A 929,018-nucleotide genomic window follows, 5' to 3' on the forward strand; every position below is an offset into this window, starting at 1 on the left:
AATAAAAATAATAAAAATAATAAAAATAATAAAAATAATAAAAATAATAAAAATAATAAAAATAATAAAAATAATAAAAATAATAAAAATAATAACAATAACCGAAAAAAAGATATTATAAATACTATTAATATTAGGATAAAATATATGAAATACTAAGTAAAGATTAATATATAATAGTAACATCATACTAACCTAATTAGGCCTAGCTTAGGTAATTAGGTAAAAAAACATAGGTTTAGATTTAGGTTTAGGTTTTACCCTAACCTAAAGGGATTAGGTTAGGTATAGAATTTTATTACTTAACCCAGGCCTTAGGTAAGTAAATTACTTACCCAACCCAATAATTTTACCCAACCTTGGTTCATTGGTTCCCTAATTAGTAATTAAGCGGAACCAAGTCGGCCCCGGTCTCGGTTGCGGACTCCTCGGCCATGCACCACCAATCATGGTATGCGAATTTCAAGTCGCCCCAAAGTCAGATTGCAGTTCTCAGATAATGACTTGACAACATCTTCATATAGTCCCCAGTGCACTTTTTCTAAACCAATTGTTATTCCTGGTCACACTTGCTAGGGAACAGGGCGTTCTATTATCTCGATACTCTAGGCCTTTGCATCATCGAGCTAACTGCTTTGTGACCACTACCATTATGTCTTTCTCAAACCTTGTATCCGACCTTGCATTGAGGGACAGCTATGAAGATCGCAATTCCCAGATTTCGAACGCACGATCTCAAATCACTGCTCGATCTTACACGAGTACAGCTGCTACGAGTGTTAGTATAGCCGGTGATATCTCGAGCCAGCTTCATTCCGGCTACAGCCACCCGCTCAGCAGGTCATGGCAAGCAGAGAGGCAATTGACCAAGGTCAGTAGCGTGCGCATTTATATCTCAAATAACCCCTCTGACTCTTCGCTTCAGGAAATGTTAATCTACCCCCTTTTCATCACCGACAACCCAGACGAAGAGACGCCGATCCCGTCACTCCCTAATCAGCATCGGCGAGGACTGAACCGACTGGTACCATTCTTGAGACCGCTTGTTCAAAAGGGACTCAAGTCCGTCATATTGTTCGGTGTTCCTTTGCATCCTTCTGCCAAAGATGCGTTGGGGACTTCCGCGGATGACCCGGCAGGCCCTGTTGTCCAGGCCATTCGCCTCCTGCGATCGCGCTTCCCTGAACTGTATATCGTGACCGACGTTTGCCTGTGTGAATATACATCCCATGGTCACTGCGGTGTTCTGCGGGAAGATGGCACGCTCGACAACACACAGTCCGTTGATCGGATCTCAGATGTTGCTTTAGCCTATGCCGCCGCCGGGGCGCATTGTGTCGCCCCATCCGACATGAATGATGGGAGAGTTCGTGCTATAAAATTGAAACTGATTGAAGCCGGCCTTGCCCATCGTGTGCTGTTGATGTCCTACAGTGCGAAGTTCAGCGGCTGTCTTTACGGCCCCTTCCGTGATGCGGCTGGTTCCTGCCCGTCATTCGGGGATCGTAGGTGCTACCAACTTCCCCCTGGCGGCCGTGGATTAGCCCGAAGGGCCATTCAAAGAGACATTGGCGAGGGCGCAGACATTATCATGGTAAAGCCGGCTAGCAGTTATCTTGATATCATCAGAGACGCAAGAGAACTTGCGAAAGATATTCCAATCGCTGCCTACCAGGTTAGCGGCGAATTTGCAATGATACATGCTGGAGCAAAAGCTGGGGTGTTCGACTTGAAATTGATGGCCTTTGAGAGTACGGAAGGGATCTTGCGCGCTGGTGCCGGAATCATCGTGAGCTATTTCGTACCTGAGTTTCTAGAGTGGCTTTAGTTCAAAATTGTCCACATTTGATCCATGTTTCGTTAGCCAGGTCACTGCCAGGTACTATCATACCCCAATGCTTCCTTCTCATTATCAAATCATGACGATAATGCCGCCCTCCGCTCACGCCTTCCAAAGTCAACTACCTCTTGAGTCTCAAACTGGTATCTTTCCTGGCAAAGATGTTTATTTAGGGTTTTACCAGCAGATACATCGAATATATAGTAGTAATAAGTAGTCGTGCGTAATATCGTGACCTCATGGCAACATTATTTGGAAGGACAGGCATCAGAACTCGGCTCAAGAAACATGATCAATGGGATGCTTGAAATGAGGACTGCTGATCGACTGTTGCATTCACGCACAACCCTCAATTACCTAGTTAGTAGAGAAGATATAAGCTTCATGAAATAGTGGTGTTACAAAGAACAGAAACTATAAACCATCCAATTAGGAATATGAAAACAGGATATCCGAACCAGAATGCTTTGCCAAAAGGACTGTCACCAAAAACAACCAGTTGTCACATATAGCTTGGTTTCAGTCCCTGGAACCCATATGCGACAATGTCTGTTTTCACTACTTCACCAGGAGCGACATATGCTCCCCGCCGCAGACGGACACCAGGGTAGATAGTACAGCCGGCTCCGACGTAACAGTCTTCTTCAATTGTTACGGGCCTGCCTTGATATCGGCTTTGCGACCCTTTTCTTTCTTGCATATTTGCATGCGCCATCGACGTCAAAATGGTTACCCTCGGACCAATCCATGTGTGCGCCCCAATTGTAATAGAGCAGTCGTCAACAAAAAGACAGCTTTCAGATATCATGACGTCCTCGCCAATATGGACATTATAACCATAATGGCACTGGAACGGCGCTTCTACCACAGCACCCTGCGCAATAGACCCCGCGGGCCTCGGTGATGCAGTGCCCAATGATGAATTTGTGGACGTTGCGGGGGCCAGTATCTCCTTCAATAAACGGGTCTGCTCTCTGGCGCTAAGTCCCGAAACAGGGTTGCAGGCATTATTAAACCGCCAAAGAGCAGCTCTACAACGCTCTCTTTCTTCCAGGAGGATGACATCGAAAGGCCTGTATAGATCACCACGTAACATCTTGTCCTTTTCTGTTTCTTCATTGGAAACAGCCCGACCAGATAATTGGTGCTCGATACTCAACGCCATGCGGGCTTGTGCCTGTGGTGTGCTGGTGTCAATACTACTGGTATGTGATGGTCGCTGGTCAATTCCAGTTTGGAATAAAGGTATGTTTGGTTTCGTTTGTCCACTGTGGGAAAGTTCCCTTATTGGTGGTACTAGTGGGTAATCGCCTTTGGTATGTCCTTCCCGAGATAATTCGTGGATTGATGGGACTTCCCGGTAGTCTGCTTTCGGTAGAGAATCTGCGATGTAACTAGGATGATTTGCGCCTGACCAGGTTCGTTTCGACCAGGAGCCCCGACTTGATCCAGCGCCCGTGGGACTGCTGTTAAACTGCGTCGCTGGGCGGTTGTCATCGTCAACAACCAATGTCCTCACTTTCCCTGCGTCAAGCGGTTCTCCTAGGTTTTGCTGGCGATCATGCTGATTGGAGTCGTGGATGTACTGTCCACTGGCATCCGGGTAACCTTCCTTCGACTGCAGCGGAACTGGGGTTTTTGAGGTGGAAGGTTTCTGCCATGTGCTGCGAGATGAGTATCCTTCGCAAATGAAACCCCCTCTAAGACAGTTGTTGCCTGGAGTGGGAATCAGAACTGTTTATACTAGGACACTATATTTACTGAGTTTGAAAAACTTACAAGCTGGATGTTGTTCATCGCATTTTTTCTTCCGCCTCCGGCAAGTCATGCAACCAGTCTTCGTCCTATTGCTGAAAACGCGCTTCCTCTTGGGTGCGACCTGCACGGCGTTTTGCGACCGATCTTGAGGGAAAGAAGACGTTGCGGGTTGCTCACTGGGTATAGACCCCTCGACGCTTGGTTGACCGATCCCATCCCAAGTCTTGTGAGCTGCATCAGGTCCATGAGCCTCACGCTGCAGCGCTTCGGCCAACTGGGCATCTGATGCATCTATTTGCTGGGCCCGCTGGGCTTGATTCAGGAGTTGAGCATCGTATTCATGCCAACTGGTGTTAGTGGACGATCTTCGAGTAATTTCACCCTCCTCTGGCCTGGCGTGCGTTTGGGGAGATGTACGCTTCGACTCGGTATCGCTTTGTGAACTCATGATTTCATTTGTGTTTCCTTCCCGAAGAGAATCTTCTGCGATTCCCTCCGTGGGGAAAGCCGGACTTTTTGGGCCATGGTACGGCGTTCGAAATCCTTCTTGCTCGTCGGATTCCGACCTTCTTCTTTTGGCTCGGCCGGATGAAATGAGAGAGCCATGGGGGGTTGATCGTCTTGACTGCTGTTCATCCATGTCATTACCGCTACTCCCGTTCTGCTTCACAATATCTTCATGTCGCATGGCCCGATCGTTTGCGGGACGTGGCCAGGTTTCAATGGCCTCTCGGGTATCGCGGGTCTCTCCATTTCTTGGACTGCCGTCTTCACCAGTGGGCTCCCCTGTGCGAGAATCCTTTCCATTCACTGCCGTGAACCGCGAAGGACTTTGCTCTACCCTAGAATTCTTCTCGGACTCTTGATCATTCATCCCTGGCACAGTGGCGATAGTGGTCATGGAGGTATGGAGGGCGATTGCAACTCTATTCTTCAGCCGTTGGCAGGCAGGCCGCTAGGAATACGGACCTTAGCAATTAGCATGTGCTAGAATCTCCGTAGACGATTCCGCAGCTTGCAACTGCCAATAGAAGTCGATTGTTGAGACGGTGAGAGCACGAGTGACAATGCAGACCGAGCGGGCTGCCACCATGTATATCGGTATTTGAATCGAGGAGTGGTTGTGACAGCGGCAGGACATAAGCTATGGGGCTATGAAATGAAATAGCTGATAGCCATCAGAAAATGTATTGAGATTGAGATACTGAATGCAGGTCTAACGAAAGGAATGCGAAGAGTATGCCGGGAAAACGATGCGCCAATGAATTGGTAGCGAAGGGAGTGGTGCGCCTAAATAAGCTGTACAAAGCGTCTAGCTATGCGGCTTTTGAGTATAGAACTTATAGTGGTTGTTGCTAATACCGGCTGCATAGGTGTTGAAACGAGGGTAAAGCGTCCGTGATGGCGCGTCTCACTGGAGAAAGGTAGCACACGTACAAGGAAATCAAGCCAGAGACAAAAGATGGTAAAGGGGCCTAGGAGAGGGGCAATAATAAGAAGAAAGGTTGACCTTAGAAGTGGAGGAAAGAAGGATAAGCGATAGCAGTGATTCAGCGAGTAACATGGCAGCACAAGAAGAATTAATTATAACCTTTGCCGCCTGCAGACGGCATTCAGCAGGACACTACTACCTAGGTACGGGCTAGATGCTTTGCAGAGCGATCCAATAGTGACCAGTAACTAGCAGAAGGCTCCGCCCCCGTCCCAATATGGCGTAAGGGTCGAGGAAAAGAAAAAGCGAAAGAGAATAATAGAATTAGAGAACACGCTCGAGTTTGGGCCAAGGGGGCCCGTCAGACGGACCAAGCAAGATGGAGGGAGATATGCGGCTGCCAGCTGGCTGGTGAGAACTTGGCTTGGCCTACCCCGTAGTTGGCGCGCGATCGGCCCTGGCCGTGCGAAGCAGTGTGGTTGGCGACTTGCCAGTGGCTTCATCACCTCTTGAAGGAACACTTTCGGTAGGCCGGCCGACTTGGGATTGGACCATGTCGCGCTCAGGCGACACACCACCTTGAGAGGGAGGGTCAGACGCCTTTTTCCAGCGCCGTTGCCCGTGCTATCCGCCAGGGAAGCGCGGCACAGTGCACTAGAATAGTGGGACCGTCACTCTTTCCTAGCCAGCTTAGTTGCCATTGGCGCCAGCCAGCGGTTCTCATGCATCTCGCAGTCCCAAGTCACAGGGCAGGCCAAAGGAAACAGCGTCAATTAGATATGTCAATCCTGTAGTTGATACTGCATGCTGTACAGAGTATAGAAGATTTTATGATAAATGTTAATAAATCAAGTGGCCACTAATATCTCTGATAGGATCTAATCGTGTTTTCATCTGTAGCGCACGCAAATGCTTGACCTTTAGCGACTTATGATGCACGTTGCAGCAACTAGTTGGCGGTTCGTTACATGAGATTGGCGCTAGGCTGTAGTGGTAGCCGCGAGAACTCAGGCACGCGGCCACCAAATGAGTGACTTCAATTTGCGCTGTGCCTTATATGTAGTGATGCTAGACTCAGGCGAATTGCAGTGGTCTATTTTCTCCTTTCTTTAGTAGCTTGAGTTTACCAGGAAGACATAATACTGCCAATGATTTAATTAGTTAAGCGCGGCGCTGACTAATATTTTGATTATAGAGACAATAGGTACAGCTCACTCACCGCCAGAGGTTCAAGTTCCCTCTGTATGTAACTAGCCCTTTTATGATTCTTTTTTGGCAACGCCAGACTCGACGGCCTATTCGTTCTTCCAAAGCTCAAATCTCGATATAGCCGACCCGCTTCATCCCTAGAAACCTTGTTTCAACTTCAATATCTTTACAATCTACCTCAGGAGCCTCGCCGCTGCGCTTAGTGACCGCTGCTAGCAAACCCCTCCAAAGAAGCTTTTACCCCGCCGGAACACTCCATCCTCTTGATATCTCATACTTCCTACAGCGCATGCCATAAAAAGCTCACAGCGAAGCGACTTTGTCATCCCCCACCGCGCATTGCTGGAGACAAATTTATCGCGGAGACGGTCGAGGTCGAAGTGAAACGCGCCGCTACCTGAACTGCCACGACGGAATGTCTGTCTCTATACAGGAGCTGGACACAACTGTCCAAGCTTTCTACGAAGGCAAAGGCGAACTGGTAGGATACCTTGGGGAACGGTAAAACTGAATGTGTTGAGTTTGCTGACCCAGTTCGCAATTTCACAGCAAAAACAAGCCCAACAGACCTTGACAGAAGTAAGCTCTTGCTACAAACATATGCACAAGAACACGACTAATATTGTCAAATTTATTAGTTCAAACAGAATCCAGATGCCTGGTTGATCGTTGGAAACATTCTCCAGGAATCACAATACCCTCAGACAAAATGTGAGATTGTTCCCCGCATCTACTATGAACCAAGTGCTAATGGTTTTAGTCCTGGCCCTTCAAGTTCTTGACGATGTAATTATGACACGATGGAAGGTTTTACCAAGGGACCAGTGCCTAGGTAAGTCTATGCTGAGGCGAGTAATGTCGTTTGGCGCGGTATAATCTGACTATTTAAGGAATTCGCAACTTTATCGTTAACTTCATCATCGAGAACTCCAAATCTGAGGAGAAGCTAAGAAGTGAACGGGCATTTTTGAATAAGCTTAACTTGGTTCTTGTCTCCATATTGAAACAAGAATGGCCGCATAACTGGCCAACTTTCATCAACGAAATTGTCTCATCGTGCCACACAAGTCTTTCAATCTGTGAAAACAACATGGCGATCCTCCGACTACTGTCCGAAGAGGTGTTTGATTTCTCTCAGGATCAGATGACATCGGTGAAAGCAAGGAATCTGAAGACGACCATGACACAGGAGTTCTCATCGATTTTCCAGCTATGCTCCGAGGTGCTCACGACCGCGAACCAGCCGAGCCTAGTCAAAACCACATTAGAGACGCTCCTTCGGTTCTTGAACTGGATTCCGCTAGGGTATATCTTCGAGACGCCCGTTATAAATACCCTCTTAACGCGATTCCTGGATGTTCCCGAGTTTCGTAATGTGACCCTTAAATGTCTCACGGAGATTGGCGGACTGCAGATCGGAAACCCGTACAACTATGACGAGAGGCTCATTCACATGTTCACTGAGACTTTGACTACAGTATCAAAAACTATCCCGTTGTCCATGGACTTGAAGAACACTTTTGCCAAGAGTAATTCGAGAGACCAAGAATTTGTGCTCAATCTGGCACTATTCCTGTGCAGCTTTTTCAGCGCGCATCTCAGCGTGAGTTTTCTACTCAGAACAATACATTAGAGTCTGATGCTAATTGAAAATAGCTCGTCGAAAAGTTACCTAACCGGGATTACCTCACGCATGCCCACTTTTACCTGATTCGCATCAGCCAGATTGACGACAGGGAGGTGTTCAAGATCTGCTTGGAATATTGGACAAGATTGGTGCAAGAGCTCTACGAAGAGATGCAGCAGCTTCCAATCACTGACATTAACCCCCTGGTGAGCATGGGAGTGAGTGGTCTATCCAATGGGGGTGCCCCGCATCCGAACACCCTTGCCGGCTATCCCCTCCGCAAGCACAAATATGATGAGGTTCTGTCGAGCTTGCGCACCGTCATGATTGAAAAAATGGTGCGCCCAGAGGAGGTTCTTATCGTCGAAAACGAAGAAGGTGAAATTATCCGCGAATTCGTAAAGGAAAGCGACACAATCCAGTTATACAAAACAATCCGCGAGTGTCTGGTGTACCTGACCCACCTGGATGTTATCGACACGGAGAACATCATGATTGAGAAGCTGGCAAAGCAGGTTGATGGCACCGAATGGTCCTGGGCAAACTGCAACACACTTTGCTGGGCAATTGGGTCAATATCTGGTGCTATGAATGAAGAGACCGAGAAACGTTTTCTCGTTACTGTCATCAAGGACCTCTTAGGTCTCACGGAAATGAAGAGAGGCAAAGACAACAAAGCTGTTGTTGCGAGTAATATCATGTATATCGTGGGACAGTATCCACGTTTCTTGAAGGCTCATTGGAAATTCCTGAAAACAGTTGTTAACAAGCTGTTTGAATTCATGCATGAGACGCACGAAGGTAAGCTGTCTAGTCACATCATAGAGCGCTCACAGCTTACTCTCTACAAGGTGTCCAGGACATGGCGTGTGACACGTTCATCAAGATTGCCAACAAGTGTAGGAGGCACTTTGTTGCGCTTCAGCCAGGAGAGAACGAAGCCTTCATTGAGGAAATTGTTCGCAACATGCGAAAAATTACCTGTGATCTTTCCCCACAGCAGGTACACACTTTTTACGAGGCTTGCGGCTACATGATCTCGGCTCAGGGTCAAAAGGGCCTCCAGGATCGGCTGATCGAGAACTTAATGTCACTGCCCAACTCTGCGTGGGATGCCATCATCGCTCAAGCTAACCAGGACCCCTCTGTGCTTCAGGATGGGGAGACGATCAAGATTGTTGGGAACATCATGAAGACCAACGTCGCAGCCTGCTCGTCCGTTGGAACTTACTTCTACTCTCAGTTAGGCCGCATCTACCATGATATGTTAAACATGTTCCGGGCGTCTAGTCAACTGATCAACGATGCTGTTGCGCGCGATGGTAAGTTATATCTTCCATTACCCTGCACCGTACACCCTTACATGTTACCTTCACATGACATGGTATGCGCCCTTTCCGTCTCAACAATTAACAATCTTTTCAGGTGATATTGCGACCAAGACTCCTAAAGTTAGGGGGCTTCGAACAATCAAGCGGGAAATTCTGAAACTTATCGACACGTACGTACAAAAAGCCGACGACTTGGAGATGGTCAACGCAAATATGGTTCCACCGCTTCTTGAAGCTGTTTTGGTAGATTACAATCGCAATGTACCCAATGCTCGTGAAGCTGAGGTCTTGAGCGTCATGACAACGGTGATTCAGAAGTTGCACGTATGCTACCCCACCTTTGCTCTGCCATTCGGTTTTTTTTGTCAATTTCCCAAACATCACAAAGGTATACTGACCAATACTCTAGAACCTAATGGATGATAAGGTGCCACTCATCATGGAAAGTGTGTTTGAATGCACTTTGGAGATGATTAACAAGGACTTCCATGAGTTCCCTGACCACAGAATCCAATTCTTCAAGCTACTTCAAGCAATAAACCTTTATTGTTTCCCGGCTTTGCTGAAACTTGACGCAACGCAATTCAAATTTGTCATTGATTCTTGCATGTGGGCAAGTAAGCACGATAACCGAGAAGTTGAGAACACTGGTCTCACAATGTGCCTTGAACTCATGAACAACATGGCCGAAGTTGATGTACAAACGTCAAACATCTTTTTCCGTCAATTCTATATCCCTATCCTGCAGGATGTATTTTTCGTTCTCACGGACAGCGATCATAAAGCTGGTATGCTCATCACTGCCACTGCCATAGAAAAAAGACTTCTGACGTTACTGACTCTATTCAAGGTTTCAAGTCTCAAGCTTCCTTGCTGTCGCGGATGTTTTATTTCATCGAAGCCGGCAAGATTCAAGACCCCATCTACTCCCCTGAACAAGCACCTATTGGCACTCCCAATAAAGATTTCCTTCAGAAATACGTCGCAGATCTTCTACAAGCTGCGTTCAAGAATCTGCAAGAGTAAGTCTTGGGCCTCCCTTAGCTTAAAGATCACGGGTCGTTTCTCACGATGGTTCTAACTACTCGTCAAGAATCCAAATCAAACAATTCGTGGTTGGCTTGTTCACATACAACGATGACTTCAACAAGTTCAAGACCCACCTGCGTGATTTCTTAATCTCGCTCAAAGAGTTTGCAGGAGATAATGCCGAGCTTTATGCCGAGGAGAGGGAACAGGCTTTAAAGGATGCCAAGGCTGCCGAGCGCAATCGGGCAATGAGAGTTGGAGGACTCTTGAAGCCGTCAGAAATGGACCATGACGACGAGCTATGACTTGACGAAGACCTGAATTCCAGAAGCGACTTGTTGTCTTCGAATGTGATGAGAGGCTCAGAGGGCATATGCGAAGACCTGTTAGACGGGTGGTCCTTCTACGGACTGTAGGTATGAGAATCTCATCTGCCTATTTCTGGATGTTTTTGGTTTGTCCGCCGCTACAACCCCGGCTCACTGTTTCCTTCTGGAATCAGGGTCGTACAAACGGTTAGTATCTGATCTATCGTTGCGATCTTATCCTCGGGCATATATGGCACACTGCTCTATAGTTATCTTGTTGCCACAATCAAGAGCCACAACCCTCATTCTTCGTCCGAGGCTAGCCAGTTGTATTTAGTTCCAAATAGGCTACAAGATATGGAGCAAGGGCTAACTAATAAGGTACGTAATTAAACAGCGCTGCCAAGACAGCCTCGAACACGTGGAACCAGTACTCCGGGAGTAGAGGTCCCTCGCCTAAAAGTAGCCCAGGCAAAATCATTGCGCTCGCCATACTCTGTACTCCGTACCACGATATTTGTTTATGCGCGCCATCATTCTCTTACTGTCGTCGGAGTTCGCAACCTCCCAAACGCACTGATGTCCCATAATCGCAATGTCACCTCACAGAGCTCGGCGTCTAGCTCTCGTGTTTCCTCTGCCACTCGGGTGCAAAATGATACGATGAATACCCCGATCACTGGAACCTTAAGACTTCGAGCAGAAGAAAACTCTTCAACTAGGCATGAAGAAACGCCGGCACGGCATATACGCTGGAGTGAGGATGTGGTAGACAACGAAGGAATGGGAAAGAAGAGCTCAAAAGGTACAAAATAACCCCTTTGGTGGCGCTGAGAGGGTTTCCGCCATCATGGCAAATAGCTGACTGTTGGGACTTGATCACTCGTGCGCGAGCCATAGTTTGCTGCATATACCATAAGACGAGGCCCATTGGGGAAAGCAGTTCGGAATCAGAATCCTCCGAGTCGGAGTCATCTGATTCAGACAGCGGGTCTGAGACTGGGAACTCAGATGGAAGAAGAAGCTGTGGACACTCCAACCATAACCGGCGCGATACCCAGCAGACATTAAACAGAGGTGGAACTTTGGACGGTCATCAACATCGCAGTGTTAAAGGCCAACGAAGAAAGCCTAGCCCGAATGCATACGAAAAGATGCCGAAATACACTAAAAGTTGAAAAGCTGAAAAAGCTGATGTCGTTCTTCAAATGTACGACCGGGATGGCTTGTCCGGCAAGACATCGCTCAATCGATGTCACCAGCACTTATACATGATAGCTTCCTTGTGTCGCTCGAATGATAGCTCCATATCCTACAGTTATGACTATTGCCATGAGAGCAAGGAATCGGGTACTAGGCCCGTTGGCTTGAAGCAAGAGAGCCGCCTCAAGATCGATACGGTTGCCAAACCGGGACCATGCGGTACTCTGGGCGCAGTGCAACCGCATATTTGTTCCTTGAACTTCGATTTGATGATGATGTGGTTTGTGTTTGATCCTACAGGCCACAACCGTTTGTTGTACTTCGTCTATACAAATTACGATATGCCGCAAAAAGCTGCCTGAATGATTGACATAAACGCCTTTTGTTCTCTTATAACATCATGCTTTTTCGCCGGGCAGCAACTCGTAGCCCCCTTGTCATTTGCGTGGATCCAATTGTCTCCCCGAACCCTGGGGAATCCCTGACGTGGAGCTCATCGTCTATAGAAACCTCATTCATCGAGCTACCTGCATAAGCAGTAACCCACCCGCTACTTACGCTTTCCACACTCAGGGTACTCGGCATAATGTTCGTTTGAGGGTCGTTTCCGGGAGCCTTAGGGTTCGAAGAATGCCGTCTGGATTTTCTGTCTACAAGCACGACTGCCTGAGTTTCACTCGTTGGGATACCTTGCCCATTGGAAGACGATGATTGGTCATGGCCGCGAGTATTTTCTGCTTGATGTGGGTGCCCGGCAACAGTTTCGTTACCGATCAGGTTATGCTCCCAGTTTGCGGTACTTGACTTTCGAGCCCTTTTGGCAGAGGTGTGCTTGTTCTTTCGATCTTGTGGCTCTGGGTCTGAATCCGAGTGTGAAGTAGATTTTCTTGGTTTATCACCACTGACGGCCGGGCCTAACTCGTTTGTCGATCGTCTCATCTTGTCTCTCAGGTTTGGTTCGGCATAACTGACCACCGCACCCCGTCGCCTCGATGGCCGCGTATTAGACATATCTGACGTTACCGCGGCTTCGGAGTACTCAATAGCATGAAGTGATGGAGCGTCTGATTTCAACTTCGCATCCTTGTCATGTCTGTGATCACCTTTGACCCCAGCGTTACCGTTGTTGGGGGCGGGAATGCTGAGCTTCCTTGTTGCAATTTTATTGCAATCCACACCAACTTTGCTCTGCCTGGGTAGAGAGTTTTCACTGCTCTCCATTGGCCTCTGGCTATTCTGACTCCAGACCTTTGTGGTAGTTGACTTGGTGGGGGAATGTACGTTGGCATTGGTACTCTCTGTTATTGTTTGCTCAGTTAGCATAGACGCGTCAAATGAAAGTGGGTGGATATACTTGGTTCGAGAACTTTCCGCTTCAACTGTACTTGACTTGTGGTTCTATTGCTAGTTTGGACATTCTTTTTGCCTGGGGAGTGGGCAGTTGGCGATAGGTTGGATGACTGAAGCTCATGATTGAGATCATCGCTGTTGAATTCGGCTAGAGCATGCTCATGATGAGAAGGCAGTTTCGGCGACTGAGCTGGACGACTGAAGTGGAAGCCGTCATCGTCAGTAGTTTTCAAAAGAATCTCTTCCTCTGCGTCTTCCGCTGAGAATTTGCGCTTTGCGCCACATTTTCGCGTGAGTTTCGAATCGAGCAAAGACGTAGATCTCGAATCGGCCTGGTCTTTAGTGATTGATGACGTGCATATCTTCTTCTTTCTTCTGGTTTCAAGGTTGGGAGGCAGGGAACGCTCGTCTGTGCATCCCACGATTGAATTTGTGCTCATAAGCCCGGCGTCTTCGCCTATAGGCGCGTCGTCACACTCGGCCAACTTCTCTGGGAGACCGGAAGGATACTCTAAATCGCGAGAGATTGGGGTATTTGTGTCGTTGCCGAGCGACTCTTCTAGTTCTTGCGCACTATTTCGCCTGCCAGTTAGCAATGCATTGATTCTGACTCAAAAAAACATGTACTTACCTTAGTATATGCCTAGGGAAGAATTTATCTTCTGGTATGACAGGCAGTCGCCCGTCCACGTCGCGACCCATATTGGGCTCCAGGTCCTCCTTGTTGGATTCTCCAGTAGATCCTTTTTCCTTTGGCTGTCTCTCTCCAGCAGAATCGGCCTTTTCGTAAGTTGATCTAGAGTATCGACGTGGCAAGCCACCCAATTCGGCTATCAGGCTGCTCAATTCCACTAGCTTGGTGTCGAGCCTTGCTTTAAGGTCATACACGCCATCGTGGAGTGTTCGTGCAGCCTCATAACGCTCCAAGTCCTGTGTCAGGGTTATGATTTGTTCCCTAAGTGACACATTTTCAGAAAGAAGGTGAGAAACTTCAGACTCAAGGCTTCGAATCCGGAGCGACTGGATTGAATTGACTCGAGCTATCTCGCGATTTTGCCGCACAAATCGTCTTTTTACTAAGTAGAAATTAGCTGTCGCCGCGACACCATCACCTCGGAGGCTTTCTGATTGTTGGGACGGACGAACGAATTTCAATAGGTTCGGACGAAGCGGTTGACTCATTCAAACGAGCCATATTCGTAGGGAGGGCAGTTGATGAAGTGAATTTCTTTCGTTTTGCCTAGACGCTTATATTAGTTCTCGTCGGACTAGCTCTGTCCCAAGAAGGAGCTAGAGTGGCGAGTTCAGCCAATATTGTCGATAGAGATGGCAAGAATATTTGAAATAATATAAGAAATGTGATAATGGCCCTGAAGTCCGCGGTTGTTGATGATTAGCCCAACTAGGATTAGCGTAAAGCCATTTGTTTTGGAAAGTGCGGGCTGAGGTGGTGACTACTACTTACTAGTACTACCAAATCTACCATACCTCGTCTTTCCGGCCCTCCATCATCTCAGAAGTGCCCAGCTTTGATCTCTGCTCGCAGCCATTGCTACCGTGCACCTGGACTGGACTTATATTGCTACAAATTTGCACTTCTCCGCCTGAACAGATCATCTTCCGCTATCATCCCACCTAATTTAGATTCATAGCCGAATGGCGTATGCGTCCCGCCCTACCTCCATGCTTCCCCCAGGATCATCAACTGCGTCCCTTCGACAAACAAATAACGCCATAGCACAGCAACAGTCCTCTGCTCTGGCAGCTCGCGTTGCATCTAAGAAAGCTGAGCTTGACAATCTGATTCAGCTGCGCGAAATGAGTCATGGCCTCGCAGGGCAGATGGAGGCTCTCCAAGCCAAGCTTGGAACGCTCAGAGACGGTACAGAAGGTGAACTAGTCATATCTTGGCCTTCTTATGTGTTGTTTATTTTGCTGACTTTATTCTGATTAGCTGTGGCATACGTGCTTGCCAATTGGGACAATGTTCTGCGGGCAATTACTATGGCGTCAAGTATGTTCCATTTCTTTGTTGGACTAGAACTATGCCTTCTGACATGGTCTGATCTAGCCAAGCTGGCGACGCTGGATCGAGTGCCAGGTCAACAACCGACTATTGACGAACAGGGCGATGTGTCTATCGAGTTACCCTTGCCGGCGACACTGGTTCGGATACCTACTAGTCAACCTGACACACTGAGAGAACGGTGATCCTTACATTATTATCTTTGCATTCCTGTAATAGGCCCTGCAAGTAATCAGGGGCGATTACTTGCGGGTCATCAATACCATTTTCACCTGCGCGTTGGTAAGCAAACTGTCACGGTTGTGTTTGACTACCCGATCTTGCTGAACTATCAAGATGTTTATGTATACTGTATGATATGGAGGTTCAGTTGAAAACGAAGCATTTATGCTGGTTAGACCTTCAGAACATCATTGATCCATTGCTACCGTGCCAACAGCACGTCAAGTACGGCAAGCATGGGAATTGGAAACAGCTTAAAGGCGGAAGGAGTTACCCTGTGGGATTTTTTGATGAAATTAACAAACTCACAGAACCTCATTATTTACTGTGAAATAACCCTGTGGGTCAGGAGACTCACGTATGTTTAGCTATCAGTGCATGGTGCTCTGGACTTATTAAGTTTCGAGAGCATGTCCTGCTTTTCCTGAGACCTTGATCGAAGCTAAATGGGTTGGCCTCGGCTGCTTATCATGGAGGTCTGAAAATATATTCAAGATGCATCCATCTCCAGCGTCTGGATTGTGTATATTGAATTCCACTTATAACTAGGCTGAGATATAGCATGTGCAAGCAGAGGTTATATATTTTTATTTAAACAATTGTAATAGCCTGGTTTCCACAATTGGGCTAACATCTAGCAAGTGGTGACCCTTAAAGCATGGACAGAACATCAAAAATGTACGTACAGAGGAAATTTACAGATAACAATTGCAGTTAGTACCCAGCCAGATCATTGCCTTGTTGTACGTGCTAGTTCCTAGTTTTGGCGACATGGCTCTTATACGTTTGATTTTGATTCTCATAACTTGAGAAAAGTCGACGATATACGTAGGCATGTTCATGGAAGCCTTCTAAGTTTTTCGGCGCTGACACAGTCGGCCACGGGAGCGTCAAAATATGCAAATACTACTCCACAGCAGTGCTTAGGCAGGCTCTTACTCCGTGCATTGCGCAAGTTTCTAGGTTACGACTGCAAGACTGTATGGGCTACATAGGGCGCCCGAAGCTCGATACGCCGTACTACTACCATTGCCCTGATGGTGTCCTGGATAGGGTTGAATCTGCCATATAGTTCTAAGATTTTCGAGCGTTTTCTCCAATCAGCTGTGCGAGCCGCTTATCTGCTTGCTTTTTTGGTCCACCCCCCTGCTATGTACATATGTACGTACTCCATATTCAAGCAAAGCGTCCGCGCGTCGTAACCATCCTCTAGCTTTCCTCACAGTCAAATGTGATCACGGCCATGAGTTCCCAAGCAGGAGCCAAAGACAGACACGCTTCCTTTCTCACTCCATTCATGAATGGAAAGTCAAGGGCTGAGCCGGGCTAGTTCTACGGAGTACTCCGAGTAATGCTGTACAGGATAATACAGGAGCCCCTGTACTTCTAATTCTACGCCACAGTGATTAGACTTTGTATGTAGGCGCAGAGAGTCAGAAACAGGCACCTGCTGCTCACCCTGCCACATAGTAGAAATAATCACCCATTGAAGTGGCATCACTGCGGGACCTGGTCCTGCTCCCGAGTCCTAGGCCGCCTAGTAATAATAATATTAATGTGGTTTGGTTAGGGTAGGTAAGGGCCCACCCGCTGAGCGCGCATCACCCGTCGGCTAATCCCCACAATCCAATGTCGAACTTGGGTCACGGGTGGCGGCTGGGGCGGCTTAAGGCAATATTAAGCTGGTCTTTGTGCTGATAGCCTGATACACAGTCACTTATCTGCAGAGGTCTGTGCGAATCTGTGGCTGCCAGGCTGGTCAGGCTGGCCAGCACTGCTTGCTGTCTGTATGTAGACATGTAGGCCCAGTATGCCTTATCCAGCAGTATTAACCGTTTGCTCCGCAGCAATAATAATGCCTTGGGAATAGTCCAAGGTCACTTTGCCCGATCCTGCCACCTGGGTCATTTGCCATTGCCAAACCTCCAAAGTTCTCAAAGTTTGCAGTGCCAGCAACTCCGGGGATATGGCGCAGGGCGTAACGGGCTTTGAGTGGCTGCTGGGACCCCGGTTCCACTCAAGTAGCTGCACAGGTCCACAGGAACTTCAGCAAGGTTTGAAGTACTAACTGTACTAGTCCCACAGAGGCTTAGCATAGAGCCCACTTCAAGGCTACCCCTCTCGCATTCTCCACTATAGCCACGGCAAAAGGACAGCCGCAGATGGAACGATAGGCGCCAAATAATCAGCATTGACTCTCTGGGCAATGAGGATTGAGTACCTACCTTAGGCGATAATGCCAATCAAGAAATCTATAGTACTAGAACGCATGCGTCGTAGTACAGGTGTCCATGCATCATGCATTGGGACTAATCGGTATCCACTTCCATCCATCATAGCGCCTTTTCTCTCAGCTTCCCCCAAGGTCGAAAATCTCTCTGTGATATTTGAATATCGCATACCCCTTCGGTCTGCCAAATCTTCCACTCTTAACCGTAAGCACCCATTTTTTTTTGTCCTCGACTGCTTGTTTCTCGCGTCCCGCGTCTCTGTTCATCCTGCTTCATACAGGGCAATCGTCTCGGGTGGTATCTCTGTCAGGATGATACTCGACTTGCTTACTATGAGGTGACTACATTTTCTGGACACATAATCTTCCAACCTCTGAGCAATATCTTCCCTGGATTGTGTGATATCTCCTCATCATATTGGAACCGAAAGTTCGCCCTGGACTTGGTTTTACTTACCTCCCACATTCCGCCTCAGTTCAACAACTGTTATCCCCTAAATCGCTGTTGCCGATACATGGGATATCTATCAGGTCTCTGGCCTTCTCTCTAGCCATTCGCTCAGCTACCGTCCGAGAGATATCTCCATCGCTCTTATTGCGCCCAACGCCCTGGGCAGGTAGTTAACCGCATTGTTCCATCCAGCAGAAATTCAATCATGACTACCGAATGGTCCCTTGACTTTTGCCTGGTCTGTGATCGTCAGACCCTGGGGGAGCCATACTGCTCTCAGTCGTGCAGACTGGCGGAACTCGATGTCTCGCGTGAAATGACGTCTACCCATACACGAGATTCTAAAGAGGCACCCAAACCAAGCCCTAGTCCAGCAGGGCGCGGGGCCATGGCCAAGCCGGCTCCCAACACGACTCGAACATCGTCCTGGAATTCATATCGACCGCATTATCAGAAGACACTGTCACCATCCTCATCACAGACCTCATTATCGTCCCTCCGAAGTTATTCATCACAAGGATTCCCAATATCATCGCAGTCCCAGACCGAATTGCGTGATTACGCGAGTTCTTTTGATCATGTCCGTGATCTCAAAAGACGGTTAACATCATAAGACTTGGACTTGTCGACTATACTCCACATTATAATACTTCAACGAAACTTTCAACTTTACATCTTCGACTCAATCCTAGACCGTCCGCCGTGACCCAGTGGTTCCCTATGTCTATATCGCGATATACCCTATTTCCGAACCCATAATTCTTGCTTCGCCTGAGACATGCATCCGCTGCTTCGCTTCCACAAGTCTCGATATGATCTACTGGCATGGCGCCAACTAGAACAAGGTGTGTTCAAGAAGGAAGGGGGAGTAAAGGAAGACTGCTTTCACTTATGGGAGAGCTGTATAATCTCCCGACAAGGCGAGGAGTAGCGCAAAATCTACTGCATCTTCAGCGACATGTTTACATTGGCAACGTACTATCTCTTTTCTGCAAGCATTCTGATTTCTACTTCACTTCATTGCATTGACTTGAGACTCGATGAGTCTGATTCTTTTGGTGTCAGGCTCGGATGGCACGGTGTTCAGGAACCCCATTGTATATTATAATGACACTGGCACAAGCATGACATTCTCAATCAACCTTTCGAGTCTACTGGCAGGGATAATGCACGGTATTGGTTGAGACGATGATGCCATAGGCATAGAGTCTAGCTATAGAATGGCACTCTATATATCGTCTGCATTCTCTCCGACAAGTAAGACAAAACACGTAGCTCCTTATCGTATATTTTAATGATTGTTCCTCTAGGAACGAACCACGAGCCAAGCTTAAGCCGAAACCAGGATGAGCACTCTACCCGGGTTATCTCAAGCCAAAGCTTTGATCAGCGAATCTTTATTCTTTGGAACGAACTTCACCTTGTACTTCTTCGGTATCGCCACCAAGCTTGTCGGGTCAGAGTTCCCCTTCACAGGATGACAGTCTATCCTCTCATTAGTCGGTTCGATGCGGAAGCTGTTCAAAGTGCGTATAAACACGAGGTACAGCTCCCTATTGGCGAGAAGTGAGCCAGCACACATGCGGTAACCCGTACCATAAGTGAACATGGGAGCATCTGGCTGCTCGAACCATCGCTCTGGCCTGAACTCATCTGGATCACTCCATACTTCCGGATCTGAATCAAAGCGCGAATTAGGTATGACACGTGATACCGCATGATAAACAAGTAACAGAAGGACAAAGGTGACGTACCCATGTTACAGGCCCATGAATTGAGGAAAAACACGGTTCCCTTGGGAATTAGTTTGCCGTCATAAGTTATATCTCTGATAGAGGTGCGTGGCAGTGCTAGGCGCAGCACGGTATAGTATCTGTAGAGATGTATTAGTTATGATCCTTACGCAAACGCGACGACTGTGGGAAAAGGCAATATTGACCTGAGACATTCCCTGACCAGGGCCACAATATAAGCGCATTTTTGGTCGTCACTAGAGTCACACAGCGGTTCATCTTCGCCATACATTGCCTGGATAGCCTTTGCTGCCTTGTCTTGAACGTCAGGGCGCTGAGAAAGTAAAGAAATACTCCACGCAACTAGCGTTGTAACGGTATCCAAGCCGCCCGATAGCATGGTCAGACTGATAGAGGTGAGCTCCTCTGAGTTCAATCTAGCATCCTTGTCAAGGATAACGTTGGCTTGAATGCAAGGTTTATGAGTACCCTTCTCCATCCGATCATCAAGGTCCCGGTTAAGCGAATTGAGATACTTGTCACGCCGGTCTCTCATTTCCTTTGCCTTGTGAGAGTTGGTGTTGAAAGGATTCAGGCGTAGAAGCGGAATATAATCCTGCAGATTACCCGTCGTGCTTCTGAACCTGCTAATCTCCTCCTCGACTTCGGTAATCTCCTCGAAAAGCTCTTCCTCTTGAGATGCTACACGCACCCCCCAATTCAAAGTAAGGGCAAGGCTCAAGCTAAGCCGTTGAATCATAGCCATGGGGTCCACGGGTGTTTTCCCACCGTTTCCGTACTTGTAGAGCTCCGCCACGAACGATTTAGACTCAACATCCAGATGGTACACATATGATTCGACGGACGGGCGGTTGAGAGCTGACGCTGCACCCTTTCTGCGCCGCTTCAGCGACTCGCTATAAGGCGAAGTACCAATTGTTGTACCAGCTGTATTAGAGACAATCTATATCACCTTGTGAGCACAGTGCATACAAAAATCAAGAAAAGTACCATGGTTGGAGTCCACTAACCTTATGAAAAGTATAAAACTCAGGCCTGGAACTTAAAGCTTGCGCGTTATGGCCGAAAAGAACCTTCGCAGCTGCAGCAGAGTTGACCACCATAATGGGGATATTTCCTAGCTGGATCTGATAAACTGGTCCATATGACTTGGACCAGATGCGATATTGTTCGGCCGCATTTTTCCGAATTTGCGCGAGATTACCTATCAGAGGCAACCCTTTAGGGCCCTTAAAGCCAGGGATACGAGCCGAAGCCCGAATAAATTCATTGATAAAGACATAGAGAATAGGGACAACGAAAGAAAGGAAGGCTAATGTTTGCAGGGGATGTTCGCTTGCTTTGCTGTTGATAAGCAATAACGCTTCCGTGATAGCCATGTTGTTGTAGGTCTTCCAAAGATGCCTCAGAGCTTGTTGTATACGAAAGGGGTAACATAGCTAGCGAGATTCCTTGTTCATATAGGATACTCCTGTCTCACTTCGGGCTATGAGGTTTTACCAGCTCCGCCGCTGTGGTAGGAACATTTCCGTCACACGAAGAGCTGCGAGAAGACTTCAAGGCGTCTAGCTCCACCCCGCAATTTCATGAGGGGACCTGGGGTAACAGGTTCGGAGTAGTAGCATTGTAGATACGGGCTGCATGATTCGCCATGGCCACGGTTCGCTTGCTAAGAGCAACCGAGGTCGTTCCGCACACGGAACGATTCCGCATATTGAATGGCTAGAACGGTACAATTCCATGTTTGATCGATATCATGCGTTTCCGAATGCCAGGCTTCTCTACGGAGTATAAGACCAAGCCTTTGAAAGAGCATTGTAGCCAGCGCTCAAGTTGTCGAATCTTTCTTTGCAATGGTTCTGCGCAACGAGGGCTGACTGAGGGAGAAGCTTGCCAGGGAAACCGGGAGAACCGTTGAGACAAGTGCCTCCTAGAATCGTGCAGTCCGCTTAATTAACCCTACAGATTGAGTCAATAACATAATATGGCAGTGGTTTCAAAGATACCCAATTAGATAGGGACATGCGGATAGGATTGCTACAGTGGAATCACAACGCACATATGTCTAGTCTAGGAGCAATGTCCACATTCATATCACAAGTTCGGTGAGAAGCCATTTCGCCGGGCATGTCCATGATGTAGGTAGAGTAGTCCACGAGCCCGAACCAGTCATTGGAGAGACGAGTGTCTGCTTGTGCCTCGGGAGCAATACAGCATACGCGCGTTGCTGAAATGGGGCAACAGACGAGGTTCCTGGAGATCGTCCTTAGAAAGTCTGGATGGCTTTGCTGAAGTGCGTCACAGCATGCCCCATTGAGTTGCTAAAGGACAGTCACCTCGAACATAAGGTCACCATCGTGATGATTGTGCGATTCGCATAGGTCCCTCAGGAGATGCTCCATGTAACAAAGGGGAGATATCAAAGCAGAACCCGTGAACAGACATTATTGTTACTCGGTGGATGATAACATCATACGGAGTAGCTTCCAAGAATATAGTCGGTGGGTCTAAGTCTCAATAAATCAGGACCAGGCTGCGCGCTTGGCAGATCATCTGCGTTCTCCCAAGCCCCAGTTGGGCCAGTTCAGGATTTCGGGTGAAAAGTCGAGTCTCGACTCCGACGGCAGGGAGATGCCTCGACACACCTGCCGTTTTGAACGGGCCGGACTGGTCACGGGATGGCTTGTCCTCCGAAATCTTTAACTGCGATCGCCCAGATGTTCCTGGATACCGGCCTCTGGAATCCGGCCTTTAGCGCCAAAAATCCTTTGCTGGTCACATGGAGGTCCGATTGTCTTGTCTGCTGGCTGCCGAGCGGTTGATTGGTGGGACAATCTGGCTTTACGCTGCGAAGCCGTCATCGCTCCACTTGCAATTGTGCTCCAATAAAGTTGCAGGTTGCTCGAACTGCTGGAACTTGGCAGACTGAAAAGGCCAACCGGATAGTGTTTACGCGGTACATTGCTCGGAAAACGTCATGACGCAGTATAAGAGAATGGAAGGTTACCCGGTCATTTCCACCGTGACAGCCAGCCTTCCCCTACCTCCCTCTTCATATTCTCCTACAACGCCTTCTCAGGTTATTATTTCTTCTTAGTTATCTCACTTCCTCAATATTAGTCGCTTACTATCCCTTCTCCGTTCTCCCTGTCCGGCGCCCGGATAACCTCGTCCGTCCAGGTATGGATAACCCAACTCCGCCAATTTCTCCCTCTCCAATCGCTGGTCATCCCTTGGCTCTCGTGCAAGCGATATTCTGACATGCTTAGTTTGAATCTCTTGAGATATAATCCGCGCGCGCGAACCTTTGTCAGAGAAGCCTAACAGCTTTCGTATTTTCCAATCGCGCAGCCGTCACCGCATCGGTTATATTGCAACGTTAACTGCGGATAAATACGTCTGAGTTGTCGACTTTCGATCCTACATATACTTTTGCAACATGGCATCCCGGAATACTCGCAGGATACTGCGACCTCTCCTCTATGGTACGGCTGCAGTCACAACCGTGGGCGCAGGCGCTCTCTATTTCTCTATTCGTCCCCGCAACATTCCCGGTCTCGAAGCTCCTGCGGTTCCGCCGCCGGGTTATCATGAAGGAAAACTTGTGCCTCCTAGCTTTCCTAAAATCAAGTCACGCTTGGAGCAAATTCAGGAACTCAAGCGCAGTTCTTCCGGCGACGATGCAGATGTGTATGATCTCCTCGTTATCGGCGGAGGCGCAACAGGATCAGGAATTGCACTTGATGCGGCGACTCGTGGACTGAAGGTTGCAGTGGTGGAACGAGATGACTTCAGTGCTGGAACAAGCAGTAAGAGCACCAAGCTTGTTCATGGCGGCGTACGCTACCTGGAAAAGGCCGTGTGGGAATTAGACTATAATCAGTCAGTTTGTCTGCACTTTTGTCCTTCAAGAGCGCGATCGGAACTAACATGTCGGATTTTGTCATCAGGTACAAATTGGTGAAAGAAGCCCTGAGGGAGCGGAAGTACTTCTTGAATACCGCTCCTCATCTTTCGAGTTGGCTCCCGATCATGGTACCAGTGCAGAAGTGGTGGCAGGTTCCATACTTCTGGGCTGGTACGAAATGCTATGATTGGTTGGCCGGCTCGGAGGGAATCGAGAGCTCCTACTTTTTGCCCAAGAGTAAGGCCATCGAAGCATTTCCCATGCTTCGAAAGGATAACGTCCTCGGCGCCATGGTATACTACGGTATGTGCTCCCCAGATCATCGGGAAGTGTGTTAGATGCGCTAATATTGTAGATGGTGCTCACAATGACTCGCGAATGAACGTTTCACTTGCAATGACGGCAGCACTGTATGGTAGCACTGTTGTAAACCATATGGAGGTCACGGGCCTCACAAAGGATGCCTCGGGGAAATTGAACGGTGCTAGGCTTAGGGATTGCATTCCCGACAAGAATGGTCAGCAAGCAGAGGAGATTCCTATCAGGGCGAGAGGTATCATCAACGCCACTGGTCCTTTCACCGATTCTATACGAAAAATGGACGAGCCCGACGTTAAGGAGATTGTGGCGCCCAGTTCGGGTGTTCACGTTATTTTGCCCGGTTACTACAGCCCTTCGAACATGGGTCTTATCGACCCGTCCACCTCTGACGGCCGTGTCATTTTCTTCCTTCCCTGGCAAGGAAACACCATTGCTGGAACTACAGATGCTCCAACGGAAATTACGCGCCAACCTCAACCGTCTGAGCAGGATATCAACTGGATTCTCAAGGAAATCAGAGGTTACCTGGCCCCTGACATCAACGTTGACCGGTCTGATGTACTCGCTGCCTGGTCTGGAATTAGACCATTGGTGCGGGACCCTAAGGTGAAGAGCTCGCAAGCTCTAGTCCGCAACCACCTCATCAGCGTTTCTCCTTCGGGGTTGTTGACCTGCGCCGGAGGCAAGTGGACAACGTACCGCCAGATGGCTGAAGAGGCTGTGGATGAGGCGATCAAGGAATTTAAGCTCAAGCCCCGTGAGATGCATGATGCTCCGGATATCAGTGGAGTGGGTGGACGCGGCTTGGTCGCTGACCACGCTTCGCTCGATGGCTCATGCCAAACTCATCAGGTTCGCCTGATTGGAGCTCACGGCTGGTCCAAAACTCTTTTCATCAACCTCATTCAACATTACGGTCTTGAGACCGATGTCGCCAGGCACCTAACCACGTCATACGGAGATCGCGCCTGGCAGGTAGCAGCACTGTCATCCCCGACCGAGACACGCTTCCCTGTCCGCGGACAACGCATCTCAGCCCTCTATCCTTTCGTTGACGGTGAAGTCCGGTTTGCCGTTCGCCACGAGTACGCACAAACTGCAGTTGATGTAATTGCCCGGAGAACCCGTTTGGCCTTCCTCAACGCCCAGGCTGCCCTCGAAGCGCTTCCCACAGTAATAGACTTGATGGGCGAGGAGCTGCAGTGGGATAAGAACAGGAAAGAGGTCGAGTGGAAAGATAGTGTGCAATTTCTGGCATCGATGGGTCTGGCCCCAGACCTCCTTAGTGTGACCAGAGATCAGGTTGAGGGTGGCAAGATTCAACAGTTGCTTGCTAGTGAGAGGGGAGCGTTTACAAGAACTGGTGAGTACAGATATGTGCCCTGAACCATCGTTGCCGGTAGCTAGATGTAATTACTAACCTCCTTCGCAGAAGCTCCAGCAGACGTGATCGCAGAGACGCATAACCCAGTGATGGGTAGCGAGGCCGGAGCCAATAAATAGACGGAGACCAGCGACATTCAAAATATTTTATTATTATATTATAGACAATAATAGAGATTGTACACTATAGTTTATACTAATAATTCCGATCCGGCCCCTGTAGTGCGCATTATTACGGGGCTTGTTATGGACAGTAATCGCGGGTAATAAACCTTGGCTCCAGAGCTTCGCAGCCTTCTTTTATATAGGCTATAATGCGTAATTATTGTATCAGACATGGCTCGCCCACTATCTATGAGCTCGAAGCGCTAGAAATGACGACTCCAAGAACACCCAACCAAGCTGTAGATACACACGAACATCTAATCCTCCGATCGACTATTATGATTATAGTAGTCTACGTCTGTCGGTCGAGCTCCGCTCAAAGCGTCCGAAATTGGTTTGAACTGTTGGGCCTAGCCAATTCAACCTCGGCCGCAGGAGCTGGGTAGTATGACGTCTTAAGCTCCCCAAGATCGCATCAATATAGTGCGTAGTAGCGCGTCCTCTGTGCACACAGCTGCCAGGAAAAATATTACATCTTCGTTCTTCAGGGCCAAAGCGGCAAAGGATAGTTTAGTACTCCGTAGCATCCATTTTGCCATATTATTTCTGTGCCGAAGGGTATCTAATTCATCTCTTCCGGCACACAAACGCAGCTTCGACTCCCCTAAGGCTAGCGCTCTACTTGAATTATTTTCCTCATAGAACACATATCATCAGAAGTGGAAAAAAAAGGCCTTGAAGAGACCTGCGATGAAGCTCTGACGGAGCCCGTCCACGACAGCTATCGCCTAGGTATACAAAAAGCTGAACCAAGCATAGTGCCGAATTCTTACCCTGCTCGGACTGCGAGTAGCCAAGATGATTGGAATGGCAATAATGGTATAGGATACATTAGTGGAGTCCGAAAATGAAACAAAAGAAGGAGATAAAAGAACCAGGACTCCTTCCAGTTTACAGCATAGACCCGCTGTTTTGCCAAAGACGCCCAAAGAGTTCAACCAAACTGAGAAGAGGACCAAACACCTCGAGTGCGTAGTAGAAGTGTGATTAACCCGTGATGAGTGCATAGTAAATCAATTGAGACTGCCAGAGTCTGTCGGATGGCGATGCTATAAGCACATGCCTTTTAGCGACTCTTAATCCTTTCGGGTGCAGGCGCTGCTCTTTTGAAGCCGGGCATCTTCGAGGAATCCGCGCTTTCAGGCGCGATCTTCAGTTAGAGGACCAACTGGCCACCCGCTAGACCATAATGGCGCAGGCGACGAAGAGTTGCCGTGCATTTGCAACGGTGGAGATCGTGCTATGACTTGCCCGTTCCAGATCTTGACGGGCCTTCCGAATAATTGTCCCAAAACCGAGCAACCGCTTTGCGGACGATCTCTTTGTTTTTCGCATTCTTTTCGTAGTATTGTCGGTAGTAGTTGAACAATGCGAATTCATGCCGGGTGAGCAGGTAGTTCGGATTTCCTTCGATTTTCCTCCATAATGTGTCGCGAGCTGTTGCTAGGATCTCTCCATCTCGACCTTCCAGGGCACCTTTGTCGCCGTTCCTGGCGGCATTCAAAGCCCTCATGTAAATGGGTTCATCATCGGATGACGTTGGGTTGGCCATTTAGAAAGGGATATATAGTGGAGCTGCAATAATCTGGTAGGGCTGCGATGGCCTCAAGAATAACGGTAATAATACAGCTGAACAAGAAAAGAACAACTCAGATTTCCTGTAGGAAGGTAGAAGATCATGAGGACGAGAGAGAAGAAGAAGAAGAAGAAGAAGAAGAAGAAGAAGAAAGGAAAAGTAAAAGTAATTGAAGAGAAAACCTGGTGGGCATGGTTCTTTGCAGGCCCCGGACCTTGCCAAATTAATGCACTGGAAGGTGGAGCAGGGGTGGTGTGGGCAAATCGTGGATCGAGTCCTTTCGTTACAGGAGCACAGCGGTATGAGAGAAAGAAAAAAAAGACATTGACCCTTTGCTGGGGTTGGAGAAGGCTTTTGAAATTTTTCTTGCTGCTTGCTGCTCGAAGATGGGTCCACAAATTATCGTTTAAGTCATGCAAAGTGCAGGAGCAGCTGCCACATGAAAGAACTGAGTGAGAAACAGGTATACCACCATCTGACCCATATCTCTTATGATTTCAGACCAAAATGGAGATGTCGGGAAATGACAGGAGCGACCTCCAGAACCTGAGCCTCTGCCAGACTGTGAATGGCCATGTGGCGGGTGGGGTTGCGTACGGGCTCACCCGCTGTAGCAGCGCCTCGTAACGTCCTTAATAAGGCCAAGTATCCTCCTTGGCGTAACGGTTTTGCATGTGTTTTGGGAGATCCAACCCGGTGTTTGAGCTTCGCTGGGTCTAGTAGTAGGGACTGGTGGGTTCCTAGGTTGAAACCGGTTGAGACGAGCTACCGCCCATGACGCTGATGCTGCTGTCTGGCCTGCTAAATAATATGTTCGGATTGTTGTTAATATGATTGTGCATGCCCAGAGAATACCTATATCGTAGCACGGCACACCTCCAGGTGCGGCGCTAACGCTTGCAGTCCAGGCCGTTTGTTGAGCTCGTGGATAGGTCGGATTCGCTCTTTGGGGGGGATCAGGAATCAGCTAGGGAAGTATAAAAGAATCAGACAATGTGTTATTTTTCTCAGCTAATGGGAGGACGCGGACAAACTCCCTTACTCATCTCGAAGTGGAGCAGCAGGGGAGCTTCAGTCGCTCTCTGGGAGTCATAGGCCATGGCCAAAAATGACTCGCATATATGAACTTATGTAAAGGAGCGTTTTGGCCAATCATGCGCGCATTGAACTGTGTCTAGAATAGTAAAACTCCAATTGGATGTCGTGCTAATGTGGTGTATCAAACCGCCCTCTCACCGATTTATGCATAATGAGTAGTGGTGCATCACGGCGTCTTAAATAGAATCCGCCTTCAAGGATCAAACCTGCTCGGCAAGGTCGAGGCTTTGGCGTCTCGGTTGTCGTACTTTGGGTGGCAGCCAAAGTACGCCGTTGAGGTTGGGCGCAGTGCGTCCTTCTCCGTAGCGCGCTACTATTCACTAGTCTCACTGTCATATGTATTGTTCGATTACATTTGATTTTGGTATCTCTCTGCCTGCAAGTGCAAGCTACCTAGGTAGACTACAGTACATGACGGACTTGTCTATCCACCGAACAACATCTTATTGTTGCACTGTTCGTTACCAGTGGTACCATACAAATACAGAATATATTTATTTCCATAGGTTGATGGACATGCCGAGTCCGTTCGTTCCCAGCACTCGGGGGCCAAGGCCTTGACGTCAAGCCGAAGTCTAAACGCTCTGCTCCAGTTACCCACCAAACTTTTATAGTTCGATAAGCGGTCAACAAACGAACAAACCGTGGAACTCTTGACGCGATAACGGCTGAGGCTATGTAACCCTATCCTCCTCTCGAGGCTGCCGTTAGATAGGTAGTAGCTGCAGGAAATCTGCGCATGCTTTAGATACCCTGAGGTCATGGTTTCGCTCCGACGCTCTACTGGGGATGCTGTCCCCAACCTCGCGCATTTGCTATGAGACTAACAGACTTCCGCTGTGTACCCACTATTGGTGCGCTTGGTCTTAGCATGTCGTTTCATGTTGGCAAGCTTTCGTGCCGACCTCGACACATGCCATGAAGCAAGCCCATGTTGGAGCGGCGATAATCATGGTAAGCAATCAAGCTTGTTCCTAGCCATCAATGCTTTACGGCTCATTAATCCGTTCTGGTTTATGATTGAAGGTCCAGACGAAATATGTACTTGTAAGAAAGGCTATCCATGGTTTGACCATGGTTTGACCTGCGACGGACGGAGAGCTGGTACAGTCAGCGGAAATTCTGGGCACCGCGAGCTCCCAACCACGCTAGTGATGTTGACAGCTATGGCCACCAGCCCCGTTACTTCCAGTAGATAAAACTACTCAGCCGCCAGAGAATCCACTCGTTGCTGCGGAAAAAAAGTGTTTGAAAATGCCGGAAGGTATGATACTCCCCAGAAACTTGTCGCTGGCTCGATTTATCTCAAAGCAATGCTCTCTAACTAGTATTGGGATTAGGGGGAAAATCAAAAAACAAGAAGAAGAACAAGGCCCAGGCCCACCCCGATGCGATCAATGTGAACATCCCAAATGATGATTCAAACGATCTGGTGGGAACCGATGTATTCATGCCAACGGAATTATATTTTCTTGTTCAAAACTAAGTCTCAGAGCTAGGACGTACTACCGAACACCCCTGAAGAACACAAGCCGGAAGCTTCCGCAAATGGAAAAGAAAATGACGCTACTTCAACCGAAGATGGACATGCTGATAATGATACCGATAATTCAAGAGCCAAATCACCAATTTTGGAAGCTCTCCGATATAAAGACCGCTTTGATGCCCTCGTAAGGGACCGAGACTCGCTGCGTGCTGAGGTGACCGATATGCGGAAATCTCTGGAACAGATACAGTCGAAGCACCACATAGATATGCAGGCTTTACAAAGCAAGCTGGATGATGCAGAAAGCAAAAAAGAACACGCGGAGTCTCAGTACCGTGGTTTACTCGAGCGGGTCAATACAATCAAATCGCAGCTTGGCGAACGTCTCAAGGAGGATGCCGTATGTACAATGCGTGATTTTCATCCTTTGATCATACGCTAATACGACATAGGAGGAGATTTCTCAAGCGCGGTCAAGGATAGAAGAGTTGGAGGAACTGACTGCGAGCACAAAAGAACAATATGAGTTCAAGGTCTCGGAGCTGACGGAGGAGAATCAACGGATGTCGCAGGAGCTTTCTGAATTACGAGAACGTACGAATTTGTCTCAACAGAATTGGCTAAGGGAAAAAGATGACCTTTTGGAGCAAGAGTCGTATCTACAGTCTGAATTCGAGCAAGCAAAGGAGGCCATGCACAATTGGGAGGTACTCGCCATGGAGGAGCGCTCAATCAGAGAGAATCTTGGGGAGAAAGTCATAGATTTAGAGGAACAACTGACTACCGTGAAGGACGCATACGAGAGAACATCGGCCGAGCGTGATTCGCAAGCAGCCACCGTTGATGGATTACAACGGGCTCTACATGAAATACAGGCCGGTGAGTTCTTGTTCCCCAGACTACACAGCTTTGACAACTGCTAACTTATTGCAGCGCGCAAACAAGAGCTTCGTGAACTCGTAGAAAGTTCCGATACCCAGCTTGAGGAACTCAAGCAAGCACTAAGCGAGGCCAAGTCAAAAGAATCAGAGGCGAGGGGCTGTCTACGGGATATCCAACAAGAACTCGAAAGAGTGCGACCCTTTGAGAAAGAAGTCAAGGAGAAGAATCTTCTTATTGGCAAGCTTAGACATGAAGCTGTTACGTTGAATGACCACTTGACAAAAGCTTTGCGATTTCTCAAAAAGGGGAAGCCTGAAGATAACGTTGATAGGTGAGCATAACCATTGAGTGACATGGGCCCTTCTGCTCCTCGCTGTACTGATAATAATGTACAAATAGACATATAGTGACGAATCACCTCCTACACTTCCTTGCGCTGGATCGATCAGACCCAAAAAAGTTCCAGATCCTACAACTCATTGCGGCTCTACTAGGATGGTCGGACGGTAGGCGTTATCTGAGTTTACATTGGAAGTTATCACTGACGTTATCAAGAACAACGCGAGCAGGCCGGTCTGGCCCGTCCAGGCGCGTCTGGGACATCTTCTAGACTTCGGGTCCCTGGTTCACCTATGCATCGTACGCCTAGTACGCCGACTTTGGCGACCGAGTTTATGGACAATGGGACAACGAGTAAGGAATCGCTAGCGGAACTGTGGTCAAACTTCCTTGAGCAAGAGTCAAAGGCTTCATCCCATGACACTAATTCAGTGACGAAATGAAGCTGAAGATGTACACTAACTTGCACCACCTCTGATTACGGCTTATACAGCAGCATAATATATTTCTAGTCTACTTAAGCCTTGTCTCCACTGTCTGCGACTCTGCGATACTCCTCCCTCCGCTAAAAGCGGTCAACTTCACTTACCGCCCCAATGGCCTCAGATTGCGTAAGAAAAACATAAGAGTTGCACACCCTGCTCCTCAATTATTAGTATATGCATTCCTTCTCTAAGGTTCGTGGAATATTGTCATCTTTTGCTGCACATCGTGCAGCGTTACCACACATCATACTTTCTACAATGGCTACTAGTGCAGGTACAAGCTCCTGAAACGTGAAATTCGAACTACCTCTCCACCTTTGAACATTGAACATTATATTAATGTGAGCAAAACAATTCTAGTACAAAGGTATCGTCCAGTTGTAGTGTCTGGGCCCTCTGGAACTGGCAAATCAACACTACTCAAGAGACTTTTCGCGGAGTATCCAAATACCTTCGGCTTCTCAGTTTCTCGTCCGTAACCCTGAACTCTGGGGCGGGGTTCAGCAATCAAGCGCCCGCAAGCTGCTAACACCTGCCAGACACAACGAGAGTCCCTCGACCTGGCGAGCAACACGCCCGTGAATACTACTTCGTAACAAAGGAGGACTTTCTCGACCTGGTCAGCAAAAACGGCTTCATCGAACATGCTCAATTTGGTGGCAATCATTATGGAACAAGCGTGCAAGCTGTGAAGGATATTGCAGCGAAGGAACGGATATGCATTTTGGACATTGAAATGGAGGTCAGTCGCTCTCAATCTCTGCAAGCAAAATTGCGGCGGATTCCACCAGTCAGCAACTGACGAATCTACCCCTAATTCAAATAGGGCGTGAAGCAGGTGAAGAAGACTGATTTGAACGCGCGGTTCCTATTTCTTGCGCCGCCATCTGTTGAAGAGCTAGAGAGAAGGTTACGTGGTCGCGGTACGGAGACGGAGGAGAGCCTGCAGAAACGATTAATGCAGGCCACGAACGAACTTGAGTACGCGAAACAACCTGGCGCACACGACAGGATCGTTGTCAATGATGATTTGGAGACTGCGTACCAGGAATTGAAGGATTACATAGTTGATGGCGGCAAGTTCGGATTGGAGGCATAACTAACACGGCGTTGACTTTTTTTTTAAAAGCGGGCTTATATCCCTGGCATGTATGCCCCTATCCCTTCACTGAAAGGTTAAGGGTCCTAGTTGAGCTAGCACTCAGTTACCGCGTATAGAAAGCGCTCGGATTATAGAAACATATTTCCCTTGAACCTGAACATTAAGGAAATTAAGTACATGGATTGACGAGATGAATGCTAGCGCTCTCATGCTAGCTCTCTTTTCGGGACACGCAAAATGAAATCGTAGGAGATTGGAGTAAACCAACCATTCTCCATGCAATGGGAGAAGGATAACAATAAATATACTGAAAGCCTAGAGTTAAAAGGGGATATCTGTAATAGCATGCTGGTAAGGAAGAGGTGAAGTGATATGGAGCCCGAGGCTAAAGAATGGAGCGAAGCGAATCTCTGCAAAGGCTGTCTTTCCGGTCATTCTCCTGTCAAAATCGGTCGGTACCAGGAGACAGTGATTGATGGATAATGGTGTGTTCGTCAATGTTCCTCGCTTAATCAGTAGCCATTCATCGTGACTCGCTGTGAGTTGCGGCTCAATTCCCTGTCAGCGGACGGGCTAATCGGCCGGCTGCCGCCAGTATGGCCACCTGCGGCGCTGCTCTCCTTCAGTGCCAGAAGCTGCTTGGCACGGAAGGTCTCGTAGTGAATTTGGCTTGTTGTTTCGATGAGATCTTGGAGATGGGTACGAGTAAGGAAATTCCGCAGGGAAACAAACTCGCAGTGGCTCTCGTCCTCCACATTGATAACACCCCAGCGGTTCTGGCGCCCACGAACGGGTTGACCGTTCACGACAATAGTCCTCTCACTTCCGACAACTGCAAAGGGAATGATATCCTGGTAGGTCATTAGGTAAGGCATCATGGGAGCAACGCGGATATCCATACCTTGATGCGAGCGTTCACAGCACGCTCCTCGTCGTCAAGCTCATCATTATCATATGGATACATTTTGAGGTTGTGGAACGCAAACTCCTCCTTGATCCGCTCTTTGAATGCCTGGCGTTCTTCGAGGGTCAGCGAATCGGCCTTGGCGATCACAGGCACGACATTGACGACGTCAGACAGCTTCTTCAGAACAACAATATCAATGGGTTTCAGACTGTCCACGGGTGATCATATCATTAGCTCTATTGCTTTCCTAGGGGATGCTAATAGGTCTCTTCAAAACTCACGCATGGCCAGAAGGCTGAATGAAAAACAAACAGCAGTGGATACGAGTATCTTGGATATAGCGGTCACGCTGCGCAGTAAGCTCTTTGCGGAGGTACGCGGAGTGCTGGTCCTTGATGTACTTCACGATTGGGTCCCAGCTAGCAATAGATTAGCGCTTGTATTGCAGAGAAGTAACAAGTATAGTCTGATACCATCTGTCATTGTTAACCTGGTCACCGTATCCTGGCGTGTCGACAATATTGAGTCGAAGACGGACGCCATTCTCCTCAATGACTATCTGGTGGTTAGAGAATCAAGCCGTCGACGGCACGGAACAACCACCTACTGTGGGAAACAGTTTGAATCTCCGTAGTCGAGCGTACGGGTTCATTGGGGGTCAGGCGACCCTTAGAATCGATCAAATGCGAGGCAAATATGGTGTTGATTAATGTGGATTTTCCAAGACCAGTCTGGCCTATTCATCGACTTAGCACCAAGTACATCTGACCAAACAGGAGAGGACGATGGCTTCTCACCAACACACATAACATTGAACTGGAAGCCACGCTTAAGCAGCTTCCGTTCAATTTGAGAAGTAATGCTGTCAAAACCGACATGGCTTCGGGGAAAGACCGCAGATTGGGGGGAGCTCGCAGTGGCCATGGTGGTGTAAGGGAATTAGAAGATCCGGAACAATGGGTGGTCAATGGGAGGTATTTGATGGAAAGAGATGGGAGACGAAAGGGTAGCAGTAAAGCTCACAGCGAGAACCTAACCCCCGAGAGATATGAGACTTTACCCCAAGAATAGAGCCGGTCTGGTATCGATTAAGAGGGAGAGAGCGGCCATGATAGACCCCTTTAATTGTTGTCGCGACTCAGGGGGGTCCTAGTCCTAGTTGGGCTTAGTGCCTGTCTCTCCAGATCCAAACCCAGCAAACTACTACTCACAGGTGCGTCAGGAAAAGCTTCAATTTGCCAATTTCCGGTAATCGCAGCACGCCCCCCTCGCACCCTCTTGATCAACCATCTTGGTCAACCAATTTCTCTTGACCGGCATTAACTTTGCGGATACCTGAACGAACATCAGTCACGTCATTATGGCTCTGCGATCGCTTTATTCCAGCACGATACCTCAGTTTTCCGTACCATCGAGATCTCTTACGATCGGTCTCTCGTCGCAGCCTTCGATATTCCTTTCCGCAATTCTCCGACCGGCTGCTTTTGCTTTGAATGTGCCTGGCATTCTATCAGACATATGGGAATCTGTTCTCCGAGCTGTTCCTAAAAAGAAGACGTCCCACATGAAGAAGCGACACAGGCAAATGGCTGGCAAGGCTTTGAAGGACGTCAAGAACCTCAACACCTGCCCCGCATGTGGTCAAATCAAACGTTCTCACGTGCTATGTCAGCACTGCGTCGAAAGTATGTAAAAGTATGCTGTTCATATCTAACGCTCTAACGTTTCTCGTAGGTATCAAGAAACAATGGGGCAAAGCTCAATTAGCGTGAATATGTGTCTAGTGGCAGGACAAGCTGGGTGACGATGATTCATGGAATGTCAAGGTTAAGTCCTGGATAAGGATGTTATTGTTTAGGTATTATGTGTTGCGCTGCATGGATTTTCGGCGTTTGGTTTAGCAATTTTCTAGGATTTGTACTGTATTGGGATACAAGAACTACACAAGAACTCTGAAAGAGAAAGGACACCCGGCCAATGCGTTGGAGTTGCCGTCGAGGTTAATGCTGTTCAGGTCTTGCAACTGTTCAACCGTCTAACCCTGATCGGGTATCAGAAAGTAGGAGCCCTGGACGACATAAATCCTAAGTTGTGATGGTCGCCGTCAATAACCATTGAATTCATCTTTATGTGTATATGTCGTGACTCGGAACAGTTTAATCGTGGTTCGTGATTAGGGTTGACAGTCGCTATTTCAACACCTCGACGAATAATCTGCGCATCCTCTTCAGGAAGGCGCCGAAGTCGCGATCCTCATTCAAAATGTCTAGCTGCCGGTCCAAAGAATCCCTATCTAGCTTGGGCCGTGTATGAAAGACTTCATAATCGCGGCTGGACGTACCTAATTCAAACCATGCCTCAGCTTCCCAATCCTTCTCCAGCAGGTGACTGTAAACGAATTTTAATCGATCTTCCCTGCCCGCACCCTCTATTCGTAAACACAGATAGTCTTGCCAAAATTCAAGTTCCGGTACGTTTAGACGTGCCTGTGCGTCAAGGTAGCGGGAGTGACTCTTCTGCGCTTTCAGTCTATGATTTATGGCACGTTGTGTTTCTTCAATCTGCTGCCGCAGCCGGTCGCGCTTCGTAAGACGGGAGTCGTGCTCTAATGTAACGGATGAAACAGCGGCATGCATTTCAGCGGCTTCGGCGGCTTCTTTCTGGAGTGTTTGTTCGTGGGTTTGCGATTTGAGATTGAGGATCTCAATGTCGCGTTGTCTCATTCGTTCATCTTCTGTTCAGCACTTCCCATTAATGCTGTCTTCCTTCGAGCCCTTTCCTAGTGATCAGTGGTCACCAACCTTGTAGTTCAGCTAGGCCAATCTTAAACTGATTCCTTTCTTCCAGAACCTGTTTCCTACCGCGTTCTATGAACGCGTCGAACTGAGCCGTAAATTGCGCCATACGACTGCGCAAATCTTCGAACCCGAAATTGATGCTTGGAAGCGAGTCGGCCATTGAGGGTGCTGTTGCGGATGTCAGAGGTGGCCGTATACCGCTTGTCGAGAGAGACGGATCAAACGAGGACGACATGTTGAGAATCGCAGATATGCTGCGCGGCTACCTGAACTGACTGGCCTGTTGAATTTGTGCCCAAAAACGTTGCGTTAGCGGTGATTCAGAAGAGGGAAAGTTGACTTGGCGTTGTTGCGGCGCAACCAGAAAGCTTGGCATTGCAGCTGACACATTTTATGCAGGAAAAGTCCGAGAGCGTCCTGATCAGAGCGTCCTGATCAACACTCCGACCATATGACTTCATTCCAACATCTGCGCCGAAGCAGATGCAACTGGCGGCTAACCTTGAAAGCACCAGATTGTGTCCTGAGCTTTTCCTCTGCAATCACCCAACTTTGATTAGAGACTGTTCTCGATATGCTGGTTGAGTCAGATCCTCTGTGTATGGCCACCAATAAAGATAGACCAAATGGATGAGAATACAACGACGCAGCTTCACTATGGACACTTGGGAAAGCCCGTGTACCGTCTAAAGACACGGTCTTGGGAATTCTCGCGCACACTAGCTCCTTGTAAGCCACCTGAGAACTTCTCATCATCTACAATATGCTAACAATCAGGGAAGCACCGCGCATATCATACACTGGGGTCGCTAAGGTTACTATACAGTCGCCCTCTACATCTGTTGAAAAGTCATCTACGCCGACGCGATCAATAATATCTCGGGGTTATCCTGAGCTTATTGCAAGTTATCGCCTTGCTCACAGTGAGATATTCTCCCAGCCTATAACAGCAACGAGCAAAGCATGCGACCCCTTGGTATCTACGCTTCTCGATCTAGGACGAGCAGTGGACTTCGATATCGATACTTCTGGACGGCGGGCGGTTCCCATAGTTGCATTTGCATCTGGAGAATGCGGTAACGTCGTTTCTTTGCGGACTATAACGGAGGAGACGATTGAGATGGAACAATTCACGATCTCTCCATTGCGTGTTCCAACGATTGGAGATGAGGATCACGTTGAATGGCTAGCAGACGGGGCTCCAATCCGGCAAATTTGTTTCTCTCGTGGCCAGGATGGCAGAGCTACGTTCATGGCTGTTCGCTTTTCATCTACGGTCGTTTTCAAACCACTTTATCGTCGGACTCCCATGTTAGTCCCTGTACATCGAAACACAAGCGGCATGGTCTACGATCATCAAGTCTCACGCCTTGACCCGAACTTCTTGATGGAGATAACTATCTCGCATACCGGGGGCGCTGCCCACGCAGACGTGAGGTTTAACCCCTGGGACCAGAGTCAGCTTGCTATCGTTGATGAGGAAGGAAAATGGAGCATTTGGCAATTACGCAATCAGCACAGGCGCAACAAGGACAATTGGGTTGCCACATGTGTGTTGACGGGTACGATTCCATGGGTTAGTCCATTGGCGAGTGCCGAGGAGCATGAGTTGTCAGGTAAACAAACTCGACATGACGGATGGCTAGCCGTTGAATGGGCCGGTAATGGTGATTATATTGTTGTCTGCGATCGAAGATGCTCCATGCTTTACTGTGTGAAGAGGAAAAAAGCTATTCCTATTACCATGGAAATAGGCTACACCAGACGGTCCGATTGGATTCTAGGCGTTCAGAGCAGCACCTGCAAACCTTCGCATATTTTTATTCTCACAACTTCCCGAATTGTATGGTTCGAGGTACCCGCCACTAAAGATGCAGGGCCCTCGCTAATCCCGCGCCTTTCCTGGCGTCATTTTCGCGACTCGGATGATACAACGCTGCAGTTAGCTCCGCTAACTGTGAACAAGGGTGAGAAAATCCTCAGTGCCTCGTAATCTTCTCTTGTACAGATCTGATAAATGTTATCGCAGAGTTCTACCTTGTTGCTTATTCCCGTCTTAACAACCTTGTACTGGCATTTTATTGCTCGGATCCTCCTGAAGCTGTGCCTCCTGAAGTCGTGTCTCCTGAAGTTGTGTGTGGTTCAGCACCTGCCTTTGATCCCTTTGTTTTGCAGATACCATCCCCATCCCATCATAATGGAGATCCTGAGGCCCATCTAAAGGAAATGCCCCTTTCCACTCTTGTCTTTAGAGAAACGGTGCCCGAGACTATTGACGGCAAGGGCTTGAACTGTGGCTTTATCAAAGTCTTTGCTGTAGATTCGGGCCTTCGTGTTCTCGAATCGTTGTACTCAACAACTTCGACTCGTGGTCGCGGTGGTGAGTTCTTGTGCGGGGATAACGTTCTGCATGTCAAGACTTTACGGCACACTGGGCCGCAGAAAAAAAGAGCCAATTCCAAGAGTGGTTTTATCGTTGATGATTGGGACGAATCCGTGCATGTTGTTGGCTCAATCTCAGACCGCGGAATTGGCAGTATAGTCCCGTGGACAGAGCCGCAATTTGCACTTGATTATACACATATATATGCTATAGCGACCGGAATATTCAAAGATGCTTGTGAAGGAACAACGGAGTGCAGTTTCCAGGAATCAATTCAGAAAGTGGTGGACAGAATCGCCGGTGGTGTGCCTTCGGAAGGGCCTAGGCGCACAGTGTAGGTTACCCCTTGCCAGTTAGCAGTGACTTGCAGTATGCTGACAACGATCCAGGCTTGAAGTTTTACAGAAGTCACCTATGTTGGACGACATCGACCAGAACGCGCAATATCTAGCCGCCTTTGTCTCACAATTTGCCTCGCACCAGCCAGCGCTCGGCAAATGGGATCATCTTCGGGTACAGCCCTACGGTATGTTCAGTGCGCATTTAACCCAGCAAGCAGAACTACTCGAGGTGTCGAAGTTGGACTTAGTTTCTATATATGATCGACTGGTTAACGACTGGCTCATGAACTTACCTTCTGACGTGCCCGGGCGTGTTAGGATTTTTAAAGAAAAAGCAATTCGACACTTTGTGGTCGACATTGTGCTGTCGCAAATCATTAACATACAAAAACCAAAAACTGCTAATATCAGGCATAAAGGTGTGACTTCGCCTACCTATTCCAACAGCGACCTAGTCAGCTCACCAGCACTTGCCTATGAGCCGTCGTCTCATCAATATTTGCCAAGTTTCTTCATGAACCAAGGTATCATATCTCAGGCAAATACAGCAGCTACGCAAAGCAGCTCTGCAGTGGGAGACTCGACATTACCGATGTGCAATGGTGATCAATCACCTCCCGCTGCGGTATTATCATCTTACTCGGCGCTATACAAGACAGGGCCGATTTCTCAGGATGCAGAACGTATTCTCGGCCACTGGAAAGCTGGACTCGATCCAACGTCTTATTCTCCAGTCCTGGATAAGTTCAGGTCAGCAATCAGTAATCAGACTCCGCAACAAAGATTGCGAAAGAAGGATACGTCACAGCGCTCCAAAAATTCAAGTCTTCATTCACCTATGCCACCGTCCGTGCCATCCACACTGCCTCATGTCTCTACGTCTACCCTTGCTCATGGGGGAACTTGGGGCAGTCAGCCGGAAAATGGCCAGGCCCATATGGAATACTATCAGAGCAGCCAAGTCATAAGTGATGTCCCAATGAGTCAGATCGAGCGGGGTGCGTTTGGAGGTCGTGAGGCAGGCCGGAAAGGTGGTGCTAAGGCAAAGAAGAAGAAAAGAGAGGCTGGGTTCTAGCCTTCTAAGTCGTCCATTCAAATCCCTGGGCGCAAAGCCTATTTTGCAGGCCGGGTTTCTGTATCCCATGGATTACCTACATGCACTTTACAAAGCTGATGGAGTATTGTTCATGAGTGGACTCGGTGGTCAGTTAGATACCAGATCTATTGATAACTTAACCTTCCGTGATTTGATGAGGTGATAGCGAAGCACCAAGAGTTATATATGCGTTGTTCTGTTTTCAAAGTCTGTAAATTTAAGCACTAAACAATGTAAGAACCGACTGGTGCTTTGCTAGACCATAAACTGACTTTTCTGGAGACAACATAGTTAGCAATCATTAGCATTATTATTACGATCTATATTAATCCGTCACATCCGCCCCCGCAACTACCCACCTGATTGAAAGGCCAAAACATCCACAAATTCACCACACCTTTTTCTCACAGTCCAAGCTTTGAAACATAAGAAAAATGGCCGACAACGAACACCAGTACAAATTTAACGTGAGCATGAGCTGCGGTGGTTGCTCCGGTGCCGTTGAGCGCGTCCTCAAGAAGCTGGATGGTAAGTATTCATTGCCCCTCCTAAACCCCTTTCCGGTCATTTTGTCCCCTTCCGAGCCTCCACGAAACCGGCTTACGCACAACACCCTGGGTCGAGATTCTAACAGCACGACTGCTATAGGTGTTATATCATTTGACGTGAGTCTTGACTCTCAGACCGCGAGCGTTGTCACCGATGCCTCCGTACCTTACGAGACGGTTCTCGCGACGATCAAGAAGACCGGGAAGACGGTGAACGCTGGGGAAGCCGATGGAAAGGCCAGAGATATTTGAGTTCGAGGTACAACTTGATTCTGATAGTGGCCGTGGCAGTTGTAATAATGAGCAGCTTGGCTTACTGAGTGGTCGCCATTTACATTTCGTGAGGTTAGGACAGATATTAGTGGTATTCCTTGCCCCTGTACGATAGGAAGTCATACCCCGCAAATGATTTCAAGACTGTTCGTGCATACCTACGAGACCTGTAACTGATTGAAGAAACCTCTTCTTGTATTTCTACCGCTCTGAAATTGCCTGGCCCTGAGTACCGACAGCAACAAAACAATGCACACCACGAGTGTTGGGTATCATAACACGTTTAGAATAACAATAGTAGACAATGTCCAAGAACGAGATTTAAAGAGCGCCAAGGACCTGCGAAATAGGATTCCAGTCCACAATAACAACAGTACGGCCCTCAGGTAGTGACAATCGTGCATTCTCCGCTCTCCCAGCTTGGACCGGCAAGCGTTGCTCCTCCACAAATGAGGCACGTCGATGACCGCCGTATGTTGTCCTAAGAATGCATAAGCTCACATTCACGTCACGCTTGAATGGCAGGTGAAATACGAGGATGAAATGGAAATGGATTATGTCAGGTGTCTATGAGGATGGAACTCTCTTTGTGACCATACCGGGGGGACACCACGGCGGTCTTGATATGTCTTCGATCCTGGTAGACGCGGAGCGGCGTCCTGATTGACGTGGCATCCTGACGTCCCATAGCTTGGTCGCCGACTGGATACTGTTGAAAAGATGCTTCAGCCTGAGAGTCTGCATGAGCTCGACCGCGAGGCGGCAATGGTGTTAGACTGTCCGACGGAACACGCCGATGTTCATTATCGTGAGATTTGACATTGATCGGTTGGAACAGGTCTTCCGCCATATACTCAGGAGGTAGCCGACGGGCCGGTCTATACTTCGATATTTCAGGACCCCCGATCTCAACAGTGCGGACAAAACCATCGGCATAAAGTCCCTGGGCTTCCGCGGGCTTAATAAACGCATTGTTATTGCCCAAGCACGCTGGCTCTAACCGAGGGCCTGTTGTTTCTGACGCCTTCAATCCAGGGGTATAGTGGCCATGGATCGTTTGAGATACGTGTGATTCTGGCCAGATTGGCAAGTGAGACTGCAATGTCCTATCGCGGCCGCTAGCACCGGCGACAGTATATCCCATACCAGGCGCGGGGCCAGCCAGAGCAGGAGGTTTATCAGCATCGGCCTGGGAGTAAACAAAACGACTGTAAGAAGAGTGCTGGCCATCATAAACTATGATGGATCCACGATTGACGAGAGTCCGCGACTCGCGGTCAGGACGGGAGGTAAAGACGAAAGAATCCTGTCCAGTGCTTGGTTTGTGTTCTGGGATTTCTGTGGTACTATACGGCTCAACTGTGCCGAGATATCTCCTACTGACATCGGGGCCGCTTTGGACGGATGGTTGCACGGCCACGGCATGCCGGTTCCCTGGGTAAGTGCTCAGGGTAGTGGAACCAATGGATAACGGCCTTTCCATAGGAATTGGTTCCTGGTATACAAGACGCCGTCTTTTGGGATTCTCGCCCTCAGCAGAGGGCTCCTGGAGAAGAGTATGGTTTGCATGGTCCTGATGGGCTTGACGCCGATGCGGCGTTACTGAGCGGAAGGTGAACGCCCCAGACATCCTTCTGGTAAGATGTTCTATATTTCCACTATTTGGGCGTTTGATATCCGCTGTAAGAGGACTCTCGATGGAAGGTAGCACGCGATTGTCTTGGTTCACATTCCTGTTCTGTAAGTGTCTATGTGACTGAGCAAACGGCCTGAGACCATCGCCAGTTCGTTCAATGCTCTCTTTCGGCCCGCTGACAAAAACTGGTCCATGGGGAAAGTCAGCCCGTTGGAACGAGTGACTCACCGGCTCAAACACGTGTGCCCTCTCCTGCGCAGTAGGAATAGGTAAACTGTGGGAGGCATCGACACCTCTTCCCCTGTTTGGCATCTTGTCCAGAGGATATAGTTCATAGGGCTCATGCACAGTCAGTACAGCCGCTTTGCTTGGATAAAAGCCTCGGCGGGGTTTTCAGAACCAAACTAAAGATGCAGGACTTACATGGCGATCTGCCACAGGATTCAACGGGGGCCGACTCAAGTCACTCGTGATTGCTTTGTGGTTAGGTAGAGTAGATGATCCAACAGAACATTGGTGCGGACCAATATGTCCGCGTGTATATGTCTCTCTACCGAGTCCAAAGTTCCTTTGCAAGGTATCTCTAGCAGGATATGCAGCTGGTTGACCAGTGGAACCACTAGCCAGGTTTCTGTATCTGTTGATGGCACGATCCCAAGCTTGATACCTGCTAAATCCGCGACGGTCAATTTTCGTTTTCTTCGGGGTTTCTGGAATAAACCGAAATCCTGGCGCTGCTTCATCTTCCGAGGTCTCTACTGGTGCGTCTCGGAGAGCACGTTTTCTAGGGCCGTCAGGTCTCATATGAAGTTCCTCAACCACGGGATTGCTGGAAATGATTTCCACGCTGGTATCACGACCCTGGATTTGCTGCGATTCTGCCTCAATGTCACTATCCTCATCATCGGATATAACAATCACTTCACGAAACACATCTTCAAGAACCGTCTTTCCATTCTCGTCATCCCCTCGCCATTCCACTAGCTTGGCGAGCGTTGGTTGCTCAACGGTCGCCCTTGCTTCATGGAAAGAAGTGGATTTGAGGAGACGGTCGTAGTTTGTATATATGTGTCGAATATGGGCGACAACTGCTAGTTGTGCTCGACGCGCGAGAGGTAGTTCAACCGCTGTACCTACTTTGCGCTGACCCTAGACCTGGTCAGCGACTGACACAATTATGATATCCCCGCACCTGGCGTCATGTTCAACCTTTTGGAAAGCAGTTTTAATGATCTGGTTTAGGTCATTGTCGGGAATATTTGGAAAGAGGTCCCTAAGAACATCCCTTGCTTCTGTGTTTATGGTGATCTGAGATTCCGTGTCAGCGTGCTTGCGACTAGTCTCGTGGCCCAAGCTCTGAAGGGGCACAGCTTTCCCCGTTCCTGTGAGATATAAACCACTACTCGTACACACTTCCGCAACAACGACGCTTGGGAAATGATAGCCAATACGATGCACATGCTGCGAGAGGCCATGGGCATGCAAGTGAGGAGTTGTCTAGAGGTAGCGAAGATAAAAGTTAGTAGACGGACGATAGTACGACAAATAGGACACCAGAAAGAGTTCGCCGTACAGAAACCGCGTATACCTTCAGACCGTCCCTTCTACAGCGCTCTTTGCAGGTGGCCGTGAAATGCGGATCACCTGCCGATATGAATGTATAGCCCGGAGGCGCTTTTGTTTCGAAAGATATCTGATATCTTAATCAATGGAGATGATTAGAAAGTCATGGCGACAACATACCACGCTCCGCAGTTTCTTCTTCTTTTGAGTAACAGATTCCAATATCACCTTGTGCTTCCGCACTGTCCGTTTGACCATAAAACCCGGGCTTCGCGGGGCAAGTACTGAGGTAGACCTTCGAGGTATCCGAGTCATGTCGTCGACATTTAAAGATCACATGCGACTATACAGTACATATTCTTGACCTCATGATGGCCCTTCCAAGTAGAAACGGCGATTTAGAAACGGGAAACAAAGCAGGAGGTTGTCCAGCAGGCACGTTATAGATTCAGCGGAGTAAAGTACAGTAGAGCCGTCGAGTCAATAGGCGTACGCTGTCGTAGTGGAGGCGTAGAGTAATCCCTACTTACTCCTCAAGCCCTTATATCTCTGCCTGGTTTCTGTGTGGCGATACAATGGCATCCAAGGCGTATATGAAGTAATGGTCGGTTCAAAAAGCGGCAGCAGAAAACGCATGACCTGGGAACGGATACCTCGATGATGTGGAAGGGCACCAAAACGATACGTTTCGGCCTAACGTGGGCCCGTGGTTCATGCTGGCTCTTCTTGAAAAGGTTAGCGCAAACAAGCCAGTGCCGTGCAAGGTCCGGCTCCTTCCTAGTAGTAGTAGTGTAATTGAGAGTTAAAAGCATCAGTCTGCGCGAAATCGTTATACTCACCGTCGGTCTCATATTAATAATGGCTGACCGAAAGGCAATTGTTCGCGCCTACCGCCAACTCTATCGCCAGGGTCTCAAGGCCATCAACTACTCGACGCCCGCTCGCCATGTCCTGCTCAAGACCTTGCGCTCATCGTTCCGCACCTCACCGGCTCAAGACTTTGACTCCCTTCGGATAGCTAATACGTTGGGGTTTCTTCGTAAAGCGGCCGATGTTAGTGGCATTGAGCATAAGATCGTGAGAAATACCCTGATCGCCAAGTATTGGGAACAACCAAGTGGTGTGAAAATGACTTTGCGCCCGTGAGTTTCCTTGCTATGAGATCACGCGGCGTGAACTGGATAGTTATCTAATCGACCTGAAGAATCAAGGGCTTGGACATCGACCAGAGAGATCCACAAACTCGGAAAGATGCCCATAAACAATTTCAAAGAACGTTGATGCTTCTGAATGAGAGTCTGGGAACATGTTTGAGGTAACGGAAGAAGCAAGTACAGCTTTTTAACCAAAGGTACGCTTGTATGGATATGAAAGCTTTCAGATGCCCTTCCTGGGTCATTGGGGCATTGACCTCGCAGCGGCGCGAGAACTGGATCTAGGTATACCGGCAAGTTGAGTGAAGAAAGCTCTCGGACATCTCGCCGACTGGTACTAGGAACAGAGCCGTAAGTCTCTTGGGGCTTCAAACTCACCTGGCTTTTTTTTTTACCATATTGGGTTTCTGTGGTCGTCCAATTGCACGACAGCAGTAATGGAACAGGAAAATGGAGAGCTAGCAGCAGGCGCTACCCCTACAAACGAGGCTGTCGGGAAAAGAGAAACGATATGATGGGCATCTTCCTGCATTGCGGTTCCTCTTCTGGCATCGAGGCTCTGGTGGACGTGCTCTTCAGCCAGCTGAGAGACGGCAAATTTTATCCCAAGATGCAATTACGAAGCATAATTAGAGCGTGGTCTTGATTACAAAAGAACATCCTGACCCTAAATCCTGAACAAAACATCCGTAACATGTTCTGATTTTAAATCCAAATACCATTCATAAATATAATATGTATCATCTAAACATGGCTCTCAAGGCACTGGTGTAAGGAGAACTATAGCATGAACAAGGCTGCAGTACACCAGAGTGTGAGACTGTTTATCTTTGATTCACAATGTGCTATATCATCAGACTCCGAGTTAGTGTACCTCCAAATTTCTAGGGGTAAGGCTCTGTCCAACAAACTCCAAACACCTCAATTCACATTACTCGTATCAAGGCATAGTTAGCTGGACCGGCAGCTAATGCCAATGCATCCTAATTGTTATCGTCCATGATCCGGCCATTATCGCCATTTCTAAGTTTCGATTGTACATGTGTCATCGGTGCCCGAATATATCGATGCCCTCATCGTCTTCTTCTTCGTCATTCTCTTCTTCGTCATTCTCTTCTTCGTCATTCTCTTCTTCGTCATTATTGCCATTTGAACCGCTGGATTCTGATGGCTCCCCGGCCTCTTCATCGTCGTCTGCTGGATCCGTTCCCCTACTGAGAAATCCATACCTATATTTGAACCTGGTTCCCCAAATACTGAGCTCGCCCTCCCCATCATGATCGTCACCTTCGTTCATATGATTGGCGAAAAATGATGTCGGAGTAGACCTCTGTGACTGGCGGTCCGGAGGTATACCGAAATAATTGCTAATCACGGGTGAGACTGCACGGCCGCGAGTAAGGTTATATGAAGAGAATCGCCCTGGTGGGTTAGTGGACCTGGATATGTTGAATTGTGGATGTGAGCCCGCGCCTGGAGCTGAACTGGGGTCGATTTGTAATTGAGGTAAGGTTGGCAGCAGCGGATCATCCATGCCGTGAGAGGATGATCTCAACCTAGAGGCCGGGAAACATCCATCTTCGGGGTTATGCTCGGAAGAGCTTAGGGCGTCTTCTTGAAGAACGCTGAGCTGAGTGGTGTTGTATGATTCACACCTATATCAATCCTCATTAGGGCCTGTCCTCGATGAAACGTGCATGATACTTACATATCACATCTTAAGCCCAGCCAATGATACTTGACTACCGATTTGGTACCACAATCATTGCAGGTTATAATAGCTTTGGTGTCCTTAAAATCAGCCGGCATCGGCTGGCTTTGAATGGTCCTATCCAGATTCCGAAATGTTGCTTCCATGTTGGTAATCGTCTTGCTACATATAGGGCAGCGGTACGATGATTTCGAGTACTCTGAGAGACACCGTTGGTGGATGCTGTGACCACACCGCATGAAAACAACCGTCTCGGGGGAAGTGAACATGTAATCCCCGCATATTGGACAATCACACTGTGTTGATCGCTCGATGCACCGATGTGTGGTTTCGATCGATATAGGAAGACAGACACTGCAGGTCTGCGGTATGGTCAATAGGCAGGCCCGACAAGTTGCCCCTTCTGCCGCGAACTTACCTTGCAGTGGAAGAAATCTTTGCCTATCCCTTTGCCAATACGACAAATACCACAATCGTTGCAGTGGTAGATGCTTTTACTCCCATCATTGTCCCAAAGCTTACATGCGACACAGTAATATTGCGCCGCTAACCCACCACACCACTTACAATATTGAGCAGCTGGCTGAGGATGACTGCACAGCATACATAACATATTCTCTGTTTTTGGACGATTGAGGTGGTGGTCTTCAACCTCGTCATGGCAAAATCGACAAGTGTACCATTTCCTGCAATCAAAGCACTGAAGTTTGACGTTCCTCTGATAATGTACGCAGCCGAGGCACGACTCCTCAAGCTCCTCGGCGTCAGCATCTTCGGCGTCATCAACATGGGGCTCTGTCTCCGCCTTTGGATGAAAAGTTGGCTTTAGGTCATCGGCTGTCAGGTTCGGATGTACATCTTGCGGAACCGGAGTAGTTGTAGATGCTGAGGAAAGGGATGGTTGATCGAAGGACTGGCCGCTCCACCGATTCGGAGTGTGTGTTCGTTCGAGAGTCTGGACAGAGGGAGTTGGGGACGTGAAAGGCGAGAGATGACCGCTAGGCACAGCTTGAGACAGATTGTACGTTTCTGTCATTAGGTCGTGGATCATGCGAGCTTGCTCAGTGCTAGTGTAACCCAAATCTCGAATGGCATGAATCCGTTTCCGCAACGCCCCCATTCCGTCGTCTTCAGGGAGCAGGGGCTGCCCAGCCATATCATCCGCCAGTATTCGAGCTGGAGACCTCCGGTATTCCTGGGTATCATCTGAGATTAGATGAGTGTTATGTGAAGTGCCAGCAGCAACAGAGTGTGCTTGCGAGAACCCGAATGCAGCGGGGGACCTTGCAACGTCCGTGTCCGGGATCCAGTTTTCAATCCGCCGTAAATCATCGTCAACATTATTACGCCTGGTATGCCCAAGGCTGGGGCCGGCAGTAAGCTCAGAAGATAGGTCAGCCTGTGAAAATGGCGACGCAGTCGAAGACTCATATTCTGCTCCGGCGGACTCATTGCCGCCCGAATGCCCCTGGACACGCTTGTCTTGATTTAGGTCCGACATATCAGTACTTGTCCGATCATCGCTGCAAGTAATGCCCGCTGAGTACCCTAGTTCTTGAGTCTTGAGTTGCGGATACAAAGGCTCATCATGGGAAGTGGACTGAGCGTTCGACAGCTGGGGTAGGCGGAGAGCCTCTTGAATGGTGGGTTTCGAAAGAACAGACCGGATTTTCCGCCTATAAAAGTTGGGTCAAATTAGATGTAAGAGATTGAGAAATCTTGAGAAAGTCTAGAGGATTGAAGCTAGGGCCCCGACTAAGGCTGCTGCCAGGAACGATCGGATGAGGTAAGGTGATAAATGATATCGCCTCCCGCTACCTTCTTGTTTCACTGCCAAGGGCTCCGCCTTCCGTCACCCAGAAATTGTTGATTTTGCTATACGATGCTGTCATACAGATGAAACTTGAACTTAGGCACAGGATTGAGTACGAACAAAAAAGATATATGCGTTTTACGTTCGTAGCTGATTAGGTGTCGCTGTTTGGAGGCCGGCATTGGTACTACTCCGTACGGATGGATAGTGGGAACCTCTCGGATGGGATGATCTCATTCCGCTGCAACTTGTCCCACTGCATATTCAACTCACAGCAGCCAGCAACAGCTCAGGGTTGTAATGCACGGCTCGATCAAACTCTTATCTGAGAATGGTAGGGACATGAAAACATGTGGCACAACGTATGGTGTTAACTTCCATGTTGTTCTAGTCGAAGCAATACTTATCCTATGGCTCTGCAGACAATAGTAGGTTCAAAAGTCGTATACCACCGCCGATGTTCCTTCACTGAATAGGTACAGCTCATCCCACCGATATCTTTGCGCTAGCCGCTACCGACAAGCAGATTCTGTCGGCATCGGGGTCCAATGCTCTTCAGGTTCACTCAACAGCCGATCCTGACTTCCCCCTAGTCCAGACTCTTGAAGCCCACAGGGTCGGATGCCATCATGTGGTGACCGATGCCAAAGGATCAAGAGCAGTCAGTGTTGGCTTCGCTGGGGAGGTGGTAATCTGGGAATCTCATGATGGAAGATGGTCCAAGGCAAAAGATGTCGCGCTTGCAAATCTCTGGGCTGTTGCCCTGTCTGCCGATGGCCAGTATCTAGCCGGTACCACCCAGAATGGCCATCTCAAGGTCTGGGACTTGAATGCAAATGAAGAAGAGATACGAGATCATGAAACAAAGGGCAGTTTTGGAACCTGCATAGACCTGGTAAGCAACCCTGTCTATCCTCTGTATCATTGAATTCACATGTGGATCCTACAGTCACAAGACGGGCGTTTCATCGCCAGCGGTCATGAAAATGGCAGTGTCTACTTATTCAGTACAGATACAGGACGTATGCCATTTAGTCTATCAGGAAAGTGTTACACACTTATTTCATGAATCTTGAAAATACAGCTCAAACTAATAGACTCCATAGGTTTAGTAAAGCCAGTACGCTGTGTTGCCTTTTCTCCCGGTGGGAAGTTTCTCGCCGCGGCTGGAGATTCCAGAGTGATTGTATTGTATGATACATCCTCTGGCGAACAGGTGGCCAGCCTTACGGGTCATGCTGCATGGATCTTATCCCTCTCGTGGAGCAACACAGGAGAGTATCTCTTGAGTGGGTGAGTTTTTCCCCCTTTATACCTAATGACCACGAGCTAATCAAAACCTGTCAGATCTTTTGATGGAAAGGTCAAAGTTTGGTCCATTGATACAAGAAGCTGCGTTGCAACGCATTCCGAGACTGAAAGAACTATCTGGAGTGTAACATGGTTGCCGAAAATCGGAAAGTGGGAAGGATTTGCTACAGCTGGCGCCAACAGGAGCATATCCTTTTATCGGGAGGCTACCGGGGGGTGAGTCGCTTTGGACTGGGCAGGAATGACCGAGTTCTTATTCAAAGTGGCCGCATTGCAATGGACACAATACTCTAATCCGCTTAGTTCCGTCCTTGATCGATTATATGTACTTGCAATATTGCATCGATCTGAGCTCCTTGCTGTGCCTACTGAGAGCTCTTTTGCTGCTGGGCCATACATATATTCTTGATACTCGGCCTAAATGAGTACGTACAGATAGACTATAGTTGCTCGGCAAACCGGTTCATCCAGAACAATTTCTGCTGCTACCTTGTAGTTAACTACGAAGTTAACTATCCCTGGCATATGCGCTTAAGTAAGCACGCCGCGGGCTTCGATTGCCTTCCTCAGGAGGCTTCATGCTGACTCGGGTTTAGTAGCTTAACATATCATCATTAAATGGTCCCGACCAGTGACGATGTTAGCCCGGCAAGGAATGTCCTGGACGATGCTATATGACTTAGATTCTACCTAGGCTTGCTGATTCATTCCTCTTTCGGAAAGATTGTGAATCACTTTGTTCCATGCTCCTTTGCCTCCACCTACACCCGGGTTCTTCCTCTGTCCTTGCTCTATCATTTTCGTACGTTCCCTTGCTGTATTGAAACAGTGCATGGTTATCTTCACAGTTTGAGTTTTGCCTATCACATCATCCATAAGCAAGACCTCATACAGAGTATCTTGCAGCTACGATAGCCTGTGACGCAAGTAGTCATTGGTCCTTTCTGTCCAAAAATTGCGATCACTACGGACACCAGTGACTCTATTTTTCGTGAATGATAACATTCACCCCTCCGATCCTCGACTATCCAAATGCCTTGAGATACAGCAGTAACATCTTCCCTGCCTCGTCCCAGCTGATCATGATCCGTCGCAATTCAGATATCGAAATTCAGCTGCCTGATGCCGAACCTACTGTTGCACCTGACTCTGTCAGTGAGCCGGACATAGAGATGCTGTCCGAGGAGTCGCCCTCTTTCCTTAGTCTTCCAGCCCATCTTGCATCGCGTTTTGCTCGAAAATCAAGCGTCATCCGACGCTCTTCCGCGGCTTCTTCCCGAAGAAGCTCTATTTCTTCCCTGCATTCGCAGCACTCAAATACGACCTCTCATGGAGCAACCGCCACCGACCACATCGCGCAACATCTCCGACGGGCCTCGATTCTCGAAAGCCGGAAGGCAAGACTAGCGGACCGTGCAATACATGCAGAAAAGGTGAGGTTACGAGCGGCTTTAACAAAAGCGACTACTCGGAACCTTCAGAGAGAAGGGAGAGCCTTGGCTGCTCAGCAGGCTCGTGAACGGTTGCTGGCGGAAATCACAGCCAAGTGTGAGGAGGAAGTTCGGCGCGCGAAGAAGAAGGCGGAAGACAATCGTGAGAAAAAGGCCGCTGAGCACGCTCGTCTCCGCATAGAAATGGCAGAGAAATTTGCGGAGGCAGATAAGAGACGACTACTATATCAGCAAACCCCCAGGCGACATCGCATAAGCAGTTCCACCGAAGAAAAGAAATCCATGGATATGAATCGTTTGAGCGAAGATGTCGCTGCGCGCAAAATTCAGCGAGTATGGAGGACATATCATGCGAGAGTAACGATTGGAGAATTTCTCTCTCTTAATGTCACGAAAGAGCGCGTCCGCGATATGACGTTCGAAGATGTTGGTTCCTTGTTATCGGAGGAGAGAATATTATCTACGACAGCTCGAGTTCTCCGATTGTGTGGTTTGCAGGACATGGAGAGCAGATCCCTGGGTGGCAGAGGCGCTGTGCGCACGTTCCTTAGCAGCTATCTGATTGTCACCCATCCCACTGAGGTTCTGAGCGGCGATGGTGAACAGGAGCAGGACCTAATTTCCAAAGCACGTGAGCTTCTTTCTGCTTTTGAACAAGTGACAGCCCTACTCTCGTCTGGCTGCTGCTCGCCAGCAATCATTTCCACGGAGATTCAAACCTTATGTGAGGAATATAATGTATTCTTCTCTGCATTCCACGCGTGGAAGATACATGATTCCAGCGTGCTGATTGAAATTATGCTAGCTCAGTTTATTGAACTGGAATTGATCTGGCAAACAGTCAAGGATGACCAGGCAGGAGGTGTGGCCGATGACTACCGTCAAGGCATCAGGCAGAACCAGATTCTACTCCTTGCCCGACTTAAGCGCTTGGCAGGCCCTGATAGAGCGATGCAAATGGTTCGAGATGCATTAAAGAAGGCCAAACGGCAAAAAAAAAGGTCGGCATCCAAGCGAGCCATTCCCCGATCAGCAGAAGTTGCCTCTGCTGCAACAACCACAGAGGCTCTTACCGAGAGCGTGGCTTCGCCGATCAGCGAAAGCTTTAACAATGTGGACAGTACAATACTGCAGGAACTAGAGAAGCAACGTGTATCTCCACATGAGCGATTCGCTAGGATACTTACTGCACTTCCGGAGAATCGTGCCTTGGTCCATGAGCTCCTAATCAACAAAGAGTACAAAATCGAAGAGATTTCCTACACAGAGCCGCGCAAGCGAGTGATGGAGCATATGTGTGCTATGATGCGACGAGATATTGAGGCTGGGTCCGCCACAAATTGGATTGTAGCAATGGCTACAGTTATTCAGGATCGTTTACTACGCTCCCTCCGGCCCGGTAACTCGCTTCATGTGCTCATCAGTGAAGTTCTCGATCCGGCATTAGTAGAGAATCAGTGTAAGGCTGGAGCCTTCTCTTACGACGCTTTTTTCAATTTCATGACCATGATCCTGCCAAAGCTTTGTGCACCCTACCGTGATCCTGTTGTTAATGCTTTCACAGAGGACACATCAGGAGATGCGATTGATCGCTTGGGGAGACTCATGGGCATCATTGATCTTTTGTCTCTAGATCACACCAATTTCATGATTCACGTCGCTGCTCCTCAGCTCATTGAGGAGGCTCCAGGATATGAACAAAGAACGTTTGAGAGGCTCCTCCAAGATGGAAGCTTAGGTCTACAAAAGAGCCGGCGTTTCTGGCGAACGCATCGGAAGATCATTGCTGACGAGATGCGAAAGCGCGATCCCGAATGTGTTCATGGGGAGCCACAACCACCCAGCTCCAAAGTTTATGCCCATGGCCTTGTTGATCTTGTTCTCAGCAATGCGCCTGTGTCTGACGATTTGATTCCTGAGACACTGGAGCTAGATCGCCAAAGGCTGAACTTGCTACATGCTCAAGCTTTCAAGATAGTTGCCACTGCTTCAGTACTCTTGACTGCAAAAAATCTACTTAAGCGGGATGCACGAGCGCAGTGGAAGGCTGAAGCAGATCGAATCTTATCACTGAACTTCAAAGATGTTTCATTAGATCGTGTTCATTCAATTCTCGAATCTACCCACCCGATGCCGTCCAGCGCCAGTGCTCAGCTGGCTGCAACGATCCGACGAGTACTCCCGCCTGTCGCGACGGCATGTGCAGCGGCATCTTCCTCAGCGGGCCAAGCCTCAATTGAAGTACATACAGAAATATTTGCGCAGGACACACAGTCTAGGTCGGATTCGAGCAACTCAGCAACCATGCCCGATTTGCCTGGGAACAGCGTGGTTAGTTTTGCGGACCCGGTTGCGCGTCTGATACTCTCCCGCTTGCGCGCACATGTGCTTTCGCGACTCAGTGCATTGAGCGCAAGCGAGAGAGTGCGAGCAACAAGTACTGCTAGCCAAAGCCTGGCTGGAGCAGGGATGCCTGAATTCGTAAACCAGGTCGGCCAGTTGACGGAAGAATTGGGCAAAGTGCGTGAGGTGGATTGGTTGTGTCATGGAACGGTCTACGAACGAATTCTAGGCGAAAGCAGCCCGCTGGGCTCTGCGCCCTGAAAGAGCTCTTGTTTGACTCTCACCCTTGCCCTTTTGGTGACATCCCTGGTCTACTATTGGCATGGTTGCGTTTCCTGTATCTAGAACTTGCTGCGGATTTTTATGACAGCAATTGCTTGTGGTTATGATCGTTAAGAAGCTTAGAATACTTGCATAAGAATGCATCTGCTAGCTTGTATGTATTATGTGCACTCTATCAGGAATCCAAGTTCATATCCAGCTATTGTTCCCTCCTACTTCCGCGGAGCATCCCGACTACAACCCCCCACTCTCTCCAGTTCTCTCCACCATCAATTCTTCTGGAAATCTAGCATTTACAACAGTCACCACTGAACGAGTCAGTCAAATAGATCCAGATCAAACCATCCATTATGACGGCGCCCCTCACTGTCCAAACCCCTCCGAAGCTTGCTCTCGCCCTCGTTTCCGACCTAACCCCGCCATCCCTCGAACGCACGTGGCTCACAGCACCACACCCGTCACTCCCCCTTGTCGCAACATGCAGCTCCGATAAGACGGTTCGCGTTTACTCTTTAATCAACTTTCGTCTTCTCTCTACGATCTCTGGCGGCCATAAGCGAAGTGTTCGTACCTGCGCCTGGAAGCCGAATGTCTCCGGCGAAAGCGTCCTCGCGACGGGAAGCTTCGACGCAACCGTAGGCATTTGGAGACGATGGGATAACTACGGGGAATCGGCAACCTCAATTCACAACGACGGCAACGCTGCGCGGCTTGGAGGCGATGAAGATGTCGTGCAAGACGAAGACGAAGAGTGGCGCTTCGCTGTTCTCCTCGACGGACACGATAGCGAAGTCAAGTCTGTCTCATGGTCTGCATCCGGGATGCTTCTTGCCACCTGCTCACGGGATAAATCGATTTGGATTTGGGAGGACCTCGATGATGGAGACAACAATTTCGAGACTGTGGCTGTGATGCAGGAGCATGAGGGAGACGTCAAGTGTGTTGCTTGGCATCCCACAGAGGAATGTCTTGCTAGCGGTAGCTATGATGATACGATCCGTATCTGGCGTGAGGATATCGATGACTGGGGGCAAGTTGCCTGTATCAGGGGTCACGGGGGTACGGTTTGGGGTATTGATTGGGAGAATGTCGAGAATATGCCGTTCTTGTCATATTCGGAGGATGGATCTAGGTTGAAGGAGGAGTGGGAAAAATGGCATATTTTATCAGGGCCACGCCTTGCGTCTTGCTCGCATGATCGGTCTGTTCGCATTTGGCGACGACAACCTAGGGCGCAAATGAACGCCCCCGAAGCCAGTGCGATCCCAAGTATCATCCGGCCATCTGGCACGGATGAAATGTGGGAGGAGGATGCTGTTCTTCCTCATGCGCATGAGCTTTCAATCTACGCCATTGCTTGGAGTCGACGGACGGGTTTATTGGCGTCTGTCGGTGCTGACGGGCGCATAGTTGTCTACGAGGAGCGATTCAGTGTCTCATCCGATGTTGAATCTCAGCCCATAGATGCCAGTGCAGAATCACCCAATTCTACTGGTGGAGCAAGTGCGCTACGCCCATCTACCGAATGGAATATTGTTGCAATCATGGATGGTGCGCATGGGATATACGAGATCAACCATGTTTCGTGGGCGACACGGGCTGACCGGGGTCGTGATGATATCAAAGAGGAGGTGCTAGTCACTACGGCGGATGATGGAAGTATAAATGTGTGGACTCTAAAATAATGAACTGTTCTACTCAACCGGAGTGGACGGATAGCTGTTCTGTGCGATCATGTACTGATTATATAAAGTATGTATGTAGTCTACTGATAGAGAATGATCTGAATGCATCAAGTCTACGAAAAAGACAGGTTAACATAAGTCTCAATTCTAATTAGAGTTGATCTCTTGCGCACTTTACTTGAATCAGGGCACGCGCAATAAATGAGGTAGCAAAATCACTATAGACATCCAAAAGGGGAAAACCGAATATGAGTTATGCTACGGGCTCTCCGATCGTGACGGTGGTCCTTGGTTATGATCCTGTTGATGCCGTTCGTCATCATTCTCTTCTCCAACGACATAATTTTCTCGATCCAAGCCCGGCGAGTGTAGGTCATCTAGTTCAGCCTCATCAAAATCGCCGGCTTCCACGTCTGCATTGCTGCGCTTGTTCTGGAATCTTCCCAGTACAGAGGTCGACCTTGGGGACTTGATAGAAATGCCACTGTAGCCGCTGTGTCGCCGACGGTTACGCCAGATAAAGAAACCCCAGACCAGGACACCAATAATAACCACAACGAGAACCGCTTCCCCGGACTTCGTGTAGGCATTCCACTCGGTTTCCTTGATTTTCTGTTGCTCTTCCTCTTGGTGCACTGTGCTGTTTGGCTGACCGCCTACAGAAGTTTGAGGAAGAGGTTCACCATCGATGCGCGAATCTGCCGGTGCACCGCCAATGCTAGCGATGTCTACATTCATGAAACGGTCCACCATATCCCTTGTGCGGCGGGGAAGGTCAAATGGAACCATGTGACTGGCATTGTAGAAGAGAACATATGTCAGGTTTCTTGCATGCTGGTAATAACCAGCCGGCTCATTCTCAAAGGTCCAATCGTGTCGTGGAGCCCATACTCCTGGCGAAGTTTCAAAGCCAGTTCCCCCCGCCCATTTCATGCTGTTAATGAGCTGCTCTGTTCCCATATGATTGCAAATCAGGTCTTGATCGCCACTGAAGAGGAGGATTTCGATACCGGACTCGAGCAAGCTGGGTAGCAATTTGACAGAAGGCTTAGACTTCTGCGGACGAAAGGCAAAGCCCACATTGCCGTCACATTCATCCCACCCTGTCTGTTTGTCCGGGTTGATATTCAAAGCTTGAATCACATCATAGGTTTGTAAGTATGGCTTCACATCAGCCAAGTCTGGCGGCCAAGTTGTACCGCAAGAACGGTCCCGTAGCCGAATATCATACATGTTGACGCACTGATTGTCCGAATCCAAAGTCTTGTCAAGTAACTGGTTCAAAACAGTCTCGCAGGACATTATGGAAACTTTGGGTCCAGTTTCCATCTTTGACCTGCAAACAGAGAGCAGAACTTCGAGTTCTTTACCGAGCTTGCTACCTTCTTCAACCAGACCTTGTTCATAGGCAAAGCTCAAGTAAGCCGGATATTGTTCCGCTGGAGATATCCAACCATTGCCAATCAGAAGACCGCGTAAGTTCCAAGGCGCAGCTTGGTTCTCCTTAACGCCATTGTTCCGGTCTTGAATAGCTTTTGCGATGTACGGGATATATTGGCCGGCGTAGGATTCACCAGCGAGGTAGATCTATCAAGGTCATAGAAGTCAGTATTAAGGGAATCAGGAAGTTCGACGAAGGCCGTACATCATCTCTTTGGTATTCCGGAAACACGTTGAACCATTTCTCCAAAAAAGTGATAAATTGAGCAGCCATTTCGTCTAGTTCATGGAGATAACTGTTGGTGTTCGCGTAGCTGAACCCGGTCCCAATTGGCTGGTCGACAAAAAGGAGGTTGGCGAATTCGTCCCAAGATCCTTCGTTATATTCCAGTGTTTGGTTGTCCTTCAAACGATAGGGGCCAATTTCCATCAGCGCGCCATCCATCGAACTGCAGCCGGGGCCTCCATTGAGCCAAATTACCGTTCGCTGACGATTTGCGATATGCCGGTTCTGGTAATGCCAGAAGAACAGGTGTCCGTTGTGGTCCGGATCTACCTCGATATGTCTTTTGACGCAGAAGAAGATTAGTCGTGTACAGGCACAGGGCTGAGTCGGTGAAGCTTACCCAGCATGCATCTTCAGCAGCGGGCCCTCCGGGGCCCCAGGCAATGAATTCACATAGTAATCAGCTGCAGACTGCGCTGACGCAACGAAGGGACCAAGAAGGAGTAGCAGTGATAAGGATAATGCCCATAACGGAATATGTAAGGAGAAATGTGAGCAGCGTGTCCGCCAGGAAAGTTGCCCGAACGACCAAGGGGCCATTCTATGGGTTAAAGATTGCCAACGTGAGTTAGGCAGTTGGCAAGAAAACTCAAGTGGTATTAACGCTTCATGAACTCATTGAAGATGGTAGTGATATTAGCTGAATGCCGCACTGGACCAGAAGCCGCACCTTGTGGGTGTTGCAAGATTGATAGTATCGACTGTCAGCGGAACTAGAGATTGAGAGAACGCAAGATAAGGCCAAAGAAAGAGAAGACTCGAGAAAGATACAAAGGTAGTCTAATAGTGAGAAATACCCCGTAAAGAAGCAAGATGATGGTCAGGAATGTGACAATAATGGTGAAACTGAGTGAAAGGCAGCGTGGCCATTTGTAAGTTGATTACCAAGCCTTACCTGTTCTGGTTCCACTTCCAGTAGCCAAGCTGTATTTTTAGTGTACAGGGGCGTCAGGGCTGATTGACCTGCCACATTGAAGGCTCAATAAGGGACAAAATGTGAAGAAACCTATTCAAAGTTCTTATTGTTGTTTGTATTCAGTGTATGGAGTATTCTCTTCCTCTCCATGATATTTCATCATTGTATTCACACATCTGGTCTATGCTGCTGCATGACTGATTAAAAAAGATCCTCAATACTTTTCTCGGCATCCTTTTTGATTAGATCCACCATGCCCTATACCAGTCAGCATATCAAGTTAATGTGGGTGACGGGGCTACAGCGACCTACCTTAGGCATGATGGGATTGCCATCGCTGTCTTTTACGTAGCGGAAAGGCATTTCAGTCCGCTCATGCTCATTGATTATGATCTCTGGATGGTCGATGTACTGGATCTCTTCTAGAGGAACTGGTAGAAGTCAGTAACTGATGATGTGGCTGCATGATGTCTGGCGAAATACTTCTGTTATGAACGACCATGCGGGTGACCCGTACGGCAGTATCGGTTGTCATCTGCACGGGCCCAAGCCTTCTCCCTTCATAGCCCTTCTTCCTCAGTTCAGAGGTACGGTCTGGTTTCAGCTCGTCAGTCTAGCACAATCCTGCAAGTCTTTGACTCTAACCTACCCCGGGGAGGGTCATCGCCTGTGCACCACAGTCGCAGTCAGCTAAACAGAAACATAATTTCACAGTGCAGGAAGTGACCGCACCCAGAATTCCCCCAAAAAGGAAAACCTCGAAAGTGTCCCCATCGGCTGGATTTAACTCAACCTTAGCAGAAGGGTCCAATAGGCAGACCTTGGATCTCCGGTCTGCGAAAACCTCTTCAATACTGCGATGCTCGACCTGAAGCCCTTCGGTAGCAGCCAGATCGGCTGGCATCTGCAAAGATGTCGGAACCGAACTCAAGAGAAATTTGCTGCCTGCTGCATGGGACTCTCGAGCAATGCAACCATATTCCAGGGCAGACCAGGTGCCCAATTCGGGGTCCAGGTGTTCAACCACAATGGTGACGGGTGCTCTTTCACCCATGATGGACCTGTCACTCCTGTCAACAAGTTTTATTGAAAGATAGGCATTGGGTATCTACCTTTGAAGCCAAGAAAAAAAAAAGTCTATAGGGCGGATAAGGTACCGTTTTTTTAGCAGGGTTTAAGATGAGTCTGATGGTAGTTGCCAAGGTAACAACACAACTGTGTTGTTTCTAGCATATATTGTACGCCAGGCTTGAAATTATCGTCCTCAAATTTAGATACTCCAATGGCACTCGTCTCTCGAGTTATAGATCGGAGGGAAATGGGTTTATCGCCCAAGAGACGGCGATCTCGGCCAGGTTGGTGACAAACCAGTCTAAACTCAAGACGGCTAAGCCATGTATCCCGAATTACTGGGAGCCGCCCCTGGGCCTTTTAGTAGTCCCCAAGACACTCCGTATACTACGAGGCACTTGCATTTGATACCTTTCCTCTTCATCGGGATACACTTTATCAATTCCCAATCAAAGTCAAAAGGCTCCTCTTCGGTTATCGATACTTGTGATGGGTACCATAGTAATTTACTCTGGAATTTCGGCAAATATACCAGATCCGCGGGCCTAGCCAGTTACGGTAAGGCACACCATGAGATAATAACCAGGCTACCTACCAGGCCCAAGTATGAGACCGCCCTTTAGACTTCAACTTCTATTACTTCTTCAGTACCTAACTTCTTCTTCCATTAACCTTTATTCACTGCTGAGCTCCTTTTCAACTCTTCTTCTTTGCCCCCCCCCCCCCCGAGACACCCTTGTCTTTCCCAGTTACAACTCACCCTACTTCTCTGAGTCTGAAACTACCACCATCATCTCCCCTTCCCCGCCATATGGTGGGGTCCTCTGACGACACCTAACATTACCTCGTCCAACCTTCCGCTCGATACGTTCAACAATAACAGACGACTCTCTTTGATCCTTCCACCATCGTCGTCTCCAGTATCCTCTTCTTGAATCGTGATATTTGTGGCGAATCATTCAAAATGAACCCTCATCAGCAAAACAAGATCGATACCAGTGTAGGCCTCGCTGATTCTCATTCATATATCGTTATTGAGCTGGGCCTGACCGTGATCTATAGAAATTGAGTCCAGATGAGCAGCGTTTGTTGCGTCTCTACGGCAAAATGCCCAACAAGAAAGACCTACTCCAAAACAAGCTCAAGGTATGCAGTTATCAGTAACCTCACGCCTCTTCACCTCGCTAATGCGCATGCTCTATTATCTAGGAGCGGAAATATTTCGATTCGGGCGACTATGCCTTGAGCAAAGCTGGAAAGGCATCTGATGTTGGTGTGACCAACATCGGCTCACAGCACCCAGTTCCCGAAAACATTCCTCATCTAACCGCTACCTCCCCCGGTGCGAATACCGCGGGCAATGGCGGGAGCATCAGTGCTCAGGGAGGACAGCATATTCCTGGCAGTATCAGCAGCCACCCGGGTTCTGTGGGATTCCAAAGCCGCAGCCCCATAAAGGAGGGGAGTTTCCTTCACCGCGGCAGAAGCGTGGATGAGTCTGACAATGCGCCTGACGCAGCAGAGAACAAGGAGGAGGATGAAGCTGTAAGCCCACCCCCTGTTACCGGGGGCGTTCCGATTCGACGATGATCAACCCTTACCGACGGCGTTTTCCCACACTATCTCATATCAACCATTATTGCTTCCGTTATTATACCAGTGAATGATGGTACAAAAAAGAGCCCGGTCCTGGTTCTTTCCTTTGGTGTAAAAATGCTGGGTTCTGCTTTTGAAACACGCCAGGTGGAGGTGTCACAAAAAGCAAAGTGACTGTGCGGGGTGCTCCTGTAGCCCTTGGTCACCTGGGCACCTGCAGCATAGGGAATGCCTCGCTTCGCCCATGTTTTTTGGCTGAAGGGATGAGACTACTCGCTCGCGGACGGTTGCAAACTTTTAAATCCTTTTAGCTGGGCTCACACAGGTGTGCGCTTGTTTTCATCCGGCGCTGGCTTGGTCATGAAATCATTATTCCCTTTCTCATTATTTCTCTTCTTTGTTCATATCAACGAAATATCACTTAAAATACTGCATTATTATTGATGGTTATTTGTTTCTTCATTTTTTCTTCGCCCTGGAGACGCTATTAGAAGACTTCGCATGCTTTGACGTTGATACGCGCCGTTGATACGCGCCGTTGATACGCGCCGCTGGTTAGTATCTTGTACAATTGTTATTACCCTGGAGCCATTCTGAGTATCTTTGCTACTTAAATGGCATCAACCTGCTATATTGATATATAATGACGAAAGCGCTCAGACTTCAGGTGAGTTGCATCCATGAATGTCTCTTGATTGCTCAATACGATGGTTCTTGGGTATCTAGAACCCTATCAGAACCGTTATGTGGCATAATTGTGTTTCGTAGTCCCCAGGCTGATCTACTGATGTCATACAAGCTATACGTTTATGGAGAAAGTGCACCTGTGGATTTAACTTGTTCGATGTACTGTATCTCTACCTCGATGAGAAGCTGGGCAGCGGATGCTTATAGGATTCTCGTATTAAGGGCAGGTTATGTCTCTTCGGATACTGCAGGTATGAAACCGATTAAGTAGACTCATTGAGACAACCTACCGAATTGCGACGCGATGTGTATAGTGCGAAAGAGTATAATAGGCCTAAAGATTACGATATAGGGGCAATTATGATGGATAGAGGTGAAGTAAAGTCAAAAGTTGTTTGGGGTATATTGACAAGAAAAAAGATTGCAGGCAGCAGGCGGACATCTATAAGTCGTAATAGATGTCAGATAAAAGAGTGGCATAACGCAAATTGAAGTCATCCGTCTTCACGCTCGAAAAAGGCAGGCGTCGGCGAGTGTATAGGAGCAAAGAGCCTTGTAACGACTTTGTTGAGAATAAAACTTCAGAAAAGGAGTTTGATTCTCCGGACACCTTACATAGGAATTGCGTCAATAGTGCCCATTGTACAATCATATAGGGCTTATTCTTCATGCAAGATTGAGGATGAGAAACGGGCGGCTTGGTGTGCTTTCGGATGTATGGTGAAAGCGAGGGCCTTGGCCGGTGAGCTCATACTTTCGGCCTGGGGTGGCAGTTGTGTGCTCTGGAGTTTCTGGAAATGGTGCCACCGTTTCTCCAAAGCATGTAAACGCCCAGTCCAGAGGTAATAGCGTTCGTCAAGGGGCTATCGGCGACAAGGGCAATCCGACAAGACGAGAAAAGTCAAGCGGAGAATGGCTATGATAGAGCTCAGTCCAAGAAACAGAACGAGCCTGTGTCATATGGTGCACGGGGTCACTCAAACTGCTCAGTCCGTCTTCCAATGACCGGCCAGCCCTGTATCTAGGTCATCAGCGGCCCCGAGCCATAGCTCGACAGCGTACAGGGCTAAAATGCTAGCCAAATTGACCCAGCGCCAGAGGTTGCCGCCCCCAGCGCCCTGCGTACTCCACCACTGCCCACTACCGCCCATGGCTTGTGAGGTTGTTGCAAAATGTTGCATGAGGAGGCTAGTGTAAACAGAAATGAGGATAGAAGGAGAAAAATAGCTCAGGAAGCCCAAGAGCTGACCAGCAGCATCCGAGTCATCTAGGGACGCTTCCTGTGAAAGCGCGCGAGCCCCAGCTTCACGAACTGCAGGTATAATTCGAGTAGACGCATACAGCACAAAAATACGGTAAGTGAGTGAGATCAACACAGATGGTGTTACTGCACTGAAAACAGCAGTGATCATGTTGAAAGTAGCGTGTATGATAGAAGGCAGTAGGGATAAGGCGTGCATCAAAGTAGTGTATGATGCCATGATAATAGGAGGAAGCGGAGGGAAATCTCCTGCTTGAGAAGGTGATTGGACTGGCTGTTCCACTGGATACGAGGGTTGATAGTCGGTGAATATCTGGTAGATGCACAGCACAACATAAGCAAACAGAAGAGAGCTCTCAACTGGATTGCCACGGCCACTTCCAATCCCCCAAGCGCACAGGATCACAGCGCATGTCACAGTCACGCCTATTAGAGCGGCATCGACGTTGGAAATCTCAGGGAACTGAAGTACGCGCCAAAGGAAGTATACTGAGCTTGATATAACAGAGGCCGAAAGGACAAGAAGGCCAATCTATAGCGAAAAGATTGGTGAGCTTTCAGTGACACGGTATGCAGACTTGGAATTGACATACCATCCAGCTATCACTCCGTCCACCTCGATTCACAAGCCATCGGGTAATCTGGCCCGCGGCCTGAATGACTAGCAAACTGCAAAACCCTTCTGCAAGCTGAAACACCGGAGTCGACCATCGCAGGAGTTTATCCCAGTTGCCAATGGCTACAGACTCCAGTAGCCCATCACGGCCAAAAATCCAGCCTTGAATAGACGAGTCTTGTGCACGCTTTCCGCTGAAGGTCCGTTCCACCCATGAGGTACTATTATCGGTGTCGACGGAGAACCGGTTGAGCGACCAGATAAGGAGAATCGGAATAATAAGCCATTGCACTGAGCTGATCAGAACAATAAGAGAGGAGCGAAACCAGGATCGTTCAGGAGTAGCAAGTTTTAGGACGGAGAAAATGAAGTAGAATGTCGCAAGGGAGAGCGAAAATGCCAAACCGCATGTCTTTCCACCCACGTCAAACGCCAGCGGGATAGAGGAAACAGTGACGGTCAGGAAAAGAGCCGAGGAAAATACTCGAAAGAGCCACATGAGGCCGAGCGAGGAGGACGCAGATGGTAAGACACGCCCAGTACAGTAAGGAAGGTGGAAGCTGGTGGTGGGCTCAACAACGCGATGTCGGTCTGGGTCTGACTGCCTCCAGGTACGAGTCAAACCTGGAGGAGGCGGGAGGTACAGAGATGACTGGACCTAGTACTGAAGCATCGAGCCGTGTGAGGTGAGAGCGACTAGGGGCCGTGAGGCTGGTTCCAAGAGTTGTCAACGAAATGACCCTTTTCGCTGACGTTGCTGCCCTGGAAGTTTTAATCTTATCGTGCGGGTCGGGACAAAAGACAACTTTCACGTGGCTCGTGCCCTCTGGCGTGCTTGATACTGTATAGATACCAACTCGAGCAATAAAATATTCTTTTCTTATACAAGCAGGCCAGGGTCACAGAAATTTTGGAGGTGTTACAATTAAAGACAAAGCCAGCCAAACTCCAGACTAGTTCCTAGGGGTGCTACTGCGTGACTACTACTCTCATTCCAAGCAAGTTTCCAGACCCAGCATACAATCACGGTCCATTGCTTGCTAAATTAAACAAGCGGTCAACTGACAACTACTGCCTAGTAGTGAACAAGCTGGGACCTGGAAAAAATCTTTTCAATCAAAGGGGTGGGGTAGTCTAAACTACCTATCTAGGTACCTCAGCGCCAGCATAACATCCCCCTTACCAATTCTCAGACAACACTGGTTTTGTACAGGACATGCGACGGCAAAATTGACTTTATATAATACAGTCTACCAAGTGCGCGGAGTTGAAAGTCCAAGACAACGATACATCTACCGTAAGTCATTTACCAGTATAGAGTTAAGCAGATAATTACGAGCTAGTTTTAAGCCTGATTGTGTGGGCCTCCACTCATTGAACTTCAATATCTGACACTATCACAACCAAAAATTGCATGAGATAGCCCAGAAACCCACGAGACAACGCCAAACTAAGGTCAAGCACACAACCACTGGAGCTCTATTCAATCTCGGACTGCTCCGATTCAGTTGACCAGCTGTAAAGCAATATATACCCGTCTCGGCTCCCTGGCGTTCCTTCAAACTAACATTGGTCGGTATAGATGGCCCTTAGCGGTCTGTTGCTGTCCCATAAATTCTAGTATCTACTGCATTCTGACTACCAGCGCGAATTTCACAAGGCTTGTGTGTCTTACGCTCATGGCCGGGGTGACGGAATATTGCCATCCACTCCAAAAGGTGCAGTACATCCTTGCCGATTTTTCTGCAAGCCCGGACGTTGTGGACATATGTATAGAGCACGAGGTGGAGACATCCCTGAACCCGAAACTCAACCAAAAGGCGCGTGAGCATTCCCACAGTTGCTTAGATAGACGGTCTTGTTGTCAAAACTAAGCTGATTAGTCGCCCTGTTTGGTGTGTAATTGCCGCCAGGGTTTTGTTGTCAACGGCTTTCAAAAGCGGGTGATAACATGTATCGCTAGGTTGACTTCGATAAAGAAGCCAATTAATGCCTGATGTTGAGGGAGCTGATATCCTCAATGCTACCAGTACCGTCACCAAAAGCCTGACCTCCTTTGGCATCAGGGTAGATATCTGGAACATCCTCGCGCTCTCCAAAAGCTCGCTGGACGAGCTTGGCTTTAGTGAGGGCACCCTTCAGACGTTCATCTACATCTGACACAGCCTCCTCTGTGTTCCGCATGGGGAGTGATGCTGGATCAACCAATTCAAGAAGTGTATCGAGGTTCCTTGCAAGACGAGAGCTGTGTGGGAAATGCGCCATTTCCGCGCAAACAGATGGCATCACAGAACTCTCATCCCTTTGTAGTTCAACAGGTGACTCTAGATTCGGGGATGTCTCGTTTGTGTGTTGTTCCATGTCGGCAAGCCTCTGAGCCCAGACCAACGCTTTGCCATAAAGTTTTCCTAGTTCAATGAACTTCTCGAATCCTTTTTCCACGGCGAATACACTACCCTCCGTGTACCCAGTCTCAGCACCATCCGCAGTTCCCAAGTTGAAACCTTCTTTGTAAAAGTCCTCCTCTAGATCGAGAAGGCTCTCCAGTAGATTGCTGTCCATACCGGCTGGTGGTGAAAAAAAAACAAAAAAACAAAAAAAAACAAAAAACAAAAAAAAAGAGCTGCTAGATGGAGAAATTGAACAAGCAGCGATTGAGAGATCGTAGCCTCTTCAAAGACGATGACAGTCTTAATGGACAACAAAGAAACCAAGAGAGAAACTACCGGAGTGGTGGAGTTGTTTGGTGTCCTAAGTCCTGCGCCCTGCCGCAGACAGGAAAGGACGATGAATCATCCACCACCGAAAAAAGCTCCCCATCCTTTGCCCCTCCACAACCCCGCCATCCCAATCACCATCATGGCTACAGAACAAAAGATCTTGCCCAAGAAGGGCGAGCGCAATATCCTTGTTACAAGTGCTTTGCCCTATGTCAATAACGTACCTCACTTGGGAAACATCATTGGTTCCGTCCTCAGTGCCGATGTTTTCGCCAGGTTCGTCATCCGCTGTTAGATAGGAGTATATACAGTCAATTTCAAGCTAATGCGCGTCTCTTCTAGGTATCATAAAACTTGCGGACATCCAACTTTATTCATCTGCGGAACTGATGAATATGGGACTGCCACAGAAACAAAAGCATTGGAGGAGAAGGTAACGCCAGAGGAGCTCTGCGCAAAGTACAATAAAATTCATCAAGAAGTGTATGAATGGTTCGGCATTGGATTTGATCACTTTGGTCGCACTCCGACACAGAAGCACACCGAAATTTCCCAAGCCATTTTTAAACGGCTCTATGACAATGGATACCTTGCGGAAAAGACCGCTGAACAGCCGTTTTGCGAGACCCATGGGTCTTTTCTAGCTGATCGTTACGTGGAGGGGGAGTGTCCGCGATGTCACTATGATGACGCTCGCGGAGACCAGTGCGATAAGTGCGGTCATCTTCTCGACCCTTTCGACCTTATCAATCCGAAGTGCAAGCTGGACGGCGCTACTCCGGTGAAACGAGACACGAAACACATCCATCTCCTGCTTGATAAGCTCCAGCCTGAGATCGAGAAGTACGTTCTTCCTGCTATGGAGAAGGGTGACTGGCCCAAGAACTCCCGCAATATCACCGAGAATTGGCTAAGGGAGGGTTTGAAGGATCGTGGTATCACACGAGATCTCAAATGGGGTGTCCCTGTCCCCTTGGATGGGTTTGATAAAAAGGTCCTTTATGTGTGGTTTGAGGCATGCATTGGGTATCCGTCAATTACCGCGAATTATACGGATGATTGGGAACTTTGGTGGCGCAACCCTGAAGATGTCCAGCTTTATCAGTTCTTGGGCAAAGACAACGTACCCTTTCACAGCGTCATTTTTCCCGGTTGTCAATTGGGAACCCAGGACAAGTGGACTATGCTCCACCATCTAAATACCGCCGAGTATCTGAACTACGAAGGTGGCAAGTTTAGTAAGTCTCGTGGAATTGGTGTTTTTGGTAACAACGCCAAAGAGACTGGCGTCGCGTCAGACGTATGGCGTTATTATCTCTTGAAAAACCGTCCAGAGACAGGAGACACTCAGTTCGAATGGAGGTCCTTCGTCGAAAGCAACAACAGTGAGCTGCTGGCGAAGCTCGGCAATCTTGTCAATCGAGTCGTTAAGCTTGTCGCTGCCTCCTACAGTTCCACCATTCCCGACTTCACCGTCCCGGAAAGCTTCCAACCCACATTGGACGAGGTCACTGGTCTCCTCCGACAGTACATCGAAGAAATGGAGGGCGCCCACCTGCGTGCGGGTGTGAGCACCGCCATGAAGATCGCCGAGGCTGGTAATGGCTTGATCCAGGCCAACCGACTGGACAACTCCCTTATAGCTAACGAGCCCGAACGTGCCGCGGCTGTTGTCGGTACCGTGCTCAACCTCATCTACCTTCTCGCCAGCGTGTTCGCCCCCTATCTGCCCACCACCTCCAGGGCCATCAACGAACAGCTGGACGCTCCCTTTGCCCTCATCCCTTCACTCGATGATATCAAGGATGGCTGGAAGCCTATATCGTTGAAACCCGGCCACAAGATCGGCAAGGCACAGTACCTCTTTTCGCGCATTGACCCTAAGAAAGCCGACTTGTGGCGCGAACAATTCGGCGGCTCGCAGGCCGACAGGGAGAAGAAGGAAGAAGAAGCGGCCAAAGCGGCCGCAAAGAAGGCGGCTAAGGACGCTGCAAAAGCTAAGAAGAAGGAGAAGAGGGCTAAAGAGGCTGCCGCCGCTGCCGCTGCCGCTGGCGGTGGTGCTGCTTCTGTCGAGGCTACAGCGAAGGGAGGCGCGGAGTCGATTGACGTCACGTCAGAGGGGAATACTGATCAAGGTGTTGAGAAGGTTACCGATGGTGTTGCGCAGGTTACGCTCCCAACGTCGTGATTGTTTCCATTTACGAGACAGTTCAATTAGATATTTTAGTAAACCGCGAGAACGAGACTATATTTATGAGCGGTAACTTCAACATTTACATATTCCCAATCTTGAATTCTTGTTTTCAAACACATCAGGCTTCTCTTTCCTTTTCTTTCCCCTCCCTTTCCGCCGCTCTTTATCTGCTTTATCCCTTGCTTCAGTGCTGTTGGCTGTGTGCGTGAGAAACAGTGCGCACATAATATAAATGGCACGAGGATCCTACCAATGCAACTTTATACACTTTCACATGAATTACTCCACCTTATAGCAAAGACCCTTAAGCACACCAAACACACGACAACGTAGAAATAATCCACTCGCAACAGGCCAGTCTTTAAGTCATAACAAAGAAAGTTTATCTGTAGTGTCAATAATGGGCCACAGCCATGGGCTGATTGCAAAGACCCGCTCCTAATGCATTATTGAAAACTATGACCACACACGCAAAACCCCCAATGAAAAAGTGATGAAACAAAGGGCCATTCAATTCCACATGGTAAGTGGAGCGTTTGTTTGATGTGTCGTAACAACGATAGTGACTTAAGTACTGATATTTGACCTAAGTATAATCCAACCCGGTTCTTCCATCAATGGCTCAAACGATGACCGGGGGTAATCATCTTTAGCAATGCATTTATCGTCTTCTAGCGTTCTGCCTGGGCTTCACTTCATCCTGCGCAACTGGATGAAGCATGACCTTGTTCGGGAGCTGTGGGGTGTTTGCTGAGTATCCTTTACTCCAGTCGTAGCTCACGGCATAGGCAAAAATGTTACCAGAACGGTTGAAAGCCGTACTGGAGATTGTCCCACCGACGCTGGGGTACCCCTTCAGACGGTGTTTGGCATCCTTGTCCCAGAAGTGGAAGGTTCCGTCCGCACCAGCTGTACTGAAGGTACCGTGAACAGGATGGAAGGAAATAGCATTGACAGAGTAGATGTTGTTGATATCGCGCTGATTGGGGGGCGTTTCGCGATGACATTTAAAACTGAAGTTTGAGCTTGAGTCCTTTTCCTCCACATACTGGATAGCGCAGCGACCTTCAATACTTCCGACAGCGAAACCATTTGCGTCTGCGAAGCAGCTGACCACTCGAGTTTGCCATTTTAGAGGAGACTGCATTGTTTTGTAAAACTTCGTGGGGTTGTTAAGATCAACAATGTTGATGTACCGATCCGCTGTTCCAATCACCAGCAGCTTGTCCTTGACGTCCATGGTGTAAACCCGTTCCTGACATTCTATTGAAGCAATGGGTGCTGACTGCCGCAAGTCCCAATATTTGACCTGCTTATCCCAGGAACCCGTCACGAGAAGAGGCGTACCACCAGCTGGATTCTGGATCATGTGGCAGCATCTGATCGGGGCATCATGAGCAGCGACCTGAATAGGCGCCGTAGCGTTGGCGGCGAGATCAAGCATACGAGCAGCCTTGTCTGCACCAGCTCCGACGACCTTTGTCCCGTCCTGATTGAGGTGCACTGTTAGTGCCAGAACGAAGCGATCAACTGGTACAAAACAATTGACCTACCGGTGACCAGCAACAGTTCAGAACAGGTGCCTCATGCTCAAAGAGAGCCTTTCCCTCGCTCTGTCCTTGCTCATTGATCTCGTAAATGCGAACTTTCTTGTCCCATGACGCTACGGCGAGATGATCACTCGCTGGCGAGAAACGGAGATCTGAAATACTGTCCTCAGGAGGAGAGTTGAGAGCGACGTCCTTGGAAATGTCCCCCGTGGTGTTGCTTGCAGCTGTCGTGGTGTTGGCCGCGGAGCCAAAGAGCCCCGACATCTTGACAGCTTTTTTTTCGGAGTCTGGTTAAAATCCTGCCAAGGAGTGTGGATTGTGCGAATAAGATCGTCGAAGATAGGTAGCAAAAGTGTGTTTGCGACGTGTTGAGGTGGTAGAGAGAAAAAGGATATTGCTCGTTGGTTTGTTAGAAAAGCAGACAAGAACCTTGGAGTTTAACCTTGGAAAGAAGGCGCTCCGATAACTCAAGATTAACGCGCTTAGGACCCGGCAGTATCACAGAGGGTACTTTTCACCGCCTACCCACTTTAGGTAGAGTGTATTCTTTGCTGTCTTCCAGTCCCAATCCTGCGATGAGAAATTACCCGTTGGCAGAGATCGATTTTGTACCTGGGTCAAATATGCAGTCCACATGGAAAGATAAGGGTGCCAATCTGAAGTGCTATGCGCGGAACACCATGTTTGGCCTGACGGGGCAGAGGGTTATCCCCGGTCTCGCTCGCGACTCTCCTGAAGCTAATAGAGTACTAACAACAGGGCTTTTGATGAGGCATCTCTGTTACTTTGAACAGACGCAAAAGCAATATAAATTTACGTGACAAAAGACTACTGCCATAGTTCCGGAGTCCAGAACCCAGACCGCGCGGGTCACGGGATCGATCATCGACCAAGTGGAGCGGGTGGAAATGCGGGGTGCAGCCTTAGCTTTGGTGGGCCTCGCCTGGAGAGCTTTCGACGTCAGGCTCGTGTGATCAAGATCTGCCTGGCTGGCTCTGCGTTGCTCTGCATTCTCACACAGCAAAGGGTGAAGAAAGTGCTTCTTGACTGAGGTGTAATTGAACATGAATGGAACAAAGATAGCCCCCGGTGGGATGACGTGGGAAACATCCGACTGGGTTGAACCATCGTCTGATGTGTCTGCGACAGCCTACAGGTGCGGAGATTCTTTCATCACCACTCACTGGCATCATACGGCATACCAGGGTCGTACACCTCCGAGTGGCATTGTTTTCGAGATGGCTTGGGCATACCAATAGTTCGAGGTCAATTCGGAAACAGGCCGTCTCAGCTCTGTCATCCGATCTTCCGCAGCATCCCATTCCATCGTCATAATCTGAAGCTTTCCCTCTCGAGCTCCTCTTGGGGTGTCTTCTGCACCTGTTCCCAGAAATCTTTTGCATCCTTTTCTCTACCAAAGGTAAGCTTGCAGTATTGCCTGCCCGGTCCCAATGCTCATGTAGGTCGTAGTACTACTTTTGTAATCACTATTGAAAGGAACGGTAAGTGGTGTACGAGGTGAAGCCAGAATCTGGCACAATCCAGGTCACCTGCCTTCCCCTCTTTCCTGCCCCCTCTCGCTCTCGCTCTCGCCCTTCCATTCTTTCCTTTTATTTCCGCTTTCTCCTCTCCTCCCTCTTCTCGTCCCGTCAGGATTTCCTCCTTCGCATCCAACTACTGACTGGTAAGACCAACCTTGGCTCCTGCATTCTCCCGTGTCAACCACACAATTGTTAGCTTTCTGTTATTCCCGCAGTGTTTCATGATCATCATATATATTCTGAAGCTGTCTTCCATACTGTGTCCTTGAAGAGCCATCTGGTGGTCAACACAGGAATCTAATTCTTACCTTGATTCTTAGATCTCCGTTTAACATAGCGCCCCTTTAGCGTCTACAATCCAGGCTAGATTACGGCAATGTCTCTCGTCGAGGACCACACCGATCACACCGAGCACAACGAGCTCAAGAAAGTCGATTCCGCCATCGGTGGCCTGTCGATATCACCCGCGGAAGAAAAGGCACCCGAAAAGGCGGACAAGATTGACAAGAAAGCTCACAAGCGCACCTCGTCCCAGGCTGAAGGTGTTTTTAACATCAAGGAACTAGGTAATAGCCCTTCAATGTTCCTGACCGCATGGCGATGTTCGAGGTGCTGATTACCGGTTGTCACATAGAGGAGAAACGTATTGAGATCACACTCCCCATCGAAACACAGAAGACGGGATGGTACGTCTTCACCTTGTCAATCATTTCACATCATTGACTTCTTATAGGAAGCTAAACACCTCACCGTCAACAATTGAAGACAAGGACATCCTCAAACTTCACCTTGTGACTCCACCAGTGAAGAAGATCGACCTCCATTTTCCTTTGGGGCTGGAGGTAACAGCACGCAACTTGAAGGGCGTGACAATCAAGGATGCGCTGGACGCAATTTACAAACAATTCAAGAAGAAGGTATTTGATAATCCCGATGTACCAGACAAGTAATTGTGGATTCTAACAAGCCGAACTTGGCAGGCTGATGACGAACTGGACAAGCCCTACCTAGCTGGCTTCGAGTGGGACAAAGAAGAGTGCTGGACACGTCTGATTGTCCACCAGACCAAGCAAGGCCCTCCCGCTCAGCCATCAGGCAAGAAGTCCAAGAAGAAGGCAAAGGAAGAAGCCTAGAGTGCTTTTCAAGTCGCCCATAACTTACGTCGGCGAAGCGTTACTATCTCGTTTTTTCTAGTGGTCCACAGGGGACTATCATGAGTCTACATGATTCGTCCCTGATCTTGCTTCTTCTGAGCATTGTTCTTCAATGATTTCGGGCTTTAGAAGCTGTTTGTCAAGAGTACAAAGGTTTCGCGCTGTAACCTGGTAATTGTTCGTTCCTGATCTCAGCTCCAGCTCCTGGCATTGTGGCTCTTGTCTGTCCATTGGTTCAGTCGAGGCAAGGCCGACCAATGTCAAGGTTTCTACGTTCGTTCAAATGCAGCTTTGTTCAGCATTAACATCACCGATTCAATAAATACGCTATGATCCAATCTTTCCCCCCCCCCTCCCCCCAAAGACTTACGGAGTAAAAAGCCGTGGGAGATCCGCACTTCACACATATACGATCCACTATTTTGCCCTCAAAGCGTGGAGATTTGGTGGGTTCTAGAAGTTAATAGGTAGTATTTTAGTATATTTAGTACAGTTAGTACTCCGTAAAATGTTAAATAGCCGCGAGTACCATCATCCTAACTGGTCACCCTAGTCACTCCAGGCAACGGGTTTGGTGCATATCAATGAACGCTCTAAGCGTCATTACATTGGAGTCCCCAGTGCCTTCACTGTCTTCTGCGGGTATGGGTAAAAGTACCTTGTATATGTCAGGCACCATGAGTTCACTACCCGGAGAACTGTCCACGCGGAAAAGAAGATGGGGTTGATTGATTATGGTATTTATGCAGTATGCCATAGACATAGGCCCCTGCGTCTTAATGATCTAATGTACAGGTACAGAAATAAACAGGCAGGGCGTTTCCATTGTCATAGCCATGCAAAATCATTATCGTTCGATTAATATTCATGAAATAGACACCTGTTACAGTCGGATTCGAGCTGGGGTCTTTTCACCACCAAACAGGACTAAGACAACTTCGTCCAGGAGCGTGAAGTTCAAATGTGCGTTCAAACGTTGGTTGTTCAGTGTCGCAAAGATTCTCCTCGCTGCAGCTTGGGCGTTTGCGCGTCCGACTACATTGCCCACCAGCTCTGGAACAAGGGTAGCAAGAACTAGGCTAGCCTCTGTTCGGCTCTTGAGACGTTCTGAAGCCGTGCGCACTTTGCTCTCTCGGAAAACACCGCAGGGCCAGAGCGTATCCTTTGCCAGCGTCAGATAGCGGAGGAGATGTTCATCTTGTACCAGGGAACGGGCGCCCTCACGGACTTTACGCTCGATCGTGCCGCCGAGCAGCTGGTGAAGGACGACGACCACTGCGCGGCCGCGGAGCCAATTGTTTCCCTTGTTGAGCTCGAAAGTCTCGAGGAAGAGATCACAGATGGGCTTGATGAAGGGTTCGAGTTCGCGGTCCTCAAAAGCGCTTAGTTCCGCTTCAGCTTCGGCGGTCGTGACAGCATCTTCGGTCGCGAGCCCGGAGTCAGTTGGTATTGCACTGTTGGGTTGTTGTTGGTTGGTGGCTGCGGAGATGAGATTCTGCCCGGCGATAGAGAGTTGGTCCAGTACGCCAAAATTTCCCAGAAAATCATCCATGCCGTCGGCAACAGAGGTGTATATACGAGTCACGAGGTCCTTTGTCTCTTCATCCCGCGGGGCCTCGTTGCGTGGAATGATTGCCCGCTGGGAAAGGAACGCGCGCAAATCACGACTTCTGCATACTTCAGGAAGAAGCAGCAGTTGCTGAAGGTACGCCTCTAAAGCTAGACGGCGCTTTTGCAAAAACTCCTTTTGAAGTTTCATGACCATTCGCCGTCGTGGGAATTCTAAGTTACGAATAGAAGGGTACCGCATGCGTAATTGATGGTGAAGTTCATGGAACTCACTGTAACGACGCGCAACTGCCCAGGATGCTGCGGGCATCTGCTCTCCAGCGTCCCTTTGTACTTCGATAACATCTACAGCGATCAGCCACAAATTCTGTAGACTATTAAGGGGACTTCAAGCATACACATGGCAAACTCTCGACCGTCCTCCTCCTTGCCCACTACGATGGACTTTATTTGGACGGTTGACCGGTTATATAGGCTGTTGTCACTTTCCTGGATCATATACTGCTGACGTTGCATTTCTTTGCGGTGGAGTTCTCGTTGTATACTGATTTTCGACTTTCGTAAGATCCTTAGCTCTGCTGTATTGTTAGTAAGCTCTGCCTTTCGAGTCAACGTGTCGACCACTGCTTCTTGAGACCCCAGTTTCTCAATGGCTGTCGTGAGGGCCTGAATTGCTTCCGTCAAGCCAAGATCCCCCGGCGCTGCTTCGTGAATTTCGTCCGCAGAGTCCTTGCCATCTGTACCTTCTGGCTCTTCGTATTCATCTTCAAGATATTTTTGCTGCTCGGGAAAAAGATCGTCATCAAATACCCCGCGGCGTGAAGACCCGTCCACGAGCCCCAGGGAAGCGATGCTGGGTTTCATCCTATCACCCCCCTTGGCTTCTACGCGAGAAGATTCGAGTGAGCTTCGCGGTGACCCTTGATTCATATCACTAGGAGATAAGTCCTCAATCCTCCCATTCTTCGGCGCATTTGTGATAATGTCATTCAGAGCCGCTTCCATGTTTTCAATCACTCTCTTCTCATTGCTCTCGGACTCTCCACTTGGATTATCTCGTCCAAGACTTTGGATAGACGCGGCAAGGGGATCTGTATCATAATCATCATCAAATAGTGGCGCTGAACGCTCGGAGTCCATTGAACGCCTGGCTGGCTCTTCGCCATCAAAGAGTTTTCCCAAGCCCGAAATATCACTGGTTGAAATAGCAGCTCTTCGTAAATCCTTCCTTGGTTTAAGGCTAGGTTGAGATGCTGTTCGATTCATCAGCGGAGGGAGCGAGCGTCTTTCTGGAATCTCAGAGGCGCCTATAGAGCTCTGCTGAGACGAAGGCGACGGTATGGCGGCGTTACTATGCGAGACGTCATCAGACGCAAGATATTTCCAGTACAGATCTGATTGCTTGAATTTGGGGTAGTGGACTTCCTGTAGCTCCTCCAATACTGCAGACTGCGTGGTCAATATCACAGTACGGGCTCTGCGGTATTGTTCGGAAGTGGCACGCTTCCCGGCACTCAAAAAGGCCTTTACTGCTTGACGGGATTCTTCCGTAACCTTTAGTTCGGGTTTCATGAGGTAAGTTGCACTAATCAAGGCCATATCATTTCTGTCCGCTGCAGTCCATGTCCTAGAGCTGGGAGAAGACTCATCCCCAAAGTCATCCTCAAGCGGATTACGGAACCCATCGACCACAATCCAGAACTGCACGAGGGACATAAGATGCTGACGGTCCATAAATTCCATGAAATACGAGAGACCTGAAGCGTCATGCATTACCTCTATCAGAGACGCTTCCTGAGTCGCTGATGAGCTCTTACGGCGAAAGTGCGAAGCCGCGGCTGCAACATGAGACGTTTGATTGATAGGAGCTGAAAGCTTGGCCACTTTTTGATCCAGAACCCTTTTGCCTGTTTCGAGTCGTCTGAGGTAAACCAGGTCTTGCCCTTCCACCATCGACTCCCGTTTCAACTGGCTAGCGAGAAGAGCCCTGTATCGTCGAGCATCAGATAGATTATTGCAACGTCGAATGGTTCGGACGAACCGCTCGAAAGCTCGCTCTGAATCGTTAGGTGAAAGACGTGGGAGGGGGTGGCCGCGCTTCGACTTGGGGACAGGAGAAGCATGCTCATCTAGGGCAGCCCGAAGCTTTCGTACTGTTTTGCGATCCTGAAGAGTGCTTCGGCCATAGGCTTCCATCAACTGATTCCAGGTGTCCGGGTCTGAGATTACTGAGACTAGAGGGAAGAGCACAGCACACGAAAGGATTTCCCTAATGAGTACCGAGACAATGCGACTATTTAGGACGTTCGGAGGGAACAATTGAGGCAGTAACCCAACGGTTATCTTGCGCAAGTATTCCTGCTCCACTACCTTCTGGTCGGAGAGAGAAAGAACTGCGGCTGGATGTAAATGACCATCACGGTACTTGTTTGCGATAGCAAGATCTAACTCTTCGGATTCAGTGACGTTGCGAGTCAAATTTCTTCCCCGCACAGATCGCTCCGCAATGTCAAACTCCTTGAGGTGCATGGTTAGAATGGGAAAGATGCGGGAAACGAGCAGGGACACAATGTCCTCTGCCAGTAGCCGATCGCGTAGGTTCCCAATTGCTGTCCGTATAACCTTATCCACCTCATTGGGAAAAGCGGGGTTTGCGCTGATACCGCCGTGCCACGACGCGATGAAATCACGGATGATGTATGAGAGAAGTTCGTCGATGCCTTCGGAGACTATGAAAGAATGTGGGTAGAGCGACTCCGCATGATATTCGGCACGCTTCTGGTATCCTTGGGCCTCTTTCTTCCAGTGTTGGCGTGCGATGAATGCGACAGGAAGAGTCTTGCGACAGGTGAATTTGGAAGAGGGTAAGTTCCGTGTCGTAAGAAGTACGAGACCCAATATAGCAGTCAACGAAAGCAATGCCCCTAGAACCAAGGCATATCCCAGATACCGGAGTATAGGAAGCCACTGGATAGCAAACCCCCAGGCGATGAATCCGCCCAAGCCCGCCAGAACATAACCAAGAGGTTTCAGGGCCATCCTCACCAGATGACTTGCGTGGCAGTGGGCCTAATTCTCATGGCCTGTGAGGGGAACAGGCGAGGCCGCAAGAGAGTACATTGCCGACAAAGTGATTGATAAGGAAACAAACAAGTCTGGGGTCTATCTTCAAAGCTGGCAGTTGGGGGCATGGAGGACGAGAACGACAGGCGGAGAGCAGAGCGGTGATGGAACGGTACCTACCCTAGTAGCCTCACGTGGCTGCTGCATATGCGGACGTTACTTTTCCACTGAGTCTCCAACGACAACTACTTGGCCTTCCCACCCTTCTTTGTTGACTTCCAGCTCTAGACTCCCAAGTTCTTGTCGAGAAGACTTTCGCAAACATGGCCACCCTTACTGACTATGTTGATTTCTCCCAAGTCTCATTAAAATGTACGTCAGTTGTTCCATGCGCGTCCAGCATGTGATACTCAACCACCGACCTTCTAGATGCTGCGCTGTCCATTGCATTCAACCCGATATTCTGGAAGTAAGTATGACACAACGCCTCCTGACTGCGATTTGCATACCCTCCGATTATATACAGTCTATTTGTCTTCAACCTACTATACTAATGTCTCCGCTCTCGGCGGGCTCTAGTTTTGTCGCCCGCGCCGGTAGCTACACATCCCCCAATGCGACAACCTAGCGGACAGACACATCTTCTAATATGCCAACCTGTAGAGTACCGCAACCACTTCCTGACCCGTATCTTTGGTAGCCCTTACTATGGCTGCTACTTCCTCGCCGTCACTATCTTCTCGCTTGGAATCCTACGCGACCACATTTACCAGCAGGCCCTCGGAGATCAGCCTTTCTATGCCCCAGTGCACCAACCTATTCTCGGCGGCATTCTCTTTACCGTGGGCTCTGTTCTCGTTCTGTCAAGCATGTATGCCCTTGGCATTACTGGCACCTACCTAGGAGATTATTTCGGTATCCTGATGGACGCACCTGTAACCGGGTTTCCGTTCAACGTCACCGGCTCTCCGATGTACTGGGGCAGCACCCTAAACTTCCTTGGCGTTGCGCTTTATAAGGGCAAGGTTGCGGGTATCCTGCTTACCGCGTTGGTGTTTGTTTTATACTGGTTTGCCTTGAAGTGGGAGGAGTAAGTCCTCCTCTCTACCTAATGGTGTATGGAGGGGTGATATTTGACTCGCGGCCTCATGACGCTGACCACGCCGTCTGTAGCCCTTTCACCGCGGAAATCTACGCAAAGCGTGAACGCGAACGCACTAAGTCGAAGCATGGCGGCAAGAGTCAGTAGACATCTTTACTACCAAGCAGAGGCGCCAACGCATGCGACAGTTACCTATCAGGGACGGTATCGCAACTGAAATTGAGTATTCAACACATATAACTCCGGTAGGAAGAGATCGGTCCTGTGGGCACATGGACTCTGAGCAGATGGCATGGCTAGGGTTGTGGGGACTTCAATGCTACCAGGAACTGGACTAAAATGAGAGCGAGGTGCAAAGCTATTCAACATATCCGAGAGTATGACGATCATGGAAAGTTGCTAGACGCTAGCACATAAACTCAGTATTAGCATATACTTAGGTCACAGAGACCTTTCTCCTGAAGGAGAGGGAAAAATCACTTTGTTCTGTTTTATCATTAATATGCCGGACATGGCTCAGAAGTCATCTATACCGCTCAGAATCATTATAACTCCAAGCACTCCCATTCACAGTCCAGTAAACTTCCAGGATTTGTGAAAGTAACGACCAGTGATAGGAGTAGCCCCAACCAAATGCGTATCCGAGCAACATAGTAGAAAAGATCAAGTGTTTCACACGCAACCGTTTGATCAAAAACAAATGTTGAGTGTAAGAATGTCCACCAACTCCGCGCTAAGAAATCGATGTGCAACGACACTACACAGGTGCTAAAAGACGGGGAGGTAACAGGGTAGCTGATCGTGCTATGCGCGACGGCCTCTGCCTCGCTTGTTCGACGATCGGCTCTCTTCAACCGGCTCAATATCGTCTTCGTCCGCGCCTTTCTTAAGGTCTTCGCCTTCGGCAAGACCCCATTTCTCACGATCGTACCAATCCTCTCCATCGCTCAACTCGCCGACGTGTCCCTCCGCTTTACACCATTCAAGAACGTCTTCTTTCATCCGGCATGCTCGCAGAAGAGTCTCAAGCATATGCTCAAACCCGCGAACGGTCTCCTCCTGTTTCTGGACGTATGACCAGAGTAGTCGTCGGGTGTCTTCAGCCTCGTTAGGTGGCAAGCCAAAATTGGGGTCTTGTCGAACCAAATTTGGCACGAGATAGAGCGGGTGAGGTATGGGAAGCGAACTGAGAGTATCACTCGAGGTGGAAGGAGATGCATGCCTGAAGTCGGAGACGTGATGCGGTTGGCCTGCATTGGTCTGAGCTCTGGTTGTCATTCGCCGCGGTGGCTCTGGAGATAGGCCATTTCCCATTTCGATATCCTCGTCAATGGCGCCCGTACTATCACTGTTCTGATGTACTCGATCTGCGTCCCCCGTCTCTTTAGCTTCTTTACCCATCGTCTCTACAGTGTCGAACATCCTATCCTGGTCGCCGTATGATTCCTCCGTTTTCTCGTCATTCACAGTGGCTGCACCCTCTCGTGCTTCTGAATGATGCGGAAGATCACCGACAGCCGTATCCACTTCTTCAAACTTCGGCTCTTTTGAGTAACCAGGGCCGGGGTTATACGGCGCATACCCTGTTCCGTCATTCACTTCGATCGTCATTTCGATATCCGATGTTGCCTTAGTGATTCTATCATTGCCGTATTGAGGCGGTGCAGCTTCTTCTGCAGATAAAGGCTTCTGTCCATTGCCCCCTGAGCTGTTCACGTCTTTTGTGCCCAAATCATTGATCCCGTTGATCTCATAACGTAGTATTGGGGAGGTTCGTCCTGTGCTAGCTATCTGGGGCTCAAAAATCAAACTGTCCTCAGACGTTTCGAATAAACCGCACGGCGCCCAGGACCCATCACCGAGGAATTGCCGGTGTAGGTTTCTTGCCCGCCATAATAGAGCCCGTTCCTGACGCAATTTGGCCTCAATAGCCTGCGTCATGTTGGAAAGAGCTTTGGAGGTATATGCGTGAGACAACGATGGGTGAGAGGGAAGTTCGGACGGATATTTAAGAGGGCATAGAAAATCTGGGTAGTCGCGGCAGCCAAAAAGTCAGTACACTATAACGGTTCTCTTTATTTGAATGGGAAAATTGCACTTACGCTCTAATGCGATCTCAGAAAAGGGATTCTCTTCCGCCACGGCCGCATCTGCTTCTGAATCATCGTCATCATCATCAAGCTCGTCGCCTTCTGAGTCGTAGCGCACAGGATTATGGTGAAGAATATAACGAGTAAACCCGGCGTGTTCGACTTTCTGCATAAAATACGATCAATATCAGTCAGGCGCAACGCGAATATGGCGCCGTTTCTCTATCGGCCAGAGAAGAGTCCGAAGTCAAGAAGAAGGCGGTGCAGAAAGAAGGGTATACCTGTTTATATAAATTCTCAGCGTGCACATAACCCATGGCTCCCTCCTTTACAAATCTTGCATTCTCTCGAAGCTTGTTTCCTCTATTTGTTGGTTGCGTTATTGGATCATCAGGGCCTGAAACTAAGAAAGCCCAAGTCAGAAAGAGCGCGCTGAAAAGCAATGAAAAACAGATACCCCGCAAGCTTCTGGGAATTCCTGCATACAGTCATTCTCATTTCTGAGGGCCCGCTTCATGCCCACTATCGTGTCGGCGATCAAGGCCGCTTGCGCCGCCATGGCTCTCACTTGACGATGGAAACGGTGGGGAGAGAACTGGATTGTAGGCGCTGCCGTGGAGAATTCCGGAATTTTTTAGGTATTTTGTTGAAAGTGTTGAATTTTATTGAAGTAAAAATAAAAGTTTTTCCAGCTGCGACTGGAATATGAACTGTAAATCAACACAAACCCATACGGCTAGGTGGAGTGGTAGTAGTAGGGGAGAAGAGACCATGTCCTGGAGTCTCTCTCCGCCTAACAAAATGGGAAAGTTGCGGGAGCCGTCGCGATCGCCGACGCTAGTCTTTATTTGGGCCGCATCGACCCCGGCGGACGGGAATAAGGGCGCGTTACCTCTGATAGTTAAGAGAACTCACGTGATTACATCAGCCCTCAATAGGTTCAGCTTCATTCATCATTGATGATACTCATAGTTTGCAGTTGCCTATTCAGTATCATATATACTCCTGGATTGAAATACCATGTTGCTCAAGATACCACAACGGCTGCCATACCACAGTACCACACTCCATGAACCGATTTAATCCTCAGCATCGACCCATATCGAGATGCCCTTTTTATCTGACCGCATATCTTCCGTGGGGAGCACCCGTAGAGACTTATTGAAGTAGGTGTCAACCACGAGCAGCTGCGGCTGAATCCATAGACCTTTTTTGGATGCCAGAAGATTGTAACGGACCGTGTGTCGACTCACAGGCGCTAGTTGAACCACCATTGTCTTTGGGCCACTGAAAGCAAATTGTTCACTAGCTTCCATAGTCAAGTTGAAGGTGAGAAAGTGCAATGACGGATTTTCCAACGTATACTCCACATGCACCAAGCCGAGAAACATCTGCGAGGGAATAGCCGACGCCAGCACACGGGGCTCGCCCGCTGGTATCACAAATCGCGGAACCGCGAGTTTAGTAGTCGTGAGGTTATTGCTGGTGCTGTATAAGCCAATTTCTGTGTCACTTCTCCGCCACTGAATCTCCAGAGCCAGATTAAGCGATGTAGGGCGCCGGTCACCCAGGATCATTTTCTGGACATTCAACATGAAGGAAGACTGTCGAAGTTCTTCAGGACGAATCTCCGGCGCCTCTGGGCTGACAACGATCTCGGGACCGATTTGAGAAAGGGCACCTCCGTTAATACTTAATATAGCAATGGACATTTTCTCAATGATCAGGGCTTCACGGGCAAAAGAAACGACCTTCGCATCGAGACACCACTTTTGTCGCAGTCCTCTCGGCTTTGGATCTTGTTGAGATCCGCCCAAATCATCTTCGACCGCGAAAAAGTCCGGCCATCGCAGGGAATCGAGGCGAGGAAGAAATTCATAGTTCGCCTCGAATGGTCGAATTATAGAAATGGTTAACCGCGCAGTAGCAATGATGGGCGTATGGATATCCGAAACAAGGTTGTATAAAGCGGATACTTCGAGCTCGTACTCACAACTGTTCTCGCTGCTGGAGAGCACAATCGGTAGCTCAGATCTGGACAAGCTTTGTATTACTCCAACTGGCCGTTTAACGAAGTGAGATAACTCCTCCGGGGTATCAGATTCTGAGTCAAGAGATGGATTGTCTAAGCCCTCCTGATCAAGCCATGACATTTTGATTGAAGAGTCCTGGCTGCCGAAAAGTCTGGCTTCAGCAACAACATCAGCGGCTTCAGTTTCTTCATTATCAATCACAACATTGAGGAGAATACGCTCATTTGTATAGTACGTGTCTTTGATGTCCGGAACCGTGATTCGAATCTTAGGCGGCTTTGGTAGGATTTTGCAACGGTTGACATCACGACCTTTGCCCGCCCGCCTTCGTATTGGGCCCCTTGGGGTTTGTTCCCACCAGAATGTTTCTTGTTGTGTCAGATCTGTGACCGCGCATGCAAGGTCGAATTTCTCTTCCTCGACCAGAAGCGCCACTGAAGCTACCCGAGACTCTCCAGCCTCCCGAGGTATACAAGTCAGATCATACACTTTGGTTTGAAAGGGCCCCATCGTCAAGTCTGCAATACCAGTGAGCGCGGCTAGGGCACTTGTGGGTGACTGGAGGACCGATGAGTCGGAGATCGCGCCCGGGTCTTGCAGCGAAGGCGATGAAATGAGGCTTGGAGTACTTGCATCCGCATGTGTACTTGAGTCCGACTGCAGCCGGATTGGACGAAGGCAACCCTCAAAGACTATTTTCACTTCCGTGAACCTAATAGGAGCTGATGACTTTTGGGCGCAGGACTTTAAGACAAGTTGACCCTGTAAAGGCTCGCCAACATTGCCTTCGGGTTTTCGAAAATTGAATGTTGCGATGACTGGAGAACGACTAGAGTCTTAGTTGTTATCTTGCGGCTTTGTGAGGGAGGTCTTACCGCTTGGGACGACATCTTCTGCTTTAATAACGACTGACGGCTTCGGTTTTCCAGAAGGAAATTCTGCAAGGCTTTCGTGAATGTTATAATGCCAGTCAGGCCGCGGTGGGAAAGCTAAAGGGCATTTGGAGGTCAGAGGACAAGAATCGTGAGCGGATAGTTACAGAGGAGCCCTACCCCCATATAAGAGTTCCCAATCGACTTTAAGAATTGTTTCACTATCCTGGACTCGCAATGCGCATTCCCGCAGGGCCCAGGCGATTTTATCTATGAGATGCCACCACCCAGAGCGCCGCCAAGTAAGAACCGGCCAGAGTGGATAGAGTGTCTCATAAGCTTCCAGCCAGGAACCCGAGCGCATATATTCTTCCGCGATTTCCAAGCTAAGTCTCTCCGTCATTCGTACTTGATTTCGCTTCGAGAATTCAACAAGTGCCGCCTTGAGAGCATCTAAAATGAGCGTTGAGTGATCGAAACCCCCGTTTTCCGGCCCCGCGGTCTCGACGTGAGTCTCCGGAGCGAGATATGTGTCATAAAGATAGGCCTTGCTCGCTATCTGAGATGCAGGAGACTGCCCCGGCCGTGTCCGATCTTCTGCTGGGATTTGCTCCGCCAACACTCGCCGGTACATAGTATGCCTTGCTGAGCGGTATAGCCAGTATCCCTCGTGATGAAGCTGCTCCCATGGCGTGACTTCATTTGGTAAAGGGTATGTTTTCTCGTGTGGCACAAATATTGTATTGTGCTCGTTAAATTGATTTTGTGCAACTCCGGTCGGTATTAATTGAGGTATCCCGACTTGATGGATAAGCTGAGCCATCACTGATGACCATCTAGCTTCCCAAGCCTCCCATCCGTAGTTTCTTGTCCCTTTGCCACGCCTGTTCAGTATATCTTGTGAGCGACTCCGGTGGGTGACCCAGAACCGTACTGCAGAAGTTGTATGTCCAGTATACAGCAAGCAGCGAATTATACGTATGGCAAGCGCGTCGCTTAACAGGCGGGCATCATTGAACTTAGGATCCCAGCCAGCAATGTTCTCAAAAACCTCTTGCCCGAAGAGGGTTTCGTATGCGCTTTCGTAGTTCTTCAAAGCCGCATCAATCTCTTGTCGAAACTCCGCAAAGACTCCCATTTTGAATTCATATCGAGTATTCCATCCCTGGAGCGATAATGTTTGAGACGTTCCACTTGTTGGCGGTGCTGTTGGAGGTGGTATACTGCTTCTATTTCGTTTCCTTCGAGCGTGTTTAGACAAGTCTCTATAGTACTCCATCAGCAAAGGCTGCAATATGGAAAATAATGATCTTGTGATTTCCGCGAGTTCCTCGGGGCTTACGCCAGGTGGAAGAACGAATAGCATTTTCTGTTCGAGGTTGGTTGCTCTCCGAATCCCCAGGACACGGTCGTCAAAGTCACCCATGTCATTTCCGATAGGTTCCTCTGATACAAGCACAACAACGAAGCGGGTTTTGTAACCCGAAGAGGACCATTCTTTCTTCAAGCCGTTGATTTCTATCTTCAGCTGATTGTCGCGCAGGGAGCTCATATTTGAGTCAAGACAGAAAGGGAAGAAGTTTATCACTGCGGCGGGGACCAGATCCTGATGTCTTGCAGCCCATAGAGGTGTCATTATGCAGTCGGGGAAGGTCGGGGAGCTGGGCGTCAACGGGGATATAGGTGAATGCAAGACGATCGAAGACCCATAGTCTTGTTTCTCTGTCAAGCTTGTTGTGGGCGACGCAGGGGGAGGATTAGCCTTGCGCGGCGGAAGTCTATAGTTCTACAGCAGCATTAGAGGTCTGGTCTAGGAAATGGGACTCGATGATAAAAGAGCTGATGGGTGAAAGGCTGGCCCTTGAAGGTGTCCTTGTTGTGAGCCAGATGCAGCATGAAACACGAAACGTACCCTTCGGATAGACTTGACTCTATATTCCACCCTGGTATTTCCTTCAATGACATCGTGTTGAGAGGTTCGCGGCGCAGCTTCACTGAAGAAAACATGCCGGATCCCCTCTGCAATCTGCCCCTCTAATGGTGGAAAATCGGATTCTATTAGAATGCCGTTCTCTTTTAGAAGAGGATAATTTGTATCTCTCGCTTCTAGGTCCGCCCGCGCATCGTCGGCCTCGAGACCGCAAAGTAGAATGAATGGCAGGTTATCAGCGACATAAGATTGGGGGTAGGCGTCCATTACGGACGAAAATTGCTGCAAGAGCCAGCAGTCACCGCATATCTCGAATTAAGAGTACCTATTAAATCAGTGGTCGCAGGCCGATTTGAATGGAATTGTGAATAATCTTCGTTGCGCGGGATTATCGACTGGTAAGAAGCGCGCCAGACTGCCCAGTAGTCGTCACACTAGTTGTTGCATCGGCCAAGGTGTTTTGCCAAGCCGCGGGAGACCATCGGAAATATGTACAGCCACAGCCTCACAGGTTCACACCACCCAACGTTTAGAGTCGGGTTGACGAATTGACTACTTCATCTGGCGATAATGTCGTTATCAAGCGGGAGCGCATCCCTAAATATGGGTCAGGGCACGCTGATGGAGTATTAGTGTCTGAAGTCATTATTGATGGACCATGGTCGGTATAGAAGAATACACTCCGCTGAGTGATAAGTAACATCATCCGAAAATAGCCCTGAAACTATGTATTTGGCCTGTCGCCTAGTTTGTTCGAGTCTGCTTAAATAGCAGTACATATTAGGCCATATAGTGTGCAATACCCTACGTAGGGTACTTCAGAGTCAACTTGCATAGACTAATCAAAGCCTGCAGATAGTACGGAGAGAAGCTTTGCTCCACGCACGAGGCGAGGCGTACTAGAGTACTCCGTACAAGCTCAAATCGACGCTAAGAGAACCCGACGAAGTTTCACAGTCCCGTGCCGTGTATCTTCGGGTGTCGCTCAGCATATGTAATTTCATCATGGATCATGATTTATTCCGCCAAATGGTTGAACAGAAAGAGCCACCAGAATCCTTTGGGATCGTTGAAAGGAGCAAGGGCCAACCCATTTGTTTCTCTCGATACCAAGCCATCTCTGTTTGGCTTTTGTGCCGCGTGATTGGGATGACGCTGTAATAGTAGTAGTACTCTGGAGTAGTGGCTTTGAGTCGAGGAGCTGAGACAGCTTGCAGGACCGCACGTCCTCAAATTTGGATCTGCGAACTGTGTGGAGGACTGTCCAGCTTTCGGGAATAGATCAGTGGGCCGCTGGGGTCCAGCTTGAGCACAGGATCATCCCTGATTCGAGCCTTTTCTCCTGGTTGAAAAGATCGGATATCATCCAAGGGGTCACATTTACACTCACAGGCGCAGCATATCGCGCCTTATGAGAAACTGAGAGCCTCTCTTTTCTCTTTTTTTTCCTTTCCCCCCCCCTTATCTCCACGTTTTCTTAATTCTTACCTACATAACTCTATAATCTATATTCAGCCATCTGCCCCTCACGGAGCTTATCCGCCTGTACTCCTATTTGGGATCTTTGCACTTCTTCTGCCATTCGTTCCTTATTCTATTGCCTGCTAAGCTCTCAGTATTGCTTTACCCCTTGTCTCATTCCTTGTTTTTCTCTCGCACTCTTTCCCTCTCCATGAGAATCTCTTTTTTCTAGATCTGCACTGCAGTTCCACTTCCCTGGGACCCTTGGAACTTCGGCAAGGCGCGTCGCCGCGTTCCCTAGAGCAAGGAAACCTTGCCTGGATCCTTCCAGATTAAGTTCAAATTTACTGTGTTCCAAGAAACGACTGGCTGGCACGCGAGTGGTGCTAACATAACCCATTATTGAGCCAGGTCATTGAGATAGTTCCCATCCCTCGATACCTGATCTTTCCAGTTCCTACTGGACCATGCAAACTCGCGCTATCCTCTCCCGCATATAGTCCTCGGTGACTGTTTCACTGGCCCACGGAGTGGAGAGAAACATTCCTGGAGAGCTTATAGTCAATAGTCGCTATGGATTGTGCGGAACAACAACATTCCGCCGCCACTGCGGAAACCCCTATCCAGTCTTCGCTCCTTGCAAGGCGTCGCAGAAACGACCGTTCACGCGCACATCCCGGCAATCCTTCGAGCGCCGGCGATCCAACTTCGCCCGAGGTCATAACTTCGTTGATATCCTCTCTTTCAGCCATCTCCGTGCCCGTCCAGTCGCATTTCGACCTGAACGTCCCGCGCATCGATTCGGAAACTGATCCCTCAACACCAGTTTATTTCCCTCCCGAAAGCCTTTCCGTTCCAGAGCAACGTTCAACCAGTGAGCATGGGTTTGGCGTGACTTATGGTTTGCCCAACCCCCTCGATGAGCCGCCTCATAGTCCTTTCTTGCATCCGGATGATGCCGCAGCGTCGCCGATTATTCGCATGGCACGGGCCCCGCCAACTCCAAAAACCCCGAAGTCTCCCAAGTTCAGACTGAATCCCGAGCGACCTATGTCTCCAGGGAGACCGACCTCGCAAGCATCGTTTAGTTCGTATAGGGCGGCACTCGAAGACCCTGTGTTTGGTACGATCACTGCAGAGCCTGGTCCTCAGCGAGCTTCAACAGCGGCAAGCATCCATTCGACGAGCTCAAAAAAGAGTCTGAAGAGCCTTCTAACGCGACAGTCGCGCGAATTCTCAGGCGAGAAGGAAAAACACCTTGATCGACTACGGAAAACCAACAGTTACACTGACGGCTTGAGGCATCACGTTTCACGCAGTAGAGCTAGCTTGCGCTCCTTACATTCAATGGCCGACGTAGTTGAAGAGGGCAGGCCTACCGTTGTTTCATTGGATACTTCCCGGGAGCAAACTGCCGATACTCCGACAGGGTTAGATCGCTCCTCCTTACAAAGCAATCATGAAGGTACTCCAGGTACACCTGGAGGAATCGGAAGCGGACGAATTATACCTACCCGAGAGTCGTCACTACGACATGGTTATTCCTCTAGTCCCAAGCATCGAAGATCTGGCCGGCATAGTAGGTATCCGTCCACTGCTAGCAGAGAAGTCAAAACAGATAGTGGAATATCGAGTGTCGGTGGTAGTGAGACTGAGCAGGTCTCACGAAGGATACAAGAGCTGAAAGATCAGCAACAAAAGATCAAGAGCGAACTGGAAACAGATAATATGCCACTACAGCCAACAAACGAATCATCAGCCGAGCAGCAGTCACGGACACGAAGCAGTACCTCTGGCAGCCTCGGCCAGCATGAATTGATTATTGACGAGAGTGCTCCATCTCCAGCAATCTTGACGGGCAGGAGCCGCTCTTTTCCTCGCAACATCCCCCAGGTTGCGCCGAGACCGGTCATCGTGTCATCGCAGTCTTTCGCGGCAAGGCAATCCTTCGACCGACCAGACCCAATGGAGAAGCTGCGCTATAGACGATCCGTGGAATCTCAAGCGGCACACCGGTCTCATCACCGTTCTCCATCCGGGCCGATCTCGCTCAATCGTTCTTCGCTTATGGTCGAGGACCGCCCATCAAGCGCAGACTCCGTTGACCTCGCAGTAACTGAATATGTAGCGTCGCCGAAGTTGACACAAAGAGTACGCCACCCTACAAGTGGCCGTGTGATAGCATTTTCAGAAGTGGGGGACCCTAAAGGTCATATGGTTCTTTGCTGCCTTGGTATGGGACTCACAAGATATTTAATGGCTTTCTATGATGAGCTGGCACGATCTCTTGGCCTCCGACTTGTGACGCTAGATAGACCTGGGGTTGGTGAAAGCGGCCCATATACGACGGATGCTGGAACTCCTCTCAGCTGGCCTGGTAAGTCCTTATTCTCGGCTCCAGTGATAATAATGCTGACACCCACGAGATGATGTTGCGATTGTCTGCAACCATCTGAAAGTCACCAAGTTTTCCATATTGGCCCATTCAGCGGGTGCTATCTATGCCCTCGCAACTGCCCTGAGAATACCACAACATATCCGCGGCCGTATTCACCTATTAGCGCCCTGGATTCCTCCATCCCAATTGTCCAACATTGGCTCATACAAAACCCCTGTCCCAAATAACGCTGTGCCCTACTCGCATCGGTTTCTCCGCGCCTTGCCAGCGTCGTTCCTCAAAATTGCCAATTCGAGCTTCATGAGTGCCACCAGTACGAGTCTTACATCTAGTCTACCCAAGTCCCCGCGACGAAGCAAACGCCGTGCCACTGCGAAGGAGGGCCCACGAGCCATGACCCTCGATACTCGCGCGGATGGAAAACAACAGCCAGAGAAGATTGACGTCAAATCCATGGATAATGTCCATGTGGCACCTGATGTCAATGCAACAACTGATACAAAGTCCCCGGCTTTCACCAGCCAGACTGCTATTGACTCCCTAGAGCGTGAGCGACAAATGGATTACGACACCCGATTGACGCACAAGATCTGGGAACTAGCCACAACACACGCCAATCCTGCAGTGGATCTGCTTGTATGTCTAGAGCGGCATCAACCGATTGGATTCCGATACGTCGATATCACTCGGAATGTCGTTATCCACCACGGGAGCCGAGATACTCGTGTTCCTGTTGATAATGTCCGGTGGCTGGGTCAAACCATGAGGCGTTGCGAAGTCCGGGTCCTCGAAGGCGAAGGTCATGGATTGATGGCCTCGGCCACTGTTATGGGCAATGTCTTGATGGAAATCGCCAAAGAATGGGAAGATTGGATGACTCTAGTTCAAGGCAAGCGCAGGGCTACACTCGGTACTCGCTCCGGTTCCATTATTGCGGTCTAGTCACCGGTGGCCGGTCTGTGCCATAGGAGACATCAAGAAAACTCCAACCTTTAAAAGTGATTGTGTGACTATACGGACGTCATCCGTTTGCGATTGAGTGTGGTTATGAGTTGTTGTTCGAGTTGCCAAGTTCTACCTACCGCTGCCGGTTCTGCGGTTGCTCTCCCCCCTGCATGCACGGAATTGATTTCCTTGCATCTATTCCATATACATACTTCACACGGCCCCTCATATCCTTGGCTTTCTCAATTATTTGTTTTGTTTTCGACCATGATACCACTGATTATAACCCATACCCGATAGCATAGACAGTTTCCTAATTTAATCTATAATAGAGAAAAGTTCAGCCGAAATCAGTTGTGCCTTGTGCATGGTTTGCAGAAATTGGACAAATCCAAGCGCAAAGTTCTTGGAAGCATGCTACATGTTAGGTATAAAATGGACTACTGGCCATCACTGCACAGCCACATATTGATGGTTTCCGGGCCACCTTCGGAAATCGGGGTTGCACAGCACGGGCCGCCTCGGGGTTCGTTTCGTTCTCCCCCACGCGCGAGACACTGCCGCGACTTTGCAAACATCGCAGCGGCCACGTCTTTTTTCAATCACAGCATAGCCTTTCACTCCGTGCTCCTCAAGTGCTGCCCGTTTATACCGTGTCTCTTAATCTTTTGCGCTCGCCAAATGTACGGTTCAACTCGTGCCGGAACCGCCCCTATGACATGACCCGTTAGCAGATGATTGATCCACGAAGAGCCGTCAACAAATGCACTCATCATATACCCTCACTCTAAGGACATAAATCCATTACCCAGGCGATTCGCTTCAAATTTATACCAGAAAAACTATCCGGGACCCAATCCGCCAAAATCTCCTAATGTTCTCCCAACGGCGCATTCGTGTCCTCGCTGCCACGGCGTTGGTAACGTTCATATTGTACTTGCACTACTCGGTATGCCATGCATTTCAAACTCACTGAATGTCTTTAGACCGGCTATCTAACCAGAGCAATTTTCAGGGCGATTCTGAGAGTGTCCAAAACCAGAAATTCTATCAGTCAACGGTGACGGCAATAAATGCGGAGAAAGAGGCGGCAGGGAACATAAAGACAGGCAGCCATCTACCTCCTACGGACAAAGAACACCCAAGCTTTAAATCCAGCGATGAATATACTTATGTTGTTAGCGATGATCAAGAGCAGCCGGCCATTCCACGGGCGCAGCCAGATACGCAGCAGCAACTCGACATTCCCGAAAAAGAAGGCACAGAGGAGATTTCAATTGCCGGCCGAACGAAGATGACTATTTCCAAGGAAAAAGGCCGAGACGGTGAAGCTGAAACTTATGCCGAGTCTGAGGCTGTGCCTGGAGTGGATGACGAAGTCGAGAAAGAGAAGCAGAAGCAGCAGCAACTGGAAAATGAGCAGAAGGAGACGAAGGCCGAACTGAACGACATATTGAAGCGGTCGCCGAGTAAGTTTGCGTCTGTACTTTGTCGTATTTCGCTTCGACTTTGCCGCTGATGGGGTCTACAGTTATCATCTTCTCCAAATCCTACTGTCCCTACAGCAAGAAAGCCAAGACAATTCTTCTGGATAGATACTCAATTGTACCGACGCCTTTTGTGGTAGAGCTGGACCAACACCCGCTCGGACCCCAGCTACAGTCACTTTTAGGGGAGAATACCGGTCGTCGGACTGTGCCGAACGTCCTGGTAAATGGAAGAAGTATTGGTGGTGGGGATGATATTGTTGCTCTAGACGAGCATGACGAGCTGGCATCGAGGTTGAAAAGTCTGGCTGGCAAGTGGCTCCAAGAAGTCCAGCGAAAAGAGACCTGACGTCCGTACTTCATGTATTCCGCCTCCTCCGATGACCGGTCTTGGCACAATTGAGAAGATACCTGGACATGATGTCGGATTCTGCTTATATTTCTTCCTTTTGTATATATTAATCATTAACAACGGCGGTGTAATGTATAATACCTAGACTTTCAAGTTGAAGTGCCCGTGACATGAATAGAATTAAAGGATTCGTAGTCTGTATACTTGCAGAGAGCCTAGATGAACCCTAGAACCTAAATGAGGCGCTAAGCCCGATTCGACGCTAAGCGACGCACAACCCCGTGATTCGTGTTTTCGCTCCACCACCGGGAAAGATTGTGTGCGGCTTCGACTGACCTTCGATCTTTTCGACGACCCGACTGCTCGACGACATCGACAACCTGCCCCTCGGACATTCTAAGCCCACGCAGCAGTCAAGATGCGGTACATTCACTCCGAGGAGACGCTCCCGATTCCCGAGAATGGTGAGCTTGCGACCCTGGTTCCTTTATCAGCATTTGAGTTGGAGGGCGATACAACACGTTATGGATGACTGGGAGGCGCTTGCTGGCTGTGTTGGGAAGACGGATTGTCCACGCGATTGCCATCAGCGCCGGATAATCCGATTGCGGGCAATATGGAATATTCATGGTCATTTTTGAACACGAACTGATTTGAATTCGCCTATAGTGAAGGTTCACATTCGCTCGCGAGTCGTGACCGTCGAGGGTCCCCGAGGTACGCACAACCAATACTGCGCTGACAGCCGGAAAATCTCGACTCTCGACTGTTTTGGCGCATACAATGGGACGGCATTGACGATCATTCTTAACAGGCAAGCTCACCAAGGATCTCTCCCACATTGCCGTCACCTTCGGCCGCCCCCAGAAGGACGTCATCTCCATTGAGATGCACCACGGCTCTCGCAAGGGTGTCGCTACCCTCCGCACCGTCCGCACCATCATCAACAACCTCATCATCGGTGTCACCAAGGGCTTCAAGTACAAGATGCGCTATGTCTACGCTCACTTTCCCATCAACGTGAACATTGAGAAGAACGCCGAGACTGGCCAGTACGATGTTGAGATCCGGTATGCATCGCTCCTACATTGAAATAGGATTGGATTTGCGTGTTAAGGACGAGGGTGGCGGAAACAACATTACTTGGATTCAAAATGCGCAACTCTATCCCGTTCGACATATATACTCTCGAAGATCTTGCTAATTGGTGTTAGTAACTTCTTGGGTGAGAAGTACGTCCGCCGTGTCATCTGCCAGCCCGGTGTTGAGATCATTGCGTCTCCCAACGTCAAGGACGAGCTCCAGCTCTCCGGTAACTCCCTGGAGGCTGTTTCCCAGAGCGCCGCCGACATCCAGCAGATCTGCAGAGTCCGAAACAAGGATATCCGAAAGGTGAGGTTCACGAGATTGTTAAACGGAACCTGTTACTAATATTTGTGGGCTAGTTCCTTGACGGTCTGTACGTGTCTGAGAAGGGTAACATCGTCGAGGAATAAATGTAATGTCCGCTCGGTGGGTTAGTTAGGGTGTCTGGAGAAACCTTTTATTTTCGCGAACAGCGAAATGAAATTCAAAAATTCAAGACCATGAAATTTTTATGTGCCACTTTTATTATGTGTCCAAGGACCTGGCGCTTTTTTAGCTGGAACAAGGTGTAAAGCAAAAAATATTGTTCAATTCTGGAGTCTAGGCTGGTCCGCATTTAGGCAGAGTATGTACAGTACGGTAAGCTCCGCTTGCTTGTGATGCAACGGTTCGTCCCACTTCCTCCGCCCAGCCTCATGACCTCCCTCTTCATCTGCCTAGCAAACATGTGCAGCAAGCGTGAGATATCCTAGATGACTTTGTCTCCCCGCTGCCATTTGGTTCACACCTCCCGTCATGGCTGTCTACGCCCTGGTCTTTGCTGTCATCAGCATGGTGCTGGATGTGACACTCTTCTGGAAAGAAGTAAGTCCCCTATACTACTCCACATGCTCGAGGTGCCTGGCTGATCTTGTATCGCTGTAGAGACTTCTTTCTTGGTGGAGGTCAAAATCGCCTCGAACTCGACTACGTCATAGTTTGACCATAGCAAGGAACTACGACGATTGGGAAGAGTCTGCATTTGAGCTAGATGAGCTCCTGAGTCTGGATCTGTGGTGACTATCTTCGATGCATGTTATCAGTACGCTATGCTTACAAGTCTAGGCGTCAGAATCCGTCTAGCAAGCACTATGATTCTCGGCTTATCATGGGGAGATTGACGGCTCTGATGACCGCGCGGGAAGACGACGATATCCTCACGCTGGTCAACCTTCTCCGCTCAGGTCTCGTCCGCAACCTCGGCAATATCACCTCGCCCAAGCTCTTCTTACATGCCAATGCAGGCACGAAGTTGCTAATTGATGACTACATCACACAGGTCGCCCTTTCCATACAGCATGTGACAGCACTACAGACTGCGCCGGTGCATGACAGCGGCTTCACATCCCAGGCCAAGGTAGAGCTGCTTCACGACACGCGCCAGGCGTTCGGTAGATCGACATTACTACTGCAGGGGGGTTCAATTTTCGGTCTTTGTCACCTCGGCGTCGTCAAAGCTCTCCACCTGCAAGGTCTTTTGCCACGAATTATCACGGGGACGGCCACTGGTGCGCTTATTGCAGCCTTGGTAGGTGTTCACAACGAGGAGGAGTTGCTGAGCATCTTAGACGGCGAGCACATTGATCTCTCTGCTTTTGAACGCCAAAGGGATGAAGCTCAGCCTTCATCCTGGCTGGGTCGTCGACCACTTCCATCTAGTCTAGCAAATGGTGGGCTGAGAACTTTACTTCGACGGACGAAGCGATACTTTACAAGGGGCTACTTTCTCGAAGCGGAGGTCTTGGAGGAGTGTGTTCGCGCCAACCTAGGCGACCTTACATTTGAAGAGGCCTATGCTAGATCCAAGCGCATTCTGAATATCACAGTCGCTACGTCAGGGCGGAGCGGAACACCGAACTTGCTTAACTACCTAACTGCGCCGAACGTGGTACGTCCATCTGCCCATGTTTTGACTTATACAGATCTACCTAACTAATTTTGAAACCACAGTTAATCTGGTCCGCCGCGGTCGCCTCCAATGCCACCAACAACTCTCTCTACGCCCCCGTAACAATCTACTGTAAAGACGAGACAGGCTCCATCGTCCCCTGGCCACACAGTCAGGACGCGGTCTTTAAACCATGGCGTCACACACACTACGAAGAAGGGGAATCTCCGCTTTCCCGAATTGCGGAGCTCTTCAACGTAAACCACTTCATTATCTCTCAGGCCCGTCCATATATCATACCCTTCTTCCGTTCAGAGCTCAACTTCCTCGACCGCAGGCCTACAACAGGCCGCTGGAATATGACCCGTGCCCTGACGCGCCTCATTTTTTTGGAGATTGGCCACCGTCTCCGCCAGCTCAACTATATCGGCGCCCTACCATTACCTCTTGCAAGGCTTCTCATAGAAGAGACAGTCCCGGGGTCTCATTTAACCCTAGTTCCAGACCTAAGGCTTCGCGATTTCCCCAAGCTCTTCCAAAACCCAGACCAAACCAGTCTAGCACATTGGGTACTCAAAGGCGAACGAGGCGTCTGGCCCGCTGTCTCCGCACTGAAAGTCCGATGTGCCGTGGAGATCGAGCTCGACAAGGGGTACCAGGTCGTTCGCAGGCGGAAGCCCGCGGCCGATGCTCTAGGCTTTGGCATGGGACAATCGGCAGCGCCGCTGGCTGCAACAACGACTTCGACAACGGGGTCAGATTCCTTGCTCCAGGGCACACCGCCGCGACCACAGCCGAATGAGGGCGTTCCGCGACAGCGAAGGGGATATAGCATTGATCTTGCTGGTACAAAGGATCGGGATCCAACTGTTACGTTGACCAGTCCTGATCAGCCTTATTCGTAACTCAAGGGGTCTACTCATCTCTCGCTGTATATTGTTTCGGTGCCCCTTTTGGTACATCGCGTCACAACGTTGGTGTCCTTCTCTTTCACTCTTCGAGTATGATGCGATGCCTTATTTGTGAAGGGATAAAAACAGTCCTAGGATAGAAAAGGTGTGTACCTTTACGTACCGGTACTACTCCGGTTCCTTCCATTCAGTCATATATGGCTCCTGCAATTATATGGTCAAATCGAGGTTCAACAAGCTAATAGGACACAGTACTAAATGACCCAAACGATTGGTAGATAATGAAGAAACGATTGGTAGATCATGAAGAAGAGTACCACCCTGGGAGAAAAAAGATCACTGTTACATAAAAACATGACATATAAGGGCGAGGGCAAATACATCACACATTGAACAAGCAAATGGATATCGAATAATGACAAACCAACTGAAAGTCGATGAGATACTGGGTATACAGAGCAGCAGGAGCAGTATGCTCTCATCGTGATTACATAATAGTTTTCTTTCCTTTCTATTCATGAGCAAGTCGAACTGACTAGGTCGAGGATTGCGGGCGAGCATCGCGCCGGTGGGAATGCGAACGGATAGATGCGGCTGCTGCATGGAGAGAGCGGGATCGAGAGTGCGGCCGCGCGTCGGCTTCCGTTGGAGTGAATGCCAAGGCAGGGACTGTATCGAAGTTAGCTCTATCGTCTTTTATTAAGAGGAAGGAAAGTGGGTTCTATTAGGGGTAAGGTAGCAGGGATTAGGTGGGTATCATACTGCTGAATCCGTAGCCATGGGCTGCCCCTTCTCTGTTTTGGGGGTTAATTTCTACACGGATGGAGACGTTAAGGCCGCCATGGAGAGTGCCCGTGCTACCGACACCATCCGCTGCTGAGTGAGCAGAACCAGCTGTTGACTCGCCGGTGTGCAGGGGAGAGTGGCCGTCTTTGGGTATTGGGAGAGACACGCCGTTTTGTTGCGCGGTGTCGCCATTGGTGGCAACTGCTTCAATCTCTGTGATGCAGGCGTAGTTGCGGGAAGGCATGGTGACTTTGTTCCAAGACGCGCTCTTGTCTACTCCCCCTGGCTGACCGTCGAAGAAATCCATCAAAGTTTCATCGGTATCCGGGTCTAGATGGTGGATCTTGTTTCGCCGCGCAAGTAGGTTTGCAACGGCTTTTGGAGGTGGCTTGTTAGTGATAGCGCTGCTAACGATATTGACCATGTACCGTGGGTCATTTTCACTATGGATACCCAACTTGGGGTTCGAGTAAAAGCGTCCGATAGCCGCCAAGTGCACATCGCCTCCCAGGATAGTCACACGCGCGGAATGAGCCTTGGAAAAATCCTGTAAGCGCTGAATAAAGATTCTGCGCTCCCGCTTATGCTGACGGGCCGTATAGTGGTCATCAAGATCATCTAGCAGATCGACCTGCCCATCAAACTGGTTGAAGAAGCCACCGGCAAGTCCAAATCGCTTGTTGAGTAAGCGAATGGGAGCAATGACTGGTGAGCTTAATATGTTCTCGAGCCATGCGAGACGTGGGTAAGCGATGGGAACGCCCAGAAGCACAATGAGATGTTTGATTTCGCCGTTCGCGGCAGCGACCTCTTGTTCCAGCCGGGAGAAAATAAGGTCATATGTATCCGGATAATTGACCTGATGGCGGGTACGCTCCGTGCGTGCATCGACGCCAATGAACGCCATGCGTTTGCCAAGGCGCATGTACAGATTTCGGCTCTTTTCCTCGACATAGGGGCCGGGGCGCTTGCCGATAATCCAGCTATTGTCCTCCACTTGGTCCTCCAAAACGAAGGTATCCTCCAGTTGTCGAGGGTCGGCACCCGCAGTGCCATTCACAGCCTGCATAGTTTGCGGTGCGTCGGTGGTGTAGGTGGACTTCGGGGGCGCAATGTGATGTTGAAACAAACAGTAGTACTTGAAAGCGACGCCACCGATGCCACGGAAGACAGAACATTTCATAAAGTGGTCAGTGTAGGAGCCAAATCCGTCGATAATATCGTGGTCGTCCCAAATGTTGATTTGAGGGATCCGGCCATTAGCCTCCTTGAATGGCTCCGTAGAATACCATCTAATATAGTTTGCGAAGTAATACTCATCGCAGGCCGCGCGAAGATTGTTATCGAAAGAATGCGTGCGCCTCTTATGAGGATTGCCTATAGAAGTCCATGCCTTTAATGGGCCGTCCACCCGAATACCATCGTTATAGATCTGATCACCGCCACCTATCATAACGTGGAACGGTTTCTGGGCATGTATTCGCAGGACATCCTTCCACAAGTTGGGGCCAATCCAGGCGTCCATATCGGTGCCCACGGAGAAGCCATTGCAAGAATGGAACATCAGGCGCATTGACTGAGTGCGCGATGGAACGACAAAATCCCAGGGCGAGTGAACCTCGCCGCCATCAGGATAGCGCAGCCCGGGAATCGTGTATGACCATCGCACCTCATAGTCCTCCAAGGGCAAAGTGATAGAGAAGCGCCAGAAGGCTTTCTGCGGGTCTTCGAACAAGCGCAACCCGTCAATTGTGACACCCTGCGTGTTGGCGGCAGCTTGGGTAAGTGCTTGATCGGGCGTAACAGGGCCGGCTTGACGCAAGTACAGACGCGGCTGCCGCTGGCCGGGTTTTGTGACAATCAAGACACTCCCATGCCAAATTGACGAGGAGGGAGTAACATCCATGTTCTTGAAGTTGAGGAGCGGGCCGCAGGTGACGTCAACCTGGGCGTTGGTCTCCGAGACACCGGCATTGGAGTATGCATCTGTCGCAGAAACACTCAATTGTCAGATGAAAAGGCAATAGTAAAGGGCCATTGGGCAGGATTGAAGTACCGGTTGCCGCCATTATTACGAGGGTGGAACGAGCGCGGATCCGTCGCTGACGGAGATTAACACGTGGTATTAGGGCCGGCACCTATAGAAAAACAAAATAACAAAGGGGGTATCCAAAGAGGTCAATTCGCAAGAGAGGGATTAAGAGGAGGAAAAGAAAAGAGATGCCACGGTCAGAGAAATGAAATGGGGGCCAGGGAGTGAGAGGCAGGGGAAGGGAGATTAAGAGATTCAGCAGTGGAGCTGAAAGGGAGCAGCCACAGGAAAGATCCGAAGGGATCAGCTCAGGAACCAACAGAAACCGATTCATTACGGAGTACATGATGAAAACAGGCAGCACAATTAGCTTATGCCGGGTCCACCTCGTCCCAATAGGGCTGTCAAGCTGCCAGTCATGGACGGAATATGGACCTGTCGTCCTGGGCTATACTGCTAACAGACATGGTTAGCCACGCCCCAGCCACCGCGAACTCTGCGAGTCAGGCTGTGTGGCTGGGCCGATGCCCACGTACTCCGTAGATAGCGGTTAGCGCTCCCAGCACCTGTACGATGACGGAACTGTACGAAGTACCAGAATGATGACCATTATCCTTGCCAATCGCTGCTGCCACTCAAAAAGTAGTAGATAATATATCAGACACAACAAGATCCTGCCAACTCCAAACTCCAGAGAATGACGATTCAAAGTCCCAGCAAGACACAAATAATATCGACTCCTACACAGATCGCCCGCCAACGCCAGAAAGAAAAAGAGGAAAAGGAATATATCACCAACCCCTTGGCCGTGGTCCAAACGCCCTAGATGCATTGCATATACCCAAGCCAGTCGATGCCAGTGCTATGGAGACGCCCTGTCTCGTTCCGAGCGTACATCGAGCTTCCAATCATTACCATCACATCCCACTCCGAGTGATTGAATCTCAACGCCTATGCTCGTCAAGAAGTCTCCAAACTCCCCTCGGTTCGCCAGAGTGTCCAACTCTGGGTCGGTCTGCACCAAACATAAGGCCCGTTCCAAAAGCACGTGAAGTGGTACATGGTGATATGCAGTGGACTCGAACCTATCACATTGCTCCGTGGTAGGCGTGACAATCACGAAAGATTCGGGGCTAGGACTCTCCCAGTGATTCAGAGCATCACGATCGGATCTAGGTTGTGGAACTGTAGAGATTTCCGCTGGGGCAGCCGCACTAAGACCTACAGCACCTTGTCCTGCTTTTGCAATGATGCTCCGAAGTACACTTTCCTGGTCCTGAGCGGCCTCGGTTTCAGGGGCGACAAAGAGATCTTCCAGTCGCTTCTCCACGCGGTTTTTTCTATGCATGCGCTCGTCATGGCGGATCTGGTTGCAGGTTTTGAGGCCAGGTGCCGCCCAGGACTGTCCCTTTAGGCTGCCGTCCTGCTCAGACTTTTCAAATGTGTAAAGGTCGTTGGTGTATTGGTTGATAATCGTTTTGCTCTTGTATTGCTCCTTGGAGTAACCATCTCGAACAGCGAACCACGCCCTGTATGAAGCCCGCTGGAGAATTAGACGGCCTTGCTCAATATATGATGCAAGTCTTTTTTGAAAGTCGGGAAGCGATCCGGTGTTCTTCTTGAAGAGAATCTCACTGAAATCCAGCAGCCACTGACACCACAATGTCGCGATGATAATCTCGAGACCGGGGTCATCGTCCGATTCCAATGCTAAGCAATACTGGCTCGAGCTGAGAATGCCCATTCCAACGGGCATTTCCCCTCTACCTAGGCTTGTGTCCATTATGTGTATGAGATCAGGAACGGTTACTGTGTATACGTTGCTGCTATTGTCCCAGACACACCAAAGGTCACTCAGGTCATGGGGAAACCAGTCGAAATGGCGAGCATACAGTGTCTTGCAATCGTAGTCGAAGCCTAACACGTAGTGTCGACCGTCAAAGGAAGGGTTTCGATCCGCAAAGTGATCACGATCCGCAATGGGCAAGACGCCAAACAGGAGCTGGGGCTGGTCCCCTGGAAAACACTGAGACAACAACGCTCGGTCTTCAGCAAATTTGTCGTAGGTAAGCGGACGACAGTCAGCGCCGTCAAATATAAAGGTGCCGTCACGTCTTGCTTGCAGTGTCTGATTCCTTTCAGCAGAGCAGAGGTATAGATGATAATCGACAATGGCCCACGGGTGACTGACGACATATGCAGGAGGCTCGGAACGACGTTGGTCCATAGCATCCTCATCCGCTGTCTCGTCGTCGTCGTCGTCGATCATTGAATCGTCTAACGCAAGCACTGAAGTTCCTTCAACTTGGTCCTTGTTCCCGCTGTGCTCGTTGACGACAGTTCTCTGGATTTCGTCCTGGATGTCGTTGCCCATCATGTTGTCCTTGGTCGCGTCGTCTGTATATTCTAGCTCGCGTTCACTACCCAGATCCTCAATCTGGGCTTCCGCATCCATTGTCAACGTGTTCTTCTCTAGCAGCTGTCGAGCTAGCTTGATTCCCTCTCTAGTTCTCTTCATCTTGAAAATGGGGCTTATAAGCTCTGCCCTTCCTGGACCAGCTTCCCGATTTGCAGAGCGATCAAGCTTATACAGCATTTCTCAGTCTCTGTTGTGGGCAGAGCCCAGCAAGATCAAAACAAGGCAAAAGGAGAAGTCCGATGAAGAGAAATAAAGCTCGGATAAGAATGTTGTTGCTTAGACCTGAATTCAGGATGTCGGTAGGTAGAGTGTTGAGGGGTAAGCAAAGGAGGACACAAGTCACTAGAAGAAGAATGGGGGAAACTGAGAGAAAGAAGTAGCCATGTCATTGACTTAGAGGATAAATTCTAAGTGAGGTCAAAACATGCGCATATACAGCTCGCCTCTATGTCCGAACGCACATAGTTCACGCACACCCTAGTCCAGAATCAATATTTGCCTAAACAGAAAATGATTAGCACCAAGCATACAAGATTCCTACTGCAGTCTGCCTACAGACCAGCTGAGTCTGTAGCTTACAATGTATTTGGCTTCCAGAAATCAGGTAGATACCCTATGCCCTCAAGATCTTTGTGGCACAGTCTCTCATGAACACACAATCTCAAAATACATCCCAGGGGCAGGAGCGGGATGGTAAAGGAACAATTAGAACAAAGAGAGCCCTTCTCGAAGCTACAATGTTTGAGAATCAAATACAATTTTGAAAGGACGGCTGAATACACACGATGCGACCCTTAAGGCTGTCTTCGCCTCTTAGCTGCTCTACCTTGAAATTTTTATCGCTATTCCAGACTATTACTAGGTCGTGGCATTGCGGATTTGGCCTATGTCTATGTAAGAGGTCCTGGACTTGACTCGATTCTACCTATATCCTGCCCTGTAAGACCATACATAGTATAGCATTGTCTATTCTTGCCGGTGTGAGGAAGGCAGAAATGGAATTGTAGTGATTACGGAGTAGAATGAAGTGAGATGGGTATTTGTTCGCCAAGCAAATTTAGGTATAACACAGGTCTTGAAAGGGAATGACGGAACACTAAGGGCCCGGCAGCATCTTCGGCAAAGCAAGCCCCTAGGGCTGCCGCTCCAGAAGATTGAGCGATCATCCTTTGTTCTTCTCCTTTTCCCTACGCACTCTCGACCTGTGAGCAAATGCGAAAGCGGCCCCAATCGAATACCCGCCAATATGTGCGCAGTAATCGACATGCGGTGCGCGGCGGCTGAACAGGGCGCCGGCGATGTTCAAGGTGACCAGACCGGCGAAGAACATCCAAACCGGGGCGGAAACGCAATCTTGCCACTCGGTTGGTAAGAAAAAGAAAACCAGGTTTTTACTGACCAGCATTAGTAAGTGACCTAAAGATTGGGAAATTTTGCAGGAACGTGGGAGGTTAGGTTACTCTGGATGGATCACAGCAGTGGCAGCGAGTACGCCGCTGACTGCGCTACTGGCTCCGAGGGAAGTTGCGTGTAGTGAGTTCCGAAAAACTAGCATTGAGAGGGATGCGAAAGAGCCAAATACGCCAGATGCGAGGTACAGGGCAAGAAAGTTGCCTCGCCCAATATCATCGTGCACTTTGGTTGTTTGGTTAGCAGATTTACGCAAGCGAAGGGTGGTGAGAACTTGCGCTTAGTGCCGAAAACCCAAAGCACCAACATATTCATCGAAAAGTGAATTAGTTTCTGGTGGCTAAACACGTTCCCAACCAGCCCGAAGACGCGCGGATTTGCAGGGACGTTAATAAAATAACGATTGAGAAGTCTCCAAGCTGGCGGCCACCTCCATAGCGAGAAGATTCCTAGGTTTAGACCAATAATACCTGAAACGGTGGCGGCCGCTGGTGGTAGACTTGCCCACATACGATCTACCTTAGCTGGCGGTTGATATGTCATAGCAAACCCATAGCATAGTCCAAGACTGATGAGAGTGAAGATAAGCGCAGGGATCAAGCGGCTGCTCTATTGGATGGTCAGCGGGACACGCGACATGGCAAGCGGATAATTCTACCGTTGTCAGCTGTGAGAAATCCGTTTCATTATCCGTTGCCCGGAGGTGGTGTTTTTGTATCCACGCAAGAAGCGGCCGATGATAGGGATCGGCCCGCCCTTGAACTATGACAGATATTAGTGAAACTAATCAGCAAGATCTGGAATCATAGCATACCTTCTAAAGCAGACGTATCCTCGAATTTCTGAAGCGCAGTGTTCTTAGCCCTGTACTGTCTCATTTGCTCGCGGTGCCTCTTCTCGCCCTCGAGCCACTCCTGCCGTTCCTTCTCCGTCTGGGCAAGAATTCTCTTTTCGTTTTGTTCTCGAATTTGCTTCAGAATGCTCTTTCCCGAGGGATCATTTTGCTCGCCCAATTGAGCGCCATATGAACCGCTTTGAGGTTTGTACAGACCCAGTTCCTCTGCCTCTCGGGCGTGTTCCTCTTCCAACTCCTGCTCCTCCCGTTCAACTCGAGCAAGAATGGCGGCATCTTCGTCTATCGGGTAGTGCCTTCGGAGATATTCGAGGCCAGCATCGATTGTAGAAGGTCGCGCGGCGCGTCTGATATCGATAGGAAAGTCGAGGTCAAGGGTACCGGCAAGCCGTCTAGCTTGTAGAACCGAGAGAACCCGGTTACCCATAGCAGGTGACAGCTTATCTCGGGATCCAAAGATCTTCGTGATTTCGGTCTTGGAAAATGGGACATTGCGCAACTTAATTCCTTTCTCTACCGGATCAGGTGTTGGCTTATTGGAAGATAGAGCTGCGGAGCTCTGGAAGCATTGATGTCGAATTCGACATGACAATGGTAAACATTTGGCTGAGGTGGTCGAAGTGGGAATCGATAATGAAAAAGGTCTCCAGGAGCTCTGGAGCCATCGCAAGTTGCTATTGAGATACCGTGTCGGGGAGATTTGTCCGAGTGCGCGGGATGGTGCGGCTAGGTCTGGCGGACACAAGCTTGAAGGCCGAAGTCCTGGGCATGGAGTGCGCCATGCTACGCAGAGGACATTGCTCATATCCTGCAGCTCTCGGGGTATGCCCGGTTTCAATGTGACTGGAGAGGACTTGGTGGTAATGCCTATAGAATAGTTAGTGGAATCATCAGTTCCCCGGTTCTTGCTCCGCGCCGCCGAGAGTTGTTCCGAGTATACATAGTAGGTTTACCTTGATCACCTCAAGAGGATACTATAAAGATAGGGCACGTATACGTGTATATGGGTGTGTCTATTTCCATCTTGTTTTGCATCGAAGTCTTTTCGAGTATGCGTCATGTCTAAAAGCTAATCCGTTGCTTGTTTCAGCATTCACATGCCTCGGGGGCATTTATATATATATGTAGCAGTATGCCCCACGAAACCTCCCCTCGTGATATATCAGCCTATAGGAGGACATTGCTACAACCAGCAAAATACTCCCCTACGAAGCCCAAACAAACAAGCGGTCCACATACGACACCAGAAAGAATGTCATCAGAGACCTCCCCAATAAGCCCCGCCGCCTTTGCCGAAGCTATCAAGGAGCTCACGCTCCCGGTCCTCTACGCCAAAGTCGCAGAACTGCAAAACTCCATTGCGCACCTTCGGCGCTCGAACCGGGAACTGCAAATATTCATCATAGAGTCATGCGAGAGTGAAACGGATAGACATGAGCTGGAGGAATATATTGCGGAGAATGAAGGGGTGGAAAAGTCCATGAATGAGCGAATCCAGCTGTGTAAGGCTGAGGTTGAGGGGAGGGGTCAGACCTGGATTGACCTGGCGACGGAAGCAAATGATAATGAGAATAAAGGGCTGGAAGTCGGGCAAGAGCAGGGACAAACTGCTGGCATAAATGGTACGATTTCCAACGCGGAGATGGCGCCGACAGCAAGGTCAAGGGACCGGGAGCCTCGGGAGGATGATGGTGAAAACGATGGCGTTTACCTTTGATTCGGTGTGCTTAGTATGTACACTCTGTCTCGTCGTCTCATCATACTAGCACAGACTGCCAGATAGAGCATAAGTGCCTTTGTTTTACTATACAGCCTTCCAAAGTATAACGACTGAAGCCGAGTTGGCGGTCCTAGGCGCTCCTCATCCACGAGCCTACAAAATACATCCCATCAACCATTACACCCACGCTAGGTGCGCTCGATGTCTAGTTGAACGCCTGAGTTAAGTATCATGAGCCCAGTAACCCACCAAGCCTAGAAGATGTTTCCTTGCATCATATAAAAAAGCACGCTGATTATCGAAGAACTTCTGTATTGGTCTGGATGAACATATAAAGACCGTATAAAATAATTGCGTCAGAGTACAAGGATGAAGGAATATGCATAATCACAAGAACAAAATATCGCTCTGCGTGCTAAATGCCCGAATCCTCTGCCCTACTGCATCATCTGCCCATCCACATGTTAGGCAGTGATAGCAACCGAAAGCAGGGAAAGGAATGATTGTAAATCAAAAGAACCCAGGTTCCAACGCCAGGTCAGAAAGAAGTTCATCGTGGAAGAAGAGGAGATAGACAAAACTCTAGCTTAGCTAGAACTCTGCTGAGCCCAATGACCACCGGCAAGCGCCTCAGGGGGGATGCGCTGCTGCTTGATGAAGAGATCTATCAGCGGCTGCATTGGCTCCATTTCCTTGTCGGAAACAAGTTTGTAGTACTTCGCAACAGTGACAAAATGAACAAAGCACATGTTGAGAATATCATGTTTGTTGATGTGCCAAAATGGGTTCAGCCAGTGTGCGTGGTACAGGTGCGCATAGCAGCGGAACATTTGTTTCATAATGCCCTGGCAATCCTTGTAGAAAGTCCGCGGGAAGCCGCTTGACTTGCCAATCCAATCTTCACCAGCAGCATTGGAGGCGGCATCAGAGGCAGGCGCACCTGTCGCTTCATTGAGCGCAAAGGTTTGAGGAACGCCAGTAACCTTCTCCGTGGGAAACATCACTGGGTCATGGATCTTGCTGACAATCCATTTCTCAACGCGGTTGATGAACTTAGGAGCCGAGATTTTAGCAGCTTGAGAATCGACGAGCCACGTGTAGGTTAAACTGGTTATCAGGTTAGCATACCGCAAGTAGACGGCGGCAAGAGTTCGATGAAACATACCGGCCGGCGGACATGGTGGGGCAGCTGGTTTCATTGCAAATGGGAAGCCCCGTATGACTATTCACTTCTTGAATGACCTTAAGCATGGCTTGAAGTAGACGGTTTTGTTCGACAACTGTATAAGAAGGATAGGAAGTTGGCGAAAAATTACCCAGTAGCGGATACCGATATGCTTACTCTGATGGGCCAGCCATTCTCCTAACTCCACATTCTTGGGACAAGCACACAAGGTCAAGAAGTTACCCTTGACGTTGAGTGGAGCGTATTTCTCCTGGAAGAAGTACTTGGGAGCATCGGGGTCATAAACAGCGGTGCCTTCAACGGCGGAGTGGTTGGATGCGAGGGACGGGGAGTTCGACACATGACCGTGAGGGCTCGGGGGGGCAGGCGACTGGCCAGGACTCCCGTTATTCATTTTATTGGCGTTGTTGTTGTTTTTGTTGTTTCCGCCTCTGCCAAAACCTTGGCGACTGTCACAAGTTAGAGTGAATCAGTATCGGTGGTTTCGACCTTCAAGTCGGCTGGAGCGGGGAGCTGGGGGACAAAAGCAAAGAGAAAGGGGGAAACATGAACACGAGTTGGGAGTAAGCGAAGACAAAGAATGCCCGACGGCGACACGATCAAGTAAATAGTGCGGCATCCCGAAGTGTAATCAGGGGCACTATCTACTGTGCCTTTTAGGGGGAGGGGAAGCGGGCGGGCAATAGAATATGCTTAACTCGCATTCTGAGTATGCATTCGAAGGGAGGGAATGTGAGGGGATGGAGTGGCAATTGCCTTTTCTCACAGGTGGAAGTGCACTTACACACTTTGAAAGAAGGTAGCCATGGTATATGAGCCTGGTCCGGTGAAACTGCGAGACCAAAAGACCTGTCTGAGAAGAAACGAGGAGGAACTTTAGGAAGATGGAGATAGCAGCGGCTCTTGAGTTGGGGTTTGGCTCCTGGCTCTTGACCCAAACTTCCAATCATCGTCGGGTCTGGCCCTGGGGAGCTGCCGCCGCTAAGCTTCTTGGGGCCCGGGATGGATTATCCTGTGTTCCTGGACTTGATGCCTGAGGCCCATAGGCTAATGGCCCGTGCGTTTAGATTCACTTGAATCTCCGAGTCTCATTATTGCTGCATTATTGGGCCCAAGAAGCTTGCAAGCACAACACAACAATTTCGACGAATTGGGCATTTCAACTGCTTGCTTGACTACACCAATCCTACAAGACTCACTTATCACTAGCCGATTACCGGATCGAGCTCTTTCTTTCCATATGTCCTCGTCGGACGATGAAGATGTGGTTCGGCGCCCTGCTCGGAGCGGTGCCGGTCAAGATTTGAGCAATGCTGAGAGCGCGCCTGGAAGCCCGGTGGCTACTCTCGATGCTGCCAACATGAGCGGCGTTGATGATGATGATGATGCAGACTTATTCGGCTCAGACGGATCCGAAGGAGGATTCGAGCAAGATACAGAGTGTGTATCAAAGGGTCAGAAAACGTGGAGGTTTTACGCTAATACGTCCGTAGCCAGCCCAAACGATCTCTTGATGATCGCGAGCTTGATTCGGCCGATGACGAGGATCGATACGACCGGGTCGGTGACCGCATGGAATATGAGGATGTAGGAGAAAGGGAGTTACAGGAAACAGTCAACATCATGGACTTGAGCTTGGCCCGGGCTCCGGAGCCTAAGTCTTCCAATGGCGAGGTTTGTTTTCGCGCTCTGTCTATTGGATCGGATCTGTACTCAACGTGTTTTTGCAGGTGTACACAATGCCGGTCCCCAATTTCCTTTCAATAGAGACAGAGGAGTTCAATCCAGAGACATACGTTGCGCCCCCATACTCTACTGCCGCGACGTCTTTGTGCTGGCGCTACGACCCGAACAAAGATAAGCTCCTTCAAGCTAACGCACGCATCATCCGCTGGGAGGATGGATCCATGACATTGCAACTAGCATCGGCTCCCAAAGAACAATACAAAATAGCGACAAAACCTCTTGCTCCTCTTAACAGCTCAGGCGACTACGATACGAAGCTAGATTCTCACGTGTATCTCGGAGCATTATCCGAAACCTCGGAAATCTTCCGCCTGACATCTCACTTAACCCATGGGCTCACCGTTTATCCCACGACCATGGAAACGGACGACGCTGTTCAGCGACTACAGGAATCTCTGGCTGCTGCTGCCCGCGGTGGCAAGAAGACGGTCGATGGGTCAGCACCCGTCATTGAAGTGAAGGAGGACCCCGAGCTTGCCAAGCGTCAAGCAGAGCTTGCGGAACGCGAGAAGTTGAAAGCAGCTCGTCGCCGCGAACAACTTGCAGACCGAGAGATGGACCGTGGCCGCAGATACGGCATGTCTCACCGCACAGGGGGTTCTGGCCTCACCGTTGGGGGCTTGGAGGACGATGACGGCTTGCTTACAACAAGACCCCGTGCGAAGAAGCCGCGTCGCCCTAACCGCAGGGGTGAAATCTACACCGATGACGAGGAGGAATATGGTGGTCGTGGACGGACACGGGAAGATGAATACGATGAAGATGATGGTTTCCTTGTTGGCAGCGACGAAGAGCCGGAAATCGTGGATGATGATGATGATGACGAAGACGTCTTGGAAGATGAAGATATGGATGCAGAAGGCGAAGACGACCTACCCCCTTCAAGGCCCAGGGAAAAGCGAGCATCCCCAGATGCAAGACCTACGGCAGGATCTCCTCCGGCTAGGAAGAAGAACCGCTTTGTGGTGGATGATGATGATGAGGAGTAATCCGCATGCTACTCGCTTCCTTGTTTTCCTCCTTATGCCTTTCCTAAGGACAATACCACGGTTCAATTTGTTGACAACAATTGTAATTGTAATTACTGGGGGGGGGGGACGGCGAATGGGCAATCCGTTTCTTGGTTTGTATATAGCTGGAGTTAGGGATAAGATATTGGAATAGGAGCATGGCGCTGGCTCCTTAACATCGTGGTATATTGCCAGTTAGAGGGTATTATAGGAAAGCACGAGTATGATTATGTCAGTGCTGAAAGTGGTATATGATTTCTCACTAAGCGCTCACAAACAATAGCCATTTATTCACATACAACGCTTGGTAGAGATTCTGAAAGTCCACGAACACCGACGCCGAAAGGATTCCGTATGAAAAATACATCAAGGTGAAACGCTACTGCTGCCGGGGCTCAGCGATGGTACACTTTCTGGGTACTCATCCAACTGGAATCCAAATTTTGCAATAACATTCCTCGCACTCTTCGCCACTCGAATGCAAAGCAAATCTTGCTCGTCGCGATTGAGGCAGTCCTGATCGGATCGGCCGTTGAGACGCTGCTCCGGTGACAAAGGGTGGGAGTCGGGGGATTCATGCCATCGTCGCTGACGGGCTTCCATCTCCTCAACCAAGTCGAGAACACTCGGCGCCTGTTGAGCGCAAGTTGTTTGAGCATCTAGATCCATCGGCCCACGTATAACACTGAAACGCACCAACTGCCGAAGGTAATCATTCCAAGCAGCTCTCAAGTCAGCAGATCGGTTGATCTTCGCGGCATACGCCGGGGGGGCAACTTGGTTTCCCAACTCACAGGCCTCTGCTCTAGAGACCCGTAGCCAAGAGTCAGCAATCACATTGAGAAGAGTGCCTGTGAACATGACATTTTGTAGGCCTGTGTCAAATTTGGTCGGGCATGACGGACAGCGTATGACAGACTGTGCGGTTCTAGCTGATATATATAGAGAGCAAATGGTGTGCTGAGATATTGGAAAGGGTTTGAGGGACGAAAGATGGCTAAGGCAGAGGTAAAGGTACGAAAGACAAGAGCATTCTTGGTCAGGCGACGAATCCGAGTGAGACGGCATTAAGGGAGGGGTAAGCCCTGGTGGCATTGTAAACGGCTTGGGCGCCGCTGCTGAAACACTGGAGAAATCCGGCCAAGGAGAGGTTGTCGCTGGGATCGAGCCCATGCTTTCATTAGGTGCTAGCTGCCATGTGTGGCGATGGTCTTCATCAGTCGATAATCGGTAAGGGAAGCTATATGGTGATGGGTGAGTTGAGGACAGTATCTGCGGCTCCTCAGATGCATCCGCAATTGCTTCCCCAAGATGAGGCACATGGGGTATTTGAGGAACGGTCCAAAGTTCGGAGTTTGGAACATGCAGATATGATATGTCCTCATTGTCTTCTCGTAACCGTTTCTTGGGCGGCCTTCCCATCTGCTTTTGCACGGAGTAGTGGCAGCTGAGGGACTGCTTTATGCAACGAGTGCACCCTGAAAGTTCACCAGAACATTTGAGCTTTCGCTTCCCTTTGCATTTATCAGTTAGGACTCTTTCAAGAATTGATATGCCAGAAAAACCCACTGCACTCGTCGCACGCCGCATGTCGTTTTACAGGCTGTGAAGCGGCGGTAGAAATATCTTGGAGTATCGAGTCGCCCGCAGAGGCGGGGTGCGACTGACCCCACGAATAAGCTTCGTACTGCATTATGAACTTAAATCACGAAGCGACATGCAGTACCAAGTGGACAATAGCAGGATAAATTAGTCTTTCAGAAATAAAAGGCAACGCGCGAGGTCAGCCAAGTCGCCCATGAACCCCATGAGATCCGAAACAAGGAAGCGGTACTGCTATCACGTGGGCGGTCAGCTTAATGCCGGCCTTTTGGGAAAAATCTAAAAAAAAAGTTGGATAAAGAGTGTAAAGCGACTGTTGTTGCGAGCATCGACCTCGTGCATATAATCGCCCGCCATGGCCGCCTTGAAAGCCTCCAAGAAAAGAAAGGCGATTACACGTGATGTGGAGGAGGAAGCAGGCGTTTTTTCTGGCGACGAGTTGAAATCCAAAGACTTGGATGGCACCCTTTCGGACAACGCGCACGACCTTTCGAGTGACGAGGACGACAGTGAATCCGAAATCGAGCTGATCGATGATTTCTCTAGCGATGAGGAAGACGAAGAAGAGGAAGAGCTTGATAGTGACGAGATTCCCTCTGAGGGAGAAGATGAAGGTATTTCAAGAAAAAAGTCAACCGCGGCCCTGGACCTGGACGGACTTGAAGACAAGGGCGAATCGAGCGAGGAAGGGGAACAACTCAATTATCGCATTGAGAAGGATGCAAACGGGAATGAACGCTACATCTACGACGAAATTAACCCCGACGATAACTCCGATTACTCTGATGTTGACGAGAACTCGAACACGATCGGCAACATTCCCTTGTCATTCTATGATCAATATCCCCATATCGGTTATGATATCAACGGCAAGAAGATACTCCGTCCTGCGAAAGGAGAGGCTCTTGATGCGTTACTAGACAGCATTGAGATTCCCAAAGGTTGGACTGGTCTCACTGACCCATCGACTGGGAAACCGTTGGAACTGAGCCAAGATGAACTCGAACTGTTGCGCAAAGTGCAGATGAACGAGATTCCTGAAGAAGGATACAACCCATATGAGCCGCTGACGGAGTGGTTCACGACTGAAAAGGAAATCATGCCTCTTAGTGCTGCTCCTGAGCCGAAGCGTCGATTCGTACCCTCGAAGCACGAAGCCAAACGCGTTATGAAGATCGTGAAGGCTATCCGGGAGGGACGTATACTACCATTCAAGCCGCCAACGGAGGAAGATGAGGAAGACAAGGATATTATGAACTATGACCTTTGGGCTGATGAGGCTGAGCGACCTGATCATCCCATGCATGTCCCGGCTCCCAAGCTTCCGCCACCGGGTTATGAGGAGAGTTACCATCCGCCGCCCGAATATTTGCCGGACAAAAAAGAACGAAAGGCATGGGAGGAGACTGAACCCGAAGAGAGAGAGGAGGACTTCCTTCCTCAGGACTTTGGTTCTCTTCGTCGGGTGCCCGGTTACGAGAGCTTTGTCAAAGAAAAGTTTGAGAGATGTCTGGACCTTTACTTAGCGCCCCGAGTTCGGAGAAGCAAGTTAAATATTGATCCCGAGAGTCTGCTTCCCAAACTGCCCAGTCCAGAGGAGCTGAAGCCGTTCCCAACCGCATGCGCTGCCGTCTTTAGAGGACACAAAGGCCGTGTCCGCAGCCTGGCTGTCGACCCTACAGGTATCTGGCTCGCCACTGGCGGCGACGATGGCACCGTCCGAGTTTGGGAGCTAATCACTGGCCGTCAGTTATGGAGTGTCAAGCTGGGTGAAGATGAGCCAATTAACGTGGTCCGCTGGCGCCCGGGCAAAGATGCTGTAATTCTTGCTGCCGCTGCAGGCGATGACATCTTCCTCGCAGTTCCGCCCATTGCAGATCCCGAAACAGAAAAGGCCAGTATTGACTTACTGGACGCTGGCTGGGGATATGCCGCGTCGAAGCCCGCCTCAAAGGCCGCAGACGAGGAGAAGAAGATCACGCCCCCCCAATGGATACGTCCCTCAGCGGCCCTCTCAGACTTAGGTGTATGTGCTGTGATTCCCCTCCGTTACATCGCCAAATCAATCTCATGGCACCGCCGTGGAGATTATTTCGTCACAGTGTGCTCCGGCGCCTCAACACCAGCCTCAGTGGCTATCTCTATTCACACCGTCTCCAAGCACCTTACCCAGTATCCCTTCCGCCGACGTATCAAGGGTGGCGGTCCTCCACAAACGGCACACTTTCACCCCTCGAAACCAATCCTCTTCGTTGCCAACCAGCGTACCATCCGTGCTTACGATCTTTCCCGTCAACTGCTCGTCAAGATTGTACAGCCCGGTGCCCGCTGGATTTCCTCATTTGACATCCACCCGACATCCGCCACGGCCGCAGGTGGCGACAATATTATCGTCGGTTCTTACGACCGCCGTCTACTCTGGCATGATCTCGAGCTCTCCCAACGCCCGTATAAGACCCTCCGCTACCACCGCAAGGCCATCCGTGCCGTTAAATTCCATCCCAGCGGCCGCTACCCTCTCTTTGCTGACGCCAGTGACGACGGATCTCTTCAAATCTTCCACGGGAATGTCACGGGTGATATGCTCAGCAATGCAACCATTGTTCCTCTAAAGGTGCTAAAGGGCCATAAGATCACGGGTGAACTGGGTGTCCTAGATATTGATTGGCACCCTCGCGAAGCGTGGTGCGTCAGTGCAGGTGCAGATGGGACATGTCGGTTGTGGATGTAACTGGCAATCTGCTGCTGCATTCTTACCATTACTTTTTTTTTTGCATGCCTTGACTGTAGATGGGCGTTTAGGTGTATATAATAGTTTGTTTAATATCCAGAGCATATACAAAAGTAGACCTTCTCTCAAATCTTCACAGGATATCTCATGTCGTGCGGATCCGCGACATTCGTCTAACATATCACAATCGTGTACAACGCTGTGATGGTCTAGGTCTATATTATGGCATTCGAGAATCAGACTACGCCACTACTCCAATCCCTCCTCAACTTCTCATACTTTTTCAAATCAGTCACGCTAGGCCGGATGAATGACTTAGCAGCTTCAAAGTCATCGTATATGATCGCATCCCGACGCTTGATGGCATTGTATCCAGCGCGCCGCACCAGGCTGGTAAGGTCTGCACCACTGAAGCCTTCGCACTCCTCCGCTAGGCGCCTCAAGTCTTCATTAAATTCAATGGGTAGCTTGCGTACGAGGGTCTGCAGGATTTCAGCACGCTCCAGGGGTGATGGCAAATTCACAAAGAGAAGGGTTTCCAGACGGCCGGGTCGCAGCATCGCGGGGTCGATGATATCGGGCCGGTTAGTAGCTGCAATGACATATATGCCCTGGCGGCTGCTGCCTAAGCCATCTAGTTCAGTGAGAAGGGTATTGACAACGCGGGCAGACGCCTCAGAGAGGGTGTCGTCCCGGCGGGGTACAAGGGCGTCAAGTTCATCGAAGAAGATGACACAGGGAACCGAAGAGCGAGCGCGAACAAAGACCTGCCGAACGGCACGCTCGGATTCGCCGACGTATTTATTAAGGAGTTCAGGTCCTTTGACGCTGATAAAGTTTGCTCGGGACTCGTTGGCCACGGCCTTTGCAAGGAGCGTCTTACCGCAACCCGGAGGCCCCCAGAGTAAGACACCAGTTGGAGCCGTAATGCCGACGCTAGCATAGAGTTCGGGGTTCTTTATCGGATCCACGATTGCAGTGGCAAGTTCGTCACGAATTCCACCTAGGGCACCGATATCTGCCCAGGTTGTGTCGGGGATGGTTGCGAAGCCCTCACGTTTGGACGACGGCTGTATTTTGGGGAGAGCAACAAAGAAGTCGTCATTTGATACAAGAACCACCTCCGCTTCGCTACCAATGGGGGTCTCCTTCGCGTGGGTGATGAGCCTCCGGAGCTCTTTCACCCTGGGGCTAAGATCATCCTCTCCCTCAATGTCCATTTCTTCGCCGCTGTTTGATTTCAAGAGGTCCAGGTATCTTTTGATTGCCGTGGAGCCAGCGGTGGAAACTAGGTCATTCAAATCTGCACCAACAAAACCGGGTGTTCTCTTGGCTAGAGTTTGGAAGTCTAAGTCATCCACGAGACGCATCTTGCGTGTTAGTGCACGGAGAATCTGCTCGCGAACAGGCTCAGAAGGAACAGTCATGTTGATTTCCTTATCGAATCTGCCTCCTCGACGCAATGCCGCGTCTAGGCTATCGGGCCGGTTCGTGGCTGCCAAGACGATGACAGGTTTTCCATCCGTTTTCTCTAGAGCAAGGTCATCCATACAAGTGAGGAGCTGAGCGACAATTCGTTTCTCCATTTCTCTTTGGGAGTTTTCTCGTTTCGGCGTGATAGCGTCGATCTCATCGATGAAAATGAGGCATGGTGCAATCCTCTTAGCCTCTTCGAAATGCTCGCGAAGAGCCTTTTCAGACTCTCCCGACATGCCGGAAACGATTGATGGCGCGGAAATGGATATGAATGGCACCCCAAGTTCTGCAGCGAACGCATTGGCAATCATGGTCTTTCCGCATCCTGGCGGGCCATGTAACAATACACCGCGGGGAGGCTGTACGTTAGATGCTAGATATACTTGTGGACGGGTCATTGGAAGAATGACAAGATCCCCGAGCTGTTGAATGACATCGTCCAATCCACCCAAATCCGCAAGGCTCACGTGGGTCGGCGGAGATCGGTCGATGGCGCTGTCTGCCTTGCGGCGCTTGGATGTATGCGATTCACCTTCACGGTGCCGCTTTTTTGTTGTAGTTGGTGCAGGTGTACCATTTTCTGCACTGTTCTCCATTTTCGGTGCCTTTGAGGCAGTATTCCAAGCACCTACAAGGCTCTTGTTCATGCTATTTGATTCCTGATGTTATCAGTAAGAGAGAAAGAATATACTTTGTAGGGAAATCCCCATACTTGTACGGGTTGTTCCTCCAGCCCTGCGAAGTCGCCATCTATTGAATCATTCTCATCTTCTCCTAGTACGTCAGTCTTGATGACTTCTACCACCCGCTCAATGCTGTCTTCGAGTATTCTCTTCGGCTTCCGGTTGAGACTCGAGTTCGATCGCTTGATAGATTCGTAGATGGTTGTGGCCGATAGACGGAACTGATCATTTTTAGCCTGATCGTCAACGATTTTGCGAACGATCTGGTAGACCTGAAAGACGAGAAAGCATTAGACGATTTGCTCTAGGGCTTGCCAATGTATCGCACCTCTTTATCAAGGCCCTGCCTTAAAGACGGTCTGCCTCCGCGACGCATCTCCTGCAAGATGAGCCGATATTAACTGAACCTCGAGATCATTGATCGTCGACTCTTTCCGATATGGAAATTCTATAATTTTGATGCGCGGAGAAATAGATTGACCGAGATAAGTACCGGCACATGGCACCAACCAACGTCATCCGCTACTAGCCATTATCTTATCAGCTTGGCCCGGTCTTGGTCCTCGTGCTCATCTAGCAAGGTGGAAGACAAGAAGTACCAAGGCGACAACATGCGGTGACAATGGGGAACTCGAACAGCTCCCACAAAATATCTTCCCAGGATAGGTAAGATGCTTGGCTTGCTCTCTTGCTGTTCCAATATATTTTAAGCACAGAGCATCATAATATATGCTCCACCATTTCCCCGCTCGTATCTTTACTCGGAAGCTAACTTTCCTCAACCATAGAGCAATTCTTGACATGAAAAACCAGCGCGATAGGCTCCATCAATATCAAAAGCGTATTACAGTCTTAACAGATCGTGAGATCGAGATCGCGAAGGAATGCCTCGCACGAGGTGATCGAAAGCGGGCCCTTCTTGCCTTGCGTCGCAAGAAGTACCAGGAGTCGCTTTTAACAAAGACCGATGCACAGCTAGCGCAACTAGAGCAACTTACCAGCCAGGTTGAATTTGCTCTTGTACAGAAGGATGTTCTATATGGATTGCAACAGGGGACACAGGTGCTTCAAATGATCAATAAAGAAATGGGGGGCATAGAAGGCGTGGAGAAACTCTTGGGTGAGACGGAAGAGGCCAGGGCTTATCAGGAGGTAAAGAGCAGTCGGCACTCATGCGCATCTGTATCCTCATCTTGGCTAATGCTACTGATATGTAGGAAGTTAGCCAAATGCTTGCAGGGAACTTGTCTAATCAGGACGAGGATGAAGTTGAAGATGAACTCAAGGTTCTGCATCGCGAAGTGCAGGGCCTAGTCAGCCTTCCCAACGTGCCAACAGCGCCGCCAGAAGTGGAGGCTCCAGATGTCGAGTTGGAGAAGCAGCAAAAAGCGAAGGCGAGGGCTCGAGCAACAGACCAAGCGGCGATACCAGCTTCCTGAACTATGAACTATCTACCCATGAGGGAATCGGCTGCACAAGGTTGAGTTTCATGTTTCGCGGGGGCGAGCATCACTGGAGTTGAAATGACTTCTTCCTGTCAGTTGATCATGGAACTCTTCATTTACTCGATGGTAGGCTCTGCTATGGTATATCGTTTGTCGCCCACGCATCGCGATACTCTAAATGTACAGAGCATCGGACAAAATATATATTCTAATGTTATCCGGTCATAGACGAAATACAAATTCTAAGAAGCTTCAGGTCAGACTCGCTATGACGCAATTATAATGTAGGGTAACACCTATTCCTTGCCTAAATAGGGGGTTAACAGTAAAGTCGACACTGATCTAAACACAGGGAATAAACTGAAGTTACTCGAAGAGCTTCACGAAGTTCCGATGATGACATCCTTGCGGGGAGAAACTTCTAGCACAAACCCCATCGTCAATCTTTGAGGACTGCAGCCATCATTTATCAGATAAGCATCCAGATACCTCTAGTGATATTAAATCTGCTAGTCCGTATCCCTGCATATCGCGACCATGGCTCATCACCTTTCCCACAATCACGGCCATAGTCACTGCCATGGCGAAGGGGACGACGGCCACGATCACTCGAATGACATTACACCAGCAATCCAATCCCTCCTTTATTCTCAGATCCAATTCGATTCAATAACAACTCTGAACGGTAACTTACACCCTTGAAGCGAACCTGTAAACGATTCTGACCAGAATGTGGCACAGAAGCAACACCAAAGTCAGGAGCGGCCATTGTCAAAAAGACATGGGCTGAGAGACAGAATGATGAGCCGGAGCTGGAGAGTGATGCCGATGAGCAGCTGTTGATGTATATCCCGTACGTTATACCTTCTGTTCAAAGTCTGATATCTTGTTATTGCGAATCGCGGTTGTTGCTGTCTACCCCGCGGTGCCCCTCATTCAATCGAGATCGATACTGATGTAATGTACCGCCATCGATATCGAATCTCAACACGAACACCGGGGACCGGGGTCTTAAAGGTGTCAAAGTGGAACTCTAACAGTTTTTCTGGCCCTACTATAGATTCACCGGTCAAGTCAACGTTCACTCTATCCTGATTTATACAGCGCCCACACCATCTGCCCCGAAGACCCTGAAGCTCTTTAAGAATCGCGACGACCTCGACTTCTCGATCGCGTCAGAGCTTAAACCAACTCAAACGGTTGAAGTCCCGCAGCCCATTCCAGGAACCGATGTCTTCGAGCTACCTCTGAACCGTGCACACTGGAATGCCACTACCTCGCTTAGTTTGTTCTTCGAAGACAACTGGAGCGATGGTGAGGAGGACGTGACAAAAGTCGGATACATCGGACTCAAGGGGCAATTTCTGGCTCTGAACAGGGAGCCCGTCAGCTTTCTCTATGAAGCAGCAGCTAACCCTAATGACCATGTGGCCATTCCTGGCGTAAGCGGGATTGGCGGGCGAATCATGCCTGGACAGTGAAGCGGTTTTTCCCTTGAACAAAACATATGTTGCGTTATGAGGCCTTCGTTCAAGAGCTGATCTTGACATATGATACATATGGCGATGACACTGCCCTCTGCTGCATTGCCGAGTGGGCTCCAGTTATTTCAATTCATGTTCAACAAGCAAATGCATCCCATCACTGCACACTGTAGTAATTTGGAGCATACTCAAGAAGATAGCTCTTTTCTATCTTGGTGATATCCCGGATAAATGTTTTTTCGCCTGTTTGCATTATCTCATGGAAGATGACCCAGTCTGCTTTTCGGTTCTACAAAGGCGCTTTAGTCAATCGAGTTCGAGAGGATGAAAAAGGAAGCACTCACAAACATCAAGGAGCTTGGGTGAGCATGGAGGGCCATGCCGCCACTGACTGTCTTGAAGGTGCCATCAGGCTGCATTCTCGCTGCATGGGAAAAGTAGCCCGTTGTGAGGCATCGCTGTATCTTCTCACCAGGCTTTGCCAGGTCGACTTGCTTATATTGAGAAGGAAGGCTTTCGTCAGTCTGAATGCCAAAGCGTTCAAGATATCTTTTGAGTTGTGCCCTGACGCTCACAGCTCGTAGCAAGGACCGGTAGTTCAAGAGATTGTCTCGGCACCATTTTGAATCTTTCTTTCCCTTGGTAACAAATGCCTGATATACATTGAGATACGTAAGGTGGTCACCTTCCTCAACAGCAAATTTCCTGCGTTGACTCTCCGGCGATCTTTTATCTCCATCATGCTGGACCCATACGGCTCCCTGGAGGCTGACCATAGCGGCGATGGTCAAAATCTCGCTCAAACAGCCAAAAAATTGTGCGGAAAGGAGGACCCTCGCCATCATGGGATCAACAGCGAGTTCTGCCATTCGCATACCCAGCGGTTTTGTAAGCTTTGCGTAGTCGTCCACGGCTCCCAAGGAGTATAGGAGCTCGAACGCACGTATCACAAGGTCCGCAGGAGGCGACGTCAGGAAGTCGAACCGGACGATATTGTCTATTCCCAGAGCTTTTAGCTGCATTATGACAGGAGCGAGGTTTGATCGTTGGATCTCGGGTATGGTATCCTCGGGTAATTGCTCATACGCCTGTTGCGTATATAGGCGAAAGCATTTCCCAGGCTTGGTTCTTCCAGCTCGCCCGGCGCGCTGGACCGCGGCGGCCTTCGAAATCGGTACTGCTGTCAGTGTCTCGATATTCGTGCTAGGATTGTACGCTCTCAGTTTCGCGAACCCGCAATCTACAACGTAGACGATTCCGTTGATAGTAACCGAAGCCTCAGCGATATTCGTTGACACTATCACCTTGCGCGTATTCTCTGGTGCCGGCTCAAAAACATACATTTGCTGGTCCGTTGTGAGACCGGAATAGAGAGGGAGCGGTAGTAGAAACTGAGACTTCGGATGGAGTGTTGCAGCACGTTCAGTAATCGATTGAATCGCTGTTTCGATCTCCTCTCGGCCTGTCAGAAAAACCAGAATATCACCTTCACCTTCCTGCAGGTGTATATCAAACACGGTCTTCACACATCGCTCCACATAATCTTCCGCTGGTGACTCAAGGAATAGAGTATCAACTGGATACATTCGACCTTCAAGGCTTATGATTCTTCCAACACTTCCACCAATTTCACCATTGGAGTCCTGGCGAAAGTCATCTCCAGCAAAGAAGCGTAAGAAGTCTTCCGCCTGCAGGGTAGCGCTACTGACGATAACACGAAGCTCAGGGCGTTTCTTGAGTATCTTTTTAAGAATACCCAAGAGGATATCAGTACTTAGTGATCTTTCATGTGCCTCATCGACCATGATCACCGAATACCGGGATAGAAGAGGGTCTACAAGGGCCTCTCTTAGCAACATTCCGTCGGTCAGGAATTTGATTCTCGTGGTAGCAGACGTTTGGTCCTCGAAACGAATCGAATAACCCACGTCCTCGCCCAACTTGCAACGCATCTCTTCTGCCACACGGGCTGCTACTGTGGTAGCGGCTACTCGACGAGGCTAACAAATCAATTGTCAACTAGAGACAAAGGGCTATTGCTGAAGCTCGACGTACCTGTGTCACTGCGATGGCTTTCCCCGCGACACACCATCCTGCCTGATCAAGATACTGTGGCAATTGTGTTGTTTTCCCGCATCCAGTCTGCCCGACGACAATGGTGACTGGATATGTCTCCACGAGATATAGTAAGCTCCCCTTGTGTCTCGCGATGGGAAGCAAGGAAGGGGGTTTGTATAGTGACGGAATAAAGCTCGTCCCGACGTCTAGGTTTGGAGCCATCGTCCCCTGTTTGTTTCAAAACAGTCTTTAGATGTTCTAATCGCAAAAGAAATATTCAGTTAGAAGACCGATTCAGATATACCATCTTGAATCTACACCACAATGTTCTGCCCTAATCAATCGCTCCCACTGTCGCAGCATCGGAGAGAGCAGGCTCTGGATATTAAAGCAGCACCACAGACTACCCCGATTCTGATATCAGTGTCACGTGCCTTAACGTCACCGCAGTGGCTGATGCTCGGAGCTCTGATCAATCACAGCCAGCCCGAAGCACCGCCATCATTCAAGGTTGCTTTCTGCCTGCTGGGACTATCCTCGCCGCAAACCATCAGGCTTCCATTATTTGATATTTGCGAAGCTCACTTCTTTCGAACTTGACCTCTTGTAATCCTCAAATTGCTAGCACAATGTCAGAAACAGAGAAGACTGTATGCTTCAGCCCCTCAACTCTTCTTTCATCCCCGCATATCGCTGGAGGCAAGCCGCTCACCTCAATCAGGCCAGTAAATCAGCAGCTGGGCCGAATAGCCCGAGCCCGGAGTCGCCAACTACTGCGCGCCCCTTAGACTTCGACGATGAAGTCCAAGAGACAGGAGTCACGTCCACATCCTCTTCAGCACAACCGAGCACTGCAGAGGCAGCCCCGCCGAAACCACCCCGCCCCTTGTCTCCGCGCCAACAAGCAGAGAACACTCTCAAAGAAGCCTTCCCGTCGGTGGAGCTGTCTGTCGTCAAGGCCGTTTTGGTAGCAAGCTCTTATGATGTGGAGCGAGCTTTCCACGCTCTTCTCGGTTCGCATAGTATCCAAGGATTGTGTCGGACAAGGACTAAGCTTTTCCAGGCATGACGGACCCAAATGCAAATGCGCAGGACGACTACGTGCCACCAAAGCCGCCGCGCCCATCAGCGACGCAGAGGCAGCTGGAAGCTGATGAGCTCTATGCGCGCCAACTTGCTGAACACTACAACCGCCGTGCACAGCCACAGCCGCCCCGCGCAGGTGATGATGTCTATCGAGGGCATCGTGGCGTGAGTGATGAAGCAGAGGAAAAAGAGTACAACTTCTTCGACGGTACCTATTCTCGATCAGGATCCGAGGATTTGATTTACCGGCTAATTTTGCTGTAGATGATCTTCCCGTGATTCGCGAGAACATCCGGAAAGGATTCCTTGACACCCAGTCCAAGGTCAGCTCATGGGTTCAGAATCTGAAAAAGAGGATTGATGGCGAGGACGAAGAGGAGGCTACACACGTTGCGCGTGGCTATGGAGATGAGAACTGCGGCCGGCCACGGAGAAGTGGTGATCTAGGCCGTCGCAGTGGGGATCGCGAGCGGTACGATGCAGATCCGCAGGTGTTGAGTGATGATTTCTCCGCACTCGAACTGAGAGACTCAGAAGGTTGCCAATCTGTTTCTCAATAAATAGTTGTGCAGTTTGACTGACATTGAAGTACAGCACCCCCCGCACGTCCGCCGCGACCGCTTGCGAATTCCGCCTTGTATAAAAGCTCCTCCTCACCATCACCAGATAGACGCAAGGTGTCGTTCCAGGAGGGGCCCCCTACAGAGATCGGCAATCTTTACGATGCCTCTGAGCTAGCTAAGCGGCAATCCCCCGCGGGAGGGAAGCCGAGCAAATGGCAGCCTCTTTCGACAGTTGAGCCATCTCCGATTGGCGAAAATGATCCATTCAGCTTAGGCGATAGCGACGATGAGAAAGACACCAAAGCTAAGGACTCAATCACTACCGAAGCACACAAAACGACAATTGAACCTTCATCCGAGGAGCTCGGCTCGGGCGCCCAAGGCGGCGATAAAGTAGAAAGCGCTGGAAAATCATCCTAAGCTGTCCTTTTGTCGTCATCAAAATCACAATCTGCCTTCAAGGGCCATCAGCCTAATCGATGTTGTATTTCTCATTCTACCTTGCTATGTATCCTGTGAGCGGTGTTTATGATACCAGAAATTGTTTAAGAGGGGCCCATGCCCTGACAAGTTCCGCGAACCCTTAGCACATTAATCTGAAGAATACTACAAGCAGCAACGCACGAGGGTTTCGAATTTATCATTCAAAAGTAAATTGGGGTATCTTCAAAACTAGAAAAAGGGAGCAGTTACGAGTGCGTAACAACAAGCGGAGCGGGCAGAAGGTCATTCTGGAGACTCATTTGGAGGGCGCGAACTCAGTTCAGCTTCTCTTCTCAAATCCTTGATCACAGTCTGTGGCACATTAGGGCTTGGATTCATGCATAGCAAATCCCAGTACAGATTGAACTCACTGCAAGGGCATCGGGGTTGACCCCATTCTCAATTAAAGACACGCAGAGAGACAGCTCTGTCCGGTCTAGTTTGGTGTTCTAATGGCAGAGTATAGTAATTAGTAAGTGATTAAGGCCCGTGTTCAAGAGATACCTTAAAAGCCATATTGGAGAATGAGAATATTCACGTACAAGGAGAATTGATATCTCTTGAAGAATGTCAATGACTTCGCGGGCAGCCTGGCGTTTGTCATCGGTTTGAGGGGGCATCTTGGACAACTAGATACTGGACTTCGAGAATATTTAGGCAAATGCTGGTGCTCTTGATTTGATAATTGCTCGAGTCTTCGTTTGACGGTTGAGGTTAGGTTGGTACCTAAGTAAGATTACGGTACCAATCACGGGATTTACCTACGCGGAAAATCCTCGACAGCGGCGTCAACAGTCCTTCTGAAAGCCATGTACTATTTTTATTTATTTATTTTTTGGTTCGCCACAGGTTTCAAAGTACTGGCTTGAGCTCATACTTTGACTAATAGACATTATTCTTGCACATACGGACGCCACTAGAACTGTGATTACGATAATACCTACGGTAGCTCACCTGAGCCTTCCGAGAGGTGAAGAATGTTAGAGGGCCTGAGCATATCGGACATACATTCCTTAAGCAAGTCCCAGGCTGTTGAGGTACTTTCGCAGATTACACGCATTGAGAAGAAGACTTTCCCCGCTAATGAGGCGTATCTCTTCGGCGAGGAGCTCTGGCGCAAAAAGCCAAACACCAAAGTAGTCTACGTGACCCTAGCACCACAGGGGCTGTTGATCGCCTATGCCCTCTATGTTCGACAGAAAGGGGTTGCCTTCCTGCACAAGGTTTGCGTCGCAGAGGCATTTCGCCAGAAGGGCGTTGGGACGCAACTGATGAAGTTCATTCGAACTCGACTGCAAAAGGAAGGTTGCCAGTATGTTCACCTCTGGGTCGATGAGGGCAGGGAATCGGCGCGGTCTCTGTATATCCGTAATGGCTTCGAGGAACGTGAGAGGTTTCCTGATTACTATGCACCAGGCCGAGATGGCATCAAAATGGTCCTCGATCTTGAGCGTGGTACCTGAGAACACGCGCCTGTCACTACTACAACCCCTCTGCCCACAAGACCAAAAAGACCTTCCTTAGGGAGGTTCAGGAATTCCGCCCTTATCGGTCGGGAGGGAGTCACCTTTTCGTCCCTCAATCGCTTGATGGTCGTGACTCGCCAGGGTTACCTCCCACCGTTGGTGATCCTTGGCTCCTAGGACCATCCCTTGCAGATGTGCATTTCGTACCGTGAGCCCTGTCGCGTCAGGCCCGTTTTCTCCAACCATCTTCATACCATTGTGACGTCAAACATATCCAGGCATGGCTCTTTTGAAGGCACGCGAAAGCCTTGAACGCTCCTGTATAGAGCGACTCCTGGGTGAACGCCCTTAGGAATGTCCCCTCTAAGGACAGCACCTTCCCACGGGTGTCGCTCTTCGAACCCTTAACTCAGCCTCGACGGACCTGCTCGCCGCTCTGCAAAACTACAAACCCTCAAATGTTCTTTGGGCCTTTTGCAACCGCCGTTCTGTGGGTCCAGTAGTCTTCTGCGATTGCAGCAATGGCGCATTTCGTGTTATTCGTCCTGGGCTTCCTGTCAGCAGTCAATGCGGCCGTATTTGCCAATTATCCCGTCAACGCACAGTTGCCTCCTGTGGCTAGAATATCCAAGCCATTCCGTTTCGTCTTCTCACAAGGTACATTTGGTGAAAGCGGCCCGCAAACAGTTTATTCGCTCTCGAACGCTCCATCGTGGCTTACGGTGGATAGTACATCCCGGATCTTGTCAGGAACTCCTCGCAAGGAAGATGCTGGGTCGTCAAAGTTCGACCTCATAGCCACCGACCCGTCTGGATCTGCCAGCATGCAAGTCACTCTTATCGTGACTGCTGACGACGGCCCGCAAACTGGCAAATCTCCAGTTCCGCAACTGCAAGCCATGGGTCCGACGTCTTCGCCGTCTAATATTATTGTGCAATCAGGCAACTCGTTCTCGGTCTCTTTTGATGAGGATACTTTCGTCAACACGCGCCCGTCGACAGTATACTATGGAACTTCATACCCGGAAAATGCTCCTCTGCCATCGTGGATTGGTTTTGACCAGTCGGCCCTTCGATTCTACGGTACCGCGCCTAACATCGGGCCCCAGACTTTTAGTCTCAACTTGGTTGCATCCGATGTATCTGGATTTAGCGCAGCTATCATGAGTTTTGATTTAACGGTCAGCCCTCACATCTTGTCCTTTGAACAAAGCGCCCAAACACTCTTCGTTGCCGGTGGAAGGACGTTTGAAAGCCCTCGTTTCCTCGAAACTCTCACTTTGGATGGGACGAAACCCACAAGTAACGTCCTTGCAGAGACTCAGATCGACGGCCCGGACTGGTTGGAGGTGGACAAGCAATTCTTGTCGTTCAAGGGGATTCCTCCTGCCAATGGCGAGAACAGAAATGTGACTATTTCAGTCAAAGACATTTACCAGAATGTGGCCACACTTGTTGTTTCCTTGCGATTTTCTCAATTCTTCCCTGACGGATTTGACGACGAATGCGATGCTATTATCGGGCAGTACTTCTTCTTTACATTCGACAGTACCGCCCTTACCAACGAGTCTGCAGAGTTAGATGTTGACTTTGACCAACAGCTGTCCTGGTTGCACTATAACCGTGACAACAAAACGCTTCACGGTGTTGTACCATCGAATCTCCATCCAGACAGTTACTCTGTTCGGTTAACAGCTCGCGAAGGAACTGCAGAAGGTCAGAAGACATTCATCATCAACACCGTGACCGAAAACGACTCACATGGTGACGAAACTTTATCCACGAGCTCTGGTCATCATTCAAACAAGGCCGGCATCATAGCCATGGGAATTTTCATTCCACTCGGTTGCCTAGCTATCACCTTGCTCTTACTCTACTGCCGGCGCCGCAAGCAACAGTCGCCCAAAGACGACGATGGATTGGGGTTCGAAGAAAAAGCGCTTCCCTCAGGACCCGTTGGTCCTGGTTTGTCACATTGCCAGCCGTTCGACAGCACCGTACAGGGAGACCCACCTGCTATGGGCAGAGCTCAATCGCCCGAGTCGAGGCCTCCAAAACTAGAGCTAGAGCCATGGTGGAACGTCAGCAGCGGGGTGAGGGACGGAAATGCTCAGGTAGCACCAGGTAAAGAGAATACATTCTCGAACTCAACGATTGACTGGGATTTCATTCCGCTACGAGACACTGAACAGAATGAGAACAACCCGCCCGAAGAGCCAGCTCCTAAACCCAATCAGCTCTCTTTTCAAAGCAGCCCCCCGGTACGTAGGGGTGCTTCCAATCGTTCAGGCAGGCGAGAGCCACTCAGGCCAATACAGCCGCGAAGGTCCATGAAACGGAATTCGGCAATATCGTCCCGGTCAAAAAGGTGGTCTAAACGGTCGAGTGGTATTTCCTCCATCTCTGCAGGGCTCCCAGTGAGGCTCAGCGGTGCTGGTCATGGAGCAGGTGGTCTTGGTCCACCAGGACATGGATTTGTGAAACTTTCCTGGCAAAACACCCAGGCATCTTCACAAAGTGAGGAAAGCGGCCTAGGGCACTTGGCCCCGTTATTTCCCCGGCCTCCTGCTCGCACAGCAGGCTATCAAGACTACATGAGGAGGATGAGCCTGCGTACAGTGGACCGTGACAGCTTGACACTTTCAGAGTCTGATTCATTGGAGGCGTTTGTTCAAGGCCGTGCCAGGAGCCGCCATTCATCCAACCCCTTCATTGCTGGCCCAATAAGCCGTCGAGTTTCATCAAAAGCCCGTGCTCTTCAACGAGCACGAAGCAATGCTAGCCGTGCGGATACGATCAATACAATCACAGACAACGATGACTATCAACGGCAGGAGCGTCCCTGGTCCCTGGCGTTGTCGGGTTCCATTTACACTGACGATTATCGCCATTCTACATATCTAAGCTCTTTATCCGAAGAGTCCCCCCACGTGCAGCCATTGAATGCTCTGAATAATGGGCCAAGTCAATCAAGTCTAGCACAGCACTATTCCAAGATTATCTCGCCGCTTCCTCGTTTCTTCAGCGAGCTGAGTCTGAACAACGCCAGACGCGATGACACTGCAGGAGCATATATTCCTCATGACCATCAGAACCTTTCGGGCAACCGTCGATGGTCCCGATCAAGCCCGTCACTACACAACTGGCGTCGGCTCCAGAAAAGCCCTTCGGCATCGTCTATCATGTATGATGCGAAGGGTCACCGTCTAAACCCGATGAGAACGATTGAGCAGAACCCGAGCTATCAGCGTAGCTTCCAGAGGGAACCCACAGGGAGCGTGCTGAGCGATATATAGCTTTCGTTTAGTGTAAGTGCTTCGCTGTTCCTTCCTTAACTTAGATACCATTTTGCACCGTTTCTAAAGAGGTCAGCGTTCTTATCTTGTACCTAGCATGAATCTCGGTCTTGTCTTAAAAATGAAATTTGTTGTGTCAACTGCTGCGTACTCGTGGACTGTAATTTATGCCCAGCGACCAATGTAGATGGAAGGATCAAGACTCAGCCGGCTTCTTAGACCTTACCAGGCATCTCAAGCGACAATTGGACACATGTGTGCTTCTCAACCGCTGATAGTGTGATTGACAGATATTTCAGCCCAGCTTCGGTATTCGAGGCTAAGGTGATTGTTTGGCAGGCATCTCGCCGTTCCTTCTATCAGGGCCAACCTTGGCGATACCGTAGTCATGTGGAGTCGACAGCGCTAAGCGTTTCCGTCGGACTTTCATCATCGGCAGCACGCGACTAGAAAATTTGCACTCGGGTTTGTTCTTCATTACTTTATTCTGCAGTGCGTGAGATTCCTGTTGACAAGGTCTGTGGCTTTGGTTGACTTTTTATATCCATCCTGTGAAGTTACCGGGCTTCTACCGAGTCATCATATGGACCAAGTTATCCGTACATATTGTAGCCTTGTAGGTAGCCTTGGAGTCCGTACTCTATAAAGGGTGGCGCCGAGGCCCCAGCAGTGACAGAATCATAGTCAAATAATAACTCGGTAGGCTGCTCTTTATAAATGATTAAGAAACAAGGACTGGGGCTGATGATATGATTTCATTCACCAGGTCCCCACTTGAGCATCATCCCTTAAGAACGCCTCTTGAAGAGCTGGCCTGGCCTGGTTCTGGGACTGGGACTGTCCCGCACGCCGCCTATCAATTCTGCCCTCTTGCCCTCTCTCCCACCTGATTCTGCTCTCTCCCCTCCCCCTCTCCCCTTGTTCATTTCCCTCCTCTTTCAAAAACTCCTGCAGGGTTTCCGTGATTCTGGCCTCTTCTCTCTCCCGCCAAAAGTTAATTGTCGCCAGCTAGAAATTATGGGCCAGACTTTGTCCGAGCCTGTTGTTGATAAGGTGGGTGAAAAGCGCCTGAATCAAGTTTGCTGCCTTGAAACCCCTCTGTTTTCCCTTCTCCCCACACTGCAAGCCATATATACTTGCGATTCTGAAGCCTTTTTATTCTACCCTCATTGCCTGCGAGCTCCTCGAATATACTGCTGCTTAGCATCCTACTTCGATTTCCCTCAAATTGGCACGGGTCAATCTGCATGATCGTCATCATGTTACCTGTGCTTTTTCTTGCCCAAGAAGTTCCAGATTTGTGGCTCATCTCTGCGGGGTCCCCATTCAAAGCAAGATGAAAAGCTTTTCTTTCCTATTATATGACACGTCTTTATCTCTTTCATATTTGATAGCAAACACGCGGATCTAAAATTTTATTACTGCTAACGTTGTTCGGCATTCCTAGACTTCTTCTGAAGGTCAAGATGAGTGCTGTATATACGGCCTTTCGGCCATGCAGGGCTGGCGAATCAGCATGGAAGATGCCCACGCTGCTGTCCTAGATCTCCAAGCGAAACAATCCGGCTCTAATGATCAACCGACCGATCCCGATAAACGCCTTGCTTTCTTCGGTGTATACGATGGCCATGGTGGAGATAAAGTCGCTTTGTTTGCGGGGGATAATGTCCACAAAATTGTCGCGAAACAGGAAACGTTCTCAAAAGGCGATATCGAGCAGGCCTTGAAGGATGGGTTCCTTGCTACTGATCGGGCTATCCTGGAAGGTTTGTAACTGCCTGTGTAGAGTTCCTGTCCTTGTATTGTCCCTTTCGACTCACCTGATCCCGATAGACCCCAAATATGAGGAGGAAGTTTCCGGCTGCACTGCCGCCGTCAGTGTCATCTCGAAAAACAAGATCTGGGTGGTACGTTTTGATTAACTGCGACCAATATCTTGAACAATTTTAACAAATTGCAGGCAAATGCCGGTGATTCGCGTTCGGTCTTGGGTGTCAAAGGTCGCGCAAAGCCTCTCTCCTTTGATCACAAGCCGCAAAACGAAGGTATGTGGCTAACTCCCTGATGGGATATCCTCGTATTCTGATAAATAGTGTATAGGCGAGAAGGCCCGTATCAGCGCTGCAGGTGGCTTTGTTGACTTCGGTCGCGTTAACGGCAACCTCGCCCTATCGCGTGCCATTGGGGATTTCGAGTTCAAGAAGAGCCCTGAACTCTCCCCAGAACAGCAGATCGTCACTGCGTATCCAGACGTCACAGTCCACGATGTCTCCGAGGACGATGAATTTTTAGTAATTGCTTGTGACGGTAGGTCTTTCATGTCAGCCTCTTGTTCGTTTTTCTAATGAACAATAGGTATTTGGGATTGCCAGTCTTCCCAAGCTGTGGTTGAATTTGTTCGCCGTGGTATCGCGGCTAAACAGGACCTCTACCGAATCTGTGAGAACATGATGGACAACTGTCTCGCCTCCAACAGTGAAACTGGCGGAGTTGGCTGTGACAACATGACGATGGTCATTATAGGCCTCCTTAACGGAAAAACCAAGGAAGAATGGTATAACCAGATTGCGGAGCGGGTTGCGAACGGCGATGGCCCTTGTGCTCCGCCCGAGTACGGCAAGTCTCTCGAGGAACCCACGGCCTCCAATCCCTACTGACTGAACCGTGGGGGGTGCAGCTGAATTCCGAGGGCCTGGCATCCGTAACCAATTTGAAGAGAACCCGGACGAGTACGAGATCGACCACGATCGAAGCCGCCCATTCAACGTGCGTTCTGGTAGAATAATTCTTTTGGGAGATGGCAGCACGTTAATTCCAGAAAAACAGAATGACGAGGAACTTTTTGACCACACCGAGGAGGATCAGGATGTCCCAACCCAAGCTCAAGGCCAGGAGACTGGCAAAGAAAGGAATGACCGTGAAGGGACGCCTGGACCTCAGTCCACCATTTCCCAGCCGGACACGCCCGCTTCGAATGGCTCAGAGCCCTCTGGAACACCTCAGAAACCCGCTTCTTCGTAGCTCTGTCATGAACTTTACGCCCGATTCCCTTCATTTTGGTTTATCAAACGACTTTCGTGTGATTGTACGGCCCACACTCGCCGCCTTCTTCTCCACCCCCGGTTTGAAGCCTCACGATTCTACCTCTCTAACGTCCCTCATTGAGTTCTGTTCCTCACGTTTTTAAGGTGCTTTGGTGGTAGTGACAGAGGGGAAGATGCGAAAGAGACAGACCATCTCATCCCTTTCTATGTCTTGTTTTTATCCCATCTTTACCTTTTAACGAGCCCCTGCAGGTCAAGTCATCTTTCGTGTCACTCCAAGTTAGCTATCTTTGAGGGTTCGCCGAGTGGATGGAGGCACCTTTTCCCCCTGTCATCTTTCTATGTTTGCACATGCCGCCAGCGGCAGGCCTCACGAGAGTACGTTTGTTTCATGTCTCGACATAAGATACCGCAACAACCACTATTGACGAACTTTAAACTTCCATGATTCCAATTACGTTTGATATCTTCCAGGTGCCTCGCCTCCAGTTCGTCTTCTTGTGATATCGTTCTCTCCGTTGTCCATGGCCGCCAGGATCCTTCCTTCGCGGCCAGTTCAGGAGCTTGCAGTGGCTTAGAAGGCTGACGGCACGTTTTTACATCACACTTATCTTGGCGTAACCGGAGAAATCCAGTCTACGGCAGATCCTCGGTGTCGGTGAAGGGAGTTTCTGAACTTGATGAAGCGCGTCGTGTCTGGTGTTGCTTGCAGATAGAGTCTGTTGTAAATACGCCCGCCTTTTTCTTGCTCTGACATTCCTCAGTCCATCTTGCACAGTGCAAGCTTCAGCTCAGTTTAGCAGGGTCCATTAAGTACTCCGTATGTACATTACCAATATTACACCAAAATATGCCTGCTGAGGTATTGTAAAGTTGTAAATATGTTTCAAAGCTTATGCCACGTGCTGGAACTCCTTTGGTGATTCGATTTTTTTTTTCTGCCCCTATTATTTGAGAAATATGAAGGAACGGAAGATGATGTCAAAGTCCTTTACACGCGTTGCTGCGTTCTGACCTTTATATTGCCAGCTGCTAAACCCCAGACCCTGTTTTCTGCCATTACGGAAGAGGAGCCGGCAGAGCGAGCAGCTCCAAGCTCAGTTAATCGGCGGCTCCCGTATCGTCTCCAGCTTCTTTTGCGTTCCGTCACCTTCACATCCCCCACGCTCCGATCAAGTCACGCCCACACTCGGGCCTTCTCTCCTTTGCCCAATTCCTGTCCTTAATAGTCCTGCATTCAGCCATATCCGGACAGAAGTTGAGCAGTGCTCCCTCAGTCCAGCATCATGTCTTCTCCGCTCTCCAACAGCAAACGCAAGCGCGCCGACTCCCAACACTTGTCCACAGCAGATATCGCCAAATCATCGACCACTGACCTCCTTCAGCCATCGTCCCGCGATGCTTCTGGTGAGGAGGGCGATGATTCGACTGGCCCAATCATTCCGCCGGTCAAGGCCACTAACGATCCGCCTCCGAAACGTGCCCGCAAGGCTTCCGTGAGCGAAGGGCAAAGTGCCGACACGGGAAAGGACGCCTCAATCAGCAAGGAAGACCCCGGCGAACCCTCGGAAACTACACCTGCTAGCAGTGACATTGAAACGCACACCAAGGCCCGACCTGGTTTGCATGTAAACACAAAGCACGAACAAGAGTTGATGAAGCCGCCCGTGCTAGGTAAACTCCGGGACCCTGCTGGTGGCTACAAGACGAATCCACCGCCTGAGGGACGCCCAGTGCGAGTATATGCAGATGGTGTATTCGATCTGTTCCACGTTGGGTGCGTATATGATTTCCCCAGCGTTCCGACCCGGGATATTTGGTACATTGAAATGTACTGATTGATTTTTGACAGCCATATGCGACAGCTCGAGCAGGCTAAAAAAGCCTTCCCCGATGTATACCTCATAGTTGGTGTCACTGGAGACGAAGAGACTCATGAGCGGAAAGGCCTCACAGTCCTGAGCGGTGCAGAGCGGGCTGAGAGTGTTCGTCACTGCAAATGGGTTGACGAGGTCTTCCCCAATTGCCCATGGATTGTCACCCCAGAATTCATCAATGAGCACAAGATTGACTATGTTGCACATGATGACTTGCCGTACGGAGCCGCGGAAGGAGATGATATCTATGCCCCTATCAAGGCCCAAGGAAAATTCCTCGTGACCGAGCGAACAGAGGGTGTGAGCACTACTGGTGTTATTACAAGGTTTGTTCTCATTCATCGGTTTGTTCGATCATTCGAAAACTAATACATATAGAATTGTTCGCGATTACGACCGATACATCTCCCGGCAATTCAAGCGTGGTGCATCGAGGCAAGAATTGAACGTATCATGGTTGAAGAAAAATGAGCTGGAGATCAAGCGACATGTGTCAGAACTTCGTGACAGTATCATGACCAATTGGACAAACACTGGTCAGGAACTCAGTCGAGAGCTGCGGCAGCTGTGGAATTCCAGACCGAACAGTCCAGCTCCCAGCACGAGAACCAGCATGGATTGGGGAAGCTCGCGCGGCGTTGTCAGCCCTACAGGCGGTGGGAAATCACATGTATCTCGCGTGGAAGCATTGGGTCGACCAGAGAGCATCACTGGAAGGGAGCCGGATTTCGCGACCGGTTACAGCCTAGGGTTGATTGGAGGTGTCAGAGCATGGGTATGTATCCTCTGCGCTGATCTTGATCATACAGCACCACTAACAAATAGCAGATGCGCAGTCGTCGTTCTCTTCTTGAAAGCCGGGGCCAGTCACCGACCAGCGAAGAAGAGCATGAGTCTGAGTTAGAACGCAGTAACGGCGAGGGCCCGTCCGAACCTAAGCAGTAAACCCCCAATCCATCAACCTCTCGGGCCTATTAAGGTTACTCATCGCGTTTTCACTTTCAAGTCGATCTTGACCTGCACGGTACAGATGACAACCAATTCTGGTACTACTCATAGTATCCGGAAGTTATTTCCTTTCAGCTCCGTTCATATTCAGCATCCTCTCAACCTAACCACATGAGCGTCTATACGTATGGAAGTCCAAACTGGTATGGGGACTGTATTCTTGATTTACCCTTGCACCGACGAACATTTGCATCTCATTAATATTCTTTGTACAACAATTACAAGGACAGGCATGCGGGGGAACAGCGCGAACGGGTATTCTGATCCTATGGATTTGATGTTAAGTACATGCATGGGACGAAATTGACAGCCCCTTTTCTTGTTTTTTTTGTTTTTTTTTTTTTTCATCTTCACTCCATTTATTTGCTTTAGCTGGGAAAATGGGGTCTTTGTTGAGGTAATAGTAATAGATCTGAACATTATCTTCAGTATAGAATTAACTCACATATCAAGTTAGTCATGTTATACTGGCTGGGCATGTTGAGATGTGTTTCAAGGCATATATAAGCAAATCAAGTTGACATTTACTCGTTGGCCTCGAATATATATATATATATTTAAAAACAGTAGTCAGTTCCTGTTGTCTATTCTAGCATAAGTGAACGTAGCCGAAGCAGGTAGGACCATCACTCATCACCGTCATGAATTGCTCATCCACAATCACAGGGTATCAATCATAGAAGAAAAAAAAAAACAGAGACCAGTGCAGAATTTGGCCTGTGGAACATTTTCCCAGCGTCCTTACGCAGCAGTAATAGCCAGTCTCAGCCTCACACCCCGATGATCCGCCTCGACCTCGTTCATCCCAACCGCACACCGGTTCAACAGCTGCAACTGCACCGACAAATCCAGCCCCTGCAAGCCGGGCAAGACTGGCAAACCTGCACCGCGCTCGGTACACATAGCCAGACGCAAATGGTCCCGCAACATCACGGCATCGCGCACCAGATCGACTTCGAGAAACTGCTTTGCAGCGGCATCGCACTTTGCTGTGATGCCTAGCTCAAAGGATCTTATGCCCCTGACACAGAGCAAAGGCGCAACCCAGGGTTCATCGATTGAGAGTCGGAGCCTGTTGCCGCCTATCAAGCCTCCTTCGTTGCCACCGCCTGCACCTGGGGGAGTATTGGCACCCGGCGCCGCAAAGGATCCCATATCCACGCTGAGCGCCAGCTCCTCCAGCCCGCTCAACGCCGCGACCCGGGTCCAGAATAGCACCCAGAGTCGGTCGTTGTGCGTGTGGGAATAGATTGAGCTCTTATGCTCCTCGCCCGCCATGGGCTGCCAGACGGGCGTCCATTGGATCGTCAGCTTTTTGATTGCGCGGAGATGGTCAGGCGAGATGGAGAGGCTGAAGGCGATGAATGTTGTTAGGTCGTCCACGTCGAAGATTGAGTTCTTGTAGAGGGTCGAGGATGCTTCGGCGTAGATGAACCGGCATGTGCGCAGAAGGGCTGCGGAGGAGTTGCTCAGGTTGGAAGGGAGTAATGGGTGGGTGTGTGGATAGAGCATGCTGGTAAAGGCACTGGCATTGTTCCCGGTTCCTAATGCAGTTGAAGAAGCAGCAGCCAGATCATTCGCCCGCCATCTTGCTGGCGTCACAGGGCAACAGCGTCGGTTCTTGTCCAGGCTGGAAGTTGTATTTGTGCATCGTACGTGTCGAATCTTGTCCTTCACCTGAACGAGGTGGACGACCTGATCGCCAAACGCGTATTCATAGATCAAGAGCCGGACCTCAAGGGGAAGCTTTGTGATGAGGGCGCTCGTTGATTGCGGGCTCATCAAGTGCTCCTCAGAGTACGGGTCGACGGGAGGTGAAGATGTAGAGGGGCCATTGCTGAGCGAGAGCGGCGCGCAAATCTTGCGGGCTTGGATAAGGTCGCGGACTGTTTCTTTCCAGCGGTGGCCGGTTGAATAGTAGTGGAAGATAGAGTAGGGGTCGCGGAGGATCCAGGCATCAAAATGGCGCATTGTGGTAGTGGTTGAGTGAGAGTGTCCACCAATCTATCGATCTATGTGAGCGATGTATGAGGGTATTCAATAATCGAACTAGGGAGACGGTCTATATGGAAAAAAGATGAAAGAATGAATAAAAAGATGCGTAGACAGTCAGACGCATGTGCATCGACTCAAATTCCGTCCCTCGTCCTTATATACCTCTCAGCAACATACCTTACCACCTTCCCAGATAAGATGATAGCTCCACCCGCCCGTACTTCATTGCATCTCAATCTCGAGAGTCGGTTCCAAATGAGGCCTCAGGGACACACTAACCCCATTCGCCAATGGCTCGAAGCCACAGAAAGCCACCAAGCCTTTGATGAGTTTCGTCCGGGGTAGCTTCTGCTTGGTCATTGGTGCACCGACCGACCCCGAGCCCATGGAGCACGGCGATTCGGGAGAAGTCGGTGGCCCGAGTGAGGCCTATGACGTCGGCCTGCAGTGTGGCTGCCGGCGGCGCTGTGGGCTGGTGCCAATGATCGACCGGGTGGTGGGGGCTTGTAGTAATGGCTAAGCCTATGAAAGGCTAGCTTACGCTTGGGGGGCTTGGCTCCGCCAAATAGAATTGCGGCTAGGCCGCGAATAGATTAGTGGAGTGGAGCTGAGCTCTTGGCGATTCCGTGACACGTGACAGCACCACTCTTCTGGTGCTGGAGGGGATCAACGGTGTACCTGCGGAACTTCATCGAAGGGATTTTTGTCATCAAATCGTATGCATTTTTCGCATATCGTGTCTATCGTATATATTGTGGAGACACCCAAGTGTACGGTAGTGCTCCGTATGTACTTCGTATACCAAGGCTGACACCAGAGTACTGTCCTGCGACCAATCCTCAAATCGCCACCTCGCTTACCTCAACTGCGCAACGTGCGCTAGCTCCCTGCACTCCACTCCCTTTCCGTTTTGATGCTTTCCCCGTCGGATATTTTGACAATGAAATGGGCTTCCAAAGTTTCAACGCAGTGAAGAAGCCAGTGATTGTTTTGAATCTAGCACCGCATCCACTTCGCTATCTTAGCGTGTATCTTCCCCGGCGTTCTCCTCACTCTCAGAGGCATGTGCTGGTACCGGGGTCTCTCGAGCCGTGGCCACATAAAAGGCACTGCAGAGGATTAATCCAGAACCAATCCAACTCACTGTGGACAAGGTACTACCCCAGACGGCACTGTCATAAAAAAGCGCAAACAGCATCTGTGTGTAGAGCATGGTGGTAGCCTTTGTTCCGGATGAGGAGTGGGCGGGAGCTTCTGCTTCTGGTTTCGAATCACCGTCCTCTCCGTTGTGATGCTGATGAAGCGCAGGCATTTTTCGTACTCGCGGCGGCGGAGGCACATATGACAGACCGGCAGTGAGAAGAAACTGCAGCAGGAATCCGCAGACACCGAGCATGATGAGCAGAGTCCATTCCAACGGTGTCCCGGGCAACTCTAGCGAAATTGAAGGTAGAACTACAATCGCAATCGCAGAGACAACCGTTGTCACCAGCGAAAAATATGTGACCGAAACCAGGGGGTGGCACCTCTGTCCGATCATTCGGATCGATGCGTATGCCGATGATGCACCGAGAACACCAATCATTCCCATGATCACCGCCATGACGCGGTGGTCTTGGTCTGCTTCCTTCTTCAATTGGATCAGGTCCGCATCAGCAGCAGGCTGCAAGAAAGCAAAGGGTCGTGCAATTAGAACGACACCAATCAACGAGACGAACCCAGCCAACTGCTGCTTGCGTGTAAAGATCTCGCCGGGAAGGAAAATGGAGCAAGCATAGCAACTCAGAATCGGCGCGAGGAAAGTCAGCACCGTCGCCTCAGAAAGCGGCAGGTATTGAACGGAGTAATAGAGACCGTACACGCCAATAAAGCCACTGATCGCACGGCAAAGAAGGAGAGGAAAAGTCGAGCGGTTACCAAACGGTTGCGGCACCTTTGCATACCACATATACAAGTAGCTGGCTGTGACCGTGATTGACATGCGGGCGAAGAGGATCTGAAAGAGTCAGCCTTCTACTATGGACACAAATCCGACGCCCTACGATCTGCGGTTTACATGAGAACAAGACATACCTGGAACGGCTGGAACCCCTCACCATTCCTCCCATTCAGCTCTAGTTCTTTGGTCATACAGTTCATCGATGCGCCGAAGAACTGCGACATCAACACCAAGATCATTCCCTTGCCCTGGAGCCAAATGTCGGCGGCAGTGTCCCGCACCGTCTTAGTCCATGGTAATGGCGACACAGGTGAAGCCGAAGGTAAAGATGACGGCGACCTTCCTCCATTACCTGCTTGCAGCAACGGTGTTCGTTCTCCATTCTCGAGATGCGCCGGAGAGAGAGAAGCGCCTAGTCGAGGCGAAGCAGATGTCGAACCCGGCATTACCGGTTATCCTATGGTATCTGGGGGAGCGCAAATCTAGACCGTGGAAATGATAGATTTACGAGGGGTACCCGGGAGAATATGAGTCCTTCTTTGAGGCTCCCGTGACGCTCAGACAAGACTTGACTGAAATATAGGCTGCAGTCAAGAAAAAAGCAAATCGTGACTCGGGCCTCGGTCAATACTTCCAGGTCATTAGTCGTCAAGATGAAAAAAAGGAACTCGTATAGAAAGGGCAGATGGTCAAAAAATATGATAACAGTAACTCAGCTCCTCCCCTATATCGTTGTTTGACTGAACAATAAACAAGGGCGAAGAGAAAATTCGTAGCCTGAACTTCTCTTACTGCGGCTAAAAAAGTTGAGGGAGCTCGGCCAGAACTCCGGTTAGCGGAGGCGAACTTGCTCCGTACTAGACGGACTCCGGGCAAGTCGCGTGAACTCGATCATTACCAAATCATGCTGATTTCCTTGGTCGAGGGCTTGGATTCATACGCCGGATATGCATGTGCCTTGCAGCTTGCGACATTTTCAAATACGGCCAGCACTTGTGGTGTAGACGGTACTGCGGGCGCCAGTTGGAAGTGCTTCGAAGTACTCGATCTCGATCTACCTTTATACAAGCGACATGTAAGGCTAAGACAGAGAAGATCAGTGATCGCCGCGCAGACGATCCGCTAAAAAGGTATCGTAACTTCCATGTAGGCAAGTAGTCTAGATCTCCCCCCGGCATTGGCTTCTAATATCTATATGTACAAATAGGGCTACATGAAAGTAAACGTATCCCCACCTTTCTCGCGCAACATATTACCGACCCTTTTCGTGCCGACAATCCGCTCCAGCTTCAGCGCATCGTACTTGGAAAACAACGCGCGCACCCCTCCCTCGGCAGCTTCAACAACGGTGGCCGGATCCAGACCTAGAAAACCCACGATCTCGCCCCAGAAGACAGGGTTATCGGGGACACCGTACATGATAACCCGCTTAACACCGCGGAGCTGATAGCGGCGGAAATGGTGCACTCGCTCTGTGTACAGCAGCACTGACTGGCGACCGTTCATGAAGTAGGAGCGTGCGCGGTTGACTTCGCGGGGTTCGGTATATTCGGATATCGCGCCAAAAGAGACGTTAGTCGTTTGCTGGGATGTGGCAAAGTAGTTGCGTAGGCGGACGAAGTCTAGATAAGACGGGATGAAGATGAGCGTGCCCCCAGTGCTGGCCTTGTTGCGACTGGTGGTGATGTTGCGGACTAGAGTGGATAGAATGGTGGTAGTGAAGTGCTTGAATCGAGCGTCCGGATCTTTAGCTGGCGAGAGGCAGTCAAAGCGAGTGAAAGTTTGTTTGACAGGGACAGGGAGCGGCAGCTCTGAGATTGCGCCGTTGTAACTTGGATTGAATTTGACCTTCCCGGAAACATTCTGCATCTGCGTCGAGAAGACGGAGTTGATCTCCGGGGTGATAAACGAGGAGAGCACGATCAGCTGTCGAACGTAGCGTGCATTGTTGTCCAGGTACCAGGTTCGGACGCGGCTGAAGTCGCAACCGTGTGCTTCCTTCGGCTGGAGGTTGAGGTGCTTCAGGATGTAGGTGACATGGTCCCAGTTTTGCATGAGTAGTGCGTCGGTTTGGTCAACTATGACCACTTCAATGGAGGATAAGAAATCGTGGTCTCGTTTTTTAGCACTACGAAAGTTAGCGGTATAGTCAACTGTTAGTCCTAGGGATCTCTTACTCTGCCTGGTCCATAATAGTCCGCAATCCCAGGGGACTGGCGAGAATCAGGTCGGAAGTATAGAACTGCGTAAAGAACTTGAGTGTCTTCCGGGTGAACTTGAGGCCAAGTCGAAACATATCGTCGTCGTTTCCTCCAAAAAGCTCTCGGAAGTCTTCCGGTTTGGTATCCCAGGATGGGTCATCGGCCGAGGAGAAAGTGTCCATGAACCGTTTCTTGTTCTCTTGCTGCTCGGGCTGAAAAAATCGGGTGATGGCTTCGACTGCCCGGACACAGGCCTGCTTCGTCGGTAGGAGGTAAAGGACCTTCGGTCTGGTAAAGCCTTGATCACGCAGCTCAAGGTCGGCATCTTGCTCCTTTGCTACTCGGGCATTGTTCTTAAGTACGCGATCTCGCGTTTTGAGTACGTGGTTCGTGGCGTGCACAGCCAGCAGATCTCGCATGTCCGCAGATTCTGATGCGGTTCGCGCGCCGTATAGAACATCCTGGTAGTCAAAAATGTAAGGAGAGATCTGCTGGGTGTTTCCGTTGAGATTGGGGATGCGCTCGTTCACAGAGGCCTTGAGCTTTCTCTTGATCTGTAGCCCGTTAACACTGAGTTGCTCACAGTGGCCGAGGTACTAACCTTGACACTCGACATGCTCCTCATCGCTGGGAGCAAAGGTACGTCATCTTGCCCACAGTCCGGAACCGCACGCCAAATCTTTAATCCTCCAGAAAGCTCTCTCTTCGCGTTCCGCCATTTGGTCTCCGACGCGGCCTTGATCTTCTGAGAAAGCTCGGTCTCGTCCGGACTTGAGAAGTGCGAATCGAACGGGTCATTTTCTGCCAGGTCAGAGGCTGATTCTAAAAAGAGAACGACGCAACCTACCATTCTCGTAGTCACTATCTTCTTGCACATCCATATCTCCCTCTTCCATATCAGCTTCTTCGTCCGGTTCTTGCTGCTGCAGGTCGGCGTCCAGGAATTCCTCCTCTTCTTCATCTGCGTTCGTCTTCACACCCTTCTGGACCTCTTTGGCATCGTCCCTATCTAGATGACTTGTCTTCCGCTTCTTGCGCGCCGGGCCTCTGGTCTCTGTAGTCGCATGGAGCAACTGAAGCAGTTCATTGTATGGTTGTCCCGATTGTTGAACGTCGTCGTCGTCGTCGTCGCTATCGGATAAATCGTCATCGACACCCTCTACCTGCAACCCATCTTCGAATTGATCTCCAGCTTGATCTTCCTCGGCAGAAGAGCTCTCGGACCTGGGTAAAGCTGTTAGATAGTGTATCCAACGCAATTGTTGACTCCATCTTACTCTGTTTTGTCAATGCGAGATGTGGTAAAGCCAGGGCCCCTTCGCTTCACCGGACCCCTACCGCGCCCTCTCGGGCCTCTACCCCTTGGAGGAGGCATATTTCGTAATAATCGACTTTGCAGCGCAATCTCCGTGGGTTGTCCAGCAAGAAAAGCGGTGCTGGATTTTCGGGTTTATGCTCTTATCTTATCTTAGCGCGAAATCCGGACTGCGCACAACAATTTGAGCCTCGCAGAAGAACCTCCGCCGCCGAAGTCCAGCGGGCCGGAAGATTTGGGTTAAAGAGAAAACTCCACTCCCAGCATCAGCGATAGCAGAGGACAACCGTTTCCAAAGGGGCCAACCATTCATTTCTGCACCCTTTCATCCCGCGATCATGGCTGAATCAGATTCTTTTCTGCACCTTTCCCGTCCTCTGGGTCCTGTCCTGGCGGGGTCTGCACCAACAACTGCTCCCTTGAACGTTGTTATCCAGCCTCAGGTACGACCCCTCTGTTTATGGAAGATCACGCACTGTGTCGCTGACCTCTTGTCATAGGCCCTTTTCTCGATCCTCGACCACTCCCTTCGCCGCAACGCTGATCAGGAACGTGTCATTGGAACCCTGCTGGGAACCCGGTCTGAGGATGGCACCGAAGTTGAAATTCGCAGCACGTTTGCTGTTGGACACACAGAGACGACCGACCAGGTCGAGGTGGACATGGAATACCAGAAGCAGATGCTTGCCCTGCATCTCAAGGCGAACCCTCGGGAGGTCCTAGTGGGTTGGTATGCTACCGCGTCCGAGTTGAACACCTTCTCCGCCTTGATCCAAAATTTCTACAGCGGTCAGGGCGATGGCACATGGCCTCACCCTGCTGTTCACTTGACAGTCTCTACCGAAGCTGGAAAGGACATTGAGACTCGTGCCTACATCTCCGCCCCTGTCGGTGTGACCGCCGAGAGGGCCGCCGACAGTGCCGCCTTTATTCCTGTCCCTCACGAGATCCGGTACGGCGAAGCGGAGAAGAGTGGTTTGGAGGCCATTGCTGCTGCTCGGGACTCGGAGGAGCGTTCTACCTCGCTCTTCACCGATATTGAAGCTCTGGAGCGTGCGATTGAAGAGGTTCTTGGTATGATTGACCGGGTTTCTCGATACGTCGAGTCGGTCATGGACGAGGAGGCTCCCGCTTCTACAGCACTGGGCCAATTCTTGCTCAATGCTCTTGCCTTGGCTCCCAAAGTTGAGCCCGCTGATATTGAGCGTGACTTGTACGACACTCCTTTCGTGATATTAGACCTATCTGCTAACTGTACCCCAGTAACAACCACATTCAAGACGTTCTGGTGGTCTCTTACCTGGCCAACACCATTCGCACACAGATGGAGCTTTCCAACCGACTGGCGACTGCTCAGCTTACTCTGGGTGGCGAGTCTGGTAACGCAGAGCAGGGCGGTGCCCAGCGTAACCAGCGAGGCAAGGGAGGCCGTGGTGGGCAACAGCGCAACCAAGAGCGGGGTGCTGAGGAGGGTCGCGCATAGAAGGATTAGAATTCACTATGAAGATACCTTTTGCATTTCTCTTTGTGCTGTTCTCGGGCGCCATTTCTTCTCCTTACAACCACCCCAATTCGCCTTCCCGTCATGTGCTTAGGGTGCTTCAAAGAGTCTTCCAAACCACTCCTATCCTCACCGATTTTTTCCTTGGATTATGCCTGCGTGATTCGGCTTGATTGGGATTTGAAGAATCTGGGCACAGCGGAGAGAACAGCAAAAGAAACGACACGATGGGAATGAGAAACCAAAAAGTCCGCGGCGTATGGGAGTCTGGCCTTATTTGAAATGATGGGCTATGAACTGAAAGAGATGCTGTACATGAATGACACTATATCCTAATCCTTGGGTCGATATAAGACGTAGGTTACCTTTATCTGGCACGATCTAGGGATTTTACGGCTGGAACATGTAGCTGAAATCGATTGCATGGTCTCAGAATAAGTGCCCCGAATCTAACGCCGCCCAATGCAGATAGTATGTCATGTAGTAAGTGGATATCGAAGCGTAACCCGGAACGCCTTGAATAATAAGCCAGGTGAGTAGTAAAGACTCCCCCTAAACCTTCCTCTTTTTCACCGTCGAAGCGTCCTCTGTGGCATCTGAATTCCGTCGAACGCCCCTCTTCCCCTTACCCTTTGACTTCTTGCCGTCATCATCTAAGTCCTCAAGGCCCTTTTTCCCAGTAGTATCCTTGAGGTTGCCAACCTGATCATCGTTCTGATCGAACTGCTTCCGAGCTTCTTTCAGCTCGCGTTCCATACGCAGCAGCTCCTGCACACGACCAAGCTTGTTCGGATCCCGTCGCAGCGCAAACCGAAAATCATCAACCTTGATTTTTTGCCGGCGCGAGTAGTTTGCGTGCTGCGCGGCGCCGTGGCACATCTCTAACACGAAGTCGGTGACTATTTCATCGAGCACACGTACAGTTTCGGGGAGGGGTTCAGAGGGAAACGACGGATGGGGGGCTGGATCTCCGTAGGCTAAGAGAAGTAGACGCACTAGATTAGAGCCGCGATTAGCTTCGAAATCATGATGTAGGCACCACGAGACCGATAAGAGAGAACCAACATTCAGACGGAAAATTCATCTGACCCTTGTGCCTAGCGGCACGGGCTCTTGGTTCGGCCATCTTCTTCTTTATTTTAGATCCTGTTTCGTCTTCTTCGGAAATATTGCAAGCAGCGCTGGGTTCAAATGCGGGTTGATAACCAGCGCTAATCAGGGTATTGATCTGTCGAGATTTCCAAGGCCAAGGAGCAAGCCCCCTAGGAGCATTTCCGGAGCCGAGGGTCCTGGTTGAGCCTCCAGAGAGCCCGTATGACTGTTGCGATGGAACAGCGTCAGACTGAGTCGGAGGCAACCTTGCGATCCTGTTTGATGTTATAGCTAGGGCCGGGTCTTGCAAGGCCGCGGTGAACAGGGCGGCGCGCCGGCGGTGAGAGCGATTGGTGACGGACATGGCGGCAGAACGCTTGATGTGTTGCAGAGCAACCTGTCTTCGATATCAACTGAGTACGATTTGGATTCAAGTTTAGTCTCGTGAGACTCGTTCTTGTGGCTCTCGCGCTCAGTGTGTGTCGAGCAGTTATCATTCAAATCTGGGGGGTGCCAAAACCTTCCGTTGTGCCGTCAAGATGGTAAGTTGAGAGTAATGACCGTAACCTAGGAGGCCCGTCAAGACGAAGAGCTCCTGAAATAAGAGTTGACCGGAGTTATTTGTTGAAATGAACTAACGAAACTTGTAGTCGGCTCTATTCAACTTTCAGTCCCTCCTTCTCGTCTTTCTGCTCATAATATGCACGAGCGCCTACGCTCATTCGATCATGCCCGGAATCATGGACCGCAACCAGAACGGGTGAGTGAGAAAGTAACTTCAAGTGCATTGCAAAGGGTTGCTAACTGACAAATAAAAGATTCTTTGGTATCTTCTGGAAATGCGCGCGAGTAGGGGAACGGCTGAGCCCGTACGTCAGTATATGCTGTGTTCTAATGGCTGTAAGTCCTCAGTTCGGGTCTCTCAAGCGCAAGCCGTGATTCTTATATGGTTAATGCTTAGGTCTCAATTTTCTTCGGCGGTTAAGTGAGATGAATAGGACAAGTTTGATGATTCAAGAAGATAAAACATGTCAAGTAGCCTGGCGTTCTTGGTTGACATGGTCTTTGTGTGAATCAAAGCGTTGTATTATAAGATTATCTGAACATTTATATCCTTTTCAATCATTGATAAATATACACTACTAATGTCTATTATACATATAGTTACATACCCCATATCCCATGTCCCAATGCTGTATGGACGCCTGTCTAGATACTAAAACCCCATTGTCGACGCCGAAGAAACCACCAATAAAACCATTATAATCCAAAATAAACAAGCAGGCGTTGAGTGATTCATGTTTTCCCCCTAGGCTTATCCTTCAATCTTTGAAGACCTTCTTCAAGTAGCGTTCCGTAGTTGTCGTCACGACCAAATTCCGGTACGCCCTGTTGAGATTCAAGTCGGTCCAGCTCATCAATAGCAACCCAGAGGCGCTCTGGATCTCTGAGGTAACGCAACGGGTTGAGTGTATAACTGTCTGGATGGATTCCTTCGCGCTCCATCTGCTTGAATGCTCCGGCAAGCGCAGGAACATTTTGCGAATTGGCATGATTGCTGATGATCATGTTCCAGGCATCAATATTGTATTGGATTCCGTGCTGGTCCATCATTACTCGCACCTTCTCAGCAGCATGCGGTTGTTTGTTAAACACAAAACAGCTCATGAGAAGAGTCCATGTCCGCACAGTCGCAGGGGTATGTTCAACCTGCCTGTTTTCACCACTCCCATGGGCCTTGATGATAATGGGGGAGGACGAACTATGTTGCATATCTTCAACGACGCGCACTGCAGGCCGAAACCCTGCAGGGCTGGCTCTAAATGCCACCAAGAATTCGTTGTAAGTATGCTCGGTTGCGGCGAGCGGAGCTATACTTTCGTGACCTCCCAACACCCGATCCCGAAAGCGAGAATAAATATCTTCTACCTTGGCCATGTTCGTCTGATACCGAAGGTATGTTGCAATCATTATGAATAAAGCCACTGCGGAAGGCGGAGTGACGTTGTCGACTTTTTGAACGTATGTCTGAGGAAGGATGAGGAGATCCTTGAGAGGGGAGACGTCATGTAACCGCCCATACATATCAAGCATGGAGTGAAAAATTGTTCTCGAACCCTCACCCAGATTCTCCCCCTTGGCAACGTAGAGGAAATGTGCGTGAAGTATCTTGCTCAAGATCCAAGGATTGCGCTGCAGTTCTTTCTTAACCTGGTATTCTTGGAACATAGATTGAAAGAGTTCATCATTTCCAACGCGGACAGCATTTGTCAGTAACGCCATGAAAGTATACGCGTCAGGCTCTATCCCCTCGTATTTCATATGATTTAGTATAACCTGTGCCACGTTTGGCTCGTCTGATTTCAATGCGTTTGATAAAACAACATTCATCAGGTCTCGAGTGAGCGGGACTCCAAGTTCAAGCAGCTTGGAAAAAGCGCGAAATTTGCGACCGCCGCCATCATCCACAATGTAGTCGATCGTTAGCAGCTTGCAGCAATGGCGAACAACCTCGTCAGATTCCATGGGGAATTGAGGATGTGCTGCTTCCTTTACCATTTGGATGGCTTCCAAGGCGGCATCTACCTCCCTAAAGTATGTAAAACGCTTCATGAAACCAAGAATTGTGTTGGGGTTCATCCCTATCCTTCTCTCGCGTGCAAGGTTCCAGGCATAAAGCACATCGTCGCGACCTGCATACATGATATATAGTCGAGCAGGCCGCTGGGGCAGCAGAGCGACAGGCCAATTATCTGGGTGCAAACACTCCAGGACAAGTGACGGGCCCACAAGGGCAGGGAAGCAGCTAAGCAGATATTGTACGCAAGCTGCAACTGCGACAAAAATCGGCTTGCGGGATGAATGTCGGCAGGTAGTTTGTAGAAACTCTGGTAGAGAATTGGGAGAGTGACAGGCCAACCAAAGCGACAAGCGATGCCAGCAATCACCTTTATCACCATCATCCAACCCGTCCCAAGCATCGCGAAAAGATTCCTTGGAGTCCGCACCCAAGGCTGTTATCAAATGACGGTCAGAGACTCTTAACGTCGGTATGGTCGGAAGTGCGCCGCCTGTCTCCTTTGCTTCGCGTATAGAGGCGAACCATTGTCTCCATTTTTTGATTTTATAACCATCACTAAATAACGACCTCGCTCTGATCTCCATATCCCATTGCCGTACTTCGTCATCCAGAATTTGCTCGCGGACGTGCTTGTTTCCATCAACATCGTAATGGAACCGCTCAATGATTCGTCTAGGTACGCCACTCACGGCAGTCGGCGAAGTGAGGAGTATATCTGAGCGCACTGGATTGATGGACGGCTGTATTGAGGGAATAACCCTGCAGTCACCAGGTTTCGCTATGACAACACTGGCTTCTTGGTGATTGTCCTCGGCGAAGGCGCGGGAAACGAAATCATCTGCTGTAGAAGGGTCATTTGTGACGGGACCTTCAGGATCTGCGAAATTCCAGATACCGGCGCTGTTGTTTTCTGTAGCCGGAGTATCCGGTTTAACTACATCCTTGCTGAAGAGCGTTGATCCTGCGACGAGTGTCCTTCGTTGATAATGAAGCGCAGTTCGGAATCTCTGTCCCGCCGAACAGCAGGGTGACCTGGCGCGAAGACTTGATGGTAGCAATCGAGGTGGACAAAACAACATTCAGATGTGCTTGTTCGAACACATAAGTCAACTGGAGGCGATCCCAGCTCGTTGAAAGTTCTAAAAACGGCACGAATAGCGGAGGGGATGAATGGATTGCAATAATCATATACAGAACGCTCAAAAATTTTGTTGGATTGTGGCTGGTGGGTCCTGACCCGTGGCGCATGAGGCTGCCACTACGGTACCTCCGTACAAAGCCAGTAGTAGTAATACCTACTCTGAGTAGTCCCACTCCAAAACTTGAGCTTCAACCACCTTCAACGACCCCCAGAAAATAGGCTTTACTTGAGACCGCCGTATTGGAAGCCTAGGCTCTCATAAAACCGCTCAAGTCATCGCCTTGTCTTACCTCTCACCAACAATATGGCGTCCAATCATGCCTCCCTCGATGCAGCCGCAACTGATCGAAAAGCACGTCTCGCGAAACTTGCAGCCCTGAAACGAAAGCAACCAGAGTCGGAAGCGTCTGGAGAAACCGCTGAAGAGCTCGAACCTCGAACTGACGTACCGGATGTCACGAAAAAGTACCTTTCCGGGCGGAACTATGATACGGAAACCCGTGGAGCGAAACTCGGGTTCGACCAGGCTCCGACGGAAGGACAAACCACACTAGAGTCACAGGCGGAGGAAATTGCCAGAGAAATTGCCGAGCAAGCCAAAAACAACGAGGATGCGGACCAGCCCATCGATCTTTTCAAACTGCAGCCAAAAAAGCCTAACTGGGATCTGAAGCGAGACCTGGACGAGAAGATGAAGATTTTAAATGTGAGAACGCAGAATGCCATCGCAAAGCTTGTGAGACAGCGGATAGAAGAAGCACAACGCGCCGCTAAAGCGCAGGGAGTCAGCGCCAACGGAGACAAGCAAGGAGAGGAAGTCGGCATTGAAGGGGAGATGCTTGTGGAAGGCATACATGTTCGAGAAAGGGAGGAGGTAGACGAGGATGATGATTTCGCATGATTGTGATACCCAGGGGATTGGCCACGCTTTCCGCGTATTGTTTATAGGCGCTCACGTTGGGTTAAGCATGGAAACGGCGTTGAAGGCATGCATTGCAATGACATAAAAGTTGGTTATAGTATACATACTAATAATGAAGGACCATCTATGCGCTTTATTCCCGAACCTTGCTCCTGAACCTTGCCCCCGAAGCCCATGCAATACGCGCCGAACACTTTTGCTATATCAAAGACCCATATTCATGGCCTGGGTCAAAGCAATTCGCTTGCTGTAAGGACTGAGACTTCGCTCGCGTCGCGGTGGTGGAACGTGGTTCCTCTGTGCGCCCACTCGTTCGTTTGAAGACAGTTTGGGTTGGTCCCTCGAATCCGTTGCCTTGGCATAGCCTCGAACAGGTGCGATATCCTCAGCCGTCAGAGACCGCCTTCCTCTTACAACGCGTCCTTTATCCATACTGTGACTGCGGCTTCTAGTGCGGCGGCTCCCATCGCGCGAGATATCGCGCGTCCGTCCCCGTTCCTTTGGACTCGACTCCCGGCGCCTTCGCCTGGTGTTTCTTTCAGGGGATCGTGTCCGCGATCCCTCTCTAGACGAATATGAGGATACAGAATAACCAGGAGATGAATCGCTATGTCGTCTCTTCCTCGCCCAGTGCTGGGACGTTGGTGACTTCGATCTCCGCTGTTGTTCTGCATATCGCTTTCGTCGAGGGGATCCCGAGCGAGACCGATTTGTGGAGATTGTGGATATAGAGCTGGCAGAATCCGATGATATTGAACGCGTCCTTTTGGCTGCCTGGCCCCGGGTGTCCAAAGAGTCTCCTTCATCAAGCTCACGTTTGCGGCCGCGCTCTTCTTCACGTTGCGCTAGTAGGGCGGCTGCAGTACCCTTTCTAATCTCGCCATGAGAAACCGTTCATGGTGTAGCAGGCTCATTCTATCGGAAGATGGTGGTCTACTTACGTGTGTACAGCATCATTTGGGATATCCGTCGTCAGCTGTGGGAGTAGTTTCGGGTTCTGTAGTTGCTGGGTGCGGGAGGGACGGGCGAGGTATGGCCGTTCCTGAGCAGTAACTTTGCACTCGTAGCTGTAATGACGTGAGGAAAGGCGTCAGTATGCGCGATGATCAGATTGTAAACGGACACATATCTCGTTTCAAGCATTTCTGGCAAAGGGTAGAGGCAGTCGCCTTGGAAGGGCCTCGCAGGCCTGGCGCGTTTCGATAACGATTCATCCACAAAACTTATCAGATGCAAATTTGTCGCAATTTCAAAGTTCGGATAGTCGGCTTAGCCCTTGAATTCAAAGTATTAATAGCGTGAGTATAACAACTTTGCTTCTTTCTGCGCGGCTGTTCAAGTAGAATGCTGTGGAGTGCCAGTGATAGGCGCGCGGCCTACGCGGCTAAGCATATCCCGCGGCCCACGAAAGTCTGACAAGCGAACCTTAACGTAGGCCCGCGCCCGATCTTCATCTGGCTTCGCTTTGTCAGTTTGTCAAGTTCATTCTTCTTGCTAGCCTTGGAGACTTGAATAGCAACCCATTCCCCGTCTCATATTCGAACCACCGAGCTGCTTTTCTGCTTTATTGGGAGTAGAGTTGTCGTTCCTCCACGGCTCTCTCGCTTTCCTGGAGCCTTTTCTGCCTGAACCGGGAACCTGTAGTTCCCCTCTTGAACTAGGAACAGCGACAAAAGTCATGATCAAATTCCTTTGACAATCGTGTAAGTACATTAACCTCCTAGAAGAATCATGCATCACCTCATGGAGTCGGCCCATACTGTTGTCCTAGGCAATTGCCTCCTGTAGACCATACAGCAAGCACAAAACATGGCTAACTTCCCGCAGCTTTCCTTATGGCGAATTACGTTGTCTCAAGATATGTTGTCTTTCCTTTTTGGCTCGTGTGAAGTGGGATTTCTTAGTGGCATTTTCTCCATTCGAAATTCGGTCTCGTCTTGATATCCCGCACAGCGTTACTCGTTCGCACGATCCTGCCCCGTCGGGATCCCTATACAAATACATCCGCACTTTACGCCAATCTTCCCGAGGATCACTGTATAAGGACCCAGTCGAACCTGTTAGGAGCAAGTGTGCTCCCAAGACTATGACTTCGACAACGTCTCCAGGCGACGGACACCGTCTGTCCTTCGCAAAGGTATGCACATTCAATTTCAACTGGAATTTGGGGCAATCTAGTAACATATGTACCAGATAGCTGCTTTGCCCCCACCGTTGAAATCTGAGTCTCCACCTGCACCCGATGAAAAGGACGAATCTCGGCCTCTAGAGGAGCCATCATTCTCGAAACCGCAGAACTCAGTCAGTGCTTCATCCAGCCGTAAAAGCCCAACTTCCATCACCACCCGGACTATTGCCGTCGAGCATGATATGGACAATTTGTCCAAAACCGTTCAAGCAGTCGACCTATTAGAAGGGAAAACCCACGAAGGCTGCGGATTCTCAATAGACACCCACGGAAACGGGTCTTTGAGGCGCGAGGATTCATTTGAAGATGACCGTACTCACCTTTCCAGTTCCTCAACAAAGCCAACAAGTTTCGATTCTAAAAGCATGGCGTCGGTCACTACGTTTGCAATGGACGAAAAGGATTCTTTACGCCCCGATGACAGCGCCAGCGTGCAAGCTATAGACGAGGAAGAGTCGCTTTCTGGTCATGCGTCCGGTGCACCAAACTCGCTGACTGGATCGGATTCTGGGGCTCGGTTCCGTGATGCCCAAAGACACCGTGGACCTCTTCACAACCCTATCTCTATCTTCAGTGATGGTTCACAGCGAGCGAACGGTGCCATTAATGCTGAATCTGATGACAATAACTTTGTTGTTTCCAACCCTGATCCTTACTCGGGTCGACCCATACACGGGTTCCCTTCAGAACCAGACGAGAAGCTTCTTGAAGCCATGAAGTCTCCCAAAGACCGCCTTCTAATACTTCAATTAGAAGAAAAGGTCAGGAGCTTTATACAGAACTCCAAGTATGTCTATGTAATCCTTTCCCGTCAATCTGTGTGATTTTCTCTAACAACTTTGTCAAGGGAGCAATCACTGGAACTACCACCTTCAAACGCATTTGGTAGACTACTTGCTCATAAGCTGGGTGATTATTATCATCTTACTCATTTTGTGGACAATAATGTCACGTCTGTTCGGCTTCATCGAACCCCGTTTTGTCGGCTGTAAGTTCACATTCCTCCTTTCTTTGTCCCTTGACTCCAAGTCCCGTGTAACTGAATCGAGTGGCATTCTGATGGACTTAGACCTACTCCCTTGTCCCTGATACATGCTGCTACAAATTCTGGTCCGCTTCCTACACCGCCCGCCATGAAAATCATGCGCCGGACAGATGGGGAACGGCCGTCCACGGAGGGCAGTATAGCCGCAAGTTCATCCTCTCCTTCTAAGCCCACATCGGAGGCTGGTGATAGTAGTAACGATGCAGAACGTGGAGGATCATCCGCGGGGGCTACCCCCGCTAAGGACAGAATGTCACTCTCTAGAGAAGAGCGTGAAGCCAAGTACCAGGAAGCCAGGGAGCGGATATTTCGAGACTTTTCAGAGTCGAAGACTCCAGAAGTTATCGGTGAAGCTAATACGAACATGTCCAGGTCGAGCTCCACTAGTGGACGGAAAAAGACGCATAGGCAAAAAACACCTCACGACGACAGCTTCGAGGCTCGATCTCAGTTCAACGCGTATTATCCTGGAATGCAGTATGCCAACAGCTCTATGCCTTACAACATGGGCATGCAGGACCCTTCTTTCCAAAGCCAGCCCTACATGGTTGGGCCTGGCGTGGTACCAAACAATATGGGGGGCTACATACCTAGCCAGAACGGCATGATGTACCATGGGCAGGTCAGTATGAACCCTGCGTCACCATATACGATGCCTGTATCTCCTCAAATGGGTACAAGCAGTACCTGGCAGACTGGATCGTCCGCCCAGCAAATGCCTTACACAGGGTATCCAGTCAACCAGTCCCCTGCGATGACCTCAGCAAAGCCTGTTGCACCACTAAACAACTATCCTCTTTCCAACAATGTGCAGTTTCAGGGTACTCCGGCGGCTTGGTCTTCACCTCCTTACCAGGGGGCGTATCCACAAACTACTCAACGGAACCAGCCTCAAGCTCTGGTTCCCTGGCCAACCTATCAAACGCAGCCGCTGCCTACGACGTCGTATCCTTACACCCAGTATCCAGGTCAGGCACTGAATACTGGTTTGTCCAATCACTCCGGCTCGCACCCTCTCCCGGGTAGCTTCAACAGATCTCACTTCAATCCTCAAACTCGCTCTTTTGTACCTGGTAGCACTGCTGGCCCGGTGCGACATTCAAACAAGAACAGCCCGTCGAGCGTGGGATCATATACGAACATACAGTCAAGTGCCCAAACCCAATGGGCCGGTTACCCAGATATCAACGGCAAGAACCTGGAACAGGTCGGTACCAATCTCAATCGCGGACCGTTGCCGGGAGGCAAAGACTCGATCGCAAAATGGGGGACACCCTCCCATTTACCACCAAAACCACCTCCATCGGAAGTTCCGTCTGACTTTGAAATGAAGCATCGGAATGTCAACTCAGCAAATCATTCATATTCTAGCAACGCAATACAACATCTCCAGAACGGTCCGTTGGTTGTTTCAGGAGACACTGGCGTGTCACGCCCAAGTCAATAACGAGCTGCCCTGAGGCCACAACGCCATTGCGAATATGGCTCGAATCCAACGGTCACTATATGATTGGTGGCGGCTGTATTTTTTTTTGTCAATACTCATAGTGGTAGATAGACAAAAACCTTTAGTGAATCGTATCAAGACGCCAGACTGATAATACACAAATATGGATTGCCATCGTGCAAGGGCGGCCATGGTATCCCTTCGTATCCGTCCTTGTAGCTCTAGCCCGACTTAAAGGTCGGTTAGTGGCCAGGTGTTTGCGGTACCCTGGGAAGACAAATTACTTTCATGGTTTTGCATGATTTCCGCCTGCATAACGTTCATCAGAGCCCGTCAAGTTTGTTTGCGTCATAAGTCAGGTATTTCTCTAGTATCGAAAGAGCCTACAGCATTGGGATGCTCATATTTATGAACGTTCAGAAATGAGTATCACATAGTGCTATTTATACAAGAACAGCAACTGATTTTATAAATACATGAAATGCTAACTGAATATGCAGGATGATCAACAATCATAATCCACCTGTAACGCCGCATCGAGCCTAAAGGCGTTCTTCTGGTGATCTCCGGGCTTCAGCATTGCTTCCATTCCTCTTCGTTGCCGTTGCTTTTACCGGCGCCTTGATCTCATCGAGCTTTACCCGCGAGATTGCTCTCTCCAGCTCTTCAACTCCATCCTTCCGGAACTGTGTTACCTTGCGTACATTCATAAGTGTAAGTTCGTTCAGCGTCTCAAGTCCCTGGCTACGTCGTCTTGCGACCGCCTTCGCCGTAAGCGCAAAGCGCATATCCTTGGGTCCATCAACGAGTTCTAGGATGGCGCTGGGTGCCTGGTCATCCTTCTTCGGCTCGACTCGCAGGACTCTTGTGTACCCGCCGGGGCGGTTCGCGTAGCGCTCACGGAGGGGGCCGAATAGTTTAGGGAGGATTTCATGCGGCGTCTACAAGACAATCCAATTAGTAAGCGTCGAATAAACCCTGTGACGTGGGGTGCCTCGCGGCCATTAGGGGAATTACATACGTAGAATGTAGATAGCGCCGTCCTCCGACTTGTCTCAGAATTCTTCTTGCCCAAGGTGATCAGCTTCTCGGCTAGTCGTTGAGCTTCCTTTGCTTTGGCAAAAGTTGTCGTGATTGACTCGTGTTTGAAGAGAGATGTAACCAAGTTTCGGAGGAGAGCTTGTCTGTGTGAGGATTTCCGACTCAGGTGTCGGTATTTGGCTGCGCCTCCGGCCATGATGGGGATTTAGAACTTTAGGCGCAGAATGAGGATGAATGTACGTTTATGAGAAAGGCGATGCGAGCAACCAGTATAGATAGACTGTCCAGGGGCAATTCGGGTAGTGGAGAAGCGGCCGGAGGGACGAGTAGAGTGGTTGGAGGTGCTGTTGTCGTGATGGTTCGAGATGCCCGGGGTGGAAGTTGAAGGATTTCAATTTCTGCTCCGCAGCCAATCGGAATGCGGCAAGCATTATCTGTATCCGCAGAACTTACAGACCGAAGCTCCAACTTTCAACTTGTCGTGTAGACAACCCTACCCTACATCAATCATTGATTTGAGTCCTTGCGTTCTTATTCTTCTCGTCAATACAACACCGTCGGATTGATCTATACCGTCCCGCTGCCGCTGCTCCCCGAATCCGAGTCTATAGTTCTGTATCATTTTTCATATCCACTGCGGAACTCGTAGACTAGTATAGTCATGGGCTTCTTCACCGGTTTTGTATGCAAATTATCTATCAATCGAGGGGGCTCGGCTAACGAGAAAGAACAGTTCAGCGGCTTTGCGCTCACAACATCGGCCCTGTACATTACAATCCAAGTCCACCGTTCCATCCGTCTAGAGCAGAAAACCGCCATTCGCGAACAAACAAGGACGATCAACTGGTTGGCTTCATCTAGAGGCGCGTATGACCGGCGATTGCTTCCGAAGAATGATGAGCCTCGCGTGTCTACAGAAGGGCTAGCTCCTTCACGGTCCGCAGTGAAGGATCAACTCAAACATCGGTGGAATGAAGAAGTGCGGGCGCTGGCAAGGAAGGCATATAACGCTCAGTGGGAGGATGTACGGGATATGGCTGTGGAGAGTTGGAACGGTGTGAGCAGATTTGTCAAGAGGGAGTGATCTTTTCCGGTGTAGGGACCTAACAACCTTTTGGTCAATTGGGGCGGGAATGTCACTGATGGGTCTGGTGGGAAGTATGCAATTTTGTTTCTTTGATACCCATAATGGTTTGTACGATTAGCGTTGATGATATGTACTATTTTGAGTATATATTTTCTGTACAGTGAAAGAGTCGCTTCGATGATGTCGACATAGGCGCTACATGTACGAAACAAACTTCCAAACTCGTGCATCCATGGCATGCGACGTTCAGCTAGAATCGGACGACCTCGAATCGAGTATGCCACTCGCCCAGAGACAATGAGCATAGCGGATAAATGCTTCGCGGATGCCCCCACGTGGCGATTCAAAGCGTTGTATATGGGTAATAGGAACTCCGTAAGTAGCAGCGTAGCCGAGTGTAAGTCATGTAAGTGGTCGCGATCGGCCAACCCCTCAACCAGCTGTAGGAACCGTAGACTTCGTAGCGGTGCTCAAACTGTCATCCTCACTCCAGATGTCCTTGCTTTCTGCTTCCATCGTACGCATGGCCTGCGCGATGTCTTCCAACTTTGCAACGACGTCCAGGACACTGTTATTGACTCGGTCAAAGTAACGATCGTTTGCTTCTCGTCTCTCCCGAGCGAGCTGGATATCCTTCTCGGTCTCTTCATCCAGTCTTTTCGGAGATTCATCTGTCTCCCCAGAGGTATCATCCACAGCACGCGAAGCTCTCCTCAAAGAAGGAGGTCCTGCAATAGCAGTATTCGAGCCAGCACTTGCATCCTCAGTCTCATCTCGCCCCCAAGCTTGCGCAAGTTTTAGATGTTTCGTTCGCAGATCTTCTAGTGCTTCGGAGTGTCTCTCTCCGAACACATGGCCCCGAACCGCTGCGCTGACTTCAACGTCGGAAAGGGCACTCTGCATCTCTTCCCAGAGCGCATCGGAGCCATCTACCTCGCCTCTGGACTGGGTGCGGGACAAAAACGGTGAAAGTCCGGACGCATCGAGAGGCTTAGGCGACGAGCGCCTGCGATGCAGAAGCGGGACTTGCGAGGGGGTGTGGCCATTCCCTTGAGCGGCTACCGTAGGTACAGGCGGTTGAAGGGACAGGTTCGACGCATTATGGGACGGTGGACCCTGGAAGAGGGCTGGAGGGGGAAGACGTTGGGAGCTCACCTTTCTTGGAGCGTCCGGGGTGAGAGTGGTGTCCATCGGGACGGGACAGATGAAACTTGTTGAGCACTTGCCGGCTATCGTCTCACATCGTACCAAATACAGATTGAACAAGAACAAGACAGGCAGCTGCAGTACTAACTTCAGTACGGAGTCCAGTACGTCAATGTTATGGGTCCTTATCGCAATCGATATCGGAAAGCGGGGCATGTTTCTCCGTTCCGGAGACTCGCTTAGCTGCCGTTTAGGGCGGAGACGCACAGCAGAACAATTTCGCCCTCCCCCCGACTTTAGCGAGACGCCGGCCGTGAAAGGAACCTTCGACCCCTTCGACTCTCGACAACCACCACCAGCCGTCCGGCACATATCCATCAGTCGGTAAGTGCGCATTGGTCCTGTTTGTCCGTTATCGCCCAAATACAGCACTGGAGAAATATCCTACTTCATATCCGCGAAATCTGCATCCATCTCCGACGTTACATATTCCGCTTTGGCATCGAGATCAACCACCCGCAACTTTTCCTCGTACGTCGAAATTCTAACGTTTGACTCCGCACAGTACGCCGTCCGCTCAACATAATCCGACAACATGGGTAAGGGAAAGCCTAGGGGATTGAACGCCGCCCGCAAGCTCGCGACCACCCGTCGTGAGAACCGCTGGGCCGATCTTCACTACAAGAAGCGTCTCCTCGGTACCGCCTACAAGTCCTCTCCCTTCGGTGGTGCTTCCCACGCCAAGGGTATCGTCCTCGAGAAGGTCGGTGTTGAGGCCAAGCAGCCCAACTCCGCCATCCGAAAGTGTGTCAAGGTCCAGCTCATCAAGAACGGCAAGAAGGTCACTGCTTTCGGTGGGTGCTCTATAACTCCTTTTTCGTGTTTCGGCTGTGCTTCGTGAATGAAATAGGTGGAAAGATCGGATGCATACAAAATCAACGGCTCTTGAAGGAATGGAAACTAACGATGTCTTGCAGTCCCCAACGATGGTTGCTTGAACTTCATCGATGAGAACGACGAAGTTCTCCTCGCCGGTTTCGGTCGTAAGGGCAAGGCCAAGGGTGATATTCCTGGTGTCCGTTTCAAGGTCGTCAAGGTCTCTGGTGTCGGTCTGATGGCTCTGTGGAAGGAGAAGAAGGAGAAGCCCCGCTCGTAAACGGCTTCAACGAGAAGGACGACGAGCGATGGTGCTGGAATGATATCCGAGAAGAAGTCGACTGGGCCCGTTTCCTTTGAACATCGGGAGGCATGGTCTATGAATCTGGAAATTATGGTTCAGGATGGATGACCTGCAAAACCGTTGCAGTTACTACGATTTATACTCTCATAAAAGACGGCGCCATGATTTTTTTTCCTTGGGGAGGGCCCTAAAATCAACAAACTCTTCAAAGACCTCTTGCATCTACATACGTAGGGTGGCGGTAGCGCTCCTAGTGCTGTCAAACACCAATACGCCTAGAACAATTTTCGAGTCCGGGTCTCTTGTCTTACATGTTATGACTTCATGGCCGCCTACCTCGAATTTGATCTTTCAAGAACTTCCTCTACCCTGGTATCATTGTGGGATTGCCTTCCATCCAGATATTCTTATTTTGCCTCCCTATGCGGCCCAGCCCCGATCTTTTGAGTCGCTTAGCACGATGAAAAGGCTTTGGAGTTTATTTTCTTTCAACGTATCTCTCATAGTCATGCTGTTTAGAAACTGATGTCTTCCTTCCTGTAGTGGTCGGACACGATACGGTATAGATATGATGGCGCATGTCCGCCCCTAATTGAGGATTAGCATGCCATTTCGGAAGGGGAGAGGAGAATGATGACTTACAAGTTGGTGATATAGAGGTCGACCAATTCCGCTGGAACGTAGTCGTACAGGGGATTCTGCACGTCAATTTGGTCCACCAAATCGCCATCCTCATAGCCAATGACTTTGCTTGAGTCGCCATACTCAATCAAGGAATCGAAATCAAAGGGATATACGGGACTGAGCTTGTATACACCGCTGACAACCACGCACGGCGTTTGGTGTACCTTGGCGGCGCGGGCAATGACACGAGTGCCTGCCGCAGCGACGAGGCCGCCGTTGGCGAGGACGGAATGTGTACCGAGGATGACCTTATTCACGCGAGACATGAGGGCGAAAACGGCTGAATCAGGAATAAGAATGACAGTAATCCCGTGGGCGATCAATGGTTTTTGGAACGACTCGGTGCTGAGGATCTCATCGTCGCTAGGAGCAGTGCCGCTGACCGTCGCATGAGTTGCTTCGTGGTTGTTGGGATATGATTCAGCATGGATGACTGTGAACTTCCGCTTGTGGGCGGCCTTGAGGAGGAATTTTTGTACGGTCGTCGACGAAGTATGGGTGAGGATAATTTCGTTGGAGTGAATGTGATCAAGCGCATAGGCCGCGATCTGGTCGTCCACCTGCCCCAACTCGTCAATTATTTCGCTAATCCCGTCCAAGACTTCAGCGCGAATATCCTTGTTCTGGGTGTGACCGGGTAAGCGTCCAGACGGTGAGCCAGTCGCTGGCGTACCAGGCAATGAGGTTTCGGGCTCTGGGTGAGACAGCAGACTGAACATGGAAACTGGGTGGCTGGCTAGAGAAGATATGGGCTTCGAGGCGCCTCGATCCGAGCCGTGGAAATCAGAGGGGTCTTCATTATGTATGTCAATCTCGGGATTCCATTCGCAGGCAATAAAGGGGCTTACCGTCTCCCCCGCGAGGTGTCTGCGGTTGGCTTTCAGAGCCGGCATCGCTCAAGCTAAAGTCTCCATCCCTATCATCTTCTGCCTCGTCTCGAATTAACCCAAGCACGCGCCGAACGATGTTTCCGACCACCATTTCTCTGGGCTGTGCGGCTATCAGTCGCCTTCCCACACTCTGCACACGTTCAATGAGTTTTGAGGCATCGCTCGTCCTGCACGCAGATATGACGCTACGCAGGAGATAGGCAGTCGCAGTTGCGCACGACCTAGAGTGTCGGATTTGTCTTCGTTTGAGTAATCTTCACTTCATCAGTACTGGTGGGCCGAACGGCAGAGAAGAAAGTCCGAACGCACGAGATCAAATTATCGATTGATGTATCAATTGGGTTAGTCTTCAGTGACTTTAAGAACGACGCCAACCCCGGCGTTAAAGGTGCAGAAGTGGCCGGCATGATTCTTAACGCAAATTCGGTGGTTGAGTGTATAGAGTCCTTTGTACATCGAGTTAGCGGCACTCTGACTCAGGATGAGCGACACGCGGGAAATTTTACCTGTACAACGCACCTCGGGCTTCCTCGGGCTGTTGAGCTTGTGACGCGTAGGGCTCGGTCGCTCCAGACGCAAAAGAAACCTGCGTGGAGCCAAGCGAAAGTAGATCTGGCGCGGAGGGGTAAAATGAGACGGCGGGTGGGATGCGATGGAAGGGAGTTTTTTGCCCGCCTTTGATTTTGGGGAGCTGCAGCGGCGGCTTATGCTTGGCCCAACCGCCCGCCGTCATCCCCATAGCAAATCGATCGTACCGTCTCTCACTGCCGACTCCCCATCCTTACTCCTCTTTGACTGCTCCCCTCGGGTTTGGGCTAATCTGTCCCTTTTCCTACTTATTCTGCTCGATCCGATCCTCCTACACGCCCCCTAAGCACCCCTTACGATCTCTACTTGTCCATCGGCTTTCGATCTCTCCTACCTACTATTTCTCCGTTCCGCCCACCAAAAACCCAGGGCTGGGAGGAGCCGTGGTTTGAAGCACGGGCTGTCAACTGGCGCATTGAGGTTGGTGCAGGTCGAACAGTTTGCGTTCTTCCCTAGGGATTCCACTCCTAGTGGTTTCTGGCCCCGCTCGTTGTTCTCTCTGGCGCCCCCGGAATGATCCTATGATCACTGACTGCCGCGAATCGCGCCACAGAACCCTGCGCCAGCTCCGACACCCGTGGGCGGCATCGGAAGATGAACTCGCTGAATATCCTGTCGGCTCGAGTCATCGGCCAGACTTCGAATTCGAAGCGCAGCCGCCAGCGATCCCATTCCCATGGGGATGCGTCGCCTGTGATCGCCCCGAGCGATCTGGCCAAGTTCCGGTCCTATAGCGAAAGCAACTTTCATGCAATTGATGCCGATGAAAAGAGCCACGAAGATACGCCCGAATCGCCGGAGGATGTCAATCATGACGAGTATACATTGAACGAGAAGTCGCCGTTATTACGAGGGCTTCCAACAAGCCCCTCTACACTTGCTACCAGAAGCTCCTTAGGTCTAATCGCACAGCGGCTCCTAGAAGCAGTTACCGAAACTATCAAGTTCATCTTGGAAACATTGGTTTCACCGGGTGTTTATGTAGCTCAAAGCTTTCGAGACGACAATGGGAGCTACTCGCCCCTGGTGCCGGTGAGAAAGCTCCGACGCTCTATATCCGGGTCTTCGTCCTCAAGTAGTTCGAATACATCTATCAAAACTGGTGCTCACGGTGAAGGCAAGCGTCGCTCCGGCTCTGCTAGAAAGCTGCGAACTCACCCGTCCCGCGATTCTGTTGCATCGAGTACTTCGGAGTCGGAAGGGGATCGTCGGGCCATGAAAGGACTTACGACTAGTCGACCTCGTGCCGCCAAGAAAACATCGAGCGAAGAATCAATATCAGATGCGACGGCTCCCCGGAGGTCTATCCGAATTAAGCTCAATAATGAGGAAGCTCTGCAGCGACAACGACAGCGACGAGCGCGGAGCGCTGACCTCGACCAGTCATCGCGGAATGGCAGACCAGAGTCACTCGATCCCGATAGTTTAAAATCTCCTGCCTCTCCCTCTGTTCACTTGGTCACGCGATATCCTCATTCTCCGGTACCCCCTCGGCCGCTCATCCCATCCCGTCTTCCGTCGTACACGGCTACTAGCAGAAACGCCAGGATTCCGCAGAAAACGCTCGTTCTAGACTTGGACGAGACCCTCATTCACTCACTTGCCAAGGGAGGCCGTATGTCGAGCGGCCACATGGTTGAAGTCAAACTAGCTACACCAATGACAACTGCCCTGTCACCTGGCGCACCCCCTACCACTCTCGGACCTCAACATCCCATCTTATATTATGTGCACAAACGACCTCACTGCGACGAATTCTTGCGCAAGATTTCCAAATGGTATAAACTAGTTGTCTTTACAGCAAGCGTGCAAGAGTACGCCGATCCAGTCATCGACTGGCTGGAGCAGGAGCGGAAATACTTTCAAGCCCGGTACTACCGGCAACACTGTACATTCCGGAATGGTGCTTACATTAAAGACCTCAGCTCGGTTGAGCCGGATCTAAGTCGAGTCATGATCTTGGACAACAGTCCAATGAGCTATGTCTTCCATGAAGGTATGAAGAATACTTGGTTGACTATCTCGAGCGACCACTAACGTAGATTTGCAGACAACGCTATCCCTATTGAGGGTTGGATCAATGACCCAACAGACAACGGTCTACTTCATCTGGTCCCTATGCTGGAAGCCCTACAATACGTCACTGACGTTAGGGCCTTCCTAGCCTTGCGTAGAGGAGAAGCGGATGCTCTATAGCAACACACCCTGTCTGTGGACACAAGAACTTCACCCTCTACTTAATACCCTTCTCATCTCTGATATCCCACTCTACTATACCTCACATACCTAATGCATTGTAAAGAGTCTGGCTCCGTTGATTTGAAGCATGACGAGTGTTTAGCATTACCAGTATCATTATCTTCTCCATACCCCTTTTCTCGACGATCAATGACTTATTACATTAATTGCATCTGGTCGTTCTCGTCTGGTTTCGTCTTAGAAGTATATTAACAGCGCCGAGCAGAGCTTCCCGAGTACCTGCGCCCCTCGATTCGGTTGTTGTTCTCCGCAGATGCAATCGTAGTTAGGTTCCATGTTATACATATTGGTCTACTCCCAGCGGGCCAGCACGACGGGAACACTTGCCTGATATTAGCGCTAATCTCCTAGTTAAGAAGTATCGGACGGGGCTCGAGAGTTCTACGATGGATCTACGTTGTCTTGGGATAAATCACTCCTACGGTTTTAACGATGAAGTTGAATGTAGTTTTGATTCATATCTCTTGTAATATTACCTTATATTTTCCAGCACACCGTTTATAGACCCTTAGCTTGTTTCGCGTCGGTAATGGCTTCCTTGAGAGCTACAATGGCCCTCTCAACGTCACCGCGAGCAGGGTCTGTAATGCTAACACCCATGTGTCCGAAGCGGATGTACTTGGTTGCAACTTCCTTATGCAGGCCCGCGGCGAAGATAACGCCGCGCTTCAGCAGTCCCGGGAGGACGTCTGGCGGGGCAAGTCCATCGGGCAGCCAGATAGCTGTCATCGCGTGAGCCTGGTTCTCGACCTTGGAGGCCAGCTGCTGCAGGCCGAGTTCGGCAACGGCGGCCTTGACACGATCAGAGGCCTGGCGATGGACAGCGAAGCGCTCTGACATCGGTCTGGATGTGATCTGGGAGAGGGTAGTGTGAAGGGCGTGGATGAGTTGGGTGGAGGGGGTAGCGAAGTAGGAGGGCTTGTTGTTCTCGTAGTTCTGCATGATGGGGAGCCAGTTGGCCATAGAGGAATAGTATGAGGAAGGAGGGGTCTTGCGGGTCTTGAAGGTGTCGATTGCCCGGCCGGAGAACATCAGAATGCTAAGACCGGGAGGGCAGCCGATGGCCTTCTGGCTGGCGGTTAGGACCACGTCCAAATCCCACTCGTCAAAGGCGATTTCCTCGCAGCCAACACTGCACACGCCATCCACGACCACCAGGGTCTGAGGGCTGACACGGCGAACAATCTCTGCCACCGTCTTGATGTCGCTCAGGACTCCAGTGGAGGTGTCGACGTGAGTGATTGTGATGACCTTGTATGGCTTCTCCTTCAACGCCTGCTCAATCGCCTCGAAGGATGGACGCTCGCCAATAGGCGCCTTGAGTTGTGTGGCATTGGCTCCGTAGGTCTGCAGGCAGTTGGCGAACGAGTCGGCAAAGTATCCAGAGTGTAAGACAAGAGCATTCTCGCCCTTCTCGACGAGGTTAGAAGCAACGAAGTCCCAGCCCAGGGTGCCACTGCCGGAGATGACGAAGGGCTGAGCCGCGGGGTTGGTAGACTGGAAGAGCTTCCGGGTCATGGACAATGTCTCTCCAAAGACCTTCACAAAGCCGGGCGCAACATGGCTCTCGCTGATAAGGCACCAGTTAGTGAAGTTCGATCGTCTGCAAAAGATAAGGCCAACTCACGCATAATGGGACATGGATTGAAGGACAGCATCATCGAATTCAATGGGGCCCGGAATGAGCAATGTGGGGTGAGCGGGTTGAGACGACATTTTGGCAGAGGGTTGGGAAGCGGCGGTGGTCGTAGGAGGGGCAGAGCGGTCGAGGGGTTTATATTCGACGTCGTCTGGGGCTTGGGCGATTCTCTCGGACGAGAAGGGAGTATTAAGCTCAGGCAGCGGGAGTCTCTGATCCAGATGTCTGGAAATCAGACTCAGGCGCTGCGAAGTCCGTGTGGCCGCCAGAGTTTCCCGAGGGGTCGGCTCTCGACCCGCGGGGAATTCGTCCTGGTGGAATTGAGATGGAGGACTGAACCAACGAGCGTGCTCTCGGAGATCCCCGGAGAGTCTGTTCGGGCCGGTGACTTTCACAAGCAATAATGATGATGTATGCGGTTGTATACAAAGTATATCTATAGGCTGTCCCCAGATACAGAATCCGAATTGACTGAGAAAAAAAGTTCAGGCAGTCTATTAAATCTCGCGACCAGGAGGCGACTCCACCCCTGCTGACTCTTTCCTCCTTTCTTTTTCTCCCCGACGTCGGACTTTTTCCAGGAACTCGGCAGTATTTCCGGCTTCTGCCCAAAGAGGCTCAAGGGTCAATTTCCCCGGAGTATACGATACAATTACCTAAAGTGTACATATCATTGGTTGATCTGCCTATCAGACAGCAATTCATCATTGATACCCAGTAAAGCACAATAGAATTGTATAATTGTATAATGCGCCGCCGGGTCGGCATACATTTACATGGGTACTTCTCCACCGCATACCTACAGTAAGCCGGATTCTATGTACTATCTCTAGTCTCTACCTTACAGCGATACTGCCCTATCAAAATGCTCGTGCTCCTACAGTGTCAGCTATAAACGGAGTATATTCGGTCTCTTGATGATTTATAAGGTATTCTCTCTTCAGTCAAAATCTATTGTCTGATGATCTAGAATATCGGTACGGGTACTTCTGCGGTCGAAGCCAGCTGACTAATCAGGGCTAAGACCTGGCTGGGGATCGGACGGACCCAGCTTTCCCCGCGATAGCTTCACCGTTATCGCTAGGTACCAGCAAGTTTAACGGCTGGATCGCATACAAACGTTATTCATTGCTCCTCCAGGTTCTTTCACTGGAACTCCTTCCTCTACCCTTGAAAAGGTTTATTCGTGGAATGGGCCCTTGACCCATTCACTCTTCTCAGAATGACCTCGCGTCTTGTCCTGGTCATCGGCGATCTCTTTATCCCTGACAGAGCTCCAGTACGTATATGAAGAAGTTTCCTGGTATCAACTGAATTGTGCTAAAACTTGCTGTTAGGATCTACCGGCAAAGGTATTCATAAACCCGCCGCGTCGCATCATCTCCGGTTACCTCTTCGCGGCGTCCTCTTGTTGACACTATCGCAGTTTCGGAAGCTTCTTACGCCAGGGAAAATCGGCCAAATCCTCTGTCTGGGTAACCTGACCGATCGCAGTACATTCGAGTTCCTTCGCCAAGTTGCGCCTGACTTGCAACTAGTCAAAGGCGATTTTGATGTCGACTCTCCCAATCTACCCCTCTCGAAAGTTGTAACCCATGGAAGTCTTCGCATTGGGTTTACCCATGGCCACACAATCATCCCACCGGGGGATGCGGATGCGCTACTAATTGCTGCTCGCCAAATGGATGTAGACATACTATTATGGGGTGGTACACATCGCTTTGAAGCATTTGAACTTGAGGGAAGGTTTTTCGTGAACCCGGGTAGCGCAACTGGGGCTCTTAGCACTGGATACTGGCCAGAGGGAGAGGACCCGACGCCAAGTTTCTGCTTGATGGATGTAAGTCTACATGCTTTCTGCGCAACACAAACCTACAACAACCATCCTAACGCCAAACAGATCCAAGGTGACGTTCTTGTGCTCTATGTCTACCAGCTGAAGACAGATTCCAACGGCGCTGAAAATGTTGCTGTGGAGAAAGTTTCTTATCGCAAAAATAGCGTTTCATCCTCATGAAACGATCCTTTCACGCTTGCCCTGTATATATCATATAGATACCGACTGCGTTATGACCTTTTAATGCTCACGAATCAATATTTGACTGTTATGTCTAAGCCACGTCGCATTCCTTTGTCTAAACAATGACTAAATATAGCCATTATCTGTGTACCTTAATCACCTTCTACTTCTTTAATGCATGAAGAAGCAAGAATTCTCACACTGTAATATTACAAGCCAAGTCTCTACTGAGTACCAGAATTCTAAGCCAAACAATATATATTATAGTCCATTGACAAATGTCTAAAAAAGATGTTGTCAGGCGCAAGCCCTACGTTATCCAAGTACAGTGATGCAATCCCTTAAGACCCAAGAGCTATGATGACAAAAAGACGCTAAGCCTGATATAGGAATTGTGGTGTTCGGCTTTGATCGAACAAGCATCATATTTCACAAGATAACCTCTGTATCCTCTTCATTTTTCCACTCTCAAGACACTGCCCTTTAAGACGTAAATCCTTTCTTGCGTCGGGTTGGAACTAATCAGAGCCCGGCTGGCGTCTACATTCCTCTCCATTAAGACATTTTACTGCCGCAATCCGCAACTCGAAAGGTGGAGAGCTTCCGCTCCCGCACACGCTTTATTACAGAACACCCGTGACTCGAGAGGATAGCAACATCGCCAGAATTCTCACACAAAATGACTACCGAGGAGGCTGAAATCAAGGATGAGCGCCTGGAGACGCCTCACGAAGAGGGAGGTGACGATGAGGTATGTTCAATTACTGGATGGTATTGAAACGGCGGCAAATAAGGAGCTCGAGTTTGTTGCGCGCCGATTGGCAGCATTCGGGAGCTTAGATATGCGGACTCGGGCTAATATTATCGGTTGCCTAGGAAGAGATTGAGGCCATGAAACGACGGGTTGCTGAGATGGAATCCGAAGCCGCAAAATTACGGGAAATGCAAGCTACACTCGACCAGCAAGCCGAGAGCCTGAAAGAAGACAAGGAGGACATTGATGCCCGGAGTATTTTTGTCGGCAATGTGGACTACGGCGCCTCACCAGAGGAAATCCAAGCGCACTTTCAGAGCTGTGGCTCCATCAATCGTGTTACCATCCTTCTAGACAAATTCACAGGCCAACCTAAAGGGTATGTGCTATCCCGCAAGCCCTACGCAGTTGGCAAAGGACAATTCCTCTGTCTTCTTAGACTGTGGACAACGCGCTAACTTGGTGGTATAGCTATGCCTACGTAGAGTTCGCGGAGCCAAGTTTGGTGGCGCAGGCTCTTGTTTTGAACGAGAGCGTCTTCCGGGGCAGAAATTTGAAGGTGAGGATACATTACGGAAATATCCCATTGCATTTCTTACTAACGGAGTCTGCAGGTCGTTCCCAAGCGCACCAACCTCCCTGGTATGGGCAGTCGGGGACGCGGTCGTGGTCGCGGCCGCGGGTATGGACGTGGAGGTTTCCCTCGTGGAGGTTATCGTGGCGGTTATCGTGGCCGCGGACGAGGCTATGCACCTTACTGATCACGTCTCACATGCATCTATATCAGGTGTGAATGACTGTACGTGGAACTTTCAGGCAGGCCTGTCGAAATTGGAAAGCGAACCACGAAAGAAGCGCCCGGCTAGTGGGACTTTATGGCGTCAGGGACGGACCACTGTATTGAACATTTCAGGAAAGGCTTCTTTGGAGTTGAGGCTGGGCGGAGCTACTGTATGATCACCATCCGGTCCCAGGAGTCCGGGCAAGATGGCGGGATGGATTGTCTGATGTCGAATATCCTCTTTATTCTGAGTTTAGGAGACCCATAGCTGGCAGGCAGGGAAAATGGGTGTCACTTCTATCTGAGGAAGTCAGCTCAATTAGAACTCTTACGGATTAGACAAGCTGTGCGTATCATCAACCGAGTAGATGAAATCTAGGATGTCAGGACAACGCTTCGGTGATCCTGAACTGGATATCCATGGGATCGGAGGGGGGTGTTCCCCGGATATAGACGTAGCAGGCTGAATCTATATATGAGTGGATGGTTCAAGCCACTCCCGGACTGGGCCATGTTCAAATACCATTACTGCTCCGTAACCAAGCATCTAGTAACGGCAAGTAGTCTTACTTAAATTGTTTTTATAGTCCGCGCCTATTATCAGAGCTGGTGTGATCTTACTTGTCGGTCGAGAATTCTGCTGCCTTGTCTGGTCTGGATCTATAATGGGAGCACTGCAGTAATCGTCATAGGGGAATTGATCGGCTCGGATTCTGAACCGTTGAATTTATGGTGAGGTGATACGAGATTGCATGAAAAATCACTGTTCGGTTAATCCTGACTCGTACAGGATTTTTGGATAGAGCTTGGAGTTGGTGAAAAACAGGGGACTAGAGTAAGCCGGTAGCATCTGTAGGTAACTAGATACTCCTCTGATCACCCCGCGCTGTGATACCATCAACAAACTCACCTATAGCCCAGCTCAACGCTCTCTATTTTTCGACCTAAGAGATAATCACTATCATTTCCTAGATCGTATTCGCATTATTAGGACCGTTCATTCTCGCCACGGCCACAGTAGTCAGCGCGACTCGACCACAGTCGATTGCGATTGCTTCTCCCGATCGAGCCCCTCGCCTGTTGATTGGCCGCGGCACCCACGTCAGTCCTCCCAGTCCATTCATCTACCAGCCAGCGCTGCTCAGCCCCAATACACAGACTACCGTGCAAGTACAACCGCCAGTCTCGCCGCGCCTCAGTCAACTCTGAGCTCATCCCGTTCCTCTGTTCGAGTTGGTTATCGTCGACATCTTCAACTCCCAAACCTTCAATCATCCCACCGCCCTTTTCCCTCCCTACTCTCCCGCTCCCCGATCCACCTCCGGCTCTCCGCCTCGAACAATCATCGCTATTGTCGGGCGCTCTACTCTGTGAACTGCGGTGGATGCGCACGCGGCAAATCCTGTTATAGGCTTGCCTTGATCGGCCTTTTGCACCCCGGGGCGTGTACGACCGACTGGAAAACCTCTGTACAGAATGGGGTCCAATCTGCCTGCGTGAGTGCCTGGCACAGTCTGGCTTTTCCCTCCTGGGATGAATCTCTTCCGTTGCGGATGTATGCTAATGTCGTTATATACTACAGTCAGCCAAATCTCAGGGTTACAAGTAAGACATCGCGTCCTTTATCGGAGAAGCAGACCGAGCAGGCAACATGTTTGCGGACGGAGACTGACTGGATGTGATTATGACAGTTATCGCTGCGGATGGCCTATACAAGCGCGATGTATTCCGTATGTTCCGGATTATTTCAATCCATTCATCCTCGCCGCAGCTAATTCTATCTGCCAAGGTTTACCCGATCCCTTTGCCGTGGCCACCGTTGGAGGTGAGCAGACACATACGACGTCAGTGATCAAGAAGACGCTGAACCCGTACTGGAATGAAATGTTCGATCTGTGAGTCATGACCCTGCCGTTCCTTCGTTCCAGGGACTAATAATGTAACCTCCAGGCGGGTCAATGAAGACAGCATCCTTGCTATTCAGATATTTGATCAGAAGAAGTTCAAGAAGAAGGATCAAGGCTTCCTTGGCGTGATCAACGTGCGGATCGGAGATGTTATTGATCTACAGATGGGGGGCGATGGTGAGTAGCCTTCTTTTCACAGGATATCCGGGTCGAGCTGCGCAAAGCAGCTTCTTCAGAATATTTTTCAGCTGACCTGCGACCTTGCGGCGCTCAACAGAAATGCTCACGAGAGACTTGAAGAAGTCCAATGACAACCTTGTCGTCCATGGAAAGCTTATAATCAACTTATCTACCAACCTCAGCACACCCAATCCTAACCAAGCGAACGGCTTGCACCGGACACAGCTCGGAGCTTCGACATCTAGTGGACTTGTTCCGCAGGTGGCACCGATACCCTCAATACCCCCTGCTGGGCCTAGCTCCGTCGATCAATCTGCGGCTGCATCGAGTGCTTCATTGAACCCGCAGCGTGTCCCGTCCACTACCCGACCGACTAGTCAGATCGCCCCGCCTAACGGTGCGCCGCCGATCGCCAACGGACAGGGCGCCCCTCGACCCAATCTCAGTTCTTTTGAGGATAACCAAGGACGACTACCAGCAGGCTGGGAGCGACGCGAGGATAATCTGGGAAGGACTTATTATGTGGACCACAACACTCGAACCACTACCTGGAACAGGCCATCTGCCAACTACAATGAGCAAACGCAGCGCACTCAACGGGAGGCTAACATGCAGTTAGAGCGGAGAGCTCACCAGAATCGGATGCTCCCCGAAGACCGGACTGGAGCCAGCTCGCCCAATCTATCAGAAACTCAACCGCAAGCCCAAACTCCGCCAGCGGGCGGCAGCGGTGGCGGCAACAGCAACATGGTTTCCATGATGGCCACAGGGGCCACCACTGCAGGCACTGGTGAGCTTCCGCCTGGCTGGGAACAGCGAACCACTCCCGAGGGTAGGCCATACTTCGTCGATCACAACACCCGCACCACAACCTGGGTGGACCCGAGGCGACAGCAATATATCCGGATGTATGGCCAGAATGCTAGTGGTGGTAACACCACCATTCAGCAGCAACCCGTCTCCCAACTCGGGCCGTTACCCAGCGGGTGGGAGATGCGCCTGACAAATACGGCTCGGGTCTATTTCGTTGACCACAATACCAAGACAACAACCTGGGACGATCCCCGTTTGCCGTCTTCGTTGGATCAGGGAGTGCCGCAATACAAGCGTGATTTCCGACGGAAGCTTATCTACTTCCGATCACAACCAGCTCTACGCATCATGTCCGGCCAATGCCATGTCAAGGTTCGCCGAAATAACATCTTTGAGGACTCATACGCCGAGATCATGCGGCAAAGTGCATCCGATCTGAAGAAGCGTTTGATGATCAAATTCGACGGCGAAGATGGCCTGGACTATGGTGGTCTCTCCCGGTAGGCATTTCTACCTCCGTGTAACGTCGTCACAGCTAACCAGTATCAGTGAATTCTTCTTCCTCCTCTCTCACGAAATGTTCAACCCGTTTTACTGTCTTTTCGAGTACTCTGCGCACGATAATTATACCCTACAGATTAATCCCCACTCAGGTGTCAATCCCGAGCATCTGAATTATTTCAAGTTTATTGGACGAGTTGTTGGATTGGCTATTTTCCACCGTCGCTTCCTTGATTCATTCTTCATTGGAGCCTTCTACAAGATGATGCTACGCAAAAAGGTGTCATTGCAAGATATGGAAGGTGTTGATGAAGATCTGCACCGCAATTTGGCATGGACACTGTATGTCTCACCTCAACATCCTGTCTTGTTGTGTCTCTCTAACAGTGAACAGGGATAACGATATTGAGGGCATCATTGACTTGACATTTACTGTTGATGACGAGAAGTTCGGAGAGCGCCGTACAATTGAGCTGAAGCCTGGCGGTGACGATATACCCGTGACGAATGAGAATAAGCACGAATATGTCGAGTAAGTTATCTGTTACCTCTCTGTAAATGATGGGCTTAACAATTCTAGACTTGTTACGGAATGGAAGATTGTGAAGCGAGTAGAGGAGCAGTTCAATGCCTTCATGTCTGGTTTCAACGAGCTTATCCCGGCGGATCTAGTCAATGTGTTTGACGAACGCGAGTTGGAACTGCTTATTGGAGGTATCGCCGACATTGATGTCGATGACTGGAAGAAGCATACCGATTACCGCGGCTACCAGGAACAGGATGAAGTCATCCAGAACTTCTGGAAGATTGTTCGCACATGGGATGCGGAGCAGAAATCTCGCCTGCTTCAGTTCACTACTGGAACATCTCGAATTCCAGTCAACGGGTTCAAAGATCTCCAGGGCTCTGATGGACCGAGACGATTCACGATTGAAAAGTCTGGGGATCCGATTGCTCTGCCCAAATCTCACACATGGTACGTCTCATTTCAAGCCTTCTCTAAGTTTTTAGCTAATCTATCCTAGTTTCAACCGTCTTGACCTTCCACCTTACAAGACCCATGAGGCTTTGGAGCATAAATTGTCTATCGCCGTGGAAGAAACATTAGGTTTCGGACAGGAGTAGACTGCATTTCGGCGGATTTTCAGGAAGACTGCATACTATACCTTCGGTCCAACGGACAACTTTACAGATCACCTTCAGACGGCGAAGAGCAATTTATACGGAGTGAATTGCTCCTTCCCTTGAATATTCTCTGCGAAGGGCTGCCTAGGGTCATGCCATACCCGTCGAGTCCCTCTCCATCTTTATCGTTTCCCCCATCATGGTGCAGGCAGTGATATTGTTAATCCCCGGTCATTCTTTTTAGGAGAGCAGGACTCAGTTGAGGTCATACGCACGGGCATATGGAATTGTTCAGCTTAATTTTATCTATATTGTTACCGGGATGTGGTGAACTTGTATATACTGTATTATTTCTAAGAACATGGAGTGCTGTTTCTGCATGCTTTGTGGGTTGAAACGAGCGGGACGCCTATTCTGGATCCCGTGCATTTATTATTTTTTTTTCTCATTTTGATCTCTGCCTTTCGCTATCTCGAATCAATCAAGAAGTTGCTTTGATCTCATCTAGTCGGTGCTTTTACTGGTGTCGGACTCCACCTATGTGTGCTCATCACTGTTATTGTCAACTGAATTTCAGGAAGAAATGACCTCTGGCAGAGAACTGAAAGAACATGTCTCTAGGGTCGAAATCCATAAGTCCAGCCCAGACCTGAACTATAGCAAGGTTCTCCGTCAATAGTCTGTTTCCATCTGACAGATCACCAGGCCCGTCTACGACAAGGTCTGACAAGTCTAGTTGATCACCCAGTCTGCCCCAAAGGGAACCTCTTTGTTTCCAAATTTTGAGCTCCATAAAGCCATCCCCAGAAGCTAATCCGTACAACGCGTGATCATGGCAGCGTTCGAATCTCGAAGCCCCTGAGCCATGGCCCCTCAGATTAATCTTGTGTAACCCCGTGCCTGGTCCAGTTCAACATGGCCTCGACGACCTCATCACGTCCGAGTTATCGCATGTTTAAGCGAAACTGCAATATCGTCTCTCCGTAAGATTGGCCTCGGTGGCTGATATAGTTGTCCAGGGCGCGCAATTAGCTCCATGCATAGCGCCAGCCTTCCTGCATGCTCCTAACCTTTAACGATGTTATTGACCGGCTTGGCTCCGAACCTTGGTGTCGGTGTAAACAAAACCTCGACGGGCTTGACCTTCCTGGTGTTACTCCGTCTTCTTTATAAAGTCCGTTCTCCTGCAGCACCCCCAGACTTTCACCGTCTTCACCCCTATTTTCTCCTACCCGGCCTTCAACACTAAATCCCAAGATGCGTCTCATTTCTCTCCTTTCTGTGGTCGCCTCTGTTTCCGTTTCTGTCCTCGCACAGGATGCAACCTCGACTACCACGGCCACTCAGTCCACGAGCACCTGTCTGGCTCAAAAGTATGCATTTATTGCTCCAGAACACCGTTTTCGGCCTTCTATCCTTGGAGCCATACTGACAGAACCTTCCTTAGCATTCTCGATACCTGTCTAGAATCAATCCAAGGCCGTGTCGACGCCTGCGGCGCCAACGAGTGGCGCTGCCTCTGCGACGAGACCACCAGCCTGCTAACGTACTCCATTCTCCCCGACTTTTCTATCCAACGGACTCCACACTTGGCCAGATACTGACTGATTATCGAAACAGATGTTACGACAACTGCCCAAATGATGGCGGCCGCAACGGTGTCTCGCAGCAGAAAGTCTCCTACTGCAATGCTGCAGACCAGCTCGAGCCCACTACCACAACTTCCACCACCACCGCAACCACGACATCGTCCAGGACCTCGTCGACAACTGAAACCGAGATGGCTACAAGTACTAGTGATGGGGCAGCGGCGTCGGAGACGGCGGATGATGCGGCGGGTCGGGTGCAGCTCGGGCTGGGATTTGGAGTAGGGGCTGGAGTAGGGTTGGCTGTTTTGGGAGTCCTGTAGAAAGTGGACTTGAGAGCTGAGACAGATGGGTCAAGATTCAGAGACCGGGTGCTGCGATAAGAGGGGAGGAGGGTGGTAGTTGAATGGCGAGGTTCTCGGGCTGATAAAGTGTAATAACATGCTACTGGTCGAGATCGCCAGACGATAATTGTGAGGGTTCAAGACCAAGGAGCTAATCTGCGTGCCAAGTCGCTAGTCCGCGTAGTGCTCCGGATGGTTCATGAGCCCCGGCCTGAGTCTGGAGTTGTGACCTGGACTACGCAGTGGCCGCAGTAGTAGTAGGAGCAGTAGTAGGAGTGACTGACTGGCGATAGGCAACGCGAGTGATGTAAGAACAATTTATTGTGCTGAACGTGCTAACCCTGCGAGAGGGTTCAACCGTGGAACGTCCACTGAGGACTCTGTCGAGGTACAGATGACAGCAATAGCATCATATCAAACCTGTCGGCAGTGAGGTCATGATTATTAGTGGATGCTGGCCGTCAGACAAAGACCAGTCCAGACTCGATTTGACGTGTCAGAAACCTGCTCTTTGTATGCTGCAATGGCCTTCCAATCACCGGTGGCGCTCACCTCCCTGCCTTGTCTCTGCCTCGTCACCTCCTTCCGTCCTCTCGCTCGCGCTCGCGCTCTCGCCCTCGTCTTGCCTCTTTCTCCCCCCGATCTGGCTTCATTCATTCTTCCCTCTTCTCTCTGCTTCCCCATACTTTTTGCCTTGCCCCCATCCCAGTCCCTGGACGGACCTCTAGTCTACGCTGTACTCTACTCCTCCTACTTCCACTTCAACTCTTTCGTCGCTTGCTGCCTGTTCCTATCTTTATTAATAGATTCCGCCACCGTTTCTTCGTTTCTTCCCTCCCAACAGCCGTGGTTCCGACTCCGTTTCCCGGCTGCATGTGAGTTGTCGAGAGCTTCCTGTCCTGTACTCTCCGAGTTCCAGCTATCCTTACCTCGTCTGCGTCTGCTGTGTTTGTTGTCGCTATTCTCTGCTGCTGTTTTGTCGAGGCTCTTGCTTGCTTTCCAATATAATACCGTTTATTCCAACTTGTATTTATCGCTTTTTATTATTCTTCCGCGTTGGTTGGGCTGCTCCTTCCCCCCCCCTTGCTGTCTGCCTGTCTGTCTGCCTGTCGCCGTCCGCTGGTTTGCCGCCGGTCGCAAACGACGCCCGACCAGCAAACACTGGGCCACTGGACGCCTCATCATCTTTAACTTTCTTTCGGATCGACTTCGCGTTTCGCATGCACCGGTGCATCGACTTGACGCTCACCAAATAATCTTATTCTCTTACCCCCTTAACTTCCGCTCCTTCCCCCTCCTCTCCTGAGACAGGTCGTGTCGCATCGCATCCCTGCATTGCTTACACCTGGCCGCCCTTTCTTGCCAAAGACGACTCGCATGGCATGTATCGGCTGTTATCTACTTGGCCTCCATCTATTGGGGGAAATAAGGTAACGAGCGAAGAGGTCAAGATGCTCGCGACCTCGCCTCACTGCGTCGCTCCCGGCGTCAACGGCTTTGCGCTGCCTCAGTTGAAGCGCAAGCGATCTGGCTCCAGCGATTCAACGACGACTCGAGACGCACCGGTCGCAACAAAGCTGCGGCTAGACGATGCGCCTTCAAAGCACATTACGCAGCAGCGCTCTTCTGCGCCGTCTGCACCCACTGCGCAATCTATGCCTTCGGCGGCTAAAGACGAAGCAGGCAGTACGTCAGCGGAACATCTGAGCGATCAGGCTTCCGGACAGGCGTCAAACCCGCCGCCTTCTTTGCCTAGCGAGGGTAGTTCTCATCCTTCAGCCCCTTCGGACGACAACCAGAAGGTTCCGACGCGCAAGGTCGATGTAAACAGGTTGCGCGAAACGCTCGAAGCTCAGCTGAGCCTTGAAGTGCTACTGAAGCATAATGAACTTCGGCTCATCGATCAAGAGATTGCCAAATGCCAAGTCGCGTTAGAGCAACTGCGCCGATGCGCAGAGATTCCCTATCCCGCATCGCAGGTTGCTGGCGGCCCTTCGCTGTCTGTCAGTAATGGAACAGGTATGTCGGTGTGGGCGCCTGGAAATGGACCTGCACCGCTTTCCCCGGCGCCTTGGGGTGTTACAAACGGCCCATACACACGTCACTATTCTCGATGGCTACTACCGGATCCTCGTTTTGATGGTGGTGAGGTTGAACCAATTACACTTATGGGCATGGGCGCGACAACTCCTGTGGAAGGCCGTTCAACGCGCGGCAACCCTATCGATACTGGCTATCTTGCTGGCAAGTCGACGAGATTGCAACGGGGATTACCTGGGACAAAACTTCAATCTTTGCCCAGCGGCTACCCGGCACCAAAGGAACGAGCTGGCCCTATGATTATTCGACGAAAGTCGGATGGTGTTGCTGTCAAGTTAGTTTGTCTGGATTGCCGAAGAGACAACTTTTCCAGCACTCAGGGCTTCATTAATCATTGTCGCATCGCGCATAACCGCAATTTTGCGAGCCATGATGCTGCCGCAATGGCTTCTGGAGAGCCCGTCGAGGTGGATGATGCTGGTGCCGTTGTCGGTGGCAAGAATGAACCGTCCACCAGTCAAACTCCTGGCTTGGTCCATCCCTTGGTCCGCTCTGCTCATGTTATCGAATCAACGCCCAGGACGCCCAGGACGCATGGGCCATCGGATGCAGAAGCTGGGAAGCGATCATCACTGGTGGAAACACCTCGTACTTTGTCTTACAAACCAATAGGGCGAAAGACCCCTGTGGCGAAAGCCGCAAACGATGCCTTTACAGCCTCAGAGGATACGCCTCACCTATCGTCTCTGATGAAACTGCGAGGCGTCGGTCTCGACCTCGATCAGTTGGTTGGTGAAGCTAAGACCGCGGTTGACTTGGATGGATACTCTTCTGAGGAGGATGACTCCGAACCCGAACCGAAAGCTTCATCTGTGGAGGCAAAGCCCAGCAAACCGCTCGCAACGCGCGCTGGAAGACAACCTATGAGAACCACGGCTTCGCAGATAGCCTCAGAGCGCCCTGATGGTCACAAGGGCGTCGAACGACCCGGCCATCAGCCTCTTGCGTTGGAGACGTTGACCCCTACTCGGCCGGCGGTACCGTATCAGTCCCCTTACGCGCCAACAGGGCCTCAATTGAACGATTTGCGGGAGATAGATCTGAGCCCGAACACCGTCGAGTCAAATCAAGCTCCAAGTCTTGTGAGCGATGATGATGACTATGAAGCGGCCTCTGACTCTGACAGCCCTGGACCCTGTTCATCCGATGCAGAGAACGGGGATGACTTCAGTCTGATTGACGTGGAGGACGGTGAGACAACTGGCTCAACCAACAACAACGATTCGAACCCCAAGACGGACGTGGGAATAGGCAGTGCTGCCAAACCTTTGAAGCATGGCAACATGAGGAAGAAAGGGCAATACCCGATTTCATCTTCAGTGGTCCCGCTGAGTCGGGGCAAAGACGAGAAACGGGTGAGCTTTGTGAGCCCCAATTCAAGCCCCCAGCAAGGCGATGCCAAGAAAGATAGCAGGCGATCTCCTGAGCGATAAAAATATAGATTCTCCGCTATTGTTATCTGGCTTCTTGCTAAGATTATCATGTATCCTTTCTCTTCTACTTTGTATGAATTGATACGTTAGGTAGACCTCGCTGAGGCTTGTACAGCCGCGGCTTCGCTCGTTTTACGAGCAGATATCATATACTACGAATCACGATATACCAAACCCAGCAGATTGACATTCGCTCAAGAAGAGACAGAGGACATTATCTGAAAACAGCAGTTTCTGGGTATCGTAAATCTTGTAGGCAGGTGGCTTGCGTGCATTGAGGCGCAATGGCTGCGGAACTATAGATGTGTAAGACCTGCCACACTCTCGCGAAATACCCGACGGAGCACCCTCGCAAAATCTCGTTTCATTTCGTCCTAGGCAATTTCTCAACTATTGAAGTTTCCCTGACCAGAACCATGGACCTGAACTTGAACCCCGCAACAATAACACTAGCAACATTTCACACCCTCCTCGGCGCATACGAGACCACAGTACGCCAAAGAACGCGCACCAAAGCACTACTCCAGTCAAAACCGAAATCGATCTCGACATCTAGTGCGAAGAAGACGAAACAAATCGGCAAAAGAGCCGCGCCGCCAGCGAAGGATGCCGAAGAGGCACAGGAGGAGCACGCAGAGAACCTTGACCTTGTCGACGCCCAGGCGCGCGAGTTCCTGGACCTGGATGGGTGGCGGTATAAGGGACTTCCGGATCTCATTGAGAAGCGACGCGCGGGGAAGGATGGGGGCGAGAGAGGAGGCTATCTCTCCAAGGACGAGCTTGTCCGGTTGATGGAGTGGAAGTTGTATGTGTACTACTCGATCCCTTCTTTACACCCATATCCCACACATCCAGCTGCATTTGGTGCACTAGGAGAAGACGTCTAGTTCTATCAACAGTATGCATCAAACGAGTACAGATGACCTAACAACTCCCAGAAAACACGGCGTCTACCGCCCAACGCTGCTAGGCATGGTCCGGCAAAACCCAGAAAAGACGGTCTCAAGCGCAACGGCGAGCGCATTCTCATCTCTCTCATCATTAGCCGGAAGCATCGAGGCCGCGGAGACGGCCCTCTCAACACTCACTGCCCCCCTCCGCGGCGTAGGCGCCGCAACGGCATCACTGGTTCTATCTGTTGCTTGCAGGGACGTTCCCTTCTACAGCGACGATGTGTTTCTCTGGCTTTGCGTTGGCGTTTACCCCCCGCACTCTTCTTCTACAAAGGGGAGCAAAGAGGTTAAGCCGAACGGGGAGCTGAATGTCAAGTATAATGTTGCTGAGTATCGGCGGTTGTGGGAGGGGGTGCAGGGGTTGAGGAAGAGGTTGAATGAGGGTGTTGAGGAGGGAAAGGAAGTTTCTTGTTGCGACGTTGAGAAGGTCGCGTTGGTGATTAGGCGTTTTGGGCAATCCGGGCTGGGGGCACAGGATGAGGCAGGGGAACAAGATGAAGAAAAGGAAGAAACGAAAGAGAGTGGTGGATCTGGTGAGGATGGGAGGCGGAAGAGGAGGAAGATACGATCAGCTTAACTGGGCAGATGATATAAAAAACAGTGATAATTTATTATCAGTAGTCTGATAACTGATGAAAACAAAGAAAAAAGTCAACCTGACAAATTGTAATCATGAAAGACCCAAGCCCAAACCATGCGCTAACATATAGAACCTCGCTATGCAACCGTAAAAATGCGAAAGGGTATCAAAATCAAGTCCGTGACAGCTCTTCCTCCATCATACGAGCCAGCCCATCGTCTTCTAGCATTGGAATTGTGCAGACCTGAGAATTCTCCTCCATGACTTTACCAGCCCTGGAGCCAACCATATTTCTTGCTGCGCAGTGACCGAAGCGTGGCACGTTCCGAGTCAGGTGGGGGTGTAGGCGGCGCTTCATCCTCCTCGGTCAGGTCAATCGTGATGGCCTTGGTCTGTTGCCCTGGTTGTAATTCAGGTTGCTGCGCCTGTGGATCAGAAATGTGGATATTGCCGGCATCTGTGGCCTGCCCAGGCACGGAAATCTGTGGAGATAATGGTTCGGGTGTCAAATCTATCGTGACAGCTCGGGGTTGCTGCATCGGCTGCGTTATTGATCGGTCGAAAGGTTGACCGTTGCTAGCGCCCGCACTTTGTACAACCGGCTCTTCAGGTTGTTGTGCTGGTGAACCGAGGGGTTCACAGTTGCCAGCGACATCCTGCACAATCACAGGAGCTTGCGGCTGTATCATGGCGCTTTTCCGAGGCTTGTATCCGGCTGGAATCGAGGCAACCGAGGGAAGCCGCTTCTCCACCCCGATTTCATACAAGAGATCATTGTATAAGACACTGACATTGTGAAGCTTGTTTCTCCACTCGGATGCTTCCTGCTTGTATTCTTCCACCCGGGCCTGATGTCGAGTGGATACACGCCGAAGTGACGAATTCTCTTCACGAAGTAACTGCTCCGGTGATTTTCCGGTGCCGTCAAGTTTCGTATATTGCTCGAGTGACCTTTTATACTGGTCTCGTTCGCGTGTCGTCCGGTATAACAGGGCCCGCAGTTTTCCAATCTCATCAATCGCCTTATCATCCCCCACAGCGACGCATTTCACGTGGATAGTAGGGTTTGAGGGGAGATAGCCCAGTGGCCCTCCCGAAATCGGATACGGTGATACGTACTCAGGCTCTTTTTTCACCTTCAGAATCTCGCGGGTGGTGTTGGAAAGAATATCCTGCTCATCCAAGGAGAATCCTTCTCTTGTGGACTCGCTTATTCTAGGCGGGCTGAAGGGAGGCTGGGGAATCTCAATATCGAACAAATGCTCGTCCGGCAAAACTAACGGTACTTCGAATGCGCCACCAAACATCCTGTCAAAGTTGTCAAAGAAAGAGGCGGATGATTCATGCGTCGAATCGGGAGTAAGCGAAGGTGTTTCGTCGAGGGGGTTTGTGTGCTGTCGCTGCCGTTTCTCAGGCGGGAATTCTTGAGCTTCCTCCGCGCTTCGTTTGCGGGAAAAAACATCGTCAAGCTCAGGAATCGTAGAATCGAACAAAGGGTCGAGCAGATCATCCGAGTCTGCCTTGTGAGCCACTAAAGCGTCAAATCTATCTAGGTCCGTCTGCGGCGCGGGTATGCCGAGAATGGCGCTGATAATGGCCTCGTCTCCTGGTCGCTGTATATCATCACGATAGCTAGTACTGACGTATTCATGTTCATCGCGACAACTTTGCTCCTGATCCTGTAGGGTATTGCCCCGCAGCTGAAACCCGGGGAAAGGTGTAAGCCCCAGATCATTCATAGGCAAATGAGAAACATCCATAAGAGCACGCTCTTGAGGACTTGGACTGAGGGAGGTAAAGTTACCTTCAACCACGTCTCTGTTCATTGTTCAAATCCTGACACAGCAGAATAACTCGAGCCACGCGTTTTATTCTTCGAATCAAGACTCAGTCACCCTACCTGTCTCGAAAAGACTTTCCACGTCTGATGGGCAGCCTGATGACGGTATGCCTACCAGGAATGTGTTAGTCAGATCACAAAGAGGCCATAGCAGTTTCAAAGCCAGATGCTAAGGATATGCTGTGATGGGTGAAAGACTGTTGTTTTGGAAAACTAGAAAAGAGTTGATGAGTGGATTGAGTCTACAGCACTTTTCTGACCGCTCCTTCGACCGCTCACGTGCCCGACCTCCCGGCTCAGGCACAATATGGACCCCTCAGGCATAAAACCGGCAGGATCCCAAATGGCCTCCTACAACACCCCAGTTGTGAGCGAGACCGTCTGACTCTGTCAACTTACAAGCGCTCAGTGCTGAATCGCTATTATGAGTGTTATACTATGTACTGGTGAGTTTATATTTCATGCGCGGGTTGAGGATCTTGAGCGCAGCTGAATTGACCCTACCTGATTGTCAGCGGGCTATGACCATACTATCCGGTGAGTTTTATCCACAACATAAACAGGACAGTATCTAATTTCCGCCAGATTCTGGGAAGCTCTGTCCGGAATCTGCTCGCGCACCATACAACACCCCGACTCTCAGGTAAACCGTCTCTGCATCACGCCGGACAAGCGATATCTGGCGGCTGCCGGTCACAACAATGTGAAACTATACGACATTAAATCCACGAATCCGAATCCTGTGATGACATTTGAGGGTCACACGAATAACATCACTGGAGTTGCATTCCACTGCGAAGGAAAGTGGATGGTTACTAGCTCTGAAGATGGCACAGTAAAAGTCTGGGACACAAGGACAGGTAGCCTCCAGCGCAACTACGCGCACAAAGCCCCGGTGAATGACGTCGTCATACATCCAAACCAGGGAGAACTTATCAGCGGTGATCGTGCTGGTATTGTCCGGGTATGGGACCTTGGGGAGAGCGTCTGCACCCATCAACTGATACCAGAAGATGATGTTGCTGTACACAGCGTCAGCGTTGCCAGCGACGGGTCGCTACTTTGTGCAGGAAACAAGAAGGTATTCAGACCTATTCACTTTTATGGCTCCACTGACTGTTAAGGGAAATGTGTACATTTGGCGCATGATCCAAGAAGCTGAAGTGACTCGCATCGTTCCAATTTGCACCTTCCAGGCCCACAAGGACTATCTTACCCGTGTCCTTCTCTCGCCTGATGTCAAGCATCTAGCAACTTGCTCCGCTGACCATACTGCCAAGGTATGGAACCTCGATCTAGATTATCCTCCAGCGAAAATGGCCATTGCGGCGGCCGCCCGAACGAAAGCCAAGTCACCGCCGACAGAAGTAAAGCCGGCATCTCCGTCTCCCGTGGGTTCCGAGAGTCAAAGCAGCTCCATGCAGTTTGAGAGGGGAAAGGCCGATAGTATTCCATTCCACTTGCTTAACGGAACACCGCCCGTCAACAACGTCGAGCCGCCGCCATCCTTTCCTGTACAGCCTGATGGTCCCCCCATGGACCCCAATACTGGCACGCTTTTCCTGGAAACTACTTTGGCAAACCATCAAAGGTGGGTCTGGGACTGCGCTTTCTCGGCCGATTCTGCGTACCTAGTTACTGTGTCCAGCGACCACTATGCGCGCCTCTGGGAGCTGGCCTCAGGTCAGATAATCCGTCAATACAGTGGACACCATCGCGGGGCGGTGTGTGTCGCACTGAATGATTACTCGGAGCCTCGTTAAGCTCTACTTAATCTACCCTGGAACGTCGCGTAACATCTGTTTCTGATAGTATGCTTTGTGATGGGTTAGCATGGCGCCTGGGTTGGAGAATAGTCGGGCTGGTTTCGCCTATACCTTGGAGTTCAGGACATAGTTTATTTTCAGATGTTTTTACGGAGACTTGTCGATGATAATCGCCGGGGCTTCTGGGAAGCGCTTAGCCGGCGGATGTTTAAGATACCGGCTTGCTTGTATGAGTTTGCATTTAACATGGTATTTATTGACAGTAAGGATCATAACGCTGTTTCAGTAGTACACCAAATGCATCCAACACAACGCCCATCGCCAATCAGCAGTAACACAAACCTCTGAAGAATATATAAGCCACGACAGAGAGGTAGACAATAATTCAAGCACTCGATCGACCATACAATGTCGGCAGTCGATCAGTGTCACTCGATGAGATAAAAATACATGCAGTCATACATGCAACCGTTACCGTGGCCAGTCACTGGTCAGCCGGCAGTCAAACGAATATATAACCAAGAAGGAGCCCTTCAAGTATGGAAAATGCGCAATTGTGACGCACCCGCTACTCCTGCAGCATGCGCAGAACGAAGTTCACCACAACAGCCGCAAGCAGCGAGATAGCCAGAATGGTCGGCCCGAACCTGTCATCAATGCCACTCTGACCTCGTTTTCGGATGCTCTGAGCGCGCCAGTGGAATGTCACGAGGGCATATATCATAGCTGCCATGGCGATGACGGTGAACAGGCCGGCGGAGATACGTCCAATGCGATCACCGAAGTTGAGAAGGCCGACGGCCAATCCGCCGAGGATAACGGTAAAGTTGAGCCAGGAGAGGAAGGTTCGCTCGTTGGCGAAGAAGACTTTGGGCTCGACACGGGTAGGCAGGGCAATGCGTTTGCCTGTGTTCCTGACATTAGCTCTGCCTGCCGCGGGGTCGTTCTTGACGATTCGAGGGTACGTACCTGGAGCCGTTTGAAGAAGTGGTTGGCTGGACATTGTGCGGGGGAGAAGCTAGCTATAGCTTGAGCTTGATAACGCTGGACTCTGGAGGACTTGGGGAAGGAGCTGGTGAGGGAGAAGGATAAATGAAAAATGAGAAGCGAAGAAAAAACTGACGAGATTAGACGATACAGAGGAAAGACCTAGTGCGGCAACAAGCTAAGAGAGATCTCGACTGTAGTGACTCCAAAGAGTCTAGTGATTGGACCTTTGTACGCTTGAGCGTGGTGGGCGGATGCTAGATGGGGCCGGGCCATCACGGAATTGGCCGAAGTGGCTCTTCTGCCGCCCTTAGCCGCCTGAATCCACCCACGTGCTCGCTCTCTGCCTCGTTTCTGGTGATCCGAGGCGCTTGCGGACAATTGTAGTGCCGGTGCCGACCGTCGGTTGCGACAAGCACTGCGCTAGTCCAGGTTCAGCAGTACAGTTATTGACTCCATCCCAACCTGGTATAGCGCCAGCCGGGCCATCGCAGTCGAGCCAACCACCAGTCGCGATGTCCTCCAAGATGGCCGCAAGTGTTCTCTTTCATGTCAACAGGGCACTGATTTTTTTCTTTGTGATCTTTGTCAAGTCCTCAAGCCTCGATAGCACCCTGCATAAGCTGCTTTCCCCGGTAAACGTGATCTCTCTTCCCCGGATTTGTTGTCGCTTCTGCCGGTGTCGGTCCACATTCCCCCCCCACAATCCGTCTCTGGTTCTGTCCACAACCTTCACCGGACAACGTCACAGGGCAGCTTTCTTTCAACATCAACAGACATACTGATTTCGTCGCAAGCTCCCTCGACCCGCACAAGACCTTTACGCGCAAACTCCCACACACAATGGCTGTCGAGAACACTCCCGCTACTGTATGTAACCCTCGCTGGCCCGATGGCTTCCGACGCGTGCTATCGACGAGAAAATTGGCTGTCCGCTAACATTGTCCTCCTTCAGCCCGTCCCTATCGCGGAACTTACCAAGATTGCCACTGAGGTGCGTTCCTGAGGCTTACGCGGGCGCTGGACTGGTGCATCAAGTACTGCTGAGATGGCCACGTCGCAAGCGCAGACTAACGATCGAGTAATAGGCCTGCGACTCCGCGCTTGGACAAGCCGACGGATATGAGCACACTCAAGTTGGAACATGGAACTCTCAAATCATTGTACGTCGTGATTCTTTGGTCGCAGGGTGAAGAAAAAGAAAATTTTGTCTAACGGCTTTGTGTGACAGAACTCCATCCTGAAGGCCCTCATCACCGCTACTACCCCTTCGACACCCTCCACTCCTCCTCCATACCGCTTCACAGTGAACAGCACCATCGTCCAACAAGGCCTGATTGACAAGACTGCTGCTGCGGACGGCTCTGCGGCCAACACCGGAAAGCGCGGCATGCACTCCGCTTCTGGAGCGTTCTGGGACGTCAACCGCGATGGAATGTGGACATTCAAGTACCCTGGCGCCGATGCCAAGGGGCTGGATGTTGTCGTCAGCGTGACCTGGTTTGCACTGGGCTGATTGACAGTAGGAGATGGAAACAGCAATCAACATATACGCCTTTTCGTTATATTTTACATATTCTTCATATTTCACATATTCAACGATTGAGCCTTGAACGTTGACATTGACTTTTTCTCGCTGATACTTTCTATATATTGGAGCTGGGTGCATTTGTCGCGAGATTTCTCAGATTGTGCTTGGTATTATCATGCTATATACCACTGGTACGCGCAAGAAGGAATCATCAATCAATCAAGATAACCCAACTCCACAAACCGCCCGAAACTCCAGTAATCACTCTTGTTTCCTTCCCCATCCACCTCGTCAGTGCCCTCAAACCTCGCCGACCAATACGCACTACCCTGCATGTACTCCTCCCAAATGCTCAGACCAGCATTCAGATTCCTCTCCCTCAGCGCAAAGCTGTTGTTATACGCCGCTTGGATCGCCCACTCGCCCACATAGACAGGAACACCACCAGCCTTCGACTTCTCCTCCGCATCAGACCGCATGTACATTGGCAGGTTCTTGGACGTCGTATTCCGCCCCTCAAAGTAATAATTGTGCACATCAAAGACCACATTCTCCTCCGCGGTAAAGTTCGTCCCCCAGTAAGAAGGAAGCTTGAAGCTCTGAAACGCAACAGGGATCGTCCCCGTCACGCCAGCTCCCATTCCAGCCTCGAGAGCCCTAACGCGCTCAACCACCGCCTTCCAAAAACTCATCACATAGCCCGCAGCCCTATCCGAGAGCGCCGCGGGCGTCCCGAAAACAGCCATGGTCAGATCGTCGTCGCCATTGCGATCCGTCGGCTCGTTCATGGGTTCCAGCGTGAAGGACCCGGGCGAACTGGAGGAGAAAATAAACTCGACCACGGCGTCGACGACGTCAAGCGACTGCTCCCACGCCGTGGCATTGTGAAACCACCCCCAGTTCCCCTTCTTCTCGCCGATATCGAGCCCATTCAGTCCGCCTGGGAGAGAATGTACATCGATAATAATGTGCATGTCATAGTTGGCGATGGCGTACTCCGAGATCTCCCGCAGGTAAGCCGTTTGGTTCCCGCTGTATAGGCCTGAGCCGGAGAGGTCGATCCAGGCTGCGTACGTGGTTGGGATGCGCAAGAGGTTGACGCCTGCTGAGGCGAGGGTGTCGATGGTTTCGGTTGTGATGAAGGTGGCGTAGCGGTGCTCCAGGACAGAAGAGCATCTTGGGCCAAGTGTTGTGCATAGCGTCCATTCGTCTGGGGCGTTGGGGGCGGTTGCGTTCCAGAATGCGGTGTCGAGGGAGGCTTCTTGGACGAGCCACCCGCCGAGGTTTGCGCCGCGGACTTTGGTGCCAGGCCAGGAGAAGGTGCGGATTTGGGGTGTTTTTGTGGATGGGATGTTTGGGTGTTGGGTGGAGAGGGAAGGGAGGCAGGTTGTGCATGTTGCAAGGAGGAGGGATGTGCTTAGAAACTGGAGGGAGCGCATGATGAGGGCCTAGGTAGAATGTAGACGGGTCATGGACAAGGTATCAGAATTCATGCATTGGTCTTGGGAGAGACCAGGCTATATATACGGCCGGTTTCCTACTCTTAGTCTCTTACCGGCAGATCCCCAGCTTGCATGTTACCTTGCAAGTTTTGACTTTGGTACAGTGCACTACTGTGGATACTCCGGTGTATACTTAAGTGCCTTGAAGGATAACCCGTGTGTTGGAAGCGAGAACAGCCGAGAATATATTGCCCAGCCGGCTTTGGGTACAGCCAAGGTCGCGGTAGACTTGGTGGTGGTGGTCGCACGAACGAATCAAGGGTTTCTCTGGGGTGCAGAATCTGGGGTGTGGGGAACAGTTGGAGATGCTTGTCAGCGCTCAGGGCACGGGTTGTTACGCACACAACGGGAATTGACAGCTTGTTTGACTGCCGACTTGTCGGAAATTCCAGGCTTCGGTATAGAGAGTCCCGACCTTGGGATACAAGACGCGGAAGTTCCGAGAAACGATTTAATCGTGTCAATTGTATATCGTAATCGTAATATCGTGAAAGATTATATAGCAGCAGCTTGGTGGCCCACCTACACCTCTCTAAACCGTCTATGCCCCTCCTTGTTTATGCACCCATTCATTTCGCGAGTAAAATTGCGTATATATTGATGATCCTTAAGGATGTATCCTATCGCTGGTATATACAAACTGGATACCAGGATAGGCTGTTTATCGATGCTCTGATGTTGCTGGACTGCGCGAGTGCGAGCTGCTTTTTTCGCGCATTTCGGATGAGGCGCTCCCGGTAGCTGTTCCTGTGGAGGCTTCTGGGTGGTGTTTAAGCGCCTTGCGAGCCTTGCGTCCACCGCAACAGGCAGCGCAGCAGGAGCCAAGTTCGACGATGAAAGCGAGAAGGTTAAAGGCCGCTGCAATCCACATGAACGCCAGCATACGGCTACCCAGTTCGGCTCTGATGTTAAGATCAAATGCGTCGCCGCTGGTGAAGACATTTTTGAAGATGACAAACATGACAGTCGCAATAACCGCTGCGACGATGGTGAGAACAGCAGTCAGGAGTGTGATGAGCGTAAAAGGGAGGGCGCGACACCAGACAAAAGTGCGCCGACGGTGCGGAGGGTGAAGGCTGTTGACTCCTGGATCGGAAGAGATCGTCTGCGGCGGACGAGATGAGACAGCAAGCGGAGATGCGAAGATGAGAACAAATGTGAGCACGGTCGACGTGAGGAAGAGACCGAACATCCAGTGAGACGCTGCCCGGGCGAGATCGAGGGCATCCGTTATATCGGACGGAAGAGCAACTATGGAAGTTAGAATGCGATGCGAGTGTACAGAGTAAGAAAGAGAACATACTGGAAGCTCCGGCAAGCAATTCGCTAAGAATGATCTGAACCGGATTAAACCAATACAGCGTCTTAGGATTTGAGCAGTGGGTGATGCCCTCGTTGTTGTAACCCTCACAGAAATTCCATAGTCCAACCTGGTAGAAGTCGTGCAGACCGATAGATCGAGCAATACTGTTGATGAAGACGGCGTTTGGTACAGATAGAGGAATGATATCGGAGAGGTCAATTTTCATAAAATACGTTTGTCGCAGGACAGGCTTGTCGGCGACATTGCCGATGATGACGAGAAGTAAAAATACCCAGGCGATAAGGTGCAGTAACGAGCGTATGATGCGATGACTGACTACAGTCCGTCGACTCCGGCCGTAGGTCGGACGCCCGGAGCTCTTGCGGAAGCGAGGAAGCACCGCCATAGACCTGGCCGATGCGGGATGGACGGGTTAAGACGTTAACAATATTCGAAACACGACTGCCGAAAGACTGATAGATAATAAAATGCCGGTCGGGTAAGACGACGAGGCGGAGTAACGATGACTATGTATGATATGATTTTGCTCAAGAATAGGATAGCCCGGAGAGAAAAAAGTGGGCGACAAAAGAAACTCAATGACGTTAGATTGCGATGACCAACGAGAGCAGCCAAAAAAAGGCAAGGCCAGTAACGATAAGGAAATGGGATTTTTTGCAAGAAATGGTTTAACCCGGGAATCGAGCATGAACGAGTGCAGGGCAGCAGGGTCAAGATGAAGGTTCTGCTTGGGCAGGGCTGGCCGGAGCTGCAGCGAGAGTGGCAGAGGATCACCGTCGAGCTCTGAGACGAATCCACTCTAGGCCGCAGTGTTGAAGCACTAGCGATCTCCAGATGATCGGAGATAAATGAAAAGACAATAGGGGAGCTCAGGGGTCAGACTCAGGAGACAGTCGCGGCTTCCTCTTCCCCTTGAGGGTCTGCTCTGTACGATTCAACCCCAGCTCGACGCTGTAGACTCATTCATGGCGAGGTGATACGGCAGTGATCACACTCCTCTCGAGCACAGAATGTGGTGACCTAACGGGCATCAACATCGAGTCTGGACCGTTGCTGGCCTGCTGGTGGCTGTCAGCCGGCGACGTCATCCTCTGAAGATCCGCCCCTGAGAAGCTCGCCTATTGGCTGCTGGCTTAGGCAGATCGAGACCGTAGTTAGCGCAGCCACACTCGCTTTAGCAGCGGTTCGTCTCCCATCCTTCGGCCCTTCATCAGGCTTCTCGGATCGGGCGGCGTGACGTTGTCGGCTCTTTTTCTTTTTGGTTTCCTCTAGCATCTCAGTTATCCTTCTCCCTGTTAGTGTCAACAGTCAGGATGAGGGTTTCCTGTCTGCTGCCTTTTCTGGCCGTTGGTCGGGTGCTCTCTCAAAACACAGACTCCGATTCCGACTCCGACAGCGAGACCAGCACCAGAACCACCACCGCCGATTCCAACGAGGAAGCCATCTCCCGGTCCCTGGCAGAAATCGCAAGCGCTATCACGACGACCGTTGACGATGCCACCGTTCCTTCCGGCGACTACATCACCTACTCAACCACTGTCTACCTGACTGGGAATCATGGCACGGTACTGGGCTCCACGGCCGTGCAAGTGACTGGCACCCCCGGGGCCAATGCTACGACTTCCGCCAACGCAACCATGACAAGCTCATCGGACTCGGTAACAGTTTTAGTGGGAGGGCAAACGACGATATCTGGCAATTCAACGTCAAACTCGACGCATTCCGCTACTCCAAGCCCGTCTCAGACCCCAGTCGTCAACACCCAGCCGTGCAATGGCTACCCCGAGTTTTGTGATCGAAAATACTCGAATATCACACAGGTCGCGGCTCACAACAGTCCGTTCGTGGCTCAAGGTAATGTCGCTGCAAACCAAGCGCTGGGTGTGAATTACCAGCTGGACGATGGAATCCGAATGCGTATGATACCCGATCGATGTTGAAGACTGGACTGACTTTATAGTACAATTCCAAACCCACCTTATTAATGGCACGTTGCGCCTCTGTCACACAAGTTGTGATCTGCTTGACGTAGGGACCCTCGAGGACTATCTCACCGACGTTACCGAGTGGTTGAGACAGCACCCCTACGATGTTGTCACGCTTCTCATTGGAAACTACGACTATGTGGACCCCGGAAACTACACGGCGCCCATTGAGAATTCCGGACTGATGGATTATGTCTTTACGCCACCCATGATTCCGATGGGTCTTAATGACTGGCCAACGCTGGGCAACATCATTCTGTCCGGCAAACGCGCGCTCGTCTTCATGGATTACCAGGCCAACCAGACGGCCTACCCATGGCTGATGGATGAGTTCTCCCAGATGTGGGAGACTCCGTTCTCACCCACTGACCGCGACTTTCCCTGCACCGTGCAACGTCCACCCGATTTGGCCGCTGAAGACGCCCAGAAGCGGATGTACATGGCTAATCATAACCTCAACATTGATTTCAACATCGCTAGCCTCAGCCTGCTCATTCCGAACACAGCCCTGCTCAATGAAACAAATGCGGACCATGGATATGGCAGTGTGGGCCGGATGGCAGAGAACTGTACTAGTACGTATCTATGATCGGACTTTGTTTGCTGTTGCTAACCGAAGTAGCTAAATGGAACCGCTCGCCGAACTTCTTGCTGGTCGACTACTACAACGAAGGCAACTTCAATGGATCAGTCTTCCAGGTTGCAGCCGATATGAATGGCGTGAGCTACGACCGAGACTCTTGCTGCGGGACTCTATCCGCAGCCTCTAGCCTGGTACCCGGAGCGCTGATGAGCGCTGTGCTCTTCTTCGTTGGATACCAGGTTCTCGAGTCATTCTAGACATAACCTAGGATTGTACATATGATCATAGAATATCCATAATTACGAGACATGACCACGTACCTGAGCACGAAATCGACTACGCCATGCTAACCCCAAACCCCGCCGTGAAGTTGTATTCGAAAGACCCTCCAAGAATTATACTCTGTCACGGCCCCGAGGGACTCGAGATTCTCCTCGCCCACCAATAGCATGCTTGGGAGATGTGGTAGTCTAGGGAGGAGGGGTAGTGGAGGGAGAATCAGGAGAAAAATGGAATTGGAACTTTTTCGAATCTGGAAAGCTTTTTGGGTTTCATTGGCGATCGTTGTCAATGGAGTCAATGGAAAGCATCCAGCACCAATTCAGTTACCCACTCCAACGAATTTGAAGATAACACTGTTTTGATGCCAAGTCATGCTCGCTTTTCTTTACGGCATCTCAACGTATAAAACTGTGTAATCCGCGTTATTAGTAGTATACTGAACCGGCCATTTTGGAGACAAGATGCTTGGCTGCATCTAACCCCTGTCTAGACCGTTTACCTAGTCTGCGTTGGTGCTGCGTCGGCGCTGCGTCGGCCGCGGCAAGTCTGCTCCAAGGATCTGGTCTGAGGATCAGATGGGCATCGTCAAAGTAGAAGATCTCCCGGGTATACCCCATGATCTTAGCTTTGAGTGTTGAGCGATTGGGGCTTGGGTTTGATCTTGGAGTAGTCAGGGCAGCCCTATCTGGATTGGATCCACTAGCCCTAAGTCAACTCTTCGAAAGATAATCAAATTGTCGAGGTAGTGCTTGCTGAGGCTAATATACCGTTTAGGTGATACCTTAATGGAATGCTCGATCTTGGTATTCCCCGCACTTCCTTATGCCTTGTAGAATAGAAACTGTCAATATCTCCATGGACAGTGATAATATCAAGGTCTTTCAAGTTCTGGATAGCGGGATGGCTCAGGCTGGCTTTGTACTCTATATCAGACAAGCTTATCAGTGACGTGGGTGGTGCAGGGTCGCCGTAGAACCCTGCACTGCGCCATGGCATGTGATCGGATCCCAGGCAGATTATCAACACCATCTTACTAACAATAGGCCAAAGACCCCCCTTCAATAAAATTAGAGTCTGCATCCACTGCAAGTTTTACAAGTATCCAACCGCACCCATTACCACTCTAGCAGTCTTCAAATGCGCCTCTGCCTGTCCTGCTCCCGCGATCCAGCAGACAGCAACTTTCCCTACGAAATAGCGACCTGGCAGGATTGCTGCTGGCTCTGCACATGCTATTGTTCGTTCTGCGTCTCCAGCATTTGCTGGGGACCAGCCAGACTGGTTGAGAAGATCCGAGGAGGTCGTGATCGTGATTTCGACACCAAGTCTAAGACCCAACATTCTGAGAATTCTCAACCTAGTCAAAAACCGGAGAAACATCAAATAGAACAAGAGATACGACAGCAGGTGGAGACTGAGGAACCGATTTCTCCGGAGCCGCTTAAGCTTGTTTTTGGGAGGAAATGATGTGGGAAAATGGATCATGAGGAAGTTTGTGTCTGGTAGCAACTTCATGCTGGACTTCGGAGCCACTACAAGGATCTCATATGAGCTTGGAAACCCCGAAAAGAATGAAAAGCATCAGAGGATGTTTGGGTTGCAGTGCCAGGAGTGGAATATGGCATGGTCAAAGATTATCGGCCAAGCAGATAAATCAGCTATCAGGCGGGGGAGCCCACCAGATGTAGTCTCATCTTGAGTACCACTTAGCGGCTCTAAGATATCTTTTTGAAGAATAATTATCACCAGATGATGGCTTGAGAACTCAGGTCTATAGAGTCGGGGAAGTATACATCCCAAAGCGGCCTAGCGCCCCCACACTCAAATCTCCATCGGGCCAGCTCAAGTTCAACCTCGACTTCACCTCTCGACCACTCAATCCATTCAATTCTAGCTCTTCCTCTCTCTCTCTAACCACCGAGCAAACCGACAGGGTCCAACTCCAAGCCCCCCCTTTTCCCTCGAGCCCGCCGCCAAAATGGTCGACATCGTCCCCCTCTCCTCCTACCCCTCCTACATCGACCTCCTCCCCTCCATCCAAACCTGCAACATCACAAACCTGCCGGAGAACTACTTCCTAAAATACTACCTCTACCACGCCCTCACCTGGCCACAACTTTCCTTCGTCGCCGTCGTCCGCCCGCGCAATGGCTACCCGGACGGCAAGATCGCCGGCTCATACCCCAAGGTCGTGGGGTACGTTCTCGCCAAGATGGAGGAGGAGCCGACGGACGGCGTGCAGCACGGGCATATTACCAGTTTGAGTGTCATGAGGACGCATCGACGGCTGGGTATTGCGGAGCGTCTGATGAGGATGAGTCGTACGTTTACCTGCCAATATTTTCTCTTTGCTTGACGGGACCGCCGGCGGTGTTTGAGGAGGAGCTTGCTAATGGCTGATTTCTACTGCAGAGCGCGCAATGGCCGAGTCGCACCGCGCGCAATTCGTCTCTTTGCACGTGCGCGTTTCCAACAAGGCGGCGCTGCACCTTTACCGCGACACCCTGGGCTTCCAGGTCGATAGCGTCGAGAGCAAGTACTATGCCGACGGGGAGGATGCGTACGCAATGCGCATGGATCTGTCGTCAATGTGGATGGATTGGGCGGAGATTGAGCGGAAGGACCGCGCGCGCCATGCGAAGGATGAGAAGGATGCGGATGAGGGAGATGAGGTCGGAGAGCTGGGAAAGAAGGAGGACGAGAAGGAAAAGGAAAAGACGGTGCGGGTTAAGGTTGGACGGAGTCTTGGGGTGGGTGATTTGGTGGAGAAGAATGAGGCGCAGGCGGCGTAGGTTAGGTGTGGATGGTTGTGGATTCATATTGTTGACAGGCAAAGGATTATGTGGTTATGGCTTCGCAAGAGCTACGATGTGAGGAATGTGTGTGAGGATCAACTTCGGAGGGAGATATCGACATTGAAACAGTATATAAAGCATCAAAAATCAATCGAGCCACCAAACACCATGACATACTCATTTTCGCATCAGATATCGACCGTTAAAGCTCATTTAATTTCCTTGTCCACATTCTTTCCCTTTTCCTTCTTCTTGTTCTCCGCTTCGTCTTCGGAACTGGCACTCGGCGTGCTGATCAGACTAACCGCACTACTCTCAGAGTCGCCATCACCATCGGTCCGCCGCGCCTGGGTCTGAGTCTGGGCGGAAACGATACGACTCTGCGAGTTACTCTCCAGCTCCAGATTCTTCAACCGCTGCTCTAAATTCGCTTCAGACAGCGGCGCAGACGCAGGCACAGCCTCCTCGGAGCTCTGCCCCTGGCCCGACGCAATCCTCTCCCTCTCCCTCCTCTCCTGGCGCTTCCTCGCCTTCTTCGCCCTTCTTAACTCCTTCTGCTCCTCCCTCGCACGCTTCAACACCTCCCGAAACGCCTTCCTCGTAGCCTTAAGCTCCTCCTTCGCCGCGCGCTTCTCCGCCTGATTCCGTTGCCGATCGGCGGGACTCTCCCAGCGGCCCCAACTACTGCGCCCCTGAGTCGACGACGACTGCGACGAGGACTGGTCGCGCGATTGGCCCCAGCCCGGGCGCCAGCGGCGCGTGGAGGAGCGCGCTTGCCGGCGGGATTCGCGGAGGGCGTCGAGCTGGCGGCGGAGCTCGACGGCTGCGTCGTAGAGGTCGCGGTCGTGGTGGGCGGAGAGGGAGAGGAGTTGGGCGCGCACGGTTGCGAGGTCGCTGCTGGAGAGGTCGGAGGTTGTGGAGATGGAGTCGATGGAGGAGAGGGAGGAGTCGGAGGTTGTGGAGGAGATGGAGTCTCGCCGGGTGTGAGGGGTAGGGCTAGGGCGGGTGGATGTTGTTGGTTGTTGCGGTTGTTGGGGATGCTGTATTTGTCGTGGTTGAGTGGGAGGTTGCGGGGTCTGTGTCTGGGTTACTCCGGTCTCTTGTGTTGGTTGGCTTTGCTGGGTAGGTTGGGGAGTAGTGCTTGACTGAGGTGAAGCTTGAGCTTGAGCTTGAGGCTGAGGTTGTGGTTGCTGTTGCTGTTGAGGGTAATAGTATGGATATGCCTGCTGGTTCCAACCAGGATAAGCAATTTCGGCTTTCCTCCCGCTCAGGCCTGCTTGCTCTTCAATCCAGCGGCCGTGAGCCATAGCCTGCTCCTCAACCTTGCTGCCGTAGTAATGCGCATGGGCTGTGATTTGGTCTCCGTAGTGCTGAGCTTGCTCCGAGATGCGATCACCGTACTTCTGGGCCTGCGCAGCAAGACTCGAGAACCAGCCTAGCGGTCCGCCTTTCATACTCGTGCTTTCGTACTGCTGCGGGTACTGAGCACCCCAACCCCACGGCTGGTACTGCGTGTGGCGATTCTGGTACATATGGGGGTTTGCAGGATGGAAGAACCCAGAACTTTGCTGCGGCGGATACGGATTTGGGCTAGGACTGGGATATCCGTACGGCCCTGGTACTTGCCCCTGGTACATAGGACCCTGGGGATACCCTGCCGCCGCGGGGTGCATATTAGCCGGCAATGGATGCCCTCGACCAGCTTCCGGCACCTGAGCACCGCGATTCTCCTGCGAGGCCCGCGTCGCAGCAGGATAACACCTCGGACAAAGCGGCGAGATCGGCGCATTTCTAAGATCCGTCACGTAAAAGAACACAATCCGCACCGCACGCAGCTCGAAAAAGTACTGGTTCCACTCCTTCATGACCGTCGCAATGCGCGTTTCGCGCTCCTCATCCGTCTCCTGAGGCCGGTCCTTTCGATCCCGACGGATCTCAGCCCTTACCTGCCGCGGAAGCTCAGCGGATGAAGAAGCTAGGCCGAGATGTGGAGGGAACAGATGCCGCAGAAACATATCCCAGTCTTGCTGGGCGATGTTCTCCATCCGCGGGCTCCAGCATCGTGGGCGCCGCGGGAAGTCCTTGGCTTGACTGCGCGGGTAGATGGTCATCTGGTGCTCCAGAACCGGCTCTGCATCCTCAAGGGCAGGAGGCGGCCGTTCAGTAAAGTACGCAGCAGCCGAGGTGAAATGAGCAAGAAGTGCAGCAGACGGCCCTACAGGCGTATTTCCCCGATCAGCACGAAGCCGTGCATGTCCCCCACGGAGATGGAGAAGATTTGGAGCTGCAGTTGACGAAGATGTTGCATTTCTGTTGCTGGCCGATGGCGCGAGTAAAGGGTCCACGGCGGAGTATGGCGGCGGAGGCACCTCGTCAGGGTCCATGGCGGGGAACTCGACCCTGGGTATGAGATCACAGGACAGGATCTGCAGATAGACAGGGCGTTACGCAGTTAGATTGCTATACATAGCGCGCAAAGAGCCAGGAGAGACTCCAGACGTCCGGGGTGCTCCGGAAAGCGCTCTCTTGTAAAGGTCGAGCGGCCAAGGCAGCAAAATTAAAAAGGCACGCGGCGACTGGCTCGTTCCACCAACACCGCTCGACTAATGCCAACGGTGCGATTTGCCCCCGGTAGGCTTTTTCGGAATAGAGTCCAAGTCAGCAGCGGGAATATGAGGCAACCTAGAAGGCGAAGAAGTCGAAAGCTGAAGCACTCCCAACCTGGTGGAGGCGGTCGTGATCACGGGGTTCTCGCTCTCCGATTGGTTGCGACACCGCCATCTATACTGTAGGGCTGAATGCGGATCAAAAGAAATTAGATAACAAGGATATATTCTATATCCTGCAAATATGTCTACTATGTGCATGGTATCTTATCAACAATCCTCGACGCCCGTCTACTCATGCGCCAAACGCCGTTTTGGACCCTGGCAGAGCAATAAATCAAGACAAAAGGCGCTCGCTTAATCCCACGCATCTCCCCAGCCATCATCCACGTCCTCATCCTTTGGCTTCGTATCAATCTTCTTTACCGGCACAACAACCTTAGCTGCAGGCTTCGCCGTAGAGCTCGAAGTAGAGCTCCGTGGAGTCGACGACGTTTTAGAACCACCCAATCCTTTCGGTAGGGGTTTCTTCGTTTTCGACTGTGCAGCAAGCCACCCCGCGAAGTCCGGTTCCCCGCCGTCGTCATATGGAACGGGGGTTACTTTAGGCTTGGAAGTAGATGGTACGGTAGTTGCCGGGGCGTTGAATGGGTCTTCGTCATTCCCCCAGCCGTCCTCATCCTCGTCATCCATAGCTCCCCACGCATCTGCAGCATCGTTGACTGGCTCGGGTTCTTCGTGCTGCACCGGTGTCGGCCGAGCTGACATTGAGCGACTAAGTGGTTGGACCGGTCGGGTCGTTTCTTTTGGTTGACTGAACGGCACCGGCGATGTGGATGACGTTGGGCGAGGCAAGGATGTAGAACGTTGTTCTTCGACCGGTTGTGGTGATGCAGTGGGTTGGATATCACCATCAGCCGCTGCTAGCTTGTTGGTAAACGAGGAAATGGCCCATCCTGCCCATGATTTGTCATTGGACGTCCCAATGCGGGCAGCTTCTTTGGGCGCCTCCGAATTCGTCGCTGGAAGAGCTGTGTCGGCCATGGTATTTCCATGTTTTCGAACGCGCTGTAGGTACAGGTCTAAGGTTTTGTTGGCCTGGTCTCTTATGAATCTGCAGACAGTTAGAAATTGCTTGTAAGTGTAAATGATTGGCGCACTTTTCACGGTCAAGAAGAGAAGGGCAAATGGCAGGAAGGACTTTAGTAGCGCAGTCGTCCTCGGAGAAGACGTCCAAAGTTGCAGACAACGCCAGTAAACCAGCGTTACGGGCATGGACGAATGGATCTCGAAGAGCACGTGTAAATGCTGCAACAAGAACCTTCGATCTTGACTATAGAAATGATTAGCCTCGTTCTAACCAGATGTTCACGGTACTGACGCTCTGGCCCAAGTTCTTGGCAATTTTCCCCAAGCAAATGGTCGTGTTCGTCCGGATACCCGGTTGCTCATCGTTAGCAGTTCGTGCTAGAAATTTGAGTAGTTCGCCGTTGATTGTGCGATCACTGAGTTTGTTGATGATAGGCAAGACAGCTTTCACCGTCTGTTCTCGAACGACGGGCGCAGCATCTGTAAATCCGGAAGTCTGCATACAGAATCAGTCCGGTAAAGATAAACGATTGAAGAGCAAACCAACCATCTGAGGGAAGATTTTGTCATTGACCACCTTCTGGGTAAGGTTATCCGCCATCACAGGCAGGTGATCGAGCAGACAGACTCGGATAGCTCGATCGGGGTTGCTGAATAGGCGAACAATGACCGGTGTAAGTTTGGCATTGAACTCTTCTTGTGACAGCTTCCCTCCAATCTTCAAAATCGCGGATAGAACCTTTGGTCCGCCGCCGCCAAACTCGACCGACTTCAACAGCTCCGGGAGCAACTTCATCTTGAAGAAGTCCTCGGGGAAGTCCTCCGAGAGGTTGTCAAGCTCACTAGGCCTATTAGAACACAGCTTCAATCTCATCACGATGAGGACTCACTTGAGGAATTCCTCCCTCTCCTCATCGCTCTTCAGACCTAAACTATCGATATCGTCCGTCAACCGGATAAGCGGAGTCTCGAAGAACCCGCCGCTCTTCTTCCCTTGTTCCACAAAGTGCGCCGGGCTCAGTCGTAATTTGGGATTTGCTGTACCGAGCCGTTTATAGCTCTGCTGCATGCTAGGCGGGATATTTGTCGTCTTGCCAACCTCTCCAGTAAAGTTTCCATTGAAGACCTCGAACACTAGGATCGCGAGCCCGTGAGAATCCACTGCCGTTAACGGATGACGTTTGATTGCATCCCATCCGCCCTTAACGATCTCCGGGGGAGTATATCGGGCTGTGTCCGGCAGGAGACTGCCATACGTCTGCGCTGCCGTCAGTCATGCCGTACCAAGGGACGTTGAAGGGACGCTAAGAGGTGAGGTACTGACGTATATTACCGCCTGGTCATCGTTCATTGAGCTTAATACATCGAATCCTCCAAGCTTCCATTCGCCGCTTTCACTCGTGTATACTGATGACGCTCTCACAGCACCATGAACAGACGCGGCGTCGCCGTTGATGAACTTCAGCGTAGACTAGGACGAGAACTCACGTTAGTAGTTGCTCGGGCCATAACTAAGTCAAAACATACCGCAACTGTGTATAGACCCCATTTAGCAGTCTCCTCGCTTATACTCCTCCGCTTCACATGCCAGGACAGAGGGGCCACCCGTTCCGTCACGATATATAGCGAAGTCTCGGTCTAGTTCCTATCAGCAACCATCTTGAGGAATCACCTCTGAAGGCGCACTGAAGACCAAGTACCTCAATGGTGTCCAAAACCTTTATCACCCCCGGATGTCTCAATGTCCGTGATTTCCGTACGGCGTTCTTCGCAAGCGGTAGACGGGACTTATTCGTGGCTATCTCAAATGTAAATACGCTGCATGCTGAGCCGTCTTCCTACATGGCGAATAAAGTTTATCAGCGCCGTGTTCTGAGAATATGACGTTGTTGGCTTGCATACCCGCTTCGTTGCATTGTGAAGTGTCCAGATGGACTCGGAGATATCCACTCGATCCCCTAGGGAATATGGAAACGAGCTGCCTTTTGCCATCGCCGACGCGACGGCGGATTTGAGGAAATCCATTGCGACTGGGGCCTATGTATATCTCTTTCGGTATGAGTTGGTCTTTTCGGACTGGGGAGGCCGCAACTCGGAGGCCAGTTCGGGGACGGAGATGCGAAGCGGACGCGGACGGGGAGGAGAGGAGGATATACGATCGGGAATGGAATGACAATGGATTTGGAGGGGATAGGGAGCTAGGGATCTAAGCTCGATCCTGAATAATTAGAGAGGTCTTGTTGTCTTTTGGGACCCTGGAAGCTGGAATAATGGATGGGCTCCGTACCCCGCCCCCGATCTGGCTTAGGGCGCCTGTCAGGTCAAAGGTCGTCGCGTCTCTCTTCAAACAAAACTTCTTCCTCTTCCCACCGCAATCTATACGCCATACCTTTCCGCAACAGATCAGGCTAGCTCTAGCAAGCTTAACCAACGCCTGACAGTTCTCCAAGCTAATGTGAGTTTCTTCTGCCCTTCTCTCCGTTCATTACCACATCCACGCCCCAAACAAGCTCTCCGATGATGCGACACTGGTAAAAGGTCAGACCGCGAGGCCTTGACCGCAACACCCAAACCGATGGGACTCCCACCCAGCACACCAACGAGAATTCCGCACCCGACGCGTCCAGAATCCCTTCGCCTTCCAGCCTCCGAAGATACGTAGCTCAGCTCTACCCCGACGCGACCCGCCCAACCCACGCATCCCGGACGCAGGCACCGTCTTGATAAAAGGCAACAAGGTCCAAGTCGCAAGACCCACGGCTTTGGTTTCCACCTTGGAAAGAAGAGTGTACAGCAACCACAAGCTAGCCGCTTTCTGGGGTTTCTGGTCCGCTTTATCCCCATGAGGAATTGCAGAAACTAATGGCTGCGGCGAACATTGTGTTGAGATCTACGAGGGTTATACTTTTACTGCGGGATGCGTGGGCGGCGGGCTGTGTTGGGATACGGCTGGGTTGTGTTGAATCGAGGGTTGGATGTGTGTTGCGGAATCTGGTGCTTGAGCTGTTGTGGCTCTCTTTGGTTGAGTGAGGGCAGTACCGCGGCTGAGTGTTCCGGTTTTGGTTGAATGAAGACCAAAATATAAACTGAAAAGACCTGAGGAGACTGTTCCATCAATCGTGTTGGTTGACTACGTTGAAACGTGGGTTGCTAACGAGACCACACAGATCGCTTCGAACGGGACGCTCACTACTAGGGATAATCTACAGAATGTACTTTAGCGGATTTCTGTCCAACATGTATAATGACTTCATGCTTTATTTACTCTTGCGCTCTCGCCAGACCGTAGTCTCCACCTATACTAAACTTGCCTTCAGTCCCCTCGACAACCCTCCACCTGAACTTCGCCATCTCAAGGGCCTGAAAACCACACGAAGGGTTACATGAAATGTGACAAGCTGCAAAACCCAACAGATAGCATCGACGTAAATCGATCCAGATAGTTCATATTCTGATAAATCATCCATGGTCCCGATATAGTATACGCGAAAGCGGGAGTGACGGGACGAGCAGAACACCAGTCTTGGAAAACAAAGGTGACAGCCAGCTCAGTTTAACATTTGGCCATACCCTGGCACGCTTTGGATCCGACTAGGCTGCTTCGGAAGTATGAGACCGTCAATCTTAGCTGTCTTCATCAGCAGAGACTCAACACCGCGTCGCAGCTCGTAGACTGACCAGCGACAAAGACTGCAGCTGCCCCAAATAGTATATAATTGGCATGTGCGGACCAGCAAAGAGGAGCTCAAGCTAATGATAGCTTCTTCTAGGAACGTGGGGCGCGGGGACCTGCGGAACGATTTGATCCCCAAGAGCATTGACGAGGCTTCCGTTGCGCGGGGACTCCAATCCTATATTCAAGACTGCGCTCATCTGACTCCCGCAGAACAGAAGGGGTCTCTCGCAGTATATTTAGTTCAAAGATCATTTGGATTCATCTGGAGTCTCCGGGGCTTGAGAACCGGAAGCCTGAGGAGGTTGAGCCGTCATTGGAGGAGGAGCTTGGGGCAGCTGGTTGAAGCCGCTGCTCGGCGTGCGATGCTGGTGGGGCGGGTAGTGATGCGCTTGATGGGGACTGGATTGGAAGTGTGGTTGCTGCTGGGGATAGTTGCCTCGGCCGGGTGGCACTGGGATTCTGTTAGCGACTGTGCGTGATTTTCTCTTGGGCCCTTGCAACATACTATGACCGGGTTGCTGGCCGGCAAATACAGGCTGCTGATGCTGACCAGGAGGCATGTACATGACGTGCTGGGGAGCTTGACCGGGCTGGGAATTTTGATGCATCATCATTGGAGCGCCACGACTTGGACTGGGGTAACCACCGTGTGGCTGAGGCGGTGGCACATGAGGGTAAGCATGCGCGGGACTAGGCGAATACATTTGCATCTGAGGCGTGAATGGAGCCTGAGGAGCTCCCATATACGGCCCGCCAGAAGGCTGATGGACCATCATAGGCGCCGACATGGCACCTTGCGGGTTCACAAATTGAGGAGCACCTCCATAATGCCGCATGTGAACCGGTTGCGGTCCGCCCTGGTTCACAAAGAATTGAGGCATGGGTTGTTGGCCATAAGCAAGCTGTGCGTGTGGCGCCATCGGTGATGGGTACCCATGCTGGAGCCTCGGAGATGGGAAAACTCCCGACTGGGAGGCTGAAATCTGCATACGATGGGGGTCATCGAAATGGGGTGGGCCCGATCCATGGTGCTGTTGGGGGTGAAGGTGCGGTCCATGAGGAGGTCCCGAACTAGGAGGCATGGTTGGAGTCTGCTGGAATTGATAAGGCAAGTGTGGCTGATGAGGCATCTGGGGATTCGAGGCAGACCGACTCTGTGGAGATGTGGGTGACGATTTGAACATCTGCCCATATTTCTTCTCCTCCATTCCTTCGGGCGCGGGATTCCACGTGGGAAGGGTGTTGTAAGCAAAAGGGATGCCGCCATTGGAAGTGATTTTCCGCTCAGTCTGCTCTGCGCTCTCTTTCTTCATACGCTTAATAGGGTTGAACTGATCCTTAAGCGATGGACGCTCAGAAATAGGACGCGGCTTTTTCGACCCGAAGAAGTTTGAGGGGCTTCTGGCGCGTGACTCTGGCTTGACGAACATCGGTACAGCGGATGCGCCGGGCGTGAATGTGCTGGCAGCAGGGTTTGGTTTAAACTCCATGGCTCGAACGTTAAACTTGGTTGAGGCGTTCGATGTGGGAGTGAGGACTTTGGTAGGGCTAGATACATTCGACTGATCGGCAGGAGGCCCAGCGCGAGCATCTTGAATCGGCAGCGGGGTCGGAACAGGGCCGGCAGCTGCTCCCTTTCGATGCTGAAGGCTGTCGGTAAGACGAGGGCCGAGCATACCGGTCGCTTGACGTCCCGCATATATGGGTTGGTGTTGGGCTCTTCCGCCGGAACCACCCTGGGGGCCAGTTGGTGGATATCCTTGACGCCGAGGGTAGGGATAGCGATCTGTTTGGGATTGTGAAGCCATCGCGCCGCTTTCCTGTCTAACAGGTAGCTGGGCGTGGTCTGCTGTCTTCTTTGGTTCGACGGGAGCGACAGCAGTATCTTTGGGTGTTTTCTTCTCCTCGGAAGCGTTCTGCTGCGCTCGTTGGATGATTGCTTCCTGCTTATGCGGGTCTTTGGCCAGAATGGGCACTAGGTCCTTTGGCACAGGAGTTGCAAGCTTGAAATTTTGAGAGAACTTCATCAGCTCGTTGAGCTTGAGTGACCGGTCCACAGCCGCCGCGTTACGACGCCGTTGATCCAACTTGGATCGTTCGTTGTTTGCAAAGATACGGAAACGATCCACGACTTCAATCTCGTAGCTATTATCAGGAGCACCCTTGCCGGCAGCAGGAGTGGTAGATGATGCTTTGGGAGGGACGGCTTTTCGCTCTGGTTCAGCGGCAGGGCCAGCGTTGGCCGTGGATGCTGGCTGCGCCAAAACGGGCTCCTTTGTTGGCTGCGTTTGGGGTGTGGTTTCTTTTGTACTGAACGCCCGCTTGACAGAGCCGGTGTAAGGGGGAGCGGTGGCAGTCAGCTGGTTGTTGATGTTCCTGAGTGCAGGTGGTGTATATTTATTCGACTGGCCAGAAGCCAATGGAGGGAAGCTCTTCTCATCGCGGCGCACACCACTGTACTTGTCTTCTTCATCACCAGCATCAGGCGCTTGAAGCCCGCGCTCCTCCCGCACGTGTGCATTGTCTGCGTCGCTAGTCTCAATCTCACGGGCAATGCGAGCGGCTTCTGCCTCTTTCCGCTTATATGTCGGGTCCGATCGGTCGATGCGTGTAGTATACATATCCTCGTTATAGCTACTCGTAGCACCAAAGAGTCGGGCATTCGTCTCGAATTGGTCCCAGTTATTGTGGGCAGTCGAAACACTTTCGAGAGACATGTCAGTGCTTGCATCTGCTCCGGGCTCCCAGCGTTGTAGTGTTCGCTCGCGCTTCGCAAGATTTCCAGAGATATCGGCATCCGTCCGGAACCCGGTGGTAGCTCCTATAGAAGGTTAGGAACCAATGATACAGAGGCACTAGGTGTTGAAGCATACCATTAGGCTTCGCCAATACGTCGGTTGTCGTAACATTCGGTACCGAAATGTCAAGAACGTCGTTCATGTTGAAAGTCATGGAATGCTCTGGCGCCGAGCCGAAGAACGGACTAGCGACATCGCTCACCCCATTAGCCCGCTGTTGGTCCTGCTTTGTCTGTCGCTGCGCCATCTTGAGAGTAACAGTGGACTCATGGGATTCAAGAGACGAGAAAGAGAATATGCCGGTAAATTGGTCACCATTCTTCGTGGTAACGGTAGTGTTTAATCCCTAGAACACATGAGCCTTCGATCAATACTCCGACAGCAATATTTACGTACAGTGAAGCTAGCAAACAAGAAGACCATGCGGTCGTGGGCGTGGTTATCCGGGGTATTCGACTCTTTCGTGGGCTTAGGAGAGGGCGACGGGCGTTGGGACATGTTGCCGTTCTGCTGGGGGAAGGACGGGCGCTGAGTGATCGGGTTCGTGCCTTGAGTCCAAGCCTTCTGCGAGTTACTGCGTCTGAATAGAATGTCGTTAGTGATACAGTTTGTGGTAGTCAATGTAGAAACGCTCGGCATATAAAGTAGGGTTGCTGTTTGGGTATAGCTCAAAACAAAGAAGGAAGGCGGATAACATCTTTAGCCGCAACAGATTCAAAACATGTACATATATTCCTCCGACAGCATGCGGTAATGCATTGAGGCTGTGGTGATAGAAGTGAAGCAATGGGTAGCAGCCCAAGGCGCAATGGGAGGACAACGCAACGTACCTCTGCCCGGCGTCCGCTGGGCTACCGGTCTGTCGCCGAGCGCCATCTGACGACTTGGTGTTTGTGCTGGCCCTCAAGGTAGGTCGAGAGCCGGAGTTTTGTGCCGATGCATTGCCGGAGGGATTGTTCGCAACAGGAGCGGAGTTGACGGTGGAAGAAGCCATGGTTCGGCTTTATACAAACAGAAGCTCACGTCGTGGTACTTGGCCCGACGTCGAGCTTCAAGTGAATGTCGGAGGGGTCGTAACGATGTAGCAACACACCGCCTGCGCTAAACGGGCGCGAGGAAGTGTTGCAGGACCGAGAGGGGATGGAAAGAGGGGTGGGAGGGGAGGAGTGTGGATGTGGGTGGAGGAAAAGCACACGAGTTAAGCTTAAGATGCGAAGTCACGGGACCTGGAGAAGCCTCTGGGAGAGGAAAGGAGGGGGAACTCGACAGCAGAAAAAAAAAAAAAGACACGACAAGAAGACGATCGTCAATTCAGGCCGCTATCCGAGTACAAATATGGCGAGGGTCCCTAGAAAAGAACAGGAATCGACAAACAACAAACGAGAACGAAGAAGCTCGAGCTAGACTAAGTGACCTAGACTTAGAGGGTGAAGTTTGGGCGAGAATTGGATTGAATTGGGTGAGGTGGAGGTGGACAGACCAAGTCGGGGTCCAAGCCAGAGCCTATTCTTAGTGGGACCACGGCCGGAGACAGCCCAGACGCCTTCTTCTACCACTTGGTTCCTGGCTCTGACTCTGTGCGTGGAATTGTACAGCGATGCTGTCATGCTTCGGCCTCGCCCTCCCCACCGAGTCATCGAGGCTCAACAAGGCGTCGTGCGTTTGCTGACGGCCAAGCAAGGATGATTTTCTCCCGCCCCGTGTGGGCTCTATCAACTTCTACAAACTCAAGATCATGCTCCGAGCTAGGACAACCATGGTATAGTCCCCGATCAGAGTTCGGTTCTAATTTTCTTGTGCTATATAGATTGCACGGCTGATCTGGTTCTCAACGGCAGAAGCAGAGGGATCGAATTGTGCATAGAATTGCCCGTGTTACTCGGCGTAGTTGGTGATTGGCGCATGCAGGACAAGGTGCAAGTCACTGCCCGGCACAGGCCTCAGTAAGGCATTCTATAGGATGCTTTGGCTCAGTGAGATCTGACCGAAGAGCGTGATCTGTTCTGCCTGTCTCATGCAGAGTATTCCTGAAACATGTGCTCCCACAGAGGCACCTCGCGATACCCCAGCCCCAGGAATAACCTCGGAGTGGATTGTAGATGCATTGAAAGCTGAGCTGAGGTAAGGCAATGAGGTGGCTGGTGTACCATGTGATTGGGCAGGACTTGAATTCCTGCCTCAGGCGCAGATACGATCCTCAACTTCAGCCCAATTAATATGCAATCAGACGCCTATCACGACCTCTTTGGATTCCTTTTTTTCTATCTCAGCCAGCTCTTCGTGATCCTGTACCGTATCTGGCCGCTGCAACCTGCATTAACATTCTCTTAGCGCTGCGCGTCTAATATTATTCGACACCTTAGTTCTCCTTTTTAAGCCCCAGTCGCTTCCGGTTCTCGCTGTCTCTTGTCCCTTACACCATCACGCCTCTCGCACAGTAATCCGGCCCCTTCAGGTCCCCGTTAACTCCTGGCCCCCTGCATCGTCTTTGCAATAAATATCTACTTCGCCTCTCGTCTGCGCTGGCCCCGATTCTAGGTCCATAAAATCTTCCGACCTCGTGCGCAACATGCAGTCCACCGGCAGCACCTCCTCGCGGTCCGCCCGAAGCCCCTCCGCCCAACACTTTCATTCAGGATCTACTGGGAGCAGCATAGACACCGCCATCACCTCACAGTCTTCTGCGCCACGCAGCTCGTCAAGTTCATCAAGATCTCAGTCGTCAAGGAGCACCGTGGTAAGTCTGCCGTGCCGCTTCTCATCGCGGTGAACAGAATTTTGGCTAACTGGAATAATCTCTCAAAGGCGAACGGACAAATATCCCAGATCGAAAAAAGTGTCACGCATCTACTCGTCGCGACAAAGCAACTGTTGGAAACGTTAACACAATGGTCTCGCCGACAAGTTTCCGAGAGCGAGGTTTCGGACGTTTACGTTAGGTTGGGGTATGAGTTCAACCTTGCTTGTCGTGCCTTCAGCGCGATCGGGGTGGACACTTCAGACCTGGGACCTGTCCCAGATCTCCTCCGTACGATACTAGAAGACACGCTGAGTCAAGATGCCTCGCCACAAGCCCTCGACGTCTTTCTACCTCGCATCCGTGACATCATCATCAACCTACTGCATGGTCTGAAGCGCAAGCAGGCTCGTCTGCGATCGCGGCAGCAAAAAGATGACGGGAGACCGGCAGCCGGCCGACATGCAAGCGCGGGCAGTGCGGCAAGTGAATTGCTCCCGCCGCTGGAAGAGACTCCTTCCGGAGCCGCATCCCCAAAACGCCCAAGCCGTACTCGCTACGACAGCAATGGATCTTTGGAAGATAAACCGCAGGTTTCTCGATCGTCCCCGGATGTAAAGTCAGGTAGCTACTCGGATCGGGAGGCATCCAGGCGAGAAGCGCAGAATGCGCTTGCTCAGCCGGCACAGCAGGATAGTGACGCGGGCTCAAGGACCTCGCAGTATCCCCCACCTCCGCCCCCGCCACCCAAACAGGACGATGCCATAGGTGCCCTGCAGCGGAGTGGAGAGCTGGAACGGCGTGCGTCTCGGAGATTTTCCGCGTATCAAATCCAGAAGCATTTGGGGGCCTCTTCCAACGGTGTCCCCGTAATCCCAACTCAGAACTCGCCTATACCTAATCGCGGCCGCGATGTTCGTGAATCGCTGAATGCCGTTCGTGTGCGCGGCTCGTACGCCCACGGGCGTCAGCGATCCACACATCGTTCACATGGACAGATAGAGGCTAAGGCTACCCAGCCACAACCCTCGAGCAGCGCATCGGAGGATCCGATTAAGCCTCGAGCTGAAGCACCCACGGAGCCTTCCCAGGAGAGCGGTTCTACCGACAAAAGCTCTAAACCCGAAAGGGACACAACGAATGATGTTATCGAAGGACCCCCAGTATTACCTCCAATGCCACAGGAGCCGTCTCTTGCAGACGCTTTCGAACCGGTGAAGGACGCAGGACCTCCCACTAGCCAGGGACCGGAGACACCAAAAGCAAACCATCGACAGGCACACGCAGCAGTTTCGACTCCTCCTTCGTCGTCGCAGTACTCGCCTGAACAACCCTCCCCGGGCAAGGAGCTTACTTTGTTTCTACAGTACCGAAGCAAGATCAAGAAATACGTTCTTCCAGAGGGATCTTCTGGTTTGACCATTGGAAGACTCCAGTTGGCTTTTATTGAGAAGTTTGCATGGAACACCCACAACAACGGCGGCGATTTACCAGAGATTTACATCCAAGATCCCATTTCAGGCATTAGGCATGAGCTAGAGGATCTGAGCGATGTCAAAGATCGGTCGGTTCTTGTTCTCAACGTTGACGCCCTTGATGAAGTCAAGAAACATTTCGATGATGAGTTTGGCGGAGTGCGCCGTCTACTAGAGGGGGTGAAAGGAGCGTTGGATGGTCAGGGTAACATGATGCAGCGGGTCTCGGATCGGCAGTTGGAGGCTGTCAAAGAAATCGCTCGTCTTGCTGCTGCACCTTCCGTTTCCACCACCAGCGCCCCTGCCGCGGGAGATGCGCGACGAGGCCCCATTTCCGGCAGTGCTAGTCAGGTGGCCGAACTGTCGAGTTTGCGTCGCGATCTCGCGGTGCTGCGACAAACTTACACCGACTTTTCCGCGGATATTGCGAGCTCAATGGGCGCGATACGGGCCAAGGCAGATACTGTCAAGTCTTCCGCTGTTGACGCTTCGGTGCCGTCATTCGAAGGCGATGCCGGCCGTGCACGAGTCAATTCCGGCAAGAAGGAGCTTGCCGAGGAGTCCGAACGGCTTGTCGCGCGTGTGGATGATCTTCAGGATCTGATTGAAGACTTGCGGAAAGACGTGGTCAGCCGTGGAGTCAGACCACTTCCTCGACAACTCGAGACCGTGGGCAAAGATGTCAGTGCTGTTACTAAAGAGATCAAAAAGATGCAAGAATTCCTCAAGCGCGAGAAACCAATTTGGACCAAAATCTGGGAGAAGGAACTGCAGCTCGTTTGTGAAGAACGTGATCAGCTCACCATGCAAGAGGACCTTGCAGCTGATTTGCAGGATGATCTGGAAAAGGCAGCGCAGACCTTTGCCCTTGTCGAGCAAGCAACCAAGCAGCAGGCTATGCAAAACGGCAACAGCGGTCCAGCAAATCTGCGGAACACTTCGCGGAACTTGGTGATCGACCCGGCAGTTGACCCTGTGAAGGCGAAGGACAGCGTGTTGGGCGAAGTGCGTGCCCTCCAGCCGAACCACGAATCCCGACTTGAGGCCATTGAGAGAGCAGAAAAGGCCCGCCAGAAGGACCTTGAAACTCGCCGTGACGATCTTTTCAAAAAGGAGCTCGGCAGTTTTGTTCAGGAGGGGAAGCTGAAGAAGAGCGGTGGTTTCGAGGAAACTGAACGGCTCCGTCGAGCCAAGGACGAGCGCAACCGCAAGGAGATGTGGAACATAGCTCAAGCCCGTGCAGCCGAGATTGCAAAGGCGGAGGCTGAAGCGGCTGCGGCTGCTGCTGCGGAGGGTGCAGAACCATCCGATGACGCCGCTCCTGAGGCAGAAGAGCCAGGCTCGCCGAAAGGAAAGGCTCCAGCTTCTGATGGTAACCCCGGCGAAGAGAAGGAGGAGGAAGCCCGGCCGGACAGTCCGGACAACAAGGAAGACCAGAAAGCGGATGCGGACAACTAGACGGTGTCTGCTGGTATGCATTCCATTCCCTGAACACCCCCATTCATTTACTGTCTTTCGTACATTCATCCTTCGCTTGATGTTTCCTTATCACTTCTTGCACTTCTTGTACTTTGGATTGACCCCGTTTCCCTTGAACATGTTTGGAAGCCCCGGCGACTTGGATTGCCGGGTACTCGTTGCTCACTTGAATATTGACGATACCCTGCCACGGCCTGTGGTTTGTTTTGATGATTGATGTGATACGGGGACGGACGTCTTGGGCGGATTTGGCCTGTTATCTTCATTCATCCTGGATTTGCGTTTCTGCACTTTCATTTCTTGTCAACTTCTGGATCGGGGCTCTTGCGTCTGTTATTAGCCATTCGTTGGGAGCGTTTGCAAGTACAGTTATAATCAACAATTCCGTTTCCATTAGAGTAATATGCTCTTGTAGGGTTCACTCCATTGGACAGTTTGTGCGGACACCTAAAAAAAAAACTGTCTTGCAATTAAATCAATGGATAGTTCCCAAGACCAAAAAAAAAAAAAGCAAAAACAGAAGTGACCACTGCCGGGCTCGATCCGGCGACCTTGTCGGTGTAAACGACACGTGATAAACCACTACACTAAGCGGCCGCTTATGAAGATTTGGGTTTGCTGTATTGCAATATACCCGCAATCGCAAAGCCGTCACAAAGATACCTATAAGGCTACGTCTCTTGATAAACGGCTTCCGAATTATACCACCCCTTTTACTGGTAGCACAACTCCCCCGGGGATTAGACTATCAATTAATTCTAGAGTTCTGGAGCTGGCGCTGAGTGGATACTCAGCTGAGCCACGCCATGATCTGTCGTGGCTTAGTCCGAGCCATCGAGCATGACCACTTAGGGCAAATATATACCTATGTAGGTACGGACCCTTCATGACTCACCGGCATCATTCCCTAAACACGACAATCCCCCATCATTTACAGTAACCCAACATTCAATTCCAACACACATCACCATGAACCACCTCCAAGCCATCTCAAACGCCAACATCTGCCTCTCCGGCGGCGCTACCGGCGCAGACCTCGAATGGGGCAGTTGCGCATCACGCCTCGGACACAGCGTCATCCACTGGAGTTTTCCTGGTCATGAGAGCCCAGTACCAGAGAGCCAGCTCGTTAGACTTACGGATGAAGAACTATACACCGAAGAGATTGATGATGCATTGCACAGTGCTGCGCGGGCCTTGGGTAAAACACCGCCCAGGAAACGCGGTATCGCGCGTCTCCTACGGCGGAATTACTACCAAGTTGCGCGGGGCGGGATGTGTTTTGCTGTTACGGGTGGAGCGTTGAACATCATGAGTGAGCATGAGCATGAGAGTGAGGATGAAGATAAGAAAGGGGTAGTACGTGCGAAAGCGAAGCGCGGAGGTGGAGGCACGGCGTGGGCAACTGTGATGTTTGCGCAGGTGCATCCTGGGACCGAGAATTTGTATCTGTTTGATATGGAGCTTGATGGGTGGTTTCAGTATGTGTCTGACATTAACAAGGAGACCGGACTGGATTTTGGGAATGGAGTTTGGGTGCGCATCGAGAGGCCGCCGCGGCCGAGGGGGGTTTGGGCGGGGATTGGGTCGCGAGAGTTGAGGGGGAATGGAAGGGATGCTATTCGGAAGCTTATGGGATGCTAGGGGGAGAAGATTTGATGGGTGGTGAGATTACTAGATATGGTTGTCATGTCATTAGGGTTATATGTATGCGCTCATAGGCGTCTTGTATAAATAAGTGCCGGCACTTTGTCGTTCATACGGGGACCGCCATTGCAGTGCCCTTCTTAAGGTCTGTGTTCTTAACAGGATGCAATAACATCGGGGGAAAGCAGAGGGGTCCATATAGATCTTCTCTCTGAGGAAAATGTTAGTGCTGGTTCATCGATATGTAAGCAAGGGCATTTATTAGGGCAGACTTACCAGGTCACCCCCGTCAAACCAGTTCCTTCCCTGAGGATCCTGATGCTACAAGCCAAGCTAGTCAGCCCATCCTCCATAACAATTATCTTAATAATCCGGTATAGGGGTAAACTCACAAAACTCCCATCCGTATACTGCCCCCCATCCACCGCGAACCCAAGCCAGCGGCGATAAAAGTCCTCCGCGGCCTGCGACGTAAACATATAGCTCAAGCGATAGAGAACATGGTCAAACTTATGATCCCAGTTCCAAATACTATCAGGGCCCCCATTCATTTTCTCCACGGGCCCCTTATTCACAATCCTATCCATCTCCTTCGGCATCCATTTCCCATCCGCGTAGATCGGGTGCGGGACATACACTGCCTTCAAGCCGTGCCAGAGCGCGAATGAGGGCGCGGTCATCTCAGATACAACGGCTAGACCGGCTGTTGTCTGGGCTTCGTGGATTGCACCCAGTAAGAGGCGGGAATACCGGCCCATTGTTACTGGGGAGACGCGCCGGGGTGTGTCGAGGGGGAGGTCGAAGAGGACGTCGTTGAAGACCCAGGTTGTTTCGGCGGAGTCGAAGTGCGGGAGGAATGTTATTAGGTCTGCTTCTTCGTTGACGCCCCAGGTGTAGTTGTCGTCTTCGGGGCGGGGGACTGGTGGGGTGGGACCGAGCGGTGTCTGTGTCTGCTGCCAGGCCGGCAATGATGGGGGTGACGGGCCCCAAATACTTGGCTTTCCGACCATAGCTTTGTCGATGGTTTGTTTGAAAGTTTCGTAGGTATCGTGGGCTCCGGGGATGTAAAAATGCGCATTACGCTCCCAGAGATATTTCCGCGGCTGTTTCTTTGCGAAGGCGGCGGATTGTTCAAGGAAGTGGTATGCATGGCCGGTAAATCGGGCGTCCATTTCTAGCTGCCAGATATAGTCGAACTCTGGGAGTAGATGGGAAAAGATTTGAACTGGCTGGAGGTGCTGATATAATGGTCTTTGATTCGGTTAGTGAGCCTGGAGGGGAGGGCATTGAAAACTTACAGATGCTCTTCTACCTTCGGATACCAGGACTTCAGTGTCTCTTCGTTGAAGAAGACAGTCATGTCCCAGAACTCAGGAGGGATAAATTGGTCCTTCAAAGGTTGAGCTGCTTCAGCTGTGTACAACGGGATCTCGTTATCCTTGACGTGAGTGAGTAGGAAGATCTCGTACTCTGCACCGGAATGTAAAGACAGCTCCATGACAAGCGATCTGATGTATTCCTTTGTGTTTTCTGTCCATGTCATGTCATGCCATGCGCGTAATATAACGGCGGTTCTCTTCTTCACTCTAGAGGAAGATTGCCCGTCAATGTCGTCTGGTGGCATAGTCTTTTTCAGCGGCAGAGTGTCTTTGAACCGGCGCAGTTTAGTAGGCGTGATATATCTGTCCGCATTCATCTTCAAGCATTGAGACTGCAATGTGCCCCAGTTCACTGTGTCCCAATTGACCCTTGCGGGAGCGTCTGGTTCGTTATACCCGTATGCGCCCAAGCGTGAGAACCGAGTGGTGCATGAAGACCCGTCGAGCGCGAGGGCATTATATGAGCCAAACATCGGATACGGAAAGTCTGAATACTATGTTAGGGCTTTTTATAACTCTGAGGAACAACCGATTGTTACCTTTTTGAGTCCCGCGGTAGGCTAGAACCATGTCGTCAGGGTTTCGCCGGTCCAATGTCGTCCCCCTGGGTCCTTGACAGGCATGAAACGTCCCTTTCCATGAGCGTCTCCAGGCCTCGCTGTTGTATTTTGGATAAGGGTCGTAAATTGCTGGTTTGAGATGGGAATTTTCCTCTATGTTTGATGTTCCTCCCAGGTAGAACTTGCCCTCTCTGCGGAGCCACGTCAATTACACCAACGAAGCCGGTTAATAAGTGAGCAAGTACCTGACATCGCGCAGGGTCCCTAGACCGATAGGTTCATGCGCAGGAGGTGCCTGGTCATCCCGTGGTTTCCACTCTCGAGCACTCCCAGCAAGATCGGTCGGTCGCAGGATATCGGGTTTAGAAAGCAAGACCGGGAACCCGTGTGGTCGATTAGGGAGGGCCTGAACAATCAAGAGCAATAACAAAACTAGGAATAAACCCGAAAGAAGAATATAACGAAACGGAAGGCCCGAGAAGCGGCCGTTCATGATAGATGCGCCATTGAGCATGTTTACCTAGAAACCGACCGCATAGATGGCCATCCTTCGAACAGCGAGAAGATCAATAGAAATCATAAACGAAAAACAAAGAAAGACAGTAGATGACAAGATGACTCTAAGCGCGCACAACAGACCAAGGGGTCTCGATAAGCCTCGAGCTCACTGCTGACGCAACGAGAGACCCCGAGTCAGACGGGCCTGCGCATCGCCGCATGCGGACGGGATTGCGGCGCTGCAGTGGAGATCACCTAACCACTCATTTACCCCCCATCACACGCCATCACACACGTTGTGGACAGCCACTAGCCATTAAGCACCGGGGAAGCAAGGCGAGGCAGCAAAGCGTGGCGCTAGGGGGGTCTAGGGCTTGTCCGGCCCCGGGCCCGGCGCTTAACGGACTGATTCAGGCACACGGCCCAACCAGCACATCGGGACCCTGTCTCCAATGATGCTCTCGCGCAAGCTTCCTTCTTGAGTGTCTGTCGCAGGTTGAGGTCGAAAGCCGCTCAAAGCCGCAGCTATAAATTTACGAACGGGCGAATGATGGCCACGCTGGAGGCTCCGGCTGTTGGCAGGGGAATGGGAATGAGCCCCTGAGGTGACTCGGACTCGGACTTGGAGTCCCAGGGCACGGCAGAATGACTTTCCTTTTGCCTTCTCGCACTTTTCACTTTGCGGCTCATTGTTTGGTTGTGTTGGAACATCATGAGACCTTTCAACCTGTCTTTGTCCCTCGTTCTCCTGTTTGGGTCGCTTCTCCCCAGTCTGTCTGCTGCAACATGCTACTATCCCAACGGCAAACCAGCCGCCGACGACGTCCAATGCACGTCCGGGGACAACAGCGCCTGCTGCGGCAGCGGTGCGATCTGCCTGTCCAACGGTCTCTGCATGGGCATCACCCAGCCCTTCGGCCTGTCTCGCGGGAGCTGCACAGACCCGAGCTTTGAGATTGACGAGTGTACGGATGCTTGCAGTACGACCTCCCATACCTCAATAAACCTCTGTATACAGTCCATGATCTGACTGCCTTCTAGCAAACATCCAACGCAGCGGCGGCTGCGCGATCATCCCCTACAACAACACCGAAGAAGGCGTCTACTACTGCTGCAACTCGATCGTCAACAACAGCACCGGCACGAAACCGAGCTGCGCCTGGGATGTTGAGCCTTTTACTCTACAGAGCGCCACTATCATTCCGGGCGCTGCGCTGCTTGAGGGCTATGTGCAGGTATCGGACTCGGATAGCACCACGAATACAAGCACAACGGCACAGAACGCGACGGTCGATTGCCCGAGTCCTGACTCTAGTTCGTCGAGCTCAGACTCTCATGATGTCGCCATTGGTGCTGGTGTCGGGGTGCCGTTGGGGGTCCTTGCTTTGGCTGGGATAGCGTGGGCGCTCTATGAGAGGAGACGACGGCTGCATACCTCCATAGCCTCGAGCACGAACCTCACCTCCGCACCAGCTTATAGCTCGGTCAGCGAGGAGTTCCACCAGAAGGGTGTGACTCAGAGTCAGGAGCATCGCTACTCGCAGCCGTTTGAGCTGGCTGAGAGCACTCCAATGTCCGGTGGAAACCCTAGGTTCGGCTAAGGCGCTTCTCATCTGATCTTTTCTATACCCTTCTTATATTCAGGGGCTTTCTTTAATCATATATTTGATGCATGACGCCCAATGACTGAGTTTGTACTCTAATATTTCTTTCTTCATGGCCCAAGATACTGCCCGTGAGTACGAGGTTGACTATATCTCTAATGGACATACTCAAGGCACTAGCCCAGCTCAACTCCAGGTGTAAAGAAGGTAGAAGTAAAATGAAGCCTCGATTCTGTACGCATTATCATTGAGCTTAGGCACATTTTTCCGCCTCTCACCCATATCTATGGTAAACCATTGCGTCTAGGAGCAATCATCATCTAGCCCGGTCGCTTTTAGGTACCTCCATGGCTGACCGGCTGGATCCGTTTCAAGTTCGTTCTCGCTTCAACGCAAAAGATGACTCTGCCACGTCGACACCAGCAAGAGCCCGGCATGAGCGATCTTACCATAGCGTCAAGCGAGCTAGCCGTTTGATAGGATCTCAATCTGCTGGACGTCGATTCAGGTATTGGAAGAGCCGGAGCTAAAGTCCGAGGGAGTATGGTAGCACGTTCTAGTCTGAGATCCCGCGAGCAACGGAGAAGTTGACGCCCTAGCAACTCGCATAAAACCACCGGCCCGTGCTGCTTTTTGTCCAGATTGGGGGTCGGCTTTCTGACAGAGCAACAGGATCAAGTGTCTTTGGGGAGATAGGAGTAATTGAGCAGGTGATTCTCTGCTCGGGCTCCGGGATTGCAAGGCGGGCGAGGTCGGGCCTTCGCTGTCCGGGGATCGAAGCGTATCGCAAGGCATCTCACCTCTAGCCTTACCTCATAATTAACCTGCTAAAGGACAGGTAGGGTAGGGCCGCAAAAACACTATCCAGCGAGTCGAAGCGACCGCTAGCAACCAAACCGGTCACCTAAGCGCATCAAGTCGGCGGCCGTGAGGGAATAAGAACATTCAGTTTCCTAAAACTAATCCAGTCTTCAGCCTCCGCATCCAGCTCTATCAAGGGGTATCCCCAAGCAGCAGCAACGCGCGAATCCGGTGCATATGAAGTATGATACTTGCAATGCCACTTGGCACCGGCGCCACCACCGCCAGCCGGAGTCGAGAAGGCAAGCCCAAACGGGCATTCGCCAAAATTGAGCAAGAACTTGATGTGCTGCAGACGGGGCATCCGACGCGCCGCATGGCCAAGAGAGATGAGCAGACGGTGGAAGTGGTCGGCCTCGATGACCGTTCGGCAGATGTTTCCCCCTTCTGGGTCGCAGACGATGCGCTCCCAGTCCCAGTGGCCTTCGAGATGGTGGATTTCGATGAGTTCCGCGGGGGTTGGGTGGACGAGCCATTGGCCTACGATAGGGAGAATGGAATTTGTTAATCGATTGATGCCTCACACGGGCTGATGGTGACTGTAAAGTATGGCAATCACCGTTTGTCGTACATACCTGAAGGGGATCTTGGGGGTACCTGGTCGAAATGCAGCGTCTCGAGATATGGCCAGTGTAGGGAGGCAGAGTCTGCCTGGGGATTCCCATTGTCATCGAGGGGGAACAGAAAGTTGGGTGCCAGCGAGACATGGTAAAGCCTAGGGTGTCCGAGAGAGAGACTTAGGTGACCTAGGTTTGCAGATAGGGTGTCAATGCTAGTGGATAAAACATTCAAGCCGGGCAATCTGGTTTTCCAGGGCTCCTCGTCCTGGTTGGAGAAGTTGAGCACTCGCAAGCTGGACGGAAGTGCTCGGAGACCATCAGAGACAGCTGAAGCGGGTCAGCAAGGACACAACTATCCCGGAGTGTCTACTACCTACCCTGCCTCCGTGCTTGAATATACTCCAGATGATCAGGCCGGATATACTCATCGAAACTCGGTTGGAGCTGGGTGAGCGTTGGACAGTGCCTCACAATTTCCATCACAGCCCCAGCCCAGATCCGGTGATCATAATCGGATTCATACTGATCAGGAAAATACAGGCAATCAATGCAAGATACATCCGGGATGATAGCCTTCTCAGCAAGCCTTGCCCTGTATACAGGAAGAGCCTTTGTACGTCCACGCTTGAAGTCCCAGCTATACTCACCCGTGTCATCGTACTTGTCTGTCAGGGGTTCACTGCCGGCTTCTCGGCCCTGGACCACCATATCGACAGACAAGCGGATGCTCGGATCCCACGAAGAGAGCTCGGTGAATAGTGCAATGACGGCGGATTGAAAGCCAGCGTCGTTTGCCTTGCCAGTTGGGTAGGTTGGCGGGGATTATAATGTGGTAGGTGATATGGCGCATGTATTCTCGAGGGATTTGGCCTGACCCCGAGGTGGCAGCGGAGAACTGCGCGAGGGAGAGTGAGGCTTCTTCATTTTGTCCGTCATCGCTGTAAACATGCAGGGTGGAGTAGAGCAGCGGTTCGAATGCGGCTTGCCATTGACGCGAGACCCTGGTGCATGGTACCAGAGACCCGCCGCAATCTTGGAGATGCTTTGCGATCTCTACAAGGAGTTCATAAGGGAGACCTGGAGCCATTTTTCCGTTAAGGAGATGTTGAAGTCAAGGGCGGCCGTTATCAACTGCAGGAATTGGACAAGGGAAACCTAAATGAGGCTGCAACTAAACCTCTTTGGAATAAGGCCCACATCCCCGCCATTGGCCCAGGGTCCAGATCTTTAGGGTTAGGGTTTATCTATCTCAAGTGCTAGCATTAGGGTCACGGGCACCGAGGTACCACTTAGGGCTCAATTGGAGCTGCCCGCAGCAGATCAAACGATCGTACATTTTGCATAAGCATTGCACAGGAGTCAAGTCATCAGATAGTGATTGGATGATTGACACGGAGTTTCTCTATCTACGCCAAGCCGCGTAACTCCCATAGCAGGAAACGTGGCACGACAATGAAACCGAGACTCCGCCCAGCTGAGCTGAGCTGAGCTACACGAGCTAGCAAATAAAGTAGAAAAGGATCGCCGTCGGGATCCAACGGGCTGTTCAAACTGCAGCGAGCGTCAGCACTAATGGAGCCAAGTAGGGCTGAGCTGACACGGGACGCCGAACAGGAGCCCTTTAAAAAGTCCGAGGCTGACCCTTGGATCCTGAGAGCCTTTGTTTCCGAATGGAATCCTTCAACGAAATTACCTTTTATTCAGTTTGATTCTTTGCAGTCGCAAAATGCACCTGCAAGACTTCCATCGATTCTACGACCTCCCACCGGAACTGCGCATCCAGATCTGGCGAGAGGCATGTCCGACACCGGGGATCCATGCCTTTGATATCTGTATTCCATCGCCTCAGACCGGCTTGCGGATAGCCCAGGCTCGAGAGAAACTGAAAGGAGAAGATGGCCACTTCGAGCCCCCGACCAGCGTGTTCCTCGATCAAGTCGTGATGCCGCAAGCGAAGAACAACCCGATACCCACGAAAGACACCAACAAGCAAGACAAATCCACATGTCGCAATACAGAATCCAAGTGCAGCCTCACCTCTGACCCGTCGACATACATTATGTCCAACTCAATCGCACAAAGCTGCCCCGAGGCCTCCTCATCTCTCAAACCGCCTGCACCACTATCGAACCAAAGCAACACCATAACCCTCCCCATCCGCTCCCAAAACGACAACAAGATCACCTACAACAACAAAACCGACACGCTACACCTGCGCTTCGGCCCCTCCGTCTCCTCCAACACCTTCCTAGACCCCTGGTTCCTAAACCCCTACGATGGCTCCGAAGACGCGTACATCCGGGTCTTCAAGAGCAGCTTATCCGATATCCTGCTGTACCCCTGGAGCAACGAGTTCACGGACACACTGCAGAATGCGCGGCGGATCGCGCTTGATATTGCGGATCTAGCGCTCGAGATGATGACGGCGTACGACTTTGCGCGCGAGGCGATATACCAGGAGGTGGAGTGTTTGGTCACACGCTTTGCGCGGGGCTTGGAGGTGCTTTATGTTGTTGATTATTGTGCGGGCGGGTGTAAGGGCTATGGAGCTGCAGGCAGGGGTGTTCAACCTGGGGTGAGAGGAAATCTGTCGAGGAAGTTGAAGTACAAAGCGGGTGCGGCTGGGGGTGAAAGGGAGCCGGATGTCTTTTATGGAAACGGAGCGACGTACAGTGAGGTATTTGATCTCGAGACACTTGGCTGGAGTGAAGAGACGCCGGCGTATATCGTGCTTAAGATGTTTGCGGAGGCGATTGGGAAGTACCAGAGGGAGGAGGCTGGGGGGGAGGGGGAGATGTGTTTTCAGGGGGTTAGGGTTTTGGCCTGCCGGCAAGAGAACTGCTGATATCTATTTGAAGCGATTGTTATACATGGTACAGGTATAGATCAATGATTGAACATCCCCATCTATCATACCCCATGGCCGTACAATATGAGACTAGGGTTTACCATAGTCCATGCGATTTCCGGTCCAACGATGATTGGCGTCGACGAGTTGGGAACTGTACCCGAGCAACAACTACCATACTTATGGGTCCATAATGCGGACATCTTCCGGGGCGAGATCGGCAGGGCTCCTCCAGTGCCGGTATTGGAATCAGAACATAGATTACATGGTAGATGGTGCTTGATGATTTGTATTTACGTTTTTCAGGATACTGTAAGTTCTGACAAATTTCATCGGATTGAAGAGAGCATCTTCTCTGATAAACAGGTAGTTTCATAGCATTTGATTGTTTAACAGCCCCTAATTTAACCCGGCCCTACTTGGTCCGGGCTGCGAATGAGGGCAGCCTGGTATGGCACCTAGGCATTCCTACTTACATATGTAGGCTACTCCGCATTTCCACTTGGTGAACGACAATCCATGGGTAGATTCCGTTCGATCCGGCCCCGACTTTTTCTAGAGCGCGTGAACCCCTCCAGGGCTCGCTAAACTAATAAAACCAATTATACTGGCTGGTCATGATTTGAAATCTACCATAAACATCACCGTGGGACTCGGCTTCCGGTCATCCGTCTGTTGCGGATTGTGTTCATTTCCGGGTTTACAGCAATGCCTTTCTAGAAAACAATAGCTCCGCTGTAAATTCCAGTAGCGCTGTCCGAATAGCGCGTGAAGAGAATTTTGCCTGGAAGGCCGCAGGATTCACCACCGCCGTGATAAAAACAGATATCCAGACAGGAGGAGAGGGGCATCAACACTACAGTACGGGCATCCCAAATTAGATCTGGCAGAAGGGAATGTCGCCCTATTCTCAATGCCTGCTTTTTCTGGCGCTGACAACCGCACTATGTCGCGCCCAACAGATGCAGCTTTTCCAAGCAGATGCATTGCCTGAGTTGTCTGCCGAGTGCATTTCCGCGCTGACAGCCAATCTCTCATGTTCCCCCTTGGAGACCGGCAATAGCATGTACCAATCAACGGCCAACATAACGTCCGAGATCCTGGACGAAATGTGTACGGCGGAATGCACAAGCTCGATAGCCTCCTACCGACAGGCCGTGGAGAGTGCCTGTGCCAATGACGAGTACGATGACGCCGGCAATTCGACCAGCCACACTGGAAGCTCTGGCATCTATCGGCCGATTGTTCTACCAGACTACTATTTTACCAACTACGAGCAACGGTCTTTGAAGGACGATCAGGGGAACTACTCTTTACTTTACCTTCAAAGCTCCGATAGCCAGGACGAATGCGACCCATGCGGACTCCGTATGTTCCGCACAGAACTGAGCAATGGCTATTTCTACAACGACGACTTGGCTGAGCAGTATAGTGCGTTGACATCCAGTTGTGGAGTTGACACATTAGATCTGCCTACGCCGACTGCTGTGGTGGTGCAAAGGTAAGCGACTTCTCTTCGTAAATCCCTGGCAATGCACCCCGGTTGGACAGGCTCTTTCTGACTTATATCTCCCCAGCTCTTTCATTAGCGTTCCTACGCCGACTGTTTGCGCAGACAGGAGTGCTGTTATCCAACCGGGTGATACCTATGACTCCTTTGCCGCAGCAAATAACGTGAGCACCTGGCGTTTACTGATCGAAAACGGGCTCCAGGGAGGCTGTGTAGACTTCCCCCAGAACGGAACACTCTGCGTGACTGGCCGGTGCGAAACACATCTCGCAACAGCGACCGACACTTGCATGAGCTTGTCGCGCCAGTATGGGGTGACCATCACGCAGCTGATCACTTGGAGCCCCGTCCTCAACTTCCTGCGTAGTAACTTTAATGTTTTAGTCAGCCATCAGATCTGTGTTAGCTTTCCGGGGAATACCTCTGAGGTCAATACCTACGCTTCCAGCAGCGTTGGTGCCACGGCTACTGCGCCAGCCCCTATCCCAACAGATATCGTTGTTGGTACCAATGTCAGGTGCGGGAAATACTACCGCACCAAAGGTCTGTCCTTGCCCGCTTGATGCTGTGGCACAGCTGACCGTCAGTTCTAGAGGATGACTACTGCCAGGCCATTGCGATGGCCCAAGGTATCAGTTTGGCTGATTTCCGGTTCCTGAATCCTGAGCTTGATGCAAACTATACTAACCTGTATCTCAACCACAGCTACTGTATGTTATCTACCATGGCCTTGGTTGCCTCCTCCTTTCTGTCGAGGATAATCGGCAGCTTTAACCCCCATCTTAGGTGTTCAACCCGTGGGAAACATCGAAATGTACTCGGGATACATAAACCCTACCACTTCAGGTGCCGATGCTGCCGCCACGCCCTGGATGACCGGCTTCGTGGGCACCCGCATTGCCTGGGACGATCTCCCCGTGGCCACCACTCTCACATTCTCGGGTCCCCATTGCCACCCCTTCCACTGCCCCTCTGGCCGAGAATACCAGACTGGACTGCGAGGAATATGAAGACAACAACAGCGGCTTTACCCCATGTGACTGGCTGGCGCTCGGGGTGACGGTGCCTGACTTTGCGAGCTGGAACCCCTCAGTGGACGTCTACAACTGCACTTTGACCAACAACACGCGGTATTGCACATTGCTCGGCGCAGGATACGATACAAGTCAGTTGGACGACCTCGAGGATGGGCTCTCGCCCTACAAGCCCGTCCCCGCCGATGCCGCGCCAAACTCAACGGCGCACTGCTTCAATTGGTATCATATCTCTACTGGTCAGTGCAGGCCTCTCGCAACTGGAGCATTATATCTTTCAACGGTGCATAGCAGCTGATGCGTCCTGTCATGTTATAGCTACCCCTGCGACCAAGTCTTATCAGTAGCTGATATATCCCTTGCCGCATTTTATGCCTGGAATGTGAGTGCCACACTGCAAGGCCGGCTCCAGAGTCAACCTAAAAACAACCGGAACATCTAGCCATACCATATCTAACCACCTGCGCGTCCTAGCCGAGTGTCAGCAGCGACTATCCGAATCTCTGTGTCAATATGTCCTACTGCATTTCCGGCGAAGGCTACGATGACACCCAGTACACAGGCTCCGCATCTGCAACTCAGGCCTCGCCAGCGCCGAGCACGACATCCGCCTCCTCCAGCTGCACAGGCACCACGGTCCCAGCTCCCGGGCCTACACAGGCCGGTATCCCCTGTGACTGTAGCGCATACGCAATGCAAGAAGACGGTAAGTCCCGAGTATCATACCTTTCCGGAGGTATACCTACCATAGCCTTTCAACTATCATAGTAACCCTGGATCCCCATGATACTGACCGCGGTACTACGACGCCTTAGGCACATATTGCCGGGACCCGTCATGGCGGATAAGCCCGGAATCACCCTGCAAGAGCTGTACGTGCTGAACCCGGCCCTGAACAACGACTTGCAGCGGGCTATGGGGCGGCTATGCATAGTGCGTTGATGCTCCAGTCTTGCAGGGGGGCGCGCCGGATTCAAACCCACTACCACTACCACTACCACTACCACTACCACTACCACTACCACTACCACTACCACTACCACTACCACTACCACTACCACTACCACTACCACTACCACTGCCACCTCGACAACCACGTCAGCCGGAGCCTGCGCCACCGTGAGCCCGCCAGGCCCCACGCAACCCGGCATCCCCTGTACTTGCAACAAATATCTGATGGAAGCCGATGGTGAGACCATATACCCGCTACCCGCTACCCGCTGCAGGCGATTGTAGCGGGCTGTGGGGCGGTTATGCTTACTGCGTGGGAGTTCTGTAGCTGGACCTGGGCTCATCGATACGATACCATGATTCCGGACGAAGTGTGCTTCTGGCCGGGGCCTAAGAAGTGAGTAGCATAGCATAGCCATCTTTTCATCTGGAACGAAATTTCGGACTCCCATTGGTGGACAAATGTTTTCTATATAATCGACCCAGGCTAAACAACTCGGTAGCACCGTGCTCATCTTCTGCAATAACCTGCGGTGGTAGGATCTGAAGCTCAATCAATTACGCTTATAGACCTTTTCAGGCTAAATTGGTCTGTCTCCAGGGCTAAGGTGCCAGGGCGAAACACCAACCCAAGTCATTCCGTCATGCCTAGCTAGCAAGAGCATTATCATATCATATATATCTAGTCTAGAGAACGAAATCACAGTTACAACGTATTCACTTACTTGAGATTGTGTCCACGCAAAATGTCCTTCACCAACCCCATCATCCCCGGCTTCTACCCGGACCCCTCCTGCATCCGCGTCGGCGACACCTTCTACCTCGCAAACTCCAGCTTTCAGTTCTTCCCAGGTATTCCAATACACAAGTCAAAAGATCTGATTAACTGGGAGCACATCGGTACGTGCCAATACAATCTCTTATGCGCAGCACTAATCCCGGTGGTGGAAAACAGGAAATGCCCTCTCCCGCCCCTCGCAAATCCCCCTTGGCCAAGCAACAACCAAAATCAACAATGCGGCCAAAAACGAGATTTTCACGGGCGGGATCTACGCACCGACTCTGCGCTACCATGAAAGGACGAAGACATTCTATATCGTCTGTACAGTGTTAACGGGGACAACGAGCATGGCTGCTAGCGACGACTTCCAGCCGCGGAATTTCATACTCATCACCACTGATATCGAGGATGATAAGTCTTGGAGTGAGCCTGTATTCTTTGATTTTCACGGAATTGATCCCAGTCTTTTCTTTGTCGACCTGGAAGACGGGAGTACGAAGGTGTATGCCCAGGGGAGCTGGATGCACGGGTACAACAAGACTCCCGCAACTGTGATCCGACAGGCCGAGATCGATATTGCAACTGGCGAACTCCTCTCGCCATGGAGAGATATCTGGACCGGTGCAACAGGGAAAGTCCCCGAGGGCCCTCACATCTACCACCGCGACGGATGGTTCTACCTCCTAATCGCGGAAGGCGGCACACACGCTCGACACAAGATCTCGATGGCGCGGGCGCGCGATATCTGGGGGCCGTATGAGGGGTGTAGCCGGAATCCACTATTAACTGCTGAGGGGAGTGACCGGACAATTCAGTGCGTTGGGCACGGGGATCTCTTCCGGGATGGGCAGGGCAGCTGGTGGTGTGTTATGCTTGGGCGACGGCAGTTTAGGGAGTTTCCGGGGAGTTGGCCGTTGGGGAGGGAGACGTTTATGGTTCCTGTTGAGTGGGAGGAGGGGGAATTTCCGGTTTTTGAGAGGGTTGAGGTTGAGCAGCGGGTTGCGGATGGGAGGGGCGTTGGTAGGGTTGAAAAGATGGAAAGGGAGAGGGGGCGGAGGGGGGTTGAGCTTGCGTCCCCGTTGACGGTTTATCTGAGGACGCCTGAGTTGAAGCATTATACGAAGCAAGGCAATGAAATACTGCTGACTCCTACGGAGAACAAGCTGGTGGTGCCAGAGGGCACAATGACCTTCGTCGGTCAGAGGCAGACATCCTTGGATTCAGTTGCCAGGGTCACTCTTCCGCTGGACAACCCCAACAAGACCCGGGTATCCTATGGACTAACAATATACAAAGACACGTTCCGCTTTGTGGCACTGGAGTACAACACGTCCAACTACAGCCTGAGTCTGCAAGTTCAATTGGCCGAGAAGCCCTTGACGACACTGAGCTCCGTCTCCGTCGAGGGCGCCGCGGCTCTGCAACTGATCATCACTTCGACGGTGGCTACATATACATTTGAATGCATTAAGAAGAGTTTCAATGGGGAGACAGACAGTGTTAGACTTGGCGAGGTTCCTTGTTCAGCGCTTAGTGGTGATGATTTTACAGGTTGGTCATGCTTTTAGGGTTAGGGTTACAGCGGCTAATGAGGGTCACTAGGAACGGTCTACGCGATATACGCACATGGTAAAGGAGAGGCGGTTAGATTTCTGGGTTTCGAGATTATGGATTAGGTTGTAGATGCAACGAACACTGTTTGGTCTAGTGTTTAACCCGTTCCTGAGCATTCCAAGGTTACCTACGTAGATATAGACATCCAAGGTGCCTATACCTAGGTATCCCTTAATCGAAAAGAAGCAGCCCCAAAGTGAACAAAGCGAGTTTGTCTGTAGGCGGTAGAAATAATTCAGTGCTGGCGAGCCTTGCTATGTGCAAATCTACCATGTTTATTGGTGGTAAAGCCTCGGTGCCACCGTCGGGTCAAGAGGGCTGGTCCCGGCGGGGGATCGAATCATGTTGGGCTTGGGTATCTGCATTTATAATGCCAAGGGCTAGGCGTGAACTCCTGCGCATGAGGTCGATCTTATTTAGCCTGATTTATTTCTCTACCGACCAATCAAAGGATTGCTGGTTGGGTATGCCAAAGCCCTAAGGCCGAGGCTAATAGTAAGGTATGGTAAGTACGAGAAGAAATCACGAGACCAGGTTGTTTGACTACTTACAGACCTTCGAAGCTTCTCTTAAATTAACACTTCCTGAACGTTATGATCTCCAGAGTGGAACTTCCCAGCCAAACCACTAGCCAGCCTACTGCTTAGCACCAGCAGCAGCCCGCTCCTCCGCCGCAGCTGCAACCTCAACCTCCCCATGAGTATCCTCACGCTCTCCCCTCTCCTCAACATCCTCAAACTGCCCCTGCTTCGACTGCTGCATCAAGATCGCCCCATTGGAAACATGACTCTGCCCACCGAAAAGCGTATCCATCTCCTCAAGAGGCACCTTCTTGGTCTCCGGAATGAGGAACCAGACAAAGGCCGCCAGAAACACATTACACGTCATGAAGAAGAAGAAACTCTTCAGCCCCTCATTCTCATAGAACGTGGGGAAGAACTGCTGGAAGATCGTGTTCGCAACCCCCTGCATCTGCGAGCACATCCCCACCGCCTGCGCACGCACATTCATCGGGAACACCTCAGCTGTATAAATCCACACCGTCGCGCCCCAGGAGGGCTTGTAGAAGAACGCAAATAAAAACATCAGAAAGACGATTGCGATGCCGACGGGTTGGGTTTTCGCGCCTTCGGGTGTAGTCGGTGTTTGTAACCCCACGAGTGCCGTGATGAGCATGCAAACCGCCATTCCCACAGCCCCGAGTATAAGCAGGAATTTCCGCCCAAACCGGTCAACCGTCCAGGTTGCATTGAGCGTAAACAGAATCCCGAATGTCGCGTTCAGCGCATTAATCAGGTTGATCGTGTCCCCGTCCGGCCAGATCTTTTGGTAGATCGTGCTCGAGTACGAGTTGAACGTCCCCTGGCCCGTGAGCTGCTGTCCGATATTCAGCACAAAAGTGAGTAAAAGACGACGCCGAATACTCGCGTCCTTGATAAGCGTCATATACGCGCGCTTTCCGTGGTCTAGAGCTTCCTTCTCAAAGCGTATCGCTTCCCGGATCGTCAGGAGCTCCGACTCGATCTCCGTCTCTGTATCGCGGACCTGGGACAGGACCTTGCGGGCGCCCTCGACGTCGTCCTTGCGCTGAATCAGCCAGCGCGGAGACTCCGGCATGAAGGGGAGCTGGCTGATTATGACTATTGGAAGCAGAAGCTGGAAGATAACGACCATCTTCCAGTCCCACTCGCCGAGTTTGGTCCTGTTTTTGCCTGCCGCGTAGTTCACCCAGTAGGCGACGAAGGAGCCGACGGAGTAGAACATCTGCCAAAAGGCCATGACCAGCCCGCGGATGTAGGAGGGCGTTACTTCGCCGATGTAGATTGGACCGGCGGCTAAGATATTGGATGTTAGATGGGAGAGATGTGATTGCGGGGGTTGGAAGGGGGTATACCGATTGCAAGGGCTTGGCCCATGCCAATGAGGACCCGACCGGCCATGAATGCGGGCACGGGGTTGCTGGGGGGTGGGAAGCATTGGATGAAGGTCGCGACGATGGTAATAAAGCAGCCGATGCCCATGGCCCAGCGGCGGCCGAGGTAGTCGGCCTTGCTCTATTAGTTGAGGGCTCGTTTTGCTGTGTGAGGGTGATCGTACCAATGGGCCCGCGAAGAACCATCCTGCGATGATTCCACCCACGGTGTAGACCGTATTCATGAGACCGAGCATGTGGCTGTTCTGCGCGGGTTAGCTAATTGTGGGATTGCTGGCGGAAGTATGTGCGTACGGGGTTGTCGAAGTAGGCGTGCCAGTTGTCTGAGTTCTGGACGGAGTTGAAAACCGAGGCATCGTAGCCCATCAACACCATGCACCCGGCTGCCACCAGGCAGATGTACCTGTGAGAGTTAGCGAGGTCAATCAAGACAGGAGAGCCGGATGTACCAATTGTAGACTCGAGTCTTGTGGACCATCTTGTTGTTTATTAGTATGCTTGAGCGTAGGGTAGGTGATAAAAATGATGAACTGAGAGGACTCAGTCTGCTTTTATCTACGCCCAGTCTCACAGTGACTCCGTCTGAGACTTCCCAGATTCCATTGATATCTGCGTTCAACAAGAACGATGTGAACCATTGGAGGAATCTCAAATCAAATTGACACCAATAAACTATCAGAGCAGAACCAAACACTTGAATCAGGCTGAAAGAATCACCTGGAATCGCAATCCAAACTTCCCTCGAGGTCCGCAAAAAGGCTGATCCCCGGGGTTGCCTTTACCCACGACCCTGCCGGCTGAACAGGCTAAAGTCGGACGCCACAATCCTGGGGTAAAAACTACCTAGAGGTTCCCAAGAAGCTGGAGGAATGAGGAGGTCTAAGCTCTGCTCTTGGCCGCTGCAAACCATTGGTGCCGCGCCATTGTGGAAGCTGGGCGCCGAGCTGGAGGCAGGATTGTCACTTACAGCAGTGGCTATTGTATGCTTCTATAGATTAATCCCTCGAAATGTCCTTGTAGTCCAATTATTGCGCCATATGCTTACTTTGAAGGCAAATTGTTGAGCCTATCATAGCTTCGTCGTTACATCCAGAGCACAGGGTCAGCTTGGATGGGAGGGTTTGGTGTCAGAGGTTCATTGACACGAAGAAACCATCGCTGGGACAAAACGATGAGGGTGAGTGCCCGTTTATTGTGATGGTTTGCTGACTTCTATTCCAGATGCTTCAATTGCGACCTTCTCCTGCCGCCATTGTCCGGACAAAGTTTCAAGATACTACAGAAGACTTCTTCAGATCCAAATAATCGCGGCGAAACCGTACTGGGTCGTTTATCAACGCCGAATTATATCTGGGACAGTGCACGGTACATAATGCAGTACCATAGATGCCGGGTTAGGGCTTGCTACTCTAGAGCCCTACAGAACCTCGGGACATATCGCCTCCAACATACATATATACTGAGCTTATTCCAATGTAATAAAGAACAGATCTTCTGTCGCATTAGACACCGGGCACTTTCTCATCAGCCCAAAATCTTGGGTCCCACCTCGTCTCCCGGAAGCTCTATGAGCAAAATATAGCTCGCATGGCAGCCTTTCCACATGGCATCAAGAGGTGAGTATACTTCCAACCTTAGCATCGAAAAGCAAGTATGGCCATGGGTCTCACACCTAGGCTCTAAGACTGTCTCTCGTGCGTCCCGTATTTGACACTTTTCTCGCATCTGATGGGCGGGTCCGCGATTGGGGGGAGAGAGGAATGGCAGGGCTCGAAGAATTGCTCACAGACCCTACTTATAGAAGGACTCCAGTCATTGCCGAGACCTACTAGAAAGGACTGGATCTCAGGCGATAGAGGCACGTTTCTTTGGTTTTCTGGGGAAGAGTTGAAGTAGGGTTCCTTCTAAATATTACCTGCAGGGCCGATATCGCACATAAATGGTCTAGGGCTAGTCAATCACTGGTATTTAGTGATGCTGGTGAGTTATGGGAGAGTTTTAGCTAAGTAAGGTTATAACACGCCATTGAGTTATAGTGTACAAATCAACGAGTGAATTGATATCACGTAACCATGTCAACGCGATCGTCTTGCGGCCATCAGGCAGTCCAATCGCTAGTCGAGATGCATCGAAAGGGATTTCACTTTGTATCATTCTTCTCCAGAAACTCTAGCAACTTCTCAGCAACAACATCAGGCTGTTCCTCAGGCAAAAAATGCCCACACTCCCCAATAACACCCCCCTCAACATTCGCCGCAAACTTCTTGACAAGGTCAACCATCCCCTCTCCCACAGAGCTCTCACCCCCCAAAGCCAGCACCGGAAGGTCCAGGCGCGTCTTCGCAAACTCCAGATTCTGTCTCGCACTCGTCTCAAAGGCCCGGTAGTACTCGAACCCGCGACTCATAGCCCCAGGTCGGGAATATGCCTGAATATACCGCTCAAAGTGGTCCTTAGAAAAGCGCTCTGTTTTCACGGTCTTCAGCTTAAAGAACCAGGTCAGCAGTTCCCGCTCCCGACCCTGCGTCAGGATTTCAGGGAGCTCGGGCAACGCATTGAAACTGAACTGCCAAAGCCGCAGATTCGCTGCATTCGACAGCGGGAACTGGATACTTGGCATGAAACCCGGCACGCCCGCGTCCAGGATACTAAGCGACTTGAGTCTAGATTGGAATTGGGCGGCCCAGGGGTATGCAATCCACCCGCCGACATCGTGGCCGACGAGGTGGTAGGTTTTGTCTTTGACAATGTCGTGGATCGCTTCGGCCATGATTCTGCTCACGTTGTCCGTGTCGTAGCCGTTTACTGGGGCAGACGAGTCACCGAGTCCTGGGGGGTCGAGAGCGAAGAATTGGTAGCGTTTCGAAAGAGGCTCGAAGATGTTGTTGTATGCTTCGGCGGTTTGGGACCAGCCGGGAAGGAGGATTAGGGGTGGACCTTGTCCGCCGGTGATGGCTCGGATGCCGTGCAGGAGAAGGGTGCTTCGCCAGGGTGGTGGCATGGTGTTGGCTTTGTAAAGGGTTCGAAGGCTAAGGGCGAGTCGTTGTACTGTGCATTGGGTATTGGAGGGTTTATATTGTGTTGTAGTGAGTCATTCATCTCTGGGTGCGATAGGTAGAGCGGGTCCACTCTGGTATGGCTTAAGATTGGTGGTGTCGTCTACCATAGAATATGGTATCAAGCTAGCGCTGAACTTAGGGGGTAATAGACCTACTACTATAGATCGACCTCAAGGTATAGCAGTCCATGATAGAGCTATAACAGAACTATAACATAACCTATCTTTGGGACCTTGGATGCTTGTTTCATGAGAAGTGGAGCTGTGTCGATCCTGCTGCCACTTCGTTCAACCTTATTATCCATAGCCCTAACATGGACTCTGCCTCGCCTGTCGCGAAAGTCAAATCCTCAAACTCCGCCTTCTAATCTGCGAATGTGAACCATGCCTCTCAGAATCAAGCCTGTTGCTTTGTGATTCAGTGAGATTGATTACGTGTTATCAATGTTGGCGCTAGTAGTTAGTCACTTTTGTCCAAGTCTCTACACCGCTACGAGACTTAGAGGGTTACATTCTGATTAGGGCTAAAATAACAGGGCGGCTTCACCCGGTTGCTTATCAATCATTAGGTTCAGATTAAGGTGTCAGGGTTCTGATAGTAAGATCAGGACAATGGACTATACATGGAGGGGTTCAAGATGCAGCTGCCAAGGTGATCGAGAGAATACACGCTCACCTTCCTTGGAGCCAGTTCTTCCACCCCCCTGCTAGAGCCGCCCACCTTGGCCGCATCTAGTAAGGGCTCGCTGGGCCATGCAGGCGGTCGATCCTGCCACCTCACCAGCCCAGCCCACCACAACCCCGCCCGGTCGCAGTTGTCTTCTCCAACTCGAATTCTCGATCTTCCCCTCGTCCTGTGTGGCCTGAGCACAGAGCGGGCGTTTCAGATTCAACACGAGCTTTCATGTCAAATTCAAGATGGGCGACGTCCTCTGTATCATGCAACTGGCCGATGATCTGAAGCGACGATTTGCGCAAGCCCCCAGTAAATTCAAGGCTATTTCGACAGAGTAAGCAGCCCCCCGCCTCACTCGGCAATAATAGATCAAAGCGAATATTGAAGCCGACCGAGCTAGTGTCAAGAACCTCTGGGCTGTCCTCCATGACCTCGACGATGTCCCGAGAGAAGGCCTCAGCGTGGATCAGACGGTAGAGCTTGATCTGATCGTCCAGCGAGCCGGTGAGGTCCTGTTGGAGATTGATAACAGACTTCGCAAGGACAACGTCGTTACATTTGCCACTCCGGACTGGAAATGCAGGGCTCTAAGGGCGTGGAGTCGTGTGCATTGGGATCCCGGGGAAGTTGAGGCCCTAAGGGGTCGCATCGCGCATTGTCTCTCGCTGTGGAGTATGGTTATAGGTGAGACCAGCCCGAGCCAGTAAGTCTTTGCCATCGACAGGCTATGTGAACGCCGCTGATTACCGGGACAGAGCTGGAGACCGTAGTCTGGAAATTGTAGCAGAGGTCCCATCCACCGAAGCCAGCCAGGAGATGCAGCTGCGCAATCAAACGCTGGCCTCAATTTACCCGGTCGATACCTCGCAACAGCAGCAGCGCATCCTTGATACGCGGCACGCCGGGACGGGAAAGTGGTTTTTGCAGAGCCAGCAGTTCTCGATCTGGGTGTCCAATGTCGAGAAGACGCACAATGTCCTCCTCTGCACCGGGGCCCCAGGGACGGGCAAGACAGTCCTCGCTTCGATCGCGATTGATCATCTTCAGAGAGAGTTCGCAGACAGCGGGTCTGTCGCCATCGCTTATCATTTCTTTACTTACCGCGAGAAGCTGGGTTACTCTGGCCTTCTTCTGAGTCTTCTGAGACAACTGCTGCAGAGCAATCCAGGCTTGTACGAAATTGTCGTTGCAGACGCCAAATACTCCACACGCCTAGGCGACGGCCGCCCTTTAAATGCAGAAGAAGCCCAAGACATGCTTGAATTCGCAATTTCCAAGTGTACCGAGGTCTTTCTTGTTGTTGACGCCTTGGACGAATGTGGTGAGCCATACGTGCGGCATCAGTTCCTCGCCTGGACACGCAAAATTCTTGAATACAACAACTATACGAAACTTAAGTTTCTGGCAACCACCCGACGTGTCGCGGAGCCGAAGAAGCTCTTTCAAAATAACCATCTTTTCTTAGAAATCAGAGCCAGCAGGGACGATATGGAAAGTTTTCTCGAGGGAAATCTGGTTCACCTCCCGGAATTTCTTCAGAGAAAGCCCGAGCTTTGGAGGGATGTCCGGAACCAGATACTTGGTTCTTCGGATGGCATGTAAGTGATGGCCATACCCCTGCCAATGCTTTGATTAGGACTGACATCTCCTAGATTCCTGCTTGTTCGTCTTTATCACAACCTAATCAAGCACGAAAAGAACGAGAAAAGGCTCCGGGCACTCGGAAACAGGATCAAAACGAGCTCAGGGTCTTACGGTCAAGCATATGTTGAGACCATAAAGAGCATTGAACAGCAGAGTAGCTTTTCCCTCGACCTTGCCAGGAGGGTGCTTGCGTGGATGACATTCGCTGCACGACCACTGACCATTGTCGAGCTACAAGAGGCCACTGCGGTGGAAATTGGGGAAGTTGAGTTCGATGCAGCAAGTATCGTTGACCCTGAGGAGCTGGATTCTGCCTGCTGTGGCCTGGTCATGGTGGACCGAAACAGCAGTACCCCTCGCCTGATACATTACACAGCCTACGAGTTCCTAAGGCAGACGTGGCCGTCTTGGTTCCCAGGGGTTTATGGATATCTCACTGACACGTGCCTTGCCTACTTATCCTTCGGCTCTTTCAAATCAGCGCGAGTAGGCTATCGGCACCAGTGCTCATTCTATCCGTATGCGACTCATGAGCTGGGAAGGCATCTCCGCCAGGACCCAGGCAACGGGCTGCTTCTCGATGCATTCCTCAAGAACGACGCCAGGGTCTCTCGCTGCATGCGAGAGATGCTGGGTGTGCCACCAAAGAATTCTGGATTCTCCGGACTTCACTTCGCTGCGATCATGGGCGCCGAAGACCACATCAAAAAGCTAATCAGACCGGGCAAGAATTCGATCGACATCAAAGACTACCTTGGCCGAACGCCACTGACTTGGGCTGCAGGGTATGGCAAAGCAGCCGTGGTCAAGTTCCTCCTTGCGCATGGAGCCAATGCTAACCCTGAGACCAAGGAGGGCAGTACGCCGCTCTTTTACGCCGCAGCATACGGCCACGTCGAGGTGGTCAGACACCTGGTTGCTGCAGGTGCAAACGTCCATGCTGAAAATAAGAACATGGAGACTGCCATCTTCCTTGCTGCAAGAGGGAGCACTGGGACCCGTTCTAATCCTGCTTCCTCCCGCAGTAGTGGTGCCCACGCCCTCATCATTCAAATGTTACTTGACGCAGGGGCAGACCCGAACAAGAGAAACAAACTCCGCGAGACCCCCCTGTTTACCGCCGCAGCCAATGGCCATCTGGATGCCGTGAAGCTGCTGATAGACCAGCCCAGGAATAGTCTGAATGCTGACCCTTTGACCGCAGCAGCAGAGAAAGGCTACGTCGAAATCCTCAGACTCTTCCTCAAACGTGGCGTCCATGCCCCGCGAATGATGATGGGCACTGGTGTCTCGCCCTACTTCTGGGGCATGTCTCTCTTAGCAGCGTCTCCGCTCCCAAGGGAGGAGGACAAAGTGGCATATACGCAGCTGCTCCAGGACTCTAGTAGCCCGACCTTCCGCGACGCCTTCCACCGCACGCCTTTACATTGGGCCGCCTGGGGAGGCCAGGTCTCCCTCGTGCAGGGCATCCTACAAGCCGGATGCAACCCAAACCCGCGGGACGTCTTCGATCGAACGCCCTTATTCGCCGCCATCTGTGCAGGCAAAGTAGACACGGTGAAAGCGCTGCTCGACCATCCAGACACCGAGATTCAAATACAGGATAAACTCGGCTTCACACCCCTCCAAGAAGCATACCGCAGACAGATATCGAAACCCCCAGCCATCAACCCCGACACCTCCCCCAGCATGACCCAGCTAAGGGAAAACTGGGCCGAGATTACCGAGCTCCTGGCAGCCAAAATTGGCGGTGAATGGCTCGACCAGGATCTCCAGCTCGCCGTCGACGCCCTCCCCTTCTCCCGGTACTATGCGTCGCCCACTTCGTTCTATGAGCACTGTGATGTGTGCTTGGATACCCGGACTATGTTTCGTCTGTGGCTTTGTAGGGGCTGCAAGGTGACCGTGCGAGACGATTCTCCTTGGGGAGACGCAGTGGTCTATTGTCCAAGCTGCATTCAGCAGAATTTACACTGTGCCCTGTGTGCGAAGGGGCTTAAGAGGTATGCGGGGCGACAAATTCATTAATTTAATGTCTGGCTCTAGCGTTGTGGCGCTTTCATGTTTGGTCTGGTTAGCGGGTATGCATATTGACTCATTGCAGTTATCATTCTTCTTCAAGCGTGCAGTATACATTACATGCTACCTATAAACAACTCCAAATATAGATAGCTCTGGATTATGAAAGACCCTGATATAAATGCTATATATAATAAGAGTGGTAGTAGAATAACAACCTAAAATACTTTAATAAGTATGTAGCATTCATATTTGGCAATAATAGGAATGCCTTGGATAAGGTAGAAGAACAACCAATGTTATAGGCAAAGAGTTTATTAATCTTTGCCATCGCAAGATCTGCAAGACTTTGCCCCGCATTTGGTAGATTTACCAAAACCGAAATTGCAGGGTACAGGCACTCCAAAGACACGAAGGACACACCTATGTTCTCACTGCTTTAGTCCCGTTTTATTTTCAACATGCTCCGTGTTGAGATGCTGGCGGGCGATGAACACCCCAGCAACAAGTCCACACGCTCCCATACAAGTGTAAAGAATCCAGACATTCCGCAGGCTCCAAGCATAAGCGTCTTTGACAGCACTCCGTTGACCTGCATCCTCAATAGAATGAATAACCACCGCACTAGCGGCGGCCTCTGCTCCGGTAAGCGCCTCCGCCATTGCACTAGGCAATGCGGCTGCAAGAAGATTTGACTTGCGCATGGACATGCTATTCTGAAAGACAACACCGCCAAGGATTACCGACATAGCCATAGCCAGGTTACGGAGGAAGCCGAACGTCGCAGTGGCGGCAGCCGTCTCAGCTATCACCAAGTTGTTTTGGAGAGCGATAAGAGGGGGCAAGAAGAGCAGACCGCATCCCGCACCCGCCACTATCTGGTAGCAAATGATCTTTGCGAGAGAAGAAGTAGGACCGAAGTTGATGAATAAACCACTTCCTATGACAAGTAGTGTAGATCCAGTCCAGACGATCTCTAGGTACAACCCCGTGATATGAATGATGATACCAGCGAGAAGGCTCGTAGCAGCTTCTGATAGGACGAATGGAAGTATCAGAATACCGGAGCGGAAAGGTGACGCTTCCTTAGCTGACTGATAAAATAGTGGAAGGTAGTACTCTTGTCCAAGGAATACCTGTGAGATATTAGCCTTATAAAGCCCATATGTTAAAGCCAATGTAGTGTAATAAGAGAAGGTTGTGTTAGTACTCACGAAACCGTGCGCAAAAGCCACAATAAAACAAGCAACATTAGACCAGTCCTTCAGGATACTCAGAGGCACTAGCGGATACTTTGCCAGCTTCTTTTCACTGTACACAAAAAGTAGACACATAAAACAGCCAAATACTATGAGGCATATCACTTTAGGCGATCCCCACGGAGCTGCAGTCCCTCCAAAATCGAGCCCGAGCAGGACCATGACTGTTAGGCCAAGAATAGAAAAACTCCCAAACCAGTCTACGGCCTTGATGCCGTCTAGAACATTCGTTCTTGGATCATGTACATCCAAGAAAAATAAAAGAAGTAGAAATGCTGTGCCGCAGACAGGTAGGTTAATCCAGAAGATCCACCTCCAAGAAATTGACTGCGTAAAAGCACCACCCATAATAGGGCCCAAAGCCCCGGCGATTGCCCAGATAAACTCGATCAGGCCAAGGAACAAACTACGACGTCTATCCTGTATCAGATGCAAAGCATGATACAATCCTCAAGGCCAATGGAGGGAGACTCACCGGACACTGAATAGATCGGAGATCGTGATGGTGATTAGCTGGAGGAGACCACCACCAGCAATACCCTGTAAACCACGACCTGCGATAAGCATTGACATGTTGACTGCTTTGGCGCAGATTATTGAAGCTCCGAAAAAAAAGCCCACAGCGGATAAAAGGATTGGTTTCCGTCCCCAGATGTCTGAGAGATTGGCCCAGATGTTTGAGCTAGCCGCATTGGCGATTAAATATGCACCACCAATCCATATATAGCCGGAGCCGGAGTCCAGCTCTGCAGATATAGTTGGCGTTGCAGTAGCCACAATAGTTTGATCAAGAGCAGAAACAAAGAGACTTAGCTGCACATGGAATTAGTCTGGTGCAGATGTTACTAGAAAGAAAATGCACAAGGAGTAGCTAACTGAAAGAGCCAGCATAATGGCAGCGACTCGCCAATTACCGCGAGAATCATGCGTATTCGCCGCTGTGTCCAAAACCTCGTTCTGTACAAGAGAGGGCTGTTGGTTTATTCCATTCGTGTTATTGTCCTGGCTTCTTGTACCTGCCCCGAAGATTCCTTGCTTTGATTGGTGATTCGTGGATGGTTGGGCAAAATTACCGCTTGAAGATTCCATTATTCTGGCTTGACGCCTGGTATGGGAGGAATGTGTCATAGGACCACTAGATTTTGAAGTACATGACTGAAGAACACAGTCATATCAAGAGACCGTTTCTTATTAAAGTCCTTGGAGAACCGCAGTAGCTTGAAACTTCGTCAATCAAAGAGGTGAAAGATGGAGACATTCTCGATTACTAATCAATATCCAGCATCTCGTGCGACGTGCCGATTAAAATGACATTCTAATGGTCGCCACAGGGATCGACTGCAGGGATCAGCAATGCATCATCTGTCGGGGTCCACACGAAGCTTGGGAAACCTATGAAAGTTCCATGTACATCGCATTGAAATATCTTACCAATTACATTTCAAACCATACCGCATACTTGGGCTAGATGTACTATCATCCCCCATAGACACAGACGATACGTATGGGTAAATCAGTTATGATTTACTACCCCCTCTAAATGAACCGCAACCCACGGTAAACTATTGACGCTAGCCTGCTTAGGACCCACCATATGTTCCAAGTTTCCGAAGAACTTTTTTAACACCTCCTACCTTGCTGAACTAATTGACGTGGCCCAGTTCTAGATATTCGTTTGCCTGTTTTTTTCCACTTCACATATACGTTATAAGTGTTGACGTCAATATGATATAAGAAGGTCTCTAGGTCATTTGGACCATTCCAGTGGCTAGCACTTATCAGTCTTCGGTTCGGCCGAATCCGAGCGGTAACATGTCCTTAGCTTAAATCAATGAAAGCGCTAAAAGGTGGCTGTTGTTAGTAAAATGATAACTCCTATGGGAACTCGTCTTGTTTAAACGCCGCAGCTTGATACATCTATCTGCCCGCATATTTTGCCCTCCAGGTATTACTTGGTCTGCGTAAAGCCCAAAACTGTTGATTCTGCAGAGCACAACCCATTATAGACGCCCCATTCATAATTGTCGATTGAATGTAGCCCACGTGTCTACCGCTTCAGCATGCCAATTGTGGATTCAGGCAAGTCTCATAATAGTTATCGAACTCCCCATGCATAAAATACATTTGTTTAATTCCCTGAGCTACGAATGTGATCACACAGTACACTCCCACCAATCAATTGGACTTACTCTCCATTTGAGAAATTTAATCAATGACGTGGTAGTATTACTGAGAGTTTTCACTTAACCTGATGTCACAATTGAAAAATAGCAACTGCCGTATGCGTAACAAAACTGATCAAAGAGGGAAAGTCCGTTAACTCTTGGCAGTCTGAAAATGTAATACTTAGTTATTTACCAGGCTAATAATGTGACTGAATAGAGAGAAATGGGAGCTTAATAGTCTAGAATTCCAATAGATAGTTTACAGAACTTCATTCTAGACTGGTCGCATGTACACAAGAGGAGGTTTAGAACAACGCAAACTGAAAATCACACCAAATCGCTCGCTAAAATTGCCCGAAGTGATCAATATGTCCGATGATAAAAAGAGAGCAGAAGCGCTTCTACCGGCCTTTAAGCTGGAGAGGATACTAAACTTCGGTAGAGAGCTATCGATTGAGGGCCCCAAGCAAAATACCGCTTTTGCTAATCATTGTTCTTAGATCAAGCAGGCCGACGAGTATCTCTTCTTGGCGGCATTCATGCTAAGCCCGCAGTGGTGGTTCTCGAACGAGCTCCATTTCCCAACTCAGTCCCATACCTTGCCATATTACCAAGGACTCTACAATGGCTGCAGAATCTCGGCGCGAACGATCTGTATCACTGGTACCTTGCAAGCATTGGCCAGGAAATAGATGAACCCAATCCAGATCTAAAGATCAACCTCTTCTACCCTGCAACAGAAAAGCACATCGCAAAATACAGCAGACAAAAGCTTCATGTTGTGAACGAGACACCCCAGATTTACGAAGATTATATCAGGCCGTTTATGGAGCGCCAGCGTGGCAACGGAAGACTCACCTGGATGCGCAACATCATCAGTGGTACCGCTGAAACCAAGGACGTCATCTACAGGGCTTCAGATGGCGAGGAGAACAACGAAAGCTTTGTGCTTTTACCGGATCTCAATTGGGATCGGAAGACCATGGAGAATCTTCATCTCTTAGTTCTGGTGGAGAGAGATGACATCTGGAGTGTGAGAGACCTGAAGAAAAAGCACATCGGCTGGCTGTATGACCTAAAGTCTCAGGTTACGGGTGCGATTGTTCGGACTTATCCAGAGTTAGAGGAGGACCAACTGAAGCTATATGTGCACTATCAGCCGACGTACTATCACCTTCATATTCATGTGGTGCATGCAGCCCTTGAAGCGGGTATGTCGCAGGCGACTGGAAAAGCTATTGGGGTGGAAAGTATTATTTCTCAGCTAGAGACTATGGCCGGAAATGATGATGCGGGGATGCATCTAGTCACATTGACATATACCATTGGAGAAGCTTGTGATATGTGGAAGGAGATTTGGGAGCCTCTCCGGAAGTCGTTAGGCACAACCATCAGAAATCCGTCCTTGAAATCTCCTCTTCAAGGCTAGTTCTATAACAGTGCTACAAAATATATGATGCCGGATGTTTCTAGAAAATACTTGCAAGGGTTTGCTTCCAAAGAATTGACACTTCAACTTGGACTGCTCTATGGTATAATCATCACAACTCACATGTGATAATTTTCAAAATTAGCGTAGTACAAACATATCATACAGGCTCTAGGCATGCATTCCAGAGCCATCTGCGCATCTGCCGCAAAGAAGGTTTACTTAAATGTAGATTGCTTTAAAGTAGCTTAGCATATAGATAAATCGCTATTAGTAGATTCTCCATCTTGAAGTCCATTATAGTGCCTTTAATAACTGTATCTACAACTTTTCTTTATAGCTGTGTACATACACTCTGCCAGCTAGTTCCTCTGGGACCCTTCTAGTCTGCAAAGAGTAGCCTCCCAGACCCACTCGTCCATTTGAAATCTCTATCCTGCATTTATTGGATACTCTGTGAGATAATATTCACACTAGCATACTCATCTCTTCCGGCTCGTAGTGTCTCGCCTTTTCTTGCTGACAAATCCCATTCTGGCCCATCTAAATACCACAGATTGTTTTGACTTGGGAGCACTCTCCGCAGAACCTCGCCTGCAAGCGTTACAATCATGCGTGCAGAGTAACCCCCAGCTGATGGGCATTTCATCGACCCCTCGGCGAACGGCATCCAGGCGGATTCAGGCGCGAGCAGGGCGGTACGTACCGCACCCTTGTCGTCTAAAAAGCGTGAAGGGTTGAATATGGATGCTGATGGGCCCCAGTGTTGAGGGTCTCTTTGTACAGCTTCAATATCTACCCGAGTGTCTCTTCGAACCCGCCGTATGGGTGGATAGAGTCGAAGAGATTCATAAGCAATCGCAAGTGCCGCGGGCGAGGGTCTCTGACGGGCGGGAGAATCCCGCAAGACTAGCAAGTCATCCGTACTGGATGAACCTTGCTGCAAGACCGCTAGCAGCGTGTAGTATAAGCCGCGCCAGGGCGCTTCAAAGGCAGGGATGACCAGATTCAGGGGGTTGAAATCATCTCGAGTTCCTGATATCGAGCAAAGGACGGATCGTGCCAATTCGTTCGAATCTTTGGCATTGGAGAAAACATCGCGTAGGATGCCAATTAGATTATCTGCAGAGCGCTGCAAATCTTGTGGTAGATCGTCTGGATTTGTCAAAAGGGCATCGTATTGCTTCTTCCTAACGGTTAACCGGTGAATCTCGGAACCAATAAAGGTCAGTGTATCCAATGGCACATTATCAATATCGAAGAGGCCCTTGAGTACTGCCACTAATGAGGCATGCCGACTGATGTCCTTGATATTTGCTGTTATGATGAGAACCCCATCGGCACCGGATTTGCGTTGAAGAAGGGGCTCGAGAGATACAGAGACTGAGCGTGCAATTGCCTCCCAGCTATCGTCAGTCGTCCCGTGGAAAGCTTTCACCAGAGCATGTCGATATGCTTGTTGCAACTCCACCGAGTCTGATACGAAAGGATTGTTTAGGCGCCAAAGGTTCTTCAGTGTAGCTGCCCCGGATTTGGAGGCTCGTATAGTAATGGTAGAGTCTTGGAGATCGCTGAGCACGCCCTGTAGGTTCTGACTGCCATGTGATGATTTTCCAGCTATCTGGTTACTATTTTCCCTAAACTTAAACATCAGAATAATGTTAATCTACTCTTAGTTATGTGTACACACCTTTTTCTCGCTAGAAAGCTAAAAATAAATCTGAACACAAAGCCTGCGATCGTGACTAGTATTATGTATACTTTAAGCATTTTAATAGTATTAATATCGGCTTCAGTGGCTTTTGCGCCAGAGTCAGGAAATACAACACGTAATCCGTTGCCTGGGTAGTGTCTACGGATATAGGTGATGTAGAAGGACCATTGATTCATTGTTGCTCCATGATATCATTAATTACGGATAATCAAAACAAGGGATTAGCTTTATTCATTTTACTCAATGGAATCGAGTAGTGGTGCTTACCAGGGCTTTAAATTGTAGATGTACGCAGACGGGTACACCAAGTAGTCAAAAAACCTTGGACAGATGTACCGTGGAATGAGAAGGGTGGGACCTATTCCTCATACTGATGTATTCCGCAGCAATCCTATTCTATTCGAAAATATCCCATCCAATTGGACCTGCGAATAAGGAACAAGACCCAGTCTTAACACTATAGTAGGCCGGATTCAAATATCTCTATTTCTGACAGCATTGTGAAGACTAGATGACAAGCAAGGTAGATTAGGGCTATGTGGTCGTCATACCCTTGACATCAGTATGATTTGATGTAGAAATGCTTAGTTACAGTCAGCACAGCAGGTATGATACCGGCTTGTCAGGGAATTTCGGAACCATGCCAGAGACATTGATTGGATGAGGCTGTGAAGTTAGCTCAATTACTTTGTAACTGCCTGTGATGTAATATCTACTAGTACCCCACACCATTGGTCTTCTTGGCAGTGTCGCAGGGTCTTATGAAAGGCACTGTCGCGTCTACCCTTCTTTGACAACAACATGTGGGTCTCGTATTGAAGTCTCGATTCACATGGGTAAGGCTGAATTCCGTAGGGCCTGACACAAGAGTTGGGGAGGTAAAATGGACTTAATGTCACTCATACTCTGTACACGCTCTCACAGAGCTCTTTAATATTATGACTAAGTAACCATATATTTACCTGTATCTCTCTACTCAGTTTAGAGGTGTCTCTCTAGGTATTTAATAGTTAATTATACTGTTTTAGCTATACGCCATCCCCTAACTAATAATATGTTAGTTCCTTTAATATATTCAAGTTATAGCTCTTTAAATATAAGAATAACAAATTTTCTTTCCATAAAGAAGAGTTTATAGAACTAAATACTATTAGCCAAGCGTTAGATAGATACATCATTCTGATAAGTTTGGTAAGTTGTCGCCTGGAACCTACACTCCCTTGCTCGATCCGCCAAGCCACAAGAACAGAACCGCTAACCCAGGTATTGATAAATCTAATATATTATTCTGTAGGAAACTAGGTAGTGTAATCCTAGTCGATGCGCTCACGTGTTGGCTGATTGGTTTGGCAAGCGCTAGACAACCTTCAAAGGCGCAACGCTGCCATGCAATAAGCTTTCACTCGAGTTGGGCCGGTGGCTGACCATCCCTAGATTCCAATGAGCGAGTATCGCCCCTATCTGTTCGTCTATCGTGTGATCATGGCTAATGGACGTTGAGTCAAATTTCCTAGAGCACTGTGATGGTTGTGTTTCAGCCGGGTGCGGAAAGCTCAACTTAAAAGCCAGCTCCAACTCACTCACTCAATCGCGTAACTTGTAATTTTCCCTGGCGAGGTCACTACCATTTTCTTCAACGGACGCCGCGCTTGAGGAGGCCATGATCAGTACCCCCACATCTTGCAGGCCATATTACACATACACCGCGAGCTTTACTCGAATAGGCACCAGCTCACGGGTACAAAGGTGCGCACGACTATTGCGACGCATTAGCTACATGGTGCTTTCTTGTTACAGCGAACGCGGCGGCACGCGCACTCGGTACACCGGAGTGGGAGCCGTTGACTATTTCGCCAACAATCCATTTTTTTTTCAACGTTTTTGAAGGAAGGGCGAAGGACGAAGAGTAGGGGCCTTGATTGCTCTGAGACGTGTGCGTCAGTCTAGATTTGCCTCAGGCGGTCTCGGTGTCTCCCTACATCTATCTCCTCCAAACCGAAACCCACACGAGAACGTGCTAGTAGGCAAAATTAATCTCTACATTCCCCAGATTTACCTCAACCTCTGAATTGCAGCTATCTTGGTCAGCTCTGATACCTCTGCTAGGGTTTACACGTGGCCAGAACCCTTTATCAATCCGTTCGAATCCCAGTTCTAGTCTCGTGCTCTACTACATTACGCAGTCTGTATCCCAGAAAGATCTCTAATTGGCTTCACTACAGAAGATCAGAATGACACAGCCGGCCTATGCGTCGCTCCAGAATGCTATGGTGGTTTCTGCGTGGGCCCCTCCGTATAAATATACTACTTCATTTAGATGATGATCATGATAACCATGGGTGGAGCTGCGACATGCGGCATCTTCTGTCAGAGTGAGCTACAACCGTCTAAATTGTTAAATAGAAGATGTATGAGTATTACCGACCCTTGAGTAGGCTCCATACCAGTTCTTTGCGGAACTGCGAGCCCCAATCGGACAGTATAAAGCAGACACTCGGCCTGGTACTTCACCTGCACAATGAGTTCAGAGATACTCTATGACCACTGATCTGTACTTCGATCCTCGGGATCTGGAACAAACTAAGCAGAGTAGTGAGGTAGTCTCAAAAAAGTCTCCCTATAACTATCCCGGACTTGCTGGCTAAAACACCACGAATCCCAATCCACCACCACCAAACAACTGCGCCAGGCCCTCATCAAACCCTAAATCCTGCATCTCAGCTATCGAACTCCCAAGATACATCCCACTCATCTCCACGCGCTGCAGGTCCTGCTGCTGTCCCAACTGCGACGCAGCGCAAAGGACATCCCCCGTTCCTGACGTCGTCTCCTCACCCTCACCTCCCTCCCCTTCCCCACTTCCAGGACCTACCCGCTCCACCGATAAATGCGCCTCCACAATCCCCCTCAATGCCCTCCCCTCCCCCTCCTTCTTCCGCTGCTGCAGCAGCACCAGAATCCCCGCGGCGCGATACGCCTCGCGCAGCACATCCGAGTCGTACAGATCGCGAATCTCTTTTAGCGCGTCCATCGCCTCGCGCAGGCAGGCCGTCGCCGCCGGCGTGTCGACCGCTAGCATCGTGTAGACAATTTGGAAGGGCATCGTCGCGACGTGGCTCCAGGGGGAGATTTGGTGTGCGAGGTGCCATGCGCAGCTGAGGGCTTTGTGGGAGAGGGATATCGCGCGGGAGGTTAGGGTTGCTGGGGAGGAAGGTGTGGAAGTTAAATCGGGGGTGGTGGAGGTTGGGTTTGCGGGTGTGGGGGTTGCGATATCGTCTGTGGTTGCGGCTGCGGTTACGTCCGCGTGTGTGCCGAGCGCACGTAGTCGGCGGAGGATACACAGCGCCAGGTTGCACTGCGAGAGGATGGAGGGTGGCTGGACGCGCTTGCTATCGAGGACGGCGACGAGAAGGGCCATGAGCTGCGCCGGGTCGGCGGGTTTATGCGGCGCCAGGCTCACGGAGACGGGGAGGAGATTGGGCATCTCAGCGTTGTAGTCCTCGCGTTCACTGATACTCTTGGCGGAAGAAAAGGGCGCCGCCCCGTGTAGCTGGACGGGCGAGCGGCCTAAGCCGTACGAGATCCAGGTATTGATGTACTGCACGTAGGCGACGAGGCGGCAGCGCGTATCCGGGTCGACGTTGAAGGGGGGCTGAGTGAGGGTTCGGGGCGGCGAGGTTGTCGGCTCGAGGGTGGATGGGCGGAGCCATCGCTTCTGGATTGCATCGAGGCAGGCCTCTCGGCTGATGAAGCCGTATTATGGGGCAACCTTGTCAAAATAGATTTGGGCCAAGACCTGCATTTCTGCGTGGGAGATGGCCTCGATAAGTGGGAGGGCGGGATATATCCCTGGCAGCTGGCGCGTCCCCACGTTCCACGCAAACAGCTGCGGCTCGGGGGCATTGGCAGGATCCAGCATGAGGCCAAGTCGTCGAGCAAAGGCGGCGCCAGAATTGGACTCCATCGTCACAGCCTCGCGTGGCGGGACTGTCACCATTGGGGTACTATTACTGCCCTCGTTTCGCGACGCGCCTGACTGCTGGGCCTGTACTACTAGTGGGTTAGTCACAGTGGGTGTGGAGGCCGGGGTGGAATAGCTTGACGCTAAGCCCTTGTTGCGAGACCACGGATAAGGTGCGCTTCAATACATTTCTTCAGACCCCCTGCAAACTAATTTACTTCCTGCATAAAGTAGTAAACCATTGAATAATACCAGATTAGCATTATGCTATGCAAGCTTCGCACTACAAGTATGGGTGAAGAGAGGCGACATTTTATACGGAAATGTGAAAGCTGAGTAGGTTGGTGATCGCACGTTCTATGGCCACTTCAGCTGTGATATCGGCCGAGTTCACGGACGAAGACTGATTACGGCAAGGCCACACGTCCAATTATAAGAGAATGGTATCTAAACAAGATGGGCTTTATCGGTGCTGGAAGTGTTGTTTGTCCCCTCGTCTGACTCAAGCCCAATTACCCTGTGGACACTTCGCAACCAGTTTGCAGCCGTCTGAGTTCATCATTCGACAATAGCGCACTTAACTTCCCTTTCGATGGAAATAGCAGTAGTCCATTATTTTCGCGGTTCGAACCTCCTTTCCATGATGATTCCAGCAACCTCGTCTGTCCGCGAAAGCTGAGCCAGATGGCCCGTATCCAAGCGAACAACCCTGCTACCAGCCATTTGCGCCATCTGTTCTTGTACTTCAGGTGGAATGGCAACGTCTTTCTCTAGGACAATGTGTAGACTAGGGACCTCGCGCCAGCCGCAGTATGGCACTGCCCCGTCCCAGTTGGCTGGCTGGTGCTGTATTTTTGAAATCCACGCTGCAGCTTCCGTGTCCGACATGTCGTTGAAGAGAGATTTCTGGGGTCAGCGCAAGTGAAGTAGCTATTCTCCTGCCAGATAATTAGCAAGCAGAAGTTGGCCCAAATGGGTTAGATTTTTCATCCATTCCTAAAACCCTAGTACCGCTTTTGCCGGTCAACAAGTGCAGATTGATATGTTCTGACATTATTTTCGATTGTCACGCCACGAATTCTGCTGTAACATACACTCTGCAGTAGGTACTGTAATCGAGCGTTGAGGATATGGGCTCTCCCAATTTCATAGTTTATAGCTTATGCGCTGTCCTCGCCTTCGCTTTGGCATCCCCCCCCTCTCTATCTTCCTCGGCTCCGCCCTCTTGATCTTCCCACTCGTCGTTCTCGGCAACGTCTCCTTCAGAAAAGTTATCCTGTGGAATAGCCCGCACGCTTCTATACGTTTTCCGGTCATTCCTGGTTCTTGATGTCTTCGTCCATCGCGAGCCATGTCTACTTAATACTACGGCGTGGAGAGCAATGAATCGACGGGTCCTACTGCGTGATGAGCGTAGAGGCAGAGGCAGCCCTCTTGTGGCCGCTATGGAGCTGGCGTTTGAGGGAATTGCTGCGTGTCCCCGGCTGCTCGCTCATGCGGGTGCTTTCCTTGGACAAGAACACCTCGAGATGGAATGGAAGAGAATGCTGAGGAAGGATCTTCAGCAAAGCAAAGAGGTCTTCCACGACCTTGAGCGGCGGCTCGTACCCTTTGCCAATGCCTCGCTCGAAACGCCAGAGGCGGGTGAAGAAGATCACAGTACTCGCTTCCACGGGCATGCACCGACCATTGCGCGACTTACCATTGAGGGTATGCATTCCGGGCTCGACCTGCTCCAACACACAGAAAAATCCGTAACTGAAAGCGGTAGCTTGGCGAAAGAAGTAAGGGCCGTCTGGACGGTGCCAAGCGCGACTGACGCGAGGATGACTGACGATGCTTTCCTTAATCGGCTGTCTCTCAGTATGGCCCCAATGGCCCTTGTACGTCAAGCGAGCCATGCGTAAGCGAACTATGCCTCTTTCTTTTGGTTTACTAAGCGTTAGATAATGGAGTATTGAGTGGTGTTTCTGGGGTCCTCGTCCTTTTCTTTTTGGTTCCTCTATGCACCAGCATATCCGGTGCAAGGCATGAAAAAACACTTCGGCTCGGTGCCGGATAACCATCTTGTACTTGAGCGGTTCACTACCCAGATCCCTGTTTAGTGCAGCATATTTTATCAGTATGTATAGGCAGTAGCACTCAGTCGAGAAGTTGTCGTATTGACCACCATTGAGCCGACATCGACCACTAGAGTCATAATATGAGCAGTCGATGGAAATAAACCTGAATAAGTAGAATATATACCACTGAGTGACATGCCAATTGATAGAATCAAACCGTCTCTGACGAATGCAGATCTTGATCTCTTGAACATAGGTATTGGCCAGAGTTGGCGCAGCAGCAATCGCCTATGTTCGCTCTTGACTGGCTGCGCAGTGATAAGTGCCTTACCTTAATGGGCACGGTTCTAGAAACGTGAAATCCGCATGGAGTTTCAGACGAACAACTTCATCTGGAGAGAGACGAGCAATCCTAATCAAAAGGAGCTGCAGGTTTGAAGCTGGACTGGGTGGGAGGACTGGAATCGAGGATTGTCTATTCAGTTCAACCAACGCGCGCTTTGCGAGGTGAACATCAGAGAGATGATCCCAGAACGTGGGTTGATGGTGAGTTTGAGATCTAGCGCCTGTCCTCCGGCCTTTTTGTGCCTTCCATGTGAGAACCGTTCGTCTCCAGGGCGAGGGTTAAGTCTGTTGGATACGTGCAGAAGCTGGAGACAAGGAAGCCACTGCAAGCCCGAGCTGCAATGAGGAGGATGGACTATTAAGATTATAGATCTTTTTGAGCTCACTAGCTAGTGCTCGTATTCAGTCCGCCAGTGCCTTAGCTTGTGGCTATGGTAGACACTGAGTTTCAGCAAGCCAGGACCCTGAACATTCACAAACAATTAGAACCTAGCAACAACTTCTACAATACCAGGATGGCGTAGTGGCATGTTTGGTGCTGCTTAGATTTGAGAGGAGGAACAGTGACAGATGCACCAGTGAACTGGTGCTCCCCTAGGGATGAAGACAGGTTTACTTTAATATTCCAGTGCGGATGAGGTTATAACCGGGGCGCTTTAGGCAGCAGTATTTTCTCGCGCTGGCTCTGTTCGACAGCCAAGGGCGCCGGTGTTTGGTGCTGAACCATAGAGCCAATCAATACTCATAGTCTGCCAGTTCGTGGGTCTAGGGCTGAGTGGCTCAACCCCCGAGTGTGCGCTCCTTACCCTGTCTATTGCGCACTCACCCAGCTCAACCGCGTCTCACCCAAGTCGCGCGACCGTAAAGCGGCCTCACCCTAATCTCACCCGGGCGGCACCCACCCAACTTGTGGCCACGCTTAAGCCACACGCCGGCTGGTTAGTAGTATGGTGGGTGACCACATGCGAATCCCAGCTGTTGTATGTTTTTGTTTTTTGCAGGCGAGAGCTGTGCTCATTCATATATAGAGTTATAAGGTGATTGTGGTGAAAATACTTGCGAGCGGGAGATGATTACTATTTTTTGTGCAAGGGATACGTCATAGTAGCAGGACTTGGCTTTACCATTGATGGAAAGCAGTTGGGAGCTTCGGCGGACGTCGAAGGAACGTTGTTGTGGAAGCCATATTGAGTGTATGCATGGCCGGCTTGGTGCCAAGTCATGCGGAGTCAATGGCCGGACTGAGCCAAAACTTTCGGGATAGATTACCGGATGAGGGAATGTGAAGAGGGAGACCAGCGAATCCAACAACTAAAGGGTAGAAAGCAGTTTTTAACCGGTAGGTAGCTTGTGGCTACCAGACGGAACTCTACAAAGCGAAAGAAGATAGTAATCAATCCAAGTCCATTCACTAGCCTAGCAGTTCAAGCCCAGACCTAACTAAAGGCCCAGGAGGCATAGCGCAACATAGATCAAGATATTCAGTCTCCATAACGACCCTCCTCATCCCACATTCTGAGTTCGTACCTCCACCCTTTGTCTGCCCCAAGGTACCATTATTCCGCGTCTAGATCATCAAACGCTCAACCTGCACCTTAATAGCACGGATCTGCGGCATCAAATCACTAGCCTCGTTGGTGGTAATGCTAGTAGCGATAACGGGGCGGGAAACACCGGTCGCGCGGCCCAGGGCGAGCTTGCTGGGCACGTAGACGTAGGGGACGTTCTTGTCCTCGCAGAGGAGGGGCAGGTGCAGAATGATGGGGAGGGGGGTGGTGTCGGCCGCGAGGATGACGAGCTCCGAGGTTCCGCGATTGAGGGTCTTGGTGGTCCTAACAGGAAATAAAAGTTAGCTGCTGCAACGATGTGGAAAGGAGGGGCGTTCAAGGGAGAATTGGGGGGACGTACTCGTTAGCACCCTTCTTCAGCTGGCGGTAGTGGGTGGCGGACTGGACGAGGTCGAGGAGCTGCTGGGAGAGGGCCTCGTCGGCGATGGGCCAGGCTGTGATGGGTTCGTCAATTTCTGCTGCTGCTGCTGCTGCTGCTGCTCGCGGGAGGGGGAGGCCAGGCGAGGGGTGGATGAAGATGGGTACTGGGAGGGTTGAGGTGATGTTCTTACCGGCGTTGGTGTCTTCGGCCATGGTTGATTAGTTTTTGGTGATAGAGTGGCTCACGACTGCGGATCACGGCCGAAGAAATGTTCTGTCGGGGAGTTGGAGAGTGGGTGTTGAGGTTGAAGAATTGCGGAGGCAGAGATCATTTTTTTCTTATCCGCCCGGTTGCGCTAGGCTGGATCGGGATGGGTCACGTGCCAAGACGACGAAGGCGGTCTCCTGCGTAGCCCTAACTCTGTGATGAGTGTTTGGTCGGGAGAAGGTCCGGGATAGTGATTTGGACAATTTGAAGCTTTTGGAGGTGGTAGGGGTGTGATCTTCGCTTTGATGTGAGGTAGCTGCTTCCATCTTGCGGTGGCGGATACCTGCTCCGCCGACAATTGTGCGCTCATGGGCTGTGGAAAGCTTAAAAGTCACAGGATTTTAAAGGTCCTTTTAAGTCATGATCATATCGTAAATGCTCAAGGACTGTTATATGTATACCAATAGTTATCATTGTCAATTCAGGTCATCATCACATCCAGCGAGACCAGGCCTGCAGTCTGATGGGGTTGTTGGCGGCAAGCCAGTTGATCGACAGGTGGAGGGCTCGCGCGAGATATAGGCTGACTGGATGAGATAACTACTGGAATGTGTAGACAATTATTGTATTTCACATGGAATCAATAATCCCTTAAAAAAATGTTTTATATCAGAAATATGGTATCTAGAGCCGCAAAAAGCAAAAAGCAATGACCAGTGCCGGGCTCGATCCGGCGACCTTATCGGTGTTAACGATACGTGATAAACCAACTACACTAACCGGCCAATTGTTGAAAAAAACCTCAAATTCTGGCTTTATATCCACAACATGATTCATGCCCAGTGAGAACGTCCATGTCACGCTCCGATGTGAGTTGGATCCCAGGAACTGTGTGCTTAGCTTGGTTTCATACAATCGCTGGTCTCCAAATTCTCGGTAGACCTTAGGCGTAGTTGGCATGCTCTACTACGCCCTAACTCCTAAAGCAACGTAAGGTAGCTTCGTACCCAATCGCTTATCTTGACCGATCGCTATTGGGCCGGCTCTGGCCTGAGCTATATATTTTTACCTTGCTCAAGCTCCGCCTTTCTATGTTGGTAGCCCTGAGCCAGAGTACTGAAATATCACCAAATCGAACCTAACATCCACAGAGCAACATCATACTGGGTACCGTGTTTGCAGGAAAAGCCCTCGAATACCCTCCGATGCACCCGAGACTGCTCCGCCGAACGTCCGCCGCTATCGACGGTAAGCCCTAATCCTTCCAGCACACCACTATCGTGCCTACCACTCCGAGTTGCTGACTCCGCCGATGGATCCGGTAATTTTCTCTATAGGAATCACGTACGACTTTGACGCTTTAGACTTTATTTGACGATCGAGTCCGATGATGTCGATTGTCGGCGGAATGATAGGACACCTGCATCACCCTTTTCCACCCGCACAGGCCGTCTATCACCCCCCAATACGCAGTCAGGCGACCAGTGCAATCTCTGATTCTCTGCAAAAGACATTCGGTATGAGCAAACGAGGATATATAAGCACCACCTCCTCGCACTAAAACGCTTCTCGTATGCATACACCTTAGGAATCTAGGCCCCGAACAGCAAGCCTACCAAGGTACCTAGTCTCCTTCCTGGGTTCTTCTACCAAGCCCTCAACATACGCAGAAAGTCGCGATATTTTCGACCAAAATGTCTGCCCTCAGAAAGATCTTCCACCGCAAGAAGAAGCCCCCGCTAGCCTGCACCGAGATCCCGCTCGAAGAACTCGACAACCACGTGCACACCTCGGCGTGCTTCATCGACATCCAGCCCTTGACAGTAGTCGAGCTCTACCAGTCGCAGGGGTGCAAAGCGTGCATTAAGAACGTCCCCAAGATTCATCAAGCCATCGCGAACCCCAACATCGCCTTCCTCACGTACAACGTCACGTACTTTGATCGCGCGGAGTGGCAGGATACATTGGCCAAGAAGGCTTGGGATGCGAGACAGCGTGCTTATGTGACGAGGTGGGGACGGAGTAGTATCTTTACGCCGCAGGTTGTTGTTGATGGGGTTGTTGATGGGACGGGGCAGAATGTTGATGAGACAGTTGGCCTTGTGGGGAGGGCTAGAGAGATAAGGAAGGAGAGAGGATGGAATATCCTGCTTGATGCAAATGATACCGAGGTGCGGATCGATTCGGATCGGAGCGAGAGTGTGCCGCATGATATCTTGATCTTGTTCTATGAGCCGCGCATGCAGACGGTCAAGATCGGGAAGGGGTCTGTCAATAAGGGGAAGAAGTTAGGCCACTTGGATGTTGTGCAGAGGATTGAAAAGGTTGGTGTTTGGGGGGGTGGTGACTTAACGCTGCCTCTGCCTGCTGTACCAGAGGCCAGCGAGAAGGGGTGGGCGGCGGTTGCGGTTGTGCAGGAGCCTGGAGGCGGCGCTATCATGGCAGCGCATCAGTTGTAGGTTCGATGTATTTCACATTTGATAATGATTGTATGCAATGTAGCTCGTGAGCTATAGAGAAAACATATGCCCGTCCCAGTGCTCGTCGGGGATCCGGTTAGTATTGAACACAGTGTTGAATATAGTAGAATCAACTCCTTGAAAGGCCCAGTTCTCTGCACTGGCCATGACCTCCGGCATCCCCATGTCATAACCTCCTTGGTAGTAAAACGGTTGCTCTGGAGAGGAGAATGCATCCGTAGGAGTTTGCTGAGGAAACTGTAGCTGTACAAAAGGCTCCACTTGACTGCCATACAAAGATGACGATGAAGACGATGACCACGTCTGAGCCTGGACACAGGACCCAGAAGATGACGACGCAATATCAACCTGAGCACCAATGTCATCAGATGCGAGTTTGACTGTCCCAAAGCAGGGGATCTTCAGATAGAAGGCCCGCCCGTCCTCACCATCTTCATCATACTTAACACTACTGCGGTAAGCCTGGCCTCCTTGAGCGCATTCAGCTTCCAAAGCCAAGAGCTTTCTCGTCAGTTCCGCTGTCTCCCACGACAACCCGTCTCCGTTCAGTCTATTGAGTTCGTCAAGGGTTCCCAGAGCGGTTTCAATCAGTGCTCTATCACCCTGTCGCTGATGGGTAAGCATTGCTGACCCTTGTTTATGGCTGTTGATGTATGCAAGAAGAAGGCTCAAACAGGCTGTGAATGCACAAAAGTCTACCGGACGGCAGCAAAGAACGACCTTTACGATGGAACGAAAGGCAACCCACCGCGTCAGGACTTCTCTGCTTGCATAAACACAAGTTGCTTTGCTGTAGTTGAATCTTTCGTCAGTGGCATCCCAATGGAGATACGGCAGATGAAGGACCGTGAGGAGATTGTAGTGCATAATCTGCAGCTGGGAACTGATGATCTTCACCAGGACGTCTTTGCTGTCTGTGGCCTGGCTCAGGTCCAGCGGCGCCCACCACTTCGCGGGCATATCGTTCGCCAATTTGTTGAGGCTACGGTCAATATCTTGCGTTAGAACCAGATTATGGTAGTTGCGGTCCTGGCTTCTCTCAACCATGAGCTCGAGGATGGCAGTTTGCTGCTTTTCGAACAAATCAGCGATACTTCCGTCTGATCCATTGAATGCGCCCCTAGTACGAGGTAGAGCGGATGGCATTCCAAGAAGATGCGAAAGGTACCTCTCCAAATGGGAGATGCGTGCGCATATAACTGCACAGGAAACATTGGTCGTCGGGTCATACTGCTTCAGCTCATAAGGCCGTGCACGATCCAGGCTCATAAGCTGGGCAAGAGTGGAAGCTCGACGGAGCGATACCAGCGCCCTCCGCAGGTTTCCAGAGTTAATCAGGTAGACAGACTGGTAGAGAAGGCACTCGACGCCTTCGATTGAATCAAGGAGCTCCTCATGACAAGTGACGTTATTAGAGGCGAGGTTGAAGTACGTCCACATGGCGTCTGCAGGGCGTTGCCCCAAGTCAAGAACTCCTTCGGTCAGAGATGGATCAAGGCGCTGTATGCAGAGGGCGAGCTGGAGAAACTTTCTCGCGAAGAGAACTGGGTGTGCCGTCGCTGGGGGAAGGGCGGATAGTACTGAAGTAGGCTGGAGGCTCTCGCCGTAATGGTTGCAGATACCTTGGACAAAGACTATTGCCATACCTGTGCTGATAATCAGACTGGCGTCCTTCTGAGAAGGGAGGTGACCGTGCAATGTTTTGGATATCTCTGAGTGCGGAAGATGACTGCCGAAGGCGTCCTGTTTGGTCTGCTGCCGTAGCGATATCTAAGCAAGTTAGAAATACATATAGGGCGGAGTAGAGACAAAAGAGGTAGATGTACTGACATCCAAAACAATATCAGGATTACCTCCGTTGTTATCGGTAGTAGCCCCGAGCTTGGGGTCCTCATTCTGGACCTCCTCCTCCGAGGACTGCCGCGAACTCGAACCCCTGTCAGACGAAATATCCCTCGAGACGGAATCCAGAAGAATCTCCGCCCGTTTCAACCGCTCAACAATTGTCTTTTCGCCTTCGAGGTCATCCAATGGGACATCGACGAATTCCTGCCCGAAACACGGCATCCCGCGGCGATGGCAGGCGACACATGCTGCATCCATGGGACGAGAAAAGAAACATCGTGTTTTGCGTCGTTTGCCTAGCAGCTGTCAATGCGCATGAAACGATAGATTAGGAGGATAACGGGGGCGTACATTCTGCACAGCTCCGAGTGCCTTTTCGTAAGGCCCGTCTCGGAAGGGGCGATGCAGCGAGTTGTTGTCCTATAGGACTCATTGCGATCGGTGAAAAACAAAGACCAGTTTGCGCAGCACCACGAGAGTAGAGTCTGAGAGATAAATAACATAAAGCACAGGATTAAGGAGCGGAATTATATAAGCCATAAGCTGAGCGGAATTACGAGTGCTGACAGGCCCTAGCCGAAGCGGCTCTTAAGTAACTATGATTCGCTCGTTTAGACAAGAGCTGAGACAGTAAGCAAACTAGACAGGATCTCAAGGCTCAGGCTGTCTCAATCGATCCTATTAGGAGCGCCGTTGTGGCTGTGCCATCCCTGGGCTTGGGCCGATATCCTTTCCCAGTCTTACTGGACAGGAAGATTTGTTACTTGGCGGAGGAGACGTCTGGGCAATCGCGACATTCAACCGAATTAGGGTTTCCAAGAAGCTTGGATTTCTTTTCACCCGGGCAAGATGACGAATCTTCCACTTAGGGCTAGCTCGTATCAGCCTAGCTTCCTGCAGCCCAGCCTCAGCTCGTAAGGCTGAACCCTGGATTGAAGATGCTCAAGTACAGTAGGTAGGGTGCCAAGTGCACCTGTCGGACAAAGCTCTGCTTCAGGCGACCTGCATGCTTCGGACATGGATGAGTTGTCCAGCATATCCCCGCAACAGCCACATGGTAGATTTACTGCACAATGCTATCACTCAAGTTCAGTTTTCGGCCTAGACACGAGGAGCGAAAGGCAAACCAAAGACAGTGGCGTATGTTTGGTCGGTAACATAATTGTTGTGACCATATATGAATTGCATGACGACTATGATGAGGCAGCTGGTAGATTGGATATACCTAATCTTCCATACAAAGAGTCGTCACACAGAAGTTTGGAGGCGGCCAGGCTAAGATGGCCACCCTAGTACCATGCTTTGCAGCCCAATATTCCCTTGATTATAGATACCCGACAACCGGTAACTTTGACCACCACCGCCGCTGCCGCGCACGTAAAGTGGCGCTGGGGACTGAGCCCTTCAGCCGCATCAACCAGCGCTCGGGCCTTACGGCAGCACATGTTAGGTGAAGAACTACTGCGGGTAAGACGCGCCGGTTCCTGCAGGATGGCTTAGAGTTGCTTAGTAGGTTCTTATCAATAAGGGGAGATATATTAAAGCTGGACGTGGCAATCTCGGAGAACTTCAGTGTCGGGGTTCCTTCTCTTGATTGAATTAGGGCTAATCTTGGAACACCATGGGAATCCCACAGCTGGTGCGTAGAAGGACTCGAAGCACAACAACAATTTCCCCCGAGCAAAAAAACCATTTATTCAACTATTAACGTCTATGTCGACTCTCCGATTGACTTTTCGTTTTCGTCTCTCTCATGGGGTCAGTTCCAACCTGACCGCGAAACTTGTTTGCTCTGTGGCCGGCGCCAAGCCCTAAGTCGGAGCTCCCCCATCGACGCCAGCTTATGAATCTTCTTTGTAAGACAAAACGATACAGCTAGATAGATTGCAGTTGCATCATAGAAGATTAGTAGGTGATGAGTTAAGGATTGCAAAGCATCGAATAATTGGAGATGGGAGGAGGACGAACAGGTATAAATAGGGGGCTTTGGACGGGCAATATAGCCATCATTCCAGCAGCCACTGGAAAGAAAGCAGAAGAAGCACTCTAAAGACATTTTCATCAAGCGATAGCATAATGCGGTTCTTTCAAAGTCTTCAAACAGCTCTCCAGCTCGTCCTCGCCTCATCCGTCTGCGTCAACGCCTGGAACAGACTCGACAAGGACAATGCGGTACTATGCCCCCCCTCTTCCCCTTTCTCCCTCTTATCTTTATTCTATCTACTTCGTAAGCCGATAGCTAATTAACAACATCCAGGCCCTCCTAATAGTCGACCACCAAGTCGGCCTCGCTAACCTCGTCCGCGACTACGACGCCAACACCTTCTACAACAACATGCTCGCGCACGCCGCGATCGGGACAACTTTTAACCTGCCAACTGTCATAACAACATCCACAGACACAGGCCCCAACGGCCCCGTTTTCCAGGAGATCAGAGACATGCACCCCAATGCCACGCTTATCCGCCGCGAGGGCGAGGTCAATGCGTGGGATAGCGAGGCATTCCGGGATGCGGTAAGAGCGACGGGGAAGAAACAGGTTATTATTGGGGGGATTGTTACGGAGGTTTGTATGTTATCCTTATTCCCTATTTCCTTTCCTCTTTTCAAGACCGATTGTGTCTTGCATTTTTGGAAGGTTGTATTAATGGGTGTGTGCAGGCACCGCCTTCCTAGCCCTCTCCCTCGCAGATGAAGGGTACGAAGTCTACGCGAACACCGAAGCAAGCGGGACAGCGGACATCCGCCTTGCCGAGGACGCAAATAGGCGGATGGAGAAGGCGGGCGTGACGCTCATGGGCTTCTTCGCGATTGTTGGTGATCTTATGCGGGACTGGAGGAATACGCCTGGGACGCCGGAGATTCTTCCACTCATGGATAAGTATGTGCTCTCTCAGGATTATTCTTAGGGTTTGGGTTGTTAAGGCTGACGCTGACTGTTTGGTAGGTATAATCCCCTGTTTAGACTTGTGGGAAGGGCTTATACTGCGGCGAGGGAGAATGGGACCTTTGAGGCCTAGGAGGTCTGCTTGTCAAGCCTGGAGGATAAAAGTACGATACGAGGTCTTGGGGATGGGAGGTGGAGGTTAGGTATAGTCCTGAGAGCCGGGGATCAGAGGGTTGGGGGTGGGGCGAGGGGTCGGCGGATGAGAGAAGGGAAAGATTGATAGAAAACAAAGCCTCGACTAGAAGCTTAGCATCTATACGTTAGGTACATAGCTCAATATTATACTGGTCAAGATAAACAAGGGTTGGCGACGGCGTAATAACATCTGTCACTGAGAGAAACGCTGGTCCTTCGAAGCATCAGCATCGCAATGGATCATGACTGATTGATTAAGTAGCCAAACTCCCAGTTCGTGCTCTAGCCCATTATCCAGGGTTACAATGTCAAGTATACCTAGCGGCTTGGTACAATGGGGAGAGTTGTATTGCAAAATTCTGCATCTCAGTCTATAATGCTTGTCTTGACGGCACGGTATGAAAGACACTGAGAACGTTATGACCTGAAATAACTAAAGACAGATCGTTTATTGATACCGTACCGAATTAGAGTGATTGGAGGGTTGGTCCGGTACCTTGGAGGAATAGAGCCGGCGGACCCTGATGGAGAGGGGTTCAACCAAACACCGCAATCAGAAAGACGCCTGCAAGCATCATCACGCAATTGTGAATTCAACCGGCTGCTAGCAGGCTTACAGTAATCAGGGTGACATCCACAGGGCCAATGGATGGGCTCGGCCTGAATTATCCCGGCGCTTCTGCAGTTTCCCCGCAATTAGATTGTTTGCCAGTGCGGGGTGATGGTCCTATATTAAATGCAATTTCTCCCAGAAAATGGCATTGTCATTGACTTTCAAGCTTTACTGAGAAACTTCAAGCAAAATGAGACTCGCCGCACTTGCAGCTTCGATCTGCCTCACGATGGTGGCGGGCCTACCCCATGCCAGTAATACCAGGTATATTCCTGCCTTGCTTACATTTCTCTCATTGCGTGAAGCTAACATGTTCAGCTTCGACTTATCCAAGTTAACCTATTACCCCGCCCCCGAAAATAACGGCCTGGGTGTTGGGGTCCTCGTTCTCCCCGGTGGCGGTTACTCGTACGTCTCGCCCCAAGAAGAGAGCAACTCGACCTTCTATCTCAACGGACATGGCTACGACGCCTGGGTCCTCAATTACTCGACGGCCGCAACGGCACCGACGCCTCTGTACCCCGTTCCGCAAGACGAAGCCCTCGGCGCTGTCCGGTACATCCGCAGTCTAAGCAAAGTCGAGAAACTCGGGATCTGGGGATACTCGGCCGGCGGACATCTCGCTGCGGTTACAGTAACGGATACCAGAGCTGATCTTGACTTTGGCATCCTCACATATCCGGTCATCTCGATGGATGCTTCAATCACGCACGCGGGCTCGCGGGCGAATCTCCTGGGTGACAATCCCTCGCCGGAGTTGGTTAAGGAGATGTCTGCGGAGACACGAGTCACGAACTCCACGCCTCCGATCTTCATCTATCACTCGGCGAATGACGCTGCTGTGCCCGTTGAAAATGCGCTTCGGTTCATTAGTGCTCTGACTGAGAAGAGCATCCCTTATCAGGCGCTTATTCTGCCTGATGCCGGGCATGGGATTGCGTTGGCGCTTGATGATCCGGTGCGGAATTGGACGCCTGAGTTGTATCGGTTTTTGACGTATTCAATTTGAGGTGTCTATATGATGTCGCATGATATTCATTGAAACCGCCTGGTGGAGAGTGGGATATCTAACTTGGAGAATCTTGTATAGGTAGTCTTCGAAAATCAGACTGTTTATGCCTTACTATCTTCTGTACCGTGATCCTTCAAGCAAATCCAATGCTGCAAACATAAAGCGTAAGTATACTTTATTCTATAGGGGTTGGGCTATGGGGCTTGATGGTCATGTCATGTGACGCACAAATGGGATGTCAGTTTTCAGCTCTACCGGTCCAACCTTCTCAGAATCAGAGAGCTTACATCGCCAAGAACTTCATAGTCTATGCGGCAGCTCTTTTGGCTCAAAGTCTCCCAGGGCTGAGTCATTTTCGATGATGAGCCCGATGAAATCGATGATGTTATGCCCATGAGGTTGTTTTCGTTCTGCTGCGTTCCCTAGAGATGAAGACCAGCTGTATTCATTTCGGCGGCCAAATCAGATTTTCTCTCCCATTTCACCTCATTTCTTCAGGGAAAGAACAACAGAGCCATAAAGATTGATTGCAGGTGCCATCGCTGAACCGCTGACGACCTCAAATATGACGTGCAGAATGTGCGTAATGTCAGGATGATGCTCTTGGCACAACCCTTGCCTGGTCGAGCGGGAGAAACGAGGCAACCCTGAAAAAACTGCCAAGGCAGGGCCGAGATCCATCTTTCAATGGGAGGCTGAAAGGACATTAGTAAACTGGGGATCCAATCAGTGACTGGATGAATGACGGGCTAATACATGGACGATTCATGTTAAACAATGTGACAAGGATTGATAGACTGATTCGCCAGTCTTATCTCGGACCTGCTGGGCCCGCGAAAGGCCGCATGAGGCCATCTGAGAAAGGGAAAGCTCGATAGAAGCATGTACTCCGTAAGTCGGGCGGTGCACGTTCAGTGTCCTGGCATCGTCCCCATTCCAATTCAACTTTCCGAAACACTTTGACCAAAAAGTCTAGCTGCGGCAGTCAAGCCAAGAGACAGGGGAGGCTGGTCATCTCATTTGTCGCATGATCCAGCCAATGTGCTCGGGGCGAGGCTGACGCTGCCGTGTCACCATCCTTTATGGACATCATTCGACAGAGGTCAGATGCCTACCCCTCTTCTCGGTCATCAAAGGTTTGGAAACATAGACCTCTTTTTATCGCTGTACTCAATTGTGGAGTTGTGGACTGGTCCATGCCTTGCGCGAGAACCGAGGAAGGAGCGCCTGAGACGATCACGGGATAGCAGCAGCAACACCACCACGTCATGAGTTTCGGATTCAGCGTCGGGCGAATTCCTCGCCGTCATCGAACTCGCCAACAAGCTGCGGAGGCGCTTCGTCAACGCCCCGGCCGAGTTCAAGTTGCTTTCCGGTGAGTAAGGATGTTCTCAATCCGTTTTGGAGACGATGCTGACCGAGACGATTGTGATAGCGTCCAACGTCTCTCAGCCGCTCTACATGATATCAATGGTTTCGATCTCAATGAAAATTTGAAAGACAAGCAGAAGAACCGTCTCCATACAAATACCGAAGCCTGCAAGGGAACGCTGGACTCCCTGAGCGCATTGCTGGATAAATACCAGGATTTAGAGACGATCGGCACGGGGACAACGAGGAGGCGGCGCCGGGTATGGAAACGCCTGAAATGGGACCCAGCTCCGGCACAGGATATACAACGGCAGCTGAGGTGTCGGATTGAAGCCTTCAATCTCTTCTTTAGTTTTCTCAATGCGTGAGCAGCTTCCGTTCTTGGTTCTTGCCTTGCTTTCCGTTGCTGGTGGGTCTGACTCTTCAATCAGAGAAACAAATCTCGCGCAGAATGCCACCCTTCAAGAAATACATCGTAGCCAGCGGATGGAGGAGGAAGAGAAGATACTCAAGTGGCTTAGCGATCTCGATTTCAGAGCCAAACAGACCGATTATATTCGGCGCCGCCAGCCCGGAACGAGCGAGTGGCTATCGCAGACCGCTGAATTCAGGCACTGGGTTAATACCCCGGGAGAAATGCTCTTCTGTCACGGCATTCCTGGAGCTGGGAAGACAATAACAGCTGCGGTTGTTGTCGACCATCTGGCAATGCAGTTTGGCAGTGACAAAAGTATCGGCATAGCATACATCTACTTTGATTTTAGGGAGATTCACGAGATCGAAGAGCTTTTCATAAACCTTCTGATGCAGTTGGCTTCTCAAAGTCTCGACTTGCCGGAAGTGGTGAAGGACCTTCACGAGAAGCACAAAAGTCAAGCGACACGGTCTCTAGATTGGGAAATTTCGAGCGCCAACCAATGCGTTACAGCAACATTCTCAAAGGTATTTATCGTTGTCGACGCACTTGACGTGTGTCCAGACACCGAAGACTACCGAAATATGGCTGTGGATGAGTTGCTCAAGCTCCGGACCACAAATTCCGTCAGTCTCTTGGTAACTTCTCGGCCCAGTCCTGACATTTTGGAGACGTTCAGCGGCGAAGTTCACATCGAGATCCAGGCGACGAAGGAGGACATCGAGGCCTATGTCCACGGCCATTTGAGATCTCTACCCCGTTTCATTCAAAGAAACCTTGATCTGCAGCAAAAGATTACCTCGTCCATCTCAAAGGCCGCAGACGGCATGTGCGTTCCTTGCTGACCATCATTCTATTTCCTGACTAACTGGTAGTAGGTTCCTCTTGGCTCAGCTGTATCTTCAAGCCTTGGGAAATGCAGTTACCCCGCGAGAAATTAAAGAGCTGCTGGTGCAATTCCAAAAGCAGCCTCCGGATCAACCGGGAGGAGATCGAAGATTAGAAATGCTGAGTAAGGCATACGACGCCACTATGGGTCGAATCCAGCAGCTTCCTTCATCCCAACGACAGCTTTCACAAGCTGTCCTAATGTGGATTACATTAGTGCAGGAACCGCTTTCAGTGTCCTAGCTTCAGGATGCACTTGCAGTGAAGAAAGGCGACATAGAGAGAAATGAAGAAGGCCTCCCGGATGAACAGGACATGCTTGCTGTATGTGCTGGATTGGTAGCGGTCGACCAGGAAACGGAAACAGTCCGCCTGATTCATTATACCACCCAGGAGTACTTCAGAAGAACCTGGAAGAGATGGTTTCCACATGCCCAGTCTCAACTTTTAGTGATCTGCCTGACATACTTATTATTCGACGACTTCAGTACTGGAATCTGCATAACTGATGAAGATTATGAATCGCGGCTAGAGTCATATCCACTGTATCATTATGCTGCAAACCATTGGCAAGAGCATTACCGACCAGGCGATGGGGAAGATAAAATTGTACTGAAGTTTCTATGCGACGAACCTCGGTTCATTGCAAGTACACAAGCCAGCATGATCGACGTGTCGGCGGTTGGCAACTTCGAATACAGCCAGAAGCGCTTCTATGGTACGGCAAGCCTGCACTACACTGTCAAACCTGGCCTGGAGTTAATCTTGCTGGAAACCGGCTACCCGCTAGATCCGAGAGACATTCACTGGCAAATTCCACTGATTTGTGCCGCACGCAACAATTCCGTAGAAGGCACTCACATCCTGCTGAGAATAGGCGCTGACCCAAATGCAAGAGATTATGCTGGCAATACACCACTGATATGGGCCGCAAGGCATGGAAATACAGATATCGTGGCCCAGCTCTTGTCAAAGACAAGAGATGTCAACGCCAAGGATTATAGATTCGGATCAACAGCCTTGCTATGGGCAGCGTTCAACAGCCATGAGGAGGTCGTACAGCTACTGTTAAGCAATGGTGCCGACGTTAATGCACTCGACGATAAGGGCCGAAGCGCTCTATCGCTGGCGACAGACAAAGGTAGCGCATCCTTGGTCAAGCTGCTACTGCAACATAAGGCCGATGCTACTGCATCAGATTACTACGGCCGCACGCCACTTACTTATGCGGCCTTCAATTGTCATGAGGATATCTTTCGACTCCTCCTTCCAGCGGTACGACAAGCAAACAACGAAGAACCCCTTACAGAGGTTCCGGTATTACCGGCAGTTGTCGGAAATAATCTCTCGATGGTGCAGTATCTTTTTGAACGAGGGCTCCGACTCGAACTTGGTCTGTCCTAGTCGAGAAGGAATATGGCAGACGCCTCTGGCATGGGCAGTACAGCTTAAAAATGAAGCGATTGCAGGGCTTCTGCTCACTCACGGTGCCGACGTAAACGTCGGGCCAGCCTATGATGATGACAAAATTTGGGATTTAGGATACCGTCTGCATGACTCTCGTATTCGTATGAAAGATCTCCTGAGGATGACCCCCTTGTCATGTGCCGCTTACACCGGCGACAGGGTATGGTTCGACTACTGATAAATGAAGGCGCCAATTTGGATACCGTTGACAAAAGCAACCGCACGCCTCTCTCATTTGCGGCACAAAGGGGCCACGATGCCATAGCCTGTTTATTGTTAGATAAAAGTGCTTGTGTGGACTCGCTCAACATCCATGACCGAACACCTCTTTCATATGCTGCAGAGAGCGGGCACGATACCATAGTCCGTTTATTGTTGGACAAATGTGCTTGTGTGGACTCGCTGGACATCAATGACCGGACACCTCTTTCATACGCTGCAAAGAGTGGGTATGTGAGCACTGTGCGGTTGTTACTTGAAAAAGGTGCACAAACAAGCTTAAGATATTCATCATGCTTTATGTATGCTATACGTAATGGCCACATCGAAGTAGCATGTCTTCTACTATCGCAGGGTGCTCGAGCGCGGGGCTTATCGGATCATGTCAATATGTACGATTGGAGAGAAGTTGGCAACAATCCGGCCATAGTCAAGCTGTTGATCGAATTTGGCTTCGATATGGATCAGATGGATAAGCGTGGCAGAACCGCTCTATCAATCGCGGCAGAGGAAGGTGACCTCGATATGATCAAACTCTTGCTTGAGCGCGGTGTCACGCGAAACATCCATGTTGGACCCGATGTGACCCCTCTCATGTATGCAGCTGAAGGAGGCCACGTGGAAGCGACCGCAATTTTACTCGAGAACGGAGCCGAGCCAATTGCTAGAGATGATGGTATATATTCGCCCTTGGTGTATGCTGCGCAAACGGGTGATCCGGCGACCGTCAGGCTGCTAACCACATATACTTCTGCACCTGAGCTTTTTCAGAGATTCGACAAACTCTTGAGGTCGCAGCACATCGAGGTGACCGCACTCCGCTCTCATATGCAGCTGGAAACGGATACTTAGAGCTGGTTTCTCTGTTTTTGGATTACGGAGCCGCGATGCAATACATTGATCACGATGGCCGTACTCCACTACTTTACGCGTCTGAGGCAGGACATGCGCCAGTTGTTGAATTTCTCCTAGAGAAGGGTTGTGATCCTGATCTCTGGGCTCCAGACACCCACCATAAAGGGTGCGACAACAGATCTCGGCCAGCTCTGTCATTTGCATCTACAAACTGTCACAAAAAAGTGGCTGAACTTCTTCTGCAATATGGCGCCATTGCCGACATTCCTGCACACGACGGCAGAACACCTCTCTCATTCGCATCTGAGCAGGGACATACACCAGTAGTTGAGATTCTTTTGAAGAATGGTGCTGACCCTAATACCTCCTCAGACGACGGCAGAACGCCTTTGTCACTGGCAGCTGAATGGGGGCGTACAAAAGTGGTTGAGCTTCTGTTAAAGAAGGGCGCTAACCCTAATGTCTCTGCACGTAACGGCCGGACGCCCATGTCAATTGCCGCCAAGCGTGGCTACATAGTGATCTGCAGAATGCTTCTGGTATACGGCGCTGATGTCAACACTCGAACCCTTGACGGAAAGTACCCTCTCTTACTCGCTGTCAATTATCGTTCCAGGCCGGAAATTGTTCAAAACCTGCTTGCGTACGACACTGATACAGCAATCGGCAGTGCTGGAACAACACCATTGATTGAAGCTTCTTCTTACTGATTGGAGGCTGCAGTGGTTGCGCTACTTGAAAAGGGGGCTTCTCCAGACACAAGAGATCAATACGGAAGAAGTGCAATATGGCACGCTGCTGAAACACAACAAAGAGCTGTAGTTCATGTTTTGTTGGATTATGGGGCGGACTCGGACTGCGCGGACCATAAGGGCGTGACACCGCTAATGTGCATATTCAAAAAGGAATCCCCAATGCACATAGGTTGGGACACCACTATTCTCTCAACTATCAAATTGCTGCTAGAACATGGGGCTGACATAAACGCTTCCGACAACTCCGGTCAGACACCGCTCTCTTTGGCCGTGGAGGTGAAGAATGCCCCAGCTGTTTCTCTCCTACTCACCCGAGGGGCGTCACCAAACAACACGGATGGAAAAGGCCGGACTACTCTGCTCCTCGCTGTGGCAAGTGAGTCGCAGGAAATGGTTGAATATAGCCTGGCTGCGGACTACGAACTTGGCTACATCGAAGACGAAGATGGATGCAGTCCCATATCCAGGGCAGTAGCACAAGAAGACGTAAAGATGGTGCGGACGTTGACAGAATATGGTAAAAAGAAATGCTCGTCAAATTTTAGCATTCCGCGACGAGCAGTTCTCGGAGCCGCGATGAACGGACAAGAAGAAATGCTCACTCTGCTACTCGCGCCAGACGGCGTTGATACATCGAACTACGCTGCAGTTCTATCCTCTTACGCCCAAGCAGAGTTGCAGAAGCAAGGTGCGAATCACCGAGCCCCTCACAACCACGGCGCTACGTTGATGTGGAAGAACCTGTACAATAGCGATTCCGAAAACGACTTTGACAAGGACACCGACATTGTGAGGGCAGCGTTTCATACAGTCTCAGAGAGAAAGAAAAGATGTCATTACTATTCCAGAATACTCTCATGGGCGGCGCGCCAAGGTGACGTTGAAACAAAACGGATGCTCCTTGAGAGACTTGATATAGGTTTACAAGAAGCAGAGGACCTGGTGCTATGTGCCGAGAAAAGCGGACACCAAGCTGTGGTTGAGCTCTTGTGCGAGCGGTACTCAGGGAGGTGAGTTTCGTAAGCGCCGACAGTCGCACAAGCGGCAGAGTGAGGCTTCATGCATAGGCAGAGAGTGCAGTGGTATTGGATCATTGGAATGTAAAATACAGAGTGCGCAAAGTACCATATGGATAGCCGGGCTCGAAAAGGGATATCTCTGTGGTAGAGGCGCCGGCCAGTCACACATTTGCGGACACCTCTGGCTCTGGAAACCGAGGCTGAATGCCATTCCGATAGCGACGAGTTCTTGTCGCGGCTTTTCTTCCACCACCAACCTTTGGAGAAGGATGGGGACATGAAATGCCATCTCCCGCTTCCCATTCCGATGGTCCTTCTCAGCTGGAGTTCGTTTGATGTCCGGCGTGTGAGGCAACAAAATTAGTGAGCGTATGGGACCTCAGGATATTACAGAAAAGTAGGCCATCTACGAGGATTGATACTGACCTTCAAGACCAGCCAGGGCCGCTAGGAAACATGTCTTCGCTCCACATGCAATATCAGTCAAGCCTCCCAAGCCCGGAGGTTCGGAATATGTGGGCGGACATCGTGATGTGGGCAAACATGTGGGCAACCGGGCCACTCTGCATCACTGAGTACACTGAGGTACGCAATCCGAAATAAACACTAATTAGCTATAGTAGCGGAATAAACCTATCGGGCCAATACTCATAATCTAGCCGGGGCAACGGCTTCTCTCCCAATCTTAGCAGGAATCCGGTGATCGTTTATGTAGCCCCCTCACCCAAGGGAAGTCAGAGTGCAAACTTTCAGCAACCTGATAGACCTACATCTCTGCCTAGAGGCAGTCAACTTGCTATATTACACAAATATGCCCACCACGTCTATTGGAGTGGCCTTGCTCGGAGCCGGCGTCTTCGCAAAGAAAGGTAGTTGCATGTACCTACATGTAATCAGTGCGCGATGCTAATGAAATCCGACCACAGAGCATCTCCCAGCCATAAAATCATGCCATCTGCTCAGTTTGAAGGCTATCTACTCGCGGTCGCAGACCTCGGCAGAGAGTCTTGCGGCGGAAGCTGGTGGAGATGTCTCAGCCTACTTTGACTCGCCAGCAGTCCCGTCCAAGTCCCTTGATGATATTTTACAGCGAGACGACATCGATGCTGTCATTATAGCCGTGGCTATTACCGCCGCACCGGATCTCATCAAAAGAGCTCTGGCCGCCGGTAAACATGTTTTGAGCGAGAAGCCGATTGCACCGGATGTTAAGACGGCGAAAGAGTTGATGGACTATCATCAGACATCTGCAAAAGGCGTGCTTTGGAGCGTCGGTGAGAACTTTCGCTTCTGGGACCCGGTTCATAGGGCTGCTGGTATACTCAAGGAACTGGGTGGGGATCTGGTCGCCTTCTCGGTCACTGCGTATTCGTTTACGGATGCAAAGAACCCCTTTTATCACTCTGACTGGTGAGATCTACATTTGAGCCTGACTCTTCTTTAGCTGATCTACGTATACTAGGCGCCAGAAGCCTAACTTCCAAGGTGGCTATTTGCTTGATGGCGGTGTTCACATGATTGCTGTGCTCCGGACGCTGCTCGCTGCGCTTGGTCAAAGTATAGAAAATGTATCCGCCCATACGACATCTATACAACCTAACCTACCGCCCGTTGATACGGTTCACGCCATTCTCCGAACGAACCACGAACGCAGTGGCACCTACGTGTCTTCCGTTGGGATGGAAGTCAAGCGTGCAGGCATGGAGTTTGAGATCGTGACAGACAGAGGCTCTGTCACGTATCGCCCCTTCAAGATGGAGATTGTGACCAGACAGAAGGATCCGGAAGGTACTTGGGAGGAAAAGTCAGAGCATGCGCCGCTGATGTGGGGTGTCAAAGAGGAGGTCGCTGCGTTTGTTGAGGGTATCGTTGCGGGAAAACTAGACCCCAGACTGTCGAGCGCGGAGGCCTTGGAAGATCTGAGAGTTGTGGAGGCTATGCTGAGGTCTGGGGAAGCGCAGGGAGTTCCGGTTGATATTTCTAGAGGCATATTTAGTTTAGGTCTTTTCAGCAAGCCCTAAAGAGATAAACTGACCAGGAGGCGGATTGAGATTGAACAAGTTCGATGCCCGCAATACGACTATCCGCCGAGGTGTCCGGGCACTATACGATTGAGTAAGTTACGAAGATGTATAGATAGACACTCTGTACTTTCAAAAATTCCTTCCAGAATTACTATTGCAGTTGTCCCCCTGGGCTTCTACAGCTCCTAGTGGTCCGTTGTGGTAGGGTAGGTACCTAGGGTAAAACTGCCTCAGTATACTACAAGACCTGTCTTTCGCATTCCATTAAGAGCTGATGGAGCAGGACTAGTACGTGATTGCTACTATGATATTCTATAGTCACCTAAGGCCTTCACTGGGCCCGATGTGGACCACATGCCGCCATCGACGCCCAGTCGCCCACCGGCCCCCACACTCGGGATTGTGGGGTTAGGGCGGTCTTCCCCGCAATCTCTGGCTTTGGGTAGTGGTTTTATTACCCCGGATCTACAAGTCATGGCAATTGGAGTCATTGATCTGCTAATGTTATACCGAGATCCGGACAATGATCCCCCGAGATGTCATGCAGGATTGCGGGTGGATCATGAGAGCATATTACAAATGATGGAGGACTACGCTTTGGCTGAATGAAATGTACCTCATTGATAAATTGCTACATGCAGAGGAGCCTTAACAATGGTACGCCTCGAGCAATTGCTACTCTTTCCCACCATCAGCGTATTAGGGCTAGCACTACCCGCTCCATTCCAACCATCCTCATCCTTAGGCACATTCGGAAACCCCTCCGTCCACGCCCGCCCCCGCTTCCGCTACTGGCTCCCAGACGCCGGAGTCGACAGGGAGACCATAGCGGCCGACATCAAGGGAAGCGGCGCGCGAGGCGCTGGCGGCGTCGAATTTGTGCCGTTCTACAACTACGGTGGTGAACTTGATGGTCCGCCGGCCCAAGCTGATTGGGTTACCAATGGGTTCGGGACACCGGCTTTCCGTGATGTGTTTCGGGCGGCACTGGAAGCACATAAGGAGGCGGGCCTGCTGATGGATTTTGCGCTTGGGCCGAATCAGGGGCAGGGGGTTCCTGCTGATGTTGATGATGAGGGGTTGCAGTGGGATTTGGTAGGGGAGATATCTGCTAAGGAGATAATATACTGATCTTTAAGCCTTCAGGTCCCATATTCAGATGAGGTTTCTGGTAATGGAACGTTTAACGGCCTCATCCCTGGCTGGGGGGACGGGGACCTGGTTGCATGTGTATCAGCGCGTGTCCTCTCGCAGACAAATGTCTCACTACCAGAGATCAACTCGCCATTTCTCAGCGGACAGGATGGTTACCTCAGCCTATTACTTGACCACGAAAGCTTGACAGATATAAAGGACCAAGTGTCTGGAGAAGGCCACCTTTCCATATCCTTCCCTGCACTAACAGATGCTATCGGCCACCGAATCTTCGCCTATTATCAAAAACGCACTCTGCACAAGAACGTGGTTTTCGAGAATAACGCCACCGCAACAATCTGGGATAACGGCTCGTATGCCGTAGACCACTACAGCGCACGGGGTGCTCAGACGGTCATTCAATTCTGGGAAGAGCATATCCTCGTCGATGGAATTAGGGAGTTGGTCAAGGAAGTAGGGCATTACGGTATATCACCCCATTTCCGTCTTGTCGAAACCTAACGATTCTAACACTCTATAGCATGGGAGGACAGCATGGAACTCACCTCCAACACATCCTGGACACCCTCCCTTCCCACAAAGTTCAAGGACAAATTTGGATATGACCTGCACCGCTACCTCCCCATCCTGAACTTTGGCACCCTCTGGCCAAACAACAACGTCAACATCCAGCAATTCCGACCGGGTGCCGTTCAGAGTATTCTCAACACACCTGACGCCGGAGTAAGCTATATCAATGACTTCCGCAGCGTCCTGGAAGACTGTTATGGGGAGTACCTGGCAACTTTCACGAACTGGGCGCACGACGAGCTGGATGTGGAGTTCTCGGTGCAGGTCTCGTATAATCTCCCCATGGATATGGAAGTAAATATTCCAAATGTTGACGCACCAGAATGCGAGAGCCTCCAGTTCGCTGATAGCGTGGACGCGTACCGCCAATTCTCTGGTCCTGCAATACTGGCCGGTAAGGAGGTCATCTCCAACGAAATGGGCGCGACGACTGCAGCATACGGGTATCCGTTCCCGCAGCTTCTGTTCTCGGTTGGGAGGGCGGTTGTTGGTGGCGTGAACCAGCTTGTTCTGCATGGGCAGACGTATTCGGGGAGTTATCCTGAGACGACCTGGCCCGGGTACACGCCGTTCTCATATACGACGTCGGAGCTTTACTCGGAGAAGCAGCCGAGTTGGGATCACGGGTTGGAAGATGTATTGGATTTCTTCGGAAGGGTTCAGTGGACTCAGCGGCAGGGTGTTCCGAGGGTTGATGTGGCGATCTATAATAAAGTCTCCGCTACGGATTCTCGCGGTTTTCCTACCGTTTATAAAGCTGATGACTTGGTTGATGGGGGTATATATCCTTACTCCTATTTAAGAAAACTGAGGTGCTGATTGATTCCAGGATGGTCATGGGCGTACCTTTCACCGGATAACTTTGCCCTTCCAGAGGCTACAGTGAGGGACGGTGTCCTGGGACCAGACGGATCCCGGTTCAAAGCCCTAATCGTGACAAACGATAGCAATATGACACTCTACGGGGTGCGCAAGATCCAAGAATATGCAGCAAATGGACTCCCAGTCATATTCAGTGGAGGTTTACCTGGCACTTATGACTCCGCAAAGCACAATGGAAGTGAAACCGCTATCATCCAAGTAGCACTAGCGAATCTCGCATCTTCATCTAACAATGTGCACATTGTTGACACCGGTCACGTCGCTGAAAAGCTATCGTCTCTTGGGCTCTCGCCCAACATCAAAATCCAGACAGACGGGAAATGGTGGACGACCTGGCGCGAGGACGCCACGAGCGGAATCGACTACACCTTGATCTTCTGCGATACAAATGCCTCTTCGGGATATATTACTGTGACTGGGCCTGCAAGCAAGAAAACGCCTTACTACCTCAACACATGGACGGGCGCCATTTCTCGTGTTTTCACGTACGATGTCACGGAAGAGGGCTTGACTGTCCCCGTGTCACTGCAGGGAAATCAGACGGTTATAATTGCATTCTCTCATCACTTGTTGGTTAAGACTAGAGCACCCAGAATTCATGCCATCAACACCCCTTCATCAGTGATTGGCACGACCTTCAACGAGCGAGACGGCTGGATAGCACATGTCGCACACCAGGGTCCTGAAGAAATTGAAATACCTGAGACAATCCTCCTCTCAAACAACAGGACCGTGGCTCTGCCTCACCAGCAACAGACTGCAAGTCAATTCAATCTAACCAACTGGATCCTAACCGCCGAGCACTGGGAAGCACCCACGAACTTCAGCGACGCCGCAACAATAGCCTACAAGTACAACACCACGCACCAACTCCCAGCCCTAGTCTCATGGACCGAGATCCCAGTCCTCAGAAACGCATCCGGACTGGGCTACTACACCAGCACATTTATTTGGCCCCCAGCCGAAGGCAAAGCAGACGGCGCATACATTCAATTCACACGCATCCTACACGCAATCACGGTTTACATCAACGGGGAAAGACTCCCGGCGTTAGACTATACAGACGCGAGAGCAGATATATCTCCCTACCTAAGGAACGGGACAAACGAGGTCCTTGCCGTCGTGCCGACGACAATGTGGAACTACATCAGGAGTATCCTGCCGGATATACGGGACCAGGGGCGTCTGCCGGGTTTACTGAGCAAGGGACTGACTGTGCCGGGTATCCAGGATAATGGACTTGTTGGGGATGTTAGGGTTGTGCCTTATCTTGGGGTGTCGATTCCGGGGCCTTAGAGAGTTATCGCAGATAGAGAACATATATATCATGCGCAGTGTTAGGCGGATCACAACTGCCGATGCCATTTGAGAAGTGTCTTACTCATATGTCTTGATGTCGATAGTAAATTATTCCACTCTTGGTTTTGCCAGCATGAAATCTGATCTCACACTTGCGGCTCCGAGAGGAAATAATGCAAATGACCTACGGTCAACTGGTAGGTATGGTACCTAATTTAATGGGTAGCTTATGGACAGGTATGTACAACCCCACCCAATCCTTCACAACCGACACGTCCCCTTCAAGCGCTTCACGGTATCCATATTTTTCGAGACGGTCCCTCCCAGCGCCGCCAGCTGATCCGCTGACATCCCCCGACGGACCTGCGCAGCCTTGGAAATAGCCACCGCATCCGACAGCGCCAAGGGGGCAAGAACCAAGCCGAAGATGGCGAGGGGGGCGTTCTCCGGATCATCGACAATGGTGTAAACGTCAAAGGCGGTGTTACCGACAGCCCCAAGCAGCGAGATCACGCGGCCAATGGTCGCCAGCGAGGTCACAGCGCTGGCGATCTCGCCGAGAACAGGTACGAAGAAGAGGATAGCGCTCAGGAAGGCCATGATGATGGCTTTGCGCTCGGCCTCGCGGATCTCTTCGGCGACGTCGACGATCGTCTCCATGTTAGCCACTGCGTCGGTGACCATGTAGATGGGAAGGGAGAGGGCGTCGACCAGGTCTGCGGCGTCGCCAAGATACACCCGGTCGTGGATCTCCTTGATCACCTTTGTCATCTGCGGGCTGAGATCCGTCAGGTTCTTGCGGGCCTCGCTGACGACGTCCTCCGGGTTGATCACGTCCTCCTTCTCGTACCCCTGGGGCACGGGGAAGTCGTAGTCCCAGAATTTATGTGGGCCGCAAGCTTCTCCAAAGCCGGCGCATGCGATGTGGTGGACGTCCTTGAAAGCGATATTGTCCTTGTCAATGCCGACGTTGGAATAGAGATCGGCGAAGAATTGGTTTGCCTTGCTGTCACGAAGCGTCCAGTAGACGGACTCGCTGTACAGGTCGCCTTTGGGCGGCTTGTGCTGGCCCCGAAGGGAGTAGTCCGGGGGGCAGGGCTGGGTCATGTTGAGATGCTCATAGTTGGGAGGGTCGCACTGGACCTCAGGCTGGTCGCAGATGCTGTCCCAGCCGCAGTCAAAGTCGCCGCAGTACCGGCAGTCCACGGAGCCCTTGCCCCAGTCGTCATAGCACAGGTCGCAGCACTCAACGGTTTCCGTCACCACGCAGGTGAAGTAGTCGTTGCCTGTGCTCATGGTGAAGTTGCGCACCTGCTTCTCGCCGCTGTCGACAACGGCCCCGGCGTAGACGTCGAAGCTCTTCTCGTAGCCGTCTTCTATCAGGGCGTCATAGCGGCTGAGCGTGTCGTCGAGCTGCTTTTGGAGGGCGACGAGGAGGTACTCGGCGACGCATTCCTCGGGGATATCGTCGATGTTGTCCTCGATTTCGTTGATGGAGGAGAAGGACTGGTCGCAGTCCGCCAGCGATCTTGATGGCACAGGCTCAATGACACCCTCGTCACCTCTCGGGCCCAGTTGATCGTCGTCGGTAAACTCCTGCAAGTCAACTGCCCAGTCAATGGTACCGGCAAAGTTGAGGCCCTTCCAATGATCCCGGCGAGTGGACTTTGTTGTCTCAGACATGTACGCGACCCGTTCGAGATCTGCAATTACATCAGTCAATGCAGCTCTAAGAGCGTTCGCGGCGGGCCTCACCATCCCAAACCATGATGTCGGAGTTGGACGCTCCATCATGCCATGATTTGACGTTGTCTCCCAGTGTGAGAAGCCGGTTAATCTCAGCATTGGAGATATAGCCAGCTGTGGCAGTACAAGAACCCTTCTGTGCATCTGAATTGTACCTATCTCCTGTAAAGCCACATGTAGGTCCTGTGCAACCCTCCTCAGCCATGTGAAATGACCGGCCGTAGCTGGACTCGCCGACGAAGATCTTATTGGACGGGACACCGGCTTTGGTGACTGCTGATGGTTAGCTTGATATAGGAGCAGAGTTAACACCTACCCATGGACAATGTGTACGATGTCTCAGTTAGGCTGACTGTGAGAAAGAAGTGTCAGTCCTTGAGTGATAGCCAGCTATAGAGTAACGTACCATGGCTCCGTAGGCAGTTTCCAGCAGGATAGCCCTCCATGGCGTATTGATTGCCTGCATCCCATTGGCCTATACAAGTAGTCTGTCAGACAGAGGTTCAATTCATGATGGATAGTGCACTACTCACCGTGTAGATCGTACGTCATGTAAACATTGTAGTCGAGCTCTCTGGCCATGTTCTTAAATGGGGAATGCTTTGAGGTACCAATAGGAAGCGGGCGCAGCAATTGAGAGCGTCATGTCGTCTGGTAGCTGGCGTTTCATCACTATCAGGAACTTGTAGTAGTTGGCGCCATCGGCCTCTTGGCCAGGGGGAGTACCAGGGATTTCCGTTGCCTAGGGGTGTCAATGAGTCAAAGTTAGTGATATCCTCTTACCCTAGCGAGAGGGAGCATTCGCAGGGCGTGGAGAGCTTACGCCAGGGTACTCCCAATCAAAGTCGACTCCGTCGAGACCTTCATCACTCAGAAACTTGGCCACGTTTGAGGCGAATGTCGCCCGGTTGGCAGGGCTCATGGCCTGTCGCAGGACATCGTAGGTTTCGGGCTCGGTCGAGAAACCCCAGCCACCAAAGGAGATGATGCGCTTCACATTTAAAGACTTGAAGTCCTCCCATTGGCCATAGCTGTCGTTGATGGCGACGGTCCAATCCTCCGTGTTGATACCAGCAAATGCCCAGTGCATGTGCGTGTAACTGAGATCGGTGTTCGCATTCCTCGCGCGTAAGTTGAGGCAGTCGCGGTCAAAGTTCCACGACTCGTAGTACCCCACGCGGCCGTAGGAGGATGGACCCTCGTCATTGTTCTTGATGTCCACGCCGCAGCTGGACACGCATCCATTTTTGCCTGCTGGGGACGTGCCGGGGTTATCTGCCGGTCCACGCTCTTCCAGGCAGAAGTCCTCCGTGATACCACATTGACCCCAGATGTTGCAGCATACATTCAAGGGGCAAGGGTCCAGATCCTCTAGGGCACCGCTGCTCGGCATTTTGGTGCCGGGCTTGGTAGGCCCGCAGATGGCATTCGAGACCGGCGCCGGCATCGGGGGGTCGCCTTTGCTGAGACATATGTTGATGCCCGCCATGAGACTGCTGCACCCGTTCCATCCCCACGTCGTACCGTTGTTGAACTTCTCAATGTCTTTGAAAGTGAGGCCATTCGATGCCGCAAGGTCCGAGCAGTTGTCTCCGCTTTCCACCAAGTGAGTGGCGCAGGTCCCGTCGTCACCGGGCTTTGGGCGGATATCGGGGAGAGTGCCGGAGGAGCAGCAGACAGGCTGACCAGGAGCCAAGGTCGAACACAGATCCTTGTTGGAGTTGTACTTGAGAAAGTTGGAGTAGGAGATGCCGCAGCGGGAGGCGAGTGCTGCACAGCTGTCGCCGCTTACCACACGAGTGGTTGAGCAGTCGCCTCGACGCTCTAGGGGAGCTCTCGTAGTTAGAGACATAGATGGAAAAAACGAAGAAGCAAAAGGGGTAGGTGAAGGAATGGACGAAGAAATGGCAAGTGGATGTATGTCAATCACCGACTCGTAGACCTGCACCTTCTCCCAGGTCTCAGCTGCATCAAGCGAATCGATGCACTCGGCGCTCTTCCACGAGCGCAGGGCACGCTGAACAGCAGCGACATTGGACGTCGTGTCGACTGCAACACCCAGGACATGGTGCGCATTGCGGCCCTTGCCACAAACTTGAACAGCCATGGTATCGGAAGAGCCTTCTTTTTCGACCTGGTCTGTAAGGCGAGAGATAATGGATGAGATTGTTTTCTGATCGAATGCAGGGCCGAGGTACGCTCCAGCAACGGTGCCATTGACATGGGCAAAGACAACAGACTCGCCGCAGTGGCCCTTGTGCCCAAGATACTTCTGCAGCTCGTTCAAGGCAGTTGTAACCGTGCTTGTCATCCCACTATCCGTGTGAAGGTTGCCTGATGTGCCAAACTCGACCGCGATGGACGTATCTTCGGCCGTAGACAAGCAGCTTGCACCAGAACCTTCTGCACGCTTGGTCGGGGTGGAGGTCTCCTCCTCAAAGAGCGCGTTGACGGTGGAATTGGCATTCTCGCTGGCTCCGGGGGTACAAGCACGCAACTTGACCTGGGCACTGGGCTCATCGACTGCAGTGTAAATTGCCAAGTCAAAGAGTACAGGCTTTGTACAAAAGGCTAGGCGATCAGTGGAAGAGTAGACGGTCCAATTCTCCGGCTTGTTTTCTCCGCAGGACGCAGGACAGGGATGTAAATCAGAGTAGAAAGTGCCTGGACTGTCGATAGGGACGACATCGCTCAGGGTAAGAACAGGATTTCCCTCGACGTCCTGGCCAGCCAACGCCCCGGGAAGGAGGAACGTCAGGGGAAGGAGCCCCCAAAGCAAAAGTTTCATCATGAGGAAAAAAAAGAGTGACGAGAGAAAAGGAAAGAGAAAGAACGAATTTGGTGGGTATTACAAATGAAGGACTCGATTGCGAAGGCAATGATAAAGACAGGGGGGCGTGAAGATATTTATCTTAACCGGGACTGCGCATGCTGGCCCTCATCCAGTCACTTGAGTTTGCTGCATTTCACCAGGTTTGTCGATGTGGACCAAGAGAGCAGAGAAAAAGAAATCAGGAGAAATAAACCCAATCAGATAGAATAAAAAGACAAATCAAGAAAAATCAAACAAAACCCCATGAAAGAAAACGAGAGAACGTACTCGGTAAGCGAGGCGATATAGACCCCCGAATGGAGGTACCTCGGTAGGTACTCGAGAAGTGATAGGCGATCTCGAATCTAGAGCCTCGGCCAGCAGTTCATCTCGGTCCTATTTCCTACCCTAGGTATGGTAGAGTGTCGCTAATTTAATTTGCAGTAGCGATGACAGGGTAGCATTCGACCCTGGTTAGTGCAATTTAGCGCCTCGACAGGGCTAATGCAGGGGCTCCAGTCCAGACTACCATGCCCCAAACAGGGGTTTGCACTCCTCAACTGCCCCTTCGGAAGGGAAGCTGAGATTAGAATTATGGCTGGGAAATCCTGTCAGGAGGAGAGGCCAGCTGGGTAGAGATAAATACCTGAATGGGCCGTAGGACGGTTGTGCCCTGACTGAAAATCATTACAGCTTGTCCGTTGTGTTCGATCATTGACTCAACGAGAAAATGAGGCTCTCTATCCTCACCACATTCTTCATGGTGTTGGCATGCGTGGTTGCCGATGGCGAGCGAGGTGCAGCAGAACGGTAGGTTAATCTCCCACGGATGCCAGGCACCTGCAGTGTCTGACTCTACCTATACAGTGCATTGATCTTTGCAACATATGTCATGGAGGAGATCAACGAGGTTGGCACCAAACAGAACCCGTACAAGTTTATTATTGCGAGCGGATGCAAGGGCTCCAGAATGGGAATCCGCAAACAGCCCGGCCGGTGCACGCTCAAGGAGCTCTGCGAGCATCTCTGGATGCAGTCGACGTGGGAGGAAAAGGCCGTCGATAGCGAGGGGAAAGAGACCGTCGTCACGAAACACGACACCCGACCCGACAAGGACAAGACGGTGTGGACCCCCAATGCCTACAACGGAGCCGCTGGGCTCGGTAACCTGGACTCGGCCAAGATAATCCAGGCTATCATGGGGGTCCAAGACGAAACAAACATCAACATACCCAAGAAGGGCTACTACGGTAACCTGGCGGTGGGCAACGCGATTGAGGGCGCCACCGACTACTATGAGACGATGCGAGAGTTTGGCCGCTATACCTGGAAGTTCCATGAGCAGTTTCTGGGTGTCAAGGAATTCCTGACGGCACCGGTAGAAATACGGCTGGAGAAATGGTACGAAAATGCGAAGACGGCGGCCAACGCGGTGGTCGACCTGCGGATGAAGGACAAGTACATGAACGAAGAGGATGCCATCAGAAACGGGCTGAAAAAGCTCTTCGATCCAGACACCAAAGAAGGGAAGGAGAAGCGGAATGCAGTGCGACTGGTCAAGGAGAAAGTGCCATCACTCACGGAAGACAGGGGGCTTCTGGGGAAAAAGCTCATCCAGAAGGTGAACGTGGAGGCAACCGCAAAGAAACTGGCAGGCCCCCTGGGTATGAGCGAGGAGGCACTCAAGGCGAAGATGGAGCAGATCCTCAAGGCCGGGGCTGCCACCGAAATTGGCAAGAACCACCAGGTGGCCATTGACGCAGCCAAGCGCAGTGCCTCCCTCGTCAACAGCGGCACGTGTGCTTAGCTTAGCTTGTACTACCCATGTAATGCGCTTGTATTGCTAGCTGTACGTAATAATGGCCGTACTTAGCTGTCTGTCTCAGATGGACACCTTTCGCTGTTCTTCATCTCACTTGCCTGCCTACATCAGTCATATCAAATTATACTCAATCCCACTCTACTCATCATCACACAGGATGCTCGGCTATCTTCCGCAAGAACTGCTAGATGAAATTACCGCTCTTCTTGGGCCCGGTGATATTGCCCGACTGATGGTAGCCAACCGCCAGCTGTTTCTCCGCCTCGAGCATTTGGCGTACAACCACTCCGATATCCGGAACCGGGCCATGCTCGAGGCATGCCGTACCGGGCTTCTGCATTTGATTCGGCACCTGGTCCTGGTTCATGGTGTCCCCGTGAGCACCGTGCAGATCAATAGTGCTCTTTTACTCACCCTAGATATTGCCGCTGCACGGGACCAGATGGAAGCCTTTTGCATGCTCCTGGAACTGGGCGCCCGTGTCGATATCCCCCTCCAGGCCAGGCGGAATCACCGGAAATTAATCAAACACGTTTCTTCCGCGACCAGTGATCCCTCCTTTCTCCACTTGTTCTTCGAGGTTGGGTTAGATGCACAGCTGCGCGCTCACCATCCCCCGTCCTTCATCCTTGGGCAGTCCCTGCTTTGGGTGGCCCGCAATGTGAAGCAATCTCCCCCGCTTGGTCAAGTCAAACTGCTTCTAGAGCACGGGGCAGGGACCTTCGCCAACAAGCCGTACGAGTCTTATCGGTACTACTTTCTCACCCCGCTGACTACATTCATGTATCACCGTGACTACAACCCCATTCCAGTGCTAAAGCTACTAGCCTCTGCCGGCGTTTCAGTGCAGGGGCCGGAGATTGCGGCACCTGTAACAAGGCCGACGCATATTCCAATTTTCGTTGCTATGGAGGTCATGGCAACTACCGGAGATACAGCTCTTTTGGAATGGTGCTTGCAGAATGGGGCCAGCATCAATCACCAGGTGCCACTTATTGACCGAGAAATGTACCCAGACGGATACATGTACTATTATAGCAATCCCGCGCTATTCTATGCCGATTGCATCAAGCCCTCCAACTTCACTGAGGACGTGGCCGCTGAAATCAAAGACCTGAGCCTAGAGAGCAGGATCAGTAATCCTGTGGAAGGACTGAAATGTCTCATGGAGCGCGGGGCACGGATGGACCCAGCAAGAGATGCACATGACGGAAGAACAAGGCTCAGAGCAGTGATGGACTACACAAACAAATCGACCCCTTGGTGCCTCGAGCGAATCTTGCGCAACTGCGGACTGGGTCAATTACAAACGAATGCAACCTTTCGCTCGACAGTGGAGTTTCTCCTGCGACGCAGCCTCCACCGCGGCGATATAACGGAAATGCTAGTCCGGTGCGAGTACGCTCTTCGTCCAGACCACGTGCGATGGTCTTCGTACCCGCAGCGATGGAAACCCCAGTCAGAGCAGACCGTAAAGGCTTGGCCTAGTCTGCTCCAGCTCGTGGATACCCTCGTAGCGGCCGAGCAGCGCTCCAATATCACTCCAACTCACATTCTATCCGAGTATATCGCATGCAAGGCACAGCGTCTAGACGCTATACACGAGATTGGACGAGCTACCATCGACCATCTCCTTTCGGCTGGGGCCGACATCAACGCCCAGGTTGCCGGCGAGCCCGACGGCACAACTCCACTCCATCAGCTATGCCGCCAGTACAATATCCATGCGAAGACGCGATCTGCCCTTACTGGAGTCCACCAAAGATCGGTGCGCCGAGACATGCCAGACTTTGTCCAGCATCTGCTCAGCAAAGGGGCAGACCGCTCGCGTATAGCACAAGGTTACAGTCCGAAGGAGCTGCTATTCTCCGATATTGTCGGGGAGAGCGCTAGCTTCGTTGATCCTGTGATTAGTGAGGTCGCAAACTCCTTTAGCTAGGGTTTAGTGTATTTCTTCGTATAGTGGTGAATGAAAGAGGGTACAGTGGCAAAGCAGTTCACAGCCAAGGATGCCAAGGGCGCCTAGAAAAGTCTAACTGAGCCCAGACTGTGTGCAGGGGCTACTACATCTGTGTCTCTGTTACGGGAGTGCAGCCGACGACCACGAAGAAACCGACAACCACGACGACGAAGCCGGGCAATGGGGTTGCGACGCCCTCGCCTATCCAGCCTGGTATGACGAGTTCCTGCAAGAAGTTCCACAAGGTCGTTTCTGGCGACCAGTGCGGCACGATTGCGAAGAAGGCGGGCGTTTCGCTGGCGAACTTCAATAAGTGGAATCCTGGTGTTGGAAGTGATTGTAAGTCGTTGTGGTTGGGGTATTATGTTTGTATTGGGGCTTAAGCTATCTACGGTGCCAAGGTGCCTAGGTAGGGTGTTAATTTTCCTGCGTTATGGATGATTGGTTAGTAAATTGTGCAGTAGCGCCTAATAGTTAGAAGAGAGGATTATACCCGCGTGCCGTGCCCCAGCAACTTGAACCGGGGCAGGTCAACTATTGTGTGTAGGGTACAAGGCCGCATACAAAATACATAGATCTCGTCCATCTTGGAGTCGAGTATTCTACCTCCCTTCACCTGCAAGCAAATGTCATGTGTAGTGGAAACGGCGATGTACATGCCTAAGCTGTGAGCGGAGGAAGACCCACCTTCATCCCCGGGCGGGCCCGCTGATCGACATTCCCGCCTTCGACCCCACAGTTTGCCGTGCCCACACCAAGACCCTCGCCGATAAGCTTATATAGGGTGGTATCCCGAGGTCTGGGCGAGGCCAAGCAGCGGCGGCTAAGCACAACCTGCATCCTGGTATTTACACCTCGGCCGTGTAAGAAATGTCTTGAGCTTGGTACGGCTTGCTTAGAAACCGTGCTAAACAGAGCTCGTTAATATACCTCGGTACTATGGTACGTGCGTATCTTATCCAAATGGAATTGCCAGCTCCTTATCTAACGATTGATAAGCTGTAACTAGCCTCGGACACCAGATGAGACAAGGGGAACGCAAGATAAAAGGAATCTTCTTTATCTAGGTAGTGTCAGCCTTGAACTTTGGCTGCTGCGTGGGACCGGTACCGCGTCGAGGGCTTCAAGGGTCACGTGCCACGGTCGCCTCAGCAGCTGGTGATCAAATCATTTTCTCGGGCCTCATTGCCAGCTTAGTCTCATTAGGAACAGCATTAGGACCGTCGTAATGCTCGGTCTTGGGATCTAGGAGGTTGGAAGAGAGACATGGGCGATACCTGCTAGGTAGGTACCATGGGTGACGGGGTAAATCGCCCCGCGTCCATCGTCTGCTGACCTGCATGAGTCCCAACTATCAAAGCAAATCAAATCCCCCGGATCTACGCATGCGATGAACTGTATTTGGCCTCTGATTGTTTCGCCATACGAAGAGCGCCGGCGTGATCAGGGTTCTGGATCCAATGCCCATATCAGGGCGAGTCTTGCGTCCCCCGTCCGTAAGCCCTTGTCAAGCTCGATCCAAGGATCTCAACCCTAAGAATTTCAAATCCCATTTGTTGCTAAAGACATAATAGCACACCAGAATACATCTTAGACTATCTTGTTGTTTTACATGGAAATCATCCGTCAATGTTCATGCCAGCAACTTGAAACCACCAGGAATGGCCTTCTGAAATACCCCCTCGGGATCATACTTCTTACTGACATCTCTCAGCTTATCACTTACTTCTCTCCCATACGCAGCTACTACATCCTGGCTGGCATTCGCGTAATTCAGATCCTTAAATGGGTGATACACCCCAGTGTCCTTGGTAAGCTTCTCAATCGCCGCAATGAGTTGCTGCGCTTCTCGACGAACTAGTCGGATGTTCAAGGGGTCTGGGAAGACGGCTTCTAGGATAAGGGTGTTGAGTCGCTTGTATTTCGAGTCGATACTCAAGCTGTTTTGTCCCTTCAAAGCGGGGCTTGGCTGGAAGGCCATGTACCGATTGGTGCCTTTGATGGAGGATATGGCGGGGATAGAGGCTTCGAACTCTGATACGATAGCCGCGTACATTAAAGGGCTGTGGGCGAAGGTCGTGGTGAAGAAGAGGTAGCTAGCTGGTTGTTAGATAAGTGCCATCTATAGGTGTGCTATAATACCTAAGTGAAGAGAGGAGGATAAGGGGCCATACTTCAAGCCAGGAGGTTGGGAGCTGCCTTGCTCCTTCTCCTTCTTCTCTACATACTCGGCCATGCTCATCACACCAGACCAGCTGGAAATGGCAGCCGCGCTGTTCATAAGGGTTGCAAAACGGGAGCGTCAGGCCGCGGCTCTGTATAAAAGAGCAGATCCGTCACGAACAGCCTCTTCTGCTCGGTGGTCCATCCATAACCCTGGACCGGCTCAGCGAGAGGGTCAAAGTTGGCTGGGTCCATAAAGCTTGAGTAGGCCTCTATCGGGCTGGGATTTCGCTGTCTGGATAGATAGCACCACCAACCCAGATTCCGCTCGAGGGATAAGTCTTCATAGTGAACTTGGTGGCGACACCAAAGTTGTTGGATCCCCCTTTCAGCGCGAGAAAAAGGTCCTCGTATGATGTCTCATTTACGGTGATGATTTTGCCGCTTGCCAGGACGACTTCGTACTCGAGCACGCTGTCGCACCCCCATTCTGTCGCTGGACCGAGGGCAGACAGTCCGCCGCCGGTCAGAAATCCACCGACGCCTATCGAGGAGGCTCGGCCTCCGGGTACAGTGACATTAAGCGGAGAAAGCACCTTGTATACCTCTCCCCAGGACGCGCCTGTTCCGATAACGACTGTTCCTCGGTCGTCGCTCACCTGCACCTCAGGGAGAGCGCGGAGATCAACAGTCACCCCGCCTTGAATATTGGCAGCACCGGCGTGAGGCATATGGCCTCGGCTGCGAATGGCGAACTGTTCGCCATAGTCATTGTATGCGCGTGCAAGAGTCACTATAGCAGTTGAGACCTCATCTACGGTCGTCGGCTGGACAACGCACGCCGGTTAAAGCGCCCGCTCTTGGTGGCTGAAATATGACGATACGGATTCCATGTAAGTTGGACTATGTAAGGTAGGAATGCGGCCTGGTAAAAGCGATGTGAGCTCTTCGCAGACTAGGTGAGGTTGTTCAGGCGGAAATGGGCTGGCGGCTGCCCATACACCCAGGGCGCCGAGGGCATAGAAAGCATAGGAATCCATTCGGAGAATTGTTTATGACCAGACAAGAGAGAATAGAGCGTCTGAAGAAGGACATTATATTCGAGTGAAATCCAGTTTTCCTGTTTAATGATGTCAATTCGAGCTTGCTGGTATGCCGCCACTGGGGGGTCACCCGGGGCGGGTGGGGGGCGAATCCAAGCGCCCCTCAGGATTCTCAGCCAGCACAATGGTGCCTGTTACGATGAGTGCTGACATGAAAGGCACATTCTATTTATTTCTATTCTTACTAATGTATAGTTGTCCATGATTGTCAAGCAAAATGAGGACTAATCCGTACATCCCCTGCACTAGGGCTACAAAGGCAAAGAGCCCCCCTCTAGCTAACAAATGCAATCCCACCTCCCCTCCAAATAAGGTCATGCCTGTGACCCTTTGAGCGCAGCTGGCTTCTTTCACTAGTACTGAAACCATGGATAATCAGGCATGGCGACATACAAGCCCATTCGACGCGCCTTCTTGGTGCAGCTCATATCCAAGGTCTGTGCTCATGCAGACTATCTGGGACACTCTCCTATCTCCGCGGCACGTAACCAGAGTGCATCTTGCTTTTTCTATGAGATGTTCTCTCCGTTGTGCCCTGTTGAAAGGGCTCCGCTTCTACTTTGTCTCTGGTTTGTGCATGCCTTCGGGCTTTAGGGCTACGACAAAAGGTCAAGCAGACCAGTTGAAAAGGCCGCCGGCTTGGGGAGAATTATATCTATATGCCAATTGTGGACCACGTACTTCTAGCTATAACGCATATTTAGTTCGATTCAGCAAGCAGAAGCTTCAGAGTTTGTGCTGGTAAAACACGACAGGCCTTGCTTTCCTTTTCGAACAACGGCTTTCTTTAGCTTTTGAACTACTCAGGCATACCTAGGTATCTACTGAATGCAAAATTCAAGCATTTTACTTGTACCTGCGCAATGGTTTCTCAACAATCCCTGTGTACAGTACTCGGCAGGCTCAGGTGGTACCAGTCGTCCAAACTATCCAAGACACACAATCGCGAGGTGAAAGCGGAGATGGATTATGGGACGGGTTGTACCTGACTAGACATATGGATGTCCTTACTGCCAGCCTCTCAAGATTGAAATACGAGGTTTATATCCTGATATTGGCCGCGGGCATAATATAAAAATCCGGTTGGAGAACGTGGTGGAGTTCCGGGCAAACTGCGGGGGTTGGAGAGACATAGAAAACTGCCTATCATACTCTACCGGTAAGGGAGATCAGCATTTTGTGTAACTTAAATGCCGGGTGTCAAATTTATCAAGACTATAACCCGCTTTGTTCCCCCCCTTTAGCCCGTTCTTCCTTCCCGCTCTCTCCGCTCCCAGAAATCTCACTCCAACCATGGTTGACTTCCTTCTGTCTAACCCCTATCTTGCAATTATCGGCGGTGTAATATGTTGGGAAGCTAGCTGGGGAATTTACTGCCGCTACTTTCATCCACTGCAATCCGTCCCTGGTCCTTTCTGGGTTTCAGTCAGTCGCCTGTGGACTGTCTACCATGCCTCTGGAGGAAACATGGAATATGTCCAGAGGAGACTGCACAAGGAATACGGTACTGCGTCTATTGTCCTTGATTTTTTGAAGCAGAGATTGATGTCTAATAGGATACCTGGTCCGCATTGCACCCAATGAGATCATCTGTTCAGATCCACGCGCCATTACGGTAGATACCCATATACTAAAGGTTACAAGAAAAGACTAATGGACTAGACAATCTATGAAACCAAGTCCGACTCTACCAGGGTACGCAACTCCCGCGAGTCAAGGTTGATAAAGATACTGATCGCCGCAGAGCGACGTCTACGATGCCTGGGCTCCCCCTAGTAAAACTGGGTACCCGGGCCATTTCCCGACTAGAGACGAGAAAATGCACACGGAGCACAGACGGTTCGTGAATAGCGCCTACTCGATGAGCAGTGTGCTGGCCTCGGAGGAGAACATCGACTCATGCACTCATCATCTGTTCCAGGCTCTTCGAACTGCTGTTGAGGAGAACTCTCCTGTTGATTTAGGCAGGCTGCTTAATATGTTTGTGTTACGGGACCAAAGTCATAGACTGGATACGATGCTGATGAAAATGTAGGTACACATTCGACGTCCTAGGCGAGCTCTTCTACGGGCAATCCTTTGGCATGCTCGAAACACGCAGCGACGTGGGCTCGTACATGGAATCCATCGAGTCGCTACTGCCCACTTTTACGATCGGCGGGACTTTACCGTCTTACCTCACGCAGCTCTACCTTTTCTTCAGCATATCGTTCTCCTCTTCCCTACGCGGAGCCGTTGCTGCTACGAAGCGTATAACTGCTGCTTCTTAGGAAGCCATACGACGACGGACCCGTGAATTAGCCGAGGGCTTGAATAACAAGCTCGATATCATGCGGAAGATGCTTGAAATTGTAAAGGACCGCGGTCAGAAGGTTAATTTTACGCTGGAGCATATACTGGTTGAGTCGCAGAGCTCCCTGTACGTTCTTCCACCCCTATCCACCACCGCCTAGGTCTAATACAGTATGTCCAGCTTCGCCGGCGCCGATACCACCTCCATCGCTTTGACCAGCACATTATACTATCTCATGCAACACCCGGCTTGCTTCAAGAAGCTCGTCGCTGAAATTAACGCTGCCTTTACCGAGGGTAAGCTCTCCGACCCAGTCACATACAAAGAAGCAAGCAGTCTACCCTACCTCAAGGCCTGCATACGAAGCCATGCGCCTTCGCCCGGGCGTCGGTTTCCACATGCCGCGGGTAGTACCCAGGTCAGGAGCTACAGTATGCGGCACGTTCATACCCGGCGGGTACCGCGTCGGCATTAACCCGGCCGTTGTGCAGTATGACCGCGATATCTTCGGTCTTGATGCGGAGTACTTCAATCCGGACAGATGGCTGGGCGAGAATGTAGTGGAAATGGAACGAACTATGATGGTCTTTGGGGCGGGCAAGAGGACTTGTATGGGGAAGCATGTGGGTTATCTCATTTCGACAATTATCCAGTCTGGAGCTGACTTAGTGCTATAATAGATTGCGCTGGCTCAAGTCTACAAGGTTATCCCACAGCTCCTGCGACGATTTCACATGCGGCTTGTTAAGGACCAGGAGTGGGAAACGAAGAACTTCTGGTTTAAGAAGCCTGTTGATGTTATGGTCACAATTAAGGAACGGCCCAGATCTGCACATTGGACCTTTTGGGTCTGGACGAGACTGTTCATAGGAGCATTTCCCTTCAAAGTACTTGACAAAGCCGTTCGTGTATGGGTACCTAGAGGATGACGTCGAGTTGCAAGCTCGAAATATGGATATATCTTCAGACTGAGTCTGGGATTAAGCCTGGTGTTCTGTGTAGCATATGGTCAATCCCGATGTCGTGTCGTGCACTACCATATTATTCCCCGCCGCTCAATATGACAGCTCAGCCTTGCTTTTTCGCGTGGCTATATGTAAGGCAATGAGGCAGAGGCAGCCTCGTTGCATAAGCCGTGTGACTGGTGCCAGCTCAGCTTAGCTCAGCCCCCTATGGTATATCAGGGCAACTAATATGACCCCGACGAGGCTGGAGAGCCTCACCTGGGAGCCCTAGGGCCTTGATAACGTAGATGACAGCCTGCGGAGCAACTCCATAAATATTGCCGGCCGGCCAAAAATGACAGTGGCATTTGGCCACTGTACCTATTCTTCCAGTCGACACCATATACCTACGTACCCAATTATCCAGCTGCCCATCATGAGCACCTGCATTCCACCACAGCCCACCGAGGAGCTCCAGCCCCAGACGCAAGTCCAAATTCCTGCAGCCGCCGATACAGCCGCCGGTACTTCGCACACATCTCCCGCCCAAAAGCGCCGCCAGCAGCGACGGCATGCCCGAGCAGAGCGATGGACGAGCGCGCTGCCCGTCGTCGCAATCCTGCTGGCATACCTCTTCGGCCTCGGCGGGGGTTTCGGCGTGATGCTCGCAGACTGGGCGTATACACAGTCTCTTGTCGCGAACCATATAGCCCTGCTCTCGTTGTGCAGTGATATCAGCAGTGCAGGGGGGAATGTGGTGAGTATCCCATCTCACTGTCGGCCTCTGGCTGGGCCCACATTCCGTTGCACCAGTATTCTATTGTTGGTATACCTAGTAACAACGCAAACCACCCAAGACAAGCGAGGTATGCGAGGACCTCCTCCTACACGCCGATCTGCTTCTTCCGGAAATCGTGCGCCAGCTGTACTTGACGCTGCCCGAGGCGTATGCATCCGCCAAGAGCGAAAGCGACAGCGACAGCGGCGCCCTGGTCGCGTTCAAGCCTGTTCTCAAGGCACCAGCGATAATGGCGCTGTGGTGGACTGCGGCCTGGGTCTATATCTGCACTGCGTTGGTGGCCGGGCTCTGGCTGACTTACCCCATTACACCTCGTCAAGCTAGAGACTTTGTGAGAAGGATTCCTCAGGTTAGCCTACTTGCACTTGCACTGTTTGAAAGTTCGTCCAGGCCCAAGTTCTAATTCAAGCAGATCATCAGCGGAAACCGGAAGAGGAAATGAGTGACCAGTACCTGCAGTATAACCGTACTGTGTGCGCTTGCTCTGTGCCACTCACCCCATCTGGATGATCACCTCCCTTGGCAGACTCTCAGGTGGTTGCGAGGTAGATTAAATCGGGCAGACGTACATGTTCCCGTGCAGCCCGATCGTAAAAGACCGTGTTCGGGGTGCTATATTGTTAAGTCCTTTCGAGTATTTTTGCAATCTAGGCTATTGGAAGGGCATGGGCGACTTTGATGGTGGATTCATATCAAGATGACATCCAACTTGGCGAGTAGCTCCGTAAGGTTATATCAAGTAGCCAAGAGACTAGAGAGAAGCAAGAGTATCTGGGAAATGAGATGCAGTTCAATTAAACTATTCAGCTGAGCACCAGACCCTCAGTGGGACCCAGACGCCAAAACGGCCCCGATCTCAGCATCCGCCGGGGGCACCGGACAGACTAGCCCAATATGTTGACAGCCCCGATGTTAATTTGGAAAAGAAAATTAAAATAAAAACAAAAACAAAAATGGACTAGGTAGATCACATAGACGATGTCTAGAAGATGACAAGACATCCGTTCCAGAAAATCCCAGACCAAGCACCAAGCAATCACTTAAGATCCTCAAACCAAGTGTACTCCACATACACGCCCTCATAAGCACCAAGATCATTGCGTAGCTTTTTCGACTCACGAACCCGCACCAAATCCAGCGCCTCCTGCTCATCAGTTGTGTCAAGCCAACACTTGAGAACCTCATTCTCACCGTCGCCAAAAACATCAACGAGGGCTCCAACGACGAGGCCGATACTGCGCAGGCCAAAATCAAGACCTTCGTCTGCGGCAGGACACAGGAATGGCAGGCTTCCGAAGGCTAGGAACGAAAGGTTCTGCACGACGCTGACTTTGTTCCACCGGCTGGGTCTGAATTCGCGGACGTCGCGGCCCCAGATCTTGCCGTCGAGGTGGCAACCTTCGATGTTGGCGGTTGCGGTCAGGTATTCGTATTCTTCGAAGCAGAAGCGGTTAGTCGGGAGCTTGAACGCGCGCTTGACTCGTGGGATAGACGGGTAGAGGCGGAGCGCTTCCTTGACGAGGTGTTCGACGGTCACGGTGTCCTTCGGGTTGTTGACGCTGCCCATGCGGAACTGCATGGGGGTAGGCTCCTTGATAAACCCAGCCAGAGCGGCCTTCCAGGCCTCCTTGTCGCTGTGGAAGCCTTGGCAGTGGATGGTTATGAAGAGGCGCAGGATGACGGGCCAGAGAGCCTCGAAGGGGTGCAGGAGGACGGCCAGTGGGTTGGAGCGGGGGTCTTCCAGATTGACTTCATTCAATTCGTCTTCGTTGAGCGCTTCGATCATATCAACGAGTGCGTCCCACAGTTCGTCGTTGTCGTTGAACTTCAGCATTTCCATGTCATCAGCGGCTTCAGTCTTGTTTATGGCCAGCCGCGTTGAATACAAAGCCTGCGCAAGCCGATCAAGCTGCTCCAACCCAACAGCGCTCCCAGGCTTCACGCCAAAGAACACAAACAGCAAAACCCGCAGTGTCAGAGCGCGCACCATAGGCGCCAGAGCCAAGCGGACACGATCCCCGTCAGTGATATTCCCATTCTTGCCCTCCTCGCGCTTCATCACATCCAGCATGACCTTGTACAGCACCTGCATGACCCCCCACCAGTATCGAGGTTCTTCCGACTCGGCAATCCGGTCCTTGACATCGTTGACTAAGAAGCGCGCTTCGCTGTCGTCGCCGGTTGTGAATGAGTTCTCGATGCCGAAGACGCGCTGGAGAATGCGGTTTGGAAGTGCGCGCGCGGTCTGTGGCGAGTGCGTGTTTTTGCGGGTGTCGGCGTACTGCGCGCCGTTGAGGATGAAGCGGCAGGGGGCGGCGGCCTTGAAGTGGTGCTTGTTTTGCGAGTGGGTGGTGTAGAGGCGGCGGATGAGGAGGGCGAGGGGCAGGAGGGGGATGATTGGGAGGAGGCAGTACCAGAGGCAGAGGAGGATGTTGACGATGAACATCATGATGGCTAAGATTTGATGGTGTTACTGGTCTTGACTGTGATTATGTTTGAGAATGGTTGGGAGATGAGAGGGAGTTGTTGAGGTTGAGATTCGGTGGAGGCGGGGGGTGTGTTACTCCTCAGCGGGAGAAGAGATCACGTTCTCGAATGTGGATCAGGGAAAACATCGGAAGCCTCTGGCATTTGGACCGGATGGACGACTAAGCACACAACTTGGGTCTTTTCTTGCAATTTTAATTCATTACTGACCCTCGGCGGCTGCTCCAGTGAATGAACAGATACCTCATGGCAGCAACCCCTTCTACAAGAGACACCATTCTGACCAGATGACAGGCATGATACTGCCACTCGTGCATGCAAGGTAAGTCTGTCGTACTGCTCGAGAAGTCTTATTAGAAAGCCGGAGTACTGAAGACTGACATTCCTAGCCCACCCCACAGCGAAAAATACATTAAGCGCAGCGAACCCGCTATACGTTATTAAAAAATAAAACCGTTAGGCCATTAAGCCATCTCGGAACTTTCCAGAATTTATGGGTCTTTGCTTCATCAAAATCATGTTGGAAATGTGTAGCGAGGAGAACAACACCAGACCATCTCAGAGAAGTCTATACATCTTCCAGCCCACCTGACGACAAACGGAGCCCAGAGCGCAAACGCCAGCTCACCTTCTACCTACTCCCCTTTTAGGTCAGTGTAATCTGTTCTTACATCTTCCCAGTCACCTCCCTGCCTCTCTTGCTCTCACCAAAGTCTACAATCTCACCTCCGGACAATCCGCACAGGTCATCTCACCGAAGCCCATTTCCTATCATATACAAAAACCAAAACAATGGGCCCCTTCCTCATCGTCTACGAAATCCTCTGCGCCCTCGTTCTCCTGTGCTGCATCATCTATCTTCTGTTCCTCATCTTCCATAGATATTTTATCCCGTCATCAAGCGTAGGTGCCCTATCTTATCATCGAGTGAAATAGAACGGTATGCTGACTATATATATTTTCCTCGACAGCCGAACCCGCTCACGCTGCCCAGTGCCCATCCGGCCCAACCCATATCCTCTCGAATGTGCCGCCAATTCATTACGAGACCAGCCGACAAAGGGCAGGCATGCGATGGCTAGATCTTATGTTGGCTGGGAGGTCTCATACACACGTGGCAGGCTTTTTCTCCGGGATCGAACGGGTCAAGGGACTTGGACTTGGGTCCGGGACATGTATCGCTTGCTCACGGGGCTTCGTGGGGGCAAGGTAGGGAGGGAGGTGTGCTGCAGCTAATGAAACAAGAAACAACGCATTATAAATTGGTCATTGAGTGCCGACCCTGTACCTGGATAGATCAGCGATAATGGCGTGTCTGAGCCGCCTGGATAAGACCTATGGGTATTGTAGGTAGTTATAAGATGTCGCATAGTCAGACACCTTGCATGACATACCACACCCCCAGTCTTGTGGACGGCTCCATTGCATCTAGCTATGTAGGACCTTGACAAGTTACATTATAACATCCATTCAATACTATACATTATTACGTGCCCCCATTAACCCAGTCCGAGCGTCTCACCGACATCCTCGTGGACGAGGTCATGATAGACTCTTCAGCCAGAGCCGCAATCCTCCGGATGAACCGCTCAGCAATGATATACGGCGCAAACACTTCTCCCTTCTCGGCACCACTAGCAGCGAGCTTTCCATAAATATACGCCGTGTTCTCTAGGATCTGCAAATCCTCTCGGACGTACGATGCATCGGACGGAGACACGGCCACGAGACGCTGATGCAGAGCGAGTACGGCCGGGATGACGAAATCGGCATGTATCCTATTTTTGATGTCAGAATATTCATCTTACATGGAGCAAAAAAGAGAGAAATAGCGGACCAAAATGTTTCCGGCGTGATGCAGAACTGAAGACGATCCATATATAGCAGCGTTGAGCGTGCAGCTTGGTAACAGAGCTCGATACTGGATTGCGGCGGTGGGATGCGACCATTAATGGCTGTAGCTGCGTGAATCTTCATAAGACAATAATAGTACTCTAGGTGGGTGCCCGTGCCTCGCATACTCAGATTGCGAAAGAGTGTCTCCGAAACACGCCCTCCGACAAAGTCGTCTGGCTGGCAGTTGCGTGGAAAGCTGGCCTTGAGCTCCCCCATTTCTTGATCCAGCTCGCGGATAGTCTGAAGACGCCTCGCCTCCGACTGCTTTTGGGCTTCGACCGAGTAGAGGAGGCGGTAGATTCGCGATTTTAGAAGGCCCATACGTAGATCCGTAGGAAAGAGTAGGACTTGCTCGGACAGCTCGGTGCCAAAGAAGTGATAGTCGGTGTAGTCTGAGAGATACGTGAAAGGGAACTCTAGGTCACAGTCGGCATCGTTGATCAGCGATGGCCGAGACCGCCGGATGGAGTTCTCCTTGTCGAATCCGTAGAAGAGCCAGAAGAGAGCCCGCAGATGAGGGCTCTTCTGCTCCGACTGTGCCGTGTTCGCCCTTAGGTTGAAGAGAATCCGCACTCCCATGGCCATCAAAGCTTCAGCGGTCTGAGGCTCGCCCATGGGAGCGACGTGAAGTGCCTACCACTGTCAGACATATCGCAGCAAAGAGCATAGACTTACTATCATGAGAAGTGCTTCTAGCGCTCGCACATTGGTGTCTTGCAGAGCCAAATCTGGCAGTAAAGTTAAGACTGCCCTTGCGTTGGCAATGGAGTCTGCTCCAGCTGCAACGAAGGCGGGCTCCTTCGGGCGAAGCCCGGTAATGAATGCTGTAAAGGCCCCTAGACAGGCACGAGTGGAAGCATCAAGTGAGTCATCACTCAAGTCAAGCTCGCTGACGTCCAAGATGCGAGCCATCTCGTGCACGTCAACCACAGGAAATAGCGAATATAGATGAGCATTTTTGTAGTGATCCAGGGCGCAGCGGACCAGATGGAGAGACGGCCATTTTGGGGCAACAACAACAGGCTCACTAGAAGTCTGCGATTGGATTTCCTCGAGGAGCTCGCGGGAGAATTCGTTCAAGTCGAACGTTTGCGGCAGGTCGCAAAACCCCAGATGCCACTGGAAGCTCGCGATGGCCGTGTCGAATCGGCCCGGGTCGGAAAGTCGAGACCCCGCAGAGCTCAGATTAGGAGCGGAGCGTCTCTCGCGCAATTTCTGCTCCAGTTTTTGGAGTTGTGATTTGGTCTCTGCGAGTTTTCTAACACGTTTAGCCTCAAATTCTTGGCCAGGCGGCTCGGACATACCTACTGATGGACGGTTTTCCGAGGCTGGTCCGACAGCCGGGTGAAGACGCAGGCCACGCCAGCCAAGCGACAATTCTCGCAAGCAGGCTTGGCTCTGTCGCACCGGACCTGGACGCAGAATTAGTGACAAACCCATATTCGCGCCAGTGGTCGACAAACCTTGCGGAGGCGGCAGAGATGGCAGGCGTTGCCCAGCCCACGTCGGGTAGGCCTGCCAGTCGGTGTGGTGCGGGGACTGGACATGCAGAGTGCAGAGAGCTATTTCAACAAACATTTAGTAAATAATATAAAGTTGGATTAGGTTCTCCATCTCGTATATCCACAGAACTCGTCGTTCCCTGAAACGCCCCTGATTTTGCTGAGTCATCGGCCCCTGCTGATTCCGAGCACGTTGATTGGGTGAGTGTGTGAGTCAGCGGAAAACTTGTTTCCGACAGCCCAACCCGCTTTCCCGATTGGGCCGATTCTTCACGGTCCACTTGTGGGTATCTCTATCTACTCCAGTCTTGGCATCTCTTCAACCACCAGGTACCAATGTATCTTGATTATCACAGTCGTCGTCATCACGGTCAGGCTTTCTTGATTCGGTCAAGGGCTGGAACATGATGATAATTCAGCAGTCACCATTGGATATTGCATGATGTCGATCACCGCCCCACTGCGAGCGACGTTTCGAAAAGAGTATACCCCGTGGTTGATATGTCCAATGCCTGGTTTCGATGGTGCAAACTCGTGTAGCAGCTGATGTATAAAAAGCCAACCTGCTGCGTTCGAATCTCCCTCGACATCAACAATCACTCTCCGCTCAATCAACCAACTCTTTATTCTCCGCCAAAATGGTTCAGCTCACTCAAAGTCTTCTTGTTGGCCTAGCTGGTCTGGCCAGCGTTGCCTCTGCTCACCCCGGCCACGATATCACAGCCGAAGCCGCTGAGCGCGCCACTTTCCTTAAGAGCGTCCCCGTCCAGGGCCGTAGCCTGAGCCACTGTGCTGATAAGCTGAAGGCACGCGGTGTTGCCGAGAGTAACGTCGTTCGTCGTGAGGCCGCCGTGCAGCAGCTGCGCCGCGAGAGGAATGGAAATGCTGGTTAGTCTCCGACCTCGAAAACCAAAGAAAAAGTTGACTGACATGATAACCCCAGACGCTCGCTATCTCAAGGTCCGAGACCTTGAGACCGCGTTGGCCACGGACCACGAGTCGACAAAGGACGTCACTCTCTCGACTGACCCAAGTGTGCTGTTTGCCGACGGCGGAGCCTGCATCGTGCAGCCTGAAGTGACCCAGGGCCCGTACTGTACGTACTCCCACGCTTGTCCTCATGAGTCGCTCTAACTGCTCCAGACATCGCTGGTGAACTCGTCCGCGGCAACGTCGTGGAAGACCAAGCGGGAGTGCCGTTGTTCCTCGACATCCAGCTGATCGACGTCAACACTTGCGAGCCGCTGCAGAACGTGTACACCGACATCTGGCACTGCAATTCCACGGGTGTCTACTCTGGCGTCGTCGCCAACGGAAACGGCAATGCCAACGATGACTCCAACTCCGACACCACCTTCCTCCGCGGCATCCAGTCCAGCGGATCCGACGGCATCGTCCAGTTCCAGTCCATCTTCCCTGGACACTACACCGGCCGCGCGACCCACATTCACGGTATATCTGTCCCCATTGTCTGATTGTTAATGTTAGCTAACTCCAGAGCCAACAGTGGTCACTCACCCCGGCGACCAGATTGAGGTCCTCCCCAACAACACCCTCGCTGGCCTTTACGACACCCGCGCTTCCCACGTCGGCCAGATATTCTTTGACCAGGACCTCATCACTGAGGTCGAGAAAACCAGTCCTTACAACACAAACACACAGGAGCTCACCGAGAACAGCGGGGACATGATCCTTGAAACCGAAGCTGAGACGACTGACCCGTTCCTGGAGTATGTCCTGCTTGGCGACAGCGTGTCGGATGGTATCTTCGCCTGGATCTCTCTCGGCATTAACAGCACCCGCAACGAGTACAACTCGCCCGAGGGTTACTGGACTGAGGATGGCGCCGACGTGAACGAGAACTTCAGCATGAACATGGCTGGCATGGGCGATCTCCAGATCCCAACCGGCAGCTCTTCTGCGGTTCCTGCTGCCACTTCTGCTGTTTAAGGATTGATCGGATGTAGTCAAGAGCTAGGTCGAGGTGGAAATGTGAGATGATCGAGAGTGACGTAGGAGTCGTACACGGATCGGAGCTCGAAAGGTGGGAGAGAAAAAGAGCCATCTGATTGTGATCTATTTAGCATAGAGCATGAATTTGAGGCCATTTACTCTGAGTTTCCCGGGATCAACAAGCGTAACAGAGGTCCTAAAGGCCTTTCTGAGCCATGTCTGTCTTAGTAACCGAAACTTTGTTTTTTGGGGGATGGGGGATGCATCCTTGGGAACTGCGCTCTAGACCAGTCGTTCAATGGCTCTTGGCCATGGGTCTCTCCAATATGCGAATGACAGATCTCGGTCGTGTCGCTTCTCCCTCAGATTCTCGAGGATTAGCGGTGCTTCGGACAAAGGCGAGTTCCGCATGTTAGACTCAGGGCGGCAGCACTGGTCGATGAGATTTGGCCTTGGGAAGGTGACAATCCATCTTTCCATCCCGGATGCCGATTCCTAAGGTTAAGCAAAAGTGGGCAGATAGAAGCTTGGTCGAGGTTGGCGGATGTCGAGGGAGAAGAAAGTGGAGGGGAAACAGAGGGTGTTTTGGTCGCGAGTAAGATAGGAAGGAGCCCCCCGCCCTGACGCCTGAAATGTAAGGCACACTAGGGCTCTCAGGCACTCAGGCATCAACGTAGCTTGGGTTCAAGCTTTCGAGAAGAACAAAGAGCAAATAGGTAATCACCTCCCGTCGGAGGGTGTTAAAACGCGGTACAGGAGCAGAGAGAACGCCATATTGACAATATGAAAAGGTCTAAGAACAGGCGAATGTAAATATGTTACTATACGTCTGCACTTGTGGAATTTGAATCAGATGCTAGTAATCAAGATTGCATTGCGATGTTTGTGGTGCGTTCGATGGTGATCTTCTTCAACAAGATTTTGGAGGCTGGGGGGTTGTAGAGGGCTGTGTATGGAAAGCAAATGCAACTAGAATGTCTATAGCATATGGAGGTGCGGCAGGGTGGCCTGTCTTATAGGCCACTGGGTCACGGAATATATGTCACCGTACGGCTGGGGAGTCTTTCCGGAGCAGTTGGCAATAAAACAGTAGTCCGTTTCTCAGACTGGCATGAATGTGGAAAAATGGCACTCTCATAACGGCTTTCCGGGTCCAGCCTTGAGACGTTCGACTTCCCCTGGTAGCTGATACTGCCCTCGGGCTTGTAGCTCAGCGGTATGTTTCCGTCAAAGAAACCAGTCGGGATTGGGGCGGTTAATGTGCTAGTAAGTCCAAACCGGCATAGAATGAGTCTTTTAGTCAGAGTAGAGGCCGATGTATACCCGTGTACCTAGTAAGCTATCCTGACCATAGGAACGAATTTCACCAGCGCAAGTCCTGCTGAAGCAGTCGCAACACAGCAATCTCACCCGGGCATACTTGAACACATTCTCCGATTCGCAAGGACCATTCATGTTCATTGTCCCAGGTTAGAATAATGGACCATGATGCAGCAAAGAACTCCCAATAGTCTGGAAACCGCCTCGAATTCTCCCAGTCGACCAGCCCGACGTCAAATGGCCGCCCACCCTGGTCGTTCGGTTGCCCTGGTTTCTACACGGCGACTGCGTTCCTCATCTGGGCGTCTCCATGTGTCAAAGTCGGCCGGCGCCCCTGCAGGACACGACCAGCATATTTCGCATACCAGCGAGCCTTGTAATCTGGCAGCTTATTGCGGTCGACAAGGGCTCAATAATTCCCAACAAGGCCCTCACCAAAGGCAGACTCGCCGGAGAAGGGTCCCAGAAACCCGTAGCCGCCATGATTGGAGCGGAACATAGAATGTTGTACGCCACTGCCGTCTATGGCGCCGTAGAATTCGGGCCAGGGACACTCGGCTTCACGCAGTGTGTCGAATGTCGGTCGGAGTTTGCTGATAATATCGTCTTTCTCGGAGGGCGCTAGGGATGCTCAGATGGTATGAAGCGGCACCCCTGGGATACGTTGCATGACTAGGTAAAGTAGGTCGGAATTATCGGGCTCCCGATACATGGCATATAGTCGAGGGGCGGGGACTTCTGGGACGTAACGTTCGAGGTATATCAAGGCCTGGCCTTCGCAGGGGTAGACACAGCCACCATACTTTAGGCAATCTCATCGCTCAGCGCCACGACCTTGGTGCCACCGCCGTTCCAGAGAAAATTGGTGCAGGCGCGGATCTCATCTATTGTGGGGAGAGTAGGCAGACGCTGGGAGTCATGAAAGGGGAGTTCAACTGGTTTCCACATGATAAATGAGACAGAATCAAAAACCGGTGTCTATATAGGGACAAGCCAGAGGCAACAGAGTAATATTAAACGTCTAGCTGGAAGAACCCGGGAAGATGAGGGGTGAAGGAGGAACAACACACGCGCTCGGACCCCTGCCCCCGATTCTTCGGTCATGGGTCGCCAAGCCTGGGTAATATTACCGGCTGTCGCCGGCGATTAACCTATGTTTTGACGTCGTCTAAGCTCTTTTAGGATAGTACCACGGTATGCCGGTAAAATTCCCGCCTTGGGACTGGGTAAGCGAGGTACTCACCTATTAAATGACTACTCTAGGCGCCCTGGAGTAGTCTGCACTATAAATAAGAGTTTACTTCTTCCCTCCCGCTTCCCACTTCTTCTTTCTCTTCTTTTGCACTCTCCTCTGTCCAATTCAATTTTGCATTGTCTCCCTCTCTCACACTTCGCACCCACGGTTGCCCATACCAAACAAACTCCAACAGTTCCACCACCACACCATGTCCACTACCACCACCACCAACACAATCTACCTCATCACCGGCGCAAACAGAGGTCTCGGCCTAGGTCTCGTGAAATCCCTCCTCACGCGCCCATCCACAACAATAATCGCCTCCGTCCGGAACGAACAAGCCTCGGAAACCCTAAAATCCTCACTAGTCACCATAAACCCCGGCACAAACAGCAAGCTGCACATAATCCTCCTCCCCTTCTCGACGGAACCCCCCACAACCCCCGAATACATCCAACAAACCATATCCACAACAATCCCCAATCTTCCCCATATCGACATCCTAATCCTAAACGCGGGCTCCGCAAACCCCATGACGCCAGCCCTAACAACAACCCCCTCCGACCTCCGGACCTCCTTCGAAATCAACACCATCGCGCCTCTTCTAGTTTTCCAAGCAACCTGGCCGCTATTGAGACTCTCACCAAGCGGCACCCCAAAGGCCCTATTCATGTCCTCCTCCGTCGGGAGCATCGCCGCGCAAGAGCCTTTCCCGGGAGGTGCATACGGGGCATCCCGCGCGGCTGGGAACTGGCTCACGCGCGCGATTCATCTGCAGCACGAGAAGGACGGGCTTGTGGCGTTTGCGATGCACCCGGGCTGGGTGCAGACGCGCGCGGGGGATTTCGTGGCGAGGGAGTGGGGATTTGAAAGCGGGCCGCCAGTGAGTGTTGAGGAGAGTGTGCGGGGAATACTAAAGGTTTTGGATGGGGCGAGCAGGAAAAATGTGGGCGGGGGGTTTGTTACGTATGAAGGGGAGGAGTTGCCTTGGTGATTTTGCTTCCGATGGATAGGACTGTATAGAGAGGATGAAGGAGATGTACTTACAATGGTACCATGGTAGTACGGCATACTAGCGAGGCGACATGGATACTTGTTGTATGAACCTTAACTTTTAACTTTGTGCCACGAGGGAGACGCCACTGGGGTACTCATTTGTAAGCGCACTGGTCTATAACTATCCACTTTTCATTATATACAGAGCTGAGGCGAGAGCAAAATGCCGTATTGAGAATACCGGAATTCATTGCACTTCAACTAAGCACCTCCGCTAGATTAAAGTCACTGGGCCCCATCCGGTGTTATTACCTCTGGCCTGCATATAAGAGAAATGTAGCCTACCTTAAAACTGACAATGCTAGCGGAGTACGACCTTTTAATGGAAGGTTGAAAGTTAGAATAATGTACGAGAAGGGTAAATTCCACCATCAATTTGACCTAGCAAAACATCATCACTACAGATTAAGGACAGTAAATGCACAATCAAGAGCAAACGCAGTACCCCTTCTCGACAGTCTCGCAGCGATCCATCCTAATAGCGGATGAATAAGCCTCGAATCCAAGACCCAGGAAAGGACCGAGGACCTACTGCTGCTGCTGCTTATCAGCCGGCGGAAGCGCCTCCTTGCCCTGCTCCCAGCGTCCCTTGCCCTGACCCTTGCACATCCACTCCGAAATGGCCGTCACATACCTGCCGTGCTGGAAGTACACGCGAATGTTGCACTGGTTGTTCTTGCCCCAGGCGACGGCCGCAACCTGGCTGCCCGAGACGCAGTGCTCGTCGAACTGGCCCTTGGTCCAGTTGTCCTGGTCCTGGTTCTGGTTCTGGCATTTCTGCACCATCTCCTTCATGCGGTTATTGCGGTCGACGTAGTACAGGCGGAGTTCCGTGTTGTTGTTGTTGTTATTGTTGTTGTTCTCATTGTCGGTGCAGCACACGAGGGTGAGGTCAGTGCGGGGGAGGGCCTGTCGGACGATCTCGTGGTGCGCTTGCCATTTCTTGTTCTGGTTGCAGCGGGCTTCCATGATGTTCATGTTGTCATCTTGGTAGATGAGTCTGGAGACAATTAGTTGGGTTTGAGGTTGATGGGGTGCTGTGGGGCGCACTTCATGGTCATGTTGCCGTTCTGGCCCTGACCCTGTCCTTGCATGATAGTGCAAGCCATGGCTGTGCCAGGAAGGGCACGGCCAACGTTGGACATCTTGTTCCAGCGTCCGCGTTCTGAGACGTCAATCAGTCCTAGCATCTTGTACTATGGGAAGAAAGAGCATACCGTCACAGCAGAACTCCTGGATCTCGTTGTTCTGCATCTGGGCGAATAGACGGATCTCGCCGTGCTCGTTGCTCTGTCCACCATTCTGTCCGCGTTGGCCAGTATGGCACGCAGCCAGCATCGAGTACGGGGCAACGCGAATCTGGGACTGGTCGAGCTCGCCGTGGTGCCATTTGCCGTCGGACTGGCGGCACACCTCGCGGAGGACATCGCCCTCACCAATAAAGAAGACGTGGATCATCTATCAAGCATCAGAGATTGGATCAAAATAGGAGCAGTGACGCTGGCACATACCTCTTGCATGTTTCGGCAGACAGCAGCCAAGGGAGTTCCGAGAATGCCGTGGGCGATGACGTCTCGCTCAGAGCCGCCGTGCCACTGGCCATTCTGGCAGGTTACCTCGCGGATTCCGCCCTTGATATCCTGGGAGAAGACCCTGATATTCTCCTCGGAGTTGACTGCGGCGATGGCGCAGCCTGTAGTTATGATTAGCTTAGCTCTGAACAGAGGAAGGGAAAGTCTGCGTACGGAATCGAACTTGCTCAGCTCCGGCGTTGGACATTTTGATTTAAGTGATTAACTTGGAAGTTGGTTTAATAGTGTTCGTTAGAGTGCTTGATTGATTGCTTTGGAAGTGAGTTGGATGAAGATGGAAAGAGTTGATCTGGGAGGAAAGATGAGGGTTTATATAACTTTCCATCCCCACAGTCCCTTCCTAGAATTGAGGACATTCGGCTTGCACGGAGGCATATCTGCTCAATGCTGACGACACTTGCTTGAATCTTTGAGCTCGGTCTTTGTAGGATTGGATAGACATCTCCCTCTTTTTGCCGCAGAAACGTAGGACTCCGAGACAGTGAGTCTGAGCGGCCGTCTAGATGCGAATGGTGATGAAAGAGCTGTGCCTTCTCAGTTTCAAGGGACGCATTAGAGGGCCGATTGGCGTGGACGCTATCTGCAGAATTGGGTTTCGAATCAGTCTGGACCCATAGCAGCTGCACTCTCCGCAATATGCATGGCTCAGTATGCTCTCCGCATTTTTGTAAAGACTGCTCCACCGCCGCGCATACATAGGACAGCTTCATGCGGGTCTTTCTGTGTACAAGCTCTGATCAGCAGGAAAAGGTCGAGGTTCCAGCTTATATGAAGAAGAAGTTTACATAACGACATCAACACTCTGGCCATCGTACCTTCCAGTCTAACGCCGAAACCGTGGCCTGAGCGCAGTGTGCGACAATGACCAAGTCACACAGGTATCTCCCTCCACGGACCAACGCCGAACGCACCGATGGTTTTGCAAGGTGGTCGAATTGGATCGCTATCCACCTTTCCGAAAGGATCTAGGCTGTCACACCCGGGGATGTCACATCTGCATGAGTATCAAAGTTCCAGCTCAGAATAGACAGCTCCAGAGCCTTGTCTACTCCGGACCCCACAATTCCGCGTTACACGGCAGGTCGAGTCCCCATACGGACACAAGGCTGAAGATCCTGTTACACAAAGGTTGGGGTAGGTTGATCCCGCCCGTCGGTAGCCGGTCCCAGCGAGCTGCCGATCTGGATGGACTCCATGCTGTGGTCTAGACCGACTATCTGGTACGCGTCTTGTGGAACAACTGACCAGAGTAATCTAATCAACCAAAGCTCTCTCGATCGCTCTGGTAGTCCTTCCAAACCGTCAGAATCAATGCCAATTCCCCGCCTAGAGATCATGACTCGGTGTTGGCAACAAGTGGATGCCCGGAGCCCGATATTGCAGGCCAACGTCATCAAGGGCACGGCCAGTGCTTCGGATACCTGCAGCTTCACGTAGGTATCTAACGTCAAAGGCTCTGGAAATTTCTGCGGGGCCTCGTGCGTTTAGACTCGCCGACAGAATGCATAGGCGAGAGTGAAGTCAATTGGCCAGATGCCTAAAGATGATGATATGGCAGATTAACTCTTAGCATCGTCGCTTTTGCCCCTCAAGGGACGTGTTACGCACTTCTTGGATCAAGTCGTCTGTGCCGGCAAACGATTCGTGGGTAACAACACAGAATTTAGGACTAGCTCAATACCATCCGCAATAAAGTCATCGGACAGTTTCACGCGCGGCGCTTCTGCTTCACGGCAGGGACCTGTTATCTTTCTGAAGTTGGCACCGGAAGACTCGCAAGCTCAAACCGAGCCCCGGAGCTTGAAATTAAAGCCCCGGTCTCTTGCAAGACCTCACATCGAGTTGATGCACCTGCATCGGTGCAGCGGGCGTCAACAGAAGGACCTCCTGTACATCGAGCATCTTCATGGTCTCCAAGACCGTAATCGCACTCACTCTCCATAATCAGACGCAGCGGGTAAGCCTAGGATTTGGCAGGCTATAGTCAGACTGACTTATGACAGAACTTGGTAGTAGTATGAGGTCCGGTTCCAACGGGTAATACGTTAGAAAAACAACGTGCGGCGTTCTTACCTTGAGCAGACTTCGCCACTCACTCCCCGGGGCCGTAGAAAACGCTTGCCCAATGAGGAAAGGGGTCTAAATGATTGAACATGGTAGGGTGGCAAATGTTCTGAAGGTACGAAAGCTCAATAGAGAAGTCGTAGAAGACCATAGCTTGAGGCATACACAACTCGTCTCGCTGTTAGCTACCCTTTGAGGCTCCAGCTTGTCCATGTCGTACCTAGGGTAGATAGGGTAAATCACGGCCCGGGTGGTCGTAGAGGATTAGGCCTTGACCAAGTATGTTGACATTGTAGTCTGAAGCCAATCATTCATAGGGTACTACGTTCTCCATTGCCATGTCGGTGCACCGGAATTTACTGGCATCCGTGATCATCGCCACAAGTATTCTATTGCCACTCTTCCGAGCAATGCTTCCCGAGGTCCCTGAGTTGGCCTTCCGCCAATGGTATGACGAGGGTTCCGAACACTCCCTGCCCTCACAGCTAACCACTGAACTCTGTTGCTCTGAGCACTACTCTTCCAACTGCTTTATACTCAAAGCGTAGCATGAGTCTCAGGTTCATCCATGTAAATCAAAGTCGGATAGTTCGCAAGGTAGCCGAGAAGCATGCATGATATCCAGATTGCCTGCGCACTATCAAGGGCTGGCCTGCGTTGCTTGATTGTCCCTGCCATGTCGTCAAGTGGTAGCAATGTAGCCTAGTTTCCCCATGAAAATTAGTATCAATGTTCTTAGATTAACCGACGTACCCTCACCGATTGAAGAATGCTACCGTAGGACACATCGCGGTCTGAAACATCCGCCGAAAGTCGTACATCCTGCGGGATAGATATGTCCGGATATCGGAAGTCAGACTTGAGCTGGCACTCGCTCTCTTGGTCCACAGCAAGATAAAGACTGTGAATGTGTCTAGCTGCGAGGTGTGAGCCTTGCAAAGATGGGGTGAAAACCCACGTTCCTGTTAAGCGAAGACAAGCCAGCACCAGGGACTCGACCATTTCTCAAGTTAGAGCATTAGCGTGACAAGAATTCCAGGGCCAAAGGATATGTTTTTTCTGCGCGCTATCATGATCGTCGTCCACTGCCTTTAGCCTCGGTCGTTGGCGATAGCATGACGATACCCCTGGCAGCACTAGCATTTAGTACGCATCAGATGGGTTAGGGCTACCACGTACCCCGCTGCCATATATTAGTCGGAGTCGTCGCAGCAAATAAATAGACCGTCAATTCTTGCTTGCCTTTTACCATCTTTTTTCTCCCTCCAAACTCCACAGTCATGCCGTACCTGTCTCTCGTATTCGGCCCTTGGCTGTCTGTGGCTGTCGTGCTTGTGCCGCTCCTCGGGCTAATGGGCATCGTCAGTGCCATATTAACCTCATCATATCAACTTAATCACTAACCTGGCAACAGATAGGGCTTGCCATCCACCGTCTCTATTTTCATAGCCTCTCTAAATATCCTGGCCCGCTCCTCGCAAAACTAACAACCTGGTACTCCGTCTACCACACCATAACCGGCGACCTGCACACGGATATCTGGGAATGCCACCAGAAATACGGTACGCCGTATCATCTCTTTATAGACAACACTAACAAAGTCCACATCCAGGCCCCATCGTCCGGTACGCCCCAAACAGACTCCTCATCAACACCCCGTCCGGCCTAAAAGCCATCTACGGGCACGGCGCCAACGTGCAAAAGGCAAAGTCCTACACACGCATCACGCTCGTCAAGGGCGCGCAGCCCACAATCAGCACGATCGACAACGAGCGGCATGGGAAGATCAGACGCGTTTTGAACCAAGGGTTATCGGACGGGCATATTCGAGCTATGGACGGCGAGATGACGGCTGTTGCGGCGCTGTTTGCGGAGCGGTTGGGTGAGGAGACGGATCGGTTTCGCGAACATGGGACTCGGTCTCCTTCTGCTTCTAGATCCACGGGAGAGGGCGATAGTTGGAGCGGGGCGAAGAATATGGCCGAGTGGTGTATGTTCCCCAAATACCAGTTGACGGCGAAAGAGGCTAACGTGAGAGCAGGCGACTTCTTCACCTTCGACATCATGTCGCGGCTTGTCTTCGGCACATCGTATAACCTCCTCGGCGACGCTTCCAACCACTGGATCATCGATGGTGTTTTGGGCCAATTGCGACGGATCAGCTATATCTCGCAGCTTCCGGAGGCGGAGACACTGAAGCTCGACAGGGTGCTGTTCCCCAACGCACGACGCAAGGCGGTGCAGTTCTCGTTGAAGAGCCGAGAGATCATGGAGGCGCGCAAGAACAAGGATGTCAGCGAGAGTAAGAACGACGTCTTTAGCAAGTTGCTTGCGGCCAAGGATCCGGAGACGGGAGAGGCCTTGTCGCATGGCCAGCTTTGGGCGGAGAGTAACTTGTTGATTATTGCTGGTGAGTAATCTGTGGCCCTAGAAGGAAATGACCATAACTGACGGCGATATACCCAGGGTCCGATACCTCATCCACCGGCTTGGCCGCTACCTTCTTCTACCTGACTCGAAACCCATCCACGTACGACCGAGTGACAAAGGAAGTAAGAAGCACATTTCCTACTCCAGGTGAAGTCTGCCAAGGACCAAAGCTCTCATCCTGTGTTTATCTCCGCGCCTGTATCCAAGAAGCACTGCGTCTCGCTCCAGCCGTCAGCGGAGCCATGTGGCGCGAGGTTCTACCGGGAGGTCTCAGCTTGAATATGGGGGAGGACGATGCCAAGGAAGATGTTCTAGATATTCCCGCGGGATACGAAATTGGCACAGGCGTTTGGTCACTGAATCACAACGAGCAATACTATCCCGGGCCATTCAGCTTCCGGCCCGAAAGATGGATCTCGCAGGAATCGGGTGAGGAAGCAGTCCGACTGGCCAAGGCTGCATATGCGACTTTCTCGATAGGCCCGCGAAACTGCGTGGGGAAGGGACTAGCCATGACTGAGATGGCTTTGGCAATGGCTGCTGTCATCAGTCGCTATGACTTTCGGAAGGCTGACGGTGTGGATGGACAGATTGGGGAGGGCAAGGGGCCATTCGAGGGGCAGTATCAGACGTTCTACACGTTTACCAGCTTGAAGGACGGCCCGATGATTCAGTTCAGACCTTGTCAGAAGGTCAACGAGTGATTCGGTTGATATGATCTATCAAAGACACTGACTGCCAGCATTACACGGTGTAAGCACGCTTGACAGGTGCGCTACTATCCAGTATCAGCTCGTTATCAAGGACCTCGTTACGCGTGTCTGAATTAACATACCTTTGCTCTCGTCCTAGCCGTAACAACAGTTTCGTCAAGTCCGTGACAGACGGTAGGGTTGCCACCAGACCAAAAATCTGACCATATCCCCAGTCATTGCTCGATTTTGTAAGGTTCATGCTAACTGTGCTCTCACAATCAGCTATCAATATCCCCGAAATGACCAGCGCGACTATCATGCGCTGGCATCGCGGGACCCTGATAGCAAGTCTGGCGTCGCTATAAACCCTGACTAGCCACGACCTATCTGTTGAATTCGCGAGGTGATTTCTCCATTGCCGCTTCTTGATCCCTTCCCTGGCTGTCGTCGCATCGTCGTACCATTGCCATATAGAAATTATTGACCGAATCTTCGGAATCCTGGCTCGAAGGCGCCGAATATCCGCCTCCCGCCATTCTGTAAGATTTTGTTGAGTTTCGTCGACGTACCGCGCCCAAGCCAGGTGGGATGATTGAGAAAACGGGGTCTTTAAGGACGCAAGAAGATGCCACGGCCCATACACCCATGCTTGCGCCCTGAGCCAGACAAATATGGTAAACGTCAGTATGGCCAGCTTGAAAGATCGATTGACTGGGTTGACAACACGACCAGGAATGCCGAAGGTGCTTGCTCGAGCACAGAGATTACATTGCGGGTTGTCTCCAAAGCATGGCATATAAAGGGCTACATAGAAGCTAACGCCCCACCACAAGAACAGGCGTACTTGTTGCGCAATGAATATACCAGGCGACCTGACTCTCCAAGACTCCAGAATGTACATCGGCAAGAGTGTGATCGTGAGAAGCTGCAGAGCAATAGTCGCATGGTGGAGACTCAGCGCGCCTTGCCAGAGAAATATTGCGGCCGTGACGACTACGGCCAAGGATGTGATGACGAGGGTCCCATACGTGGAGCTAGTTCGGCCTGGATTTGAAGAGAGACCGAAGATAAAGATGTTGCATATAGTCTGGGTATAGGCTGCAATGCGCATCTATTGAATGAGAGGTAAGAAAAGATTGTCCTAAGTTGGTGTAAGAGAGCAACATACCCCAATGCCTGCTATATCCGGATCGGCTTCGATCACACAGTTGTCGTTGCATTCGATGACATTAGGGCAGTGTTCGCGATCGATATCGGGCCAGGTCCCAATAGTGAAGAGACACAGACCTATAGCCCATAATAGGAGACCCCATGAACAGTTCTCAACTCTGAAGAGAATCCGCAATGCGCGAGTTGGTTGGCCGTCTGGATTGCATAACCGCCTGTTACTCGAGTTAGAAAACAATGAAGTCTGACTCGCGAAAGTAGCTTTAAAACGACTCACGTCTGTTGAAGCCATATCGGAATCCAGAATGATGTGTGTTTCTTTGCAATAGTGGATGACATGGTGGACAAGACGCCACAGTTGTTTGTAAATGAGAAAAGACCAGTTCCTCGAGGGAGCAGGCTGGGGCTTCTTAACGAGCTCACAATTCGAGTCGGCTGGCAATGCCGTCGCTAGCTTAGCGCTCCATCGCTAGGATCTAATGCAGCCTGCACGGCTATATTATTTGTCTATGAGAGATTGAGACCAATAGAGTCTCCCCACGGGATGAGGTTTTGACATGTGGACTGCGTGGGGATAGTGTGGTGGAGATACATCGTACTCCGTGCCATCGCAAGGCTGCATGGATTCTATTTCTAGCAAATCAGTTACGGTACGCGCTGAGGCGTAGCAGTGGCCAATCAGCCGCAGCCACAGCCTCATCCTCAGCAGGGGACGCCCCTGGGTCGAGTTCATCGTATACCTCGATCTGGCCTCGAGGCTGACGCCAGTCTACGTCGGTCACAGTCCACGATAAGGGTGTGGGAGAGAAGAGCAACGCCAGCATCTGTCCCAGGGTCCCAATTGGGGCCAGAGTGAAAATTCAATGCTAGAGTGTTTGGTACCAATTAGGGTATAAATATGCCGGAGATATTTGTATTTTGCCCTGGTGTTTTCTCCTATCATCGCATTTGTTAACTAAGCGATAGCGATAAATGCGAGGTACAACAATCACTTAAAATCATTCGTTGACCATCACAGGTAACAGGCTAACATGGCTAAAACCGCGAGACCCTGATAACAAAGAATGCACACTGCCAAGAGAAATGGTAAAAGAAGACATAACCAAATTTGAACTTGAAAGACGATGTGTAAGGCACAAGTCAATTAGCCATCTGGGTAGCATAACCGCCTCCTACTCGAGGTAGAAGACGATGAGACTGGACATGCGAAAGCATCTTTAGAATGACCCACCAGCCGCAGCTGCTCGTGTGACACGGGCTATATTATCCAAATCTTGTTCGGTCCAAATCTCTTCCACACATTCGATGAGCTCTTGCCGAGTTATAAGCAAGTTTCTTTCTGTAGGTGGCTGAGGTGGTCGACCGAAGATTTTATTGAACGGTATCTCGAGATAGTTGACATTGACACTTGTGCCGCTCACAAGACTGGTGCCCTTGACTAAGATCACATCATTGTCGCGCGTAATGTTCAAAAATACCGCAGGATACACGGGGGACGGCGACGCTCGTGTTCTCCGACTCGATGGGCTGCGCGCAACCACATCCGAATATTGATTTCGTGAGATCGTCGATTGACAGCTATAGTAATGACGCCTTGAACTGTCTCAAGGAGCTCCAGCCAGCCCTGTGCATCGAGGGCAAGGTAAGGCGACGATTCTGACAAGCCGACCTCCACCACAAAACTGATCTCTCTCGAGGCGGCTCCGACTGCCGCGTAGGAGCTGTCTGCTTCCTTTGTCCAATTGCCAACCGCGAGTGTCGTATGCCCGAGCATTCGTATTTCCCTGCGTAAGTTCATATCGCGGACTTGGAAAAGCAATAGGTACTCGAACGACCTATTTGCGACCTCGTGCGAACCAGCTGGCGAAATCTTCACGATGAGACGTCGTGTTTCTGGCTGGTATGTAAAACGACAGAGTTTGCTGTGCCTGAATCAATCGCTACCCAGCTTTTCACTCTGTTCTTCTGGGACCGACTCAAAGGCAAGATATTGTTGACGTGTTCTGTCTTCCAGGAGCGCTTCATGTTGGTCTTCAATGACCTTGAGAAGAGCCTTCCGAGTTGAAAGGTCCCCGCTCTGAATTGAGGGAACAGGGCGTCGAGAGGATCATTTGTTTGAGCCATGAGAGCACTAAAGCAGAAGGTGGTTGACTTGGTAGATGATATGGAGGTAGGTGCGGGTGGTTGAAATGGAAAAGGCAGGTGGTGGTTAGGAAAGGAAACAAAAAGCAGTCTTCCCAGCCTTCTCTCCCGAACTTTGAGGCCGCTAGTACAGTCCGCGAGTAATCTTAGAAAGACTATAAAAGCTAAATTTGTACTGTCCTTTGATTTCGGCTACTGTCGAAGGCATCCCTTCCTAGGCTGCATAGGTTCCGTTCTTTGTAACCCGGTTACCTACGGTAGGCGCTGAGGCGTAGCAGCGGCAGTCAACCGCTGCCCCAGCATTCATGATATCGTAACGCTCAGTGTGTCAGCTGAAGCGGCGATACATCGAAAAGGAATAACATCAGGTACAAGTGCTGATGATAGTAGGAATGAGTTAGTATGGAAAAGAAAGTTGCTTGCAGAGCACCTACTATGAGGCTAAAAAAGCGGTTTATTTCTGGTGAAGATATATCGTAATTCATACGCAGATGCAATTGGGCACGCTAATCCAAAAAGACGAGTAGATCCAAGAACAGCCGCGCTGTAAAGAAGCAATGCGAGCGGGAGAGTTGGCAGGTGTGATGTACCCAAGCTAGTTGATCCCATGCAAACGCGGACGTAGGGAGGGTAGTCCGCAAGATATAGATTCAGGTTGTTTGTCGGTTAGTTGTGAGTATTGTTAAGTCCACGCAGCTCCACAGGCAACGGCGACTTGACCCAAACCGCGTACGTCTCCTGGTCTGCCCAATTCTCCAAGCCCCCATGTCCATCTATTGCGGAGGGCAAAGCGAGGTCGAAGTGATGCAGGAGATGGCCTAATATCAGGAAGATTTCCATGCGCGCGAGGTTCTGTCCGATACAATCGCGCGGACCCTGCAAAAACGGCTGCACGGTGTTCCGTCGGTCATTAGCGAAAGCGCCTTGGTCCGGGTGGAGCCAGCGATTGAGGTTGAAAGATGATGGCTCTGTAAAGTTTGACCGAGAGAGGTTGGCGGCCCACTGGGCGTATGATACAGTGGTCTATTACGTCCACGTTAGCTTCACGTTAAAGAAGAAGCGCAGGCTAAAACTCACCCCCGCAGGGAAGTATTCGCCGTTTACATTGTGTCCTCCGTCTGGTATAAGCCTCGTCAACCCGAGTGGAACTGGTGAGGTGAGCCGAATGCCCTCTTTGACGGCGGCGTCGAGAACGGGAAGCTGGGATGACGATCTGAAATCTATTTCATCTGCTGTGGTGAAGCTGCTGCGAACTTCTTCAGTCACTCTTCTCAGAGCCTCGGGGTTTCGAAGCAGATGGAACAGAATACCAGTTATAGCTGTCTGCAGGGTATGGCTCCCCGCAACAACTAGCGTAGACGAGTTGACCACAATCTCGTCATCAGAAAGTTCGTGATTTGAGCGTTGAAGATGGGAAAGGAAATCCGGCCGATGAACCAAAGTGCCCAGCCGCTTCTGCACCTTCTCACGAACTACGGCGTTGTGCTTTTGCATCTGGGTCTGCGCGGATGCTGGGATAGTCTTGAGCAGAAGCTTGAAAAGCCATGGGTAGAAGCGGCAGGCCGCCAGTTGAACCTTGGCCTTCAGAGAGAAGACGAGCATCCCAACCCACTCGTGATATCGGCTGTTTACCAAACAGCCAAAGTCCTCCCCGAAGCTCAACGAGCAGATAATGTCAAAAGTACAATAACTGATCCAGGCCTGAAGATCAACAACAGCACCCGGTTCGGCAGCGAGGGCCTCAAGCTGGGAGACCATCTTGTGAACATAATATTGTACCAGCGGCTCTTGTGTCTTGAGGGCCTGCAAGCTGAACGAAGACGCGAACCCTTTCCGGATCCGAGCATGGTCCACATCTCCAGCGTCAAGAATGGAGACTGGCTGTCCTGGCCGCGGAGGCGGCTGGCGGATTGGGTCTTTGGGGAGGCTTTTGTAGGCTGGGTTCGGCCGGCTGTTGTAAATATCCTTGATGCAGTTGGGGTTGGTAAATGAAACCTCATTTGGCGCCACGCGAACAGTATCTCCGTAGATTTCGTGGAACCGCTTGACCTTGTGAGCTAATTGGCCAGACCGAAAAGCAAGCATATAAGGCAGGCGCGTAATTGCCCAGAGGCGGGGGCCATTGTACCGCGAGAGGGGGTGGAAGTAGAGCCGACGAACGATGAAAAAGACGGGCAGCTAAAGCAGTCAACTAGTTAGAGGCGTACAATTATCCAGGGCCTGAGGAGCGCTACTGACCAACAGCGCGGTGACAGCGGCGGCAAAGAGGGGGTTAGGCATGCTGTGGCCGGAAATGTGACATGAACTGCTGGGGTTTAGAAACGAAAACCCTGGCTCCAACACCTTGGACTGGGACGGAGGAAGCGCACTGGATAAAGCTGAAGAAGCAACGAAATGCCCAGGATCAGTCGTTGAGGAGATGAATAGCGGGGAGAGTGTGAGTCCGCGATTTGCGGAGGAGAATTCCAACGCTGACGGCTGGTGTAACCACGCTTCTTTGTTTGGTAAAACACAAGCCTTGCAGCCTGGCACCATTTCAGGCGATCGTCAGCCTCAGCCGGCATCGTATTCCCGACTTGACCAGTGCTTGACGCTTGGTCTCTTACTGTACTCTGGCTCTGTCGCTCGGCTTATCTGCATCATGGGGGCTGAAAGTGTGCTAAAATTGTCGCTCGCAGACATGGATACCATGGATGTACCCAGGTACCACCAGCTATTTAATCACAGCTTCACGTTCATCTCGCCATGACAGTCAAGCAATCCCATCTCCAAAATGGACACACTCCCACTTCTCTACCTACGAGCCATCGAGCTCATCCTCCTACCATCACTCGTGCTCTATATCATTCAACGCGTCTACCTCGCCGCCACAACCGGCAACGCCAGCATCAAAGCCCCCTTCATAGGCTCAAAACACGCCTGGCTCGCCCGCTGGGAATTCTTCTTCTCCGCGCACACCGTGCTTCAAAAAGGCTGGACGCAGTACAAAGACCACCCCTTCAAACTAACCGGCAACGACGTCGTGGTCCTCCCACCCCGGTACCTAGAGGAGATCCGCAAACTCCCCGCGCACGTCGCGAACGCTATGAAAGCGAACCTCGACAACATGCAGAGCAAATACACGCATCTCGAGATCCTCAACACAACGCAGCTCTTCGTCCGGGTTCTGAAGAGGAAACTGAACCCGCAGCTCGCAATCCTCATTCCAACAGTCCGCCGGGAACTCGACGCAGCATTCAACAAGGAACTCCCAGAAATCGACGACGAGACCTGGACAAGCGTTGAAGCCTTCACGACAATCCATCGCATTGTCGGCCGCATCTCAGCACGGATCTTCGGCGGCAGGGAACTCCGCGACGACGAGGCCTGGCTGGCCGCCGCAGAGAACTACCTAAACAACATCTTCAAAACAGCCATATCCATCAGACTCGTCCCGCACGGCTTCAAAACACTGGTCTCATGGTTCCTCCCCTGCTCCTGGGAAATCACCCGCAACCACTGGAAAGCCCAGCGCATTTTACTCCCGTACATCCGCTACCGCAAGAGCATTGCATCCCAGCGCGCAGACGAAATCTCCTCACTGGGCAAATCCGAGTTCCCCGATATCCTGCAGTACCTGATCGAAGAGGCGACGGGGAAAGACGCGGAGCCGTTTAGTCTGGCGGCGATGGTTTTGTCTCTCTCGCTGGCGAGTAACCATACGACGGCCATGGCGCTGACGGAGTGTCTTTATGATCTCTGTGCGCATCCAGAGTACCAGAAGGAACTGCGACGCGAAGTCCAGGACGCGATCGATGCGGACGGAGGCTGGCGCAAGACGACGCTGCTGAAGATGCGCAAGCTCGATAGCTTCATGAAGGAATCGCAGCGGGTGAATCCGCCTAGTCTGAGTTAGTTCCCTTCCTGCTCATTCTCCTGTTTTATACAATATGATACTGATAAGCCAGTGCAGTGGGCTACAAGCGCAAAATAATGCAAGACACAACGCTCTCCGACGGTCTACATCTCCCCTCAGAAGCACACATCGAATTCGCAATCGTGCCAATCCAGCACTCTAGCGTATCCGACCCGTCCCAATTCGACGGATTCCGGTACTACCGCAAGCGCCAAAGCCAGGCCGAGTTCTACAGACACCAGTTTGCAACGACCAGCCCCGCCGACCTGCACTTCGGGCACGGGCGGAACTCGTGTCCCGGGCGGTTCATGGCGTCCAATGTCATCAAGATGGTTATTGGGACGTTGCTGACGGAGTATGAGTTTCGGCTTGATTGTGAGGGGAGGCCGGAGGGGGTAAAGGCGTTTGAGTTTAATTTTCCGAGTCCGACTGCAAGGTTGCTGTTGAGGAGGAGGAAGAAGGGCAAACCGGCTTCTGCGGATTGAGATGGGTGTTTATGGGCTGAGCTGATAGGAATGTATATAAATACTAGTTGCTTTTACGAAGACCTCCTATGAATCTAGTCTCGCTAGCATGGATGAAATATGAATGCACGGCTCTTTGCTTTCCATCAGAAAAGTCAAGTTCTGCAGATTGAGCACTGGTGATTTAGACTGGTGAGCACTGAAATTGTAGCTGCTTGATATAGAACCATTATAAATTTCTAGTTCTACTAAGCCAAAATAATCCCTGGACGGCTGTTTACTTTCCGCCCTTCTCTTCTACCTCCTCTACCACATCCTTACCCTCACCCGACCCCTCGCTCCCCAACTCTGTCTCCACCTCCCTCACCCCCGTCTTCCCCAAAATCGACACCGGAGGCGCCAGACAAGCCACCAAAACCGCCGCCCCGCAAAGTCCCAGCGTCAAAAGCCAGGCGTCCTTGATGCCAACCATATACGCCCTCTGAATTCCGCGCACTTCCTCCGCCGCAAATGTCTCCTGCAGCTCCGACGCTCCAGCATCCAGGACCGCCGACGCAGACACCCCCGGTGCATACCGCTCCAGGCTTTCGATCAGGCGGTTCGTGGCGATGGATTCGCCGGCTGAGACGCCTAAGACGCCACTGCCCAGTTGGAAGACTTTTATTATTAACGCAATTGGTTAGTAATATAAAAACCATATTTTCTTCATACATAGGGTGAAAACTTACAAAGAACCAAGGCTGTAACGGTTGCGATATCCTGCTGGTCGACGAACGCCTGCACGGCTGTAACGGGTACCTGGATACAAAAGCCATCGCCGGCGCCGGCCAGGATTTGGTAGCCGATTTGTTTTGCGGAGGGGGCGTCGATGTCTAGTGTCCAGAGGAGGCCTGAGCCTATGGTAACTGTGACTGCGCCCGCTAGGAGGAAGGGCTGGTAGTAGCCTATTTTAGAGAGAAAAGCGCCGGCGAGCATGGTGATGACAGCTAATGGTAGAGGTAGGTGCCATAAGTTTTGGAAATTGGGAATTGAGGGCAGATGGTCTTACATGTTGGCACAATGTAGGCCAGGAGAAGGACGCCGCTGCGGACGGGCAAGGCGTCGTCAATTGCTTGGAAATAGATGGGTAGGTAGTATAGGCGGATGTAGTTGGCGGAGTTGAGTCTTGATTCCCAGGGGATAAATCAGCTGCTGTTAGCGGATATCTTGTCTTGTCTTGTCTGGAGGGGGTTTAAACCCCAGACCAGGGTGGACTGCTGGCTTACAAGAACGCAAACACACAACAAGCGAGCACACCCCGGTTACGCAGAAGTCGCGAGGCAACCAGAGCTTCATCACCCTGAAACCACTCGACGAGGGCAAAGGCCAGGAATAGCACTATCCACCCCACCAACAAGCCAATGATTTGTGATGAACTCCATAACTTCGTGATGCCACCCCACTCCAGGGCAAGGAGATAGCATACCAGGGATGCGGTTACTAGGACGCAGCCCGGGATATCCAATTTGAGGAGCAGTTCTCGCACTGGCAGAGCGGGCTGATGGCGGACAGATTGAGGAAGTTGAAGAGCGAGGAATACCGCTACAGCGGTGGCTCCACCGAGAGGAAGATTAATATAAAAACTGTAAACATCAGAGTTTGTTCCTGACGGCATAAAATAGGGAATATGTGGCCTACCACCATCTCCAGGTGACATCCGATGTAAAAGCGCCTCCGACGAGCGGGCCTATGACGCTGGCCAGTGTGAATATGATGCCGTTCAGTCCGTAAAACATAGGCACCTGGTTCGGAGGAACAACATGGGCGAGAATGATATACGTTCCTGCAATGATGCCGGCTCCTCCGCAGCCGGCAACAGCGCGACCAGCGATAAAACCAGCACTGCTATTTGCGACAGCTAAACAACAATAAGCCATTAGATACTCGATGTTTTGTTTTGGATAAGAAACCGCCCACCACATCCCAAGGTCCCTAGCTCAAAGACGATGATGGCGCACAGGAAGGTATATTTGACCGAGCAGTATTTATACAGCTTCCCCCATATGGTCTGGAAAACGCACACGGTGAGGAAGAACGCTGAGCCATACCAGCCGACATCGTTGAGGCTTTCGAACTCGCGAGTTATGCGCGGAACTGCTGTGGAGATAATGGTCTTCGGGGCGCGTTAGAGCATTGTTGTGACCGGCAGGAAGAAAGAGGTACGCACTAGGTCCAAAGCGGTCTAAAGAAATCGTCCATTGTCAACAAACTGCCTGGGAGTTGCTATCAACACATACCAGGAACATGCTCAGCAAGAGCGACACAATGATCACGGATGTTCGGAGACTCGCCATCCTGTCGGTCTTTTTTGCTCTCAGAGAACGACGATGGGGAAAGCTTGACTCCTTCTTCAGTTGATGTGTGTTGTTGGTGAGAAACGCCCTGTGTGACGATCCTCGACTCCCGTGCAACCATAAGCACGGAGTCAATTGGAACGGATGGCACGGAGATCAGCTTGCTCTTTATTTAATCCAACCATGGCCCAATGTCCTGCCTGACCTTTGCAAATCAACCAACTCCTCCTCCAGTTCACCATGTCTAGCCCCAGTGAGCTCGAGTACCAACAAGCCCACCGCGACGAGAACCAGCAGGCGGCCGGATATGGAGTCCCCAGCGCCTTCTTTGGCCTGGCCATTATCTCTCTCTGTCTCCGTCTAGCCTCGCGACGAATGCAAAGGGGTGGCCTGGGACTCGACGACTATCTCGCTCTATTAGGCGTCCTACTGTTGATACCGTTCATGGCCGCCACTCTCGGAGGTGGGACCAGCCTTTGCCCTCCACTTACCAACCGAGCTGACTCGATGCAGAGGTCAAGAACGGCATCGGAAGACACAGCATCACCATGACCGAGGCTGAGCTCATCATGCAAGGCAAGGTAACACGCCCCGCCCTCGCTCCTGCTCGGGACTGGCTGACGCCGTGAGACAGTGGGAAGTGGTGAACCTGTACTCCTACACCGCCGCCATGACCACGATCAAGCTGTCCATTCTCGCCCTCCTCTCGCGCATGTTCAGCCTCACATCCCGGCGCTTCCGGATCTACGTGTGGTTTCTCTCTGCGTGGGTCATTCTCTGGGCCGTTGCACTCTGGGTCGCCTACTCGGTCCAATGCCGGCCGTTCTCAAGGCAGTGGAGTCTGACCAACTCATGCCGGTCCAGTCTGGAGCTGCAGTACTCGGCCAGTATACTCAATGCAGTGCATGATGTGATGCTATTTATCCTGCCGCAGCCTACCATTTGGAAACTGCGCCTGCCCACACGCAAGAGGCTGCAAGTCAGCGTCACTTTCTTCATTGGATTCGTGTGAGTATGCGACTACGCATCACAGGTCACTCGCAGCTAATGAAGGCACTGATCCTACTAGGGCGACATTGATGGGAATTCTGAAAATCACCTACATACAAGGCCCACCGGGCACTCCACATAAGCACGACGCCTGTAAGTGCAATTTCACCGTACCCTAGTCGGCCCAGCAGGTCATACAAGTTGTGTCTCTAATGTCGCCCCCATCCTGCAGACTTCATCGTGCCCGCTCTTATTTTCAACGCGCTGGAGCCGCTCCTTGCCTCGATCTGCTCGTCGCTCCCCTCCATCCCATTCCTGTTCCGCAATGTCCGGTTGGACGGCTATCTTCAGCTTACGAGCCTCCTTCGTGGAACACTGCGGTCGAGGAGTTCGTCCAAATCAACCCATTCATCCCAGAGTGGAGACCAAGCACCCCCGGAGAAAGGCTGCAGGTCTGAAGAGGAATGCGTCGCATAATGCCCACAAACAATGCTCACCCACGATACCCACGAATTCTAATCTCCACCTACTTAATCTTTAGTTAAGTACTATATTGCAAGTCTAGAACTAGCATGAAAGCGAAAACATCTGTCTCAGTGTATTCCTCGAATTCAAATAACAGTCTGTGCTTTGATCCCACGAATTCCAGCCGCAAAGCTTGTGCAACCCCCTGCCCACTACGCATGCAACCAGTGCCAACCACACAAGCCCCTCCCACATCCCCTCCAAAACGACTGGTCTAAACGACCGCCTCCCCCTCCCACACCCAAACCTCCTCATACCCAACCCTTCGCCTGACACTGTCCTTATCAATCAACTTCTCCTCACTCGGTTCCACAACCTCCGTATAGTAAGGATCAGCCCTGAGCCGTGCAAGGATATCCCAGTCGTCAAGCAGGATCTCCGCATGCCCGTCGAAATCCAGCGCGGCGTCAGCGTCGGATTTGTTGGTGCCTAACAACTTTGAGGCCATGGACGGCGGGGTGTGGAACTAGCGAGTTTGTGGGACGGCGTCAGCTGCGCGGTTGGGAAGGAACAGAGAAGAAAAGAAAAGAAAAGAAAAGAAAAGAAAAGAAAAGAAAAGAAAAGGTGGGCTTGGGCTGCGGCTTATTGTTGCACAGGATGTTTGCGTTGGATGGGAAGGGATGGGATCGGCGGGGGGCTGGGTATGATGGATTGTTGGATGGGTAAGCAGAGCCCTCAAGAAGGCTGTTACCTGACTCACGAACTCACCAACGTGTAGCGGTAGACGCCGTGGCGCGCGAGCCATGTCTTCAGCACCTGGGCATGCTCGTTTGTCCAGATGCTGTGCTTGGTTAGAGGCTGTTTCCGATTCTGCGGGTTGGTGTTGGGGGCGATGCGTACTGGTGGAACTCCTCCACTGACAGGGAGGGATGGCGCTTGACGTAGGTGTCGAAGCGAATCAGGCGCTTTGGGATGTTGGTCGACATGGACACTGATGAGGTCCTTGGCTGGGGCTCTTTGACGGAGAGTATGCGGGTACAGAGTATGCGAGACTTGGTTTCGAGCCTTGAGCAAACAGCTGGATGGAGGGCAGAGCTGACATATTAATAGGCCAGACGAGAAGGAGACGAGGCAGCAATCACCGGTCATATTCTGACCTGCAGGTATCTAATCCTGATTGGGGTCGATGGTACAGAGTCAAGACTGATCCTCGGATTTCTACATCGGCACTAACGGTGGTACTTTCAGAACCAGGCTTAAAGTTTACACAGGACACAATGGCCACATTCGAGAGTCTACTCCAAGAGCTAGCCGATAGCTGCTTATCAGCCCACGGCCTCAGCTCCTTCTCATGCTCCGTCTATGACACAGCCTGGGTGTCAATGATCTCCAAGACCGTTGCCGGTACACCACAATGGCTCTTCCCAGCATCCTTCACCTACATCCTCAACACCCAAGGTCCAGACGGAGGATGGAGCCACAGCTCAGCTTCAGCGTCTGATCTGGACGCGATTCTCAACACCATGGCGGCGTTGCTCGCCCTGGTCAAACACTCCCACGCGCAGAACCAAACGAATGGCAATGTTAACCCTACTATGACTCCGGACTTGAACGAGCGCATCTCTCGCGCAACAACTTTCTTGCGAGAACGCCTCCAGACTTGGGACCCAACCGCCGCCAAAGCCCACGTGGGATTTGAGATTCTCGTCCCAGCGCACCAGCGGTACCTAGCGGCCGAGGGAATCGCCTTGAACTTCCCCGGAGAAGCGCATCTGACCAAGCTATGCAATCGCAAGTTTGGCCTTTTCTCACCAGAGCTGTTGTACGGAGATAAACTGACCTCACTAACCCATTCCTTGGAGGCGCTCGCTGGACGAATTGAATTCGACCGCGTGCGCCATCGGCTGGAATTTGGAAGCATGTTGGCATCGCCGGCGTCGACGGCTGCGTATTTGATTCATGCGTCTAGCTGGGACGATGACGCAGAAGCGTATATTCGGGCAGCGGCGGAGTTTGGGATGGGGAAGGGATCGGGGGCTGTGCCTAGTGCTTTTCCGACGACTCTTTTTGAAATGAGCTGGGTATGTTCTGGCGTAACCCCGCTGGCTTGGGGATGATATGTTTTGAATTGACGGGTATAGGTGGCGTCCACGATCTTGCAGGTGCAGGATCCAAGCAACAGCCCGTTAAGCGAGAGGAGTCAGAACGCTCTGACGACTGTGGCACGGTATCTGCAGGGCATCTTCGAGAGTCAGGATGGAGTCGTGGGCTTTGGTGAGCCCATTTCTACCAACCCATGCAAATCGGAGTTAACAAGCAGGCCATTCTAGCTCCCGGCGTGATCGTCGACGCAGACGACACAGCCCGAGTGATCCTGGCACTCAACCTTTCAGGCTGCCCTGCACTGCCAGACCGCCTAATCCAGCGGTTCAAGAAGGGAGACCGTTTTCAGACTTACGACCGTGAGCGAGATCCCAGCTTCAGCACCAACTGCAACGTCCTGTTAGCGCTTCTGCACGCACCGGATCCGCAGCTGTACAGCGCAGAGATCGAGCTAGCTCTCCACTTCTTATATCTGCACCATGACCGCGGAGACTTGAGGGATAAATGGGTATGTCACGACTCCATCTCCGTCTCCAAGTATGTACCACTGACCGCCCGAGCAGAACGCAAGCCTCTTATATCCCAGAATGCTGCTCGTCAGTGCCCTAGTCAAGCTCCTCGAGGTCTGGAAAGGGGGTTATGGCCCGCTCCAGGGGCTAGCAGACGACTGCATCCAGAAAGCACCGGTCGTTCTAAGCGCGATCCTGCAGAGAACGATTCACGAGCAGGATCCAGTGGACGGGTCGTGGGGAAATGGGTCGTGCGAGGTCACGGCATATGCAATCCTCGCTCTGGCTTCCATATCGACCAGCTTTCTCGGCGCCAGCATGCGGAACAAGCTGCGCACAAGCATCATTTACGGCCGGGCATTCCTTGAAGCTAAATCCAGCCAATGGGAAGATGGGGATGCGATCTGGATTGAGAAGATCTCTTACAGCTCACGGCTTCTTGCCGCAACGTACTGTGCTGCGGCCATGCAGGCGCCAATTTTCCCAACCACGCCGCTGGTCGGCAAACAGGCGCATTGTCATACGGACCTAAAGGTCCAAGTAGCGAACGGACACGCAGGCGCTAACAAGGCCAAGGGCAAAGGTATAGCCATCGCCATGAGCGCTGTTAACGAAGCCTCCAAGTTCTTCTCCCGATTGCCCCTGTTCACAGATATACCGGTATGGAAGCTCACTGCCTCGCTGGTCGAGGGCCAACTCTGGTATCCGCGGCTTGCTGCTCAACGCCACTCCATTTTTCCCAGGGACAAAATGACCGCAGACAAATACCTCCACTACATCCCGCAGACGTGGACGGCCTGCAACGCAAAGAACGGGTACCCGCTGGCACCAGGGCTGATATGGGAGATGATGGAGACCTCCAGGCTGAACTACCAGGTCGATGAGTTCCTGGAATCTGTAGTTGGCGGATGTGATGAGACCGAGCGCGACGCTGTGCGGGCATTCGTTGCCCAGATCTGCGATCTCGGTGCAGTGGGAGATGCAGAGTCCTTCTCCTCGAGTGCCACAGACAGCGCAGTCAATAAATGCAGCATCATCCGCATCAGCACCAACCTTCCGCCTCGCATCACTGATCCCCTCGAGAACTTCATCTTCTATATCATTACGCATCCCGCCGTCACATCCTCGCCACGAGAATCACAGCTCGACCTCGCTAGGGAACTGAAGGCATTTCTCCTGGCACACATCGCGGACCTCGCCTCCTCCCACGAGCTAACAAGCCAAACCTCTTACTCAACAACCCGCCCAACAAAATATCTCTCCCCGCCGTCCTCGTACTACACCTGGGTCACCACCACCTCGGCAAATCACACGAGCTGCCCGTACTCCTTCCGTTTCTTTCTCTGCCTGATGGCGTACTATCATCAAGGCGAGGGCGCGGGTACCAAAGTCGCAGGGCAGACCCCACCAGTCCTCCACGGCGCCCGCCAGAAGTACCTCTTCGCCTCACTAACGCGGCATCTCTCGACGCTGTGTCGGCAATACAACGACTATGGAAGCATACTCCGGGACCGGGAAGAGGGGACGCTGAACAGTGTCAATTTCCCTGAGCTCTGGGAGCACATGGCTCCATCTGATGTCCGGGCTTGCATTGCAGACTCAGAGCCGGAACAACCTGACGAGCAAGCCATGAAGGACGACTTAATGTGGATTGCAGAGTACGAGCGCGAATGCTGCCATCGGGCGTTGGAGAAGTTGCTTGAGGAGTCGAGCTTGGATGAACGCGAGTGTAGGGTTTTGAGGACGTTTGTTGATGTGACCGAGTTGTATGGGCAGATCTATGTGGCGAGGGACATAGCTAGTCGGATAGAACGGGGTTGATTGGATTGGATTGGACGTGCTCTGCTTGAAGGATAAACTGTTCCATTTCTGTTCATGGACTTGGCGTGAGCTGAGCAGGACCTGCTGAGCGGGATTGCTTGTTTGCTGAAGTAAAAGAGTAGTCCATGAGTGTCTGAGTGCATAACAGAGCTTGATGCACGGAGGCCGAAGATGGCCAGGGCCACTAGTAGCTGTGGAGCATGAAACAGCCAAGGCCCCGCTCCAATAGGTAGAGCTCCACATTGGGACTCAAAAGCTCCCAGCCATCGCATTTATAGATCAAGGCGTCAACAATGGTTTATTTATTTTTCTTTCTCTTGTTTAGCCATGCTCAGTGTCCTACCTTGCTCAGAATTTGTACACTGTCCTAGATTCTGTGCTTTTCGTGCGAATTTTGTGCTCAAACCTTAGAACCTTAAGCTTAAGCACGGATTGAGATAAGGCACACTTCCCAAAGCAGTATGGAATTCCGCATAGTTTACCGTCTATGACGATTGAACGCTAATATATGCGACCAGTCCGATGTTGCTCGCTTTCATATTACTCGGGGTAGCCTCACTTGCCCAGGCATCAGCGGACTCTAACCACATAAGTCAACACAATGGCGTCCCCCAAAGATCCATCCAAGGCATCCGGAAGATGAGCGACGATGCGGGAGAAAAGTTCTACATGCACTACTGGCACTATGAAGATGATCTCATTGTTTCCAACTCAACGGACGCACAGACTGAAATAGACCGACGCTTCGTTCTCGCCCGCTCATATCATTTCCAGCCGCCGTTCTCTTTTGACGTCCAGCGCTTTGCAGATCTACGTTCTTCGCCGCTGGAGAGAAGGGATTTTGAATGTCCTGCAGGGACGAAGGCTTGTACGGCAATCGGTCGGTCGGATAGCTGTTGCGGGACAGACGAGACGTGCGTAGTAGTTGAGGATACGGGTTTGGGGGATGTTGGGTGTTGTCCATCGGGGCAGGATTGCTCGGGGACGATTGGGTCCTGCTTTGAGGGCTATACCAGCTGTCCGTCGTCGCTCGGAGGGGGGTGTTGCTTTCCTGGCTATGAGTGTGTTGAAGAGGGCTGTAAGTACGAACCTGATCGTCGAGCGAGGGCAATGCTGACTGTACCTCCAGGTGCACATATCATTACCATAACAATTACCTTATCTTCGACGACACTGACAACCACATCAACCGAAACGGTTCCCGCGACGAGCACCACTAGCACCACGACTACAACTACGGAGCCTACAGAGACCACGGAGACAACCACCTCCACAACCTCCACATCAACAAGTACATCGTCAACGGGAGATTTGACACCGCCAGACCGACCCACCAGTTTATCAACCACCACAAGCTCCGAGACCATAACGTCCTGCCCGACCGGCTTCTATGCGTGCGCTGCAGTTTATCAAGGCGGTTGCTGTCAGACTGGTCGAGATTGCGATACGACGTCTTGCCCGGCCGCGTCGACGACTACCATTGAGACCGAGGGCAAAACAATTGTCATTGTCGAGCCGACAACATCTGCAGCGAACAGCAGTGAAGGAAGCGGTACGGGGACATGTGCGACTGGTTGGTTTAGATGCGCGGACACGGTCGGCGGAGGATGCTGTCCGACCGGGTATGCGTGCGGAGCAAGCTGCACGGCAGTGCCGACTGCATCGACGACGGGAACCGTGGCCAAGGAAGCGCCGACCGCAGAATCGATCGGTGGAGCGATACAAAGCAATTGGGTGGCACTGACATGCGCTATGGTTATGACCTGGACGATGTTTTGATAGATGTACCATATGAGATAGATGACTGATGCAAATGAAGATAACGAATTGATGAGATGCGATAACCAGGCCCAAGAATGATCGACGACCGAAATGAAAGCCGAACGCGGGGAGAACATTCATATTAAGCGGGGGGATCGTTTACCCCTTGCTCGGTTTGGAAGGATTTTCCGGTAGCCGAGACGAGCGCGATTATTGACTGTCTTCGTCTTTCGGTCACTTTGCCGGCCCGGTTGGTTGCGTTGGTGACACTGACTCCATCGTCCCTTTCCAAACCGCTCCAACCTTCTCCTCACCTCCTCTCCTCACGTCTTTTTCTTTCCCTCCTTCATCCCTATCTTCTCCCCTCCACTCCTTATTCACAATGTCGAGCGACAAGCCCCAGGCGCCTCTGCCTTTCGCCTACCAGTTCGTCGCTGGTGCGGTCGCCGGTGTGTCGGAGGTAAGTGGGCTGACAATCTAATCGCTTAACCCGAGCTAAGGCTGACTGACCGCGTGACTAGATTCTGGTTATGTACGACTCCCTACGATTGTCTATCTAGACTCGCGAATGGATTAAAGGCAGTTCCATGTTGGGATGGTCGCTAATTGATAATTAGGTACCCATTGGACGTCGTCAAGACCCGAGTGTATGTCTCCCCTAACAACAAACCCGCCGAGCGCAATTGAGCCAATTTAACAATACCACAGCCAACTCCAAACCAACGTCGCTGCCGCCGGTGAGGAATCCTATAATGGTATGCTCGACTGCTTCCGCAAGATCATCCGCAATGAGGGGTACGCAATCCCCCCTCCCCCTCGTTCCCCACAGCGATCCCTTACCTCAAACCGAGGACTCAAACTGAGGAACTTGATACTAACGAAAGAAAAGTGCCTCCCGCCTCTACCGCGGTATCTCCGCGCCCATCCTGATGGAAGCGCCCAAGCGCGCGACCAAGTTCGCCGCCAACGACTCCTGGGGCGCGTTCTACCGCAACCTCTTCGGCGTCGAGAAGCAGACCCAGTCCCTCGCCGTCCTGACCGGTGCCACCGCCGGAGCCACCGAGTCCTTCGTCGTCGTCCCCTTCGAGCTCGTCAAGATCCGCCTGCAAGACCGCGCCTCCGCCGGAAAGTACAACGGCATGCTGGACGTCGTCCAGAAGATCGTCAAGGCTGAGGGTCCCCTCGCCCTCTACAACGGTCTCGAGAGTACGCTGTGGCGCCACATCCTCTGGAACGCCGGTTACTTCGGGTGCATTTTCCAGGTCCGCTCGCAGATGCCTACCCCCGAGCCCGGCAACAAGTCCCAGCAGATGATCAACGACCTGATTGCTGGTGCCATTGGTGGAACGTTCGGTACAATCCTCAACACCCCCATGGATGTCGTCAAGTCGCGCATCCAGAACACCACCAAAGTTCCCGGTCAGACGCCCAAGTACAACTGGGCTTGGCCTGCTCTGGGGACGGTCATGAAGGAGGAAGGTTTCGGTGCTCTGTACAAGGGTTTCACGCCCAAGGTCCTCCGGTTAGGACCTGGTGGTGGTATCCTGCTCGTTGTGTTCACGGGCGTGATGGACTTCTTCAGGAAGATGAGGGGTGAGGCTTAAGGTCTCGTTGGCTAAAAGGGGTTTCGTTTCGGTTTCGTTCGCTTGTTTATTTTTGATGAGATGGATACGTACGGTATGGACATGCATGTGCAGGGCTGGATTTAGATGGTTCATAGATTGTGCCATAGAAAGAAAGAATATACTGCTATGTAACATTATCTGTGGTCTACACATACCCTAGGCTCTTCATATCAGGAGTTGGCAAAAAGCTATACTTTTAGAGTTGATCAGCGCCTTGAGTACGGTACTGTTTAGATACGAATGACCCAACAAGCTTATCACCTAGGTTGCCCAACCCGACCATTTTTGAGCACTCTAACGTGCATTCGTCTTCCTCATACCACTCACTATACAACCAGATGCCACGACAATGGAGCCGATCTATAGCCGCGGCTGCAACGAATTACATTGCGAGTTATCGAGTACGAAGGGAAGATTCATTGATATCGACATTATATACTGACCACGGTCGAAGTCATGCATAAGATTCTGTAGAGCGCGAATATATAACATCGTGTATTCCGAAATGAGATAGTCGAGTAAAGATAGCAAAGTCATGACAAGAGTAAGACGGATTGGGGGGGGGGGAGAGAGGAAAGAACAGGAAAGGGTATCAATGGAGCAGGACCTAAGCAAAGCGGAAACCAGTGGCAGTGCGGTGCAGAAACCCAGTGAACGCAAACGCAGACTCGAAAGCAGAGATGAATAGATATAGATGAACGCAAACATAAGCGAAACAAGAAAAGCAAAAGAAATATCAACTGAAAGCGAGCTAAATGAAACATCAAAAAACACAACAGAACAAGTCTACCTAGAACCTATAGACAATGCACCATAACCCAGAGGCCCGATGATATCACTCCCGCGTACGCCGGTCAACCACATCCGTCGACGCCTAGTATGCAATGATTTGACATGTAACCGTAAGAAATCCGGACAGGGTCGGATGCCTAGTTCATCTCCATAGCGTACTCATCTTCCTCCTTGAAGCTCATGCCTGCATGTCCGGACGTATTCCAGTATTGTGTCTGTCCGTTATTGTTGTTGTTGCCGCTGAATGGGGGGCTGAGACTCTGAGGGCTCAAAGCACCGTTCGACACGGCGTCTCCGGCAATGTTCGTATGTTTGGGGACTCGCAGGCCAGTGCCCGGCGCACGGCTGTAGTGGAAGGAGCTCGGGTCGTTCTTCTCAATGGCATCTAGAATCTCGGTGCGCATACGTTTCTCTTCCTCAGTCTGCTCGAACGGCCAAGTGCCACCAAGGCTGCTGATCAGCTCGGCGAGCTCGGCTTCTTGTTGAATCTTGACGTGAAGAGCCCACATGAGGTCCCTCGTCCAGCCAACAGCACCATTGAGAATGTCTCCCTTGTTGGGACCCTTCTCTTTCTCTTCAATAGGCAGTCCCATAGTAATGTTACCAGCAGCACGTCGACCTGTTCCGCCGGCCAAAAGTGACGTAGCCGCGTTACCACCTGAACCCGGAAGCCCAGTGTTGTTGACCAGTTGTTTGCGGACCTTGTCGTCTTCCAGGCGATGTTGGGGAACGAGATGGGAGAGATCTTGAATGCGCTCATTAATATTGTCACGTCGTCGACGCTCAACCAGGTTGTGTGAAGCTCTCCTACGCCGGCGCTTGGCTTCCTGGGACTCCAAGTCCTGGGAACCCCCAGGTAAGTGAGCATCAACCTTGGCCGGCAAGGAGGCATGCTTTCCAGATTTGAGGATTTCGGAAATGGCGGCGTGATGAGACGGGTGGCCTGGGGAAGAGATAGGAGACTCGGCATACGACTGGGCACTTCCGGGTGTACCATCCCATTGGTTTGAGAGGGTCTTCTGATGTCGGTGCTGCAGGCCTGTCCGGATAGGCTGAGTGGGAAAGCTCCCGGATTCGGGGGTTCCAAGAGCTAGACCACCAAGAGCGGGAGTTTTGGGAGTCATAGGGCTACGGGCATCCATTGACGCGCGATCCATAGCCGATATGTTCGGTCGAGCCTTGGAGTTGAGATAATTCTGCTCGAGGTGGGACCCGGGACTCTGGATATGGGAAGAGTTCAACTGCCCTTGGTTCACGCCGCGGAATTGGTCATAATTGAAGCTGCTCTGCATGAATGGGCTGTGCATGGGAGCACCGTCCGGAGTATTTGAGTACATCTGCGACATGTGGCTTTGATGACTCATAGCAATGCCCGCGCTCGATGGGTGTTCCGGTATGTAGTTCTGTTGAATGCCGTTCTGTCCGTGGATCTCCAAATCCAACAACTCATCTGTATCAATGCCTGAATTTCCAAAATTGAAGCTGGATGACATATTCTGCTGAGAGCCGAACCCAAACCCTCCCATGAAGCCTCCGTTGGTCAAGTCCGATGGGTCAATCCCATCATTAGGGTTCCCAAATTGGTTGTGCATAGAGTATCCGGATTGCGACATCATGAAATGGTTCTGGTCACTGTTGTATTCGTCAGGTTCGGTTTTGATAAACATTCTCGCGTCGCTCATGGTGCATCCGGCCTGAGCAAGTCTCCAAGTCGAGCGGTTCTTATCCACAGGGTGCCCTTACGGTCCAAAAGCCAAAACCAGAATATCCTCGAATATAGATCGGAAAATCGAGCGAGTGGCGATGAAGGCAGGGATGGGCGAGGTATGTTATTTAACTTGGTAGGCCGAGTACCCCTCGCTTCGGTATGACGATGTAAGCTGACTAGCGCGGCAAGCGAGGATGTCTAGTTGGCGGGGAGGATAGAAGGGTGACGCTCTGTGTGCATTTATCTTGTTAGCTCACTTTGTCCGGAAGCCAATAAAGGTGTTGCAACTCTGCGTCAGATCGGAAAAGACAAAAAAGGACATGAAGACTCGAGGCAAGGATAGGGTTTACCGACCAAAGGGCGATTATCGGAGTTATAAAGCGGTGGCTGAAAGAACAACCAAGTGAGATAAACAGTGTGAGGCAATGCGTCGGCCGTGGCCAAAGGAAGCGATTCGGGAGTGGACGAGTCAACAAAAAGCGACTCCTATCGTGGATTTCAGATTTAAATAGGTCGGGCCGTCGATCGCGAGCCACAGAGCTGATTAATCGGGCTAGAGTCCGGTGTGAGCGGCAAGACAGCAGAAAAAGCAAATATGGGGCCTTGAACGGAAAAGAAATATGTGCCGATATTGTATAGCAACAGCAATAAGAATGGCCGCGGTGAGAAGAGTTGAGGAGGCGTGTCCGTCCGTAAGCGAGGAGTCAGAGACAGACAATGAAGCCAAGCTGGGGCGTGGGGACGGGCCAGGGTCGATAAGGGCAAATCAGGGAGGCGGGGTGGCACTGGAATGTCAAGGGCAGGGGCCTCCCGGACAAGGTCGGTGAGACTAGGAGCGAGCTGAAGTTGGCACAAGCGACCGGGAGAAAAAGTGACAGCCTGACGGATGGATATAGACTCCGTTGAGAGGCGGGAGATCCTGGAGGAAGCGTGGGGAAGGCGACGGACGATCGATTTGCCAGCGAGGCGGTGTCTGAGATCCAAATGGAGATGAAAGCTGAAACTCCTTGAAACTGGAGATCGAGGCTCGGGCGGTCGGCCACGGCAGTATAATCCGAGTCGCCCACTCGACAATGGCAATCTGCTGTGAAACATCCAGCTATCCTGGCAGGCCGCAGTATCATTTATATTCGTCGGCCCAATTATGCGCATCTCCGCTCCCGCGCGGTCCAACCAGGATGTGGTCTCCGCGCAGGGGCCCTGAAGCAGTCTTGCTAGGCAAATTGGATCGTCGAATAGGCGATCTCCGCGAACTGTTTCCCCCAAAGGCGCGATCGCTGGCTGCAGACCCCGCGCTGAGAGGTGCAAACCCCGGCAATATATCCTGGATGGATTTGGGGTGGAAACTTCATGACACCATCTGGGTATGTGGCTGAAGAACGCGAATTTTCCCGTCAAGAGTCCATGGACGGCCAAGAATTCGCACGGAGTAATAGTCCGTCTCATCCATGAGGATAATCATCCAGGGTCTCGGATCCATGCAAGGGTGGTTTCCCCTCGTCTCTTCTCACCGCGCCAGGATACGGAATACGAATCTGACATGACAAGACCCAACTTACCAAGTTATTGAATTTCAAGGCGCTCAGAGCCGTGTATCTGTGTCTTCGAGAAGAATGTTAGCTTCTATTCTTAAAGAAAGGTGGATGCTCCTGGTCATGACCCATGGAACGACAAGCTCAACCGACGGTGCCTCTCACACGTGGCGGGGAACTTCAACAGCAGTTCAATTGTATAAAGAGACAAAAGGAAACAACAACATGAGTTTCGAACCTCGATGTGATACTTCAACCATAGGTCGAAACCGCTGACGTCCGAACCAGCAAAGAACAAGCACCCAAACAGGTTTTACTTACATTGTAGTTCTGGAACAAAGGTATTCAGTGGGCCTCTAGGACAGAGACAAAGATCGGTTCGAAGAAGTTGGATGTTTCGGAGATCCAACAGAGCGAGCAAGAAAGCTGCAAAAACGATCAGCATAGCCGTCTTTCTTTGAAGAGCTCGAAACGAGAGAGGAACAAAGGGAGAAGAGATGACATGCAGATGCAAGCGACGGGGGTGCTGGGGCCCTTTATAAGCGCCGCGGGGACAGCCACACTGCGGAGCCTCTCATTCGATATACACTACATACCGCTGTAAAGGTCATGCATGGCGTCGATCTCCAAGTGGGCAAGGCTTGACAGGGCTAACTACCACTACATACCTCTCAGCGCACGTTTCCTCCACTCGTCCACCACCTTCCCAGGAGTGGAAAAAAGAAAGCAAAGGCCTAGGCGAAGGGGGTGGCAGTGAAGCAAGCCAGCCAGAGCAAGCAGGCAAGATATGCGAACATGGAGGGTGGGCTGATGGGCCAGTCGCAAGAGTTGACGAGGGCAACGAGGGCGCCTGGTTGGTCGGATCGAATTTACAGTAGAGCAGAAGCTGATACCTTTCCCTTACCTTACCCCCACACCCGTTTGCGCAAAACCAAGAAGGGTGGTACGGAGGTACATGGGGAGAATAAACAGACCAACTATCTCACTGCGCGCATCCCATGAACATCGACCAGGCGCAGGTACTACTAGACTATCTTTGTGTTTGTCACCTGCTGCCCTTGAACCTTTCCTTTGGCGAGAACATGACTCACTTTTCGTGTCAGCCCTTTCTTCTTAACTCCATCCACACCCCCCTCGCACACCCCCCTTCCTGCTCTTTCTTCTGGTTCCAAAACCTGGTTCGCGCCCGCGAGGGCATCAGTTGCCTGGTCGGGCAAAGTGCAAACATCTGATCAGCGACTGCCTATTTACAAATGACTCGCGAGCGTGAGCTGCAGATATCAAGGTATGGACGCTATGGAGTAGTACACCACGACCCGATGCAAACAGAAATGACATCATAGGCTTTTTAAGAGTTCAAGACGCAAATGTAAAAGCAAGCCGAAGTGGATTCTGCTCTCTGACCACCAAGCGGATATCAAGGAAGAAGAAAGATGCCATGTGGAAGACTAGGTAGGTGTTGCAGAAGAGTCCAAGTGTATACTAGTCCGACTCCGATAGGTCATTTGTCCATCTAAAATAGACGATCGACTGGAGCTGGAAGCTACACCCGAGAACGGTCTCTAGCAAGATACAATAATAACGGCGAGTGAGGGGTATCTCAGCTAGTTGGGTCTAGTCTACAATAGTGTCGTCCGGGGCAGGACACAGACACAGACACAGTCACTGTACACAAGGCGGTCCGTGACACCGCAGTGTTGCCTGTCGCCTCCCGCAGGATGGTGCAGGCTGCTTTCTGCCTATCAGACAGTGTGGCGCAGTCAAATACGTACACAACTACGACGATAGATCTGAGTCTGAGAGTGCTGCCTTCAGTTCGTAAGCAATGAGAGGACGGATCATTGCCTGTTTAGTGGGGATGGTTTGAAATAGAGCTAGAATGTGAAGATGTCAGCCGAAGCCCTAGGAATGCGACTAGGTTATTGAATGTAGATAGGCTAAAGTATCAACCTATAGTAGCTCAAGGGAAAGGCTCTCCTAGGCCGTAGAGAGTGTTTACTGTAGTAGAAAGCAGTCAGCGAGGTTACATTGACAAAGCTTCTCATATAAAGTTCTGAGTTATTCAACACAGAAAAAGAAAGCAATACAACCACAACCAATACTTGCCTATAACTTCCGCAGATTCGTGCCCGCGCCGTCCCGTTAAGGTTCGGGAATGATCCAAGCATAATAGTGTCTCTGCAAGGAGTTTCCATCTTGCGTCTCCAGTGGACCCCATTACGTCTCTGGGAGGCAGACTGGCGGTGGGAACATGGCCAACCAACGGTGTGGGTTAAGGTTGTCCGGCCTCTGATCGGAAATCCGTCTAATCACAACCTTAATGTCGAATTTTTAGGCAGACGGCACGCATGCTGAAGAAGCCAGAAAGCCAGTATAGAGTTAGACGGCGCAGGAGTGTAACGTCAAGAGTCAACACAGCCAGCAGGCTAATTCTGTCGGGTCGGACGGGTTCGGTTATGCGGATTTTGACTCAGGCTTGTCATACCTCAACGGCCATAGCGACCATCTTAAGATGCGGCGGGGTAGCAGTGATCGTCGTGAAATGGACCGTGCTGAGATAGAAATTGGGGCTTGGAGGTATTCTCCGGAATGCAGCGGTCGATCCCTTCCGTTTGTGCTCTTGCAGTTGTGGGGGCCCGCAAAAGGCGACTGTAGACTGAATGTGATATTGAAGTTATTGAAGTCTACTCCGTAGAGATAAGATCCCCGGCATTAAGAGACGCCATGGCCCGTCCCCGTCTCCATGTGCATCTGCAAAGGGATATGCAGACTAGCTGCTAGTCCCCGGCTTGCAGGGATGGGAAGGATTGCGTACGGTCGGGATTTGCAGCCGGGGTCAGACAGAAGATACACTAGAGAACCTTCAGGATTCATTGTCAGAGTAGTGTATCTCGCTTGACCTGCTCGAAGCGATTATCGTGATGGGGCCCGGGGGTGGTTGCAAAGTGATCAGGATCAGGATCCGGGCGTTCACTGGCTGACCGAGTAAAGGTGGGCTCCAGATATAGCAGGCGGTGGTCATCTGTCCAATGGTCTCAGACATGGTGGGCAGACAGCCAATCATTTGTATCGACTCTGCCAGCCGTTGAAGCAATACAGGCATCTATTGGCTGTGCTATAGCAGCTGCCGCCCCGCCCAAGATCGACTGTGCTATTTCGGGACTAGCCTGTCAGCTGCCAAAGCGTCCACCGCCTGAGAGTCCGCAGTCGAACCTTGGATACCTCCGCCTTAGTCTGCTCCATCTCGACAGCTTCCATCAAGGCATCCAGGGCGGCTAAAACCACCAAGGTCTCAGATATTCGCGTTCGCCTAAAGCGTCCTGGTATGCTGTCTCTCCTCCCGCAAATCGCTGGCTATGACTCTTTGACTTGCAGTCGAAGCCCACTCACACCATTCCTACCCTCCCTCTCCTCTTGTGCTTCCTTGTCTTCATCCTCAGGTCATATGACAAGCTCACTAATATCGCAGCCTGTTGTAGAAGACCATCTCAGCCGCGAGATACCACAGTGATTTGACGTTACGCCGCTGAATCGACAGGCATCCACCCCCCTCAAGGTTCTCCGCACCTCTCCCCACCTGGTCTGTTCACCTCCCGGCCCTCGCATTTGCTACGTTCGGCCTAGAGCCCGCCGTTGCTTGATTAGTGGGTGGGTGCTCAGTTGCTGCGATCTATCCTGCGATTTTTTTTTTTCATCAGCCTTTGACGTCACTCTACATCCTTGCTCCGATCCCCCGACTTCTACGCCGAACGAGTCTTATTGCGCGCGACGAGCGGCTGCGGCCTGTAGGAAGGTTCGGGTCATACTACAAGAGCTTTAATTGAAGGGATCACACGCTTGTTCGGACTCGATTTCCTCGGCACTTTGCAAGAGCCCCCTCGTCGATCGATACAACTCTTCAGATTTCGCCCGTCCCCAAGCTCCCTTAGGCCCGTTTAGTGCTGTTGCGCAACAGTCACCTGGCCGCATTCTTTGCCCTATCATCCCGTCTATCCCATTAGTGTCCCGCCGCCCATCATTACAAGATATACGCAGATCATCTGCACGCGAAAGGCCAGTTTCCGCCGTGCATAGTCTCTGCAGCGGCCTTTTGTTTTGGCATCCAAGAGCCCGCTACGGTGACTGGCAGATCATTCTCCGTAAAGCCACTGTGGAATACCTGCAAGCCAAGGCAGATTATCTCCTCCTTCCCCCACCCTTCCAATCCGGAGCTCCGACCATGGCCTCTACATCGTTCAGAGATTCGGTGAACTCGTTGGGCTGGTCCCGACGAGAAGGAGATGCATCGGCGAATACTAGCTCCACACCTTTCTTATCGAGGTTACAGTCGTTTAACCCATTTGGCCAAGGAGACAGCTATCTACAACTCCCGACGCACGAAGCTCCTGGCGCTCCATTACCTGCTCCAACTCGACGCGAGGAGGAGGATACCTTCTTTGCTTGTAAGTGCCTTGAACTCAAGATTGTACCGCTCCTGGGGGCGTTGATTCGCTGTGCTGTTTTGTCCAGGTGACGAGAGATCCCAGCCTTCTAGCATGGTTCTCGGACCGCCTAGGATAACACTGTAGACGGCGCTGCTTCTATGCCTGCTGTCCTCCTCGCTTGCACATTGCCGTTTTCCTTTTTGGCTTTCATGCATCGATGGCTTTGTGTCCCTTTCATGGCTAATCCCTCGCTCTATAGTAAGTCGATGGGATCGAATGCTCATCTTCTTCGCATGCAACCTTGGCGCGGCTGTCTGTTTCGTGATTTGCTTTTTCCTATTCCCGGTGCTCTCGCTGAAGCCCCGCAAATTCGCTATCCTGTAAGTCACTCTTGCAAATTCGTCCGGCGCCCTAGTACGCTTTTTGAATTATCGGGCCCATACCACACACCCTTACCCTTGCGTCGCGCGGCACGGACGGCGTAACTCTTGTCATGCCGTGGCTGAGAAACCGTTTTGGGCAAATCAAATCCGGCGCTGCATCCATTACTCTACCTTCATTCATCGTGCCTGGTAATACGATTGACACTGACTCTGATAGGTGGTCTGTGGGGTCTTTACTCTTCCTGCTATCATGGGCGGTCCTCATGGGACCTATGATTTACGCTAGACATCTGATCTCGGGACCACGGCTGCCCTTTACGGCTGCGTATTTCGGGTCCATCGCCTTGACCCTATACTTTGCTATCGGAGTAAGTCTTTTGTTTTCTTTTCGTGCTATACTCTGGTTCCGGCCGCCCAGGATCTCCTGCATGTACATGCAGACGCGATCAAGAATCCTGCTGGCCTCACCTATGCCAATGTCTCATATCCACATTCACATTGCACTTCCTACACCGACGATGAGATGAAATAAACATCGCCTACGCAGCCCATGACATCATCCTGCTTATCGGCGTATATGCGCCTGATACGATGCAGCTGGCAGCCTATCATCCGGCAACAGCCGGAAAACCTTCACACGAAGCGAAAATCTGACGGGCTTGCTCTTGCGCTTGCTTACCCTAGTCATCTTCTCACCCATGCCTTGGTTTCCAACCCGGCCAGTCCGAACCACAAGATCGGGGTCCCATGAGCAAAAGCAAACCCAGTCAACCAGCCCATATCTTAATATTATCTATGATTAGAAGAAAAATGATCAAGATGCTAACAATTTCTCCGCACGCAGCTCCACAGCACAATCCTCACCTTGCTCTCGTCCATCTTTCAGCTCGCCGCGCTGCTCTGGTACATTGTCAGCTACTTCCCCATGGGCAGCACAGGGTTGCAGTTTATGGGTCGCTTCGGGGCGCAGCGCGTTACGGCTTGGATGACGAGCTAGCTGTCGTGGGACTGAAACTCCTTCCTCGAACTGAAACGCTTCGCGCCGGGGCCATTAGATGAATTCCTGCTCGTAATATTCGAGTGTAGACTCGCGACCAATGTGCTCTCCGTTAAGCACTTATGGCGCGCACCGGCGCATATGTCAATATATCGGTATTCGCGGCCTCATATACTTATCCTACTCTGTATAAATAATAGATATGATTTATTTCCATCACGCTGCTATACCCGACCGTCGACGTCTGACTGAATGAATAAACAGATCGATATACGTATACGAGATGCGCAGCCGAGACTGGGAGCCTTCAGCTTACGATTGGACTTTCCATCGTCGCACGGCCCCTGTTTGACAGCTGCCATGTTACAGTAGACCGGTGAGCAGTAACGTCTACGGCCTATGGCAAGTAGGCGCTTTGCACTGTGTCACCGTAAACAGCCAGTCAGTATAGATTAGTCTGCCCTACGAGGTCCATTGAGTTACATTAGAGATCTAGACGCTTGCATATCACATTGCGTTCATTGTATTGTTTCTTTTTCTGCATCGGGGGTATCGAGATCATGTCCGACACAACCATCTTGATGCAGTACGAGATACATGATATATTTCCAGACGAGAATCCACAAGCACATCACTTGATGGCCTCACGGAGTAATTGGGTAATGGCAAGTATCTACTTTCCACGGCTCATAGTAACATTCACAGTCCCGTTGACGACCTTTACCCCTGGAATCTCCATCTCCCAGATGCCGGTGCCCTGCGTTCCCTCCTGAAGCCACCTCTTCAAGAGATCATTGCTCTCCTTTGGCTTTACGTCTGCCGACACAGTACCAACAGTAACATGGGGAAGCGGGTTGACGCAGATCCAATCTGGCTGCTCCTCGCCATTGTCACCATTGTTTTCGGACTCGCCAGGCATGATCCGCGCAACAAACGTCATGATACGATCGTCCCAGATCAAACGCTCAAGGCGGACCCGTGCAGATCCAAGAGGAGGGGTGAGTCTGTGATCTTTGGGCGGGTTCTTGTTCATCTGGTCAACGTAGCGGTTGACGAGGCTCTCCCAGACTTCTGGGTTGGCCGTCTTGGAGGCTTTATGAATGAGGGTTACGTGGAACGCCGGCTGTACACGGCGGGACTTGACAAGTTGGTGGTAGAGGCGAGATTTTTCAGGGGTGGCAGCCGGGTTAGCGAAGAGGGAGTGAAGGAGATCAGTGACAGAAGAGGTGGGAAGCGAGATGCCGAAGTATTCAATCTTGCGGACCTTAGCTTCGATGTTGATAGCGGAGTTGGAGGTAGAGGTATCATTGTTGTCATTCTTGTTGTTTTGTTTAGAGGATTTGGACTTGCTATACGAGGCACTGTGGTCTACCTCAACAGCGTACTCGCTGGTAGCGTAGTTGATAGCATCGTCGAGCTCCTGGGCGGATGGGACCTGCGTGACAAGTTGAGGATAAGCAGAGTGTAAAGCGTTCACTACTTTCTCGAGGTTTTCGCGCGAGGACGCTACAACATCTAGGTCGATGACTTCGTCAAAGTTCTGATCTGGTTCATGTTCAACGTCGATAGCTTCAAAGCGCTTGAGAAACCCCTCCATGATGCTGATAACCTCTTCCTTGGCCTTTGTACCGGCCCGAATGGTTTGATGGTTGTCGCCACGCTCGAGAACACGCTTGCGGGTCACCTCGCGGATAAGTGGAAGCATCATGTCTTTAGGCTCGTGGACATACTGAAGAGCGACAAACCGTACGTTTGGCATACCCGCGGCGACATCGTCCATGAGTGTAGTGCGTTCACGTTTCATATTGTTGTTCTTGTCAGCGATAACGACTGGCTTATCCATCAACTGGTTGAGAATTTCTGCCGCAAACTTCTTTGGCTTGTTTTTCACCTGCGGTATGTTGTCATTCTGAACCTGACCCCAGCCAAACAGCTTGGTTAAAGCCAGACCTACAGTCGTCTTTCCGCATCCTATAGAAGCAATCGGCACCAAGACAATATCCCGTGTGACATTTTCCGCTTCCATTTGGATGATCTGAGCTCCGTTGAGACCGCGCTCCTTGAGGAAACCGTCGCGCATTGCAATAATGCCATGGTTATGCTGGTAACACTCCCTCAGCTCCGGCTTCAGGGCGAACTGCTGACGGGCATAAGCCAAATACTCCTCCGTAACCTTCTTGTGCTTCTTAATCTTCGGGGCCTTGCCTGAGAGCATAGCCTTAGTGCATTCACGCCACTGTCGGTACATCAGGTAAGGTTCCTCAAATTTGTATTTGAAGAACCAATCTCGGTATGTACCATGGCCATTCTCGCTCATCTTGCATCGAATCACAAAGCCTTCGGTATCCCGTCCGTCCCAAGATCCAGTCTGAGCGCACTTCTCCAGGAACGTCTTCACAGACTTGAGGTCATCATAGACAACAAAGTTCGCTTTCTTGAACCCCCAGGCGTCCGCAAACCTGTGCACCTCCGAACTGGGAAGGGTCGCAAATTCAGGCAAATTGAAGTTAATTCCATGGAGGTAGATGCCTGAGGAAGCGGGATCGTACGCGAGAACGTGCTCCTCGAAGCTGTCGTCGCACAGTTCTCCGACAGCAGTGGCATTCATTTCACGCAACTGTCGAGCGAGGTCCGCAGTTGACTTGCCAACAGTGGCAACATGCCGCTCAATCCACTCCTCGCCAACTTGTGCATGGCTTCTATCCGTGTCTGTCCGAGCTCCGGTTGAATGCTTACTGCAGACAAGTAGCGACCCATCCTCCAGCCCGGAAATGAATATGATACAACCGTTCTCCTTCACGCTGAGCTCGTACGGGCCCTGGGTATTGTGTTCGATATTCCTCCACTGTGTATTGTTGACTTCATCAATGTTGAAGAACTTGTCATATCCTCGCGTGACGATCTCCGGAGTGCCGTCTTTCCTCTTCGCAGTGAACAGTCCTCGCGCGTAGGTCGGTAGGTCGTGACGCTTGTAGTCCCAGTCCATGAATTTCCAGGAGTCCGCTGAGACGCCTCCGGTCTTTCCGATCTTGAAAGTGGTCTTCCTGCAGTTGAAAGACTTCTTCGTCACTCCCTTGTTCTCCAGCCGGGCGGTCTCCAGGGCCTTGACCATGACTGCGACCTCCTGCTTATCCTGAGGGATCACCTTAAAGTCCATCGTAGCGGAGGTGTACGTCCTTAGTCCGTATATTTCCAAGTTCCGATGCTGTAGGAGGAAGGTTGGTTTCGGAGGGATGCCGTAAAAAGGCAAGAGCGAGCTTCGGGGAGCTTGAAAGAGCTTTGATAGGCGATTCAGGTATGCGAAAGGCGGACGACGATAAAACATATATATGATAATTTCTTTTCAGTAAGAGCTCCAAAGAATAAGCTCTCACAAGAGTCACCACTGAGTCAATCCAAGGAGGCGCAGCCTCGCACTATTGTCTTATGGCAGAGTGGTATGAATCATAGCGGGGAGAAGGCTGAAAGCTGGGAATAGATACCGGTAAACCTCTTATCGCGGGGCTGCCCGACAAAAAAAATCCCAGATCGTTGCCCGCTCCGCCACCAACAAACAACATCATCAGTTTCTGTCCAGACACTTGTGGCATCCATTTTCTTGTCACATTACTTGGCTTGCTTACTTGTTTGAGACCCCTACGCCGCGCTTTGACTCACCCTTGCCGCGACCGCCATGACTCAACCCAACCCCTACATTCTCGCCGCGGACAACCCCTCCGCCGTGCTGGGCCTCCTCCGCTCCGATCCCTCCATCGCTTCCAAGCAAGACGAGCACGGCTACTCCCTTCTCCATGCCGCCGCTTCTTACGGCCATATCGACCTTCTGCGCGCACTCGTAAAAGAGTTCAATGCTGACGTCAACCTGCTCGATGAGGACGGCGAGACCTGCCTGTTCGTGACAGAGAATGTTGACATCGCAAAATGCCTCGTTGAGGAGCTGAACATCGACCATAACAAGACGAATGATGAGGGCTTGACGGCCCGCGAAACGATCGAGAACGACGGCTCGTTTCCGGAGGTCGCCGCCTACTTGCGCCAGGTGGCTGGGGTCTCCGGTGATGTCGCAGGGAATGGCACTTTGTCGGCTGCAGATGCATTGAACCCTGCTGCGCCGCTACCTCCGAACATGCAAGTGAGTTTGGGGACGATGTCTGAACAGGAAGCTAATGGAGGCATCGGTGAGGTGGATCCGGAGCTCAAGAGGAGGATTGATGAGCTTGCGGCGCGGGAGGACTTTGGTAGTGAAGCGAGTCAGAATGAGCTGCGACAGCTTGTTATGGATGCGATCCAGGGGTCGAATATCGAAACGCAAGATAAGGATGTGCGGAGGAGGCTGGAGTGATCGCCGGGTCGGCAGTTGATGAGAGATGATCCTACGTACATATCTATAAAATACCCTAACCTGCTTTAATTGTCTGCATATAGATGCAATTTGACCCAGCTGCCCTCAATATATCAAGGCTAGCATCCTATTCTTCATATATCATTCAAGCTACTCGTCGTCGACAGCGAACTGGCTTCTTGATGCGAATCTGAACATTGTACTCATGCACCTGCGGGCATTGATATATGGAGCCAGGGTTTGCATGGGTAAAAGTTTAAAAAAAAAAAAAAAAAAACATGCACGTTGCCGGGGATGTAAGGGTCTGATGAACTGCATCGGCAGATTGCCGACATGACACTATCCACATCTTATCAGACTACTATCGGCTGTTTGACATCGGCTACTTGTTCTGCAATTTACCATCTTGGAGACAGCAATGATAAGGCTAACCGCGAGATATGATGCAAAAGACATAAGAGAGGGATGTTACGCCATTCGACAGTATTTAAAACCGAGAGGAACTTAGGCACGATGATTTATCCGCTGGCCATATCATCGATACTTGCCGTGGCAGCGGCGGCTTTCGGGCCTCTAGTAACGGTGCTTAACGGCACATATGAGGGATACCACTTACCCACGCATAGGCAAGATGTCTTCCTGGGCTTGCCGTACGCTCAACCGCCCCTGGGAAGTTTGCGATTCCAGGGCCCTCAAAGTCTCAACAGCACATGGTCAGGCAGTCGGCCAGCAATTGAGTACTCCGATGTTTGCATGCAATATGTGGTAAGTCTCTGTTAGCAGCAACTTCCGGCATATACCTAAATAACGGCCAAAACTGAGGACAACAGGCCGACCCCGGTTATCCCATGTCAGAAGACTGTTTGACGCTGAACATCATCCGCCCTACCAACGCCAGTAGCTCTTCAAAACTGCCGGTAGCAGTCTGGATCCATGGGTAATGATTCCCAAATTCCACTTGGTCGTACTAATATATCTAATGCGTTCCACAGAGGCGGCCTCTACAGCGGCTCGTCGCGGCAGACAAACCTCACCAACTTTGTGTCTCAGGGCACGACATCACATAACCCTTTTATTGCCGTTTCTATCAACTATCGTCTAAGCGCGTTCGGTTTTCTCTGGGGCTCAGGTGAAGTTGCTACCCATGGCAGCGCCAACAACGGCCTGCGCGACCAACGTCTTGCCCTAAGCTGGATACAGGAGAACATCGGTTTCTTTGGGGGCGATGCCAGCAAGGTCACCATTTTCGGCCAGAGTTCCGGAGGTCTGTCCGTCGGTAAACAGCTAATCGCTTACGGTGGGCGTGACGAGGGCCTGTTCCGTGCTGCTATTATGCAGAGCGGAGGTATGGCGGAGAAGTGGCCTTACAACATCAAGGATCCCGAAGTCTACACCAGAGACCTTTATATGAATCTGACCACGACAACGGGTTGCGTAGATAGCGCCAATTCATTTGAGTGTCTCCGCGAGTTGCCCATCAAGTCCCTTTCCGGCGCCCTGAACATCAGCAACACGCCCGTTTTCTCCGGTACTGGCCTTGGCCCATGGCTCACCCAGGTTGACGGGGATATCCTACTCGATGGGCCGACCGAGTCGCTGGACAGAGGGCGCTTCGTTCCAGTGCCCATAATGTACACGACAACCACGGACGAGGCCACCGCATTCAGTTTTGTCACTTCTGTCGACACCGATGCCGACTTTCGAGCTTTTGTCGCAGCTGGTGGGCCTGATGCGGTGACTGTCTCGGAGATTGAGAAGCTGTACCCTAGGAGTCTGGGATTGCCGGTTGGATGGACGCCCACAGCAGAAGAAGAGGCGACCTACGGCGCGCAGTGGAAGCGGGCTGTCGCCTTCCATACCGATGCAGTAGAGACTTGTTCACGTCGCCGAACAATAGACGCCTGGACTGCAGCAAATGGTACATCGTACGCCGCAAGAATCAATATTCTAGCACCTAACGATGCGGCGAGATTGGGTTCTCATCACTCAGTCGAACTGGACTATGTGTTTAGCAACACAGACAGCACGAATGGAGCCCTTGTCAACATGGCAAACCTAGTGAGTCGTGTTTGGGCTTCCTTTGTTGTGCATTTGGATCCGAATCATCATCATAGTAAGTGATCCTCAAATAGGGCCCCTTGCTCAACGCGCGCTAACGTAGGATAGTACGCGGTGTACCCCACTGGCCTGTTTGGAACGGCTCTGGAGTAGATGGTACTGTGGGATACAACTTCGTCTTCAACACGAATGGCAGCATCGGCTCGAGTTCTTATGTCGAATTAGATGATTACCGGCTCGAGCAGACGACGTATCTCAATAGTGTTATGCATAGTCAGATGTACTATTGAGGCTCGACTTCTAAAGCCTCAGATTGTATCATTATTTGCATCTTCATCATTAATGGATGAATGCCAGGCTCTGGCAAATATGGAAGGGCTCCATCTCCGTTGTGCCGCTCAGATTCGTCTGTATGCGATCAGATATGCCTTCAGACAATGCTAAAGGTTGATTTAGACCATAGTTCCCATTATATATTTTGACGGAGGTTGCAAGATTTGGTCATCAAGCCTGTATATAGCGAGCATGCTTAAGAGGCACCATTAAGGAAAGACGCCTGTCGCTTTCCGGACGTACTCATGTAGTTGGAGAAATGATGTACTCCGTACTCCGAATTAAAGTAGAGGACAATATGTCGTCCATGCCAAGAGCGGAGTCACATGACACCACTATCTCCCCGCATATCACCGCTCCGCAATTCTGACATCAGGCTTCTCCAATGTCAACCCGCACCGAATGATGAATCCTATTCTCCACGCCGATACACCACCTCCACCACCACCGAAGCCCGGTAGCCACGAAGCTAGTCGCGGCGGTACGCCCCAAGTGAACTCACCGTCACCTGCAACACCACAACTACCCCCGCAAGGCCAGTATGGACCGGACGTCGCGAACCGATACATCAACCCAAGCACAGGCATTCCAGCCACAAACGCTCCACAGCCTCCGGCCATAGAAGAAGGATGGTTACCTGAAGGCGTGAAAGACAAATCGTACAGCATTCCCCTTCAATTTCCCCGTACTGAGCTAGCTGGTTGACTATGAATAGAACGATCGACCTTCAAACCATCCTCCAAACCCCATCTCTGATATCCGCTCTCTCCGCCACACATCCATCCCACAACAGCCATCAAGAGTCAGTCAAAGCTCTTTTAAACTACAACCAAGACCTTGCGAATCACCTCATCGACCTGCAATCACAGCTCACAAATCTCCGATCCTCTACCGAGACCCTCCTTCTCCAGCACCAATCATTAGAAGTGTCATGGCGGAAGAAGCAAAGCGAATTGGACGAAGCATTGGCGCCATGGTCGCCGAAGGCCCTATACCAGCGGCTGAGTGCTGGGATCGCGGAGCAAGAGGCTGTTTGTTTGGCTGTTGAAGAGAGCTTCTTGGAGGGCGAACATCATGGTAAGGCCTCGGAGAAGGAGGTTGCCGATTGGGTACGGAGAGTTAGGGCGGAGGGGGCGAAGTTGGCGGGGAGGAGAGAGGCCAAGGCGAGGTGGGACGAGGGGAGGGTTGGGGGCTGGAGGTAACGGGCATACTGCCTGGCAAAGGCTCATTGACTGCGACATGAAGGTTGAAAGAAGTATATTTTAGTATCTTAAGATATATTCAACTGGAAACCCGCAGATCCACTCGATATCCACTACATCACGGTTTTGACGATGCACCCGTGATATCCACATCTTGCTATGCGATATCTCGACGGAGCAGAATTTATTCAGCCAGATTTCGCCTTCCGCTCTCCAGGTCGACCTGTCCATCCCCTGCTATCGCGGTTTCCGGCACTCCAGAAACCACCTTCAAGCTCGCCCACCCATCATCCCCAACATTGCTCGGGCTCCCAACGCCTTTGAAGAACGCATGATCCCGGCTCCTGGCTCCCCACGACCATCCGGAACCACGCTCAATAGGCGGACTGTACAGTCTGAAGCCGACCCAAGCGAAGACCATGCCCAGTACCGATCCGAATATGATATCGAATCCATGGTGTCTGTAATCGAACCAGCGCGAGGCCGATATAAAGAACGCGACTGCCCACGGCACGAAAGCAAGTATCACCAAGTAGATCGGTGGCGCGGCGCCCTGATTGCGGATCGTGAACCGGTTTTGAGCGCGCAGTTTCTGGCTCAACGGCGTATGCGCAAGATAAGGGAACTTGATCGAGAACTTGGAGCACAGCCAGAGAGAAAAGTAGGTTAGGCCGGCAAATGAAACTGCATGGTGATTAGTACCTCACTTCCGCCAGTGAAGAAAAACACGAACATACAAGACGAATGCCCACTTGGAAAGCTAACGAACGCATCATTCTTGACCATATCCGCCTTATTCCGGCAAATATCCCAGCTGACCAGCGTTGGGGCTCCTTGCAGCCTCTGCCCAAGCCCACTAACCACATAAGACGCAACATTCTCCAGATCAGGATCGCACCGCGCAAGCATATCAGGGCGCGGCATGCCATATAGATCCTTTAGACCCTCAGTAGCCATGAACGCGCCCGCGCAAGCCAGCGCAAGACCCAGCCAGCCAGCGTTCCATTCCCAGATCTTGCGCCGTAAGAGGAGAGCTTTGGATGGGGGGCGCGAGTCCACGGCTGAGTTGGACCTGTTGATCGATGCACCCGGTGTGAGGAGTAAGCATACAAATGCGATTAACACGGCGGGAGCGATTAGCGAGACGACGACTAGCACGGCGGTGCTGATTGTGTCGTCCTCTGTGTAGGGGTACGAGAAGCTTATGTCGGTCAGCGAAAAGGGCATGTGGTTTGGTTCGACCTCGTGGAAGCCATAGCCGATGAGGGCGATGCCGCTGATAAGGGTGATGACGTTAATTTTGGGTTCAATGATTCCGGTTTACTGTGGGGAAGAGATATGCATACACGATCAGAATCCAGTCAAAGATGTATGAGAGAAAGATGCTGATGGAGAAGCTCGCGTGACCCCTCGGCATGCCCGGAAGGGCCTTTAGTTGGGGTAGAGGCATTGTATGCTAACTGAGACGATGACGGCAAGATGCTGGATGCACTCTAGAATAGCAGGGAGACGAGATCTCCGACTCCTGTACCATGCGACTGCAAGTACACTGCGGGTGATAGACCCGAATCTTCCAGTGCGAGGGAATAGAGTTCCTTAAGTATTTGGATCCTTGATTGTTTGTGGCTAAGAGGCCGATCTCATCTTGGCTTGGGTCATCTCCCAAGACCTTCAGACCGAATTTCAGGGTTCAAAGGCTAGCGGGAGGCTGTGCAGGATAAGCTGATGCTGGGTCTGGTTTGGGGTTTGTATCACTTTCTTGGGTGACGTTCCATTCTGGACTGGTGATTCATTGCCTAGATTTCGCAACCGCAAGGGATCGATGGGCCTGATTGAGCTCGTTGATCCCGAGAGCCAGGTATTAAGATAGATTAACGCCAATATACCCTGACTGGCTACCAGATCAATACCAAGTAAATATGGCCGATTTTATTTGCACTTTCCATCGTCGTATCCCTAAGCGCTGTGCACAAAGTACTCCATAGTCCCGCCCGTATAGTTGGTGTCTGATGGGTTGAATTTCTGAGTCAGCCTTTCTACCTGAGCCGCCTAAGTACTACGCGTACGAACACAACCCAAAAGTCTTGAAGACATACTCACTGAGGCTCATTGTCAAGCTGTTGATGAGGTGCAAGATCGGAGCCATACTCGAGACAGCATTTCGGGCCTCAGGCAGTATTTTGCTAGATTGTCAAACAACACAGCAGGCGTTCTCGGCTGCCGTAGCCCCACAGCGTCCTTAAAAAAGCTGGCGCGCACAATTTTTTTTTTTTCCATCCGCAAAGCTTGCAGCGCAACACCAGGTCGTTTGATGGCTACGACATCATGGTGGCAAGCTGCAACTGCTTTGGTTTCTCGCCACTCTCATTTATATTATCAGTGAGTCTACATTCTCTTGTTCCCGCACGACCCTGTCTTCTGGGATGAATTTGTTATCCACGGCCGAAAAAACATGAAGGACATCTTCAAAGACTCTAGAATTACTCTGATTCACGAAGACGACTGCAATTGATTGCTTCGGCCTCTGCTGTACTCGTTGCTAACATGCTCTTGTCTAGGTTATTGTAGACATACCAGCTTCAGCGCAAGTTGCTGTACTCTCGAACACTCTTTGCAAAAGGTAGGCGATGCTTTTGCTGTCTTCCTTTACCACCACTCCCTCCCCTGGTATGATGATTCTTCGACACGCTATAGGCATTCCTCAAACTTAATTTACCATGTGGAATCTGTCTTTTCTAAGTTTCAGCCTTGTCTGACCACCATCTTCATCACTGCTTTGCTTGACTTAGTATCTGTGATCGAACCTTGACTAACAGTCTGTTAGGTAAACATTATCCTCTCTTCAGCTCTTCTTTTCTCGATGAAGATACCTTGAACGAACGGGCGGACATAATAGTGCATTTCCCTTCATCCACAAAAAGCGGAGCGTACAAACTCTGCGGGTGCTGGGAGGTGTATTGCTTGTTGAGAACTCGTCACCTGAGTCTTTGCTCATCGTCTACGGATGCTCAGTGTCTAGTTGCGGATGATGCTGACTGACGACGATAGGTACATCTTGACTTCTATTCCCGCATCTCTACACTGTCCAGTCAACATCATATGATGAACACTTATTCACACTGTTTGATCTTGCACTCTGTGCCGGAAATGAACAACAAACACAAAAATCTGATTTAATGAGGTGAGCCCGCTCGAGTTTTCCGTATCTGAACAAAACTAATTCTGTAGCCTGACATAGTTGACATTCAACCACTTGTTACACACAACTTGCGTCGTGGATTCGTGCTGACTTGTCCACTAGTAGTAGAACCTGATACTTCGTAGCATCTGCACTGGACCACAAAGAGTAAGTTGCCCCCTACCTCTTCGCCCTTCTGATGATGATTTCTTTAATTGCTGTTACTTCTGAATTGCATTTTGAAGAAACTTCTTTTTCACCTTGGAGAACTGATGCCTCGTCATTCCTGTACCTTGCAAACAACTACTGCATTTTCAGTTGCTGACGATCTCTGACAGATGAAGATAGCTAGCTCAATACAACTTCATTTCAAATTAGATTGTTCATGTCCATGTCATATGCCGTAGCTCACTCATAGAACAAATTATGCTTCTTGTGCCAACCCTCTAAGCTCTCCGACGGGTACTCCTTGAAGACGTGCTTCTTCCCCTCGGGATACCTGGCCCACGCAGGCTTCGAGTCCTCCATGATACAAACCATCTCATCAGGCACCGGCAGCTCCGTATCAATCGCCGACGCAAACGGGTGAATCAACTCAGGCCAGGTCTTATCCCAGAGCCAGAGCATGGTCGCGCAGTTCGAGCAGAAGCTCCGCTCCGACGTGCATTTCTCCTCGTCCTTCGTGCCGCGCGCTTTGATGGCGTTGTACTTTCTGCAGGTTGTCCCATTAGCACTGCGTCTCCTGATCGCCGCAACCTGAAAAAGGAACTCGCGAAGGAAACGAAACGTACTTGATCAAATTCTCCCCCTTCTTGATCTTCAGACTATCCGCGATTCCACCGAGGTTGACGCACCCAACATACCCGCCGATCTTGCGGCAGATGCTGCAGGCGCAAAGCTGGTAGGGGACTGGGGTGGATGAATCGAGGGAGAATTCGACGCCGCCGCACTGGCAGCTTCCTTCGAGTTTCCTAGGGTCATTAGTAACTTGCTTGCTCAAGATAATTCGATGTGGTGATGGTGTTGATGCTAAGGGTAAATGTCATTGGGTAGGGATGAGGCTATCCTGGGCGGGATTGCAAGTCTGGAGGTCCTCAAGGTACTTGGGCTGGGGTAGTGAGTGCAGTAACTGGTTGACAAGCTACCCGGGTGGATAACGTACATAGGCATAGGGGTTGCTGAAGTACTATATGCAGATCGATGAGGTCTTGGTGCTTTGAATAGCTTCAATATCGATGGAATTGTTTACTTGGAGTCCAATCTTAAGATGAATAGAGTCGATAACGTCACTATTTTATCTCCAGCTGGAGGCCTCGAACTTTTCTCCCACTCTCATCCCACCGGCTCCGCTGCGTAAGAAAGACCATAGCAAGATGAGGGGTCAATCGACGCAGACCACCGCAATTCTCGTCCCTGATTGGAGCCTGTGACATATATCTGACGTTCTGGCGTTGTACAGGCCTCGGAGGTTTGCATGCAGCAGGGACCAGCATGTTTGCCCTGTTTGACCTGTTTGACTCCGCTCGATACCGATTGTTCTCCGCAGCGGCCTGTATCGCATCTCCGATTCTTAGAATTATTCCACCTTGAACCATCTGGCTTATACTTTGAGCAATATGAGTTTCGGAAGTCCTGGCGGCGGCGCGACGAACAGTAAACCCACGCCGTAAGTGCTCTTGTCCTGCCAGTTCAATTGGAGCCGATTCTATTGAGTTATTCTCCGCGCGCGATATGGTCAGATCAGCTAACTCTTGGTGCACGTCTATAGTCCCGAACGAGGGAGTTTCCCGCTTGATCATGACGGTAGATACCCCTCTAATACCTTCTATCAACTCCCAATACATCCAATGTCATGCGATTCGTGATGCTTGCTTGAATCAACAATTGCGGCCTACCACCTGCCTTCCGACCTACCCTTCCATATACATCTCAGCCGAACCGCACTACCTATCCAAACAAGACCAATTCTGACAAATAAACTCTGTAGGAGAATGCAAACACCTCATCCAAAGCTACCTCAAGTGCCTGAAACTCCAGCGCGGCGTCAACGACGAGGAATGCCGGCGGCTAGCGAAGGGGTATCTGGCCTGCCGGATGGACAAGTACGTTCTATAACCTCACCTTCGTCACTCACCTCTGTTACACTCCTCTGGTGCCGTATGGGTGTTGAGACTGGTATTGACGACTATGTAGGAACCTCATGGCGCCGGACGACTTCAAGAACCTCGGGCTTGTTTTCGAGAAGGATAAGGATGCGGCACAGGCACAGAGTGGGTCGAGTTCGAGCTCATAGCGAGCCAAGTCTTAGGGTCAATTTGATGGCTGGGCTTGATGGTGCATTTTCCTGGTTTGGCGCGCACGCTGCACGCTGCATGATATGGCATGGTGGGTTGGCCGCTCAGCGAGAGCAAGTTGGCTTGTATATTACATGTATATTATGGTTGCATATAATGATGGTTATGATATTTCTACTTTATTTTCCCGGTATTGGTGTAGAGTTTCAATGTGAGTTATTACCAGAGTGAAAAACAATCTGAGTGGGATTAGGTACGAGCTTAGCAGCGCTACGAAAGGAAGTTGAGAATGTATGGCATGGATCAAGGTAGAAGTTAATCATAAATCGTGGGCCAAAAAGGTATCGCTAGCTTATATAGTATCGCTTAAGCAAGATAGTAGACGTAAAAACCGCTCCTTCACGCTAGTTATGGCGGGAAGCAGCCTGCAGAACAAGCACGTTACCGACAGACCTGTGCTCAGTGCGCACCATAGCCTGGGCGACAGCTCCCAACACCCCGCGAGCGTCCAGCCCAACTTCATCAGATGAAGGAGAGTCGATGTCTAGGGTCTGATCCACGTGATTGTTACGTCGCCCGACCACAGTGATGTTGCCTGGTTTAGAGACAGACTGGGTCATTTCATCTTTGACGGCGACAATGGCAGCTTGAACGGCAGCAGCGTTATCCTGCAGGGTGACGCTCTTGAAAACCACACGGGGCGTTAATGTGTCTGGTAGGGATTCACGTAGCGTGGCGAAGAAGACGGCGTCGGACTCTGCCTCAAGACTATTGGACTGTGCACTGGAGGAAGACTCTTGCTGTTTAGGTTGAACAGCAACTCTGCTTGTCTTCGGAGACGCCGTGGGGACATCTATATGGATAATTGTGGCTGTCACCTGGTCGTTTTGCGCCAACTGAAGGACGAACTGAAGCGCGTAACGGTCGTCATCTCCCCCGAAGAATGGCAAAGCAATATGGTGGGAGCGTGTAGCCACGGGGCTAGTCCACACTGCGCTTCCAATGCTCTTGGCGCTGACAGTTCGTTGTAAAGCAGGGCGAGCTTTTGCGTTGCGAGTGTACATACTGCGTTCAATGAGAACGCCGACATTGCAGGAACTCTCATTCAAGATACTCGATACAAAACCGGTATAAGGCCCGTTGGCGAAGCGGTTTCTTTCGTCCATGCCGAGTCCGCCCTGGTGCTCACTTAGAGCACCAGTCTCACTCCATGGTATGAGAAGTAGATCCGTCGAGTCCTCGCGCGTCATGCCAAGCACAGTATCTGCGTATGAATGTTCAGGCACCACGGATACACCGGCCATTATTGAGATATCATGCCACTGGCCAAATGCACGGAAGGTATTAATCACTGGGTCCCACAAGGACTGTTCATCGACCTCGGACACCTTCATCACGCTAGAGTCTCGATCTGTCAATTCCATTAGGCGGATCCCATGGACTTTAAGTGAGGAATCTTCTTGGGTTTCGGTAGCAGACTCCTCCACAGCTGTTTCTGGCGATCTCGAGTCATGTGCCTTCTCCGGGTGGATTTTTGGACTTGGAGACTGGCTTGGACCGAGGAGGGCTGCAAGTGTGCAGATACTGGAAAGACCGTCAAGGCGCAGATAAACGAGGAGCCTGCGAACCTTGTGCGACTGCAATTGTTCTTTGGTAGCAGTGACGCTGTCGTTACGTTCTCTAGGCTGCAGAGGATTTCCGTCCCAATCAATCTCACCTCGCCGCCATCGGTCGACCTTCTCTTGATACCAATTCGGGTAAATATATGTGGTCAATGGAGTCGTCGCAAACGTTGTCACGAGGGCCATGACCACAAAGATCGTGAAGGTTCGATGGCTCAAGATCTCTGCTTGCAATCCGATATTCTAGACATAAAATTAGCAAAGGACTGTAGCCACTGAGATCTTGTTACGTACCAGAACGATGAGTTCTACCAACCCTTTGCAGCTCATGAGCGTGCCAATAGCAAAACTTTCCCGCCAAAGAAGGCCACAAGCTCTTGAAGCAAGGGCTCCACCAGCAACCTTTGCAACGAACGCGATCGATATAACGGCGACCACATAGCCCCATACAATCCCCGTGTCGAGCAAGCCCAAGTTTGTCTGAAGGCCGGAAAGTGTAAAGTACAGTGGCAAAAACAGCGCGGTCACTAAATCCTCGATTTTCTCCGTTAGCTTGATAGCAAATCCTCCTTCATGAGGACACAGTAAGCCTATCAAGAAACCGCCGAAAATGGCGTGGACGCCTATCACTTGGGTAAAGAAAGAAGACGCAAGGGCCAGCAGAATCGTAATGGTAACCACAGATTGGCTTGGGCCTTTCTGTAGGCTTCCGGTGTAGTTTAAAAAACGTAAGAATAATGGGCGGAAGACAACGATCAGGAACGTGACATAACCAGCGCAAACGAGAAACACCCATAGCGCTGTGAGGCCACTTCCGGCATTGACAAGGGCGACGCAGAGGGCGAGTAGAATCCAGCCAATAACGTCGTTGCCGACACCAGCAGACAACACAATGACGCCGACATTTGTCCCAAGAAGTTTCAACTCAGTCAAAATACGGCACAAGACCGGGAATGCCTGGACGATTAGACAAAACAATAAGCGCAAAGATGCGCGGACAACTCACAGTAATAGCCATGGCGATACCAATAAAAAGCATGTATGTACCAAAGTTGATGGGTTTTATGCCCTCTTCGTGTCGGAACTCATGGTATAAACCATACGAAACACCAGCTCCTAAGCCGAAAGGCAGTATCATTCCAGCAGCTGCGACACTGCTAGCCACTCGCCAATTGCTGACAAGGAAGCGCAAGTTGGTTTCTAAGCCGACGAGGAAGAGAAACAAGACTAAACCGACATTTGCAAACAAGTTGAGACTGGGGATTGATGCAGGCGGGAAAATTGATTCGGTGAAATTGGGCACACGGCCCATCACTGAAGGCCCAAGTATAATCCCGGCGATGACTTCCGCAATGACACGAGGCTGACGGATCTTGGATAGTGGCCAATGGAGCAGGCGGCAAAGGACAATGATAATAAAGGCCTACTTTATGGTTAGACGGGATGGACGATTACCGTAAGGAGCATATTGACCTGGATGATGAAGATGACGATCGGATTCTTGGGATCATACTGAGATGGATCTCCGCCCTCAAGAATTCCACCTTGAGGGGGAGCGCGGCTCTCAGTCGAGTTGTCGGCCATGGTTGGTAAGTCAGAAGCGCCTGGCTTCAAAAAGATGCAGCGCCCCTATCATATATAGGGCGCCAGTAAGCACAAGACAAAGACTAGATCAACCCTGGTCGTCGGCAAGCGGACCCCACGTGGTCGGCGTGGAGATAAGTGTCAAGCGAAGGAGTCAATAATGAATCATATTCGAGCCTATCTGCGGGGAAAATCCTTAAAATGTGTGGAGGCCTACAATGTTTGGTTGTAAGGAGGTCGGATGATACGCCGCCGTTTGCGTCATTCTATCCTTGGACCAGAGAGGTTTCTCTGGCAGAGGGCTGGAGAAGAGCGAGCATCTGACCGCTCCCAGCCATACGGCCAGTTCCGGTACCAGCTGGTCCAGCTCGAAAGGCTTGGAGGCTTGGATGGGAGCTGATCAATCCAATCACCGCATTGTTCTAGGCCGAGCCCCATACCAATCGAATTTCGGGCTAAACATGGCGAAGCCCATCCAACCTGCAGCCTATGCTATACTCCGTAGTCTAGAGCATCTTGCACCATGCACTGATAGATTGATGGCGGTTGCGACTGCCATGCTGCAATAAAGCAGAAACGAAGGCGCTGCCAAGTCGTGGGAGGAACAAAGGCTGTCGCATGACTTTTGTTGGACCCCGCATCTTGATACGACCCCCGACTCTTCGGCTTCAGCTGAAACGCTGGGAATAATACAGAGGATGATAATCTGGATCGATGGCCGGTAGTTGGAAGAGAACGCAGAGCCTCTGAAATTGATGTTGTTTTTGGATGGAGCCGGAGGATCTCCGGAGAAGCCAGGGCGACGACGATCGCTGCGGGGAAGCAGTTGGTCCAGCTCCGACCGGGCGCCTGCAGTGCCTCCGTTCAAGCTCCATGCCGACTCCATCCATTCAACGGGGACCAAGTCTATTTTTTCGCCTGGATGTCCTCCATTGCTCGACCCCCGGACCCTTGTCTGGTCGCCGTTGTCCTAATCGCTCGTTCACGTGCTGGTCCTCGCTTCGTGTTCCACTACCCTCCCAAACCGCTCACCGATAACGCCCTGCGACCACCCAAAGCAAGACGTACGTCGCGTTCAAGGAGCAGACAAAGCTCGAAGGGTAACGATTCCACTTCCAGTGATGACAGTCACTCAAGTTCCGACGAAGATGAAGACGAAGCTCAGAGTCAGAGCCATAACCAAAGCGGTCATATCGCAGGGAGCAGAAGATCGAGCAATTTTGGAATTGACGACGCACTCGCGGCTGGGGAAAGCCAGCGGCCTGGGTCAATAACTTCATCCAGAGCTTACTTAAGAAAACGTGGTGCGAACTCAGATGTCGAGAATGATTCCGGCGCTGGTTCGGACAGACAAGAGGACGGATCGAGGGAAACGGACGGTGCAAACCGCGTCCCGTGGGAATCAATACTAGGTCTCCCAACGGACGTATGGGAGAAGCTTCTGAGCCCATCTCGTTCATGGCACAAAAGGCGCTTTGAGCTCGGGATCAACGATCTTGCGTTTGTTGGTTGGCCGGTATTCCTTCGCGAGGATGGGAGTTGGAGAAAGCAAAGACGGAAAAAGAAGAAGAAGAAGCAGCGCGCTGAATGGGAAGGAGGGGAGCTCGGGCATAATGACGCGGCAGAAGACTCTCAGGATGACGGCGACGAAGGTATTGCAGCGTCGACCGAGACCCTGAGTCCATACTCGGCGCTTCATCCCCCAGCTCAACGTTCCTCCACACCTACCAATCGGTCTTCAAAAGTGGCAAGCGACTTATTGGATGCTGATGACAAGGATACGATGACCATGTTCAATGTCGTCTTCGTTCTGGATCCACCTTTGTTGGAATATTCGATGCGTGTCCGGGAAATATACGACAACATCATCAAGAAGTTTACCAAGGCTCTGAAATGGGAACAGTCTCGGACAAACTACGTCTGGAGGGAGTCACAGCACATCTTGAACATCAAAGAGAAAGCAAAAGATAAAAGTGCTGCACCACAACAATGGAATTTGCAACCAAGGCTAATGAGTGTTTTGTAGGGACATCACTGAACAACCTTTACACGGATCTGATCAGCCAGTCGTCTCTTGCGAGAGCGATCTGCACTTTGTATACCAGCATATCAGCTTCGAAGATTGCGTCTGTCACATTGAGCCCCGACGTGTCCATATCTCTCCAGATACCCCCGCTGACTTCAACGCCGTATCTTCCCGGGCCGACTGACCAAGCATACCCAGGGCTCTGGCTTACGACGGCAGATAGTATAAGCCCCGCGGATGACCCAATGACGGACGACAACAGCGCTCCTCATCAAGTATTGGCCAAACACTTTGCCCTGCTACTGCTCGATAATGAGGCAACCATAATAAAAGATGTGGAAGCGGCTGGAGGAGCATTGGCTCCACCACTTGTCCATTACATCCGCTGCTCTAGTCCAACAAAGTCCTTTGTGCAAATCTCACAGATCTCCGGCATGCCTCTTCCCACGATTCAATTTTTAGCCAGTCATCTGGTTTACTGGCGAAGAGCTCGCGCGATCCCTCCCCTCCACCAAAGAGACACTTACATTGTATCTCCGAACTGCGATCTTAGCAAGTTAGAAGTCGCGTCGGCCGCTTATAAACTGGCGTTCCCGACACTTCCCAGCCTGCCTAAGATGTTATCAGCTTTGAGTGGAACACCACGGCCTTATGGAAACTTCATTCCGAGCAAGGACCACAAACCGACGTATTTCGCTATATTAGCATGGCTGCTGCGAGGTGGTTGGGTCACTCAGCTTCGATCTTTCGCCCGAGTGAAAGTATCACCCGAAATCAAGATGGCCGTTGAATTAGCAATTCGACGCGAGGAAGTAGACAAATACTTGAGTAAAGGTAAACCCTCAATGACTACATCGGACAGCGAGATCCCTACCGAAGATGAAGTCGCGGGCAGTGACATAGATGATGGTTCGTCGTCTTCGTCATCTTCGCTCGCAAGCCATGGGAGCGGGGACGAAACACCAATGCCAAACCGCTTCAAAGCGGACACTGGCGTCAATCTATCTCGCTCTCTGCTCGACCAGAATGCATCGCTGACAACATCTTCCCTGATACTCCTACCTCATAAAGTCTCGCCGCTGGAATCTCGATGGCTGGACGAGATTGTGGCACGATTCCATGAAACTGCCGCAGACTTTGTTAGCATTGGGAGCCCTGATGCAGCGGAGGGCAACTCTGCCAGTCCGGGCACTGTGAATTCACTAAAAACCGTCTGGCCAACCTACGTTAAATACTTTAACGGTTATGATGCTCTAGAGAAGATCCCTGTCCGTGAGGGGTTGAAGCGCAAGTTGGTGTCCCAGATACTCATGCGCCTAGGACCTGTTACCGGGCAGTCAGTCACTGATTTCGATCCCAAGGAACAAGTCTTGGTCTCATATAGACATTGGTAGCTGCCTTTATTGAATCATCCTTCAACAACCTCTTTCTTTTTTAAAGGGACCAACACGTGATATATCGGGCCTTTCGGCCGCAGGTGGATTGAGCGACATCCGAACATTCCCGATGTCACTGTAATGCCGAGAACCAGCCCTAACAACAATCGCAAATTCCCATATGAGGCACGCGGGAAATGCCTGTCGATAGATTGTCTACCCTCATTTCCAAAATCTAGTCCTTTTGACTTGACGCTTGACTACCCCTAATCTTAGGACGCTAACTATTCACGTCTACATAACCACGGCATCAGCCCACCACCAGCGTTGGTTAAGGCGATTGGAACCGCTGTTGCGATCATTGCAACGGCACGCGCCGGAAACCTTCACAGGTGACGGAATGAGGCGGTTGTCACGTGCTCCTCATTGCAGGCCGAGGAGTTTCTATCCTGGGCACCGGTGAATCTATGATCGGCAGAGTTGTTCGATCTTGATATTTGCGATTTTATAGTTCTTGTTAACCTCGAACAACGCCTCGATTGCGCAGTTCGACTTTGAGAGTCGAAATAAAGCATGTGGATCCGCATCGGGGGTGCCAAGCAACGAAGATGGCATGATTTGGAGAAATTGGAATGAACCGGATAACTACAATTACTCCAAGTCACGGTCAGCGAGGAGGGCTTGCAGTGCGACTCTTTATGATCTCTATATATTGCGCTTTGAAACATATGACAAGCCTAGAACGAGGAAAGGACAGCCAGACCAGGATCTTACCCCTCCAATCCCCGTACCTAGTCGGTCATACTCCGCACTCAGTGCAAAACGGCAGCGGTTCATGGGGAATCGGGGACATGCATGCTGAATTGCTTCAGGCAAGTAGTCTGCAGGGAAGGGCATCAATTCTGCGCGGAGTACGGAGTAGCACTGTGCGTACCTAACTGGAATCCCGGAAACTCTCATACCTAGCTAGAAACGGTAACCGCACCCTGGCACCTTTTATTCCGCATGACTAGGTATTTCTTTTATTGTGGATTACGAGGGGTATAAGAGTAATACTCTCTCAGATGTCTACAGTTAAGCCATATGTACAATGCTGCCTGAACCTGTTATACTGATTTTGAGAATTCTTGCGTTCTTTCTGCTTGGGCCATGAGCTGTCCTGAACAGTTTTGAGGACCTCAGAGACAGATTTAGATACCACGGATCGGATGTAACTAATGACTATTGCCGCCTATTTCATCCGCTCCGAGACAAGACCAGGATAGAAAGGACGCCGGGATTACTCAAAAGACAGGAAATGGCGGGGTTTGGTGAACAACCCAAACGAACAATGACGCCGAATTGGGGAAGGACGAAGTATAGACTTTTAGGAACAATCGTCTTGTAAGATCCAATCATTGCAAGTAATGGCGAGCCGTCAGAAGGACAGAGCAGAGCCGTACTCTGTAGCCATATCAATTCCTTCATTTTGGAAGCCATAGTAACCATCGGCTCATACCCGCAACCCACAGAAGCCCTGAAGCCCACTATGGTGAATGTGCGGGTGTCCGGAGCCAACAGCAATAAATCATAATTTTTTTTCCAGTTTCAAACGCGGAAGGCATCGAGGAAGAACACTTTTTCCCCTACCAATTTTTTTCAGGCGGGCTCTGCGTAGAATTCCTTTTTCCCTTTACTGCTGTCGGCGTTTCTTCCACGGCCCCCCAGCGGAGACTGAGACTGCGCATTGATTGGGATTATTCTTAGGTATTTTCTTCCCTCACTGTGTGCGCCTTGCTACTCTCCCTCCTCTCTTTTTTTCCCTCACCTCACCTTGTCATTTTCCCCTCTTCATCCCCCTCAGTTCCCTCCGCGTCTACCTTCCTGGCACTTTCGCTTGTCTTCAACACCCCGTCTGCTCGTTGGACGCTTGTGTTGTTGTACCCACGCCGTGCCCATTCCTCAGTGTGCCGCAGCCGCATCTCCCCTTCGCACCCGTCCTGTAACTGCATCTACCGGGCCATTTTCTCTTGCTTTCTTCTTCCTCTTCTCTATATTGGGAAGGGTACATTGATCGTTTGGTCACTCTGGAATCCATTTCTTCTCCGCACGAGTTCTTCCTGGAACTTTTTTCTAGCGCGACCCAACTTTTTTTTCCGTCTCCCGTCCTTGAAATTTCCTATCGAAGAAGTTCGGTACTTCACCTCTGCTGAATATTCACTAACCGTTGCCACGTGAAAGTCGCGACTCTCACACTACTCAAGGGGCGACTGAATTCCATCGTCATCAGACGTGCATTATACCAAATCGTGAGTTTTCTACCGTTGAATTGTTCGAGTGCGAAGTCCGCAGCGATCCTAGATTCGACCACGGACCGAACGCCGAACCGACGTGATTTTAGCTGGGTTCTAAGACATTCAATCATTTTAGCTACGAATTGCTCCGTGCGCCGCGGTAGAATAGTGACAACCTTCTACGTTGAGCGAGTACCTCGAATACTTTCAGCATCCCTCACCTCGTGTGCCTTTTCCGAATTATCGCTCGTCCTGATTCTGCGACTCCCGGCTTATCATCCCTCGTCGTGATTCTACCGATGCGATTTGCGTGAAACACTGGTCCATTCAGGAAACAAGCGTAGTCGGATTTGACAATTATCATTTCGAGGACCTTGCTAGAGTGAACCCTCGTCCCTTCTATTTCGCTCTCATCGGCTTGACAAGCATCTCCGGATCCTATAACAAAGAGAGAGTTTCCGCAACGGGAGGTTGCATCTTGGTGGGACTTTAGAGGGCGAACATTGGTTGTTCTGATTTCCATCAGTGTCAGGACCGCTTATACATTTCTTGTGGTTGCCTAGGGTGGTCTGTTCTCTGGTAGAACTGTTCTCCCAATTTTCTAGCACGGATATCCCTACTTCTTTCTTCGAACATAACGCAAAGAAATATGGCCACCGCATTTTCTTACGCTCAGGCCGCAAAAGGCGTTGTTTCAACGCAGCCATCCAAGACACCGTTTGAGTCGACTACGCCAGTGTCAAAGTCGGACGAGCAGACCTCGGAAAGCTTGCAGACTAGCGCAGACGTTGAGACCCCAAAGACAGAAGTGGCCGCTGATGTCGATAGCACAAACGAAAAGGAAGTGAGCGAGCCCAAGACGGAGGCTTCCGAAACTGCTTCACCTAACGCCGCTACCGCGCAAACACCCGAGGCCTCAAAAGAGAGTGAGAAGTCTAGTGCTACAAATGGCACTTCGGAGTCTACCTGGGATAAGCAATCTCAAACTTCAGGGTCGGACAAAGAGAACGCTGGCGCGGAAGGCACTGAGGGAAAGTCTTCCGAGAAGAAGAAGGAAAAGCCCTCGCCTAAAGAGCTTAAACCTGCCGCTCTCCCCGCGGTGAACATCTGGCAACAAAGAAAGGAGGCGCAGGAGGCCAAGGTCAAAGCTAACCCAATTTCCAACGCCGCCACCAAGGTTTCCAAGCCTACATCCGAAACTTCTTCTGCATCTGAGGATAGCCAGGAACAGCCGAAGGCTGGATCCAAAAAGAAGGGTAGTGATTCGTCGAAGAAGGGTGACGCCGTTAAGGGACAGGAGAGCGCACCCGTTCCTCCGGTTGCAGATGCTGCTTTGTGGCCTACTCCCCAGGGCGCCCAGGGCGAGGAGAAAAAGAAGGCATACGAAAAGTCCGAGAAGACTGAGAAGAGCCCAGTGATTCGTCCCCATGGCAAGGAAAAGTGGACACCGGTTCCTTACGTTCCGACTGCGGTCTTCAACACGCCTCTACCTTCCGCTGCGCGTAGGGGTGGGAGAAGCGCGCGCGGTGGACGAGACACCACTCGCAATGGATCCCACGGCGCCGGAGCTCCTGACAAGAACTCTTCTGGCCAAGCAACCCCGGCCAAGCAAACCGCGGCTGGAGACCGAGGTAGGAATGAGTCCAACTCTACTCGTGCAAACTCACTGCCCGCGCCATCACGACGCTCAAATAGCGCCGACAACGGTTCTACAGATGTCCGCAAATCACAGGTGCCTGACCGGACGCGTGGTCCCAAGGGATTAGACAACGGCAATACCACTGGTGGTAAGCAGGTCAATGGCGAGGCTTTCACTAGACATGCCAAGCCCTTCCCCAAGAACCATGAAGGTTTCCAGAAGGGAGGTGATTTTGCTAAGAACCCCAACCTCTCAGTGGATACCCACAACGGAGCACGCTCCGGGCCTAATGAACGTCGTTTCGAGAATGGGCCGAAATCCGCGGACTTCTCCAGCTTGCATTCCGATCGCAAGGATCGAGAGTTCACCCGGGAACCCCGTGCTGAGAGGGGTAGGGGCTCGCACCGTGGACGAGGTGGTGGCCATGCCGGGTACAATGGCGCCCAGACGTCACATTTCCCCAACAACCACATGACTCCCCAGAGCTACATGCACCCCAAGTCGTTCGGCTACAATGACCGCCGAGGTCCCCAACAACATGGCCTGGCCAATGGCTCTCGCGGCCATGCCATGACCATGCGGTCCCCTTCATTACCGAACTCTTCCTCGATGTACAACATGTATCCATCCTTCCCCACCGACATTAACCCCATGTATGGCTACCAACCGGTGCAGCCTGGTCCTATGTCGGCGGTGCCGTTCCAGCCGTACATGGAATCGTGGTCCGTGATGAGCATGATCACTCTGCAACTGGATTACTACTTCTCGGTTGATAACCTGTGCAAGGACATCTACCTGCGCAAACATATGGATTCTCAAGGATTCGTTGCATTGAACTTCATTGCCAACTTTAAGCGAGTCAAGCAACTGTCCGAGGACTTCGAGCTACTGCGCCATGCCTCGCGCCAATTGAAGGCTGCTGAATGCTTCGTGGGTGACGATGGTGTTGACAGGTTGCGGCCGAGGGAGAGGTGGGAGCAATGGGTCCTCCCCATGGAGCAGCGTGATTCGTCCGCTCAAAATACCGGCCCCGTCCCCTCTACTAGTCAGAAGGAGACTACCGTGACTCAGAGCCAACTAGACGGGGCTACGAATGGCTTTGTCCCAAAGTCGGCATTATCCAATGGTACTGCACCTTCAAAGACAGCCCTGTCCTCTGCTGCCCCAGAGTTCTCCCCGTCTAACGGTGTCCACACTGGAACCGAGGTATCGAACGTGAGACTATCCCTGTTCTAAGTTCATGATCGTTGATGGTTGCTGACTTTTTTTCAGTAAGAATCCCTACTGCCATCATGTTCCGGAGCTTATCTCCCCTTTTTTGAGTGAGCGAGTTTGCACATTTCCCTCAGTCACAGCGTGACAGTGGATTTCATTTCATATGAGTGTCGACGAAGTACATGACTACTTACTACGGTGGCCACGATACGAATCTCAGTCCTGATGGTCACATTTTTTGGTCCAATCTCGATGCGCAAATGTACAATGAATTTAAGAGTCTAGCGTTTTATGACCCTAGCACGAATCATCGGCAACGGTTTCTTCAGATATTGTCCACTTCACAGTGCTTTTTGGTTGAGCAACATGGTCTATTCCGGCTGAGGTCAGCCCAACCCTGTCAGGGACGGACGGTGTTATGTTTGCGCGCAATATGGACACGGAGCTCCTTTCCCTGCGGCCTTGTTTGCTTGGAAAAGTGTCCTGAACCCCGGAGCCCTTGAAGTCGCTGAAAAGTTTGACTACCTTCTGAATGCTAGCTTGAGAGCCGGGCTGCAAAAGTGATTTCTTTCTGTTTTCTCCCATTTACCTTTTTTGATGTTTTTCTTGCGGCTTTTCATCCATCATGACTTGCATTACTAATTGTCAACTTATGCATCTATCTGTCAAATGACGGGTGACATCTATTCCAGCGAAGTGGTTGACACATGTTATGTTCACGTTCAGAGTATCGGCTTGTTGTTCGTCCTTTTATTCATTTTTCGCTTCCCGGTTTGAAAAATCCCAGGAGTCCGGACATGTTTTTGCTGGGCCAGTATCTCCCATCATCGAATCTTGCTTTGGGTGTGCTGGGTTCATTTCGCTCTCCCGTCATAGAATGTTATTCTGGCTTTTCTTCTTTTTTTTCTTCTTCTTTTCCTACTTGATTGTTCTTTCCCCTTACAACTTACCCATTTACCTCTCTCGATTCATAATATTGCGGCAATGCATTCATTTTATCCACCCAGGTTTCCCTAGTTACCGATCGAAGAGGCAGCACACAAAAGGATAAAAAAACTTTTTTCACACAGCAAGGCGCAAACGAGTTTTCAAAAGAAAAAAAAAAAACAATGAAAATGGCATTGACTGCTCATTCCCGGTTCCTTCATTTCGTCTGTCATTGTCCACAACAGACGGTTCCTTTCTTACCTTTATTCGTTCTCCATCGATGCTGAGACGATGTCAATGCTTTTCGATCGCTCTTGCTAGCATTGTTCAAATATTCCAGGCCCTGTTAGACTGGACTGGCGCATTGCTTGGGTATACTTTGGCGTGAAAGGTGGACTCTTCCATTTATATCCCTAGGTTTGCTTGTTCGGAGTTAGTAAAGGACATACTAGGTACATATCATGGGTAATTTGTCTCTTATATGAGCTCTGATTTCAAAGTCAGTGTGTCTCATTTAGACACCAGAATCCAGAATGTTATCAAACACTTTGAACGTCATATTGCTCTTGCTGTAGCACTTGATTCCCATTTCATAGTTTGTTTTTAGAGGCTATTGGATCATGTAAGCAAGTCATGCCTCAGGCCATGAATCTCAGCCAGTGACGAACTCCGGAGTCACCTTCATCCGCTAAGCTTTGTCCTCCTAGCTTTCCCATCAGCGCGCTCTTTCTAATTCCTTGCCTCCATTTCGGTCCCTGCTGCCACTATGGACCTGGCCTCTAAACAGACTGCGAGGTTTCTCCGTTCCTCCGCGCTCCGCACTTACCCCCGTCTTCCCTCCGCCATCCCAACACAAACAGCCCTCCGACGAAGAAATCTCTCAAGCACACCTCGACGAAATGCCGATGATCCATCGCTCCTTGGTCTAACCCAAGGAGGCTCGCCCTCTGGGTCACCTCCCTCATACTTCACGAGTCGGCAGAGCTTGCCCATGAACACGGTTGTTCGGTTCGTTCCACAACAGACAGCGTGGGTTGTTGAGCGCATGGGCAAGTTTCATCGTATTCTAGAGCCGGGGCTGGCATTCCTAATTCCGCTTCTGGATCGCATTGCCTACGTTAAGAGTTTGAAGGAGTCGGCGATTGAGATCCCTAGTCAGAATGCTATCACGGCAGATAATGTTACGCTGGAGCTTGATGGTGTGTTGTATACGAGAGTTTTTGATGCTTATAAGGCGAGGTGAGAGATTTACACTATTATCGGTGGGGACAGCGTTTTGGGATTAGGCTGACCTTGTGCGATTTGCAGCTACGGAGTGGAAGATGCCGAATACGCCATTTCTCAACTTGCACAGACGACAATGCGATCGGAGATCGGCCAGCTGACTCTGGACCATGTCTTGAAGGAGCGTGCAACGCTCAACACCAACATTACCCAGGCCATCAACGAGGCTGCCCAGGCGTGGGGTGTTACCTGTCTGCGATACGAGATTCGAGACATCCACGCGCCGGATGGCGTCGTCGAGGCTATGCACCGCCAGGTGACGGCCGAGCGATCAAAGCGAGCGGAGATCCTCGACTCCGAGGGTCAACGACAGAGTGCGATCAACATTGCCGAGGGTCGCAAGCAGTCCGTCATCTTGGCTTCCGAGGCGGATAAAATCGAGCGCGTTAACCGCGCCAATGGTGAGGCCGAGGCCATCCTGGCAAAGGCTTCCGCGACTTCAAGGGCGATTGAGGTCGTGGCTCAGGCTATAGAATCCGGACAGGCAAGCGCGCAAGGCGCCATGAGCCTGAGCATCGCCGAGAAGTACGTTGAGGCCTTCGGTAAGCTTGCTCATGAGGGCACCGCTGTTGTTGTTCCCGGAAATATGGGAGACCTCGGCGGGATGATAGCGAATGCCATGGCAGTCTACGGCAAAGTGAGCGGAACTCAGGCACGAAGCATTGCGGCGAAGGCTCTGGGAGTGCAGGATTCACAGACTGCTGAGATGACACCTGAGGCCAAGCCCACACCAGAGGCCAAGCCCGAAAGCAAAGCCAACGTCACTGAGGATATCCTTGAGAGCTTCGAGCAGACGCGTCGTGACGAAGAGAAGAAATAGGGGCTCGGTACAATGAGTGATATCAACTTCTATTCAGTCCACAATCGTCTAGTTTACGGCCTTCCGGCGGTGACGACCTCTATTCGCGCCCGGCGCACAAGCCTTTAAGTGTTCCTTCTCGCGTCCGAGTTCCTTGCTGTATCATTATACCGCTTAGCTATTTTCCCTCTCCTAGCGTTGTCTCGTCAGGTTTCAAAAGTGCACGGGGTTACCCGCGATGGAGGACGGTTGCGGGCAGGTTTCGCTTTAAGTTATCCTTTGCAGTTCGTGTATCATGTACAGTAGCGTAGATGCGAGATATCCATGCAACATTTCACTCTGCAAGTTTGCGCCTATCACATATACTAGTAGTCCGCTTGGCGGAACGAAGCAAATCAAAGCTCGGGCCACTACCCGCGCCGCTGGGAGATCGCGACTTTTGGGTTTGGGCGCGCCCTCTCCGGCCCTTTTTCTGTTCGCGATCACTTTCATCGCTTCCACTCTCTCGACCTACTCGCTGCAGTCATACTACCGACTGTATTCACCCGTTCCTCTCCGACTCGATAAAGGGTAGACGCTATTTCCCTGCGATGCCCCGAACACCTCCGCTCCTGTCCACGTCAATTTGTCAGTGATCGAGCTATACCGACCCGCCCCTTCGAGAGAAATAACCACCGCCACAACGAAGCGAGGCAGCAGGGTTTGCGGCTATGCATATCATAAAGCCTACCTGGCTAACACATGGAGGTAAGCTATCTCTCTCTTTCGTCTGATCATTCAAATATTACACCGTCTCGTTTTGCGATCATCTAGCCATTATCCAGCCGAAGAACCGCGTGGGCTAACCATTTTCTCTCTTTTCTTCGGTATCTTCTAGGTGAACGAAAGGCCTTTGAAGTCTACAGTTGCGATGTATCACCAGATGGAAGCCGCCTCGTGACGGCGGCTGGAGGTCAGTTTCAGTCCCACCGGAACTCTCCTGCGGAGACGGGAATACCACTACCGGACGGCAATTGACATGAGCGTATTCTGCTGTGTATAGATGGATACGTTCGGATATGGTCCACAGAGGCGATTTGCGGGTCCGAGGACTCCAGCAAGCCGAAGCAGCTGGCCTCGATGAGCAATCACTCGGGCACGATTCACACGGTCCGCTTTTCACCGAATGGGAAATACTTGGCCTCGGGCGCTGACGATAAGGTTGTTTGCATTTATACGTTGGACGCGAATCCGCCGTCACATGCTGCGAGCTTCGGTAGGTTTGAATGCTACGCTTACAAGACGGATAAGATGACGGATGGGATTGACGGTTTCTTTTCTGCTAGGGTCAAACGAGGCGCCGCCTGTTGAAAACTGGCGAACTATTCGGAGACTAATTGGGCATGACAACGATGTTCAGGACTTGGGCTGGTCGTACGATTCGTCTATTCTGGTTTCTGTCGGACTGGATTCCAAGGTGGTTGTTTGGTCGGGACATACGTTTGAGAAATTGAAGACGCTCTCGGTGCACCAGAGTCATGTTAAGGGTATTACGTTCGACCCGGCGAACAAGTACTTTGCGACGGCGAGCGATGACCGGACGGTTCGGATTTTCCGCTTCACATCCCCGGCTCCAAATTCTGCGCCCCATGATCAAATGAACAACTTTGTCCTTGAACAAACGATCACAGCGCCCTTTCAGAATTCGCCGCTTACAGCTTACTTCCGACGTTGCTCGTGGTCTCCGGATGGAATGCACATTGCTGCCGCGAACGCGGTAAACGGACCGGTGAGCTCTGTCGCTATCATTAATCGCGGAGGATGGGACGGAGATATCAACCTTATCGGTCACGAAGCGCCTGTGGAAGTGTGTGCCTTTTCTCCGCGACTGTATTCTCCACAGCCGGTCAAAAAGAACCAGTCAGATGGCCAGGAGCATGGGGTGCCGAATGCTGTCACGGTGATTGCTTGCGCCGGAGGTGATAAGTCTCTCAGCGTCTGGATTACCAGCAACGCACGACCGATTGTGGTGGCCCAAGAACTGGCGGCCAAATCAATCTCAGATTTGGCCTGGAGTCCGGACGGCAGTTGTCTGTATGCAACTGCACTAGACGGAACGATCCTTGCGGTGCGGTTCGAGGAAGGAGATCTAGGGTATGCTATGGAGCTAGAGGAGAACGAGAGGTCGCTTACGAAATTCGGTACGAACCGGAAGGGCGCAGGCATCGCCGAGACTACGGACGGATTACTTCTTGAAGAGAAAAGCAAAGCGGGCGAGCTTAAAGGTGTTGAAGGACGTATGGGTGCATTGATGGGCGATGGCCATGCTGCTGGTGATGCTGTGACCAATGGCAAAACGGCATCTTTACCGTCAAACGGTGCCACACCGGCCGCAGCTCCGTCTCCGACGACCGATGCTCAAAAGTCACAACCGAACGGCACTACAGCGACATCAACGACAGAACCTGAGAAGCCCGACCCTTATCAAGCCAAACTGGAGCGATTAAAGCAGCGGCCTACTTATACCAAAGATGGGAGAAAGCGTATCGCTCCCCTTCTGGTGTCTGGAGCCGGGGGTGCTGAGTCGTCGCTGCCGCAGGCTCGATTGATGGCGTCAATTAGTAGCCAAGTCAAGGCCGATACACCGCAATCCATCGTCGACCTCTCTAAGCCATTCGATGGGTTGCCCAAGGGTGGCTTAGCAGCATTGCTCTTTGGAAACAAGAGGAAGTTTGCACAGTCTGATGATGACGAAGATAATCATATTGAGAAACGCTTGGCCATGGCAAGTCAGAACGGCGCGACTCCTATACTCACCAACACACCCGAAGGTCTTCTCCCGGCACAGCCCCAAAACCCTCCTACGGGGCAACAACCGACACCAGAGTTCATCCGACCCGCGGTGGTAAATCCGTGTATGTCTGTCAGCCAACTCCGACTGGCCGTTCCAAAAGTTCGCATCCACATTCAACGTGCCATCGACTTGGCCGGCAATCCGACAGAAGCTCCCAGCACATCAGGAGAATCAAATAAATCCCGAATCGACGTTATCTTTGAGGCTCGAAATCCATCCGGCCCCAGCTTAACAGGACGGGCTGCTGACCGTGAGCCCGTTCGACTTACGCTCCTCCGCGGTGAACAACCTTTATGGCAAGACTTCCTACCAAGGACCGTTCTCCTTGTCACGGGAAACCAAAGTATGTGGGCGGCCGCCTGCGAAGACGGGTCAATATACATCTGGACGCCCGCCGGCCGCCGTCTCGTCAGTGCGCTCGTCCTCGAAGCACAACCCGTGATGCTCGAGTGCAACGGCCCATGGCTTCTGGCCATCTCCGCTGTCGGCATGTGCTACGTCTGGAATGTCGAGCACCTCTCCTCCCCACACCCCCCGGTCTCCCTCCAACCCGTTCTCGACGCCGCCATCCACACCTTAGGCGCCCTCCCCATCTTTGCCCCCGCCATCACTAACGCCCGTATTAACTCAGAAGGCCGTGTCGTCGTCTCTCTCTCCAACGGCGAAGGCTACGCCTATTCTCCCTCACTCTACACCTGGCAACGTCTTTCAGAAGCCTGGTGGGCTGTCGGCAGTCAATACTGGAACACAACCGAAGCCCCCATTGGCAACCTGCAGTCTGCGTCCGACGCACAGCAGAAAGACAAAGACGCTCGCGCGGCTGTCTCAGCCGGCATAATTCCGTTCTTGGAACGTAACACCACAAACGAGACGCTCCTTCGCGGCCGCGCTTACTTCCTACAACGGCTCATCAAGACACTCCTGTCAAGAGAAGGCTACGAAAGCTTCGAATCTACCGTCTCGATCGCACATCTCGAGAACAGACTCGCTGGTGCTCTGTCTCTGGGTGCGAAAGAGGAATTCAGATTATACCTTTCCATGTACGCGAAGCGTATCGGTGCCGAGGGCCTGAAGGGTAAAGTCGAGGAGTTACTCAAGGGTCTGTTGGGCGGTTTATTCGAGGACGAAGATGGCGACGCAGAGGATGGAAACCAGCAAACGTCTCTCAAGCTCCGCCCCGAACAAGCTGATCGTAACTGGAAAGAAAGCTCAGAGACGCTCTGTGGCTGGCCACGGGAGGTGTTGCTGAAGGAGGTGATCCTAGCTCTTGGTATGACCTTCTCCCTCTGTCTGAATGAGATCATGCTAATGTTCTTTTCTTCTTTCTTGAAGGCAAACACCGAGACCTCCAGCGCGTCACAGTACCCTACGCAAAGTTACTAGGCGTTGTCGATAACGAACCAAACGCGGACGATGCGATGGAGACATGATAGCCAGGCCTCATCCTTTTCAAATCAAGTTCCTTTTCAACTTTTTCTACCATCTATAAACCAAAGGCGTTTACGGAGCACGGCGGCATAGTGTTTTCTATATCTGAGGAACCTATGTTCATGGGTGGTTCAAGCATGGCAGCAGCCTTATATCACATTTTATCTTCGCTAATGGCTTTTTCTATCTTTTGTCTTCTTAAAGCTATGGACCCTATCGTTAGGGGTGCGGATGGGATGTGTACTTTTAGTATCTATTCTTCATCTACTCTATCTCAAGGACGGGGTAATTACAGTATTTGCTTCGCTTGGCCAAGTAAACACTCCGAAATATCTAATATCATCAACTTGAGTAATTGTTAGCATAAGGTAAACATTGCGCTTAAGTCGCACAGGCACTATGAGGGTGTCAGCATATACCGCTGGGCCATAAAAACCAATTGGCTATGAAGCCTGTCCCGAATCCTTATACCCCAGCACAGAGGCTGCCTGGCTTAGGATTCTAAAGCCTGAGAGAACTATGGACAGTCTACTCATTTGAATGTCAGGGGTCAATATAGTACGAATTGGTTGGGACCTTTATAACTCGTTCTCTTTGTTTGGTTATGGAGTTTGTTCAGTCTAAGTACGTTTATATATTTTTGGCCAACCGATCTCCGCATGGGTAGATCACAGAAACTGGCAGTGCCATGGCCCACTTCTCTTTCCTCTTCTTTATGTCACATATATCCAGATGAAGGCTGTCTATATACAAATATGTAGTGCTCCCTGAGATTTGTCTAGGGTAGCCAATCTACCATGGCATGTTGAAACATATTGATTTGTAAGTTCATTGAACCCGACTCTATCTCGTTCACTCGAAGGCATTCTGATCCAACTTCTGACCCTCCTTAGATACTTAGAAGTACAATTTTCTGAGCCTCACCATTTACTATTATACCTCCAAAACTTTCTCTCGCTATAATGTGACCAAGGCACAACTTGCCCCCTACATTTCCATCTCTCATCCTTCCCCAGAGTAGGTTTACTAGAGACCTTCCAGATCTCGAGCCCGAGTTTTGTATCTTCCCCAAAGAAGAGCTTATGCACCCACTATTCGCGCGCAATGGCCTTGGAGGGCTCGAAATCTAGATATCCGCAGTTCTCGCGTAGCTCGATCATGTCCTCAAGGTCGCACTCGTTGGTACCTTCTCCGGCCCACCGAAAGTAAACGCGGTTTGGCTTGGAGGTTGCGGTTGAGCCGAGGCGGCGAGGGGCCTTGGCTGTCTTGTTCAAATCGTTTGTTGCTTTGCGCTTTTTGGGAGAGCCGCCGTAGTCATTATAGTCATCGTAGTCATTCTTGTACCCGTACGACTCCGATTCACTGTCTGACTCTGGGTCAATGAGGGCCATTTCATCAGCGAAAGTGTGAAGGGCATCTTCTGATAGAGAGAGCAGCATTGTTCCCTGGGCAAGGCCGAATCAGAACGAGGCGACTACTCCTTTAGCACCGGGATTTGACGGCGGCTGGATGTGCAGTTCTAGCTTGTTGGTATCTCCCATGTACTCGTCAATGTCCTTAGATCTGGCGATGTATGAGCCGACAAGGTCATTGAGCGTCATGGGTCCAGGTGTGGGTTTGAAGGTGTGCATGAAGTCGTTGTGAGGCTGAAAGAACTCTGCGCGCTCTTCTTCCTCGTCTTCCTCTTACCACCTCTGTACCATTTGTTCCTCGGTCTCTGCTTCTGCGGTTGGCTTAGGCTCTCGTTCCGCTTGTGCGTCTTCGATCGTCTGAACTTCCCTGTTCACTGCATTGAGGTCCCAGCCGATGAAGAAATCCCGCTTAGTACGGCCGATGTGAAGTCCTAGGACATCATCCACAGCTTCTGGAAGGCGTTGCTCGAGGTTATAATGGCGAAAGACTTTGAGAGGATTTTGTCTTTTGCTGCAGTCCGGGACACGGTACGTTCCGCGTCGCGTGAAGTACTTCTGCATGAAGCGCTTGATATCCATCAGTGCCTCCTCAGTCGTTAGGCTGAAGTTCATTTGACCCAAGAGTGGCACGAGCCTCGCGAACGCAGCGTCCATAACACGGGCAGTTGTGCCTTTCCAGCCGACGACAGTAAAGTAGTTCGACCGTTCGATGTCAAAACCTGGAATGGGGTGGCAGACAATCTCCTCGAGGAGATCACTAGATTGGTCCAGCGACAATCCTTCAAGAATCATGGACTCTTTCTGCTCGTCTTGTCTGGCTTGTTGTTTGTTAGAAAGTATTTGGCGAGGAAACGGTAGGGGCTGGACATGGCTTCATCGCTGGGCGTTGCCAGTTGCACTTTTGCTTCCAGATGTTTACGTCCTCTTCGTATTTTTCCACCGCTTGCTTATACGTCTATGCCAGGGACGCCTCAAGTGTCTCGATCTCTGGGGTGGGTTTGTTGGACTACAGCAGTTATCAGCTCTCTTCTGAATGATTGACCGCAGATGAATATAGGTCGGAGACGCATAGAAACTTACCTTCTTCACCCTAAAGGCCTTGCTAAAAACATTCCTGATGGTCGCAGCAGAGTCCCTTTCTTTGAAAGGTATACCATAGAGGGAGCAATTGCGCCATGAGCCACGGCTTGTTTGCATTCTTCCAGCGCTTTATCTCGTCCTGGGAAGCTCGAGATGTGTCGTCATATTGGAGCTCATTGCCGTCGTAGGTGAACTTGCCGGATTTCACAGAGCCTGGTATTGAGGTGGTTGTGCGTCTGGGCCGTCGTCCCAGAATGAGGCCATTTCTGTCCCTAATGACAGATTCTGGCAAACTATCTCCTGAAGCTGTGTGATGAGGGCTTCTGTGATTGACCATCAAGGTCGAGGTTTGGTTTCCAACGGCACGGGATAAACACAGAAGGTTCAAATCCGCGGGAAGAGTTCCGCTATTGAAACAGGACAGTGGGCTCTCAGATACAACAGTTAACCTAAATTGAGACTAGTACGCTATGAAACTGGGGCTTGCCCTGAGGATCAATAGATCCCCCTCCTGTACACTTAACCTCATCACAAGCACTGTGAATACCACTGGTTCACCACCTGGCAGGTCCACGGACTCTGGCAAACAGTATCTCCTGTCCATCCAGTTCCTCCACACTGACCCCATCTTCCTACTGTTCCTGTACTAGTCGCCGTAGCGCTAGTTGACGTCGTCGTGGTTGTCAGTGTAGTACTAGTGGGCGTCGCCGTGGTAGTCGTACCTGGTCCATCGTTTCCAGGAAAGTACGGCTCCAAGATGTCCAAGTACTCCTGGTAGGCAATACCCGACGTGGGCTCCAGATTGAACATGTAGTCTCCCCACCAAGGCCCAGCAGCCCACCAGATAGCTCCCAGCCAGACATCGCTGTTCTCCTCGAGATACTCCAAGAGGTCTGCCACAGCTTCCTTGCAGACATCGTTGTTAGCGCCAGCGAACTCACCGAGGATGCCCAATTTGCCGTTCTCGCGGAGCCAGCTCGTTGCGGCTGTGACGCGCTCGCTGCCGATTGTGCTGCTGACGCAGGTGGGATTTGTACCCGACCCGTCGGAGTCGAGGTACTGGTGCATCTCGTAGATGAGTTTGTCTGATGGATCGGTGAGGGCCTTCATATTGTCGTTAACATCTACCCAGGTCCAGGCGCCGGACCAGGAGTTGCCTTCGGCGAAGATGTATTGGCTTGTGGCGCCGGAGGCTCGGATGGCGTCTATGGCGGCTTGGTTGAGATTGAGGACCAGGGTTTGATCCATGGTGTGGTATTCGTTGTCTGGAGCTATTAATATAGGAGAGAAAAGATGGGTTTCGGAAGGATTTACTGGTATCAAAGATAACAAGGTCATTGGAGGCAAACTCGGTAGCGAGTATGGTCCAAAAAGCTGCAAAGTCGTCGGTAGAGCTGATGATATTGCCATAGCTGATTTCATCAGCATCTTCAAGCCCTGGAGTTAATGGACATAGATACATACTACCGTCCAAAGTTATGCGGGTCAATGATTGCATATGCACCCAAGGCTGTGATTCCATTGACCGTCTATCCCAATCAGCAATTTACCTCTCATGATAAGGGCCTATTATACAAAGATGAAAGGAGAGTTAGGGCACACCTCAACCAAATCATCGAAATACTCAGTTGCCACCGGTCCAGTCAGAGCATCAGGCACAAGGCGCTCCATGGAGAACGCAACACGGAAGATGTTCATCCCCTCACTCTTGAGGGTTGCAATGGTACTCAGGTCGGGCCAGATGTAGTGCGTGCCTAGCTCGCCGGGGTACGTGTCCTGGCCAAACTCGGCGCCAGCTTCATTGACGCCAAACCCTAGTGGACATGTACTTAGCACTAGTAGGGGTATGCTTAGGAAAGGGCATGGATGTACATTGGAATGAGCCTTTGGAGGGCGCCACTAGGGCTAGGACGGACGATAAAAAGACGAAGGACTTCATGGCGCTTGCTGCTCCTGCTGTCTGTTGAAAGAGCATAGATAGCTGCCATCTGTCCTTATATACATGTTCACACCTCTATAGAAGACTGTGAATGCCTTTCATGACAAGGCGGCCATCCGGTCCGTCGTCCGAGTTCACGCCCGTACGACCAGTATCCCAAAGAAGTACGGACGAAAGACGGAGTGCGGAGTGCGGAGTCTGCTTTTGCAACGGTCCGGGGTGACAAGAACTATAGATTGCAATTATCTTCAGATGTTCCGGGACTAGTCTGACCTGCATATGCTGCGGGGAAGCACTGCAGAGTATATTGCTGCTATCATTCGTGGAGGTCGCATGCATTAATCTAACTGCCGCGTTAGTATGTTAAGACGATAGTGCGGCATTGGTTGATTAGAGTCATTAAGCATGCAGACTTGGCGGCGATGCCTCGGAATTATGCGGTAGATTCGGTATGATCAGTTGATGCTTGCGAGACCATAACTTGATTGCGGATTGAATTGAACAAAGGGATCTGACAAGAGATGGAAATGGCGAGATGGCATGACCACCCATTGTCCTTTGCAGGTAATCCTTGGTTAGGGCTCCTAATAGCTGCTCAGCCAGAATTTTACGAGTACTAGCTCCCAAAGCTGACGTATTCGTTGACGAAATTGATTTCGCAATAGAGGTACCAGTCAGGCAGACATCTAGAGCAGGCCTAGGTACGTAGGTTACGGCCTAAGCTCATGTACTAGACGTAAGAGCAAACGTACGAGCGATCTTGTTCAAGAACAGTGCTACATCCATAGGACGTGAAAGTTCGGCCATAACGTGGAGGAGAGTCGGTAGCGCAAGGGCCACAGTACAGTGAGTCGTTTGATAGCCGGGGTAGGATGTTTTGAATGTTGTCCTTGTACATTTGTGGACCCCGTTTTCGTAGAAGCTTAAGGTCACTACCGAGGACGAAGTCAAGCAAGTTTAATTGATCCCGGCGGACCTGATATATGCATGCATGATATTGATTCCAGATACCGTAGGCGTTGGAGTGACTCAGTTCGCAAGCTGGAAGGCATGACCTGAATTGCGGCATGCGCGCCCAATTATCATCTTTGCAAACAATAAACGCGTCTGGAGGATTGTGTCAATAGAGACAGTATAAGCACGAATATATTTTTTTAAAGCCCATAGCGATACTGGTGCCAGGGGTCCAATCTGAAGTCATGCTGCCACCATTGCTGCTGATACAAATCGCAGTCTATCATTGCACTTGGCGCGAGAGTGGACCGTTTCGACACCTGGAACTCTGGTCAATGCCTATGATAGCAGAATTCCTCGAGTGCCCCCATACAAGCACACGCACTTCAAAAGAAATTTCAAGTCGTCGGCGTAAGTGTGAGTATGGAGTAGCTCGGAGACGATGTTGAGCGTAGATACGGATACCTGGCCGTGCTATATGAAATGACGTCATGTGGCTACTGTCAGGCCGCCGTCATGTGGGCGGTGAAGTACTCGCAATACATGTAAGAAACAACAAAATATTTTCGACGGCTTTGAGAACTCGAATGTTTACGGCGCAAAACTGGTCAATTGAAGTATCTAGCTTTCTCAGAGCCTCTCTTTTGGTGTCTGTATTACTATAGTTTATTCTTTCTTTCAGCACAGCGTTTCAGCCCGCCGCCAGTGGGCCGCCGTCACGACGTCGTTCCCCGTTCTGCTTTTTCGCTCCCGGTTGGCAGCTGGTCCTGCGTCGGTATCGCGTTTCTATTGCTTGAGCTCCTCTTCTTCGTCTGCCTCTGCCCCTCCACTTGTTTCGCTCTCCTCTCCTCTCCTCTCTCTTGACTTCCGCCGCTTCGCCTCCAGCAAGAAGAAGAAATCCAAGATGCCCCCCAAGAAGGCCGCCGTTCAAGAAAAGGTCCTCCTGGGCCGTCCCGGAAACAACCTGAAGAGTGGTATCGTATGTGAGCAAGACCCCACCAGCTATAAATTTCTTCTTCTGCCCCTCCCAGCCTCCTATTTTTTCTCCCTTTATAATCTGTCTCTCCCCCCCAAACTTCCATCTTTCTTCAACAACTCTCTTGTTCTATCAAGTCAAGATGTCCTAACATCGTGACAGGTTGGTCTCGCCAACGTCGGCAAGTCCACACTCTTCCAGGCTATTACCAAGTCGGGCCTTGGTAACCCCGCCAACTTCCCGTATGCCACCATTGACCCTGAGGAGGCCAAGGTCATCGTTCCTGATGAGCGATTCGACTGGCTCTGTGAGCACTACAAGCCCAAGTCCAAGGTTCCCGCCAACTTGACCATCTATGATATCGCCGGTCTGACTCGCGGTGCCTCGACTGGTGCCGGTCTTGGTAACGCTTTCTTGTCTCACATCCGTGCTGTCGATGCCATCTTCCAGGTCGTCCGATGCTTCGACGATGCTGAGATCATCCACGTTGAGGGTGACGTTGACCCCGTCCGTGACTTGATCATCATCAGCGAGGAGCTGCGCATCAAGGATATCGAGTTCGTCGAGAAGGCCCTTGAGAACTTGAAGAAGCAGACGAGACGTGGTGGCCAGTCTCTGGAGATGAAGAAGCTCAAGGAGGAGGAGGCTACCACTGCCAAGATTCTCGAGTTCCTGCAGGAAGGCAAGAACGTCCGCCACGGTGACTGGAGCCCCAAGGAGGTACGTTAACTTTTATTTTCTATTCCTTTTCACCCCTCCAAGCCCTTTGTATGATGAATAAGAGCTTTGCTCGAATATAACCCAGCTCGTCGAATGTCTCAATTTTTTTTCCAACGAGAGGCAGTATGAGAATAAACCCTATCTGATATCTTTGCTCCATTGTCACTTGTTTCATCGTCAAGTCATTTGTCTTTCAGACGACTAACAGACAATGCAGGTCGAGGTCATCAACCCTCTGTTCCTCCTCACAGCTAAGCCTGTTGTCTACCTTGTCAACCTGAGCGAGAAGGACTACATCCGCCAGAAGAACAAGTACATTCCCAAGCTTATGGAATGGATCAAGACCAACTCCCCTGGAGACTCTATCCTTCCGATCTCCGCTTCCTTCGAGGAGCGTCTGACCCGGTTCGAAACCGAGGCGGAAGCCGAGGAGGAGTGCAAGAAGCTTGGCACCAGGTCTGGTCTGCCCAAGGCCATTGTTCAAATGCGCCAGGTCCTCAACTTGGCCAGTTTCTTCACCACTGGTGCTGACGAAGTCCGCCAATGGACCATCCGGAAGAACACCAAGGCGCCTTCCGCCGCTGGTGTCATCCACGGTGACTTTGAGAAGACTTTCATTCAAGCCATTGTTTACAACTACAATGTGCTCAAGGAGCTTGGTGATGAAGGCGCCGTCAAGGCCGCCGGTAAGGTCATGACCAAGGGTAAGGATTATATCGTGGAGGATGGAGACATCCTTCTGATCAAGGCCGGTGCTGCCCGTTCTTAGATATACCGCACATAATCAAAAATTTACTACCCTTTTTCATCTATGCCTGCATGTGCCGTAGTTCTCGTAACGAATCATCTGTAAATCCTAATTCGTAGAAATTCTCTCTGAGATTAGCACTGACTGCTGCGGAGCAGAATCTATGTCATAGAAATTTATGCACGTGACCTTGTTTCCCCGCGATCTCAGCGCATCCACGCAACAGGCATAGAACTCAACAAACACACAACCGACACCATGTTTAAGAAAGAGTGAGTGTACTCGAGCCTGCAACTGCATATTGAACCAGCCAAACATTGCTTCACCCACATCCATGCCGATCTTGTCCGCAAAACCAGAATCTGAAGCTAACAAGAATCCTGCAGCATCCCACCAAGCAACCGCTCAAAAGTCAAGTCCTCGGTGCAGCGCGCCCTGCGCCAGAAACTGGTCGAGGCACACCCACTATGCGAACCATACATTGACGAGATCTTGCCGAAGAAGGCGCAGCTCGATGCCGTGAAACTGTACTTCAGCCCTCCAATCCTACCTCCATACAAAGCCCTAGCCACCCAGCTAGCTAGCTAACGCATACTTCCTGCTCTAGTCCCGACCGAGTAACCCTCTACACAATCGACAGCACCCCCCTTTTCTACCAACCCCTCGACGGCCCCCCGATCCCACACCTCAAGGTCCTACACCAGTTCCCCGGCATGCTGCCAACGATCCAGATCGACCGCGGCGCGATCCGCTTCGTGCTCTCCGGTGCGACGCTCATGGCGCCAGGCCTGACGAGTCCAGGCGGTCGGTTACCGGATGCCGAGCACGCGCTGGAGAAGGGGACGGTCGTTGCGGTGAAGGCGGAGGGGAAGGAGGAGATTTGCATGGTGGGGACGCTGAAGGCTAGCACTGAGGAAGTGAAGGCGAAGGGGAAGGGCGTGGTTATTGATGATGGGCATTATCTGGGGGATGGACTTTGGAAGATGCAGTTGGATTAGGTTTCCGACAAGGGGATATTCATTGTTGTTGTGTGTCTGTGTCTTTTCAAGAAGAATCTAGCTTTATGGAATGAGCTGAGCTAATCAAAATTATGGGCTATGCCTATGTACATATATAGCTTTGTGCAGTGTAGTGTAGCCTTTGTATTTGCTAGTTATTTGTGCTCCCGCCGGTGGATCTGTCGGAGGAGATTGATGGCGCGGCGGACTGGGTAGACCATGATGGTGACCGGATAGCCAGGCCGAGTCCCATCGGGTGAGATGCAGTCCCGTTGATCGCTATGGGGTGACCGCCATGTCGCAGGCCTGCACGCGACACAGCGCGGCGGAGCATTTCGCCAGAGCCATCAAGAGCAACTAGGAACCGGACGAGCTGTGCGCAGAGCTCCCAGTCACTTTCACGCGAGGCCAGTATCATCAATCTGACAACGTAGTCTTCGACCGGGGCGTCGTGGCCCTCGGACTCATCTTCAAAGGCTTGCAAGACGAGTAGATATCCAACAGCAGTTTTGAGGGAGTTTAGTTTCAAGGCTTGTTCAAAGAGATCTTTCGGGGCGGGAAGGTAAGCGAAGAGAGTGCGCCAAGACCGAAGCTCAGTCTTGCGGGTACATTGGACGACAATGTCCAGGTATTCGCTGGTTGGGAGAGAGGCCTGGAGGAAGGAGATGACCGAGGGTAGAAGGGGATCATGTTTAGGAGTTTGACCAACGAGTTTGCTATCCCGCGCCACATTGTCCACTTCGTCGTCGAGAACATGGTGTAGGAGGATCTCAAGGGCATGCGGGAAATACGAGAGGTGGGAGAAATGTTGGCATAGCGAATGCGCTGCAGGTATGTCGCCCTGGACGAGGCTGTGCTGTAAGAAGTATGGGAGGAAGAGGTGTGTCTGTCGTACATTAGCATGGCTCTGGCTGTTGTGAGATGGATACTTACCCTGATAGCATATTTAAGCATCACAAATGTGACATCGCGCCGTTGAATTGTTTCCGGTTCTACTCCTAGCACGATACCTTTGGTCAAGAGGACTGATAGGGGATAGAAATCAAGAGGCACTTCTATCGACATTGGCACATCCTCCCGCTGCAATACATCTTGGACGTCGCCCCAAGCTGTAAGGTCTTTCCCGGAGAATGTCCATAACGAGTCCCGCAAGGTGAGGTTGCTATGATAGTGGTTGAGAGCCAGCTCTGCTGCTGGACTAGGCGGCAGTGATTCCTCAAAGGGTGGAGCAAAGTTGAAGGAGTGTTGATCCCGCATCAGTATATAATATTCGACATCGTGAGAGATGACACGCATGTCGTATTTCATGTCCCCTGATTCCGACATGGATGGCTGGAGGAGCACCAGATTTCCATCGACGAGCAAGAGTACAGATGCCACCTTCACATCTTGCGATGGGTCTCCATTTTCTACAAAAGTCAATTCCTGCGGCGGAGAATGGTTGACAGCTACTCACGTAATTGTTCTTCAGGTAGAACCCAGCTGATAGACCGGACACGGGTAGGTGCTCGTACAATGCCGTTAAACGCTATTTGACCAACAGGAACGAGACTGATTCGGGATTGCGTCGAATTGATTATATAGTGGTAAAGAATATTTTCGTAGGTGTAAACAAGAAGAGAATCTTCGCCAGACGGCCCAATAAACACCACTGGCGATGGGAGGTATTCTATATGGAGAATGGAATGGTTGTTCAAAGGGAGTTCCCGAGAAAACATGCATAACTATCTTCAGATTAGTCTCGACTATTTCACGGGTTCTTCATGGAACTAACCTCATAGGAGCCGTCACGATCGATTGCTGCAATTAGGATATGACCATACCAGCACATCCCGCCTCGCACAGCAAAAGAGTTCTCAATCTTGGAGTCCTCAAAGACTTTCCAGCGACCGCTGTTCACGCTATAGTGGGCAAGGCCCCGTTTTCCCGCTATAGCGACATATCTGCCGTCTTGAGACACTGAACTGGAGCGGATGGGCCATTGGGAGTGGAGGTAGGCAGGCGGATACTGTGCATGGTGCCATAACGAGTCTTTGCCCGAGATGGTTATGAGATCGGGCAAGTCGTGTCCGCGATACATGATTACCTCCGTTCCCGTTTGCAGTAAGCCTCTAGCAAGATTGGCAGAAGAATAACACCCCGTGAGCGCGCTGCGGGCTGTTTCCAAAATCCATATGCGCCGGTCATCTTGGCCTGTTAAGATGATATCCGAGCCTCCGCCTATCCAACAACCGTGAGACGTTCCAGTCAGCCAATCCTCTCCGTTCGATTCGGCAAGGGATCGATCGATTGAGAAGCTGTTCCCGCCTGGTTTCCCAAATACGCTCCACGTTGTCCAACCATGTTCGTACCCCGCGAAGAGGCAGTACCCGTCGGGAGCGTAACACATGAACGTTAAGTTGCCAGTTGAGCTGGACGACGCGGGGGGTTGGAGTTTGTGCGACAGAGGAACATTTCCCAGATAATCTTTGGCTGTGTAGACGAGAACATTGCCGTTGGCGCAGCTGACGGTGAGCAGCGAAAACCGAGCGTTGACTGTCACTTTAATGGCCTTGTCGTCGTCGCTTATTGGAGTATGGAAGCAATGGCCGTTGAAGAGAGCCTTACGAGATTCGGGTTGTTGCGATGGCTCGGACATCCGTTGAACGGCGTACGCGTGGCCTTCGTTGGTCACCCACACCATGAGGTTGATCGCACGGTCATACACCATATCAATGATAGAGGTCTGTCTTGATACGCCAAGAGCTCGGCTCAGAAGCTCTGACTGCGTTTGTGTACCGTGCTCGTCAGGTGTCCACCGTATGCATTGGATAGCAGCGGGCTTCGCTGTCGCAACCACAAGCTCATTATCTAGAGCCAGCGCTTTCACAATGCCGGATTCAATCTTGATCGCCATTCTAAATCGAACGCTGACATCACGAATGCTGCTGGCATCTTCGTCTGCCGATAGACGGGCTAATTGCTGACGGCGAGAAGTATTACTTTGATCGTACTGCTGCTGGTAGACACGAGAGTTGGCGTCCGTCGCAATAGTATAGGTAAGTAGATAGCCTTTCTGAGTCTGAACAACAAGTATTGTCGCATCAGGGCGCATCATCAAAGCAATGTTGGAGCCGTACGTTTCCAACGATGTTGCCGATCGAGAAAAGGCTGCAACGACCGCTGTGGGCTTGAGCAGGTCAGTTTCGTACACCATGGAGTAGCCAGCTCAACATACCCTGGTTTGCCAGACAGCGATCGAGGACTCAGTCATCGTCGCAAACATATGGCCATTGCGAGAAACAGAAAGACCCCTTATGGTTTCCTCCGCCCATTGCGGCGACGGTCCTGACCCGGAATGCGATTCGGAGCCATTACTCTGGTTCAGCGGCTGAATCTGCTCTTGGTCGGAAGAGCTATCCTCATGGACAGCACTGCCTGCGTCGTCCGATAGCGGGGCTGGAATTCCAGGGCCATTGATCGCATAGACCCTCGGAACTCCGTTTGGCCAGTACATGGCTCGAGAGAAGCGGGAGAGTGGTGGTGGAGCACGGAGTCAAATTTGGTCATCTTTGACAGATCCAGGCCCGTTACACTGCCGGAAAGAGGGCGTTCACAATCCCAGAGCTTCCGACCATAATCACATGAGCTCGTCCGATGATGTAGATGCTGAGCTCAAGCTCCCTACTCCGCGCTTACCGCCCGCTTGGAATCCGGAGCCGCGCCATCACGTGCAAAGCGGGCAGAACAAACAGTGCAAAACAGAAGCCTCGAGATTCCCGCGCCAAAAATATCCCCGCATCGAGGTCCGCCCCCCGCTGCTTCTCGCCAGATATACAAAAACATTCTTGAGCTTTAACAGTCTCATCCCCAACCTCTGCCATGGTATATACTCTTCAGACTACGATGCACTTCTGTCTTGGCTCTCATGCTAACCATCGTACCTTGGAATACTAGGCCCCCACAGAATCAAAGAAGCGCCTCGCGCTTGCTATTATCGACTTTCTCAACACAAGCGTCAAGGACGGCACTCTTACGGCAGATGACGCCGAGTCCATTGAGATCGCCTCGTCATGCATTGCGGATACATTCAAAGTTGACCCGTCTAACGAGGCCGCTATGAAAGAAGCTCTTGGTGGACAGTCCCTTGCCAGCATCTACAGCGTCTACGAGAAGTTGCGCAACAAGTCCCCCGCTACCGGTTCCTCCAGCACCGAGCCTCAGGCTGAGAAGAAGCCCCAAGCCGGTACTCCCACTCCCGAGTCTGACAAGCTGAAGTCCGAGGGTAACGCCGCGATGGCCCGTAAGGAGTACAGCATTGCCATCGATCTCTACACAAAAGCCCTCGCCATCGCCCCCGCCAACCCCATCTATCTCTCCAACCGTGCTGCTGCCTACTCTGCTTCGGGACAGCCCCAGAAGGCCGCGGAGGATGCGGAGCTCGCCACAACTGTGGACCCCAAGTACTCCAAGGCCTGGAGCCGACTGGGTCTTGCTCGATTCGACTTGGCTGACTACCACGGAGCGAAGGAGGCTTACGAGAATGGTATCGAGGCCGAAGGTAATGGTGGAAGTGAGGCTATGAAGAGGGGCTTGGAGACTTCCAAGAGGAAGATCGAGGAGGCCAGCCGCGGCCCTGAGCCCCCGGCAGACTCCGTTGACGATGCTCCTGGTGCTTCGCGCGGCGGCGGCGGCGGTATGCCCGACCTCTCATCTCTCGCCAGCATGCTCGGCGGTGGTGGCCGGGGTGGCGGCGGCGGCGGCGGTGGCATGCCTGACCTTGGGTCCCTGATGAACAACCCTATGTTCGCTAGCATGGCTCAAAACATCATGAGCAACCCGGATATGCTCGGCAACCTGATGAACAATCCTCAACTGCGACAAATGGCTGAGAACTTCGGTCAGGGTGGTGGCATGCCCGACATGTCGAGCTTGATGAACGATCCTAACCTCGCTGAGATGTAAGTCTTGGCCTTTCATATCTAATGTCAGCTAAACCGCTAACACATTCTAGGGCCCGGAATTTCATGGGTGGTGGTGCCGGCCGTGGTGGATCTCAATAGTCTGTATACTCTGTACATTCGTCACATTGTTTTCTAACGCCTGCGTTGATGCCCGACCTGCCTTTTTACGTTCCGAAATTGTCTCGTTAAAACATCATTAAGTTGACTTTGATGCTGAGAAGCATATATATATATATATAGATAGCCATTGGCTCATTTTGACAGACTGATACTTTCGAGTCTTTCCATCATTAATATTTAGCAAGTATGCTTGATCTCATAGTGTTTGTTGCGTAGAGAAAATCCAGACGCTGGGCCAACGACCCTAATGCAATGATAATGCTCATTGGAGGAGTGGAGGATGGTGATAACGAAGTCAGCCAAAAAACACCATGCGCCGCCAGAAGCCAAAACAAATATATGACCTTGGGCACATCAAATGGGTACGAGTACCCCGTAACTCCGACACGTTGAAACAATCAGATACAAGTACATGTTCGTCAAATGACTAGGAAAGAATCGAGAGCCCTGAAAAGATGTCCCTGAGAATGGTTACTAAGAACACAGCATGTAGCGCCAGCCCAACTGGCCTCTATTCGGAATAGTTAATATAGTACAGTCGGATATATCAGACAGTCGAGAAGAGGAGAAATGGTCCGGAAATAAAAGGTAGTAAGTAATATGTCATCACGGGTCAAACGAAATGATATGGTGGGCGAAGGGGGGGTGAGTAGTGGTGTTTGTTTAGATGTAATCTCTGGCAGCCTTCTGCAGTTCGATCAACCTCCAGCCCTTGGTTTCAGGGTTGTTCACATCCTCGGGGATTCGAGTAAGACCCATGACATAGTTGACGAGTTGAACCTTGTCCTCCATACCGGCGGCGAGCTCGCCTGTCTTCACGTTTCGGTAGACGTGAACTTCTTGCGTGCGGCACATGACCACGAAAACTGGGATATCGCCGGGGTCGAGCATACGGGCGCTCATGACATCAACGCCGCGGATATCGAGGATACGACCGTCCGACTTTAGACCGGCTGTGGTTATCTGTTTTGTAAGAGCCTCATAAACGTGGAACTGGGCGTCTGAGAGCCAAAGCTTGAGCGTTTCAATGTCTCCCTTGACGTAGGCATCGAGGACCTCAGGGAGAATGTATTCACGCATATCCCGCAGGAATGATTCCATCTGGAAGTTGGGATCCATTTCTCGGAATTTCTTGACTACCTGTGCTGTCTCGTTCTCGGCGAAGAAACCCGTGATTCGGTCCGTGATACTTCGTGCCGTGCTGATTAGAGGGTTTTCCGACTCATTGTATACTTCCTTCACTGAGAACAGCTTCTGCATCATAGGGTTCGAATCTTTGAATTCACGCCATGACTCTTTCCATGCTGAGTCTTTGTGTAGTGTGACGTTTGTTCCGGCACTGACGAAGGAGAATACTGATTAGTGGACAGACTACACTAGTCTGATAGGGGAGAAACATACTTGGGATCTTCAACCATAGGTTCAGCTCTCCTGCGACCGGATTTGAGCTCTTCCGCCTCTCGCAGCTGCCTCTGCCGTCGGCGTTCTTCCTTCTCGGTCCAGCCACCATAGCGGGAGCTGCTGCCGTCATCAATTGCCTGCTTAACACCGCCAACGGCTGTCTTATAAGCCTCAGTCTCTCGCACGGGGCGTGTTGCCTTCTCAATCCCCGAAGTAGTCGCATTAACACCCTTTCGGAGTCCCTTGACAACAGAAGTATTCCATGTCCATGAGGCGCTCTTTCCGATGGCGCGACCTGTTCCCTTGAGGGCACTCGAGGTTCGTGAAGAAGCCGCACCCTGAGCAGCCTCGTAAGCTGCACGGGCACGCTTGACATTCTCATTCTCAGTAAACTGGTGCGCTGAGGATGCAAGTGCCTTTGTTGACTCGTTCCATTCCTTGGAAGCCTTGAACTCCGATTGCAAAGTATCTCGGAAAACTTGCCACGGGGACTTGTCTCCGTGGGGAGGAGGCGGAGGCGCATCCTCCTTATCCTCCTTCTTCTGTTCTGATTCATCATTCTTCTCCTGCTTCTCCTCCTCAGATTTCTTTTCGCCCTGCTGTTCTTGCTTCTGCTGCAGCCGAGGTGTGCTGACGTGGAAAGATCTGGTCAGGTGAAGGGAGGCGTAGGGAGAAAGAAGGCGTGAAACCGGGGCGTTGGCGCTTTCTGTTATGTGTGATGTCGCATACAAGGGAGACTGGCCCAAGGACCATTGTAAAGCGGAACCTGTCGTCCTCAGAGTCGACGTCTGCGATCGCAGAGCGGCCACCCGAGCGGTGGCCGAAATTCTGGTGGCCGCGATCATGCTATGGCGATTGAACAGGGTCAAGATACGAAGAGGATATCAAGTTATTAAGTCGTGAGACGTGCCCAGCGGCAGGTTGAAGCGCGGAGGTTGGAATTTGGGAGATGAGGCGAGAGAAGGCGATGTCGGCAGCCGGCTGCTGCTTGAAAGGAAAAAAGTCAAGCTACCAATGCCAAGCATCGAAAATTCGGCCCTTTTCCGCCGCCTTCACCTGTCCCGAACCCATTGCCGCCGCATTCAATTCAGGTCAGCAGGCTGCTGTCTAGGGCTCTAGGCTGATACTCTTGCTTGTTTATCCCACCTACAGCAATCACCCACCACCGTTCGGCCCGCAGTCACAATCTAAAGCGCTGCCATTCGGCCTTCTCCGGAAACTCCCAAATACTACTCACACTCCCTCGCGAACGTCCACTTGAAGATGAACACCTTCATTCAAACTTTGCGGCGAGCTCTTCCCTCGGTTGGTCGGCAGTGCCAGCCTAGAGCGTCCGTATTTCATTGGACAAGGAATTTCTCCTCGACGTCCCAGACCTTCGAGTCATCGTCGCAACAGATTCTGGGTGAACAACAAGGTGCAGGTACAGGCGCGCAATCCAATGTGCCTGGAAGGGAGAGCGACTCGCCATTGGCGGCAATCACAAACCTGATACCGGAATCCAGAACCGCTGTCAGTAACGACTACTCGAAGGTGGCGCGGAGTTTAGAATCGCAGATTATCAAAAATCCTCTCAACAGCCAAACGCCTGCACACCAAATCCACGTCATGTCGCACCGACACAACACAATAATTACGCTTACACGACCAAACGGTAGCCCTCTGATGTCGTTCGGTACTGGAGTTTTGGGCTTTACCAAGGCTCGTCGAGGAGGATATGACCCGGGATTCCAATTGGCAACGCATCTCTTCACCAAAATCCAAGAACGCGGCATGTTGATGGATATCAAAGCTGTCGAGGTCGTTTTCCGCGGCTTTCATCAAGGTCGGCATGCCTTCGTTAAAGCACTAACCGGCAACGAGGGGAGGAACATACGGCCGTTGGTCGTTCGAGTATCGGACTCGACCAGAATCAAGTTCGGTGGAACAAGGAGTCCCAGAAAGCGCAGACTCTAAGGTCTTCTCTATTACTATATCACCGTCATTGTGCAAATTATAATGTCCGACGCTTCACGTTGGCCGGACACCGCCAGGCTCGAAGACGCCAGCGATTTTCGCACCTCTCAAATCCGGCTTGTGTGCATGTTTATCTCAGAGAGCAGGAAAGGATTCATCTTGTAGTTTAGTTTTGCCCATGTATATTATCCTGATCATCTCGGCCAGACAAGCCCAGAATCTCAATTTCCGTATGCGGTATAGCGCGAATAGATTCCAGCTGCACGAAAGCTGTTGACTGAACGGCTGCTCCTGGCCTCCGACCATTTATGAGCTTGGCTTATTATAACATTCAATCTTTAAATTGTTCTTACTTGGACATAAAACTCTAATCTCCGAGCCTTTGACGCTCGCTATCTGTTGCGCTGTTTGCGGGCGGATGCGCCAGAGTCCCCCCTACGTCGGTCCTCCGGCGAACGTTCGTTTTTGCGACCTCGACAGCGGCGGCTTGATGAGCGCTAGATCTTCTCTAACGGGCCGTCGTCCAGGACCGCTTGGATGCACCCTCTAAATCCTTTTCTCCGGGCCTTCTTTCGGAGCACTGTGCCGGGGCAGTGTGTGCCAGTCGAGAACCATGTACGGCTTCCCCTCCGGCGCTGCATTGAGAAATATCGGAGATTTGGTGTACTGATATGCATGCCAGGTTCTGCTCGTCCCCGTCAGCGAATCATTGATCGGATCGCGCGATCGCGAGTCGTCCTTATTCTACTCCGACCTTGTCGTTTCAGAGGAGTTCCTAGGCAGCCATACCCTACGAATACCGGCCTCCGGTGGAGTAGGAGGGAAGGACGATCCAAATGTACGCGATGGTAGAGGCAAAGCGAAGCAAGTCACCACTGCCAATGGGAGAACCGTGATCATCAGGGACAATTCGGTCTACAGTAACAAGGGTGAGGCTGCCGTGATGATGATTTGAGTGTCAATATGCTTATCGAGACCTAGGCTTCAAGTCTCTGAGCCAGGCACAGCTACTTTCCGACGCGTTATACTATGCTCCGACCAGCGAGTCACAGCCATGGCTTATTTACTTTATCTCGAGACCTCTGGTCGGCTCTTTCGAGCCTGCGAAAATCACCCCCGCGGTAGTTCCTGGGACAGCCTACAAAAACGACCCTTCGCAAGCCAGTGCTAAACCTAGCGAAACAGCTGGCTTTGTCTCGACGCCCCCAAAGAAAGAGATCAGAACCTTCGGGGAACTGCTTGCCAATTTTCCTATGATTGCGCGGCAAATGCAGCCAGGACTGGAAAGATTGTTCAAGGAATTTGGAAAGGAGCTTGGGAAACCGTTACCCCCACCGCCGTCGCGGTCGCCAATGCTAGATGATGGCGAATATAATCGCTTACGCGAAGACTCGATTGCCGATGAGAACGGGTCTGTGAAAAGCTCATCGTCCCGCCGCAGCAGAGGTCTCCCTTTCAATTCCGAAGAGTACTTTGAAGACGACGAAGACTTGATGCGGCGTAGTCTGGAGACAGCCGTTACCGCTGCAATTGACCTCTTCCGCCTAGTTGATCAACAACAGCTGTCTCTCCTTGGAGCAACCACCGACCTAACGGGGCCAGTAGTCGAGCGTTACATCGAGCGCTATGTCGCGGAGCAGGTTCACGAATCTCTTTTATTCCCTCGGTTATGCAGTTTCCGCCAACCAGAAGATACCGAACTAGATTCCAGAATTCGTCAAATGGAGTATGTTGACGTGTCTCAGGTTGGCCTTACTGTGGAGGGTGGGCGAGACGGTAAACGCGAGCTCTTACTGCGGCTTGGCAGGGCTGTGGAGGAATTTCGCAAGATGCTCGAAGCGAAATGCCCCCATGATATGCTCAGCACACTCCTGGAGGCAGTAAAGGTTCTGTCATATGCGGGTGAATACAACAAGAGTGACGAAAAGCAGTCGTGTCCTGTAACGATCAATGCGGACATCTTGGTTTCCTTGTTGCTGATTGTTGTGATTCGATCCCAAGTGAAGAACTTACAAGCTCGATTGCTGTATATGCAACATTTTATCTACGTCGACGACGTTGATAGCGGCGAGATGGGCTATGCACTGAGCACATTTGAAGCCGTCCTCACATACTTGATGGCCGACCCTGCGGGACTTCGAAGAGCCAGTATTCGGAATAAACGCTTGTGGAATGCCACCAAAGCTGGGCGGGTGGCTGATATGAAGGCTATTCTCGAACCAGATGGCGACCATGATTCACTGTACGAGACCACTGATATTCCTGATTCTTTCGACCAACCACTAGACGAGGCTCAGCCTCGAAGCCATTTATTGTTCGAGGACCAAATACAAAAGAGCGAGGAGCAAGCTGAATTGGGGAACATAGCAGAGGCGCCCCCTCTTTCTCACGTATTTCTATTTCAGAATTGGGAGAGGTCGCCACCTCGCGATACGAAACCCGTCGTTAAGCGAGTATCGATGGATATCCGGAGCCTCTCAGAGTCATCAGGCATTTCATTTCTGTCACGGACCACCACCTTGAATTCCATCAGCAGCGCCATTGAAGGAGATAGTTCGATCGAGACACTGGTCAAGACGCAGGATCCCCGTGGTGATTCCATATTGATGATGGCGGTCGAGAGTCGCCGCGCTGAAGCTCTCAAGTACCTTCTTAGCCTGGACGAGTATTACTCGATTACTGATGTACTCGAGGATACCAACACTGACGGTACTACCCTCCTCAGCGCTGCCGTTCAGCTTGCTCTGACCGAGACTGTCAACTTCATACTCGATTACTTGACCGCTGCAGCTGACGAGCATGCCATTGCGTCTTACCTGCGTAAGTCTGATGGGCGAGGGCGCACTGTTGCGCACTACCTCTTCAGCACACCGCCGGTAATGCACAGGCTTAAAGGGCTTCTTCCATGGCGCCAGCGTGATAAACATGGACAGACGCCGCTCTTTGCTCTATGTAGGTCGTACGACCACCCTGACTACAAGGCAATGGTGAACGAAGCCCTCACAGCAGCCCAGGAGTCTCAAGGATATGGCAAGCCCTTGCATCTTGATGACCATGTCGACTCTAAGGGCAATACGTTACTGCATATTGTCAGCGATCCCGAGATCACTATCCGCATCCTCAGAGAAAGCGACTGCGACCCGAATGCCACAAATGATAAGAAATTCACCCCCTTGATGATGGCCAGTAAATACGGCCGCGTCGACCAAGTGCGAATCCTCTTTTCAGACTTAAGGGTAGATCTCCACGTTAAAGAAACACGGGGCTTAACTGCTATCGAGCTCGCCAAGGACGACGAAGTCCGCAACCGCATTGACGATTTGATCCTCCTCTCCAACCCACCCTCATCTCACGACGAACCATCCGGCCGTGTCACAACAGTGGTCCGCTCCTTCTTCGTTGAAGACGCAACAGTCCGCTTCGTCCTCAAGTCCGGCGCACCAACCCCCACAATGGACGGCCAAGACGTACCAGCCAATACAACAATGTACACAGTGACGACCTGCCGCCGCACATTCGCCGACTTCGAGACATTGGCCGAATGTCTTTCCCTCGAACACCCAGCCTCCTACATGCCCTCGCTCACAGACTTCCGCAACCCCTTCCAAATCCACAGCAAGCCCTCCCGCGCAGTCCTCCACAACATGCAAGAGCGCCTCGACCGCTTCCTTAAGATCCTCCTCTCCCACCCAACCTTCTCCACGCACGAGCTCCTCTGGGAATTCATCCTCGTTCCCGAACTCCAGCCCCAAATGATGGCCGACCGCTCGCACCGCAAAGCACAGGCTCTCTCCGAATCCATCCTCGAAGACCACGACCCCATAACCCCAGAGGGGATCCGCGAAGCAGAGAAATTCATCTCCCACGCCCAGGACATGGTCCGCACCACACACACGCACACCCTCTCCCTCCTGCGCCGCGGCCACGCCCTGCAAAACGCAACATCCGACATCGCAGACGCAATGGCCCTCGCCGCAGCCGCCCTGTCAACCCTCAAATTGCCCACCAACGCCCTGCCCTCATCCCACATCGACGCCTTCACCCGCTATGCAAGCTACCTCTCAACCTCGACCTCAGACTCCTCCCCGCTCCTGCAATTCCTCTCAACCCTCTCCTCAATCGACACCACAACAACCGCAATCACCTCGTCCCTCTCGCGCCCGCTCTCCCTCATCTCCTCCCTGAATTCTTCAACGCGCAACCTGACGCGCTCCCGCAACGCCCTCGCCTCATCCCTGCTCCCCCGCAAATTCAACTTGAATTTCCCAGGCCTGGAGGAATCGCGTATGCGCTCGCTCCGCGATCTACAGGAGAAGATATCCAACAGTGAGAACCAGATCGCGAGGCTCTCGCGCGAGATTAGCTGGAATAAAGATGTTGTTGTTGGCGAACTTGCGGGCTGGACGTCTTGGCGGGAACAGATTGGCCGTGAGGCGATTCGGACATTTGTCAAGAGTACGCTTGTCCGGGAGAAGGAGCGGCGGAAGAGGCTGGAGAGGTGTCTAAGGAGTGTTGGGGAGGTGGAGTGATGACGGCCGGTCTGGTTCCGAAGTTAAGTGATGAGCTCACAGCTGGCTCTGGGAATGTAATAGATAGATATTAGCCTGTAGACATACTTACTCTTCTTGCTTTCTTTGTATGTTTAGCCTTCATGATGCGTCCATAGTGAGCTATGTTCAACAGCTACTCTCATGATAATGATAATGTGATGCTGAGACTATACGTTCCACTTTTGACAAATCCCCTTCTAAGATTCATCACGGTAGCAACTACGACCTTATACACTGTATCCACCATGTATCATGCTCAACCTTGTCATATGATTATCGGAGTGCCTGCTCCTGCCAAAGGCAGTCTAATGCCAGAGACTGTCTAAGTAAGTATACATCGCCAGGGTTGGCTGATAACTATCTAAAGATAACGAACGACTCGCGGGGGGAAATGGAAAGCCGTGGGTTCAAAAGCATTGCCCGTAACGAAGAAACCAAAGGCCCGAGAAAACGATGAGTTCAGTGGGCGTGACGGAGGCAAATTCGAGGATGTCAAATATCATCGGCAGTAGAAACTGCGTCATACTTGGTAAGTTCGAAAGGCATTTATCCGACCATGACCATTGTGGGACACAGAAGAAATTCAGAAACGACAGGGTAGAAGAAACGATCATGGGCAGAGCTTCCAGAGAGGAGACATGGTTCGCTTGATCGATGGTAGGCGGAGTAATGAATTTCTGTAGCTATGGCATGGCGAAACTTCAGGTTCATCAGTCTCTAGGCTCATGAGCGAAGTTGGTGAATGCGCTGGTGTACGGGGATCCTCAGCCCCTAGATCATTGCTCTTTCTGGTTATGTGCGCCTCAGCAGGCTCAGATACTTGAGGAACGGCCGTTCGTGAGACGGCAGGCTCAAGGGGTGACGACACAACCACAATTTGCTTCGGGATAGAGCCGCGGCGTCCTCGTTGAGTGATACCTAGATCTTCCATGTGGCGCGTCGCCTCCGCTTTCATGCTCAAGGCGGAGTTTATCTGTTCGAGGGGCAATTGGCCGGTAGAGGTACGGGGGGTTATGGTGCAGAGCTTGTTGCGACTAGTGCAAAAAACGCGGATAACCTTGCCATCCTTTTCCTCTTCGACCATGTATGAACCAGCAGAATGACACTTGCTGAACATCATGGCCTCTCTTCTTGCTCTTCTTTCGTCTAGCGAGTCATTATCGACCCCCTTCTTTCGCCTCTGGCGCGCGCGGATCTTCTTGAAGATCGTCCAACTGAGCAGAATGAGAGCAGCGAGAGCGACAACCGCGAAGATGCTCGATGCGGCGACTGAAGCTTTCTCATGCTTCCAGTCTTTGATCACAGGAGTTGCTGTCTGGTTCAAGAGTGGATTGGACTTCGTGCCATTGGACTGTTTTCCCTGGCCGGAAGGCTTGTTGTTGCTGGGATTGGACGGAGGATCGCGTTTGACGACTTCGTGAATGGCGTGCGGGTACTTCAGAGGGTCGTTCGAGGTGGAATCAAGAGCGTTGAGTAGATGGTTTTCCGAACCGGGATCTGCAGTCTCGACGGCTTCTTGACTGTCTGTTCTTCCGTCGTGAAGAATAGAAGTGCTGAAAGAGGTACTTGGAGATTTAGTAGCTGCTGGACTAGTAAGACGGTAAAATACTCACAATGACATGGATTAGAGAATGGTTAAATTTAAGTAAGATAAGTCAGGAACTAGACGAAGAATAATCACATTGGGTCTAGTCGCCTAGATAGGAGCATGCATGATGTTGAAGACTGAAAAAGACATTGGAAGGGGAGAAGGTTGAAGATCCCCAGGACTTTTCCAGTGAGGAAGGTGCAGCCACCCCGTCCGTTTGGGAAAGTACTCCGCTATCATACAGTACAAAAAGAACATCACAATCCCTAGCAGGTGTAGTCCTCTGGGCAGCAAGAATAGATCGGAAAGGGCAGACTGGGAATAGAGTACTCGCAGCGTTGAGAGTAGCTAAACAACAAATCAGCCCAGTGCCCAGCGACATCAGGATCCCAGATCTTACTCGGCATCAGTGCATTCGTCATTCTCGTTTGCATTCTGGCCAGGGTCAGTTTCTTCGTCACGGAGTTCTAGCTCCATATACATACTAGACAGTTTGTCTGTGGAATGTTTAGCTTGTGCACCATAGTAGTAAGCCAAGTACACTGACCTGTTGTCTCGCTTCAAGACCTACAGAGGGAGCAGCCAAGGCGACTGCAGCCAGGGCAACAATCATGTTGAGAACGCGCATGTTGTGATATATCAGGTAAACCAATGCTTGAGGTATGTAGAGCAGAGTTGAATTGGATGAAGAAGTGAGATGTTCCAGATACTGATACTCATTTTATACCTTGGGCCTAAGCCCTCTCCGTTCTGGAGTTCGCATCAAACACTATGACCCAGACTTACTCCGAGACCCCGACAGCAAATAGGTTTTGACAGGAAGCCCAGCTCAGTGAGCATAGCCGTCTAAGGGATAAGCTTGTATGACTTCCATTACCGACGATCGTGGCTCGTCACATTGGCATTCTTGTACAGTGACATCGATCCGTAAGCATCAAACTATTCCGCGGACCCGAGTAGCCGTGGAATTGACTCTAGGAGCTGACGCTGACAGGGATGATATCTCTAACTCAGGATTCAAATTTGAGGAGTTGCTGAGGTCAATCTGCATGCTTGCTTTTCCCCCGGCCTGCACAGCAATGTGGTTAACGGAGTGAAAGGGCCCTGTCTCGGTATGCCTCGGGGTGGGAGATGTATGTATTGATTGAATCAGCCTGTGAATATCCCAATTTGCGGTCAAAAGTGTCCAAAGCAAAGCAACTGATGAGAACAGAACTTCAAAGCCGCGGCCCTGATTGCCTCTGTAAGCATGAGATCGTCAATCGACATGCGTGCGCCTAAAATGTAGAGCAAATCCGCGAATCCGAAACTAATAGACTTTGACAGGGGCGTAACCAAAAGACATCGCTGAGAGTGACGCTTATCATAGTGTGATACGTTGAGGCGCTCCGAGGGTCCCAGTCAAAGTACTCCGTAGATCCTGGCATCTTTAGATAGTGCACTGTTCTTTGACGTCCCAGGAGCATAGAGGTATAGTAACTTGTTGAAAATCGGGATATATGGACGTGAAGAGCGCTGAGCACATGGCGGGGATGACCTGGAGTTTGGGGAAGCGATCTGACCGATCATCTGCATGCAGGTTACTTGCTTACTTGCTTCTGGGGTACTCCGGAGTAATCGAGTCCCCAGGAATCGCAGCAAGAGCCTTACAAGGAGTATAATAGGACATTGATAGTTTCCTGCCGGGGTACGGTCTAGCAGGATTTGGTACACCCTCTGTCTGGCCTGCAGTGGGTAGAACAGTCCCTTTAACTGCTGCGAAGAATTTAGGGGTATTTGTCACCCTAAAACACAAGGCCAAGCGTATCCAGTCTGAGGGGAGTAAGCTAACTTGGCTAGGAGTGAAGGAGATACACCAAGCTAGCTAAATTAACTCCGCTCTATTTGCTGCAGACCAGAGGGCATATGTGAGCGCTTCTGAATATCTTCATCTTGAATTCCACACCTTTTGTAGATAGCCGTCTGTAAGCAAGTCATGAGAGAGACATGCATGCACTCATGTCTGGTTGCATCACTGCACCCCAGAGGAAGGTATGCTGCTGCCTCTTGAACAACTGATCTTGTGTTCTACAGCAGTCCGGTTTGCAATGCAGTTGCATACTTGACTTACTATACACAATGACATCATCGTATACCTTTTCCAAACAGGACTAGTGCAAGGATCTTATCTCTGACACCCTCGACGTCATACCCTTATCGTCCGACATTAATATACCTGCCTGCCTGCCTGCCTGCCTACCCCAACACCTCAATCCTTCATGAACACATCTCACATCCAAAGACTATCTCAAAGAAACATAAACCTCATCACAAGACCCTTCCACAAACAAACCTACTCCAAAATGCCTCTCGTCGTCCCCGGAATCACCAACACATCCGGCTCCGGCTCCGGCAGCAAGGAGGAATGGCTCAACAAGCTCGTTGGGAAGAAGCTCACCGATTCTCATAATGAGACTGTATGCCCTCCTTAACTGTTTCCTCGCTTGTCTTAGCCTGAGTAACATAATGCTAACGACGTTTTGCTATAGTGCTTCGCAAAGCAAGACCTCCCAAAGACTCACCGGATCGTAAAGCCGGGCGAGTTTACGACCGCAGATCACAATCCTGGGAGACTCAACATCCACCTTGACGACAACGACAACGTTCGTGATGTCAACTACGGGTAGATGACTACCGGCGCTACCTGCGACCTGGCTATGGATTGGGCTTGATGCCTTTACGATGGATTACGATACAAGATTGTCATGATATGAAGCGTTAATGATCTAATAACATGAGAATAGAATGAATGGAATGATCAATTTGAATAGATTCAACTGCGTTCTATATTCGTAAGGAAGTAAGGATAAGGCCGTCAGTAAGAGTGGTAAATCCCTCAGGCCTTCCATCTCAGCAGAGTGAGAGAGTGCTTAGGAAAGACATATGAGCCCTGAGCATCCCACTTGCTCTCAGCAATACCAACCTCCTCCTTGCCCTTCATGTTCGTCACAGCCGGGCTCTCACCCGTAACCGTGAACACGGTAACCTCCCCAGATGGGCCATCAAGCTTGGCCTCGATACCCTTCTCCTCATGGATATTAATCACAACAACATTAGCATATCCATCCTCACCCAGCGTCGCACTAACATCTAACCAAGGCGTATCCTTGACACCTCGCACCCACTTGGGGTGCGTCTCACCCTCGTACGCAGAAACCGACACATGTGCACTGATAGTCCAGCCGCGCATGTAGTTTGAGAAGAGGTACAGTGGCCACCAGGTTGTCTGCTTGACGATCCCGTCTTTCGTGGTCATCAGCGGTGAGATAACATTCACGCTCTGCGCAATGCACGCCATGCCGACGTCCTTGCTCTTGCGGACAAACACGTTCAGCCAGACTCCTACAGCCAAGGCATCGGAGAGGTTGTAAGACTCCTCAGCGCCCTTGCTACCCTCGGCTCGGATGGGGTCCCAGACGTTCCACTCATCGAAGCAGATGGTTGGGCGGCGTTGCTCAGGTGGAACACCGTTCTCGACTCGCGCCAGATCGATGAGGGAGGATGTGATTTCGATGGCGCGCTCTGCGGCTAGAGGGGCGGTGACGTTGGGAAGGTGCGAGGAGGAGGCTGTGTACAGGTGGATGCTGTGCATGTCGATGAGGGGGACTGCACTTGTTGAGAGGGGAGAGTGGACCGGGAGCATGGTTTCCTTGAGGGTGTAGTAGTCCCACGATGTTGGACCTTCCTTTCCACAGAGGATCAACTCGATGGAGGGGTCGAGGAGCTTTAGGGCTGTTGAGATGTTAGAGATGGATCGTTGACTGGGGCTAGGCGATGTTACCTTTGGCCCATTGGTATGCCTTGTGCGCGTATTCTTCCTTGGTAGATTGCTCCACCTGCCATGGGCCCCAAACTTCATTACCAAGAGCCCAGTATTTTACCTGAAATGGAGTTAGCATGGAAACAGTAGTAGGATATAGGGCTACATACGTTGTAGGGTTCTTCGCGTCCATTCTTACGTCGGAGGTTGGCGTAGTAAGTGTCACGAGTGCCGTTGCAGTAGTCAACCCATCCCAATGCTGTAACAAGGTGTCAGTTTAAGCAATAGTCTGAGGTGGAGCCGCTATACCTTCATCAAGAGTACCAGTACCCATGTTCAGGCAAAGATAGGGCTCGGTGCCAAGAACCTCACACCACTTCAAGAACTCATCAGTTCCGAATTGGTTAGTCTCTGTACCCAGCCAAGCAAGTTCAGGCCTCGAGGTAGTCAGCATAGATTACAGAAAGTATCCACCAAGAAGCATACCTTGCAGGGCGTTGGTCTCTCGGGCCGACTCCATCGGTCCAGTGATAGGTTGCAGTAAAGTTACCACCAGGGTAGCGAATCACAGGGACCTTAAGCTCCTTTAGGGCTTCAAGGACGTCTTTCCGGAATCCGTCGTCGTCTGACAATGGGTTACCGGGATCATAGATGCCCCCGTAGATGCATCGACCCATGTGCCTGCAGCCGAAGGTCAGCTTGGTACGGCCTTGAGCCTGAGCCAAGATGCCAGGGTCAAAGCTTACTCGGCAAACCCGGCATAGATGTTGGGATTGATTTTCGAGATACGGCGGTCCGGATTTATGGAAATTCCCGGAGCATCCTGCTCGCTGAGCTTTGTAAAGGTCGTCATAGCGGAGGCGAATCCAACAAACCAAACCAAGGAACAAAGTCAAGAAACCGAGGGTCGAGTACTGATTGGTAGGGAAAATAGGATTCAATAAAAGTGCTCTTGTTAAATATTCGAAGACCTAGGCGAGGCGACTGGGCAGCTAATATTAATGCCAGACGGGCTTATCGAGAGGACCAGGATGAAACGGGCAATCCCCCGGCGGGGTCACTCCAAGCCTGACTAGAAAAAGAGTGAGCTGACTCCTGCGGAGTTGAGCGCGACTGGCGATATTTTGGCGCCGTTGATTTGGCGGTTGGGGCCAAGGCCTAGCCTGCAGATATTCCGTCAATCAGCAGCCAGCGCTCTATGACTCGGTATTCCTGCAAGCTACCTTGGACTGCGTCTCGGTTCTCCGCACAATCGGCTGACGTTTCGTCCCGCTCCCTGGATTCGGGGTCCAGAATCCCATTCGCTACAGGAGCTGGTGGTCGTTGGTTTGTTTTCCTCTCATGATCCTGCCGTGGTGGCAGGCCGACGGGGTATTGCCTCGTTTCGAGCTTCTCGACAATCGTACCAGCCGAGCCCCATGTCCTTCTGGGATTAACCCGGCGGGCATCAGATCCGCCGTGACCGCGACAATGCCACATGTGCCTTGGAGCGTGATGCTGGAGCGCGTCGCTCACGTTGTTCCCAGCCATGGCGGCCATGTAGTTCAACCCCAGATTCTTTAAAAGAGGCGGGTCCTGCTCCTCGCTCTCTTATCTCTGTCTCCGCACTTTTCTCCGGATTCTTAAGTACCTCAAGCATTCAAGGAGTTCGAACGTACCTCTGCATCATTGAAAGTGCTTTGAGGTGTTGTTCAACATGCGTCTTGCACCTGCGTGGTATCAGGTATGCCTGCTATCCTCCGACACACTCGCCAATACCTACTTACAAGCATTCTAGTTCCTGGTGGGCGTTTTCGCCTCCCTCGGATCATTCCTTTACGGATGTGCGTATCCTCTCCCTTGTCTTTGGCAACCCTAGACTCCAGCCGATTAACCACATCTTCTGTTTGCAGATGATTTGGGTGTCATTGCGGAAGTTATCGCCAGTGGATCGTTCATCAAGACTTTCAACAATCCAGACACCACACAAACGTGAGTGTTAAAATTGCAGGCAGAGAGCCAAGTGGAAGATCTTGAGGTTGACTCGCTCTTTAGTGGTTTGGTCGTTTCCATGTTCACAGTGGGTGCTTTCGTCGGCTCTGCCTTTGCTGGTCCTACTGGTGATTACCTCGGAAGACGCTGGACAATCATTATTGGCTGCATAGTCTTTTGTCTCGGTGGTGGTCTTCAAACGGGTGCCCAGACCATCGACTACCTGTACAGTGGACGATTCTTTGCGGGTGTTGGGTATGTTTTGACGTTTGCAGCTGAGCACCACATTGTCGCTAATCAAACCTAGGGTCGGCTTCCTCACCATGATTGTTCCCCTATACCAAGCCGAGATCTGCCATCCGGATATCAGAGGTCGTGTCACTGCACTTCAGCAGTTCATGCTGGGAGTGGGAAGTCTCTGCGCCGCCTGGATTTCCTACGGAACGTATATCGGCTTCGATGATACCAACAATGCTCAATGGGAAGTCCCTCTCGGTCTGCAGATTGTCCCGGCTGTCTTCCTTGGGCTCTTGATCATGCTATTCCCCGAGGTGAGGAATGACCCCAGTCCGTCAATGTAATTACTAAAGTGCGTCCTGTGATAGTCTCCCCGTTGGCTTATCGACCATGGCCGCCAAGAGTTGGGACTGAAGACACTGGCGCGGCTTCACGCTTATGGAAATGAGAATGATGCTTGGGTCCAAGCGGAGTACAACCAGATTCAGGAAAGCATTCTCCGCGAACACGAAGAGGAGGCCAAGTCTTACTTGGAGCTTTTCAAGTCACGTTCGTCATTCCGCCGTCTTTTCCTCTGCTGTGCACTGCAGGCGTCTGTGCAAATGACTGGCGTATCGGCAATCCAGTAAGTACCAAGCCTCGTTGCTTCCTTCGTGGATGAAGTACTGATAACTGTTCTCACAAAGGTATTATTCCGTCACGATTTACGGACAGATCGGTATCTCGGGCGACGAGACCCTGCGATACCAGGCTATCAACTCTGTCATTGCTTTGGTCGCTCAGTTCCTGTGCATGATGTTCATCGATCGCTTTGGTCGCCGCTGGAGTTTGATCGGCGGAAACCTGGGCAACTGCCTCACTTTCATCATCGCCTGCATCCTGTTAGCCAGATTCCCTCCGGAGGTCAACAACACCGGAGCTCACTGGGGTTTCATTATCATGACTTGGCTCTACAACTTTTCCTTCTCGTGCACCTGTGGTCCACTGTCGTGGATCATCCCCGCCGAGGTCTTCGACACTCGGACTCGGTCAAAGGGTGTGTCAATCGCGACCATGACCTCTTATGCCTTTAACACCATGATCGGACAAGTGACGCCACTTGCAATGGAGGATGTTGGGTACAGATACTACTTCCTGTTCATCATCTGCAATTTCACCAATGCGGTGTTCTTCTGGCTACTTTTGCCCGAGACGAAGAAGTTGCCCCTCGAAGAGATGAATTATTTGTTCTCGAACTCCCCGTGGATTGTTCCAGGCACGAAGAAGGAGGACTACATTCCTCACGACTTGGAGCGCAGAGTGGTGGAGCAAGAGGAGAAAAAGCATGCTTACACGTCGCATGAGGAGAAGTAAGGTGATATGTACGCGAGACAGGTCGTGATGTTGACGTGTGATGGTACTGTGTATTTTAATGATAATCGGAAATATCCATTTAGGGGTCCGGTGTAGGTTCCCAAAATGGCAGGAGATGTTGAGAGGGCTAGAGAGCGTCCTGACTCCTGGTAGACCGAAAAGCTTATCAAGAGAGACAAACTCGTACTCCGTTCAGAGGGCAGCCGTGCAGCGAGATATTCGCTATCTTCCCATCAAGTTGATTCCTATAAGGCAAGGCGTTGTTGCGTTCTTTAGTGTCGCTGGCACGTCTGCTCTCCGGTTTGCTTTCAAGCGGTGATGCATAATGCCGAGCTTATACAATCCAAACTGCTTCTTTAATGAAGCTGAAGTTAACAGGTTCGGTAAGACTTATCACTCCGAATCTGAGCTATAGCCGGCCAAGCCAAGTGACGGTGCGGGTGGACTAGCAGCCGGCTTTGCGGGTTGTTGGGCTGGGGTAATTTTCACATCTTTGATGCCATTTTCCACTTTTGACGTTGAAGGCTTCTCTATGGCTGAAGCAGCCGCATCCCTCTTATCCTCTACCAGTTCCTTGGTCCTTTTATTTGTGCCCGCCGCTTTCGTGGGAGAAGCGGCAGGATCGTCACCCCCTGACTTTCGCTTCCGGCCTGGAATAAGTGTCGCACCACTTTTCTCGCGTCGTCTCTTACGAGAGGCAATCTTCCAGTCTTCTGCCTCAGCCGCCGGTGGGATGTCCGTCGAGGTGTCTTCAAGGTGGGCCTTCTCCGCCTCTTCTCGCTGGCGCCGGAATGCCTCCAACTGCTCGGCAGTCTCCTTCTTCACGGTAGCTTCCTGGGCTCTAGTAGATTCTAGTATTGAATCAAGAAAGTCGACTTCGTCGTCATCGAGGGCGCGAAATTGGTTCTTCAACTTGATCTTTTCTTCGAATGCTTCCTGTTTGGCCACTTTATGTCGACGAGAGGATCAACATAGTCTGTCAACCAGGCGTTTGAGGCAACAGGGTGATGCTTTCCATTGGATTTTGTTACTCACTTTTGTTCTGCTGCAAGACATCATACAAGCTTTTGCCGCCTTCCTGCTTCCCCAGTTCTGCCTTTCGTCTTCGTTCATCCTCGAGTTCCTTCTGGACACGAAGCCATTCATCATCACGCTCAACCGGCTCTTGATCTGTCCCCGCGGAGACAAATCCTGAAGACATTTTGTCCGCACCGAGTATAGGTAAAAAAACGCAAGTTTTGAGAGCTGCTCCTGAGCCAGTAGATGAGCCGGCGGTGAAATGCCACTCCGGAGGTTCAGTCGGCTAAGCAGGGCCAATGATCTCTCAGTTTTTGAGTTCTTGACTAGAGAAGCGCCTTCCCGCAGTGCAAGACGAATCCAAAGTTCCACGAGGTGGGTGTATGAGACAGGCCTGGAAGAGTTGAAAGTCCATTGCGGTTTACCTGGGGAGGCCAGCAGAAAAAGGCGGTAGGAGTTGCTCCGCGGCCGAGCCGGAGAACTTTAAATAAACCAACCAATAGAATCACTCCATCCGGTACTGACTATCTCCAACTCCATCGGCTCGGAGTGAAACTGAATCTCTTGGTTACACTTATGTGAGGTTTGATATACCCAAACCGACAACGCGTATTATCTAGATGTCGACTCCGTAGATATCATCGTCTGTGGAGCACTCGGAGAATACAGCGGCTAAATTGGAGATGGAACGACTGGCTGGGGATAAACGGATAAATTGAGCTGGATCGCAGAACCCCACCATGAGGCCTCTGTGCCCCTCCAATGGCATCATCGCCCCTCGGGGGTGCTGGATGGACCTGCCTTGCCATTGTGTCCTTGGGTTGGAGATGATCTCAACGCTACCTCTTTAAATTCCACCTCCCAGCCGGTTAAATTTTTCTCAAATCTTTCCTCTCATCATTCTCGTATCCAGAAAAAAACAGCGCAATTCCAGCAACATGTCTGTTGAACACACCAAGTAAGTGATTGCGTGCCTTTTACTATCAAGTCTCTCCAATCTGGCCACGGAGCAAACGCTCACGCTTCTCCTGAAAATAGGAAGACCTACACCCTTAACACCGGTGACAAGATTCCCGCAATTGGTCTCGGTACATGGCAATCCAAGCCAAACGAGGTCAGAGAGGCTGTCAAGAACGCTCTGCTGAGGGGCTACCGTCACATTGATACGTAAGCAGCTTCGTGATGATGCGTAGAACGCTTTGACAGCGACTGACTGCCACCTATAGTGCCCTCGCGTACGGCAACGAGGCTGAGGTCGGACAAGGTATCAAGGACTCTGGAGTTCCTCGTGAGGAAATTTGGGTTACTACCAAGCTCGATAACACCTGGCACCACCGCGTCCAAGACGGCATCAACAGCTCTCTCAAGGACCTTGGCCTGGACTACGTCGACCTTTACCTTGTGCACTGGCCCAGCTCCACCGACCCCAACGACCTGAAGAAGCACCTTCCCGACTGGGACTTCATCAAGACATGGTAGGCCCGAACGGTTATCGTTATGAGATGTAGCTTAGATGTTAACCCGATGACAGGCAAGAGATGCAGAAGCTCCCTGAGACCGGCAAGGTTCGCAACATCGGTGTCTCGAACTTCGGTATTAAGAACCTGGAGAAGCTCCTAAATGACCCCAGCACCAAGATCGTTCCCGCTGTCAACCAGATTGAACTGCACCCCAACAACCCATCGCCCAAGCTCGTTGCTTACAACTCCTCCAAGGGCATCCACTCCACTGGTTACTCCTGCCTGGGATCCACCAACTCTCCTCTCTACAAAGACCCTACCCTCCTCAAGCTGGCTGAGAAGAAGGGTAAGACCCCCCAGCAAGTGCTGCTCGTGTGGGGTATCCAGAAAGGCTGGAGCGTCATCCCCAAGTCCGTTAGCAAGTCCCGCATTGACGCGAACTTCGATATTGACGGCTGGAGCTTGACCGACGAGGAGGTCAACCAACTGGACAACTTGAAGGACCGCTTCAAGGTCTGTGGTGATGACTGGCTTCCCGTCAAGGTCTTCTTCGGTGATGACGAATGACTATCTGAGAATGACCGGCTATCTAGACTTTGAAAGATCTCATGTTATGATAATGAAACAAATGTGCTATTAGAGGCAAATAAGTGATTTAGATGATTTACAGATTTCGGATCAAGTCTGAGCAAAAGTATATACTTCTATAACCCCGATGTCTTAGGAACTAACACTTCGATAACTTAGACGCAGTCATACTATTTTGCAGTAGTTGAACTAATTGACAACCTTTCAAAATACTTCTAGATTCTCTTTAAAGGAATCCTAAAGGCTCATTGGTGAGATTACCTCCGGTTTCAACCGTGTAGCCTCAGGCAGGTGGCGTGATCACATGCCACTGCGCCACTCGGATGATGACCTTCATCATCAGGCATCCGTTGTCCTACTTCTTACCATCGAGTTCCACTCGAGGATGAGATACTCATCTTCATTTTTCAATTAGTCTGTGATATTTCATTGTCAGGATGCCTCCGTCAAGTGGGCACCTGCTGCTTCCCAAGCTATGGAGAGCAGCTAGGTGAGTCATGAGCCGCCCCATCTTATACTCCGTCTCGATAGCTGACAGCCGCTCAGGTTCGCCTACGCAAAGGCATACAAAGCCGTAAAGGCAAAAATCTCAGAACCGGCTCAGCAGGTTTCTCTTCGCGTCCAGCCAGCATATGCGCGGATTACCCCTCGACAGCCCATCAGTCGAGCCGCTGCCATCCGTCAAGCCCACGGTCGCCAATTCTCCACCCGAGCGACAGGTTCGTTTGCTTCATACTTCAAAGCGGCTGTTCAGGGAGACAAGGCGTCTTATAGATCACCACGCATTGCCGGAAATGTCAGCCGACTCACCAATCGGGCGCCATTCGCCTCTGCTCTCCGTCCGAACCTCACTGGAGGCACTCTTGGTCGTACAGCTGGAGGTTATGCGGTCGGTGCAGGGCGCATTGGAGGTGCTCGATACTTCTCCCATGCCCCTGCCGCACCTGCTCAGGTTATAAACAATGTTTCGGTGGGAGTGCGAGCATTCTTCCTCTCCGGACAGAAGGCTCGATTCGATGGAATTGATCCGGTCACCCGAAACAAGAAGTTCAAGGCTGTGACCGTGCTTCAGGATGAAGCCGAGCGGAAGATGGCTGCCATTCCTCGCGCAGCCCCTGGCTCCTTCATTGACTTTAAGATTTCCCCTACCATCACTGCCTTTGGCCTCCAGAAGAAGTTTGCCCCCACTGGCGCTGAGGCGGAGACCCTTAACTCCGAGGGCCTTTTGGACTTCTTGTCCGCTGATTTCGCCCGCGCCCTTAAGGACCTGGCTGCTATCCTCAATGACCTCAAGTGTCTAGCTACGCTAGGTGACTTACCCATCTTACTTGAGGATAGGTCTACAATCAGAGTTAGATTCCCGGGGTGCGATGCCGAAACAGTGGAGCGACTCTGCGATGAAGTAGGCGTTCAGCGAGGGAAGGTCAGCCAAGATGCAGACTTTGACGTCCGCACAGGCGCTGAGCTTGCGCTTCTCTTCCCATTTGCCCCTAGCGTCGCTCCATCCTCGGACACAGACGAGTTCTTCTTCCAGCAAGAGACCAAAACTTCTCAACGACCTGAGGAAGTTGACTGGCAGGCCATGCTGTCAGGTGAAGACGCTACGCAGACATCCCTCGGATACCCCAAGCAGTCTATACGAGAGCTTAGCTTCGATGACGTGACAATGTTCGGTTCTAATCCATGGGCCAAGTCTCCCTCGGGTTATTCGAGCATTGGCGTCAGCGAGCTGGGTGACCGCGCATTCTTCCCGGACGCTGTCAGCTATGGTATCACTGGGAGTGTGTCGGGCTTTGAGGGGTCTGAAGGCATTCGCAGGTTCATAGCGGAGTGTGATCAGGCTGCGGCCCGTTAGTTCTTGGTTTCTGTCTTTATCATTCCACTTGACTTTGACAGTCGTTTCCTTTGTGTTCCCTACTCAACATTATACCAAATGCATCGAATCAGATATTTCTTTTATCATTAGGTCTATTAACTTTCAATTTCGGGACTTGACATCAAACATGGACATTCGACATCAGTAATAGTAGTCATTTGGAAACGTTAGACCAAACAGCCTCTGCTTCTTGAGTCTTCGAGTATGTGGAGTACTGTACCTGGCAGCAGCACGTGCATCGTACCTCCACATCTAAAGTGTGGGGGGAAGTCTTCAGGAGGCTCGGACCATTAGACCGTGCCAGGAACATCGGTGGACGCCCCTGCGGCCCCTGCTCCAATCTCACCTGAACAGGAATAAACATGCAGAGAAGCATGCGGAGAAACCGCCTTTCGCCCTTCTGATGGACCCGCTCTTCACGGGCGCAGCCCTACCTCTGTACTTGAAACAGGGCGGGCTCGGAGCGGACGCCGTCTCTGGGCATTCCAATTGATTACATGGAAAGCCAGGGAAGTGAGGTAAGGGGCACATGCATGGCGTTATTGTGGCAGCAGCTTTCCTTTGAGACTATCGACATACACTCATGCAATCTAAAGCTGGGAATGCCGGTGAAAAATATCTAATATCTAGATGGAGGCTCTCTGTTCTCTATGCCAGTACCTAAGTCAGTACGCCAACGATATAAAACGAATCATCCGGTGATGTTCTACCTCGTGATTGATGATGTGTTATGTCGCAGCCTTATGGCGATCAGCTACCCCTGTGCCTTTTCCGCTACGGGGAGTGTCCGTCTGTCTGGGGTTGGCGCCATGAAGAATTACCCCAAGACCCTGATCATACCTCAGGAATACTCTGCATGCACTGTTGAAACACTCATTTCTCACCTGGAGTACAGCAATGGCACATCCAAGCCGGCCAAACTGTGCCATGCAACAGAGTGATCTCCCTCCGCCTGGGCGTCCCTTGATTCTTTGGGCAATGGAGCTGCTTGTGATTTAGTCGTGGCCAAGCTGGAATAGTACTCAATCTATATAAGAACTCTCCCGTTTGACGACGAGGATGTTCGAAGCAACACAGACGCGGACTTTGTTTCCTTTCTGCAGGTTCAGAAAGACACCTTGAACTTTCTGCTCATTCCGTATCCAGATTTCGCACAGATGCAAACTCTCAGTATGAAGGCATTGGCAGCCCTGCTACCACTCCTTGGTGCAGCAGGCGTAAGTGCTCTGCCCCAGGCGACGAGCACGTCTGGCGCGACACCGACTAGCTCCGGGGCCACGGTGCAGGCAACAGGCAACCCTTTTGAAGGGTACCAGCTCTATGCCAACCCGTACTATAGCTCCGAGGTCATGAGCCTGGCCGTTCCGTCTATGACTGGGTCATTGGCGGAGCAGGCGACTCATGCCGCCGAGGTTCCATCATTCCACTGGATGTAAGGTTTCTGTTCTCCCTTCACCTTCACACCGATAAGTAACAGAGCACCAGGGACAAGACGGACAAGGTTCCTTCTATGGGCGAGTACCTCACAAACATCAAGGAGCTCAATGATGCTGGAGCCAACCCTCCGGTTGCTGGTATCTTTGTGGTCTATAACCTCCCGGACCGTGACTGTGCTGCGCTGGCGAGTAATGGGGAGCTTTCGATTGCCGACGGAGGTGTTGAAAAGTACAAGGCGTACATTGATTCCATCCGCGAGCATATTGTGCAGTACTCGGACACGAACATTCTTCTTGTTATTGGTTAGTATCCTTCCCTAAACGTTCTGATCCTTGCTGAATCTGGGGCAATGCAGAACCTGATAGCTTGGCCAACCTGGTGACCAACCTGGGCGTGGCGAAGTGTGCCAATGCTCAAGAGGCCTACCTCGAGTGCACAAATTACGCCGTTACCCAGTTGAATCTTCCCAACGTATCCATGTATCTTGATGCCGGTATGTCCGAGAAACAACTTACCGTCCAGCTTACTGAAATTGTCTAGGTCATGCCGGGTGGCTGGGATGGCCCGCCAACATCGGCCCAGCGGCGCAGCTCTACGCGAGCGTGTACCAAACCGCTGGTTCGCCTGCAGCCCTTCGCGGTCTCGCAACCAACGTGGCCAACTACAACGCCTGGGATATCGACGTTTGCCCCTCGTACACCTCGCAAAACGCTGTTTGTGATGAGAAGGGCTACATCAACAGCTTTGCTCCTCAGCTCGCAGCCGCAGGCTGGGACGCTCACTTCATCGTCGACACCGGTACGTATGCAGTAACCAAGAGTCAAATGCCCTAGCTAATCGCAATAGGCCGCAATGGTAAGCAGCCCACCGGGCAGATCGAATGGGGCGACTGGTGCAATTCCAAGGGCACTGGCTTCGGTGTCCGTCCAACTACCGACACAGGCGACGAGTTGGTCGACGCCTTCGTTTGGGTCAAGCCCGGTGGTGAGAGCGATGGCACCTCTGATACCAGTGCTGAGCGGTATGATGCTCACTGTGGTGCGGCTGCTTCTCTTCAGCCGGCTCCGGAGGCTGGGACCTGGTTCCAGGTAAGTGGCCGCATGTAGTACTGGACATCGTATACTGATTTTGCAAATAGGCGTATTTCGAGCAGCTTGTCGCTAATGCTAACCCTCCGCTTGGCAGCTAAGCTTATGCTTATATTGCGTCAAGGCTTGTACATATGGAGAGCGCGGATCCGTGGAAGATATGTACATAGGCATATAGCCATGGATATAGCTGTCCGAAAGCTGCCATCCTCCCCATACAATTTCTCAAGTCAATGGGCTTGATTCATAAGAACCAATCTCTCCATTGTATCTGTAGAGTCATGCAAGCAATGAAAGAGGTGTGCATTGAAGCTCACGGGAATCTAGGCCAGTGCCGAAGCGAAGGCGGTGAGATAGAGACAGAGCATTCAGACCGCCAACCCCGCGCTAAGCCCAAACCAAAAGATGTGCTGATAACAGCGGGAAGAAGAATGGTGAAGACACACACTGCTCTATTCTAACACAGCGCCCTCCTTCGTCCATTGTGAAGACGACCTTTGTGCGACCTCAACAAGGCAACTGTTGCTGGATGCTCTGAAGGTTATATCAGCGCTGTACAGTTCTGAGAGCCATTCTGCGCTTGGGTCATCTTGGGCCGGTCTTCCCTCTCAGGCTGTTACAGGCAAACCTTGGGAAAGCGACGAAATAACGTTAATTCCGACCTTGCACTCCGACAGACCGAACCGCCAAAATGATGGAAGACTTCAATAGTGAGACCGACAGCGACTATACTAGTTACTGGAGAGACTGGGTGAGTTCCCCGGTACTTTCTTTCTGCGCGTGAGATTTGTTTTGTGGGGTGGTTGTTGTGAAGGGAAAGGACATCGGACACCGGACATCTACCATAGCTCCGAGGTCGATGGGCGGTGTTTGTTGCTTTTGGACCGGTTTCCATGTTTGCATCGCAATCCTGAGGAGCCTGCTTCTGGAAGCTTAACACACACCTGCCTCGTTTCCCACTTCATGATCATTGGCTTTCTGTCTGGCGAAATGGCGTTATCTATTTATCGCACGGGCTCAGACTCGATCTCTGATCATGACCTTCACTATCAATCTCTCCACGGGGACTTGGAGGAGGAGGACGAGGAGCAGCAGCAGTCGGGCTCTCGCTCCTGTCGCACCTCGTTCTCTGACCCCAGCCCGGCCATGCGCTCTCTGCGCGAGCGTTATCATTATGAAATTCCGCTTCCGCAACCGAAACCTAACTGGCATTCGCAGTTCATCTCTTCCCGCGGCAACGAGTACTTTTGCGAGATCGACGAAGAATACCTGACCGACCGCTTCAACCTTACCGGCTTGAACACCGAGGTTCCCTACTACCAGTATGCGCTGGATCTGGTGACGGACGTTTTCGATCTTGATGCGGACGACGACCTTCGCGAGCAGATTGAGAAGTCGGCGCGCCATTTGTATGGCTTGGTCCATGCTCGCTACATTGTCACCACCCGTGGTCTCGCGAAGATGGTATGCATGACAGCGCGCGCTTTGAGGTCTCTTGTACTAACAGGATTTGTCCCTAGGTCGACAAATACAAGAAAGGCGACTTTGGAAAGTGCCCGCGTGTTATGTGCGAAGGCCACCCTCTCCTCCCCACCGGTCAGAACGATGTCGCCAACATGAGCACTGTCCGCCTCTACTGCTCCAAGTGTGAGGACGTCTATAATCCCAAATCGTCCAGACATGCTTCGATTGATGGCGCATACTTCGGTACCTCTTTCACCAGCATGCTCTTCCAGGTGTACCCTGCTCTCCTCCCGGAAAAGTCCACCCGCCGCTATGAACCACGCATTTACGGCTTCCGCGTCCACGCTAGTGCTGCTCTTGCGCGCTGGCAGGACCGCTACCGCGAAGAGACCAGGGCCCGTCTTCGCGACGCCGGGGTGGAAGCGAGATATGTCGAAGATGACGAAGACGATGAATTGGAGGACGAAGATGACGAGGAGATAGTCGAGACCAAGGAGAGAGTTGCCGGCGACGGTGCCTCTGGTCGTATGGATATTGGCAACTGAGTTTGACTTTTTACTACGACGACTTTCCATCATTTCATAAGCATTTTAAGGGTGGATGTCATCTCTTCGATCCACAGCTTCATTTCTTTTCCTTTTTTTCAGTGGCTGGCACCAAAGCATCAGGCGTATGGTTTCTTTTCATTTTTGTGCGAGTACGACAACTATCATGGGAGTTGCAGTTTTGAAAATGGCCGGTCTGTTTTCTATTTCTTCTAATGTGTACTAGTTTCATGATACCTTGTTCATGACATGGGACATACGAAATAAACGATATTTATCTGTTCAACCGATGCATAGCAACGCAATGGCAAGTCTGGCTTCAAGTTTATTATCTATCATCAAGCTAAATCCCCAAGCTCTGCAATCTCTCAATCGTAAATAAGATCCCTCTCGCAAGCTCCTCTCCCTTCTCCCAGGCTTCATCATGCTTTCCCTTGATAGGCAGCATCTGAACCTCCCTCTTTTCGCTCTTCTTCCCCCATTCCCCAAAAAATTCCTTCATCTTCTCACTCTGCGCTACATCACAAAGCTCATCCTCATCTGAATGCGCAAGCACAACAACCCTCCCCTCCTTCCACCCCTCCACCCCCTCCTCACCCTTCACGACACCCGGACTCGCCGCATCCCACACCCCCTCATCCTTTCCAAACGCCCCCTCAATAAACTCCTGATACGCCGAAATCTCACTATGACTATCCCTTAAAAGACGCAGGTCATATATCCCTGCCATCCCCAAAATCGCCAGCGGCGCAACATACCCATCCCCGTGCCCCTCCCCATCTTTTTCTAGGTTTGTCGCTAAAGAACGCATAACAGCCTGAAACGCCAGCGTCGCACCACAAGAGTGTCCAACAAGTACATAGCGCTCCCCGAACATATACTTCGTCTGCAGGAACGAGAGCGCCAGCTGGATGTCGTTTATGTGTTCGGGATGCTTGGCATTGCGCAGGTGGGACTCTATCGTGTTGGTATCTTGTGCGTGAGACGGGTGCGCGCTTAGGCGGTACGAGATTGAGGCGAGGCCTGTGATGTGTTTGGATTGGGAGTTTAGGGACTCGGAGGAGGAGAGGATGCGCAGGGCGGGGGCTAGATAGGTTGTTGAGGTTTGGGTTGGGTCGCGCCAGGCGCCGCCGTGGATTAGGCTGCGTCGATGTGTTAGTATTGCAATACTGTTTGTAGGGATGAAGAGGAGGGAGGGTAAGGTATTAATTACATCACCCAGTAGCCATTCTCGGTATCGGTGTTTTCGGCGTGGAGGGGGGCGCGTGCGGGGTAGGGCTTTGCGATGGTGACGGTTTGGAGGTCGTGGTTTCCGTAGGGGAAGGTTTCGAGGGACATGGTGGTGATGTGGTTCTATGGAGGTTCTATGATGAATCTGGGTTTGGGAGGGTTTCTTTTGTGGAAAGAGCAATGACGGAGTTGGAGAAGGCTAGTAGATGGACTAAGTTGTTTATGTACGGCCGAAGAGGTGGGGACGGATGCTGGCCGGATCTTATCTGAGATTGCGATAACTGAGTATACATCATGTTGATAAGGTAATGGGTTGCTGTATGGCGAGCTTGGAGACTTAATCTATGTACTTTGTAGGGAATTGACATTCTGGATTAATCCGGGTTTATGCGGGTGGGAAGAGAGACGTCTCCAGCCTCTCCCTTGTACCCTCCAAGCTCATCTCAATCCTCTCGGCTTCCCGGTCTGCGGGATGTCTTAGGGCTTCCGGCTTCGGCAACTGGTAGAATGCCGCAAGCTACCGCAATCCATAATATTATGACGGAACACGCGTTGAGGGTTGTTGTGAAGTAAAGATAGTCATGCCGCAACTATCTAGCAATAGTCGTCGCAGAGCCAAATATTTCAAGCTCTGTCCCAGAAACGGTAGGTGTGCACACAAAGACCTGTGACGGCACTTCTGAAGCACATGGAACAAAGAAAAGGCGATACATACAATGAGGACTGTTGGTCGAAATATCTTTCTTTGACAGCTTCGTTTGTTTCATAGCCGAATAGGAACATCGTATTAGCTGCTTCGCACATAGGGCTCGTACTAACAAAGCGTGCAAGTCAAGCGGGTCAAGCAGGTCAAGATCACATAACCCATCATGAAGACTAAAAGTACTTAGCTGGCAATCAGCATGCGAAACATCATGCTTACTATCCTCTTGCAATTGTATTACTCGTATATTGCACGTCTGAAGCACTGCATAAAGCCCTTTAGCAGGCCTTTATCACCAGCGACACCGTGAGGTAGGGCTCCATAGAACAGTAGAGCGATAAGTAGAACAGTTCCTCCATTACCACCATCTCAGTATTTGTAAAAAGAATACTCACCCCGATAGATGAGAATACACTTCATAGTATAACAGATCCGTGTTCACTGGTAAACAAGCAAAGATGGTGAAAAGGAAGAACAGTCCGCCGTTGCCGCCGAAACCCCCGACAGCGCGCGTTCAGGCAATGCAACAGAATGCTGCGAGGAAAGCTGCAGAGGATGCAAGGAAAGCAGCTGCAGGCGCAGGGGCTGCAAGAGGTGGGCGAGGAGGGGCGCGTGGGCGAGGACAGGGACGTGGTGGTGGACGAGGAGGAGCGGCAGCGCCCTCCGCAGCTTCAGCCCCAGCCCCAGCACCAACTGGAGGAGTAATAGGAGGAAGGGTCAAGAAAGGCGCTGGAAGAGGTCGTAAGGGCAGAGCGGCAGCCGCGAGCCCGCCAAGTTCGCCGTCGTCAGCGTCCGCACCATCAAGACCACCATCGCCTTCTATAGTCATATCTCCGTTCTCAGGCTCGTCGTCGGGCAGTTTCTCCCCTTCCACGACGGCCGAATCGGATGATAGCAAGTCTGCAAAGCTCGACCGAGCTATAGGAGCTCTTCCAAGACGGACGAAACCGAGTCTTCGACTCAATACATCATTGCCAGGACGCCTCCCACCCGGTCGTCTACCGCCGAGTCCGTCGCCGATATTGGACCCAAGTAACCCGGTATGAACCATGTCCTTGTGGAGGCTTATCTATGCAGGCAGCTGCTGACAGTTCCGAAATAGATTGTTCCGGATCCAGATAAGGTGCGGGAAGCTCGACTGCGAGCGGCAGCTGTCAAGAAAAGGCGCAGGATCATAGACCGGTGGCGCCGGAAGATGAAGTATCCTAGGAAGTATCTAGACCAATGGCATGGACAGACTGCCCCTGAAAAGGCAGTCAAACCGTTCTTGCAAATCAGAAAAGAGATGGGACGCACTGTGCCTGGTTTCGAGGGACTTCCAGATAGTGTGGAGTGCTACAATATCCCTTCGGGATTCACGCCAGGAAGCGCGATACCGTCTGAGGATATGAAGGGGGAGGAGAAATGGGTACATCCGCTGCCCCGAAGTAAGAGGGATGATCTCTACATGGACCCGAAATGTGTCGACTGGCTTGCACAATGGGGCTGCTACCTGGCTGACGTTTCGCCATCGGATTACGCTTCGCCAACCGCGTCCCCCAATGTCCGTGGTGACGGGACAGGGCCGATGCAAGAGGACCAGAATATTTGCGACCAACTCCTTACCGATAAGCTTGATTCACCGACAGGAACATTGTTTGATGATGCCAGCTGGAATGCCGTCAGAAACGCAGCGAGAGGCCATAACGCACCCGGAATCATGAACCTTGTGGGCAATCTGATAGTCCCAAGTGCTGAGTTTGCGGGTTTCCGTGAGCCAGAGGTAACGGTTAAGCACCTCAAGGACGCTGTATGCCACTATTGGGACTGGGCCTGTCCATTTGACGAAAACTCCGAGCGGCTGCCGCATCGATACGCCGTCAATCTGCCGGCTATGGGATACAAACCGCCCATACCACAGCCAGACTACACCGCGGGATTCCACCAAGACGCCTTTGGTCCCGGGAGAAAAGACGCGATGGATGACGCCGCAAGGTACTTCGAGTCGCCGTTGCCATTCGAGCCCGCTGCAAGATGCAAAATGAGTGGACATTCTTTCACCTGTGTCATACGCAAACTGGTGTTTCCCTTCCTGACGGCCGAGACAAAGCAAGCTCCTAGTAATGAAGAGAAGGCAACTCTCGAGACAGCAGAACGCCAGAATGCACACAGCATGGCAGTGGCAATGCGAAACATCATCGCCATATGCAAGCGCTCCTTCCCCAAGAGGGTCAGAAAGCTGCACCGCCGAATCCTGGGGTTTTCAATCTCATATGATCATAAGTCGGTGAGGATCCATGCTCATTACCCGAGGATCAAATTCAACCCCAATGACGATGAGATCATGAAGATAACTTACCATAGTTGGGTCGTTAAAGAAGAATTCCAGTGGATAACGGACAAGGACAAGTGGACCGCCTATAAGTTTGTCATGAACGTCTACAAAACCTGGGTGCCGGACCACCAGCACCGACTGCGGGAGATGCTCAAGGGCTTGCAGGCTTGGAACCTCATCCATAACAACCTAATTGACGAGGCACGAATCAATGTTAATGGTGACGGTCTCAGCACTCCAGCCGTGCAAGATCCCGATGTGCCAGATGTCGACTTCAAACTCTTGAAGCGGCTCAGGAAGGACCATCGCCGTGCTCTTCGACAAGCCGGCCGGTCTCGCACGCCCGCTGGCAGTGATGTGCCGAGTGTGGGAGATAAAGTGCAGTTGATCGAGGTCCGAAAGGGACAGCCTCGTCACCATAGTACTTGACATCTATAGACTGTGAATAAGACGGAATGCTGATTGTTTTATGAATATTGGTCGAACGCAACGATGTATTGAATAGAGAGAATGTACCTAAGGCAGTGTGGACTGTAAGACGCTGGACAAGTCCGACATCAGTATGAATGGAAGTCTTGGCACGCTAGCCCATTTCAGCCGAGGCGGTGGAAAATGTTCGATTGATTCACACAAACCATCGACCCGACGACTCCTATCGCCAGTCAAGTCTACCCCCAGCAGCATCATTCATAATGGCGGAGTAAGTCCTGCTGTTGCTCGCTTTAATCTGTTGTTCTCAACTAATGTCTCTGCAGGAAAGAAGTAGCCCCCCTCACGGCCGTCAAGGTCGAGGCCCTGGTACGAAAACTCCGTCCAAATCCCCGCTTTGAAGATTTTCCGCGCTGCGGTATGAGGATAAGGATGAAGCTCATGCCGGTTAGGTTGTTATGAAAATCATCAAGCACTGCTCCCAGGCTTTCCCGACGACTGCGACCGGTTCGATCGTCGGTATGGACGTGGACGGCGTTCTCGAAATCACAAACTCCTTCCCTTTCCCCGTCGTCGAAGTCCCCCCGGAGTCGCACTTTGACAACGCCGCCCCCAACCCTGCCGCCGCTGCTCCCCGTGCGAAGGCCAACACAGTTTACCAGGCTGAGATGATCCGCATGCTCCGCGAAGTAAACGTTGACGCCAACAACGTTGGCTGGTACACAAGCGCCAACATGGGCAACTTTGTCAACATGAACGTCATCGAGAACCAGTTTTTCTACCAGAAGGAAATGAACGAGAGGACAGTTGCGCTTGTTCACGACCCCAGCCGCAGCTCCCAGGGAAGCCTGAGCTTGAGGGCGTTCCGTCTGTCGCCCAAGTTCATGGCTGCTTTCAAGGACAACAAGTTCACTTCTGACGAGTACGACTTACTTACGAATCAAACGCGAGCCAAGCTGACGTTTGTAGACTGCAAAAGACCAACCTGAAGTACCAGGATATCTTCGTCGAGCTCCCTGTCGAAATCCACAACTCCCACCTGATCACCTCCTTCCTCCACCAGCTTCAGAACCAGACCCAGACGGCCCCTACTGATATCCCCGCCTCTCTCGCCACCCTGGAGTCCTCTCCCTTCGCCAAGCAGCCCATCCTGGCGCCCAACTTCGACAACCTCTCCCTCAGCATCGACCCCTTCCTCGAGAAGAACTGCGACCTCCTCCTCGACAGCATCGAGACCCACCACACCGAGACGAGCAACTTCCAGTACTACCAGCGCTCGCTCGCCCGAGAGCAGGCCAAGATCACAGCCTGGCAGACCAAGCGCAAGGCCGAAAATGCCACTCGCGCAACGCTCAAGCAGGCGCCCCTCCCCGAGGACGAGTGGCAACGGCTGTTCAAGCTCCCCCAGGAGCCCAGCCGCCTCGAAACCCTGCTCAACACCCGCCAGGTGGAGCAGTACGCACGCCAGGTCGACAGCTTTGTTTCGTCTACGACCGGAAAGATGTTCGCAGTCAAGGGCAACCTTCTGCCCGGCGAGATTGCCAAATGATTTATGGGATGTTTATGAACGGAGATTTGGGATTCATGCATGACCTTACGGCGTAAGGAGGGAAAATTCTTGTACTGACTGTTAATATGTCCCTTGACGTTATTTCGTGACGGCTAGAGTTGCGGGGTATGTTAGAGATGCTATCTACATGACTTGAATACTCCTTACACTACTTGCGTAGGTGGACGGCAAGGCAGTCTCCCTCAGTAGCACACAAGGCGGCTGGTGCGGCTCTGCTATAGGAGGCGGCTCCGTACACCACGGCTAGTCAAGAGGCCTTTTACAGTCAGATGTGTACGATTGCTGAGGCACCCTGTACAGCTCCTGATATTGATTCTGCAATTGGGTAACCAATCTCCGTACCACCACCTTGATATCCATAGTTTTGCCAATCTACTGAAGCTGTACAGCTTACTACTTAGTCCACACACCGGATATGTTCCTGGAGCCATGGGGAATTGTAATTGTCCAAGAGAAAACTGAGCTTATCAGAGACTTTCTCACGGCTCCCTACTAAAATTCATCATTCGCTCCCATCTACCCAACAGTCAATCACCAAAGCTTACACCCGCCACGAATGAACCGTGCATATCATGTCAATGGACCACATCTCATGTTGTTTTCTTTAGATGCACCACTGCTGTGCTGATAGATACAGCACTGCTGTCAGATTTCCTTTTCAACCCCAACGTTTATGGTCTGTTCTGCCATAGGTACTAGCGGCTCAATGTAGCCCGAAGCATGTCAGGGGGACATCTCCAGGGTCAGAACACGAAGCATCACGCCATCTTCTGACGTGATTTCCATGATTGCTAAAGCCTTAAAACGGGTATATGGAGGCTTGTCAATGATCCATCAATAAATCAAGCATGTCATGCTCACACTCCAATACAGATTAGGGCACGGTCTCCACAGGTATGACCTCATAGACTGATAACGACCATGACATCTACAATTGCATTTCTATACAGATCCTCTTCTCGAAATCTATTCCCCTTGCGAGATATCTAGGACGATGCGCCACCTACAATGCAAAACAGCGCCCTCGACATCTGGATCGTACGCCTTCCTTCCCCGCATTCCAAGCCGCTCCCCCCTCAACCCCATGAGCATCGCAGCTAACAATCCCCATCACCTAGTCCGGCGCCGTCGCCGTCGTAACAGTCGACTTCCTCGTCTACCCCTTCGACACGCTAAAGACCCGCATCCAATCACCCAACTACTCAACAATCTACAAAGATGTGGCAACAAACAGGATCAAGAAGAACGTGCTCTTCCGCGGACTATACCAGGGCGTTGTGAGCGTTGTGCTGAGTACCATTCCTGCTTGTACGTGCCGACCAATTTCCTCTCTTGTCTACATCTGAGATATACGGCAGGCTGATACTTCAATACGCATATAGCAGGAGCATTCTTCACAACCTACGAAACCTGCAAATCAACGATCACCAGCGCCCAACAATCCACCACATCCCCGTTCCTCCAATCCATCCCCGCCCCAGCCATAAACGCGCTCTCCTCCTCCGCCGGCGAAATGGTCTCGTGTCTCCTCCTGACGCCAGCCGAGGTAATAAAACAGAATGCGCAAGTCATCAACAACGCAAATCCGTCATCCTCAAATACACAGGAACAAGGGCGAGGCGGAAGCCGGAGCGTAACTCTCCAAGTCCTCTCGCGCTTCAGACAGCACCCCTGGAAGCTATGGAGCGGGTACTCGGCGCTCGTGGGGCGAAATCTCCCGTTCACAGGGATAAATTTCCCGATTTTCGAGGCTGTCAAGGGGTGGCTTGTTGAGCGGCGGCACCGGCAGCAGGGGTATACCGGTGTGAATAATCAGAGTAAAACTGGGCCGGAGGTTCAGGAGCCTGTGTATGAGCGTGCTGTGCTAACGGGGATAGCGGCGAGTGTTTCTGGGAGCATTGCATCGGTTATTACGACGCCGATTGACGTTGTTAAGACACGGATGATGCTTGCTGCTAGTGGTGGCGACTCTGCGGCTGGGGGGAAGGATGTGCCGAAGGAGCAGGGGAGTGTTTGGGGCGTTGGCAAGAAGATCTTCCGGGATGAAGGGGTTAAGGGTCTTTTCCGGGGTGGAGCGATTCGGGTTGTTTGGACGGCGGTCTCGCTGAGTATCTATTTGAGTATGTATGAGGGAGGGAGGTTTTATTTGGAGAAGAGGAGGAAGAGGAAGGCTGGGGAGAGTAGCTAGCTTTCGGTTTAGATAGAACGATAGATCATTTGTTTCAAAGAATAGTGGGGTTCTTATAGTCGTTATACAAAGGTATCAAGAACAGGAGATATTGCACATCAAGAGGCAAAAGTCAAAGCCAAAAGTAATCGTCATGGAACCAAGTAGACTGGTATCCAAAATCCATAATCATTTCATCATGTTCATCATCAAGCATGTACAGCAGAAAAAAAGGTAATTCATCATCTTCATCCAAAAGTCGTAAGCTTCTTTAACCAACTCGGCCTCTTCGGTGCCTCTCCATATCCACGGTCACGGTCATATCTCATGCCACGATCTCGCTCATAGTCACCACTAGAGCTCGTCTTTCCATGCTCCCGTTCTGCTCGTCGAGCCTCACGCCTCCTTGCCCTAATTTCCTCGATCTCTTGGTCGTTGAGTCCAGGATATTTAGTCCTCCTCCTCGACTGCTTCCGCAGCTCACGGCGTGCCTCTTCATCCGACGACATTGTATGGCCGGGGATCTGCTCGTCAGGGCCAGGTGGCATGTCGAGGACGGTGGGCACAATTGGGGGTGGCTCGGGAGGCTCATCGGCTTGTGAGTCTACCCACGAAGAAGTCTTGTCTTTGCGGGCTCCGAGCGGCATCGGAGTTGGTTTCGTAGGATCAGCCGCGCGGGACTTTCTTCGGCTGCGGCTGGATCGGTCAGCATCACGGTCACGCTCGTCTCTGGAGCGGTGGCTGTATCGCGGTCGTTCCCTTTCGCGCTCGGGCTCATGGCTATCGAGGTAGAAGTCTCTTGCGATTGTGTCGTCGACGCGAGAACGGTGTCTGTGCTGTCGTTCGTGGCCGTAACCAGAGTACTCGTGCATTTCTGCCTCCCGATGGCGTCTGCGCTCTCGTCGTTCCGCCGCTAATCGAGCCTCTTCTTCCTGTGCTTCTTGTTCTTCTCTACGGATGCGCTCTTCCCGGGCAGCTCTGCGTGCACGTTTCTCCTCGCGCCGGCGCTCTTCTTCCTCACGTAGTTGCCGTTCCTGCTCCTCACGCTCACGGGCCTGTTCCTCTCGGCGAGCTCTTTCTTCTCTTCGCCGTGCCCGTCTCTCCTCGGCTTCGCGGATCGCGGTCTCCCGAAGTTCGTCAGCGGCAGCCTGCGGGGCTTGACGTGAAGCACGTCGCGCTCTATGCGCTGCCCGTCGAGCTTCTGCATCCTCCGCCTCTGTGTCAGGGAACGCGCCGATGACGGCAGGCTCATTCCCGTCACCGTCTGCTTCTGGTCGGGTAGAACGTCTCCGTCTATCCTCGCGTCGGCGACGAGTATCATCCCGCTCTGTCTCAGTCGCGTACCTGGCATCGTCGTCACGGCGTGAGCGAGATTTGCGACGTTCTGGAGCCGGGGGCTCGGTCTTTGTGTTTCTTCGCAAAGATCCAAGCAGACCCATTAGACCTGTAGGCTCGGGCTTCTTCGGAACGGTACTTGATCGCTTTACGCGACGCTCTCGTTCCCTAGACGGTGGAGCTTCTACAAAGGCGATGTCGTCGGGGCCGGAGAATACGTCTGGTACTCTTTCGTCTTCATGGGGTTCTTCGGGATTGGATCTCGACTAGAGCATGTTATTAGGCAACAACTTTCTGGGATGGATTGGGGGCCTTACACGTCGCGCGGAGTCTCGCCCTGAGCGTCTGGAACCTGAATGTCTTGAGCCTTCTTTCGAGGGTTGGTCGACATCTTCCTTATTCACCACGACCAAATCATCATCGTCAAGGGCGTATGGGTCGGGGACGCCTACACTTGTCAGAAGTCATTCAACGCGTAGACAAGAATCAACTTACGAGATTTCCTCCGCTCCCTATGCCTTTCATGTCTCTCATGTCTGGATCTTGATTCCTTCACGCCCATCATCTTTGCCGCTTTGTCCGGAACAGCATCCTCGAGTGGCGGAGTTGGGAGCCCGCCTTCATCAATGTCGGCCGATTGACGTCTAGACGACCGCTTGGTAGCATGCGGAGTAGACCTACTGACTGACTTGGTGCGAGAGGACTGCGGTGGCGTGCCCAGAATGAAGTTCGAGAACGTCATGCCGCGACTGGCCCTAGCTTCTCGCCGTTTATCCTTATCAGATGCCGAAGATCGCTCTGCTTCATTCTCAGACTCTTTTGCTTTGGACTGTTTGGTCGACTTTGACCTCACAATGGCCGGGGCTTCCTTCTTGCTAAGTCTAGCCTCCCTGGTCTGCGGTTTCCTCGGAGGCGTAGCACCCCAGAAGCCCCAAGAGGTGGCAGGTGTACGCTCTACTCGAGCTCGCTCCTTCTTGACTGGCTTCACAGGTGTCACTGGGTTCTCGACATCCGGATCTAGTGCGCCGGTTGCCATCATATCGTCAGCTGTGAGAGGTTCCTGTGGTGGCACAGGCTTTTTCGAGCCTTTCTTTCCCTTCTTCGCCATCTTCTCAGGCTTGAGAGCAGGTGCTGGCTCTTCCTCTACTTCTAGAGCCCTCTCGGCCTCTTCAGCTGGCATATCAGGTTCGGCTGGGGGTTCAGGCTCCGGCTCTCCTGGGGCGTGCTCAGCTTCTGGCTCTGGTTCCGGATCAGGCATAGCCTCAGTCTCTGCTTTCTTCAACTTCTTCTTCTTCTTTTCGGACTTCGTTAGTGTAACTGGTTCCGGCTCCGGCTCCGGCTCCGGCACAACCTCAGGTTCGGGCTCAGGTTCAGGTGCTGGTTCAGGTTCAGGTTCGGCCTCCGGCACTGGATCTGGTTCAGGCTCAGGCTCAGGTTCCTTCGCCTTCTTCTTTTTCTTCTCAGGTTCCGGCTCTAGAAGCTTGCCTTTCTTCTTTTCTTTCTTCTTTAACTTCTTTGAGGAGATGGGCTCCGGCTTAGGTTCGGGTTCTGCCTCAGGTTCAGGTTCAGGTTCCGGCTCCGGGTCTGGTTCAGGTTCAGCAGGCGGCTCAGCCTCCGCTGGGGGATCGTCAAAGTCAGGAAAACTGCCAGGCACCGAATCGTGTGAGCGCTCCGTCTTAGTAGGCTCAGGGTCGACCTCTACTGGGTCTTCCTGCGGGGGCGGCTCCACAGGCTCTGGTTCAGGCGGAGGAGCTTCCTTCTCCCTTGATTTCAATTTTTCTAGCGCAGCCTTTCCTTTCAGCCTCTCTTTCTTTGCCTTTTCAAGAGCGCTGATGCGCTCCGCGACGGAAAGTTTTGCTGACGTTTTGGTCTTGGATGTCTTAGTTGGCACCGCGGCTGGCGCGGGTGGCTCAGGTGCTTCAGGCGCGATTGGCGGCGGCTCTGACGCTTCCGGAGGAATGTCTGCTGGTTCGTCGGCGATATCAATCAAATCAGCTTCCACGGCCTTCGTTTCTTCTAGGGGGTCAAGTTCCTCAGGCAGCTCGTCTGACTTTTTCTTGCTGACCTTTGACTTACTGCCCAAGGTAGCTGCTCCGATACTAGCCCAGAATCCTTTGGAGGCTTTGACCGGGGTCTTTGCGGGCTTGCTGTCGAAATCGTCCCAGACAGGATCTTCTCTGTCAAGCTCAGAATCTCGGGTGAACTCTCGCTCGAGCCCCAAGGAGGGGGGCGTAGGTGCAGGGGGCGGAGGCTCTGCGGCGATCCTACTCTTCTTTTTCTTCTTGTCTTTCGAAGACCCCCATATGCCACCCCATCCAACATCTTCCACTGGATCATCCTCAGGCTGCTGTTCATGGACTATCTCAACCAATTGATTGTTTTCGTCTGGGACCGGCTCTGGCTCCGGAGGGGATTCCTCTAGCGCTAGTTCGGGTTCAGGCTCAGGCTCCGGTTCAGGCGCGGGTTCTGGTTTCGGCGGAGGCTCAAGGGGAAAGTCACGACCAGGGATGGGAAGGCCTTTCTTAGTCAACGCTCTCTCGCGCTTCTTTCGTTCCTTGGAGGATAGATTCATCCAGTTGTCGTAAAGGGGATCGTCTGGGAAATCGGGTTTCCACTCCTCAGGTTCTGGCTCCGGCTCGGGTTCGGGTTCAGGCTCTGGCTCCGGTTCAGCTGGAGGGGGGGTGGGCTCGCGAGGTGGTTCTGGGGCAGGCTCCGGTATCAGCGCAGCCTTGCCTTTCTTCTTCTTCTTTTTATCAATCGCAGTGGTAAAGCCCCAGCCTGTGCCCCAGCCGTCATTCTTCTCGGCCTCCTCCTTAGCTTTACGCTCCTCTTCCTCCTTGGCTTTTCTCTCCTCCTCTTCTTTTGCCAGCCGGTCTTCCTCCTCTTGTCTAAGTCTTTCCTCCTCCTCTTCCTGCCTCTTCCTCTCTGCCTCTTCTTCCTCCTGTCGCTTTTTCTCCTCCTCTTCTTCCTCTAGCTGCTTCTTCTCTGCCTCTTCTTCCTCTTGCCTTTTCTTCTCTTCCTCCTCGCGCTTTTTCCGCTCGTCCTCTTCCTTCTTCTTTGCCTTTTTGCCCTTCTTAGTTGTAGCAAATCCACCTAACCAATCATCAGTGGGCGGCGGCTCCGGGGCCTTGGGTGGCTCCTCTATAATAGGCTCTGCCGCTTTCTTCTTGTCCTTCTTCTTCGACATAGGATCCCAAACTCCCCACCCGTCGTCATCCTTTGTCTCCTTAGAATCATCATTCGTAGCAGCCGGAGCGGGATCGAAGCCTCCTCCAAACCCAAATCCCATGGACATGTTCAAGGGATCGGCTTTAAGACCACCGCCCCAAGGATTTGTATCTTTCCCGCTAGTTGCACCAGATAGAGAATCAAGGCCCCATTTGCTGCCACCTCCACCACTACCTCCTCCGCCCCCTGCGCCAAAGCTGAATCCAGTTGACTTTGGTGCGTCAAAGTTCAAGTCCAGCTGTGGAGCTCCGTCATTGAGGCTCACATCTTGGAGATCAGCCTCAGCTGGTTCCAACTGTTCATGGTTAGCAAAGTGGTTAATTTAGTGGATTCGTATCAGCACACACCTTGCCCTTCTTTTTCTTTTTCTTCCCGGCGCCAACTCCAGCCCATGAGTCGTCGTTGTCCCCATCGGCGTCGTCCGCCCAACTGAGTCCTGTGTCTTGTGCTGCCGCGGCCTCTTCTGCAGCTTTTTGGTCCGCCTCTTCCTGTGCCTCGCGTTCTTCCTCTTCCTTGGCCAGCCGCTCCTCCTCCTCTTTCTTCAATCTTTCCTCCTCCTCTTTCTGCTTTTGTTTCTTCTTCTTCTTGGTGGTCGTTGTGCCCCAGGCATCACCCCAGCCGTCATCGTCGTCTCCGCCGTCACCACCATCACCACCATTGTTGCCGTCGTCGCCATTTCCATCCCCGGAGCCGCCTGCATCACCAGCGCCCTCATCTGGCGGGTCGTTGTTTTCTTCCGGCGGCGGAGGTGGTGGCGGAGGCGGTGGAGGCGGTGGATTACTCTTCGCAGCTCCTCCTTTCTTCTTCTTACCTCCTTTATGTTCGCGAATGCCAAAGGGCTCCTCGAAGTCAATAATTTCGCGTGTCGACTTGTTCTTTGATCTGCCCTTTTCATCCAAGCTCGCGTCTTGAACCAGACTCTTCTGTTGAGCAAGCGGCGCAGTCTCAGAGTACTCGGGAGGTAAATCATCGATTGCTTCATCGTACGAGGGTGGAGAAGGGGCGCAGAAGGGATTCGGAAGGTGCAGATCAATCTCAAAAATGGACGTCGCGTCATGGAATTCGCTCAGGCAGCGCTCAATATCCTGTGTAATTTGAAGTGATGAGTATTGATACACTGCGATAAGATGCGCCGCAGAATACCATACCTCTATAGCCTTCGCCGTCAAAATAGAAACACTTTGTTCACCAACTCCATCAGTCAGGGAAGAAATAGCGGCCACAAGTCTTATATCGTTTAGGGCTTTTTTCATTCCAAGTCCGGACCATGGACTATAAGCTGCTCTATTTCGGTCCTTCTCCGGAGGCGACAATTGTATGGAATGAGTGTCCGCTTTGGCCATTGTTTCCCGAGGTTGTAAGCGCGCAGAATCCATGATGGGCAGCGAAATAACCAGCGACTCGAGTCGGTACGCGCATGCGATTATGTTGAACAGAAAGCAAGACCGAACGTGCTTCTCGACTCGACACGGAAGCTGTGAAATGAACAGAAAGCCACCCCACTCAAAAAGACAAGACTAACGTCCAAACTATCGGCGCAAGCTCAAAGGAATTGCACTCATGCGACCTAGCAACTGTGGTAAACCAAAATCGTCCAACGTTGCTGACACCAAAACTATACGGACACGGACCAAAAGCTCATCAATCGGGGACCGAGTTCTGTCGGCAGAGCGTAAACAACCGAAGCATCTGGCTTCGAGAGCGACGGGTAATCGCAGGATGCTCGCTCAGCAGGGAGACGGAGAAATCATGAAGTTCATGATACGAAGCTCGAGGCGGTGGGACTGGAACTGGGAGGGTTGGAATGAAGGAGGGTGTCGCGAAGATCGGCCAACGACAAGACGTTATTGGACGGTGTGCGACAACTAGGACGAGGAATGTGAGAACTACAGTAAAGGGGCTTGCAAAACCAGCAATGTCAGTGGTTGCGCTTGAAGCAAGAGGGAAAATTTTTCGTTTGCTTTGCTTATCCAGCAGCACTCATCAAATCAATCTCGGTCTGGGCTGGACAGGCTCCCCTCCTCTCGTTCGTTGCATGCTTACCCGTAGGATCTGTGCTACGCATTGATCGGCACCCAGGCGATCGAGTATAAACGGTGGCTGGGGAGCGAAAGGCTGAAGCACCGCTAGTCGCGATGGGATAGGCGCATTGAAATTGGTGACAAAAGACAACAAGAGATCTGGAACAGTCAAGTGTCCGTAAAACAAAATAATGACTGTAGGAAGGGAACCAAAGATATGATGGAGTCACGCAGGGACAGGCCACTTAGAGAACCAGCGGTGGGAGCAAACGGCCCTATCGATAAAGAGTCCACCCCTCCTTTCGCACAGGCTTATGCACGATACATGTAGCCAAGGGAGATTGCAGCTTTATAGCCCGCATCTGTCGAGTCACCTACAGTCCGATAGCTACCTGACCGGGTCCGTTTCCAACGTTCGTCCAGGATTGTATACCCGTTGTACATTATTGTTGTTGCCAACGAGTGGGGTTCCAAAAGGATCGGACCCTTGGGCCTTGGTTATACCTCGACAACAATGCCATGGTACGAGCAGTTAACCGATCATCAAGGGTCTTGGTTTGTATTATCGTCGCCCAGGCCCTCCAATCTGCATCTTCCTACAGCACCGGCTTCTACTAACAGCCTATCCAGGATCGAGGATCGCTTCTCCAACGAGTACCTCGGGTAGCCGCCAAATACTCGATCGTGTCTAGAAGCTCTCCCTCACCGCATCGAAGGCGAAGACCTAGTCAAGACAACCCCGCAGCCTATGGAAGGAAAAAACCGTTGTTATTGGTTCTTCATCTTTTTCGTTTCGCGGCCGACGCCGTCGGATGCACTTTGAGTTTCAAGTTGCTCGCCATCCTCTGCACAAGTCCTCAATCGAACCGACTGCTCCCGTCTCTATCTGTATGACTTGCAGGCGGGCTTTAACTGTATATTTACAGCAGTCCATCTACAGTGAGGACAGGTCTATGTACGGAACTCACATGTTCAGATTTTTTCTTGAAAGGCCTCAAGATTTTGAAAGTCGAACGCCATGACTCAAGACGGCCTTCTGCAGCGTACTTCACCTGCGATACCCACTACGGGGTAAATGCTCCGTAGACGGGCAGTGGCATGCACTTTCTTCATGCCCAACATGGAGACGCCATGCCTGCATTCTCACCTGGGGCAGGCTCTTCGTGTTCGGTCTCATCTAACCACCTAAGTAGGTTCAAACAGGTCAATTGGCACTGCCTCGTGCCCCCAACTCTTCCAGCCCTGCCAGACATTTATTTCTATTTTACCCGTTAGCATGAATGAAATCTTCCGGCAGATATCATCCCATGTTTCAGATGATTAGTCGCTCATATGTGACTACGTAGGTAGACAAGACTGGGATCTGGACGCCTGACAATATTACGAGCATTGGAGCCTAGGTTAAACGGCGTGGTTTCCTTGACAATAGACTCCTACATGGCAAGAGACCTCCTCTGATGGCAGGACCATGCTTGTAGTGAGGCATAACGCCGTTTCAGCGAGGACACACTACAAACTCAGCAGTAAAAATATTCAAGAGTCCGGTAAAATACACTGATAACACCTAGTGGGAAAACGAAGGCCGGAAAAGGCCTGAGATACAAAGCATAGAACAAAATAGACCCAACCAATCCTTTATCTTTGGCAAGTGCCTCACCCCCATGACAAGATCAAATACCGTTCATACATGGTCATAAGGTTGAGCTGCTCGGGTGAAATCATCTCTTAAAGAGGTGACGAGTTGATCAACAACGCATTTCCTCTACTGCTGATCCTGCTTTTTCTTTGCTGACGGAGCTGGCTGACCGTAAACCTTGAGATATTCACGCTGGTAGCGTGCCTGGTCTTCTTCGGCCAATCGATAATATTTCTATTCCGGTTACTTAGTTTCAAAAAGCACGTTTCCCAAGGCAAGTGACTGACCGATTTCTCTGATACCGACAAGTTTTTCCATTCAGATGCCGCGGTTCTGCTGGCTTCCGGAATGCTTGCATTCTTGTCGCGAGTCTCATTCAAGAAGTAAAGCCAACCAGTCATTGCGGACTTAACCAAACGCTCATCATCAATAAGAGTGCACCTCTGTTTGTTGCGGAGTTTTGCAAGTCGGCGCCGAGCTCGATTTGCTTCCAGGATCTGGAGAGGGGTGTAACTCTCTACAAACGCTTTCAGAGCAGCGTCATTTGCAACCTTGTTGGCCTTGACTTGCTCGGTGTACCGCTGAAGACCGTGAGCTCTTAGACTGGATGTCATGGGGACCAGGGGCTTCACGAACCTGTTTCTCCTCAGGACTGGCCAATCGCACAAGGTCAGAAACCCGGCTAAAAAGTTCCTGCTGAGATGGATTGTCGGATCTGTCAGCCTTTGAGAACTTATCCGCAAAGGCTACCGTGTGTAACGTGTACGGAAGCTTCTTCGGCAGCTTCAAAGCGGTCTCTTTAAGCTGGCGGAGCTTCTCGCGTCTCTCCTTGTCGTTGCGTCGCTCGATTTGTGCCTCGGTCAAGGGTTTCTTCTTCCTCGGAGTTTGCTTCTTCGCTGGCTTCTTCGTTGGCTTCTTCGCAGATTTCTTCGGAAGTTGCTTGGCTACCTTCGCAGGCTTCTTTGTCGTAGTCGACTTCTTAGACGCAGTAGACTTGCTGCCAGCAGGTTTGGCAGGGCGTTCTGAAGAGGCATAGCTTCGAACTTGATGGCCGATTGTCGAGCTAATACAGGGCAGGCTGCGGGTGATTGAGACTGGAGAACGACGTGCGACGAAGGCAATGCGTCGGACGTGGTGCTGCGACGAAATGACACGAACTGGACGCGCAACGGCACCATTGACTGGGAGGTTCCGGAAGACACCCCCGCCTTGTCGGACGAGATTGAGAGGCATCGCGAGCTTCAGTGGCTGCAAGGACACGGTCAGTAATGGAAGGGATGGAGGAAAAGAGAAAACGAACAAACTATATTTGATGTGTTCGTGATGAAAGAAGTGCGGTGCTAGCGTGATCAGACGACAATTCCACCGCAGGGGCTATGGCTAGGCTACTAGCTGGCTCCGGGTCTGGCCTTGAGCTGCAAGCGGAGGCTGGGGTTTGTTTAGACTTGTGCCTTGCCAAGGAAAGTACCTGTCATGTGATCCAGGGCAGTGAGTGATCTCATCCCTGCCTCACGTGAGCCAGTGGCTAAGGCTTGGGGTCCTCCGTGAAAAAAGAGTGGCGCTTGATGAGAACTATACAGCTAGATAACCTCGACACTGTGCCTGCTGCCGAAGTGCAATACCTCCTGAACTCGACATTGAATGGAACGGTAATCTAGGAACTGCATCGCTCATTTCGCCGCGTCCTTGGGTGTTCTTTGAGTCCCAGTAATACTCACTCATTGCTGGCCTGCAACAATGGCTCGCCATGGGGATACTCGCTCACCATCACCTGTAGGCAGCACATACTCATCGTCAAGACGAAGTCGCAGAGATGACGAACGCTATGAGCGGAAGCGAGACGATGGCCGCAGTTACCGCAGGTCTCGTAGTCCCGAGGTGAGTACTTGTGCTCCGGTTTTCTCATGTACGTTTCTAATCCTACTTCTTCTCCAGCGGCGGTATCGTGATCGCGACCGTGACCGCGAATTATACCGAAGACGTGATCGCTCCGTAGACAGACGCGACAGCCACCGCGACGAAGACGGTTATCGACGCCGAGACCGCTCCCGAGATCGACGCCGCTCTAGAGATCGAGATCATGATCGTGACTATCGCCGCAGGAGCCGCAGCCGCGATAGGGACTACCGAAGCAGGCGAGATGATTCGCGCGACCGGGCCCGAAGACGGACAGACGATTCTGCTGACTTGAAGCACAAGTCTAGACGGGACGATAGCCGAGATCGGACCAGGGGTCCTGAGCCCAAATCTCGCGAGGTGCGTTTTCGTTTCAGTCCTGCTACAATTGATCACTACTTATACTGGCTGGCCAGGCCTCGAAGCCGGCGACGCCAACACGCGCGGGGCCAACGGACGATGAAAAGCGAGCCGAGAGACTTGCGAAGCTTGAGGCATGGAAGCAAAAGCAGGCTGCTGAGAAAGAACGAAAGCAGAAGGAAGCCGAAGCCTCTGGTGGACCAAGAAACATTCTGGAAGAAATCGATAGAAAGTCTGAGTTATCACCAGCCGTTAGTTCTCCCCGGTCTCCTGCCCCACAAGGCGTTGATGCCGCTCCAGCTGCATATGCTGGGAAATTCGACCCGAAGGCTATCGCCAAGAGTGCTGCTCAGACTTCAACTGCTCCATCTGTTCTGGGGAATGACGTGTCTGTCCCGCCCTCTGTCAAAACCCCGGTTGGACTGCCAACGAAAGTTCAAGATCATAAAGCTTCGAGCAATCCTCCCTCTTCAGGTATGTTCTCCTCTTGCTTTCATCATTGTATGGTTTATATTTACGCGCTATCTAGCTGCTTTAAAGGCCAAAGGGAATGTGGGGAGGTTCGGGTTGGGCTCCAAACAAGTGGCAGATAATGAGAAATCAATCGCCACCAAGACACTTGGGTTCGGTGAGGAAGAATCAACACGGAGGAAACTCGAACGCCTGCCGACGCCGCCTCTCGATGATTCAAATGCTAGTAAAGTAGCGGAAACAACCGCAGACGACGATGACGACGTTGACATGCAAGATGGAGAAACCGAAGAGGAGGATGCCGCTGCCGCTCGCTTGGCCGCCGAGCGGCGAGAGGAACGCCTTCAAAACGAAGCACATGCTGAGAAATCCTACGGCAACACGCCTGCGAGAGAAGAAATACCTGATCAAATGGAAGTTGACACAAAAGAGGAGGAAGAGGTCGACCCTTTGGATGCCTTCATGTCTGAACTCGCAGATACCGCTCCCCCAAAGAAGAAAGTGGGTGCTAAGTTTTCAAAGGCACAAGAGCCTGAGGCTATCTTTGGGGATGAGCATGACGTGGGAATGACTGCTGTCGGTGAGGGCGACGCTGAAGATTTCCTTGCCATTGCCAGCAAGGCCAAGAAGAAGAAGGATATTCCGACTGTTGACCACAAAAAGGTGGAATACGAACCGTTCCGGCGCAAGTTCTACACCGAACCGTCAGACTTGGCCCAGATGTCTGAAGAGGAAGCGGCGAACCTGCGGATAGAACTTGATGGAATCAAAGTCCGCGGATTGGATGTGCCCAAACCAGTACAAAAATGGTCCCAGTGCGGCTTAGGTATACAAACGCTGGACGTTGTTGACAAGCTCGGCTTTGAGAGCCTCACTTCCATCCAAGCGCAAGCGATTCCTGCCATTATGTCGGGACGCGACGTGATCGGCGTGGCAAAGACAGGATCCGGAAAGACAATGGCCTTTCTTATTCCCATGTTCAGGCATATCAAAGATCAGCGACCGCTTGAGAATATGGAGGGCCCAATAGGCTTGATCATGACACCTACTCGTGAATTGGCGACGCAGATCCACAAGGACTGCAAACCGTTCCTGAAGGCCCTGAATCTACGGGCTGTTTGTGCTTACGGAGGTGCCCCCATTAAGGATCAAATCGCGGAACTGAAGCGAGGGGCAGAAATCGTCGTCTGCACTCCAGGACGGATGATTGATCTCTTGGCAGCGAACGCTGGAAGAGTCACCAACCTTCGCCGGGTCACGTATATTGTCTTGGATGAGGCTGACCGGATGTTCGACATGGGATTTGAGCCCCAAGTCATGAAAATCCTAAGCAATGTACGTCCTGACCGTCAGACCGTACTGTTCTCTGCCACATTTCCTCGAAATATGGAAGCTTTGGCTCGCAAGACCCTCACAAAGCCCATTGAAATCGTCGTGGGTGGCAGAAGTGTGGTTGCGCCTGAGATCACCCAGATCGTAGAAGTTTGCAACGAGGATAAGAAGTTCATCCGTCTTTTGGAATTACTGGGTAACCTTTACTCCACTGACGAAAATGAGGACGCACGATCGTTGATCTTCGTTGATCGTCAGGAAGCGGCCGATACCCTTCTCCGGGAGCTGATGCGCAAAGGTTATCCTTGCATGTCTATCCACGGTGGTAAAGATCAGATTGACCGTGATTCTACCATTGAAGACTTCAAGGCCGGCATCTTCCCTGTCCTGATTGCTACATCTGTTGCTGCCCGTGGTCTAGACGTCAAACAACTGAAGCTTGTCGTTAACTACGATGCGCCAAATCACCTGGAAGACTATGTGCACCGTGCTGGACGTACTGGCCGTGCTGGCAACACAGGAACAGCAGTCACTTTCTTGACGGAGGATCAGGAACGCTACTCAGTTGACATCGCCAAAGCACTTAAACAAAGTGGACAAGAGGTCCCAGAGCCTGTGCAAAAGCTGGTCGATTCGTTCTTGGAGAAGGTCAAGGCCGGTAAAGAGAAGGCCAGCAACTCTGGATTTGGTGGAAAGGGGCTGGAGCGATTGGATCAGGAACGCGATGCCGCTAGGATGCGCGAGCGCCGCACATACAAGACCGGTGACGAGGGCGAAGAGGAGGAAGAAAAGGATGAGAAGAAGAACGAACAGGCTGAAGAGCAGTTCAACAAGGTGCTCTCTTCGGTTCAATCTGCATCTTCACAGATACCCGGTGTTCCCAAGGGCATCGACCTCGACGGCAAGATCACTGTCCATAAGAGAGAAGTTGATCCGAATGCTCCCAACAATCCTCTTGATAAGGTTGGCTCGGCTGTTGCAGATATCCATGCACGTCTCAGCCGTGCTGGTGTCATGAGATCAGGTGTCCCCATTGACAACCGCGGTCCTGACGCTGGTGCGTTCCACGCTACTTTGGAAATCAACGACTTTCCTCGTAAGTTTCACTCCACGCCGCTTCAAGAAACAGTCTGCTAACGTGTTCTGCGTATTACAGAGAAAGCTCGATGGGCGGTTACGAATCGCACGAATGTGGCGAAAATTCTCGAGGCTACTGGCACGTCCATCACAACCAAAGGTAGTTTCTACGCTACCGGCAAAGAGCCTGGTCCAAATGAAAACCCCAAGCTGTACATTCTGGTGGAAGGTGAAACCGAACTGTCAGTGACGAATGCGATGCGAGAGTTGATGCGATTGTTGAAAGAGGGCACAATCGCCGCAGTGGATAGCGAGTCTAGGGCTCCGGCATCTGGACGATACAGTGTGGTATAGATTTGCGCTCTTGTAAGACATCAATCGCATGCATTACATCCCCCCGTTAGGCACCGAATCTGTCAGATATATACAATGTTTACCAAAGCTCTTGATTTCCCATTCTAGGCAACTCAATCCCACTTCCTCGCGGCAGAAGCCTCATCCACATCCCTAGCAGCTCTTTCGTCCTTACTAACCTCATTCAACGTCTGTGCTTGCGTCTGAGCCTTTTGCGCCGCCAACTTTGACCCTAATTTCCCCTTGCTCGCAGACCCTGCCGCTTCAGCACGTTTCTATCATGCAAAAGTTAGCATGTGACGCAACAAACCCAAAGAAACGAAAATCAAAGACAAGAACCCACCTGAGCTGCGATTGCCGCTTGAGCCCTTGCGTCACTAGTATAATCTAGCGTACCCGTGCCTGGCTCTGTTCCTGCGCTTCCGGAACTCGCTCCCCCACCGGTCCCCAAGGTCCTCCCAGGCGACTCAAAGTTCGACTTATGTTTCGATTTGGCGGTTGCGGGGACCGATGCGCGAGGTGCGGTGTTTGCTGTGCTTGAGCCCAGGACGCGGCCGGGGCGCGAAGATGGTCCGGGCTCAGCTTCGTTCTTGGAACTAGAGCAGATATTGCCCATTGCTATCCTTGCTTGACTTGCGCAGCGTTTAATATGGAAATAATGAGGCGATGAATTGGCTGGTTGAGTATAGGTACGGAGCTTTGGAGCTCTTGCGGAGAGTTTATGCGGGGCGGGAAGTAACGATGAGACTGTGACAAACAAACTTCAAGAGTTGTGATGAGCTGTATGGATGAGATAATTATGGTAGAGTGATTGAATTCAGATTTGCTCAGTATTGTATAACGAGTGGCTTCTAGAGTGGATATGGATGTTGAATGGCATCATGGAGACTGTCACTCTGGAGGAGGCCATTCTGCCTGTGCTACGTACGCGATAAGATAGCTTGGCGGTGAGAGCACGTGCTCCGGAGGCTCTTTCCGGATCGGAACTGCGGGCTGAATCTTGCAGCCTGCAGATTCAGGCAAATTACAGGAAGGGAATTCTGTCTGCTGCGAACAACAGCCTACCATCCTAGAAAATAATTACCATCACTACTGCATGACGCAGGATTATAGCCGGTATGCGGTGGTTTTGAGTCGTCGTTGCGGATGTTGTGATATGGGCGCCTTGCGATTCGTGGGCCCTCTGCTGTGCTAACTCCCAAGGTCCTCCCCCCACGTCCGCAGGGTCCTCACTGATATCAGAAATCCGCAGCTCACCATCCCCAAGGTCCTCAGCAGCTTCTTCTGCCCGCCATGCCTCAGGCTGGCCCCTCTAAGTCGGGCTGCTGCTTCTGCCCCCTCTCTCCCTCTGACCAGCGCCCACGCCGACTGTCATTGGTATGTGATCGTCTCAATGCCCCTCGCTTGCGTCGCATCAGGGCTAGCTAACAATCTGGACCTTGGTACAGCACGAGAAGGAACTTGATGCCTTTTTGCTTCTGTCTCGCTCGTTTATAGAGCATTCATCGGGGTCGGCTTACGACTCCTCATCAGAAAACTCAGGCAAGATGGCTACCCACACCAGGAAGGACGACTTCTGCCTCGAATGCCATTGGGAATCCTTCCATCTAGACGGGAAAAGCTCGGAAGGTTCATCCGGGGCCCCGGCGTCTGACTACTGCCCTGATAAGGAGCAGAATGCCTCGGAAGCCCATGTCGACGGCGCTTGTTGCGATACTGACAACTGCTCCATCACCTGCCCCTCAGTCTGCGACGGCTTTGTCGACTGCCACGACGAAGACCACGACGACGCCTGCTCCGCAGCTAGATGTGAAGAGCCACACTGTCATGATCCTGCCCCCATCTGCTTTGACGAGCACTGTTTTGAACCCGACCATAACCCTGAAATCACCGACCACTCATTGGAGTCTCTGTTCGGACTGGGGATACCGATGCCATCAGACAAGAACGACTTTACACTCCCCTTGGAGCAGTGTCAGGCAGACCAGTTGTCCAAGCCAACCGAGCATGCTGCGGCAGACTTGAATGCCCACCTATGTGCTGGTACCTTCTTCAATCCCGACTCAATAGCGCTCACTCCCTGCCATCCTCCTCACAGCTACCATCATGACCATCACTCCGCAAACCTATCTCATATCTCTCCCGCACAGAATATGCTACCACCGTCATTACCGATGCCCAATGAGGTCAACCCCTCCGATGTCTTTCATATGCTTGGAATGTGCCCTGACTATTCGAATCATTTCCACGTCCACGAAGCATCAAACTGCCCCGAGAGCCTTGACGGCGGTGCCACTTCCAATAACTTCACATGCCTTCATCTCGACGATGAGAGTCTAAATAGTTTGATGAAGAACCCTATCTACACGAGCAACAACCTTCCCGCAAGAGGGCCCTGCCGCTCAAACCATCGTTGCCGAAGCCACCACGCACATGCTCATCACTTCTCACCCTACTCCCGTCACTCTCGGTCTAGTTTCAGCTCCCAGATACTTCCTAGCCCTGGTGAAACACCACCTCCGTTAGATGGCGGTATCTCCTCGGTAATAACAAGCCCTGACTTCCCCCCAACAGACGGTGAGTTACATGTCTGCAAATGGGTATCGAGCTCCCATGGAGCCAAGACCAGTTGTGGTGCCACTTTTTCGAGTTCTTGCGCTCTTCAGGAGCATCTTGTCTCTCAGCATATGGGTCCAGTCAGTGGTGCCAAAGGAACAGGATACTATTGCTGCTGGGAGGGCTGCGGTCGTCCTGGAGAGCCATTCTCGCAAAAGTCGAAGCTGCAGGGCCACTTCCTCACTCACAGCAATTGTAAGGTCTCCTTATAATATGATTGTCGCAAGCTAACGTTACATAGACAAAAACTTCCAATGCTCAGTTTGTGGAAAGCTGTTCGCCCGGCAAGCAACCCTTGAGCGCCACGAGCGAAGCCATCGCGGCGAGAAGCCGTACAAGTGTACAGAGTGCGGCAAGTCATTCACGGATAGCAGCGAACTAAGTATGTTTTCTGTCCCCATCTCTGACCTGTATACAAGACTGACTGAACAGAAACGCACTCTCGAACTCATACCGGCGAGAAACCATTCAAGTGCACATATCCGGGTTGCAACTTCCAGACCGGCGATGTAAGTCAATTGACTCTTTGCCGAGGATACAGTACTGACAGATTGTTAGTCATCAAATATGTCTAGCCACAGGCTCAGTAAGTTCCTTCAAATCTCGATCTCACTCATAGTATTCTGACGTTATCAAGCACATGGCGAACGAAGACACAAATGCGTTCATCCCGGCTGTAACAAAAGCTTTACCCGACCTGGTATGCCACTCGATTCTTTTTTACTTCGCCATCGTCCGAACAAGAACATGCTAACGTAACACCCAGACCAACTCAAACGGCACATGCGCTCAACACACAAAACCGAACTCCAAATCCTCACCCCAGTCCTCGGGTCGATGTCTCCGACAGACGAGCAATTCGCACTGCAGGCTTCTTTCGGCATGGCGTAACGATATAAAACAACTGATACCCGGAGCTAAGGCGTTGTCGACGGATAAACTTTACTTTGGTACTTGATGGGTCGGTCTACACTTTGTCTATACTATTATATACATATGTGGGTGGAGTACGTACATGTAGAGTACTGATTGCTTTTGATGCGAAGAGTGTGACGAGTTGAGACGATTAATGATTGGATACCATGCTGCCATTCGGCAATGTATGCTCAGGCAGCTAATATATAGTTGATTGAAAATTGAGGCATGTTTTGAACATTTTGTCTTGGTGTCACTGCTTGGTCTGATAAATGTTTTAGGATTACAATCCTACCGTAACAAAATATTGTTCTTAGGGTTGTTAACACCGTCCGTTGGAGTAGATCTCGCTGTGCCCTCAGTCCAGCTTATATCCGAGTCCGATCTTATGGTTTAAACGAGTCATCCAACTTTAGATCACCGTTTCTTGCGCTTTCTGGGCAGACAGAGATGCAGAACTAACTCTCCGGTGATGACGATTATAGACGCATCCGCCAACTTCATAGCCCCACTCCTATAAGGTGTAGACCACTCGGCTGATCATACATCTCGTAACTTCCGCATCCAGCCGTGTCCATAACACAATAATATTCTGAATTACATATAGTTGATTTTATACCTCTCCATACACTCGCAGACCGCAAAGGGAAGCCCCTAATAGAGGAGAATAAAGAGAGCCATGAGGGACCTAATCATGCGCCCTCGCCTCCAACGCCTCAACCGCACTCTTCAACTCCCTGAGCCTCTGCCCAACCCTCTTCTTCACCATATCCCTCGCCTCCTGCGTCACCTCATTAGGATCCGTCCCCAAATTCACCAGTTGCATTCTCGCCTCGTCTTCGTCCGCTGTGCTTTGTTCTTGCGTCTGTGTCTGTGTCTGTGTCTGTGTCTGCTCTTCCTTGCCGCCCGTCGTAAGAGCAGAGCGTGTGTAGAGCTCGTAGGCGAGAACAAGGTTATTCAGTGCGTCGTGCGCGGACTCGCGGTCTGAGGCGGCGTAGATGGTTGAGTCGTCGGTGGACTCGGTGGCGATTTCGAATTCGTCTTTGGCGGTGTCGTACCTTTTGATGGCGGTATATTGTTAGCATTGCTCTGTTGTGAAAGAGGGGGGAATGGTGATCTGGGTTGTGGTCGGGGTGGACGTACAGCTCCTGGAGCTCTTCGACGATGGCATCTGCCTGGTCTTTTGCGGAGAGGGAGGTTTCAGGTGAGGATTGGAGTGGTGTTGAGGAGAATTGTCTTAGGGGCGTAATTCTGAGATGTGAGGCAGACGCTGTAGGTAGTTTGAGCTTGAATGTGTGCTGGTAGACGCCGATGGCTTGAGCTGCGACGGAGATAGAGCGGAGTTGTGTCCCTGCGCGGAGAGGGCGGGTGCTCCGGAGAGCGGATGCTGGTAGTCTCAATGATCGGGGAGGCATCTTGTAGTTTTTTACAGGGTATGAAGTCTTTGGGGAAAGCTCAAGCCTGGAGTTTAGCAATTGGAGTCTTAGTGGAGAAATTCAGGAGATGGGGAAGGATTATCAATGGCATGATGCCGGATGCGCTATGACGTTTATCTAATCGGGAGCAGTCTCACGTGCAACAGCTCTATACGGCACAAGCATACAAGGTCCCCATTTCAAATTAAACTGATAATTTTTCTATGAATCTCTATTGACAGAACAGATCGATGACAAAAGTCTAAACAGTAAACTTCATCCCCCCATTCGCGCAAACGACACTCCCCGTACACCACGCCCCATCAGCCGTACAAAGCATCCCCACAACCCCCGCAACCTCCTCCGTAAACGCGGGCCTCCGGCCCCCCATCTTCTCCCTCACCAGCCGCTTCTGCTCATCCGTCAACCCAATCTCCTTGAGCATCGGGTCCCCCTCCACATCATCAACAAGCTTGCTCAGCGGCGTCCCATCCTGAAACCCCTGGATCTGCTTCCAGAACCCCTCGCCCGTATTGAAGTACATATCGCCAGACACCGGGCCAGGATTCACAGCGTTAACCGTCGCGCGGTCTGCAAGCTCGCGCGCCCATGTCCGCGTCATGGCTTCCAGCGCGGATTTTGTGCCGCCGTACACGGACTGCCCGATGAAGCCGAGGCTCGAGGAGACGGAGGAGATGTTGACGATGCGGCCGGAGCGGTTGGTGGGCAGGTGCGGGGCGACGGCCTGCGTGAGGAGGAGCGGGGCGAGGACGTTGATGTTGTACTGCCAGTTGAAGTAGTCTGTGTCGATGGGTCCCTTTTCGGCGTCGTTGAGGGTGCGGTCTGCGGAGACGCCGGCGTTGTTGATGAGGATGTCGATTGTGGTGTTTGGGAAGTGCGTGGATGCGGCCTTTAGGATTGCGGACACGGCCTCTGCGGGCTTGGAGAGGTCCGCTTGCACGGAGACGCAGCGGATCGAGTGCTTCTTTGCGAGGATCTTGCAGAGCTCCTCGGTGCGGGAGCGCGAGGTCTCGGAGGTGAAGTTCAGTAGGAGTGAGCAGCCTTTGCTGGCGAGGTTCTTAGCGATGGCTTCGCCGATACCTTGGTTTCTTGGTTAGTTCTAAGATCTATAGATAGGTATAGTAGTTTCGACCTACCCCGCGAGCCACCGGTAACGATGCCGAACTTTCCCTTCAATAGGTGAGCCATGGTGAGTTACTAATTGAAAGTCAGGGATTGAGGGATGAGGACTTGTACCCCGTGGAGGGAAAGGGCCGGTTAAATAGTCCTCACAAGCTCGCGGGTACTTGGTGGCTGTTCCACTATCTCCAACCCGCACCATCGGGAATTTACCCGATCGAGCTCCCCCGCATGATCGAATCAGAGCTCTATCTTCGGGGTTACGGTTAAATGGCCCTTGACCAAGCTTTCCTAGCTCGCACCGAGGCCCCTGTCCTGGAGCTACCTAAGTATAGTCCGCGGTAGAGAAAATCACAGAGTAAGACAAAACATCATGCATCAATCATTCAATGCGACTGTTATTATATGGTATGTATACTATATGGGACCCCATCTACCGTAGAAATTATGGCACTGTTGAATGCAAATACTCCACTAGACCGGCCGTTGAACCCAAAACACTACCCAGAAACCCCGTGTATGCCACTTTTATGCCGTTGAAGGACAATGCTTTTGAGCTCCATGTTGATGAAGAACCCCATATGTTAGTCGTAACATCGTGATCATGTTGAAAAAAGTCTACTCAGGGTATCGGAAAATAGAAAGAAAATGTTTAGTAGCGGTAGCTACGACAGTTAGTCAAGATCTCTTATTCAAAAAGGGAGGGAAACATACTGGTCAGCCTTGTAAGGACCCTTGGAGTCGAGACCAAGGTACTCAGCCTGGACAGGAGTGAGGGTGGAGAGCTTGGCGTTGACGTGAGCAAGGTGGAGGTAGGCGACCTGCTCGTCGAGAACCTTGGGGAGGACATAGACACCGACGGGCTTCTTGCCGGAGGTACCGAACTCGGGGTACTTGTCGCCGAAGGCCTTGTCCTCAGCCTTGAACAGAGCAATCTGGGCAAGGACCTGGTTGGAGAAAGAGCAGGACATGACGAAGGAAGAGTGGCCGGTAGCACAGCCAAGGTTGACGAGACGACCCTCAGCGAGGAGGATGATGTGACGGCCGTTGGGCATCAGGTAGCGGTCGACCTGGGGCTTGATGCTCTGGACGGACTTGGCGTTGGCCTTGAGCCAAGCAACGTCGATCTCAATGTCGAAGTGACCGATGTCTGATCCGTTAGCTACATCGCTGTCGATATATTTGTGGTGGACTTACTGCAAACAATGGCATCGTTGCGCATGACCTCAAAGTGCTTGCCGACGAGGATGTCACGGCAACCAGTGGTGGTGACGAAGATCTGACCGATGGCGGCAGCCTCCTCCATGGTGACGACCTCGTAACCCTGGACAGCAGCCTGGAGAGCGTTGATGGGGTCGATCTCAGTGACGAGAACACGAGCACCCATGGTGTGGAGGGCCTGAGCGCAACCCTTACCGACATCACCGAAACCGGCAACGACACCGATCTTACCGGCGATCATGACATCGGTAGCACGCTTGATACCGTCGATGAGGGACTCACGGCAGCCGTACAAGTTGTCAAACTTGGACTTGGTGACGGAGTCGTTGACGTTGATGGCGGGGACGAGGAGCTTGCCGTCCTTGAGCATGCGGTAGAGGTGGTGGACACCGGTGGTGGTCTCCTCAGAGAGACCGTAGCAGTCCTTGAGCTGCTCGGGGTACTTGGTGTGGACAAGAGAGGTCAGGTCACCACCATCGTCGAGGATGAGGTTGAGCTTCTGGCCATCCTTGAAAGCGGAGAGCTGCTGGTCCAAGCACCAGTTGTACTCCTCCTCGGTCTCACCCTTCCAGGCGAAGCTGCTCGAATTAGCTTAGTCGACCAATTAATTGGGACAAACGTACACAGGGACACCGGCGGCGGCAATGGCAGCAGCGGCGTGGTCCTGGGTGGAGAAGATGTTGCAGGAAGTCCAGGTGACCTCAGCGCCGAGGGCAGTGAGAGTCTCAATGAGGACGGCAGTCTGGATGGCTGCGAAGAGTCAGATTATTTCATAACCGCTTGGTTCGAGTGACGCACTCATGTGAAGACAACCAGCAATGCGGGCACCCTTGAGAGGCTGAGCGGCACCGTACTTCTCACGGATAGCCATGAGACCGGGCATCTCAATCTCAGCGAGCTCGATCTCGCGGCGACCGAAGGCGGCCAGCGACTGTTCATGTTAGACTTGATATCCGCCTTGAATAACCTGGGTTGGAGCGACGTACGATGTCGGCGACCTTGAACTTCTGAGCGGGGGCGGCCATGGCTGTGGTTGTGAGGGTATATGGGAGAGGAAAAAACTGGATGGAATTGTTAGCAATTGCAGCTCGGGATTGAGTATTCTGCGGATAGACTCACAAAACAAGGATGGGGGTGGATGGAAGGAGGAAAAGAGAGGTGTGAGAAGGAAGAAAAGGGAGAAGAAAAGGATCAGAGAAGAGAAGAGGGGCAGCGGGTCGGAGTTCAGTTGTTACGGCGGGGCTGGCCAAAATGGGGCGGTCAGTCTTACTCAGCCCTTGTCCCTTGCTACGGTTAGTATTTTTCCTTTTAATTCTGTAAATCAAAAGAAACTGATGGCCGTACTGCTCTTGAACTTGCTTTACTGAGATATAAGTAGAATTGGCTGCGTTGTGGCCGATTGAATATTCTCTATAGGAGTATAGTATCGGTAGACAGCTGAGGTGGGTTTGCCGTTGGCACGTTGCTGGGGCAGTGGCCATAGATCTCTGCACGGCTCTACGGAGTGAGTCTACCAAATCAGGTCCCCAGCCCCGACGAAAACGGTGGCAGTAACCAGAACATCGGCAGGTGCCTGGCTCCCTAACAGATGGAGTTCCGGTCAAGTTACTCCGGTTCAGCCGTATTCGGGGTATTCCAGTGCTGCCACTGCAGCCCCACATTCGGCCTGTCAGCATGCTACCCTATGTCCAGATATCGCACCTTGGAGACGATCCTTCTGAGAACGAACCACGGGTTGTTCAAGGCGGACCAACTTCGGAAAATGTATACTTGATTCAAGCAAATGGTATCGGAGGGTGTTTACCTAAAGTAATCGGCTCATTCTTGCTATATAAGGCCCTGGCAGCCTGTCGGCTCCCCGCATTGGAGCTACGGAGTTTGCGACAGCCTCCTGCATGTCAGACGGACTCGACTTCGAACAATCTCGAGCGACCAGTGCCGGACTTGCTGGGTTCTTATCTTTTAAAGGTCTTCCTGATTTTATGGACGATAGAGCAGTACAAAGGCTCAAATATAATGACAGGCGGACGAAGTGATCATGGCCGCGGAGTTCAGAAGATACATCTTTATAGCGACGGTCATTCTACTCCAATACCTCTTCCTGGAAACATACCAAACAAAATAAGTCTGTGAGAAATGTAGGATCATACTAATGCAAGTAAGTAACTGTTAAATTACTGAACATGAAGGATTGTGTGTGCCATTATATATACCTCGGCGTTCAAACACCATCACCAAAGCGATACGGGTTCATCCATCTCTGCAGATTATCAGAGTCATACCATCCCAACAGGTCATTCAAACATACCTTATCATAGGGCTTGGACGAGTCACAGAACCGCAAATCCGTAGCCAAGCGGATGACACCCTCAGGGTCCTTGTTGACGGTTGAAGCGTGGATCTATATAACATTAGTCAGTCGGTCCTATAACCAACAAAACATTCGGCAGAAATACCGCATGTGGCTTGTGCAGGACGACATCTCCTGCTTCATATGCAGATACCAGCCAGCGCCGGTTATGCTGTTTGGCGAACTCGGCCGGGAACTCAGAGAGCAGCCCTGTGGCCATCATATTCGAGTTGAATGCCGAGCGAGCCTCCTCCTCTGTCAAGCCGGCATTCTTAGCCTTCATGGTAAACTCTTCTTCGATCTTGAGGCCGACAGAGTCCCCTGAACCATATCATTAGCACTCCTCGCTAGAACGAGGAAAGAGGTTAGGGCTAGCAAAATGACCTACCATCCTCAAGATAAATCAACCCGCCCCCGTTAACCTTAACATCCCCAATAGGCACCCAAGCCGTCAAACTCGTCGGCTCACCATACCTCAGAAAGATTTGATCATAGTGAACCCCAATGGGCTTGGTGCCAGGCGTATTATTCCGCAGCAACGTCCGCTGAAACGTCAACGTATCCTCTCCCCACCCACTAAACTTCGCAACGAAGTCATACAGCGCCGGGTGATGGCACAGCTTCTCAACATACCAATCCTTATAGTGCGCCTCTATCGCGCGGTCCACGAAGGCATCTGCGTTCTCGCCGCCCGGCCGTCCGTTTCCGCCTACCGCGCCCGCGCCAATACCGGGATAGTGCTCGGGATTCTTTGTCGGGTTGAAGACGCCCTCGACTGGGTCGGTGCCTTCTTTTAGCACACCTGTGGGTGAGAGGTATGAGAAATATTCCCGGCGTGTCTCGAGGACGTCGTCACGGGGCAGCAGGCCCTTGAGGAAGAGATACCCGTCGGCGCTGTAGCGGGCGCGGAGCTCCTCGATGGGGAGGGAGGGGTCTGAGGGGCGCAGGAGGGCGGCGTTCTCGGAGGTGAGGGGGCCGTCGTTGACGGCGAGGGTTTCGGTTAGGACGCCTGGCATGGTAGTCTAGTCTCAGTACACTGGGTGTTGAAGAAGATAAGTGAATGGATAGCATACCTAGACCATGGCCGAGCAGTGGGCTGATTAAATAGCTCTGCTCGTGTATAGATAGCCCGACCCTGCGTTGCTGCAGCTAGCCTAAGCTATCCAGCTACCCCGCCCTTCTCCAACCCCAAGCTCTGCGCTGGACCCAGTCGATTGATTCATCGGGTTCGTTATTGGGAGGTGTATCGTTAAGCATCCACTGTGAGTGGAGGATTCAACCCACCAGCGTCGTGGAAAGATTCCAGAATCATGCTCGATGCGGGGAAAGATGCTAGTTCAGGTCATGGCCGGTCTGGTATGCCCGGATTAGGGAAATTTCCATTCGTGGTAATGCTCTATTATAGGAAATGTTCCTTCTAAAGTAGTAAGATATGCGTATGTGTACTCGCTTAATCATAGATGTCGATCGCGACCAGAACCTTAACGCCTTCATATACCCCATGCCATCATCCCACATGTCTAATGCTTCCACTCTCGAAACTCCCACTCCCCAACGCCCTCACCAACAACAAGCTCCAGCGTCGTGAACACAATCTGCTCATACATCACCCTAGCGGCCCCGCGCGCCTTTGCATGCCAGGGCCCAGTCCCGCCTGCTCTAGCATCCTCGCGACTCCGCCAAACACCTGAGCATAACCATTAGCACAACTCACAGCAGAACAAGAGCACGAATAAAAACATACAAGTAGCAAGATTCTCCCTCTTCTCATTCTTAACCCCAAACCAATACTTCAACAAGCCACCACTAGCCACAGCCTCCGCATGCGACCGCTCATCCAGCAAATGCAGGCGGTCCCCATCGATATCTGCCTGCAGTGTTGACCTGAACACAACGACATAGAAACTCTGCCGCTGCCACGAGTAGCCTTCTTTCGCGGCGAGTTCGTGAAGCGTTGCTGAGACGGACGACCAGTTGAAAGACTCAGTGTATGGCGCGGTGGCGTAGTCTGCGCGCGTCGGGGTGAGTGTTGTTAGGGCTTGCGCGAGGAGGCGATTTGGTGTGTCGAGGGTTGAGAGGTCCAGAAGGTGCTCTGGCGTCGTATAAGGGGATGTTATGAGATACCTCGAGTCGGCTCTGCTAGGTTTATCGTCTAATGAATCTGAGACAGACGCGGACTGCGACTCGGACACCGGGTCTACCCCTGTCGGTACCCCTGTGGTCTCGTGTATCGTTGGCGCCACCGGTATAGCATCTAGCTGAGACAAAGCCGATGCGCCGTCTGTGGCCACCGGCACGGCCGTCGATATAGACGCAGCGGCCATTCTATGCTTCTATTGAATATAGAGCGTTCTATCGGGCTGGAATCGGAAGAACCTCGAAAAAACCGCACGCTCCGCTCAATGCACACAAAAACTCCAAAGAAAAGATATCAAGCAAAGAAGGAAAAAAGGGATGCGACAGAACCGTCAATGGCGAATTTATACCCAAGCCCCAACTGAAAGAGTGACTCAAAAATCTGAGGGTCCCAAACAACAAAGATTCCACCCGAAGCACGCAATGCGATGACGAGATCTCCCTTGGAAAGAGCACCATTGTTGCGGTGCCCGTTCCATAAGCATTGGTAGTCATTGTCTGACGTTCGGGTAAATACCTTCAGTAAATATCTCACCGTCTTTTTGAGAGCAAGTCAGTACCTTATTGCTGCTTAGTGCCGTAGTATACTTCTGGCGTCTGACAGGGTTCGGAAGTTCGGAGGGTTTGTAGATCTGCGTGGCGATGATTGGAGAGAATTTCGCCCCTGGAGAATTTTGCGGAGAAACTACGGCTAGTGAGCTACTCCAGACTCTTTAGTGTGGACTGTAACTGCAAGAATATTTGATTTAAGTTATCATGCATTAGCGATGGTATCATGCAAACCGGAACCCTCATTATCTAAACGCCGTGTAATGCTCAAATCATCAAAGGACAAATGCTAAAAGCCTTCAGAGATCTTATTGTGCAGGAGGTGGCGGGGGTCCCATTTTGCCGGCGCCGGTGTCGATTCGCTTCGTAGGCAGCGCAGGAACTTTGAATCCTCCGTTGGCCGCGTCCGACGAATTTTTAGGACCGCTCTGTCCACCCACTTGGGTGAAGGTGCCAGACTTGAACCATCGGTCTTCCTCCGCCTTGCGCTTGCGGCTGAGCTCGGCTTGCACCTTAGGATCGACCAGCTCGAGGCCTTGCACGGGAGTGAAGGCAATAGTACTGGCTGTACCAGCGGCACCGCCAAATGAAGTCCCAATACCTGAAGACCGGAGACCTTTAGCTTGCAGCACACTCGCCGTTCCGCTCGGGCCTTGGCCAAACGTGCGCAGTGACGAAGCAGTTCCGCTGGCCGGAGTCGCTGCACCCCAGCCCTTGTTAGATTTGCTGAGCCTTGCCCTTGTTCTTTGGTCGATTTGGGTCGCGCGGATACGCCCGTCATTTTGCTGGCCCATCATTCCTAGCCCGACAGTTCCTTCGCCGGTGCCGAAGCCAACTTCAGCCTCCTCCTTGCCGAAGGCAAGGCGGTTCTGCGCCTTTCGAAGTTCAGTCATTGTGACAGCTTCTTTGGCCTTTCGCGCTCTTCTACCACCTCGCTTCCTTGAAGGCTTGTCATCCGGGGCGGGAAGGGCTTTGGTTCCGGAATTGGGAGCCGGCTCAGTGAGTTTTTCCAACCGTTGGAAACACTGCTGCTTAAGCTCCTCACCTAAAGACCCGTCGGGACTGTATTTGGAGACGTCGGCACGGGTGGCAAGTACCATCTTTGCGGAGACAATGCGGATGGCCTGTTTCTTTAGGTCGTTAGGGATGTCTTGGATGAGCTCCGAGTTATAGAGGAACCCTTGTGACCTGATACTAGTGTTTGTAGCGAATCCCAGACCCTCTTTCCTCTTCGAGCCCTGGGCGCCCAAGTTGCATGCAGGGATCTTAGCAAGCTCACGCAGTCCTCCCGTCTGGTTGAGGAACTGAGCCGCGGTTTCTGGGCCGACCAACGCTGCCAAATTAGGGGCGATCTGACTCATGTTGGCTTGGATACTCTGTGTGAGAGCGGTCCGTTCGCGGTCCAGCTTCAAAATCTTCTCGCAAGTGTCCAGCACAACCTTGAGCTCCGCCTCCGTCATCTCGCGTCCTCGAGTTGTTGTGCCTTCTACCGCAACGACCATCAGAGTCGGACCGTCCAGAATGGACTTCAGAGGTACCCCAACCATGTTGTCTGCTGAGGTCGACAAGGCCTTGATGTCCTTGAGCGGCCCATTTTTGAGAATTGCGACCGTCTTCGCATAGTCGATGGAATTCGTCACGAGGGTTTCGAGTTCGGGAAATCTGACAGAGTAGTAATCGCGCAGAGATTTATGTAGACGATTCAGTTCGTCTGCTGTCGATAAGGCGACTTCGAATTCGTTTGTGACTGCTTTGGCGGGCTCTTGTAGCAGCAGCTCTTCGTCTCGGTCATCTTCGATGGCCTCGGCATCGTCAGCGCCCTCGAAGTCGTCGTCGTCTTCGAAATCTCTCAGTAGCTCCTCGGCGTTAGACATGATGTAGAATCTGCAGCGAAGCAGTTATCTCGAGTTGCTTCGGTTTCCGTTTGACAAAAGGACGGAATTTCATCATAAAATGCCGCCGCAGAAGGATCCGCTGAGTCAGCGAAGCTAGTCTGGGTGGCGGGAAGGACCACTCGCGCAGCTTCTGCGTTTTCGGGCAGCCAGGGCATACAACCGTGACCTTTCCATTCATCCACGCCTCTTTCGAATCGAGTCTCGCAAACATGGAGGCATCGCGGGGACCCCCAAGGGTCAAGAACAAGGCTCCTGCGCCCGTCCAGATCTCAGCGGAGCAGCTGCTCCGTGAGGCTGTTGACCGGCAGGAGCCCTCACTACAGGCGCCGACGCAACGGTTTGCGGATCTCGAAGAATTACACGAATACCAGGGTCGCAAGAGGAAGGAATTTGAGGACTATGTGCGCCGCAACAGGATTAACATGAACAACTGGATGCGGTACGCCGCTTGGGAGTTGGAGCAGAAGGAATTCCGCCGGGCGCGATCGATCTTTGAACGAGCGCTTGATGTCAGCTCGACCTCTGTGCCGCTATGGATCCGGTACATTGAGTCGGAAATGCGAAACCGAAATATCAACCATGCGAGGAACTTGCTTGACCGCGCCGTCACGATCTTGCCGCGGGTGGATAAGCTCTGGTACAAATATGTCTACATGGAGGAGACCCTGGGCAATATTCCCGGCACACGGCAGGTATTTGAGCGATGGATGTCATGGGAGCCGGAGGAGGGTGCGTGGAGTGCGTATATCAAGATGGAGAAGCGGTACAATGAATTTGAGCGGGCGCGGGCGATCTTCCAGCGATTTACGATCGTGCATCCGGAGCCGAGGAATTGGATCAAGTGGGCTCGATTTGAGGAGGAGAACGGTACTAGCGACTTGGTGAGAGAGGTATATGGGGTTGCGGTGGAGACACTGGGCGAGGATTTCATGGACGAGAAGCTGTTCATCGCTTACGCCAAGTTTGAAACGAAGCTCAAGGAGTACGAGCGCGCCAGAGCCATCTACAAGTATGCTCTAGACCGGCTGCCCCGGTCAAAATCGGTCACTCTTCACAAGTCCTACACCACATTTGAGAAACAATTTGGTGATCGCGACGGCGTGGAAAATGTGATTCTCACCAAGCGCAGAGTTCAATATGAAGAGCAATTAAAGGAAAATCTGCGCAACTATGATGTATGGTTCGACTTTGCGCGGTTGGAAGAAACTTCCGGGGACCCCGAGCGGGTGCGGGATGTCTACGAGCGGGCGATTGCGCAAATTCCCCCTTCCCAGGAGAAGCGACACTGGAGGCGTTATATTTACCTTTGGATCTTTTATGCTCTCTGGGAGGAGATGGAGGCCAAGGATGTCGACCGTGCTCGTCAGGTTTACGCCGAATGTCTGAAACTCATCCCTCATAAGAAGTTCACATTCGCCAAGATCTGGCTCATGAAGGCGCAGTTTGAGGTACGGCAGATGAACCTTCAAGCGGCGCGCAAGACTCTGGGCCAGGCGCTTGGTATGTGCCCTAAGGACAAACTTTTCCGTGGTTACATCGACCTGGAGCGCCAGCTATTCGAGTTCGTACGGTGCCGGACGCTGTACGAAAAACAGATCGAGTGGAATCCGTCTAATGGCCAATCTTGGATTCAGTATGCGGAACTGGAGCGGGGCTTGGACGATGCCGACCGTGCGCGAGCCATATACGAGCTCGGGATCGAACAGCCAACCTTGGACATGCCCGAACTTGTCTGGAAATCTTACATCGACTTTGAGGATTACGAAGGTGAATACGAGCGTGAGCGAAATCTGTATGAGCGTCTTCTGCAGAAGACAGACCACGTCAAGGTCTGGATCAACTACGCACGGTTCGAGATCAACGTGCCAGATGAGGAAGAGGAAGAAGAAGAGGAAGAGCGACCAATTAGCGATGAGGCTAAGCGACGGGCCCGGGCTGTCTTTGAGCGTGCACACAAGGTGTTCAAAGAGAAGGAGCTCAAGGAAGAAGTACGTCATTGCCTTAGTCTATATAAGGCTGGGATGCTAACAGATGTGCAGCGAGTGGAGCTGCTCAACGCGTGGCGATCGTTCGAACACACACATGGCTCGCCAGAGGATATCGACAAGATCGAGAAACAGATGCCCCAACGAGTCAAGAAGCGGCGCAGGCTGGAGGACGATCGGTACGAGGAGTACATGGACTATGTGTTCCCAGCGGATGACCAGTCGGCAGCGAACCTTTCGAAGCTGTTGCGGATGGCGCACCAATGGAAGCAGGAGTCGGCAGGTGGGCAGTGATGGTAACACATATGGGATATATTGTCACGATAGGTCATCTAATACATACTGCCTCTGGCACACCACACACAGTATTTCATACACCTAGTCTTGGTCATGGACAACGGTTTGATATATAGAACCCACATTTCAGGTACATTCCTTTATAAGAAATAGTATCGCGCCACTACTGCCATCTCATCACGCCATTCGCGCGTCAAAAGTGCCAGAGAGACCAACAGCAGCAGCCAATGAGGATACATGCAAGATGCCTCGTGAGCTAGAGGTCAGCCCGCCGATCAGCGCGACTCGGCGCTGCAGCTGTGAGTGGTCATCATCTGCAGGAACAAAGGCTCAACGGCGACTCCAGCTCGGCTTCCAGGTGCTTACTGGGCGACTTTGTATGTCTTCAAAAGTTTCCCGCGAAAATTTTGTACTCAGAGATTTGGCAACTTCCAGCAGTGACGTATCAGCGATCTTTGCTCGAAGCTCGTAGAGAATCATGGGACGGGCAAAGGGCCAACCATGGGTCGCCCAGTTTACCCCTGAAAGTCCCTGGCGCCCTTGCCTCTGCTCCTGTAAGGATTGCTGGGCACAAACAGGCTTGATATCAACCCGCCTGCTGACGTCGGTTGATATTGATTGATATTGCCGCCTCAAGTCTCACGGCCTCACTAGTTAGTTGACTCCCAGCTGTGGTGTTGACTTTTGCTCCGAACCCTCCGATCTACATGGTTGGGCAGGGCAGTGTGTATCCGTGCCGGTCGCTCTTTAGACTTCAACTTCAGCTCTCGTTTCTCGAATTTGCGATTCTGCTATTTTATTCTCCTCGATAATCTCATCGCGATCCTGGACGTTATTGATTAATTTATCGCATTTGCCAGTCAGTAAGGTGAGAGATTCCATTGTGGTCCTAGCTGGGGCCGTTGTTTCACTGCCAGCCTATCCCCAAATCCAGATTAATTAATCGCTCTCACTCAATCTGCACCTGCGCTGGCTCTCAGAGTCTGTCTCCCCTGACTCGGCTCTTCCAAGTTCCTCTCCTCCTCCCCTCCCCAGAGTCAATCTTTTCTCTCCTTCGTTTTTTGCCCTTCCGACCCTCGCGGTCTCGCGTCTCTCGTTTCTTCTTCCCTTGCCGGTTTGACATCGTGCACGCATCACATCGGACCCGGTCGCCCTATGAACTATTCCAGCCCCTGAAAATTCCCCGATTGATAGCCACCAGGTCGCTCGCCCTTCTTTTCTTCCGCTTTTTCGCTCCCGCTTGGGCTATCGCATCGTCGATCTTTCCTGCCTGATTGAGTCCGATTCCCAGCCGACCTTCGCTCTGATCTGTGAAGCTTCGTAACCCACGGCCTGGGACTCCTCGGCTCGGTACCATGAGATAGGACTCTGGCAGTCACCCTTCCATTCGCTTTAGTTCAACCCTTCCCCGACCACATTCATTTTCGGGTGGCTGGTTACCCACCAGATCCTATCTTCGGCTGGTATATACGAAGACTCAATTGATTCTCGCTACTGTCGACCATCATGCTTGCGCCCAAGCCCCCGACCAAGTTGGAGGGCCACTGCTCCGTGATCCACGACAACACTCTCTACACTCTTTCATCCAATGGATTCGCCTCAATTCCGCTCGAACGCAATGGGACATGGTCTAAACTGAGCACGGACGGCGCTGAGCTAGTCTCGGATGCCGTATGTGTTATGGGTGGTGTTGATGGCAACGAAAACAAAACGGCCCTTTACGTTGTTGGAGGAACCTCTTCAAAGTCAGATCTGCCAGGAATCCAGCGGTACTCGCTTGAGGATAAGACGTGGAAAGCGATTACTGTGCAAAACGCGTTGCTCTCTAACCGGACAGGCCACAGCGCTGTCTATCTGAAATCCGTCTCAACTATCCTGACGTACGGCGGCAGCACCACTGACGGATCTCAGCCGTCCTCCGAAAACTTCAATGTGCTCGTGAAACCAACATACAGACTTGACTCCGGTACTGGATATGCGACGCCTGCAGTTTCCCCACCACTTTTGACCTGGAGCGATGATACGGCTGTATTGTTTGGAGGTAAAGATGAAGCAGAGCAGCCGCATTTCTGGAACTCGGACCAACACTGGCACAATGATGGGTATGACTCGTTGAACATGACTTTTCCTACTGGGGTAAAGGCCGCGCTTTTCCAGGACTCGGATGGTAGCCGAATACTGCGTACTTTCGACCTGAACCAATCACCAGTCGAGGTTTCGAATACGTCCAAAAGCTTAGTACCATCATCGGCTCAATCCTCCAAAAAGCGGAAACGAGATGACAGTTCAAACTATGATGATAGCTTGGCGCCTACTGTAAGCCAGACAAGCTATTCGTTTGCTCAGGGTGGCTTGGATAGCCCGTTGGTAGTAATCTCTGGCGGCAGTGGTACCGACACTCTGTCAATCTTTAACCAAACCTCGAACGACTGGGTCAATACGACCAAGCTATTCTACGGTGACAAGTCTGAACAAGAAATACTTGGGTCAACGACAACAACCACAACCTCATCACCCACGACCACATCATCAACAGAGTCATCTGCCACGAGTACCTCGGACTCGTCAAGCGACGACTCGGGTGCCAACGTTGGCACGATCCTTGGTGCAGTTCTGGGGAGTCTTATGGGCGTTGCCGTCATTCTGGTTCTCATATTGTTCTATATCAAGAGGAAGAAGGAGAAGGCGCGAAAGGCCGGTGGTGTGGACAAAGACCGCCTAAGCTTCCAGGACCAGGGCGTAGAACCTCTGGCCCGCTCAGCTTACCCTATGGCAGAGAGTCCGGCCCCGAAAGCCGCTGCTTCTGTGGATTCCCTGGCAATCTTCTCAGGAAACCTGGGTGATGAAAAGTCTTCTAGAGCTGCTGGCTCTCTACCGCAGTCCATGCAGAAGACCCAACCCGTGAAGCCCAGCCCGCTGAACAATATCCAATCTAGCGGTGATAGTATCTACAGTCTGGATGATAAGGCCATGGAGGCTGGTCAATCGCCAGTGCGTCGCACGACTGATGAAGGCTGGGGCAAGTACTTCCAGGGCAACACCACCCCGACCCTGAGCACACCGACTTTAATTGGTGTTCAGTCGCCTTACGACTCAACGCGCGGTTCCAAAGCTACCATATGGCCGGGAGGCAACAATGCCCTTCCACCTCTGCAGACGAGTTTCCTACAGGAGCCGGCCCCGCTAGGACGAGTCAACACCGGTAGTCCCACTACCGAAGTCGGTCATCGGATCGTAATCCCCGAGAGTCAGTCAGCACGCATTTCCAGCGCTAGTTCCGCAAGTTTCAACTCAGACGATGGGGACTATCACGGCGCACGCGAACAAAGCTGGCTCGGCCGGCCCCCAAGCAGCACTTACAGCAGAAGCTTCTACAACCCAGGCAGCACGCGGGAGGCTCTCTCAGTAGCGCCGTCCATGTTGGCGCCTTCAGTTGATTTCAGAGGGCAAGACTCGCATCGCACAAACACGCGAGGATCGAGTGTCCTTATTCCTGATGGCCACCCGCTGACAAGGAACAATGTCAACTCGGATATGAGCTGGTTGAACCTCAATGCCGACCGATAATCACGCTCAACTACCACTCTTTCCGTCCGAATTCTAACGGCGGACAGTGACCGGAGAGCTTGCCTTTCCAGCATCTGTCAAGCTTAGCGCAACACTACACTCCTTGAATTTCCCATCACCTCGATCCTTACTATCCCTCATCAAAACGTCCTACCGGGAAGCGCAAGTGTTGACACGCCCTCTCATCATTTCAATCCTATCCTCATCTCATCAGCGCGGCGCTGTGCTTGATCTGATCTGATCTGATTCGATTTGTACCATTCCGCTCTCAGCGAGTTCTCATCTTCTTTTCATCTCTTGTTTTTCTGTCCCTCCCTCGACTTAATATAGCCTGGCATGCTTTTCTTGATATCCACATGGTGTGTTTGTGTTGGTTCTGTTGCAGTACATGGCATTGTACATAGATTACATCTTACATGGGTTGTATGTGGTGTAATGTTGGGTTTTGATCTCTTATGGCTGCTTGCCGGCTCGGCATGGTGTCCCGTGCTTGATTGCATGGCTGAATGGAATTATCGCATTTCTCATCTTCCTGTATTGACAAGGGCCGTAGATGGGTAGTCTGGTACGAAGTCCGCAAGTATAAGCAGGATCAATCGCAGTCATCGAGGGTCACTTTTGTACTTCTTTCCGCCCTCTTCTGTCAGGCTTGCTGGGTGACCATGCTACACCTAGCATTCTACATCACTGCTCTACTCTACCACGACGCCTACGGCAACCCAGGCAGCTCCCAGACTTTCAAGGTGGGTGTCTCTTTGTCCAACTTCTGCTATTGACACCCCAATTCGGCAATCAGCTTCACTACCTGCACTTCTTCTCTTGCCAGCACCCTTTTGCCATTGCTCCTGGTCATCTCTGACGACATTCTCGCTGTGAATATGTAGAGCACCGTGTCTACCTAGTAAGCGATGAGCACCAATCTAATCAAGTACAACAAGCACTGAGACCAATCCATAGCTCCTGTTGCAACAATGTCCAGCAGCACAATCGCCAATCCTATCTCCAGCACTTCGAAGCCAGATCCCAATTCCGAAAATCCTAAGAAAGGTACATCGTTCTCTAACCCACCCAGCTTCAACCCCCAAGTCTCAACACCAAACTAACACTCTCCTTTCAGGCTGCACAACCCTAATAACAAACACCGCCTACCTCCCCGGCCTCCTAACCCTCGAATTCTCCCGCCGCCGCACAAACTCCGCATATCCCCTGGTAGCCCTGTACACAGACACGCTCCCAGAATCCGGGCACGCCGCGCTCGACGCCCGCGGGATCTCAAAGGAACACGTCCCGTATCTACTTCCCTCAATACACAAGAACTATAGCAGCGACACGCGCTTCTACGACTGCTGGAGCAAACTTACGCCGTTTTCGCTTGTTGAGTTTGAGCGTGTTGTGCAGCTTGATTGTGATATGCTCGTTGTGCGGAATATGGATGAGCTTATGGAGATCGAACTTGATGGGGCGGAACTGAAGGGGGAGGAAAGAGCGGTCCTTGCGGCGTGTCATGCTTGTGTTTGTAATCCGCTGGGGAAGGGGCATTATCCTGATAACTGGTATTTTCTCTCTTCTCTTTTCTTTCCCTTCTTGAGAGAGACGGGTATACCAACAGAGAGTGAGCATCAGGACCCCCTCAAACTGCGCATACACAACCAAACACACCCTAACCCCTCACACCCTCGCCAGCAGCACCGCACCCTCACCCTCATCCGGCCTGGGCCTCCCAAACGGCGGGCTAGTAGTCGCAAACCCCTCAATCGAAAATCTACACCAAGATCAGCGCGCAGCTTGCGTCCCCTGCAACAGCCTCCTACGCCTTCGCGGACCAGTCGCTGCTAGGCGATTTGTTAAGAGACCGCTGGGTCGCCCTGCCGTATGTGTATAATGCGCTCAAGACGCTGAGGTGGGAGGGCGTGCATGAGTTTTTCTGGGAGGATGCGGAGGTGCGGAATGTGCATTTTATTTTGGGGCTGAAGCCTTGGGAGGAGGGAGATGAGGGACAAGGGCAGAATGGGACTGCGGCATTGGATGGGAAAGGCAAGGGGAGGGATCCGTTGCATGAGGGGTGGTGGGAGGTGAATCGGGAGAGGTTGAAGGAGGAGAAGGCGAGGGGGGTTGATGATGGATTTGATGGAGCTGGGATGGGATGTAGAGTCATGGGGAGACTTAGGCGTTCGATATGATACGGTAGTGCTTGTTGGCCGGCTAATCTAGCCCTGTCGATGCCCCATAGCAGTCATCACCTGGTTGATACTGGTCCTTGCCAGTCTACGTAACTTCTTCAACAGTGCCTAAGAATGCACGTTCTTTCTCTTTATCTTCAGTCTATCCCGCATGGGCCCTCCGCCTGGCCAGCCTGTCCTGATGATAGCTGGTTTGCAGAAGGTACGTGGTCATCTGGCTAACATAGCAAGTGCTCTGGGGCCGTTTCTTTGCGCTGAGGGCTAAGTGTTCGTAGTATTTACGCCTGCTGTTGTACGATACAAGTGTGGAAAAAGACGTATTCGCATTGCATTTTGTTTACCTCAAGATATCCGAGTCTGAGCCGCTAAATGATAACATAGACCATGTATGGCACACATAAGTAAGAAGCAGCATAAAAGAGAAGAAAGCCTGAAAACATTGAGTAGAACCATGAAACGCGAATGTAGGTTCAAGTACAGGTGCAGTTGCCACAGAAGCAGATATCAAATCGTGATCGCTTTGTATCGTGTAATAGTCTTGTAGCAGGGCAGATCCATCATAGTCAAAAAGGTCATAAGGTCATGGTCGTAAGATCGTAGTCATGGCAGGTCATTGATGCTCATGGCTTATCGTGCGTTGAAAGGGTCATAGGGTCATATATCAGATATATGGTTGGATCATATCTCATAATCATGTAAATAAAACAAGCGCATATCATGCACGAAAAGAAGGCAAAGCATTGCATTTTGGGAAGGAGCAAGCCTAAACCATCACACTAGGAGACCGACCACCAATAGACCGTCTATCAGCAATGGAGTAGGCCTCTTCTACCTCGTCAGGATAGATGGTTCGTGGCGGGCGCTGGCTAAGACTCTGCGTGCGATGCGGGCGAGACTGAGAATGAGGCGTAGAATGGCCGGAACCAGAATGACCCTTCGACAGAGACTTGGAGCGCTCTTTGCAAGCTTTACGCAGCTGAGCTCGCTCGCGGCGTTTTTCGTCGAATGATTTCCATTCCGACACGGCGGAGTTGATACCCAGCGCTGCAACGCCTACACTAGCGATGTCGGAGAGTTGGTTCCTTCGTCGTTGGTGGCGCGCCTCTTCTTTGGACATGTTACCCTCTCTCACTTTCTTTGCTCGTTCTTTGTGTTTTTCCATATTTTCGGTTAAGGAGTGAGCGGCATGGATTGTTGCTGCGGCTGCGAGGCCGGTTGCCCATAGTGTATCCTTGTTGAGTTGGCGAAGTTTCTTGCGATCATCGGTACTGTCATCCGCGTCAGAACCACTCTGCTTGGTATCACGCGATAGCTCTTCTGTGCGCGTGCTTTGGGAGCCAGGGCGCGAGTAGTGCCCCACGGTCTGATCGTAGTTCCCATCGGCTCTGGCTCCCGATTCAGGAAGATAATAAGCTCGACTCACATCTCTGGAATGCCTGGTTCGTGGCGGGCTCGGGTGGCGGCGGTAGTATTCATCGCTGCTGTATCCAACGTCCGAGTAATCATCGTAGCGTGATGATCTTTGGTGACGACGGTGCCGATCATCCTTGTCGCTTCGGTCTCGGTCTTTCTTGTCATCGAGGCCTAAGGCTGCCATGCCCTTGTTGATGTAGTCGGAAACGCTCTTACTCCGCTTGTGGCGAGGACGAGAGTCGTAACTGTCATAGCTATCCCTGGAGTCGGACCGGTGGCGAGGTCGAGAACGGGAGTGAGACTTCTGGTATCGATCATAAGCCTCTTTACCGGCAGCGGCGAGGATTCCCGCAATGGCAGCGTCCTTGGTCTTGCTGCGGCCCTTGGAGCGGGAGCGCGAACGCGAGCGGTCACGGTGCCTTCGGGACCTGGAACGAGAACGAGATCCATTGACGACATGGTTCGTAGCAAGGCCAGCAAGTGTAGACTCAAGAATATGGCGCTTCGAGTGCTTGTCTGGGTTCCGGTCAACCAAGCCGTCGGTCCCTCCAGCAGCCAGCGCAGCAGTCAGAACGCGCTTGCCCTTAGCACCAGACCAGTCACCGGGTTCCTTGCGGGCGCGGAAAGCCTCAACCGCTCCAGCAGTCAAAGCAGCCTTGACGGCCTGGGCAATGCGCGCCTCGCTCTTCTCGCGGTGACGGTGGCTTCCACGGGATGGAGACGGCGAGTACGAGTAAGACCTATGGTGGCGGCCACGGGAACGTCCTCGATCGCTATCACGGTACTTGGATCCCGCAGCAGCGGCTCCAGTTCCAGCTCCTAGGCCGAGGGCGCCAAGGGCACGCTCTGACAGGGATCTCTTGCGACGGGGCGGCGAGCGGCTGCTTGATGGCGAATAGGCGTACTTCTCACGACCGCCTGGTACAGTCAGTTCGACCTGGATCCCGTTTAATGAATAAAAAATGTATACGCACGTCGTTCATCATAGTGCCTGGATCGTCGGGAGCGGGGTTCGTAGTCATCGTAGGGATCGTCGTAGTAGTCTGCCGAGTGCGCCTTGTAGCGGCTCTTGCGTGAAGGTCTCGAGTCGCGGTAGTCGCCGTGTCCATATTCGTATGCGTCCTTTGCAGGGTGGTTGCGATAGTATGCATCTCTGGTGCCGCCGGAGGCAAGCGGCTCGGCATGTGGCATGACATCTGTGGAGTGACTCCCGTGCGCTGCCCCATGGTAGTAAGGGGTCTCAGGATACTCCGCGGGGGGATACGGTGGTCGGCTATCGTAATAAGCCATTGCTATAGAGTAAAATGAGAACAAGAATTAGACGAGAGAAGAAAGATGGTTCACTGGCTCAGTAGTCCATATAAAGTGAGATGACGGACGGCCGTGACTACTGTAGTGAAATCGGAGGAATGAGGAGGGGAGGTCATGAGGCCGAGCACACCAGAAGGCAACTCAGCTGTTTTATGTGTGTCTGTTGCAGGCGAAACGAGGCGGGGCACCAGCCGCAGTCACGGACTCTGACGTAACTTCTTTATCCCCTCGGCGTCTCAGAGTGGTCGAGGCTGCGTTCAAGCCACAAATCACCAGGTTCAAGACCAAGTTCCATGACTGCGCTCGTCTCATCTGTGGCTGGCGACCACCTTCGCATGGAATCCCGGTGACCAGGTCTAGAAGACCGTCATCCGACCCAGAAAAGGCGGCTCAGGCACGTTTCTGAGTGGATGGGCCAACGCATATTGAATTCATTATGATGCTTGGGCTATAGCGCATTCCGTCTATCAGTTGGAGTCTTTGGGGGGTATGATGTCATCGGCACAGTCATCGAGTGCCGTCGCCTCACATTATTACACCGTGTTGTTGAGGTCTCACAGAGAGGTATGGATGCCAGACAAAAGCAAAAATGACCCTGTCTATCGATCGATGAATCTATAATTTAAGGCATCAATCAAATAAGCTCCACCGTCGCAGCCCAACTCTGGGGCCGGGTTCCTGATCCAGATTCTAGCCCAGCTTCTACCCCGGACCTTTGTCCCTAATCGAGTCGTGACCTTACTTGGCGCCTGATCCACGGTTCTATTACGTTACTGGAAGACAAAGGGGCACTCTTAAATCAATCAAACCCTCTGGGTATCATATGATTGAGGCTCAACTGAGCCTTTTGCGGACGTCGCTTTGTTATAGTACATGCTGCTCGGCCGTGAGCCATGATCTTTATGCCATTCAGGACATAGACAAAACAAGACAGGAAAGGAAAACGCTGATAGCTGGTACATGCAGGTCTTATGTAAGAAGAAGAAAAAAAAGGCAGATGATGCAATGAAATATAAACCCAAGAAAAGAAAAACCAAAAATCCGCGCTTTGCTGCGAAGCAAATATCTATCGAATTCTATCCGCCATCTCTAGACGGCGAGAAAAAGAAGGAAAAAGAATAATAAAAGGAGTAGAAAGGATGAGCAGCTCGCGCTGCGGCAGTCATTCCTGTCTTCCACGGTCGTCTTGTCGCTCGACCCTTCCGTAGAAGGACTTCATGATGAGCGCGACGACCGTGAGACTCATCAGCGTCTGGGTCGTCACGGGCACTTAAAGAAGAAAGATTTTCTCTAAGCGCCCTGTATTCATCGACCCCGCGATGGCAGCAAGGAGATGTCGTGGTGACCGCTTCACATCGGAATCATCGTCCTCATGTTATCGTAGGCAATCATATCTCCAAAAACATGCGTCGAGTAATCGATTATCGTACAAACGATTCGTTTCTCCTGGCCGCCCATTCCCGGCTCGCATCGGTACTCCGCGGCGTCGAGTTGGCCGACATCTCTTCAGAATGCGTGCGGTGCGTCCGGATGTGTTGCTTCATGTTGTCCTTTCGGGTGAACGCCTTGTTGCAGATCGGGCAGTGTACGCTCTTCTCTCCGGTGTGTTTCTTGCCGTGTCGTGCGGCGTGTCCAGAGGTAGTAAAGGTCGCCGTGCAGGCGTGGCTAACAGCGAACGGGCAAGGGTACTTGTTCTTGCGGGCTGGTTTGGCGGCAACAGACTCTTTTGAAGTACTAGCGATCGAGGTTTGAGGAGATGGGGGTTCAGCCATGGAGTTGCCGCTGAGCCTTTTGTCCGGGCGCGGCTGGTAGGCATATGGGTCATGACGGGCGTAGGGGTGGTAGTAGGGACCAGCGGCTGAGCTGACGGTGTAGTCGTATGAAGAGCAGTCTGATGAGCCGGGTGAGGCTGGCCGGGTGGCTTCTGTGACTGGGTCGAACGGCTGCCGCATTACCCGAGGAGAAGGTGAGTCGGAGTATGTGCGGCCATAGCGGTAGTCTGACATGCTTCTTGGCGGAGGTTGCTCCAATGGGTACTGTGAAGAGGTGGGATAATGCGACGGGATCCCGTAAGCCGTCGTCGATCGAACCGCGAATGCCGGGTTATCATCGTTGTTCAGAATCGACACAAAACTTGACCTGCAGCTTGACATTTTCCCGGCACAGACAATCTGATAAAGGGGGAAAAGGAAGAAAAGAAAAACAATGAGGACCCTTAAAGCGGAGAGTTAGCCTGGAGTTCCCCAGTAAGAAATGAACGACTGATGTGATAGAGGGGAGGTGGCGGTAATATGAAACTCTATAAGCAGAGAGCAGGGACCAAAAAATAGGAGAAAAGCCGGGAGGAAAAAGAAAAGAAACGGAAGAAGCTAAGAGGGCACACACCAGCAGACTTGAAGATGTTTGCGGTTGCGCTCGTGTAACGCGCCCTTCGATCTGTAGACACCAGAGGACGCAGAGATCTGACAGCAAACCGATGGACAATTCGAGACCAACTGCCTTGCTTGAGGAATAGCGAACTCTCCACTGGAGTTGATGGACGATCTGATCTCAGATACCAGGTTGAATCCGCTGTGCTCACGGGAGGCTGCGTGGACGAAGAACCCGAGGGTCGACAAGGCGGATCAATGCAGCAATGTATTGTCTCTTAGTAGGCCCTGGTCCAAGCTGGAATAGGAAATTGGAGAAAATTGGTAGGTGGTGGTTGTAAATATGACCGGCAGAGGGCAGTCCTGGTAGGTCGGTTTGAGGCGGAGAAAAAAGAAATGTTTGGTGACAAGAAGTAATTTGCAGCAGTCTTCCAGAGAATGCAGAAAGTTGTTGGGACTGAGAGGAGTTGGTGAGGAGCAAGGGTGGTGAGGTGGTGAGGATGTCAGTAAAGTAGTAGTAGGAAAAGGAAAGTAAGAGGAGAGCGACGAAAGATAATAATATTAATAAACTCGGAAATAGATGAAGAAGAAAATAAGAAAAGCATCCATCCATCTTGAAACCGGGCCAGGGTCTCTGTGAAGCTCTGACCATAAGAGTTAGTGTGCACTTTAGTTCGTCTGGAGCCCACTGTGGACTCGAGCTTCATGGCTGTGGACCGTCGCTAGGCAGCATAATTCTCGTCTAATCAACTCTGGAGGTATTTCTCGCCTGTATTGGCCAATGAATAACATTTCTTACTCTCTGTTTAATTTACCCCATTAACTGTCAATTGACGGCATACATGCCTTCAGGTTCTCAGCACACCGTCCATAAGCGATTATCTTCGAAGTAGAGCCAGCGTGGGCTCCACCCGCCTTACTCAGTCCCCGGGCCCGGGCCCTTGAAACGTTAACGAGTACGTGGTATGCTCACGAATAGTATCACCTCAGCCACAAAACCCGTAAGCATGCCCCATAATGCCGTCTGAAGAGGCGCCGAACCCCTTAGCCTAGACATGAAGCCTTCAGGGCCTCCCCCTCCACAGTCCGCACTACGGACTAGACTAACCCCTTTAATCTCTGCCTAGTACGTGTCCCTGTCGTCAGCAATAGCATAGGGCCAATCTAGTGATAATCTCGAGGGCTGCGTACGTTGGTCGTGCGATGGAGGTCAGACTAGGAACAGGGGCCAAACACTCTATCCAGAGTGGTCTTACGCTCTCAGCGCGAAATGAGGGACCGGGTCACAGATCCTCAACCCAAGAATGCTAAGGCTTGGTCTGATTATTACACATGATAACCGGTAAGCTCTATGCATGGATTGGCAGCAGTTTAGGGTAAAACCAGCCGCCCAGATCCGGTATTGGGATTACAGACCAGGGACACGCCCATCCCTGCCTATTGCAGTAAGGCTAGGGCCCTGTGGACAAGCTTTTAACCACGCTGCTGAACCGCGGGTGGTGGTGCTATCTGCATTAGTCTGTCTGTCTGTGACAGAAGGGTCTCTGACTGTAACCGCCGTCCGACCCATGCCCTCGCGCAAAAAGGCACCTATTCAGGCCGTCGACATTCCCAAATATTTGGGAGCAAGTCTCGGATTTCTCTGCCATTCTCTAACAAGCGAAAATCAGGAGTCCCGGCTCTAATTCCGAGTCCGAAAACGCATGCGAAATCCGAGCTCGGATTTAAGGCGAAGGGACACGAAACGCTGAGGGTTGGAACCACAGAAGAAAAATATAATCTTGGGCAATATTATAGTTGCGGTTATTATTGGCACGGTTCGAGCGGATCCCGGCAGTCCCTGTCCTCTCCAGCTTGCACAACTTTTGGATTTTTTGCATAATTCGAGTCTCCAAAATGATGTTCAACGCTTATCTGGGCGAGTCCACATTTTGTATGAGGATTTGCAGGAGAGAAGGCAACCGATCAATATACGCTGCAACCCTGCTTGGCTCATGTTGAAGATTCATATTAGTGAAAACTGCGGCCGAAGCAGCAAACGTGGCTTGAGCACATCTCCATCCCTGCGTCTCTTTTCTCCGTGATTGTCCCCTCGAGGGTTGTGGCTTGGGAGGCTTACGTATCTAACCGAACCCCGAACTCTATCTCTGGACCAAGCGTTATTTCGAAATGTGAAGCCATTCCCGGCGTTAAGAACTGCTTCTGGTTAGATGGCCACACCTGCACATCGTAGACTGCACCGTACGCGGGTTGCATACGTATGCCTTCCCCATCTACTCCGTACGTAGTCTAGTTCACAGAGATAAGGTGTTCCTGCCTCATCCTAGCTGGAGCTTAGCCTGGATAGCGGCAGCGCCCGGAATATACGGCAGAGTCGATACAGTACGTAGTCGTACGGAGTACGTATGTCTGTACTGGCCTCGGACTACCTCACCTCCGCCTAGGCTGCCATCAAAAGGCAGATGACTCCCGCGGCAAGATAGAACTGCTAGGGCCTGCATATGAGTTCAACTCTCCCTCACTGGCCCAGAAAGGGCAATCACACCGTCTATGACCGGCGCCCGGCGTCCGGCGTGCGCGGATCATCCCTCAGGCAGAGAAATCTTTCAGCCTGGAACTCCAACTCCATCGAGTCCCTGAACGCAGAGGACCCGCGCCTGGAATCCAGAAGGGCTGAGACGCCAAGTTTTTGACGCAGATTTTGATCAAGCTGGCGGCTGGGCATCTGCGCCGCACAACAAAGCAGGGCGCTGGCTGCCGAAGCGGAAACAACAGCCCTCAATTAGCTACTATGCCACCGACGATGCTTCGACAAGAGACGGAGTACGAGAGCATAACTCTCTAATCGCCGTATCCAAAACGAATGGCAAGGACATGCCTGCGGTTTTGGCTTTTGACCGAGGGATGACCCTGGATCTCTACCGTGCCATCTTTCTCCATTTGTGGTTAGCGAACCACCCCTGCTCTGGGCTGACGCTATCCCAGGAGGCGCTGTCCAGTCCTCTTGGCATATTGGCATAAGGCTGACCCTGTGCCCTTGGAGAAATCTCAGCCAATGAGTTAATTTCTACCTCGTCGAGCCCACTCCAAGGTCTTGGATGTGCAACCACGGATTCAATGAATCGTACACCGAGTATGCGGGCGTTAGGTAACCAAATTACTATCACAGGCTCATAGCCTTGTGACAGTTCCCTGTTGCGACTCGAAAGTTCGGTTGGCCTGACGAACCCACCTGACGGTTTATGGAGCGGAATCAGGGTCTTCCGGGTGCCACAAATCAGGGTGAGTCTTGTGGATCGTGGATATGCCTCGACATGATCTAGTCGCGTCGACCGTCTAACCGGCTGAGCGAAACACGGAAACAGCGAGGAGAGCCTGGCAATCCGCCAATAATCTCGTTGGGTTGTCCTGTAATAATTTCACGCCACTGAAAGGAAGGCCATGTGGATTGTGGAAGACCCTAAGGATAAGGGCCCAGTGTTAGCACCGTTTTACACAGGGCCAAAAACAAGAACTCAAGACCTCCGAACTTAGCTAAGAGAAGAGACGTGAGTGGCAGGCCAAGCTGAAAATAATACGGATACGAGCTGGTGCTGGAGACTTTGCTGACAAACTCTTACGAATCTGGCCGACGAGGCCAAGATAGACTAGAGAAAAAACACGGGCCTGCCAGTGCCAGATCCCTGGGCTGGAGATCTCATCCACGGACTCACGCAGGGACACCTGTCGACTCAAAAATGAAGGCGTCTGAGGTTGAACAGGGAGAGGGATCTAGAAGCCGTGGAGCCCGGACTTGGATCCTCCGCTGACAAAGCCAGAGAGTTACACGGTAAAATTGCGGTACCGAGCCTGAAGGCTTTTCGAGTCAGCTTCTGCGATCGTCAGGGTCTGCCGCGGCCGAATTCAGAAAGCAAGATGAAAATCCATTAATAGTGAAATGCTCGCCGAGGCGGAAACTGAAATATAGATTTCAGTATTTTACTCCAGCCAACTCGGAGGGCACCACTGCCGACTGTTTTGTCGGTCGGCCTTCTGTCAACCACACGACACGGGAGCCAACGAACCGCCGAACCTTTTCTATCCGAGCCCACACTCTATCGATTTTTGCTTCACGCTTTCATGCTCCCAAAAGTTCTAATCAATTCTTCGCCCAACATAGCACCACTCCGTCGTAAGTTTCTGCTCACGGTGGACCTAACAGACCAATCAGCGTCCTCTAAAATCTCCTACCCGACTCGCATCCCGGCAATGTGCCCTAACTGCTTACAACCAGGATGATCACTGATCAGCAAGAATATCACGTTTACTCCATATCTATAGACATATTGCCTCATGTTCACACCCACGGATTCACCTGCAACGTGCGATATCTCGGAATTACAGAGAAACGAACCCGATTGTCGAACTTTGGCCCTGCAGCCTCGTCACTTCGAGCTACGTAAGCCGAGTCGTCACGCAGTGGGGTTTTCAATTCTTGATGAAGACTACTCCGGAGTAGGTGAGGTCCGCGGGCAGCCTCGGCGTTCGACTCGGCGAGTTCCAGGTCTGGAAGGGCTCAAATTCCATAATCACAAATCACTAAAGCCGAGGGACTGGGAGGAAGTGGGGTGTGGGTGTTTGTGTGGGTGGTGTCCCCATCTGCTCCTCGGGTTTTGAGGGTCTTTTTGTGGCTACAGTCTACACGTAAGCCACACCTCTCTCTATCTCTGGCCAGATACGGCCGGAGCTTGCGCTGTGATTGTGCGACCGACTACGAGACCACTCTCACAGCGGAGACTAGCACGAGTCTAGTAGAGACCGTCTCCTCCGGAAGCCCTGAAAAATGAGGAGTTAGCACACCGAACTAGCGGAATCCAAGGACCCCGAGCCCGAGCCAACCAGATGGAATCATTGACGAGCCCTGCTCCGGTATCCTGGCTTCCTGCGTCGAATCTGAGGGCTAGCTCGCTGACTACTTACGTAGGCGCATACGAATGCCCTAGTTCAGGTGGGGTTAGTTTTTGTTTGTATAGCACGATTGCGAGGGCTGAATGGCTTAGGGTTTGCCGCCGAGGCCAGTCCACGTCTCTGCAGTGTATCAGACCATCTCAACTCAGGTACTTTGACGAGTACGAGACGCCATGCGCTGTGATATTGTCGCATCGTCGGCAGTAGCTGCGAGTTTTGACACAGGATGGAACGAATCTCTCAATCTCGCCGTCCTGCTGGGTAACCCCTGTCCGAGATGCTGCAACCAAGGCGTATCGAAGCCATCGAGAAATCCGCAACAGGAGTCACGCTCGCTACGCGATTACGTGTGTCCGGGATACTTTGCGGTCATTTGTAGTGCATTGCATCCGACGAAGTGCTAATGCTGAACCGCGTAAGGACACAGTGGCATGGACATCTGCGGTAGGTTAGATATCTATTAGCCTTGTATACAGAGTAGTCTTCTTTCAGTTGTGTTGTCATGATCAGTGGCTGTTAATCAGTCGCGTATCATTCTCGAATACATCACCTCTAGCTTTACAATCTCAAATCAAGCGCAATCGTTGTTCAATATGTACAGAGAATATCAGGTACGGTATCTGTACCTGCAGAGATTATGCAGCCCATACCGAAACGCAGATGCCTGTTCTGACTGAACGTCTTCTCTATGCCACACACTGAAGCTTTAGTCCACCTAGAGATTTGACATCGCCGACACCCAAGGCCAACACAACAGTCTCAGCCATCTCGCTCTTCCTCACGTCCTTGCTCTCTTCCTCAATACTCAATCCCCACTCACCCGATAATGGGCTCACCTATCACTTCAACTCCCGCTTAATCTCCCCCTCCCGCTCCATCTCCTCAAGTGTCCTATCAACAGTCCTCATCCCCTCCATCGCCGCCGGCGCACCACAATAAACCAAAGAATGCATAACCGCCTCTCGAATCTCCAGCTCCGAGAGCCCGTTCCTCACGGTCCCGCGCACATGCACCCCCAGTTCCAGCTGCCTGTTCAGCGCAATCAGGATCCCGATGTTCATGAGGCTCCGCTGCTTTCGGTCCAGTCCCGGACGGTTCCAGATAGACCCCCAGGCGAACTCGGTTATTGTTTCTTGCATGGGCAGTGTGAAGGCGTTGGTGTTTGCCAGGGAGCGGTTTACGTGCATCGAGCCCAGGACCTCTTTTCGGGTTGAGAGGCCGGTTTCGTACATGGAGGGGAATGGAGATGAGGATTGTTCTTGGGTTCGGGGTTGCGTTTGGTTGGACATGGTCACGGCGTGGGTTTCAATTCAGCCGAGTTGATGTGTTTTTCTGTTAAGATTGAGGACAGCAATTGCTAATGATCTTGATTGATTGACACCAAGTTAGGGTCAATTTTAACTGCAGGTCAACGATGCTGTCATACTTCGCGGCGGGCCGAGTCGGATCCATGGCGGATGAGTTCCGCGGTTAAGTCAACTCTATACTTCGAAGCTGATATAGAGAGCCTGGACACCATGCACAACCCTCTTAACCCGGATACTCAGCTACAATGAGAGGCAGTCAGCCCCAGAGCTCGAACTATAAACTCGGAACAAGCACGCAGTTCACGATTCTGCAGAGCAAATCCGAGACATTCCCCGGCCGCGCCGCTCCCCACAGGCCCAACCTCCGAACGAGATCACAGTCACGGACCCTTAAGTCGAAACACAAGCTAGACATTCCGGCGCAGTTATCCGTATCCAGCGTCACTGGAATGCTTGGGATCCCGGAATAACCCCTTGTTTCAACAATCTCGACCTCAAGTCCAGCTGAAACAAACGAACCGATCAGCCCTAGCGTGCAATTTCCGTTCCTGGGAAATGGTCGGCTCTTCAGCGTTGGACCCTATTCATGAGACAATTGGGAGTATATCGGTCCAGCTTCGGCTGAGGTTTGGCATTTATAGATACACTCCTGCAGATCAGGTCGCGTTGCGGGCGGCGAAGTACATACTACGAAGGTAGTATGGTAGTAGGGAATGGCATGCCAGCCATCCCTGGAAACTAAGATGGATAAGCCTTCATTCCAGACGCCACCCGCGTACTCTTGACGATATCTTAGAGAGGGGAGATAGTTGATAGTTATATCTAGGAATCATATTTCTTGGTTTACTGAGTTCAGCTTCATCTCAACCGCACGATTCACTTACCTAGAACATCATACAGGCAACCGTCACGATGGCACCACCACAAGCATTGACCACCCTAGTCCTAGGCTTCATCCTCATCGCCCCCTTGACCACCGCTCTACCCATCCCCTCTTCAGCAAGAGACACCAGTTGCAACACCCTGAACCCTGAAACGGGAAGGGCGATCACAGCCCGCTCTCCAAGCCCTGACCCAGTATGCCAAACCCACAGCTTACCCTACCCTACCTGCCACTTCCAATCTCTAATACATGCGTTTGATCTACGTGGGTTCTGCAACACATGCTAACCACTTCCCATCCCCGTTGCAGAGGATGATCCCCAGCCAGACGGACCTCATGGCAACGATCTTCGCGCAGCTTGGCATGGAGGAACTAGCGAAGCTGAACAAGTTGCACCCCGAGGAGGAGGATGGTAACGGTGCGACCATGGTAATCGATGATAGTCGTAGTACGACGCATACTGTTACGGAGCAGGATAATGCAGTGGATGGTGGGAAAGGGAAGACGCAGGATGAGCAGGCACAGGTTGAGCAGGGGAAAGACAAGAAGCAGGGAAAAGAGACGGAGAAGGGCAAGGATGCGAGTGGGGAGAATGCTGATACAGCGAAGGACCCCGAAGGGTTTATGGGTTCGCTTTTTGAAGCCCTGAGGAAGAAATTCCGGGAGGCGATCAATGGAAGTGATGAGGTCGAACTGGTGTAGTGGGAGCAGGCGATGCAGGTGATGGTCCCTTGAGTGGGTTGGTCTGTATGCTTGCTTGCTACTGTTGATCGGGTTGCCCTGATAGAGGTATTGAAGGAGCTTAGCGTTACGAGTGACGATTTTGTAGGTTATGGTTCATTTCATTGATTGTAGTTGGTGCATATATATTTGAGCAAATTGATAGCTGTTAGTTCGTGAGGCCGCAGGACTTCATAGCCGGCATCAAAGGCACTGAAGGCACCGGTTAGTGGAACGATAGGCTTAGCCTGCACTCATCAACTTCATCAAGTCATGCTGCAGGGGAAACTAGCCCACGCTGACGAGATAGTCTGAGTCAAAATAGAACTAGCCTCGCACTGCTAGGAATGGGGATATGAACCACCTCATGACAGGGTTGAGCCTTGCCGCCGGTAATCATGATCACATTGCGAGACGGAATAAAATACAGGGTCCAAACGCTTGTAGAACACACGTCCTGCAAGGCGCAGTAGGACCCTCGAGGGTCTGGGGCTCCTCCAGGCAGTTTATGCTATAGGGCGAAACACGGCCAACGTGAGGCCGATTGGGTATCTGTAAATGGCTGTCCGCAGACCCTGAGTCTGTCCGACCTGGTGACACAGAGTACGGCAGTTACGCAAGGAGACCCTCGCACGCCTAGCAGATATGATCTGATCAAGTGCTGGGCGGATCTGAGCGCGTCATCGGGGACAAGTTGCCCTAGTAAAGCCCGACGAGGTCACGTTTCCAGTTTCATCGCCGACATTTACGAGCAGAGGATGCTAGTGTGGCCGTTATATTCGAGTTGGTCCTATGAAAGCTGTCGCTACAGTTAGCCTTGTTTATCAATGGCTGTTAAGAGAGTGCCACGTCAAGGAAAGGTAGTCAATCAGGTCAAGTGTAGTAGGTCAACACACAATCTCACCAGAGTAAACCAGGAGATTGTCGGCATTGCAGAATTCTTGAAGGGATCATCATTGAAATTGGGTAGGTTTATGCAGGGATACGCATTGATCCACTTACTCGGTAGATAACTGTTGTTGCGGTCATCTGTATGATAATTCAGGAACTGCTAAGGAGCTGAAGAAGGGAAGCTCAGAGCTGAGAAAATAAAGTGTGGACAATAGCCTCATCACGTGCCGGGCTGTATACTCGACTCAGAAAGCCAGAGACGCCAGCATCACGTCAATCAGACCCTGGAGTCCCCCCAAAATCTGCTCACTGCCCTATTGCCCCCGCCCGCGACCCATTAATCTGCTTATTCCCCTGTCCACAAATCTCGCCGTTTCCAATGGCCGATTCACCTGGCTCCCCCCTCTCCTCCGTTGCCTCCGACGACATGTCGGACCGCGACGAGTCGAAGCAGGGTGTCTCAACCCCATCATCCAACATGCCTCCGTCAAAGCGACGCCGCACCGGCATGGCCTCTTGGGACCGTAACACGCCCGTGTCGACATCCTTTCAGGATGAGCTGCCTCCGCCTCCGTCCCCGTCGTCTTCCATATCGTCCGATACGTCCGGCGAAATTCCCAACTCGCCCACCACGCTGTCGCTCATCGGGGCAAACCAAGACGAGGACTACAGCGGGCTCTGCAGCGACCAGGTCACCGTGTGCAGGTGGGATGGATGCGATTTTAAAGACTTCGGGAACATGGACGACCTGGTCCAACACATCCACAACGAGCATGTCGGTAGCCGACAGAAGAAATACTCGTGCGAATGGTCCGACTGTACTCGGAAGGGCCAAACGCATGCAAGCGGTTATGCGCTACGTGCGCACATGAGAAGCCATACGAGAGAGAAGCCATTCTACTGCGCGCTGCCTGGTAAGTTTTCTTTTCTCGCCTTTGCCTGCCCCTGCCTTCTCCAGTTGTTCCGCGTAACAATAGTCAACACAATGCTCACGACCCGGCCAGAATGCGATCGCAGTTTCACTCGCTCCGACGCGCTCGCAAAGCACATGCGGACAGTCCACGAGACCGAAGCCCTGCGCCCGTCTGACCCCGTCCCCAAACGTCATGATAACTTCTCCGGCGGAACGCCGATCGGCACTCCAGGCTCCAAGCTCCAACGCATCAAACTGAAGCTATCGCACCCACCGCGTGACGATTCCGAGCAATACAGCGAAAGCATCAACGAGGACACAACCGGCGCCGAGGAGGTCGACGAGTTCGAGGTCCCGGAGTTCGGCCCCGACAGTGGCTTTGACGACCACGAGCTCGAGATGAACCCACACCAGTTATGGAGGCTTCTCCGACGACAAATTCACTGGGCAGAGCAGGAGGGCGCAGGTCTGAAAAGCGACTGGGATAAAATCCAACCGAAGAGGAAACAGGCGTGGAAGGAGAAGGAGGCTATATTCGATGATTTGATGACTGCAGAGGTCCGGCTTCTCACCATCATAAGGGATTCGGAGAGCCATACTGCGCCGGGGCATGTTGGTCCAGTAAATGGTGTGTCTGCGAGTGTGCAACAACCCATAGCGACCGCCGGTTATGATTCTATCCCGCCGTGAGCCCGTACCTCGTGTTCGCCTTGCTTCATTTCTGCCTCTCCTTCTTCTCCCTCAAACAGGGACTGTACTAGCTAGCGACTTTTACCCATGTTCTCTTCCCATCCATCTTCTCATATGTATCAAAATGTGGGCTCACTGGCGGCTTATCTCCGACGCGTTTTTATCTATTGTTCACTCTCCTGGCCTTAGACCATTATATCTCACATTCAAGCCCACAGCAGATCTTACATACCCTAATACAAAACTTACAAAGCATTACGATACATAAGAGCTTACACGCATCTCGAGTCCTGAACATATCTCATCTTGTATTATCAGATAGTTAATCCTGTCAGGTCAGGTAGGTAGGTAGCCAGCCACCCCACAACTTCATACGTTCATGGATGGTATAACATACGCAGGCTTAGACGACAGGGGAATAAAGAGAAAGGGAGTCTAACAACATTTCAACATATCACCCAGAATGGATAGTGGTAGGATACATAAATGCCCGCAAACAGTCTCAGACCTCCAACGCCAACGCCAGCGCAGATGGGAAGGGGTTCGTTCGGATCTAGATAGGTGTAGTGGAGGAAGTAGGGGGGTATGTAGAGGTAGCGCTGAATAATGATAAGGATGAAGATGTAGAAGAAATACAGCTGAACCTGAACCCGAGCCCGGTTCGTTCCAAACAAATGGTAATAAGGAGACAAAGAGCCAAAAGAGATAAAGAAAAAACAGGAGATGACTCATGCAACATCGTATCAAGACCACTGCGAGGAAATGATGTTCAGAGTTCCCTGTGGTGGACCACACCAGACGCCGTCGCCATGCTTTCCCAAGTATGCATAATGAGAACAATAAGAGTAAAAAGTGTTTGAACAAATTCGGAAACAAGCGCTTTTTGCTGCAGTTGAAGAGCCTTTAGTCTCCGTTGGAGGGAGCTTGAGCTGCAGCCGATTTCTTGTGAATATCAATCAGTTTGTGATACATCTCCATGAGTTTGGCTCCCCCGGCATCTTTGTTGGGCCAGTAATTGACGGAGACATAGTGCCTGTTCATGATGTTAGAGGGCGTCTTGAGGTAATATACTGCAGTCAACATACCATAAACGAGTTTCGAGGGAGGAGAGAGAACCGGAATTCTCTCCCCGCAGGTTGCTGTTGATAAAGTCACCAATCTTGTTGAGCAGACGTCGGAGCTCAGAAGCGCGCTCTGTCTTGTTCGGGAAATTATCTTTGGTGACATCCGCGACCTTCTTGAGCTCATCACGGATGGGCTTGAAGAAGCGGCGTGACATGTCCTCCTTGCTCGCTGAGTGGCCATTCTCGCTGTTTTTTCGACGGCGGACATCTTCACTCGACGCGTCGGACGGTCTATGGCGGCGCTCGTTTTCGTGTATGGAGCGGGCACGGGAATCGCGATTTGGGGTATGGTGCCGTTCCATGCTGTCTCGGCCACCGTGAGTATGAGACCGATGCCGAGTTCGTTCTTGCTCGCGGTGACCCTTGCGTTGAAGTGACGGGGCGGGAGATGCCGACACACTTGCGCTTGCGTGTGGCCGAGAAGTGCTCTTTCGCGCATTGCGATGATGGTTCTCCACCGCCCGCTTGGCTGTAGTACTAGAGCCATTACTGGCCTTGTCTCGGAGGATGGAGAGGAGGTAATCAGCTCTCCGAACAAGGTGGACAGCGCCAGGAGACTTCGTGGATTTGTCTTCTCCATTCAGTCGCTCCGTCTTACGCTCAACTCGGTGTTCTTCAAGGAAAAATTTGTCTCCCAAGGCTAAGTCAGGGTCGTCCCGGATCTGCGCCCAGGCACCATACCCGTGGCGAGAGATACCGACGCAGAGCATTCCGTCTTCCCGGGCTCCCCATGGACATGAATAATCGGGTGCTTTCGTAGCTTCTGGAACACGGAAGCTCCTAAAGTCAGGAACCGCATGCAGTGCTTCCTTTAGCACACGCATCTCTGCCGGGCGCTCGACGATGGTATACGCATTGAGACGTTTAACACCGTGGAGATCGAACAAAACCGCTTTTCTCTCCTTTTTAGTAAGAACCTTGCCAGCATTCTCAAGAGCCTCCATTCGTTGCACGTCCTCTTTAACCAGCGCCGCCGCTTTGTCAGTTATCTCACGCAGTGCGGCTTTGACAGTGTCCCTATCACGTTCCGCCAGGCGGGCTTCGCGGATAACCTCCTCTTCTCGGTCGTCAATATTACCATAACGTAAATAGGACCGGAGAAGGTGACGATACTCCTTCTCCACAAGTGGACGCTTTGGATCAGCTCTCACACTGGGTTCCGAGTCGTCGCCATCATCATCGTTCATGCTGACCTGTACCCGAGCTTGTCGCTTGGCTTTTCTTTCAGCGCGGGTATCTCTTTCTTCACCAGCAGCATTCCGCTTGCGCGGTCGATTCTGCTCGATAACATCTGCGAGGTACCTTTCGTCCGCTTTCTTCTTTTCCTCCGCCTTGATCTCCTCGAGTTGCTCCTTGGGGATGATATCGTCCCAGGTAAGATCGTCAACCTTAATGTCAACATAGTCAAATGCTTTGAGGAATTCTTCGCCACCGTCGGCTTGAATGCCCTCAGCTTGCTCCGTCTGGTGTAACTCAGCATTTGCGAGTACTGAGTCAATGTCAAGCTGCTCCAGCTTCGCCTGATTGCCGGTTTGCTCGAACATTCTCTGACCACGGCGCTTGAGAATTCGAGAAATGTCATCAGTGGAATTCGGCTCGCCAAGAGTGATGCCACCTCGTGCCATTTTGTTCTGAATCTCGGAAGCTTCCTTGTCGGTGACGCCTCGCTGGATAGTGATGAACTCGAGGAGAAGCTTGTTACGTGCTCGCTCAATCACCTCTTCTTCAACGGTATCTTTGGAGACCAAACGATACACGCTGACAGGCCTCGTTTGACCGATACGGTGCGCTCTTGCCATTGCCTGAAGATCAGCTTGAGGATTCCAATCGGAGTCGAACAGGACAACGGTATCGGCAGTCATAAGGTTGATTCCGAGACCACCGGCTCGTGTGGATAGGATAAATGCAAAATCACTGCTATCCGGAGCATTGTAGTGCTCAATAGCAAGGCGACGCGACGCTGAAGGGATTGTGCCGTCAAGGCGTTGGTAAGTGTAACCGCGGAACTCCATGTAGTCTCCCAAAATGTCAAGCATTTTCACCATTTGGCTGAAGATCAGAACACGGTGCCCATCTCGCTTCAGTTTGGCGAGAAGTTGATCGAGAAGCATCATCTTTCCGCTGCTTGTGATCATGGCTCGCAGCACGTCTTCCCGACGAGTGCTTCCTTCAAGGATCTTGGCTTCCGCATTCGGGAACATGAAGGGATGGTTACTTGCTTTTTTCAGCTCCATCATGATGTTGAGGAGCGATTGCTTTTGGCCCTTCGTGCCTTCGTTCAAGGCAGCGTAATTCTTAGTGAGGATGTTCTTGTAGTACTCCAACTGGACATCAGAAAGCTCGACGCGAATAATTTTCTCTGTCTTGGGGGGAAGATCAGACTCGACTTTGGACTTCGTCCGTCGCAGCATGAAAGGCGAGATGGCCTTGGTCAACTGGGCCAGTTTCTCCGAGGCTGCCTCAGAGTTCAAGTCCATGTCAGCATCGACAGTGATCAAGCCAGGATTCAGAAAATCCAAGAGAGCGGAAAGCTCGGCTAGGTTATTCTGAATCGGGGTACCGGTTATGAGGAGGCGGGCGGGGGAGTTGAATTCCCGAAGCTTGATATAGAGCTGAGAGTCCCGGTTTTTCAGCCGGTGAGCCTCGTCTACCGCCATAAATTGCCAGTTGAACTGGCTGAGGAAGGTCGAGTCCACCAAAACATACTCGTAGGTGGTCAAGAGCACATTGAATTTGGGTCGCCGAGGATTGCCGTCCACCATAAGTTCATGTTCTTTGAGGACGTTCCGAGAAGCTTCGTTTCCGTTATAAACGATGTAGTTGAGGTCGGGAGACCAATTGTCAAACGTCTCTGCCCAGGACGGCATAGTAGACAAGGGAACGACGACCACAAAGGGACCCTGCTGATTTCGGACATGGCGCAGCCAACTGATGAAAGCAACCGTTTGTACTGTTTTCCCCAACCCCATTTCATCTGCCAGGACGACGTTGCGATTCTTTACCCAGTTGAATGCCATAAAGTTGACACCTTTCACTTGGAACTCCTTGAGCTGCCCATTGTGTAAGAAGCTTGGTGTCCCCTTGATTGGTTCGAACGGTTTGCGAGAGCTGGGCTGTGACTCCTTCTTATCTGACACGGGCGGTCGCGAAGATCGATCTAGGAAACGGTCTATCTCGCGTTGAGCGATGTTACTAACCAACTCTTCACTCTCCCATGTACAAGAATCATAGAACAGGCGCTTCCATTTCACCAGGTATTCGGTGCCATCTTCCCCGTCGCGCATTCCAATTACTCGCTCCACAATCTTGTGATCCTCGATGGCATCAACATCTCTTTCGCGATCGAGGTTCCATTTCTCGCGATCCTCTGGGGGGACACCTTCGTCGTAATTCAAGCGAAGGTCTTCGGCGAGAACCTTCCGGACGTAATTATCAAGCCGGCGGGTACTCCGACAGTTGGCCAAGCTTTCTGTCGTCTCCCACGTTGCGTGATAATGAGACTTTTCTTGCCATTTTATATAGAACTCGAACTGATGACGATCAACATCAGGGTCACTCGGATCGACACTCTCCTTGGGACGATGGTTGAGCACAACGTCTATAGCTGGTCGGTCGTCATCCACGGTGTTTACCCAGTAGTTTGGTGTTAAATCGTCTACATCATCCTCAAACATTGAGTCATCGTCATCTTCATTATAGTTCGAAACCTTAGCAGCATTTCGCGTCGAGAAGCGAACCTCGGCATGGGAAGGAACGTTGTTCGCGGAGGCTTGAAGTAGTCGCCGACGTTTCGCCTTGCTCGCACGAGCACGACTACCACCATACTCATCGCTATCCGAGTCGTCAGAGTACGTTGATTGTGTTGCAGACCGTGAGGGGAGTTTGGACGACAGATGTGAGGCGGCAGGCCGCCGACGCTTAGAACGAGGTGCCACGTCATCGGAGTCGGAGTCTGAGGAGGAATCAGCGATCTGACGCGTCGTGCGAGCTCGACCACTACGACGAAGACCGTATAGATCAGGATTCTGTCGAATGAGGTCCGCATCATCAACAGACGGCGATTTGCGCTTCGTGCCCCGTGAGGGTTCAGGGGAGGAAGAATTTTCAGCATCGGACGGGCTACTAGCTTTTACGCTGTTTTCCATCCCATACTCATCATCTTCTCCCTCTGCGTCAGGAGAATCGCCATTGTACGAATCGTCCGCGGGATCGGCGGAGGAGGGGGACTCGGAGACAGCGTCATCTTCGGGGGATTGGGGGACAGGACCCTCATGGTCGTCTGCTTCCAGCTCATTGTGGAATCTGGCAGCATCGGTAACGGGGGACACCGAATACCCGTTGACGAAGGCACTTGTGACCCCGGGTTCGGAGGTAGATGGGATCACCATGCTAGTTGCTATGGATCGTGAAAGACATCAGCATTGTGACTCGAGACAGGCTCGGGGAGAGTTGGAAGGCACAGAGGATTGTAGAGCAGCGTTATGCGACCCAGATCATCATGATTTGAAGCTATAAACCCGGGAGAATAGGACAGGAGATGAAAGTATGATGCATTGACATGATTTTGATGATGGGTTAAATGAGACGCGACGGAACGGGCACAGTAAAAACCCTGCAATTGCAGGAGGGAGGACAGGAGTGAAACTAGATTCAGTAAGAGAAACAGAGGCTAATTTCGACTTGAAAGAATCTAGAAGACCCTGAGTCCAAGAAACGTGAAGATATCATTGATTCTTAGGTGGGTCGAGGCAGTAGAGATGTACTCAGGCGGCAGCACCAGGACACGTCGAAGATCACAACAAGAGAAATTAATTACTTACAATCCATAGCTTGGTGACCCCGGATCACCGCAAAACAAGGAAAAGAATTGTGAAAAAATAGAAAAGAAAGGTGGGGGAAGGGGAGGGGGTGGATGGGATGAGACGGTGGAGAGCAGCAAAGGAATGATGGGAGGCCGCTGAGAATATGATGAGGGAGTGTTAGAGGGAAGAGTTGGACGTCGGGCTGGGGGGACGGGCGAGTCACAGCGAAGGGATTGGCTGCCGGCCTGAGCCTTCAGGCTGCCACTTCTCATCAAGCCTTGTTTGGCTTAGCGGACTTCCAAGCGAGTCCATTCCTGGACTAGCGGCGGCAACCTGTCACGTGTGGTACGGCGCGGATCAACGTCTTTTCCGTCGCAGCTTCCAAGGCCGTTCCTTGGTCCAATCAGTCAACGGGGAAATAATAGGTTTAACAGCCTTAGGCATTAATCAGTGCCCACAATCAGGCCTGGCATAGATTTCTGTCTCGAGAGCCCCTCCTCGTTGAATCTACGCAACGTCTCCCTATTCTTGATCCTGGTGGTTGCTGCGCGGATATCTGGTATCGTCTGCTTTAGGCCCGTACCCTTGTCGCGAATAGGCCCTGCCCCGGTGATCCAACTTGCGCTTTTGCTTTCTCTATTCTCTTGGTTCCAGGCCTAATCATATTGTTCTGGTTCCTCGCGTCTTCAATTCCTCCCAAACACCATGTCTGACAAACTTACTCGGTATGAGCGCCTTACTTCACATGGCTTCGCAGCTAACATTATGTTCTCCAGTATTGCTATTGTCAGCACTGACAAAGTGAGTCTTCAGTACCCCGCTAATTATGTGTGAACGTCATATACTCATTTCAACGCGTCCGACAGTGCAAACCCAAGGTGAGCGGAAATTCAACCTAGATCAACAGCGCTACTTGATCACTGACTCGACTACCCGTGCACTAGAAATGTCGTCAAGAATGTAAAAAGTCCTGTCCCGTCGTCCGTACCGGAAAACTTTGCATTGAAGTCACCCCCGAGTCCAAGATTGCTTTCATCTCCGAGCGCCTCTGTATCGGTTGCGGTATCTGCCCAAAGAAATGCCCTTTCGGTGCCATCCATATCATCAACCTGCCTACCAACTTGGAAAGCCAGGTCACACACCGTTACTCCGCCAACAGCTTTAAACTGCATCGCCTTCCTATGCCCCGTCCTGGTCAGGTTCTTGGTCTTGTTGGAACAAACGGTATCGGAAAGAGTACAGCTTTGAAGATTCTCTCTGGAAAACTGAAGCCCAACCTTGGTCGCTATGATAACCCGCCGGACTGGGAGGAAATTCTGAGATATTTCCGTGGTTCCGAATTGCAGAGTAGGTTATTCCTTCTGTTTGGATGACACCTGCATCTGACATTAGCAGACTATTTCACAAAGGTGCTGGAGGATGATCTGAAGGCCGTCGTCAAGCCTCAGTACGTCGATCAGATTCCACGAGCCGTAAAGGGCCCTACCAAGAATGTCGGAGACCTCATCAAGGCCCGCGCTCAACTCGGCAACATGGAGGAGACCCTCGACAACCTAGGTACGAAGATTGTCTGCCGGGCTCGTTAACCAACACTAATGTCACAAAATAGAACTCAGACAGGTCCAGAACCGTGACATTGACCATCTTTCTGGTGGAGAGCTCCAGCGATTCGCCATTGGTCTCGTCTGCGTTCAGAAAGCTGATGTGTAAGTGCCTGGTCTTTTAAGGGGCGATATTCGATCTCTAACGCTTTAATCAGCTACATGTTCGACGAGCCGTCCTCTTACCTCGATGTTAAGCAGCGTCTCGCCGCTGCCCGCTCTATCCGTGACCTCCTGCGTCCTGATGACTACGTCATTGTTGTCGAGCACGATTTGTCCGTCCTCGATTATCTTTCCGATTTCATCTGCGTGCTTTACGGTAAGCCTGCGGTTTACGGTGTCGTTACCCTGCCTTCTTCGGTGCGTGAAGGTATCAACATCTTCCTGGACGGACACATCCCAACCGAGAACTTGCGATTCCGTGAGGATTCTCTCACTTTCCGTCTCGCTGAAGCCGGAGACGACTTTGTCATTGACAAAAACCGTGCGTTCAAGTATCCGAGCATGGAGAAGACGCTTGGAAACTTCCACTTGAAGATCGACGCTGGTGACTTCACTGATTCTGAAATCGTCGTCATGATGGGAGAGAATGGAACCGGAAAGACCACTTTCTGCAGAATGCTTGCGGGTGCCGAGAAGCCTGACGGCAACGTCCAGATCCCTCGCATGAACATTAGCATGAAGCCTCAGAAAATCACCCCCAAGTTTCAAGGAACCGTTCGCCAACTCTTCTTCAAGAAGATCAAGGCTGCCTTCTTGTCGCCTCAATTCCAGACCGACGTCTACAAGCCCCTCAAGATTGATGACTTCATTGACCAGGAAGTCCAGAACCTGTCTGGTGGTGAATTGCAACGTGTCGCCATTGTCTTGGCTCTCGGAATGCCTGCGGACATCTACCTTATTGACGAGCCTAGTGCCTACCTCGACTCCGAGCAGCGTATCGTGGCCGCCAAGGTCATCAAGCGTTTCATCATGCACACCAAGAAGACCGCCTTCATTGTCGAGCACGATTTCATCATGGCCACCTATCTTGCCGACCGCGTCATTGTGTTCGATGGTAAGCCGTCTGTTGACGCGCACGCGAACACTCCTGAGTCTCTGGTCACCGGATGCAACAGCTTCTTGAGGAGCCTCGATGTCACCTTCCGTCGTGACCCCAACAGCTACCGCCCTCGTATCAACAAGTACAACAGTCAGATGGATCAGGAGCAGAAGCTGGCTGGTAACTTCGTAAGTGTTCCTCTACATTTTTGACTCTGTGCTGTGCTAATATACTCGCTGTAGTACTTCTTAGAAGAAGAGAAATGAAGAGGGCATCCCAGAGAGACATGATCGTGTGCCTCACAGACGTGATGGACGCGACTCCTACCAGCGACACCATCACCCTCGTCGCAGGTTCAGGAGAATCCTTAGAATAGGGGCGTTTTTCGGCGTTACCGAGGCATCAGCGAGTCAGCCACAGCGACGTCCCCGGGGCGGTGTTGAGCTTTTCGGCGATGCGGAGGGAATGTCCAAGGAGGAGGATGATGAAGAGGGCGAGGCCTCGGTGACAAGCATAGTTCAACTCGAAGCAGTAAGTGGTTCTTGATTGATTATCGGAACTAGATTCTGCCCGCTTCGACTCGACTCCGGGATCATCTTCATCCAGGCAAAGTCTAACCGTCGCTCATTGCGCATCGTCGTCAACTCTTCTATCCGCCCCTCCGCAAATGCCTACATTTCCAAGTAGAGGCACTTTTATAGTCCGATTCTGGCGGGGACTGAGTATATGGTAGTTTTCTTGTTCATATTCTATGTTTGGTTCTTTTTTCATTCTTTCCATGGGCAACGGTTTTCTTTTACTTTTTCTGGTTGGCATGATACCGCTGGAGTTGTTGAGCTTGTTACAAAAGTTCCGAGGTTTTCCCGACTATGACTGCGCAGGATCATACTGCCATGAAGATGTTGATTGCTAGAATGAAGTACATCGTAGATCTTACTATCATGTATCCTACCATATCTTGTCAGATTGAATGACGTTGTAGTATTGAAGATCTTGCGTCATCACTAACCTAGGACTAGTAGTTTGAATATATAAATCGAACAACTTCGCTAGTCAACACGGGTATGTGATGATAGCTGGCAAATCAAGGGTATCATACATAATCACATTAACAAGAGCCACCGTTTTACGAGGTATAGTATTATAATATGCATAGATAAACAGCCACCTACGATTCCTACTTAGGGTCATCATTCAGAGCTTCAAGCTCTAGCCACGGAAGACATACCCCGTCGTTCAGACAGTGCGTAATGTCTTGTTTATATATGGTGACCCTCTCGCCCCTTCTTCTTTTATACTTCCTTGTTAAACCCAGAAGCCCAGATAGGGGACGATGGGCCTAGATGCACATGGGAATAGAATTAATACATCTTCCCATTTGCTTCTCCCCAGGAAAAGACAACCACCTACTTCTTGAGAATTTGATTGCTGACATCACTCAATGGAAGCTTATAGCAGTGGTTTGCAGTAAGAACAGTACCAGCATGCAAGCCTTAACATAATTATAAATAAGATAGATCACAGGCTGAAGCAGCCCTGCAGCTATACAATAGATTTCCCCACCGAAGCTGACATAAACTACATTATCCTATATGCAAGCAACATCTAGTCCTCCTCGATCTCCCCCTCCTCACTGCCAGAATGCACAGCCTTTTCCTCCTTTGCTTCTTCAGCCGCAGCATCCGCGGTGGAAGCAGCAGCACCTGAAGTAGGCGTGCGCTCCCTGCGCTCCCTATCTTTCCTGCCCTCCCGATCACGGCTATCGCGTCGGTACCGCTTCGTGGAGCGACTCGCCACGCTTTCCGCATCGCTGTCGCGCCTCCGTCGCCGGTCATTGCTTACAGTGACGCTAGCCGTGCTCCGAGAGTCACCGCCGTAGTCGAGCTCGTCGCGGCTACCGCGCGGATCACCACGGGTGCGGTAAAGGCGTTCGCGCTCTTCTTCGCGGTCGCGGCGCTCGCGGTCGTAGTGGCTAAGTGAGCGGGTGCTTCGCTCCCGATCGCGCTCGCGGTCACGACGGTCACGGTCTCGGTCCCGATCTCGGTCTCGCTCGTCCCATCTTTCGCGGACTGGGGAGAGCCCGCTCGCGGCTTTGCGGTAGGAGCGCTCGCGGTCGGCCTGGGCTTTGCGGCGGTCGGCTTCGTAGGCGTCTGGTTCAGGGGTGCGGCTTTGCCGGCTGGAGGGGCCGCGCCGCTCGCCTCTGTAGCTGCGATGTTCGCGGCTGCGATCACGATCACGCTCACGGTCGCGATCGCGATCGCGGTCATGGTGATGGTCTCGGCGGCTGCCGCGGTCCCTATCACGGTCCCGCTCGACATCTTCCTCTTTCTCCCTGAGACGGCGGATGACCTTGTCGAAGGCGATTTGGCGGAGTTCATCGGTCTCAAGGGCCTTGTATTCGTCGTACTTTTCAAGTGTGGGCTTGACCTTCTCCCATGTGTCCGTGGAACGGAGGGGAGGATCTATACGCTTTAGGCGGGAGCGCAGAGCATCGATGGCGCGTCTTTGATGGCGGTCTGCTGCGTGCTTCTCTTCCTCATTTCTACGCAGAGCCTTCTCCTGAATACGTTGGAAGATGACCTGGAGGATATCCGGATCAATTTTGGATGTCCGGCGATCGGATGACACGACGGAGCTGAACTCCTCAAAGGTAGTTTTAGAGGTGACGTCGAATCGGTTGTCCTGAAAGTTGTTAGCATACTTATCACAATCGATATCTCGGGTACACTCACATCAAGGACATCCAAGACATCGTTACGAGGTCCACGCAGAGACCGCTCTTCCTCCTCGATCACATCCCAGAAAAGATCCAAAGGAGAGGAGCCTGAGTTTCCAAGAATGCCAAGGTACCGCGGGTCTTCACGAATTGTAGGGTAGATCTTAGACCATTTGGTGCCAGCTTTGATGGCACCCTTGGATCTCAGCTCTTTGAGCAAGTCAACAAACTGTTCACGAGCATGTCTTTCCTTTCTGGCCTTAGCGGCCTTCTGCTGCTGACGTGCATCGTTAAAGGCGCGCTCTAGAGATTTGATATGGTTCTCAAATGCAGTCAAAATATCTGATTTGCTGAGAGCTTTAAACTTATCCTCGTTTTGAACCCTTTCGTTCGACTGGATGATGGCTTGTGCCTCCGACCACCGAGTGTAAGGCTCAAGGTCTAAAGACTTGAGGATAGCTACTAATTCGTCCATGGCGGCTTTGCGCGCAGAAGCTTCTTTTTCGGCGTGCTCCTTCTTGAGTTCCAGAATATACTCTTCGAAGAGCTGTCGCCGTTCGTTTTCATCGTTGGTCGACCTGAAGATGGTTTCGCCTTCAATGATCGGCCGGATGGTCTTCCAGCGGGTGTAGTGTTTGATATCAGGGTGACGTTTCAACATAGTATTGAAATCTGCTCTGAGCTTAGCGAATCTCTCTTTCGCTCGGTCTTTTTCCTGCAAGCGAACCTCGACCGCATATTTCTCAAACGCAGCCTTGCGGTCCCTAGGGTCTTTGAGAGCGCGGTACTGAGGATCCTTGATGGTTTCGCGCATTGTTTGCTCCCAGGTCCAGTCAGGCTGGACATTGTGACGCTTCAGCATCTTCAAGAATGCCCCCTCTGCTTCTTCGAGCGATCCATAGTCCGGTTCCTGTGTTGTTCCTAGCATTGAACCAGCCGCAATGCCGTTGACATCACCAGCACTAAAGCCTCCACGATTGTCGTTATACCCTCGATCATAGTCATCGCGGTCACGCGGTTGGTACGATGTTAATGAACTCACTCCGCCGGCAACGAAAGTCGGACCTCTATAGACAACTTGATTAGCACGATTTGATGATAATGGATATATCCAGAACTTACGCAGCAGGAGCAGCAGGAGCAGCAGGCGCAGCTTGAGCCTGAGCCAGCGCGTTCTTGTAGACTTCCGGCATTTCCCATGTACTTTGCTTGGTTTCGGAGTTGGACCAGTACTTCCGTCCACCTTCTGCAGTGTATTCCTTCCATGGCTGGTTGGCCAATGCCCGCTATATAACAAAGTAGTGTCAGTAGGTGCAGAGCACGCGCGCAACGATACAATACTGACCTCTACAGGTGTCATCAGTTCGACGGGCTTTGTCCATTGTGTTGCTTTTGTCTGGACGTTGTAGTAGTAAGCGCGTCCCTCGGGAGTGCGAGCCTCCTGCCACAGCGCAGCAGGCCCGGTAGGCGCATTAATTGAATTCATTTTGGCACCTTGACGAGAACTTTCCAAGGCCCACGTCGTTGCGGCTTGTGATCTCGTCCGATGAGGTTCGGGGAAAATTAGATCGTCGCGAGAAGCTTCCCCGACCGGGTGTTTGTCATGTTTGCATGCTTCCCATTTCCGACACCGCGGTCAAGGGTCTGGATTCCGTAATGACACTGCTATTTAAATAAATGGTTAGAACAGTATATGCTCTTTCAGGGCACTATCTCTGATCACGGACTAGAAGTGGGCAAGCGACTGTCGCTCCCGCTATGCAAAGCCCCGATGTTCCTGGGGAGTTCCTGAGGCATGCTGTTCTAGACACAGTTGTTCCCCATGCTTCAAACATCGATCTAGAAGCGGCTTTGACATCTGCGCTCGAAGAGGGCGCAGACGACTTACCCTCAGTTCTATCATACATACCTCAGAGGTCTGTGCTGTTTTTCGGTAAGCTGGGATCCTATATCCTCGCCGAGCTTTGTCTCTTACTCATATGCAGCTTGCTATAGATGAGTTCTGCACTCCTCGCATTGTTCTAAGACTCGCCAATTGCTCTCAGAGTAGCCTTAAAACCCATCTTCAGAACCTCGAAGTACGAATCGATGCCTTTGCTATCGACCCTGCGGAGGCAGTTGCGGAGAATCCAACACCGACTCGGGATCTGATCTTCTCAGGGGCTGTGGACACACAAGCCGATCCTCTCGTCGTTGTCAACGAATTTGAAGGTGAAACAGGAGAAGGAAACCATGTATACGTTATCTGGAACGTCGAGACTTTCCTTAGTAAGATGGCAGCCCCTCTGTTCCGGGTGGGACTAATCATGGCTATATAGAGCGCCCCCGTATTCGCATTCAACACCCCTCCGTGATCTTCATTGCCTCCGCTAGTCTTAACCCGTCAGATAATCGACAGCAAGACTCTCGCGAAGACGTATACCTACCGTCCTTGGTCCCCGCATCGACCAACGTCCTGCAACCTCTCGCGACAGATCCAGCATTCGATCAGAAAGAACCATTCCTTCCAGCCTCTAGGCTTTTGCGAGTGGTACCAGCGAAATACAGCGAGGATCCTATTTATAATGTCCTACAAGAATCTGGTCATCCAACGCGGATAGTGCCCGCTGCAAGTGCAAGGATACGTTATTCCAGGTTGAATTCGTTTAGCGGACGACCAACGACGATCGCAAGCCTTGATTTCGAAGTCACACCGTTCTTAAACTGCCAAGTGATATTTGATAAAGCAGAGCTGCGGTTATCGGACGGATCGATCGAACTTTTGACCGACGGACCTGGTCTAGTCCCACCCGTTACATGCCATCCACGGGATGATGTGACTCTCATATACAAACTGACTCCGGAGTATGGGCCGGACTCGAGAGATTCAACTACGGTTTCTGTGAGTACGTTGGACATATCCCTGGAAGCAATCATCAAAGTTGCGGAAAATTGCAATCCTCGGATAATGATGCAATGGACAACGAATATCGATTTCTCAATGGCGCTAAATCCAAACTTTGGTGCACCAAGTCAGGCTCTACAGCGGACTAATCGCCCTACAAGTCTCTCGACGTTAACGAATCAAGCTGGCACTGCTCTTGGAGGAGCTCAGACAAACCGAACCTCTCTTAGAGAAAGGGCTTACTCTGCCACCGATATGGGTGTGACTATGTCCTTTTCAGGTCCACCAAGCGTGGTAGTAGGAAAGCCCTTCTCCTGGAACGTGTTCATTGTGAATCGCTCAGCTGCACCCCGCAAATTCGCCATGGTTGCTATTCCCCGGCGCAAGGTGGCGAACGCTAGAGGGCACGTGGCACGCCCATCCTCGTCGTCGATGACGAACCGCCGCAGCGATCAGGTGGCTGAAGCAGTGACGGACGACAACATCGTCCATGCCATGCAGAAGAGCGTGGCTGGACAGGAGGCGGACCTCGTCAGTCTGAGTACAGACGTTCGAGTTGGGTAAGTGTTCGAGAGATATTCCTCAATGGGCAGAGCTGACTTGTGTTTCTTAGGCCATTGTTACCTGGTACTTGTTTTGCGACTGAACTGAAGTTCCTTCCTCTTGCGGTTGGCTCTTTACGACTGGAATCAGTGCGTCTAATTGATGTAAATACCAACGAAACAACTGATATTAGGGACCTCCCTGATATCCTGTCTTTGGGACAGAATGTATAGCTTCATAACAAAGCTAAAAATGCGATGCCCATAGAAGAATTAGGCTGTATATCATAGACCTTCAAAGACAATCTCAGCGTAGTAATGAGATAGATGAATTGAGATTACATGCATTTACTCCTCTAGTACTGTGTTCGTCGACTCGACGACCGAACGGAGGTCTGAGCAGTAGACTTTAATCGAAATTATTTGAATGCTTCGCCAGTCAGCCTATCCTGAAACGAGATCGACGATGGTGAGAAAATAGCTAGCAGGATGAATCAATCAAAGACTCCGGGGTAAAACCCATGTCAAACCCCTAGCGCACCAAGGGTGGTAGGGCTAAGCCGCCTAAGCGCCCGCGGCGTCCAGGGTGCGGATCATGGGCTGCACTAAAGTTCAAGGTGGGAGGGGTCGTTCGAGAGAAGTCTCGACCAGATAGATAGTCTTCCAAACCAAACTCACCATCTTCTCTATCTACTGTTTAACTATCAAAAAAAGACCTTTGATCGACCTTATCCTTACTATATTCTGCCGTTCTTCTATCGTCACTCTGGACCCAGGCGGACTAGGTCCCTTCAAGGCATCCACTTTGACGCTCCAGCCCCCCGTCACATCACTGCTCTTGTTGAACTCCCTTTGCGTCATACTGTCGCTGACCGGTTCACGACCTCGCCTTCGCTCCTCTCCTCCACACTTATATTATTAGCCTCTTCCTCCAAATACTTTCACAATGCTTTTTACAACTCGCCGCAGAGTCTTGGATGGGTTGAACAGGAGATATATCTACGGTCGCTTGGTAGGTCGTGTGCCTCGGTCTCCGTCTTGCTGGCTTCTTTGATCGCCCTTTTTCTTTCCCTCTCCCTTGCGTCACGGACCTACGCGGACCTGCCTCTGAGCAGCTGTACTGATGTGCTTTTGCTTTCTCTATATAGCCTCTACTTCATACTATCATATTTCTAATCGAGATGGCGGCGACTGCGCGGTTGGCGGCTAAATTCAACTCCTACTATGCGGAGAAACCAGTCCTTACGACTATGGTTACCAACGCGGTAAGCTCCCATGGACTTGCGAGGGAACATGAGCACATGCCTCATTGAAGACACATCGCTTGCGATTCGTACTGGCGGGCAAGTGCCATTGGCTTCCAGGTAGCTCGGGAGACGGGGATGCATATATACCTGAATTGGATCGATGGAAGTACAGGCGCAAGCAATGTGTCTGAAATGATGGCTGTGCTGCAATGTCAACTCGCGGTCTCGTATTTCGACAATGAATGGCTGACAGTATACCAGGTCCTTGGTGGAGTAGCGGATACGGTGGCTCAGTTGATCACAGCTTTTAGAGCACGAACTGGTGTGCACCGTGGTGACGATTTCATCTCGATTGAGATTCATGATTTGGACAAGGAAAAGCCGCCCGCTGTGGGAGAATTGGGCCATGCGAAACACACGCCGCCCCCCTTCGACTTTGAACGACTGGTTCGCTTCATGTCGTACGGTTTTTTCATGGCTCCAATCCAATTCCAGTGGTTTGGCTTCCTTTCGAGAACTTTCCCTCTCGCTAAGAAGAACCCGACATTCTCTGCGTTGAAGCGAGTGGCGTGCGACCAACTTCTATTCGCTCCTTTCGGTATGCATACCGAGTCAATGATGAGAGCGTGGCTAATGGCATATAGGATTGGTCTGCTTTTTCTCTTACATGACGATTGCTGAGGGTGGTGGTAGACGCGCCTTGACTCGCAAACTCCAGGACGTTTACATCCCTACTCTCAAGGCCAACTTTGTCCTCTGGCCTGCGGTCCAGGTTCTCAACTTCCGAGTTGTTCCCATCCAATTCCAAATCGTGAGTTTATACTATACACCCCCAATGTCTTGCTTTTGTTAACTTTATTTGTAGCCCTTCGTCTCTTCGGTTGGTATCGCTTGGACTGCATACCTTTCCCTTACAAACTCTGCCGAGGAAGAATAAACGAGTCGAGTATGCTCAAACAGACTCTTTAGCTGTTTACTATGCTGTAAACTCTAAAGTGACAGTTTTCATAGCTGGTGTTCTGCCAAATTGGCGTGATCTTACTGCAACCTGGCCACCTTTCGTGGAATATGGCTGCAGGTCTCGTCCTGGTCGATTTCCTTGGCTACGGTTTAAAGGGCATCACTGGTTGGTGCTAATGTGGCCGGCTCATCACATTACGGTTTCCTTCCGGTTTCCTGATGTCTTTCGTTGCCTTACCTTTTCTTGTTTTGTTGAATGCTTATAGGCGTTGTAAATCTGGATTGGATCATGTTATGTTGAACGGTGTTCAGGCGCGTGTAGAGCCATTTCATGGTTCAGACAAGGTTGTTAATAAGTACAGATAAAGCTTGAAGTTATTATGTCGCAGGACAGTCCTACATACCTTCTCGACACTTAACTCAAGCGCCCCGCCATGCGTAGGGCGGGGGGATTCAGGCCTTGAGGACGAAAATGGGACGGCAATATATACCCCGTAGCTTCAAGGGGGAACGGAGAGCAATCGCATCCGAGGTTATTAACCATGCGCAGGCTCAATGTTCTCCCGAGTCCCCTGAAGCAGTGAAGCCCGAAGCATTCCGTCGCGAAATGACATCAGTAGCCCGACTACCGCCGAGCCCGCACTCCCTCACCGGCAGCCCCACCAAATTGTGCAAAGCAAATGGCAGCTCTGCGATTCTGGATACCCCGCCACTCACCGTGACACGATTTCAGCATTTTCAAGGTGGTCTAGTGTCCTGACGGGCTTTATTTATCTTCGGTCTGTCCCCGCTCGCTGTTCCTGGTCCTTCATCACTCCCCATACAGCTTCAGCAACAATGTCTCTCACCAGCAAGCTTTCCATCACCGATGTGGATCTTAAGGACAAGCGCGTCCTGATCCGAGTACGTCAAGCCGATAAAGCTCCTGATTGACCCCTCTAACGCCGATTGTGACCAGGTTGACTTCAACGTCCCCCTCGACAAGACAGACAACACCACCATCACCAACCCTCAGCGTATCGTTGGTGCTCTCCCCACCATCAAGTATGCTATTGAGAACGGCGCCAAGGCCGTCATTCTCATGTCCCACCTCGGCCGTCCGGATGGCAAGAAGAACCCTAAGTATAGCCTGAAGCCCGTTGTGCCTAAGCTCAAGGAGCTGCTCGGCCGCGACGTCATCTTCACCGATGACTGCGTTGGCAAGGAGGTTGAGGAGACCGTCAATAACGCCTCCGGTGGTCAGGTCATCCTGCTCGAGAACCTGCGCTTCCACGCCGAGGAGGAGGGAAGCTCTAAGGATGAGTCTGGCAACAAGGTCAAGGCCGACAAGGAGGCGGTTGCGGAGTTCCGTAAGGGACTGACTGCTCTGGGTGACATCTACATCAGTGAGTGAACCTAGGTGTCGGGCTCTACTCAAGTCAGTTGTTAATGTCCATCTAGACGATGCCTTCGGTACCGCCCACCGCGGCCACAGCTCCATGGTCGGTGTCGACCTCCCCCAGAAGGCCTCCGGTTTCCTCGTCAAGAAGGAGCTTGAGTACTTCGCCAAGGCCCTCGAGGAGCCCCAGCGCCCCTTCCTCGCCATCCTGGGTGGCTCCAAGGTCTCCGACAAAATCCAGCTGATCGACAACCTCCTCCCCAAGGTTAACAGCCTCATCATCACCGGTGGTATGGCTTTCACCTTCAAGAAGACCCTCGAGAACGTCAAGATTGGAAACTCTCTCTTCGACGAAGCCGGCAGCAAGATCGTCGGTAACATCATCGAGAAGGCCAAGAAGCACAACGTCAAGGTTGTTCTCCCTGTCGACTATGTCACCGCCGACAAGTTCGACGCCAAGGCGAACACCGGTTATGCTACCGACGAGCAGGGCATCCCCGACGGCTACATGGGTCTGGATGTTGGCAAGAAGAGTGTCGAGCTCTACAAGCAGACCATTGCCGAATCCAAGACCATCCTGTGGAACGGTCCCCCTGGTGTCTTTGAGCTGGAGCCATTTGCCGAGGCTACCAAGGCTACTCTTGACGCTGCTGTTTCGGCTGTCAAGAACGGCGCTACCGTCATCATTGGTGGTGGTGACACTGCTACCGTTGCTGCTAAGTACGGTGCCGAGGACAAGATCAGCCACGTCTCCACTGGCGGTGGTGCCTCGCTCGAACTGCTCGAGGGCAAGGAACTGCCTGGTGTCGCTGCTCTGTCTGAGAAAAGTAAGTAAATAATTGTCTGAAGGGAGCAGCCTTTCTTTAGACCGACACGATCTACACCTTCCCGGGAGAGAAGGTGACTTTTGAGATGAATGTAATGTACCATGACTTTTAAATAATAAGCATTATTCAATTTACGTCCGATGCTATGTATGAAGAGTTCTAATTCTAAACTGTGCTACAGCTACGGGCCCCAGATTATGAGCATAATGACTGCCCATAAAGCTGTTTGCGGACGTTGCCGCCGATATCGCAGTATAGATTTCGTGATAATAGATCTAGGACGACCATGTACTTCGCAGCTTCGTCTATAGTTGGTTGACATCTTCCGAGATGAAACTAGGACATGCAATAGCGTTACAAACCCATACGTCTATCTCGATGATAACCAAGTATCCCATAAACCATGATGATCGTGATTGACTAACCAATTGACGTTGCTTTTGGGGTCAAGTTGAGAGTAGCATAGCGTAAGCAGTTTCTGCATCAGGTTGAACAACTCCGTACGAGGCCTCAAGAGGTATGTATATGTGAGAGTAGGAGACAAGGTTATCATGTAGTATTTATTTATTAAGCTTATTGTTATTGTCATTTCGGATTCTCTATCGCCCGCGCATTAGGACGAGGAGGCGTCGACTTTCTTGAGTTCTTCCCTGTGATGAGAAAGGCTGGTTAGTTACGATACTCGATGGGGACCCTGCGGAGCACATGGTCATCGTCCGAGCAGAGGGATTTCTCGGCGACAAAGACGGCGATGGAAAGGGGATAGGAGAGGAGAAGGTAAGAGAGAGATAAAGAACGCACTTCAACTGTTTCGAGAAGTCCTCGGCCGCGTCATCGTCATCCCAGCTCTCCTCCCAAAGGTGAACGTTATTCCCGTTTGCGGTCGCCTGCTCGGTCTCGTTCTCTGGCCAGTCTGTGGCGAGAAGATATGTTAGCATTTTGTTCTTGTATGATGTATCTGCGCGATACATTGCTATCGACGCCTGGGGCGGGGAGATGATTTTGAGGAAAGAGAAAGAAAGATCTGTGCCAGAAGCACGGGCAGAGCTCTCACCATCAACAGGAAAGTCCTCGAACTCATCGTCTTCCTCAAGGACAGTAGGCTTTTGTTGTTGGGGCTGTTGCGAAGCTTCCTGCTGCTTAGTGTCTTGGGATTGCGTGTTTGACATTGTGGCGGTGGGTGTGTGGTGGCTGTTAGAATGAGGAGGAAGTGAGTTTGCGATCTGATAAGACTCTTCAATGAATATGAGTCTAGATTGAGGTGTAGGTAGGTGGAGAGGTAGGTTATAAGCTGGAGTTGGAGGAGGTGAATGCTGTGCGGAGAAGAAGCTGACTGTTGAGGTCCAGGTCCCAATCCCGCTCCGGAGTTGCCTTGCTGGGATTGGGCTGTCACATGGCTTGCCAAGACTTGCTTGATATTGGGCAGTATCCTCTGAGGACCCTGAGCGACAACATCAGACTGACAACGAAGACTTGTAGCATGAATGTTTGCTTTCTCTTGAAAGTTAATGGAGAGTTTTGTTGATGCACATTTTCATTGAAGGATAGCCATACAGTAAGCAAATCCTACCTCGTCATACCTACGGACGTGGTTCAATTATACTCCGTACTTTCTTTTTCTATGCGCCTTTTACAACTTCGATTTAAAAATTGACTATGACCTAGATTTTCCAGTCTGGCCCTGATTAGATTCACCTTAATTCGATGCTAGTGGTACACTGGTAACTCTGTAGCTGAAACTGAAGGAAACTGTGTATATTACTTCGTATGATGTCACTCTGAATCTTGTTCCGCCGAGAGTGCAGCGGTCAGCATCGGCAGAATCCGTATACAAGTGAGGCAGCACGAGGCTGTCGGGCTGAGTTGGAGGCTCTGAATCGTTGGACAAGAGCTGCCTCAAATTGCCGGAGAATTTCTAGCACCCCCGCATTCCGATAGAGTCATCCCTGAATCCGCCTTATCATCTCAGATTTCTTGATTTATGCAGCAATCAGCTCGCGATCAGAAGCTGAACGATGCTCCGCCTCCCCGGTGGACCACGGCTAGACTTGTCCCATTTGATCGCTTCTGCTGCTGCTTAGCGCGAACCGACGCTCGCTACGGGTGTTACTACGTCTTATAAGTGTATCATATCGTCAGCCTTTCGCTCCGTCGCCGTTTTTCATTTCCTATTTATGCTTGCCGTGGCCCAGGGCTGATGCTCCCGCAACCTCTCCGGCGCATTCTTAGACAGTGATCTTGTTGGGATTCGGTCATTACGTCCGTTCGTTTGGGACTTCGGACCGTCCGGCCCGGTATCTAGGTTTTTTTGGCGTTTGAATAAACGGTCATCGCTACAACTTGCTCGCCCTCTGATCATTTTTCTCGCGATTTGCGGCTGTCCTGAAATATGTTTGGCGGCTGGTTTGGGGGCAAAAAGCCTAGTCCGAATGGATCTACGCATTCGCTAAATGCTTCGTCAGAATTGCAGGACTGTGAGTGACGTCGTCCGCATACGCATATCTATCCCTGAACGTTGCATGCTGATACTCATCATGTGCGGCAGTGGAGGATGCGATCAAAGGTACGCGAAGGCCTATCAGTGTTCTCGACTTATGGATCGTCATCCAGGTAAACTCCCAAGGCTGACGAGCGCTAATCTTTCCGCATTCGGCTCACAGCTGCCGAGTTGATCCTTAACGATGATGTTGATGGTGCTGAAGAGGGCCTTGCCGGACGAGACTCAGCTTTCCACCTGGTACGGTCCTCATTATTGAGCCCTTGAATTAGGGTACCGGCTGGATGCAACTGACATGGCTATCTTCTCTAGCTAGGAAGGGCTGTGGTGATGTTCATTAGGGCAACTCTCGGTTTTGAACAAGATGTTATGCGCCAAGGTTTGAACCAATCTGCCCAGCTTCAGTCACACAAACTCATGGTATGCAGCGGCGGATCGACTTAACGAGGCCGAAAACAGAGCATACCAGGACCAACAACGCATCAAAAACAAAGCACAGTCCCCAGATATCTATCATTCAGAGATCTATGCGCCCGGTACCGAGTTCATCCTCATTCAGGCAATGGCGCAACTTATGGGCGCTGTTGTTTGTGTACTCAACGAAAGCCTTACTGAAAGTATAAAGGGCTTCTATAAGCTGAGAAAGGCTTATTTTGCACTGGACGCCATCTTGAAGATGGAGGAGAAGTTCATGCAAACAAGGCAGGCTGGTACTGCAAAAACTACTTCTTCAACCTCTTCACTAAAGGGAGCAGAAGCTTCTACAAAGTCTGTGGACGTTTGCGAAGACATTTCCAATCTTAGCCTGGCCGAAACTGCCAATGGCCCGGATTCGAGCAGCACGAGCACATCAGAAGTGATCAATCACGATCCAGAATCTGATATCTTCAAAAACCAGATCGACGTTTTTGTGCACTCTGGAGCCAACTTTTGCTACGGAGTTCTTCTTCTGCTCATCTCCATGATCCCACCCGCATTCCATCGGCTCCTCAGCATCGTCGGATTCCATGGAGACAAAGAGCGCGGTCTAAGACTACTTTGGCAAGCAAGCAAGTTTCACAACTTGCTAGGTGCCATCGCGGCCCTATCCCTTCTTGGATATTATAACGCGTTTGTCCGTTACTGCGATATCATGCCTGATGCCGTTCCTGGTAAGGATGGAGACATTCAAGGCTACCCTCAAGAGAGGCTCGAGGCTCTTCTAGCACGGATGAGGGATAGATTTCCCAAGAGTCAGCTTTGGCTTCTTGAGGAGTCTCGCATGAACGGTGCCAACCGCCGGCTTGATGTGGCACTCGAACTTCTATGCACCAAAGAAAAGAGTCCCTTAAAGCAGGTTGAGGGACTCAAGATTTTTGAGAAGAGTCTGAACGCACTGTACATCCACAAGTATGAGCTGTGTTCTGAAGCGTTCGTTGAGGTTTGTTCCTAAAATCCCTGTCTAAATATTGCCCTGCTAAGAACTATGTAGTGTGCCGATATCAATTCTTGGTCTCGTGCGTTATATTACTACATCGCAGGAACCTGCCACATCAGCTTGTACCGAGAGTTCGCTGTGACTGACCCGAAGAAGGCAAAAGAACATGCGGACACTGCGATCAAATTGCTGCAAGAAGCTCCCCAATATGCGGGAACGAAGAAGTTCATGGCGCGACAGTTGCCATTCGATGTCTTTGTCGTTCGCAAGATCGCCAAGTGGGAGGCTCGAGCCAAGGAGTGGAATATACCGTTTATAGATGCCGTGGGAGTTGATCCAGTAGAGGAGATGATCTTCCTGTGGAACGGACATAGTCGGATGACACAAGAGCAGCTCGAAGAATCACTAAAGAGGCTGGCATGGTCTGAAAGCGACCAGAACAAAACGTGGTCTCGTGAGGGACCAGAAGAGAAGGGAATCTATCAGCTCCTACGTGCAGCTGTGCTGCGCTCGATGTGGCGCCATGACGAAGCAAAGAAGATTCTTCAAACCTCAGTCTTCAATCTCGATCGCTCAGTATTCAAGGGACGCCACAAGGACGATTGGGTGCACCCAGTTGCCCATTTCGAGATGGCGGCAAACCTATGGATGGAGCGTCCGACATACATTGCTCAGCATGGCGGGCCAACCGCAGAGGGTGCCAAAGAGAACCCAGAGAAGTTTGAGAAGGAGAGAGTACGGGAATGCAAGGAGAACCTGCAAAAGGCCGCTCGCTGGGAGAGTTACGAGCAGGAAGCTCGCTTTGGGCTAAAGGTGACGGCTGCACTCGAGGCTGTCACCAAGTGGGAGAGTCAGCACTCGACCAAGCTCGAGTGAGAGCTGTGTATATAACAAGACGCATTATGCTAGGCGGTACATTTTGTTCATAGCAATTGATAGACTGAAGTTCATAGAACTTAAGAGCCTATTTGGATATTTATCCCAAGCGGTGCATCCTGGTTCTTTCCTAACCACTTTTTCCTTCCAGAAGAGGTACGCCTATCAACAACAGCAGCCCCATTGTCTTTACTGGACAAATGTCGACGCCTACATTACTGATGCAATGATGACCACTTGCTTTAACGGTCTAGGGACACTAGAGCAGTTCCACCCGTTGACAGTGGCGATCCGCATCCCACAGTCCACCGGAAAAGATTCCGCTGCTCTCTTTTTGTCCGTTTGCCGCTTGGCTAAAACTTGACCCGCTAGCGACCCCGGTTTATTCATGCTTGCAGTATAGAGCTTTTCGGGCGATAGTCTGAGGGTGCGAGGTGCACTAGCTATGGTGCTGGCGGCTCAGACGGTCCTAAAGCTTTCTCCAAACCACAATCATGACTCAATGATATACTAAACTGTTCCAGGCTACAGCATTGTCGAGCTTATAGTACCTATGATCGTCCCCAGATCCACCTTATAGCCAGCGGCGTTATCGGAGGTCCGATGGATGCACGGAGCACCCGATGCTGCTGAATCGGTTAAGACGGCTCTATTCCTGAGCCTGGATCCCACGCTACGAAGACTTTTTAAGCTCTGGTTCCTGCTAGCCAAAGGCTTATTAGCCGCTGGTTCGCCCAGTCTCTGGAGTCGAAATGACGTCTGAGCCGACTTTCTTCAAAATTGTGACGATAAGGCTGGAGTCTTTTTCCTCGCCTTCTACTACACAATTAAGTACTTTACATAACAAGGACAGTACGTGAGGGACGCATCATGGATCCCTCAAAAATAGAAAGAGAGGGCGACCTCCATTCAAACCGCTCTTCTACCTCGTCCGCCGACACCGACTCCCTCTCCGACCACGACCGGGAATACAATGCTCTGCAGACGCAAACAACCGCAGCATCAGGGACGTCCCTCGAACAGCGCGCGCAGTCTGTCATATCCAGAATTAGAAGCCGGGAGCCTGGGCAAGTTGCGCGCTTTACGCATCCGCTGTCGCATACGAAAACACGAGACGACGTGATTGTTGACTTTGATGGGCCCGACGATCCTTACCGGCCGTTGAACTGGGGCTTTCGGAAGAAGGCGATCACAACGGTTTTGTACGGGCTAACGACTATGGGTATGTCGATCCCCTGTCATGTTGAACTTTATATGAGAGAATGAGAAGCAATTGAACCTGAGGCTGACTTTTTGCTTTGATAGGCGCGACATGGGCCAGTGCAATGTAAGACCAGACCGAATCTCTTTCAAACGTGCGGAGGTTCTAACCCTAAATACCTAGTTACTCAACCGGTGCCAGCCAAGTCAGCTCAGAATTTGGGATAGGCGAGGAAGTCAGTACATTGGGAACTACGTTACTGCTCTTCGGGTTTGGTGCGTTATATTAAGTGTTATCACTACCAAGTTCAACCAACTAACGTCCTCAACCCAGGCTTGGGTCCCCTCGTCTGGGCTCCCCTCTCCGAAGTCTACGGCCGCAAACCCGCCGTGCTGGGTCCGTACTTTATAGCTGCGATCTTCTCGTTCGGCAGCGCAACAGCCAAAGACGTGCAAACACTCATGTTAACCCGCTTCTTCACGGGCTTCTTCGGCGCTGCCCCGGTCACAAACACCGGCGGCGTGCTCAGCGACATCTGGACACCCGAGGAGCGCGGCGCAGCGATTGTTGGGTATGCCATGGCTGTCGTGGGCGGACCGGTTCTGGGTCCCATCGTTGGAGGCGCGATTTCGCAGAGTTATCTAGGGTGGCGGTGGACGCAATACGTATGTCTTCCCCCTCACCCATATAACCAACCAAGCCAGTAGATAGACACTAACATGCACTTAGATAACGGGCATAATGATGATGTTCTTCCTAACGCTGGACATCCTCTTCATCGACGAAACCTACCCAAACACCCTCCTAGTATACAAAGCGCAACGCCTGCGCTTCGAAACGGGTAACTGGGCCCTGCACGCCCGCCACGAGGAATGGGACGTGACCCTCAAGGAGCTCGGAAACAAGTACCTGATCCGCCCCTTCGCCCTCCTCACAACACCAATCTGCTTCCTCGTTGCCCTCTACGCCTCCTTCGTGTACGGCATCCTCTACCTCTCGCTCGCCTCATTCCCCGTCGTATTCCAGGAACTTCGTGGGTGGAATCAGGTCGTTGGCGCGCTGCCGTTCCTCGCGTACCTAGTCGGCATCCTCTTCGGCGCGACCATCAACCTCGCAAACCAGAAATTCTACATCGCCCGCTTCAAAGCGAATGATAACCGTCCAGTGCCCGAAGCACGTTTACCCCCGATGATGCTTGGCTCCGTCTTCTTCGCCGGCGGCCTGTTCATCTTCGGATGGACGTCGCAGCGGGATATCCACTGGTTCCCGTCCATGGTTGGAGGCGCATGCATGGGGCTGGGCTTCTTCACGATCTTCCAGGCGGCGCTGAATTACCTGATTGATACATTCCAGTCCGTGGCTGCGAGTGCGGTTGCGGCGAATACGTTTCTGCGGAGTGTTTTTGCGGGATGTTTCCCGCTGTTTGCGACGGCCATGTTTAGGAATATGGGGGTCCCGTGGGCGTCGAGTGTGCTGGGCTTTATCGCCATTGCGCTGATTCCGATTCCGTATCTGTTTTATGTTTATGGGCCGAGGATTAGGGCTAGGGGGAAGTGGTCGAAGGGGTCGGTTTATTGATTTTCTTCATTTGCTTTTACACCCCTCTGAGGATGATAGAGTGTTTGGTCACGATTTGGTTTCGTGGGTAATGATGGGATGATTACGATTGCATGAGCGATCACTCTATTTAGATTGCATATACCCTGGAGTTAGATACGAAGCTTGCATTGCATATGCATATAAGAATGAAAATGATTAGTATATAGTCAAACCAAAAACTTAATATTACAAAATATCGTCGATCCATAAACATCGCAAAGCGAATAAAATGCAATTATACTCGTGTAGCCAACCCCCCAAGCCTAGTAATTTTCTTCGCGAACATCCTAGCCCTATCAAGGGCACTCCACTCAGTCTTCGAAGTCGGAAGCCGGGGCACCTCCTGCCTAGAAACAGAAACGCTCCTTGGCGGCGTCCTTGCATCCACAGGGGCATAAACCGGCGCGGGAAGAGTATCAGAAGAGTCCATACTAGCATCACGCTTTGACATGTTCAATGCCACGATAGCCATATGGCCGAGGAAAGTTGAGTGCGCTAGTAGATCCTCGATACGAACATGTAGACCAGTTTCCTGCTCGATGATCCAGACGACCTGGGCTACGTTCGCGATGTCTCCGCCGAGTCCGAAGAAGGACGAGTCAAGCTGGTAGGATGTTTGTGGTTTGCTGGTGCCGGATCGGGGCTGGAGGACTTGTTGCCAGATGCGGGTGATCAGAGAGGAATGGGCGAGGATTTCAGAGAGGCTGTGGTCGTTTAGTGAGGAGAGGAGGAGGCTGTCCCTGCTTTCGGGTGTGGGTGTGTCTTCCACGACCTGAGCTGGTAGAGAGCGGATCGTTGAGGGAGACGGGAGGGCGAGATTTGGGTTGGCGACGAGACTCTGCACTGTCTCGCAGACCATGTCTAATACTGTGGAGACGAAGCTCGAGGGGATGGGTCCCTTGTTGGAGTATCCTATGGCAACGTTGATCTGGGTGGGTTGGCCGGCAAGAGGTTTGGAGAAGAGCATCAGATCTGTGAGATTATCGACGACTCCGAAACCGCCCATTTTATAGGTATTATTGTCGAGCTGCATCTGCCCTTCGTAGTCGACGTTCTGATGGAGTACGGCTGTAGTGAAAAACGTCGACTCGGGCCATTCCGTACACCGTCTGACGATCTCCCTGCACCCCAAAGACTCGTAGGTCATATTGGCTACCTGTTGGTCTTGCAGGAAGCGGAATAGATCTAAGCCCGTCCAGCGTTCTTTGAACGTGACTCGGATAGGGATAAAATTGAGGCATGGTCCGACTATGCCCTCGGCCCCGGGAACCGCATTTCGTCCGTTGACAGTAAGACCGAAGACGACGTCGTCCTGGGCACACATCTTTGCAAGGGTAATTGCCCACGCAGATTGCATGACTGTGGCGACGGTGACATTTTCCGTGGCACTGGATGGGATCTCGATAACCTTTGACTTCTGCGTGTAGCCGCCAACTTGCTCGAAGGTATTCGGCCTGTCCCGTTGGACTACCTGTGTCATTTTCGAACCTTTGAGCAGGTTTCTCCAATGCTGGTAGTGCTCTGGCGTGATGTTTCCGGGTAGAAGTCGCATATAGTTCAGGAAAGATGAAGGGGAGATGGGACTGCCTTCATATCCCATCTTGATGGCAGTCATGATCTTCGACAGGCAGAACCCGTCATACTGTGCGTGCGACAGACGGATAAGGATCCAGTGCTCATCGCTATTGACCTTGCGCACAACGTAGAACTGCACACATTGCTGACCTTGTCCTGGAGATTGTTCCTTGTCTCGTTGCTGGAGGGAGTTGCTGTACTCGTCCAAACTCTTATCCGTCTCATGGACGAAGATATCAGGCTTGACCTTGCGGAGGACCACTTGGTAGAACTGCCCATGGAAGCATACGAAGACGGTCCGAAGGATATCGAAGGCACCAACAACGCGCAGGAAGCTCTCCCTCAACCGCCGCATATCCATCGCCCCCTTTCCATCAAGGTAGAAATAGTTCAACATCCACCTCGACTCAAACATGGTTCCCGTGAGCGAGAGAGCTTGGAAGTCTGTGACTGGTAGAACATCGACTATGCCTCCCTTGAAGACTCCAACTTTCGGAGAGATGGCAGCACGCAGGGACCTATCGTCGAATTGGACTAGCATTGGCCTCAAGATGGATAACTCCTGAGACGACTCGCTCTGGGGTAGCGAAACCTTTTCTTCGACCTTCTCAACGTCACGTTCACGCTTCTCCGTATTTGCCTGAACCACTGGCTTCTTCCTGTCATTGAGCAAGGCCACCATCTTCTCAAACACGGGGTTCTTCATCACATCCACCACGCTCAACTTCATTCCTTCGTCGCGAGCCGCGCGAACCAGTTTCATAGCTGTAATGCTGTCACCACCTAACTTGAAGAAGCTGTCTTGGTACTTGACAGGATGCGGTGGCAACCCCAATGTTATGCTCCAGAGTCTCCAGAGCTGATTCTCGGCATCGTTAGGAGCCCTGTAGTCGGTATCGAGGGTTTGCGTGGACGATGCAGGCGTCTTTTCCCTCGCCACCACAAGTCCTTGAAGAGACTCTTCGATATCCCTTTCGATATGGACGAAATCATCCGATAAGTCATCGCCGTGGTTCTTCACCCAGGGTGCGGCGAACTTGCCGTCTCCGAGCATCTGGCTGACGACAAGTTTGATACGCTCATCGACAATCTTTTCAAGCAGGCTCCTGTCCATAAACTGTCCTGTGGTACTCTCCTCTTCGTCCCGGATCTTCAAGGCTGAGACTGGTCTATTTGAGTCCTCCAAGAAGCAGGTAAGAACCTCGACAATGGAGCTGGCGAAGGCAGCCGCCTCCGTCTCAGAGACAGCATCAGCCCAGTATCTCAACAGAATTCCCTCATTGCCTTTCGCACTCTCGACATTCAATGTAAATGGGTACTAAAGATACGGTTAGTCTGCAACCCTTTGGTCCAGGATCAAAATCGCTTACCTCGCAGGGGTCATGCGCCTTCTGCATCTCAAATGAAAATTCCCCAACCTCAACCTTAACCACTGAGCGATTTTGTATAGACATACAGGTATTGAACAAAGGCTCTCCCTTCCTACCAAGCGCATGCTGGATCTCCGCCAGCGAAGATCGTTGATACGGGATGCTGTCAATATGGTCGTTCTGTACAGACTTGGCGATATCCAGCAAGGTATGATTTCCCCGGAACCTAACCCTGCAGCACAGCGTATTGATGAATATGCCCACGGCATCTTGGATCCCAGGCACTGGTAAATCCCGGCCAGTGGATGGATAGCCAAAACAGACATCATCTGACTTCGTATAGCTGCGAAGAACAATTGCCCAAGTCGCGAGAATAAGGTTGGCAAATGTGATTGAATTGGTCTCACAGAAGCTTTGAAGCGCAGAGAAGCGGTTGAATGCGACGATATGTGTGCCCAGTTGGCGAGAACCGTCGTTGCTCGCAGCAACCGGTAGGTGGCATGGGCGAACACCAGAGAGACAACGCTTCCAGTAATCCAGAGCTTCGACCGCGCCTTCCTCCTTGAGGTACTTGATGTATTCGCTAAAAAGCGGTCCGGGTCCTGGAGGAAGCTGGTTGCTATAGGCTAGAGCCAGCTCCTTCAGCAGGATGGAAGCCGAGCCACCGTCGATAATAACGTGGTTCATCTCGAGCTTCATCAGCACGCGGCCAATGGATGTCTTGCAGAAGACCACCTGGTGGTAGCGGTCAGAAGTGTTGCCCCTGCTCCGAAGGCTAACGGCGTCAAGTTTATCCAACGCATCTGAATCATCACACTCAATTTCGAGTGCTTCCTCGATAGCTTCCTTGATCACGACTTGGTCAAAAGAGCCTCCTTTGCAGCAGCTGTCAACGAACACCGTCCTTAGAATCGAGTGACGAGCGACAATCATTGACCATGCGCTCCTGAGTCTTGCCAGGTCAATACTGCTATCCTCAGATCGCCGAAGCTCAAAGATAACATTGAAGATATATTCGTGCGGATCCCGTAGCTGGCTGAAGAGGATACCCTCCTGAATCGGAGAGCAAGGATAAATATCCTCGACTTGGTTCCAGCCCGCGATACCAAGGCTCGGAAGCGCTTCGCCAGTCAAGTCCCGCATCTCATCATAGGTAATGGGAAGCAACGGATAGTCACTCAATGTAGGTTGTGGCGTAATATTCTTAAGCTTGGGCAGATCCGTCTCAAATACGCTTTTACACTCGGTTATCCATTCTTGGATTCGAGCCTGGTGGCGCATGTTGCGGTTGTAGATGAAAGAGACATGAAGTTGCTCCTTGACGATCAACGCAGATACCTCGAAGAGAGCGAACCTCGGTGCGTCGGGTCCCATGTCGCTCGCTGAGTCCATTGTCATGGCACTGAAAACATCGCCGTAGTGCTGGAAGATCGAACCATCGCGCTCTAGTTGCTGGAGCTGGCCGAGATAATTGAAAAGGATCTCGAGCGGCACGGGAAACTTGTCGCTCTCGCCAGTCTCGCGAGATTGTAGTGTATTGTGAGTGAAGAAAGCGCGGCTGATTTCGTTGGTTTTGCGGCGTGTGTCCTTGACTCGTCTTAGGGTATCAAGAAGGTCTGCACTAGTTAGCATATATCCTAAACACAAAAGAAGTAGATAACTTACCAGAGCCAGCTTGAACATGCAGAGGACTCAAAGTTGTAAACCAACCAACCGTTCCCGAGGGATCAAAGGAATCCCAAGCCTCGCGCCCATGGCCTTCATTATAGATCGTGGGAACCTTCCTTTCAGTAAAAACGCGGTTGAAGGAGTGAAGAACGGCAGCAAGCAAGACCTCTACTGTCTCCGTGCGAAAGATTGAATGGCAGTCTCGAGCGACGAACGCAGTTGCACGTTTGTCCAGGGTGAAACTTTCAATATCGACATGGCCGTAGTTGTTGGGAGACCGACTCATACCCCAGTAGCCGAGGTCTGGTGGCTGACTAGCAATGGCCTTGTTGATATACTTGCTGCCATCACGCTGCACATTGCACCAGGACTGGAATGACAGGGGCGCGTCGGAGGAAAGCGACCCGTTTTCGATGAAGTCCTCGAGCTCTTGAAGGACAATGCGCCAGGAAACCACATCCACGCATAGGTGGCTGGCTACCAGGAAAAGAATCTGCTCGCCGTCTTTCTCGAAAAGGTCTGCTGCGACTACGGGCCCCGATTGGACGTTCAGGGAGCACTGAGTGTTCGCAATCTTGCTTCGCATATCGCTAGAACTTTTACTAACGTGGGTGCGGAACTTGTAAGCTGAATCAACGCCCTGCAGTATGGTCAGTCTTGAAATCCCATGCCAGAAATGTTTGAGATACACACTTTGGTAGTTCTTTGCTGCCATGTTCCGTCTGTAGACTTGCTGAAGCGTGCCCTGAACATGCCGTGCTTTCGAACAACGGCCCTGATAGCATTCTCCAGGACAGTCGGCTCAACCCTGTTTGCAAGACGAACAGTGATGCTCTGGTTGAATCGCCCAGATCCCTTCAGCACAGCAGGGGATGAGCGGAAGAACAGCTCTTGGATTGGAGATAGTGCAAATGGACTGCTCAATTCTGCCACTCTCTTCGTTGGAACGGGCTTAGTGTCACACCATGCAGCAAGTTCTTCAATCGACTTCGCTTGAAGAATGCGGTTGAGCGGCAGATTCAGCCCGCATTTGCGAGCTTTCGATACTACAGCTATACCAGTGATACTGTCTCCCCCAAGGTAGATGAATGACCGGTTAGGATCGACCTTGTGTATGGGTAGATTGAGGACCTGAGCAAAGATACCCTGGATGATTTCAGGAATTGTGTTGGGCCCGCTACGGTCCTCATCCTCCTCTTCTATAGCATCCGGCTCAGCATCGCCGTAGTCTTGCATGATGCGATCGTAAGTAGATTCATCAAGTTGTTCGAGCCAAGTGGAAATCCGCTTCCTGTCCATCTTCTCAGAGACAAGCATTGGAACGTTTTTGATCACTGCCCAAGCTTGCGGCACCATGTAGTGGGGAAGCTGCTCCTCGACCCTCTTCTGAATTGCGTTGGTTTCTCGATGCCCAACCCTCGACATATCCTTTTCGCTGACGAGTTCGCAAGCACTACTGGCGATCATGCTCGGATCTGATGTGAGCGACTTCAAAGACATAACTGCGACCAGCTTCTGCCGTAGGGGACCTGTCCGGGGAAGCATGACAACCGCGTTTCGAACGGTCTGGTTCGCAAACAGGCGGTGCTCGATCTCTCCCAGCTCCATGCGCTGTCCGTGCAGCTTCACCTGGTGGTCCTTGCGGCCAATATACTCAATCGACCCGTCGGAGTTGTACTTGGCCAGATCACCAGTCTTGTAGATCCTCCTTGGAGACGACAAGGAGCTTGGAAAATTCTTGATCCACGCTGGCTCATCCACAAAATGCTCTGCAGTCTTCGTGGGATTCTTAAGATATTCCCTCGCAAGAGTTGATCCTTCAAGTACGAGTTCTCCAATGGCTCCCAGAGGCGCGAGTCGGTCATGATCATCCGGGTCAACGATCCAGGTCAAGGTATTCGGGAGCCCATAACCAATGCAGGTAGAGCTGTGATTGGCGTAGTCCCGAGCCACAAGCGCAAACACAACAGTTTCAGTAGGACCATATGCTCCCTTGAAGTTCACGTGGTGTTTCCAGTTTTTCACGACTTCGCTAGATAGGGCTTCGCCGCCGCAGGTAAGAACTTGCAGGGATGGCACAGACGACGGCTCAACAATGCTAGCAACGGAGGGTGTCAAGAAGCTCCAGGTAACGTTCATTCGTTGCATGGCGCCTGGAATGTCATTCAAGCGCTCGTCCTCGCTTGGAATGCAAATGCAGGCTCCTAGCATCAAAGTGCCGAGTACCTCCAAGATGGCCGCATCAAAGGTAAGAGATGCAAACTGGAAGACCCTGGAGTCCTTGTTCAGCTCGATAACGGGAGCAAACCCAACGATACTGCTGCATACTGCTCGGTGCTCAACAACAATACCCTTAGGTCGACCCGTGCTTCCTGATGTAAAGATCGCATACGCCACGTTCGACGGGCTGGTATTGAAATGCGCTCTCTTGGTAGTCGTGACTGTGCTGTAGGCTGTGATGGTGTCCTTGCTCACCGGAATGATAGTGCCGACAGAACCCAGATAGCGGTTGCGGAGTTGCGGGGAACAGAGTATAATATCGGCCTCGATCTCTTCCAAAATCTCCTTGTGTCTTGAAACAGGGTGTGAAGAATCAAGTGGGATGAAAGCACCTCCTGCAAGTAGGACACTCAGGATAGTGACTATCGCCCACATGGACTTGTCCAGGCAAACGGGAACATAGGTTTCCGGTCCAACTCCGCAGGAAACGAGATATGCGGAAAAGGAAGACGCAAGCTGCATCATTTCCTGGTATTTGAGGTCACCATCCCACGAGCAGATAGCAGGTGCTTGCGGTTGCAACAGAGCGTGTTCGCGGATAAAGTCATGGACGCACTTGTCGATGCATGTCACCTGTCGCTGGTTCCAGCTGGAAATACTCTGTTTATCCAAAGGACTAGCGACGTCAACACCACCAACCGTCATCGACATGTCTCGAGGAACGCTGAGAAGTTGCTCAATCACAAAGCTGAACTGCCCTATCAATCTTTCTGCCTGCCAACTGTCGAGTACCGTTTCATCGTAGTTGGCCTGGATCAGTAGCTTCGAGCCGGAAACCTGGCATTGAACCACAAGGGGTTGAGTGAAGAAGTCTCCTTGTGTTTCCCGCTCCACCCAACTCCAAATGTCCTCGTTCAGATGCGGGTTATCCGACTGTATCAGGAGCAGGTTCTGGAATCTGCATGCAAGCGCTGTGTCGCTGCTGAGCTTTTGGATCCGCTGGAGGCCGTGATGCTGGTGTGGTATCATAGCCGCGGTCACTTTGCGCACATCGGAAAGAAACCGACTGAGCGGAAGTTTGTTGTCAACCCGTATGCGCATGGGCACAGTGGTGATAACTGGCCCTGCAATGTCTGCGATGCCTGGCATATCGACGTTTCTTCCCGCAAGCGTTTCACCAAAGCAGACATCGCCAGAGCCAGTGTGAACGGAAAGCACAATAGCCCAGGCGGAACGAATCAATTCAGGAACCGTAACATCACTACCTCTGGGTGACCTCGAGATATCCACAGTGCGGCGTTGTATACTACCTGCCCCAGTGGAAATCGACTCCTTGTTCTTCTGCGGAGGGAAAGCCTCAGAAGACAAACCGTTGAGATAAGATTTCCAGAAGGTATCTGACTGTTGCATATCACGCTGAAGCAAATGATTGATGAAGAACTTGTACGGAACAGTCGAGTTCTGGGAGGATGATCCGGCATAGACATCTTCGACCCTTTTGAGAATCTGCGGGACAATCCAACCGTCATAGAGAGCATGGTTGATAGTCCACACGAAGTAGCGCACAGAGGACCCAAGTTGAACGATTGCGTACTTTGCCAGCAGAGCTCCGCTACCCTCAACTGTATCATCAGTCACATTTTCAAGCGAAGTCTCAAGTGTCCAGGAGATCCTTTCCCTCTTGATAACAATTTGGAAGAAACCAGCATCTTCAACGTGAACAATTCGAGTCCGAAGGATGTCGAGTTCGTCGACGGTTTGCTGCCATGCTGCCTTGAATCTCTCGAGATTGATATTTGAGGAGAGGCGGTAGGGGACTCGGGCAACGTAGGCTCCTGGGTTCTTGATAGAGAGAGCAAGCAGCCCTTCCTGCACCGCAGTGCATGGATAGATATCGGCGACGGAATCTTTGGCGACACCACACTGTTCAGAAACTTCTTCAAGAATTTTGGGCAACGGTTTTGAGTCAGGGATCATAGTGAAAGGTCCGAGATCCGGTCTTTGCGTAGCCTCTTCGACATCCACACAACACTTAGCCATGTCTACAAGGACAGGGCGCTCGTAGATCTGGGCAACCGTCAAAGAGATATCTTGAACCCTTGCGGCTACCACCAACTTCATGGCGGAGAATGAATCCCCGCCGATTCCAAAGAAACTGTCTTCGGCGCTGATAGAACCGGGTTCGATCTCAAGAACCTTTGCCCACAGGTCTCGAAGGGACGACTCCGCTGCTTGTGCCACCGCGCGGCCTGATCCAGAGTTCATAATCATGTAAGATCTCAGTTGCTCCTTGGGAAGGGCTTGAACCATCGTCCGCAGCCCCTTTCGGTCGAGCTTGCCGGTGCTGCTGAGGGGTAGATACTGAACCGGGAAGTAGAGCTTGGGTATCATGATTTGCGGCAGGACTTGGCTTAGAGCATCGTGAAGTTTGCTGATTGTCTTTTGGACAGAGTCAGAGAGAGGGAGTAGTAAGCTTGAAGAAACGCTCTGCTCCGAGGCTGCACTTCGTGAGTCGTGTCCATCGACAGTAATAAACGCGGCCAAAGTTTTCGCTACCGATTTTGCCTCCGGCACGACGATCTCAACAGCGACTTGTGTATTTGCTGAAGACAGTAAAGTGCACTGTTGCTCGATCTCTTCCAGCTCGATGCGTTGCCCATTGAGTTTGACCTGAGTATCCTTGCGAGAAATGAAGCAGATGTTTCCGTCGGACTTGTAGCGCACCAAATCACCAGTCAGATACATGCGGCTAGTTTTCCTAAACACATGTCGGAGCCCTGGATTTTGGGACCATCGAGGCTGTGAAATAAACACCTCTTCTGTCTTCTTAGCATTGTTGAGGTAGCCGCGAGCGATAATGTCTCCCTCTATCACGAGCTCTCCGACAGCCCCGATAGGAAGGATGCGGTTGCGATTGTGAGGATCGACGATCCAGGACCGGCCGGACAGGGCTGTGCCAATAGAACTGCAGTCATCGTCCACTAGGACTCCATCTTGATTGATTTTCAGACTGGTCGTAGCGAAGATGGTGGACTCGGAGGGTCCGTACGCTTCGAAGAATCGGATCCCCCTGTCGATCCATGGCAGGACATGGGTCTCTGTCACTTTCTCGCCTCCGACGTATAACGTTTTCAATGTCGGGACACTGTTCGGATCCAGTGTGCTGAGAACTGTTGGGGTGAAGAATGCGGAGTTTACATTCATCCTCGCGATTGCCCCGGCTAGGTCGTTCATGCGCTCTTCGTCACTAGGCATGCATACACATGCGCCTACCATGAGAGTGATTGTTATCTCAAGAATGCTAGCATCGAAGGTGAAGCTTGAAAATTGCAATGGACGGGTGTTCGAATCGATGCTCAAGATCTTCGCAAAGCATGAGGAGGCAAGGACGAGCGCGACATGTTCGATAACGGTGGTTTTCGGCGTTCCGGTAGTCCCTGAAGTAAAGATCGCGTAGGCTGCATTGTGGATATTCGTAGTCGGCAGTCTTCGCACTCTTGATGGATTGGGCATCTTTTCAAGCGCATCATGATCCACAACCAGTGCGGCCTCGCAGATCCGAGATGCTTTCTCCAGATATCGTGTCGAACACAGCACAATTGGAGCGTCAATATCATTGACAAGGCTCTGCAAGCGGCTTTCTGGGTGAGCAGGGTCCAGGGACGCAAAGGCCCCGCCAGCTTTTAGAACAGCAACCTGTGCAATGACAGCCCAAGCGGACTTCTCGAAGCATAGGCCAACAAAGACGTCTGGACCAACGCCTCGGTTTGCCAGTTGGACAGCAAGCTTTGTTGTCAAGTAGTCAAGCTGTGCGTAACTAAAGTCCCCGTCCCAGGAGCATATGGCCTGCGCTGAAGGCCGTGCAAGTGCCTGTTCATGAATAATAGCGTGCGCACATCGCGTTGGTCGTTCGGGAAGTGTTGCATTCCAGGAGCTCACTGCATGGCAGGAACGTTGACCGAAGAAATCAACATTCTTGATCAATTGACTTGTTTCAAAGAGCGGGAGAACCGAGTTCACAGTAGATTCAAAGCAATCGACTATATGGCCCATATCTGTTTCCGAAAGACTCGTTCCTTGGTAATGGAAGTTGACCTCCACTGATGAGGTAGAGACACTGGCGTTGACGACTATTAGAATATCGTTGCTGAACTCAGCCACTCCTGGTATGGTTTTCTCGTAATTGAAAACGGTATTGAAGATCGAGGAGTTCTCAGACCCGATGGCGCGGTGGATCTCAAAAAGCGACATCTGGTGATTCAACATGCGCTCCACATCCGCTTTCCTCTTCTGCATAACGTCTCGTAACTCCAGATTGTCGTTCAAGTCGATTCGGCAAGGCAATATGCAGGCCGAACCGTTCTTTATAGGAACATTGTAGCCAAAGCAAATGTCTTCCAGGCCGGTATAGCATCGCAAGACCAAGGCCCAGATCGTTTGAAGGAAAATGTCCGGGGTGATTACCAAGTCGTTGCATGCATGCCGTATCTGTGACGAATTCGATAGCTGCAGGCTCATAGTGCTGAACTTGCCATGCTCTTTCTTCGGAGTCAATTCCAGGAACAGGCATGGCTCAATATCAGCCAAGTGCTCTTTCCAGTAGTCGACGGTTTCGTTGAAGACTTGAAGACTTCCACCACTTTTTGGTAGATTGACGATTCCCTCCTCCAGGTCAGCAGATAGTCGGAAAATATCCAAGCACTCGCCAAACAGAGCTAGTAGCTGGTCAACCTGGGAGCTGTATATGACCCTATCATCGTAACGAGCCACTAGATTCACGCCAGTCTCCTCAAGTGCACAGAAAACCGCAAGGGGGCAGACATCGAGCTCGGAGTGAAGATTCTCTTTGTTTTCTAGGCTTTTTAAAAGGACAATCTGCTGCTCCATGCTCATGGATGAGATTGAAAGAGCAGACTCAAAGTCCAAAGCCCGTGCGGTGTCAGCATTGATGTTCCTGATACTCGAGATCGGTGTCTTCTCGAAAGGTCTAGCCTCTGCCAAAGAAGAGGAGGTTCGATCCAGAAGGCCAGAAATGGTGATTGAGTTATCCACCTGAATTCGGCGAGGAATTATCGTTCCCTGCGGTGGAAGTTGTTCGGTCAAATTACCGCTATTCTCAGTGTCAATCAAGAGTTCGCCAAAGCATATATCTTCAGACTGCGTATAGCTGTGGATGGCCAATGCCCACGCACATAATAACACAGCTCTTGCGTTGGATTTCTGTAACGCTCCTCCCCACGGTGATGTCAGGCTTTTCGCAATCATCTTCGGAGCCGGTGTTTCTGATAGTGTCAATGGCTGCATAATGAACCTCCCTGAAAGTGAAGGCTTCTCCAGTTGATGCCGCCAGAAGTCTCCGAACTTCTTCGCATCATACTCGAGTAGGGAGGCAGTTGGAAAATTCCGTGCTGCATCCCTCAGAAGTGAACGATCGACTGTTCCCAGTGGGGTCAAAGGTAGTCCTGACACAGGGAAGTACAGGCTAGGAACCTGGCTTGGGGGCAACGAAGCTGCTAAAGCAGTATGTAGCTTGGTCATAAGCACGTGAAAGTCGCTGGTCTTTGGTGAAATTTCCGTCATCGTTTTCGCATTAGTAATTGAGTTGTCGCTTGTTGAGAGAACGAAGACAGCAATGCAGGTCTTTGGGTACTCTTCAACCTCCAGCCCGAGAGACTCAACGATGCAGCTATAACCCGGGATATCCTGTGTACTCAGAAATTGTTCAATCTTAAAGGCAAGCATTTGCTGCCTGTGGTCTGTCAAACTCTTCTTTCCCAAGTACACTAGGGTTCCGTCGGTGTTGTATCGAGCCATATACCCTGTTCTGAACATCTGCGGGCGCCGCTTTGGGAAGAGAGAGTATGGCCGCTTTGAGGACTCGACAACGCCATATTCTTCCTTCGGGAACATCTCTTTGGTCTGTTTCTCATCGCACAGGTAGCCTCGCGCTACACCGGCGCCCTCTATCACCAGTTCGCCAACGCATCCCACAGGAACCAAGCGGGTGGAGTCAAAGACGTCAGCGATCCACGAGCAGCATCCTGCACTTGTTCCAGTAACAGATGGTGTGCTCAGGCCTTCAAAAATCGAGGCTTGAATGCAGGTTGAGGAACACTCGGCTATTCCCATGAAAAAGAGAAGCTGAACTTGTTCTGACCACACTTGTTCGACTTCTCTTGTTGGAATGTCACCAAACAGGGCAAGCACTCGGATGCTAGGGACATCTGAGGGTCGGAGAAAATAAGCAATTGATGGAGTGAGGCTGACAAGGTTCGCGTTTGTTTCGTTGATCGACACTGACAGCTGGCTTAGGCTATCACTTCTAGGAATGCAAACGCAACCTCCGGACATAAAGGTACCAATTACTTCCTGGAGAAAGATATCCGATGTATAGGACGCATGTTGAAACGTCTTGGTGCCTGAAGTCATACGGGTTGCCGATGAGAAAGCTGTTGCTCGGGCCAAAATTGCACGTTGGTCGAGAACAACCGCCGAGGGTTCATGGGTGCCATTTGAACTGAAGACCACATAGCTGTCGTCATGAGGCTGTGCTGGAGATAAGTTGGTCGTGTTTGAGGCCCTGAGGAAACCGAAAAGTGATTCATCAACGCTGATGACGGTAGGGAATTGTCCTTCAAGCGACTCGGCACCAGAGGGAGATGTCACTGCAGTGTGTGCACCGTGATCAACAAGCCACCTATCTAGGTTGCTCTTTGGTTGCGCCTCAATTCTGGGCACGCATATGGCACCAGCTTTGAAAATAGCTAGTATAGTCACGATTTGCCAGGCGGATTTGCCGAAGTAAATTGGCACCAAAGTTCCCTTGCGTACCCCGAGTTGCGAAAGATACGCAGCCAAGTATGACGACAGGTGTTCGAGGTCGCCGTAATGGAGGGTTTTGTCCCAAGAAGCGATGGCAGGTGTATCTGGCTGGGAAACTGCTTTCTCTTGGATGATGTCTTGCACAAGGATATCAGCCTCCTCAAGTGGCTGTTTGTTCCACTTTCGTAAACGCTGTTTATTCCAGTCGCTCAATGTTTCCAAGCGGCCGACTTGCTCCCCTTGGTGACGAACAATGTTCTCAAGATATTTGAGAAAAATACTAGAGACGTTCTCCGCCTGTTCGTCAGACAAGGTATCCGTCCAGTAGTTCATCTCAATTTCTGCAGCCCTGTCCGAGGCCACAACGTTGACATACAAGGGATACTCGGCGGGATCCCGAATTGGGCAGGATCGGGAGAAATTTATGCTTGTGATAGACGGCGCCTCTGATTTGGTGACCTTCTGGTATGAAATCATTGTATTGGACAGCGCCATGTCAGAGAGCTGTAGTTCGTGCGTAATGTCGATGAGTGACACGTTGTTGTGCGCAAGCTGCTCCATGCAGTCACTCTGGACCTGCTGCATGAGGTCGCCAAGCGAACTGTCCCTGGAAACCTTCATTCGACAAGCGAGCACATTGATAACAGGACCAACTACTGACTCAATATCCTCAACAATGGAATCTCTTAGAGACGTCGTGTAATTGAAGCAAACGTCATCAGAGCTGCAGAAAAGGCGGAGTGTGAGCCCCCAAGCGACATTGAAGGCAGTCGACAGCGTCAAGCGGTTATCTTCGCAGGATGCCTGCAAGTCATGGAACAAATCGAAACTGGGGCGCAAGATCCTGAGTTGTTTTTGAGCGATCTTCTTGCCATCGGACAGCGTAGGGAATATGCAGGGTTCGAGATCGGCCAGGTACTTGCTCCAGTACTCAAGGCTAGCGTCTTGTGAAAGAATGCGCAGATATTGGATGTAGGCTTTGAATAGTGGTCTGCGCTGACTGATGCTTCCGTTGTAGGCGAGCCGGAGGTCCCTCAGAATGACTGCAATGGATACGCCATCCATAACTGCGTGGCTCAGTTCCAAACGGAAGAATAGTCTGCCACTTGTTGTCTCGCATAGCGTTAGGCGATGGTGAGGCTTGTATTCATTGTAAACCGCCGGAGGCTGATTGTCGAAGGTCGATACCACGTCATCATCGTTTGGACAGCTTAGGTGAAGGATGGTTGGCTCGCAGGACTTCAAGACCAGTTGAGAATATAGGTCCTGACTAGTCACGTTCTCCACGAACAAAGTTCGTAACATCGCATGGCGGGAAACAACCATCCGCCAGGCCTCCAAGAATCTCGCAGCATCAGGCTTGCTGCCCTGCCCTCGTACTTCGTAGGTGTCGTGAACGGCATACAGGGAGCTGTCTCTGGACCGCGCAAGTAAGATACCTTCCTGCATACGAGTACAGGGGTACATATCCTCTATGGTCCCAGGTGAGCTCACTCCGATGCTGGGCAATTTCTTTGCTAGCATGTTCTCAAGTGTAGGATACGTCAAGGATAACATCGGGAAATCACTCAGAGTCGGTCGCATGTCGATTGTCTGCAGTCGCTTTCCAAGAGATTTGAGTACCTCACTGCAACTAGCAATCCAAGCGCGAATCTTCTCCTGATATCGCATAAATTTGCTGAAGGAGAAAATGAAGCGCAGTCTTCCATTCACCGCAAGGGCCGATACTTCAAACAGTCCGAATCGAGGAGTATCTTTTCCGTAGTCCGATGACCCTCCGCCCTGACCAGTCTCACCGGCCATCTGGTTAAGGAGTTGGAACAAGCCGTCTTGTCGTTGCAAATCACGATGCTGGCCGACGTAGTTGAAGGAGATCTCCATTGGACAAAGGGATCTCCTTCTCTCATCTTCTGTCGAGGCTGACATGACTGTAGCAAACTGTTGCCTTCCGTTGTCTATGAAACGCCGACGAAGGTCCTTCACGAGCACGACTGTGTCGACCGGGTCATCCGTCACTTGTCCCTGTATAAAAATTGGAGAGACGGTAGTAAACCAGCCAACCGTGCGAGAGATATCGATTGATGGGTCCCAAGACTCTCTTCCATGTCCTTCATTGTATATTGCTGGCAAGGACCGGTCTTTGAAGGTTCGGCCAAATGCATGCAGAAGCGATGCTAGGAGGATATCAACCACTTCGGTTCCGCGGCTCTTGTGGCAATTCATTAAGATAGATTTCGAATCATCAGTTCCAAGTTCAAACGTTTCGCAAGTGGCATCGCCATAAGTCGGAACCTGATTCTCCATACCCCAATAGTCAAAGTCTGCCGAGGGCACATCTTCCAAGTGTCCGTCGAGACTGGTTGCCCTCTCGTCTTGCAAGTGACACCAGGTCGAAAACGGAAGAGAGTTCGTAAGTGTCGCCGTGTCTTCGGGGTGAAGTAGGATATCCTCAATGTCCTCGATGATGATTCTCCATGATACAATATCGACGACAAAATGATGGGCAACCATTGATAAGAAGCAATCGTCATTGGTGTAGAAAAGGTCGACGGACATGATCGGCCCTTCGAATGCGTTAATACGGGTTTGGCTTGCTGAGATGGCACTTTCCATCTCAATTGGCTGTTCAATATGCTGAACTCGCAATTGGTAGGACGTGTCTATCTCTTTGCTGATACGCTGGCGGAGCGCTCCTGTGGCTGTATCTTGAACGAGTCGTGTTCTGAGCATGGAGTGTCGCTCAGTGATCACTTCTATTGCATGCCGTAGATCGTGCGCGCTGACCCGTCGGTTCACTCGGGTACGCATACTCTGATTGAAGTAACCCTGGCCCTCCTTCCGGACCATGAAATGAAGCTTCTGTATAGGAGAGAGTTCAAAAGGTTCGTATGTTGTCTCGTGATATACCACGACGTTCTTGGTCTCCTGAACGCGGGTAGCGAGATCTCGGATTGATTTGCTCTGCAACACGTCCTGCACCGTAACACCCAACCCCTGTTTCTTGCAGTAGCCCATGCAGGTTATTGCAGCTATAGAGTCGCCGCCAAGAGTAAGGAACCCGTCTTCAAGACTCAGCTTGTCACGGGGTATGGCGAGGACGCGACTCCATATGGACGTCAACCGATTTTCCACTGTTATCTCCAGGTGCGTGGCACTTGTGGAGTCTGTAGCGTCGGAGTCAGAACCTTGGGCGTGGATATCATCTTCCAGGTCTGTAACCCATTTTATGATCTCTTTCCTGTTCAATTTCCCAGATGGCAGCAATGGTAAGGCTTCCACACATAACCATACTGCAGGAATCATATACGTAGGTAGCTGCTTCGACAGTTGCTCACGGAATTCCGCAGTAACTTGGGCTCTTTCCGAAGGTGGGAGGAGCATGAGCGGCATGGTATCCACGGATACTTCTTTTTTCAAAGAGACCGCGGCCACTATCTTTCCCTTCGCGAATCCTGATTTGCATAGGAATGCTATGCAGTGTTTGACTGTGGGAAGAGCGCTGATAGAGTACTCGATCTCACCCAACTCGATGCGTTGCCCGTGAAGTTTGATCTGCGTGTCTTTTCTTCCTATGAAAGTCAGCGAGCCAGAGTCAGAATTGTACCTTACCAAATCTCCGGTCTTGTAAAACCTTCGATCGCCGCACTTAGAATCCCGCTTTGTCCATGAAGGGTTGTATATGAAGACCTCGTCCGTCTTCTGCGGATTGTTAATGTAGCACCGAGCAAGGGTGGGTCCCTCGAGCAGCAGCTCCCCTGGGCTTCCAACGGGCACAAGCTGGTTGTGGTCGTCCGGGTTCACCACCCAGAAAAGCGTCCCCGTCGGTAACCCAACGTCTCGGCAGTCATAGTTCACGTCGATATCTTCCTTGATAGAAGAGCAGACGGCCGCCTCTGTGGGCCCATATCCATTGAGGAGCCGGATATGTAGCCACCTTTCCAGGTCGGTTCGAGACATTGCTTCTCCCATTAAGAGGATAGTCTTTAGCCCTGGGACACTCGACGGGTCGACAAGTCTGGCAAAAGATGGAGTCAGAGACGTAAAGTTGACTCTCATCCTGGTGATTGCCTTGACTATATCGTTCAAACGTTCTTCATTGCTCGGCACACATATACAACCTCCATGTATGAGTACTGCCAGCGATTCGGCAAGACTGCAGTCGAATGTATGGGCTGCAAATTGTAATTTGCGAGTATCAGCGTTCAAGCCCATGGGGCCGCCAAATGCCGTAGCACAGGTAACGAAAGACCTGTGCTCTATCAGCGTACCCTAATAGAGTGTGAGGCACGAAGACACAGACTTCTCGGAGGATTGTAAGACTGACCTTGGGCTGTCCTGTTGAGCCAGAAGTGAAAATCAGGTAAGCTGCGGTGGTGCTTTTAGCTACTTCCTTGACATATCTCCCGGTTGAAGTAGACATGTCGGCGAAGAATTGCTCGTCCAGCGGTACCAATTTCTTGGCCACCGGGCTCAGAATCCCTGACCTGTTTCTGGAGCATAACATAATTTTCGCGTCCACTGAGTCGACCAACGACCGCAATCGAGAGGTCGGATGAGTTGGGTCAAGGGGAACAAATGCGCCGCCAGCTTTCAAAACACCGAGCATAGCCACGATATTCCATTTCTACATAGTCGTTAACTCCCGCATAATAGCGAAGCCGCTTTTGCATTCGCGAGGATGAATCAATGAGGGGATCCGGCCCGGTAGAGTGTGAAGGGAAAGCACGCACCGATTTATCAAAGCAGAGGGCAACGAGCGTCTCCGGACCAACTTCATGAGCTTGTAGATGATACGCAAGCTCAGAACTGAGATCGTCCAATTCTCCGTAGGTAAAATTGCCATCCCAAGAGCAAACAGCTTCTCGCTCCGGGTGGAGTCGGGAGGTCTCGCTGATAACATCGTGAATGCAACGGTCACGGGCCTCTGGCACCGCCGAGTTGAACTTATAGATACGCGCCCAGTCATGCTCAAGGAAGCAACCTGCATCAAGAACGGGAGTATCTTGGCTGGAAGCGGCTTGGTCCAGCAACTGCTCGAAGTACCGAGCGACACTTTCCATTTGTGTCGTAGAAATCTCCGTATTCCACCATTCCAAGAAGATGCAAACATCGTCTTGCAGAACCTTCACGTGAAGTCTGGCGCGACACTAGGAATATATTAGAGGGTGATACCACAGTCTATGATCTTTATCTATACCATACCTCTTCTGGAAGTATACTCGGGAGCACGGGTCGTACAGAAGTCCTTGCTTTCCCACGATCACCGCAGACTCGTACCATGACCACGGTATTAAACAGAGAGTAACTATCGTAGTCCGCATTGAGGCACCCGCCCGCGCCGACGTCAGTTTGACAACCGTTCTTACCCCCGGATTTCTCCAAGAGGGTTTTGATTGTATCCTGCTCATCGATCGTGAGCTTGCACGTCAAGAGCCTTTCGGCGTCCGACGAATTGGGCCCAAAGGCCTCAGCACCAAAGCGCCGGTATCCAAAACAAACATCCTCCAAGCCAGTATACCGGTACAGTAGCAACCCCCACGCAGTCTTTAGGATGGGGTCTAATGAGTTATGTTCAAACGCGGAGAGTAATTTCGCGTTCTGCGCTGACGTCGTTCTTGCTCTAATCGAGACGGGTCGTTTGAGGCCGTTAGAGGTGGTACCGAAGCTGGGGAGAAAACACTGCGCCTGCTGGGCCATTTTCACGTCAATCAGTTATGGGTATCAACCAATGCACAGAGACTAGTGAGTGGAAAGCAAAGAACGAGGAGTTCGCTTGCAACGGTGGGCAAGGCACGCTGTGTTGCTCTTATTAGCGGTTTTAAATAATCATGCGGCTTCTGCTTCTGAGGGACAAAAATAGCCTGAGGTGCTAGCGATGCAACCGAAGAAGCTCACAGGGTGCTCCAAGCACGTCGCGGAAGAGTGAGTATGGGCTTCTCAGGACCCAATGGCAGGGCTTCGCCCTGAATAGCGTAAAAGGGGTTTGCCATCGAGCAATTGGGCTCTCAGGTACATCCAGCATCCCCTTGCTTATTCTGGAGATGGATGGCGAAGACTTGGCTAGCCCGGTGGCTTTGGATCTCTGCATCCACCCCATGTATTTGCAAATAATGGCTTCAGCCCTCAAGCGCCTGAAGCAGCGGGGTGGGTTAAGTCGGGCGTAGTAAAGTGGCGTCAAGGTAAGAGGAACACTGACCCGGGTAGGCCGGTAGGAGGAGGCCAGGGCTGAGCTTGCACGAGGACATGTCACATCGCATTGTTCGTTTCATGTCGTCGATGGCTTGATGGCAATGCTTCCGAGGGTATACAGGGTGTATGCACCATTGACGCGCCATGTGGAGGCTGAGAGGACCCCAGTCGAATGCGGAACAGTCCAGGCCAGGTGAGACTTTTCTCCCTTGCTCTGCAGGCCTGTCAAAATAATTCTAGAAAAGGATGAAAGTCTCCCAAAGAGGAAGCTTGCACGATCTGCCTTTAGGAAACTCCGACGCTGCAAGTTGAGGATGGAAGAGCTGGGCGAGGGGCGAGAGGGGCGAGGATGCAGTCAAGTGTGCCGGGGTGTTGATGGCTGAGAAGGAAGGAAGCAAGTGACCCCGGGGCCTCGAGGTCGGGAGCGCCCGCCGGCTACCTGCAACGCTCAATTGCATCCAGACTGGAATCCCGCATGCACCTTCTCATTAATGAACTGCAGACGTTCCTCCAGACATCCTTCGTGGTGTTCGGCGCATGTTTACCAACCGCTTTCAGTTGACACTCTAATCTAGTAATCTAGAGACGCAATGACAGTGCGCATGTGTCGGGGTTTTCCATCTCCAGGGCTGGATGCGAGTCCTACTGAATACGGATTTTATTTCACCTAATTGATACGAGGCCAGTGGCCTCCACAAGGCCGACTAGGAGGCCGGGAGTCCCACAACGCTGGGAGCTGCCAGGGCAGGAAGTGGCATCCTCGGGTTGCTCAGCATAAGTGCATCATAGATTCGCATAAGGTTGAGTCCATTTGTCCAGTTGTCCAGCTGAGGTAAGGTGAGACTCGGACCCTGAGCAACCTTGTGAGTGAAGAGTCCTCAACACCTTCTAGAGCAAATTGCGATGGTCCCTTGATGGTGAGATTCAAATGAGTACGGAACATCTGCAGGGCACTTCTGGTCGATGACACAATTTCGAGAGCATCGGGATCCGATGCCAACGCCATAGTGGCAAGGAAACCAGGCTTTGCTCCCACCAAGGAAAACACACCAAGTATCAGGCTAATTCGGTCTGTCTTTCCAACATTCGGTCCGCAAGCATCCTGATTGGGCTTCAATGGCTACTGTACGGAGTACGTTCTAGCAACCGAAATCCTGGATCTGAGGCCACTTCACCGATTCTACCCACATTCTAGCGTGGATCTCGCCCTAGGACGTTGGATCAGTTGACGTGTAGTCAACGGCCTAGAGTTTCCATGGCTTCGATCGACATGCTCAGATACCTACTCGGTTGATTATCTGGTGGAGTATTATAGTAGATGACAGGCCTCGCTGTGTTGCTAGTGACGTGCATCCCTGCCTACAAAGATTTCAAGTGCAGACTGTCGAGTCCAAGTGCCAGGGGAAAAATGAGCCAGAATTGGCCGTGGGGTAGAATGTCTTTTATAGCATCAAAGCCATCAACATTGCCAGAGCCACGGTTCGTCTGCAAGATATCAGTCTGTACGGTAAGGGAGGCAGAATTTGTTTGCCCGGAAATGGATCTGACGTCCGCCTGAAGGATGCGCACGTACCTATGAGTTCCTGTGCAACTATCGACATATGCATGAGATCAATCAGACCTGACGAAGTTGAGATTTGCTGTTTAAGTCCCCGCAGTTAATCAGCAAAATCGCCGTTTATTCGGGTTCGGGAAAGGCTTCCGTAGGCCCGACGCGAATCGCGATCAAGAGATGGAGCAGTCATCGCCTTGGCCTTGGAGCACCGATAGTCAGATCCACCTGTCTAGGCTGTCTCAGACTCTTGGTGCTAGCGTGATGTTTTACCTAATCCTGACAAGTAGCTTTCCTGGATTTGTTAGTATATCTCCGCTGTCGAATGTATATGCTCCGTATCAGCTAGTGGGTGCTGACAGGTGGACCTCGCTTATGCGCGCCAGATATACCTAAGGAACTTCAGCCGACGGTTGCTAAGAAATGGATGCTGACGTGAAGAAACCATATTCGAGTGCCCAGCCCAGCCACACACTCTTCGCTGAAGAATGGCGTTGGCACTATCTCCTTCATATCCAATCATGGAAAGTCCTCGTTATTCAGACTACTGTAGTTTGCGACAAGCTACATATCTTCACTTGTTCAGTTCCAACGTCGAAGCAACTCTCCCGCCTGCGGTTCGGCACTTGGACCACCTCATCGCGGCCTCTCCTAATCTCCTAGCGGCCCATCATCCCCACCCAAGCTTGACAAGGTTCATATTCCTGGCGAGCCCATAGCCTAGTCAACGACTACTCAACGAATCTCGAACAGGTCGCCTAGACCAAGTGGATCGTGAGACATTAGTATACGTGATCATCGCTGCCATCGCCGTCACCGAACATCCTATCCCCACTCCATCTCATCGAACTGGGTCTCCTTCGGGCGCTTCGCAGCGGTGAACATGGGTATCTGTTGGCGAAAGAGTCGCGACCTCCTGGCTGTCATGGCGTAAGCCCAAAACGTGGAGCAGATCAAGGTTGGAAACAGCGCTGACAAAACAAGTTGACATGCTTTCTTCGGGAAACAGCAGGAATGGAATCCCAGTCGCAATTGAGAAACGTCAGGGCGCTTGAGTCCATGAATTAACCGTTTGCAAACTCTACTACAGCCCCGGGCCGTCCGATTTGAAATTTGAGATCATGCGCTGATCCTGCGCTGGTGGATCTTCGTCAAGGGCAAAAATAATCTTTTGCGTACGTACCAATGATGATCCCCAATTTGTTTGCGCCGAGGAGCAACGCGATCTTGTCCCTGGCATTGAGTCAAATTTCAGTGCTACCTTCGCGACTCGAAGTACTCGAGGTAATCAGCAAGACTAGGTTAAGTATTCCCCCAACTTCTGCAACCATTGACCTTACTGGCCGTATAGGTACTACCTGACCTCCGACCCCATCCTTAACGTGCCCGCGTATCTCGGAAACGTATCCCTAATAACCTCCGATTCGATTGCCTTCGGGCTCTCGGAGACACTCCAGGGCGTTACACAACATGGACACCTCGTGTTGGTCGGCGATTTGCCCCAGTCTCTCAAAGAAGTCACGCAAAGCTATGCAAGGTGTCAGGAGTCATCGCCACTACTATGGGCTAGTGAATAAAATCCGCGACGGGTCAGAGCAGGTCTAGGCTTCAAAGCTGCCAAACAAAGCCAATCAGGAAGGCTAAGGCGACAAGAGGCCGATTATGCCGATGCCGATGCCTCACTCGCGGCCAAGGTAGAATGCCTCGGGGTCAGCTACTCGGCAGGCGAGAGCGTCGTGCTGTCTCGCTACTTCTGGCGAGGCGCAAGATACGGCGTAACAATCGATTTTTCGTTGGTCACGTCCCGATATCACCCCCAGGCGCACTATACGAGGTAGCCTTTGACACCTACGTAGGTGGGCAGTGCCCTGCTTGCTTCTGAGTCGTGTACTATAGTTCGTCTGAACGCCATATTTCTTGGAAGTATGTCTAGCCAAAACGTGGGCCGCTTCGCAGAATATCTCCGGTCTGCTATAACTGCCGCATCGGGACGCCGAAAAACAAAGCAGCAATTATAGATGCATACCAGCAAGAACCAAGAGGCCTCTAAGTTTACTAGAAGGATTTGCCGTATAAGCTGCCTTTCTATACTTTAGTAGCATATCTTTCTGATGGGAGTCTGCTGTAGAAGGCAGTGATGGCGCTTCAACCACCCCTCTTATGCCAGCAGGCCGACAATTCTCTAAGTCCTGTTCCCTCCCTATGTCGAGGGGGCTTTGATTTCTCTCTGCTTTTTGAAGAGTTGGTCTTGGGCGTTGTACCTCTGGCAGCCATAGCAGCACTCTTGCCATGGCGACTATGGCATCTGTCCCAGAAGTCTCGCAGAGTAGTGCCTTCGGCCCTGGAATATGCCAAACTTGTGAGTTTGAGGTCGTTCGTGTTTTTTTATGTTTCGAGGTACTATGTACTCACCAATTTTTGATGCGAACAGTCCACTTGGCTCTGTTTGGTAATTGTGCAGCTGGGCTTAACGACACAATGGGCACGCCCGTCGCTCTCAACCTGGCGGACCGATGCCTCTGTCGCCGTCAACGCCGTCCTGACTCCCGCTTTCTTCTTCCTCTGCCTCCTCTCCTATGCAGAACACAACTTCTCCACCCCACCTTCCTTTCTCCTTAACGTCTACCTTTTCGTCACTCTTCTCTTTGACATTGCAAAGACAAGGACACTTTGGCTTCGACGGACTGGCGGGACCAGCGAGACCATTGCAATCCTGACGACTGTTACTGTAGCCCTCAAACTCTTCCTTCTTTGCCTCGAATCGTCGAACAAATGATCAATTCTCCGCGATGAACACAAGGCCTACCCACCAGAAGCTACGTCGGGGATCTTCAACAGGATATTCTTCTGGTGGTTAAATCCTTTATTCCGTCGGGGCCTTTCGCATTCTCTCGATGTCGATGATCTTTTCGTTCTTGACATGCAATTATCGTCGAAGCACCTACATTCAGCTCTAGAATCAGCTTGGAATAGAGGTAGCACACCACAAACTATTATCCTTCCCTCGCGCTAATAGACTACTAGTTTCCCAGAAAACTCCAAATACCCTCCTCGTTTGCACGCTCAAAACTTTTAAATGGCAGATTTGCGCAGCCGTTCCCTATCGAGCCTTTCTTGTTGCCTTGAACATTTGTCAACCTTTATTGTTACATAGATCGCTGTCTTTCTCCACGGAACCGGTCAACAGTATGACAACAAATATTGGATATGGATTAATTGGGGCATATATTCTTGTATATACAGGATTAGGGGTAAGACTACGGTCCCTTGTGCCCGACAACATACTGACTGTATGGAACCAGATTACCATGGGGCAGCAACAACATATGACATACCGCGCAATAACGATGGTCAGGGGGGGCGTAGTGTCGATGGTCTACAAGAAGGCGTGCACACTGAATCTCAAAGATGCCGATCCGGCTGAGGCGGTTACCCTCATGAGCGCAGATATCGAACGGATTGTCCAGGGCTGGCAGACCATGCACGAGATTTGGGCGAACGTTGCAGAGATAGCACTGGCGGTTTTCCTCCTGGAAAAGCAATTGGGCGTCGCGTGCGTGGTTCCAGTGGGGGTCACGATTGGTAGGTTCTCCACAGCAGTAAAACTGCTAGTCCATTGCTTACCATATCTCTCCTACGGTACTAGTGGCTCTGATGGGATGCTCGGTCTGTATGCCTTTGGTAGCAGCGAGGCAAGCGATGTGGCTTGAAGCTATTGAAAGGCGTATCTCTGCTACATCATCGATGCTCGGGTCCATGAAGGGTATCAAAATGCTCGGTCTTCAATCTTCTCTCATGAGGCTTGTCCACGGCCTGCGGATAGATGAGCTAGAAATTTCAAAGAGATTCAGAAAACTTTTGGTTTGGAACATGGCGTTTGGTGAGTCATGACGCTTATCTATCTTCCGCACTAACTGTCAACATAGCCTGGATAACCCGATTGTTCGGACCCATGGCCGCATTTGGAGCCTTTGTAGGTATTGCACATAGTCGAGGCAACGACGCGGCCTTGGATACACCGACCGTTTACACTGCGCTTTCCCTCTTCTCTCTGTTGGCAGATCCACTCATGTCACTCGTGATGGCTTTAATGGCCTTCGCTGGGTCTGTAGGCTCGTTCGCAAGAATCCAAGCCTTTCTCGAGAAGGAAAGTCACGTTGACCCAAGGAACAAAGTCTCAACGCAGCCATATAACCCTTTGAAGATGTCCAAACAGCTTGCTATTGTTGCTCAATCAGAAGTAACGACCAGTGAATCAAACTCATCACAGTTCTCCAAAGGCTCAACGTCGTCGCTTCCACACCATATGATCACAATCCACAACAGCTCATTTGGATGGAATATCGACGAAGAACCCTCCGTTAAAAACGTGACTATGGCTATACCATCAGGAACCATCACGATGCTGGTCGGCCCATCTGGCTGTGGAAAATCGACGTTGCTAAAGGCAATTCTCGGAGAAGTACCCTGCCAGGATGGGTCTATTCAGCTGACAACAGGGAGCGTCGCCTACTGTGACCAGACACCCTGGCATATGAATGTATCCATCCGCGATTGCATTGTTACCATATCTAACTTTGATCAATCATGGTATGCGACTGTTATAAGCGCCTGCGCTTTGACCGAGGACTTTACGCAATTACCTCGTGGTGATAAAACCATCATTGGCAGTAAAGGGATTTCCCTCAGCGGTGGTCAAAGTCAACGGATTGTGAGTTATATACCTATCTAATTTTTCAGTCAGGTACACTCATTGACGTCGAAAGGCTATTGCAAGAGCAGTATATGCCAGAAAAGAGCTAGTCATCTTTGACGACGTCTTCAGCGGTCTTGATACAGAAACAGAGAATCATATTTTCCACCACTTGTTAGGTGACCATGGTCTACTACGCTCGGTGAACTCGACAGTGCTGTTTGCCTCTTCCTCTGGTACGCCATCATTCCGTGTCGAGTGCAGACTACCGCTGACGCTATGGAATAGTCAAGCGAGTTCCATTTGTGGACCACGTCGTCGCCCTTGACAAGCACGGATACGTCGCCGAACAGGGTACTTTCTCCGCTCTCAATACAGCTGGAGGGTATATCTCAAGCTTCTCACTGAAGCGTTCCGATGCGGAAATCAAGATGAGAGTATCTAGGAAGTCCGAGACGACTGATGTGCAGCCATACCCAATCGACAAAGGCTCCGATACGGATTTTGATAACTATAGGGGAAATGGCGACGTGTCTATCTACTTATATTATATCCAATCGGTTGGGTGGCTGCCGACATTGTTCTTTGCCATGGCGGTTACTGGTTTCGTGTTCACCATTTCCTTTCCTAGTAAGTTCGCTGCAGTTTCCAAGAGGCGCGAACTAACTTGACGTGAAAGGTATCTGGGTCAAATGGTGGGCAACTTCCAATGAAGCCAACCCAGGCAAGCATACGGGATACTACCTAGGGATATACGCGATGCTTGGCGTGGTGGGGATGGTTTGTATAGTTGCGGGTGCATGGTCGGTAGCCCTAACCCGTTGACACGAGGATGCGATCGGCTGACAGAAACAGGCAAATGATCATCCGAATGGTGCCAAAGTCCGGTGAAGTGTTTCATAGGGAGCTTTTAAGCACTGTTTTGAGGTGACTTACTTAATGTCTAGAACATTTTGGTGAGATGCTAATTAAAGCAGTGCGCCCATGCTGTTCTTTTCCACGACAGACAGCGGCTCCATCCTCAACAGATTCAGCCAGGACTTGCAGCTCATTGACATGGAACTTCCCATTGCTGTTATAAACACTTTCTCTAGTAAGCCCCCTGCTGTCGATTCTTCGGTCTTTGAACTCACAATCTCGCCAGTCCTCATGCTCTGCCTCTTCTCAATGATCTTCATGGGCATCGCCTCAAAATATGCGGCCACCTCCTTTCCCGTTGTCCTAATAATCATCTACATCATTCAGAAAATATACCTTCGAACCTCAAGGCAGCTACGATTTTTGGATCTTGAAGCAAAAGCCCCGCTCTATTCCCACTTCACTGACTCCCTCGGCGGTTTAGCCAGTCTGCGAGCATTTGGATGGCAGCATGAACTACAGGAGAAGCACTACCAGCTACTCGATCGCTCTCAGCGGCCTTTTTACCTTCTCTTTGCTGTTCAACGCTGGCTCTCTCTCACGTTGGATCTCGTTGTTGCTGGTATCGCGGTACTGCTCGTTATCCTAGTGGTGGTCCTCCGGGGGCAGATCAGTGCAGGCTATGTCGGGGTAGCTCTGCTGAATGTCATCATGTTCAGCCAGAGCATCAAGCTCCTCGTGACATTCTGGACGAACCTTGAAACACACATTGGCTCGATACTGCGCGTCAAGAGCTTCACGGAGACCGTCCAGTCGGAGGATCAGCCATCTGAACGCGATTCGGTTCCGCCAGACTGGCCAGCTGAAGGAGATATTGAGTTCCAATCCTTGTCTGCGGGATATAGGTGCGTTACCAAAGCATGAACACCTGGACTCGAGTATAGAACTAACTTTGGCCGCAGGGAGTCTGAGCCCATCCTCAATGACATAACCCTGTCTATCAAAGCGGGCGAGAAGGTAGGTATCTGCGGCAGGACTGGAAGGTAAGCCATCCCTTGTCTCTCTTTATCCACACTGCGTTAACCATCGTTCTTATTTCAGTGGCAAAACATCCCTCATCATGACCCTATTCCGAATGATAGACATCCACAGCGGCACCCTCACAATTGACGGTCTCAACCTTACTCGACTCCCCCGCGAAGAGATCCGCTCCCGTCTCAACGGCGTGTCCCAAAGCCCGCTCCTCATCAAAGGAAGCGTGAGACTAAACGCCAACCCGGCCGCTACTACCAGCATCGGTACAAATGCCGTGTCTGATCAGGCGATCCTCGATGCTCTCAGATTGGTTAACCTCCACACTAAGGTCCTCGAGAACGGTGGACTAGACGCCGACATCGACGACCTGCATCTCTCACACGGGCAGAAGCAGCTCTTCTGTCTGGCTAGGGCAATTTTCAGACCTGGAAATATCCTTGTACTAGATGAGGCCACGAGCAAGTGCGTTACCCTGGTCTCTTCTCCTTCTCTGGAAACTTTACTGACATGGTCACTCACAGCGTCGACTCCAAGACCGACGAGGTCATGCAGCGAGTTATCCGTGAACGATTTAGCTCGCACACTGTTCTTACCGTCGCACACAAGCTCGAGTCAATCCTCGATTACGACCAAGTCATTGTTCTTGACGAGGGGCGGATCATCGAAACCGGGGCCCCGTACGATCTTCTTGGGAAGGAGGGCTCGCACTTTGGTAGATTATATTACGCTGGGCTTAGTTCAAATAGGGCTGAGAGTGGCCGGGAGGAGTAGGTATGAGGAGGTCGAAGTTGTCGGCCAGAATTATTCGCTCATGCTATATTTTGTTCCTTATTTATGTTACTCAGTGCGTTGGTTCTGTCCTTATGGTATCTTAAGAAGCCTCTAGTCTACAATGTGCTTCCTGGCATTATTCCATCGTTCATGGCTCTTCTGTAAAAAGTGTATATATATAGTCCGTATAAGGTACTTGAGAGCGACACCCTCTAGCCCAAGCACCAGGCCATCATTCTGAGCAAGTTTCCGGAATTCTATATTTCGAAATCACCAGTAAACATCCCCAATACCTTGTGAGCACCTCCCCCACCTCGCCCCAAAGCTCCCATCTCCTCCCCCATAAACTCCACGACAACCAATCCCATCCGCCTCCTCCGCAACCAGCAGAAATAGGGACGCCTACCCAAGTCTCTGACCAACAGTCCGCTAATCAACCAGACGGTCTCTAGATCTATGAAGCCCGGGACATCAGACAAAATGGAGCTTCATCCTGGAATGGCATGGCATTACTGGTATGGTCCCAGCTGGTGAGCGACAGCGGTTGATTGACTATGTCTATGCCGCGCATTATTATTGTATGGAAACTCGTCTTGGACCGGCAGCACAGAACGAGTTCGTCGCAAACTCTACCGGCACCGGCACATGGGCACCCGCGACATCCAACTTGGAATACCTCATCATGATCCACTGGCTGTAGTGAAATCGGGCTGCAGGATCCTTCTGACATCGCCGCGGACGGGATCCCGAGGTGTCTGCCCAATTTAAGCAGTGCAGACATTCGGAGGGCAAGAGTAGTGGACATGACGATATAGGAAGAACAGAAAAAGCATGGTTGATTTATATATATATATCATATACAACCCCACAATATTCATTGTGCTTTGTAGTCTGACGGAATATGGGTATGGGACATCCTGCTTCCGCAGCTCTCGCTCTGCCATTCCTATGAAAAGACAGCCTGGCAGCCCTACTCCGTAGTTAGGTATCCTACCATAATCAGGGTCCATACGCAGCCGCGACCGCAAACTCCTCAACTCCGAGCTGTTGCACGCCACCTTCCCGGTAGCCGATGGATACATGCATGCCTGCCCTCTCTTCAAAATGCAACAAGCTCGTGAAAATTCGTAGTGTTGGTTTCGGCGGTTGGGTAAGCGAATACCGTAGTGCCGGTGTAGACCTCCTAGTTTAGATGAGCGCACCCTTAAGTACGCAGCTGTGGATCGTAATTGATTGTTGCAGGCGTGGAACATGCAGTCAGTTGTAGGGTTTGGCTCCTGATGCATTATCGCCGGCTTACTGGGTACTATCGGCTGGGGCGAGCCGGGGGTACTTGGGCAGTTAGGGTTATCGGCGCCGCCCGTCTATGTGCTTGTAGATGGCAATGGGACTACTCTGTCATGCCACTAGTGCTGTTTGCTATGCTTTGCCACTTGGTTGTCTTTGTCCGGAGTACTCTGCAATGTCAGATGTGGCGATGACATTTATTCAAATGCGGGGTCAAATAGATATATAATAGATATATCGTGGTGCGGGCAATAGGCGCTGCGCACAGGTATAGGAAGTCTCGGCCCTAGGTACTACGGGGCACAAGCGTATAGCGCAATTTGACTGCAGAAGACCCTGGTCACCCTACAGCCATAGTATGTTACCTCCCTCCGCATCAGAGGTATTACTACGCCCATCAGCATCCATTTGTACATCCACTAAAGTCAGTGAATGCATTGTATTGATTACATGAGATTGTTTAACGAAACTTAGTACAGTAAAATAGGGCGTGTGGTTTAGGGGTATAACGCTCCATTCGCATTGGAGAGGTCCCGGGTTCGATTCCCGGCGTGTCCACTTTTTTTTTGCCCTGCTCACAGCATCTACTTGCTCCCTACCCTATCTTAGACAGGCGCTCCCAAATTTTTCTAGCCTGCGCAATGGCAAACAGGAACTAAAAGACATATACTCGCTCGTCCTGGTGGGAGCCTGCAAGCCTACCGGCGGTATCATCTCACCGTCTACAGAGTACATCGGGGTTTACCTCTCGCTGCACATGCGAACCACTATTCTGCTGCTTCCAGGGGGCACTTTGCTTTCCGAAAGTGCAAAGCGTAACAAGTAGGTCTGTGCTTCGATGGTATATGTATACTTGGCAGTGGTGCTGCTATTGTACCCAGTGGTCTTACTAGACGTTCCTGAAAGCCTTTCTAAGCATACGGACTTATCCTTTCGGCCTCATGGGCTCTCCCTCACTTTACTCCGATAGCCTGACATAAATGATTGTAAGGAGGGAAAGAGAAGAAGAAGATCCCTTGGCTCTATAGCGATTCTATATCACCCGCTATGCCTGGCAATGTGCCTCCTGACTACGCCTTCTGTACTGTTGATGATGACTGACTGACTGGCTGGCTATGTTATGGCAAACCTTTTAAAAAGATCCAGCAGCAAAAACCAATTGCAAAAGGATACGTATACAAGCAGCAGCTGAATAAGCATGTCCACTGGGCGCTTGGTTTAGTGGTATAACGCTCCATTTGCATTGGAGAGGTCTGGGGTTCGATTCCCCAAGTGTCCATTCTTTTTTTGTTTTGCCTTTTTAGTCTTACTAAAAGACTGCCAGATCTGCGATAAAGAGCTTCTCGGGTCTTGTGATTATTCAAGAAAGAAAGGAAGAAAAAGGGACAGATAGGTTGATCAACTGTGTGTATTGACTTGTCTCTCTTTGCTCGCCACTTTCACTTTACCCTGCCATCCCAGTCCCAGTTGACCAGGATTTGGTCGGATTAACCATCGCCAGACTGAGAGGACGTACCGTATGGTGGGAGCCCACCGTCTATGGTTCTCGAAACCTGCTGCTCTGTTGGTCCTGCTTGGAGTTGTGCTTTCTTTACGCGAGATCAGCGAGATCAATGCCCACGGCTGTTAGGCGGGGAGTAGGGTGAGCGAACGCCATGTCGAGATGGCCGATCGAATGCGATATATTCAACCTAGACACAGAGTGATAGGATAAGATCGTCTATAATATAAGCCGTCAGTCAGCTCCGCCGTCTTTCCGCAGTGTTGTGGTGGTGCTGCACGTCGGCCAAGGACCCGAGCCGTAGCCCTAACTCGCCTCAAGAATTGGTTATATCACTACCTTCAGCACTGGGAATATAAACAAACCTCAGAAACTCAAGAAAACAAAACATGGTGGCAAGATGAACTCCTCAGCCCCCGTCGCCCACAAGCCCCGAGCCCGGCATGCCCATTCTCCGACACCAGTCCAGTCCACCCTGCTCTGCGTTTTGCTGTAGTCTTTCACCGTCTGGACGACAATTGAGAGTATGCTCAGCGGTGCCAGATATAGCCTCCTCCGCTCTGCGCCGGACCCCAGGATACCCTATTCAATAGCGAAAGCCCACCTTCCTGCGACCCTGCCGGGGAGGTCCTTTCCTACCCGTACGGACTGGTGTATTTCCCGCTAACTGGAACGCCGCCCTCGCAGCATCAGGTCTTCGTCGCAATCTACCAGCTTGCCCCCTTAATGTATATCCTTGCCGCTGGGATCGCAACATATCTCTTTTCTCGTCTCGTCTGGGAAATCCGAGGCTGAGACTCCGTCTGACAGAGATTCATACGGGCTGAAGACCCTGTATGCTGTATATGGAGTCAAGTCTACTCATTCGCAGCACATACCGGCATCATCCTGCGCGCCGAGCCTCAAATTCTTCAGAGGCAGACCCAATTTCTCGCTATCCCGTCTACTATTCACCCCGCTCTTCTCAACGCCCTTCCAGTCCACCGGTGAGCATCTGTTCTTCCCGAAGTGGAGCTTTACCCTTGTTGTCCTGGGGTGCGCTGTTGGGGTTTTGGGTTAGTCGAGTCGTTCAGGATAGTACGAGTCTGCGCCTAGGGAGTACGGAGCAGTCGGAGTCGAGCTTGCCTGGGGTTGTCGAGATCCTGGCTGCTGGGTGCTGGGTGCTGTGCTGGCTTGGCTGGTGGTCATGGAGGTTTTGTAGGTATCTGAGGGAGGCGAGACAGACAATCTCCTCCGCCCCTCGAGGCCTCTGTGGGCACCCGATACCCCGCTGCCTTGTCTGCGTCACTCCCGCCTGGCCTTCTTATGCCCCCAACTTTGCAGCTGTCGAGCATAGACATCGTCGACAAGCGCATCCGGCCAATCTATGAGTCCGCTGAGCCCGGTGCGCGTCCGCTAAGCGCAGTTCGTGATCTCTGGATCTCGCTGGATATGCTGTACCCCAATGTTGCGGTGGAGGTGTGTATGTTTGATGGGACGGCTAGTCATTGAGATGATTTATAACGGGGTGTACCGTCGCGAGGAGAGTATAAGGTTGCTGATGGGGCTTGTCCATGAGCAGTTGGGGCAGAGGTCAGGTCAGGTTTGGACTTGAGATTTGAAGCGAGGGCGCCAGACATAGATGCAGGAACGAGAGAGCCCTTAGGGGTCGAGGTCCCGTAGAGCTTGAGATTGCACGAGAGAAGTTGTTCTGAAGCTTACAGGCTTCGATCAGTAGAGGAGATGTGTGAACCCATCAGTAACGAAATCGCATGAGGTCCTGACTTGCCAAGTGGAAAAGCGCAGATAACTCGTCCTGCAGACATCTGAAAAGAAAGCCAACTAACTAGCCTACTAATCTTAGAGTCCACCAACTCTAAACACCCTAACATAATAACACACAAGAATAGGAGCATAAATGACCTTTGATACCTAGTATATTATACGATACAAGACAGAAAATGCGCAAGACACCCCTAATGTAACCGACCGACCCCAGACTAACGGAGAAACCAAGCCGGAGAGAAATAAACCGAATCATTGACACCGAGCACAAGTAGAGCTCTGCTCTCAAGTAAGCGCCATCATCCCATCACTATCTGTTCCATTCCTCTCAAGCTCGAGTCCATCATCGAGTCCGAATTCCCAGTCCCCGCGCTCGATCCTGCTTACCCGGTCTAGCTCGGTCTGGTATTCGCGGCGGAGGTGGTCGAGCGTGACGATTACTCGTCGTCGCGGGCCCTGCGCGGGTGTCGTTGGTGGCGGGATAATAGCGGATGACTTGGTAGAGTTGGAGGGGAGGAGTCTCAGGTTGGAAATAGAGCCGTGGCGCGACGTTGGCGCGTCTGCGTCGTCCATGAAGACGTTTCCGTCGTCATCTTGTGCAGCCGCTGCTTTCAGGCTTGCGCTGCTACGGCGGACTGTGAGCGAGCGGGACTCTTCCTTGTTGACGAGGATGTAGGCTTCGCTCTTGTCGACGCAGGCGAGGAGGTTGATGAGGGAGAGGAGCTCGTGTCGAATTTCGCTGCTCTCCAGGTCGTCTTCGAGGACGTTGTGGAGGTGATCGCCTGCTTTGGCTTTGGAAAGGAGGTGGTGGGCTGATGTGTCTCTGGCCAGGCGGAGGCGCTCGACGTTTTGGTAGGCGACCTCTGCTGCCCCGCGGTAGTCTCCGCGCTTGATGCGGTAGGCTTGGAGGATTCTTTGATAGTCGACCGTGCCTTCGGCCCACTTACTCTTGGCGTCATGGAAAGTGACCGAGGGTTGTTTCTGGGCGAGCGAGACCAGGATCTCGTCCACGTGAGAGGCGAGGTTGGGGATGAGAGTTGTAGGGAAGGCAAGGACCTGGTCGAGCCCAGCGGTACCTGGGCCTGAAGCGGCCAGGATGCTGGTAATGAGGGAGCCCAAAGCGGATTTCTGCAGGGCAAGGTCCTGGTACCGAGAGAGCGCGGAATATGCCTGGTCAAACTGGCAAATTTGCAGGGAAGCGTAGAACTGGCGCGAGAGGAGGTCGTTCTTTAATTGTGAGACCTCCACGTCCTGCTCGCTGCCGTGTTCACTGGCAAGGGCCTGCAGTGCTAGGCCAGCGAACTCTGAAACATGAGAAAATGCGTGGGCCTGCTCAAAGATGGAGAGCACATGTTGGAAGTACTTGGGCAGACCGTTATGGAAGGAGTCCACAGAGACAATGTCGAGGAGTGTCGAGGACATCTCGTGCAGGTTGCCAAGCGGCTTTCCACAAGCTAAGCATGGTCAGCGTCCAGGCGTTAACAAAACTCGATAGTAGAAACTTACAGAGAAGGTAGGCAGCTTTTCTGAAATACAAGGCTGCCGTATCAAGCTCAGACATGGCCACGTACAGACGGCCTTTGACATAGGTTGCCCAGGATGTGCTTGGTTGGAAGCGCAGGAAATCCCAAGCAAGGTCAATATTGCCCTTGGCTATCAGGTCGCACTGTATATAGACCAGAGCATTGGGGTACGCAACTTCACCTGGTCGAGAGACCCATGACAGCACATCTTGGATGCCGAGCGTTAGCGTATAACTCTGAGGCAGACCAATGGCCTGGCGAGGCTTGATGTCCCTTGCAAACAAATCCTCCAAGATGGTTGATACCCTTCTATCCTTGTTACTTGATAGGCTGGTCAAGGCAAAAGATGAGTTTGACGAGTCCTCTGCCTTTGCGAATTTATCGGTCGCTCGTCGCGTGTTTGAGCTTAACCACAACATCATCTCGTACTCTCGAAGCAGGTTGACCAGCTCAACAAAAAGCTCAACCGCATCAAAAGTCGAGCCTTGTTCTTGCTGCACTTCTCCGTCGACAAAAACAACAAGCACGAGAAGATCGATCAGTATCTGCCGCGTAAATTGAATCGTGTCTTGGACGCCGTTAACAGTAACCTTCACGCCAAAATGCGTAGGGAGAAGGTCGGAATCTTTGCCTGGGAATCCAAGAGGAATGGTCCCAAGTATCTTGAAGAATATTTCGCTAGATAGCATGTATATGTTGAGTTGCCCATTCATCTCAGAGAGTAACTCATCATAGATCTGGTTAGAAATTTGCTCTGAGAAATCGCATCGGTCACGGAAAGCGTCCATCCTGTCTTGAACAGAAGACGAGGCTTCCGCGAAGATCTCCGCCTCGATGGCACTCTGGCAAGCTGCATCGAGATCAGCCGAGAATTTCTTCCTGAAGTCAGAAGCAACCGTCATCAGGTGCGAGGCCTCCTCAAACAAGTCGCCCAGTTCTAACTCCAGATTTCGGTGCCTCCACCGATCTCCGATTTTTGGCCCTTCGCTCTGAAGCACAGGCCCTGAGTTGTGCAAAAGGAGCTCTGTCGAGCTGCACTCCCGCACTACCGCACAGCTGTCAGAAAGAAGCACCCAAGGAGTCTCATAATATGCGTCGTAGGACAGGGTAACTGGCTCGAATCTCCTCTTGTTGAGGTCGTCGGCGATCTGCCAGAATTGCCGCCATTTCGAGTCTGTATCTGTACGATACCGTGAGAAATCCATCTCATCATCTTCGAACCTTCGCAGTGACACTGTAGCCGCGATAGTGGAGCATAACCGTTCCGAGAGAGGAGCGCTCTTTTTCAAGTTACCCGAGGAGGACAGCGGCTTAAGCGCCTCTTGGTAAATCGTCAACGAAGTCTCGAGGACTTCTGACGGGAATCTGTTCGGCTGTAGAAGGAACTCCAGCCACTGCTCCGTCGGATCAACAGCGTCAGAGGATGGCGCCGGTGGCGGTGCCTCCTGTCGGCGGGTATCCGTTGTGACAGAGGTCCAATTGTTCGCCCAGTCCGTAACCAGAGACTCGAAGTTGAAGTGCAGAGTGTATAGTTGATAGAGACCGCTGTTTCTCCACAGAATCCAGAGCTCCATGCGCTTCCCTTCCTCCGCCGGCTTGACCTGGAAATCGGCGATGCTCCAGAACATACTCCCCGTCGAATCCGGATCCAAAGGCCTCAGTGTCGCGGCAGGGAAAAGATCTTCAATTTCCAAAGGCGAGGTGAGGCCTCCCTTGATAGCCCAGAACTTAAAGCATCCATCTTCGAACGGCGAATATGTCACAGCGTAATAGCGATATCCACCGTCCAAGGCCCTCTCAACATTGAATACGCGGATAAACGACGATTCGGAGGGATTCAGCGAGTATGTAATGGAGTCCGGTTGTTGTATCTCGCGCCCAAGCAAATCCTTTGTCGCTACCAACTTGTTTGTAGCGAGGTTCCAGATCTTCAGCGTGTGGTTTAGGCAGACCGCGAAAACGTACGTCTGGTCGGATGTCGTAGTAACCGCGTTCGCTACGTTCGCGTCGAGAGTGCGCCCGCCGTATTTGATAGAAGTGTGCGCATTCCACCTAACTAATCCACGAAGTGAAGCACCCCAGGTCCTCTCGTCAAGCGTAAGCGGAGACCAATTCGAACCTTGAAAGCGCAACGCGTTAGCCATCTGTTTCCGTAGAGTCCACGCGCAAAACTCATAACATACCATCGTCAGCGGCCCTTCGAGTCAAACGCAGGAGCGCGCCGCTGTCAAGGGAGATGAACAGCTCTAACGGGCTGCTCGCGTGTAATCTATGCGGATGCGAAAACGCCAAAGGCGCCGGAACATAACATTTGCACCAGTCCGAGACCTTCTGGTCGATTGACGCCGCTTTCCTGAAGAAATCCGGCCGTAAAGCCAAGGTGTGTAGCTCCTTGGAGGCTGTGATCACAAACACGTTCAGCACATCGTGATCCTCCAAGTCTGACAGAGCGACGCCCGATGGCAGAATCTCCTCCTGGAAATCTAATCGCAAAGTGACGTTATACTCGTGGTTCTCGATGCCGCCCTTCGTCAAATCCACGCATTGGATCTCTAAAATCTTGTTTTCATTAACGACCCTCCAGAGAAATGCTCGCGGGTAGACATTGCGTTTGCGGAAATACACAGACCCCTGCGTCACAATGTATCGTCTGGCATACTCGTCCTCGTCTTTCGCGGCTGGTTCGACGGAGTCTGTGAAGGAGGAGATCGTAAATCGCGCCCGGTTCTGCGATCCTGTCTGTGTTGGTATCGGGATGTTGACAACGGTGGCCGGCGAGTAAGGCCGGAGGTCGACCTGGGTATTTTTGTAGATTTTCGCCATATCGACTGATAGCAGACCTCCTTGCACGATCTAAATCAATGTTGAACTCAATTCCCCATAGTCGGGGGCGAGGAAACGATAGTTTGACAGCCCGAGAGAGTTGCGGAAGAGCTTCAACCCAGCTTTCTGCCCTTCAAAAAACAATGTCTTGGCATTGCATCCACCGCCTACTTATCACCATGCGGACTCTTTAAGTCTATGATTACAGCGCTTCAATCCCGAGGGAACCTGGATATATTTTCTGTCTATGCTCTGAATAATGTGCTACCATATCATGCGACCGCCATATTACAAAAACGATAGGAATATGTGCTGGAAAACTGCGTCAAATGCAATCAAGCAGAAGAATCAATGAATCAATGAATCGTCGCATCATAATCAAGGTCGGAAACAGCATATTATCGCCCTCAGTCGTTCTCCAGGTCCTTGGGGCTAGGGTCGCCTATACCATCCTCGTTGATGGCGAAGAGGCAGTCACTCTCAGGAAGGCAAGGGCTGTCGTAGATCTTGCAGACTCGAGTCTCGCCTCGTCCCTTCTTCAAGCTCAATCTCGTCGTACTGGCGTGCGCAATGATATTACCACCAATCGGCTTCTTGGGGTCGGGATTGAACATCGCACTCGGCCCACCGTCAACCTGGGCGACAACCTGGTTCGTGATGACGACCGCGATGCCGAACTCGTCGGCCAACCGCTGCAGGGTGCGCATGAACTTCGCCAGATGCGTTTGTCGGGTCGATAGCTCACCACGGCCGTTAAAGTCGGTTCGATATAGTGAGGTGGCCGAGTCGACGACTAAGAGCGAAAACCGAGTCTCACACATCATCTGAGAAGCTTGGTTAAGTAATTGCAGCTGGTGATCGGAGTTGTATGCTCGAGCATAGGCCACATTGTCCAGGACCTCCTCGCCGACAAGGCCGTAGCGCTGGGCGACAGCCAACAGACGCACCGGCCGGAACGTTCCCTCAGTGTCAATATAAAGGCACTTTCCTTCTCCGCCACCCATGTCAAAGGGCAGCTGACATGTAACGGCTAGAGTATGGCAGATCTGACTCTTTCCCGTCCTGAACTCGCCGAAAATCTCCGTAATCGACCCGGTCTCGATTCCGCCTCCAAGAAGAGTATCCAACTGTTTAGAACCGGTTGTGATAGATATAAGTTCGCTTCGCCGGGCGTGCATTTCCGTCGCCGTCGTAAAGCCCATGGGGACCAATTTCGCCGCTATCAACAGGGAGTCATTAAAAGACATTCTTGCAAAGTGTTTCTCAAAGATACTCACCCTCAACCAGGATCTTAGTGGCCTTCTGTTCCGAAATGCCCTTGATTTGTTCCAGCAGTCGTTTTGGTCTGTAAATGTCAGTCCTCATCCTTCGTACCAAAGGGTTCTCACCGGGCTCGGAACATACGTGTACGCAATCGACTCGACAGTATTATAGCCCGCATCAACGAAGAGTTTGATGTCTCGGCTGGTCAACCCTGCCATACCCTGTAAAGCTTTAGCTGAATGACTCCGCTGAAAAGTCGCAATAGGAGTCGTACCTCCAGCGATGACAACGGAGTTGGTGCTCCCGGGCCTGGAAGCCCACTCTCATCATAATCAGCCTGGCTTTCTGTGTCTGCTGTCATTTTCAATCGAGAATCACAGGTGTTGGGGAGTTGCAGAGTCTTTCAATCAGTTTGCCACCCCAACACAGCTGAAGAACGCGTCTGGCCCGGCGCGTTGCTGTTATGAACTGAGTAAGCGAGTGCTGCGTTTGAAGCCGGTGAATTCTCAAATGTTTGGAATATGCAGGCAAAGACTCGTAGGATTAGGAATGAAGTCGATTATCCAATTCTTGCAATTATATTCCCTGTAATCAGTTCTTGAGCATATGGGTTGTAATGTGGACGCGTCTGGCCCATCACGAGATCACGTGCCAGTCACCGGCTGCTGCCTACATAAACAAACCGAACCACAATTTTGCCTCAATTTATACTGCATAATCTGCTTGGATAAAAGATACAATAGCCATTCAACATCAACGTTAAGTCCAGGAATCCAGTCTGGATGTGACTATTGCAATCCATATCAGAGGATAACAATACCCTAGATATACACGCATGGCGCAACAATCACCCATTCCGTCAACGTTGGTTGGTATCTATGGCTGAGGTTCCCCCCTCGACTTGACAGCAAGGGGAGTTATGACTCTCTCCATCGATCTTGTTCCAATGCTATCCTCCGTGGACACTTGATAGATCGGGGTGAGCTGGAACATCTCACGTTGTTGTGGTCCTGGCGGCAGAGTCTCGTCAAAGAGCTTGCTGAACCTGCGCCTATAATCCTCCGATGAACCTCGGTGGCGCCCTGGCAGAGTATTAGCGGGATATACTCCTAGGAACGAGACCGCGCAGTAAAGTGGACCCACCATCACGCACTGAGGACCGCTTATACCCTACGATGGGCTTCATCCACGAGCTGCGGGAGGCAAACCACCCTCGAGCGGGCGGCCTCTCGGCGTCGGATGTTCTTTGGCCGTGGCGACCACCAATATCGAGCTTTGGAGGTCGGCTGGACCGGAAAGTGTCAATGTGGATGCTCTCAAGTACACTCTCAGCTTGGCTCTCTGCGCTCTCTGACTTGCGGGGCGGATTAGAATCGTTGGTCGATTTAGGCTCGATGATGTGAGGCGTCCGGAGACTGCTAGTTGTCGATTTATGTCTGAGCAGTGAACCTAGTACTGATGACCTTTTCTTCTCCGCGATACTCGCTGGCTTAAGGGAGTGCCGCTTCATCGTCCATATACCCTCGACCTCGATTCCTTTTTCCAGGGCTTTGGCGCCAAACGGTATCTCGTTCGATGACGATTTAGCCTCTCCCATCTCAGCCTCCTGCTCCGCTCGCTGGTCCGCTTCTTCGGCAGCTTGTTTCCTGATCTTTCGCCTGTTATAGGTGAGAACGCTGAAGGAGTAGACGAGGACAAGGAGCTTGTTTGTCAGTATTGATATGTGTACGCAGGCGTCTTCTTACGAGAAGGAATGCTAGAGCCTGTAAAAGGTCAGTCTGGTGCGCCGATAGTAGGGCAGTGTGTACCTACAACGCTCAACTTCTGCCATAGCGCCCAGCCCTTCCAAAACGCCATACTACAGTGAGTACCTATCACAAGGGAAGCTGGCGGCGCAACCACTATTTCTCAGAAGCAAGGTAGCGGGGTGTACGTTTTGTAGAATGCGTAAAAGGCGTGGGATTTAGAATTGAGGTCTTTGATAACCCATCCGATATCTCTATGGGCAACGTGATAATAAAAACTGCGATATGTATACCTTGCAGGTATCGAAGCGAATGTAGCCATAGGACCGAACATGGTGCAGGCGCCTGACAGAATTCCGAAGCCGATAGTCGTGCTGGAGGTGAGAAATGAGGCAGGAGCGACCCTGAACACCACGGGACCACCGCAACTATCTACCCTTGGCCGCAAAACCACAAAGCAGTGCATTGCGATGTACCTGGAGAGATTCATTCGTCCATATCAGCGAAATCTACGACAGTCAAATAAAAATGACTGAGCAAAAAGTAGTCGTCCAACCAAACAGCCAGATTCCCTGTAACGCGACGGTGTAATCCGATGACGCCACCCCAGGGTGGAAGTGTCTCTGCAGAATTGCTTCCCTCAAGGGTCACTTCCATTGCTTAGTGCCGTGTAGCGTTCGTGGATTACTCGCACGAGTACAATCGACAACCCCAGGATTCGTACCGGGCACCAGTCGACGCTGGCCAAGACCTAAGCAAGGTCACTGACTAACGGCTGATCTCCCACTCGACTATCCATGACAGATAAAGAATTTTTGTCACAACTTAATTTATATCCGAAGCTTGCTAGCTTTTCACTCATCTCAGACAGCAATTGGAACTTTATACACGCTTTATCTCTTTTGAAAGAGGTTTTCGCTTATGAATAATTGGTTCGACGATTCTCCTCCGGGGTATCCCGGTCATGATCTCGAGTAAATATACGCATTGAATTGAACCATAACGCCGCTTGATGGGAGCGGGTTGCAACAAGATGGGCCTTGAAATGCTCTTCCTAACTAGAATATCAGGAATCCTGATCCAGGAATCTCTCCATGCTAGAGCATGCATACATAGAAAACTTAAGTGTCACGGGCGTATCTTATTATCCTTTTGATTCCGCGAAATCAGTTCTGGTTGGAAGCCCTCGGCGGCCGAAGGCTTGACTAGCATAGGTGCAAGTGCATAGTACTAGGTCAAGGACTGTCGCCAATGGCCATGATCGTATGGGAATGAGTGCTTGTGCAATGCAATTGCCTACCATGAGACCAATGGTAGAAAGTTCCTACATCTCAGAGTTGATAGCCTCATAAGGCTGGTAAACCACGTGCGGAGGTCTGGCATGCACGGCTCCAATGACCGCTGCAGGTCTATATTGGAACAGGGTCAGACAAATGGAAATCTGGAACCTTACATATTTATTGCATAAAACTTACCTACGAGTCCGCCTTCAAAACAACCAGGAATTTCCCTTCAATTTCGGACGAGATGAGAGCCGGACTTGAATTCCACCACGACCTCCGCAATCTCCAAGAAACTATGACGTTACCATCGGGCACTAAAAGCCCATGGCGATCTTCATAAATTTTCCCGCCGGCCCCAGACAACCGATCATGTGAGGTACATAACGTGGTCCTTTATAGAGAATTATCTCCAGTTATCGTCTTACCACTTCCCCTGAATATCTATTAATCGATCCACTTTCTTTTTGACTCCAGCGTCCTCGAAAAACACGATCAAATGGCTCCGTTCCTCAACTTTCTGGGGCGAAAGCCCGCCGCTCCTAGTAGTGGCGGGGAAGGCGACGCTCAGCCCGATGGCCGGCCCTCCGAAGACCAGCCTGCGACTCCATTGAGCATCAGAAAGAGTCACGAAACTGAACCGCCTGAGTATAAGCTGAGCGGTATGTCTCAATTCTTCTTCGCTTGAAAGACTAATTAATTGAGATGGCATAGTTGTCGATTGCAACGGCGATTATCTTCCGGTACGTATATCCATACCTCGACCTCGGCGTCTAGCTCAAAGAACAATGCGCACTCTAACATCGCATTAGCCATCACCACCAGAGAAGGAGAGCTTCTGGCGCAAATATCCAGGATCGAAGTCGTCCTCGAACCACCGCAACCTCGTCGATGAGAATGAACCATTCTCCATCTCCCGCGAGTCTTTCGACTCTTATCGCCGCTCTTTCGTAAGTCCACCACTACCTTTTACCCTGGCTTACCTTGGCGCAACAAAGAGACTCATTCAATACAGGATATATCCGCGCGCTCGCCCGTTATCTACCCAGACAACATGCCCTCCCGAACCTCTCTCGACTCGCGCTTCTCCCGCATAACCTCGACATCCGGCTACAGCGGCCAACGGCCCGCGCCCACAATGGAAGAAGACCAATTTGAGGAAGTCGGGCTAGACGACGACACCGAATCTACCAAGCCTAAGAGGAAGAGCATTTTCTCCCGCTTCGGCGACTTTTCAAGCGACTCGCAGGCAGGAGGGTCCAAGCCATCATCACATCTCGGCTTTCACATCCCGGGCCGGAAAAAGTCCGCCCAAGCGCCGCCCAGCTCGGAGATGCGCGCGATGAAATCACCATACGCTTCGCAGTCTGAGGTAGCAGAGGTGCGTGAGTGAAGGACTAAGTGAGTTGTAAAAATCTCATTTTGGGCGCCATGTAAGCAGCTTTGTATGATTTGATGACACTAATTGATTGGATTGGGGCGTTCTGGCGTCGTTTGCATCTGCCATTCCCCCGATTTATGTATCGGGCCTGCAGCTCTGCTTCATCTTCGATGATTGATCTAATCTTAATGCTGGATACATTTGAAAGACCTCATCATTTAATGCTTTAGTGGAGAATACATTATACATTTTGTTCCTTTTTTATGCACTGCTCTTGGTCTCCATAATCTTATCGCCTATCGCGACAAACATTGCAAACAATGCCAGGCATGCTGACCGCCCGAAGTAGCGACCGGCAGTAAAAAAAAAGTCGGATATCTCAGCCAAGCCAGAGAAGCAGTATTATCAGCGGTCTATTTCCCCCTCTCTGTTGATATACCATAATTCTCTCTTATCCGACCCGGAAATCACATTATTATCATGGTCGGAGTTAAGCGCCGCGTCGATGCCGGCGAAGACCGCAATGGGAAACGAACGAAGACCAAGACCGCCGTCCCGTCGAAGGGCAAGTCCGCGCCGGTGAAGGCCCATAAGAGCTCGAAGGGTGCGACAAAGGGCAAGGACTTGAAGTCCGGAAAGAAGGACAAGAAGGTCTCGAAGAAGAAGTCCGTGAAGGAATCAGAGGAGGACGACTTCTCTGATGAGGATGATAACTTCGACGTTGATGATATCGAGGACTCGGAGGTTGAGGATGTGGAGGAGGATGATGTTGATATGGATGATGTTGACGAGGAAGATGAGGATGAGAGCGAGGAGGAGGCTGAGGTCAAGGATAAGAAGAAGGTGAACCCGAAGGCTCAGGAGAACGAGGAGGCGAAGAGTAAGTTCTCTTCTTCCGGCTATCCGATTTCATCCCAACTAATCTGAATTGTGTAGAATCCACCTCTCGCGAATCACACATCAAACAGAAAGTCCTCCAGCAAGAGCGCAAGGCCGCGAAACCCAACGCCGACCAGATCGCCCGATCTAAGAAATTGTGGGAGCGGTTACGCCGCAAGTCGCACGTCCCTCTGGAGGAGCGCAAGAAGCTGATCGCCGAGCTCTTCGACATTATCACCGGCCGAGTAAAGGACTTCGTCTTCAAGCATGACTCTGTCCGTGTTATCCAGACGGCGCTGAAATACGCCAACACCGAGCAGCGGCATCAGATCGCGCGCGAGCTCAAGGGCAGCTACGTTGAGTTGGCGCAGAGCAAATACGCCAAGTTCCTGATCGGCAAATTGATCGTCCACGGCGACTCTGAGATCCGGGACCTGGTCATCGCTGAGTTCTACGGCAAGGTCAAGCGCCTGATTCGACACCCCGAGGGATCATGGATCCTCGACGATATCTACAGAACCGTCGCGACGAAAGAGCAACAAGCACACCTACTGAGGGAATGGTATGGCGCCGAGTTTGCCATCTTCCGAGACAACAAGAAGGACCAGAAACCCACCGCCGACCTCAAGACCATCCTCGAAGAAGACCCCGCCAAGCGCTCCCCCATCATGCACTTCCTCCTCGAGCTCATCAACCAGCTCATCCAAAAGAAGACCACGGGCTTCACTATGCTCCACGACGCCATGCTGCAGTACTTCCTCAACACGAAACCCGGCACCACCGACGCCACCGAATTCATCGAACTCATCAAGGGCGACGAAGAGGGCGACCTCGTCAAGAACCTGGCGTTCACCAAATCCGGCGCCCGCCTCATGTGCCTCGCCCTCGCCTACTCCAACGCAAAGGACCGCAAACACCTCACCCGCTTCTACAAGGACACCGTCAAGATGATGGCCGGCGATCTAAACGGACACCTCGTCCTGCTCGCCGCATACGAAGTCATCGACGACACAAAGCTCACCGCGAAGCTCGTCTTCCCCGAACTCCTCAACCAGTCCATGAACGATGATGAAGCCCGCAACGAGGAACTCCTCTACCAGGCCACGGACCTGACCGCCCGCATCCCCATCCTCTACCCCTTCGCCAGCGACCCAGAGAACACGAACGCCAAGAGGCTGAAGTGGCTCCTCCCCGAGCAGGACTTCGCCGTCCTCGACGAGATCCGCGAAATTCGTAAGGAGACGTCGAAGAAAGATCCCGTTATCCGCCGCTCAGAGCTCATCAAGGCCGCCTCCCCGATCCTCCTCGACTTCATCACCGCCCGTGCAGACACCCTCCTCACGAGCAGCTGGGGCTGCCAATTCCTGTCGGAAGTGCTCTTCGACGCCGACGAGTCGAACGGCAAGAAGCCCGAGGCTTTATCCGCCGTTGCTGCGGCCGCCAAGGCCTCCGAGGCATCGGAGTCAGCGTTCTTCGGCCGAATGCTGAAGTCCCTTGTGCAGGGTGGACGGTTCAACGCGGCCGAGAAGAAGGTCGAGAAGGCCGATCCGCCGCTCGGCTTCGGAGATCTCCTATACGAGCAAATCAGTGGCGAGATCGTGGCGTGGGCGACGGGGTCAAATGCGTACGTTGTCGTTGCGCTGGCGGAGAGCGATGACTTCGCCAAGAAGGCTGAGCTCCTTAAGGCGCTGAAGAAGGGAAAGAAGGAGCTTCAGAAGGCGAGCAAGGGCGAGAAGGGGCCTGCTGCGTCTGGGTCGAAGCTGTTGTTGGAGCAGATTTAGATTTAGGAGTTATATCCGGTTTACTTTAGATCTTTATATTTTATTCCCTTGTTGTACAAAAAAGCATACCTATTCTTCTTACGACCTTCATAGTGTATTATTTCCTACGTGGTGATTTTTCTCTTTGCTAGAGTACAAGGACTGAGCTCTGTCAATTGGTTTTTCTATGGTATGCTGATACTTTAATCCCATCATACAGAAATATATATGTCCACTCAAAAAGGGAAAAAAAACCCATCCATAGATAGATGTGTCAACGCATTATACCGCTGGGCCATAAAAACCAATTGGCTATGAAGCCTGTCCTTATATACCAACAAGATGCAGTAAACTAGCCAGGGTATAACAAAGAGCGAGACTATGTACAACCATCCCGTATCGACCTACCAACCCAGGAAGAGAAAATACAAAGTAATAATCTATACAAAACATAGAATCCCAACCCTGTCAAAGTTTGCAGTCATAATGACGAGGCCCTCCATGCCATGCCATAACCTTCCCCATCATAACATACACTCCCCCACCGAATCTCAAAGCCTGCCGGATCCCATAGAGACATCAGATAAAAGAAAGGATCTTGGTAAATCTTCTCGGCGGCTCATTAACAGCAAGCAAGCGTCAAGCGTCACGCATCCGAGATTTGAAAAAAAAAAAAAAATATCATCAAAAAATCATCAATATCCACTCCCATTCCAACCACAGTCGACATCACAACGCCCCAGCCCCGGACTCAGGCGCATTCACCTGCTCCAGCACAACAGCATAGAACTTCCCCGTGCCTACACCCAGCGTCGGATCATTGTACGGTCCAGCCGCAACAATCGCCCTGGACCACGATATCAGCACAGCACCCTCAAGCACAACACACAATTACAAAAAGACAGGCTAGACTCACCACCCCTTATACTTAACCCCATTAAAGATCTCCGTAAACGCCGTGATAACCCTTAGGGGCAGATCTAGCAGACTCCCAACCCTCAGACCCTCGGGTAATGAGCCTGGCCCATGGACGGGGAGCCCGAGCTTGTTGATAGGCAGGTATGTGAACTGCTGCGTGTTGAGCTGCGTGTGTGTTTGCTGGACGGAGTAGGGGATGCTTGGGTTGGGGGTCAGTGGGTTGGTGGGGGATTGCGGGTGTTGCAGGGGGGTTTCTTGGAAGATGAGGAGGCGGCGGTTTGTCATGCTTCTTTTCGTTTGTCTTCTTTTCTGTTCTTGAGCTGGAAGTGTTTATGTTTCTTTTGAAAGAGATATGATTGGATGTAGAGAATAGAGTATTGTTGTCTCAGTGAGGGGTATCGAGGGGTTGATTCTGTTTTTCCTTATCGGGAAGGCTTGCGGATCGCGTTGATCCACGCGCGTCGACACGTGCGGTGCTGACCCCTAACTCCTAAGTCATAGAACAGAACTCCATATAAACATGCTCCTCATAATTCTCCTGGTCAATAAATAGACTATATGCTATATATATGGGTATCACAAAAGCACCACAATTAAAATTAAATATAAGAAATATCCGTCAGATCAGGTATCAAGTTCGCCATCAAGCACGCGCCGCGCAGACTCCAACCGTCTTCTCAGCAGCCTCGCCTGCTTCTCGTCGTAATCCGCAGACAATGTGAGTTCCTGCAGGTTCATACAGACATCGCCAAGGCTCTTAAACAGCTGCTCGAGCAGTTTCGTATCGTCGTCGTTGATTCCCAGATGGCTGTTCGCCGAGTTTGGATGTGGGCTTGCGGCCGCGCGGACAGTTGAGACGAGAGACGAGGCGAGTGACGTTGGCGTTGCGGAGCCGGTGGCTGCAGAATCAGGACGTTGAGAAATAACCTCGACTGCAAGGGATTTTGATTTGCGAGGAGTGCGCTCTGCCTCGGAGTCGATGTCTGTTAGTTCCTCGTCTTCCTCAGCATAGGTATGGTTGAGTTCTGGGAATATTAGTCTTGAAGTTATAATATGCAGATGTCAACAGCAAACATACCAACGTTGAATTTCCGGTCCCAGTACAAAACGCTCTCAACGTCGTCTCTACCCTCGGTAGCGGTCGCAAAGGTCGCGATGGTGGATATCGAGTTGTTGCTGTTCGACCGGGAGTGCTTGATGGATCGCATAGAGCGGCGCTTGATGATCGGCCGGGTTGTCTCAACAGACGTTTCCGACGCGTTGCTTTGCCGGCGGAGGCGCGCTTGTGTATAATTGCCCAAAGCGCTATGCAGGATAAAGTGCTCGTAGTCGAAGGCGTCCTCGCGCTCCTCGTGAGGGGTATCATCGGTATGTGGTACCCCGGGGAAAGACTCTAGCTCCTCCTCAGCAAGGTCGTCGTCCAGAGGTTCTCGTAAAATCTCCTCTAGCGCCGCGCGGTCAATATCCTCCTCTGCATCCTCGTAAAGGCTTTCCGCGGTTGAGTGGTCGCTCTCATGGTCGGTGAGTTCGAACGCTGCCACTATGGGGCCGTCCGATGACTGCACGGGCCCAGAAGGGACAGTCTCCGGGACAAGAAGCGTGGAATCAGTATTGCTACTGGACCTCTGCCCGCTACCGCTGAAATGGCTGTTGATGGGAGAGTCCATGTATTGTTCATACTCGGCGCTCATACGCAGTGGACTACGGCGTGCAGTGTGATCGAGAGGATTGGCATACCAGTGCGTTGCAGCTGTCAAAGGGCTGGGCGTGCGCAGACTTTGCAGACTGCGTCGTCGCAGACCATCTTCCTGCGCCTTCACTTTCAGAGTTGAGATCTTGATATGAAGACCCTTCATCTGGTCCTGAAGGTCGCGCACCTGCAGCTGGGACTGGGATCGAGAAGGAGGATCGTCTACCGGGTATACTGTATTGAATTCCTCCATATTGGACGGTTTTGTCTCGTCTTCTTCCTCTTCTTTAAACACTGGCGGGGAGTTGGAAGACGCGCGTTCTTTTGTAGACGGATTCGAGCCATGTTGCTGTATAGATGAGACTGACGCGCGGTGGGTCAGGTACGCCCGAGTAGGCGCGTAATGAAAAGAGCGCTCGCCATTATGGATATTAGAGCTCGTGCTAGAGCCCATGGCGCTCATGGAGCGGGAAAAGTTCTTCATAATGGTAGGCTGGTTTGACGGCAGGTTGGTCTCGCTGTAAACTCGCGAGTGCCGGTTGTTGGACGTATCCTGGGAGTTATATGTCTGTCGCGGCCGGCTGTTGGAGGACCTGCGGTCAGCCGCGCGATGAATCGACTGGTACAAGCCGCCAACGGGCTGTCCGAGACCAGGGGATACGGATGGCACTGGCGATGACGAGGCGGAAGGAGTAGTTGAGCGCATTGTAGAGCGAGCTCGCGTTAGATTGCCCTCCATGAGCTTGAAAAGTTAGTTACCGCACCGCAAATCCAAAATGTACCAGTAAGCAACATACCGACAATCGCCTCTTAGCGTTCTCCAGAATTCGCTCTGCCTCGCTCTCCAGGATGACCGCGGACAGGTCCTCGTCCGGACCCCCCTCCTCATTGGCCACCGGCGCATTTGCGCTCGTCTGTGCACCGCTGGACGGTCCAGGTCCAGGGGCTGCGCCACGGTCATCTCTCGATCGACGACGCTCCTGCGCAGCCACGTAGTCTGCGCGCGCCTTTGTCTCATCCCACGACGACGTTTCGCTTGCGGCGCTGATCGTCGAGCCCGACGAGCTGCTGTGCGCTCTGTTTTCTGCACCCTCGGAGGCGTTGTCCGCCTCGCGGATTGAGGCCGGCGAATCCAAAACACGACTCTGCCGTGCTACTGCCATGCCCTGCGAATTCCTCATCGCCCGGTAGGGCGACCCGGTCTCTTCTTCCCCTATGTCTGACAAGCGGCGACTGGCAGCATCGTGACCTTCGTTCATCCACGTGTGTCGCGGAAAGGCCTTTTTCTGGGTCCGGGGCGCGCTAGTCCTCGCCGGGTCCAGATTGTTATACCCGTTTGTGTAGTTTGTTCGGCCCTCGTAGAAGGACTGCAAGTGGGAAAGTGAAGGCAGATTGAACGATGGAGATGGCGTGGAATTCTCGCGCTCGTTGTCATCGAAGGGGAGGATCATGTCCGGGTTTGACAGGGTCGGCGACGGAGGAATGACCGGAGGAGGATGTTGGTGATGGGTCGAAAACATGGTGGCGGATCTCTCGATTCTGGCGGGCTGAAGGGTCGGTCGTATTGGCAGCAGCACGAGGGACAGCTCCTAAACTGATGTAAACAAAGTCCGCGAACGTTCCCCCTTTTCGCTCTTCTAGGCGTCTGCCATCTGCAATATTGCTGCAACTGGCACCCGAGCAATCGGTTGGCTTTGAGAGAAATTGGAGCTTGGAGCTGCAGGGGATCAGCTGCAAGGATTGTTGGCCAGACTGAGGCCTGAAAGAGCGACTGCGTGAAACTGAGGGGACTGAGACAAATGACAAAAGAAAAGAAAGAAAAGAAATGATGAAGGAACGGCGTGTCCACGACGGGACGGAGATTAGGACAATATATAGTGATAATACAAGCCTCTATAGCACTGCGGCCAAATTATTAGCAGACGACGAGGTCAAGATGAAATCTGCATGATCCTGCGATTTTCCTCAGGGCGCTCGCGGAATACTCCTGATGCGCCCCTAAAAAAGGCAAAGGTCGCGTCCAGTTGACTGGGGCAGTTTAGTAGCTCTTTTAGTAGGGGAGCTCTTGACTGCTTCTGGCTTCGCGCTGCTGATCGTCATATCGCACGCCGTTGTTGACTGAGGGTCGCCGGCCGAGGATATCCCCAAGTCGTCTTAGTAGTCCATGCACAGACTGCGGAGTGCATTAAGCAATACGCACTCTAGGAGCCTAAATGTGTTTGAGTATATTTTATGGTTATATTAAGACGACGAGCCTCAGTTACCCCGTCTACCTACTAAGCCCCTGATAAACTGACATTGTTTTCTTTCCCGCTTTCTTTTCCATAGCCCATGCTCCGCCATTAATAAACGTACACGTTATTATTAGGTAAAAGGTGAAAGGAATTGAAAAGAGATAAGGTACAATCCGACTAGCTCCGAGCACGACGTCTGCTAAGCATGTTCATATCACCATCGTCCTCCCACACTCACCCATAGACAGTCGGCAGCAGCTTCGATCCGTAGCGGAGGTCGAAGGACCGACAATCAGCCGGGTCAAACCCTGCAGTCTGGCGCTGCTCTATATAGAGTGCTTGAAACTAGTTAGCATCATGTGAAGGGAATTAAGGACATGGTGTAACTTACGTGTGACCTTGATCATGTCAAACCAGCGGATGGCGTTTTCATCACTCCCCTCCACAGCTTTGAGGATCCCGCTGTCCGGCAGTGGGTTCGCCTTGGGTGGCAGGCTCCGCATCTTCAGCAACATGTGCAGGATATCCGAAAACCGGTCACCTTGCGCCGCGTAGGTCTGGGGCCGCTTTTCAAGGGGCCACCGCTGCGTAAAGTTCTCATCATCCCAAGACCGGAATAGCCAGCAAGTTCTCTCCACGCAGTTCAATAGAATCAAAGAAACCAGGAAGGTCTCGAACCAGCCGCTTTGCTGCCGCTGGAGAAGCCTTCTTTCCAAATCATTCATCACCGACTTGCTCAGCGCCGCTGCACGCTTCTCGGTAGCTGCGCGCAACTGGCCGCACAGCAGAGCGTACGACTCGGGATTAGTGATCTCGTCAATCGGAATACGTCCGTCATCAGTAGGTTGCGCAAAGGAGTAGGAAGCTGGTGGCAAGGACGGGTTGCTGAAAGTCTTCCAGTGCATGTCAACATCAACCAGAATATGGGTGGCAACCCACAGCTCCAATACTCGTTCTAACAACAGGTCCTGCAGATGGTTTAGCATCAATATAACGCGGTAAGCACGAGCGTTGCACCTTTTTCTGTATGGCCAGCTCTGACGCTAGCATCAATGTTGGTCTTATGATGTCGGAAGCTTCGCGCTCGTAGAACATTGATCCAGTCTTCTTGATGTACAACTCAACCTTCCCGGGAATATCTTCCATATCGCTGTCCAGCAGGTAAACCTCCTGAAGGGGTCCCTGAAACTGCGGATCGTCCCCAAGTCCTTGGAGCTGAGGGTCGAGCGTTGACGTTGAAGTCTTGTGGCCCTGTTGTCCAGCAAGAGTGACAAAAATCAAGCTCTCTTCGAAATGAGTGACCTCAATACGTCCAGCGAAGATGTCGAATTTCACCTGATTTCGAATACTGCCGACATCATGAAAAGCCAACGTTGCATGTAGATCTAACAATTGATTAGCGTTATCGGCAATTTTGGCTGAGCTAGTTTTACATACTAGCATTGAACAATTCAAACTCATCCGCGATTCGAGTGCGGATGCATGGATGTTTCCACAAACGCGCGCTTTCGACGCTAGCGCAGGTGGTACACGGGCTGTCGCCGGAGCACTAAGCTTGTAAGTAAACTCGAATCAAACGGCAGACAGAAAAAAAAACATACGGGCTTTTTGAGCATACGACAACGTATACACGCGCCTCGTTTCCGCACTTCTTGAACCTCTCGGCGTCTCGCTGCGGAGAATCGACCACGGACCTTGGGTTTAGCCGGCTTGGTTGAATTACCAAACTCGTTTACAAAACCCTTGGTTTGAGAGTTGGGGTTCATCGCGATGGGGCGAGGAAAGGAGGCGGCGCGTTGCGTGGCTGCGGTCAGCGTCGGATCATGCTCTTGAAGGCTGTCGAACAGCAGCTGTTCTTGAGTTGAGAGCTGTTGGTTCCATGCAGAACTCATCTTAGACAAACCGTCAGAAAGTCCAGAGCTAGGATCATGATCCAACGGGAGGCCGTGAGGTACCATTTCACTAGCAGATGCGGCGATCATAGACAGCTGCGACTGCCGAGAAGCGGCGGTTGGGTCGGGAGTCATAGATGTCTCAGGCAGGGGCGGCGATGCTGACGAAGGATCAAGTGAACCGGTAGGAGGAAGTGCAGGAATAATCGTTGCGTCTGTAGGTGTGTTGGGAGAGACTGCGAATAGGAGATTTCCTCCATTAGCGCGCGCTGCAAACTGAAAACACAAACTAGAACCGACTCTTACCCGGAATCTTCACGTCCTCGTCCATCTGGTCAGACTGAGCAGGGTGGCCCTGAAAACCCTCTGCCTCAAGCGCAGGGTCAACGACCACTGTCTTTCCACCAACAGTGACGGACTGGGGAAAAGCAGGAGCCCCCCGCTTCGACTGGTCGGAAGCACCCACCTGTCGCGACGCTTCGGCCAGCACATTCAAGCCGTCGAAGTTCTGGCGCGTTGTGAAGGACACCTCACCAGGCTTCCCCTTGATCTGTCCTGCAGCATTTGGGTCCTTGTTTTGATCGCCGTCGGCGAGGTCTGGAAGCTCGTGAAGTCGCAACAAGACGCGTTGTCGATCCCGCAACGGAATTGCGGTGCATTTCTTTACGAGGTGATTGGTGAGACTGTCGATGCGACCTTTGGGAAACTTTTCGCCGCATGCCTTGCACGTATGTTGGTAGCGATTGCTGGCATCTTCAAGCTTTTGGCCTCGAATGAAGAACTCGAGGATGAGCTGGTTTGGTTTGCGACCCATGTTGATATCGTGTGGCAGAATTAGTGAAGGCGGAGGAATTGACTCGAGACCAACTCGCGGCCTCAAATCTTAGATACTGAAACTCAAACAGATCGTATATCGTTGCTACACTCGATCGACCCTCAAAACTAGCCTCAGCAGGTTGCGAAAGGTGGAATAGCAGCGACGCACACAAGGAGGAGGAGAAGGAGGATGGCAAAAAAGTGTGGGTGGAGCGGTAGTGTGGGAAGTCAGCGGCCACCACCAAAAAGGTGAACCCTTTGAAAGGGAGCAATTCAGTATAATGGACCACGCCGATGGCTAGAATTTATGGCAATAATGGCCAGAAGACAACAAAAGCCGGTGAAGTTGAAGAGGGGGATGGAGAAAGAGGAGCACTGGATGGCAGGCAGAATCGGTGATGGTGGGCAGAATACGACCAATTTTCGACCTCTAATGACTAAATCTCGCAGGGGCGGTCTGTGTGACCTTCACCGCAGCATGGCGGTGATGAGATCGGTCAGAGAAGGAGGAAATGTCCAGTGTGATGGAGAGAAGAGAGATGAAGGTCAAAGTTTGAGGAACTCCCGAGAGGAAGGAATGTGCCTTCCTTGGAATGGATATTGACAGAGTTTCTGTACCACACACGCAAAAATACATAGACAGACTACACAGCAGATTGCTCCTTCCTCCAGATTCCCACTCTGTGACCGCTCCTTCTTGCTGGAATAAATCACCCTTTATGGTTTCATACAGCAAAGATCTCTTTGAGTGCAAAAACAAATATTACTAACTTATTTATTGCATTAGACCACATAAGAAAACTCTCGTAAACTTACGATCTTGAAATCATCATTTCAGTGATACTAACGCTGCCAGACCACCACTAGCACCACCATACTTTAGAAATGGCACCTGCGATAAAAACAACAGCGGGAAGCGGGGCGGACTGGGCACTTAACAGATGCGATGCTCAGGGGGACGCCAGGGAACCCCCAGGAGCTCGAATATGCGCTCCTCGCTCCGGCTTTCGATCAAACGACCGGTATTTAACTTGACACGCTGAGGGCTACGCACCACGTCCGCATAGAGTCCTCGTTGATTAAGTCGCATATTCTTTTTGCTCGCGAGTAGTCTTATGCTGCGATTGAAAATGTCATTTCCGGTGAAATAGATCAACGCGGCTCCCAGCTCGGCCCCAGGCACAAATAGGAAGTCAATACGTCTCCAGAATCGTCCCCCTCTGAGCTTCGATGCACCGTGCCACTTTGAGCCGTCATCTCGAGATGTGGTAGCCAGCCCGGCCTGGAGAAACCCCTCTTCAAACAGTTTCGGCACAACAATATCCAGCATCAATGTTCGAATCTCATCAATTGTCGCATCCGGCCTGGTGATGAGCAAATCAATGTCGCCAGAATCGGCCGCCCCGCGCCTGTATGAACCCCCAATGATAACTTCCATCCCAGGGCTTTCTTTTTGCACCATTCGCCGCACATAGTCTCCGTGTGCTTGTATTTCGCTTCTTGGTATCCGCTGCGAGAAGTCATAATAGCGTTCCAAGCCGATGCGCTGTGATTGGGTGAGGGTTGCCCTTGTACGCAAATCCTCCAACGACTTGTAACCCTGAGCTATCCATTTCGAGGCAACGGTCAGTCCCGCGCCATAGACACCCAAAAATATCTGCAGTAGACGATCCTCTGCAGTATTACTGGTGCTTTCCAGGCGGCGAAGCCGATTGGTGAAGACTATCTCTTCAATCTTGTCTGCTAGACGCTCGCCAATTCCAGGAATCTGGATGGCCTCTGTACGGCTTGTCACCTTCTTTTGCTGACTGCGTAGAGCACTGATGGCTTTCCGATAGGCCAGAACCCGCCACTGATCCGCAGTCCGAGTGTAGTATTCCAGCATCTGTTGTAGTACCTCGATTGTTCTTGCATTTGGGTTCTGCGTTATGGATTTCGAGGTCAAGTCATGCTTCTGCATGCAAAGAAACAATTTCTGCCAGGAACCCTTTGCTTCATTTTTTATCACGAGACAGCTTTCTTCTCTTAAACTTCGCTGGTGGATGTTGAAAGTCGCCAGTCTCATCACCAGAGGCCTCGGCCGGAGTGTCATCATCGGAGGGGTCCAAAGGCTATTTCCGATGTCAGAACATAGCAGAGGAAGGTGGTTGCAGAGGGTCTTACCAGATGTTCAGTAGCTTTAGCCTCCTCAATCAATTCATCTAGGACGTCACGTTCACGTTCAGTGAAGCTGTCGGGAACTATCTCCTTGTAGGCCACGTCCGGAAGATCGAGTACAGGTGCCGGTTCTGGTGTGGGTTCTTCTGGTTCAAGTAGTTGTGATGATCTCTGAGTCTGAGGCAACAGTTTCCCTTCTGGCTTCAGAGGCAGAGAGCCGTTAGTAACAACTAGGGGTTGTTCCGGCATATTGCTTGGAACGCGAGGTTCGCATGAAGGAGCACCTTTCACTTGGAATCGAAACTGTGTAACCTTCAAGATACTTCGCCACTTGATGCAGTCTGCAGGATAACTTTCATCAACTACAGCAATTTCAGGCTAGAAAGGTTAGTGATGAAATGGGATTAGTAGGATGTCCTCCACGAACCGGAACTGTGTCCATCTTTAAGTGCTTCAGGATCTCCTCATATTGCAGCCCTTTATCGACGATGATATGCGTAATATCTTCTCTCCAAGCCTTGGCCCACAGAGCTCCATATTCCTGGGCTCTCTGGATACGCAGCCGGCGTAAGGGAGAAACATCGTTGTTCGGGAAGAAGACTATATCAGAGAGGCAGGTTAGTCAAAGCGCTCGTATAATCCATAACTAGGATACGCACAGAAGACAAGGCCTCGGAGGATCTGCTGCTGCTCAGGGATTATCTTCGCGGCTAGGACTCCTCGCTTGTGCTTTCCAGAGACATCCTTTGCTGGACGTTTGGATGATCCCATGTCGCTCTGCACGTTCACCTCGGTGCTCGCTACCTCTGCAACGGATATGATCGAAGAGGCAGGGGACAAGTCCTCGGCAGAGACAGGAACATGTTCTGAAGAAGATGATATGGTCACGATGGAATGTGGCTTATATGAAGTACTTCCGGGTGAGAAGGAGCCGGAGGACGAGTGAATCCCACCATTCCGCCTTGTAGTTGCTATGAGACGGTCAAATTCACTTTCGCTTTCATCGCTAGGGCAGTCCAGCTGCTCTAAGCGCTGGAAAAATGCCTCTTTAGCCGTTGTCATCGGTGGCACCTTTGATTTGGTGAATAGCCAGGCATCTATATGGGGATGCTTGAGCCATAGGTAAATGTAATTCCACCAGTTGCCTGGCGAAGGCGACCACGACGGGAGTTCTCGGAGAATATAATCTGTGTTTTCACAAACTCACTCTAAACTCAGGTCTTGCGTCCGAGTCAAGACACGGTCTAGGTTGTAGGCAGCCACCACCCAGGACGCGTTGTGCCGCGGAACTGTCGCCAAGTCACGTGTAGCAATTAATTCCACCCATCGGAACCAAAAGATTAGAGCCGGAGCTGGCCAGCCAACGCATTACACAGCAGCAATGTGGAAGCCGCCGGTGCCTATTTCGTCCCTGCTGGAGCCATCGCTCCTACAGAGCAGTCGCTGCCTGAGCTGTCAGCTGCGCGGCGCCTCTACATTCCGATCCAGACACTCACTCCGTCCTTATACAACGAAAAACGAGAACGGCGAGAAACCGCCGGCCTCTACCGACACCCCGACAAGTAGAAAGGCCCAATTCCAGCAAAATTCTGCTCCGCAATCTGCTACTATCAAGGCGCGCAATCCGAAAAATGATCCAGTTCCACAGCTAGACCGGCCCATCGGTTCGGCGATTCCGCCCCAGGAAGGTCAGAACACCGGAATTGACAAGCGGACATGGGGGCAGCGCCGAGATGATTTTGTGAATTATGAAAAGCATCTTGCTAGGCGTGAGCAGCTGTACGTACTTGGCCTTATGCTCTACAATCTGGTTGCTTACAGTATACTCTTTACTTGTAGAACGAAACAAGCCGCAAGACCCTACTACCGAGATTGGACGAACATGCAATACAGCGGGGGTAAGAGCTTCATTTCGAATCCGCGGTTATTCAAGCGCGACAAGGCGCTCTATTTCCCCAACATGTACGGAGCGACACTGGCCTCGCCGAGAGAACCGCAAAACACTACCTCTATTCTCCGCGGCAAGGTCACAGTCGTGAACATCTTTTCTAGCGTCTGGGCAGAAAGTCAGGTCGCCACGTTCACCGGTCCGCAGTTCAATCCCGGCCTATACGAAGCGTTCAAGGAGGGTAGTGACCTTGTGCAGAAGGTCGATATCAATGTCGAAGACAACATGCTTAAGGCAGGGTTAATTCACATGTTTATGTGGCGGATGCGGCAGAAGCTACCCAAGGAACAACATCCGAGGTGGTTCCTAGTGCGCAAGGGTCTTGACGGGGGCCTCAAGGATGCGATCGGCATGTTGAACAGCAAGGTCGGATATGTGTATTTGCTGGATGAGAACTGCCGTATTCGATGGGCAGGTAGTGGACCTGCTGAGCCCGCCGAACTGGAGGGCCTGAACAATGGCGTCCGTAAGCTGATCCAGGAGCGCAGAATCACAATGGGATCCAATCTACCTACGCGGCATTCGCAGGTGTTAGGAGTTGAACCGAAGAAAGCCAGGATTGTCGAGCATAGCCGTTAATCATTGTATGTACATATTAGTGTGAGCGTGTAAGATATATAGATCGCCCGAATGCCATGAACTCCGAGCCCATATTAACTTTCCGAAGGAAACTGATAGATGTAAACGCCATCCAGACAACGGCTGCGGGGAAACAGAAGAGACATCTTATCATCGGAAGAATAGCAGCATCAGAAAACAGAGACCAATAAAGGCTCCTAGTATAAGCGCATCTCTCCTCCTCTTGTTCCCAATCTTGCCGATCAAAGCATTCACCCCAGGCACCTGGCTCGCGGCGCCCACAATACGGCGATTTATGCTGGAGATCGTCTCGCGCTGTATCCCAAAATTCTCATTTATCGCATATGCCTGGCTCAAGACCCCGTCTATTACTCCATGGCTCTCGTCAATGCGACGCCGCTCCTCCAGCATGTACTCTGCTTCGGCGGCGGCGGGGTTCGAAGAGCGGTAGGCGTTGATGTCGGAGCGGACGTTTGAAAGAAGGTTTGCACGGTCTCGCGACTCGGCGATCGCGGATGTGAGGCGGGATAATTCGCGTTTGTGTTCTGTGAGGACTTCGCGGTGGCGGGCTAGGTTGTTTTGTTTGAGGGCTGAGGAGGTGAGGATTGCTTCGGAGTCGAGGAGGCGGGCGAGTTGAGCGATTAGGGATTCGCGCTAGAGACAATCGACGTTAGCTTCCAGACACAATCATCGATTGAAGGCTGTGCACCTTCTCTAAGAGGTCTTTGATCTGGTTTTCATTGCGGGATTCTTCTTCTGAGGGCTGCGAAGGCAGCTTCGTCATCGAGGCATATTGGGAGTAGGTGTGAAAGGCGTTTTCGGTCTGTCATTTTTAGAGCCGTCAATACTCGCTACAGAGCCACCCAAGAGCGCCAGTCCCTGGGGAGGTTCGCCGTACCTGAGTCTCAAGAGATCTGGCCTGCTGCCGCAGCTGTGTCCACCCGGTACCGGTTGAGGTCGCCATGTATAGAAGGATGGAAATGTCTTGTAGGTATAAGTCAAGTATAGACAAGGCTTGAGAAGCAACTGTAAGCTTGCCAGATATCCGTCCAGCGGAACGCAGCACTTGCAATCAATCAATTAGTCTGTTACCTGCCAGCACTTACGTACAGAGCACGGGCTGGGCTGTATCTCTCCGATCCGGACCGCGTAGGCCAGGGCGGCGTCATCCACCGCACTAGCCTCCGCACTAGCCACAGTCACGTGAAACAGCGCCCGCTTAGCCGCCGCACCGCGCCAAGGAGCAAAAAAAAGCCCTAGTCCCACAGAAATCCTCCAAATCGACCCGGTCCATCTTCAATCCTCACGTCGACAATCAACCATTCGACAAGATACCGCCCACCATGGTATGTACAGCTACTGGGACACTGTCGAAAATTTGACGATGCGAGCGTCAGAATGGCATGCTGATTTTAACTCCTGATATAGTCTTCCAAGGTCAAGGCTGGACAACTCTGGGGAAAGAGCAAGGATGATCTCACAAAGCAGCTGGATGAGCTGAAGACCGAGCTGGCTCAGCTTCGTGTCCAGAAGATCACCGGCGGTGCCTCGTCGAAGAGCCTGCGGATGTGCGTTTGATTCCCTACCTACAATCACAAATACACCAGAACCAGGAGCCGGATGGGAAAGTGGAAATTGGGATCGGAAAGAATGTGCGTACGGTCGGATCGCATCGGTATACCAACTCGACTACAAAAGACGAAACGAAGACTCGACAAACGAAACATCGATCACAAGAGGAGGAAAATGGGAAATTGGAAAATCTCGACAACTCCGAACGGCCGACTGCGCGCATTCGATTCGATCACAATTACCCATCCATCCACTGCTTTCTCAACACAATCACACGATAGCCAAATGCAGGAGAAGGAATACTGATTTTTCTCGCTCAACAGCCACGACGTCCGCAAGTCGATTGCCCGCGTCCTGACCGTCATCAACGCCAACCAGCGCTCTCAGCTCCGCCTCTTCTACAAGAACAAGAAGTACATTCCTCTTGACCTCCGCCCCCGCCTCACCCGCGCTCTCCGTCGCCGCCTCACCAAGCACGAGGCTACCCTCAAGACCGAGCGCCAGCGCAAGAAGGAGATGCACTTCCCCCAGCGGAAGTACGCCATCAAGGTACGCACATGAACACCACGGCTCGCTTGCCGCCCAACTGTCGCATCACAAATACAAAATATATGGAATGAAGGACTAACAACTACCACAGGCGTAAATCCCTCAAGGAAAGACGGGATCGAGTCTGGATCTTGATGATGGAGTTCTGGGACGTCGTTTTGACCTGGCCTACCTGTGTCACAGCAGGAGGTTTACATAAAAGACATGGATAATGTATCTTAGAAGATAAGATGCAGGTCGATCTTGAATGAATCCTTTGCTTGCAATGACAATCAATACCCCTGGCCAGCCAAACGTTTTTTTTTTTTTTTCTCACTTCTAGGTGTCCCGCCCGCTCTGCTCTGCTTGCCTGTCCCATCTTGTGGTCCCTTCCCTCCGGGATTACTTTGCCAAACCAAACTAGCACGGATGTCAAATTGCAATCCAGCCTTTCTATGACTGTGGTTGTGCCGAAGAAGTGCTGATATCGAATGGATTTTCCGACCAGTGAGTACTAGATTTATGTCCTGCGGCTGGCAACGGCTGAGATGGCATACGTCCATTGAAGATCTGGAACATACCGTATCAATCAAACTAGCTTTATATACTACCTAGCTTTATTTAATTTATTGCTGCCGAGTGCATTTTTTGTTTCATCTTTTCAGATCACGTATCTTGACTCATGTACAGTCGTAATCTTCAGTCTGAATAAAACGCTATCTCCCCTCACCCTTTCCAATATATTCAGTCTAACTGTACCTCGCTCTAACTCCCTAACTCATCATCCGGTGAAAATCTACAAACACCTTACCAACAAACAGTCATTTGAACCAAAATATATACCAAATTGAATCTAAACCCCTTCTAGATTCCACATTCCCCCACAAATACAAGATCGCAAATGCCCCAGCTTCAACGTCATCTTAAACGACAACACCGAGCGCGGCGGGTACACAGACTCGGAAACCTCACAGCATCTCACACACCGTCTACTCCCCTGACTCCCGCCAATGCCCCCATTCCTAACCGCCTCACCACCACCAGCAGGTCTCGCCAAGATAGGCGTCTTCTTAATGATATCCACATCCCTGGACCGCCGATATGCTTCTGTGCGACTATCTGAGCCAAAGCCAAGCCAGCTGTAATCGCCCATGTAGATTGCCATGCGGTCCATCTCACCTTTCATGGCGGGGACGGTCTGGCGGAGGATCGTGTTGACGGCCGTAACGAGGACGGGCGGGATGCGACTTGAGACAAGGAGTTCCTTCTCGGGGCCGGGCCGCTCGTTGTCGCCGAATCCGGCGTTCGTGTAGGCGTGTTTGACTGCGGAGTCGATGCCCGCTAGGAGTTTCTCGTAGACGTCTGTGCGGACGGGGGAAGAGTCGAGAGCTTGACAGATCTCTGTGTAGTAGACGCGCGAGTCGCCGGTTAGAGGGGCGTTTGCGTAGCCGGCGTGAATGCCGCGCAGGCCGCGGCAGATCAAGCGCAGAAGGGCGCGGGACATGCTGGAGAGGACCATCATGAGTGGGAGGGAGGCGGTGGATTTGACTGGCTTTCTATTAGTGTCATGTATTTGGTGCAGAGGGTATGGGGTTGCGGACGTTTCTGATTAAAGGCTTCTTGGTCGGATGAGACGCTCTCAAAGTCATCTGCGAGGTCGAATAGCTCGTTTAGAATGTATAAAGAGAAGTCAAGGGCCCATTTGGTGTTTCCAAGGACCATGCGGAGGACGTCTAAAGAAATCAGTAACTGTTAGTTGATGTTCGGTGGAGGAATTACCTGGGTCGTGTGGCTCCGGTATTTGAGATGCTTTGTTGTATTGGAAAAAGGATGGATATATCATAGCGGCCTGGCGGAGCTGGATAATAGCCCATGGGACATTAGAGACAATCTTGCGCGCTTTGTAACTGCTCTTAAAACCTAAAGCGGCCTGTATGCTAAGAGCGCGAGGGATATATGGGTGATTAAGCAATTTGTCCTGCTCGGTCGTAAAGTTGCAGTTGATAGATAGTGCGCGGTAAACCTCGTTGAGGAAGGCAGTTTGAGCATCTGACAACGTTGATTAGCACGGAGTTAATAACTTGCCAAATGAGACCGACCTGGAGATAGTTGACGTATTAATATTAATAAGATATCGTCTGTATTGACTTCACCTCCGCACCCCCGGCAGAAGGCTAATGTAAGTGCAGCAATGGCTGCGGAGAATTTATCTGCAAATCCAATTAGGAACTCTCCTCATTAAAACTAAACATTACCACATACTCTCATCATATTGATCATTCTCAGCCCCGTACATGTGCTCCATGATTCTAAGGTGCGTATTTCCGTCAGTGTCTAGGCTAACGGTGAGGCAGGCACTGGGGGAAAAGCTCATATGCAATGCTGTCCGATGTCAGGATGATGTGATACAGTCTGATCAGAGAACAAACCTGACGGTTCAAGCGGGTAGTGAAACCCTGCCTGAGCAAGGCTAGTGACGGTGTTTGTATCGTCGACGACATCAAATGCAGCCATGGTCTTCGGGTCATAGAATGAAATTGAACTATCGTCAAACGATACGGCCAAGACGTTACCATATTCCGTCTGGTCGACTGAAACGACATGCCGATCTGAGGTAATATCGTCGAGGCGCCGCAGTACAGTTTTTGCCTAAGCTCGTCAGCTAATGCTATCACGGTATCGCGCATTCATACCTTGATTTGCCCATTTCCCTTCTTGGAGGCCACGTCATCGAATTTCAGGTGAAGAGTCGGATGGCCGGTCTCATACTGCCATCGAACGATAACGCTAGCTGGTACTTGTGGCTGCTGATGAGGAATGATGGCGTGGGGAGGTGTTGTAAAAGCAGCGACAATCCAAGGATTAGGCGTAGATCCCGCCGAGTTGTCGGACGCAGGAACTATGATTTGCAAAGATGTGAGGCAGTAAAGAGAGCTGGTGGAGGGAGTTTGATCGTCAATAGTTCCGCCTGTGCCATGATTGCTTGGGATATTGTAAGGTACTTCGACTTTCAGGTGAACAAGACGGAAGCTTGGAACAGGAAACTGTTGGGCACCTTGCTTCTGCTGCGCGGGATCCCACTGGGGAGGGTTCCACTGAATGCTCACTCGGTAAAGAGAAATCTTCTGACAAGCTGAGTGAGTAGCGATCAGAATTCCTGTTTGTGTTGTCACTAGTGCTGCATGGGTAAGAAGCCTATCAGAATAGCTTGTGTTCTTCAATTCCGCTGTGATCTCCGCCCATCGGTTGTCTGGGTTCTGATAGAGGAGCTTCATAATTCCAGACCTTGTGACACAGAGCAAAGCTCCTTTATGAGCAGGATGATACGTGCCAATTGGACGCCTTCTAAATGGCGAGTATGCCCAACGGCCTTGCACCTTGGCAGCCTGGTAGAAAGAATGCACCTGAACTGGTTTAGCAACAAGCCGTCGGCAAAGTTATAGATGCTCACCGAGCGGTATTGGCTCAACCACATCATACCCACTATTTGGGATGCATCATCATCAGCATCAAAGGCCGCTTGGCGCGATCCGTTCACGCTGTTTAGAGCAATTGGAATGGAGTAGACAGATACTCGACCGGACGAATCAGCCACAGCGAGTTCTGAACCAGATTCATTCCAGCATAAATGGACCAGGACATGACCAGCATGAGCCTCTGTGACCTGGGTCAGGGGCGTCTCATCGCCCAGCACCCACTTGCCATCTGACGGTTGGCATTGAAGATTGCGGACGCTGACTCTGGTGGAATCTTGCGAAATGGCTGCTATGCAGCCGAGTCGTGACCATGCGATTTTCCTGGTATGGTCAGTTAGCAGCCAATAGCCAATCAGATCAGAACAGTCATAAGCGTACTGGCAGCATCCGGTCAATCTCATCTCATCCAGACGTTGAGCTAAGCCTTTTGTCGAGACAGTTGAATTACCCGTAGGCAAGCCCAGCTCGAGCGAAGTCGATTCACCGAACAGGTCGTCCACATTGATTCCGTCCTCCATAATCAAGGGCATAGTGTTGTATGCTCAGGCAACCGGTAAGTGCAGCGGTTATGTACAATCTATGGATAGGTGAGTCTATAGCAGCACCCAAGTATCATAGTGGGTGCGATCCACAAAGCGGGATGGATCACGGATGGGGGAGGAGGAAGTCAGCGTGGGGGTTGGGGATATGAGGCATCGAAGCCGAACAATAGTGAGTTCAATTAGCTCCAGGGACAGCAGTCAACAATCCAACGATACAAGCCTGTCTTTGCAGATCAAGGCCTCTCATTCTGGACTTCATAAAGAGAGCGACTGAGGCTAGCACCATGTGGAGCCGCAGACCCGCTGCTGATTAAGCATCACGTGAGTCTATATCTACGGTAACCGGGTCAACCACGAGATGTGTTTTCAATTGGTTCGCCGGCTGATAATACAGGAGAAATCTGCTGTGAACAATGCCTTATATCCGTAAGCAATTGATGAAAGCAGCATCTCTCACTTCAAGAAGAAGCAATCCTAGATACCAGAGAGTAGAACCTGTCTCAGTGTTGATGCGCAACAAAGAGGTTAGCGTGGCCGCGACCCCGGCCGTCAGAAGCTAAACCCCTTTAGGGTTTGAGCTGCAGGTCCATCGCTGGCAGACGGATCAGGCCAATCACAGCACGGGAACTTTGCGACCGAAAACAACTCCAGTTCAGAGAGTCAAGTGAGGTCAAGCATCAGTTCATTCGCAAAAGTCGCGGTTCAGATATCGCTGGTCCTGCTGGTTACGTCAGGAGTATATATATAACACAATGCAAAGTATGATATAAGGCCAGCATTGTCTATCTGGCATTCCTCTATACTCCTCCGCTTCCTCCACGACGTCTCCAGCTCCATTCCTCTCCGTCCTCTTGTGTCTGATTCTCCAGCAATCTCAATCCCGTGGGTCAAAATAAACACAACGTCGGCTGCAAGCGAGAACCGTCAGAGCCAACGTCTGGTTCTTTGGTCAGTCAGCCCAGCCCTCCTTTCTACAACCGCCTCTCCCGATTCCCTCTTCTCCCCCTCGGCTCCATCGATTTTGCGCTCTGGAGATCGCACTCGGGCCCATCGCAGTCACGGGGTTTCCGCTCTCGAGACTGTCCCTCTCTATCCAACATCATCTGCTCTCTCTCTTCCCGACAACGAGACGAAGATTCTTCGGCTCTGAACCCCTGGAAACCGCCCTTCTCGTTTCAATTGGTGTCGGCTTTGTGATTGATTCCCTATGATTGCCTTGCAACGGAGTTTGTAGTCTTTGAGCGACTCCTTGTCACATATCTTCTTCCTTCTATCCCTTTTCTTTCTCTCTTCTCTTATACCCTCGCGTCATCCCGACCGGCGTCATAATGGCTCCTCGCAGAACAAAACCCGCACCCAAACCCACAACCACATCTATCTCTGCATCGTCATGTCCATCTCCAACTAGCCTTCCGACCCCTATGGAGATCGATGACATTTTCCTTTCGGACTCGGAGTTGAGCGATGCGCAGTCTCTAATCGAACCCGAAGGCTTCTCGTTGCTGTCCCCGGACGAGTCTAGCGGCGGCCGCAGCCAAGACGAGATGCCGCTCGCCAAAAAGAAGCGCCGTGTGGCCGGCCCCAAGGAACGCCGAACACAGCACCTCGATCTCACCCCCCGCCCGGGCTATTCAGACTACGGTGACCAGGAAGCCCAAATTGACCTGCTTGTCAACACTATTAGAGGCCACAAGAAAATCGTGGTAATAGCGGGAGCTGGCATCTCCACCTCTGCAGGCAGTACGCAGCCTTTTCAACTATATGCTCTACTCTCAAGCTAATCTAATTTGCAGTTCCCGACTTCCGTTCTGAAGATGGACTTTTCAAAACTCTGCAAAAGAAACACAACCTTAAAGCGTCGGGCAAGCTCATGTTCGATGCTGCCGTCTACCAGGATGAAACGTTGACCGCTTCGTTCCAGGAGATGGTACGGTCGCTGTCAGAAGAAGCCGAGAAAACCTCCCCCACCGCTTTCCACCATATGCTTGCCCGACTAGGAAGTGACAATCGCCTGACTCGGCTGTATACCCAGAACATTGACGGTATCGAAACGTCAATGCCTCCTCTGGCTACTCAGATTCCATTGAACATCAAGGCACCATGGCCACGCACTATTCAATTGCACGGAAGCTTAGAAAAGATGATTTGTCAAAAGTGTCGGCATATGGGAACCTTTGATCGAGAAATGTTCGACCGTCCGGACGCGCCCGAATGTCCGGAGTGTGTAATAACGAATCAACTCCGTCTGGAAACCGGCCAACGCAGCCATGGGATCGGAAAAATGAGGCCGCGCATTGTTTTATACAACGAGCACAACCCGGATGAAGAAGCCATCACTTCTGTAATGAACGCCGATATTCGCTCGCGTCCGGATGCGCTGATCGTGGTGGGGACAAGCTTGAAGATTCCCGGCGTACGTCGCCTTGTGAAGAGTTTGTGTTCGGTAATTCGAAGTCGGCGTAATGGAGTCACCATGTGGATCAACAACGAATTACCCTCGGGCAAAGAGTTTGAAGACTGCTTTGATCTGCTGGTCAAGGGCGACTGCGAGGAAGTGGCACGACTTGCGCAATTGAAGCGTTGGGATGACAACTCCAAGCCCGTATTTGAGGAATACAACCCTTCAGATGTTGAGCGGATAAAGACCGAGCAAGGGCCGCTTTCTGTCGTTATCAAGACGCCTAAGAAGTCAAAAGCGCTAGTTCAGACTGGGATGCTTACGCCATCATCCAGCTACGATGGAGACGCTGAGAATACTTTCAACACTGGGCTCTCGAATCCAGCTAGCAAAGGGCGGAAGCTTACCGAAATCCTCAAGGCCAGCAAGAAGGATGCTGCACCCAAGCCCAAGAACGCACCCAAGCCTAAGGGCGCGGGTGTCCAAAAGCCTGCGCTTAAGAAAAAGACCAAGAAGGAACCGGCTAAGAATGCTAAAATCACCACATTCAGCAAGGTTACCAAGGCGCAGGTGGTCACGTCGGACGAAAAGTCCATCAAGTTTGAAAAAGACGCGCACAAGGCAATGCACCCCCTGCCCCCCGGAGCAGCGCGTACCAATGCACCGATGTTCCCTGGACTGGCCAAGGACGACTCCAAGTCAACGCCAAGCGGCAAGCACCGCGGCGAGCTCGAGACGATTTCACCCGACCGCATCCCTAGGGGTATGGGCAGGCTGCTGAATTAGCGGGGTTTTTTTCGTTTCACACTGTTCGGACTAATTGTTTAAGATACCACTGATAGACATGCCGTTGGCGTTTCCCGCGTTCATGGCTCAAAGATCGGCCTTGTCTAATGTTTGTGCGGGAAGGGAGTTAGAAGGCGTTCGGAGGCGCTCGTCAAGCACGATTGCGATGATATATTACTTTACTGTGGGAAGCATATCTAATGGCGCATTCTTAGTTAGTGTTAGGGTGGTAGGTATAGTAGGAATAGTGGTATTACTTATGTACATCAAACAATCAACATCGCGCTATTTTTCGCATGACAATCATATGGAACTCAGGTAGACGGGCTGGATGTGTCAAATCCTCTATCCCAGCCCTAGATCCCCTCGTAATTGACTCCCCGGCCCTTCATCGTCACTATCACTGTCCCCCGCCGCATCAGGATCGACCATCCGCCGTGCCCGCTCGCCGCGGTCTAAATCCTCCACCCGATCAATATCCTCGTCTTCCCTGGCCTTATCCTCATCCTCATCCTCCTCCTCTTCATCCTCTGTCGCATCCCCATCCTCCTCATGCTCCTCCTCAACCTCGTCCACCTCACCCACATCATCCCCCTCATCGTCCTCATCGTCCTCATTCTCATGATCATCCACCTCAACCTCCCCATTCCCATTCCCATCCCGCTTAACCCTCTTCGCCCTCGCCCCCCTCAAGACAACCTCAACCTCCACGCCCCCCATCTCCTCATCCCCATGCTTGCTTATCCCATCCGCACCTGCAACACTCGCACCACCGCTCGTCTCAGTCGCGGCCCCAGTAGCCGTATCCCCATCCCCGCTCTTCCTCGGCTTCCTCTTCGCAGCCTTCAGATCATTATATTTATCCAACTCCTTCTCTAGACGAGGTCCGAACCCCTCGAATTCCAGCTCCGAGAGCGCGGCGAGCACGTCCGCAGGGGAGACGGTGCGTTTTAGGGTTGCTTCGTTGGCACTATATGTCAAACAAACATTAGCATGGACCCTCAAGCTCTATGGAAAACGGAAAGAGAAAGGTAAAGTGTAAGAAGTACGAGTACGCACTGCGAAGACAAATAAGAGACGAAAACCGTTGCGGCCTTCTGGATCGCCAGCACGGCGTCCTTTTGCACGGATGTATTCGGTGGCAGGACGGATTTCGCGAGGCGGAGGGTTATGGAGCGGGGGAGGAGGTAGTCCTGCCGACGCATTGTTAGCATCTCTCATATTTTGCCCTCTCCGTAGATAATCTAAAGGGATGGAAGCGCGTACCTCAATTGAGACGCCCTCGGCGCGGGCTTTGAGCTGCTGCTCTGTTGCTTGTAAGGGCTGGGCTGGGACTTGGGCTGGATCCGAGAGCCGGGATTCGGCGTCTGCGTCTGGGGGTGGTGAAGCGGACATTTTGTCGACGTTTTGTGATATTTATTTCTCGTTCTGTCCTGCTTGATTGTGGAGTATGCGTTTTCGAGTTCTTTTTTTTGGTTCGTAGCTATCAAGAGCTGCTAGATTGGTGTCGCGGATCGGAGACAGCGGGGTGTCGTGTCGTGCCGTTTCTTTGTCTTTCTCGCGTTAAAGTTGGAATGAGAAGTCTTTGCGGAGTAGTGGTGGTGGTTCTCGGATCTGAAAGTGTCTCTTGGCAATAATAAGCTAGGGTAGATGTCAGTCTGCTGGGATTGGAGTTGGAGAAAGAAAGCAAGGCGGTAATTTCATGGACGCGACCTGACGCGATGGAGTTGGAGAGGGGCGCGTATCACGATCCACTTCCACTTTACATTGATCTTGACTTCTACTCCATATAACGGCTATAAAAATGTACCTGGCTTACGATGAATTCTGTATAATACTTTAATGGGGAGATTGTATTGTCTCGGAATGATAATTTACACTACAGGCACGCGAATGGCGAGTCTGCTGGGGAGGTGAGGCTTCGGGTAATGAACACGCACTATGTCTCCCCGCGGCACGCACCGTACCCTAGATAGCCAGAAAATATATGGTAGTTGCCCAACTTCCATGCCCAGTTTCAAGGACAATATAATCTACAGTGCCATTCGCATACATGTACGTATTCCGAGTCACAGCAAGCTGGAATCTTGATTTACAATCTCCCTAGCAAAAAGTCAGCAGAGAAAGTGAGAGTAGCAGATATGGTTGGCTGGATGCCACTTGGAGCGCGTTATAAGCTTGACTTTGTTGGGCATTTAGCAGCATATAAACGAGCGAGCGAGCTTGTTTCGGGCAGGTCCCAGTAAAGATGGCCAAGCAGCGGCTCTGTCACTGTAAGTATAGTGTATAGGACGACTGCGAACTTCTTTGAGTAATGAGCACTCGAGAATTAAGACAACGAAACTGGGTCCCTGAGCACAAATGAGGCTCTAGGCTAAGAGCTGTGCTAAATGGCAGGACATGTAGTTTTGACTAAGGGGGCTGCGGTGGGGAGGGGTATGATGCGTGGCTAATCATACTTGTCAACCAAGGACAAAATATATACCTCTCAGGAATCCCGTCATCAGATATCTGTTTATTCAGAATAGAGATGCTCCGATAGCAAGATATCACTAGTTACCTTTGCGGGTCTTCCAGAGTATCTACATTGTCTAAAGACTTAGAGTGCAACAAAGCAAACCTTGCATCAGCATACTATTAGGACTCTCGTTCAATTTAGGACACTAACATGTACTCAGATTGTCATACACGAATCAGCGACTGCGCATCGCAAACGGCATAATGTACGTCATCTTATATCATTACACCCAATAGTAAATCATAAGCAATTCCAGTAGCACGCCGGCTTCATTCAGTTCTTGAAAAAGGAAAGTTCAGAGGATGGGAAGTGCGTTTGCTAGTACGTAGAGGGCGAGAGGCCCGAAGATTGGGAAACGTCCACTGCTACTTCTTACACGAGGCTCATGATTTGCAGCGAGTAATTTGTTCATCAAGTACATTCCGGTACCGCGTTCAATCCGATCGGCCATTGGTCAAGGCCGGGACGCTGTAGATTCAACCCTGCCCGCGGTATTGGATTGCACGAAAAGCTCCTTGATAAGAGCACCGCAGTCGGTCAATCTTTCTGCTCCTGCAGTTATGATGGCAGCAGCCGAAGATCGAGCGCCGTGTATCCCCGGCCGGTATTGTCTTTCGCCGCTTGATTGGCGCCCTGGTTCACCAACAGTTGGAATACCGCATCGTTCTCATACTGCGCAGCCAACAGCAGCGGAGTCCGGCCAGCACTGTTCTTAGACTCAATATCTGCCCCAGCCCAGAGCAGCATTTTAGCCGCTTTATCACAGCCAATATGCCCACCCATAGCAGCCCAAGCGAGCGGAGTATGACCCATCATGTCCCGTGCTTCAAGGCCGGCGCCCATTCCGATTAATACTTCCGCTGTAGCAGCATTTCCGTACTGAGTGGCAAGTGATAGCGGAGTTTGGCCATACTGATCTCTTAATTCAATGCCTGCGCCATTGACGAGCAGAACCCTGGCAATGTCTACCGCCTCAATGCTCTCACTTATAGCAGCCAACGCAAGCGGGGTGTGCTTTGACTCATCTCTTGCTCCAAGAGCAGCGCCCATTGCTAGCAAAACATCTGCTACTGCAGGCTGCCCGTGTAGTGACGCCAGTGATAGCGGAGTCTGACTGCATTTGTTTCTCAACTCATGGGAGGCCCCGTAGTCAAGCAATAACTTGGCGATTGACTCTGCGCCAAGTCTTTCACTCATAGCAGCCAGAGCCAGCGGGCTATTACCCACTTTGTCCTTCGCGTTGAGGTCGGCGCGGTTTTCAGCTAGCAGCTTTGCTACTGCTTCGCAACCATCTGCTTCACCTTCCACAACCATTAGGGCAATTGGGGTAAGGCCCTTGTAACTTGTCGTGTTCATATTGGCGCCACCCTTGATGAGGATTTTGACCATCCGGTGGCGCCCTTGCAGAGCGGCCAAGACTAAAGGGGCCCGTCCCTCTTGATCCTGCGCCCCCAAGTCTGCCTTATGCTTAATCAGTACCTCAACCACAGTCTCGCACCCTTTGGCTTCACTGCACGTCGCAAGGTGCAGAGCAGTTCGCTTCTGGGAGTCTAGTGCTTCCAGATGAGCCTTTGCTTGAATCAAAACTCTAACAACTCCTAGATGTCCATTCTGAGCCGCCAAGGACAGAGGGGCCATGCCAGTCCGTCCATAGTCCTCAACATTAGCCCCGCTCTGTACAAGTAGTGTTGCAATCGTCTCGTCCCCCATTTGAGCTGCCACGTTCAACGGAGTTATGCTATGCCCAGCACCATCAACCGCAGCACCGTTCTTGATCAGAAACTCTGCGGCCCCCTTTTTTCCGCCTTGGACGGCCCATGATAATGGAGTCATGTCGAAAGGATCTAGCGCGTTGGTATTTGAGCCTTTTTTGATCAGCAGCTTTGCGACTGCCTCATGTCCCTCTTGAGCAGCGAGAGATAATGAACTCTTGATACTGTCTTCTTCGAGTTGCTTGAGGTTAACATATTTGAGTAACTCTGTCACCACTTCCATATTATACATCTCAACTGCTCGTTCAAGTGCTTTGCGAACAGCCACAATGTAATTCTGCTCATTGGCACCTCGTAAAAGAAGCTCCACCATTACGGCGATATTGCCGTATTCAAATGCTGCAAGGAGAGGAATTGGGTCCGGCACCGCGTTGGCGCCTTTGTCAAGGAGCATGGACGCTATGCGGGTACGGCCCCCTCGAGCTGCGTGCCACGGTGGCGTATGGTAGGCTTCGGATCGAATGTCGACTTTGACGCCTTTCGTGTTAGCAAGCAGTCGTACGACTTCAATGTTTCCTGTTTCTGCTGCGTAGTGTAAAGCCGTTCGTCCATCACTGTCAAGCCCATTGACGGGACAAATCTCCAGTAACTTCTGGACTGCGGAGACATATCCGAGTTTGGCTGCAACATGCAGAGCAGGTATTCCCTCACCGAGTAGTGGTAGGTCGTTGGCATGGCATACTCCCGAGCCTGCTTCCACAGCAATCCTTAGCAGCGGCATATGATGTTGCCTTACTGCATATCCAAAAAGAGCATGGACTTGGGAACTCAGCGAATGGCCACCTTTGATCCAAGAGTGGAAGTCCCAGGTGTCATTAAAAGTCAAGGCAATTCGATTGAATTTATCCCAGACAGGTGATGTCGGCGTAATGTTTTTGGTTTGTAGAGCCCAATTGGTAGTAGCGTAGTCGAGGAAATTATATTGCGCGCGGCTAGGAGTAGATTTCGTGCGGATAATGACAGGTAGGTTGATAGGGTCGAGCTGCTTTTTGCCTAGCCTCCAAGAAAACAGTTTCCCAACCATGGACGGCAACAAGGCCTCGCGAGCCAACAACCCAGGGTCTGGAATCTTTGCGGCGATCAACTGCATGTTCTGTCTTTCCAGTTGCAGACAGAAATCGGAGAAAGAAAGGTATGAGACACAGAACTCTCCACATTCGAGTTGGCCCTGCTCTGGGGTCCCAGGCCACGAAGGGAATCCATCGCTATGTTTTTGAAGATATTGACTCACAGACGGATGAGCAAAACGAACCGAAGTATCTACTGGGTCTTCCACAACCAAGTTCGCGCAGCAACTGACAATGAAGTTCTTGTTGGGACTACGCTCAGCGTCCCACTTCTCATCGTGGGTGCCAAAAGCAGCCACTTCTCTCAGCTCATCGACCCAAAGAGGCTGTGACCCAAAACTGACCCATTTGAGTACCTTCAATGCTCGCACATCGGCAAAGTCTATACGTTGAAGGCAGCGGTGGTATGTTTCCTCGAGACCTGGTGGTAAGTTGCTTAACGCTAGTCGTATTTCCTCGTCCGTCTCGCAAGTGTCCCATATAATCTCCAGTTGGAGATAAACCCATAAGAAACTATGTCAGAGGTTAGCGTTCAACGACAGAGAATACCAAAGGAAGTCCGTACACATCGGATGATTCCGCTTGAAGTGTGCTCTTGATATCACAGAGGACGTCGACATTGTCAGTGAGTCTCTTGTACATTCTCTTCTCAGCGATACTTTCGTCAATATAAGTTCGTATATCATGGGCGACATTGCGCGACGTTGATATTTGATGTACCCCTGGCATAGCTATAGCTGTATCGATATTACCTGGGAGATAGCTCCTACTGAAGAACAAGAACCGTGCTGATGATCGACCATGGTATCGCAAGGAGCGGAAGAGTTTAATCAGTCGTTTTATGTCGTGTTCGGTGAGGGAATCAAGCCCATCCAGAATGTAGATGGCTCTCTTTATTGGTTGAGTTATTTTCAGAAAGATGTCGGCCATGTCCTCAAAGTCAGGTTCTGTCCGGTGAGGACAAAAAAAGGTCTTGATCATTCTCTTGACTTCATCAAAGCCCCAGGGCACTGCATAGAGGCCCAGCAAATGATACATTTGGTTAATAAAACTGGTGAGAATGATTGACGCGTGGAGAGCCTGCGGTCTGTCAGACTCGCAGCAAAAGAATACTATTGGGGCTTGAAGCTTCTTGGGTTGGCTCCGGACATGGTCGACGACAGAAGCACTGCGATTGATTTAGTCTTCAGCATATAGTGCTTCACAGTCACGGACTCACGCTACGATCGTCTTCCCAGAGCCAAATGCTGAGAATCAGTATTAATAACACTTCAGCTGCCTTTAGTGCTAAGGTAAGCAGAGACGTACTTTTCCCAGTACACCATAAATATGGGGATTGGCTTTCGACCAGCCAGGCTTGGAAGTAAGGGTGATTCGTGAACCATTGCATAGTGTTTGAGAGGCGTTTGTGCGATAGTCTTCGATGAACCTTTTCGTGATCATAGCTCGACAAATTCTTCTGGATCACTTTCTCACTATCTGTATTGGGCGAGTCAGTATTACAATTTGTTGTATGACTTTAAGGTTCACTCACCACTTTGCCGAGCTAAAACCAAGGAAAATTGTGGCTTAACAGACTCTCCCCTATAAAGACTCATTGATTCTAGATCCGACATGAGACACACGCCATGAGATTAGCAGGGTAAATGGCTTACGCGCAGTATGCCAGCGGCCGACGGGCATGATGGTAAGAAGCTCCCTAGTGTAAGCCGCAGCCGTAAGAGCAGCATAGGGCTGCCATTGCTTGCTTTTGTGCGAGTCAGCGTAGTCAGAGATACCTCGAATGACTGCACAGGGAAAATGGTCGAGAAGCCCAGCAGCCTCCATCTCAAAGCACAAAAAATCGTATTGGCGAGCCAGTTTATCTCGAGTACCGCCATGTTTCATGACCTGGTTTCCTGATGCAATCAGACCATAGTGAATGCGCGGAGTGAGTGAGTCTCGAGGAGATCGAGCGACGAGCTTTGTAATATCACAGTGCTCACATGTCTCCTCCGATCTGGGATGATCGTCCTCAGTTTCGAATTGTTGGTCTTGGCCCTCGCCTGGGTACCCAAATTCAGTGCCCGCGAATTGGTACTTGGCTGTTATGTCGGATACAATTGTCGATATCTGGCCTTGGTGCAGTTGATACTGCGCTTGTAATCGGGACATGGCCGTCAAGACAGCATAAGGTGGTTTATTCAACGACCCCGTCCGTTCAAATCTCCCACCGGCAACCGTTTTGCCTAAATTCTACTGGATCACTCCCCCAGAGTCTCTAGTGGGTTTGCTCACGACGACATCCCCAAGTCGAATGTTAGACTGTGAGTTTGGCACTCCACCTCCGATTCAACCAGTAATCCGATCTGAACGAAAGGGTAGGTCAGGCGCTTATTGGCAGCCACCACCGCTGCCGAAGATGTGCCATATATGCCAGCCGATGGACAAGCGATAACCACGTTGTGCGCTCCTATGTGGCCTAGGACGTAGGTATTATAGTCCCCGGGGCTCGATGGGAGGTCCGGGTGTTGCTCATCAAGCATGGCGATTGCAGCCGCCAGTTCCACAGGAAGCGCACATACCTAGCCAACCGCATAATCTTGATGACGCTTAGCTACCATGATAGCAATTGCACGGCATTAATCGTGTACAGGCGAGGGTCGAGAACCTTGTCAAGGAGACGAATGATGAAAAAGCGCCCAGAGCGCCAATAAATGTGCCAGCTGCTCCTGACCCAAGAATTCATTCCAAACCAAAAGGAACATGATAGCATCAACCGTCCTTCGAAGCATCGATCATCCTTTGAGATGATCAGGAACGAAGCAACATGGGAAGCGTCGAAAGTCTGGTGTTCAGCCGCGCGGAGTCCACAGCCGGCGAGGCTGAGAGACGAACTAATCGATGCATGGATGGCAACGGCGCTTACTTGTCGAGGATTGGCTCCGCGTACTGTCCAATGATACATCTAGTTATGGGTGCGGATATCTTCGTATTGCGATATTGAAGGGACCATCCGATGAGGACTTGTATGTACTCTTTTGTTCCAATCAATGTCAATTCTTAGTTCATATCTCGGCCTGCAGTAAGGAAATTTCCCGATTGCTTGCTTGTGCCTAGTATCCTGTCTCTTGCTATATATAGCAGAGGACATAGGCGGCCGCAATAATAGTCATTTGGCGCGATCTAACAACGATCTACATTTTGCTCGATCGATAGTCATGACAAGTAAGTCCAGAGACCTAATATGGGGGCTGAGTCACCGAAACAAAGAAAATAAAACATCTCTTAGCCTAGGACAGGCCGCATTACAGTATATTTTAGGCAAAAGATGCAAATATTGTTGTTCGAAAGCGTAATGAAGGAGATGGGGTACAAAGCCTGAGCCCCAGTCCAAGGAACGCGCCCCAAATAGGAAGGCGCACGTGTGGGCACCTGGGGTTGCTGTTTGCTTGTTTGGTTCCGCCTTTCAACACAACCCTTATAAGCTCGCCTTCTTCGGAGTACATTTCGATCTCAACGCGATCACTATATTTCTTCATTCTTGTGAAAGCGACTCTCGATATCTTTTCTCTTGACTTCGTCGAGCGCGCTGTCAGGTTTCTTCGTATAACCGTCAAGCCGCTGAATCCGCTCACACGTCGAAATGGAAAATCTCCCTGGTAAGCTTCCAAAAGCTCTCTGTCAAGCTGCCCGCATTAACAAACGATTGCCCCAGATTACATCCAATCGCTGCTACACCACCCAATAGTCCAGCAACTCGCCTCCTCCCCGCTAGCGTCTAACCTCGCCAACCTCCACGCAACATACATAGACCCGTCCATCGCTTACTTTCGAGAATCATACCTTGATCCTTATCTCGCCCAGCTGCGCTTGACCTACATAGACCCCTACGTCGTGCAACCGCTTGCGCACCTTCTCGCTACGATGCCTGATTTCGCCTCAGTTCTTGCTATCCTATTTGTTCTGGTCATCTCGTTCAAGGTCCTCGATTACACGCGGCGCGCGGTGATGTGGTGGATCAGCACCGCGATATGGGTGACTAAATGGAGTTTTATCCTTGGTGGCGCATACTACGTTTGGCTTGTGGGTTGGGAGAAGGTGGCGCATGATTTGGGATACCTCTTCAACTTCCTTTCAGGGCTGCTGGAGCAGTATGGTCATGGGCTCGAGTCGAGTGCGCGAGGCGGTCGGCCTAGTCAAGGATACTGGCGAAGAAATGAACTGTGATCTTGGAGCTAGATTACGATTTTTCTCGGTTTCTGGGACTCTCGGGTTGGCCGGTACAAAAATTTTACATTCTGTGTTATGACGGCGTCGGGTTGGTTATATTAGGAATGGTTAACGGTGGCTCTTGCATAGTGGTTTCTACTGAATCTCGACATGACGGATGAGGTATGCATTGATAGAGTGTAAATGCGTTTATGTTATTTTTGCAATACTTTCTAAGCTCAGAAAAGATCTAATGTGCCAGCTCCAATCAGTCCGTAGCGCAATTTCTGCTGGTCAGCAGCTTGTGCTTATACTCTATCTATATCACCGATGTGCCCTTGCTCATGAGGCCGGCGATATCATGTTTTGCAGATGTGCCCGGACGGGAGCGTAGCTTGTATGCGTGTCGGAGAGCGGTATCGAAGCCGAATCCGGCGCAGTGGCTAATAGCCGATATCTGTCCAATCGAACCAGTAACGTACCTCGGCTCAAGTTTCCAAATCAACGTCTTCAATCCTCGTAGTCAACTTCCTGCGCATCGTTTGGCTCCCTCGGCTCTTGCGCTTCATGGTACTGGATGGCGTCATCGATATGGCTCAGCACAGCAGCAACACTGTCTTCATCTTGAGCCTCCAACTGTAAGAAAGACACCATGCTGAAGTCATCGATTAGTTGAGCAACGGCGCGGTTCAGCCTATCGAACGATCCGCCGCTCATCAAAGATTCCTTCGACATGGGGTCCGAGTTCGCAGCATCCTCGGCCTCCTGGTTATCCTGCAACAGTTGCACATCCACTCGAGTAAACCGTTTCAGTTCCCGACGTGACACCATCTCGCGCACCTGATCCATTTTCGTGAGGATGTTCACGTGCGGCATCTCCAGCATCAACATCGCGGACATTGCGCTCAGTGTACCCGCGAAAAACTTGGCCTTGTCGACGACGAATGTACTTTCCAGGAGATACGCGGCGCAGAGATTGATGTTCAGCGGACCGGCGCGAGAGAGGAATTGTACGAGCGATGGGAGAAGCGGTACGTGAGTGTAGAGTTCGATTTGTCCGGGCATGTCAAAGATAATCAGGTACTCTTCGCTAAGCGGATCGAGGGCTTCAGTGAGGAAATCCAGGTTCTGCAAAAGGAATTCAAAGCAGTATATCAAGCCTCCGTTCGGGCCTAGCCCTAGCTCCTCCATCACATCTTCGAGGGTGATCAGCTCGCGGATATCGAGATCAGGGTCGTACTGGAAGCTCTCGGCGGCGGGGTCGAGGTTGACGTAGAAACAGCTCCGGCGGGTGGTCTGGCAGTGCTGGATGAGGGCGTTGCAGAAGGTGGTTTTTCCAGCGCCCGCTGGGCCCATAACCAGGACTCCGAACTTGGACATCGTGGCGGTTTATGTGTTGTATGTTGTTGATAGGGTATGTAGAGTTATCGGAGAGACTCGAGTTTCTGGGAATTTTTACTCCGCTCTTGAGGGATCCACCGCCGCAATTGGCTCAGGTCTGCAATACGCAGTATGCGCCTATCGACACAGCACGGGTTGATTCCGGGCCTCCGAAGCTCGAGTCCCTAATTGTATCTAGTCTACTCCGTACTCCGGCCCCCCCAAGCTGTTACTGTCAGCTTACACGCTGATCCGCCAGGAAAAGGATCTAGCTCAACTCAGGCTTGTCAGCTCCGAGGATTATCACGCAATTTGGCTGAATATTGGCCGTGTCCGGACTTCGGTCTTTCTCTTTGCAGTGGGATTTTTCTGCCACCGCCCCGACGGCAGTTGAACCAGCCTTCTCCCGTCCCCTCTTTAAATCAGTGCAGCCCCGCCCTCCTTTTTTCTTACCTCTCTTTTCCTCATCCATTCTTCTCTCTTTTTTTTGTTCCCCCTCCCTATTGTCTTTTCTCCCCTCAATTTCACATCACCGTCACAATGGGCTCAGTCGCTACTCCCAATGGAAATTTCCTGTTCACCTCCGAGTCTGTCGGTCGTGGACACCCTGACAAGATCGCCGATCAGATCTCCGATGCCATTCTCGATGGTATGTCGATATCAACTGTAGCAAGACCGCAAGATAGGCACTAACGAGGTCCTAGCCTGTCTCGCTGAGGACCCTCTCTCCAAGGTTGCTTGTGAGACTGCTACCAAGACTGGTATGTTCCTTGCCTCGCCCCATTTTTAGGCGCCTTGCTGATTATCGCAGGTATGATCATGGTTTTCGGTGAGATCACCACCAAGGCCCGGCTCGACTACCAGGCCATCATCCGTGGCGCCATCAAGGACATTGGTTACGATGACTCCGAGAAGGGTTTCGACTACAAGACCTGCAACGTCTTGGTTGCCATTGAGCAGCAGTCGCCCGATATTGCCCAGGGTCTCCACTACGAGGAGGCTCTTGAGAAGCTCGGTGCTGGTGACCAGGGTATCATGTTCGGCTATGCCACCGACGAGACCCCTGAACTCCTCCCCCTCACTCTCCTCCTCTCCCACAAGCTGAACGCTGCCATGACCAATGCCCGTAACGACGGCTCCATCCCTTGGCTCCGTCCCGACACCAAGACCCAGGTCACCATTGAGTACGCCCACGACAATGGTGCCGTCAAGCCCCTGCGCGTGGACACTGTCGTCGTCTCTGCCCAGCACAGCGATGATGTGACCACCGAGGAGCTCCGAGAGGTTCTCAAGGAGCAGGTCATCAAGAAGGTCATCTCCGCCGAGCTCCTTGACGACCGCACCGTCTACCACATCCAGCCCTCTGGCCGCTTCGTTATTGGTGGTCCTCAGGGTGACGCTGGTCTTACCGGCCGTAAGATCATCGTCGACACCTACGGTGGTTGGGGTGCCCACGGTGGTGGTGCTTTCTCCGGAAAGGACTACTCCAAGGTAGACCGTTCCGCTGCCTACGTTGGCCGCTGGATCGCCAAGTCCCTTGTCGCCGCCGGCCTTGCCCGCCGTGCCCTTGTTCAGCTCTCCTACGCCATTGGTGTTGCTGAGCCCCTCTCCCTCTACGTCGACACCTACGGCACCTCTGACAAGACCTCTGAGGAGCTCGTCGAGATCATCCGCAACAACTTTGACCTCCGTCCCGGTGTCATCGTCCGCGAGCTTGACCTGGCCAAGCCCATCTACTTTGAGACCGCCCAGAACGGTCACTTCACCAACCAGAAGTTCTCTTGGGAGAAGCCCAAGACCCTCAAGTTCTAAGCGCTGCCGCTTTAGCTTGATACCCCCTATGACATATTCTCCTTATCTCTTACGATTGTAATGATTCCTGCTTTGTTTTCAACAACTCAAAGCACAAGCATAGACATGTCAAAACAAAAAGCACATTTTGTTTCATTTCCTATTGTCTGACCATTTCTTTGCATGGTCCCTGCGGGGACTAGGGTTGCGCGGATAAATTCAACATGATACCACTGGGAGGGCTGTACCGGCGTTGCTTGGGAGCGATCATTCAACACTTGAGCCTTAGAGCTCAGCATCTCGTCGCAGGCCAGATGCCTGCATGCTAATCTAAACATTGGCAACATAGAATAATAATATACAAACTGCATTATATGCAATTATTCTTCCCTATCTTCATTCTTATCAACTGGAATACTTATAATCGTCTTGAGTTTGTATCTCCAGGCGATGACCGCTCAACCTCGTCGTATACATAGTCGCCAAACTCGACACAGAGTTTTCCAACCGTGTCATCCAAGTTCTGAGCTCTCACCTCATCTTTCTTACGGGGGTTTTCCGGTGGGACCCCACATTCTCATCACTAGGACTGATTTTGGCATGATTTCTGCTGACGCCCCATTAAAGTGGCCCCACGAGAACAAAATCGTGACAGGCGCTCAGGCACTCAGGCACCCGGCCCGCTTTCCCACTAAACGCGTGCCGCCAAGCCCATCAAGGCGCGTCCCATCAGATCGAGCGTGGATTCTTGCCCGAACCACTATACCCTTTACTGGCTCTATACCTCTTGTCCAACTTTGCTCTGCTTTCTAGAACTTTATCATACCTGCTACATCCTGTCCGGACCTTTCCCACACAACCATACGATGTATGAGTAGTTCCAACGCGTTCATGGCCTCGCGTGGATTTCTCAATGTCCTCGAACCCATTCCACTCAACCAGCTCCACGATGCCCCCCATCCATCGTTGAAGAAGCGCAAGCTCTCCGCTTCTAGTGGATGGACAGCAGATAACATCATCATACGGGTGCGTAATCAGCGCCCTGAACGGTCGCCTTCCAAGTGCTGATATCTTTTCTTGAAAGGCCCATGCCGCGTCCTTGTATGATGACCCGTACGTCCTTGAACCGATCGCGGTGATCCCGCGCTATCAATTGCCCTTCAACTGGCTTGATGCCCCCTCGGCGCTATCACAAATCCAATCCGGGAGTCTCTTCGTCGCGAATATCCCTGCCCTCGAGTCGGAGCTGCAACCTGAGAATGTCGTCCTGATCGTGCGATTGTCTTCCGATGCCGGTCTATATGTGATTGAGAGAGTCAAACGGGGGATCTACTCCCTCTCGAAGCTGGCCAGAGGCGTGGAGGAGGGCGATGTCCGTGTTGCAGTCAAAGCGTCTAGCCGTCGAGTCAATCCCCTGCCTCCGTGTACGCCCCGCAAGCAGCCGGATATTGTCGCTAGTGGTGACTGGTGGCGGATGGCGCAGGTTGATGATCCCGCGCCTGACCTCACTTTGGAGCTCCCTGGGAAACGCGCCAAGGTTAATTTTGTGTTTGGGGCGTCCTCTGAACTTGCCCATCATGATGAGCGGAGGAAGGGCGCTACCCATGTGGATCGTACGGAAAGGAGTCCCAGCGTCCGCATGCTTTCAGTACCTCCAGAGTTCGGAGATATTGCGGAAGCCGTGGTGCCTGGCGAAATTGGCGAGGGGATTTGTAAGACCACGCAGACCCCTCAGGAGTTGCTGGATGGGCTGAGGGAGCAATACCTACAGGCTCTCTATATCTCCATGGCATCTGTTGCATACTTCGCCAAAGGTCCCCTACCTCGTTGTCGAGCCGCATTCCAAGCTCCGGAGCCTGCCGAGGGCAATATCTCTGAGCTTGTCAGTTTCTACAGAGAGGCCATTCTAACGGCAAAGAAGATGGACTTGAAATTCCGCGAGACGCTACCCGCAACCCTTCATGATATCGTGCTTAGCACTTCTGACGATGAGGCGGCACCGAAGAAACGAAAGAGTAAGAAGAAAACACTCGGAAGAAATGGTCTATACCCAGAGGAACCAGACTTTGTCCGAAAATGGTGGAAGAATCGAGCAATGACAGAACCCGGCGGCTCGGGCGAAACCTCCAGGGATGCGGAAATCAAGAAACATGTGTCTGACTTGCGGTTACGAGAAACTCAGCTTCAAATCCTACTGATCCTAGAGACTATCGCGCTTGAAACGGTCGCAGCGGACGAAGCAAAGAAAACAAGTCAAGGAGAGACTGCTGATGCAACGGCTCCGAAATCTAAAACCAAGAAACCTCAAGATCTAAACGTCATGCTCGAACTCCATCTTGATCGTCTGTGTATCTGGCATGCCGTCAGCTTCGACGATGCGCCTGTCTCCGAGTCCCAGGCTTCGGCGGGTAATCAGCAGTCCAGTAAGGGTGGCAGCGACGCAATGCGTGACTTTTGCACCGAGGTTATCGTCCCGTTCTATGCTTCGCGGCTGCCAGATCGCTGCAAGTCGATCGTCCGGAAACTGGGGGTATCTGCTAGCACTATACCGGCATTTTCCAAACCGTCGAAAAAACCGCGTAAAGAATCGGGAGCTGTCGAGCGTAACCCGTCTCAAAAGTCAAGACGCTCGCTACATCGGGTCCTAACAGACGAACAAACCTCGTCGCAAAGCCGATCACAGCCCTCGCTGAATCGTTCAATCACCGCCCCGTCCAAGATAGAGAGCAAGCGAGAAACCACCCCCTTGTTACCAACCGTCAGCGCCAGTGCCCGAGGCGGTATCCAGAAAGCGAAGAGGGTAGAGAACCGAGAAGTGGACTTGTTTGCCGTAGCACGGCAGCACGAGAGCAAACTCAAGCGCGTGCAAATGCTCGCGGAGCAAAAGAAGGAGCTAGACGCTGCCATCCTCGCGCTCCGGAAGCCAAACCGCGAGCTTGTCGCTAAGGATATTGCTCAGGATGCAGAGAAGCGGACATCCAGCTCGAGAAAGCCCAAGAATCCGGTCCGGAATCCGCTAGGGCAGGGTGTTCAGGTTATGGCCACACCTAGCAAAATCCGGAAGAGAGACACAGTTGTTGGTCTTCCCCCTCTGCCTAAGAGCGTTACTCGCTCCAAGTCGAGACCGGTAGTTGTCTCTTCGTCGCCTTTTACAGCTGAGCCTCAGGTTATCCCTGGCTCTACAATCAAGCCTAGCTCGTTGCCTTTTACAGCGGATACCGCCGTACAAGAGACTCCTTCTCGTCGTCCAGCCCAACCTTCGGTGTCAACTAAAGAGCCTGTCGAAGCCAGCGTTGCGGAGTCACCCGTTCCAGGAACTGGGAAACTTTTCCGAGTCCCTCGGCGACCAGCCCCTCGACCTACAGAAACAAATCCCCTGACCCCAGTGCGGTCACAGCACAAAGATAATACAGTAGTCGTGACACCGCTGGACGGCCGTCAGAGTCAACGTTTACCTCCCCCACCACCTCCGCTGTTTGCGCTCCCCACCAAAGTCACGCCTTCAAAATCCTCAATGATTTTCGAGACACCCCCGAAGGCTAAAGCTGTCCCTGTTCCGGCTCCAGGGGCAACTCGCCGACCTAGCATGTCTGCGCCGTCGGATGCTTCGTTGGTATTCGAGACGCCCCCGAGGCCGAAGGCTATACCAGTTCCAGTTCCCGTGGTGGTTTCCCGTCGCCCTAGCATTACTAGCTCCGTTCCTGCTCCCGCTCTTGTTCCTGCTCCCATCGAAGCGCAGGTTGTGCCCGTGACACCGGAGAAATCGATTTACTCGGCGCTGGGCTGGGATGATGACGATGATGACCTTCCGATGTGAATACTCTCTGTTTGATTGGCTTGTATATATTAGCGGGCGTTTGCTTAGGTGGATTTAGATTCTATTGTTCTAAAAGATCATGATATTGCGGACCATTTCTTTCACTGAGCAAAATTATATTGATCGGTACAATTCTTACCCGTCGGAAATCCTCGCGTAGATCGCGGGCCTCGAACTTACCAACGTGCATAGAACAAACCAGAGAACAGTGAACATCAACGTCGATCCTTAAGTCTCGACTAGACCCCATTCAACGTACCCAGTCCGAGCAATTTCCGGGGTCCCCGAGTCTCGACTCTCGACTGTGACTCACGCCCATACAATGAATGGCCTGCATGGAATGAGTATCCACCTGTCTTGATAGCCACTGTACAGCAATCACGGCCATGGTCTGTAGTATTCTGTACAGAGAGGTATCAGAGTTATGCTCTTGCTTGATTAGATATATCACAACGTTGCAGGCTTTAGACCGTGGCCGATTTCTTAGTGGTTATTTCTTTATGTTGTGGACATGGTCGAAACTCTATTACAGTAGTTGATTTGCTTGATTCTACTGTACATATGATATGCTTCGGACCATGGCCAATTCACCAGGTAGCTAGTTTTCACACCTCCCTCAGTGTTTGTTTTTTATGGACACGGTCGAGATTTTCTTGAATGTATTGTTTATAGCCGTTGACTATGGCCAGTTGATAGTATCTTTTCTATAGCACGGACATGGTCAGACTTCATAGGATATCTTATATTTGCCTAGGTAGGAATGATATGAATATCCCCATAGATAGATCTATCCGTATATGGCATGCAGGCCAGAGGGCGGGGCCGGGGTGTGCTGAGTACCGATCTACTGCAACGACCGTGGAGGGAATTCTACTCCGCTCCACTCCCCCGAGCTTAAGACCCAGGGCCCGAGGGCCAGAGACCGGGGCGAACCGGGGTAAATCCAGACTTTTGCGTCTGAGTCACATCTCACGAGTTGTGACTTGTGATTGAAACCTGGCCGAGTTTGGCCCGGTGGATCCCCCGTGGGTAAGTTTGGTGCACCAGACTGGGCAAGGTGAGGCTGGACTATGTCCGTCCTCGAGACGAGGTCGGGGAAGGACATCAATCGCCTCCGTACGTACTCAGCTGGACTTGTTGAGATTTAGGCATTATAGATTCAGGGTTGAGTAGATAGCTTTGTAAAAGAGGGTACCTATAGTTTCGTTTTTGATGGTGCGCAATTGTACGCGTGTTAAATGGTGATTCTGTACGTGGTGAGGCGAAGCCCCCGTGGCCCGAGTGACCGAGTCGCGGGCCGGGAGGGAGTAGAGCTATAGATAGTTATATACTGACTCATGCTTCTAGAGCCACGCGGCTGCGTAGGGTGAGCATGGTAGTCCGTGCTTTTTAGGGGAAAGGTTCTCGTTAATAAGGGGTAGGTTTTGAGGAAAGACGAAAGCTTATGTGAGTCGTCCAGTCAACAATAGACCATGGTCCAATCTACGCATCTATCAGAGATAGTACTTTGTACGATAGAATAGGAAGAGTAAAGTAATAGTACACAAGTATGTGATATGCTATAGCTAAAGTAGGCTGTAGTGTAGATGTGCTAGATACATGCGATGATGCTCAATGCAATGCTCTCCAATCCAATCCAATCCGATGCAAAATTTTGTGCAGTCCAATCCAATCCATATAAAATAAACTCCAAGCAGTTTTGTGCTGTGCTCCAGTCCTTGTATGTACCATGCACCGTTGCACGCCAGAAATAAAATGATGTTGAATAGATATAAGAAGCGAAGAAAGAAGATTCGTTATTTCGTTTAGTCGTCACACGGAGACGTATTAGGGCGGTGATTAGGAGGTCCGTGGGTTGTGGTTGTATAATATGTCGGTGGTGAGGTGAGATGAGAGGCGAGTAGGTAGGTAGGTAGGTAGTTTTCGGTTCGAGGAGTCGAGGGTCGTTGAGGTAGTATGGAGAGGTCGAGTAGTATCAATGTGACGATTAGGCTAGCCAGCAATGCGAACAGGCATGCACTGCACAGGCGACGGCCACGCCTTTTCAAGACAGCGTTGTCCCTTGTCCATAAGCCCATCATCCTTCTCCTTCTCCTCGGACACAGTCAAAGCAGTCTGAACAGGCTGCTGGTGTTGAGGCTGAGGGACAACCTCAAAGTGCACGTGGATAGTCTGTTCCTCCTCTTTCGGCGAAGGCGACTCCGTCTGAGTCTCAACCTCAATCTCAACGGACTCAGTTGCCGTCAAAGCAGGAGTCGGCGCGATGGACTCGAGCTTGCGCTGGATCTGCGCGGTCTTGTTCTGTGTGCTCTCCTCATCCTCGGACTCGGAGTCGTCCTCGAATTCAAACGATGTGATCTTGGACGCGGTCTCCTGCTGCGCCCACTCTACAGAGAGGATGTGCATGCGGAAGTGGTGGAGGCAGCGGCGAATGTCGGGGTCTGGGGCGGTGGCTTCGCGAGCGAGTTTTTGTTTGGAGAGGTTGGTGAGCTTGTAGGAGAGGGAGGTTCTATCGGCTAGAGGTGGGAAGCGCTTATTCATTTTGGTTGGTGTTGTGGTTGTTTTGGTGGTGGTTGGTGGGGAGAGGACGTTGACGGCCATGTGAAATATGATATGTTGGAAATAGTAGAATTAGGGCTCCTAAGTCTGTGGCTATGGCAGCAGGAAGAGATTGAGGTGATTTGAGTGGGTGAGGAGGCTATAGGCGTATGGGAGAGTGGTAGTGGTGTTGGTGGTGGTGGTGGTGGGAGAGGTTTGGAGAAGAAAAGGCTGGAAACCGGTTGGGACAGGGAAGGGCAAGATTTATGGGAGCAAGCGACTGACTACCATCGTGAGTTGCGACTTCGCGCTACGCATGGCCTGGGCCCTGTCTTCTACGGGACTGCCAAAAACAGACCGGGTGAAAAATTAGTAAGAACGATTTGCGATGGGATTCGCTGGGTTGGGAATAGTATGGAGTAATGGAAGAGCCTGCACAGAGAGTCTAGAATCATAGAATGAAGGGCCCCTGGTCCTCCCAAGCCGGATTCCGCTGCTATGCCCTGCTTTCTGCGCGCTACAGTCGTACGATAGCTTTTCCCCAGGTGATTCGATGCCAGATTGCATGATCTATTATCTATCTATCTTCATATTGTCAGGGAATAATATACCCTCGCCACTGTGCGGATTGCGAGACCTGGAGACTCCGGAGACAGGGCTAGAGTGGTCTCTCTGGAGACGCTCACGCAGGGTCATCGACTAGTAGGAGACTACGGAGTAAAATTCTCGAGCAGTCAGCTGAGTCGAATACTTCTGTGGGTCTCTTGCTGCTCCACAGAACGCAGTCGATATCTGGTCGAACTCCAACCGAGTACGTACGCGTTTACCCATCCCAGCGATCACCTCACCGGCCTGGTCACATTGCCTGTAGAATTTTATACACTACTATCTCCTCCCCCTGACTTGCGTCTCCATCTCTCAGGAACAAGTCCCATTTCCCCTAGACTGAAACTGCCGCTCCCCCCATACAGAGTCGTAGCGCTGAGAATTTTCACGGAAGAGACGGCCCCTTGGCGCTAGAACGTGGTCACAAGACGCACGGCTGCATTCCTGTCTTCCCATTGGCCATAATCTGCGGGGTAACGCTGTTTTCGTCTAGCGCCCTCTCTGCAAGCTAACCCAGCTCGGTCTAGGTATTGCTTGGCTCTGGCTCCCCACAGTAAGCAACACCAAAACCTGACTGGCACTTTGCCTGGATTGGTTGTGTCATCGTGTTATCACTCCCAGCACTGCGACGATTCATTCAGCCTCTGATTGCTTTGTCCGGTAAGTAAATCAGTTCCATTTCTGCCTGATGTGCGGTTCCGCGCTCAGTTTATATGAGTTTATTTGTTCGTTGAACTCGCCGGGATGCTTTCCTGTTGGCTCAGCAGGCGCACTTTGCCCCGGATGACGGTGTTGCCCTAACTTGGCGCCTGGATGGGCGAGGTTGAAGTCATAGATATGCTATTGATCGGATCGAAACTGGTCTACCCACGAGGTACTCTAACGGTTCTACATAGATGATTGACATGACGTTACTCTAGATGCGATTTGTAGAAACATTGGGCAGAGCCATTCGGTTGATGCCGTGATTTACACTGTGATGCCATTGATGATCGCTGTCCTACAGCTTGGAGTGTTGGGGGCGAAAGTCGAAACATGAGGCGAATTCACGGACGCACTCATATGATTGTTGAGTCTGATATCATACCGTGTGATTTCGTTCCTTTTTGCCTTGTACTTTGTGGTCGTTGTCATTGCCTCAAGAGCTTTGGACATGGTCGGTATATGCTATAGTATCGTCGGGGTTACCTCGAGGGCCTTCAATACTATAATCACTGAGTCAAGCCTCAGACCCATACAATAGAGTAACTGTCTCTACCCCGCGACCCAGTTCCCCCGACCCCGTCCTACTCCGTAGATACTCCGTGTCTTCCCCGGGCAGCTGGAGGGTGGCTCCATATTATTCCATAATCATTCAATCGTCATATCGGAGGCCCACTCTCACATGCCCACAGGTTGACTCCATACCCATGATGAGCAGAGCAGCGGCAAGCTCCAGAATATACTCCCGGGTCCGTGATCTCCCGTCAGCTTATGATTCACCTACCCGTACCCTACCGCTCCGTCGAAGAAAGCCTACTCCGTAGTCAGGGCTAGGTACCTTCTGGCCCGAGAAACGCTGCTGACTCCGTACATCTGGACCTGCGTACCCGGCTACCTGCGTCGAATAGTATTAGGGAGTAGCTTCGTTCCTAGCTTATATCTGCCTTCATTAAGTTCATGCATGCTCGGGGGCTGCCTCCATGCTCCGCTTCATAATCAGACGAGCATGAGATCAGCCCGCCCGCCACCTACCTGACTTCGAGACAGATGAAGCTTGAGTTTTTGGACATGGTCTCAGTCTTATCAACGTGAGGTCAGCAGTGGCGCGAGGCGACTTGAAGCATTGCTTGGTCACAGAGTCATAGCTCGGCTGTCTCGGGTAACTGCATCTGCAGGCTAGGCCCGGGCATGCCATGAGACTGCTCGGTAGACGGGACGTAGTGGTCTGCTGGACACCTTCATCTTTATCCCCCGGCCATCTGACCCTAGGTGGATGAGCGGATGGACCTCCGGGTGGGTGGATGTGCTTCTGTTATTGCTAATCCATATGGACATGGTCGAGGTCACCGGGCCTGGTCTGAAACATTATCTAGAGCCCTGTATGCAGCTTTTTTGTTTTTGTTTGAGAGGGAAGAAGCTTGTGAGTCCTTGAGATTACCCGGTTGGTATAGAAAGGACATGATCGAGAAGGTGCTTTAAGGTGTATATGCAATGGTATGAGAAACGGACATGGTCTGAATGTATATCATGAGCATTAACCCTTAGAGAAGAACAGTCATCACTTTTGTTCCTATTGGAAAACTATAGCAGCTAAGATTATTGACCTGTAATATTTGTTTATGGCTTCTCAATCACTAACTCAAAAGGCAATTTCTTCTCTGCTGTCTCCTCGAGACATGTCTTATTACTTTGGGGTTTGACACTCCTGATACATACAAGGAAATCGATTGCTTAGTACCTCAATTTTTTCGGGCATACATATAATCAAACTCTACCATTTAGACTATTTGCGATATAGACCATGTCCAAACTCCATGGTATACATGATAAAATCCAAGTTTGGGACACGGTCCGTACCCCATGAATCTGGTTGGTATGTACTCTATCTAGTAGCTTGAACGATTCGGCCATGGTTTAAACATAGTACTAAGTAGACCATGGCTGTATTCTGCATTCACAAGAGATCAATCGTCTATCCTAAGCATTTGGGTCTTTTTTATATACAGGCTAAAGGAGCTTGCTTTGCTTATCTTGCTACACTCCCATCCTTGTGTTTAACAGGCGCACATCCTTTCGCCGGTATATAATTGAACAGGATCCATTCAGATATTTCCCCAGATACCATACCTGCACTGTAGACCAAGTCCAGAATATACAGGCAAGAGATAAAACATGAACATTTTAACCACAAATCCGGGACGTATATATAGCAGCTATAAACCATGGTCTGTTTACATAGCACGGGTACCTAGAACAGAGTATAGACCATAGCCAAATGTTTATATATAAGGAGATCGAGAAGTGCTAAATATCTTATCGCTCTTTCGACTCGCTTTGAGATAGCATAAACTTCACAGAGTATATATTACGCATTCCATGAAAATAACTTAGGAAAAAGGAGATAGCACGCTTATATTTCTCTAGACTAATTTGACCAGCCCCGAAATGAAAAGCAGCGTTTAGGGTGAGTTTCCGGAGCATACCTAACCATACTCGATGATGGATACAAGGACATTGTCTAGAGTGATACCGACGCTCTGCAGGGGCGCGGCATCGATACGAATGTTCGAGACAGGGGGAGTCATTGTTGATTGCGCAGGATGAATGGTTATCAACCGGGCGAGGGCATGATACGCTGCCGCCAAACGGTAAATAGAATCTATAACACCGTGCGCGTCATTTGCAGTTCCCCTGAGGGTTTGATGCATGCCGTCAGCCAAGCTGCAGAGCGGCGACTTGAGACAATTACAATTTGAGAAGGGTTTGTCTGAGACCAAGTGCGATGGGGTCGATAGGCAGGTCATTTCAAGCTTTACCTGCATCAATGCATGGAGACTTCGTTTGTCGGGGGCGCTGATATCACCTTACCCTGGCAAGGGCAGCCTCTGGACCTACAGCTTGTGGTGCTAGGGTTATCTTGTTGGATGCGTACTGTAGACCAGATCCAGTCCACGGCCTAAGGTATAGGCAGAACCCTGTTTATGTTCGCAGAACTGCAGCAACTCTTCGCAAGGTACCAAGAGTAGGGATATACCCAGGTTCGAATATGATCCCGCGGAGATAGACCAGATCGATGCAGTCGGTGAAGCAATACCACTACGTCTCGTGTTGTTTTCTTCCGATGTTGTTCACTCGGGGATATATTTTCCACTGTAGATATAGGAGGGCCGATTGGTCAGTTGCATCTTCGACTGCTCCGGACAAATTCTACGCATGATCAGGGTGTTGCGCTGCATCAGATTCAGAGCCTATCAGGTAGATGGCTTCAAGTCGTAATCCTGAGCATTGCCATGGCTCCCTGCTGCAAGTTATTCAGACGGTGCGGAACAGAAGCAAAACCATGTCTCGGATACTCGAGCAGCTTTTCCGTCGTATCAGACGAAGCTAGGAGGAGCTGCAGCTCAATGCCTCCGTCCATACAAGCTCCGCTCAAACAAAGACCAAACCCATCAAATCAGGACCAAGAACTCACCAATCGTCACTCATCCCAGCAGCCACAGTAGCAGACATACCAACTTGCACCCTAGCACCAGGTAGCATTGTAGAGTTCCGATCTCAAAACACTGCTTGACGGCGATTGGCTGGCAAGAAGCACACAAGGTGCTCTGTTCAGCTTACGTCGGACAAAGAATGCAATGCACGTCCTGCGCATGCACCGCCTACGCCCGCCTAGCTTTGGACCCTGTCCCCGTCCGTTTCGCCCTCTGATCTCCTTTCCTGGGTGTGACTCACACGGACGGAACCGTTGGTTTGTGTCGCCCTCCCGTCGTTTGACAGTTCGCTCGCTTTCGCTGAAGGGGTGAGTTGCCTTCTGCAACGGGTGTATCGATCTGTCTATTGGGCGCAAGATGGTCTGATACGAGGTAAAGTAGATAGTGCGCATCCATGCCTTATCTTGCATAGCCTCCAAGAAACCCGTGGACTGCGCTGCAGTGGGCCAGGGCAGGCAGGCAGGCGCCAGGGCTCACGGATAAAGGTGGACGCACGGTCCTGATCGACCCGGGTTTCCGTTCGGCTTGCGCGCAGATGACCACTGGGCAGCACGGTCATCTGCCATGCTGCCTTGGCTGGGCTAGCCGGAGTTGGTTATTGATGTTGGTGATGGTATTGGTGAGGGGTTCTTTGTTTGGGGTGAGGTGAATGAACGGATAATGCGTTTGGGAGTCAGAAAGAGGGGTCGGCATCAAAAATTCGCAATCACAGCAACAGCAACAGCAGAAGACAAAGTATGCAGTCGCGAAAAGTAAGGTGAGATCATCGCGCCGAATAATTGGTAGCGATGATTGACGGTCTATTCAAACCTTGAATTGATAGTTTTGCCGCTGGTATACTTCGGGCTCGGTATAGTCTCGCAAAGAAGGAACGCAGAAGCTTATCGGGTCATACAGCTAACGATCATCCGCTCGATCAGAACGCATCAAATCATATGAAGCCAGGGCCCGAATGACGTCCAGGATAGCTTCGCCACTGGCCAGTCCGTGCTGAATGACATGCCATGGCAGCGCCGCACCGTAATCTACAGCATCAAGGCTAGCCCGCAGCAACTGCAAGTCTAGAATCAGGTTCATAGATCCTTGCATCTTTCGTGCATTAGCAGGATACCTTTTGCCACTAGATAGCCACTAAGAAGGCTCAGCTGGGCTGGCGACGGGCAGAAGCCGTGCCAGATAACGCGATTGGTGGTTGTTCAAGGTGCTAGACAATTGGGATCCAGACGAGGCGCTTCGATGATATTGTCGTGACAAGGATTCAAGATTCTCTTGCTCAGCTTCTTCGACGAACGTTGATCATTTCCAGCTTGAATCATCTCGTCCAACTCCGGAAAAAGAATGCAGACGCTTCAGTGATCGGAGAGTGATCATCGCTCGTGGTCAGCATGATCGTGATCACCGGCGCTTAGCGTAGCGTAGGCTGTAGCATTCTCGACTCGACTCGACATTATTGATATCACAGTCACAGTCAGGTAATTACTGAGAATGCTACTAGACAAGCCACAGCCGTCCGTTGATCCCTCGCGTTGGCCGCTGCTCCGAGATCTCTCCGTCCACTCCAGTGCTGTCGGCAGGTCGCGTCGACGACTCAACGAGGCTCTTCCTATCAGATCAGCTCAGCCTAATCATTTCTTTCGCCCAAACTCGTTGATTGTTTTCTGCGACATCATTCGTCCTGTTTTTATTTTTCTCTTGCGGATCGGTTGTTGAATGAGGCCGCTATTGCCGGAGATGCAGGGTTCTTTTCGTCGAGTCTCGAGTCAGACCTCCCTGTTCGCAGCTAGCCCGACTAGGAGAGGAAGAGGAACTCCGCGTTACCCGATGGTCATGGTCATGGGCGTAGTCACGGAGTAAACTGCGACCCCGTCTAGATAGGTAGAGTGTGCCTTCCAGGTTATGCCCATGGACGGGATGTGTGCAGCTTACAAATGGTGCATAGCCGCAGCCAATCAGCGCATCCACACAACTGTGTGACCAAGTCCCCTCAACAACGAATCCCAAGAATCCTTCATCTCTTTCGTCAAATCTCCAGCGTCGTGGCCTCGCTTTGTCTGGTGCATCGAACAACCCCAACCTTCGTCCCCACTCCTCCTCGTTTTCCGGACTTTGTCCCCCTCCTCCACCCCATCTAGATACGCGCATATTCCCAGGCCACTAGAACTACTACCCAGACACTGCCTGTTGGTCACACCCACCCCCGTCGCCTGTACCCACTGATCGGTTCCGTCACGGCAGGCTGTGAATCATCTTCATCTCGTCTGGACCGCCTGTGGCTCTGCTCTACTGCAGAAGCTATTGGGACCTTGGGACCCTGTCCCTTTGATTCCATCCAAGTCACAACGGTACTGTGGACTGGCAGCCCAGCCTCGTGTGGCGGTGCATTTGCCTGTGCCTGTGGCTGGTGGCCCGTCGTCTGCCTTGATTAGTCACAATAACGTGATCTTTCCCCTCCCCAAGTCCAGCCAGAGTTAATCCAGCGTTCCGTCCACCACCAGCCAGAAGTCAAGAGCCCGTCCTCCTCTAATCTCTTAACCTATCCCGTCTCCTGGAAGCTCTGACACTGATTTGCTCCCTTCAATTCCCCCGCTGATCCGCCCTCCTGCCACCTTCCCAGTCTTACACCACCAACTGCATGCGAACCTGCGACACGTCTGCTCTGAGTTGTCCAAGGGCCACCTGCATCGTCGCTTCGCTGTCTCTTCCCTTCGCCTCGATCCAGTAGCCCACCACATCACCTTCATCTCGGCGTTTTGACTCCTCGCGCGTCTTGCTGACCCGCCCGCGGCCTCGCGACCGCTCTTTCACCCTCCTCCCGTCCCTCCTTGGCCCGCCATGTATGGCACCTCCCATTCCGTTTCCGCTCCGATGAATGGGATCGGAGGCGATCTGGTTGATGGCTCGGGCACCATCAATCCTGCTGCTCTGAATAATACAAATGGTACGTCGCGTACTTGTGTACTATCGTCGCATCTTGTTTTTTACCTCTTGTCTCGTGTTTGTGTTGCGCGATGTACGTCGCGTCATCAACAAAACTGGGGTCTACCATATTCCTTGTTTCCTATTGTCTGTCCATCCCGAGAACCCTCGAACTGACCTCTTCTAGTTTCTGTTGTTTTGCCAACACCGCCTTATGGAGCAGCTGACCCCAGTACAACCCCTCGAGGTATCAAGCGCGCCCGCACACCGGAACAGCGCGGAATCTCTCGCGATGGAGACCAGGATGACGGTACGTGCGCCGGGTACTCTTGCGCTTCAAGTACAAGACGAAGTACACCGAGCGGCTTCGTCTCCTTAGCTGTTGACTGGCCGTTTTTGTGTTTGCCGCACCTTTGCGACCATATGCTAACACGCGGCACTAGTGATAGACGAGCAAGGCCGTCGGAAACGTGGTCGACCACCAAAGACCCCTCGTCCATCTACCAGCGACTCCTCAGTCAACCCCCAGTTGCAGACTCCTCAAATGCAGCCGCAACGATTGCATGGTTCTCCTGTCAACGCATCGCCCCCGTTGGCCTCGCCTCCTGAGAAAACAACCCCGTCTAAAGGGCCCTTGGTCAAGGCTCTCCCAACCGTGAGAGACCACACCACCGATCAGCTGAACGAGGCGCGCGACGAATATATCCCTAAAGAGTTCGACGACGCAGGCGAGAAGAAGGTGGACGCGAATGGCAACCTGCAGGGTGACCGCGAATACAGGTGCAGGACATTCACCGTACCACTGCGGGGAAAGAAATTGTTCATGCTAGCTACGGAGTGCGCGCGTGTCCTGTCCTACAGGGATTCATACTTGCTCTTCAATAAGAACCGATCACTGCACAAGATTATCGCCACGCAGATTGAGAAAGACGACCTCATCCAACAGGATATTCTTCCGTATTCCTACCGCTCGCGCCAGATTGCCATTGTCTCGGCGCGTTCCATGTTTCGTCAGTTCGGCAGCCGAGTTATTGTGAACGGGCGACGCGTGCGTGACGATTACTGGGAGAGCAAGGCTCGCAAGCAGGGATTTACCGAGGACGACCTGGCCGGTGAGAAACGCCCAGGCGGCGCCAAGGCCCGCGAGGCTGCAGCCGAAGCAGCAAATGCTGCCAACATGCTCCCAACTCTCGCACATGGCGATGTGATCTACAGCAACGCTCTAGAAACTGTACCTAGCAATCTATCGCTCGGATCGGGCGCTTCGATGTCGCAGCCGCTTCCGATGATCCACCTGGCCACCACCTCAGATGACCCGCGTCTGCGGGAGTACAACAGCATGCCTCGGCCCCGGCAAGAGCTGACCGGCCAGCCGTACCAGGACAAGTTGCAGCCTAGCACTGCCGCTGAGATTCTGAACCAGGCCACACACACGACGGAATTTAACAAAATCTTGACCAATCAGCGCAACTTTCGTCAGAAAGGACTCGATGACTTCTACGCCAAGCAACGTGAAGCTCCCGTATCGACGGCGCAATCACAACCCGAACCCACCGCATCTGTTGCTCACACTATGCAGTCACCGCGACTTTCAGCAGCTGGTGTTTTGAGCTCGACTCCAGCACAGCCGAGTATTATGCCGCAGGCTCCAATGATGCCCAGCCAAGCCGGGTTCCAGCCGTCAGCGATGCATCAGCAGCCCCCAGTGGCGCAGTCGCCGATTCGCGCTATGCCTCCGGTTCGCCCTGAGCTCATGCATCAACGGTCCAACCCGGCTCTGGCGCCGCAGGCTGGGCCATACGGATATCCTCCGCAGCAACAACAGATGTGGGGCCAGCCACCCCCTCAACCTCAGGCTTCCCCTCTACCATCCAATCCGCAGGGAATACCCCAATATCCGGCCCAGATGCAGCAGCCGGGGTCACAGCCGCAACCCCAACACCAACAATCGCCTTCTCCCCTCGCCCATAACCTGCCGCAGCAACACCCATCGCAGTCTCCTCGTAATCAAATTCGCCCAGGGGTGCCGCAGATGCCGCAGTCCTTTGCCATGCCTCACGCTCAAACACCTCAGCAGCAGCCCATGGCCTCGATGGGCTTCCCTGGCAATGCTCAATACCCTGCGATGGCTCCACGAAGCATGTATCCGTCGCAGCACGGCCCTGCCGGTCAGAACTTCATGCCGGGGACCCCTCAACAACCGGGAATGGGCATGCAAATGAACCCGGCTATTCCAGGCTGGCCCGGTCAGCAGATGCAACCTGGCCCACAACCTGGCTGGTCTACGTACTGAACGAACTCATGTCTCTTTGGTGTTCAGGAGTTGAGTGTGGATTTAGTTTGACATCTGCTTGGTTTCCCTCCGCCTGGAATTTACTTTGACGTCTGTTTTACATTGCTTACCTCGCCTTGGCATGACAGGGGGATTTGAAGACTCTTAATTTGTGCATTTCATTGAATACCCCTTTTTATACCCTGTTCATTCTCACTGCTTTCTGGTTTCGGGAGCTAGGCTGTCTGCTTGATTGATTAAATTTACGAGTTGTGCATCTCATTATAACGATAGAGGACCGGTCAGATAATTATGTCAGATAATTTATAGGGATGGCGTCCTCTGCTACTTTATGCCCCTCTTGCATCAGTCTCCTCTCTGCACTGCGTTGCGTTGCTACCCTTGCACTTGCACATGCACTTGTATTCTCTTCTCTGCGGTCATGCCATGCCATGCCATGATTCATGCTGTCTATGTCATTGTCTCTAAGCACACAAATTGACTTCACTCTATGAGTAGTAGATTATATACTTTTATTACTATTCTTATCAGTCATAGAGAACAATCATATCAGAAATACTCTACCCGGTAGAGGCCATCCACATGTCATCTGTGCAGGCGTAAGCCACTCAACTCCGCCCCATCCGCTTCTCATCCAATAAAGGAATCTAATACGGCGTCTCCGTCGACAAAGCTGGGTATCCCGTTGTCACGGGCGCCGCCGAGCTTTGACACACACAGCCCGAGTCCGCGCTCGTCACCGGCGGCGCCGTGCAGTACGCACTGGCCGTAAATAGCGCCGTCGTCGTCGGCTGCGGCTCGCTGATCTCCTCGGCCCGGATCAGCACGGGGATAACAGCGCCCGTGCTCAGCTTGAAGGCCTGGTGCCCGATCACGCGGAGGATGGAGCTGATTTCGCCGCTGTGCGCTGTAATCGAGATCACCAGATCCGAGGCTTTTCCTCCTTGCGCTGGGGGTGCGGGGGAGGGCGAAGCCGAGTGCGAGGGAGACAGGGCACCGCAAACACCAGATGGCCTAGAAGCCCTCTCCCTCTTCACATTGATCGAGAAAGTCCCGTTAGAAGACGTCTCAGGAAAGAAAACATCATCCAGCGCGGCACGAGACCTCAAATCCTGCGTCTCGCTTGTCTCCCCTTTAACGCCCTCCCAAAGCTCATCCTCCTCGCTAAATCCCTCCTCGATAATCCACTCCGGGAACAGACCCTGGATATAGGTCTTGGTGCGGCGCTCATCGCACGTGTGCAAGCTGATCCCCTCGCGGAAACCCTCTTTCACAGTAGGAATGAACGGCGCAGCATGGATTTGGGAGAGTGGCTGCGTCGCGAATGTAATATTCGCTGTCTTTAATGCCCTTGTCATCGGGCTGGAATAGTAGACGTCAGGGAAGTGGATGCCCTGCTCCTTGTACTGAGAAAGCCAGTAATCGCGCGCGACCTCGGCCTGTTCAATGCCCGCTGGTGTCAGGTCCGCGTCTTTCCATGTTGCCGTACTGTTGCCGGTTAAAAGGGACCAGTAGCACTGCGCTCATTAGTTTCCGCCTGCGGCAATGTAGGGCGATGTGATAAGTGAAGCAGGAAGGAAAGGGAAGAGGTGCGTACATTCCACGCCGGCGTGCCGTAGTAATCCTCCGCGGCGTTGTGCCAGCCTTCGCCGTGGCGGCCGAGGAAGAGGAGCTTGTACTGGACGTGAGATGGGGCTTGGGCGTTCAGGTACTGGAGGTGGGCGTGGAAGCGTTGCCATTGGGTGAGGTTTTTGTTGGAGGGGTGTAGGCTGTCCGACTCGTAGGGGCGGTCGAGGAGGCCGAAGTTGTGGGATGTCTGTTATTATTAGCTCAGTCTTTTCTGGATGATGCAATATGGGATGGAGAGAGTGGTTGGGATGGATGCTTGGTGGAATTAGATGATGAAGGGAGAAAGGGACGTACGTAGTCAAACGTCGAGGGATCGGTGGAAGGGTCATCTTGGGTAAAGTAGCCTGCCACGGTCGTGTAGTTTATGAATTTGGCGGATGCTGAGGCGCTGAGGGCCAGTGAGGTTGTGAGGGTTGAGAGCTTCATTTTGTTAGTGATGATGCCCCTTGAATTGTTTTCCAATGTCGAGGAAAAATTCAAGGGTGTCGACGTACTCAGAACCTTATTTATAGCCAAACTTCTCCGTTGATTCCGGTTGACGTTTGTACCTGAGCTAGTGGCAGGCTTAGAACGGTTGACGTGAAGCCATACAGACGAGTGATGGTTCCCACGTGCAGCCAAGAGCGGGCTTAGTAGATTAAGCAGGACACTTAGCAGGGACACCACGACTCAAGTGGGTTAAAGTGGCAAATGCTCCGAAATGAGACGGTAATAGTCAAGTAAGTCGTCTAGATTATGTATTAATGTAATAAGGTAATAGGGTAATATACGTAAAGTCTCCTAGTATGTATGTCCAGTCCAGGTCCAACCCAGCGCTTCCAAACATGCACAAATGAACCAACCAAGCCAAACCTCAACACCAACACCAATGACCGATAACCAGACTAGCAGAATGCGAATCCAACCAGTTCAACCCGAGTATATATGGCAGAGCATTTTATGTAAGAGTACAGTAATAGAAACAATGTAGATGCCGAGATTCCATCAGCCAAAATTGGTCGGGGTCCTGTTGTCGGCGAAGGTGTACGCCTTGGGCTTATGGGATGGAAGCTGCTGGGCCACGAACCGGTGCGCTTCTTCTTGGTCGGGGAATTCGTAGAGGTGGAATTCCGTCGCCTTGCTGGCGTCGATCGGGGTGTGCATGTCTGTGTCGCAGAATGGAGAGCCTGAAGCCCGGCTACCAGGGTTACTTTGCTCCAGGGCCTGCTCGTACGAGATTGACGAGAGGTCCATCTGCTGACATTGGTTCTGGAAAGACATTTCCGGGGATGGCATGGATGTGGCTTCCCAGTTCCTTCCCTGCAGAGTGCCGTCGCAGCTGTAGTCTGGGAAGGTGGTGTAGTGGGCCGGGGCGGACATGGGAGGGGGGACGCCGTGGTACGGGTATGAAGACATCATCTCCATGCCTAGTGGTGTGGCCGGCGGCGATGCGATGTTGATCTGCATCGGCTGTGTTGTGGGGAAGAGGTGGCTAGCTGGTTGTGCAGGCAGGCAGTAGCCATCGGTAGTAGGGGTGTTGGGAAGCAGATGGTGCAGATCCTCTGGAGTCAAGGGGGTGGGCGGGGCTAGCGAGTTGGTAGTGACGGGCTGGAGCATGGTTGATAGCTCCGTCTTCGCAGAGCTCAGCACACCGGCTTCGGAGAATGTTGACAGATTCAGAGGAGAGCGCTGCGCAGATGGCTTTCGCACACCCGCGTAACGCGCGCTAAGGTTTCCGGCAGATTTAGATTGCTTCACAGTGCCGTAGCTTGGCGCTCGTGTCGTCGGCGACATGGCTTGAGTGTGGAGCATTGAAGAGGACCTAGAGGTGCCAATGGCAGCAGGCCTAGGTCGGTTTCTGCGAGCAGCAAGATCAAGCTCCTTGCCGTTGTCCTTCCAGCTCCCAGCGCAGTCTGTCCGGTTGCCGAGCTGTGAGAGGCTGGGTGAGGTGGTGATACCAATTCCCTCAAATGAGTCGGCGAGCACATCTGATGAGCCTCGTCGCGAAATGGCAACATCTGCTTGCAGTGCATACTGCATTGAGTTGTACGACGCCCCCGCGTCGCTCGCTGAGCGGTAGTCGGAGAGTGTTTGAGAGTTGTCTAATCCATGAACGGACAGATCTCCGTTCGTTGAGTTTACCGAGCTCCAGATAGCCGAGTCTGCGTCAGTCGGCAGTGATGTGGTTGGGGACACTGATCCAGAGCTGTCCATTGAGGCATTCTGAGCGTCCTGGTATTGAGCCGCAGCAGTCATGGCTCTCTGCAACGAGGCAAGACTGGCTGCGCGAGCAAACTCACTGCGGGTCGGCTGATGCTTCGACCCGACAGGAGTTTCAGAGGATGGGCTTTGGTGGCTAGATGTGGGCTTTGACGCTTTTGGGGTAGAGACTTTGCTGTCATCCTGCTTTTGCTCATCATCGCCCCCCGCGGACTGAGGGTCGGAAGACTCTGACTTTTCCTTCACGGCCTCTTCAGCCTCCGCTTTTGCCTTTTGCATGCGCTCGTATTCCTCTTGTCTCCTTTGCTGCTTCGCTTTGGCTCGTCGGTTTTGGAACCAGTTCTATAACAGTCAGTTTACTAGTCATTCAACCAGATATATTTCACGTACTGCGACTCGAGGAAGACTGAGGTGCGTTTGCTGGGCTAATTGGCGCTTGACGTTGCTGCTGGGCTTGGGGTGTGCCTGGAACTGAGCCTCCAATGTCTCCACCTGCTCTTTGGTCAACCGCGGCCGCGAGAGATTCTCGGCGTATTCTTCGTAGTCAATCAGCGGCTGGTGGTAGTAGTCGACCATATCGAAGGGGGGCTGGGCGTAGATGTAGCCGTCCATTGGGTGGTGGTGCATCATGGTAGGGTGAACCATGGTCGGGTCATAGGCAAGGTGCTGTTCCATTGGCACACCGGGGTGGCCAGTGAACTGGTATGGGTGGTGAATGTAATTCATGATCGCAGTGCTGAGCCAAGAGGCTCGAAGGGAAGATTGTTCGTTCGGTGCAGACAGTAATCGGAGGGGCAATTGTCGAGTGTCTGGATCGCGAGAGACGAGTCGAGGGAGTGGTGTCGAGTGGCAGTGGATCGAGATAATAAGAGAATGACTGGGGCTGAAGTTGATATGTATACTTGCAGCAGATGGGATCCAAGATTTAAAACGTCAAAAAGGTCCAGAGGCCAGACATAAAGTCCGACGACAGCGACTAGTACGGGTAAGGAGTGACTGCTGTGGGATGCGATGCGGGACTGCAGACCAGAAATAGAAAAAGAAAAATAAAGAATGGATATTAAAATCAAAATAGCCAAATAAGTATATTAAAAAATAAAATGAAAACAAAAGAGGGAAAGGAGTGTGGTGTGGATGAGATAGAAGGAGAGAAGAGAGAGGGAGTGAGAGTGAGAGATGGAGGAGAGAAGGAGAAGAGAATCATTCAGACCAGACGGACGGAAAAAGTGCCATTGGATGATCGTCGCCCGGAACTGTCCTGAGAGGATCGGTGCGTCGGTATCTGTCTTACAGTACGCCTCTTGCTTACAGCCTGCTGCACAGTTCAAGCATGCGAGAGGCTAGAGCTACTCTACTGGGCTCGTAAAATTAATACAATGGCAATGGAAACATGGCGAGTTGCGATGATGCTCCTGTCTGAGCGTCAGTCCAGGGGCCAATTCGATACCCGACCCGGCATCTTGGCCCTACTCCCCAGTCCCCAGTGGCGGTGACCGTACGACATTTTGTTCTTCTTATTTAGGTTTTGCCCTTTTTACTGTTTCTTTTTCTTGTTTTGGAGAGACGCGCCTTTCTTTTTCTGTTATCATCGGATCCATCTGAGTGGTGCTGACCCGCAGGGTTCGTGTGGTTCGTTTTCAAATTTGAACCCTTCCCTTGCGGCATGCCTTATGCCGACCGTCGGCTGACGAAAACGGTACGGAGTACGGAAGGGAGGCTAGGCCTGTCAACATCAGAAGCGTGGAAAGAAAGCATGGTCAATAAAGGGAGCCAGGGGGTTCTGCGACTGTTCTCGAAGCCTGAGCCCTGATTTTGTGGCCAAATAATCCTCCTGTCGGAGTTTCAAGAGGGCGGGCGATTGACGAGAAACTGGAATTGTGACGAGTTGGAGATGTTCTCATCGAGCTTCATCAGTTCCTGCATTAGCGTCGTCTCGCGGGGACCAGTTATCGCTCGCAATCGGGGGTGCGATGTGCTCCAGCACTGCGTATCTTGCTACTCCAAACAGTTAGCAACTTGGTAGTCGGCGGCACTCAGGCCTAAGCGCGCACGACATGACGATATCGGATACAGACCTCGTCCTAAACTGATTTACACGATTCGACATCTGTGGTGGATCGGGCTGCGCAGACCCAGGATCTTGGGAGTTGGAGAAGCCCGGTGGGTTCAGTTGAGGTCCGCGGTCACGGGATAGCTACACACTGTCTGGATCTGGTTAGCGCGACGGGCCGGTGCAAGACGGTCTTCAGCTGACCCAAAATCCGCTTTTCCATTCATCATTCCCAATTCTGATCCATGGTGTTTGTCTGTGTTCATCTCCAGGGAGCTCGGACGAATTCTCCTCGGTTTACACGGCGTCTGCTGCGAAACAATCCTGACGGGAGCTCCAGAACGGTGGGATCTTTATTTACGATGAGCTTTGACGGTGCTTGGTTTCAGACGCCAATAGTTGGTCTTCAGTGCTTCAGCATGAGCGGGGGTTCCGAGGCTTCAGCCTCCGTACCGTAGTTGCTCGGGCCAAAGGAGACGTCTCACTTCCAAATCTTGAGCCCTTTTACTTGATCCAGAAACTCGAGGGTCGTATCTTTCGCAGGATGCGGATGGCACGCCCTGTGTCTCCAGACTCGACAGCCTCAGGTCACTTCTGCCCTACCGCACGCGTGGAAATCCAGGCTACATCCGAGTCAGTAGACCGGACCCCCCAGAGCACGGATCGCCGCCAGCCATGCTTGTCATTCAGCATCCTTTTCATGCGGTGGCCCTGGTTTCCAGGATCTGCCAATCATCCAACGGCCTGAAGTTGGGGCATGACAAAAACACGAAATGGAGGATCCTTCTGGCGTTTCTGCCCTGCAAAAGCGTGGCTGCACAAGCCAAGCCCCACTAAATTCAATAGTCGACAGATCCTGTCGATCATCGCCGGGCATCTATTTCGCCTTTTGCGAATGAAGCGCCCGCGCAAGCCGGTGTCGCTGCTGCTGTATCTCAGAAAAAGTTCGGGGAGAACAATTGTTGAGTGACTTTTCAGAGTCACTTCGTGATTCGTCCGATTCTGAGCTCTGACCTGACCAGCAGGGTGTTCTGTAGATGTGACTGTCAGCTTGTTCAAGCTCGGCGCTAAAGCTGACACTGCGCGGAGTGCCCGCACCAGTCCACAGGTTACGCGACAGGCTACGGCTGTCCAAGAACCGCCCACCATGCAGCGTAAGAGGCCCTTTCGACTCCCCGAGATGCTAGGGGCTCTTTGGCTCGGGACTATCATATGCTGTCCCTGCGGGTCTCGATGGCAAAGACTCGAGCGGTTTATGCATGCATACTTTCTATATTCATGCCTCTCTAGCTCCTCGTTCTGACCGTTCATCTGCCGCAAGGCCGGTTGACAATTCAACGCTCATCTCAAACAACCGATAGAACTTAACCGGCATTTCGGGGACTTTGAGCCGTGCCATAGTGTCAGAGAAAGTCGAACGTCATTTTCTTCCCAATGTCGGTCCAGGTTTGACCTAATAGACGATCATGGGCCGCCAATCACTTTGCGCGAAACATGGATCGCCCTGCCACTGGTCTCCACGATCACAAAGTACCGAGGCCCCTATACTCCTTCGGAGTAACTCGGTGCTCGTCTCGATGCACCAGGTAAGTAAAAGGAGCACATCCAAACACGCCGTGGTTCACGTGCATAGCTTGAGCCAGCAAGAACAAGTTCCCAACGCCTGTCACTGAAACTCGAGTGGCTACGAACCAATGACTGCGTATACAGTGCTCCGACAGAAACCTTCTTTTGCCTCGAAGCCAATCAGTATTTGAGTCACCATCAGTCACAGTGAGGATGTGCTTCGACATGCAGACAACAAAGCAGAACAATTCAAGCTCTACAGTAGATTTACGGTTAACCCCTGGGATGATCCCGGCGCCCGCGAACACAGCGCACGCTCCCCCGGGGGAGGCGGATTGACTTGGCGTACGAATCTACGAGGGGCCCGTTATCGCCGGCTGAAACGAAAGAAGCTCGATGTTGGATTTTGGGCGGACGATATTTCCCCGAGAATTGTCGATCGATTCAATCAGCAAAGCTTCGAAGGGATACACCTACGGAGTAGGTAACCCCTCAGGTTCCCCTGGAGAATTCAGTCCGAGCTTTGAGACCTAACCCAGGGAGTACCGGTGTCTATGGCCGGGGAAACACTCTCAAGTCCCTTTCAACAATTTGGCATAAGGTTGCGCCTTGGCAGCGGAGTGATCTGCTACTAGCTGTAAATCCTCTCAATGTGATCCTTCTCGATCCTCCCACACCCCTGGGTCTGATCATCGTTAATCACTCCCTGGGATCTTTTACGGCTGCAAATCATATGATATAACCGTATTTTCGGTGAATCTACAGGATACCGGAAGACTTTTGCGGTTAGTTGTCACCTTTCATGATGTTACTAGGTCTTTTTGATGTAAAATAGAAAGTGCTGGACTTCGAGTCACCATGGCCTACACGATACAGCCACTCCTGTAGGCTTGGTTCCGAGTACACCTCCGATACCACCATACCAGCGTTCCGTAATCTTACTGCCTAACTCGGAGACGACGAGATCAGCACACTTCCAGCTACGCCACAAAGGTGGTTCACGATGTGCGCTATAATGTCGCCACTGATTCACCAGGTTCGGAGTATGTGGCGGTGCCTTTCTCGCTCTCAAACACCGGTTCAACGTTGAAGTTTTGGCGGGTTGTTCTGCAGGGTCAGGATAGCTCCAAGCCTTCTCGGAGAGCTATCGTCTGGTTTCGAACTAGAAAGGACCCTTCGGGATTTGTCAGTCGTGGCAATAGTACTGATTCAAAGACGGAGAATTCTAGGTGGCCACTCAAGGGCGAGACCTGAGGGGCATTGTTTCGACTTTTGAGCTTTTCTTTTGCGAGCCCTGGAGGCCGCTCGATGACTGGATGACTTTCGCACTGTGCGACGGTGCACAACGCAGACCGCGGCTATTTTTGCTGCGAGTTCCCTTGCTATCTTGCGTCGAGCACGGACAATCGAGCTCTGGATGACTCGCGACGACACACTGCAGTCATTCATGTTACCTCGCCTCTGCATATTGAAGCCTGGACTCGAGGAAAGCTGCTATCGAGGCCGCACTCTTGTACAGCTGCGACTATGTATGCATTACGAAATGCGTCAGCAGTACGGAGTATGTGCATAACATTATGTGCAAACTGCAGAAGTCATAAAAGGCTATAGCAGATGTCGCATGAGGCAGGGGCTTTCATTGAAATCTGGAAAGAGTCAAAGTTCCTTTCTTCGCCTCCTTCTTTTCGGTATCATCACTTTCAGTCGCCTTGGGAACTTGCTCGCAAAGTACTCTAGGGATTTCATCGCCCAGAGATATGGGGAACCCGAATCGCGGGGAAATCCAGTCCAGATCACTACTCCCAACCCGAAACACCATCGAGAAACAAAAGCAAGCGGAGCAACGACCTCCACTTGAACGATTACTTATGCCGCAGCATCCCTTGCAGATGGCGCTGAACAAGTCGTTACATGCATGACGGTACCATCAGGCGATTTAGCCTCGTTTCTGACTCGACGCGGCAACAAAAAATCTGATACATCAAATTTCCAGAACCTGCTCAACACCCTTGTCAACGAGGGCGATTGTCTTTGGCTGAAGCGGCGTTCAGACTCAGGACGCTGCTGTGGCGGGCATTGACAACCCCGGCTACGCACAGCTGGTCGTACGAATGCATTGCCGGCAGCTTCCAAATGGGCCTCGAGCAATCGGAGTCTGTGCCCTCGATTTGCTTTTTCCGTGGTTCATCGGCAGCCTCCGATGCAGAAAGTTGGAGCCGTGGATAGACGGTAGCTCATGCACCTTGAGTGTTTCGCTGCGTGCCGTTGACCTGCCCGTTTCGCTCCGGCTTTTGCAGTCCAGCCTCCTCGATACTCTGCCCTCAAGGCCTGGGTTGTCGGTGTGCGCCCAGCTACCCGCGCATGTTTTCTGAAAAGTCTGTTTGGTTCTGATATATTGGCGTTTTAGGTTCGGTTCTGGAGCCCCGCCGTGGGACGTATCAGAAAGGGACAGGCAGAGGCGATTTTCACCCGCAACGCTTAGTATCGGTGTGCCGACTTTATTGCCAGCGGCACCCCATCGTATGCCTCCAAGATTCGCTTCCAGCAAACATTCCAGGCCATACACCGCCGCCGTGGATTGGCTATGGAGTGTTGAGAAGCACAGCTCGGTTAAGTGCTCGCAAACTGCTGGCTTACTGTCTTCTCTCTATTGGGACCACGTAGCCTCGCCCTGGTCGGGCCCCTGTATTATCGGAAGGGGCTTGAGTATACTTCGGGAGCAGCTTGACGGCTTCTCGCTTGCGAGTTTGATTCTACATGGAGAGAAATCTTCAAGGTAAGGAAAGGGCGGAGAGAACCGTTGAGCCTTACGGATGCAAGGCTCATTCCCAACGTATGTAGGTATCCATTTTATTGCACACGTCACATCCCGCAGTAAACCTTAACTCCAGAGTCTATGGATGTACAATAACGCTGTCTATCAGTCTAGCGTCTACCTCATGAATCGTGCGTGTCTGCAGAGACTGGCAGCAAGAACCTCACCGACATAACGGCCGAGAGACTTGCAGCTTACAGGACTAGTCCCGAAAGTATTCCTTTACTGGAAAGCATTTTGAACCTCCAGCTGAAGCCGCCCGTCAACAACACCCTTCACGCTAATACTCCTCAGATCCTCCACAATCACGTCCGCCCCAGCCGCCTGGAGCTGCTCCAGTGTGTGGGTGGTGGTCAAGGCGATGACGGTGAACCCAGCCGCCTTGCCAGCCTTGATGCCTGACGGCGCGTCCTCTAGCACCACTATCGAAGAAGAATGCTCCAGACCCAACTTCTTCCGTCCGAGCAGGTAGCATCGGGGATCGGGCTTCCCGAGCTCCACATCCTCCGCAACAACGAGATGCTTAGGATGTGTGAGACCAAGAACACCGAGCCAGCCGTCGATGAGCGCGCGTGTGCCCGAGGTCACGACGCCCCAGGAAGCGCCGCTCTCTTCCAAAGCAGCGAGGAGAGACCGTCCGCCGGGGATCTCGACGGCATCGGAGCCGTATTCCTTTGGAATGACTCCTTCAATGAAGCTGACGTCTATTGGCAGAAGGACTGATCAATACGTGCCCTCCGTGATATCGAACGCATGCGCTTGGTCGGACTTACACTCCCAGTTGGCTTTCGAGGGGTCGTACAGCTTCAGTGTATCGATGCTTCGACGGCCGTGAGAAGTCTCAAGGATCGTCTTGGGATCGACGCCGAGTTCAGCGCCGATTCTGGGCGGTGTTAACCTCTAGTCTAATCCCATCGGTGGCTTCTCTGTGACTAACTTGTGCCAGTGCTTTACGATCGCTGGAAGGTAAGATTAGTAATGTACTAATTTATCGCAATGCAGGGCTGCCTGCGATGAACGTCGCCTATATAAGTAAACCCGAACCTCGGGATAGTCACTTACCATCCGTAGAGTCGACAATAGTGCCATCGAAGTCAGAAAGTAGACCATCAAACGTAAGTACTTGAGGAGGGGCAGAGAACGAGCCGGTGGCGGCCATGACGTCTTGTATCACGAGTGAGTAGTGAAAGGAACAATTCTATGTAGTATACAAAGCAAGGCCAGAAGAAAGATAGACAAGAAATAAACAAATATGAATGAAAATGTTAAAATGAGTCTTATACACTTCTCCCCTCATTCCGGGTGGGCGACTCGGGCGACTCGGAGATCGGCGAAACCAGTGTTCCGGTTATCTTAGCGCGGGAAATCTTCAAAAAATTAACATTTCCAGACCGAGTTTTGGCGGTAATCCGAGTTCAAAACAACACATCCAGACTCTGTCACAATGGTCAAATTAGGTATTTCCGCTCTGAGGATTGACGTCTGAACCCTCCGCTCACGCAAGCAGGCAAAAACTCAAAGCGGACGCCCGTCCGGCTACGACACAAGATCGAGAAGGCCTCCGCGGCGAAGCAGCGCAAGCAGAGAAAGCTTGCGAAGAAGGTACGCTGCCAATTATTATTGATATATTCTACTGGGTGGTTGCTGACGACTCCAGAACCCGGAATGGCGCTCGAAGATCAAGAAGGACCCCGGTATCCCCAACCTCTTCCCGCACAAGGAGAAGATGCTCCAGGAACTCGAGGAGCGGAGACGCATGAAGGCGGAGGAGCAGGAGCGCATCCGTGAGCAGGCTCGTGAGAGGCGCATTGCTGCGAAGCAGAACGGCGATGCCGGTGCGGCGGCGGCCAACCCCACGGCGGTCGACCTCGAGGGCGATGACATGCTGGACGATGAGATGGACGAGGATATGGGTGACGATGCCAACCCGATGGCTGCTTTGCTCGCCTCGGCTAGGGCTCGTGCTGCGGAATACCAGGGTGAAGAGAGCGACGAGGATGACGACGAGATGGACGAGGACGATGAGATGGACGTGAGCGAGGATGACGAGGCTGCGGACGAAGATGGAGTCCCCGCGCTCGTTACAGCAGGCAAGGAGACCTCAAGACGCGCATTCGACAAAGTTTTCAAGAAGGTCGTCGATGCGGCAGACGTTATCCTCTACGTACTGGACGCGCGTGACCCCGAAGGCACACGGTCCAAGGAAGTCGAGCGCGAAATCATGGCCGCAGACGGCGGCCAGAAGCGCCTCATCCTCATCCTCAACAAGATCGACCTCGTGCCCCCACCCGTGCTCAAGAACTGGCTCATCCACCTGCGCCGCTACTTCCCCACCCTCCCCCTCAAGGCCTCCAACGGCGCCGGCAACGCCCACAGCTTCGACCACAAGCAGCTCTCCGTCAAGGGCACATCGGAGACCCTCTTCCGCGCCCTCAAGACCTACGCGCAGAACAAGGGCCTCAAGCGCGCCATCTCCGTCGGCGTCATCGGCTACCCCAACGTCGGCAAGTCCTCCGTCATCAACGCCCTCACAGCCCGCATGAACAAGGGCTCCAGCAACGCCTGCCCCACCGGCGCCGAAGCCGGCGTCACCACCAACCTCCGCGAGGTCAAGCTCGACAGCAAGCTGAAGCTCATCGACTCCCCCGGAATCGTGTTCCCCAACGCCACCGACAAAAAGGGCAAGAAGAAGCAGGACGACCAGGCCCGCCTCATCCTCCTCAACGCCATCCCCCCCAAGCAAATCGAAGACCCCATCCCCGCCGTTGCACTCCTCCTCAAGCGCCTTTCGTCCTCGCAAGAGCTCCAATCAAAACTTCTCCAAGTCTACGGCATCCCCACCCTCTACCCCGGTGGCACAACCAAAGACCAGACAAACGACTTCCTTATCCAGGTTGCGCGCAAGCGTGGACGTCTTGGTAAGGGCGGTGTGCCGAACCTCGAGGCCGCTGCTATGACTGTCGTCGTCGACTGGCGCGACGGCCGTATCCAGGGCTGGGCTACGCCTCCCGTTCTGCAGGTCGTCGACACGACGGCAAATGGCGCTCCTGCGGACGCGAGCGCCCCGGCTGCCGCTGCCGGTATTGACACAAGGCAGGTCGTTACGGAGTGGGCTGCGGAGTTCAAGATCGAGGGATTATGGGGTGATGGTGGGAATGCGGATGAGACTATGGAGGAGTAATCTCGTATCTTCATGGTCTTCTAATGTCTTTTTTCTTGTGTCGTTCATTTTTTTGTCATGTCATGGTCATGGGATACCAGACGGCGTTCTAGGGTACAGCCAAAATAGATTACTATGTAGTTACTGTGGTCGCGTCGAGTCAATTCAGTTCGGACGAGTTTGATGACATTCTGTGTCTTGATCTGTTGTAGGTGTTTACGTCAAGTTAAGCACAGGACATGTTTATGCACGAAATATATATTTGCCTCTATCACGAAAATCATCCACGACCCTCTCCACAACATTGATTCCAGAGGGTCCTACTCAACACCGGTTTCCACAGAGACCGAATTGTATGCTTGTAGCTTGCTTTCTTGATCTGCACCATGGCCTACAAGCTGCGTCATACTGCTTGAGGTCCTGCAAGACACTTTCCATGATTTCCCACGATCCCACTTGCAAAGTGACGTTTTCCCCCCGTCTCCAGTCTGAATCGGGCTGCCAATAACGCGGACTATCCATGCAAAGATGAGTGCGATGAGCGCGATATGATGCTGGAAGTACCTGCTACTGCTCCAATGCCAGTCTTGGTCCAAATCGGTGCTCCGGGTGACGTACGGATATGGCGAGAATCTCATTTCCAATCGGACTATCGTGATTGAAGAACATTGTTCATCAATCATGACATAGTCCCGATATTCGATTTTCCCTGGTCCATACAGTCCCACCCATGATCGTAGTTTAATCCTTTTCGACCGTGTGGAAGGGCTGCGAAGATTCTCAGCGCATGCATCCAGATTCTGGATTGATCTATCTTGGCCGAACTTCATGTAAGCCTTCTACTTTTTCAATCTCTCGAGTGGTTTTTCTTTTCGCCTGTCACGAGAAGATATTTGCGCTGCTTACCGAGAACTTGGATTACGTCTCCTTTATATGTGCTATCAACCTTAAGGCAACTTCGCCTTCTATCGCAAGGAACGCAACTGGGCCCGATTTCGAGCTTGCGAAGAGGGCAAGTCAGGGCTTGGGTGGCCCAAGTGGTCAGCTCTGCACTTCTGGTAAGATCCGAGAATCCTTATCCTCAAGGATCTTGAACCGCAGGATCGAAAAGAGGCCCGGAGGTCTGTCGAAGAGCCGTCCGCATATGGTTTCGTGGAAGAAGACTGTTGGTATAAAGAGCCGTTCCAGTGAGCATGGCAAGCGAGTGTTTCTTTGATGCCCATTGCCTCCGCTAAGCTTTCCCTTTTTCTTGTTGACCAAACAGCCCTCCATTGCTCAGTATGCCCCAACCCTCTTATCTCCAAAATCATCATCCTCGTCATCGTCCAGCCGCGTGCCCCTGCCAAACTGTATGGTCTGATTATCGGACGGCACTGTTTGGCTGCAAACCCTCTTGGCCTCGATGCGTGATCTGGTAGGGAGTGGTATTGCCAATGTGGCTCTCTCGTTTTTGACGTCTTTGACTTGGACTCTCTCGGTTGCTTCCGGGGAGACAGCAGGTCTTGAATGCCAGAACACGCGGGACGGTGGCTACTTGGGTCGGGCGGCCTTGGATTCTTCTGTCATTGTGTTCTCGGACGTTGCCTCAAGCGTTGACGGTGTTCTTCTGGTACACATTATGAGTCAGTTGAGTATTAGGATGATACAAATGTTGTACGGAATAGACTGTAGTTACCTAGAGAGTCCTGTCCACCGTGGTGGATGAGGTTGATGAAGTCAAAAGAAGGACGAAGTGGCTGAAGCAGGGCGGCTGTGTAACGCAGTCGTCCCTATCAAGTTTGGCCGAGAAAGACGAGCCTCAAGGCTAGACCGACATGTGATTCGTCTAGCTTAGCTGGTATAATAACCAAAAAGCACAAATAAGAACGGGAGCATATCAATCAACCAATTCTTCTCCATCGATGGATTAGTATAGTATAGTATAATATAGCAGCAGCCGCAACAGCAGCTCAATTATATACATTAGAGCAGGACATCGTGGTGCTCGTAACAAGCATAGGTATATACAGCACAACACCGCGACTCTGTAAGCCGAGTCAAAGTCAACCAAATCAGGATGCAAAATGCAAAATGTAGTGTAAACACCAAACACCGGCGTCCGGGGATATATATGAAGGTGAGGTAGTCTTTCCAATGCAATCCAGTGTATGTGCAGACTCCAGAAATGGTAAAAGGGTAAAGTAATATGGCAGATGTAGATGGCGAGATGTGTATTAGATGTAGTGGGTATGTCGATTAGGTGGTGCATAGTTAGTTCCGGCCGAGGAGGTTCTTGAACACGTTGCGTTCGGTGAGGATCTCCTGTTGGAGACGGCGGGTTTGGCGAAGGGCTTCGTCACTATTTATCTATTAGCATTGTGTTCTCATGGCAAGTAGAAGAAAGGATACGTACCGAGCAGCCTGGAGGTCAGCAACATCAATCTGAGCCCGGTTCATCCTGCCGACGACCTCGCCCATCTCGCGATCCGCCTCGCGCAACAACTTCTCCAGCTCCTGGACGCGCTGATCCAGCGTCTCAGACTTGACAACCTGCGTCAAAGCAAGTCCATCACCGCTAGTCGTCTTATCCAAACGGGGCGACTTGGCCATGAACGGTGTGTTGGGGGCGCCGGCCCCAATGATAGGCGACAACGACGCAGGACTGCGCGAGCCGTTCTTCATACGCAGAAGCTGTGCGTTGTGGCTCTCCGTCAACTGGCGGACCTCGTCTTCGTGGCGCGAGATCTCGTCATCAGCGTGTTGCTGCGCAGCAAGGAGGGCGTCTTCCATTTCCTTGAGGCGGGCTTGCAACTCGTTGATCCGCTCAGCGGAGAGCTGCTGGTCCTTCTCACCCTTGTTGATGGCGGAGGCGAGACGCGCGCGAAGGGCCGTGTTTGATGCTAGCTGTTGACGCACGTGCTGAGCTAGAGTGTCGGTGCGACTGAAGGATTCGTTGAGTTCTGCGTCATCGACATTAGGCGAGTGCGCGACGCTGGCCTCGGCTTCTTCACGGTCCGCTTGAAGTTGCTGATAGGCTGATTCAAGAGACGAAGAGGTGGCGATTACTTCAGCGAAGGAGTCTTCACCCGTACCGTCGAGAAGTTCAACCGGGACTGCGATATCATGCTCCTGGAGAAGAACGCGAAGGGAGGCAGTCTCCTGCTCCGCGCGGTCAAGATCCATCTTGAGACCTGCAAGACCCTTCTCGCACTGCCATTTCTGATCGAGGGCGTCTTCTGCGCGCGTGCGCAGGTGGTTCACCTCGTCGCGGAGATTGCGCACTTCACGTTCGTAGCCTTGTTTGCGCGGAGAGCCAGCCTCCTGCGCGCGGGCAAGTTCGATCTCCATTGCTCGAATGCGTTTCTCCGTCTGCTTGGCCTCGTGTGCCTGACGATCTAGTAGACGCTTGAGAGCGCCGTGGAGGGCATCACGCTGGGCTTCGGCGCCTTCAACCCGGTCCGCCAGGGATTCTTGTGGTTGTGCCACACGATCCTTGTTGGAGACCGAGTTCGAGCGTGATAGTGAGCCGGAGCGAGATGAACTCTTTGGTGGCATGCGAGCCAGGGAGTTGGAGCGGGATAGACCGAACGCACTATTTCGCTTCGTCGGTACGTCTTCTTCTGCGATCGAAGCGAACCGGTTGCCCTGGAGCTGCGAAAGCGCCGCATTCTCAATCTTCAGGGCCTCAATTTCCTCTCTCAGCCGCTGCACTTCAGCTGGGTCGCCGAGGGGTTGAGGAGGTTGGCTGGGTTGGCCTTCCCGGAGGATGTCCCGCTCTGTACGGAGTTGCTCCAGTTCAACGCGCATGGCGGTTAAGAGGTCCTCAAAGTTATCCTTAATTTGGCGCTCTTCAGCGAGCTTGCGGCGGGTACTGTCCAATGCGCTCTCAAGCTCGCGGGCTTTGGAGGCCAAATCGGAGTTCTCTGTCCTTTCGCGTCGGAGCTGCAGCATGGTTAATCAAAGCTTCTCATGAAACACCATTGGCGACCTACCTGAGCAACCTGTGCTTCTAGAATCTGGACGTGGGATTCAGACGCCGTCCGACGAGTACGTTCCTCTTGAAGCTTCTGGCCGATATCGACCCGAAGCTGTGCGCGCTCCTGCTCAGCAGCGCGCTTATACTTTTCTATGTCTTCAATGCGGCCACCTGATTCATATGCGTACCGAATAGAGCTACTCCCCGAATCCGAGAAATAATCACTAGTCCGCCGGTTCGGCAGTTCCGATGGCATCTCCGACTGCAGCCTCTCGACCAAATCTTCCAGCTCCATCTCCCTCCGAATCGACCCAGCCAGCTCCGAGCTGATCTCCCGCAGCTCATTTTCTAGCTCCGCCACCAGGGCGGAGGGGCCGGTCTCTAGTATACCCGCGCTGCTGAGAGATCCATTGCGCACAGGATAACCACCATTCGGCCTAGCAGTAGGGTCGAACGGAATCGATGTGGAAGGAGTGATGGAGAAGGATGTACTGGGTATTGATGGAGGCATTGGTGAAGGTAGCGGAGATCGACCGCCGTCGGAGATTTCTGTGCTTGAGGACTCAGCGCCAGGGGATGTCGAGGCTCTCCAGCCGAAGAAGGAGCTTATTTTGTTACCCGGTGTCTTGGGCTGTCGGGGATCGTGCATGGGATGGGTCATGCTCCGGGCATTAGAATCGATGTGTAGAGGTGGGGGCCGGTTTGTAGGAGGGTGTAATGCCATAGTCGTGGCACGTTTATAGTTCGGAGGAGGCGACGGAAGAACAGGAATGAACGGTTCGCTGACAAGACGACTATGTATCGGTGTCCCATTCGTAAACTGCGATTTGTACAGATTGGTTATATCGTCGTCGCTGTCTTCACTGTCGTCGTCTCCATCGAGATTCACAGTGGACGCAGATGTGTCTATACGGAGGGGAGTCTTGAGGGGACTGCTCCGGGGGAATCTGGAGAAGAGAGACGAACGCACGGGGTTAGTCCTGCAGCTACCCAGGAAGATGGCAAACATACGGCACCCTTAAGCAAAGGAGTGATGAAGGAGGAAAGGATGAACAGGAGGGGAAGAAGAGAGTTTGAGGGATAAGGTTACAGGGGGTGGAGAGGGAAAAGTAGGGTTGATGATCTTGTATTGTCATACCTATCTATAGTTCTGCGAGTATAGAGCGACGGATCCCCGCGCGCAGAAGAAGGCGCGCCTGTGTTTGATACAGGCGAGGAGAGGCTATTCGCAACTGAGCTGCCCGGAGAATGCGAGTAAATAGAGGCAGGAGACTGAAGGGGAGAAAAGCGAGCAGGGGGATCTGCTTGTGAAAGGGAGCGGATCGAATAAAGAGAAGAAGAAGACGACCAGGACGGCGAAGGCCCAGATCCGCGAGGATGTGTAGGAATCACAGGAGAAGCCGTTGGAAGAGGTTTTCGACGCACGACAGGATCAGTCTCGGGAGAGTGAGTGATAGTGGCTTCGAATAGATGAGACCCAGGAGCTTGGACACCAGGAGGAGAGCTGGCGCCAAAGGGGGTCATGATTAGGTGAAACGAAAATTAGCCGCAATATCGAAAGCTATAAAAATAAAGATAAGGTGATATTCATAGGACAGAGAACAGAAATGGTAAGGGATGGACGAGAGCGCCGAGAAGAGAGTTTGGTCAAAGCCCGGAGAGGCACGCTATCCAGCCTATCAGGCGGAAAAAGAACGGCGGGCTGGATAGGAGAAAAAAGGGCGCAACGACGTCGAATGAAACGCAAGAAGGGGCCAAGTGATGGTCAATGCCGCTCCATGGGCTTTGTCTTTTGGATCGGCAGACCCAATATGATTGCGATGCCCGGGACAAAGGCTCGGTGGAAGAGCCAGAGGCGACTCAGGCGCGAGGCTAGTGGTCGAAAGCAGTAATCTCGAGTCAAGCCGACAAGAACACGGCAGCGCTGAGGCCAAGAATCCGAGCGTGATCTGAAGATTCAAGGGGAGAGGTTGTCGGGGATTCTCAATTCAGGGGGAGGCTGGAGCTGCGAATGCGATAGTCGAGTCTGGAGTTACGGTAGGCAGTAGTGGGTCGCTCGCGGTCGATGGGCTTCGGTTGATCGGCTGCTCGGGGAAGTGAGACACGATCTATATTCCATCAGACCAGATCAAAATCAAGCAGTTGACTTGTTTATATACTATCAAGCACCCCGGTTGACGCAAGCCATCCCAGAAGCATCATCAATCCATCATGTTTGCCTGAAGAAACACGGGCCTTATCGCTACTGCAGAACGTGTGATACGGTAGCGCTAGGGTGGATATGGATTACGGGCGGCAAAGCAGACCGGCCAAGGCCCGCGAATTGCTACGCACGACCGATTCTTGTTCCCCACAGTTCAGGGGTACGGCAAGATACTAGAATGCAGTTTTCTCGACATCGCAAGGAGTCTTAAGAAATGCAGAGGCAACGAAGGGCCTCGGCCTCGACCTCGACCTCGAGCTCGCCTTTGACTTAGAGACCAGACTGAAACAGTTCCCATTCTTCGCTGACACCTGCTCGCTTCACTAGTCGACAAGATCCACCGCATGGGCGTCAATAGCTTCAACAGCCGCCTGTAACAGGTTATAAATATCCCATGCAGGTGTACCGCGTACTAGGTACTATCGAGTAACCACTTTAATCTCGGTCGCCAGTGTAACCGCGTTCCAGACCGTCTATTTCTGTGTAACGGACATGGGCCCATGCAAGGCAAAGCAAGGCAAAGAGCTCTGTGTCTATGGATCTTGAACACGAGTGGTTGAATATCAGCGAAGGCTGCGTTTTAAACAGGAATGTCCCCTGTCCCCTGTCCTTGCTCTCCTTGCAGCTTCTGCTTGGGCGTTGAGGCTGGCACTAAGGCAGACTAGAGGGTTCGTGCAGGTAAACAACAGCATTAGCAAATGGACTCGTCAGGTCTGGAAAAATAAGCATCAGCCATACGTAGCAGAGGAGGTATGTTGCTGACTCGTCGTGCGAATAGAATTGGGGCATTCCTCGTATCCTCAATTCTCATGGAGTGAGCATTCTCCGGATCTACCGTATCATGTATGGCACATTCTTGACTTGAAGTATAGAATAGAAGAATATCATTAAATCATAATCGCTGTACTCGCTATCACTAAACCGACTGAGCGCCATAGTATATATCCGATCCGTGACACTATATCCATTACCATATCCAACACCGCATAAACATAAACACATATCTCAATAAATCTAGTAAGGGATAAAGTCAAACCGCTTCCGATCTACAGTCGTTAGTGAATATCTCCCGCAAAAGAGAGGATGAAGCATACCTAGAAACCGATTCCAACTCTCATTCTCATCCAGCTGGTGAGCCCAATACTCTTCCAAGAATTTCAGCGACTGCAACACATTGGGCACACGAATGGTGTAATAGAGCTGAGTTAAAAGCTGTCGGACGCGATCCCGATCTTCACCCTGCGCTTCGCAGCCAGCAATGAACAACGGCGTCGTAAGCATTGTCCACGGGCTCAAACCAGGAGATGGTCCAATCTGCTCGGTACATTCAATGATTTTCTTGACGGAGCGCTGCACCGCGGGTGATGACGCAGGTGTACGGCGGAGTCGACGCTCGATCTGAATCAGTGCGCTGTGCTGGAATGCAACGTTGCACAGTGTAAACCGGACGATATGATCATTTGATAAGCCCTCAGCGACACCCGGATAGAACGTCGGTGGTACCCGCTCCCCCTCGTCAATCAGCTCAAGAACTGACGACTCTAGCGCTGTTACTTCCTCAACATCGGCAGGTTGATCCGGGGGAGTCTGCCAGGCTGCTGCACCGATACCGCGGAACACAGCCGACAGGCTCACAGTGAAGCCCCAGTAGTCATCCAGATAGTCCGGCGTATCCGGGGTCGGACTGACGGGTGTCGAGATGGTCTGGCAAGTGACACCACCAATAGGCGGACCGTTCCCCGTCAACGCTGTCAACGAAACAATCGACCGATACCACCGATCCAGATATCTGCGGAAGCCCTCCGACGAGTCCGGAGCCCATCCGTCCTTCCCACGAGCCGCGATCATCAACGCCTGCGCACCCTCAATATGAGCCCGCCATGAGTTGGGCTGGATAGCACCAGAGTGTATCTCCGCCAGACACAGCGTGCGTGCTGTTGCCAGCAACGCATCTGTCCCTCTTGCACCTGGACGCTGGAGCTCCTTGCGGAAGTGCTCTAGGCTCATTGCCATCAATCGCGCAATATCCGGTGCTGATTTAACGTTCTCGGTCTGATTGTTTAGGGCTTGGATGTGGATTGCGGATAGCGCCATTGTCGCATAGAGCAGTGACGGAGTCTGCAGGGCCATTGGCACGAGCATGCGGCAGATCTCCTGCTGCATGCCGGAGTGGCAGGCGGTGATTTGTGAGGCATCGGAGAGGAAGTGGTGGAGGAGGGATTTCTGGTTGGTATTGAGGGAGGAGAACGGGTCGACGGATTTAGGGAGCGTGATGGTTGGAGGTGTAAGAGGAGTAAGTGGTGTAGAGGGCGCAGTGATCGTGGTGACCGCGGTTGGAGAGGTAGGTGAGATAGGTGTTGTCGGCGAGGTTGGCGATGCGGTAGCGGTGGTGTAGATGAACTCTCCTGGCGAGTATTCTGTACAAGATCCAATTAGACCAAGCCCAGCATGTTGTGCTATAGACGGGGAAGCCTACCTAGTTTCTGCATGCATGCTCCAAACCTCGACCTCGAGAAAGCCCGACCACCCCACTGCAGCTGCATCGCATACCGACACTGGGTCCCCGCGGACTTGCACCGACCACAAGTAGGGCGTTCCTCGTCACATTTTTGCCGCCGTGACTTACATCGCTTGCAGCCGCCGAAGGATCGTGACATTGGGAGGGTATTTTCTCTTCTTGTTGCGTATCAGGAGATGATTAGAATTTCGTTCTCGGCGTGCGCGATTTTTTCTCCCCGCTTCTGGGGTGCCTCGCGAGTCTCCCCCAACACTGAGCAGATGAAACGAGTGACAATTAGAGCAGTGTGATATTGCTGACAGAATGAAAAAGAGAGTGAGAAAATATAATATACAAGAAAACCGGAGGGCGGCGGGGTGAGTCGTGGGCTCGTGGAGGCGCTGAGTGGCAATCATCCGCGATAAGCTGCAGAACCATGGGCGATCTGTATAGCGGCGATCATCGGTCCACCAATGTGTCCGCGACTGGCCCTCGCCAATTGCGTGTCCAATTTTTTAGCGCCTAACGGGTGCTTTGTCGCTGGGTCTCATGTTGAAACCAACTATTCGGTGTCAAAATGCCTCAGTGCTGGATGCTTGGCGTTAAATGCGGGTGAGACGGACTAGTTCGATGAAGCATCTCCAAATCTTATCAATCAGTTGCTCTAGGCTATATGAAGATATCACAAGTACTCCGTGTTGACAAGACGACGCTGCGAATGTTTACAAGCTGCAGAACGATGGCGGTATACTCCTTACCAACATGTGACAAGGAGAGAAATGTACAAATCAGTCATCAAATGTATAGCGGAGCCACTCTCCAACCGCTCGCAAGCTCTCCCATCGCACCGACTCGTCCTTGTCGGCCATAAGTTCCATCACTCGAGTCTTCAACCCTAGCTTTTCCAGCTGTCCTCGCCTTTCAGGCAGCTCCTTGACCAAGTGTCCCACGTCGTTGCAAGCAATTGCAAGGACTTGTTTGTCATTCTCCCAACTCTTGGAGATGATCTCCTTCAGCTTCTTGGGAAGAGCTCCGCTGTTCTCATCCAGGATTCGACGGGCGTTTTCTTTCCAGAAAGTGGGGTTTCTGTGCGGCGGGGACCACCGGAGATGGCCAGATTGCAGTTCTGCGGCATACTGATCGAAGGTAGTCTGTGTCTTGGTATACTCATCAAGCATCTCCGACAGGCATTTGAGGTCCTCTAGGAGGTCCGGGTCTGTGAGGTGTCGGCCGGAGATGGTCGAAAGTAGAGCGGGAAGGCGCACAAAAACAGCAACAGGGAGGAGACTGGTGCGGTTGAAAGATAAGAGGTTCCGGAGAGTCGCAAGGAGGAGGCGCGTGGTCTTTTCTTTCGGAGACAGCCGTAGAAGGTGGGAGTACAGTTGCAGAATCTCATGGTCCCTAAATTTTGTCAGTAACAGGCGCATGATGTCATGTATGAGAGCTCACTCCTGCAGGTCATCTCCGATGAGATCGCCTTCGAAACTCAGTTGCCAGAGCACTAGAAGCACTCGGTACAAAAGTTGTAGGCCGATGCCACCAGCGATTCCTACGTCGCCGCGCGAACTGCCGGCCAACGTGGTGCTGGAACCGCTGTCTTTGCCGCCCGCGGCGGTACGTAGGATCTCAACCAGAGGATCAACTGTCTCTTTTCGCTGCGCCCAGAATATCTGCCGTGCTTGAGATGTGCGCAGCAATGTAGATAGCCCCTGGACTCCAATGTCCTGAAGCCCGCTGTCCTGGTTCTGAGTCAAAGTAGACAGGTACTTGTACAGCTGCGGAAGAGCTTCCTCATCCTGCGGCGTCGACTTTGAGGTAGAGGTGATGCTTGTCGAGACAAGGTTGGTCAAGAAGGTGGAGGTGAGGAGCGGAATGGGATCTTCGGCGTTTGTAGAATGGCGCAGGAGAGGAAGGAATGGCTTGTATGGTTGGGGATGGGCTATCAAGGCGGACGAAAGGGACGGGGCATCTGCGGAGAGGATCTCATCAGTCGCTACACTCCCACTAGAAGCTTGACACTTACCGTTAATTAGATCTGCTGCTAGCACCAGAATATACTGTACAATATCGTTCCTCCTCGCCGCCGATTCGAGGACACTCTTCCCATCTGAACCTCCGGCCAGTAGCGTCACGTATCCTGGAATATCTCCATCGATTGTCTGACGCCGTTGTTCCTTGCGGACCTTGTCTACCGCTTTGATTTTCTTCAGGTGGTCATCTGTGATATTGCCAGCTCGGACAGCTCCCTCCCACGGGATAGGGCGAGCTCGGATGTTGTTCTGTAGGGAGCTGAGGTAGGTGGGGGGCTCCAGCGAAGCGGCCGACATGGTTCCTGGTAAACAACAAACCTGCCCAGCGGTTGATCGGAAAAGAAGAAGCTAGGGAGAGGCAGGGTGTGTAGAAGGACTCGCGGGGGACAGCTGTAGACAAGCGGGTTGACGTCCAGCAGACCGAATTGGGGAAGACGGCCGCCAAGCCCCATCCTAGTCGTCCAGTCCACGCAACCCATGTCCGGCCGATAACTCATCTCTCAACGTGCAGGCTAGCTTCACTGCCTCGTGTTCTTTTCTCTTCTCACGTCATCTGTCGCGCTTCGCTTCTTTTCATGGATTTTTACTCCGAACCAGATTCTCGTTCCATCGTGCTCTTGTCTGCGATTGACGCAAGCAATCCGAGGCACGGCTGCCTTCCGAACTCATAGTAACGCAAGCAGGCAGCCTCACTATCGACGTTGTTGACTTCCGTGCGATCGGATTATACATGCTAAGGAACTGGAATTGCTCTTAATTACCGATTTCCCCGTCCGCCTCTGTACAACACATTCGAGACCATGTCGCAAAACAGGTGGAAAGTCGGCTCTTTCTTGCAGCAGGCCGTCGCGGGCGTGGAGTCGCGACTGGACCAGATGCTAACTGAGGAGGAAGACGCAAAGAAATTGCAAACCAAACAAGCTCACCTGAGATCGAAGTCTGGCGACCAGTCTGGCAGTATGTTTCATAATAGCAGCAGATGTGATTCGCTTGCTGACGCTTCATAGACATCTCGCGCAGATCGTCAAACGCACGGAAGAACGATCGACTCCAAGAACGCCTCGCTCGTGCAATGGTAAAAAACAATGCGCAGGGTACGCCGGATTCATCCTCCGCCGTGGTTTCTCCTGTTGCCAGCCCGGTTCCGAGCAATGGCGCACGATCAAGTATGGATATCGAATCCAGCCTTGGCTCGCTTCCCAAAGATATAGCTTCGCCTCCGGATTCTCGATCGGGTTCTCCTGCGGTGGCGTCTTCGAGGATGAGCCACGACTCCTCATCATCCCCGCGCATTTCATTGGAGGTCCCGGTGCCAACTTCTACTTCTATCGAGAAGGATAAAACAATACCTGCCCCCACTTCAGAGCCCGGTGCGGAAGAGACTGAGCCTGTGTCCACACCAACAGAACCCGCGCCAGTCAGTACTGATCCTCTCGTGAAAAGCAATAAAACTTCAGAGGGCGACGAGGATACTTCGGATGAACCTCAGCAGCCGGAAAAGAGCGCAGCTGAATCCGAATTACAAGAAGAAATACATGGGTATATCGAGCGCATTGATGCTCTGCAGTCAAAGCTCAAGTATCTAGCCCAGGAAGCTGCGGAGTCGGCTCGGAAAGCGGCTGCTACAGCCGAACCTGGAAGTGCCGACAAGCAGCTTCGAGAAAAGGATGAGAGAGTTGCACTTCTTCTTGAAGAGGGGCAGAAACTTTCGAAGACAGAGATGGACCATAGGACATTGATTAAGAAACTTCGACAACAGCTAGCGGAAAACTCCAAGCTCCAGACCGAGGCGAAGAAAAAGAATGACCGACTCGAGAAGGACTTGGCTAATGCTGAAGCTAGGGCAAAGCGAGCAGAGGCAGCAGAAAAGAGAGCGACTGGTTCGCTTTCTGCCCAGACGAAGACCGCTCGAGACCTGGAAGCTGTAATAGCTGAACGGGATGCTTTGAGCCAAACAGTGCAGGAAATGAAGGGACAGCTCGCTCGAGCGGTCGCCCGGGCAGATGCAGCAGAATCTAAAGCTAACTCCGATGCTCTGGAGCGGGAAAGGCAACGTGCGAACAATCTGGAGGAGGAGCTCTCGAGCGCTAGGATTGAGCGCGAAATCAATGAAGAAAAATTTAGAAGAGAGATAATAGGCCTAAAGGAGAATATCGAACAGGAGAAAGAAAGGGCCCGAGTGTTGGAGGCTGAACTGAAAGGGGAACAGTCTGTGTTGGAGAGCAAGATGGAATCTCTACGGTCAAGAGCGGAGGAAGCATCTTCTGGAGTGGCTGGGGATGCGCAGATCAAACTTCTCCGTCAGATCGAGACCTTGCAGACACAATACGCTGCCGCCAGTGAGAATTGGCAGGCCTTAGAGGGCTCCCTACTTTCGCGGTTAGCGAATGTGGAAAAGGAACGAGATGAGGTCGCACGGCGAGAAGCTGAGGCACGTAGGAAGATTCGCGAAGTGGTAAGTTTTCCCCTTGCAGTTGCTACTCGGAGACTGACAGCGCATAGAATTTCAGGGTAAAGCGGCTTGAGGAGGAACTCGAAGACGCCCAAGAAACTCAGCGCGACCTCATCAACAAAGTAGAGGAGGCTGCTCAGGAACTACAAAAGGCTGAACAGAGGCTCAAGAAAGCTGCTGACGACCTAAACGCAGCACAAAATGAAATGGCCGAGCAGAAGGCTATCTCTGACGCAACATGGTCGCAAAAACTAGAAGACGAGCGAGCAAAATGGCGCGAACAAACCGTGCGCCCTATGAACCCCCTTCGACGCAACGAGTCCCCCGTTTCCTCCCATCGTCCCAGCATACTGGACGTGCCCATGTCGCTGTCTGACTACCGGCCAACGAGCCGCCGCTCGTCCGCTATACCAGGTGTCATTCCCGACATTAGCACCCCTCCACGCCAGAACTCCCTTCCCGTTTCAACTTCCCAGTCTGTATTGTCTCCGATACTCTCGGATAAGGGCTCGTTCCCGGCAGTGCCAGAATCGCCAAAATTGCTCGGTTCGGACGAGTTCTTCACTGGCTCGCGGACTCCGTCGGCTTTTGGTGGTACCGCGACTCACTCACGGGGCATCAATGATATCATCTCCGAGTCTACTGTTGGTGCGGGGCCGTCGGTCCAGCTCGTTGAGCGCATGAGTGCCACCGTGCGCCGATTAGAGAGTGAGCGCGCCGCTACAAAAGATGAGTTGGCACGCATAACCGCCCAACGTGACGAAGCCCGCGCACAAGTCGTGGACTTGATGCGGGAAGTTGAAGAAAAGCGAGCGTCCGATTCACAGGTGCAAGAGTTGCAGCAAAAACTTGAGGAGCTCGACAGGCGGTACGAAACTACGCTTGAGATGCTCGGCGAAAAGAGCGAGCAGGTGGAAGAGCTTGAGGCCGACATTGCGGATCTCAAGAAAATCTACCGCGAGTTGGTTGACAGTACGATGAAGTAAACTCCACGCTTGTATGTCTATGGTCATGTATATAGATAAATTAATGGGTCCATTCCCTTGATTGAGTAGGAATATTCAATCCTCTTCTAATCTTAGCCCAGCATTGATAAGCTATAGCAAAGCAAGCCATTCTTTGGATGCATCATCTCCTCTTGAATAATATCATCAAAGCCGAGCACTGAATTGGGTATATTGTTAGCCACTCTCACTACACGATCCTCCTCAGAAATCATCACAAGTCGATACCCTCCCTTTCCGCAGCTTGCAGAATAAAAGTCCGAACCTAGACCATCGTAAGTCACACCCTTCAACCTCAACAAAAACAGAAACTGCTTGCTTACTTTCGAGTCTGGCGCCATATCAAGCGCGAGCCTGCCACCAGCGTCCTTCTTATCCGCCTCAGCACCAGCCTTCAACAACGTAAGCGCAGCATCACCGTGACCCTCGGAGATCGCATGGTGCAACGCCGTAAGTCCATCATTGTCAGTAGCATTTACGGGACTCCGGCCCTCTTTCAGAAGAACATTGATTATAGGCGTAGAGCCAATTGCAGCAGCGCGGTGAAGTGCAAGCTGACCTCGCTTGTCCTTGACTCTGGCACTGCATTTGTTTTCCAGTAGTTTGCGGACTGTGGAGATATTTGCTTTGGATGTTGCAAAGTGCAGCGCGTTCTGGAAGGGTTAGTTTGACTTCTCGTGAGACTGTCCAATGGCTAGAATAGACATACCTGGCCAGTGGTGCTCTTAACATTAACATCTGCACCCTTTCGTAGGAGGAGATCGATGATGGGATCTCCTTCCGCGTTCTTCAGACTCGATGCAATCATCAGAGGAGTCCAGCATGATCCATCCTGGAAAGAAGTTAGTTTGTGAATGGTGTTGCTTGCGCCGTACATGTCCAGATGAAAGACATACCTCGACATCTGGATCAAAGTTCTTCGTGGCTACGAGGAGCTCGACAACGGGGAGGTGATTGTATGCCACTGCCCAGTGGATGGGAAGACGCTCATCGTCATCTTTTGTTGTGGCTAGTTTTGGGTTGGCCTGTCAGATATTAGCTGAGAAGTTCATTGAACCTGCCCGCTATTGCGGTTTGCGTAATGCAACAGACGTTGAAGAGTGACTCGACCACAGAAACTGGTGCATTGTCAGCCGGACCATATATATGTTTCTGTTAGTGGGGAAGACAAACGTTGGCCGTCTCGAGCAGCTTCGTGCAACGGAAACTTCGAGTCGCCAGTGATAGCCATGATTACCACTGATTAGTGTACTCGAATGGTGTTGATGTGATATAGGATGTCTGACGCTGGTGGGATGAGAATATAGTAGGGCCGGCCAAGATGAAGCAGGTGATGACGGGGAAGATCTCCATATACTTGGTGCCTTGGAGCCTCAGGCCTAAACCTCGAAAGCTAAGAAACTTCGGACGTCTTCCCTCTCTGTAGAGAGTACACTTGCGAACTATTATCCACACCTCCTATCATACATTCTCTCAATCTACTCACCATAAATCAGATTACCTCAACTCTGTGAATACCAGAACCTTCCCGATAGAGCACCGACCACTCGAAGACGCGAACTCCGACTTGAGACCGAGCCCTCCACGAGCTTGGTTTCCATCCAAGCTACTCGGACCTATTCAGACTTATCCCCTCCACCCTCATTGGACACAATGGACGTCATTCCATCAAACACCCCGCAAGAGGCCGTGCGCGCCTCCGCGAAGAGAACCGCAGAGCTTTTCGGCCCCGAATACCTCATGCTCACACCCTCCGTCGCGAACGGCTCGATCGGCGTCTCCTACAGACGGAAAGCAGAATATGAACACGTGAAGGAGCTCCCTCCAGCCCTCGCCGCGAAACAAGCACAAGCAGCGGCCGCGCGCTCCAAGCGGCCTAAGATCAGCGCACAACCGCAGGAAGCGGGCGCCGGGGATAGGAGCGGCGCGTCTACGGCCCTTGTAAGGAGAGGTGGTCGCGGCCCTGCGGGGGCTGCTGCGGGAGGAGACAAACCGACGAGCTTGATTCAGAGACCTTCGACAACACGACAACAACCACCCGAGTGGCATGCTCCATGGAAGTTGATGAGAGTTATATCCGGTCATCTGGGATGGGTGCGGGCTTTAGCCGTGGAACCGAATAACGAGTGGTTTGCTAGTGGTGCTGGTGATCGGACGATTAAGATCTGGAATCTTGCGACCGGTGCGCTGCGCTTGACTCTTACGGGTCACATTTCGACTGTCCGCGGGTTGGCCGTGTCTCCGCGACACCCATACCTGTTCTCTTGCGGTGAGGATAAGATGGTCAAGTGCTGGGATTTGGAAACGAACAAGGTCATTCGCCACTACCATGGCCATCTTAGTGGTGTCTACACTCTTGCGCTCCACCCCCGACTTGATCTGTTGGTTACTGGGGGTCGAGATGGTGTCGCGCGTGTCTGGGATATGCGCACACGCAGCAACATCCACGTCCTTTCCGGCCACACCGGCACTGTCGCCGACGTACAATGCCAGGAAGCTGACCCGCAAGTCATCACCGGATCCTTAGATGCAACTGTTCGTATGTGGGATCTCGCGGCCGGAAAGGCCATGGGCGTCCTCACACACCACAAGAAGGGTGTCCGCGGCCTAGCCACACACCCTCGCGAATTTACCTTCGCGTCCGCTAGCACAGGGAGCATCAAGCAGTGGAAATGCCCCGGCGGCGAGTTCATGCAGAACTTCGAAGGCCACAACGCCGTCATCAACACCCTCTCCGTCAACGAAGACAACGTTCTTTTCTCTGGTGGCGACAACGGCTCCATGTCCTTCTGGGACTGGAAGACTGGATACCGTTTCCAGAGCATCGACACAACTGCCCAGCCCGGTTCACTTGAAGCCGAGGCGGGTATCATGGCTTCTACGTTCGATAAGACAGGTCTCCGTCTGATTACTGGTGAGGCTGATAAGACCATCAAGATCTGGAAGCAAGATGATCAGGCTACACCGGAGACTCATCCCGTTACCTGGGCTCCTACTCTGGGGAGACAGAGGTACTAGTGGCCACGGTCTTGGTTCTGCTTCTATCTTTTTAAAAAAGAATACCCTACTTGAGGTCTTATGTGACGGCTTGCAATGCACACGTGGAGTTCAGCGTTTGTGATGATTGTTTCTTATTTATCTGGAATATAAGGTGGTTTGTCAATGTACTATATGACCAGACTCAACAGAGTTCATTACTTGTTAACACAAGGGTATCATTCCATACAATACATTAGTATACAGTAACATGCTCCTTAAAGTTCCAAATACCATGTACCCATCCCATGCTAAACGCCAATCCAATGCTAACCATGTATAAGTCTCACGCCTCCATCCCCAGTCCCAAGCCCTTAGCCTCAACATCGTCCCGGAACGCCGCGCGGACATCCTCCGCCGCAACCCTCAGCCTCACCTTCCCACTGCGATCGCCTCTCGTCGGGATCGCCGCACTTCCTAGCGCACCCCTAGAGCCCGAACTAACCTCAAGCGCAAGAACACCCGAGTTCATGAGTTCCATAGCGGCAAATCCCAATGCGCTAACACGCGTCCCGGCGCCCCCGGGAAGGAGGAAGTCCTTGATTCCTGCACCCGCCGCACCGGCAACGGCCACCGCGGCGTCAGCGATACGCCTCGCTTCGTCGATGACGTCGCCGAATGTTGACTCCGTGATTCCGGTACGCTTGACGCGGGCGAGGAGCGCGGCGAGGAAGAGTTTTGCGGAAAGAGGGAGGCAGCGGAGGGATTGTTGAAGCGGAGTAGAGGTTGCTTCTTGGATGGCTTGTTTGATTGTAGTGATGGTGACGCGGCCGGGGGTTTGTTTCCTGGGTGTGCCTGTTGTGGCGGCCTTTGGAGGGGAGCGGGCTAGGGCTCTTTCTTTCCGCGCGGGTGTTTTGGTGGGTGTTGGGGGCATGGATTCGTTGTCGTCGGCGTCGAGGTCTTCGACTGTGCCGGTTTCGCCTAGTGCGCTTTGTTCGGCGATCTCGACGGCTCGTCGGCAGATATCTAGGGCTCGTCGAGCGTCACCGCTGACGGCGGCGACTTTACGGCTGGCGAACTGGATGGCGTCGGCGTCGACGATGTTGCCAGGTACACTTGCTAATCGGGTGGTGATGATCTCCATCAAGTCGGTGTGCTTGTAGCCTGGGAAGGTAATGCGAGTAAGACCGAGACGACTGGAAATTTTGTTGCTTAGAGTTCGCTCCGGGAGGTCCATGGTGTTGGCCACCGCAAGAACAATAAGACGCGAATGGCGGAGGGCTGGCCAGTTGAAGAAGTTGTACATGACTGATTGATTCTTGGTGACCAGCTGGTCTAATTCATCCATGAGAACGACACATGATACTCTTCGGGGCGAGGGGTTTGAGAATTCCCGATCCAAGAGATCAAGGGCGTGGGAGGATGATACTCGATCGTTTTTCAACGCCTCCCAGAGCATAGAGTAGGACTGATGCGGATCTGTGACTTTCATACCGTTGATCTCCACGAAAATAAAGTCGTCCATTTCTTCTGCAAGAACGGCAGAGTTCAGCTGCGCGACAACCTCGCGGACCGTTGCTGTTTTTCCGGTTCCTGGTGTTCCGGAGATGTAGATACAGGTGCCTGTCCCTTCCATGATGGCAGCACTGAGATGGCTGTACACGGTGTCAAATTCCTTCTTCCGGCATGGAAGGGAGTCGGGAACGGTGGAAACATGAAGAAGGTTACGGGCCTGGCGGTAGGGTGAGGCGGAATGGGCTGGTGATAGCACGCGTGTACCAAGGGGCGTAAATTCGAGCGGTTTCTTGACAATGATTCTAACCGGCGCTGTTAGGTGTCTTATCCATTATAGCAGGATCTTTGATTTACCTTTTACTGGAGGGAGTGGTAATTGTTTTCGATCGTCGAGATTGCGGTGTAGCGTTCGTTGTCTTTTGCCTCTTTCTCGGGGTTGTAGGTAAATCGCCGACTGTATCTTCAGCCTCATCTTTATCATTCGGATCGACATACTACAGATTTGTTAGCATCGCCCAAAACCCAATGAATTATGAACTCACTTCAGTATCAGCCTGCTTTCGCTTCTTGACTGCTTTCAAACCATCCTTTACCAGATCAACAAGATCATGGATTTGGTCCGGTTGATAGACATCTTCCCACACAAACTCCTCCGTGTATCGTCCCTGAAGTTGGCTGACACCTCTGCGACAAACAATGCACTTATTGTACTCAGCCAGCGCCGCCTTAGATTTGGGAGCCGTGCCGTTTGGATATCGCGTGAAGAAGGCGTCTTTGGACATGACCTGAGCCTTCCCATTGATCGAGGTCAGAGGATTGACATTGAAGTCCGTCGTCAGGTATTGTTCGTTCGGTAAAACGTCGGTTCTCCGCTTGTGTCTCGTCGATATGAACTCGTCCGGGGAAGCAAACCACATAATGTTTGCCATTTTGATGGGCTCGCCGCCTTCGTCATTCTCTTCCTCACGAAAGTCCATGATTATGCCAACCCAGTCTTTCCCAGGCTCCGGAGACTTCAGCAGGATAACCTCGCCTGTCTTGCACTCGAAGAGCCCCATGCGAGCTCCAACAATCTTTCGTTGCGACTGACGGGAAGAGCGCCTCCGTGCTGACTTTGGTGTCTCCCCGGACGCTTCGGCCCCTTTTCCAGCCCCTTCCTCATTATCCGGTTCGGCATCGTAAATCCACTCCCACGGATAGTCTTCCTCGCCGAGTTCGTCGTCGGAATCGTCGCGAAGGATGCCTCCCTTGGCCATCCACTGTTCGGCGCGCTTGAGGGCATCACGTTTGCGGGTCTGCAAGCTGACGTTGCCAGCTGCAACATTGGGAACCATTTGGCCTGTGAAGTCGTTTCGAGGTCGAATCTGGCAAAAACGGGCAAGCAATGGCCGATTGTCTCGATGTCGAGCTCCGGGGACGCGGAAAACCGCGCCTGTCCACTTTGCTCCTTTTTGGGACTAGTGTCACAGCACGTGAATTCCAGACATTTTGGGTTTAGCTTCGTGCTAAGCGAAGGCTCATGAAGTATACAAATTGCAGGGGAATGAAAAGGCATTGAAACAGCTAGAGTCTGTTTTTTGAGAGAGATTCACTGGGATCGCTCTATGGAGCTGCAACAGGGATGAGCTGGTAGCATGGCTGATGCCCGTTTTCCTAACAAACATGGTGACTGCATGCTTCCGAGACATCTATGCTCCTTCTGCCAATGGTGGGTTCCCAGGGCGTTCACAGGCAGAAAAACAAAATACTACGACAGAGAAGCTGCTTAACCTCTGAGGCCTGCTCGTACGCTGGGGGATGGTCGGTTTGCCAGGTCGGTGGTCTGTGACTTTGGTTGCTCTGGGTGACTGCTCTCTTTTCCTCTCAATCCCTCTCAAGTCTTCCTTCTTCCTTCAAGTCACTCGTCCGCCCCAGACTGCCATTAACTCTGACAGACAGGTGGCATTGTTTCACACTTCTTGTCTCCCCTGCTGAGAAGTTGCTTGCTTTATTTCTTTCTCGCCATCCTCTCTCCTCTCTCTTCGCATCTTCTCCCTTCCTCGGTTCATCCTCGTTTCGCTCTTCGAGTTTTAGGCGTCTTTCTCGGCAATACTGCTTAACTCGCGTCAATATGGAGTAAGTGTTGGTATTGCCATTTTATAAAAAACCACTGACAGACTAGCAGCCACGAGACGTCCGGAGCCCTAGGTACGAATCCCCTGCAGAACGGCCCCCCGTCCGTTTACCACATCGAACGCACGCTGAAGCCCAACAGAATGGAATCTTGTGGGCTATGGCCGCGCAGCGGCAAAGAAAAAAGCCGCAGCTTCGAATACCCAGGCACAAGCTTCTCAGCCATTCCAGCCGACCCAGACACCCCAGGCGCCTCAAGCGTTGCAGAAGCCGCAGACATCACAGGTATCGAAGGCTCAAGCACCTCAAACATCGCGGGGGCAACAGCCGCAGACACAGCAGACACCACACACACAGGCTCGCAGAGCTATGCAGCCAGGGCCTCAGCGACGTGTTGTAGCTCCAGCTCAGAAAGCCCCAGGTCCCCCCTCACGACCTGTTGCGGCCAATCGAGGATCTTCTCCTGGGAGGGCCCGAGGAACTGCGAGGGCGAGGGCAGCAAATCCCAGAGCAGCTGTGTCCGGCAAGTCAAATAATCCACTTGGTTACTCCCCTGGGAAGTTGAAGTTTAGGGATGGACTAAAGCCGGATGGTAAGAAACATCGTTGTCGGAACTTAGCCTTGGATTAATTCAACGCGGTGATGTAGGTGTGGTAAATTTGCCTGCTCCTTTCGGGACGATCAAGCATGAGTAAGTTAACTGCGCCGATTACGACCACCGCTCCTAATAACAGTCTTCAGTTTTTTCGGTGCAGCAAGAGCGGGCACTTTCGGCAAAAATCGTGCAGGCCAAGGCCGCAGCGAAGTATTCGAAGATGTCAGCAAGCGAAGCGGTGCTTTCGTTAAGATGCCCACATACGAGGACAAGGTTTGTACATATTGTGCCGCTGTGAGAGATATTTATAACAGGAAATAGGTCATCAAGATTTGGGGTGAGCCGATTCAAGTTGCTGCAGCTGAAGGGCAACTCAAGAGTATTCTTGCAAGCTCCAGCAACCTTAGCAAGCCCAAGATTACGGCCAATTTCGCGAAGGTTAAAGCCTACTCCGAGAAAAAAGAGGCAAATATCGAAATAAAGGAGAGGGGTGAGGACATGTTGTTCGAACTTCGAAGACAGCCTGCGTCGAGCATCACGTTTCCGGAGCAGGTAAGTCCTTCTGAATCTGGGAGTGTCCAGTGATTGACGTTTTATCCCCAATTAGTTGCTCTTTCTATGGCCAAAGGATGGACCATCCCTGAACGAATGCCTCGGCCCCAACTTAGAGTCTCTCGACCCACTCCGTTTTCGATATGGATGCTACCTCTTCGTCCTCAAGGAGCTGCCCGGATACATATGCGCTCTTGGTGGGAATCACGACGGCATGAAACAGATTGCACAAAGCCTTAGAATTATATGGGCAGAGGCAGCAGCCAAGAGCAATATCAAAACGAAGATTTATCTCGTTGAGCCGCCGGAGCCGAATGTTATGAAGAGAGAGATTGTGGTCAAGACGCAGAACAATAACCAATTGCACAACCCCATCCTTCAGGGTGTCCGGCTGAAGGGTCGCGCTTTGCGAGAATGGCAGGGTCGACTTAGTTCAGTGCAATCAAGTAACAGTGCGCATCTTCTAACCGCTGTCGAAAGCTGCTTGAAAGGTCTCTCTTTTGTTCGTGGACATCTGCGGATGCGCGTTAATCTCGGTACCTTTGTGCTCGAGACTTACCAGAAGCCCGAAGACGACAAGTCTTGGTACCCATTTGAAGAGTTCCGTGATATGCTCTTCCATGAGCAGACGCAGGGTCGGCTAATTCCGGGGTAAGGTTTTCTGAAAACACGTTGTGAGCGACTAAATCTGACAGATGGTAGGCTCAAAATTGGTCAATCCGAGCTTTTAGAAAGGTGCTTCAAAGCACGAGATTTATTCGAGCCGCTCGACAAAACTTCAACGTCACTAGAGGATGCCGAGCTTGCGTATTCTGTGAATTTCGAGTTCGTCGGTGCAGACAAATCTATGCTTCGATTAGAGGCAGAGTTTGCAAAGAGCCCCGGAGCCCGAGACTATGAGATTAAGGAACGCCGCTGGCTTAGGCCTCGCACTGACGGTCAGACACGAGACAAACGCCCTCCCTTGCACGTTGCTGTCATTGACTTTGAACGGTAAGATGTGTTGTGCCCTGATAAGCTTCAACTTGACTGAACTTCGCACTAGATCGGACTGGCAGCTTGAGATAAAAGCACTCGAGTTCCACGAGGCGTCATCAATCAACTCTGCCCTAAAAGCATTCTCATACGACGTTAGGTTCCGACACACTGAGAACGTGGGTGACATTCGTGCAAAGGCGGAAAAGAAAGTCACGTTTCCTCTAAGTCCTCCAGTGGCCCGATACGTTGAGAAATCCGCAGTCCGCTATCGGATCGAAGGCACAACTATATTTTCGAGATCGCTCGGTACGATGAGTATCAACGTCAAGGAGTGCCGTCCTGCTATACCGGAGGTGAAGTGCTCGGAAGCATGTCAGCCACTCCTTATACATCTTGGGGTGCTTCCGTCTTTGACGCGAACTGGGACAACCTGCTCGGTGGCCATGCGAACCTAGGCATCGGGGAAACTGCCAAGTATAATCCGAACCTAGCCACGTTTTTCCCGTCCAGGGAGCCCTCACCTAAGCCCGAAGACCAGGTTAAAGGCTTCTGGGAGTTCATTGACATTGTCAAACAAGCAGCAACGCTGTTGGGTCCGAAACGCACATCCGCAGGCTCCGAAGCGGATGCCGTGTCTGGAGTAGAGTCACCTTCAAAGAAGGCCGTCCGTCCCGTGGAAAGCACTCCGGCATCCCCCGCAGCGCCTGCAGCAAGCCCTGCAGCAAGCATCCCGTCGAGTCCCCGTATGCTGAATGCGGATCTTGGTACCTTGTTCTGAGAAAGTGGATATGGCTATCGATTCACTCGAGATAATTTGCCGGGTTGCATATCGGTTGGAGAACTAATGGACTATGTTACATCATTCAAATCCTGTTGCTGCTGCCTTAGATACTTTCTGTCTTCATCTTCGCCGCAATCTCTTTTCATTTTCCTGTAAGCGTGCGCTCAGCCAGCCGCCGCAGCCTCGGCCGATGACGCCGCATTCTCGCTCATCAATTTTTGCCTCAGAGCTGCCGACTCATTAGCTTCGTGTTTCGACCTGAAATAAATGGAGTTTCTTTCTTCACTGACCGTCTTCAAAAAGCCTCTGCTGAGAACTCTTAGTCTGCACCAGCTTCTCCAACTCCGTAAGACTCGTCTCCAACTCCTTAACCTTCTGCTCGTAGAACTCAACCGCCTTCGCCGCAGTCTGCGTAAAAACATCATCAGCCCCAGCCCAAGTCCATAAGCTCCACCTTGTAAAGTGACTCCTACCTTCTCCACAAAATACCCCGTCCCAACATCAACAAGCACCTTCTCTCGATCCGCCAGTCTCCCCTTAACATACAGCGAGCTGGTCAGGGGGACAAGGATCTCGCTCGCCCCAGCCGTGCCCTTCTTCGCGGACCCCACGACACCGTCATTGATCGAGCGCACGCAGTCTCTGAAGCGCGACTGCGCGGCGCGCAGCTTTGTGTGCGAGGTTGTGAGGTGCTCGAGTTCGGTGGAGAGGCGCGTTTGTAGGGCGCGGAGTTGTTGCGAGGAGAGGGAGGAGATGTTTACTGCCCATGGAAAGAGGTGTTAGTGAGGAATTGAAAGGAGGGTATGAGCATTTCGATTGGGAGGGGGAGGGAGAGGAGAGGGGTGTACCGGCGCCGGGGGGTGCTTCGGAGTCTGATGCGGGGGTGGACATTGTGGTGGTGTTTTTTTTCTCGTGGCCGCGCTCAGGGCGGGTTGCGGGCTTGGTGTTCGGGGTGACGATAGAGAGTGTAGCCCTGAAAGATAAAGAAATCCAGGCGGAATTTGTCCTAGAAAGTGTGGAATGGGCGTCAAAAGGAAATCGATAAAGTCTGAGGCGGAGTGGGTTGGGATAAAGTTGAAGCTGTGCCGGTGCTGGAGCTCGGGCCAACTGGGCGACGCCGAATGCGGCTTAGCGCGGCTTGTATAGTTTGGCCTTGCTATTACCTCGATGCCATAGTTACGGAAAAGAAAGACGGTTTAAATGATTAAATTCGTGCTTATGCATGCTTGATACTGGTCAGACTATCTAGAGTATCGAAGTATGGTTTGTGAGACAGCAAGAGGGCAGCGAATATATGAAGGCGCTAAATGCTGGACAGCCGGGCAAACGATGTAAGTCACATAGGTGAACTAAGATCTTTCAGCAAATCAAGTCAAATGAAGAGCAAATCGAAGTGATGCGAAAAATAGATCCAAGGAGCATCATCTTCGGCGGAAGCCGTAACACTCAACGCTAACCAAGGCGCGTAATTGACGGCATGCAAATCATGCTACCAGTGGGTGGTGGCCCAAGCGTCAGATTTCGACGGGCTTCTATACCAGTGACCACAATTTTCGTAGCAGTCTAGCAGTTCGTTTACTAAGTACTGCGCTTCTTCGAGTCTAGAATCGCTGGAAGGTTTCTCCAAGCAAACAATGGCCGACTGAAGGACGTCGCGATAACGCTTCCTGTCTGACCCTGGCATATTCTTCCAGAGGTGAAATAGGCAGTACCTATGCCCTTGATATCAGTAGGTAAGAGAGAAGACAAGATACTAGTGCACTCGCCATTGATGGATTGCGGTTGGGAACACAAAGCCTGCATTGCCATAGGAAGTAGCAGTATTCTCCGCGTCGGTCTGTCCCGTTATCCACACATCCTGATCTGTCTCTGCCTGCAGCCATCCGTCCCGCCAGAGCGATATTAGAGCCTCCATTCGGCTGTCATTCCTATTGGACTCGAACTCAGAGATTATAAAGGCACTGATACCATTGTGTCTAAGTGCTTGTATGATCACATCAGTGCTGGGATTTTCGTGGTCTTCAGGGGGTAGGTCTTTGGTGAAGCACTTTCTCCCCAAGAATTCAAAGAAAACCACAGCATCATCAAAGAGAATCTCCCAGGCAGTCGCCCAACTGACTGGACGATTGTTCTTTATGCATTCCTGGATAGTCTATTTTAAACAAATCAGCAGTGACACGATAGTAAAAAGAGAACGCACCTCACTTTGTAGAAGGATATCCAGAAAACCTTTCAGGAGCCCTATGTGTCCATTGCTACCCTCAAAAAGGGCGTCAAGCAACGCTCCGGTAAGGTCGATATAGGAGGAGTACATATACTCTGAAGCATGCTTTAGTACAAAGTCTATTGCTTCAATTTTCCACAGCCGAAACCCAATTGACCACAAGGACTTTGAGGTCAGCTTCGATCCGTGATCCAAGAGTATCTCCTTTGGGAAGTGCCCGGGGTGGCGTGCACCATCGTGGGTCAGGCCGTAGGAAGTAAACAAAACAATGCGTGAGCTGGATGAAGAATCGATGAGACCCAAAAAATCTCTCCAGGTCCAGGGATCCATGTATAGCTGGTGCGCCTCATCGATAAGCAGGAAGGCCGGCTTTGCCAACCAGTCGTACCCCGCGACTCCAGTCATCAGCTTCAGATACGAGTCCCAGCCTCCAGCATCCGTAATATTGTTCATGTCCCAACCAGTGGTGGTGTGGATAGGCAGTATTTTTTTATCGTCCTTCTTCAGCAGCGTGTTGACCATAAGGTGCATCAAGGTTGTCTTTCCGGACCCGGGTATGCCGTTAACTCTTATGATGCGATGTTCCTCGACTTCTTCTATCAACTGATCAATCAAGCCCTGCCTGGGAATCGTGGAATCAAGGAGAGCTGGGTTATGAGTACAGTCAGCTTGATTCTCTCTTCACATGGCTTGACTGGTGTCTTCATACCAAAAGGTTTAGTCACCAATGACCGAGACCTAGGATAAGAGCAGCCCCAGAAAGTTGAGGGTTCACAGTCAGTATTGCTCCATGAAGTCGAGAGCTCGCAGTCAGTATTACCCCAGGAAGTCGAGGGCTCAAAGTCAACCTTGCCCCAGGAACCCTAGGGAAGACAATCAACGTCGCCGCAGGAAATCAAGGGTTCACAGTCGAAGCCACCACAGAAAGCCAAGGACTCACAATCACCCTCGCCCCATAGATCCCGAAATCTCACCATGAGTTGTGGACGTAGGAGTCATGATCTGGGTATGAGTCGCGGACCAAGATGATGAAGGCTCGCAATGATCCGTGTCCCATGAGCCATTACCTAGGGTGAACACATCTGAGTGCGGCAGCAAGTCTTTCTGCTGTTTCTGAGGCAGCTGCTTTGTGGCTGGCTGCAGAGATCCTACGCCTAGTTTGTAGTCTTCGTGCGTGGACAGGGAGTGGCCGCAAGAGCGACACTTGAGGTCATCGTGTTTCTCGCCGAGGGCCAAGATGCTGGAGCCTGAGGTGCAGTGGAACCTGAAGTCATTCTCGCCGTGCCAGGTACAGCGGCCTAGAGTAACGAGTGCGGCGCGTTGCTCCATCGTGGAGGATGAAGATCGTAAAGAGGGTTTAGGAAGGAGGTGGATAGGAGGACGAAAGAGTGTTGATTGGAAGGAGAAGTGTGGAAAGAAAAAGAGAAGGAGGATTGTAGGGAGAAGAAGTGTTGAGAGATAAAATTACTGAGGGAGACAGACGCGCCTTCCTTTCAGGTACGGGATTTCGCAGGAACACAACGAAGAATGAGCCTCCTCTCAGTGAAAGCCGCGGTTGAATGGATTGATTTAAGGATTTAATCCCTTGACTGTTCTTTATGTTAATTTATTTCTCAATTGAGCTCATAATAATTAAGTTCATCTGCTATTCAAAATACACCATTGGTGAAGTCAACAACCTGCGCCTTCTCAATCAATCCCTTCAAACTGCCCACAAACTCCAGGTGCGCGGGGTCCTTCTCGAGGTAGTACTTTCGGTCTTCTTCACTGCCAAATTCAACTACAAAGGCATGAGTGATGCCGTTCTTTCTGTATCAGTATGATGCTCCCGACAGACAAATTACGAAAGTGGAGGCGTACCTGCATCCCTTCGGGCGAGTTGTCCGCGCCTCCTGATGCAGAGAGGATATACGGCTTCTGAGAGGTAGGGTGGATGCATTTGTCCTTGAGGGACAGCATACGTGTGCAAAACTAACGGGTGTGAGCATGGATTCCAAATTCGCGGAGGGGGATAGCTTACGTCCTGGACGGTGTCGGCGCTGAGGCCGGATTTGAGCTGGAACATGACAATGTGCGTGATGGGCATGCTGGCGGTTGGAAATGAGTTTATAGATGTGATGAAGGAGATGCAGGAAGATGTTGATTTTAATGACTATCTAGGTTGACGTTGTCCATAGATGATGTCGTGGTGGGGTTGTACAGGCTCAAAAGTGGGGTGGTTCGGCAACCATTGACCGAGAATCATGAACAGCTTCTTTAACTACTCAGGATCCATCATCAGAATACAAGTCAAGCTCGATTATACAGCTTCAGATTCTCCCCCTCTCAGAACCTTGGGAGCATTTTCAAGCACCAAGACAGCCTCCGTCCCGAGATACCCCTCATCCACGAGCTTCCGAGCACAATCCCTCAACCAGTTCTGGCAATTCGGCGCCTATCATCAAGTCAAAACGTTTTCATCAATTTACAGCGTGATATACCCACAGCAGGATCGAACGGATTCAGACCACGCCCTGGAGGAGGCACCAAGGTAGCCACCGACTCCATTCGATCGCGGGCGATGGCATCCTTCGAGAGCTGTCCGTTCCCGGGGGTATCCGTCACGAATCGGTCATCAACAGCGCCCAGTTCTATGATCCGATACAGCGTTGGGAAATCGGCAAAGTCGAAATTACGGAGGAACTCCAGCGAAAATCCGTAGGCTGGATTTCCGTCGACGTGGATAAGTTTGCCTTTCGTGCCTGTGTTGCCTGTCGGCACGAAGACAGATTGATGAGCTGGCCGTGACCCGTTGGAGAAGACGGCGAGGTAGACGGTTCGGGGCATTGCCTAAGTATCTGGGTTTTCTATTGTAGTCTGTGGGAAGTGGCAGAAACTTGTAGTTGTTCATTCTGAAATATCTCTTGGTGCTCTGGGCCCCGGAGGCTGATGATGGATGCGTAACTAACTAAAAAGTAAATGTAGGAGGTGCGCGGCTGTCAACAATATTTGAGCACAAACCAGATCAAAGATATACAGACCGACAGATGAAATGTCAACAGTAGCTATTTGAAAGTAGTTTGATCTATTTTCATCATCGAACATAGGCACTGGACACAAATGATGCAGTCAAGAGGCGGAGTTCCGAGGTCCTGAGCTCTATTCACCTACCTAGGTAAGAGAAGTGAGAGAATGCCAGGGTTCTTGAGTCTTCTGTCTTCTCACACTAAACTTCCTCCGAAATTTCTAGCACTCAACTCGCCTTTACTCTTGTTTCCCCCTGTCTATCCATCACACTCTCGTCCTTCTCACATTGCAAACTCCAGGCAAAGGTACGTCTAGCGGGAAAGGCATACCTGATATTTGTAAAAAAATCTACCTAAAAACGTCAAGAAGAGATGAAACCCAAGGAGGTCCGGGTCCTGAACGAAATCGCCAGTCTGTGTCCCCTTGATAATGGGAGAGATCTGGGCCCCCCAGCGCAAGACCTGGGACTACTCGACAAGCTTCCCACCGAGCTCCTGCATGTCGTGCTTCTACAACTCGATATACGAACACTGACAGACCTCCGACGCGTCAACAAGCGAGCCCGGATAGCCGTCGACGGAATCCCTCAATATCGGAATATCATCATCCCACCAGGGTGATCGTTCAGGCCATCCTTAGCATTCGAACTGGCAGTACATACTCGTTGCGCGATCTCTACAAGGAATTCCGCACGGAGAAGTGCAGCAGTTGCGACGATTTTGGGGGATTCATGTACCTGCTTACATGTTGCCGCGTCTGTTTTTGGTGCTTCACTACCAAACGAGAATACCTGACGGTCTTCGAATCCTCGGCGAATCTACCCCGCGATACCGAAGGCTTGCCTACTATGAGGTGCATCCCGGGTTGTTACTCGTGCCTCCATCTTGAGGAGATTTACGAACCAGAAATCGTGGTCGATTTTGTTTCTGCCTGCCAAAGAGGAATCATCAAGGAAAGTTTTGATGAGGCCAGTGTGGAAAAGAGCTCTTGTATTATACGTACGCCGACGATAACAGTCCTGCCCGGTTCGTGGCTGTTGTACGAGCGCCGGCTTGCGTGAGCTTGGGGCGGAATGGGGGTCCATTGTATGGCTTGCAAGGACACGGACATAATAGGAACTGACAAATGGAACCGGAAATTCACACCAGAAGGGTTCGAAAAGCATGTGAGGGAAGAAGGAGAGGTTATAGTGGAACTGGACGCCGGGGAATACGCAAGCTACAAGCATAACGATGAGGGAATGACTCCAAGGCGACACCCGAGCACACCCATGCGATTCAACTTCGACGAACTGTACTCATACACACAGGGGATTTCACAAATAGCCGGGCAGGCAAAAATGACTGATCCACGGCCATTCAACTTCAACGAGCACCGTCCTCAGCTCGTCGCATCGCATGATTACCCGCCTTCACCAAGTGCTGCATGCAATAATGGCCCTCCGCCGGCAACGACTCTGACTTTACCGGGTCGCATCTGACATTCGTATTCAGTCGCTCGTCGCATTGTTTGAACTGCTTTGGCTTTTTGCATCCGCACGCATACGTCCGATAGTACTGGATGCCCATTTTGGTTTTTGGGTCTGGTATCAGGTTAGCGATGGCTGGAAATTCGACGGTCCAGGTAACGTCCGCTATTATCTGCTGCTAGTTACTCGATGGAGTGTTGTTTTATCAATTTTTGAGGGACGCGCCGAGCTTAAAGCTCTAGCGTACTACTTTACTGCTTTAGTTTTTCTCCTATGCACTATATGGAAATCGTTGGCTTACCTACTCGTTCCCTGATAGATAACGCAGCTAGGATCTTTGCGGCAAGCCGATATCGACAACTTGAATAATAGGAACGCCGAGGTGTGGAGGATTGATTTGGAAGAGTGGGCGCTTAGCTAAAATACCTAAAGCGGCGTCGCTCTTTGTCCTCCAGGTGATGCAGCACCTAGCCTTCCAGTGAGCGCCTCATCTAGGCAGGCGCCAACCTCGTCAAACTCAAGCTCAAGCTCAAGCTCCAGCCTGAGCCTGAGCCACGCTGGGACCGCCCGCTGGCACTTACCATGTCCCAAGATCTCTGAGCTATCCATATCCTTGTATGAAGGGACTTACACTATCACTTTCATTAGGACTCATTGGGAAGCTGGCTGTTGGAAGGATGGAAAACAAGCATCCTCCCGTCGAACAGGCAGGGGTGTTCCCCGCACGGATGGACTGACGCGGACGTCGATGCTCCGCACTTGCTTGCAACATCTGTTATCTAACTACTGGATTTATCCAGCAGCACGGGGACAGCCTTGGGGCTTCCTGCCCCATGCTGATAATCTAGTGATATCTCGACCTTGCTGCAACTCAACCTCTAAACACTACTCTTTCTCAAAGTGCGTGAGCCAGATTTTGGCTCTAGAGGAAAGAACACTGGGAACATTAAACATTCTCGAGGGGAAATTACGACGATAAGCGAGGAGTGCTCACTCTCGTTCGTAGCTTACTACGGCAGTATCTCGGATTGTCCTTGGTCCTCCCTCTTTTCGTCTGTCTTCCGACGCTTCCTTGTGGAGTTGGATACTTCAGCGGCCGTCGTGCGCTATATCGCGCTTTACTTTCGAATCATCTACCTGCGACAGTTTGGGTCATGAACGACGGTCAATGGCCGCCATGAAAGCCGCAAATCGCTGCGAGAGATACGGTCAGCGAATCCACTGGTTACGGCATACCGTGTGTGTCTCCGGCCCTGTTATTATGTGGACCAACCCCTGTCTAACCAAGGTCAGGAATAACTTCTACTTGTTCTACAGCGACACTTGAAGAGGAATTCTTGCTGAGTCTGCTCAAAGTGGACATTTGCTCCGCACTGATAGATTGATAAGATCAATCTAATCATACCTAAGCCTTTTACCTCAAGATTAGAAACTATCCGACCCCTTACTACTGTTTCTGGTAACCGGCCCCAGAGGAAGAAAGGCATCCCGCATTTGTCAGGAGCACTGGAGGCCAATCTCGCCCGGTCTGTCTGACATATACGCCGACTCGTGCTTGGCATGGTGCGCCAAGTATATCCATGTGGATACTGAGGTCATGATTCACGGAATCTGCGGATCAAAGCGGATGGGATCTACAGCGACGGGCATCCTCCGAGAGGACATCGTGAGGGATCTCCAACTGCCAAGCAAGCAGGTACCTACCTAGCCTCGAGACGAGAAGCAGGATACCGGACCACGCAGTTAGACCACGGTCATCTTTCGAGCTGGAGAAGATCGTCAATGTTGAATAGGCACGTATAAAAAGCGGCATTTCCCATTGACCTGCATGCTCATTGACGGTAACATTCTCAAACCCAGTCCGGGTCTGTCGAGATGTTCGCCCTCCGCCTTCTTCTCATCCTTTCCCTCTCCATCCTCGCCCAAGGCGACGTCACGAAAGACCACGACGCCCGCCTCAAAACCGCCGTCATCCTCGACACCCCCACAACCGGCGCCAGCACGACTCCCTCAGGCCGAACCTTCCTCAAGCTTGCCCGCGTCGACGGCACAACCGGCTCGCAAATTGTCGAAGTCCTCAACGACGGCAACTACACGCTCGTCCCGTATCCGAATGAATACTGGAACTCATGGAATGCCAGCACAGACAGCCAATCCGACAGCGAGACCAAGTACGTCAGCGCGAACTCGCAGCGCGTCGGACCAGACGGAAACCTTTGGGTCGTTGACAGCGGCGCCTTAATCGATGGGTTCAGCAACTCATCCAAGCTCATCTCATTCAACTTGGCGACCAATGAAGTGGTCAGAATCTACTACCTAGGCGACGTAACCACAAAACACGGCAGCCTGAACGATGTCCGCTTCAACGGCAGATACGCCTACATGACCGAGTACACAATCGGAAGCATCATCGTTCTGGACCTCGAAACCGGCGCCGCGCGCATGGTCCTCCGCGAGCATAAATCCACCGTGGCGCTTATGCCGCTTTCCGCAGAAGGCCGGCTCCTGCGCACCGCGTCCACCGGCGAGCTCGAGTACATCCATGCCGACCAGCTGGAAGTCTCCCGGGACGGGAAGTGGCTCTACTACCAGCCGGGCATTGGTTACATGTGGCGCATTGAAACAAAGTATCTCAACGAAGCATTACACAACGAGACAATGGCGGATTTGCTACCAGACTACGTCGAGCCGTTCTCGCTTACACCCAGCACGGGCGGTACGGCTATTGATGCAGCAGGAAACATCTACTACAGCGACGGGGACCGCCAGGAGATAAGACGGTTGAGTGCTAACGGTACGACGGAGCTGCTAGTGCGGGATGGACGGCTGCTGTGGGTTGATGCGTTGTGGATTGATTCTCACCAGAGGCTTTGGATGTGTGCGAGTCAGTTGAATCGTGGAAATCGGTTTGTTCAGCCTGGGAATCGGACCATGACTATCAAGAAGCCGATTTATGTTTATACGATTGAGACGGGGTTTGGCCCGTCGCCGTTGGATCATGCTTGACGCGATGGCTATATTATGGTGAAGAAGGGTAGGTAGGGTGCAAGAAATACTACCATACTAAAAGACTTATGGTTTCTGATCTTTACGCGGCGCAGTCTCATGATGGTAGGAGTCTATATACCCCTTACTCCTTTTGTTTTTGTCTTCAGCCTCAATCACCTTTCGGCCTCCTCCACCCTCCCCACGCCCTTATGACCAAGCCCAAGCCTCTTCAACCCGCCCCATAAGGGTACCTAGGTAATGAATTTAACCACCTGCATCAATGGACAACCCCCTCCCCCCACTTTCCCCTCTCAATCCGCCCCCTCTTAACCCTCCTCGTTTCCCTCTCAACATCCCCCGTAACCCACCACGTCAACCCCGTCAAAACCGCACAAGCCCCAACCAACCCCATCGCAACCGCAAACGGCACCTGGTACCTTGGCGCATACTTCTCCCTAAAAATCTGCGGCCCAATCGCGCCCCCAATCTGGCCATAACTATTCACAAAGCCAATCGCAAACGCGGACCCCGTCGCCCTGCTCGTCGTCTGCACTCGCCACGGCCACATCACGGGGAACCAGCTCGCTGTTAGGGCGTTTGCAATTAGCGTCACGGCGTAGATTGTGCCTGTACTGGGGTACGCGACGAATACGCCGTAGCAGGCTATTATAACCAGCAAGAAGGAGAGGGGGTATAGAGGGCGCGGGATGCGGCTGCGGTCCGCTGTTATACCCGTAATCGCAATGAGCAGCAATCCTGTAGCGGTGATGGGGATATTAAGCAGCTGCGCCTGTGCGATCGTCGTGTACCCTAGATTCGCAATCACCGTGCTCTGGTAGAATGTGACGCCGTGCGTGCCGACTGTGAATGTTGCCCAGATGAGGGTGAAGAGCCAGAGGCGGAGGTCTTTTAGGCTGTTTACAATCTCGGAGAGGTTGAAGTTTGCTTCGGAGGCGCGGGGGGCGTTGGGCGGGAGGCGCGACTGGATGAATTCTCTCTCGCGGGGGGTGAGGAAGGTTGCTGTTGATGGGACTGTTGTTTTGTTAGTGGTCGGTATACCTAGGTGGTATGGGCTAGGGTAGGTAAGGTAGGGCTTGAGGAAAGCCCTAGGTAAGGGTACGTGGACGTACAGTCCGGAAGCAAGAACCAGATCGCGACGCCGAAGAGTACCGTTGCGATGCCCTCTGTTAGGAATAACCTGCGCTTCCATTAGCGTACATATTCAACCTCTAGCTGATCCAAACAAGGTCCTTGATAAGAATGAGCTGCTCACCACTGCCACCCACTCAACCCGCCCGCCCCCGAAACCGTATCAAATGCATAAGCCAGCAACCCCCCAAAGATATTCGAGAAGTTCCCGCAGATATAAAAGTACAGTAGACGCAGCGACATCTCGTCGGGTCTGTACCAGTACGTCATTTGCAGGATCACGCCGGGGAACTGTCCTGCTTCGGCTACGCCTAGCAGGAACCGTGTCGCGTAGAGCCCGCCTTTGTTCTTGACGGCTGCATTGCACATGAGACATATCCCCCAGGATACCATGATTCTGCTTTGCCACTTTGAGGGCGAGAAGCGCTTGAGCAGGAGGTTTGAGGGGGCTTCGAGGACGATGTAGGGGATCTACCACCCGACTATATTAGCACAACCCAGTATGTCTTTGGGTAGATGTGGATGCTTACATAGTACAGCACAGTAACAAGATTATACTCATCACTGCTAATCTTAAGCTGACTCATGATATTCATGTTCGTCCCCTGATTCATGATCCGCGCATTGGAAGCGTTGTTGCTGTCGAGGTTCTTGAACATGAAAATCAACGAGCAGAGGGTCATGAGGCGGAAGTCAATGCGTCGGAGGAGTTTCTTCTCTTCGGCGGGGGTGAGGAGAGATTGCGCCGATGTTGTGGCTGGGTCGTAACTGGGGACTTCTTGTCCTGGTTCATGACTATGATCGTGGTGGGGGGTTGTTCTACTGTCGGTGTCACTGTCGTTGGGGGTTATCTCGATAGCGCCGTCAGTGGCAACGGCTTTACCCTGGATAGAAGCGGTTGCTGGTTCGTGAGTCATTATTGTACTTGGGAAGTGGCTATAAAAGATTCTAGATTAAATAGGAGGGGAATTCTTAGATACTTATACCCAGACCTCCTCTACCTGAAACCTACTGCAAAATTTGAATATTTGGAGAAGCTTTGCGCAAGCTACGACCATTATACCATGGCATCCTTGTATTGCGAGGCTTGGAGCCTATAATAAACCATAGCTTCCATGCACCAATCACGCAAAGGAGGAGCACGATGGTGAGTTAGGGTTTAGCACTGCGATCTACTCCAACAACCCACAGAGTGACTGAGCAGCGTAGATAAGTTCTTCTTATGTCATGAGTGTCTTTTCCACTTGATTATCAAAATAAAACCCTCAATTGCTGTTAGCTATGCATGTATTCAATCACTGCGTTCAAAATCTCCAGGAACAGGAGAATCTTGGAAGATACTAATCGCGGAGGCTGATTGTGTTTGCCCTTCAATAAACTAAGTACCTAGAGAATAGCTTCAATCTGAGTACATGTAACATAGCGAGCTAAACGGCTAGTACCTAATTAGCAGTAGGTGCTTCTCGGTCGTTATAACATGGGACCTTGGGTGTCTCTCGAAAAGTGCCCTATCAGAGGGCCGACATAGTCCGTCTTTCCGCAAACCCTGGGAAGTGACAATCACTCCAGCAATTGACCAACTGCCGTCCGATTGACAATACGAATTCAAGGTACCAGACGCCTAGCTCTTGTATAAAGACAGTAATTGTCTCGATTCCATACTCCTCTGCCATCAGTGTGTCGCGAATTGAATGCCAGGACACAAAGTCCGAGGCTACCTAGACATTTGGTTTCACAATCAAGATTGACCTACAAATTACTTGGTAAATAGCTAGTTTGATGGCCGAGCCCTGCCTAATTAGCCGGGTGCTTGAATTCATTGCCTCTTTTATTGTTGTGGGAATGATGGACCATCAGCCTAGGTAGGATTCTAATCAACCCGTGGCAGGGGAGAGAAAATCATGAGAGCTCTTGCCCTCTTATGTGTCTCAAATCAGCAAGATAGGCCTCGGACTCTGGACATCCGGCATTCCGATGCAATGAGCATGAAGCCCGGACGAGGTAGGGCTAGGGATAGCCTTGCCTATGGAAGAACAGATCCCTCGTCCTGTCATAATTCCAAATAATCTGTCAATGGAGATGCGGCCAATATCTCACTATACTTATAAGCTACACTACAATTCACACCGCGTGCGCAGTCTGCAATGCCTCGCCGACTTCTTGTCGATGCAGGCAGGGCTTGCCGGCGCATCATAAGTCATTTAATCTTGACCCTAGATAACAAACCTCTGCATAATTGGGGTGATGAGTCTGCAGAGAACCTCTCTCGCAAGGTCCTAGGGAAGCGCTTTTCAATTGTCGCGATATCCGAGCTTCAGCTGTAAGCATGGACGTCAGCAGCGGAGCGGGCGGGTGAGAGAAGGGTAACTGTGATTGAAAGGGTAAAGGGTTGCCTTATTATTGTGATAGCATAGCCACCGCGTCTGACTAGCCATAGGTACATAATCTTATACCGAATGACTCGATGTTCTAATAGCCAAGGGCTTGCCGGTTGCCTGGGCTTGGGGCATTGCAAGCTGGGCAATGCGCGCCGGGTCAACCCTGAAGACAATCCGAGCTTCAGAGGATTCCATTGTTGATTGAGTCATTCGATTCTAGGAAGTAGATAAACTTTGGTGTACGGGACAGCGGGACAAAGAGCATAATTGCTCTTTCAGGCGCCACATCTTCCGCGATATGGCCGGAGTGGAGACGAGCTGAAGCCGGCGGACGGAGCCCGGGACTGTTTTCCATGGGCATAAAGAGTATTTGTATCTAGGACCTAGTGCCTCATGAACCTCGAGGCCAAGTAGCTAGTGCCTACGAGTATGAAAGACCTAGAGGGGGGATTGTGTCCGCTCCACATGCATAATTATAAATTGTGAGGCTATTGGCTGGGAGTGCGCGTAAGCTGACAGCCTGATAACCAGGACACCGGTACGAACCCGTTACACGCCTACGTGACTTGGCATAGATGCAGGTCGCAAGCTGCAACACGAAGCAGGGCCTGCAGCAGAGATGCATTGTTGCAAGGTCCATCTCGTATGAAAGAACCCAGCCTCAATTTTAGGTTCCCAGGAATCTTGACGTAAGACCTGGTCTGGCACAACGATCACTGCAGATCTTAATGTCAACACCATTTACGTTGCAGACTCGAACTGGCGGTATCGGTTTCTTTGTACACTCCCAGCATGTAGAAGGGTGATAGGCTTCGGCTTGCCGGGGGCTTCTCTTCCCGATGCAGGAGATCTGACGCGAAGGACGCGAAGGAAGCATTTCCTTGCAAGAGCTGCAGCTATTATCAATGCCATCATCGCTGAAGGAATTATTGTTATCCAAGAGTTGGTGTTTACTCTTAGGCCACCCACATGACTCGCATACTGAGAACGAGAGTGATTGGGGCCAGCAGTACGAGCAGGAATCAGCCACTGCTTATTGCGACTCTGCAGGAGAATCCCACGGAGTAAGTCCGAGAGATCCAGAAGCAGCGTAGGCTCTGTAGATGGTGCAGATCTACCAGGCGTAGATCATTCTTTGTCGTAGAGCTGATCAATAACAGATGTCGATTGGATCGCTCCACCCAATTTCACCACCACCATGCACCACGATAGCTCTAACCGGCCTGCAGTAAGCAGTCATTATGTGCTGGTTTGGGAAGACAATGCATTGGATTCACTGAGACTTCGTCTGCTGTCTAAACGGACCGTATTTGACAGTTGTTGGTGGTCCGTCGGACAATCTTCAACGATTGCAAGACCTCCTTGGTGGAAAAGGCGTTGAAGCGACTCGACTGCAACTTCCGTATGCCTTCCACACGTCCCAGCTGGACTCTATTCTTCCCAAATTCGAGGTGGTTGCAAAGACGGTTACCTTCTAGAGGCCATCGGTACCTGTTGTCTCAACCTTGACTGGAAATGTCGTCAAATCCGAAGGCATTTTCAATGCATCTTACCTCGTCCGGCAATGCCGTCAGCAAGTGGATTTTGTTGGCGCTTTGAAGACCGCCCAGAGCCAAAGACTGATTTCTGATGGCTCACTGGTGGTGGAACTTGGGCCTCACCCGGTGGGCACGAACTTGCTCTCCTTGTGTCTGCCCGATATTCAACTAGTGGCAGTCTCATCCCTCAAGCGAGGACACCCTGACTGGGAAATCATCTCCAAGTGCCTCGTGACCGCGTATACCCACCACCAGACGGTCGACTGGGGCAGGTTTCATGACGATTATCTTCCGTCTTTGTCACTTGTAAGCAATCTGCCGAGTTATGCCTTCGAGGAAACCGAGTACTGGACTCCGTATCGGCGACAGAAAACTGTCGATGCCCTAAGTGACGACAGATCCAGCGGGACTACGTGCCTGCAGCAGATTGAGTTCTTGGGTGCCGATAAGCGCTCGGCGGTATTCGCCTCTAAGATCCAAGAACCGTCGCTGCTGGCAGCTATCCAAGGCCATCTCGTGGATGACGTTGCCATGTGCCCCACTTCGCTGTTCATTGATATGGCATATGGAGCAGTTCAGACTGTTGCAGCTAGCAAAGGCGCAGCAGTTGAGCTTGCGGACCTGCAAATGATATCTCCCTTGGCGGTATCGAGTGATGTTGAGCAGGCCATCCGAGTCGACGCTAATCTTGTAGAAGCCAAAGCGAGCTCTGTTGAGGTCCAAATCACCTCTACAATCCACAGAAACTCTACACAGCACGCGGCATGCCGGGTGATACTGCACGAGTAACCAAAGGCCAGCCTGTCTATCTGGCCCCAGATGCAGCGACTAGTCCAACTGCAAGTCAGCATTCTCACAGCCACCCCTAGTAAAAATTCATGCTACAGTCTGACGAGGGCCCTGTTCTACAAGCTCTTCGACAGCATTGTCGAGTACAGCGCGCCGTTTAGGTTACTCGAAAATATCACTATTGATGGAGATGCGCAAGATGCCGTGTCCAAGATCCGCATTTGCACGAGGGACACAACAACGCATGGCTCTTTCAGTCTTGATCCATTCACCATCGACGCCCTTGTACACCTACCAGGGTTCCTGCTAAACTGTGACCTTGAAAAGCCTAAGGAAGACCTCCATATCGCCAAGTCAATCGGCCGGGTGCTGGTGCTTGATGCCTTGCAAGCTGAAGCTGGGTCCAGCCCCCTCACATGCTATATCACAGTGACTGCGCAGGGTGAGGATGGAGCTACATTCTGTGATACTTGTCTGTTTACGAAGAGCAAAAGGCCTGTTGCCTTGATATCAGGGATCTGTTTGCAGAAGATCTCCCGCCAGATCTTCTGCGTCATCGCCGGCGGCGCGGGAACCACAGCCAGGAGCAACTCTAGCCCTAACCGCTTGATGGCTACGCTTTCGTCCGCGCCAGAAAAGCCAAAGACAACGCCTGCCGCAGACATAGAGGCTGAAGGAGTATACTCGGCGTTCCTCCGTGCTGTGGCAGCCATCACGGGTGTCGACATCAACCAAGTCAAATCCGCCGAGTCGTTCGAAGTGCTTGGCGTTGACTCGCACATGGCCATGTCCATCATCACAGAGACGAACAATACCGCCGGTGTCACTTTGCCCGCAGCATCCTTCAGCAACTGTCCGACTATTTCTGATGCCGAACGAGGACTGGGAGGAAGTGACAGTGGATCGCCCAGCCCATCTGAGGGAATACTCACACCACCATCTACTGCCTCAAGTGATCTGTCAGAATAAGTCAAAGAACGCGTCGGTAGAGCAGTTCTCCTTCAAGGCAAAGCCAATTCGCCGAATAAACCTCTCTTCTGCGTCGCCGAATCCAGCGGATCGGTCGCCGTCTACCTGCACCTTCCTCCTCTCCCTGACGGGACCCCAGTCTACTGCCTCGAGTCCCCCTTCGCTCAATGCCCTGAAAAATATAACCTCTCAATCCCCAACTTGGCGAGAGCATACATTGCATCAATGCGCACAGTTCGACCGCACGGCCCATACCTCACTGGCGGATATTTCTTCGGCAGCGTCCTGGCCTACGAAACAGCCTACCAGCTCGCCCTGATGGGCGAACGTGTCCTCGGCCTGCTCTTGATGGACATGTATGCGCCACCTCCCGCGCTGCAAAATTTCGGGACTCATCGGTTCCTCGGCAGGTTACCTGAGGGTCCAATGACAAACATGAATAGGAGGCTTATGTATGCCGGCTTATTCAAGCTCACCGATATTGAGATGATTCATTTGGAGGCTGTGCTAGAAGCCGCAGTGCCCTATGAGGCGCTTTCAATGCCCCGGGGTTTCGAGCCGATCCAGACGCATATCGTTTGGGCTACCAAGGGGATGAATTACAGCGAGCACGCCGATGAGCACGACGAGGGCGTTAACGGGATGAAAGCGTTCATGTGACTTCTTCCGGATAACAAGACTTGGGAAGATATAAATGAAGAGGACATGGGCATGATGCTCAGATCTTGGTTCTTTGCGGCCCGCGAGGACTTTGGGTCGAATGGGTGGGAGAAGTTTGTTGGGTGTACTGATGCGATTACGGTTCATGAGGTTGATACTGGTGAGTTCTTCCTTGGGCCCAAGATTGATTTGGAGATTTGGGCAAAGCTAATAATGAACAGACCATATTAGTGCGTTGATTCCGCCAAAGGTGAAGGGGCTGGGTGATGCCATTGCGCGTGCGGTGGAGGCTTGTACAAGAAGGTAGAATGGCTTTTATTAGGGCAAGTTTTCGGATATTTGCAAAATAATAGATCTTTACTTTAGAGACCTTCAATCTAAATATCTAGACTAATGAATGAACGGCTGCCATGAATAGTATGATATTACGGATGGGCAATGCATTACCCAGGGTTTAGGGCATCTAACCTCGTGGCCCCTTCACCCGCCACTTTTCAACCCCGAAACACGTCCTAGGGTCCGGCTTCCAAGGCCCATACTCTCATAGCTTGTCTTCTGGCTAGTTTAGAAAGCAGTTGATATATAGTAATAGCTAGGTCTAGAGCTGTAAATGGAGAAAACGTATTCAGGCCGCCCGGAGTTTAGCGGGGGTAAGCTACTGTATCATAATGCTATGTCCGGCCGATTTGAAATAAGACGGGCAGACCATTAGTCCGACTCATATATCTAGGCAGATACTAAGGGGCCACTATAAACTTAGAAATGTATAACTGCTATGGACGAATGTTCGCCCGCCGGGCTAATGGTTCTTCCACGTTGACCCTGTATAAAATTCTAGCCCTAAGTACCATGCTTAAGTCCTCTAGACATTACCATTTATTACCTATTCTTAACTATCTGCTTATACTTATACTTATACTTATACTTATACTTATACTTATACTTATACTTATACTTATACTTATACTTATACTTATACTTATACTTATACTTATACTTATACTTATACTCATCATAGCGATAACCATGGGCGCACTCTACAGCCACCTCTTCACCCCTCTAACCCTCCCACCGGCTTCAACCATAAGAAATAGAAGCATTCTAATAACAGGCTCAAACACAGGTCTAGGCCTCGAAGCCGCCCGGCATGCACTGAACCTCGGCGCTGGGACTGTGATACTCGCCGTGCGCTCTGTGGACAAAGGCGAAGCCGCCAAAGTCAATATCACGAATGGAAACCCGGAGTTGATGAGCAAGGTGCTTGTTTGGCATCTTGATCTGGAGTCGTTTGCTAGTGTGCGGCACTTTGTTTCTAAGGCGCGTGAGTATGTTGGCAATGGAGGGAAACTGGACAGCATCATTTTAAATGCAGGCATTGCGAGTCTTGAGTGGAATGTCACAGAGGACGGCTGGGAGCGCAATCTGCAGGTGAATGTCCTTTCGACGGCGTTGTTGGGGTTGGAATTGTTACCTCTTCTCCTCAAGACCTCAGAATCAGATTCAGACAATGGTTCATCCTTAAAGCCGCACCTCACAATCCTCGCGAGCGACATCCACAAGACCGCTAGATTCTCCGAGCGGCATGCGGAGCATATCCTCTTCGCCCTCGACAACAGAGACCAGTGGGCGAAATCCCAACAAGCCGGCGGCGCAACAGAGCGGTACGCCGTGACAAAGCTGCTTGACATCTACATCATGAAACAAATCGCCGCTCTTGTTCCGCTTGATGAAGACGGGGAGCCGAGGGTGGTGGTGAACTGCGTCGCGCCGGGCTTCTGCAAGTCGGATCTTTTGTCGCGGGAGGAGGGTGTTCCGTTCGTCATCAAGGTGCTACAGCGGGTTGTTGGACGGAGTGTGGCTGAGGGGAGTAAGGCTTTACTTCATGCTGTGTCTTTGGTGGGTGAGAGTCAGGGGGAATGGGTTGAGGATTTGGCTGTGAGGGAGTGAGTACTACCATATCTTTTCTATCGGGTTCATCTGGAGATGGTTTGGGGTTAGGCTAATGGGTTTATATAGCCCCGGTAGGATCGTCACGAATCCGGACATGGTGCGCGTTAGGGAGAAAATCTGGGAGGCCTAAGATTCTCTGCTAATCTGTCCTATACTTACCCGGAGCTCCTTTAAAATTTAATTCTAAAGTACTAAGCTAGTTTAATTATTGCTGCAGGCTAAAATTAATAGTATACTTAGGGACACTTTTATTCTTAATTCTTTCTCCTTCTTTTTTTAAACTCCCTTCTTTATATTAGCGGTGTTTTAGTATTAATTCTCTTGCTAAATATTACTATTTTAATTATTTAATATACTGTTTTATTTCTTAAAGCTGTTATTCTTGTTGTTAAATTTAGTCCCTATTTAATATTATATTAGGACTAATTTAGGAATATTCACGCTTTAATGGTTTATCTCCTTTTATAGTCTTATACACAGGTGAACTATAAAAGTATAATAGTCCCTTATTAAGATTATTTTTATGATAAATACTTTTTAAATTTATAATTAAATAACTAGGTAGCATAGTGTCTCTCTGTAGGTAGCTTAAAGTAAAGAGTTAGAATTATAACAGCCTAGGATATAGAGCCAGGTATAAAGCAGAACACTAGGGAAAAGGGGGTGAAATGGTGGTTAATCTCTAGGTTACATATCATAAAGACTAACTCTTGGCTAACTAAGCTATGCTAAGGGTTAGTCTTAGATATATAAGGAAAATTAGTTATAATATTACTATATTTTATTTTTTTTATATTATTAAACCTTTTTTATTACCTAAGGCTAATAATTCTGCCTGCTCCTAAAAAAATTAACCTTAATTTATAAATAATATTAAGGATTCTGTATTAGCTTTTTTATATTTTTTATTAAATTTATTTTACTTTTATTTTAATACTTTATAGTTTTATGCTTAAAATTAAAATATTTATAGTAATTTTTATTTACAGGGGATTTATCTAGTGTTACCTTGTTAGTATTTAAGTCTTATATTAAGATTATTTAAATAGTATCATGCATTATTACTTTAATTATAAGTAATATAAAAAAATAATTTAAATATAATCCGGCCAAGGATTATTATTATCTTAATTAGGTTATATTTAGGTTTAAAAATTATTATTATAGTAATAATTTTTATGCAGGTAGTTAAACATAAAATAATAATTTTTTTAACCCCTTTTCTTTTCTTTTTTCTTTTCTTTTTTATATTCTTTTTAAAATAAATATATCTTATTTTTGTTTACTTCGCAAGTGTCTTTATCTTAATTTTATTATTAATTTTTTTTATTTCACTATTATTATGGCTCTAAAGTGTAAAAAAGATATTATTAAGACTTTAGTTATTTTAAAAGTTCTCTAATGCCTTTATTATTTTTATACCACTTCAGTAATAATAAACCCTAAAAATGCCTTTAAACCCTTCTTAATTAATTACACCACATATACCTGTGGTACAGTGATGATGATGATGATGAATTCATACCCTGACCCCTTGCCTAAGTAATATGCAGGATACCACTATCTAGTCCTTATATATATTTATATATAGTAAATTATTACTTTTTAATAAATTTAAAGCCTTATTATAGCCTATAATAACTAATACCTGGTGTTTTATTTAACAGCCCTATAGCACGCGGTTATAAAACCTTTATAATATCTTTATAAAGTCTAGTACTATACCTAAAATACTATTATTTTATATATTATCTTGCTTACCTTTTTTACCTAGAGATCCTTCTTTTAGCATGCCTAAAATATTATTAAATATAGTCCCTATCTTTTTTTATAGCTTTTATTATAAATCCTTTAGTTTTAGGTAGTTAATTAAGACATAAATAACTATTTTTATAGCTTTATATTTATACTTATTATCTTTTCTAAACTTATATAATTTACTATATATTACTAGCCAGGAATGGCCAGTTCGGAGTTAGATAAGCAGGTAGGCTTAATTTTAGGGAAGAAAGCTATATATTCTCCGGGTATAAATTAAAGATAGGTTTTTACTAATTTAATATAAGTAGCTATTTTTCTTAAATATTCTTTATTCCTGTTCCTACTCTTTTTAAATTCTTTTGCATATAAATTTATTCTCTTGTAAGAAAAGGTATTTAAAAAGATGTATATTATCTAGTCCTATTACTTTTTTAGCTAGTTTATTAGCTATCTTGTTCCCTGGGTCCCTATAGTGTCCCGGCACCTATTAAAGGCAAAGCGGGATTCCACGCGCCTTTAGCTCGCTTGCTGACTAGCGGATGGCTTTAATAATCCTCTGTCCTGACTTGTTCCATGCAGTAGCAAGGGCCTGCAGTGCTGTGGTACAGTGCTTCTCGAAATCACCTTCACCAACAAACATGAGACAGTTGTTTGTGAGCCCCACTACCAAGACCTTAGCGCGAGGTGTTTATTGAGCCACCAGCATTTAAATGAGGGCCTCTGTACGTTTCCTTCCAAGCTAAAAGAGATTTACTGGACTATAACACTATTATCACAGACTATTATCCCGGCTACACAGGATTCACCACTGAACACTCTTAGAGGCGACTTAAGAAAAAGCCCATGTAAAAGAGTCCACAGGTAGTTGCTCTTGCATTCTTCTTAAAATTCAGGTTTCTGATCCTTAGAGCATTACAATATATTGTTCACAATTCAAAGTCCTAGGAGTTCCAATTGAATCAACTCAGTGGAATATGAGTTGAGACCATTGATGCTGCATGGCACAACGGCCAGGAACCGGGACTGAGGATTGCATGGCGGTGGGGTTTCCATGGTTTTCCATGGCGCTCTGCCATTGTGCACGGTTATCCGGCCTTGTGCAAGTTTATGTAAAGGAGATGCAGGGCACATCTCACCCCACTGGTCCCTAATTGGCCAAACGAGACGCTTTCGTGAAACGGGATACCAACTTCAGCCACTGGTTAGACCAGGATGGGAATGGTTCTTACCTCCATGGATCTGCCGGCTCGAATTGTAGATCAGAGCACGAGTCTTGGAGGACTTTATTAAGCCTCTTGCTCTTTAAATGGCACGTTGCTTATATCAAGGTTCAGTAAGAAGCATTCTAATCCACGCGAACAAATTTATCATATATGACTTCATCTGGTTGTTACGAACATCCATATTTGGAGAGGTTAGCTGAATTGAATTTTAAGATGAAGCTTTGCGCATCCTCTCCAAACGTCTGTTGTGGTTGAAGCAAAGCTGCGCGTTTTTGGGTTGGGTAGTTTCGTGCTTGGCAATCTCACCCGGGCCGAGAGTTAGGCTGGATAATGTCGGTCACATGTTGGCAACTGGCGAAGTGCCATTTCTTTCCCTCCTTCATGTTGCCCTCCTTCTGAAAACTCGGCACTTGGTGCCTTTTCTACTTTGATATTGGAAAGACTAGAGCGACAAGTTGTTTCATGATGGATGTGAAGTTCTATCTTGATCGCAGAGCTAGGTTGCTCGTCCTTTTGTGATTGCCCCTCTGCGGGCGGCTAATGCAGATATCTGGTTGGCGAGGATACGTCACGAGACTTGTCGTGAGGCTTAAGGTAATCTAGTCCAGCTGGACAAGTGTCTCTCTGCTTTAGCTCTCAGCAACAGCTGTCGCTTTGTTCAAGACACCAAAGCTGACTATTTCTTCTCTTAAACCTCTTAAATTTGTGGCTATCACTTGCCCAAATGCGCCCACCCAGTCAAAACGAATTTACGATCGCGATCATCTGCGTACTGCCCCTTGAAGGAAAGGCAGTCGAAGACCTTTTCGACGAGACCTACGACCGGTTGGGCGAATACTACAAGAAGCAGCCAGGCGATAACAATGCATACGTTTATGGAAGGATTGGAAACCATAATGTAATCCTATGCTATATGCCTGGTATGGGAAATTGTAGCGCAGCCAGCGTGGCATTAAGGTTGAAAATCAGCTATAGAAGGGTTAAAGTGGCGCTGGTTGTTGGGATCTGCGGAGGTGCACCATATCCATTATCAGGCGGCGAGATATTTCTAGGGGATGTTATAATCAGTGACTCCATTGTTCAATACAACTTTGGCAGGCAGTACCCTAGCGGCTTTGAAAAGAAAACAGATGTGAAAAACACGCTTCGAAGACCAAACCAGGCAATCCATGCAATACTGGCCAGTCTCCAGGCAAGGCGATCTCGCAGCGATTTTCAAGAGAGGTTGTCATGGCATTTAAAAACACTCCAGGAATCACTACCCGATTGGCAACGCCCTACTACTGTTGATGACATCCTCTTCGAAGCCTCATATCAACACAAGTCCGAGGATAGCTACAAGGCAGCTGTCAACTCAACCTGTATTCGTCTAGGCTGTGATCTGGGCAGGGTATGTCGCCGTCGGCCCAGCACAGAAAACAGAGGCCCTAGGGTTCACATCGGGACAGTCGCATCCGCTGATATGGTGATGAAATCAGGTGAACATCGTGATCGTCTAGTCAAGTCAGACGGCGTTATTGGTTTCGAAACAGGGGGTGTTGGGGTGTGGGACATGATATCATGCATTATTATCAAGGGGGTGTGCGACTATGCAGATAGCCACAAAACTAAAGCCTGGCAAGCGTATGCAGCAGCAACTGGAGCTGCAACTGCTAAAGCTCTCTTGGAATACTTGCCCTCCAACTCCGTTTTCACGAAGGATACCCAAGACGAGCTTTTTGACATTAATGAATACACAGTCTTCTGAAAGGGAATGGAAATGGATCCGCGCTCTTAGCTTTCGAAGAATGAACAACCAATGCTTCAACTGTGGACGCAGCGGTCACTACGAGGATACGTGCTTTTTTGACTGCGGAAGATGTATAGACAACCAGCCCATATAATATGCGTCACTAATGCATGAGTAGGTCGGGGCCGCCGCCATACCCAGCGTGATTGTCGAAACAACTTTAAGCACGGATCTGACGATGAGAATGACCACGCAGATAATGGTAAAGAGCGATGGAACAGCATTCTCATATCTCGTATAAAGAACAACGAATGCTTCAACTGTGGCGACGGCCGTCACTACGAGTACAACTGCCAGTTGAACTGTGCAAGATGTAAATGTAGACATACCTCGCATTATGTTCGTCGCTAATATGTATCTCTAGGTCATAAGAGCGGCCATACCCAGCGCGATTGTCCAAACCGCTTCCGTTCTGCAAAGGTATACGATGAGGCAGAGTTTGACGCAGATCTTGAGGACTATGTCCCAAGGTTGATGGAATCAAACCCTACAAATGCCAATAAGAAGACTGACAAGGCTGCTGGACCTAGTTCAGCTCAGCTCCATGAATGTAACTTTGATGAGCACAGCCTTGAAAGTCCACTTCTCTCTACTATCTTCGATGAAAGTGAGAAAACGGGACAAACTTTATCATCAATTGGAAATGTTTTCCATGGTCGAACCTCGGCGACGGCGATACCTTTGTTTCGTGGCCCTACTGATTCACCACTCGACACACCGTGTGACTCAAGCACAAGAAACGAGACTCTCAGCGCACAGGAAAACTCTGGTCACAATCTGAAATATGAGCACTATGGCACGGACGACTCTGATATAGAAACTACGTACTCGGTCGATTCAAACCCTGATATCCAGAAACTCAGCTTCATGCGAGCCTTTGCCGCCCAACTCCAACATGATCTGGAATGCGATTCGGAGCAGTCAAATTTGTCGAATATTGATTCGTCATACTTGAACACCATCATGAAAGCATTCGCTTGGAAATTACATGGAGAATCTTCAAGTCCATTTGAATGGGAAGCAGCCGCCACTCTTCGCCAAAAACAAACGTAAGGTTAATGACTTATATTCCTCTTGGCTCAAAGTACTAATAAATGCCCGTTTCCTAGCGAGATAATAGACTGTTTAGTCTCCGGTGAAGATCAAGCTGATGGAGAAGAAGACGAATTGCCAAGGTCACCACCGTTCAAGAAGCCTCGGGATCTAGTCTCAGACTGGATCAATGGTGTTGATGGCTCTACCCCTACTGAAGAGGAAAATGGCATTGATAACCATCCCACTGAGCACATCAAAGATTCCTTTCTTCTTAAGTTGTCGGACTACGAAAAGTTCATCCGAAAGTCGGACGCTTATCAATGGCTTTTGCTAAAGTTACGCCAGCACGGGCAGCTGCCATCAAATGAGTTCGCTATAGTTTCTGAACTTGGGAGGACAGTCTGGAAAAAATTTAAAATACTAGAGCCGCTACATCAACTGAGTCGCCGGAGGGGGTCATTGGTAACAATCGAAATTGAGCTTGATTGGAGATTGATGAGCCATTTTGATGATCTTGAATTTAGCTCATCAGATACATTTCCGGAGAGAGTTCTTTGCGTCACAGGGGTTCCAAGCGAAGCCCAGGCAACAACAGTAATTGAATACTTTCAGCAAACTTGGCCCGTTTCAGGAGAGCACACTATCAAGATGATAAGGCAACTTCTTAATACTCCTCAAGCTGAAGAAGTCATATGTGAGTTTCAACCTAGATGTCTATTCGATTTTACTGCTGATCCATCTCGCAATAGACCACTTACCTGGACCAAGAGATGCGAAGATTCGCGCATTTATTCAGTCTTCATCTCAATGTTTTATCTCCGTTACCGGAAGCCTATACCTCGTGGCCGAAATTGCCGAGCAAATTGGATGGCTAATCTCTGGCTCACAAACTCCACCGAGCAGTCAAGGCATTGTGATCTGCTACCCTCGGGTAAGGAATCTTGATGCCAGGGCTCAGCACAAAAGAAGTTTAGGTGTCGCCGTTACAGGAACATGTCAAATCGTATTGGACGTTGAAGAAAGGAGTACGGAGAGCAACTCTGGTGGTTTCTGTTGGAGATCTCTATTCTCCAACATAAGTATGATTGGGGGATACCCAATCCCTCTCAGGCCTATTGCAAATACTAGCCTAGAAATTTCGCTAGGTACCATGGCTTATCTAGTTCACTCTCAACAGGTTGTACAGTGGGGTGAGAGAATAATGATCAAGGGATTTAGCTCACTGCTGGTGGCAACCTCAGCTACCGACAGCATTACTGTATGGCACCTTTTCCTCAGCAAATTGCCCGACGAGCGTATCTCCTATATCGACCCTCGCTTGGAAACCGTGAAAAGCACGGTATTTGAACATCACTCTCTTCGTTCTCTTGAGCAGACTCGTCACATTGTGGGCTGGTGTTCGAATATAACTGATTTCTGCGGTAAGCATCATAGAAATCCTTTATCCAACGTCAAGCTCAAGAATTCACGATAGGGCATTCGTCGGCACGGAAAGCGATTTCAGGATGCGGTTTACCAAAGCCTCCGCCAACCATGGTTATCGACCGATTGTACATTGAAGCAGGCTCTGAAGTAGTTGCCGGCCTAAACATTGGCCTAAACAAGCGAAACCAACCAGTCTTGCTCAAACGACAAGATGACTACCCCACATTCCTCAAATGGATTAGTGATCAAGCTGTTATCTTTTATGATGTATCAGAACACCGTGCGTGGCTGGTCGATGGTGCTTCTGCACTATTACACCTTCTTCGGGTGTCCATATACCTAGACGAGAACGATCCAGAATCCACCTACGATTGGGTCTTCGATATACGGGAATTGAAGGACACTTGGGAGGATTCCTCAGGGCGAATAGCGGCTTTAAAGACACTAAAGCACCCACAAAACCTGGAATTGAAACTCTATGTCAAGAATCCTGGGGATCCCATCATTCAATACGCGACCATAAGGGAGAGAGTCAGCAAAATAATGCAATCCCTTGATATTCTTTTTGATTCGCAGGCAAAAGCGTCCTCGCAAGATGGCATCAGAATATCCCAGACGCTCAAGCCCCAGAAAGGAATAGCCGGGTTTGACGTCCTGGATGTCATCTCCCCTCTAGGTCCTATTCATACAAGGATGAAGTATCCGAGTTCTTTGGGACCTGGGTGGGTTGACTTCATACCTTCTTTGGAGGCCATCACTATTTTTGGAAACGGATTCGGCGACCTGATTCAGCCCAACGACCTTAACGCTGTCTGCTGTGGCTGGAAGTCTATCCCTATTCACAAGGAGTATTTGACAGCGTCGGTATCTACCATCAAGATGCTGTACGAAAAAAGGCTTCTTCGAAATGAGCCTGGCCTATGCCTTGGTGAGCTTACGGGCAAGATCGTCTGGACTTCGGAGACCAACCCATTCAAAACTTGTGGATGTCTTAAGGATCGGAGGGTTGGTACGGATTGCCATATAAACCCAGTGCAATACCTACTGCCAAAAGCCTCTTGGAGATCAAGTATTATTCCGAAGCATTTGGCGCCGGTCGATGTGAATCAACTTGAAGAGAAAGGTGCAGTAGTTTTTGGACATCTGTCCTTCATGGGTAGGGTCAAAGAAGAGAATAAAGACAACAGGAGAGTAAGGAGGCAGTCACCCTTGCATGGTGAAATGGACAGCAGCTCTGGGAACACTGGGTCCTCCACGATTGTGTCCGATGAGGGCCAGTCAACGAGATCAACGGGCATCACACAACCTAGTATAGACTCTGTGTCTCTTAAGGACAATGTCATGACAACAAACATCAGCTCGGGAAATCAGGACAAGAACCACGTGCGCAAGAGGACCCGGGTGGTTTTGGGGCTACTGAGAAAGCTACCTGGTTTTAAAAGACAACGTGGCACTGACTAATTTTTCGGGCTTCCCTGTATGTATGACCGGCACAATATAAAATGGGGCATTGTGTTCTCTTTCTTTTTTTTCTCTTCCTTTTGCATGTATTCCTGAGCTGCCGGCAGAGCGGAGGTTCTCCTAGCTCCAATTGGAGTGTCTCTTGAGCAAATATTCCGTGTTTGTTGTCGAGCCAACACCTCCTTTATCGCCCAATTGAGCTAGCGGCCTGGGCCATCCTATATTACTTTATAGCCAATGAAATTAGGCAAACTGCTCGCCATTTCCATATAATTGGCCGGCCAAAAAGATTGTTCATCTGTACAACCTCTCCGTCAATGGTTGCCTGTGCCCTTTCAGGAGAATGCAGGAAGTTTCGATCCGAGGGGTAGATATAGATCGTCCTTAGAAGTATCTCATGAGGACTCGCCTTTTGCGGTTTGGCAGTGTCACCTGAGGCAGAGAATTCTTAGTAATTCAAGGCCTCCAACTACCAAAGTCATAAGCCGAACAGGTTTGGATGTATCCAAACCTCCAAATGGTAAACAAATTTGGCTATGAATGTTATTTACAGTACCTTTGCTTTTACCTATAAAAACTCCAAAGCATTCTTAGAACTAGAAGAATTCATCACGCTCTTTACCTTCAAAATAATCCCTAGTATTCGATCAGTATTCCTAGCTAGTACGGTATTCAATGGGCCTGATAGGCAGGTTTTGAATATGATGAAATGTAGTCGCCGGCACAATGTGTACCAGGGGTGCAGTAAGAGGACTGTCTGCTAAAGCTCGTTTCGTTGGTTCTGATAATCTCAGAGCTTGTTTGCCGCTGTTTCCCATTCGACCAGGGCGTACCACTATGTTTCGTAGGACGTAAAACGTACAGAGGCTCACAGTTGAGTGCTGGCGGCTCAATGAACCACTCGTGCTAAGTTCTTGGTAGTGGGCATCAAACGTCTTGTTTTTATTGGTGAAGGCGATTTCGAGAACGACTGTACAGTCAACAATCCTGGGATTCTCTTCTGGAATCAGGGCAAGCTTAAAGAAGCAGAGAAGATGTATTAGCGAGCACCGGCAGGCTATGAGAAGGCACTGGGTCCTGGCCATTCGAAGATGCGCATGGGCGTCTGAATCTCTGGCATCACTCGCCACCTTTGGTGCTGAACGACCTTGTAGAAGAGTCACACTACATAAAATCCTCCGCTGAAAGTAACATTCCTATTTATTCTTCCTAAATTATTTGGTGGCTCAATGAAATACTCACGCTAAGGACTTGGCAGTGGGGCGGGAAGAGAATCATCATATGTTTGTTGGTGAAGGCGATTTCGAGAAAGACTGTAGTATACGACCTCGGAGTCTGTACAAACTGGAGCCCTTGGATCTTGACGGACTGTACTAAAAGAAGAGAATTAGAGAATTAAAAAGGAATTTATAAAGCACGTGGTTAAATTACTACTTAAACCCCTAAACAGGAGCTAAAAGCGGCCTAATAGTAGTTTTATTAATAAGGGGTGCCATATCTTAATAAAACATGTTAAAGGTAATAAAGCTATTTATATTTAAAAAAAAATAAAAAAAAATTTATTAAGCAAGTTAACTTATAAAAAAAAATAATTTTAAAATTATATAAGCCTAAAAGATAATATAATAAAATTTTTTAAAATTATAACTTTTAAAAAAAGTAATAAACATGTTACTACCTAGGAACTTTAATACCTAATTAAGAACTTAATAAAAGTTATTACTAATTAATTAAATATTATTAAAAAAATTAAGGCTAACTAACAGGTGCTTAAAACTTAGAATATAAAATTATAAAAATAAATTAAATTTTTTTAAAAATAACTTAAAGCTATCTTAATAACAAGGGCTACTGTAAAAACATGGGCTAAGGTTATAATTATTATATATAAATAAAATCTAATTATGCAACCTAATTAACCCTAAAAAAACTTAATTATATTAAGATTAGCACTTAATATATACCTAAAATAAATAATAATAAAAATAGTAAATTTTAAAGATATTTACTTATAAACATGGCTAACGCGAAGATTTAATTAGCATTATTAAGTATAAATACCACTAAAAACATGCAGGTGGCAGGGATTAGCATAACTAAAATAGGATATATTATTAAGTTTAAAAATATATAGTTAGCTAAAATAGCTTAAAATAATATAATATAGCTTTATAAACTTAAAAATAAGACTAAATTAATAAAACCCTGGTTTAATATTATTATTTACTAAGTACTAATAAAAAAATTTAACCTTAACTAAAATAAGGAGCAGGGAGTTTAGAAGATTTTAATAAAAAATAATTTAAAAAAAGAGAGTTAAAATTAAAGATATTACATGACTAAAAAAAACTGGTTATTAGGATAATCTGCATCCCTAGGCATCTAGTTTAACACGCTAAAAATAGTAAGATTAGTATTTTAGGATAAACTTTTAATAGGCTAGAGATAGATTAAAAGTATAAAGCCCTATAGGGTTAAACTAAAGTAATACTATTACTGCTAGCACTTTAGCTATTTAGCTTGGTTATATAAAAAATAGGTTAAATATAATTATTATAATAAATAATATAACTAATGCCACTGCCTGCCAGGTAAATAGCCATAATATATAAATTATAAAGGTAAATATCTTATAATAAATTAAGAATGCTAATTACCTGCTAACCTAGGCTTTGCTTAATAATATTATTATATTTTTACCTTTTATAATTAAATATTTAAAAATTTAGAGCAGGAATATAAACCCTTATTAATAATTAAAGCTAAAGTTTAAATTTACTCCTAATTTAAGAACCCCCTATTATAATATATTATACTTATATTAGCTATAGCGCCTGGCGCCTTTACTAACTAATATACTTAAATATAAAGAAAACTACCTAATTTTATAATATTTTTTATATAAATTAAAGAATCTTAACCTTTTCACATTATTAAATATATTATAATTATCTAAATTTAGTAGTAGTTAAGCTATAAACTTTAAAGGTATAATACCTTATTTTCTTAGTTTATATTTTATTATTAAATATTTACTAAGTAATATATACCACCTCTGCCAAACTGGCACTAAAGGAGATTTAAACCTGTATTTAATAATATACCCAGGCTACTAACAGACCCATAAGGCTAATCCTAGCAGGAGACTTTAACTAACACCACCTAGCATAAAGCTATTATTTAATAAACCATATTTTCACCGCGCAAGCAGAAGAGCTGGTGAACTTTTATTAGATATATTGATTATAATAATGCCTATCCCTAGGTATACTAACTTATTAATTTTTAAGCTACCTAAAAAAGATATTTATTCTTAACCTAATATTTATAAATAAACTAATAATACTACTTAAATATTATTTTTATTATAATAACTATAAATTAGACTATTAAAGAACCTACTTTAAATAAAATCTTTAATTAAAGTATAATAAAAACCTAAAACCTAAGAGAGTATATAACTAAGCTAACTGGCCTAAAATTAGCTATAAATTACTAGAATAACTAGGCTAACTTTATATAATTTACTTTATAATAAATCTTAATTATAAAGTTAAGCGGCTGGTTAATATAATAGTAATTATAATTAATTAATATATCCTACTTTAAAGGCTATTACCCTACTTAAAATAATGGTTTACCCCGAAGCTTAAAACCTAACAGGTTATTATAAACTATATATAAAAAAGATAGTAAAGAAGCTATGCTACCCTAGGTATTAATTATCTTATTATATTATCCCTTTTTATAAATACACGCTAAAAATACCAGGAATAAACTAAAATTATTAAAAAAATAAAAGTTAATTATTAAAAGAAATTCCTAGGCAAGGCCTAGGAAGGTTACCTATAAAAAGTAGTAATATACATGCGTTCACGCGATTTATAATAATTTGTATACTAAAACATCCCTACACTTAAAGCAAGATTAAAAAAAGTAACTAAAAATAATATTAAAGCTAACCTTTTCTAGAAAACCTTTTTTCTTAAGATAGGCAAAGTAAAAAAAGAAAATATTATATTACCTTTAAAAGAAATTACATGGGAGCTAATTACTAAGTAAAAGGTATATAAATTAATTAAGACTATTAAAAAAATAATAGCCCCGGGAGAGGATAAAATCCTAACCCTAGTTTAAAAATACCTGTAGGCATACCTTTAAATGATTATTATTTATTTTTTACTAAATTAATAAAGCTAGGGTACTACCCAGACTAATAAAAATAGGTTTAAATTATAGTATTAAAAAAGCCTGGTAAACTAGACTACTTTATACCTAAAGTATACTAACTTATCTTACTCCTAAATATACTAGGGAAGATACTAAAAGTAGTAATAGCTTAAAAATTATTATTTTAGGCTAAAACCTATAAGCTTTTTTTAAATATATAATTTAAAGGTAGGTTAGGGTATAATATAAAATAAGTATTTTTAATACTTAAAAATACTATTAATTAAGCCTGGCTATAATTAAAAGTAATAATACTAATTATATTTAATCTTAAAGAAGCCTTTAATAAGGTAAATAAAGTAAGTCTTAATACCTGCTTGCTAGCTAAAGGGATCCTAACTAGGGCATGTTAATAAATTAATAACTTTTATAAATAATTAACACGCTAGTATTACCTTTAATAACTTTTAAATAAAGGTTACCCCTTTAAAAAATACAGGCCTTGCTTAAGAATCCCTGCTATTTTTTATTTTATTTAAATTTTTTAACTCTAACCTTATTAATTAACTAGTTAATTATAACAGTAAATTATTAGCCTTTATTAATAACTATTTTTAATAGCAAGCGGGTCCCTCTGTAAAAGAGAATATTAAAAAAATTTAGAAAAAAAATATCCCCTATATAAAATTATAGGCGTGATAAACAGGGTCTTTATTTATTATAAAAAAAAACTAAGCTTATATATTTTACAAGGTTTAAGAGGTAATATAAAGTAAGATAAATTATTATAAATAAAAATATAATTAAGCTGGTTAATACTGCAAAGCTACTAGGCGTGTTATTTAATAAAAAATTATAATAAAAAAAATAAGTATAATAAGTAATTAAATAAATAACCCAGGTTAATATTATACTAGAAGGCCTAAGATATCTTTACTTAAAGTAAATAAGATAATTTTACTAAGCCTATGTAATATTTATTATAAATTATACTTTTATAGTTTAGCATAATTTCTTAAAAAATAAAATATACCTAAAAATACTAGGAATAGTCTAGCAAGTAGCCCTAATCTATATTTTTTTTATTTTTAAAATAATATTAACCACGGCTTTAAAAATAAAATCCTATATATTATTAACCTACTTATAACTTAAATAACACGCTTAGCTAGTAGCAGCTTGCCTTAGCACGCTGCTAAAGGATTACCCGGGCCATAATATAGTAAAATAGGCTAAGATACATAATAACTATATAAGGACTAGGGCCTAATTTCCCCTAGTAAAAATTATAAAAATAATAAATCTAGCCTAACTACAGGCCCTGGAAACTATTAACCCACGGCCTTAATTACCATGGCAGGCCCCAGCATTTATAAAAATTAATATTAAACAAGACTATAAAAAAGCCAAAGCTAATTCTTTAATAAAATAAAAAGTAACTAGTATTATAGTTTTTTTATATATATTAGGCTAATATAGCTACCTTAGCGCGGTAATAGTAGCCTTAAATTAAAATTATAATATTATTTATTACTAAAAATTCTATATTAGTTTAATAAATTACTGGTTAGTATACACAGCAAAGCTAATAATAATATATTATATAATTAGCCTGGTACTGCAGATAGCCATAATAAACCTGGTAACCCCATAAACTATATAAGAACCTATAATAATCCTTAATAATAATATATTAGCACTGCAGGCCCTTGCTACTGCATAAAATAAATTAAAATAAAGAATTATTAAAGCCATCTGCTAGTTAGTAAGCAAGCTAAAGGCGCGTGGAATCCTGCTTTACCTTTAATAGGTGCCGGGACACTATAGGGACCCAGGGAACAAGGCAGCTAATAAACTAACTAAAAAAGTAATAAAACTAAATAATATATATTCTTTTAAATACCTTTTCTTATAAAAGAATAAATTTATATATAAAAAAATTAAAAAAAATAAAAATAAAAACAAGAATAAAAAATATTTAAAAAAGGTAGCTACTTATACTAGATTAATAAAAACCTACCTTTAATTTATACCCGGAAAATATATAGCTTTTTTTCCTAAAATTAAGCCTATTTACTTACCTAACTTTAAACTGGCCATTCCTGGCTAGTAATACATAGTAAATTACATAAGTTTAGAAAAGATAATAAGTATAAATATCAAGCTGTAAAAATAGTTATTTATGTTTTAAATAACTATTTAAAACTAAAGGATTTATAATAAAAGCTATAAAAAAAATAGGGACTATATTTAATAATATTTTAGGCATGCTAGAGAAAGGATTTTAAATAAAAAAGATAAGCAGGTGTAAGGCCACGCTTACCGTGACGCCTACCTACCATCCGTGGATGCCTGAGGCACCCTCCAAGCGCTGACTAAGCGCGCACTGAAGACAGATCCCCGCGAAGGGGGAATTCTAATCTTTAGTATTAATCTACATAATAAACTAGGTTCTTATTAAACACCTTTACTTCCTCCTTTCCCTAAGCTGGTATCGCAGATATGTTAATTTTAATCCATCAGGGAACCTGCTTCTTATAATTTTAATACTTAACCTGCGAAATCAGCCCATTTATAATAACTGGACTAAAAAGATCCTCGCGGCTTACCCCTATCCGCGAGGGTGAATAATAAGACACCCCCTCCACGAGTACCAAGGACCAAGCCCACTCGCTCATGGAGAAAATTAAATATACAAGCCTACACCCCGCGGAAAATAAAGCCGCGGAGTCTACCTCCCTAACTAGGAATTAATCCCCTAAATAAATTAACCCAGTGGTCCTTAATAAAAAACACCGGGCCCAAGCCCTTAAATAATAACTGTAAGTCCGCTTAAAACTTGCAAAGCTAGATATTTAAGAATCGCGAAAATATGCTTGCAGGATATTTAAAACTAATCCTAATCCCCCTGTAAAGAAATAAAATTAATCACTGTAAATACCTGGCAAAGATATAATTTACTTTACAAGGGACTTTGCTAACTACCAGACCTTTTATAATTAAATATAATAACTTGCGGTCCTAAATAAATATAATAAGAAGGAGAAATTAGGCTTCGCGATCCTTTACCTGGATAGTACGCTTAATGCCCTATGGCAGGATAATGGCTCGCGGGAATACCAGGAAAAAGGATAGAATAGCCTTTGCAAGTTTCTTAAGAAATAGCTTAAAAATTCTTGTAATAGGCTCCAGGAAACCTGGATAAAGGCCTTACAGGCAAAGCCGCAGGCTAAAAAGGATGCTTACACTTACCTTAAGTAATTTAATAAAGTTATTACTAAAATAGGTAAAAATGCTAAGGATCCTAAGCTAATCTAGCTGCATGTTTATTTAGAATCCCTGCTATATAAAGTCTAACAGCGGGTTCACGAGTAACCAGAGATGCTAAAGAACTAGCAAGACTTAACCTTGTTAGTGGTTAAACTTTAGCTAATAATTAAGTCTTTACAAAATAAAAACTTAAAGCCTTCTGGGTCCTTAAAGGACCAGAAGAGGATAAACATATAAACTAAACCAGGGTCCGCGAAGCCCCCGCAGTCTAGGACTAAGGGTGGCAGGTCCCCCGCGGGATAAGTTACTTCTTATAAGTAAATATTAAGTAATTAAAAAAATTACAAGACAGGCCTTTATTTTAAGTGCTATTTACTAAATTATATTATATAAGACTGCCCGGAGAATAGCTAGTTCTTTAAGTAACTAAAAAACGCGGTGCTGCCAAGCATGGCAAGCCTGGAGGTAAAAGGTTCTGGGAACCTTCCCGCGGGAGGCATAAGCCATGCAGCTTTACAAAAGGAAATTAAGGCCTTATTTACTCCCGCGGAGTAGCCTAAGGTATTACCAGCTAGAATAAAGCTACTCGCGAAAAGACTATTCTTATCCGCGAGGGTTTGCCTGGCTAACAGTGTTAGTATAGAACACCAAGCGCTTGTAAACAGCGGAAGCATGGTAAACATGGTGCCGTCCATACTTATTAAGCAGGCTGGGTGGAGAATGCTCCCCCGGCAGGTGTTTACCTCCACGGTAAACAAGTAAGAACTCCATAATAAAGGTATTACAGAGATAGAGATAAAGCTGGTAAATACTAGCAGCATGTGAAAGATCTTTCGCGAGCTAGTTATTATAAGCCTAGATGTCTTGCAGCCTATCCTAGGGATGGCCTGGTTAGTACTTTATAATCTTATTATAAAATAGGCAGAGTATTCCCTTATATTTAAGGACTATAAGCTAATAAATATTAGCTTGGTCTCCGCGGAGGAGATAAACCAAGGGTTTATTCCACGGGAGATAATAGTGCTTTAGGTCTGCAAGATCCAAGCTAGAGTACTAACTAGCAAAGACCTATTTAAATAATATTAGGACTTTGCGGACATGTTTTTAGACTATTAGGCGGATAAGTTACCCCCCCACTATAAAAAAGTAAATTTTTAAATAAAGATTAAGAAAGGCAAGGAACTACTATTTAGTCCCTTGTATAATTACTCTCCGCGGGAGGCCTTAGTAATTCACAAGTATATTTTTATAATACTTATAAAGGGGTGGATCTAGGTATCCAAGTCCCCTGCGGGCGCTCTGTTACTATGCACTGCTAAGAAGGACAGCAGTATACACGTGTGTGTAAATTATTATAGGTTAAACATAGTAACTATTAAGAACCAGTACCCTCTTCCCCTTATTAAGAAAATAATTATAAAGCTTAGCGCGGGGAAGATATACTTATAGCTAGACCTTTATAATATATTTAATTAAATTTATATTACCCGTGGACATAAATAAAAGACTGCTTTTTATATAAAGTATAGCCTGTATAAGTACAAGGTTATGCTATTTAGCCTAATAAATGCGCCGGCGGCGTTCCAGGGATTCGCGAACTAAATATTCCGTGATATCCTGGATATCTTTATTATAATATACATAAATAATATAATTATATACTTGCAGGATAAAAAGAAGCATGTTTACTATATATATAAAGTGCTAGGACACTTGTGAAAGGCAAGTCTGTTTTATAAGTAAAGCAAGTATATTTTCGCGGTGAAGAAGATTAACTTCTTGGGGTATATTATTACCCCGGAGGGCATTAAAATAGAGCCCTCGCGGGTAGTAACTATTATAAAATAGCCTAAGCCACATATAGTCCGCGAGATCCTTGCTTTTATTAGGTTTACAAACTAGTACAGGCGTTTTATTAAAAAATACTCTTAGTTAATAGCTCCGCTTACGGACCTGTTAAGGAAGTCCGCGGATGGGACTTCTTGGTTAATAAAAAGTTAAGAGAATATTATAACTGCACTAGCTTGCATAACCTTTATTATAATTAAAAAGGCCTTCCGCGAGATAATAAGCTTAACTTATTAAAATAAGTTCTTGCCCACGAGGCTGGAGAGTAATACTTCCGGCTAGGTAGTTTATGGTATCTTAACCCAGCTGCATGATAGCAGGTATTAAAGGCCTGTGGTATTCTTTTCCAGGAAGATGCAGCCATCCAAGCATAACTACAGGGTTGGCAAGCAGGAGCTTTTTACTATTATTAAGAGCTTCCGCGAATAACAGCACTACCTAGAAGGTTATTATATGGAAATTAAAGTAATCATAAATTATAAAGCCCTGTAGAGCTTTTAATCTTAAACTAAGACCTTGTTATAAATATAGATTTATTAGTCTTAGTTTCTCGCGGGATTTAACTTCCGCGTGGTTTATAAAGCAGGCAAGCTTAATCCTATAAACAGTCCTTTATAAAGGGTAGATTATATAAATTTAGCCCGCCGCGAGGATAAGCTTAAGTATGGCACTTAAGTATTAAACAAGCTATAAAAATAGCTTGGTTTAGCCTTTATAAAAGGACTAAATCCGCGTGACAGCCCTGTAAAGGGGTCTGTCTTGGCCTTGCAGGCCTCCGCGGATTAGCTTGTTCTTATATACTTAGGAGAGCGGCTGCTCGCGAGGATTATAGTAATATATGGCATAAAAGTTAAAGTACTTTACACCACACGAGCAAGAGCTCGTGAGATTATATATAAGGTTAGACCCTATTATAATAACCCTTTAGCAGACCTTGCAGAGAGACTGCCTAAGCTACTAAAAAAGGACTAGACTGCGCAGGAAGTTTACAGGGCCCTGGTAAATCCTGGTAAAGAGTTTATTATACTTAAAAAGGGTAAATTAAAGCTAGTGCGCTGGTTAAATTAGGGAGGATTACTTTTCCGCAATGGGAAGGTATATATTCCTAACCAGTATTTCCTATGCCTGGAGATACTTGCAAAGCTGTATAATAATCCCCTCGCGGGATATTTTACTAAAAAGAAAACACAGGAGCTTATTGCCCGGTAATTTTACTAGCTATAAATATAATAATTTATATCTTAATACTGCAAGGCTTGCGCGGTATGCTTAGGTTCTAGGATCTCGCGTGATAAGCAGCAAGGGCTGTTACAGCCGCTGCAGGTTCTGCAAAGTATTTAGGAATAGATTAGCATGAATTTTATCACTAATCTACTGGCTAGCAGGTGGTCCGCGGATCTGGACCGGCAGCTATATAATGCTATCCTGGTGGTGGTGGATTACTTAAACAAGATGGCTTATTTTATCCTGGTTTGCAAGACCATTAAGGGACCAGAACTCGCAGAGATTCTTATCCGCGAGGTAATTAGACTGCATGGTGTACCTGCAGTAATTATAAGCAATTATGGGTTAGTCTTTACACAGGGGTTTTAGTTAAAGCTTATATATTACCTAAGTATTAAGCACGTGATAAGCACCGTGTATTATTCCTAAACTAATAACTAAATAAAGCACTTAAATAGTGTTCTAGAGCAGTACCTGCAAAGTTATATAAACTTTAACTAGGATAACTGGGTTAGCTTCTTACCGCTTGCGGAGTTTATGTATAACAACGCGGAGCAAGCCTTTATTAAGATAACACCCTTTTGCATGGTAACTAGGAAGAATTTAAAAGTAATCATGTTAAATAATTAGCTAGATATTACTAACATGGCCAAGCCAGGCACTGCCAGGCATGCTGCAAAGCTCCAGGAGCTTTGCGAGGGGGCTGTGCAAGCCCTAAAACAGGCTCGCGAGTACTAGAAAAAGTACTATAATAAGAAGCGCATCGCGAAGACCTTTAAAATTGGCAAGTCTGTATAGGTTAGCTCCAAGAACTAGGATAGTGTCCGCCTAAGCCGGAAGCTAGGTCAGTGGTATTATGGTCCATGGAGGATAAGCAAATATATTAGTAAGAATACTTACCGGCTAGATACTCCTGCTGGGTTCCGCGGACATAATATTTTTCATGTTTCCATGCTCCGCGAGCACTAAGAGCTTAATAGTGTAAACCCTACGGAACAATTCCCAGTGCGCCTCGCGGACAAGGAGGCGCAGGAATAAACGCCCGAAGCCATCCGCGAGTAAAAGCCCGCGGAGGATAGCAAGGGAAACAAGACCAGTAAATAGTTATACCTTATTAAGTAAAAGGGGTACACGAAGAAGGATAATATATAGGAGCCTGCAAGTGGCCTATAATATTTACAAGTCTTTAGGAAGTTTTTATAAAAATTATATGTAAAAGAAAAACCTTTAAATTTCACAGGTCCAGCCCGTGAAAGAAGAAAACACTCTGCCTAATTATATATAGGCCCCGCCAAAAGGAAAAAATAAAGAAAAGATATAAGAAAACGCAAGTAAATACTAGGCACAGGCGCCCTTATTTTTTATAACTACCTGTCTACACGCCCTAAAGGTGCACTTCTGGTAAAATTACGCTAGAAAAGGATAAAATACTTGTAAAACTCTTAGGCATGTGAAAGGGAACACACGGCTAAGTAGTATAAGTAATTATTATATTTCTGCCTAATTTCCCCGGAGATATACTTGCTAAACACAGGGTGCCCGCGGGATAACCCTAAGTATAGCTCCGTGCACTTATTACACTCCTGCCCACGGGGTGGCTTCGCGCCAGCACGGGTAATAAAAATAACCTTGCGGTTTTAAGCCTGTTTTACCAGCTGGTCCCGGGAGCAATACCTAATAAATTAAACATGCCTAGTTACCGGGGCAAAGATCCACGCCCGTTCGCGGGTAGACAGGGACTCTATACCTGTCCACGGAGCCAAGCCAGGGAGAGTAAGGGAATTCCTAGCGCTGTATACAGGTAAAGAACCCGGAGGATACTTTATAAAGCAAGCAATTACCTAACTTATATTATCCACCGCCACCGGAGGCAGGGTGTCCTAGCTGGTCCAAGGAAGTGGGCCCTGCAAGGTAGGGGGTAACATAATTAGATTAGCTGGCAGCTAAAGGTAAAGTTAGCCAGTGCTTATACTTGCAAGGGTATTAAGGCTTTATGCTCGTGAAGAGCAAGAGTATATACAAAAAAAAAAGGCTCGCGGAACTTACTAGAGCTGTTAACCACGTGTAGATATTAATAAGCCGCAACTTCTTGGCAGTAAAAATAATAACTTGTAAAGGCAGGCGCACTGGCGGAGTGGCAAGCAGCCATATTACAAGGACAGCGCGTGCTGTGGAAGGGAGCGCCGCGGAGGTGTTTTACCCATAACAGGCAGGAGGAGGTATAATAAACCCTGGGAAAGGAGGGCTAACGGCCGCAGGACAGTTACTGCGAGACATGGTAGTAATAAAGAATTATTATTATTACTGTTACTATTATTACTAGTGCCGGGGCGCAGAGTTCGCGGAGTTCGCGAATTAGTAACACATGCATGTTAGTATTACTTGCAAAGAACTATAAGTGTATGCCTGCAGAGAGATTACTCCGCGGACAGACCAAGACTAACACAGGAGCAGACATTGCCTGCGGAGTAAGGTTAAGTTAATATAAGAGTTAGGGTAGGCTAGGCCTAGCGCTGGCTGCGAAGCAAAGGTGGTTATAAAGTAAAAGCAAGGCTTTTTATACAGCGGAGGCACCGCAAGGCAGAAGCTAGGCTTGCTGCAAGTAAAGGCAAGGCTTAGGCCAAGTTAGCCAAGCAAAGAAAGTCTTAAGAGGGCTTACCTTAAGAAAATTAATGCAAGCTAGGGAAAAAGGAGAAGAGGAAGGATTTAAAGCAGGAAGGAACTATTTATACCCCGCATAAATAAAGCCTTTACCTTACCTTTTAGCTGTAAACTTACCTTTAAAGTAAGGTTTACACCCCGCAAAGTAATAAAATTATAATGGCCTACATAATAAAGTTAAGACTAGCATTATAAGGCAGAATACCTTGTAAATAGGCTTCTAGGTAAAGAGCACCTGTAAGTTAAAGAACTTAGGGACCGCGGAGGTCCGTGAAGAGTGGTGGTTACTAGTAAGAAGGTCTTTTCCCTATATTATAATAGGTTTCCTGTTTATAAAGGAGGTTTTACTGCCGTGAAGGGTTTTTACCGGCGCTTGCATGCATGTATTTAAGGAAGTTAGTACTACTTACCCCGGCCTTGGGGACCAAGGCCTGCAAGGGGGGAGGGTAATTATAAGGCCATGCTTACTATAATACCTACCTACCATCCGTGGATGCCTGAGGCACCCTCCAAGCGCTGACTAAGCGCGCACTAAAGACAGATCCCCGCGAAGGGGGAATTCTAATCTTTAGCATTAATCTACATAATAAACTAGGTTCTTATTAAACACCTTTACTTCCTCCTTTCCCTAAGCTGGTATCACAGATACGTTGATTTCAATCCATCAGGGAACCTGCTTCTTACAGCAGGATAATATATAAAATAATAGTATTTTAAGTATAATACTAGACTTTATAAAAGTATTATAAAGGTTTTATAGCCATGTATTATAGGGCTGCTAAATAAAATACTAGGTATTAATTATTATAAATTATAATAAGATTTTAAATTTATTAAAAAGTAATAGTTTACTATATATAAATATATACAAGGACTAGATAGTGGTATCCTGCATATTACTTAGGCAAGGGGTTAGGGTATGAATTCATCATCATCATCATTAACTGTAAGGAAATTGCATTGCACTCCAGTGGTTGCAGGCCAATCATGCGTAGATTCAAGGATTCATAGCGACGACCTGTTCACAAAATGAGGCTGGTGCAGCAAGCGAGAGCTGGCCTTGAGGATTTGAATATTCTGCTGCGCTACGGTTTGGAGGCGGCAGAATCTACTAAAATATATGAAAAATTCTTTCCCAGTGCGAGTCAACGCATTTACTAGTCTTTATTACGGGCCCTTCCCTAGAATAGGAAAGTTAACCCCTCCAGAAATTGTAAAAATTAGGCTCACAGCGAAAGTATAGTTCCTTCTCCTAGCAGGGTGTAAGGCCCATGACATTGTACATAGCCCTTCCACAAGAACTTAGAGATATCCGCGGAGGATCCTCCGCGGATAGGCTGAGTCAGCACCCATGCTGACTCAGCGCGCACAGACGATACCTGTCCTCCGCGAGGGGAGAGTTTTGATCCTTAGCATTAATCTTATAATAAAGCCAGTTTCTGGAAAAAGGCTTTAAAACCCTTTTATTCTTATCCTTTTAGGTGTATTACACTCTTTCACATTATTCGCTAACCCCTTCTAAGGCCAAGGACCTTATAATTTTAACGCTTATTAATGCATTTAGTCCGTAAGGGGTAATTTACACCTATACCGCGAACCCGGTTAACCTCGCGGTAACCAAAAATAATCTCTTGTGAGACTATCCAGGGAGCACCTGTCCACCCCTCATGAGAAGGTTTATTTGCGGCTATTCGCGAAGGCTTAACAAAATTTAACTTTAAAATTATTATATCTTTGCATAAGGGGGAGCCACCCCTCTCACGGCCACTTAAAAAACTATTTTTGGAAGAACTTCGCGAGCAAGCAAGGTTATAAGAGAAGGAACTAGAACAAGTAAAGCTAATTTAATAACTTTGTAAAGAACATGTCGCGGACAAGACTACTTGCAGGCATGTGCGAGAAGGGTTAGACTCTTTTCTCATGCCTTTAAAGAAGAGAACTCTTATCTCGCGATTGCCTAGCAAAAAGGATTAGTATAGTAATAAAAGCTATGCAGATTACTGTGTCTTTATAAGAAGAGTTTAGGCCTTTAAAAAAACTAATAGTTTCTTGCCAGAGAAGGTCTTAAACTTTGTAGTACTTTATTTTAATTTAACACTGCAAGATTTATAAAGCGTGGAGTCTAAAATATTAAAGACCCTAACATGAACGGACCTCCACAAGTTTCTTCTTAAATAGTTAGGAGATCCTGCGGATAGGTTGCACACTGTGTGAAGTAAGGCTCTACGCATGAGACTGGCTAAGAATAAATCGGACTATACATACCTATAATATTAAAGGGAACAGTGGTTAGAGCTAGGAGAACAGGGAAATTAAACTAATATTATTCTTTTATAAATCTTTTTTAAATTATACTCACCTGTGATAAAGTAAAAGGTCCGCGAACAGCCGTACTTCCCAAAGACGCTCGCGGAATTAGTATCCCTTGTTACCAAGCTTTAACCAAGCCTTTCTTCCATATCGCGAGATTAGACTAGTACCAATCCGAAACCTGTAAACATGAATTTTAAACTAAATAACTTTTCGCAGGGCAAGAACAAGGAATCTTCGCGAAAGATAGGTAATTATAAGGTTAAGAGGCCTGCTTTTATAAAAAAAAAAGAAAAAAGTGGGAGCCTTAGTGTTACTACTACAAGGAGATTAGGCATATTAAACTAGATTATTTATATCTTAAGAAGAAGGCAAAGGATAAAAAATAATATAAGGACCTTGTGATAATAGCTGCGGTTACTAGTAAATAATCTTAGCTAGAGATAAATTAGGTTTCTGCAAGGTAAATAGTCTTACCTGCAAAGATTACCTTACCTAGCGGGGCAGCTATGAATCGCGAGGTGCTTGTAAACTGTGAAAGTAAAGTAAATATAATTCCTTCTCTTCTTGCAAAGCAGGCAGGATAGAAGATCTTGCTATACCAGATATTCACGCGTGCTATTAACAAAGGGCGAGTGCGGAATAAGGGTATTGCGGAGGTAGATATAACCCTCCAGGACTTGCACGGGAACTGGAAGGAGTTCAGGGTGCTTATAGTAATTTCCCCGGACGTGGAATAAATAACACTGGGAATGCCATGGTTAGAGATCCACAACCCGCGGACTGTCTGGGCTTTAAAGGAATTAACCTTCGTGAAGCAAGACTATTAAGTAAAAGGGGTCTCCGCGGAAAAGTTTATAAAAGGGGTCCACAAGGACCAGCTGCAACCCTTTTAGATTAGCGCGATAAAGATTAAACAGATTATATTAGGCAATAAGCTGCCGGATTAGTGCAGGGATCTTGCAATTATCTTTTTAAAAGAGGAATCCCAATAACTTCCACCCTATTATAAAGGGGTTAATCTTAAAATTAAGATTAAGAAAGGCAAGGAGCCATTGTTTAGGCCCTTGTATCACCATTCTCCGCAGGAGACTGCAGCTATTCGTGAGTATATATAAACCATGCTCGCGAAGGAATAGATTTATTTATTTAAATCTTTAGCTAGGGCACCGCTGTTATATGCGCCTAAAAAAAATGGCGAAGTCCGTGTATGCGTGAACTTCCGCGGGCTAAATGCTATATCTGTGAAGAATTATTATCCACTTCCTCTTATTAATAAGACAATCGCGAGATTAAGTAGCACGAGGATCTATACACAGTTAGATCTTTGGGATGCCTATAATTAGATTTAAATCGCGAGAGGGGATAAGTAAAAGACAGCCTTTTATATAAAGTATAGGTTATTTAAGTACTTAGTAATACTGTTTAGGCTTATAAACGCCCCTGTAATATTTTAAGGGTTTATGAACTGGGTCTTCCGAGATTTGCTGGATATCACGGTGGTTATATATATTAATAATATTATTATATTCTTGCAAGACATGGACAGTCACAAGGAGCATGTCCGCGAGGTGCTTAAGAGGCTCCGCGGGGCAGGGTTATACTGCAAGTAAAGTAAATATAGCTTTACTATGCAGAGAATTAACTTCCTAGGGTATATTATTATACCTAATAAAGTTAAGATAAAGAAATCACAAGTGGCCATAATTTAGGAGTGGCCCATGCCAGAAATAGTACATAATATTCTTATGTTTCTTGGGTTTACTAATTAGTACCGCAGGTTTATCCATGCCTACGCGGCAGTAACAGCGGTCCTTATAAATCTTCTTAAGAAGCCTAAGAATAGTCCCGCGAGGACAGCCAAGGATAAGGGGTTAGTAATAACCCTGGCAGCCCGTGAGGTAGTAAACTTCCTTAAGGAAAAGTTTAGGGAGATAGTGAAATTAAACCATTTTATAAAGGAGTTACTCACGCGGGTGGAGATGAATGCCTCGGGAGGTGGTCTTTACGGAGTATTAACTTAGTTATATCCAGATAAGATATGGAAGCCAGTGGCTTTTTTCTCGCGGAAACTTACTATATTAAAGTATAACTACGTGATAGGAGAGCAAGAGCTCCTAGCCATTATAAAGTCCTTCCGCGAGTAAAGGCACTATCTTTAAGGTGTGTTACAAGAGGTCAAGGTGGTCACGGACCACAGGGCGCTAGCTATGTTCTAGTTACTAATAAAGGTGCTCTTGCGGATGCAGATTTATTAGTCTTAGTTTTTGGCTGGGTTCTGGTTTTAGATTACTTATTATGCAGGGAAATTAAACCCTGCGGATGGACCTTCACAAAGGATTAATTATATGCAAGATAGTTAACATAAAAAAGACCAAGAGGGTCACGCGGAGCAAGTAAAATAAAAGCTGCTTTAGTAATTAGGTGTTATAGACACGCAAGGTGCCCAGGAGGATATATTCTTAAGTATAGTCGCGGAGAGCGCTGCGGTACAGGCTCTACAAGGAGACCTGGGAAGGGACTGGTCCACGACTTGTGTGGATGGGTTGGGTCCCTGGCAGCTCGGGCAAGTATGGCTCGCAGCTGTGACTGTTAATAACAGTGATTCTTTATTAAAGATAAAGGTTCCTCACGAGGAGGTAAGGAGGATTTGCAAAAAAAAGGGGCTATTTAGGCTAGATCCCTTGCAAAGGATCTTAAAGAGTTTGCCAGCTCTTTTAAAGCAGGATCCCTTGGCAAGAAAGATCCTGGGTGTAATTCATAAATATAAATTACAGGGGAGGAACCCTGAGGTGCATAAGAGCACTCCGCGGCCATGAAAATAATAGCGCGTGCGGCAGGGCCTCTTATATAACTAGGAAAGGTTATATATTCTGGATTATTACTAGTTATAAATAGAAATTCTTGCAAAGTTGCATGATAACCTATTTACAGGGCACTTTGCAGAAAAAAGAACCTTAGAGCTGGTTAAGCAAAGGTTTTTTTAGCCAGAGATGCGTGACTTTATTAGGAAGTACTACAAGTTATGTGGTATCTGCTAGGATTCAAGGGTGATTCGTGGCAAGTAATAAGGCTTACTTTAGCCTTTGCCAGTACCCGCGGAGCCCTGGGAGCAGATCAGCATGGATTTTATTATAAACCTGCCTGCGAGTATTAAAATAAAAGATCTTAATAGCTTGCAGGAGGTATATAATACTATTTTAATAATAATAAATAAAATAAGCAAGATAGCTTACTTTATCCCTATAAGAAAGTTAATCAAGGGCCTTGAACTAGCTTACCTGGTGATTTATAAGGTATTCCGGTTGCATGACGTGCCCGCAAATATTATAACAAACTGTGGGAGTGTCTTTGCAAAGGGGTTTTAGTTAGACTTTATATACTGTATCTTGGTAAAGCACTTGATAAGTACCGCATATTATTCACAGATAAATGGCCAAATAAAACACTTAAATAGCATTCTAGAGCAGTTCTTGCGAGGATATATTAACTTCTCGCAGGATAATTAAGTTAATTATCTGCCTCTTGCGGAGTTTGCGTATAATAACTCGCGGCAGGCATTTATTTGGGATACACTATTCCGCGTGGTATATGGAATAAATCCCAGGGTTATTGCACTAGACTTGGAACTGGGGGATAAGGTATCCCGTGAGGTGTCTAAATAAATAAGACACCTCCAGGAGATCCGCGAGGAGGCCAGGAAGGGTATTAAAGCTACTTAGGCCTTGTAAATAAAGTATTATAATATAAAAAGGGTCGCGAGAACCTTTTAGGTTAGTGACTATGTTTAGATTAGTAATATAAATTAGTCGCGGATAAGGCCAAACCAGAAGTTAAATTAGCTCCGGTCTAGTCCGCGAAAAGTGGTAAAGCAGATAGGATAAAATACCTATTATGTGGCTTTACTAGCTAGTTTTCGTGTACATAATATATTTTATGTGTTCATGCTCCGCGAACATAAGGAGATAGAGGGAGTAAACACTTGTGAGTGTTATAAAACCAGGTTCGCGAATAAAAATAAAGAAGAGTATCATGTGGAGGATATTCTGGGTTCAGGCGTTAAGAATCCCAAGTGGCTTTAAATAAAGTAATTAGGATATAGGGAGGTTACAAAGGAGCCAGTTAAAAACTTAAAGCACTTACAGGTGTATAAGAAGTATATAGCAAAAAGGGAGAAAAAACCTTATTTAAAATAAAAAAGATAAAAATAAGGCAAAATATTCTTCATAAACCTGACTAACAGCATCCTCCCCTTCCGAACCAACGCCCAATCATCCTTCACAAAAATTACCATCATACGCGTATGCCTCATGGGCACAGAAAATAAAGCCTATTATCCCTACAGGAGAAGGCTCTGCGGGCAAATTAACCAGTAACCATCCACTAAAACTCAAGCCCGCAGTGCCTAACCAGACTACCTAGTCTCACGCAAAGAATAAGAAGTTAAGCAGTATAAGCAATTATTACACTTCTTGCTAATCCCCCCAGAGATGCATTCCATGAATACAGGTTAGCCTTTACTAATCCCAGCAAACAGGTAATAGTACTTAGTACACTCATGGCCACGAGGAGGTTTATTTCCAGCGCGCGTCACAAGGATAGCCTCGCGAGTTTATGCGCGGTTTATAATCCAGATCCCACTAGCATAGCCGCACTAACATACATGCCTACGCACTAGGGCAAAAATCCATTATCTTTCTTAGCCAGACAGGGGCTTAGTGCCGTCCCAGGGTGCGAGGCCAGGTAGGATTAAAAAGTTATTCACGGAGAAGGTTCCCTAATAAGATAATGCATTTCCTAAATAGTTAATAAACCAAGCTGTAGCCCAGTTGTTAACTGTTACCATGCCCGGAGGCAAGGTATCCCAGGCCTCCCTGGAGAGTGGCCTACCTTAGGCGGGGGGTGTGTTAACCACAAGGTGGCCGGGTAACTGCGAGGTGTTAGTGTATACATAAGAGAAGTATTAGGAATACTCACAGCAGCCGGCGGCCACGCGATAATATTAAACAGCACCATAGTTATATTACCCCGGATAACTGTGCGAGGAGGAAGGGTGTTTATTAAATTTGGCCAGAGGTTAAGACACTGCTGGTTGTTGGCACCCAGGCCAGCCCAAAGATTAAGGCCGCGAGCGGCCGCGGGCGGGGGCACGAGAAAGGCCGGGAACAGTAGAGCAGTAATGGCAGGAGGTATTTTAACAGCTTAAAAATTTATATATAAGTTAGTAATTACCTGCTTGCAAGGGCTATAAAAGTAAAGTAAGAGAGTGCAGTGCTAGAGTATATTACTTAAAAGCACCCACAAGATCTTACTTACCAAAGCCAACAGGTGGCTAAGAGCCAGGAAAACCTTGTGCAGTAATTTTAAAGTAAGAAACACGTAACAAGAGGTAAGAAAGATATAAGGGTAAAGGTGCTAGAGCATGTTACTTGTCAGCGCCTGGAAGACCTCACAAGCCATAACTATAAAAGGGCTAAGAACCAGGAGGACCTTCCAAAAATAACCCAGAGATAACATGGGATAAACAGTAATAAAAAATCCGCGAAGGAATGGCCATACTCACGGAGTTCTTAAAGTGTGTTGTTGGAGAGGAAGAAGAGAAAGAAAAGGGAGAGAACAAGAGGGTATTCTAGTATTAAGAACTAATATAAAAGGAATAACCTGGAACAACATTTCTCCCGCAGGCAATAATAAGTGTAGCCAGCAGGTGCTATTACAAGAGTTATAGCCTTTTAACCTTCTTGCTAAACTTCCTAAATAATATATAAAGTAGGAGGGGGGCTGGAAGTACAGGACACCTAGCAGGATCTTTACAAGGTTTATAATATTAAAATAGTCTTTATCCTGCGGAGACCATGCTCGCGGAAGTATTACACTTAAGGTGCAAGGGAGTATATAAAGATAGTTAGATATACTAAGGCACCTGTAATAATAATACACGTTTATAATCTGCAAGGAATCTTAACACACAAGGGAATAAATAATCTTGCAGGGCAAGGCCCGACGCTTTAGGGAAGGGCACCTACAAGAACTTAATATAATTAGGAAAAGCTCTTAAGGCCGTGTATAAAGGGTTGCAAGGGCGGTAGTATATGGGGAAGTATATCTTTTTCTATCGCGCAGTAAGAATTTTTTCCCTTGTGAAGGGTTTTTTTAAGCTACCGCGGAGGTTTTTTAAGGGTGCTTTAGGATATTTAAGCTAGTTATAAAAACTGCAAGAATATAGGCCTTAAGGGACCAAGGCTGTGAAAGGGGGGGGTAATTATAAGGCCTATAATATTATACATAGCCCTTTCATAAGAACTTAAAGATATCCGCGGAGGATCCTCCGCGAATAAGCTAAGTCAGCACCCATGCTAACTTAGCGCGCATAGATAATACCTGTCCTCTGCGAGGGGAGAGTTTTAATCCTTAGCGTTAATCTTATAATAAAGCTAGTTTCTAGAAAAAGGCTTCAAAACCCTTTTATTCTTATCCTTTTAGGTGTATTACACCCTTTCACACTATTCGCTAACCCCTTCTAAGGCCAAGGACCTTATACAGGGCCTCTACGATGGAAACTCAGCCGCTACTTCAGCTCCCCGCAAAAGATATATTATAAAAGTCGGGTTTCGCGGAGACAACACCTTCTGCCAGCGGGCCCAGATCTCTAGAGAGTATGTCTTCTCGAAATTGTATATTTGCCAAGGGAAGCGGTATAAATTTCCGGTTAAATACAGTATATAAATGGGTCTGATAAGGCAGCTTGTTAAGGAGTTCTTATGCCGGGCTTTGTTAACATAAGGGTCCAGACAAGCTTTAAACAGAGGATTAAGCCTTGTGTAATTAGTAAAATTAGTGCGTAAGCCACCTGTATTATTATTAGCGAATATTCTGGACTGTTAACAAGGAGTAAATTTCTGCTGCGTGACGCTGTTTTATCTAATAAATCTTGTTGATGTCGCGTGGTGGAGTTAATAAAGGCGTTGAATTTTAGTGATTCTAGACTCCGTCAAGCCAGGATAGAATATCATTTCTCATTATTCATAGTCTAATAATAGAGTTTCATCAATCTTTAAAGGATAATGCTCTTGTTATTAACTGTGGGCAAGGCGATTAACAAAGAGCAGACAAGGCAATTATTTATTTAGGTTTTCTTAAAGGTAAATTAACTAACTTGAGCAAGCTAAACATCTACTTCCGGACCGAATACTTTCCGTAGCAAATACGGTTAGTCAAGCATATCATGACCAATCATGGAATGATAACGTAATTCCCGGTCGTTCCGCCCACCCCGGTCAATCCGCCCACCCTTCCAAAATTTCTCGCGTTAAATTATTAAAGCTATTTAAATAACCACCATGCCACTAAAACCGCGTTAATCTTGTTAAAATTTAGTAAAGCAAAAGGGGAGGATCTAACTTGCTATATAAGCTTTTAAAAAACGCGAGATCTTAAGCGCTTGTCGCGTGGCAGACATTTATAATATGCCGTGCTTTATACTCCAGGATCACCTTAAGGGACATAAATTTTAAGCAAAACTCTGTAATTACTTGTTTTAACTTTTTAAAAATTAGAAAGAGGCTTTGGTAAATTAAATTATTAATAAAGATACATATGGAGTTACTCCAAGAGTCTTATATATGCAGTAAATGGCCTATCTTCTTCTCCAAGAAGATTTTATAACCCCCCCAAGCCACTAAGCAAGAACTAGGTTACTAACTTTATTAAGCGCTATAAAAGAGTTAAAAGTTAATTTACGCGCAAGTACAACTATCAGCGTGCCCTCTGCGAGAATCCTAAGGCTATAAAAGAATGGTTTAATAGCCTACAAGCGCTGCAAGAAAAGCACAGTATTTAGCTTTAAGATATTTATAATTTTAATAAAACTGGCTTTACTATGGGCCTAATTACAACTACACGGGTTATTATAAGAGCTAAGATACTTAATAAGCCTTATCTTATTTAACCAGGCCAGCAAGAATAGGTTACTTTAATTAAGTATATTAAATTAACAGGATTTATGGTTTTACCTTGCATTATCTTTAAAAAAAAGGTTTATATTAAGGGATAGTTTAAAGAACTCGGCCTCCCAGGAGACTAGAGGATTAAATTAAGCGTAAATAATTAAACTATTAACTAGATAACCCTTTAGTGACTTAAAAAGTGCTTTATTCCTTATAACTAAGCGGATAATTAGGAGTTATTAATTACTTGTTTTAGATAGTTATAGTAGTTATTTAACACCTAAATTTAACAAACTCTGCAAGGATAACAAAGTTATCTATATCTGCATGCCTTCTTATTTATCGCATCTTCTTTAACTACTAGATATTAGTTATTTCGGGCCGCTAAAAAAGGCCTATAAAGGCCTTATTAAAGCTAAAATATGCCTGGGCTTTTATTATATTAATAAGCATAACTTCTTAAAGGCCTATCCTAAGGCCCGCCAGCAAGTCTTTACAATTTAAAACCTTTAAAGTAGCTTTTAAGTAACTAGAATAAAGCTATTTAACCTAGAAGAAGTTTTAAAGCACTTTAACTATAAAATATCTACGCCTAGCCCCCCCCCCCCCTGCTAGGAGGGTACCTTAACCAGCTCCTTCACTCTTACTACACCTTATACAGCAAGATAACTATATAAAAAAGCTTTATTAATTATAAAACTACTTAGTAAAGGCGCTTGAACTTCTTTATCTTCTTTAAAACAAGTAATAAATAAGCTTATAAAAGGCTGCGAGCTGGCAATTTATAATACTGCCTTCGCGCTAAAAGAATTAAATAATCTTTACGCAGAGAGTCAGGTTTAGCAGTAAAAGAAAAGTTAATTAAAGTATTAAATAGCCTTTATACAAGGCCTTTAAGTTTAAAAAGCAAGGGACTTAATTATATTAAGAAATAAGCAGTTAAATAATATAAATGGTGGAGGTGGTAAAGTAAGCGTATTTACTTTAATAACTTTAGCTTTACTAAAATATGCTTCACCAACCTATTTTAACTATAATATTCAGGGGTATATTAAAACTAGATATCCTAATTATCGTGCGACTTAGTTTTTTGAGAAATATTGAAAATTGAGTTGTTGGGAATAACTTTGAGTTTGGTGGTTGTAATTGCATGTTGGAGGTGGGCGGAACGACCGGGGTGGGCGGAACGACCGGGGTGGGCGGAACGACCGGGAATTACGTTAACTAATCGTTTAGCAGCGGTTCCATCTTCGTCCCGCCTGGGACCGCTTTATAGCGCGTCCGCAGTTTCCGAGCGTTAAAAAGTGGGCGAAGCGAGCGGGCATGATGAGTGGAGAATATGGGAGGGGTAATGAGGGAAAAAGAAGGAGGTAGGAGGAGAGGCAAAACAGTGAGACCGGTTCTTGGATACTCGGAGGGGCGGGCGCACGGTGATGACAATAATGGGAAAGCCATACAGCTAACTTCTTGGCATCTTGGCAAGTCTCGTCAACTGATTTCTGGGGTACGTCACGTGAACAATTTGGCATAACTACCCCGCCGAGTCAGGTTCGGCCCACTCTCACTCTCTGCCGGATTTATTTCTTCTCGATAGAGGAGGTCTACCTTATCCATTGCTAATCCAATAGCACCTTCTCTCATACCCGTCATTAGAGGAGCGAATCACGGCCATGGAAAACACTCCCAGCTTGGACTGCAGGCCGTCAACTTTGGCTATTTTCGCCTTCAGCGCCAGCAGTGCACTGTACCGTACGATGAACTCATTCCAGTCAACACCAGCGCCTGTTCGTGATATTCTACGAGGTCTTCGAGCTTTGATGGAGGTTTTAGGCCCGCTTAGCGATACTGGCGGGACAGCTCTTGATATTGATTTAGCTGCACTTAGCTTTATCTTATCAAGGTGCGGCATCGCTTGTAACGAGTTCATGGAGGAGATTAGGAAACACCTACTTAGCTCGGATGATGGGAGTGTTAGCCCTCATGGTTTGGCTAGATTACGATACATGGGTGGCAATATCGACATTTTCAACCACTTGCTGTCTGGGTACAAGTCAGCTTTCGAAGTCGCACTCACATCCACACATCTGTAAGTGATAAGGAGACTCGAAATCTTGTTGCAAACCTTGGGTTTTATAAATGTAAGTCTAGTATTCTGACATGACCGGTTTAGCCGCCACCAGCCCTTCGTTACTGTTGTAAGCCTCGAGAGCTACAAGGACCTTATCAAAACTGCCAAATCGGATCTCGGGTACTCTCTCGAAAGGCTTGAGGAAATATTAGGCTCAAAGATTGACTTGCAGGCACGTGGCCTTCAGGAGCTCAAGGAGCAGCTATTAAGCATGGAAAAGTGCCTTATAATTTGTAACCATGCCTTTGACTCTATTGATTCAATTAAAGTCAAACAGGAAGAAACTAACCACGTGCCTGGATCACACGATCAAACTCTCGACCCCAAGGAATATGGGAAACGAGATTTCAGCACCTTTAACAATCATTCCACGGGCGACGCCGTGCTGTTTATGGTTTCCACCGACAAGAGAACCATTCATGGGAGCAATAACGCTCTAGGGTGGCGATCACGGTACTTGGTCGGCCATGTCAATGATAATAGCGTCCAGCAAGTCTCGCAAGATTTTGCTTGGATGAATGTTGGACATCTTGAAAAACGAGAATCATCTGCCCGGAGCAATATCTCGCTTACAGCTGATAACAAGCCTTCGTGCCACCCTGGACAGGAATACATCAAGCGGTACGGGCAAGGCTCTGTTTTATCTCATGGAGCACCAACAAGCCCTACAATCTAAGCAGGCATTCGGTCGAACATTTTATTTTCTACTAGTTTGGACTTTGCTTATACGCTTTCCGTTTATTTGTGATTTTCTCTTTGCGAGTTCCCAATAAAATATTCAACTGGTGACTTTAATTATCAAGCTGCAGTTAGTTTACTTATTCCGAGGACTTGCCCGCTGACTGAACCAGAGAGAATATATTTATGCACTGCACGGAATTTATCACCCCCATATTTGGAGCACTAGGCTGGCCTCTAGGCGGTCACCCGAATGTCTTTGCTGAAACAAATTCCAGAAGAGTCAGCGGGTCGATCAGACGCCCTAGCAATGTTTTCTGGGTGGGTGTCTCATACCGATTTCAAAAATTGTTGCTGGTGGTGTATAATTATAAATGAACTGTGCTCTCCAGGGTTATTTAGAGGCTGGTACTGGATATCTCTACTTTTGGTGCTGGAAGACATACAACGCATATAAGTAGGAGCTGTAAGAATAGCTGGCCTATAGACAGTTTCAGTCGCAGTTTCCAGCTATCGTTGTTTAACAGCTTGCTCGTTGAGGCCGATTGGCGTGTTGTTAGCTGATTAAAAACACGCGAGGCGAATAATCTCGTGAATGAAGCCCGTTCAGACTTTTGGTATTCGTTATCCAGACACACGACAGCATTGATGCTACCGTCGGTACACAAATCATAGTCGTCCACTATGTCCCATAATTGTAGCTAGGAGACTCGGGGTAAAAAAAAGCACTCAGATAATTCACTAGAGGTGCAAACGGACCGCAATTTCCGCTTAATACAGCAATCAAGCTGGAAGCTCGAAGACCCGCATCTGACTTCAATGTCTGAGAACTCGCCGCTTTCGCGAATGCTTCATGGATCATGGTATATATTAGCACAATTTATGCGTTGGTGTTAGGGAAATATTGAATTAGACATCATTATGTACTGGATTTCTGAGGTGAATAAGTTTCTGAGTAGAGACACCATGGACTACTGCCCTTCTCAGGGTCCTGAGTTAGGCGGGGAACTCAGCCAAGCCTGCTGATCTCTTGGATAAATCCTTTTTCCACGTCCACCTGCTCACCCTCATTAACAGCAAGAGGTTGATGGGCCACCTCGGGCCAGCCCGCGATAATTCATAAGTATTGCCGTTTTGTTAAGTTTTTGGTACCAGGAGATCAAGTTGCTTGAAATAAAATTATAAGTATATATACTTAACTTTAATTAATTATTTATAAAAATAATTTATACTATATTAAATCTTAACTTCACGCACGGACTCTCCTAAAAAGGTAGAAATGATGTTAGTTGGCTAGTTCCCACACCTTATATAATTACACTGCTTTATAATAGCTGCCTAGCTAATTAATTCGCAGGTGTTAACTTAGCTTTCATGCAAGTAAGAGAAGGAAAATAGATTAAGAAGGCAGTGGTAGGAATAAGGATTAGCTACCGGAAAGGAAAAGAACTAGTATAAGTACTAGTTACGCTTTAAGGGTTAAGTTTAAGAATAAATAAAAAGCCAGAATATAACACATGTATAATATCCTATAAATTTTAGTATAATGATTTATTGCTGTTAAAGGTAACTCTAAATAATAGCATAGTATTAATCACAAAGTACAAAGCTATAAAGTAATAATAAAAATTTAATGCCCGCGGCGTGGACTTTAGGTAATTAAAATTATAGTCCCAGATACTGGTGATCTGGTTTATAGGGCCTTGTTATATAGCACTAAGCATGTTACCTTAGTCCTTTTATACTTTATTTAATATTTAAAGCCACTTCTTGAATTTAGCTTTATTTATCCTTTGTGGTAATTGCGTGAAGTATTACTTAGCAGCCTGCTTTAGTTTTAAAGTAGATAAACTATTATCCCCCTTAATTAAATATCTTATATTATGTGCTTTTTTTATAAAAACCCGGGCCCTTAATTTATTTTTATTTTTGGTGATAATATTAAATGCATTCTTGTAAACTTAAGTAAGACTCGCATCCCAAATTCCCTTTTTATTAAAAAGACTAAACATTATATGTAAAAAATTAAGCGCTATTTTTACATTTAGTTCACCCCAGATGTAAGGCCACGCTTACCGTGACGCCTACCTACCATCCGTGGATGCCTGAGGCACCCTCCAAGCGCTGACTAAGCGCGCACTGAAGACAGATCCCCGCGAAGGGGGAATTCTGATCTTCAGCATCAATCTACACAATAAACTGGGTTCTTATTAAACGCCTTTACTTCCTCCTTTCCCTAAGCTGGTATCGCAGATACGTTGATTTCAATCCATCAGGGAACCTGCTTCTTACACCAGAAGAACCTTTTGATAAAGCTGTTAATAAATTAAAGTTTCTTAAGTTAGTTGTTACTAAGTTTTTGCTAAACTTAGGGCGGTGAGCAGAGTTTATATTTATATTTAGACTTAAATTTCTGTTTAAAAATATTACTGCTCTGCGAATTCTATGGTACTAGCTAGATAAGAAATAGCTATTTCTTGTCTAGCCTTAATATTTTAAAAGGCGTGAATAGTAAGCCCCCTAATATTCTTATTCCAAGTATTCTGGGCATTGTGTCTGCAAGAATAATTAATTCAGGACATATTAAGGAATAATCCACCAGATATATTGCTTAAGCCTACTAGAGAAAGAATGTTAGTTTAAGTAATACTAAGAAAACAGCTATAAGCATTACCGTAGATATTTATAAGGTCAAAAAATGCAATTTATTAATTAGTAGTAAGGTATTTTATTTTATTTTTAATAATACCTTCTAGGGCTTTAATACTAGGATTACCTCAAGGCACGCGAAAAAAATAAAGCTTTTAAGAGTAGACATGTACCCTGGGCTATCTTTTTTATTATAACCAACCCCTTTTCTTTTCCAGCTATTAATTTAATAGCGTATGGCTTGCTAAATAGTTAAATAATATCCTTGCTAAACTTTATATAATTATCTTTATTTTTAGTGCTTGCTGCGGATTTAATAGTATTAAGAGGGAAAGGAAAGCTAAGATATTTACTAAACCGGCTTTAGTTAAGAAGTAATATAGCTTTTAAATCAAGATCTTAAAGAAGTTTATAACTAGTCTTATAGGAATTTTAATTCCAGCCATAAGCCTGGCAGGTTAAGTTTAATTAATAGTAGTATGTAAAGAGTGAGGTATTATAGTTATATTTTATTGTAATACTAGAAGAAAGAACATTTAAAACACTTCTTTATAAAGGTTAAGCTTTTTCCACACCCATGGTATTTTTAATAACCATTAGACTCTGCTGCGGTATACTAAACCTGATTACTTAGTCCAAGCATGTTTTACAGTAATATTAAAAATATCTATATCATGTACACCATGTGGATACAGGATGCTTGGTTTTTTGAATAGCCCTAAGCCTTACAAACTCAGTGTCAACCCTCGCCGTCCACTGGCGGTGGGAGATTAAGTTGCTGGCAAGGGCACCAGAAATTCCAGAGAGTACCAAAGCACAAACCTGAAAAGTTGAGTGATCGTCGCAGGATCGATGCACAGGCTAAAGACTATAAGCAGCCGACCCATCTCCAGCCCTGAACTGAAGGGTTCTGCGTGCCGCTTGAGCTCCGGATATGCTCGAGTGAACCAGCCCTTAACCATGATCAACCTCCATGATTTACAGTGCCTGGGGCAGGTCGTTAGTTGCCCTCACCTGCGTGATCAATCGTCCAAGCGAGAAAGCGGGCATCACCACCCCACCATGGCTACCTAGATATATAAATCCTGTCGACACCCCTTGAAGTTTCCTCTTCCATCTCTCACCACTCCCCAGCTCTTTAAGAAACCTCCAATTTTAATACACTCCACTGTTTCGAACCATCCCACCGACAATGCCCCGCTGGCTCTCCCTCCCACTAGGCCTAGCCCTAGCCCTAAACACCCTCCTGCACGGCACAACCGCAACACCAACCCTCAACAAACGTGACAGCGGCCTAAGATGCGACTCCCTCGCTGCCTGCACGGCCTGGTACACATTCGGCAGCGCTCTATGCTCCTCCGGCTACGAGGAAACCCCCTACGAAGCGGACGGCGACCCCCTGGGCACATACTGCGAGCGCGAGTGCACCTCGTCCGAAGCAACCCAATGCGCCGCAGACAAGTGCACCTTCTACCGCCGCGAGTGCAATCTATACCCCGGTAACAGTATCTGCGGGAAAGCGCTGAGTTTTTGCGGCACTCCTGTCGCAATGCACAAGAGCGGCTGCACACGCAGTAACATGGGCCAGCCGGTGGTGTACGATGATGCGAGCGGGACGTGTGCCGTCGACGAGGATCCCGTGAAAGATGAGAAATTGCTAAGGTATAACCTGGGCTAGGGGGCTGTCAGTCTAAGGCTTTTTATGACGTGTGCGCCTGTGACCACGGCGGGCGCGCGTTCAGTTGATAGTGCCGTGCTTAGGGGGATCAACTTGGATGATTGTACTGCGATTCCTGATGACTTCGTTTACAGTAACCCGGACTCGTATGAGTTGTACTGGAAGTGTAATAAAGTTGATCCGGGGAGGTTCGCGGATATTGAGAAGGCTGGCAGAGCGGCGTGTGAAGCGGCGGCGCAGCCTGGGGATCAGAAGCCGGTTTTTCAGGCGAATAGAGGGTAGATTGGAGGGAGTCTGTTTTGGTGGTCCCTGTGGAGTTGATTGGGATAGGGGTTGATGCTGCTGGCTTTACTTATGTAGCACGGACTTGTTTGCCGGCGATTCTCTTGTCTAGGGTGGTAGATGCAATTGGTTGAATCATGTCATGTCATCACAGAGGTGCCGCATCATATCGAAGATGATCAAAGCCTTCTAATACCTGACTAGTTCCCTAGCTTATATAATTTTGTAAACACAGCATCAGGCTTGCAACCACTCATACCATCAAAACAAAATCTAATATAAAATCTTAATGCTACCATCCCACCTACCATATGTGCTGCCTGACCTTAAATACCTAATGTTTAGCTGTTATTAAGCTCCTCGACCATCTCCGCATCCTTAAAAAAGACAGCCCTAAACTCCCTTATAACACTAATCTTCTCCTTCATACTAAACGCGAGACTCACCCTCCCAGAGTCCCTCGGCAGATAGTTAACACTTATATACTTTAATACCCACACACCCCTTCCATCACTTGGCCACTTAAACACAAGAATCTTCGCCTTATCCTCCGTAGCTTTTTGTATACCAATCTGCGCATTAAGCCTATCGCGTTTACTGTTCCACCAGTTTGCACCGGTCTTTCGCAGAAGAGCACAGAATAAATCTTATTTCTTGGCAATGAAAGAGCGCTGGCATGCGTAGAGTTGTGGGAGGGACAGAAATAGTGAATTAAGAAAACCGGCTTCTTTAATAAGAATGCCGCCGCTCGAGGGGTATTTGTAAATCGTGCAGCCTGCTTTGTCAAAGACAATTCGTTTGGTTGTTGATTTAGGTGGGTTGGTGGGGCATGAGACTTTCTCAAAGGATGAGTCGGCCATTATGGTACCTCGAGGAGCGTTTGTTAAGTAGAAATAGGGAAGGCGCAGATAGTAAAGCAGCCAATGTATCATAATGTTGCTTGTTCATTGAAAGTTGAGAGAAAGGGAAGAGAAAGAGTGCCCCGGGAGCTGGAGGCGACGATGGCAAGGGATGCTGCTGAACCTCATATCTCAGTGTTGAATTGAGGTTCACATGCCATACCTAGGTATATGAATAACTGCCATATACGAATGACTGTTTCAACATGTAGGATTTGGGAGATGTCACCGTCATCTCATTGCGCAGGAACCTTGACATTACAAGACAGCCGTATACCTACCTAGGCAGGTAAGGAGGCTGTAGGCTACAGCGCGAACAAAGAAAAAATCAAATGCCTAGACCCAATCTTGGTAGATAGGTTCTAGCCTGTGTATAGGCTGCCTAATCTAGGCGCGTGAATTCTTCTTTTAAGGATTGAGGACCGCTTAGGGCTTGCGCTTATCAGATACCCGTACACAAAGGGGGAGGCAACGCTGAACTGCAGCAAGCATTCTTAGTTAATCACAACCAGTAACTCTGTGTTGGTGAAATTGTGTAGACATACAAATTGCACCATGATTTGCACTTTGCCTAATCCTAACCAGCCCAAAAAGGGTCGTATCAGGCCTTGTCCCATGTTATCAATTAATTCAGGTCAAACAAGCCTGCGAAAACGGCACCAAGCTCACACCCCTCAGCCCAAACTCCTGCCTCTTGTAAGATCCATAAACATCCGGATAAACGATCCTCATCCTGTTCATTAACGTACTTGCCACCTCAACCTCCAGCGTATTCGTCCCGTTCTTCAACCAGCGACTGATATCAAATTGCACTCCCATTTGGTCCAGGGGCGGGAGAGATTCTCCATTGACACTGACGCGGAAGGACCCGTTGAACTTGGTGAAGGTTAGGTATGCGCCCATCGCTTTACTAGAGTATGATGTTTTGGCTGTGCCCAGGGTGAACGTTGCAGTGTATGTTGCGTTTCCGGAGACGTCTTCAATGCCTGCAATGGAGGGCCATGGGGCCAGCGATGTTAGGTTAACGTCGTGGCGGACAAGGGTCGTGGCAGTAATATCCGCAGAGCTATTTCCATTGCTGGTACCTGCAGGCTGCCAGTCGTCGAGTTGGAGATTCCAACTAGTAAGCTCGATGGTAGCGAAGGCGTCCTCTAGCGTTGTAGTTCGCTTCCTAGTGTCCGTAGTGGTGGTGTAAGTGCCACCTTTAGTTGCTCGAACGAGGAGCTTGTTGGTGTTTGGGTCACGGACGACCCTATCAGCCGTGGTGGCGAGGGCATGATCAACCCTATACTGGGATGGAGCAATGATGAGTAACTTGGACTGCCCAGGATTGAGCACAATTGGGATCTGCAGCTGGTTGTTTGAGATCTTGTAGAGAGGAGAAACCAATGCATCACCAGTCCATGCATCCAGCTCAATTGGTACCACATTCCTGTGTCGAAGTGGTAGGTAGACGGTTGTATCGGCGCTGTCCGTGTCCGCAGAGAAGAAATATAGATCGTACTCCTTGTACTCTCGTCGAATGTGAAGCAGTGAGGGAGCGCTGTACTGCACGGCTGGAGAGACATCTGAACTCCCAAGACCAGCCCGGATATTATCTGTACTGGTACCAACATTGGCGACGTTATCGAGCTCGAGCATAGCCTTGACAGCCGAAGCAACAATAGTCGTGTCCGATTCCAGCCCCAAAGACCGGGGCTCAGACCAGTCCCCAAGCATCAAGATAGGCAACCCATCCTCCGCGAATTGGAGCAATCTCTTTGCCGATGATTCCGTGAGAGCTGCCCTACTATCTGAATTAGGATCTCCTTGGACAACTAAAAGGACAAAGTCCGCAGTGTCAGGCGCAAGGCGCCCCCTTTTCACATCGACACCAGGCAAATCCAGCAAGAACTCATTCACAAAGGCCGTCGACCACCCCTCGCCCATCCCCTCATCCGCGAAGAAGGACCTGTTCCCATGCGCATCCGCTGCGCCATTCTGCCTATAGAAAGCAACGTCGTATTTTGGCGTCCCGAAGCCCGTGAAGTACGACACCCGCCCCATATACCCAGTAAAATCAGACGCATGCATCCAAGTGGGTATACGCGGGCCCCATGACTCACTGTACCCAATGCGTGCCCTATAAGGCGTAAACACCGCCCAGCCAGGCCAGGACGCTTCGGGGCCATCGATGTGCGAGAATCCGTGCAGAACGTTGCGGGTAACTCCGGCTGCAAACTCGGGGTTCACGGTTGCTAGGATTTTGGATCAAGTTGTTGCATATGCTGCTCGATTATATGCACCAAGTTCAGTGGAGAGTTCATTGTTGCCAGAAAGACTTAATGCGCCCGCAAGAACTCGAAAGTCGTTGAGGACTGTGAACCCCAGGGACTCGCCTTCGGGGATGTCGAGGGTTGTTGCAAGGCGCATGCTGTCCATGCCGGGGACACCATAGGGCTGTCCCCTGTATTGGAGGTTGTGAGAGTGGAGCCAGTTTTTGAGAGGTTGGATATGGTACTCATCGAATAAATCAGATAGGGCCTGGCGGTAGTCGTGCAGTGCGCTGGCATGGATGTCTTGATCTGCAAACTCGTATAGCGGATCTGAGTTCTTGTAGAGCGTGATGATAGACAGAATGCTTCGTACATCGTACCCACGGCGTTACTGGAATTCTTCTGGAAAGTTGGGTGTCCAGTAGGTTGCGCTTACCATCTCGAGCGAGTCCTCGAAGAGTGCAGTCGGTATCTCTGTGAGCTTTGCTAGTAGTTCCGGCGTGAGAATCGAGGACTCCCAAAAATCGATGACGGCCTGTGCACCGGCTGTGCTGAAGTGGTCTACCATGTACGACGGCGGGACTGTATGCGGGAAGTCCTCTGGCCGCTGCCCCGTTCCCCGGATGGTAGCCGAGTATATAAGCCAGGTGCCATTATCAGGCGGAATGAAGACGACCTGACCATCAACGACCTCATCCGTAAGGTCGATCATGGACCGATACACCAGCTTGGCCGGGTTGCTGTCGGCGTCACTCTGATCATCAAGCCGCCACGCCTGCACCGCATCAAGCTCCTGCTTTTCGACCCCGTCCTTAGGGCTAGAGAACGGCGACGGCACAGACCCGTTGTACACCTCTGAGCCATAAATGTAAGCCTTCCCAAGAACAAGCTCCTTTGCGGCTGCCTCATCATCCGGGACAATGAACGGTACTCCCATCGGCCAGCAAGGGTCGAACGTAAGGTCATGGCCCGAGTCCCTAGAGTTTGCCTCGTCGAGGGCAACAATTACGACACTGAGCCCCGGCTCGGACGCCCAGCCATGGGTGTCATGATGCCATTCTGTTCCCTCGGGTGTGCTATGGTGTACATCCTGGATCTCAATCCCGCCAAAGCCGGCTTCAGAGATCTGGATCACCTCGGCTCGGATCTCTTCATTGTCCACGGCGCCATGAGGCCACCACCAGCGGACGTACGGGCGAGATTGTATGGGCGGGGATCGGAAATTGGAGAGGAAGGGCGCGGTGGCATCGAGGGGTGCGAGGAGGGTGTCCACTGCCGACTATCGTGGAGATATATCAGTAATTTTCGCACAGCAGAAATAAAGTTACATACCATTGGGATCTCCGGTTGCACTGTTAGAGCTGATAATGCTAGATGATGCTGAGGAGCAAGATCCTCAAGCCTATTTATGTTCTAAATCTCCGCCAGTTCCTCTCGTAACGTTTGAGATTGTTTGATGGATCCCACCGAGGTTTTGTGAGAAGTTTACCCAGTGGCTTCCAAATCTGCAAAATGGGCCATGATTGATGGAACGACAGGGCCCTGTGTATGCGCGGCATGCTATTTCCCCGTGGACCCTGCAGATCTCAGGGGTCGGATGTGGGCGGTGGCGTCCCGAGATCGGCTAAATCACCTCATGCTCGGACTCGGTAGAGCTGCCATCGAGCCCTGTTGAGCTGGCTTGGCTTTGACATGTTAAGCAAACCCTACCAACGCATTCGGAGCTTTATGAATATGGTGGCACATTGAAAGTATCCGACCGCGTCCATACCTTAGGTCCTTGGGAAGCCAAAGTTAGAAGATTCGAGCAAGAAGACGGATGCGGCATTTTATTGAATCAACCATTGTCATGGTTCACATCCAAGGTTAGAAGGGATGCCCTATCAACTAATTGGTATGGGTGGTGCCTTCCTTACGGTGGTCAGAGATAGGTTCCTTCCATCCGAGCCCAGGCATTAATGCGCGATGTCGACACTACATTTTGCAAGGTAATTTGCCTCCTTGCTGTGAATATGCCATAGATAATGAATGGAACAATCATACTCCGTACCTACTTGATTCTTTATACCCCTGCAGCTTCGGACTACCCCTGGGCTTGGGAGGGGTACTAAGGTTGGCTGGAATGGGCTTTTCAAGCTTCGTTAGATGCGTTAGCTGGTTGCTACTATGGTAGTTTATGGGCAAGTTGGTAATCTGACACTCCAAGAATCGAGCTTGCCACAGTCCCATTGACGAGGTCTAGAGCAAGCGAACTCATCAGTTTACGGGGCTTGTTGGAATATGCATACACATAGAATCCATTGAGATAGTTAAGGGTACCAGAATCCTGAACCGGCTTGGGTATTTGTTAGACTCAGGTTATTAATAACTTGCTGGCAATCCATTGTTAACAGCTCTAGAAGGTGGTAGGCCTTCCTACACCTACCTACCTAAGGTGGGCTCCATTGATCGGGCCCCTGGGTGACGCCCGTGGACTCCTACCTAGTACTCGCCAAAACTCGCCTTGTGAAGAAATGGATGAGCCCAACCAATGACTATGTGCAAGAGTAAGAACATGTCATCTCGATCCTCAGGAACCCAACATTTTTTTATCTTCACTCAGAGACTATGTTGACACAAAGAATGGAGTTTATCAATAAGTGCAGTCGGTTTGCTTCACAAATGAAAGCCAATAACAATGCTCAAATGTGGCATGGCGCAATATTTTCGGGGCGGTAGGTGATCCCGTCACCAGGGCCCAGCCAGATAAGCCCTAAGCCATATCTGTGCAGGTGCATGCCAGGCCGGGGTACAACTCCAAGTGATATCGCTTAGGTACGCATGCTAGCGCCCAGCCTGACTGATATAAAAGATAGCGAAGCCCACCAGTGACGAATATCTGACTTTCCTTCCATAGTTTTCTCCGCACCCCCGCGAGGAATAACAAAATATCCATTGTGATAACCATGCCCCCTCAACCCACCCGCCTTTCCTCCCTGCTCCGCCCATGGGCTCTGATATGGCCTTCGATATGCCGTAGGCCCCCTGAGTTTACTTTGAAACTTACTTAGCGAACTCTACATTCTAATACCACCGCCCGGACCCAGTGCACTTTCAAGCCCTCGCCGAAGCAGTCCGCCGCGACGGCCTCGCAGGACTATTTCGCCTGCAGCAAATCCGCGATGCTGCATCGGCGAAACTGCTCAGCATAACATGCACGTAGCCTGCCCTCCACCTCAAATTCCCCTTCGTCTTCCCCAAAGACTAACAATAACGCACAGCAAGCGGTTTCATCGCCTACGAGGACACAACGGTCGTCCCCTCGCTCGTGAGCACTGCTTCCGGCGTAATCCTCGACCTGGGACCTGGACCCGGCAACCAGATCCATCGGTTCAATGCCGCTGCTGTTGAATATATCTACGGCGTGGAGCCGAATACTCACTATAAGGAGGAAATATATGCAAAGGTTGAGAAGCACGGTTTGGCAGGTAGGTACAAGCTTCTTGCCTGCGGCATTGAAGATAGCGATGTCTTGCGAGACGAGGGAGTTGGAGAGGGGTGTCTGGACTCTGTTCTATGTATCCAGGTCCTCTGCGCAGTTAAGGACCCGCAAAGCGTCATGAGGGAAGTTTGGAGGTTGCTTAAGCCCGGCGGGAAGTTCATCTTCTGGGAGCATGGGTGCAGTAGGGATCCGGTGACGAGGGCGGCGCAGAGTATGTTCTTACTTGGCTCTTCATAGGTGTTTTGGGCAAATATAGGACTGGCTAACATCATGGACAGCATTCTGGAACCCGGCCTGGAACACATTTGTTGGATGCCGTTTGAACCGGAATGTACTGGCAGATATCCTTGATAGCGGGGGGTGGGAGAACCCCGAGGATATTGAGGAGCCGGAGGATAGACTTAGTTGTTTGCCGAGGATTCAGGGGGTGCTTGTTAAGAAGGCTTGATGTTGACAGCGCTCGCTAGTACCTCTTCACGCCTTGGTGGAGATTATAGTACGGTATTCCCACCTTAATCAGCCAGGTAGCGACAGTGGGATTGGAATTCGTTGCTTGCACAGCTCTATGAGGCCACCTAACACCGCTCGAGAACCCTTGGTTGGCTCGTTTGACATTTACGGGACCTCCCTATAGATAAGAGATAGAGGTAAAAAAGATAAAACGAGGTACACCGAACATACTCCGAGGAGAGCTTACTGTGGTATTAAGTACCATAATACACCCGTAAACCAGATCTACAACCCATGTCTGACACTAATGCGATTGCTATTTCGTACCTAAAATGAGACAAGCATTAGCCAATGAGAGCTTTTTCGCCAGGATAGCTTCATGCACAAGGCAGCGGTGAGAGCACTCCCAGCTATAAAGTCCCTCTTCTTCCTCTAATAAGAGTTTCTAACCATCCATCTGCCTTTCAAGCGCCATTGAGTCTTTTCATACCCAATCTCCTCAGGTACCAACCGATATTTTGCTCAACAAAATGGTCTCCCTCGTCGCCTTCGACCTTGACGGAACCCTCGCGTTAAGCAAACAGCCCCTCGACAACGAAATGGCAGACGCACTAGCCTCCCTCCTCCAAGTCGCCCACGTCGCCATAATCTCCGGTGGCGACTGGCCGCAATTCGAGAAGCAGATTGCCGCTCGGCTGCCCGCGCACGCAGACAGGTCGAAACTCTTTCTCCTGCCGACAACTGGAACGAAACTGTACACGTTCAGTCCAGACTCAAATGCCTGGACACGGATCTACGCCGACCTCTTCACGGAATCCCAAAAGTCACTTATCCTTTCGGCCTTCGACGCAGCCCTCGCCGCAACGGGCTTCACGCCGCAGAAGACCTGGGGCGAGCGCATTGAAGACCGCGGCAGCCAGATCACCTTCTCTGCATTGGGGCAGGAAGCACCTCTGACCGAGAAGGAAGTGTGGGATCCGGACTTTGCAAAGAGAAAAGTCATCCAGGCGGACTTGCGAACGCGGCTTCCTGACATGTCGGTGAACATGGGCGGAGCGACGAGCGTTGACATCACCAAGAAGGGCGTCGACAAGGGTTACGGGCTCAAAAGGCTGAGTGAGCATAGCGGCATTGGACTCGAAAAGATGGTATTCATAGGGGATGCCATCTTTCCTGGTGGGAATGACTACCCGGCGTTTGAGCTGGGGCTGAAGACGGTCAAGGTGAAGAACCCGGATGGGACACTAGCGGCTATTGCGGGGATCGTGGCTTGCTTGTCTTAGAGCGTGTTATAGAAGATACTGCTTCAGCAAATTTAAGAGGAAATGGAAATACATTCTGGACGGAGTTGTGCACCTAGAAATCGAAAGACCCCGTGACCTCGGCCGGGCCTGGGGGCGGCTGCTCCTTCCATTTCCGTCCGCGTCGCGTCCGACTCGCGTCACTAACTCATTATCCTATCCTCAACCCCGCTCAACAAAATCCCCACATTGAAAGAAAGTCTCATCCACTACAAAGTACAATGCTTTTGCTCTGAGTGTCTCATAGGTCCCGCGAGCGATCGCTCTGAGCATAGCAACATTCTCGCTAATTCGCAGCTCGGAGACCCCCTCGACGCTCATCCGATATTTCTGCAGTTCGAGTATTACGTACAAGCTGTCCTCTGCCTGCACCGCGCGCTGATACGCCGAGTGATTCCAGTCGCTACCATGCACGACGGAAATCTGCACTTCAGGTTCAGAAGCACGCGATCTGAGGTACGACGCCAGCAGATCCCTCACCCGGAGTCGATGGACCGTCGGAACAATGCCGTACACGACGATATCGACGAAGCGAGTTTGCGAGTGGCGGTCTAGGTGAAGGCGAATCTGGTCGGTAATCGTGCCAGGAGAACTGATATCGGGTGATGTGCCTCTTTCGCCACTGAGGAGCATGGTGGTGAGCAGGTCCTTGGCCTTTTGCTTATACAGGTTGACCTTGGGATGTGTGACGAATGAGATGTCACGGTGGTAGGCGACCACGGCCACGAAGACGGAAAGTGCGTACATGGTCAGCATGGCTTTGACGAGAGGAGGGATTTCCGCGGGTATGGGCAGTTCGAGATAGGTGGCATGGGGTGTTACGCCAGAAGCAAAATGCATCCGGGGATTGAATCCGTGCTGTTTCGACCCTAAACTTTGCGCAATGAGCTGGATTATTAGATTCTCCAGGTTGGGACTGGCGATTTCGGCTAGATCCATCTGAAAGTCTTCGATGCGGTTCGAGGCAACATGGTCGGCAATCGGGACGACGGACCGGGCAATGTCGTCTGCTAGCTTGATGTACTGCACATACATGTGCCGCACAGCGCTGGCGTCTCCGCGGTGTCCGAGTGCCATCGCCATGAAAAAGAGTGAGGAATGCGGAACGCAGAAAAGCGCATTGATGTCGGCATGATCGCCCACATCCAGTGGCAGTATATTGACCTTCTCCCAGTCGTGGCCTCTTGATGCCCGGATGCTATCTTCGCCGCTTCTGACGTCTTCGGGGGATCGACTGCTGTCGGTAAGCCAGAGAAAATGCTCTCGGTAACTGAGTCCCGCGCCGTCGAAGCAGTCTCGCAGCGTTTCCATCAACATGATGGTCTCCAGGGTCGTGCCGGATTGGCTGATACCTATGCATACAGTGGTGGAGAGATCCAGGCTCGATAATAAGTTGGACAGCCCCTGTGGATCTAAGCTTCCAAGTATGGAAATGGTAATGCTGTTCCTCTTGGTGTGCACAAGGTCTCTAAGAGCGCCCACAGAAAATGCCCACGCGCCGGTGCCACAAAAAATGAAGTTTTGTTTGTGAATCAACGGCCTCATCTGTAGAGCCCGGGCTAGAAATCTTTCGACTTGCTGCCACGAAGGAGGGACAACCCACCCCAGCATTGAGGATTTGCCATCAAATCCTATATCGCGGAAGATGTTGCCGTGGCAGATCAACTTCTGAGGGCGACCTGCCGCTTCCTTGAGGTGACGGAGTGGGAGATCTTCGGCAAGCTGGACTGTTCCGTTTGGTGCCCGCATGTCGATGATTACTCGCTTTGCCGCTCGGGCCAAGATGTTTGCGCCGTCAGAAAGGGCCTTTGCAGTCTCCGGAAGGGCGTCGAGGGATATGACATGAGATATTACTCGGCTGAAGGAGAGCGGGTCGGCACGAATCAACTCAACCGCCATCGCCAAATCGTGATGTTCGCTACCACGATGGCCGGACACATCAACAGCCTTGCCAGCGTTATGGATGCGTTGAGTCTTCCAGCCCGACCTTATCGCCCACGCGTCCACAGCTAAGCCCCCATCTAGTTCGATGTTATCGCCGGGGCGGAATCCGGCGAAGAGATACACGCAACCGCCAGCGTTGATGTAATTGATGGCCTCCTGGGCAGCTGCGACCCCTTGGCCCATGGAGACACAGATTATTACCGCGTCCACCCCTTCCCCCTCTGTGATGTGCTGGACCTCCGAGGAAACCGAGCCGTCAATAACAAAGACGTTCTGTCGCTGGACAATGCCCTTCGCTGCGGCAAAAGCAAGCTTCTCCCGAGATCGATTTCCCAGGAAGACGCGACGCGCGCCGACTTGACACTCGTCAGAACAAACATCATGCCCATGACCCCCGCACCGACTACCAAGACATTCTTCCCGACGAGTCGTTTCTTCATCCGCTCCTGTGCTGCTATTACACAGCTAAGGGGCTCAACCAGAGTATCGGTCGGATGCGCCCGGCTCCCCTCAAGCACGAGAACCTGATGCTTGTCGATTAGTTCCTGTCCAAAGAGGAAGTACTCCTGAAAGACCCCCTCGGCGGTATGGCCTAGTTTGTCGTGCTCATCCAGAGGGTTGTTGGGATTGAGCACGATCACCGAGCCCGCGCTTACCCCTTTGACGTTTTCACCCACCTCCATAACTTCACAAACGCCTTCGTGGCCAAGCACCTTTGGCTCTAGCTCCCGTTCGGCGCGCAAGATCTGTAGGTCAGTGGTGCAGATTCCTGCATAAATAACCTTGGCTAAAACCTGTCGCGTACCGCACCGAGGAATAAGCCGGGTCATCACCTTCTGAGACGGCTCGCGGACATCCTTTTCAACAGCACGGTAATGGGATCGAAGGTGGTGTACATAGTTGCGGATGCCTAATAGCCCATCATTATCGTCCTCAGCGCCGCAATGGACTAGTTTCCGGATTCGCGCCTCTGTCCAGTCGGCAAAATATGCCGAGTTATAGTAGAAGCGTACAAGGTGTTCCTGCAGTGCAAGGAGGTACGAACTTTTGCAAGTTTTCAGTGCAAAACCCCCAACTATGATGAACTTGTCTAAAACCCATATCTGCGGCCAACTGCAGTATGCGCAATGCCAATGGATAGGTGGTATCATGCAGAACCTCGAGCGCCAATGGGTGACCGCTCAGGATGCCTTTTCGCAGCCAATAGTCGGTTATTTCACTTGGTGCAATGCTATGTTCGTTTCGGGCAGCTAGTTTTTTGGCGTGGCGCAATGCTCCTCTTCCCGAACTGTATGAGCAAAGATCCCCAAGGTTGCCGCAAGGGCATACCGGCATATCCGCTTCTTTCAGCAAACGCAGTGTATAGTCATCATTCTCCTGAGCTGCTTTTCCCAAGTGTCGTGCATTGATTTTTCTTGCATCCCCAGACACAAGGAAGCTCAATTTGGACCTCGCAAATTCTTTTGGCCGGAGAATGGCCCATGTGGTAGCCTGGAGAACAACCGCGTCTACTCGACGAGGATCCACAACTACATGGCCCATTTCACCACCAATACCAGCATCATCAAGGTCCAAGTAAGTATGGTTGCTCAATTCATTGTTAAAGACCTTGTTGCTGAGCCCCGAGCTCACGGTAATGAGACAGAACCTCCCATCGTCCTTGTATCGCCATGCGGCCGCCGAGACATCATTCAGCACCGTCACACATACGCTAGGGAAGCGTCGCTCTAGTGTACTCTTGAAGTCAAAGCCCTTTGCTGGCTGGCCCCATAGTACGCTTGCGTCTCTTATGACTCCCCTCGACGTAACCACGGCTCCGAGTGATATCGCAACATCTGAAAGCAGAAGCCTTGCATGGCGGCGAATTGTGAAACTGATATATTCAGCAAGGAGGTATAGTAGCCTTTCTTGGAGCTTTTCTAACGACTCGTATGGAAAGAGTTGTTTGCTTGGTGTTGGGAAGCGCACCGGCTCATGGAGAAATGGCCCGTCTGGACCGAATATCGCTGCCCGAAAGTTGGTTGCTCCGATATCTATTGCGATGAGAGGGCGCGCTCTGTGGTGCATTCTGCAAGCGTGCTTCTTGAGTTCGGTGGACTTGGATTCTGGCAAGCTCGGTATCGAATGTCCGTTAGTGATCTTCGACTTTTCGCCGGACAGATCAGACGTGCACGAGGCGTGCCCATTGACCGTCTGCCGTAAACCAACACTCATGGGCACCAAATTGCGGCCTAGTAGGCGACGCGTGATAAATGGTTCGGGCCGCATCTCCTCCGTTGTCTTCAAGTTGCTGCCAGAGTTGGCATTGTGGAATACTGCCTCGGTCCCATCATTCCTCAATTCCCTCGCCATCCGCCAGACATCTTCTAGATCAATGCTCTCCCCCGAAGCGGCATCAAAGACCCTGCTGTCCAATGTAGTGGCCGATGCTGCCTCGAAAAGCACCTCGGTAACGTCGTCAATATAGATGAAATCCCTTTTCTCCTGTGATTCCCTGCTCAACAAAGATGGCGGACACGTTGCCCGATGTACAAATCCACGGGTAACCCTAGGGCCATAAACACTGGATATTCGGACAGTGGAATAGAGGGGAAGAAGAGAAACAAAATGCTCGGCGAGCCGCTTCGAAATCTCATAAACATTGTGGCCGGTCGGCAACGGTCGACGGCAAATGAGGTCGCTGGCGAATCGTTCCAGGCTTATTTGGACGTCTTGGGAAGCTTGATTCCACAACATTTCTCCTACTTAGTCCGTGAACGCTTGAGCTGCTTGCTTGACCCAGCGGTTTACGGAATACTTTCCGTTGATCAAATGGACCCGCTGTGTGGAGGGAAAGATCACTTTGACATGATCACCTCTTCCCATCTGCTGAATCAAATGGGTGATTATCCCCTGTGCGAAACCGTTTACGGCAAGGATCTTGGGGTAGTCCTCTGGTTTCGCGGCGAGGGTGACAACACCTGCCAGATTGTATACAACGTCGGCCTCTTGTATCACGGCCCGGAGGTTGGTCAGATTGCATACATCCCCTATTTGGATGCGAATTCTTGGGACTCTCCAGCTCCCAACGCGCTCTTTGAACCTCTGAAAAGATGTTTGTCTGACGGAGCAAATCACTTCAATGTCCCTGTCTACCAGGTAGGCTGTCAGCGCCGAGCCGATATCACCAGACGCGCCAAGAACAGCAGCTGTCTTCAAGGGCACACCGTTTGCACTACTGGACGAGACGCTCTGCTCGCTGGGAGTGAATGGCGAGGACAACAGTGCGTCAACGGCACTGGCATCACTTTCCGGACTACTGTTTCGCAGCAATCCGCTATCTAACCCTGGGACTTTCGCCCGAACATGTATCTCCGCGTGCAGTCGCAAGGCACTTACCGACTCAGACACCATGCCAGAGTCGATGTCCGAGACATGTTCAATAAAGCCCGCTCGTCCAATTCTCTCAGGAACCACCAAATACAGCAGCCCGTGCTTATGCTCAAGGGCATCCGTGGAGATTTTGCTCCACAAAACGGCCGGATCGCAGCACCCATGCATATCCAGGTAGAGCGGCAGCTCGGAGGCAAGGAGCAGATCTAAAATCTGGTCCAGCTCGACCCGCGAAACGATTCCCTTGAGAAAAGCGATATAAGACGCGATCCCCATGCCTACAGCCACACATTCACCATGTGCGACCTCATTCAGCGCCAGCGACTCAATGATATGCCCGAACTCATGGCCAAAGTCCACAATCCTCTTCAGGTTTTCTTCCCGCAGGTTCGGCTGGAGTTCCTCGAGCATTGTTTGTACCGAGAGCGAGATGAACTCCTTCACGTAAGCACAATCTTGAAAGTCTAAGCCGTGCTGGGCGATGAGTTCGAACAACCGTGGGCTCTTGATCACCGCCATCTTCAGCGCCTCTGCCACACCACAGGCGAGCTGACACTTTGGAAGGATACCTAGAAACGTCCTCTGATCCAGGTCAAGCAGGCAGGCAACTGGGGCAAAGTAACTCCCTATCAGGTTTTTGTGGTTTCCCAGGTTCACACCAACTTTGACTGCGACACCCGCATCAATCATGCCGACTAGTGTGGTGGGAATTTTCAGGTACCGGGTTCCTCCCTTGTAAAAAGCTGCCGCTAATCCTACCATGTCCATGAGTGTGCCTCCGCCAACACCGATGAGGAGATCCTGCGATGAGAGCTGCAGACCGACCGCTGCATTGACAATCTTAAGGACATTGTCAATGGTCTTGCAATTGCTGGTGATATGAAGAGGAAAGATGCTGAAGCGGTCGATGGCCGCCGCGTGGTACTCAAAGTAGGCGTTTACTTCGGACATGGTGTTTCCTCGGTAGTCGTCCATGACGACCAGGATTCTCGTTCTTCGGCCAGCAGTGTGATCCGCGCAGTAGTTTTGAAGGAGAGTGAAGTTGGTTTTGTTGAAGAGCCCGTTGACATTGGCGACGTGGTATTTCACATCTTCAGAGATAGCGAGCTCGTGGGCAACTTCTTTTGCGCTTTGACGTTGGCTCAGAAACTCGTGGGATGAGCGGCTCGCGTCGAAAGATACAGCCTTGCACGCATCAGGCGATTGTGGAAACTCTCGGTCGTTCAACGACCTCGGAGAAGCCCAACTCTCGAGCCAGCTGAAGTCAAAAAAGCATGCAACCGGTGGGTGAGACAGCGCCAAAAGCTCCTCGAAGACCCGACCGTGCTGATCCACATGATCGACCGCAACTTTTCGGTGGACATCGTGTCCCGCAACGATCCCGGGCATATCAGTAGGTATCGAAATATATGGGGTCGCTCTTCGATACAAAGCCGCGGCAAAGCCGACTACTTCGGTGACGATGAAACTTCCGATACCAATCAAGAGATCCCTACGGCGTATCCCAACCTCCTTGGCCATCGATACAATCTTCAAGGCATTTTCGACTGACCGCGTCCCTCCTAAGACTTGCTCTGTTGGGTTGCGAGCGAACGGCCGGATTGTGTATGCCTCCAACAGATTTTGCAGCTGGCAGCGACCGAAGTAATTCTGGATCTGAGATTTCAAACTCTCCGGGAGGTGGTCATCGACCACGACGAGGACTCTTCGTTTTAGCTGCACCTCTCCGGGTGACTCGAAGTAACTCGCCGGACCGTGGTGTTCCTTTTCAGAGCCTTCTGCGAAGAGGCCGTTGATGCACTGTACGCGTACTTTGGTATGGTGTTGACACCGAAGCTCTGTGCCATGGTTGCCAAACAAGTCTGTCCATTCATGCAGCCCGGAATCCTGCCCGTTATGGCAGTCCGCGTTATACTTCGAAGACATGGTGGTCCTAACTCGCAATTTTTGAGCAAACTGTCGTCTCTGCCCACCAATACTGTTTAATACTCGGCCCATGAAGTACCTACGTACATGATATACTTCTCGGTCCGTGGCCAGTACATCCAACGGAAGCTAAGCCGACTACGACTCCAACTGACTCCGTTCCAACTTAAAATACACCTCTTCTTCTGTTTATCCGTAAGAGGTTCATCTTTACCAGCAGCTGTATTTTTCAACTGCTATGGGTCGGGCTAAACAGAAGTGACCGGGGTGCGTGTGGAGCCTTATCAAAACATCCCTGCCGTTCAGCTGCAGGGGTTTTCTACCTGCCTCTTTCGGGGAATGTGTCGCGTGCTCAGAATTATCAGCATCAAGGCTTCATCAAGACGGTCCTAAAAGAATGAAGCAGTATTGGGAAAGTACCTATTACACCTTCATTTAGCCACCCTTCATATATTCCCATCAAACCCAGCATCAACTTCCTTCCTTCAAAACCGCGTGACTTTGCCAATTCGACACTTCTTGCTCCCAAGCGAGATGGCCACGACTGCAGCCATCACCACGATCAAAGATGGCATCCCCCTCTCAGAACGGACCTTAGCCGAGGGAGGCGGCGTGCTAGTCATGGGCCTCCCCCGCAGCGGCACATACTCTGTCGCTCACGCGCTGAAGATGCTCGGCCACGAGCGCGTCTTTCACAACATTGATGTTCCGCTGAAAGCCAATGATATCTGGGGCGCCTGGTTTCGCCCCATGTGGGCTTGCAAGCCCTTCCTACGACAAAACATGGGTCTGCCTTATTTTGCCACCCCCAAGAATCAACGCCCACCGACACACTTTACCCGCGCAGACTGGGACGACCTCGTCGGCCGCGATCACCAAGTCATTGCAGACATGTCCGTTTACTTTGTCAAAGAGCTCCTCGAGGCCTACCCAGACGCACAGGTCATTCTCTGGCAACGCGACTTCGACTCCTGGTACAAGAGCTACACCGCCGGCGTCATTGCTGAGTTCGTACCGCAGTCCCGCCTAGCGCGGTTTGCGCGCAGGTACCTCCTCTCCTGGTCAAATGTCTACTGGCATATGACGGTATGGTACGGGATCGCAGGATGGCTAGGCGCAGACAACCCAGAACAGATGAGAGAGAACGCCAAGCTCGTGTATAGGGAGCACTTCGAGACGGTCAGAAAGTTGGCTAAGCCTGGAAAACTGCTGGAGTATCGGCTGGGTGACGGGTGGGGGCCTCTCTGCGAGTTTTTGGGCTGCGAGGTGCCCGATGCGAAGTTCCCGCACTTGAACGAGGCGAGTGTGATTAAAGGATTGGGAGGGAAGATGAATGGGGAGGTCGTGTTCTTAGCGGTTTGGAACTTTGTTAGAATGCTGCTGGTTTGGGGGTTCGTTCTTTGGGGGCTTTACCTCCTTGTTTGATCTGAGATTAGAGAGCAATTGAAGAGCTTTGGGTCGCCTAGATGTGGTGCAGGTATTGCGGCTGATCGCCTTCTTTCGTACTCTGTGATCTTCCAAGGTTGGTGAATGATATAGGCTGCGTTATGTATGAGATCTCGTCATCTTTTGCCTGAAGACGGTTGTAATAGAACTAAGGGTTTTGTTTCAACATCATGGATAGTCAGGTTTGTCTGATAGCATTCTGATTGTATATGAGTTTTCAAGGTAGGCAACAACGTCCGTTCCACCCACTTGATAATATAAACTGGATTTCCTACTGCTCGGCTTCCTCCTCAATGTAGGGTGACTCGAATGGCCTCTCAGCCTGCGGCGTAAGCCTCGCCAGATAACGCCTGGGGCCTTTAGCCCAGTCCAGAAGAGCTGAGTGGCAGGAGACTCGATTCTAAATGTCCACGCGGTGATTAGCCACCTCATCGACCCATGCAGAAAAGTCAGAAGCTCAACCCACATCGCAAATAACAACTGTTCCTTCCTCCCACTGTACCCGGCACTGGAAGTCCGCTCCTTGCATGATATGCTGCGCCAGGAAGTTGAGGATCAGATCACCCTCCTCTTTCTTATACCCAACAATTTCCCTCGCAACTAAGTAGCCACGAACACATGCATTAGTCTCTCATTGCCCGTACCCCCAGCAACCTCCCAGATAGATCTCACTTACACTGCGGGTTGACAAACAACGCCTTCTCCCCCGTTGCCGGATGCGTCCTCACAATCGGATGGACACTAGCCACGGCATCCCGTCTCACAAGGCTCCCCTGCGTCCTCGCAGCCTCCACCTGCTCAATCCCCGAATGCACAGCACGCAGCCCATGCAACCTCCTCCGAAACCCAGGGCTAAGCCGCCTATAAGCCTCCGCCATATCCACAAAGACCGTGTCACCCCCCGTCCCCGGCTTCTCCAGAATATAAAGGAACGTCGTGCCGGGCGGCTGCTCTTCATAGCTTACATCGCTGTGCCAGGCAACTGTTGTCGTGCGCGATCGGAGCATGTTCGCCCCTGGGTCTTCATTTGCCGTCCGGTACACCATGTGCACCTCCGGATGGCCTGCTGGACTGCCGGACGTAGGGTGGATGTGCAGCCGGCCAAAGTACCCTGCTATCTCCAAGGCCTTTGGGATCGGGAGGTCGGCAAAGTCTTGGCCGCGGAAGACAAGGACTTTGCGTCTGGCGGCGAGAAGGGCAAGCTGGTCTTTTCCGGCGGTGCTGAGGACGCTGATCTGGATGCCGGAGATCACGGTGCCGATTGTGGGCGTTAGGTCTGTTGCTGTTACGCCTGGTGGGCCCAAGAGGTCTGGGTAGGTTGCATCTGCGGCGAGCCCGTGCTCGATGTGCGTGAATGGTTCGAGCGGCGGGTATCGCTGGGTTGCGTCCCAGGTTGGGAGGTAGTTTTGGTACTGTTGCTTGGGATTTAGTCTTGGTGCTGATACCGCCGATTGAGGGATTGATGGATGTCAGGAACAAATGGGGCGTTGATGGAACGAACCTTGGCCCTAGGGATGTTGCCGGACCCTTCCTCCTCCAGCTTTCGGTTGTAGGCGTTCGGGTCGGTGGCTTGTTCTTTGTAAATCGTTCTGCTTGTGGCTGTTTTTGCCGGAACGGGAGACGCTGGAGCGCCATTGGGCTTGCTTTGGGGTTTTTCGACTGCTACAGGGGCCATTTTGGGCTTGGAACTATGCTCAGGGGTGTGCGTGGGATAGATAAAAGGCGTTGAATTCGAACCTTGTGATTTCCTCGCTGTCCTTATAATCTGTCCCTACTCCGTATTCATGGCCGGATGCTCGGACTACAGACTGAGGACAATCGCACGACGACAAGGGCTGTGAGTCCTTGGGCCTAGGTAGGTACCTGATTAGATTGGTGGACACTACATACTGAATTTGAATTATACTATACTTTGGTGTCATCATCATACGATAAGACACAGCGAGTCTATAGATCATATCAAATACTGTATTTGCAAAGACAGCCGTCGTCCACAGGTTGTTGCGTGGGCTAGTCCTCCGTCTCGGGGGCTGGAGGTACCATCTCTGGATAGCAGCGCCGTGTTGGGAAGTGTGTCGCGTGCCCGTTCCATGCACACATGCGCTGAATATTGACTAAAATGGCGTGCTATGAGTACCCCAAAATCCTTCCACCGCAGAATCTTTCGGGCGCCGATCTGGATCTTATTCGACGGATACAGTAGACACCGCGAACTGCATGTGGCTGGGGAGCAGCTCGTACCTACCTAGGTAAGTATATCATCTTATAACCAAGATAATCCTTTGTGGGGTGGAATATGTGAGCACACAATGTAGATATATGGTAGCCTGCTTAGACCTTAGATAGCATGCTGAGAAGAAACAGCAATAATAAATCTACTCCGTACTGTTTCGCCCTGTAATTTAGCTGATCGCACCCCTCCTTGACCCGCTCAGTAACAAGGCAAAGTGGTCTACTCTGAGGGATTTTCTTGACCGGTTCCACAGAGCAGTCCAAGTACTCAAGTGAGATGAAGCGGCCCTGCGGGGCCAGTAAGTTGTGCAACTGCAGCCTGTGAGTTAACCAATTCATTTGTTGGGGACGGCGGCCAAGCTCGACATTTTGCTTATCTTGACGACATCGAACCCTTGTCTTGCGGATTGATCGACCGGCGATGGTGCATACTGTCGGAGAAACAGACCCGATAGTTATGCCATGGCACCATTTGCAGGGTATATAAACTCATTGTTCTCGAATGAGTTGTGTAAGGGTTATCTTGTTGCAGGTGATATCGCATAGTTGCCCTGTGGGGCTCTTGGGCGGGTCAGGCCGCACGGCCCGGCCGGACCCAGGAACCTTACCTAGGTAAGGTTTCATTTATAGAGACATGGAGTTATGGTATGGTAGGTAGGGCTGCAGGTCCGCCTTGTGCGCTGCTACGGTCCATTTGTAATTTGCAATTCCTGACGGTCAACGATATCCCTGTCCAACTTGCGACGCCGGCTCATTCGTAGTACGCGGCGCGGCTCGTTGGTAGATCATCAGAAGCACTGTGTAGGCAGCACTGAATACCTACCTATGGTAACGCACCTTCCTGTTTCGTATCATAGCAAGAAAGAGTTTGGCGATTGGGCTGTAGCGGCAGGGTGGCCTTGCTCGCAAGTACTAGCTCTTTCTAGCCAGCACGAGCCGCGTTCTGACTCAGGTGGACAGAAACAAACATCCGTTCGCTCCAGGGCTTCAGGCACGAAACTTGGGGCAGTCCTGACGCCTTCAAGTTCATTGTAAGCGTGCATAAATAGCCCTCAAGACATGATGTCTCCAACAACCAGACAGCCATGGCAGTCATGTCCACCGACCCCACCGTCTATCCGCCTCTCGATGAACGTCCACTGGATGGGACGATCTGCCTCTTCGACGTCGACAACACCCTAAGCTTACCACGAAAGGCAGGTCGACTCAGCCTCAGGCCAGCCAGTCAGTAGCACTCACTAACAATTCCAACGATCCAGCCCGCCACTCCCGAAATGCTCTCTCTCCTCTCGCGTCTCCGCCAGAAATGCGCAATCGCCTACGTCTCCGGCTCCGACCTCCCAAAACAACAAGAACAACTTTCCACCCCATCCACCCCCGTAGCCAGCCTGTTCGACTTCTGCTTCGCCGAAAACGGCCTGGTCGCCTATCGCCTCGGCCACCCTCTCCCCTCCCCCTCATTCCCCGAATACACCGGCCAACCCGCCTACAACGCCCTCGTAGCCTGGCTCACATATTACGTCGACAACCTGCACCTCCCCTTCGCGCGCTCCCCGTTCCTCGAGTCCGCCGAGTTCCGGCACGGGATGATAAATGCCCCCTTTATCCGCCGCGGAGCAAGCTACGAGGAGCGGGACTCGTTCGAGGCCTACGACAAGCTGCACGGGGTGCGCCGGCGGATGGTGAAAGACGCAAAGGTCGCCCTTGGAGGCTTGGACGTCACCTATTTGATTGGCGGGCAGATCTCTGTGGATGTTTTCCCGCGGGGCTGGGATAAGACGTACTGTCTGGGTCATGTTGAGGCCGAGCGTGGGCGCAGCGGGGTTGTTTATGATGCGATTCACTTTTTCGGAGACATGACGCGGCCTGGGGGCAACGATTATGAGATTTTTGTGGACGAGAGGACGATTGGGCATACGGTTGAGGGGCCGGGGGATTGTATGGGGATAGTAAAGGAGCTGTTTGGTTTGTAGGGGGGTGTTGGGCTACGGCTAGCTTTCCGTGCCACCAATAGGGGACATCCAGATTCACTGTATTGTCTATTGCAAGATATTTCCAAGATAAGTCTAGACGGATCGCGTGCCTTGTCCCCTTTTTTACCTGCCACGAAGCGGGATATAGCCCCGCCAGCAAGGCTACCTAGGTATGTGTCTAGTCATCTAGTATGGTAGCTCTTGGCTGCTTTGTAAAGTCTGGACAGCGGTCACTATCTGGCTGCAACGCCACCAGTCGCCTGCAGGATACCCTAGCGTCGCTGCAGCTGGTACCATATGTTGGACAGGAGTCGTGCCGATCTCATCATGAAACCGAGGCCCGGGCAAGCCAGCTGCCAGTGGTCTTGACATCCAGAGACTCACTCACTCACCCTCCTCCAAGTTCTCACGCCACAGCCTCTTTGTCTTGCAAAACAAACCAATCAACCCCGAGTGTTTCCATTACTTGGCCGAGAGCACAATGAACCGCCTCCAAGCCGCCGAAAACGCCCTCCACGACCAAACAAACATCCTCCCCTTCAAGCAATTGATGGTTGTGTACTCAGGCCTAGCAATATCTCTGCTTCTGGCAACCATCGATCAGAATGGAATCAGCGTCACCCTGCCTACCATCGCCAAAGACCTTCAGGCAGAAGACACAATCTCCTGGGCAGGCACCTCAGCCTTGATTGCCAATACAGTCTTTAGTGTCCTCTACGGACGCCTGTCTGATATCTTCGGCAGAAAGATCGTCTATCTAAGCGCATTGGGCTTGTTATGCCTTGCAGATCTGGCATGTGGCCTTGCAAAGAATGCACCGATGTTTTATATCTTCCGCGGCCTTGCAGGACTCGCAGGTGGCGGGGTCACGTCCATGACAATGATAATTGTCTCTGACCTGGTGACGTTACAAGATAGAGGCAAGTACCAGGGTGTTCTTGGGGGGTGTATTGGGATAGGAAACGTGCTGGGACCATTTATCGCTGCGGCATTTATAGAGAGGGCAACGTGGCGCGGGTTCTTCTGGCTGCTTTCCCCTCTGGCGGCGCTGGCTATTATCACCGGCTATCTACTGATTCCGAACAATCATGTTCAGAAGGACGGGCTCAAGGCTAGTCTAGCGAGAATCGACTACTTCGGCATCCTGGCTTCTTCGCTGGGGATGGTCTTCCTCCTCATTCCGATCTCCGGCGGGGGAGCCTACTTTGCCTGGGACTCGACCATGGTCATAGCTATGCTTGTGCTAGGTTGTGTATCGATGGTCGTTTTTGTTGTTGTTGAGTGGAGGGTGGCTTCGTTGCCCGTGCTTCCTTGTGAGTTGCACTTACTGTCTCCTTTGATGGAGGACAGACTGTATCTGACACACTCTTCTATGTGCAGTAGTGTTCTTCAGAAGCAAAATCATCTGCGCGTTATTTCTCCAGACCTTCCTACTAGGAATGGTCTATCAGTCCTACCTCTTTTACTTGCCCCTCTACTACCAGAACGCAAGAGAATGGTCGCCGATTGTCTCAGCGGGGCTTATAGCGCCTATGGTCGGCTGCCAATCCATCTCATCCATTACATCAGGGCAATATATCTCGCGCATGAAGCGATACCGAGAGGTTATCTGGCTGGGATTTGGGCTATGGACACTGTACAGTTCCCCCTGCTGTCTTCGCAGAGCCACGTTTTCCATGCAACTGCATTGCCCTTACTATCTAGGTACTAATGACAAACACAGAGGCGCCGGCCTAACCCTCCTCTTCAGCGACCAAACCAGCAAAGCCACAATCGGCATCATCATGGCCATAATCGGCCTCGGCGTCGGCCTCACCTTCCAGCCCGCCCTGATAGCCCTCCAAGCAAACACCACCAAGGCCCAGCGCGCCGTCGTGATCTCCGACCGGAACTACTTCCGATGCCTGGGCGCTGCCTGTGGACTCGCGGTGTCTGCGGCCCTGCTGCAGGCGAGTCTGAGGGCGAATTTACCCGCCGGGTACGAGTATCTCGCGCATTCGACGTACGCGGTTCCGCGGAGAGATGACGTGGGTGTTGCTGACTGGGAGGGGATCTCGCGTGCGTATTTGAAGGCTTCGCGGGCGGTTTTTGTGCTGCAGGTGCCGCTTATTGGGGTTGCGTTGGGGGCTTGTGTTTTCTTTCGGGAGGGCGGGTTTGAGGGTTCGGCGGGTGGTGGGGGTGAGGGTGGAGTTGAAGGGGTTGGGGATTCAGAGGGCCGGGAAAAGGCCGCTGGAGGTCGGGTTAGGGAGGTTGGGGATCGTGCAAGTGGTGATGGGCGTTGAGTGAGCATGGCCCCCTCTATTAATGAAGTGGTTTATAGAGAGAGCTTGAGGAGTCTAGATGGCTGCAGGTGCACGGCTTCTCTCTCTAGATATAATAGTATGTATCCATGTTAAAGGGGTATTGGTGACAGCTGAGATGGCTCCTACCTACCTGGGTGCCTTGGAGACCGTTTCTAAAACGTTGAGTATACGGATGAGCCCTGGAGGGCTGGACTGTCCAATGGATGACTAAATCGACCATAGACAACCCTGTGTATGAGTGCCTGATAGAAAGCGCTGGCATAGTCGAGACTTCCAAAGTATTAAATTGGAAACCAAGCTATGGCATACCTGCCATTCAACTCAGAAAAAAGAGGTTTGCTCCTCTATGAGGACTCCACTACCTATTATGGTATTTAGTCTACCAGAGTATAGACGCCTATTATAAAATGTTGCTAGATTAGATATATCAATACATTACTCCATACTTAATGGCTAGATAACTAGAGAAAGTTAGAATATCAAAGAATCTACGGACCCTTGGCGCTCTTGAATCACTTCACTGCCTAGTTAGTATCGGATGAGACTGCTGGGGCGCATTAGGGCCTCTCAGTCAGCGACCGCTAGAATGTAGTTGTTATTAGAATGATGGAGAGACTGTAATATGTTAGTACATGTGTCAGTCAAACTCTCAAGAGGTCGCAAGTCCGATGTTGATGCTTTGGTACCTAGGTACCTACTATGGTAGTAGATTTCTAAATCAGACGTCGGCGGCCTAAATATAGCAATGAACATTTAACCAGGTAGTTACATATGTCTCGGAGACAGACATGTTATTGAGAAAATGACTAGGAAAATCAATCGGCCTCCGGGAAGAGTCTCACTGCTCTATTGAACTGCGATGCACCATAGCGTCCGAGCAGGTCCATCTGGGAGGTTGAATTACGCTTGATAAAGTATAAGTAGGGCTGGGAGAGCGCCTAGAGCAGACAACTTCTCCAATCAGACTACTCCTCCCTTCTCTTCCAGCCTCAGCATTCCATCAGTCATCTGCCCTAGCTCAAGATGCGCTTCACCATTGCTGCCATTGCTGCCCTTGTGGCCAGCGCTACAGCCGCGAGAATCGACCTTCCCGCCAGTGTTCCACTGAACCTCAATCTCGACCAAAGCTTTACTTTCGGGTGCGCCCAGACTGTTCCTCCGTCTTCAAAGTTCAAAGAGATGTCATCAGAACTTGCAGAGATAAAGACTAATCAGTTGAATTCCACAGTATGGACGGTGATGGGCGCGGCATAGACACCGTCTACTTCTACCTCACCAACTGGCAGACAGATTTCCCAGCAGGCACCTCTCGCCCCTGCGTCTTTCTCGGCTCAGCCCCCAGGGATGCCGTCTCCTTGACGATTCCCGCGCGCTCTGCCCGCGGCGTTGTCCCGTATCAGAGGTACGTGCCCTACTACAAATACAGACACTTCAGTCTTGTACAACACTGATGGCATCCAGCTCGGGGTACCAGATCCGTATGTACTCGCCCAACCAGTCTGGTTGTGGCGATGGATTTCTCGCCCAGAACAACGATGCTTTTGAGGCGGCCCCTTACAACAACCCCTGACGATGCTACCTAATACCTGCGCTATTCATTTGACAGTAGCATGCTTTGGCCGTTACTAAACGGTAAAAATATGGGCAAAAGCACGTATATTTTTTGATTGGGGAAATATTTACTCTCTTGTCTTGCTGCCTTGGCTTAGGTTTTTCCCGGGGCCACTCACCAGCCCAGGTTTTCCTAAGTTGTTATGCGAATGCAGGGGCTTCTTTTGGTTTGTGCAGTGCTATAGTCCTAAAAGTTCAATCAATGATATTTTGTTTCCGGTTCTTCTATCTGTCCTTCTCCCTACACAAGGACCCACGTAAAATCACTAAACCGTCTATTTTATATAAGATAGTTCCAGTATACCCGCGCGTAGATTCGCGAGGAACCAATCTCGGGAACATTGTCATGGCTGAAACAACTCGACTGTGTTGATCTCTTTAGCCTCTATATTACCTACGGGTTGCCCAGGTGGCTATGCCTCGAGTTCGAAGGGTTAGGGCTTGCGTGTAACGGATCTAGCCAGTCTTCCATATCGCACCACCAAAATGCACTATACAAGATCTTTAGGGCTTTGAAGAACTGGAACTATAAGATGTACTATGGTAAGCTAAGGACGTGACAAAATCTTGGCCCAGTTCGAGGGCACGAGCTCTTTGAGAGCTCCGGCGAAATTCTTCGCTCGCTAGATTATATCGCTCTATACCTCTGGTAGTTATAGTCATGCTTTGATACTGGGTTCACATCTCTGTGTACATAGTAGTCGTCTTTAGATGCTTTATTGGCCATGCTATCCGCCCCTAGCAGGAACTCCGTACCTACCTAGGTACCATCGTCTCATCCTGCCTCAGAGCACGACCCTGGCTAAGAAAATACTTATCCATGGATATCCCCAAGGTCGATGCTGGAGAATGTACACTATGTCATATCGAACTCATGGGATGTTCGTGGACAAAGTGGACACTGGGATCCATCCACCTAGGAATCTTTCTTCCACCGGCCTAAACCATACCATAAGATCCGCCTCACGGCCTACGCATCATCCCCCCCAAAATGAAGCTTCAGCTTACTATACCATCCCTCTTATTACTCCAAATTACCTTCCCATCAGTTCTCGGCCTCACAGACAAGAATGCAGAGAAGAGAATTACCGGCGGATCCGAAATACCCATCACCCAAGCCCCCTACCAAGCCGCGCTCTTCGTGTACGGCAATTTCGGAGGCGGCGGCAGCATCCTCAACCACAACACGATCCTCACAGCTGCACACTGCGTATCCGGACCAGCCCCAGCGGCCTTTAATGTCCGAGTGGGGTCGTCGAGTTATCTTTCCGGTGGAACGCTACTCAATGTCTCGAGTGTCACGAAGCACCCGGCATATAACCAGCCCGTTGTGTATGAGAACGATATCGCTGTTTTGACGCTCGCTGAGAATCTTACGTTTGGTGAGGCTGTTCAGCCGGTAAACCTACCTGCTCAAGCACCCTTTCCAAGTGCCGGTGAGCATGTCTTTATCTCTGGCTGGGGGGATACGAAGACCAGCGGGATGATCCAGGCGCAGCTGCGAGGGGTTACAGTGGATGTTCTCAATCAGACAGAGTGTAAGAGCAGGTACGCGGACTACGTCATCCCGATCACAGACGGCATGTTTTGTAATGGGGTCTCCGGGGGCGGGAAGGGGCCGTGTAAGGGGGATAGTGGTGGGCCGGTGGTTTCGCTTGGTGAGGGTGAGAGTGTTCTTGCGGGGATTGTCTCGTGGGGACTGGGATGCGGGAGTGAAGCGCGTCCGCAGGTTTCGACGAATGTGGCCTACTATCGGGATTGGATTAGGCAGGTTGCTGGTGTCTAGGTATGGTGGGTATTAGTAGGACGGTGTCGGGTCGGAATTATCGTCGGAGGTATCCAATGTACTTATACAAAAATCGAAGACCTCGATATATCCCCGCCTTCAAGTGCCTACATCAAGTCATAAAAAACCTATTCCATGCTCATGCAACATGCGCAACCGCCTCAATCTCAACCCTCATCCCCTCCAGCGCCAGCCCCGTAACCCCCACGCCCGTCAACACGGGCTTATGATCCGGCATCCACTTGCGCAGATTCTCGACCAGCAAGCGCATAAGCTCTTCGTTTTTGATCTCAGTCGTGAAAATGCGGACGCGGTATACCTGTGACCAGCCTTTCCCGCCTGCGTCTTTTAGGGCTAGGTCGACGTTGGAAAATGCTTGGGAGATTTCGGCCGAGAGGTCGGCGGGGACTTGCAGGGTTGTGGGGTCCCAGCCGCCTGTTATGGTATCTGTGAGCTTGGCTGATTTGGTCTACCTTAGTGTAGAAGATGGGGAAAACGTACCCTGGCCGGATATTTCAATTCTATCGCCGATGCGCACGGCTTGGCTGTATGAGAGGGCCTCGAGCATGTGCTCGCCGAAGCCAGGGTAGCTGAAGTACTCAAGGTGGGACATGTTCGGCAGTAGTAAGAGCCTTAGGCAGCTTTGGACAGACAGGATGATTCTTACTGAGGCGGTTTGTATGCTATAGACATGGCGCTAGTACAGTGCACTTATAGGTAGTCCCAAGACCGCCAAGGCAGCGCCGCTTATAGTATATGGTTTGTAATCCAGCAGTGGGAGTATTCCAGAATACCAAACTAATATATTAAGCCAAGAACCGCCTCGGTTGGACAGCTTATTCTATCCATTTCGATGTTTTGAGCCAAGGGGAAGTAATACGAAGCCGCCTATGAGAGCACCTAGGCTCAAGGGCCGTGGGCTTGGCCGCTCATTCCGCCCCCAAAATCTGAGGACTTGCTCTTTGTAGACATCAATGTCAAGGATTCCCGCGAGTACCATAGTGCCAACACTAACCCTTTGGAGCCGTGCTATAATCTAGGCCAGGAGAGCAGGTACTAAAGCACACATACGTCTGGCACAGCAGACAGAGATCTTGGCAAGGCATTTACTATCTCTTGGGTTACATCCTGGACCTTCGCAATTGCATCATTGCTGCAGGATAATGCGGTAGAGGTACCTCAGGTGCTTTTCAGATGTTCCAATTATCTGCGGCCTCCTACCATACTACATTGATTATTTGGGACAGCTTTTGTCGATGGGTCGGTTCTTGAGCAGACTTGTTATCTTGTGACTCGGGACTCGGGCCTACACACACTGTCAGCAGGTATATCCAAAATATCCTGAAGTGCGAGAGCTTAAAGGATGCGGGGGTGGACATTTGGCTGCTGCTGGTCGTGAACATTGGGTCCATCCAGAGGGGGGGGTGGAACCGGCCGTCCAAGCCCTAACCTCGAAGCGTCAGCGTCTGCACGCGCCAGGTTTGGGCGCAAATGGACACAGGAAACTCGAGTTCTCTGAGTAGTAAGATTGGTGTGGCAGTTTGACAAATGTTCGAAAGTCGAAATGCTCGAATAAACCTTTGATCTTATCACGTTATAGGGTTGAGGGGTTAATGTCTGACGGTCTGTAGTACGCCTTGCAGGATATATATCCTAATAATAAAGCTTTCTTTCACCCTTAGGGGGTGTGGCGCAACGGTAGCGCGTGGTACGTTCTTACCCCACCTTAACCAATTATTCGAACCATGTTCTAACAGCATGAACAGCGACTCCAGATCGCAAGGTTATCCGTTCGAATCGGGTCATCCTCACCATCTTTTTTTTTGGCTTTTTTATTTTTCTACCTGATGGCTGTGATTTCTCTGAGTCTTGGTGGGTATGATGGCTTTATCTATGCCTAGCCTATTATATATGCTGTCATGTTTCATTTCATCCGTCCTGCGGAAGGGTCGCCTTCTACACCGCGGCTCTAAAGAGTGATTACCTCGCAGCGTGGAGCGCTTGTTTCCCGGTGCTTGCGTTCAATGCACGACATGGGAGGAACGGCGCTGTTAGTCGCAGTGGTGGCCATGACGAGGTGTGCGGCTGGCTTATGTGAAACGAGCTGCTTCATGTTTGTCTGTATCAGTGGTGGCCTAGGCCGCTCCTGGGCAGTTTGCATGTCACCCGTCGGAAAGCCATATCAGCACTATTTTTATCTCTCGAATGCTGCCATAATAGAGTTGTTTCCCTTTGGTTTATCGAGCGTTGTCTGCTATATAGAGCGTGTCCCGATCCCCCATGGCGCAAATGGTTAAGGCTCTGGGTTGGTTCGACTTGGGTCTATGGCGGGTACACCTCGGGGGGGTATGGTGCATAATTCCACTGTTGCTTACTGTTGCTCTTGGTGGCGGTACGATGTGCTTCGGCAGTCGGTTGTCGTGGAGGTCATTGTACCTGGTGGTTGAACTTGGTGTTCTTCGCCTGTCCATGAGCTCAACCGGGTCGGATATATATATTAGGGGAAGAATGAAAATCCTGCCCTGCCCTGCAGGAACGGGTCAACAGCACATACGGAGTAGATATAGTGGATAGCAATAAGCACTTTCAGGAGCCACATTCTGTATTTATACATATTACCCTGTACATCTCTTATAATAATCCTGGGCGGCCCTCGAGTATTCGTATCAGACTGTACTGTCGGTAGAGACACAGTCCCACGATGGTGCACATCATTTTTACCCCTCATAAGTTTATACCGAGCACGCTTTTATCACCCAATGGGGCTGTGGCGCAACGGTAGCGCGTGGTACGTTCCACTTCCCATCAAGAAATTCGAACAATTCACTAATGAATTCTCTACAGCGACTCCAGATCGCAAGGTTATCCGTTCGAATCGGGTCAGCCTCAGGGCTTTCTTTTTTATTTCTTTTTTTTTTTTTTTTTTTCTTTTACTTTTTTTTTTTTTTTTTTTTTTTTTTTTAATTTTTTTATCTTCTTTTTTTTCTCCCGCCTTTAGCCAGGTTACTCTCCTGGATATTTTATAGCTATTTTTTTTTCTTTTACTTCTGGATTTCTTATTTCCCCCCCTGATGCAATGTTGAATTTACAAACGAATCCCCACTGGCGCGAGATACAGGGGCGGAAAGCTCGCAAACTATATTCCACACAGCCAAGATGCCCCGGAGTATATGTACATAGATCGACCTTTTCCACCTCTTCAACACAACCTCAGGAGGAAAACTCCACACACCCGACTCCACCCACACACTCTAGGGTATAGACCATGCCTTGCTGATAGCTTAGACCCAGGACCGTGGCCTTTCCATTAAATGGCACGCAGGCAACTTCCAGAGATGAGTGAATGGTCGCCAAATTGCCGCTATATGACGGACACAGAGTGCAGCGACTTCCACCCCCCTGCATTCCAACCGGCCGTTCGAATTGGTATGGACCCCCCGAGAAACCGACAATAATATGTATATCACCACCTGTGTTTTATCCTGAGCTCAGTTCCAGCAATCTTCACATCCCGTCCTTCGTCCCTGACCCTTTCATAGTCCCTCGATTGGACCTTCTTCTTCTCAAGTATGAAGCACAGGTATTCGAGATTCTTAATCATTTGTGGAGTTTTAAGGGTATATGATATGTCGTGAGCCCAGGCCTGCACTGCTGCAAGTCTTGGATGGTGGCGATAAGTCGGAAGGCGAAGGAATCTGCGACTCGAATGTAAGCAAGCATATACAGGCTGACAGGATGTCTAACTAAACCAGAGTCGACTTACTCGCGAAAGAGCCCCCAAATATTGTCATAACGCCGCGGCCACTTATCGGGGATACCTATGAATAATGTTCCCCCCTCAGGCCAGTGCTCCTTCAAACACATCCACAAAAGCCATGTCTCGTCTGCCGGCTGGGGCTGCCTCCGATACGGCTTCAACCTATCGCCATTCCAGTTTGGCCGAATGATACTCAAGCCACCTTCCGAGTAGAAGCTACTGGGATGAATAAGCCCCCCAGGCGCACACCTGACGCTTTGTTGGGCAGACTCCGGAATGCACGTCCTTGCCCAGATTAGATCCGTCTCGGCCTCCCATAGTTCCACGAGATGCTGGCCCGATTCGGCGGTCTCCTGGCAGTTTGGAAGATGGCGAGCAGGAAACGTGACCTTGTTACCTGCGCTTAGGGCCTCCTTCTGCACTAGAAACGAATTACCGCGGTCATCACGCAGGTCGATGCCATCTTCCGTGCTGGATTCAAATTAGATTCCAACGCATACCCAGATCAAAGAGCACGAGAGAAGTACTCACAAATAGATGTATCTCTTTTGTTCCCAAGCTGCGCCCAGGATGGACCGAGGTGCTCGCATAATAAATTTGAACTTCTCACCAGAAGAATTGAGCCAGTATAAGGGAAACGAGCAGTTTCGCCAAACATTAATCTCAGACCCATTCAGTCGCGTTTTATATGACGCTTTGAAGCGGAGAAACCCGGCCTTGGAAATCTCTTGTGATATCCTATCGGCATGTAACCATTTCCACGACGGAATTTCAGCGGATAGTTCCTTGGTCACTTCCTCAACGATAGCATCATATGATAGCCACTGTTCGCGCGTAGCTCCCAGAAACGCAATCTGATATTCGGCTGGTACAGAATCGGAGTTAATCAATATGCAAGAATCTAGCGCACTGTCTTGACTCCGCTGATGAGGCTGCTGCGATAGAGATGCTGCCCATATCGTGCTTGCAATCGCCTCCACGAACAAGGATTTACCCTCCTCAAGAGTATTCACCCATAAGAACCAAGTACTACGACTATCTCGTCCTATATGCAAGTGTAACTCGGGGATGTTCAGTTCCCATAGGCGGTAGGCCTGCTGTCTCCGTCTTTCGGACGAAATGCTGCCCACGGCAAATCCGCTGAAGATGAGGTAATCCTAGGTATGTAGAGTTAATGAGCTGCTTGCGAGAGTCTGCACGGTGGTGACCGGTAGTAGCGAACGTACCACATCCTTGCTTGTTGCGACAGCAATTGTTGATCTCCTATTCGGAGTCAACCTCGTCGCAACTGATGTTGGCCGCTCTTCGTAGAGTTTACACTTCAAGGCCTGAAGACGTTCGTCGAGCCCGCTCGCGTGGCTTATGTACTCCACCTTCTCCTTGACGTGTCTGCACCACACTTCGCGACTGTGGGATCGAGCTAGATGCGCCGAGTCGACGCTCACGCTAACAGTGAGCAGAAGAGTCCACAATGTCCTGTCGAGGATGGTCAGGAAAACACTTGGTACAACGGAGAATCTTCCTTGTCCTGGATGAAAACAAGGTATTTGAATACAACAGTGGTCATGGGAGCGTATCAACTCCAGTTGGCCTACCCTGGACCAAAAGTCGGGTACTTTAGACGCGGCATTGTCCAAAGACATGGAAGATATCACAGACGATGGTTTCTCACCTAGCGTCAGGACAATGTGCGGCTTGACCATCTTTGAATATTGCTTCAAGAAATCTGCTGCAGCCACTAGATCCTCTCCTGTGGCGTGTAGCCATGGACAGAGGTCCACAAACGGCAATGCACCGATAGAAACTAAATCCTGCACAAAATCTCTTCTAGGAGCTCCTGAATCTTCCCAACTCCAAAGCCTGTTGAGAAATGACCTTAGTATCTTAGCCGAGTCACTCGAGCCTCCGTAAAAGTCATCCTGTGCTTGATAGGCTCGGTAACTGATCCCTGCTCCAACGGTCAGAAGAAGGACAATATCTCCCTGGAGCATGGACGGAGTAGATTGTCGAATAATCATATCTTTCAGAGAGTCTGGGAATCCATGGATCTTGTTTCGGAACCTTAAAACCGAGTGGGCGTGTTCTTCCGCGTAAGACTGGAGGCCGGCGGCCCAGGCTTCGAGGGAGCACTGACTAGAGTAGGAGCGGAAGCTTGAAAGCATTAAGCGTGAGATAGTCTTGGTTCTGAGATCCCGGAACTCCTTGCAGTAATCCTCGCTGGGGTCGAAGTCCCAGGCCGCAGCGTTGCTGTAGCTTTGATTAAGAAGGAAGCGGATTCCGAGTAAAGCAATAACGGCCTGTTCACTAATCTCGTTAAACTGTTCAACCTCTTTGGTTCCCTGCAACTGGCGCGCAGGAAATGTGTATAGAGAGACAGAGTCTATTATAGTCGGAAACTTATTTTCGAGGCACGTTAAGAATTTCGCCATGAAGCCGGATCTTCGGGTCAGGAGATCTTCGCGATGACGCCGGAGTGCGTCGCGGGTTGTTCTTCCAACATATCTAACATGTACTGTCTCTTCAGACCGCATGTCTTGCGTCGACTCCAGCCATGTCGTAATCTTCGCGGGTTTGAGACCACTGTTGTAAAATTCCGAGGCCACAGCCCGTAGCTCGCCAACAGTCATGTGGAAGGAGCGGACGTACACAACTGTTTGCTGCGGGAACTTCTTATACGAACTGGTTCGATCAGCGAGTTTGACCTGAAGCATCTCAACGAGCATGCGGTCTGAAACTCTGAGCGGATTGTGCAAGAGCAATTCCCATGACCAAGTGCTAGAAAATGTTGTAGGAAGGCAATGTTCGAGCAATGTGGGCACGAGGCCCTCCATCCTAACGCCACTCTCGGACAGTCGATTAAGTAGAACGGACAGGATATTTCTTCGAAACCCACCGATGCCTCTAATATGCGAGAGGCGCCCCGAGAACACGGAGTGCCTCCTCTTAATCCGTGAGGCGGCCTGTATGTGTAAACCACAGTCCGTTGATGACCGCTGGCGACCTGCCATCTTGCTGGAAATAGGCGTATGACGAAGATAGGACAATAGATCTCCAGCTGAAGGAAGTTGTGGGGAGTTATGGTAAGTTAAAGATGTGGGAATTCGGTAGTCTAAGCAACCGCTTGGTGATGTTGTGTTATGACCATTGCTATCAATATAAATACAATAATGTGCCCTTTGATCTCAGACGCGATAATCTTGCAGGAGTAGACCATAGACTCTATATCATTATAAATGATAGTTTAATTTTTAGGTCGCGCTGAGAGAGGTAAAAACAGAAAGAAAAAAAAGAATGCCTTGTGAGGCTGACCCGATTCGAACGGATAACCTTGCGATCTGGAGTCGCTGTCATGCTGTTAGAACATGGTTCGAATTTGTTTGGAAGATGTGAACATACCACGCGCTACCGTTGCGCCACAGCCCCATTGGTGAAGAATCTGCGGCTATTTTGATTATATGTTCCGGCGCACAACTACGCCGGTGTATAGCGGGTAAATAGGGGTGCGCTCCATGTCCCTTTGTTTTTCTATCTGCCTGGGTTTACTGTAGGATTCCTCACTTATTTGGCTGAGTGCTCAGCGGGTTTTTTGCCGATCACAGCTGGGTAGATGTAAGCTTTCTTGGCCCCAGTACGTAGTGCCTGCGGTCTTCCTGAAGAATTGGAAGTTGCTCGACTGTTCGTTCCAAATCTCCTCCGAACTAACCCTAACTGCAGCCGCAAGCAACTACCTGGGGAATGTGGCTTCAGTGAGTCCCCTGTGGCAATCTAGACAGTATTTTATGCTCACTTCCGTATTCAACGGTCTCAGGTGTTGGGCTATTGGAATGATTATACCACGAATGCGGCCAGGGTGAGTCGTAGCAGTAATATATATCTCTAATCCGATATGCACATTCAGACCACTTTCACCTGGATAGAAAAGCCACGCCGCTACTGTTGAAGAGCCCAGCCAGATGCCTAGAAGAAACAAACCACATCGCCAGCAAAACAAAAGAACAAATCAATAGTCGAAGAAAAGCCTAGGCTGAAGGTTTGCGATAAAACTTGCTCTCGACCCACGGCATCCCGACAACGGTCGCCTTCCTCAACTTATTCCTCACAAGCACACCAACCTCAGTCCCCTTCTTATGCAACCCCTGCTTAATATAACCCATTGCAATATTCGTCCCGTCCAGCGACGGACTCGGTAGACCAGACGTAATAACTCCAATTTGCGTCTTCGACTCATCGTTCAAATCAACGATGACAGCGCCCTCACGAGCCGGCGAGCCCTTCTCAATCGTGAAGCCTACCCGGCGCTGGGAGAGGTTCTTAGATGGCGACGCAAGCTGTGGGAGGATTGTCGCGGCCCCGTTGAACTGTGATCGTTCCGAAGACGCAGAGGGGTCGCGGCGGTCTTTGCCGACGATCCAGCCGAGGGCTGCGGAGGGGGGTGTGTTGGTTGTTGAGATGTCGTGGCCGTAGAGGCACATTCCGGCTTCGAGGCGGAGGGAATCGCGGGCTGCGAGGCCGGCAAGGCGGACGGAGGGGTTTTGGAGGAGGAGCTCTGTTACGGCGGAGGGGGAGACGGAGTGGGGGATGGAGATTTCGAAGCCGTCTTCGCCTGTGTAGCCGGTTCGCGAAATGAGGAGGGGCTCGGCTGTTGTGGTTCCGTCGGGGAGGGTGAGGGGGAGGGAGCGGCAGTTGCCGAAGTAGAGGGTGCCGAGGTCGGAGTCTGCGCCGCTCTGGACGAGGGGTTGCAGGGCGGCGGCGGCTTCGGGGCCTTGCAGGGCGATGAGGGAATAATTGGAGAGGATCTCCCAGGTTATCTCCTTCTCGGCGCCGTGGACGGCTTTGAAGGTGTCGATTTCGGCGGTCAGGAATGCGAGGTCTTCGTCGCGGCGGCCGGCGTTTGTGACGAAGTAGAAGGTGTCCTTGGACAGGCGGGTGATGACGGTGTCATCAACGATGCCGCCGGTACCGGGTTCGAGGAGGCAAGATAGTGTGGAGGAGTTGTTCGGGAGCTTGTCGAGGGAGGAGGGTGTGACCTTCATGAGAAGGTCCAGAGCGCCGGGTCCGCTAAGAGTATGTTGAACCCTAAATCCGTAAGTATCTGATTATAGCTCAACTGGACAGAGAACAACATACATATGGCTCACGTCAAACAAACTCGCCTTCTCCCTCGTCCATTTGTGGCTCTCAACATGGCTGAGATCGGAGTACTGCAGCGGCATGGAGTACCCCGCAAAAGGCACCATTTTGGCGCCCTTGGCGATGTGCAAGTCATAGAGTGCTGTTTGGTTCAGAGTTCCTCGTGGTGTCGCAGAAGAGGCATATCTCACGCCATTGGCGATGGGTAGAGTGCTAGCGACCGGGCATCCAAAAGCTGGGGAGCGGAGAGCAGCACGGGCGTGCGGAGAAGCAAGCTGCGGGACAGTCAAGGCTCCATTGACGCCAGCAGGGGCGCGCTGGGCAATTGATCGCGCTCCAAGGAGGCGAGCGCCTTGTCGTAGGGACCGCACAGAAGACATCATGGGTATATTTTGCAGAACTGAAGAAAGGAAAGTTGAAAGAGATGAGACGGAGAATGTAGCTCACAAAAGCGTCATAGGTGACGGTAAAGTCACGTGTGATAGGAGAATCCCGCGGAGTGATAAGATAAGCCGGACCTTTCTTATCGCCGACCGGGAACTGATAAGGCCTGAGGCCATGCTCTTTGCTCTCAAGCCTACATTACTTGGGCATTGGCCTACGATCCCATCCTACTTAGATAGGGCCAATGTCATGACATACTCTGTACTGGTCTAACACCGGTAATTAGACCACGTCCATATTTAAAGTCCTGCCAGTAATAAAAGACACTGCAGTCGCACGGAGCATCAAGCTCTAGTCTGACATTCTTATTAGAGATTTCAACTCATGATATCAGGTAAGATGGCCGTAGTCCCTGTTTTATCAAAAGGAAAGAAAAAAAAAGATAAGCAAGGGTATCGAAGAGTCTAAATGCTTTAAAGTCCGTTGCTAGCGCAAGTAAATGGACCTCCGAAAGTCCCAGCTCTGTAGTCTAAAATCACACTCTCGACAGAGGCCTGTTGCGCGTTACTGTTAGCATTTGATGTGCAGAGAAAGGTAAGGGAAGTACATACGTAAGTGCCAGGCCCTAAGAAATACAGGCCAATGCCGATCAACGAGACATTGACAATCGCACCGATCCAGCCGCGGATACCTCGCTTCTTGTAGAAGCCGGGACCGTAGTCATCATACCGCATGCGAAGGTACGCAACGCCCCAGAAGATGAAGCCGAAGAACGAGTCGAACAGCGAGCTCATGATGGAGAGCAGGTCCGAGAAGAAGGGGATGACCTCGGCGATGATGAAGGCTGCGACCCACAGGGCTGCAAGAATACCGATCCAGCTGGCCCAGCCGACGAAGGTATGGTTGCCCTTGTGGCGAGTACCCTCGAAGAGGCGGAAGAAGATGAAGCGCGCCGAAACGGACGCATACAAGACACCAAGGAAGATGATTGTTGGGATCATGAAGGAGAAGGAGACCTTCTTGTAGACGTCGTCGCCGATCGAGCCAAAAGCGGGGGCCTTCATGTACTGGTTTCCGGTGTATGCGTACACGATGGATCCGACTAAGCTGAAGACGATGATTTCGGCGATTGTCACGGCGGTGACGGACTTCCAGAACTCCTTGGGCTCTTTCATTTCTGCGATGAAGCTGGGCAGCGTGATCTGGCCGATGAAAGTGTAGCTGATGTTCAGGAATGCGCTCATTCCGGAGACGAAGGTCGTTCCAGGGACTGGAATGGCCTTGACAATGGGCTCACCGACGTAATCGCCGCCCTGGTTATATCTCGCCGGGTGGTCTTCGATGGCGGCGAAGATGACGGCCAGCATGACGGAGATAAAAGTAGCGAGCGCGGAAAATGTCGCGACCTTGGCGAGGGTGCCGAATGTGCGCGGGATTGAGCAAATCAGGGAGATGATCGCTACAATGAAGGCGAACACGACGGTACAGGTTCCGTGGTTAGAGATCGTATTCAGGTACTCGGCGCCGACCACGCAATGTAAGCCCTAAACAACATTAGCAAGTCTCAACCCAATCTGTCGGGGAACAGGTACCTGAATGAACGTATTGTTCAACAGGAACATGACCGCGGTAAAGTACCAGGCGATCTTCGAGTCCCAGAACAGATGTTGACCAATATCGCAAACATCGCGAATATGCGGATGACGCAGACAAAATCTCCTGCGCAATGTCAGCCAGGTCGCTTGCGCGAAAGAGCAAAAGGTTGGCGCACCAAACAATGAGCGAAGTATACAGAACGACACCCGCAATAAACACCGTCAGAATCAATCCCGGAACAAGACCGAGAACCGAGTACGACCACGGAAACGACATGATCGCCAGACAGATATACTCGGAGAAGAGCAGCGCCGCCGTCTAACGTTCCACCGTTAGCAAAGAACCGAAGAACCCATGGTCCGGCCGCCCGTCGCAAGTTGTAACCATAGGTAGATAAGATCGCGCACGCACCTTCTGCCAGCTACAAGTTCGGTACTTGATCGAGTTATCAGCCTCCAACTCAATTTGTCTGCCGACCTCTCCAGACTCCGAATCGGACAAGCCGCCGGGCGCTTGGGTATTCCGCTCGAGATCCTTTTCCTTTATCCTGTCGGCGGAATTGTCAGAGCCCGGCGGCGAGCGCTCGTGCCCTTTGGTTGTATTAAAGAGAGGGAATCCCGCCATTTTATCGAGCGGACGAAGCGGCGGTGGAAGGATCGGACAGAGTAGAGTAGAGAAAAGAAGTTCTGAGCTTTCGAAGGCATGTACCGCTTTCGTGGGGTGGATTTATGGACTGTTGTCGCAGTAGCAGTCAGAACAGTACAAGCAAGCAGACAGATGTAGTATGAGGTATGCAAGTATAAAGCTGAGCGAACGGGAGAATATATAAAGCACGTCGCTTACTTACCTCTGCCAGAAAAACAAAGAAAATAAGACGAGCAAAAAAAAATCTGACAAGATCAGAAATTCAGAATGCGAGATGAGATCGAGCGGCGAGAAGCAAGCCCAGAGGGGAAGAATCAGCGTGATAGTGGATAGGCTTGGGAAACTGGCTCGGGCTAAGGACCGGGAGATGAGGAGAGTCGGCCTACCAGAGCGCTACAATCGAGAGACGATGGAGTGGCGGCGGACGGGTTGGAATAATTGGAAAGCCTGGGCGCAGGATTCGTCGTTCTTGGATTCCTGCGAAGCAACACGGCCAAGCGGCGTCGCCGAGGGCTTAAAAGGCTTGAGAGTCTTGGATGCGATGCTTGGTGAAGTGTCGCAGCAGCAGTCGCAGTAAAGTAGAGGGTGAATAATCAACTGCGCAGGTATCTCGCATAAGATTGTGGTATTAGAAAAGAAAACTATCTACGTACGACAGGAGACAATCATATTCACTCCGATCGATAACTCAGATGAAGTCCAGGATCGAGGACATCACGCTGCTTGCGATTCACTTCCGGACAGGAAAAAAAAGTCACAGGGAACTACGCCCGATGGCGACAACCGCGGCGGGTCATGACGTGCTCGGCCAGGCCATGGAAGACTCGATCTCGAACAGGCCAGGAAGGCTAAAGCTGATAAAAGGAATGCTCGCATTCGCGATCTGAAATCTGCGTTCGGGGGTTGCATGGATGCGATGGGAGTGTAACCTTTGAGAAGGCAGAGTTGAGAATCAGGGCCCGCTGGCGGAGGATTCCGACCCGCTTCCGTCCATGGTCCAGTCGCTGGCAGCAGGTTTTTTTAGACGCTGCCCAGTGCCCAGGGCTACACAGATAAGAGCACAGAACTTGATTCGATTTTCTACAATCTGTGTAAGGGTCTTAGGATCAATATTCTTTGATTGTTGATAGCTGTCACACATCAGAATTTCTCTAGAAACGCCTAGTCCATAAGCTTTATGGTGTCTTAAGGTTCTAAAATCGCGCCATAGTGGAATCCCACTCCGGAAAGGGCAGTGACGTAATTGGCGCCCGCCCCCGAAGGCCTCAAGTGGAGGATTTCAACGTGCGCGCCAGCTCGGACCGGAGGTTTCCCCACGCCCGACTAAGCTAATCTCGACTGGATCGCTTCCGCGTGGGAACTTACCATGGGTGTTCTGCAGCAGAAGCAAGGGTTCATGCCACGGTCATGCCACGTCAGGCAACTGATTGTACGGAGTACAGCATGTGAAGCTACGGAGTACGGAGATCGGAGAAGGCGTGCCTCGTCATGGCTATATGCAGGTTGGCAAGAATATAGTGGTAGATACAGAAGATAGTCCTTACATCCCCTCGTCCTCCCCAGCAAGCAGAGCCGCATAGTCGTCCGCCGACGCAAAGGTCGGCAGGTGCTTGAGCTTGCGCCGCTTCTTCCGGTCTTTCTTGTCGTCTTCCTTGGGGAGTTCCACTCCGCCCAGCTCGACATCGGACGGTAAGTCCTCGTCGCTGTCGATGAAGGCTTCCTCGTCTGAGACGTCCATATCGAAGGCCTCTTCGTCGTCCTCCTCGTCCTTGGAATGTCGGCCCTTCTTGGCTGCCTTGGTCTTGGCAGGTACTTCCTCTTCGACATCCTCCATCTCCTCGTCGGACTCGTCGTTGAAGATGACTTCATCGTCGTCACCCTCTTCGTCGGACTTATCGTAGGCCGACTCGAGGTCATCCAGATCCAGATCATCGTCGCTGTCACCGGGCCCTTCGACATCCGGCTTCGAGTCAACCAACGCCTTCCAGATTTCTGATTCCTGGTCGCTGAGGTCCTCATCAACATCACCCTCTTCATCCCGGTCAACAGGATCCTTGCCCTTCTTCTTCTTCTGAGCCTTCTCCTTGTCCTTGCCGAGTCGGCTAAAGTACTCGTGGAAGAAGGTATCCTCTGCCGACACATCCTCGGCCTTCTTCCTCCAGAAGGCCTCGGAGTTGAGCGGCACTTGCTGACCTTGTTGGCCGGCAGTGACTAGTCTATCCTTGGCCTCGCTGCCAGCAAGGGGCTGCATGAGCGACGAGCCACGCGTAGAAGCTGCGGCCTTGGGCGTCCTGTAGACGAATCGGTCGAGGAAGTGTGTCAGTGTGTGAAGGGTCATGTCGGGCTTTCCGCTCATCGGCTGATGCTCGAGGAGATGAGCCGCGTTGACTGATACGGAAGGGTGAAAGTGTGATAGGTAAGGTAGCTATAATCGTAAGCATGGAACGAGCGTGAATGAATAAGGTAGGGTACTCACGATTTCCCAGAGACAAGCCTTGTCGGCATTGCTATGCTCTGGATCTCTCTTGCGGGGGTCGTAGCCGTTGGTTGGCTTGGGTTTCTCGTTAACTGCCGGCTGTTCCTGAACATCATCCTCATCCGGAACATCTCTGAAAACCTCTTCTTCGTCGCTTTCGTTGTCTTCTGGTTGGTCGTAGAGAGAGTGGAGGCTGATGAAAGTCTTCTCCAGCTCACGGATCAGGTAGAAAACACCGCAGATGAAAGCGGGCTGGTGGAGTCCAAGGACCTGGACGATACGCTTCACGAATGCCTTGATTCGCTTGGCGTTCACGTCGTTCTTGAGGGCCTTAAATAGCAGGTTGAGGTAGAGAGATTGCTTTGAAGATGTAGCAACACGGGGGTCGAGTAGGGATTCGTAAAGAGTTCGGTAGAAACGACCGGTAGATACTCCATGAGTGGATGTCAGCTGTTGGATCAACATCAGGGCCTGGATGCTAGTGTTGAAGTTCGATGAGTGGGTAATGCGGAAGAGGGTCTCGATGTGCTTGGATAGTCGCTCAGTGTTGGAGCTCGTGAAGGGGTAGGCTCGGTTGACACCAGTCAGGACCGCCGAGACCAGCTTGTCCTGCATCTCCTCATTCTGGATCTCTGCGTTGTCCTTGTCCTTGGCGCTCTGCTTCTTGCCTTTGCCATGCTTCTTGTCACCCTTGGGGTTGAATTTCTTCTTAGGCTTGAGCAAAGCGACGAAAAGGGAGAAGTAGATGTCAAGCAATTGAACGCCGACTTCCTCCTCCTTCGCGCTGAGCACGGTCTGGTTGAGAGTGATGATAGAGTAGTACTTGGCATGCTGACTTTGACCCGGTCGGAACAGAACTTCCTCAACCGCCTTGACGATGGTGGGCTTCATCAACGGGTGAGACTGTTCAAGCTGCAGGAGGAGGTAGGACGCTCGGGACGCAATCTTCTTCGATGTGTCACCGAGCTTGTTGACGAGCAGTCGCAGCAAGTTAGCTTCCTGCTCTGGCTTCTCCTTGAGCAGCTCAAAGACATAGCTGACCGCTCGGGAGCGAGAAAACTCGATCTCGTCGTTACACCACACCTCCAGAATCTTCAGCATTTCAAAGTACTGATCTTTCAGGAAGTGCTCGAAGGCCCAAGCTAATAGATGGCCTTCCTTAAGACCGCCGGGGAGGGGAGAGCCTTCGGACCATCTGCTCCCCTCGCCTTGGAACGCGGCGATCAAGGCTGGCTGATTCGCAAACGCGCGAAGTCGGCGGTCGCTTGGAAGCAATGTACCCTGCGCGAACATATCCTTCAACGAGCGGAGAACTTCAACCGCCTGCGCACGGCTGCGTTTCTTTCCGAGCGCGACCAGGTTCTCTAATGATTTGGTGTTGTGCAAGGGCGACTCTTGTACGGCCAGCGTCAAAGCCGAGATCTTGTCACTGAGGGTACCAGTGGTCATGATGGTGCTGTAGAACTTGTATGAGGAGGATGCCGAGGCCTGCTGAGCCTCCGCGTACAGCTTGTTCTCTTTCTCGAGTAGCGAAATGGCATATTTGTGCACGCGTTCGATAAGGTGGCGGGCGAGCCCGGAGTCTGCTTTGGTGGAGAGGGTAGGAAGGCTCGTCATGTACCAGTCTGATCGAGGTAGGACGGTCTTGGTTTCAGTTAGCACATTATCGTCAGATTTAGGATTGAAGCACTCACGAGTTTCGAGAACTCTTTGGGAAATATGACTTCGGGTGCCGTTTCTTTAACCTATCAACTTCGCGTTAGCTGTATTCGTCTATGACAAGTCAAGATCGAAAAAAAATTAGCGATTAAATAGGTTGTCCATCAGGCATGTGGTGATTTTGGTCTCATGGCCGCGAAGGCTCTGAAGTAGCAAATACGTAGAATATGCAAACATCATCGGACGCGCAAAAATAGATGGCTATCGCGAACGTACCTCTTTCTTCGCTGGTGTCTTGACTTCCGGTTCAGGGGCCTCATCTGAGGATTCGTCTTCTGGGGACTCCTCTTCAGCTGACTCGGCCTCCTCTTCATCGTCCTCTTCTCCGCTTTCCTCTTCCTCTTCCTCTTCCTCCTCCTCCTCGTCAACTTCTTCTACCTCATCATCCGGAAGATCATCGGGGACAACCTGACCAGCAGCCGCAAGAATACTCGACAGCTCCTTCCTCAAATCCTCAGCCGACCCTTTCGAGCCCTTCGAAGGCTTGGTGTCTTCAACCTCAGACTCCGAATCAACACCGGCAAGCATATCGAAATCTTCCTCGGTGCCGCCCAGAGCCAGAATCTCCTGCCGAAGGGCATCGTCTCCATCAACCTTATCCGACTTCGGCTTCGCGTTCTCCTTGCTCTTATTCTCAATCACATCGCCGTTCCGATCCCGCTTCTTCCCCTTGACGCTGTTGTCGGGTTGAGGTTTCGACTTCGAATCGGGCTTCGTAGCGGTCTTCGCATTGTTGGCAGGAGCATTCTTCGCCTTATTGTTCTTCGACTTCTTGTCGGCGCCCTCCTTCAACCTCTGCTCGATCTTCTGGCGGAGACCCGCAAAGGCGCTCTCTTCGATCTGGGGGAGGGCATCGGCCGCTGCAGCTGCAGGCTTCGTATTCGTAGTCTTGTCCTTCTTGACGGGAACGTTGTTGGCGCCCGTCGACGTCGACTGCTTTGCTTTGCCTTTAGCCATGATCGGAATCTTGGCTTGTAGGCTTGTTGATGATCGGCCGATAACTTTTTTTCTGTCCCTCGACTTTTTTCTGCCGCGCGGATTTGGCTCCGCCTTGGCCGCCGGAGAAATGTGGATCCGGGTTCCGACCGCATTTCTTGATGCTGGGGTTGTTTCGGGGCGCGAGAGCTGGTCAATTCGGAGTGTACGAATCAATTATTTGACGTTTTTGGATTCGATAAGGGAACTTTATTATTTCTGTTATTCGGGGGGTATTCGAATTTGCGTGATTCATGATATTCGGGTTTCGCCCGGCTGCGGGCCGGTTTCTCAGGCAATCCCCAACATACACATGGAATCCGCGAGTAAATCGGGTATCAAGATGTAACTATACTGTAAGGACCTCTGCTAGCCGTGGAGAACTTAGTACTAAGAGAAGACAGACAGATGGGCGAAGTCGAGCATCCAATGTCTGGATGCCGACGAAATACCTCTCGAAAACCAGAGATGGCGAACCAGGTACCTTTAGCTCAAGTCTTGTCTTCTATAATGCAGCTGATGATCAAAGTGGATGTAAACGACTATCTGGAACGAGGAAGCTTCTATCGAAAGGTGTGTACAGAGTGGCCGAAGGAGCAGGCAGTACTGACCACCCTAGGCTTACGCGGGCATTTTCCACATGTTGCCCTTAGGGTTGCGAGTACAGGAAAAGCTGGAGCGTCTTATTGACAAGCATATGCAGTCACTGGGTGGGTACATTGCCACATAATTTTTCCGACATCTGCTAACTGTTAGCAGGCGCGTCGAAAGTCTCGCTGTCTTCGATCTCGTCAGAAGAGCTCTGGGATAAGTCCGGGCGATTGCAGGACAACTCAGAAGTAAGCCTCACGCTGATGATTTACGGGCCTTGCTCACAACAGCTCCTAGTACTTCGCTTTCCGCGACAGGAAAGACGCTCGATTTCTCCTTGCGCCGACGCACGAAGAAGAAATCACTGCCCTGGTAGCAACCAGCGCTCAGTCGTACAAAGTCTTGCCAGTTCGGCTGTATCAGATTTGTGAGTTGCGAGCACTAGCCCCTCAGAGTTGCTACTAATTGAGTAGCGAGGAAATACAGAGATGAGCCGCGGCCGCGACAAGGCCTCCTTCGCGGTCGAGAATTCATCATGAAGGATCTCTACACCTTCGATCACGATGTGAAAAGTGCACTGCAGACATACGAGGCAGTGAAAATCGCTTACACAAGGCTCTTCAACGAGTTGAAGATCCCGTACTTGATGGCTGCAGCGGACTCGGGCAATATGGGCGGAAGCATGAGTCATGAGTTCCACTATAAGAGCCTGAAAGGCGAAGACACGATCGTTAGCTGCGACAACTGTGACACCGTGTACAACGACGAGCTCGCGGACGGATTAGCGCCCAGTACCTCTCCCGCTGAGCAGGCTGATTCAGCCCCTGGGTTCGACCTTGAAGGAGAGCCCGTTCCGGCGGGCGCAAGAGTCTCCACTGGTCTCTGGACGACGATCTCAAAGGATAAGAGGACCCTAGTCCGTGTTTGGTACCCGATATTCACGGTGCACGAGCGCAGCAACCAGCCGATTGCCCGGGAGGTCAATACGCATGCAATGAAAGCCATCGGCAGCGCCGCAGGCTATGATCTCGACACTGGCGTCGAGAACCCCCTCGAGCAATGGACGACCTACGTGCAATCCTCCAAGGCGGCTGAGGAGGGTTTCACAGAGCGCCCGCAAGTGCTCGATGTGTACGACTCACACGTGCACGCCTACAACAGGCCGCCGCTCAAGATCCTGGAGGAAGCAGGCTGCGCCATCGAAGACGTCGAGTGTCTCCGCCTCGACACGTTCCCCGAAACGGACCGCAAGCTGAGCGTCACCAGAGTCCACACGGGCGATCAATGCCCCAGCTGCACGCAGGGCGTGCTGACGGCGCAAACGACCGTCGAGCTGGGCCACACATTCCACCTTGGCACGCGGTACAGCGAGGTCCTGGGGGCGCGTATTGTGAATAAAGAGAACGACAGGGTGCCAATGCAGATGGGCTGCCATGGGATCGGCGTCTCGCGAATGATCACCGCGGTTGCTGACTCTCTTGCGGATGAGAAGGGCCTCAACTGGCCGAGAGTCATTGCGCCTTGGGAAGTTGTCGTTGTTCCCGCGCCGAACTGTAAGGAGGACGCTGTCGTTGTGTATGACTTGCTTGCCTCCGATAAAGCCTCGCCTATGGACGTGCTGCTTGATGATCGCGACAAGACATTGGGCTGGAAGTTGGGAGACGCAGACCTCATCGGGTACCCTGTGATCGTCATCGTGGGGAGTGGTTGGAGGAAGAACCGCACGTTAGAGGTCCAATGCCGGCGCCTGGGGATCGACGAAGACGTCCCGGTTGGAAGCATACACTCGTTCGTGCAGTCGTTGTTGACAGCGCTGTAGCTGCAGTAGCAGTCGGTGTACCCTTTCAGCCTCCGGTCCTCAGCCACACCTGTACCCTACTGAGCCACACCCCCCTTGTACAATATCTGTATAACAGTGTAATTTATAGGCACCAGCCACAGTTCCTTTACTCCGTATGACCTCAAGGCAGATTCTCACGCGGGTTGCCGCTTAAGGCTGCATGACTCTAGACTCCGAGCACTGGCACATGGGTACTCTGTAGAGTCCATTCAAGTAGTGCCCTGCTCCACTCATCCTCTCCAATCCCCTTTCACCCCGTTGGCCCCTGCGTGATGCCTGGACTCCGCAGCTGCAGCTCCAGCCAATCATAGCCGCGCACAGGCCCTGTACAGCCCCAGTCAGAATCAACCTGAAGCAGCCTTGTTCTCCTCGGCTTTATTCTGGAAGCATCAAAGAATTCTAGATCTACATATACTTCAACGGATTCCGTCTGGTTTAACAATCTTCAGCATCAACTTCTTCCCATTTACAGCTCTCAGAGTCTTCTTCTCGAACGCGGAGATCATCAGCATCCATTAACACAACAACCTTGACTACCCTACTGCCTAATTTAACCGCCCACCAGAGAACAACATCTGCCTTACACACTACAAACCACAATGTCCAACTCAGAACCCCGCGGCCCCCTCGCCGCCATGGCCTCAGGTACCCTCACCACCCTAGCCGCCCTCTTCGCATGGAACACATTCTCATCAAAAACCACTCCAGCAGCCCCAGCCGCAGGTCTAGCCCCAACCCCAGCCCCCAAACAAGTCCGCGTCGGAGTCGCAGTCTTCGCCCTGAACCACGAGAACAAGTTTATCCTGGGCAAGCGGATTGGTTCGCATGGTGCTGGTATGTTACCTACCTACCGACCCTCCTTCATTTCTCAAAGAGAAACTCAGAAAAGGGAACTATTGCTAACATGTGCATTGTGCAGACACATGGGGTCTCCCAGGCGGGCACCTCGAATACGGCGAGAGCTGGGAAACCTGCGCAGCGCGTGAACTCCAGGAAGAAACGGGGTTGAATGTCGACATTAGTTCCGTGCAGTATCTCACCGCGACGAACGATGTCTTCGCCAGAGAGGGAAAGCACTACGTTACGATCTTCGTGGGGGTTCGGGTGAAGGGAGGTCAGGAGCCTGAGGTATAACGCCGTTACTGCTCCGCTAAACCATGTTGCTTGCACATTAGCAGTATTTTGTGGATGATGGGATGGATGAGTACTGACTGTCTTTAATAGATCCTCGAGCCAAACAAGTGCGCCGAGTGGAGGTGGCTGAGCTGGGAGGAGCTCGCGGCGGACCGGCAGAAGCAGGTTGAGGCTGATGGGGAGGGGAGAGAGACGGAGGGGCGGAAGCTGTTTGTGCCGCTGTTGAGTCTGTTTGTGCAGCAGGCTGGGTTTAGGCCTGCTGTTGCTGAGGTTTGAGTCTGGGGGATGGGGCTGGGACTGGATTAGTAGGTGAGGGTTTGGGCTTGATGGATTGCTGGATATGATACGGTACTCTGCCTGGTTGCCGGGTTGCCGGGTTGCCTAGGTGTTTCATAGGTAAATCGATGGGTGCGAGAGCAAGAGGTTGATCGCGCACGTTTACGTGAAGGGGCAACCATGGCCGAAAAACGGGAATCATCTCCCAGACAATATAATGCGATATACGTGATCGGGAGTGCTTCTATTGAGGGTGAGCAACTAAGTCAAGTCCAGCTTGCGGTACCGTAGTACCGGGGAAAAGCACAAAGTAGGCCGGGGTCCATGGTAGACATGAAGAAGACCAACGCGAAATCCAAATGGAGGTGGTGTGAGAGGTTAGATAGGTACCAACGCCATCAGTCAAAGTACTCATACCTTACCTTATCTAAAGCAAACCCCTTCCAACCTCTTACATCCCAGCGTTGCATCATCGACCCAGCGCTCTCCACAGTCCAGAACAAGACAAATGATAGAAAACAAGTTGCCAATAGCTGACAGACCCCCTATATTCAACCTAGCTCATAAACGCCACTAGCTCTTATCAGGATGCGGATCCTCCTCTTCCACTATCTATAAACCTTGGGAGGAATCGCAAGGGACCACAAAATCCACTCAGTCTCTCTCCATGCAGCGCAAGGCCCCACAGGGGCTGAGTTTCTGAAGCCGGCGATGGAACTAGAGCACATGCACGCATAACAAGAACGCTAATTATTACAATCTTACCAGTCCCTATTGCGAATTAAGTTCCATGCATGTCAGGCACCAACTTACAGCGTCGAGGATGCCTTGTCCCAGAATAGATGGTCCATTCGGCCCTGGCCGGGGTATACGCTGGCTTCGATGCACTGCCTATCATATTTATGATTACACCAGTGGTTAGATATATCGCACTCAGAGAGGAGAGCCAAGTCAAGAGAAGGGAAGAAGAGAAGATAATATGGGAGTGCCATACCCCCACGCCACTCGAAATGCATCCCGGATTTCGTCGCGCTCTTCGCGGCCAAAGGACCAGAATAGATCCCTGTTCAACTGCGTGCCTTTTGCACGGCCCATCAGGATATAGTAAAGGAGCCCGCCCGGTACCGGTCCGTCATCGTCTTGTACCGTGATATGTCTCTGTTGTATTCAAGGCGTTGACATGCACTGATTCGTCGTTAGTGTCTCTAGCTGCTCAATCCACTCGCGGGAAATGCGGGTAAGTGTGCTGCGTTCTGCGGAGAGGGTGTATTGGGATCCGGCGTATGGTATCCTAGATAGGTTCAGTAATGTTACTGTCGTTGGAATTATTGCTACTTCGGAGAGGAAGGCTCACTGCAGGACGATATGCATAACAGCGGTATCGTCTGGATAGTGAACATTCTGGCAGAGGAACGTGCCGTATGCTGCGCTCGGTACCCCCCGCCCAATTCCAGTTTCGTTGTAGTCCTCGGCCGTGAGTTGGCTGTGCTTGTCTGCTAACTTTGATTCGAGTCTCCAGGCGGATGCTGATGCTGATGCTGATGCTGATGCTGATGGCGTGTTGGGGCCCTCTGGTGGCAGCTGGATGGTTTTGCCGATCAAGTCGTCGAAGAGCTGCAACTAGCCCTCATCGGCGAAAGCCATTGGAATAGCTGCAATAGAATAAGATTGATGAGGGAGGCTGGTAGAGTAGTACGTTGTAGAGTGGTGAGGGAAGCAGGGAGGATGATGGTTGTGTTGGTTGAAAAGAGAGTTTCCTTCCACCGCTGCCAGGTCACACTACATAGAATGCTAAGTTTCCTCTCTTTTTGCCTTGAGAAGTGATGCCGTTTAGTTTTCGACTACAAAAAGATCGGTTTAAAGACGGCCATGGCCCGCAGGTCACTCTACAGGGACAGGCATATGCTACCTGGCTGGGGTAAAGGACTCCTAGACGAGGACTTATTCTTATGCGTGTCTCTGCTATTACTATTCATATTCTCACAGTTCCCAAACTCACTAGTATCTTATCCCTCAACGGCTTGAACAGAGCCTCCCTATTTGCTGGTCCTGGGTCATAATAGCAACAATTCACAAATCATTAAGAAAACCTCCTATCGCCTCACTCAGCATCCTCGCACCCTTTCTCCGCATCATACTGAAATGGTTCACATTCGCCATTGGAGCAAAATCCACCTTACTCTCAGGAAGCAAAGTCTCCCAGCCGCACGGTCCAAAATCCGTCCTCGCCTCAGTAAGGAACTTCAAGTCTTTGGAATCATCTGGTCTCCGCTCAAACCTAGGTTCGCAGTGCTTGTCAATCGCGTCAGACGCCCAGATAACCTGCATTCTGGGAGCTGCTGATGTAGGATTGAATGGGGATGCCCAATAGTCGTGGAGGCTATTCACGCACGCCTCGAAATGCCAGATCAGCCACTTTGGCGGATCTTTTCGGACGCCGTTGACCTTGACCTCGCCCAGGAGCCCAATTTTATCGCAGTACTCGTAGTAGCGTCGAGGGAGGTGGTCCAAGCCTCGTGGCACAGGGCAGTCGATGAGGATGAGGTTGGTGACCACGTCGCCTTCAAATACCAGCTGTTGTGCAACGTGATAGGCAAAGATGCCACCGACCGACCACCCAACGAGCACGTACGGTCCTTGCAGTTGCCGACGGCGAATTTCCTCGACGTACAACGCGGACACTGTGTCAATGCCGCCATAATCCCAAATCAGCATCTTCGCATCCGTGTGGCACTTTCTGCGAAGGACGGTACAATGACGCTGGCGACACTTTGCGCTAGAAGGAGATGAGCATTACAACGGTCCCAAAAACCTCACAAGCGCGATATTATAGGGACGGGTAAATGAAGCGCTATTCATACGGAAGGGCTATGAGCTGGGGCTATCAATAGTGGTATCTGGGGAACGAATGAAATCGAGGCAGATGTGCATCCCAAGCAGACATCACGGAGAGCTTGGAACAAAAAGAGGCCATAAGCAAGGCTGGAGGAAGGACTCCTGGCAGGTTGCCGGTACCTAATCGCCCAGGGCGCCGGCGGGTCTAACCATCCAGCGCTAAAATGGTCCTTTGCGGGGGTGCTCACAAATGAAAACGAGCATTTGTCCTGCCTTTCTATATCGTTGACAGACCTCGTCCACCAGCTGCTAAACTCCGTACAGAGCCGCGCAGAATCCCAAGTACATACACTCCCAATTTCCCACCGTCATTTATTGACGAGTACCTCGCCCGCCATGCCATGATCCAAGGCGAGACTGAATAGCGACCGACAGCCTCATGCTTTCTGGACCCCAGGACCGAGCCCACCAACAAGAGTCTAGGAAATAAGAATATGTCGATGGCGCTTTGTCCTTCGATATATTACACATTCGCAGGATCAGCCACGATGACCTCGCGGCGGAAATCAGCCGCCTTGCACGATTCTCAATACACGTATCAGGGCCGCTTAGCGCCCAGGCGAAACTGGCACAGTGCCTGCTTCAAGTTGATTGGCCAAAGACGTAAGCGCTTGGAGATGAGGCAGAATTGCGAACGCATCTGGCCAGCCTGCTTCCTAGTGATCTCAAAACATTTAGCTATGGCCTAAGTCTCTTATATCAGTGTTGATCTCAAATACTATTGTCCGTAGCCGCCTCTCGAGCGGTCAACTGGCGAAAGCACTTCTTGATGCCTATTATATCAATATGGCTCGTTTGGTGCGCTTCCATGGTATGGGGTGTACGAGCCGATGATGCCTGGGATGATTTCTCGAATAATCTCGCTACTGACCTCTCGCCGCTCATTGCGCTATTCGGAGAGCAAGCTACAAAGCAATTTCTCAGCGAATCTCTATCTCCACTGGATAACTTCATATTCGCCATGGCACCCCTCGGTATTCTGATGGCCGTCGTATCGGCTATTCGAGTCTGCGGCAGCTCGTCCCTTCGCGCATTCATTGGACGAGCTCAGGAAGGAGGTGGCACTGTCGAGGCAGAGCTGTGCTCCTCGACGAGCCGCAGCGTCAGCGAGCTCTATAACAATGGAGGGATCGCGCGGGTATTTGGGCGGCCAAAGATCCTGGAAGTCGTTCGAGACCCGGTGTCAAATGACTTTTATGACGATCACGAGAAACGGAGCAGATTCAGAGCCGGTATCTTCACGTTCAGAGAATACAGGTCAACTGAGAAGGGAACCGAGGAGTGGACAGAGGCCAGTAGTGGGCTCGGGACCCTTTTAGGGGAGAAGTCGACCAGAGTCGAGCCAGTAACAGAGGCCAAGAAGATGGATGCGGACAATGAGCTAGCAGCTCGCAACCCCAATTTGTCTCTGAACATCGGTATCAAGAGACAGCCTGACTGGGTGTTCTGGTCCGCTGCACTTCTTGGATTTCTGATACAAGCCGCGGTGCTAATATTTGGTGCCATTGTGACGTATCGGCTCCGCTGGGAGAAAGACGGTCGTCTTCCAGACCCTTGGGCATTCCCCCTGACGCTGGCCGGCACCCTGCTACAGTGCAACGGGATGTTTCTCTGCGCTCGCCTGGTTGAGCGGAGCACTAAGGAGCGCAGATTCAAAAAGAGATCGAACTCGCCAGATACGCAGAGTCGGCTGCATTGGCTGCAGCCGGGGAACCAGGCTGTAGGAGACCAGGTCTTCGATGCATTTGCTTACAGTGATGCAAGCAAGCCCCTGGACGATTATGTTTCTTCATACAAAGACGAAAGCTTCGAACCGGTCTTTCTGGTTTGGGTGGCTATCAGTGTGACGGTGGGTGGATTCGTTTTGCAATTTATTGGACTAAGGGCGATACATTCTTCAGTGGCAGTCTTTCAGCTAGGGGCCATGGTGGCGATGAGTATGGTACGTGCCGGGCTTCGTGCTCGACGTTTCGATAAAGACGAGAACCAGCTTCGTCATATTATCGAAGAAGTTCAAGGCCATGAACTTGACTGGCAAGCATTGCAATTCGAACCAAAAAACTCGGACCAAAAGCCTTACTGGTTTGTTTTCAGTGGTCCGGTTGAAGAGCAAAGCAAGTCCAAAACAGAAGGCGGAGCTGTCTTTATCGAAAAACTGCATGATAGCAAGGCTCGCACGATTGTCGGTTTCGAGTCAAACTCCGATGCGGAGGAAGCAAAACTCATATCGGAGGCCCAGGAAGATGATCGCGATGGCCAAAAAGTATCCACGAAGCAGCAACAGAAGCAACGGACACGCAGGCCGTGTTTCGCGGTCCGCCTTTTCAAGTATCGAGCCCGGCTTGCGCAGTTGACAATGGCTGGAACCGAAATAAGTACCCTGTCGATATGGGACGATCAACATGTGGAAGTTCGGAACTGTGCTAGGAAACTTCAGGCTGCCATTGAAGGAACTGCCGAGATCATGTTTTCCGACACCAGAAACCTAAATAGAGATTGGAGAGGTATATCTTCTTTCAACTGGGCATTGAGTGCTGCCGCCGGGTCTGGTAACACGCAACAATTGAAAAGGGAACCAGTGTTTGTCGCAATCCGGAGAGAATCCGAGTCAAATGCCTGGAAAATCGAGCTGCCAGAAGTGGAAGCTGTGCTGGGTCTGTGGACATGGTCCTGGAAGACTGGGCCTTGGAGAGGCCATTGGAAGGGAAGTTATTCAGGAGGCCCAAGTGGGCCCAATCTCAGGAGGGCTGTTTGTGAAGCCCCGGGAAGTGACGAGGCTGACCTCGTTTTATGGATGGACGGTATGAAACGGAAGCCGCAAAGGGAGAATATGGTCGGGGGGAAAGCTGCTCCCCCATTGTTTGGTCTGTGTTCAGTCAAGGCAGGTACGCAGGACGTTCTTACCATACCCGTCAACTGTTGTCTCGTGGATGCCTGCACTCAAGATATCTTCATGTCTTTTCTCAGCGCCGCTGCCAGCATCACCGACAGTTTCGGGGGCACGACCAAACCAGACATGGGATCTCAGAATTTCATTCTGGTCAATGATAAGCTGTCAAAACTTATTCAGCTTTTTGAGGACACTGGCATTGGGTCAAGAGAAGATGCATATTTATGCACAGTTCCTGTGCTGCAAGCAAGAGCGCGACTTCCATCAGCAAGTCAGTGCTTGGATACCGCCAGGCTAGCGGCCTCTGATGCAAGGAAACGCGGAGATTGGAGACATGCTCACGCCCTGCTGCACTGGACCTGGCGGAGGTCCAAGACTGTGGACGAAAAGCAGAAATCAACGATTGCGCTTGGGGAGTTTTATCGCTGGGCGATACTCGACAAAAGCGACGAGAATCGGAGCCAACTTGATCCCTCTTTGGCGCTGCGGTGGATAAACAGAGAAAAGGGCAACCACCCGCCGGCAGTGGAAGAAATCTTGACGCGCTACGAAGCGGTCTTCTATGCTATTCAAATCCAGAATCAGCCAGAAAGCTCCAGAATTTTGGATGCGATGAGACAGAACCAGCACGTAGAAACGCTGGTGATGTTAGGGCGAGGAATCAACTCAAACCAGGTGGACGAAGAAGGACGCACGCCGCTCCATTGGGCCGCTATTAGAGGCTGGATCGAGGTACTTGTCGGGTTATTAGAGATTGGAGGAGCACCAGATTTGGAAGATAAATTTCAACGGACAGCACTGTCATATGCTGCTGAGAGCGGAGATCTGACCGTGGTTCAAATGCTCATCAAGTCAGGCGCTTTCCCGAACAAAGACGATAAGGATCGTCGTACTCCGATTTCGTACGCTGCTGCAGGGGGACACGACTCAGTCGTTGAGTTGCTTGCGAAGGACATGAGAGTAGCTTGCAATACCACGGACATTGAGGGTCACACGCCTCTCCATTGGGCTGCAAGGAATAACCGCTTGCGCGCGGTGAATATATTGCTATCCGCAAGCAAAGCCAAGCAGCAATTGATAGACGCACCAAGTAACGACGGACTCACAGCGCTCATATTGGCGCTGATGGGCAAAGGAACTGAAATTGCCGTCGAATTGGTGGACAAAGGAGCCAGCTGCGCAGTCCGAATTGGGGGAAAACCGGCATGGCAATGGCTCATCGAACGAGGTCTCCCAAAGTCCGCCAAGTTCCTTCTGACACATTTAAATGATGCTTTGACTGCGGAAACCCGTCCTTTGCGGAATAAGGCGGACATTTACATATATCCAGAGTCAGCAGACGAAAGCATAGTCGCAACCTTTGGACCGGACAAATTCCCGTCGACGGACGAAGTGGCAATCACAATTCTGGATGAGAAGTTGGAACCTGTGACAGCCACAATAGACTCGATGATGGGTGCTGCACAGAACATGTACCGAGCATTGGTAGTCTACTCTACGGTCGAAAGCCAGCAAAATGAAGTGTCACAGACGCCCGTCTCTGAGTATGGAATGATGGGTCTCGTACTGGCCTGCCAATCAGAGGACACAAAAGTAACAGAAGAAGTCATCAAGGCAGCGGCAGGAAACGGGAAACATGGCCAGACTATCTTAACCTCGCTACTAAATCATCGGCCCGAAGAACTGAAGGTTACAGACGATGTGATCATCACGGCAGCAGCAAGCACTTCCTTCGCGGCCCCCGACATTCTCGCCCTACTGCTAGCTCACCGGCGCGAGGAAGTAAAGCTCACACCAGCCATGGTAAAGGCCGTAGCATCTGGCTACAAGACCCAGAAGATCATAAACCTGCTGCTGGACAGCCAACGCAAAACAAAGGAAATCGCAGAAGAAACCGTCATAGCGATGGCGGCGCATCGCCGGTTTGCCGGGATGTTCATGCAGCCATTGCTAGCCTCTTATCTTGAGAAAATAACCATCACGGAAGAAGTACTCAAGGCAGTAGCAGCGAATGAGAGCCAGGGCTATCTGGTCCTGTCGATGCTCATGAGCTGCCGATTGGATGAGCTTCCGGTCACAGAAGATGTGGTCACGGTAGCTGCAGCGAAAGGGGGCTATTCCCATGGCATTCTGAAATTGTTGATTATATTTTGTTCCGATGTGGTGAACAAGGTCACAGCGAGGGATGAGATGCTGAGACAGTACGTCTCGGCTTTACTGGATGATCCACAGGAAATGAAGAAAATAGAAGAACGGGTCAGGAGCACGGTAATTGCGTTGAGTGTATAATTCATGAAGAGGCATTCAAACAACTATATCAGACAGAAATTTGGGAGACTATGTAGGCATTCCTTACTTTGAACACCACTTGAATGACTTAGAAGGGAGTATCGATATAGACGTCTGACCAAACTAGCAGCACCGCTAGTTGGAGTCGGCAGCGATTATTCTGGCCATACTAGTAAGGATCAGGACACGAATATCCTCATTGGAAATCATTGATGGAACTGTAATATGCAATCCTGTCACGTGCACAACAATACCCTAAGCATGCACCATATAGTTCTCAGCATTGGTATGGTTTTATGCCGACCGCAAGGATAAACTACGTTGAGAACCTAGAGCCTATCAACTGAAGACTCAAGAATGACCACCGGCAAAGAAGGCGGAAGATCATCAGCCGCCGTACCCCATGTACTCTCATTCCTCCCTAGGGTGAGAATGAGCTCACCCCCTTCCGTAAAAAATTCATGGCCGATCCAGTTTCGCGAATAAGGCTCTCCATTCAACGTCGCAGACTGAATGTATATATTCTGGTACGTAGCATCGAAGTTGACTGTCCTCACCTTTGCCGTTAGATTCGTGTGGGGGCTTGTGATATCCACTGCTTCAAAGAATGGAGCAGTTATCAAATACACGTTCTGACCAGGATTTGGGAAAAGCCCCATCATTGTCATCGCGACAAAGGAGCCCATGGCTCCTGAATCATCATTACCGGGGAGGCCTGCCGGCGTAGGGCTAAAGAAGCGCGGAATGTAAAAGTGTGCGCGAGCAGTAGACTTCCCTGGTCGGCCGGCGTAATGGTATTGAAAAACGGTCAGGAAGGAAGGTTCATTGCCGATGTAGGTTATATTCTGGTCATGGAGATAATCGAGCCGACGGGTGAACTCTGCAGGACCGCCGAGGAGGGTGACCAGCGTCGACATATCATGAGGGGTGAAGCTAAAGAATCAATACTTGAACTTGAAGCATGGCAGAAGGCTCACAATTGGTACTCCCACAAACTAGACTCAAATGTTTCTGCCCCAGTGTTTTGTAAGGAACAGGCTCGACCACTTCTATCAATATTGGAACATGTAATGGGGTTCTATGAAGCGTTAGGATCGAGTCAAACCCAAGGAAAAAGATGTCACTAACTTGGTAATCCCAGGTGCCGTTCAGATGCTTTGGTTGAAAGAAGCCTCTGAAGCCGGTATCTGCACCGGAGAGGAGAGAATTCTGATCGGCCCTGAATAGATTCTGCCAGTATCTGCTCGTTGATTCATACTTCTCAGCATCGCCAGTTCTGTTGAGACCTCGAGCCATCTGTGCAATGGTAAAGTCGTTATATGAGTACTCCAAGGTACGAGAAACACTGCGTGTCATTGTCCCAAAACCCATATAGTCGAAGTCTTCGACAGGGATATAGTTGAGCGTTTTCCAGCTTGCTAGACCTCCGCGCCCTTCGTTGCTCCAATCATATGGTTCCACTTCGGCATCCTTTTGCACAGCTGCATATCCATCCTCCCAGTTAATCCCCTCGGACAAACCCTTGACATATGCATCAGCTAGTACCACGTCCGCATTGGAACCACCCTGCGTATAGCCTAGCAGTAATATTGTTAGCAGCATCTCGAAGTTCGAGGAATGCGATGTATACCTTTGCATAAAGACATGCGGCAATCAGGGAGCCAGCCAAGATGCCGCTGTGTGTCGATCAACGAGCGTATCATTCTTGTCACTGCTGGAGGATCAACAATTGTCAGGAAAGGGATCTGTGACCGAAAAGAGTCCCAAAGACTATCAACAGTCAGAGATGTAAATATTATTTCCAGACAGGTCTCCCTTACCAATAGAAAGAGTCAAAGTAGGGCTCAGCACTCCTCCAGAGGGGATTCTCCCCTGTGTAATCCTGAGGGTTTACCATAGTCCTGTAAATTCCACTATAGAAGTTGGTAAGGACCGAAGAGTTGATTCCTGTTCTAGAGACGCGGATAGGCGACAGCTTCTCTGTCCATAGATTGACTGCAGCAGACCTCGTAGCATCGAAGTCAAAGTCAGGTATTTCATCTTCAGCATTGCGGCACGCATGAGTAGCACTAATAAAGCTCAGTCCGACGCGGGCTTGTATCGTGTGATTAAGGCGTGGATTGAACCGAACAAAGCCTCCGGCCTATCCTTATCAGTTATACTCTGATGTCATTCAAGATCACCTACCGGAAGAGGATAACCATTTATGCTCCTGGATACCGTAAGGTTCTTCACACCGGTACTTGCTCGAGAGTTGACAAAAATCCCATTATCCCGAATTCCTGCGTCACCGTCAAAGTCCGCACAGAAATAAGGCACATAAGAGCCACTGCCGAAGCTAGGTAAGAAGCGTGCAGAGCCTGTCAGTCGACCTGTAGTCTCGTCGACAGCGATCGTACCGTTGTCTTGCCGCGAGTCAGACAAGTCACTGAGATCCAGCAGGATAAGGGGACTGGTATCCTGGCTAGACGCAATCCGGAAGCGGAAAAGGGAGGTGTGATGGGCGGCAGTCATGTCCACCTGGATACCAGAACTCAAAGTCAAGCCAAAATACCCTGGGCTAGCGACAACGGAATTGCGGTCATACGTTGTCTTCCGCGTTCTTTTCGAATACGTGCAGCCATTGACGTCGTCTCCTATGCATGATACATAGGGAAACAATGGGAAGTTCCCAAGGGAAGGTTGACCACCTGTGCCAGAGTCATGCAGACTAGAGAAACCGGTTATGTTACTGTCGTCAAAGGTAAAGCCTCCTTGTCTGCTTGGGGAGTCGGTATCCGCTACGGCTTTGGCCATGCCATAAGGGATTGTCGCTCCGGCAAACACGTTCCCTATAACATGTTAGAGAGAGATTTCATAAGCTAAAGCTTTCCGTGATATTACCTCCATCTGTGCTTCCTATAAGTGGATTGACGTACTGCAACACGTCGTAATCATCAACAAGAGGACGAGCGTCGAGCCCATGGACCAGAACGGCCCGAAGCAGCGCGAGAAACAACGCATGAATCATTGGGAAATGAGATCTTGCGTAGCAAAAGACCGAGTGCCTCGAAAGTCAATGGATTATCGGTTCTGGAGTTTGAGAATCGCTGTTTGGAATGCGGCCAGGTATGTCGGCACGACCACGGAGGGGAGGACGGGGTAGCCACTTCCCCGATTCGCGCGAGGGAATCATTTCAGCGCTATTAGAAGCCATTATCAATTAAGCAAATGCCCCTGATGATCTATGGCCGGGATCCTCACCGGCGTCGACCTGACGCGCCTCCCTGCATGATGCAGGGGAGAGTCGGGATCAGTTGATCGGGGTCCCATGAGTCTCATGGCCATGAGAGGCAATAAAACATTGCAGATGTCAGCATATTCAGACAGGGGTAGTCCATAGAGGTCTGGACCACGAAAGGTCACAGAGTTGCAGGGGAGATGAATGTTAGAAGTCATTTGCTAGGTCGGGAACCGACGCGTGACCACCTGAGCACACCGACGCGCAAATACTGGGGACAACATGTTTTGATCCGGACTGTGTAGTAACTCCGACACCAGAATTCTGAAATGAATTTGAGACCGATTAAGCCCCGAAGGCAGAACCTGTTCGTATCAGTCGTATAACTGAGTCTATATACAGATATTGGTATATAAAAGATGCAAGAACGTCTATATGCACGCATGTCTATCCAGCGACATACCATACCATCATCCATAATACCTGCAATGGAAGATACATAGCCTTCGACCCAGCGGCTCCATCCAATCTCCCCATCATGTATTTATTCGTCTAAGCCTTGAGCAGCTGCTTGCTCTCCAAGTAGTCAATGATCTGCTTCGCAGCATCCTCAATCTTCAGGTTGTTGTCGTTCTTGATGCGGATCTCGGGATTCTCAGGAGCTTCATACGGAGAATTAATTCCGGTGAACTCCTTAATGATGCCCGCGCGGGCCTTCTTGTACAATCCCTTGGGGTCACGCTCTTCCGCAACCTTAATGTCAACATCGACATAGACTTCGATGAAAGGCAGACCAGTCTCGTCGTTAGGTGTAGGAACCTCGTGCAGCTGGCGCGCTGTGGCACGATCCGCGAGGAACGGCGAGATAAAAGATGTGATGGCGATGGCAGAGCTGTCGGCGAAGAGCTTAGCGACCTCAGCGATACGGCGGATGTTCTCGGTACGGTCGGCGTCAGAGAAACCGAGATCCTTGTTCAAGCCGAAGCGGACGTTGTCGCCGTCCAGACGGTAGGCGTGCAGGCCGCGCGCCAGCAGTTGCCTCTCAAGCTCGACGGCGATGGTGGACTTTCCGGAAGCGGAGAGACCGGTCAGCCAGATTGTGAAACCTTGTTGCTTGCGGAGGTCATTGCGCTCCTTGCGCGTGATGCCGGCGTGGTGGGTGATGTTTCTAGATGGTGGGGGTTAGTCCGGTGTTGATAATGATGGAATGCAGGGGTTTGGGATGGTAGACGGAGATCCGTACGTGGCCATTTTGAACGATTGAGCAAGTTCACCTGAAGTCTATAAGAAAATGAGTGTTTAAGGAAGTTGGAGGGAGGAAGAGGAATAAGAAGAGGCGACAGATTGCCGCGTAATAAAAATGGGTTGGCGGGGCTTTTGAAACCGCGGGGGGACACCGACTTCGGGACGGAATCCAAGGCTTGTCCTCATCCCACGCGCGGATGGCGATTGCTGATTATATGCTATAATTTCAGGTACGTGGCCAAGGATTAGCACATTACTTGTATTGCTGGATATAATTGCTCAATTCAGGCTCAGATACGGTATATGTACGCTACCAACATGCAGTTCAATAACCAACCAGGTAGAATATAGACAGAAATAACCCGGCCGGATCAATTGAATTCGAAATCGTAATACACATAGGCCGTGTAGTCTGCACCGCCGCCCTCAACGCCATGCATCTCGTTCGGATCCTCCTTCTTGACCCGGCCCTTCTTGTCTCGTCCGAATGCGTTCCCGGCCAGGTACGAGTACTTATCGTCGAGGTTCTTCTTGGCTTTATCGGCGTGCTTCGAGCTCGGTGTCTGCTAGCTATTAGTCTTAGCTTCTCGGATATATGTGTAGTACATACCTTGACAAGCGTGCAGACAAAGTCCAACGGAAGACCGTAGCGGAGTACCGTCTCCACAAATACCCGGAGGACGAGCACATGTACCCATACCATGACAGCCTCGCTCCATGACGTCCGGCCCAGCCGCAATGTCTCGCCCCAGAGCTTGCGCTCATCCCCGCCTACCCGCTCAACCTCCCGGCGCTCCTCTTCCTTTCCACCTTCCACGTACTTGAAGTCTCGGGGAATCCATTTCTGCTCGCGACACTTGTGGACGAACTCTGTGCTGTGCTTGCGGAATGTCGTAACAGCGTACAGAGTGAACTCATCATCGGAGGCGACCAAGTTCGCGGAGCGGGGAACAACCATGGGCGATACCGTCTCGTAGGTCTTGAGGAAGTCTTTCACTTGTTGCGCTGGGACGGCGACAAGGTGTGTCTCGATATATTCGGAGTGCTGGACGAGTGTACGGGGGTCAACAACGGAAGCAAGAGACTTGGTGGATAGATTTCCGCTGGCTACGTTAGCTGATGCACCGAAAGTTGAAGCTGAGTAAATCACGTTTGTTTCCGTTGAAGAGTAGCTAGTGTATTCTTGATCTGGTTGTATTGCGAGTATTTCGATCGGAGGTCGCTGTCGATGCTGACGGCTTCCTATGACGAGTTAGCCCGGACCAATATCATTCCGACGGAACCTACCTTTTGTAGGAGATCAATCAATTCAGATAGCGACCTGTCGGCGCGGTATTTGACTTTATTCCACGAGAACGTCCGGAGGTACTGATCCACAGGCTCTATCCTATGTCAGATCCACCCCGCGATACAGCAAATGAAGAACTAAGAGCCTGACGTACTATCGTTCACCGTCTTCATCTTCTCGATCTGCGCCTCATCGCCCTCAAGGATATTCTTCAACGCATCGCCGACCTTGCTAACCACACCCTGACAGGCAGCCTCTAGCTTGGCCAACTCGTCCGCCTGTTGCACAAGAGCATCGAGAGTACCAATCTTAAACTCTGGAATCGGGAAAGGAGCGACGGTGCCGTTATCCGGGGAGACGGTAGCTGTGATGGCGTCGAGAGCATCATCGCGGTGGTGCGAGGGAGTGATGGACGAGGGGAGGGAAACGAGGAGGTATTTGGTGGACTTGGACATGACGACGGTTGTGGAGAAGGCAAAATGTGAAAGAAAGTTATCGCCGCGCCTGGCAGGGCATGGGATACTTGTGATGGAGGCTGGAGGTCGGGGATGAGTGATGTAGTGGGTAGCTGTCCGGTTGGATTATTGTCCGAAGCTGCGGTTGGCGGAGGCGGTCGGGGTGCTGCGGAGCCTATACTATACCTCCCAGTCACAACCCAGGCATATCAAGTACAACTGTTTATTCAGATAGTGCATGATACTATCTCTTTTTATTTGAGCGTAGAGACTAAAGTATATTAAGTCTAATATATCTTATCTAAGATCTGTGAAACTATGTACAAGAATTTATTCAACGTACCCCCCGTCTATACACCAATACCGCAATCATCATGTGCCCACCATTATGTTCATTGCCAAGGCATTACTTCGCTGGCTTAGTTGGCAAATTTGTGCAATTGCGGCGCCTAGAACTAATTAGTTTTATCTGATTACAGGCGCCTTGAGGGAAACATACCAAGGCCGCTGCTTTGGGTTCAATGAACAAGGATTTGGCTTCAACTAGCACATCCGGCTCCTGTCCCTCTTCGGGAAGAGTCTCAATGCGGGCTTCAACCCAGGCCTTGCGGCCTTCGGATTTCGTGACCTGTGCGCGCATGACAAAGTAGGAGTTGGCCATCGCCGGGCGCCGGTAGTCGACATTCAGGTTCGCGGTCACTCCGACCTTGTTAGGTAGGACGGGGAAGGCGCAGCGCCCCATGCCCTCATCCAGAAGCGTGGCCAGAAATCCGCCGTGCACGATACCAGGATGACCGGAGACTTTGGAGCCGAGATAGAAGAAGGTAACCAATGTGTTTGTGTCGTCGTTATAGAAGGCAGTTGGGGGAACAACGATGCCCCCCGAGTTCGATAGGGTACCAGCCGTGAGACTGCGATCACGGATCTTCTCTGGGATCTTCATGTACGGCCTCGATTGGACGTATCCAGGGTCCTCCCGCAGCGAGACAAACAGCGGGTGGTTCTGGATGTGTTCTTCGACTTTTTGCGACAGCTCATCCGAAGGGGTGAACATGGTAAGGGTTTCCTCATCTGTTGGGACTGGGGCGAGCATGATGGGCAACCAATATCTTCCAACTTCGAAGGTAAGTCCCGCTGTAAAGGCAAATACGGCGAGGGTAGTGAATCCAAAGAAGCGACGGAGACGTGAAGGCGGTTTTGTGTACGGTGTACCTTCTAGAGCCTAGCTGTCAGCGACACGAATCCGCGGCGGAGCAAAAGACGGAATCTACCGAGGGTGTTGTAAGAGCGTTGAAGAGAGCGTGACGACAAAGGAAAGCGAGAGAAGCGAGCTAAGCGCAAGGCTTTTGTAGAGGGACAAGAAACATGGAGCCTGGATGCGGTGGAGACCGTCCGAATAAACGTTGAGGACGGCATGGCAACGGAGGAATATGGGGCCCGGAGGTGTTAACGAGAGTGGAATAAGGAGCGGATGGTCAACAGTGAGACATGGATCGGTCAACGATCTGGAAGACAGACAATGATTTGCCCTAGAGACTTGCCTCGGACATGAGATCTTCAGATACTGCGGACAGTCAGTGCCTGGTTCACTTGGTGGCAGTGGTCTTTCGGCCTCGGCGGAATTTCCCAAGGATTTCCATTCTGGGCCGGAGCCGGAGGGACTCAGAGCCGGCTTGATTGTGATTGGCCGCGGAGTGGCGAGTGCAAATGAACCTCGGCTCTTTTATTCTCACATTTCCAACCATTATGTTGAGATTAATATCTAATGCTTGGCCTGGAAGACTGGAAAGAATGTGGTTTATTCATGACGAAAGCTGGAGTCTTTTGTGCTGGGCCTTGTGCAACAACATTGAGCGTCCAGTACCACCAAGCATGCACCTGCGGTATCTACCAAGGTGCCTCTTTCTTCTAAAATCAAAGCTTTAGATCTAGGTCTATCTTAGTATATACTTCTAATTTACTGTCATCTACTGCCCGTTTGCAAGGCTAATAACCTTCTTCGCCGCATCCTCAAAGCTATCAAAGGCATGCAGCGGAAGCCCACTCTCAGCAATCTGCACGACGTCAACGTTAGCACCAGTAATACTTCAGTCAACGCAAAATCAGGTACACTAAGTGGCAGAAGAAAAGACGGAACGATGTGAACACACCATCTTCTGTCCACGCTCCTCATTTGTCCCCCTCAATCTCACCACGACCGGCACACTCATCTCCAAATCCCTGAATGCAATTATAATACCTTTAGCAATCATATCACACCTCGTCAAGCCGCCGAAGATATTCACAAAGATGGCCTTCACACGCGGGTCTGAGGTTATTATCCGGAAGGAGGATTTTACTGTGTCGGAAGTCGCCTTGCCGCCAGTATCGAGAAAGTTAGCGCATGAGCCGCCGTGGTGCGTCAGGGCGTCGACGGTGTTCATTGCTAAGCCGGCGCCGTTGACTGTCGTTATTTAAGTTAGAACTGGCTTGGTGGATTGGTAAGATGAGCTGTGGGTGAGGCTTGAGCCTTACCTAGGGTTCCGATGCTGCCTTCGCCGTCGAGCCTATTTTCGCGCGCGGGTTAGAGGGGATTTAGGACTGTGGGGTTGGGGCGGCGGCATACTTGACGTAGACGATACCTCCCCTCTCTGCTTCAACCTCCTCTGGTACTTCTTCCTTAATATTTCGAAGAGCATGGACATCCTCTTGCCTTCCTGAGCTCTTGAAGGCAGCATCGTCAAACCCGAACCTCGCGCCGCGCACCTCCAGGGCCTCTTCAGCAGTATAGCCCACCCTCACTTCCAGCACAAACGCCTCTTTCTTTTTGAATATCTGCCACAGCGCCTGGATAATCTTAGCAAGTTTCGCATGTGCTGAGGCTGGAAGACCAAGCTGAGTCGCAACCCCTAATATTATGTCTGAGTCCGAAGCACTAAAGCCTCTTTTGGTATATGCGAAGGGAATGCGGACTGAACTACTAGAGTCGAAGCTAGCGGAGGTGGAGGCGACAACTGCAGGGGAGAGTGCAGATCTGTCAAGGGTAAGGGAGAGATGAAGGTCTGACTCTGATGCCGCGGTCTCGTTGATAGTAAGAGGGATAGTAGTTTTTTTGAGCATGTCGAGGGCTTGGAATTGCTTGATGTATAGAGTTCGGGACTGGGTTCTTGGGCTATGTCCCTGGCGGCCTGGAGTGGCTCGTCTCATTGTGTGCATGCCTCTTTTCTGATTCGCGAACGCAGACTATATTGTAAGCTTTTCTATCCTCCTAAACAGGTAGCCTTAAGATACTTACGCCATGATTTGTGGTGCCGAACCGGTTGGAGAGAAGAGTCTTCATTCCCTCACCAAACTTCTCTGGGTGGTTAACCATGACCGCGCCCGCGCGCTCAAGAGCTTTATATTTCTCCTCCGGTCCTGGCTCACCGGGTGCTGTCCAGGCGCCTGCATGGCCCATAATCCGCCCGGGAGGAGCTTGTCGACCACCGACTAGAGCCATAATTGGCCTTACTTATTAGCATCGGGAAGGATAGATAAAATGATGTACATACTTCGGGTTGGTAGTCCTGCGATGATACTTCGTAATCCACTCGGCCGCATCCATTTCAGCTGTGCCGCCAATTTCGCCAACCAGGACAATACCTTCTGTATCCGGATCATTTTCAAAAATCTTCAGCGCGTCGACAAAGTTCGTTCCCGCGAGTGGATCGCCGCCCATACTGATGCAGAGACTCTGGCCTAGTCCCGCTCGTGTAATTGAAGCAACAGTCTCATAGCTTAAAGTTCCGGACTTTGCAACGATTCCTATCTTTCCGGGAGCGAAGCATGGCAATGGCTGGAATCCAATGCGACATTTTCCAATCGCAGATATTATCCCCGGACAGTTGGCGCCGACAAGCCTGGTTTTGGATTGTGTCTTGAGTATAGAGTGAATCTGCCACTAGTCAGTAAATGCTCGATATTTGTTATAGGAACGGTAAGGGCACCCTGAGCATGTCATGAAGCGGAACATGCTCCGCCACCGCAACGACAAGGGGTATCTCAGCCTCAATAGCTTCCTCAATCGCGTTTGCTGTCACATCTCCTGGCACATAGATTGCCGAGGCATCTGGCTTTGCTTGCTCTTGAGCCTATTTCACTATCAGAACTCGCCTAGTAGTCGAAGTCTTTGGAAGCGCACGGCTTTGACAGATGGGAAGATGGGCAGCCCAAGGTGCTCCCCCTCCACTCCAGGTTTTACGCCCCCAACAATCTTTGTTCCCCATTCCAGAGATTCTTTTGCATTCGCCGTGGCCTAGCAGGTCAGTCTGTCTTTAAGTTTCTGATTTGAGCTAGATATACCTGTCGACCTGTAGTTGTTTGTTAGTTAAGAAAACGATATCCCGCACAGGCGGCCTACCTGTAAACCCCTGGAACAGGACTTTGGTGTGTGCCCCAATTCTGAGATTTGATAGCGTATCCGCATAATCGCATGCCCTTGACGAGCTAGAAAAGTGTTTGAACTGCTGTAATGATGCACGTAAGCGTGGCGTTCTACGTGCCCGCACACTTAACGAGCACAGGCCGGGCATTGCGTTGGGACACAACGTTAGACGTCAACAGTCAGAAAAAGAATACCCTCATAAGCAGTCTCCTATATCACCAACTGATGAAGTAATTGAGTTCCAGAAAACACAATCTTCAGGAGCTTTAGCGAGCAACCTCGGGAAATCTGGGGTCTTGCATGAGCTCCGCGCCGGTCTCGGACTACTCGCCGACCATTTCCGAGGCTCATGGCTTACTGTGTAGTAGTGTGTTGATACGCTCTCTCGGAAGCTAGTAAAGGCGGCTATCTCTCGGAACTATAGACTACTGCCACATGCCCTTGCAGTGGCACGCACACTTCGATACATAGTTCGCCCAAAGTTCCAGCCGAATAACCGCCTCCATATAGCCTTTTAGTATGGGGAACCTGGGGTACTCGAGGCGGTGCAGGCTGCAAAATGCCAATGTTAAAAGTCTAATTGATAATGATCAGGACTAAAATCTCTGCCGTAAACCTCAGAGTGATATCAAGCCGTACGCAATCGATCCCAGATCGGACTGGACATACACCGGCGTAAGATGCGTGTTGTGTGAACATGCAGCCCTCTGGGTCTCCCCGTCATGCTCAGGTCGACCGTCCCGTCGATCTTTCCCGGCCAGCGTCGATCGTCTTGCTCAGCAGTCCCAGCTCCCAACTCAGCGGGCTTTCCGACCTTCCAATCATGAATTCCTGACCCCATTGTTTTCACTCCCACATCCCAATCACGAGACTGAACCACACACCGGCGCAAGGGCGGGGTCGGGGTTGAAACGCAGCAAACTCCAGAACTGACGCCATACATTATCGCACATCGACTATTAATAACTACAACCAGTTTTTCGACGCGGTCCAGACACGGACTAGAACCTCGCTCCCCCGTATATAAGAAGGTTCACACGCGTGGAGCATGGCTACAAAGACTAAGACTGTTACGAAGGGTTCGTCTGTTTCTTTCTTTGTTCTTGTTCCGATCGCTGTTCTGCTCGTTTAACTGCTCTGCTCTGCTCTGCTCTGCTCTGTCTGCTGTGCTTGACATCCAGAACCTCCTCTTGCCTACCTATCTGGACTGCTATCTATACTACCTGTCCAAAAATCCACTCAACTAACGCCACCCCCAATGTCCGCAGTCGCAGCAACATCCCCAACCACGACAGCAGCAACCTCCGAGCTCCAATCCTCCCTCCGCGAACTCCACATTGGCGAAAAGACATCCTCGATAACGGACATCCCGCGGCCCAAACTCACAACTAGCACCGTCCTCCCAGTCAAGAAGAAGAAAATCCCCGTTGTCGCCGACTCATGGGAAGATGACCTCTCCGACCAAGACGCAGATGCAGATGGAGCTGGTGACGAGCTAGGATCACCAAATGTTCTTGCAAGCCTCGCTACATCGCCCGCCATAGCTGAAGGTCCTCTTGACCCCCCACCTACGCCGATCTCCCCACAGACGTCACAGCCGTGGATTGCTAGTATGGCTTCCGCAACAGGTGGGTATGTACAACCGACACCTACGTCGACATCTACAAGGGACCCCAACAGGCGGCCCGAGAAGCAGACTGCTGTTGCGGGAAGGTTGATTGCTGGAGCCTTGGGGATTCGGGCTCCCAAAAGGACGGAAGAACAAAGAGCATATGACCGGGCTATAAAGGAGCAGGAGATTAGACGGAAGAATAAGGAGAAGGAAGAAGCGGCGAGGGCTAAGGAGGAGGAAGAAAAGGCCAAGGCTGCCGTCTGGGATTCTTGATTTGTTTCTTTTATCAACCTGTATGCTTGATGGGTTTCCTCATTACAGTTTCTTCTATCCGGTTTACTTCTTATGGTTCCTTGCGTCATTGTCGTTTCTTTTAATGTCTAGTGGGCTTAATGCGGAGTTGACCTGTCTCTGTATGGAGTATTTGGGGTCAGAAGGGGAGTTCATGCACTCGTGTACACTGATATAGCCAGGGCGGTAGATTATCTTGCGATCATGATATTAACGCGGGTATGACTTGAAATTGGTGTAAGCCACTGGGCTCTAAATAAAAAGGACGGCAATCGTAGCGTCAAAATGCCCAGGTACAGACAACATAGCCTGTCCCAGATAATGACCAGTCATTTCCATTGGCCCGCGCTGTAACTCTCCGCATCTTGAGTGGCCCGCCCGGCCCGGCCAATGCTAACACAATCACCTATGCGCCAGAAAAAAGTGGATGGAATCGTAAAAAGAGGAGACCCGCCGGAGGAACGAGGGAGAAGAAGGATCAAAGGTTGTTTCTTGAGGTTCGTGACAAGCGTCTAGCCGCCGATCTGTTCTTGATGGACTTCGAGGGTGTCTCCGTCGGCCATGTCGAGCTGATAAATCCAAGAATTGTGTTAGCCACATAGTTCAGGAGGCGGAAGAGAGTAGAAAAACAGTCCATGAAGGACCGGGAACGTACCGTGTCCGGTGTGTCTTCCGGGCGTACGCGCGTTCCATCAAAGAGAAAACGAACTGTTGAAGCCTGCTTTCCTTGGCGGTCACAGAATGCATCCATGAGCTTTTTCAGGGTAGTCGATCGCTTGATCTTGAAGAAGACTTCGTTGTTGTTGTCGGTGACCTTGATGTTAAGGTGCTCAACAGGCGCAGGGGCGTCTGCGGGGGGAGCAGCGGCATCAGACATTTTGTAAAGAGTTTGAACGGTCTCGAGCAGTCGGAGAGGGGGTTATGAGGCTTGCGAGTCTGCGAGCGAGCTTTGCTTAGTGTGTTGTTCGTTTGTTGCGATCTTGCGATACAATGCGGGGTAAAAGTAACCGACTGTGAGGAGCAGAAGGACAACTTACATGGCGTTGAGTGAGAAGGAAGAGTTTGTAGACGTCAAAAATTGTGTTGACAGAACTCAGAAGTGAGGTGAGAGAGGAGGAAAGTTGAGGATGTTGCGTTGGATGTAGGAGGCGACGAGAAGATGATCAAAGCCCCCACCAGCGAAGAACAGCGGAGAATCTATTTTGCGGCGCAAGTTTAGGCGGTGGAAGTGAGGTAAGACCGTGAGGTATTCAATCAGTTCGTCATTCAATTTACGTTCCTAGCCAATCGTTTCTACTTTATTGGCTTACTTCTCACTCAAGTGCTTCAAAAAGGCCTGTCTGTATCGTTTTTCTTTCTCGTTGTATCGATTTCCGTTGACCGTGTTCAGAGTGCCTATTACAATGGTAAGCGGTGATATATATACCTAGGTACGGCTCGTTAGAGATAACATATACCAGGGCGGATTGAAGGAGGATATAGCGTTCGACCCTCCATGCCATCCACGGGCAGTAAGGTCTCACTTTTCCTTGACCCTTCAACCAGTGCTGATTACATATAGTGCGCCATACAAGGTAGACTCACTCCCGAACCATGGGCATACTGAACCAAGCATTAACAGCGGCAGCATGCTTGACCAAGAACTCCTACCAAGAGGAAAAGTGCCAGACTCAGATCAACGCCCTCTATGAATGCTGCAATTTTTTCTACAAAGAGCAAGGGGAGGACGCGAAGACTCCGAGCTGCCCGAAGCCAAACCTTCTGAAGCTGCGAATGAAGCAGCGCGGGCAGGAGGCTTCATAGCGCAAGTCTACAGCCATTGCCAAGTGATCGCAATGTACATACTAGATCCGTCGTGTATATAGTAAAGTCGAACTGTACTGATACTGAGCGGCAAGTGGTGGAAGTGCTGTAACAATTCCCTTGCAGTCTGAGCTCCCATATAAGTGAAGAGCTAGACTAGTTGTAAGAACTGCTGGATTGTTCTAAGACAATCTTGAGCACGCGAGAGGCCGATTGACCTGAACGAAGATTGAAGCGCTCGTTCCGAGACTCTAATGATTGCCTAAATGACATTAGAGAAGAAAAGAAAAAGAGAAAAAGGGCCAGCAAAACCGCGAGACGATTTTTATGGTGTGCAGGAGATGGCGCTAGTCCATTTCCAGGTTAGCGGCGGTCGACCAAAACAGCGCGCTGAGCCAACGAGAATTCATGCGGTGACAACTCAAAAGAGGCAGAAACACATTGTCGCGCGGCTTCATTCTGCCTCTGTCCAGCTCATTGCTGGGATTCTGTTCAGTTCGCAATCATCTAGTTTATGGCTCCGCTAAGTAGAGCCGCCGGGTCCGCCGGTCAAGTTTCCGGCTTCACGTCGTTGAATGTAAGTACCGTTTTCGAGCTTGATTCTTCGCCGAGAGACACTCTAACCCATCGCTTCGTCTTACAGCAGAACCAACGGCAACCAAACAATACCGAAGTTATCGAGATTGACGACGACGACGATGAGCCTATGGACGATGACGAAGAGCAAGGCGACGACGACGACGTGTTAGAGATCGAGGACGACGAGGAGATGGATGAAGATGAGGAAGAGGAGGAAGAGCTCGAAGAAGATGCTTCAGCAGATGATCGGGACCGCAGCGAATCGCCTCTGAACCTCGTCGATGCGCCAAATGGCCAGAGTAGGACGTTTCGACCTGAGACTCGACACAATTCTGACCGCGTTACAGATGGTTTCAACTTCAACGCCACGTCCGAGTTCTTTACATCAGCGGGCGCACAGCAGGCATTGCATCCCCTTCGCCGGACTGCCGACCGCGTTACGCGCCAGATTGAAGCATTCGCGGAGAGGCTAGACCGGTTTAAACAAAAGGCCAACCGCGACGACGAATTCCAGAACTACCAGGCCGTCTATCAGTTGGTAAAGGGATACCAGACTATTGCGCAGGACGCCATTCAAGACCTTTCTAAACAGAACACACTAAAGAAAGCAAAGTCAGGATGGGGATTGAACAACGGCAACAGCACGAGCGATCCCAAGACTGAAGAGGAGCTGCAACGGTTACAGCTGGAAGCGAACACTTGGCAGCTTTTGCTGAACCTCGTCAGTGTCGACGACCCCGCTAGCAAAGCTAGCTACCGACAAGCGCAAGAGACCGTTTTCCAAAAGCTTCATCGGTATTCGTCGGATCGCGAGATTTGGGAACAGTTCATAAAGGCAGACCAGTACGCGGTGGAATGTGTGGTTATCATGAAGTGGCTGGAACAAACTGCGCGCTCCTCTACCCAGGATATTGATTCTCTAATCTCGGAGTTGGAGAAACAGGCCGAAAGAGGGCAAGGGGCCTGGACTCACGGATGGCTCTACACCAAGGAGACCATCAAGGGACAGAAGCGGCTGCGCGCCTGGCCTCAACCCCTCGAACCGAACGATCCAGGTATCACGGCTTTCTTACTGACCTCTGAACATTCCGAACCGCTGGTTACGCAGTTAGACCCTGATGCAGTCACACGCCAGAAACTAAACCTCCAAAGGAAGGACCAGTTCCACGAACGTGCCACATGGATGACGTGCTGGAAGATGCTTCGACAGGGCGAAAATTGGACTAAGATCAGGGAATGGGCGTCAGACCGCCTGGAGAACTGGCGCGCAGTCAGTCTTTGCGGTTCCAGTGTTGATGCGAACTCGGATGGGGAATTAACACCTCTTGATGATGGGATTACACGTATGATGAATTGCCGGTCCCAAGATAGCTGGAGGGCCGCTTGCTCTAGCCTGTCGCGGGATTCGAAGACTGAAGACTTTGAGCGGGCTGTTTACGGCCTGTTGTGCGGGGAGTCAGAAGCGGCCTACAAGGTGTGCACGAGCTGGGACGACTACCTCTACGTCTGGTTCAACCACCAGGTATTATCCCGCTACAAGGGATTTTGTAAACAGCTCTCCCGAAAGATAAATCATTCGCCCACAAACCCCGTGGTCTTCAGGCCCGAACCTGCGGCTCATGCCGAGTTCAACTCATTTGTGCAGTCTACCAAGGGTAACGATCGAGTCGGAGGAGAGGCTCGAAACCCCTACCGCACCATCCAAGCCGCAATTCTGGGTAAAGGATACGACTCTTTCTTCTCATCCTTGGCCAAAGCAGTTTCGCAGGCGGCTATGAACAGGGATGGACCAACATATGTGCCCAACCTCTCACCCACATACGTGGACGACTCTCTGTTAATTGCGGCCGAAGATCGCGATGCGATGCGGATTGCTGCCCATCTCTATGTCGTCGCGGACCACACCGGTTGCGTGCGCAACGATCATAAATTCCAGGAAATCGCATCCGTGAATGTGATTGGCTACATTTTTGACCTGGAAGAAGCGGGTCTTATTGATATTATTCCCCTCTATGCGTCTCTTCTGACCGACCATGGCGCTTGCTTTGTGCTTGGTGACGTACTGATTGAGATCACTGATCCGAAGGAGAGACGGATGCTAGTTTACTTGATAAGCAAATACGGAATCGACATTGAAGAAGTTATCTCGCAGCAGTGGAAATCGATAACTTCTGGGAAGTCGGCTGTCGAGCATACAAGAACATTCAAGCATGTGTCAAAGATCATCAAGCGCAGAGATGGCAACCGTGAATTGGCACCTGTCAAGAAAGATTTCATTGGAACAGAAGTTTCGCAACAAGACGAGCGACTGATACGTAGTCTTGAATGGCTTCGCTTTATTGACGGGCAATGGGGCCGGATTTGTCGTCTTGGGACAGGGCTTTACAAGAAGTTCTTCCGTAAGTTGCATTGTTTCCGGTGTCGAATAATATCTAATGCCCTCAACAGTTTCCGGCAAACTTCCTGCCGCTCGAGAGCTGTGCCGGCGAATGCGGCTGTCGGAGATTTCCCTGGAGTCCTTCGGATTTGATATCGCCGAATTCTACCCAGCGGACTATGAGAATGGAACCGACCGCGGCACACCAGAGCCTTCGAGTCCGTCAAAGTTGAAGACATTTGGACATAAGCGGAACAAGTCGTCTAGCAACAGTGTACACTCCACAAGCCAACACCAGCTTCTTTACGATCAATCGAAAACTATGCGCGATCTAGAAGAACTGACTCTCGCCTTTGACGCTCTGGAGAACTTCGCTCTTACCTACGAAAAGTGCGACGAGCTCCGACGTCGACGCGACTCGGCAACATTCAAGGGCATCAAGGAGGAAGTTAATGACGCCCTGGACGCAATAAGCGTCCATGTCGATGAAATCCTCTATGACTGGCTAGTCAACCCTGACGACGGTATGACCTACTTCTCCCATCGAAAACTCCCCAAATCATCATCCGCTAATTCTATCTCTTCAGAAGCCGAAGCCGCCGAGCTTGAACAAATCCGAACCACCTACATCCCCGAACTCTTCCTCGAATATCATAGCGCCCTCTACTACTGCGCGCACATCGTCAGTTCCGAGCTCCTAGTCCAATGCATGAACCTCGCCATGCAGGTCGCAGAGAACCCGCTCCTAACTCGCAGCTTCACGGCTGGGAAGCGCATGGCCGAACTGATGGACGCCTTGGCTCTATCCAGTAAAGCCATGGTCAATACGCGCGCTAAGCCTGATGCCCGATCTGCTGGTGGCGAGTCGCTGGGGCTCTGGGCCGTCAACGTCTCGGAGGAGGATATCGACCGTCAGATTTTGGGAGCTGAGAGCTGAGTTGAGAGCTGAGATGATGAGAGGAATGTGGTTGAATAGATATTTGGGAATGGATGTACATTATCAAGGGAAACAGTAGTTTATGTCCCTAACATATTCTCTTTCTAGGGAATGGAGAAGCTCTTTTGTACTTCAACCTGTGTATTCCTCGCCCGATAGTTGTCTCGTATGAAGATTTGGAACAGCCAGATCAATACCTAGTGTCTACGGCATGACGATGAGGGCATAGCACACCTCGAATAGGTGAATAGTACTACCAGCCCGCCCAGAGAGAGCTGGGCATCATTGGTAGTTGCAGTAGAGCCCCCAATAAGTATCCGGAGACCAAGTATTAGGTCTGGAGCGCTACCATTTGGAAAGTACCTCGGGGTTGGTTGAAAGCGTAGGACATCAACTCTAGTCAAGGCGCCGGTGGACTTTGACGAGGCACGAGCATGAGCAGGCAATTGGGAATGATTCGTGGGAGTGGTATTGATTTATTGACGCCACTACTGTGCCATACAGAGTACGACGCTGTTGAGGCGTCTTGACCCACGTTACAGAGTACGCGTTCATGTCTGAGTAAACGCCAGCGAATCGATATATCTATCGCATACGGTACACCGACTCCAACGAGGTGGCTTCAGGGGCGAGGAAGTGGCATCTGTCTGCTCTACGGAGGTTGCATAGATAGCCCGGTATATAGCCGTTGGAGTTCAGACTCTTCCGAGGGGTTCGGGTACGATTAACGAGACAAAATCGTCGTCGTTTCACTTTGATCAGCCAATTCCCCGGTCCCCGGAGGGATACCCTAAACGGAGACACTCCGTCGTACGGATCTCAAATTCCTGATACAGGAGGCAAACTCACCTATCACGTCCCAGGAATTCAGAGTCAAGCCCTGGAGAGGCGGAAAAACACGTCATGCTGGTCGTGGACTCGCGGCCTTGAATTGTATACTCCGTTGGCAGGGACCTACGGCCCACGGGGGTCCTCGCCTCCTTTGAGGCAAAAGGCTTCATCCCTGATATGGCAGACACACCTGCATCTTGCAGTGGCAACAACTCTAAGCGTCGAGTGCCACTGTTGTACAAAGTACCGAAAACATAGCATGATCGTCGCTCCCCGAAACAGGGACCTCTAGAACCGTTCACAGCGCGCGTTGCTACATGGAATTGGTGATGCGACTGCAGCTCACCCCAAATCAAGAATGGAGCATATTGACCGGCGCAAACTAGAGGGTTGTCAAAGTCTTGATTGTGAGCACCACTGCAAGCAAGAACCAATAAATCAGCAGCATCAAAATCGATAGTGAAGCTTCATATTTGGCCGGATTGAAGGAAAGTGGAGTGGGGAGTAGTGTGATTTTGCACAGCCTCTGCCAAGCTCCCGAATCCAGCAACGCTATTTGTTTGATTCTTGGACTGCAGCTTGGGCTGCGAGCTTGAGCATCATTCCTGCCATCTAATTCGTGTTTTTGCCGGCATTGATTTGTTGGAGTTGGAATGAAGGAGGGTCTGATGGCGAATCTGGCGATATGCGGGTGCCAGCGTGGTTAGGCCAGGGTTGTGCAGAAGGAGCTGGCAGTTGGGCGCTGCGGCTTCGTATTCGGCCCTGAGAGATTCGTCAGATGAAAAGAGCATATTGAATACGTCGTGAGTCCAGGCTCGTGGGTGAAAAAAAACCTTCTTTTCTTGACAAGACTGACAAGAAGCGATAAAAACCGGAGCAGTCGAGGTCTGGACTGTTGGTTGAATAATGGAACGACGGAGTATGGAGACGGGAAGGAGGCAGTGCAAACGCGCCAGCGAGTAAGGTTGGCGGGGACCATGTCAAGCTCCGTTTCTTCTTCTTGTGCCAGCCAGGGCCCATAAAAGGAGAGGATAGTGTCTTTGAAAGAGTTCTGACTGTCAGCTTAACGGTAGAAAGTTGTAGCCTGTTGTTTCGTATAGTTTCTCAGTCGCAGTCGTATCTTCCATAGCACATGTATGTAGGCCGACTCATGAAAAAGGCAACAAATACGAGTCGGGTTCTGGAAGAGCGATCGGTGGGCCTGTGGAGTGACGGAAGCAGGACGTCTTGACCACTCTTATTTGACCGTCGCATCTCTTAGTGTCTCCCGCGCTCAGGGTCTTCTTCTACCTTATTTTCTTTTTCATCATCTCATCCCCTTGGCTTATTCTTTCTTTGTCAGGTCGTTAGCTGGCATTGGCTGACCCTTGGGCACCCGCAGCCTCGTTTCCCCTTCACTTGCACTGCGACTCTGTCTGTCGTATCGCTGAATGGGGGCTGTCTCTCCTTACTTGCCTGTGTTCATGACAGGGTCGACCACCGTCCAGTTGCTCCCTCCGGAGCTACATTCCTATTGATATCTATCTTTTCTTTGTTCGGTTGCCCTCGAGGCTCTTTGAGGGGCGCTGTCTCACTCTTGGCCGACCATGTCCGAGCCTAGGCTATCCAACGACAACAATGACTCCAGACAGCCAGCCTCAACGCCTCTCCGCCGAGAACGGGCGCCCACCATAACAATCGACACCTCGGCCGTCACCTCCTCCGATCAACCCCAACCTTCCCAGGTCGATGGTCCATCGCAGCCTTCACAGTCACGCTCCGCCAACAATGCTGATCATACAGACACCAGCGCGCTTCTGAACAGCAGTACGGTCTCTCCTTCGGATACCCGCTCGGCTCACTCGGTACGATCATATGCTTCGTCGGAGGGTAAGGAGCACGATAGCAGGCCAACCTCACCATCGCCACGTAGCAACGCTTTCTCACCCACCGCGAAAATGGGGGATTCAATGGCTCATTCGAATTACCTCTCCGTACCGGGAACTAGGTCTCGCGGAAACTCCATCGAATCTGAGGACTCGAGTCAGATTAATGGAGCCGAATCACATTCGAATGGAAGCAATGGGTCGCCGTCTAATTCAGCAAAAACTACGATCGAAAACTACGAGGAAGCTCTCCAGCCGGACCCGGGCCGGGAAGCAGAATTCGAGGTCGAGAACAACAGCTTCGCGTTCTCGCCCGGGCAGCTGAACAAATTGTTGAATCCCAAGAGCCTTGGCGCATTTTACGCTCTTGGCGGTCTTGCTGGTCTTGCAAAGGGTCTGCGAACTGATGCACGCAGCGGTCTGGGCTTGGATGAAAACGAGTTGGACGGCACCGTGAGTTTCGACGATGCAACTGCCTCGAGCAATAACCATCAGTCTCTGCCGAAACCTGCCGCCGAATCCCCAACCCCAGAACCCTCTCGAGCGGATACTACACCACACAAACAGGACGAAAATGCCTACTTTGACCGCAAGCGCGTATTCGGAGAGAACAAACTGCCTGAGAAGAAGACCAAAAGTATTCTCGAACTAGCCTGGCTTGCGTACAATGATAAAGTCCTTATCCTGTTGACGGTGGCCGCCATCATCTCGCTCGCCCTCGGAATCTACCAATCTGTTACGGCGAAACCTGGCGAGCCGCGGGTACAATGGGTCGAGGGTGTTGCTATCATTGTGGCGATCCTGATCGTCGTGGTCGTCGGTGCAGCCAACGACTGGCAGAAGGAACGTCAATTCGTCAAACTAAACAAGAAGAAGGAAGATCGTCTGGTCAAGGTGATTCGGTCCGGGAAGATGACTGAGATTTCTATCCATGATCTCCTCGTGGGTGATCTCATGCATCTAGAACCAGGCGAGCTTGTTCCGGTTGATGGCATTTATATTGGAGGCCATAATGTTAAATGCGATGAATCTTCCGCTACCGGTGAATCAGATGTGCTGCGTAAGACGCCGGCTCAGGACGTTTTCGCTGCCATTGAAAAACATGAGAATCTTGCGAAGATGGACCCGTTCATTGTCTCTGGTGCCAAAGTGTCAGAAGGTGTGGGCACATTCTTGGTTACGGCTGTTGGTGTGAACTCGACTTACGGCAAGACAATGATGTCGCTTCAAGATGAGGGCCAGACCACCCCACTGCAGACAAAACTGAACGTCCTCGCGGAATACATTGCTAAACTAGGTTTGGCTGCCGGTCTGCTGCTTTTTGTCGTCCTGTTCATCAAGTTCCTAGCCCAGCTGAAGAGCCTTGGCAATGCCGATGAGAAGGGTCAGGCCTTTTTGCAAATCTTCATTGTGGCGGTGACTGTCATCGTAGTTGCGGTTCCAGAAGGGTTGCCTCTGGCTGTTACACTTGCGCTTGCGTTCGCTACGACTCGTATGCTGAAGGACAATAACCTGGTTCGTTTGCTTAGGGCCTGTGAAACCATGGGAAATGCGACAACTATCTGCTCGGATAAAACGGGTACTCTCACGGAGAACAAGATGACTGCCGTTGCGGCAACATTAGGAACCAAGACCAAGTTTGGAGGAAAATCCCAGGCGTCTTCACCTACCAGTGGCAACGATGATCGCCCTGCCGATTCCGGGAACGCGTTGTCTCCTTCTGAGTTTGCATCAAGTCTTTCAAAACCAGCCAAAGAGCTCCTCCTCGACTCAATCGTCCTCAATTCGACCGCTTTCGAGGGAGAACAAGAAGGAACCACGACATTCATCGGATCTAAGACCGAGACGGCCCTCCTTGGCTTCGCACGGACATACCTCGGATTAGGATCACTTAGTGAGGCGCGGGATAACGCGAGTATTGCTCAGATGGTGCCGTTCGATTCAGGTCGCAAGTGTATGGCCGTTGTGATCAAGATTGACAACGGAAAGAAGTATCGCATGCTGGTCAAGGGCGCCTCTGAGGTTCTGCTGGCCAAATCGACCAGAATTGTTCGTGACCCTACTCAGAATCTTGAAGAAGGTCCCCTAGACGACAAGGATCGCAACAAACTTGACGAGACTATCAACAACTACGCTACTCAGTCCTTGCGCACCATCGGCCTCGTTTACCGCGACTTCACCGAGTGGCCTCCTCGAGGAGCTCCCACACAGGAGGAAGATCGGTCGCTTGCTGCATTCGATCCTATCTTTAAAGACATGGTCATGTTCGGTGTTTTTGGTATCCAGGATCCCTTGCGAGCCGGAGTCACGGAATCAGTTGAACAGTGTCAGCGTGCGGGTGTATTCGTGCGAATGGTTACGGGAGACAACATCGTCACCGCTAAAGCGATTGCCCAAGAATGTGGTATCTTTACTCCCGGCGGTGTCGCGATCGAAGGGCCCAAGTTCAGAAAGCTTAGCAGTCGCCAGATGACACAGATTATCCCACGTCTACAGGTTCTTGCTAGATCCAGTCCAGATGACAAGAAGATCCTTGTTTCTCAGCTCAAGAAACTCGGCGAGACCGTTGCCGTGACTGGAGATGGAACAAACGATGCTCAAGCTCTGAAGACTGCGGATGTTGGTTTCTCCATGGGAATCACCGGAACAGAGGTTGCAAAGGAGGCGTCAGACATCATCCTGATGGATGACAACTTTGCGTCAATTGTAAAGGCTATGGCTTGGGGTCGGACCGTCAACGATGCCGTGAAGAAGTTCTTGCAGGTAAGTCACGGTAAAACACATCTGTTGTTTCTATGCTAATCAGCACAGTTCCAAATTACGGTCAACATCACGGCCGTCCTGCTCACATTTATCTCTGCGGTGGCTAGTGGCGACGAGGAATCTGTGTTGACTGCAGTTCAGCTTCTGTGGGTTAACTTGATTATGGATACCTTCGCGGCGCTTGCTCTTGGTATGTTTGCCATCTAAAATCATATATAATAGGCTAACAGGAAATAGCCACGGATCCTCCTTCACCCTATGTTCTGAACCGTCGACCTGAACCAAAGTCTGCGCCCCTCATCAACATTACAATGTGGAAGATGATGATCGGACAAAGCATATACCAACTGGTGGTTACACTCGTTCTTAACTTTGCTGGGAAGTCTATACTGAAAGGTATCATTGACTTTAATGGTGATGACGATGCAAACACCGTCCTTACCACAGTGGTGTTCAACACGTTTGTCTGGATGCAGATCTTCAACCAATGGAATTCTCGCCGCTTAGATAATGGGCTCAACATCTTTGACGGTCTTCTCCGCAACCGGTGGTTCATCGGCATCCAATTTATCATTGTTGGCGGTCAGATTCTGATCATCTTTGTTGGTGGACATGCCTTCTCCGTTACACGCTTGACAGGAGCGCAATGGGCAGTTTGCCTTATCCTCGGCGTGATTTCGCTCCCAGTGGGTGTGATAATTCGACTGATTCCTGATGAGTTCCTTCGCAAGCTTATCCCGACCTTCCATCGCAAGAAGCGCCCGGAACTTATTGTTTCTGATGAAGACAGACGTTTTGAATGGAACCCCGCCCTCGAGGAAATCCGAGACCAGTTGAAATTCTTCAAGTCTCTTCGTGGAGGACGTCTAAGGAAGGTAGCTCACAAACTGCAGCATCCTCAAGAACTCCTCCCGCGGTCTCGCAGCGGCTCAAGATCGCGCGAGAACTCTGCTCCGGGGACTCCCGTTGGCGATAGCGGCGAAGGCACTCCGCCGTTTCCCGCGACTCCCGATTCCCGGTCAAGGAAGCGCACACGCTCCCGCTCGAACTCGGCCTTTGGTCCCGCGGCTGCGATGGCGGGTGTTGTGGCAGGCAGTATCGCTGGCTGGTCTCCAATTGAGCGACCGGGAGAAGGAGAGGCATTCAAGTTTGATTTCAACAACAATGGAGGGCGGAACAGGCAACCAGGCATCGAAGTCCACCCGGACACCGCTCCGGATGACAATATCATTGGTGATTACGCAGCAACGTCTACAACGCCTCCGAGCCAGAACCCTGACTTGATCCCATTCTTTGAACACGCTCCTCCCGCGAGGGAACCATCACACCGCAGTAGACGATCCAGATCACGATCTAGCCAAAGCCAGTCATGATACGTTACTCAACTCAATCAAATACGTGCGTTGTTTTTCAGCTGCGGCAACCCTACGTCTAGTATCTGTGTTCCTCATTCAAAAGTCCTGCGGTGACTCGTCTGCCATGTTTTCTGCTATAAGCGGTTCTATTCCCATCTGTCTTCATTCTCTCGGAACTTTAATCACTGGTTGCTCGGCGCCTGGAAGGCTGTACTACATGCGTTTGTTTTCATCACGTTTTTTGCTGTTGCTCGCTTGCTTTATAGACAACCCTCTTCTGCCCATTCGCATCATGGAGTCTTTTAGCCAGGCGCTTTCGGTGGCTCGCTTGCTTACTTTTCGGCTTGTTTGTGGCCAAGGGGCTTTTATTTTCTGCCTCTTGTAGTTTAGGAACTTTCTTTGTATTACTCAATCACACCCTTTTTTCGTTCAGATGCGTCTGGGATCTTCTTTATCGAGCTTATTAGCTAAATGAAACCGGTTTCCTGAGTGTTCTGTCTTACCATTTTGCCTCACGATGCGAGCCCTTCCTGACCCAACGGCTTTGGATCTCCGATAGCCCGGAGTGATGCTTACGTGGTGGAGCATTTGTTATCAGTGAAACTCCGGAGAAGGAGCAGGCAGCTCAGGGTTTGTCCGGAGACAAGGCCATTGTCATTGTCACATGACGCGGTTGTGTTCCGCTATGTTATCAGGAAGTTACGTCTAGTCTATCTCCGGCGATAAAAATGCTGGAACGCAAAGATGTCGACCATAGAGCCTCAGGGGACACCACGGCGTCTCAAGTCCCGCAGAGTCCCAGACGATAAGCGCAAGCGGGCTGTTCAGGCGTAGGTTGCAACTTGCCCGGCTACTTTGTTGACTACCGAATGAGCTTACGCCCATCTCCAGATGTGATCGCTGCAAGGCCCGCAAGAGCAAATGCGTCGGCGTCAATACGGGTCGATGTCAGAGGTGTGCCCGAGATGATAGGGTCTGCAATGTCACCAAATACTACCTCGGTGTATCTCCAAGGGAACCTGGGTCAGCTTCACCGCGACGGACGAGAACAGCAGTCGACAGGCCGTGCGAGCCAAGCGGCTTCAAGGCCACTGAGGATCATGCAGATATCAACAGTAGTAAGTTGCCGGCCTTCTTGAGCCGGGACGCATGGCTGACTAGCTAACTCTAGACCCAACAATGAAGATAACCTGGCCAAGGTTTCTTCTACAACTCCGTGAAGCGCTCGCCTTGGACCCTCGTATAGAATTAGAAGAAAGTGACATGATGGCTATGCAGACGGTACGTACATCGAGTTTCTAAGCTTCATACTGGAAACGACTGACGGGGCCAGCAATACCATCAACCGACGATTCTACAACCAAACGAAATCAGACGCATCCACAAAGCATCTCGTGTCCTTCCACCCCGAGCCATTGCCGACTTCTTGATTTCCGTATGCTTAACCCATGCCACCGATGTATTCTTCTACCTCGACCAAGCCCAGTTCCTGGTGGACGTCGACCAGTTCTATACAGAACAAGCGTCTCCCCTGCGCCTCGACAGCGAATTCGTGTGTCTGGTCCTGTCAGTTCTGGCCTTGGGTAGTCAATGGACGGAGCTGGAGAGGCCGTCAACGTTTCCAGCGAATTTACTTCCCGATGATAGAGAGCCTGGGCGAATCTTCTTCGAAGAAGCCCGGTCACTCATTCCAGACCTCATGGACCGTACCTCTTTGACTTCGATTCAGGCGCCGTTTATACTTGGGGTGTACTCTCTTCCAGACCGGGCACTTGGATCGGCATACTCTTATATGGGACTTGCTTTGCGTAAAGCTGTTGCGCTGGAAATACACCAGCAGGCGGACGATTCGCGAATATCGGAGCACGAGAAACAGGTACGCTGCCGAACCTGGTGGTCAGTGTACTCTTTGGAAAGGTAGGAACTCACCTATTCTCGATCCAATTACTTTCTTGACAAGTATAGAACAACTGCCATCAAGCTGAATCGTCCACGGTCTATCGATCCCTCAGCGATTACCACGCCTCTGCCAGTCCCTTTGCCCCCCTTGGATCATGCGCAGGCAGTAGATAATATACAGCACCAAATAGCATATGCGAGCTTGGTTATGATTCTGGACCGGACTGCTGACCAGGGGTGCGTATCCCGCTCTTGGCCTCCTATGATTTTAACCCTAGCTTTAGGACAAAGACGCTACATGGCTCCCAAATCGAAACACTGCAATCGGAGCTAGCAACCTGGAAGCGAAGCCTACCACCAGAACTGCGAGTAGAAAACATCCGCCCAAAAGATGCCGATTATCGTGCCATCATTCATCTTCAGCTTAATTACCTCTATGCCTGGATTGTCCTAGGCAAGGGCTCCCTCCTCAACACCATCCAAGTTCACGTCCGACGCCATCGGCCCGACGCAAATATAGATACACCCACAAGGACTGGGTCAAGCAGTGTCTTTGACGACCTTGCACTATCCTGTGTTGAAGCAAGCAAAATGATTTTGTCATTATGCGAATCACTATCTCGTAACAACCTCACCTTTCGCTTTTCATTTACGGATTTTCAAGGGTGCAGTATCGCAACTATAGTAGCCATTCTGGCTGGCATCATCGAGCGAGACGCGCATTACGAAGCGCGCGTTGCCTTCGGGCTGAATCATCTCCGAACGATGGCGCTCGGTAACCTACCAGCCGAGGTTGGGGTTCGCTTTGTGGAGGCCCTCCAGACAATCTCGAACGAAGCGTTTGCGAAACTTGGAAATGTCGGTGCATCCAATGGTGAGAATTACGAGGGAGAAGCAAGAGACGACGCGCGCAATGCAGCTGGGTATAGCCAGTGGGCCCAATGGGTCTCATCGAAAGCAAGCTTAAACGATACCGAGCAGCAGCGAAGCCTACAGTTTGAGGTGCCCAATCCAGGCTTTAGGTCGATGTCGGCAATGCCAAATACTACGATGCACGCGCAGACATCAGTCTCGACGCTCATAGGCGATCATCCCCTGGCGCATCAAAACTTGCCAAGCTCGGTGGCAATGGATTCGCCGCTGCCTCTTGATATCGACCCACAGATGATCTGGAGCCATGATGACCAGTTAGCGCTGATGGGACTGACAGGGCTAGACATGCTGGAGTTCGATATCTCTTCAGTACACCCGATTTCATATACCTGACGTCTTATTACTTATTCTAGGGAGACTGCTACCTTCTGATACGCACTGGAACATCTGCGTCCTCCTTCAACCCCTCCCACTGGCTCTTATATACTCTTCCCTCCTTCATGACACCCATGAGACAATCCTCGGGCCGATCAAAGATGGTCACATCCTCCAACGGATTATCTTTGAGGAAGAGCACATCAGCCCAGAAGCCTTCCTTGATCTGTCCAATGGCCTCAGCCTGTCCCATCATCTTCGCTGGGTTGATGGTTGCGCTCTGCAACACCGCCAACGGGCTCAGCGCCTGCGCTCTCAATTTGAACTCGCCCGTCTGCGCCAGACCCAGCGGGCCTAACAGATCACTTCCATAACAGATCGTGACACCCGCATCAGCTGCAATCTTTAAGCTCTTCAACCCGGCACTCAGCACCTCTGTGTTCTTTGCCTGCCCGTCAGCAGGCAGATACCCCTTCCACTTCTCCGAATCCATCTCGGCGTATGAGATCAGAGTCGGCGTTAGGTAGATTCCCTTTTCGACCATGACCTTAGCAACCTCCTCCGTGACAAAGTTTCCGTGCTCGATCCCCTTCACTCCGTTCTCAATTGCATGCAGCATTGCCTTTGGCGTATAAGCGTGGGCAGTAACATACGTCCCCGCATTCTCAGCACATTCCACAATTGCCTGCAATTCTTGAGTCGTGAACTGCAGCTGCTCCAGGCGATCAGTCGGTGTCGAGACTCCGCCAGATCCCATGATCTTAATAAAGTCCGCACCCGAGCGGATCTCCTCCCGGACAGCTTGCATGCAAGCTGGGACACCATCGCAGATTCGGCCCAGCCCATTCGTGTGTCCCGCGCAGCACTGGACGTGGTCGTGGGTTGAGCGGATATCTCCGTGCCCGCCGGACTGCGAAAGGGCGTGACCCGCAATGAACAGTCGCGGACCGGGAAATACGCCCTCTTCAATCGCTTGCTTGAAGGCGAGCTGTGCGCCGCCGCAGTCCCTGACGGAGGTAAAGCCCCGGTGCAGCATTTGTGTTGCGACATAGGGTTGGCGCAGTAACGAGACATCATTCCAGTTGCCGAAGGCTGTGGATAAGCTGGGGAAACCTGGAACTGCGACGAAGTGGACGTGGGCGTCGAAGAGACCGGGGCTGATGTAGAGGCCTGTGCAGTCGACTGTGATGTAGGATTGGGGCAGAGCCGTGTCGGCCGGGGGCGAAGGCGAGACTGAGGTAATCTTGCCATTGGTTACTGTCACCCAGTGGTTCTCTTTGATGCTACCAGAGACAACATCGACGATGTTTGCATTGGTGAGGAGGTAGGACTGAGGAGGTGGCCGAAGCCAGGGCTTGATGTCTGCTTCTGTTACGGAGGCCATTTTTCGTGGAATTATTCTCAACCAGCTCGAGCGCTTGCAAGATAGGGTAGAAATAAAGACGGGAAGATGATAAGAGATAGTATTATAACAATCGTGTAGTGCGGAGTTGTTGGGGTTAAAGGGGCGTCGGCAGTCTGCACCCGACATCGGCAGTCTGCATCCCGACCATCACTGGAGTCCTCCACGGACCTCGCCGTCCACTCACATCCCCGATCAGCGCCAATCACGGATCGCCATGCTTAGTGACATCAATTACGCTTATCATTGCCAAGTCAGCTGGTCTGCTGAAGAGTTGGAGGAACTCCGAGATCGAGCGAGATATGGCGGTTCGAGTCAGGAGCGGCTGGTGCTCTTATAACCGGCAACGCTCCCATCGCTTGCCAGTGGTTGCTAGTCGTCCCTCACCAACACCGTCGACATGGAGGCCTCCGATATGAAGGTTCGTCCCTCGGACGATGAGAAGAGACGCTCAATCGACAATGACAATGGCAATGGCACGGTCGAGACATACACCGAAGAAGAAGAGAAGGCCCTCGTGCGCAAGATCGACATGGTCATCTTGCCTTTTGTACGCCCCCATAGTCCATACCATTTCAACCACGTCCTGAAAGCACCACTAACAGATCCAGATGTGCCTCGTCTTCCTCCTCCAGTACCTCGACAAGCAATCCCTCAGCTACGCCGGCGTCTTCGGCCTCATGACAGACCTCAACCTCAGCAACTCGCAGTACTCCTGGTGCAGCTCCATCTTCTACATCGGACAGCTCGTTGCCGAGTACCCCTTCATCTACCTCATGAGCCGCCTGCCTCTCACAAAATTCGTCGGCGCCACAGTCATCCTCTGGGGTATAACCTGTGCTTGTCTCGCGGCGCCACAAAACTACGCCGGTTTCGCGGCCGTCCGGTTCCTGCTGGGATTCACGGAGGGAGCCGTCTCGCCTGCATTCGTGACGATAACATCCATCTGGTACCGGAGCCACGAGCACGCATGGCGGACAGGGCTGTGGGTCTCCATGAACGGAATCGCCCAGGTACTGGGGTGTCTGCTCATGTACGGGATCGGGAAGAACGGCAGTCTCGCGCTCGCGCCCTGGCGCACGCTCTTCACCATCTGCGGAGCACTGACCATAGCCGCGGGCGTGGGCTTCTTCACCCTCATGCCGTCCGGTCCAAAGGACGCATGGTTTCTGAACGCGCGCGAGAAACAGGTCCTTGCGCTGCGCATGGCGAAGGACCGCGAAGGAGGCGATAAGACGTCTTTCTCCATCCCGCAACTCAAGGAAACCCTCCTCGACCCGAAAGCCTGGTGTGCGTTTTGGTTTGGCGTGCTCGTGACCATGCAATCGCCCGTCCTGACGTTCGCGACCCTCGTCATTAACTCCATTGGCTACTCCCAGCTCCAGACAATGCTGTACACAGCACCCTCGGGAGCCGTGCAGGTTGCGCTCCTCTGGATAGGCATGGCGCTGTGCTGGATGCTTCCCCGACAACGAACCCTCGTCGTGGTTATCCTCTGTATCCCGCCGATTGTAGGGAACATCCTCATGCTCGTCCTCCCACTTAGCGCGGGCTGGGGCGTCATCGTAGCCGCGTGGCTAGCCTCCTGCATCACAGCCTCGTGGTCGATCCTCTTGTCGCTGGTCGCATCAAACGTCAAGGGAAACACGAAGCGCGCCGTCGTGAACGCCATGTTCTTCATCGGATATTGTGCGGGGTGCATTGCGTCTCCGCAGCTGTGGACGAATCGGCCGAAGTACCTCGAGGGACTTATCACGGCACTTGTCACGTGGGGACTGCTTATTTTTACGACCATGGTGTACCGTGTGCTTTGTGTGAGGGATAATAAGCAGCGGGAGAGGGAGGGCGTCGATGCTGAGAGGGAGCATGGAGAAGCGTACTTGGGTGATGCGGATGTCACGGATAAGCAGGATCGGGCGTTTAGGTATAGTTGGTAGACGACTAATTGACGTTGACGTACCTTATCTCTCCTGAACATAAGAGAGAAATCCGAACATTATTGCTTAGAATCAGCAAAGGCATTGACCGTGTCCAGGAACGCTACCTGACCTTAGTCTTACACCCCACGACCGAAACCGAAACCTAGGCCTAGCTTGGGAAAAACTCCATCTCCTGCGTGGCCACCATAGCCCTAACGAAATCCTCCTCCGTGTTCACGGTCCCATGGAACCCAGCCCTCCGCGCCTTACCCACATCCAGCATAACCTCATGCTGGAAGCTCACGCACCCATCCGCAAACGCCCAGCTCGCCTCGTAGAACACACTCCGATCCAGCCCCTCCCGCTCGGCGAGCCGCTCCCATGCCCCGCGCACCCGATCCTCTTGACTCCATGCAACAAGACTATCCCTTAGCTCGAAGACAGCGCGCTCGCTGGGATTGCGGGGGGAAGGGAGGTTGCTGGTTTTCCTGAATGGGTGGCGTCCTGGGCTGGTAAGGACATCGAGGGGAGCAATGGGTGCGTTGAAGTGCGCTGCCACGGCGGGAAGGACAGACGACCAGGTTGCGCAGTCGCCGTTGGCGATATTGTATGCTTCGTTGCGGCAGTGGGGCGTGAGGGCGCAGAATTCCTCGAATGTGGCGTTGAGGTGGGCGGACGAGAAGGTCTCGAAGGAGTGGTATTTGGCGCTTGTGCCGTGGAAGGCGATGGGGTCGTGCAGCTCGCGGCTGACGGCGATGTAGACGCCGATTGCGATGCTGGATGGTGATGGGATGAGTGTTAGTGGTATCGACGTTTTTTTTTTTTTTTTTTTTTTTTTTTTTGGTTTCACATGGTTGGTTAGGCTGGTTTGGCTCAAAGGCTTACGCGATGTTCATGAAGTTGCCCTTGACGGCGCCGACGATCAAGGCGGGTCGTACGACGACCCAGTCGAAGCCTTGCTTGGGACCGAGTTCCTTGAGGATGTCTTCTTGTCTGCAAGGGGGTGCAAGAGAGTGGCCGGTTAGAGATGGTCATATCCAGACATGGACATGGAGATGGACACGGACTTGGGGCCTACTGGTGGTAGAAGTTGGGCAGAGTCTCAACGCGAGGGTCCGTCTCCTTGGAAGGCAAGCTGGTAGGCCCGATATGCACGCCATATTGCTACATCCATATCCAATCCATATCAGCTTCATACTTCATAGACCCTCAAGACAGAAACAGTAGGTAGCACCCCGACCCACCTTGGCCCCCGTCTGCAGAACCAGCCTCTTCATGCCCGAGCCCTGCATGGCCAGCACAAAGTCCCGGAGCATCTGGCCTAGATGCAATCACATCAAATCAGTAACGGCCTACTTATTATATCTCCTACCCGCCACCTCTGCCATCCCGATCCCGGAGCGGCACTGAAGTAAGGCCGGGGTCACTGAACCAACTCACTATTCTCAAGCACCATCTGCTCCTGGCCGCCCCAGAGCGTCCCATCCTCCGAGCTCGACTCCCTGTACGCAAAGAAAAACACATAGTCGACGCTCTCCTTCACGCCGTCAACCGCCTGCTTGATTTTCTCCACCCGCCCAGGAGATCGACGGGTAGATGCTCGACACTCGCTCCCTCCCTGATACCCTGTGCGGACGGCGGACGCCGAGACACGGCGTAGATCTTGCTCCAGCGCTCGGGAGACTGGGACAGGACTTGCAGCATGTAGTGGCCTGAGATGCCGGTGGCGCCGTCGACCATGGCGGTCTTGTCCTTGATGCCTGGGTATGTTGGGAGGCCGTATTAGGGCGGGTCGTTGTAGACTCGCTGGTGGACTGGGGTAGGTGCCATTATTGGGGGCTGGTGGTTTGGTTATGGATCGGAGAGGCTCCTGTCTGGTCGGGTGAGACTGAACAGGTCAGGTTTGGGCCGGTGTCTGAGATCGAGGGGGAGGGGCTGTTATACTAAGAAAAGAAGTTAGTGGCGCCGTCTGTTATGGGGGCAGCAGGGGCCGCAGGGCAGGGTGGTGATTTGTCATTCAACTAACCTGAGGGATGGAAGCTATATTATGACCGGCAAGACCCACGGCAACCGGGGACTCGGCATGTATTTAAAGTACCTTACGAAGTTTTGGTATCCGCGGTCCACTTGCACTAAGGCGCTATGTCATTCGGACTATAGCTCTTAATCTACCTATCATATTCGTGTCTCTTTCCAGTGTACGGTCTGCTGCTCCATCTTGATCCTGCAAGAAGACAGCCCTAGCGTTCCTCTCTATATACTGTGAGGCTACTTTATATAGACGTATATGCTTTCTCCAGTATAGCCGTGCGTAGCCTAGAGTTTACCTACCGTAGGGCAACACTCCAGGACATGTTCCACCTGCTAGCAAGTCGGTCCACTGTGGCCTGAAGAAGGTCTCTATGTCCGTTTCTGTCTCTCGCAAGAACATGAACATGGGTTAGTGCTTCTCGCATGAGATAGCCGCAGAGAGGTGGCAATGTATCGATCTGGTGGTCTGATAGCTCTTGGTGCGACATGGCGATGTCGACAACCATCTGCGTGGCGGATGTTAGTGCTGCGTTGGAGCGGTTGATGATCTCGCTTGTTATACTGGTGGCGGGATCTTGGTCTGGATCTGGATCTGTGTCTGAAAAGAGGTGGATGATATGGCAATGAAGGATGAAAAGCGCACTACAACGGACAACATGTCAATACCTGATGGTCAGGATTACAGAGAGGAGTAAGAGAGGACACACCGGATCCCAAGTGCTAACGACGCACAATATATATTATGATTATTCTCTTTCTGCGCTATAACCTGCGCGAGGAAGAGTCGCAACTGACTGTCCAAATCGCTCAACTGAATGCGTTTCGGCTCACTGTTTGGCAGTGGAATGACATTGAGGACCCGATCTAGCAGCCAAGCGGCCTGAGCTGTTCGGGCGAATCCACCTAGATTGGGCGCTGTCGTAAAGCAGAGGGGGATGCTAATAGCGGACGATGCGGTCCCTGCCATGGATTCCACGGGGAGCGGCGTATCATCAGCAGGGAACTGGCTCAGTCGAGGCTGGGTTGGGTTTCTAGATTCGCTAAGGAATGTTCTAGTGCATGATGAGCGGGTTGTGTATGGAGTAGTCTAGCTAGCACTCACCTTTCGCATATCACGATGCCCCACCATGTATTGATCTTTTCTGCTAGCTCCAGGTCTTGATCTAGATTCGCATTGCCGTTGTCGCTGGCTGATGCGGATAAGGCCACATCTGGAGACAATCCGGCGTCGAGACCAGCCACAAGGGCGAGCCTTGCTACGCCCGTGATTGTAACGAGCGCCAGGTCCGGATTCCCATGTGCATACTCGAACACCGCCAGAAGCAGCCCCGCCTGTATCAGATAAAGCGAAGGCGTACTGGTCAAGAGGACCTGGGCCTGTGCGAACAAAGACTTTGCGGTTAGATACAAAGTCGGCAGGTCTATATTCCCGGCGGCCGCTTGCGCCTGTGCCCGTGCGGGATGGTATGTAATTAGCCCGACGACAAGAAGGAGCAGCGAAAAGTCCCCGACGTCTGGGACAGGACTAGCACCGAATGAGAAGAGATGCCGGTGAAACTGCTCTCGAGATATCAAGGGCACAAAGACATGGACGCTGGCAAAGTAGGCGACCGTCACGTCGTCGAAGAAGCGGCCTGTCTCGCGGATCAGGCGATACGCTTCCGAGTGGACTGCCTCGTTCCAGCTGTTGAGTCGGGGGTCGTTGTCGGAGGCGGAGGCGGAGGTGAGAGGCGAGCAGAGGAGCGGCCGGGAAGGGAACTGGATGGGAGAAGCTGTGTAGGGGGAGGCATGAGAGGCTGGGGGCGTTGGAGGAGATTGGGCTGAGACCCGGACACGGCCACGGGCCCGGGGAGCAGGGGGGATGGTGTATCGACAGTCGAGGCTCTGGCGGCGGCAGTATCCACAGCGAGGGAGCGTCTTGTCACATCGTTTCTTGCGCAGCTTGCAGATGTTGCAGACGTTCGGGGCCCTGTGAGGAGTGTCGGCCGCCATGGGAAGTAGACTAGATAGTGCGAGGTTGGAGGGGCAAAGTTCGGAGGATGGAAAGATGAAGAGGCAAGTCGCCATCCGGTGGTTCCGCCCGCTTACCTAGGGCTGTGTCGGCCGCTCTGCTGCTAAAATGTCGGCCGCCACGGTCGGCCGCCATACATAGATCGCTATCATCCACTGATGCCCTGTCGGCCCCCTAGTGTTCAGAATCAGGGTCAATTCACTAGTTGTAATTCTGCTAGTGCACTAGAGATGTCTAAATTGTACGTCGAATCATGTATGTGCTGTCTCAGTAATACAGATGCAAATGCGATGTGTTCTCAGCCTGAGGTCCTCACCAATACTCCAAGCCTAAATAAACAAACAAATATGCCTCCAATAAATGAAGTCAACGAAGATATATAGCCCCTAATTCCATGACCTCACGTCCGTCAGAGTCCAGTGGACCAAGAGTCCAAGCCACACCATTGTAACAACCTCCGCGGTGTATCTCATCTCACCTCGAGAACGCAGCGGCACTATCAATGATGAGACGAATGGGCTCTACCCGCCAATCGTCCTTCTCAATATAGCTCGTTGTGTTTCCATCGAAGACCATGTTCCGCGGATCAGCCAGGCTGTAAGGGTCCCAGAGAGTTTTGAAAGATTCCACTGTAAGTTAGTGACAGTTAGTGCTCCATTACGAGTCCAATCTGAGTTGGGAGAATGTTCACTTACCTTGGTGGTGGTTGGGCGACTGCGTGGCCACGAAACTCATCCACATCCGGCCCATAGGCGTCGCCAGTTCCTTATACCGCTGTTGGCGAGCTGGCGGGGTTACATTGAACGGGTTGGACACCATGCCCAAGCCTTGTTGGTTATTGAAGACGAATGCGACTTCCTGAGCGTGAGTAGCTCCAGAGGTTACCGGGTCTAGTCCCGCTGGGATGGTGTTGAACCGGAAGCTATAGCATGGGACGCCATGCTGAGCCCAAACTTCACAGGTATACCGTCGGCCAGCGATGAACATCGCATCCCCGGTGTATCGGGCGGTCCGCAGGAATTGGCTTCCATATGCGGCAGGCAAGCTCAGTTGGTCGTTGGACTGGCCGTGAGTGGTGTTGGAGCCGGGGTAAGGGTAGGCATCCAGAAGACGGGCGATGGTTGCATTATGCTTGGTCCGAACGTATGTGTAGTTGGCGATGACCGAAGCAAAGTCCTTGGAGGAGTTGGGACCCTCGAAAGTAAAAATCTTGCCTTCGTCTGTATTGGCTCCAATGAGCATTGGAACTCTGACGAACTTGCCGTCCGCAAGCGCCAGTGAGTTGTAGCGGGGTATCAACAGGCCGTCGACCACGGGCAGGAAGGAGAGGCTGGCAAATGCTGCATCGAGTGCCTCGAATGGGGCCGCCCGCAGACAGGCCAGGGTGTCTTCTGCCTCTGTACAGTTTGTCGCCCGGATGACTGCCTGGTATGATTGCTCGGATTCCTGATATGTCGCGAAGCTACCGAAATACCAGGGGCCCCCACTCTGGCAGATCGCAGCATGGAAGAGTCCGTCGTCTCGGCCGCTGTAGGCTAGGAGGTGGAATCCAACGGATGCAGCGCCTGCAGATTCACCGTGGATTGTGACGCGCTCCCGGTCCCCGCCGAAGGCATCAATGTTCTCTTGAATCCAGCGGAGGGCCAGACGCTGGTCATAAAGTCCAACGTTGAGTGCACCCTGTCCACGAACCACATCGCCCGCTAGGTAGCCCCAGCCGTGAACACGGTAATTCATCGTAACAACAATAGACGGTGCGCCCATATCCACCGAGTGTTGCACCGGCCTGGAGGTATTGTACTGGCCATCGGCACTTCCTCCCTGTCGGAACCCACCACCAAAGATGTAGACCAGTACAGGCAGACACTCGTCAGGGGTTGTGGTTGCGTTAGCCGGCCTGACAATGTTGAGCGTCAAGCAGTCCTCACTCGACGACTTCAAGCCTGGGATATCGACTTCGAGGTCCAGCAAGTAGTTTGTGCATACTGTGCCGTACTCTCGGGCGTCAAAGGGGGTATCCCAACTGTCGTTCACAGGCTGGGGGAGATTGAAGCGGAGATTTCCAACCGGCGGCTGAGCAAAGGGAATACCCAGAAACTGCTCTTGATTGTAGGACTCAACATATCGTCCCACGACCGTGCCGTTCTGGGTCTCGACAGTCGGTCCAGTGGGCTCTTGATTGGTCCTGGCGAGCACAGTAGCGGCCAGGGCCAGGCAGAGCGTGACGGAGGTGGAAACGAGATGCATGATGAATTGCGCTAGTTTAGGCCTATGTTTACAGGAGGGAATGAGGTCAGTCCCTCTGCCGTACTTTATACTCAGTGACAGGGATCCCGCTGCTACCACAATTTGTTATGTAAAAGGAGCCGTGTCTGCGTGCCAAACTCGAGAGATTGGTAAGCTCTATGGTGCCCAAAATGTGGTACTTGGTACTATTCTGGTTGCGGTTGGACCTGGCTCAGTCAAGAAAAGGGTGATCTCATCACCACTCACCGGCCATCATGTAATGATCGGTATCGGTAAGAAACCGCCAGAATCTCCGAGGTGTACTATATAAACAGCGCTGGCTTCGAATTTCTGGTCAATGGCTAAACTCTCATCATCATGTCTACCCACACTGTCGGAGTCTTTCCCGCCTCAGGCGGCATTGGAGGAAGCACCGTGAAGCACCTCCTCACCCGCCTCCCAGCAAAAGACCCCGTCTTCATCGCCCGTAGCCCTGAGAAGCTCGAAGCCGCCTCACCCCAGGGCGCCACAGTCCGCAAGGCAAACTATAACGATGACTCAAGCCTCGAGCACGCCTTCGACGGCATCACGACGCTCTTCCTCATCTCGTACGCCTCAGTCCAGCACCACCACCGTACACAGGTATGTCCACCTTCCCACATGCATCCACGCGCCCCTACCCCCTTTCCTTTGAGGATAACGCACTCACTGACCAACGCCAGCGCCAAAAAGCCGCCATCGACGCCGCGATCCGCAGCGGCGTCCAACACATCTTCTACGCATCCCTCGCATACGCAGGCAAGCACGCGCACAACCCCTCAGCAACCGAGTCCGTAGCCTTCGTCATGCAGGCGCATCTCGACACAGAGCGGTATCTAGATGAATGTGCGAAGAAGCACGGCATCGGGTACACGGTTGTCCGACAGGGTCTGTACACGGAGGGGTTCCCAATGCACCTGACCTTCTTCGATGTGCGGAATCCAGCCGACACGATCCCCATTCCGCACGATGGGTCGGGGCCCGGCGTCGCCTGGGTGAAGCAGGAGGAGCTGGGCGAGGGGAACACGGAGCTGCTCAGGCGGTTTGTTGCGGATGGGCAGCGTTCCCCGTTTGCGGGCGAGACTGTTACGCTCACGGGGCCTCGAGCGTTGAGCTCCGGGCAGACTGTGGAGATTTTGAGTAAGATCACGGGAAAGCAGATTAACATCAAGGTCATCTCGGGCGAGGAGTGGGCGGCGATCCCGGTGCTCAAGGAGAATCTCACGTATGATGGGTGTGACTATTCGTTGGCAATGGCGTCGACGTTTGAGGCTGTGAGGCGTGGGGAGGGGGCGTATGTTTCGCCTTTGCTTGGGGAGTTCTTGGGACGGGCACCGGAGGAATTCGAGGCTACCGTGACTGGTATGGCTATGGGTACCTCTCCGGGGCAGAGTTTTTGGGGTAAGAACTAGACATTTAGTACAGTGGATGGAATAGAGGGCAATTTGCCACTTTTCTGTTTGGAAATTACCCGCGTACTGGTCTATCTGCGGGCCTGGGTAGACCGTCAATAGTCAAATGCAGTATAGGGTTGGGAGCACTGAGTGAAGTATTAATCGTTTGACTCTTAAAATATAAATATTGCAGGCTTCGTCGGTAGAAGGGTAAGTGTTCATTCATATATCCATAATTTACCAGAGAAATCATATCCAACATGCGCAAACGTCGTCAAAGATGAAGGACTTTGTTGATGGAGAAGCTATTGTACAGTAGTATGAAGGCCAAGGTTCTTTTCAGCCGTTTCGCTAACATGAATGGGGCTGGTTTACTTAGCCGTATTCTCCACAGTATGTGAGCTCTCCAGCCAAGTTCCAAACTCGTCGAGCCTCTGATTCTCATCCTCGTCTTCAGCGTCCAGTCCCTTTTCGGCCAGATCCTCGAGCGCAGCGCGCTTCTCATTCGTCTTGCGAAACCGCTCGCTTCCGTCTGAAATGTATGCCTCGACTGCTGTGCCGCCGAAGAAGCGGCCATTCATGAGCTGGAAAATGGAGTCAGCACCTTCATTCTGTCGGAGTACTTCCGCCTAAACATATGGTGAGTGGTAAAGGGAGTGTACCTGAACACAAGCCCTAGCGGACTCCGGGTTTGCGAACCGGACACTGACGACGCCGGCTTCTTCCTTGTCGTAGAGGACGACGTTTGTGACCTCTCCTAATTTGGAGCACTCATCACGAATGTCTTCTTTTATGTCTAGGATAGCTGCCGGGTCCTCCTGTAGGATATGATTTTAGCATAGCTAACATAGATGACTGAGGAATAGAATGAAAGCGTACATCTAACTCCTGAAGCGTAAACATATGCTTCAATATGACGACCTTTTCAAACTTGGAACTTGTATCCACCAGTGCAGCCGGCTCATCGTCATCCCAGTCGGCGAGTTTGCTACGCAGACGCGCGTCAGTAGCTCTTCTTTGCCCAAAATTGACAGAGCCATACTTATTGAGTTTTTGTGTCCTCTTAATAATCTTCTTCTTGTCCCGCATGCTCGTCTTCGTCGGCGCCTCTTGCTGGCTCTTGAAAGAGAAATCCGCTGCCTGCACGCGCATGGGCCCTTGCGGCCCTGTTACACCCAGCCTGAAGTCCGAATCATCAAGCATCTGAATCGCAAGATTAACTGACTCGGGCCGGAAGTAGACAACAAGAGCTTCGCCTTTGAATTTTCCATCGTCATCCGTGTACATTTTGATCCGCGGGCGCCCGCTGTCAATCTCCTCGGCGATAACGCCGCACCGCGAAAATATGTCTCGGATCTCGTCGAATTCGGCGTCGAGGGGGATGGACGTGACATAAACCGCAGTATTGACGCGCTGCTTCTTCGGCTTTTGAGTATCGCCCTATAATCGCAAAGCATCAGCCGGCGGGCAGACAAAAGTAGCTCGAGTAGCCGCGCATACGAACCTCCTCACCCTCCTGCTTCCGCTTCTTCCTGAGCTTCTGTGTATTTTGCTCGTCGTCGTCCACCCCTTCAACTTTATAGGCTTCTTGCTGTTGGCGCAGCAAGTCATCGTCAACCTGGAGGACACCCACAGGCGCAAAGCGGCGCCGCCCAGTAATCAGTTTCACGAACCAGCCAAATCCAGCAGACTTAGCGGATCATCTCATCCAGAGTCCAGATCCAGCCGGAGAGGAAGCAAAGCGCGCACACACCGTCGGAATCCATCGCTTCAGGACCGTGTCGTAGCTGTATTCCTGCCCATCGTCTGTTTCCAAGATGAATTTGTTGTCGAGCTTCGAGAACGAGATTCGCGGGTCGCTGTCGAAGTCGGCCGGGTCTTGTGGGAAGTTGCTGAGTGGAGGCGGGGACGTTGTCGCTGTCGCGTCGGTTCTTGGGCCTTGTAGCGCCATGTTCAGTGGCCAACGGAGAGTATCAATATGTTGATGGGGAAAAGAATGGTATGAAGGTTAAGTTCGAGGCCTTCGGCTTGCGGGGAGCATTGATGACACACTTACGTAAGCAGCGGGAAGCTCCCGTCAAGCCCTCCTCGGTGGTGGTAGATCTTCTCGATGCCATCCTTTTGAGCAACCTTAAATCGTTCATTCCATAGGCAATCAGACCTCTGCGGGTCAAAGATAATACTGAATATACTGGCCCATTACATCTAGAGATCGAGGAGCTTCATATATATCAAAACACGGGTATCGTCGCAGATCGAAACCGACACATCTAATGGAAAGGGCACCCGCCAGTTCGCGAGACCTTCAGCCCTTCCATGCCTTCCTCCTGTTGCTTCTTACCCTTACCCTCGAAATATTTAGGCCCAACGTCAGGAATGTAATAGCCATTCGGATAGTACTTGTCACCCTCATCTCCCGGTACGGGGCGACCGAGCGCCCATTTCCAGAGAGCCGACGGACCCCAACGATTCCAGATGGTCGGTTTGACATAGTAAGGATCACCTTCCCATTCCGTAATGAAGATACGCTCGTCTACAGATTGCTCCTCGGTGAAGGTGCTGTAACGCATAAAGTAAGGCCGAGGCAAGGCAAGGTGACGCAGGGCGAATCGGCGCGCAGACAAAAGGAACGAAAAGAGGCTGGCATATGATGCCGGTGGCGCCTCGTAGCTGAGAAAATGTCAGCACGGCTCAATTTCAAGTCGTCAAATAAGCAAGTCTGCGAGACTTACTACATAGCTTTGCGGAGGCGGTCATCCATCATGAAGGAGACAAATTTCAGCCCGATGTGGTGGAGTGGCTTTGGAACCAGGTAGACCAGTACTGCCGTCGTCTCATCGGCGACCTCGCGGTTCTTGGGATCTGGCACCATGCACTTCTCCTCGTAGGCGTCGCTCCAGGCCGTAATCTCCTCCAACCAATGCAGGCCATCCCGGAACCCAGTCTTACCAGAGGGGAGCGCATCATAGCTGACCTCCAGCCCATCGCCGACGCTCTTCCAGAAAGTACCAATGGCGCATTTTTCCACATCGGTGAGCTCGCGCCACTCGTATTTGTTGATGAATCGTACGGGCTGTATGGCGAATAAGCCCAGGGTATAGAGCATGTCATCGTCGAGGATCATTCCTGAGGCCCGGTAGCCACTGTGAAGGTACCGAGTACGGACGATGGCCGCCTGTCCACGTGCATTTGATGGAGCCTGTCCCACAAGCTCCTGAACGAGAGCTTTTGTATCTGTATAGCGCTTGTAGGATGTACTGGAATTCGAGAACTGGCTTGTTTTGGTTAGGGTTCGGGAGATGGTAGGAATACCATATGTCTGGATTCGGCGTTAGTCATTCGCAGGAGCTGGTATCCGTGAGCTGGAGTTACCCTAAAGAGTGCAAACTGTAAGGCCTTTGTAAAGAAGAAAGGGAACTCAAATTGGACCAGATTCCTTTGTATGTAGAAGGCGTCCTCGTCTGTCATTCGGGCAAAGGATTCTCGCGTGGGGTATTTGTATTTCTTATGGATTTGCTTTACGTTGCGAAAGCGAAGTAGTGCGACTAGGACTGGATAGGCCGCGACCAAGGGGACGACATATTGAATGATTTGCTGGGGCGAAGCCTCCTTGATAATGTTGACGATGGTTTGAGATAAAGCTGTCAGCGAGGAGCCAACGGAGGTAGCAGAGGCGTCCTTGAGGGTGCTCGCAATCCTGTTGGAGAGTGCTTCCAGCGAAGAGGCCATGTCGACCAAACCCTGAGGAGAGGATGAGGAATGAAGGTGATGTTATTGGAGATGGTTTGATGGACTCTTTATGAAACAAAGGCCACGCCAACCCCACTTCTCCAGATCGTCGAGTCAGCCAGACTGATCTCGCCGTTTTGCTTTTTCTCTTGCCCCGGACCTCGGTCTTTCTTCTCCTCATTTGACATTTATTACTATCGAAATCTAAATTCTCTGATTCGTCATGATAAAACAGCCACTTTCTTAGCCTAGCAGATCCTGGCAAGTCCTGCAGCTCGGCGCATCAACGTTGGCACTCATGCAGGATTTATGCAACGATCAACAACACAGAATCAAGCGCAATATTCAGTATTTACAAATCATACCAGCCTCTTCGCTCGCCCAGTCCGATTTTTAAGTCCCTTTGTTCCCTTTGGTCTCTATCCATTGTTCAGGGGACGATCAACGCCCAATCATCCACAGCTCCAGCAGTCTCAGCGGAGGAAATGCAACGGCCGTGAACCCAAATCCAAGCCAAATTCCCAAATCGCAACCTCCAGCAATGGCTCCTGCAATTGGTCCGGTGTAGTACACTTGGTCCTGGCTATCGTTAGAAGGACTGAGCTGAGCAGGAGGGGCAAAGCATACCATCCCGACAATGGCCCCTGCCCATCCGATCAGGAATGCGACAGTGGCTGCAAATCCCACAGGCAGTTTCTGCGGATCATTCCATGCCGACCAGTCGAACTGTCTGCCCCTTTCGAATATCACCGCTGACTCAACTATTATCGTGAACCAGATGACAACCCAGTAGCCGATCAGAGGCACGAGGTTGCTAAAGATCTGGTATAGAAAATCCCGCCCGCCGATGGCGCATGCCGTGTATATAACTGTGCTGACGATCGTGAAGACAGGGCGCGGTATCTTACACCAAAAGTCCCCTAGCATTTGGAAGTTCATCGCCATGGAGTATGACCCGGGGGCATTGTTAGACACAATTGTCAGTACGTTCAAAAAGGCGCAGAACTTGCCAAAGCCGCCCAGTCGATCATAGCCCGCAATCACGACGCTGCCGGGGGTTTGGTCATAAATTTCCTGCCAACGGGGGTTGCGCTCGATTCCACTTCCCAGCCCAACACCAAGAATGATGGTGATGCTCATGGCTAGGCTTACTCCTATGGTTGTCATCGACCATATCCTCCACGCTCCAGTATCAGGCGAATAATAGACGTGGTAGTCAGCAGCTCCAGGCACCCAGGATATTGCGGAGGCGAGGCAGAGTGAGAAATATGCCAGTCTTTTGGCCGTGATCTCCTCGCCAGTTCCGACAGATGTACCCTTGAAATTGAATTCCGGGCCGGCTGATCCTAGGAGGAAACAAAACACCACCAGCTGTGGAAACCAAGCGTATCTTCTGATGTCAGCTGCGAGTCTTTTGGTGGTAAGGCAGGCGTGATTACCGTTCATAGTATTGAAAAATGTGCATCCCAAATGTGGCCACCACCAGGCTGACTAGCGCTACTATAATGATTCCAACAACGACAGATACAGCGCCACCCGACAGCTTCGACAGAATCTGCCCTCCAACCATCGAGCTCATCATTCCGTAACCGATGTTTGCCAGCACGTTAAGGAAGCAACACGCCTTACTAGGGTTGAAGCCCATGAGGTAGCGAGATACAATCTAGCAACTGTGAGCTTCCCATCTTTCTAAATCAAGATGCGTTGGCCATACAAGGGTACGATGTCCACTTCTCGGACCCCAGGTGCACATATATCCAGTTGCCACACAACCAAGCAGATTTCCGAACATCGCGCACAGCGCCGCGTCAAGGAAGCTCAATTCCATCACAAGGGTTCCCACTGTTCCAACCACCATATTGTTTAGCGCCATCCCCATACTAAACCATGTGAGGAGAATGTGGAAGGACCCAGATGCGCTGACTACCTGCCGCTCTTCAATCGGCACCGGCTCGATTCCCCTCGTCTCAAGGCCTTTGACGTTCTGCGCCCATCTCTGATATCTCGACCTGAATCCGGTATCGCATGTAGGGTTTCCGATGTCGTCCTGTGTAACACTTCGCACAGAGGGCGACTCGCGCTCTTTCTCAATATCAGGACTCATGCTAGGCTGTTGCGACTTTGTGGGTGAGATATGAAGAACGTTGGTAAGGACAGGAAATCGCCGACAAAAGTCACCCATCCCTTTCCATTTCGAATTCGAGTTTGACCGTGACGGCGGCTGCATATTTTTATCCAGGTCCATCCTTACCCTTCTCCTTTCAGCCCAACGAACGAGTCACAAAATTTGCCGTGCCGAGTATGGTGTAATGCACCCGATTGAGTTTTTATCGAGCGTCCAGCGAGCGTTCGCCGTCCACGCGTTCAGATACTAACAGCGGGATATATGTAGGCCCCGACGAAACAAATAGCATGGAAAACATAGGAGGATCCGTACAGCATTCCAACAAGGCAAGCCAAAGCAAGGCAGGCAAGACAGGAAAAGCAAAGACCGGGCCACCTAATCCAATCTTGTTAAATTGGGCGTCCGAGCTCCGGCTTCTGCAACCTCCAGGATATTGCGCAACCGCTCTTTTAATGACCCGCTCACGCAGGCAGGTGGCCGTTGCCCGTGGCGGATGAGACAATGATGGTGTAACTGGATTCCAGAACGCGAACCCCTGTCTCTCCTGAGTCAGGATCCAAGCAGGTTCTGTTTATCTACAAGTAGGTAAGTGCATACGATCCACGGGGCCAGTCTTGACTCTCGTCATCTGCTTAAGAAATCAAGCTATGGAGAAAGGCTCCATCAACCCCTTCGTACTTTGGTCGATGATGCTGACATACCGAAACATTCGACGAAGTTTACGCGCTCACTGGCATGCGCTAACCCTACAAGAGAGATCACATTCTTGGATGATCTTCCAAACACAGGCCCGCGCCGGGAGCCTCCCACCCCTCCCCAGCAGTCAATTGCGCAGTCAAGCTTTCTAGCCGGTTATTCGCGGCCAAAAATGACAAGAATAAGATTTAGCATCTTTTTCCTTCTAGGGATGCATTATATCATACCGAATCCTCGGCGCTAGCAGGATCAGCTGCTTCATCATCTGCGGTCGATCACGGCGTGTCTACGCACAGTAGCTCGCCTTTCTTTCCTTCAAGGTTTGGCGCACCAGCTAGGTACGTACCCAGACAATCGCCTCAAAGTATGCTAGTTTGCCTTATATCTGTGATGGCCAAACCTCAGGTTTCTACTGTACCGCAAACTTCTCATGACATCATGAAGTGCCAACCCCCTGGTACCCCACCATACCATACTAGATGTTACCTACCATCCACTAGGTCATCGCTACCAATGCATAAGCGAGTATGATGGGTAGAAATCATTGCGAATGGTGGGATCTTTGGGTATATCGAAATACCATCTACCTAACCTAGTTGTTCATACGTGCAGGGCACAATGTCTGACCGTGGCCAGCCCATCAAGCAGGTATACGATCAACAAAGCATTAAGCAATGTATTCACTCGTTGCTCTGCTACTACGTGCTTACTGGACAAGCACCTAGGCCATCGCTGTAGAGCGGACATACCCTGGCCATAGTCAAGGCCGAGCGAATGAGAATATTTCTCGCTATAGAAAATAACTACCTATCTGGCAGCATAACATACTTTACTAGCCTGGCCGGCGTTGCATGGAGTTTAACATCAGTATTTACCTTTGAATTAGGGTACGACCCTTCAAAATCCGGTGAGAAGCGTCGGCCGCTGGCGGCCGCCATACAAAGAGAGGTTCAATTCAGAGTTGGATGGATCGCCGGGCCCAATTCATCGCGTACTGAGGGACAGGGAGCTGACACTAAGTTCAATATTGGGAAATGGGGAGCCGCGGCCGATGGCTTTCTATGGCCCCTGCACCGGAAAGCACTCTGGGTAGATGCGATGGGTTGGGAAGCGGCAAGGTGCAACTCTTTGCTTTCAGTAAAGTACCTACCGAGATAATCTAGATGACGGAGGGTTTCATGTAGCTTTATGACATAGGTAGAATCACTGATCCTACCTCCAATCACAATTACAACTGGCTGACCGATCCGAGATGTATATCAAGGGGACAAGTTACGCTGGCGGGCAAAGTATAAGTGCAAAAGTTAGCGGCCGACAACATCACGGTACCATCTAGAGCCCATAACTATGTATGAGTGAGATGCAAATATGCCATTCTCGATGTATAGAACGATCCCCAAAATTTGAAAATGAGTTAGCTGTTCTTAGTCCTGAGCCTCTGCTCACATACTAAGAAAGTAGGTGGACGCTAAGTAGTGTAGTGTGGTTCGCGCGCAAAGACCAAAGAATGGTTCGTTCCTGACAGGCCATGACTAAGCCACCGCTAAGCCGGTTTGGCCGCGCCCCCTTTTACCACGTGACCGGTGTTGTTGTTGATCTTTTTCTCCTTTATGGGGGCTCCACTCTCTGGTTGGTCTCGCTCCGTCGCTGGCGCTTTCACCGCTCAAATTCCCCCAAACCGACTCTGCGTCTTTCCTTCTCCTGATCTCGCTCCTCTCTTCTCCTCCCCTCAATTCCGGCTGTTCCCCAGTCTATCCTCATCCACCTTCAATTCTTCTTGCAGCTTCTGCAAATAACCTCTTTTTAATCCTTCATACCCCCCCTCATATCATTCACAATGCGTGAGATCGTATGTTGACACTTCCTCTTTGACGCGTCTTGAGGGGCCCCCCTTCCCGTTAGGGGCAACGGGGACCCCACCAGTTCTACATACCATGATCTCAGACATGCTGACCATGTGTCTCTCCAAATAGGTTCACCTCCAGACCGGCCAGTGTGTAAGTGGCAGACATTGAGGAATCGGTTGTGTTGGAACAAAGTACTGAACTTCGATGCGTGACAGGGTAACCAAATTGGTGCTGCTTTCTGGTACGTCAAAAATTTATCATCTTGGATTACTCGTATGCTTGTGCTAATAAACATGCAGGCAGACCATCTCCGGTGAGCACGGTCTCGACGGCTCCGGTGTGTGAGTACAACCCGTTCAGAATCCGATAACACAACGCGCAAAGGGAACCTAATACAACGCAGTTACAATGGTACCTCCGACCTCCAGCTCGAGCGTATGAACGTCTACTTCAACGAGGTCAGTGGATAGGATGCGGTGGTAACAATTGGGGCGTCTCTGACTGTGTGCAGGCCAGCGGTAACAAGTACGTTCCCCGTGCCGTTCTCGTCGATCTCGAGCCCGGTACTATGGACGCCGTCCGTGCCGGTCCCTTCGGCGAGCTCTTCCGTCCCGACAACTTCGTTTTCGGTCAGTCCGGTGCTGGTAACAACTGGGCCAAGGGTCACTACACTGAGGGTGCCGAACTCGTCGACAACGTTGTCGATGTCGTCCGTCGTGAGGCTGAGGGCTGCGACTGCCTCCAGGGTTTCCAAATCACCCACTCTCTCGGTGGTGGTACCGGTGCCGGTATGGGTACCCTCCTGATATCCAAGATCCGTGAGGAGTTCCCCGACCGTATGATGGCCACTTTCTCCGTCGTTCCCTCTCCCAAGGTCTCCGACACCGTTGTTGAGCCTTACAACGCCACTCTTTCTGTTCACCAGCTTGTTGAGCACTCCGATGAGACCTTCTGTATTGACAACGAGGTTTGTAGCCCGGAATGCAGACTTGAGGAAGTTCACTGACTCGTCCAGGCTCTCTACGACATCTGCATGCGCACCCTCAAGCTCTCCAACCCCTCCTACGGTGACCTGAACCACCTTGTCTCCGCCGTCATGTCCGGCGTCACCACTTGCCTGCGTTTCCCTGGTCAGCTTAACTCTGACCTCCGCAAGTTAGCTGTCAACATGGTTCCCTTCCCTCGTCTCCACTTCTTCATGGTTGGCTTCGCTCCTCTGACCAGCCGTGGCGCCTACTCCTTCCGCGCCGTCTCCGTTCCCGAGTTGACCCAGCAGATGTTCGACCCCAAGAACATGATGGCTGCTTCCGACTTCCGCAACGGTCGCTACCTTACCTGCTCCGCTATCTTCCGTGGAAAGGTTTCCATGAAGGAGGTTGAGGATCAGATGCGCAACATCCAGAGCAAGAACCAGTCCTACTTCGTCGAGTGGATTCCCAACAACATCCAGACCGCTCTCTGCTCTATCCCTCCCCGCGGCCTCAAGATGTCCTCCACCTTCATTGGAAACTCCACCTCCATCCAGGAGCTCTTCAAGCGTGTTGGTGACCAGTTCACTGCTATGTTCCGTCGCAAGGCTTTCTTGCATTGGTACACTGGTGAGGGTATGGACGAGATGGAGTTCACTGAGGCTGAGAGCAACATGAACGATCTTGTTTCCGAGTACCAGCAGTACCAGGACGCCTCCATCTCCGAGGGTGAGGAGGAGTAGTAAGTTACCCGAAGTCTCTTAGATTTGTCCACAGCTGACTCGTTTTTAGCCTCGAGGAGGAGGTCATGGAGGGTGAGGAATGAATACTTGTCCAGTAGCAATAAATTGAGATCAGCTCATAATAATACCCCTGATAAAACCATGCGCCGGACGCAAAGGTTCGGTTACAGTATGGGTTTGTGTCAGTCAACTGTTTTGGTTCGAGCGTTCTTCTCTGTTTCTAATTCTTTGGTCGCAAGGCCTTGAACCTATTGAATGAATAGCACATACTTGTAGTCTCAACAATGCAGCTGCGGTGCTCGAACCCTTGTCTAGCCTTTACCGTAGTGTCTTGTAGTTATGGTAGATGTTTGAGATGACCAGCCATTACTCCCATGATCTGCGCCGACCCTGTCCCGTATTTTTCATGCTCTCAGCGGCAACCAACGGAGAGTAGCAGACGAATGAACATTTAAGCTAGCCAGTCTGTCCAGTGTATTCTCCTGCCTATATAAATCTGACATTGGACTTAGAGACCCGGACCCTGGCGTCGCATACCGTTGCAGGGACAAGAGCGACTATACACCAGCATATAATTTGATCTGGCTGTTGCAGCAAGCTAACGTGATAGGACCAAGGCGGTTACGCAAGACCAAACGGATACGAGCAAATCATATTTACAATGTCTTTCTCATTAGTTTAGATGCCATACAATGTAGTCTAACGTGAAGCGCATAATCAGGTAAGGGTATCCGGTACGAAATTCCAGCCAGAGAGAAAAAAAGAACACGGAGACAAGGTCGAGAAAGCTTGAAGGCCATGAACAAGCGGGTGCAGTCAGAGCGTGGTGTATGTAGCAGGCATGGATATTATAACCTATTCGGTCAAATAGAGAGATCAAGGAGAGACAATAAGGGAGTGAGATATGTACAAACCCGTTCCTAGTTCGTAGGACCGGCGGGTGGAGACTTCGGATCATCATATGTATGTGCTTTTGACGGCAAGCTCGTCCTTATGTCCGATATCCAGCGATTCCCTGTGAAGGCGATAGAGCCGTTTTATGAATTACGCCTTGAGCTCGACGGAGGATGGCTCGGCGGTGCCGGTGGGGGTGGTACTGCGCTTGGAGGCGCCGTCCATGGGCTCGGTGCTTCCGTTGATGACATCGCGGGTGAGCTCAACGTAGTCGTACTATAAAGGTGATTAGTGAAGGTTTCTAAAAGGGAAAGGGATGATACGTACAGCAAACTCGCCAATCTCGGCGTCATCAAGACCAAGGACTTCGTCCTCCTCCGGAACGCGCAGGCTAAGGCCGGGGATCATGTTGATAATGAAGAGGATGATGCAGCTGCCGAAGAAGGAGTAGGCCATTCCGGTTACGGAGTCGGCAAGCTGGTAGCCGAGTTGGATGTAATTGTGGTTAATCCAGCCACCGTCGATCTCAGTAGCGCCGTCCAGGTGGGCGATGTAGTCACTACAGGGCACGTTAGTTAGAACACAAGGAGATTTACTTGGGCAGACTTACGCTGCGAAAAGACCAGTCAAGAGGTTGCCAACAAGACCACCGATACCGTGCACAGCGAAGATGTCAAGAGCGTCATCGACTCGAAGGAGATATTTGACTTTGGTCGCGAAGTTGCAAGCGGCGGCGCCGACAACACCGAAGATAAAAGCAGCCCAGGGAGTCACAAAGCCTGATCCGGGGGTGATGGCGACCAGACCGGAGATAACACCGGAACAGAAGCCAACAGTCGACCACTTTCTCTCCAGACGGTAGTCGAGCAAGCACCAGGTAACACCACCAACCGAGGCAGCCAAGTTGGTGACCACAGCAGCCATCACAGCACGCAGGTTAGCGCTCAGGGCGGAGCCAGCGTTGAAACCGAACCAACCGACCCAGAGGAAGACGGTACCGATCACGACATGAGTGACGTTGTGGGGTCGGTAGTTGAGCTCGTGAGTTCCGTGACCACGACGCTTTCCGAGCATCAACGAGTAGGCCAGAGCGGTCGTACCCGAAACAATATGGACAGGGGTGCCACCAGCGAAGTCCAAGCCTCCCAACTGGAACACCCAACCGGAGGCGTTCCAGGTCCAGCAGGCGACTGGGTCGTAGATGATAGTACTCCAGATGAAGACGAAGATCATGCAGGGAAGCATGCGACCACGTTCTGCCACCGCACCAACAGCAAGGGCAACGCTAATACCACGTTAGACTTATTCTCCCTCGATGTCTTAATGCAACTCACGTAATCGCAGCGAACATTCCCTGGAAGACAGCAAACAACAGATCGGGAACCTTGGTTGAACCCACTGACGGAGCACCCAGAACACCCTTAAACCCAAAGTTGTCCAAGTTACCAATGTATTTTCCGGCACCGTGGGAGAAGGCCAAGGAGTAACCCCAGAAGAACCATTGGAATGAGACGACACCAATGGACATCAACGAGAGCCATATCAGGGAGAGGGCGGACTTCCGACGAGCGAGACCGGAGTAGAAGAACCTGATAGAGGCGGACTCGTCAGTACAAGGAATTCATGGTGAGGTTAGGGTTGTATCTTACCCTACACCCGGGATCATCAGAAGAACGAGAGCAGTTGAGGTGATGACCCATGCGATATCACCAGACTAAGACATTGTAAGAGACACACTCAGATTAGATGTGCCATGCAGCAACTCACGCTGTAGTAAATGTTGAGATCCTCAGTGAGGGAATCTCCACCGTTCGCACCGGTCCCATTGTAGGCAACAGGGTATGTCGACATTGTGAAGTTGGAATCGACAGAAGTAAGATGTACCGGGTACCGTCGAGAAGGAATGAAAAGAAGGTATCACAGTCAAGGATCCTACTGGTATCGGCCGGCCCCGTAGTTTTTGGCAGGGGTGGCCAAGCAGGAGGAACTGATAGGGTTATTATAGAGTAAGACACGGAAGAGCCCCAGTCAAGCCCCAAATATCAGTTGAGGCAGTCTGCAAAAAGAAAAGTAGGTGAAAAAGAAAAGACAGGGCATATGCATGAAGGGGGCCACGGAGATGATAAATAACAATAGTCGGCCCTATAGTCTGACGGCAAGAAAGTGGTTCTGATACCAGTCATATTGTCAGCGACGCCAGCTCCGTCTCCCTGCAGGTAACTCTGGCCTCGCAGTCACCCAACTGATCCACCATCAGACGCTAGGCGCAGGCCAACCCACGGCTTCATCGTGTGGGATGGCTTCTAGGCGTCATGGAGATGAGCCAAGCCTACCGGGGGAGTATGGCTGTTCGAGCTAACGTCGTGGTTGCTTCGATATCCGGCCCAGAGCCCGGATCTGTGGATGTCATCCGATCCAGAAATCGTCCTCTCCGTCCAACGAAAGACAAATGCTGCTATCAAGGAGGATTCCCTCGATCTCGAGCTTGTAAAAGACGAGCCATGGGAGGCATACACCGTTTGTGATTGGATAGGAGGAGGGCTACGGCCGGTACTCACAGACCAGCATGTTGGTAGCGGACGATAAGGGGACAATGGAAGGATGAGGCGCTAGGAAGAGTACCCCGATGCACGAGATAACCTGAGATTGCGGTATCACTGACAGATCGGCGAAAATAATGAAAATCCAGAAATAACAGAGCTGGATAAGGCGGTTAACAGGAGGAAGTCAGAGCTGACCAAGAGGCTGTACCTCGACGCTAATCCTATATGGGGACTGGCACCCGCGCTGATTGGTCGATCTGGGGAGCCCCGACTGGCCAGAGATAGGAGCTTGATAACGAACACCCTTTCTTTCAAATGCATTGTCTGCCTTAATTTACATGACGCTCGGAGAATTTCCACAGAGGCTCACTATTGAAATGAAACAATGCCTGGCAGGACGATCATCAACAAGAAGTTGACCTGTATATTGACCTCATGGTCCTACAATTAACCAGAGTGGGAGAATGCCGAGAACCCGGGATGAGAGCACAGTTCAGTATCGGGCCGCGACTCCAAACTCCAATTCTTGCTTAGCCCCCAAGCCTCCAACTTTGTGTCTCCGAGGCCTCGTGCCGGGGAATGTTCTCGACGCCAAGTACCTGCATGGAGCATCCATGGGACCGCCCGGCTGACAGCAGAGTATGAACGAGCAGCATCGTGGCCGGGGCTTTGTCCGTGTGAACCCCGGCCTGGGCGTCCGAGCTGTTATCTATACACTCCCAGCCAATCAGCACTAGCTGATGCTCCTTATCATCCCCGTTTCTCCCACAAATGATTATTGAACTGGGTCAGTCTGGAGTTTGATAGACAAGATCTTGGCTGTCAATATGCCAAGATCACATTGCTGCTCTCTAAGATGCTCTTTCCTTTCAGGTTCTAAGAAATACGATCCCACGATGATGGACATGTTGATTTCTCTTGGGGATGCTGCGGCGCCCTTGCTTAAAGCTCGTCGCTCGGGAATCAAGATGATGATAACCACAACCCGGTTGGCTCCGTAGCTGAACGCCACGTTCCGTTGGAGCTTGGATAGAGTCGACGGACAGAGCCCGAACTTCTTCCGAGGGGCATTATAGATCGGGTAGGGCTGCGAAGCTACGGGTACGGAGACTACTGGAGTCCAGTCTCCACCATGATCAAGAGGCGCGAACTCCAGTTCCCAAGATCAGTTCAATTATCAATAACAATAAGAAAAGCATTGCTCTTCAGATTGGGTTCTGATAGCCGAGTCAGTCTGCAATCTGCACGATCGTTGATTAGCTTTCGCCGAGACTCGGCGGCACAACTGGCAGAACTGCACGTCTCTCTGGGCGGCCATCATTGCTTCGAGGAAGTCGGATGAAGAAAGCCAGTCATTAGAGGGCCATGATTATGGTGGAGTGGACAGAGTTCAGTGGGTGAACTTCTAGAGAACCCTGCCACTCATACGTCTTTGATCCGGTGCCATCATTGTCGTGGCCTGGATCTTGGGCTTATCGGTTACCGAACCTTGTCGCTTCTGTGAATCTGATTAAGCTCCAGTTAGCTTGTTGATTCGAGCCCATGCTCGGGCCTTGTTCGATGGAACAGGAGCTCGCCCCGTGCAACTTGTACTTCAAAAGCAGTTCTAGAATCGGTACATCTTTCGAGTGTGCTCTGTGGACAAAACAAAAAGGTCTCGGGCGTTTCGTTGAGCCTAACTCTAACACGGTTAGTGTATGTGGCTTGGCTATGGAAGATCAGTTGATGCGAGGTTGGGGTACACAACATACTGACCACAGCTGAATACCGTCATCAAAGAGCAATACCCTCGTACATATCTTATTCAGGGCTATCTGTGACACTGTCGACTTCATAGCGTACGAAGCTAGACCTTCTTCGCTGCAAGTGACCGGAACGCTCCGCCGCTGATCTAGATCTGTTTCGATATATATTTCTGTGTATCGTGAGACCACACGTGTGGGCTAATTCGATCTAGATATGGCCGACGGGATCCCCCCGCGCCTTGTCTCAATTGCCCCCGCGCCGGGTCCAAATGTCGAAATGCAGAATAATTTTGCTACAGGAGTGACGGTCAAGCGCTTCAACTGTGTATCTTGCGTGCGAAGAAAGATCAAGTGCGACAGGACTGCGCCAACATGCTCGAGATGCAGCAAATCAGAGCTCGTCTGCGTCTACCAGGCTTCTCAGCCGCGACCAAAAAGGAAACGAAGCCGGTCCGAGGATGTTTATGTCCGTCTAGCTCGGTATGAGCGAATTCTGCAGGAGCATAATCTCCTTCCCGTCCAGGAGCCATACAGGGAGGGCGAAACATCGAGGGCTACCACACAGTCTGGCCAACTTCTTTCCGCCAACGGCAAGACACGTTATCTCGATAGCGTTCTCCTGCATGCTGGAGAAGGAGACCTGTGTGAGCTGTCGGACTCGGAGCCTGACGACCATCAAGATGACCTAGGAGCCAATGACAGCACCTTGAATGGGCAAGCAGCGGCAACTGTAGTTCTAGGTGCTATCGCCGGACGCCAACAGAGCCTTATCAGCCAACATCCCAGTTATGAGGACGCCATCAAGCTCTGGATTGCTTACGTGCAGAATGTCGAGCCTCTATGCAAGGTTCTTCATGTCCCAACGGTTGCGAACATGGTGGACATTGTTTCAAAGCAGCCGGCTCTGGCCTCGAGAGATGATGAATGTTTGCTTTTCGTCATCTATTATTTCGCCGTCTACTCCATGTCAGAATCTCAGTGTCTTCAAGAGTTTGGCGAATCTAGAGCACGTTTAATGCCAAGATATCGGGCCGCTTTCTACCAGGCACTTGTCAATGCATCATGGTTGAGAACGACGTCAATGTCGGTCCTGCAAGCGTACACACTATTCCTCATCGCAATGCGCACTCAATTAGATGCCAATACGTTCTGGATCTTGACAGGCATGGCAGTTCGCCTAGCAATGCGGATGGGGCTTCATCGCGACGGTGAATACCTTGGCTTGCCACCGTTTGAGGTCCAGATGCGCCGGCGCCTCTTTTGGCAGTTGCTTCCACTTGACGGCTATGCTGGTCAAGTATCCGGCACTGGAATCTCAATTGCGCCCAATAGCTGGGATACAAAGCAACCGCTGAACATCAACGATGACCAGATCTTTCCTTGCATGACACAGCAGCCTCAAGAGCTCAAAGGTCCTTCCGAAATGATTTTTTGCTTGTCTCGTATCAAGCTTTCCAACTTCTATACCCGCACCGGGGTCAAAATGAAAGAGATTGGAGCTACATTGGAACTCAAGGATGCAGGTGAGATTGAGAGGCTTATTAACGAGGTTGAAGACTCCATTGAGAGATGGTTCCTACGATACTGCGATATAGTGAATCCCTTGCACATGCTGACCACTGGAATTGTACGATCTGCGACCAATGCTGTCCGATTACGAGCCAGAATGCCACTGCTCAAGCAGTCAACCACGACCGACACGCAAAGACGCGACATCTGCTCTCTAGCCGAGAAAATAATTGATACGAACAATACGATATACGGAAACCCAGCTATACGGGGGTTCCTATGGCAAACGCAAGCTTTCTTCTTGTGGGATTCTCTACTCTGTCTCCTGCGTAGTCTTTCACTTGTCGGATTCTACTCTCAATCGAAAGTAGATGACATATGGGACAAGGTTGCAAAAGTCTACTCGAATCATGAAGACTTTTTTACAAACAGAAAGACCCTACACATTACCGTCGGCAAGGAAACCATTAAAGCCTGGGATGCAAATCCCCAGAGCATTTTATTCCCAGAGCCGTCTTTCATATCTAAGCTGCGCGGAGAGCTCGATACGAAGGTCCGCAGGCAGCAAGAGCACGTCAGCGGAATGGGAACAGATAATCCTACGCACGGTTTCGAATTCGACGAGCTTTTCGGCGGTGTTGATGGGACCGGCTCGAATTTCGGCAGCGCTTTTGACATTGATTTTTACGACTGGGCTTTCTGAACCAGATAAGCCGGGAGCCAGTTCGTTCTGGGCCTTTAATAGGCACTTTCTGCTTAGCACGTAGTTGGCTGGCCTATCGATGCACCATCATGGCAGACACAAGTCTCGTTGCACCACTTGATGCATTTTACGGCTCGCTGCATTGATGATAACGCGACGGCCCGTCATATCAAATGGCCACATGCGCGGATTTTTGCATGCTAAAGACGTCACAAAAGATAGGGACGACCGTGTCCCGATTGTCTGCCCATGTACTACAGGCCGGGTCCGTCAGTTAGGGTAATCCGGCCCCGAGTTCGGCCCCGTCGCCCGCTGATTGGCTGGTCGAAGAAGTATACCACCTGAGCATATAAACCATGAAAACCCAACAACTAAGCCCACAATTGTGCATGAGTCTATCGAGCGATTTATACGATGAGTGGCAGGGGGTTCAGATTACCGGTTCGGGGGATGTCGCCATGTCGTGTCGAGGAAGATCCTGAAGCCACCAAAGCGGCATCTATCAACGCGGATTACCATACGAAAGACCCAGATCTCGTCACTTGGAGTGGCCCGGATGACCTAGAGGATCCCAAGAATTGGCCTAATAACTTGAAATGGCAGAACACGTGCACAGTCTCGCTCTTCGTCTTCATCTCGCCCGTCTCGTCATCTATGATCGCACCTGCTATGCAGAAGCTTGGAAGTGACCTGGGGATGCACACCGACATCGAAATATACCTTTCCATGGCCATATTTATTCTCGCCTACACCATTGGTCCGATGTTCTTTGGTCCTGCGTCGGAGCTCTATGGTCGTGTGCGTTTGCTTCAGGTCAGCAACGTGTGGTACTTGGCATGGAATCTGGGCTGTGGGTTTGCCAAAACCAAGGCGCAGTTGTTTGCGTTTCGCTTCCTTGCGGGTATTGGTGGTAGTGCTCCTCTGGCAATCGGAGGAGGTGCTATTGGGTATGATGAACCTCGATCCCGAGATATTCTGTTTGCTAATATGCTTTCTAGAGATATGTGGAGCGCCGAAGAGCGAGGCAAGGCCATGGGCGTCTACACTCTTGGACCGCTTTTTGGACCTGCCATTGGGCCTATCGCTGGAGGCTTTATTGCGCAGTACTCGACCTGGCGCTGGGTCTTCTGGTCCACTTCTGGCGCCGCTATCGTGGTTCAGCTAGCTGGGTTGATCTGGCTGCGCGAATGCCACCCGGCTACCCTTTTACGAAAGCGTCGAGACCGTCTCATTAAGGAAACGCGTAATAATGATCTTCACGTCGAAGAGAAGGCTGAAGCACTCATCTACAAGCTCCTTCATGCCTTCGAGCGACCGGTTCTCCTATTCATAACTCAGCCTATCGTCACCTGCATGGCTCTTTACATGGCCTACCTGTTTGGAGTAACATACCTCATGCTCGCGACCTTCCCGGACATCTGGACAGAGGTCTACAACGAGCCTCTCGGCATCAGCAGTCTCAACTACACTTCTATCGCACTCGGCTCCATCGCCGGCCTTTTCCTGAATCTCAAAGTGGTCGACAGCGTCTACATAACGCTCAAAACGCGGAACAACAACATCGGCAAGCCCGAGTTCCGCATGCCTGCACTCTTAGTTGGCTCCATGATCAGCACAATCGGCCTCTTCTGGTACGGCTGGAGCATCGGCACCACGCACTGGATCATGCCTAATATCGGCGCTGCCATATTCGCCGCCGGCACCATCTCCTGTCTGCAAGGCATGCAAACATACATTGTGGACAGCTACCAGACCTACGCTGCTAGTGCCATGGCGGCCTGTGCGATCCTACGCAGTCTCGCAGGCTTCGGGTTCCCGCTCTTCGCGCCTTATATGTATAACACCTTGGGATATGGATGGGGGACTAGCGTGCTGGCTTTTGTTACGATGGCGATCGGGTGGACAGCGCCGTTTGGATTTTGGCGGTTTGGGCCAACACTTCGGGCTGCTTCAAGGTATGTTGCTGGGTAGCTGAGATCTTGCGACTACGACTGGGGCCGAAATGTGGCGGTTGAAATAGCATAGGTTACTACGCTTTGTGGGAAGGGATGGCGAAAATTGTGGCTTGATGGTTGCATCTGTAAGATATGGATGACTCCTCTCGATACACAAAAGTGCCCACGCCAATTTCGATAGCATGTACTCAAATGGGCACCATTACCCTTTTTCGTAATAGTCAAACCGTCAATGATTTGCGTTTAGTCTAACATATCGATCTCCCAGGTATACTTCCTGAGCACCAGGGAGCCTAACTATAAGGAATAGCCCATTTTGACTTCGAATATAGATGGCAGAAAATCAGCTGATAGCTACAGACCATTGAAAGTGATCTTCCAAAGATCTTAAAACGTTTCTGCCTGATCAACATCCAATTTCCGACGATTTTTCAGTTTGTTGGTCGCCACACGCAATGCGGAGACGCACCGCCACAGCCCGTCTGGCAGCTTGGCATCACATTCACCTCCGACTTTCTTCCCAAATTCCCCATCGAATCGAGACCACGCCCACAGCCATGGACCCTCAGCCGGTCCACGAATACCAGCTCATGGAGCGCCCCGACGTGGGACAGATAGACTCCGACGGTTCCGGCTCCTCTGACGACCTTATAAACCCCCCGTACGTCGTCCGACCAGGCCCCATCATCGGCGAACCCGGCCCCTACGATACCCAAATGGCTTCGAACCCCATCAACTCCTCTTCCCCCCAGGCTCATCCCGCACTTAGTTCCTGGGCCGCTGCAACCCCGACGCGGCCGCGCGGCACCAGCGTCGGCACACCTGCCTTCGAGAAAATGTCTTCGCCCGTCATTGACGGCACGCCGCTTGTTGAGCGCGAACTACGCATGGGGCAGCGCCCTTCGCACCCTGCGCGCACGCCCTCGAATACATATGCCCCGCAGCGACGGCCCCCGCCGTACATCAGCTTCCAGGATGACCGCCAGCGATCGTCGTCAAATAAACGCACCCCGAGAAGGAATCCCGATGCCCAGTATCGAGCGCAGGAGAAGGCGTATGTTCAGCGTATCCGGGAGGATCCGCAGGGGTGGTATAGCCGGTTTGAGGACAATGGGATAGGGATAACGGGTGATACGTCTGATCTTGAGGACCCGTCGCCCTCGTCAGAGATGCCGTTTGAGGATGACGCCTATGATCCTGATATTCAGCTTTTCATCGCTGATGACAACCAGCCTTCGGCGGAGGAGCTTAAGAACCCCAAGAATCAGGAACGGCTCGAGTGGCATTCTATGTTGGCTTCGGTGTTGAAAGGTGATGTCGTCAAGCAGGAGAAGCAGCGTCTGCTTGGCTCTGCGGAGCCGAACAGATCGGCTGCTCAGAACCACGCAATTTGGCTTGGAGTGCGGGCTAGGATGTGTGGGCGGAGTGTGGCTCTACAACGCAAGCTTATTGAAGACCAAAGAAGTTCCCTCGGCGCGACCATTGAAGACATTATCAAGTTTGAGATCAAAGGTGAAACGGAGATTGGAAAAACACCGATCAAGCAGGTGGAAGACATTGTCGACCAGATCGCGAAGTGCGAGGCACTATACTCCACTCATAAAGAGCTTGAGAATGCGCATCCTCGCGTGGCTTCGGAAGAGTACTGCTCTAGCCGTGATGCTGTGTTCGCCTGGCACAACACCACCATCTTGATCAATACCGAGCTCGCCATTCTACAGAAGTGGGTCGGTAATGCCGAGCTTGACTTCAGCAAAGCTGGGTTCAAACCTACTAACAGCGACCTCTCTGATGATACATCCTTCCTTGACCGTATTATGAAGGAAGAAGGTCTGAAGACACTTCAGGGTGAGCACAACATGCTCAATGGCATTGGTGCCGTCATCCAGAAGGCGAAGAATACTCTAATCGAGAACGCCACCTCCTTTGCCAAACGTCATCTACCCCCGTATATTGAGGAACTCCTCATCCTCATCAATTTCCCTTCGCGCTTGATCCAGGAGATTATCCGTGTTCGACTTTCCTACGCCAGGAACATGAAGGATCCGGCACAGCAGTCGCCTATTCTGGTGGACCAGATGATTACGCAGTTCCAGATCTTGATGAGAGCTGCCGTTGACATCAAGCAACGGTATCTCGATATCGCTCGACCAGAGCCGGGCTGGGATCTCCCTCCCTGCATTGACGAAGGCTTCGATACTGTGGTACTCGACGCCTTGAGATATTACTTCCGCTTGCTCAATTGGAAGCTGCAAGCAAACAAAAACACGTTCAAGGAGGCGGAAATCCTGGAGCAGGAATGGGATTTCTGTAACGAGATCGGCCGTCAGCTTGAGAGTGGAGACATTGAAGTCGCCGAACAGTTCAGGTATGGTTTCTTCGATCATCATATTGCTGACATCTGACTGACCTTTATATAGCGTCTTGACTGCCCGGGCTATCCACCGATTGCTGATTCACTTTGAACGTGAACTTCATGTCCAGGAAGATGAGGATCCTGCCGAGCTTGACAAGCGATTTAAGGGCGTTTTGGATTCAACTAGAATTCGGCAACGGAAGCTTTACCGATTCTCTCGGTTTTTGCGCCAGTTGTTCGAGAATGCATCTGAGTATAACCTTCCGGCGGATATTTCATGGGACTTTTTCGAAGCCCTATTCGTGTCTGATCACTTTTTGATCAAGTGCAGCACATCCTCGAGCCAAAAGGGTGTCTACTACTTCGCGCATCACGCGCTATGGGATCGCCCAGAGGAAATCGCGGCCATTCTGGGAACCTCGTTCCGTGAGGAGGAAGTAGGGAAAGACCTTACCCACGTGCCATATGTGTTGGCTGTTCGTCCCGAGAAACCGTTGTCCTGGGCAGGCAAAGAGATGCAGGTTGAGCTGGTTGAGCAGCCAACTGACTTACGGCTCGGAAAACTTCGTCTTATCATTGAGGGGTCACAGCAGCGCCTCATCAACGCCAGAGCTGAATTTAATCAATTGACTGGCATTCAACTCGACATGGCTATCGAACAGCGTGCGAACCTTAGTCGTGTTAACGCGGAACTCAATAGGATCAAGAAGATCTCGTTCAAGCTCTCCATGACTATCATGGACAGTGTCGCGATCCTTCGAAGGCAATTGAAGGAGAAAGGCGTGGAAAACACTGAACTCATTCAAGCGTGTTATGCCTTCGCTACCGAGTTTGGTAAGCGTTCATCCAATGTTGATCCTAACCGACGTGCCATGAACAGTGCAAGGTTGGCCGAGTTAGCTCTTGATTGGGTTTCGTTCATCTGTGATGACTGTGATGCTGCTGATCGGAAGACATTCAAGTGGGCCGTGAATGCACTTGAGTTCGCGATGGCCATAACGTCCAGCAGACACCTTCTGTCAATGGATGACGCACATTTTGCTCGACTGCGGCAGAAGGTTGCAGGGTGTATGTCGCTTCTCATATCTCACTTCGATATTATGGGCGCTCGGTCATCGCGCGCAGCCCAGGCTGAGAAGCAGCGTACGGATGAGAGCGCACGCTCATGGAGAACCGGCGCCGGTCGAATCTTGGCTGACGAGGAAGCCATAAGACTCGTTCGTGAACAGCGTATCATGAGCTTGAACAATATTGAGGAGAGTAGAGTGGAAACAGACGCTAAACGTCAAGCTCTAGGAAGGGTTCTTGAGGGAACTAACGAGGCTGATAAGTCGCTTGCGGTGCTGTCTTCGTCCGCCACAAACGTCACCCTGCGTTGGCAGCAGGGTCAATACATTGGAGGTGGTACTTTCGGTTCCGTCTATGCTGCCATTAACTTGGACAGCAACTACCTCATGGCGGTCAAGGAGATTCGTCTGCAGGATCCTCAGCTTATACCTAAGATCTCGCAGCAGATCCGTGACGAGATGGGTGTTTTGGAAGTTCTGGATCATCCCAACATTGTTTCATACCATGGTATTGAAGTCCATCGCGACAAAGTCTACATCTTCATGGAATACTGCTCCGGTGGATCCCTCGCCAGTCTACTTGAACACGGCCGCGTTGAAGACGAGACAGTCATTATGGTGTATGCCCTTCAACTCCTGGAAGGTTTAGCATACCTCCACTCATCTGGAATCGTGCACCGAGACATCAAGCCCGAGAACATCCTTCTCGACCACAACGGAATCATCAAGTACGTCGATTTCGGAGCGGCAAAGATCATCGCCCGCCACGGCAAGACGCTCTTACCCATGGACGCTCTCGGCAATGGCGGCTACAAAGACGGCGGCATGAACGCCAAAGAAGCGCAGCTTGCGGCCAACAACCGCGGCAAGAACCAGAAGACCATGACCGGAACGCCTATGTACATGTCCCCCGAAGTCATCCGCGGCGACACCAGCAAGCTAGTCCACCGCCAGGGCGCCGTCGACATCTGGTCTCTCGGCTGTGTTATTCTGGAAATGGCTACGGGCCGTCGCCCCTGGTCTAGCCTGGACAATGAGTGGGCTATCATGTACAATATTGCGCAAGGAAACCAGCCAGCTCTACCGTCCCGCGACCAACTCAGTGATCTGGGTATCGACTTTCTTCGCCGGTGCTTTGAGTGCGACCCTATGAGGCGGCCCACCGCGGCGGAGCTCCTGCAGCATGAGTGGATTGTCTCAATCCGCCAGCAGGTTGTCATTGATGCGCCTACCCCAAGCAGCGAGCATAGCGGCAGCTTCAGCAGCTCGAATTCGGGTAGTCGGCAGGGTTCGACGTTCGCATAGACTGTTGCCCTGCTACACGCCCTTTCTCGATTTTGTCACAATGCCTCAGCCTGAGCCTGCTCCTTCGTACGCCATCCATTATCCGCCAGATACCCGTGTTAGCCATCTCGTCACGCCTCACGTCTCATCTTCTCCATCCTTCCTACGACCATGACCCTGTTCCTCGCATTTGATACCCCGTCTCTCCAGCTTCAGCTTCAGCTTCCAATTCCGCCATCCGTGTCAGCTATTCCCGTTTCGCTATATGTATTTTATTCGCACAAGCACTGTCTTACATTCTCTTATATTTCCTTTTTTTGTCTCCTTGGTCTTTGGATCCCATTCTGTCCTTAGCAAAGATTACCGCCCATTTTTTTTTATTTCCAATATATCTACTCTCCATTATACTTACTATGCTTCTCCCTTAATCTAATATGTTTTACTAGCTGTGTATCTGTATCTGGACCATCTATCTTTCTCTTTCAGTATTTCATGCGAGTTGCTTCTCTTTCTACTTGGTCTGCACCAGCCCCCCGGTATTCAACACTGATACTCTATGAAGCAATCTATTCTATCTCTAGTACAGCAGAATATCGCGGAATGCAGCGTAGCAGTTTTTGAGAGATCCAGATCAGAAAGTCAAAAGACGAGTCGCGAAAATCCAGTCTAGTCGAAGAAAAAGGCGCCAGTCTTTCTAGATAAATTCTAATAATTCGGACTTTATGCTCACCTGATGCCATCCATAAATCCAGAGGTATATACTGAGGTCGGTTGACGTCCAGGCTAGGGCCCAGGCCGATATCGCAGTTTAAGTGTTGACGTTAGTTGTCATTTTGACACAAAGAAATCCAGGTCTCCAGGTCCGGGAATCGGGGTCATGTGGCGAAAACGTCGGGAAGATCAGGACCAGACTAAGATTACTTTGTATGTACGGATGGAAATCAGGGAAGTGATGTATGTATGGAGGATATGTGCAATGCTATATCCGAAACGAAACGGATACGCAGCAAGCAATAAAAACGATAATTTTATGACGGAGCACGCACAACATAGAAGCGTAAGACGTAACGTGAGTAACAAGACTTGTTGAATCCGGATAGCCTGCAACCGGAAAAGTTGGTAGATCGTAATCGTCGAACACCAAGGCTGATTCATAGCTCGAAGGGAAAGCATAACAATAGAGCGGAGACAGAACATGCGTGCATAACAGACCTTGCGGAGATTCGACCGAATGAAGTGACAAACACCAGATCAGACGAGCTGATTAAAAATAGAACACCCTATTGAGTCAAGTGAATAGTGAAGAGAGTAATGATGAGAGAAAGGACCGGAGGCCGTGGAATGGAAAATCAACACATGTAGACCTTGACAGCCAATGAAACGCCAATTTGAAGAGAGATCGTCATGAAGCATAAATGGTCGAGACGTTACGGGAGAGCTGTCTTATAAAGTGGTAGAGATACGCACGTAGTTCCAACTGCCGAACCTATGTGACGAAAGATCGGTGACGGCTGAGATGTGCGGAACGGCTTTATATAATGGCAGCAACGCGGAGAGCGGCTGGAGAGCCCAGTTATTACCGATCATTGTCTCCCTGGATTATATAAAGACCGGTTTGACCGAAAGCGAATCAACGAAATTCAATTGCAGGTGCGCACCCGTGGTTTTCAACATGTTTGAGGTCCAGCTGCTGGTACCTAGAAACGCTAATTAGTGTCTGCAGACAATGCTAGCATCGTAAAACTTACCTCTCGCTCTTCGAGTGAAAGTAGATACCGGAAACAGTACCCTCCACTTGATTAAAGCAAATATAGTAGAAGCCCTCAAAGCTAGCACCAGAGATTGTCCGTACGCGATGGTCCGGAACGAGGAAATGTTCCTTCCAGCGCATGAAGATATGGTCGCGCTCAGCATAATCCCAATACGTAAAATCAGGCCTTTTGGCTTGTTTGGCTAACGGGCGCCAGGCAGGGAACCTGGCCCAGTGATGCATGTCGGTCTTCTCTGAGGCACCCCATGATTCGTTTCTAGTCTTGAAAGTATGCTTCGTTCCGATGATTTCCCCTTCAAAGAACGTTGTCAATGTAGGGTGATCTTCGGTTAAGCCTGCAAGGATGCAATGTTAAGCGCGAGTTCATTGGGTATATAGACAGGCTTCTACGAACCTTGAATGCGGAGATACCCGCAAAGGTATGACTCGGCCATGTCCACGTGCTTGATTTCCACATCGACATTGTAAACCTGCCGGTCCGACTGTTGTGTACCGGTGAACTTGCTACCCGGTCGCAGAAAGGATGAAGTATAATTTGGGAGAAGCTGGTGATGTTAGCTAAAGGCACATCGGCTTCCACTTGAGTTGAGAGGCACGTACACGTATATTAGAAAATTCGTAGCTCAATAAAGATGCGTTTGAAGGTGACGAGGTCACCGCTGAGGCAGGGTTGGGAGAGCGTCTGGACGGGCTCATCCCACCCATGGCGGGCTCATCATCCGACCTAGACATATTGCTCGGAGAGGCACTAGTATCCATCTCCACCTTCAGCGGTTCCGAGTCCGCACCGGCGATCGCATCGTCCGTCCGCATCAGGGCGGGCTGGAGCGAAGTGACACCGGAGGAAAGAGCATTGTCGGGAGTCGAGCCACGTTCGGTCACAGAGTCGGACTCCAGCTCCTCTCGCCAGGACGGCAGGCGCTCCGGTTCAGGAGGGCAGGTCGTGCGAGTGGAGATATCCTGGATGACCGACGAGGCATTCAAGCTAGGCGTGCTGTCACTCGGAGTCGGCATTGAGACGAGTTAACGAGGGGATGACATCGGATCGAACTGACTGCAAGGTAGGTGGCGAACGAGGGCAGGCGAGTGAACAGCCAGACAATGCATACAATGAGCACAAAGACAGAGTGAAGGAGGTTGTTCCAGGATGACAAGAAGGAGAGTGAGGGGTTTCGGATCTGCAAGAAAGCGAAGACGAGGAGTTTAGGCGCAGAATAAGAGCAGTAGTAGAAGACGGGATTGAGGGACTGATCATGGAGTGACAGAGCAGTGAGCGCAGGCCTCCCTCCGCCCAAAAGGGATAGGCGGGTCATTGCCGCGGTGGCCGCTGGGTCATGCGAGCTGCGGGGGCGGCAATTCAGGCAATCAGGCATCCAGGCACACAGGCATCTCCCATTCTTTGTACTACATTATCATTATATGAAGTCTATCATGATGGTTCATTTTCATTGGCTACCAAGCGGGTATTTTACTGCCTTGTCCCACGATTCTGTGTGTATAACCAGGAAGCGGTGAAGGGGGTTGCCTCTTTATATCGGCTTGATCTATATAGTTGTTAGCCAATGCCTTTCGAGGGCACCTTTGACAATGCTTTTCAACGCCGATGCTTACCTTGAAGTGGAGAGATATCAGAGAGAAGATGAGCGCCTTCAGATCCTGTACAAGGTAGTAAAACACTCGAAGACCTTCCGGGTCTGCTGATTCCGTCACATCCACAAGAGAGCCGATTTTCGCGGTCTGCACTGTATCAGAAGCGAGTTCATAGAGCGGCAAGCCAAACACGCACCTCGAACGAGATATGTTCATTCCCTAGGCGGATTTCCAGTTCTTGTCGTCCGTCCTTGTTCTTCTGCGGCCACTTCGAATCGTCCTCCCTAACCATGTATTAGACGGATTGCGCCCTCGCGTATATGACGGGTATGCGTACTTCAGGATTTCGCTGTTCTTGATTATGCGCTTGACTTCCTGGATCATCGCTGAGCTCACACACACTGTATTACCCGCCGATTAGCAACCGCAACCGCCACTGAAGCGCCGATTCGCAACTCACTCTCTTTGCGGATGAGGGAGTCGTTGCGGTAATTAGAGTTGTTCGCGTATCGAACGGCCGCGCTGCGTCCATCGCCAAGGGTGCGGAAATCGAACTCTGCCGTAGTCAGCAAACGTGTTGAACTGGGGAGAGCCGGGCTAGACTCACCTAGAAACTCATGACCGAACCGCCCAGAGTGACCTGAGCTGCGGCAGCGTCAGCAGCGGAGGAAACCTGGGCTCAAGCACAGATCGGCCTTACTAGTAGCGGAGATAGAACTGCTCATTTTGACCAGACATTTTCAGTTCGTCGTCAGTCGTCACAAGATGTCGCTGTGGAAGGGAGGCTTGCGGCGAGAAATCGAGTCCCGCTCTGGTGGTGGGTCAGACGGGCTTAGTCATCCACACACTCCGGACAGCTTGCGGGCCCGCGCAAATGGCCAGTTTGAATGAACATCATTAAGTCAAGCCTCCAGATTGCAACATTTGCGCTGATGAATGCTAGGTAGGCGAGGGGAGTTGATTGCTTGAAACTATAATCTTCCGCCTGCTGAGTGTTCCTGAGGAGTGCTTTTCGGTACGTGTTCATCTATTGTTTTCCGATTCGGGGCTCCCTCTCCCTAAAGGGCCCCAAACAACACTTGATTCCCCGTACTGACTGGCGGCTCTCAGTCCTCCTCGTCCTCGTCCTCCTTCGATACGGCCGCTCGTTAATCTCTCGTACACCATGGCGTCGTTTCTGGAAAACTCATACAGTTTAGTCCACCTGGACAACACTGCTGATCAGCCCTCCCAGCAGGAGCTGAAGTTGCAGTTGGAAAAGGGCAACGATGAGACCAAGATGGAGACAATGAGGAGGATCATTACGATCATGCTCAATGGAGATCCCATGCCAGGGTTGTTGATGCACATTATTCGCTTCGTCATGCCATCCAAGAGCAAGCCACTCAAGAAACTGTTATACTTCTACTACGAGATCTGTCCGAAGCACGACTCAAGCGGCAAACTGAAGCAGGAGATGATTCTCGTGTGGTAAGGACTGACCTGGCATCTATCTAGTATGATTTGCTTGTCTAATTGATTGGTTTCTCTGCAGCAATGGCATTCGTAACGATCTCCAGCACCCGAACGAATACATCCGAGGCAACACCCTGCGATTCCTTTGCAAGCTCCGAGAGCCCGAACTCATTGAACCTCTCCTTTCTTCTGCACGCTCATGCTTAGACCACCGACACGCATATGTACGAAAGAGCGCCGTATGGGCCATCTCGTCTATTTTCCAACACTCGGAATCTCTCATCCCGGATGCGCCAGAGCTCATCCAAGCATTCCTCGAAACAGAATCCGACGGTACTTGCAAGCGCAATGCATTCGCGGCTCTCATGTCTATCAACCACCAGGCAGCTCTTGAATACCTTGCCTCTACCTTCGACAGCATTCCAAATACGGACGAGTTGCTCCAACTCGCGGAGCTTGAGTTTATCAGAAAGGATGCGGTGCAGAACTCCCAAAACAAGGTTAGTTGCTTGGAGGACTGACGAATATGCTTTGCTGACGGACATAGGCGAGGTATCTGCGTTTGATCTTCGATCTCCTCGACGCGTCCACAAGTACTGTGGTATACGAAGCTGCCACATCCCTTACAGCGCTTACAAGCAACCCGGTCGCCGTCAAAGCCGCAGCTGGAAAACTGATCGAGCTGAGCATCAAAGAGGCCGACAACAACGTTAAGCTTATCGTCCTAGACCGAGTGGACCAATTGCGAATTCGCAATGAGGGTGTTCTTGACGATCTCACGATGGAAATCCTGCGGGTTCTCTCTAGCCCAGACATCGATGTGCGAAGGAAAGCTCTCGGCATTGCCTTGGAGATGGTCTCGAGTAAGAATGTAGAAGAGATTGTGATGCTCTTGAAGAAAGAGCTCTCCAAGACTGTGGACGAGCAATATGAAAAGGTAGGCTTACGGACTGCTTGCCTGATGCTCATACTAACTCCATGCAGAATAGCGAGTACCGGCAACTGCTCATTCAATCGATCCACAACTGCGCTATCAAGTTCTCAGAGATTGCTGCTAGCGTTGTCGACCTCCTGATGGACTTTATCGCCGACTTCAACAACAACTCCGCTGTTGACGTGATCTCATTTGTCAAGGAAGTGGTCGAGAAGTTTCCCAAGCTTCGCGCATCCATTGTAGACCGGTTAGTCTCTACTCTCAGCGAGGTCCGGGCAGGAAAGGTATACCGTGGTGTTTTGTGGGTCGTTGGTGAATATTCGCTTGAAGAGAGAGATATCCGCGAAGCGTGGAAGAAGATTAGGGCAAGTCTCGGAGAAATCCCCATCCTCGCTTCGGAGCAGCGTCTTCTCGAGGAAGTACCCGAAGACACTTTGCCCAAGGAACAGATTAATGGCCACAAGTCGGCACCGAAGGTGTTGGCAGACGGTACCTATGCAACCGAGAGCGCCCTAACCAGCCAGTCTGCGGCTGCTGCTCGTCTGCAGGCAGTCAAGGCAGCGCAGAAGCCTCCTCTGCGTCAGCTCATCCTGGACGGCGACTACTACCTGGCTACTGTTCTTTCTTCGACATTGACCAAGTTGGTAATGCGACATTCCGAGGTCTCTGAAGACTCTGCTCGGACCAATGCCCTGCGCGCTGAAGCTATGCTGATTATGATCTCCATCATCCGCGTGGGTCAGTCGCACTTTGTCGCCGCCCCAATTGACGAGGACTCGGTTGATCGTATTATGACCTGTGTCCGTTCTCTTGCTGAGTTCTCCGAGCGGAAGGAGTTGGAAACGACGTTCCTCGAAGACACGCGCAAGGCATTCCGCGCCATGGTCCAGGTCGAAGACAAGAAGCGGGCCGCGAAAGAAGCTGTGGAGAAGGCTAAGACTGCAGTTCAGATTGACGATGCCATTCCCATCCGTCAGTTCACTAAGAAGTCTGCTCTCGAGGGCGCAGAGGAGATTGAGCTCGACCTAGCCAAGGCCACAGGAGGCGACTCTACGGTGGAAACCGTGTCGTCGAAGCTGAGCCGCGTTGTGCAGCTTACCGGTTTCTCGGATTCCGTGTACGCAGAGGCTTATGTCACAGTTCATCAGTTCGATATTGTCCTAGATGTTCTCTTAGTCAACCAGACCGTGGAGACTCTTCAGAACCTGTCCGTCGAATTCGCCACATTGGGAGACTTGAAGGTCGTAGAACGGCCGACTACTCACAACCTCGGCCCTCGTGACTTCTTGAACGTGCAAGCTACAGTCAAGGTGTCATCAACAGATACAGGTGTCATCTTCGGTAACATTGTGTACGACGGTGCTAGCTCGACAGAAACTCACGTCGTCATTCTCAACGACATCCATGCTGATATCATGGATTACATTCAGCCCGCCCACTGCACCGAAACCCAGTTCCGAACAATGTGGACTGAGTTCGAATGGGAGAACAAGGTCAACATTAACTCCAAGGCCAAGACTCTCCGCGAGTTCCTCAAGCAACTCATGGAGAGCACTAACATGGCGTGCCTTACGCCCGAGGCGTCGCTCACTGGCGACTGCCGGTTCCTTAGTGCTAACCTCTACGCCCGAAGCGTATTTGGTAAGGTTACATTATCATCCTGTGTGTTATCTCTTGCTAATGATTGCCGCTTTTAGGTGAGGATGCTCTGGCGAACTTGAGTATTGAGAAGGAAGGAGACGATGGGCCGGTCACTGGTTTTGTCCGGATACGAAGTCGTTCCCAGGGGCTGGCTCTCAGTCTGGGCTCACTGAAAGGGCTCAAAGCCTCGACGGCATGATTAATAGATTACTGAGTTTTTGTTTCTCCTTTATATCTGAATAGTGATCACACTTATTTCATGATTATATTATGCTTGTCTGTTTTTCTCTGCAAGCCCTTTGACGGATGATTGTTTTGAAGATTTGCTCTTTGCTGTGTGTTGGCGGATGAGAAAATATTCCTTCGATGAAATAATATATTTACAACTTCCACAAGCAGAATTGTAGTAATGGCGGCGGATGCGACGGATCATGTATACTGGCGGATCTCAAAATATCAAAAAAAGACAAATAGACTAGATCCATGGGTATCATTCCCTCTAGAATAGATGAATAGGGCTTTCTTAGTTGCTGGAGGATAAATCCGCCGCTGTAACCGGGAACTTTGTCCTTGGTGGACTTTAGTGCTCACCTCGTCTCAGCTCCTCGGACAACTCCTGCTTTACTTTTCTTTCCTCTCGTCAACTCTAGCTGTATTTCTACTTTCCGATTCTTGCGCTGCTTTGTTTTGTTCTTGGCTCTATTCTTGTTTTCCTATGCCCTCGTCTCTCTTTGAGAACAATGGCTTTCAATAGCTCTCCGTGCACGAATCAATCGGATTCCCACCTCCGCTTACTCGGCCATGATTCGACCTTGATGGTGGGACAATCGGTGTCCCTCACATTAGGGGGCGATTCGCTCCTAATAGTCGGTATGTCATTTGTTCGGCCGTTGCGGCTGTCCGTTGGACTGACCGATGCGCGTTTTAGACGAGCGCGCTATGCGCAACTCGGACCGTACATGCTGTGGAATGGTTCCCAAGCCTAGTACGTGCTATTCTTTTTTTTTTTTTTCTTCTTATGAAGCGCCGTTTGAGAATACGTCGAGCTGACCGTCCATCAGCGAACAAGGTCACCCATTCGATATCCCTCTATAACATCCTTGACACCAGCGTATCGTCGGCTGGCTTGACTATCACCTACGCGGAGCCCTCGGGCAACGACGACGTCTCCGTTACCGCCCTTCAATATCCCATCGCCGCTGAAGAGAAACCAAGAGTCGAAAAATGGACGTCCAGACTCCTAGACCTCGCGTACGGCAGTGCGCAGCGATACAAGCGGCTCAAGATCCTGATCAACCCATTTGGAGGCAAGGGATCGGCGGCTAAAATGTATCGGACATATGCGGAGCCCGTCTTTGCTGCTGCGCACTGCGAGCTTGACGTGCAGGAAACGACTCATGGGGGCCATGCCACGGAAATCGCGGAACAGGTCGATATCAATGCGTATGATGCCATCGTGTGCTGCTCAGGCGACGGTCTACCGTATGAAGTCTTCAACGGTCTTGCGAAGAAGCCGAATGCCGGGGAAGCACTCGCAAAGCTAGCCGTTGCCATGATACCGTGCGGCTCGGGGAATGCGATGGCCTGGAACCTTTGCGGAACGGGGAGCGTTTCCATTGCAGCACTGACCATCGTCAAGGGTGTGCGCATGCCGATGGACTTGATGTCCATCACCCAGGGGACCACTCGCACTCTGTCATTCTTATCACAATCCTTCGGCATCATCGCGGACTCGGATTTGGGCACAGAACACATCCGGTGGATGGGAGCCCATCGCTTCACGTACGGCTTCCTGATGCGTCTCATGTATCGAACAGTATACCCCTGTGAGCTTGCCATAAAGGTGGTGATGGACGACAAAACCGCTGTCAAGAATCACTATAACGCATACGCGAACAATACCCCACCAAAGCGCTCGCGTGAGGACTCCGATATCACCGAAGGCCTTCCCAGGCTCGAGTATGGCACAGTTCTTGACGAACTACCGAAGGATTGGACGGTCGTACCAGGAGAGACAATTGGGAATTTCTTCGCTGGAAACATGGCGATTGTGTCCAAGGACACCAACTTTTTCCCGGCCTCAGTACCAAACGACGGGCTCATGGACATTGTTACCATCGACGGAACTACTCCTCGTACTCGGATTCTCAAGATGATGAGTGAAGTTCCTCAAGGCACATTCTTCGATATGGCCGAGGTCGACATCCGCAAGGCCCTCGCTTTCCGACTCACGCCGCGCGAAAAAGAAGGATACATCAGCGTCGATGGCGAGAAAGTGCCCTTTGAAGCTTTCCAGGTCGAAATTCACAAGGGTCTAGGCACTGTGCTCTCCAAGTCCGGACATCTCTATGAAGCGGCTGGGCCTATGCCTTGAACCTCAAGGCCGGTTGAGTCGAAGTACGCGCGCTGATTTACGCCACCTACCTACCTAATTCCATTTCCCCCTTTGTATAGACACCTACGCGTTGTCGCGGCCGTCTACCCCTCCCCGTGATGATACCCAACTGGACGACTTTTGTGACTAACATAGTATCATAGTCTTTTGCTTGTTTTGACTGTTATTGTATTCTTATGTGATATTGATTTTGGATTGGGTCTGTTTGGGGTTCAGTTTCAAATTGCTAGACCTGGGTTGCGATTGTGTATTGTATATCCGGGGACAAGAGGCACCTAGAGTTATATACCTATGCATCTTTTCGATTTCACTCTACTGGCTTGTAATGTAGTTGATCTTGATACCAAAAAAGCACGGACATTTCCCAAACACAATGCTTTTGATAATGGATATAGATACATATATCGATGCATATAATTAGCTCGTACTGAATCATTCATCGCCAAACCCACCCCACTCCTCTTCACTCTCCTCTTCCTCCTCGCTTTCTTCGACCCTCGGCTTCTCCTTCCACCCCCAAGTAACCAGTCTCTCGTCCGCCAGCGTCTCCGCAGCCCGAACCCTCACCGGCTTATGCGGTGTCTCCGCCCTCAACCTCTCAACCGGCGCCAGCAGAATCTCAGCGGGAACATCACCAGTAGGCTTCCCAGTCTCGGCATTAAACTCCAGAACCTTCTCCAGCTCGTCGATGTAGATATCGAGAAGGTGGTACCGCAGGCCGTCGGGACCGTGAGGCATCGGGATGACCCCATTCTCCTCGTCGGGCTTAGGCTGCGACGGGTCGAAGTTCAATGGGTGCAGGGGTCCCTCGGAGAGGATTTCTAGGTACGATTGCAGGTCTGTCCAGTCGTTGCTCGATGTGGAGGGGGATGCGGAGTCGGGTGTTTCTTCGTCGTCGGAGACGTCTTTCGCCTTCTTGGATTTTGACTTAGAGCGCTTCTTTGACTTGGTGGTTTCTTCGCGCTTGCGCTTCTTGTTGCCGTCCTTTGTGCCGTTTGTAGCCGTCGCGGAGTTGTTGCCAGTGCCCTTTACGAAAACCTGGAATCCAACGCCGAGGTACGAGCGGATTAGGAGCAGGTACTTATCCAGCCGGAGCCGGTCGATGGCGTGAAACTCGCGCCCGATGGTGATCCAAAATGCGCGGAGGAAGCGGTGCACGGTTGCGCGGGGGAGAGAGGGGACGAGCGTGTAGGAGAGGTTGCGGGCGAGGGCTTGTTGTGTGAGGGGGCGGTCGGAGTGGTAGAAGCCTATACAAACAAGGGTCTATTAGCGATTGTTCATAGAGTATGATAGGGACGCCGCGGGAGCGTACAGAAGAACAGGCCCTTCCAGAGCTTGAGGAGGTCGAGTAGCGATAGGTCGGTCTTTGATCGGAGGAAGAGGGAGAGGGATTCGGTGGCATTGTCGCGGATTTTTTTGTCTGCGCTATAAATTAGTAATTGGATCTTTGTTGGTCTACGGTTGGAGAAGTATGTACCGCTTGAGGCGAGCTCCCGTACAAAGGGAGTTTTCGCAAGGTCTGCCATTGTCGTGATAGGCCCTGTCGGTCAATTGCAGCAAACTTGGATTGTGACGGCGGATTGGTGGTGGTGCAGAGTTTCTGGAGTATAATAGCGCCTAAAGCCTAAGGCGTAATTAGGATATAAGCAGGAGAAAACTCAAAATGCAAGTATTGACGAGAGTAATTCAGCGTCGTTAACATGTTCGAAGCAACTTTTTTTTAGGTATGTGTTTGCGCTGTTTGCTTGATGTGGATAAACACTGACCTGAGATCACGTGCTAATGGTTCATCCACGCTGTAGCTGCCCAGGTGAACGACGGGGAAGAGTCCGGAGAATTACATCTCAGCAATCCAGACCAGGGCCAATCGGCTAGCAGATTGCGCCCATGTTACCGGACGGCTTTACAGGTCTGATGGATGCCCAAAAGTTGTTGACTCGGGACAGCAAAGCAGTGAGCCGAAACACGAGATGTCAGCATATACGCGCCACGTTGGTATATCCTGAAGATTCAGCCTCGGGACTACGCATGATAACCGATCCGTGTGAGAAGACCTATCTAGGCCTCTTCGTCGTTGGGTGCGGCTCCAGAGTCATCTCGGGCAGACCAGCATCCGTGACGAGCGTGGCGCATGCTCTTGAGCCTTTAACGCTCGACTCGGAGTAGGTCCGGGCGATGCCGTCGCGTGGCCGGACATGGAGAAATAGTTCCCGGATGGCGATGGGCTCAACGGAGCTGAAGTAATTATTATTACGAAGTATGTGTCTGGTTCAACATTGCCGACATGATGGTTCTCCTGCATGCATAGAGTGGAGGGAACTATCTCCGCTTACTAAGTTGAATTATGCAGTTATGCTCGGAGATCCGTTTTAGGATAATCGGCCTTGTGGGGAAGTTCCTGGCACCGGCCCAATGATGGAGCCTTTAGCGTCACGATGCTGATCGCTGATCTGCTGCTAAATTGAACCCCTCGGGACGGAATAGAATCTCCGGCTGCTGGGGCTCTTGTTGTCGGATCGCCGAGTCGCAACTGACGCAGAGTTGTCTACTCCGTGCCGTAAAGAAGCATGGAGTACGAGTCATCGTTCACCGGCAACTGATCTACTCCGTACGTAGCTGGCAGTTGGTGGGTGGTGGAGTCGGAGACCCAGAATCCTGGGGTCGGGACCGTTGAGGCCGTCTGTCTAGCACTCCATCATCGCTACAGACCATGGCCGTATTTGGGGTCAGGCCTACGGAGTGCTGGGGTCAACTAGCGATAGCTGCTGTCTATGGCATGACTGACAGCTTGTTTACAACGTTCAGCCGTGAGGGTGAGCCTCGTCCCGAGACATCCCAATCCGGGACCGAGGACAAAGGAAACTCTGGCAAGTGCAACCATGAGTCTGGGACCATTGAATTGACTATCGTACCTTAGGGGTTGAATCAGTGGACGCTGTCGAGCTGGCATCCGAAGTACTGAGCTTACTACTGTGAATGGGTAATCCTCCCTCCCGGACGCGGTCCAGTCTGCATCCGGCTCTACTTTTCTTTGTTTTTCTTATTTGTTGTTGCACCGGCCTCCAATAGGTCCCAAATGACATCACGATGCTGCTATTAGCAAATAGCTGCCCTACGATCCCTGGGGTTCAACGCAGGAATCCGCGGTTACCGGAGGCTGGAGTGGCCGGCCACCGTTGTCGCATTATTTCTTCGCATAAGCCCCTCTTTGTATCAGTTGATACATAATCTTGCAGGGTCGCACATGGTCGCGTTCTCGTTCTCTAATCATCCAGCCCTGCACTGCTGCCGAGATTGCGAGTGCATCAACTTATCTTTTACCTATTGAGACTCCACTTCTACAGCGTCCAGATTCTAGTAGCACTTTTGTTGCTGAGCCTCGCGTCGCAATGGCTCAAAGTGAGAAGCACAGCGGTAGCTCTCGCCTGAGCTTGGACGAGCGCGAGGAGATCCAGGAAATTCAGCACCAGACTCGCAGTCGACGGAACTCGTGGATCGATCGAGATGACGCCTCCTACTTTGAGGATATTAACCCGGATGGTCGAGCGGAATTGACCCGCATCGCGTCGAATTATCCCCGACGCACTTCTACTACCACGTCCGCTGTCAATGGAAAGGGCATCGAGCGCATGGACACCGTTGACGAAATGGCTATCGAGGATCCGGCATTTGATCCTACAAATCCAGCATTCAACCATTATCAATGGGCCCGGAAAATGCTTAAATTAATGGACGAGGAGGGTGCCCCTCGGCCACCTTCGACCGGAATCAGCTTTCAGAATCTCAATGTATTCGGCTCAGGATCGGCTCTGCAGTACCAGGATACCGTGGCCTCTTTATTGGCCGGGCCGTTACGACTCCCTGAGACCCTTCTCAAGAAAGCTCCTGAAAGACACATTCTGCACGGATTCAATGGCCTGGTCAAAAACGGGGAACTTTTGATCGTACTGGGGCGACCGGGAAGTGGATGTACAACCTTTCTGAAAGCACTATGTGGCGAGCTACATGGTCTCAAACTTGGGGAAGGTTCCGACATCCAGTACGGAGGGATATCGATGGAGACAATGCATAAGGAGTACAAGGGAGAGGTTGTGTACAACCAGGAGGTAATGAATTCCTTCAAGTTACAGGCGCAAAACTTGAGGTATAAAGGATTATTAACCCTAATTCTTATCAGGTTGACAAACACTTTGCGCATCTCACCGTTGGGCAAACCCTAGAGTTCGCGGTAAGTTATCCCTTGACGATGGCCTCGATGACCTATGGGGATTTCCACGATTGGTCGGACTCATTCGAAAATAGGCCGCGGCGAGAACTCCGGAGCGTAGACTTCAAGGAATCAATCGGAAAGAGTTCGCCAAATATGTTACTCAGGTTGCAATGTCAGTCTTCGGTCTCTCACACACGTATAACACCAAGGGTAAGTTTTCCTTCAACTTGTGTGCATGTCTGACAGGCGCGCAGTTGGCGATGACTACATAAGAGGGGTCTCAGGTGGAGAAAGGAAAAGAGTCAGGTTTGTGTTTTTTGTATTGTTGTCGCGCCGTTTTACTAACCAGTATATAGTCTTGCCGAAATGGCCTGTTAGTTCTCAACTGTCTGCTTCGCTGGATCATATAACTTACATATTTAGTATCGAGGGCACCTATTGCATGCTGGGATAATAGTACACGGGGCTTGGACTCTGCCAGCGCTCTAGAATTTGCCAAGGGTAAGGCTAGCCGAGAACTCGCGCCTATTCTGTCTCAACATACATGAAGCTGATTGATTGGTGTCTAGCATTGCGAGTCGCGGCAAATGTAGGAGGCTCTTGCCATGCCGTGGCAATCTATCAGGCCTCGCAGGCAATCTATGACGTCTTTGACAAGGCCATCGTCTTGTATGAAGGGCGCGAGATCTACTTCGGTCCTTGCGATAAAGCCAAGGAATACTTCGCTGAGATGGGCTTTCATTGCCCACCACGCCAAACAACCGGAGACTTTCTCACCTCAGTTACAAATCCTCAAGAGCGAAAAGCGCGAGAAGGCATGGAAAACCAGGTGCCGCGGACACCGGCCGAGTTTGAGACGTACTGGAAGAACAGCCGTCATTTCGCAGAACTCCAGCAAGAGATCGCCGACCATCTGGAGGAGTTCCCAGTGGGAGGTGAGGTCGAGAAAACCTTTGACAAGTCTAAAAGGTATAGACAAGCGAACCATGTCCGGCCTAAGAGTCCCTATGTCATATCGATTCCGATGCAGGTCAAACTTTGCACTATTCGTGCATATCAAAGGTGCGTATCTCTGATGCGGTCCATTATCTCCACTGACCTTGTCCAGGATTTGGAACGACAAGCCGAGCACCCTCACAACTGTTATAGGGCGCATAGTGATGTCCCTCATTATTGGTTCGATATACTATGGGACTCCTAATGCCTCGGCTGGGTTCCAGAGCAAAGGAGCTTCTCTATTCTTCGCTGTCTTGTACGTGGCTCGGCTATGGTTCGGAAAGTGTCCATCTAACGTTTATAGGATGAATGCACTTATATCAATCACTGAGATCAATTCACTCTATGATCAGCGGCCAATCGTCGAGAAACAAGCCTCGTACGCCTTTGTTCATCCATTTGCCGAAGCCTTCGGTGGGATTGTGTCCGATATTCCTGTCAAGTTTGTGGCCGCTACTGTTTTCAACATCATATATTACTTTCTGGCTGGCTTGGTAAGTCTGTTTTCTCCTCGATTGAGGTAGGGCTAACAGGAACAGCGCTATGAACCCTCCAACTTTTTTATATTCTTCCTTTTCACTTTCGTTGCGACTCTTACGATGAGCTCGATATTCAGGACGCTAGCGGCATCAACTAAGACTCTTAGTCAAGCAATGAGTTTAGCGGGCGTTATGGTCTTGGCCATTGTGATATATACGGGCTTCGTGATTCCTACTCCGCAGATGTCTGATGTACCGTGGTTCAGTTGGCTCAGATGGCTCAACCCGGTTTATTATACGTTTGAGGCCATGATTGCAAACGAGTTTCATGGGCGACGATTCGAATGCTCGCAATTTGTGCCTGCATATCCGAATTTAAGTGGTGATTCGTTCATCTGCGCTGTTCGCGGTAGTGTGGCAGGAGAACGAACGGTTTCAGGAGATGAATACATCTACTCGCAATACCGGTACACATACGGCCACGAGTGGAGGAACCTCGGCATCTTGATTGCCTTCTGGATTTTCTTCACAATTGTCTACCTGGTTGCCACAGAGCTCAACTCAGCGACCTCCTCAAAGGCGGAGTTCTTGGTTTTCCGCCGCGGCAATTTACCTCCTCAGATGCGCAATCTCGACAAGGACCAAGGAGACGGCCCGGCTGCAAATACTGTCATAGCTGAGCAACCGACGGAAGTTGCACCAAATACCTCTGCTATTCCAGAACAGCACAGCATCTTTACCTGGCGACATGTGTGCTACGATATCCCTGTCAAAGGTGGTCAGCGTCGGTTGCTTGACAATGTCAGCGGGTTCGTGAAACCTGGCACTTTAACGGCCTTGATGGGCGTATCAGGTGCTGGTAAAACGACGCTTCTAGACGTGCTTGCGAAGCGTGTCTCCATTGGTGTTGTGACGGGTGATATGTTTGTTGATGGCAAACCTCTTGACACGAGCTTTCAGAGAAAAACAGGCTATGTGCAGCAACAAGATTTGCATTTGCCAACTACTACTGTGCGAGAAGCACTACGATTTAGTGCGATACTACGTCAGCCCAAGACAGTATCCAAAACTGAGAAATATGAGTATGTGGAGGAGGTAATTGACATGCTTAACATGCAGGATTTCGCGGACGCAATTGTTGGGACTCCGGGCGAGGGCCTGAATGTTGAGCAGCGTAAGCTGTTGACTATAGGTGTCGAGCTCGCGGCAAAACCCGCATTGCTCATCTTCCTTGATGAGCCTACCAGTGGCTTGGACTCGCAGAGCTCTTGGTCAATCTGCTCGTTCTTGCGCAAGCTTGCGGACCGTGGTCAGGCAGTGCTAAGTACCATCCATCAGCCCTCCGCGGTCCTTTTCCAGCAATTTGATAAGCTCTTGTTCCTCGCAAAGGGAGGCCGAACTGTTTACTTTGGGGACATTGGTAATGAATCTCGTACGTTACTTGATTACTTTGAAGGAAACGGAGCACGCACATGCGGTGGTTCTGAAAATGTGAGCAATCATCCCAATTCCTTATACCTACAAGCGCTGACTTGGCCTTGGCAAGCCTGCGGAGTACATGCTAGAAGTCATTGGGGCAGGTGCTGCTGGAAAGTCCGACAAGGACTGGCCGGTTATCTGGAATGAAAGTCCTCAATTCCGCGAAGTCCACGAGGAGATTGACAGGATTCATAAAGATAGGGCTTCTGCTCCATCGGACGAGGATGACAATACACACGGAGAATACGCCATGCCTTTTATCAGCCAGCTTTTTTCGGTGACCATGCGCGTTTTTCAGCAGTACTGGCGAGATCCAATCTACGTTTTAGCCAAACTAATACTCGCCATTGCCTCCGGCCTCTTCATCGGCTTCACCTTCTTTCAGCCGGATAGCTCGCAACAGGGGTTTCAAGATGTCTTATTCTCTGCTTTCATGCTCACGTCCATCTTCTCAACACTGGTCCAACAGTAAGTACCCGTCACTTCTAGCCTTTCCGCAAACCCTAACTCCACCAGAATTATGCCCCGCTTTGTCGTTCAAAGATCCCTCTACGAGGTGCGAGAAAGACCCTCGAAAGCTTACTCCTGGGCTGCTTTTATTATTGCCAACGTCGCCGTTGAAGTCCCCTGGCAGATCCTCGCCGGCATATTCTCCTGGGCAACATACTATTTCCCCGTCTACGGAGCCTCGCAGGAGCCGCATCGTCAAGGCTTAATGCTTCTTTTTGTGATCCAGTTCTTCCTCTTCACAAGTACCTTTGCAACATTCGTCGTCTCCGCCCTACCGGACGCCGAAACAGGCGGTACCATCGCAACGCTCATGTTCATGATGACCCTCGTGTTCAACGGTGTCATGCAGCCACCCTCAGCCCTCCCCGGCTTCTGGGTCTTCATGTACAGAGTTTCACCCCTAACATATCTGATAGCGGGACTCTGTGGAACAGGTCTTCATGGGCGCGCAATTGAATGTGCTTCTGAAGAAATGAACATCTTCAATCCGCCATCTGGACAGACCTGTGGCGAATACCTGGCCGATTATCTAGCTACTGCACCAGGGCAGCTGTATAACGCTGATGCTACCTCAAACTGCCAGTACTGCGGCCTTACAAACGCTGATCAGTACCTTGCTGGTGTCAATATCTGTAAGCTCAACCCCAAAAGCCCGCCCACTTATCCACTTACTAACAGGTTTGAACAGACTACAGTGAGCGCTGGCGCAATTGGGGTATCGGATGGGCTTACATCGGCTTCAATATCTTCGGAACAGTGGCGCTATACTACATTTTCCGCGTGCGGCATTGGAACCCGACGAGTCTTGTTCGCGGCATCAAACAGGGCGCGGGGATTGTTTGCCGCGTGTTCAAGAGGCGCTCTGGGGAGACGCCGAAGGGGAAAGAGGCGGAGAATGGGCGGTTGTATTAGTGTTTCTTTTGCCTGCTAGGTTTTTGGGGAGGATTATTGGCTTTTTGATCACGTTCCAAGTTCCTTCTTGTTCATTTTCTTTGGTGTGTGAGTGGATATCAGGCTAATGTTTGGCTCTTGGGTATGTTGTTTTGAGTTAGAGATATTCGATTTGATTCATAATTTTTAAATATCAATTTATACTTACTGGATACCTTCACAGATCACTGGGTAATGAGCATGCTCAGGAACTCACAGGCAATGAAGAAAGAGTACAATAGATACGTTGACGCAATCTGGAGGTAGAGGGAGTAGAATAGCTGACAGGGGTATATACAACGAGATAGGTAGGGATAGATGGTAAACTTGAACGTCAAACAGAAAGAAAACACTAGCAGAAGAAACGCCGGCAGCCTGGGGAATCGAATGGGAAGTACTAGTCGTGAATCGTGAAGCATTGCGTCTCCGTAGACACTCTGGTGGTAGAAAGAAATGGCAGGCTGATGGCGGTTAACAGAGGGACGTTTTCCTCAGGGAACTGATGGCCAAGACCAGTTCCCGGCGAATAGAGCCCACCCATAACGATCTTGGTTATCATCATGAGGATGAGGGCCGCCGGGTCGTAACCAGGGCATTTACTATATTCCCGGGCTTCCAGCCCTGGTCAAGGAGGGTTGTATGTTCCTTGAGGATCTTGCCTAGGTAGGCGATTCGGATGCGCTGGGTTTTGGGGATCTAGATGTATCCTTCGTCAGCTGCGACTTACGAACGATGCCCCGGCCGGGGCCAGTCGGATTAAGAAGGGAAAGAAAGAACCACGACATACCCCAGTCTCCTGTTGCAGCTTGCGCGCAAGGAACCCCACGTTCTGCGTCTTCTTGATAGCGACGGTTATGTCAAGGCCATCCCGATCACTCAGTCGCGCCGTGATGCTCATGAGGTCGCGGGAACTTGTTTTCCCCTTCTCGTTTCTGCGACGTTCTCGCTCTGTCTCCTCATCGTCGGCCCCAGTCTTCGCCCGGACCCTTGCGCCATTCTTAATCAACTCATCGTCAGACTCAACGCCCTCCCCCTCATGCACATACCCAATCTTCCTCCCCTCATGCTCATCCGTCTCAAAGCCTACATCAACCTCCTCACTCCCATCACCATCAGACTCCGACCCCCTATCCGACCTCTCCGCATCATCCGCACCCCCAACAACCATATTCACCGGATCACTAACAACACACCGCGGCAGCCGATACAGCACCCCCTGCTCATCATAAACCCCCTGACACAAATCCCCCGTCGGAACCGTCACCCCCGCCGCATCAACAATACTCTGCGCCGTCTCAACATCCCCACCCCGCATAAACTGCAGCGCGGCGGACAGCGCATCCCAGATCTCCGGGCGCCCTGTGACGCGTGTCTCGAAGAACTCCGTTCGCTCGCGGTCTAGGAGCGTGCGCGTCCATAGCCGCTTCTTGGATTGCCAGGTGTGCGGCCGGATTGGGGCGTTGATGTGCGTTGGGAGGGGGACGGGCTGTCTTTCTTGTCGCTCGTCGCGGCCGTGCCGGGATGAGGAGGAGGATGGGTTGTGCGTAAGATGGCCTTGGCCGTGCCGACGGGGGTTGCGGCCCTGGCCCTGGCCCTGGCGTTGGTCGCGGCCGGATGACGGGGAGGGTTGGATTGGAGATGCGCCTGGTGTTGGCGGTTGGCGGTGCTCTTCTGTGGGGGTTTGAGCGTCGGGGTGGTGAGGATCACGCGACACAGAGAAGCAGCAGCCCTGAGAGTTTTGCGGTCAGTGCCTGGGATCCTGACTGGGGTAGTCTACAAAGGAGAGGGGGAAAGGGGATGAGACCAGGTCAGGTACGTACCATCTTGGCGGAGAGACGTCCACTCCATCAGCTGCGATCGCGAAGCATGGGGTGGGAATAAGAAGCGAAGTAAGAATAATAACGGCGGTGGTAAGTGATGACGAAGCTCTCACTAGGAACTAGTAGAAGGATACGAGCGCCCGACTGGACTTGGGATTGCCTAAATACTGGTGGACTAAGAAAAGAAAGAACTTTGAGTTCCGTGGTTCGCTGTCGCTGTCAACCACCTGCGCTGCGGTGCAATCGTAAGCTCTTAGTCTTAAGTCTTAAGTTCCCCAAGACCAAGACCGAGCGCTCAACCGGACAACGACTAGCTGCTCGCCTGCTCTGCGGGGTTCCCGGGTTGATTTGCGTACTTTTGTACTCTATTTCTCAACGCCGTGTAGTACAATTTATATAATATTGAGATCATAAATATAATCTATTCATCCTCGTCTTCATCTTCATCATCACTACCAAAGATAGCCTTGAACACCGCCTCGCCCGGCCGTTCACCCTCCAGGGCCTCGTTGCGATCTGCTTCGATGACAACGGGCGCCGGCGCCGTTAGATTTGGCCTTGGGCCTTGGGCCCCGGCCGCGTGCATCGGCGACGCAGAGTCCCCACGCGATGAGTGGGCTAGCGCTCCGCCCGGCCCCCCACCACCCGCCGCAAGCATAAGCTGATTCATGACCTCCTGCGACACCAACTCTCGCGGTCTGTTGTCCGTTTGGTATCCCGCAGATTGGAAGCGACTTCCTGGGCCTGCCGAGGCAGAAGATCCGCTCGCTGGCTCTCCCGGATCAACCGCCACATGGCTGGGAGGCTTGACGTTGAAGCGTTTGCACAGCAAACGGGTGGGGTAGAATGAGATGGTAGCGCGTGTCATCGCACCGAACATGCCAATCTTTGCAGCTGCTACTGCTGGGTCTTCTGGTCTTTCGCTGGGTTTACTTAGTAATGGCGCGTTTGTATCGGACTCCGCTTCGTCTGAGGCTCCCTTGGGACCTGAAGAGGCGGACGTGAAGCGCGATGCCATTACTCCTGACACCGGCTTAAATACTTCTGCGGCTCGCGCGAATTCTTCCATCTCGGTAACCCATTCATTTGTACTGGATTCCGGTACACGGTCTGGGAGGCTGTCTCGCAGGCCGGCTCGAATTTCGAGGAACGTCCGGTAGCGGGTTCGTTTGGCTTCATCCTCTGAATACGGCATCCAGCCACTGGCGGCGCGCGTCAGAGCTTGAACGGCCACTAGTTTATCCAGCTTGGGAACAAGATCCCAAATATCTTTCTGCTTTTGTGACTCTGATAGTTCGAAGCCCTTCGGTGCCTTTTCACCTAGTGCTGGCGGTAGATTCGTTTTCCCGGTGAGTTTCGCGATCCTCTCCCGACCTTCTGGTGTCATCCAATCGAAGATAGATTTCGAGGGCAATTGGTCCTCTCCTAATAGGGCTGCTCTCGAGACTGGATCGAGAGTGGATGCCCTCGCTGCATCTGCCGTGGAAATATAGTCTGAGGCAGCTTGCTGCTTCGACGGCACTTTTTTAGACTTCCAGTCCTTGGGGATCTCTGGTGGCGCATATTTCTTGTCCGAAGACAGCGACAGAGTTGAAATGCCGTCCGCGAGTAGAAATCCGTCAAGAGGCAGACGGCCGTCATGGCACTTCCTAAAGCCTGCGGCGCCCTTGGCAGCTAATGTCTTTTTCGGAATGAAGACCGGTTTGTTGCTTAAAAGAGGATTGGAAGAGGCCAGGGCTTTTGTATCATCTGTGGCCTTTGTTTTGTTCTTCTTCTTCTTGTCACCACCAATGGTGCGGTTATATGAGATCTGAGGGCCCAGAGAGTAGAGGTCTTCATCATCAGAGCCGGTATCATTGAGCACGCCAACACCGAAAGCTCCTCGTCGGGGTTTCTGTGGTTTAGACTGTTTTGCTTTGTCGGTAATGAGTCGTCGCCCAAAGAAAGAATCCTCCTCTTCATCGGATTTGTCCCGTTCTTCCTGGCGTGTGCCGAGACGGGCCTCCCCTTCGAATCCGAGTCCTTTATAGTCGGTCTTCCGTACGAACGCGACCATGGGTGGATTCTCCGGTGCAAACAGGTATGTTTTGTCGGCAACATCACCTGGACGAGCTCTGCCATCGCCCAGGTCGGCCTTGCGCCTGACTTTGGGACCGATACCCTGTCCCTCTCTCCAGCCCATCTTCTTCAGAAGTTTCACGCCAATAGTTTCGCCCGATGTCTTGAAGATATCCATCAGCCCGCCATGGCGCGTTGTATCAGTTGCTGTAGACCCGAATCCCGAAAACTCATCGTTCGTCTGCAGTGTCCGCGCTTCCTCCGCTTCCCGAATATCCTCCTCGTCCATAAAATCTTCCGCGCGCTGTTTCGGCGCATCCTTGGCGCGGTTCTGGCGCGAGGACACGAAAGTCGCAGGTGTCCATCCTTCCTTTGACCCAACTGTGTTAAAGTACCTGAGATAGAGGGCCACTTTAGTGTGCTGTCCCAGTAGGTCGACGAATCGTGAGCTCACCCGGCACTGAATCCACCGGTGAAGGCGCCGTGCAGGCGTTTCCTCCCCCGGTCATCGGTCACCTCCTGCTTCCATACTGGCACATAAGATCCATCGTCGCGGGTGCTGGTATCGAGTGGGGGGAGCGGTGTTCCATAAAAAGCGTAGGGAGATTGCTGAGCCTGGAAGTCCGCCTCGAAAGCGTCGCGGGTTCTCTTGCTGGCCATTGCGCTGGTGTTATAGGGCAAATCCAGGCATGGCGGTTACTGGTCAATTAGCCGGGCGTCGCAGGTGGAGAGCAAAGAGAATACCTTCAAATATAAATAGCAGGGTTGTTTCAGCTTGAGATGAGCTGGTGAGAGGTTGAAGATGGAATCGAAACATGTGACGCCGGACGCCGGAAATAAATGCACCGCCACATGTGTGGCTTACCTATATAGAACGAGCTTGGATAGAATCCGGGGTTCTGTTGTAGGCTTTGTTATAGGCACGGAGTTGGCTATTATTTCCGTTGATAGTTGCACAGGACCACTGTTTGCTGCATATACTCAACAAATAACAAACCTGGTGCAGACAGGGCGAAGCCTGCAAGTACGGATGGATGGAGCGGGCAATTATCGCAGCTCCAGCTCAATCATGATCCACCACTTGGAGCTCCTTAGTCCTGGTGATTTTACGGATGGTCTCGACCATGGACCATAGGGTTACGGAGTACTGTGACGCTTGTACGTGCCCAAAGCAGCAGCCAATTTCAAGTACAACTAGGTGGTCAGGCGCGAAACGGAGTGGCTGGACCCCGACATGACATATGTCATCTGCGATGGTAACTAACTAGCAAATTTCCAGGGAAATGCGGAAGACATAGGGCAGGAAAACCATGCTAGACCGTAGATTAAGTTTCGATTAATACAAGGTAGAAAGAAAGCCTGCCATTGACCTTTTCAGTTTCTGGCTTTGTTTCCTTCGAGCCCTGTTGTTCTCCGCAGCAGCCGCATCCATCTTGAGGTGGTCTTGCTCTGGCTGTGCACAACAACACACTCCTGCATGCGTGCTCCTTTCATTTAGCTTTTTTCTCCCACCTTTCATTTCCATCCCTGTTTCTCCTTGTACTTGTCCTCTTCTTCTCCTTCAAAGTCGACCCCGCAGATGGAATTGTGTGAACGGTCCCGCGAAGATCTTACTTGATCTTAGGCTCTCTCTCGTCAGCAAGCTCCCCCACTCCCTCCCCGACCGACCGGCCATCTCATTCTCGACCACGGCCGCCGTTGGGCTTCATTTCCAAACTCGAGTTCATCGGCGACGGCGTCAACTCGGACGACTAGGTTTGAGTTGCCGTTGAACTCGCGTTCTTTCCAATAAAACCGTCTCCACCATCGTGATGTCCACCGCTGTTCCCTCTCGCAGCCACTCCACATCGTCTCAGCCGCCCTCCTATGGACCTGAACTCCCACACCGGGCTCGAAGCGTCGCTGTGAGACCCGCGACGGCCTCACAACCAGCTCCAACCCCTCACAGTCATTCTCAACATCGACATTCCTACTCCAAGTCGCAGTCGTACGATCGCCGCCCTCCCGCTACTAACCACGCCGTCTTCGACAACATAGCCCGACGGGACTTTGAGTCCGCCAGGGGTACTCAGCAGCCTTCATCCCGTCGAGAGAGCTCAAGGGAACGCTCTCAGGAGCGCCCATCGACCGCATATCGTGCTGATCCGCCCTCGAATAAACCACAAAGAAACCTCTCAGTTAGAAGCCATCAACGCGACAGCATAGACATGGCTTCTGCGGTACCCGCAACGGCAGAAGGGGGTGCTGGCCACTCCCAGTCTGCGTCCGGGCACCACTCACACGCAGCGACCCCTCAATCTAAGCGTCGCACAATGATCGCAACACCAACGGGACAGTGGTCGCTAGGGAAAACATTGGGTGCGGGTAGTATGGGTAAGGTCAAAGTTGGAAAGCACTTGGAGACTGGGGAGCAGGTAAGCTTCCTTCTTCCAACGTCTATCTTTGGATTTACTGCTAATCAACCTTTTCGACTGCAGGTCGCGATCAAGATCGTGCCCAGACAGTCAACGGAGGAGCATAGGAATCAGCGTGAGGCCGATAGGGCGGATCGCTCAAAGGAGGTTCGGACTGCCCGCGAGGCGGCCATTGTCAGCCTTGTGAATCACCCTTATATTTGCGGTATGCGAGATGTGGTACGGACCAATTACCATTGGTATATGCTTTTTGAGCTGGTCAATGGTGGTCAGATGCTGGACTACATCATCTCCCACGGCAAGCTGAAAGAGAAACAGGCGAGGAAGTTCGCTCGCCAAATTGCAAGTGCACTAGACTACTGTCATCGCAACAGCATCGTGCACCGAGACTTGAAGATCGAAAACATTCTCATCAGCAAGACCGGAGACATCAAAATCATTGACTTTGGTCTTAGCAACCTATTCTCCCCGAGAAGCCTCTTGAAAACATTCTGCGGCAGTCTTTACTTTGCAGCACCTGAGCTGCTTCAGGCGAGGCAGTATACTGGGCCCGAAGTTGACGTCTGGAGTTTTGGAATCGTGCTCTACGTCTTGGTGTGCGGCAAGGTCCCGTTTGATGACCAGAGCATGCCAAAACTTCATGCGAAGATCAAGTCTGGCGCATTCGAATATCCCCCTGGTCTTACTGCTGGTCAGTCATTTGTTGCCTTACCCTAGCTTGATCGATGCTGATTATTTGTTTTCGTAGAATGCCGTCACATTATCTCGCGCATGCTGGTCACCGATCCCAAGCAGCGCGCAAGTCTGACAGAAATCATGAACCACCCATGGATGAACAAAGGTTTTAACGGACCTCCCGATAATCACCTTCCTCACCGTGAACCACTGCAGCTCCCGTTGGATCCAGATGTCATCGAGAAGATGACCGGATTTGAGTTTGGAAAACCTGAGTTTATCACAGCACAACTCACCAAAATCATTGAGTCTGACGATTATCAGCATGCGATTGCACTTAATGCCCGCGAACAGCCCACCCCTGCTCACTCCGATAAGAAACGCGGTGTCTTTGACTTCTATAAGCGACGAAACTCGGCTAGCAAGGACACTCTTTCAGCGCCTTCTGCGGAAGCTGTCCAGCTAGGAAACGATCCCTTAAACGCCTACAGTCCTCTCTTGTCTGTGTATTACCTTGTCAAAGAAAAGCTTGACAAGGAGCGAAGCGAGGCCAACCCAGGGGCTCTCGGCCTCGTCCAAGCTCCGGTAGATACGCTTCAAGTACCGGGCCTTGCGCCGCCGGAAGCCGCTCATACGAACCAGTACCATGTACCCGGAGAAAAGGACACCGGAAGGCGATCACGACCGCGCGCGCGAACTCATGGTGACGACGAAATTACAGAGGGTATGAAGAATGCCAGCCTCGCATCCCATAATGGGCAAGCCTCCCATAGCCCCGCCGCATCTCAACCAGACACCCCTGCCAAGAAAGAAAGCACCGCCGCGGGGCTCCTGAGACGCTTTAGCACGCGGAAAACAAAGGACCGAAGCCGCGACCGCGAACGATCAAGGCTGGCAAGCCCTCATCAGCCGTCGCTTAATGTGCAGCCGCCGGCTGACTCTGCTACTCCCCTCTCTAGAGGGTTTAGCATGCGAAAGAACCGCCGTACGGAACCGTCTCAGACGGCAATTCCGTCAACCGGCAGTCAGCCCCACCATCAAGATCTTCTCAAGACCCCTGGACAAACAGAGCCGGCCTCGCGGTCCAACAAGTACTTGGAGAGATCAACCAGCGTCAGCTCAGGTGAACCCCGGCATCGACGGTCTCGCCGAACGGAGGGTGACTCTGAGAGCCAGCAGCCACAAACGAGCGGTTCAGAGTATGTAGCCGTGCCAAAGGACCCGGCAACCGGGCGCGAACAAAAATTAGCGACACGTACGCACGCTAGCCGGACAATGTCCCTTGGCCATGCTCGCCGTGAAAGTATACAAGCCCGTCGGGCTCGGCGGGATGCTGCTAGAGAAGCCAATGTTCCTGAAGAAACGGACGGCGAAATCTCCGGTCCAGGAGCTGCGTTGGAAAGTGCGAATGAAGAAGACTTGTCCAAACCAGTCTACCTCAAAGGCCTGTTTAGCGTTTCAACTACCAGCAGCAAGCCACTCGCCTTTATTCGGGCCGATATCATTCGGGTTCTGAAACAGCTTGCTGTTGATTATGAGGAGATCAAAGGTGGCTTCAGCTGTCGCCATGCGCCCAGCATCGACTTGGACAAGGTAGTCGATAATGGACCTCCTAGTCCGGAACGACAAAGCCAAGTTTCCAGCCACCGTCGCCGAATCAGCTTGGGTGGCCTTCTGAACCACGACGATGGCCGTGAGGAGATCAGCCGAACCACGTCACGCCGCCGTCAACGAGCGCCAGACCGTAGCTTTGTTTCAAACTCTGACGCATCGGACGAGTACCTCGAAACTCGCGATGCCACTGTGACAAGCGGGGAGCGGGTCGGGGAGCGTGTTGTCGGAGAGACAACCACCCGAGTGCAGAGTGACACGGGCGGGAACCTGGTCCTCCGGTTCGAGATCCTCATCGTCAAAGTACCACTGTTTTCGCTGCACGGTATCCAGTTCAAGAAGGTTTCTGGAGGCATGTGGCAGTACCGAGAGATGGCGAAAAAGATTTTGGATGCTCTGCGACTTTAATGCTCTCGATGAGACACGTGCATCAATGATACGGCCTTATCACTTGACGTTGCGAGCCGGTTGACATGACATTTTATACATGAGCATGATTTTCCTATTCTCTTCGATTGCTTTTTTAGTTTAGTCGAGTCCGTCTGCTTCAAATGGCTTGTACCTAGGCGAGTGTGAGCGAGAACTTCTCCAGCCAACCGTGATTCTTTCAACATCATGTGGCCCTTGATCCTGTGTGCTGTATAATGTATCTCTCCCCAATTGGCTTTAAACTTTCTATCTTATTATAGCCTTTAGGGTTTGTCTCATGTTTATAGAGGATAGCTTTTTTGCTGAAATTGAACGAAATGCCAGCCAGTCATTCGCTCTTTTTATTGTAGACGCACCAGCAAAAAGGCGGTGTGCTGCTTAGTCAAGTATTAGTCATACAGAGCTATCCTGGTCTGTTTCTAGAAAGGCACCTCGATGTTTGTCGCTGGATTACACAAGAACCAGGGCAGTTATTTTATTGAAAACTGTTGCGCTGTGCTTGCAAAAATTTCCTCTATGATTCCATATCCTTTTTACCCTGATTTTATCCGGGTCAAGCTTTCCAAACGATGGCTGCTGATGTTTGCTTTTATCCAGGGTTTGGGGTTCCGTTGCCTGGAAAATGCGACTGTTCTTGGGCTGTCTTAAGCGCCCAATCAACCCGCTTCAATCAAAATTAAAGCTGCTATTGTAGTGACGCTTTTCGCCATGTATGACTTTTGGATCGCCATAATTCTGAAATTTCTTTGTAAAATGCTTCAGAAGACAGAGCAGATTTGAAAATTAAGAATATATATTTATAATTTCTTTAATAAACAAGTCAATCATTAATCTAATAAAATAAATAGTTTAATTTATAGTGAAGCCAGCTGATATATTCACGTGACTAGACTTCCTGACCCACTTTCCTAATATAGACTAGCGTTTTCAATAACACATGAGCTCCTGGCAGAAAACACCAGAATCCCTCCTCCCATGATTCCCAGACTCCGATTTGCCAATTAGCTTCTAACGACCTCCAATTAATTCTTAAATTTTTGCCTTTTCGTGCCTCGTCGCGCCGGGCCTTTATGACAGCGAACAACATGCTAATTGACCTTACTCTGGACTCTGATCCCGAGGATCACCCCCGGGTACGTTAGTCAAGCCTTGCTGCCTTAAGCTTCGCGTGTTCCCCCCAATTATCGTGGTTACCACGCACGCAAAGCGCCTTTAACAAAAAATAAACTTAAATGTTTTCTGCGAGACTGGACCAGCGCTGATAATTTCCAGATTCTAAACCGCGCTCTCAACAAACTCAATGGTCACCAGGCCCTGGCACAGCGCACTCTCTCTTGCTCTCCAAAAATTGAGAAATCTACTATTCCTCTGAAGAGAAAGTCAGATGTAGAGGATTTTGCTGAAACCGCCTCGAACTCTTCATACAAGAGTGCAGTTGCGCAGCCAGACCCCAAGACTAGCGTCACTAGTTTGCCTGCATCCAATCAAGATGACTCCTACGAGAACCTGTTCAAGTCATTCAAGCAGAAGGCCCCAGGCCCTACTCTCCAGGGACCACAGAGTTTCCAAGCAGCCCAGATAGGCTCATTCCCGGGCTCCCGCAAAAGCTCACGTACAGGCTCAACCACTGGTTCTGGTGCTAACTCAGCACCATACACACCTAGCCCGGCACCGGAGGGTCTTAAGGTGGTCATCCCCTCACCATCAGCACAGCTGAAAAGGGAGATTAGCTCTGCAGAGCTGGTCTCTGAGGCAGAGCTGTCTGGCACTGGAATAACTGGCATGTCTGAAAAATACTACCCCACAAACGCCCATGAACAGCGTGCAATTAAAGGAGCTTACCCAGCTGCGCGCAAAACAAACCGCACTGTTACTCCTCTGATAATCGGTGCTCCTGGCCCTTTCCTCACAGAGAAACATAGACAGCCCATTATAGACTTGCTCTGCAAGAACCTAAGGAAGAAGCTAGCTTCTATTAAGGGCCCCACCGTTTCTGTGACCCAAGGGGACGAGCAGCGCCTGGCCGAGACAACCTCCACCTTTGAAATCGTCAATGAGTACAAGCTCCGCGAGGGCGTGGCCTCTATTAACCCAGAGTTCGTGGCTGGCTGCAGTTGTGACACCATCTGTAAGCCTGATAAATGCCAATGTCTAGCTATAGAAGAAGATTCAGATGAGCGGATTATTGCGTACAAACGGGCCCCAGACGATGCTCGGTTTATGGTCCTGGCGCCTGAATTCATGCAGAGGACATCCATGATCTTTGAATGTAATCAACACTGTGGCTGTACCAAACAATGCTGGAACCGTGTTATCCAGCAGGGAAGAACTGTTCGGTTGGAGATCTTCCATACGGGGACAAGAGGCTTTGGTATGTCTTGCTCTACACCCCCTCCCAGCCCTAATTCCGCCCCGGCAACCCGCAGTAACATGCCAGTAAGTAAGCAACTTAAACTAACCAACCAACTACTCAGGCCTCCGCTCCCCGGACCACATCCGCGCAGGCCAATTCATAGACCTCTATCTAGGCGAGGTCATCACCACCGAAAAAGCAGACCAGCGCGAGAAAATCGCCAACGCACGCAGTGCCCCCTCCTACCTCTTCAACCTCGACTTCCTAGTCGACGATGACTCCAGCTACGTCGTCGACGGAGCAAACTACGGCGGCGCTACCCGCTTCATCAACCACTCGTGCAACCCTAACTGTAAAATGTTTGCCGTCTCCCGCACCCACGGCGACGATTACCTCTATGATCTGGCATTCTTCGCCCTGAGAGAAATCAAACCAGGCACAGAGCTAACATTCGACTATAACCCTAAAATGGAGCGCGTCGACAAGCCGGATCCGAATGCTGTGCCTTGTCTATGTGGCGAGCCGAACTGCCGCGGCCAGCTGTGGGCTAATGAGAGGAAGAAGGCGAGATAAATTTTCTCTTCTTTCCTTCTGATTGATATCGATACCCTCTATCTCGCCTTCTCCTTGGTCTCTATTGTCATTTGGCATCTACCGATTCTCGGTTTTTTTTCATCCTGAAGTTTCAGCATTCTCATTGCTGTGGCGTTTTGCATTGAAGCCATTGAAGCCAGATTTTTGCATTGCATTGCATTGCAGCGCGCTGCGTGCAGGTTTTCCGGAGTTTTCTCTTTTCTAGCATTGCATTTTCGGGTTTGGAAAGGCCTACCCTTGACCCGTGTTGTCTTTGGAGCGGGCATCACTTTTCACATGCCACTTGCTGCATTCTCTTCATGTCATGCCATCATTCATTGGGCAGGATCAGATCTGGTACGGCCGTCTTTTGCTCTGGCTTTCGCTTGATTGTTTCTGTTCTACTTAGCGCCCATTTCTTCTCGAGATACCCTTTTCACTTCCACCCACTTTTCTTGTCTTCATCATTCTATGAACAGAGAAATCCATAGCTCGACTGATCTACTGCGGTTTGGCAATTGCGGTCTGGACATGCTTGGGCCTTTTTTACATGCACAATATTTGACTTTGTTTTTCTCTTTGTTTTTCTCTTTGCTTTTCTTTTACCTTTTTGTCATCTATCATGGTACGGAACAGGGAACGGACATAACATGTATTGGCCGGACTTTGGCCTAAACCAGGCTACCTAAGTGGCTGAAAATCCATGGATGGAAGTGCATGGAACTGTACTTATCTCTGGGCCAATATGAAATGACATTGGACATACTGACACAATCAGCATAGGGCTTCACGTCCGGCATCTGATTACTAAATTTGATTGGTACATTACTTGAATGATTGGAGCCAGTTCATGGATAGTAGTAGAAACACGCTAGAAACATATATTCCTAAGCTCGAAAGCCAATCCCCTAATTGATGGCTTAATCTAATTAAGAAGTGTATATAAACCAAGTGTAAAGAATGACAGACCCGAAATCCCCTAATATTAGTCGCTATGCCGTTCACCTCAACTCCTGCCATAACAATCCGTGTTCCCCGCGTACAAATCGACCGACTCCATATAAACAATCAAACGTCATTACCATCACCAATCAACCGAGATATAGAATAGAATCGAATAGAAACTTCGTGAACCAGAGCTGAAGAGCAGAGCTCTACCCTCTTCCCTCCATAACCTCAAATATCCCACCCATCACAAACCGCGGCTGCGAGTGCGGGTTCATTCCCTCCGCCTGCGCCGCACCACCTAGCTGATTTGGACTTCGTTCATTCTTAACATCTCCATGACCATCGTTATCAATACCGTGATTATTTATAGGACTTTGGGCCGGAAGCCGGTATCGTGTAATGCCAGGCTGCAACTGTACGCCCCGGACGTTGATCCCGACGGGATCGATGGGTTCCAGATCGACGGGACGTGGTTCTAGGAGATCCAGTCCCTTCCGCTCAACTGCGTCGACGGATGCCCGAGCGTGTTCTTGCTGGAGAAGGATGTCGATATTAGACGGGCGGCGGCGGAGGACTGTCGCTGTCGCTCTGTTTGCTTTTGATTCCGTGCTTTGGCTGTGGCCAATCTTCAGTTTCTCGGATATCAAACGCGGACTGCGGATGTGTTGGGGTTGAACAGCGGATAGTGATGGCGAATTTGGTGCGGAGAATGTATAGCTGGTACTTGTGACCGTCGTCGATGAGCTGAGTAGGCTGGTTGGTGATGATGGCGAGGTAGGTGAGTAATATTCGTTGTCGCTGGCGTTCTGGTTCTTTGTATTCTCTTCACTGTGTGGCTTGAAGGAAGTCAAAGCGAGCGAAAGGCTCGGCGTTGAAGCTTGATTTGGGCGCATCTTGATCTGGGATTATTGAGAGTGATGTTGTAGCAGCGCGTGTTCTTCTCCGACTGTTTGCGTGGATGGTTGGGTGGACGCGGTTCTAGTAGATGATAGATCACAATATATGTTGCCTCAGCTCGTAATTCTTGTATCGCAGTCGCTCAAAGACTGACGCCCCGCACATGTGGAAATGAAGTTTTATGGCGACTCTACGTTCCAGCTGAGAAGAAAAGAAATTCCAAGAGCGTTATGCACGAAGGGTCAGAAGTACGGTGATTGTGAAACTCGGAGTATAAGAGTAGGCGCGGGTTGAAACAAGGAGCCGTGTCTGTCAGATTAGCAGGACCAAGGCCAACGCTTCGGAGAGGCGACCAACGTAGCAGATTGGAGTGTCGAAAAGAAAGTGATTGGGAGAGTATTTAAGATCGCCCTGCTGAGGGACAAGGGTTTCAAAGGGCACGGATTAGGTATCCATGACAGGCTCAGCTTCGGCAAGGCACGCCCGGACTAGTAGACAGTAGTTCCGCGCAGGGAGAAGAAAAGAAAAAGAGATTCCATAACATGACGAGAGCGATGCGGTTGGTTTCTTTGAGAATGCAAATTGATAGATGAAAACAGCGAAGGACTACAAAGATCAGCAGTTATGAAGACAAGAGAAGGACGAAGACGGGCGGATGAAATCAACTTCCGCATTCGGCAGCCAGCACTTTCTACAAGGTTTCCAAGCGCGATAGACCAATGCAAGGGATGGGCAAGAGTAGAACACCTGGGCATGGAATTAGCCAATAATAGATAAACTTTGCTTGTCTAAATAAGTACTCCAGCGCGCCAGTGCTATGCATCCAAGGCAAATATTCACAAAAGAACTTGAAGTCTGAAAGCAGATAAACAAAATCTAGGGAACCATCAAGCATTCAGGTCGCATAAGCCCAGCCAACCATAGTCTAGAGTACAACATAGAAAATCTGTACAAAGTATAAGGCATCATGCTCCGACCATCGGTAGTCGAGAGCTCGTGGTATCATCGCTTGTTTCATTTCACTTCAGCAGCGCATTATTTTAGGATTCATCCCTCGGCCGTCGCTGCGTGAAACTGCGTCGGATACTCTCACCCCACGCAGAGTCGCCTAGGGACTGCATCACATCTTGTACCGCCATTGCGCTGTTGTGGCGCGAATGCTCAGAAGCTGCCGATGCCCCTGCTGACGGCGGATCATATGAACTAGTTGTGTGTGCCCGCTCCCTGTGTGGCGACAACGAAATACTAACATTCGACCATTCTGACGGCGAGCTAGCTCCGGAGTCCAACCGACTTCCAACATTTGTGTTGATCCGCGGCAACTGTGGCGGTCCAGCTTCGCGACCCGGCGATGTGGGCGAGAGCATTGACGGTTCCGCCCCGCTGTTGCGAGCCGACCCCCGTGGGTCCTCTTCCGACTGTCGGTCAACCAGATTCTGCGGCTCGTCGTCCACGTAGATCTCGGGGACGTTGAATTGAGGCACAAAGGTCATCCTGGCGGATCTCTTGTGCTCGATTGCTCTTCTGAACTCCCGAGCAGCAGTGAGGGTCTTGAAGAACCCGATCACTGTATTGCGGCGGACTGCCTCCTCTACGCGCTGCAGTTTTGCGCGGCGTCGCAAAAACTCCTCGAGTCTGAGACTCTTGCTGTCGCTGATCACGTTGTAATGCGCGAGAATCATGAGACACGAGTGGAACGTAATGCCGTGTGTCGGGTCTGCAGATACAAGGACTTCTTCGTAGAGCTCGTTGAGTCGCTTTCGCCGTTCCCTGATGGTATTTACTGGGATCTTGCGAACGATTCTGGCAAGCTTGTCGAGGTCAACTCCCTCAAAGACTCTTCGGTGGGCCAGGAGCGAGTCCCGCTTGTCGACCTTGCATTCTTCAAGGATGTGCGGGACCATGAAGTCATCCTGGTATATGCGCACTTCGAATATACCCGTCAGTTCCTGCTCGATGTTAGCTCTATGCTGATTGAACGTTTCTTCGCTTACGTACCCTCAAAAGCCGTGGGAACTGTTCCTTGGTGATGTATCCTGTGCCCTCCGGGTCGAACTCAGCCCACGCCTGCTTGAAGCGGCGGAGTTCTTCGCGACTGATCACGTAGAGGCCGCTGCTTCGCTGGTAGACGTAGGAGAAACTCTCAAAGATCAACGAGACAAATAGAGAAACGAAAATGTACATGCTGATGATGTTCCACGAGATAAACAGCGCTCGAGCCCAGCCCTTGCTTCCGCAGTCATTCCCAAAGAAATCGCCGCCGTCGGTGCACAACGGTGGCTCCATCATTGCAAAATCTTCCATGAGCTCGTTCCATCCCTCTCCACAGCTCGTCCGGAAAAGCAAGATTAGAGCCTTTGGGATGTCTCTGAAATTTATGTTCCCGGTTTCATTGTCACCGAACTTTGTGAGGCCAAAGGCCTGGTTCATCGCGATGGCGTAAACAAGGAACAAAACAAACCAAGTCGCCAGTAGGTTTCCAATGGATGTTAAACTAGCCGCGGCGGTCTTGAATAGTTGATCGAGCTGGTTGTTGCGCGGAATGAGCAGCAATGTGATGGCAACAAGGAATAGCTTGTTCAGTACCTCGATAGTCTTTTGCCGCTCGTATGACGTGAAGTTCAAAATGGATGTGATGATAGTGCTAGGAACGACGAGCAAGGCGTACATGTCCCACGAGCTTGTACTGAAGCGGTGCCAGCCCAGCCCTGCCATACGCAGGAGGACATTGGCGACGTAGACGAAGTTGAACGAGAAGAATATGGCGTCTCGAATCTTGCTCCAAGTCTTTTCCTCGGGGTAAAATTCGACAACTAGCAATATAAGGTGAAGCACAAGGATGCAGGTGACAAATTTTGCCCAGCGACCATGCTTCTTGTAGGCTTTACGGTAAGCCCACTGCTTCCAGGTCGTGCTTTTCTCGTTGGACCTCCGCTTGGACGGGGATACCTGTCTGAGTAGTTTCCTCAATTCAAGCCAAGATCGCTGTTCAGCCGTCAGAAAAGCAACTCCAGTTTGCTCCGTGTAGTTGCGCATGAACACAGATGTGAACAACGTCAAGACAAAGACGGCACCGAGCAAGTTAAACACTATGAAGAATAGCCCGTTTTCTGGAGCTGCGAACGAGTCTGGTTGCTGTCCACTACCTGTAATACTCATCACGTCAGACTGAACTCCCGTCCATCCCTCTTGGGAGACGATCTGGAAAAGAATGAACAGAGAATCTCCAAAATTGTCGAAGTCATAGAAGGGGTTCGACGCGACCCGAGGTGCCAAAACATCCCAATTGTACGGCGCGCTCATATATTCGCCGACACAGGCATCCAAGGTTCCCGATATTCCGTCGTCATTGCATGACACCAGTTGTCCATTAAACAATGTGACTCCGTAGATAGCGAATGGGATCAAAAAACTCATTGAGACCAAGGCAGCCTCGACGATAGTTAGTATAGAGGCAATTGAAAGATGGCAAACAACTTACAGCAATGACTTTCCATCCTCCGACAATAATAACAGAATGGAAAGTGTTTTTGGCGCTATCACTGAAGTTGAGCAGCCTCAACGCCCTCAACGCCTTGAACGCTCCAATGGCCCTAGAAACTCCGCGCTCCGAGGTCAACGCACTCAAAACATTGATCCAAAGGGTAATCAAGACAATCCCGTCAATGAAACCCCATGAGCTTCGAAAGTACGCATTAGGCGTCCAGAAGAATCCATCGGCAATCACCTTGATGAGTGCTTCTATGGAGAACAAAATGGAGAAGCCTAGATCGGTATATGTGAACCAGTCTCTGTCCGTTTGGAAGTTGACAGCCTGATAGATTGGAGTGGTGATGCAGGCGAGGATAACCATTGCCACGATAGCAGCATAAACCAGAGCAGTAAAAGTATACCAAACGGGTTTATATGGGTCAACGCCCTCCACGCGCTGTGACCCACGTCCTGGTCCGACAATCCGTTGACAAAGTCTTCGAACCGGGTTATCCGGCTTGAACAGAAACAAGGACGTGTTGTATTTAGGGTGGCGTATCAGATATTCTCGTTGCTCTCGTTTCCTTTGCTGCTCTGCCGAGACTACCTCGCGAGCCATTTCCTGAGGACCCAATTCCTCGTAAGCCCGAGAGATTTTCAACTTGGCATAGAATGGATTAGGTTCTCGCCGCAAGACAGACGATGAGACCGACGTCCAGATGCGCGAAAATACACCAGGCTCTACCAGCCCTTCGGCTGTGGTTGTAGCTCTATCCGTTGAAGGCCCCTCGCGAGGCTGATTTTCTGGCATCTCCTCGTCTAGAAACTCCCGCACAACGGCGTCCTTCAAAAGCATATCCAGCGCTGCAGGACCATGATCAAGCGGATCCTTGAATCGACCCGAACCGCGACCGAGCTTGAAGATCTTGGAAAGAGACAAGTTTCCTTGAGATGCACTGCTAACCTGCTTTTGTTCCAGAAACGCTCGGACCTGATGAAGTCGCTTTTCGTCCTCAGACACGTCGAAACTCTCCTGAATGACTGCAATGAACATATTCAGAATGATAAAGTTGGCTACAATGAACCACAAGATCACAAATGATGCCGAAATCCAGGCCGTACCATAGTCGTATGTGAACGAGGTAACATTGTAGAGGGTCTCGGTCCAATTTTCACTTGAGAGAATGATATACATTCCAAGGAACGAGTTGTATAGGTCAGAGAAAGTGATAGCAATCGTACCCCCGTCCTGATCTTCTCGTGGTATCTGACTGCGGAAGAGCTGTGTTGCAAATATAGAGGCGAGAAACGTGATCAGAAAGACGAAGAGAATCAGGTTCAATAAACCCACGGCATTGCGGAACACAAGAGTGATCAGGTTCTTTGTAACGGCAAACGCTAGAACAACGCGATAAACTCGAAGAATCTGGAAGAGAGTAAGGACATCATATGCGCGCTTCGAATCCTTGATAGCAGGTATCTGGATAATGCAGGTGATAACCGCAAGCCCCAAGTCGACCCAGTTGCGGCGGCCCTGGTGGAATCTGCGCCAATCAGATATGAATCGCAGCATGATCTCTCCAAGTAAGGCAACAGTAACGACAATCTCGCAATTGTCAATAAGCTCGGCTCGGCTATCGCTCATAACAGAGCTTCTCTGGGCCTGCATGATAAGATCGAAAACGATAACGACAATCCAGAACCAGTACGTCGCGTCATAGATGCGCTTCAACGTACTGACTTTGCGGGAGGACTCACCCTCCTCCTCGTTTGCTTCAAGTTTTTGGGATGCAAAAGCGCTTCGCTTGCTTTCTTCACGAATAACTTGGAATGAGTGGGTAATGACAGCAACCAGCAAGTTCACCATCCATAGACTCAGGATGACAAAGCCGCACGCAAAGAAGAGTGCAGCTACAAGGTAATCGCTCTCAGTGGTGTAATAGAGGAGATCTGTAAACGTATTCGAGCTCATTATCACGAATACGAGCTCGAGCGATTGCAGGATGTCATCAAAACTCATGGTATTGTTGTACGGATTGGCTCCTGAAAGGCATACAGAACCCTGAGGGCAAATATACCCTTTGGGATCTGAGTCGCTTTCCCAACCATTCCAATCGACCCATGGCCTCTGCGTGCCTGTTTCATCAAGCCAGCCACCGCAGAACTGAAGTGAGCCATATGGATCATTCATGGTGAAGTTGTCCTCGCCATAGTCGGTTCCAACCCATTGACAGGTCCTATTGAAGCTCGATTTAAAACTTTGGGTGCCTACTATTGCGAACAAGAGCCAAAAGAACCCAATCAAAAAAGCAACGTGAACCAGCAAAGGGGCGGCTTTCTTTAAGCTCCGAAGAATGACCTGTGTTCATATCAGTAATCAGTTGAGCCACTGTGCTGCCCTGTGATAACGTACCGAGGTTCCACTGGTTAACGCTAGAAGACGTAGGGTGCGCAGACAGCTGAGCATGCGAAAAACGTAAAGCTGGCGTGTGAACTCAATACCCCCCATGGCCAAAGTAAAGCTTATCCAATATGCAACCACTGCGACAAAGTCCAGTCGGTTGAAGGAGTGCCGGAGAAAAGCTCGATGAGCAAGCCGGATACGGCGCATTTGGAGCGGGTCGTCCGCTAGCTGCTGCTCTATCTGATTCAATCCGCCTGTGAAAGTTCGTAAAATCGACGCCTGCTGGGGTTCAGAGTGCGCGGAGGATTTCCTGGTAGAAAATTGTCGTTGTGGTGTTATGAGGTTCTTTCCCTTCTCCATCAGCGCCGTCCTAATGCCCTTTGACCGATCTATTGTGCTGTATTCGACTGGATTAAAGAACAGTCCGGAAACCAAAATTTTGGCAATAAGCTCGATTGTGTAGATGATGAAGATAATGAGGTAGGGATAGTCCATACGGTCCATGCCCCAAAATTCTCGGCGTGGCTGCGACCATTGGGACTGCGCTGACTCGATAGTCAGAAGAATGGTCTGGATGATAATGACGACCAAGATAAAAGGCTCCGTGAACGAATGTACGAGAACATCACACAACCACATTCTAATTGGATTGTCAGGGCTAAGAAGCCCAAGAGCCTTCCCTCTAAGGGGATTGCTCAGGTCTTTCCACGCTTTGCTGTCCACTGATTTCTCCCTGGAGCTCTGTTCACTGAAAGAAGAAGTAGACGGCGCATCGTGGGCATAGTCTGTAAGAGTAGGCAGCGAAGGCGGGGCTTCCATGCGAGAGCTTTTATGGGAGTCTCTTGAGAGAGACCGCTCCACCACTTCCGGCTCGTTACTCAAGTTCACGACACGTTGGGAGACGGACTTCATCATCGAGCTTGCGCGCATCAGTGCCGACCCCGATACCGAAGGGGACAGCGAACGCCCCCCATCTCTTGATACACTCTCCGCGCGGCGTCTTCCACTGTAACCACTCTCCATATTATGCAAATCATCGCCCAAGCGCGACCCCATGTGGCTGTCATCGAAGCGAACGGAAGGTGCATTGGATGGGTCCCGCGAGCCGCTGGGAGTGATGGACGCGCCACTAATGGGTTGTACATGTCGGATACTCGTTAACGGAGTTGTATCAGGATAGGTCTCGGAAGGAGTGAGGTAGTGTTCGGCTTCGTGCGGGTCGACGCTATCTATATGGACCAAGTCCATGTCGGACTCTGATTCAACCCGGGCATGTCGTCCTAAAGATGACGCGCTCGGTGGTGAATGCTGGAATTCAGAGGGTTCGAATCCAAGACCAACCGACGACATTGCTGCCGCGAATGCTCCCGGGTCCTCGACGTTGAATTGGTTTGCGCCATCAGTAGAACGCGAATCCGTAGTACGGCCTCCATGATCGACAGGCGAATCCTCCGACAATCGTTCGTATGACCGTCCTCTCTCGGTCAGAGAACGTCCTGAGAATAACCGGCTCCCCACCCTGCCTGGCGCTCGTCCGCGTTCTTGCGGCCCGGAGAGGTCTTGTAAGGGGATTGAATGATTCGCGATGTCGTTCTCGTCGCTAGAGCCGCGATCATGGCTATTTGACGCCATGGGGGGCAGGATTGATTGACTAGCCGAATGCAGACATCGCAAGCCGCCGCGATGAGGGAGTAGTCGAGGAGTGAACTCGATAAGTCGTACGTAGTAGAAAACAGAGGTGTCGCAGTTGGAGGCGGAGCACCGCACGAGAAACGAGAGCTGAGTGTAGAATCGAGATAGCGAACGCAAACGCAAACACAAACGCGAGATGAAAAAGAGGTCAAAAAGCAAGGATCAGGAATCGGCGCAGCTGAGGTGTCTTCTCCGGATTCCCGCGATGATCCTCTAGTTTGAGCCAGCAGCGGCCAAAATGGGGCTTGTTGGCGGGATGATGAATCTGTATGGCTGAGCGGCGGTAATCCGACGCTTGTCTCGCCTGTGATTCTATTCTTGTTCCTCAGTTAGATTACCCACTACTGACTTGCCTCGGATTAACAACCAATGTTTGCCTGATTTGTTCATTTCTATACGATTGCAGATTTTGGTTGTGTCTACCATAGGGTCATCCTCTGCCCTACAGCCAGGAACGCGTTGCTTTTGGCGTTTAACTATGCTGCCTGATAATAGCTCCACGCCAAGGCCTAAAAATAACAAAAGACGCCACCGTTTGCTCCTCTAGAACAGAAGTGGATAGATGCAAGCCTGCCACTCATGGACGACCCCAAATGGAACAAATCAGTCGGTCTCCATCCGGCTCCCTTGTGTCGAGTCCTTGACATAATTCCGAACACCTTCAATGAACGCCTTCATGGCGTCGCCGCCTCCAAGCGGAACACCTCCGCGACGCATAAATCCATCATTCTCAACTGGAATCTTCAAGGCTTCGCTGATACTTGGTAATCCTCCATCCCTAATGGCCACGGTCAAGCTTGCGAGACTTTGGGTGAATTGAGGCGAATGTAGGACTTTCCTGAGAATGTTCTTCTTCTGCGGGAGATTGAGCGCGCTTAGAACATCTTGTGCAGTTTCGGGATGGCTTTGGGCAGTCGACTGGTCTTCCATCTGTAGGGCGAGGATGAGGAGCTCTTGAGGCAAGAATTTCAGGAGGTTGTCAACGCCTTCGGAATCCAGTGTGTCCAGATAAGGTAGCGTGGTCGAAGGAGGCAAGAGGTCTTGCAATGTAGTAAATGGTTGCTCGGCTTGTTGGGACTGGTTTCCTCCAAATGCTCTGAGGAAGTTCTGCACCACAGCTGAAGCGTCGGAGTCAATGGCAGCCCTATCAGGGAATCGCCCGGGTCAGTTTACAGACTTTCGAACATAGGTAGATGGCAAAAATCATATTGTGAAGGGTAGGTCTACTCCCACGGCTTGAAGCGCGAACGGAAGACATGGTACCCGCAATAAAATCATCGAGATATGTACCTAACTTACGCTCTTCCGCCATCCGCCCCGCCCTCTCTCGATTCCTGCCCCTCTTCTCTCACATCTCCCCCAGTGGCATCCGGTCCTGCACCACCACCGCTACCTCCGTGGGGGTGGTTCGGGTCATGGTCAACGCCTTCAACATCCTCCATTGTCTCATCATCATCCCCGTTGGATGGACCCCGTGGGATAGCCGCTATCTCCCTCTCTAAATCGAACTCCTCGCCTTGCAGAAGCTTGTTAACGATTGAGCCCAGCTTGAGGTCCCTTGCACTCCAGAAAGTCGGGTCGGCTTCATCATGCTGCGATTTGGATTGAAGCCAGAAAAGATACCGCTGAGAGCTTGAGGAGAATTTGAGAGCGAAGATACGGCCGTTCGTAGGCTTTCCATCTGGGCGATATGGTGTAAATGTCGCATCGGAAGGGACCATCACCAAATCCAGCTCAGGTTCCGTGTGCGGAGCGCTCCGGGGACGCCAGCAGAAGTGAATCAATTCATCTTCGGAATAGAGATAGAGGTAACCGGGAGTTGGCTGAGGTTTGGCCTGGGTACTTGATGACTGGGTCTAACAAATATAAGTTTGATGTTACCGACAAATGTTGAAGACGGTCATAATGATCGCGCATGGGTCAGGCTCACCTCCAGGTCACAGATACCCGCTTTGAAAGTGATGATCGGTGTGATGGACATGATCGCGGGGCAAGTAGGAGTTTATTTGAGAGATGAAATTTTGCTCTGACGTTTTACTGATGGCAAGGATCTTAAATCACCTATATGTTGGGGGTGGTTGAAGGAACAAGCTTGAGAAAGATACGTCAGCCCGGCACGAAGCTCCAGAGTCCAGGCGGGAGTGTTTGGTTCGGGGAAGCTTTGGAGCACTTGCGCTTGTGGCGGCTGCGAAAACCCGTATCTATGGGCGCCTCAGGCTTGAGTGGCGGCCCGTATCAGTAGGAGCCAAATTGGCACTAGCGCCTTTCGGTTAACTGATAGGGCTTGCGTTCCCACAAACCTCACCACTCCGCCTTTGGACAGGTGAGTTGCCCGTCACACACCAATCTCAACAACCACCCGCCGTCGACAACCACCCCCTACTTTCTTTTCAGGTCCTCTTCGTCATCAGCAGCCAAAATGTCGGACGTTGGCACGACGAAGCAGTTTGGAAAGGCCCAGAGGCTTGTGCCGTCTCAGAAGGCCCAGAAATGGTACCCTGTTGATGACGAGTCGCAGCCCAAGAAAGTCAGTACACCCCGTGCAACTACGAATGCAATTGTCGGAAGGAATGGAGGATGCGGTTTTGTGTGGAGGAATGCGACAATTGCGCCGCGTCGAACGGCCTCGGCGACAAGTGGTGGATCGGGAATTATCGAACGAACATAAAAATGATATGGGAACCGCATCCTCCGAACATTCAAGACAATTCGCATAAAGGGAACGCTATGGGATCAGCATTCTGACATGGTATTTTTGTTTCGTTCAGGTCCGCAAGGCTATCCGTCCCACCAAGCTCAGGGAGAGCCTCCAGCCCGGTACTGTCCTCATCCTCCTCGCCGGTCGCTTCCGTGGCAAGCGCGTTGTCCTCCTCAAGCACCTCGACCAGGGTGTTCTCCTCGTTACCGGTCCTTTCAAGATCAACGGTGTCCCCCTCCGACGGGTGAACTCCCGCTACGTCATCGCCACCAGCACCCGTCTCGACATCAGCGGTGTTGACGCCCAGACCATCGAGAAGGTCTCCGCCCCCGGCTACTTCACCAAGGAAAAGAAGAACGAGAAGAAGACCGAGGAGGCTTTCTTCCAACAGGGAGAGAAGGCCGAGGTACGTTATCCGATATCGTCGGGACAAATGGGCATTTGAAGCACTGCGCGGTCAATGTCCGCTATCCAGATCAGATTACTGACTTTGATGCTACCAACAGAAGAAGGTTGTTGCCAGCGCTCGTGCCAGCGACCAGAAGGCCGTTGACCAGTCTATCCTGGCCAGCGTCAAGAAGGAGGCTTTCCTCGCCAGCTACCTTGCCGCTACCTTCAGCCTGCGCAACGGTGACAAGCCCCACGAGATGAAGTGGTAGACGTGTGCGACGCGGCGGCCGCGGGTTCGGTAGGAGGAATATGTGAGGGGCGGCTAGATGCAAATTGGCGCTTCTCCGCACGGAGAGGTGCAATTCTCGCAGCGCAGGGGGAACGGCTGATGAAATATGTAAATCGACACCGGAGGACCCGTTTTTGTCAGAAATACGGCGAATTCGGAAATACCCCTTGTCGGTTGTGTGTATATTCTCGCAGACAGGTTTCTCCCAGCGTGGCTGGTTTGCACTCTTGTCCAATGAGCCGTGAGCAGAAAAAGAAAAAAATTCATGATCACCATTTCCAGCTGTTACGTGTCTTTTAAAAAGGATAGCTGGGAGTCATTATATGCTTAGTATGATACTCTTTTTCTCAATCTCCAGGTCAAGTTCCAGGTTCAGATGAAGCCGTTCTCTCCTTAGTTGGTCCTTTCTTACTCATAGGTTCCTCGATCGAATGATTACTGCACCGGCCAGCATCTTACGACATTTACTACGCTTATCAATTCCGCACAAAATTCGGGTCATGGTCATCAATATCCCCAGGCATCAAAAGCGAACCTTCCAGAGGCCCGGGTACCCATTAATTTATACTCGTCGGGAACATCAAACGCCAAACGCCCAACGCAAACTCGAACTATAACGAACAAAAGATATGCTACCTTCAACACTGCACGGAACCCATACTCTTACAATCCAAACCTCGCAAAGTCCCAAGCCACCAAGAATAAGCCTTTATCCTTCACCTTCTACCCGTCGAGGCCGAACCACCACCACCACGGAAAGTCTTCCACAAGAAATTGATATAACCCCAGCGCCCATAGAATCCTTTACCATCGGCAACGTGCGACTCGGCATGGCGCGCCGCTATAGATAAACGGAAACTCGGCAACACAGTATCCGCAGAAGACGAATACCTCCTCAAGGGAGATGAGCAACGTGTAGAGCAGGAAGGTGACCGTGTGGAAACGTAGGAGTAAGACGGGGAGGTACATGGGGAGCCATATGGAGAGCATGTAAATTGGGGGGTGGTCATAGTGGGCTGTTAGCGGGAAAGTAGTGCGGAGGTCATGGTACCAGCTCTTGTGGAGCTTGACGAGCGAGGCGCAGACGGACTCTTTGGAGTGTAGCACCCAGCGATGAATGGCGTAGGTGAGAGCCTATATACAAGAGAAAAGGCATTAGTTTGGGTAATTCTCATCAATGGGACAGTTGTCGCGGCGGCACCTACCTCTCTGAGGACGAAACCGAAGAAAAGCTGGCGTGTCAAAGTCCAAAGCGATGGAACGACCAGGGTTGCTGTTACTGCAGGCCGCCAGGTTCTGGTGAGAAACCTCTCCAGGAAATATTGCACGACGAGGCCGAGCGCAAAGTTGCCAACCGCGCATCCTACAATTATAGCTTCTTTCTTTTTAGGCCAGGAACGCTTGCTTCCTGTGGGTAGACCAGCTTCGCCATACTCTTTGCACCAAACTGCTACGCCCGGCGCGGCGACGTCGAAGATAAAGAAGATAATTGACGGGAGGAAGTAGAAGACTAGGCGCACTAGCAATGTACCCCAGATTTCAAGCCATAAGGCAGTGTGCGCCGTATAAAGAGTGGCCCATGCGATGTTGAAAATTAGCACGTTAAGTCTGGTGCTATAATAAGACACGAGAGGGAGAACAACTAATACGATGAGGAAATCCATCCTGCGAACAAAAGTATACAATTGAGTTAGAAAGTTCAACATCATGAGGGACAGATCCCGTATCTATATATATTGTATAGGTAGGGTGTTTGAAAGAAAGCCCTTCTTAGAAGCTACAACAAAGCTTCAAAGACCTCGAAATATAAACAATAAAACTGTAACGACGTCACAATTGTAGCCGTGATTCATTGCTGATACCCTAGCGCGGTGAGCACAACGCTACGACGAAACAGTAAGGATTGGTTTAGCTAGGGTTAAAACACCAGTTTCCTGGTCATGATAGATCGACGGAGAATCTACCCGGGCGATGAACACACCACAAGCATTACCAAGAGCATGAAAGATGTTGAGAACAGAGTAGTCACTTGATTGTTGTGGCTGCTTATTCTTAGGACTAGAAAGGTATTAGGTAAGGATGTACAAGAGTCATAAGGATGAACAAAGAAGGGCACTCGAGGGTATCTAAGCCATACACCAGACAATGAATGAAACAGCGTTTTTCATGAAGTTGATTCAGCGAAGCCAAGCCTAACCCGATGGCGAGGTGGGAACGCCATTCTTTTGTCCCCAATTGAATGCCTGCTTCCGAAGGTCGGGAACAACAGACAGGAATAGCAGGTTGCTGAACCAGCCGGTGCATGTATCGCGGAACCAAGAGTTTCTCGGGCTAGGGCCGAGCGCAGCGCCCTTCATCACGTTGCCAACGAACATGGTGGTGATGAGGTATTCACCGCGCTCAATGGATTCTATGGCGATCCGGGCAACTTCCTTGGGAGTCTGAGGCTTGTCGGCAGACTCGAGCTGCTTCGTGAGGGAGGGCTTAACCTGTTGCTCGTTGTCGAAGCCAGGGCTAAGAATACCCATGGGGAACACAGTGTGGATCCGGACGTCGGCTGGGGTAGCTCGGGCTCGCTCTTTAGAGGCTCGAGAACCATTGTATACCTCAATCTCCTGACTCAGGGTATCTGAAAGGGCACGCATGGCAGCCTTGGCGGGAGAATATGGAGCATACCCAGCAATGGGAACGAAGGCGAGGGTGGAGCAGGTGAAGATGAGGTGTCGGCGAGGCAATGGCCGCTGGTGGCTGGGGTTGATGGGAACAAGCCACTTCCGCAAAATCGCATGTGCTGTGTTTGCTGCAGTCCAGTAAACGGTATCCATTTGGTCCTTGAGGGTCTGGACGGATGTCTCGACAAAGTATCCAGGAGTGCAGTATCCAGCGCAGCACCAAACAATGTCAGGAGGCATGCCGTCGTTCCACTCGGTGACTTCGGTCATGATGCGTTCGCATTCCTCGGGTTTGGTGAGGTCAGCACTGATGTAGTGGAACCGCTGCTTGGGGCCGTTGGTAGCGGAGGCCTGGTAGAGACATCAACAAATTGCACTCAAAACGGTTGCCACATGAACGTACCTTGATGGCTTCCATGGCCTCTTCGAGCTTCTGAAGCGTGCGAGCGACGATGACAACATTGGCTCCTTTCTCAGCGAGCTGGCAGGCCACTGCCTTGCCCATACCCTCTGAGCCGCCGGTAATCACCACGGTCTGCAAAGTCAACTTGTCAGCACTGCTCGGACTGGAGAATGCAGACGCTAATGGAGCGAGACTCACCCGTCCCTCCACGACGAACTGATTCTCACCACCAAAGCCGAACATCTTGACGAGTGTATAGAAGAAGAGTGCACCGAAGACAGCTGAAATCCCCAAGGCCGTGGGAGAAGCGTCGTAAAGGATAGAGGGTAAGGATGGATGCATGAGGAAGAAAGGAGAAGAGAGGACGGAAGAGAAGGGAATATTAAAGGGAGGAGGGGATTGTTGCGTGCGGTGGCTCTGTCGCGACTTCCGTTCTTGAATCTTGTCGGACAGGATGGAGAAGGAACCGGCCCTCACCAAGCTCCTGCATATCGGAGATAGCGGTTACCGGGCTGTACCGCATTACGGTACGCAAGGGCAGGGCCTGGTAAGTTAAGCTGTACCTAAGCGTTAGATGTATCAAAAGCATGTGATCCGCTTCTTTTTTGCGGGCCAGAGCTGGAGGGCGGTGAGCGTTTCGCCCAAAATTTTATTGCAGAGTGTATCAATTTTTCGGCCTCAAGCCGGCGCTCAAACAGACTTTATTGCTACCATTCAGATCAACTATGGGTAAAAAGAGAAAGGCCGGCGGTCGCCCAGCGGCCAACAAGACCGATAAAGAAGAACCGCACAAGTTCGACATTGAGGAGAGATTCGACGATTCCGAGGATGAATTTCAGACCGGCCGGGACCAAATCTTGCTAGACGAAGCGCCGGAAGCCAAGAGACGGCGCAAAGTCGCAGAAGATGGTATGCTATGCCCAATTCTTCGTTGCCATTATAGAGTTGCCACTAAAATTGTCCTGTTTAGAGGAAGCGCTTCAACTTTCGGACGAGGAGATCCTGGGCTATGAGTCCGTCGACGAGGACGAAGATTTAGAGGATGACGATGATATGGACGAGGCCGGATACGACGACGACGAGGACGACGACTTAGAGCACTTTGCCTCGAAATTTGAGAAGAAACGAGGTGGAGATTCTGAGTCGGAAGACGAGGAAGAGGGCCTTGCCGCCTGGGGCTCCTCCAGGAAAGATTTCTACAATGCGGATCAGATCGAAACGGAAGCCGATGCCCTCGAAGAAGAGGAAGAGGCAAAGAGGCTACAGCAGAAGCATTTGCAGGAGATTAACGAGGAAGATTTTGGTTTTGACGAGACAGAATGGGCCGAGTCCGGCAAAGACGAAGCGAAGGATGACACTGGCGCGGTGACCGAGGTTCTGCCACAACTGGAAGTTACGGATGATATGAGTACCGAGGAGAAGCTGAAGGTTTTGAAGTCAAGATACCCCGAGTTCGAGCCTTTGGCCAAGGACTTCGTTGACCTTCAACCCACGTACAACGAGCTTACAAACGCAGCTAAAACCGCCAGTCCCATTGCTACCGAAGACGACGTGGATCGTGCCCCCGTTGCCGTTATCAAACACCGCGCTCTATCGGCATATTTGGGCGCTATCAGCATGTACTTTATGCTTCTAACCTCTGCCAACGACACCTCCGACAACCTTACAACATTATCCCCCGCCCAACTACGCTCACACCCTGTCATGAATTCACTCGTCAAGTTCCGGAAGCTCTGGGAGACCGTCAAGGATATCACCGAAGTCAAGGCTACACCCCGGGAAGATGATGAGGAAGACATTGAGAGTGACATGGATGTGGATGTTCCAGATGTCGACGCAGCGGAAGTCAAGGCACCAAAGGAGAAGAAGAAGAAGAAGCTCTCCAAGGCGCAACGCGCCGCCGAAGCCGCCAGGGCGGAAGCCGAGGCGCGAAGAGCGAAGAGACTTGAAGAGACCGAAGCAAACCTCGCCGGCTTATCAAAACTCGTCACGGAGCCCACTCGGAAACGTGCCAGCCAGAAGACAAAGGCCCTCACAAAGGATGACGACTCGGACTTCGGTGACGAGGACGCTCTTACCGCCAAAGAAGCCGAAGAGAAGGCCAAACAGAAGCGCTCTCTTCGCTTCTACACCTCTCAGATCGCTCAGAAGTCCAACAAGCGCACTGCAGCTGGTCGCGATGCAGGTGGTGATGCGGATATTCCATACCGCGAGCGCCTGCGTGATCGCCAGGCTCGCTTGAACGCAGAGGCCGAGAAGCGTGGTAGATCACAAGCGCAAGGCGCTGAGCAACTCGGTGGCGATAGCGACGACGAAGACCGACGAGTCGCTCACGAACTCAGGAAGGGCAACAATGACGGCTCAGATGATGATGACTACTACGACATGGTTGCAGCCCGCACTAACAAGCGCAAGGCTGATAAGAAGGCTTTCGCGGAGGCTCAAGCAGCCGCCGCCCGTGAGGGAGGCCACGTCGAGATTCAGGAAGAGATTGGTCCCGACGGGAAACGTGCTATTACATATCAAATCGAGAAGAACAAGGGTCTAGCGCCGAAGCGTAACAAGCTTAACCGCAACCCGCGTGTCAAGAAGAGGATGCGCTTCGAGGACAAGAAGAAGAAGCTTGGTAGTGTTCGCCAGGTTTACAAGGGTGGCGAGGGCCGCGGCGGCTATGCTGGTGAACTTACTGGTATCAAGAAGAACTTGGTCAAGAGTACGAAGCTCTAGTTCCTACATTACTTCTTGTTCCTGTATTTTCTGGCTGCCCTTGGATTACATTACCAGGCGTTCTAGTAGTGTGTTTAAAAATGGGTTTCTTGTGTATATAGAATTTCATGATACAACCTTCTGTCCTTCTTTCATCAAATTTGCTCCCTCCGTGCCACATGGTGGCCTACAATCACCTGCCTATATTTATATTTCATCAGTAAACTAGCAGCAGAAGCAAGACGCGGAAAGTCGAATTTCACCCTTACTCATCCGAACCGGTGTCTAAAGATATATTTTCCGGCATCTCGCCCACCTCTTTGAACAGCCCCTCTAACATTCTCCGGACGTCCTTCCCTTCACAACTATCCGACAGATCGAGCATCAGAAATCTCCTCGCCATTTCATCCTTGAGCGCGCGACGTGCAGTCAGCTTCCACATTTTATCCGATAATGCACTAAAAAGGAAGGAAGGGGCACGATCTGCCTTACCGCACCCTGCAGTGCATTCATCTCATCTGCAGACAGCGTCGCGCATGCCGCAATCAAATTCTCCCCGCGAGCAGAAAGAGTCACGAGCTCATTTGCGCGGTCGACGATGGCTTGGTTTATTCCGTTCAATGCGGCGCAGCTGTTTTGTCAGTTTATCAGGCCCGCCTTCACAGCATGAAAAAGAAAAGAGGGAACGTACATCGTGCCGAAGCTCTTCGTGCTCCGACCTAAGCAGAAGCTATTCCTCAGTCAATACAATCCATGTCTAGTCCGGAACGAAGATCAGAACAAACTTGTAAAGGTAGGTTATCTGATCATCAGCCTCGTGGGACTCCTCGCACACCCGGACTTCCATGTGCCCTAACTGCAGCCTGGGTCTGACGCGGAGAAACTCATTTTCGAGAATCTCATGGAAATGTGTGGCGGCGATGACCTTTGGTGCGTCTTCTAGGCTAAGGAGGTGTTCGAGGATTCCGCATGCTAATCCGATGCCGTCTATGTATGCCTAGTTAGCTCTTAGGTCGGCGAGCACTCGATGAGTGACCGAAACGTACCATGCTCGCTGGTTCCCTTGCCGAATTCGTCAACTAAGAGGAGGCTTCGGCTCGTTAGATGTTTTAGATCGAAGGATATTTGTTGCAAGTCACTCATGAAAGTGCTCTGAATCTGATCTAAGGTCAAGATTTGGAATTCTAGATTCATTGATGTGGTGATACCTGAGAGACACTGTCTTGCGAATTCGACTTCATAAGGATTTTGTCGACCACGCCAATTTCAGCGCTCTCCGCAGGAATGAAGCTGAGAATGATCAGCGGGAAGTCTATATCTGTTAGTAAGTACGGCTGATTACCTTCCTGTCTGTGATAGGTACACTATCAAAGCAACCTCAGGCGGGTTAGTTAGAGCTTTAGGGTATCAGAATGACTTGCTTACTTGTTTCATGTACACGCTCTTCCCCGAATAGTTTGGGCCTGTTAGTAATAGCATGCTTGGGCTCGATCCCGTTCGCAGGGCCTCCGGGGCGTATTGAGAATGATCGGCCATTTGCTCCTCTAGTCTGCCTCCTACCAAGAAGGTGTCATTCGGGACATATGAGGATACGATCATCTCCTGTAGCAGATGTCTTGGAAATGTCAAAATGAGTAGACAAAGTGAGATCGATGTAATCTCTTACCGGCCTCCTTTGATCTTGATTATATTGTCCTCCACCATCCTCGGGCAGACCAGATTGTAGCAGGTCACTGCCTGGGCCATCGCAAGGAGGCTGCATACTCTTAGCTCGATTTCTGGAAGAGAGACTTAGAGCCCCTACCTGTCAATCTCCCCACAAAGATCAGATGCTTCTATAACGACTTTTTCGTATTGTAGGATGCGCTGCGCCAGATCGTAGACTATCTCAATCTCCTTCTCTGAGAACCAAACATGGTCAGATCTTATAGTCGGAAGCAAGAATAACGGAAAGTTACCCACCGCAGATCAGTCCATATACATCCCCAAGCTTCTCATCCATCTCTCTCATTCGAAAGTCTTTGAAATATGCTCGGTTCTCTGTAATGAAGATAAGCTCCCAACCTTCGTCGGCGCCGTTGTATGCTGCCTCGCCTGCGTTGGTAAGAGGTATAGCTATGTTGAAGCCTAGCTGTGGAAAGTATATAACGTTCACATCAATGTCGAAGCTTGCCGGTATAGTCGTCGCGATTTCTATGGCAACTTGTTTGAGCAAGCTGTTCAGGCCATCATAACTGTCTTTCATTTTATCGAGATCTCTATCCAGTCCTGACTTGACGATTGCTCTACCTTGCTCATCAGAGCTGTCGATGTCAACCTTACGTCTGTCAGTAGAGTCTAGCCGACGGTACTCAGTCGCTTACAATCTCCTGAATCATTCTCCCGACGTTATATAATTGCGCTGCTTCGAGAGCACGAATAGCCTGCAAGACCGTAAGTATGACTTGACGAGGAGTTATCTCATCTACTGCTTGCCTTGTTATATAGGTCCAGCCCATGTCCGCCGGCAGTTTCTCTAAGAGCATCGTGCACGTCAATGCCGTAAAAAGCAAACTGCCAAGTTAGCCGATTACAATTTGAGGATCTTTATGTGTCATACTGCTAGCAATGTAGCCCACACCGTTGCCTTGAATCCCGCAACCTTCCCGCTTCCAGTGCTAATTCCTTTCCGGAGATTGATCATAACCGGCCGAAGATTCTTGATATGCTTCAGGGCCTTCACCATTTTGTTCATTGGGTTATAGTTGTCAGCCTGGAGGTATACGCCAATGAAGGCATGGCGCTCGTGGATTATATCGAGCTGTATAGAAGGCCGAAGAAAGATCTGCCGCAGCCGTTGCTTTCCCTGCGGAGTGCATGCAAAGCGCTGGAATAAACCATATACGGATAGTCCTTCTTTGGACGAAGAGTACCTTTTCCCCGGCCCTTGATTGACCATGCTGGGATGAGACTCGGATTCAATAATCTGGAGTGACATCAATGTTCTTGCGTTGACAAACCTGGGAAAGTCTAAGTTAGCCTGCGCTGAGAAATGGCTATAAGTCGAACCTACATCGTTCCACCCAAACTGGACATCTCGAAAGAGGTCACTTGGTATAGGCCCGTATCTGTGCCGCCGGCCACCATATCGGAAGACCTCCGTCGTTGCAGGTAGGTCAGAATCGCACCTGCACAACCGAGTGTTACCTTGTTCTCCAGGTCGAGGAAGCTGGCCATGTGTAAATGTCTGCCCTCCTCCAATGTGAAATCCAAGTTCTCGGTGTCTAGCTGGTCTGTGTCGACAAGTCCATTATGGGGTACTAGGAATTTGAAGCGCTCCTCATGTTTAGACAATACTTCCAACGCAATCAACTTGCTCTTCGCATTCGATGGATCAAACTCTTGGAATGGTCGCACATCAAGCTGATATGGGAGGTAGGGTCGGGCACCTAGGTGACGAATGAGTTAGCATTGGCGTCAGATACTCTATCAGTTCGTCTCCCACTCACCATTCTCACTATTCTGTGTTTGTCCTCCGCGATTGAGGTGATCAACCCGCGTTGATGTGAGCAGAACCGTAGGCTTGATCTGGAGGACCACTTGAGGACGAGTTAGCTAGCTGATGCGCCGCGAGGACGAAACGTACAGGTGTCAATAATTTCTGTGTTGGAGTGCCGTATGTCTCCCATTAGGTATAATTTCTTTTCTTGAGCGGAATAGTAAGAACACCCAAGCGTCCCGGCTTCTTTCATGTCGATAGCTGCTATGATTTGATCAATGTCATCCTCTGCAGACTGCCCAATAGAACCGGTATCCCCTCCATTATCAAACAAACTATCAGTTCGAGCTTGTCTTGGGCCTGGCGTTCCCTGTAAGCCAGCTGGGGGAACATATACAGACGAAGCGCGGCTCTGAGTGTTGTATGAAGCATTGGGTGGTCCGCTCCCTGAAGCACAAGGACGATACGAGCTTCGTCGCCTGGAGGTTGAAGCCATTGATTCAATGGTTGGGTTCAAAAACCAAGTGCTCAGAGAACATCAGCCCGGGGATGGTGATAAGAGACGATTGCAGTTTCAGAGGTAAATGGTGTTTTGCGGAAGTTTGGGGCCAGAGGTACCCTGTTGCTACAACTTTAGTCACATGGGACATGTACAAGATCTTCATGAATCATTAGTATTCAAGTCGAGTGATATTCGTCACCACCATATATACATGAGGGGGGAAAGTTATTATACAAATATATACAAGAGCTAAAAGCCGACTCATTGACATAAAATCATAAAACAAGCCCACGGAAAAGGTCCAGTTTTCCAAGCATCAACGAGGAACGTAAGAACTAGTTAAAATTCGTTATTCACTCTGGCTGACAGCAGTGACCTCAAGCCCATCCTTGTTGGCATTAAATGCAACACGAGCCGTCTGCCCGGAGGTGACCTCGCCACGGATGATCTTATCAGCCAACCTGTTCCCAATCTCCTTCGCTATTAAGCGGTTGAGTGGCCGAGCACCGAACTTGGGATCGTAGCCCTTTTCGCAGAGCCAGTCCTTGATCTCGTCTTCAACTTGGAGAGTCATACGCCGGCCATCCAATCTTGCCTGCAACTCTTTGATCCTGATATCAACGATGTCCCTCAAAGCCTCCCGTGAAAGCCTCTTGAAGGTAATAAACTCGTCGATGCGGTTAAGGAACTCAGGCGGATAAGCTTCTTGGACGACATCCATGACGGCCTTTTTGACTTCTGGCGTGATCTCCCCATCTGCTGAGACCTTGGATGAATGGGTAGGATCAGCGCCGATTAGAATGTCAGCTCCGAGATTGGATGTAAGAACAATGAGAGTGTTCCTGAAATCGACTTTGTGACCCTGTGCATCGGTGAGGAAGCCCTCATCTAGGACCTGAAGCAGTAGGGCGGAAATATCCCGGTGGGCTTTCTCAAACTCGTCGAACAGGAGAACAGCATACGGCTTCCGCCTAACGGCTTCAGTTAGTTGGCCGGCGTCATCATAGCCAACATATCCGGCAGGAGATCCAATTAGGCGACTGATGGTGTGTTTTTCTTGGAATTCACTCATGTCAAACCGTACAACGGCAGATTCCGTCGAGAACAGGAATTCGGCCATCTTTTTGCAGAGCTCAGTTTTACCAACGCCGGTAGGTCCAAGGAACATGAACGACGCGAGCGGCCTGTTTTCGCCACTCAATCCGGCTCTCTGCATGCGAACTGCGTTTGCAACAGCGGAGAGCGCTTCGTCTTGGCCGCGAACAGACTTTCGAAGGGTGTCTTCCATATGTATCAACTTTTCGACTTCTCCAGCCATCAGCTTGCTGACCGGGATGCCGGTTGTCCGAGAGACAACAGCACCGATATCATCAGGTGTGACCGAATCGTGGATAAGATTTGTCTGCGAATCTTTTTGCTCCTCGCCTTCCTTCGGCAGCTTCTCCTCAAGAGCCGGTATCCTAGAATACCGCAATTCTCCTGCCTTGGCAAAGTTGCCCTCTCTCTGGGCTTGCGCTAGTTCGAAGCGTGCGCGTTCTAACTCCTCTTTCGTGCGCTTGAGGTTTTCTATTTCTGCCTTCTCCTTTTCCCAAACCTCTGTCAATTTTCTGGACTCGTCCTGTTTAGCCCCCAAGTCTTGCTGGAGCTTTTCACGCCTTTCGCGACTGCTGATATCCGTTTCCTTGCGAAGAGACTCGAGCTCAATTTGGATAGTGGTGATATCGCGGTCCAACTCCCGAATTACATCCGGCTTGGACTCCTGCTGCAGCCGCAGAGCAGAGGCAGCTTCGTCCACTAGGTCGATGGCCTTATCAGGCAGGAATCGGTCGGTAATGTACCGGTTGCTGTAGGTTGCAGCGGCAACCAAGGCACCATCCGTAATACGCACACCGTGGTGGACTTCGTATTTTTCCTTGATACCACGTAAGATCGAAATAGTGGCAGCAACCGAAGGCTCGCCGACTTGAATAGGCTGGAACCTACGTGCCAAAGCAACGTCTTTTTCGATCATTCGGTATTCGTTCAAGGTAGTGGCACCGCAACATTGGAGTTCTCCTCGAGAAAGTGCTGGTTTCAATAAATTGCTAGCATCGATACTGCCCTCTGCTTTTCCTAGCCCAAGTAGAGTGTGAAGCTCGTCAATGAACAGAATGACGCCGCCTTGAGCTTCCTCAACCTCTTTGAGTACAGACTTCAGTCGTTCCTCGAAATCGCCCCTGAACTTAGCTCCAGCAATAAGCGATCCAAGGTCAAGAGCAATAACGCGCTTGCCTTTGATGCTCTCGGGGACATCGCCTTGCACAATCCTTTGCGCCAGGCCTTCGAGAACAGCTGTTTTTCCAGTACCAGCAGCTCCGATGAGAACAGGGTTGTTCTTCGTACGTCGGGATAAAACTTGAATTGTCCGATGAATCTCTGCGTCTCTTCCGATGACTGGGTCCAGCTTGCCTGCCTTCGCTTTAGCTGTAAGGTCGACACCGTACTGTTCCAACGCCGCCTTCTCCGGCTCGCCGCCCAAGTTCATCCGATGCGTTCCACCTGGAGGGTGCGGTCGCCCACTCGCATAGTTTCGAACGCCTGAGCAAGATACATATGCGGCATTACTGGTCAAGCTGGAGGGTAACCGTGCGCGAGGGACGAATCGTAGAGGTGTTGGGCATGGTCGCGATAATAGTCGGTTTGATGGTATGAAGGTTGATGGTCGTAGCAACCGAGTGCGGCTAAGCTGCAGCCTCGACGCCATGAGAGCGGGAAGTATGTGTAGCGCAATATAATGTTAAAGCAATATGTCTGTCGTCCTTGGATTCGGCATCGCAACGGGGCCGATAGAGGCCTTTATCTAGCCGGCCATTGAAATCATCGCGAGCCTTCTCGAAAACTCCACCATGGCCGCGAGGGCGACAGATGAGTGGCGGGAGCTCGAATCCAGGGAGCCCGCTGGGCAGCCAAGCTCCATCATCCTCCAGATCACGTGCAGACTTGTGCCGCCAAATTTTCACGACTGGGGCCCAGGCGAAAATTACTTCAGAACACCTTTCCCCTCCTATTCTTCTCCCTCTTTTATTCTCTTCCTCTCCCTACACCACACTCTTCCCTCTTCATAATCACACATATTTCACAATGGGTTTCACCGACTTTGTTTCCGACGCTGGCCTCACCAGTATGTCCTCGAGTGTCTTCTTTCATCCCATTTTCAGTCGCTAATCCGTTACCCCTCAGTTGCCAACACCTTCTTTGGCTCTCGCAGCTACGTTGTTGGGTATGCTACCATCCTCCAGATTGCATAGGCTGCTACTACATCTTCGTTACCCTATTCCCTCTGAGCTTCTTTTTCTCTATGATGAAAATCAATTGGTCCGTGTTGATGAGGCGGCTTAAGACCCCGCCGTATGACTACACAACAATTGCGAGCAATCGCGTTTCTGATTTCTTGGAAGACTCAAGTCTTGTTTCTGCATCTGCTTTTCTTGCCGTCAGCCTAAAATATCGCTGAATCTTGACTGACTCGCCTAAAGCACCTCTCCCTCTCAGGCCGATGTCGTGACCTTCAAGGCCTTCTCCAGCGCCCCTGACGCTGAGAAGTACCCCAACGTTGCCCGTTGGTACAAGCACATTGCCTCCTACGAGACTGAGTTCGGCAGCCTGCCCGGTGACGCCTCCAAGGAGTTCACTGCCTACGGCCCCGAGGGTGCTGAGCTCCCCACCAACCCCAAGGACAAGCCCGCCGCTGAGGAGGAGGACGACATGGACCTCTTCGGCTCCAGCGATGAGGAGGAGGACGAGGAGGTTGCCAAGAAGCACGCCGAGCGTCTTGCTGAGTACAAGAAGAAGAAGGAGGCTAAGGGCCCCAAGCCCGCCGCCAAGTCCATTGTCACCATGGAAGTTAAGCCTTGGGGTAAGTCATCGCACCTTAGCTCTCTTTTTGGCCCACTGGATATTAACATGAAATCTAGACGATGAGACCGACTTGAAGCAGATGGAGGAGAACGTCCGTGCTATCGAGAAGGACGGTCTCGTCTGGGGTGCTTCCAAGCTCGTCGCTGTTGGTTTCGGTATCAAGAAGCTCCAGATCAACCTGGTTGTCGAGGATGAGAAGATCTCCATCGACGAGCTCCAGGCCCAGATTGAGGAAGACGAGGACCACGTCCAGTCCACCGATGTTGTAAGTGTATATGCCACCGTACGGTCAATACGATGCTAACCCCCCACCAGGCTGCTATGCAGAAGCTGTAATTGAAATGACCATTTTTAATGAATATCAATTGAGTGATGATGACGTTGCTGGTATCAAGGAAAAATATCTTGTCATGAACTTGAATGCCTAGAATGAAACCAGGGCAAACCTGGTTATCTTATGAACTAAAATCAACAACATTATACCCCACAACTATCTGTTTATCTTTTAGTGCCTTCTCATTTAATCCCACCTCTTAATTGTAGACTTGTAGTCTAAGCTAATGCCCAAGGGCCGTCGACTCAACTCTTCATGTTGACTCTATGCGCGCGGCTAGGAACAAAATACATATTCGTGGCGTTTGAGTTTAGTACCGTGGTTTCGTTATTCTGTTGCTGAGCAGCTGGAACCTTGAGTACAGAGGAACAAATACTTGCAAGATGATTCGCGGAAACAACCTAGATAGTAATACTTCATATCCGTGAGACGGTGAGATGTCTTCAGATCCATATGTTCGTGATATTGGGGTCTTGACTAAATCACGTGATCAGCTACAAAACAGCCAAGTCTATTGCGCCCGCTGAGCCCCAAGCTTCATTCGGGGTTGGACAGCCGACAACGTGAATGTAAATCGACCGCGCCGGCAATCTCTCCAAGCCCAGCAAGTTCCGACTACTGTATACTGCATTTGCAATCTCAGGCATCACAATGAGCTTCATAACGCGCCTCGTCACAATCTTTGGGCTTGTCCTGCTCGCTCATGCGTACGTTACCTTTTACAACCGGGCATCTTCAGGATGAACTTTTGGACGAGTGGACAAATGCTTACTGAGTCATGATATACAGTGGCTACTCTGCACATGAGCATACAATCCTCTACAGCAACGTCCACCTATCGTCGTCCTCCACGGCCCTCCCGCAAGACATCATCATTGAGGCCCTCGTTTCGCTCGTTATCGTCTCGGCGGGGCTAGTTTTCGGCGCGGAGAAGCTGAAGCCTGTGAGCTGGAGTGAGTGGGCGAAGGAGGTTGAAAGGGAGGGCGATACCAGAAACCCGTATGCGAGATTGGAGGAGAGGTACAGCTTCTGGGATGTGAGGGTGAGTACATGGCGGACTTCGAAGCCCGCAGGTTATCCCCGGTAGGAAGCCGTGGCTGATTGGCAATACAGGCGAAGAGAAAGGAGTTCGCAGACTGGATGCGAAGTGGCGCTGATGCTCCGCTGAAGGGTTAAGCCGAGGCCCTGCTTTGGTAAGGAGGGTTCGGCGACAATCGCTGGTATATAGGGCGCTGCGTGTATAGAATTTGAAGCGAAATTCTATGTCCCATTACTTTCTCTGAGTCTCGTTGCGTTCCTCCGGCCTTCATCTGCGTCGGATGTGAGATGCGCTTGGACCGGAGCCTTTGTTGTTTGCTGAACGCCGAGAGTGAGGTCGAGCAGCAGCACCACCCTTGATTGTAAAGTACAGTGCGCATAATTTTCCCCTGGTATACTTGAGGAGAGGAGGATTTGAACGACGCTCGAGCCCATGCCTAAGCTTGAGGCACTGTTCTCACCAGCTAAGCTAGTCTGGGCATGCTCGCCGGAGCCCGACGGTCACACAACAATTGGTATCGGCCCGTTCGTTTAGGAAGTGTCTCCCAGCCACCCTCAAGAAGCTCTCCGGATTTCGAACGCTGCGTACCAGCCGACTGACAAATGCAAGTTGATTGGACAATGATCACGCACGAAGCAAGCCACATTTGCATCCCAGTCATTCATGATTGACAGCCGAGCTCTCCCCACTCCCAGTCCTGCAGTAATACGAAGCGAGATTGCTGCCAGTGGCCTATGGTTTCCGTAAAACTATTACCAAAGTCCCTTGCATGCGAAGCCCCAATATTGCAGCTGCACGAGCCACGAGCAGAAGCATAACGTAATAATGCCTTTTCTGGAGGACCGGCCACGACCGACCTTGGCTGCCCCTTCGCTGTACCTTACAGTAAATGTAGGCATCTTGCTCCTGGGCCTAGACCAGGATGTCTCGGGATAGCAAGACACTACGTATACTTGAAACATAACATTCCAATCTTGGAGAAACAAGTGTGTGTCTGCATGGACTACTTTCTGCCTCCCGCCCTCTGGATTGGAGGAAACCGGTCCTCGATGAACCTCGTTTCTCGGAGCGGTCTACAATGATATTCATATGACCATAAGAACTTTGTAAGATCTTTACGCAAGAGAAATTAGTGTAGTTGAATCTTGAGGCTGAATGGGGACGATCATAGTCAAATTGGCCAATGGCGGTTTCATGCTCTACACCGTACCGGAGCCAAAACAACAGCGGACTATGCCGACTCAGAAGAGTCAGAACTGAGACATCGGACACTCGCAGAGCGGATAAAAAAAAGCAAAAATCTTGAAAAAGGAAGGTGAATATTCATTGCACAGGCAATAGTTGCGGCCTAAGAGGCAAAGCAGTCTCGGTATTTGCTTGTCCAGACTCCAGACAGCATGCGACGCGAAGCCACCCAAAAATAGAAGAAGCATACGCAAACCCCCGCGGCATTGGCAACCTTCCAGCCTCTCCTTCTCTCGCCCTATGCTCAGCTGGACACGAAGTGGTGCTCACAGCATCTGACACGAGTGGTAAGATTGCATACGTATTCCCCCGGCTGATATTGGTTGCTAAGAATATGCGCATTGCAGTTCGATCTCATGTCGTATTTCCTGCCTGTTACAGTGGCTGTACAGCCCAGCCTGCGCTGCCTTCCAGGGCTCAAACCGTGCATCAGCCACTCAGGACGCCGAGTCCAGACTCGTTTTTTCGCCTTGAGCAATAAGATTTAAGGGAAGGAAATCGCTGGACCATGCCAGAAGCGGGTCTCGCCTGAGATTCATCATTCATCCCTCCGTTCCTGTGGAGATTGCCACTAAACTAGGAGATGAATTGCAAGCAGGGCTGATGATCGATCGCTGCTAGCCTGGCCTGGCTCGGCCGCTCGACGGCGCTGGTGCTTGTTTTGCAGTATGCACCCGTTTGCTATTTTCGTGCAGGCTCACGGTGGCTCTGCTGGGGTTAGAGGCTTGCGCCTGTCACTTGCGTAATGGCCTTGTCCTACAGGAAGTGAATATAAATTCGCCCTCCTTCCCCGGTTTCATGGATGGTTCCTACATTCTCCATACCATCTGATATCAGCGTCTGCTTTTTGGCTTCGTCCTTCATTCCCCTATACATCAACACTCTAGCATTAGCTATTACACTCGCTTTATAATATCAAAATGCGTGTCTCTCTCATCCTACTCGCCTTCTCGGCTCTAGCCGCTGCCCAGCTCTCTTCTGAGCCAAAGGTCAGTCTTCATCCATTCGTCTGCGTACAGTTGGACCATGAACTAACCTGCCCTATAGGACTCTGAGGCTGCTGCCACCGAGACATCTATTGTTGAGACAGCCACAGAGACTCCCACGGACGTTTCCATTGAGACGACCGCTGTTGACACAACTGCTGTCGACACTGCCGTCGACACAACCACTACCGCCGACGATACCACCACTGCCCTTGAGACCTCCACTGCTGATGTCGACTCTGCTACGGAAACCACTGGCCCTACCACCTCCCAACCACTCATCCCTACCGGTTCAACCTCTGAACAGTCATCCCCCGTGATCGGCTCCTCTTCCGGCTTCACAAGCTCTCCTAGCCCTACCACTACTACCAGCACCCGCTCTACAACTTCCACCCGGTCCTCTACCTCCACAAGGACCGAGACCTCCACATCAACCTCCGACAACCAGGACGCCGAGGAGACCAACTCTGACAACGGAGCTTTCGCTCTCCCCACTGTAAACCCACTCCTCGGTGTCGGTCTGGCTGGTGCTGCTTTCGTCGCTTTCATCTAAGCTAACCACGAAGCCTGTCACCCAATGTCAGGTCACCTGAAAATGGTAACATGTAAGGGGGCTGGATTTATGTAATGAGGAATATGGATACTGTTATGGATTGTGCGCTCTCACTCTACGGAGTGTTTTGTATTAATGTTTGGACTTCTCTTCGATACTGTTAATGTTTGCCGGCGATAAAACTTGGACCTCGGCGCATATAGATCTTTAATACCAAAATGTTTTTGATCTAAGTGAACATGGCCTATCTGTAATCCCAGAAGGGAGTAATCAGTAGCTCGAAGTAAGTCTCTAAGCCAAAGTACTCAGTAGATCATCTCATTTCTCAATTACATTTCCTAAAACGCGTTGCGCGAGTCACGTGAAAGAAAACGCGTACAGCTCTCACGCGCTAGCCGTTGCTGGGCTGTCTAACAACTCATCAAAACAACAACCGGCGGTCGGCCTGAGCAACGCCCGGAGCAATTCAAATCTGAACTTCTGGATCGACACCAATCGCTTTTCTGAATTTCGCAATTTTCGGTATACGAGAAGTATTATTGGATCGATTTGAAACAAGCGGCAATAATTGCGGAGACCGAAGTTGTACGAAGGACGCCGGCTACCGAGACAAACTGGAGCTATCGCAAGCATACACTACGGAGTATACTTCATAACGTGGACTGACGGACCTCTTGGGGATCTATATATTGAAGGACAAACAAGATGGTGAGCGTTCCTGGTTGCCGCTATCCCTGCTAAGCGCTAATGCTTTTACCTCTAATTAGCCTTCGAAGCTGCGCCGCCTCGCAGCAGATCATGCAGCACTGCATGACGAGCTCCCTCCAAACTACCTCTTTCCCTCTGAAGACGCGCAGTCCGACGATATCACACAACTCACAATCCTGTTGGCCGGTTCACAGGGCACACCATACTCCCAAGGCCTGTGGCGATTACACCTGAAGCTACCGGAAGACTACCCCAAGAGTCCACCAAAAGCTACGTTTAGGACACGGATATGGCATCCAAATGTGGAGGAGTTGACGGGTGCAGTATGCGTGGATACACTGAAGAGGGATTGGAAGTCGACGTTGACGCTGAAGGATGTTTTGGTTGTAAGTGTTCACGCTGAGGCGTCGTTGCTGAGCTTTTCTGACCGTGACGGTGTTGCTTTAGACGATATCATGCCTACTCATCTACCCGAACCCGGACTCGGCGCTGAACTCGACGGCTGGAGCTTTGCTTCAGGAGAATTACGATGCCTTTGCCCGACAAGCCAAGCTGATGACATCAATACACGCCCCTGTGCCAGATGATATGCGGAACGAAGTAATGGAGGCAAAGATGCGAGGAGAGGACTCAGGAACAACGGTACCCGAACAACAGGAAGAGATGTCACGCAGCCTACGCACCCGGAAGGGAACTAGGGTCCAAACCGTCACGATGAAGAAGAAATCTGCCCGGATGCCTCAGCCCCGAGACTCAGAAAACACCCGGCCACGCCACGAAACACCAGACCAACACTACGACTTCCTTTCCGACGACGAAAACGAGAACCCTGCTTGCGCCTCGAAAGAAAACGACCCAGCCCTCTCCCCATCACCCGTCAAACTCGCCCCACCTCTTAGCCCTAGGAAAAACGCCCACGGCAAACGCCCGCTCTCCGTGCTCACAGCGTCCGCTATGGACATAGATCTAGAGCTGGAAGAAATGGACACATCCGACGGCATGATGACTGCATCGGAGCGCAACATCGCAGCAAATTCAACACCCACTTGTGATTCCTCTCCGCTGCGTAAATCGCCCAAACTCTCTGTCCACAGCCGCGTTAATTCCAGGCAGCTACGTGAAGACAGCTTAGGCATCGGATTTGACTTACAGATTTACGAAGATACCCCGGAAGCCTTGAACTTACGTCCTTCTATACCCAATCCATCCTCATCCTCTTCTCAAACACCTCTGAAAGATCTGGACCTCGATCTCGAACCTTCACCCGCCCACCCTCTTGCCACCCTTTCCTCTATATCTTCTTCGTCCTCTTCAAACCCAACACTCCTGAAAAAGCCCGTCTCCGGCATCCGCAAGGCCTTTGGGTCGGGGCTGAAGAAGGCAAAGCCACGCATCGGTATTCGTCGGCTTTGAGAGATACGGGAGTTCAAATCATGATTTCTTGTTACAGCTTTTGATTTATTCTGGGAAGGAGTCTCTTGTTTTGTTCTCGGGAAATGGGGTATTCAGGTTGATTGGCTCGGTTGGATATGCTGGTAACTGGGATTGTTTGCCGTAGATACGAGGCCCATTGCATAATGGCGTTACGGGGGTGCACTGGACTTGGTTTTGATTTGGTTTTGTGGCCCATCCTTTCATGCTAGAAGCGTCGGGCTTGAGGGCATTGATCTGGCTTATTGTTGCTGTTAAGAACGTCCTATATGTAGTGAAAATCGAGGCCAAGTTGACTAAAGAGTATCCGTCTGCTTCAAACAAGGCGAACGAGAGCAGGGCATGAGTTACGTGCATGGTCAAGCATCTGATAGCGCCTTCGTCTACATACTTGACTCTTGGGCTAGATTTGCGATTAATCAAAATAAAGCTCCAACTAATAAAGTGTGTATTGCGGCCTCTCGGTAAAGATAGCTAAGTTATGCAAGCGTCTCCCTACCTGGGAACTCAAGTTTCGACCGAGCCTGTGTGTAGGCATCAATATATCAAGACAACCGGACCATCATATCGACCTGATCGGCCCCAATATTATAAAGCAAAAGACAGACAGACAGACAATACGCTAGACAAATTAACAAATAACACAAGCTGGACAGAGCCACGGCCAGCGACAACACAGGTGGCTTTTCTGCCTGAATCATCACCAGGCGAAACCCAAAGGACAGCGAAGCATATAAAGACTCTTTGATGTAAGCGCGTCGGTGATGGTAGAGGTAAGAATATTGAACCCTCTACAGTGCGTAGGGGTTGACAGACCGGATGGTGAGGCAACTAGGAGGCAGAATGTTAGTCAAGAATGCGTAGAAAATAATCGAGGGCATCACTTACGGAGGACTCTTGCTCAGATCGGTCTTCAGAATGATGGGTACGCGAGTCATCTCCGTCACGTCTTGGATGTACTCGCCTCCCTCTTCCCGAAGCTTGAAGAGGCGGAGGTACTTCTCCTTGTTAGTAAGCTTAGCCTCAGGGGCATCGGCGGTGTTGGTGGCAATCTTGGGGTCCGAAAGCGTGCGTTGAGGACCTTGGGGCAGATGACCGTTGCGAGTGGGCGAGGGCGGCATGCTCTGAGTGGAGCGGTCTGCGGAGTTCAACGAGACGCCAGCTGCCATTTCCGTAACCTCGGAGACATCGTCATCGTCGTCAAACAAAGCATCAACATCATCAGCGGACATCGTTCCGGTCTCGGTTTGTCTTCTCAGAGCTTCCTCCCTTTCCCTGGCGCGTTCGCGAGCGGCTTCAGCCTCTCTTGCGGCTGCAGCAGCTTGGGCAGCACGAGAGTTGGCGGGCTTGGGACGTTCATCTTCGGGGATATAGGCTGACGAGGGCACGCCCTTCTCCCAGTAGAGTTCCAAGACACGAGAGTCCTTGCGATACTCTGCCTTCTTCAAGGGTAGCTGATCGCAGTGCACACGTTTCTCGAAACCATACTCGGGAATGAGAACATCAAATGCAGACTCGTAGACGCAAAGCACAATACCTTCGCTGATGAGGTCACCGCCAATTTCTTGGCGGAGTTTGTCCATACTGCGACAGGCTTCGATGTGAACGCTCTGCTCCTGGGCATTATGCGCAGAATCCTTCTTGTTGTTGCAGATATCTGCGGTCTTGTTGAGGGATTCAATGTCATCAGTAAACTCGATGGCGCCTTCAGATAATGCAGCCTCGAGTTGGCGATGGACGACAACATCAGCATAGCGGCGCAATGGGTTAGTAAAATGAGTGTAGACGGGTAGGTTGAGGGTGTAATGAGGACGCAGTTCGTCCTGGACTGTGCCTGCAACATAGTACTTCGCACGCTGCATGGACTTGACGAAAATCGTCTCCATTCCCTTGCGCAAATCATCGTCCTGAACCTTGCAAAGACTACTCTGCAAGCTTCCACTGCTGGACTCGTCGAGGCCAAACCCGAGTCTGTTCATGCGATCGACAAATGAGTGGAGACGACGGGGGTTAGGTGACTGCTGACGGCGAAGGAAAGCTTTGTCGGGGAGAGCTGCAAGTAGCTTGCGGGCAACAAGGAAGTTCGCTTTGAAGCTCAATTCCTCAACAAGCTCACGAACGGCCGAGGAGTCGAAGATGTTGTTTTCCACCGGTACATTCTCGTCATCCAGGGAATGGAGAAGACGCAGAGGAGGAATCTGTGAAACCCGGTTTCCAAGTCTCGCTTCGCGGAACTTAGAGGCTGTGCGCTGCTTATAGTTAGCCAGACAGAACCGAGACGTCAAAGAGATGATAAGAGTTTCTTGCCTGCAGTCCGCGAATGGTGTCAACTGAAACACCTGACAACGGAGCATTCGATGATCCCTTGATCACGGACTCAACCTCATCGTAACTCAGTCTACCAGCACTCTTGATGATACTCTTGCCGATCCAAGCATCGTCGTCAACGGCTCCCGTTTCCGGGTTGGCCTTGAAAACGACACTGACTGTCAAGCGCTCCTCACCTGGGAGCAAAGCGCATAGCTCAGTCGCGATACGCGGGGGTAGCAGTTTCACGAGACGATCAACAAGATAGACGGCAGTACCACGTTTCTTCGCCTCTCGATCAACCAACGAATTGGCCTTGACGAAGTGAGCGATATCGGTGACGTGGATGCCAATCTCTACCTTCTCGTCTGGCAGAGTCTTGAAGTGGTAGGCGTTGTCGAGTTCATTGGTTCCGCTCGGCTCAACGGTGAATGTAGTCTCCTGGCGGAAGTCCCGACGGGAAGACAGATCGGCCTCACTGGCGACGGACCAGTTTTCCCAGCCAATGCTCTTCAAGACGGCATCAGTGAACTCGTCGGAGCCAAAGTTGTTGTCGCGGAGAAGCGCCTCAGTTTCAACCTTCAAATCACCCATCTCGCCCAGTTGTTCAACCAAAGTACCGAAGGGATGTAGCGAGGTGATGGGCCATCTCTTGATGCATGCGACGAAGATGCGATTGGCGTAATCTTGATGCTTCTCGACAAAATCGCGCGGGGCTTGTTCAGTGGGGATCGCAATCAGGGGAACACGCTTGTCGGTAGGTTTGAACCAAACAATTTTCGGCTTGTCCTGCTGTCTATCCTGTTGGCGGCCATGGGCGCCGTCCCTTGCAAGCCTCTCAGCTTCCTGCTTCTCCTTTGTTGCTTGGCTGCTAGGGCGGAGGAGGCCAAGGGTACCAGAGAACATCTGGCCGGCGATACGTTCAATGACGGCGACAACGTGGCCAGCATATAGTGGTTTCTGTTCATCACTGATTTCGTCTTCTTCAACTAAGAGCAGACTCTGGCCCTCAACCTCGACATCATCGTTCTTCTTCTGAGTCGGACGCTGTCGGAGACTGCCCCGTCGGCGAATGCTACCGTCAGGTCCAATCTCTTGACGGTCACCGGTCGAGTCAGAACGGGACATCTTGTCTGTTCCAGCATTGCTACCTGACCTGGCATCAGTGATGTCCTTGCGCTTCTTCTTTTCCTCCTTCTCCCGCTTCTGTGACCAGACTTCGTCAACATCGAGAAGCTCGATAGCGACGAAATCGCCTTCAAGAGCACGGTTTCGATCCTTGCTACCGCAGATGAAGATGTCGGCGTCCAAGTCTGGCGTAGTAACGTAGGCATCAGAACGATTCTTCTTGTTCACCCTGAGAATACCGGAGACAAGTTGACCATTGCTCAAGAGCGCAGGAAGGTTGGCCTGGGGGAGATAAGGTGTGAATAGAGTTTTCCTCTGCTGCTGCTGCTGCTGTTGGGTTTGCTGAGCAGATAGCGGCTGGGGAGCGTGCTGACTAGCCTGGAGGCCACCTAGGCCCTGACCGTTGAGTTGCCCACCCTGTTGCAGAGCCTGAAGCTGGGCTAGCTGTAGAGGGTTCAACTGTTGCGCTCCGCCGAACATTTGAGGAGGAGCCATGACAACCTGACCTTGGGGCAGTTGAATCAACTGAGGCTGGCCGGGATACTGGAATGAGCCAATAGAGCCAATTGACTGGTTCATTGACGCGCGTGCGCGATGTCCAGGTTGGAACCCAGAGTTCTGCTGACCGAGGCCCTTTGACTGGTCCTGGGCTTGGGCTTGGTTGTTTGGCTGGCGCCAGTTACCGTCGAAGTTCCTGGATGGCGTCCGAGCATGGGAAGCTTGGCTGCCGCGGCGTTGGTTCTCAGGGCCAGCGGAACCATCGTTCGCAGGAAACTGGAAACCACCAGGGCCACGACCAGACAGCGAGCCACGGTTTCCACCAACAGCCATGGACTGACTGCGACCATGAGCACTCGCTCTGATGTTGCCGGCACGGTGGAGGCCTAGTCCTTGAGCCGACTGTGCTGTGTTTGGGGTAGTTGGTTTGTCGTCGGAGGTAGAAGGGCCCTCAGACGAGTCACCGGAGGGGGCAGGGAACTGGAACCCAGATGCCGCGCGTTTCTGCTGAGCGAGTTCGGCGGCCTTTTTGGCCTCCGGAAGAGCAAGAGAATGGCGTCGCTGGTGACCACCGCCGGGAGGGCCTCCACGGCCGCGACCGGGACCGCCGTTATCATTCTTTTGGAAGTTGCCCTGCTGTTGTTGGTTGTAGTCCGAATAGCCAGAAGCGCCCGAGGATGGAGCTGGAGGGGGCCCACCCATGCCGAAGCCCGGAAGGGCGGATTGATTACGGCGGTGGGAATGCTGATTCGAAGCGTTCCCGGGGATTCCCAGCTGCTGTTGTTGCGCAACCTGAGGGAACTGGAAGGCACCGAGTTGTTGCTGGGAGACTCCGCCCAAGCCCGCACCGCCACCCTGCAGAGAAGGCGTGAAGCCCGAAGCCTGGCCGATCTGCTGCGGTTGCAATAGACCCATACTGACATACTGCTGGTGCGTGGCTGCAATCTGCTGTTGTTGCTGCTGAAGCAGCTCGATTTGTTGCTGGATCGCCAGTTGTTCCACTGTGAAATATACTGTTAGCTTCGTCGTCGGAAGAAAGCAGCTAGCTCGAAAGCGCGGTCAAAACATACTCATGAGAGGGGTAAGCTCAGATGGGCTCCGTCTGTGAGCAATATGGAGCTTTCTTCCAGCTGGCCCGGGGACCCCAGATTGGTTTTGTTGGTCCATCTTCGCAATGAAAAAGGGAGCGTCGTGAGTGTAGAATGCCGAGCGATGAGAGAGCGTCTAAAGACCTGGGCTGACAATCGCTGGAATTTATTCGACAGGCGAGGCCGACCGTTTCGTTTGCGACAAAGAAAGGTGTCTGAAGTATGCTGGATAACGAGAGGGGCGAGTTAGTTACTGCGGGATAGGTAGGAAGGTGAGTTGAGTGGAAGAGCTGTAGGCAACAACCAGGCATCTCGAAGGGAAAGGTAAACAGGCGAGCGATGGCATATCCCAGCGTAGGCTGCGATTGCCCCGCGAGCGTGAAGGCAAAACAGTGCAGGGACAGAATAGGAAGGCACAGAGGAAAGCGGGATGAAGGAAGGGAGAGCCGCCGAAGGCTCGGTCAAGGTATGCTGATCCTCCGAGGGCACATACCTTCAGAGCGGTCGCTTGATTTGATATAAATTTACAGTATAACGTTTTTGAAGTTGCCTTTTTGGTTTGGTTGTCGACAGACAGTGGTCTCTTCCCCTTTTGCACGGAGTCGACTTCGCACCCGAGAGGAAAAGTGGGCGGCAACGACCGTTGTGTAGAAGCGGAAAAGCAGGCAAAAAAAGACAAAAAGACGTATACACAAAAGTAAGCACAGAGGCAGGACCTCTGCAGAGTTAGGACGGCAAAGACCGAAGGAGAGGATGAGGTTAGAAGAGCTGTGAAGAGGAGAGGGGAACTCCCGACTGCGTAGAGTAAGCGGGTGGGAGCTATCGGTTGCCCCAGAGTGCCATCCAAGCGATCTCCACCGCAACAAGGAAACCTCGAAACCTCAACCAAGAAGGTTGTAGCAGACTTTTTTTTCTTGGTTTGAAGAGGCCTTCCCCTTTTTTGCCTTGACAGGAATTGTACGTATTTTGTGACGTCGGAATTGCAAGGAGGAACCCGAGTCCCACTACTAACGGTTGGAGCCAGAGAGAGAACCAGAAAAGGGGGCAACTCAGGCTGCGAAGGAGAGCTGTTGAGTTGGCGCCTTTTCTTGGAAACGAGCCTTAACGATAATTGACCGTAGTCTTTCAGTGCGGCAGACGCAGCAGAGGATCTGACCACGCAGAAAGAGAATGGCGAATTGATAAGAATAACACGATTCTGTTGGCGGGACTTAGAAGGAATGGCCCAGTACTGGAGGAGTGGGGGATGGAGCAAAGAAGGAGGGGTAGATCAAAGGAGGGAGTGGGAGAGGACAGAGAGAGACAGGGAGAAGAGAGAAGCAAAGATAAGAGGATGAAAGAAGAGAGAAGAGGAAGAAAAAGAAATGGGGAAGATGGAGCTGGGGGAGAGAAGAAAGAGTGAATTAGCTAGTCGCCCTCGTAGTTCTTCAGGAGAGCAAATCAGTGGACAGGGACTGTCTCATACGGTCTACTTAATAATGACTACAATATGAACAAATCACGCAGGGCAGAGCTCAATATCGCCATCATCTTTTACTTAAACGCTCCATCCAGCTACCCCAGGATCCCTAGCAGATAATGCAGACCGAGAGGCTGATATCTGGATTCGGCAACTTCTCAAACCTACCATAATATGCCCCAGCAACTGGGATTACGACAAGACCCTTTTTGTTAAAGCTTGACGAGTATTGACTGGGCAAGAAGTCTAACTGTCACCGACCCGAAGGCACCGCTCTTTGGTCCCAAGAGGTTCTGATTCGCGATCACGAGCTGGAGTTGACAGCTCGATGGACCAAACGTATCGGTACCACGCGAGTTAATAATATCTCCCGTGAAGCGGGTTCATAAAGAAGACTGCCCATGTAGCTACCATGCAGGATAGAGAGCTGGCTGCGCAAGTACTGCAAGTAAGGTGCTTAGCGTAGGATCTTCGGGAGGCGACTTAGCCCCGTATCAACAGCCGAACAGCTTGCGCTCCGGGATTCTAGGCTCTTCGCACATGGATGGACGACACCGCGAATGGACCAAGCGGTATGGCGTACCCAGAGCAGTGTTCCCTGTCTCTTAAGCCTCCGAACTCCGGCAACGCGAGTGTTGGTCTCGTGTCTCGAGAATGATTGTTCCCTGAAGAAACCACGGTCAGTTTGCCGAAGGACTCGGTCGTTTGAGTGGTTCACAGACCCACCAAAGCTCTGGACAGACGGAGCCCCCTTCTACCTGAGACAGAGGTTCGTCTCGCTTTGAGAGGCTTCCGGCTTTGGAAGAATCAACGGGCAGTGATGGCTCTATCGGATCGTAGCACATCCTTTTCTGAAGTCAATTGGCACGAGAGTAATTGCAACGATCAGCTTGAATGCGAGATCTCATGAAGGCCGTCATGATGTAAAGAACCCCGTCCGGGACCAAGGAACTTGCGCGACCCCAGAAAACGGCACGGGCGCCGAGGATCATCACCGGCATCTCTCGTTGAACAGGGTGTCCGGCCGCCCAGACAGACCACTTTAGCTCTTCTGACTAATCAGCGCCTATGCTGATCGAGTCTCTCGGAACAAAAAACGGAGCGCGTTCCAAACTACCGCTGTATATCGCGTCCGGTGGCTTTCATTCTCTTGTAAAAAAGAGCCCAATTTCTCTTTCGCGAAGCCCCAAACAAAGGGTGAGTTCGTCGAGTTACTGCCGTGGTATGCATTGGCTCCGTCGCTCATTCGCCAGTTTCCAGGAAGTGTCAGCCCTGTACCTATGCTCGGCATCGACGCCGTACCTGGTCGCTCAATTCATTCTTCGGATTGCACTCGTTTCTTTCACGAAGATACCACTCTAATTCTCTTTGAATAATCGTCCAATGAATCAAAAATTTCAGCCGGTCACGATTGTATAATTTCCCGTCCTGCTACCCTCAACCTTCGTTTTTCTTCGACAGGACGCCCCGGAACTGGGAACAGGAGTTTATTTCCTTCGTCCGGACTATGATTCATTGCGCACCTACTTTCTGTCAGTACAAAGCGCCCCATACCTGAAATCTGAGCCTTCTTCGACCCTCACTTCGCGCGAACCTCAACCACAACTGAAGTACAACCGTAAACATGGGACGGTCCAGTTACCCTTCACAGCCAGACAGCCCGTCTAGGCAGCTAATGCTTGACCTGACCCGAGACTTGGAGCAACTACGCGTGCACAACTCAGAACTAAAAAAGGTCAAAGCGTACGAGCGACGATCTTTCTACGAGAAGCTTGACAGAGTCGACAGCGAACTGGAAGCTCAGCACAATGCAGCACTTGACATGGTTGCTGCTCGCCATGGGCAAGTCTTGGAGGAAGCCGAAGAGACGCTGAAGGCCCACCAACGCGCGGTGGAGGAAGAGCACCGTCGTAAGCTGGAAGAAGCCCGCAGAGAGGCGGAACGGATAGAACGCGAGAAGGCGGAGAAATTGCGGAGGGAGCAGGAGATCGCCAAGATGAGAGCTGAACGCGAGGCCGCCTTGAAAGCTGCAGAAGAGGCGAAACGCAAGGCGGCCGATGAGCTTGAAAGGCGGAAACGAATCGAGCAGGAGGAAAAGGAGCGCCAGGAGAAGGAACAAGCGGAAGAGGAAAAGAAGAAACGTGAGGCAGAAGCGCAGAAGGCCGAACAGGAAGCCACACGGTTGAAGGAAGAAGAGGCGGCTGAGAAGCAGCTCGCCGCGCGTCAGAAACAACTCGGTGGCGGCCGGCTGTCGGAAGAAGAAATCAAAACTCACCAACGATACGTCGAACTGCATCAGCACCTGAAAAAATTCCGCCAGTACCTCCGAGATCAAGGTAAATCGAATCCGGCCATCAAAGAGAACATGGGAAACCTGCGCCGATCGATCAAGAAGTGCGTTGGCCAACTGCGTGAAGGAAAGGGTGTAAACAAAACTCAGGTTCGTGCCAAAACAACATTTCCAACCAACACAGAAACTGACCATATATTCTCTCGCAGACTCAAGAAATCCGCCTCAGTCTTGAAAAAGCCGCCTCCATAGCCGAACCATCTGTCGACGTCCGCCAATTCATCGCCTTCCCACCCGAAAACATTGCCAACTCGGATGACAACAAAGTCCCGGCCCTTCTAATCTACGGCCTCAACATCCTCGCGAAATCCCTAATCTCTTCCCTCATAACAGAAGCCTCTCTCAACCAAGGCCACGCTGAACCCATTGGCATCATCGCCGCCCAAATTTTCTCCATGGACGCCTTTGTCTACAAGGGTATGCACATGGTCGACATCCTCTGGGCAAAATACCGCGTCGTATGCCCCGCGCTCTGGGGCTTCACCGGGAACGAGAAGACCGAATCCGGTAGAAAAGCGCTGGGGTGGTGGCGCGATGGTGGCGCCGACGGGCCCTTCGTCAGAGAACAGACGCACTCAGAGCGCATGACTGCCCTGGGTGCTGGATTTGCCGCGCTGACACTGCGGAACTTCGGCAAGACTGCGCGCAAAAACCCGTTTCCCAATACGCTTTACTGGTTCGCTATGCATAAGATCCTCAATATACCCATCGCGGACCTCCAAGAGACTCATATTACACTGCTTTCGGCTATGCTGAGATCCTCTGCTGAGAGGATAGTCGGCTTCTTTGGACATATTGGGTTGGCCTTGATGAGGAGGGCTATTGTCGAGTTGCCAGCTCAGATGCCCGGTCAGAGCATGGGAGTTAACCAGCTCAAACTCTTGAAGGATCTTTACCAGCGCGAGAAGAATATTATCATATGATGTACCGTGGGCACCGAATCAATCACACCCACACCACAAACCGAAAGAGACGAAACATTGGGGCACCGTTTTCAGACAGAGCGAAAGGCGACATCCTTCAATACGCTCGCTGACAGCAAAAATTACCCATATTCAAAAACTCGTCCTATGCTAACCGTATGCATGAGTTTCGCCTTCCTGCTCCGCCTATCTACAGCAGATCTGGGCACTCAGTATAGCCAAAATGGCCGTCAATGAGACTTGACGGCAAAGCGAACGATATCGGCCTGCATATAAACAAGATAGCCCAGCGCTCGAACTCCAAGCGAGAGTTTGGCCACCAGTGGTTTGCCTGCACTGCGCCTGGTGGGACATCCCGAAGACGCGGGAAGCAGCCTGCGACGTTGGGGGAAAGATGCCGAACGTTATTAGCCCGGTGCTCTTACAAATCTCCAGGCTCTCTTTGAGCATGCAAACAAACAGACATGGAAATGGGAGAAGGAAATAACTAACTCCCCAGCATTCTAGATTAGATCTGCCTATCTTGTATAATCGTGCACCGTCAGTGTAAGGGCGCGCGTATTTGGATAACATGCAGGAAATTATACATTGACGGGATTCTTTGTAGCTGTACTCATCTATGGATTGCCCAACTCACTAGACCTTTGATAGAAAAAAGAATCGTTTTTCTCGGTTTTGCTGCTTCAGGCAATTCTTCCTGGCCCGAGATATATATCTCGAACAGCAGCAGGCAAAACAAATGGACCATCACGACCGTCATCATACAATAAAGACTTCAAGTTGCTCTAAGCAGCCTACGCAATGCAAGTCAACCACCATCTAAGCGATGAAAATTCAGTAAAAAGGAAGCGAACATTGAGTGGCCGGAAGAAAAAAGAACAGTTTAGTGTCCATTCTCATCTAAACAAACGATCTTTGACTATCCTGATCACGAGGAACCCACAGAAGAATAAAGACAAAGAAAATAATTCTAAAAGTAGATCTGAGAGAGCGACAAAGGTAAGTAAGTACCTAGCTAGGGTAGGTTAAAAATTAATATGTCCCGGAGAGAAGAGAAGAAGACAAAGACTATGCAGAAAGACACGGAAATTAGAATTAGCAAATGGTATCTGGTGTAAATATCATGAGTAAAGAGCACGGTAAATAACAAGGCAGGTGAGAGGAGAAATAAGCCCACCTCGTACCAGTATTAGATACAAGAAGATATAGTAAGGAACTAGCTGGGAAGATTCAGCTTAAAGCAAGACGACGCGCTGTATTAACACAGTTTTGAAATGATGAAACGAACAAAGGAAAAGGGATTATAAACAGTCTATATGTATCATGCTATTTGCGGGCCGAAGGGGCCATCGGTCAGCTCTTTGGGAGAGGCCGAGATGAATCCGTCAGCGGTGCTTTCGTCTTCTCCGAGGGGAGACTCCACCGGGGATTCCGCTGGGGACTCATCCTCGGACTGCTCCTGGGACTCCGCCTCCACATAGTCGGTAGGCTCCGCGTCGTGGTCATAGCTTGACCCGCGCAGGAGTGGCGGGGTGCTTGGGGGCTCTGGCAATTTGCCGGCCGCACGCGACGATAGTGGCCTGGGTGTGGTGTCGATGCCTTTCAGTGGCCGGCTTTCTGATGGGCGTCTCCAGGTTGGGCCAGCCGCCGCACTGTTGTTGGGGCCATTCTGCCGAGTATTGGAACTAGGAGGGGTCAGGAGTCCGGAGAGGAAAGAAGTCGCGGGACTTGGCTTGGAGGGTGTCTGTTCAGAGCTCGCATTTTCCCTGCCCTTGCGCCAGTTGCCCCATGCTGCGGCCGCCGCTAGAGGTAGAGCACGTGGGGATGCAGTCAGTTCGGATAGAGAGGGCAGGCTTGGGAAGCTTTGGCCGTTCATGGCCCTTTCCTTCTCCTGCTGCTGCATTTGGAGATTTGCCTTCAGACGAATAGCGGCATCGCGGACGGATTCCTTGTTGAACGATGGCTTTGACAACGTGTTGATGATGTCTTGAAGGTCATCAAGACGGACACCGAGAAGTTCACGCAGCCAAGTAATTTCTGTATCGCGCTCCTTGATCTTGGTGGGGGCATCCTTATCGACAGCGGAGAGTTCGGCTTCAAGCTCGTCGATGCGTGTTTCACGTTGCTGCAGTTGGTCCTGCAGGACCAAGATCGACTCTCGGAGAGCCTGGGGCGAGATCTTCTCAGGTACCGACGATCCCTGGTTGAACGGCAGCGAAGGCGAGCTGGAGTGTGAGGGCACGGTCGGTCCTGCAGATTTGGCTGATTGTGCAGCCTCGGCAGCGGCACGAGCAGCCGACTGGGTGATTTCGAGCTTCTCTTCGAGGTGTACAATTCGCTCTTGGAAGTGCTTGACCTTGTCTTCCGACAACTGTAGTTTCTCAAGGTAATGGTTCTCCGTCCGCGTTTTATCCTCAGAGGAATTGTGCATAATGCGAGCGTGGCGTTCGCGGAGGTCGTTGAGAACACGTTCATGCTGTTGCCGCTGATCTTCCATGGCGGTTTCCTTGGACTGGATAGCATTGGCCACAGCAGTAGCCTTGGTTTCATGCGCTTCCTCAAGGAGCATTTCGTAGCGCTCTCGTGCAGTGTCACTGTCAAGTTTGACATTGTCCAATTGAGTCTCAAGGCGGTTGATCTGGGCCTCGAGCTCGGCACGCACAATGTTGACCTGGGTGGTGGCAGCCTCAATTTCAGTCTCCATAGAAGCCCTGGTACGCTGAATCTCAACTCTGCTGCTTTCACGGGCCTCGCTGAACTCGCGCTCGAACCGAGCAGCCTTCAGATCCAACTCCTGGTTCTTCTGCCTCAACTCGTTGACAAGCTCCTCAAGCCGCTCATTCTCCTGCTGCGATTGTCCGAAGATGAACTTCAGCTTCGCGGCCTCACGCTCCTGCTCTTCTAGCGTCGCAACCTCGGTTTCGAGCTTCTCACGCAACTTCGTCTCCCGGTTGTGGGATGCCCGTAGTTCGTTGTATCTGGCGTTCATCTCTTCTTCCTTGCGACGCCAAGAGGCTTGATCCCGGGTAATTTCTCCAGTAATGGCAGCTAATTGATCTTGGAGCCCGTCCATCTTTCCGCTAAGGTTCTGGCGGATGTGAAGACCGTCTTCGATGCGAACCTTCATGTTAGCAACGGTGTTGCGTAGTTGGTGGTTCTCGGCCTTGGCCTCTTCCAGACGAGCATTGCTCTCCTCGGTTTCCCGCTTCGCGCTATCGGCCATGAAGCGGTATTCGTCGAGCGTGCCCTGGAGTGTAATGTTCTTGGAAGACAGCTCATCAAGTGTCAACCTGGTGCTTTCGCGTTCCTTTTCGAGCATAACAGCTCTCTGCTGGAAGCTCTCGTAGTACGGCATCTTCTCTTCCTGGAATTGCAGTAGTCGTGCTTCAGCAGACTCGGCGGCCGCACTGTGACGGGCAGCTTCGTCTTCAGCATCCTTAAGCAAGCGCTGGAGCTGTGCAATGGTGTCCTGCGCGTGTCTTCGCTTCTTGTACTCGGTTTCGGTTCGCTCGTCGGCACCTCTCAACATCTCTTTCAAGCTGTTGATCTGAAGCATGAGACTGTCGGCTCCGATTTCTTCCGCATCCGAGCGCGAGCGAGAGTTTATTTGAGTGGCAACGACATCCTGAATCATTTCGCGTAGGCCGGCGGTTGGATCTTGAGACAGTTTCTGGGCCGTCATCGCGTGCAGCTCAGCGACGGTATGACGAAGCTGTTGGAGTTCTTCCATGGCAGGCTGTTCTGGAGCAGGAGCAGGAGCCGGCTGAGGCTCATGGGCTGCCAGTGCCTCCAGGAAAACGTTCCTGAGCTTCTCGAGCTTACGCTCTTTGCGGTGAAATGGTGATCTCGCCCTGTAAGACGCATTCTCCTCGAAATCATCTTCGTCTTCGTCATCGGCGTCACTATCCATAACCTCAGCAGATGTACTTCGCAGTGCCAAAGAAGCATGGGCAGGAGCAGAAGCCAAAGCGGCAAGAGTGTCTTGAATCGAACCCAGCGCGTTCTCAAGAGGGTAAAAGCGTTCGTCAATTGCGGATCCGAGCAGTTCATTGATACGGCGATCAAAGAACCTGCTGCGATTCTCCAGTTTGATATCTTCTCCGGAAGAAATCATATCATCCCAGTCGCTGATATGGTCATTCCGGCTCAGGAGTTGTCGAACAGGCGAGTGGATGTTGGAGACCACGCCCTTGGTAGGAGTAGCTGTGAAATGGGACTGCGCATCGAAATCAAGTCTAGGCACATTGAGAGTATGAGATACGGCGCCCCTTCCAGGGCTTGGGCTCGGAGGTTCACTCCTGTTGTTTGCGTGATCATGGCGTTTCTCTTTTGATGGCGCTGGTACTGGCTCCGGCAGGTGGCTGGCGGGCTGGGGAGTGCTGATGCGTTCAACGCCGACATCAGAATCCTCATTGAGCTGATCCATAATGGCATTGAGCTGGTCTTCGTCAAGGGAGTCTTGGTCTTCCTCGACGTGTGTACGATCCTCTTCTGCTTCCGGAATATCTTCCGGCTGATCATCCTTTGCATTGACATTCGCAGAAGCCGACAGCTCTGTGGATAACTGTCGCGCAGGTGGTGACGGCGGGCTGGCCACAGCGAAGCGGGAAGCCATCAGGCCCTTGTTTGCCTTGGGTGGCGTGTCCTTTGGAGGAGGTGCTGGTGGCTCAGCATTAAACGGCACGAATTCAGCGATGGAGGGCTTAAAACTGAATGGCTTCGCTAAACCAGATAGAGCGCTCTTCTGACCGAACTGAATAGGCTCGGGCTCCTTGGCTGGCTCTTGCTGTTCCTTTGACACCTCAAATTCAGGCTTATCTTCAGGAACCACTTCAGGGCTCTCATGTTGTATCTCAATGGGCCCGGCTACATCAACCTTAGCCTCGGAAGGAGCCCAGGTAGAAGCTTCGCTGGCTGGCGTATCCTTACGTCCAATGGGATTGATTTGAGTAACGACGGGTTTTGAGTCCTGTTCAGGAAGAGCGTTTTCCTTACCCTCGGCAGGCGCGTAAGAAGCGGTTGGTGCGTGCTGAGGCTGGAAGTTACTAGCCTCGCCCAGCGGATTCGATATACTGAACCCGGCCTCGCCTTCGTCACTTCCGCCGACGCGTCGAGCACGCTTATGCCGATCAGTAGGATATGGGCGGCCACGAGAATCGCTGGATACCTTGACTTCCTTGCTATCCTGCTCGTCTTCCTTCACTTCATCTGGTCTCACAATGGGAATGGCCTTTGATTTCTTGGCGGATTTGGATATTTCCGCGAAGTCAATATCGTCAAAGATCTTGGTCCTACTGGGACTGAAGTCAGGCGCAGCGACGTCCAATGGCGCAGCGGACGGGGCCGAGAACTTGAATTCACGGGACTGACTGTCTTGACTGCCGTGGAAGACATTGTCAGTCTGGCCAGGAGTAAATGCAGGAGCAGCAACGTTGAGCCGCCCAGCAGGTTGTTCGGCACCGAAGGTAAACACTGAGTGCTCCAATGTAGGAAACTGGAAAGCATTTTGCTGCTGGAAGGGCCGTGGCTGCGGAGCAATCTGACCGGTTGGTGCGAACTCCTTTGCCTGAACGTTGAGACTGGACGTTGACAGTTTCGAGCGGTGTCCACCAACAAAAGACCCATTACTGGGTTTCGGCTCATGCCAGGGAAACTGGTTGGCGAGCGATCCATTGCGGCGGGGCGTCCCAGATAAACTAGGATTGGTGTCAATATCTGAGCCGTCATGGGCAACCTCAGCGTTATAAGCATCTCCGTAAAAGTGGTTGAGGTGCTGAGCCATGTGTTGAGGCGCGGTGGTTTCAGGCAGAGCCCACCTAGAGTTCAGCAAGCTAGGCGCATTGAGGCTGTGATGCATTGGATCGTAGTCACCGTCGTCAAGCTCTCTGTTGATAGTATCTTCCAGATGGTAATCCGGAGTGATTTGGTCGATACCCCGCTGAAGTGTTTCGCTAAGGTTATGGCCGCGGCTGTGTCCGCGAGGAGTAGGCTGCGCAATCTCAACCGTAGACGCATGGAAGTTGTCCGGGTTTGGCGGAGGTGTTCGGAGCGGCCGAAGCTGATCCTCAGCGTAGTCATCTTGAGCCTGGTGGTGAAACTGATCATTGAAGACGTCTTTCTGTTGACCTGCGAGGTCGCCAAATCCAGGATGGAAAGCATTTGGATCGTTCATTGGAGAAACAGGTGACAACATAGACGTAAGACTAGACAGAGTACCTGGGATAGTTGACGTAGGACCGCTTTGGCGCAGATTGAGGAAGCTCTGAGGTGTAAGGGAGCCTTGCGCGGGCGGCGTTGGCTGAAAGGGAAGAAACCCTGGCATGATACCTTGGTCAACACCGTAAAAGGGCGTTTGCATACCAAACTGAGATGCCGGTGACGCCAAGGACGCGATCCCATTACTCATATTACCCCCTTGTGTGAGCTGCGGCGAGAAAGGATGATGCATTGACAGAGGATTGCTAGCGGCTGATGCAGATGGGATTGGTGGAGATGCAACAAGACCTGGGAAGGGCGTCATAGGATTCAGGGTAGCAGGTGATGGAGAAGGTTGGATTTCGTCACCGCCTCCAAATACACCCAAGGCCCTTAGCTTCTCTTCTTGCAGGTGGTTAACATACTCATCCCAAAGCGCCTTGTTCGGAAAGCTGACGTTGTAACTGCCAGGGTTCTGTTCGTCCTTCAGATCGTTTACATCGGGGTAAAGCGGGCGACTGGCGCCTCCGAGCTCAAAATTGAACGGATCTTCTGGCGCGCTAACATTGAAGCCTCGGACATCATAGCCTAGCTCCTCCCATTGCTCCAAGCCCCGTCTGACATCTTCGGCGGTTAAGAGCCGGTATCCAGACTCCTCTGTACCTCTTTTGTCGTATAGAGGAAGGTCAATAACACAACCTTTGCCACGCCAGGGTATTTTCTTCTTCTGTCTCCGCGGCAAGGGCTTTTCCTCTGCTGTCTTCGCCGCGGCGATGCTTGCTTCAGCAGGTATAGTCGGCGTGTCCATCGTCGGCGCAGGTTCCTTTTCTTCTACCGGCGGTGGTGGGAGCGGCTTCTCGTCTGGGGGAAGAGGCTTGTGTTCTAACCCAGCAGGCAGCGTCTCCTTTGTGTCGGCCATGGTGTTTGACTGCTCTTTGTCGTACGCAAATCCCCAAAAATCCTCCTGTCGAAGAGTATCTGTTCTCCTGTGAAGGGACTCCTTGATTTTGCGGAGTGGCCCTGCCTTAGCAGCAGATCTCCGGTTGACAAAGTCGGCTAGGGTCGGGGTTTTGAGCAGATCCTGGCCCCGAGAGTCCTGTTCCAACCCAAGCCAGTCGTCAGAAGCGTCGTCAGCGAAGTGGTTCGCGGCCGTAATGAACGATGGCGCTTCGCTACCGGAATCGTCGCTTAACCAGTTGCTTCGCTCGGTTCTTTGCTGACCAGAAAGGTACTGGTTGATCCAATCCTGCGTGAAATCCTGTATCGACTTTCCTCGTCTGCTCTCTGGAGAACGATCAAGGCTACCACTGACTTCAATGGTTGGACCCTCCAACGAGTTCACGTGTCTGTTCGGCTCGAGCCCGAATTGTATCGAGATTGGAGAGCTATCTCCCGAGTCGCGATCAACACCGGCGTCTTTCTGACTTAACGACCAAGAGACTGTTCGCGGACTGGGTGCAGCGTACGGCGAACCCCAAGCTGTGGTATAGTACACACTACTCTCCGCCTTCTTATCCTCCGGGGACGTGGTCGACGAGTCCAAAGCACCACGGTATTTCGGTAGGACGGGTAGGGTTGACGGTTCGTTGAAGGCGACGCTACGACTCCCTGGAGAGGTTGGACGGCCAGGTGATCCAGCGGCCGAGCGACTCGACGCACCTGGAGATGGGAATGGCGACTGCAGCGGGGCCGACAGCAGTGAACTGTCACGCAGGCCAGATGGGTTTGTGGAATGCGGCGGTGGGGGAGAAAGCGCCGAATTGGCGGAAGACACGGTTTGACCTAGATCTAGAAAAACAATGCATTAGCAATGAACTTTGACAATTGAGCCTCATCGGAACGTGGCCGGGGGGGTTTCGTATGCTGGTGAAAACACAGCTTGAAAAGTGACCTACCTTCCGTGTCGACTCTTGCAGCAAGCACTTGCTTGCTGCTCTCCTTATTGTCCAGAATGTTGAAGCATGGAATTCAAACCACCAATATCTTCCAGCTCGTCGATACTTTATCGCAGGACCTTCTGACAACCTCAGACGCAAACGCAGACGCCGATGCGGAGCTGTTCGTAGGAGTCGTGTACGGGGCGAGTCGCGGCGATTTGGCGGAACAACCCCGTAGATGGAGCGAGGGGGCTCTTCAGGGGGGAGGGGACGGCAACAGAGATGATGAACAACAGATTACAGAAACCTAGGGTATGCGAAGGACTTGGACATGGCGCACACGCGAAGGACAGCCGGATCAAGGTTGAACGATGGAAAAAACGAAGAATGACTGACACTAGGGGAGTTGGCTTTCAAGATTATTTTGCCGGGTTGCCTATCGGGGTTGGGCCATGTCACAATTTCCAACGGGCAATCTAAGCAAGCAAAGCAGTATTTTACCGTACGTAATCACCTCCAGCGCCCTAAACAAAGGCCCTTTATTTCCACTAGTAGCAGTTAGCTGGCCACCAGCTCCGTAGGAGCTCCGAGGTGACAAAAATCATTGGCTACCATACTACGTATAGCAGGTTAGCATATCGTTAGTAAACAATGATAATTGAGGTAAATTCGAGTCTAACTCTCTGCAGTTGTACTCCGTACTCCGAGGCTGCGGACCCTTGTGCTTGCTGCTTTGCCAACTCACCGCCATGTAAGAGGTGCAGGAAAGACGCGCTGCATTGTTTTCTGCCTCGGCCTTGGACGATCGTCGATTACGCCGTACTCGAGGAGGATAAAAATGGACGTCATGCCTCACTAGACACTCGTAAATACATCTTCATTGAGCCAAAAGCAGCATGATCTGAAGCCCCTGAGCGCCCTGCAAATTGCTGGACCATAAACATTAGAATTCAACCAAACAACGCGCCGCTCGTGGTTTGTGTCTGCCACTCAGGGGTAAAAGTGCGCTATGAACCACGGTTCCCGCTTAGCCGTTACCATACTTCGACTAACCCACGGTCGGAGGCTATAAATCATGCATTATGGCCTCATATGATGTAACTATTCTTCAGGACTCATCTCGCTTATTCAGGGCATGGAGTAGTCAAACGCGCGACCCGGAATCTTGGCATATTCCGTGTTTATGTGGTAAGATATGATATAAATCTCAGATACAGAAGCCCAGATCGGACGTATTCCGACTCTTACATCAACGCAACACTAGTTCGGGCACGACATGTCGAACTTGGCCTTGCGGTCGTCGGTAAAGAGACCCCAGTGTTTCTCGTCCTTGACCTCGCCGTTGTCACCCTTGCTATCGGGCTTCCAGCTCTCATCAAAGGCCTCGAAGTAGAAGACATCAATACCCCAGGTGAGCATGGCGCAGACAGCGTTCTTGTAGTACTTTTCAGCGGATTTAGTGCTGGCCTTGGCAGCGCCGTAGTCGGACCCGCCGTCTATGATTGTCAGTATAAGTCGGAGAATGGAACCGAAGAAAACTCACCAGTAGGCCAGCCGCTCTCGCCGTTTCCGAAGCGGATGTTCTTCGCATTGTCGCCGGCAACCTGTTCGATGTGGGCTTTGGCCTGCGCCATGTCATCGAAGTAGGTAGCAGTGGCATTCTCAATAGGCTGGCCTTGCCAATACGCGAAGCCGTTCGCCATGCTTGGAGAAATTAGCAATGGAAGACAAAAGATTATGGATCTATCCGCGGGGCCTTACAAGTAGGTAACGCCTCCGGTGATGAGAGGGTCCGCAGTACCGTCGGCAAACTTGTTCCAGCTGTCCACAGTACCGACCTCAACACCATCGAACTCCTTCTTGACCTGGTTGATTCTCTTCAGGAGCTTCGGGGCATCAATCAAGTCCCCGCGGTAGAGGCACTCGGAACCGACGGTGATCGCGTGGACGACGTCTTCGTTTCCGGGGACGGACTTCTGCAGAGCCTCGAAATCTTGGTTGAAGGACTCATCGTAATCGGGCCTGAGAAGCGACGAACGTTAGCACCTGAGATGGCCCTGATTGAACAGGGAAAATACCAAACGCCCAGCACAACCTTGAAGCCCTTCGCCTTCGCAGCCGGAATGATGTTCTTGGCAGTGTCGCAGTTGCTGGCGGAGTAAGTACGGACGAGGGTCGTCAGGTGCTTGATCGCATCGAAGTCTTTCTTGTAGTCATCGGTTGTTTTGCAGGATGAGTCCGGGTTCTGGTTGCCCAGAGCAAGTCCGAAGGTTCCGCGTTCAGCGAGAGCCGGCATGGCCGCCGCCAACAGAGCAATGGCTCCGGCGACACGCATTTTGATATATCCCTGGCGGAGTATGGAAGGAATGAATGGGCGAGTCGAAGAAAGCTCGATCTCTGTGGTTGTCAAGAGGAATTGAACTGTCCGGGTTTATTTACTGTCAAGCACGAGGAATGTTGCACAGCTGTTCGGCTTAACCAACAGTCCAAACAGACACAAATAAAGAGAGTAATATGACACCGACAAAGGTAATGAGTGACTGGATTTAAAGAGAGTGATGTCGAACAAACAATCGAACGTTGGATAAGGGAGATGGAGATTGAACCCTGGGAACTCCTGAAACCGACCATACCCCATAAGGCCAGGATTACTCAGGCACACCATTCAAGGGTCTTCTCCTGCCCCACTCTAGCGATCCCTATAACCCTGCGCTATTCTTGGATTCATCATCATCTTGTCAACCGGCCTGGGCTCAACGATTTTCTCCTGATTTTCTTATCAGCTTCAAATATTGATGCTTTCTCAATAATGGATAGCGATGTCTCCTTACATATCCGAAGGGAGAGCTAAAAATACGTTGAAGCGAATACTTCATTCGATCTTCTCTTGAACCTCCAGGGACCAACACTACCCCCTAGTGAGAGCTTTTAATGCTGCCACCTATCACTACCCTAGTCATTGAGAACGGACCTTGCTTGTCTCCAGGTGATGTGGCGGCCGGTTTTCCTATTAAACCGGCTACAGATTGTTTCCAACCGGTCCCGTTCCCAATCTGCTGCAATTCGATGGAGAAGAAGTACTTCGTCGAGGGTGAACTCATCGTCGAGATAATAGACTCTCTTCGATCTCGATCGCTTAGAAGGGACATAATCCGAGTCGTCAGTCTATTGACGTCAATGGCTGCTTCTTGCCTAACGTGCACGGACAATTGCCGTTTACTCACATCTTCATTAAGCGACGGACTGAACGACACATGACTACTCTCTCTGCCATAATCTCCGTCATAATCTTCCTCGAAATACCACTCGTCGCCATCGTTTTCGTCCAAGTTGTCCAGCTCATACGCAATATTAGTTCTATGCCTGCCGTTCCGAATATCCAACCAGCGCTCCTTGAGTTCTGCGACTGGTCTGCCGTCCAACACGGTGGATATTCGCTTCCATGAGACGTTCGACGCTTTCAATTGCCGGAGCGCCTTGTCATCTTCAGAAGACCATCGAAGGAGGCTTTGAGTTGTGCTTGGAATGACGACCATGGACTGGTGGTATGAATCCCGTGGCCTACAGGTAGCCCCAAAAGCGCTACGCATTGCGGGATATGCGCGTCGTCGTCTTGGACGAGCGATATGAAGATCCTGAATATGAAGGTAAGTATATCGCGGCATACGTTTCTAGCTTTGAATGGTTGTACCTGGTAGCGGTCGGCGGTCATATTCCTGACGCCGTATGGAGGCCTCTCGCGGACATTCCCTGGCAGCGACATCCGATACTGCTTTCCATTGGATACAAGAATCGGCATCATACTATGCCCGAACACCAGGCCAAAGAGAGTAACTGAGACTAGTTGCTTCGTTCTAGGCAGTCTTTGGGCGAAGAGCCATCCAGGTGCCGTGGGAATGTATCTCACGATGGGAAGGGCTGAGCCATCGTGACTTCCGAATTGAGTACATCCTGGCTAAACCCCGACCTGGTTAATTGCTCGGTCTACGCCTATATGTATGGCCATCCGGAGTAATTAGTTCGTAGGCATTAAACCAGAAGACGCTGTCGACTGTATAAATGTCTATGAGTACTTTGAAGCTTATCTAGGTGTGTAGCTGCCAAATTTCTAGGAGGCATTATCGGGGATCAATAGTTCCTAAAAATTCAAAAAGATTCACAGCACTCATACAGGTACATAGCCCTGCTATATATCAAATAGAATCAAGCAGTCCCTGCAAGATGGATGGTTGACGCCCGTACCGGCTTGTAGAGCGGCGAGTCGGAGGTGAGGTGGTCCGAGCGTCTCGAATTTCCAGAGTGACGGGAGAGACCACCTTGCGCGTGAACCACGAGTAGACACTTACCATCCCACCGCAAAACAACTTCACGTCGGGGCAGCTCCACCACTTGCTAAATTTCAACGGCCCCCGCCGATTATCCTGTTAAAAAAAAACAAGAAGCCATCGCCGCCATGCGTTTCTCTGCTGCCTCGCTCCTCCTCGGACTGAGCTGGATCACCACCGCCGCCGCACACAACATCCAGCTCCGCGCCCACTCACGAGAATGCTTCCACGAGAGCTTGCACAAGGATGACAAGATGACCGTTTCATTCCAGGTCGGCGACCGGGAGTTCGGTGGAAGCGGGAACCTTGAGATTGATTTCTGGGTATGTTGAGCCCGTCGCCGGCATCGCTTGACAATGGCCTCAATTCCATTCGGGACCGTTCAATCGGTCCACCATCTGCACGGATATCCACTAACGGTATCATTCTCGTATAGGTCGAAGACCCCCAAGCCAACCGCCAATACTACAAGCAAGCCATCAGCTCTGAAGACTACTCGTTCACCGCACACGCCGACGGCAAGTACGTCTACTGCTTCAGCAACGAGGGCTGGACCTCGAACTCCAAGGAAGTCTCGTTCAACGTTCACGGAATTGTCTACGTTCCCGAATCCGAAATGGCCCAAGACCCGCTGGAGACGGAGGTCCGCAAGCTTCTGGAGAACCTGGCCCAGGTTAAGGATGAGCAGTCGTACATTGTTGTCCGCGAGCGCGTACACCGCAACACCGCGGAGAGCACAAATGCCCGTGTCAAGTGGTGGAGTATCTTCCAGCTGGCGGTGCTTATCGGCGAGGGTGTTTTCCAGGTTTGGTGGCTGAAGAGGTTCTTCGAGGTGAGTAACTCGAAATTTGGCTGTGGTGCTTGGGTGACAATTACTGACTGGATCGGATGAACAGGTCAAGCGCGTTGTTTAGAAAGTTCGTTCATGAGCGAGACCGAAGGGTGGTCAATTTGACCGTGGAATGGGAATACGATACTACGATATACATACTCTACCTTGGGAATCCCACTAGTTTCGAGTTTCACGTCATGAAATCCAGTTCTATTTCTGCATATTGTTCCTGAGCTCTCGGAATATTGTGCCAGCCTAGCCTACAGCCAATCCCAATCAATGGCCCAGGTCCCGTGCTATGAGCGCCCAGCTCTACAATCTCCCTTTCCCCGTCACGCTCCGCAGCACAAAATCGCGATTCCTACTAATCGATATTCATCGAACGTATCCAATTAACTTCCGGGTCATCCTTTGAGGTAAGCATCAACAAGCAGGATCCATACACCCCTATAAGGCGCGCGCTCAAACCGCCGATATCATGAAACCAACCAAGATACACACGGCTGTCTCTCTCTCCACCGGAACCACCAAACTGGGCCACTGACGCCTCTCCGCATGGAATACACCCAACCACCAGCTGCTTTGAAACGCGAAATCGCAGGATCGAATGCGGCGCAGTTCAAACCGGAGAGTTCGCATCCATCGTACTTGCGTGAAAAGCGGCGTCTACATCTGCTGTAAATCACCGGATTGGCGACCGACATATTTGTTATTCTTAGCGAACGGAGCAATGTTGCCTGCGCTCACGCTGTGAGAGTGGATGAAAGCCGGCGAGCAAAGATGGTTTGTTAAGGTTGGTGTCTAATTTGCTCTGCAGGTTGGGGATAGCTAAGCTATTTGACGGACAACATACATGGAACCTAGCGAGAGGCGAACAGTGCCGAAAAATCGACTCGGTGGGATGGCCGGACCACAGCAGCCTCTGGGGATAGTTCCCTCTGCGTCAATGGAGTCCCGGCCGAGCTGGCGGCGTCATTTCACCACTGTAAGTATACCTGAGTGCAAGAGGCGTCGCCTTACAGGTGATAAGTCAACAATTTGGAGGGGTTAGACCCCGCATCACTTTCGTCCACTAAGTTGAATAAGTACCTTAGTTTCAGCAAGAACCAGCTTAATAGCTTGGCTCGTTGCTCCTCGCAGAGCTGTCATTGTGCCTCCACTAAGCTTCTTGCTGAAGTGATAAGGGTTACTCCGTAGTTTCAAAAACCCGGCGCCTCATGCTCAAGCCGCCAGGTTTGCAATTGCTCAAATCCGACTATGCCGCCCCGTATACCCCAAAACATCACTCGGAGACCCAATCTCAACGAGCGGGACGTCATCCGTACTCTCATCATTCGGTCTTCTCGCATAAGAGACCGTCAGCGAAGTTGTCATGTTAATATTCCGCTCATCATACGACTTCGACTCTAGGGCTGTTATGGACCCTCGCGCACGACGACGGGAGGAAGACAGCTTCTGGGACCCGGGGCGAGGGCCAGAGTGGGCTGTGTAGTTTGAGGTACCGTCACTGGTGCCGAAGAGCTGCGGGCTCAGGCGGCTGAGGGCTTGTCGCATGGCGGGCAGGCACGCAATTATTATGCCTGTATCGACTTCAATCACGGTCCAGTAGATTACGGGGTAGTAGTCATCTGTTTGGGTTAGGAAATTAGGAGAGAATGGATGAGGGAGAGGTGAGCACTTACAGCTGAAGTTCGACGTCTTTGCGACTTTGACGAGGGAGTTTAGTCGGACGAGGCTGACGATGGTGATACTAGGTCCAAAGCGTCAGTCAAACGACGCCATGCGCAAAAAGAAGAGGGATGGCATACAAAAACCCCATACTGAACAGTACCACCATCTGGAACTTCCTCCTCAGATCCAGCGACAGCTTAACCAGCCATGGTATAGGCAACGCGATGATTAGAATATCCAGCAACGTATTCGACCCAGCCATCGACCACACCGTGGCGTTGAAATTTGTGCATTTGCCAACGTGCTCTCCGTCCCAGTTCGTCCAGGCGTATGAAATCGGACTGCACTGAAAGATCACAGCCGGTAGAAATCCGATGCCTTGGCAGATGGACCAGACTCCCAGCGCGATTGTCAAACGATGGAAGGTTTCGGACACGAATATTTGGCGGAAGAACATGAGGAAGGACAGTTTGGTGAATGTGAGGACGCTGACGTAGAAACAGGAGAAAATGAGGAATATCTAGGCATGTCAGACGCTGCTTCTGCAGAAAAATGGAATGCTGTGATATTACCATGAGAACATCGTTGATATTATCTGGGTCAATCGCCCAGAGGTCCTTTCCCATGCCGCCTCGGACCACTTTCCAGACTATTAGTTTACGGACACATGAGGCGACCGAAGTTTCTGCGAAACGGATACTCACTTAACGCTATTGCGACAATCTGGCCCACTGCCAACAGCTTCACGAGAGGATTAGTTCGAGTACTTATGAAATGCGCGAGAAGGAAGACCGAGCATACAAAAGCCACCAGAATAAAGGAATCAGCCAAACTAGTCCCATGCCTAGAGATATTGTGGCCCAATCGAACGGAGACAACCAGGATGGTGAGGAAAGAGAAGATCCCTAGGACGACAAGAATGGTGGTTGAGCCATCCCGCGGCGATATGCCGCACATTGTGTTTGTCGCATTTGTGGTCCCTAGAAGAAAGACTCAGGGACTGGAGCAACATAGCCTCGAGTCGGAAATACTCACTGAGAGTATCTGCTACATTGCACCCCGTTGCAACGCAAGTAGTGATCTGATTAAGCAATGTTTCAGCCGCGCACATGCATTCGGCATCCGTCGAAGAGCAGGAAGATGAGGGGAGTGCGTTCGACATGCATTTTGCCTTCATAGGCATCCATCTTGTCAGATCCTCTTATACCAACGCGAGATGAGAGAAAAAGTTTAACAGAACACTTACAGCGCATTGCGGCAAATCGATAGATACATCTTGTGCCAGAGCAACGACACTGACACCGGCAGCTACCGCAGCTACCGCAGCCACCACATGCAGCAATCTCATTTCCTTGTCGTTGACTTGCCGCAACAAAACGCCCGGGCAAAGGAGTGAACTTCTGGGAACATTGGACTGCACCGAAGTTGGAAAGGCGTCATAAAGGACTGGTGTTCTAGGTAAAATATGAACAACATCCACGCAATTGCGTTGCAGTAGCCTTGGTCAGGGGCCTATAGTCAGCATCCTTCCTTCTAGGCTTGGTAGGATCTCGGCCTTGACGCAACACCTTGAACGTTCAGACGATGAGACTCCTTCCTAGAACGGCACCTCTGTGAATTTACGAGCCGTTTACCCGCAGTTGGAGTCATGGAACGAGCCGAAGGAGGCGCCGGCAGTTATAGATCGCGGGATAAACGTCCTAGTGGAGGAACCGTCGCCTGTTAACACAGGCCATGGCCACTAATACGTCTGAACGACCGTTAAGAGGTACCCACTCAATACCGAATCCCTGCACAGCCTGTGCGCCACAATTGCTCAAGGCTAGCTCCGGCGTTAGGATTTTCTTCTGCAGCAAAGGTGAAAGAAAGGTCGGGATAAGAGAAGGGGAACCTTTTCTAGTGGCTGGCTGCGGAGAAGACAGGGCAGCACACGTGCCTGCTTTCTCGCCAATCCATTCCTGAATCCATGTTATACGAGAATCCTCTAGTGATGATCGCTTTATATCCCGCGCCACGCTGCAAGGATCATGAGCACAATGCGATGGTGGAGGCGCGGGATTCGGGCTTCCCCCGTCATTTCCACCTTCTGCCCCAGATGGATAACGGTCTAACGGCGTCAGATTTAGTATGAGAAGAGTCCAATATCGCTAGCTTGCCATTATCTGTCAAATTGTTGCTTTAGCGTGCAGTAGTCACTGCGAATCAACGGCCCGCTAATAACAACCTCTTCGACTGTTTTCCTCAAAATATTTCTCTCTTTCTCGAGAGCAATCATGGCGGATCCTGCTGTTGCCTCTATTATTGCGGCCGCGGCCGCAGTCTCCATTTACCTTGTCATTGCTTTGCGCAACGTAGGCAGACGGCCGGCAGACTACCCCCCTGGCCCACCGACACTTCCGATCATTGGCAATCTGCATCTGGTGCGTCAGGCCATCAACAATCTTACACAATGCTTAACCAACTGACTTGCAGATAGATGCCATCAAAATATCCCCATCAGCAATTCAAAAAATGGGCTGAAGAATATGGGTGCGCTTATAGTGAACACACCTCTAGAGAGATTGCCTCTGACTTCAATAGCCCAATCTACTCGCTCGTGCTCGGCACAAAGACCTACATCGTCCTCTCCAGCGACGTCGCAGTTAAGGACCTCCTGGACAAGCGCGGTGCGAATTACTCCTCGAGACCGGAGATTTTCATCGGCCATGAGATCGCCAGTGGTGGGCTGCGACTCGTTACCATGGTATGTAACTTTTCGCCTTCTACTTAAACCTTACTGACCCAGGACAGCCATACGGCCCATTATGGCGAATGATGCACAAGATCATCCATGGGATCCTCAACATCCGAGCCGCCAAAGCTTATTTGCCCTACCAAATGCTCGAAAGACAGCAGATGCTACTGGGGTTTTTGGAACAGCCGAATGAGTTTGTCAAGCATTTGCGTCGCTACTCTTTCTCTTTGACGACGCAGATTATCTATGGATTTCGGGCGCAGAGTATTCATCATCCGAAGTTGCAGCAGCTTATAACTGTGGGTTCATTCCTCGTGTGATAGTGTTTAAGAATATATTGCTAATCTCGTCAAGTGCTTCGAATCGTGGGGTGAAGTTGTGGGTAACGCCAGTGCCCAAATCTTAGATCTCTTCCCTGTACTACGGAAGCTCCCCAAATTCCTGCTGCCGAGCTACAGATACGCGCAGGAGCTGCACAGGGTCGAAAGAAAACTGTACACGGATCTATGGATGGATGCGAAACAAGAGATTCTAGCTGGTACAGCAAAGGTAAAGGCCTTTAACAAAGCCTCGAACCAAGTTGACATGAAGTATAGCCAAACTTCTGCGTCGACCTCCTGAAAGCCCAAGAAGTCGAGAAATTCTCGGACGCGCAAGCAGGCTACATCAGCGGCTCGCTCCTAGAAGCCGGCTCCGACACAACCGCATCCATGCTTTCCGCCTTCGTCCTCGCAATGGTTGTCTTCCCCGACGTTCAAGCAAAGAGCCAAGAAGAAATCGACCGCGTCGTCGGACCCGATCGACTACCCACCATGGACGATGCACCGAATATGCCGTACATCCGAGCCTGCGTGAAGGAGACGCTGCGCTGGATGCCCACCGTTATCCTGGGGACCCCGCACTGCGCTATCAACGAAGACAGCTACATGGGTTATCGCATCTCAGCGGGCTCAACGATCATTACGAATGTCTGGGCTTTGCAGATGGATCCGAAGCGTCATCCTAACCCGCGCGCTTTCGAACCGAGCCGCTTCATAGATCATAACCTCTCTGAATTTGAGGCGGCCATGGACCCTGACCCCAGTAAGCGCGGGAACTTTGTTTTCGGCACTGGACGCCGGTTGTGCCAGGGGATGCATATTGCCGAACGGTCGATGTTCCTTGCTATCTCCGGACTGCTGTGGGCGTTTACCTTTGACAAGCCGCTTGATGCCCAGGGCAAGCCTGTAACGCCTGATATTGATGATCTGGTCGGTGGTATTGCGGTCCAGCCTGCGCCGTTCGAGGCGGTTATTGAGCCGAGGAGTGCCGCTAAGGCGGAGATTCTGAGGAGGGAGTGGAAAGAATGCGAGGAGATGCTGCTGGATAAGGAGACGCATCAGTGGAAGGAGGTGCCGGAGGATATGGCGTTTGGGAAGAATAAGATCGGGTCGGGACTTAAGGTTGGTGGGAAGTAAAGCCGCGGCAAGGCTTCAAGCCAACTGCTTTTAGTAGTACCGCGTGCATGAAACATGGACATGCCAGAGTCTGCAGTTTAGATGATAGATGACTCGTACACAGACGTTACTGCTGATCTGCCAGTGCGGAACAATGAACCCTTCGTGAGATCCAGATTTGCAAAGCAATGCCCAATGAAGGATCCTCCCAGCGAAACCGGACCTACCTAAGTATGACCTACTACCTTAGAGTGGATTTCCAAAATCCCCACCAAGAAACAATATCCTACCCCGACCCTCTATTGGGCTTGGGGACGGACCCCGTCCAGGATCTATATCCGTATTGAATGATTTAACCGTGAGCGTCGCTCCATTGAATCTGGTTGTATAGCGGTTAGCGGTTAACGGATGGTCTTCGACTTCGTTATTAGTTGCTCCTATCCTCAGGTACCTACCTAGCCAGATTCATTGCAGAAGCACGGCTCGATTCTTCCTCGGTCTCATAGATAATGGCAAGGCGGCTCGCATCCGGATCTGTGCTCGCAGGGCCACGGCCATTAAGAGGAAGTGGCGGGATTCTCCCGGCATTGGTGTATATTGGTCGGCTAGCGCTAGCCGGTTGCGCATAGCTAGAGCGTGACGCTGGTTCGGGCTCGTGCTCGTGCTCGTGCTTGAAAGATGTCAATGTTTCCTTGATGGGCTTTTCCGTTTAAAAATCTTGGTTAGCATTCAAAGTATCGACGCACCAACCAGACCAGACCAATCATCACTTACAACCCTGTGAATGCGTCCGAATGTAGAGAACTCCGCTTCGATGGTCGACCGCTCTATGTGCGGGGATAGACCGCTATGGTAGGTACAAGGAATTAGTGGGGAGTGCTTGATGCTTTGCAGCTGTGGCGTCCAGCATATACCGTACGTACAAAATGTCTATCCCCGTCCCTAGAGCTCGCACTGTTTGCGGCTCGGCTGCTATTCGTGTAGGTCGCTGGCCATCACCACTAGGGCAAATGATATCATCGTACGTGTTGGCACTGATATTGAAAGGGTCAAAGGACGTTGTTCTGATTCTCTGCGGTGACCCGGTTAGGTTCATAGAAAAGGCTCGGAGATTGTATGGGTTTCTCGTACAATCGCCCTGGGAATAGCCCGATCGCTGTTAAGAATGTTCCGCAAGGTTTCGAGAGATTTTGCTATCGCTGTGCTTCTGGAGACGTGTACGAAGTGTATGGTGATGCACCAGGCCCGGGCTGGTTGAGGTGCAACCTTGATGGGCGACCGACCTTTCTTGAACCTCTTGCCGAAATCGAGGATTGCTCGCTCAATCTCGTGCACTTGCTCGTCGCTGACCCGCCAGAGAATCTGTACGAGGTTTTACATTGAGTGGATTGCTCTCTATGTTGGTTTCATACTCGTGGAATTCGCGATTTAGTGCTCCGCGGGCTGGAGAAACCGTTCTTCGGGGTTTGTCCTCTGTTGATAGTTATGCGCGTCGGCTTGAGTCGAGGTGTCGCCGAAATGACGAAGGTGGCAGTGCTGAAGTTGTTCGAGGAGCTCTTTCTCGAGCTCCTCGTCCCATTCAGTGAGGTCTTGGGGTCTCTCCTGCGCCACGACTGTTGTTCGGTACGGGTAGTTCGTGTGAGAGTCGGCATCAAGAGTGCTATTAATACTCGTTGAAGGCTCACTATTACTCCAGCTGGCAGGAAGTCCTGGTAAGATGAGGTGTTTATGCCCGGCACTCAACGAACCGCTACCGGGAGCTTGGAGACGGCTGAATATGGTGGGTGCGAGGTTGAAGAGCTGGTCAACGCCATGATGAGCTTGTCTAAGACGTAGGGTCAGAGGCTCGAGAGTGGTAGACGGTAGCCTATCTCGAAACTCCTTGAAGCCTGGGGATAGGAATGACTTGAAGTTAGCATCTGCTGCAGGTGTTGGGAGATAGGGATATCTGCTACCAGATCGAATATCGGCCAATATATCTCGCAGACAAGCGTTCAACTTATCTCGAATAAAGAAAAGCCCGTCCAAGCAGATCTTTGTATCAGCTAGCCTTGTTTCAAGGCAATGTGAAAAGTGAGTGAGCCGATCATGGAGGTTCTCGCTTACAGCGAGGCGCTCCTCAAAGGGCTTCAAGAGCGGGCTTTTGGCGATGGTCGCGGAGTATACAACAATATCCAGGTGGGCGAACAGATCGCTCGATGCTGAGATACATTCTCTGAGAATGGCCACGACCGTGAACATGCTAGGGAGCCTCGGCGGATGGTCACAATAGAAAGGAAATGAGTATCCCACTGGAGGGAGAGGAAAGGTCTCGCTACCTACCCCGCACCAGGTGACCCAGCCTCGCGTCTCTCAAGCAACTTCACTTCGTCCGACTTCATGAGATATCATCCAGTCCATCATTGGAGCTGCCATGGGTGATCTACCATGTCCGGCATCGAGATCGGCGGTTCGATTATAGGAATCTTCCCTGTCGTGATCAAAGCCCTGGGCGCATATCAAGACAGCGTCGATGTCCTACGGTTGCTCGATGACAGAAACTTCCAGAACGAGATTCAAGCCATCATCCTCGAGATGGAAATCCAAGAGGTCATCTATCGCAACACCTACATGAGCCTCTTGGCCCTTTTCATGCCTCCGCGGTCTGTGCTCCGGTTGTTTATGAGCCCGAACGGCCTCTCACAGCACAGCGGCTTGGTAACGGACCATCTCAAAAAGCACTTGGGTCCGGATTGGAAGCTCTACATGAGATTGCTGGAACAGCTACGCTACTCTTTGAAAATGTTGGAGGCCAATATAACAGCGGTAAGCTTCCGAATGTCTCCTGGCTGGAATCAGGCTGATTGAAACACTGCGTCTTTAGAACAGCCCCGTAACTCGCGACAACTGACGGTCCAAGATCGCCGCGATGCTGAAGCCAATTCAGTTTACCTATACAGCCAGGAGGCGCCGAGGGCTCCTCTACCAGATCAAGGAGAACAATACCGCCATGCGCATCCTTGTCGAACAAAAAGGCAGCATGCAAAGTATGGAGTTGGTCCAGAAACATGACAATGTCGACGCTCCCTGGCTATTTCTCCGCGAAAAGACAAGGCACTTGGCAGACTTGACAGTTTCGCAGTTCGACTGTGTCACGCAGCAGTACACACACTCCATGGGCATATATCTAGACTTCTACCGCTACCTGACATCCATTGGAATGATGTATGGAGGGGTGCGATCCGGATTTGGCTCGAACAAGGAAAAGAGGATCGTCTTCAAAGGACAGACATTGGCGTGGACCTCGAAGCATTATGCACAGAAAAAGCTCTTCATGGTTCTCTTCCGCTCTGTCAGCCTGTATGTAACCTTCGGAAATCATGATATTACTTCTCTGAAGGGTTGTCTGTGTCTTGCACCCGGTCAGCTTCAACTGAACTAGGCATCGCAGGTTGCTACAGTCGCAAAATCTCAGCCTCACACTCGGCTTGTCCCCTTCAAGTGCAGAGACGTCCCAGAGGAAATTACCGTATAAGGCCTCATTTCCGGCAGTCGCCGTTACTCACGCTTTCCGGGGTATTTCTACGAAAGAGATCGCCTTGCACTCTCCGTCACAATTGTACTCTCACTCTTCAACCCCGAAGGGTCACGATGGACAGAAGCGCCGTTGCAAAACCTCAAGGCAGTTTTATTCCCCTTGAGAATGATGATATCAATCAATCCGCGCTATACGAACCATACCTGAAGGCATGCATTCTCGCCAAGAACGATGCCTTGAAACAGCCCTCCAACCCACCGGCATTAACATCAATCTTCGGTATAAAAAGCCGCAACCTTTACAATCTTGGCATCATGCTGCTCGAGCTCCTACTCAACCAAGCGCTAGCAGCCTTTCGTACACCCGAGAAGCCCTCGGAGACAGATGATGAGATCGCCTGACGCCTCGAGCAAGAGGTGTGCGGCAAGGCAGGGCCAGTTTGGGCTGATGTCATTTTAAAGTGTCTTAACTGTTCGTTTGTTGTCAAGCCAGACCTTGAGGACCACGGTTTCCTCCCCGAAGTCTACACGGGAATCGCGCGGCCGTTACTGGATTTGCTGGGTTTGCCAGCGCTGCAGAGACGGGCGGGTGTCAGTTTGCAATAGCAAGCTAGCCCTTTGCACCTGCATCGTCCGGCGTATGCACCGGGCTTGATGTTCGCTCTTCGCCTTCCTTTACATTTCTTAGGACCATGCCAAATCCTCAGCGCCATTCCATTTTGCGTTGGGTACGGCACTATCGAGAAAGATGCAGCATACACCTTGCCATATTAACTTCACACTTAAAGATGAAAGAAGACGGACGTACTGTAGTAGCTTTCTCGAGACGTTTAGGTGGCCTAGCCAAATACCGTGCCGACAAGGTCCCAGGCACACATCCAAACTCATTGGCTACTGTCGCACTTAAGGCAAACTCAAACACAGTAGAATGTATGAGAGCGGTTGCTAAACAACACATCGCATAGACTTCACCTCAATCATGCGCCTCGGCTCGTATTTCGGTGCTACCTAACTAATCAGGCACAATACTCGGCTTGTTCTACGTGGGGATACGCTGTGGAGCTAGGGCTGAGCGGCGTATTTTGGTGCGTATTCTCCCATAGCCAATTACCTAATACGCAGTAACCAATCACCACTTTAGAAGACAAGGCTGAGGCTCTGGTCCAGGTTATGGAGATGATGATCTTGTACCTGGGCTGAAAGATGCCAAGGCGTGGCTGAGTTATACGCATACTGGAGGTACGCATGCAGTCTTCACATCCGCAGTGTATACGCTTTAAACAGCACATCAGGTTGATTCGCAAGTATATAAGGACCCTGAAAGACACCTCGATTGCTATCATCTCAGACCACCATCAAGCACATCCAAAACAACCAATTCAACACACTCTCCCTGAGATTACTATACCTACACCACCATCATGCTCCTCAACACCTTCCTCTCCACCACAGCCGCAGCTCTGGCCCTTGCCCTCCCAACAAGCGCAGCCCCAACATCACAAGTATTCAAGCGCGCCAGCGACCTAAGCCTAAACGCCCAACTCAAGCTCGCTGACACGGCCATCGAGCGCTTCGCGCTCCTCCCCAACGACTCAGACTTCATCTTCGACTTCAATACCGCCGAGACCCCCATCGCAACCAGCCAGAACTTCCACCCGCTCGTCGGCACCGGCATCTCCTTCAACATGGGCTCCCTGCCCGCCTGCAGCATGTCCTTCGTGCACCTGCACCCGCGTGCAACAGAACTACTCACCCTGACATCGGGCCACGTCCTGACAGAAATGATCCCGCAGACGGGCGTGACGGACTCCGAGGGGAATGCACGTGTCATCAAGACCTCCTTGAATGCCGGGCAGATGACGATTTTCCCGCAGGGCAGCTTCCACACGCAGGTGAATCCGGACTGCGAGGCGGCGAATTTCACGGCCGCGTTTAACAGTGAGGAGTTTGCGGTGTCTATGGTTGCAAGGCAGATGTTTGAGCTTAGTGATGATGTTATCGCCGCTAGTTTTGGGCAGGTTATAGCCGGTGAGGATATTGAGAAGGTGCGCGAGGCGATTCCGGTGGCTTTGGCGTTGGAGGTTGAGGGGTGTTTGAGTAAGTGTGGGCTTGAGAAGAGGTAGGGGGGTGATAGGTTAAAGGGTTGAGCGAAGGGTGCTGGATTTGCGGGAGTGGGATGGTTTATAGACGCCGTTGCTCTTGTTTATGTTGTGAAGGTCAGGAGTTTACCCTGACTGATACATTGAGCTTTTTGTATAGAGCTTGTCCTCTTGGATTGTATACTACCTATTGCATGTTTTAGTTGGTTGTCGATATATGTCAACCTATAGAATGGATGCTGATACTGCAATATCATCCATTGGCATATATATCCTCCTAGCGATGCTTCTAACCTACCCTACCTACCATAGGTACTAGCCACCAGTGACTAGATGCAGCACTTTTCTAGGTATTATATCTCATTTCTATATAGTCATAGGTCCGGACGCAGGGCCGGGTCGTCTCGTGACTACCTAGGTATCATAGTATCTCAAACAGTACTCTAAGGTACCTATCTGCATTTACTACCATAGGTAGTGTAATATAGGGTATGTTATGGCGCACTATCCACACATGGCCTTATCGTTTCTTTCTAGCTCGCACGGGCTAATGAGTCATATGAGTGCGCCTCAATCCATTAATAAAGAGAACAAAGGCTTCCTTCAGAGCGCCTGTCATGGTAGATCCCAAAGCTTAGTTAGAGCTGGAGATCTCTATCTCACCCAGTGCCCGCCCTCATCCAGGTTTCAAGGATTAAGAACATGTGTCTGATTGTCGGGGACGGATATCTCAGATACCGGGCCAGGGTCTACTGTCTCGCATGATACCAATTAGACGGACGCTTTCGCCAGGAATAATATTTAGCCAGGCTCCTTTACGAATCCTGCTCGCGTCCATCAGCTTTTATACGCTATGTTAGGTCGGGACAGATGCGTGTGCGTATGCGTATACGTATCGACGAGTTGGCGCAGTCCCCGGTACTCCACAAGCCCTAAGCCCGCCGCTCAGCTTTGATCTTGGTGCTCCGCACTTAGGACAATTAATTGCGGCAATTAAACCTTGGGAGAGCTGGACATGGTATGCACATCTTCCCATCTATATCTAGAGGGTGCTAAGCTTCTTACTTTGACAACAATTATATCTTCTCCTGGAAGCATATGGTGGCATCGACCAGATTTCCCAACTACAGCAAGAAGCCGGCCCTAGGAACCATGGCACCTCTTCAGGAGGGACAGTATATGATCCAGACGAGCAGCCAGTCGAGTGCGCGGTGAGTCCCATCTAGGAAACCTTTACACCTCAGTATAGATAGGGCTAACAGATTCATCTGATCTTCACGGGCTCAGGCTCAACCTCCAGCACTACTGGGTCACGGAAAGCCTAGGCTACCTCCTACACCCATCTATCCCCGTTGCACCGGATGCAAAGATCGCGGACATCGCAACAGGAACCGGGTATGAATCTGGGTCCTCTCCCCCAATCCACATTTTCTAAATCTATATTCACGATTATTACAGTGCCTGGCCAGTCTCCTACTCCCTCCACCCGGACACTCCATCCAGCGTCCAGATCGACGGCTTCGACGTCACGAACGACATGTTCCCGCCAAAGGACTGGCTGCCGCCTAACGTATCCCTACGAACACTCGACATCCTGAAGCCTGTTCCGGAAGAGCTGAAGGGTGTATACGATGTCGTTTGCATCCGGTACTTCGGTGTGCAGATTAGGAACAATGACCCTAGCTGGGTATTGGGCAATTTGGTGGAGATGTTGAGTATGTCCGCCTATTCCTTCCGTGGCAGAGTCCAGGACTGTGATTAACGCGTACAGAACCCGGGAGCTACATCCAATGGATAGAATCAGACATTTACAGCCAGACCGTCGTGAACTTTGCATCTACCGCTACTTCGGCCGAGACATCGGGCACGCTTGCAAGCCCAACAGCCCTAGAGCAGCACCTTGATATCTGGCGGCGGTATCTGGATGCCTCGGGACTACGCTATGAGTACACTCCCACATGCACTCTCTCCCCCTTTCCAACTACGGCCGCTAACCCACTGTCCGCTGTATAGCTGGCTCGCATCACTCCCAACACACTGCATAGACCAGGGCATGTCCGAAGCACACATCTACAGTCCGCCATCCATCCCTGCACTACGTTTCACACTGACAACGGCTGTTCTGGGAGCTTGGGAGGAGCTAAGCTATAACTTAGATAAAGACGAGCAGCCCGATGAGTTCTTGGGGAGTGGGACCGAACTGAGGGAGAAGATCAGGAGACTCTGGAGGGAGGTTGAGAAGGGAGCGGCGCTGGAGCAGAAGTTCTTCGTTACGGTTGCGAGGAAGTAGCCCTAATATAGTACCTAAGTTAGGGCAGGATCTGCAGCGAGGGGATGGGGCTTGGGCTGGCTGACTGCATTGGATTCGATGTTACTGATACCATAGGTTAGGGCTATTTATTGCTTGGATATTCTGCCGAGAGTAACCTTGGAAGTGATGCCCTTAGGGCACTCGCATTCCATTGTGCCAGGAGAGTGTGATCAACTGAATGTTTACCCCCCATCTTGCTTAAAACCCCTTGCGGTCCATTGGGTGACTAAAACTGACCTCGTGGACCTTGTCCGAGCATCGTACCATACCTCGGGCGTTCTACAACCCTACCTAACCCGGATGATAAGCCTTGTAAACCTGCAACCCGCCTTCAACAGACTGCACGATCCCAAATAAAACCGTCAAAATCAGCACCAGCGCCGCAATCCAAAACGTCGCCCACTGCACCCTGCGCCTGCGGTCCGTCCACCACTGCCGGACCGTCCTGGGCTCCGAGGCATCATACGCGTTCTTCAGGATGGCGAGACGCTCCCCCCAGTACTGAAAGTTCCGTGTCCCGGTTGTCTGGTGTGGTGCCTCGAGCGGTGCCATCATCCCTGGCCCTCGGGCCATTCGCACTTCAGGGTCCAGGGACCCCTTCATGTCCGCCTCCTTGCGCGCGAACCACTTCTTCGTGGCGCTGTCGTACCTGGGAACGAGCAGTGCGAGGGTGTCGAGGGTCTCTGCCACAAGCCCGGGCGGCAGGATGCCGGAGGCCTTGTGGGCAGCTAAGAACGCGACGTGCTGGAAGAGATAGAGCGTGTATGGCTCATTTTCGTTCGGCGGGTCATGCAGACGCAGATGGTCCGCTAGATTCGACGTCCAGAGGATCCGGATCCCGCCGAAGCGCTCGAGGTTGCATGCTCTAAGCGGGCTCCCGCGTTGAAAGTCCTCGCGCGGGTAGAGATTGCCTCCTGCGGGATTGAAGTGTGCGTTTAGGGCTGCGGCGAGTGTAGTGTCGCCCGACCAGGGGATGCACGTCTGCCCCATGCTCGCTTCGTCAGGGAGAGGGCCGATCCAGCACATGAGCCAGACTCGGGCGATGAAGGTTAGCAGGCATTTGGCTGCTTCTGCATCGCATCCGTGGGATACCTGGAGATCGGTGGTCAGCTCGAGGAGGGTCTTGGTGCGGAGGCGGCGGATGTGGTGTCTGATTGTGGATGGAGAGGTTTGATGCGCCATAAAAGTGCTAATATCCAACTCGCAGTTCTGCACCAGGCTATGAACATCAGCGTAATGGTCCTGCAGGATACGTTGTCCTTGAGATAAATGGGGATTCTTTGGTGGTGCGCACAGGTTGGTCACGAAGTCTTCGTCCGCAACAGATATGGGGTCCATTTTTACGATGCAGACTTCGCTAATCAGCAAGACGAAGACAACCAGACAACTGTCAGATAAAAGCCTTTTGTTCATTGCCTCTTCTCCCCTGCATGATCCGCGGGGTAAGGCGTCACGTGGTCTGACAAGAGGCATGGTATCACCACGAACCCGGGGTATCCAGGCTGACTCTCTAGATGTTGGATTGAGATCTCGCGAAGTGGTTGATAATGGCAACAACAAGTATAGCATCTCATGCTGAGCGCCGAGGCGATTCCCGCCCGTCAAAATGGTGAATTGTCCCTTACCATCCCTTTCCAGATGCCGCCGAGGCTGCTAACCCCCCGTAAGGAACTGGGCCCAGCAACTCGACACTTCCACTGGTAGGGCATATGACCAGGAGCTCCAGATCAGCCCCAAAAATCCAAAGCCGTACTCGTTCTCGCGTACATCATCCAGCTTCAGCAACTTTCTCTCCTCAGCACCCCCAGTACGCCGCCGGATAGGCTCGTCATCCAAAGTGTCCATCGGGAGGGCCTGTCCGAATCGCCTGGATGGCCTATTGTGCTGGGATCCCCATTGGCACGCCCTCGACGCGTCTTCAACGAGCAGTAAGCTTCGACATGATCTTTGTGAAATTCTGGCGAGCGAGCGAGGGAAACTGCTCAAGGGGCGCAGTTGCCTTCCGACCATCGGCTGCGGAATCTTCATGGTCGGGCCCAGCAAGGACGAAGCGAAGCCCCGATTTGTGGTCAGTTGCAATGATCGCGATGTATGCAAGGTCCTGCGCAAGATCTTCAAGTCCGAGGCGCTCACTTCGGATTACCTTGACTTCGAGCCGCTGATCACGACGAGCTTCCCACGGAGTCCTGTTCCTCTACAGAGGCTTGCTGGGCACGGATCCATTGGTAGTGTCGAGGTAGACCTTGACGACTTTCAAGATGCTTCCACGACTCAACTGCCTCTAGAAGAGTCTTTTACGGTCTCTGGTGATGTATTCATGGAAGGATCAGTTCTGTCCCATCAGACTCTGCTCATACCTGCGCAAGTCCGATTTGGGTCCTCTGCTAATGCACCAACAGCCGTGCTTGGAGGTCTGATTAGACTCAAGTCAAACAAGGAACTTTATGGCGTTACCGTAGCTCACTGCTCTGCAAAATCTCCCATTCATGCTGGCACGGACTGGATTGATGACCATGGAGATTTCGAATCCGACAGGGACGGACCCCATTCGGCACAACCACCACCAGAACCTTCGGCTGTAAAGGATACACGAGCACAGGGAGTGACTCGCATTGGCTCGATAGCTTATACGAGCGCTGCTATCCAAGACGGCCAGGACTGGGCGCTGATCAAGCTTGACGACAGCCTGACGCTACGCACCCTCGCCCCTTACCCCGCCAGACTTGCGCCGCAAATTGACGCTAGTCATCACAAGAAAGGTGTATATGTTAGCACCAGCAGGTCTCTGATCCCAGGCATCCTTTTACCAAATCCGTACTGGGTCATGGCCCCAGGCGAAAAGACCATGCGGAAGTCTTATGCGGTGCAGCTCAATGAAAATGCAGGTGAGTTCCCGCGTATTCCATGTTAATTATATATCACCGATGATGGCTCACAGGGGTAACGACTAGAGAACGGCGACTGTGGCTCATGGGTCGTTGGTGAGCAGAAACAGGAGTTGCTCGGCCGCATCGCGTTCGGGCACCCCGACGATAAGTGCGCCTATATGCTCCCGGCAAAGCCGATGTTTGATCAGATTGCTGCCATGGTCAAGGACGAGCCCGGGATCTCTGTCGGCGGTCCAGGCTTCAAGCAGACTTTGTCCGCCCAACCAGACAAGGAAAGACGCCCGGCATTCATGTTTGAGGGGATCGAAGAACTGTCAGAGAAGGCACCAAGTTCGCCCAAAACTGCGTCAGAACACACCCGAAGCACGTCCTCAAGTAGCCTCGAGGACTTCGCTTCGTTTGACAAGGATGAGACAAGTGGGAAAGACACAGTGAACGACGACAAAGCTGAGACTCCGATAATCGTCGACCGCTCGTCTGGGATAAGCCGCCGGCAGCGGACTGAGGAAGGCAAGAACGACTGGCGCACCAGGAGTCCGCGTCCCTACCCAGCGCCATGGAACAGCTGGAGGAATCCTAAGCGGCCAGAAGTGCGCCTTAGTCCTCCTCGCCCGTCTAAGCGGCACCGCCACGGACCGGTTTCGTTCCAGCTGGAGGACACCGAACAGTCCGAGGAGCATAGGTCACCTCCTTCGGCTCGAAGAGATCACACAGCGCATAGCGGACCGTTCCATGCGGGTTCAACAACACACACGCACTATCCTGGATATACCTCCCCGCCGTACGTGCCCGACCCGGCACCGTCCCACAACTATATCCCGCCATACCAAGCACCTGCGTTTAACCCGCCTTCTCAGAATCTATATTACCCGCCTCAGATGCCATACCCAGTCGCTCCATGGGGATACCAGAGTGCCTCGGGCTACTACCCAGCATATCCGCAAGCCTACGCCCCAGTCCCTGCGCCTATGCAAACCGACCCGCAGCAACAGCAGCCATCTCCATCTAACGCTCCGCGTCCTCCTTCTTCCCATCCCGCCGGAGCTCCAGCTCCAGCACCTGCACCTGCTCCTGGCCCTGCCCCCCCCGCTCCGGACCCCGCGCTTAACACGATGCTGACGCAGCTCGAGCGCCTACTCAGCGAAGAGCGCGACGAGCGCCTAAGACGTGACGCCGAGAACACTGAGATAACAGCCATCGAAGCCACCACCGAACAGCCCATTATAAAGATCGTAGAGCCAAAGCCAAAGTCGGCGGACCCCCCGAGCGGGGAGTGGTCTGCTCGCGAAAAGCAGTTGCTGGATGCGGCGCTGGTAAGAACAAGGGACGCGGTGCGGGAGCAGAAGAGGGTTGAGGAGGCGGTTAGGAAGGCTAAGGTTAGGAGTTGGTGTTGTGTGCAGTAGATATCTACCTAGGTAGAGTATGGTAGGGGGCGCATATCTAGGTAGGGTATATACCTGCCAACCATTCGAATAGCACCTCGCGGTATGCGAGGATCTCCATGATCGACTTGACAACTTTTCACATTGACACGAAACAAGGCTGACTGATGCAAAAAATGCCTGGACGGGATTTTCTTGATATCCTTAGAATAAGCTAAATGCTTGTCTGCGAGACACCATATGTTAGCCGTCATCTAATTTGGTACCGAATATTCCTACCAGACCTACCTTAGGTATCTTTTAACACTGCAGCAAATGTTCCAAGCTCAACTGCGAGCTATCCCAGAACAAGGTCATGGTCCATCAGCTAATCAGACCGCTCTGCAACAGCCTCGACGAAGCGACTTCGATGTGAAAACGTTCGATACGGCGATTGGGTTGGGAAACGAACCCTCTAGCTTAAGCTACTATGGTACTATGGTAACATAGGTAGGTTTGGGTATGTTCATGGTATGGTAGTCAGATGATTAAGGCACTGAGACATACACAGGATTGACGACTGTGCAAGCACCGCTGGAATACGACGTCCACGGGTGTGCCATCAAGAAAGCTGCATCTAGAACCAGAATGCGTTCCATGGAGGTACTATGGTAGAGTATTTCGGTATATCCTAATGACGCCATACCATACGTGCTCTTTCATTGCTCAACCCAGTCTATCAACAAACAAACAAGGAATCGTAACCTAACTCTCCAGCTTCCATCCATCTCAACCCCGGCATCCCATCAAACCAAAACAAAATCAAGTCAAACAATCAAATCCAGCTGGATACTAAGCTTGCTGCTTATCGCCCAATCGTCACCCCCCTAACCAGAGGTAACATGCAACGGCCCATTCCCATCATCCTCCGGACAAACATTCCCCTCCACATCATCCGAGTCAAACTCCATCACACACGATCCATCCTGCCCAATCGCAATTCCAATGAACTCCGTGTTCGTCTGACCCGACGCCTCAGCAAGGACATTCCCACCAGCATCCATAACCGAACAACTTTCCGGGAACCCCCCAAAGTCCGACTCGCAGTGGAACTGGCGCGCCGAGCCCCAGCAGTCTCCCTCGATCGTGAACGTGCGTCCGCCGTCTGTGTTGTAGCAGGGAGAGTGGTCATCCGGATACGCCTGGTCGTAGATGGCTTCGCCGGCGTCGTTGAAGATCGCGAAGCCCTTGTATTGGCCGCTGCCGCCGCCTTCGCCGTTGGGGCCGGTCACGGAGGAGAAGGTTCCTTGCGAGATGACGACTTTGAGGTGTTCGGCCATGGCTAAGGGCGCGGTGGCAAGGAGGAGGAGGGCGGTGGTTTTGAGGAGGGTCATTTTGTCGGATGTTGCTGGAGGATGAGATTGAGATTGTGGTTGAGAAGTCGATTGGAGGTAAGTTGTCTTTGCTGATGTCTATTCTTCGACGACCTTCACCCCGGATTTATACCTCGTCAAGGCCCGTTTCTGCCCCCATTGCCTCTAATGTCAATCTCTATACCTTCGTATACCGCATCCTCACCGTCGTTCTTGGCGAGGACAACAACAAGGAATCCCTTGGGGGCCAAGCAGCGTCTAGGTCACCAGGTACAGTGTTTTTAGCCGTTGATCGCGATGATCAGCAGCTATCGGGATCGGCAGTGACGCAACAAAGCTCCACTGCTGCAACCTGGGGGCCAAAGGACGGGGTTATACCGAGCATTGGGGCGGAGCTTCAAGGCGCCACAGGGTCTTATCCCAGCACTAAGGATGCTTGACGATCGCGGCCTGATAACTGCAGATGTGCCGTGCATCCCGACCCTGGACGAAGCTCACCCCGATTCCTAACTGACGTAGCTCGCTCCCGCTAACTCTACGCGGTCTAGGGGTTCAAAGGTCCTCCCCGAGGGCCTCGCAGACGTATGCCCAGGCCATTAATCTACTTCAAGACGCACTCCAATGGGGGCGGCTTGAGCTGATCTTATCAAGGACCCTGAAGTCCTTAGACAGCACCTATCCAAGTCAGCAGGCGCTCGTGGAAATTGCTCAATCCACCAGTCCGGATCTCTCGTTCCTTCTTTCCAGGTCCCGTGCAAAAGAACAGCAATGGATTCATACCATACTAGGTACGATGCGATCTTCAGACTTCTATTTCCACGCAGCGTCATCGTCATTGCCGCTGGGCTTGGTGCCGTTTCGAGCTGGTTCGAGAGTGAGTACCAACACTCTTCGTAAGGGCCATGGCATTCCTGATTGCCCGAGTGCTAGGTCTGGGCTTGCCTCCCAGCGTGATCCCTCGAGCATCCAGGAATACTCAAGTGATGGTACTCGCAATGTATGTCTGTGCTACTGGTGGTAGGTAGGTACCTACGCCAGTGGCTGGCTCATACTGGCATCTATGGGAGCCCTTGTTACCAGAAACCCTGATAGCGGCCAATTATCCGTTACACGTATTACTTGGGCACTAGCTACGCGGATAATATGGTGGACAAGAAGCCAAAACAGGGAGGTAAAACGCGACCAGTCCCCTCTATAATAATGGATGGTTATCATCGCAAAGTTCGCTCGCTTTGAATGGGAGACTGGGCATCTTGACAGTGAAGCCAACGTCGCATTGGCTCTTGGTTCCTCCGACACATGACGGGAAATAGCAGAAACTTGACCAAATATAGTGTGGCCCCGCTGCAGTGGCCATCGAGTCAACGAATGAGGCCAGAAGTGCGAGACAAGGATTCCCCAGCTGCAAGACACTTGTGTTCCCATGAACCAGGCTTCTCGGTAAAAGTTGCTCGTGTTCGTTTCTGACATCCAACTCACTGCATTGCTGGGATCTCGGGGGCTTCTTTTTCTCGAGTGCATGCAGTTGTGTGAGACAGTCTATGCTGCTCTGCCAGGGATATGCCGACTGAAATAAGCACAGTAAGCCCACCTAGCAGACGTCAACGTGATCAGATAACCCTTAACCTTGCTAACTATGCTTTTTATATGGAGAACCCATTATCTATGCTGCTGCAGTCAGCAGTAAGCGCTGACCACACCACTCTAAAGGATGGTAAGACAAGGCTGGACGAAAACTTTTCGACATTTTATATTTAGCATGTCGGGCCCAGCATCCTTCAGCCTCTTTCAGCCTCCTCTGTTCTCTTGCCAACTTTATGCACGATGTCTTCAAACTCGTTTCCCTGGGATCCGTCCTCAGGAGGTTCCGGTAGTCGTCTCCATACCATTTCTGAGGCCATGCCGTTGACCGAGCACCAATCCAGGGAGCCCATCGGTCTCGGTATTTCCCAGGCATCTGATCAACTTCCTCGCGCTCGAACTACGGGTTACGACGATGTGACCTCGACATGCAGCGAATCCTCCAAACACCCTTTGCTGCATCCCGCCGACCCCAGCATGGCTTCACCGAGCGGACACTCGCACAACGCAGCCTGTCCGACTAAGAAAAAGATAGTCCAAGGCCGCAACTCATGGATTCCTATGACTCTGATCATACTGGCCTGCTACTCCACGTTGTTCTCCGGGATATTTGTTGTGGTTGCGATCCAGGAGCCTAGGTATGGCCGGTTGATTGGCCAAAATGGATCTCTTACCTTGTCGACAGCCAACAACATCGGCATGCTAATCGCGAAGACAACCGAGCTGGCATATGTCACGATCTGTGTTGCCTTTCTTGGAGAGGTCCTTTCCCGCCGCGCAATCACAAAGGGGTCCCGGGGTATCTCGATCGCAGACATGAGCATGCGGTCGTGGATTATGCAGCCTGGCACCATGGTCGTGCATTGGCATAGTCTGCGGTACTCGGGGCTCACAGTCTTGGGGGTCATCGCTCTAGTTGTTACATTCGTGGCGATGCTGTATACCACCGCAGCCGAAGCTCTTGGTAAGTGCGATGCCTTTTGGAGTGTCTGAGCGCAGACTAAGGAGATACCATAGTATTCCCAAAGTTGAATATGGGTCCGATTGAGCATCGAATGCTCGTCGCCGAAGTCAGAGCCTCCTTCGCCAATCCGACCTATATCAAGAGGACATGCAAGACTCCGCTTGTTGACGAACCAGATGGTGCCACCTGCGTGGATATGAATCATGCCGGGCAAGCCTTTCACAACTACCAGGCCTTTCTCCAAACCTGGAGTGACATTGCGGAAAATAGTTCCCAGTCTGCTTCAGCCACAGTCCAGCTTACATCGCGCCCGTCTCCTACGGGGTCATTTGACGGCATATCGGTCAACGGCAGCTGGATTGACTCGAGTGATCACGGAGATATCGCCGAGCTGTCACAAAAACATGGCCGACTTGTGCACAATGTGACCGCTGCGCTACCACATGCGGGCATTGTCCGGGCGGCAACATACGAGGACAATGGTATACACCGTCCAAAAGATGATTCCGGCGAAGGCAGATACGAGCTCGAAGCATCCGTCCCCTCACCCGCAATCAATGTCCTCTGCGTGGGCATGAACGAGACCGAGCTGAAACCCCTGGTCTACTCAGAGATGCCTTACCGAGACACCCAGTTCAACGATTCGCGCTGGGCGATAGATATCCCGAGCAATATGCCGTACCCGAGCAACTGGACCAACCGCACTGTGGTCGACGAGATCATGCAGTTCGGACCAGACTATCCAGGCCAGGATTCTCCAATCTTTGGCAAACTGCCAAAGCCGAACAACATAGTCGTCAATATCATGATCCAAGGGAGAGCAAGCTGGTGGAATCCCGCCATCTACCTCCTCGGAGCGTTGCCAAAAAACTCGCAGCCGGAATACGTCCTCTGCTCGCTGAAGGCCAAGCAAACGCCCAAATGCTCGACCCGATACACGGTCAATGCAAACTCCTCGCAGCTCACTGCGATCTGCGAGCAGGGACACCCTCTGCAATACAGTACCAGCAACCCTGCAGCCCCAGACGGCGTGTGGGAAAACGACTGGAAGAACATCGCGTCCACATGGGCAACAACCCTCAGCCTCAACGACGGAATCACAGACGGGATGGCCAGCAGTGCAAAGCTGCTCATGCAATTCGTCCCCGGCGCAAACTCATCATTGCCATCGCTTAACCCAACCCGCCCGTCTCTAGGCGAAGCCCTAGCCGTGCTAGCAGGCAACACCCTCCTCCAAAGCACAATCGACGCCCCCCTAGTCCCAACATGGAACTACACCCTCCCGTTCCTGGCCAAAGAGGAAATCCTCAACGAGCCAGCCACCCAAATCTGCAACGCAACCTTCCGCTGCGCCGACTACGCCTCCGGCGGCTCCCACCGCTGGCAACTGATCCTCTTCTCCCCGATCCTACTGCTTGCATTCAGCACCAGCGCGCTGGTCCTCGCATTCATGCTCCTCGAGGTCCGCGGCACGCAGATGACGGACTTTACGGAGCCGCAGAATCTCTTTGCGCTTGCGGTGAATAGTCCGCCTACTGCGCGGCTACGGGGCGCGTGTGGCGCTGGTCCAGACGGCGCACAGCTTGCGGAGAGGTTCTTTGTTGCCATGGAGGAGGAGGACGAGCATTATTATATTCGGAGTAAGGCGGAGGAGGACGTTCCGATTGTGGCTGGGTCGACGAAGGCGCATTCTGTATCTGTTGCTGCCTTGTCGGATTCTCCGACACCGAGTAAATCGACTGGGAGTCCGGTGCTGGATGAGTATCGGTGGTTGTCGGAGAGGAAGAGCTGGGTGTCGAAGTTCTACTGAATGGGACCATACTGTAAGGTGATAAAGGTATGTGTCCAATCGTTGGTACCTGAGGGAAATACTGCATTGCTTCTGCATTGGAGTTCATTAGGTTGGGCTCGTATTCAGTCCCGTCCGACTCTAGGTACCGTATCTAATTACAGGGCTTATAGTACATTTCAGTAATCTTTATTAAGCGAGCCCCTGCTATTCAGGATTTATTGCAATTGTTTTCTAATTTAGTACCAGTTTTTTATTTCTAAGGTGAAGCCACAAGTAGACAACCTGCATATAGCCAAGCCCGCCCAGGCTAGGCCACTACTATACCTGATATATAACTCAAACTGCTAAGATTACACCCAAAGACATTTACTTTATGTAGCTTGCTATGGTATAGTGCCATAGCTCATACAATGAGCCACATGCACCATATTACAATTACATATACTTATTATATGCAATTACCACATATCCCCCACGTAGAAACACCACCCCCCATAAATGGGTAGTAGAGGCTTGTTGCGAGGCCGTAGGGGATGACTGCAAGGAGAAAGGACATGAAGACCACGTGGAAAGTGGCGCGGTTGCGGGCGAGGCCGGAGGCCGGGTTGGTATTTCAAGGAGCTCGGCTGCTGCGATGGTCTCTGAGGCTCGCGAGGTATACTTGTGGATAGTGCTGGATGGGTCCTCTGTGGTGGGTTGCACCTTAAAGCCTGCTTGAAGTATATCCGCAGATCAATAGAATCAAAGGCGCTTATGGGTACAAGGTATCTTATCGTTACCGCCTATGCTTAGGCAAGAACAGCCAGGGTTGATCAGCGTAAGCACTGCCTTCCTGAGCTTTAGGTAGGAAGATGATAGGGGAACGCGGTGATTTACCAGTTCAGGGCATGGCGAGCCCCTTATTAGCTACTCGGAGCAGGCTCTAACCTCATTGAGGCCTTTAGGCTGCTCGCTATCAATGGCTACAGGTGGCTAGCCTAACCCTATGTCTTTGATCGAGAAGATAGCTAACCTATAACCGTAACAGCCCCCATAGAATGCAAGATATCCATCCAAAACACATCAACTCCCAGGTCCAGTCTCTTGAAGATCTCCATGACCACGAGCTTGACCTGACAAACCGGCTCGGAGAGAATCGACTCGCTTATCCTGGTCAATCTATCAAGGACAAACTGACGAGTCCGCAGAACTTCCGCTCGTTCTTGCTCCTGTTCTCTCTCGTCATCATCTTGCGTGTTCAAGTCCAGACCCAGTGACCCCGATCCAACGAGCAGCAGGAGCGAATGCACGCAAGAGGTCCCTGATGTGAGCTGGATCTGCTCTATTCGCATGATAATATTACGGCCGAGAAAGTTGACCCATTGATCGTCGGTTACGAACCAGGACCTAGCCTGTTGCTCTGCCCAGGAATTGGCTGCTCTGGTGGGAAGGCTCTCTCCTATCCATTCCCCCCGCCTTTGGCGCCGGCTAGGGAAAACGTAGTACAGTTGATATAGGGTAGCGAATAGGTAGGCTTCTGCAAGAAGCAGATGATGGATAGCTGGTGTGTTTTGGTCCCCGGTGTTTGCGATCTCGTGCAGCCGCGGTAGTTCGAGGCTCCAGATCTCCTTTTCCAGTCTGTCCAAGGAGCTCAGGAATGAGTCTGCGGCAAGGGAAGACCCAGAGGAAAATGGACGGACTTGTCGAATGTGGTGCGCTACACGGGCGAAGAGCTCTTGAGGCTTTGAAGCCACTCCTGTCCAGGGGTGAGGCATAATGCGGTATCTTCGCGGCTGCGGCGGCGGGTTAGGTCTGCGAGGACGTCGAACCACCGCTGAATGGTCCTGCACCGCAACCTCGTCATTTACGGAGCATACCACCATCTCCCAGTACACGACCGCGTTGCGGAAAAAAGCGAGGATGCCTGGACCGCACGTCTGTTGGACTGCAGGTTCAATTATTGCGTGCTGCATGACCTTCAGATGGACAATTCCCAGATCTTTCATATTGTGCCAGCATGTGCTGAGTCCAAGCATGAGCACCACGAAAAGCAGTTCAGCGGTCCAACCGCCAGAAGGAACCCCCGAGCAATCATTGTCCGAGTACAGGCTCGCGAGAGAAAGAGCCTGATACTTTAGCGCCTGGGCCTTGAGATCGGGATTCCGCCAAGCCAACTTTGCCGCAGACATGCTCAGTATGGCGTAGAACATTGAAATTGAAGACTGCCACTTTGATTTGACGAATGAACGAAAGAGATTCTGCTCTGAGTCGAAGGTAGAGAAGATAGGGCAGACTATGGAGAAGTACGCTCCAACAAGCTCGGTCTCACTGTCAAACAGCGCGGGGTATATTAGGCCTGGTGATGATTCTTGGTGAGGCATGAGCGAGTTGGGGCTTGAGAAGTCTGCAGGTGTATCTTCCAGGTCGAAACTCATCAATTGAAATGGATCAGAGAAGAGTGAAGAAGGGAGAAATTCCGAGAAAGCACCACTATCGCTGTCTTGTAAACACATATCTGAAACTTCCAGAGGCTCATTCCTCAGAATAGCTGTAAGCTGGCTGGGGGTTAACTCCGCTATTTCACCGAGTGCAATATCGCCCACTGGGTCTTTTCCAAGGTCGACATGGAGACCCTCGCGAGGCGATGCCAGTAATCTTGCTTCCGCAGGTTTTACAATGGACAGCAAACTTCGATCTCCTCTCGCTGGCGAGGTATCCTCCGCTTGCTGCCTCTCATGCTTCGTCGACCAGCGTATCTTAGGCCCCGGTGCAACCCCCGGGCATGTAAGTCCCCTTTCTCTGCAGCGAGTACATGACGGCTTCGTTTCATCGCATTTGATCTATAGACTTTAGCTTCTTTTTCACATTTTCGAGGGGTATATCTACCTTTCTAGCCTTACACTTGGCGCACCCAGAAAAGGACTTATGGACAGGCCGTCGGCGCCGTTGCCGCGGAGGAAGGGAAGATGCGGGTTGATCCATGTTACAGTGCAAGGATGTCTTAGAGACAGTTGCAGATGGACCGGTGATAATGAAGACAAAGAGCGAAGACAGCGAGTCTAGGATCAATGCGGAGTAAAGAGGCCAGCTGCGACCCTTCTCCGCACTTCCTTGGAGTAACTGCCAGGGTCAAAGCAGCCTATCGCCATCTTCAATAGGGCCAAGATAAGCTATGGATACGAGAAGCCATCTTTATCATGCCAATGAAGACCTTTATCTTTGTCAGATCTGCGAGTGAACGTCATATCTGCCCCGCTAGATAAGGCACTCTAGTCTCTACTACGGATACGCTCGGTATCTAGGCAAAGTATACCCCCCATCCACCGTGAACTCAGCCCCGGTAACGAATGAACTTGCATCACTGGCAAGATAGAGATAGACAGCCTTCAGCTCTTTGACGTCTCCTTGCAATTAATTAGTATTAATCAAATCATTGCAGCAAGTCCGCCTACCAAAGCGCCCCATGACAGCCATCCTCCTCGCCTCGTTAGCCCCCGCCTCATCCTCACTCATCGCCATAAAAATCCACCCTGGAGCGACAATATTGACCCTCGCAAACTCTCTCCATTCGCGCGCGAGGCTTTGGCCTAGATGAGTGACTGCGATCTTCGTCATATTGTATGTAACGTGGTCAACGGTGACCGTAACAAGTCTACCGCTGATACTCCCCGTAATGATGAAGTTGCCAAAACCCTGTTCATTGAAACTTTTGGCCGACAAAGTTTGCGCAGTAAAGACACCGTGGGCATTGTCATTCATTTGAGCATGGTACTCTTCAAGCGTCTCCTCCAAGATCGGCTTCGGTAAAGATACCTGCATTCGCGACGAAGACATCGATTCTCCCAAGCTCTACCTTGATCTCATCGATATGTATCTCAATAACAATTAAGTCAGCGACATTACAATACCGATTTACCACTGTGACACCGCACCGTGCGCTCAAGGCTGATGCTTTGTCGCCGAGCGTTCGGTTAGGGCTTTGGTAGATGTTCACAATAAGCCCGCCTGCTTCTGCGAAGGACTCTGTGATAGCTGCTCCGTTGCCGCGGCTAGCTCCGGTAATCACACGAACTCTACCTGTTAGTTTAAAATGGTCGAGGACGTGGTCTGCTATTGGAGGCGCTGGGCGTGATGGTCGAGGCGTTAGGCATTCTTCAACGGTCATCGACACGGCGAGTGGGCGTAGACGACTTTGGTAACGAAGTGTGATGGTTTATATTACCTGAGGAGCAGCAGAGTCTATTCAATTACCTAAATGAATATTCTGCTAATGGGCTTTCCGAAGCAGGTGGTGCTATGCATTCGAACCTGGTCTCTTGGAATCACCTGCACAAATGCCACCCTGCCCGACTACAATATTGCATCTCAGGAGCATCTCCAACTCAGATAGATTGGAGGATTGCTACCCAAGGGCTCACCAACGCCGACCCGCGCATAATTGATCAGCAGTGGCAGTCCCCAAACAGGAAGATCATCGCGAACGGCCTCTCATTGGTCGAATCGCCGAAGACTGCGATAGTACCCCTCCAAGTCGCAGTACACCTCGGTCGTTTTCGAACAGGATAAGAGGGTCAGAGTCGACTGAGAAACAGTGAGATAGAGTGCAGAAATAACCCTGATTGACCTGAAATGGCCGTTCCCATGCCATTTTTTCTCGACGCCCGCCAAGGCCTTGCCGGGTACAGCTTCAGTGGATTAGGGCTATTTTTCGTCCTGCTCACACTGGCATCAACATTTCTCTTGAAACTATATTTAAACCTCCATCGCAAGCCTGAAGTCCCATTTGTTACGGATCCTAAAGCCTTCAAGTACCAATTCCCTCCTTCGCCACGACAGGCGCTCCTCGACGACCCCAACCCTAACCCGACAGCCAAGAAGTACCGGGATCTCCTTCGAGCAGTAGAACAAGGTCCAAAGGTCAAGGGCGCAACAACAGCGACTGGTTTCTCAATCGCCGATATCGAAGCACTGGGCCGGTTCCCAGATTACTCCGTTCTTAGCGGCGTCCCACATCCCAAGCCATGTCCCGAATTCGATATCAAGACGGCGTGCTTTCGGCCGTATAGGCCGTTTCGATGGAAGTACCATCAGACAATGGGTGAGCCACGCTCCACTTAACTTGCAAAGAACTAGTACCCAGCTAACGGAGACAGCCCTCTCAAAATACGAACCTGACTTCTGGATCGAGCTAGAACAGAACTACTTCAGCAGCCTTGAACAGCGAAAAGCCCTGCTCTCAGAACACGGGACCAACATCCTCAACTACGCCCCCGGCAGCGACCTCGCCTGCCGCGAACTGATGGAAATGGTCCTGCAGAACATCTGCATCCGCTACCCAGCCCAATTCCGGCTAAACGAATCCAAGACAATCCTAACAAACAACCTCTTGCGCACAAAGACCGACCTTACAACCACACACCCCCTGCACGTCCTCTTCGCCAACATCCCCGAAGACTTCGCGATCATGATCCGCGACCCAAAGACAGGAATCTACCATCTCGACGCAGGATACATCTGCAGCAGCATCGGATGGACCTTCGGGACGCATTTCCGGCGCCCGCTGTGGGCGATTCACACGGAGGTCAACGACTATGAGAAGATGGCGAAGAGCATGGATCGCTATTTTAGCAAGATGCCAGTTAATGCCCCGATACAGCGGGGCGCGTGGTTTGTGGAGGACTGGAAACCGCTTTTCGTTACGCCAGAGGAGTATGCACGCAATGCGGGGATCAGGCATAGTGGTGATACCAAGCCTGTTCCTATTGAGGAGTGTTTTCTCCGTGTTGACTGGCAGACCCTTCGCCGGCTTCCGTTGTCAGGGGCGATTGTGTTTAATTTTAAGGCTATTTTTACGCCCCTTACGGAGTTAAAAGACGAGCCGTATGCCCCAGCGCTTCTGTATAAGCAGGTTACGGAGGGGAGGCGGAAGATCACGGAGCCGAAGGTTCATAAGCATTTACTCGCGGTTGTACTTGGGGCGCTGGAGGAGTGGAAGAGGGAGCAAGTTGAGAAGGGCCTTGTAGTGGAAAGATGGGAGGAGGAAACGTTGAGGGAGAGTCCGTTTTATCCGGGTTGGGAGAAGAGATGGAAAGAGAGGATTGGGTTTGAGATTTAGATATGATTGTATGATTTGGATGAGGAGAGTCAGCGGTGATAATGGCTGATACTTGCGATCTTTGTAGCTTCAATATAAGAAAGGTCTGTGCCAGGATTATTTGAATTAGGTTTTACGAGCCGCTAGGTAGCTACGTACATTTCAAGGTTCTAAGAACAAACAATATAGCTATTGAATGGAATAGGATGGCCTAGATGCCACTAGCTACAATACTCTCGTACTATGCTCTCTCACCTTCCTCTGAATGACTATCAAAATGCCAGATTCAACCGTAGCTATGTATATACGGGGAATGCTTACAACTTAGCCCTAACGACCCCCACCCAACCTTCCCAACATCTCCCAACTCACAACCATACTCCTCGGAAAGTCTTCCAGCACCTCCTTCCTCAAGATCAACCTCGCAAGCACCTGTGCCGACCTAAACGCCCCCACCATGCCAATCCCCTGGTACGCACCACAAACTCGCTGATGTCCACGTCCGGGGCCAGGCCACATCCCGATAAAGGGGTAAAACAACACGCCCGGGCTCAGGACCCTGCAGTGTCCGCCGTCGTGGTCGGTTGCACCGGAGCAGAGATCGCGGGTTTCGAAGAGGATGGTGTTGAGCTTTGGGTTGGCTGTGTACAGGGAGCGCGTTAGGGTTGTAGCTGTCATGCCCCAGCCGATTACCATATGATTCCAAATTATGTCTGAGGAGAGGACTGGGACACTGCAGGCAATAGGATGCAACTCTTTGGCCCTTCTTGGAAGAGACCAAAGACCCTAGTGCCTCGTACCTACGTTGTGCCAGTGGGCTCACCCGCGGGCCAGCGGGGCCGGCATCGACTCGGATTACCCGATTAGGGCTACAGACGCGCAGAAGCCCTGATTGGATGACTTCAACTTATCTCCAAAACCGCAGTTTGGGACCGGTTCGGCCTCCGATTCTGCATGATGATGAGACCCTGATAAGGCCGAGATCAGGTCTAAACTCAGAAGAGAAGCCAAGCCTCACTTGCATTAGGGCTGCGGGGTAGTGCGTACATATAGGTAGGGTCCTATACAACCTTGGAATGATGCCCGCTATCTACACAGTCAATGAATGTTGATGAGCAGACTCTTGGGTATCACAAGGATAGTTAGAGAAGCAAGTCGAGGGGTTTCGTCATGCATTTCCATATGAAAGTGTCCTTATCTGGATAGTGTGGCAACGCCACGTCGCAAATGTCTGGTGGAAGAGGATATATATATCATGCCTCTTTGCCCGTATCCCTACCTAAGCTCTTCTATCTACTTCCTAACACTATCTGTCTCTATTTACTCTAACTTTCGAGTCAAACATACATAGACCACTACCGGCATCATGTTAAACGCCCTCCAATCCCGCTTCACCATCAAACCCAACGATGTGGACGCCCAAGACTTCACCACCAAACCCCCAACCATCCTCGAAGGCAGCCTCCCAGCCTCCTGGTACACCGAGCCCCTCTTCTACGAGTTCGAGCGCCGCGCCATCTTCTCCAAGCACTGGCTGCTGACAACCCACCGCCTGCGCCTCCCAGAGGTTGGAAGCTACCTGCGCTTCGCGATCGCAGGCTTCGACTTCCTCCTCATCAAGAATAAGGAGGGTATAATCCAGGCATTCCATAATGTCTGCCGGCACCGCGCGTACCCGCTTATTGATAAGGATGCGCCGGATGTGGGGAGGAGGAGTGTGCTTAGTTGTGGTTATCATGGTACGCCACTACTTTCCCTCTCTCTTTGTCCCAACTCTCTTTATAGGGGGGTGGCTAATAACGTCGGCCAGGATGGTCCTATAACCTCGACGGCAAACTCACCAAAGCGCCTAAATTCGACGAGATGTCGGACTTTGATGCGGCGCAGTACAGCCTCTTCAAGATCCACACGCATATCGACAAGAGCGGGTTTATCTGGGTGAATCTTGACGCTGCCGAGACGCCCTCTATTCCCTGGGAGAAACTAAATGAAGGGACAGACGAGCAGCCCAGACTCAACGACTTCAAGCTCGACGGATATGTCTACCATCGGACGTGGACGACTAACGGGCAGTATAACTGGAAGATTGTGGGGGAGAATTATAACGAGGTACGCACCTTTATCTACCCAATCCATAATCCCACCTACCAATGCACCTATATTGACAGCTCGTAGTGCTACCACTGCAAAGCCAGCCACCCCGGCATAACAAAAATCACCAATCTCGACCGGTACAGCGTCACGCCTTATGCCGGGCGCTTCGAGCACTCCCCGCCGAACCGGGACGATATCAAGGCAGAAGACTTCGAGTACTTTGGCAACGGCGCCTTCACGTACAACTTCCCCAACACGAGCGTGAACCTGTCGACGCCATACTTCTTCATTATGCGCGTGGTCCCGACGTCCCCTACAACCGTGACGACCGAGTACCAGGTGTTCCGGAACCCGACATCTCCAGCAGAGGCGTTTGACAGAGCAGCTGCGTTTTTCGAGGGTATCGAGTTGGAGGACTATGATCTTATGAATGGGGTTCAGAAGAATTTGAATTCGGGGGTTTATGTGCATGGGCCACTGCATGAGAAGAGGGAGGGTGGGGTGTTGTACTTCAAGGAGCTGGTTAAGACGAACTTGAATGAGCATTGGGAGGAGGAGAGAAGTCAGGCGAGGGAGATTTGGCCGGCGCAGAGGAGAACGCAGCTGCATGGGGATGTTGGCAAGCAAGAGGAGTTTGCGAGGGAGGTTTGTGCGTGTGGGATGAGGAGGAAAGGGGGGTGTTCCTAGGACTGGTTCAGAGATTAATGGAGTTTGAGATTGTTGCATGATACTGGGATCTGTTCATAAGTAGTTTGAATTCTGACTTGTTATATACATGAATGGTTCTTCACCTTGTTGCGATGCACCAGACATGAAATACCAATAACTTTCAGAAAAGCTGGCGTAATGCTGTGTTACCATGGCGCTTTGAAGATTCCCATGGAATTATCAACAGTTCCTTGCTCCGCGTGCAGGATAAATGCGATCGTCTTATCTATGAGAAAGCACGAGTCGATTATAGTCAGTTGATACTATGTACATGCATATAAAGCGGCGTGGGTGGGGGTGGGGGTGGGTAATGGCAGAGATGTCCGGTGGATTTACTAAGGTAGCAGCTCGGGAGGGCAAGATATATGGCTTGCTTGAGGATTACTGGGTACTATAACCCATAGAGCATACCTTAGCAAGTGTAATCATCCGCAGTTTCTCATCACCCACCCCGTTGTACTTCCCTTCAGGAGCCCGAAATCCAGGCCGCTCGAAGGCCCGGTGGGTGGCACAAGATAAGAGTGCTGGTAGCCTTCCAAGCCTGGGATATGTAACTAGTTAGGTGTGTTCAATGGTTGCACTCATTATACGCACGAGAACCCTTAAATTATGTAGGTATGAACTCTTCGAGTAGAGGCGCCAGTAGCCAGCCTGGCTGTTGTGACTGACAGCATCACTACCCTAGAAACTGGAGATAACTAGTAATAAAAGACCTCTAGGGCTTCCACTTATCCCAATGCACTGACTCCCTCCTGCTTCACCTGTGAAGAAGTCAATCCTAGATCATCTGCGCAAATCAGTAGTTATACCACGTGTCTAATACAAAACGCAAGTGAACACAGCCCTATAAACCAAGGGGACGAAGATGAGGCATGTTGACTCGACCGAATAGTCTGACCAGCCTCGCAGGCTGCATAATCGAATTGGGCTCAAGTGCTGCTTAATCTATCTACCAACCTAGGGTACCATTAGGTAGCTTTGCAGGCCTCCATTCGAGTTGGCAGCGCTTGACAAGAGAGTATCGCTGATTTGAAAGCTTTGTGCGGATTCCTCTCAGCTTGAGGGTATGTAATACAAGAACCTGATCAGGAGGCGTCGCATTAGACATGTCCGATTGATGACCATCGAACCTTGGAACTTAGGGTAGCGCAGCATTTCCTCATCGCCGCTTTATCTGCGCTTGTCCGGCGGCTGACGAGAGGCAATTGAAGCTGGTCTCCTTGGAAGGGTGCGATTCGCGGCCGCGGCTGCTGACAGCTTTACCAACAGCAGGAGAAAGTATGTCCCTCGTAACCTGGTTTGATATCGGCGGGTTTGGGCAGGGTTATGCAAGCCCATGGACAGCGGCAAGATTCCCTGCAGGGAATATTGTAACTTCATCCGTTCATCCGTATCACCTTTCAATTTTCATCGAAAAGGTATGGCAATTGGCAGGACTTTTCAACATCGCATGGATCGGTGCATCATGCACGCGCTTTAGTTCCTTACTCGAAGGAAGAAATATCGCTTGGAATAAAATCTCCTCACCAGCGGAGACCTTACCTACCTAAGGTAAAGACTTTGCCCTAGGGGACGCAGCACCATTCAATATAATCGGTTCTCCTGCAAACACCTACGCGAAATGGCTGCTCGATGGCAGGCCATATGGACAGAATTGCTGTGCCTCCATACCAATGGTATTGTACTGGTTCAACACAGCATTTAGCAAACAACATCTTTTCATCGTCTGCCTCCGCTAGATTCACTTCCTCGCTTAACTCAATGCATGCCTATATTGCTGATGGTAAACAATCGAGCCTGTTCCTTGATCCTAAACAGGTTTCGATAAATGACTGATTTTCGGCCCACCAGCAAGCATCCTTGCGAATAGTATGATAACAAAACACGTGATGGTATTCGCAGATATAATGCAGAGGTGTAAGGGTAATATTTGTGGTAATATTGATTATCGAAATTTTAGCATACCCGTCCCATTCCAGTGTGAGGATGTTCAAGAGAGTAATCATCCAAACCAGTTCCTCTTCATGGTTCGAGAGAAGGGCTTCAAAAGACATCTTCAAGGCTTCCCACGCTGATACGCTATACAGTAAAAGTATTCCACAGCATGTTTCAACAAGCAAGCCATGCCGGTTTGCCCATTTTCCTACCCTACGAGACCGGGGCGACATCCACGAGCCACCACGCACATCACCACCGCCACGGCGTCCGCAGCCATTGACCCAGCATGGCCTCTCCCTCCGCGTCGACATTGGCATATCTTGCATCTTGTAGACCTATCATAGAGTCCACCAGAGCGGCCAGCCTGACTCGCATAGCAATTGTGTACGCCGACTTCGTCAGCTTTCCGGAGTCAATGGCTTTTCATGGTTCCGTGCTAAGACCACACAGCGTGAGCATTATATCGAGTCTCGTGCGGTATATTGGCTCAGGCAGGAACCAAGGGCGGATCTTAGTCCCACTAGGCAGCTAGGCTCGGGCCTGCGTAGTAGACGAGTTTAGTGACGAAGACGGGTGCAAGGAGAGGGTTCAGTGCAAGGGCACCAGGCCAGACCATGGGTAGATAAGGGCGCGCCATTTAGTGACTGCCGGGGAGTGTGCCGAGCTCCTGAGACCAACCTCACGTTTATTGGAGATGGGTACTGTAAGAGGATGTGTGTCTACTTAGGTACGGGTACCCATACCTAACCTGCTCCCGGACCACCTTGCGCGCTAATAAATCGCGCCTGTGGACAGACATGGCTCTGGGCAATTGCCAAATCTGCAGCCTTTTCACGGAAGGAAAAACATGTAAGCGTGAAAATTAAGCTTGTAGCCTGAGGACTGGCTTCTTGTGATGCATTCTAATTCTGGTGACAGCCATAAAATGATGGATCCACCCATGCTGTGGATTTTGCTATGTATAGCCATGAGTGCTGTGCATCCCGCGTGAACAAGCGTGATCACCGGGCTGCATAACAGTGACGCCCTCCAAGCTTGGCGCAATAATAGAATAGTAAACTATGTTGGCGACAACAGCCGACCAGTCCGTCGCAACCAGCAGAATCACATATGGCCGTATTTTACCTCTCTAGATTCTGATAGCTTCAATGACATGCAAGTTAACCCGCGCTGACCGACGCGCATATATTTTGACTGTGATAATTCCAGAGTGCACTATACAACAATGGCTTGGTATGTTTGTTGGCGGTGCCGGTGGTGACTTTAACAGTCTCCTTGCCGCAGAGAGGGAAACAGCCTTGGTCAATCTGCTCCAGCTCTATCATGACAGCGACATGTTCCATCAGGCCAACCTGCGCAATGCGGATGCGGGTATTATTACAGTGGGCAAGGCAACAGGACAGTTCTCAATCCTCCAGGCGTGGATAGAGACTATGGTGCAGGAGCTCGTAAGGCTCGTGGCATGGCCGATTATATCGACCACCCATCAACAGGTAAGGAGCCTCCCTCGAATCCCCTCCCTTCCCACCCCGCGCAAATCAATTTATGGGTTGCTAGCAATCCCCTCACGCCCAGTAGATGGTCCAGAACTTCCTCGAGCGCCATACACGCGACCAGTGCGGCTATGCGTTAGATTGCGAGATTTCAGGTGGCTACATAATCAGCATCAAAGTGACAGTAAAAGACAATAAGTGCGGCGCAAAAATCCCAGTCACCTTGCCAGTGGGCATAGCAGACAACAAAGCCTTTACTACAGAGCAGCTTGGTACTGTTTCTTAATAATTTGGGTCCAGCTCTCGGGTCGGCCTGTCAGTCTTACTCTTGCAACTCCGCTTGCACTGTAAATGGTTGGCAAGATGATCACAGGAATAATGGACTACCACACAAGTACCTTCACGATCCTCTTTTCTCAATCTAGGATATGATAATAAGGCTTACGGTCAGCCCTCCGCGATGGTTGGGTAATTTTTAGCGATCGAGGTGGGCTCTGCCAAAATTAAAGAATTTTAAGGTGCACGATCCTTGATATAATATTCTTCCGGTCACTAAGGGAAGCGACCTAATAATCGCACCCTTCGATTCTCCAAGGGAAAGCTTCTGTCTGCCCATGCAAATAGATACAGAAGTGCTAACATTGATCGGGTGATCCTGGTCCGCCCCACACAACAGCATTCCAACCCCGAGCATCCCAATCCCCATTCAAGGGGTAAATACCACCGCCTTCTTATAGTTGTTCCCCCCTTTTATAGACTGTGCCTAGATCCTGCTCCTCTTCATGCCCATACAAAAGCTGGTTAGGCCTCAAAGACACTGCCGGTAGTCTAGCCCGTCAGCCTTCTAGAGCCGCTTGCCCAAAGTACCACTACTGAACATTATAGGGCAACTACCCAGCACAAATCAGCACAACTGGATAACAAGGGATATTAGGCATGGTAACAGATTATTGTTAAAGTTCAACACTGTTTAATCCTTTTACCACTTTCCAAGTTGCCAATCCAGAAAGTAGTTGGGTTCGACGCGCTAAAAGCTGGCATCGACGCACTAGTCTGCCTTAGGCAGGAAGACGGGTGGAATCTGGCCCGTGCCCTAAATTCCACGTGGAATTTACAGCTGTATTTAACTTACCGCTTTATTACTTTTAATACCTTTACTATTAAATTTATATACTTTATTTTTAAGAATAAAAGCAAGCCTATAAAGTAATAAAACTACCCTTTAATTTATATAAGCTACTTATAAAGTACTTAAAAAGCACTTATTAAGTATTTTAATAATTAATTTTAATAAACTAATGGCGCATTTAACAGGTTTATAAATATATATAAAAAATATATAGTAAACTATATATATCTTAACTACTAGAATATATAATTAATAACTGCCTTTTAAGTACTTGAGAATTAATTAATAATAAAAACTACTTTTTATTTTTTAATTTTATTTTATATAACTCTTACTCTTTCTTTTTAATTTTAATTTGCTTTGCAAGTAATTTAGCTTTAAGACTTTAAATTTTTAACTTTTTTTTTAATTTCTGCACCTTTATATTTTAAAATTAATCGCGTGAATTAGCTATAGTAACTTTTTAAAGACTAACCTAAAAGGTGCTAGAAAAGTAAGGGTAAGTACTTAATAAGTAGTTTTTAAGTACTTAAATAAAAATTATACCTTAATCTTGCCCGGGAACTTCCTTGCTGGCTTTAACTGCCTTTTTAACTACCTCTTTAAATTAGAGTTTTTTATAGTGGCCTTTCACTACTAAAAGATGGAAAGAATATTTAATCTTAATTATAAATATTCTTAAAAAAATTAGACTCTTTCTCTTGCCAAGCTAGCTTTATAAAATACTTTTATATAAGTACTTGCAAAGTGCTTGGTAAGTATTTTATAAGTACTTAAGGTAAAAATATATTAAACCAAGCTATATAATTAAGATAACTAGTCTTAAGAGTTTAAGTTATATATTAATACCAAAGACCATAGGAGCTATAAGCTTAATTTTATTAAATATTTTATATATCTAGCTTTTATAACCTATATATATTTAGTAAGCAGTTAGCAAGCACTTATTAAGTATTTAAATTAAGTTATTAAAAACTTACTCTAAAATTACTTGCAGTAGTATTAAGTACTTTTTATAATAATTAAACTTATTATATATTTACTTAATAGTATTTATACTCTTTTAAATTAAATTAAAAATATAATAAGAAATAAAAAAGTAATGCTTGTTAAGTCCTGCTATAATAATTATATTCTTTTTATAACAAGCCTAATTTTAAACTATAGGATGCTTATACTTTAAGAATAATTAGCTAGTAAGTACTTTTAAAGCACTTAAAAACTAGTTAGGAAATACTTATAAATTAAATAATTATATTATTTTTA

General features: G+C 50.9%; 344 protein-coding genes and 7 non-coding genes across 351 annotated transcripts; 180 read left to right on the top strand and 171 right to left on the bottom strand.

Moving 5' to 3' along the window:
- Nucleotides 1-450: 450 nt before the first annotated feature.
- Nucleotides 451-2,085, top strand: BDW74DRAFT_11345 (porphobilinogen synthase HEM2). The gene is made up of 2 exons (XM_073721845.1): nucleotides 451-871; nucleotides 926-2,085. Exons 1-2 carry the CDS (start codon nucleotides 653-655, stop codon nucleotides 1,826-1,828), a joined length of 1,122 nt encoding a protein of 373 aa, XP_073584398.1. The 5' UTR covers nucleotides 451-652; the 3' UTR covers nucleotides 1,829-2,085.
- BDW74DRAFT_11352 (uncharacterized protein) lies at nucleotides 2,035-4,888 on the bottom strand. The gene is made up of 3 exons (XM_073721847.1): nucleotides 3,620-4,888; nucleotides 2,299-3,556; nucleotides 2,035-2,197 (listed from the first exon to the last, which is right to left on the bottom strand). The coding sequence occupies exons 1-2, from the start codon at nucleotides 4,497-4,499 to the stop codon at nucleotides 2,343-2,345; spliced, it is 2,094 nt and encodes a 697-aa protein (XP_073584399.1). The 5' UTR covers nucleotides 4,500-4,888; the 3' UTR covers nucleotides 2,035-2,197; nucleotides 2,299-2,342.
- A 1,660-nt stretch (nucleotides 4,889-6,548) lies between these two features.
- Nucleotides 6,549-10,822, top strand: BDW74DRAFT_11360 (exportin CRM1). The gene is made up of 11 exons (XM_073721848.1): nucleotides 6,549-6,720; nucleotides 6,789-6,818; nucleotides 6,878-6,950; nucleotides 7,000-7,071; nucleotides 7,130-7,842; nucleotides 7,896-8,667; nucleotides 8,718-9,188; nucleotides 9,292-9,521; nucleotides 9,607-9,985; nucleotides 10,048-10,219; nucleotides 10,291-10,822. Exons 1-11 carry the CDS (start codon nucleotides 6,655-6,657, stop codon nucleotides 10,529-10,531), a joined length of 3,219 nt encoding a protein of 1,072 aa, XP_073584400.1. The 5' UTR covers nucleotides 6,549-6,654; the 3' UTR covers nucleotides 10,532-10,822.
- Nucleotides 10,823-11,920, top strand: BDW74DRAFT_11368 (PPP1R11/YPI1 family protein). Its single transcript, XM_073721849.1, has 2 exons — nucleotides 10,823-11,339; nucleotides 11,435-11,920. Exons 1-2 carry the CDS (start codon nucleotides 11,114-11,116, stop codon nucleotides 11,710-11,712), a joined length of 504 nt encoding a protein of 167 aa, XP_073584401.1. The 5' UTR covers nucleotides 10,823-11,113; the 3' UTR covers nucleotides 11,713-11,920.
- Nucleotides 11,921-12,248: 328 nt separating this feature from the next.
- Nucleotides 12,249-14,282, bottom strand: BDW74DRAFT_177384 (shugoshin family protein; the record flags this gene model as incomplete). The annotated part of the gene is made up of 5 exons (XM_073728883.1): nucleotides 12,249-12,260; nucleotides 12,296-13,035; nucleotides 13,092-13,660; nucleotides 13,719-14,163; nucleotides 14,234-14,282. 5 exons carry the CDS (start codon nucleotides 14,280-14,282, stop codon nucleotides 12,249-12,251), a joined length of 1,815 nt encoding a protein of 604 aa, XP_073584402.1.
- A 288-nt stretch (nucleotides 14,283-14,570) lies between these two features.
- BDW74DRAFT_151772 (DASH complex subunit DAD2) lies at nucleotides 14,571-15,991 on the top strand. Its single transcript, XM_073724252.1, has 3 exons — nucleotides 14,571-14,978; nucleotides 15,042-15,101; nucleotides 15,159-15,991. The coding sequence occupies exons 1-3, from the start codon at nucleotides 14,744-14,746 to the stop codon at nucleotides 15,296-15,298; spliced, it is 435 nt and encodes a 144-aa protein (XP_073584403.1). The 5' UTR covers nucleotides 14,571-14,743; the 3' UTR covers nucleotides 15,299-15,991.
- Nucleotides 15,992-17,730: 1,739 nt separating this feature from the next.
- On the top strand, nucleotides 17,731-18,735 carry BDW74DRAFT_11423 (uncharacterized protein). The gene is made up of 2 exons (XM_073721863.1): nucleotides 17,731-17,770; nucleotides 18,042-18,735. Exon 2 carries the CDS (start codon nucleotides 18,222-18,224, stop codon nucleotides 18,627-18,629), a length of 408 nt encoding a protein of 135 aa, XP_073584404.1. The 5' UTR covers nucleotides 17,731-17,770; nucleotides 18,042-18,221; the 3' UTR covers nucleotides 18,630-18,735.
- Nucleotides 18,736-19,215: 480 nt separating this feature from the next.
- BDW74DRAFT_11437 (cytochrome P450) lies at nucleotides 19,216-21,242 on the bottom strand. Its single transcript, XM_073721865.1, has 4 exons — nucleotides 20,781-21,242; nucleotides 19,956-20,713; nucleotides 19,771-19,889; nucleotides 19,216-19,693 (listed from the first exon to the last, which is right to left on the bottom strand). Exons 1-4 carry the CDS (start codon nucleotides 21,147-21,149, stop codon nucleotides 19,386-19,388), a joined length of 1,554 nt encoding a protein of 517 aa, XP_073584405.1. The 5' UTR covers nucleotides 21,150-21,242; the 3' UTR covers nucleotides 19,216-19,385.
- Nucleotides 21,243-22,802: 1,560 nt separating this feature from the next.
- BDW74DRAFT_151778 (glycerol-3-phosphate dehydrogenase GUT2) lies at nucleotides 22,803-25,570 on the top strand. The gene is made up of 4 exons (XM_073724253.1): nucleotides 22,803-23,652; nucleotides 23,721-23,980; nucleotides 24,033-25,361; nucleotides 25,431-25,570. Exons 1-4 carry the CDS (start codon nucleotides 23,210-23,212, stop codon nucleotides 25,499-25,501), a joined length of 2,103 nt encoding a protein of 700 aa, XP_073584406.1. The 5' UTR covers nucleotides 22,803-23,209; the 3' UTR covers nucleotides 25,502-25,570.
- Nucleotides 25,571-26,062: 492 nt separating this feature from the next.
- BDW74DRAFT_151780 (uncharacterized protein) lies at nucleotides 26,063-27,274 on the bottom strand. Its single transcript, XM_073724254.1, has one exon. The coding sequence runs from the start codon at nucleotides 27,096-27,098 to the stop codon at nucleotides 26,787-26,789; it is 312 nt and encodes a 103-aa protein (XP_073584407.1). The 5' UTR covers nucleotides 27,099-27,274; the 3' UTR covers nucleotides 26,063-26,786.
- A 2,858-nt stretch (nucleotides 27,275-30,132) lies between these two features.
- On the top strand, nucleotides 30,133-31,433 carry BDW74DRAFT_11483 (putative Golgi matrix protein). Its single transcript, XM_073721873.1, has 4 exons — nucleotides 30,133-30,585; nucleotides 30,640-30,919; nucleotides 30,988-31,094; nucleotides 31,144-31,433. The coding sequence occupies exons 1-4, from the start codon at nucleotides 30,270-30,272 to the stop codon at nucleotides 31,368-31,370; spliced, it is 930 nt and encodes a 309-aa protein (XP_073584408.1). The 5' UTR covers nucleotides 30,133-30,269; the 3' UTR covers nucleotides 31,371-31,433.
- A 1,593-nt stretch (nucleotides 31,434-33,026) lies between these two features.
- Nucleotides 33,027-34,345, bottom strand: aspD (septin aspD; the record flags this gene model as incomplete). Its single annotated transcript, XM_073726692.1, has 6 exons — nucleotides 33,027-33,365; nucleotides 33,416-33,629; nucleotides 33,703-33,840; nucleotides 33,895-33,976; nucleotides 34,029-34,157; nucleotides 34,219-34,345. 6 exons carry the CDS (start codon nucleotides 34,343-34,345, stop codon nucleotides 33,027-33,029), a joined length of 1,029 nt encoding a protein of 342 aa, XP_073584409.1.
- Nucleotides 34,346-34,649: 304 nt separating this feature from the next.
- BDW74DRAFT_11544 (bL32 family ribosomal protein) lies at nucleotides 34,650-35,402 on the top strand. Its single transcript, XM_073721896.1, has 2 exons — nucleotides 34,650-35,106; nucleotides 35,156-35,402. The coding sequence occupies exons 1-2, from the start codon at nucleotides 34,782-34,784 to the stop codon at nucleotides 35,191-35,193; spliced, it is 363 nt and encodes a 120-aa protein (XP_073584410.1). The 5' UTR covers nucleotides 34,650-34,781; the 3' UTR covers nucleotides 35,194-35,402.
- A 208-nt stretch (nucleotides 35,403-35,610) lies between these two features.
- BDW74DRAFT_177391 (kinetochore Spc25 family protein) lies at nucleotides 35,611-36,454 on the bottom strand (the record flags this gene model as incomplete). The annotated part of the gene is made up of 2 exons (XM_073728884.1): nucleotides 35,611-36,155; nucleotides 36,223-36,454. The coding sequence occupies 2 exons, from the start codon at nucleotides 36,452-36,454 to the stop codon at nucleotides 35,611-35,613; spliced, it is 777 nt and encodes a 258-aa protein (XP_073584411.1).
- A 209-nt stretch (nucleotides 36,455-36,663) lies between these two features.
- On the top strand, nucleotides 36,664-40,346 carry BDW74DRAFT_151791 (uncharacterized protein). Its single transcript, XM_073724255.1, has 4 exons — nucleotides 36,664-36,948; nucleotides 37,002-38,186; nucleotides 38,249-38,936; nucleotides 38,992-40,346. The coding sequence occupies exons 1-4, from the start codon at nucleotides 36,846-36,848 to the stop codon at nucleotides 40,016-40,018; spliced, it is 3,003 nt and encodes a 1,000-aa protein (XP_073584412.1). The 5' UTR covers nucleotides 36,664-36,845; the 3' UTR covers nucleotides 40,019-40,346.
- Nucleotides 40,347-40,473: 127 nt separating this feature from the next.
- Nucleotides 40,474-40,839, top strand: BDW74DRAFT_177393 (copper metallochaperone ATX1; the record flags this gene model as incomplete). Its single annotated transcript, XM_073728885.1, has 2 exons — nucleotides 40,474-40,567; nucleotides 40,688-40,839. The coding sequence occupies 2 exons, from the start codon at nucleotides 40,474-40,476 to the stop codon at nucleotides 40,837-40,839; spliced, it is 246 nt and encodes an 81-aa protein (XP_073584413.1).
- Nucleotides 40,840-41,419: 580 nt separating this feature from the next.
- Nucleotides 41,420-44,374, bottom strand: BDW74DRAFT_184847 (DUF2293 domain-containing protein; the record flags this gene model as incomplete). Its single annotated transcript, XM_073730906.1, has 5 exons — nucleotides 41,420-42,876; nucleotides 42,916-43,645; nucleotides 43,706-43,993; nucleotides 44,070-44,189; nucleotides 44,240-44,374. 5 exons carry the CDS (start codon nucleotides 44,372-44,374, stop codon nucleotides 41,420-41,422), a joined length of 2,730 nt encoding a protein of 909 aa, XP_073584414.1.
- Nucleotides 44,375-44,869: 495 nt separating this feature from the next.
- On the top strand, nucleotides 44,870-45,913 carry BDW74DRAFT_151804 (uncharacterized protein). The gene is made up of 2 exons (XM_073724256.1): nucleotides 44,870-45,201; nucleotides 45,264-45,913. Exons 1-2 carry the CDS (start codon nucleotides 44,918-44,920, stop codon nucleotides 45,376-45,378), a joined length of 399 nt encoding a protein of 132 aa, XP_073584415.1. The 5' UTR covers nucleotides 44,870-44,917; the 3' UTR covers nucleotides 45,379-45,913.
- A 4-nt stretch (nucleotides 45,914-45,917) lies between these two features.
- BDW74DRAFT_151807 (RING finger and CHY zinc finger domain-containing protein) lies at nucleotides 45,918-48,695 on the bottom strand. Its single transcript, XM_073724257.1, has 3 exons — nucleotides 47,343-48,695; nucleotides 46,922-47,286; nucleotides 45,918-46,868 (listed from the first exon to the last, which is right to left on the bottom strand). Exons 1-3 carry the CDS (start codon nucleotides 48,423-48,425, stop codon nucleotides 46,259-46,261), a joined length of 2,058 nt encoding a protein of 685 aa, XP_073584416.1. The 5' UTR covers nucleotides 48,426-48,695; the 3' UTR covers nucleotides 45,918-46,258.
- A 69-nt stretch (nucleotides 48,696-48,764) lies between these two features.
- On the top strand, nucleotides 48,765-50,571 carry BDW74DRAFT_151813 (SKI complex subunit WD repeat protein SKI8). Its single transcript, XM_073724258.1, has 6 exons — nucleotides 48,765-49,071; nucleotides 49,129-49,165; nucleotides 49,220-49,632; nucleotides 49,687-49,780; nucleotides 49,844-50,030; nucleotides 50,085-50,571. The coding sequence occupies exons 1-6, from the start codon at nucleotides 49,069-49,071 to the stop codon at nucleotides 50,266-50,268; spliced, it is 918 nt and encodes a 305-aa protein (XP_073584417.1). The 5' UTR covers nucleotides 48,765-49,068; the 3' UTR covers nucleotides 50,269-50,571.
- Nucleotides 50,572-51,130: 559 nt separating this feature from the next.
- BDW74DRAFT_167441 (IQ calmodulin-binding motif domain protein) lies at nucleotides 51,131-54,103 on the top strand (the record flags this gene model as incomplete). The annotated part of the gene is made up of 1 exon (XM_073726693.1): nucleotides 51,131-54,103. The coding sequence occupies one exon, from the start codon at nucleotides 51,131-51,133 to the stop codon at nucleotides 54,101-54,103; it is 2,973 nt and encodes a 990-aa protein (XP_073584418.1).
- A 185-nt stretch (nucleotides 54,104-54,288) lies between these two features.
- cia1 (iron-sulfur cluster assembly protein CIA1) lies at nucleotides 54,289-55,935 on the top strand. Its single transcript, XM_073721925.1, has one exon. It carries the CDS (start codon nucleotides 54,475-54,477, stop codon nucleotides 55,807-55,809), a length of 1,335 nt encoding a protein of 444 aa, XP_073584419.1. The 5' UTR covers nucleotides 54,289-54,474; the 3' UTR covers nucleotides 55,810-55,935.
- A 4-nt stretch (nucleotides 55,936-55,939) lies between these two features.
- Nucleotides 55,940-58,355, bottom strand: kexA (serine-type carboxypeptidase kexA). The gene is made up of 3 exons (XM_073724259.1): nucleotides 57,876-58,355; nucleotides 57,455-57,815; nucleotides 55,940-57,396 (listed from the first exon to the last, which is right to left on the bottom strand). Exons 1-3 carry the CDS (start codon nucleotides 58,073-58,075, stop codon nucleotides 56,068-56,070), a joined length of 1,890 nt encoding a protein of 629 aa, XP_073584420.1. The 5' UTR covers nucleotides 58,076-58,355; the 3' UTR covers nucleotides 55,940-56,067.
- A 201-nt stretch (nucleotides 58,356-58,556) lies between these two features.
- BDW74DRAFT_151821 (SAM-dependent methyltransferase) lies at nucleotides 58,557-59,741 on the bottom strand. The gene is made up of 6 exons (XM_073724260.1): nucleotides 59,564-59,741; nucleotides 59,184-59,512; nucleotides 59,101-59,118; nucleotides 58,935-59,045; nucleotides 58,764-58,882; nucleotides 58,557-58,709 (listed from the first exon to the last, which is right to left on the bottom strand). The coding sequence occupies exons 2-6, from the start codon at nucleotides 59,503-59,505 to the stop codon at nucleotides 58,653-58,655; spliced, it is 627 nt and encodes a 208-aa protein (XP_073584421.1). The 5' UTR covers nucleotides 59,506-59,512; nucleotides 59,564-59,741; the 3' UTR covers nucleotides 58,557-58,652.
- Nucleotides 59,742-60,236: 495 nt separating this feature from the next.
- Nucleotides 60,237-61,672, top strand: BDW74DRAFT_151824 (endosulfine family protein). The gene is made up of 3 exons (XM_073724261.1): nucleotides 60,237-60,522; nucleotides 60,585-60,668; nucleotides 60,732-61,672. Exons 1-3 carry the CDS (start codon nucleotides 60,487-60,489, stop codon nucleotides 61,110-61,112), a joined length of 501 nt encoding a protein of 166 aa, XP_073584422.1. The 5' UTR covers nucleotides 60,237-60,486; the 3' UTR covers nucleotides 61,113-61,672.
- Nucleotides 61,673-62,633: 961 nt separating this feature from the next.
- BDW74DRAFT_11705 (ICE2 family protein) lies at nucleotides 62,634-64,320 on the bottom strand. The gene is made up of 2 exons (XM_073721928.1): nucleotides 63,660-64,320; nucleotides 62,634-63,598 (listed from the first exon to the last, which is right to left on the bottom strand). Exons 1-2 carry the CDS (start codon nucleotides 64,179-64,181, stop codon nucleotides 62,792-62,794), a joined length of 1,329 nt encoding a protein of 442 aa, XP_073584423.1. The 5' UTR covers nucleotides 64,182-64,320; the 3' UTR covers nucleotides 62,634-62,791.
- A 666-nt stretch (nucleotides 64,321-64,986) lies between these two features.
- Nucleotides 64,987-66,286, bottom strand: BDW74DRAFT_151827 (Yae1 family protein). Its single transcript, XM_073724262.1, has one exon. It carries the CDS (start codon nucleotides 66,242-66,244, stop codon nucleotides 65,669-65,671), a length of 576 nt encoding a protein of 191 aa, XP_073584424.1. The 5' UTR covers nucleotides 66,245-66,286; the 3' UTR covers nucleotides 64,987-65,668.
- Nucleotides 66,287-66,503: 217 nt separating this feature from the next.
- Nucleotides 66,504-68,924, top strand: BDW74DRAFT_11717 (methionine--tRNA ligase MES1). The gene is made up of 2 exons (XM_073721930.1): nucleotides 66,504-66,678; nucleotides 66,745-68,924. The coding sequence occupies exons 1-2, from the start codon at nucleotides 66,542-66,544 to the stop codon at nucleotides 68,588-68,590; spliced, it is 1,983 nt and encodes a 660-aa protein (XP_073584425.1). The 5' UTR covers nucleotides 66,504-66,541; the 3' UTR covers nucleotides 68,591-68,924.
- sonA (putative nuclear pore complex protein (SonA)) lies at nucleotides 68,924-70,668 on the bottom strand. Its single transcript, XM_073721932.1, has 2 exons — nucleotides 70,150-70,668; nucleotides 68,924-70,085 (listed from the first exon to the last, which is right to left on the bottom strand). Exons 1-2 carry the CDS (start codon nucleotides 70,408-70,410, stop codon nucleotides 69,258-69,260), a joined length of 1,089 nt encoding a protein of 362 aa, XP_073584426.1. The 5' UTR covers nucleotides 70,411-70,668; the 3' UTR covers nucleotides 68,924-69,257.
- A 1,395-nt stretch (nucleotides 70,669-72,063) lies between these two features.
- Nucleotides 72,064-72,820, top strand: BDW74DRAFT_177407 (uncharacterized protein; the record flags this gene model as incomplete). The annotated part of the gene is made up of 4 exons (XM_073728886.1): nucleotides 72,064-72,253; nucleotides 72,322-72,373; nucleotides 72,421-72,604; nucleotides 72,668-72,820. 4 exons carry the CDS (start codon nucleotides 72,064-72,066, stop codon nucleotides 72,818-72,820), a joined length of 579 nt encoding a protein of 192 aa, XP_073584427.1.
- A 498-nt stretch (nucleotides 72,821-73,318) lies between these two features.
- rgsC (putative intermediate filament protein (Mdm1)) lies at nucleotides 73,319-77,768 on the bottom strand. Its single transcript, XM_073721976.1, has 2 exons — nucleotides 74,809-77,768; nucleotides 73,319-74,755 (listed from the first exon to the last, which is right to left on the bottom strand). The coding sequence occupies exons 1-2, from the start codon at nucleotides 77,447-77,449 to the stop codon at nucleotides 73,725-73,727; spliced, it is 3,672 nt and encodes a 1,223-aa protein (XP_073584428.1). The 5' UTR covers nucleotides 77,450-77,768; the 3' UTR covers nucleotides 73,319-73,724.
- On the top strand, nucleotides 77,681-79,051 carry BDW74DRAFT_11785 (bifunctional phosphatidyl-N-methylethanolamine N-methyltransferase/phosphatidyl-N-dimethylethanolamine N-methyltransferase). The gene is made up of 5 exons (XM_073721941.1): nucleotides 77,681-77,845; nucleotides 77,903-77,942; nucleotides 78,053-78,069; nucleotides 78,137-78,563; nucleotides 78,647-79,051. Exons 1-5 carry the CDS (start codon nucleotides 77,797-77,799, stop codon nucleotides 78,720-78,722), a joined length of 609 nt encoding a protein of 202 aa, XP_073584429.1. The 5' UTR covers nucleotides 77,681-77,796; the 3' UTR covers nucleotides 78,723-79,051.
- Nucleotides 79,052-79,069: 18 nt separating this feature from the next.
- BDW74DRAFT_151857 (RXT2 domain-containing protein) lies at nucleotides 79,070-81,381 on the bottom strand. Its single transcript, XM_073724263.1, has 4 exons — nucleotides 81,152-81,381; nucleotides 80,947-81,068; nucleotides 80,678-80,831; nucleotides 79,070-80,602 (listed from the first exon to the last, which is right to left on the bottom strand). Exons 1-4 carry the CDS (start codon nucleotides 81,222-81,224, stop codon nucleotides 79,380-79,382), a joined length of 1,572 nt encoding a protein of 523 aa, XP_073584430.1. The 5' UTR covers nucleotides 81,225-81,381; the 3' UTR covers nucleotides 79,070-79,379.
- A 363-nt stretch (nucleotides 81,382-81,744) lies between these two features.
- Nucleotides 81,745-85,767, bottom strand: BDW74DRAFT_177411 (uncharacterized protein; the record flags this gene model as incomplete). Its single annotated transcript, XM_073728887.1, has 4 exons — nucleotides 81,745-83,516; nucleotides 83,574-83,687; nucleotides 83,751-85,356; nucleotides 85,483-85,767. 4 exons carry the CDS (start codon nucleotides 85,765-85,767, stop codon nucleotides 81,745-81,747), a joined length of 3,777 nt encoding a protein of 1,258 aa, XP_073584431.1.
- Nucleotides 85,768-87,098: 1,331 nt separating this feature from the next.
- BDW74DRAFT_12130 (uncharacterized protein) lies at nucleotides 87,099-90,651 on the top strand. The gene is made up of 2 exons (XM_073722027.1): nucleotides 87,099-89,338; nucleotides 89,388-90,651. Exons 1-2 carry the CDS (start codon nucleotides 87,535-87,537, stop codon nucleotides 90,299-90,301), a joined length of 2,718 nt encoding a protein of 905 aa, XP_073584432.1. The 5' UTR covers nucleotides 87,099-87,534; the 3' UTR covers nucleotides 90,302-90,651.
- A 214-nt stretch (nucleotides 90,652-90,865) lies between these two features.
- Nucleotides 90,866-92,297, top strand: BDW74DRAFT_151863 (glutaredoxin). The gene is made up of 3 exons (XM_073724264.1): nucleotides 90,866-91,253; nucleotides 91,320-91,773; nucleotides 91,836-92,297. Exons 1-3 carry the CDS (start codon nucleotides 91,179-91,181, stop codon nucleotides 92,138-92,140), a joined length of 834 nt encoding a protein of 277 aa, XP_073584433.1. The 5' UTR covers nucleotides 90,866-91,178; the 3' UTR covers nucleotides 92,141-92,297.
- Nucleotides 92,298-92,468: 171 nt separating this feature from the next.
- BDW74DRAFT_151870 (60S ribosomal protein uL6) lies at nucleotides 92,469-93,833 on the top strand. The gene is made up of 5 exons (XM_073724265.1): nucleotides 92,469-92,607; nucleotides 92,813-92,860; nucleotides 92,958-93,213; nucleotides 93,358-93,535; nucleotides 93,589-93,833. The coding sequence occupies exons 1-5, from the start codon at nucleotides 92,562-92,564 to the stop codon at nucleotides 93,637-93,639; spliced, it is 579 nt and encodes a 192-aa protein (XP_073584434.1). The 5' UTR covers nucleotides 92,469-92,561; the 3' UTR covers nucleotides 93,640-93,833.
- Nucleotides 93,834-93,870: 37 nt separating this feature from the next.
- Nucleotides 93,871-96,138, top strand: BDW74DRAFT_12159 (triacylglycerol lipase family protein). The gene is made up of 4 exons (XM_073722034.1): nucleotides 93,871-94,093; nucleotides 94,154-94,284; nucleotides 94,334-95,156; nucleotides 95,219-96,138. The coding sequence occupies exons 1-4, from the start codon at nucleotides 94,025-94,027 to the stop codon at nucleotides 96,059-96,061; spliced, it is 1,866 nt and encodes a 621-aa protein (XP_073584435.1). The 5' UTR covers nucleotides 93,871-94,024; the 3' UTR covers nucleotides 96,062-96,138.
- Nucleotides 96,139-96,142: 4 nt separating this feature from the next.
- BDW74DRAFT_151873 (uncharacterized protein) lies at nucleotides 96,143-99,137 on the bottom strand. Its single transcript, XM_073724266.1, has 4 exons — nucleotides 98,910-99,137; nucleotides 96,830-98,839; nucleotides 96,318-96,736; nucleotides 96,143-96,210 (listed from the first exon to the last, which is right to left on the bottom strand). Exons 1-3 carry the CDS (start codon nucleotides 98,920-98,922, stop codon nucleotides 96,603-96,605), a joined length of 2,157 nt encoding a protein of 718 aa, XP_073584436.1. The 5' UTR covers nucleotides 98,923-99,137; the 3' UTR covers nucleotides 96,143-96,210; nucleotides 96,318-96,602.
- A 531-nt stretch (nucleotides 99,138-99,668) lies between these two features.
- BDW74DRAFT_151874 (uncharacterized protein) lies at nucleotides 99,669-101,221 on the bottom strand. Its single transcript, XM_073724267.1, has one exon. The coding sequence runs from the start codon at nucleotides 101,152-101,154 to the stop codon at nucleotides 99,748-99,750; it is 1,407 nt and encodes a 468-aa protein (XP_073584437.1). The 5' UTR covers nucleotides 101,155-101,221; the 3' UTR covers nucleotides 99,669-99,747.
- On the top strand, nucleotides 101,199-101,841 carry BDW74DRAFT_151876 (uncharacterized protein). The gene has a single exon (XM_073724268.1). The coding sequence runs from the start codon at nucleotides 101,246-101,248 to the stop codon at nucleotides 101,555-101,557; it is 312 nt and encodes a 103-aa protein (XP_073584438.1). The 5' UTR covers nucleotides 101,199-101,245; the 3' UTR covers nucleotides 101,558-101,841.
- A 373-nt stretch (nucleotides 101,842-102,214) lies between these two features.
- BDW74DRAFT_151880 (rhomboid protease PCP1) lies at nucleotides 102,215-104,416 on the bottom strand. The gene is made up of 5 exons (XM_073724269.1): nucleotides 103,529-104,416; nucleotides 103,373-103,476; nucleotides 102,993-103,323; nucleotides 102,765-102,939; nucleotides 102,215-102,698 (listed from the first exon to the last, which is right to left on the bottom strand). The coding sequence occupies exons 1-5, from the start codon at nucleotides 104,370-104,372 to the stop codon at nucleotides 102,467-102,469; spliced, it is 1,686 nt and encodes a 561-aa protein (XP_073584439.1). The 5' UTR covers nucleotides 104,373-104,416; the 3' UTR covers nucleotides 102,215-102,466.
- A 323-nt stretch (nucleotides 104,417-104,739) lies between these two features.
- Nucleotides 104,740-105,388, top strand: BDW74DRAFT_151883 (uncharacterized protein). The gene has a single exon (XM_073724270.1). It carries the CDS (start codon nucleotides 104,820-104,822, stop codon nucleotides 105,282-105,284), a length of 465 nt encoding a protein of 154 aa, XP_073584440.1. The 5' UTR covers nucleotides 104,740-104,819; the 3' UTR covers nucleotides 105,285-105,388.
- Nucleotides 105,389-105,693: 305 nt separating this feature from the next.
- BDW74DRAFT_12208 (Mob1/phocein family protein) lies at nucleotides 105,694-106,998 on the bottom strand. The gene is made up of 3 exons (XM_073722041.1): nucleotides 106,630-106,998; nucleotides 106,453-106,567; nucleotides 105,694-106,394 (listed from the first exon to the last, which is right to left on the bottom strand). Exons 1-3 carry the CDS (start codon nucleotides 106,865-106,867, stop codon nucleotides 105,875-105,877), a joined length of 873 nt encoding a protein of 290 aa, XP_073584441.1. The 5' UTR covers nucleotides 106,868-106,998; the 3' UTR covers nucleotides 105,694-105,874.
- Nucleotides 106,999-107,587: 589 nt separating this feature from the next.
- Nucleotides 107,588-109,402, top strand: BDW74DRAFT_12212 (Paf1-complex subunit LEO1). Its single transcript, XM_073722044.1, has 3 exons — nucleotides 107,588-107,913; nucleotides 107,967-108,147; nucleotides 108,204-109,402. Exons 1-3 carry the CDS (start codon nucleotides 107,714-107,716, stop codon nucleotides 109,206-109,208), a joined length of 1,386 nt encoding a protein of 461 aa, XP_073584442.1. The 5' UTR covers nucleotides 107,588-107,713; the 3' UTR covers nucleotides 109,209-109,402.
- Nucleotides 109,403-109,449: 47 nt separating this feature from the next.
- BDW74DRAFT_151887 (Zn(II)2Cys6 transcription factor rglT) lies at nucleotides 109,450-111,004 on the bottom strand. Its single transcript, XM_073724271.1, has 2 exons — nucleotides 110,799-111,004; nucleotides 109,450-110,743 (listed from the first exon to the last, which is right to left on the bottom strand). The coding sequence occupies exons 1-2, from the start codon at nucleotides 110,920-110,922 to the stop codon at nucleotides 109,596-109,598; spliced, it is 1,272 nt and encodes a 423-aa protein (XP_073584443.1). The 5' UTR covers nucleotides 110,923-111,004; the 3' UTR covers nucleotides 109,450-109,595.
- A 142-nt stretch (nucleotides 111,005-111,146) lies between these two features.
- erb1 (ribosome biogenesis protein ERB1) lies at nucleotides 111,147-113,645 on the top strand. Its single transcript, XM_073724272.1, has one exon. The coding sequence runs from the start codon at nucleotides 111,187-111,189 to the stop codon at nucleotides 113,560-113,562; it is 2,376 nt and encodes a 791-aa protein (XP_073584444.1). The 5' UTR covers nucleotides 111,147-111,186; the 3' UTR covers nucleotides 113,563-113,645.
- A 35-nt stretch (nucleotides 113,646-113,680) lies between these two features.
- BDW74DRAFT_12224 (putative AAA family ATPase/60S ribosome export protein Rix7) lies at nucleotides 113,681-116,229 on the bottom strand. The gene is made up of 3 exons (XM_073722047.1): nucleotides 116,050-116,229; nucleotides 115,751-115,993; nucleotides 113,681-115,697 (listed from the first exon to the last, which is right to left on the bottom strand). The coding sequence occupies exons 1-3, from the start codon at nucleotides 116,095-116,097 to the stop codon at nucleotides 113,799-113,801; spliced, it is 2,190 nt and encodes a 729-aa protein (XP_073584445.1). The 5' UTR covers nucleotides 116,098-116,229; the 3' UTR covers nucleotides 113,681-113,798.
- Nucleotides 116,230-116,271: 42 nt separating this feature from the next.
- Nucleotides 116,272-117,418, top strand: BDW74DRAFT_151892 (ESCRT-III subunit protein VPS20). The gene is made up of 3 exons (XM_073724273.1): nucleotides 116,272-116,387; nucleotides 116,510-116,873; nucleotides 116,939-117,418. The coding sequence occupies exons 1-3, from the start codon at nucleotides 116,344-116,346 to the stop codon at nucleotides 117,158-117,160; spliced, it is 630 nt and encodes a 209-aa protein (XP_073584446.1). The 5' UTR covers nucleotides 116,272-116,343; the 3' UTR covers nucleotides 117,161-117,418.
- A 285-nt stretch (nucleotides 117,419-117,703) lies between these two features.
- On the top strand, nucleotides 117,704-118,647 carry BDW74DRAFT_177425 (PITH domain-containing protein; the record flags this gene model as incomplete). Its single annotated transcript, XM_073728888.1, has 3 exons — nucleotides 117,704-117,851; nucleotides 117,908-118,019; nucleotides 118,227-118,647. 3 exons carry the CDS (start codon nucleotides 117,704-117,706, stop codon nucleotides 118,645-118,647), a joined length of 681 nt encoding a protein of 226 aa, XP_073584447.1.
- Nucleotides 118,648-118,952: 305 nt separating this feature from the next.
- Nucleotides 118,953-120,930, bottom strand: BDW74DRAFT_177426 (putative ATP dependent RNA helicase; the record flags this gene model as incomplete). Its single annotated transcript, XM_073728889.1, has 2 exons — nucleotides 118,953-120,650; nucleotides 120,706-120,930. The coding sequence occupies 2 exons, from the start codon at nucleotides 120,928-120,930 to the stop codon at nucleotides 118,953-118,955; spliced, it is 1,923 nt and encodes a 640-aa protein (XP_073584448.1).
- A 185-nt stretch (nucleotides 120,931-121,115) lies between these two features.
- Nucleotides 121,116-123,061, top strand: BDW74DRAFT_12253 (CUE domain-containing protein). The gene is made up of 5 exons (XM_073722054.1): nucleotides 121,116-121,358; nucleotides 121,430-121,721; nucleotides 121,772-122,002; nucleotides 122,059-122,331; nucleotides 122,389-123,061. Exons 1-5 carry the CDS (start codon nucleotides 121,338-121,340, stop codon nucleotides 122,775-122,777), a joined length of 1,206 nt encoding a protein of 401 aa, XP_073584449.1. The 5' UTR covers nucleotides 121,116-121,337; the 3' UTR covers nucleotides 122,778-123,061.
- A 22-nt stretch (nucleotides 123,062-123,083) lies between these two features.
- Nucleotides 123,084-123,460, bottom strand: BDW74DRAFT_177428 (mitotic-spindle organizing protein 1; the record flags this gene model as incomplete). Its single annotated transcript, XM_073728890.1, has 3 exons — nucleotides 123,084-123,152; nucleotides 123,212-123,289; nucleotides 123,383-123,460. The coding sequence occupies 3 exons, from the start codon at nucleotides 123,458-123,460 to the stop codon at nucleotides 123,084-123,086; spliced, it is 225 nt and encodes a 74-aa protein (XP_073584450.1).
- A 357-nt stretch (nucleotides 123,461-123,817) lies between these two features.
- Nucleotides 123,818-124,303, top strand: BDW74DRAFT_177429 (GNAT family N-acetyltransferase; the record flags this gene model as incomplete). Its single annotated transcript, XM_073728891.1, has 1 exon — nucleotides 123,818-124,303. The coding sequence occupies one exon, from the start codon at nucleotides 123,818-123,820 to the stop codon at nucleotides 124,301-124,303; it is 486 nt and encodes a 161-aa protein (XP_073584451.1).
- Nucleotides 124,304-124,693: 390 nt separating this feature from the next.
- On the top strand, nucleotides 124,694-127,710 carry BDW74DRAFT_12262 (putative transmembrane glycoprotein). Its single transcript, XM_073722056.1, has one exon. It carries the CDS (start codon nucleotides 124,828-124,830, stop codon nucleotides 127,600-127,602), a length of 2,775 nt encoding a protein of 924 aa, XP_073584452.1. The 5' UTR covers nucleotides 124,694-124,827; the 3' UTR covers nucleotides 127,603-127,710.
- Nucleotides 127,711-128,992: 1,282 nt separating this feature from the next.
- BDW74DRAFT_12291 (PP2C family serine/threonine-protein phosphatase) lies at nucleotides 128,993-130,939 on the top strand. Its single transcript, XM_073722066.1, has 7 exons — nucleotides 128,993-129,368; nucleotides 129,436-129,509; nucleotides 129,563-129,647; nucleotides 129,703-129,909; nucleotides 129,958-130,218; nucleotides 130,280-130,368; nucleotides 130,429-130,939. The coding sequence occupies exons 1-7, from the start codon at nucleotides 129,098-129,100 to the stop codon at nucleotides 130,621-130,623; spliced, it is 1,182 nt and encodes a 393-aa protein (XP_073584453.1). The 5' UTR covers nucleotides 128,993-129,097; the 3' UTR covers nucleotides 130,624-130,939.
- A 686-nt stretch (nucleotides 130,940-131,625) lies between these two features.
- On the top strand, nucleotides 131,626-133,563 carry BDW74DRAFT_12312 (choline-phosphate cytidylyltransferase). Its single transcript, XM_073722073.1, has 4 exons — nucleotides 131,626-132,423; nucleotides 132,499-132,849; nucleotides 132,902-133,298; nucleotides 133,352-133,563. The coding sequence occupies exons 1-4, from the start codon at nucleotides 131,933-131,935 to the stop codon at nucleotides 133,466-133,468; spliced, it is 1,356 nt and encodes a 451-aa protein (XP_073584454.1). The 5' UTR covers nucleotides 131,626-131,932; the 3' UTR covers nucleotides 133,469-133,563.
- Nucleotides 133,564-134,068: 505 nt separating this feature from the next.
- BDW74DRAFT_151918 (uncharacterized protein) lies at nucleotides 134,069-135,691 on the bottom strand. The gene has a single exon (XM_073724275.1). The coding sequence runs from the start codon at nucleotides 135,500-135,502 to the stop codon at nucleotides 134,273-134,275; it is 1,230 nt and encodes a 409-aa protein (XP_073584455.1). The 5' UTR covers nucleotides 135,503-135,691; the 3' UTR covers nucleotides 134,069-134,272.
- A 115-nt stretch (nucleotides 135,692-135,806) lies between these two features.
- Nucleotides 135,807-138,286, bottom strand: BDW74DRAFT_151920 (DMT family transporter). The gene is made up of 2 exons (XM_073724276.1): nucleotides 137,600-138,286; nucleotides 135,807-137,522 (listed from the first exon to the last, which is right to left on the bottom strand). The coding sequence occupies exons 1-2, from the start codon at nucleotides 137,909-137,911 to the stop codon at nucleotides 136,548-136,550; spliced, it is 1,287 nt and encodes a 428-aa protein (XP_073584456.1). The 5' UTR covers nucleotides 137,912-138,286; the 3' UTR covers nucleotides 135,807-136,547.
- BDW74DRAFT_151921 (uncharacterized protein) lies at nucleotides 138,287-141,120 on the bottom strand. The gene is made up of 5 exons (XM_073724277.1): nucleotides 140,944-141,120; nucleotides 140,514-140,890; nucleotides 140,268-140,467; nucleotides 139,643-140,220; nucleotides 138,287-139,593 (listed from the first exon to the last, which is right to left on the bottom strand). The coding sequence occupies exons 1-5, from the start codon at nucleotides 141,039-141,041 to the stop codon at nucleotides 138,675-138,677; spliced, it is 2,172 nt and encodes a 723-aa protein (XP_073584457.1). The 5' UTR covers nucleotides 141,042-141,120; the 3' UTR covers nucleotides 138,287-138,674.
- A 72-nt stretch (nucleotides 141,121-141,192) lies between these two features.
- On the top strand, nucleotides 141,193-142,872 carry BDW74DRAFT_12354 (eukaryotic translation initiation factor 3 subunit F). Its single transcript, XM_073722084.1, has 3 exons — nucleotides 141,193-141,424; nucleotides 141,482-142,194; nucleotides 142,245-142,872. The coding sequence occupies exons 1-3, from the start codon at nucleotides 141,320-141,322 to the stop codon at nucleotides 142,462-142,464; spliced, it is 1,038 nt and encodes a 345-aa protein (XP_073584458.1). The 5' UTR covers nucleotides 141,193-141,319; the 3' UTR covers nucleotides 142,465-142,872.
- Nucleotide 142,873: 1 nt separating this feature from the next.
- BDW74DRAFT_12370 (putative transcription initiation factor TFIID subunit 13) lies at nucleotides 142,874-144,503 on the bottom strand. The gene is made up of 2 exons (XM_073722091.1): nucleotides 143,548-144,503; nucleotides 142,874-143,477 (listed from the first exon to the last, which is right to left on the bottom strand). The coding sequence occupies exons 1-2, from the start codon at nucleotides 143,936-143,938 to the stop codon at nucleotides 143,035-143,037; spliced, it is 834 nt and encodes a 277-aa protein (XP_073584459.1). The 5' UTR covers nucleotides 143,939-144,503; the 3' UTR covers nucleotides 142,874-143,034.
- On the top strand, nucleotides 144,303-144,513 carry BDW74DRAFT_177437 (uncharacterized protein; the record flags this gene model as incomplete). Its single annotated transcript, XM_073728892.1, has 2 exons — nucleotides 144,303-144,334; nucleotides 144,393-144,513. 2 exons carry the CDS (start codon nucleotides 144,303-144,305, stop codon nucleotides 144,511-144,513), a joined length of 153 nt encoding a protein of 50 aa, XP_073584460.1.
- A 223-nt stretch (nucleotides 144,514-144,736) lies between these two features.
- On the bottom strand, nucleotides 144,737-147,316 carry BDW74DRAFT_151926 (pentatricopeptide repeat protein). Its single transcript, XM_073724278.1, has one exon. It carries the CDS (start codon nucleotides 147,232-147,234, stop codon nucleotides 144,871-144,873), a length of 2,364 nt encoding a protein of 787 aa, XP_073584461.1. The 5' UTR covers nucleotides 147,235-147,316; the 3' UTR covers nucleotides 144,737-144,870.
- Nucleotides 147,317-147,474: 158 nt separating this feature from the next.
- BDW74DRAFT_12399 (CCDC12/cwf18 family protein) lies at nucleotides 147,475-148,413 on the top strand. The gene has a single exon (XM_073722104.1). The coding sequence runs from the start codon at nucleotides 147,601-147,603 to the stop codon at nucleotides 148,195-148,197; it is 597 nt and encodes a 198-aa protein (XP_073584462.1). The 5' UTR covers nucleotides 147,475-147,600; the 3' UTR covers nucleotides 148,198-148,413.
- A 1,258-nt stretch (nucleotides 148,414-149,671) lies between these two features.
- BDW74DRAFT_151931 (putative R3H domain protein) lies at nucleotides 149,672-153,194 on the top strand. The gene is made up of 5 exons (XM_073724279.1): nucleotides 149,672-149,921; nucleotides 150,046-150,355; nucleotides 150,412-151,193; nucleotides 151,254-151,394; nucleotides 151,476-153,194. Exons 2-5 carry the CDS (start codon nucleotides 150,305-150,307, stop codon nucleotides 152,896-152,898), a joined length of 2,397 nt encoding a protein of 798 aa, XP_073584463.1. The 5' UTR covers nucleotides 149,672-149,921; nucleotides 150,046-150,304; the 3' UTR covers nucleotides 152,899-153,194.
- A 114-nt stretch (nucleotides 153,195-153,308) lies between these two features.
- On the bottom strand, nucleotides 153,309-154,292 carry BDW74DRAFT_151932 (mitochondrial 54S ribosomal protein bL17m). The gene is made up of 2 exons (XM_073724280.1): nucleotides 153,920-154,292; nucleotides 153,309-153,839 (listed from the first exon to the last, which is right to left on the bottom strand). Exons 1-2 carry the CDS (start codon nucleotides 154,133-154,135, stop codon nucleotides 153,441-153,443), a joined length of 615 nt encoding a protein of 204 aa, XP_073584464.1. The 5' UTR covers nucleotides 154,136-154,292; the 3' UTR covers nucleotides 153,309-153,440.
- A 308-nt stretch (nucleotides 154,293-154,600) lies between these two features.
- Nucleotides 154,601-155,023, top strand: BDW74DRAFT_177442 (MICOS complex subunit Mic12 family protein; the record flags this gene model as incomplete). Its single annotated transcript, XM_073728893.1, has 2 exons — nucleotides 154,601-154,621; nucleotides 154,673-155,023. 2 exons carry the CDS (start codon nucleotides 154,601-154,603, stop codon nucleotides 155,021-155,023), a joined length of 372 nt encoding a protein of 123 aa, XP_073584465.1.
- Nucleotides 155,024-155,241: 218 nt separating this feature from the next.
- Nucleotides 155,242-156,320, bottom strand: BDW74DRAFT_12416 (DUF5315 domain-containing protein). Its single transcript, XM_073722110.1, has one exon. It carries the CDS (start codon nucleotides 156,215-156,217, stop codon nucleotides 155,459-155,461), a length of 759 nt encoding a protein of 252 aa, XP_073584466.1. The 5' UTR covers nucleotides 156,218-156,320; the 3' UTR covers nucleotides 155,242-155,458.
- Nucleotides 156,321-156,767: 447 nt separating this feature from the next.
- On the top strand, nucleotides 156,768-157,328 carry rps23 (40S ribosomal protein uS12; the record flags this gene model as incomplete). The annotated part of the gene is made up of 2 exons (XM_073726694.1): nucleotides 156,768-157,026; nucleotides 157,150-157,328. 2 exons carry the CDS (start codon nucleotides 156,768-156,770, stop codon nucleotides 157,326-157,328), a joined length of 438 nt encoding a protein of 145 aa, XP_073584467.1.
- Nucleotides 157,329-157,644: 316 nt separating this feature from the next.
- On the bottom strand, nucleotides 157,645-159,483 carry BDW74DRAFT_12441 (translation initiation factor eIF2B subunit beta). The gene is made up of 5 exons (XM_073722118.1): nucleotides 159,433-159,483; nucleotides 159,236-159,372; nucleotides 158,885-159,180; nucleotides 157,995-158,829; nucleotides 157,645-157,940 (listed from the first exon to the last, which is right to left on the bottom strand). Exons 2-5 carry the CDS (start codon nucleotides 159,331-159,333, stop codon nucleotides 157,868-157,870), a joined length of 1,302 nt encoding a protein of 433 aa, XP_073584468.1. The 5' UTR covers nucleotides 159,334-159,372; nucleotides 159,433-159,483; the 3' UTR covers nucleotides 157,645-157,867.
- On the top strand, nucleotides 159,454-160,007 carry BDW74DRAFT_12432 (uncharacterized protein). The gene has a single exon (XM_073722115.1). It carries the CDS (start codon nucleotides 159,574-159,576, stop codon nucleotides 159,904-159,906), a length of 333 nt encoding a protein of 110 aa, XP_073584469.1. The 5' UTR covers nucleotides 159,454-159,573; the 3' UTR covers nucleotides 159,907-160,007.
- nemA (Nem1-Spo7 phosphatase catalytic subunit NEM1) lies at nucleotides 159,652-162,129 on the top strand. Its single transcript, XM_073724281.1, has 2 exons — nucleotides 159,652-161,510; nucleotides 161,565-162,129. Exons 1-2 carry the CDS (start codon nucleotides 160,109-160,111, stop codon nucleotides 161,708-161,710), a joined length of 1,548 nt encoding a protein of 515 aa, XP_073584470.1. The 5' UTR covers nucleotides 159,652-160,108; the 3' UTR covers nucleotides 161,711-162,129.
- Nucleotides 162,130-162,206: 77 nt separating this feature from the next.
- Nucleotides 162,207-163,864, bottom strand: BDW74DRAFT_151939 (alanine--glyoxylate transaminase). Its single transcript, XM_073724282.1, has 2 exons — nucleotides 163,401-163,864; nucleotides 162,207-163,343 (listed from the first exon to the last, which is right to left on the bottom strand). Exons 1-2 carry the CDS (start codon nucleotides 163,487-163,489, stop codon nucleotides 162,272-162,274), a joined length of 1,161 nt encoding a protein of 386 aa, XP_073584471.1. The 5' UTR covers nucleotides 163,490-163,864; the 3' UTR covers nucleotides 162,207-162,271.
- A 625-nt stretch (nucleotides 163,865-164,489) lies between these two features.
- On the top strand, nucleotides 164,490-165,528 carry BDW74DRAFT_151941 (vacuolar protein sorting-associated protein 29). Its single transcript, XM_073724283.1, has 4 exons — nucleotides 164,490-164,691; nucleotides 164,750-164,764; nucleotides 164,839-165,252; nucleotides 165,313-165,528. Exons 1-4 carry the CDS (start codon nucleotides 164,635-164,637, stop codon nucleotides 165,427-165,429), a joined length of 603 nt encoding a protein of 200 aa, XP_073584472.1. The 5' UTR covers nucleotides 164,490-164,634; the 3' UTR covers nucleotides 165,430-165,528.
- A 346-nt stretch (nucleotides 165,529-165,874) lies between these two features.
- Nucleotides 165,875-167,480, top strand: BDW74DRAFT_151943 (polyadenylate-binding protein). The gene is made up of 4 exons (XM_073724284.1): nucleotides 165,875-166,183; nucleotides 166,309-166,565; nucleotides 166,658-166,745; nucleotides 166,801-167,480. The coding sequence occupies exons 1-4, from the start codon at nucleotides 166,112-166,114 to the stop codon at nucleotides 166,945-166,947; spliced, it is 564 nt and encodes a 187-aa protein (XP_073584473.1). The 5' UTR covers nucleotides 165,875-166,111; the 3' UTR covers nucleotides 166,948-167,480.
- An 863-nt stretch (nucleotides 167,481-168,343) lies between these two features.
- On the top strand, nucleotides 168,344-172,007 carry BDW74DRAFT_12495 (NEDD4 family E3 ubiquitin-protein ligase). The gene is made up of 10 exons (XM_073722136.1): nucleotides 168,344-168,463; nucleotides 168,550-168,572; nucleotides 168,659-168,697; nucleotides 168,757-168,862; nucleotides 168,918-169,051; nucleotides 169,152-170,367; nucleotides 170,417-170,710; nucleotides 170,763-170,900; nucleotides 170,949-171,344; nucleotides 171,394-172,007. Exons 1-10 carry the CDS (start codon nucleotides 168,444-168,446, stop codon nucleotides 171,491-171,493), a joined length of 2,466 nt encoding a protein of 821 aa, XP_073584474.1. The 5' UTR covers nucleotides 168,344-168,443; the 3' UTR covers nucleotides 171,494-172,007.
- A 743-nt stretch (nucleotides 172,008-172,750) lies between these two features.
- Nucleotides 172,751-173,402, top strand: BDW74DRAFT_177450 (GPI anchored serine-threonine rich protein; the record flags this gene model as incomplete). The annotated part of the gene is made up of 3 exons (XM_073728894.1): nucleotides 172,751-172,866; nucleotides 172,941-173,039; nucleotides 173,114-173,402. 3 exons carry the CDS (start codon nucleotides 172,751-172,753, stop codon nucleotides 173,400-173,402), a joined length of 504 nt encoding a protein of 167 aa, XP_073584475.1.
- A 497-nt stretch (nucleotides 173,403-173,899) lies between these two features.
- Nucleotides 173,900-174,294, top strand: BDW74DRAFT_12542 (uncharacterized protein). Its single transcript, XM_073722148.1, has one exon. It carries the CDS (start codon nucleotides 173,939-173,941, stop codon nucleotides 174,149-174,151), a length of 213 nt encoding a protein of 70 aa, XP_073584476.1. The 5' UTR covers nucleotides 173,900-173,938; the 3' UTR covers nucleotides 174,152-174,294.
- Nucleotides 174,295-174,874: 580 nt separating this feature from the next.
- On the top strand, nucleotides 174,875-176,956 carry BDW74DRAFT_167471 (uncharacterized protein; the record flags this gene model as incomplete). Its single annotated transcript, XM_073726695.1, has 1 exon — nucleotides 174,875-176,956. One exon carries the CDS (start codon nucleotides 174,875-174,877, stop codon nucleotides 176,954-176,956), a length of 2,082 nt encoding a protein of 693 aa, XP_073584477.1.
- Nucleotides 176,957-177,372: 416 nt separating this feature from the next.
- Nucleotides 177,373-178,486, top strand: BDW74DRAFT_177452 (uncharacterized protein; the record flags this gene model as incomplete). The annotated part of the gene is made up of 2 exons (XM_073728895.1): nucleotides 177,373-177,761; nucleotides 177,895-178,486. 2 exons carry the CDS (start codon nucleotides 177,373-177,375, stop codon nucleotides 178,484-178,486), a joined length of 981 nt encoding a protein of 326 aa, XP_073584478.1.
- Nucleotides 178,487-178,621: 135 nt separating this feature from the next.
- On the bottom strand, nucleotides 178,622-180,525 carry BDW74DRAFT_12547 (uncharacterized protein). The gene has a single exon (XM_073722153.1). The coding sequence runs from the start codon at nucleotides 180,313-180,315 to the stop codon at nucleotides 178,756-178,758; it is 1,560 nt and encodes a 519-aa protein (XP_073584479.1). The 5' UTR covers nucleotides 180,316-180,525; the 3' UTR covers nucleotides 178,622-178,755.
- A 155-nt stretch (nucleotides 180,526-180,680) lies between these two features.
- On the top strand, nucleotides 180,681-182,317 carry BDW74DRAFT_151954 (WD40 repeat domain-containing protein). Its single transcript, XM_073724285.1, has 4 exons — nucleotides 180,681-180,775; nucleotides 180,845-180,866; nucleotides 180,915-181,410; nucleotides 181,454-182,317. The coding sequence occupies exons 1-4, from the start codon at nucleotides 180,754-180,756 to the stop codon at nucleotides 182,090-182,092; spliced, it is 1,179 nt and encodes a 392-aa protein (XP_073584480.1). The 5' UTR covers nucleotides 180,681-180,753; the 3' UTR covers nucleotides 182,093-182,317.
- Nucleotides 182,318-183,329, bottom strand: BDW74DRAFT_151957 (putative vacuolar transporter chaperon Vtc1). Its single transcript, XM_073724286.1, has 2 exons — nucleotides 183,065-183,329; nucleotides 182,318-183,001 (listed from the first exon to the last, which is right to left on the bottom strand). Exons 1-2 carry the CDS (start codon nucleotides 183,096-183,098, stop codon nucleotides 182,664-182,666), a joined length of 372 nt encoding a protein of 123 aa, XP_073584481.1. The 5' UTR covers nucleotides 183,099-183,329; the 3' UTR covers nucleotides 182,318-182,663.
- Nucleotides 183,330-183,627: 298 nt separating this feature from the next.
- On the top strand, nucleotides 183,628-184,859 carry BDW74DRAFT_151960 (dynein light chain Tctex-type family protein). The gene is made up of 4 exons (XM_073724287.1): nucleotides 183,628-183,952; nucleotides 184,038-184,076; nucleotides 184,171-184,245; nucleotides 184,314-184,859. The coding sequence occupies exons 1-4, from the start codon at nucleotides 183,926-183,928 to the stop codon at nucleotides 184,596-184,598; spliced, it is 426 nt and encodes a 141-aa protein (XP_073584482.1). The 5' UTR covers nucleotides 183,628-183,925; the 3' UTR covers nucleotides 184,599-184,859.
- BDW74DRAFT_12579 (glycoside hydrolase family 5 protein) lies at nucleotides 184,563-186,355 on the bottom strand. Its single transcript, XM_073722163.1, has one exon. It carries the CDS (start codon nucleotides 186,050-186,052, stop codon nucleotides 184,829-184,831), a length of 1,224 nt encoding a protein of 407 aa, XP_073584483.1. The 5' UTR covers nucleotides 186,053-186,355; the 3' UTR covers nucleotides 184,563-184,828.
- A 59-nt stretch (nucleotides 186,356-186,414) lies between these two features.
- Nucleotides 186,415-188,432, bottom strand: BDW74DRAFT_12609 (SUR7/PalI family protein). The gene is made up of 2 exons (XM_073722172.1): nucleotides 187,419-188,432; nucleotides 186,415-187,366 (listed from the first exon to the last, which is right to left on the bottom strand). The coding sequence occupies exons 1-2, from the start codon at nucleotides 187,822-187,824 to the stop codon at nucleotides 186,777-186,779; spliced, it is 996 nt and encodes a 331-aa protein (XP_073584484.1). The 5' UTR covers nucleotides 187,825-188,432; the 3' UTR covers nucleotides 186,415-186,776.
- Nucleotides 188,433-188,682: 250 nt separating this feature from the next.
- Nucleotides 188,683-190,360, top strand: BDW74DRAFT_12627 (uncharacterized protein). Its single transcript, XM_073722178.1, has 3 exons — nucleotides 188,683-189,356; nucleotides 189,400-189,999; nucleotides 190,047-190,360. Exons 1-3 carry the CDS (start codon nucleotides 188,753-188,755, stop codon nucleotides 190,262-190,264), a joined length of 1,422 nt encoding a protein of 473 aa, XP_073584485.1. The 5' UTR covers nucleotides 188,683-188,752; the 3' UTR covers nucleotides 190,265-190,360.
- A 991-nt stretch (nucleotides 190,361-191,351) lies between these two features.
- Nucleotides 191,352-192,059, bottom strand: BDW74DRAFT_151968 (uncharacterized protein). Its single transcript, XM_073724288.1, has one exon. It carries the CDS (start codon nucleotides 191,802-191,804, stop codon nucleotides 191,382-191,384), a length of 423 nt encoding a protein of 140 aa, XP_073584486.1. The 5' UTR covers nucleotides 191,805-192,059; the 3' UTR covers nucleotides 191,352-191,381.
- A 34-nt stretch (nucleotides 192,060-192,093) lies between these two features.
- BDW74DRAFT_151969 (peptide alpha-N-acetyltransferase complex A subunit ARD1) lies at nucleotides 192,094-193,244 on the top strand. The gene is made up of 2 exons (XM_073724289.1): nucleotides 192,094-192,610; nucleotides 192,702-193,244. The coding sequence occupies exons 1-2, from the start codon at nucleotides 192,268-192,270 to the stop codon at nucleotides 193,079-193,081; spliced, it is 723 nt and encodes a 240-aa protein (XP_073584487.1). The 5' UTR covers nucleotides 192,094-192,267; the 3' UTR covers nucleotides 193,082-193,244.
- On the bottom strand, nucleotides 193,188-195,751 carry BDW74DRAFT_12638 (uncharacterized protein). Its single transcript, XM_073722180.1, has one exon. The coding sequence runs from the start codon at nucleotides 195,466-195,468 to the stop codon at nucleotides 193,294-193,296; it is 2,175 nt and encodes a 724-aa protein (XP_073584488.1). The 5' UTR covers nucleotides 195,469-195,751; the 3' UTR covers nucleotides 193,188-193,293.
- Nucleotides 195,752-195,936: 185 nt separating this feature from the next.
- BDW74DRAFT_151973 (COPI-interacting protein CEX1) lies at nucleotides 195,937-198,969 on the bottom strand. Its single transcript, XM_073724290.1, has 9 exons — nucleotides 198,682-198,969; nucleotides 198,480-198,617; nucleotides 198,307-198,417; nucleotides 198,104-198,250; nucleotides 197,670-198,037; nucleotides 197,327-197,621; nucleotides 197,072-197,275; nucleotides 196,851-197,023; nucleotides 195,937-196,804 (listed from the first exon to the last, which is right to left on the bottom strand). Exons 1-9 carry the CDS (start codon nucleotides 198,802-198,804, stop codon nucleotides 196,048-196,050), a joined length of 2,316 nt encoding a protein of 771 aa, XP_073584489.1. The 5' UTR covers nucleotides 198,805-198,969; the 3' UTR covers nucleotides 195,937-196,047.
- On the bottom strand, nucleotides 198,964-200,043 carry BDW74DRAFT_151974 (uncharacterized protein; the record flags this gene model as incomplete). Its single annotated transcript, XM_073724291.1, has 1 exon — nucleotides 198,964-200,043. A coding segment is annotated over exon 1 (436 nt), but the record flags the coding sequence as incomplete, so codon positions are not given.
- Nucleotides 200,005-200,480, bottom strand: BDW74DRAFT_151975 (uncharacterized protein; the record flags this gene model as incomplete). Its single annotated transcript, XM_073724292.1, has 2 exons — nucleotides 200,452-200,480; nucleotides 200,005-200,396 (listed from the first exon to the last, which is right to left on the bottom strand). A coding segment is annotated over exon 2 (166 nt), but the record flags the coding sequence as incomplete, so codon positions are not given.
- BDW74DRAFT_151978 (putative PAB1 binding protein (Pbp1)) lies at nucleotides 200,005-204,532 on the bottom strand. The gene is made up of 5 exons (XM_073724293.1): nucleotides 204,084-204,532; nucleotides 203,650-203,833; nucleotides 203,329-203,599; nucleotides 200,961-203,276; nucleotides 200,005-200,906 (listed from the first exon to the last, which is right to left on the bottom strand). Exons 1-5 carry the CDS (start codon nucleotides 204,245-204,247, stop codon nucleotides 200,704-200,706), a joined length of 3,138 nt encoding a protein of 1,045 aa, XP_073584492.1. The 5' UTR covers nucleotides 204,248-204,532; the 3' UTR covers nucleotides 200,005-200,703.
- Nucleotides 204,533-205,504: 972 nt separating this feature from the next.
- Nucleotides 205,505-209,343, top strand: BDW74DRAFT_151981 (formin-mediated actin nucleation enhancer). Its single transcript, XM_073724294.1, has 2 exons — nucleotides 205,505-205,990; nucleotides 206,059-209,343. The coding sequence occupies exons 1-2, from the start codon at nucleotides 205,823-205,825 to the stop codon at nucleotides 208,921-208,923; spliced, it is 3,033 nt and encodes a 1,010-aa protein (XP_073584493.1). The 5' UTR covers nucleotides 205,505-205,822; the 3' UTR covers nucleotides 208,924-209,343.
- Nucleotides 209,344-209,467: 124 nt separating this feature from the next.
- BDW74DRAFT_t114 lies at nucleotides 209,468-209,541 on the bottom strand. Its single transcript has one exon. It is a non-coding gene; the product is annotated as a tRNA-Val (tRNA).
- A 1,110-nt stretch (nucleotides 209,542-210,651) lies between these two features.
- Nucleotides 210,652-213,044, bottom strand: BDW74DRAFT_184848 (DUF3405 domain-containing protein; the record flags this gene model as incomplete). Its single annotated transcript, XM_073730907.1, has 6 exons — nucleotides 210,652-210,802; nucleotides 210,868-210,912; nucleotides 210,984-211,842; nucleotides 211,890-212,457; nucleotides 212,510-212,721; nucleotides 212,776-213,044. The coding sequence occupies 6 exons, from the start codon at nucleotides 213,042-213,044 to the stop codon at nucleotides 210,701-210,703; spliced, it is 2,055 nt and encodes a 684-aa protein (XP_073584494.1). The 3' UTR covers nucleotides 210,652-210,700.
- Nucleotides 213,045-213,529: 485 nt separating this feature from the next.
- BDW74DRAFT_12688 (uncharacterized protein) lies at nucleotides 213,530-214,635 on the top strand. The gene is made up of 2 exons (XM_073722193.1): nucleotides 213,530-214,008; nucleotides 214,070-214,635. The coding sequence occupies exons 1-2, from the start codon at nucleotides 213,741-213,743 to the stop codon at nucleotides 214,627-214,629; spliced, it is 828 nt and encodes a 275-aa protein (XP_073584495.1). The 5' UTR covers nucleotides 213,530-213,740; the 3' UTR covers nucleotides 214,630-214,635.
- Nucleotides 214,636-215,545: 910 nt separating this feature from the next.
- On the bottom strand, nucleotides 215,546-217,140 carry BDW74DRAFT_184850 (F-box protein; the record flags this gene model as incomplete). The annotated part of the gene is made up of 4 exons (XM_073730908.1): nucleotides 215,546-215,973; nucleotides 216,069-216,380; nucleotides 216,431-216,749; nucleotides 216,793-217,140. The coding sequence occupies 4 exons, from the start codon at nucleotides 217,138-217,140 to the stop codon at nucleotides 215,546-215,548; spliced, it is 1,407 nt and encodes a 468-aa protein (XP_073584496.1).
- A 495-nt stretch (nucleotides 217,141-217,635) lies between these two features.
- BDW74DRAFT_12694 (2EXR domain-containing protein) lies at nucleotides 217,636-219,244 on the top strand. The gene has a single exon (XM_073722194.1). It carries the CDS (start codon nucleotides 217,780-217,782, stop codon nucleotides 218,896-218,898), a length of 1,119 nt encoding a protein of 372 aa, XP_073584497.1. The 5' UTR covers nucleotides 217,636-217,779; the 3' UTR covers nucleotides 218,899-219,244.
- Nucleotides 219,245-219,863: 619 nt separating this feature from the next.
- On the top strand, nucleotides 219,864-222,638 carry BDW74DRAFT_184851 (LysM peptidoglycan-binding domain-containing protein; the record flags this gene model as incomplete). The annotated part of the gene is made up of 6 exons (XM_073730909.1): nucleotides 219,864-220,402; nucleotides 220,479-220,954; nucleotides 221,005-221,121; nucleotides 221,198-221,328; nucleotides 221,393-221,541; nucleotides 222,404-222,638. 6 exons carry the CDS (start codon nucleotides 219,864-219,866, stop codon nucleotides 222,636-222,638), a joined length of 1,647 nt encoding a protein of 548 aa, XP_073584498.1.
- A 504-nt stretch (nucleotides 222,639-223,142) lies between these two features.
- BDW74DRAFT_177471 (putative xylosidase/arabinosidase) lies at nucleotides 223,143-224,745 on the top strand (the record flags this gene model as incomplete). The annotated part of the gene is made up of 2 exons (XM_073728896.1): nucleotides 223,143-223,296; nucleotides 223,352-224,745. 2 exons carry the CDS (start codon nucleotides 223,143-223,145, stop codon nucleotides 224,743-224,745), a joined length of 1,548 nt encoding a protein of 515 aa, XP_073584499.1.
- A 682-nt stretch (nucleotides 224,746-225,427) lies between these two features.
- On the bottom strand, nucleotides 225,428-227,202 carry BDW74DRAFT_177472 (sugar porter family MFS transporter; the record flags this gene model as incomplete). The annotated part of the gene is made up of 5 exons (XM_073728897.1): nucleotides 225,428-226,626; nucleotides 226,686-226,839; nucleotides 226,889-226,969; nucleotides 227,019-227,127; nucleotides 227,174-227,202. The coding sequence occupies 5 exons, from the start codon at nucleotides 227,200-227,202 to the stop codon at nucleotides 225,428-225,430; spliced, it is 1,572 nt and encodes a 523-aa protein (XP_073584500.1).
- Nucleotides 227,203-228,864: 1,662 nt separating this feature from the next.
- Nucleotides 228,865-229,725, bottom strand: BDW74DRAFT_177473 (alpha/beta fold hydrolase; the record flags this gene model as incomplete). The annotated part of the gene is made up of 1 exon (XM_073728898.1): nucleotides 228,865-229,725. The coding sequence occupies one exon, from the start codon at nucleotides 229,723-229,725 to the stop codon at nucleotides 228,865-228,867; it is 861 nt and encodes a 286-aa protein (XP_073584501.1).
- A 4,241-nt stretch (nucleotides 229,726-233,966) lies between these two features.
- On the bottom strand, nucleotides 233,967-236,521 carry BDW74DRAFT_184855 (MDR family MFS transporter; the record flags this gene model as incomplete). The annotated part of the gene is made up of 5 exons (XM_073730910.1): nucleotides 236,257-236,521; nucleotides 235,856-236,193; nucleotides 235,336-235,795; nucleotides 234,557-235,257; nucleotides 233,967-234,054 (listed from the first exon to the last, which is right to left on the bottom strand). Exons 1-5 carry the CDS (start codon nucleotides 236,506-236,508, stop codon nucleotides 233,967-233,969), a joined length of 1,839 nt encoding a protein of 612 aa, XP_073584502.1. The 5' UTR covers nucleotides 236,509-236,521.
- A 1,392-nt stretch (nucleotides 236,522-237,913) lies between these two features.
- Nucleotides 237,914-238,974, top strand: BDW74DRAFT_177476 (uncharacterized protein; the record flags this gene model as incomplete). The annotated part of the gene is made up of 2 exons (XM_073728899.1): nucleotides 237,914-237,983; nucleotides 238,046-238,974. 2 exons carry the CDS (start codon nucleotides 237,914-237,916, stop codon nucleotides 238,972-238,974), a joined length of 999 nt encoding a protein of 332 aa, XP_073584503.1.
- Nucleotides 238,975-239,416: 442 nt separating this feature from the next.
- Nucleotides 239,417-240,864, bottom strand: BDW74DRAFT_177477 (uncharacterized protein; the record flags this gene model as incomplete). The annotated part of the gene is made up of 2 exons (XM_073728900.1): nucleotides 239,417-240,611; nucleotides 240,665-240,864. 2 exons carry the CDS (start codon nucleotides 240,862-240,864, stop codon nucleotides 239,417-239,419), a joined length of 1,395 nt encoding a protein of 464 aa, XP_073584504.1.
- A 2,465-nt stretch (nucleotides 240,865-243,329) lies between these two features.
- BDW74DRAFT_177478 (alpha/beta fold hydrolase) lies at nucleotides 243,330-245,537 on the bottom strand (the record flags this gene model as incomplete). Its single annotated transcript, XM_073728901.1, has 3 exons — nucleotides 243,330-244,403; nucleotides 244,458-244,733; nucleotides 245,307-245,537. The coding sequence occupies 3 exons, from the start codon at nucleotides 245,535-245,537 to the stop codon at nucleotides 243,330-243,332; spliced, it is 1,581 nt and encodes a 526-aa protein (XP_073584505.1).
- Nucleotides 245,538-245,804: 267 nt separating this feature from the next.
- BDW74DRAFT_151993 (uncharacterized protein) lies at nucleotides 245,805-246,588 on the top strand. Its single transcript, XM_073724295.1, has one exon. It carries the CDS (start codon nucleotides 246,032-246,034, stop codon nucleotides 246,554-246,556), a length of 525 nt encoding a protein of 174 aa, XP_073584506.1. The 5' UTR covers nucleotides 245,805-246,031; the 3' UTR covers nucleotides 246,557-246,588.
- Nucleotides 246,589-246,827: 239 nt separating this feature from the next.
- BDW74DRAFT_151994 (uncharacterized protein) lies at nucleotides 246,828-247,641 on the top strand. Its single transcript, XM_073724296.1, has one exon. The coding sequence runs from the start codon at nucleotides 247,235-247,237 to the stop codon at nucleotides 247,400-247,402; it is 168 nt and encodes a 55-aa protein (XP_073584507.1). The 5' UTR covers nucleotides 246,828-247,234; the 3' UTR covers nucleotides 247,403-247,641.
- Nucleotides 247,642-248,624: 983 nt separating this feature from the next.
- Nucleotides 248,625-249,198, bottom strand: BDW74DRAFT_177480 (50S ribosomal protein L30e-like protein; the record flags this gene model as incomplete). Its single annotated transcript, XM_073728902.1, has 2 exons — nucleotides 248,625-248,889; nucleotides 248,966-249,198. The coding sequence occupies 2 exons, from the start codon at nucleotides 249,196-249,198 to the stop codon at nucleotides 248,625-248,627; spliced, it is 498 nt and encodes a 165-aa protein (XP_073584508.1).
- Nucleotides 249,199-249,903: 705 nt separating this feature from the next.
- On the bottom strand, nucleotides 249,904-249,978 carry BDW74DRAFT_t113. Its single transcript has one exon. It is a non-coding gene; the product is annotated as a tRNA-Val (tRNA).
- Nucleotides 249,979-250,887: 909 nt separating this feature from the next.
- Nucleotides 250,888-251,652, top strand: BDW74DRAFT_177481 (thioredoxin-like protein; the record flags this gene model as incomplete). Its single annotated transcript, XM_073728903.1, has 1 exon — nucleotides 250,888-251,652. The coding sequence occupies one exon, from the start codon at nucleotides 250,888-250,890 to the stop codon at nucleotides 251,650-251,652; it is 765 nt and encodes a 254-aa protein (XP_073584509.1).
- Nucleotides 251,653-251,703: 51 nt separating this feature from the next.
- On the bottom strand, nucleotides 251,704-253,740 carry BDW74DRAFT_177482 (fungal specific transcription factor domain-containing protein; the record flags this gene model as incomplete). Its single annotated transcript, XM_073728904.1, has 2 exons — nucleotides 251,704-253,443; nucleotides 253,504-253,740. The coding sequence occupies 2 exons, from the start codon at nucleotides 253,738-253,740 to the stop codon at nucleotides 251,704-251,706; spliced, it is 1,977 nt and encodes a 658-aa protein (XP_073584510.1).
- A 1,854-nt stretch (nucleotides 253,741-255,594) lies between these two features.
- Nucleotides 255,595-256,427, top strand: BDW74DRAFT_177483 (uncharacterized protein; the record flags this gene model as incomplete). Its single annotated transcript, XM_073728905.1, has 3 exons — nucleotides 255,595-255,690; nucleotides 255,776-256,088; nucleotides 256,180-256,427. The coding sequence occupies 3 exons, from the start codon at nucleotides 255,595-255,597 to the stop codon at nucleotides 256,425-256,427; spliced, it is 657 nt and encodes a 218-aa protein (XP_073584511.1).
- A 976-nt stretch (nucleotides 256,428-257,403) lies between these two features.
- On the top strand, nucleotides 257,404-258,222 carry BDW74DRAFT_177484 (alpha/beta hydrolase; the record flags this gene model as incomplete). Its single annotated transcript, XM_073728906.1, has 2 exons — nucleotides 257,404-257,477; nucleotides 257,532-258,222. The coding sequence occupies 2 exons, from the start codon at nucleotides 257,404-257,406 to the stop codon at nucleotides 258,220-258,222; spliced, it is 765 nt and encodes a 254-aa protein (XP_073584512.1).
- An 836-nt stretch (nucleotides 258,223-259,058) lies between these two features.
- Nucleotides 259,059-261,332, top strand: BDW74DRAFT_12781 (uncharacterized protein). Its single transcript, XM_073722223.1, has 4 exons — nucleotides 259,059-259,600; nucleotides 259,661-259,960; nucleotides 260,028-260,840; nucleotides 260,890-261,332. The coding sequence occupies exons 1-4, from the start codon at nucleotides 259,494-259,496 to the stop codon at nucleotides 261,140-261,142; spliced, it is 1,473 nt and encodes a 490-aa protein (XP_073584513.1). The 5' UTR covers nucleotides 259,059-259,493; the 3' UTR covers nucleotides 261,143-261,332.
- Nucleotides 261,333-264,129: 2,797 nt separating this feature from the next.
- BDW74DRAFT_12778 (ankyrin repeat domain-containing protein) lies at nucleotides 264,130-265,617 on the top strand. The gene has a single exon (XM_073722220.1). The coding sequence runs from the start codon at nucleotides 264,328-264,330 to the stop codon at nucleotides 265,207-265,209; it is 882 nt and encodes a 293-aa protein (XP_073584514.1). The 5' UTR covers nucleotides 264,130-264,327; the 3' UTR covers nucleotides 265,210-265,617.
- A 35-nt stretch (nucleotides 265,618-265,652) lies between these two features.
- BDW74DRAFT_152003 (Gfo/Idh/MocA family protein) lies at nucleotides 265,653-267,406 on the top strand. The gene is made up of 4 exons (XM_073724297.1): nucleotides 265,653-265,759; nucleotides 265,835-266,083; nucleotides 266,141-266,624; nucleotides 266,677-267,406. The coding sequence occupies exons 2-4, from the start codon at nucleotides 266,026-266,028 to the stop codon at nucleotides 267,233-267,235; spliced, it is 1,101 nt and encodes a 366-aa protein (XP_073584515.1). The 5' UTR covers nucleotides 265,653-265,759; nucleotides 265,835-266,025; the 3' UTR covers nucleotides 267,236-267,406.
- Nucleotides 267,407-267,892: 486 nt separating this feature from the next.
- On the top strand, nucleotides 267,893-271,141 carry BDW74DRAFT_184859 (uncharacterized protein; the record flags this gene model as incomplete). The annotated part of the gene is made up of 4 exons (XM_073730911.1): nucleotides 267,893-268,333; nucleotides 268,385-268,859; nucleotides 269,118-269,741; nucleotides 269,793-271,141. 4 exons carry the CDS (start codon nucleotides 267,893-267,895, stop codon nucleotides 271,139-271,141), a joined length of 2,889 nt encoding a protein of 962 aa, XP_073584516.1.
- A 101-nt stretch (nucleotides 271,142-271,242) lies between these two features.
- Nucleotides 271,243-275,678, bottom strand: BDW74DRAFT_184860 (uncharacterized protein; the record flags this gene model as incomplete). The annotated part of the gene is made up of 5 exons (XM_073730912.1): nucleotides 271,243-272,740; nucleotides 272,910-273,114; nucleotides 273,417-273,475; nucleotides 273,564-273,632; nucleotides 273,714-275,678. The coding sequence occupies 5 exons, from the start codon at nucleotides 275,676-275,678 to the stop codon at nucleotides 271,406-271,408; spliced, it is 3,633 nt and encodes a 1,210-aa protein (XP_073584517.1). The 3' UTR covers nucleotides 271,243-271,405.
- Nucleotides 275,679-281,117: 5,439 nt separating this feature from the next.
- BDW74DRAFT_167490 (FAD-binding oxidoreductase) lies at nucleotides 281,118-282,687 on the bottom strand (the record flags this gene model as incomplete). Its single annotated transcript, XM_073726696.1, has 5 exons — nucleotides 281,118-281,580; nucleotides 281,659-281,711; nucleotides 281,780-281,919; nucleotides 281,958-282,474; nucleotides 282,532-282,687. The coding sequence occupies 5 exons, from the start codon at nucleotides 282,685-282,687 to the stop codon at nucleotides 281,118-281,120; spliced, it is 1,329 nt and encodes a 442-aa protein (XP_073584518.1).
- Nucleotides 282,688-284,043: 1,356 nt separating this feature from the next.
- Nucleotides 284,044-286,015, top strand: BDW74DRAFT_167491 (cytochrome P450; the record flags this gene model as incomplete). The annotated part of the gene is made up of 10 exons (XM_073726697.1): nucleotides 284,044-284,254; nucleotides 284,307-284,365; nucleotides 284,413-284,445; nucleotides 284,495-284,730; nucleotides 284,786-284,984; nucleotides 285,021-285,169; nucleotides 285,224-285,378; nucleotides 285,410-285,666; nucleotides 285,724-285,846; nucleotides 285,914-286,015. 10 exons carry the CDS (start codon nucleotides 284,044-284,046, stop codon nucleotides 286,013-286,015), a joined length of 1,524 nt encoding a protein of 507 aa, XP_073584519.1.
- A 366-nt stretch (nucleotides 286,016-286,381) lies between these two features.
- BDW74DRAFT_152007 (uncharacterized protein) lies at nucleotides 286,382-287,576 on the top strand. Its single transcript, XM_073724298.1, has 2 exons — nucleotides 286,382-287,135; nucleotides 287,199-287,576. Exon 1 carries the CDS (start codon nucleotides 286,424-286,426, stop codon nucleotides 287,108-287,110), a length of 687 nt encoding a protein of 228 aa, XP_073584520.1. The 5' UTR covers nucleotides 286,382-286,423; the 3' UTR covers nucleotides 287,111-287,135; nucleotides 287,199-287,576.
- A 246-nt stretch (nucleotides 287,577-287,822) lies between these two features.
- On the bottom strand, nucleotides 287,823-289,235 carry BDW74DRAFT_177497 (uncharacterized protein; the record flags this gene model as incomplete). Its single annotated transcript, XM_073728907.1, has 1 exon — nucleotides 287,823-289,235. The coding sequence occupies one exon, from the start codon at nucleotides 289,233-289,235 to the stop codon at nucleotides 287,823-287,825; it is 1,413 nt and encodes a 470-aa protein (XP_073584521.1).
- Nucleotides 289,236-290,759: 1,524 nt separating this feature from the next.
- BDW74DRAFT_177498 (uncharacterized protein) lies at nucleotides 290,760-292,716 on the bottom strand (the record flags this gene model as incomplete). Its single annotated transcript, XM_073728908.1, has 5 exons — nucleotides 290,760-291,051; nucleotides 291,111-291,802; nucleotides 291,845-292,427; nucleotides 292,478-292,581; nucleotides 292,633-292,716. 5 exons carry the CDS (start codon nucleotides 292,714-292,716, stop codon nucleotides 290,760-290,762), a joined length of 1,755 nt encoding a protein of 584 aa, XP_073584522.1.
- A 593-nt stretch (nucleotides 292,717-293,309) lies between these two features.
- BDW74DRAFT_177499 (intradiol ring-cleavage dioxygenase) lies at nucleotides 293,310-294,621 on the top strand (the record flags this gene model as incomplete). Its single annotated transcript, XM_073728909.1, has 4 exons — nucleotides 293,310-293,559; nucleotides 293,615-293,767; nucleotides 293,815-294,123; nucleotides 294,179-294,621. The coding sequence occupies 4 exons, from the start codon at nucleotides 293,310-293,312 to the stop codon at nucleotides 294,619-294,621; spliced, it is 1,155 nt and encodes a 384-aa protein (XP_073584523.1).
- Nucleotides 294,622-297,389: 2,768 nt separating this feature from the next.
- Nucleotides 297,390-298,175, top strand: BDW74DRAFT_177500 (SDR family oxidoreductase; the record flags this gene model as incomplete). The annotated part of the gene is made up of 1 exon (XM_073728910.1): nucleotides 297,390-298,175. One exon carries the CDS (start codon nucleotides 297,390-297,392, stop codon nucleotides 298,173-298,175), a length of 786 nt encoding a protein of 261 aa, XP_073584524.1.
- A 590-nt stretch (nucleotides 298,176-298,765) lies between these two features.
- Nucleotides 298,766-300,016, bottom strand: BDW74DRAFT_177501 (fucose-specific lectin; the record flags this gene model as incomplete). The annotated part of the gene is made up of 5 exons (XM_073728911.1): nucleotides 298,766-299,237; nucleotides 299,288-299,402; nucleotides 299,455-299,695; nucleotides 299,749-299,930; nucleotides 299,983-300,016. The coding sequence occupies 5 exons, from the start codon at nucleotides 300,014-300,016 to the stop codon at nucleotides 298,766-298,768; spliced, it is 1,044 nt and encodes a 347-aa protein (XP_073584525.1).
- Nucleotides 300,017-303,097: 3,081 nt separating this feature from the next.
- On the top strand, nucleotides 303,098-305,100 carry BDW74DRAFT_184864 (cytochrome P450). Its single transcript, XM_073730913.1, has 5 exons — nucleotides 303,098-303,254; nucleotides 303,308-303,455; nucleotides 303,506-303,883; nucleotides 303,935-304,303; nucleotides 304,360-305,100. The coding sequence occupies exons 1-5, from the start codon at nucleotides 303,174-303,176 to the stop codon at nucleotides 305,025-305,027; spliced, it is 1,644 nt and encodes a 547-aa protein (XP_073584526.1). The 5' UTR covers nucleotides 303,098-303,173; the 3' UTR covers nucleotides 305,028-305,100.
- BDW74DRAFT_177503 (uncharacterized protein) lies at nucleotides 305,068-306,524 on the bottom strand (the record flags this gene model as incomplete). The annotated part of the gene is made up of 4 exons (XM_073728912.1): nucleotides 305,068-305,101; nucleotides 305,159-306,129; nucleotides 306,187-306,400; nucleotides 306,463-306,524. The coding sequence occupies 4 exons, from the start codon at nucleotides 306,522-306,524 to the stop codon at nucleotides 305,068-305,070; spliced, it is 1,281 nt and encodes a 426-aa protein (XP_073584527.1).
- A 2,469-nt stretch (nucleotides 306,525-308,993) lies between these two features.
- Nucleotides 308,994-310,607, bottom strand: BDW74DRAFT_167494 (cytochrome P450; the record flags this gene model as incomplete). Its single annotated transcript, XM_073726698.1, has 3 exons — nucleotides 308,994-309,350; nucleotides 309,405-310,505; nucleotides 310,566-310,607. The coding sequence occupies 3 exons, from the start codon at nucleotides 310,605-310,607 to the stop codon at nucleotides 308,994-308,996; spliced, it is 1,500 nt and encodes a 499-aa protein (XP_073584528.1).
- A 139-nt stretch (nucleotides 310,608-310,746) lies between these two features.
- BDW74DRAFT_184870 (cytochrome P450) lies at nucleotides 310,747-312,802 on the top strand (the record flags this gene model as incomplete). The annotated part of the gene is made up of 3 exons (XM_073730914.1): nucleotides 310,747-311,030; nucleotides 311,214-312,217; nucleotides 312,280-312,802. The coding sequence occupies 3 exons, from the start codon at nucleotides 310,747-310,749 to the stop codon at nucleotides 312,705-312,707; spliced, it is 1,716 nt and encodes a 571-aa protein (XP_073584529.1). The 3' UTR covers nucleotides 312,708-312,802.
- Nucleotides 312,803-312,963: 161 nt separating this feature from the next.
- BDW74DRAFT_177506 (MDR family MFS transporter) lies at nucleotides 312,964-315,019 on the bottom strand (the record flags this gene model as incomplete). The annotated part of the gene is made up of 8 exons (XM_073728913.1): nucleotides 312,964-313,343; nucleotides 313,415-313,672; nucleotides 313,735-313,850; nucleotides 313,952-314,308; nucleotides 314,364-314,583; nucleotides 314,643-314,838; nucleotides 314,893-314,907; nucleotides 314,963-315,019. The coding sequence occupies 8 exons, from the start codon at nucleotides 315,017-315,019 to the stop codon at nucleotides 312,964-312,966; spliced, it is 1,599 nt and encodes a 532-aa protein (XP_073584530.1).
- Nucleotides 315,020-315,259: 240 nt separating this feature from the next.
- Nucleotides 315,260-316,486, top strand: BDW74DRAFT_177507 (uncharacterized protein; the record flags this gene model as incomplete). The annotated part of the gene is made up of 5 exons (XM_073728914.1): nucleotides 315,260-315,482; nucleotides 315,533-315,600; nucleotides 315,654-316,027; nucleotides 316,089-316,162; nucleotides 316,242-316,486. 5 exons carry the CDS (start codon nucleotides 315,260-315,262, stop codon nucleotides 316,484-316,486), a joined length of 984 nt encoding a protein of 327 aa, XP_073584531.1.
- A 262-nt stretch (nucleotides 316,487-316,748) lies between these two features.
- On the bottom strand, nucleotides 316,749-317,460 carry BDW74DRAFT_177508 (EthD domain-containing protein; the record flags this gene model as incomplete). Its single annotated transcript, XM_073728915.1, has 3 exons — nucleotides 316,749-317,000; nucleotides 317,243-317,315; nucleotides 317,375-317,460. 3 exons carry the CDS (start codon nucleotides 317,458-317,460, stop codon nucleotides 316,749-316,751), a joined length of 411 nt encoding a protein of 136 aa, XP_073584532.1.
- Nucleotides 317,461-317,751: 291 nt separating this feature from the next.
- On the top strand, nucleotides 317,752-320,907 carry BDW74DRAFT_177509 (uncharacterized protein; the record flags this gene model as incomplete). The annotated part of the gene is made up of 4 exons (XM_073728916.1): nucleotides 317,752-318,555; nucleotides 318,616-318,748; nucleotides 318,805-319,085; nucleotides 319,141-320,907. 4 exons carry the CDS (start codon nucleotides 317,752-317,754, stop codon nucleotides 320,905-320,907), a joined length of 2,985 nt encoding a protein of 994 aa, XP_073584533.1.
- Nucleotides 320,908-321,215: 308 nt separating this feature from the next.
- On the top strand, nucleotides 321,216-322,868 carry BDW74DRAFT_12949 (putative GPI anchored protein). Its single transcript, XM_073722251.1, has 2 exons — nucleotides 321,216-321,366; nucleotides 321,426-322,868. The coding sequence occupies exon 2, from the start codon at nucleotides 321,430-321,432 to the stop codon at nucleotides 322,684-322,686; it is 1,257 nt and encodes a 418-aa protein (XP_073584534.1). The 5' UTR covers nucleotides 321,216-321,366; nucleotides 321,426-321,429; the 3' UTR covers nucleotides 322,687-322,868.
- Nucleotides 322,869-323,105: 237 nt separating this feature from the next.
- On the top strand, nucleotides 323,106-324,430 carry BDW74DRAFT_152026 (putative mitochondrial 2-oxodicarboxylate carrier protein). Its single transcript, XM_073724299.1, has 2 exons — nucleotides 323,106-323,463; nucleotides 323,558-324,430. Exons 1-2 carry the CDS (start codon nucleotides 323,426-323,428, stop codon nucleotides 324,270-324,272), a joined length of 753 nt encoding a protein of 250 aa, XP_073584535.1. The 5' UTR covers nucleotides 323,106-323,425; the 3' UTR covers nucleotides 324,273-324,430.
- A 153-nt stretch (nucleotides 324,431-324,583) lies between these two features.
- On the bottom strand, nucleotides 324,584-325,112 carry BDW74DRAFT_12986 (uncharacterized protein). Its single transcript, XM_073722262.1, has one exon. The coding sequence runs from the start codon at nucleotides 324,999-325,001 to the stop codon at nucleotides 324,654-324,656; it is 348 nt and encodes a 115-aa protein (XP_073584536.1). The 5' UTR covers nucleotides 325,002-325,112; the 3' UTR covers nucleotides 324,584-324,653.
- On the bottom strand, nucleotides 325,112-327,256 carry BDW74DRAFT_12996 (basic helix-loop-helix domain-containing protein). Its single transcript, XM_073722263.1, has 2 exons — nucleotides 327,148-327,256; nucleotides 325,112-327,023 (listed from the first exon to the last, which is right to left on the bottom strand). Exon 2 carries the CDS (start codon nucleotides 326,765-326,767, stop codon nucleotides 325,223-325,225), a length of 1,545 nt encoding a protein of 514 aa, XP_073584537.1. The 5' UTR covers nucleotides 326,768-327,023; nucleotides 327,148-327,256; the 3' UTR covers nucleotides 325,112-325,222.
- A 5,171-nt stretch (nucleotides 327,257-332,427) lies between these two features.
- Nucleotides 332,428-334,403, top strand: BDW74DRAFT_13004 (putative Golgi traffic protein SFT2). The gene is made up of 4 exons (XM_073722265.1): nucleotides 332,428-332,767; nucleotides 333,009-333,129; nucleotides 333,350-333,500; nucleotides 333,977-334,403. Exons 1-4 carry the CDS (start codon nucleotides 332,545-332,547, stop codon nucleotides 334,127-334,129), a joined length of 648 nt encoding a protein of 215 aa, XP_073584538.1. The 5' UTR covers nucleotides 332,428-332,544; the 3' UTR covers nucleotides 334,130-334,403.
- A 399-nt stretch (nucleotides 334,404-334,802) lies between these two features.
- On the bottom strand, nucleotides 334,803-337,286 carry BDW74DRAFT_177513 (tRNA ligase; the record flags this gene model as incomplete). Its single annotated transcript, XM_073728917.1, has 1 exon — nucleotides 334,803-337,286. The coding sequence occupies one exon, from the start codon at nucleotides 337,284-337,286 to the stop codon at nucleotides 334,803-334,805; it is 2,484 nt and encodes an 827-aa protein (XP_073584539.1).
- Nucleotides 337,287-337,662: 376 nt separating this feature from the next.
- On the top strand, nucleotides 337,663-338,633 carry BDW74DRAFT_152043 (ankyrin repeat protein). Its single transcript, XM_073724300.1, has one exon. It carries the CDS (start codon nucleotides 337,803-337,805, stop codon nucleotides 338,469-338,471), a length of 669 nt encoding a protein of 222 aa, XP_073584540.1. The 5' UTR covers nucleotides 337,663-337,802; the 3' UTR covers nucleotides 338,472-338,633.
- Nucleotides 338,634-338,984: 351 nt separating this feature from the next.
- On the top strand, nucleotides 338,985-341,022 carry BDW74DRAFT_184877 (Alpha/Beta hydrolase protein; the record flags this gene model as incomplete). Its single annotated transcript, XM_073730915.1, has 4 exons — nucleotides 338,985-339,236; nucleotides 339,302-339,408; nucleotides 339,464-340,584; nucleotides 340,638-341,022. 4 exons carry the CDS (start codon nucleotides 338,985-338,987, stop codon nucleotides 340,817-340,819), a joined length of 1,662 nt encoding a protein of 553 aa, XP_073584541.1. The 3' UTR covers nucleotides 340,820-341,022.
- Nucleotides 341,023-341,267: 245 nt separating this feature from the next.
- On the top strand, nucleotides 341,268-342,064 carry BDW74DRAFT_177516 (vacuolar protein sorting family 37 protein; the record flags this gene model as incomplete). The annotated part of the gene is made up of 2 exons (XM_073728918.1): nucleotides 341,268-341,521; nucleotides 341,578-342,064. The coding sequence occupies 2 exons, from the start codon at nucleotides 341,268-341,270 to the stop codon at nucleotides 342,062-342,064; spliced, it is 741 nt and encodes a 246-aa protein (XP_073584542.1).
- BDW74DRAFT_13071 (phosphatase PAP2 family protein) lies at nucleotides 342,039-343,804 on the bottom strand. The gene is made up of 3 exons (XM_073722276.1): nucleotides 343,411-343,804; nucleotides 342,802-343,340; nucleotides 342,039-342,748 (listed from the first exon to the last, which is right to left on the bottom strand). The coding sequence occupies exons 1-3, from the start codon at nucleotides 343,512-343,514 to the stop codon at nucleotides 342,249-342,251; spliced, it is 1,143 nt and encodes a 380-aa protein (XP_073584543.1). The 5' UTR covers nucleotides 343,515-343,804; the 3' UTR covers nucleotides 342,039-342,248.
- Nucleotides 343,805-347,758: 3,954 nt separating this feature from the next.
- On the bottom strand, nucleotides 347,759-351,003 carry BDW74DRAFT_13185 (Kha1p). The gene is made up of 4 exons (XM_073722302.1): nucleotides 350,632-351,003; nucleotides 350,165-350,581; nucleotides 349,453-350,115; nucleotides 347,759-349,401 (listed from the first exon to the last, which is right to left on the bottom strand). Exons 1-4 carry the CDS (start codon nucleotides 350,740-350,742, stop codon nucleotides 347,941-347,943), a joined length of 2,652 nt encoding a protein of 883 aa, XP_073584544.1. The 5' UTR covers nucleotides 350,743-351,003; the 3' UTR covers nucleotides 347,759-347,940.
- Nucleotides 351,004-351,445: 442 nt separating this feature from the next.
- BDW74DRAFT_13192 (nitrogen permease regulator 3 family protein) lies at nucleotides 351,446-354,346 on the top strand. The gene is made up of 2 exons (XM_073722305.1): nucleotides 351,446-352,715; nucleotides 352,769-354,346. Exons 1-2 carry the CDS (start codon nucleotides 351,665-351,667, stop codon nucleotides 354,160-354,162), a joined length of 2,445 nt encoding a protein of 814 aa, XP_073584545.1. The 5' UTR covers nucleotides 351,446-351,664; the 3' UTR covers nucleotides 354,163-354,346.
- A 6,572-nt stretch (nucleotides 354,347-360,918) lies between these two features.
- Nucleotides 360,919-362,626, top strand: BDW74DRAFT_152068 (SPFH domain-containing protein). The gene is made up of 2 exons (XM_073724301.1): nucleotides 360,919-361,437; nucleotides 361,507-362,626. The coding sequence occupies exons 1-2, from the start codon at nucleotides 360,965-360,967 to the stop codon at nucleotides 362,300-362,302; spliced, it is 1,269 nt and encodes a 422-aa protein (XP_073584546.1). The 5' UTR covers nucleotides 360,919-360,964; the 3' UTR covers nucleotides 362,303-362,626.
- A 162-nt stretch (nucleotides 362,627-362,788) lies between these two features.
- Nucleotides 362,789-366,857, top strand: hir1 (putative histone transcription regulator Hir1). Its single transcript, XM_073724302.1, has 5 exons — nucleotides 362,789-363,028; nucleotides 363,159-363,233; nucleotides 363,324-363,536; nucleotides 363,607-366,384; nucleotides 366,447-366,857. The coding sequence occupies exons 1-5, from the start codon at nucleotides 362,992-362,994 to the stop codon at nucleotides 366,542-366,544; spliced, it is 3,201 nt and encodes a 1,066-aa protein (XP_073584547.1). The 5' UTR covers nucleotides 362,789-362,991; the 3' UTR covers nucleotides 366,545-366,857.
- A 528-nt stretch (nucleotides 366,858-367,385) lies between these two features.
- BDW74DRAFT_152070 (uncharacterized protein) lies at nucleotides 367,386-368,205 on the bottom strand. The gene has a single exon (XM_073724303.1). It carries the CDS (start codon nucleotides 367,979-367,981, stop codon nucleotides 367,634-367,636), a length of 348 nt encoding a protein of 115 aa, XP_073584548.1. The 5' UTR covers nucleotides 367,982-368,205; the 3' UTR covers nucleotides 367,386-367,633.
- Nucleotides 368,198-368,575, bottom strand: BDW74DRAFT_152071 (uncharacterized protein). Its single transcript, XM_073724304.1, has one exon. The coding sequence runs from the start codon at nucleotides 368,564-368,566 to the stop codon at nucleotides 368,228-368,230; it is 339 nt and encodes a 112-aa protein (XP_073584549.1). The 5' UTR covers nucleotides 368,567-368,575; the 3' UTR covers nucleotides 368,198-368,227.
- An 892-nt stretch (nucleotides 368,576-369,467) lies between these two features.
- Nucleotides 369,468-371,356, bottom strand: egl2 (putative endoglucanase). The gene is made up of 5 exons (XM_073722317.1): nucleotides 370,907-371,356; nucleotides 370,637-370,848; nucleotides 370,499-370,563; nucleotides 370,349-370,446; nucleotides 369,468-370,299 (listed from the first exon to the last, which is right to left on the bottom strand). Exons 1-5 carry the CDS (start codon nucleotides 371,007-371,009, stop codon nucleotides 369,563-369,565), a joined length of 1,215 nt encoding a protein of 404 aa, XP_073584550.1. The 5' UTR covers nucleotides 371,010-371,356; the 3' UTR covers nucleotides 369,468-369,562.
- Nucleotides 371,041-372,319, bottom strand: BDW74DRAFT_13249 (uncharacterized protein). The gene is made up of 2 exons (XM_073722314.1): nucleotides 371,726-372,319; nucleotides 371,041-371,670 (listed from the first exon to the last, which is right to left on the bottom strand). Exons 1-2 carry the CDS (start codon nucleotides 372,040-372,042, stop codon nucleotides 371,373-371,375), a joined length of 615 nt encoding a protein of 204 aa, XP_073584551.1. The 5' UTR covers nucleotides 372,043-372,319; the 3' UTR covers nucleotides 371,041-371,372.
- Nucleotides 372,320-372,524: 205 nt separating this feature from the next.
- Nucleotides 372,525-374,435, top strand: BDW74DRAFT_152077 (YchF/Obg family ATPase). Its single transcript, XM_073724305.1, has 3 exons — nucleotides 372,525-372,906; nucleotides 373,066-373,623; nucleotides 373,841-374,435. The coding sequence occupies exons 1-3, from the start codon at nucleotides 372,832-372,834 to the stop codon at nucleotides 374,390-374,392; spliced, it is 1,185 nt and encodes a 394-aa protein (XP_073584552.1). The 5' UTR covers nucleotides 372,525-372,831; the 3' UTR covers nucleotides 374,393-374,435.
- A 137-nt stretch (nucleotides 374,436-374,572) lies between these two features.
- On the top strand, nucleotides 374,573-375,483 carry BDW74DRAFT_152079 (translation machinery-associated protein 20). Its single transcript, XM_073724306.1, has 3 exons — nucleotides 374,573-374,643; nucleotides 374,758-374,898; nucleotides 374,979-375,483. The coding sequence occupies exons 1-3, from the start codon at nucleotides 374,630-374,632 to the stop codon at nucleotides 375,367-375,369; spliced, it is 546 nt and encodes a 181-aa protein (XP_073584553.1). The 5' UTR covers nucleotides 374,573-374,629; the 3' UTR covers nucleotides 375,370-375,483.
- Nucleotides 375,445-378,983, bottom strand: BDW74DRAFT_13282 (RIC1 family protein). Its single transcript, XM_073722322.1, has 5 exons — nucleotides 378,587-378,983; nucleotides 377,144-378,538; nucleotides 376,826-377,093; nucleotides 376,303-376,778; nucleotides 375,445-376,255 (listed from the first exon to the last, which is right to left on the bottom strand). The coding sequence occupies exons 1-5, from the start codon at nucleotides 378,863-378,865 to the stop codon at nucleotides 375,521-375,523; spliced, it is 3,153 nt and encodes a 1,050-aa protein (XP_073584554.1). The 5' UTR covers nucleotides 378,866-378,983; the 3' UTR covers nucleotides 375,445-375,520.
- Nucleotides 378,984-380,587: 1,604 nt separating this feature from the next.
- tim44 (protein translocase subunit TIM44) lies at nucleotides 380,588-382,807 on the bottom strand. The gene is made up of 2 exons (XM_073724307.1): nucleotides 381,834-382,807; nucleotides 380,588-381,771 (listed from the first exon to the last, which is right to left on the bottom strand). The coding sequence occupies exons 1-2, from the start codon at nucleotides 382,676-382,678 to the stop codon at nucleotides 381,096-381,098; spliced, it is 1,521 nt and encodes a 506-aa protein (XP_073584555.1). The 5' UTR covers nucleotides 382,679-382,807; the 3' UTR covers nucleotides 380,588-381,095.
- A 289-nt stretch (nucleotides 382,808-383,096) lies between these two features.
- BDW74DRAFT_184879 (putative VPS9 domain protein) lies at nucleotides 383,097-388,512 on the top strand (the record flags this gene model as incomplete). Its single annotated transcript, XM_073730916.1, has 4 exons — nucleotides 383,097-383,726; nucleotides 384,317-384,382; nucleotides 384,472-384,643; nucleotides 384,771-388,512. The coding sequence occupies 4 exons, from the start codon at nucleotides 383,097-383,099 to the stop codon at nucleotides 388,316-388,318; spliced, it is 4,416 nt and encodes a 1,471-aa protein (XP_073584556.1). The 3' UTR covers nucleotides 388,319-388,512.
- A 437-nt stretch (nucleotides 388,513-388,949) lies between these two features.
- BDW74DRAFT_177530 (uncharacterized protein) lies at nucleotides 388,950-390,555 on the bottom strand (the record flags this gene model as incomplete). Its single annotated transcript, XM_073728919.1, has 4 exons — nucleotides 388,950-389,904; nucleotides 390,328-390,362; nucleotides 390,413-390,424; nucleotides 390,475-390,555. 4 exons carry the CDS (start codon nucleotides 390,553-390,555, stop codon nucleotides 388,950-388,952), a joined length of 1,083 nt encoding a protein of 360 aa, XP_073584557.1.
- Nucleotides 390,556-392,145: 1,590 nt separating this feature from the next.
- On the top strand, nucleotides 392,146-392,731 carry BDW74DRAFT_152091 (uncharacterized protein). Its single transcript, XM_073724308.1, has 2 exons — nucleotides 392,146-392,383; nucleotides 392,456-392,731. Exons 1-2 carry the CDS (start codon nucleotides 392,186-392,188, stop codon nucleotides 392,591-392,593), a joined length of 336 nt encoding a protein of 111 aa, XP_073584558.1. The 5' UTR covers nucleotides 392,146-392,185; the 3' UTR covers nucleotides 392,594-392,731.
- Nucleotides 392,732-392,751: 20 nt separating this feature from the next.
- Nucleotides 392,752-394,731, bottom strand: BDW74DRAFT_13361 (alpha-N-arabinofuranosidase). Its single transcript, XM_073722342.1, has 6 exons — nucleotides 394,473-394,731; nucleotides 394,213-394,407; nucleotides 394,036-394,163; nucleotides 393,897-393,985; nucleotides 393,748-393,847; nucleotides 392,752-393,698 (listed from the first exon to the last, which is right to left on the bottom strand). Exons 1-6 carry the CDS (start codon nucleotides 394,577-394,579, stop codon nucleotides 392,803-392,805), a joined length of 1,515 nt encoding a protein of 504 aa, XP_073584559.1. The 5' UTR covers nucleotides 394,580-394,731; the 3' UTR covers nucleotides 392,752-392,802.
- Nucleotides 394,732-395,174: 443 nt separating this feature from the next.
- On the top strand, nucleotides 395,175-397,535 carry BDW74DRAFT_13333 (sugar porter family MFS transporter). Its single transcript, XM_073722333.1, has 7 exons — nucleotides 395,175-395,449; nucleotides 395,504-395,549; nucleotides 395,619-395,697; nucleotides 395,761-395,952; nucleotides 396,005-396,248; nucleotides 396,303-396,559; nucleotides 396,621-397,535. Exons 1-7 carry the CDS (start codon nucleotides 395,423-395,425, stop codon nucleotides 397,285-397,287), a joined length of 1,512 nt encoding a protein of 503 aa, XP_073584560.1. The 5' UTR covers nucleotides 395,175-395,422; the 3' UTR covers nucleotides 397,288-397,535.
- Nucleotides 397,484-398,815, bottom strand: BDW74DRAFT_13345 (uncharacterized protein). The gene is made up of 2 exons (XM_073722339.1): nucleotides 398,323-398,815; nucleotides 397,484-398,234 (listed from the first exon to the last, which is right to left on the bottom strand). Exons 1-2 carry the CDS (start codon nucleotides 398,486-398,488, stop codon nucleotides 397,681-397,683), a joined length of 720 nt encoding a protein of 239 aa, XP_073584561.1. The 5' UTR covers nucleotides 398,489-398,815; the 3' UTR covers nucleotides 397,484-397,680.
- Nucleotides 398,816-399,242: 427 nt separating this feature from the next.
- BDW74DRAFT_167516 (uncharacterized protein) lies at nucleotides 399,243-402,207 on the top strand (the record flags this gene model as incomplete). Its single annotated transcript, XM_073726699.1, has 5 exons — nucleotides 399,243-399,262; nucleotides 399,343-399,471; nucleotides 399,531-399,779; nucleotides 399,836-400,277; nucleotides 400,891-402,207. 5 exons carry the CDS (start codon nucleotides 399,243-399,245, stop codon nucleotides 402,205-402,207), a joined length of 2,157 nt encoding a protein of 718 aa, XP_073584562.1.
- A 1,193-nt stretch (nucleotides 402,208-403,400) lies between these two features.
- On the top strand, nucleotides 403,401-404,854 carry BDW74DRAFT_177538 (glycoside hydrolase family 6 protein; the record flags this gene model as incomplete). Its single annotated transcript, XM_073728920.1, has 6 exons — nucleotides 403,401-403,660; nucleotides 403,714-403,967; nucleotides 404,021-404,158; nucleotides 404,206-404,463; nucleotides 404,512-404,753; nucleotides 404,804-404,854. The coding sequence occupies 6 exons, from the start codon at nucleotides 403,401-403,403 to the stop codon at nucleotides 404,852-404,854; spliced, it is 1,203 nt and encodes a 400-aa protein (XP_073584563.1).
- Nucleotides 404,855-405,743: 889 nt separating this feature from the next.
- On the top strand, nucleotides 405,744-406,762 carry BDW74DRAFT_177539 (casein kinase II subunit beta family protein; the record flags this gene model as incomplete). The annotated part of the gene is made up of 2 exons (XM_073728921.1): nucleotides 405,744-406,217; nucleotides 406,274-406,762. 2 exons carry the CDS (start codon nucleotides 405,744-405,746, stop codon nucleotides 406,760-406,762), a joined length of 963 nt encoding a protein of 320 aa, XP_073584564.1.
- Nucleotides 406,763-407,046: 284 nt separating this feature from the next.
- On the bottom strand, nucleotides 407,047-408,179 carry BDW74DRAFT_13438 (arylformamidase). Its single transcript, XM_073722362.1, has 2 exons — nucleotides 407,976-408,179; nucleotides 407,047-407,904 (listed from the first exon to the last, which is right to left on the bottom strand). Exons 1-2 carry the CDS (start codon nucleotides 408,098-408,100, stop codon nucleotides 407,106-407,108), a joined length of 924 nt encoding a protein of 307 aa, XP_073584565.1. The 5' UTR covers nucleotides 408,101-408,179; the 3' UTR covers nucleotides 407,047-407,105.
- A 1,466-nt stretch (nucleotides 408,180-409,645) lies between these two features.
- BDW74DRAFT_13457 (uncharacterized protein) lies at nucleotides 409,646-411,477 on the top strand. The gene has a single exon (XM_073722364.1). It carries the CDS (start codon nucleotides 409,891-409,893, stop codon nucleotides 411,436-411,438), a length of 1,548 nt encoding a protein of 515 aa, XP_073584566.1. The 5' UTR covers nucleotides 409,646-409,890; the 3' UTR covers nucleotides 411,439-411,477.
- Nucleotides 411,478-411,660: 183 nt separating this feature from the next.
- On the top strand, nucleotides 411,661-413,105 carry BDW74DRAFT_13464 (putative eukaryotic translation initiation factor 3 subunit EifCh). Its single transcript, XM_073722365.1, has 4 exons — nucleotides 411,661-411,709; nucleotides 411,765-411,807; nucleotides 411,891-412,360; nucleotides 412,408-413,105. Exons 1-4 carry the CDS (start codon nucleotides 411,702-411,704, stop codon nucleotides 412,985-412,987), a joined length of 1,101 nt encoding a protein of 366 aa, XP_073584567.1. The 5' UTR covers nucleotides 411,661-411,701; the 3' UTR covers nucleotides 412,988-413,105.
- A 623-nt stretch (nucleotides 413,106-413,728) lies between these two features.
- BDW74DRAFT_13466 (putative mitochondrial carrier protein) lies at nucleotides 413,729-415,310 on the top strand. Its single transcript, XM_073722366.1, has 3 exons — nucleotides 413,729-414,046; nucleotides 414,127-414,316; nucleotides 414,391-415,310. Exons 1-3 carry the CDS (start codon nucleotides 414,017-414,019, stop codon nucleotides 415,194-415,196), a joined length of 1,026 nt encoding a protein of 341 aa, XP_073584568.1. The 5' UTR covers nucleotides 413,729-414,016; the 3' UTR covers nucleotides 415,197-415,310.
- Nucleotides 415,311-415,423: 113 nt separating this feature from the next.
- BDW74DRAFT_177543 (uncharacterized protein) lies at nucleotides 415,424-421,081 on the bottom strand (the record flags this gene model as incomplete). The annotated part of the gene is made up of 5 exons (XM_073728922.1): nucleotides 415,424-416,776; nucleotides 416,828-416,958; nucleotides 417,006-420,033; nucleotides 420,086-420,823; nucleotides 420,887-421,081. 5 exons carry the CDS (start codon nucleotides 421,079-421,081, stop codon nucleotides 415,424-415,426), a joined length of 5,445 nt encoding a protein of 1,814 aa, XP_073584569.1.
- Nucleotides 421,082-423,127: 2,046 nt separating this feature from the next.
- Nucleotides 423,128-424,718, bottom strand: BDW74DRAFT_152140 (uncharacterized protein). The gene is made up of 3 exons (XM_073724309.1): nucleotides 424,032-424,718; nucleotides 423,683-423,976; nucleotides 423,128-423,629 (listed from the first exon to the last, which is right to left on the bottom strand). Exons 1-3 carry the CDS (start codon nucleotides 424,626-424,628, stop codon nucleotides 423,522-423,524), a joined length of 999 nt encoding a protein of 332 aa, XP_073584570.1. The 5' UTR covers nucleotides 424,629-424,718; the 3' UTR covers nucleotides 423,128-423,521.
- Nucleotides 424,719-425,132: 414 nt separating this feature from the next.
- BDW74DRAFT_177545 (DEAD/DEAH box RNA helicase) lies at nucleotides 425,133-428,885 on the top strand (the record flags this gene model as incomplete). Its single annotated transcript, XM_073728923.1, has 5 exons — nucleotides 425,133-425,273; nucleotides 425,331-425,651; nucleotides 425,708-426,125; nucleotides 426,181-428,550; nucleotides 428,611-428,885. 5 exons carry the CDS (start codon nucleotides 425,133-425,135, stop codon nucleotides 428,883-428,885), a joined length of 3,525 nt encoding a protein of 1,174 aa, XP_073584571.1.
- A 56-nt stretch (nucleotides 428,886-428,941) lies between these two features.
- BDW74DRAFT_13522 (uncharacterized protein) lies at nucleotides 428,942-429,761 on the bottom strand. Its single transcript, XM_073722376.1, has 2 exons — nucleotides 429,229-429,761; nucleotides 428,942-429,160 (listed from the first exon to the last, which is right to left on the bottom strand). Exons 1-2 carry the CDS (start codon nucleotides 429,499-429,501, stop codon nucleotides 428,999-429,001), a joined length of 435 nt encoding a protein of 144 aa, XP_073584572.1. The 5' UTR covers nucleotides 429,502-429,761; the 3' UTR covers nucleotides 428,942-428,998.
- A 184-nt stretch (nucleotides 429,762-429,945) lies between these two features.
- BDW74DRAFT_152153 (C2H2-type zinc finger protein) lies at nucleotides 429,946-432,760 on the top strand. Its single transcript, XM_073724310.1, has 7 exons — nucleotides 429,946-430,262; nucleotides 430,334-431,696; nucleotides 431,743-431,883; nucleotides 431,934-432,010; nucleotides 432,060-432,087; nucleotides 432,139-432,201; nucleotides 432,268-432,760. The coding sequence occupies exons 1-7, from the start codon at nucleotides 430,179-430,181 to the stop codon at nucleotides 432,390-432,392; spliced, it is 1,881 nt and encodes a 626-aa protein (XP_073584573.1). The 5' UTR covers nucleotides 429,946-430,178; the 3' UTR covers nucleotides 432,393-432,760.
- Nucleotides 432,757-433,893, bottom strand: BDW74DRAFT_152155 (uncharacterized protein; the record flags this gene model as incomplete). Its single annotated transcript, XM_073724311.1, has 2 exons — nucleotides 433,560-433,893; nucleotides 432,757-433,474 (listed from the first exon to the last, which is right to left on the bottom strand). Coding segments are annotated over exons 1-2 (638 nt in total), but the record flags the coding sequence as incomplete, so codon positions are not given.
- Nucleotides 433,894-434,093: 200 nt separating this feature from the next.
- BDW74DRAFT_177549 (SDR family NAD(P)-dependent oxidoreductase) lies at nucleotides 434,094-435,040 on the bottom strand (the record flags this gene model as incomplete). The annotated part of the gene is made up of 2 exons (XM_073728924.1): nucleotides 434,094-434,932; nucleotides 434,989-435,040. The coding sequence occupies 2 exons, from the start codon at nucleotides 435,038-435,040 to the stop codon at nucleotides 434,094-434,096; spliced, it is 891 nt and encodes a 296-aa protein (XP_073584575.1).
- Nucleotides 435,041-435,623: 583 nt separating this feature from the next.
- BDW74DRAFT_177550 (adenosylhomocysteinase) lies at nucleotides 435,624-437,217 on the bottom strand (the record flags this gene model as incomplete). Its single annotated transcript, XM_073728925.1, has 6 exons — nucleotides 435,624-435,636; nucleotides 435,686-436,121; nucleotides 436,169-436,770; nucleotides 436,816-436,942; nucleotides 436,991-437,123; nucleotides 437,179-437,217. The coding sequence occupies 6 exons, from the start codon at nucleotides 437,215-437,217 to the stop codon at nucleotides 435,624-435,626; spliced, it is 1,350 nt and encodes a 449-aa protein (XP_073584576.1).
- Nucleotides 437,218-437,587: 370 nt separating this feature from the next.
- Nucleotides 437,588-438,160, top strand: BDW74DRAFT_152159 (uncharacterized protein). Its single transcript, XM_073724312.1, has 2 exons — nucleotides 437,588-437,696; nucleotides 437,762-438,160. The coding sequence occupies exon 2, from the start codon at nucleotides 437,781-437,783 to the stop codon at nucleotides 437,964-437,966; it is 186 nt and encodes a 61-aa protein (XP_073584577.1). The 5' UTR covers nucleotides 437,588-437,696; nucleotides 437,762-437,780; the 3' UTR covers nucleotides 437,967-438,160.
- A 194-nt stretch (nucleotides 438,161-438,354) lies between these two features.
- On the bottom strand, nucleotides 438,355-439,558 carry BDW74DRAFT_184889 (uncharacterized protein; the record flags this gene model as incomplete). Its single annotated transcript, XM_073730917.1, has 4 exons — nucleotides 438,355-438,452; nucleotides 438,501-438,593; nucleotides 438,649-438,863; nucleotides 438,931-439,558. 4 exons carry the CDS (start codon nucleotides 439,556-439,558, stop codon nucleotides 438,414-438,416), a joined length of 975 nt encoding a protein of 324 aa, XP_073584578.1. The 3' UTR covers nucleotides 438,355-438,413.
- Nucleotides 439,559-440,062: 504 nt separating this feature from the next.
- BDW74DRAFT_177552 (uncharacterized protein) lies at nucleotides 440,063-440,866 on the bottom strand (the record flags this gene model as incomplete). The annotated part of the gene is made up of 2 exons (XM_073728926.1): nucleotides 440,063-440,229; nucleotides 440,287-440,866. The coding sequence occupies 2 exons, from the start codon at nucleotides 440,864-440,866 to the stop codon at nucleotides 440,063-440,065; spliced, it is 747 nt and encodes a 248-aa protein (XP_073584579.1).
- A 533-nt stretch (nucleotides 440,867-441,399) lies between these two features.
- Nucleotides 441,400-443,697, bottom strand: BDW74DRAFT_152162 (U4/U6-U5 snRNP complex subunit PRP31). Its single transcript, XM_073724313.1, has one exon. The coding sequence runs from the start codon at nucleotides 443,099-443,101 to the stop codon at nucleotides 441,536-441,538; it is 1,566 nt and encodes a 521-aa protein (XP_073584580.1). The 5' UTR covers nucleotides 443,102-443,697; the 3' UTR covers nucleotides 441,400-441,535.
- On the top strand, nucleotides 443,332-445,401 carry clf1 (putative cell cycle control protein (Cwf4); the record flags this gene model as incomplete). The annotated part of the gene is made up of 2 exons (XM_073726700.1): nucleotides 443,332-445,110; nucleotides 445,162-445,401. The coding sequence occupies 2 exons, from the start codon at nucleotides 443,332-443,334 to the stop codon at nucleotides 445,399-445,401; spliced, it is 2,019 nt and encodes a 672-aa protein (XP_073584581.1).
- Nucleotides 445,402-446,616: 1,215 nt separating this feature from the next.
- BDW74DRAFT_13625 (uncharacterized protein) lies at nucleotides 446,617-449,116 on the top strand. Its single transcript, XM_073722398.1, has one exon. It carries the CDS (start codon nucleotides 446,911-446,913, stop codon nucleotides 448,969-448,971), a length of 2,061 nt encoding a protein of 686 aa, XP_073584582.1. The 5' UTR covers nucleotides 446,617-446,910; the 3' UTR covers nucleotides 448,972-449,116.
- Nucleotides 449,117-449,942: 826 nt separating this feature from the next.
- BDW74DRAFT_177556 (uncharacterized protein) lies at nucleotides 449,943-451,151 on the top strand (the record flags this gene model as incomplete). Its single annotated transcript, XM_073728927.1, has 3 exons — nucleotides 449,943-450,018; nucleotides 450,089-450,524; nucleotides 450,749-451,151. The coding sequence occupies 3 exons, from the start codon at nucleotides 449,943-449,945 to the stop codon at nucleotides 451,149-451,151; spliced, it is 915 nt and encodes a 304-aa protein (XP_073584583.1).
- A 217-nt stretch (nucleotides 451,152-451,368) lies between these two features.
- BDW74DRAFT_152170 (uncharacterized protein) lies at nucleotides 451,369-454,017 on the bottom strand. Its single transcript, XM_073724314.1, has 3 exons — nucleotides 453,539-454,017; nucleotides 452,575-453,482; nucleotides 451,369-452,514 (listed from the first exon to the last, which is right to left on the bottom strand). The coding sequence occupies exons 1-3, from the start codon at nucleotides 453,852-453,854 to the stop codon at nucleotides 451,915-451,917; spliced, it is 1,824 nt and encodes a 607-aa protein (XP_073584584.1). The 5' UTR covers nucleotides 453,855-454,017; the 3' UTR covers nucleotides 451,369-451,914.
- Nucleotides 454,018-455,090: 1,073 nt separating this feature from the next.
- BDW74DRAFT_13645 (C2H2-type zinc finger protein) lies at nucleotides 455,091-456,325 on the bottom strand. The gene is made up of 2 exons (XM_073722407.1): nucleotides 456,261-456,325; nucleotides 455,091-456,089 (listed from the first exon to the last, which is right to left on the bottom strand). The coding sequence occupies exon 2, from the start codon at nucleotides 456,026-456,028 to the stop codon at nucleotides 455,297-455,299; it is 732 nt and encodes a 243-aa protein (XP_073584585.1). The 5' UTR covers nucleotides 456,029-456,089; nucleotides 456,261-456,325; the 3' UTR covers nucleotides 455,091-455,296.
- A 5,570-nt stretch (nucleotides 456,326-461,895) lies between these two features.
- On the bottom strand, nucleotides 461,896-463,349 carry BDW74DRAFT_152175 (uncharacterized protein; the record flags this gene model as incomplete). The annotated part of the gene is made up of 2 exons (XM_073724315.1): nucleotides 462,581-463,349; nucleotides 461,896-462,489 (listed from the first exon to the last, which is right to left on the bottom strand). Coding segments are annotated over exons 1-2 (517 nt in total), but the record flags the coding sequence as incomplete, so codon positions are not given.
- A 61-nt stretch (nucleotides 463,350-463,410) lies between these two features.
- BDW74DRAFT_177560 (uncharacterized protein) lies at nucleotides 463,411-464,083 on the top strand (the record flags this gene model as incomplete). The annotated part of the gene is made up of 2 exons (XM_073728928.1): nucleotides 463,411-463,575; nucleotides 463,691-464,083. The coding sequence occupies 2 exons, from the start codon at nucleotides 463,411-463,413 to the stop codon at nucleotides 464,081-464,083; spliced, it is 558 nt and encodes a 185-aa protein (XP_073584587.1).
- A 133-nt stretch (nucleotides 464,084-464,216) lies between these two features.
- On the top strand, nucleotides 464,217-465,147 carry BDW74DRAFT_152178 (uncharacterized protein). Its single transcript, XM_073724316.1, has one exon. It carries the CDS (start codon nucleotides 464,929-464,931, stop codon nucleotides 465,112-465,114), a length of 186 nt encoding a protein of 61 aa, XP_073584588.1. The 5' UTR covers nucleotides 464,217-464,928; the 3' UTR covers nucleotides 465,115-465,147.
- Nucleotides 465,148-465,277: 130 nt separating this feature from the next.
- On the top strand, nucleotides 465,278-466,860 carry BDW74DRAFT_152180 (C2H2-type zinc finger protein). The gene is made up of 2 exons (XM_073724317.1): nucleotides 465,278-465,906; nucleotides 465,997-466,860. The coding sequence occupies exons 1-2, from the start codon at nucleotides 465,372-465,374 to the stop codon at nucleotides 466,593-466,595; spliced, it is 1,134 nt and encodes a 377-aa protein (XP_073584589.1). The 5' UTR covers nucleotides 465,278-465,371; the 3' UTR covers nucleotides 466,596-466,860.
- A 30-nt stretch (nucleotides 466,861-466,890) lies between these two features.
- On the bottom strand, nucleotides 466,891-472,679 carry BDW74DRAFT_152183 (chromatin-remodeling ATPase CHD1). Its single transcript, XM_073724318.1, has 3 exons — nucleotides 472,540-472,679; nucleotides 467,681-472,115; nucleotides 466,891-467,628 (listed from the first exon to the last, which is right to left on the bottom strand). The coding sequence occupies exons 1-3, from the start codon at nucleotides 472,544-472,546 to the stop codon at nucleotides 467,499-467,501; spliced, it is 4,572 nt and encodes a 1,523-aa protein (XP_073584590.1). The 5' UTR covers nucleotides 472,547-472,679; the 3' UTR covers nucleotides 466,891-467,498.
- A 730-nt stretch (nucleotides 472,680-473,409) lies between these two features.
- BDW74DRAFT_13731 (uncharacterized protein) lies at nucleotides 473,410-475,582 on the top strand. The gene is made up of 4 exons (XM_073722435.1): nucleotides 473,410-473,868; nucleotides 473,917-474,078; nucleotides 474,131-474,227; nucleotides 474,281-475,582. The coding sequence occupies exons 1-4, from the start codon at nucleotides 473,703-473,705 to the stop codon at nucleotides 475,374-475,376; spliced, it is 1,521 nt and encodes a 506-aa protein (XP_073584591.1). The 5' UTR covers nucleotides 473,410-473,702; the 3' UTR covers nucleotides 475,377-475,582.
- Nucleotides 475,583-476,602: 1,020 nt separating this feature from the next.
- Nucleotides 476,603-479,444, bottom strand: BDW74DRAFT_152187 (snoRNA-splicing protein PRP40). The gene is made up of 4 exons (XM_073724319.1): nucleotides 479,226-479,444; nucleotides 479,003-479,166; nucleotides 477,897-478,947; nucleotides 476,603-477,846 (listed from the first exon to the last, which is right to left on the bottom strand). Exons 1-4 carry the CDS (start codon nucleotides 479,364-479,366, stop codon nucleotides 476,770-476,772), a joined length of 2,433 nt encoding a protein of 810 aa, XP_073584592.1. The 5' UTR covers nucleotides 479,367-479,444; the 3' UTR covers nucleotides 476,603-476,769.
- Nucleotides 479,445-479,638: 194 nt separating this feature from the next.
- BDW74DRAFT_177565 (TRAPP trafficking subunit Trs65 domain-containing protein) lies at nucleotides 479,639-481,540 on the top strand (the record flags this gene model as incomplete). Its single annotated transcript, XM_073728929.1, has 4 exons — nucleotides 479,639-479,813; nucleotides 479,876-480,148; nucleotides 480,199-481,324; nucleotides 481,378-481,540. The coding sequence occupies 4 exons, from the start codon at nucleotides 479,639-479,641 to the stop codon at nucleotides 481,538-481,540; spliced, it is 1,737 nt and encodes a 578-aa protein (XP_073584593.1).
- Nucleotides 481,541-481,959: 419 nt separating this feature from the next.
- BDW74DRAFT_13865 (Mpv17/PMP22 family protein) lies at nucleotides 481,960-483,920 on the top strand. The gene is made up of 5 exons (XM_073722469.1): nucleotides 481,960-482,318; nucleotides 482,455-482,571; nucleotides 482,815-483,151; nucleotides 483,198-483,364; nucleotides 483,419-483,920. Exons 1-5 carry the CDS (start codon nucleotides 482,253-482,255, stop codon nucleotides 483,488-483,490), a joined length of 759 nt encoding a protein of 252 aa, XP_073584594.1. The 5' UTR covers nucleotides 481,960-482,252; the 3' UTR covers nucleotides 483,491-483,920.
- Nucleotides 483,921-484,350: 430 nt separating this feature from the next.
- pgkA (phosphoglycerate kinase pgkA) lies at nucleotides 484,351-485,726 on the top strand (the record flags this gene model as incomplete). Its single annotated transcript, XM_073726701.1, has 3 exons — nucleotides 484,351-484,416; nucleotides 484,472-484,898; nucleotides 484,954-485,726. 3 exons carry the CDS (start codon nucleotides 484,351-484,353, stop codon nucleotides 485,724-485,726), a joined length of 1,266 nt encoding a protein of 421 aa, XP_073584595.1.
- A 278-nt stretch (nucleotides 485,727-486,004) lies between these two features.
- BDW74DRAFT_13859 (uncharacterized protein) lies at nucleotides 486,005-486,363 on the bottom strand. The gene has a single exon (XM_073722468.1). It carries the CDS (start codon nucleotides 486,305-486,307, stop codon nucleotides 486,089-486,091), a length of 219 nt encoding a protein of 72 aa, XP_073584596.1. The 5' UTR covers nucleotides 486,308-486,363; the 3' UTR covers nucleotides 486,005-486,088.
- BDW74DRAFT_177568 (proteasome regulatory particle lid subunit SEM1) lies at nucleotides 486,332-486,887 on the bottom strand (the record flags this gene model as incomplete). Its single annotated transcript, XM_073728930.1, has 2 exons — nucleotides 486,332-486,368; nucleotides 486,520-486,887. The coding sequence occupies 2 exons, from the start codon at nucleotides 486,885-486,887 to the stop codon at nucleotides 486,332-486,334; spliced, it is 405 nt and encodes a 134-aa protein (XP_073584597.1).
- Nucleotides 486,888-487,611: 724 nt separating this feature from the next.
- On the top strand, nucleotides 487,612-490,642 carry BDW74DRAFT_152195 (TTC39/IML2 family protein). Its single transcript, XM_073724320.1, has 6 exons — nucleotides 487,612-488,192; nucleotides 488,264-488,281; nucleotides 488,379-488,455; nucleotides 488,528-488,594; nucleotides 488,644-489,635; nucleotides 489,687-490,642. The coding sequence occupies exons 1-6, from the start codon at nucleotides 488,108-488,110 to the stop codon at nucleotides 490,506-490,508; spliced, it is 2,061 nt and encodes a 686-aa protein (XP_073584598.1). The 5' UTR covers nucleotides 487,612-488,107; the 3' UTR covers nucleotides 490,509-490,642.
- Nucleotides 490,643-490,982: 340 nt separating this feature from the next.
- Nucleotides 490,983-493,481, top strand: BDW74DRAFT_152197 (MFS transporter). Its single transcript, XM_073724321.1, has 5 exons — nucleotides 490,983-491,730; nucleotides 491,814-491,835; nucleotides 491,893-491,984; nucleotides 492,043-492,374; nucleotides 492,439-493,481. The coding sequence occupies exons 1-5, from the start codon at nucleotides 491,379-491,381 to the stop codon at nucleotides 493,285-493,287; spliced, it is 1,647 nt and encodes a 548-aa protein (XP_073584599.1). The 5' UTR covers nucleotides 490,983-491,378; the 3' UTR covers nucleotides 493,288-493,481.
- Nucleotides 493,482-493,543: 62 nt separating this feature from the next.
- On the bottom strand, nucleotides 493,544-512,660 carry nrps1 (nonribosomal peptide synthase Pes1; the record flags this gene model as incomplete). The annotated part of the gene is made up of 9 exons (XM_073728931.1): nucleotides 493,544-496,201; nucleotides 496,254-496,315; nucleotides 496,370-497,869; nucleotides 497,919-498,561; nucleotides 498,615-508,406; nucleotides 508,458-511,232; nucleotides 511,288-511,587; nucleotides 511,694-512,110; nucleotides 512,166-512,660. 9 exons carry the CDS (start codon nucleotides 512,658-512,660, stop codon nucleotides 493,544-493,546), a joined length of 18,642 nt encoding a protein of 6,213 aa, XP_073584600.1.
- Nucleotides 512,661-516,841: 4,181 nt separating this feature from the next.
- On the top strand, nucleotides 516,842-522,097 carry abcB (putative ABC multidrug transporter; the record flags this gene model as incomplete). Its single annotated transcript, XM_073730918.1, has 16 exons — nucleotides 516,842-517,063; nucleotides 517,136-517,432; nucleotides 517,505-517,679; nucleotides 517,729-517,955; nucleotides 518,007-518,286; nucleotides 518,351-518,584; nucleotides 518,631-519,415; nucleotides 519,471-519,633; nucleotides 519,686-520,027; nucleotides 520,077-520,200; nucleotides 520,253-520,324; nucleotides 520,375-520,490; nucleotides 520,542-521,160; nucleotides 521,218-521,298; nucleotides 521,357-521,752; nucleotides 521,812-522,097. The coding sequence occupies 16 exons, from the start codon at nucleotides 516,842-516,844 to the stop codon at nucleotides 522,059-522,061; spliced, it is 4,383 nt and encodes a 1,460-aa protein (XP_073584601.1). The 3' UTR covers nucleotides 522,062-522,097.
- Nucleotides 522,098-523,834: 1,737 nt separating this feature from the next.
- On the top strand, nucleotides 523,835-523,906 carry BDW74DRAFT_t108. The gene has a single exon. It is a non-coding gene; the product is annotated as a tRNA-Ala (tRNA).
- A 649-nt stretch (nucleotides 523,907-524,555) lies between these two features.
- BDW74DRAFT_t109 lies at nucleotides 524,556-524,627 on the top strand. The gene has a single exon. It is a non-coding gene; the product is annotated as a tRNA-Ala (tRNA).
- Nucleotides 524,628-526,898: 2,271 nt separating this feature from the next.
- BDW74DRAFT_177573 (nucleoporin Nup120/160) lies at nucleotides 526,899-530,959 on the bottom strand (the record flags this gene model as incomplete). Its single annotated transcript, XM_073728932.1, has 3 exons — nucleotides 526,899-528,067; nucleotides 528,120-530,255; nucleotides 530,320-530,959. The coding sequence occupies 3 exons, from the start codon at nucleotides 530,957-530,959 to the stop codon at nucleotides 526,899-526,901; spliced, it is 3,945 nt and encodes a 1,314-aa protein (XP_073584602.1).
- Nucleotides 530,960-532,819: 1,860 nt separating this feature from the next.
- On the bottom strand, nucleotides 532,820-534,519 carry BDW74DRAFT_152211 (uncharacterized protein). The gene is made up of 2 exons (XM_073724322.1): nucleotides 533,366-534,519; nucleotides 532,820-533,304 (listed from the first exon to the last, which is right to left on the bottom strand). The coding sequence occupies exons 1-2, from the start codon at nucleotides 533,817-533,819 to the stop codon at nucleotides 533,099-533,101; spliced, it is 660 nt and encodes a 219-aa protein (XP_073584603.1). The 5' UTR covers nucleotides 533,820-534,519; the 3' UTR covers nucleotides 532,820-533,098.
- A 1,000-nt stretch (nucleotides 534,520-535,519) lies between these two features.
- Nucleotides 535,520-536,966, top strand: BDW74DRAFT_152214 (uncharacterized protein). Its single transcript, XM_073724323.1, has 4 exons — nucleotides 535,520-535,909; nucleotides 535,962-535,990; nucleotides 536,060-536,197; nucleotides 536,263-536,966. Exons 1-4 carry the CDS (start codon nucleotides 535,747-535,749, stop codon nucleotides 536,638-536,640), a joined length of 708 nt encoding a protein of 235 aa, XP_073584604.1. The 5' UTR covers nucleotides 535,520-535,746; the 3' UTR covers nucleotides 536,641-536,966.
- Nucleotides 536,967-537,041: 75 nt separating this feature from the next.
- BDW74DRAFT_13976 (uncharacterized protein) lies at nucleotides 537,042-539,468 on the top strand. The gene is made up of 2 exons (XM_073722496.1): nucleotides 537,042-537,508; nucleotides 537,565-539,468. Exons 1-2 carry the CDS (start codon nucleotides 537,109-537,111, stop codon nucleotides 539,286-539,288), a joined length of 2,124 nt encoding a protein of 707 aa, XP_073584605.1. The 5' UTR covers nucleotides 537,042-537,108; the 3' UTR covers nucleotides 539,289-539,468.
- Nucleotides 539,469-539,996: 528 nt separating this feature from the next.
- BDW74DRAFT_177578 (uncharacterized protein) lies at nucleotides 539,997-540,470 on the bottom strand (the record flags this gene model as incomplete). The annotated part of the gene is made up of 2 exons (XM_073728933.1): nucleotides 539,997-540,114; nucleotides 540,184-540,470. 2 exons carry the CDS (start codon nucleotides 540,468-540,470, stop codon nucleotides 539,997-539,999), a joined length of 405 nt encoding a protein of 134 aa, XP_073584606.1.
- Nucleotides 540,471-540,613: 143 nt separating this feature from the next.
- BDW74DRAFT_152220 (uncharacterized protein) lies at nucleotides 540,614-543,785 on the bottom strand. Its single transcript, XM_073724324.1, has 3 exons — nucleotides 542,673-543,785; nucleotides 541,264-542,617; nucleotides 540,614-541,210 (listed from the first exon to the last, which is right to left on the bottom strand). The coding sequence occupies exons 1-3, from the start codon at nucleotides 543,393-543,395 to the stop codon at nucleotides 540,810-540,812; spliced, it is 2,478 nt and encodes an 825-aa protein (XP_073584607.1). The 5' UTR covers nucleotides 543,396-543,785; the 3' UTR covers nucleotides 540,614-540,809.
- Nucleotides 543,786-544,093: 308 nt separating this feature from the next.
- On the bottom strand, nucleotides 544,094-546,969 carry BDW74DRAFT_13999 (uncharacterized protein). The gene is made up of 6 exons (XM_073722501.1): nucleotides 546,308-546,969; nucleotides 545,711-546,237; nucleotides 545,547-545,658; nucleotides 545,127-545,494; nucleotides 544,501-545,077; nucleotides 544,094-544,447 (listed from the first exon to the last, which is right to left on the bottom strand). Exons 1-6 carry the CDS (start codon nucleotides 546,813-546,815, stop codon nucleotides 544,344-544,346), a joined length of 2,196 nt encoding a protein of 731 aa, XP_073584608.1. The 5' UTR covers nucleotides 546,816-546,969; the 3' UTR covers nucleotides 544,094-544,343.
- A 782-nt stretch (nucleotides 546,970-547,751) lies between these two features.
- On the bottom strand, nucleotides 547,752-550,036 carry BDW74DRAFT_167542 (DNA-directed DNA polymerase IV; the record flags this gene model as incomplete). The annotated part of the gene is made up of 6 exons (XM_073726702.1): nucleotides 547,752-548,809; nucleotides 548,886-548,928; nucleotides 548,981-549,352; nucleotides 549,402-549,574; nucleotides 549,634-549,840; nucleotides 549,889-550,036. 6 exons carry the CDS (start codon nucleotides 550,034-550,036, stop codon nucleotides 547,752-547,754), a joined length of 2,001 nt encoding a protein of 666 aa, XP_073584609.1.
- Nucleotides 550,037-550,355: 319 nt separating this feature from the next.
- On the top strand, nucleotides 550,356-551,501 carry BDW74DRAFT_177583 (mitochondrial ATPase complex subunit ATP10; the record flags this gene model as incomplete). The annotated part of the gene is made up of 2 exons (XM_073728934.1): nucleotides 550,356-550,753; nucleotides 550,814-551,501. 2 exons carry the CDS (start codon nucleotides 550,356-550,358, stop codon nucleotides 551,499-551,501), a joined length of 1,086 nt encoding a protein of 361 aa, XP_073584610.1.
- Nucleotides 551,502-551,576: 75 nt separating this feature from the next.
- Nucleotides 551,577-552,611, bottom strand: BDW74DRAFT_14036 (putative vesicle transport v-SNARE protein Gos1). Its single transcript, XM_073722510.1, has 3 exons — nucleotides 552,400-552,611; nucleotides 552,211-552,324; nucleotides 551,577-552,155 (listed from the first exon to the last, which is right to left on the bottom strand). The coding sequence occupies exons 1-3, from the start codon at nucleotides 552,463-552,465 to the stop codon at nucleotides 551,652-551,654; spliced, it is 684 nt and encodes a 227-aa protein (XP_073584611.1). The 5' UTR covers nucleotides 552,466-552,611; the 3' UTR covers nucleotides 551,577-551,651.
- A 168-nt stretch (nucleotides 552,612-552,779) lies between these two features.
- Nucleotides 552,780-553,951, top strand: BDW74DRAFT_152225 (60S ribosomal uL29 domain-containing protein). Its single transcript, XM_073724325.1, has 4 exons — nucleotides 552,780-552,847; nucleotides 552,930-553,069; nucleotides 553,397-553,622; nucleotides 553,714-553,951. Exons 1-4 carry the CDS (start codon nucleotides 552,845-552,847, stop codon nucleotides 553,717-553,719), a joined length of 375 nt encoding a protein of 124 aa, XP_073584612.1. The 5' UTR covers nucleotides 552,780-552,844; the 3' UTR covers nucleotides 553,720-553,951.
- A 368-nt stretch (nucleotides 553,952-554,319) lies between these two features.
- BDW74DRAFT_152227 (mediator of RNA polymerase II transcription subunit 16) lies at nucleotides 554,320-557,858 on the bottom strand. The gene is made up of 9 exons (XM_073724326.1): nucleotides 557,456-557,858; nucleotides 557,053-557,398; nucleotides 556,295-557,005; nucleotides 556,031-556,250; nucleotides 555,864-555,983; nucleotides 555,701-555,811; nucleotides 555,381-555,650; nucleotides 555,203-555,334; nucleotides 554,320-555,149 (listed from the first exon to the last, which is right to left on the bottom strand). Exons 1-9 carry the CDS (start codon nucleotides 557,605-557,607, stop codon nucleotides 554,455-554,457), a joined length of 2,757 nt encoding a protein of 918 aa, XP_073584613.1. The 5' UTR covers nucleotides 557,608-557,858; the 3' UTR covers nucleotides 554,320-554,454.
- An 810-nt stretch (nucleotides 557,859-558,668) lies between these two features.
- BDW74DRAFT_14059 (putative SIR2 family histone deacetylase (Hst4)) lies at nucleotides 558,669-561,060 on the top strand. The gene is made up of 2 exons (XM_073722514.1): nucleotides 558,669-559,359; nucleotides 559,413-561,060. Exons 1-2 carry the CDS (start codon nucleotides 558,948-558,950, stop codon nucleotides 560,801-560,803), a joined length of 1,803 nt encoding a protein of 600 aa, XP_073584614.1. The 5' UTR covers nucleotides 558,669-558,947; the 3' UTR covers nucleotides 560,804-561,060.
- Nucleotides 561,061-561,148: 88 nt separating this feature from the next.
- Nucleotides 561,149-562,198, bottom strand: cbfA (putative CBF/NF-Y family transcription factor; the record flags this gene model as incomplete). The annotated part of the gene is made up of 3 exons (XM_073728935.1): nucleotides 561,149-561,773; nucleotides 561,863-561,996; nucleotides 562,070-562,198. The coding sequence occupies 3 exons, from the start codon at nucleotides 562,196-562,198 to the stop codon at nucleotides 561,149-561,151; spliced, it is 888 nt and encodes a 295-aa protein (XP_073584615.1).
- Nucleotides 562,199-566,353: 4,155 nt separating this feature from the next.
- On the bottom strand, nucleotides 566,354-569,315 carry BDW74DRAFT_167547 (nucleoside phosphorylase domain-containing protein; the record flags this gene model as incomplete). The annotated part of the gene is made up of 10 exons (XM_073726703.1): nucleotides 566,354-566,458; nucleotides 566,505-566,673; nucleotides 566,710-566,805; nucleotides 566,864-567,328; nucleotides 567,380-567,407; nucleotides 567,469-567,639; nucleotides 567,816-568,395; nucleotides 568,438-568,464; nucleotides 568,497-568,724; nucleotides 569,292-569,315. The coding sequence occupies 10 exons, from the start codon at nucleotides 569,313-569,315 to the stop codon at nucleotides 566,354-566,356; spliced, it is 1,893 nt and encodes a 630-aa protein (XP_073584616.1).
- Nucleotides 569,316-569,520: 205 nt separating this feature from the next.
- Nucleotides 569,521-570,449, top strand: BDW74DRAFT_14075 (Apq12 family protein). The gene is made up of 2 exons (XM_073722521.1): nucleotides 569,521-569,801; nucleotides 569,858-570,449. The coding sequence occupies exons 1-2, from the start codon at nucleotides 569,786-569,788 to the stop codon at nucleotides 570,367-570,369; spliced, it is 528 nt and encodes a 175-aa protein (XP_073584617.1). The 5' UTR covers nucleotides 569,521-569,785; the 3' UTR covers nucleotides 570,370-570,449.
- Nucleotides 570,450-570,564: 115 nt separating this feature from the next.
- On the bottom strand, nucleotides 570,565-571,839 carry BDW74DRAFT_152234 (putative signal sequence-binding GTPase GPN3). Its single transcript, XM_073724327.1, has one exon. The coding sequence runs from the start codon at nucleotides 571,729-571,731 to the stop codon at nucleotides 570,862-570,864; it is 870 nt and encodes a 289-aa protein (XP_073584618.1). The 5' UTR covers nucleotides 571,732-571,839; the 3' UTR covers nucleotides 570,565-570,861.
- A 227-nt stretch (nucleotides 571,840-572,066) lies between these two features.
- Nucleotides 572,067-573,902, top strand: BDW74DRAFT_152236 (S-adenosylmethionine synthetase). Its single transcript, XM_073724328.1, has 3 exons — nucleotides 572,067-572,380; nucleotides 572,436-572,492; nucleotides 572,543-573,902. Exons 1-3 carry the CDS (start codon nucleotides 572,272-572,274, stop codon nucleotides 573,541-573,543), a joined length of 1,167 nt encoding a protein of 388 aa, XP_073584619.1. The 5' UTR covers nucleotides 572,067-572,271; the 3' UTR covers nucleotides 573,544-573,902.
- A 511-nt stretch (nucleotides 573,903-574,413) lies between these two features.
- On the top strand, nucleotides 574,414-577,339 carry BDW74DRAFT_167550 (uncharacterized protein; the record flags this gene model as incomplete). The annotated part of the gene is made up of 2 exons (XM_073726704.1): nucleotides 574,414-574,548; nucleotides 574,607-577,339. 2 exons carry the CDS (start codon nucleotides 574,414-574,416, stop codon nucleotides 577,337-577,339), a joined length of 2,868 nt encoding a protein of 955 aa, XP_073584620.1.
- Nucleotides 577,340-578,868: 1,529 nt separating this feature from the next.
- Nucleotides 578,869-580,325, bottom strand: BDW74DRAFT_152240 (uncharacterized protein). The gene has a single exon (XM_073724329.1). The coding sequence runs from the start codon at nucleotides 579,938-579,940 to the stop codon at nucleotides 579,332-579,334; it is 609 nt and encodes a 202-aa protein (XP_073584621.1). The 5' UTR covers nucleotides 579,941-580,325; the 3' UTR covers nucleotides 578,869-579,331.
- Nucleotides 580,326-587,163: 6,838 nt separating this feature from the next.
- Nucleotides 587,164-590,030, top strand: BDW74DRAFT_14152 (putative nuclear localization protein). The gene is made up of 3 exons (XM_073722565.1): nucleotides 587,164-587,614; nucleotides 587,780-587,902; nucleotides 588,036-590,030. The coding sequence occupies exons 1-3, from the start codon at nucleotides 587,509-587,511 to the stop codon at nucleotides 589,883-589,885; spliced, it is 2,079 nt and encodes a 692-aa protein (XP_073584622.1). The 5' UTR covers nucleotides 587,164-587,508; the 3' UTR covers nucleotides 589,886-590,030.
- A 435-nt stretch (nucleotides 590,031-590,465) lies between these two features.
- Nucleotides 590,466-592,307, bottom strand: BDW74DRAFT_152249 (phosphoglycerate mutase family protein). Its single transcript, XM_073724330.1, has 3 exons — nucleotides 591,809-592,307; nucleotides 591,483-591,701; nucleotides 590,466-591,402 (listed from the first exon to the last, which is right to left on the bottom strand). Exons 1-3 carry the CDS (start codon nucleotides 591,938-591,940, stop codon nucleotides 590,533-590,535), a joined length of 1,221 nt encoding a protein of 406 aa, XP_073584623.1. The 5' UTR covers nucleotides 591,941-592,307; the 3' UTR covers nucleotides 590,466-590,532.
- BDW74DRAFT_14183 (uncharacterized protein) lies at nucleotides 592,171-594,609 on the bottom strand. Its single transcript, XM_073722620.1, has 2 exons — nucleotides 594,104-594,609; nucleotides 592,171-594,055 (listed from the first exon to the last, which is right to left on the bottom strand). Exons 1-2 carry the CDS (start codon nucleotides 594,437-594,439, stop codon nucleotides 592,499-592,501), a joined length of 1,893 nt encoding a protein of 630 aa, XP_073584624.1. The 5' UTR covers nucleotides 594,440-594,609; the 3' UTR covers nucleotides 592,171-592,498.
- A 1,653-nt stretch (nucleotides 594,610-596,262) lies between these two features.
- BDW74DRAFT_14195 (uncharacterized protein) lies at nucleotides 596,263-597,180 on the bottom strand. The gene has a single exon (XM_073722640.1). The coding sequence runs from the start codon at nucleotides 597,072-597,074 to the stop codon at nucleotides 596,496-596,498; it is 579 nt and encodes a 192-aa protein (XP_073584625.1). The 5' UTR covers nucleotides 597,075-597,180; the 3' UTR covers nucleotides 596,263-596,495.
- Nucleotides 597,181-600,366: 3,186 nt separating this feature from the next.
- Nucleotides 600,367-601,303, bottom strand: BDW74DRAFT_177598 (HAD family hydrolase; the record flags this gene model as incomplete). Its single annotated transcript, XM_073728936.1, has 4 exons — nucleotides 600,367-600,848; nucleotides 600,918-601,027; nucleotides 601,082-601,103; nucleotides 601,207-601,303. 4 exons carry the CDS (start codon nucleotides 601,301-601,303, stop codon nucleotides 600,367-600,369), a joined length of 711 nt encoding a protein of 236 aa, XP_073584626.1.
- A 250-nt stretch (nucleotides 601,304-601,553) lies between these two features.
- BDW74DRAFT_14248 (putative GTP binding protein) lies at nucleotides 601,554-603,555 on the top strand. Its single transcript, XM_073722731.1, has 3 exons — nucleotides 601,554-601,601; nucleotides 601,652-601,746; nucleotides 601,802-603,555. The coding sequence occupies exons 1-3, from the start codon at nucleotides 601,589-601,591 to the stop codon at nucleotides 603,323-603,325; spliced, it is 1,632 nt and encodes a 543-aa protein (XP_073584627.1). The 5' UTR covers nucleotides 601,554-601,588; the 3' UTR covers nucleotides 603,326-603,555.
- A 1-nt stretch (nucleotide 603,556) lies between these two features.
- Nucleotides 603,557-604,420, bottom strand: BDW74DRAFT_14249 (uncharacterized protein). Its single transcript, XM_073722733.1, has one exon. The coding sequence runs from the start codon at nucleotides 604,132-604,134 to the stop codon at nucleotides 603,625-603,627; it is 510 nt and encodes a 169-aa protein (XP_073584628.1). The 5' UTR covers nucleotides 604,135-604,420; the 3' UTR covers nucleotides 603,557-603,624.
- A 1,134-nt stretch (nucleotides 604,421-605,554) lies between these two features.
- On the bottom strand, nucleotides 605,555-608,268 carry BDW74DRAFT_177600 (uncharacterized protein; the record flags this gene model as incomplete). The annotated part of the gene is made up of 3 exons (XM_073728937.1): nucleotides 605,555-605,642; nucleotides 605,697-607,225; nucleotides 607,276-608,268. The coding sequence occupies 3 exons, from the start codon at nucleotides 608,266-608,268 to the stop codon at nucleotides 605,555-605,557; spliced, it is 2,610 nt and encodes an 869-aa protein (XP_073584629.1).
- On the bottom strand, nucleotides 608,232-609,449 carry BDW74DRAFT_152262 (uncharacterized protein). The gene is made up of 2 exons (XM_073724331.1): nucleotides 609,419-609,449; nucleotides 608,232-609,367 (listed from the first exon to the last, which is right to left on the bottom strand). The coding sequence occupies exon 2, from the start codon at nucleotides 608,781-608,783 to the stop codon at nucleotides 608,346-608,348; it is 438 nt and encodes a 145-aa protein (XP_073584630.1). The 5' UTR covers nucleotides 608,784-609,367; nucleotides 609,419-609,449; the 3' UTR covers nucleotides 608,232-608,345.
- Nucleotides 609,450-610,323: 874 nt separating this feature from the next.
- Nucleotides 610,324-612,334, bottom strand: BDW74DRAFT_152263 (Zn(II)2Cys6 transcription factor). Its single transcript, XM_073724332.1, has 3 exons — nucleotides 611,939-612,334; nucleotides 610,557-611,879; nucleotides 610,324-610,508 (listed from the first exon to the last, which is right to left on the bottom strand). Exons 1-3 carry the CDS (start codon nucleotides 612,117-612,119, stop codon nucleotides 610,477-610,479), a joined length of 1,536 nt encoding a protein of 511 aa, XP_073584631.1. The 5' UTR covers nucleotides 612,120-612,334; the 3' UTR covers nucleotides 610,324-610,476.
- Nucleotide 612,335: 1 nt separating this feature from the next.
- Nucleotides 612,336-614,405, bottom strand: BDW74DRAFT_14287 (H(+)-transporting V1 sector ATPase subunit H). The gene is made up of 3 exons (XM_073722787.1): nucleotides 613,983-614,405; nucleotides 613,409-613,928; nucleotides 612,336-613,360 (listed from the first exon to the last, which is right to left on the bottom strand). The coding sequence occupies exons 1-3, from the start codon at nucleotides 614,284-614,286 to the stop codon at nucleotides 612,748-612,750; spliced, it is 1,437 nt and encodes a 478-aa protein (XP_073584632.1). The 5' UTR covers nucleotides 614,287-614,405; the 3' UTR covers nucleotides 612,336-612,747.
- Nucleotides 614,406-614,494: 89 nt separating this feature from the next.
- On the top strand, nucleotides 614,495-617,703 carry BDW74DRAFT_14292 (M protein repeat protein). The gene is made up of 3 exons (XM_073722793.1): nucleotides 614,495-614,946; nucleotides 614,997-616,444; nucleotides 616,492-617,703. Exons 1-3 carry the CDS (start codon nucleotides 614,790-614,792, stop codon nucleotides 617,425-617,427), a joined length of 2,541 nt encoding a protein of 846 aa, XP_073584633.1. The 5' UTR covers nucleotides 614,495-614,789; the 3' UTR covers nucleotides 617,428-617,703.
- On the bottom strand, nucleotides 617,544-618,743 carry BDW74DRAFT_14289 (ankyrin repeat domain-containing protein). Its single transcript, XM_073722789.1, has 6 exons — nucleotides 618,619-618,743; nucleotides 618,538-618,563; nucleotides 618,342-618,470; nucleotides 618,155-618,277; nucleotides 617,769-618,098; nucleotides 617,544-617,710 (listed from the first exon to the last, which is right to left on the bottom strand). The coding sequence occupies exons 1-6, from the start codon at nucleotides 618,674-618,676 to the stop codon at nucleotides 617,660-617,662; spliced, it is 717 nt and encodes a 238-aa protein (XP_073584634.1). The 5' UTR covers nucleotides 618,677-618,743; the 3' UTR covers nucleotides 617,544-617,659.
- A 149-nt stretch (nucleotides 618,744-618,892) lies between these two features.
- Nucleotides 618,893-620,657, top strand: BDW74DRAFT_152268 (WD40 repeat domain-containing protein). Its single transcript, XM_073724333.1, has one exon. The coding sequence runs from the start codon at nucleotides 619,099-619,101 to the stop codon at nucleotides 620,461-620,463; it is 1,365 nt and encodes a 454-aa protein (XP_073584635.1). The 5' UTR covers nucleotides 618,893-619,098; the 3' UTR covers nucleotides 620,464-620,657.
- Nucleotide 620,658: 1 nt separating this feature from the next.
- BDW74DRAFT_152270 (origin recognition complex subunit 1) lies at nucleotides 620,659-623,286 on the bottom strand. The gene is made up of 3 exons (XM_073724334.1): nucleotides 622,479-623,286; nucleotides 622,291-622,430; nucleotides 620,659-622,238 (listed from the first exon to the last, which is right to left on the bottom strand). Exons 1-3 carry the CDS (start codon nucleotides 623,268-623,270, stop codon nucleotides 620,768-620,770), a joined length of 2,403 nt encoding a protein of 800 aa, XP_073584636.1. The 5' UTR covers nucleotides 623,271-623,286; the 3' UTR covers nucleotides 620,659-620,767.
- Nucleotides 623,287-624,046: 760 nt separating this feature from the next.
- On the top strand, nucleotides 624,047-626,951 carry BDW74DRAFT_177607 (uncharacterized protein; the record flags this gene model as incomplete). Its single annotated transcript, XM_073728938.1, has 10 exons — nucleotides 624,047-624,051; nucleotides 624,101-624,123; nucleotides 624,191-624,640; nucleotides 624,697-624,739; nucleotides 624,790-624,916; nucleotides 624,965-625,195; nucleotides 625,251-625,846; nucleotides 625,898-626,188; nucleotides 626,241-626,479; nucleotides 626,533-626,951. 10 exons carry the CDS (start codon nucleotides 624,047-624,049, stop codon nucleotides 626,949-626,951), a joined length of 2,424 nt encoding a protein of 807 aa, XP_073584637.1.
- BDW74DRAFT_152276 (prefoldin subunit 5) lies at nucleotides 626,946-627,988 on the bottom strand. The gene is made up of 4 exons (XM_073724335.1): nucleotides 627,803-627,988; nucleotides 627,428-627,714; nucleotides 627,245-627,362; nucleotides 626,946-627,183 (listed from the first exon to the last, which is right to left on the bottom strand). The coding sequence occupies exons 1-4, from the start codon at nucleotides 627,843-627,845 to the stop codon at nucleotides 627,119-627,121; spliced, it is 513 nt and encodes a 170-aa protein (XP_073584638.1). The 5' UTR covers nucleotides 627,846-627,988; the 3' UTR covers nucleotides 626,946-627,118.
- A 719-nt stretch (nucleotides 627,989-628,707) lies between these two features.
- On the bottom strand, nucleotides 628,708-630,507 carry BDW74DRAFT_177609 (uncharacterized protein; the record flags this gene model as incomplete). Its single annotated transcript, XM_073728939.1, has 3 exons — nucleotides 628,708-629,106; nucleotides 629,155-629,825; nucleotides 630,153-630,507. 3 exons carry the CDS (start codon nucleotides 630,505-630,507, stop codon nucleotides 628,708-628,710), a joined length of 1,425 nt encoding a protein of 474 aa, XP_073584639.1.
- Nucleotides 630,508-630,763: 256 nt separating this feature from the next.
- BDW74DRAFT_152278 (Dabb family protein) lies at nucleotides 630,764-631,320 on the bottom strand. Its single transcript, XM_073724336.1, has 3 exons — nucleotides 631,199-631,320; nucleotides 631,039-631,149; nucleotides 630,764-630,983 (listed from the first exon to the last, which is right to left on the bottom strand). Exons 1-3 carry the CDS (start codon nucleotides 631,262-631,264, stop codon nucleotides 630,828-630,830), a joined length of 333 nt encoding a protein of 110 aa, XP_073584640.1. The 5' UTR covers nucleotides 631,265-631,320; the 3' UTR covers nucleotides 630,764-630,827.
- A 142-nt stretch (nucleotides 631,321-631,462) lies between these two features.
- BDW74DRAFT_152279 (uncharacterized protein) lies at nucleotides 631,463-632,026 on the bottom strand. The gene has a single exon (XM_073724337.1). The coding sequence runs from the start codon at nucleotides 632,002-632,004 to the stop codon at nucleotides 631,624-631,626; it is 381 nt and encodes a 126-aa protein (XP_073584641.1). The 5' UTR covers nucleotides 632,005-632,026; the 3' UTR covers nucleotides 631,463-631,623.
- Nucleotides 632,027-634,363: 2,337 nt separating this feature from the next.
- On the top strand, nucleotides 634,364-634,669 carry BDW74DRAFT_152282 (uncharacterized protein). The gene has a single exon (XM_073724338.1). It carries the CDS (start codon nucleotides 634,401-634,403, stop codon nucleotides 634,629-634,631), a length of 231 nt encoding a protein of 76 aa, XP_073584642.1. The 5' UTR covers nucleotides 634,364-634,400; the 3' UTR covers nucleotides 634,632-634,669.
- A 702-nt stretch (nucleotides 634,670-635,371) lies between these two features.
- On the top strand, nucleotides 635,372-636,708 carry BDW74DRAFT_14343 (uncharacterized protein). The gene has a single exon (XM_073722870.1). It carries the CDS (start codon nucleotides 635,528-635,530, stop codon nucleotides 636,656-636,658), a length of 1,131 nt encoding a protein of 376 aa, XP_073584643.1. The 5' UTR covers nucleotides 635,372-635,527; the 3' UTR covers nucleotides 636,659-636,708.
- A 209-nt stretch (nucleotides 636,709-636,917) lies between these two features.
- On the bottom strand, nucleotides 636,918-638,706 carry BDW74DRAFT_167564 (uncharacterized protein; the record flags this gene model as incomplete). The annotated part of the gene is made up of 4 exons (XM_073726705.1): nucleotides 636,918-637,672; nucleotides 637,771-637,838; nucleotides 637,914-638,260; nucleotides 638,320-638,706. The coding sequence occupies 4 exons, from the start codon at nucleotides 638,704-638,706 to the stop codon at nucleotides 636,918-636,920; spliced, it is 1,557 nt and encodes a 518-aa protein (XP_073584644.1).
- A 2,659-nt stretch (nucleotides 638,707-641,365) lies between these two features.
- On the top strand, nucleotides 641,366-644,123 carry BDW74DRAFT_177614 (polyketide synthase dehydratase-domain-containing protein; the record flags this gene model as incomplete). The annotated part of the gene is made up of 4 exons (XM_073728940.1): nucleotides 641,366-641,395; nucleotides 641,646-642,476; nucleotides 642,525-643,446; nucleotides 643,501-644,123. 4 exons carry the CDS (start codon nucleotides 641,366-641,368, stop codon nucleotides 644,121-644,123), a joined length of 2,406 nt encoding a protein of 801 aa, XP_073584645.1.
- Nucleotides 644,124-644,168: 45 nt separating this feature from the next.
- BDW74DRAFT_177615 (uncharacterized protein) lies at nucleotides 644,169-644,430 on the top strand (the record flags this gene model as incomplete). Its single annotated transcript, XM_073728941.1, has 2 exons — nucleotides 644,169-644,283; nucleotides 644,345-644,430. The coding sequence occupies 2 exons, from the start codon at nucleotides 644,169-644,171 to the stop codon at nucleotides 644,428-644,430; spliced, it is 201 nt and encodes a 66-aa protein (XP_073584646.1).
- Nucleotides 644,431-645,023: 593 nt separating this feature from the next.
- Nucleotides 645,024-646,249, top strand: BDW74DRAFT_152285 (putative short-chain dehydrogenase). Its single transcript, XM_073724339.1, has 2 exons — nucleotides 645,024-646,066; nucleotides 646,140-646,249. The coding sequence occupies exons 1-2, from the start codon at nucleotides 645,150-645,152 to the stop codon at nucleotides 646,201-646,203; spliced, it is 981 nt and encodes a 326-aa protein (XP_073584647.1). The 5' UTR covers nucleotides 645,024-645,149; the 3' UTR covers nucleotides 646,204-646,249.
- A 3,532-nt stretch (nucleotides 646,250-649,781) lies between these two features.
- On the top strand, nucleotides 649,782-650,804 carry BDW74DRAFT_167565 (5'-methylthioadenosine/S-adenosylhomocysteine nucleosidase family protein; the record flags this gene model as incomplete). The annotated part of the gene is made up of 1 exon (XM_073726706.1): nucleotides 649,782-650,804. The coding sequence occupies one exon, from the start codon at nucleotides 649,782-649,784 to the stop codon at nucleotides 650,802-650,804; it is 1,023 nt and encodes a 340-aa protein (XP_073584648.1).
- A 2,610-nt stretch (nucleotides 650,805-653,414) lies between these two features.
- Nucleotides 653,415-655,615, top strand: BDW74DRAFT_177618 (uncharacterized protein; the record flags this gene model as incomplete). Its single annotated transcript, XM_073728942.1, has 2 exons — nucleotides 653,415-654,311; nucleotides 655,562-655,615. The coding sequence occupies 2 exons, from the start codon at nucleotides 653,415-653,417 to the stop codon at nucleotides 655,613-655,615; spliced, it is 951 nt and encodes a 316-aa protein (XP_073584649.1).
- A 24,186-nt stretch (nucleotides 655,616-679,801) lies between these two features.
- Nucleotides 679,802-681,266, top strand: BDW74DRAFT_152289 (uncharacterized protein). The gene is made up of 2 exons (XM_073724340.1): nucleotides 679,802-680,282; nucleotides 680,367-681,266. The coding sequence occupies exons 1-2, from the start codon at nucleotides 679,867-679,869 to the stop codon at nucleotides 680,998-681,000; spliced, it is 1,050 nt and encodes a 349-aa protein (XP_073584650.1). The 5' UTR covers nucleotides 679,802-679,866; the 3' UTR covers nucleotides 681,001-681,266.
- A 3,577-nt stretch (nucleotides 681,267-684,843) lies between these two features.
- BDW74DRAFT_177621 (uncharacterized protein) lies at nucleotides 684,844-685,611 on the top strand (the record flags this gene model as incomplete). The annotated part of the gene is made up of 2 exons (XM_073728943.1): nucleotides 684,844-685,313; nucleotides 685,413-685,611. The coding sequence occupies 2 exons, from the start codon at nucleotides 684,844-684,846 to the stop codon at nucleotides 685,609-685,611; spliced, it is 669 nt and encodes a 222-aa protein (XP_073584651.1).
- A 1,529-nt stretch (nucleotides 685,612-687,140) lies between these two features.
- Nucleotides 687,141-690,286, bottom strand: BDW74DRAFT_177622 (uncharacterized protein; the record flags this gene model as incomplete). The annotated part of the gene is made up of 5 exons (XM_073728944.1): nucleotides 687,141-688,747; nucleotides 688,796-689,102; nucleotides 689,202-690,044; nucleotides 690,098-690,167; nucleotides 690,255-690,286. 5 exons carry the CDS (start codon nucleotides 690,284-690,286, stop codon nucleotides 687,141-687,143), a joined length of 2,859 nt encoding a protein of 952 aa, XP_073584652.1.
- A 1,424-nt stretch (nucleotides 690,287-691,710) lies between these two features.
- BDW74DRAFT_177623 (class I SAM-dependent methyltransferase) lies at nucleotides 691,711-692,694 on the top strand (the record flags this gene model as incomplete). The annotated part of the gene is made up of 4 exons (XM_073728945.1): nucleotides 691,711-691,780; nucleotides 691,852-691,963; nucleotides 692,030-692,457; nucleotides 692,525-692,694. 4 exons carry the CDS (start codon nucleotides 691,711-691,713, stop codon nucleotides 692,692-692,694), a joined length of 780 nt encoding a protein of 259 aa, XP_073584653.1.
- Nucleotides 692,695-693,226: 532 nt separating this feature from the next.
- BDW74DRAFT_184905 (HAD-like domain-containing protein) lies at nucleotides 693,227-693,979 on the top strand (the record flags this gene model as incomplete). The annotated part of the gene is made up of 1 exon (XM_073730919.1): nucleotides 693,227-693,979. The coding sequence occupies one exon, from the start codon at nucleotides 693,227-693,229 to the stop codon at nucleotides 693,977-693,979; it is 753 nt and encodes a 250-aa protein (XP_073584654.1).
- A 178-nt stretch (nucleotides 693,980-694,157) lies between these two features.
- On the bottom strand, nucleotides 694,158-696,005 carry BDW74DRAFT_152291 (uncharacterized protein; the record flags this gene model as incomplete). Its single annotated transcript, XM_073724341.1, has 1 exon — nucleotides 694,158-696,005. The coding sequence occupies exon 1, from the start codon at nucleotides 695,894-695,896 to the stop codon at nucleotides 694,160-694,162; it is 1,737 nt and encodes a 578-aa protein (XP_073584655.1). The 5' UTR covers nucleotides 695,897-696,005.
- A 5,768-nt stretch (nucleotides 696,006-701,773) lies between these two features.
- On the top strand, nucleotides 701,774-702,664 carry BDW74DRAFT_177626 (sulfotransferase family protein; the record flags this gene model as incomplete). Its single annotated transcript, XM_073728946.1, has 1 exon — nucleotides 701,774-702,664. The coding sequence occupies one exon, from the start codon at nucleotides 701,774-701,776 to the stop codon at nucleotides 702,662-702,664; it is 891 nt and encodes a 296-aa protein (XP_073584656.1).
- A 292-nt stretch (nucleotides 702,665-702,956) lies between these two features.
- Nucleotides 702,957-704,360, bottom strand: BDW74DRAFT_167570 (TauD/TfdA dioxygenase family protein; the record flags this gene model as incomplete). The annotated part of the gene is made up of 4 exons (XM_073726707.1): nucleotides 702,957-703,085; nucleotides 703,152-703,285; nucleotides 703,362-704,097; nucleotides 704,187-704,360. 4 exons carry the CDS (start codon nucleotides 704,358-704,360, stop codon nucleotides 702,957-702,959), a joined length of 1,173 nt encoding a protein of 390 aa, XP_073584657.1.
- Nucleotides 704,361-706,011: 1,651 nt separating this feature from the next.
- BDW74DRAFT_184906 (uncharacterized protein) lies at nucleotides 706,012-706,890 on the top strand (the record flags this gene model as incomplete). Its single annotated transcript, XM_073730920.1, has 2 exons — nucleotides 706,012-706,113; nucleotides 706,177-706,890. The coding sequence occupies 2 exons, from the start codon at nucleotides 706,012-706,014 to the stop codon at nucleotides 706,888-706,890; spliced, it is 816 nt and encodes a 271-aa protein (XP_073584658.1).
- Nucleotides 706,891-707,371: 481 nt separating this feature from the next.
- On the top strand, nucleotides 707,372-710,552 carry BDW74DRAFT_167572 (uncharacterized protein; the record flags this gene model as incomplete). Its single annotated transcript, XM_073726708.1, has 6 exons — nucleotides 707,372-708,203; nucleotides 708,271-708,526; nucleotides 708,614-709,050; nucleotides 709,976-710,028; nucleotides 710,258-710,332; nucleotides 710,484-710,552. The coding sequence occupies 6 exons, from the start codon at nucleotides 707,372-707,374 to the stop codon at nucleotides 710,550-710,552; spliced, it is 1,722 nt and encodes a 573-aa protein (XP_073584659.1).
- Nucleotides 710,553-711,795: 1,243 nt separating this feature from the next.
- BDW74DRAFT_167573 (serine protease) lies at nucleotides 711,796-712,590 on the top strand (the record flags this gene model as incomplete). The annotated part of the gene is made up of 1 exon (XM_073726709.1): nucleotides 711,796-712,590. The coding sequence occupies one exon, from the start codon at nucleotides 711,796-711,798 to the stop codon at nucleotides 712,588-712,590; it is 795 nt and encodes a 264-aa protein (XP_073584660.1).
- A 139-nt stretch (nucleotides 712,591-712,729) lies between these two features.
- Nucleotides 712,730-713,203, bottom strand: BDW74DRAFT_177632 (RidA family protein; the record flags this gene model as incomplete). Its single annotated transcript, XM_073728947.1, has 2 exons — nucleotides 712,730-713,025; nucleotides 713,092-713,203. 2 exons carry the CDS (start codon nucleotides 713,201-713,203, stop codon nucleotides 712,730-712,732), a joined length of 408 nt encoding a protein of 135 aa, XP_073584661.1.
- A 1,068-nt stretch (nucleotides 713,204-714,271) lies between these two features.
- Nucleotides 714,272-714,401, top strand: BDW74DRAFT_t110. Its single transcript has one exon. It is a non-coding gene; the product is annotated as a tRNA-Lys (tRNA).
- A 60-nt stretch (nucleotides 714,402-714,461) lies between these two features.
- BDW74DRAFT_152296 (uncharacterized protein) lies at nucleotides 714,462-715,151 on the top strand. Its single transcript, XM_073724342.1, has one exon. The coding sequence runs from the start codon at nucleotides 714,615-714,617 to the stop codon at nucleotides 714,885-714,887; it is 273 nt and encodes a 90-aa protein (XP_073584662.1). The 5' UTR covers nucleotides 714,462-714,614; the 3' UTR covers nucleotides 714,888-715,151.
- Nucleotides 715,152-715,351: 200 nt separating this feature from the next.
- On the top strand, nucleotides 715,352-715,479 carry BDW74DRAFT_t111. Its single transcript has one exon. It is a non-coding gene; the product is annotated as a tRNA-OTHER (tRNA).
- Nucleotides 715,480-715,629: 150 nt separating this feature from the next.
- BDW74DRAFT_152298 (uncharacterized protein) lies at nucleotides 715,630-718,700 on the bottom strand. Its single transcript, XM_073724343.1, has 4 exons — nucleotides 717,574-718,700; nucleotides 716,879-717,504; nucleotides 716,354-716,818; nucleotides 715,630-716,285 (listed from the first exon to the last, which is right to left on the bottom strand). Exons 1-4 carry the CDS (start codon nucleotides 718,507-718,509, stop codon nucleotides 716,054-716,056), a joined length of 2,259 nt encoding a protein of 752 aa, XP_073584663.1. The 5' UTR covers nucleotides 718,510-718,700; the 3' UTR covers nucleotides 715,630-716,053.
- Nucleotides 718,701-719,646: 946 nt separating this feature from the next.
- On the bottom strand, nucleotides 719,647-719,770 carry BDW74DRAFT_t112. Its single transcript has one exon. It is a non-coding gene; the product is annotated as a tRNA-Glu (tRNA).
- Nucleotides 719,771-720,137: 367 nt separating this feature from the next.
- On the bottom strand, nucleotides 720,138-721,873 carry BDW74DRAFT_14446 (glycine decarboxylase subunit T). Its single transcript, XM_073723032.1, has 2 exons — nucleotides 721,475-721,873; nucleotides 720,138-721,423 (listed from the first exon to the last, which is right to left on the bottom strand). The coding sequence occupies exons 1-2, from the start codon at nucleotides 721,858-721,860 to the stop codon at nucleotides 720,367-720,369; spliced, it is 1,443 nt and encodes a 480-aa protein (XP_073584664.1). The 5' UTR covers nucleotides 721,861-721,873; the 3' UTR covers nucleotides 720,138-720,366.
- A 248-nt stretch (nucleotides 721,874-722,121) lies between these two features.
- BDW74DRAFT_14451 (putative neutral amino acid permease) lies at nucleotides 722,122-724,300 on the bottom strand. Its single transcript, XM_073723049.1, has 5 exons — nucleotides 723,869-724,300; nucleotides 723,633-723,775; nucleotides 723,454-723,580; nucleotides 722,473-723,405; nucleotides 722,122-722,415 (listed from the first exon to the last, which is right to left on the bottom strand). The coding sequence occupies exons 1-5, from the start codon at nucleotides 724,079-724,081 to the stop codon at nucleotides 722,335-722,337; spliced, it is 1,497 nt and encodes a 498-aa protein (XP_073584665.1). The 5' UTR covers nucleotides 724,082-724,300; the 3' UTR covers nucleotides 722,122-722,334.
- A 965-nt stretch (nucleotides 724,301-725,265) lies between these two features.
- BDW74DRAFT_152304 (RNA-binding ribosome biosynthesis protein MAK21) lies at nucleotides 725,266-729,376 on the bottom strand. The gene is made up of 4 exons (XM_073724344.1): nucleotides 728,514-729,376; nucleotides 728,273-728,323; nucleotides 726,579-728,222; nucleotides 725,266-726,527 (listed from the first exon to the last, which is right to left on the bottom strand). The coding sequence occupies exons 1-4, from the start codon at nucleotides 729,252-729,254 to the stop codon at nucleotides 725,643-725,645; spliced, it is 3,321 nt and encodes a 1,106-aa protein (XP_073584666.1). The 5' UTR covers nucleotides 729,255-729,376; the 3' UTR covers nucleotides 725,266-725,642.
- A 72-nt stretch (nucleotides 729,377-729,448) lies between these two features.
- Nucleotides 729,449-731,852, top strand: BDW74DRAFT_152307 (putative proline--tRNA ligase AIM10). The gene is made up of 7 exons (XM_073724345.1): nucleotides 729,449-729,628; nucleotides 729,677-729,752; nucleotides 729,802-729,845; nucleotides 729,892-729,982; nucleotides 730,032-730,111; nucleotides 730,161-730,290; nucleotides 730,337-731,852. The coding sequence occupies exons 1-7, from the start codon at nucleotides 729,527-729,529 to the stop codon at nucleotides 731,680-731,682; spliced, it is 1,869 nt and encodes a 622-aa protein (XP_073584667.1). The 5' UTR covers nucleotides 729,449-729,526; the 3' UTR covers nucleotides 731,683-731,852.
- Nucleotides 731,853-732,094: 242 nt separating this feature from the next.
- Nucleotides 732,095-733,814, top strand: BDW74DRAFT_152309 (nucleotide triphosphate diphosphatase NUDT15). Its single transcript, XM_073724346.1, has 4 exons — nucleotides 732,095-732,348; nucleotides 732,412-732,537; nucleotides 732,623-732,831; nucleotides 732,928-733,814. The coding sequence occupies exons 1-4, from the start codon at nucleotides 732,303-732,305 to the stop codon at nucleotides 733,111-733,113; spliced, it is 567 nt and encodes a 188-aa protein (XP_073584668.1). The 5' UTR covers nucleotides 732,095-732,302; the 3' UTR covers nucleotides 733,114-733,814.
- A 1,318-nt stretch (nucleotides 733,815-735,132) lies between these two features.
- Nucleotides 735,133-736,384, bottom strand: BDW74DRAFT_152311 (thioesterase domain-containing protein). The gene has a single exon (XM_073724347.1). The coding sequence runs from the start codon at nucleotides 735,826-735,828 to the stop codon at nucleotides 735,184-735,186; it is 645 nt and encodes a 214-aa protein (XP_073584669.1). The 5' UTR covers nucleotides 735,829-736,384; the 3' UTR covers nucleotides 735,133-735,183.
- A 3,416-nt stretch (nucleotides 736,385-739,800) lies between these two features.
- BDW74DRAFT_152315 (ankyrin repeat domain-containing protein) lies at nucleotides 739,801-741,250 on the top strand. Its single transcript, XM_073724348.1, has one exon. The coding sequence runs from the start codon at nucleotides 739,853-739,855 to the stop codon at nucleotides 741,185-741,187; it is 1,335 nt and encodes a 444-aa protein (XP_073584670.1). The 5' UTR covers nucleotides 739,801-739,852; the 3' UTR covers nucleotides 741,188-741,250.
- A 266-nt stretch (nucleotides 741,251-741,516) lies between these two features.
- Nucleotides 741,517-744,197, bottom strand: BDW74DRAFT_167579 (glycoside hydrolase family 92 protein; the record flags this gene model as incomplete). The annotated part of the gene is made up of 7 exons (XM_073726710.1): nucleotides 741,517-742,120; nucleotides 742,165-742,265; nucleotides 742,316-742,764; nucleotides 742,818-742,957; nucleotides 743,008-743,330; nucleotides 743,375-744,018; nucleotides 744,071-744,197. The coding sequence occupies 7 exons, from the start codon at nucleotides 744,195-744,197 to the stop codon at nucleotides 741,517-741,519; spliced, it is 2,388 nt and encodes a 795-aa protein (XP_073584671.1).
- Nucleotides 744,198-744,760: 563 nt separating this feature from the next.
- Nucleotides 744,761-745,731, bottom strand: BDW74DRAFT_152318 (adenylyl-sulfate kinase). The gene is made up of 2 exons (XM_073724349.1): nucleotides 745,651-745,731; nucleotides 744,761-745,575 (listed from the first exon to the last, which is right to left on the bottom strand). Exons 1-2 carry the CDS (start codon nucleotides 745,656-745,658, stop codon nucleotides 744,960-744,962), a joined length of 624 nt encoding a protein of 207 aa, XP_073584672.1. The 5' UTR covers nucleotides 745,659-745,731; the 3' UTR covers nucleotides 744,761-744,959.
- A 174-nt stretch (nucleotides 745,732-745,905) lies between these two features.
- BDW74DRAFT_152320 (H(+)-transporting V1 sector ATPase subunit C) lies at nucleotides 745,906-747,493 on the bottom strand. The gene is made up of 5 exons (XM_073724350.1): nucleotides 747,095-747,493; nucleotides 746,940-747,034; nucleotides 746,803-746,894; nucleotides 746,263-746,755; nucleotides 745,906-746,215 (listed from the first exon to the last, which is right to left on the bottom strand). The coding sequence occupies exons 1-5, from the start codon at nucleotides 747,393-747,395 to the stop codon at nucleotides 746,024-746,026; spliced, it is 1,173 nt and encodes a 390-aa protein (XP_073584673.1). The 5' UTR covers nucleotides 747,396-747,493; the 3' UTR covers nucleotides 745,906-746,023.
- A 154-nt stretch (nucleotides 747,494-747,647) lies between these two features.
- Nucleotides 747,648-748,974, bottom strand: BDW74DRAFT_152322 (PaaI family thioesterase). The gene is made up of 3 exons (XM_073724351.1): nucleotides 748,667-748,974; nucleotides 747,895-748,610; nucleotides 747,648-747,844 (listed from the first exon to the last, which is right to left on the bottom strand). The coding sequence occupies exons 1-3, from the start codon at nucleotides 748,809-748,811 to the stop codon at nucleotides 747,815-747,817; spliced, it is 891 nt and encodes a 296-aa protein (XP_073584674.1). The 5' UTR covers nucleotides 748,812-748,974; the 3' UTR covers nucleotides 747,648-747,814.
- A 235-nt stretch (nucleotides 748,975-749,209) lies between these two features.
- Nucleotides 749,210-752,033, bottom strand: BDW74DRAFT_152323 (putative succinyl-CoA synthetase subunit alpha). Its single transcript, XM_073724352.1, has 10 exons — nucleotides 751,774-752,033; nucleotides 751,716-751,723; nucleotides 751,555-751,668; nucleotides 751,361-751,504; nucleotides 750,926-751,308; nucleotides 750,670-750,880; nucleotides 750,001-750,617; nucleotides 749,910-749,941; nucleotides 749,546-749,838; nucleotides 749,210-749,449 (listed from the first exon to the last, which is right to left on the bottom strand). Exons 1-10 carry the CDS (start codon nucleotides 751,943-751,945, stop codon nucleotides 749,363-749,365), a joined length of 2,061 nt encoding a protein of 686 aa, XP_073584675.1. The 5' UTR covers nucleotides 751,946-752,033; the 3' UTR covers nucleotides 749,210-749,362.
- A 1,022-nt stretch (nucleotides 752,034-753,055) lies between these two features.
- On the top strand, nucleotides 753,056-753,682 carry BDW74DRAFT_177644 (uncharacterized protein; the record flags this gene model as incomplete). The annotated part of the gene is made up of 1 exon (XM_073728948.1): nucleotides 753,056-753,682. The coding sequence occupies one exon, from the start codon at nucleotides 753,056-753,058 to the stop codon at nucleotides 753,680-753,682; it is 627 nt and encodes a 208-aa protein (XP_073584676.1).
- A 226-nt stretch (nucleotides 753,683-753,908) lies between these two features.
- On the bottom strand, nucleotides 753,909-754,971 carry BDW74DRAFT_152327 (SUMO family protein SMT3). Its single transcript, XM_073724353.1, has 3 exons — nucleotides 754,738-754,971; nucleotides 754,356-754,636; nucleotides 753,909-754,269 (listed from the first exon to the last, which is right to left on the bottom strand). The coding sequence occupies exons 2-3, from the start codon at nucleotides 754,575-754,577 to the stop codon at nucleotides 754,213-754,215; spliced, it is 279 nt and encodes a 92-aa protein (XP_073584677.1). The 5' UTR covers nucleotides 754,578-754,636; nucleotides 754,738-754,971; the 3' UTR covers nucleotides 753,909-754,212.
- A 1-nt stretch (nucleotide 754,972) lies between these two features.
- BDW74DRAFT_152331 (uncharacterized protein) lies at nucleotides 754,973-755,819 on the top strand. Its single transcript, XM_073724354.1, has 4 exons — nucleotides 754,973-755,106; nucleotides 755,161-755,211; nucleotides 755,262-755,274; nucleotides 755,328-755,819. Exons 1-4 carry the CDS (start codon nucleotides 755,104-755,106, stop codon nucleotides 755,501-755,503), a joined length of 243 nt encoding a protein of 80 aa, XP_073584678.1. The 5' UTR covers nucleotides 754,973-755,103; the 3' UTR covers nucleotides 755,504-755,819.
- A 198-nt stretch (nucleotides 755,820-756,017) lies between these two features.
- Nucleotides 756,018-759,396, top strand: BDW74DRAFT_167585 (nucleoporin Nup84/Nup107 family protein; the record flags this gene model as incomplete). The annotated part of the gene is made up of 4 exons (XM_073726711.1): nucleotides 756,018-756,080; nucleotides 756,150-758,481; nucleotides 758,531-758,983; nucleotides 759,047-759,396. 4 exons carry the CDS (start codon nucleotides 756,018-756,020, stop codon nucleotides 759,394-759,396), a joined length of 3,198 nt encoding a protein of 1,065 aa, XP_073584679.1.
- Nucleotides 759,397-761,303: 1,907 nt separating this feature from the next.
- pmcA (putative P-type calcium ATPase) lies at nucleotides 761,304-766,702 on the top strand. Its single transcript, XM_073724355.1, has 3 exons — nucleotides 761,304-764,855; nucleotides 764,904-765,045; nucleotides 765,093-766,702. Exons 1-3 carry the CDS (start codon nucleotides 761,814-761,816, stop codon nucleotides 766,226-766,228), a joined length of 4,320 nt encoding a protein of 1,439 aa, XP_073584680.1. The 5' UTR covers nucleotides 761,304-761,813; the 3' UTR covers nucleotides 766,229-766,702.
- Nucleotides 766,435-769,389, top strand: BDW74DRAFT_184915 (Zn(II)2Cys6 transcription factor). Its single transcript, XM_073730921.1, has 6 exons — nucleotides 766,435-767,040; nucleotides 767,102-767,328; nucleotides 767,382-767,491; nucleotides 767,544-768,127; nucleotides 768,176-768,346; nucleotides 768,394-769,389. The coding sequence occupies exons 1-6, from the start codon at nucleotides 766,955-766,957 to the stop codon at nucleotides 769,373-769,375; spliced, it is 2,160 nt and encodes a 719-aa protein (XP_073584681.1). The 5' UTR covers nucleotides 766,435-766,954; the 3' UTR covers nucleotides 769,376-769,389.
- Nucleotides 769,390-769,403: 14 nt separating this feature from the next.
- BDW74DRAFT_167588 (uncharacterized protein) lies at nucleotides 769,404-770,741 on the bottom strand (the record flags this gene model as incomplete). The annotated part of the gene is made up of 1 exon (XM_073726712.1): nucleotides 769,404-770,741. One exon carries the CDS (start codon nucleotides 770,739-770,741, stop codon nucleotides 769,404-769,406), a length of 1,338 nt encoding a protein of 445 aa, XP_073584682.1.
- Nucleotides 770,742-771,024: 283 nt separating this feature from the next.
- BDW74DRAFT_14687 (uncharacterized protein) lies at nucleotides 771,025-772,772 on the top strand. Its single transcript, XM_073723431.1, has 2 exons — nucleotides 771,025-771,309; nucleotides 771,371-772,772. Exons 1-2 carry the CDS (start codon nucleotides 771,160-771,162, stop codon nucleotides 772,694-772,696), a joined length of 1,476 nt encoding a protein of 491 aa, XP_073584683.1. The 5' UTR covers nucleotides 771,025-771,159; the 3' UTR covers nucleotides 772,697-772,772.
- Nucleotides 772,773-772,847: 75 nt separating this feature from the next.
- Nucleotides 772,848-774,418, bottom strand: BDW74DRAFT_177651 (uncharacterized protein; the record flags this gene model as incomplete). Its single annotated transcript, XM_073728949.1, has 6 exons — nucleotides 772,848-773,454; nucleotides 773,564-773,671; nucleotides 773,757-773,842; nucleotides 773,923-773,999; nucleotides 774,119-774,233; nucleotides 774,284-774,418. The coding sequence occupies 6 exons, from the start codon at nucleotides 774,416-774,418 to the stop codon at nucleotides 772,848-772,850; spliced, it is 1,128 nt and encodes a 375-aa protein (XP_073584684.1).
- A 587-nt stretch (nucleotides 774,419-775,005) lies between these two features.
- BDW74DRAFT_177652 (uncharacterized protein) lies at nucleotides 775,006-776,701 on the bottom strand (the record flags this gene model as incomplete). The annotated part of the gene is made up of 3 exons (XM_073728950.1): nucleotides 775,006-775,351; nucleotides 775,417-775,761; nucleotides 775,812-776,701. The coding sequence occupies 3 exons, from the start codon at nucleotides 776,699-776,701 to the stop codon at nucleotides 775,006-775,008; spliced, it is 1,581 nt and encodes a 526-aa protein (XP_073584685.1).
- A 493-nt stretch (nucleotides 776,702-777,194) lies between these two features.
- On the bottom strand, nucleotides 777,195-778,967 carry BDW74DRAFT_184917 (uncharacterized protein; the record flags this gene model as incomplete). Its single annotated transcript, XM_073730922.1, has 2 exons — nucleotides 777,195-777,349; nucleotides 777,416-778,967. The coding sequence occupies 2 exons, from the start codon at nucleotides 778,965-778,967 to the stop codon at nucleotides 777,195-777,197; spliced, it is 1,707 nt and encodes a 568-aa protein (XP_073584686.1).
- A 60-nt stretch (nucleotides 778,968-779,027) lies between these two features.
- Nucleotides 779,028-780,397, top strand: BDW74DRAFT_184918 (uncharacterized protein; the record flags this gene model as incomplete). The annotated part of the gene is made up of 2 exons (XM_073730923.1): nucleotides 779,028-779,588; nucleotides 779,669-780,397. Exons 1-2 carry the CDS (start codon nucleotides 779,325-779,327, stop codon nucleotides 780,395-780,397), a joined length of 993 nt encoding a protein of 330 aa, XP_073584687.1. The 5' UTR covers nucleotides 779,028-779,324.
- A 129-nt stretch (nucleotides 780,398-780,526) lies between these two features.
- On the bottom strand, nucleotides 780,527-782,355 carry BDW74DRAFT_152345 (U2 snRNP complex subunit CUS2; the record flags this gene model as incomplete). The annotated part of the gene is made up of 6 exons (XM_073724356.1): nucleotides 782,133-782,355; nucleotides 781,884-781,997; nucleotides 781,422-781,819; nucleotides 781,259-781,367; nucleotides 781,042-781,197; nucleotides 780,527-780,963 (listed from the first exon to the last, which is right to left on the bottom strand). Coding segments are annotated over exons 1-6 (1,184 nt in total), but the record flags the coding sequence as incomplete, so codon positions are not given.
- A 230-nt stretch (nucleotides 782,356-782,585) lies between these two features.
- On the bottom strand, nucleotides 782,586-784,128 carry BDW74DRAFT_152348 (uncharacterized protein). Its single transcript, XM_073724357.1, has 3 exons — nucleotides 783,752-784,128; nucleotides 783,112-783,698; nucleotides 782,586-783,049 (listed from the first exon to the last, which is right to left on the bottom strand). The coding sequence occupies exons 1-3, from the start codon at nucleotides 784,106-784,108 to the stop codon at nucleotides 782,650-782,652; spliced, it is 1,344 nt and encodes a 447-aa protein (XP_073584689.1). The 5' UTR covers nucleotides 784,109-784,128; the 3' UTR covers nucleotides 782,586-782,649.
- Nucleotides 784,129-784,549: 421 nt separating this feature from the next.
- On the bottom strand, nucleotides 784,550-786,212 carry BDW74DRAFT_184920 (uncharacterized protein; the record flags this gene model as incomplete). The annotated part of the gene is made up of 4 exons (XM_073730924.1): nucleotides 784,550-784,687; nucleotides 784,736-785,498; nucleotides 785,548-785,771; nucleotides 785,823-786,212. The coding sequence occupies 4 exons, from the start codon at nucleotides 786,210-786,212 to the stop codon at nucleotides 784,550-784,552; spliced, it is 1,515 nt and encodes a 504-aa protein (XP_073584690.1).
- A 2,379-nt stretch (nucleotides 786,213-788,591) lies between these two features.
- Nucleotides 788,592-790,792, top strand: BDW74DRAFT_152350 (beta-1 tubulin). The gene is made up of 7 exons (XM_073724358.1): nucleotides 788,592-788,778; nucleotides 788,903-788,926; nucleotides 788,992-789,017; nucleotides 789,076-789,117; nucleotides 789,180-789,234; nucleotides 789,288-789,743; nucleotides 789,792-790,792. Exons 1-7 carry the CDS (start codon nucleotides 788,767-788,769, stop codon nucleotides 790,485-790,487), a joined length of 1,311 nt encoding a protein of 436 aa, XP_073584691.1. The 5' UTR covers nucleotides 788,592-788,766; the 3' UTR covers nucleotides 790,488-790,792.
- Nucleotides 790,793-791,125: 333 nt separating this feature from the next.
- On the bottom strand, nucleotides 791,126-793,462 carry BDW74DRAFT_14752 (ammonium permease MEP2). The gene is made up of 6 exons (XM_073723558.1): nucleotides 793,149-793,462; nucleotides 793,031-793,095; nucleotides 792,716-792,970; nucleotides 791,992-792,666; nucleotides 791,709-791,940; nucleotides 791,126-791,657 (listed from the first exon to the last, which is right to left on the bottom strand). Exons 1-6 carry the CDS (start codon nucleotides 793,230-793,232, stop codon nucleotides 791,532-791,534), a joined length of 1,437 nt encoding a protein of 478 aa, XP_073584692.1. The 5' UTR covers nucleotides 793,233-793,462; the 3' UTR covers nucleotides 791,126-791,531.
- Nucleotides 793,463-795,714: 2,252 nt separating this feature from the next.
- Nucleotides 795,715-798,088, top strand: BDW74DRAFT_14782 (putative C6 transcription factor). Its single transcript, XM_073723597.1, has one exon. The coding sequence runs from the start codon at nucleotides 795,884-795,886 to the stop codon at nucleotides 797,879-797,881; it is 1,998 nt and encodes a 665-aa protein (XP_073584693.1). The 5' UTR covers nucleotides 795,715-795,883; the 3' UTR covers nucleotides 797,882-798,088.
- On the top strand, nucleotides 798,089-800,038 carry BDW74DRAFT_14783 (MFS transporter). The gene is made up of 2 exons (XM_073723599.1): nucleotides 798,089-798,828; nucleotides 798,880-800,038. The coding sequence occupies exons 1-2, from the start codon at nucleotides 798,296-798,298 to the stop codon at nucleotides 799,850-799,852; spliced, it is 1,506 nt and encodes a 501-aa protein (XP_073584694.1). The 5' UTR covers nucleotides 798,089-798,295; the 3' UTR covers nucleotides 799,853-800,038.
- Nucleotides 800,039-800,723: 685 nt separating this feature from the next.
- On the top strand, nucleotides 800,724-804,564 carry sskB (putative MAP kinase kinase kinase SskB; the record flags this gene model as incomplete). Its single annotated transcript, XM_073726713.1, has 2 exons — nucleotides 800,724-802,204; nucleotides 802,257-804,564. 2 exons carry the CDS (start codon nucleotides 800,724-800,726, stop codon nucleotides 804,562-804,564), a joined length of 3,789 nt encoding a protein of 1,262 aa, XP_073584695.1.
- Nucleotides 804,565-805,956: 1,392 nt separating this feature from the next.
- Nucleotides 805,957-807,593, bottom strand: BDW74DRAFT_14822 (GID4/VID24 family protein). The gene is made up of 4 exons (XM_073723661.1): nucleotides 806,915-807,593; nucleotides 806,709-806,859; nucleotides 806,292-806,649; nucleotides 805,957-806,240 (listed from the first exon to the last, which is right to left on the bottom strand). The coding sequence occupies exons 1-4, from the start codon at nucleotides 807,326-807,328 to the stop codon at nucleotides 806,174-806,176; spliced, it is 990 nt and encodes a 329-aa protein (XP_073584696.1). The 5' UTR covers nucleotides 807,329-807,593; the 3' UTR covers nucleotides 805,957-806,173.
- A 71-nt stretch (nucleotides 807,594-807,664) lies between these two features.
- On the bottom strand, nucleotides 807,665-808,775 carry BDW74DRAFT_152367 (mago nashi family protein). Its single transcript, XM_073724359.1, has 7 exons — nucleotides 808,605-808,775; nucleotides 808,512-808,549; nucleotides 808,365-808,460; nucleotides 808,242-808,305; nucleotides 808,101-808,188; nucleotides 807,926-808,051; nucleotides 807,665-807,858 (listed from the first exon to the last, which is right to left on the bottom strand). Exons 1-7 carry the CDS (start codon nucleotides 808,640-808,642, stop codon nucleotides 807,844-807,846), a joined length of 465 nt encoding a protein of 154 aa, XP_073584697.1. The 5' UTR covers nucleotides 808,643-808,775; the 3' UTR covers nucleotides 807,665-807,843.
- Nucleotides 808,776-808,812: 37 nt separating this feature from the next.
- Nucleotides 808,813-812,335, top strand: BDW74DRAFT_152368 (coatomer subunit beta). The gene is made up of 5 exons (XM_073724360.1): nucleotides 808,813-809,374; nucleotides 809,439-809,859; nucleotides 809,907-810,296; nucleotides 810,344-811,934; nucleotides 811,991-812,335. The coding sequence occupies exons 1-5, from the start codon at nucleotides 809,070-809,072 to the stop codon at nucleotides 812,131-812,133; spliced, it is 2,850 nt and encodes a 949-aa protein (XP_073584698.1). The 5' UTR covers nucleotides 808,813-809,069; the 3' UTR covers nucleotides 812,134-812,335.
- A 339-nt stretch (nucleotides 812,336-812,674) lies between these two features.
- Nucleotides 812,675-814,308, top strand: BDW74DRAFT_167602 (putative sphingosine kinase (SphK); the record flags this gene model as incomplete). Its single annotated transcript, XM_073726714.1, has 3 exons — nucleotides 812,675-812,804; nucleotides 812,863-812,919; nucleotides 812,996-814,308. The coding sequence occupies 3 exons, from the start codon at nucleotides 812,675-812,677 to the stop codon at nucleotides 814,306-814,308; spliced, it is 1,500 nt and encodes a 499-aa protein (XP_073584699.1).
- A 255-nt stretch (nucleotides 814,309-814,563) lies between these two features.
- BDW74DRAFT_14892 (ribosomal RNA processing 1 family protein) lies at nucleotides 814,564-816,056 on the bottom strand. The gene is made up of 3 exons (XM_073723803.1): nucleotides 815,807-816,056; nucleotides 815,642-815,749; nucleotides 814,564-815,576 (listed from the first exon to the last, which is right to left on the bottom strand). Exons 1-3 carry the CDS (start codon nucleotides 815,853-815,855, stop codon nucleotides 814,762-814,764), a joined length of 972 nt encoding a protein of 323 aa, XP_073584700.1. The 5' UTR covers nucleotides 815,856-816,056; the 3' UTR covers nucleotides 814,564-814,761.
- A 1,426-nt stretch (nucleotides 816,057-817,482) lies between these two features.
- BDW74DRAFT_14933 (uncharacterized protein) lies at nucleotides 817,483-823,039 on the top strand. The gene is made up of 13 exons (XM_073723879.1): nucleotides 817,483-818,435; nucleotides 818,507-818,557; nucleotides 818,632-818,749; nucleotides 818,794-818,845; nucleotides 818,896-818,912; nucleotides 818,963-819,040; nucleotides 819,109-819,601; nucleotides 819,648-819,791; nucleotides 819,840-820,029; nucleotides 820,075-821,505; nucleotides 821,561-821,961; nucleotides 822,010-822,635; nucleotides 822,692-823,039. Exons 1-13 carry the CDS (start codon nucleotides 817,719-817,721, stop codon nucleotides 822,913-822,915), a joined length of 4,542 nt encoding a protein of 1,513 aa, XP_073584701.1. The 5' UTR covers nucleotides 817,483-817,718; the 3' UTR covers nucleotides 822,916-823,039.
- A 5-nt stretch (nucleotides 823,040-823,044) lies between these two features.
- On the bottom strand, nucleotides 823,045-823,743 carry BDW74DRAFT_152373 (uncharacterized protein). Its single transcript, XM_073724361.1, has one exon. It carries the CDS (start codon nucleotides 823,350-823,352, stop codon nucleotides 823,119-823,121), a length of 234 nt encoding a protein of 77 aa, XP_073584702.1. The 5' UTR covers nucleotides 823,353-823,743; the 3' UTR covers nucleotides 823,045-823,118.
- On the bottom strand, nucleotides 823,492-824,756 carry BDW74DRAFT_167604 (ubiquitin domain-containing protein; the record flags this gene model as incomplete). The annotated part of the gene is made up of 3 exons (XM_073726715.1): nucleotides 823,492-823,629; nucleotides 823,721-824,662; nucleotides 824,754-824,756. 3 exons carry the CDS (start codon nucleotides 824,754-824,756, stop codon nucleotides 823,492-823,494), a joined length of 1,083 nt encoding a protein of 360 aa, XP_073584703.1.
- A 418-nt stretch (nucleotides 824,757-825,174) lies between these two features.
- Nucleotides 825,175-827,597, bottom strand: BDW74DRAFT_184931 (putative G-patch domain protein; the record flags this gene model as incomplete). Its single annotated transcript, XM_073730925.1, has 2 exons — nucleotides 827,266-827,597; nucleotides 825,175-827,206 (listed from the first exon to the last, which is right to left on the bottom strand). The coding sequence occupies exons 1-2, from the start codon at nucleotides 827,469-827,471 to the stop codon at nucleotides 825,175-825,177; spliced, it is 2,238 nt and encodes a 745-aa protein (XP_073584704.1). The 5' UTR covers nucleotides 827,472-827,597.
- Nucleotides 827,598-828,113: 516 nt separating this feature from the next.
- kin1 (putative serine/threonine protein kinase Kin1) lies at nucleotides 828,114-832,363 on the top strand. The gene is made up of 3 exons (XM_073724362.1): nucleotides 828,114-829,225; nucleotides 829,289-829,916; nucleotides 829,974-832,363. Exons 1-3 carry the CDS (start codon nucleotides 828,623-828,625, stop codon nucleotides 831,917-831,919), a joined length of 3,177 nt encoding a protein of 1,058 aa, XP_073584705.1. The 5' UTR covers nucleotides 828,114-828,622; the 3' UTR covers nucleotides 831,920-832,363.
- A 662-nt stretch (nucleotides 832,364-833,025) lies between these two features.
- Nucleotides 833,026-834,882, top strand: clrD (histone-lysine N-methyltransferase Clr4; the record flags this gene model as incomplete). Its single annotated transcript, XM_073730926.1, has 3 exons — nucleotides 833,026-833,073; nucleotides 833,213-834,311; nucleotides 834,415-834,882. The coding sequence occupies 3 exons, from the start codon at nucleotides 833,026-833,028 to the stop codon at nucleotides 834,864-834,866; spliced, it is 1,599 nt and encodes a 532-aa protein (XP_073584706.1). The 3' UTR covers nucleotides 834,867-834,882.
- Nucleotides 834,883-835,264: 382 nt separating this feature from the next.
- BDW74DRAFT_152381 (uncharacterized protein) lies at nucleotides 835,265-835,662 on the top strand. The gene has a single exon (XM_073724363.1). The coding sequence runs from the start codon at nucleotides 835,338-835,340 to the stop codon at nucleotides 835,539-835,541; it is 204 nt and encodes a 67-aa protein (XP_073584707.1). The 5' UTR covers nucleotides 835,265-835,337; the 3' UTR covers nucleotides 835,542-835,662.
- A 232-nt stretch (nucleotides 835,663-835,894) lies between these two features.
- Nucleotides 835,895-836,923, bottom strand: BDW74DRAFT_14973 (uncharacterized protein). The gene has a single exon (XM_073723929.1). It carries the CDS (start codon nucleotides 836,705-836,707, stop codon nucleotides 836,021-836,023), a length of 687 nt encoding a protein of 228 aa, XP_073584708.1. The 5' UTR covers nucleotides 836,708-836,923; the 3' UTR covers nucleotides 835,895-836,020.
- A 696-nt stretch (nucleotides 836,924-837,619) lies between these two features.
- cch1 (calcium channel protein CCH1) lies at nucleotides 837,620-844,445 on the bottom strand. Its single transcript, XM_073723935.1, has 4 exons — nucleotides 842,596-844,445; nucleotides 840,193-842,541; nucleotides 838,710-840,143; nucleotides 837,620-838,660 (listed from the first exon to the last, which is right to left on the bottom strand). Exons 1-4 carry the CDS (start codon nucleotides 844,216-844,218, stop codon nucleotides 837,752-837,754), a joined length of 6,315 nt encoding a protein of 2,104 aa, XP_073584709.1. The 5' UTR covers nucleotides 844,219-844,445; the 3' UTR covers nucleotides 837,620-837,751.
- A 161-nt stretch (nucleotides 844,446-844,606) lies between these two features.
- BDW74DRAFT_152385 (uncharacterized protein) lies at nucleotides 844,607-846,421 on the bottom strand. Its single transcript, XM_073724364.1, has 3 exons — nucleotides 846,209-846,421; nucleotides 845,578-846,134; nucleotides 844,607-845,422 (listed from the first exon to the last, which is right to left on the bottom strand). The coding sequence occupies exons 1-3, from the start codon at nucleotides 846,257-846,259 to the stop codon at nucleotides 844,882-844,884; spliced, it is 1,149 nt and encodes a 382-aa protein (XP_073584710.1). The 5' UTR covers nucleotides 846,260-846,421; the 3' UTR covers nucleotides 844,607-844,881.
- A 188-nt stretch (nucleotides 846,422-846,609) lies between these two features.
- On the top strand, nucleotides 846,610-847,662 carry BDW74DRAFT_14986 (60S ribosomal protein eL6). Its single transcript, XM_073723943.1, has 3 exons — nucleotides 846,610-846,805; nucleotides 847,047-847,382; nucleotides 847,483-847,662. The coding sequence occupies exons 1-3, from the start codon at nucleotides 846,698-846,700 to the stop codon at nucleotides 847,633-847,635; spliced, it is 597 nt and encodes a 198-aa protein (XP_073584711.1). The 5' UTR covers nucleotides 846,610-846,697; the 3' UTR covers nucleotides 847,636-847,662.
- A 797-nt stretch (nucleotides 847,663-848,459) lies between these two features.
- On the bottom strand, nucleotides 848,460-849,319 carry BDW74DRAFT_177677 (uncharacterized protein; the record flags this gene model as incomplete). Its single annotated transcript, XM_073728951.1, has 2 exons — nucleotides 848,460-848,789; nucleotides 848,861-849,319. The coding sequence occupies 2 exons, from the start codon at nucleotides 849,317-849,319 to the stop codon at nucleotides 848,460-848,462; spliced, it is 789 nt and encodes a 262-aa protein (XP_073584712.1).
- An 84-nt stretch (nucleotides 849,320-849,403) lies between these two features.
- ksrA (3-dehydrosphinganine reductase) lies at nucleotides 849,404-851,233 on the bottom strand. Its single transcript, XM_073724365.1, has 3 exons — nucleotides 850,929-851,233; nucleotides 850,731-850,862; nucleotides 849,404-850,678 (listed from the first exon to the last, which is right to left on the bottom strand). The coding sequence occupies exons 1-3, from the start codon at nucleotides 851,070-851,072 to the stop codon at nucleotides 849,848-849,850; spliced, it is 1,107 nt and encodes a 368-aa protein (XP_073584713.1). The 5' UTR covers nucleotides 851,073-851,233; the 3' UTR covers nucleotides 849,404-849,847.
- A 186-nt stretch (nucleotides 851,234-851,419) lies between these two features.
- On the top strand, nucleotides 851,420-853,591 carry BDW74DRAFT_15064 (something about silencing 10 family protein). Its single transcript, XM_073724045.1, has 2 exons — nucleotides 851,420-851,639; nucleotides 851,701-853,591. Exons 1-2 carry the CDS (start codon nucleotides 851,456-851,458, stop codon nucleotides 853,455-853,457), a joined length of 1,941 nt encoding a protein of 646 aa, XP_073584714.1. The 5' UTR covers nucleotides 851,420-851,455; the 3' UTR covers nucleotides 853,458-853,591.
- Nucleotides 853,592-853,701: 110 nt separating this feature from the next.
- On the bottom strand, nucleotides 853,702-857,346 carry BDW74DRAFT_184936 (MutS family protein MSH5; the record flags this gene model as incomplete). Its single annotated transcript, XM_073730927.1, has 17 exons — nucleotides 853,702-853,845; nucleotides 853,929-854,067; nucleotides 854,128-854,166; nucleotides 854,222-854,423; nucleotides 854,483-854,594; nucleotides 854,645-854,726; nucleotides 854,779-854,813; nucleotides 854,862-855,051; nucleotides 855,103-855,192; nucleotides 855,241-855,337; nucleotides 855,399-855,773; nucleotides 855,905-855,989; nucleotides 856,036-856,435; nucleotides 856,489-856,864; nucleotides 856,925-857,014; nucleotides 857,062-857,209; nucleotides 857,251-857,346. The coding sequence occupies 17 exons, from the start codon at nucleotides 857,344-857,346 to the stop codon at nucleotides 853,702-853,704; spliced, it is 2,700 nt and encodes an 899-aa protein (XP_073584715.1).
- A 236-nt stretch (nucleotides 857,347-857,582) lies between these two features.
- On the bottom strand, nucleotides 857,583-860,318 carry hsp78 (chaperone ATPase HSP78). Its single transcript, XM_073724065.1, has one exon. The coding sequence runs from the start codon at nucleotides 860,157-860,159 to the stop codon at nucleotides 857,766-857,768; it is 2,394 nt and encodes a 797-aa protein (XP_073584716.1). The 5' UTR covers nucleotides 860,160-860,318; the 3' UTR covers nucleotides 857,583-857,765.
- Nucleotides 860,319-860,403: 85 nt separating this feature from the next.
- On the top strand, nucleotides 860,404-862,037 carry BDW74DRAFT_15132 (translation elongation factor 1 subunit beta). Its single transcript, XM_073724159.1, has 5 exons — nucleotides 860,404-860,576; nucleotides 860,636-860,675; nucleotides 860,932-861,311; nucleotides 861,370-861,578; nucleotides 861,629-862,037. The coding sequence occupies exons 1-5, from the start codon at nucleotides 860,537-860,539 to the stop codon at nucleotides 861,647-861,649; spliced, it is 690 nt and encodes a 229-aa protein (XP_073584717.1). The 5' UTR covers nucleotides 860,404-860,536; the 3' UTR covers nucleotides 861,650-862,037.
- On the top strand, nucleotides 861,975-862,865 carry BDW74DRAFT_15078 (membrane magnesium transporter family protein). Its single transcript, XM_073724068.1, has 3 exons — nucleotides 861,975-862,354; nucleotides 862,437-862,689; nucleotides 862,761-862,865. Exons 1-3 carry the CDS (start codon nucleotides 862,299-862,301, stop codon nucleotides 862,821-862,823), a joined length of 372 nt encoding a protein of 123 aa, XP_073584718.1. The 5' UTR covers nucleotides 861,975-862,298; the 3' UTR covers nucleotides 862,824-862,865.
- Nucleotides 862,866-864,629: 1,764 nt separating this feature from the next.
- BDW74DRAFT_15190 (putative GPI anchored protein) lies at nucleotides 864,630-865,660 on the top strand. The gene is made up of 2 exons (XM_073724274.1): nucleotides 864,630-864,920; nucleotides 865,003-865,660. Exons 1-2 carry the CDS (start codon nucleotides 864,852-864,854, stop codon nucleotides 865,468-865,470), a joined length of 537 nt encoding a protein of 178 aa, XP_073584719.1. The 5' UTR covers nucleotides 864,630-864,851; the 3' UTR covers nucleotides 865,471-865,660.
- Nucleotides 865,661-866,175: 515 nt separating this feature from the next.
- BDW74DRAFT_167616 (putative ubiquitin conjugating enzyme E2) lies at nucleotides 866,176-867,591 on the top strand (the record flags this gene model as incomplete). Its single annotated transcript, XM_073726716.1, has 3 exons — nucleotides 866,176-866,191; nucleotides 866,263-866,564; nucleotides 866,626-867,591. The coding sequence occupies 3 exons, from the start codon at nucleotides 866,176-866,178 to the stop codon at nucleotides 867,589-867,591; spliced, it is 1,284 nt and encodes a 427-aa protein (XP_073584720.1).
- An 809-nt stretch (nucleotides 867,592-868,400) lies between these two features.
- On the bottom strand, nucleotides 868,401-872,709 carry ssdA (mRNA-binding translational repressor SSD1; the record flags this gene model as incomplete). Its single annotated transcript, XM_073726717.1, has 4 exons — nucleotides 868,401-868,440; nucleotides 868,498-869,858; nucleotides 869,917-872,543; nucleotides 872,613-872,709. The coding sequence occupies 4 exons, from the start codon at nucleotides 872,707-872,709 to the stop codon at nucleotides 868,401-868,403; spliced, it is 4,125 nt and encodes a 1,374-aa protein (XP_073584721.1).
- A 2,873-nt stretch (nucleotides 872,710-875,582) lies between these two features.
- BDW74DRAFT_15264 (putative RNA export mediator Gle1) lies at nucleotides 875,583-877,455 on the top strand. Its single transcript, XM_073724404.1, has 2 exons — nucleotides 875,583-876,529; nucleotides 876,589-877,455. Exons 1-2 carry the CDS (start codon nucleotides 875,714-875,716, stop codon nucleotides 877,360-877,362), a joined length of 1,590 nt encoding a protein of 529 aa, XP_073584722.1. The 5' UTR covers nucleotides 875,583-875,713; the 3' UTR covers nucleotides 877,363-877,455.
- BDW74DRAFT_15258 (uncharacterized protein) lies at nucleotides 877,456-877,991 on the bottom strand. The gene has a single exon (XM_073724390.1). The coding sequence runs from the start codon at nucleotides 877,933-877,935 to the stop codon at nucleotides 877,549-877,551; it is 387 nt and encodes a 128-aa protein (XP_073584723.1). The 5' UTR covers nucleotides 877,936-877,991; the 3' UTR covers nucleotides 877,456-877,548.
- A 692-nt stretch (nucleotides 877,992-878,683) lies between these two features.
- BDW74DRAFT_177687 (putative myosin class II heavy chain (MHC)) lies at nucleotides 878,684-887,769 on the bottom strand (the record flags this gene model as incomplete). Its single annotated transcript, XM_073728952.1, has 6 exons — nucleotides 878,684-885,345; nucleotides 885,936-885,982; nucleotides 886,720-886,930; nucleotides 886,978-887,138; nucleotides 887,196-887,456; nucleotides 887,513-887,769. 6 exons carry the CDS (start codon nucleotides 887,767-887,769, stop codon nucleotides 878,684-878,686), a joined length of 7,599 nt encoding a protein of 2,532 aa, XP_073584724.1.
- A 458-nt stretch (nucleotides 887,770-888,227) lies between these two features.
- On the bottom strand, nucleotides 888,228-889,560 carry BDW74DRAFT_152420 (SANT/Myb-like DNA-binding domain-containing protein). The gene has a single exon (XM_073724366.1). The coding sequence runs from the start codon at nucleotides 889,097-889,099 to the stop codon at nucleotides 888,350-888,352; it is 750 nt and encodes a 249-aa protein (XP_073584725.1). The 5' UTR covers nucleotides 889,100-889,560; the 3' UTR covers nucleotides 888,228-888,349.
- Nucleotides 889,561-889,788: 228 nt separating this feature from the next.
- BDW74DRAFT_15302 (emp24/gp25L/p24 family protein) lies at nucleotides 889,789-890,745 on the top strand. The gene is made up of 3 exons (XM_073724455.1): nucleotides 889,789-890,082; nucleotides 890,196-890,591; nucleotides 890,656-890,745. The coding sequence occupies exons 1-3, from the start codon at nucleotides 889,888-889,890 to the stop codon at nucleotides 890,671-890,673; spliced, it is 609 nt and encodes a 202-aa protein (XP_073584726.1). The 5' UTR covers nucleotides 889,789-889,887; the 3' UTR covers nucleotides 890,674-890,745.
- An 820-nt stretch (nucleotides 890,746-891,565) lies between these two features.
- Nucleotides 891,566-893,751, bottom strand: BDW74DRAFT_15307 (CFEM domain-containing protein). The gene is made up of 8 exons (XM_073724464.1): nucleotides 893,509-893,751; nucleotides 893,298-893,433; nucleotides 893,064-893,242; nucleotides 892,967-893,003; nucleotides 892,835-892,902; nucleotides 892,400-892,782; nucleotides 892,274-892,341; nucleotides 891,566-892,219 (listed from the first exon to the last, which is right to left on the bottom strand). Exons 1-8 carry the CDS (start codon nucleotides 893,608-893,610, stop codon nucleotides 891,837-891,839), a joined length of 1,356 nt encoding a protein of 451 aa, XP_073584727.1. The 5' UTR covers nucleotides 893,611-893,751; the 3' UTR covers nucleotides 891,566-891,836.
- Nucleotides 893,752-894,369: 618 nt separating this feature from the next.
- On the top strand, nucleotides 894,370-896,537 carry BDW74DRAFT_15372 (cytochrome P450). Its single transcript, XM_073724568.1, has 6 exons — nucleotides 894,370-894,682; nucleotides 894,739-894,791; nucleotides 894,843-895,005; nucleotides 895,053-895,295; nucleotides 895,351-895,545; nucleotides 895,593-896,537. The coding sequence occupies exons 1-6, from the start codon at nucleotides 894,536-894,538 to the stop codon at nucleotides 896,451-896,453; spliced, it is 1,662 nt and encodes a 553-aa protein (XP_073584728.1). The 5' UTR covers nucleotides 894,370-894,535; the 3' UTR covers nucleotides 896,454-896,537.
- Nucleotides 896,538-896,831: 294 nt separating this feature from the next.
- BDW74DRAFT_15361 (uncharacterized protein) lies at nucleotides 896,832-897,694 on the bottom strand. The gene is made up of 3 exons (XM_073724548.1): nucleotides 897,356-897,694; nucleotides 897,207-897,279; nucleotides 896,832-897,132 (listed from the first exon to the last, which is right to left on the bottom strand). Exons 1-3 carry the CDS (start codon nucleotides 897,526-897,528, stop codon nucleotides 896,884-896,886), a joined length of 495 nt encoding a protein of 164 aa, XP_073584729.1. The 5' UTR covers nucleotides 897,529-897,694; the 3' UTR covers nucleotides 896,832-896,883.
- Nucleotides 897,695-897,860: 166 nt separating this feature from the next.
- Nucleotides 897,861-898,673, bottom strand: BDW74DRAFT_177692 (uncharacterized protein; the record flags this gene model as incomplete). The annotated part of the gene is made up of 1 exon (XM_073728953.1): nucleotides 897,861-898,673. One exon carries the CDS (start codon nucleotides 898,671-898,673, stop codon nucleotides 897,861-897,863), a length of 813 nt encoding a protein of 270 aa, XP_073584730.1.
- A 186-nt stretch (nucleotides 898,674-898,859) lies between these two features.
- BDW74DRAFT_177693 (uncharacterized protein) lies at nucleotides 898,860-899,853 on the top strand (the record flags this gene model as incomplete). The annotated part of the gene is made up of 2 exons (XM_073728954.1): nucleotides 898,860-899,237; nucleotides 899,332-899,853. 2 exons carry the CDS (start codon nucleotides 898,860-898,862, stop codon nucleotides 899,851-899,853), a joined length of 900 nt encoding a protein of 299 aa, XP_073584731.1.
- A 1,312-nt stretch (nucleotides 899,854-901,165) lies between these two features.
- Nucleotides 901,166-902,303, top strand: BDW74DRAFT_152439 (germin family protein). The gene is made up of 2 exons (XM_073724367.1): nucleotides 901,166-901,187; nucleotides 901,241-902,303. Exon 2 carries the CDS (start codon nucleotides 901,370-901,372, stop codon nucleotides 902,069-902,071), a length of 702 nt encoding a protein of 233 aa, XP_073584732.1. The 5' UTR covers nucleotides 901,166-901,187; nucleotides 901,241-901,369; the 3' UTR covers nucleotides 902,072-902,303.
- Nucleotides 902,304-903,199: 896 nt separating this feature from the next.
- Nucleotides 903,200-904,337, top strand: BDW74DRAFT_177695 (uncharacterized protein; the record flags this gene model as incomplete). Its single annotated transcript, XM_073728955.1, has 5 exons — nucleotides 903,200-903,258; nucleotides 903,335-903,442; nucleotides 903,506-903,762; nucleotides 903,819-903,993; nucleotides 904,061-904,337. 5 exons carry the CDS (start codon nucleotides 903,200-903,202, stop codon nucleotides 904,335-904,337), a joined length of 876 nt encoding a protein of 291 aa, XP_073584733.1.
- Nucleotides 904,338-904,649: 312 nt separating this feature from the next.
- Nucleotides 904,650-905,696, bottom strand: BDW74DRAFT_177696 (uncharacterized protein; the record flags this gene model as incomplete). The annotated part of the gene is made up of 1 exon (XM_073728956.1): nucleotides 904,650-905,696. One exon carries the CDS (start codon nucleotides 905,694-905,696, stop codon nucleotides 904,650-904,652), a length of 1,047 nt encoding a protein of 348 aa, XP_073584734.1.
- A 209-nt stretch (nucleotides 905,697-905,905) lies between these two features.
- BDW74DRAFT_177697 (uncharacterized protein) lies at nucleotides 905,906-908,649 on the top strand (the record flags this gene model as incomplete). Its single annotated transcript, XM_073728957.1, has 3 exons — nucleotides 905,906-905,967; nucleotides 906,027-907,243; nucleotides 907,310-908,649. 3 exons carry the CDS (start codon nucleotides 905,906-905,908, stop codon nucleotides 908,647-908,649), a joined length of 2,619 nt encoding a protein of 872 aa, XP_073584735.1.
- Nucleotides 908,650-909,494: 845 nt separating this feature from the next.
- Nucleotides 909,495-910,001, bottom strand: BDW74DRAFT_177698 (uncharacterized protein; the record flags this gene model as incomplete). Its single annotated transcript, XM_073728958.1, has 1 exon — nucleotides 909,495-910,001. The coding sequence occupies one exon, from the start codon at nucleotides 909,999-910,001 to the stop codon at nucleotides 909,495-909,497; it is 507 nt and encodes a 168-aa protein (XP_073584736.1).
- A 1,878-nt stretch (nucleotides 910,002-911,879) lies between these two features.
- On the top strand, nucleotides 911,880-914,335 carry BDW74DRAFT_167622 (uncharacterized protein; the record flags this gene model as incomplete). Its single annotated transcript, XM_073726718.1, has 2 exons — nucleotides 911,880-912,525; nucleotides 912,579-914,335. 2 exons carry the CDS (start codon nucleotides 911,880-911,882, stop codon nucleotides 914,333-914,335), a joined length of 2,403 nt encoding a protein of 800 aa, XP_073584737.1.
- Nucleotides 914,336-915,324: 989 nt separating this feature from the next.
- BDW74DRAFT_184937 (Zn(II)2Cys6 transcription factor) lies at nucleotides 915,325-917,278 on the bottom strand (the record flags this gene model as incomplete). Its single annotated transcript, XM_073730928.1, has 2 exons — nucleotides 915,325-917,136; nucleotides 917,183-917,278. The coding sequence occupies 2 exons, from the start codon at nucleotides 917,276-917,278 to the stop codon at nucleotides 915,325-915,327; spliced, it is 1,908 nt and encodes a 635-aa protein (XP_073584738.1).
- A 297-nt stretch (nucleotides 917,279-917,575) lies between these two features.
- On the bottom strand, nucleotides 917,576-918,461 carry BDW74DRAFT_167624 (uncharacterized protein; the record flags this gene model as incomplete). Its single annotated transcript, XM_073726719.1, has 3 exons — nucleotides 917,576-917,700; nucleotides 917,749-918,109; nucleotides 918,150-918,461. 3 exons carry the CDS (start codon nucleotides 918,459-918,461, stop codon nucleotides 917,576-917,578), a joined length of 798 nt encoding a protein of 265 aa, XP_073584739.1.
- Nucleotides 918,462-918,925: 464 nt separating this feature from the next.
- On the top strand, nucleotides 918,926-920,411 carry BDW74DRAFT_177701 (heme-dependent oxidative N-demethylase family protein; the record flags this gene model as incomplete). The annotated part of the gene is made up of 2 exons (XM_073728959.1): nucleotides 918,926-919,394; nucleotides 919,450-920,411. The coding sequence occupies 2 exons, from the start codon at nucleotides 918,926-918,928 to the stop codon at nucleotides 920,409-920,411; spliced, it is 1,431 nt and encodes a 476-aa protein (XP_073584740.1).
- A 1,345-nt stretch (nucleotides 920,412-921,756) lies between these two features.
- Nucleotides 921,757-923,171, top strand: BDW74DRAFT_184938 (aromatic ring-hydroxylating oxygenase subunit alpha; the record flags this gene model as incomplete). The annotated part of the gene is made up of 3 exons (XM_073730929.1): nucleotides 921,757-922,129; nucleotides 922,201-922,499; nucleotides 922,566-923,171. The coding sequence occupies 3 exons, from the start codon at nucleotides 921,757-921,759 to the stop codon at nucleotides 923,169-923,171; spliced, it is 1,278 nt and encodes a 425-aa protein (XP_073584741.1).
- Between the last annotated feature and the right edge of the window lie 5,847 nt (nucleotides 923,172-929,018).

The sequence above is a fragment of the Aspergillus multicolor genome (genome assembly GCF_047715735.1).
Source record: "Aspergillus multicolor strain CBS 133.54 unplaced genomic scaffold BDW74scaffold_10, whole genome shotgun sequence".
Taxonomy (NCBI): Eukaryota; Fungi; Ascomycota; class Eurotiomycetes; order Eurotiales; family Aspergillaceae; genus Aspergillus; species Aspergillus multicolor.

Bases quoted from the DNA above. Each gene is read 5' to 3' on its own strand.
- BDW74DRAFT_11345 (XM_073721845.1), top strand. From the start codon at position 653: ATGTCTTTCTCAAACCTTGTATCCGACCTTGCATTGAGGGACAGCTAT. The intron at 872-925 runs GTCAGTAGCGTG...TCTTCGCTTCAG, and splicing joins CAGAGAGGCAATTGACCAAG to GAAATGTTAATCTACCCCCT.
- BDW74DRAFT_11352 (XM_073721847.1), bottom strand. From the start codon at position 4,499: ATGACCACTATCGCCACTGTGCCAGGGATGAATGATCAAGAGTCCGAG. The intron at 3,557-3,619 runs GTAAGTTTTTCA...TTCCCACTCCAG, and splicing joins CGATGAACAACATCCAGCTT to GCAACAACTGTCTTAGAGGG.
- BDW74DRAFT_11360 (XM_073721848.1), top strand. From the start codon at position 6,655: ATGTCTGTCTCTATACAGGAGCTGGACACAACTGTCCAAGCTTTCTAC. The intron at 6,951-6,999 runs GTGAGATTGTTC...TAATGGTTTTAG, and splicing joins ACAATACCCTCAGACAAAAT to TCCTGGCCCTTCAAGTTCTT. The intron at 9,522-9,606 runs GTATGCTACCCC...CCAATACTCTAG, and splicing joins CGGTGATTCAGAAGTTGCAC to AACCTAATGGATGATAAGGT.
- BDW74DRAFT_11368 (XM_073721849.1), top strand. From the start codon at position 11,114: ATGTCCCATAATCGCAATGTCACCTCACAGAGCTCGGCGTCTAGCTCT. The intron at 11,340-11,434 runs GTACAAAATAAC...CGCGAGCCATAG, and splicing joins GGGAAAGAAGAGCTCAAAAG to TTTGCTGCATATACCATAAG.
- BDW74DRAFT_151772 (XM_073724252.1), top strand. From the start codon at position 14,744: ATGGCGTATGCGTCCCGCCCTACCTCCATGCTTCCCCCAGGATCATCA. The intron at 14,979-15,041 runs GTGAACTAGTCA...TATTCTGATTAG, and splicing joins GCTCAGAGACGGTACAGAAG to CTGTGGCATACGTGCTTGCC. The intron at 15,102-15,158 runs GTATGTTCCATT...GGTCTGATCTAG, and splicing joins GGCAATTACTATGGCGTCAA to CCAAGCTGGCGACGCTGGAT.
- BDW74DRAFT_11423 (XM_073721863.1), top strand. From the start codon at position 18,222: ATGACTACCGAATGGTCCCTTGACTTTTGCCTGGTCTGTGATCGTCAG.
- BDW74DRAFT_11437 (XM_073721865.1), bottom strand. From the start codon at position 21,149: ATGGCTATCACGGAAGCGTTATTGCTTATCAACAGCAAAGCAAGCGAA. The intron at 20,714-20,780 runs GTTAGTGGACTC...AAGGTGATATAG, and splicing joins AGTTTTATACTTTTCATAAG to ATTGTCTCTAATACAGCTGG. The intron at 19,694-19,770 runs GTACGTCACCTT...GCTTTGATTCAG, and splicing joins TTCATGGGCCTGTAACATGG to ATCCGGAAGTATGGAGTGAT.
- BDW74DRAFT_151778 (XM_073724253.1), top strand. From the start codon at position 23,210: ATGGCATCCCGGAATACTCGCAGGATACTGCGACCTCTCCTCTATGGT. The intron at 23,653-23,720 runs GTCAGTTTGTCT...TTTTGTCATCAG, and splicing joins TGGGAATTAGACTATAATCA to GTACAAATTGGTGAAAGAAG. The intron at 25,362-25,430 runs GTGAGTACAGAT...CCTCCTTCGCAG, and splicing joins GGGAGCGTTTACAAGAACTG to AAGCTCCAGCAGACGTGATC.
- BDW74DRAFT_151780 (XM_073724254.1), bottom strand. From the start codon at position 27,098: ATGGCCAACCCAACGTCATCCGATGATGAACCCATTTACATGAGGGCT.
- BDW74DRAFT_11483 (XM_073721873.1), top strand. From the start codon at position 30,270: ATGTCGCAGGAGCTTTCTGAATTACGAGAACGTACGAATTTGTCTCAA. The intron at 30,586-30,639 runs GTGAGTTCTTGT...AACTTATTGCAG, and splicing joins TCTACATGAAATACAGGCCG to CGCGCAAACAAGAGCTTCGT. The intron at 31,095-31,143 runs GTAGGCGTTATC...GACGTTATCAAG, and splicing joins TCTACTAGGATGGTCGGACG to AACAACGCGAGCAGGCCGGT.
- BDW74DRAFT_11544 (XM_073721896.1), top strand. From the start codon at position 34,782: ATGGCTCTGCGATCGCTTTATTCCAGCACGATACCTCAGTTTTCCGTA. The intron at 35,107-35,155 runs GTATGTAAAAGT...CGTTTCTCGTAG, and splicing joins ATGTCAGCACTGCGTCGAAA to GTATCAAGAAACAATGGGGC.
- BDW74DRAFT_151791 (XM_073724255.1), top strand. From the start codon at position 36,846: ATGGATGAGAATACAACGACGCAGCTTCACTATGGACACTTGGGAAAG. The intron at 38,187-38,248 runs GTGAGAAAATCC...ATGTTATCGCAG, and splicing joins TCCGCTAACTGTGAACAAGG to AGTTCTACCTTGTTGCTTAT. The intron at 38,937-38,991 runs GTAGGTTACCCC...ACAACGATCCAG, and splicing joins GAAGGGCCTAGGCGCACAGT to GCTTGAAGTTTTACAGAAGT.
- BDW74DRAFT_151804 (XM_073724256.1), top strand. From the start codon at position 44,918: ATGGCTGACCGAAAGGCAATTGTTCGCGCCTACCGCCAACTCTATCGC. The intron at 45,202-45,263 runs GTGAGTTTCCTT...ATCGACCTGAAG, and splicing joins GTGAAAATGACTTTGCGCCC to AATCAAGGGCTTGGACATCG.
- BDW74DRAFT_151807 (XM_073724257.1), bottom strand. From the start codon at position 48,425: ATGTCGGACCTAAATCAAGACAAGCGTGTCCAGGGGCATTCGGGCGGC. The intron at 47,287-47,342 runs GTAAGTTCGCGG...ACCATACCGCAG, and splicing joins AAGATTTCTTCCACTGCAAG to ACCTGCAGTGTCTGTCTTCC. The intron at 46,869-46,921 runs GTAAGTATCATG...GGATTGATATAG, and splicing joins CTGGGCTTAAGATGTGATAT to GTGTGAATCATACAACACCA.
- BDW74DRAFT_151813 (XM_073724258.1), top strand. The intron at 49,633-49,686 runs GTAAGCAACCCT...TGGATCCTACAG, and splicing joins TTGGAACCTGCATAGACCTG to TCACAAGACGGGCGTTTCAT. The intron at 49,781-49,843 runs GAAAGTGTTACA...TAGACTCCATAG, and splicing joins TATGCCATTTAGTCTATCAG to GTTTAGTAAAGCCAGTACGC.
- cia1 (XM_073721925.1), top strand. From the start codon at position 54,475: ATGACGGCGCCCCTCACTGTCCAAACCCCTCCGAAGCTTGCTCTCGCC.
- kexA (XM_073724259.1), bottom strand. From the start codon at position 58,075: ATGGCCCCTTGGTCGTTCGGGCAACTTTCCTGGCGGACACGCTGCTCA. The intron at 57,816-57,875 runs GTAAGCTTCACC...CTGCGTCAAAAG, and splicing joins CTGCTGAAGATGCATGCTGG to ACATATCGAGGTAGATCCGG. The intron at 57,397-57,454 runs GTACGGCCTTCG...TGACCTTGATAG, and splicing joins CGGAATACCAAAGAGATGAT to ATCTACCTCGCTGGTGAATC.
- BDW74DRAFT_151821 (XM_073724260.1), bottom strand. From the start codon at position 59,505: ATGGGTGAAAGAGCACCCGTCACCATTGTGGTTGAACACCTGGACCCC. The intron at 58,883-58,934 runs GTATTTCGCCAG...GACTTCTACCAG, and splicing joins CATGGTCGTTCATAACAGAA to TTCCTCTAGAAGAGATCCAG. The intron at 58,710-58,763 runs GTAGGTCGCTGT...TGACTGGTATAG, and splicing joins GCAATCCCATCATGCCTAAG to GGCATGGTGGATCTAATCAA.
- BDW74DRAFT_151824 (XM_073724261.1), top strand. From the start codon at position 60,487: ATGAACCCTCATCAGCAAAACAAGATCGATACCAGT. The intron at 60,523-60,584 runs GTAGGCCTCGCT...CGTGATCTATAG, and splicing joins AAAACAAGATCGATACCAGT to AAATTGAGTCCAGATGAGCA. The intron at 60,669-60,731 runs GTATGCAGTTAT...TCTATTATCTAG, and splicing joins TACTCCAAAACAAGCTCAAG to GAGCGGAAATATTTCGATTC.
- BDW74DRAFT_11705 (XM_073721928.1), bottom strand. From the start codon at position 64,181: ATGTGGCTCTTTCGAGTATTTTCCTCGGCTCTTTTCCTGACCGTCACT. The intron at 63,599-63,659 runs GTATGTCAATTC...TTTTCGCTATAG, and splicing joins GACGGAGTGATAGCTGGATG to ATTGGCCTTCTTGTCCTTTC.
- BDW74DRAFT_151827 (XM_073724262.1), bottom strand. From the start codon at position 66,244: ATGGACAGCAATCTACTGGAGAGCCTTCTCGATCTAGAGGAGGACTTT.
- BDW74DRAFT_11717 (XM_073721930.1), top strand. From the start codon at position 66,542: ATGGCTACAGAACAAAAGATCTTGCCCAAGAAGGGCGAGCGCAATATC. The intron at 66,679-66,744 runs GTTCGTCATCCG...CGTCTCTTCTAG, and splicing joins AGTGCCGATGTTTTCGCCAG to GTATCATAAAACTTGCGGAC.
- sonA (XM_073721932.1), bottom strand. From the start codon at position 70,410: ATGTCGGGGCTCTTTGGCTCCGCGGCCAACACCACGACAGCTGCAAGC. The intron at 70,086-70,149 runs GTAGGTCAATTG...CACCTCAATCAG, and splicing joins TGAACTGTTGCTGGTCACCG to GACGGGACAAAGGTCGTCGG.
- rgsC (XM_073721976.1), bottom strand. From the start codon at position 77,449: ATGGCCCTGAAACCTCTTGGTTATGTTCTGGCGGGCTTGGGCGGATTC. The intron at 74,756-74,808 runs GTATGCTTGAAG...TGATCGCTGTAG, and splicing joins CGGTCGAGAGTTTGCCATGT to ATGTTATCGAAGTACAAAGG.
- BDW74DRAFT_11785 (XM_073721941.1), top strand. From the start codon at position 77,797: ATGGCCACCCTTACTGACTATGTTGATTTCTCCCAAGTCTCATTAAAA. The intron at 77,846-77,902 runs GTACGTCAGTTG...CCGACCTTCTAG, and splicing joins CTCCCAAGTCTCATTAAAAT to ATGCTGCGCTGTCCATTGCA. The intron at 78,564-78,646 runs GTAAGTCCTCCT...CGCCGTCTGTAG, and splicing joins TTTGCCTTGAAGTGGGAGGA to CCCTTTCACCGCGGAAATCT.
- BDW74DRAFT_151857 (XM_073724263.1), bottom strand. From the start codon at position 81,224: ATGGCGGCGCAAGCGGCCTTGATCGCCGACACGATAGTGGGCATGAAG. The intron at 81,069-81,151 runs GTATGCAGGAAT...GGGCTTTCTTAG, and splicing joins CCTCAGAAATGAGAATGACT to TTTCAGGCCCTGATGATCCA. The intron at 80,603-80,677 runs GTAAGTGCAATT...GCGACTACCCAG, and splicing joins TTCTGAGATCGCATTAGAGC to ATTTTCTATGCCCTCTTAAA.
- BDW74DRAFT_12130 (XM_073722027.1), top strand. From the start codon at position 87,535: ATGGATTGTGCGGAACAACAACATTCCGCCGCCACTGCGGAAACCCCT. The intron at 89,339-89,387 runs GTAAGTCCTTAT...GACACCCACGAG, and splicing joins AACTCCTCTCAGCTGGCCTG to ATGATGTTGCGATTGTCTGC.
- BDW74DRAFT_151863 (XM_073724264.1), top strand. From the start codon at position 91,179: ATGTTCTCCCAACGGCGCATTCGTGTCCTCGCTGCCACGGCGTTGGTA. The intron at 91,254-91,319 runs GTATGCCATGCA...AGCAATTTTCAG, and splicing joins TATTGTACTTGCACTACTCG to GGCGATTCTGAGAGTGTCCA. The intron at 91,774-91,835 runs GTAAGTTTGCGT...TGGGGTCTACAG, and splicing joins CATATTGAAGCGGTCGCCGA to TTATCATCTTCTCCAAATCC.
- BDW74DRAFT_151870 (XM_073724265.1), top strand. From the start codon at position 92,562: ATGCGGTACATTCACTCCGAGGAGACGCTCCCGATTCCCGAGAATG. The intron at 92,861-92,957 runs GTACGCACAACC...CATTCTTAACAG, and splicing joins GACCGTCGAGGGTCCCCGAG to GCAAGCTCACCAAGGATCTC. The intron at 93,214-93,357 runs GTATGCATCGCT...AATTGGTGTTAG, and splicing joins CAGTACGATGTTGAGATCCG to TAACTTCTTGGGTGAGAAGT.
- BDW74DRAFT_12159 (XM_073722034.1), top strand. From the start codon at position 94,025: ATGGCTGTCTACGCCCTGGTCTTTGCTGTCATCAGCATGGTGCTGGAT. The intron at 94,094-94,153 runs GTAAGTCCCCTA...GTATCGCTGTAG, and splicing joins TGACACTCTTCTGGAAAGAA to AGACTTCTTTCTTGGTGGAG. The intron at 95,157-95,218 runs GTACGTCCATCT...TTGAAACCACAG, and splicing joins ACCTAACTGCGCCGAACGTG to TTAATCTGGTCCGCCGCGGT.
- BDW74DRAFT_151873 (XM_073724266.1), bottom strand. The intron at 96,737-96,829 runs GTATGATACCCA...ACTTCGATACAG, and splicing joins CCATGGCTACGGATTCAGCA to TCCCTGCCTTGGCATTCACT.
- BDW74DRAFT_151874 (XM_073724267.1), bottom strand. From the start codon at position 101,154: ATGATCGACGACGACGACGACGAGACAGCGGATGAGGATGCTATGGAC.
- BDW74DRAFT_151876 (XM_073724268.1), top strand. From the start codon at position 101,246: ATGTCGTTGCCCATCATGTTGTCCTTGGTCGCGTCGTCTGTATATTCT.
- BDW74DRAFT_151880 (XM_073724269.1), bottom strand. From the start codon at position 104,372: ATGAGCAATGTCCTCTGCGTAGCATGGCGCACTCCATGCCCAGGACTT. The intron at 103,324-103,372 runs GTAGAATTATCC...ACCATCCAATAG, and splicing joins ATTTCTCACAGCTGACAACG to AGCAGCCGCTTGATCCCTGC. The intron at 102,940-102,992 runs GCAAGTTCTCAC...AAACAACCAAAG, and splicing joins TTGGGTTTTCGGCACTAAGC to TGCACGATGATATTGGGCGA.
- BDW74DRAFT_151883 (XM_073724270.1), top strand. From the start codon at position 104,820: ATGTCATCAGAGACCTCCCCAATAAGCCCCGCCGCCTTTGCCGAAGCT.
- BDW74DRAFT_12208 (XM_073722041.1), bottom strand. From the start codon at position 106,867: ATGAATAACGGGAGTCCTGGCCAGTCGCCTGCCCCCCCGAGCCCTCAC. The intron at 106,568-106,629 runs GTAAGCATATCG...CTTCTTATACAG, and splicing joins AGAATGGCTGGCCCATCAGA to TTGTCGAACAAAACCGTCTA. The intron at 106,395-106,452 runs GTATGTTTCATC...CCTGATAACCAG, and splicing joins CCCACCATGTCCGCCGGCCG to TTTAACCTACACGTGGCTCG.
- BDW74DRAFT_12212 (XM_073722044.1), top strand. From the start codon at position 107,714: ATGTCCTCGTCGGACGATGAAGATGTGGTTCGGCGCCCTGCTCGGAGC. The intron at 107,914-107,966 runs GTGTGTATCAAA...ATACGTCCGTAG, and splicing joins GGATTCGAGCAAGATACAGA to CCAGCCCAAACGATCTCTTG. The intron at 108,148-108,203 runs GTTTGTTTTCGC...GTGTTTTTGCAG, and splicing joins CTAAGTCTTCCAATGGCGAG to GTGTACACAATGCCGGTCCC.
- BDW74DRAFT_151887 (XM_073724271.1), bottom strand. From the start codon at position 110,922: ATGCAGTACGAAGCTTATTCGTGGGGTCAGTCGCACCCCGCCTCTGCG. The intron at 110,744-110,798 runs GTGGGTTTTTCT...ATAAATGCAAAG, and splicing joins TGCGGCGTGCGACGAGTGCA to GGAAGCGAAAGCTCAAATGT.
- erb1 (XM_073724272.1), top strand. From the start codon at position 111,187: ATGGCCGCCTTGAAAGCCTCCAAGAAAAGAAAGGCGATTACACGTGAT.
- BDW74DRAFT_12224 (XM_073722047.1), bottom strand. From the start codon at position 116,097: ATGCGTCGCGGAGGCAGACCGTCTTTAAGGCAGGGCCTTGATAAAGAG. The intron at 115,994-116,049 runs GTGCGATACATT...CTCGTCTTTCAG, and splicing joins GGCAGGGCCTTGATAAAGAG to GTCTACCAGATCGTTCGCAA. The intron at 115,698-115,750 runs GTATGGGGATTT...TGATAACATCAG, and splicing joins TGGAGGAACAACCCGTACAA to GAATCAAATAGCATGAACAA.
- BDW74DRAFT_151892 (XM_073724273.1), top strand. From the start codon at position 116,344: ATGGGGAACTCGAACAGCTCCCACAAAATATCTTCCCAGGATAG. The intron at 116,388-116,509 runs GTAAGATGCTTG...CCTCAACCATAG, and splicing joins AAAATATCTTCCCAGGATAG to AGCAATTCTTGACATGAAAA. The intron at 116,874-116,938 runs GTAAAGAGCAGT...ACTGATATGTAG, and splicing joins AGGCCAGGGCTTATCAGGAG to GAAGTTAGCCAAATGCTTGC.
- BDW74DRAFT_12253 (XM_073722054.1), top strand. From the start codon at position 121,338: ATGTCAGAAACAGAGAAGACT. The intron at 121,359-121,429 runs GTATGCTTCAGC...CACCTCAATCAG, and splicing joins TGTCAGAAACAGAGAAGACT to GCCAGTAAATCAGCAGCTGG. The intron at 122,003-122,058 runs GTACCTATTCTC...ATTTTGCTGTAG, and splicing joins AGAGTACAACTTCTTCGACG to ATGATCTTCCCGTGATTCGC.
- BDW74DRAFT_12262 (XM_073722056.1), top strand. From the start codon at position 124,828: ATGGCGCATTTCGTGTTATTCGTCCTGGGCTTCCTGTCAGCAGTCAAT.
- BDW74DRAFT_12291 (XM_073722066.1), top strand. From the start codon at position 129,098: ATGCAGGGCTGGCGAATCAGCATGGAAGATGCCCACGCTGCTGTCCTA. The intron at 129,369-129,435 runs GTTTGTAACTGC...TGATCCCGATAG, and splicing joins TGATCGGGCTATCCTGGAAG to ACCCCAAATATGAGGAGGAA. The intron at 129,910-129,957 runs GTAGGTCTTTCA...AATGAACAATAG, and splicing joins TTTAGTAATTGCTTGTGACG to GTATTTGGGATTGCCAGTCT.
- BDW74DRAFT_12312 (XM_073722073.1), top strand. From the start codon at position 131,933: ATGTCTTCTCCGCTCTCCAACAGCAAACGCAAGCGCGCCGACTCCCAA. The intron at 132,424-132,498 runs GTGCGTATATGA...GATTTTTGACAG, and splicing joins TTCGATCTGTTCCACGTTGG to CCATATGCGACAGCTCGAGC. The intron at 133,299-133,351 runs GTATGTATCCTC...AACAAATAGCAG, and splicing joins TTGGAGGTGTCAGAGCATGG to ATGCGCAGTCGTCGTTCTCT.
- BDW74DRAFT_151918 (XM_073724275.1), bottom strand. From the start codon at position 135,502: ATGCGCCATTTTGATGCCTGGATCCTCCGCGACCCCTACTCTATCTTC.
- BDW74DRAFT_151920 (XM_073724276.1), bottom strand. From the start codon at position 137,911: ATGCCGGGTTCGACATCTGCTTCGCCTCGACTAGGCGCTTCTCTCTCT. The intron at 137,523-137,599 runs GTATGTCTTGTT...TGACTCTTTCAG, and splicing joins AGGGGTTCCAGCCGTTCCAG to ATCCTCTTCGCCCGCATGTC.
- BDW74DRAFT_151921 (XM_073724277.1), bottom strand. From the start codon at position 141,041: ATGCCTCCTCCAAGGGGTAGAGGCCCGAGAGGGCGCGGTAGGGGTCCG. The intron at 140,468-140,513 runs GTAGGTTGCGTC...CTGACCTGGCAG, and splicing joins AGATAGTGACTACGAGAATG to AAAATGACCCGTTCGATTCG. The intron at 140,221-140,267 runs GTTAGTACCTCG...AACGGGCTACAG, and splicing joins GGAGCATGTCGAGTGTCAAG to ATCAAGAGAAAGCTCAAGGC.
- BDW74DRAFT_12354 (XM_073722084.1), top strand. From the start codon at position 141,320: ATGGCTGAATCAGATTCTTTTCTGCACCTTTCCCGTCCTCTGGGTCCT. The intron at 141,425-141,481 runs GTACGACCCCTC...CTCTTGTCATAG, and splicing joins ACGTTGTTATCCAGCCTCAG to GCCCTTTTCTCGATCCTCGA. The intron at 142,195-142,244 runs GTACGACACTCC...ACTGTACCCCAG, and splicing joins GCTGATATTGAGCGTGACTT to TAACAACCACATTCAAGACG.
- BDW74DRAFT_12370 (XM_073722091.1), bottom strand. From the start codon at position 143,938: ATGTCCGTCACCAATCGCTCTCACCGCCGGCGCGCCGCCCTGTTCACC. The intron at 143,478-143,547 runs GTTGGTTCTCTC...GCTCTAATCTAG, and splicing joins GATGAATTTTCCGTCTGAAT to TGCGTCTACTTCTCTTAGCC.
- BDW74DRAFT_151926 (XM_073724278.1), bottom strand. From the start codon at position 147,234: ATGTTGTTTTGTCCACCTCGATTGCTACCATCAAGTCTTCGCGCCAGG.
- BDW74DRAFT_12399 (XM_073722104.1), top strand. From the start codon at position 147,601: ATGGCGTCCAATCATGCCTCCCTCGATGCAGCCGCAACTGATCGAAAA.
- BDW74DRAFT_151931 (XM_073724279.1), top strand. From the start codon at position 150,305: ATGACTTCGACAACGTCTCCAGGCGACGGACACCGTCTGTCCTTCGCA. The intron at 150,356-150,411 runs GTATGCACATTC...CATATGTACCAG, and splicing joins ACCGTCTGTCCTTCGCAAAG to ATAGCTGCTTTGCCCCCACC. The intron at 151,194-151,253 runs GTATGTCTATGT...AACTTTGTCAAG, and splicing joins AGCTTTATACAGAACTCCAA to GGAGCAATCACTGGAACTAC.
- BDW74DRAFT_151932 (XM_073724280.1), bottom strand. From the start codon at position 154,135: ATGGCCGGAGGCGCAGCCAAATACCGACACCTGAGTCGGAAATCCTCA. The intron at 153,840-153,919 runs GTATGTAATTCC...ATTGTCTTGTAG, and splicing joins CGGCGCTATCTACATTCTAC to ACGCCGCATGAAATCCTCCC.
- BDW74DRAFT_12416 (XM_073722110.1), bottom strand. From the start codon at position 156,217: ATGGACACCACTCTCACCCCGGACGCTCCAAGAAAGGTGAGCTCCCAA.
- BDW74DRAFT_12441 (XM_073722118.1), bottom strand. From the start codon at position 159,333: ATGCCGGCCACTTCTGCACCTTTAACGCCGGGGTTGGCGTCGTTCTTA. The intron at 159,181-159,235 runs GTGCGTTCGGAC...GATGAAGTGAAG, and splicing joins TCAATCGATAATTTGATCTC to ATTACTCAAACGAAGACAAA. The intron at 158,830-158,884 runs GTAAGCCCCTTT...TACATAATGAAG, and splicing joins GACACCTCGCGGGGGAGACG to ACCCCTCTGATTTCCACGGC.
- BDW74DRAFT_12432 (XM_073722115.1), top strand. From the start codon at position 159,574: ATGCGATGGAAGGGAGTTTTTTGCCCGCCTTTGATTTTGGGGAGCTGC.
- nemA (XM_073724281.1), top strand. From the start codon at position 160,109: ATGAACTCGCTGAATATCCTGTCGGCTCGAGTCATCGGCCAGACTTCG. The intron at 161,511-161,564 runs GTATGAAGAATA...GTAGATTTGCAG, and splicing joins GAGCTATGTCTTCCATGAAG to ACAACGCTATCCCTATTGAG.
- BDW74DRAFT_151939 (XM_073724282.1), bottom strand. From the start codon at position 163,489: ATGTCGTCTCAACCCGCTCACCCCACATTGCTCATTCCGGGCCCCATT. The intron at 163,344-163,400 runs GTGAGTTGGCCT...GTGCCTTATCAG, and splicing joins CAATCCATGTCCCATTATGC to CGAGAGCCATGTTGCGCCCG.
- BDW74DRAFT_151941 (XM_073724283.1), top strand. From the start codon at position 164,635: ATGACCTCGCGTCTTGTCCTGGTCATCGGCGATCTCTTTATCCCTGAC. The intron at 165,253-165,312 runs GTAAGTCTACAT...AACGCCAAACAG, and splicing joins CAAGTTTCTGCTTGATGGAT to ATCCAAGGTGACGTTCTTGT.
- BDW74DRAFT_151943 (XM_073724284.1), top strand. From the start codon at position 166,112: ATGACTACCGAGGAGGCTGAAATCAAGGATGAGCGCCTGGAGACGCCT. The intron at 166,184-166,308 runs GTATGTTCAATT...TCGGTTGCCTAG, and splicing joins AAGAGGGAGGTGACGATGAG to GAAGAGATTGAGGCCATGAA. The intron at 166,746-166,800 runs GTGAGGATACAT...CGGAGTCTGCAG, and splicing joins TCCGGGGCAGAAATTTGAAG to GTCGTTCCCAAGCGCACCAA.
- BDW74DRAFT_12495 (XM_073722136.1), top strand. From the start codon at position 168,444: ATGGGGTCCAATCTGCCTGC. The intron at 168,863-168,917 runs GTGAGTCATGAC...TGTAACCTCCAG, and splicing joins TGGAATGAAATGTTCGATCT to GCGGGTCAATGAAGACAGCA. The intron at 170,901-170,948 runs GTAAGTTATCTG...TAACAATTCTAG, and splicing joins AATAAGCACGAATATGTCGA to ACTTGTTACGGAATGGAAGA.
- BDW74DRAFT_12542 (XM_073722148.1), top strand. From the start codon at position 173,939: ATGCTGCAATGGCCTTCCAATCACCGGTGGCGCTCACCTCCCTGCCTT.
- BDW74DRAFT_12547 (XM_073722153.1), bottom strand. From the start codon at position 180,315: ATGAACAGAGACGTGGTTGAAGGTAACTTTACCTCCCTCAGTCCAAGT.
- BDW74DRAFT_151954 (XM_073724285.1), top strand. From the start codon at position 180,754: ATGAGTGTTATACTATGTACTG. The intron at 180,867-180,914 runs GTGAGTTTTATC...AATTTCCGCCAG, and splicing joins GGCTATGACCATACTATCCG to ATTCTGGGAAGCTCTGTCCG. The intron at 181,411-181,453 runs GTATTCAGACCT...CTGACTGTTAAG, and splicing joins TTTGTGCAGGAAACAAGAAG to GGAAATGTGTACATTTGGCG.
- BDW74DRAFT_151957 (XM_073724286.1), bottom strand. From the start codon at position 183,098: ATGTCCAGCCAACCACTTCTTCAAACGGCTCCAG. The intron at 183,002-183,064 runs GTACGTACCCTC...TCAGGAACACAG, and splicing joins ACTTCTTCAAACGGCTCCAG to GCAAACGCATTGCCCTGCCT.
- BDW74DRAFT_151960 (XM_073724287.1), top strand. From the start codon at position 183,926: ATGGCTGTCGAGAACACTCCCGCTACT. The intron at 183,953-184,037 runs GTATGTAACCCT...GTCCTCCTTCAG, and splicing joins TCGAGAACACTCCCGCTACT to CCCGTCCCTATCGCGGAACT. The intron at 184,077-184,170 runs GTGCGTTCCTGA...ATCGAGTAATAG, and splicing joins TTACCAAGATTGCCACTGAG to GCCTGCGACTCCGCGCTTGG.
- BDW74DRAFT_12579 (XM_073722163.1), bottom strand. From the start codon at position 186,052: ATGCGCTCCCTCCAGTTTCTAAGCACATCCCTCCTCCTTGCAACATGC.
- BDW74DRAFT_12609 (XM_073722172.1), bottom strand. From the start codon at position 187,824: ATGGCGGTGCTTCCTCGCTTCCGCAAGAGCTCCGGGCGTCCGACCTAC. The intron at 187,367-187,418 runs GTATGTTCTCTT...TAACTTCCATAG, and splicing joins ATTGCTTGCCGGAGCTTCCA to TTGCTCTTCCGTCCGATATA.
- BDW74DRAFT_12627 (XM_073722178.1), top strand. From the start codon at position 188,753: ATGAGGGTTTCCTGTCTGCTGCCTTTTCTGGCCGTTGGTCGGGTGCTC. The intron at 189,357-189,399 runs GTATGATACCCG...CTGACTTTATAG, and splicing joins GGACGATGGAATCCGAATGC to TACAATTCCAAACCCACCTT. The intron at 190,000-190,046 runs GTACGTATCTAT...TAACCGAAGTAG, and splicing joins GATGGCAGAGAACTGTACTA to CTAAATGGAACCGCTCGCCG.
- BDW74DRAFT_151968 (XM_073724288.1), bottom strand. From the start codon at position 191,804: ATGAAGTTGCTACCAGACACAAACTTCCTCATGATCCATTTTCCCACA.
- BDW74DRAFT_151969 (XM_073724289.1), top strand. From the start codon at position 192,268: ATGGTCGACATCGTCCCCCTCTCCTCCTACCCCTCCTACATCGACCTC. The intron at 192,611-192,701 runs GTACGTTTACCT...TTTCTACTGCAG, and splicing joins GCGTCTGATGAGGATGAGTC to AGCGCGCAATGGCCGAGTCG.
- BDW74DRAFT_12638 (XM_073722180.1), bottom strand. From the start codon at position 195,468: ATGGACCCTGACGAGGTGCCTCCGCCGCCATACTCCGCCGTGGACCCT.
- BDW74DRAFT_151973 (XM_073724290.1), bottom strand. From the start codon at position 198,804: ATGGATTTCCTCAAATCCGCCGTCGCGTCGGCGATGGCAAAAGGCAGC. The intron at 197,622-197,669 runs GTGAGTCCTCAT...TAATAGGCCTAG, and splicing joins GAGAGGGAGGAATTCCTCAA to TGAGCTTGACAACCTCTCGG. The intron at 197,276-197,326 runs GTTGGTTTGCTC...TTCTGTATGCAG, and splicing joins ACAAAATCTTCCCTCAGATG to ACTTCCGGATTTACAGATGC.
- BDW74DRAFT_151978 (XM_073724293.1), bottom strand. From the start codon at position 204,247: ATGGCTTCTTCCACCGTCAACTCCGCTCCTGTTGCGAACAATCCCTCC. The intron at 203,277-203,328 runs GTATGCTTCAAC...AACCTTCTATAG, and splicing joins CGTATTGGCGAAGCCTAATG to GAGCTACCACCGGGTTCCGG. The intron at 200,907-200,960 runs GTATGTTGCAAG...ACAGAATCCCAG, and splicing joins CGGCCAGCAACCCGGTCATA to TGCCACCCGGCCGAGGCAAC.
- BDW74DRAFT_151981 (XM_073724294.1), top strand. From the start codon at position 205,823: ATGCAGTCCACCGGCAGCACCTCCTCGCGGTCCGCCCGAAGCCCCTCC. The intron at 205,991-206,058 runs GTAAGTCTGCCG...AATCTCTCAAAG, and splicing joins AGTCGTCAAGGAGCACCGTG to GCGAACGGACAAATATCCCA.
- BDW74DRAFT_12688 (XM_073722193.1), top strand. From the start codon at position 213,741: ATGAGACCTTTCAACCTGTCTTTGTCCCTCGTTCTCCTGTTTGGGTCG. The intron at 214,009-214,069 runs GTACGACCTCCC...ACTGCCTTCTAG, and splicing joins CGAGTGTACGGATGCTTGCA to CAAACATCCAACGCAGCGGC.
- BDW74DRAFT_12694 (XM_073722194.1), top strand. From the start codon at position 217,780: ATGCACCTGCAAGACTTCCATCGATTCTACGACCTCCCACCGGAACTG.
- BDW74DRAFT_151993 (XM_073724295.1), top strand. From the start codon at position 246,032: ATGAATCGACGGGTCCTACTGCGTGATGAGCGTAGAGGCAGAGGCAGC.
- BDW74DRAFT_151994 (XM_073724296.1), top strand. From the start codon at position 247,235: ATGATCCCAGAACGTGGGTTGATGGTGAGTTTGAGATCTAGCGCCTGT.
- BDW74DRAFT_12781 (XM_073722223.1), top strand. From the start codon at position 259,494: ATGAGTTTCGGATTCAGCGTCGGGCGAATTCCTCGCCGTCATCGAACT. The intron at 259,601-259,660 runs GTGAGTAAGGAT...CGATTGTGATAG, and splicing joins CGAGTTCAAGTTGCTTTCCG to CGTCCAACGTCTCTCAGCCG. The intron at 260,841-260,889 runs GTGCGTTCCTTG...AACTGGTAGTAG, and splicing joins TCAAAGGCCGCAGACGGCAT to GTTCCTCTTGGCTCAGCTGT.
- BDW74DRAFT_12778 (XM_073722220.1), top strand. From the start codon at position 264,328: ATGTGCATATTCAAAAAGGAATCCCCAATGCACATAGGTTGGGACACC.
- BDW74DRAFT_152003 (XM_073724297.1), top strand. From the start codon at position 266,026: ATGCCCACCACGTCTATTGGAGTGGCCTTGCTCGGAGCCGGCGTCTTC. The intron at 266,084-266,140 runs GTAGTTGCATGT...ATCCGACCACAG, and splicing joins CGGCGTCTTCGCAAAGAAAG to AGCATCTCCCAGCCATAAAA. The intron at 266,625-266,676 runs GTGAGATCTACA...TACGTATACTAG, and splicing joins CCCTTTTATCACTCTGACTG to GCGCCAGAAGCCTAACTTCC.
- BDW74DRAFT_152007 (XM_073724298.1), top strand. From the start codon at position 286,424: ATGAGCACCTGCATTCCACCACAGCCCACCGAGGAGCTCCAGCCCCAG.
- BDW74DRAFT_184864 (XM_073730913.1), top strand. From the start codon at position 303,174: ATGCCGTACCTGTCTCTCGTATTCGGCCCTTGGCTGTCTGTGGCTGTC. The intron at 303,255-303,307 runs GTCAGTGCCATA...ACCTGGCAACAG, and splicing joins TCCTCGGGCTAATGGGCATC to ATAGGGCTTGCCATCCACCG. The intron at 303,456-303,505 runs GTACGCCGTATC...GTCCACATCCAG, and splicing joins GGAATGCCACCAGAAATACG to GCCCCATCGTCCGGTACGCC.
- BDW74DRAFT_12949 (XM_073722251.1), top strand. From the start codon at position 321,430: ATGTTGCTCGCTTTCATATTACTCGGGGTAGCCTCACTTGCCCAGGCA.
- BDW74DRAFT_152026 (XM_073724299.1), top strand. From the start codon at position 323,426: ATGCTCGACTGCTTCCGCAAGATCATCCGCAATGAGGG. The intron at 323,464-323,557 runs GTACGCAATCCC...ACGAAAGAAAAG, and splicing joins AAGATCATCCGCAATGAGGG to TGCCTCCCGCCTCTACCGCG.
- BDW74DRAFT_12986 (XM_073722262.1), bottom strand. From the start codon at position 325,001: ATGTTTGCGTTCATCTATATCTATTCATCTCTGCTTTCGAGTCTGCGT.
- BDW74DRAFT_12996 (XM_073722263.1), bottom strand. From the start codon at position 326,767: ATGAGCGACGCGAGAATGTTTATCAAAACCGAACCTGACGAATACAAC.
- BDW74DRAFT_13004 (XM_073722265.1), top strand. From the start codon at position 332,545: ATGGCCTCTACATCGTTCAGAGATTCGGTGAACTCGTTGGGCTGGTCC. The intron at 332,768-333,008 runs GTAAGTGCCTTG...CTCGCTCTATAG, and splicing joins GGAGGATACCTTCTTTGCTT to TAAGTCGATGGGATCGAATG. The intron at 333,501-333,976 runs GTAAGTCTTTTG...CTCCGCACGCAG, and splicing joins CCCTATACTTTGCTATCGGA to CTCCACAGCACAATCCTCAC.
- BDW74DRAFT_152043 (XM_073724300.1), top strand. From the start codon at position 337,803: ATGACTCAACCCAACCCCTACATTCTCGCCGCGGACAACCCCTCCGCC.
- BDW74DRAFT_13071 (XM_073722276.1), bottom strand. From the start codon at position 343,514: ATGCCTCTACCCCAACTAAAGGCCCTTCCGGGCATGCCGAGGGGTCAC. The intron at 343,341-343,410 runs GTATGCATATCT...CACCCTTATCAG, and splicing joins TTTGACTGGATTCTGATCGT to CGGCATCGCCCTCATCGGCT. The intron at 342,749-342,801 runs GTATGTTCGTGT...ATCACCATGCAG, and splicing joins TCCAAGTGGGCATTCGTCTT to TTTCATTTGCCGGCCTAACC.
- BDW74DRAFT_13185 (XM_073722302.1), bottom strand. From the start codon at position 350,742: ATGGCCGACAACTCGACTGAGAGCCGCGCTCCCCCTCAAGGTGGAATT. The intron at 350,116-350,164 runs GTGAGTTGTCCG...CTAATCGTCCAG, and splicing joins GTATCGCCATGGCTATTACT to GCATTCCCGGTCTTGTGCCG. The intron at 349,402-349,452 runs GTACGTAACAAG...TTTTATGTCTAG, and splicing joins TGGTAGAACTCATCGTTCTG to AATATCGGATTGCAAGCAGA.
- BDW74DRAFT_13192 (XM_073722305.1), top strand. From the start codon at position 351,665: ATGTCCTCCATTGCTCGACCCCCGGACCCTTGTCTGGTCGCCGTTGTC. The intron at 352,716-352,768 runs GTGCTGCACCAC...AGTGTTTTGTAG, and splicing joins AGAGAAAGCAAAAGATAAAA to GGACATCACTGAACAACCTT.
- BDW74DRAFT_152068 (XM_073724301.1), top strand. From the start codon at position 360,965: ATGGACCTGGCCTCTAAACAGACTGCGAGGTTTCTCCGTTCCTCCGCG. The intron at 361,438-361,506 runs GTGAGAGATTTA...TGCGATTTGCAG, and splicing joins TTTGATGCTTATAAGGCGAG to CTACGGAGTGGAAGATGCCG.
- hir1 (XM_073724302.1), top strand. From the start codon at position 362,992: ATGCATATCATAAAGCCTACCTGGCTAACACATGGAG. The intron at 363,029-363,158 runs GTAAGCTATCTC...GGTATCTTCTAG, and splicing joins TACCTGGCTAACACATGGAG to GTGAACGAAAGGCCTTTGAA. The intron at 363,234-363,323 runs GTCAGTTTCAGT...TGCTGTGTATAG, and splicing joins CCTCGTGACGGCGGCTGGAG to ATGGATACGTTCGGATATGG.
- BDW74DRAFT_152070 (XM_073724303.1), bottom strand. From the start codon at position 367,981: ATGCTGCTCTCTCTATCAGAAGATGCCCTTCACACTTTCGCTGATGAA.
- BDW74DRAFT_152071 (XM_073724304.1), bottom strand. From the start codon at position 368,566: ATGAACTTCAGCCTAACGACTGAGGAGGCACTGATGGATATCAAGCGC.
- egl2 (XM_073722317.1), bottom strand. From the start codon at position 371,009: ATGCTCTTTCAACAGACAGCAGGAGCAGCAAGCGCCATGAAGTCCTTC. The intron at 370,849-370,906 runs GTACATCCATGC...CATGTCCACTAG, and splicing joins CTCCAAAGGCTCATTCCAAT to GGTTTGGCGTCAATGAAGCT. The intron at 370,447-370,498 runs GTATGTATCTAT...TGATGAAATCAG, and splicing joins CCGCATAACTTTGGACGGTA to CTATGGCAATATCATCAGCT.
- BDW74DRAFT_13249 (XM_073722314.1), bottom strand. From the start codon at position 372,042: ATGCCGCAATTCAGGTCATGCCTTCCAGCTTGCGAACTGAGTCACTCC. The intron at 371,671-371,725 runs GTACGTTTGCTC...CTACGTACCTAG, and splicing joins GTTCTTGAACAAGATCGCTC to GCCTGCTCTAGATGTCTGCC.
- BDW74DRAFT_152077 (XM_073724305.1), top strand. From the start codon at position 372,832: ATGCCCCCCAAGAAGGCCGCCGTTCAAGAAAAGGTCCTCCTGGGCCGT. The intron at 372,907-373,065 runs GTATGTGAGCAA...ACATCGTGACAG, and splicing joins ACAACCTGAAGAGTGGTATC to GTTGGTCTCGCCAACGTCGG. The intron at 373,624-373,840 runs GTACGTTAACTT...CAGACAATGCAG, and splicing joins GTGACTGGAGCCCCAAGGAG to GTCGAGGTCATCAACCCTCT.
- BDW74DRAFT_152079 (XM_073724306.1), top strand. The intron at 374,899-374,978 runs GTACTTCAGCCC...TTCCTGCTCTAG, and splicing joins CAGCTCGATGCCGTGAAACT to TCCCGACCGAGTAACCCTCT.
- BDW74DRAFT_13282 (XM_073722322.1), bottom strand. From the start codon at position 378,865: ATGTACTGGCCAAACGGAGTTCCGAGGGTCTATGCGATCAATGGCCCT. The intron at 377,094-377,143 runs GTTAGTTCCATG...ATCTGAAGATAG, and splicing joins ATCGTGACGGCTCCTATGAG to TTATGCATGTTTTCTCGGGA. The intron at 376,256-376,302 runs GTAAGTATCCAT...AATGTACGACAG, and splicing joins TGCTTAAATATGCTATCAGG to ACACACCTCTTCCTCCCATA.
- tim44 (XM_073724307.1), bottom strand. From the start codon at position 382,678: ATGATCGCGGCCACCAGAATTTCGGCCACCGCTCGGGTGGCCGCTCTG. The intron at 381,772-381,833 runs GTATGTTTCTCC...CTCCTTCGTCAG, and splicing joins CCTATGGTTGAAGATCCCAA to TGCCGGAACAAACGTCACAC.
- BDW74DRAFT_152091 (XM_073724308.1), top strand. From the start codon at position 392,186: ATGAACACATCTCACATCCAAAGACTATCTCAAAGAAACATAAACCTC. The intron at 392,384-392,455 runs GTATGCCCTCCT...GTTTTGCTATAG, and splicing joins CCGATTCTCATAATGAGACT to TGCTTCGCAAAGCAAGACCT.
- BDW74DRAFT_13361 (XM_073722342.1), bottom strand. From the start codon at position 394,579: ATGACGACCTTTACAAAGCTCAGCGAGCAGGATGCTCCGGGAATTTCC. The intron at 394,164-394,212 runs GTATGCTTCTTG...GACTACCTCGAG, and splicing joins AGAGACCAACGCCCTGCAAG to GCCTGAACTTGCTTGGCTGG. The intron at 393,986-394,035 runs GTATAGCGGCTC...ACCTTGTTACAG, and splicing joins TACTGGTACTCTTGATGAAG to CATTGGGATGGGTTGACTAC.
- BDW74DRAFT_13333 (XM_073722333.1), top strand. From the start codon at position 395,423: ATGCGTCTTGCACCTGCGTGGTATCAG. The intron at 395,450-395,503 runs GTATGCCTGCTA...CAAGCATTCTAG, and splicing joins TTGCACCTGCGTGGTATCAG to TTCCTGGTGGGCGTTTTCGC. The intron at 395,550-395,618 runs GTGCGTATCCTC...TTCTGTTTGCAG, and splicing joins CGGATCATTCCTTTACGGAT to ATGATTTGGGTGTCATTGCG.
- BDW74DRAFT_13345 (XM_073722339.1), bottom strand. From the start codon at position 398,488: ATGTCTTCAGGATTTGTCTCCGCGGGGACAGATCAAGAGCCGGTTGAG. The intron at 398,235-398,322 runs GTGAGTAACAAA...GTCGACATAAAG, and splicing joins TGTCTTGCAGCAGAACAAAA to TGGCCAAACAGGAAGCATTC.
- BDW74DRAFT_13438 (XM_073722362.1), bottom strand. From the start codon at position 408,100: ATGTCCCTCGAAACCTTCCCCTACGGAAACCACGACCTCCAAACCGTC. The intron at 407,905-407,975 runs GTAATTAATACC...ACATCGACGCAG, and splicing joins GAGAATGGCTACTGGGTGAT to CCTAATCCACGGCGGCGCCT.
- BDW74DRAFT_13457 (XM_073722364.1), top strand. From the start codon at position 409,891: ATGAAGTATCCTAGGAAGTATCTAGACCAATGGCATGGACAGACTGCC.
- BDW74DRAFT_13464 (XM_073722365.1), top strand. The intron at 411,808-411,890 runs GTACGAAAACTC...CATGCCGGTTAG, and splicing joins CCGTCAAGGTCGAGGCCCTG to GTTGTTATGAAAATCATCAA. The intron at 412,361-412,407 runs GTACGACTTACT...TGACGTTTGTAG, and splicing joins AACAAGTTCACTTCTGACGA to ACTGCAAAAGACCAACCTGA.
- BDW74DRAFT_13466 (XM_073722366.1), top strand. From the start codon at position 414,017: ATGCAAAACAGCGCCCTCGACATCTGGATC. The intron at 414,047-414,126 runs GTACGCCTTCCT...CCCATCACCTAG, and splicing joins GCGCCCTCGACATCTGGATC to TCCGGCGCCGTCGCCGTCGT. The intron at 414,317-414,390 runs GTACGTGCCGAC...ATACGCATATAG, and splicing joins GCTGAGTACCATTCCTGCTT to CAGGAGCATTCTTCACAACC.
- BDW74DRAFT_152140 (XM_073724309.1), bottom strand. From the start codon at position 424,628: ATGCCTCTCAATCTCGTCCGACAAGGCGGGGGTGTCTTCCGGAACCTC. The intron at 423,977-424,031 runs GTTCGTGAAGCC...CACGGTCTTCAG, and splicing joins CCAGTCCTGAGGAGAAACAG to CGGTACACCGAGCAAGTCAA. The intron at 423,630-423,682 runs GTCAGTCACTTG...TAACCGGAATAG, and splicing joins TGTCGGTATCAGAGAAATCG to AAATATTATCGATTGGCCGA.
- BDW74DRAFT_13522 (XM_073722376.1), bottom strand. From the start codon at position 429,501: ATGGGCAATATCTGCTCTAGTTCCAAGAACGAAGCTGAGCCCGGACCA. The intron at 429,161-429,228 runs GTGGGTTCTTGT...TTTGCATGATAG, and splicing joins AAGCGGCAATCGCAGCTCAG to AAACGTGCTGAAGCGGCAGG.
- BDW74DRAFT_152153 (XM_073724310.1), top strand. From the start codon at position 430,179: ATGCCTCAGGCTGGCCCCTCTAAGTCGGGCTGCTGCTTCTGCCCCCTC. The intron at 430,263-430,333 runs GTATGTGATCGT...ACCTTGGTACAG, and splicing joins GCCCACGCCGACTGTCATTG to CACGAGAAGGAACTTGATGC. The intron at 432,011-432,059 runs GTAAGTCAATTG...ACAGATTGTTAG, and splicing joins GCAACTTCCAGACCGGCGAT to TCATCAAATATGTCTAGCCA.
- BDW74DRAFT_152159 (XM_073724312.1), top strand. From the start codon at position 437,781: ATGGAGTTCCGGTCAAGTTACTCCGGTTCAGCCGTATTCGGGGTATTC.
- BDW74DRAFT_152162 (XM_073724313.1), bottom strand. From the start codon at position 443,101: ATGTCTAACGCCGAGGAGCTACTGAGAGATTTCGAAGACGACGACGAC.
- BDW74DRAFT_13625 (XM_073722398.1), top strand. From the start codon at position 446,911: ATGCTTGCGCCCAAGCCCCCGACCAAGTTGGAGGGCCACTGCTCCGTG.
- BDW74DRAFT_152170 (XM_073724314.1), bottom strand. From the start codon at position 453,854: ATGGCTTATTACGATAGCCGACCACCGTATCCCCCCGCGGAGTATCCT. The intron at 453,483-453,538 runs GTGCGTATACAT...TGACTGTACCAG, and splicing joins CAGGCACTATGATGAACGAC to GCGGTCGTGAGAAGTACGCC. The intron at 452,515-452,574 runs GTGAGTCGAGCT...AACTACGATCAG, and splicing joins GAACCAGGCATTCCAGAGAT to ACCGTGGGGCACTACTCGCG.
- BDW74DRAFT_13645 (XM_073722407.1), bottom strand. From the start codon at position 456,028: ATGTCAAGCTGCAGGTCAAGTTTTGTGTCGATTCTGAACAACGATGAT.
- BDW74DRAFT_152178 (XM_073724316.1), top strand. From the start codon at position 464,929: ATGGCTGTTAAGAGAGTGCCACGTCAAGGAAAGGTAGTCAATCAGGTC.
- BDW74DRAFT_152180 (XM_073724317.1), top strand. From the start codon at position 465,372: ATGGCCGATTCACCTGGCTCCCCCCTCTCCTCCGTTGCCTCCGACGAC. The intron at 465,907-465,996 runs GTAAGTTTTCTT...CGACCCGGCCAG, and splicing joins ATTCTACTGCGCGCTGCCTG to AATGCGATCGCAGTTTCACT.
- BDW74DRAFT_152183 (XM_073724318.1), bottom strand. The intron at 467,629-467,680 runs GTATGTTGACTG...CATCATGAACAG, and splicing joins TCCCTCGAAACTCGTTTATG to GCACTATGTCTCCGTCAATT.
- BDW74DRAFT_13731 (XM_073722435.1), top strand. From the start codon at position 473,703: ATGCCCCGTCCTGGTCAGGTTCTTGGTCTTGTTGGAACAAACGGTATC. The intron at 473,869-473,916 runs GTAGGTTATTCC...TGACATTAGCAG, and splicing joins CCGTGGTTCCGAATTGCAGA to ACTATTTCACAAAGGTGCTG. The intron at 474,228-474,280 runs GTAAGTGCCTGG...CGCTTTAATCAG, and splicing joins TGCGTTCAGAAAGCTGATGT to CTACATGTTCGACGAGCCGT.
- BDW74DRAFT_152187 (XM_073724319.1), bottom strand. From the start codon at position 479,366: ATGAATTCAATTAATGCGCCTACCGGGCCTGCTGCGCTGTGGCAGGAG. The intron at 479,167-479,225 runs GTCAGTATTGTA...TTTGTTATATAG, and splicing joins AACTGATGACACCTGTAGAG to CGGGCATTGGCCAACCAGCC. The intron at 477,847-477,896 runs GTGAGTGTACCC...AACAACTTTCAG, and splicing joins ATGTCTTGGATGTCCTTGAT to GACAACCGATTCGACGTCAC.
- BDW74DRAFT_13865 (XM_073722469.1), top strand. From the start codon at position 482,253: ATGCTTTTTACAACTCGCCGCAGAGTCTTGGATGGGTTGAACAGGAGA. The intron at 482,319-482,454 runs GTAGGTCGTGTG...TTCTCTATATAG, and splicing joins GATATATCTACGGTCGCTTG to CCTCTACTTCATACTATCAT. The intron at 483,152-483,197 runs GTATGCATACCG...AATGGCATATAG, and splicing joins ACTTCTATTCGCTCCTTTCG to GATTGGTCTGCTTTTTCTCT.
- BDW74DRAFT_13859 (XM_073722468.1), bottom strand. From the start codon at position 486,307: ATGACAATAACAATAAGCTTAATAAATAAATACTACATGATAACCTTG.
- BDW74DRAFT_152195 (XM_073724320.1), top strand. From the start codon at position 488,108: ATGTTTGGCGGCTGGTTTGGGGGCAAAAAGCCTAGTCCGAATGGATCT. The intron at 488,456-488,527 runs GTACGGTCCTCA...TATCTTCTCTAG, and splicing joins GAGACTCAGCTTTCCACCTG to CTAGGAAGGGCTGTGGTGAT. The intron at 488,595-488,643 runs GTTTGAACCAAT...CATGGTATGCAG, and splicing joins ACAAGATGTTATGCGCCAAG to CGGCGGATCGACTTAACGAG.
- BDW74DRAFT_152197 (XM_073724321.1), top strand. From the start codon at position 491,379: ATGGATCCCTCAAAAATAGAAAGAGAGGGCGACCTCCATTCAAACCGC. The intron at 491,836-491,892 runs GTAAGACCAGAC...CTAAATACCTAG, and splicing joins GCGACATGGGCCAGTGCAAT to TTACTCAACCGGTGCCAGCC. The intron at 492,375-492,438 runs GTATGTCTTCCC...ACATGCACTTAG, and splicing joins GGTGGCGGTGGACGCAATAC to ATAACGGGCATAATGATGAT.
- BDW74DRAFT_152211 (XM_073724322.1), bottom strand. From the start codon at position 533,819: ATGGGAGAGGCTAAATCGTCATCGAACGAGATACCGTTTGGCGCCAAA. The intron at 533,305-533,365 runs GTGGGTCCACTT...ATACTCTGCCAG, and splicing joins GCGGTCCTCAGTGCGTGATG to GGCGCCACCGAGGTTCATCG.
- BDW74DRAFT_152214 (XM_073724323.1), top strand. From the start codon at position 535,747: ATGGCTCCGTTCCTCAACTTTCTGGGGCGAAAGCCCGCCGCTCCTAGT. The intron at 535,991-536,059 runs GTACGTATATCC...ACATCGCATTAG, and splicing joins GCAACGGCGATTATCTTCCG to CCATCACCACCAGAGAAGGA. The intron at 536,198-536,262 runs GTAAGTCCACCA...CATTCAATACAG, and splicing joins ACTCTTATCGCCGCTCTTTC to GATATATCCGCGCGCTCGCC.
- BDW74DRAFT_13976 (XM_073722496.1), top strand. From the start codon at position 537,109: ATGGTCGGAGTTAAGCGCCGCGTCGATGCCGGCGAAGACCGCAATGGG. The intron at 537,509-537,564 runs GTAAGTTCTCTT...TGAATTGTGTAG, and splicing joins GGAGAACGAGGAGGCGAAGA to AATCCACCTCTCGCGAATCA.
- BDW74DRAFT_152220 (XM_073724324.1), bottom strand. From the start codon at position 543,395: ATGTTTTCGACCCATCACCAACATCCTCCTCCGGTCATTCCTCCGTCG. The intron at 542,618-542,672 runs GTATGTTGCTTA...TAACTTTTCAAG, and splicing joins ACGCTAAGAGGCGATTGTCG to CTCATGGAGGGCAATCTAAC. The intron at 541,211-541,263 runs GTATGTTTGCTG...TAATATTCCCAG, and splicing joins GGACCGGAAATTCAACGTTG to AACTCAACCATACCTATGCT.
- BDW74DRAFT_13999 (XM_073722501.1), bottom strand. From the start codon at position 546,815: ATGGGTCGCAAACCAAACCAGCTCATCCTCGAGTTCTTCATTCGAGGC. The intron at 545,495-545,546 runs GTATGTAAAACT...ATCAATTGTTAG, and splicing joins GTTTGAATTGTTCAATGCTA to ATCTACATGCAACGTTGGCT. The intron at 545,078-545,126 runs GTGCAACGCTCG...AACCATCTGCAG, and splicing joins AGCTGGCCATACAGAAAAAG to GACCTGTTGTTAGAACGAGT.
- BDW74DRAFT_14036 (XM_073722510.1), bottom strand. From the start codon at position 552,465: ATGGCGACCTCAACCGGTACCGGGTGGACACAGCTGCGGCAGCAGGCC. The intron at 552,325-552,399 runs GTACGGCGAACC...TAAAAATGACAG, and splicing joins CCAGATCTCTTGAGACTCAG to ACCGAAAACGCCTTTCACAC. The intron at 552,156-552,210 runs GTGCACAGCCTT...GATTGTCTCTAG, and splicing joins TCAAAGACCTCTTAGAGAAG to CGCGAATCCCTAATCGCTCA.
- BDW74DRAFT_152225 (XM_073724325.1), top strand. The intron at 553,070-553,396 runs GTGCGTTTGATT...CTCGCTCAACAG, and splicing joins TCGTCGAAGAGCCTGCGGAT to CCACGACGTCCGCAAGTCGA.
- BDW74DRAFT_152227 (XM_073724326.1), bottom strand. From the start codon at position 557,607: ATGCCCTTGATTATGGAGGACGGAATCAATGTGGACGACCTGTTCGGT. The intron at 557,006-557,052 runs GTGAGCATCTAT...AAACCAGTTCAG, and splicing joins GGTTGAGCCAATACCGCTCG to GTGCATTCTTTCTACCAGGC. The intron at 556,251-556,294 runs GTATGAATGCGC...TGACGAGCTTAG, and splicing joins AGGGAAATGGGCAAATCAAG to GCAAAAACTGTACTGCGGCG.
- BDW74DRAFT_14059 (XM_073722514.1), top strand. From the start codon at position 558,948: ATGGCTCCTCGCAGAACAAAACCCGCACCCAAACCCACAACCACATCT. The intron at 559,360-559,412 runs GTACGCAGCCTT...TCTAATTTGCAG, and splicing joins CATCTCCACCTCTGCAGGCA to TTCCCGACTTCCGTTCTGAA.
- BDW74DRAFT_152234 (XM_073724327.1), bottom strand. From the start codon at position 571,731: ATGTCCAAGTTCGGAGTCCTGGTTATGGGCCCAGCGGGCGCTGGAAAA.
- BDW74DRAFT_152236 (XM_073724328.1), top strand. From the start codon at position 572,272: ATGGGCTCAGTCGCTACTCCCAATGGAAATTTCCTGTTCACCTCCGAG. The intron at 572,381-572,435 runs GTATGTCGATAT...ACGAGGTCCTAG, and splicing joins CTCCGATGCCATTCTCGATG to CCTGTCTCGCTGAGGACCCT. The intron at 572,493-572,542 runs GTATGTTCCTTG...TGATTATCGCAG, and splicing joins TGAGACTGCTACCAAGACTG to GTATGATCATGGTTTTCGGT.
- BDW74DRAFT_152240 (XM_073724329.1), bottom strand. From the start codon at position 579,940: ATGGCCGTCAACGTCCTCTCCCCACCAACCACCACCAAAACAACCACA.
- BDW74DRAFT_14152 (XM_073722565.1), top strand. From the start codon at position 587,509: ATGTATGGCACCTCCCATTCCGTTTCCGCTCCGATGAATGGGATCGGA. The intron at 587,615-587,779 runs GTACGTCGCGTA...GACCTCTTCTAG, and splicing joins TGCTCTGAATAATACAAATG to TTTCTGTTGTTTTGCCAACA. The intron at 587,903-588,035 runs GTACGTGCGCCG...ACGCGGCACTAG, and splicing joins CGATGGAGACCAGGATGACG to TGATAGACGAGCAAGGCCGT.
- BDW74DRAFT_152249 (XM_073724330.1), bottom strand. From the start codon at position 591,940: ATGAAGCTCTCAACCCTCACAACCTCACTGGCCCTCAGCGCCTCAGCA. The intron at 591,702-591,808 runs GTACGTCCCTTT...TAATAATAACAG, and splicing joins ATCCCTCGACGTTTGACTAC to ACATCCCACAACTTCGGCCT. The intron at 591,403-591,482 runs GTACGCACCTCT...TAATGAGCGCAG, and splicing joins ACGGCACGCCGGCGTGGAAT to TGCTACTGGTCCCTTTTAAC.
- BDW74DRAFT_14183 (XM_073722620.1), bottom strand. From the start codon at position 594,439: ATGAATTACATTCACCACCCATACCAGTTCACTGGCCACCCCGGTGTG. The intron at 594,056-594,103 runs GTACGTGAAATA...TGACTGTTATAG, and splicing joins TCAGTCTTCCTCGAGTCGCA to AACTGGTTCCAAAACCGACG.
- BDW74DRAFT_14195 (XM_073722640.1), bottom strand. From the start codon at position 597,074: ATGAACGGTCAGAACGAGGAGCTAGAGAGGCATGAATATAGAAAGTAT.
- BDW74DRAFT_14248 (XM_073722731.1), top strand. The intron at 601,747-601,801 runs GTACGCTGCCAA...TGACGACTCCAG, and splicing joins AGAGAAAGCTTGCGAAGAAG to AACCCGGAATGGCGCTCGAA.
- BDW74DRAFT_14249 (XM_073722733.1), bottom strand. From the start codon at position 604,134: ATGAAGTTCGGCCAAGATAGATCAATCCAGAATCTGGATGCATGCGCT.
- BDW74DRAFT_152262 (XM_073724331.1), bottom strand. From the start codon at position 608,783: ATGACCCCCTTTGGCGCCAGCTCTCCTCCTGGTGTCCAAGCTCCTGGG.
- BDW74DRAFT_152263 (XM_073724332.1), bottom strand. From the start codon at position 612,119: ATGTCACGATCCTTCGGCGGCTGCAAGCGATGTAAGTCACGGCGGCAA. The intron at 611,880-611,938 runs GTAGGCTTCCCC...GATCTTGTACAG, and splicing joins AGCATGCATGCAGAAACTAG to AATACTCGCCAGGAGAGTTC. The intron at 610,509-610,556 runs GTATGCTTCATC...TAACGACTGTAG, and splicing joins GAGTTGGAATCGGTTTCTAG to ATCGGAAGCGGTTTGACTTT.
- BDW74DRAFT_14287 (XM_073722787.1), bottom strand. From the start codon at position 614,286: ATGTCGGCCGCTTCGCTGGAGCCCCCCACCTACCTCAGCTCCCTACAG. The intron at 613,929-613,982 runs GTAAGTGTCAAG...TCCTCTCCGCAG, and splicing joins AGCAGCAGATCTAATTAACG to ATGCCCCGTCCCTTTCGTCC. The intron at 613,361-613,408 runs GTGAGCTCTCAT...GACAAAATTTAG, and splicing joins ATCGGAGATGACCTGCAGGA to GGACCATGAGATTCTGCAAC.
- BDW74DRAFT_14292 (XM_073722793.1), top strand. From the start codon at position 614,790: ATGTCGCAAAACAGGTGGAAAGTCGGCTCTTTCTTGCAGCAGGCCGTC. The intron at 614,947-614,996 runs GTATGTTTCATA...GACGCTTCATAG, and splicing joins GTCTGGCGACCAGTCTGGCA to ACATCTCGCGCAGATCGTCA. The intron at 616,445-616,491 runs GTAAGTTTTCCC...GACAGCGCATAG, and splicing joins GTAGGAAGATTCGCGAAGTG to AATTTCAGGGTAAAGCGGCT.
- BDW74DRAFT_14289 (XM_073722789.1), bottom strand. From the start codon at position 618,676: ATGGCTATCACTGGCGACTCGAAGTTTCCGTTGCACGAAGCTGCTCGA. The intron at 618,564-618,618 runs GTTTGTCTTCCC...ACAATGCACCAG, and splicing joins AGCTGCTCGAGACGGCCAAC to TTTCTGTGGTCGAGTCACTC. The intron at 618,278-618,341 runs GTATGTCTTTCA...ACTTCTTTCCAG, and splicing joins ACTTTGATCCAGATGTCGAG to GATGGATCATGCTGGACTCC.
- BDW74DRAFT_152268 (XM_073724333.1), top strand. From the start codon at position 619,099: ATGGACGTCATTCCATCAAACACCCCGCAAGAGGCCGTGCGCGCCTCC.
- BDW74DRAFT_152270 (XM_073724334.1), bottom strand. From the start codon at position 623,270: ATGGTTCCCAATGTTGCAGCTGGCAACGTCAGCTTGCAGACCCGCAAA. The intron at 622,431-622,478 runs GTGAGTTCATAA...ACAAATCTGTAG, and splicing joins GAAAGCAGGCTGATACTGAA to TATGTCGATCCGAATGATAA. The intron at 622,239-622,290 runs GTAAATCAAAGA...AGCGCCGGTTAG, and splicing joins ACCACTCCCTCCAGTAAAAG to AATCATTGTCAAGAAACCGC.
- BDW74DRAFT_152276 (XM_073724335.1), bottom strand. From the start codon at position 627,845: ATGTCCACCCCCGCATCAGACTCCGAAGCACCCCCCGGCGCCG. The intron at 627,715-627,802 runs GTACACCCCTCT...TTCCATGGGCAG, and splicing joins CGAAGCACCCCCCGGCGCCG to TAAACATCTCCTCCCTCTCC. The intron at 627,184-627,244 runs GTCAGTGAAGAA...ATGAGTCGGCAG, and splicing joins GCAGAGGCTTTTTGAAGACG to CTCTGAGGCAAAAATTGATG.
- BDW74DRAFT_152278 (XM_073724336.1), bottom strand. From the start codon at position 631,264: ATGCCCATCACGCACATTGTCATGTTCCAGCTCAAATCCGGCCTCAGC. The intron at 631,150-631,198 runs GTAAGCTATCCC...CACACCCGTTAG, and splicing joins GCGCCGACACCGTCCAGGAC to TTTTGCACACGTATGCTGTC. The intron at 630,984-631,038 runs GTACGCCTCCAC...TGATACAGAAAG, and splicing joins ACTCGCCCGAAGGGATGCAG to AACGGCATCACTCATGCCTT.
- BDW74DRAFT_152279 (XM_073724337.1), bottom strand. From the start codon at position 632,004: ATGCCCCGAACCGTCTACCTCGCCGTCTTCTCCAACGGGTCACGGCCA.
- BDW74DRAFT_152282 (XM_073724338.1), top strand. From the start codon at position 634,401: ATGCTCCGCACTTGCTTGCAACATCTGTTATCTAACTACTGGATTTAT.
- BDW74DRAFT_14343 (XM_073722870.1), top strand. From the start codon at position 635,528: ATGTTCGCCCTCCGCCTTCTTCTCATCCTTTCCCTCTCCATCCTCGCC.
- BDW74DRAFT_152285 (XM_073724339.1), top strand. From the start codon at position 645,150: ATGGGCGCACTCTACAGCCACCTCTTCACCCCTCTAACCCTCCCACCG. The intron at 646,067-646,139 runs GTGAGTACTACC...GGGTTTATATAG, and splicing joins GAGGATTTGGCTGTGAGGGA to CCCCGGTAGGATCGTCACGA.
- BDW74DRAFT_152289 (XM_073724340.1), top strand. From the start codon at position 679,867: ATGGAAAACACTCCCAGCTTGGACTGCAGGCCGTCAACTTTGGCTATT. The intron at 680,283-680,366 runs GTAAGTGATAAG...TGACCGGTTTAG, and splicing joins GCACTCACATCCACACATCT to CCGCCACCAGCCCTTCGTTA.
- BDW74DRAFT_152296 (XM_073724342.1), top strand. From the start codon at position 714,615: ATGCACGACATGGGAGGAACGGCGCTGTTAGTCGCAGTGGTGGCCATG.
- BDW74DRAFT_152298 (XM_073724343.1), bottom strand. From the start codon at position 718,509: ATGCTTTCAAGCTTCCGCTCCTACTCTAGTCAGTGCTCCCTCGAAGCC. The intron at 717,505-717,573 runs GTACGTTCGCTA...CTACATACCTAG, and splicing joins TCGCAACAAGCAAGGATGTG to GATTACCTCATCTTCAGCGG. The intron at 716,819-716,878 runs GTGAGTACTTCT...ATTTGAATCCAG, and splicing joins CAAAAGAGATACATCTATTT to CACGGAAGATGGCATCGACC.
- BDW74DRAFT_14446 (XM_073723032.1), bottom strand. From the start codon at position 721,860: ATGATGTCTTCTGTGCGGTCCCTACGACAAGGCGCTCGCCTCCTTGGA. The intron at 721,424-721,474 runs GTATGTTGTTCT...TTACGGATTTAG, and splicing joins TTGTTTGACGTGAGCCATAT to GGTTCAACATACTCTTAGCG.
- BDW74DRAFT_14451 (XM_073723049.1), bottom strand. From the start codon at position 724,081: ATGGCGGGATTCCCTCTCTTTAATACAACCAAAGGGCACGAGCGCTCG. The intron at 723,776-723,868 runs GTGCGTGCGCGA...GTGGAACGTTAG, and splicing joins GAACTTGTAGCTGGCAGAAG to ACGGCGGCGCTGCTCTTCTC. The intron at 723,406-723,453 runs GTACCTGTTCCC...AATGTTGTTTAG, and splicing joins TGAACAATACGTTCATTCAG to GGCTTACATTGCGTGGTCGG.
- BDW74DRAFT_152304 (XM_073724344.1), bottom strand. From the start codon at position 729,254: ATGGCTAAAGGCAAAGCAAAGCAGTCGACGTCGACGGGCGCCAACAAC. The intron at 728,324-728,513 runs GTACGTTCGCGA...CGAAGTTGATAG, and splicing joins AGACACCAGCGAAGAAAGAG to GTTAAAGAAACGGCACCCGA. The intron at 726,528-726,578 runs GTGAGTACCCTA...TTACGATTATAG, and splicing joins AGGCTTGTCTCTGGGAAATC to CTACCTTACCTATCACACTT.
- BDW74DRAFT_152307 (XM_073724345.1), top strand. From the start codon at position 729,527: ATGATATTCGGGTTTCGCCCGGCTGCGGGCCGGTTTCTCAGGCAATCC. The intron at 729,629-729,676 runs GTAAGGACCTCT...AAGAGAAGACAG, and splicing joins TATCAAGATGTAACTATACT to ACAGATGGGCGAAGTCGAGC. The intron at 730,112-730,160 runs GTAAGCCTCACG...AACAGCTCCTAG, and splicing joins GATTGCAGGACAACTCAGAA to TACTTCGCTTTCCGCGACAG.
- BDW74DRAFT_152309 (XM_073724346.1), top strand. From the start codon at position 732,303: ATGTCCAACTCAGAACCCCGCGGCCCCCTCGCCGCCATGGCCTCAG. The intron at 732,349-732,411 runs GTACCCTCACCA...AAACCACTCCAG, and splicing joins CCTCGCCGCCATGGCCTCAG to CAGCCCCAGCCGCAGGTCTA. The intron at 732,832-732,927 runs GTATAACGCCGT...TGTCTTTAATAG, and splicing joins AGGGAGGTCAGGAGCCTGAG to ATCCTCGAGCCAAACAAGTG.
- BDW74DRAFT_152311 (XM_073724347.1), bottom strand. From the start codon at position 735,828: ATGCTGATTTGGGATTATGGCGGCATTGACACAGTGTCCGCGTTGTAC.
- BDW74DRAFT_152315 (XM_073724348.1), top strand. From the start codon at position 739,853: ATGAGAGTAGCTTGCAATACCACGGACATTGAGGGTCACACGCCTCTC.
- BDW74DRAFT_152320 (XM_073724350.1), bottom strand. From the start codon at position 747,395: ATGTCCAAGTCCACCAAATACCTCCTCGTTTCCCTCCCCTCGTCCATC. The intron at 746,756-746,802 runs GTGATTTACTCA...TAACGTAGCCAG, and splicing joins ACTCTTCAACGGAAACAAAC to CGGAAATCTATCCACCAAGT. The intron at 746,216-746,262 runs GTATGTACTACA...AATAGCTAGCAG, and splicing joins TTGTCTGCACGCTTGTCAAG to ACACCGAGCTCGAAGCACGC.
- BDW74DRAFT_152322 (XM_073724351.1), bottom strand. From the start codon at position 748,811: ATGCCGTCCTCAACGTTTATTCGGACGGTCTCCACCGCATCCAGGCTC. The intron at 748,611-748,666 runs GTAGATTCCGTC...GCTAGGCTCTAG, and splicing joins ACGCTCTTACAACACCCTCG to AAGGTACACCGTACACAAAA. The intron at 747,845-747,894 runs GTATGTTTCCCT...AATTAGTTCTAG, and splicing joins AACCCAAAGCAGCGGCCTTG to GCGCCGCAATTGCACAAATT.
- BDW74DRAFT_152323 (XM_073724352.1), bottom strand. From the start codon at position 751,945: ATGCCCGGCCTGTGCTCGTTAAGTGTGCGGGCACGTAGAACGCCACGC. The intron at 751,309-751,360 runs GTGCCCTTACCG...GACTAGTGGCAG, and splicing joins CGCTTCATGACATGCTCAGG to ATTCACTCTATACTCAAGAC. The intron at 750,618-750,669 runs GTAAGTATCTTA...CTTACAATATAG, and splicing joins TCGGCACCACAAATCATGGC to TCTGCGTTCGCGAATCAGAA.
- BDW74DRAFT_152327 (XM_073724353.1), bottom strand. From the start codon at position 754,577: ATGTCTGATGCCGCTGCTCCCCCCGCAGACGCCCCTGCGCCTGTTGAG. The intron at 754,270-754,355 runs GTACGTTCCCGG...TGGATTTATCAG, and splicing joins CGGAAGACACACCGGACACG to CTCGACATGGCCGACGGAGA.
- pmcA (XM_073724355.1), top strand. From the start codon at position 761,814: ATGTCCGAGCCTAGGCTATCCAACGACAACAATGACTCCAGACAGCCA. The intron at 764,856-764,903 runs GTAAGTCACGGT...TAATCAGCACAG, and splicing joins CCGTGAAGAAGTTCTTGCAG to TTCCAAATTACGGTCAACAT. The intron at 765,046-765,092 runs GTATGTTTGCCA...AACAGGAAATAG, and splicing joins CTTCGCGGCGCTTGCTCTTG to CCACGGATCCTCCTTCACCC.
- BDW74DRAFT_184915 (XM_073730921.1), top strand. From the start codon at position 766,955: ATGTCGACCATAGAGCCTCAGGGGACACCACGGCGTCTCAAGTCCCGC. The intron at 767,329-767,381 runs GTAAGTTGCCGG...AGCTAACTCTAG, and splicing joins TCATGCAGATATCAACAGTA to ACCCAACAATGAAGATAACC. The intron at 768,347-768,393 runs GTGCGTATCCCG...CCCTAGCTTTAG, and splicing joins GACCGGACTGCTGACCAGGG to GACAAAGACGCTACATGGCT.
- BDW74DRAFT_14687 (XM_073723431.1), top strand. From the start codon at position 771,160: ATGGAGGCCTCCGATATGAAGGTTCGTCCCTCGGACGATGAGAAGAGA. The intron at 771,310-771,370 runs GTACGCCCCCAT...TAACAGATCCAG, and splicing joins ACATGGTCATCTTGCCTTTT to ATGTGCCTCGTCTTCCTCCT.
- BDW74DRAFT_152348 (XM_073724357.1), bottom strand. From the start codon at position 784,108: ATGGCCTCTTCGCTGGAAGCACTCTCCAACAGGATTGCGAGCACCCTC. The intron at 783,699-783,751 runs GTAACTCCAGCT...CGCCGAATCCAG, and splicing joins TACAGTTTGCACTCTTTAGG to ACATATGGTATTCCTACCAT. The intron at 783,050-783,111 runs GTAAGTCTCGCA...ACATTTTCTCAG, and splicing joins CGCCTCCGCAAAGCTATGTA to CTACGAGGCGCCACCGGCAT.
- BDW74DRAFT_152350 (XM_073724358.1), top strand. The intron at 789,018-789,075 runs GTACGTCAAAAA...ATAAACATGCAG, and splicing joins CAAATTGGTGCTGCTTTCTG to GCAGACCATCTCCGGTGAGC. The intron at 789,118-789,179 runs GTGAGTACAACC...AATACAACGCAG, and splicing joins GGTCTCGACGGCTCCGGTGT to TTACAATGGTACCTCCGACC.
- BDW74DRAFT_14752 (XM_073723558.1), bottom strand. From the start codon at position 793,232: ATGTCGACATACCCTGTTGCCTACAATGGGACCGGTGCGAACGGTGGA. The intron at 792,971-793,030 runs GTAAGATACAAC...CGCCTCTATCAG, and splicing joins CTGATGATCCCGGGTGTAGG to GTTCTTCTACTCCGGTCTCG. The intron at 791,658-791,708 runs GTACGTATCATC...TCACCTTTATAG, and splicing joins CCGAGATTGGCGAGTTTGCT to TACGACTACGTTGAGCTCAC.
- BDW74DRAFT_14782 (XM_073723597.1), top strand. From the start codon at position 795,884: ATGGCCGACGGGATCCCCCCGCGCCTTGTCTCAATTGCCCCCGCGCCG.
- BDW74DRAFT_14783 (XM_073723599.1), top strand. From the start codon at position 798,296: ATGAGTGGCAGGGGGTTCAGATTACCGGTTCGGGGGATGTCGCCATGT. The intron at 798,829-798,879 runs GTATGATGAACC...TATGCTTTCTAG, and splicing joins ATCGGAGGAGGTGCTATTGG to AGATATGTGGAGCGCCGAAG.
- BDW74DRAFT_14822 (XM_073723661.1), bottom strand. From the start codon at position 807,328: ATGCCGACTCCGAGTGACAGCACGCCTAGCTTGAATGCCTCGTCGGTC. The intron at 806,860-806,914 runs GTACGTGCCTCT...TAACATCACCAG, and splicing joins ACGAATTTTCTAATATACGT to CTTCTCCCAAATTATACTTC. The intron at 806,241-806,291 runs GTAAGTTTTACG...TAGCGTTTCTAG, and splicing joins TTTCACTCGAAGAGCGAGAG to GTACCAGCAGCTGGACCTCA.
- BDW74DRAFT_152367 (XM_073724359.1), bottom strand. From the start codon at position 808,642: ATGTCTGGTCAAAATGAGCAGTTCTATCTCCGCTACTA. The intron at 808,461-808,511 runs GTGAGTCTAGCC...TGACTACGGCAG, and splicing joins GTTCGGTCATGAGTTTCTAG to AGTTCGATTTCCGCACCCTT. The intron at 808,306-808,364 runs GTGAGTTGCGAA...CGGGTAATACAG, and splicing joins CTCCCTCATCCGCAAAGAGA to TGTGTGTGAGCTCAGCGATG.
- BDW74DRAFT_152368 (XM_073724360.1), top strand. From the start codon at position 809,070: ATGGCGTCGTTTCTGGAAAACTCATACAGTTTAGTCCACCTGGACAAC. The intron at 809,860-809,906 runs GTTAGTTGCTTG...TGACGGACATAG, and splicing joins TGCAGAACTCCCAAAACAAG to GCGAGGTATCTGCGTTTGAT. The intron at 810,297-810,343 runs GTAGGCTTACGG...AACTCCATGCAG, and splicing joins TGGACGAGCAATATGAAAAG to AATAGCGAGTACCGGCAACT.
- BDW74DRAFT_14892 (XM_073723803.1), bottom strand. From the start codon at position 815,855: ATGGCAGACCTTGCGAAAACTCCCTTTGTACGGGAGCTCGCCTCAAGC. The intron at 815,750-815,806 runs GTACATACTTCT...TTTATAGCGCAG, and splicing joins ACGGGAGCTCGCCTCAAGCG to ACAAAAAAATCCGCGACAAT. The intron at 815,577-815,641 runs GTACGCTCCCGC...TTGTTTGTATAG, and splicing joins CTGGAAGGGCCTGTTCTTCT to GCTTCTACCACTCCGACCGC.
- BDW74DRAFT_14933 (XM_073723879.1), top strand. From the start codon at position 817,719: ATGGCTCAAAGTGAGAAGCACAGCGGTAGCTCTCGCCTGAGCTTGGAC. The intron at 818,436-818,506 runs GTAATGAATTCC...AATTCTTATCAG, and splicing joins AGGTTGTGTACAACCAGGAG to GTTGACAAACACTTTGCGCA. The intron at 821,962-822,009 runs GTAAGTACCCGT...TAACTCCACCAG, and splicing joins TTCTCAACACTGGTCCAACA to AATTATGCCCCGCTTTGTCG.
- BDW74DRAFT_152373 (XM_073724361.1), bottom strand. From the start codon at position 823,352: ATGCTTCACGATTCACGACTAGTACTTCCCATTCGATTCCCCAGGCTG.
- kin1 (XM_073724362.1), top strand. From the start codon at position 828,623: ATGTCCACCGCTGTTCCCTCTCGCAGCCACTCCACATCGTCTCAGCCG. The intron at 829,226-829,288 runs GTAAGCTTCCTT...TTTCGACTGCAG, and splicing joins ACTTGGAGACTGGGGAGCAG to GTCGCGATCAAGATCGTGCC. The intron at 829,917-829,973 runs GTCAGTCATTTG...TTGTTTTCGTAG, and splicing joins TCCCCCTGGTCTTACTGCTG to AATGCCGTCACATTATCTCG.
- BDW74DRAFT_152381 (XM_073724363.1), top strand. From the start codon at position 835,338: ATGAACAGAGAAATCCATAGCTCGACTGATCTACTGCGGTTTGGCAAT.
- BDW74DRAFT_14973 (XM_073723929.1), bottom strand. From the start codon at position 836,707: ATGCGCCCAAATCAAGCTTCAACGCCGAGCCTTTCGCTCGCTTTGACT.
- cch1 (XM_073723935.1), bottom strand. From the start codon at position 844,218: ATGGCGTCAAATAGCCATGATCGCGGCTCTAGCGACGAGAACGACATC. The intron at 840,144-840,192 runs GTAAGTTGTTTG...ACTATCGTCGAG, and splicing joins GAGGATGGAAAGTCATTGCT to GCTGCCTTGGTCTCAATGAG. The intron at 838,661-838,709 runs GTACGTAAGCGA...AACATCGAGCAG, and splicing joins AGTTCCCACGGCTTTTGAGG to GAACTGACGGGTATATTCGA.
- BDW74DRAFT_152385 (XM_073724364.1), bottom strand. From the start codon at position 846,259: ATGTCCATCACACCGATCATCACTTTCAAAGCGGGTATCTGTGACCTG. The intron at 846,135-846,208 runs GTGAGCCTGACC...TATATTTGTTAG, and splicing joins CGGGTATCTGTGACCTGGAG to ACCCAGTCATCAAGTACCCA. The intron at 845,423-845,577 runs GTAAGTTAGGTA...ATTCCCTGATAG, and splicing joins GGGGCGGATGGCGGAAGAGC to GGCTGCCATTGACTCCGACG.
- BDW74DRAFT_14986 (XM_073723943.1), top strand. From the start codon at position 846,698: ATGTCGGACGTTGGCACGACGAAGCAGTTTGGAAAGGCCCAGAGGCTT. The intron at 846,806-847,046 runs GTCAGTACACCC...TGTTTCGTTCAG, and splicing joins ACGAGTCGCAGCCCAAGAAA to GTCCGCAAGGCTATCCGTCC. The intron at 847,383-847,482 runs GTACGTTATCCG...TGCTACCAACAG, and splicing joins AACAGGGAGAGAAGGCCGAG to AAGAAGGTTGTTGCCAGCGC.
- ksrA (XM_073724365.1), bottom strand. From the start codon at position 851,072: ATGCATCCATCCTTACCCTCTATCCTTTACGACGCTTCTCCCACGGCC. The intron at 850,863-850,928 runs GTGAGTCTCGCT...TTGACTTTGCAG, and splicing joins AGTTCGTCGTGGAGGGACGG to ACCGTGGTGATTACCGGCGG. The intron at 850,679-850,730 runs GTACGTTCATGT...TGTCTCTACCAG, and splicing joins AGGCCATGGAAGCCATCAAG to GCCTCCGCTACCAACGGCCC.
- BDW74DRAFT_15064 (XM_073724045.1), top strand. From the start codon at position 851,456: ATGGGTAAAAAGAGAAAGGCCGGCGGTCGCCCAGCGGCCAACAAGACC. The intron at 851,640-851,700 runs GTATGCTATGCC...TGTCCTGTTTAG, and splicing joins GCGCAAAGTCGCAGAAGATG to AGGAAGCGCTTCAACTTTCG.
- hsp78 (XM_073724065.1), bottom strand. From the start codon at position 860,159: ATGGCGTCGAGGCTGCAGCTTAGCCGCACTCGGTTGCTACGACCATCA.
- BDW74DRAFT_15132 (XM_073724159.1), top strand. From the start codon at position 860,537: ATGGGTTTCACCGACTTTGTTTCCGACGCTGGCCTCACCA. The intron at 860,577-860,635 runs GTATGTCCTCGA...GTTACCCCTCAG, and splicing joins TTCCGACGCTGGCCTCACCA to TTGCCAACACCTTCTTTGGC. The intron at 861,312-861,369 runs GTAAGTCATCGC...CATGAAATCTAG, and splicing joins CATGGAAGTTAAGCCTTGGG to ACGATGAGACCGACTTGAAG.
- BDW74DRAFT_15078 (XM_073724068.1), top strand. From the start codon at position 862,299: ATGAGCTTCATAACGCGCCTCGTCACAATCTTTGGGCTTGTCCTGCTC. The intron at 862,355-862,436 runs GTACGTTACCTT...CATGATATACAG, and splicing joins CTTGTCCTGCTCGCTCATGC to TGGCTACTCTGCACATGAGC. The intron at 862,690-862,760 runs GTGAGTACATGG...TTGGCAATACAG, and splicing joins ACAGCTTCTGGGATGTGAGG to GCGAAGAGAAAGGAGTTCGC.
- BDW74DRAFT_15190 (XM_073724274.1), top strand. From the start codon at position 864,852: ATGCGTGTCTCTCTCATCCTACTCGCCTTCTCGGCTCTAGCCGCTGCC. The intron at 864,921-865,002 runs GTCAGTCTTCAT...GCTGCCACCGAG, and splicing joins AGCTCTCTTCTGAGCCAAAG to ACATCTATTGTTGAGACAGC.
- BDW74DRAFT_15264 (XM_073724404.1), top strand. From the start codon at position 875,714: ATGGGACGGTCCAGTTACCCTTCACAGCCAGACAGCCCGTCTAGGCAG. The intron at 876,530-876,588 runs GTTCGTGCCAAA...ATTCTCTCGCAG, and splicing joins AGGGTGTAAACAAAACTCAG to ACTCAAGAAATCCGCCTCAG.
- BDW74DRAFT_15258 (XM_073724390.1), bottom strand. From the start codon at position 877,935: ATGTTATCCAAATACGCGCGCCCTTACACTGACGGTGCACGATTATAC.
- BDW74DRAFT_152420 (XM_073724366.1), bottom strand. From the start codon at position 889,099: ATGCCGCGATATACTTACCTTCATATTCAGGATCTTCATATCGCTCGT.
- BDW74DRAFT_15302 (XM_073724455.1), top strand. From the start codon at position 889,888: ATGCGTTTCTCTGCTGCCTCGCTCCTCCTCGGACTGAGCTGGATCACC. The intron at 890,083-890,195 runs GTATGTTGAGCC...ATTCTCGTATAG, and splicing joins ACCTTGAGATTGATTTCTGG to GTCGAAGACCCCCAAGCCAA.
- BDW74DRAFT_15307 (XM_073724464.1), bottom strand. From the start codon at position 893,610: ATGAGATTGCTGCATGTGGTGGCTGCGGTAGCTGCGGTAGCTGCCGGT. The intron at 892,903-892,966 runs GTGAGTATCCGT...TAGTCTGGAAAG, and splicing joins GATTGTCGCAATAGCGTTAA to TGGTCCGAGGCGGCATGGGA. The intron at 892,783-892,834 runs GTAATATCACAG...TGACATGCCTAG, and splicing joins ATATCAACGATGTTCTCATG to ATATTCCTCATTTTCTCCTG.
- BDW74DRAFT_15372 (XM_073724568.1), top strand. From the start codon at position 894,536: ATGGCGGATCCTGCTGTTGCCTCTATTATTGCGGCCGCGGCCGCAGTC. The intron at 894,792-894,842 runs GTGCGCTTATAG...TGACTTCAATAG, and splicing joins AAATGGGCTGAAGAATATGG to CCCAATCTACTCGCTCGTGC. The intron at 895,006-895,052 runs GTATGTAACTTT...GACCCAGGACAG, and splicing joins GGCTGCGACTCGTTACCATG to CCATACGGCCCATTATGGCG.
- BDW74DRAFT_15361 (XM_073724548.1), bottom strand. From the start codon at position 897,528: ATGAACCTAACCGGGTCACCGCAGAGAATCAGAACAACGTCCTTTGAC. The intron at 897,280-897,355 runs GTACGTACGGTA...TACCTACCATAG, and splicing joins GGGACGGGGATAGACATTTT to CGGTCTATCCCCGCACATAG. The intron at 897,133-897,206 runs GTAAGTGATGAT...TAAACGGAAAAG, and splicing joins TCGGACGCATTCACAGGGTT to CCCATCAAGGAAACATTGAC.
- BDW74DRAFT_152439 (XM_073724367.1), top strand. From the start codon at position 901,370: ATGCTCCTCAACACCTTCCTCTCCACCACAGCCGCAGCTCTGGCCCTT.